The sequence below is a fragment of the Bos indicus genome, chromosome 8 (genome assembly GCF_029378745.1).
Source record: "Bos indicus isolate NIAB-ARS_2022 breed Sahiwal x Tharparkar chromosome 8, NIAB-ARS_B.indTharparkar_mat_pri_1.0, whole genome shotgun sequence".
NCBI lineage: Eukaryota > Metazoa > Chordata > Mammalia > Artiodactyla > Bovidae > Bos > Bos indicus.
Genome location: NC_091767.1, coordinates 51,755,625 through 52,909,057, shown reverse-complemented (window position 1 = coordinate 52,909,057; position 1,153,433 = coordinate 51,755,625). Strand labels below are relative to the sequence as shown.

Genomic DNA, 1,153,433 nt, shown 5'->3' with positions numbered 1-1,153,433 from the left:
GGTTTTCATTTCTATGAGTTTAAAGACTGGCTGCTTTGAAATGCCCCACAAAGTACCTAAATGATGGATGCATTAGAACAAATATAGTTTAAATTCAGTAATAAACTCAATCAGTCCTAAATTTTAAAACACAAAAACAGGTAAAATACAGCTGACACTAGAGTGTGAGCAGCACAGTTACTTACTCCAGAGCTGATCTGGGGGTTGGGATCTGGCAGCAACCCATGCTATTCCACCATCTTTCAAGAAGAGAAGCTTCTTTGAATTCTTTTGTGTCTCATTCAACCTGCTGCATGAAAGTACAATCAATGGTCTTTACTATTATTATCAACAAAGTGTTCTATAAATGTATTTCTCTTCAAGGACATCATTCCACTGTATGGAGATTTCATGTTTCTTAAATTCCTAGTGTAGAAGTTCTAGCAGCTGTCTGGCATTATTTTTTCTTGTGGATAAATAAGGCCATCTGAGTAAATATTGTAATTAGGACCATAATGGCTCGTTTTGATTGCTTTTAATAAATAACACCAACCAGAACTGTCTCTTAGATGTGACACTAATGATCATTAATGGACAAGCGGTTAGATTTACATTAGAATTTCTTGGCTGAAAATCTTTCTGAATGCAAACTACAATGCTGTTAAAGGAAAAAATATGCAAAACTTTCTGCAAATGTTTCATTATCTTATAATAATCTGCAGGAACTCAGAATAGAAAAATGCAAGAAACTAGGACCTGGTGTAACTCAGCAGGTGTTTTGTGCAGAAAATATAGGTAAAACTGAGATAAAGAGAGCAGGATTGGACCATTGTAAGCAGGTCTAGGATCTGTTCAGTCTTCATTCTAGAAAAGGTTGGTAAAATTTGGTTAAAAATAAAAAGTCATTTGGTTAAAAATAAAAAAAATTAAAAAATTTGGTTTAAAAATAAACTGTACGATGTTAAAATCTGAAACGTTCTAGCCCACTGGAAACCTTAAGATTATAGAATTTTACTTTCTGATTACCTAAATGGTCAGATAAAGATGGCTCACAGTGACATCACAAGCCTGTGATTCTTTTTGCAGTTACATCAAGTTGCAATTATATCTTTATGAAATTTAAAACAGATGACAACACCTTCATTTATTTGAAATTTGCCCTTTAACTCTCCTTCCTAAAAATTAGTCTTTCTATTTCTCTCACCTTCTTAACAGTCATTGATTATAAACAGATTCTTTAGAGACTTAAAGTTTATTTTAGCTTTCTTTAAAAAAGTAAAGAAAGAGGAATTAGGATTTTTTAAATTAAAAATGGCAAAAGTGAGCTCTGTAGGAGTTCCCAAGAAATCGCTGTCGTGACACTGGTAAGCATGTTCCAAGCAGAAGGTGAGTTTGAGCTCCAGACAGCTGCCAGCAGTAGCACACGCCCTGTAGCACCAGAATCTGGGATCTGTCCTTTCTAGTGAGCCAAACTGCTGCCATTCCTTTGGACAAAGTAGGCTTTGGAAATATTGAGAAGGAATCTACTTGTCGTCAGTACCCTCTCCTCGTCGCCCCATTTCTGTCACCATCACTTTGCAGATGGAGCACCTTATCCTATGTCATAACTCTCTGAAGCCCACTTTCCACCAGCCAGGACACCCCACCTGGGTCTGTGCATTCGTTCACCCGATTGTATGCAGGTTGACTGTGTACCAGTCATTGTCCTCACCCCACAATAAAAATGTGATATTGAACTGGGTCTTGAGAAACAGTAAAAAAAAAAAAAAAAAAAAAACCCTATGAGATAGACATGTAGACAGGGTTGTTCTAGTTGGAGAGAAGAGTGTGAAGAAAGTCATGGAGGTTTACAGCTGCCTGACTTATTGAGAGGAAGGCAGGTAGTCCAATGTAACTAGAAGCAGGTTATGTGGCACGTGGAAGCTGGTTTGGGGGTAGAAAGAGGAAGGGGTGTAGGTGTCAGCTAGACAACACCAGTTAGCCTGGTGAGAATTTTAGGGTAAGTCGGAGTGGGCATGGTGAGGTTTGCAGCGGGGTTTGGCAAACCAGAGCCTGTGGACCAAATTTAACCTACTGCCTGCTTTTGTACAGCCCAGGAATATTTAGGAATAGTGTTACATTTTAAAATCAAAAGTCAGGCATTGGAATTTCATAAAAACTCAAATTTAAGTATCCACAAAGTTTTATTGAAACACAGCCATGCTCATTTGTTACTCATTGACTACTTTTGTGCTACAAGGATGGGATTGAGTAGTTGGGACAGAAACCATATGACTCACCAAACCTGTAGCATTCGCTAGCTGGCTCTGTTTAGAAAGGGCTTCCTTGATAGCAGTCGGTAAAGAATCTGCCTGCAATGCAGGAGACCCCGGTTTGATTCCTGGGTTGGGAAGATCTGCTGGAGAAGGGATAGGTTACACTCTCCAGTATTCTTGGGGTTCCCTGGTGGCTCAGCTGGTAAAGAATCCATCTGCAATGGGGGAGACCTGGGTTCAATCCCTGGGTTGGGAAGATCCCCTGGAGAAGGGAACAGCTACCCACTCCACTATTCTGGCCTGAAGAATTCCATGGACTGTATAGTCCACGGGGTCCCAAAGAGTTGGATATGACTGAGCAACTTTCACTTTCTTCTGCTTAGAAGTTACATTGGGTCCTGTCCTAAGCCTTTCCAAAACAAAAGAGTAGAATATGAGTGAGGAAACCAGAGCAAGATGAGCCCTGCACAGATAGTGGAAGTTTTAGGGGACTTGGTTTAACTCATTTATTAATTCCAGTGATGTGATTTCCCCAGCACTTATTCTCTTGTAACCTAGTTGGAAGTTGTAGCACATCATGTTTTCTTTAGTATGAGATACATGGGTTAAATTTTGGAAGAGGGGGTTTAAATTAAAAAAAAAATTCAATATGGTTTCTGGGAAATCTGGAAGCCTATGTTGGCAGTTGTGGGTGACATGCATTTTCAGAAGCATTCACATGGTTGAAAAGTCATATGGAAAATTATCTTTAAGAATCAGGCATCTAAATGAATAAAGGAAATTGCTGAAAGCTTTTCTAACCTTTAAAAAATCCATCTCTCTTTGTGAGAGCAGTAATGCCAATCATATTCCTCCTTCAGTGTGGGTAATTTTTAAATTCTTTTCATAAGGCTAAGAGACATTACCTTATACAATGTCTTTAAATTTTTTTAAAGCAATCCTTACTTGCCAGACCCTCCAAAATTATAATGACATAGTGTTCCAGTTAGAGGAAAAATAATAATTGAGAAAGTCCAGTTAAAGAAAGAGTAAAGCAGCCATAGGAGAGATAAATTGGTAGGTTGTGAGACCAAGGTCAAGCTGCCTGTGGGCTGTCGTACCTGATCTCAGAACATCCAGTGCTCCCAGCTGAGAACTTCTGCCTCCTCTGGGGTGATAAGAATAGAGGTTGTATCAACCAGAGATCAATTATAGCAAAGGAGAAACATTTCTAGTTCTTTTAAGCAGGAGGAGTTATAATAGTGAGAGCTGCTTAGGAAATAAATGGGAGCCTGAGGAGCAGGGTTTATATGGACCTTTGGGAAGAATTCTCAAGCACAGAAGAGTTTAGCAGCCAGGGGAACAACTATTTCTTCCACAAAGGTGGGGAGTCAGTAGCCTGAAGTTGGATCAGAAATCTTCATTTGCTTCCTCTGCTACCGACTCTCATGCCTAGTGCTTTATTTGCTTGGGCTCCAAAATCGCTGCAGATGGTGACTGCAGCCATGAAATTAAAAGACACTCGTTCCTTGGAAGAAAAGCTATGACAAACCTAGACAGCTTATTAAAAAAACAGAGACATCACTTTGCCGACAAAGGTCGTTTAGTAAAAGCAATGGTTTTTCCAGTAGTCATGTATGGATGTGAGAGTTGGACCATAAAGAAAGCTGAGCACAGAAGAACTGATAATTTTGAACTGTGGTGTTGGAGAAGACTCTTGTGGTCTCTTGCATGGCAAGAGATTGAACCAGTCAATCCTAAAGGAAATCAACCCTGAGTATTCATTGGAAAGACTGATGCTGAAACTGAAGCGCCAATATTTTGGCCACCTGATGCAAATAGCTGACTCATTGGAAAAGACCCTGATGCTAGGAAAGATTGAGGGCAGGAGGAGAAGGGGATCATAAAGGATGGGGTGGTTGGATGGCATCACCAACTCAATGGACATGAGCTTGAGCAAACTCCGGGAAATAGTAAAGGACAGGGAAGTCTGGTGTGCTACAGTCCCTGTGGTCTCAAAGAGTCAGACACGACTGAGCAACTGAACAACAAGCCTGGTCCTGCTGTAGACATACATCTCCACAACTGTCTTCCAGTGACATTTAGCCAAAGCAGCCAAAAACCTCACTTTCATGTTCCAAAGTGTGCCCATTTTGGCTTAAATATTTTGGATTAAGTATGTGATCAGAAGTATGTGATATTAAGAAGAGATGGCAAGAATACACAGAAGAACTGTACAAAAAAGATCTTCATGACTCAGATAATCACAATGGTGTGATCACTGACCTAGAGTCAGACATCCTGGAATGTGCAGTCAAGTGGGCCTTAGAAAGCATCACTACCAACAAAACTAGTGGAGGTGATGGAATTCCAGTTGAGCTATTTCAAATCCTGAAAGATGATGCTGTGAAAGTGCTGCACTCAATATGCCAGCAAATTTGGAAAACTCAGCAGTGGCCACAGGACTGGAAAAGGTCAGTTTTCATTCCAATCCCAAAGAAAGGGAATGTGAAAGAATGCTCAAACTACTGCACAATTGCACTCATCTCACATGCTAGTAAAGTAATGCTCAAAATTCTCCAAGACAGGCTTCAGAAATACGTGAACCATGAACTTCCAGATGTTCAAGCTGGTTTTAGGAAAGGCAGAGGAACCAGAGATCAAATTGCCAACATCCACTGGTTCATCGAAAAAGCAAGAGAGTTCCAGAAAAACATCTATTTCTGCTTTATTGACTATGCCAAAGCCTTTGACTGTGTGGATCACAATAAACTGTGGAAAATTCAATAAACTGTGGAATACGAGACCACCTGATCTGCCTCTTGAGAAACCTATATGCAGGTCAGGAAGCAAACAGTTAGAACTGGACATGGAACAAGAGACTGGTTCCAAATAGGAAAAGGAGTACGTCAAGGCTGTATATTGTCACCCTGCTTATTTAACTTATATGCAGAGTACATCATGAGAAATGCTGGGCTGGATGAAGCACAAGCTGGAATCAAGATTGCCAGGAGAAATATCAATAACCTCACATATGCAGATGGCACCACCCTTATGGCAGAAAGTGAAGAGGAGCTAAAGAGCCTCTTGATGAAAGTGAAAGAGGAGAGTGAAAAAGTTGGCTTAAAGCTCAACATTCAGAAAACAAAGATCATGGCATCTGGTCCCATCACTTCATGGCAAATAGATGGGGAAACAGTGGAAACAGTGTCAGACTTTATTTTTTGGGGCTCCAAAATCACTGCAGATGGTGATTGCAGCCATGAAATTAAAAGATGCTTACTCCTTGGAAGAAAAGTTATGACCAACCTAGATAGCATATTCAAAAGCAGAGACATTACTTTGCCAACAAAGGTTCGTCTAGTCAAGGCTATGGTTTTTCCAATGGTCATGTATGGATGTGAGAGTTGGACTGTGAAGAATGCTGAGTGCTGAAGAATTGATGCTTTTGAACTCTGGTGCTAGAGAAGACTCTTGAGAGTCCACTGGACTGCAAGGAGATCCAACCAGTCCATCCTAAAGGAGACCAGTCCTGGGTGTTCACTGAAGGACTGATGTTGAGGCTGAAACTGCAATACTTTGGATGCTGGGAGGGATTGGGGGCAGGAGGAAAAGGGGACAACAGAGGATGAGATGGCTGGATGGCATCACAGACTCGATGGACATGAGTTTGAGTGAACTCCGGGAGTTTGTGATGGACAAGGAGGCCTGGCGTGCTGCAATTCACGGGGTCGCAAAGAGTCGGACACGACTAAGTGACTGAATTGAATTGAACTGAACTGATATGATCAGAACCCCAGCTGCAAGGAATTCTGGGAAATGTAGGTTTCAGGTTTCTATCCTCTATGTAGGGAGGCATACTGGAAGGAAGTGAGAGAGAACGTGGAGGCTCATCATTTGTGTTCATTTCCTATTGCTGCTGTAGCAAATTACAGCCAAACAACATAGATTTCAGTTCAGTTCAGTTCAGTCACTCAGTCGTGTCCGACTCTTTGCGACCCCATGAATCGCAGCACGCCAGGCCTCCCTGTCCATCACCAACTCCCGGAGTTCACTCAGACTCACGTCCATTGAGTCAGTGATGCCATCCAGCCATCTCATCCTCTGTTGTCCTCTTCTCCTCTTGCCCCCAATCCCTCCCAGCATCAGAGTCTTTTCCAATGAGTCAACTCTTCGCATGAGGTGGCCAAAGTACTGGAGTTTCAGCTTTAGCATCATTCCTTCCAAAGAAATCCCAGGGCTGATCTCCTTCAGAATGGACTGGTTGGATCTCCTTGCAGTCCAAGGGACTCTCAAGAGTCTTGTCCAACACCACAGTTCAAAAGCATCAATTCTTCCGCACTCAGCCTTCTTCACAGTCCAACTCTCACATCCATACATGACCACTGGAAAAACCATAGCCTTGACTAGACGGACGTTTGTTAGCAAAGTAATGTCTCTGCTTTTGAATATGCTATCTAGGTTGGTCATAACTTTCCTTCCAAGGAGTAAGCATCTTTTAATTTCATGGCTGCAATCACCATCTGCAGTGATTTTGGAGCCCCCCCAAATAGTCTGACACTATTTCCACTGTTTCCCCATCTATTTCCCATGAAGTGATGGGACCAGATGCCATGATCTTCGTTTTCTGAATGTTGAGTTTTAAGCCAACTTTTTCACTCTCCTCTTTCACTTTCATCAAGAGGCTTTTTAGTTCCTCTTCACTTCCTGCCATAAGAGTGGTGTCATCTGCATATGTGAGGTTATTGATATTTCTCCTGGCAATCTTGATTCCAGCTTGTGCTTCATCCAGCCCAGCATTTCTCATGATGTACTCTGCATATAAGTTAAATAAGCAGGGTGACAATATACAGCCTTGACGTACTCCTTTTCCTATTTGGAACCAGTCTGTTGTTCCATGTCCAGTTCTAACTGTTACTTCCTGACCTGCATATAGGTTTCTCAAGAGGCAGGTCAGGTGGTCTCGTATTCCACAGTTTATTGAATTTTCCACAGTTTATTGTGATCCACACAGTCAAAGGCTTTGGCATAGTCAATAAAGCAGAAATAGATGTTTTTCTGGAACTCTCTTGTTTTTTCGATGATCCAGCAGACGTTCGCAATTTGATCTCTGGATCCTTTGCCTTTTCTAAAACCAGCATACATTTATTATCATACAATTCTGGAGATCAGAAGTCCGATGTGGGTTTTCTAGGGCTAAGATCAAGGCATCAGTAGAGCTGTGTTCCTTCTGGAGGCTCCGGGATAATCCATCCATTCCTTGCCATTCTCAACTTCTAGAGGCTGCCCACTTGGTGGCTCAGTGTTAAAGAATCTTCCTTCCAATGCAGGAGATGTGGGTTTGATCCCTGGGATCCCTGGGTCGGGAAGATGCCCTGCAAAAGGAAATTGCAGCCCACTCCAGTATTCTTGCCTGGGAAATCCTGTGGACAGTGGAGTGGAGCCTGGTGTGTTGCAGTCCTTGGGGTCACAAAGACTTGGATGCGATTTCGCAACTAAACAACAGCAAGAGGCTGCCCTTACATCTTGGCTCATGGCCTTTTCATGCCATTATCTGCTTTCATCATCACCTTCTCAGTCTCTAACCTGAAAGTATCCTTCTTACAAGGACTCTTGTGAGTATATTGGGCCCACCAAGAGTCTTAATTTAATCACATCTGCAAAATCCCTTTTTCCATGTAAGGTAACACATTCACAGGAATTAGGATGTCACCATCTTCTGGAGGGGAGAGAATTATTCAGCCTAATTATTCAAATTAGTGAGGAAGGAAAATGATGTTTATTGAGTATCTGCCATGTTCCAAGAATGTTATATATTGTACATTATCTCATCAAACATTCACAACAACCCTTCAAGGTAGGCTCTATTATTCCCACTACAGATGAGAAAATGATATTAATAGAATTTCAGGAACTGGCCCATCATTTAGTTATAAAAAGAAGTGAGCTATGAAAAGACATTGAAGAATTCCAAGTGAATATTACTAATTGAGAGGAGCTAGTCTGAAAATCCTGCATGATTTCAAGTATATGACGTTCTGGAAAAGACAAATTATGGAGACAATAAAAAGATCAGTAGTTGCCTGGAGTTAGAGGAAAGAATGGATGAATAGGCAGAGCACAGATCATTTTTAGGGCAGTGAAACTATTCTGTATGATGCTATAATGGTAGATACATGTCATGATGCATGTGGAAAAGCCCATAGAACTGTACTATACCAAGAGTGAACTCTACATGATAAATTCATTAATAATAATTTATCAGTGTTGATTCATCAACTGTAACAAATATACCAGACTAATGCAAAAATGTTAATAATAGGGGACACTCTGGAACTGGGGAGGGAGTATATGAGAACTGTGTTTTCTCTTCAATTTTTATGTAAACCTAAATTGCTCTAAGAAATCAAACACATTAATTAAATTAACAACAACAAAAATTAGCCCAGCTGGCATGTGGCAGTGCTAGTAGTTAATCTCAGAAATGTTTGGTTCTGAGAATGCATGTGATTCAAGTGATCCTGCGAATTCTGGAGGTCCTGGTGCCCTCAGAATTTCCTAACTGGAGAATCTAGAGGCTGACAGCGATGCTGTCATCACAGGAGTCACAGTGTGCTTCTTCCTTTGTCACTGTCGATAGTTTTGACAGTATTGAGAGTGTCAGTGGGATTTAATGTGTTTCCTGCCTGGTCTTGGCTTACTGATAGGGGACTGTTAATTCCATTGTCTTTAAGTAGTCAGTTACAGGTTTCTCATGGCTATCATACACCATCTACCCATGAAATCTGCTTCTTCCAGAGGTGAATGAAGTGCTCTCCACATAGACTGGTCCTACTTGCCTGATGACATCTTAACAACAAAAAAGCATTGTTTTAAGTCTGAACTTTGGGGGAAACATTTGTTGGTAAGAATAAAAATTTGGCCAGTGGTGGCTCAGATGGTAAAGCGTCTGCCTACAATACGGGAGACCCGGGTTCAATCCCTGGGTTGGGAAGATCTCCTGGAGAAGGAAATGGCAATCCACTCCAGTACTCTTGCTTGGAAAATCCCATGGATGGAAGAGCCTGGTAGGCTACAGTCCATGGGATCACAAGGAGTCGGACACGACTGAGTGACTTTAATTCATTCATTCATTAAACTAAGAACTACCCTTTTCACTATTCACTCTTCACCTTCTCTTTGAGAGGAGGGAATGGTGTTGATGCACTGAAGCACTTGAAACTCTAGTTTTTCTGCCCTTTGTATAATGCATGCCCTTTGTATTTATATCTTTAGTGAGATCCTTTTATCAAAAGTCTTAACTATGATTTCTCTCCCTTCCTTTGCATGTGCCTGCGTGCTAAGTCGCCTCAGTCGTATCAGACTCTTTTGTGACCCCATGGACTTAAACCTGCCAGCCTCCTCTGTCCATGGGATTCTCCAGGCAAGAATACTGGAGTGGATTGCTATGACCTCCTTCAGGGGCTCTTCCTGACTCAGGGATTGAACCCGTGTCTCCTATGTCTCCTGCATTGGCAGGGGAGTTCTTTACCAGCTGAGCCACCTGGGAAGTCCTCTATCCCTTCATCTTGTACCGAGTGAAATATATGTATTTTGGTAGAGCATAGAGATTAGAAAATATAGGTGACTAAAAAGACAATAAAACCATGAAACTGTTATCTCTAGAGATAACTACTGTCAACTCAGGTGTATATAGTTTTATATCACAATTAGGTTTATCTCATAAACTAACTCTGAAGATAAACTGTCCGGGGACCCAGGATCCCCTGATTTTGTTGTTCCCTTATTCTGTATGCAGGTTTCCAACTAAGTCTATGAAGGATACCTGATCTCAAACCATAATATCTATTCCAGGCTGCAGCAATGGGGAAGGGGATGGGGTGAAGAAAACACACCACTCCTTTTAGCACTTAAGAATCTGCCTACAATGCAGGAGCAGCAGGAGATGTGGATTCAGTCCCTCAGTTAGGAAGATCCCCTGGAGGAGGGCATGGCAACCCACTCCAGTATTCTTGCCTGGAGAATCCCATGGATAAAGGAGCCTGGTGGTCTACAGTCCATAGGGTCACAAAAAGTCGGACATGACTGAAGCGACCTAGAACACACACACACACATACAACCTACTGGTCACAATTTAGTCATGTTAGCTACAAGGGAGGTGGGGAAATATTTTCTTTATGTGGCCCTTAGCCCAATTAGCCATCAGAGATAGTATTAACTAAGAAGGAGAGAAAATAGATACTGGTAGATGACAATTTTTGCCAAACACTCATTTATGAAAAAAACAAACAAAAAATAGAATCATAACATTTTAAAAATTAAATTATTTTTGGCTGTGCTGTATCTCTGTTGCTACTCTGGCTTTCCTCTAGTTGAGGAGCGTGGTGGCTACTCTCTAATTGCAGTATACGGGCTTCTCCTCTTGTGGAGCATGGGCTCTAGAGCACAGGTTCAACAGTTGTGCGCAAGCTTAGTTGTTCTGTGGCATGTGGGAATCTTCCCAGACCAAGGATCAAACCCATGTCTTCTGCACTGGCATGTGGAGGATCATGTTTTTACTATATTCCTAACATGATTTTTTCCTTATTACAGTGTAATGTTCATGTCTTCCAGAGTTCTATGTATGTATATATGCATGTACACACATGCTAAGTCGCTTCAGCTGTGTGCAACTCTGTGCAACCCTATGGAGAGTAGCCTGCTCCCAGTGGGATTCTCCAAGCAAGAATACTGGAGTGGGCTGCCATGCCCTTCTCCAGGGGATCTTCCAGACCCAGGGCTTGAACCTGTCTCTCATATATACCTGCAAATGTTTTTTTTAATGAAATTATTTTACTTTATGAGCAATGAGTTTCTTCAAATTTTTGATGTTATAAACAAGTTTGTGGCAAATATTCCTGCATATACCTCTCTTCAGATTTCTTTTACTCTTTCTGAGAATACATTCCTAAGAGTAGACTTTCTGAGTCAGATAGAAGGCACATTGTAAACATCTTTCATGTACATTTTTAGAAAAGTTTGGTGGCTGGAGCCAGCATGTAGCAACTCCTGAGTGTCAATTGTCTGTATTTCTTTCCAACTTCCTGTTCGTTGATGTCATGGTGGTATCTTGAAATTAGCCACAGTGGGAGCATTTACACCATGGAAAATAGCAAGTACTGCACATCAGAGCCATTTTTTTTTTCTTTTAGAGAATCAACTTTTAAACATTTACTAACACACTACTGGAAAGTAGGTATACAAATCTCCAGTCCTCTTAGTTTATAAGGATCCATTATTTTCACCTCAAAATCCATACTAGTGCTTAAACAGTAATTATTCTAACTGTAGTATGTATATTCTAATATTGATAATTCAGGATATCTGTTGTTATCTCTGGCTTTTCTTTTTATAAGTTGTTTAGAGAGCAAAAACAATTTGGGGTATACTTGGATAAATTTTGTATTCAACCAGATCGGTATGGTCCATTAAGGGCAACCAAGTTTTGCAGAGACTTGGCATAATTGTGTGATAACTCCAAAAAGTGTCTGTACTTTAGAAAGTTGTTATTTCTAAAACCCTTTTAAATAATTGCTTTGGCACACATTGTCGATTTGTAAGGAACATCAAGCTTGGTGACTCATAGAGAGAAAAAGAGGAGAAAGTGATTGGAATTCCAGGAGGGCATTATCTAACTTTCCATGGCCCTCCCCTACCCTCTACTTAAGCCCACAGGTGAGGTTCATCCAGACCTTGACCCCTGCCCCACCTGAGTAGATGGCAAGCCACTCTACTAATGAGGTTATATAACCTATGTTGCAGTGGAATAAAAGTTTGAGTCACTGGGTAATCTAGTCCTAAGAAGCTACTAGAATTCTATGAGAAATTATAAATGAAGGGGAGGCAGCCTAGCATAATGAAAATAGTACTAATTTGAGAGTTAAGGTCTCCAGGATTCTAGGCCCCACTCTGCCATTGGGCCATGCAGAGTCTAATGACTTTCTCTATCATGTTTCTGCTCCACAGATTTCATTTACTGATCTAGCCAACTAGATTGGTGCTTCATTTTTCCTCACCACTCGTACATGTTTCCTGTGCTGCTGTGCTTAGTCGCTCAGTGGTGTCTGACGCTTTGTGACCCTATGGACTGTAGCCTGCCAGGCTCTTCTGTCTACGGGAATTCTCCAGGCAAAAATACTGGAGTGGGTTGCCATGCCCTCCTCCAGGGGATCTTCCCAACCCAGGGGTCAAATTCAGGTCTCCTGCCTTACAGGTGGATTCTTTACCACCTGAGCTACCAGGGAAGCCCATGTGTGTCTGACAAGCACCTACAAGGAGCTACTCAAGAAATTCCCATGTGTAAGCAGAGTAGTTTTCCACCCAATATATGCATGGGGTAATGACTTAACCTCTAGCTGACCATATGGTCTTAGACAAGCCTCAGTTTTCTCATCAGAATGGGAGTGTGGGAGGATTGGATTCAATTTGAGATCTGAAGTTTAATGAGTCTATGAAACCAATTAATCTGCATAACAAATGTCGGGGAATCAAAGTAGCCTCACCAATAGAAACTAAACTCCCTTTTAAAGGCATTTGATCTAGCTTCCACAGAGTGCTCTATGATGCTAAGATTGTATTTTATATATGCTATAATTTGGTTCTCACTGGAAGAGTGCAGCAGTGATGCAAGAGGCTGTTTGTAAACTTATGCCATTGGGGAAAGCTTGTGCCTTGTGATTGTAAGGCCTATAACTCACTTACACACAGACATCAATATTGCTTCAAAGTCATTGGGGAAATTCCAATTATCTTAAAGCCATCTATAAGATATGTATCTTTTACTAAGTAATATGAATATGAAGTAAGATCAGGTTCTGGATCTGAGCTGCCCTCCATAGTGATCACCTATGGAGCATTTCAAATGATATTGTCTCTGCAGTTCTCTCTTTTCTCTTATCAGAGGCAGTAGCCCATCCAATCCAAGTTGGGTGGTGCAAATGAAATTATCATACACTGCCAAATATTTCTTCCACCAACACTTTTGAAATGTTTGTCATTTGAGATGGTATTTCTAGGTTTCTATCTCTACCATTCACTTGGTAAGAACGTTGTAATATACATTGATCACTGACACTTGCCTAAGATGGACAACGCAGTTGCCAAGGGTGTCAGTTTTCTAGGGTTAGTGTAAAAACCTGCCATAAACTTGGTGGCTTAAAACTACAGAAATGTATCCTGTCATGCTTCTGGAGGCCAGAAGTTCAAAACCAAGATGTAGGCAGGATTGCTTCTTCTGAAGGTTCTAAGGGAGAATCCGTCCATGCCTTTCTTCTAGCTTCTGGTGGGTGCCAGAAATTCTTGGTGTTTCTTGATGTGGAGATGCATCACTTCTGTCTCTGTCTTCACATTGCCTTCTTTCTGTCGCTGTGTCTCAAATCGCCCCCTGCCTTTCTCTTACAAGAACACCTGGTATTAGATTTAGGGCCCGCCCTTAAATCCAGGAGCTTCCCTGGTGGCTCAGACGGGAAAGCGTCTGCCTGCAATGTGGGAGACCCAGGTTCGATCCTTGGGTTGGGAAGATCCCATGGAGAAGGAAATGGCAACCCGCTCCAGTACTCTTGCTTGGAAAAATGATCTCATCTCAAAATCCTTAACGTAATTACATCTGCAGAAACCCTGTTCTCAAATAAAGTCTCCTTCATAGGTTCCAGGAATTCGGACATGAACATACCTTTTGGAGGGAGAGGGGGCACCATTTATCTCACTTTACCAGAGGAAACCATGACAAAAAAAGAACCTAGGATAATAAATTTTGACCGGAAAAGATGGTTAAAAGATTTAAATGGTGGTATTAAGATATTAAGTTGAAATTGGGGATAAGGTTGGGGATGGGAAAAGGAGAAGTAGTTTCCATTTTACCGGATGCACATTCTGAAAAGGGAGCTAATAAAGTATGAAGAAAACCTTGTCTTTGGTCTCTCCCTGCCAACTGAGTTCCTCGGCTGAAAAATCATTGGCTCTCACGCTGCTGGTACCAACTGAGAACCTGGAGGTGTGACTAGGACTGAACCATTATGTGTGTGTTGTTTTTTGGCTCTTTTATAAATTTGTTTATCATTCATCCATTTCACAAACCTTTAATGGGCACTTACTGTGTTCCAGGACATGGTGGCCTACCTCCTTCCCAAGTGCCCTGTTGGCATCTTCTGTCTCTATCTGTTGGCTGGGTTCAGGGTTCTGTGGAGTTGCAAATGTCAAATCAGTCACTAACATTACAGTCAAATACAGTTAAAATTACCCTAAAAAATTCCTTAAGACATCTAGGAAGTATACTCACATGGTTCTCTCTCGGTCTGAATAACTGGTTCAGACATAACAAGCAATCACAATAGGGAGACGAGCTTTCTTCCTCTAACATTATTTCAATTGTTTTATTTTTTCCTTTGCCAAGCTTACAGAATAAAATTTGTGAAAATTATACAGGTATTTCATGTGACTCTAGCTAAAACCACATGAGTAAGCTGGTGGAGATGTAATAATGGAAACTTCCAAAACTGTGTGAGCCAGAGAAAACCATAGGGATATTTTATTTGCTTATTTAGAAGTCATTATTGTGTGGTTGGAAGAGACATGGACTTGGGGGGTCAGACAGGTCTGTGTTTGAGAACTGTTTGATTACTGTTTGATTACTCTTTTCTGTGTGAAACAAAATTCCATAAGAGAGTTATGAAACCTACAAAAAACTTAATTGCCTCATGTTTATTTAATGGTGTCTCAGAAAGGGAACACCAGTCAGGTATCCCCCCCAAACACAGAAAACAGCTGAAATCTTTACTGAAGATGTTCCACAGTAGAAGTCTGTCTATGCATATAGTATACTTTCTTAAAATTTCTTCTCTCACACCATTTTTCCAGTATTTCACACATCACAGATGGCATTTAAAATTCCCATTTTTCATTCACTTAAATTTTGCAGATTCTCCCCAAATTGTCTACTCTGGCTTCTCTCTATTCCCTTCATCTGGCTTTCCTGATCTCAACTTCCTGTCCTTCTAAAGGAATATCTATGAGGTGGTTTTAGCTTTTTTTCAGTTCTCTTGACCACATTTTTCTCCCCAGTTAGATCCAAAAAACACAAAGCAAACCTACGCAGAAAATTTTGGATTAAGTGGGATTTGAACCCAGTAGTCTGATTTTGCTACTTTTTAGCTATGTGACCTTGGACAACTCAACCTGATTCTGATCCTCCTTTTTTTCTTCTTCTTAATTTTTAAAGTAAAGATTTACCAACTCGGTAAAGGTGATTTGAAGATGAAGTGAAATAAAATTATTTTTAGATTTCCTATCACAATACTATTTCAAATCCTAAAAGATGATGCTGTTAAAGTGCTGCACTCAACATGCCAGCAAAGTTAGAAAACTCAGCAATGGCCACAGGCCTGGAAAAGTTCAGTGTTCATTCTAATCCCAAAGAAAGGCAATGCCAAAGAATGTTCAAACTTCTGTACAATTGTGCTCATTTCACATGCTAGCAAAGTAATGCTCAAAGCCCTTCAAGCTAGGCTTTAACAGTACATGAACCAAGAACTTCAAGATGTATAAGCTGGATTTAGAACAGGCAGAGGAACCAGAGCTTAAATTGCCAACATCCATTGGATCATAGAAAAAGCAAGGGAATTCCACAAAAACATCTACTTCTGCTTCCTTGACTACGCTAAAGCCTTTGACTGTGTGGATCAAACTGGGAAACAACAAACTGGGAAAATTCTTAAAGAGATGGGAGTACCAGACCACCTTACCTGTCTCTTGAGAAATCTGTATGCAGGTCAAGAAGCAACAGTTAGAACTAGACATGGAACAATGGACTGGTTCAAAATTAGGAAAGGAGTGTGTCAAGGCTGTATATTTAATTAATTGAAAGGAGATCCAACCAGTCCATCCAAAAGGAGATCAGTCCTGGGTGTTCATTGGAAGGACTGACGTTGAAGCTGAAACTCCAATACTTTGGCCACCTGATTCGAAGAGCTGACTCATTTGAAAAGACCCTGATGCTGGGGAAGATTGAGGGCAGGAGGTGAAGGGGATGACAGAGGATAAGATGGTTGGATGGCATCACTGACTCAATGGACATGGGTTTGGGTGGACTCTGGGAGTTGGTGATGGACAGGGAGGCCTGGCGTGCTGTGGTTCATGGGATCGCAAAGAGTCAGACACAACTGAGTGACTGAACTGATATGCGAGCACATGATGTGAAATGCTGGTCTGGATGAATCACAAGTTGGAATCAAGATTGCTGGGAAAAATATCAACAACCTCAGATATGCAAACGATACCACTCTAATGGCCAAAAGTGAAGAGGAACTAAAGAGTGTCTTGATGAGGATGAAAGAAGAGAGTGAAAAAGCTGGCTTAAAACTCAACATTCAAAAAATGAAGATCATGGCATCCGGTCCCATCACTTTATGGCAAATAGATGGGGAAAAAAATGGAAACAGTGGCAGATTTTATTTTCTTGGCTTCCCAAATCACTGTGGACAGTTACTGAAGCCATGAAATTAAATGATGTTTCCTTCTTGGAAGAAAAGCTATGACAAACCTAGACAGCATCTTAAAAAGCAGAAACCACTTTGCTGATAAAGGTCAGCTTAGTCAAAGCTATGTCTTTTCCAGTAGTCATGTATGGATCTGAGAGTTGGACCATAAGGAAGGCTGAGCACTGAAGAATTGATGCTTTTGAATTGTGGTGCTGAAGAAGACTCTTGACAATGCCTTGGACAACAAGGAAATTAAGCCAGTCAATCCTAAAAGAAATCAACCCTGAATGTTTTTTGTAAGGACTGATGCTAAAGCCGAAGTTCCAATACTTTGGCCACCTGATGCGAAGAGTCGACTCATTGGAAAAGACCCTGATGCTGGGAAAGATTAAGGGCAGGAGGAGAAGGGGGTAACAGAGGACAAGATGGATGGATGGTATCATCAACTCAATGGACATGAGTTTGAGCAAACTCCATGAGATATTGAAGGACAGGGAAGCTGGGTGCTGTAGTCCATGGGGTCACAAAGAGTTGGATACGACTTAGTGACTAAACAATAAATCACAATGTTACCTGGTCTTCGGCAATCAAGAATATGCCATCTTTCTCTTTACTCTATAGACAGACCTTTGTGAAGAGACAAATCATAGTCAAAGGCTGCCTGGTCAGTGTGGAATCAGATCCAATGAATGAAAGCTCTGTGCATGTTATATTAATTAACTGATAAATCCATGCCACCACTAGGATTGTTTTGCAATGGCAACTACAGGCCAGGGGTCTGCTTCCGACCAATAATTTGTTTTTGGACAAGTTCCCAAAATAAAGGAAGAATGTTCAAATACTAGCCCATCAAGATATTTCCAATGTCTGCTACATTAAATCATTTTTATTTGGTCTTTTTCTTCTCTTTCTGTAGATTCTTTTTTGTGAAATTAGTTGTAATTACTCTCACTGTTGGTACATTTCACAAGATTGGAAAATGCTCTATTAGTACAATGTATTAGAGCAGTACTAATGTCATAGTAAAGCATTAGAAGTATTTAGTCAATTAATAGGTTTTGGATTTATTCTACTTTCATCTTGGCTTCACCTTCAAAATATATTATTACTGCTATTGTTATTGTTGTTTTGATCTCCTTTTCTCCTTCCCCACTGCTACATCTCTTGATATAAGCCATCACCATCTTCTGTGTAGATGACAGGCTCAATCACTAAGACGTCTGTAACTCTTCCTCCCTATATAGCAGGATTGCTATCCACATAACAGTTGGAGTGGCCATGAGGCCATGTCACTCCTCTGATGGTTATCCACCTGTTATTTTATCTGGAATCAAACTCTAACCTCCTACAATGACCTCCAGTGCCCTAATGAAATGGTTTTGCCTCTGTAAGTCATCTCTTGCTTCTCTATTGATGCTGATGTTGGAGCCATGCTGGCCTGACATCTGCTAACACATTTTCCCTCAGGTTCCCTCTGCCTAGAGTGCCTTCCCTCCATCTTTACATGGCAGCTTCTTATCATTCAGATCTCTGTAGAAACTCCTTGGCCACTTCATCTTGAGTTGACCTGGCCCTCCCCCAATCATATCATTCTACTTTTCCTTCCTGCTATCCACTACCCTCTGATATTTTGAATTGATTATATAATCACTTATTGTCTGTCTTCCTACAACTGAAGTCTCTAAGAGATAACATGCGTACATGTATCTCCAGTGCCTAAGATAGTGCCTGGAACATAATAGGAGCTTGATAAACACTGTCCCTCTATACAGAGATTTACCATGGACTTATGTGTGAAAACCAAACAAATCCTTGGTTCTTTTCCCTCCTTGTCAGAGTCTTGTCCTTATTTGGGAGTGTCCCTTTCCAGAGCTGCGGGGGCTCTGGGTCTTCACTAGGCTTCCTTATCACAAAGGGAAGAAATCCAGGTTTTCTGCATCCTCCTCCTCCTCCAGTCAGTTTTCTTTCTCCAGGCTGCTTCTGCTGTGTGTAGAGTTCAACTATCTGCCTCAATTTTAATTATTCAGTGTTGAATGGGCATATTTGCATATGCAAATATTTGAGGAATTGAAAGGGCAATTAACAGATGTATATTTGAGATTATTTAGAAGTATCTTTGTGTCTTCTGCTTTCTTTACTTCAGTGGCCCAGTAGTAATTCTGTTTTTAGTGATTCTGTGTTTCTCCATCCATCATATATTCAGATCTATGCTAATCTGAGTCAGAGTTCTGGAAGATATTGTCTTAGAGTACAATTGAAAACTACTGTTTCAATGCCTTTCCAGAACCTAATAAAATATTTCAAAAGTACTTCCATTTTTCCCTATTTCTACCTGGTTAATGATTCTCTCTTCAAACTGATCAATAATTATTATTATAATTATTTAAAGACCTATATAAATGGGCACTATGTTGGATGCAGTGGCAGATACAGAGAGTAATAAGACCAAAGCCTAGCCCTCTGGCACCTTATAGCCCCACAGGAGGCAGGTGACGTGGAGACTAATTACCTTCAAGTTGGTGTTTGGAGGATGACATAGCATCTAGCATAAAACATTTGCCATCCCCCAAAGCTACCAATTGGGACTGGTTTTGGTGATTTCCCTGACATTTCCCGGAAAACAACGACTTCCCTCTTGTGGTTTGTACACAAATGTTTTCAACTAACTACACTATTGAAGGAAAATGGACCTATATCATTTTATTGTTTAAATAAGCAAATGACCAAATTAAGTTCTTATTCTATTTCAGACTCATTAATAGAGCAGGCTTGCCCCAGCTGCTGACTCCACATTCTAAAAAAATTTTTAGAGCTTTTTTTCCCTTTCATTCACAGAAAATAAAGTCTTGGTGGGTGGGGGCATGGGAGAAGGAATCTAGAATCCAGAAAAGGTAGTGTCTGTTCCTGACTGCAATTTCTGAGCTAAGTGTAGTGGAATATTCCCCTGAATCCTTGAGAGGAGACAGAGCACTTAGATGGCAGCAATTCCCAAAGGTACTTAATTGCCCGTGGTATAACCTAGGGAATGGGTGAAGGAGACCTTGAGAGCGTCTGTTGGGAAGCAAGTCCTTTGCTGCAGTGCTCAGGCTGGAGAAAATATAGCCAAGAAGTTGATGCTGCAGCTGGGCACTAGGGCTCCATGTTAATGGGATTGAATTTTATTCTTCCTTTCCTTTTGGAACTCCAGTAGTCTTGTGATGCAGAAATTTAGAGTAGGGAATTGCAGAGTGAATAACTTTTTGCCTTCATTTAAACTGACAGTTTGTAGGACTTCTTAAAATACCAATTTTTTATTTTTCTACTTTCTATACATTATTGCTAGAAACACATTGAACACTGAATTTCTTTTTTCTGAGTGACATATCACCACTGTATGAGAACAATCAATAGTCTTTGTTAAACAACAATTTAGCAGCATCCTTTAACCTGAAATTTGAGTCTTTTTCAGGCTTTGTGTCATGAATAGATAATTCTGCTGATATCTGCCTTCGAAGTCTAAGAAACCAGATAACTTTAATCAATACTGATACTTAATTTTTCTTTTTCCAAACCTTTTGGTTTACATTTCTTCATTATTGAGCTATAAATTGATACTCTTTAAAGCACATTATTATTATTAATTTTTTTTTGCAGGTAAACCTTTTAATGCAATATTAACATAATTCATCTGAGTTTTATACAAATAAATGAAGCTATAAAAATATTCAAAGACTTTTTATTGAGAGTAACACTTAGGTTTTCCTCATGTTTTTTCATGTTCCTAATGGATCTATAGTGATTCTTTGATTTACTTTTATAACTAGAATTTTAAAGTTGGAGACATCCACTCAAATCTTTCAATTTTCCTAAGAAACAATGACCTGGAGATGCTAAAATCACTATCCAAAGGACTAAACCTCAAGCCTTTGACCATCAGTACATTGTGTTTTCCATTTAATTGAAGGGGGCTGGGTGAAAAAAAATGACTGTTTAGCTGAGTCATAATCTGTGGTAGGAATTTTTAATAATTTATGATTCCCAGGCTTTTGCAACATTTACCTCTTTCCTTCTGGTGAATTTGCTAGTGTATCTGCGAAGAGCAGGTGTGAGAGCTGTGTGGTCAAGTGTATTGGGTGGGTGACAGTGTGACTTCGAGAAGGCGATGGCACCCCACTCCAGTACTCTTGCCTGGAAAATCCCATGGACGGAGGAGCCTGGTGGGCTGCAGTCCATGGGATGGCTAAGAGTTGGACATGACTGAGTGATTTCACTTTCACTTTTCACTTTCATGCATTGGAGAAGGAAATGGCAACCCACTCCAGTGTTCTTGCCTGGAGAATCCCAGGGATGGGGGAGCCTGGTGGGCTGCCGTCTGTGGGGTCGCACAGAATCGGACATGACTGAAGCGACTTAGCATCTGCATAGAGTGTGACTAATCTCATTCTTAAGTGTAGTGGAAGAGCAATTGAAATAATAGCAGATGAGTACTTATTTCTTGTCCAGGCTCCATGTTAGTATTTTCAGGTGTACATTTCTGGACGTTGTCATTTGAATTGGAGTCCTGGTTTGGCCATGTCCGAATTGGATGACTTTAACCAAATTACATTTTTGTACCACAGTTGGCACATCTTTAGAATGAGTATAATAATAGTTCCTACTTTATACTTTATCCCTCCCCCTAGTCTCCCCACCTGCCCACGTCCCTCCCCTCATAACCATAAGTTCACTCTGTAAGCCTGTGCATTTGTTAATATTTTATAAGTAAGTTCATTTGTATCATTTTTTAAGATTGTACATATAAGCAATATCATATGATATTCATCTTTCTCTGACTTATTTCACTTAGTATGATAATCTCCATGTCCATCCACATGTCCATCCTCCATGTTGCTGCAAATGTCATTATTTCCTTCTTAATGGCTGAGTAATATTCCACGATATGTGTATACATCAGTGGAATATTACATCTATATCCATTCATCTGTTGATAGACATTTAGTTTGTCTTGGCTATTGTAAACAGTGCTGCAATGAACATTGGGATACATTTGTTTAATGAAAAGTAAAATGCTAGTAATATTAGTATAAGATTAAGTGATATTTCATGCTTGTAAACATTGGCCTTTTAATAAAAAGGGCTTGGAATTTTTAAAGTCTGTTTTTTTATTCTCTATGGTGTACAGTAAGGTTTGGAGATTTTAATTCAGTGTCGGGATTTTGTTGGACATGTTGATAAACAATGTGGGCCTCAGTTTTGCTATCTCTAAAATAGAGTCAGTTGTAGTCTCTGTTTATCTGGACCTTGTAGGATGTTGCAAGGATGAGAGATCATGTAGGTAGACGCTCAAGACCTGGAAATGATTATTACTCATCCCCCTTGCCAAATGCTTTCCCAGTGGAAAGGCATGATCCATCATGCATAAGTTAAAATTTATATTGTAACTTCTGAAACATAAAGGATTGTTTTGAAGGAAACTAAGATATCTATGTGCAGGAGGAGAGTGAGTAAAACTTGAACCACCTGCCCTGAATAGTGTAGGTTGGGAAGAAGTGGTGACAGGAGGACCATCACCCCACGTCTTGCAGCAGCCTACAGATCCAAAAGCTCGGCCACTGCCTCATTATCCTGATGACTCACAGAGCCAGAGTACTTTCCCTCTCCTCTGCTGTCCTTTTAAATTAAATTCATTGTTCTACAAGATGTCTGCGGTTCCCAGAAATGACGCAAGCTGTATGTGCCCTATTCGAAGTCCGGACATTTGACTCTCAGGACGTTCTCCCAAGAGACCTGGATCCTGCCACTCACCACTCCAGCTGCTGACATTTCCAGTAACTGCTCTTCTTCCTTCACAGAAGCTTAGAGAGGATTATGAATAGATGGATTTCTTTTTAAAAAGTCTTGCAAAGCCTACCTTTAAATTTTTGGATATCTTTGCTAAAATAGAAAGAAAAAGGTCAATTCCTTTGATATTAGTTGCCCAAATGGGTAATATTTGACAGCCTAGAGAGTGCAAAGCAGGCATTTTACAGTAGTTTAAAAGCTAAAGGAGAGGTAATAATTAACACATTAATTAACCAGTTAATGCACATTGGTTCTTGTTCAGCCTCTCGTCCTTGAAACACGCTCAAAAAGCTTTTAAGTCTTGTAAAAATGGGAGGCACACTTTCTTGAGCATCTTTTGTAACATGGAATAATTTAAAAACAGCAAGCATAACACATCCGCTCTGAGACCACACTTATCGGAAGTGTGGTTGGTCAGTAGGGAAGCTGTCCTGGAAATGTGCCCAAATAGTGAGTCAGCAGCTGCCATTCCAACCACATCCCATCTTTAAAGGATGGCGTTTGCTATGTAGTTTTTTTGTTTTGTTTTGTTTTTAATTTACTTATTTTTAATTGAATGATAATTGTTTTTCAATATTGTGTTGGTTTCTGCTATACATCCACATGAATCAGCCATAGGTATACATACCTATTGTCCCCTCCTTCTCACCTCCCACCCCTCTAGGCTGTCACAGAGAACTGGTTTGAGCTCCCTGAGTCATATAGCAAATTCCCACTGGCTATCTATTTTACGTATGGTAGTGTATATGTTTCCATGTTGGGCTTCCCTGGTGGCTCAGATGCCTGCAATGCAGGAGACCTGGGTTTGATTCCTGGGTTGGGAAGATCTCCTGGAGAAGGAAATGGCTACCCACTCCAGTATTCTTGCCTGGGAAAACCATGGACAGAGAAACCTGGTGGGCTATATAGTCCATGGATCACAGAAGAGTTGGACTCGACTGAGTGACTAACACTCTCACTTCACTTTCCACTCCATTGCTGCCCTGCTAATAGGTTCATCAGTACCATCTTTTTTTAACCAAACAAAAAGATTGCCTTGTTATTCTCCCTTCCATTGTTAGCATTTTCCAATATAACCAGGGATGTTAGCATTTGACATTGTACAACAGTCCTGTAAAGTACTAAGGGCAGGTATTATTTTCCCCATTTCACAGATGATCAGAGGGGTCAATGACTTTGACCAAAAGCACACATCCAGCACATAGAACTGGCTCTGACATGGAGGACTTCAGATGCCCTCACCGTGGCACTGAATGCAATCAGAGCCCCTTGAGGTGGATGCAAAACTGTGGTGAGAGGCTGTCAAGGGAAGACCCAGAGCTCTGGGGGGTGGGGAGTGGTAATTTGGGAATATTAAAACGTACACACTCTGCTGTAAGGACCTCCCATTGCATCAGTGAGCAGTGCAGGTGAATGCGTTACTGCAGAGAAGCATCCCTGTATCCGGAGCATCTGCAGTGTCTGTCTCTGAAACAGACAGCTCACTGCATGAAGACCAGGTTTCCAAAAGAGTGTAACCTTTAGAAGGTGGTGCTTGATGTAGAATATACACAAATTGTAATACAAATTATATTATAAGATATATAATAAATATACATAATAAATACATTATGCTTGTATAATAATTTCACATTTTTAGTGACTGCTGATCCATCCGCGGTTGACCCCTCTTTTGAGTTCTCTTCATAGAGGTCTTGTCTCTGCTTCAAGCTAGTGGATTAAGTTTTTCTTTTTTTTGTTAGGCCCTTTGTAAAAACCGGTGGCCGCCCCAGGCCAGGAATAGGGCACTTTGCCTGTATTATTGTGTTTAACTTTCACAATAACTCTACTTTTAAAATCTATTTTATGGATGAAGACACTGAAGCTTGAAAAGATAATTTGCCCAAAGTTACGTATGATGTTACAGGTCAGATGTTCTGGTTATCTATTGCTGTATGACACATTGCCCAGGAATTTGATGGCTTATCATAACAATTGTTCTATTGTGGGTCAAGAATTTGGGCAGGGCTTAACAGAGAGAGCTTAACTCTGTTGCACGTGGCATTGGCTGGGTGGTTTGACTGGGGCTAGAAAATCTTATTTCCAGGATGGCTGACCACATGACTGTGCTGTTAGTCAGGGTCCTTAGTCCTTCTCCATGTGGCTGCTATGTGGCTAGGTTCCAAGAGTGTGTACTCCAGAAGACAGAAAATGGAAGCTGTCAGTCTCTTAAAGCCACATCATAGAAACGGTCATGATGATTCTTCTGCTGTATTTTATTGCTGAGAAAGTCATGGAGCTGTCCAAGACTCAGAGAAAGGGAACATAGACCCAAATTCTTATTGGGAGGAATGTCAAAGAATTTGCATATTCAGTCTACCACAGCAAGGATGAGAATCCAGACTGTAGTCACTAGGCCGTATAGCATCTCAACTATTACAATACCCTATGCTTTTCTCAATCACTGCATCTCTTTGTATGACAGTGACTAGACTGTAAGCTCTTTGAGGGCAGGGATCTTGCCTTATACATTTCAGTTTGGGCATAATATCTACCTGAGCATAGTTAATGATCCATAAATGCTGAAGGAATGAACAATGGAGAACTGAGCTTCAATCCTGGCTCTGCTTCTATGTAGCTCTCTTAGCCCAAGAGGATATTGAACTACTCTAGGACTTGGCTACCTATTCAGTAAAATAAGGGTATGGCATTAGATGATCCTTAAAGCCTTCCTTTTCCCAGCACTACTGCTGTATTAGTCTGCTTGTGCTTCTATACAGAATACCATCAACTGGGCAATTTAAACATCACATGGTTATTTTTCATAGTACTGGAGGCTGGGGACTCCAGTATCAAGATGCTGTTCCATTTGGTTCCTGGTGGGAGCCCTCTTCTTGGCTTGCAGGTGGTCACTTCTTACTATATTCTCACATGGTGGAGAGAGAGAGAGAGAGGGAGAGAGTGAGCACTCTGGTCTCTTCCTCTTTTTATAAGGCTACTAATCCTGTCAAGAAGGCTCTACTGTCATGACCTCATCTAAACCTAGTTAACTCCCCAAGGCCCCACATCTTAATGCCTTCACTTTGGGGGTTAAAGCTTCAATATGTGGAAGGCATGCAGTCCATAACAACCATTCTACTAATCTACTCAAATAATTTCAAATGAAGAGTGCTCAGAAACCTGAGCAGGAATCAAGTAACCTGAGAGTGAAAAGAGTATAGGAAATGGGAGTGTTCTACAGACAAGTGCAGAGAGGCCTCTGGAGAGAAGGGCCTTTAGGCTCAGATCTGATACTTGAGTTACAATAATGGCACTTGGAATAGAAAGAAAGTTGGAGGAGGCTTTTTCAAAGGTTGAAGACACTGGACTTGGGAATTAATTGGCCGCGAGGGGTAGGAGAAAGTTGTAAATCAAACTGAGCACCTCATTTTGTACTTGGGTGACTGGGGGAATGCAAATTTATCTAACAGCAGTGGTCCCCACTGAAGTACTCTTGGGCTTCCATTGTGGCTCAGCTAGTAAAGAATCTGCCTACAGTGTGGGAGACCTGGATTTGATCCCTGGGTTGGGAAGATCCCCTGGAGAAGGGAAAGGCTACCTACTCCAGTATTCTGTACAGTCCATGGGATTGCAAAGAGTTGGACACAACTGAGCAACTTTCACTTTCACTGGTCCCCAACTTTGAATATACAGAGGATTACCTGATGTGCCTGGATTCCTCTCAAGACCACTCAGATTGGAATTTCTAGAGATGGGCTGGAACATCAATATTTTTTCAAAGTCCCTCAGATGGTACCATTGTGTAGCCAGGGTCAATGATTTCTAATATAGAGTTAAAGGCACTAGATTTCTAGATGCTATGGAATGATAAGAAACTGAGGATCAAAGACTAATAACTCCCAAATAATTTGGGGAATAGGTTGTATAGTATGTAGAATAATGGCTTCCCAAAGATGACCATGGAGCTTCCCTGGTGGCTCAGTGGCAAAGAATCTGCTTGCCAATGCAGGAGACACAGGTTCAATCCCTGGATCAGGAAGATCTCCTGGAGGAGGGCATGGGAATCCAGTCCAGTATTCTTGTCTGGAGAATCTTATGGATGGAGGGGTCTGGCAGGCTACAGTCCATGGGTTCACAAAAGAGTCAGACATGACTTAGTGACTCAACAACAAAAGATGACTACATACTAATCCTCAGAACCTGTTAATATGTTTTTACATGGCAAAGGGGGGTTTAAGGTAGCTAATCAACTGACCTTAACATGGGGAAATTATCCTGGATTATCTAGGTAGATCCAGTGTAATAAGGGTTCTTTAAAAAGTGGTAGAGAGAGATAGAAGGAGAGAGACAGAGGCATATGTGCCATGGAAAGATAACCAGGGAGAGGCAACATTATTGTCTTTGTACATAGAGGAAGGCAACCATGAATCAATGAATGTGAGCTGCTGCTAGAAACTGGAGAAGGAGAAAAAATCGAGGATATTCTAGAGACTCCAGAAAGGAATGAACTCTGTTGACACCTTGAATTCTTGAATTTGACCTGATGAGACCTGTGTCAAACTAATGGCCCACAGAACTGTAAGATAATAAATTCGTGTAGCTTTGTGCTTTGTGCTCAGTCATGACTGACTCTTTGTGACCCCATGGACTGTAGCCTGCCAGGCTCCTCTGTCCATGGGAATTCTCCAGGCAAGAATATTGGAGTGGGTTGCCATACCCTTCTCCAGGGGATCTTCCCAACCCAGAGATCAAACCCAAGTATCCTGCATTGCAGACAGATTCTTTACTATCTGAGTCACCACTGAATTTGTGGTAATTTGTTTCATCAGCCTCAGGAAGCTAATATAAGTGATTAGTTCAAGAAGGCTTCCTGGAGGAGGTAAATCTTGATAAACTTGTTTTGCAGAAACATTGTTGGTGGAGAAAAACTCAGGGAGATAGGTGTTATACATTTGAGTCCATAAGAAGAAAAAGTCAAGAAAACTCAAGGCTATATAATACCTACCCAAAGTGGTTAAAATAAAAATTCAGAGGAATGAGTGATTGTCACTAAATTCCCCAATGGAGTCAGAGGCAAAGCATTCTCAGGAATTTTTCTCAGGAATGTTACTTGAATTGTGATTAACTTCACAGCTTTAAAGGCTGACAAGACACTTGCTTTACCTGGATGGTTTTAAATTACTTAAGTCAGCAAAGAAAGCTGATAGAATCTGCAGCTTCCATACAGCTCATCGCCTGAATGTAAATCAGAGCTTAACATTCCCATCATTCTCTCTTAATCAGATCTGTAGACTCAACTGATTTCTTTTTATTGGGTCCTCCTGAATAAAACAAAAAACAAAAAACAAAAAACAAAAAACAAAACATTTGGATAATCACATACACACACAAGATGAAAGAGAGAAAGAGAGAAACCTTTCATATGTACATTTATTCATTAAGATATATTTATTGAAATTTATGTATGAAATGAACTGTGTTAGGGATACATCAATGAATGAGATAGGCAATGTCCTTGTTCCCATAGAACTCACAGCCTGGTGGAGAACAGACAAATAATCAGGCAATTTCTAGTATAGTAGGTTGCTGTGAGAGAACATGAAAGGGGCAACTGACTCAGTATGGGGGTGGAAAGGGAGAAGTAGATCAGAGGAGGCTTCCTGGAGGAAGATGACTTCTAAGCAGCATCAGTTAATAGTTAAGATAGTTAAGAATGGAAATTCTCAGGCTTTTTAAACAGATCTATTAAGCCTGAAATTCTCTGAGTGAGGCACAAAAATCTATGTTTTAGTATATCTCTGGGTGGTTCAGATATACACTAAAGTTTGTGTACCAGATGATCATACCTGGCCTGCATGTGGGAATCACTTGGAGCATTTTTATACCAGACTGATGCAGTCTCCCTGCTCTTAGAGCAACTGATTCTATTGGTCTGGAATATAGCCTGTGAAGCAGTATTTTTTTTAAAGCCCTGGGTGATATTAATGTGATTTTGAAGTGTAGTTAGTGTTGAGGTCACTCCTCTAAGCTGACAGCTGAAGCACGAGTTAGCCAGGCAGTGGGGCTGGTGGGAGGGCAGGAAGGACATTACAGGCAAGTGTGCCAAAGCCCAGATATATGTGGGCCCCTGATAAGGCAGGCTAGAGAGTCCACATGACAATATTCTGTGGCTTAAAATAAGGTTCATGGGTATGAGTTTAAGTGTTTATTGCAGTACTTCTTAAACTTTAATGTACAGAGAAATGATCTGAAGATCTTGTACAAACACAGACCCTTATGCAGGAAGGAGGTTCGGTCTCCCTCACTGTTGCTGAGCACACATGTCAGAGTGGATGGGGACTGCGACTGCAGAAGGATGTATGTATCCATAGCCCCAGGGCCAACATAAGGGTACCCAATTAGGGTGAACTGCAGAGGTCTGTTGCTGGGCAGGTATGTTTTGAGAGCAAGGAGGAAAGATGCAACCTACCACAATCTCCTAGCCTGCTCTTCCTATTATTTTCCATCAAGGTCGTACTGCTTTTAGCTGAGCAGTAACCCCCTCCACCGCACAATCTAGCTGAGTGTGTCCCCTGGCCAGGCCAGCAGAGCCGGCTCATTAAGTGACCATTGGAGCTCTCTGTAACTTGCCAGCCAGCCAGGAAGGCGCTGGCCGAGGAGGGGAGCTCTCTGGGGGCCTCTCTTCCCTCTTTCCACCTCCCCTGGCTGACAGCGGCGGTGCCTGCGGCAGAACCTCCCTCTGCAGCAGCCCCTTGCACTTGGCTCGCACTTCTGGGCGCTGTCCATGGTTGCAGCATCTTTCGGCGCGCCACGTCAGGAGGCCGCAGCGGGGCCCTGCGATTGGCGGAGGAGCCCCTCGCCATCCGCCAACACTCCCGCCCCCGCGCCCCAGCCCCGGAGCTCCGGCCCCACAGGCGCGTGCCAGCCAGCGTGCCAGGAGCGCCCTGGGGCTCCCGGGCGTCACACCCACTTTCCTTATTAGGGGAGAGTCGGACGCTCCGAGCGGGCGGCGGGGCTCGGGGTGGGGTGGGGAGCCCTGGGAGGCGACAGCCGAGAGCTCAGCCACAACCTCAGCCGCCTCCGAGCGGTAGGAGGGAGCAGCTGGTCGCTGCGTCCCAGGCGGCCACTTTCCGGGGACCCGGCTCCTCTCGCCCGGGAGCAGATAGTCCTCTGCGCCCTCCGGGTATCTCCGGTCCATACCTTTCTCAACGACATGGAAGAATTTTTGCAGCGCGCCAAGTCTAAATTGGTAAGTTGAGGGCGCAAAGCTGTGTGCGTTGGTTCGCGCGCGCGCGTGTTGATGGGTGGGCATTACAGCAGAGGAGGAAGAAACAACTTTGCCACTTAGTTGTCAGGGAGTGCGGGCTGTCCTCTGGAAAGAATCTCTGCGACTCTGGGGGCTTACACCAGGCAGTCTGTCTCCATAATCCGCCCCCAGAGGCAAAGCGCCGGGTGGGGTGGTGGTGACCTGGTCGAAGCTGGGCGCTGTGTGTCCAGCTCTGATCTCTTTGGCTTGTAGTTGGAGAGACGCAGATCCAGTCAAATCAACAGTTTGCCCCAGAAGGCTAGAGAATAAATGGATGTGGTGGTCCTTGCGATAAAAGAGCCCAGACTTCTGCAGATGCAGTACGCTTAAGTGTAAAGGGAAGCTGTACTTTAGCTGAAGGGGATGACAAAACCTAAATGAGGAAGTGGTAATGCCGACCTAGAGGAATGTGTGAGAATAGCAGTTTACCCGAGCATCCCTTACATGGGGCTTGCTCCTTCCTGGATCGAGTCTCTCTGGGCCCTATCTGTCTCTTGTGGCAGAAGCAGAAGGGGAAAACCTCAACTGTTGCTGTTGCTTTGGGGTTTTCCAGATTATCTGTCTCCTGGAAGCAGACCAGCATGTTGGCTGACTCTGTTTTACTGTACTGCTGTCCAAACAGTGAAGGGTAGTTTCTCACTGTGTATACTGACAGTTGCTATACATTCTGGAACAACAGATTCTAGCAGTTTCCTGATTCCAAATTGTTTTGGCTCTCCAGCATTGCAGTAATGAGCATAATGGAAATGTTTCTCTTTTGGCACTTAACAAAAAAGCTTTTGCCCATTTGGAAGCAATATCTTTAATGAACACTGAAAGCACCTTTTATAGGCTTGGCATAGGAGGAATTGCATAATTTATGTTGCCTTTAACCTTTAAACCTTCATAAAAGCCAAAATACAAAGTCTGCATTAAGATGACGTCTTAATCACAAGGCACAGTATTTGCAGGGTTTTTTTTTTTTTTTTTTTCTGTAACTCATTTACCCTTGCACAACAAAGGGAGTGAAGATGAATGTGTGATTCTTACAGAGATTTAACTGTAAGTACCCTTTAAAAGACTATTAAAGTTGATTCTTACAGAGATTTAACTGTAAGTATCCTTTAAGAGACCTTTAAAGTTGACTAATGCTAATATAAATACTTTGTTTTCTACCTTAAGCCTCCCAGAGACTGATAATCTGTGGGGATTTCAGAATAGAGGAGGTTTGTGATTGTTTCTGTGTTTACTGCTGACCCTCTTGTGGGTTTACTTGAGCACATGAAGGAAAAAACTGAAATACTTGCATTTCTTTTTTTCTTTTTTTGCATTTCTGATAGTATAACTATGCTCTTTGTTCTTTTTCTAACATTAAGTGAGAAATGATCAAAAAAGATCAATTTTGGCAACTTACTCATTTTTTCCATGGATAAAAAAATGTTGCTCAATCATCACGCAGTTGTAAACTGCACCTGTGTTCCACTCCTGTAACATTTATTTTAATAATAAACATTTAGATTGTGGGGTCTGATGTGAGCAAGCGGTTTGTCTCATTTCCGAAGAGCAATTGCTGAGGTGAAAAATTCCCTGTTTGAGATTAATTAGGTTAAAGTCATGCTTAAGTTTATTTACTGAGTCCTTTCATTAGAGGAACAGTTGCTCTTCATCATTAAAAAAAAGATGACAGGAAAAAGAAGTGATTGTTTGTAATACTATTCCCAGTTTCCTGCTTTAGCTGGAAGACTAATTACTGCTAATTTTATCTTTTTTCTTGTAATAGGTTTTTTGTTAGCGATCACAAGTAATCTTTCATCTTTCGCCACAGTAAAGGTGGTTTGGTCACTTTTAGTGTCACATTTCCCCCCACAAATTATATTTTCTAGATAAATCAAAGTTTTACTTAATATACAACATTCAACTATAGTAGTAGGTAAACCTTTTACTTTAGAGGAGATATATATGTATATATATATTCACTCTTTGTTTAGGAGAAAAAAAATTAAGTCAGTAATTATGGCATTCATTTGTGAGAGGTTTATTCACAACAGAATTGTAGGGTTTTAAAAAATTAGGTTAATCCTTTGGGAAACACTTTAGGAAGAAGAAAATTATCATGCTGGTTCTCACCTAGACTTTATTAGACCAGAACTAGATTGAATTTGGTGTTATCTTTAAGCCATTTTCCATCAGAAGTTGATATAGATTTCTCTCTATGAAACCTAAAAAAATGTCTAATGGGCAGGGATTATTTCCTACCTATTTGACTTCTTTCTTTGATATTCTGTACATATGATATATATCTTTTAATGATTTGAAATAACCAATTCCCTTTTAAAGTCTTAATGTTACCAAACCAAACTTGGGTTGGCTTCCCTGGAAATAGAACTGCATTTTCTTGTACCATAACCCAGTGTCAGTAGATTGGCTTTACTGAGTACAGGGAAGCCAACCCAAGTTTGGTTTGGTAACATTAAGACTTTGAAAGGGAATAAACATGTATAATATCATATTAGAAGTGAATCACCAGTCCAGGTTCGATGCAGGATACAGGAAGCTTGGGGCTGGTGCACTGGGATGACCCAGAGGGATGGTATGGGGAAGGAGGTGGGAGGGGGGTTCAGGATGGGGAACACGTGTACACCAGTGGCGGATCCATGTTGATGTATGGCAAAACCAATACAATATTGTAAAGTAAAAAATAATAATAATAATAATAATTAAAAAAAAAAACAAATGCAATGTTTATTTCAGGTTCCAAACAAGGAGTCCAGTATTTAGTACTCAAAAGGCCTGAACTCCCCAATAACTTTTAGGGAAAGGTTTTAAAAGTCATGGTGAGGGACAGGGGCATTGTAGGGTACACGATCAACTCATGAGCATTCTTCTGATTGGTTGGTGATGAGGTAATTGGGACCTCACCAGTTTCAGACCTTCTCTGGTTCCAACCACTCTGGGACCTATGTGCTTGTGGGCAGCATATAGTTAACTTCTACCTGATGGGGGTTTCAGTGTCTGAAAAAGAGCTCAAAGGATATAGCTCAGAATATTATCTATAACTCTTAAGAAGTCCTTGACTTTTTTTAATGGCTAAATTCTTATGATTTTGTCTTGTTTTTCTTTCTTTCTGCATTTTTTTCACTTCCCTGATCAAATTTATTCTTTGGAGCTCAAGGAAGGCCGAGGAGGTTAAAGTTTTTTCTGCAGAGGCAGATGGAGAACGGGGGAGGGGAGGAGTCTGCTCCAGGCAGGCCCTGTAGGGTCTTGTTGTGTTGCATTAACGTAACCTCTTCATCACTGGAGCTAGCTAGTTTCAAAGACCAAAGAAATTTTAAATTGTAAAATGGAATTACTGTTAGCCGTAGATAAAATCTCCAATAACCAAAACTTTGGAGAAATTGTTTGTATGCCCTTTCTTCTGACTAGGAGCATTTATTATTCATCTGTCATTGTGAGGAGAGAAGCTCTGCTGTTCTAGGCCAGGCCCTTGGGTGGAGCAGAAATCTTTGAAGTAGAAGGAAGGTTTTTCATTTTTAATCAGGTAGCTTGAAGCTTATTTCTATTGAAATTGGGAGAGTGGTCTCCTAATTCTTTTTTCACCTCAGTTCTGCTAGTCCTTAAACTGAGGCAGATTCAGTTACTTAATCCCATCCGACTTTCCCTTAAATTTACCCTTCTGATACTTCCCCTTCATTCGTGAGAATATGTGGTATTTATGAGAAATGACAAAAGTAAACCTCAAGTATGGCCTAAGAGAGATCACTCTCTTCTGAAGCTCAAATGCTTCTCAAGGGGGCCTGCCTCCTGCCTGGTAAGAACTGGCTTGGGTACCTGCAGTTTCTCTGTAAAACACCTTAGCTGAAGGCGGAGGACAGCAAGGGAAATAGTCACTCCTTCCAAGCGCAGTCTCTAGAAGTGGTGCCTTCTTGACAACTAGGGAACTGATTCAGTTATTTTTAAAACAATCAAGACTCTAGAATTAGCACCAGGAGAGCAAGACCCCCCAAGGCAGTAGGGATGGAAATCAAAGGATGATGCTTGTTACCTGGGTTCCCTTCCCCTTAGGAGAACCCAGCTATGTTTCTTTTTCTTTTTTAAAACCAGTATTTATTTTATTATACAGGAGGATGAATATATCTTCCTGTTTTTACTGACCATTTAGAATTTTTCCCCAGTCTATTGAGAATTGTTTTGCAAAGCAAAAGATGATTGTTTTGCAGAGAATTATTTTTCAAAGTGATCCTTCAGTCACTGTGGTTTATTCCTTTCTAAGTTTCGGCCATCGCAGATCAGCCTGAACAAGTCATTTCTGAGGGATAACCACACATCAGTTCAGTTCAGTCACTCAGTCGTGTCCGACTCTTTGCGACCCCATGAATCGCAGCACACCAGGCCTCCCTGTCCATCATGCTGCTGCTAAGTCGCTTCAGTCATGTCCAACTCTATGCGACCCCATAGACGGCAGCCCACCAGGCTCCTCCGTCCCTGGGATTCTCCAGGCAAGAACACTGGAGTGGGTTGCCATTTCCTTCTCTAATACATGAAAGTGAAAAGTCAAAGTGAAGTCGCTCAGTCGTGTCCGACTCTTCGCGACCCCATGGACTGCAGCCCACCAGGCTCCTCCGTCCATGGGATTTTCCAGGCAAGAGTACTGGAGTGGGGTGCCATCACCTTAGGTAACCCTTATTTTGAAAAAGTCATTATTTGATCCTCCAGCTATGTTTCTGATCTGGATACTCACTGCTCGAACTAGAAATAAGAGCAAAAACACATTTTCTTTTTCTCCTGCCAGTGCCCTCTTGACTTTTCCATCTGCCCATTCTGAGCTGAAATAGGGACAGAGATCAAATCCCATAGTTCCAGATCTATCTTTACATTTTAGCTGCACTTTCCATTTTCAGTTATACCATTTCTGTAGTGGTATCTTAGTCATTCTTAGACTCTTTCTGTGGTAAGAGAAATTGAAGATGGGGAGGGAATGAGGGCTTTGAGCCCTAGCCTGTGATTTGGCAAATGTCCTTCAATGTCATAGTGGTTAGCTCAAAAAAGTGTTCAGGCCAAGACAGCCTTATGATGTCAGTTAATGGTCCAAGTTCCCATGAACTTTGGAGAAAAAGAGGAGCTAAATGAGGAATGAGACCCCTGGAATTCTGACTGGCAGGAAGCCAGGGTCTCTACCCGGGGCAGCCTGGCCGCTGAGCCTCTCCCACTGCCAGACCACACCAGCTGATACAAGTCAAGGGGTGCTCAGGGCTGGGGGTAGCTGCAGCCCTCGTGCCCTAGAGCTGGGTCATGAGCCAGCATTGGGGGAAGTGTCAGCTGCAAGCAGAAGGATACAGGGCACATCAGTATCCCAGAAATGCTGTGGGGAGAGGGTCACTGTCACCGCCAGAGTCTGGGGAATGCATCTGCCCTCGAGCAGTGCCGGCTGCAGGCGAAAGGCTCATTTCTGCAGTGGAAACTGGTCCATATGTGGACTTCTGTAGTAGAAAAATCCTGGGTGACCCTAAATGTCAACTGACACTCTGCTGTGTGGCATAGGGACAAGGAAGCACATTCAGAACTCCAAAGGACCAACCACATCAGAGTTGATAGAGGAGATGAGATTTCAAAAAAAGAAAAACACTGCAGTGTGTCTGCAGAGGAATCATCTTGATTGGAAATTGAGAAATATATCCTTCCTGACTTCCTTTATAGAAACAAGGTCATATGTATCAATAAAAAGCATCTTTAAAATGAATGTTCCATGCCTTTTAAAGGGCCATGGTGGTAAGGACTAAGAAGGATGGAGATGCTGGCAGAGCAGTTTCTTTTGGAAAGCTGAGCTCATTCTGATCACAGACTGCAGGATCAGCTCCCTCCCCATCATAAGCCTGGGCTGGCGCACTTGAGACTGTGCCTCCTGTCAGAGCATTCCCAAGCCTGAAACTCAGGAATCCAAAACACTTTTGCAAATGTGGTGTCACCGCCTTAGGGGCTGATGAGAAAAGAGCCCTTGATTGCCTTAGTCCTAGAGTCAGCTCCATTTCTCACTGCCTGAACTTTCAAATTGGAGAGCTGTGGTTTGTTCTGGCCCCAGGGCCAGAGAATGAGACTTTTTCCGGGTAAATCTCTGAGTAGATTGGTCTTCTCAAAGATAAAGAATTGGTGACTGCTGTTCGGACAGCACCTCGGGTCTGAGAAGATGCAATTAGGTGAGCAAGGACACTTTTTAATCAGAAATTTGGGGAATATTTTATAACTAGCTAAAAAAGCGACAGCTTTTGTATAACTTGTTTGTTTCTCTGTAGCATTAATTTGGGCAGATATTAGCAATGTTTTAGATTTGGTATATCCCCCTGGGGAGCTCTTGTAAGCAATAGTGGTCTAATGATGGATGGGTCACTCTTCCATTACATCTACTTCTCCTTAGGGTCCTAGATGAGCAGAGAAAAGGGTGAGGGGTAAACACCTGGGTCTGAGTGAAGGCTGCAAAAGAGGAAAGAAGCTCTGGGACCAGAGAGGTCAAGTGCATGGTGTTGCCTTGGTCACTGATTCTTTTTGAACCCTAGAGTGATGGAGCTTGGAGTCTTTCTTTGAAAAGAAACTGGGGAGGGGCAGGGCTGATGTATTCAGGAGGCAGAATTCACAGGAACTTTGATATGACTGGTGTTCTCTGGGTTTGTGCAGTATGCAATCACACATTGCATTATGATTGTAATTGTATTATTACAATATTACATTTGTGCACATTGTAATTATGCACAATCACACATGGCCACCCTGCCACGGGTCCCAGAGTAACCTACTCAAAGTCTCTGGCAACGTTCCAAATCCATTTCTATCTGAGCTCTGCGGCTTTGGGCTTTGGTTTCTAAGGAAAAATCATCTTTCTTCTTAAGAGCTCTTGGGAGGCTAATTGGGCACTAGATCGCCCTGAAAAATTAGATCCACAAAGGTTAGGTCAGAAAAATTAAGCTGATATTACAGCCTTGGGTTTTTAATCTGAAAAATGAGATAATGATACCAGCTTTGCAGCCTTATCAGAAAGCCAAAATAATGTACCTACAGCCCTCGGCACAGAGCTTGAAACAATGGCTACTTTTGTTCCTTTGCCCCCAAGGTGTCCTTTCCTGCAGTTCCTTGTCTCAGTGAATGTCATTAGTATTCATCTGGTTTCTCCAACTGGGAACTTCCTTTTCCTCTATCCCTTCCCCACCCACCGAATCTCAGACATCCAGATGATTCCAATGGCCAGCTAGCCAATTGATCCCCTGCAGACCACTCTCCTTCCCATTGCTGCCAGCCAATGTGAAAGTGTCTTTTATTTCTGTCACATCACTCCCTTAAATCCTTCTTATCACTTTCCATTGCTCTTAGGAGAATAGACAACTCTCTTACCCTGACCCTAGGATCTGACTCATCTGCTGCCCAGCTTCTGCTGGCTCCTTCTCCTGGTTTAAATAACCCCACCTCTTCTTCAGATCAGGCGAAGATGAAGGGAAAACTTTGCTGAATGACCCCTTTCCACCCAACCTCCCAGTTCATGAGTCTAAGTCAAGGTTTTGGGTGATGTTTTTAGATCATTTATCGTAGCTTGTTATTATATCTCTATTGGGCATGTGTGTTTGATTAATGAGAGTAGGGACCAAGGTCTCTGTATGGATTTGTTCCAGAGACCTGTACTCCAGAACCTGGTGCAGTGCCTGAAGCTCAGTAAATGGCCTTTGTTTGTTTGTGAGAAGCTTTTTTTGGGCAATTAATCATTCCTCATTATCTTTAATTAAGCCCTACGTGAGGGCTAAGTTGCTTCAGTTGTGTCCAACTCTTTGCCACCCTGTGGACTGTAGCCCACCAGGCTCCTCTGTCCCTGGGATTCTCCAGGCAAGAATACTGGAGTGGGTTGACATGCCCTCCTCTAGGGGATCTTCCTGACCCAGGGACTGAATCCATGTCTCTTACATCTCCTGTATTGGCAGATGGATTCTTTACCAATACCACCACCTTGGAAGCCCAGTTAAGCCCAAAGACCTTTCCAGTCATGTTTCCTAGAGATCATTTGACGCACTGCTCTCTTTAGCTGCCAATCTCTTGTCTCTGTGTTCAGCAATGGTTAGACAGATACTTTTTTCTCAGAAAAGAAATCCATGGTTTGTTGCCTTTGCAATAACAAAAATGTTGGAGAATGGGGAGGCAACGATGCTGCTGTTGGCGTCTTTCACATGAACCACACCAAGAGGACTAGGTTGTCTCTTTCTGTTGGTGATCGCAGCAGAAGATTGTTCAGTTCTTCCCACGGTAGTGACTCTGGTCACCATATACAGGTTACCAGTATCAAACTTGTTGAAATCAGTCATCTTGCCAGATTTGAAATCAATCTCAGTGGAGTCATTCATTTTGGAAGGGAATCGGGACAGTGGATGATACAAGCATCATGGGTCACCAGATGAGGGATTTTTGGTGCTACAAAGATCTTTCTTACTTTGCACAAATTGTACTTGGCTCCTCAGGTATAATTCAGTGAACAACAAAGCCACCCTTGTGTTGCAAATCAGACAGAAGTTTTCCCCTTTCTTGCCAATGCTGGTGACATCCTTAAAGCCAGCAGGTGGGCTGTATCAATTTGGACCTTGCCATCAGTCTTAATGAGCCATTGCATGCAGATCTTCTTTACTTCATTTCCTGTCAGCAAATACTTAATCTGTTCCTTAGTAAAAGATGAGGGGAAGGTACCTTCTCAGCTTGTGGGGACCAGTTGATGGATGAGGAGCAAATGCCCTGGTCAGTTTACTCAGCATTGGATGCTTTGGAGCTGCTCCAGCCTTCAGGGGCTTCTTGGGGCCACGAGTCATGACTGCATGTGTCCCAGTCTTTGAGACCTCATGGACGGTAGCCCATGAGGCTCTTCTGTCCATGGAATTTTCCAGGCAAGAATATTGGAGTGGGTTGTCATTTCTTACTTCAGGGGATCTTCCCGACCCAAGGATCAAATCCTTGTCTCCTGTGTCTCTTGCATTGGCAGGCAGATTCTTTACCACTGAGCCACCAGGGAAGCCCTGAGCCATGACTGTGCTAAGCACAAAAAGGTGGAAGTGTTTTTAGAATGAATGGAACCATAAGATAAAAGCCTTGCAGAACTCATAAGACACTATAGTGGCCAAAAAATGAATAAATGGATAAGCAGATGCAGACTTTTAGAGACCTGAATCTGGAGAAGGGCTGGCCATAGTATATGGGAATTCGGGTTGGTTTACTAGAAGGAGATGAGAAATGTTAAGGTCGAGGAGTGCCATACAGTGATTTTATGTGGTACACACTTTGTACAAAATGTTACTGTAAAATAATGAGACTAGTTTTTATGCTAATTGCTTGGAATCTGTAAGAATTGGTGGATTAAAGCATGGATGGATTGGAGAGAGGCAAGGAAGGGTATGGGCACTCTGCAAAACCACACTGGGCATCAGTAGACAGAGTGGAACTACTGGAGCCTTAGATCTTCCACTATGTGGTCCAAAGGGGAAAAATTAGACCCCCAATCCCAGCCATTTCACCAAGCTGGCCCAGCTTGTTCTGCTGCTTCTGGGCCAGCACTAATGTCATGAGACTAGCAGGGAAGATTTTTCAGTCCTTGATAGGAAAGTTGAAGGCCTTCCAGACTGGCCTCATCAGTCAAATGACATTAAGGCTGTTGCAGGTGTGTATGTACTAAGACAAGAATATCTCTTTCACCCACGGTAATAAAAACACAAAAATGATCACAGTGAATAGGAGAGCCAGGAAGCCCTATTTACATTTTATAGAAACAGGGATGATTTTAATTTGACTGAAATTTGTTGACTATCTGTCTTATCCCTAAGAAATATATTTTTCCACTTAATACTCAAAACAGCCTTGTGAGGTAGCTATTATTTCCTTTTGCAGTTGAGGAAACTGAGGTTCAGGTGGGCAAGAAGTTTGCCCAAGTTTTCAAGTCAGTAGAGAACAGAGCCAGTGTTTGCTCCCAGGTCATCTGACTACCATTCCAGGACCCACTCCCACATCTGTGTCTTCCCACCAATATCCTGAAATGTTTCATTTTCTTTAAATAAAATGCAAGCAACTTGGCAGGTTTATGGGAGTGTTGGGTAGTGAGTTAACTTTGACCCAAGAGAGGTTCATTTCTCTGTTTTTGATTATTTTATATTAAAATATCCTTGGATAATTGACTAATCAATCAATATTATTGAGAACCTACTATGAGAAAGTTATGGTGTGGGACTATCTATGATTTGGTTGAATAAATTGGGAGACTGTTTCACTGTATGCCCAAGTGAAAGAAAAATAAAAGGCCAATAAACTACTTGGAAGATAGGGCCTGTGACTAGCTTTTAGAGTGACTAGAAATATTGTGGGTATTTAGTGAATTTTTGATAATGAGAATGGATTTTTTAAAAAGTTAGAATTTGCCCCTTAGTTGCTATCAAAGTTGTGAGTACAATTTTTGGTTTTCCAGATTCCTCATTTTTTTTGAACAAACAACTGAGTTTTTAATGTCCTACGGTAAGCTTCCTTCTGCTTTTTAGATTTCTTATGTTAAGAGCTGATACATGAAAATATGTGCAAACATTATTTCAATTTAGAAACTTATTTAGATTTAGTAGTATTATATATAATATTAAAGGACACTTGCTCCTTGGAAGAAAAGCTATGACAAACCTAGACAGAGTATTAAAAAGCAGAGACATCACTTTGCTGACAAAGGTCCATCTAGTCAAAGCTATGGCTTTTCCAGCAGTCATGTATGGATGTGAGAGTTGGGCCATAAAGAAGGCTGAGTGCCAAAGAATTGATGCTTTCAAACTGTGCTGCTAGAGAAGACTCTTGAGAGTCCCTTGGACAGCAAGGAGATCAAGTCAGTCAATCCTCAAAATCAAATCAGAAATCAACCCTGAATATTCATTGGAAGGACTGATGCTGATGCTGAAGCTCCAATACTTTGGCCACCCAATGGGAAGAGCTGACTAGTTGGAAAAGACCCTGATGCCGAGAAAGAGTGAGGACAGGAGAAGGGGGTGACAGAGCATGAGATGGTTGAATGGCATCACCGACTCAATGGCCATGAGTCTGAGCAAACTTCAGGAAATAGTGAAGGACAGGGAAGCCTGGCGTGCTGCAGTCCATGGGGCCACAAAGAGTCGGATACGACTGAGTGACGAGCAACAATAACAACAATATAGTGAAGTTCTCAAAAATGCATTTTGAGCCAAACCTTTTTCCTCTGTAATTTTATCATTACCATTTCATTTATGAATAATGTACAATTAAATGTGAGCTCCAGTTCAAATCCCAGGTTCTGAATATAGTCAAAAGAATTCTTTTAAACTCACTATTAACCATAATTTCCATATCATTATTAAACATATTCATACACATTATCTTTTTAATTGGAGTATAGTTGATTCACAGACATTCACAACTTAGTGTTGTGTTTGTTTCAGGTGTATAGCATAGTGATTCCATTTCATAGATATGTGTATATATATTCTTTTTCAGATTCTTTTCTGTTATTGGTTATCAATTATTGAGTATAGTTCTCTATGCTATACAGTAGGTCCTCGCTGGTTATCTATTTTATATATCAGATCAGATCAGATCAGTTGCTCAGTCGTGTCTGACTCTCTGCGACCCCATGAATCGCAGCAGGCCAGGCCTCCCTGTCCATCACCAATTCCCGGAGTTCACTCAGACTCACGTCCATCGAGTCAGTGATGCCATCCAGCCATCTCATCCTCTGTCGTCCCCTTCTCCTCCCACCCTCAATCCCTCCCAGCATCAGAGTCTTTTCCAATGAGTCAACTCTTCGCATGAGGTGGCCAAAGTACTGGAGTTTCAGCTTTAGCATCATTCCTTCCAAAGAAATCCCAGGGCCGATCTCTTTCAGAATGGACTGGTTGGGTCTCCTTGCAGTCCAAGGGACTCTAAAGAGTCTTCTCCAACACCACAGTTCAAAAGCATCAGTTCTTCGGCGCTCAGCCTTCTTCACAGTCCAACTCTCACATCCATACATGACCACAGGAAAAACCATAGCCTTGACTAGAGGAACCTTTGTTGGCAAAGTAATGTCTCTGCTTTTGAATATGCTATCTAGGTTGGTCATAACTTTCCTTCCAAGGAGTAAGCGTCTTTTAATTTCATGGCTGCAGTCACCATCTGTAGTGATTTTGGAGCCCAGAAAAATAAAGTCTGACACTGTTTCCACTGTTTCCCCATCTATTTCCCATGAAGTGGTGGGATCGGATGCCATGATCTTCGTTTTCTGAATGTTGAGCTTTAAGCCAATTTTTTCACTCTCCACTTTCACTTTCATCAAGAGGCTTTGAGTTCCTCTTCACTTTCTGCCATAAGGGTGGTGTCATCTGCATATCTGAGGTTATTGATATTTCTCCCGGCAATCTTGATTCCAGTTTGTGTTTCTTCCAGTCCAGCGTTTCTCATGATGTACTCTGCATATAAGTTATGTGGTGTGTATATGTTAATCCCAACTCCTTATTTGTTTTTCCCCTCCTTTCACTTTTGGTCACCATAAGTTTGTTTTCCATATCTATGGATTTATTTCTGATTTGTAAATAAGGTTATTTGTACCTTTTTTCCCTTCATTATTGTCACTCTCTTGCTGGAGACAGATAAGTTGGATTTGGCTGAGTGAGTAAGTATAGATAGAGTGAGCACAGCCTGGGCGTCACAGCTGACAAGAAGAGCTGAGGTTAGGAGTTAAGATTTCTGCTATTTGCTTCACTTCTGCTCTCCAGACTGCCAGCTTAGCAATGGTGCAGAAGACTACTGGATGTACTAGGGACCCACACATGGGAGTGAAGGAAAAGAGGGAGAAAGGAAAGAAGAAGGGTGGGGATGGAACTGGAAAGGAAGTAGGAGAAAAGCAAAGAAAAACAGCATTCAAGGGGAGGAAAGTTTGAAAAGTGGTGAGACATAGAAGAAAATCTTTCCAAAAGCTCAGGATGAGTTATCTGCAAGAGTAAGAGCTCATTCATGTGTCTGGAGTTCAAAGTTTCCAGAAAACTGAGAATTACACAAAGGCAGCCTTCCTTCAGACAACTGCCATTGAGTATTAAAAACCTACCTTGAGAATTAGTTCTTTTCTCACAGGAAAATCCCCTAAATTGTCTTTCTGAGCTGATTGGTATGATGATATCTGAAAGTCATGAGAATGATGGGAATGCAGCAGACTCACAAATGCTGGCACCGATTTTATGTCATCCTCATTATTTAAGCTGGGCTTTGACAGGATTTGTTTCTCTGAGTGGGGTGTGGGAGGAGTGGGAGCCAGAGGTTGCCATTGCTGGTAACGTACAATAGGGAACTGCACAAACAAAACAGGCAAACAGACTTCCAAGAAGTGGGCCCAGATGCTCAGCAGGTGGCATTCCATCTGATGTAGGGTAAGCAGTCCTGAACACCTGCACAGACTCGGGCGGCCATAACATTAATGGCAGAAAGTTCACAGTAATGACCCTGAATAATCAAGGAAGAAAAATTATTTAAACTTGGTGTCCTGTTTAAGAGAAGGTGGGGGTATGTAAGCAATTTCATAAAAAAAATCCAACTCAGATAATTAATGTTAAAAAAAAAAAAAATAGAACAGCAGTTGTTACATGGAGGGTAAGCTTCAGTTGTCTGGAAAAGTCCCTTGCATGGCTGAGCTTGTTCTTAAGTGAAGCCAGATATGTGAAATGTCATGGTTTATAGCAAGTGATCATGAGTCAGGATGGAGAGTGATGATGGTGCTATAAATGTGAGCCTGATGTGGGAAAGCATAAATAGGCCCGTGGCACATATGAGATGTGAGAAGCCCCACTCTACACTCCCATTCTGAATCAAGAACTTTACTCTGGTTCTGGGCTCCATAAAGAAATTGCAGCAATGACCTTGGGCCTGTAAAATAAGATCCCTAAGAACAACTGGAGAGGGAGGGGCTTCCTGCGGATGGATTTTCTATTATTTGGAAAGTTTTAATGAAAGATTTCCCCATTGTAGGACCCATTTCTTTCTTTCAGTTGGAAACAACAGGACTTTAAGAATTAAAGTGGCTTTTTTGGTTTACTGTATAGGACAGGGAACTATATGCAATATTTTATAATAATGGGAAAATAATTTGAAAACAAATTTATATGTGACTGAGTCACTTTGCTGTACACCTGAAAATAACACATTATAAATCAACTATACTTCGATAAAAATTAAAAAAATAAAGAAGAATAAGTGGCTTATTTTTAAAGAAGCCCAACAGTTCAATTAGGTCTTTTTTTGCTGTGAAAAAATGATCTGTTGGAGCTTCCCTGGTGGCTCAGTGGTAAAGAATCTGCCTGCCAATGTAGGAGACACAGGTTTGATTCTTGATCCAGGCAGATCCCACGTGCTGTGCAGCAACTAAGGTCATTCGTCATGACTATTGAGCCAGTGCTCTAGAGCCCAGGAGCTGCAACTACTGAACCCATGTGCCACAACTACTAAAGCCCCAGTGCCCTAGGGCCCGTGCTCTGCAACAAGGGAAACCACCACAATGAGAAGCCTTCGCACCCCAAAGAGAGAGTAGCCCCCGCTCAGTGCAACTAGAGAAGAGCCTGCATAGCAAGACCCAGCACAGCCGTAAATAAATACATTAAATTATCTATTAATTGAAGGGGCGAAAGAGAGATGTACATGTTTGCTTCTTGCTTTCCACAATGGAAAAGAAGGAAGGGCCCAGGGAAGAAGCTCAGCCTGATGGAGGAGTGTTTTGCTTGTCTCACACTCTTCATACACATTTTCTCTAGCAAGTGGCCCATGTTTCTGGCCAGACCAGCACCTTTCCCTGAGAGGACAGAAGTGTGTGACAGGTGGGGAGATTAGCTGCCCCTGCCACTGGTATGTCTGAGAGGACACGTGCTCAGTTGCTTCTCTGGGACAGCAGTGTCCCCAAGTCCCTCTCCAGGGAGGCTGAGGGCAGGTCGCTCTCTGGCCTCCATCCTCTGCTTTGTTAACACTTTCATCTCTTCTCTGCCCTTAGCAACCTGGTTTGGTTTGCATGCAGCATCTCCCAAATGAAATATCAGGTACAATTCTCTCATCCTTCGGCAGCTACCATATAAATGGACTCCAAAAGCCATTGACTTGGGGAGGCCTGGATTTTTTCAAAGAAAGGTGAACAGAATTTTGACCAATCCTTGTGCTTTAAGATCAAACCAGTCAATCCTAAAGGAAATCAGTCCTGAATATTCATTGGAAGGACTGATGCTGAAGCTGAAGCTCCAATACTTTGGCCACCTGATGTGAAGAACTGACTGATTGGAAAAGACCCTGATGCTGGAAAAGATTGAAGGGAGGAGGAGAAGGGAACAACAGAGGATGAGATGGTCGGATGGTATCACTGATTTGATGAACATGAGTTTGAGCAAGCTCTGGGAGTTGGTGGTAGACAGGGAGGCCTGGCGTGCTACAGTCCATGGGGTCACAGAGAGTCAGACATGACTGAGCGACTGAACTGAACTGACTGTGGTTTAATCTAATATTCATTTTCGATTTTTACTGTGATCATCGGGAGAACTTTTTTTTCTTTTTAGATTGTAGGCAAATTGAAAACATGGTCTTAGGAAATGTATACAGGTCATATATATAGTCTTGGTCACTCAGCTGGTATCCGACTCTTGGCAACCCCATAGACTGTAGCCCACCAGGCTCCTCTGTCCATGGAATTTCCCAGGTAAGAATACTGGAGTGGGTTGCCATTTCCTTCTCCAGGGGATCTTCCTAACCCAGGAATCAAACTCGAGTCTCCTGCTTGGCAGGTAGATTCTTTTCTGTCTGAGCCACCAGGGAACAGGTCATAGAAAAAGATAAACCAGAGGGAGAATTTTATCCTATAGCTGAATTTTTGTGAATCTGACATAAAGCCGTGCAGAAAGCAAAGCCACCTCATTGGTGTGCAACTCGTCATGAGCTTGTCACTTGGCTGCCTACCCTTGGACCTTGGCCTGAAGCTCCATCACTCTTTTTTCCAGTCTCCAAAAAATCCAGACATAAACTCACTGTGGTGGATGCAGACCAAAATGCCATTCCAGAACTGGCTTTTAAAACATTTTGAAAAGTTCATTAGCTCTCCATACTGTTATATCACTCTGAGCCTAATGATGGGGAAATGTATTTTTCACATCTGTGGGATTATTCCATGTCAAAATAGCCTGCTGACCAAGCATGACATCGCTGTAAAAATCAGTTCACACACACACAGGGTTTCATAGACTGGCATTTACATAGACTGCTCTGATGTATCTCATAAACATGGAGTCATGCTTCTGACTACTGGCCTCTTCATTGGACTTTTGCTCTCAGAAAGATTTATATGCATCCACCCTGATTGCTGTGTTACACTGGACACACCCTGGCCCGTCACTTCTGGGAGTGCTGTGGGAACAGGCATTGAGATTCTGTGTGTTTAAACAGCATTCTGTAGCTGTAAACTTTTATTAGTGATTTCTTGCTTTGACACTATGGGTTATTTTAATCACAGACCTTTACATTTGAGACTGTGATACAAGGCTAGATCCTTAACACTGCAATAGGTGACTTTAGACTGTCTATTTTAACCTCCTAATATTATGTTTTATGCTTTGTTTATTTATAAAATTATAAACATTAAAGCAAATTTGGGAAATAGAGGAAAGCTGAAAATGAACTGTAAACAATGGGAAAAGCTTAAAAATGACTCATTTTCATTGGAGCATGGCTATTGGCAATATTATGGCAAGGAGTTTTCTTATTCTTTCCTGTGTGGATTAAAATAGGATATTAATACATTTTGGGCTTCCCTAGTGGCTCAGCGGTAAAGAAGGTAAAGAACCGTACCCCCCCAACCCCCGCCCCCGGCCCCTGCCAATGCAGGAGACACAGGTTGGACCCCTGGGTTGGAAAGATCCCCTGGAGAAGGAAACGGCAACCCACTCCAGTATTCTTGCCTGGGAAATTCCATGGACAGAGGAGCCTGGTGGGCTACAGTCTATGGGGTCGCCAAGAGTCGGATACCAGCTGAGTGACCAAGACTATATATATGACCTGTATACATTTCCTAAGACCATGTTTTCAATTTGCCTACAATCTAAAAAGAAAAAAATGTTCTCCCGATGATCACAGTAAAAATTGAAAATGAATATTAGATTAAACCACAGTCAGTTCAGTTCAGTCGCTCAGTCATGTCTGACTCTCTGTGACCCCATGGACTGTAGCACGCCAGGCCTCCCTGTCTACCACCAACTCCCAGAGCTTGCTCAAACTCATGTGGACATTACGTTCTGTCCACGGGGTCATAAAAGAGTCAGTTATGACTTAGCAACTAAACAACATTCATACATTGGGTACCCTGATTTTTATTTTACTTAACATAGCTTATTAAATATTTCCCTATGTAATAACATAGCATTCTGAGTCAACATTTTAAATGATAGCATATATTTTTATAAAAAATATACTGTGGTTGAACATTTTGATTGTCTTCTTTCTGCTGTTAATTATACTATAACAAATATCTTTGTACCTAAACATGTTGTGCTGTTTAGGATTAAGTCCTTAAAACAGTTTTTCAAATATGTAATTATTGGAGCAAAAGATATAAACAGTCTCAAGTTTCTTGCTAAATCTTTCCAAATTGATTTCTGAGTGAAACCCACCAAATTTTAAGACTTAGACTCAGAAAGGTTAAATTGTTCCACAGAACATTGTGAAAGAGTCAAATAAAATTTTCAGGTCTCTTGACACCTAGGTCTGTGCTCTTGACAAATTTGAGAGACTGTGCAGTACTACACTAATTTAAAAAACATGAGTCTGATCAAATACTCTGAAGCTGCCATGCTGTTAAATTAAGACAATCATAATACAATCTATGCCGCATCAGTTACACATGTTGCCTGGGACTAAAGCAGAATCTGCCACTTTCTCTTTTTCTTTTGACTTCCTCTCTGAATTATTAGAAGGCAATGGCACCCCACTCCAGTACTCTTGCCTGGAAAATCCCATGGACGGAGGAGCCTGGTAGGCTGCAGTCCATGGGGTCGCGAAGAGTCGGACACGACTGAGCGACTTCCCTTTTACTTTTCACTTTCATGCATTGGAGAAGGAACTGGCAACCCACTCCAGTGTTCTTGCCTGGAGAATCCCAGGGACGGGGGAGCCTGGTGGGCTGCCATCTATGGGGTCGCACAGAGTCGGACACGACTGAAGCGACTTAGCAGCATCAGCTGAATTATTAAAAACAAGATAAAACAAGCCTGAGCCTTATGGAGCAGTCAAGCTAGTTGCTGTTATACTTGGTATGGTAATTCAAGCCATAGTATTACACTTCATAACTGCCTCCACCTATGTGATCTTATTTGATAAACCTTTGGTAGGACATGTTATTATATCTACATCACAGAGGAGAAGAAAAAGGCCAGAGGTGAAATCCAGCCTTGCCCAAGGACATGCAGCCAGTTAAGTGGCAGAGCTGAGTAGAGAGTGTCTTCTGAGTTCCATGCCTTTGCTTCCAATCTTATCAGTAGGTACAAAAACTGGTCTACACTTTCAAAAGGTAGTCTAAAGGTTTCAGTTGGAGTTTGCTTGCTTGGTTCCATCTCCATAAGAGAAAATGACTGAGTAAAAACGTAGAGCCCATGTCTAAGAGGGGAATATCCAATGATGAAACACATTCGGACTGAAGTCATGTTGCAGGAAGCACACAGCAAAGCAAACCAGCTGAGCTTTGCAGTATTGTGAGATGGCCTCTGATGAACAGTTTGCAGATATGAGATTCGTGGGTGTGTCATTGGTGGAAGTGTGCTGAGCCCCCCAGGCTCTGGAGACCAGGTTGTCACCTGTGACAGAAGAGAGGGACCTGAGAGGCAGGTCTCTGGAGGGCCTGTGGACAGCATCCTTCATACCGCGGTGGGGTGCCAGGTGCCTGGATATCGCTTATGTCAATTTTGGCTGAGAGATCTTTGTAATGAGGGGAAGGGAATTTAATTGACTGTAACAGGAGCTCTTTCCTTCTTATGAAGGAGGTGTCATTTTGTCAAATTCTCTCTCTCCATCCACCTTACACTATTTCTCCATTTTTAAGCGCACCCCATATTGATGCAATAGAGTAATTTTGCTGCTGCGGCTGCTCAGTCGCTTCAGTCGTGTCCAACTCTGTGTGACCCCAGAGACGGCAGCCCACCAGGCTCCCCTATCCTTGGGATTCTCCAGGCAAGAACACTGGAGTGGGTTGCCAGTTCCTTCTCCAATGCATGAAAGTGAAAAGTGAAAGGGAAGTTGCTGAGTCGTGTCCGACTCCTAGTGACCCCATGGACTGCAGCCTACCAGGCTCCTCTGTCCATGGGATTTTCCAGGCAAGAGTACTGGAGTGGGTTGCCATTGCCTTCTCCAATAGAGTAATTTTAGTTTAGTGCAATTTAATGTAGTTTAAGCTGAATTCTTCTCTTTCAAAAGACTTGCACTAAGAAACACATAGATCTCCAGACTAACATTTCTTATCTCCATTGCATTACAGAGGCCACATGGTTGCTAAATTTAATATGCACAAAGATTAAGATGCATAGGGCACATTAGCCCTTGAATAGAGGGCCTGGGTTGCCTGTATCTTTCTTAAGAGTTTGATTCATTGATAGTGGTGAAAAAAATGAAACACCCAAACTGAACTGAAAGGAAATTTAGGGAGATAGAGCTCAAAGTTAGTCTGGGCTTGAAATTCTGTAATTAATGAAATTTTCAGGTTTATAGGACACCAGTTTTACTAAAAACCTAATATGACTTTTTAAAAAGGAGGAATCTATTCTCTAACAGGATGAGTCATATATGGTACAGTACTTTATTTATAGATATTGTGTTGGGAAGCTTTAATATATGCTAGGGAAATATACTTGGGTTGATATTTTCCTGTAAGCGTTGGGATGCGAGTGGAAATCACTGACTCTGAGAGACTTGGCTGTGTAGTTGTTAAATTATGCACATCTGCTAAATAATTAGCATGCCTGTGGGGGAGGAGGTGCTTGAAGTAAATCCTTGTGTGCCATGACTTCTAGCATCCAGCTTCTTTCTGAATACACTACTGTTTTTCTGAAGATAGAGGGCAGAGAACAAGGAGGACCAGATAAGAGTATTCAAGTTAAGCTAGTATCTTCCCATTAACAGTCTCCCTTGCCTGGCCTTCTCTTTGCCCTCATTTCCTCAAAACATCTTTCGCCTGCTTCTTACCCTCACCACTCACCCCTCAGAAAAACCTCCTTATGGCCAGCAAGTAATAGAACTGACATCTATCAGTATTTACTCTGCAGCTTACATATGTTATTTCATTTGGCCTTCACATCAGTCCTTTAAGAAAGGTATCATGGTGCTCAGTCTATAGAGGGGGAAACTGAAGCTCAGGGAAAGTCAAGTGACTTGTTTAAGGGCGCATAACTAATGAACATTGGAGCTAAATTTCTGTATGCATACCTGAGAGTCTTAACCTATGTTTCCAGTTTAACATACATCAGGGGCATAATACACTTACTTTGGGAAGAGTGGTCATTATGGCAGCACTTACTAAGCTTTCCTGTGTTGGAAAGTCATCCTGGAATTGTAGTACAGTGCAGATTCTGAGTCACTGCAGTTTGGGGTGGGACCTGGGATTCTGCTCTTGTCACAAGCTCAGGTGATGCTGATGCTGCCAGCAGCCCACCCTCCTCCCCACCATAATTTCAGCAGTGAGGTCCCAGGGCGTTGATTCACTGGAGGCAGAAGGCACCATTCATGGCCCCTTTAAAGTGTGTGTCAATCCTGAATATTCATTGGAAGGATGGATGCTGAAACTGAAGCTCCAATACTTTGGCTACCTGATGTGAAGAGCCAGCTCATTGGAAAAGAACCAATTGCTGGGAAAGATTGAGGGCAGGAGGAGAAGTGGGTGATAGAGGATTAGATGGTTGGATGGCAATACCAATGGACTTGAGTTTGAGCAAACTCAGGGAGATGGTGAAGGACAGGGAAGCCTGGCATGCTGCAGTCCATGGGGTCACAGAAAGCTGGACACGACTGAGGGACTGAACAACAACAGAAGCTGGAGGTGCCCGCCCCCAGTTGAAATGGAAATGTTTCCCAGAGGACGGGCTGCCTTACTGCACTTTCCCTTAGAGCAGGGGACTTGATGGAGCAAACACAAAGTTGGGGTCCAACTTTTTTTTCTCTTAAAACTTCACGGTTCCTCTCACCACTGTTTGGTCCCTCTCTTTTCTAGTCCTTATCTGTCTTTCAGGCAGCCCTTTGGCATCTGGATGCTCTGCTACTTTCTGTTTCTCCCTCCTCCCTGGTGTTAGTGGTGCACGCTTGTATGTGCTGCTTTGCTATGGATGGAGTTCCTTTATTATTTATGCCCTTTTGTTGTTGGCTGTTGCTTTGTCTCTCTGCTTCTCCGATGTGTTCTTTGTTCACAGTTTCGTACAGCCTACTTTGCCCGTTCCAATTCCTTTTCCCTTAAGCACAATTCTGCTTCTCTTGACCCTGTGGGAAGCCCAGAAAGGCTTTCAGGATGTCAGGTTCTGTGGGATGATCAGCAGCCACCTTTGAATTTTTAGGAGTCATTTTAGATACTGCTTTGCATCTGTCAGCTTTCACCAGGTTGTGTTCTGGTGGCAAAAATCCTCAGTGTCAGTGACTTTCAGCAGATAAGGCATATTTCACACTTGGGTTACAAGTTGCTGAGAGTCAGCGGTGACTCCAAGCCTGTCTTCATTCTGGGATGTAGGCTAAAGGAGCAACGGTGGCTTGGGATTGGCTGCTCTTGGGGCAGAAGAAAAGTAAGATTGCTGGTAGGTTCAGCAATGGTTCTAAGAGCTTCCGCTCAGAACTGAGATAAAGTTCTGCTTCTGTTCCATTTATCATGTGAAGCTTTCTTTCTCTGTTGCCCCCTTTATCACACCAGGCTGGAAGATAGTATGCCATCTCATAAAACAAGCTCCAAGTTAAAAGAATGGTGGCACAAGTCAGCATTCTTCCCGCTACAGCATTCTATCCCCTTATGGAAATCCTTAATCCCAGTAACACGTGAATCATTTTTACATGTATTTTTAAAACTACTTTGAATGTCATCTGTCTTTAAATAGTTCTTAATTTTTTTCCCCTTTACGTGGTGTCAGAACCTTCTCTTGGAGTAAATAATCACTTAGCCAAAAGGTGTGGCACATACAGAGCAGCTGCTGTGAAGATTTTAAATACATGGTAAACCTCTTCTATGGTTGTTGCCTTAATTCTGTCTCCTGCTGGTGGCTTCGTTCCAAAGTGTCCCTGTAGCTAGGGCATGTTCTAGAGGCAGAATTTTGTATGGAAAATAAAATGGTTACAGGGAATGAGAAGACCTGAATTGTAGTGATTTTCCTTTTACATGGGAGCAGTGTGGCCTTGGCAAATCCTTGATTCTTTCTGAGTTTCTGCTTCTTCAATTGCAAATGAGGAGCTGGGACTAGTTCAACAGTTCCAAACCAGGAGCTTTAGTACTTTGAGATCTCCTAAGTCAAGGATTCATTTTAGCATTTCAAAACTAATACTATTACATGATAAATAAAAACTCTCGAAACATGGAGTCTACAAACGAAAGAGAAGGTTAAAGGGATTCTATTATTAAAAGATTGAGGAACAAGAATCAGTTCTTATTTAACTTTCTTATACCACTTTCCACAAAATTGGGCAAATTATTCATATCTTCAAACCTCAGTTTTCTCATCTGTAAAATGGGGACAATTTACAGTCTGTCCCAGGCGGTTCAGAGGGTTGCTGTGAAGATTAAATGAGACTGTGCATGTGAAGCACTTCGACAGTGACACTCAATAAATTGTTTCTGTTTTCCTGTTTCTTCAATGTAGGTTCAAAATTACCCAACGAGAATATTTTTGATTAAACTAGCCCAACTAGATTATGTTGTAAATGTCTTTACCTTCAGGGTGAACCTGGAGTTGTAGTGAACCCAAGGTTGGCTGGATTGATTACTTTCTTGGAAACTGTAACCCGTATGTATTTTGTGTAAGCTCTTTATCTGGTTATGCCATCTATCAACTGATAGCATCTGGACCCAGCCAGAAGATGAGTGGGGAGAGGAGAAAAGACACGAGGGAAACATATGAAAACCAAAATTCCTGGAACAGAGAGCAGCATGCCTGTTATATGCTGTTTATACTATATGTACTCTGAATGATCATTGTTACCACTTAACGATGACTTGTGTGCCTGGCCCTGTGCTATGTACATTGCACACGCTGTCTCTTTTAACTTTCTTACCCACCCTATGAGCTCTTTCATTTTCTGGCTAAAGCAAGTCACAAGGCCAATCCAGATTCAAGGGTGGGGGAGAGATAGACCCACCTCTCTTCTTGATGGAAGAAGCTGCAATTTTGTAGGTGTGTGGATAAAAAGAGGGACCATTTTTGCAATCAGTTTGCAACAGCCTTTGTAGTATAAATAGTACAGAAGATCATGCATTTCCCTGGAGTAAGATACGTGCCCAAGAAAAGGGGAGTCAGGTGCCAAGGGCCTCCTAGCGTCATTCTCTTCATTACAGATAGTATCCAAGAGGCAAATGAAACTGAAATGTGATCCGATTGTTTGGTGCATTCTGGAGCCTGGGAAATCAGAGATAATAAATATACCCTTAAAAGAATATGTGAAGATGAATAGTTAATTAAAAGTAAATATATAAGGAGTGAAGCACCCGCAATCCATATTACAGTGAGGATGAACCTTGAAAACATTATGTGAAGTAAAAGAAGCCTGTCACAAAAGGCCACATATTATTGATTCAATCTATATAAAGTGTCTAAGATAGGTAAATCCCTATATACAGACTGCAGATTGGTGGTTGCCAGGGGCTGGGGATACAAGTGGACAAAGAGAAGGATCTGTTTAACGTGTGCTGGGTTTCTTTTTGAGATGATGAAAATGTTTTGGAACTAGGTAGTGTGATGGTTGCCCAACATTCTGAATGTACTGAATGCCATTGAATTGCTCACCTAAAAATAGTTAATGTGTTATTTGAACTTCAATCAAAAAAGTCCCAAATGTAGGGCTTCCCTGGTGGCTCAGTGGTAAAGAATCCACCTGCTGATGCAGGAGACATGGGTTCGATCGCTGATCTGGGAAGATCCCATATGCCACAGGGCAAATGAGCCTGTGCAGTACAACTATTGAGCCTGTGCTGTAGAGCCAGGGAGCTGGAACTACAGAGCTACAGAGCCCGTGTGCCACAACTACTGAAGCCCGAAAGCTCTATAGAGCCTGTGCTCCAAAACAACCGAGACCATTGCAGCGAGAAGCTCACACGCCACAACTAGAGAGGAGCCTCCACTTGCCGCATCTAGAGAAAAGCCCGTGCGGCAACAAAGACCCAGAAGAGCCAAAAAAAAACCTCAAATATATAATACGTGTATGTATTTACTCATATATGTGCCCATGCATGGTAGTTTTGCTCTTTTATTAGTATAATGTTTCTCAGAGTTCCTAGTCTAAGGACCCTTTACACTCTTAAAAATGATTGAAGATGGCAAAAACTTCTGTTTATGTATGTTACATTTATCAATATTTACCATGTCAGCAATTGAACTGGAAAAAATTTAACATCAATTTATTCATTAAAAATAACATAAATCCACTACATGTTAACAAAATAACGTATTTTATTAAAAATAACTATATTTTCCCAAACAAAAATATATAGTGAGAAGTAGCTAATCAGCTACTTATATGCAGAGTACATCATGCAAAATGCCAGGCTGGATGAAGCACAAGCTGGAATCAAGATTGCCGGGAGAAATATCAATAACCTCAGATATGTAGATGATACCACCCTTATGGCAGAAAGCGAAGAAGAACTATAGAACCTCTTCATGAAAGTGAAAGAGGAGAGTGAAAAAGGTGGCTTAAAACTCAACATTCAGAAAACTAAGATCATGGCATCTGGTCCCATCACTTCATGGCAAATAGATGGGGAAACAATGGAAACAGTGTCAGACTTTATTTTCTTGGGCTCCAAAATCACTGCAGATGGTGACTATACCCATGAAATTAAGAGACACTTGCTCCTTAGAAGAAAAGCTATGACCCATCTAGACAACTTATTAAAAAGCAGAGACGTTACTTTGCCCACAAAGGTCCATCTAGTTAGAACTATGGTTTTTCCAGTAGTCTTGTGTGGATGTGAGTTGGACTATAAAGAAGCTGAGTGCTGAAGAACTGATGCTTTTGAACTGTGGTGTTGGTGAAGACTCTTGAGAGTCCCTTGGACTGAAAAGAGATCAATCCTGAATATTCATTGGAAGGACTGATGCTGAAGCTGAAACTGCAATACTTTGGTCACTTGATGTGAAGAACTGACTCCTTAGAAATGACCCTGATGCTGAGAAAGATTGAAGGCAGGAGGAGAAGGTGTGACAGAGGATGAGATGGTTGGATGGCATCACCGACTCCATGGACATGAGTTTGAGCAAGCTTCAAGTGTTGGTGAAGGATAGGGAAGCCTGGCATGCTGCAGTCCATGGGGTCACAAAGAGTCAGACATGACTGAGCGACTGAACTGAACTGAGTTAATCAGCTCATAATTTAATTGCACAACTCCTTTTCCTTCTTGACAACCATTGGTCTTCAGAATGCATCAGAAATATTTTATGCATATGCCTTATTTTTACCACAGAGTATTAAAAGATGTGTTTACTCCAGGTTTGAGATTTAACTAACTTAGTGTTTTCTTTAACAGTTTCGTCAAGGACATTTGTAAATTAAACCAGTAGTAATTGTCCTGCAGGGTTGTGGCAGGGAAGAATGCAGCGCCTACTGGTCTACCTTAGTGCCACTGCTTTGATTCTTGCTAAGGTCCTGGCAGTTTTACCCACCATTGCTTTTGTTCCACTGTGCCCATGTCTGCTCAGCTAAAAGGGCCAGTAATGTCTTCTCATTAATGAAAATAGATTTGACTTCACAGACTCTCCTGAAAGTGTCCCAAGAATCCCTAGGGAAAGCGTCTGAAAAACCACAAATGCAAGACTCTGGGTCCTTACAGTAAAGTATAAGACTCATGAATTATGTGTACTTAAAACATGCATGGCTTTTATTTTTTATTATTATTATTATTTTAAATTGGAGGATAATTGCTTTACAATGTTGTGTTGGTTTCTGCCAGACAACAATGAGAATCAGTCATAATTATGTATATATCTCCTCCCTCTTGAGACCCCCTCCCTCCAACCCACCTCCCATCCCACCCCTTTAGGTCATCACAGAGTGCCAGGCTGGGATCCCTGTCTTATAGTGTGGCTTCTCACTAGCTGTACACAGTAGTATATATATATATCAATGCTACTTTTTCAATTCATCCCACCCTCTTCTTCCCCTGCATGTGTGGCTTTTAAAAATGTTAGACCTGTTTCTTAAAAGACTGACTAATCTCTACAGTAGAAATAAAAAACAGGGCCATGTTTTAATCAAATTTGAATCTTTCTTTCTGATACAGTCCCGCCTATGGACTTTTCCTGTGCTCTTTGCCCAGACTGCTTCTTTTCCAGATATGTGATAATTCCTCTCTCACCTCCTTTGGGGCTTTACTTAGCTATCACCTCAGAAACCTTCTTTGGCCATCTCCTCCAAAACATTGTCCCTTCCCCAGCATGCAGACAGACAGACAGACACACACAGAGTTATTAATACATTTCCTGTTTTTTTTCTTCTTAATATTTATCCCTATTTTATTTATTATTAATTTTTAAATTTTATTTTCCCCATTAAAATATAGGCTACATAAAAGCAAGGATTTCCTTCTTTGTTAATAGCTCCTAGAGCAGTGTCTGGCACATTGAGGATCAGCAAACATTTGTCAGATGTTGTTGAATACAGCATAGCTAAAATGCAACTGTAGATATTTGTCATGTCTTAGCAAAACGATAATGCAGGGGCAGTCCCAACATGAATTGCATAAGATGTGCAATGGGAAAAGGGTTTTGTGATACAATAAGTTTGTAAAATATTCTCTCGCTCTCTCTCTCCCCTCCCCCACATGGAGATTTGTAATGAACTAACATGAAGAGTCTGAAGGGCGTTATGATACATATGTTTAAACATTGTTAAACTCAGAGTTTTCCAAACTTTTTGCTAGTGTTCTCTGTAGCTCTAGTTCCCTGGGGAATACTTTCCAATACACAGCCTCCCTAACTTTTCAGCATGACTGTGATGGTCAATGGGAATAAAAGCTAGGGATTTGCCTAATATGCCTTGGGGAGTGATTTCAATGTAAGATACTATCATTAGGTCATCCATGTGGAAAATAAAATGTTTCATTTCATAATTCTTGATTTTATGTGCTGGTAAAACATTTTGGTGGTACAGAAGACTGAAAGTGAATCTGTATGTATCCATGTATTTTAAAATATATATGTAAGATAAGAGTAATGTCTAGTAGTTCAGATTGCTTTTGGGTGGGTGAGAAGGTGGGGGTTAATTAGAACAAGTAGTTGGACTTTTTATAATTTTAGAAGAGAGTTTGAGAAATGCTCTAATCTAATGATGCCTATCATGGAATAAATTAAATTGCTCAGAGGAATGAATACTAAAGGAAGAAAAATCCCTGCAGACTATTTAATAATCTTTTTCCTCATAAGAAATCTTTACTGTGCACCTTATCACTTTTCTTTTTAAACTTTTCTAAAGTCTTTTTATTGAATTTGTTACAACATTGTTTCTGTCCTGTGTTTAGATTTTTTGGCCACAAGGCATGTGTGATCCTAGCTTCCCCACCAGGAATCAAACCTGCACCCTCTGCTTTGGAAGGTGAAGTCTTAACCATTGGATTGCCAGGGAAGCCCCATGCCTTCTAACTTCTCTTTTTTTTAAATATAAATTTATTTTAATTGGAGGCTAATTACTTTACAATATTGTATTGGTTTTGCCATACATCAACATGAATCCACCACAGTGTACACGTGTTCCCCATGCTGAACCCCTCCCACCTTCCTCCCCATACCATCCCTCTGGGTCATCCCAGTGCACCAGCCCCGAGCATCCTGTATCATGCCTCGAACCTGGACTGGCAATTCGTTTCACATATGATATCATACATGTTTCAATGTGATTCTCCCAGATCATCCCACCCTTGCCCTCTCCCACAGAGTCCAGTAGACTGTTCTATACATCTGTCTCTTTTGCTGTCTCACATACAGGGTTATCATTATCATCTTTCTAAATTCCATATATATGCGTTAGTATACTGTATTGGTGTTTTTCTTTCTGGCTTACTTCACTCTGTATAATAGGCTCCAGTTTCATCCACCTCATTAGAACTGATTCAAACGTATTCTTTTAAATGGCTGAGTTCCATTGTGTATATGTACCACAGCTTTCTTATCCATTCGTCTGCTGATGAATATCTAGGTTGCTTCCATGTCCTGGCTATTATTTTATTTTATGTCCTGGCTATTATAAACAGTGCTGCAATGAACACTGGGGTACGTGTGTCTCTTTCAATTCTAATTTCCTCGGTGTGTATGCCCAGCAGTGGGATTGCTGGGTCGTATGGTAGTTCTATTTCCAGTTTTTTAAGGAATCTCCACACTGTTCTCCGTAGTGGCTGAACTAGTTTGCATTCACACCAACAGTGTAAGAGGGTTCCTTTTTAATCCACACCCTCTCCAGCATTTATTGCTTGTAGACTTTTGGATCGCAGCCATTCTGACCGGCATGAAATGATACCTCATTGTGGTTTTGATTTGCATTTCTCTGATAATGAGTGATGTTGAGCATCTTTTCATGTGTTTGTTAGCCATCTGTATGTCTTCTTTGGAGAAATGTCTGTTTAGTTCTTTGGCCCATTTTTTGATTGGTTCGTTTATTTTTCTGGAATTGAGCTGCAGGAGTTGCTTGTATATTTTTGACATTAGTTGTTTGTCACTTGCTTCATTTGCTATTATTTTCTCCCATTCTGAAGGCTGTCTTTTCACCTTGCTTATAGTTTCCTTTGTTATGCAGAAGCTTTTAATTTTAATTAGGTCCCATTTGTTTATTTTTGCATTTATTTCCAATATTCTGGGAGGTGAAGTGGGTGATCTAGTCAACCAAGTGTTGTTCTAGGGGTTCAAGAACCCTAGATACTGGCTCATTTCTGGTCCTCTCTAAGTAACTTTTTATTATGCAGCCAGAAGCTCAACTTGACTGTGAATGAGAAAAACCAAGCTGAGGGGGCAGTGGCTTCTTCTTAAGAATGGTGTGGTTTACTTTCTTGCTCAGGACCATCTTGCTTGGTATTATTTTTCAGTCTCTAAGTTGTGTCTGACTCTTTGCTACCCCGTGGACTACATCATTACAGGCTTCTCTGTCCCTTCACTATCTCCCAGAGTTTGCTCAATCTCATGTCCATTGATTCGGTCATGCCATCCAACCATCTCACCCTCTGTCACCCCCTTCTCCTCCTCCCCTCAATCTTGCTCCTCTCCTCCGAAAGATTGCCACCTTCAAATCTCTTACACGTGCATGTGCTTTAAGAGTAGAGACTGCTCCACTGCTGTTACCTTTCCTTTCTTCTCTTCTTCAGTAGAATTTAAAGAGGAAATTCAGCGCTCTAATTGGCTGCACTGTCCTTGAGGTCAGTCTGCATTCTTGCACTCAGAGTCATTGATGCCTTGCATCTCCAGTGGCCTTGGGGACCATCTGATTGACCATAGTGCTGACCTTTCTTTTGTGGAAAGGTTTTTCTGAGAAATCAGCAGAACCCGGCTTGTCTTGCTAATGTGGCTATTGATTCCTACTCCTGCTTTGCTGAACAGCTTGATCAGCCTCAGAATCTGTCAATAACAGCACCACTCCAAAACCCTCACTTCCTGCTGGGTCTGGTTCATACTAAGGGTCATAGTATATCTTTATACTATACCTGAGTGGATTTTATTTTCTGTCTTGAGTAAGTGTATCCTCTAGACAGATATTCTTTCCAAGTCCCAGTGTTTGGAAGTGATATTATAAGAGGTAGCAGTTGCTTGTTCCTCTAAAAGCCTTTAATTGTGCATTATTTATAACCAAAATTTCCTTCCCTAAATACTAGATTATTTATTTGCCCATACTTGGTTTCTATACCCTACTGTACATTTAAGCATTAATCAAACAAACTCAAGAGAAAGTCAGCAGCCAAAGGAGATCTCTTTTGAGCAGTATGATTGGAGGGATCCCTAAAAGGTCACCTTTAAGTCTTGAGTGCAGCCATACTTGGAATTCCCCCATTGGAAAGTCATTCCTTTGATTTTTTAAAATGAAAAATGTGTAAGTTCTCTTTTAAATTGCAAGTGCCTCTTTTACATCTACCTTCTTTTGTAGACTTGTTATAGATCATTAAAACTGAAAGGAATCTTAGCAATCATGTGCTCCAACCTCCTTATGTTGTTGTTGTGGTTCAATCAGTAAGTTGTGTCCGACTCTTTGTGGCCCCATGAACTGCCACGTTCCTTATGTTAGAGATGAAGAATCAGAAGCAGAGAAGACAGGAGTTCTGGAACGAGCATTCCCAGCTAATTAGTAGTAAAGTTAGAATCAGTACCCTGTGTCTCTTGCCTTTTTGCCTGGAAGCGTGTTGTATCCTATGGTATCCTGAGAAGACAAGTTTCTTTTATGTGTCAACCTATATTAAATTCCATTCCTAAAATAATTTCATGTAAAGCAGTTTGATTAGCATTTCTCTGGAGGTCACCATAATTCTAGAGATGGCAGGCATTGGGATAACCGTGTATAAAACTTCCTCTTGGGTTTAAGTCACTTCTGAGATCCAGTGGTTATTTTTAAATAAAGTGGCATGTTTGGGTAGCAGTGATATTAGAAAGGTAAGTGCTAGAAAGATGGGCAGGCACTGAGGGTCTATTTGTCAATTTCACTAAAAATGGTGGGATGGCCACTGGCCCGACCCCCACCCTCCACCACCAAATGTAATTGGTGGTGTCTGTGTGTGAGGGGAGGAGCCCTGGTTAGCACAGAAAGGGGAGATAGAGCAAATGAAGGCGAGTGAAACTTTAAAAGACAGTTGTTCATGTAGGTGTCTCCATGGAATCAGCATCACCCATTGTCTACTGTGGAAAAATCCTGAAAAGTTCAAAGGAAACTGGCCCCAAAGAGGGGCAGTGATGTGTCCAGGAGGAACCTTACCCCTAATCCCTCTGGCAGTGTGGGTCAGGGACATGGAGGGTTCATATTCCTCAGCAGAATAAGCTATTCCTTGCATTTATGAACTATCTTTAACTGTTTTCTGTAATTCACCTTGGCCAAACCCAAATGAGATTTTGAGTTCTGAGTATTAATTGTATATTTCTATTTCTGCTTAACCATTTAAATTGTTTATTTCTAAAACCCAAGACTGCTGCTCTGTGTCCATTGAAACAGGTTTTGCAAGGAGACTTTTGGAAGTGATTTCTTCTACTTCAGGGAAAGAGGAATTTCTAGTAGTAACGTATCATAGAGCCATGGTTCTTAAATTTCAGTGGGCATCATCTTCACTTGGAGAGCTTGCTGAAAACACAGGCCTGGGCCCCATTTCAGATCTACCTGATGAGACTATAGCAGATGGGACCAAGACTGTGTGTTATTAAAAATCCTTCTTCATGCCTCTGCATGGCCCTGTGATTTTGATGTTCTCCCATTTAGGTATTTGTCAGAGGGATGTGGGGCTTCCTAGGTGGCTCATTGGTAAAGAATCTGCCTGCAATGCAGGAGTTGCAGGAGACACAGGTTTGATCCCTGGGTTGGGAAGATCCCCTGGAGGAGGGCATGGAAACCCACTCCTGTGTTCTTGCTTGGAGAATCATATGGACAGAGGAACCTGGAGGACTACAGTCCATGGGGTTGCAGAGTTGGACATGACTGAAGCGACTTAGCATGCACGCACACACAGAGGGACATAGATAGGAAAGAAGGATGGTTGGCGGTGATACAGTTTTAACTGCTGGGAGAATCCCTGTGCCCAAGTTCCTAATTCATTCATTTATAATATTTATTGATGTGCACACATTTGGGACTTACCCAGATCATAAAAATAAATTTCATGCACATGGAATTAATGTTTTTAAATTGGTTACTAACCTTTTAGTGTTAATTTATTATTAATTAATGCAGCCCCCAGACACTACAGTGCTCCCACAGTCCCTCTTTCTAATCTCATCTTGTGAGAAGATTTAATACACTCCTTCAGCTATAAGCTCTTTCTACTGTTTTCCTTTATCTCTTCTTTTATATTTCTCATATACACTGATTCTGAGGTATTGCTTGAGTCTGCAGTTCTAGCATTATTCCTGTGATGTTTGAGCCAGTTTATTAGAATTTATATGTCTGGTACCTTTAGACGTTAATTCTAAATTAAGCAATAATGCCAAGTGAGGCTCCAGTGACAGGATAGAAAATGTCGACTGTCTTTTACCAATTAGATTGACCTAGGAGAGTAAGTCACATTTAAAAAATCATTTTCATTTCTCTTTAATGTCATAAAAATTTATTAAAGCCCTCTTTAGATTTTTAAAGTAATGACCAGCAGAGTCAGTCTTGATAATTGCTTATTTTGTGTTATATTCATGTGTTCTCTCCATCAGTAACAATAAAAAAAAAATACTTGACTCTGGCTCAACACATTATACTTCCCAATGTTCTTTTTATTTATTTGCTTTGAAATTTCGGCTGCACTGGGTCTTTGTTGCAGCCTGTGGACTTTCTCTAGTTGTGGCATGCAAACTCAGTTGCCCTGTGGTTTGTGGGATCTTAGTTCCATGACCAGGGATCGAACCTTCATTCCTTGCATCAGAAGGCAGATTCTTAGCCACTGGACCACCAGGAAAGTACCCTCCAGTGTTGTTTTGCCCTCATCCCTGCACTTTGTAAATGGTTTTGCTTGGAATCCTGTGAGTTTCAAAGAACATTATTCTTTTCCTTGTGTAACAGGTGAGACAACCGAGGCCCAGCCTGACTAACAATTTGCTGTAGTGATTCAATTTTTGATGTTTAATGTAATTGTTACCACATGTGATTCTGGAGGCAGTAGGCTCTCCTTCCATTTAAAACTCCAAATGATGCCACAACCAAATCAGAAGCTTTATATGCTGGTGTTGCCTTTTGGTAGTCATAATTAAGATAGCATTTATTGGTGCTAATAATTCAGGATTACGTCTCCCTAATAGATGTACTGAGCAAGCACCAGGGTGACAAGATAAGTTGCCCTGTTTTGTTCCATATGTCTGTGTTCTAAGTATTCCATAGTTTTAATTGGTTCCCTGCAGAATAACATTTACAAGCATATGGTATGGAAAATGCTGACTGCTTTTGTTACCATGTATTTTAGTACTTGTGGTGGCCCTGGTTCACTGGGCCTTTAAATGTAATTATGAGGTTATTTAATTCACTTCCTGGTATATTTTTTCTTAACCTGTCCACCACGTGTTAAATGCTATCAATATAGTGTATCTGGTAGCCTGTGCACATTTGGGCAGAAAACTAATTCACAAAAGCTTTCTCTGTGGATCTGTGCTGCAAGACGCCTTCTCCCACCTCGCCTCATGTGCGGTTTATAAAGGCACTGCAAGGCTGCCTGCAATTATGCTTCAGCAGAGGATGCGCTGTTTGGAGCCCAGAAGAGCCAGGAGCTCTCTGGCGCCTTGTTTGGGAGATTTACCAGCAATTCGTTGAAAAGGGATTGCAGATGTGAAATTAGACTCAAGGATTGAAGAGGGGACCAGCTGTATTTTTGGATATCTGAGCTCCTTTGGTACTTGGGTGTTTTCCTTAGGGAGTGCTGTAGCAGAGTGCAGCTGAATTATTAATATTTCTGAGACTATGTACAAGCCATCTTTTTTTTCAACCTTTGTATTATGGAAAATTTCAAACATATACAAAAATGGAAAGCATTGCATAATGAACCCTCAGTGGACCTAGGATTTAGTGTGTTTGTTTCCCAGGCTGCCAGCACAGATTACCTACAACTGAGTAGTTTAAACAATAGAAATTTATTGCCTGACAGTTCTGGAGGTTGGAAGTTTGAGATCTAAGTGTCCCAGGGCCACGTTCCCTCTGAGGGCACAAAGGAAGGGTCTGTCTCAGGCCTCTCTTCTAACGTCTCGAGGACTCAGATCTGTTCTTTGACTCATAGATGGCCTTCTCCCTGTGTCTTCATCTTGTCTTCCTTCTATACGTATTTCTGTGCCCAGATTCCCCCTGTGTACAAGGACACAGTCATCTTGGATTAGGGCCCACCCAAATGACCTCATCCAGCTTAACTAATTACATCTGCAACAACTCCGTTTCCAAATAAGTTCAGAGACACTGGAGTTTTAGAACCCCAACATAGGGATTTTGAGTGGGTGAAACTCAACTCATAACACTTATCAGGAATTACCAGTGCTTTGCCAATCTGTTTCATCTCTTTCCACAGCATCTTCCCTTGCTTCTTTTTCAGTTGCTACAGTCATGTCTAACTCTTAGCGACCCTATGGACCGTAGCCCTCCAGGCTCCTCTGTCCATGGGATTTCCCAGGCAAGAATACTGGAGTGGGTTTCCATGCCCTCTTCCAGGGTAGCTTCCCGACCCAGGGATTGAACCCAAGACTCTTATGTCTCCTGCATTGGCAGGCAGGTTCTTTACCACTAGCATCACTGTACATTTTTGCTTCCTGGGGGATTTGAAAGCAAATCACAGACATCATGCCATTTCACCTGTAAACTCTCATTTTACTTGAATCTCCAGCTAGTAAGGAGTTTGTAGGGGTATATGTGTGTGTGTGAGGATTTCCCATAAATATTGTGCCCAGTCATTTTTGACTTATGAGAAGCATGGAAAGAAAGTAGAGGCTCCTGCTGCTTCTCAGTCTGGGAACCTCTCACCTCTCTTTTCTGGAAGAAAGATTTTCTCAAGAAGCTTCTTGACACTTTAGGGAAGCTAATGCTCCTGTTCTCTGTGCTCCCACACTGTTTTTTCAGTGACCTGTGACATATGAATAATCTTATTGTTTTTGTAGCAGGGTGCAGAAGAAATGAAAACAGACTGTTTACTTATACCTCATTGCTCTGTTCTCCTCCCCTATTCCCTAGAAAGAGAGATTTTCCTAAGAGCTCATGGGGATCAAAGAGCTGAGAAGAAACCCATGGAGGGTGGGCTGAGAGAAGGGTCTAAAATGTGCCACTGAAGCTGTGTTAGTGGTGGGGCTGGCTGATGCTGTGCTCTCAGTGGAGATGATTGCAAGTAAGCATCAGTTCTCCAAAGGACCAATCTTCCAGTTGACAAGGACTTAAATGGGTATGACATGGTGTCCATTGTTGCCAGGTGGGGCCAAACAATGGAAACTTTCTAAATACACCGTTGTCTGTGCTAATCTGTATAAAAGTTTATAGCTTTTACTTATTACAGTGGAATTACCTATATCATTATTGTTGCTGTTCAGTCACTAAGTCATGTCCTACTCTTTGTGACCCCATGAACTGCAGCACACCAGGTTTCCCTGTCCTTCGCTATCTCCTGGAGTTTGCTCAAACTCATGTCCATCGAGTCGGTGATGCTTTCCAACCATCTCATCCTCTGTTGTCCCCTTCTCCTCCCGCCTTCAGTCTTTCCCAGCATCAGGGTCTTTTCCAATGATTCAGCTCTTCACATCAGGTGGCCAAAGTATTGGAGCTTCAGGTTCAGTCAGCACCTGTCTTTCCAATGAATATTCAGGGTTGATTTCCTTTAGGATTGACTGGTTTGATCTCCTATATTGTAATTACCAAATACCATACTACCATAGTAATTCATGTTTGTTGGGTTTGCCTGAGATAATAAAAAGTTGACCATGATCATTTTAAAACTTAAATGAAACAACCTAGGAGGCAGAGGGAGATAGGGCTGTGCAGAGCCTTGGAGGCACCACATTACTAGAAACAGTCCCCACTGCAGTCAGCCCATGGGCAGGGAAGCTGTCAAATGCATGGCTTTGGAAATACCAGCCCTGGGGCAATTACCTCCTGTGATCTCTGCTCACCAGATTTAACTTGGGAATACTAAAGGATCTTCCATCCAGGATTCTGAGAATTTTGTGAAATGATGCCAGGATCAGAGAAACTGCAGCAGTGGCTCTGCAGTTGTCCTGGAGGCACCATTCACCTTGAATGCATGTGAATGGCGGCACCTGGGCACAGTTCTGTGAGATGTAAATGGTGCCCCCTGGAGTAGTGAGACAGTGAGGTGCTCTCTGCTGTCACTGTTGTTACTAACTGGTTGTTGCCTCTTGAGTTTTTGTCTCTGGTTAGCTGGGGTTTGCTTACTAAGCAAGTGGAAAGAGAGGACCATCTCCCCCATCCAATGGTCCCACATTCTCTCCATCTTTTCTTGCTCTCATCCCTCATAGTACTGGCACCTTCCTACCACCTCAGCCAGAAGCTTAAAAACATTTTCTCCCCTTTTTTCCACCCTGAGATTTTAAAGATTTTAAGACATGGCTGAATTAAGAAGTCATACACCACACACATGCGTGCACACACACACACACACACACACACATTACATGTTGAGGAGTCTTGCTCTCCTTTTTCTTTGATGAAAATTGTATGTTATATGATCTAAGGGCTCTTAGTTGCTATAGCCTTCTGAAATACAGTCAAACAAACCAACAACAAAAAAGCTTGGGAGGGGAGCATACAGCAGGACTGATTTGTGAAGATGAACAATACTCTATTAAACAGTTGAAGGTCACTGCTAAGGTGCAATGACTCCTTTGGGTCTCCAAACCACAGATTCACTTCTCCAGTTGTTGTTCGGTGAGTAATTGACAAGTATTCCTAATAAGACTATTTGTTTTTACATTAGTATCTATACATAGGGCAGTGGGGTTGCAGTTGTCATAAGGCAGAAGTGTTAGCTTATAGTTTCAAATATTTGGAATTTTCAGAGCAGATACCACAGTATTAAGAAACTAAGATGTAATATTCAGATTGTTATTGGAATTTTTAACTTCTGCTAAAGACATTACTCAGAAAAAAATACTCTCTTAAGAAAAATAAAATTGTAAGAAAATTCAAGTCTTTAATTAAAAGTTTTACATAATTCATCATTGAATATAGCCAGTAGCCCAAAATGAACAAAGTTATATTTTATAGGATTAGTGAAATATTTTAGAAGCTGATGTCGTCCACTTTACAACTACTTATTATGGTGAAAAGTTTGGTGGTTATTATGTATTGTTAAGGTTGCCAAATATTTTTAAACCTTCATTTGTCATTCTTTGGATATGTATTTTTTGTATTGAAAGTTCAGTGTGACACTTATTTAAAAATTAAATAACAAAATCTTCCTCTAATACAGAAGGTTTCTTTTTTATGACTAATTTATTTAAAACAAGGCAGAAAGCTTTGTTCAAATATTTTATATTAAAGGTAACTTTTTCATAATGAATTTAATTGATGATGCCCCTTAAAATGTCAAAAATAAAATTCAAATGAACATATTGAAATTTTTTCATATTGAGGGGCTATGTTTGGGCTCTCCAAACAATTCTCTCAATAGAAGAGAGTTGTTTACTACGGGCAAAATGTATGGGCAACTGAAACACAGGTCATTTAGTACTTAGAATCATAAAAGCATATTATCCTAGGTTTGGAAGGAGCTGATGCTTAGAAAACTGGAAACTTTTCATTGGAAAAGCTTGTTCTTCTCAGAGGGTGATACTTAATTTGTTTCTGCTTTTAAAACATATGAAACAGTACTTATGCACATATTTCTATATCTATCTCATCTGTATCTATCTCCTATGGCAGTATTCTGTGTCACCAGACAGGTATTTTAATAAATCTTTATTAAATACCCAACTACTGTGTGCTGGCTGCAGTTTAGTTTTAAAATGAGTTTTGTATTTTGCAAAATATTGAAAGAGTGAATGAGAGGTCACCGGGAAGGTGAGAGTTCTTCTTTCAATGAAAAACACACAGTGTAATAAATAATGGCATCATTAAAATTGTCATCTTTGCAAAGTACAGTCATTGCCCTGCATATCCCTTGTACACGGTCCCCCCAACCTGCATCACCACATCTCGCTGGAAGTGCAGCCTCTCTTTCTGCCTGCTCCCAGCCGCTGGTCGATTCATTACTGTCATCTCTGAGAGGCTTTCAGACATTCCAGGTGTGTGGTGTCACCTGCCCGACATCCCTTCCAAATACAGACGTTCACTCGTGTGAGTATTAAAGCAATAGATCTTTCTTATGACAACAAATAGCTGACTGCAGCAAAGCAAAGCTTCTGGGAAAAGCCTTCCGAGTACATCTTGGCTTGTTCATGGGGAGAGAAAACCTGACTAATTAGCTTCAGCCCTCCAATCTGAGGGAGGAGAACTAATGAACAGATCAGAGCAGCCTGTGCCACACAGTGAGAGGCTGACTCTGGAAGAGGCAGCAGGTTAAGAGGACTTGATCTGAGGAAAGACTCACGAAAGAAGGTTCTGAGAACTTAGTGTAGTGAACGAAGCCTTTTGTTCTTTTCCATGAGGACCAACTAAAGAAAAGTTAAAATACTTATGAATCACAATTTTTCCAGTAAAAAAGGAAATACTTTTTTTCCCCCACATGGCCCAGCATGTGGGATCCTAGTTCCCTGACCAGGGATTGAGCTCACGTCCCCTGCGCTGGAAATGTGGAGTCTTAACCATTGGACCACCAGGGAAGTCCCAAAGGAAATACTTTTTTTTTTTTAGGAAATACTTTTAATCGAGGAAAAAAAGTAAATTCATACAACTTATAAAAACTTTAAAGATGGGAAAAGTAGCAACAAAAATTAGGGCTGTTACTTATTAAATATTACTCTTCAGGGCAAATTTGAGAAGTAGTAGCATAAGAACAGCTTTCTAGTCTTTTATTTTCTGACTAATATTGTGTTTTGAAGCTCACTGGGTTGGGTGCTGCCTGCCCATCCCTGGGGAAAGGCTTTGTCCTAGAGATGCTTCTGCGAGTTGCTCCAGCTTGTATCAATGACCCCTATGGGCAGGCTTTCATTTTATAGAATTCCCTTGGTCCCTGTCCATCCTCTGGTGCAGCTACTGGGGAAGAGGGTGGTTAAACTAAAAGGGTTTTAGCTTCTCAGTTTCTACATAGGTGTTAACAGTAATGTCGCTTCCTCATTATTCCCATGTGCTCCTCATTCAAGGGGTTACTCACAGCAATGGAGTTGATCAAACTGAGCAGGCCTGGGAGTGTGTGTGTGTGTGGATATATGCTATAGAACCATCAACACCTGTCTGCACCCAGATATACATCCTATTTTCAGAAGGCTCTGTATTCTTAGCAGCGAGCCTTGAAACTGTGTTTAGATGGGTAGAAAATGACAGGTAAAGTGAAATAGTTCAAAAGTCATCATACCTTTTGTTATTTGGGATCTTCTCCCTCTGTTTTCGTATAAAGTATTTACTACAAAAATTTTGCAGAAACAGTACATGTCATATATTTACTGAGTCAATCTAAGTTTCCCATGATCTATTGATAAAAAACAGTTTATAAAGACCCCCACACTCTCGGCACCCACCTCTTGTTCAAAGTGCGTTTCTTCCTTCGGTAGATGAGGAGAGTAAAAGAGCAGGGAAGCAGATCTGAGTGCTTTAGTGAATCATGATTGAAATCAATTGGGCGCTATTTTTCCACCTCTTAAAAATTATTTTAACTTATTGCAGGCAGGACAAACATTCAGATACGTGCACATAGGAGTGTAGGAATAACATTAGACTGCCAAGATGAAGAGGGAAGAAAAGCAAACCCACAAAAGTAAAGCAAAGTGAAGGCTCTCAGTTCTTTATTTTCCTCCAGTAATTTTCCTGATGCAGATTTAACCTGACAGCCCTTGAAAGTCTCACTGGTTTAGCCCTCTAAATCCTAGTTCCACTGCAAACATTTTCTTTGTTCAATTACATCACAGAAGATTCCATTGGAATTATGTCAGGATCTATGGACTGGCTTTCTCAGGTCTAAGGCAGTTTGGTTTTCCAGTGCTGTGTGTGGATGGTATCATAAAAGCTGCTGTTCTTCTCTACCTCTACCTCTAAGACAGAGATGAAAAAGAGTGTCCAAAAGGGCATAGGGTGTGTGTGAGCGCTTGTGAGAGTGAGTGGGATGAGGAAGGTTAAGGGCTGAGGAGCAGGCAGACACATCACCTTCCTGGTCTGCTCTGTCGGTCTCAGTCTAAGCCCATGAGCTCAGAATTTGGGGTTCTTATTTATTGCTTCAGTCCATCCTTTCAACTGATATTTAGTTGAATGTTTTTACCAAGTACAATTCTAACTGCTGAGTCACCCCTAAGGATGGAAACCAAGACATACTCTGACTAGCTGCGCAGAGTGTGAACGGCCCAGGCTTTTCCCAAAACCTGATGAAAAGGGGTTTCTCTCCCTGCTCCCCTTCTTCCTTCTCTCTCTCTTTCCCTTCCTCCCTCCCTCTCTTTTTTCTTTCCTTTCTCTTCCTTCTTTCCTGAAAACCTCTTTGCTCTCTTGTCTCAGTTTCTCATTTACTTTTAACTATGTTTTTGAACACGCACCGTAGAGAGGCCAGAGAAAACACAGATTCATCATCCAACTTGTGAAATTATCAACATTTTGTGAAAAGGGCATTCTGAACTTGAACACTTAATCTTCTGCTTTGGGGAAAGCAGATGTATGTCTTATCCTATTTGTGAGTAGACAGTCGGAAGTAATTTGAACTTTATGACACATTTTCCACATTTTGTCAACCAAAATGAATAGGACATAACTGCAAAATAGAAGTGCACACATGAAGTTTTGAAATTCCTGGGAAAAATAGTGCTTTGGGGCAACAACCTCACTAGCTCTGATTGTTAATATGATAAATACCCCTTTTGTCTTGAAATCACGCAAACTGGAATTTTAAAATTACTCTGCACTGGACATCCATTAACCACTTAAGTGCTGGAGCTGCAGCTGAGTAACACCTGGTAACTAATTATAGTGAAACCTGTCTGTGGGGGTTAATGGATCAGGGCCCAGCATTGGGCCTGCTTCACACACACACACACACACACGCACACACACACACACACAGATAGCAAGTCATGTTTTCATAGAATTCCACAGTGTATTATTCTCCCCTGCTTGAGACATTTAAAAACAAAATTACTATAACAGTTATATCTTCAGAATAATGAATAAATTAGAATGTGTAATAGAGTCAGAAGTCAAGTGTTTAAAATCCTAAGAAGAAAAGGGAAATATGTGATAATATGTGATAAATAATAGTCATAAAATCTGTTACTATAAAAAATCACTTTAAAGCATTTTTTGAACGTAACCACATGAAGTAGACAGAATGAGTATGTCATAGTCTGGAGTGTGTATGTGTATGTGTGTGTGTGTGTGTATGTGTGTGTGTGTATGTATGTGTGTGTATGTTGTGGGGGAGAAATTCAGAGAGAGACCCCACTATGAAATGAGAGTCTTATACTTGAGAGAAGTATGATTACTTGCAGTCTGTAATATAATTTTTAACTTTGGGGCTATTAACAAAGTGTTAGTCCATACTACTGTTGTTCTACAAGAACATGATAGATATAAAAATTAAAAACCCTCTTCTGCCTAACTGTTATATCCAACCATTGTTTTCACTAACAAATGCTGCTTCGAGCATCTGCTGTGTGCAGAGCACTCACTGCTTTAGGAACTCTGGGGGATACCAAGTTCAAGATGTGGCCAGGGCTTGCAAGGAGCTATTGATCTAGTAAAACTGAATCTCTGATACTTGAATAGCTGACCCCCCAATGCATGGATTACTAGGAACTAAAGATTGCACACACCAACAAATGAAGAGATGTACTGCTTATTTTAATTTGTGTTTTTGACTTTTATTTCTCCATACTCCACAGCAAAAGTAGAATATTGCACCAAAGAGGAAGCCTGGTGGACTTTAGATGGAGGTTGAAGTTATTCCTTCCTCTCCTCTTTATTTCTCAGTTCTTAGTTTGTCCTCTATAAAAAATGGTCTATTTTTTTCTTATACAAAAACATTAGTAGAAGTCTTTTGAGTTCATTCTCTCAAGACGTATATTTATTTCTGAATTCTGTTCATGTATTACTAGACTAGGATATGACACATCATAAAATGTAGTTTTAATAAAACAGAAAACTTCAAAGGATGAGATAAATAGGAGTTTATGTGGTTTGTTTTTTCTCACTTTGGAAACTATTGATGGGTTTCAACTGGGTGAACCCATGTCCTTTTCTAACTATAGTCTTGAGTAAATCTAACTTTAGTAAATCTAACAACACCAGTAGTTCCCTTTGAAACTGTATTTAATCTAGGATAACTCGAGCAGTGCTTTTCAAAACCCAAATGCAGATTTGTTCTTCTGTTGACAAAAGCCAGATGGTCCTTGGGAGCTTAATCTTGGGTCCTCTTTAAGGCCATGGCTTCCAAACATGTCACATTATTCTTAGACTTTCCTGCAGACCTACTAATTCTGAGTATCAGGGACGGGCTCAGTAATCTGCATTACAAACAATGTCCTAGTAGGTGATCCCAGTGCAATCAGCAAGATGTTACTGTCACCATAGCAGCATTCTTTTCTTCTGAGAAGCAGGACCCAGAAAGAAAGAGGCAGCCATGTGAAGTAGTGGGGAAAATATTGGAATACATCTTTGCAGGTCTTTATAGTGATCTAACTCATTTGTCTGATAATAGGTGCTATGGATAGTCTATAATTTATCAAACGATTCCTTGGTTGTTATACATTGATGTTGTTTCTTATTTGTTTGTTTTTTCCTTTTGCTTCTGTTACAAATATCTGCTTCGACAAATATTTCTCAGGATTTTATTGAATATCCATATTTAACAATGGATTTTGAATTACAATGAGGAATTTAAAATACCCATATTTATTGGTGATTTTATTTTTATAGAATAGATACCTAGAAATGAAATAAATGTTGGATCAAGAAGGGTCAACATTCTGCATCTTAAAGGGTACTGTCAAATTAGTCCTACATTGGGGACTAATTGGTTGTAGTATTCCTTACTACTGCCTGCAATCTAACCAGCAGTGGGTGTGAGCATTCCCAATTTTTTTGCCAATTTGATGGGCAAAAAAATTAAATTATTGTTGATCTAATTTGCATTTCCATGACTACTAATGAGACTGAATTTCCTTTCATTTATTCATTTTTTTCTTCTATTAATTGCCTATTCTCACTTCTACTGATAATTTCGTTGGTTGTCTTTTTCTCAATCAACGTGTAGAAACTTTTTTTGTGATAGAAATATTGCCCTTTTAATAGCAAGATGGTACAAATATTATGCAAATATTATCTCCTACTCTTTATTTTTTATCATTTTCCCCACAGAATTAAGTAGCCAAATCACATGTTATATGTATGTATTTTTATTGGGATGTACTTTACATGTAATACTGTGTTATATTATACTGTATTCTCAGGAGTATAACATTGATTCAATATTTGTATTGAATATTTGGGAAAATTTGTATTGATCATGGGAAAATGATCATTACAATAAATCTAATTAACATCCATCACCACAATAATTATAATTTTTTCTTTGTGATGAGAACTTTCAAGATCTAGTCTCTCAGTTCTGTCATTCTTTTAGGCCTATCAAAATTTCACTGCTTTTAAAGATACCTAATAGTGAATGATACATTCAACACCTTAGATTTAAATTTAAATTGCATCATCATTTTTATATGGGTCTAACTATAAGAGAAGTAAATGGATTTCAGTCAAAGCAAGAAACTAAGGCAGAGTCTGACCTGTATTATTGCAACGATTTTCAGAAAACATAGTAGGTAGATTGAGAATAAGATGGTAAGATGGTACAAAAGGATGGTACAAAGTGTATCATTCATTGCTCTTTAGTGCTTGAAAAGATAATGTCATATTAAATAATGTATGCTTAATGCAACTTATTGAACAAGCTGTTCCATAGATGCCTGAGGCCAGAGAACAAAGTAATATCTTATTGATGTTTCCAGAGTTGAATTTGTTAATAATACAGTATTTTAATTCAGCAGTGAGGATAGAATAAACATCCTAAAATGATATGCAGTGAAAAATTCACAAAAAAATATGTCCATATGAAGACACCAGTGTCCATAGGAAAAAAATGACCTAAAGCACTTATAAGTATAATAAATATACTATTAAAGTACTATTTTGCCTAGCAATAAGATAATGCTTAAACAGAGCCGAAGATTTGAAAATCAGTTATTTCTGTAGGTGAAAATGTAAATTTCTAGTTTTCTAGTAGGCATTAAAATATTTACATTCTACATTACCTACGTTACCCAGAAATATAAAATTCAGAAGTATATCTTGAAGAAATAACTAGAGATGGGCATAAGAATACTATGTTCCTAATATTCCTTGCAGTCTTACTTATATTATCAAAAAATTAAGTATTAAGTTAATTTAAGGTTAACTTAGAGCCACCCATAGACTGGGTGACTTAAACACCATAAATTTATTTCTCACAGTTCTGAAGACGGGAAGTCCAAGATCAGGGTACTGGCATGGTTGGGTCCTGGTGAGAACCACCTTCTGGCATTACAGAAAGCCTCCTTCTTCTGATCTCACACAATGGAGAGAGATAGAAAGAGGGAAATAGACAGCACAAACACTCTGCTGTTTTATAAGAGCACTAATTTCATCTTGAGAGCCCTACCCTCATGAATAAATCTATACTCAATTATTTTTCAAAGATCTCGTCTCCAAATACCACCACATTGGGGATTCGGGCTTCGACATTTGAGTTTTGAGGTGTGCAATTCAGTTCACAGCAAGATCTAAGCATAGCAAAGAGGTTAAAGACAGCAGAAGGTCAGAAAGCTGTGTGGACCCAGATGTACATCTACATGAGGCTAGATGGAAAAGACTACAGTTCTAAAGTCTGAAAAGAGGAAGGTTGAGAGATTATTAAAATCTGTGAAACCATGGAGGACAGACTTCTGGGATGGGGCATCTATTTAAGCTGAAAGGAAGCAGTACTGAAAGGAAATTAAAGGGCTACCCCACCAAGTTGGTAATAAATGTATGGACACAGTTCCCCCAAAAGTGGAATGGCTGAAAATGATAAGATGTAGGACAATTCCTAAAGGAGCTCTTTAGAAAAGGTGAGGATTTTGGGGGGATCATCCTTGACCTTTTCTGGTTGAAGCTGTGGAGGAAAAATAATAATGTTTTCCCCCAAAATTGTCCTTTGGGACATTGTCAGTAAGAGGATCTTGAACAAAAATATAAAAAATTAAATGCCTTAAGTAAAATAACAATTACAGCCCAAATCATTATTATGATTGAGGAAGTATGAAAACCATATATGAAGTCATTTCTTTTGAGAACATTGTATTTGCAAGATGGGTAGCAAACAGGTTGAGGAAGACGGATTCAGCTGAGAACAACAATGAATGTTTGAGTCAGTGTCAAATGCCCCAGCTAAAGGGATCCTGACCCCAAGGGCACTGGGGACCCAGATGCCCACCCAAGAAGAAGGGCCTTGTGCAGTAATAGCTGAGTGTAGCTTTTGGCTCCCCCCGTGCCTTCTCACAATGGCCTCTACGTTGGACCATCTAGAAGGGGTACAGATGCGCAGTCTGAGCCACTTATAGCTGAATTTGCTCAGATCGACTCTTGTCCCTTATTTTCCCCAAATGAGAGATAGTAAAAGAGGGCCTTCAGCATGTCAAAGAGAGGCTGAAGGAAAATGTTACTGAGGTCAGGTGGGAGGGCGGTGAGCAGGGAGGTTATAGACTATGCTTCTCTGACTTGATTAAGTTTCAGTTTTGTCAGTACTGACTGAGACAATTCAATTATGTCAAAATCATTTGAGTTTCGTCATTGAAAGCTTTTTGCCTTTTCCTAATTTGCTGGTTTATATTCATCTAGTACGTCACCAATTAAATTTGGACATCTATGAGAAAATCAAATATAAACAGTCTATGTCCTGAATTTGTAGATTCTGGTAAATGTTTTTGTTTTTATGCATAACCTGAGGTACAGCTCTCGGAAGAAATCAGTTACAGCCTCCCAGTCACTTATTATTATTTATTAACTAACCGTTAGAATGAAACTGGACTAAATGAGGTAGCCAGTGGGCCAGAGTATCCTATTTGGCAATATCATAGAGATTTTAAAAAAGCACATATGATGATTCAAGGAATTCTATATATATAACCAACTCCCACACCCTTCCTTCATACCTAGAGATGTATCCTCACAATTGATACCATTAAGCCAGAAAGAATGAAGAATATCTGTAGTTTGGATCATGGAAAGAGGTCCATAGTATACTGTTAAATGAAAATAGGAAGTCTCTAAAGACTGGGAATAGAAGCACTCCATTTAAAAAAAGAAAATATTTTTAGTTGAAGGATAATTGCTTTATGATATTGTGTTGGTTTCTGCCATACATCAACATGAACCAGTTATAAGTATACATATATCCCCTCCCTCTTGAGCTTCCCTCCCATCTCCCACCCCATCCCACCCTTTAGGTTATTACAGAGCCCTGGTTTGAGGTTTTCTTTTTTTTGTCTTTCTGACTTACTTCACTCTGTATAATAGGCTATAGGTTCATCCACCTCATTAGAACTGACTCAAATGCATTCCTTTTTATGGCTGAGTGATATTCCATTGTATACATGTACCACAGTTTCTTATTTATCTGTTGATGGACATCTGAGTTGCTTTCATGTCCTAGCTATTGTAAGTAGAGAAGAACCCTGTTTTTGTAAAGTATATGTGTCAGTATACTTGTGTAAATTTAAAATGTGGAATATTCAACAATATGTTAACAGTGGTTATCTTTGTTTTAATTTTTGTTGTGTCTGACTTTATAATGACATGTATTTCTTTCCTTACCAGAAAAAGAAACAAAAATAAAGAATAAAATACAAAAGTTTCAGTTGGTGGAGGAAATTCCTATGTTTTGGGGACTTTGCACAGAGTGATAAGTTTTCTTCTTTGCTTTTTTAAACTTTTAATTAATGTCACGCTGTTCCCTCCAGCCTGTGCTCCCTCTGAGTCCCAACCTTTTCTCAGATAGTGGTAAGATTATGAGATGTTCAGGAGGTCAGAAGTTCTATACATCATCTTAAACCCAAGGCCAATAACAAAAGGCATCTTGCTCATTTACCAAACAAACAAAGAATGTGGCTTTATCCACATCTGACAGAGATGATCAGGGGCTTTCGTCCTTGCCTTTGGAGGACCAGGTTGCTCTGGACTCTTTTTGTCCCTGCTGCTCATTTGGCTGTGGTTCGTTATGCATCCCTCCCTCCTGGCTTTCCTGGTGACTGTGACTGGCCTGGAGATAGGGACTGAAAGGAACATTAGTAGCATGTAAGATTTCTTCTTGCCCATCTGTGAGTCTCCTGATTTAGAATCATGGCAGCCTTCAGTACACAGGGTTCTTCTGGGGAGAAACTGAGCCCTTTTCTGTGCCACCCGAGCCAGCCTCCAGGAAGGAAGACCCCTCATTCTGACCCCTCATTGACTTGGAGTTAGAAGTAGTCAACTGCCAACTGTTTCTGTTCCTGGATTTCCTTGGAGATACCATCCAGTAAATTCAAATGACTTCTTTTTCTCTGGCATCTTCGTTTGCTGGTTAAAGATGAGGGACTAAGAAATAGGCTCTGCATCGGTGTGCGATGAGGGGACTCTCCAACTTCTGTAGGCTTTGTCTATAATGATCATTTCAATTCATTATTTTTGAAAACATTTGCCTGGGATTTTTAAGAAAAGAGAGTAGAGTAGGATGGGTATGGAGAAACCATAGTAAAACTGTGTTGCAAGGGCTTGTTGACTAAGGTTAGTTGTGGGGCTGTGGATGTAAAGTACCAGGTGGAACAGCTCTGTTTCTCAGAGGGTGGAGTTATTAAAAAAAAAAAGCGAAAACAATGGAGGGGCCTGAGCTAATGACAGGGCTCTGGAAGCCCTCTCTCTGATCAATGCTGTTTTGATCAGAGTGTGTTTGAAAGTGCTTTTGCCTGACAAGTACAATTTGCTTTCATGGGTGGTTGAATCTTAATGCTTAGATATTTCGGTGCTTTTAAAAAGAGGTAAGAAACTTCATGAAGAAATCTCATTATAGTGATGTATAGGATTACACTTTGAAAGCATATGAAGATTGTGATCTGGAATACTGGCATATTCAATATATTTTCTTTTATATGTTGATTATGAAGAGATTCTGTCCATCTATTCAGAAGTTCAAGGTATAGTATAAGTTGAGTACAGTATCTATTTCAACCCATTATGAAGATTCCATTTTGTTTTGGGCTTGCTCAGCACTGGATGTAGATAGGAGATGATAAATCTCTGTCTCCTGAGATTCCTTAATGCTTGGTGTGCTTATATCAAGATCAGGGGATGGCTGTTTTCCTGCCAAATCTACTCTCTCCTAGCTGGGAGTTTATAAAGTCACATTTTGAAAATGTATATGCTAGGCAATAACTATTTGTTGGAACATTCTGGGCATTGTCTTACTTTGTACCTTGGCCTGAGATAACTGGAGGTCCCTTTTCTTCACTTTAGATCTTTATTAATATCACCTTCTCAATGAACCTCATCCCAGGGCACCCTAGCCTGCTGCTGCTAAGTCACTTCAGTCGTGTCCGACTCTGTGCGACCCCACAGACGGCAGCCCACCAGGCTCCCCCGTCTCTGGGATTCTCCAGGCAAGAACACTGGAGTGGGTTGCCATTTCCTTCTCCAATGCATGAAAGTGAAAAGTGAAAGTGAAGTCATTCAGTCATGTCCGACTCTTAGCGACCCCATAGACTGCAGCCCACCAGGCTCCTCCATCCATGGAATTTTCCAGGCAAGAGTATTGGAGTGGGGTGCCATTGCCTTCTCCAAGCCTTCTATTCATCCTTATCTAATTATTGGCTCTTTTTATCTCCTTGCACTAAAATGCAAGTGCCATGGGGGCTGGGATTTTTGTCTGCTTGGTTCAGTGCTGAATCCTTAGAGATTAGTATAGTGCCTGGGACACAAACAGGATTTTATTAGTTGAATGACAATAATTAATTGAATTGGTAAAATTGTACATATGTCACTTTTATTTGGGCATAATTTGTCTGCTTGCAAATACTCTAGACCCCAATTTGAATTGTGTCAAGGGTCATAGACTTTAAGATTGAGCATCTATGAGTCTGTGAATATATGGGGATGTGACACAGGAAGGGCCCACAGGCCTGCTGTGAGGAGTGCAGGGTGTCATTGTGGTCAGGAGACTCTTCTCAGTTCTGTGAACCAGTTTCATGGTTGCCCCTGTGTGGAGCCACTGATGCAAAGTGGACCAAGTACCTTAAGGATACCCTGTTACCAGCCCCAGACGCCTGAACTCAGTCCCAGACTTTTCTGACTTTCTTTGACCCCTGTTTTAACTCTGATCATATGGCCAAGGTCATTTGTGGTAGGAAGCTTGAAAGTGGGACCCGTATTCTCTGGCTGTTGACCTCTGTTTTGAAAAGCCAAATCCTGCACATTCCTTGGGTTCACCTACTGGTTGAATTTATGTAACTAATTTCATGTTTTATTCCTCCAAGCAAGCAGAAATCTGTCTAAGCTTGGTTTCTACAATACTTGACTTTTGCTACCCTTTAATTATATCTTAGTGGGTTTGGGTAGGAATCAGGCTCTTAAGAACATCTGGAATGTTTTTTGAGGTTGAGTCTACTATTTTAAGGGTCACCAAAGGAACCTTCTGATTTTGATGTCCCTTTTCTTTAGTCTAACAATTTTAGCCAGCCTGAAATTTCTAGTCATCCTTTTGGATTGTGGCATAATTCCTGGAAGGTCTCTTTAAAACGAAAGTATGTTACCTTGGTGAGTAACACATTAACCTGGGAGTACTCATTGGCGTGGATTCGCTATGGAATTGCTAGTGAAGGGGCAGATAGATCCCTGGTAGGATGGCCACCAGAATGATGGAGGTGGGAAGATAGTGTTGGAGCCTGGGAACTGGGGCGTTGACTGGAGATGGCAGACATAGTAAATGATGCTGGAAGAAGTCATGACTTTGAAGGAACTTGATACATGGGAAGAAGGGGATTCAGGAAACAAATAAGAAAACATGAAGACAGGGATGTGGGCACCAAAAAAAAAAAAAAAAAACAACTCTCGAAGGTTTGTGTTGGGATCTTCTACAGCCTGACCTGCAAGTTGATACATGCTTTTTTCTCTTTAAATGAAGAAGGATGAATAAATCCTAATCTTAGAAGATTCCCCAGTTGTGAGAATTGGCCCATTATGTTTGGGCTAACAATTTTATTTAGCTCCTTTCTCTTTCTAATTAATAATTGGTTTGGGCTTGGAAATGCATTGACTCCCAAGTCTTCTTATTTTCCCCCATGTCTTCTTTGGTGCAAGCTGAAAGTTGAATGCAGAGCTGTGCTGAGGAATTACCAAACCTAGACAAGGAGGCAGATAGATCAGCTTTGGAGTAATTTTAATGCTATACTTTTATGAAGCCTTGCTGTATTTAACAGGCGTATTTAACATTCTCTTTGCCCCCTCGATCCCCATCCCTGCTCATTTTGTAGATACTGAAGTCATTATGGCATTATTGTGTGATTAGTGCAGGGCAGAAGAGACAGAGCTCTTTGTACCGGGTCATGGGCTCTGGGAACAATCCTAGTCCTCTAACAGCCTCTACTGACCTATAAAAAGTGTTGTGAATCTTCTTACTGTCTGCCTTCCAAGAGATATGGGAGGAGAAATGACGTAATGTCTACTTAGACCTTCGAGCTTCTCGGAAGAACAGTCTACAGTAATATGATTTCTTAATGCATTTATTTGTGTGGTAATGGAGTATAATTGCATTTATCCCAATTTCTTTCTATACCTCTAAATCTGACAGTCTCGCACAGGGAAGCAGTCTGGCTTTGGGAGTAAGAACTGGGTCTAGACTAGAATCCTCCAAAAGTACAAGTGTAGTAGCTAGAAAGTTATGAGGTTGAGGGAAGGAGGGTGGGAGAGGAAGGAGTGGGAGCTACAGGTGGTGATGCGGGGGAGGCAGTGGTTATGATTATCTTCAGAGTGTTTATAACATTTTAAAATCCTATTATTTTACTAAAGATCAACATGTCAATATATTTTGAAATATACCTATTTGTTTTAATTTACAATATTGCATACTGGACAACTTATATGCAATATTGATCCTGCCATCATTCTCTGTGCTCATAGGCTCTTTGATTGAGCCTCCTCCAAGATTTACCTTATTATGTTCCTCGGGTCACAGTTTGGTTGTTGAATAACTAATTTCTGAGTCTGATATGGTAGTTCTCTACAAACACCAACACGTTTATAGATTCAGTTGTAAGAGGCCTAGTAAGTTACTAAATAATCCTTTTTCTTTGTTCTGTAGAAAAAGGAATAACAAGTGTTTTTTTTTAATTGAAATAATCAATTAAACAAAATCAAATAACCAATTGAACAGTGGATTTTTTGAGTAGCTTTTTGAGCAGTGTTACAATTGAGTTGGCTTTCTAGTAAGTCATAAAAGGAGAAATTAAAACAAAGGATGAAAAGCTGAGGAAGTATATATAAGCATCATCCCTGACATTCCATAAATATGTCAGTTTAGGTTACCCTTATCGTTATTGGACAGTTTTGTTGTGGAATTTTCTGGTTGTGATTGGTTCTTTAGCACTTCTAATCCAGTGTTTTATAAGGAGGTCAGCCTTATATAAAGAATTTTAAGCAACTGTTGAGTTAACCAGGAAAGAAAACAGTATGTATGTCTTCTCTTTCAGAGAGGTGACAATATACACTCTTTGATAGCAACTGATTTGTATTTTTGGAGCAATAATACTGATCATATTACTTTCTATGGAGGGAAGAAAAGAATTACAACCATTTTTATTTGTTAAATTATAGAATATAATGCAGAGAGAGCGTATCCTGTCACTCAAAATGTGGCATGAAAAAAATAAATTTCTACCAAATAGTGTTGCACACCAGGGACATATGAAAAAAGTCATTTTTTCTCTCAAAGTGAGAAGAACATCTTGTGTAAAGAAATGATATAAAATACTATGGAACTGTTCTTTAGACAAAAATAATCTTTTACTAAAAAGTGTTGACTTGGAGATATAGTTCATGTCAAGTTACTTTGTGGATGATCTTAATACAACCACATTTTTGTTGGAGGAGGTCATTGAGAGCATGTGACTACCAGTTGACCTGAGAGCTAGACTCTGGCAATTGGAGGTTCCTCTTCCCCTCCCCTGTCCTTGAAATGTACAATCTGCCCATCAGTCCCACAGCAGGAACGATTTTTACGGACACAGCCTTGAGTGAACAATGTGTTGTTGAGATCATGTGTCACGGAAGCCAGTTAAGGCCTCTACATAAACTTTAAAGATTCTGGTGGGCAGGTGTGGAGATACACCTGTCTTGTGGCTGCCTAAGGCAAGCCTTGTAAGTAGGTTCCCTTGCTTATTGAACCTGCCACCCACCCATCTGGAGTGGGCTGCATCTTCTTCAGTCTCCCCTTGTTCTCTGTATATGGGGGCCAGTTTCAGGTTTCACCCAGGAAAGTTCCCAAGGTTGTGAACCAATGATTTTCTGTTCTTGACAACTAACTAAAATTTGAATGAGCATTTCTGAATGTTAAACATGTTGTACCATTTTAGGCCCTTATATAAAACAGTTATGAGTTTTTGCAATTGTGTCCGAATATAGCTAAAGCATACATACTTTAAAAAGTTGAAAAATATCCACTTATGTTAATCTGTTGTTAAATTGTGATGTTTTATTTGAATTTTTTTCAGAATCGAAGCAAACGTTTGGAGAAGGTCCATGTGGTTATTGGACACAAATCCTGTGATTTGGATTCTCTCATTTCTGCCTTCACATATGCTTACTTTCTAGACAAGGTGAGTGGAAAGAAGGTCATGTATTTTTTAAGAAATTGCTTATGTATTTTTTATTTTCAGTTGTGCTGGTCTTTCTCTAGTTGCAGAGAGCAGGGGCTCCTCTAGTTGCAGTGCGTGGGCTTCTTACTGTGCTGGCTTCTCTTGTTGTGGAGCACAGGCTCTAGGGTACTTGGGCTTCAGTAGCTGTAGCTCCTGGACTCTAGAGAACAGGCTTAATAGTTGTGGTGCACGGGCTTAGTTGCTCCATGGTATCTTCCCAGATCAGGGATTGAACCTCTGTCCCCTGCACTGGTGGGTGGATTCTTTGCTACTGAGCCACCAGGGAACCCCAAGATTATGCTTTTTATATTTGAATTATGATGTAACTTTTATAAACAGATGTTTTCCAGAAAAACAAGGAAGCTACTAACTTAATTTTTCATGTTCTGGTTTATTGTTGCAAAGAATAATGTATTATAATTAATTAATCAACAAATATTTATTGGTCACTTACTACATGTTAGGCATTGTTCTAATTATTTCTTACTGAGTCTCTGCATAAATATTTATTTCAATAGGATTGATTTTTTTCAAATAAAAAATTTAAAAATGTTATAATTGTTGATTACTTTTGTGGAAATTCAGAGAACTGACAAAAGTAAGTGTCAGAATTTCTTGTTTGCCTTTGTCTTTCTTGTTGGATAATCTTGCCTTTGGGAGTAGAAAAATATGTGCAAAATAATCTGTGAAGATTACATGAAGTATAGAGCACACTGGCTGAAATTTTCAGTAATAGAGGTGTTACCTTCCACATCTGTATTCTGTTTTTGCCTCTTAGCCTGACTTTGTACAGCAAGGTCATTCTCAGTTAACAATAATCTCCCTTGAGTCAGAGTCTTCGTACTCTGTGAAGCCATACTATAACATGCCAGTGGAGGTGGAAAAGACCTTTCTTTAAGTAAATTGTTTAAAAATATCCATTCCATAAATTCATCAACCCATATTGAAGCATCACTTTAAAGCCTAAAAAAGTATATTATGAGAGTCTTAGTGCTATGTCTAATTTGACACAATTTTTAGTTTTCTGGAGTGCAATTGGTTTTACTCCAATTTTGTTTGGATCCTTGACTCTGATGGTGTGCATAGCTGATCTAAATGATTTACATTCCCATGAAACCTAGCCTTCCAGAATGAGCCGTAGGTGGCAAGAATGACTTTAGGGCAGCAGCTGACGAAGTGCCAGGTAAAATATTCCGATGTCGACATATGACTTTCTATCATATTTATCTTAAAATTTGCTAAACTTTACAAGGGAGATTAATTGGTATGAAGAGAGAAATGTGCCTGTGTCAAGACATGCATTTAAATACTAATCTTATTAATGGGATTTTTTTTCTTATTTATTTTGTATTGACGTATAGTTAATTTTCAGTATTGTGTTCAAGAGTAGAGCAAAGTGATTCAGTTACTTTGCTGTGCACTTGATTTTCAGATTCTTTTCCATTATGTCACAATATATTAAGTATAATTCCCTGTGCTATGCACTAGGTCCTTGTTGATTACCTATTATATATATATTAATATGTATCTGTTAATCCAAAACTCCTAATTTATCTCCCCCAAGTCCTGCCCACCCTTAAGTGGGTTTTTTGACTTCTAGGAAAAAAGCATTGCTTGTCTTGAGAACATTAGAGTTGCCTGAACCAGACTGGTTTTTAGACTGATCATGGCATGGATTCTTTTTTTTTTTTCCTTAATGGGATCAGAGAGGTTGCTTTAGGTTGTAGAGTTGTTGCTCAAAATCTCACAACTTTGTCCAGAGGAAAGTTTTTTTCTCATTTTCTATGCCACAGTGAACCACTGATACCCTTGTGCAGTCATTAGAATGCGTGTGTGCACACACATACACCTACCCACTAACTCCCCCCACACATAGAATCCTTCGCAGGGACAGATCTTAAGTCTTCAAGGAACTACAGTTTATACCTACTTAAAGGAGGAAAAGTTTTCCTAAATTCATCCTTCTGTCTATGAAATGAACATGTCAGATTACCATGTCATGGACTCTTTGGAAGTCATATAATAATAATGACAGCACTGCCACTAACTTTGATGTCTTGAATGAATATAATAACATCCAGCAAAAGGAGTGGGCAAAGTAGTTGTCATAGTACAATAAGGAGATGTGTGGCCTCTTTCCTCCTTCCAAGACTCACGACTAAGCATGGGGACAAATATGGAATTACTGAAGGGTCACATACTGGGAGCTTGTTAAGCTCTGTGTCTTCCTCTTAATTTGCTGCACCCTGCTCCCATCATGGGTCTGCATCTTCATTTTAATTTTTCCTAAGAACCTGGCTACTCCCTCTCAAAGTATGAACACATAGAAGGACAGGGTTTGCAGCTTTGCATGTCTGACTCTGTTTAATTACTTTTCACTCTGGTAGGTAAGCCCCATTCTATGGAGGGGAAAACTGAGGCTCAGAGAGGAAAATGGCTTTCTCAAAGTCAGACAGAAGAGTCGGGTTAGTTTTTCTGACCCCCACTCCAGAATAGGTCCTGCCAGAACAGGCTCAGACTGCATAGCTCTTGACTTAAGTTTCAGTATCAGGAGTGCAGTATAACTCTCGCAATTAATAAGGAAAAACATCTTGTTGTGCATAAACTGGTAATGGTTATTACATGGTTGTGATTCTGTATTAGCCTGATAGGTGGGATAAAACCCATCTTGTTGGAATGTCTTTGTATACCATAGTAGTAGGTGATTCATTTATTTCACTCAACAAATATGTATTGTGCCAATATGTATTTGTGCCAATACAGATTGGCACAAATCTGTTTTGTGCCAGACCATTTTATGCACTTAGAAACATGAACAAAACTGACAAAAATCCCTGCTAGGAAGGGGAGATGGATGATAAAGATGTTAAGACTGTGTAATAAACACTGTGCTTGTGAAAGAGCTAGTGATGATGTGAGAACAAAGGCCATTTAGTTTAGGCAAAAATCCAGTCTTTCCAAGCCCCACATTCTCTCAGTGATATTTAGGGTTTATTGCTATAGAGTTATAGTAATTTTTTAAAGCACCTTCATTTTCAAAATTCTCATGGAAAAATAAGTTTATTATTGTGAATCTGAAATTCTCTAACGTCTACCCATCTCCAGTTTCCCGCATCATTACAGTTTTTTTTTTAAAGAGGTTTGTTAACATAATATTTTTTTAAGATATAAAACATTAATAGAAATCACAATCTGGTAGTCTGTGAGCCAAATCTCGAGTTTTCACTAACCTATACAGTATTTTTAATTAAAAGGTTTATTGTGACATTGTAACAATTAAACATCACAGATAACACCCCCACATCTAGATTTCTAGCTTCTCTTGAGTAATTGAAGGATTTGCCTATCCTGGACTGGTATTTTTTGCATGGAATCAATTGACTGGAGCTGAGTGGGAGGCATCCCATATAGATGTGACATCTGGGTCTTTCTGTGTCAGTGAAGTTTTTACCTGGAGCTTCCCTGTTGGCTCAGCTGGTAAAGAAGCCACCTGCCAAAGAAGAAGACACAAGAGACACCAGTTTGATCTCTGGGTTAGGAAGCTCCCCTGGAGAAGGAAATGGCAACCCACTCCAGTATTCTTGCCTAGAAATTTCCATGGACAGGAGAGCCTGGCGGGCTATCGTCCACAGGGTCACAAAGAGTCGGACATGACAGAGCGCACACACGCACACACACACAGTCTTCCCCTGCCCTGTGGTCATCATTCTCATTTTTTGCTGATTCCATAAAATGGGCAGATTTGTTTCCTATGAAGAAGAAAATGTATATATTTTAAAATTGGGGAGAGGGTGAAATGAGACATAAAAAATTTCAAGAAAGGCAAGAGAAGTTTCATGTGGAGTAACAAGAGATTAACAAAAATTAGGGACCACTTAATCCATGGAAAATGCTCTGCTCATTGGGTTCATGAAAAACTGGTTATGAATGTAAAGTGGTTTAGCGAGACCAAAGGACCTTCATTCCCTTCCCAGTTACCCTCTGGCTTGAGAAAATGTAGTTGTGTTTTATCCTCCTGCTGCTGTCAGTGATTCAGCCAACTTTTTTCTTGGTAGGTCAGCCCACCAGGGGTTCTCTGTTTGCCCGTGCTGAACATACCAAGAACTGAATTCAATTACTTCACTGAAACAAGGTTTATTTTAGAAGAGCTAAATATCTCTGAATCATCCCACATATTCCGAGATGAAATTAATCTGCATCAGCTAAATAATGAAGGGAAGTTATCTCTAACACTTGTTGGCAGCAACGTACTGGCAAGGTAAGGCTCTGGAAGGAGGTTTGATATTTTATAAAAGATTTTTCTGTGCCAGGTATTACCTTGTTCAGGTTTTTTGTGATTTGGGAAGATGTATTAAAGGCAGATGACATTTCGAAGAAAGGGAATGTGTTTTTTCTCTTATAGCAAAATTGCACTTTGCCAAGCCTCTGTTTTCACTTTGCCGTTTCAGATATGACATCTTTGGGTGGAAAACACTTATAAAATAGACCAAAATTTTAATTTTAAATCATTTCAAACACTTTCTTATAGCAACGCAACAGTCCTTTATACTGATGCTGAAAATGTATAATGAAGATTGAAGTTAACACTAAATAAAACTGAAAATTCTTAAGAAAGAAATCTTGGTAGTGAAATGGAAAATTATGTACATGGGCTAGGAAAGCCATTCAATCATTGGCTCCTTTAGTCATAGCATTTACTATAAAAGCAGGATGGATTCTATAAAGTTCATGTAATTTGAACTCCTTATTTTATGAACAAGAAATGTGAAACCCATTCGCAAATGACTTGCCCAAAGTACCACATGCAGTTAATAGAAGAGTTTGGATGAGAACACAGATCTGTTTTCTTCAGTAAGTACTTAGGAGTTGCTAACTGGTGCATGGATCTACAGATATTATACATAAAGAGGAATAAGACAAATTTCCTGCCTTCACAGTTCTTACAACCCATCACAAAGAGTCCCATTTCAATGAGCTCTCTGTTGCTAGTGAGTGAAGAGTCCCCAGTTAAACATCTCAGCCCTCTGAGGTGATAGTTTTTTGCAACTTTGCCCATTTGCTAATCATTGATATGGCATTCACCCGTGGACATTGACCTTAGTATACATGAAATAAAATGTACAAGTATCTGATTTTTTATCTAACTTTCTTAAGGAAGCATATTTAGGTATGAATACATTGTATTGTCAGTTGTGAAGTTCATTCAGTTATAAAGAGTTTGGAAAATGATCTGCCTCTGTAGGGTTGTTTTTATCCCCATGATACTCAAAACACTCAAAATCCTTTTGAATAATACTTATTAATTAGTTGTTAACTTGCTGAGAGTTATTCATAGGTTATTTGACTGACTTCCGTTATCATTGTTCAGGTTGACCATGTGTTTGACTAAATTTATGTGTTAACTTTTTCAAACTAACTATAACACAAGGAGATACGGAAAGAAGCAATGCAAGATGCCGGAGAAGGGAACTGTGAAATTTGTGTCAGTTAAGATTTTAGGAAGAGTTTTGTTACTGATTAAAATGGAAACATTTATTCTGGTTTTGAGACTGAAGTTGTGAAGCCTTGCTTTGGGATTGTTTATGAAATAGAATGTTTTTCAAAAATAAACTGCAATTTTCATTTCCTTCATTGCCATTCTTTGAGTTTTGGCAGACAGAATCAGGTCAGTTTTATCAACCTCTGTCTTCCTGCCTTTGATAAAAGCCAACTATATCTCATATAAAAAGAATGATGTAGAAATAAATAAGCTAGAAGTATTTTTTTCCAGCAACATAGCTGAATGTGTAAGTTTTGGATCCAGATAGTTAAGAGTTTAAATGTAAGTAGTCTACTTACTAGGGCTTCCCAGGTGGCTCAGTGGTAAAAAATCTACACACCAAGCAGGAGATGTGGGTTTGATCCCTGGGTTGGGAAGATCCCCTGGAGAAGGAAATGGCAACCCATGCCAGTTCTTGCCTGGAAAATGCCATGGACAGAAGAGCCTGGCTGGCTATAGTCCATAGGGTTGCAAAGCATCAGATTAAATAGCAGTAGCAGCAGTAGCAGTCTTACTAGTGTGTGGTCTTGGTCACTGTTATTTAATTTTATTTTTACACAATATTTAAAGGTTACAATCCATTTACAGTTTTTACAAAGTATTGGCCATATTCCCTGTGTTTGTAATGGTCACAGTTCTTAACCTTTTCGTGCCTTTTTTTCCCACCTACAAAAATAAGAATCTTAATAGAACCCGTTGAGTAGAGTCAGTTTATAGTATAAAATGTAATAATATTGAGAAAGTATTTATTACAGTGTCCAGCCTGTAGTGGAAACTCAGTAAATGTTAGCTATAGCAATGATTACTATTGTTGTTATTATTATTTTCCAACAGCCAAACAAGAGATGGAAGTGCTAAGGTGTGAAGGTCTTCAAGGACTTTTGGGGATGTAATTAATTAAAATGAAATGTGAAAACACATAAAGAATAAGTCATGTGAACTCATTTTTGGTTATTAAGAGGAAGTCATTTGTGTGGAAACAGAGATTAAATCATTCCAGAAAGTAAGAAAATATGCCCTCTTTCTCCTCCTCTCCTCCATTTGCTTTCCAGTGAGGACAAAACTTTAGAATCAGCAGTTGTCAAGGTCATTAATCCAGTGGAGCAGGGCGACGCCAGCTTAGAGTTCCGAGAGTCTTCGTCGTCTCTGGTGGTGAAAGAGATTCTCCAGGAGGCTCCCGAGCTCATCACCGAGCAGCTGGCTCATCTGCTCAGAGGTGAGAGATGACTCTTTCCATTAAATACTGGAAGGCTTAATGGAGTGTCTCTAGACTCACTCATGCATAAAGAGTGTGATCCATTCTTGGGTTAACAGTCCCTTTCAAGACCACGGGAAGCTTCAGCAGAAAGGCAGGGAGTAAAGAGTTTGTTAAAGAGTAGCATTATATTGAATATTAAAAATGTACATTTAGAAATAGGCATGAAGGATCTTTGCTGTTTCACTAGACAGGAATATTAAATGTTCCCACTCCACAACAGCATGGATATGGGCTGGAATTCCACATTCCTTCATTGAAATGTCTCCTGGTACTGATCCATGCTCGTTTATATAATGCTACCTGGATGGCAAAGTCACCTACCCTCCTTTTGATGATACTGTGCAGGACTTTTATGGTTAAACTGCCACTTCTTTCTCTCCCCATCAGGTAGTGTTTTCCATCTTCACCCAGTTAGCTTTAAGCACTGTGTTCTCAGCACCCTGTCATCAATTACCCTCCTCATCTCTTTTTCATCTTCCTCAGTGGGGTCTATTACTTCTAAACAGTGGTTTATAAGCTGGAAATTGTCCATTGACTTTGGTGCCACAAAATTACCACAAAAATTCCATATTGTCTCATGTAGGACAGTTTGGGGTTTTATATAAAGCTGTTTTTCCTCCTTTCAACAATCCATCTTGAACATGATAGACTAAGTTTTTCTCAGGAGTATTTGACACAGGGAGTGAAAAACAGTGATTAACAGGCTGAAACAACTAAAAAAAGAAAGAGAAGTCCAAGAATATGGTGACAACTCCTTTAAGGCTTTTCCCCTACTTTTTCCTTTGCTTCCTCTGCCTCTACCAGAATTTGGAGGGAAAAGGATCCAGGACTTCTATAGTTCCTATAAATGTCTTAGAACCAATGGCCCCAGTCAACCTGTTTTAAATACTTTTCTGGCTATGGACATCTGTAAAACTGTTCTCTGGGAACCTGTGCCTTCAACTAAACTAAGTAACCACAATCATTTATCTCTGACAGAACAGAAGGGAAATAAAGGCAACTGGGGATCTTGGCCAAAAGGGAAGTTGTTTGACAGTGCAAATATGTGGTGCAGGCAAACACTAGAGAATATGTTTTTAAATTATTTTGAAACTAAGAAGTTTTGTTTATTGTTCAAAAAGATACATGTGTCATTTAGTAGGGAAAAATGTATTCAATGAACAGTTCAGCATGATTTTCCATAAGTAATAAGGTAATATCAAACTGTAGTACTTGGAACAAAGATATGACTTTGTTGCTGATGATGACAATGATAACGATGATAATAATAGTGACATTCAGATTTAGGGAATTAGAATCTTGTGGCTCAGATGGTAAAGAATCTGCCTGCAATGCAGGAGACACAGGTTCTATCCTTGGGTCAGGAAGATCCTCTGGAGAAGGGAACAGCTACCCACTCTAGTATTCTTGTCTGGAGAATTTCACAGACAGAGAAGTGTGGCGGGCTACAGTCTCTGGGGTTGCCAAGAATTGGACATGACATGTCCAACTGACATGAGGAACCAAGCCTTTGATGGATATTACACTTTAGATGCTTCTTGTTAGTTACCTTAGTTTTAGTTTGCAGAGTTGCCAAGAATTAGAACTATGGTAAAGGACCTTGTTTTTTTTTTTCATCATCAGAGATTTTTCATAACTTTGGGTTTGAAGGGGCCTTGGGAAGCTGGCAGAATAAGACTGTCACTTCCTTGTTGCTTGGAAATTGGAATTTGGACAGACACAGTCCCTTTCCCTGTGAAGACTGCCAGCACAGACACTGTCATGAGAAAGCCAAGGTTGCTGAAGCCTGGCGGTAGAAGACATGGGTGGTTTAACATAGTAGAAAGAGAGCTCTGGAGACCTTTGACTGAAGTGTGGCACGTGCTTATGCGTGTATACATTATGTGGAGGGGAGGTGGAGCATTTTGGAATAGTTTGGTCAAGATGAACTGAAGAATGATGATCCCATGAGTTTGACTTTAAAAGGGTAGCTTAAGTGTTTGGAGCAAGAAGGGCAGTGGCCACTTTTTAAAAGCTCCTGACTTTAATAAATATAGGAAAGGAATCAAGTTGAATTTTGCTATACTCACTAAACTGAAAATTAGATTTTATGGCTTTCTAATCATGTATTAACACCAAACCTAAAGGAGTGTTTTAAAGGGAAGTCTTTTTTATATGCCTATACATAATTTTAGGATTCATTATTTTCATAATGTAATTCTTTCTAAAGTGTTTTCTGTAGAAACAGCTATGATTTATTTTGCATTTTGGGGTGTTCAAGATGATCATTAATTTGACACACATTTCTAGACCATTTATTATGCATTCTTCTAGGTCTTGAAGGGGTGCAAATTTCTACACACACTTTTGCCATAAAGAATTTTAAAAAATGTCTGTTTCCAGATGTCATGATGTTAAATATTTAGTTAAGATTTGACTTGCTATACACTGAAGCAAATACATCGCTGGTTTAGAGACTTGCATGTCATCCATGCCTTCTTAGGGACAGCATGTTTGTATAATATTAGAGGTCCTTTTCTACTGTTTTCATGAGAAAAGTGCCTAGTAACCAAAATATTTTTGCAAACTCTTAAAGTAATCATGAGGCAAAAAAAAAAAAAATTTAGTCAAGACTTGAAATAGTCCTTGAAAGCATCGTAATTGGACCTCTATGGAAGATATGTTATTATAAACTTTGTGCCAAAAAACCTGAATATACTCCGAACTAAGTACTTTGTCAGTCTAACTGTTCTTTGCCTTTTGTTCTCATGGTCACACCCTAAAATCCATCATGCTGAGGCTGGTGTGCTGTAAATGGATTTCTTGAGCCAAGATATTGATCCTCTCAGTCCTTGGAGAGGACCTTTAGTATGCCTCTTAGCCTGGTATACTGAAAAAAAAAAAACACAAAAAACCCTGTGATTTTCAGTGTATTCCTTAATGTGCAAAAAGGTTGGGCCTATTCTTTTTTAGTATTTCTTGTTAGTTCCTTCTCTTCTGCTCAACTTCTAAGTATTGCAGTACCCTAGAACTTTGTCCTGGGGGCATTTTTTATCTGTACAGTACTTAGATTGCCTCATTTAGTTCCAAAATCTCACATGTGACACACAGGCTGTGACTCCTGTATCTCTAACCATGACCTCTCTTTAGAAGAGCAGGTTCATTTCCAGTGCCCATTTAACATCTTCACTTGCACGTCTAATTAGCACCACTACTTCAACAGGGCTATCATGGAACCCTTTGGTTCCCTGTACCTCCAAACCTACTTTTATCCCAGTTCCCTAATAGTAGTAAAAGGTACTGACAGCCACCCAATTACTCAAGCCATTCAAGCTAAAAGTGATGCTTGATTCTTTCTTTTACCTTTCCTCCCTCACTGATGCTTTGACAAGTCCTGCTGACTCTACATCTAAAACATAACCTGCATCCATCCACTTTTCTCATGATAACTACTAGTATTTCAATCCAAGTTACTCTCTTTGACTAATGCCATAGCTGCCTGACTGTTGCCCTATTTCCTTCATAAAATCTATTGCTTACAAAGTGATCATAAAAGTATAAACCAGTCAAGTCAATCCCCTGCATAAAATCCATCATACTCAAAATCCACACATTCCACCCTTACAATCCACAACACAATCTTGCCCCTGCCAATTCCAACTTCATCTCATGCTCTTTTCCCATTTTCCCATTGTGTGTTCTAGGAATAGAGGCCTTTCATCCTTTCAAATATGCCAAACTCTTCCACTCTTGAGGATTTACATAAACTGTACCTTCCTTCTGAAATGCTTGTTTCTATCCATCTACTTAGCTTTATCACTGTATCTCCTTATTCTTCTTGGTCCTTTATTCCAGAATATAAGCTTCATGAATAAGAGACCATACATGTTTTGTTCACTGCTCCATTGTAGAAGAAATGGAGTAGCCGTCATAGTCAATACTTGGAGCAGTCTCAAAAACAACAGAATGCTCTCTGTTTATTTCCAAGATAACCATTGAATATCACAGTAATCCGAGTCTATGCCCTGACCAGTAACGCTGAAGAAGCTGAAGTCGAATGGTTCTGTGAAGACCTACAAGACCTTATAGAACTAACACCCAAAAAAGATGTCCTTTTCATTATAGGGGACTGGAATACAAAAGTAGGAAGTCAAGAAATACCTGGAGTAACAGGCAAATTTGGCCTTGGAGTACGGAAGGAAGCAGGGCAAAAGCTAATAGAGTTTTGCCAAGAGAACGCACTGGTCATAGCAAACACCCTCTTCCAACAACACAAGAGAAGACTCTACACATGGACATCACTAGATGGACAACACTGAAATCAGATTGATTATATTCTTTGCAGCCAAAGATGGAGATGCTCTAAACAGTCAGCAAAAACAAGACCCAGAGCTGACTGTGGCTCAGATCATGAACTCCTTATTGCCAAATTCAGACTTAGATTGAAGAAAGTGGGGAAAGCCACTAGACCATTCAGGTATGACTTAAATCAAATCACTTGTGATTGTACAGTGGAAGTGAGAAATAGATTTAAGGGACTAGATCTGATAGACAGAGTGCCTGATGAACTATGGACGGAGGTTCATGACATTGTACAGGAGACAGGGATCAAGACCATCCCCAAGAAAAATAAATGCAAAAAAGCAAAATGGCTGTCTGAGGTGGCCTTACAAATAGCTGTGCAAAGAAGAGAAGCCAAAAGCAAAGGAGAAAAGGAAAGATATACCCATTTGAATGCAGAGTTCCAAAGAATAGCAAGGAGAAATAAGAAAGCCTTCCTCAGCAATCAACACAAAGAAATAGAGGAAAACAATAGAACAGGAAAAACTAGAGATCTCTTCAAGAAAATTAGAGATACCAAGGGAACATTTCATGCAAAGATAGGCTCGATAAAGGACAGAAATGGTATGGACCTAACAGAAGCAGAAGATACTAAGAAGAGGTGGCAAGAATACACAGAAGAACTGTACAAAAAAGATCTTCACAAACCAGATAATCATGATGGCGTGATCACTCACCTAGAGCCAGACATCCTGGAATGTGAAGTCAAGTGAACCTTGGGAAGTATCACTACGAACAAAGCTAGTGGAGGTGATGGAATTCCAGTTGAGCTATTTCAAATCCTAAAAGATGATGCTGTTAAAATGCTGCACTCAATATGCCAGCAAATTTGGAAAACTCAGCAGTGGCCACAGGATTGGAAAAGATCAGTTTTCATTCCAATCCCAAAGAAAGGCAATGCCAAAGAATGCTCAAACTACCACACAATTGCACTCATCTCACATGCTAGTAAAGTAATGCTCAAAATTCTCCAAGCCAGGCTTCTGCAATACATGCACCATGAACTTCCAGATGTTCAAGCTGGTTTTAAAAAAGGCAGAGGAACCAGAGATCAAATTGCCAACATCTGCTGGATCATCAAAAAAGCAAGATAGTTCCAGAAAAACATCTATTTCTGCTTTATTGACTATGCCAAAGCCTTTGACCATGTGGATCACAATAAACTGGAAAATTCTGAAAGAGATGGGAATACCAGACCACCTGACCTACCTCTTGAGAAATCTGTATGCAGGTCAGGAAGCAACAGTTAGAACTGGACATGGAACAACAGACTGGTTCCAAATAGGAAAAGGAATACATCAAGGCTGTATATTGTCACCCTGCTTATTTAACTTATATGCAGAGTGCATCATGAGAAACGCTGGGCTGGAAGAAGCACAAGCTGGAATCAAGATTGCCAGGAGAAATATCAATAACCTCAGATATGCAGATAACACCACCCATATGACAGAAAGTGAAGAGGAACTAAAAAGCCTCTTGATGAAAGTGAAAGAGGAGAGGGAAAAAGTTGGCTTAAAGCTCAACATTCAGAAAACTAAGATCATGGCATCCAGTCCCATCACTTCATGGCAAATAGATGGGACAGTGGAAACAGTGGCTGACTTTATTTTTCTAGGCTGAAAAATCACTGCTGATAGTGATTGCAGCCCAAAACTAAAAGACGCTTACTCCTTGGAAGGAAAGTTATGACCAACCTAGATAGCATATTAAAAAGCAGAGACATTACTTTGTCAACAAAGGTCCATCTAGTCAAGGCTATGGTTTTCCAATGATCATGTATGGATATGAGAGTTGGACTATAAGGAAAGCTGAGTGCCGAAGAATTGATGCTTTTGAACTGTGGTGTTGGAGAAGACTCTTGAGAGTCCCTTAGACTGCAAGGAGATCCAACCAGTCCATCCTAAAGGAGATTAGTCCTGGGTGTTCGTTGGAAGGACTGATGTTGAAGCTGAAACTCCAAATCTTTGGCCACCTGATGCAAAGAGCTGACTCATTTGAAAAGACTCTGATGCTGGGAGGGATTGGGGGCAGGAGGAGAAGGGGACGACAGAGGATGAGATAGTTAGATGGCATCACTGCCTCAATGGACATGAGTTTGGGTATACTCTGGGCGTTGGTGATGGACAGGGAGGCCTGGCGTGCTGGGGTTCATGGGGTAGCAAATAGTCGGACTTGACAGAGCCACTGAACTGAACTGAACCACTGTTCTTTTCTCTGGTGCTGCAACAGTGCCTATCATATAATAGACCCTCAGTGAATCCTGTCATGAAATGAATTTTTCAAGATTTTTTTATATCCTTCTGTTTTATGACTATGTTGATTTAGTTGGTACTATGATATTGTATTAATAATTTCCATTTCATTCCAGCCCATCCCTCCAATATTCTTAATGTCCAGAATTTGAACATTGTTCCTTCCAATAATATCCTCACCCCTTTTTGCTTTTAGAAATCTTTGTTTTGGTATTTTTCAAGTGTTTGTTTCTGTTTTCATCTTTATATATGTATCTTTTATATACATATATATATATATATATATAATATTAGCCTTTCATGGAATATAATACATGTCAGTTCAGTTCAGTCGCTCAGTCGTGTCCGACTCTTTGCGACCCCATGAATCGCAGCACACCAGGCCTCCCTGTCCATCACCAACAAGAATATAAAACATAAATATAAAAATATAAATATACAGCTCAGTGAAATATCAGAAAAGGGACATCTTTTTAACAATTAATCAGGTAAAACGTGGAACAAGATAACCTCCTTGTGCCTCTCCCCATCACAGCTCTCTCCTTCTCTAAGTAAAGATAACCAATATTTTGATCTTTACAGCACATACCTTCCTGCTTTTCTTTAAATTTTACCACCCCTATGTGTTCCCCATAACCCTAGAGATTGGTTTTTGTCTCTTTGGTGTATTATATAAATGGTATCATATAGTGTACACTCGTCATTTTTATCATATCCCTGCTTTTATATTAAATGTAGTATCTATTTGCACAGGTCAGTCATCTATCTATCCATTTATTATTTATATTATTTTTTGTGTCCTTTATTTTTCCATAGAATATTTGAGGTGGCTTACAAAAATGCATGTAAATATAATAAAGCAGAAAAAAGAGTCAGGGTCAGGAAACATACCAATAAATAAACCTAAAGGAGTAAAAGTGTGTTCTGTTTGAAAGTTTGAATATGAGCCTCCTGGAGTCAAGAAAAAAATAGAAATATAATTAACTGTGAAATTCATATTATTAGTGAAATAAACACATATACCAGTTCCTTATTCAAAGAATATCTAGGTCTGAAGGTTTTTCATTACATCATCCTTTTTGAAAGGACACCTAATATTCATAGACATTCTCCAACTCTTACATACATAATAGCGTTTTATACAGGTACTGGGCAGTGTATCGCACACTTTTCTGCTCCTCAATCAGCATGTGGGGATTTGTTCTAATCAGCTTGACCTTTAGTCTAGTAAAGACTAGACTGTTCCTGTTTCAAGCCTCTTTTTCTATACAGGCTGGTGTTTTTCCTAAATATAGGAAATTAATACTTTAAATTAGTCATATTGGAATCTTTTGTAGTCTTAGTCTTATACTCACTGCTCTAGCTATATGTCAGAATGTTTGTATGATGGGATAATATTATATTCAAATATGGGGTAGAACCTGATTAATATGGAGGCTGTTAAAGGATCATTTGTATACCAATTAAAAGTAGGTGTCAAGCTGCCAGTGAAGAAATAACCTGCTGTGTTTATCTAATCATCTCCCCTGTCACTCTATCCTCTGGACCTTGGCAGGACAGTTATGGATAAATGCCAACAGGTGACACAGCCATGGCAAATGTGTGTTCAGGCTCTTTAGGGCATTTGACAAAGTTGACACAATTTGCATTTTCTTGAATTAATACTTCTTACAATAGTTAAATCTTGCTGCTGTCTTTTAGTAGAACATATCTCAAACTTAGAAATTTCAGGATGCAGCTCATGAGCATCAGTTTCATCTGAAAAGGCATAGACTGACTTATGGAGATTGCTTTCTAATTACTTGTATAAGAAATTATCTGAAAAGAGAATGTGCTCATTCAGATGAGATCATAAATGACCTTGATTTTTGGAAATCTGTCCTTTCACTTCTTCATCCCCTCCCCATCAATGTTTTTGCTGTTGTGGTTCTTGTTCTTTGTTTTATTTCTTTTCTCCTGACTTTTCATCTCCTCTTCCTCTTCTTATTTTCTTCCTCCTACTATTTGCTTCTAAGGCTTATTATTATTTTCAAACAAGTTACCATCTGTTCTGTCTAAAAGTCACATACAGTCATGGTGGCCTAAAGTTGGTGTTTGGTTACGCCCTGAGTTTGTACCAAAAGCAAACAATTATAGACCTGTGAGACTCCTCAACCTGTATTCATTTTCTGCAGAAATGTTTACTAGAGGGCTATTGTCAAATTTAAGGTCCATTAAATTGCTGAATCATCGCACTGAGGATTTGTGTGCCCACACGTGTATTTGTGTGCCCACTTGTGTCTTTGTGTGTGTGTGTGTGTGTGTGTGCTTTCTAGAACTAGCTGGCAATGATGAGACTGCAATCACTGGTTACCAGGCAGGTTTCCATCAAAACCACAGCTCACTGGACCTTTCATGTTTCTTTTCTTTGTACAAGGCCTTGACAGAGCCACAACTTGAATAGTGAAACAAATAACAGCAATTGCTCTTAGCTGAAGAAGTGGAAAAACTATGCCCTAGGTTTTAAAGAAATAATTCTCTCCTTCTGTCGGTTGTTCTATTTGAATGTTAATAAAGAATTGTTGCTTGCTATTTTCGTAGCCTGGATTAACAGCTTCAAAAAGATCCTTTTAAGGAGATCTAATAGGAGAGGAACAGAGCCAGACCTTTTTTTTCCTCTCTTGCCCAAAGAGTGAATCATTCATCTCCCAAAATGGTTACAAAGTCCAGAAGGAATTACACGGCTGTTTTCCTTAGGAAGAGGGATGGCCTGAGTTGGGGGAAGGGGATAGAAATTATTTTTTCTGCTAGATATAAAATCAGAACAATTCCTCAACCTTAGAGTGTTATTTCTTTTGCCTTATAAAGATGAATTTTATTCTTAAATTTAGGCATTTTAAATTTATAAGATTACTAAGCATTTGAATAACTTGTTCCCTCTACTTTGCAGTCAAAAATACAAATTGTATTTTCCATTTTTTTCTCCTTCTTTCTCCCGCCCCCTCCCCCTCTCCATTATTTGTCCTTTAATTTTTTTTGTTTCAGTATGAAAAAAATGATCCCAAGTGAAACAGGAAAGAGGTTTAAATCCCTTCTTTTCTGCAAAGAATTTATCATGCAGAATATGCCTTGACTGTGGTGAATGTTTTCCCCAAACAACTTCTGACTTGATTAGTTCATATTTAATATTAACGCACTGCAATTGCTTTTGGGAAGAGGTCCTTCACTTCTCCATTCTTTTGAACAAAGAATATGTGGTTGATTTTTTTTCTCTAATGGAATGAAATATTTACTATTTTATTATAATTGCTTTCTTTGTTACTTGTTGGTAATTTATCATGGTCTTTGAAGAGCTGGGACACTTTTGTATACATGTATATGAATTTAAGGATTTTTTTAGTTCTGCAGATTTAACTGGAAGTTGTCAACTCCTATGTCAAAAATAGGTTTGATTTTGCTAAGAGGTGCTTTTGGCTACTCTACATCCTGCTACTGATATTTAACTTAAGTATGTTACTAAATGGGCCTCTAGAGTGAAGTAGAAAAATTTGCTATAGATGAATCCCTTGAATAAAGTTGGGCCATAGCCTTTCTTCTGCAGTAAAAACAACTCAGAGTATGGTGAGCATCTTTTTTACTTATTTTTTTTTCCTGCTTATATCAGAACATCATCTCTTTCTTAATTGTCAAGTCAAAATTATAATGTCAGAAGTTCCTTTTCACTGAATTATTCTGTAGGATACTGTTTAGTGCAATACCTGTTAGATTAATTTCTGAATACTGCCTTTTTCTGTATTTTAAAATTAAACTCGTTAAACTGAAGAAATTGGAATCTTGGTTTGACTGTAAGCCAGGCATATTTTTGTGAAATTTATTACTAAATATTTATATTTTGATGCCATTACAGTTTAATTTAGATTTGATTTTCTAATTGCTAAAGATTGTTTATAGAAATACAAGAGTTTGTATTACTGACATTATACCCAGCAGCCTTGCTAAATTTATGTACTGTCTTAAGTTAATTTGCATTATTAATTAGTTAATTCATTTGTTAATGAATAATTAATTTATTTGTATTTTCATTTTTAAGTTGATACACATATCATCTGTGAAGAAGTCAGTTTTTATTTCTTCTTTTTCTTTCTTTACACTTTCACCCGTTTTTGTTCTTGCACTTTTACTTCTTTTACCTGTCTTATTTCTCTGGTTAGGATTCACACTGCAGTGTTAAATAGAAATAGCATGCATCTTTGTCTAATTCCTCATTTGAGGTGGAGGTCTTTCATAATTCACAGTTAAGGATAATGTTTGCTTTTCTTATTTGTTTTTTTTTTCTCTTTCTTTTTAAATTGTTTTATTTTTTGATGTTTACAATATTGTGTTGGTTTCTGCCATACAACAATGTGAATTAGCCATAACCTTACTTGGTTTTTATAAATGCCCTTCATCAAATTAAGGAAGTTGTCTTTTATTTCTACTTAGCTGAGATTGAATAGGATTAAATCTTGGATTTTATCAAGTAGTTTCACAACTAGATCTTTACTGAGGTGGCCATTTGATATTTCTCTTCTACTAGGGCGCTGAATTATGTTAATGTTGGAATGTTAACTTGGGCCTTTAATTCCTAAAAAGCCCCTATTTGGTGACAATTCAATATCCTATTATATATTGCTATCTTGATTTGGGGCTAGCTTTAAAAATTTTTTTTGCAACTATACTTATGAGAAAGATCTGCCTCTGTTTCTTTTCTTGTACTGTCTCTACTGAGTATTGATATGAAGATTATGCTGGATTTAGAAAATAAATTGGGAAGTATTTTCTCTTTCTAATCTTTGGGAGAATTTGTATAAAATTACTGTATTGTTTTCTTAGATGTGTGGAACTATGGATATTAAACTGTGGATTCATTTTAAAATAAATGGGAAACCATCCCAATTTTAAAGTTCTTTTCCTATCAGTTTGGCAAGTTGAGTTTTTCCAGAAATGTCCATTTCCTCTAAAATTTAAAATCTATTAAGATTATATTTATCTTAAAAAAATATTTATTTATTTGGCTGAGCCAGGTCTTAGTTGGTACACGCAGGATCTTTAGTTGCGACATGTGGGACCTAGTTCCCTGACCAGGGATTGAACCCTGGCCCCGTGCATTGGGAGTGTGGAGTCTTAACTGCTGGATCACTAGGGAAGTCCCCTATACTTATCTTTTAAAGTCATTAGAATCTGTACTATGTCACTATTTCATTTTTAATATTGGAAAATTATACCTTCTATCATTTTGTTTTTTTTAATCATTTTCAAAAACCATATTAGTTTTTTCCAAGAATCAGTATTTTGTTTTATTTTCCTTATATGTGTTTCTTTTTTATGTATTTAAGTTTTGCTCTTATCTTTATTATATCCTTCCTTCTAAATCTTTTTAGTTGAGGTGTTTTTTTTTTTAACATCTCATGCTTTTGAGGTTATAAAATTTCCTCAGCACAGCTCTAGTTGCATCTTACAAGTTTAAATGTAGTATTTTCATATCATTCAATTAAAATATATTCTAATTTATGTTGTGATTTTTCCTTTTACCATGATTTGGAAGTATATTGTTTATTTTTCAATTTGGAAATTTCCTAGTTTTGTTTTATTATCGGTTTTTAGACTATTTTCGTGATGGCTATAGACGATAGCTCATTGTAATCCTCTGAAATTTGTTGAAGTTTGTCTTAACAAGTGGCCAATTTTGGTTAATGTCTCATTTGTGTTAGAAGATAAAGTATAGTCTGATGTTGTTGATAATGCTAAATTTATGTCAGATCAACTTTTTTACTCATGTTGCTCAAATAATCTATATATTTACTGATTTTTTTTCCTGCTGGTTCTTAGAGTTGCTGAGAGATGTGTACTAAAATTTCCCACTGAGATTGTGTATTTATCTCATTCTTCATCCAGTTCTGTCAATTTTTGCTTTACATATTGGAAAGCTATTAGGTAATGTTATTAGTAATGTTATTAGTTCATGTAAAGTTAGGATTGATGTATCTACCTGAAGGTTGATTCTTTAATAATAAGCACATATTTGTCTTAATCTCAAGTAATTCTTCTTGTCTTAGAGTATCTAATATTAGTATATTATACCAGTGTTACGTCTTTTTCTACTCTTTTACTTTCAGTCTTTCAATATCATTATTTATCTAAGGTGTGCTCATGTAAAAAGTATATTGCTATTGTAGTTTTAAAATTCAGTTTGATAATTTTTGTCTTTTAGTTGAAGTAGCCCAGCTGGTAAAGAATCTGCCTGCAATGCAGGAGACCCCAGTTCGATTCCTGGGTCGGAAAGATCCGCTGGAGAAGGGATAGGCTTCCCACTCTAGTATTCTTGGGCTTCTCTGGTAGCTGAGCTGGGAAAGAATCTTCCTGCAAAGTGGGAGAACTGGGTTTGATCCCTGGGTTGGAAAGATACCCTGGAGTAGGGAACAGCTACCCACTCTGCCATTTTGGCCTGGAGAATTCCATGGACTGTATAGTCCATGGGGTCACAAAGAGTCAAACACAACTTAGTAAATGAAAAACGAGCAACAACAAAAAAAACATAACATCAAATTTACCAACTTAAACATTTTTAAGTGTGCAGTTCAATAAAAAGTATACCCACATTGTTGTGCAGCAGAGCTCTAGAACTTGTTCGTCTTGCAACACTGAAACTCTGTACCCACTGAACATTCATTGTCTCTTTCAGTTCAGTTCAGTTCAGTCGCTCAGTCGTGTCCAACTCTTTGCGACCCCATGAATTGCAGCACGCCAGGCCTCCCTGTCCATCACCAACTCCCGGAGTTCACTCAGACTCATGTCCATCGAGTCAGTAATGCCGCCAGCCATCTCATCCTCTGTCGTCCCCTTCTCCTCCTGCCCCCAATCCCTCCCAGCATCACAGTCTTTTCCAATGAGTCAACTCTTCGCATGAGGTGGCCAAAGTACTGGAGTTTCAGCCTCAGCATCATTCCTTCCAAAGAAATCCCAGGGCTGATCTCCTTCAGAATGGACTGGTTGGATCTCCTTGCAGTCCAAGGGACTCTTAAGAGTCTTCTCCAACACCACAGTTCAAACGTATCAATTGTTCGGCGGTCAGCCTTCTTCACAGTCCAACTCTCACATCCATACATGACCACAGGAAAAACCACAGCCTTGACTAGACGGACCTTTGTTGGCAAAGTAATGTCTCTGCTTTTGAATATGCTATCTAGATTGGTCATAACTTTCCTTCTAAGGGGTAAGCGTCTTTTAATTTCATGGCTGCAGTCACCATCTGCAGTGATTTTGGAGCCCAGAAAAATAAAGTCTGACACTGTTCCACTGTTTCCCCATCTATTTCCCATGAAGTGATGGGACTGGATGTCATGATCTTCGTTTTCTGAATGTTGAGCTTTAAGCCAACTTTTTCACTCTCCTCTTTCACTTTCATCAAGAGGCTTTTTAGTTCCTCTTCACTTTCTGCCATAAGGGTGGTGTCATCTGCATATCTGAGGTGATTGATATTTCTCCCGGCAATCTTGATTCCAGCTTGTGTATCTTCCAGCCCAGCGTTTCTCATGATGTACTCTGCATATAAGTTAAATAAGCAGGGTGACAATATACAGCCTTGACACACTCCTTTTCCTATTTGGAACCAGTCTGTTGTTCCATGTCCCGTTCTAACTGTTGCTTCCTGACCTGCATACAGATTTCTCAAGAGGCAGATCAGGTGGTCTGGTGTTCCCATCTCTTTCAGAATTTTCCACAGTTTATTGTGATGTAATTGCTCTTACATTTGGGCTTAATATGTTGTTTTGCTATTTGTTTTCTACTTGTCTCAGATTTTCCCCTTTTCTCTATCTTTTTTACTGTTATTACACTAAATAAGGAGTTTTACTATTACATTTTCCTTCATTAGCTTATTAGTTATGAATTCCTTTTTAAAGGAATAAATATCTAAACTTCTGATTCTCTTGAAAACATGCCCAACAGGCCTGCTTTCCAGCATGGGCGAAGTGAAGGAAAGGCTGCTCCCAGAGGTAAGGCCTGTGCTGCCCAGATTCCAACATGCCCACCTAGTCCTAGTATCATATCTCCTGCCTCCTGGGGCCAGGAGTTTGTGACAACCAGGCTTCTAGCTCTCTTAAGATAAAGACTACTTTTGTCTTGATCAACTTTGACTTTGAAGCCTTTAACCCAGAACCTAGCACAGAGTTCTTCCTTGTACGTTTGTTGGATGATATAAAATATCTTGTGGATGCATATGACATTTCTTCCAATACTGAAACCATGCAATTGAAGTACTGTTCTGCCCTAAATCTTTGATGCAGCCTGGCATCATAAATGCCCCTGATGTCTGCCATTAGACCCACTACCTAAAGCCAGTTGTTTGTCCCTGGGTTGTCCCTGAAGTCTTCACTTTGCCATTTGACAACTTATCATCCTAGAAATGTCCTTGCCAACGAAGACAGCAATGCATATCTCATGAGGTGGCTAGGAAGATGACATGAAACCACACGTGTCAAACATGGCCCCAAGTATCCATTTTCATGATGATTTTGGCAGTTATTTCTCCAAGTAGGCAAGGTTCTCTGTCTTCTTAGATGTCCATGCAGATCAGTTTGATTTTCCAGCCAAGCTTCAAGGAAGAGATTACAGTTCAATTCTCTGTATTCTGAAAAGCTTCAAAGTCCATTCGCCAAGAACACTGATGAAGGTAAAGATTTTATCGAGACCTTTGTGTTTTTTTTCAGATCTTTTAGTGGCCTAAAGGGGAAAACTAGGGTAGGTCAGAGCATATATAACTAGGGGCTCCCGGTCACCACTACATGCTAAGAACCAAAACTTCCCTGAGTACTTGGAACCAGGAAAGAAGCATGAAGTGGCTTGTGCTCCTCGGGCTGGTGGCCTTCTCAGAGTGCATAGTCAAGTATGTATGGGGACTGTATGTCACATCATATTCCTTTCTCGGATTTTTCTTTTCATCTGATTACTCTACCACCCATCAGATTTGAAGGGAATGGAATATTTCCCTAAGAGTCTTAAAGTTCAACCCTTACTTTTTGATAAGTAACTTGCTATAGGAACTGTGGATCCCAAGGTCTTGGTGTAAATTTGGGTTGCACAAATCTTGGGGTTCAGACATGTCATGACCTGTTCAAAATGCAACTCCTTGCAACTGTTCAGTGCACAGTCTATGCAGATGTTGATGTGGTCCTCTGGAATAGCACTTTTCTACATTTTGTTCAACATGTCCTCTTTTCTCCTGTCTATTTCAATGTGTATATGCCTATGTCTACATCTCTGTATCACTGTCATTTATCTCTCCATCTCTTTGGAAGTCACTGGGAGTGTATTTCTCTTTGTGTTGTTTGCTTTTAATTGTTCATTTGACTCTTACTTCCTTCTCAAGCCTCTGAATTTCCCTTAATTGTTCCCTATATCTTGGATTCTTCTTTTAACTCTCTCCTCTCTTTCAACTTTGAGGAAGATACACCATTTTATATACACTGATTTATAAAAAAAAAAAAAAAAGAAAGAAAATTATTTTAGTAGTAATTAAGATGACAAAATACCATTAATTTATCTTATAAATCAATATTTTTACCACTTGCCTGATAATCCAAGAACCTTAGAGAAATTTGTTTCTACTTGAAGTTCTAAACTGAAGTTCAATCTTCAATTTGTTACTGTTGAAATGTATTTTAATTACACATATATTTTAAACTCCGCATTATAAATGTTTTATACAGTGAACATTGATTTATTCTTACTCATATATTTATATTCTCCAATACTTTTTCCTTCCTTTTTTTTTTGCTACCATCTATAATAATTTTCTTCTCCCTTTAATGTTTTTTGAGTATGAATTCTTCTTTTGAAAAATACTTCCAATTTATATTTCTAAAAATGTCTTTATTTTGCCTTTATTTTTTCTTATATTTCAATAGGTATGTATGTATGTGAAAGTCACTCAGTCATATCCAATTCTTTACGACTTCATGGACTATAGAGTCCATGGAATTCTCCAGGCCAGAATACTGGAGTGGGTAGCCTATCTTTTCTCCAGCGGATCTTCCTGACCCAGGAACCGAACCAGAGTCTCCTGCATTGCAGGCAGATTCTTTACCACCTGAGCTATCAGGGAAGAATTCAATATCGGCAATTTTTTTATATCAGCACTTTGAAACTGGAATTTCAGTGTCTTTTGACTTTCATCATTTTAGATAAGATTAGGGCTCAGTTTTATTGTAGTTCCTTTGACAGGAATATATTTCTTTTTCTCTGATATATACTTTTTCCTCTGTGAGTTTTAGCAGTTTTACTGTCACGTGCCTAGAGGTAGTTTCTTTGTATTTATTCTGTTTTGGATTCATAATTTACTTTGAATATTAGGATAATCTCCTTCATTAATTTTGAAAAATGATTGGCTGCTCTTTTCAAATATTGTTCCGTCTCCTTTTCTCTCTCCTTTCCAAGGGGAACCCTATTGCATATATCTTAGACCTTTTATCTATGTCATCTATGTTTCTTATGATCATCTCTGTTTTTTGATCATTTTATTATTGGTTAGTTCTAATCCATTACTTTCCATGCCTTGAACTGGCCAAATCTCCCCTCACCTCAGTGCCTGTACACGTGCTCTGTCTGGGTCACGGTCTCCCTTTACCTTGCCTTTGCCTTAAGTCACTTATTATTCAAGTCTCGGCTTAGCTTAACTCTCTCTAGGAAACCTTTTATGACCCCTAAATTCTTGCCTAGATTCAGAGTACTGTGTTTTTCCTCAGTGATATTTCTTATCCCGCTCATATTCAAAATGTATGTGGGACTTTCCTGGTGGCCCCATGGATAGGAGTCCACCTGCCAATGCAGTGGACGTGAACGAGTTCGCTTCTGGTCTGGGAAGATCCCACATGCCTGAGCGCAGCTAAGCTCGTGCACCATGACTACTGATCCAGCACTCTAGAGTCTGTGAACCACAACTGCCGAGCCTGCGAGTCGGAACTACTGAAGCTCAGGCACCTAGAGCCTGTGCTCTGCAACGGGAGAAGCCACCACAAGGAGAAGTCCTTGCACTGCAACTAGAGAGTAGCCCCTGCTTGCCCAACTAGAGAAAGGTTTGAGCACCAGCAAAGATCCAGCACAGCCACAAATAAATAAAATAAACTTTTAAAAAACAAAAGAAAATTTATGTGTTTAGTTATTTGTAGCCCCTGAACAACTATAAGCTTCAAGCGGCAAGGCTTGCATTATTCCAGCCATGAATCATTAGCATCCAGCACAGCACTTGGCTCATAATAGGTGCTCAGCAGTTCTTTGCTAAAGGAATGAATGAATGAATAAGATGCTTTAAATGTCTTTGGCAGTATTTATTTATCATGATGATGTTTACATTTATTGACATTTTAGTATATGACCTTATAAGCTGGTAAAATAGGATTATTTCTGTTTTTAAAATAAGCAAATAGAAACAGAGAGGCCAGATGACTTGCTTGGGGCTTTTCCAGGATTTTTAATGGTGAATGTGTATCTAATCTCTATGTACTGTAGATTTCCAGGTAGATGTCAAGGTTATGTACCAAAGTTTTCTCCCACTCACTACTTCATTTCTCCTTTTACATTTTTACCACTGTAATTATCATTTGGGCTACACTGAAAGCTAGAGAGATGTATCACCCTGATTAATCAGTAATTTTGAGGATTTTTAGAGAGTTTAATCATTCATCACTAAGCAAAGCCTCCTTTCCCCCCTGACTCTGTGTTAGTCTGGGCCCAGGATATAGGAAAAGGGCATGTGACAGGTGGTAGCTCTTCCCTTTTAAGGTGAGATTATGTATAGAAATTCTAGAAGATTGTGAGAGGTTAGTCATTCATATTATCAAAGTGCTTTGTAATCGAAACCTGTGAGTTAGATCCAGCTTATGAATCATTATAGTTAGATGTTAGTAAACAATTTCAAAACTGTGTGTTTTACCTGGAAGATTGGGGATGGATTCAAGATTCACTACTTTATCAGATTCTTCTGCTGCTGACACTTTGGCTAGGAAATCCTTTAATTGTTAAGAGGAGAGAGTTCTTATATAAAATCAGTAACGTGATGAATGAAATGATCTTCTCTGTGATCTCTTAAAGGTATTCTTAAATAGAAATATTAAGTCATATTTAATATTTTTAAATAGTTTATCATTAACTTCTGTCCTGAGAAAGTTTAAAACTAATGTGTATCATTTTTGTTTATTTGTGTGGGATGGGGGAAACATTTTATTTCTTTATCTGTAACTGTGCCGTAGAGTGTACCATACTCAATTCAGTTGTTGAGATTACTACTCGAAGAACAGTGAGGCAAGACAGACAATATCTGAAGGGTTTTCTAAAAACTGCCTCTTGAATGTTACACAACGGAGGCCTCTGGTTCAGGCAGGAATCTGGAAGTGGAAGCAGAGTTCGAGAGACCAGAAGACACTGACTTTCCTGAGCCCCATCCTAGCTTGACTAGAAAGTTTAAGGGTGATTTTATTCATGCCTTTCAGGTAGCATCCTTTTTAAGTGGATGGCCATGGAGCCCAAGAAGATCTCAGAAAAGCAGGAGGAAATTCTTTCTATCCTGGAAGAAAAATTTCCCAGCTTACCTCCAAGAGAGGACATTATCAACATCCTGCAGGAGACCCAGTCCAGTGCTCAGGGTGAGTGACTCTGCCCCCCAGCTGTGTCGTAGCTGCCAAGGGGGGTTTGGGGTGTGGATTGTTGCTGGGCCCCAGGAGGTGCACTTGTGTGTGCCTTCACTTTCTTCCCTAATGTTCATGCTTGGGCAAAGTTTTTAGGAACATTGTGTTGGCTCACCTGGAAGCAGACAGTTCGCGCTGCAGGCCTTCCTCTGAGGCCTTCGTACCTGGATGCGTGGTTAATTCATGCATCTAATAGGCACCCCGGATGCATAGTTACAGGAAATCCCTGTGCTGGGAGGGCTCTATTTTGAGAATATGACATGAACAATGTCAAGCGCAATGGGATTTAATAAATGAATTTGAGAAAAAAATAAGAGAAGACTCTTAAGCAGATAAAATTATTCTGTAAGTCTAGGCTTTGTCAAGAGAGTGGATTCCCTGCTTCAGTTGTTTAACAATAGTAATAATAACAGCAACAGTTCATTAAGTGTCTAGTATACATGAGGTTCTGATGGTACAGCTTTGTATGAATTTTCATACTGAGTCCTCATGACAACCCTGCCAGGTGGAATTATTATCCCCAATTTTCAGATGAAAACACTGAAGCACAGAAAGGCATCTTTGCTTTCGCATCATCACACACACAGCTGGCAAGTGGCCAGGCCAGGATTTAAACCCAGGATTTAAACTTTAAAGTGTACAGCTTTCTCCCTTAGTTTGGAATCCTGCAGGGGCAGAGCCTGAAGCAAAGCAATATATCTGGGAGGCGATCCCAGGAAACACTGATAGGGCTTGGAGCACTTTAACCAGCAAGTTATCTTTGTGGGATATCAGGCCTTTATCCCACTAAGGAACTCTGGAAAAGAGTGTAAAATTTCATGGCAGAGTTTTCCTACCCGAGGGGTACAGTGGCGTGTTGGAACTTGTTTATTGGAGCTCCAAGAGCTGACTGTTAAATTTTCAGGTATTTTGTGAGTGGGTTGATGTTGGGTTGGCAGGTTGAAGTCAGCCACAGTAGGAATATTGACAGCACAGAAATTAACGCCATGAATCAGGTTTTGTTAGGAGTATACCACTTGGAATGTTGAGGGTTATTAGTTGCAGGGACTGTTAATTTTCCTGGGGTGGGCTTTGATGGCCAGAGAAAGACCTCAGGAAAAGAGATGCAGGTGCCGGTGGTTGAGCGACTTGCTGGGACCTGAAAGTCAGAGGAAATGTGGGCGGGGCACCGACACGCCTGACACACCTTCTGTTACATATGCACATGTGCGGATATGTGTGCACGTGTAGCATGGTGATATGCATTTTGTCATTCATTTTCAAAACTAGATTGAACTTTTCATGTCACTATATAGTATATAAATCATTTTATGCTGTAGTATGACAGATGGCAGCTTTTCAATCTTTGAGTGGAAAAGAAATATTTAGTAGCTGTCTGTTTCCCCATACTGCTCTGATTGATAGTGTTATAAGTTGAGAGGGCAAATATTAATAATTGGCAAATAATAGTTGACTCTGCCGACTTAATGTACATCTGAGAAGGAGATACATGCTTTATTGGGCTGTAGTATAGGTCTTCTCAAGAGTTTAGACCTGCTCTGTTGTAAAAATGTAGGGTTAGAATTCAGTATTAAGCCAGATCCTTTCCTGTTTTCGATGATAGATTTTATTGAAGCACATTGGTCTGCTGACTAAAATTATGCAGTTCTAGATAATTTATCCCTTCTGGATTATTCTCCCATCATTTAAGAATCTCATAGCTCCTATTGCCAGAGCCTATTACAAGGGTGGCCAACTTAATTATGATAGATTTATGGGTCATATTTATAAAGTGCATTGTGAGTAAAATTACAACTGAAAACATGGAGGCTTTCCTAAATGCATCCTGAAAGCAAATTTTGGCCTTCCTATTATTTGGTTATTTACATGGTTATGTTGGTTTTTCTTGGAGAAGGCAATGGCACCCCACTCCAGTACTCTTGCCTGGAAAATTCCATGGATGGAGGAGTCTGGTAGGCTACAGTCCATGGGGTCGCAGAGAGTTGGACACGACTGAGTGACATCACTTTCTTTCTTTTGACAGTTCCTTTTGGAGAAGGACATGGCAACCCACTCCAGTGTTCTTGCCTGGAGAATCCCATGGATAGAGGGGCCTGGTGGGCTGCAGTCTATGGGGTTGCAGAGAGTCGGACACGACTGAGCAACTAACACACACACACACACACACACACACACACACACACACGTTGGTTTTCCTTACCTACTCCGCTTCTCTTCTCTGCTTCTGTCTGTTGTGGGTTTTTAGTCTGACCTCTGAGTATTTAATCTTCTGGGCTCCCCTGAAGATTACTGGTTTCAGTTGGATTTGCTCCACAGAAGAGTTAGAGATATATGGGGCATAGGAGTCAAAAGAAGGGGAAGAGACAGTTGTATTTCTTCCCTGCTCCCTTCCTGTTTTGGTGCTTAGTTTCTGGCAACCCCTCTTCTACTATTTCAGATATCTGTTTCCTTCACTTGAACTTCTGCTAGTATCTGGATGCCTCTCTTATTAATTTTCTCAGTCCCACCCACATCTCTGTAAGTGTCCTTCCATTAAAGAATCTTCTTTCGCATCCGGAGGGGTGAATTCTGTTTCCTGCTGGGATCCTCACTGATGCAAATATTATCACTATGTGATTTTTTGCCTTCATGTGTGTGTATTATGGTTAAAAGAGATAAGAGAGGGGAAATACTGAAATTAAGAGGGTGACGTCTTCAAATAAGGAGGGAGGAGGGTTCAGGATGGGGAACACATGTATACCTGTGGTGGATTCATTTTGATATATGGCAAAACCAATACAATATTGTAAAGTTAAAAAATAAAATAAAATAAATATTACCAAAAATCTCCCTCAAATATAATGTTTTTTTCTCACCCACAGGTTTAGGTATTGAACAGACAATGCTGAAGAATCTAAAGGAACTTTCAGATGGAGAAATAAAAGTGGCCATTAGCACTGTGAACATGACCCTGGAGGTAAGGGTGGGAAAGCTTTTTTGGCAATGACGGATTTTACACAACTGCATTTTGAGCAACTGGAACTGTTCTCTCTATTGCATAGTTAGTGTTAATCTTTTGCTGCAAATACTTCCTTATGATGTATTTGACTAGAAATGTGCCTTGTTATTTTGGATGAAAACACTGTGCTAAACCAATGAAAGATGCCAAACAAACCTGGACTCCCGAGATGAGTGCCATTTCATTCATCTCAGAATAAAACAAACATCTCAGAAAAACAAAACAGACCCACATGTGTATACATGTATGTGTATTTGTATGTATGTAACCTATTTAGCAACAGTGATTATCTGTGTGTTTGGAGAAGGAAGTTCAGATTCACTTCCTTTATCTGTGCCCCACCCTGCAGTATCCGTAGATCTTTTCTAAGAAACTAAGTTGTTCTGTGGATTCTGTAAGCTCTTTGGATCCATGTCATTTTGATAATCAATGATGAGAACTCTAGAATTAATAAGATCCTCCTTCCAATCTGTTAAATGAATGATCCAGAGTGAATATAGCTCTTGATTTTGTGTATTTCCTTGGTAAATTGTCTTTTGTCTACTTTGGGGCTTTTCAGTGACTTGCATGTTAATCCTAACTAGCCTAACTAATGGAATTAAATTTTACAGAGGCACATTTGTGTGGTGTAGAAGTCTGAGTTGTTTTTTTTTTTTTTTTTTTTACTGTTACATTGCCTTGATCAAGTGATTCATCTTTAATTGAGGCACTGAACTCTCAAGTCAAGTTTATGGGGATAAAAATGGCTGAATAGGACTTGGTGTTTTAGGTTTTAGAACTGTATATTGCTATTCCTTTTATTTGTTTCCTGGTAATGATTACCATATCACTGTGTATATTTCTAGGGCATGTGTAGGGCCATGCCTCAGAAAAACCAAGAACATACCAGGCTCTTTTTTTGTGAGTTCTTTGTAAAATTATTTCTATTGTTTTGATAATGTAGTTTGACTTGTGGATCCCATATGAGTACCAGGAGGTAGAGTGTTGTCACTAAAGACACTCACATGTAATGGTGATGTAGTGCCTCATAGTATATAGTACACATTCTCATTGCATGTAGAAACTCAACTGTTTCTATGGACTTTTGCACTGATAAATGCTCCTTATAATTAGACGAAGATGTGATTCAATGCAGGAAATACATGCAATTTGGGATGTAGTAACCAGATAATCACCTTCAATTAGAAATCTGCTTTGTGTCTAGAAATGCAAGGAAGACATGGATCTTGCAAGGGTCAGTAGCTCTGAGAATCATTTCTCCCAGTTCAAGCCTTAGGGTTTTCTTTCTCTTTCCCTCCTCCCCTGTCTCCCTTCATTTAATGGCAACTTATTAGGTTTTAAATGCCTTGTTTGGAATTCCTTTCTAAATTAACATAGAGCATCTTGTAATTGCTTAGGGAACTGTCTATAGTTGGCAAATTATTTTAAGGCTATTATTATTATTATACACTTACTGTAGCTTTAAGGTACCTTCATTTATAATATAGGTGTATACAAATAGCTTTGTCAGATATGTTAAACTGTAAATGTTTGTCAAGGTGAATAAGTGATAAAAAGATCATCTTAATCTTGAGAGTAATTTACATAGAGGTCCAGTAATTAATCAGGCCAATAAATACATCTCTGGAAGAGCTATATGATCTTCTGGGAGGAGGGAGAAAGATTTTATACATATAAGAAGGTACGCAGATTAAACTCTAATCAACTGAATGAGAGCTTTTCACTTTTGCATGGATATTAAGGATGACTGAGCAATGGAGAAGGAACTCCTTAGTATCATAGTGTATCTTCTTTGAAAGGGAAAATGTACACTGTTTATTTAAGCTTTTAGTTGGAAAAATCCCCAAGCTAAGGGCAGAGTTTGGTTTTCTCCATAAATCAAGCTGTGATACAGTGGCGTTTTCACAATCTGTCTGTGTTTGATTATATTTCAGCATTCCTTTCCTATCTGCATTTAAAAAATCATGATAGAATCCCACCATCTTATTTTGTGTATTTTGGAACAACTGTCTAATTGCCCTTTAAATCTAGATATAGTCTCAAAGAAATGTCCTTAGTTGCTATGGATTTCTAAATCTCATTTGTCCTCCAAAACATGGTTGAGACCTAGCTACTTCCTGATGACTCCTGGAAATTCTCCATTTCCTATTACCACTTGCAAAATTGACCAACTTAGGACTTAAAAATATACTGTATCTTCCATTAATTTTGAACTTGTTTTAAATATTTAGTCATAGTTAGACAATATTTTAAGTTAACTGGAGATAAAGATGGTATTGTTGAGTTCTATCTCGCTTTAATTTCCTGGCAAAATGCTGGAGACATAGTAGGTACTTGGTAAACACAAATCCATGTTGATGTCTGCCCTTTGTTCCTTTGATATCTGATTTTTATTTCCTTTTAAATTTAAGTAAGTCAGCTAGGAAAGCAAAGCCATCTATCTCTGCATCGAAAACAACTTACTTTGTTTCCTTCCAGTCAGTTTCAACGATAGCTGAAGGCTGAGATCAGATAGGTAAAATATAGGCCATATATTTGTCAGTAGAACTGTTTCTCCACTTCTTCAAAAATTGGTTACTTGTCCCTGGAAAGAATCACCTAGAAGTTCTGTGTGATACCAGGGCAATAAAAAAGAGGATTCCTTACATTTTCAATGGCCCTTTGCAATGCTGCAGCTCCACAGTTGTATGTGTCATGACCTTTATCTGCCTGGTGACCCAGTTAATTTTTTTGGGTGGAAATATTGAGAAAATGAGAAGAATTTTTCTCCTTGCGACACACATAGCATGTTCGTTGGAGGCAGTACTGGTTTGGGCTTTAGAAACCACTGCCTTTAACAGATGGGTTAATTCTACCACATAAAGAGAAAGCTGCTAAACCTTTTGCCTCTCATTTGTATTGTAGTACATCTCACAAATGATAGTTGTTCTAATTAAGGTTATATAGGTTACTGAAGGGGCTTCCCTGGTAGCTTAGCTGGTAAAGAATCTGCCTGCAATGCAGGAGACCCCAGTTTGGTTCCTGGGTCGGGAAGATCCACTAGAGAAGGGATAGGCTACCCACTTCAGTGTTCTTGGGCTTTCCTGGTGACTCAGACGGTAAAGAATCTGCCTGCAATGCGAGAGACCTGGGTTCAACCCCTGGGTTGGGAAGATCCCCTGAAGGAGGGCATGGCAACCCACTCCAGTATTCTTGCCTGGTGAATCCCCATGGACGGAGGAGCCTGGTGTGTCACAATCCATGGGATCACAAAGCGTCAGATGCGACTGAATGACTAAGCACAGCACAGCACAGGTTACAGAAAAATCTACCCTTCAAAGTAAATAATTACAATAATACTCTTTCAGTGCTTTGTTCAATATATGAGGTCAGAATGAGTATGACTTTGAAAAGCAGTAGATAAAATGGTCTCATCAGAAGCATGGCCAGAGTGCTGGTTCTTGCAAAGAGTGTTGGAAGCTAGGACAGTGGAAAAGATACTGTTGTCCCATTTCACATGGTTTCCAGTTCATTATGAGTCTGAATACAACACACATCTTGTGGGGTGTATACTCCACATATTGGAATCTATTTCATTCATTATGGTTGTGCCTGATCTTTTGTGACCTTTTCATTGTTTGTCAACTAGATTATCAGAAAAGAGACATGGATGGTTTTGATTTTGTTCCAATCCTTCATTTTAATGGAGGAACCAGTAGAGAGAAATGAAGGTTATCAAAAACAAAAATCTATGTTGAAAACTTTAAATAATAAACCTTAGGGGAAAAAAGAAGGGAATTTATGGATATTAAAGAGTGTGCTTAACTGGGAGAAACTTGGCCTTTATGCTGTTGTCAGCAGAATGGAGTGATTATAAATCTTGGACCTACTTTACTCCTAGTAAAGCAGTATATCTAGATGTTAAGGGAAGGGAACAAAATTTTCCAGTCCAGTCCAGTGCCACTGCAGCAAATGAGATTGCTCATGGCAATACCACATGAATAGTTCCCTTGCCAACACCAAGTATTATTACATCTCCATTAAGCATCTCCCAAAAGGCTGTGAGTCATTACCATGTTTCTCCAGGAAGAACAATAACCAGGCACTGACTTGATCACTTTTGCTATGACTGATCACATTATGAATTATCCCATAAATATACTGTATCAGTCTACTGCCATAACAGAGCACCACAAACTGTGTGACTTAAACAATATAACCTTATTATGTCACGGTCTGGAGGCTAGAAGTCCAAGATCCGCTATTGGCAGAATAAGTTCCTCCTGAAAGCTGAGAGAATCTGATCTAGCTTCTGGTGGTTTGCCGGCAGTCTTTGGTGTCCTTCAGCTTGTAGAGGCATCACCTTGGTCTCTGCCTTTGTTGTCACATTATCGTCCCTCTGTGTATGTCTCCAAATTTTACCTTTTTAAGGCATATTGGATTAGGGCCCAAGTATAATGACCTTATCTTAACTATTATATCAACAATAACTTTATTTCCAAATAAGGTCACGTTCTGAAATGCTGAAGGTCAGGACTTCAACATGTAATAAAACTGTGAATGAACCTACTGTCTGTTAAGCATGTTTCATCTGTCACTCACACGTGTTTTTATCTTAAATCAGTTTCCTTTAAATGAGAAACAGTGGGAATTTCCAATTCTTGAAGTTTTGTCTCCTTTATTTGGAACTGGAGTCCGAGGGAATAGCTCCAACTCGTTTTCTCTCTGGGGCCCCCTCATGACCAGACTCTGTGCTATTTGAAACCTGGAATAGAACACATGGGATGCATTCTGGTAAAGTGACTCAGACCTCTGACTCATTCTGCCCTGCACAGAGATTGCCAGAAGAGCTGCACCTTGAAACACTGCAGAGGGAAAGATAGCAGCCTTTTCCCTTAGCATTCAGAACACAAACCAGAAATTATTCCCAATTCCCAATAAATTCCTTCCTAGTAAAAGTTGAACATCTACTCAGACTGCAGTGAAGTATCTTTGCACCATTGTAACTGGTGATTTCAGACTGAAAGAACCAGTCTGAAACCTGGTTTACCAATTTTAAGCATCAAATATGATTTTTCATTGTTTGAGCTTGGAGTTTTTTTGGAGTTTGGGATGAAATCACCTTGAATATTTACCTACCTTATTCTGTCATAAAATGTGTAGTGATATTTGAGGAAGTAGATATTACTTTTGATTAGCATATTCTTTAAAATGCCAAACACTTATGCTGGAGGTGATTTTTCAAATCTGTTCAGCAAATCAATGGAACTATGTGTAACCACTGCCTTTGTTTCCTTTTGGGTCCAGGGCTTCCAACTCCTACTTGTTGAGAAGGAGTTGACATTTGATGATGCATGCTCACGATATATCAGGCAGTGAACTTGCAAGCATTGTCCTATTTAATCCTCATAGCAACCCCATGGTAGAGGGGATATAATTACCTCTGTATTGGTTAAGGTAACTCTAACAGCAGCAACAGATGAACCCCACATCTCAATACATAAGACTCAATACATAACTTATCCATTTTTGGTTATGCAGCAAAATCCAGTTTAGTGTTTCAGGTTGGGTGGCCAGGGGTGATTCACATACCATCTTTTAATACGTAGCTCCCAAGTTTGCCTGAGACATCTCCATCCTATTTCTTCAAGATGGAGAAGAACTTGGAGGGCCAAAATTGGAAGGTTTTATGGATCTTGTCAGAACATAGCATCTGTCACTTCTCACATTACATTGGCCCAGTCACATGGTTACATCTGACTGCAAGGAGGCTGAGAAATGCAGTCTAGTTACTTGCCAAGAAGGAGAACCAGTTTGATGAACAATCAGCCAGTCTCTGCCACGGTCTCCATCTTGGAAGTGAGGGTGTTGGAATCTGGGAAGGTTAAATCATTTGTCTAAAGCAGAGCTGAGACCAAAATCTGGGTCTGTTCTGTCCAAGCACTGTGTTTATTACGTGGGGTATGATGCCCACTCAGGGGCTCACTGGTAAGTCACCAGGTGTCAGTCATTGTCTGAACTCCAGGTGTCAGACAGCCTAGATAGACATCCTCGAGCAATCCTTGGTTGGAACTCTTATTCTCCATACTCTTGGTACCAAGCCTCTTCCTCTTTATGTTCATATCTTTGCTTCTTTAAAAAATCACTTTAATTTTTGACCTTGTGAAGTGAAGTGAATACCATGTGAAGTGAAGTGAAAGTTGCTTAGTCATTTCCGACTCTTTGTGACCCCATGGACCATACTGTCCATGCCATTCTCCAGGCCAGAATACTGGAGTGCGTAGCCTTTCCCTTCTCCAGGGGATCTTCCCAACCCAGGTCTCCTGCATTGCAGGTGGGTTTTTTTTAACAACTGAGCTATCAGGGAATCCACGTAAGTTCTAAGAATTCATAGTAAATATAATTATCAGCTCCTCAGATAGAGGAGATTTGGAAAAATAAGTCAAATAGATAATAATAATAATAATAATAAATAGTACTATGAGGTGAAGGATAGGACATGATGTAGGAAGGAAGGAATTCTGATGTTTTTTGGCTGCCTGCCTCTAGAATTCAGGGACATGGGTATTCTGGTTTACCTGCTTGAGATATAACTTTTTCAAATCTGTGTTCAGAATAGAGAGCAGCCCAATCAGTGGAAATTTTTAGTGGTAGAGATTAAAAAGAAAATGAAACAGTGTTACTTTTGAGCACTGTTGTAACTCCTAATAAGGAAATTCTGAGCAGTTGAGGTGTTAGGAGTTCTCAGTTCAAATCTGACTGAAGAGTCCAAAGGTGTTTAAAGCAAATGACAAGCACAGTTAGGTGGCTTTCATTGTGTGAATTTAACAATCAGTGTGTGCGTGTCATCTGAAGTGTAAATTACAATATGAAACTAATTCAGAGCTAATAATTCATAGCTTCTTGAGGACAATGGCATAATGAAAAAGTGACACCTGAAATTAGAGTGTGGACTTGTGTTCCTACTCTGAGCTATGAGCAGTTCTTGGTAACCAGACATAACTGAAATGAAGGACTTGAAATTCCCTATTTAAAAAATGGTTTATCGTATCAGTGGCAACAGCACTTTGTCTGAAAAAATGTCCTCAGCACTGGAAGCGTTTAAAATTTAGAATCCTTATAATTTGTAGGTAGGTAGCTCCTTTTACAGATGACCAAAAATATTTCAAGATACCAGATGACATCTACAAACTAGTCTCTCTAGAGTACATTATGAAATTCCTGTTTTATTTCTACAGTAAACTGAAATTAAAAGGCAACTTGATGTTTTCATTGTTTTTACCTATTGTCCACTTTCAGATGGATTCTCAAAACTTGACCTAGCTAACCATACTTCTCTATATTTATTTCCTTCAGTGGTACAAAATAACTCAATACTTATCATTTAGAGATCATGCATTTCCTCATTATGTGCTGTGCTGTCTTTGCTATGGGATGGCATCCTGGACCTTTCTCCTTCTCCTCTGAAATGCTATAGAAATGTATCCATATGGAGGGGGTAGAAAAGAAGGAACATAGAAAACATAGAGCCTGGGGACTTCTCTGGTGGTTCAGTGGTTAAGAATCTGCCTTCAAATGTGGGGGATTTGGGTTTGATCCCTGGTCAGGTAACTAAGATCCCACATGCCATGAGGCACCTAAGCCTGTTCCTATGTGCCACAACAAAGAGCCAGAGCAGCCAAAAATACTTTCAAAAAGAGAAAGAAAGAAAACAGAGCCTGCTCCAGGCATAAACTCTCCTCAGGATCCAGGAATTCCCACTGACTTCCTGGGCAACTGTGCAGTGGGAATGAGATAATAAGATCAGATGCTCTGAAGACACTGCCCCATCAAGAGGCTGTGTGGAATTTAAGGGATGCTAACTTGGAATACTGAATGAAGCAGGGCAAAGACTAGTAGAGTTTTGTCAAGAAAATGCACTGGTCATAACAAACACCCTCTTCCAACAACACAAGAGAAGACTTTATACATGGACATCACCAGATGGTCAACATCGAAATCAGATTGATTATATTCTTTGCAGCCAAAGATGGAGAAGCTCTATACAGTCAGCAAAAACAAAACCAGAAGCTGACTGTGGCTCAGATCATGAACTCCATATTGCCAAATTCAGACTTAAATTGAAGAAAGTAAGGAAAACCACTAGACCATTCAGGTATGACGTAAATCAAATCCCTTATGATTATACAGTGGAAGTGAGAAATATATTTAAGGGCCTAGATCTGATAGATAGAGTGCCTGATGAACTATGGACGGAGGTTCGTGACATTATACAGGAGACAGGGATCAAGATCATCCCCATGGAAAAGAAATGAAAAAAAGCAAAATGGCTGTCTGGGGAGGCCTTACAAATAGCTGTGAAAAGAAGAGAAGTGAAAAGCAAAGGAGAAAAGGAAAGATATAAGCATCTGAATGCAGAGTTCCAAAGAATAGCAAGAAGAGATAAGAAAGCCTTCTTCAGTGATCAATGCAAAGAAATAGAGGAAAACAACAAAATGGGAAAGACTAGGGATCTCTTCAAGAAAATTAGAGATACCAAGGGAACATTTCATGCAAAGATGGGCTCGATAAAGGACAGAAATGGTATGGACCTAACAGAAGCAGAAGAGATTAAGAAGAGATGGCAAGAATACACAGAAGAACTGTACAAAAAAGATATTCACCACCAAGATAATCACGATGGTGTGATCACTGACCTAGAGCCAGACATCCTGGAATGTGAAGTCAAGTGGGCCTTAGAAAGCATCACTATGAACAAAGCTAGTGGAGGTGATGGCATTCCAGTTGAGCTATTCCAAATCCTGAAAGATGATGCCGTGAAAGTGCTGCACTCAATATGCCAGCAAATTTGGAAAACGGAGAAGTGGCCACAGGACTGGAAAAGGTCAGTTTTCATTCCAATCCCAAAGAAAGGCAATGCCAAAGAATGCTCAAACTACCGCACAATTGCACTCATCTCACACGCTAGTAAAGTAATGCTCAATATTCTCCAAGCCAGGCTTCAGCAATATGTGAACCGTGAACTTCCTGATGTTCAAGCTGGTTTTAGAAAAGGCAGAGGAACCAGAGATCAAATTGCCAACATCTGCTGGATCATGGGAAAAGCAAGAGAGTTCCAGAAAAACATCTATTTCCGCTTTATTGACTATGCCAAAGCCTTTGACTGTGTGGATCACAATCAACTGTGGAAAATTCTGAAAGAGATGGGAATACCAGACCACCTGATCTGCCTCTTGAGAAATTTGTATGCAGGTCAGGAAGCACCAGTTAGAACTGGACATGGAACAACAGACTGGTTCCAAATAGGAAAAGGAGTATATCAAGGCTGTATATTGTCACCCTGTTTATTTAACTTCTATGCAGAATACATCATGAGAAACGCTGGGCTGGAAGAAGCACAAGCTGGAATCAAGATTGCTGGGAGAAATATCAATAACCTCAGATAGGCAGATGACACCACCCTTATGGCAGAAAGTGAAGAGGAACTAAAAAGCCTCTTGAAAGTGAAAGTGGAGAGTGAAAAAGTTGGCTTAAAGCTCAACATTCAGAAAACGAAGATCATGGCATCCGGTCCCATCACTTCATGGGAAATAGATGGGCAAACAGTGGAAACAGTGTCACACTTTATTTTTCTGGGCTCCAAAATCACTGCAGATGGTGACTGCAGCCATGAAATTAAAAGACGCTTACTCCTTGGAAGGAAAGTTATGACCAACCTAGACAGCATATTAAAAAGCAGAGACATTACTTTGCCAACAGAGGTTCATCTAGTCAAGGCTCTGGTTTTTCCTATGGTCATGTATGGATGTTAGAGCTGGACTGTGAAGAAGGCTGAGCGCTGAAGAATTGATGCTTTTGAACTGTGGTGTTGGAGAAGACTCTTGAGAGTCCCTTGGACTGCAAGGAGATCCAACCAGTCCATTCTGAAGGAGATCAGCCCTGGGATTTCTTTGGAAGGAATGATGCTAAAGCTGAAACTCCAGTACTGTGGCCACCTCATGCAAAGAGTTGACTCATTGGAAAAGACCCTGATCCTGGGAGGGATTGGGGGCAAGAGGAAAAGGGGACGACAGAAGATGAGATGGCTGGATCACATCACTGACTCGATGGATGTGAGTCTCAGTGAACTCCGGGAGTTGGTGATGGACAGGGAGGCCTGGCGTGCTGCGATTCATGGGGTCGCAAAGAGTCGGACACGACTAAGCGACTGAACTGAACTGAATTGAACCTCAAACATGACTATTGGACATGGGTGCAGAGGCAGAGAGAAAGAAGGCACTGGGAGGAACTACATGCCACTCCAGGAAGCCGAGGTAAGTTGATTCCTGGTGAATGAACAGGGTAGAGTCAGTGTCCCAATTGATGGTATTTTACTTGCTACATCTCTGGTGGACACTTTGATTCAAATTTGTATGAAAATATGTATTATTCATAGCCATTCTTTCTTTTTATTACATCCCCACTCCCAACATATCCATATGTCTACTTTGCACCAAGGACATGGAAGAAGAGTGTTGGATATTCCAGCTTATCCTGAGGTGTTGAGTCCACCTGGCTCCCCACTCACTGGCTTCTTCTTAAAATAAAATGGTGTTCCAATTATCTACTGCTCTTTAAGAAGCCATCTCCAGAGCCTAGAGACTTAAAATATTATCTCTCATAGTTCTTTGGGTTTGTGGGGTTCAGATGGGTAGTGTTTACTCAGGGTTTCTCATGCAGTTGTAGTCAGATGGTAATTACCTGTGAGGTTGTTTAGCACTCAGTGGGCACGGGCTTCTCGTAGACTGACACTAAGATTCCAAGAGAGAGTCATAGGAGTGAGCTTTCTAAGATGCAGATGGAAGCTCCAATTCTTGTTACGTAATTTGAAATATCTCAGAATATCACTTCTGTCATTTTTTATTGGTCATGCAGTTCCCTAAGGTCAGCCCAGATAGATGATAAAATAGAATTAGCAGTGGTGGCTGGCAAATGTTTAACAGTGGGCTCTCTGCGGGGCGGGGGAGGGGGCGGTAAATATATATATGTCTATGTATATCCACACATATTACTGGTATGCAGGATATATGGCACACAATTTACAAATGATATACTCTTTATTGTAAATTCTATAGTATTAGTTGATTCCTACAGTATGAGTTAATTAATTTTAATGCAACTCTTGTATTACCAATTGATAAACCAGTATAGTTCCAACAAGAATGTGGTTGATGTTTTTGGCTTTTTAACAAAAAAGTGAAACAATGAAGACTGTTTTTCTGAACTGTGCCTGTAACAACATGAATGACCTCTTGGCCAACTTAAAGAATAGTTTTCAAATACTGGAATAACGTGTCCTCAGAATTTTTTGTGTGTGTGTGCTATTCACAATGTGATGGCTAGAAACACAATCCATTTTTTTTTTTCACAATCCATTTTTAAGTGTGTAATTATTAACAACTTTTCCTCCATTACTTTCTTAAGACAGGCACAGAAAAGGCACAGCTCTTTTCTGAAAAGAGCTAGATAGTAAATATTTTAAATTTTGCCAAAAGGAAAAATTGAGGACTTTATGTGGGAACTTATATAACAACTGAAAAGCGTTTAGCTCATTGGCATACGGAAACAAGCAGTGGGCTGAGTTTGGCCTGTGGGCTATAATTTGCCAACATCTGCTATAGAAAATCAATAAAACAATTAAGCTAGCTTTGATTTGTAGTGTTTGCCGATTTTCATAACGTAAATACTCTTACCATGGGCAATTTCAAGGTACCAATGTGATATCGTCAAAACACGGTTAGAGGGGACTTCCTTGGTGGTCCAGTGGCTAAGACTCTGACCTCCCAGTGCTGGGGGCCTGGGTTCGATCCCTGGTCAGGGAACTAGATCCCACATGCCGAAACTAAAAGAGGCCATGTGCTGCAACTAAGACCCAGCACAGCCAAATAAATAGATGAATATTTTTTTTAAAAACACGGTTGGCTAAAACAGCAGATCTGAGGTAGTATCCCAAAAAAGAAAAGAAGAATAGATCATCATCATGTTATACACTTCCCAATCTGTTTTTTTTTTTTTTTACAAATAAAATGGTAATGCAGTTAAAGTGTATAACAGATGCAATAGATGTAAATAATCTCAAGCACATAGATAATGTAGTAGAATAATTAGGAAGCGATGAGTTTTGAGAATTTATGACTTGTTTTTAGTATGATTTATATAATGTGTAATATTTAATTTTTATAATGGCTGTGTTTAATTTATAAATGGTGGGTTTGCAAATTTCCTGAAAATTTTACAGTCATCTGTTACCAACCTGTACAAGTCAGTGAAAGCACACACACCGCTGGGAATTAGACCCCAATTCTTTTTTTGTATATTTTTTTCATTCATTTTATTGAAGTGTAATTGATTTAAAATATTGTGTTAATTTCTACTGTACAGCAAAGTGATTCAGTTTTATACACTTATAAATTCTTTTTCATATAATTTTCCATTATGGTTTATCATATGATTTATCATTATGGAACTTCCCTGATGCCTCAGATGGTAAAGAATCTGCCTGCAATGCAGGACACCCGGGTTTGATCCCTGGATTGGGAAGATCCCTTAGAGAAGGGAATGGCAATCCACTCCAGTGCTCTTGCCTGGAGAAGTCCATGGACAGAGGAACCCACCAGGCTACAGTCCATGGGGTCGCAAAGGGCTGAACATGACTGAACGACTAAAGCAACACATTGAATATAGCTCCCTGTGCTATACAGTAGGAACTTGTTGTTTATCCATTCTGTATATACCAGTTTGCATCTGCTAATCCCAAACTCCCAACCCATCCCTCCCCCTTACCCCTTCCTCCTTGGTAACCACAAGTCTGATCTCTATCTATGAGTCTGTTTTACTTTCATAGATAAGTTCATTTGTGTCATATTTTAGATTCCACGTATAAATGATATCATGTGGTATTTGTCTCTGTCTGACCTACCTCACGTAGTATGATAATCTCTAGGTGCATCCATGCTGCTGCAAATAACATCATGCCATTATTTTTTACGGTTTAATATTTCATTGTGTATATGTACCACATCTTCATTCTTTCATCTGTTGGTGGACATTTAGTTTGCTTCTACGGCCCAGCTGTTGTAAATAGTGCTGCAGTGAACGTTGGATACATGTAACTTTGGGAATTAGTTTTCTCTGAATATATGCTGAGGAATTGAATTCCAGGATTACATGACAACTCTGTTTTTAGGTTTCTGAGGAAGCTCTATACTGTTTTCCACAGTAAGTGTACCAACTTACATTCTAACTAACACTGTAAGAGGGTTCCCTTTTCTCCACACCCTTTCCAGCATTTATTTGTAGACAGAATGATGGCCATTCTGACTGGTGTAGCTACTACCTCATTGTCGTTTTGATTTATTTCTGTAATAATTAGTCCAACCAGTCCATCCTAAAGGAGATCAGTCTTGGGTGTTCTTTGGAAGGACTGATGCTGAGGCTGAAACTCCAGTATTTTGGCCACCTCATGCAAAGAGTTGACTCATTGGAAAAGACCCTGATGCTGGGAGGGATTGGGGGCAGGAGGAGAAGGGGACAACAGAGGATGAGATGGCTGGATGGCATCATGACTCGATGGACGTGAGTCTGAGTGAACTCCGGGAGTTGGTGATGGACAGGGAGGCCTGATGTGTTGCGATTCATGGGGTTGCAAAGAGTCGGACATGACTGAGCGACTGAACTGAACTGATTAGTGATGTTGAGCATATTTTCATATGTTTTTTGGCCATCTATATGTCTTCTTTGGAGACATGTCTATTTAAATCTTCTGCCCATTGGGGGCTTTCCAGGTGGCTCTAGTGGTAAAGAACCCATCTGTCAATGCAGGAGACATAAGAGACATGGGTTTAATCCCTGGTTTGGGAAGATCCCCTGGAGGAGGGCATGGCAACCCACTCCAGTGTTCTTGCCTGGAGAATCCCATGGACAGAAGAGCCTGGCGGGTTACAGTCCATAGGGTCACAAAGAGTCACACACGACTGAAATGACCTAGCATGCACGCCCATTTTTGATCAAGTTGTTTTTGTTTTTGTTTTTTTTTTGATATTGAGCTACATGAGCTGTTTATATATTTTGGAGATTAAGCCCTTGTAGGTTATTTCATTTACAAATATTTTTTCCCATTCTGAGTGTTGTCTTTTTGTTTTTTTCTTTGTTTCCTTTGCCTTTTTGGCTTTTATTTATATTGCTTTGGGAGACTGACCTAAGAAAACATTGGTACAGTTTATGTCAGAGAGTATTTTGCCTATGTTCTCTTCTAAGAATTTTAAAAAATTATTTGTTTGTTTATTTATTTTTTGGTTGCATGAGGTCTTCATTGCTGTATGTGGACTTTCTAGTTGCAGCAAGCAGGGGCTGCTCTTTGTTGCAGTGCATGGGCTTCTCATTGAGATGGCTTCTCTTGTAGGGAACATGGGTTCTAGGCACTCAGGCTTCAGTAGTTGGGCTCATGCACTCTAGAATGCAGGCTCAGTAGTCGTGGAACATGAGCTTAGTTGATCTTAGGAATGTAGAATCTTCCCAGACCAGGGATTGAACCTATGTTCTCTGCATTGGCTGGCAGATTCTTATCCACTGTACTAACAGGGAAGTCCTTCTTAGAGTTTTGAGGTGTCAAATCCTATATTTAAGTCTTTAAGCCAGGTAGAGTTTATTTTGTGTATAATGTGAGGGTTTGTTCTAATTTCATTGATATACATGCCACTATCCAACTTTCCCAGTACCACCTGCTAAAGAGACTATCTTTTCTCCATTGTATATTCTTGCTTCCTTTGTCAAAGATTAATTAACTTAGGTGTGTGAGTTTGTTTCTGGGTTCTCTGTTCTATTCTGTTGATCCATATGTCTGTTTTTGTGCCAATGCCATGCTGTTTTGATTACTGTAGCTCTGTAGTAGTATCTGACATCTGGGAGGCTTATGCCTCCTGCTTTGTTCTTTTTCCTCAGGTTTGTTTTAGCAATTTTGGGTCTTCTGTGTTTCCATCTAAAGTTTAGGATTATTTGTTCTTGTTCTGTGAAAAATGTCATGGGTAATTTGCTACGGATCACTTTGGGTAGTATAACCATTTTAACAATGTTAACTATCCCAATTCAAGAGCATTGGACCCCAGTTCTTGATGTGAGGTGAAGTGTACGCCCTTAGGGAGGGAAGGAATTGAACGTGGCCAACTTTGGAGACCATTTACCAAAGAAAGGGATTGCTCCTGGTACCCAAGACTGTGTAATCAGGTTCTAGGCTTTCTTCTGTGAATCAAGAAAAATTAGGATCTCTAGATGGGTAAGATGGGGAGGGAGGTGGGAGTGATGTTCAAGTGGAAAGGGACATGCATAAAACTATGGCCAGTTAATGGTGATGTTTGGTAGAAACCAACACTACTGTAAGGCAATTATCCTTCAATTAAAAATAAATGTAAAAAAAAGAAAAAGTAGGATCTTAATTTATGATTCCTTGTTTACTTATCTGATTTTATGCACTTCAGTCAGTTAATAATCTTGGCCTAGTTTAAGAGTGGGTAGGGCCATGCTGCAGCTAGAGATAATGGGTCATGTGCACAGTACTGAACAGCACTGGGTAATTAGTCTTTACAGTCCTCAGTTCAGTTCAGTTCAGTTGCTTAGTCATGTCTGACTCTTTGCAACCTCACGGACTGCAGAATGCCAGGCTTCCCTGTCCATCACCAACTCCCAGAGCTTGCTCAAACTCATGTCCATGGAGTTGGTGATGCCATCCAACCATCTCATCCTCTGTCATCCCCTTCTCCTCCTGCCTTCAACCTTTCCTAGCATCAGGGTCTCTTCCAGTGAGTCAGTTCTTCACATCAGATGGCCGAAGTATTGGAGTTTCAACTTCAGCATCAGTCCTTCCAATGAATATTCAGGATTGATTTCCTTTAGGATTGACTGGTTTTGATTTCCTTGTAGTTCAAGGGACTCTCCTCCAACACCACAGTTCAAAAGCATCAATTCTTCAGTGCTCAGCTTTCTTTACAGTCAAACTCTCACATCCATACATGACTACTGGAAAAATCATAGCTTTGACTAGACAGACCTTTGTTGGCAAAGTAATGTCTCTGCTTTTTAATAGGCTGTCTAATCTGGTCATAGCTTTTCTTCCAAGGTGTAAGCATCTTTTAATTTCAGATGGCTGCAGTCACCATCTGCAGTGATTTTGGAGCCCAAGAAAATAAAGTCTGTCACTGTTTCCATTGTTTCCCCATCTATTTGCCATGAAGTGATGGGACCGGATGCCATGATCTTCGTTTTTTGAATGTTGAGTTTTAAGCCACCCTTTTCACTCTCCTCTTTCACTTTTATCAAGAGGCTGTTTTGTTCCTCTTCACTTTCTGCCATAAGGGTGGTGCCATCTGCATATTTGATATTTCTCCCGGCAATCTTGATTCCAGCTTGTGCTTCATCCAGCCTGGCATTTTGTATGATGTACTCTTCATAGAAGTTAAATAAGCAGGGTGACAATGTACAGCCTTGACATACTCCTTTCTTGATTTGGAACTAGTCTGTTGTTCCATTTCTGGTTCTCCTGTTGCTTCTTGACCTGCACACAGATATCTCAGGAAACAGGTAAGGTGGTCTGGTATTCTCATCTCTTGAAGAAGTTTCCACAATTTGTTTAGAGTCCTACTTGGATACAAACATCACAGCTACCCCTGCCTCTACTCATTAGTCACCTCCCATGCTGGGGACCAAGGCTCTTGTCCCAAAAGCCTTGTCTTCCCCCTCTGGTCTCTTCTATTCAGCTAAAGACATTCAGTAATGTATCCTGGTTTGTCACCAGTTTCCTCCCAGGTTTTACCATCATGGGCTGAGCTAGTGAGATCTCATAACATTCTTTGAACTACATTTTTCACAAATCTTTTTTTCCCAGTCACTTCCTGTCTTTCCTATTATTTATAGGTTTCATAGTTTTTCCTTTTCCATACGACCCCTGCTCCTTTTCAGAAACCCTGATCCATTCTTCACTGCCACTTCTCCTACCTACATATTACCACACTTTCTTCCAGTAACTTCTTAATTATTTGTAATTAAAAAGCCAATAAAAAAATCTTTCTATATATCATCAAAATGTCTAAGGCTCTTCACTTAAATGTGATATTTCTGGTACTCCTGTCACCTTATTTGGGAATCTCTCTTGTAAGTTCATGATCACTTTGGGAAATGGGCATATTACAAGAAGGCATTTTGAATAAATTAATGTATCACTGCAACTTATGATAAATAAAAATTATACATTCTTAGACCTTCAAAAGTAATAAGCAGGCAATTCTGTTTTACTGAAATCCTTCAGTAGGAGCAGTAAGCTGAACCTTGCCTTGTGAAGGAAATGGAGCATCCATGCCCACCTTCCTGAGAAATGAGCTCCATGATATGCTAGAATTCGGCACCTCTCTTCTTAAGACCATTTAATAAATGTTGGTGTTTGGAGAGCTAATAGGTGTGCTTTGGTTCTAGTCCTTGTAACTTCCCATAAAATGACAAAGAATCCAGAACATAGCCTGTTAAATTAATTCATTCTCAACTTCAGCACTGCTGAGGGAATTAAGAAATAGCATTTCACAAAATATATTGGTGACAATTTGAACTTTGTATAGAATAATATCTAATTCTCTTTTGCATGTTTCTTTACAAGAAGGGAAACCCTCAGGACATAGCAATATGCTAGGATGACTGCTCCTTCACTCTGTAAATACATTTTTAAAGTGTACTGTAATGTCATTTTGATGGTTTAGTTTCTGGAAGGATTTGGCTAATTACATTTCTAGGAATGTACTCAGACCAGTTTTAGCTGCCCAGCATTACTTTTAATAGCAGCTGTTACTTACCTTTTCTCTCACTTATTTTCCTCCCTCACCTGCTTTTGAAGTTATTTTGCTGATTTGGAGCCCTGACCTTGGTTTAAATTAGTTTGTCTGTAACACTCCTGTGAATCATCTGCAATATTTTAATGGTTAATTACTGCCTTGTATCAACTTGTCAGAGAAAAGCAGGCAGGAAAATTGTTCCTTTTTTTGTGTGACAAAAGAAACTTGTTCAAAAGAGAAGCAGTGAAGTGGGCTGGTGGATGCCCCTTTCCCATCCGTGTAGGTAAATGCTGAATTGATTCTTTAAGTTATAAGACTTGGTACATACTGAGCTGAAATAATAAATTTACACCAAATAGCCAGTGGCAATTTAAATAAATAAGAAGACTCAAACAAAAGAATAATATAGGATTCTTTCCAGAATAGACACCTTGTTCCTTAATCAACAGTGATTGCAAAGATTGGTTGTGTGGAATTTGTGGGGAAAGAGTGGGTTATGGTAGGTTGGTGGTGTCACCTAGTGGCAGAAAAGGTAAAACAGAATAAGGTGCTAGAACTAGGATTTGGTAATTGTCTTTTAGTCTTTAATGGCACCCCACTCCAGTACTCTTGCCTGGAAAATCCCATGGATGGAGGAGCCTAGTAGGCTACAGTCCATGGGGTCACTAAGTGTTGGACACGACTGAGTGACTTCAATTTCACTTTTCACTTTCATGCATTGGAGAAGGAAATGGCAACCCACTCCAGTGTTCTTGCCTGGAGAATCCCAGGGACGGGGGAGCCTGGTGGGCTGCCGTCTATGGGGTCGCACAGAGTCAGACACGACTGAAGTGACTTAGCAGCAGCAGTCCTTCAAAAGAATAATTTAATGCTCCTTGTATTCATAGGGTAGCACTAGTCAATACCTCAAATATTTCAAAATTTAAAAATAGATATAGTAGTATCCAGCATTTGTTGAGTGTTTCAGATCAGTTCAGTCGCTCAGTGTTGTCCAAATCTTTGCAACCACATGGACTGCAGCACGCCAGGCTTCCCTGTCCATCATCAACTCCCAGGGCTTGCTCAAACTCATGTCCATGGAGTTGGTGATGCCATCCAACCATCTCATCGTCTGTCATCCCCTTCTCCTCCTGCCTTCAATCTTTCCTAGCATCAAGGTCTTTTCCAGTGAGGAGTCAGTTCTTCGCATCAGATGGCCAAAGTGTTAGAGCTTCACCTTCAGCATCAGTCCTTCCAATGAATATTCAGGATTGATTTCCTTTAGGATTGACTGGTTTGATCTCCTTGCTGTCTAAGGGACTCTCAAGAGTCTTCTCCAACACCACAGTTCAAAAGCATCAATTCTTTGGCGCTCAGGTTTCTTTATAGTACAACTCTCACATCCATACATGACTACTGGAAAAACCCATAGCTTCGACTAGACAGACCTTTTTTGGCAAAGTAATGTCTCTACTTTTTAATATGCTGTCTAATCTGGTCATAGCTTTTCTTCTAAGGAGCAAGTGTCTTAATTTCAGATGGCTGCAGTCACCATCTGCAGTGATTTTGGAGCCCAAGAAAATAAAGTCTGTCACTGTTTCTATTGTTTCCCCATCTATTTGCCATGAAGTGATGGGACCAGATGCCATGATCTTCGTTTTTTGAATGTTGAGTTTTAAGCCAACTTTTTCACTCTCCTCTTTCACTTTTATCAAGAGGCTGTTTAGTTCCTCTTTGCTTTCCTCAACTCCCATGGGAGCAGGTATAAGGGTGGTGTCACCTGCATATCTGAGGTTATTGATATTTCTCCCAGCAATCTTGATTCCAGGTTGTACTTCATCCAGTCCAGCATTTCTCGTGATGTACTCTGCATATAAGTTAAACAAGCAGGGTGACAATATACAGCCTTGACGTACTCCTTTTCCTATTTGGAATCAGTCTGTTGTTCCATGTCTTACTGTTGCTTCTTGACCTGCATACAGATTTCTCAGGAGGCAGGTAAGGTGGTCTGGGATACCCATGTCTTTAAGAATTTTCCACAGTTTGTTGTGATCCACACAGTCAAAGGATCTGGTTTCTAAATCCAGCTTGAACATCTGGAAGTTCATGGTTCACGTATTGCTGAAGCCTGGCTTGGAGAATTTTGAGCATTACTTTACTAGCGTGTGAGATGAGTGCAATTGTGCGGTAGTTTGAGCATTCTTTGGCATTGTCTTTCTTTGGGATTGGAATGAAAACTGACCTTTTCCAGTCCTGTGGCCACTGCTGAGTTTTCCAAACTTGCTGGCATATTGAGTGCAGCACTTTCACAGCATCATCTTTTAGGATCTGAAATAGCTCAACTGGAATTCCATCACCTCCACTAGCTTTGTTGGTAGTGATGCTTTCTAAGACCCACTTGATTTTGCATTCCAAGGTGTCTGGCTCTAGGTGAGTGATCACACCATCATGGTTATCTCGGTCATTAAGATCTTTTTTGTATAGTTCTTCTGTGTATTTTTGCCACTTCTCCTTAATATCTTCTGCTTCTGTTAGGTCTATACCATTTCTGTCCTTTATTGTGCCCATCTTTGCATGAAATGTTCCCTTGGTATCTCTAATTTTCTTGAAGAGATCTCTAGTCTTTCCCATTCTGTTGATGTCCTCTATTTCTTTGCACTGATCGCTGAGGAAGGCTTTCTTATCTCTCTTTGCTATTCTTTGGAACTCTGCATTTATATGGGTATATCTTTCCTTTTCTCCTTTGCCTTTAGCTATACCATACATTTTATTTTTATTTTCTCAAACCTCCATGACTGCCCTTTGAAATAGGCCCATTATTATCTTCAGTTTGTAAATGAACTATAAAAGACTACTCTAGAAATGGTAGTTCATGACATGAAGTATTTGTGGCTATCTTTGGCCTTCCAGCATTTTAGACTAGCATTCTTTTCATGATGCCATTATGAAATCTAATTTTCAGTGTCTTTATAATGCCTATTCCAAGAACATCTGCTGGTGATGCTCCATTGTTTTGGTTTCTAAGTGTGCTTTCATTTTAACCAAAACCAAATAGGTCATCTTGTACCTACCCGCCCATGGAGCCCTAACAGTGAGGCTCCCAACCTACACTACAGTAACTGACATACCAGCTCAGCTTATAACACATCAGGCTAGCTGATCTGGATTGAAGAGGAGGGTTTGAAAGCATGTATTCATCTCATCCATTCATTTAATCACCCACTAACATAATTGTTTGTCACCAAACAGTTTTATTGAGTAGCTAGTATATGATGAAATATGGACTAGATACTATAGTAAAAGCTTATGAGTGATTGGTAATTTTAATTGGCTTTAATGGGCCAATACAGACACCAAAGTTTCTGACTCAGTAGCTCTGGATTGAGTCTGATAACTTGTGTGTCCAATAAATGCCCTAAGATGCTAATGTTGGCTGTTCCAGAGACCACATTTTGAGTACCGTTGACTTAGAGCCACTTGATTCAGGTTCCAACTTTTGGACACATACTCTTGCCTGGAAAATCCCATGGACGGAGGAGCCTGATAGGCTGCAGTTCATGGGGTTGCTAAGAGTCGGACACGACTAGGCGACTTCACTTTCACTTTTCACTTTCATGCATTGGAGAAGGAAATGGCAACCCACTCCAGTGTTCTTGCCTGGAGAATCCCAGGGATGGGGGAGCCTGGTGGGCTACCGTCTATGGGGTCACACAGAGTCGGACACGACTGAAGTGACTTAGCATAGCATAGCATAGCATACACAGATACTGAGGAAGAAAAGTGGCATTCATCAGACTTCTAGCACTATGTTAGCTGCTTTATATTAGTTATCTTTTAAAATCCTGATGCCTTCCTTATGATGTACATCAGTCATTCTTATATTTATTTTACAGGTGATTAAACTGACTCAGAAGAGGGAAATAAACTACAGAGTGGGCATTCCAATCCAGGGACATCTGATTCCAAAGTTCTCAGTCTTTCCTAATTGTTCTTTGTTGGGTCACAAAGGAGGAAGCTAATTGTTAATATCAATGATTACCTCGTCTGTATCTTTCTGGAACTGTCTTACTGAGTTAGCTGGCTGTGGACATAATTCATGAGAGATAAGTTCTGGTATGAGAGATAAGAAAGTTCATGTTTCCCCAAAACTTAGTGGCTTGAAAGAGCAACAATTTATCATTTCACATAATTCTACTGGTCTTGTCTGAACTTACTCTTGTGGTTACAGTCAGCTCATAGCTCTGCTGAACTGGTTGATCTAGGGTTGCCTCATTCATGTAGGTGGAGTCTCAGCTGGGAAGGCTGGAATGAATAGCTAGATGGCTGAACCTCTCTCTAAATGTGGTTGTTCAGATCAGATTTCTTCACTTGAGAGCAGAAGCCTTCCAAGATGGTAGAAGCAAGAACTTTGGGCTCTTGAAGTTCAACAAGGTCCTGCCACATTCTCTTGATCAAAACAAGTCATGATATGGGGCCAGGCCACACAGAATGAGGAAAGAGACTCCACCATCAAATGGGAGGAGCTGGAAATAATCTGTTAATCATTTAAAATCCACCGGAACCTCCAGACAAGACTCTCTTATGTTTCTCAAGTAACATTTTTGTGGTTTTAATTGTCTTAGATTTTATTCAGAAGAAGGCCATCCTATCAGATGTTCTTAATAAGGCCATTGCAAGAGTCAAGTTACCAATGAACATTGGGAAAGGACAGTCAGGAAGTGAAGTTCTTGCTTTATAACTGATCTAGCTGATAAATCTGCTTCGTACAATGTGACTAGGCTTCAGGGCTTCCAGATTTCTTTTCAGGCTTAAAGGTTTCCAGTAGTAGAGAAGGTTTTATGAACTTCTTTTTTTTTAAGTTTATAAAGACCTGCTTTGAATTTTCAAGAATTCATAAAAACAGGAAATTTTAAAGAGTAAAAAGACAGGATGATCAGGTTCAGTTCAGTTCAGTTAAGTTCAGTTCAGTCGCTCAGTCATGTCCAACTCTTTGCGACCCCATGAATCTCAGCACGCCAGGCCTCCCTGTCCATCACCAACTCCCGGAGTTCACTCAGACTCACGTCCATCGAGTCAGTGATGCCATCCAGCCATCTCATCGTCTGTCGTCCCCTTCTCCTCTTGCCCCCAATCCCTCCCAGCATCAGAGTCTTTTCCGATGAGTCAACTCTTCGCATGAGGTGGCCAAAGTACTGGAGTTTCAGCTTTAGCATCATTCCTTCCAAAGAAATCCCAGGGCTGATCTCCTTCAGAATAGACTGGTTGGATCTCCTTGCAGTCCAAGGGACTCTCAAGAGTCTTCTCCAACACCACAGTTCAAAAGCATTAATTCTTCGGTGCTCAGCTTTCTTCATAGTCCAACTCTCACATCCATACATGATCACTGGAAAAACCATAGCCTTGACTAGACAGACTTTTGTTGGCGAAGTAATGTCTCTGTTTTTCAATATGCTATCTAGGTTGGTCATAAAACCCTTAAGCTTAACACAGGGAACCCAGCTTGGCACTCTGTGATGACCTAGAGGGATGGAACAGGGGGAGGGGAAGAAGGCTCAAGAAGGAGGTGATACAGCTTATTTGCATTGTTGTACAGCAGAAACCTGTACAACATTGTAAAGCAATTTTCTTCCGATTAAAAATAAATAAATACTTGGGGGGAAAATCCTAAGCAATATGAAACTGGGCAAGTTCATATTTGTCTATGGCATAATTTAGTTTGAAAAATATGTTTGTACATCTCAAGCTTCATACTTGTAACAAAATAGTATCAGGCTCAGCAGAAACAGGTGGCCCATTCAATTAATATAATTTGAGGTCTAATAAAGTGAGTTGTTTTATTAGGTGAAGGCAGAGTGAGGGATACTGCTAGGAAGAGGTTAGTGAGCCTGAAAGGAAAGGGAAGGGAGAAGTTTCTAGAACCTGGAAGGAGAAGGTTGACAAGATAGGGCTATCTCAGAAAGAGCCTTTGGTCAAGGAGTGTCCAAGTTCAAAGTGACTCCAAACGAAAGGAAATAGAAGACTATACTCGCTGCCATCACTCTCCTCCCTCCTTCCCAGCACCTGTTTGGGTTTTCCATTGGCTGAAGCCAACAGGAAACCAGAGTCTAGAGGAGACTCTTGATGCTGTCCAGAAGGTCATTGTGTGAGTACTGGCAGAGAGCAGAGTGGAGCAGGAGGGAGACCCACTCTGCAGGGACCAAAGGAAGATGACTTGCAGGGAAACATTCAATTAAATGTTCAACTGATGGATGGAGACAATAGATAATCCTCTCCAAAGTCATCTGTGAGACCTGTTATAAAATTTTCAAAAGTAGATGAAATCTGATTTTGAGGCTTTTGAGGTTCTTACCATCTTAGAAGGAATAAAAGGATTTGAATTTGGAAATATAAAAGAGGAGACTTTTGAGATAGGAGTGTCCCATGTGATTGGTGGGGGTCATCAGTCCCTTCCCTGGAGCCTGGGCAGTATGTTTTGAAAGGCCATCCAGAGAGACTCATAGATACCCCTTTCAGTTTGGGAGACATGGTGGGCATGTTTTCATTCTTGCCTGGAAAATCTAAAGGACAAAAATGTGCTGACACCTACGTTGACAGTGGTACATAGAATAGGTGGCCGCATGCAGTCACCTTCACCCCAAGAAAATTGTTGGGAGTAGTGAGTGCAGAGATATTTATGCTAGGCCAGATCTGGGCTATGTGTGCAAGAGAGCCAGCGTGCATTATTTTTAATAGATATTGCACAAGTGGGCTGACTTGAAGTGAAAACAGAGCAGATCTCACCTGAGATAAGCTGGAGTCAGAGGGAGCTTCTTCAGGACTGGGGGACATGAGAAGTGGATTCCACCCATCCAGGAGCACAGGGAGACAGGAGATGAGTGCAAGTACAGACCCACAGGGAGCCCATGAAGGTGACCCACCTGTGAAGTGCAGAGAACTCTAAAATATAGGTACACAGAAAAGTACTATTAGTCTCCCCAGTCACATCTGACTCTTTGCAACCCTATGGACTGTAAACTTCCAGGCTCCTCTGTCCATGGCACTCACTCCTCTGTCCAACTCCTCTGGACTCCTCTGTCCAACCCACTCCAGACAAGAATACTGGAGTGGGTTGCCATTCTCTTCTCCAGGGGAATCTTCCCGACCCAGGGATCGAACCCTGGTCTCTTGTATTGCAGGCAGATTCTTTACCATCTGAGCCACCAGGGAAGCCCACACTGGAAAGTAACAGCCAAGTAATAACTTTCCTGCTTGTCTGACTTCATCTTACTTTCTTCATGCTCCAATTCCAAAGTGGTCAGAAACTACAGTTGGCAAGATGAATGAGGAGTCGAAGGGAAGGTGGGGAAAGAATGAACTGATCACGCTCCCTCCCACCAGTACCTGGCCTTGCTAGGGGAGGTAGAAATTTAACTCTACTAAAGATTGCAATTTTGGCTTCTCAGCTTAGGCTTCATATTGCAAGTGAAATGCCTGAGAAGCTTTGTTACCTAAGACCATGCAGAAAAATCTTGAGGTTTGCCTTTTTTTTTTTTTTTAACATAGGATCAAGGCAAGAACTAACCCCACAGCATGAACTAACTGCATGTTTTTAGTTCTTCTTGCACTGCATATCTATACATATAGAGAAAGCCGAGCTACTGTTTCCTCTAAGATAAGGTGGTCTTGTCCCTCCCCCATTTCATACGTTCCTATATGCCAGGTATTAGTTCCTTTGTGAGTTCTTTCTTCTTAAAAAACCATCTCAATTTTAACTATATGAGAATCTGTTGGAAGTTAGATGGAGAAAGCAGCGAAGGAGGTGGCAAACTGTGTTTTTGCTTATCTTCTAAGGATATCCCTGGGCTTCCCTGGGGGCTCAGCTGGTGAAGAATCTGCCTGCAATGCAGGAGACTCCGGTTCTATTCTTGGGTTGGGAATATACCCCAGAGAAGGGAACGGCTACCCACTCCAGCATTCTGGCTTCGAGAATCCCAGGGATTGTATAGACTGACTGAGAGACTTTCTCTAAGGATATCCCTGGGCCTGCAACATTTTGTGTATATGAACCTGAAGCAAAGTGATTCAAAACTGAACCATACTTGATAGGAAAGTATATTGATGTCAAGATGAATATTAAAAGCTAATATGTGCAGCACCAAGTTGGGGGTCATATTTAACCAAGTGACATAAAGAGAAGAAAAAAAGCTTCTTTCTTTGAAAGAGTAAGAATCCACTGTTAGAACTTTCCGATTATGAGTGTATATATTTGCAGACAAGTTTCAAGTATATGATGCTTTCTCCTTTGCATTTAATTAAGATTTATTTACAAGTGTGAACTTTTGATAGACATTCTTTGTTTGATTTTAGGTTTTGTTGTTTGCCAACTCTTCCATTTTATATTCATGTGTGTGTCAGGCACCACAATGGTACATGAATTTGTTTTTGTTGCTAAAGAAGCAAGTAAACATGTTAACATTTAATCTTCCAGTAATGGAATCGGAAACAAAAATCTCAGCAACTTATAATGCTGTTCAGAGATATTTTTCCGCTGCCTGTTGTGAGAAGTTAGGGTATGTAAAATAAATGATGTATGGAACTGTAGGAATGCGACTTTTCCAGACTACCTTATGTCTAAGGAACATTAAACATAGGGTTCTCGTTTAGCAAATAAATAACCATTCATTTCAATGGCTGCATAGTCTGGACTTTCGTGCATATTTTTGCAAAGATAAGGAGAGGCCATTAGGGATTTAATATAAAATAAATCGCCAAGGGGTCTTCTTGTAGTCCTAGTCTCTCTGCCACATGGTGTGTTACTAATGTGCATAAATGGGCTTAAATGAATTTGTTATCTGTATTACATTTGCAGTATGTATATATTTATATATTATTTTTTAATTGTGTTTAAAAATAAAACATTAAATACATCATTTTGGAGAGTTGAAAACGTAGAATAACGTAAATCAATCAGCTTCAATTAGTATTAAAAATGTCAGTCTATTAGATTTGCCTATGGGTGTATTTACCCCACAGAGTTTAATATATCTTAGTTTTGTCATCCATGAGGTAGTCATATGGTTAATTTGTCACCTTATAAGAATAGACTGTTACAATCTAAGCTCGATTAATGACATAACGTTTATGCACCATTGAAAGGGTCCTTGTCTTGGTTGTTTTATTGATGCCTTAGGTCAGATTCTGAACATCTACCGGGTTCTGATGGCTTTGACTAACTGAGGAGCTTTACTGGTTTAATCTTATTTCCAGTACCACATTTACAGAAAGAAAGTGGCAGGATATGTTTTGTATCATACTAAATGATTTGATCATATTTATTATTGGATCCATCTGTAACTCACTCCAGTATTCTTGGCTGGAGAATCCCATGGATAAAGAAGCCTGGCAGGCCAGTCCATAAGGTTGCAAAGAGTCGGACGCAACTGAAGCAACTTAGCAGGCAGGCATCCATCTGGTAGTTACTGTAAGAGTTTACCTTTAGACTTTCTCTATTTTTTACATTGGTAAGAGGAAATTGTATTTTAAAGTGATAAATGAAAATTATTTCCATTATGGTTAATAACTTATAATCTGGTGAGATTTAAAAGATAGATATGGTCTTCTTTAGATTAGATTCTGGAACGCTTCCAATTCATTTAAATATTACATGTTTTAAAATGTAGTAACTCATCTCATAAGGAAAGCTTTGATGTCTGCTCAGTAGAAATAGCTCTGATTAAAGAAATCATCATTTTAAGAAATTAGTTACTTAGTGATGCCAATTAGTTTTTATTGCTTTTCATTAATAACCTGCTAAGTGATGGTGAGTTGTATCCATGCTAAAATTTCTATATCTTTTTCATATTGCAAATGTAGACTCTGGTATAAGTATATTCTAATGTTCTTCTGCTAATCAATTTAATTTGTGACTACTTTTTTCAAAGAAAGCAAAAATTGTTTTCTGAAAGGTATGCAGTTAGTGTTTCCTTTTTAAGCAGTCTTAGTGTAATATTATCATATGTAGAAATGTTCAATTAAAATATTTATTAGCTAACTACTAGAGCTTGGTTAATATCTTTTACTCATGTTTGTTTCTGAATACAAGTGAAATCACTGTTTTATGATCTACTACATGAAGAAAGGCAGTTGGGAGCATGTGCATGTAACCTTTGCATTTGATTCTTGAGGAAAATGCTGCTTATTTTGACTTCTCTAAATTTGACCAATTTATCATGTGAATATTGTTATCCTTTGCTTTTATCACTGCTTTACTGATGATGTTTATGGGGCATGGGCTTTAACAGCAGGAGGTGTTTTTTGAAAAATGTTAAGTGTAAAATATATCTTGTAATTTATTCATATGTTATCCAGTATTGGTTTCCACTCTATGACAATGTATGCACACAATCCAATATTACAAGTAATCTTAAATAGATTAAAATTGCTCTTGGTTCTCTATCAATCCAGGTGAACAAACAGAGGGCCTGAGGCTCAGTGCAGGGATGAGTCTGTGTGCAGAAGACTTGGGTTCAGTGTCCTCCTTTTTCTGAAGCACTAACGGATACAAAAGTTATTTAACCTCGAGGTTAGCAATCCATTGCCAAAAACATGCTACAGTGCTTTGGGCTAACAATTAAAGGTTAAAAAGATGAATTGGAATTTGGATATTTTAAATTTAAAATAATAACACCCATAAATGACAGTAAAAAAACAAGAACCTCATATGCATTTTGCTCTGCTATTTCCAAATAAATGATCAATCATGTCTCTGATAGTCCTAATCTAAATTGATCTCTTAGCTACTGCTGTTGCACATTTCAGGGGGCTATTTGCCACATAGGGGACATTTCAAGAAAATAAACTTTAGGGCAATGGTTCTCATCTCTTTTATGGCCATTGAATGCTTTTTAGGTTTTTTGGTAGGTGTCACATGTGAGAATCAATAAATTACAAAGTACTCTAAGTCAATATTGATTTCAACACAATTGTTACTGCACAAAACAGAGTTTATGGTATCAATGAAGGGGTCCAGAGTGATCACACAATTTCCTGTTTGCCCTTGCAATTGTGGACCAGAACTTTTGCCATCCTGACCACTCTGGCTGAATGTGCTCATGGGTCAGAGTTCTTTAATGTTCTGATAGTCTGATACACAGGTGTACTTTGTCTAGGGCCAGCGTGGTGCAACATGACTCCTCCTATTTTTAACTTAGAAAAAGTTACACCTCGCCCTACCCCTACTCTGAATCTCACAGGCTCCCTGTTCACTATTCCATTAAGACTCTGTTGTAGCAATCTGTATGCCCAATTGAGGCAAAAATAAATTTTACACACGAATCAAAATTTGGCAACATACCTCTGGCTTGCTCCTGGTACAGTCATTGAAAGTACTGATCTTAAGTTTTGATATCACTGTCCTGCATATGAAGTCTTCTAGCCTGGTGACGGGGACTGGATCCTGTGTGATGCTCTAAGGAGTTCTTTTGTTGAAGTTAGCTCCAGGCAGGACAATAGACTGGAGAAGTGCCTTTCCTCAGTGCCTCTCCTGACAGTGGCCTGAATCTTATGATTTTCAGTTTGCAAGAGTCAGAGAAAATCAAGTCCAAGGAAAGAGAGATTTTCACACCATCCATTTACTACAAAAACCTTTAGCTCCTAGATCTGTAGCCTAGTCGTGTGCTTGAGGACTCTTTCAGGATGGTAGAGATAAAGAGGAAGCCTTGAACTTTCTGTGACTGTTTGAGGTGCTCGGTGTAGGTCCCTGAGAACTTCAGATGCTTAATCTTTAGGCTTTTTCTTCCTGGTAAGAACTTCATACTTAAAAATATGCAATTATTCACCCATGTTCATACTAGCACTATTCACAGTAGCCAAGAGGTAGAAGCAATCCGTGTCCATCCACACAAGCAAAATTGATATCTGCATACAATGGAATATTTTTCAGCTTTAAAAAATAAGACATTCTGACATTCTTTTACAGAATCGTTTCTGTTTCCTGCCCGCTTATGATGCTTGTTTCTTTGCACATCCTTCACGAGAGTCCCTGTTCTCTGTGGCCACTTCTCCCTGCTGTACCCTGACACTTGGCATCCTTCTCTGCCCTTTATCTCTGACCCTCTTGACCTTCTACCAAGTTCTTTTCGAGCATCCATAAAGTCCTATCACCTCTGTTGCCCGAAGACTCACAAAGCCCTCACCTCCTCCTAGGCCCAATGCTTCTACCTTAGTTCACGCTCTTGCTCTTCATCCTTTGAACTGTATCGCAGACGCTTCTTTCTGCTCTGCACCCCCTGCCTTAGATGCACCCCTCTCTAATTCCTCTTCACTTTCTAGATTTCGAGTTGGGTCATACTGTTCATCTGCTCAAAACCCTTCTGTGCCTCTCCATCACCTGCTGAATCAAGTCTTGCTCCCGTTTTACTTCAGCTGCACCTTCTACCCTCCTTCCTGCTCTTCATTCCTGCCGCGGGAATGACGCACAGGTGATGTTGAGGGTTCTGTGTCCTCTAGTGGCCTGCGCTCACACCAGAACACATCTCTCACCACCACTGCTTTTCCTTCTCCTGCCTCCCTACGGGGGCTTTCCAGGTGACGCTAGTGGTAAAAAACATGCCTGCCAATGCAGGAGACATAAGAGACGCGGCTTCCATCCCTAGGTCTGGAAGATCCCCTAGAGAAAGCATGGCTATCCACTCCAGTATTCTTGGCTAGAGAATCCTATGGACAGAGGATCCTGGCAGGCTACGGCCTATAGAGTCACAAAGAGTCAGACATGACTGAAGGAATGTAAAGCATACATGCCTGCCTGCTGACTCCTAAGCCCTTGAGACTCAGAACCTGCTTCTCTCGAGATACTTGAGCAAGAATTGGGATACTTAAAAATATGCAATGGGATATGCCTCTTTGCTCTTCCAGTTCTGTTTATATTATTCTATCAGAGTGTTTATCCCTTTGTTGTAAAACTTCTGGTTTGCTTAACTGTCTCCCTCCTCTAGAATGAGACTCTGAGTATGGAAATTTTGTCTTCTTGCTCTTCCTGTGAATTCCCAGCCTATAGCACAGCGCCCGCACTGAGTTGTCCCCTGTGAATTCAGTCCTAGTGAATCCATCAATCTCTTAATCCTCTGCCAGCTCCAGTTCTGTCTTCTAAATTTCCTTATTTTCCTCATTCAGATCCTTTTCCCTGCATTTATTTCTATCATTTTCACCATTCCTTTCCTGCTTTTCCTGAGTGTAAGGGGAGCCATTATAGTGAAGTTTTACTTTATTAATAATAGTCCTTGTCATTCAATGATATTGTTCTTATTTTTGGTCTTTGAGTCAATCAGTCCATGACAGCTTCTGCAGACCCTCTTCTTAGTTGTTTAAAATATTCTTTGGGGGTTGGCAGAATTTGTAGCTTGGGTCACTGTTAGAAGAGTATCATGCTTTCTTTGTCAATGTATGTGGCACAATTTTATTAATGACCCCCATATCTTTTGAATAGGATTTTTACACAAATTATACACATAATATTAGAATCGGGATTAAACAAAATGAGGCATCTATGAAGTGTTGGAATAGTTCTAACCAATAGTTCCAAATAGTTCTAACTTATAAATCAAAGTTCCCTTTGATTTATAATATTCTGCAATTGTTTTACAATAGTTTCTTCATCTCAATATCAATTTATTTGAGAAATTCTCTCAATATGAAAAGTCAGAGTCCAGGCAGAAGTGAGTAATTCAATACCAAATTAGTTCTGGTCATTTAATTAAAAAGTTATATATGATTTTTATGTACTCCCAAGATTTTGAATTAATGGGATATAATCATCATGAGTTATAAAAAATGGGATATATGACTCACTAAAAGTCCCATATTTGGATGGTATTAATGAAAGTCTGGTTTTTAACATGAATGAAATATTTATACTTCTTTGTCTTTCCTTCATCTGCCCTTTTTTGTCCTTCCTCATGCCGTCTCTCTTTCTCAAACTTGTTTACAAGAAATCATAAGATAGAGATAATGGGGACACATCTCTTCTGGAGAACTTACCCTGGCTCTCTCAGGGGCCATCACAACTCAAAATTAGGTTGGATTACAAACCAAGACAAGTTGAGTCCTGAACTCCCTGTGGATAGAGGGTTGTCTTGTCTGTTTCAAGATCCAGTGGTATCTGATAAGATGTAATTTATAGAATGACCTTGGAGGGACCAGTAAGGCAGAATTTTTTCCAAAGGCAGGAGTTTGTGTCAAGTGCTTGATTCCTCTCAACATTTGTCTGGGTCTTACCAGTTTGGTGACTGTAAAGTTAGGGTGCTTTGATAGTATGCAAATGTCCTTGAAGACCCCCACCATTGATGGTGGCATTATCCAGGAGAACGTAGACTTGATTTTAGGTCACCTGTGTGCCTGTAGCTGAGTCCTACACTGAATACATAAATATTATTTACATAGTTTATATAAATTCGTCATGTAGGTTGGACAGTGCTCCTTCTCTGCATCCAGCAGCTAGAGCCCAGCCACCTGGGCCAGTGTTGTTCACTTACACCCCCATTCACAGGTAAGGACTGTCTGCTGTCCCTGACCATATGTTAGAGCAGCCAGGGTCCATAACCTCCTCCTGCCTTACTTCATGGCAGGCAGAAGAGCATTAGGGGGATTTTTTTCTTTCTGTTAGGTCTAGATCAACATACCAAATCATTTGGGGAATAGTAATAATCATTGGTATCATGTATCAAATGATGTGTGTGTTCCAGACACTGTGTTTCAAACTTAATGTAATTTGTCCCATTTAATTCTTATGGCCACTCAATGAAGTGGTTACTGTTAATAGTCCCGTTTTATGGAGCAGATGTCTCAGACTTACAGAGGGTATATGGATGTGTTAGTCGCTCCAGGCTTCTCTCTGTCCATGGGATTTCCCAGCCAAGAATACTGGAGTGGGTAGCCATTCTCTTCTCCAGGGCATCTTCTGGACCCAGGATTTGGACCTGGGTCTCCCGCTTTGCAGGCAGAGTCTTTATCATCTGGGCCACCAAGGAGCTAATGAGTACCTTGTTTACAGAGGGTATATGTTAATAATCTCCTCAAGGTTACTCAGCCTCAGGTGGTGGAGGAACTAAAATTTAAGCCCCAGCAATCCATGTCTAGAGGCTGAGCATGTGTTGCCTGTGGTGCCTCCCAAGTGATAAGGCATATGGCCTGAGTCTGAGTTCCTGCCTCTGCCTTTCGCTTTATGAGCACATTTATTTATTTTCTCAAAACCATGGTATCTCATCTGTGGGAAAGAAATTTTAAAATCTACTTCATATAATTGTTTTGATGATTTAGTATGTGTAAAATATTTGGTAGTTGTGTATATGTATGAAGTGCTCAATGATAGTGACTGTCTTATTTAAAACAAAAAAGAAAGAAACTTGCCTTGCTCTAGACAAAGCAATGCTTGTTAAGAAGCCAGAGGGTATCTGTGGTTGCCTAAGTCCTTACTGGGTAGCTTCATCATGTCTTTAAAGGCTCATTCCTTTTTGAAAGTCAGATTGGAAGGAATATCAGATTTGCTAAAATTCTATATATGGAACAAGGAACTACCAAGTAGAAAGAAAAAGACTGAAATTCTAGACCTAGATTTTCAATATCCTGACTAGGTAAGCTTAAGCTAACCATGTCACCACCTCTGAGCTTTGTTTGTTTTAAGAATGGTCAAGGGCTGTGTGTGGGAATAGGGGATAGTAAATTCGATGTGCTTTACAGACTTTGAGTAAAAAATTCTATATTCCAAATATAAGCTAATTCAAACTAGTGATATTATAGTGGTTGAATAAATAATACCTAGAGTTCCTGCTCTCTTCTTGTTCTCTTCTTGTCTGAATGGAGCTACATAGAGGTAAGGGATTCACCATCCCAAGCCACTTCCAGGAAGCTCAGAGGTAAGGGATTCACCATCCCAAGGCACTTCCAGGAAGCTCAGAAGTAAGGGATTCACCATCCCAAGGCACTTCCAAGACGCTCACAGACAATATGTATTGCCATCAGAGGTTCTAATGAGATGGTCCCTTGATTGGCAGGGATGACCTTACCTTAGCTGGAGTGATTTCATTGTTCTCATTAGTCGTTGAGGACCCTTTCTACCGAACATGTGTCAACCTTCTGCCCTCCTTATAGAACACATTTATAACTTTTGCCTGTATTCCCTCTCTTGGAGTAATAACTATCATGTTTATTGTTTACTGTATGCAGTATGACTTACATTATTTACTTTATTCTTTGTATACCTATCACATTGTGTTTCAACGAGTATCCTTTTAGTCCACTAATTTTCAGCCCCTTCCACTAGTTTTCAACCCCTTCACCCCCTCTCAATGGCCTGAAAGTTCCATCTGCATTCTCCCTTATCTGTATGTTATCCATGCAGATGTAGCAAACCCCACCTGGTGAAATACCTTGGATTTGAGCAATTCGTTTCACTAACACTTTATCTTTGGACAAGTTACTTAGCCATAGGCATCAGTGTTAATGTCTGTAAAATGAAGAAGATAACTTTTCAGGGACATCATGGGGATTAAACAGAATGTCACTGCAATGAAGTACAAGCCAGCACACAATGAATGCTAGCATTCCGTGGGTAGCTAACCTAATAATGCCCAAATCTAGAAAGGGGAAAAAACCCTTTACATTAAAAAAGCAAAGTAAAAACAGAGTTGAGGAAATATTTACTAATTATTCACAGATTGTAGTATTATTAATGAAGAGTGATTACAAAGTATTAAGAAAATAGCCAAGTTCCTAAATTAAAAGATGAACTAAGGACCCAAACTAGTAAAGATGCTTAACCTTGTGCTGTGCTAAGTTGCTTCAGTCATGTCCAACTCTGTGCGACCCTATGGACTGTAGCCCACCAGGCTCCTCTGTCCATGGGGCTTTTCAGGCAAGAATACTGGAATAGGTTGCCATTTCCTTCTCCAGGGGATCTTTCCAACCTAGAGTTCAAACCCAAGACTCTTCACTGGCAGTCAGGTTCTTTACCACTAGTGCTACCCTGTGTATTTAAACCCTAATATATACTTTTTCTGATAAGATTATTCTTTTTTTTTTTTTGGAATAATGATGGCAAGAGTGTTCGATTCCAAGCATCAGGCCTATTTCTGTCTGCCCAAACCATGCCCCTTTGGGGAATGTGGGGAAGACTCCTGCTGCCCCTCATCCTTCTCACCTGCTCTCTGTGAGGCTATGGTCCTTATCTCCTCTGCACCCCACATCTGTACAGCCTCTGCCCTTGAGCCATGCAGGGAGTTGGCATCCTGCTCTTGGCTACTTTCTCGCGCCCTCTTCGGGAAGTGGACGCAGGTCAGCGCTGCTCCTGGAGGCTCCAGCCTATCTCAAGTGTTCAACCCGGCTCCTTCCACCTTCCTCCTTCCCAGCCCCAGCTCAGCCCTTTTCCCGGGTCCTGTCCACATCTTCCTTGAGGTCTCCCTGCATTGAAGCTTTCTTCCTTCTCTTTCTGATTCTTTCTGCTTCCTTCAGTTAGATGCTTCAGAGCTCTTCTAGAGGCAGAGCGGTCTGGTTCTTTTTCTTTTTTCCAATCCATCATCTACTCCTTGAGTCCTTTCGCCATTACTCAACAGTATGGATGCCCTATGATCTAACTTCTATGAGATAGAAACCAGAAAGTTAAATGAAATCTTGGGAATGAAAAGCACACTGTTTACTATACTTAATATTTTGGGGACTTCCCTAACAGTCTAATTTTTAAGGCTTCACTTTCCAATGCAGGGGGTGCAGGTTCAATCCCTGGTCCAGGAGATAGGATTCCATATGCCTTGTGGCCAGAAAACCAAAACATAAAACAGAAGCAATATCGTAACAAATTCAATAAGGATCTTAAAAATAGTCCACGTCAAAAAAAAATCTTTTCAAAAATTTATTATCTCCTACTTCTCATGTGTGTACTGTGGGACAAAGACCATATGGAGCAGGGCTTGCCTACATTTGGCTCTAGCTAAAAGGTTTTAGACTAACTCATATTCACAGGTCATCAAGGAGAAATGGGTTTCCTCTTTTCAGGTCAGGCTCACTGGCCAACCTGGGGTAATGGATTTTAGAACCCACAAAATGAAGGCAAGAAACAGTGGCTGTCAAGGACATTTTGACTCCAAAGATGAGTTATGAATATCCATTAATTGGAGGAGAGAGTGAGGAGAAGGCAGAAGTGAAGAAAGAGAAGATTTAACTGAGCACCTGCCTCTGGCCAGCACTGTGACTGGGTTTTCACGTGGGATCCTGTTGAATCCTTGTGAGGATGCTGGACAGTAGATCCGTATTTTCACCCCCATTTTGTGGGTAAAGAAATAGAGGCTTGCAAAAGGTCAGGGATTTCTTATGCAGGGAGGAACATGTCCAAACCAGGATCCAAACCAGGTTCGTGGAAAGCAGAAAAATGGTACTGAAAGGAAACGTATCCAGCATCGCAGTTTGTTGGTCTTGGTTGTGAAGTCTTCGGAGTCTGAACTTTCCACAAAAACAAGGAGCAGTCTCCTGACAGAGGTAAAGGGGCGGGACACTTGTGGCTTCTCTCCTGAGTTGTTCATTTAGAAAAACAACTAAAGCAAAACAAACAAAACCCAAAACAAAAAACCCAAATACCAAGAAAGAAAAAAAACAAAACAAACTATTTTGTGTCAGAGAGAAAAGGCTCTAGATCTAAGACAAAAGAAACCTTGGTTCTCTAAATATTTGTTCTAATAGATTTTGACAGTCTCCTCCCGACCTCTGCTTTCTATTCTACTTCACAGTAATAACAATAGACAAGTGAAAGAATCAGTCTTAAACTTGAACTCCAAATAATTAAAAAACCGTACTGTTCTTGACCTCAGAAAGTTTGGTCGTGCGCTGTCTTTCACTGGACTTGGGAGCCTTATTGGGTTTCTAACCATGTTGTGTCTTGGATCTTGCTGAATATGATGACACTCAAAATAAACTGAGCAGAATTAATTCGAGGATATGAAAATAATTTCTACTTGTGTGTCTCAGTCTGATATTTGCCATATGGGAAGCTCAGCATCCTCCTCGCAGCAGGCCTAATTTATGGCAAACACAAATCCACAGTCAGTGAACACGGGAAAACATAGCCCTTCTCCTCTTTATTTTTATAAGATCGACTGTGGACTTCTTACTTTGCTTTGCCTGCACTGATTCTGATTTGATTAAATGCAGATTTCCTGGCAATAGGGGTGGGAAGTAGGTTGCTGCTGATGAGTACAAGAATATCAACAACATCATTGTCTTAATCAATTCAGGCTGCTGTAACAGAATGCCATAGACTGGGTGGCTTATAATCAACAGAAATTCGTTTTTCACAGCTTTAAAGGCTAGGAAGTCCAAATTCAAGGCGCTGGCAGATTTGGTGTTCTCTGAGGGCCTGATTCTTAGTCTTCTTGCTATGTCCTCACATGCCAGAAGGGGCAAGGGAAGCTCTCCAGGGTCTCTGTTATAACTGTGTTAATCCCATTCATGAGGGCTCAAAACCTTAATCACCTCCCAAAATACCATCACAGTGGGGATTAGGCTTCAACAGATGAATTTTGTGGTGGTTGGGGTTGGGGGGAGGGTGTTGTTGGACACAGACATTTGGTCTGTAACAACCAAAGTTAAGGTGAAGTTTTCTGATTTTTGTATTAGCTCAAGATGGCAATGTACTTATAAAGGGGCTTATCTTGAAGCTGTGCATTCAAAGCATTCCCTGCAGAAATGTAAAAAATTTATTGTCTACCTGAAAATATGAAGATAGAGCCTGAAGGAAATTCTGTGGAAGACTTAAGCTCCCACTTGGCCCTTTTTTGAGTCTTCCCAGGAGAGAATGACTCTCAGGAGTTTTTACTTGCTCTCCCCAGTAAGTCAGGACAGCTACTGTAACTCCATCCTGAGGCTCATGTACGCATCTTTTCCTGAGACTCAAAACAACAAAACAGGGACTTAGATTTGGAAACTGACTTGGTCTGATGAACCAGACCTGTCTGAGCCTGCATGCCAGGAGCTGATCAGCTCCTCTGTACTTGCAAATCTAAGTTTTGCTCTTTCCTTATAAGATGTGTGATCCCTGCAGTCTCTAATCCCCAGATGGAGGCCCACTCAGGTTATCATCATCTTCAGATGGGGCTTCCCAGGTGACGCTAGTGGTAAAGAACCAGCCTGCCAATGCAGGAGACGTAAGAGACATGAGTTCAATCCCTGGCTGGAAAAGATCCCCTGGAGAAGGAAATGGCAACCCATTCCAGTATTCTTGCCTGGAAAATCCCATGGACATAGGAGCCTGGTGGGCACAGAGTGGGAGATGACTGAAGTGACTAAGCATAGCAGTCAGAATGGGCAGGTCATAATAACTAATACATCAAAGTGCTTCAGATGTGTGAAACACTGTTCTGAGATCTTTCTCTGCATTTGTTTAATACAACAGGATATCATCATCATAGTCATCAACATCCCCATTTTACAGATGAGAAAGGTTGAGTTTTATCCCAAGGACGCATGACTAGTCTGGCTCTAAAAACATTTGACCACTTCATCTCTGGAAGGTTTACAAAGGGATAATGAGTGCTTTTTGAGTTGAGTTTAAGGTCCAGTATAATAACTACCAGTTAGATTCACAGAATGTTTTTAATATTTTTTAAAAATACATTTACTTGTGCTAAGTGTACGCATGGTAAGACATGTGTCGCTTTTGATTGGAATAGATCTGGTTAGCAAGTTAATATCGATGACTTCTTCCTGTTCTGATTCTTATACCTTCAGTAAAACTAAGGAAATGATTACTTAGGAAATGCTTTGTCCTTAGAAGACAAAAATTTTCAAAGAGTAGGGTACTGTGAGTTCTGAGGCTTTCATGGTCTGTTACACAAATATTTTAAAACCAGATGAGGGCACAGAGAACTTAGTTGATGATGCTTTCAGAAGCAAGTGACTCTTGAAAAGACTCAAAGGATGAAGAAAAGACAGGTAGAAGAAGGCATCCTAGACAGAGAATGTTGTGAGGGCACCTATGAAAAAGGAAGCATGGTGACTGGGAATGGTGAGAAGCTGGGTGTAGCTACAGGATAGTGTTGGCCTGAAACCAACAGACTGCCAGTTATTTCTCCAGCAAGGATGGGTTTATTGGGATCAGCAGGGAACTGCAGTTAGGGGTGGAGAAGGCAATGGCACCCCACTCCAGTACTCTTGCCTGGAAAATCCCATGGATGGAGGAGCCTGGTAGGCTGCAGTCCATGGGGTCGCTAAGAGTCGGACAGACTGAGCGACTCTGCTTTCACTTTTCACTTTCATACATTGGAGGAGGAAATGGCAACCCACTCCAGTGTTCTTGCCTGGAGAATCTCAGGGACGGGGGAGCCTGGTGGGCTGCCGTCTATGGGGTTGCATAGAGTCGGACACCACTGAAGCGACTTAGCAGCAGCAGCAGCAGCAGTTAGGGGTCTGTGGCTACATACAAATCCCTGCATGGAGGGAAGGAGATCACATTTATAGAAGGAAAAGAAGTCTGGGATGGCTAAAATAAGCAAAGTCCATGGCTTTTCATTGGCTGAGTTTTTGCCAGGAAAGAAGAGGAATCTTTCTACTTCCTGATTGGTCCTGCCATCATCACAGGATGTGAGAACTCCTCCTTGGTCTCCCAATTCTATTTAATTGAGGTTTCTATGAATTATATTTTTATAATAGGAAAAGTAGACATCTGTAGTCAGAGGTGAATAGATAAGGAGAAGCTGGCCTGTGAAGGACGTTAGGTACCATGTTACTAGATCTGGCTTTCTCTTCTGAGCAGTTGGAGATTAGAGTCCAGGAGAGTCTAGTGACCATGGGTGCATTGCAGAGGTTGTTGGCATAAACAGGCCAGGATGGAGCTCCTGAAGGTCTGAATCAAAGAAATGCTTTTGAGTATGGAGAAAAAGGGATGAAAGTATGAAATATGTGGAATTTTCTGCCTCAAAAAAGGAAGGAACAGAAATTAGTAAGAATGAAATATATACAAGTATATACAAAAAAGATAATAAACGTGGCACGTGATTAAATTCTTTAAAGTCAGCAATAAGGATAAATGTATACTAAATTGAATAAATTGATACTTGAGAATAAAATAGTAATATATATTATAATGATGTAATCTAATAATAGAATAAAAAATACTTTGTTGAGAAGAGAGTAAGAAAATTTTTAACAAAGAATCCAAGTGATCTAGTATACCAAAACATTGTAAGAAAGAGTCATTTGGAATTAGGATTTTTGAAAAAAAAATTTCAGCAAGTTTAACAAATTAATAGGACAGATAAATGTATGAGTTCCCAGTGGCAGTTCTCAGATGTAGCAAATTCTGTGACTCCTTGGTAGACCAGGGAGGTAGGGAGGGCTCAAGGGGGCAGGCAGCATCTGAGATCTTTCTCCTGATGGTTGTGAAGGTCCAAGAGAGATCTCCTATCTCCAAACAGTGCAATCAACCATACATCCTGCTTCTGTGACTGTCTCCCCTCAGACCTTGCATGCGAGTACTACAAGGAGCCACTGGGTTTTTAATTTGCATGACTCCATTGAGGATTGTGCTCTTAAGTGCAATCAGTAAAAAAATGAAAAGGAGACCATCTAGGAGGCAAAAGAAAGAGGGGAAGATAATGAGCTTGATTTGGAATGTTTTGAGTTTGAAGTAACCTGAAGTTCAACTAAGGTAATATACTCAGTAAGCATCTGGGCGTTCAGCTTAGTGGTTGGGAGGGAAATCAAGTTGTGTTGTTGTTTAGTTGCTAAGTCATGTCCAACTCTTTTGCGACCCCATGGACTGTAGACTGCCAGGCTCATTTGACCATGGGACTTTCCAGGCAAAGATATTGGAGTGGATGGCCATTTTCTTCTCCAGGGGATCTTCCTGACCCAGGGATCGAACCCACCTGCTTGGCAGGTGGATTCTTTACCACTGAGCCAGCTGGAAAGCCCATGGAAATCAAGACTTGAGAATTTTTGTTGTTCCTGGGGAGAAGGACCAAGTGACTGAAGAAAGGATTAGTCAGTAATGTGCTGGAAGTAAAGATAAAAACAGGGAAGCAAAAGCTAGAAGCTAACGAACATCAAAAAATAAAAGAAGCCAGAGATGGTCGGAAGCTAGTATCAGTATTAGGAGAATTAAACTCATGACATTGGGCTGATAGACAGAACCCCTGTGCTCGACCCTGCTGTTGACTGGGGCTTATAGAGACAAGGACAGTGATTTCTCAAAGTCCTTTGAACCCTTGTTTCTGTTGACCAGTGTAAGCTTAAATCTAATATTTTTCTGATCTCTGCTGTTGGTATCATTTAAAGTTCTTTTTTTTTTTTTATTCTTCATGAGCATCAGTTCAAAGATAGCCTTTATTCACTGGACCATCAATGAGCAAGGAGGGATGGAAGTTCAGAGCTATCTGTGGGAGCACCTGAGCTGCCTGAATCCTCTCCAAGCCTAGTAAATGAGTCCTAAAAGATGAGAGGATTCAAAATCTGGCTTCTGCTGAGAATTGAATATTCCTCCAAAGTGCCTGATGCACAGCCCCAGCTGGGACCTAATGCAAGTATTTTGCTTAAGAGAACTTGCAAATGCGAGGTGCTTCTAACAATATGTGTCAAGCAGTGTGGAGCCGATGGTAGGAGTTAGATTTATGCATATTGTGGTTGTCCATTTCCAGCTGCTTTTGTGAAGTCAAACTTTTTTTATGTTAACGGATCACATTATTATCACATTTAGTGGAGAATAATGAGATATGATGGTGATACATCATTGGCAGCTCATAGCGCCATTTGAAAACATGCTTGTTTTTAAGTCTGCAATAATGGGTCAGAGAGAGAGAGGCAGTCTGACGTGCACACATTCACAACACAGCTCTGAACAGCTAGTCCTGAGTAGCTCTTTGTAAGTGTTTTTTTTTTTGCCAGGAGGGAACCTCAATAGTGGCTCACAAGAGCGCCCTATTTCTCTCAATTAAGGGGATAAAGATATCTCAAAGTTGAGATAAGTGACCTATGGGATTTGCTAAAATTCTGGAGAGCACTCCATATAGAATGAAATGGATAGAGGCTACCTCTGGGGATTAGCATTGCATGGATTCTGTAAAAAGTTTGTTTGATTTTATAAAAAAACAAACATTCAGCTCACCCAGAGGCTACAGGAGTCAGAGGAGAACACGGCACTTACCATCCTGGACTGCCAGAGCCTTCTCTGCAACCAGTAGGCTGTTCTCCCCTCTGTGTCTCTCCTTCTTCTTTCTCTGTCTCTGTTTTATCCTTGGAGGAGGAGTATGGACGGAAAGAGAAATGGAGTATGATATATAGAATGATATAAAGTTCTCTGTCTTGGCCCCACTCCCAAAGCCTAGGGGCATGCCCCCACAAAATTCCCTATGTGGCTCTTGTATCCCATCCCATAAATTTAACTAAACCTTTTGGAATCAAGCATTTCCTCCCAGCATTTACTATTTCATTGATAATAAATCCCATAAGTGTCCTTATTTTTTGTGAGGTAAGATAGTCTCATTATTGGGTTGGCCAAAAAATTCATTTGGATTTTTCCATAGCATCTTATGGAAAAACCCAAATGAACTTTTTGGCCAGCCCTATATTAAAAGCTTTACATCTTTCAAGATTTAGAAGGTGAGGAAAAGCCTCTTAGAGAGAACAATGTATGACTGATTTGTCTGGAGAATTAAAAATTGGAGAGATTTTGTTTGAGCACGTGAGAGGAGGTGATGGTGATGACTAATGAGGCTGAGATGGAGAGAGGCAAAGACATGGAGAAGCTCAGTGCAAGGCTAAGCATTTGAACGTTATGCTGGAAAGAAACAGAGGGGAGGGATAAAGGACTCAATCATCTTTGGGTTGTAAAATACCAATAGTATACCTCAGGAGTTTTCTAGTTCCAGCAGTGATTATTTAAAACAACGTTTGCATAAGGATGTGGAAGAGAGAATATGTAATTAAATTCCCATAGCTTCATGTGGCATAGAATTCTACAGTTTAAAAAAAAAAAAAAAGGTTGATTTGATAGGCTTAATTGGAACAGCATTTTGAGCTTGGAAATGGACACAAAAGTGAAAAGTTAATTTCATTGTGGACAAAGGCACTTAGGACGTTTGTGCTCAGATAACTCACTCCATATTCATCATCATGTGTGTGCTATTGAATATAGCCTTGGGAAGGGCCTGAGACTCAATGGAAGACAGTTTATCAATGCACTGTGCCAGTACTCTACTTTAGGAAAAACTGTCAATAAAATATTAGTCAACAACATGAACATATTCAGTCTTTGAACCAAATAGAGAATTTTATCCTACCAGTGTAGAAAGGCCACATTGCAGACCTGGAAACTAAACCTTGAAAATTAACATGAGTAGATTGACAGAGAATGTTGGAACCAGAAGAGGCCTTAGAGATCAAGTGTTGTCATGCTTTTATTATGCAGGTTAGGAGATGGAGGCTGGGAAATAGGAGATGGCTTGGTCATGGACAGGCAGCAGGGCTAGAACCCTGCCCTTGTAACCTGTGATTATTTCCTTCCCTGCGTGTTCACCTCACTGTCAGCACAGTATTTGGATTGGTTTGTTACATGTCTTGTGACTCCATCTTGCCTATTTCTCTCATTGGTAATGCTCACTTAGTGACTACATTTCAAATCCTGAATCATTTTTCAAATAAACATCCATAACAGGATCTATTTCCTTGTTTCCGCATTAAGGAACACATCAATTTATGTTCTAATGTTCTTCCCCGACAAGCAAGGCATAGGGCAAAACTTGTTGATGTCCCAAGACGACGGCAGGGTGCCTCTTCCTGAGATGTGGGAGAGTGAAGAACAAACACCCAAGGATAAGAAAGGAGCCAAAGTAAGGATCTTAGACTCTGTGAGATAAATCCAAGAGCTCCAGACAGACCATAGGAGCCAGGCACAGAGAATGGACAGTACATCCTGGGAGGCCAGCGACTAGGCAGGATAGAAATGAGCAGAGGATGCCGAGGCCGTTAAGAATTTTTGAGGAAGAAATCCCATGCTCAGTGTTGCTTTATAAAGTTGCTATTTCTGTGCTTCCTTTTGTATTTGTGTGTGGAGTATCTAAAAGGGCAGAAAACGTGCAAAATCATGTCTCTTCAGATATTACACTTTCATCTTGCTGTTTTCAGTGACAACAGTTATCTCAGCTGCACCGGATGTGTGGCCTCTGTCGGTTGAGTCATCAGCCCCTCTTGTTTTCCTCCTGGAAACGTAGGCCACCGTGAAAGGTGACAAGTGACAGATATCAGTACTCCCTGACCTTTTGTTGGGAACTATACATGAGTTGTCAGCCTCTGGGCCTCACCAGCACTCTCTCTGTTGCTTCATGGAGTGCATAGAATGTTATTACCTGTCTCACTGGGTTGTTGGCGGGAACATGAAATAACCTTTGTAAAGCTTCTCTCGCAGTGCTTGGCACATATCTGGTGCCCCACACCTGCCATTCTCCTGAGCTCCCCTCCACAGATCCCACAGGTCATAGGACTTCTGGTTAGAAAATGCACAATCAAATACGGTTGATGTTTGTTAGTGATCTCCTTTGCTTTGGGCTCTGTGCCTCTGTTTAATTGCCATATCTTCTGTATGCACTGCTTTGGGTTTTTAAAAAGAAACTAAGGAAATGTAAGACACATAATGTGAGAGGTTAAGAAAGATGTTGAGGTTCTCTAATTCAAAGTTCTTGTTTCATAGACAGTAATCTAAGACCTAGAATATCTGCTGAGGTTACACAACTAGGTAATCGCAGGACTGTGGCTAAAAGCCATGACTTCTGGCTTCTGGTCTGGTCCTCATTCTGTCGTGTAACTCATGCTAGCCATCAAGACATCCAGTAGTCTTTGGTGCGCTAAGAAAAATAGTGCAATGATAATCCAGAAATGCATCACCACTGAGACCCAGAGTGGACTACCTCTTTGGTTATTGACCTTGGTATTTACTGGTATTTACTTGGTATTCACTAAGTATATGTTATCAGTCTTGTTGTGGTGAAGGGGTTTGTTTAATTTAGTGAAGCTATGAGCCATGCCATGCATGTGTTATATTTCATTAAGCTATAAAGCATATAGTACCCAAGGAAATATCTCCAAAGATATACTGCTTGTAACTCCAAAATTTTACTTTTATTTGATATATTTATATAGAACTTAACACATGTACTTAACACATGTACTTAACACAGGTACTCTCCTATAGGTTTTACAAAAATTAACTCAGTTAATCCTCATGATGATCCTGGGAAGAAGTTTTATTGTTATCCTCATTTTTCAAATAAAGAGAATAAAGCACAGAGATAATAAGAAATTTCCCAAGGTCATCTAAATATGAGGAAATAGAGTCTGGCTCCAGAGTTCATGGTCTTAACCACTCCACTGCATTGCCTCTCTAAAATGATGTATTGCCTCTCATAAAAATGCAGAATGTTTCTCCCAGCAAAGGCATTCACTCACTCTCTCCCTCTCTGGAAGTTCTGCTGTCTCACTTCTTCTCTAAGGGGTCTGAAGTACATTTGAGCTTTCCCAACACTGTCTAGGTTTCTGTGTCTCTGATTATCTTACCGACCGACATCCTACATCCAACATCCGACCATCCAACATCTCCATGGTAAAACCAAGTAAGCCATTTTAATTGACTCCTTCATCCATTCGGTATGCTGTGTGCTAGGTACTGGGGATAGAAGGAGATCAAAAATACACGGTTTTTATCCTCAGGGAGCTTTCAGTCTAGTGGGAGAGCTAGACATTAAACAAATAAGCACACAAATAAATGTGTATTTCAAACTAATTTAAGTGGTGTGAAGAAAAGCATCCTGGAGAAGGGAATGGCTACCAACTCCAATATTCTTGCCTGGAAAATTCCATGGACAGAGGAGCCTTGTGGGCTACAGTCCATGGGATCACATAGAGTCAGACATGACTGAGTGACTAACACTGTTATAAAGAAAAGCATAGGGTGCTGCTGTGAGAAAATGTAACAGCAATATAACCGCCTTTACATTACATGGGGAGGTTGTGTAAAACTTCCTTGAAAAGGTCATTTTTAGGCTTATAAATCAAGGTACACCAGAGTAGGAGATTAGGGTTAACAGCATTGCAGGCAAAGGGAACAGCAGTGCAAAGGCTCTGAAATAGGAGATCAGATCAGATCAGATCAGTCGTTCAGTCGTGTGAGATAGACCGACACATTCAGAAAATTGACAGAACATCCTTTAGGAACTGAATGGGTCATAGTGCATATGGGGAGGAGAATGGCATGACTTGGCTGGAGAAGTGGTCAAGTCAGATCCTCCAGTGCCTCACAGTAAACAGTGGATTTGTGAGATTTTCTTCTAAGTCCAATGGAAGCTAGTGTAAGACTCTAAGAAGGTAGGGACATGGTGAAGTACAGTGGGAAGGAGGTAAGGATGCACACAGATGAAATAGAGGTTTCCATTACGGACCAGGGGGGAGGTGACAATGTTTGGAAGCAGGATGAGGGGCAGTGGAGCTGTGGTAGACGAATTTAAGGTATACTTTTGAGTTATAACTAACAGTATATGTTGATGGACTGAGTACAGTGATTAAAGAGAAATATAATGCCTTAGATAATTCTCAGGTGTGTTGAGGGATACACTGCATTTGCTGAGGTGGGAAACCTTGGAGGTCAAGGTAGCAAGCACAGCCCCAGCTTTGCAGTGCAGTCTGTGTGGCCCTGGGCAAATCCACAGATATCACCTGATGCCCAAGCCTAAAAAACCATCTTGTTTTAGCCTCATCTTGCTTCTTGGTTTTAAATGAATCTTGAATACAGGTGGCCAAATTGGTCTCACAACTTTTCTTCCAGTTTAGGATTTTTGATATTTGATACTTTTTACTTTTTTCAGTGAAAATTTAAGTCTGAATTAGTGGTCATGGTAGGAGATTATTACTTCATTATTGCTTTGCTGGCTGATAACCAAATAAAGGTAGAAAATATTAATATAATTGGATCTTGTAGTTATTACTAGCTAGTTTAAAAAGACTTTGGAGGGATATTGTATAGGCCTGATGATTTAATTGCACCACTTTGGGAATCTCTTTTTATGCCTCTGTTGAATTAAAAACTAACAAAGATAATTCCTTAAGAAAATACCATTATTTTTCCTAACTATGTAACCAACAGTCCTTGTCCCCAAATGGATTTTACAAGTTATGAGAATCTACCTATCCTCTGGATTAGTTTTTGTCCTTTCCTGTAATAAACTTGTATTTTATCACATGATTTCTTTGTGAAAAATATTTCTCTGCATAGAAGAAAGTTTATCATTTGGAATGTTAAATGCAATTATATTGACATATGGTGATAATGGGATAAAGCATACGGGTTAAAGGTTGCGGGAACCATGGCTTGGCAATTAGCGATGTAAATGAAACATTCATTATCCATCATGCTGAGAAGTTGATGAACTGTACAGTAAATCTGAGCCCACAGTCAGGACTGAGATAAGTCATTTCAGACAATACAGTGAGTATTTATGAGCATCAGGGACACTGTTCCAGATTCCTGTTATAGAGATTTCTTTACATATTGATTTATATTGAATAAAGACCTTACAAAGTCCAAACCACAGTGCTTTCCTTCCACAAGAATATATATGAGAATCTAAAACCTTCTCTTAAGAGGAAGTATTTTGAGAGCTGAAAGTGACTAGATATTGACAATTAATATTTTCCATAAAAGTCCATTCCAGAAAAAAAAAGATGTTCAGTAGATTACTTGTCTTGAAGTACATCCATGACATATTTCACAATAGAACCTTGATTTTTGAGGAAAATTATACATTTAGAGATCTCAGTCTTTAGAACCTTAATCTTGCAGGTTTGATTATGCACAAGTAACTGCTATTTTTCCATTCTCTACCACATAATTAAAGGACATTAAGATACTTCAAAAAATAATGTTTAAACTTTTTACTTTACCTATTGCCCATTTAATTATCTTGTACACATTCCAAAGTATTTCCTGTGAACATGAGTATTACCCATCCAGAAAGTTTAAATCTGATTTTATATTTTACTGAAATCTATTCTTTCAAAATTTTTATCATATAAAATTGTGCCTTCAAAAGTGAGAAGAAATCACTGAGGAAATATTAAAATATCTTTTATTTAAGATAATTCGTGACTTATCTGAAAAACTCAAGAGGTCATCTAGGAAAAACATATTGTACAGCCATGGTACTTAGTCTTTGCCCAGAACCAGAAATGCCTTTGTTAATAGCTTTACTTTTTTTTTTTTTAATTGGAGTATAGTTGCTTTAGGGCTTCACAGGTGGTGCTAGTGGTAAAGAACCTCCTGTCAATGCATGAGATATAAGAGGAATAGGTTCAATCCCTGGGTTGGGAAGACCCCCTGGAGGAGGGCATGGCAACCCATTCCAGTATTCTTGCCTGGAGAATCGCATGGACAAAGGAGCCTGGTGGCCTACAGTCTATAGGGTCGCAAAGAGGCGGACACGACTGAAGCAATTTAGCACAGCACAGTGCGTAGTTGCTTTAGGGGCTTCCCTGTTGGTTCAGTGGTAGAGAACCCACCTGCCAACGCAGGAGACATGGGTTCAGTCCCGGGGTAGGGAAGATCCCCTGGAGAAAGAAATGGCAACCCACTCCAAAATATTCTTGCTTGGGAAATCCTGTGGACCAAGGAGCCTGGTGGCTATAGTCCATGGAGTTGCAAAAGAGCCAGACATGACTTAATGACTAAAAAACAACACAGTTGCCTTACAATGTTGTGTTAGTTTCTGTTGTACAGCAAAGTAAATCAGCTGCACATATACAAATACTCCTCTTCTTTGGATCTCCTTCACGTTTAGGTCCACAGAGCATTGAGTAGAGTTTCCTGTGCTACCAGTGTGTTCTCAATAGTTATCTATTTTATATATAGTACCAATAGTGTGTATATGCCAATCCCAATCTCCAATTCATCTCACCCCTCCTTTTCCCCCTTGGATCCATACCATTGTTCTCTATGTCTGTATTTCTCTTTCTAATAACCCAAAGAAGATCGTATTATCACCCCACTTTACAGATGAGGACCCTGAGGCTCAGAAGTGAGAATTGACCATCTAGTGATCCAAGTTCACACAACCAGTAAACATATGGGCTGAGCCTCAGACACCACCCTCTCAACCCCAAGTCTTCATCAAACCACTTTGCTACTGAGCTTACTCTGAACTAATGTCCCCCCACCTCTGACTGTTCCTTCATTCCAGGCTTGCTCCAGTTTGGGAGCCTTCTTCTCGTTACCATCAGGCATCCAGTGCTTTCCACTTTAATCATCTCTCCGTATCAAACCAGAAACAATTAGCTTTTAAGACTGTAGGAGGACTTCCCTGGTGGTTCAGTCGTGGAGTCCCCCTGCCAATGCAGGAGACATAGGTTCAATTCCTAATCTTGGAAGGCTCCATGTGCCATGGAGCAAATAAGTCCATGTTCCACGACAGTTGAGCCTGTGCTCTAGAGGCCAGGAGCCACAACTGTCGAGCCCATGTGCCACAGCTACTGAAGCCCACGTGGCCTAGAGCCCGTGCTCTGCAAGAAGAGAACCCACCACAGTGAGAAGCCCATACACCACAACTAGAGAGTAGCCTGTCCAGCAATGAAGACCCAGCACAGACCCCCCCCAAAAAGAGACTCAGAGAAAATTATCCATGCCAATGAGCTAATTCATTGTTCCATATCTTTCTGGGATGGAAGTCCACATTTCTGCCTCGAGAGAATGCTGGCTGTCTAGAGAAACAAGAGAATGAGAAATATGAGAGTTTTATATGAGAAAAAAAATCTATAAACCCTATGGAAATTATAGATGCTTGTGAAGAATAGAGGAAAAATAAAATTTTGACTTACTGGCTAAAATTAGTATCATTTTTTGAGTTACTTAACATTTCTTTTTAACTTCCAGGTGCTCGCTTTATAATTTTCTATTTTGGTAACTATGTTGTATTTGATTACAACAGGGAAATATATTCAGTCATCATAGAATGTGGCTTATTCAGGGGATCTTTGGTCTATCACATAAAAAAACTCACAACAATGACCAGGAAGATGAAGGTCCTAGTATTTTGGCCAGTAACCCAGTCTAAACTGAATGTCTGGAAGGGAACACTTATAAGGCCTTACTGATTATACATACCTTTATGCTCCTTGTAAAACAGCCCTAGATATTTGACTGAAATCAAAGTTCACTTGTGTTTACTGAATTATTAATTTTTTCTCATGAGTTGATTACTCTGGAAAACTGAAAATTGGTTTTTATAGTTAAAAGAATGAATATTTAGAAATAAAGTCAGTATTCTTTAACCTGTCATTTCCAAAATCTGATACCTGAAAACTGATTTGAATTCATTGAAAGCAAACCAGAAACTGTAGAGGGCTTCTCTGGTGGCTCAGTGGTAAAGAATCTGCCTTCCAGTGCAGGAGACATGGGTTTGATGCCTGGTGCGGGAAGCTCCCACATGCCACAAAGCAGGTAAGGCTTTGAGTCTCAACTATTGAGACTTCTCTAGAGCCCATGCTCCACAACAAGAGAAGCCAGTGCCATGAGAAACCCATGTACTGCAAAGAAGAGTAGCCCCTGCCTGCCGCAACTAGAGAAAAGCCACAGAGCAGCGAAGACCCGGCACAGCCAAAAGTAAATAAAATTATTAGGAAAAAAAAGGTAAACTATAGAACCAGGAATGTTCCTTAGGAATGGAGATGATAGGATTGGAGAGTAATGACAGCAGTTACAATAGAAAGGGTAGGACCTGGTGTTGTGTTGAGCCAAGAGCAAGAGAGTTGGGGTCAGAAATATAGTTGTGTCACTGGCCTGAGGACCAGGTGAGCAGTCCCTGTGCATTTTTCAGAGGGTGTAAGACATAGGAGGATTGGGCTGAAATGGGATGTTGTAAAATCAAGTTTACCCTCAAGAAAACTTGAAGAGTTCTAGGACAAACGTAAAGAGATAACAGTCTTTCCATACCTGAAATATGGGTAGAGAAAGAAAATGCTTCTTAAAATGAAAAAATAAAACAGCAGTATTGTTCTCCTTTGACATCAATTTCAAAGAGATGTATGTTAGCTGGCTGTTTTCATCTACAGTCCCAGTATCATAAGATTTTTCTGTTTAGTCATTAGATCTTTCACACAAGTGTTTAATGAACAAGGGTGTGTTTTTCCCATGCATACCTGATTTTCTGTCTAATCCTACTCAGCTCAGTTTGGCAAGTGACAGGGAGACTTTTCTTCCTCTTTGGGATTGAAGTATTGTTTTATAATTCACGGAGTGATCCCAGTATGCTAAGAACTTGACATAAATGATCTCTGATTTTTACAACCTCTCTGTGGAGTCAACATTCGGGTTCCCATTTTATAGATGAGGAAATTGAGGCTCGGGGACAAAAGGTTATTCACAGCTGCTAATAGAATTTGCACTTACATTTTGCTGTCCCTAAAATCTGCAACCTCTTCACTGTCCACAGGCTCTAGATCTCACTTGGCCCCTCCATTTTTAACTTAAAAAATTTTTAATTTCTCTCTGATTTAGAGAAGTGAGCGTATTCCTTTCCCTGTACTCTGCCCAAGGTTTTAAATAGATAATCTAGTTGTTATTTGAAACAATCCAATTAAGTTTAAAAATACCTGTCCTTTCCTAGCCCTGTAGACTTAAAATAGATCTGCTGTCTCCTACACAGTCATTTCATTTTGTTTTCATTTGCTCCTTCTCTTTATAGTTCCCATTTCTCTACTTGTTTTAGTTCATCAATTGCATTCCACCCTCTTTTTGTGGGGTTATATCTGCCAAAACTAATTAACACACAAGGTCTCCTAAGTAAGTTTTCTTATTGTTAAATTCTCTTTGCCAACCAGTTGTAACATAGGAGCAGGCAAGCTAAGATTCAACATGATTATTGTACACATTTGTTTAAGGCATATTGAATAGTTTGTATGTGATGTGATGGCAGGATGAGTGCATGACAATTAAAAAAGTCAGGTAACATGAACAAAGACTAGATTGTCCAACATAAATAAACTTTTCTTTCAGTTTGTTCATTCTGGTATCCTCCCAGTGTTTAAAAAGCCTTCTAATTCTTCAATAGAGAAGGTTAGGGAGTACTGTGGCTTGTCTATTTCAATCCTGCCCAATTGGTGCATATATGGATTCCAAGTTTTCCCTTGAGCTGCATGAATTCCAGTGGTAACAGCAAAGTCCACTTTGGTAAAGTAAAAATGTGTTAGGAAAAATAAGTGTGTATAAAGTAATAGGAAATAGAAGAAGTGGTGGAATCTCAGGTAAGAAATTCCAAAGTAAGAAATTGTATTGTTTACTTGCTTTGATTTGTTTTTTATTCTTGCTATAAATTATTCCTTTTCTCAGACAGAAAGATTTTGGAGCAAATATGAACTTTTCCAGTTAACAGAAAAGAGCAAAAAGTGACCTGGTTGTGCTTCTCATCTTTGTTAGACTGCTAGTTTTTGTTTTCTTCTTGAAGTATAATTGATTTACAGTGTTGTATCAGTTTCAAGTATAGGGCAAAGTGATTCAGTTAGACATATATGTATACATATGTGTGTGTATATATATAAGAATATATATTAACATATAAATATATATGTTAAGAAAAGCTATTACCAACCTCTACAGCATATTAAAAAGCAGAGACATTACTTTGCCGAAAAAGGTCCATCTAGTCAAAGCTATGGTTGTTCCAGTAGTCATGTGTGGATATGAGAGTTGGACTACAAAGAAAGCTGAATGCTGAAGAACTGATGCTTTTGAACTGTGATGTTGGAGAAGACTCTTGAGAGTACCTTGGACTACAAGGAGATCAAACCAGTCCATCCTAAAGGAGACCAGTCCTGAATATTCATTGGAAGGACTGATGCTGAAGCTGAAACTCCAGTACTTTGGCCACCTGATGTGAACTGACTCATTGGAAAAGACCCTGATGCTGGGAAAGATTGAAGGTGGGAGGAGAAGGGGACGACAGAGGATGAGACAGTTGGATGGCATCACCGACTCGATGGACATGAGTTTGAGTAAACTCCGGGAGTTGATGATGGATAGGAAGGCCTGGCGTGCTGCAGTCCATGGGGTCGCAAAGAGTCGGACACGACTGAGCAACTGAACTGAACTGAACTGAATGTCCTTCTTCAGCTTCTTTTTCATTATGGATTATGACAATAACCCATAGTAACCCAGTTACAAGATATAGAAAATATTCCCCTGTGCTATATTCAGATTCTTTTCAGCATCTTATCCATTACAGGTTATAACAAGATACTGAGTATAGTTCCCTGTGATGTACAGTAGGTCTTTGTTGTTTATTTATTTTATGTATCGTGGTGGTGGTTTAGTTGCTAAGTCATGTCCAACTCTTGCGGCCCTGTGGACTGTAGCCCGCCAGGCTCCTCTGTCCATGGGATTTTCCAGGCAAGAATACTGAAGTAGATTGCCATTTCCTTCTCCAGGGGATTTTCCTGACCCAGGAATCGAACCCGGGTCTCCCGCACTGCAGGCAGATTCTTTACCGATTGAGCTATGAGGGAAGCCCATTTTATATATAGTTGTGTGTATCTGTTAAACTCCTAGTTCATCCCTCTGTCCTTTTTCCTTTGATCACCATAAATTTGTTTTCTGTGTCTGTGAGTCTGTTTCTGTTCTGTAAATAAATTCATTTGTATCTTTTGTTTAGATTTCACATATAAGTGATATCATATGATATTTGTCTTTCTCTGACTTACTTCTCTAAGGATGATAATCTCTAGGTCCTCCTGTGTTGCTACAAATGAACTTTTGTTGTAGTTCAATTGCTCAGTCATGTCCGACTTTTTGCGACCCAAAGAATAGCAGCATGCCACGCTTCCCTGTCCTTCACCATGAGCTTGCTCAAACTCATGTCCATTGAGTCAGTGATGCCATCCAACCATCTCCTTCTCTGTCATTCCCTTCTCCTCCTGCCTTCAATCTTTCCCAGCATTGGGATCTTTTCTAATGAGTTGACTCTTTGCATCAGGTGGCCAAAGTATTAGAGCTTCAGCTCAGCTTCAACATCAGTTCTTCTAATGAATATTCAGAATTGATTTCCTTTAGGATTGACAGGTTTGATCTCCTTGCAGTCCAAAGGACTCTCAAGAGTCTTCTCCAAAACCAAAGCTCAAAAGCATCACTTCTTCAGTGTTCAGCTTTCTTTATAGTCTAACTGTCACATCCATACCTGACTACTGGAAAAACCATAGCTTTGACTAGATGGACCTTTGTTAACAAAGTAATGTCTCTGATTTTTAGTATGCTATCTAGGTTTGTCATACCTTTTCTTCCAAGGAGCAAGCACTTTTTAATTTCATGGTGGCTGAATAATATTCCATTGTATATACAGGTATATATCTCACATCTTTATCCATTTATCTGTCATAGGCCACCTAGTTTTTGAAATCCATGTGTATGACTGCCTATCAATAATTTGAGTGCATGTGTGCTAAGTTGCTTCAGTCATGTCTGACTCTTTGCAACCCCATGGACAATACCTGCCAGGCTCCTCCATTCATGGGATTCTCCAGGCAAGAATACTGGGGTGGGTTCCCATGCCCTTCTCCAAGGGATCTTCCCCACACAGTGATCAAACCCGATTCTCCTGCAGCTCCTGCACTGCAGATGGATTCTTTACCACTGAGCCAATGGGGAAGTCCATCAATAGTTTACATTGTCAAAACTTGCAGTTAGCCCTTCTCCAGGTAAGAAGACTTTTGCAAAGTCACAGAGGCTGTCCTTGGTTTTTCTTTAAGAGTTAGCTAGAGCTTGGAGACAAATAATTCCCAGAGTCTAAAGACATATGTAGGAACCATAACAAGTGATTGGGTAGTATCAGACTATGTCTTGCTGTGTTTGCTGTGGCCCAAAATGACTAGTGTAGGTTTTTTAAACAACTAAATAAGTATTTTTGACAAAATGATTGTGAACATTGAACTGAAAAATCCATCTCTCAGAGAGCCTTTATATATCAATAGCTGAAAAGCCATGGCAACTCTGTAACTTCTGTCTGTAGTGGGCAATGGTGTCTGCAAGGGAGAAGCACTGCATTTTGGCACTCAGTTCAGTTCAATTGCTCAGTTGTGTCCGACTCTCTGCGACGCCATGAATCGCAACACATCAGGCCTCCCTGTCCATCACCAACTCCCGGAGTTCACCCAAACTCATGTGCATCGAGTCGGTGATGCCATCCAGCCATCTCATCCTCTGTCGTCCCATTCTCCTCATGCCCCCAGTCGCTCCCAGCATCAGGGTCTTTTCCAATGAGTCAACTCTTCACATCAGGTGGCCAAAGTATTGGAGTTTCAGCCTCAGAATCAGTCCTTCCAATGAACACCCAGGACTGGTCTCCTTTAGGATGGACTGGGTGGATCTCCTTGCAGTCCAAGGGACTCTGAAGAGTCTTCTCCAACACCACAGTTCAAAAGCATCAATTTGTCGGTGCTCAGCTTTCTTCACAGTCCAACTCTCACATCCATACATGACCACTGGAAAAACCATAGCCTTGACTAGACGGACCTTTGTTGGCAAAGTAATATCTCTGCTTTTTAATATGCTGTCTAGGTTGGTCATAGCTTTCCTTCCAAGGAGTAAGCATCTTTTAATTTCATGGCTGCAATCACCATCTACAGTGATTTTGGAGCCCCCAAAAATAAAGTCTGACACTGTTTCCACTGTTTCCCCATCTATTTCCCATGAAGTGATGGGACCAGATGCCATGATCTTCGTTTTCTGAATGTTGAGCTTTAAGCCAACTTTTTCACTCTCTTCTTTCACTTTCATCAAAAGGCATTTTAGTTCCTCTTCACTTTCTGCCATAAGGGTGGTGTCATCTGCATATCTGAGTATGCAGATTTAGGTATGACGTAAATCAAATCCCTTATGATTATACAGTGGAAGTGAGAAATAGATTTAAGGGACTAGATCTGATAGACAGAGTGCCAGATGAACTATGGACGGAGGTTCGTGACATTGTACAGGAGACAGGGATCAAGACTATCCCCATGGAAAAGAAATGCAAAAAAGCAAAATGGCTGTCTGGGGAGGCTTTACAAATAGCTGTGAAAAGAAGAGAAGCAAAAAGCAAAGAAGGAAAGGAAAGATATTCCCATTTGAATCCAGAGTTCCGAAGAATAGCAAGGAGAGATAAGAAAGCTGTCCTCAGCGATCAATGCAAAGAAATAGAGGAAAACAACAGAATGGGAAAGACTAGAGATCTCTTCAAGAAAATTAGAGATACCAAGGGAACATTTAATGAAAAGATGGGCTCGATAAAGGACAGGAATGGTATGGACCTAACAGAAGCAGAAGATATTAAGAAGAGGTGGCAAAAATACACAGAAGAACTATACAAAAAAGATCTTCATGACCCAGATAATCATGATGGTGTGATCACTGACCTAGAGCCAGACATCCTGGAATGTGAAGTCAAGTGGGCCTTAGAAAGCATCACTACGAACAAAGCTAGTGGAGGTGATGGCATTCCAGTTGAGCTATTTCAAATCCTGAAAGATGATGCTGTGAAAGTCCTGCACTCAATATACCAGCACATTTGGAAAACTAAGCAGTGGCCACAGGACTGGAAAAGGTCAGTTTTCATTCCAATCCCAAAGAAAGGCAATGCCAAAGAATGCTCAAACTACCGCACAATTGCACTCATCTCATACGCTAGTAAAGTAATGCTCAAGCCAGGCTTCAGCAATACATGAACTGTGAACTTCCAGATGTTCAAGTTGGTTTTAGAAAAGGCAGAGGAACCAGAGATCAAATTGCCAACATCTGCTGGATCATCGAAAAAGCAAGAGAGTTCCAGAAAAACATCTATTTCTGCTTTATTGACTATGCCAAAGCCTTTGACTGTGTGGATCACAATAAACTGTGGAAAATTCTGAAAGAGATGGGAATACCAGACCACCTGACCTGCCTCTTGAGAAACCTATATGCAGGTCAGGAAGCAACAGTTAGAACTGGACATGGAACAACAGACTGGTTCCAAATAGGAAAAGGAGTATGTCAAGGCTGTATATTGTCACGCTGCTTATTTAACTTCTATGCAGAGTACAGCATGAGAAAGGCTGGGCTGGAAGAAGCACAAGCTGGAATAAGATTGCTGGGAGAAATATCAATAACCTCAGATATGCAGGTTTTGGCACTAGAATAGGTTAAAAACAAAAACCAAGCAACAAACACAGAAATCTTTTTTCCTTTAGCAGCCTAGGGAGCAGAGGTTTTCTTGTTTTCCTTTGTCTTTGGAGACCTTTTGCAGTTGACTCCATAGTCTAAAAGCCTGGCATGGAGTTCAGGGATTTGTGAATTGAAAGGCAGCTTTGTATGGAAACAAGTATGCTGTTCTCTGACTTGTGTGGCCAGTTTGCTGCAATGTTGCTTTGTATCTGGCATCAGTAATGTGGAAGCATCTTAATGAACCCACTGAGTGGCATGCTGTTCATGTTGGCCTTATCACAAAGGAGCATTTATGTTGTCATTTGATGGAGTAAGCTGGAGTGGTTTTTCCTGCCTCACTCAGCATACTGTCTGCAAAACACACTTGACTGGTCTGTGGTCTTCATGGGCAGTACAAAGATTATGGTGACTTCTTCCTTGGGAAATGCTTGAAAATAAAAGCAGAATGCATTAGCAGATTCTCTGATCTACTCTTCAGCCAGAATGACATTTAGGTTTGGTTTTCCCATTTTCTGGTTCTTGCTGAATTTTCTAAAAATCAATGTGCGGAATGAATATTTAGCAAATTTTTAAAAATGTCAATTACCAAAAACTGTTTTTCATGTATACATTTTACAGCCATTCAGAACTCTGTTCAGTGTTACTAGAACACCATCTTTAAACTCTCTATTTAAACTTACCATTCTCACTCTGCCACCCAGGGAGCCCTCACCCCAACTCCATCTTACTTTTCTTCATTGCACTTATCTTCCCGTGACCTTGTTCTGGTTTGGGTATGTCTCTGGCTAGTATGGAGGATCCTGTGAGCTGGGACTTGGTTCACTTCTACAGTCTCACACCTAAAGAGTGCCCAGCACATAATAGGACTTCAAACAATCTTTATTGACTATTTGAATAAGTAATACATATTTAGCAGCTTTGGAGGATTTGACTTGTTAAAACTTATTACTTCTATAATTAAAATTGTTGATAAAGTTAAATGTTTTTGGTAGTAGGAATTATTCAAAGTGAAGACCTATAAGTTCTTTTTTAAAAACATGTAGCATAAAATAGAGATGCTAGTTCTAATCTAGAGGGTGAGCAGCTTTCTAGGGAAGAAACCCATACCTGTGTGATCCTTCTCTTTAGGCAGCAGTGCTGGGCTGGCAAGGGCGGAGGTGGAGGAGCAGGAGGAGATGGGAACACCTCTGACCTGCTGTGATACATGTAGCTGGAGAGCAACTTCCAAATCATGGAAGGAAGAATGCAGAGGGTCATAAAAATGTGACTGTACAACTCATCACCACCTCTAGCCCCTCTTGCTCTTTTGGGAGCCTGAGCAAGGAGCCCAGAGGATTAGAAGGACAGTGAAGATGAGAATAGCAGACAAGGGACCTGAGAGGTAGATGGGAGAGGCGACTGAATGCATACAGGAGCCAGTGTCTTCTTCCACTAGCTGAGCTTTTAAACCACTGGCAGAATTGTACTGGGAAGGCTGGTTTCATTTAAAGACTCATGATGGAGCGTTTAACACATATAGGGGGAGCCGATGAGTCTTTCCTATGTTGCTGCTAAGTCACTTCAGTCGTGTCCAACTCTGTGCGACCCCAGAGATGGCAGCCCACCAGGCTGCCCCGTCTCTGGGATTCTCCAGGCAAGAACACTGGAGTGCGTTGCCATTTCCTTCTCCAATGCAAGAAAATGGAAAGTGAAAGTGAAGTCGCTCAGTCGTGTCCGACTCTTAGCGACCCCATGGCCTGCAGCCTTCCAGGCTCCTCCTTCCATGGGATTTTCCAGGCAAGAGTACTGGAGTGGGGTCCCATTGCCTTCTCCTTTCCTATGTTAGGAGAGGAGAAAGAAGAGAAGTCAGCAAAGGAAGCAGGGAAAGAATAACAAGAGTGTTGTCATGCTGTCATAGAAGCTGAGGTTCTGGAAAATTGCTTTAGAAAAATAAAGGAGATGATCACTGTATGGCACAGGCAACTAAACTCAGTGCTCTGTGGTGACCTAAATGGGAAGAAAATCTAGAAAAGAGGAGATCTATGCATAGCTGATTTATTATGCTATACAGCAGAAACTAAGACAACATTGTAAAGCAAATATACTCCAATAAAAACTCATTTTAAAAAAAAGAGACAATCAATAGGATCAAGAGCAATTAAGCAGTGGAAAATGAGAAGAAAAGCCATACTGTTTGAGTGGGTTGTTAATTACTATAGTCAACAGTTTTAGTAGAGGGGAGGGTTTATGCCTTTGTTCAACAAATATTTATCCATCACCAAGTATGTCTGAACACCAAAGAATATTCAAACTACCACATAATTGTACTCATCTCACACACTAGCAAAGTAATGCTCCAAATTCTCCAAGACAGGCTCCAACAGTACATGAACCATGAACTTCCAGATGTTCAAGAGGGATTTCAAAAAGGCAGAAGAAGCAGAGGTCAAATTACCAACATCCGTTGGATCATCAAAAAAGCAAGCGAGTTCCAGAAAAACCTCTGCTTCTGCATTATTGACTATGCCAAAGCCTTTTACTGTGTGGGTCACAACAAACTATGGAAAATTCTTAAAGAGATGGGAATACTAGACCACCTAACCTGCCTCCTGAGAAATCTGTATGCAGCTCAAGAAGCAACAGTCAGAACTGAACATGGAACAACAGACTCGTTCCAAATTGGGAAAAGCGTACATCAAAAAAGCGTACATTGGGATGAAGCACAAGCTGGAATCAAGATTGCTGGGAGAAATATCAATAACCTCAGATACGCAGATGGTACCACCCTTATGGCAGAAAGTGAAGAAGAACTAAAGAGCCTCTTGATGAAAGTGAAAGAGGAGAGTGAAAAAGCTGGCTTAAAACTCAACATTCAGAAAACTAAGATCATGGCATCTGGTCCCATCACTTCATGGCAAATAGATGGGGAAACAAAGGAAACAGTGACAGACTTTATTTTGGGGGGCTCTAAAATCACTGCAGATGGTGACTGCAGCCATGAAATTAAAAGACACTTGCTCATTGAAAGAAAAGCTATGACCAACGTAGACAGCATATTAAAAAAGCAGAGACATTACTTTGCCAAAAAAGGTCCATCTAGTCAAAGCTATGGTTTTTCCAGTAGTCATGTGTGGATATGAGAGTTGGACTACAAAGAAAGCTGAGTGTCAAAGAATTGATGTTTTTGAACTGTGGTGTTAGAGAAGACTCTTGAGCGTACCTTGGACTGCAAGGAGATCAAACCAGTCCATCCTAAAGGAAACCAGTCCTGAATATTCTTTGGAAGGACTAATGCTGAAGCTGAAACTCTGATACTTTGACCACCTGATGTGAAGAATTGACTCACTGGAAAAGACCCTGATGCTGGGAAAGATTGAAGGCAGGAGGAGAAGGGGATGACAGAGGATGAGATGGTTGGATGGCATCACCAACTCGATGGACATGAGTTTGAGTAAACTCCGGGAGTTGGTGATGGACAGGGAGGCCTGGTGTGCTGCAGTCCATGGGGTCACAAAGAGTCGGATACAACTGAGGAACTGAACTGAACTGAAATATGTCTGAGGGCTTCCCAGGTGTCGCTAGTGGTAAAGAACCTGCCTGCCAGTGTAGGAGACTTAAGAGACACGGGTTCAATCCCTGGGTCAGGAAGATCCCCTGGAGCAGGGCACAACAACGCACTCTAGTATTCTTGCCTGAAGAATCCCATGGGCAGAGGAGCCTAAGGGGCTACAGTCCATAGGGTCACAAAGAGTCAGATGTGACTAAAATGACTTAGCATGCATGCAAGTATGTCTGAGACACCATCCTAGATAGTGGGGAATGTGGCCAAGAATAAGACAGATGAGACTATGATTTCATGGAGCTTACTTCTACTTGGAGTAGGGGGTGAAGCAGCTGTGATATTGGTGATGGTGGAGAAGATGATAAATAATAAATAAGGGAAATAAGATAACTTTAAATACTGATAATTTGAGTGTGTGTATGTGTGGGGGGGCATGAACAGATAGTGACAGTGGTAAGATGGTGAAGGATAATACTTCGATTGATTTAGAGAAGAAGTCCTCACAGAAGAAGTGATATCTGAACTCCCTGTAGAACAAGAAGAAGCCCCAAAGAAAAAAGGCTAGGAATAGCACATTTTAGGTTGAAATGGGGCAAATGCAAAGATGCAAAAGCAGGAACAAGAGTGATGTATTCAAGAACAAGAAGGCCGGTGTGACTGGCCATCCGAGAGTGAGGGAAAGTGGTACAAAATGAAATGAGAGAGGTGTGTAGGACCCAAACCATGTGAATGAAAGCAAGATTCCCCAAAGAAATGGATGGGAAGATGCATTGTCTGTGAACACGATCCCATTGTCTAAGAAGTTTCATTTAGCAGAGAGAAATAAAATGTTAACTGGTTCAGATGCAGAACCTAGTAACACGTATTTTATTTTAAATAAAGGAGAATTGAGCATCCTTAAAGACAAAAAGGGAAGAATCCACAAGCAAAGAGAGAATTGACTCCTTTTCCTTCAGTGACCATTAGTAATATATTCTCCCCCCAAAGCACACAGCCACCCACTAAATGTTGGCATTAATCTCATACAGATAGGCTTTGCCTGGAGAGTGAACATATGGCATCCCCTGAAACTTTCAACTCTGCTTAGAGCTCATTTGTAAAATCTAAGAATGACACTGTACTTACATGGGACATTTAAAACTCCTAAAGAATAGACACTGGGAAAAAACAGAAAAGAATAGACACTGGGTCAAGGATTCTAAAGCTAGATGTTAGAAACCATCTAGTCTAACCTCTCTGTTTTGGGTGAAGGAGGAGACTGGGGCACAAAAGTATATTGGTTAGACCACGTTCAGAAAGCTAGACATTGATGGTGGAGATCTGATTCTGTCTCCTAATTCCTGATACAAATGTCTTCTCACTAGATAAGGCTGTGCCTTCAACATTAATGTCTGAAAGTCCAAGGATGGATAGATGGATGGATCCATGCATGGGTTATTCATTTATCTATACAAGAAAGATTGAGCAACCACCCAATCAAGCAGTGTGCTAATGGCTAGAATTGCAAGTATGAGAGCTGTTTATAGTGCCTTTCGCCACTTCATGCCCTTTCTTTCCTCAGTCTATTCTAGGCAGGTTTATAATCCTGCCAATCTATTAGGATTTCTCTGATCAAGGTTATTTAAAACCTCTGTTGTCAAATTTAGGAGTAATTTACCTGTTCATATCTTTCTTGGTATCTCAGCAGCATTCAAACCAATTGATTGCTTCCCGCTTCATGACAACAATTTTGTTTTGGTTTATAAGACATAATTTTGTTCCGCCTTCTTCCTCCCATCTTCTAGAAGTTCCTTTTCTATTTCTTTTGCTGACTTCTACTCTTCAGCTTAACTATTAAATGTTGGAGTTCCCAGCTTGATTCCAGCTCATCTTCTTTTCTGCAACTCCATGCCCACTGTAGGTGATTGTATGTCAGTGATCCCTAAATGAACATCTGCTGCTCACCTCAAAACTTGCATCTCTCACTGGCCTGTTTGGCACCTCCATTTAAATGTCTGATAGGTAACTCACATTTAACATGTCCTAAACAGAACTTTTGACTTTTTCTTTAACTCTGCTTTGCACCATTCTCGTCCCTTTTTCTCATTAAATTCATTTTTAGCAAGTGTTTTCTATGTACCAGATTCTATTCTAGATATTGGGTATAAAGTCATGAGCAAAACAGACAAAACCCCCTGTGGTCCAGTAGTTTATGTGCCAGTGGAGGGAGAATGATCTCAAGGAAGCCAAGCTGATGATGACTTGTTTAGTCCAATAAGTACCTTATGTTGCTTGTCTGGAGCAAACTAAGTTGCTGGCACCCAAGTGTATCCATTTAGACTCCTCACATGTCAACAGTCAAGTTCATGGAGAAGGGCCCTGCTCTGCAGCTCAGTCTGATTCTGTCTTCAGCTGCTATGTACCCACACACGAGAATGAGGAGTAAAGGATGTGTAATCGGTCATTCTGCATGGCATACATTTTGAAAACATAAAAGAAATGGGGTAAACTTGGAGACTTTGGAAAGGGATGGGCAGAGGATGGGATTAAAATTATAACAAATATCTTACAACCTCTCTCTGATTTTGCTAAGAGATAAAATGAACATTTATGAAACCTGTGGGCTGATACAGAACAACTGGGAAAACTGGAAAAAGTGAATTTTAAAGGTGGGTTTTCTCCAGAAAGCTCAAGCCAAGCAGACAACATCTTTGCACAGTCAGTCTCTCTCTCCCTATGTTTCTCCACCCAACACTCTTACCTCCTTTATTAACAGGTTATCCAGAGATGGCTTTGAATGACTTTTTCCTATATGAACCCGCACTATAATGTGTTTGGAAACACATTAAATCCTTGCAGAACTCAGATGCAACACTTTTTATGGGTGACCTGAACATAGCACAGTGAATTACAACACCAATATGGCAACCTCCAATTTGGCTAAAAGATCTTTGTTCCAACAGTCCTTTTTGCTTAAAGTTATCTGGTCCCATCACTTCATGGGAAATAGATGGGGAAACAGTGGAAACAGTGTCAGACTTTATTTTTCTGGGCTCCAACATCACTGCAGATGGTGACTGCAGCCATGAAATTAAAAGACGCTTACTCCTTGGAAGGAAAGTTATGACCAACCTAGATAGCATATTCAAAAGCAGAGACATTACTTTGCCAACAAAGGTTCATCTAGTCAAGGCTATGATTTTTCCTGTGGTCATATATGGATGTGAGAGTTGGACGGTGAAGAAGGCTGAGCGCTGAAGAATTGATGCTTTTGAACTGTGGTGTTGCAGAAGACTCTTGAGAGTCCCTTGGACTGCAAGGAGATCCAACCAGTCCATTCTGAAGGAGATCAGCCCTGGGTGTTCTTGGGAAGGAATGATGCTAAAGCTGAAACTCCAGTGCTTTGGCCACCTCATGTGAAGAGTTGACTCATTGGAAAAGACTCTGATGCTGGGAGGGATTGGGGGCAGGAGGAGAAGGGGACGACAGAGGATGAGATGGCTGGATGGCATCACTGACTCGATGGACGTGAGTCTGAGTGAACTCCGGGAGTTGGTGATGGACAGGGAGGCCTGGCGTGCTGCGATTCATGGGGTCGCAAAGAGTCGGACACGACTGAGAGACTGATCTGATCTGATCTGATCAACCTTAAAAATGATCAAGGAATTTGTCCCAGACCTTCCAGGTCTGTTGATGTATAGTTTGGAAATATTTTAAAGCAATGAAAGTTCTATGACAGTATTTTGAAGTATTTTGAAAAATATGATAGACCTGATTGACACAGGTGGTCCCCAACTCACCATGGTTCAACTTACAACTTTTCAACTTCATGAGTGTGAAAGCAATACACATTCAGTAGACATCATACTTCGAATTTTGATATTTTCTCAGGCTAATGGTATGTGGTATGATACTCTCTGGTGATAGTGAGCAGTGGCAGCAAGCCATAGCTCCCAGACAGCCATGAGATCTTGAGAGTAAAGACTGATACACTAATAACCATTCTGCTCCCCCCAAAAGTTCTGTTTTTCTTTTACTGTCCAGTATTCAATAAATTGCATGAGATAGCACCTTATTGTAAATAGGTTATGGGTGAGATGATTTTGCCCAACTATAGGCAAGTGTTCTAAGCACTTTTAAGGTAGGCCAGGCTAAGCTATGAGACTCACTAGATTAGGTATACTGAAAGCATTTTCACCTTATGATATTTTCAGTGCATGATGGGATTATCAGGATGTTGAGGAAGATCTGTAACATTATTTGAATCATAATTTATGAGTCATTTAAAAATTGCACATATAACCAATACAATAGCTCATGCTCAGTCACTAAGTCATGTCCAGCTCTTTGCCTTGTAGCCTACCAGGCTTCTCTGTCCATGGGATTTCCCAGGCAAGAATACTGGACTGGGTTGCCATTTCCTTCTCCAACAATAGCCATAAATTTCATGTAATGCTATAAATAATGTATTCTGAAAGCTAGATAGGGTAAATGAACTAACACATTGCCATTTGGAGCTTATGGTTTCTTTTTTTTTTTTTTTTTACTTTGATCAGTGTTCTTAAGTAAAAAAAAAAAAATTAAAGACATATTTTTAAATTATTTAGTGAAAATTGTGTATTTTCATCAGTCTTTTAATGACTTGTTTTCCAGTGGAAATTCAGAGCCATCTAGTGACCAAAAATAAAATGTTTAAAATAAACATAACCAAAAAATATATAAATAAATCCTCCCAAGAAGGAGAAAATCAGTTACTTAGCCCTGGTCTTTGAGGCCCAAAGATAAAATTATATCCAGCTCATGCCTACAAAATCAGAGTTCCCAAATTCAATAAAATAAATCTTTGGGTCCTTTGGGGCCCAAAGACTACAAACAAGACTTGGAACATGTCTTACTAATCTGTGCAGTGTTTGAATGCAAATATCACCTTATCAAATGAGATCTGTGTGACCTACACAAATAAAAGTTACTCTTCCTCACAGACTCTTTTGTTTTAAAGAGATTAAAAAGTATACATTTATTGTTTTATTTAATTCAAATAATTTATTTTTGGCTGCGCTGGGTTTTCATTGCTGCATGAGGGCCTCCTCTAGCTGTGGCAGACGGAGGCAGCGCTCTAGCTGTGGCGCACGGGTTTCCCATTGTGATGGCTTCTCTTGTCGTGGAGTGTGGGTCCTAGGGCTCATGGCCTCAGTAGCTGTGGCATGTGGAATCTTCCCAGACCAGGGATCGAGCCTGTGTCCCCTGCTTTGGCAAGCGGATTCCTAACCACTGGACCACAGGGAAGTCCTCCTCATATATTCTTATCCCTTTTCTTGATGATGTGTTCTACTCTTGAGCAGTTTATGTATTTTCTTTCTGGAGAAAAGAGAAGCTGTGGGTGTCTTTCAGGAGGTGAAGCTGATGGTGGAAGGAGTGAGAAAGTGTGGGGTGGTGCTCAGCTCAGTTCCCAACTGAGGATTCTATTTATAGTCATTTTGACCAGAAGGATTTGGGCAGTTCTGTTCATTCAGTGAAGCTCTGTTGAATCTTGTTAAGTACAGGTTTCTTGCTAGGCACAGATGCGGTAAATCTATGATGTGCTTGGGGAGCCAGCATGTTCAGCTTGGCTGGTGGAGAGCAAGTCTGAAAAGACACAGTAGGAGGTGAGGGTGGCGAGGTAAAACATAGCCATGATGTAGAACACTGGGACACTTACATTTTACTTTTGGGGGACTTTGACTAACTTCATGGTAATATTTAAGAAGATTAATGTGATTACCGCATGCTGGGTAAAGAAATGACGGGAAGAGCAGTTAGGTTGTTCTGATAGTTTGGGACAGAAATCATAAGCATACAACCTAGAATTATTACAGTCAGAAACAGTGGTCAGAGAAAAGATGAATCTTTGGTACTGATATGGGGGAAGAATGGGTGGTCCTGTAAAGGGTCAATGCAAAATTTCTGTCCTAGATGATAAGGAAAAGAAAGATAATACCAGTGATAGAAATAAAGACCCCCAGGGAAGTAGCTGATGTGTCATGGGGAGAGTATGAGTTTGGTTCACAGAAAAATGTTCCGTGTACCTGCTATGTGGACACTGTGGCTGCTGTGACAATAGGCTCCAATAGCCAGTGACCCAGGGAAGAGCAAGTTAGTTCCCCTTCTACACCTGGGGGTCAGATTAGATGCAACTGATCAGCTCTTTCCCAGGTGCATCATTTTATTATAACTAATTTATTTAAAATCCAAACAACTCTGAGAGGTAGCTATTAATATGTGAATTATATCAAGGAGACAACAGAAAGTCAAAAAGAGGTAACAATGAATTCACAGTCACACAAGAACGCTGTAACGGAGGTGACTTTGGATGCACCGTTTCCAGGACACCTCCCTAAATTGTCTCCAGCAAGACCCAGACAAAGAGGTGAGCAAGGCCCCTAGGGTTGAGAACGCTGCCTGCACCGCTGTCGGTGCCCTCTAGCCAAAGGGCTTGTTTCTTTTGATCTGGAGTCTGTGTCTCCAGCCTTACCTTGCACTGCAGCAAGTTCTCGTCCCATTTGCCACCTTCTGATCTTCTCCTTCCTGAGCCCTCTGAGCCCTCCCAGGCTTCACTGCCTGATCTGGATCCCTGGTCAGGGGTGGCCATGGCACAGAGAAGGGTCAGAGACTTGACTTTGAGTTCTTAGCCATTTGCTGTTTTTTGTTTGTCTGTTTTCTGGACTAGTCACAGAAACTCCTTGGAGCCTCAGTCTTCTCTTCTGTAAAGTGGGAGAAATGCTACCTGCCTATCAGGATGGCAGGGGTTAAATGAGATAACATAGATATAAGCACTTTTGTGGATTATGAAGTTTGCCAACAAAGGTCCGTCTAGTCAAAGCTATGGTTTTTCCAGTGGTCATGTATGGATGTAAGAGTTGGACTGTGAAGAAAGCTGAGCGCTGAAGAATTGATGCTTTTGAACTGTGGTGTTGCAGAAGACTCTTGAGAGTCCTTTGGACTGCAAGGAGATCCAACCAGTCCATCCTAAAGGAGATCAGTCCTGGGTGTTCATTGGAAGGATTGATGCTGAAGCTGAAACTCCAATACTTTGGCCACCTCATGTGAAGTGTTAACTCATTGGAAAAGACTCTGATGCTGGGAGGGATTGGGGGCAGGAGGAGAAGGGGACAGCAGAGGATGAGATGGCTGGATGGCATCACAGACTCGATGGACATGAGTTTGAGTGAACTCCGGGAGTTGGTGATGGACAGGAAGGCATGGCATGCTGCGATTCATGGGGTCGAAAGAGTCGGACATGACTGAGCGACTGAACTGAACTGAACTGATGACATGTAAGATGCCTGCATTCGTTTTGATACCCCAACTCAACAGGGCCATCATTTCCTCTCCTTGTTATGCTTACTTGATTCTTTGTCAACTCCACAGCACTAACCCAGAAGACCCATCAGAGCCTGCCAGACTGAGATTTATGCATGCAGATGCCTCTGAATCTGAATCACTAGTGGCTAGACAGGACTGAGGGTTCAATCCTACTTCTCAGTTTCAATAATCCAATGTTTAAGTAAGGTCTATGCGGTTTGCCCTGAAAGCCTTAGTACAGTTTTACACATTAATAGTGTCAGATGTATATAAACTATAAACTTAAAAAGAACTTCTTTTGGAAGTGTAATTATTTTTCCTTTTTTTACATTTATCTAGTTTTGTAAGTTTTGAGTAATTTTTTATTATTGGAGATTAATTGCTTTACAAATGCTGTGATAGTTTCTGCTGTGCAATAAAGTGAATCAGCTATATGTATATATATATCCCTTCTCTCTTGAACCTCAAGAGTTTTGAGTACTTTTGAAACTTCATATTTTCTTTTAAAATCTCCTGATTGAAGATAACAAATGTTCACTGGAAACAGAAAATTATAGCTGAAAATTATTTTTTTCCAAATTTACAAAACTGAATAAGTAGAAGAAGAATAAAAGTAAGCTTTCAAATCGTGTTTTATGTACTTTTTAAACCATGTATACTTCTGAAGTCATTAAAGCTTAAAACTTCACTAAGACTTTTGGGATAGTTTTATAAACTAATGCTATTTTTCTCAGATTTTCTCAGACTGTGGTCCGTGGATGACAGGCACCGGAATCTTGTGGAGTGCTTGTTAAAATGTGAATTCCTGGCTCCTGCCTCAAATCTCTGGGGTAGGGGCCAGGAATCCACATTTTAAACGCATTCCTTATGTGATTCCTCATGAACTCATGAACTAATATTTATTTTCAGTGCTATAATCTCTTAACCATTCCACAAGAAACAAAGCTTTGGGTTTCATTGATATATTCTTCCTCACCCTGATTATTATCACAATTATTAATACCAATCAGGCCATTTTTGGCCATGATTTATGGGCATTTTCTAATACTAGTCATCTCCAATAGAAAAACTCAGAATAGCTTATGGATCATTTTGTTTCAAAAATCTCAGCCTTGTAAAGTAAATCAGACACAGAGGAAGAAATATCCTATGCCATCCCTTATATGTGGAATCTAAAAAGAAATGATACAAATGAACTTACAAAACAGAAAGAGTCTCACAGACTTAGAAAACACACTTACAGTTGCTGGGGGAGGGATAGTTAGGGAGTTTGGGAAGGTCTTGTCAGTTCAGTTCAGTTCAGTTCAGTCGCTCAGTCGTGTCCCACTCTTTGCGACCCCATGAATCGCAGCACACCAGGCCTCCCTGTCCATCGCCAACTCCCGGAGTTCACTCAGACTCACGTCCATCGAGTCAGTGATGCCATCCAGCCATCTCATCCTCTGTCGTCCCCTTCTCCTCCTGCCCCCAATCCCTCCCAGCATCACAGTCTTTTCCAATAAGTCAACTCTTCGCATGAGGTGGCCAAAGTACTGGAGTTTCAGCTTTAGCATCATTCCTTCCCAAGAACACCCAGGGCTGATCTCCTTCAGAATGGACTGGTTGGATCTCCTTGCAGTCCAAGGGACTCTCAAGAGTCTTCTCCAACACCACAGTTCAAAAGCATCAATTCTTCGGCGCTCAGCTTTCTTCACAGTCCAACTCTCACAAGCATACATGACCACAGGAAAAACCATAGCCTTGACTAGATGGACCTTTGTTGGCAAAGTAATGTCTCTGCTTTTGAACATGCTATCTAGGTTGCTCATAACTTTTCTTCCAAGGAGTAAGCATCTTTTAATTTCATGGCTGCAGTCACCATCTGCAGTGATTTTGGAGCCCAGAAAAATAAAGTCTTACACTGTTTCCACTGTTTCCCCATCTATTTCCTATGAAGTGATGGGACCGGATGCCATGATCTTCGTTTTCTGAATGTTGAGCTTTAAGCCAACTTTTTCACTCTCCTCTTTCACCTTCATCAAGAGGCTTTTTAGTTCCTCTTCACTTTCTGCCATAAGGGTGGTGTCATCTGCATATCTGAGGTTATTGGTATTTCTCCTGGCAATCTTGATTCCAGCTTGTGTTTCTTCCAGCCCAGCCTTTCTCATGATGTACTCTGCATATAAGTTAAATAAGCAGGGTGACAATATATAGCCTTGATGTACTCCTTTTCCTATTTGGAACCAGTCTGTAGTTCCATGTCCAGTTCTAACAGTTGCTTCCTGACCTGCATACAAATTTATCAAGAGGCAGGTCAGGTGGTCTGGGAAGGTCTTGTACACACTGCTATATCCAAAATGGATAACCAACAAGGACCTACTGTGTAGGACATGGAACTCTACTCAGTGTTATGTGGCAGCCTAGATGGGAGGGGGTTTTGTGGGAGAATGGCTACGTATATATGTATGTATATGAGTCCCTTCACTCTTCACCTGAAACTACCACAACATTGTTAATCAGCTCTACCCCAATAAAAAATAAAAGGTTTAAAGTCTAAAAAAAAAAAAAAAAGACTCAGACTTAATCCTTCTCTAGAGCCATTACTACTCTACATAAACGACAGTTTTTGACAACTCACATCACTCAGAATGTATCCAAGCAATCAGTGGAAGCTTCTCTTTGATTTGGCCAGTTGACAGTGTTTATTCTGGCAGTAGTTAGTATATCTAAATATTAACTAATTAATCTAGCTTGTAATATTCACTGCTGGTTTCGTTGAATGAGGTGGGAGTAGGTCAAAGCTGCAGACCATTCTCTGTCTCCAAATGCAAACAAAGTAGCATTTGTTTGTAGGTGGAACCAAATGATTATAAATGAACAAGCTGGCCGTCTCCTGGGATTGGACAAAAAGGTCCTGTAAACGGAGAATTGTATCAACAAACAGCTGTTGGGAAAATACTATTATGCTGTAATAGCTGCTATTAAAATCCATTAGCAATCTTGATGGCCTGTTTGAATTTGATGCATCATTTGCTCTGAATAGCATTTTTTTCCTAAAGTTTTCTAGTAGAATTTATGCAGATTGATAGGCAAGTGCAGTGACATTATGGGAGATTAATACCGATTATACACTTTGCCTGCACTAGCTAATCCAGCTCTGAGAATACTGCAAGTACTACAGTTTAATTATCACTGGGGGAAAAATACACAGCATCCAAAAACATCCCCAGGGTCTACTCACACTTAGTGTGAAGCATCCGATTTGTTTCTATGACAAACGTTTTATCAATAGGCAGGTCCCCTGTTTCCCACTCTTAACAACCCGGCTTTTCCTCATTCTAGACTCTAGGGAGTTCTCCAGGGAGGACGCAGTGCTCTTGGCACACATGCCTGCCCGAAAACATTATATATCTAATGAGATTTTAAAAAACACATGTGTTGGCAAACAGAAGGCAGCTGTTGGAAGGTGGAGGGCGCGTCTAAAGGTTGGGATGAAACTCAAGGCGGCTGAGCTGCCGGGAAGAGTAGGGAAGTAGCGCCACCTGGCTGGTGAGCGAATCAAAAAGCTTCCAGGAGTTTGATTAACCCAGAGAGGAGAACGGTCAGGCCCTGGTCTGTGCCAAATTCCCGGTTCCGCTGCGTCCCATGGGATCAAGGATATACTTCGCGCAGATTAGAAGAGACACCAGGGTAAATGTACTATCCATATTGGGAGAATTAAATCACAACGTAATTTTGTATCTGAAAAAGTACTTCTTTCTGACAAATGCATCAATTTGCAAGATCTCTCATCAACTGGAGGATTTCCAGGTTTTCACCCTAAAGGTTCTGTAAAGACCTGCCTTTTAATAAGACTCTGGGTGTTTGAATGCATTTTCAAGTTGAAAAAGCAAGATTGGAGAGGACAGAGCAGTTATCTGGATTACCTTTTCTTCAGTGAAGGTACAAAATCTTAGGTAGGTCCCATATAACTTTTTCTTTAAGCAAACTCTCATATGACTGTCACTTACATTATATTTATCAATGTTTTGTGTGAGGATAGAAAACCATTGATTTAAAATACAGATTTACTTGAAATTCTGTATGATCAATGTTGTAAGTACTTTTAATTAGATCTTATGCACATCTTGAATCAGTTCCTTCCCCAAATTTTGGACTCTGGGACTTCAAGGTTTAGAATCTAATATTTAATAGGTTGAGAATTTTAGTTGGTTTAATGAATGAAAAATTTTAAATGGCCATTTTAGAAGTTCATCCTTTCTGTTCCTAAAAACTGAGTTCTCTTTTTAAAAAATCCCCTTTACCCTATGGTCCAATAATATCTGCTCAGGTTATAAGTGAAACAGCAAGCTGGCAGTTGTGGAATGGGGCTGGAGATAGTGGGAGTTCATTGTTTTTAAATTACATTTTATATTTAGACTACTATTCAGAGGTACTTGGTTGATTATTCTGGCCTAAGGAATATTGAGTGATAAGAAATGGTCCCAACAAGTTGAAGTACCAGCTAGTCCTAGAATTTCATATGTTAGGTTGAAAGGCCACAGGGAGGTAGGAGGGCAAGGAATCTCTCTAAATCATTAACTTTGTGTTGTCAGCTGTTTGATACTTCATATTATTGCACTTTAAATATTTTTGTGACAGGTGTTTTTTATTGAACACTTATAGTCAGCTCTGCTGTTATGCTGGTTCTGGAAATGTGGATTTATTCCAGTACAACTAATATATTAGGGAACAGCTTCAGCATAATACAAATTTCATTTTTAATTGTGCATGATTTTGTCCTTGAGAAATACCAGGCGAATGCAGAAAATACCACCTAACTGAATGGAGCCCAGTAGGAAGATACAAAATACATGTGCATCACACACAGACATCCCTCAAATGTGGACCAGCTCCTTCAGTTCACAGCATGTGTTATAACCCGCACCCATCCTTGTCTGGTGTTAGAACTTTCAGTCTGATTTCAGATGACCCTCCTTCAACCACTTCACAGTAACCCCCCAAGTTATAACTCTTCCCAGTGCCCATTTTGGAAAGCAAACTGTAAGTCTTCTCAAAGTGTTGTATTTATTATAGTATTTATTAGTCACTTACCATGTACAAAACTGCTACTATTTTTACTGGACTCCTTTCTTTTTATTAATGTGTCACTAACGAAGTCTTTGTGGATTGTTCCCCGTCCTTATGTTTCCAACAACCTCTGTAGTTTTTAATGTGCACTTTCGCATAGGAATTTTTTAGCCGGCTTGTGCCACATTCTAGCAGAACTAACTGTACTGTATGACTAGTGCTTCATATATATTAATGTATTTATTCCTAGCAGTGACTCAATGAAGTAATTACTTTTTTAAATCCTCATTTTACTGATGAGGAAACTGAGGATGAAGTTCAGTAAACTGTTCAAAGTCAGTTACTGGCATTTAAAGTTTCGTTTCAACCCACAGTGGGCTTCCCTGGTGGCTCTGGTAAAGAATTGGTCTGCAGTGCAGGAGACTCAGATTCGATACCTGGGTTGGGAAGATCCCCTGGAGAAGGGAATGGCAACCCACTCCAGTATTTCTGCCTGGAGAATTCCATGGACAGAGGAGCCTGGCAGGCTACAGTCTATGGGGTTGCAAACAGTTGGACACAACAGAGTAAGTTTCACTTTGAAACCACAGTGGGTATTTTCTATTGGCAAACGTTGTTGCTGTTTAGTTGCTAAGCTGTGTCTGACTCTTTTGTGATCCTGTGGACTATAGCCTGCCAGGCTCCTCTGTTCATGGGATTTCCAGGCAAGGATACTGGAGTGGGTTGCCAGCATATCCTGGTCATAAGACAGATGAAGTCACTGTTGAGCATCAATCTGTGGGTGAACTCTGGAATATTATTCTGAACTCTCCAATTCTGTCTGTTCCTCATTGCTCAGAGTCCTGCCCTTTGCTATCTCTTCTTCCCATTGTAAATGTCAGCCCTGCTTGGCCACTGGGTGAATTCCCTACCTCCTTTACATCCCAACTCAAACGCCAGCTTCAGCAGGGATCCTTCCCTGACTTCTCCAGGCAAGCTTGTGGATTCCTTCCCCTCAGTTCCCGACCAGGCTTCCCAGGTGGCGCTAGTGGTAAAGAACCTGCCAGCCAATGCAGGAGTCATAACAGACGCAAGTTTGATCCCTGGGTCTGGAGGAGCCCCTGGAGGAGGGCACGGCAACCCACTCCAGTATTCTTGTCTGGAGAATCCCATGGACAGGGGAGCCTTGTGGGGCTACGGTCCATAGAGCTGCAAAGAGTCAGACACGACTGAGATGACTTGGCACACACACGTGCATTTCCCAATTAATGCTCTTTGTTCATACCTCCATGGAACAACTTAGAATCTACTATTCTCAGTTGCAGTAGGATTGCAAACTCCTTTAAGGTAGGAAACTTAACACATTTTTTGTATCTCCAGAGTCAGGCACTTGATATTCCCTTCTCGAACCATCTATCCATCCATCCACTTCTTTATTCATTCATCCATCCAATCATTTATTCACTCACTCACTCACTTATTTATTCAGTAAATATTTATTGAACATATACCATGGGCCAGACAGTGCTTTCGCTATCAAGGACACAATATGAACATGATAAAATCTCTGCTGTCATGGACCTAACATTCTGTCAGAGGAAAGGGAGATGAACAATAAAGCAAGCAAGTAAATATAGAGTATGATTTCGGGTCTTGAAAAATGCCTTGAAGAATAAGAAATCAGTGTCAGGGAATATAGCAGACCTTTACTACATATCTGTTTAATAAGTAGTTGAATGAATAAAAAATATTTAACAAGGTAGAAAAGAGTGAAAAGGAAAGCTGTCTTTAACAAAATTTTAAGAACCAAAGTGATGGATTTATGAAATGTCCTATATACTTGATCAAGTGGAAAGCAAGTGCATAAATTGCCAGAATACCTCTGCAAGCATCTGAAGAAAGAAAATCGGAGGAGTTTGGCATGTAAAATCCAGCAAGAAGTTGAGTTAATGTTAAAACTACTTGAAAGTACTTTTATAAAAAATGATGTTCATGCTTACCCATATAAAAAAGTGAATTAGTAGGAGATTTGTTAGGCTATGGTAGAATGTTTTCTGTGGAACTGGTGAGTTTGGGATGTCCTGGAACATTTAAAAAATTTTTTACTTATTTATTTATTTTTGGCTGTGTTCGGTCTTCATTGCTGCATGCGGGCTTTCTCTAGTTGCGTTGAATGGACACTACTCTAGCTGTGGTGTGTGGGCTTCTCATTGCTCCCTGGCTTCTCTTGTGGAACACAGGCTCTAGGTGCACAGGCTTTAGCATTGTGCCACTGGGGCTCTGGAGTGGGGGCTCAGTCGTTGTGGTGCACGGGCTCAGTTGTCCCACAGCATGTGTAGTCTTCTCAGACTAGGGATTGAACCTGTGTCCCCTGTATTGGCAGGCAGATTCCTAACCACTGGACCATCAGGGAAGTCTGTCCTGGAACATTTTAATTCATGAGAAAGAGAGTAAATGCAGAGATGGGCAGTGCTAACATGTCATAGATTGGCTGGCAAAAATATTTGTTGGAAACGATTCCAGACTGTTGAGTCATGAGACCTGAGGTCTGGTCTTTTGCCTCCTGACAGCCATGTGACCTTTTACAAGTTTACAATCTGAAACATGACAGATTTTGACCAGATCCATGGTTATCAACTTTGAGGACAAATTGGCATCATTTAGGCAACTTTAAAATTATAGTATTAATACTTTGGAGTCAGAATGCCTGACTCCTAATCCTTTTAGAATGTGTGGTCTTGGGAAATTTATTTAATTCTTCTGTGCCTCAGTGTTCCATCTCTGTAAATTGGAAATGATATTAATATCTATATTTACCTATCCAAAAGGATTATCTTGAATAATAAATAAATGAATCTATGTAATATGCTCAGAGCAGTGCCTGCCATGTTGTAAACACTCAACTACTCATTGTTATTATCAATATCCAATTAGGGAGAGTCAAAATAGATAGGAAAAAAGCTTAAGGAGACAATTTTGCCTCCATATAAGGAAAAAAATGTTCTAATGAACCTATTCAGAAATGAAGTGAACCATCTCAGGTGGTCATGACTTTTCCTATCTGTAGAAATGTTCTATCCCAGATTTTATAACCACTTGGCAGAATGAGGTATAAGAAATTCAATATTTAATACTTGGGTGGGTGATTGAACTAAACAACCTTTACAGCCCATCTCAAACCAGCATTCAATCTTATTCTCACTTTAATTTTAAAATTATATGATTTTAGGAAGAACGTAACTAATCTGTCTCTCTTGAGAAGAAATTTCGAAGGATAACCCTTTGAAGGATGTCTTGGGTTTTCTTGAGATCTGGATGTGGTAGTTCTCCACATTTAAATCGAGTTGTAGAAAAGTTCACTGCTTTGAAAGTCATCACTAGTTTTGTATAGCATATGATCTGGATATTCCCTATTTCCTTTCTATCACAATAACTAGTCAAATCTATTTAGGTATTCACATTGGCTTGAAGTTGGTTGGATTAGTGAGACTTTCTAGTAATATTTTCTATAAGAATTTTTTTCCAAACTTGATCATTTCAACAAACCAAACGAACATTCTGCCACATTCCATTATGGATTTGTCTGCTCTGCTTCTCAAGAAGATACATATTTAGAGTTCTTGTCCTCCCACCGGCAAGGGCAGAAAGGGATCTGAGATATAGAGAACAGTCATTTAATGATCTGACTGTGATAAAGGATTTCTTATTCTTTAAAAGTGAAGTATAAAATGGAAAGTGGTTTTGTTCATAGCAACTATCCAAAGTGAAAACCTTAATGGAACCTGGAAGAAATGCTAACTTAAGTGTGTTTTTCATTCCAGGACTTTTTCTGACTCTAAGTGTCTCAATTTAAGGAACTTCATTGATGAGTATCAGTGTTATTGAACTTACTGAGGTTTCGTGTGTGTGTGTGTGTGTGTGTGTGTGTGTGTGTGTGTGTGTACCCTAGGGAATTGCTGCCATCTGTCAGTGAAGAATATCTAGCATTCTTGCAATGAACAGCTGTTTGTATCCATCCAGACTGCTTAGCAGAGTGTACGAGAAGAGGCAATTTATGAGGCAAAGGCGAGTTCAACTTCTTTTGCATTATGTGTATGTTAACGGTTCAGATTTAGGTGGGCTCATGTGTGGAGCCAAAGAGCTTGGCAAATTGATATAGCAGGGACCTTCTGTTGAACATTAATCATTTCTTTTCTTAAACTTTATACTTGTCTCCTAGTACAGCTCAGTAAATAACAATGCATTTCTATGCCGTTTGCATTTTGCAGCAGAGACCCAATATCAGTCCACATTCCCACCAACTATCCTTTGGTTATACGTTAGCAACTTCCAAATTCTGACTTTAGACATGGCCTTCAATTCATTTGTAGAGAGGGAAACATCTCTCAAGAGATATCATATAGCTCTCTTGGTTTTCATACAAGTACCTCAAACTCACAAGGCAAATGGAACTTGTTTCCTAGTTTCTAATCCCAATGCTACTACCTTCATTCAAGGCTTCATCGTGTTTCACCCAGAATATAGCGACCAAGACAGCAATGAGCCCATGGGCGCCTTTGTGCAAATTAGGGCAAGATCCTTTCTTCTATTGACAGTGCCCCAGTCCCCAAAAATGGCTTTGTGAGTGGATCATGGCCTGGATGGTGGAGGTTATTTCAGCCCCACTCTCCCCTCTTGTTGGATACTTGAGCTCAGAGCACAGCCTACAAGTGGCAGCCCTGCCAGTGAGACTCTTACAGGCCCCATCTCTTTTAATGGCTTTCCTATCTTGAATACAAATCATCTGCAGTCTGCCCTTCACAATGAAATGTAAATCTAACCATATCCTGCTCCCTTCTTACAATGTTCATGGCTCTCCAGACATTCTGACTCAAGTGGAACTGCCCTGCATGGGAGATAAAGACTTTGAGCTTCTGATCCTTGTACCAACCTGCACTCCTTCAAATAATATCAAGATTTCTTTTCATTATCTTTGGAGAAGGAGGCCTTCCTAGGGATGGGAAATGTCTGAACTTTGGCCAGAATTCCTAGTAGAACAAAAGTGGAGAGAACCAAAGGAGAGAGTGGAAATGAAGGAATAAAAGAGCTATTTTCAAAAAGAAGAAATTCCCCAAAGAGATCTGTCGCCATCCTGAAGCAGTATTGCTTCAAAAATTCCTTCAGGGACACATTTCTTAAGGGGACCAGGTGATTTTCATCCTTTGAGTTGTCTTTCCACATCCAGGAAGCAGTTGCTGAACAGAAGTCCAGGTAGTGAAGCGGAGGGCAGAACTTTGGGGCCCAGTAGAACTGGGTGTGAACTGAGGCTCCTCCTCTGACTACCTGTGTGACATTCGGCAAGTCGCTGCCCCTCTGAGCCTCAGTCTCCTTACCACCAAAACGGGTAAGGTAATAGGATTATTGTGGAAGATAAATGAAAATGAGATGATGTGTCTAGACTAGTACAATTGCCGGCACAGAGAAGAATCAGTAAATGTCTACTTTTACGTTAGTTGTGTGTGTATTCAGTCACTCAATCATGTCTGACTCTTTGCAACCTTATGGACTGCAGTCTACCAGGCTCCTCTGTCCATGGAATTTTCCAGGCAAGTATACTGGAGTGGGTTGCCATTTCCTCCTCCAGAGGATCTTCCCAACCCAGGGATCGAACCTGTGTCTCCTGTGTCTCCTGCATTGGCAGGCAGATTCATTACCATTGAGCAAAAGACAAAAACCCACTTGACACTAGTTAACCACCCCCTCGCCAAAGCAGGAAGAAAAAAAAAAAGGAAAGGTTTCACTGGCTCATATTACTAACCAAGGACTCTCCACCTCTTAGCTTTGCTTCCCTCTGCGTCTCTCTTGTTCTGTCCTTCATAGGACAGGGGCTGTCTGAAGTTTCACTGTCAGAGACGACAAGCTTCTCTAAGCTTGGAAGGACATTGACTGATGCTTGTAGGGACACACCCCCCTTCCCGTTACCTGTCCCCAAGGGTACTGAGAGTCAGGTACTATGATTAGTCCCACCTGGACCAGCTGCCCATCCCTCTGGCCAAAGAAAAGGATCTGTTAACAGGAGAGTAAAGTGCTGGTTGGACAAAAGCAATGGGCAGCTACTACTGGTTTTCTTTCTCCTTTGCTGGAAGGTAAAAATCAGGACCCACTGAAGCAATAGCTGCATGATCTTAGTCAGACAAGACCGTTGTTTTCTTGCCCTCTGTATACCCGCTGCTTGATCAGTCTCTGCTTCACCTACCCCCTCCTCACCTGAATGACCTTCTCACAGCGCCTAATCAGTAAAATGACTCCATACTTGCTCCAGGCCCCAGCTAATGGTTGTTCTAATCTTTAGATCAAAATGTCTCCACTGTGATAGCTTATCAAAGGGGCCTGTGAGGGGTGTGCGTCTCTGCTGGTTTCCTTGGTAACCGATGAGCCAACCTGATGTCAATTCCCCATATAACTGGTCACTTCCCTCCCCCTACCCAAGCAAAGGCTGCTGCTGTGGCATTCTGGCTGCTGTCTGTTGTCTGCAGTGGGGGTGCCACCCCAGGACCTGGCTTCAGATGTGTAAGTGCCCCCATCCATGACACATGGATGTCTCTGTAGCTGACTCTGGGCCCTTTCCTCAGTCTTGAGGCTGGGCAAGTACAGGGCTTGCAGGACTCTGGGGTGCAACCCCACAGGCAACTTGGTGCTGAGAGTGCGTTTGACCTGAGGCGTCCTGCTGGAGCAGCGGTCCCCCCCTTTTGGACACCAGGGACCAGTTTTGTGGAAAACTGTTCTTCCTTGGACTGGCGGGGGTGACAGGGGGGCAGCGGGGGGTAGGGGAAGTCTGTTCAGGCAGTAATGGGAGCACTGGAGAGCAGTAGATGAAGCTTTCCTTGCTTGCTCTTGGCTTACCTCTTGTTGTGCGGCTCGGTCCTAATGGGACAGACCGATAGTGATCTTTCGCTCAGAGGTCGGGGACCCCTGTGCTGAAGAACGGCTACTTCTGGGTAAAGCCTACCCAGCTGTGAGGAGCCAAGTAAAGATGCTCATCAAGGCATGAAATGGTCGACAGTGTCCTTTGATCTGGTCCCTGAAACTAGGTCCAAGATATGGAACCCTGGCAGATAAGTGAGGCACAGCCATGGTGAATGAAGGTGAGAGCTACAGTTTACATTGGCTAGGACTCAGGAGTCAGGGCTTCTGTTTCGAGGAGGATTAAACGAAGGCATTCATGGTGGGGTTAGAAGAGGAAGAGAGAGATTGTCTACCATGGGAGGAACATTGCACAAGCTTGGAAGGCAGTGCTGGGGTATGCCTTTGTAAAGCAGATGAGCAAGTTCGGCAAGTTCATGTTGTCCCACACCCGGATGTTTAGAGTGGGGTGGGTGTGGAGGCTGCCTGGGTTTAAGGCTGAGAATGCAAGAGGGGTGGAGAGGCATGGACATGAGGTGGGAGCAGACAGCTCCACCCTTGGGGTCAACAAAACCTTGGTCTGTGTGGTCCTCCAAGTCTCTGCACACCTTGTCACTGAGCCCCTCATCGGGGAGGTATCTCCCCACTAAAGGAAGTCTTCTGTGACCCACCCTTTATCCTAGAAGGAATTTCTCCTAATCACTCATCTAGTGCTTTAACTTCAACCCCCTTTATTGCTTTGACCTTGGAATGTTTGGTTAGCCTAATTTAAATCTTATAAGGATAGTTGTCAACTGAATAGAGGGTTAAAATAGCACAGACTCAACTTGGCATAGGAGATGCATCTGCAGAGTATTTTCTTGTTTGGGTGGATAATGACTTGCATTTTGTTCAGAAAGAACTGACTGTTTAACAAATGAGTTGCTGAAGGCGCCTCAGTTAACTCTCATAACCACAAGTGCTTATTAGTGCACTTGGACCAACTTGAGGATTTTACCCCAACGCTCTACAGTCTAAACCAAAGGCAAGCTCATGGTTCTTTTTGTTAGTCTCTCATTTTCTTTTTATTGTATTTTTAAAATTCCAGATATATACATGTTTGTTTTATTAAGAAAATGAGGTAAGATACATAATGAAACATGTAAATTATCCTGCACTCCCATATCTTCTATTACCTTTCCCCAAGGTAATTAATCTTAACAAATTCTGTTTACACAATTGCATACTGATGAATATACATATATATGGGATTATGGAATATGTAATTATGTTAACAATAAGATCATACTATATATATTATTCTGGAATTTTCTTTTTTCTCTTCGTAGTATGTCAAGTAAAGATCTATACCTAACTCAGTCTTTTAATATTAAGTGGTCTTTCTTTCTGTGGTTGAATGGGACATGACTGTCCTTTTAAGGAAGAGAGACTATACTCACAGAGGGACAAACTGTTTCCAACTTTTTGCTACCACAAAACAATGCTACATTAACTATCCTTGTACATATATCTTTATATCATATTTCTTTTATTAAATAGAATAGTTTTGCAAAACTATTGTTGATTCTTAAGTTATTTTTAATATTAATAATGTCAAGATATTTTCTAAAATTTTGTTGTAATCGAAGTTCTTTCCAGTTATATTAGAGAACTGCTTTCCTGTACCTTGAACACCTCTGGCCTTTTTCTCCCTTTAAAATGTGAGACATCTTGATAGAAAAAATGGTATCACATGTGTGTTTAATTTGCTTTTTCCTTTGTTACTTGTGAGATTGGACTTTTTTTTTCCACATGTTTGTTGACCATTTATTTTTCTTCAATTGTAAGTTTATTGCTTTTGTTTTAAATTGAGTGGTCTGCCTTTATTATTATTATTATTATTGGCATTTTGGAAGGTTCTGTGTGTCAGGGATTAATAGTTGTTTTGTCATAAGTACTACAGATAATTTTTCCAGTCCATTATTTGTCTTTTATTTTGTGATGTGTTAAAACACCACTTTTAATTTTTTTTAAATTTTATAAAGGAAAAGAGTCTTCTTTCTTTCATGGTCTTTGAGTTGTTGGGTGTTCTTCAAAAGCTCTCCCACGTATAGGGTTATGTAAGTAGTATCCTTGATTTTCTTCAAATAGTTTACTTTTTAACTTTTTATATTTACATCTTTAATCTAGAAAGAATTTAAGTTTAGCATTCTTTCTTCAGATGTGTACCATTTACATTGACATCATTGATAAATCAAAATACTTATTTCCCAATGAGTTTGAAACACCAGCTTTGTTATATAATAGGCTTCCTGGACTTTTTATTCTGGCTCATGAATCTATAGCTGATATTTCAGTCAGTCAGTTCAGCCGCTCAGTCGTGTCCGACTCTTTGCAACACCATGAATTGCAGCACGCCAGGCCTCCCTGTCCATCACCAACTCCCGGAGTTCACTCAGACTCATGTCCATCGAGTCCGTGATACCATCCAGCCATCTCATTCTCTGTCGTCTCCTTCTCTTCCCGCCCCCAATCCCTCCCAGCATCAGAGTCATTTCCAATGAGTCAACTCTTCGCATCAGGTGGCCAAAGTATTGGAGTTTCAGCTTTAGCACCAATCCTTCCAATGAACACACAGGACTGATCTCCTTTAGAATGGACTGATTGGATCTCCTTGCAGTCCAAGGGACTCTCAAGAGTCTTCTCCAACACCACAGTTCAAAAGCATCAATTCATCAGCACTTAGCTTTCTTCACAGTCCATCACTCACATCCATACATGACTACTGGAAAAACCCATAGCCTTGACTAGACGGACCTTTGTTGGCAAAGTAATGTCTCTGCTTTTGAATATGCTATCTAGGTTGGTCATAACTTTCCTTCCAAGGAGTAAGTGTTTTTTAATTTCATGGCTGCAATCACAATCTGCAGTGGTTTTGGAGCCCCCTAGAATGAAGTCTGACACTGTTTCCACTGTTTCCCTATCTATTTCCCATGAAGTGATGGGACCAGATGCCATGATCTTCGTTTTCTGAATTTTGAGCTTTAAGCCAACTTTTTCACTCTCCTCTTTCACTTTCATCAAGAGGCTTTTTAGTTCCTCTTCACTTTCTGCCATAAGGGAAGAAGACACACTGGTCATAAGGGAAGAGAACGCACTGGTCATAGCAAACACCCTCTTCCATCAACACAAGAGAAGACTCTACACATGGCCGTCACCAGATGGTCAACACCAAAATCAGATGGATTATATTCTTTGCAGCCAAAGATGGAGAAGCTCTATACAGTCAGCAAAAACAAGACCGGGAGCTGACTGTGGCTCAGATCATGAACTCCTTATTGCCAAATTCAGATTTAAACTGAAGAAAGTAGGGAAAACCACTAGACCATTCAGGTATGACCGAAATCAAGTTCCTTATGATTATACAGTGGAAGTGAGAAATAGATTTAAGGGCCTAGATCTGATAGATAAAGTACCTGATGAGCTATGGAATGAGGTTCATGACATTGTACAGGAGACAGGGATCAAGACCATCCCCATGGAAAAGAAATGCAAAAAAGCAAAATGGCTGTCTGGGGAAGCCTTACAAATAGCTGTGAAAAGAAGAGAAGCAAAAAGCAAAGGAGAAAAGGAAAGATATAAGCATCTGAACGCAGAGTTCTGAAGAACAGCAAGGAGAGATAAGAAAGCCTTCCTCAGCAATCAGTGCAAAGAAATAGAGGAAAACAACAGAATGGGAAAGACTAGAGATCTCTTCAAGAAAATTGGAGATTCCAAGTGAACATTCCATGCAAAGATGGGCTCAATTAAGGACAGAAATGTTATGGACCTAACAGAAGCAGAAGATATTAAGAAGAGGTGGCAAAAATACACAGAAGAACTGTACAAAAAAGATCTTCATGACCAAGATAATCACGATGGTGTGATCACTCACCTAGAGCCAGACATCCTGGAATGTGTAGTCAAGTGGGCTTTAGAAAGCATCACTATGAACAAAGCTAGTGGAGGTGATGGAATTCCAGTTGAGCTATTTCAAATCCTGAAAGATGATGCTGTGAAAGTGCTGCACTCAATATGCCAGCAAGTTTGGAAAACTCAGCAGTGACCACAGGACTGGAAAAGGTCAGTTTTCATTCCAATCCCAAAGAAAGGCAATGCCAAAGAATGCTCAAACTACCACACAATTGCACTCTCTCACACACTAATAAAGTAATGCTCAAAATTTTCCAAGCCAGTTTTCAGCAATACATGAACCGTGAACTTCCAGATGTTCAAGCTGGTTTTAGAAAAGGCAGAGGAACCAGAGATCAAATTGCCGACATCTGCTGGATCATGGAAAAAAGCAAGAGAGTTCTAGAAAAACATCTGCTTTATTGATTATGCCAAAGCCTTTGACTGTGTGGATCACAATAAACTGGAAAATTCTGAAAGAGATGGGAATACCAGACCACCTGACCTGCCTCTTGAGAAACCTACATGCAGGTCAGGAAGCAACAGTTAGAACTGGACATGGAACAACAGACTGGTTCCAAATAGGAAAAGGAGTACGTCAAGGCTGTATATTGTCACCCTGCTTATTTAACTTCTATGCAGAGTACATCATGGGAAACGCTGGGCTGGAAGAAGCACAAGCTGGAATCAAGATTGCCAGGAGAAATATCAATAACCTCAGCTGATGTTTAGTTGGCATCTATTCCTTGACAGTATTTTCGTGATTATACCAAACATATCTTTAGCATCATGAGAGATCACAACTTAATTTTGTAGTTTAGGGAGGAATTACATAAAAAAAGCTTCCCTGGTAGTTCAGACGGTAAAGTGTCTGCCTATAATGCGAGAGACCTGGGTTCCATCCCTGGGTCTGGAAGATCTGCTGGATAAGGAAATGGCAACCCACTCCAGTACTCTTGCCTGGAAAATCCCCTGGACCGAGAAGGCTGGTAGGCTACAGTCCATGGGGTCGCAGAGTCAGACACGACTGAGTGACTTCACTTCACATAAAGAAAAAGAGTCTTCTGATATTTGAGAACACTGTTAGTGTGTTTGATCTAATAACTCAACTGTTGGAGAAATAAATACTACCTATAGCTACGATGCATCTATAGACCATATTTTTTTTATTAATCAGCAAATGTATTATACTTAAGGGAATTTTTTGGTTCATATGCATAAATAAGTTACTTTAAAATTTTTTATGGGTATAACCTGAGCCATTAAGGCTTGGCTAGAAATTCTCTTTGAAATCTTTATTTGGCCCCAACTCTAGGAAAGAATTCATCTGGTATGGAGTTCAAACCTTATTCCTTTAGATAAATGCAAGAAAAGTCAAAATAAATGAGATGTGATTACTTTTTATTTTTGTATAACTCATTGTTTAGTTTTGGTTATGATGGGTCCTCGTTGCTGTGTGTGCGCTTTCTCTAGTTGCTGCAAGCAGGGTTACTCTTCCTTGTGATGAATGGGCTTCTCGTTGCGGTGGCTTCTCTTGTTGCAGAACACAGGTTCTAGGCACATGGGCTTAGTTGCTCTGCAACGTGTGGAATCCTCCTGGACCAGGGATCAAACTCATGTCCCCTGCATTGGCAGTTGGATTCTTAACCCACTGTACCACCAGGGAAGTCCCTAGAAATTATTTTTTAATTAAAAATGTTTTCTAACTTCTGGAAACATAAAAACTTGAGTCAGACAACAGATAACCTAACTAGAGGAAATTTGGCTATCTACCTTAATCACTGAGAAATTTCTACTTAAATATAAAAATTTTAATTTTAAATAAAATGTTGAGTTAAATAGAAAGGTTTTATAAGTTATTCTAAAGCAAGTAAAGCATTTCTCTTGCAGTGTGTGGGAGCCACTAAATGTCTTCATTGAGAAAGTAAATTTGGGACAGTCCATCATTTGAATTAGAGTTTATATTAATGAGATTTCACTTTAATACCTTCTGGCTCTCTCCATTGACTCATGTTGGTGGTCAGTCAGATGACCTCTCAATGGCTAATTCTAAATTTGTCAGCATATAATTGGATTGCTGCTCTTTTTCACTGAGCAATGGATAGTCAATTTTTAACATCAAATTGGTGACTCAAATTAGTAAAGAATCTGCCTTCAATGCGGGAGACCAGGGTTTGATCCCTGGCTTGGGAAGATCCTCTGAAGAAGGGGATGGCTAACCACTTCAGTATTCTTGCCTGGAGTATCCCATGGACAGAGGAGCCTGGCGGGCTACAGTTCACAGTTTTGCAAAGTTGGACACGACTGAGCAACTAACACTTTCACTTTCTTTCTACATCTGTAAGGGCTTCCGCAGTAGCTCAGTTGGTAAAGAATCTGCCTGTAATGCAGGAGTTCCAAGTTTGATCCCTGGTCTGGAAGGATCCCCTGGAGAGGGAAATAGCAACCCACTCCAGTATTCTTGCCTGAGAAATCCCATGGACAGAGGAGCCTGGCAGGCTACAGTCCATGGGGTCACAACAATTGGACACAACTTAGCGACTAAACCACCAACCACCACCATCACCACTACATCTATAATTCCTTATCTGCCATTCTGAAATCCAAAAACTCTTTGGCAGTAAACTCTGACCTGATATTTATAGTCTTTATCCCACTTTATATATTTCGTTGCATAAATATTTGTGTGTTTTTAGCAACAAATTGTGCCCTAGCATAATTTCCATTATGTGCTGCATATTACCTTTCTCAAAGAAGACATAAATCATGAATTACAAAATACTGGTATTTGGGGAAAGGCTCAGTTACCTATATTAATGAAGGCATTAAAGAATATTAGTAACATCATTTATTGAGTACTTACTGAGTATAAAGGCACTGGTTTAAACTGTGAGCTTGAGTCTTCACATGGAGACACTTAAAGACAGAGTTATGTTGGATACAACTGCTATCCCAATCAGGAATGCTGGCATTTATTCTCACTTCTTCTGTAAATTTGCCCATGAGATATTTCATTTCTGCAAGGTGGTGTTCTGTGTGGAAAATAGGGTTGTAAAAAAGTCACATCTTACCACAGCGACCCACAAGATTCTTGTTAAAGGCAAAGAGATGGATGGCTTTGCTCTTGGTCTCTCAAAGCACTTTGAAGCATTCATTTTCCCCCTGGGTGAGAGTAATGGAATGTGCTAAGGAATCCACTCATCATGTCCTTTGGTCAAGGTCCTTAAACCTTAGCTCCTCTTTGCCTCAGTTTCCTCACTTATCAAATGAGCTCAAAAGCCACCTTTGCCCATTTCACAGGGTGATTGTGAAGCTCTGATGAGGTAACATATGGAAAGGGCTGTGAAAGGTAAAGGAAAAAAAAAAAAAAAAGTGGTCTGTGACACAGTCCCTTTCACTTCATCCTTCTCATCTTCACCAAAATATCTTGAATTCTAAAATACAACAGTCAGAAGTCCTTATTGTTCAGAGTTCTAAATGTAGGTTACCTCGAGTTGGGTTCCCAATAGAAGGAAAGCAATGAAAACCAGGATGATGCTGAGTACTCACTGAAATACATGCCCCTCAACAGCCATAGTTTTGAGGCTAAAGTTATGTCTTAGAAACCTGCCATCTTCAGAGTGCCAGTGAGCTTGCAGACCCGCAGTGGTTAAATCAATAGTTAATGATGTTCGTCATGTAATTTGAGCCTCTAGTTTGTTTATGCTAGACCAACTTTATCCATACTCCAAACAAATTATCTCTTATAATTACCAGCCCGAAGATAAATCTCTAAATGTTTTTCTGATGATAGTGCTGTGGTTGGCAGGTGTTAAAAGTGCCTCCCAGGGACAAAGATTGAAGATGAGCTTGTTTCCGCAAATCCTTCAGGCGAGGATGTTGCGCTTTCTAGCCTGCCATGTGCAAAGGCGCCTTGTATGGTGCCCTGTTAATGAAATCTAATAGGCAAAGGTCGTATATCTTTACAAAGAAAAATGCAAAGCTGGGATGTGATAAATGGGCTCCGTGGGGCTCAGTGGATGAGGTTTGGTGAGAAAACCCATGTTTGAACAGTCGGCATGGTTTCTCTGTAATGTTTATGCCTTAAATATCACCCTGTAGTGATTCTTCTCACCTGGTAGAATGATTAAAATAAATACAAAAATAAGAAATCTCTGTGTCTTTAGTGCTTTGAACCATAGTGACTGGTCATCCAATGTTAACATTAAACATTATCCACCAGAACAGTTTGCCTTAGAGAAAAGCTGGAGATCTTTAAAGAAATCCTTTTGTAAACCTACCTATTAGTAATGTATCAATGTTTCTTAAATGCAGAAGTCTTATAATCTATATATGTTGATGAGCATTATCAAAATAGTAAGTAATGCATGCAGATGTGCAGGGCTATATCCAACAATTTACACTATTTGGAAGTAGATTGAAAATCAACATGCTTGATTTTCATCATGCTACAATGCAAGAATAAGTTAAATTTGGAATTATAAAGAGTTAAATAAATCAGATATCATTGAATTGAATCACTGCTGGTTTTAGGAGAAGTTACTAGTTCATTTGCTGTAGTTGTACTGCTGAGCTAAGAGACAGTTCAATAAATCAACTCAAGCTTGATGGATTCTTCAATTCATTGAAATGAGTGCGTGGAAGAGAAAAGAAATCTCTTAGTATTCCCTCTTTGACAAAAGGGTATGCAAAGAGCCTGAATGGATGAATGGTTGATTAATTTTGCCAGAAATTTTCTTGACAGCAGGAAATGTGTTTTTGCATTACTCTGTTTGCCTGGGATTTATTTGGTAGAATATGAATTATTGCATGTAAATTTGTACCTGAGGCTATGTTGCTGAAGTAGATGGCTCCCGGTGAGGTTTCTGACTATGAGACCTATAGTATTTTTTTATGGTTTTGCACTCTGCCCCCTTAGGGGTTGCCCTATAGCAGTTTGTATAAATGTCTGCTCTCACTGACATTAGTAGTAAAGTCAAGCACTGACAATGATTCAATATTGAGCTTGGTTTGGGTGATCATCTATGGCCCTCCTAAGGAAGGATGGGGCTGGAGGCAACCAACTGCTGATGTTTGATAATTTCTAGACTCATCAACTGGCAGTTTACTTAGGCACTTACCTTTATGGAAGAGAAGACACAGGTATCTCCTTGTGCTTCTGCTTACAGTAAGCCTACAAATAAATATGTTTCTTAGTTTTATCTCATCAAGAAGAGGTACAACCACATATGGAAAGACCTAGGCTGCTATTAATGACACTGAACTTAGTGAGACTAGAACTAGGAGTAGCCTCCTACTTACCGCTTTCATACCCTTCCCATAAAGGTCAGTGTTCGGCTGCACATCATTTTCTGGATCACTGTGGAGGGTAGGAAAGCTTGTGGTTCTTAGGACTCTCCTGGGGATGTAGGTGATGCTATAATTGCTTCCATTGAGAACTCCTCGGCTGCCATATTCAGATGTGGGAATATTGGAAAGCCCAAGGATGAGTCTACTTATGAATTATTCAGCAAATATCCTGTTCATTTTGTCATCCTTCTAGGGGTAATACAGAACTTCCTCTTTCTTTTATGTACTAGACCAGAACTTATCTACAGTACATGGCACATCATATAACGCTTTGCCTAATTTTGCAGTCTGTATATGTTTTGTTTGCATACTGACACCATTTCTCAAATGCCTGTCACCATGGTGCTAATACTATTTCTGAAAATAAATGTATAGAGAAATTCTTTTTTATGGAAGTATAGTTCATTTATAGTGTTGTCAGTTTCAGGTGTACAGCACAGTGATTCAGATATATATATATATATAATTATATATATATCCTTTTTAAGATTCTTTACCTTTATAGGTTATTACAAAATATGGAATATAGTTCCCTGTGCTATACAGTAGGTCCTTATTGGTTATCTATTTTATATATAGTAGTGCTTATGTTAATCCCCAACTCCTAATTTATCTGCCCCCTCTACTTTCCCTTTTGGTAACCACAAGTTTTCTGTCTGTGGGTCTATTTCTTTCGTAAATAAGTTCATTTGTATCATTTTTTTAGATTCCACATATAAGTGATATCTTATGATATTTGTCTTTCTCTGTCTGACCTACTTCACTTAGTATGAATATCTCTAGGTTCCATCCATGTTGCTGCAAATGGCATTAGAAAAATTCTCTTAAAATAGGTTTACACACAGACACACAGATACAAACCCTACTAGATCACGAGGCTGCAAAATAATTTCAACCTACTATCCAAATTTGACTTTTGATATTTTCTGCTTAGATTACAATAAAAGAATGAAAAGTGATTAAAAGACAACTAACTTAAGTTCCCTTTTGTGTCCATATCAGATATGGCACTCAGAGTGAAATAAAGACAGATAGCATATAAAAATGTACTAAAACAAAACTCAAACTTGGGTTTTAGTCACTGCTCTACCATCAATTAACTACATGTGATACTAGGACTATTCCTGAAGCTTCTTGAACCTCATTACTCTTATCTGTTAAGTAACTATGGCTATTTTTTTTCTTGCTACTAGCTAGAGAATTGATAAACATCAACTAAGATTACTTTGATCTTATGTAGAAAATCCAACATTGCTCTATAAACGTAAAATTTTACTTTCCCTTGAAGTGTCAGTACACCTTTAGGTTTTGATTCCTTTGTTCAGTAATAGGCTGCACCAGCCTAGGAAGCTAACAAGTGACCTAAAATCTCTTGTGGTCAGCCTTCTAGTTACTTTTGCTAATTCCCTGTCCTTGGTTACTAGGAGTCCAGCTGGTAGACTCCCCAAATTCTTTAGATCCCTTGATGACTTAATTTTCAGCCACTGAAGGGCTAGCCACTAGCTGTGATTAATGAGGAGGAAAACCTCTCTTCTTTCTCTCTTTCTGAAATGTAAAAAAGTAATGATTTAGAAGAAAGGATTTTCTCTTGAAGTGGCCTCTTCTCCTGCAAATGTTGACTTCTTTTATTATCATTTATCAGGTTTTCATAAGTTATAGACTTGTCTGTCTCTCTCTGTAGTTCTTTGGTTGTGACAGAAACTCAACTCAGATTTGCTTTAAGGAAAACAGGGAACTAACTGCTCTAGTAAATGCTAATCCCAGGTGGACCAAGCTTCTGGTGCTCTTGGACTTGGAGCCAAACTGTGTCATCAGGGCTTGTCTCTTTTTCTCTACCTCTCGCCTCTTTGTTGGCTTCTGTCTCAGGTAGCTCTCCATGATTCCCCGCGATGGCCGAGGGAGCTTCAAACAAATGTGACCCTTAGATCTCAGAGGAAAGAAGAAAGAGCTTCACATAACTCCTGTGAAGGCTCTGACTGACCAGCTCAGGTCATATATTTTCCTGGAACCAAGTGGGTGATATAGCCAAGTGGGTGAAGTACAGGTTGGCTGGGCCTGAGTCACCCGCCACACCGAGCTCAGTTTAGGAGTAAGGACAGCCCCACACAGCCGCACCACGTGACAAGAGGTCCTCCCCAAAGGAAGGAATGATGGACAGAAAAAATGCACGTATCTATGGCAAACTAAGAGCTTACCTTGTGGCTCAGCTGGTAAAGAATCCACCTGCAACACGGGAGACCTGGGTTTGATCCCTGGGTTGGGAAGATCCCCTGGAGCAGCGAAAGGTTACCCACTCTAGTATTCTGGCCTAGAGAATTCCATGGATTGTATACACCATGAGTTCACAAAGAGTCTGACTCAACTGAGCAACTTTCACTTTCATGGCAAACTGCTGCTGCTGCTGCTGCTAAGTCGCTGCAGTTGTGTCCGACTCTGGGCAACCCCATAGACGGCAGCTCATCAGGCTCCCCCATCCCTGGGATTCTCCAGGCAAGAATACTGGAGTGGGTTGCCATTTCCTTCTCCAATGCATGAAAGTGAAAAGTGAAAGTGAAGTTGCTCAGTCGTGTCCGACTCTGTGCAACCCCATGGACTGCAGCCTACCAGACTCCTCCGTCTATGGGATTTTCCAGGCAAGAGTACTGGAGTGGGTTGCCATTGACTTCTCCATCATGGCAAACTAAATTCCTCTAAAACCTAGTATTTATTATTTATAATATTCTAAGCACTGTGCTAGGATCTTATATTAACTATCTCATTTAGTCCTCTATAAATTATGAATTAGGTATTATTATCCCCATTTTGGATGCAGAAATTAAGGCTTTGAGGCTAAGTAAATGACCCTAAGTCATGTAACTATAAATAGCATAGCTCAGAATTAGAGTCTGTCTCATTCACAGCCAAGGGTCTTTATTGCTTCATGTATTACATTTTCTGTTGTAAGTTCAGTAATAGTAAAATTTACACATTTTTTTGGTCTTTGTCACCTTCCGCACTGTCCCTGATAACCCCTAGCTTCTGAATACCCTTTCATCTTAGGATTGTTAAATCACTGAATATCAAAACTCGAAGGGAACTTACAAACGCCTGCCCACATCCCCTCATTTCAGTGTAAGGAGAACATTTGGGGACAGAGAAAAACCAACTTGTTCTCTTGTTGCCCAGACTTGATATGCCATTCCACCCAATAGTACTTAACCTGAATCTTCTAAATAAAAGGATTCCAATAAATATTCTTTTTTTGATAATCAAACTATCTTTTAGCTACAGAATTCTTTAAATCATTAATATTATCTACACTTCAGAAAGAGAAAACCTAAAACTTTTTATAAGCAGATCACTTAAAAAAATCATTTCATGGATCACAAAATAACAAAAACTCTAAAAGAGCAAAATGATACTGTGTTTTATGGTGTGTCATCGAAAATCATGTCAAAATAAGGACAATTCAATGAAGTCTCTGACCTCTTGTGTTGTAAAGAGTTCATAGGATGTTCTGAAACCTTGTAGGTGAGGATTTTAATTATCTGTTTTATCCACTTTTTTTTAAACCCCCTTTTATCCACTTCAAATCTTAAATATCTAAAGAAATATCTGTGGTTCTAGGATGATTCCCAAGAAACTGCATAGTCAAAGAATGAAGACAGAGGCATCTGGTTTGGAACAAGTTCTGTTGGTCAGGAATGTCATTTATAAGTACAACTTAAGATGCTGCTGTCTGTCTTTCAGACGTTGCTATTGTGTGTATCTATTGGGATGGGACTGGGGGAGGTTAAACCCAATGACACAAGGGGTGAGTAACTTGCTTCTTTTCCCCTCTTAAGGACTCACACCTGTGGCAGACTCAGTCGGGTAGCAGAGTGGCCTTTTTCAGCAGCTAAAAAAAATAAATGACTCTACTATTATTTTCCCAGCTTCCCAGGTGGCTCAGTGGTTAAAAAAAAATCCACCTGCAATGCAGAAGACTATGGTTTGATCTCTGGGTCAGGAAGATCCCCTGGAGAAGGAAATGGCCACCCACTCCAGGATTCCATGGATAGAGAAACCTAGTGGGCTACAAGTCCATGGGGTCGCAAAGACTCAGATGTGACTGTGTGACTAAACAGCAAGGTGATTTCCCCAGCTATCCTGCTGCAAGTGGTTACTTGCAGAATTAAGGTCCTACTGTATAACACAGGGACCTATATTCAATATCTTGTAATAAACCATAATAGAAAAGAATATTAAAATGTATATGTATAACTGAAGCACTGTATAGCAGAAATTAATACAACGTTGTATTGGGTTGGTCAAAAGGTTTGTTCAGGCCCACCCCAGACCTACTAAATTAGAATCTGCATGTTAACAAGTCTCCAAGGTGATTTGTATTAAAGTTAGGCTCTGGGTTAACATCTTGTGACTCAGAAGTCCTTAGTTTTGTGGGGTGGGGAGGTAGAGTTGTATACCCTGCCTCTCCTAATAAAAGCTCTCTCGATCTTCCTATCCATCTCATGCACAACTAAACACGTTCTCCGTTTGGCTCCAATATCTAGTAATGATAACCTCGACTGAATGCTCCCCATTCACTGACAAGTCTTTACAATGCATGGGGGCATGTGTACCCTTTAACCGAATCCAATGTTTACCAAGAGTCAGCTGTGTTTGCTCTCAAACCTGTTGGTACCAGTTGTACTAGTTCATATAATTACACAATTTAAAGAAACTGATGAAATAGGAGTGGAAAAAGATAGTTATTTCTCAGATGAATGCTTTGGACAGACTCAGTGAAATGAAATGTGCTCTCTGAAAATATGCTCTCAAATTTGGGTGAAACAGCTATAAAAAATTGAGAGGGGATGATAAAAATGCACAAGGAATCCACATTCAGATTGTTTCACATATGTCTAAGTTTTTATTCCACATTAATGAAACTGAAACTAGAAATGGCAAATTATGTGTATGGTCTTTGCAACAAAGAGAATGGGAAGCTCCTATAGACCCATGCTCATAAAATATCTAAAAGGTCCTGGCTCTATATGAAAAAAATATAAACACATGCATAATTTTAAATTCAAAATCATATAAAATTGCTATTTTATTTTATAATAGGACATTATAAATGTTGGTGATGGACAGGGAGGCCTGGCGTGCTGCAATTCATGGGGTCGCAAAGAGTCGGACACGACTGAGCGACTGAACTGAATTGAATATTACACTGTGTATATACTGTATAACTTTATTTTTAAAGAGTTAAGTAGAAGCGAAGAGTGATATTGCCTTCATGGACTCTTCCTTTTTAAGATTAGGAATTTGAGGTCCAGAAAGGTGAAATATCTTGCTTTGGCTTCCCAGGTGGCACTAGTGGTAAAGAATCTGCCTTTACCACTAGTAAATTATGCCAAATCAGAGACATAAGAGACGTGAGTTTGATCCCTAGGTCAGGAAGATTCCCTGGAGTCGGAAATGACAACCCCTCTCAAGTATTCTTGCCTGGAGAATCCCATGGACAGAGGAGCCTGGTGGGCTATAGACCATAGGGTCGCAAAGAGTCAGACACGACTGAAGCAACTTAGCATGCGTGCATGCGTGTGGGTCTCAAAGTGTAGTCCCCAGAGCAGCTCTATCAACATCACTCAGGAGCTTACTAGCAATCATGATTCTGGGTGGACCCAAGACCTACCAGACCCTGAGAGTGGGACCCAGGTGTTTGTTTCCAGAAGCTCTCTAGGTGAATCTGATACAGCTTAAGTTTGAGACCCATCGGACTTGAGAAATAGAACCTGGAGAAGAACCTGTTTCTCCATCAGTCTGGCCATTACAGTATCTGACTGATTTGTCAGGTACTTTCTCTGAACCTGACAGTTCTTTCCCTCAGAAATTTTAGAGTTTATATAGTTTAAACAATGGGCTGCAACAGAAAACTCTCAGACGGAAGAAAGATTCTTTTCAACATACAAAGAGTAAAAAGAAATGCTAAACTGTACCTAAGGATCAGAAATTTCTAATGAACTAATTGACAGATAAACTTACTGTTAATACAGCTGTGGCTGCTTTTCTTGCTGCTGCTCTCATAGGGTTACAACGTTTTGAGGGCTGACTCTGAGAGATACGAGGCTAAGTGTTTTACAGACTGTTTCATTCTGTAAAGGAGATTATTATCTTCATTTTTCCGGATGAAAGAATTGAAGCTTAACATGATCAAGTATCTTGCCTGAAGGTGCAGGGGAAACAGGATGTGGAATTAGGATTTGAATCATGGACTGTCAGATTTCAAAACCCATGCATTTAAGCACTTGCACATTTGGGGAGGAGTTAGAATTGCATTTTTAAAAATGAAGTTGTGAGCATCTGTTTTTGGGATTTGTGTTTTCTCCCTGACTCTGAAAGTTCACTCAATAACTATAGAGTAGAAATAAGAACTATTGATATATAGTTCTTATGTCTATGTCTAAACAGCATGAATTACAAACTGTTTCTTTTATCTGTGTATAACACTGTTCTTCATCTTAGCTGCACATTAGAATAATAGCTGGAATCCTCTGAAAAATATTCTGATGCCCTGGCCCTACCCTTTGCTGTTGCTGTTGTTGCTGCGTCGCCTCAGTCCTGTCCGACTCTGTGCGACCCCATGGACTGCAGCCTACCAGGCTTCTCCGTCCATGCGATTCTCCAGGCAAGAACACTGGAGTGGGTTGCCATTTCCTTCTCCAGCCCTGCCCTTAGGCAATCAAATTTAAATTTCATAGTGTGGGGTCTGAGTGTTTTTTTTTTTTTTAACAGCTCCCTGGGTTATCAGCTCCCTAAGGTATAGCCATGGTTGAGAACCAGTATGATATACAGATTCAGATAATTCAGGCTGAGAAATAAATTTTGATGAGTCTTCCCTTGTAGCCTGTTATCAGTCAAGGATGCTAGCCATTCACCGAAAGCTCAAGATGCCCCAGTCAGATTGCATTGCCCTCCAGTATCTGCTGTTTTCTAGGGTTACTATGTTTGAGCAAATGGCAACCCACTCCAGTATTCTCACCTGGAAAGTTCCATGGAAAGAGGAGCCTTCATGGGGTCACAAAGAGCCGGACATGGCAGAGCGCAGCAACAACAACATGCATATTATTGTCAGGAATCTCAAATAGAAAATTTGATTTAAAAAAATCCCCTATTTACCCTTAACTGACCTGGATTAATACAGTTTTTCTAGACTTAAACTCTGGGAAATACCTAGGAAAACATGTTTTTCCTGGCACAGGAAGTAGATGCTTTAGTACAATCCTGGCTCTGACTTTTAAATCATCCTGCTTTTTCTTTTGTTTAAGAGAATGAATATGCTGTTTATTTTATAAGCTTGCCAGTATAAACTCAAAGACAATTGATGAGAATTTAAAAATTTTACCAGCCTAGAAAAGGGAAATATTTGGCCAGTTAGTACAGAGTATTTGTGTAAAAGTTTCCTATCTAATTTTTTTCAAGTCCTCTTGCCTCTTAAACCAGAGAGAATTACTGAGGTATCCTGCTTATGCAATAATATTTCTGAAAGAGTTGAAGGGGATTTGAATTATTTAAGTTTGCAAGATTCTTCTATTATTCTCTGTTTTTCTTAGGTAGGGTGTTTTGGTCCTGCAGGTGACATTTGACAATGTCTGGAAACGTATTTGATTGTCACACCCAGAAGACAGAGTTTAGCTACTGGCATCTAGTGAGTGGAGGCCAGTGATGTGGCTAGACATCCAACAATTCACAGAACAACCCCCACAGCAAAGAATGATCCGCAAAGTCAGTGAGGTCAAGCGAGAAACCCTGCTCTAAAGTTACTACTTTCTACCTGTTATGAATTTAGATCTCCCACCCCTGCCCTTGGGGTATTTGGCCTGCTTTGAGCCTTTCTATAAATAGCTCTTATATAATATAAAATGATAACATAGAAATACAACTCTTGTCCCACCAGATTTAGCCCAAATACTCTCTGCCTCTTGGGTAGGGCCTGAAGATAATTTCTGACTTGTATTTAAAGCATTTTGATGCCCTGCACATACAGTGCAAATAGCAATGGAAGTTTGACAGTTAAAGGGGAGACTGAGCAGGAGCCAAAAAGAGTATCCCTCACCATGACCTGAAAGAATAGAGATTGAGGAGGCTTGGCCTCTTTATCCTGGATTGCATACGTAGTATTATGTATTTTTGATTGATTAAGCATAATTTTCATTTTATAAGTAACAGTTACATGTAATATGTTACATTTTATATGTAACAGTTACATAGATTTTTTTGATCACTCTTTATAATACCTCTCTTAACTGAGATATAAACTTGCATGAAATGAAAGTTAACTAAGGTTATCTCTCCCAGCATCATGTGTCTTCCTATAACTTGTGCTTGGTTGGCTGGAAATAAAACAGGGATTTGGGGAATAATGTGTATCTGTAGGTTTGTACAGATGTGTGTGTATGACAGCGAGAGATTGGGTAGCTCTTTGTGCCTGATATCTAGGGTGCCCACCTAAAGGTTTATCTGCTCACCACCACAGCTCCCACACCCCACACCCCACCCCACCCCACAAGGAAAAGAATTTTATCTATCACTCTTGCTCTGACAGGTACCATACCTGTATTATGTGGTTTTTCTAATCCACCTCAATTGCTAGGTATCCAGCCCAAGTGGGAACAACCAGGATTCTTCCAGGGTTTTCAAACTCAAGATCAAGAGGGAGTGAGTCTTGAATAAATTTGAAAGGTCTACCCTGGAGCCGCTACCACCCACGTTTCCTGCCACAAGGAGGATGCTAATTGGTGGCAGGAGAGGAGAATGAAGCCAGGAGAAGAGGATGGAGAAGCTGAGTGGCCCCCACATCCCTAGCAACCCTTTCTCTCTTCCCAGCTTGTCCTCCACTTCTTCCTTTGCTTTTTTAGAACACTCACCATATCTTTGTGAAGTTTGAGTGAAAAACACCAGTTTGAGTGCAGTTTCTGTGATGTGGGGCCAAGAGAGTCACAGCAATACTGTGTTCTTACCTGAAAATGAATTCCTCAAGCTCCCCACACACAGACGTCTCCAAATGAAAATGAAACCACAAACCCTGGAGTGTTATCTGTTTGCAGGAGGGGGTTTCTGGTAATTAGATTAGAATTGCAACAAATGGCACACACAGACTGTTGGCTCTGCATGTGTGCTCTAAGATTGGTGTTTACCCTATTATATTCCAATTTAAGAATGTCATAAAGTTTATCACTGAGCAAATGGAAACTAGCAAGAGCAAATATGGATGGTGAGAGGTGTGTACCTTGATATATAGATATTGCAGACTCCGAAAGAAATCACTTCTGTTGGGTTGATAGCAAAGGGGACACAACCATATTCCCCACTTAAACTTGGTGGTGGTTGGGTATTTTTAGCAAATGAGTTGTCAGCAGAAAGGCTTCATTAGACCCATCAGGATATCTGCCCATGAAGAACGAATCCCAAACTGTACTGACAGTTTCCTTGAGCCAAAATGATGAAGCACCTCTGACAAGAGCCATATTGTGCTCCCCATGTGAGGAGCAAGAGGAACAAAAGAGACAGTTTGATCTTCATTTGGTCAGGTTAATATTGACACAGCTTAGAGAAATCAGACGTGTGTGCAGTGTACATGTGCAGTAACGGCTCTGGGGGCTTGACTGGTGGTGTCCATAAATCAGAAAGGGGTACCCAGAGAGGAAGGAAGGCTTCCTGCTTTCTTGAAATATTGTTCAAACGAGATGATTTATTTTTACCAAGAAAAATAAATAAAGCCGTGTTTAAGCTCATGGTTTAAAACAAGCTAATGGGTTTTTTAAAAAACATCTTTACATAATTATGGAAATAATTTATTATTATTTGGTAGCCAGTGTGTTTCCCAGGTTCTGACATTGTAAAAATAAAGGATGCCTCATGAGTGGATTTCTTTGGAGAAGGAAATGGCAAACACTCCAATATTCTTGCCTAGAAAATCCCATGGACAGAGGAGCCTGGTGGGCTACAGTCCATGGGGTCACAGAGTCAGACATAACTGAGCACACGTGCATGAGTGGATTTTCCATTATGCATAGGTCCTGAGCTGTTCAGTCCCATACAGAAATCCTTATAAACATACAAAATGTGGTCCACTGGAGAAGGCAATGGCGAACCACTTCAGTATTCTTGCCTCCAGAACCCCATGAACAGTAAGAAAAGGCAAAAAGATAGGACACTGAAAGATGAACTCCCCAGGTCGGTAGGTGCCCAATATGCTACTGGAGATCAGTGCAGAAATAACTCCAGAAAGAATGAAGAGATGGAGCCAAAGCAAAAACAACACCCAGTTGTGGATGTGACTGGTGATAGAAGCAAGGTCTGATGCTGTAAAGAGCAGTATTGCATAGGAACCTAGAATGTTAGATCCATGAAGCAAGGCAAATTGTAAGTGGTCAAACAGGAGATGGCAAGAGTGAACGTCGACATTTTAGGAATCAGCAAAATAAAATGGACTGGAATGGGTGAATTTAACTCAGATGACCATTATATCTACTACTGTGGGCAAGAACCCTTTAGAAGAAATGGAGTAACTATCATAGTCTATGAGAGTCCAAAATGCAGTACTTGGATGCAATCTCAAAAACAACAGAATGATCTCTGTTCATTTCCAAGGCAAGCCATTCAATATCATGGTAATCCAAGTCTATGCCCTGACCAGTAACTGAGGAAGCTCAAGTTGAATGGTTCCATGAAGACCTACAAGACCTTACAGAACTAACACCCAAAAAAAGATGTTCTTTTCATTATAGGGGACCGGAATGCAAGAGTAGGAAGTCAGAAAACACCTGGAGTAACAGGCAAATTTGGCCTTGAAGTACAGAATGAAGCAGGACAAAGGCTAATAGAATTTTGCCAAGAGAGCGCACTGGTCATAGCAAACACTCTCTTCTAAAAACATAAGAGAAGCCCCTACACATGGACATCACCAGATGGTCAATACCAAAATCAGATTGATTATATTCTTTGCAGCCAAAGATGGAGAAGCTCTATACAGTCAGCAAAAATAAGACTGAGTGCTGACTGTGGTTCAGATCATGAACTCCTTATTGCCAAATTCAGACTTAAATTGAAGAAAGCAGGGAAACCACTAGACCATTCATGTATGACCTAAATCAAATCCCTTACAATTATGCAGTGGAAGTGAGAAATAGATTTAAGAAACTAGATCTGATAGAATGCCTGATAAACTATGGACAGAGGTTCCTCACATTGTACAGGAGACAGGGATCAAGACCATCCCCATGAAAAAGAAATGCAAAAAAGCAAAATGGCTGTCTGGGGAGGCCTTACAAATAGCTGTGAAAAGAAGAGAAACAAAATGCAAAGGAGAAAAGGAAAGATATACCCATTTGAATGCAGAGTTCCAAAGAATAGCAAGGAGAGATAAGAAAGCCTTCCTCAGTGATCAGTGAAAAGAAATAGAGGCAAACAATAGAATGGGAAAGACTAGAGATCTCTTCAAGGAAATTAGAGATACCAAGGGAACATTTCATGCAAAGATGGGCTCAGTTAAGGACAGAAATGGTATGGACCTAACAGAAGCAGAAGATATTAAGAAGAGGTGGCAAGAATACACAGAAGAACTGTACAAAAAAGATCTTCACTACCCAGATAATCACAATGGTGTGATCACTCACCTAGAACCAGACATCCTGGAACGTGAAGTTAAGTGGGCCTTAGAAAGCATCACTATAAACAAAGCTAGTGGAGGTGATGGAATTCCAGTTGAGCTATTTCAAATCGTAAAAGATGATGCTGTAAAAGTGCTGCACTCAGTATGCCAGCAAATTTGGAAAACTCAGCAGTGACCACAGGACTGGAAAAGGTCAGTTTTCATTCCAATCCCAAAGAAAGGCAATGCCAAAGAATGCTCAAACTACCACACAATTGTACTCATCTCACACGCTAGTAAAGTAATGCTCAAAATTCTCCAAGCCAGGCTTCAGCAATACATGAACCGTGAACTTCCAGATGTTCAAGCTGGTTTTAGGAAAGGCAGAGGAACCAGAGATCAAATTGCCAACATCTGCTGGATCTTCAAAAAAGCAAGAGAGTTCCAGAAAAACATCTATTTCTGCTTTATTGATTATGCCAAAGCCTTTGACTGTGTGGATCACAATAAACTGTGGAAAATTCTGAGAGAGATGGGAATACCAGACCACCTGGCCTGCCTCTTGAGAAATTTGTATGCAGGTCAGGAAGCAACAGTTAGAACTGGACATGGAACAACAGACTGGTTCCAAATAGGAAAAGGAGTACATCAAGACTGTATATTGTTACCCTGCTTATTTAACTTCTATGCAGAGTACATCATGCGAAACTCTGGGCTGGATGAAGCACAAACTGGAATCAAGATTGCCGGGAGAAATATCAATAACCTCAGATATGCAGATGACACCACCCTTATGGCAGAAAGTGAAGAAGAACTAAAAATCCTCTTGATGAAGGTGAAAGAGGAGAGTAAAAAAGTTGGCTTAAAGCTCAACATTCAGAAAACGAAGATCATAGCGTCTGGTCCCATCACTTCATGGCAAATAAATGGGGAAACAGTGGCAGACTTTATTTTTTGTGTGTGCTCCAAAATCACTGCAGATGGTGACTGCAGCCATGAAAATTAAAAGATGCTTACTCCTTGGAAGGAAAGTTTTGACCTACCTAGACAGCATATTAAAAAGCAGACATTACTTTGCCAGCAAAGGTCCATTTAGTCAAAGCTATGGTTTTTCCAGTAGTCATGTGTGGATGTGAGAGTTGGACTATAAAGAAAGCTGAGCACTGAAGAATTAATGCTTTTGAACTGTGGTGTTGGAGAAGACTCTTGAGAGTTCCTTGGACTACAAGGAGACCCACCAGTCCATCCTAAAGGAAATCAGTCCTGAGTGTTCACTGGAAGAACTGACGCTGAAGTTGAAACTCCAATACTTTGGCCACCTGATGCAAAGAGCTGACTCATTTGAAAAGACCCTGATGCTGGCAAAGATTGAAGGTGGGAGCTGAAGGGGACGACAGAGGATGAGAAGGGGATGTCAGAGGATGAGTTGGTTGGATTGCATCACCGACTCAATGGACATGAGTTTGGGTAAACTCCAAGAGTTGGTGATGGACAGGGATGCCTGACGTGCTGCAGCCATGGGGTCACAAAGAATCGGACATGACTGAGTGAACTGAACTGACTAACTGAAGTGGAGCCACAGTCTAGCTCTTTTTTCACTGAGCCCTTGAATCCATCCTCTGACATCCCTTTTATGAAGTAGAGCATATAAGCATCTTTTTCCAGGGCAACTCTGTTGGACTAAGATTGGTTCTCTCCTGATGGGGATGGTGAGCATGAGACAGGATGCCAACGTGCTTAGTTTCAGGTTGATCCCGGCTTGTAAAATCCTGTTCTTATTCTTTGAAGCATACTGTATACTTCCCTGATGGGATGGATGGTTTTGTAAATGAAGGGATATGTAAACTTGCTACTATACTTCAACACCATCAGTAGTCACTGTGAACCCTTAAAAAGTGTGGCGATTTGTTTGTGCCTTAAAGGAGGAATCAGAACTACAACGTGCAACTTTGTGGGGACCGCATAGGTTCATTAACTGACCTACAGCTAAACTGTGCTGTGCTTGTGCGTCTGTTCATTGTTTCCAGCGTTTCAAGACGTCCGGACACTACTGCCAACACTTTGCTGTGCGTTAACCTCTACATATGAAACCTAACAGTTGCTGAACTTTGTAAATATGTGAAATTTTAAATTTAGGTAGATGCAGTTTTTGTCTGTTTACTGCTCTTCTCAGCTTTATTTGATAAACTTGCATTTTGAGGGTTGTCTTGGCAGTTTTAACTTTAAAAAAAAATCAAGGTTGTGGCTTGCTTATGTATACTGACAAGGGAGACTTGTTAATAATAATAAACAGAAGTAAATGGAGTAGCAAAACTTTTATGAAATTAAAAGTGGCATTAGTAGTATCTTTGAAGAATTTTCTCACTTGGGAAAAACAAGGGTTAGAACCTGGGCTCTGCAGTCAGATGCGCCTGGGAGCAAGTCCCGTTTTCACATGTGTGAGAGCTGCGAGACATCAGTTACTTGTTTTCTCAGTGCAAAACAGAAATGCTACCCACGTCATCTGGGCACTTTAAAGCTTAAATGAGATGATGCAAAGCACGTAACAGAGCTTAATGCAGAAATGGTCTGATTAAATTGTTTTAGGCAATATACCTTTGGGTTAAATGAAAATTATGTTTATATGTACATGTATATGTTCATTTATATATTGCAGTTAATTTTCACAAAATCTTTTTACAAAAGGGCTCTTTTTTTAATGATAATATGTGCTGTTTGGCTCTATTTTCAAAATATGATGCATAATATAGTTTAAATAGATCAGTGAAGTTTTTACTACTAAAATGAGTTGGCTAGCTTCTGGGAATAAGAACAATAGAGTTTTTTTTTTTTAATGACATGTGGTAAAAACGTGGTGAATATCTTTGCCTACCAATTAAAGTGTGTACGAAAAACAGAATAAATAAAATCTCTTTAATTTATGCATTTTGTGCTCTCATAAATCATTTTCCTGTCAAAATTATCAGACTTTATTATTGCTGAATATTTTAAACATCATAATGAAATATTGGTAGCATAAATCATGAAGCTTTCAGTAAGAACGTTTGTGTACATACCTCAGCATTTTTCATATATCTTGATTTTAAAAAAAAAATAGTCCTCAATCTACAAGTAAATCCACACAGTATAAATGTCAAACCATCCTCTTAAATTTCAGTAACTCAGCAATCCATGCTAACCATTGTGCTTACAAGGTAGTTATGGATTGTCATACTATGTTTCTAAGACTCATTCTTCTCAAAGATGAAACTGTGTGAGCTTGTATTTTAGTCTTGGTAATGATTTCTGTATAAGCTTCCTATCTACAGATTCTATCTACTCACTTTTCCTATTTCCTGCAAGAAGAAAAAAAATTCAGACATGATAAATCTATAACTTGTTCTTGACATTAGAAAATGATTTATTTTTATTTTATTTAGTAAAAGCATTACTCAATAAATTTCCTCTGTGATTTGCAAGAGAGACAACTGTTTTGGATTAAGTGTGTAGTCTAGAGTATTAGATCTAAATGGAAGGTACTAGCCTGAGGAGTAAACTCCATTGAAGGTGATACCAACCAGGGCTCTCGGCCTTCCTGAAGCAATAGAAATTGGTAAGAGGCAAGCTTTTATTGGGGCCCCTGCTGCAGCAGTGGGGGGCAAAAACAAGTAGCAGTTTCCCTTGCTTACTCCCCTGACTGGGGTGTGACGAGCTAGTTCCTTAAAGGAGTGAATGAGGGGTGTGTCCAGGGATCCGGGCAAAGCGGTGGCTTAGGTGGTTGGCCCATGCCTTTGGTGGTGAGTGCAGGGGACACTCACTCTTGCCTGGAAAATCCCATGGACGGAGGAGCCTGGTAGGCTGCAGTCCATGAGGTCACTAAGAGTCGGACACGACTGAGCGACTTCACTTTCACTTTTCACTTTCATGCATTGGAGAAGGAAATGGCAACCCACTCCTGGAGAATCCTAGGGACGGGGGAGCCTGGTGGGCTGCCGTTTATGTGGTCACACAGAGTCAGACACGACTGAAACGACTTAGCACCAGCAGCAGTAGGGGGCATGCATGATACCCGATTTTGCTCCCAACACCTTGTTTTTCTCCCTGCTCTTCAGAAGTGGCAGTTGAATTTTGTGGTCTTTTTGTGTTGTCTTGTCCATAATTTGCCCCAACTGCCCACAGGTGTATTTATTTTTTAGTCCCTTATCATTTCTTTGTATTTTGTTGCTTAAGGAGACATTTGTCCAGGTGCAAGCATGCAGCAATTGGTCCAGGTCCCAGCCTGGCACAAAGGTAGTATGGCACTTGGAACGATGCAAAAGACTCTATCCATGGAGCTTTGGCTGAAGAAAAAATCACTGTACGTGTTTTTGTTTTATTTGTGTAGTGGCAAACTGAAGCTCGTTCATTGACTTTAACCTAGAATTAAGGATAAAGCATCCATTAATGAGAAACACTGCCTGATCCAGAATTTTTATGTTATTTTACTTTTTAAAATGACTTTGCTTCAGGTGTAACTTCCTCTGTAATCTCTCATCTAGGAATTTTACATGTGATTCACTTCAGTGACTTGTGTGTGATTATGATTACGAAGTTCACAGTATTAGAATATAAGGCAAGAAATTGTAATATGAATAATCAGTTGCTGTACCAAGAATTTGTGAAATACTTTCTATGAATCTAATTATTCCCGTGAGTCCTAAGCATGACCTTTGCTGCTGCTGCTGCTGCCAAGTCACTTCAGTTGTGTCCGACTCTGTGCGACCCCATAGACGGCAGCCCACCAGGCTCCCCCATCCCTGGGATTCTCCAGGCAAGAACACTGGAGTGGGTTGCCATTTAGAGATTTAATGTTTATTGTCCATTATATGCCAGGCATTGGGCCTGCTTTTTGATACACATTAAGTTCTTAGTAATCTTAACAGTTTTATGAGTGAGGGCTTACAGATGAGGACTTTAGAGAAATTAAGTAAACTCACTTAACACACTCAGCTAGTGAATGGCAAAGCCAGTTAGCCTCCAAAGACTTTACCAGGAGCTTCGGAGAAAGTACCCCAAGTTAATAGAGAGACACAATGTCCACTTTAATATCAAGATTCTTAATACCCATTGTATTTTAATTTCAATATATATTATTTGCATACATATAGAAGTGACATTCTAATTTTATATGATTATAGAAATTGTTTTCTACTTTACACTATGTCCGATGTTTTCTTGTGTTATTAAGTATTCTTTGATAGTGTGGTTTTTAATACCAACATAACATTCTTTTATGTTACTGTTCCATAATTTATTGAACTATTTCTCTATTGTAGGACATTTAGATTGTTTCAAAGTTTTAGTTATTATAGTAATCTAGTGAATAGCTTTGTCCATAAAACTTTCATGTGCATATATAATTATTTCTTTGGAATATATTTCTAACAATGTATATGAATGCCCATTCAGCCGTATTTACCAATTATAGGAAAAGAGAACATAAAACATTATCAAAGGATTTCTTTGATTATTAATGATTTCAGGTATTTCAGTTGTGAATTATGTTCACCAACTGTTTTTTTTCTATTGCTATGTCTACTTTTTTGCATTGGTTTATAAGAACTCAGTTTCAAGGACATTAAACCTTTCTCTTCCCTGTTTTTTTTTAAAAAAAAAAGAAAAAAATAGTAAATATTTGCATTGAGAAACTCTTGAGTGAGTTTTAAGCTCACAAGTATCATGGTTTTGGCTACATTTTTCAAAGCTCTGTCTTGGTCTTGTGTGAAGAACTAGTCATAGGGAAAGGAGATGAGCCACTTCAGAGAGACCAGTTGGGAGACTGTCACCCAAGTTCAGGGGAGAGATGATGGTGACTGTGGCCATGACAGTAATAGAGATGGAAAGAAGTGAGAGAAGTGTTTGGACTTGAGATATGTTTCAGAGGGAAAGTTAATAAGAGTTGCAGATGGATTATGTGAGGAATGAAGGGGAAAAGAGGATAAAGAATAATTCCTAGATGTTTGATTTGAGGAACTGGGCGAATGGTGGTACCATTTCATGCTATGGAGGAAACTGGGGTGGAGGTAGGTTGTACTTTATTTGAGACACTTATGAGATATTGATGTGATGATATCACATAGGTAAATCAGGTTAGCATTCAGGTGGATGTGATTTGGTTGTCACTGGCAGATAGATGATTTGAAAGCCATGTGACTGGATGAAATCACTAAGGAGAAAGTGTGAACAAGAAAGAGGTTAGAAACATTTAAAAGTTGACTAGGGGAGAAGCAGCAGCAAAGATGACGGAGGAGTAGCCAATGAGTTGAGAGAAAGTGTAATGACGGGGAAGTGAAGGAATTAAGTGTTTCAAGAAAGAGGGAAAATCAACCTCATGAAATTATTGGGAGAAGTCAATTAAAGTAAGAAGAGGAAATAGATTTTTGGATTTGGTGACCTGGAAATGATTGATACTTTTGAGAAGAGCAGTTTCAGTGGAATGATTGGAGGGGCAGAAATCTGACAGGAGGGATTCAGAAGACAATAGAATATGTACATATGGGTGTTGTAAGGAGAGTGGTTTTTCTCTCAAAGAATGTGCACATTTAAGGACTCAGTTGTTTATAAGACATTATTTAGATCACTTATTTCATGTGATGTACTAAAGCTAATAGGCATATAGAATAAAAACTAAAATTTTCAGAGTAATGGGTTAAGAACTAAAATGGGATTTTGTGAGAGAATGGAATTTTCCATTGCATTTGTCCAAGTACTTTCAACCACAAAAGTAGTACATCTTTTGGACACTATCACTATCTTGGTTTTTATATTAGTTAGAATATAGTCCTGCCATTTCTGTTTGCCTGCCCTTTGTCCTTATGATCTATCACCAACCTCTTCTGAGGGCCCTTGACATCTACACCTTGGCTTTTGGCCAAGAAATAGCAAGACCTTTCTCTCCCTACATTTTCAGGCTTTCTACTAATTTCAAAACCGGGAATTGCTCAAGCAAAATAACTCATGACCTCTAAAAGTCTCTAACGATCTAATCTCTAGATCCATGAGTGACAAAAGACTGCGGCTGGGACCACTTGCCTTACTTCCTAACTGATATGTTGAAATAGTCTGGGCTTTCACCAGTCAATTTTCAGGTTTAACAATTAGTAATATAACTTCCTAAATTTCATGCAACAATCTCAGGCTGGGGTCATATTTCAAATATGGAGGGTTGGATGATGGGTGTAGAGGTGTTAAATGAAGGTTGTATTCCTCTATTTTCTAAACCTTTGGCAAATTGGGATATATATATGCATATAATTTTAACTTCAGGTGGGGAAAACATTTTGGAGATATTTGAGCAGATTAACAAATAGTATTTGTATACATGTAACTAAAACAGTAATTTATCAGGTAGAAGGCAGATGGGGGGAATAAAATGCCAACCTGTATCTACAGTGGGTTGTGTTCATGATGAAGTGGTATTTATTCAGGGCCAGCCTAGCTTGTCAGCAACATAAGAGGTGTCACAGCACATGACTCCCTGTGTAGCTAGAAGACAATAATAAATTATCTCCTATGCAAACAGCACCAGCATAAAAGCAGAACAAACAAACCCTGCCTCCCGGATTCCTGAAGAATCTTACTCTTTTGCTTGTTTGATTCTGTTTTAAACATGAAATTCCTGGCATTATCCTAAAGCCAGTGAGATTGAATCTGGCTTGGGCAATTTTATTAGGGTGGATAGGACATAGTAGTTGACGATCTCTGTTTTGGGGTTACTATAAAAGATAAGTATTTTGTTTCTTGGGTTCACATAAGTCTTTGTTTTATCAATACTCTGTGATCCTGTGGAATTCAGGGCCACCCAGAGGAAAACTGGGGAATTATACAAAGGAGCTTGATTCTAAGAATCACTTGAGGTACATAATGAAATTACAGATTCTTGGACCCAATCCTGGGCTGCTAAATGAGAACCTCTGACAAAGTAGCCTAAAAGTACACATCCCAAGGTGATGTTAATCATGAGGCTGGAATGAACAGCAGGGAGCTGAGGGCCTGAGTCAGTAAAAGGCCCATGACAGCACTGAGTGCAAAGGGTTGGTTCACAGGAAAATATATAAATTAAAAATGGCTCCCCAGAGCAGTGCTTTTCAGATTTCCATGTGCATTTGAATTGCCTAGGATTTGTGGGAAACACAGATTCTGCTTCAGTAGGTCTGGAGTGTGACCTGAGACCCTTCTTTTCTAACAAGATGCCTGATGGTGCCAGTGCTGCTGGATTAGAGTTTAGCAAGATCTTGGGGCCATCATTTTAATACAAAGTCCAGAGAGATTGGAGCTAAGCCATCTTTTTTGAATAGCACATATTCCACAAGTAGGGCTTTGAACAATGCTGATTCTCTTGAGTGCTAATCTTGCACTCAGGTACCAGTAAAACCTGCTTTCTCTTGTGTGAGGGACCCAGCTAGAAGTGTCATGGTAATTACTATTGTGTGTCAGAATCTTTTAGAAGTGGTGTGTCTTCTTTCAAGGGTTTATAAATATGTTGGGGGAAATGAGTTTATGCACATCATGAAAAAAATATTTTGAAAGGAAAATTCTAAGTCTTTTTATGCCAAAGCCTTTAGTCATTGGAGATAAGATGTACATGGTTGTTGTCCATTATTGTTTTCCTTTAGGACCTCATCTTTTTTTGCAATTCATAATAGCAAGAAGCTCAGCATTGAGATTCTTGATAGTTAACACCAATAATGATTTGAAATAATTTTATCTATTGAATGCACATTGTGTATAAGGTCCAATTAAAAAAACTCATTCTAAAAATCTACTTTTGTGAGTGAATTAATTTTTGAAGTACTTATTTAAAGATTATTATTATGACACTTGGACAATAAATTAAATGCATGAAAGCTGACTGTGTGCATACTTCCAAAAGCTATTGTATTTGAGCATCATACATTTCATTACCAGGTCCATACAGTAGACCCTTTGTATTCATCAGCAATGTATCCTGAGATCTTTGTGAATTCCCATGTGCACTTCCTTGTAACCAAAAGTGAAAGTAGCCTCATGAGATAGCTAATGAGAGTAGTGGCCACAGGAGTAGACAGCAAGGCTCCTAGAGGCAGGGAAGCCACTGATGGGTTGGATCCACCCAATGGCCAGGTTTCTCATTTTCTCTCTCGGTGACCTCATCAAGCTTGACATTCAGCTCAGCAGAATTACAGAGTACATGTATTATGGGATATTTCAAGTGGCTAAATAGTCTAAGCTACGAATATCGAATCCACAAGTGTTAAAGAGCTACCATATACAAACATTCATCTGGACATGAAAAAAGTCTGCACCCAAATGTGCTGCACTGTTTAGCTCTTCATAATGGTTATTTGAGGTGGAGGTGTGTGGTATTTCCACTTCCTATGGGCTGCTTTTCTGTACTGCTTTAATGTTTTACCAGTGCCATGCATAATTCTGATGACTTTGTAATCAGGAAAAAATTAACAGAATTCTTTATATCTCTTGAATGCACATTAAGATGATTTCCATTGAGTAGAGCTATGGATTATCAGGTGAAGATTATGTGATTGTCATTTACAGGTGTTATTAATATTATATATATATATATATATATATATATATATATATACACACACACACTATGATAAAGGATTATGTAGCACAGGTTGATTTTCTGTGTCTCTCCATTCATTCAACAAACTTTTCTTGAGCAACTAGTATATGCCAGGCATTATGCTAGGGGGTAACATATGGTATTCAGTGTATTGTTTTAGGGAGAAGGCAATGGCACCCCACTCCAGTACTCTTGCCTGGAAAATCCCATGGACGGAGGAGCCTGGTGGGCTGCAGTCCATGGGGTCGCTAGGAGTCGGACACTACTGAGCTACTTCCCTTTCACTTTTCACTTTCATGCATTGGAGAAGGAAATGGCAACCCACTCCAGTGTTCTTGCCTGGAGAATCCCAGGGATGGGGAAGCCTGGTGGGCTGTGTCTATGGTGTCGCACAGAGTCAGACATGACTGAAGTGACTTAGCAGTATTGTTTTAAGAAAGAGAGATAACCATGCAGACAAAAAGTGGGTCTCATTGTAGTTAATACAATTCAAAAAGGCCAGAACATTCCCACAGATGATGTGAGTCACAGGTCTGGGTATACTCTGATGATGGGTCCCTTTTCCAGTTATTCCTTCCTCTTTAGATATCACATAGAAAGAGCAAGCAGATCTGACATTACATCCCTGACACAAATCTCCTAGATTTCTACATTGGAATAAAAAGAATTTGGTAAACTCAGCTGAGTATATCCTCAGGAATTCTGCTTGGAGTTAATAATCATTAGAAAATAATTACAGAAAAAAACAATAACTTCCTCCTACTTTTCTAGTGGGTTGTAATAATAATCTACAGACATTCCTATGTCATGTGAACAATAAAAGGAAAAGTATGTTTTACAAAGTCAAACATTTTAGGGAAAAAATGGTAAGCTATTTGTTCCTCTCTAAACTGTTCTTAATGGTAACAGCAATGATGCCTTCCTTTCTTGGTTTAGGAAAACAAAACAAAACAAGGAATGTATATTTCAAGCCATAGTATGAAAAATTTGCAAACTTTCTCAAAGCAAAATATTTATTTCATTTGTATCTAATAATAAGTATCATTGGTAATACATCTTAAGACTGGACAAATTTGTGGCATGATTCACCAGAGCCGAGCAGCTTGATGTTAATATCAAATTGCCTGTTGTTTCAGAACTGTACATTTCACAGCAATATCACCAGTGATTTGAAAGCATTCACAGAAAAGTTTGGTTTTGATGTCCTCATCCTCCTGGCCAGTTACCTGTCAGAGGAGCAGCAGCCCAGACAACAGATCGCTGTGTATTCTGAGAACCTAGAGCTGTGCAGTCAGGTAAGAACTTCTTGACCCAACGATTTCATGAATCCCCATCTGCTGGCTCTCAGAACATGGGGTAGAAGATGGCAGTGGACCGGTGGCTTAGAGAAATTAGCCCAAGAGATAAGGTCCTAGAATTTGAGTTTTAAGAAATGTTGGAGGCTGGGTTTCCCTGGTGGCTCAGTGGTAAAGAATCTACCTGCCAATGCAGGAGACACTGGTTCAATCCCTGATCTGGGAAGATCCCACATGCAGGGGAGCAACGAAGCCTATGTGTTACAACTATTGAGCCTGTGCTCTGGAGCCTGGAAGCTCCAACTACTGAGCTCACGTGTGACAACTACTGCAGCCCATGTGCTCTAGAGCCTGTGCTCCACAACAGGAGAAACCACCACAGTGAGAAGCCCATGCACCGCAACTAGAGAGTAACCCCTGCTTGGTGCAACTAAAGGAAAGCCCAGCGAAGACCCAGCACAGCCCAAAACAAATAAATAAATAAATTGATGGTAGCTTAAATGTTACTTTAAAAGAAGAAATGTTGGGGGTACTTTGCACATTTGGCTAGTTATTTCTCAAATTTTTAGTTTTGATGGTATAAATTAACTAATTAATTAACTAGTGTTAAGTGCTTTAATTCAGTTTTTAAGTTTTTAGCTGTTATGCTCTGTTACTAACCAGAATTGGCAGTGAGGTAAATGTTGGCTTTTTTTTCATTTTTTAATTGAGGTATAATTGACAGATAGCCTTATATTAATTTCAAGTGTACAACATAATGATTCAATGCTTGTATATGTTGCAAAATGATCACCACATTAAGTCTAGTTAACATCCATCATATATATAATGATATTTTTATATAATTATATATTTTTTATAATATATAATTTTTTTTCTTGCAATGAGAACTACTCTCTACTCTCTTGTGTGCAAGCTAAATCCCTTTAGTTCTGTCCAACTCTGTGCGACCCTATGGATAGTAGCCCGCCAGGCTCCTCTGTCCATGGGACTCTCCAGGCAAGAATACTGGAGTGGGTTGCCATTCTCTTCTCCAGGGGATCTTCCCAACCCAGGGATCAAACCTGAGTCTTTTATGTCTCCTGCATTGGCAGTCAGGTTCTTTATCACTTGTGCCACCTGGGAAGCCCTTCTACTGTCTTGGCAACTTTCAAATATGCAATACAGCATTGTTAACTATAGTCACCAAGCTGTACATGACATCCCCGTGACTTATTTGTAACTGGAAGTTTGTACCTTTTGACTCCCTTCACCCATATAGGGACTTTAAAAGAGCCCCATAACCATTTCTTTTCTTGGCTGAATCCATAAAGAGAAAGATCATATCTTTTTCACCCAAATAAAAGTCATCGTCCTTTGGGTGCTGTTTGCTTTGAGGATTGCTACCTGGTAATAACTAACAAAATTTATTCCCTGACTAAATACCTATTTGGTTCCCAATGCTTAATAACTGATCTGAAGCTTTAATCAAAGTTAGTATTTTGACACAGCCACTAATCAAATACCTTGGATACCTTGGACATGTCGGAGAAAAACATACATTTTTCAAAAAAAGTTTTCCTACAGGTACTATAATAAAATTCTGTTTGGGTAATCAGTCAAACCATCTTGGTTGAGAGCTGAGTCTTTTAACCCAACGTTTTCATAATATAAGAAGTAGACAAAATTAGGACTTCCCTGATGGTGCAATGGATAAGAATCTGCCTGTCAATGCAGGGGGCATGGGTTTAATCCCTGGTTTGGGAAGATTCCATGTGCCATTGAGCAACTAAGACCCCCATGCACTACAGCTACTGAGCCTGTATTCTAGAGCCCATGAGCCACAACTGTTGAGGCTGCATGCTGCAATTACTGAAACCCAAACGCCTAGAGCCTGTGCTCTGCAGCAAGAGAAGCCACCACAGTGAGAAGCCCATGCACCGCCGTGAAGAGTAGTACCCCTGCTCACCACAACTAGAGAAAGCCCACACAGCAACAAGGACCCAGTGCATCCAAAATAAATAAGTAAATTTTTTTAAAAAAACAACATTCCTTTTTTAAAAAGTCAGTGAAAATAGGGCAGTGATATACCAAATCAGGCATATTTAATAACTAATATGGGACTATACATAATTCATTATAATATGGATGACACAGACATAGAACCATTTCATCACTTATCTTTCCTCACTAATGGCTTAGACACCTGGTCTACTCACAGATGGCTAGAGGTGAAGTCTCAACTCCCTTCTTTTCAACATCCTCACTTTCTGTCCCCCAAGAGATCCATTTCTTGACACTCTCCAGGTTCTCTGTGCCCTTAAGTCCAAGTGTGAACAAGCCCCCTTCTCTTGCTGCAGATGCATCTGATACCCTTCTGACCCATCTGTGAATTGCATCACCAGCCTGTGGCTTTTTCAGTACTTTGTTCCACACAGTTTCAAAGCTTTTGTTATGTCTTATAAATAAAATTTTATTATATCTTTGGTCACTGGTTTCCTAGGGACGGGACTAAAGTCTCCTAACCCTCTAAAACAGTGGTTTCAAATCACTTTTTGTAGCAAACTGATTTAAATGTTGGTTAATCTAAAACAGACAGAAGTAGAAGATAGATGAAGGGATTAGAAGCCCTTGAGTTGACTCCACCCTGTCTCTCCTCCCCAGCCCTCCCCATCTATCACTTAAGAGACATCTCCTTGAGATCTTAAGCAACACAAAGTCAGGACTGTTCTAGAGGAATCCTTCTTTGACCATGTGGTCACATTGGTTAAGGGTCAGCCTCTATAGCTCAGTTGCCTGAGTTCAAAAATGTGGCTCCATCCATTGATACCTGCGTGTTGTTGGTCAAATTATTTAAACTTTCTGTGTCTCTATTTCCTCACTGAAAAAATGGGGATAACAGGAGGGCTACTACGGGGCTTCCCTGGTGGCTCAGTGGTAAAGTATCCACCTGCCAGTGTAAGACACCCAGGTTCGATCCTTGATCCAGGAAGATTTCACATGCTGCAGAGCAAATGAGCCTATTGTGCCATAACTAATGGGCCTGAGTCTGGGAGCCACAACTGTTGAAGCCTGCATGCCCTAGAGCCCCTGCTTTGTAACAAGAGAAGCCACCTCAATGAGAAGCCCACACACCTCGACGAAGAGTACCCTCAGTTGCTGCAACTAGAGAAGAGCCCAAGCAACATTGGAACCCCAGTACAGTCAAAAATAAATAAAAAATAATTTTTGGAAAGTTTTCTACCTTGTAGAATTATTGTGAGGATTAAAGGAGATATTGCACATAAAATCCTTAGAACTGTGCCTGGCATATGAAAGCAGTCAATGAATGTTAATTATTATTATTATTATTGTCTATGTGAGCTCTGTATTTATAACTGTTTTTGTTATTACCTCCACTTATCCTCTGGGGCCATTTCAAAGGCCCAGTGTGCAAAATGTCCTCAGCATTTCCCAGGAAGTCATAGAGCTACAGCGCAGTTTTGGCCTCACATCCCCCTACTTTCCATGGAAGCTCTGTCTATTCTGGGCTCTGTCAGTGCTTCTGGGGGCAGGAAGAGAAGGCTGGAGCCTGAGTGCTGTTGAGAAAGCTGCCCCTGGAAACTGCTTCCTCTTCCTACTTTCTCCTTTACCTTAAAGCAGGTCTCAGCTGCCTATGACAAACAGGAGTCTTCCTTCTGCATCATTTTCCCTAGTCCAATATTTTCCCCCCAGTTTTGTCTACAACTAGCATTATCTCTGCCTTTTGCAAAGCTGAATTTTGCTCCTGTTGGATGATGGCATTAAGTTACACTGAGGAAAGGATTTAAGTAGTTTTATCTCTCTTTACCTATAACTTTTTAGAGCCAGCAAAACTGAGCAACTGGATTTGGGGTTCAACAAAAAGCCAGTTTGGTTGGATTAGAGAATGTGGTGGTAAATTAAGTGGAATTTGGTGTGTTTTTCATTCTACTATTCTCAGTTCTGTCTTTTTTTCTAGACAGATGAACACAGATTAATTTTATATTACAAAAAATTAAGAAAGACAAATTGCAAAGGGCAAAAAGAACCTGAGTGCTCACACAAATCCCTGTTCCTTCCCAACAGATCTGCTGTGAACTGGAAGAGTGCCAGAACCCTTGCCTGGAGCTGGAACCCTTTGAGTGTGGCTGTGATGAGATCCTGGTGTACCAGCAGGAGAACCCTTCAGTGACTTGTGATCAGGTGGTTCTCCTTGTCAAGGAAGTCATCAACAGGAGGTGTCCGGAGATGGCCTCCAACAGCCGGACATCCTCCACAGAAGCGGTGGCAGGCAGTGCCCCCCTCTCCCAGGGATCTTCAGGGATCATGGAGTTGTATGGTTCTGATGTAGAGCCACAGCCCAGCTCCGTGAATTTCTTGGAAAATCCTCCCGATCTCGGCGATTCTAACCAGGCCCAGGTGGATGTCAATGCGGACCTGGTGAGCCCAGACAGTGGGCTGGCCACCATCAGGAGCAGCCGCTCATCCAAGGAGAGCTCCGTGTTCCTCAGTGACGACAGCCCTGTGGGAGAAGGGGCGGGGCCTCACCACAGCCTCCTCCCAGGGTTTGACTCCTACAGTCCCATCCCCGAAGGAGCAGTAGCGGAGGAGCATGCCCGCTCTGGAGAACATGGTCAATCATTCGACCTTTTCAACTTTGACCCAGCACCCAGGGTTTCTGGGCAGTCCCAACCATCCTCCCGTTCTGCAGACTACTCCCCAACAGATGACTTCTTCCCCAACAGCGATTCCTCAGAAGGACAGCTCACCATGGGGTCTAAAGAACTTGACAGGAGGGGGATGGACATGCCTAATTATTCATCCAGTTCTCTCTTGTCAGGGGCTGGCAAAGAGAGCCTCGTGGAATTTGATGAGGAGTTTGTCCAGAGACAAGAAAGTCCTGGGGATAATTCTGAAAGAAATTTGAGCCTGACAGGTTTTATGCAAGATGAATCTCCTTCTCCAGAAAGTCTAAAAACTGTTGGAAAGAGGATCCCACCAACACCTATGAACAGCTTTGTGGAAAGTTCACCATCCACTGAAGAACCAGCTCTGCTCTGTTCAGAAGACGTGACCCCCAAGACAGTCAACACAGGCCACCCAGGGCCACCTCTAACCCGGGCGCGATGCAGCAGCTGGTGGGATGGTTTGGAAATTGACTCTAAAAATATCGTGGATGCATGGAGTTCCAGCAAGCAGGAATCTGTCTTCCAGAGCCCTGAGTCCTGGAAAGATCATAAGCCAAGCCCAGCTGATAGAAGAGCCTCAGACTCTATATTTCAACCCAAGAATCTTGACTTCCCAAAGTCAAGTCCCTGGGAGTCAGAATTTGGTCAATCTGGGCTGGGCAACAAGAATATTCAAGACTCAGATGAGAAAAACTTCCAGTTTCAGGACATGCCCCCTGAGAAATCACGTTTGCTGAATGTTTCTCCTCACGGAACAAACCACCTGATAGAAGACTTCGCTGCCCTGTGGCGTTCTGACCGCTCTCCCACAGCCATGCCTGAGCCGTGGGGAAACCCCACAGAGGATGAGGAACCAGCTGCTGCAGCGTCATTCCCAGCCTGGAGTGCATTTGGTGAAGAAGGTGATGCCAAAACTTTGAAAAATACTTGGAATCTGCACCCAACGAGCAGCGAGACACCTTCTGTGAGAGACCCAAACGAGTGGGCCATGGCCAAAAGTGGGATCGCTTTCCCTTCAGAAGACCTCGTGGACAGTTCACCCAGTGAGGCAAATAATGAAGCGGTTCAAAAAATCTGGGGCAAGAAGAACCATGACCCCAGGGATGATATTCTCATATCTGGAAATCCCACATCTGATCTGGATCATCCATGGAATAGTTCTAAGCCAGCAAAGGACCATCAGAACAGTGTGGTGGACCCAACAATTAGGGGCAAAATGTACAAAAATGTAGATTCTTGGAATCTTTTCGAGGAGAGTAACAAGGAAGGAGATTCAGATGTCCCAGCACCTTGGGAGGACTCCTTCTTATCCTATAAATGTTCTGACTACAGTGCATCCAATGTCAGGGAAGACTCAATGCCCTCCCCCTTAGATACCAACTACTCCACCTCTGACTCTTATACTTCACCAACATTGGCCAAAGAGGAGAAAGAAACCAAAGACAAGCCACTCACTAAAGAGGAGGGTTTTGAGTCACAAGATGCTAATTGTACTGCAGGGGGCGCTGACATGCCTCCTCAGTCCCCGCAGCAGCCACCAAGAAATAGAATGAGTTCAGGTCCTGGGAACCTGGAAATGTGGGCTTCATCTCAGGCAGATGGTGGCACAGAAATAAATGCCACCCATAGCCCAGATAAAGATCTACTCCAAGTAGAGCCCACGGATGATCAGAATGTCTCCTTTGAGGATGACATGGGGGAAAGCAGCCAGTCCAGTTATGACGACCCCAGCATGATGCAGCTGTACAATGAGACGAACCGACAGCTCACACTTCTGCACAGCAGTGCTGACGCCCGGCAGGCAGCCCCTGACAGCCTCGACACGTGGAACAGAGTGATTCTGGAGGACACTCAGTCTACTGCAACCATCTCGGATATGGACAATGACTTGGACTGGGATGACTGCAGTGCGGGCGTGGCCATCACTGGTGAAGGTCAGGCACAAGGGTACATGGCGGAAGGTAGCGAACCTGAAACCCGATTTTCAGTGAGACAGGTAGAACCCTGGGGCGTGGAGTATCAGGAGGCAAATCAGGCAGACTGGGAACTCCCTGCCTCTTCTGAGCACAGCCTGGACATGGCTCCTGATGAATACCACGTGCTGAATGAGAAAAGTGGGCAGCTGATCGCGAATAGTATTTGGGATTCTGTCATGAGAGATAATGCCATGTCATCATTAATATTACCTAGCCCATCGTATGCTACAGATACAGAACAGAGCAGATCACCTCCTGAAACAACCAGCTCATTAGAAAAAATTCAGGATAGTCACATTGCAGACGTGCTGGAAGCCTCTGAAGCCAGTGAGTCTGAAACAATCGATCCTGACAAGCAGGACACATGCAGAGGAACCCTGCCAAGTGATTCGGCATATTTGGTGACCAGACTTGAGAATCCAGAGCATTTTGCATGCTCAGATCCCTGGAAGGGTCCTAGCTATGGACAAAAGGAAAGTGAGAAGGAATTCCACGGAGCTGCTGATAGGGAGAATTCCAGTGATGAGCTAATGGATGGAACCTCAGAACCTTCTGGAAAAGGGCAAGGTAGCCAGGAATGCCCATCCCCAGCTGCATCTGATCATCAAGAAATCTCCAATGAACCAGGCAAAATCAGAAATTTTTCAGTGACTTCCAGTCCTCAGACCAAGGAACCCCAGGAAGTATTAGAGCAGGAGAAGGGGTCTTACACTCCAGACCCCTGTGATGTGCAAACAGAGGTGTCTGAAGATCACTTGCCAGCAAGAGAGACCTGTGAAGAGCACCTCATAAGCCCCAGAAGAAATTCAAGTGAAACTATTGAAATTCCAGGTAGGCTGAATTCCACAAAAAGTGTGTGTCTACCTCAAGTGGATGTGGAGAAAGCTGAAGAATGTGACATTCTGGAGCCAGAGAAAATTGACCAAGAGCCACCTGATGAATGTCCCCAAGGCCTTGACTCTTGGGATGGCCCTAAAGACAGTGATGTGCTGGTCAGTGGTGCAAGTTCTGAGATAACTATGAATCTCGAAGTTAGGAATACTGAAAACAGCCCTCCAAGAGCCAATTTATCAGGAAATGATGACAGAGATAGTATTTCTAGTGAGTATACACTTTCAAGTGCATCCAGTCCTGACATAAATGATTCTTCGTCTACATTGCCTTCCTGGGACCAAGGACTCAATACTGGGCATCAGAAGGAAAATCAAAATGATTGGAGTACACAGAATCGCCAAGAATCTGAACTAATGACTACTGATGGTCATGCAGAAGTAGTTGCTGAAATGCAGGGTTTGGAGAAAAACAGAATGGACAGGTTTGAAAGGAGCTTAGATCACAAGGTTCCTAAATTTTTAGAGTTTTGGGGTGACTCAATAGATGGTGATTCCTTTTCTTCTTTATCCAGCCCAGAAACAGGTAGATATTCTGAATATTCAGATGCGTATCAGGAAAGAAAGCTAGTGGTCAGCCATCAGGAGAAAAATGAACGTGATCTTCCTGAAACTGTACAGCCAGAGGACACCAGCTTCATTTCAACAAGCTCAGGTTCTGATGATGATGGTGAAGGCTATGAAGAGTCAGTGGAGAAAGAGATCCATTCGGATACTTGTCAAGTGGCTCCGAGTGAACTCAGAGCTTGGGATTCATTGAATAAATCTAATAAGTCCTTGGCCACAGCAGATCCTGAATCTGAGCAATGTTCTGTCTATAGAGGCAGTCCAGAGCAAGCAGAGAATGAGAATAAGTCAAACCCATCCTGTGATGATCAACAAAGCAGCCCTGATCACTGGAATTTCTCACCAGTAAGGAAGACTGAATTACAGGTAACATCAGTCGATAAGGAGACAAGGTCTTCTCCAGAAATAGGGAGGACAGGAGATGTCATATGGCAGATATCTCCCAAAGCTGAACCAAATAATGAAAATTACTCTAAATTGGAAATGGCTGACTTCTCAACTGAGAGCACGGAGTGGTGGAAGCCCTCCCTACAGGAAGGGCGACCAATCGAGAGTGCATTTGAAGGAGAATTATCTAACTCAAGTGCTGTGCTAGAAATGAATTCCTCAGTGTGTGAAAACATGGGTCCTTGGGGAGTGCCCATTCAGGGTGATACTGAATCCCTGGCACTACATGGTACCAATCCTTTCAATGAAAACCATCAGTCACCCTTTCTAGATCATAATGGGGAGAATGCCCACGAGCAGCTTTGGAACATTCAACCAAGGCAGCCAGACCCAGAAGCTGATCAGCTTAACCAACTTGTAATATTGGAACAAATTAAAGACACAGATTCCAGAGAACAAACCTTCATGTCTTCTGCCGGTGACGAACTCTCCTCTGAAGTGCCTACGCAAGAACAGTGTCAGAATTCAGTGCTGTCTGCCTGGGACCAGCCAGACTCGTCTTGTACTTACGCAGATGAAAATGGATGCATTGTATCTGGTGTAGCAACAACTGAGTGTCAAGAAACAAATTGGTGGGAAGAAGAAAAATCACACCCAAGTGAAATGACAAATTCAAACATGACGTCTGAAGATTTCCCTGCTGTCAGTTCTCCCACCCAGATGATGAACAAGTCAGGCTCTGAATGGAGTGACTCTACCCCTACTGAGGGCCCCCAGGGCACGTTTGTTCCAGATATTTTACACGGCAACTTCCAAGAGGGTGGGCACCTGGCCTCATCTTCGCCCGACTTGTGGATGGGTGTGAAACAGCCCTTCAGTGTGAAGACAGATGGTGAGAATCCTGATATACTGACTCACTGTGACCACGACAGCAATTCCCAGGCTTCCAACAGCCCTGATGTTTGTCATGATTATGAAGTAAAGCCAGAGACTAAGCAGCACATCGATGCTGGGCTGGGACCTGAAAGGGAAGCCAGTGAGTTATATCTCACCGAGCCAGAGATAGATGAAGAATCCAGACAGGAGCCTGGGCAGGAATTTGTCCCTTATACTTCAGAACTGTCCTCTGAAAATGTCATCCCACTGCCTCCAGTCAGCGAGCAGACAAACACAAATGACTCATCTCAGCCTTCCTCTCACGAGTGTTTTCCTGAACCTTCTGAAATTAATGGTGAAAACAATGCAGGCTTAAAAGCATCAGAACAAGGAGCCAATCCAGATATGACACCAGTTTTGGAAACTGTTGACAGAACAATCTCAATGATTGAAAATGTGGAAACTGGTATTTGTGCAACTTACCAAGAGACAACTGTGGACGACAGTAGATCTTCGATATCAGAAGACCTTCTTCCTCAGAGGCAGACCGATGCAGGGGACTTGTTGGACCGTGAGCAGCCCTCTGTTACTGAGAATCCTGCCACGGTTCCTGATGCTTTGCTAGCCTCGGACACTTGTCTGGATGTCAGTGAAGCTGCCTTCGACCACAGTCTCAGCGATGCCTCGGGTCTCAACACATCCACGGGAACAATAGATGACATGAGTAAGTTGACATTATCAGAAGGCATTCCTGAAACGCCATTTGATGGGGAGACAGGGAAGCATGATATCTGTTCCTCTGAAGCCTCGTGGGGTGACTTTGAGTATGATGTCATGGGCCAAAATATTGATGAAGACTTAATGAAAGAGCCTGAACACTTTGTCTATGGTGTTGACCCTCCCTTGGAAGAAGATGCCCTGAAGCATGAGTTGGTACCTTACACACCTCCCTTTGATTTATCCTATCTCACGGAACCTACTCCTGGCATCAAAACCACAGAGGAATCTGGGACTCCAGAGGATGAGTCTCTGGGGAGCGAAGCAGCAGAGATACTGCTTTCTGCCCTTCCTGATGAAAGAAACCAGGAAAACCATGCTGAGACCACAGACAGACAGCCCGAAGGCCAGCCAGTTGTACTGCACATTCACGAAGACCCTGAGTCTGTTCCTTTGCCTGTCGGAATTGATGCCAACCCTGATTTGTCTCCATCACACATTGACTGGGAAGTAGAAACAGATCGTTCAGATTCACCAGCAGGTGGAGACATAGGACCACCAAGTGGTAAGAAGCCTTTCATTCCTCCAGGCTTGAGAAATTGAGCTTTCATTCAATTTGTAAAATGCACTCTTCCTACCAATGTTGGTACAGAGGAACTAACTACATTTGCAGTGCATGCTTAACCAAGTCTTGACTTACTGCAGTAATATCTACTGCTTATATAATAACTATCCTTGAGAGTGCATGCAAATTAAACAGCTCTACAAAATAAAAGTTTTGTTTTTTTTTTTTTTACAAAATAAAAGTATTTTTTTAAATTCTCTCTCTTTAGATAGATCATTTGCAAAGATCACAAGTCACATAATGTGTTAATGAAGCCTTGTTCTCTCCTTCTCACCTTCATTTTTCACTTCTAGGTGCCAGTGAGGGAATATTAGAGTTGGAAGAAGAAAAAATAATTCCTACCAAAGAGCCTGAGCAGGTAAAATCAGAACATGGGGAGGAAAGGAACACTGAGAAGAAAGAAGATCGTCATGCATTGCACATGGATTACATACTTGTAAACCATGAAGAAAATTCACTGCCAGAGCCAGAGGCCTGTGAAGCTAGAGAAATCACATCGGAATTAGAAGAGCTTCACGTAGATTCCGAGGAAAAAGGGCTGCCAGAAACTCAGTTAGCCAGCTCCCCGGACACAGGTCAACCAGCTTCCTTAAATGAAAGAAATCATCTATCTACAGAAAGAATGTCTTCCAAAGATGATAAGAGATCATCTTCTGAAAGCCCTGGGCAAGACCAGAGTTGGATGGTCTTGGGCCGTAGTGAGGTTAGTGATCCATCATCAGAGACCATGGACTCAGGACCTGGATGGTCTGGTGAGGCTGTGGAGCCAGCCTCTGATCACAGCTTGGGCCAGAGCCCCCAAATACAGATTCTGGAAGAAATGAAGCCTCTAGAATCTTTAGCACTAGGGGAAGCCTCTGATCTGGGCAGCCAATCACGGAGGAGCAAGAGCCGAGGCAAAGCTGGCCCTGATGCAGTTATGTTGCAGCCTGTCACCCATGACAATGAATGGGAAATGCTTTCACCACAAAACATAATCCCTGAAATGGAAATGGAGGAGGAGACAGAGTTTCTTGAGCCCAGAGCAAGGAAACCAAGACGGAATGGGTAAGCAAAAAAAACATTTATTTTTTTCCTGGAAACTATTTTGTTAGGGACTGGGGAACCTGTGAGGGATTATGGAGTATGAAGAATATCTAGATGATAGGAGCTTTGCTTACATGTATTGCAAAGCATAACATCAGTGAAAGCAGCTGCTAGATAACCATAAGGATAATGAGATTTGTGTACATTTTCAGCCAAAAAAGGCACTTTAGTTTCCATCCACAGTCTTATACTTACCTTTCTGATTTCATCTAACTTACCTAACTTCCTTCATCTACTCAATACCTGTTTTACTTTTAAATAGTTAATTGGTACTGGAGGGGAATAGATACACATTTATTCATAGTGCAAGGCAGTTTGCACACATTATCTTACTTAATTCTTACAACAGCCCTCAGGTGGTAGGTTTTAATTTTTATACATACTGGTGGAGGGTGGGGAGTTGGGGCTCCGAAAGTTTCTATAACTTGCCGAGAATTAAGTAACCAGAGTGGGCGCTCTGAGATTCAGTTTTACACCCCCAAAACCTGTGTTTTCCAGCATATAGAAAAGGTGATTCTGTTTTTATGTGAGTGGGAATGAGGAGACTCCATAGCAGGCTTAAAATCTTAATGTGAAACGTGCATTCCTTAATTGACTGAAAATTTGCAAATAACCGTCAAACCAGTAATTCATTCATTCATTTGCTGTTTGGATTTTGAGAGTCTGCTCTGGCCAAGTTTCTGGGTAGCCAGTGAACATCGTTCTTGCTCTCAAGTTTCCAGGCCCTGCTAAAACTGTTTAGGGTGGTTCATTTCTCTTCACTTGTTCTGATAAAGCACCCCTGCTTCCAGGGACAAAAGGACATGTTGTGAAAAGTATCTTAAGTTACATGTTTCCTCCTTAAAGTAGTGGAGAAAAAAGTACCTTTTTCTTACTCATTTTTTTAAGTTTAGTTTTTAGCTTATATTGGAGTACAGTTGACTTACAGTGTTATGTTAGTTTCAGTTGTATGCAAAATGATCCACTTATATATACACATAAATCCATTCTTTTCCAGATTCTTTTCCCATATAGGTCATTACGGAGTATTGAGTAGAGTTTCCTGTGCTATACAGTAGTCCTTGTTGATTATCTATTTTTATATACTGTAGCATGTATATGCGGAGAAGGCAATGGCACCCCACTCCAGTGCTCTTGCCTGGAAAATCCCATGGACAGAGGAGCCTGGTGGGCTGCAGTCCATGGGGTCGCTAAGAGTAGGACATGACTGAGCTACTTCATTTTCACTTTTCATTTTCACTTTTCACTTTCATGCATTGGAGAAGGAAATGGCACCCCACTCCAGTGTTCTTGCCTGGAGAATCCCAGGGACGAGGGAGCCTGGTGGGCTGCTGTCTATGGGGTCACCCAGAGTCGGACATGACTGAAGCGACTTAGCAGCAGCAGCAGCATGTATATGTTAATCCCAAACTTCTAATTTCTTCCCCCACAACATTTCCCTTTTGGTAACCATAAATTTGTTGTTGAAGTCTGTGAGTTGGTTTCTGTTTTGTAAATAAGTTCACTTATATAATTTATTTTTAGATTTCATATGTAAGCAATACTATATGATATTTGTCTTTTCTGACTCACCTCACTTCATATGATAATCTCTAGGTGCATCCATGTTGCTGCAAATGGCATTGTTCTTTAATAGCTGAGTAATATTCCGTTGTCCGTGTGTACCACATCTTCTTTATCCATTCCTCTGCTGATGGACATTTAGGTATCTTTCTCCTAATTATTTTAGGAGCATAAAGGGCTTTATACACCCATATGCCCTCTGCATGTCAAGGCAGCTGGATTTCAGCCTGGTTCTACCACTGCCAATTACGTGTTTTAATTAACCCTAGATTTAAGTTTCCTCATCCATAAAATTGGTGGGTTGGGCTGGAGGATCTCAAGTCTTCCTTCAATACTGAATCCTGCAACTTTAATTTGTGTATCAATAGAAAATGTCCAGAGAACTTTGACATTCACATTTCTCCATGAAAGGAACAGAGAAATCAGAAAGAACAGTGGAGGAATGTTGAAGGTTAGCAAAGTGCTATCAAGAGTTAAAAGCTGTGCCCTGTTCAAGTGCAGCTTCATAAATCCAGACATTTTCAGTTGGCCTAATCTTTCTTTCTTCCTGTCAAGCTGTTTCCTTCCAGAGAGACCTAAGATCCGTTATCAGAAAGAGAGTAGCAGATGGATCCCAGCGGCCCTGCTGGCACTGTTATAGATTGAGCTCAGAACACAGGCAGCCTTGAGTTGGCTGAGCTATTGTTTGGCTTCTTGTCTGCATTTTGCACATGCCGCTGAAATCCAGCAGATGATAGTGTTCAGTGGTGCCACTTCCCCCTTTTAATGAGATTTCTTTGCTCATCTCTTTCTGCTCAGCCCCTGCAGGAATGAACATTTTCTCACAACTGGGGAAGGGGACAGATTTTCCCACTGGGATTTGTTTCTCCTTTTACCTAAATAATTTACTCTGAAGTATTTGAAAGCTTTTCTCTGTGCTAGATTTTGGAAGGATGTAGAATTATCTAAAACAGTGGTTTTCTGAATGGGGCCCTAAAACCAGCAGGCCCTAGCATCATCTAGTACTTGCTAGGAAGGTATATTACTTGCTCTACCCCATACCTCCTCAATCAGGAACTTCACTCCTCTGTTTCAGTACCTCCTCCAGGGCATTCTGATGCACAGTAGTTTGAGAACTGCTGGTCTGAAACTTAGTCCCATCCCTCTAGGAGTTATTTGATAAAAGAGTTCAATGTAAATGAAAAGGTAGATAATAGTGTGATATTTAAATCAAGATAGTTGATGGCCAGTGTCTGTTTAAATATAATTAGCTACCAGTTATGGATATTTGCCCTGGACCAGGTTCTAAGCATTGTATATGCAGAGTCACATGTTACCATGGCAACCGCATGAGGTAAGGCTTATACAAGGTAGGAAACTGATGTTTAGGAAGTTTGAATTGCTTTTCTGGTTTATAGTTAAAAAGAGAAGAAGCAAGGATTTGAAAGAGCCTCTTTATGTCTGGAGTATGTGTTAATGCTAGTAAATTAAGAGAGAGGCATTTGTGTAGATACTTTTTTTTTTAATGGGAGGATAATTTATTTACAGTGTTGTGATACAACGTGAATCAGCTATATGTGTACATATATCGCCTCCCTCGCAGCCCTCTCAACCCATCCCATCTGTCTAGGTCATCACAGAGCACAGAGCTGAGCCCCCTGTGCTATGCAGCTCTTCCCACTAGCTAGCTGTTTTACACATGGTAGTGTATTAATGTCAGTGCTCCTCTCTCCATGGGCGCCACCCTCTCCTTCCCCCACTGGGTCCACAAGTCTTTTCTTTATATCTGCATCTCCAGGTTCATCAGTACTATTTTTTAGACTTTATATATATGTGTGTGTGTTAATTGTGTAGAATACTTTTATGGAGGAGGAACAAGGATGGCTTATTATCCAGCTACATCAGGAGGCAGGGTGCCCAGGACCCATGACACTTTAAAAGGCCCATGAGAAGTTTTTAACTTTCTTTTCAAATCAAAAGAAAAAGTGATTGTATTCCTATGTGATTTATATTCTGGTGTGGATTATATTTCTTTATACCAATGCAGATGTGAAACAAAGTTTTAGGGTTTTGTTTTGTTTTAGTAAGAGAAGGAGCCCATGGAAGCAAAATGCAAAAGACCTACAGAAGTCATGTTGCGGTCCTGAGAGGTGCAATTTGAGACAGGCATTAAAGGAAGGTCATAGTCTGGAAAGGTGAAGAAATGGGTGAGAGGCTACTGAGTTAACTGGGGGAGAGCAGCATAAAGGAAATCTGGAGACTGGAAGGCGATCACAGAAGCAATGAGAAGATAGCCATATTTTTCACACCAAAAACCTGGAGATGTCTGACGCATCATCTAATCATAGGCCAAAACCAAGACTATCTAGAAAAAAATATATTAAAATCTGATCTTCAGAAATAAAAGTAGGCTGATAGTATATGTAAGATGATATACCAACTGCAAACTGACTTCTTGCCCTCACATCATCCAGCCACACCCTCTCTGAGCTCCCACACTGTTTGGAGAGCAGTAAACCATATTTTCAGAATCTGAGGGAGCATTGGAAAGATACGTTTTCTCATTATACCCCACCTACTGTCTCTTGTTAACAAAACTTATTGTGAGTGCTGGGAAATAAAAGTCTCCCTTGATATCTTCACCATTGTGTTCTAGTTCCTAGGATTCATCTTCCCAGATGCATTTGCCAACAGCTTGGTCATCTTCCAGTTGTAGACCCACCCGGGATTGCACTCCAGTTCCCCTGAGAGTGAAGCATATGCCTGGTCTTTCCTGTGTGGCCACAGAGAGCATCTGCAGAGTAATCTGTGGCACACAGGCTTTTCTTAAAGCAAAGAACCATGTATATGTTTATTTTAAGGAAGGTGTGGTTGCAAGAATGTCATGTGAAGAAAGGGTAAATGGTATTAGTGTTCTCCAGAGAAACAGAACCTATAGGAGCAATATATATGTATGAGAGAGGGAGAAGGGAGGGAGGGGAACTTGTTCTAAGGAATTGGAATTGGTTCATACTGTTTTAGAGGCTGACAGGTTTGAATTCTGTAGGTCAGGCTAACAGGCTAGAAACTCAGGCAAGAGTTGTTGCAGTCTTGAGTCAGAATTCTGCAGGGCAGCAGGTTGGAAACAGGTAGAGTCTCTTTGTGGTAGATCTGAAGAGTGTTCCTCTCTTTTCAGGAAACTTCAGACTTTGCTCTTAAGGCCTTCAACTGATTAGATGAGGCCCACCCCCATTCCAGAGGGTAATCTCCCTTACTCAAAGTCTACTGACTTCAGTGTTGATCATATCTAAAACATATCTTCACAGCAACATCTGGACTCGTGTTTGACCAAACAACTGGGCACCATAGCCTGTCCAACTTGCCTCCTAGCATTATCAGAGGTTATATTCAGGAATCTGAACTATATACTAACAGCATGGAACTAAGAGAGGATGGAACGTTTATAAATTCACCATCGGAATTATGTAAAAATGGGATGATTGCTATACAACTCTGTTGGCTTTCTATAGGTGTGGGGCAAGGATATAGCTGTGTGGGATGATAAAAGGAAATAATTTTCAAGAAGACTAGGAAAGCTGATAATACTTGCTGAGTCTTTTGTAGATTAATGCAGCAGAGGGCAGTGGGTGAGAAAGCGAGGAGAGGGATGGAAAAGAGGGGGAGCTGTTGTCACGTGTCCTTTTGAAACAGAATGTTTAGAAGTAACCTAAGAAGGCAATGGCACCCCACTCCAGTACTGTTGCCTGGAAAATCCCATGGATGGAGGAGCCTGGTGGGCCTCAGTCCATGGGGTCGCTAAGAGTCGGACACGACTGAGCGACTTTACTTTCACTTTTCACTTTCATGCATTGGAGAAGGAAATGGCAACCCACTCCAGTGTTCTTGCCTGGAGAATCCCATGGACGGAGAAGCCTGGTGGGCTGCAGTCCATGGGGTCGCAGAGAGTCGGACACGACTGAAGTGACTGAGCAGCAACAGCAGCAATCCTTATATTTATGGAGCTGTATCTTTCAGTTTGGGGTATGGTTGGTTTAGAGTTAATGTTAGTTTCAGGTGTATAGCAAAGTGAATCAATTATACATGTATCCATGCTTTAGATTCTTTTCCCATATATAATAGAGTATTGAGTAGAGATCCCTCTGTTATATAGTAGGTTCTTATTATCTATTTATATTAATATATAGTAGTATATTTGTCAATCCCATTGTCTCCTAGCCCTGTGAGGTGAGTTATTTGATACTCCCTAAAATAAGAAGGCAATGGCACCCCACTCCAGTACTTTGCCTGGAAAATCCCATGGACGGAGGAGCCTGGTGGGCTGCAGTCCATGGGGTGGCTAAGAGTCGGATACGACTGAGCGACTTCACTTTCACTTTTCACTTTCATGCATTGGAGAAGGAAATGGCAACCCACTCCAGTGTTCTTGCCTGGAGAATCCCAGGGACGGGGGAGCCTGGTGGGCTGCCGTCTATGGGGTCACACAGAATCGGACACGACTGAAGTGACTTAGCAGCAGCAAAATAAGAAAAGGACTTCCCTGATAGCTCAGTTGGTAAAGAATCCGCCTGCAATGCAGGAGACCCTGGTTCGATTCCTGGGTCAGGAAGATCCACTGGAGAAGGGATAGGCTGCCCACTTCAGTATTCTTTGGCTTCTCTTGTGGCTCAGCTGATAAAGAATCTGTCTGCAATGTGGGAGACCTGGTTTGATCCCTGGGTTGGGAAGATCCCCTGGTGAAGGGAAAGGCAACCCACTCCAGTATTCTGGCCTGGAGAATTCCATGGACTCTATAGTCCATGGGGTCGCAAAGAGTCAGACACGACTGAGTGACTTTCACTTTTTAAAATAAGAAAGACCTTTTAAATACAATATATTTCATATTCCCCATGACCTGCTTCTTACGGTGATCTCTGTGCTTTCTTTTTTCTTTTTAAACTAGTGCTTTGGGGCCCTTTTTTCCCTAACAAGACTATGGGAAAGAATTTGTCTTTCTCCTTTTAAGTGACACCATTAGATCTTTTTACATTTTTTTCATGAGACCTTCTGAAATCAACATTTTCTGTCTATGACTTCTGGTTGAGAAGTTAGTACATTGGGTCTTACACCCATGTAAATGTTGAAAATGAAAAACGGGCAAAGGAATAATCCGTCCACTCTCTCTCAAGGCTGGTTAATGATCTGTTTGGGCTTTCAGAAGAATCAGGCTCTTTGAGCTCATACTGCCTCCTCTCTAGGTCTTGCTGTTTGAATGGGCTCTATCCCAGTTCTAAACATTTGCCCTTTCTCCAAGGTAAATTGATACTCTGTAAACTACAGTGTTCCCTTGTTTATTTACTGTTTTCTGGTTTTGCCCTGAACCAAACCTGGAAGACCAAACTTGGCACTGACTCTGTTCATTTATTTTTGTAATTATATTTTATCACTTGGTGTGTTATATTTGGTGACCTGGTGGTGATAATTAAGTGTCATTTAATGTCCTTTAAATTGGCACTTCATTCAGGCCTTAGTCTCTCTCTTTTTTTTTTTTTAGTTATTTTGGTGTCTCCCCCACCTCCATTCCACTTCTGCCCCAGCCACCTCTGCACTTCTGGCCAGCCCGTCCCAGAGTAGACTTCCAATAAGTGCTGGCAGATAGACAAATATATTTTCTTTAGTCCATCCAGTTTCCATTTGCAATAGACATGGCAAGTTTTATTATCCCAATTTCATAGACAAAAAAATTGATTCAATAAGAGAGCTGTTTAATGTCATCCAGAAATGAGAAAATGGTAAAGTTAAGACTTGAACTTAAGTCTTCTTGTCAAATGAGACAGAGAGTAACCTTTTTCTATAGATTCAATTTCTATAGATTGATGTATTTATTCCTATTCTCCTGTTGTCCCATGGAAAGTTTCAAGTTCAAGAGCCAAAGTTTCCAAAGGGAGAGTTTGAGGATAACTGAGTCAGAACTCACCTCTGACTTTTCACACCGTCATGTGACCAGTTACTGGGCTTTTTTCACACTTGAGCACTTACTTCCTGCCTCAGCAAATCCATCATGGCTACTGCCATGTCAGTGAGCTGCTTCTCATCTGTGAGGTGTGGCACCAACTCCAGTGGCTGGAGGCCAGAGGGAGGTGAGAGAATCAGACCCTTTGGTATAAATATCTATATCTGTACATATATATATATATATATTTAATATTCTATTCATTTGGCTGCACTGGGTCTTAGTTGTGGAACACAGGATCTTTAGTTGTGGCATGCTAATAACTCTTAGTAGCTGGCATGTAGGATCTAATTCCCTGACCAGGGATCGAACTTGGGCCCCCTGCATTAGGGGCGAGGAGTCTTAGCCACTGGACCACCAGGTAAGTCCCAGATGTGGTATTTTGTGGTGAGGAATTTTATAGTGAGAGAAAACCACGGGCACTAAGATGAGGTGATACAACCCAGCTGTCTCGTGGGAGAAACACCCACAGAGGAGCCCTTTTGTGCTGTGTTGGCTTCTAACTTGAGGAGAAATCCAAGGATCCAAGGTACTTCTCTGGCTGAAATGGGCAAAAGGTCAAACCTGAGGTCAGAAAAAAAGACCTCCTCCATGATAATTGATGGCTTTGAGGAAGACAAGAAGTCATGTCTTTTGAAAGCAAAATGTACTAGTGTATCAGGGACTCAGCAGGAAAGAGATGACACATTCGAATAAAGATAATTGAAGAAATATTTAATAAAGGGAGTATTTACAAAGACAGTGGCAACTTCTGAGGAACTCACAAGGAATCGTGGGGTAACCCAGCTGTTGTTATTCCTAGGCCTCAGGAGTGAGGGGAAGCGGTGAGTCCCAGACCCAGAATGAGAACTTTGGGTAGAAAGGGCCATTCAACAAGGAGCAGGGCATGGTCAGCCTGAGGCATTCTGGAAGAAGGAGGCCTCCTTCCTTCCTCCTCTGATCTCCCTCCAGTGGCCCTCATGGATCAAAACCAAGTGGAATTTAGAGAGTGAAGGGAGGGAGCCTTCCAGGGAGAAAAGCAAGGTAGAACACGTTGGAAAGTGGACCTGAAGAAGCAAAGAGAAGCTAGGCAGCATAACTGGCTTAATTGGAGAGTGATGGAAGCTTAGGTTCTGAAAAGTGGGCTGAGTTATATATACATACAGGATCAGTTTGGTATGCCTCCAGTGCATTGGAGGATTTGTTTTCAAGATACTTATGAGAGTTCCTTTAAGACAAAGGCTGTCAAAAAGTCACTCTAGGATTAGGTCACCCTTTGTAGAAATCCAGGCTATACCAATGGAGGAAATTAAAATATTTTCCCTTCATTTTAACTGTTGGCTAAAGGATGTGGCTTTTTAAAACTGTTGACATAAGAGAGTTTGGTTCTAGGTAATGGCTGGGAGGTTTTTGTTTTTGTTTTTTTTAGTTTATTTTATTGAAATATAGTTGATTGATAGGGTTGATTTACAGTGTTAACTACTGTATAGTAGAGTGATTCAGTTATACATATATATATACATTCTTTTTTATATTTTCTATTATGGTTTATCATGGGATATAGAATACAGTTCCCTGTGTTACAGTAGGCCCTTCTTGTTTATCCATTCTATATATAAGAGTTTGCATCTGCTAATCCCAAACTCCCAATCCATCCCTCCTACACCCTCTCTCCCCCTTGGCAACGATCGGTCTGTTCTCTATATTCATGAGTCTGTTTCTGTTTCATAGATAGGCTCGTTTGTGTCAAATTTAAACTGTACATATACGTGGTAATATGTCATATTTGTCTTTCTCTTTCTGACTTCACTTAATACGATAGTCTCTAGGTCCATCCATGCTGCTGTAAGTGGCATTATTTCATTGTTTTTTCATGGCTGAGTAGTACTCCATTATATGTATGTATCACATCTTTATCCATCCGTCGATGGACATTTAGATTGTTTCCGTGTCTTGGCTACTGTGAATAGTACTGCTATTAACATAGAGGTGCATGTATCTTTGCAAGTTATAGTTTTGTCCAGATGTATGCCCAGGAGTAGGATTGCTGGATCATATGGCAACCCTATTTTTGTTTTTTTGAGGAAGCTTTGCACTGTTTTCCATGATGACTGTACCAGTTCACACTCCCACCAATAGTGTAGGAGGGTTCCCTTTCCCCTACATCCTCTCTAGAGTTTGGTATTCGAAGACTTTTTAATGATGGCCATTTTGACTGGTGTGAGGTGGCACTTCATTGCAGTGTTGATTTCCATCTCTCTAGTAATTAGCAGGAGAAGGCAATGGCACCCCACTCCAGTACTCTTGCCTGGAAAATCCCATGGACGGAGGAACCTGGTAGGTTGCAGTCCATGGGGTCGCTGAGAGTCAGGCACGACTGAGCGACTTCACTTTCACTTTTCATGCATTGGAGAAGGAAATGGCAACCCACTCCAGTATTCTTGCCTGGCGAATCCCAGGGACAGAGGAGCCTGGTGGGCTGCCGTCTGTGGGGTCGCACAGAGTCGGACATGACTGAAGCGACTTAGAAGCAGCAGCAGCAGTAATTAGCAATGATGAGCATCTTTTCATGTGCCTATTGACCATCTGTATGTCTTCTTTGCAGAAAGGTCTATTTAGGTCTTTTGCTCATTTTTAGATTGATTTGTTTATTTTATTTTCTTTTTTTGAGCTGTATGAACTGTTTGTACATTTTGGAAATTAAGCCCTTCTTGGGAACACCATTGGCAAATATTTTCTTTCAGTCCATAGGTTGTCTTTCATTTTGTTCATGGTTTCTATTGCTGTGAAAAAGCTTATAAGGTTACATTCCTTTTGTTTATTTTGCTTTCATTTCCATTGCCATGGGAGACAGATCTAAGAAAACATTGGTATGATTTATGTCAGAGAATGTTTTGCTTGTGTTCTCTTCTAGGAGTTTTATGGTGTCGTGTTTTATATTTAAGACTTTAGGCCACTTTGAGTTTATTTTTACATGATGTGAGGGTGTGTTTTAACTTCACCGATTTACATGTGGCTGTTCAGCTTCCAGGGAGTAAAATTTTTAATTCACTTAAACTATTTGAAATGTTGATCAACTGAGAATTAGAATTTATGTTAGACTGAGTGAAAAATACGTCATGCATATGTTCCTTTATGTGTTCCAAACCGTACCCTGGATTAAGCCCAGCCAGCTGAGAACTATGTACCTTATCGTATTTCAGAGGATCACACACAGTTTCTTTATCCTGTTTTTTTTTTTTTAATTGGAATATAATTGCTTTACAATGCTGTGATACTTCCTGCTGTACAACAAAGTGAATCAGCTATATGTATACATACATCCCCTCTCTCAGACCTCCCTCTCACCTACCCCCACCCCCACCATCCATCTAGGTCATCACAGAGCACTGAGCAGAGCTCCCTGTGCTTTATAGCAAGTTCCTACTGGCTATCTGTCTTACACATAGTAGTGTATTTATGTCAAACCTAACCTTCCAGTGGTCCCACCCTCCACTTCCCCCCTGTATCTATATGTTCATTCATTCGTTCTCTATGTATCTCTATTCCTGCTCTGGAACTAGGTTCATCTGTACCATTTTTTATAGACTCCACATGTGTTCATTAATAAGTCTCCCAGTTACTGCTTACATCTCTGATCACCAAGACCACTCCCTCCATCAGCCCTCAGTCCTTCACATCACACTCTTCCAGTTTGGTGACTTCGTGCCAGCCCTATTCTCAATCTAGAACTCTCCTAACATGGCTGGCTTATTCTCGTCATTTGTGGTTCTCCAGAGAAACCTCCTATAACTGCTCCATCTAGAGTAGTAATAACTGTATACAACCAAGTTATTCTAGTTCTCAGTCAGGGGCACTTTTGCCCCTCGCACCTAGGGGACATCTAGCAATATCTGGAGACATTTTTGATTGCTACAACTGGGGCCAGTACTACTGTCATCTAATGAGTAGAGGTCACACATGCTGCTAACTTCCTACAGTGGACAAGAGAGCCCCCCACAACAAGAGTTATCCAACCCCAAGGGCCAGCAGTGCCCGGGTTGAGAGCCATGCTCTATCCCACCGCCTTGCTCTGTTTTCTTCCTACCACTGTTCCTTCTCTGGAAAGGTCTTCTGTTTAGCTAATTGATTTTGTTGTGTCTGTCCCCACCTTGAGAATGGACCCTCTAGAAAAGCACACATTTGATTTGCTTGTTCATTACTATACCCCTGGTGCTTAGAACAGCACTTGCCACATATTTAGGGGCCCCATAAATACACCCAATGAAGGAATGGAAAAGAAAGTCAAGTCTGTCCAACATAATTTGCTTTTAATGAAGAAGATAATTACTAGTGTTTGCTGCTTCCCTTTCCAAAGGAGACATGCTCAATTTAGTTTGGCAGTGACGTACGTAGTTCAGGTTGCCGTAACAAATTACCATAGATTGACTGGGTGGCTTATAAACAACGCAAATTTCTTTCTCAAAGTCCTAGAGGCTGGAAATTCAAAGTCAGAATGCCAGCGTAGTTGTGTTCTGGTGAGAGCCCTCTTCCAGGTTTCGTACTTCCAACTTCTCATTGAATCCTCATGTAGTAGAAAGAGAGAGCGAGCTCCTACTCATGTCACTCTCATGACCTCACCTAATCCTAATTCCTTTCCGAAGGTCCCATCTCCTAAAAGCATCATACAGGGCAAGGTTTAGGATTTCAACTGAAGAATTCTAGGAGGACATATTCAGTTCATAATAGGAATATGCATCTTTTCTAATGTTGCAAAAATCCGTCTTTCTTTTGAGACCATAGTTACCTATTTTTGATATTCTCATACTTTTTATTATAGTTCTTCCAAGATTCTTACAGCTTTTCTGTTTGCTTAGAGTCCTGTTACCCATTTCACTCAGCCTCATGGAGAAAAACAGGTGTGCCTGTTGAGTTTTTGTTTTTGTTTCTGCTTTTGTTACCCATTGCCTATACCAGTTTAAATCTCCAGGGGGGAAATTAGCCTATTTACTTAGTCATCTGTTACATCAACTCAAGTAGTACTTGGCAATATATCATCTTCAAAGACCTTTCATATTATTGCTTTTTCCAACTTCAATTCATTACATAATAATTTGAAAGTGTTAGGCTCTCAAGGAATAACTAACAGTCCCCAGGATTGACATCTACTATGTCCTTTTCATCTATATAATAATCAGGAAGCTACTTATTACATTTAAGCAGCAATTCTTTTTTTAAAAAATAATTGTAACTGCTCCAGTGAAATGAACAAGACAGTATATATTCTCAGATGCCCAGCTGTCACTGAGCTAGGGCTGTTTTGCCTTGACACAGTCTGAGAGAAGATCCTGCAAGACAAGAGGAAACACTGTTGTTTGTAACAGATGTCCGGTACTTCCCCATTTAATGAAGTGCTACTTAATGTTTTAAAGGTATCTATGATGGACCTGATAACAATAACTTAATCATTTTCCATGTCAACTGTTGACTTTTTTAAAATTTATTTTTAATTGGAGAATAATTGCTTTACAATGTTGTGTTGTTTTCTGCGGTACAACAGCATGAATCAGCTATATGTATATATATAGCTCTTGAGACTCCCTCTTGAGACTCCCTCGTACTCCCCTATCCACCCCTTCAGGTTGTCACACAGCACCCAGCTAGCTCTGTGTGCTATACAGCAGCTCCCACTACTATCTAGCTACACATGGCAGCGTATATTGTTAGATATTGAGGACAGGTTCACTTACAGTGTCTGTTCTACAACATGTAGCTCCTCTTTCTGCAGCTCCGACCACTACATTTTTCCACCTGAGGAGGGACCCCCTAATGAGCCAGCACTTCACAAAGCAGAGACCCCATTTTTAGGCTTCACCCTGGATACCCAGGGTACAGCCGATTCTGGAGCCATCTCTTCTCTGGTGACTTCTGGCTCAGCTTGACTTTGGAAACTGCACTGGGTTTTTGCTGAACCCTGCAAAGTCATGACCCCCTAGGGGCCCCACCTCCAATTCTCCATAACTAAACAATAGAAAGCATATGAGAAATTATTTTCATAACTGCTCATCACTTGGGAGAATTTTTGTAGGCTTTTAGTTTAAGTAGAGGTATAAAAATTCACTTCTTCCTCTTCTGCCTTCCCTACTGCCCTCTTACCGCCCCCAGCAGCTGTGGGAAAGACATGAAATGTCCTTCATTTTTAAGACTAGGAGCTAACATTTCTTAAATATTTACTATGGCCAGGTCTTCCATTGAGTAATTCACTTTCCTCTTTTACTGGAGTTAGCTCAATTGGAGAGGACCCCAAACTGCCCTATTCTACCATAGCACCCTCCCCAACTCACCTACCCACTATCTCCCACAAGAAACAAAAAGATGATGTAACATGGGACTTCTGACAACCTAGTTCTGAAGGTGGTGCCTGTAGTTACTTTGCACATTGATATGTTGCCTGATTGTGATCAGGAGTCTTTGTTTGATTTGTCTGACAATATATGTTTCCTTTGAAGATGATACTAATGAATGTATGCTTTTCATTCATATTTGACATAACTCCATCAAATATTTCTGTTGGCATTTTTAGAATTAATAAATTATTAGTAGCTAATAAATTCTTTTAACCCAGGCTCTCTAAAATCTCTACCTGGATTATCTTGCTTTAAAGTAACAGTACTGTTATTATCCATTTGTGAGTCAGCAGTCTGTAGTTTAGTAACTACTGGTCCAAAGTTGCTAATAAGTAGTGGAAATTAGATTTCAAACTCAGGACCTCTGACTCCAGGGTCTAAGTGCTTACTGGTCACGTGCCTTTGTTTCTCAATAACCAAAGCTGTATTGATCTTGGGCAAACATCCTAACTTTCTCTAGAACCTCTAGTTGGATTTCTTTATGTATCTCACTATGCCTCCATAGTCCATTTTTATTATGGTTTTGACCACTGTCTGTGAAATGAAAATAACGACACTATTATCTTACTGTATGTGCTGTGTAGCCGAAGGATTTTTTTTTTCTTTCTTTTTTTAAGAGGTTTCGGGGGAACTGTATTGCTTCCAGTCTGTGCTCTGAGCCCATTCACATTCAGTCTTATTTAGGAACAGGAGTGACAACAGTATTTCTGAGCAGACACAAAAATCAAGAGAGGGGCATTTCTGACTCCATACCCTGACTGATGTAGTCTATATTCCCAAATGAAACTCATCACAGCCCCAGCTCCTTCCCCTCACAGAAGCAGGCAGCGGTGGTGAGGGCTCACTGGGAGATCTGGCAGACCGGTGATCCTCCGTATTTAGATGTGCCCATGGTCACGTGACCAGAAAATGGAGGCGACTCTGTATTCCCAGTTAACTGCTCCAGACAGGGGATGCTGAGGAGCCTTAACCGAGCATCCTTCTCACTCTGCAGCCTCCTCTGTCCTCAGAAGGTAGGTGTGGGTCCTGGTGCGGCTTTAGGAGGGTCGTTGAAGGAGGTCGGGTTGCAATGGAGAGTGATACGCTCACAGACTGGGCTATTGCAGCTTGGAAGTTGGAGGGGCAAGAAGGGAGGGAGTGACAGGATGCAGAGCTCTGCCCAGTCCCTTGCAAGTGACAGCTGGCAGCTGCGTTTCATTCCATATCAACTCATACTGGAAGGGCTTATGGTCCTGCATGCTATCTCCTACCCCTCCCTTGACAATCAGGTAATTAGGTAAATAGACTCTGCACAGCTATAAAGATTTTTTATTCGTGTCTGTGATGAAAATGGAGATAGAAAATCAAAAGAAATGACAGTTTGGAAACTGTTTAGGACTCTAACCTAATGGGTATTGAAATGTTATTTGGATTATTTGACAAGCAGAGTGGCCCTGATATGATGGCATTTTAATTTTTTATGTAATTACTAATAGTTATTGAAGCTAGTAACATGCACTTCTTTTTATTTCTGATAGATCTTGTAACCTTTAAATCTTACCCAAGTTCTAAGCTGCAGAAATAGGTCATCTTTAAAAATGGGCTTATGTTGTTCTCTATTGCTTTTTTTCAAAATCAAGACAGAAAATGATACTTAGAGAATATCAGTATTTCACTGAAAAGCTAAGTTATGTTAGAAACTAAAAAAAGTTATCCCCTGGTTAATTTCAAACAAGAAATGCATAGGTTATGAATTTCCTATGTGGAAACGAAAAACCAAACTCCCATCTAAAAGGAGTGGTTTAAAGTGTGATTCTGCCTGAGATCAGAATACTGGTCATAGTGACTTAAAGGGTGGAGGACATGATTTCTATAAACTGCCACCCCGCCATACCTCGCTTCTTTCATAGGAGCTGTTAATGTTGTGTGGATCTTATGTAAATTGCTATTTGGGCACAGCTTCTGGGCTCATTTCCCGCCAGATGGTCCCCCCCACCCCGACCCCCTCCTAGAGAGAAAAATAGAAGGCATCACTGAATGAGTCCATTTCAAAATGTTCATTTGAGAGTTTTCTTAAAATCATGATTGATCACATTCACACATTGTAAAAACTGGAATCATTAGATTAAACTTCCTTGTAATAAAAAAAACATGACCCATGATCTTTCTCTTAATTTAAAGAGACAGGTTATCTGGCAGGCAGAAAGTGCCTTTCTGGAAGTGTCTGTATCAGTAAATTACACTTATGCGGGCCAGTAGAAGCTCTGTAGTTAAAAGCAGCTTGGACTTCACTCTGCAACTCAAAGACAAATAAATAATCTGAGGCTGTTGGCTGTTGTTATTCACAATCAGCAACACTTGAAACATCCTCAGGAGATTTCTTTGTAATGCAAAGTTACCCTTTGCATCCTAAATAAGATCTGAAGCTTTGTAGGTGCTTAAGGGTAATGAGCCAGTTTCTCCTTCCTATTAACAAGAAGTCAAATTAACTTTTTCCCAATGGTTAGGGCTCTCTCTGGTACTTTCCAGTGAATTTCCATTTGGATTTTCATTCTTTAATATTTTTGTACTCAGGGAAGGATTTATCTCATATTAAGTAAAGGATCACAGTACTTTTTTTGACCTTTAGACTTCATATTTTCTAGCTAGCTAGAAGACAGTGGAGGGTTTGTACATAAGTTCAGGTACTCAATATAGGTTATGACAAGAAAGCTTGAGTTCACCTATAGCAAATAAAAGCTTGTTTTTTCTTATTACCTAGCCTGGAATTGCTTTGCCTTGCCAAGATTTTGCAGACAGAGGCTTTACTCGAATCAACTTCCTGCTAGAGCGGTATTTGAATTTGGGATGGGTTCTCAATTCCTCACCCAGTCTAGTCAGTAGGGTAGCTGGGGGAGAGGGGAAGGGATAAGAGGGGGCAGACGGAAAAGTAGTGAAGGATAGACTCTGTGCCTGGTATCCTGCCTGCATCAGAATTAACAAACAATATTTGGTTGCAGCTTTGTTTCTGGATTAACAATGGCAGGAATCATAGGGTATGGTAGATAGGTATACAAACATAGCAGGAGAAGAGGCAGGAGTGGAGTCCCCTGTCTGAACATGATGATCATGTGAGGGCTCAGTTAAGCCAATTTGCCTGTGGTTTTGATGCGTGATTCTCCATATTATTCTTCCCTCCTGAGTTTCGATTGCTAAGATAATATGAGCTGAAAAAAATCATAGAATTCATTTTTTACTCACTTCCTCACTTTATAAGCAAGCAAGTGAGCTCTAGTTGGAGTGAGGGACTGGCTCAAGATCACAGTCAGTGACTGTGCCAGGATCAGAACTCAGGTCGCCTAGCTCTTTTAAATATTCTATTTATTTGGCTGCGCTGGCTGTGGCACTCAGGATCTTTAGTTGCAGCATGCGAAGTCCCAGTTGTGACATGCTGGATCTAGTTCCCTGACCTGGGATGGATCCCGGGCCCCCTGGATTGGGGGCGTGGAGTCTTAGCTACTGGACCACCAGGGAAGTTCCCCAGGGGGGCCGGCTCTTGATCTAGTGCATTTCCTTTCATCCCAGGGCCTTTGAGAAGCCCTTAGTTAAATCTGAGTTTACCTGGTAGCTCAGATGGTGAAGAATCTGCCTGCAGTGTAGGAGACCGGTGTTCAATCCCTGGGTTAGGAATATCCCTTAGAGAAGGAAATGGCAACCCACTCCAGTATTCTTGCCTGGAGAATCCCATGGACAGAGAAGTCTGGCGGGCTACAGTCCATGGGGTGGCAAAGAGTCGGACACAACTAAGTGACTAACACTTTGCTAAAGCTCGTCCTTGTATTTACATTTCTCAGAATTAAAAAACAAAACAAAAACAAAAAAATTCTACTGCTCTTCTATTTTAAGGGTAAGGTGGCATTTCTTAATTCCTTTACAACCCTTAGAAATTTGGGAGAAAGGAGACTGAACTCTCTTCTCAGAGCTTGTGCATTTATTATGAACAAGATGCTATCTACCCCTAAAGACTCCATGTGATGCAAAAGCAAAACTAATGGCTCTCAAAGGGTAGTGAATGAATGAGAGCTAAGTCACTTCAGTCATGTCCAACTCTGTGTGACCCCATGGCCTGTAGCCCACCTTAAAGTCAATTCCCTAACAGGTGGAACTGAGGGGCCCTGGGCCCTCAAATGAGGGAGAGCCTCACTCCTTCTCTTTGGTTGTGGAGGAACAGATACAGGATTCATGGTGGCTTAGTTGGGGGAAGAAGCATTTCAGCAGAAGGGAATATAAACCATGACAGTTTATATAAATCAAGACAGTTCTTGAGAACTGTCTATAAGACTTGGGAGCCTAGAAGCTCATGTCATCCGAAAGGTAGAACATTTGGAGATGCTAATGGTGGGTTAATCTAAATGGTGGAAAGTCCTGAGGGTCAAAGAAATTTGCATCAAATTGGGAAGCCAGTGCTTTTTTTCTTTTTGAGTAGGGAGTTGTGATTGGCAATAGACTGGCAGTGGTGTGGAAGAGATGGGAGGCAAGATGGGAAGTTGGTAGTCCATGTGAAATAGAATGGACTGAAACTGTCTAGGATGGAAAGAAGAGAGGCAATTATAGAGCTGCAGACATGGAAGAAAGGCATAGTACTTGAAAATGGAGGAAGATATGAACCTTCTGGTGAGGTGCCTCATGAAGAACCAGCATACCCTGTGATAGGTTATCACGTCATTCCTCATGATTGAGAATCTGCAGCCTTGCTGCCCTCAGTACAAGTTAATAAAAGTGAGCTGAAGAAAGCGTGAGGCTCTCTCATCTGAACAGTATAGAGTCAACTCTGGCAGAAGCACTTTCAGAAAGCTAAATCTACATCTGATTAGTCAGCCTTAGGTCATGGTCCCAATATTGGGCCGTGGTTTCTATGACAACACTTCCATTGTTAGCAAGAGCAAGCTTCTATCTAGATCTACAGAGGTGGACCGGTTGGAGTGGGATGTAAGGAAGCTGGTGCCTTTTTCTTCCAGTTGTCCCCTTCCTTCATGGGCAGTGGCAGTTTGAAGACAGGGATCAGGCCAAATGGTGCCCCTCACAAGCTCCAAGTAGATTCTGACTCCTAGAGTAGAACAGAATAAGTCTTGATAGTGGGCATGGGGGTTGGGGACAAAGAAGGGAGGAAAGAAACAGGAGAGCTCAAATGTCACCTATCACCATTCCATCTCCAGCCTATCCACAAGATCCAGTCCCAATATCTCTTGTGTGGAGACTTCTAGGTTCATCTACTCGGCCCACATGTGGAGGAACTACTCCTGTCTCTGAAATTCCATGATTATTGCGCATGGATTTTACCCTACTGTTTTGTGTGAACTTGCATGTCTTTTCCTTCTTAGTCTCCTAGCTTTTAAATTCTTAGACACACAGAGAATGTGTGTCTGAATCATTCTCTTTGTAATATACCCTCCTCCAGACTAACACTTTCCACGTGGTTCTAGAACTGAAACATTTGTTAAATTCCTACCCCGAAAGAATAATAGCCTGAGAAACAAACAGTGAGGACCAGAGAAGCTATTGTACATCCATCAGGGCTTATGGGAAACTGGTTTGGAAGCCCTACGTGGATAATCAGATTTGGTTAGGGGTAGTCATGCCTTGAGACAGAGATCTTTCCAAGTCCCTCCAATCCAAAAATTCAGAACTGAACATAGGCTTCCTATATGGTGGCCTGTAAAACAGGTTTTAGTGTTGTCCAAATCTAATATGGAAACCCCATTCATAAAGCTACCATTGCCCATGAAGCAAGAGAAGAATACAAATTTTGCCACTTAAGCAGTTACATTTTTCTATGTTCAACTTCCAAAAATACCCAGGAAAGGTTGATGAAGTTGAAAGTTTGTAAATAGCTCTTTCTAAAATAGGAGTAACACCTGTGATCTCAGGAGAGCAGCTGTGCACAAGATCTGCTAGGAGGGCAGGTAAAATGGAGATGAGAGGAGAGATAGAGAGATTATTGAGTATGGAAATGTCAGTATCGATAACTGAAAGAAGGATAGCTTGGCATGGAGTAAAGCCCCACTCCTGGGCTGAGCGAGGGGAAGTTTTCTTTGTTGATTAGAGTAAGTTCAGGGGTGATCAAAGGCCTTGATATAAGGCCTGAGACTGAATTTCCCAGGAGAAGCCTCTAATCAAAATTTTCATGCACTTAACAGTTCATAGACTCGAGGCTTGCTTTTGACTTGCTTGGTCATAAGTGGCTGGTCTTAAGCTGTTAAATAAGTTAGTGCTGGGAAATAAAATTATCAGCAGGGACTTGGTTATTAGAAACTGTGAGTCATATACCAGACAGAGTCTTGGAATCCTGTATACTGCTATAAATCTGTGAACAACAATTATTTAAAAACATAAGCACATTTTTTCCTCTAAATGGGTATCTATATATATACAATGAAGACATACCCATGTTAAAAAAAAAAAAAATAGCTAAAAGAATCAGCTCTCCCCTTGACATTGGCATAGCTATATGATTACTAAATATATCCCTCAGGAGAGTAGGAAATTAATCAAGTCTCATAAATTAGCTTCACAGAATGTGATTATACTGTACAGTGGGACATGTGTAAGTAAAGGTGAAGGCTTTTTTCTCTCAGCCATGAGGGACCTCACGTGGGCTTCTCTTCTCACCTCTAGATCTGTCAGATAGCAGTAGAAGGGCTTTCTAGTTACAGGAAGGACAGAAGGACTGATACACCCCTCCTTGAAACCCATGCTAATAAAGATCAGATACTGTATTCATTTGCTTGAGCTGCCATAACAAATGACCGCAGACTTGTTCAGTCACTCAGTCATGTCCAACTGTTTGTGACCCCATGGACTGCAGCACGCCAGACTTCCCTGTCCTTCACCATTTCCCAGAGCTTGCTCAAACTCATGTCCATTGAATCAGTGATGCCATCCAGCCATCTTATTCTCTGTTGTCCCCTTCTCCTCCTGCCTTTAATCTTTCCCAGCATCAGGGTCTTTTCTAATGAGTCAGTTCTTCACATCAGATGGCCAAAATATTGGCGCTTCAGTTTCAGCATCAGTCTTTCCAATGAATATTCATGGTTGATTTCCTTTAGAATGGACTGGTTTGATCTCCTTGCTGTTCAAGTGACTCAAGAATCTGCTCCAATCTGTTCAAAAGCATTAATTCTTCTGTGCTCAGCCCTTCTTTATGGTCCAACTCTCACACACGTACATGGCTACTGGAAAAACCATAGCTTTGACTAGACGGTCCTTTGTTGGTAAAGTTATTTCTCTGCTTTTTAAAACCCTGTCTAGGTTTGTCATAGCTTTTCTTCCAAGGAGCAAGAGTCTTTTAATTTTATGGCTGCAGTCACCATCTGCAGTGACTTTGGAGGCCAAGAAAATAAAGTCTGTCACTGTTTCCATTGTTTCCCCATCTATTTACCATGAAGTGATGGGACTGGATGCCATGATCTTCATTTTTGAATGTCGAGTTTTAAGCCAACTTTTTTACTCTCCTCTTTCACCTTCATCAAAAGGCTCTTTAGTTCCTCTTTTCTTTCTGCCATAAGGGTGGTGGCATCTGCATATCTGAGGTTATTGATATTTATCCCAGAAATCTTGATTCCAGCTTGTGCTTCATCCAGCCTGGCATTTTGCATGATGTACTCTCATATAAGTTAAATAAGCAGGGTGACAATATACAGCCTTGATATACTCCTCTCCCAATTTGGAACCAGTCCATTGTTCCATATTCAGTTCTAACTGTTGCTTCTTCCCTGAATACAGGTTTTGCAGGAGGCAGGTATGGTGGTCTGGTATTCCCATCTCTTTAAGAATTTTCCACAGTTTTTTGTGATCCACACAGTCAAAGGCTTTGGCATAGTCAATGAAGCAGAAGTAGACATATTCCTGGAATTCTCTTGCTTTTTCTGTGATCCAGTGGATATTGGCAATTTGATCTCTGGTTCCTTGGACTTTTCTAAATCCAGCTTGAGCATCTGGAAGTTCTTGGTTCACATACTGTTGAAGCATAGCTTGGAGAATTTTGAACATTACTTTGCTAGTGAATGAGATGAGTACAATGGTGCGGTAGTTTGAACATTCCTTGGTATTGCCTTTCTTTGGGATTGGAATGAAAATTGACTTTTTCCAGTCCTGTGGCCACTGCTGAGTTTTCCAAATTTCCTGACATATTGAGTGCAGCCCTTTTACAGCATCATCTTTTAGGATTTGAAATAGCTCAGCTGGAATTCTATCACCCCCACTAGCTTTGTTTGTAGTAATACTTCCTAAGACCCACTTGACTTCATGCTCTAGGATGTCTGGTTCTAGGTAAGTGACCACACCATCCTGCTTGTCTGGGTCATTATGATCTTTTTTTATAGTTCTTCTGTGTATTCTTGCCTCTTCTTAATATCTTCTGCTTCTGTTAGGTCCATAGTATTTCTATCCTTTATTGTGCCCGTCTTTGCATGAAATGTTCCCTTGGTATCTCTAATTTTCTTGAAGATATCTCTAGTATTTTCCATTCTATTGTTTTCACAGACTGGATAGCTTAAATAGCAGAAATGTATTTTTTTCCCAAATTCGGAAGGCTAAAATTCCGCTATCAAGGTGTTGGCAGGATTGACTTCCTCTGAGACCTCTTTTCTTGGTTCATAGATGGCTGTCTTTACCTGTGTCTTTATGTGGTCTTTCAATGGGTGTCTCTCTCCTAATCTCCTCTTACAAAGACACTAGTCATATCAGATTAGGGCCCACCTCAATGACCTCACTTTAACTTAATCACCCTTTAAAGATCTTATCTCCAGTTATGCTCACATTCTGAGGTTAGGATTTCAACACATGAATTTGAGAGAGGGGTGGGCACTCAGCCCATAATGGTTACCTTAGGAACATGGCAGCAGATGGGCCGGGAGTTCCTGCTGGTTCTGTGATTTGTGACTGACCACACACTCGATTTGTCATTCTTCAGTGTTGAGTCAAGGGTCACTTCAGGGGTTCCATAACCACCTTGAAGATTCAGTGAATGTGGCAGGCTTAGTTGAGCCCCAAATCTTCTAATAATAATAAGCATAGTATTCAACAATATAATAGAACTTTTACCAAATTCCTTATTCATTATCTCTGAGATCTCACACTAATCCTCCTATCATACTCATTTGGCAGATGAAGAAACTAAGTCTTAGAGTGGTCAACTAACTTTACCACAGTGACACGGTTATTAAGAGGTGGGCATGGAGTGTGTTGATCGTAATAACTCTTCATGATAGATCGCCTCTCTGTGAGCACTGGTTTTTCTGAGTTATCTGTGGGCTGAGAGCCTAAAAAGGAACTCCTTGTAGGAGAATGACTCTGGGGACAGAGGTATGAAGGATCTTTTTACAGCTTTGAGTTGGGGATCTAAAGTAAGGGAGGCCATAGTCCTCAAAGAACACTGAAACCGTAAGTGTGATTCAGAACTTTCCCACTGCTAAGAGATCAGCTAAACCTAGATCTGTTACACCCAACCCCTGGGAAGATGGAGGAAATGAGAACCAGAGGCAGGGATGGGAATTAGGGACTTTGGACACGGGAGCTCAACCCTGGGGTTGAGCGTGTGTCAGCTTCTCCAATTCGATGTTGTCCTATTTATCCGGTTTCGCTTTTGCTGTCTGTGCTTTTGGTGTCACATTCAAGAAATCATGGCCAAATCCAATGTCGTGAAGCCTTCCCCCTATGTTTTTTTCTAGGAGTTTTATAGTTTTAGGTCTTACTTTTAGGTATTTAATCCATCTTGAGTTAATTTTTATACATGGGGTAAGGTAAACATCCACCCTTGTTCTTTTGCATGTGGATATCTTGTTTGCCCAGTGCCTGTTTGTTGAAGAAACTGTCCTTGCCCCACTGAATGGTCTTGGTATGTTTGTCAAAAGTCGTTTGACCATTTATGTGTGGGTTTATTTTTGGTCTCTCTATTCCATTGGTCTGTGCTTCTGCCTTTACGCTGGTACCACTCTGTATTGATCTCTATAGCTTTGTAATAAGTTTTGAAGCGAAGAAGTATGAGATTTTAAACTTTGTTCTTTCAAGAATTGTTTTGGTTATTTGAGATTCCTTAACATTCCATATGATTTTAGGATGGATTTTTCTATTTCTGCAAAAAATACTCTTGTGATCTGAAGCACCTGCCTTTGTAAACCACTTTTCTATTTTAATTTTTAACAAAATTACTGCAATAATAACCACAGCAACGTCTAACTTTTCTGCAGCATCACCAAAGTTGTGCCAGGCAGTGTTCTCTATCCTTACTTAAATCAACTCATTTAATCCTTACAACAGCCCTTGACATAACTATTGATAATTTCCCCATTTGCAGATGAGAAAACTGAAACACAAAGGGGAATTCTGCATCTTAACTGAGGTCATGCATTTAAAAAGTTCAGAGTAGGATTCAAGTGCAGGTGGTCTGACTCCAGAGTCTCAGGTGTTAGTTGCTGTTCTGTACTTTCCCTGGAAGAAGAAAAAATAGCATACAGGAGTTCAGGCTGCATTGGCTAGACTCTTGGCAGGTGTAGTCCAATTCGTGCAGATGTATTGAGAGGCCCACACATCTCACTGGGTTATGTCTCACAGCTGTGCTTTCCAAATTTTGTTCTGCATTAACACATTATGAAAAGGTGTGGGGGAGGAAGGGAGGAAGAGAGGGTAGAAGGAGGAAAGGAAGGGAGAGGGAAACAAGAGAAAAGAAAAAAGGTTCCTTGGTAAAAAATCAAGTAAGCAAAATCAAACATTTTATTTTCTATAGAACAGCTCAGACTCTATGACAGGGATCACATGCATTAAAAGTCCCCAAAGTGTTAGTCGCTCAGTCATGTCCCACTCTTTGCAACCCCTTGGACTGTGGCTCACTAGGTTCCTCTGTCCATGGGATTCTCCAGATAAGAATACTGGAGTCAGTTGCCATTTCCTTCTCCAGAGCATCTTCCTGAACCAGGGATCAAACCCGGGTCTCCTGCATTGCAGGCAGATTCGTTACCATCTGAGCTACCAGGGAAGCCCAGTGTCCCCAAAGGAGGCTATAATAGATGGTGTTTCCCAAACTCACTGGGCACAGAGCCCTACAGCAGGGATCTGTAGAACCTCTCCTCTGGGACAGGCTTTGGGAAACGCTGGCTTAAACAAATGTCTGAACGCACCCCTTCTGTGTGTCTTTTGCCAGCAGGACTGTTTGGAAAACTCAGACACAAGTCCTCCTCATGTGTCTGTTTCTGTGTTTATCCCTGTCAGTCACAAGCCTCAGTACATGGGGAGCTGATGGAGAGAGTAGATTTCAGAAATCTGCCCATATCTTGCAGCAGCCTGCTTCCTGGGGTCCCAGGGGTCTGATAGGTGACTCCATTTTCAACCATAGCCAGTGACTCTGTGAGAATAAAAAGATAAAGAAACTTTATGCTAGAGGAAAGCAAGGAACAATTGGGCCACTAGGAAGGAAATACCAAAAATAAAAATAGGGTGGTATTACCAAAGGTATAGAGTGCTCAAGCTTCCACCATGTGTATGTTCAACAAAAGCTCACTGGATACTGGCTGCCAGACATTGCTGCCAGGCCCCCAGGGTCTCTGTGGGGCACAGGATGCCAGCGGACCCTTTAGGACCCAACCATTGGCCCATCCAGATGGAAGTGTTTTTATTTTCGGCCCCAATTTCTTCATCTGGCAAACGAAACAGACAATGATACCCTAAAAGGATGTTATCAAAAAAGTTTTAATTTTAATTATATAAAATATAAAGACAGAGAGATACTACATAAAACCAAGTTGTTTTTTTCTTTAAAGAAAAAAAGAATAGTAAAATTTTCAAAATCCAGAAAAAAAAATTTAAGAACAAAATTCAAAACTGAAAAACAAAAAGCAGCAAATCTAAAAAAATAAGGAGGTAGTAAGAGGAACCAAAATGAAAAGAACAGATAATTGGAAAAGAGAAACGGTTATGAGATAGAGTACAGCTATAGACTGCAAAACAGAATTAGATAAATTTTAAAACAACCCACTGCAAAAGAGAATCAGCAGTCACCATGTGGAGCAGATAGTGGCTGTGGCTTATTTATTTTAATATCCCCACTGGCTTGCAGAGATCAGACCTTCAGACAGTACTGGTGAGGATGAATGGATATGATAGACAAGTGGCCAGGGGGGCAGCAGGCCCTCTGCCAAAATCAGCTTATCAAAGGCTTGACTTCTCTGCCTTTTTTCAGTCATGTTAATATTCAGTTTTCTATGTGCTTTCTGGGCCTGCTGCATCCTACTTTAATTTGGAAAACATCAAAACCCTGATAATACGACAGTGGGCTGTGACAGTCTACTATTGATACTGAGACACAACTGAAATTACTACTATCTAAGCACTTATTTCTAATATCAATGAATTTGTTCAAATGAGAATTTCTAGAAACTCTTAGGGAATCTTATTATATTTAAATTCATCTTTAAAGTGTTGCCCATGTTGGTGTTTTAAAAATTGAAACAACATAGAAAAGTAAATAAATAAAAAGTAAGAAGTCCCTTTCTCCCTGTATTACTCCATGTGCATGCTGCTGCTGCTGCTAAGTTGCTTCAGTTGTGTCCGACTCTGTGCGACCCCATAGACAGCAGCCCACCAGGCTCCCCCGTCCCTGGGATTCTCCAGGCAAGAACACTGGAGTGGGTTGCCATTTCTTTCTCCAATGCATGAAAGTGAAAAGTGAAAGGGAAATCACTCAGTCATGTCCGACTCTTAGTGACCCCATGGACTGCAGCCCACCAGGCTCCTCCATCCATGGGATTTTCCAGGCAAGAGTACTGGAGTGGGGTGCCATTGCCTTCTCTGACTCCATGTGCATAGCCACTACTAATAGTATATTTCTATTTCTTCTAGATATTGTCTATGCCTAAAAATATGTATAAATGTGCATGACTTTATATAAATTATATCATTCTAAACAAATACCACCTAGTGATTTATTTATTAAATATATCTTAGTTACCATTCCTGTCAGTACATTTAGAAAGTTTTTGCATTGATTTGCAGTGATGACTTTCATGCTATATTTAATCACTCACCTGTTAAATGTTTAGATTATCCTTTATATGTTTTCAAAAAGAACTGAGTAGAAAAATTCCTTTAGTGAAGTACTAATTAGACTATGGGCTTCCCAGGCGGCGCAGTGGTAAAGCATCTGCCTGTCAATGCAGGAGATGCAAGAGATGTGGGATTGATCCCTGGGTCAGGAAGATCCCCTCGAGAAGGAAATGACAACCCACTCCAGTATTCTTGCCTGGAAAATCCCATAGACAGAGGAAGCTTGACAGCCTACAATCCATGAGGTCACAAAGGGTTGGACATGACTATATTTAGACTTTATTTACTTCAGTTTATTTGGTGGAAAAGACAACTCAGGTTCAAAGCTGAGGGCAAAATGGTACAAAGTACTCAATCTCCCTGAGACAGAAATGGCAAGAAACTCTCCATGATTGGATTAGATACTTCTCCCAAGGTGCCTGTGTGTTTTTCTTTTAGTTGAGGTATAGTTGATTTGTGTATAGCAGAGTGACTCATATATGTGTGTTAGTTGCGCTCAGTTGTGTCCGACTCTTTGCAATCTCATGGCTTGTCCATGGAATCCTCTAGGCAAGAATACTGGAGTTGGTTGCCATTCCTTTCTCTGGGGGGACCTTCCCAACCAAGGGATAGAACTGGGTCTCCTGCATTGCAGGCAGATTCTTTACCATCTGAGCTACCAGGGAGGCCCAAGAGAAGGAAAATGAGTATTCCTTATTAGATTCTTTCCTATTATAGATTATTATAAGATATTGAATATAGTTTGCTGTGCTTGCTATACAGGTCCTTGTTACTTATCTATTTCATATATAGTAATAAGTATCTGTTAACCCAAATTCCTAATTTACCCCAACCCCCTTCCTTTCCTATTTGGTAACCATAAGTCTGTTTTCTATGTCTATTAGGCTGTCTCTGTTTTGAAAGTAAGTTCATCTGTATCATGTTTTAAGATTCCACGTATAAATGATATCGTATGATATTTTTCCTTCTCTGTCTGTCTTCACTTAGTATGATAATCTCTAGCTGCATCCATATTGCTGCAAATGACATTATTTCACTCATTTTTAGTGCTAAGATTCCATTGTTTATATTTATCACATCTTCTTTATCCATTCATCTTTTGATGGGCATTTGAATTGTTTCCATGTCTTAGCATTGTAAACGGTGCTGCTATGAACAGTGGGGTTCATGTATCTTTTTAAATAAGAGTTTCTGTCTTTTCTGGATATATCCCAGGAGTGGGATTGCTGGACCATATGCTAACTCTGTTTTAGTTGTTTTTTGGAAATTGAGGTACAGTTTATTTACAGTGTTGTGTTTGTTAATTACTGCTGCTGCTGCTAAGTCACTTCAGTTGTGTCCAACTCTGTGCAACCCCACAGACAGCAGCCCACCAGGCTCCTCTGTCCCTGGGATTCTCCAGGCAAGAGTAGTGGAGTGGGTTGCCATTTCCTTCTCCTTGTTAGTTACTACTGTATAGCAAATGATTCAATTTTACACTTACATTCAATTTATACATTCTCTTTTATATTCTTTTCATTATGGTTTATCATAGAATGTTGAATATAGTTTTGTACTATACAATAGGACCTTGTTGTTTATCCAGTTTACATGTAAAAGCTTACATCTGCTAACCCCAATCTCCAATTCCACCCCTTCCTCAAGCTCCTCCCCCTTGAAGACTACCAATCTGTTCTCTGTCTGTGATTCTATTTCTCTTTTACAGATATGTTCATTTGTGTCATTATTTTAGATTCCACATATAAATGATATCACATATTATTTGTCTTTTTCTTTCTGACTTGCTTCATTCAGTATGATAATCTCTAGTTGCATCCATGTTACTGCAAATGTTATTATTTTGTCCTTTTTATGGCTGAGTAGTATTCCATTATATATGTGTACCACATCTTCTTTATCCCTTCATCTGTTGATGGGCATTTAGATTGTTTCCATGTCTCGGCTATTGTGAATAGTGCGTCTATGAACATAGAAGTGCATGTATCTTTTTGAGTTATAGTTTTGTGTGGATACATGCCCAGGAGTGAGATTGTTGGATCAAGTGGTAATTCTATTTTAGTTTTCTGAAGAATCTCCATACTTGTTTCCACAGTGGCTGCACCAACTTACCTTCTCACCAACAGTGTAAAGGGTTCCCTTTTCCCCACACCCTCTTTAGCATTTGTTATCTGTAGACTTTTTAATCATGGCCATTCTGACTGGTGTGAGGTGGTACTTCATGGTAGTTTTGATTTGCATTTCTCTAGTAATTAGTGCGGAGAAGGCAATGGCACCCCACTCCAGTACTCTTGCCTGGAAAATCCCATGGATGGAGGAGCCTGGTGGGCTATAGTCCATGGGGTCGCTAAGAATCAGACAAGACTGAGCGACTTCACTTTCACTTTTCACTGTCATGCATTGGAGAAGGAAATGACAACCCACTCCAGTGTTCTTGCCTGGAAAATCCCAGGGACGGGGGAGTCTGGTGGGCTGCCGTCTATGGGGTCGCACAGAGTTGGACATGATTGAAGCGACTTAACAGCAGCAGCAGCAGTAGTAATTAGTGATGATGAACATCTTTTCATATGCCTTTTGGCCATCTGTAGAAATGTTATTCTTAGTTTTTTAAGAAACCTTCATGCTATTCTCCCTAGTGGCTGCATCAGTTTACATTCCCACCAACAGTGTAGGAGTGCTCCCTTTTGAGAAATGAAATTTTATTCAAGTTGTTTTCATATAGAATGAGGGTCAGCAAACTATGGCCTCCAGGCCAAATCTAGTTGGGCACCTATTTTTCTACCTAGTTTTATTGGAACACAGCCACGCCCCTTCATTTGCATGTTTTATGGCTATTTTTGTGCTACAGCACAGTTGAGTAGTTGTGACACAGACTGTATGACCTGCAAAACCTAACAAATTTAGTATCTGGACCTTGACAGGAATTTTGCTGACCCTAGCTCTGGAGAAGTCAAAGACTTAATTCCCCTGCCACACCCTAGGGATCAACAAATATAACTGCTTGAGCAGCAGTCGAAAGAGTATCTCTTTGGGCTCCTGTTGTTCATATTTCTGGGGCCAGACTGTCCACACTCTTGAGTGACTAAGGGGAAGTAAAACCAAGGCAGTGAGGCCATTGCATTGCACTGCTGGGGAGAGGAATCCTTGTGAACAGGTTTCCTCAAGCGGGAGGGTAGCGTGGGGGAGGCATTTACAGACTCATTTGCACAAACCAGAAATCCCAGGTGGTGCCGAGCTGCTGGTGAGGAGGACGGGCAGGGTTTCTGGAGTCAGTGCTCAGACTCTGGACACTTACTTGGTCAACCTCCAGAAGCTGCTGACTGCATTTCTGAAGACAAACAGAAATTTCCATTTCTCTTCCTCTTCATTTCACAAAAACCTCATCCTTATTTAGCATGCCCGCCCCCCGCCCCAACCTTCCCCCTACCCCAGGGTGCTCCTAATAGCGTCAGAGAGGTATTTTTATCACTGTGGGAGAAAGTACCGTAAACTGTACACTGGCTGAGCTTCACCTGATTATGTTTAGAGCAATTGCTCTTCTGCAATCATCACTTTTGTAAGAATCACCCAGATTTCTGAGTTGTGTTTTTGTGTTTAAATTTTTAAAAAATTGCTTTATAATATTGTGTACATCCATTGTACTAGCTATCTAGAGGGGTGAGATGGGGTGGGAGGAAGGCTTAAGAGGAAGGGGATATATGTATACATTTGTCTGAATTATGTTTTGAAGAAAGTTTAACTTGTTATGGAAAGTGATTTGTTGGTAGAGAATTTTGGTGGTCAAGTTCCATTATGTGATAAGACTTTATGAGGAACTCTTTGCTAGAAGAGCAGGGCATCCTCACATCTCTAAATAAGGGTGTTTATTCAGCCGCTAGTTATTCACCTCCACCACATGCTAGGCCCTTTGCCAATTACACATGCTAAGCACTGGGAGAACCTGCCCTCATGGACCTCTGTGTGTAAGTGTGGAGGTGGGGAACAAGAGTGGTCATGAGTGTGGGAGGTAGGGCAGACAAGCTAGGAACAGATTGTTGTAAATCATGAAAAATATCCATTTGATGTGAGCTCAGGGTACTGTGGAACTTGACCTAACTGTGCAGGTTGGGGATGAGCCCTGTGGCCGAGATGTCTAAGCTGAGTTGTAGATTGTACTTGGCCCTAAGCGAGGGCCAAGTAGGGAATGGGCACTGGCCAACGTAGGGAGTGTCTGAGGGGAGAGTAAGCTTGGGTGTATCCTGGGAAGCCAGACCGTGAAGTCTGGTGAGCCACACTCTGGAGCCAGGCCCCTTCCTTTGGGGCAATGGGGATGTGAAAGGACTGAAACAAGGTTAGATTGAGAAGGTTGGATACTGAGCAATGTGGAGGGGTGGGGAGTGAAAACAGAAACAGGTTTCTGCTAGGAAGAAAATGAACTAAGATCGTAGCAGTGAAAGTAAAGAGGAGAAGATGAGGCCAGTGTATAAGACTGGATTGTCAGGATGGTCAACTGGATTGGGAAGAAATGGTAGAAAAAGAAGGAAAAGAAGAATGAATGCTCATTTTGGGGATTGGGAGCTCAGCGACATTCACCGGGATGGGAAGATGTTAGCTGACTATTACCATGTAATAAATTGTCTCAAAATTTACCTTAAAACAACAAACATTTATACTCTCATGGTTTCTGTATCAGGAACTAAAGAGCAGATTAGATAGTGGTTCTGACTCGGGGTCTCTTACGAAGTTGCTGTTGAGACATCAGTCATCTGAAGACTTGACTGGGGCTGGAAGACCTGCTTCCAAGGTGAGCCCCTCACATGGCTGTTGGCAGGAGGCCTCAGTTTCTGCCTGGATTTTTATAGGAAGCCTCAGTTCCTTACTACATGCTTGAGCATCCTCTGGATGTGGTGGCAGCAGGCTTCTCCCAGGGTGAGTAATCCGAGAGAGACCAAAGAGGAAGCAAGGCACATGCTTCTTGGGATCTAGTCTTAGAAGTCACACACTGTCACTTCTACCTCATTCCATTCTTTAAAAGCAAGTAACTAAGTTCGGTCTATGCTTAAGGAAAGGAGGATTAGGCTCCAACTTCTGAGGGGAATGTCAGAGAATTCATGGACATTTTTTAAAACCATCGCAGGGAATGTAGGCTGTAGCAGACCTGTGTAAAAGAAAGCGCTGAATTCAGTCTTATACATGTTGAATTCAAAGTGCTTATGAGTCATCCAAGTTGTGAACTGTATATTGGCTTTAGAAACAAGTATATGCCCCTCTGCAATGTGATATTACATCATTTAATTTAATCTTCTTAACAACAAATACATTATTGATGTCTTAAGGTCTTAGAAAAAAATGTGGGACTAATATATACTCTGCAGGCAAGAGGTAGAATTCTCCATGCAGCCCTGGTTCACAGCCAAGGATCTAATTATTATCTGAAAAGCAAAGGGTTTAAATGATATTTAGGCTTTCCTTCTATCCCTCCTCAGTGTTCCTTAAATGGTAGTGCTCATAAGGCTACTACAAAGGATTTTATACAGAGCGACATATGCTGTCATTCAAGGGTCGTTTGGATGACAAGCGATTTTTGCTACTTGGCTATTCTGAGAATTCAACTCTGAGTAAGGAGACTATATTATGTCTCTCTCCTCTGAGAATCGGAGAACAGATGGCTGTGGTTTGTGGGGTTTTGCAAAATCCCTAGAGAAGGTAGTAACTGGGTGAGTGCCAAGTGCTTATCTTCTATTTGTTTTCTGTCTTCTCCTTTCCATGTTCTCCCTTCCTTATCTGCCCTCAGCTGACTGGCTTATAGGAGTCACCACACTTATGTGTTCTGGGGTGAGTGAGGTCCCATGGGGTAGCCAGTTGTTGGCAAGAACCTCATTTCATGAGCTCAGACTCAGCTTCCTAAGCTCCCATCCTCTCCTGATATCAGCTTGATTAAGCTGTGTGTGATCCCCAGTACAGCCTGTCTTACCCCCAGTTGAGTAATGTGATAAGAGCTCTGGAGCTTACAGAGTAGCATGTACCCTTACCTTAAATTGTGCTGCCCACTTTATCAGATTTCCCTGATAATTCAGTTGGTAAAGAAACCGCCTGCAATGGAGGAGACTCTGGTTTGATTCCTGGGTCGGGAAGATTCCCCTGGAGAATGAATAGGCTACCCACTCCAGTATTCCTGGGCTTCCCTTGGCTCTCAGTTGGTAAAGAATCCACCTACAATGCGGGAGACCTGGGTTCAATCCCTGGGTTGGGAAGATCCCCTGGAGAAGGGAAAGGCTACCCACTCCAGTATTCTGGTATGGAGAATTCCATGAACCATATAGTCCATGGAGGCACAAAGAGTTGGACACGACTGAACAACTTTCACTTCACTTCACTTTATCAGACAGGGATCCTAAAATGGAAACTCTCCAACCCTTGGTCTTTAAAGGGCTAATTTATGTATTTAACAAAGGCAGGCAAGCACCTGGTGAAAGATTTTCTTCTTTTTTCATTTTATCTCCATGCCTAGAGGAAGCAACCTTACCAGTCCAGTGTGTCTTATTTGACTAGAAGAAAATCAGGAGAATTTTAGGAACTCTGTCATGAAAGAACTTTCTCTTTATGTAATCATTTCCCAAAATAAATAAGCATAACTATCCAGTATTTTTTTAAGAACAATTAACATGCTTAGCCTGCTACCCTATTTCTATGGAGCTGTATTTCTTAATGGTCAGTCTTATAAAAATGATTATTCCCTGGAAATGGTGTTGTCAGCTGCTGAGTGTGCACACCTGTCAGGAAACATGAGCATCTAGAAGTGCTGTGTGTGTGTGTGTGTGTGTGTGTGTGTGTGTGTGTGTCTTGGTTCACTGCTCATTTGCTGTTAAGAAGACCCTGATCCTGGACAGGGCTAATCCTACAACAATTAAATCCCTCCAGCTTCAGAAATGCTGGAAGGATATACAATGTAGAACGGGCTTACCTTTGTACCTGGTCTAAAGGCAAAAGGGTGGATTTAACCAGGTACCAAAGTTTTGCTGTCGTGATTAGTCTTTTACTCTGTGGTGTCAGGACTGCCATGCTACAGCATGCTGGTTTCTTTATGAAGACACGTAAGTACCAGAAACACAAAATCTGGTAATAGAAATTCTTCTAATAGAAATGAGATCCATTCTCAAATGGAAGAATTCCATTTATATCACTGGCCCCCACTTGGTGCTGTTTGTGATGAGATAGGTGCCCACATTTAGTATAAATAGCATGAAGTTACCTAAGGGCATGGTTCTTTTTCTAACTTCCTGGATTGAGTTGAGCCCTAAGCTAATTCATTCATTTTATTTTCTAATATTTGAGTTCAAGGCTATTTATTTTACTCTAGGAATTTCTTTAGCTACTTTCACAAGTTTTGGTATGTCATACTTTATTGTTCAACAACTTACAAATATGTTTTCCAGTTTCCAGTCTTTTTATGATTGATTTCTTATATGTCATCCTGAAGTCAGAAAATAAAGTACATGCAGTATAGTGGCTTAGATGGTAAAGAATCTGCCTACAATGCGGGAGACCTGGGTTTGATCCCTAGGTCAGGAAGATCTGCTGGAGAAGGGAATGGCTACCCACTCCAGTATACTTGCCTGGAGAATTTCATGGGAAGAGGAGCCTAGTAGGCTATAGCCAATGGGCTCACAAAGAGTCAGACATGACTGAGTGACTAACACTAACTAAGATTGACTTTTGGTATTTTACATGACATTTTATACAATTTTCAAGAGTTTAAAAAAAAATGTGTAATTTTCTTGAATGTAGATCTCTCCATTAGATTAAGTTGTGTTAGTACTTTGTTCAGATCTTCTGTATCTTTATGCATTTTTTTTCAGATTTATAAATTCTTGAGACATATTCAAGTTCCCACCCATGAAATCAATTTCTCCTTATAATTGACTTTTTTCCGACTATGTTGTTAAAAGCATATTGACTCTGGATCAATATACCTTCTGAGAAATTCCTCCTTTTATCATAAAGTATTAACTTTCTTAACCCTTAATAATGCTTTTCTGCCCAAAGTCTATTTTGTTTGATACTAATTTTGTGACACTTGCTTCTTGTGGCTAATGTTTTTCTGATATTTCTTTTTATAACACTTTATCATAAACACTTCTGCATTATTATTTTTAGATGTTCCTTTTTTAAGCAGCATGGCTTCTCAGGGTAAATGACATTACCTGCTATGACCGACAACCCAAATCTCAGTGCTTCAACACCATGAAGATTTTAATTCAGTTCTGTTCAGTCGCTCAGTCATGTCCGACTCTTTGTGACCCCATGAATCGCAGCACGCCAGGCCTCCCTGTCCATCACCAACTCCCGGAGTTCACCCAGACTCACGTCCATCGAGTCAGTGATGCCATCCAGCTATCTCATCCTCTGTCGTCCACTTCTCCTCCTGCCTCCAATCCCTCCCAGCATCAGGGTCTTTTCCAAGGAGTCAGCTCTTCACATGAGGTGGCCAAAGTACTGGAGTTTCAGCTTTAGCATCAGTCCTTCCAAAGAACATCCAGGACTGACCACCTTTAGAATGGACTAGTTGGATCTCCTTGCAGTCCAAGGGACTCTCAAGAGTCTTCTCCAACACCACAGTTCAAAGCATCAGTTCTTTGGCGCTCAGCCTTCTTCACAGTCCAACTCTCACATGCATACATGACCACTGGAAAAACCATAGCCTTGCCTAGATGGACCTTTGTTGGCAAAGTAATGTCTCTGCTTTTCAATATGCTATCTAGGTTGGTCATAACTTTCCTTCCAAGGAGTAAGCATCTTTTAATTTCATGGCTGCAGTCACCATCTGCAGTGATTTTGGAGCCCAGAAAAATGAAGTCTGACACTGTTTCCACTGTTTCCCCATCTATTTCCCATGAAGTGATAGGACCGGATGCCACGATCTTCGTTTTCTGAATGTTGAGCTTTAAGCCAACTTTTTCACTCTCCACTTTCACTTTCATCAAGAGGCTTTTTAGTTCCTCTTCACTTTCTGCCATAAGGGTGGTGTCATCTGCATATCTGAGGTTACTGATATTTCTCCCGGCAATCTTGATTCCAGCTTATGCTTCTTCCAGTCCAGCATTTCTCATGATGTATGGTGCATATAAGTTAAATAAGCAGGGTGACAATATACAGCCTTGATGTACTCCTTTTCCTATTTGGAACCAGTCTGTTGTTCCATGTCCAGTTCTAACTGTTGCTTCCTGACCTGCATATAGGTTTCTCAAGAGGCAGATCAGGTGGTCTGGTATTCCCATCTCTTTCAGAATTTTCCACAGTTTATTGTGATCCAGACAGTCAAAGGCTTTGGCATAGTCAATAAAGCAGTAGATGTTTTTTTGGAACTCTCTTTTTCAATGATCCAGCAGATGTTGGCAATTTGATCTCTGGTTCCTCTGCCTTTTCTAAAACCAGCTTGAACATCTGGAAGTTCATGGTTCATGTATTGCTGAAGCTTGGCTTGGAGAATTTTGAGCATTACTCTACTAGCATGGGAGATGAGTGCAATTGTGTGGTAGTTTGAGCATTCTTTGGCATTGCCTTTCTTGGTGATTAGAATGAAAACTGACTTTTTCCAGTCCTGTGGCCACTGCTGAGTTTTCCAAATTTGCTGGCATATTGAGTGCTTTCACAGCATCATCTTTCAGGATTTGAAATAGCTTGACTGGAATTCCATCACCTCCACTAGCTTTGTTCGTAGTGATGCTTTCTAAGGCCCACTTGACTTCACATTCCAGGATGTCTGGCTCTAGGTAATTATTATAATCTCATATTATTTGTTCATTAAATGGCTTTTATTGCCAGTTCTTCTGTTTACAGCATCTGCTGGCAATCTTTCATAATGTTTTTCCCTAGTGTAATTTGTAGCTTAGGGGGTGTGGGTTGGGGGTGTTGGTGTGAGGTCATCTTTTAGAGGGTTTTTAACTTTCTCCTAAGTGGGTTTCCAGTGAATCCTAGTTAGTGCAAGTAGCACTGCCAAGTGGTTTCATATTTGATTCTTCTGGAACCTTGGGAATCTTGGCTTTTAATGGTCCTAGGTGAATTTTAATTTTAATTTCTTGACTTGTGTTTGCTACATCATTCAGGTAATATAAATCAGACACACTTGGCATACAAATAGTGTGTCTAATTCTCACTGGTTGCTTTTTATGTTCTACCCAAGATTCCAGGCAGACTATGCTTTCTGAGGCCAGAGGATAGAGTTTGTTCTCACTCTCTTTTCATTAAGAGGGCGGTTCTTTAGGGACCATGGCCTTATGTGGATGTTCAAATCTAGGTCTTTCTTCTAGCACCTGGAGGTCTCTTCTCCTGTGGGGCCCTAAGGCCTATGTCCAGTCAAGAATGCTCCAGACTACCTTTCTTCAGCTTTCTAGAATAACTGTTCATTTCTGGCACCTGGAATTTCCCTTGGTCTCTCTCAAGTTTGGAAATGTATTGATTAGTTTTAGGGTGTTCTGTCTTACATAGCATTTCTTTGCATTTATAACGATAAATGATATTACACCTTGTCAGACACTTTCTAATCTCTTCTTTTTAGCAAATAAAGTCTCAAAGTGACAGCTCAAGGGTTTCTACCTTGAATGTAATAGCATTGTTTTATTTTGATTAAACTTATGCAACTATTTCTTTTAGGCAAGTGATTCTAAGTTTCCATGTATAGTGATACAAATCTTTCTTTGAGAGCAAACTTGAAAAAAATAAGTCAATTGAAATAAAAGTATTAAGTAAACTGACAAGGGCTAGGTGACTGTGACAAACCCATAAAGGTAGTATATTAATATTCAAGTTTATAAATACTTGAAAGCCTTTGATGCTCTTCTGAGCTTTGTCCTCATCTTTTAAAGTGTTCTTTTATGTTTTAACAACCTAGACAGGAAGATGTGTACATCAGCCTGAGCCTGGGCTGAGAGTGTAGGAAATCAGCGCATAGTGTGAGTCAGATACTCCCTTCAAAACAAGCAATAAAGATCGGAATATACAGTAGTACTACTCAGAATGGGTTGGATTAGCATGTTTGAACAAAGAAACCCAATATCTCTGGGTAAGACAAAACAAAAAATTCTTTCTTGCTCATATATCCAGTGAGCTTTGTTTAGAAGGCAATGGCACCCCAGTCCAGTACTCTTGCCTGGAAAATCCCATGGATGGAGGAGCCTGGAAGGCTGCAGTCCATGGGGTCGCTGAGGGTCGGACACGACTGAGCGACTTCACTTTCACTTTTCACTTTCATGCATTAGAGAAGGAAATGGCAACCCACTCCAGTGTTCCTGCCTGGAGAATCCCAGGGACGGGGGAGCCTGGTGGGCTGCCGTCTATGGGGTCGCACAGAGTCGGACACGACTGAAGCGACTTAGCAGCTGCTCCCCGTAGCCGTCGGGCTGAGCTCCTCCACAGGCACCCAGGTGGGGAACAACACGTGGCACCCATGCTTTCTCCTAATTCTTCTTCCCAGAAGTGAAACCTGCCACTTCAGCCACCATTTCATTTGTCAAAGCAAGTCGCATGCCCACCTTAATTTCAGAGGAGGACAGGGAGGTACACTTGTACCACGTGTGCAAAAAGTGGAGAGCCAGAACCGTTTGGTGAAGATCAGTGATGTTTATAAAACTGCCCAGCAAACTAACAATTCCAGATCCATCCTCTAGATGGAGATGTGGAGCTAAGCATCTTTTGGAGAGGATGGCCACAGTAGAGTCAGTCTTGTGTTTACAACTCCCCCCAACCTGTTTGGTACCTCTGTGCTGTATACAGAAAACCCCAAATTAAGTAGTGACTACCGATGGATATGGTAAAATACTTACCTTCACGATGGATTGATTAGTTACCCAACCGGTCCTGAGAGGCGTCCATTACTGATGTAAAACTCCATGCTATTTCCTTGCCAATTATTCTGTTTGGCTGCTTTATTTCTACAAATATTTATCGGCCTAATGTATGAATGTGGTAGTATTGACGATGGCTGCAACTTGGGTTTCTCCCAGGTTTGCCTCTGGTCTATTCTGGTTCAGTGTTCCTTCTCTCTTTCCTGGAGTTTCCTAAAAAAGTCCGCATGGCCTTCTGTAATATCTGTGGGTTTGTGGGTCCCTCGCTTCTGATCACTGCCCGATCACAGCTTCAGTTTTTCTCTTCCCTCAGGTATGTCACTTTTGCTTTTCTAGCACCTCCTTAACAGGGTCTCTGCTCTGTGTTGCAAAAAGACATTGAGAGACAAAGGCTCTATTTACTAACTTCAGTGCATCCGGGGCACTTACAGTCTCTACGGAGATCTGTTTAGCGCTGAAACTTACCCTTACCTGGGCTAATACTCAAATTTTAGGAAACTTAATTATGTTTTGTCTAACCACGACACACACTTCAGTTAAATTACTGATCCTGCATTATGTTTAAAGTGAGGGGACATAATACCTTAAACTTACTTAGTCAGTGCTTTATAATTTTCAGAGCACTTCCTTATTCTGTTTATTCTCCACAGTCCCTGTAATGTTGGGTATTTATTATCTTCCTTTAAAATCACAAAGATAATTAATTTTCTCAAGGTTAATCAGCTTGTCAGTACTAACAGTAGAACTATAACCCATAACTAGACCCTCATATCTAGGACTCTTTGAATTACTCCATGATGTTGCCCATAGCTTAGAAACATCAACAAAACCTGCAAAAATTTAAGATGGATACTATCTGTTTTTAAACTTCGTATTGGGCCTATGGCCAGCACCCTTATGTGCTCTCTGAAGCAAGTAGATATGATGCCTTTTTTTTTTTTTTAAGGTTGACTTATAGGCAACTAGGGAAAATCATGTATGTGTGCATTTAGGGAAGTTCAAGTTTAGTAATTCAATCCAACACATATTTATCGAGTGTTTATACCAGGTGTCGGAGATGTAATAGTGCATTTAGGGAAGTTCAAGTTCAGTAATTCAATCCAACACATATTTATCGAGTGTTTATACCAGGTGCTGGAGATGTAATAGTGAAGAAGACAGACATGGTTTCTGTCCTCATGAAGCTTCAAGGCTAATGGAGAAAGCAGTTACAATAGACAGCAAAAGGAACTTCAATAAAGGAGACAGCATTTTTTTCTTTCGATATTATTTTTAGGCATTGCACAGTCTTTTTTTATTGGTGAGGGAATGGAGACACAGAAAGATTAGATAATTTGCCATATGACACAGTAAGGGATGGAGCTAGGATTTGAATGTAACTCCTCTCAGCAGCATTTTGCTGTGTCACAGGTACTACAGGGTTGATGTCAAGGAGAACACAGCCAGATGACAAGGCATCATTGCAGGGAGATCTGAAAAACTACAGCAGCATAGGAAACCCAGACAACTATCCCTCTGGGTCCCAGGTCTTTCAAAACTGGGGCCCCTGGAAGGCCTTCTCTTTGCCCACCACTCCCACCTCCACTGCTGGACAGTTCAGTTTGCTGCCTCCCAATGCAGTGTGTCTCTGGCAGGAGTTATCTTATTCCTGCCATTACATTATTGTCTTTGGCTCACATGCTGACCCCTCACTCTTTTCGACTAAGCTGCAGGACTCATTTCAGAGAACATACACAGCAGAAGCCATAGCAAGTGTATGGAGAAAGAAACTCCGTATGTTTTTGAAGAGGTGTGTAGGGTTGACAGGTAAGGATGAAGGCATTTACTTCTCTCAGGAGCAGCTCTGAGTTTTTGGTAACAGTCATTATTATTTTAACTCCATCATCCCATTTTCACGACAAGAATGAGACTGGTCTATTTCAGTCTTCTGTATCCTTAGCACAGAGTAGACACACAGTACATATTTATGGAATAAGTGAAGCAAGTTGTTATCACTAGGGACATAGGATTTTGTTTACATCATAGGCTTTATTGACAGTAAGGGGTTTAACTTGGATCCTGAAAATATTGATCATCCAGGTACGCAAACTTCAAATGTTTGGTAGACCTGGATTGAGGTGGAGAGGAGTCGCAATAAGAGAGGGAGGGGGAGAGGGAGGGATTAAATTTAGGACTTTAACACAAAGGTTTATAATGTTTAAATTTAGAAGGGTGCCTACATCAGAGGTATTTACCCTAGATGAGAGAAATTACATGAAAGCGCCCAAGAATAAAAATATATAATTGTGACAAATGGGGATGTACTGAATGAAGGTCAGGAGATAAAAATAAGTCAAGGGGAATTTATTGTGAACAGTGGTTCAATTCAGTTCAGTTGCTCAGTCATGTCTGACTCTTTGCAACCCCATGGACTGCAGCATGCCAGGCCTCTATCACCAACTCCCAGAATTTACTCAAACTCATGTCCATCGAGTTGGTGATGCCATCCAACCATCTCATCCTCTGTTGTCTCCTTTTCCTCCTGCCTTCCATCTTTCCAAGCATCAGGGTCTTTTCAAATGAGTCAGTTCTTCGCATCAGGTGGCCAAAGTATTGGAGTTTCAACTTCAGCATCAGTCCTTCCAATGAATATTCAGGACTGATTTCCCTTAGGATGAACTGGTTGGCACTCCTAGCTGTCCAAGGGACTCTCAAGAGTCTTCTCCAACACCACAGAACAGTGGTTAGCTTCCTACAAAAGCACGTGAATTTGCCACAGTTTCCTCAGTATTTGTCTGTTCCCTTCCACTAGTCTTACCAAGTGGGCTAACATAAACAGTCCCAGGTTCAAAACTGATTAGAAAAGATAGTAACTCATGACCAAAACCATCTTCACCAATGTGTAATTCACAATGAATTTTTAAATATTCAAAGGAAAGAAAATATTAATAGTTGGTACCTCCTCAGGGATGTCAAGCACTTTACATTCATTGCTTAATCTTTCAACAGCTCAGTGAGGTAGGTGGTATATCCCTATTTTACAGAGAGAGACCAGCAGAGTATGCTTTCCTGTACCCATAGTTTAGGTAGTATGCTCAAATTTACACAGAGGAAGAGATACATACAAAGTCAGCTCTGTCCTTACTCCAGAGCATGTATTACATCTCTTGTTGGAAAGAAACAAAGTTACATGTCTCCTTAAATATATTTTATTAATTATTTACTTTTCCTGTTTTTGAATTTCTCGAGGTGTGTTTACCTGTGTGAGCTGACAGAAGTGACTGTCTATGTGCACAGAGTAAAAGCTGTGTCTGTGGTTCTCATTCACAGTAACTGCAGAAAGTCTGTTTTCTAAGTTGGGGCCACTTCCAGTGAATTCAGTACGTGTACTAGGTTTATTGAAAATACTATCCTGGAATCTTGGGGTTTCCTTTTCAAAGAAAATGAAATCCCACGCAGTGTTTTACACCATTTGCTTTTTTTCTTTTTTCCAGACTGCTGTCAGAGGATGTGGGAATGGACATCCACTCTGAGGAGGGGATGCTGAGTCCCACTGCTGCAGACATGAGGCCAGGTGAGAGAGTGTTCATTTATTTCTTTCAGCGGTGTTCTATATCCAAACGTGTTCATTATTCAGTGAGAGAACCATTTCCTGTGCATCCAACTTGTGATTTCAGTGATAGAGGTGAAGAGAGTGAGAAAAAAAAATGTGTGAGGAAGGTGTTAGGCTTGATGTAGTTAATTACAGAGTCGACTTGAATAACCAACGAACGCAGGCTATCCTTTGTCTCCCAAGCCGTGCCTAGATCTGCCAAAATGTTTTCAGTTCCTGTGATAATGGTTGCTTTTTATCATAATACCAAATTCTAACCAACGTCTAAGTTCACCAAATTTATACTTAAGTGTGAAAATATTTAAAATTAGTGATTTACAGAGAAATGCAAATCAAAATCATGAGGTACCATCTCACGCTGGTCAGAATGGCTGCTATCCAAAAGTCTACAAACAATAAATGCTGGAGAGGGTGTGGAGAAAAGGGAACCTTCTTACACTGTTGGTGGGAATGCAAACTAGTACAGCCACTGTGGAGAACAGTGTGGAGATTCCTTAAAAAACTGGAAACAGAACTGCCATACGACCCAGCAATCCCACTGCTGGGCATACACACCGAGGAAACCAGAATTGAAAGAGACACGTGTACCCCAGTGTTCATCACAGCATTGTTTACAATAGCCAGGACATGGAAGCAACCTAGATGTCCATCGGCAGATGAATGGATAAGAAAGCTGTGGTACATATACACAATGGACTATTACTCGGCCGTTAAAAAGAATACATTTGAATCAGTTCTAATGAGGTGGATGAAACTGGAGCCTATTATACAGAGTGAAGTAAGCCAGAAAGAAAAACACCAATACATACTAACGCATGTATACTGTATACTGTATTGGTGTTTTTCTTTCTGGCTTACTTCAGTCTGTATAATAGGCTCCAGTTTCATCCACCTCATTAGAACTGATTGGGAGAAGGCAATAGCACCCCACTCCAGTACTGTTGCCCAGAAAATCCCATGGATGGAAGAGCCTGGTAGGCTGCAGTCCATGGGGTCGCTAAGAGTCAGACATGACTGAGCAACTGCACTTTCACTTTCCACTTTCATGCATTGGAGAAGGAAATGGCAACCCACTCCAGTGTTCTTGCCTGGAGAATCCCATGGACGGAGAAGCCTGGTAGGCTGCAGTCCATGGGGTTGCACAGAGTCAGACACGACTGAAGCGACTTAGCAGCAGCAACGCATGTATAATGGAATTTAGAAACATGGTAACGATGACCCTGTATGCAAGACAGCAAAAGAGACACAGATGTATAGAACAGTCTTTTGGACTCTGTGGGAGAAGGCGAGGGTGGGATGACTTGAGAGAATAGCATTGAAACATGTATATTATCATATGTGAAATAGCTCTCCAGTCCAGGTTTGATGCATGAGAGAGGGTGCTCAGGGCTGGTGCAGTGGGATGACCCTGAGGGATGGGATGGGGAGGGAAGTGGGAGGGGGGTTTAGGATGGGGAACACATGTACACCCATGGCTGATTCGTGTCAATGTATGGCAAAAACCACTACAATATTGTAAAGTAATTAGCCTCCAATTAAATAAATTAATTAAATAATAAAATTAGTGATTTAATATTAAGAATGCTTAGTATCCTGATTATTAAAAAAAAGAAAAACCCTAAACTACACTCTAAGTTATGACCCAAGGCATACACAAAATGGAATTTAAAGTTTTTAGTTGCAACCTGTATGACTCCCACTTTGTACTAGGCTCTCTCCTTTGCACTATACCAGCTATAGGATCTTACCTAGATCCTCAACTCTTGAGATCATTAGTGGAGCCTAGATTTGAAAAAGAAGGGAGTCAACTTTTTTTTTCCGTCCAGGTATTTAAAGTATATTCTTCAAAGTACTAATCATGTGACATAACTATTCTTAAGTGTTCTATGGCAGAGTAAGCATGGTAGCCACTGCTCCACTCTACTCCACTCTTCAGATTCACAGTTCTCTCTCTTTTCTCTTTTTTTAAATTTTGGCCATGCTGTGTGGCTTGTGGGATCTTAGTTCCCTTACCAGGGATCAAATCCTGGTCTCCTTCGGTGGAGGTGCAGAGCCCTAACCACTGGACCATCAAGGAATTCCCACAATTTGCCTTTTAAATTTAATTTTTATTTTATATTAGAGTGTAGTTGATTTACAATGTTGTGTTAGTTTCAGGTATATAGCAAAGTGATTGTTATGCATAAACATAATCCATTCTTTTTCGGATTCTTTTCCCACGTAAGTTATTCAGAATATTGAATAGAATTCCCTGTGCTATATAGTAGGTCTTTGTTAATTACCTGTTTTATATATAGTAGTGTGTACATGTTAATCTCAATCCCACAATTCACTTTTGAGTAATACAGGTGCTAAAGCTTTCATTATCCTGTAGGGTAGCTGTTAGCCACATGTGGCTATTAAAGTTAATTAAAATTTAAAATCAACTTGAAACGTACAGTTTGTCAATTGCACTGACTTCATTTCAAGTGCCTAGAAGCCACATATATAACATTTCTATCATCATAAAAAATTTTTTTTGGACAGCACACCTCTGAGAATCCCTGTGGAATCCCAATGTTTTACAAACTTACTAGTCAACAAGTGTGTTAATCAGTCAGTCATGTCCGACTTTTTCTGATTCCATGGACTGTAGCTTGTCAGGCTCCTCTGTCCATAGGATTCTTTAGGCAAGAATACTGGAGTGGGTTGCCATTTCCTTCCCCAGGGGATCTTCCCGACCTCGGGATCAAATGCCGTCTCCTGCATTGCAGGCATATTCTTTACCATCTGAGCCACCAGGGAAGCCCCTCAATGTTTTACAAACTTACTGGTCAATAGAAACTTTTTTCCCAAGTAATACGTAAAGATAGTACATGGAACACAGTTTGGGTGTTGTTCTATACAGAAAAAAATCTTAATGACAAAGAAACAGTGTTAGCTTCCTTGGGACAAGACCAGAGTTAGAACTGCAGAATTGATCGGTATACTACATGGCCTTCAAACCTTTTGTTACAGGGAATCCTGAAATGTTTACTGTTACTGTGTCTCTGTACCATTGTTTAGCTGGGATCAACTTGGTTAAAGATTACTTCTCCAGCTCTGCTTCTGATAAGTGAAAGGCACTTGAGCAACAAGATGCATATTACAGGGAGCTAATTCCATGAGCCTTACATGAGGAGACTATCACTATGGTACAAGAACCAGTGTCAGGCAGTATTGGCATAAGAAGTAATGACTGCTTGACCAAGGAATGTAATCTGGGAGGATACCTCAGTTTTTTTAAAAAAAAAACAAAGAATGCCAGCCAAGGAAAGTTCATAACAGAGTTGTCAAGAACTAAAGAGATGTATGTGGGGAGTATCTGTAAACATAACAGATAAAGTTCATATCCTCTCACAGGAATAAAGTCTACTTGAATCATTATGATAAGTTATGTGTAAAGCTTAATTGTATCTCTTAATATGCATCATAAAAAATGTAATCCAATATTGTCAGTGTCAGGTTTTCAAACCCGAACAGGGCAGTTCTAAAGACTAGATCTCTGCCCATTTAGCACTGACTCCCACTTCCTATTTCTGCATGACCAGAACTGATGTGGCTGGAGCAAGCCAGTACTGAGGCCTACTGGTCACGAAGGGGTCCAGACCCTAAGTAAGGACTTTTAGCAGGTGGAGCCTTCGCTGAAAGGGCCTTCAAATTGTTTTCCACTGGGGCCACATCCACTGTTGGCAGTCCTGTGTATGATGGTCTAACACTTACTGCTGCTCTTGATCTTCTTTAGAACCGCCTAATTCTCTGGATCTTGATAGCACTCATCCTCGGAAAATCAAACTCACAGCCCCAAATATCAATCTGTCTCTGGATCAAAGTGAAGGGTCTGTTCTCTCTGATGATAACTTGGACAGTCCAGATGAGATTGATATCAATGTGGATGAACTTGAGACTCCCGATGAAGCAGATTCTTTTGAGTACACTGGCCATGGTAAGTTGCCAAGTTGGCAGGCGGAAGTTAAGTGAAAGATTATCTAATCATATCTAATGGCATCTAAGTGGCATTAGGAACAAACCTCCCATTGTGTTGCTGCTGGCTGCTTTCTTGTGCTGTCTAGAAGCTTCTGTTTGTATCTCAGGTCATAAGTGGTCATGATTGATGGTTTAGATCTGGACAGAACAGGTATGGTTCACAGAGGTCATACACAACCATCATGCCTTTGTCAAACCCCTACGCTATGCCAGGCCTTGTGTTTGGCTGAGATTGGAAGTAAACTGTTACATGCTGTGTCATAAGAAAATTGGGACTGGGTTTGCAGAGAAAGAGAATTTAATCTGGAAGATAAAGCTTGAAGTGGAAAAATTAGAGCTTACCAATTTCTCTGTACAACCTCTCATGGTCTGGAATGTTCTTTCCCACACATTCTACATGGGTGGTTCCTTGTTTTTATTCGGATCTTTATCAGATGTGACCTCCTCAGAGAGGCCTTCCTTGACCTCTGTAATCAAAGGTATCCACGCCACCCCCACCATCTAGTCACACTCTCCTTCAGTATTAATTTTATTTTCCATGTGTCACACTAATTGAAATCATATAATTTAACTGTTTGCATCTCACTTATCTTTCTCTTCCCATTAGAATGTCTGCTCCATAAGGCCAGAGACTTTCTTATGCTTGGTGCTATATCAGCAATAAAGTAGGAAGGAAGGAGGGATGGGGTAGGGTGTGGTGGAGGGAGAATAAAAAGTCAGAAGATTAAAAACTTGCTTATCAAACCTGGACATTCCTGATATGATTACCAGTCTTATTATATGATTTAATATATTATATCATATGATTACCAGTTCTTTCTCTTGCTCAATGAAATTGCTTTTGTTAAGAAATATATACACAGTATTTGCTTTAAAAAATGGCATCATGTAGTTTCAGCTTTACAGGGTGGCATTCTTTGACTTTATAAGTTTGAATTTGAAAGTAAGAGTATCTACTATATCTATATCTATATCTACTGCTTTGATATATTGTGAAAATTAGTAAAAAGAGAAATACCACAATTGAACAGATGCCCTGACTTTTAGAGCCATACTGATTCCAGCAGTTTCCTTCATAGAAAAATGTAACTAGGAAATTAGGAGAGTAACATCAAATTACTTAATTAACTCAACCAATGGTCATTGAGCAGCCAGGGCTACAGCCACAACCAGCCCTAGACTCAGACCCTGCTTTCACAGTGTGGAAAGCTTTATTTCCTCAAGCTAAGAGAACAGGATGTAGCTAAACTACTTGTATTATAGTTTATTATGTTTAAGTAGAGATTTGATATTGCATTTTATCATGTTCTTAGATTCATATAGTTATCAGGATATCTGTCCCTGTGAGTTGAAATACACGAATAGGAGGTGAAAGGTCTTGACTTCATATTCTTTTCTGCCATCTCAGACACTCTTCCTCAGCCACGCCATCCTTTCCAGCTGCTCCCAGCTGTCCCAGTCCCTTTCGTGCTAATAAACCTTCAAGTGTAAAAATCATGCATTGACTTAAAATCTCAGAGAAGACAGCTGTGGCATGACCCTGCAGGTCCCTCCCTCTCCTCCCCCTGTACTTCTCTGTTGCCCTGGAGAACCGTGTCACCCCACATCTGAACCTTTTATTTTTATAAATAGTAAAACTGTCAAGCCAAGTGGTGGTGGCTGAGCGAACTGGTAATTAGAGCTGCCACTTGCTGACATAGTTCTTTTTATTTAGTTGACATAGTTATGTTGAAAGAACCAGTTTAACAGCCACAACCCTGCTTTTAGGTCTTAAGAGAATTTTAGTGTAAGTTGAATTTTAAAGTCCACCTTGATTTTCACATGAAAGGAGTATGTTCAGTCACCATTTTAAGTAAACAACAGCATTAAATGTTGAAAACACTAAGTATATCTGAATAGCTATATTTTATAATGCAGACATAGATAACTTTCTATAAAAGAGTAATGTATATTAGAGTCTCAAAGTATGAAAGTAATGCTTGAAAGCTGCACAGTTTTGTTGTTTTTGTTTCTTATGTGAGTGTTCTAACTAGGCATATACATTCTAAACAAAACTGGAGTTTTTAAGTCACAGGGTTTAAAAAGTGTTTGGTCAGTAATTAATTTTATTTAATGAACACTTCGTAGTGCTTGCTGTGTATCAAGGATCTGTGCTAGCTGCTTTATAAATATTAACTGTATTAATCCTCATGTCAACTCTGTGAACAGGTATTATGTTACCCCCAGAGGTTTAGTGATTCACCTAAAGTCACATAGCTAGTAAATGTCAGAGCCAGCACAAAACCTGAGTTGTTGTCTACAACTCCTGGGCCATGCTCCTTTTCTACAAATACACTGACAGTGAACAGGAGGGTCTCTTTCTGCGTTAGGATAGCATACCTGAAGTCAAGCCTAATGACCCACCTTCACATTTACATGCTCTTTTAATCCCTCCATTTTGGGGTGACTTGAGGGCCCTTAGTTTCCCAAGTGCTTGAAGGATGTTCACACCATTTGCCTGTTTTAGTCAGTAGCTCATGACCAAGCATTGATGCCAGATTATTTGTCCACGGTGTGATTTTGCTTATGGAAAAAATTCCGAAGCTCATTATCAAAAGATGTTAAGTTGGTCATCCCTTCCAAGCAACGTTCTTTAATAATTGTGTCCGAACTGTTGGAAAATACCATTCAAAGGATGATATGATGGAGGCTTGATGTCCTTTGATATGTATAAATGCCAAAGATATCAGAAATATGTAGATAGTGAAGGATTTAACAGATTAGTCTTTTTTTTTTTACTAAGGGAGCTCAGATTTTTTAAAGATACTTTATTTAACTAATTCTATAAACTTAAAAATATCCAAAGGTCATCAAAAATTATGATGACCTATTTCTGTCTTCAAACTGACCCCAGAATTATTTTTACCATAATTCAGATCTTAGCAAAGGCATTTTGTAAGGGAAATGGAAAAAATGATAAAGAATTTTAGCCAGAATATTTCTGGTAAGAATGCTGTAAGAAACATTCATGTGCTCATGTATGTTTTCTTCCTAGGCTCCTAGCAGTGTTTAGTGACCTCGTTTATCTTTTCTAAAACTAACCCCTAATGACGGACAGTTTCCTATGTGAATAAGGTAGCCTCACATTTTTTCCAGATAATCAGGTAGTCACTTCATATAACTTCCATTTCTGTGGTCATTATTTTCACAGCCTGTAGGCAACCAGCTTATGAAATCAACTCCCTGTTTTAACTCTGCTTATAAACCAGTCAAGTGTGGAGCTTATTCTGTTTTACCCACAAGCAGCCTTACATGATAATGGTGATGTGGTCTGAAAAGACGATTTTTCCTTATATTTTTGTGTGCTGAGTTTTCACATTCCAATTAACTACATACCTGTTCTAAAGAACTTTAAAGACTTTCTTAATTGTGTATAGGATGTCTTTCTTCTAACCAAAAGTTCAAATGGAGTGGGGGGCAGGGGGTGGAGTATGAAAAGATGAAAGTGGGAAGACCATCAGAAAGTTACTCTTGTCACCTGGGAAAAAGATGTGCTTAGGACTCTAGCCGGAGAAGGCAATGGCACCCCACTCTAGTACTCTTGCCTGGAAAATCCCATGGACGGAGGAGCCTGGTAGGCTGTGGTCCATGGGGTCGCTAAGAGTTGGACACGACTGAGCAACTTCACTTTCACAACTCCAGCAATAGCAAGGAGACTGGAGAAAGCCCATTTGAATCCTAGCTCTGCCCTTTCCAACTGGACTGAAACATACTTCGACAGGAAAAAAGTATTTTCTCAGTTTGTGATACTGACAGAAGATGAAGCTTCATTCTGTCAGGAAAAGTCTGTAGAGATATGTTCATATGCTTTTGAACAATTTGGAAAAAAAAAAGATTATTTTCCTTAAAAAGCTCCCTCCCCCTAAAATTATATAAGCTTCTAACTCAACAAAACCTGAATACACATTGGATACTAAGTAGCAATAAAAGGGAGAGATGAAAGGTATATTAAGAATGAAAATTAAAAACTAGTTAATAAATCTACTTGAGTATTTAGCATAATATTAAACATGTCTGGAATGATGAAGTGTCATTTAGGAAGCACTCCTACAAATTAAATGAGTAACATTCAACCTATTCTCTAGGTCAACAGTCTAGATTAATACATAGTATGTTCAAGATTTATATATTAATAACTATGGCTATGTTAGTGATCAAATATGTCATGAATAATAATATCTAAACTCATTTTCTTCCTGGGAGTGATTTCTAAAGAGAATACATTTGGGGAGGGGGGGCTCTTTGGCTTAAAAAAATTAGAAGTTCAAACATAATGAATGTCTTTGAAGGCATTTTCAGATTATTCCCATTGTCAGTGCAAGGGCACAGCATAGAGACCAAGTCCCCTTTACAGATCTATGTCCCTACTGGAGGCCACAGCTGACCTCATCTTCCAATGGTTCATATGATCATCGACGGTAGAGTCCTCACTGTGATCTTTCAGCACAGGATATTCAGAGCCTGTGTACACTAAATCATCTCATCAAAGACAAAAGGAAATGTTCAAGTTGACTTCTCCCTTGTGTACCAGTGCTAATTGACTTCAACAGCAAGCAGCAAGGGAGAAAAGCTTGTTATTCAGAAAAGAAGACAAAGAAAATCAAGCATTTCTTAGTGATGAGAGCATGAGACTGAACATTAAATTTGGAGGGCCTAGGGACAGAGATTTAAATGAGACCTGAAACTTTTGCAAATAGTGAGAAAATGATGGCAGGGGGAAAGATGGTAATTTATAGTTGTAGAAAAAGAATTATTAAGATCAGGAAGATACTGTTAATTCAAGGGAGTAGAACAACTTACCTTTACTTCCTACTAGCTTATATTGTTGACTTTTAGAATTCAACACCTTAGGAGAGTGTACTGTACTCCTAGCTATTTCTTTATTTAATTTACATCAATCAAAAGAGGTAGGGAAAGGAGGTCCCAAACAGGGTAAAAGGGTGTTGGCGATGATGCCTACAATGTAGATAAGAGCAGGTGTATACTGGAACCTCAGAAGACAAACCCACATCTGAGCCCAGAGGTCTGAGAGAACAGAGACAAGTGGGAAAACAGGGTCCTGGGAAGGGGAGCTGTGAGGGGCATCCAAGGGCTCTAACTCAAGTGGGAGGGGGAGAGCTGGAAGGGATCTCAGATAGGGAGTCCAGAGCAGATGGATGGATTTGGACAAGTGACACAGTGCTTAATCTGAAGCCAAGGTTGCTAGTTTCCTGTCCTGAGTAAGCAGTGAGCGCTGGTGGGAATACAGAGAAAGCCAGAGTGAGGCCAGGCTCTGTAGGCGGTGGTAGCTACTGGTGTTGGCAGAAGCGGCTAGGACTGCTTCCCAACTGGGCTTCACTTTGCTATTCTAAGTCACAGGTAATTAGACATGTTTGAATCTGTCTTGTGACATCTTCTGGAACATAATTGTCCTGTTGTGGCTCCCTTACAGATTACCTACATTTCCAGGAACTTGTCCAAGCTTTATTTACTCACTCACCTTCCCAAATTCTACTGAAAACTCTGTGCAGGTTTCCAAGCTAAGTGTGAAGTGGGTTGGTGGAGGCAGATATTAAAGATGAAATTGGCATGATTCCTTAGCCCAAGGAACTCACTGCATTATAGTAAAATAAATGAGACCGAGACAATTACACATTCAGGGTGCAGTATGATAGCTTAGAAGAGTAGAAAAGGTAAGGGTTTGATTATATTTCCTTCCTGATTCTGTGATCTGAGGTAATTACTTCAGAGTTTTTGCATTGGTATCACATCTTCCACTACATCTTCTCTGCCTGCTAATTTGGTAGATGCTTAATAAATATTGCTGTTACTGTTATCAAAGTGCCATTAAAAGAATGCAAGTGTGGTGTAAATCAAAGGCAATTTCTTATGAAATGGAAAGTTAAGAATGATAACACCTCACAGAATTATTGTGAAAACTATAAATAAGCCTTTATTACCAAATTACATAAACATACAAAGAATAACCATTGTGAAATTCTACTAGTACTTGAAGTAAAAAGGGAAACAATTATTGCTTATTATTTAAAAAAAATAAATATAGTTGCTTTTTTTTTTTTGATGCACAAGAGTGAGTAGTAAATTTTTCCCCAAGAATGCTCAGTGGGCTTTTTCATTACCTTGGGCACCCACAAGTAAGAGTCCTGTGAATTTGGGGGCTTGGAGCACTTCTGGTTTATAAGGTTGTTTCTTACTTACTGTAAAATCTTTGTGTAGCATGTTTTGAAAAACTTATAAGAAGTTATATCAAATTAATCTCCAGATGTGCTCCCAATAGAGGAGGTTCAAGCCCATTGTTAGAGTCTTAGAATGCAGGTCTAGGCTGGCAGTATCATCAAGCTACCGAGCTGAGGGGCCCCAGAACACTCTGGGCACTCAGGTTACACCAATATATGTGGCACAAGGAAAATAAGGCCTGATGAATAATAGCTTTTCACACCATCAGAAAGACCACAGACCACAACCTGTATGATCAAGGGAGGAGTTAGCACGCAGTCTATCCCCATCTTGGACCACTACAGACACAAGACAGCTCCAGCCCTTTTCCTGTCCCCACCCTCAGCTTAGCCTTACCAATGGATTGGTCATTCAGTCTGTCAATTAGGAAGACCTCACTGAGTGTCCTCGATGAAGTCAGGATGGTGTCAAGCTCACTCCAAGCTGTATAGAACAAGGAGTTCATCAGGTTGAGCCTGCCGGGAGGTAGCTAGTTGTTGAACTGCCTCACCTGTGGAGGTCCTACCCATTCATCCTTGCTCTGTGCTTCATTTACAGAGGATTCCACAGGCAACAAAGATTCTGGCCAAGAGTCAGAGTCTATTCCAGAATATACGGCAGAAGAGGAGCGGGAGGACAACCGGCTGTGGAGGACCGTGGTGATCGGAGAACAGGAGCAGCGGATTGACATGAAGGTCATCGAGCCCTATAGGAGAGTCATTTCTCACGGAGGTAGTGGAACTCTGCAAATCTGGGAAGCCGGGGGCCCATATTCTGTTTTTTTTTTTTTTTTTTTTTTAATTAGAAAACCAAACTAGGGTTCTCTGCAGCATGACATCCCTATCAATGCTGATGCTACTAGACAGTCAACATTCAGGGCACTGTAGAGCTGCGTGTATTATTCATATGCAATTCAGTGAACACCGGAAAGCCTACTATACAAAAGTAACTTTCCAAGGTGAAAGATGCCTTTCACACCACATATGATAGCTGTCATCTGTGCAAAGTTCTTGAAAGCCACAGTTGTCAATTCAATAGCATCTGTATGGAATTCCTATGGATTTCTTGTAGGGTTTTAACTGAATTGTTTTCAAGTCTGTTTTCGACATGGCCTGCAGTAAGAGGTGCTTTTAATTCCAGAACAATCTTTTGAATCCTCTTCAGAAGCTTTAGGAAATCTTTTGAGACTCAGGCTGGTCCCTTCCCCACCCCACCCCACTTAAAGTTTGCTTTTCTATAAACTCCATTACCTTTGTGCCTGACAGTAGCTCGCTCTAGCCACAGCCTCCACCTGCTTCATGAGGGACAAGGGAGAGAAAAAGCTCTGTTTTATATTTTCACTGCTGTCTTGGAACTACAGGAGCCTGAATTTTGGATTCACAAAAAAATAAATAACATAAGCACAAATGACACATTGAACATTGTCAACTTCAGAAAATATAAGTGGCTTTGGGGGCTTTTTTTTTTTTTTTTTTTTTGCTGCTGCATGCACAACTCTCCTGCAGCCCTAAGGCACCACCCTAACTGTTCTAGGAAAAGTAAGCTGACAAGGCAATTGTTCTGTCTTCCTTAACAAGGACAGGGGAATAAATGTCTTGGCACTGCATTAAACCTCAAGCTTTGGTTTCCTATCAAGCAGAAGGATGTTTTGCTTTTTCCTTCCAAGTCCCCTTCACCACAGATTTCCCACTTTCTGCCCCATGCGTTGCTCCCTCCTTGTAAGTATCAAGACCACCCAGGGCTCCCACCCATGACAGAGAAGGGAAACGCCTATGGGTGTTCCTGGCCCCAACCTTCCTTTTTCCCTATTTGAGCTGAAATGGTAACATGGCTCAGTGAGAGCTCCTCTAAGAAAGATCTTTCCCACAGGCCTTTGGAATGAGAACAGGCTTAATCTTGCTGAAAATGACAGGCAGCTGGCCATAGAGTCAATCCTGTTGTTGTTCTAATGAAAACAACAATCGGAATTTACCTAGATTTTCCCAGAAGATCCTTTACACCACCCGTCAGGTATTTTTGATTTGTTTGCTTTTTAGAAAAAAAAAAGAAAACAAAGGCTAATATAAACTAGCCTGTGTACATTGTAAAAAGTATAAGAAAGGTAGAAAAGTCTTGTCAAAGTAAACCGAAGTCGCCCAGTGACATGCCCTGTACATTTTTACCATTCAGGTCATAAGTTAGTAGTCCCTTTGTTGTAAAGAAGGCAGGCTCATGGCTCCTGTGCTTTTATAAGGCCAAGTTCTCATTAGCTCAGCAGACTGGCCTGCTTACTCCCTCAACCACAGTGAGGTTGGGTGGATAGAGCCCATGGTTCTGTTCCCTGAATCAGGATAGAGTGATTATCGTCAGCACACTGGAGTCCAAAAAAGCGACTGCTTCTGCCCATCATGTTCTTTGCAAAGACACCTGCTAGCTCAGGGATAACCTGGTTTGCTGTGCCCTTCCTCCCTGCCACCCCTCCCACTGGCACTGCCCCTCTCCGTTCCGTTCCGTGTTGTGAGCTCCTTATCTGTCTGTGTGACCGTCTGGTTTGTTGGAGAGAGAAGGCCACCTTCCCTCTCTGCCTGGCTCTGCCTCGGCCTCCTCTAGGCGCCGGCCTGCATGATGTGCCTCTGGCTGCACCCAGCAGATCATGAGCGAGATGCCACCTCTTCCTCCACCCTGACCAGCCTTTTGCTCTGTAGGTAAAGACAGTTCACACGTTACTTCTGAATTTGCCAAAGCTTTGCTGTCTTGGAAACTCATATCACTTTCTTAGACCTTAATGATGACACTCCCTAGTTCTCAGTCTATTGGGTTTGTCACCCTGGCTTCTGATGAGCATTTAAAAAGCAGCACCCAGAGCGAACAGAGATGTCATTTTGGTGTCTGGCACTTTGCTATGAGAACATTTTTCTCACTCAGGCCAGAAAGAAAGTGCCAGCTGTCCGGTGCTCTGGACAGCTAGCTGGGAGTGATTAAAAGCTCTGCTGAGGTCTGCTGCAAAGCCAGGCCCTGCAAGTGTCTGCACCAGTTGGGAACATCTGTGTGTGAGAGCAGTATTTGAACAAATAACTCAGCCTCCAGCTTTGGTGACTTCATATGAGCTGTGGCCGGAGTCCCTGTACACAGTGTAGAAGAACAGAGTTCAAGATCTATCTTGACCACCACTCACACTGTGACCGTGGTCATCACTTGACTCCCTTGGGCCTTGGTTGCTTCCTCAGTAAGAAAAGGGTGAGCTCGAAGCCGGTGTCACCTCCTGCGAGCCCACGAGTAACATTCCCGCTATCTGCTTATACAGAAAAGCAAGGAGAGGTCTGGGTGGTTTGGATTAGCCCACAGTGTGGGGTCACTTTGAGGCTAGAACTGGCATGTTGGAACCTGAAGCAGGGAACACAATGAAATAGCCAAGGGCACTCATGCCAACGCGTTGTAACGAGGAGTGTCCTGTCTTGTGTTTTTACTTCTCATTTCATTATAGGAGACTCAGGTAACCCTCTGCAGTGTTGCTGGACAAATGACCCTGGAAAGGCTGAGGAGAAGAGTTGCAGGCTGGTGTGTGTGTGTGTATGTTTTGGTTGCGCCTGTGGCATCTTTCCTTCTCTCTCCATTCCATTTGCTGGCCAGCAAACTTGTGTTCCGTCCCTTTCATGCCTCTCTGTCCTGCCTCAGGTAAGGTTTGCATTGTTGCTTCCGAGGGTCCCAGGAGACACCACGGTGGGATAGCTCACACACCTCAGCACATACACTCTGAACTCAGTTACTGAAAAGAGAGTCTGATAAAATACATGGTCTAAAGAGCCAAACTTCACTTGAAATCTGCACTCGCTGACGGGGAACTTCACTTGAGTAAGCTGCATATTTAGCACAGAAACTGGGTTAGCTGACCTCCTTGGAGGCATTGGCAAAGAACAAAATTCAAATGGTCCTATTCATTCACGTTATTACACTTTGCCAGCAGTTGCTGTCTGGAATAGCTCCAAAGCCTGACAGTGACGGCATGGCTCTTGATTTAGAAGGAAAACTTTCATGACAAAATCTATCTTTTTCTCTTTCCTTCCTTACACACTACATCTCCTCATTGCCTTCTCTTTCTTTTGCCTCTTCTCTTCCTACAAATCCTCTGCCCACAAATGCAAAATCCATCATTTGTCAATTTCAGTGATTTCTATAGAAAGAGCCATTCCCAACTTGGTCACTGATCAGGACATGGTAAGTTGACCATTCAATATTCCTTTGGCTAAATAAACTCAAGCAAATGCATTACTACAACATTCCAAGGACAGACAGCAGTGACACAAAGAGATGAATTGACATTTAAGATGACTTCTGAAGTAGTTTATAAACCTGTCTTTCCTTAAAAAAAAAAAAAAAAAAGACAGACAGACATTCTTAGAAATTCTCTAGAAATAGAAAAAGAAATCAAACAAACTGAGCAGTCATGATCTCGAAATTATCCTGACACTCTGGAGCCTGACATCTACATTTAAAGTTTTTAAATTTAATTTTTATTTTTATTAGAGTATAGTTGATTTACAACGTTGTGTTAATTTCAGGTGTATAGCAAAGTGATTCAGTTATACATATTCTTTTTCAGATTCTTTTCCCATATGGGTACATGGGAATATCTACAGAATATTGAGTAGAGTTCCCTGTGCCAGACAGTAGGTCTTCGTTGGTTGTCTGTTTTAAATATAGCAGTGTGTACATGTCAATTTCTCCTTTTATGGCTGTTGGCATTTGCCTTATATATTGAGTTGCTCATGCATTTGGTGTATATATAGTTACAACTGTTACCTCTTCTTCTTGGATTGATCCCTTGATCATTATGTATTGTCCTTCTTTCTCTCATAACAGTCTATTTTGTCTATCAGTATTGCCGCTCTAGCGTTCTTTTGATTTTCATTTGCATAGAATACCTTTTCCCATCCCCTCATTTTCAGTCTGTATGTGTCCTCAAGAGCTGAAGTAGGTCTGTTGTAGACAGCATTTATACATGTTTTGCTTTTGAATACATTCAGCCAGTCTATGTCTTTGGGTTGGAGCATTTAATCCATTTACATTTAAAATTATTATTGATATGTATGTTCTTATTGCCATCTTGTTAATTGCTTTGGATTTGTTTTTGTAGGTTTTCTTTCCTTTTTTGTTCTCTTGTGATTAGATTACTATCTTTAGTATTGTATTTGGATTACTTTTTCTTTTTTTGTGTGTTAATCTATTGTAGATTTTTGGTTTGCAGTTACTATGAGGTTTTGATATAGCAGGCTCTCTCTCTATATATACATACATATACAAGATTGGTTTAAGTTGCTAGTCTCTTAATTTCAAATGCATTTCCAATATCCTGCATTTGTACTCTCCTTACAATTGCTGGTTTTGTTATATTATTTGTGTGTGGATTATTTCATACCTTTACTGCATGTTTGCCTTTACCAGTGAGCTTTTCCATTTGTAATTTTCTTGTTTCTTGTATTGGCTTTTTCTTTTCTGCCTGGAGAAGTTCCTTTAGCATTTGTTGTAACATGGGTTTGGTGGTGGTGAATTTTCTCAACTTTTGCTTGTCTATAAAACTTCTGATTTCTCTACTCAATCTGAACAAGCCTTGCTGGGTATATTCTTTGTTGTAGATTTTGCCTTATACCACTGCAAATAATCCTGCCAGTTCCTTCTAGATTGCAGTTTCTGCTGAAAGATCAGCTGATAACCTTATGGGGATTCCCTTGTATTTTATTTATTGCTTTTCCCTTGTTGCTTTTAATATTTTCTCTGTCTTTAATTTTTGTCAATTGGATTAATATGTGTCTTTGAGTGTTCCTTCTTGGGTTTATCATGTATGAGACTCTCTGCACGTCCTGGACTCTAAGTGTTTCCTTTTTCATGTTAGGGAAATTTGGGGTTATTTTCTCTTCAAATATTTTCTCAGGCCCTCTCTCTCTCTCTCTTCTCCTTCTGGGACCCCTGTCATGTGAAAAGTGTTTGTCACTCAATTGTGTCCAACTCTTTGCAACCCCATGGACTGTAGCCTGCTAGGCTTCTCTGTCCATGGAATTCTCTAGGTGAGAATACTGGATTGGGTAGCCATTCCCCCCTTCTCTAGGGAATTTTTCTGAACCAGGGATCAAACCTGGGTCTCCTGCATTGTAGGCAGATTCTTTATCTGAGCCACCAGGGACGCCTAATAATGTGAATGTTGGTGTGTTTAATGAATGGCAACCCACTCCAGTATTCTTGCTTGGAGAATTCCATGGACAAAGGAACCAGGTGGGCTACTGTCCTCATTTCTTTTAATTCTTCTTTCTTTATTATGTTCCACAGCAGTGATGTCTACCATTCTGTCTTCCAGCTTGCTTATGCGTTCTTCCTCATTTACTCTGCTGTTGATTCCTTCTAGTGAACTTTTCATTTCACTTATTGTTCATCTGTGTTTGTTCTTTAAAGCTTTTAGCTCTTTATTAAACATTTCTTGTATCCTCTCTGTACCTCCATTCTTTTTCCGAGATCTTGGATCATCTTTATTATTACTACTACAAATTCTTTTTCAGGTAGACTGCCTATCTCCACTTCATTTAGTTGTTCTGGTGTTTTATCTTGTTCCTTTGTTTGGAAGACATTTGTCTGTTTTTGTGGTCATCTCCATTCCTCCATCTGAGCCACCAGGGAAGCCCCTATTCCAGATGCAAGACTGCAATTCTTGGTTCTGGTGTCTGTCCCCTGGTGGGTGAGGTTGGTCCAGGGACTTGTGCAGGCTTCCTGGTGGGAGGGATTGGTGCCTGCCCACTGGTGGGTGGAGTTAGGTTTTGTCCCTCTGGTGGGCAGGGCCATGTTAAGGGGTACATTTTTAGCTCACTACTTGCTGGTGGGAGGGGCTATGTTTCCACTCTGTTGGTTGTTTGGCCTGAGCATGCAGGTTGCTTAGTGGGCCCAGGTCTCAGTTCCAAAATGGTGACCTCTAGGAGTGCTCATACCAATGGGTATTCCCTGGGATGTCCACCACCAGTGTCCTTGCCCACAGTGAGCTACTTCCAACCATGCCTCCCCAGGAGACCCTCCAAGACCTGTAGGTAGGTGCTTTGCCCTGAGCCCCAATGCACATTAAACCGTGTGTGTCCTCCCAGAGTGGAGTCTCTGTGTCCCCTAGTACTATGGAACTGCTGTACTGAAGCGCCCCTGGCCTTCCAAGCAAAATGCTCTAAAGGCTCCTCCTCCCAATACCAGACCCCAAGCTGGGGAGTCTGATGTGAGGCTCCCACAGGCTACTCTTACTCCTGTGGGAGAACCTCTGCAATATAATTATTTTCTAGTATGTGGTTCACACACCCAGGAGGTCTGGCATTTGATTATATTGTGAAAGAGTCCCTTCTACTGTTTCTTGAGGCTTCTTCTTTGTCTTTGGGTATAAAATGTCTTTTTTTGTGTGGGGGGGGAGGGTGTAGATAGGCCCTGCTCCAGTACTCTTGGCTGGAAAATCCCATGGACAGAGGAGCCTGGTAGGCTGCAGTCCATGGGGTCGCGAAGAGTCAGACACGACTGAGCGACTTCACTTTCACTTTTCACTTTCATGGGCTGGAGAAGGAAATGGCAACCCACTCCAGTGTTCTTGCCTGGAGAATCCCAGGGCCGGGGGAGCCTGATGGGCTGCCGTCTATGGGGTCGCACAGAGTCGGACACGACTGAAGCGACTTAGCAGCAGCAGCAGCAGCAGATAGGATTGAGTCTTTTTTGTTGATGGTTGTTCAGCAGTTGGTTGTGATTCTGGTGTTTTCATTGAGAGGAGGTGAGCTCAAGTCCTTCTACTCTGCTATCTTGTCTTTGCCTCTCCTGATGTCTTCAAAAGGATGCTTTTGTACTTGTATTTAAGACGGATTCATTATGTCATTTTTTCTTTTAATGAACTCTCTTTTTCATTGCACTGAGCCTTAATTGCGTATTTTAGTGGAGTTAGGATTAATGTCATTAAGCCACCCTATCCTTTGTGGATTTCTATTCAGTTATGAATCTTCCTAAATGAAATTATTTGTGGAACAAACACTTCTTGTATGAAAATATATCTCCTTATGCCATTTTCCTTCATACCACCTTCTTTAAAAAGTTGGCAAAATACCTACATATTGGAAAAGATGGGACTAAAGCAAAAAATCCAGAGGGAAGCTACTGCGGTCCTGTTTTGCAAACACGTTGCATCAGGTATACACTTACATAGGTAGCATCTTCTAAGATATGTAGCATTATCTGCAGCAGCCTCAAATTAGTAATATACACAAACCCATAATTTGATGTATTTTTAGTTGGTATCACTTTCTTCCCCCACCTCTTTTGTGGCAGAGTCATACTCTCTATCCTTGTAGAAAACATCTCATTAAACTGCTTTTCGAGAGTTAAGCCCATCCAAATCTATATCTAGCCAGTATTTTACTGCCTTGTAATCACCAGAGGGGTATTTAGAGTTCTGAAAAAGTGAAACACGCCAAATTCTGATCAGGCTTGAGGGTGTATTCTGTCCTCCTACTCAAAGCTTTGAGGAAATCTCTAATGTTTCTAAAGCCTAGAACTATGTTATATGATACAATCACAAATATTTTTAAATGGATGTTAAAAAATGAAAGTACAGTGCATTGCTTCCATTTTTTAAGTCTGGAAGACACATGAGATTCTATAGACAAATTTGTAGAGACTTGACCAACATCTGCCACGTGTTTCAAAGATGAGTTTTCAAGGAACACAGAGTTTACTACAACTAGGAAATACTAAACAGAATCAAATAGAACCTCTCTCTTAGCAATTAAAGGAAAGAGTGTTATACAGATTAGCTTTTTTATTATATAAATTAGAAGCCCTTAAGTCAAAATGTGTTGCCTCACCATCCTTTGTTTTTAAGTTGAATATTTATAACCCACTTACACGACTATGTACAATACATATAATCATCCATAATACTTGGGTGCCCTATATATGCAAATATATTCACACTATGTATTGTATCTTAACCACTGCAAGATAATTATATGTGTATATACTTACAGAAGTATCGTCTTTATAATAGTCACTTAAAGATATATCTAATACATCCACATACATACACTTGCCAAGGCTTCCAGATTTATCCTTTAGGTTAAATAGTATCTTGTTAAGAGTTTCGGTTGGTTACAAATGTCTTTTGTTTGTCCCCCAGGATACTATGGGGACGGCCTAAATGCCATCATTGTGTTTGCCGCCTGTTTTCTGCCAGACAGCAGTCGGGCGGACTACCACTATGTCATGGAAAATCTTTTCCTGTGAGTGATGCTTACAATAAAACGTTTTGAGTTAATGTCTGTGGGGATGCAATGGCAGATAGAACATCTTTAATAAAAGGAAACAGATGATGTAGAATTTGATGTAGAATTTTCTAAGCCTTTGATTAAAAGTCAATGAAATCTGTATCAAGGAAAATTGCTCAAGAGACTGAAAGCTTCAGAGGAGCTGTTTTGTCAGGAGAATGCACTGAAAACAAAATGAACACAGTTTGGCCCATATTTTTAAATTCTGTAACATTTTTTTTGGGTGAAGTGTTATTTTGGTTTCCTGATAACATGTTCTTAGTCAACTGATAATAACCTGACTTCATTTATATCTGCCTTTATTTAATCTGACTTGTCCTTTAGTGTACAATAGCATTGCTGATATTTTTGAAAGTTGGGTTTCTGACCCACAGACTTTTCAAGTGTACCTGCATTAAAAAAAAAAAAAAAAGATAACTGTGCAAATAAATGAGTAATACTCTCAGAGAAGTGATCTTAGGTAACTGCATTCTTCTCAAGAAGAAGAGGTAATATGTGCAACCATTCTTAAATGTTATGCACCCTGTAATTTAAATATTATATAATTATGGTGAAATAAGATGAACTCTATCATGTGGGAACTTAAAACACTTCTCTTCCTTCCTGTGATCAGATATGTAATAAGTACTTTAGAGTTGATGGTAGCTGAAGACTATATGATTGTGTACTTGAATGGTGCAACCCCAAGACGGAAGATGCCAGGGTTAGGCTGGATGAAGAAATGTTACCAGATGATTGACAGACGGTATGTGGGGCTCTATTAGCTAATCACTATTTTGACTTCCTCAATAACTCCCATCTCCAGTGACATTTTAGTTTACCAAAAATGCAGTCACAATTTAGGAACATTGAATTAATGCTGATTTGAGATAATAAATTTTAAAATATTAATCAAAGTATCACTCAAATTTTAAATAAAGCAAATCTTCCCCAGATTTTGTTAAATGTTACTAATCTCAAACTTGGTGACAAGCATTTTAAAGTATGCTCATGCGTTTGCCATATGGAGGTGCAATTTGAGCTGATAAATCAAAGTCCACGATTCTTCACTGGTATCATGCGGCCTTGCTGCCCTTTTTGTGCACTAGCATTATTGTGACTCAGGCAACCCACGTGCCCTTATTTCAACATTCACTGTTAATTCCAGCCCGTTTGGTGACTGTGTGTGCCCATTCCTCAAGATACATCACGTCTATTCATACTGGTTTTATTAGAACCAAACACATTGTTGCCATCTACAGGAAAACTCATAATAAGCATACAAATTTATGATGTTTTCTATAGCATGGCTTCCTCTCGGATGTGGCTCCCTGCAAAGCAACATGCGAGTGCCCCGATATAGTAACTAAAATCCGCTCATCATCCAAACATACATACAGTAGCACTGCTAACGCTGAAAAATATGCCAGGATATCCAAAACGTTAATCTGAAGGCCAAATAACCACATGCTTTCATTATACACAGGAAGAAACCCAGGCTCAGTAGAACAGGGTATTCATTTTAAAATATTAAAAATAATGCTGACAAAAATGAATAGCATCGTCAAACAAAAATATGCCATGACGGTTATAGATTTTTGCACTCCAAGAGTATGACCATTCTATTTTACATTTATTTCTGTGGGAAAATGAGGTTTGAATTATGCAAGTTTCAAATTATATCTCATTGCATTCTATACCTGCCTACCAGATGACAGTAACTTACACAAGAATTCCCTAATATTTATATAAATATATATATACACACACACACAAATACTTTAATTCCCATTCAAAATAGGTTATGAGTAATTTTTTTTTCTTTTTCAAAATAGGTTGAGGAAGAATTTAAAATCATTCATCATTGTTCATCCATCTTGGTTCATCCGAACAATCCTTGCAGTTACACGACCTTTTATAAGGTATAGTCATTATTACAGTAAAAGTACTAGTTTTTTAAAGTATGTAATTCATTGTTCCTCTACACAAAAATTCATAAACCAAGAGAGTATTTAGGATAATATGTTTTGCCTCTGCCTTTCCTGAAAATATACTTTGGACTGCCCAGCAAGAGACTCTAAGAGTGAGTATATTTTCATAGTGATTATTTTTCCCCTATAATTATAAAACATGATCTCTATATTGCTTGCTGTAAACACAGAAAATGAAATAGTGAGGTTTCTGTATAGATAGTACTATTAAAGCAATAAGGGCTTCCTTGATAGCTCAGTTGGTAAAGAATCCACCTGCAATGCAGGAGACATGGGTTCAATCCCTGGGTTAGGAAGATCCCCTGGAGAAGGGAAAAGCTACCCCACTCTACTATTCTGGCCTGGAGAATTCCAGGACTGTATAGTCCACGTATAGTCCATGGGGTCTCAATGAGTCAGACACGACTGAGCGACTTTCACAGACATTAAAGAAATATGGTATTTTGTAAAGAATCAAAGAGGTAGAGTATACCATGACAATGGAAATCAAAGACACATCAAGGACAGAAACATAAGCCAGACCTTAATTATTTTGTTTCTTCTGAACAAATACCATGGAGGTCACCTAAAGTGGGTTAAGAGTCTGTGCAGCCATTTTGAGAGCTTTGTTTTGATCATCCATGAGCCTTCTAGGTTTAAATTCACTTCAAATCAGTAAATATTTGTTCATCATCTATTTTATGTTAGATGCTATATAACTTTACATTTTCGGGATGAAAAGAAAAGTAAGATATGCCTCTTACATAGTAAAACTGAGACAGTTAAATGAAAGGGACACTATAGATTTTCTAGAAAGCTTTAAAAAATAGAATAGGGAGGGGCAAGATAGGGGTATCAGATTAAGAGGTACAAACTACTAGGTATAAAATAAATAAGCTACAAAGATATAGTGTACAGCACAGGGAAAATATGCACCATTTTATAATAACTTCAATGGAGGATAGTCTATAAAAATAATGAATCACTAAGTTGTACGCCTGAAACTAATATAATATTGTGACTCAACTATATATCAGCTAACTAGAACTTGCCTAACATCAGAATACAAATTATATAAACTGAAATTTTTCTGTCTCAGTGTTATTAATGAATCTGTAAGAAAAATTCTGATCACTTCACTTCTGGAGAAAAAATTAAAGGTTAAAATCTTTTATATTTTTTAATTACTATATATATATTTTATTGAAGTATAGTTCGTTAACCATGTTTCAGGTGCACAGCAAGGTGATTCAATTATACATATACACATAATTACTTTACAAATTATTTTCCATTATAGGTTATTGCAAAATATTGACTATAATTCCCTGTGCTATACAGTAAACCTTTGTTGCTTGTTTCATATCTATTTTTTTAAGTTAGAAATTGAGCGTTCTGTGCCTTCCAGAATCTCCTTTTTTTTGTCTGTGTTCACTTATATTTATTTAGCATTCCCATCCACTACTTCCAACAACTGGGTAGCAGGATTCAACTAGTTTTCCTCTGGCAGGAGAGCTCTTTAAATTACTTTAAAGCATAATACAAGCCTTTAAGATATATTTTAAAAAAGCTACTAATTTTAAGATTAGCAGAAAATGCTTTGACAGGCACTAGGAATAAATGTACAATGAAGAGCTTATACAAACTTTTAATGAGTAAAAAAGCAAACATTAGAACTGATATTGATTCACTGATGTTTGTTTAATAATTCAGTTTCTATTTTAAAATAAATATATTTCTCCTTGGTAAATATTTATTATGGCAAGAGTATGAGAAAGAATTCTAATTCAACATTTATTGAAGGGAGTTTCAAGATAATAATAATTCCCTTCTCTAGGGGATCTTCCCAACCCAGGGATCAAACCCAGGTCTCCCACATTGCAGGTGAATTCTTTACCAGCTGAGCCACAAAGGAAGCCCCAATAATTAAAACAAAAATAATTAAATTATGGCAAGTAGTGTTGTGGTAAATTACATGTAATAATGGTTTACATTTATTGAGTACTTACATGCATTATTTTATTTAATCCTAATGATGGTCTGAAGGAGGCACTGTTTACCATTTCTGTATTGTAGCAAAAAAACCCTAAGGTTAAATGAGGTCAAATAAATTGTTCAAACCAGGAGCCAGCAAACCATTCTGTAGAGAGTCAGATATTAAATATTTTAAATGTTATGGGCCATACAGTTTCAGTCACCACTACTTAGCTCTGCCATGGTAGGACAAAAGCCATAGATAATGTGTAAATAAATAAGTGTCCCTGTGTTCCAATAAAACTTGATTTATGAACACTGAAGTTGAATTTTCTGAAATGTTTTACATGTCACGAAATAGTTTTATTTTAATCATTTTTCAACCATTAAAAAAAAATGCAAAACCAGTCTTAGCGCAAAGATATAAAAAACCAGTAATAAGTTGGCTTTGGCTCACAGGCCATAGTTTACCAACCCCAGGTCTGTGGTAACATAGCCAAGAAATGATAAACTCAGGCTCTGAACCCAGTGTCTACCTAATTCTAAAGAACACATATTTCAAGTACTTAAACATTATGTTCTACAGTTTCAGCTTATAAAACCCTTTTGAAAGATCCCTGTGAATCAATCTATGTTAGTGTAACAGATTTTTTGACCTGAAAAAAGAGGTCACTAAAATGTATTATAGGTCTTTTCACTGCTAAAGGGTAACACCTATGACAGAGGTATATAGCAAATTCTTTTTTTTAATTCATGTATTTTTAAACTGAAGTATAATTAATTTACAATGTTGTGTTAATTTCTGGTGTACAGCAAAGTGATTCAGTTTCTTGTATTCAGATACATATTTGTAACTAAATACGAAAAAGAGTATTTTTTTCAGTTATGTATTCTTTTTCATATTCTTTTCCATTATGGTTTATTGCAGGATACTGACTATAGTTCCTGTGCTGTAGAGTAGGACCTTGTTGTTTACCTGTTTATTTTAATATAGTAGTTGGTATCTGCTAATCCCATCCTTCTAATTTATCCCTCCCTCCTCAAGTTCATTTTTTTTAAATGAACTGTCTGTCTGTGTCAAGCACTGGGTTAGGTGCTGCAGGTTGAGAAATTAAATAGCTCAATTGATTTCCTCAAAGAGGTCACAGCCTGACAGCTGACACAGGTAGACAAGAAAGCAGCTGCAATAGAGGGAACAAAGGAAGCTGGAGGGTGATAACTCAGAGTTGAGGGTGAGTTTTAAGGTAACAGGTGAAGCGTGAAGACAGAGAGTCTGCATCGAGAGAGGCTTTCCAGAAGAATGCATCCTCAAGGTGAGTTTTAAGAATAGGATTGGCTAGTTAAAGCCAGGTAGAGGACATAGCAGGTACCAATACACCAAGAAGAAAAAATATTCTTTTTCATATTCAGTTACAAATACATATCTGAATATGAGAAACTGAATCACTTTGCTGTTTAGAAAACTGTACATTCCAGTGTGGAGGTGTCCTCCTGGCATGACTTCTTCTGCCTTCTTATTCTACCCCCTCCATTTTTTAAATCAAAATCTGAATTTAGCTCAGAAATTCCAGAGGAAGGAAGTGGCCTAATGTGGCTTATCGTTAGTAGTGTGTGTTCACCCAAGGCTTATCAGGACTTGAAGTGACTGTTCGCAAGCCACAGCCAGTAGCCCATAGTCAAAACTGCAAGTAAAATGTGAAAGCTGGATGTATGCAGAAGTGACCTTGAGAGCATCTTCTCAGTAGACTGGGGAGGCCTTTTCATTAGAGACCATTCAAGGGAGTTTGATGCCTGATCAAGTTCCCTTTCAAATGGAATGATATATTTTTAGAATTAGTTTGCTATTACACTAGTAATACAAAAATGTCACCTTCTTATAAAACAGCCAATCATTATAGGTAAGTGGCACCTTCTGCCACTGACTGAAGGTGAAATCTGGGCAAATACATAACTCTTTATGTCTAAATTTCCTTATCTTTAAAAAGAGAATGATAATAGTACCTACCTCATTAGGCTATCACAGAAAATGAGTTAATATGTGTCTGTGTTAGTTGCTCAGTTGTGTATGACTCTTTGTGACTCCATGGACTGTAGCCTGCCAGGCTCCTCTGTCCATGTAATTCTCCAGGCAAGAATACTGGAGTGGGTAGCCATTCCCTTCTCCAGGGGATCTTCCCAATTCAGTGAATGAACCTGGGTTTCCTGTATTGCAGGCAGATTCTTTACCATCTGAACCACCAGGAAAATCCCCAGAGTTAATATATATTAACCAATTAGAACAGAGTCTGGCACATAGTAACTACTCAAATAATAAAGCTATTCTTCTAAGTCAGAGTGCTGGGGGCAAGGTGATAAGGATTTTCAAGAAGAGGCAGAAGTCTGAGGGATGGAGGAGTGACTGAAATCTTTCTTCTTTTCTTTTTTTCAAGTTCCAAATTCAGCAGTAAAATTAAATACGTCAGTAGTTTAGCAGAACTCAGTGGACTGATCCCAATGGATTGCATCCATATTCCAGAGAGCATCATCAAGTAAGTCCTGATGGTTTTGAAGATTTGGTAAGAAATACTGCATGTCTGGAGAAGGAGATGAGAAAATAACTCACTCCTGGAATATGGGGAAATGCTTATCTTTTGTTTTACATTTAAAACAAATAATAAATATTCTCCAATAAATATATTTCTTTTCTTATAACCTAGAGATAACTGTTCTGTTCTTGTAGATCTACTTTCACATGATCTTCTATGGTGTTATTGAGATTTGCTCACTTTCACCTTGAATTTACTACCATTTTGGGGAAAGCATAAATTTAACACTAATCAGTGTATTTGTTACTTCTGTCTTGCATGCCACACAAAAGGTAGATTTTGTACACAGCCTGGATTTCTTCATTGCCTTATATAAAGTAATTTATCTGCTTGACCCAAGGAAAAGAGAGAAAAGTTACCCCTTTCTCTGATTTCTTCATGGTTGCCTCCAGGTGAAAGATAAAGCAGAGTGGTGGGTGGTGCAGTCAGGAATGACTTCCTTACTCGGGACCTGGTAAATAAAGCCTGTAGGTAGAAAGCATGGATACTTAAAATTGTAGGATTATACTGCAAAAATAGTAAAAAGTCAACTGCTTGGAGCTGGGGCTTAAAAATGTGATGCTGGAAAATGAACCCTCCTAACTGGTTAATTGTTGCAAAGAACTATCGTTTATTGTCGATCATGTTTTTCTTTCACTATGTCTAATTTACTGGCTTTCTGTGTGATTAAAAGTGGGAGGAAGGTAACCATCAACTCAAAGAAAACAGTCAAGGATACCCTATCTTCCTCCATAAGATGGAGAGCAGAATGGACCTCCCAATTCAGGCTTCCAAAAAAAGAGTTCCCTCACTTAAAAAAGGCACAGAAACTGGAAGGAAAAGACTCCCATTTAATGCATGTCTCCTGTTCTGGGTACAAGAAATGCTTTATTTATATCCTTTATTTAATCCTCAGAGTAAACGCCCTGTTTACATATAAGAAATGTCACTTAGGAAGGGGATGGTTACTTACGCAAAGTAGAAGCAGGAACAAGGAAGAGATGGAACTAGAATTTAAATCCAGGTGAGCCTGGAATCAAAATTCCCAGATTTCTTTACCTCCTGTAAAATATCCATCTAAATAATGGGTATATTTAGATAAATATAAGGGGTATATTTAGATAAAATATCCATCTAAATAAATACCCATACCCTTCTGGGTCACAGCTCAGAAGTAGCTGCAAGTTTGGTTTTCCTGCATCCCAATATCAGGTGTGAACAGAAGATACAGATTGGGTTGATAACTGCCAGTTGGCTTAGCTGAATCAAGCTGAGCGTGCATAAGCTCCTGGTGGTGGATGTAATCCTCACTGGCTTTATAGAGTCCCCAGACCAGCACAACTCACAGCTCTGGCCTGCTGCCTCAAAAAGAAGACACCCCATCTCCAAAAAAAGTACTAGCACACCCACCTCCTATTATGCAAAAGATGACAAGGATATTCCATCTTCAAGTGGACATGACCACTGGCCACTTTCTAAGTGAGTATGCTCCCTGCCAGTGTGGCACTGGGAACAAGAGAAGAGAATGTGCTTTGGAGGATCAGCATTAGATTTGAACCTTCTTCCCACTTTGCCTCTCTGAGACTTCAGGAATCCTATTTAGAACTCTCTGAGTCTCAGCCTCAGCATCTGTGAAATGAGAAAACAAGGAGCAATTAATTCATGGCAAGGTCCTGAGAACAGAATGAGAACCATGAACATAAAGCACTGAGGAGCCACCTGGCACAAAGTTGACAAGCCAGAATGTTATTTATTGTAATTGTGTTGCTTTTCAGTTCAGTTCAGTTCAGTCACTCAGTTGAGTCCGACTCTTTGCCATCCCATGAATCGCAGCACGCCAGGCCTCCCTGTTCATCACCAACTCCCGGAGTTTACCCAAACTCATGTCCATCGAGTCGGTGATACCATCCAGCCATCTCATCCTCTGTCATCCCCTTCTCCTCCCGCCCCCAATCCCTCCCAGCAGCAGGGTGTTTTCCAATGAGTCAACTCTTCGCATGAGGTGGCCAAAGTATTGCAGCTTCAGCATCAGTCCTTCCAAACTTACTGTTCACACAGGGAAGTTCAGTTGAGAAGTTAAACTTGCCTGAGGTGCTTTTCATTCATCTACAAGTCAGGTTTTCTATTTGGGAAAAGTTTCCTCCAAAGGAAGGTTCTATTTGGAAAGATTTTCTTCTGGAGGAAGAAACTTACAACCGTGCATATCCTCCCCATGTGTCCTGTCTTTCGTAATCCATCTCCTCTGGCTGTCCTTTCTCTCATTTCTGTAACTGACCCTTGTTGCATCATTTTCATATTATGCCATTTTCAAACTGGTAACAAACCATAACTCTTTCCCATTACACAAGAGCAGGATCTCATCCAATCCCAAGGCCAATATTCAGCTGGGATAGAATGCATCAAAGGGCTTAAAGGAAAGAAAATTGAGCCCAATCTGAAATCAGGTTTATAATCACTGATTACAGTCAGTTCTTGTTATTTGTGGCAGTGATGTTCTTACAGATCTAAATAACATACTGAACCATTGTTTTCAGGGGGAACACGGGGCTAAGTTTCTGTGAGTGCTTGGTCACAGCATTCTCCTTTGCCAATTAACATACAACCTTGTTTTATGTCCATTTCTGTTTAAAGATACCTTACTTGATCTGTATTGTTGATTCACTAACTTTGAACTCAGGGCCAACAACACTATAACCTGTGCCTGAACAAAGCTTATCTAACACACACATACCTCCCTAAGGCCCATCACAGCCATCCTGTACTCAGGAATACTAGATGATACTTAAGCATAATGTTTGGGGAACATTCTTAAAGAGATCACCAGCAAAAAAAAGCACAAAAATAATAAAAATAAACATGCCATGACACAGACTGTAAAAGGCCATTTGTTTGCAGCATGAGAGCTGAGACGAGAAGGCAGAGCCCCACTGGGCTCCACCTCAGCTGGGAACCCACACAGCAGGTGACTGAAATTTCTGGGCACTCTGTTAAAGTCCACAAGTGACCATGAAAGTGCCAAAGTATTGCTTAGGAGGTTGCAACTATGGTTTAGCAAGTAGGTGAGTTTGTGAACACTCCATCTGCAAATCATGAGGATCGGCTGTATATAACTATAAATTCAAAATAATTGATTGTATTGAATATAAATAGGTTTCCTCCCCAAAGGCAATTTGACTATCATTTAGGTTCGTCTCTCACGTTTTGACTGTCCTGTCATTTTTTCCATCTGTCCACTCATTTTCCTCATTGCATTCGTTTTTTTATCCTGTAAGGTACGATGAAGAAAGATCTTATAAGAGAAGTGTGAGGTAAACGTCTCCTGTTCTTCAGTTCACGCTGGATCCTTTGTGTGTGTGTACACCAGTGTCTTACTTGTGGGTGACCTCAACAGGCTACCAGAGGAAGAGGTCCTGGTATCAGTCCCTTGTAGTATATCATTTCCAGTCTTTGTCGTGTGTCTAAAGCTGTTGAGGTCAACCTAATTTGCAACTGAAACCTACTAAACCAGATACATCCCAGACTTGGCCCAGGCTGCAAGCTAATTTTAACTAGCCCTGACAACTGCTGTGGCTGTTTTCAGCTTTATTTCAGCCAGCATGCTTCCAGTCTCCTTGCAAGTTTTGTATCTCCCTTTATGAAGGACTTTGCAAAGGAAACGTACATAAACACAGACTTGGGAGTTCCTAAAACACCATATGTAATTGAAGGCATGTGTCTTAGGCTCCAAAGGTTGGTTTTTAAAAGCACATACGCTCCACTTTCATTTGGCTCTGCTTTGACTTCTTTTTTGTGACTCTCTCACGCTCTGCTTGCTTCTTGTTTCTTTTCTACACTGATAATTTTTGCTCATGCAGACTGGATGAAGATCTGAGGGAAGCATCTGAAGCAGCTAAGTAAGACTTGGTTTCCATTCAGCAGCTGGCAGTGATGTTGGCTTGCATTTCAGGAATGAATTGGGAGAACCTGCATGCCTGGTGTTTTATTCTTGCATCCTGATAATAGTGCTGCCCTTTAAAAGTTTGCTTTGTTCCATGATAGATATAATTTCTCTTATTTGTACTACAATCTGTTTGTCCCCCTATTGATCGTGGTTATCTTGTTAAACATTTTTTTAAAATATATATGCAATTTTAGGCACCACAGCAAAAGAAATACATCACAGGCAGTGCCATGAATAGTGTAACAGCTAGATGATCACTTGCATCATCTGACTGAGGCAATAAAACCTCACTAACTCATACTAATGCAGAAAAATGGTAGCAACGTGAAATACTTCTATAGAACCAAATTCCTGAATTTCCAATATTTTTAAAAAAACTACTATTCAGTGACTGGGAAATATAGCTTAACTAACAGCTTCTGACTTATTTGCCTGAGTACAAAAAATATTGCTCACTATTATTATAGTTTTCAAAATAGCAAAATCATAACTTTAATGCAAATATAAAATGAATACATGCCAATAATTTTATTCAACTAATTACTTAATCAAGGAACCAGTAAGCTGTTAAAAACCAGTTCAAAGAGTATTTGAAAAGCTAGATATCTATAAGCAATTTATAAAGGAATATTAGGATAAAAATGTTGGTTTAGATACAAAATTGATTAATGTTCAACAGGGCAATAAACTGTACCTCAGGGTGATCTTTTCCACTGGACAGAAACTATTGCATCTCTGCTCAGTAAAAATCTGCAAGTTAATATCTGCCTCTACAGAGCTGTAAGATCAATAGGAAGTCAACTCAACAGTTCTTCTAAAGAACATCCAGTAATTTTATTTCCAGTTCACAAATAATTTTTCTGACACTGTTAAATATAAACAAGAATATTTGCTGCATCAAGCTTCTCCATTGCAAAAGTTGCTTACACTGTTAATTTTTATAACTTGTTCCTATTTTAATAGATATTGCAAAAGCAGAAAGCCTGGACAATGTCTAAACAACTACAAATTCTGAATAAGTAAGATCTAAGTTAGTGAAGCTTTTCCTATATAGATATAAATGCCAGTTCATCATGAAAACAATCCATTAAAATATTTTTCCCTACATTTTTGTAGCAGGTAATCTGTAGAATTATTTACCTAAAGCATGGATCTTTTGGGTTAAAAATTCAAGGAAAGGTTTTTGCGTAGAAAGCTTAGCATTAGTGTAGATTACTGTTAAATGTGCCTATATAGTGGTACAGTGTACCCTGTTAGCATTTATCTGTGCTCAAATTGCACTGTCATGAGATTCCCCAAAGAGATAGCGAGCAATTAGTTTCCCTTTCAAATTCTTTTTTTTTTTTTTTTTTAGGATAACAGATTTATTAAATTAAGAAGCTGTTTTCAAGACAAAAATATAGGGAGGGAACATCAGTAATTTTCCAGCCAAACCCACTATGGAGTCATAGTCATGTGCTCTCATTATTACCCTAAAATCTTGCCTCCTTCAATAGATACCTTCCCTCTATATTTCTACTCTTCCTGCTTAGCTACCATAAGAGAACGTTCATCACTTTTGGCTTAGTTGTGTAGCTTTCTTTTTTCTCTCAAATTCTTCATGGTTTACTTATCTACCTCCACAGACCCTCTCCCCAAAGATCTAAATGGTCTTGGCTGGTCCTGAGATGTCTTGATCGCCTTCCTAAAGGAAGCAGCAAGCTCATGCCTAGTACATAGTAGATGCTCAATAAATTTCTGCTTCATCAATTGGTGAATGTGCATAAGACTAAGATCACTGCTGAGGTGCAGTGCTTCTCAAACTTAACAGCACATCAGAATCACCTACAGTGTCCTGGGCCTCACCCCCAAAGTTTCTGATCAGCAGGCCTGAAAATCTGTATTGCTAACAAGTTCCCAGTAATGCCAATACTGCCAGTCTCAGGACCTTGCTTGGAGAGTCTGGCTGAATAAAACTAATCAGATTTGTCCTCAGAAGTCGATGCTCTTGCTTTGAATTCAATGGGTAAGCCATCTGTCCGAATTCCCCATTAATTTTACTTCTTCTGATGGTGACATTATAGCTATGAGGAACTGAAAATGTGGAAGGAGAAAGAATTTTACTGTTGACCCCACAGATGATCGAAATCCCATAGAATCCTACCATTTCCGCACGCTAACTATATCTTCTTAACTACCTTTGAGCCTCTGAAGTGGTCCCCCAATCCTTGGACAGACTGTAGATGATGACTTGCAGTTCAGAAAACATAATCACTGCAGATCTATGGTTACAGGTTCCTCTTATGAACAGATGCCCCCTGACTTTCCACGTGACCTTAACTAGAAAGCTTCAGGCTGTTTCTAACAAAAGCAAACATATACCCTGTCAGGGAACAAAGCCTATCTGTTCAGTGTTTGGCTTTAGTCCTATTAGTGTTTTTAAACATTCACCCTTTCCCCATTAGGGATACCACCTTCACCTCTAACTGACTTTCAGAAGGAGATTCCCTCAGCCAGTCTTATTTTTTCCTTAAACCTTAAATTCTGAACAGGAAAGAAAATATTTTAAAAAGGATAAATTGTACATAGAGAGTCATTCTTATTTTGCAGAAGGTGAGGAATCTATCTGTTGCCTTTGGAGTGACAGTTGTACATGAACTGTAAATTGCTCTTTGCTTTGGAAGGATTGCTGCTGCCGCTAAGTCGCTTCAGTCGTGTCCGACTCTCTGCGACCCCAGAGACGGCAGCCCACCAGGCTGCCCCGTCCCTGGGATTCTCCAGGCAAGAACACTGGAGTGGGTTGCCATTGCCTTCTCCAATGCATGAAAGTGAAAAGTGAAAGTGAAGGCGCTCAGTTCTGTCCAACTCTTAGCGACCCCATGGACTGCAGCCTACCAGGCTCCTCTGTCTATGGGATTTTCCAGGCAAGAGTACTGGAGTGGGTTAGGGTTAGGGTTATGCAAAGTTAAAAAGCAGAAACGCTAGGTTTAGAAGACTGCCTGCCTTTTCTTGATTCCATTTCAGCTTTACTAGGTTTTTCTAGCACACTGTCAATGCTTGCCTGACTGTTCCCGTTCACTAGAGTTGCCAACTATCTTCTATAAAAATACCACCACCAGAGAGAAGGGTAGGGAGTGAGGGGGAAAAGCCTTCTGACTTTCTCAAGGAACTAGCCTTTTGCCATTTGCAAAATACCTAAAGTTAATAACCACATCTCTTATGTGTAGACAGAAACCTTTGCTTGTGAAATTATCACATTACAGAAGGAGCTCTCACGTATAAAAAGGAGCGCTATGCTGTGCTGTGCTTAGTCGTTCAGTCCTGTCCAACTCTTTGTGACCCCATGGACTGTAGCCCGCTAGGCTCCTCTGTCCACGGGGATTCTCCAGGCAAGAATACTGGAGTGGGTTGCCATGCCTTCCTCCAGGGGATCCTCCCAAATCAGGGATCAAACCCAGGTCTCCCGCATTACAGGCGAATTCTTTACCGTCTGAGCCACCAGGGAAGTGCAGAATCTCTTAATATAGTGTTTCTTTGCTGAAAATAAAATATTTACCAGAGGGGGGAAAAGTAAATAGTTGAAGTGTTAAGTATAATTGGAAATTAAAGCAACTTTGAAATTTGCTAACAGAGGAATCTCACAGAATATCAAAAGCAGCTTAATATTACACAAACAAGCATAAACATGTTCATACACAGTAATAAAACTCTCCTTATTTTATGGTTACATGTTTCTTTCTGGACATGATCAGTTTCGGTTAATGTCAGGACTGGCTTGTTTGACCAGAACACAGCTGAGCTGTGTCACATTTTTTGTGACAATACCAAGGAAAGCTGACACTGGCATTTTCCCTTTTAGTGTCTTGGAAAATCTTCATTGTTGTGAAAACTGCAAGTTAACTGGGTTCATATATGAATAAAATTAGAGGGATTGTCCTTTGTGCATAAAATATTATATTATGTGGGTTACAAATAAAAATTTGTAATACTCTGTTCACCAAACACTATAGATTTAAAAGTCAGGAAGAAAATAACAAGGATAGAAGAGACATGGAGGTCTTGGGAGTTTTCAATCTTCCTTTTATGTTTCTGAATCAGGAGCAATTACTGTTTGCAAAACTGACGGTAAAAGAATCAGAGCTTAGTCTCATCGTCTGTTCAGGCGTAGATTAGACGTGTTCAGTAGTAGCAGTGGGACCACACTAATCAGTTTCAGTTCAGTTCCATCACTCAGTTGTGTCTGATTCTTTGCAACCCCATGGACTACAGCACGCCAGGCTTCCCTATCCATCACCAACTCCTGGACCTTGCTCAAACTCAAGTCCATCGAGTTGGTGATGCCATCCAACCATCTTACCCTCTGTTGTCTAACCGGTTTAAAAAGTTCAAATCTGTCCTGTTTATAAAGTGGTAACAGTAGAGAGAATGTTTACTGCTTCCTTTTTTTTCCCCTTGCACTCAGAACTAGCTGCCTTTACAATGATCCAGAAATGTCTTCTATGGAGAAGGAGTAAGAATTCACCATCAATAACAATTATGTGGTTACTCATTGTATTGTATGGCTGGGCTCTGAAAGACAAAAATACATTGAGGATTGGGTAAACACCGTTTAGATGTTCAGCTTTCACGTTCTCTATGCCTGAAATTATAAACTTAAAAAAAAATGTGTCAGCTTAACACCATCTCATTCATGATCACCATTAGATGTCTTAAGGAAAACCCAAGTCTTTACTTGGTGTTCTATTTTTCCAGCCCCAAAATGAGGAGAAAATGAATATTAGAGCCAGATGTAAAAGCATTTGGGCAAGAAGAATCCAACTGTTTTCTGAATTACATCATCCATATTTTAATTAGTGAAAGTAGGGACTTCCATTTGAAATTATTATTTTGGTGGGTGGGAGAGAAAACATCCTTATTTAGAAAATTCAAGAGGCAGCTCAGCCTGGATGGAACTTTAGAAATGATCTTGTCCATCTAGTCTCATCCTGTGAGAAATAAAAATTGAGCATGTGTTTACCATGTGCCAAGTTCTAAGTAAAAAGCTGCACCCACCCTATCTCATTTTTATCCTCAAAACAAGCCAAGGAAGTACACTGTACAGATAAGGAAAGAGCAGCATAGAGAGATAAGCTGTTCAACTTGAAGAATGGCCGGGAGCTGGGACTGGAGCCTTTGCAGTGCAGTTCCAGACCCAGTGGTTGTGGTTTTAAAGTCAGAGACAGGTGGCCTTGATGCTGGAATGGGTGTTCAACCTCTGATCTAACCAGGGAGGACAAAATTTAAGCCTAAAACAAAAGGGTTCACTGCTGTCCCGTCAGTTTCAGGGAATAAGCTGTGATCACTATCATGTTCTCAGAGAGAACTTGGCCCTCCAATCACGGGCTCTTAATTGGGTGTGGGTTGTGGAGAATTTAACATTGTCCTCCTCCACAGGAATCCAGAAGGAGGGGCAAAGATCCGCATTTAAATATATCCGCTATTGTCACCTTGTGTTCTCTTGTGACCTCCTTTTCCCTGGAGGAGGTCTGAGGGGAAACTGGAAAATCCCGGTGCACTGGCTCGGGAGTTGCCACGGTGACCTTATAAGGAAGTTTATGCACAAAAACTCAAGGGAAGGTCTTGACTGACAAAGAACAAAAGCCTTAAAGAAGACCTTTGAAATCGCACAGCTACTTTTCTGAAGGTTTTACTGGTCCCACCTTTTTGAGATGAAGACAGCAATTGCTTCGAGCAAACTGCCACGCGAAAATTCTACAAAACAAAAATACCATAGTCCATCTAAAAAAAAATTTTTTTTTGGCAAATCATCCCTCTCTCAGCAAAGCAGCGCCCCCTAGAGCAGAGTCCTGCACCTACAGCTAACGAGCTGCGTGGGCAGAAGGTCCCTCACTAACCTACAGCTGCTACATCTGCGGGCTTACCCACTCCTCTGCTTGCCTTGTCTGTTTTGCTCCCCATCTGTATATGAGGCTGTCTGGGTTGGGAAGAGGGCAAAACACCGCTTCTGGTTGGGCTTCATTCCAGGGCATGGGGATGGGGGTGGGGGGGATGCAAATTGTTAATGTTACTTGCCATTTCTTAGAAAATACTAGTCTCCCTGCTTCCCCTTTCATCAGCCCTCTCTTTCCTAAGCTCTTTCTTACCAGGCACATGATCACAGTGTGGAGGATGAGATCTGGGATGAGGGGCCAGAGTGGCCAAGATTTTTTTTTGCTGACTTCCTGCTCTGGATTTCTGGCTTTATTTAGCATCAGACTAAGAGGCTTCATTTACCTTCTAGTTTCTGAGTGGAAGCATTTTACACCTTCTATAGCTAGTATTAAATGGATAAGCTGAAAAATGGGCAAAGACTCTTCCAAGGAGCTCAATTAGGCCAAGAATAAGACGTACAGTGTGCTGATGCTGTCATGGCCTCTCATTTCCTCAGAGAGAGAAGGGAAGGTTAAGTCCATCTCCCACTTTTCCTATAGAAAACAGGTTTATCATTAAACAATGTTGTCTGATACTTTGTAAAAAACAAAGAACAAAAAAACCTCATTTAACACATATTAGGAGCCAAAAATAGCCTATAGAAAATTATCAAAAAGTTACTATGTCTCACTGGAAAATTAGGTTATAGAAAGTGAAGCCCATCTGCCCAGTGAGGAATGCTCCTTTCATGTTTGAATTCTGATTAAAAGTTAAGTTTTTTTTTCCAAAGCATACTATTTTGAAAAGTAATCCAGATGTTTGTCTCCTTCACACTCAGGTTAGGATTTTATTTTTTTCATTCATCTCCTAAAACCTGCAACATGACTTTTTATATTTTTACATAAAAAGTGTACATGGTCCAGAAGTGGGTCTGTGCAGGGAGGCTTAAATTAATAGTGTTGTCCATAGCTTCATTAGCTCCACAAGACCACTGCTGCCTTGTCATCTTCAGGTGGTTTCCTGGATTTACTTAAAAAGCATCCACTTTTGACTATCTTCTTGCTCTTTCCATAAACTCGATGATTAAATTTCAGTCTCTCAGCATCTGTGTACCAAAAACTGAAGGGATAAATTAAACCCTAAAAGGTTTACAAAAAAGTCAGTATGAAAAATGAAGTGCTTCAAAATGGTCTGTTGTTTTCAGATTTTTATCAGGTGCCTTGATGGTGAAACAAAGTGACCATGTATACTTTAAACTTTTAAAGATGCTTTCAAGTATTTTGACCCAGATTCTACTTTTCAGACAGTGTGCTCCAAATTTTGATTTAATAAATATTCTCTTGGTCTATGAAAGACACTGAGCCACCACCATGTAAATACCAATAAAATTCCAATCATCAGTCAAACTTAATATATTCTTTTGGGAATAACTGCAGCTGGGAAACACATTTTTAAAGCAAAAACAAAAGGACCTGTTTTTTGGAAAAGCATATTAGAAAAAGATTGATGGCTCAGAGTGGATAAAAAGAAGACAGACACCTTTATGGTAAAAACCCTGTTGATAAGGAAACAAGTCAGATCCTTGAGGGCATAAAAAAGAGATTAATATCCATGACAACCTGGCCTCTCCTAATAGTCAGTATGGCTGGGTTTGAAAACTCCCAAAGGACAGAAGATTATTGCAAGTAGAGTAATTAAGCAGTGAGATATGGTTTTCTCATTTCAGAGACACTGAACTGCTACTATTACTTACTCTACTGCTGCTGTTACTGCTAAGTTGCTTCAGTCGTGTCCAACTCTGTGCGACCCCATAGATGGCAGCCCACCAGGCTCCCCCGTCCCTGGGATTCTCCAGGCAAGAACACTGGAGTCGGTTGCCATTTCCTTCTCCAATGCATGAAAGTGAAAAGTGAAAGTGAAGTCGTTCAGTCGTGTCCGACTCTTATCGACCCCATGGACTACAGCCTACCAGGCTCCTCTGTCCATGGGATTTTCCAGGCAAGAGTACTGGAGTGGGGTGCCATTGCCTTCTCCACTTACTACTGAACTAATATTACTGCTACTAATAATAGACATGTACTGTATGTTCATTATGTATAATTGAAAACACTTTAGACTAATCCTTAGCAAGCTATTCTATTTTGCAGATATAGAAATGCAGACTTAGAAAAGACAGGCAGCCTGGCCAAGGCCCCAGGGCTAAGAAATGGTAGAATTGCTGAGGGTATCTCAAAGGAGTATGTCTTACTGCTGTACCCTGGATGGGTTAGCTTTATTTGCAGAACTATGAGAATGAACAGGGCTCATTTGCTGCAGATTCCACAAGTAAAGCACAGTAACCTTTGCAACATATAAACGTAAGGCCTCGCTCCCTCCAGAGAGAGGAAGGGCAGATCTAAGCGAAATCCGCACATACTTCCCAAATTGCCCGATTCAAACAGAACATTTTTCTTTCGTTTCCTCCTCTGCGTGTTCACTGGCTGTAGTCAGTTTCTCTGGTAGGTGTCAGAAAACTGTGATATGTTCACAAGAGGTAGAAGAAAGACTCAAGTGGCCCAAAGACATTTTCGGCTTATTCCCTAGATATTTGGAAACTCAACAGACGTTCTCTTTCCTTTTTTTCATATTTTTTTTTAAATTGAAGTATAGTTGATTTACAATGTTGTGTCAGTGTAAGGTGTATAGTAGTGATTCAGTGTGTGTGTGTGTGTGTGTGTGTGTGTGTGTATACATATTCAGATTATTTTCACTTGACCTAGAGATTATCATACTAAATCAGATGAATACCATATGATACCACTTATATATGGAGTCTAAAAAAAAATGATACAAATGAACTTATATACAAAATAGAAATAGACTCTCAGAGAAAACATTTATTACATTTTGGTCACCAAACTCAGGAGACATTCTTTAAAAACAAGTTTTTCTTAGGTTATAAGAATCCATCTCATTAAGGTAGCTGTGCCCTTTTCAGGCAAATCCTTTGGCTTTAGAAAGTGTTGGAGGGTGAGAGTGAAAACAGTGGAGTCACAGCCAACAAGTCCCCAACATGTACCCTGGAGGTGAAAGCCGGTCCCTCACACCCAGGGACATGTCACACACACTCTTCAGAAGCACGCAGAACCCAGCATGTGTGGTCATGGAAATCACAGATGATTCGGGAGCAAGGTAGCCTCTGCCTGTGGGGAGGGATGGGTGGCCCAGGGTAATGCTTGCACTTGGCTTATTAGGTTTTTTTTTTTTTTCCCCTAAAATATGATAAAATACAGCTAACACAAAATATACTATCTTAACCATTTTCAAGTATACAATTCAGTAATATTAAGTACATTCATGTTGGGCAATCAATCTCCATAACTTTTCGGTCTTGCAAAACTAAAACTCTGTTCCCATTACATCACAACTCCCACCCCACTACACACCACCCCTTCTACTGTCTGTCTCTATAAATTTGCTCTAGTGGAATTGCACGATATTTGTCTTTTTACAACTGGCTTCTTTCACTTGCCATAATGTCCTCAAGGTTCATCTATGTTCTAGTTTCCTTCCTTTTAAAGGCTGAATAATATTCATTATCCTGGAGGAGGAAATGGCAACCTATCATTATAGGTATACACCAAATTTTGCTATCCATTCATCTATCAGTGGACACTTAGGTGGCTTCCTCTTTCTAGCTTTTGTGAACATTGCTGTTATGAACGTGGGTGTAAAAATATCTGTCCCCATTTTCCGTTATTTTAAATATATATCTAGAGAAGTGGAATTCTGGGTTATATGGGAGTTCTATTTTTAATTTTTTGAGGAACTTCTATATTATTTCCCTTAATAGCTGCACTAATTTACATTCCTAACAACAGTACACAAGGGTTTCCTTTTCTCAGCATCTTCGTTAGCACTTTTTTCCTATTTTTTTAGATCATAGCCATGTTCATGGCTGTGAGGTAGTACCTCAATGTGATTTTGAGTTGTGCTTTTTAAAAACAGCTTTATTGAGATAAAATTTACTCATTTAAACTACACAGTTCAGTGGCTCAACAGTGTCACTGAGTTGTGCAAGCAACACCACAATCAATTTTAGAACATTTTCCTCACTTGTAAATTACTCTGTCACTCCCATTTCCCTTCACCCCAAGTCCCTGACAACCAGCAGCCTGCTTCCTGACTATATCTGCCTGTTCTGGGCCTTTCCTATGAATGCAGTCACATGAGCTTTAGGGCTGGCTTCTTTCGTTTAGCCTCATGTTTCCAGGGTCATACATGTAGTAGCAAGGTTATAACTTTTCACGTTAGAAATGTACTTTTGATGAATTTAACATACAATTTTTAAAACTCCAAGACACTTTATCTGGGAGGAAGCATCAAAGGTGCTACGCATGAAAAATATGTCAACAGTGGTTTTATTTGGATGATGGCCCAACAAGTAACTTTAAAATTTTATTTTTCTTCATCGTTTTCTGTAATTTTCAGAAATAGAAAAATAAACATGTGCTTCTTTTATAATGAGGAAAAAATGTATTATATGTCTTTCAATGTATCCAGTCTTTTGTCTTTGATTTTATCATTTATTGACTTGACTGTGCCAGGTCCTAGCTGCAGCGTGGAATCTAGTTCCCTGACCAGAGATTGAACCCTGGCCGCCTGCACTGGAAGTGCAGAGTCTTAACCACTGGACCACCAGGAAAGTCCTGGAAAAAAAAATTTTTTTTTTTTAAGAAAATACTGGAGGGTTTTTTGCCATTGTTTTATTGTTTACCACTGTCATAATTTAGCACTTGTCATATATTCCTTATATCAGGCAGAATATTTATTTGCCTCTCAAGAAACAGTCATTTACAAAAAAGGAAAGGTGGATTTCCAAAATGCAATAATATTCCTTAACCCATTTAAAAATGAGCTGGCACAAGTCTTTTGCCCTCTAGATCATTTTGAAAGGTGTAAAATGCTTCTAGAAACAGTTTGGCAAAAATAAACAGACTCCATCTTTTAGAGAAAGCCTTGGCAACTCGGGAAAACTGTGTTTTTACCAGATTGGTCTAGTATAAGAAATGTGCATGAATTATTTTCAATAAGTCCTCAGGAAAAAAAGCAACCAGCACAGGCTCCCTGAATCGTTACTGTTTCTTATTCAGTTTTTCATGTTGCTCATTTTTTTTTCTTCCTTTCTTTTCAAAGTATTAATCTGAAGCTGAAAGAAAAGCCCTAGTTGGCCACATCTGGATGAAGGGGCTGCTTTTCTGCTTCTGGTTCTGTTGAAACACACCTACCTGGAAGAGAGAGCACTGATGGTACTCTGTTTCCACTTTGCACTACCTGCTGCCATTCTAAATTTCTAAGGGGAAAAACAGTAAGAGAATCTGTTTACTCTTAACATGTTTTATGGAATTGTGTGTATTTTCCTATTTTGCCAATTATGTGCCTCAAAGATTTTAGTTGAACCTTAGCAAGAAAGTAGGACCTTCCATTTCAATATTTCATTAACCCTTGGTACAGTGGGATTTCGTCTCTTTGTTGACTGTTGTTGACCACTGAGGTAACTGCAGTCCGCTATTCACTGTGAGTGGGTTTCTCCTTGGTGATCACTTCAAGTTTAAAATACACAGGACTTAACAGTCCCTAGGAAAGTTGGCCCCACATAAACTCCACCTTTCAAACCCTAAGCTTGCTTAAGACAGCCATACATAGACACAGGTGTGAGACCACGTCAGTTAAGCATCCATTTGTTTCTTGTCCACATTTATTCTAACATCTCCAAAGGAAGCCAGGTTTCCTAATTCACACCAATTTTGTTTTAGTTATCAAAATGGGCATTGTGTTTTCTGTGAATTTGGTTTTTTTAAAAAGTCATTTCTTCAGTGAATGTTGAGGACCTCCAAACTGAGAAACTTAAGGATCAATGTTCACATTTCTGGTAGCTGTCTTTGATTCAAGCCATGAACTTAGTTCAAGATGTCACACTTTAAGTGCTAAGGATACTGTGGAAGGCAGCCCCTCAGAAATTCATTCTTTGGTAACACTGAGTTATCTGAATCTCTCTCATATGCATTATAAAACATAATCTGCTTTAACACACTCACAGGCTTAAAATTAAATATGAGTATGTACTATCCTTTGCAAAATAGTTCTTTATAGTCTTCATATGTTTTTTAAAATACCAGCATGGTTTAGAACTCATGGGCCTCTAGAGGAGGGAGGGGTTGGTAAATCTAGCACCCCGACCTGTTTCCACATGGCCTTCAAGAATGGTTTTCATGCTTTGGGTTGAAAAAAATTTTTTAATATGTCATGACATAAGAAAACTATCAAATTTCAGTCCCCATAAATAACGTCTGATTGAAACATGGCCACACAAATTTGTTGACAGACTCTCTGCAGCAACTTTCGTCTTACAGCAGCAGAATGCAGTAACTGCCACAGACCATGTGGCCCATGGGGCCTAAAACATTGACTCTCTATAGACAGCATTTGCTGAGCCCTGTGCCAGCCCATGCAACCTTCCTCGGCCTCCCATTTATACTCAGATGCTGGTTTCTCTAACAGTATGCACAAATTAGGCTGCAAACTAATTTCCTCTTAAAAAAGTAAACTTTTGGCATCCACAAATCAGTAAGACTCACACCTGCTGACAAAGGCAAGGAGTCCTAGCCATGAACACATGGCTCAGGTTGTGTTTACACAACCCAAAGTGAAACCTGCTTAGAAGGCTTCTGGCTGTTCAGAGGTGTTGCTGAGGTCCTGTCCTTACCCTGGAAACTATTCACAGACTCCACTATCACATATTGTTAACAAGCTCTTCAAAATTAAACTGTAGTGGAGACCAGGGTTCCACCATAGTCTGAGGGTGATAACTGTCTCTGGGAGAGCTTTCAGGGACATGTCGAGCCCTGGGTATCATAAGCTTTGAAGTAGACATCTTTGCACAGGTTTCTGAATTTCACTGCCTTCATCTGCTTCATGTCTGTCCTGCACCCACCTGCCAGACATGCCTTCATACACACAGGTCAGCTCTCTCTCCTCCATAAGCCATAGTTACTATGTCCCCTTCTCAATCCCTTTCCACTTGGTATCCTACTAGATCATTCTTCTGGGTCTCCACCCTCATAACATCTGGCTTGTCTGATAGAAAAACCCTGGAGCACGTCTTCTTCCACAGCCCACCTCCACCTTTGGCAGCCCAAATTGTGCCTTTCCCAGAACTTAGCATGGACATAAGCGCAATGACCTGGTTTCCCAATTTGTTCACCCAGTTTGCTCACTGTTGCCCTGGCATCATTATTAATAATGCTCTCTCACTCAGTAAAGTCCCATTTTGGAAGATGAATTATGTGGTCCCCTTAGCCACAGGAAGTAATGAAGAATTCAGTGTTCAGCTTAGAGGTATGAACTGGAGGACATACAGCTGTCCATAAAAGGTTCTTGTGACAGTCAACCAGACACAACAACAGCCTTAGCATTTACATTGTCTTTGAACTTGTCCAGCCTGTTCATGGAAGGCTACTCAGGTGGTATTCTGTTTGGAGTTTTATCTTCCTATGTGGAAATTATGAGCATCTTTCCTGATCAATGATTTTGTTTGGACTGTTCAATGGGCTGCATAACCATTCTGATAGTTAGGCATCTGCTATTTTATTATCTTAAAAAGAAAATTTAATTGCACGTGCTAGATAAAAGCTACCATGTAAATTCAAATCAAGTGAATAGAAGCCTAGAAGAATTCTGAAAAAAATAACCCCTCAGCAAATAAGTAGACAGATGTAAACATTCACACCATTAGCTATCTAGCTTTTGCATTCTGAGCATTCTTGCTTTGGTTCTGACTTCTGGGAACTGTTTGCACTTTTCCTGTAGATTTGTTGTTAAGGGAACCAAGGGGTCATTGGGGCCAAAGTATTGTTTTCCCAAAGTGTCAACTGCTATTCACTTAGCTCCTTGATTAAGAGAAAGAACAAAAATCTGCACAGAAGATATTGTCAAGGAGTAAGAAAGTCTGTCTGAGGGCAATAGCTAAGGGTGGAAGAAAACCCGGAAGTTCCTGTTGAAGCCATACAATGTTTTACGGGATTATCTTCTAAGACATAATACCGACATATGTGAGGAAGTCACTACTCCAGGCCTTTGTGTTATTAAGGTCTCGTTTTAAGTATTCAGTTATGGTACTGATTTTGCAACTCTCATCTAATTAATCATAATGCCTCTGTAGTTTGCTCCCTTAGAAATATTTAGATGTGCACAAATGAATCTTTTATATGTTTAAAGGTTTTTTTCTACCATGTATTGGATTGCTCAGAATAAAGTATCTATTAGGTCTTTGTTTTAGTAAATAAATTCTATCTAAATAGTGTGAATTGATAATATAAAAATATGTAACAACACTATATATATATTCATATATATATATATATAACCTCTCTGTATAATTCAGAAATAAAAAAAAATGATTCCACAAGTGATGGCATTCTTTCTCTGAGTCAGTAAGAATCTATTTCCAGCTTCACTTTGCAGGAGGTCTTATCTGGATGTCAGTCTAGCTGGGCCCTCAGCTAGAGGCATTCTAGTCACCCAAACTTTATTCCCTTTTCATTTTTGTTTTCCATGCCTCAAACAGCTACACTTTCAAAATGTGTTGTTTGCTTCCTGAGAAAGCAATTTCTCACTTTGGAAGCATCTCTCAGTTTCATGGTTACTTGATTTTGTCAACTTTTCCTTTCTCTGTCCCTTATCTTTCCAGAGCAGAGGTTTATTTTTTAATTAAAATGGATTAAATGCCATTTTAAATTTAGGTTCTTTAATTTTTACTTTCACAACCATCAAACAGCACTGGGAATTACCACTGAGATTTTTTTTTTTAACCTTATAAACAAATGTGTGCCTCTGCCTCTCAGAAAGTTTGTTGGAATAACCAAATGAGAAGTTGCTTTACAAAAAGTGAGACACTTCATGTCTTCGTGATCTAAGATTTAGTGCTGGTGGATACTGTCCTCTACCTAACTAAGAGAAGAAGGACAAGAGAAGACTGAGAGGTACTGACAGGCAAATGAAGGGCACGATATTACAAGGTGGTGGTTACGTTCATTCTGCTCCCATCACCTAACTATGGTTGTGGGGATGGGAGGCAGGTTAGGCATCCAGCACTAGGGGAAAGGATGGGTGAAATGTGGAGGATACACACATGGTATTGACACAGCTACCAGAAGCAAATTATACACTGAGAGAGCAACATTCCAATCATGGGGCAGAGTGGAAAAATAAGAACTCAGTATTTATAGTCAAGTGTCATTTATGTAAACTCTAACCCCCCCACACACAATATTCTACAAAGCCCACGCACAGTTAATGACTTGGCATGCTCATTAGAGTGAGTACGGGGGTAAGGGTAGGAGTGGGGACCCAGAATGAAGCTAGAAGTCTAATTAAAAATCAAAATAAATAATAAGCTTTTTAATTGGCTGAAGTTAAAGTAACTAAAATGAAAATACCTTAAACTTTCAGCCATAGATCATAGAAAAGCCGTGTTAAGGTGCTTTGGGACATCAAGGGGCTGTTCCCTTCTACTGCTTCTCCTGTGGTTTTAACATTTCTCTGCATTGGCTGCATCAGTGCTCTGCAGCTGCCAGAAGCCTGTCCTGGGCTACCCAACCCTGAACAGTCATGGAGATTTTAATAAAACTGGTGCCTTCTTACACATCAATCCTCACACAGTTGTAGGCTTTATAAAGCAAGGAGATTGCTCTGTGAAGCTAATTTTCCTAGAGTTTCATTCACATCCATTCAAAACAATTCTCTTTAGTCAAGCAAAATTATTTATTTTCAATATATAGCCATTTTAGTGATACTCAGATGACAGACACCAATAATTGCCATCCACTAACTCTTTGTCTTACCCTCAGTGAGACACCTACACCCTCGATGCTTAATCATGCCCTCCTTGTGAAACTCTTCTCCCATAGATTGGTGAATTGAATTGTCCTTTCTCTCCCCATATTTGTTATCTATTGGTACTTAACAAATTACAGTGAATTCTCATTATTTGAGGAAGTTACATCCTATTAAGGCAAAGAGAATATTGAATCAGTGCATACTGAACCACCGCTACTACAGGAAAACAGGGTTAGGTTCCTGTGAGCCTCTGGTCACATTTCCATCAAGTGATCAATAACTAATCTTATTTTATATGTGCTTCTTTTTACAGACGCTTTCTTTAATGGTATCTTGTTGAGTCACATTAACATTGAACTCACAGCCACATTGAATTCACAGCCAAATCCTGAATATAACTCACGCCTGAATGAAGATCATCTGTTACATGAATTTTCTCTGTAAGGCACATTTCCTTGCACTTAGGAACATTAGACAGTACTTCAGCTCTATGCTTGGAGACTAAATAGTAAAATTAGCAAGAAAAATCACAAAATTCCAAAAACATTACACTAAATAGACTATGAAAAAGTTGTGTATTTACAGTGTGAGAACTGGAACCAGAAAGGTGAGTTTTGCTTTGTTCAACCTCATCTGGGAACATGTGCATCAGATAAGTCAACTTTCACCTTTCTGTATATGTCTGTAAATGATCATGAAAACAAGATGAACATGGATTTGGGGTTAAAATAAATTTTAGTGAATAGGGGAATTTGCAGTTATGGGAATTCTTAAATAATGAAAATCAACTGTGTATGCCAAGACTTAGCAGCCTGAACATCACACATTTATTATCTCATTTTCTATAAATTGGAAATCCTGATACATCTTAGCTAGGTCCTCTACTTTAAGGCATCTCACAGGCTGGCAACCACAGTGTTGGCTCAAGGTCTCTCACAAGACTGATGTCATCAAGATGCTGACAAAGTTTATGGCTCCCTCTTGCAAGAGGTTCAACTGGGAAAGAATCTGCCAAGTTCATTCACATGGCTGTTGGCAAGATTCAGTTTTTGGAAGGTTGTTGAACTGAGGGCCTCATTCCTTGTTGGCAGTTAGATGGAGGCTACCCTCAGTTCTTTGCCTCACGGACCTCTGCAACATGGCACCTTGTTTCCCTGACAACAAGAAGAGAGAATTTGCTAACAAGAGGGAGGGGGCCATTTTTATAACCTTATCACAGAAGTGACATCCTGCCAATTTTGCTGCATTCCATTGATTAGAAGCAAGTCACCAGATCCAGCCCCACCCAAGGGGAGAGGATTGCACACGATGTGAACCCTGGGGAGCTGGGACCATCGGGCGCCTTCTTTGACGTCATCCTATCACGCCCCCTTAGCCTTCTGCAAGCTCCTCTTTGTGCTCTTCTCCCTGTAAATGATGGTGTTTCTCAATGTTTCTCTTCTTTACGGTTCTACCCTTTCCCCAATGACTTCAACTAGCACGTCTTTTCAAATTATTCAAGATCCAGTTTCAATCCCAACCTCCAAACCCCCACCATCATTTTCTCACTCAGTCTCTGGGCTCTCTCCATTCTCTGGGGAAAAAATTAAATTATTCCTCTTCTATGACCTGTTAGGACCATTTCTCTACTATCCCATTCTCACTGAAATTACACATACTGGGATTTAAATCCTGCTTCTGTTACCAGTTATATTATTTTGGACTACTCAACTTCTTTGAACCTTAGTTTATTCATTTAAAAAATGTGGATAAAACTCTTATCTTACAAACTTATGTAAGAGCTAAATGGGATTTAAATGTCCAGCCTAATACTTAATAATAGAAGGCATTCAATAAATATTAGTTTTCCCCCACCCTGTTCTTCATCTTTGCACTCACTCAATCTTTTGTCTGTTAACTTGCCAACTCCTCCCAAACCAGTGCCAACCCCACCTAACCATGTTAGCCTCTTGTTTTCTCTCCCACTTCCTTTTTTAAATAGACTAATTCTCTTTAATCCTCTTCCTCTTCTCTCAGATATAGCCATTTTATGCCACTTCTGTCTTATTCTACCTCTGCTGCTGCTGCTAAGTCGCTTCAGTCGTGTCCAACTCTGTGCGACCCCATAGACGGCAGCCCACCAGGCTCCCCCGTCCCTGGGATTCTCCAGGCAAGAACACTGGAGTGGGTTGCCATTTCCTTCTCCAATGCATGAAAGTGAAAAGTGAAAGTGAAGTCGCTCAGTCGTGTCCAACTCTTTTCGACTCCATGGACTGCAGCCTACCAGGCTCCTCCGTCCATGGGATTTTCCAGGCAAGAATCCTGGAGTGGGGTGCCATTGCATGCTACCTCTAGCTCCTTCCAACTTTTCCATCTCTTATTTTTGCTCAGTTTACTTCTGGTTTTTACTTTTTATTTGGAAACCATCTCAAACTTGCAAGAACAGAAGAAAAAAATTACTTTTCCTGAAATATTTGAGAATAAGTTGTCTACATAATGCCTCCTCACCTCTAGATGTTTAGTATACTTCCTACAATCAAGGACATTCTTCTCATAACCTAATACAACTATCAAAGCCAGGAAATTAACACTGAAACATTACTATGATCTAATGCCATTCAGATGCCATTCAAGTTTCACCTGTTCAAATTTATCCTTTAAAGTAAAAGGATCCAGTTTGTAGGAGACAGGAAGAATAAAAGAAAAGCAGGCCCCAGCAAGGGCCGCAAAAGAAATTTATAATTATTGATAAACTGGATGCTATAAGGTATGAGACTCTTGGAACAAGTCCAGAGGGAACAGTTCATAATCTTGAAAACAAGATATGATCCTGGGGTCGGAAAACTGACCCCAGACTGTTTCTCAACTGGCGTCTCAGAGCCACATGTTTTACGTATCTGATGGAAAATCTATAGATAAGAATATTAGTCTTAGTTACTGATTTGTTATTGATTACTGTTTCCTAATTACTCAATGGTTAATGATCATTTTGTTCTTTGGCCCTGAAGTCCACATGAGTTATAATTTAACTCCCTGCACATTCTTTCATTCACGGCTGGAAGTCTAATAAAGCTGCTTGGATTCAGTTTCGGGACCTTCACCTTGGAGCGGTGTTGGTTCCCTGATCCTCGCTTTTCTCTGAATTCTAGTGTCTCGTTTCTCATTCTCTCGCCGTATCACACTTGCGGAAACCCCGCTTGTCGAGCTGGTCTCGACACCAGTTCAGAACCACATGTGATATTTAGTTGTCACATGTCTCTAGTTTCCTTCAATCTAGAACAATTCTTTAGTCTTTCTTTGACTGGAAAGACTAGTTTTGAAAAACACTGACACTTAAGATCTCTCACAGTATTCTGTAGAATGTGTCTTGATTTGGGATTCTTTGTTGGATTCAGGTTATTCATCTTCTTCGGCATTTATAACTCACAACTGATTTGTATTTTTCTCATTGTATCCTGGTGATATTCATTTGAACACCTGAAGAAGATTCTGTCTATACGGCTTTTGATGGGGATGTGTCAAAAAATACAGAGCTTGAAGGGGCTCCCACTGGTCAGATTTGGGACAGTTTGAGGATCAAAATAAATAATCATGCTAATAGATTATAATCTGTTGAATAAAATACGATTCCATGAATTTATATCATACTGAAAAACAAGATAGTTATATACACTCACAGCAACTCCCCAATACTTATTAATTGTGAAAGGAAAAAAAAGTACTTTTTTTGAGCAAAGGACTCATAAAAAGGCTTTCCTATTTGAAAACTCAATAGAGGAGGAATTTCCAATATAAAAAACATCTGTGGGGACTTCCCCGGTGGTCCATTGGCTAAGACTCCTCGCTCCCAATGCAGAGGGTCCTGATTTGGGTTTCCCTGTTGGATTCATGTTATTCCTCTGGCATCCATCCATCCCTGGTCAGGGAAGGAACTACATCCCACATGCCGCAACTTAAGAGTGCGCATGCTTCAACTAAAACGTCCTTTATGCTACAGTGAAGACCTGGTGCAGCTAAATACATACATAAAAACATCTTTACATTCTGTTTAAAATTATTTCCTCACCAGAATAATAATTTCCAAACGTCCATACTGGTTTGCACCTTTTTCTTATAAAGAGAATGAACGAATTTTGTATAGTTTCATATTGGTTATTTGCCATCATTAAAAGTGATTCATGATCATTTTCTAAAAACTGGAAAATACAGAATAGGAAAGGAAAACGGTCTCTCCTGGTATCACCACCGGAATGCAAGCACAAGTAACATCCTGGTAGGAACTCGATGTTTATGTGACATACTCAAGATCACACAGCTGGTGAGTCAGCACTGGAACAAAAACACAGACCAGTGGTCCTTGCATATTGGAATTGTCCTGATGCTGGTCACTGATACCTCTTGTTCTAATTGATTTTCTCAACATATAAAATAAAATAGCTTCATTTTCTGTTTCAGGAAAAATACATGCTTATTGAAAAATAAATAATATAGAAAGTACAGAGTAGAGAGTAAAATCACCCAGTCTTACTTACCATTCAATCACATCACTGTTTATTAATACATGATAATGCATTTATCTGGAAAATCTTTCCATATATATCATCATAAATTTTTTATGTATGTAGGGAGAAGGCAATGGCACCCCACTCCAGTACTCTTGCCTAGAAAATCCCATGGACAGAGGAGCCTGGTGGGCTGCAGTCCATGGGATCACTAAGAGTTGGACACGACTGAGCGATTTCACTTTCACTTTTCACTTTAATGCACTGGAGAAGGAAATGGCAACCCACTCCAGTGTCCTTGCCTGGAGAATCCCAGGGACGGGGGAGCCTGGTGGGCTGCCGTCTGTGGGGTTGCACAGAGTCGGATATAACTGAAGCGACTTAGTAGCAGCAGCAGAGAGAAAGAGAGGCAGAGTTTGTGTTCTGATTATCTCTCCATGTCCAAAATTCTTTTTGATAATTTCCTAGAAGTAGTATACCTCAGCTGAAAAAAATTTAAATTGTTGACAAACACTGCTAAACCACCTAAGGTATAATTACATTAATTTAGACTGTCACTGTATGAGACATTGCATTTCTCCACATGCTGTCAGAGATTAACAGAACTAGATATTAGTTAAAATGGCTAAGGACAGATTTTAACAAGTAATATGTTATTGCAATGGGGAAGGAGGTTCGGTGTAAACTGAAGTCAGCTTTGATCGGTACAGAGGTAACTGGGTATTTTAAAGAGAAAATGGAGGAGAAGAGAGGAAGGTGAACTGGGGCTCAGCAGAGTAAGGGAAGTGAAAAATCAGAGTGTGTCAGTGTCAGTGCTGATTATGACAGCTGTGTTTGCCAGCTGGCAGTTACTGAAACCAGGAGTCACCCCCCTCACAGAGACTGGGAAACAGGCCCCAGCCTTCCTGATGAATGCATTTTAGTGGAATGGGTTTCAGGTCCTTTAGAAAGACACTCCTGAATTGTAGGGGATAGGCTATATCTCAAAGGGACAGAGGTAGGATTCACAGTTGTAAGGCCTTTTTACTAAATGCTCCAAGAAAGGGGGTTCAGGGGTCAAGAGTCAGGTGTTGGCTAGAACCAACAGAAAACTCTTTTGACAGCCTTGACTTTACTCAGGCAGGCAATTTAAGCGGAACTTGGGTCATCCTAGGGATGTGACCTGGAGCAGTTAGAAATTGTCAGTGCTGAAGTCTTTTAATGTGGGGGCAGAGGGGTTGACAAAACCATTTTTGTTGATAATTTGTAGTTTTCATACGCCAAGGTTGGGAGCTAGTCAAGAAGAGGAATCAGAGGAGCCTGGCTAGAATCTAGTCAAGGAAACAAAACCTTTGTCAATACTTGTCGATACTAGGCTTTGATATGTTTTTAATTTTGACCATTCTGAAAGCAAGAAAAAGTTACCATTTTTTTTCTTTTTTTGATACCATTGTTTTTATATTTTTTTTATTTTATTTTTAAACTTTACAATATTGTATTGGTTTTGCCAAATATTGAAATGAATCTGCCACAGAAAGATATGGTACATATACACAATGGAGTATTACTCAGCCATTAAAAAGAATACATTTGAATCAGTTCTAATGAGGTGGATGAAACTGGAGCCTATTATATAGAATGAAGTAAGCCAGAAAGAAAAACACCAATACAGTATACTAACGCATATATATGGAATTTAGAAAGATGATACCATTGTTTTTAATTGCATTTTCTTGAAATTAGTAAAACTGAACTCCTTTATATATATATTTATCTTCTGTTATCCATATTTCTTCTTCTGTGGATTGACTGTTTATATCCTTTACCATTTTTTTAAGTTGAGATACTTATTTTTCTACCTACTGATTTGCAAGAGAGTGTTTTAGTTTGAAAATCTGAGAATTTTTCTTAATCCACTTGGCATTTAATAACCTGTCCTAGGCCACACTGCCCTGAAGACACTCAAACACTATTCCTGTGGCTGTAAGGATCAAATCAAGAGATGTTTCACCAATAAACTCAGTCAGTTGCCCTACTATCTACCCCCACGTTTTGTCCCTGAGGTTCTCTGAAAGAAGAAGGCCACGATGGGGCTCCCAGCTCCTGAAGGCATGTATATGTCTCTGGATTGTAGATCAGACTCATAAGTTCAACAAGGTATGCTTCTCTGACCTCTGATAAAGCCTAAAAATCCTGACTACAAGCCTCTTTCTCTCCCTGCACCTTTCCCTCCTCCCAGGCTATACAGGGCACAGAACAATCCATAATATATAGAATGCTGTGATAGAATGCAAGTCCATCTCAAAAGCTGTCAACTTCCTGTTTTTCTGGTTGACTCGTTAATAATGTTATGGACAGAATGACCTAGAGTCTGGTTTGCAGATATATTAATTCAATGGATTGACAGCCATGAAGAATAAAAAAAGGATATATTTAAGGACTGATCTGGCCCACTTCTGTCTCATACTAAAGAGATGAGAAGTCTTCAAGCTCATGAGAAGGATGGAGACACCAAAGGCCAGCCTTCTGAAAATGCAGCCCCCTCTAAGGTCACAAGGAATGTTGACATTCTCAAGTCACTCCTGAGGAATACTGGAATGACCAATGGGCTCAGAAGAAAAAGAAGCCTCACTCCCAGATCAGATCAGTCGCTCAGTCATGTCCGATTCTTTGTAACCCCATGAATCGCAGCACACCAGGCTTCCCTGTCCATCACCAACTCCCGAAGTTCACTCAGACTCACATCCATCAAGTCAGTGATGCCATCCAGCCATCTCATCCTCTGTCATCCCCTTCTCCTCTTGCCCCCAATCCCTCCCAGCATCAGAGTCTTTTCCAATGAGGCAACTCTTTGCATGAGGTGGCCAAAGTACTGGAGTTTCAGCTTTAGCATCATTCCTTCCAAAGAAATCCCAGGGCTGATCTCCTTCAGAATGGACTAGTTGGATCTCTTTGCAGTCCAAGGGACTCTCAAGAGTCTTCTCCAACACCACAGTTCAAAAGCATTAATTCTTTGGTGCTCAGCCTTCTTCACAGTCCAACTCTCAAAAACCACAGCCTTGACTAGATGAACCTTTGTTGGCAAAGTAATGTCTCTGCTTTTCAATATGCTATCTAGGTTGGTCATAACTTTCCTTCCAAGGAGTAAGTGTCTTTTAATTTCATGGCTGCAGTCACCATCTGTAGTGATTTTGGAGCCCAGAAAAATAAAGTCTGACACTGTTTCCACTGTTTCCCCATCTATTTCCCATGAAGTGATGGGACTGGATGCCATGATCTTCATTTTCTGAATGTTGAGCTTTAAGCCACCTTTTTCACTCTCCTCTTTCACTTTCATCAAGAGGCTTTTTAGTTCCTCTTCACTTTCTGCCATAAGGGTGGTGTCATATGCATATCTGAGGTTATTGATATTTCTCTGGCAATCTTGATTCCAGCTTGTGCTTCCTCCAGTCCAGCGTTTCTCATGATGTACTCTGCATATAAGTTAAATAAGCAGGGTGACAATGTACAGCCTTGATGTACTCCTTTTCCTATTTGGAACCAGTCTGTTGTTCCATGTCCAGTTCTAACTGTTGCTTCCTGACCTGCATACAGATTTCTCAAGAGGCAAGTCAGGTGGTCTGGTATTCCCATTTCTTGAAGATTTTTCCACAGTTTATTGTGATCCACACAGTCAAAGGCTTTGGCATAGTCAATAAAGCAGAAATGGGTGTTTTACTGGAACTCTCTTGCTTTTTCCATGATCCAGCGGATGTTGGCAATTTGATCTCTGGTTCCTCTGCCTTTTCTAAAACCAGCTCAAACATCAGGAAGTTCACGGTTCACATATTGCTGAAGCCTGGCTTGGAGAATTTTGAGCATTACTTTACTAGCGTGTGAGATGAGTGCAATTGTGAGGTAGTTTGAGCATTCTTTGGCATTGCCTTTCTTTGGGATTGGAATGAAAACTGACCTTTTCCAGTCCTGTGGCCACTGCTGAGTTTTCCAAATGTGCTGGCATATTGAGTGCAGCACTTTCACAGCATCATCTTTCAGGATTTGGAATAGCTCAACTGGAATTCCATCACCTCCACTAGCTTTGTTCGTAGTGATGCTTTTAAGGCCCACTTGACTTCACATTCCAGATGTCTGGCTCTAGGTCAGTGATCACACCATTGTGATTATCTGGGTTGTGAAGATCTTTTTTGTACAGTTCTTCTGTGTATTCTTGCCATCTCTTCTTAATATCTCTGCTTCTGTTAGGTCCATACCATTTCTGTCCTTTATCAAGCCCATCTTTGCATGAAATGTTCCTTTGGTATCTCTGATTTTCTTGAAGAGATCTCTAGTCTTTCCCATTCTGTTGTTTTCCTCTATTTCTTTGCATTGATCATTGAAGAAGGCTTTCTTATCTCTTCTTGCTATTCTTTGGAACCCTGCATTCAGATGTTTATATCTTTTCTTTTCTCCTTTGCTTTATGCTTCTCTTGTTTTCACAGCTATTTGTAAGGCCTCACCAGACAGTCTCCACCTTAAATAAGTAGAGATGCCTCATAAATGAAAAATATTATGCAGGAAAAGACGTTCTCCAAACTAAGAACGGGAGTCAAGGGTCTACCCTTTGGGCCACTGGCCCAAAGTTTAGAGAATGTGGTGTGAGTAGAGAAGCATTGATCAAGCAGGAAAGAAAGTGATCCACAGGTTCAGCACTTGATGTGCTGTGCTTAGTTACTCAGTCATGTCCAAGACCCCATTGACTGTAGCCTGCCAGGCTTCTCTGTCCATGGGGATTCTCCAGGCAAGAATACTGGAGTGGGTTGCCATGCCCTCCTCCAGGGGATCTTCTCAACCCAGGGACCGAACTCAGGTCTCCCACAAGGTAGGAGGATTTTTTACCATCTGAGCCACCAGAGAAGCCCACGGCACTTGCCAGTATTAATATTTACTTTCTTTATAATCTGTATGTGGCTTCCATCTTTCCTTTTCTTTTCTCTCCAGTATGAGAAGATCTAAGAGGTCAAGAGTTACTGTCATAACAGTCTTTGATGAAGAAATGCCTTTTGACCCCTAGATGACGTGGAAATTAGATCTCACATAAGGATATATGTAATGGAAGCACAAACAGAAACTCCTGCTATATTTTTAATTTTAATCTTCCCCCCAAAATTAAAAAAAAAAAAGGTAACAGCTGTTGTAAAAATTTCAGCAAAGATATATTTAAAGGAATGTCCCCTGTATCATTTATTTTATATTACAAATGACTTCTCTTGTGTTGTTGGAAGACGGTGTTTGCTATGACCAGTGCATTTTCTTGGCAAAATTCTATTAGTCTTTGCCCTGCCCTTGGACTGCAAGGAGATCCAACCAGTCCATTCTAAAGGAGATCAGCCCTGGGATTTCTTTGGAAGGAATGATGCTAAAGCTGAAACTCCAGTACTTTGGCCACCTCATGCAAAGAGTTGACTCACTGGAAAAGACTCTGATGCTGGGAGGGATTGGGGGCAAGAGGAGAAGGGGATGACAGAGGATGAGATGGCTGGATGGCATCACTGACTTGATGGACGTGAGTCTCGGTGAACTCTGGGAGTTGACGGACAGGGAGGCCTGGCGTGCTGCGATTCATGGGATCACAAAGAGTCAGACATGACTGAGCGACTGAACTGAACTGAACAAATGACTTCAAAACAATAATTTACTCACTTTGCTCATTAATCTACAATTTGGGTAGGACTTTGTAGGGATAGCTTATCCCTGTTCCACATAGGATCTGCCAGGGCAGCTTGGCCGGAGGCTGGGGTATCCACTCACAAGTCTGACTCAACTGGATGTCAAGTTGTTTAAAAAGTCAGACAGATTTAAAGCTACAATTCTCATGAGGATATATTACTCAGATGGTTTTTAAAGAAAAATGAGAATCATAAATAAAAAGAACAAAGTAGTCTCCTCCTACTTGTTAAATATAATATTTTGAATTTAATATATATTTAAAATATAATATTTTAAAGTTAAAAATTTGACTTTCACAGAACTATAAAGTGAAGAGGTGCCAAAGATTTATTCAACTCATTAATTAATTACATTAATTATTAAATAAGATGTTAAGACTGACTAAATGGATTAAAAACCAGTAATGTATATAGCAAGAAAAAGCAAGAGAGTTCCAGAAAAACATCTATTTCTGCTTTATTGACTATGCCAAAGCCTTTGAGTGTGTGGATCACAATAAACTGCAGAAAATTCGGAAAGAGATGGGAATACCAGACCACCTGACTTGCCTCTTGCATATGACCATCCATATGCAAGTCAGGAAGCAACAGTTAGAACTGGACATGGAACAACAGACTGGTTCCAAATGGGAAAAGGAGTACGTCAAGGCTGTATATTGTCACCCTGCTTATTTAACTTATATGCAGAGTACATCATGAGAAATGCTGGGCTGGAAGAAGCACAAGCTGGAATCAAGATTGCCAGAGAAATATCAATAACCTCAGATATGCAGATGACACCATCTTTATGGCAGAAAGTGAAGAAGAACTAAAGAGGCTCTTGATAAAGGTGAAAGAGGAAAGTGAAAAAGTTGACTTAAAGCTCAACAATCAGAAAATTAAGATCATGGCATCCGGTCCTATCACTTCATGGCAAATATATGGGGAAACAGTGGGAACAGTGGCTGACTTTATGTTTTCAGCTCCAAAATCATTGCAGATGGTGACTGCAGCCATGAAATTAAAAGACACTTACTCCTTGGAAGGAATGTTATGACCAACCTAGATAGCATATTCAAAAGCGGAGACATTACTTTGCCAACAAAGGTTCGTCTAGTCAAGGCTATGGTTTTTCCAGTAATCATGTATGGATGTGAGAATTGGACTGTGAAGAAAGCTGAGCGCCGAAGAATTGATGCTTTTGAACTGTGGTGTTGGAGAAGACTCTTGAGAGTCCCTTGGACTGCAAGGAGATCCAATCAGTCCATTCTAAAGGAGATCAGTCCTGGGTGTTCATTGGAAGGACTGATGTGGTAGCTGAAACGCCAATACTTTGGCCACCTGATGCCAAGAGCTGACTCATTTGCAAAGACCCTGATGCTGGAAAAGATTGAGGGCAGGAGGAGAAGGGGATGACAAAGGATGAAATGGTTGGATGGCATCATCAACTCGATGGACATGGGTTTGGGTAGACCCCAGGAATTGGTGATGGACAGGGAGGCCTGGCGTGCTGAGGTTCATGGGGTCGCAAAGAGTCGGACACGACTGAGTGACTGAACTGAACTGAACTGAACTGAATGTATATAGCATATCAGGAATGATCAAATTTATTTTCTAATAGAGTCTTAATCAGTTACTATCCAAAGATGCAACAAAATGCCATGTTTGGAGTTATCATTTCTACTGGAAGAGTCAATTGTATCTCTACTGAATAATGCTCATTTCTGGGGAAATGACTTCCATTGCTCAGTCTCGGTTGATGTACAGAACAAACCGTCCCTCCAAAATCCCATTGTCCAAGACAGGCATGTGCCCCAGGCCAAGTCAAAAGGAGCATTGCATTCTCTGTGAGAGATGCAGACACAAATGTGTCCCCCAACCAGGGGCTGAAAGACATAGTCAGACTTGGCTGGGACTTTTGTAGGAGCCACTGCATTTTCAGGGGCACTTGATCCTGGAAGGTTTATGGTCTGAACCTGCTGCCAGGTGTCCTGGTATTACATAAAGCCTGAAAGGCAGAAGTACATGAGGATGGAGACAGACAAGAGAGGACAATGGCATCTTGATGACTTGAATTGCACCCTGGATACCTGCTGCCTGACTACAGCCCTAATCCAAGACTTCTCAGTTATAGTCAATATACTTCCATTCTTTGGTTAGTTTAAGCCAAGTAAATGGATTCCTCACAATAGACTTCTCCAGTCCTGGCTTCTCCTTCTATGCTAGCCCCCTAAACATATATTCATATTCACTTCTCTGTGCTTCAATTTCCCTTCTATCAAAAGAATAAACAATACAAAGAATTGTCAAGATTAAATACATAATAAACCCAAATATACTTTTACAAATGTTAAAGCAAAAGAAATATCACATAACTTTTCCTAAATTAAATTCTATCTAGTATTGTTCATTACTACAACATGAACCCTCCCAATATCAGTCATTATTGGGTGTTCTTTAACTCTTGAGTGTTACAGTCTGTCAAAAAATTACCTAGGAAAGACTGTTTGGTCTTTGATATATACCATGGTTGCTACCGGGATGTTTGTTATCCAAGACCATGCATGCTACACACAGGCAGGTGGCTCCACAACCTCTTTGTCATCTAGGGGATTAAGCAAATTTCACACAGCTCCTGAGACTAAAGTGCCAATCACAGAGCTGTACCAAGTATGTCAGCTCATCCATCAGGAGTCCTACTGGCTGCTAGGACACTTGCATACAAGACATGTATCCTTGTAGATTCCTCTGCCCACTTTTCCTCATGCCCCTGGAGCCACTGCTAATTTTGAGCAATTCCCTCTCTTTCAACCCAGTGACTCCATCTCCAGGTCATCTCTGCCCGCTGAGGAACACCTGGCTAAATTCACCTCCCACATAAGAGCCTGGATCACATTCTATAACAGATGCCCTGTAACTTCTGATCTGGGCAGGGAAACACACAAAGAAATTAACAACCGGTGGTAGGCAGCCTCCAAGAGGACTCCCCGTGGTCCCCACCTCCTGGTCCTCACACACCTGTGTAATCCTCTCCCCTTAAGGGTGGGCTAGACCTAGTGACTCACTCCTAACAAACAGAATACAGCAGAAGTGATAGAATGATGCCTCCAAAATTAGCTTAAAACAGCAATAACGTCTAGTCTTGTTTGATCTTACTCTCCCTCACTGCTCTGAGGGAAGCCAGAGGCCAAACTATGAACTTCCCCAAAGAGGATCCCACGTGGCAAGGAACTAATATCTAGGACCACGGCCAGAGAGAACCCAAGGCTTGCCAAAAGCCACGTGAATGAACTTGGAAGCAGATGGATTCTCCCCAAGATTCGCCTTGAGATGACTATAACCCTGGCCAAAGCCTGGAGTGCAGCCTCAAGAGGGACCCTGAGCCAGCTACACAGCTGACTCCTGACTGACAGAGACTGTGAGATCAGAAATGGTGCTCGTTTTAAGACTTACTAAGATTTCAGATAATTTGGTACACAGTATCGTATTACTAATACACCACTTTCAGGATCAGAAGTCTAGAATTGCCTAGAAAAGCAAGTGAATTTACATTTTCCTTTCTTTGAAAGTCTATTCAGACAGGGACTAGGGCACAGCAATTAATAGCTTGGTAACTTATCCCATGACGACCACAAGCAAATTACTTGAAATGATACAAGAGGGCTAACAAGAAGCTCTACCAAGGGAAATTACCACCTTCTGGCAATGACAGTCCAAACTTCATCCCACAGTGAAGATAATCAGCACGCTTCTAAGCCCCTCCAATGGAAGGAAGAAACAAGAGCCTGAGGCTCAGGGGAAGGGCAGGGAGGCAGGGGCTACAAGCCCCTTCAGCTGCTCACTGGGATCCCTCAACAAACCCAGACCTTTTCCTGTGTCTGTGAGAAAATAACAAGTTTCAGTCTAGGTGCTCAAGGTTAATGGAATTTCTAGATAAAAGTCCTCAAAGGCTAGAACTCCTATCCCTAAAAGAGAACCCTGTCCTAAATGGGAAGATTCTGGAGCAGTCCTGAGAATAAAAGTCTGCCATGAAGACTGCTTCCAGGAACAGGAGCCCCTTAGACAACTCTGGACACAGAGGGAGTATCTGTGGGTCCAAGAGGTGGGATTATGGGACTCAGCCATGGTGTCCACCACCCTGAATCAGAACATTCATGCACAGGGTGTGGGGCAGGCTTGGCTCCCCCACTGCCTTGGTGCTCAATGTCAGGGGTTCCTGCAGAAACCCAACCGTATACAAGACTAATCATGGAGCCTAGACTGGCACCACACTTTGAGCCCTGAATGTGGACAGAATGCATCTGAAAATGTTTTCTGGTCAAATATGTTCTTAGCGCTCCACCATTATTCAGTCAACAGCTTTCCTGCTTGTGTGAGCCCTCCTGTTTATCCACGTGGGCAACAATCAGGATAGGGAAGGGAAACCCAGTGCTGGAAGCAGAACGAGACTGAGGTATCTCTCCTGGATGCTTCTGCCTTGCCACCTGTGACAGGTCTTGTACTGTCCCCTGGAGGATGGAAATCCTGATTGCAGTGAGAAGCAAAGATTGGGATCCAGTAATGACTTCCTCAGGGCCAGCGTATGAGGTGTTTTAAGCCACTGCCTCACCTTCGGTGAGCATCTGGTATATGAGAAAGATCACCGACATGAGTCACATCCCCTGAGTTCTCCAGTCATGGCTTTTCTACCTAATGGATGGGTGACCGAACATCTCTGAACTTCAACTGAAAAAATCAAATTAAATGAGAACACTTCTGGTTTCTAGTCCAGAATGTAAGGAACTTCAGAGTTGTCTCTCCTGTCTACACACACACACACACAAAGATGAACAAACTACAGACTAGTAACCCTTATCTCCCCAAAGAACTGAGGTCACAGGCCAAACATCTGCCTCCCCAAACTGAAGAGACCAACAAACAGATACAGAAAATCATAATTTTTTGGAACAGAAATCCAAGAGCAGAAACCTTGGAGAGAATCAGAACCCAGGTAGGGAAACCTAAATATAACTAACAAATTTCTGGAGACTCAGTGTGAACAAGTCTGAGAGTTAGAGATCCTCACCTTTTGTAAGTTTTATGTCCAGGAGCCCCACTAACTTTTCACAGTGAAGATCAGAGAAAAATTCCCTAGTGCTTCCAGCAGGAAGGGAAAATGGCTGTTTTTATTTATGCCCAGAACATGTTGTTCTGCAAAGCACTGCCTTTAAGAGTTTTACTAGACCCTAACCTACTGGGATTTTACCAGAGCCTGGAGATGGAAAATATTCAAATCCAGTCCCCTCTAAGCCTTCCTGTCTTAGCTAACAGAGAAAAACAAAATGAAACTGCGAAGCGTTGGCAAAGGTCAGCACAGGCTCACTAAAGACTGAGACCTAATCATAGGAGCACAGAGCACTTCCTCCCTCCCCTCATCCACCCTACCCCGACCCCCCTCGCATCACAGGGCTCCTGTACGATAGGGGAACACGATGGAAAGAACTGTGTGTCTCAGGAAAGAGTTAAGAAGTCTCTAGGGAAACTCAGGGACAATGAAGGAGACAAAAATAAGGATGTCAGTGGACAAGGAGCCTCTCACAGCTCCAGCAAACAGTAAACACAGCTTAATGCCTGGCCAGATCAACATAAATTCTAATTCAGCTCGTTTTACTCAGTACATCATGCCCAGTTTTCAACCCAAACTTGTAAAACATCCTAAAAGACAAGCGAAATGATGGATGTGCAGTATTATAGACTAGATTATCTAAAGCAGAAATGAATTTTTCTTTTTTTTTTTTTTTTTTTAGAAACGGATTTTTCTATACCTTAAGCTAGTTTGCTCTCTAAGCCTGCCCCACCTGACAGGAACTAAAGGTTGCTTTTCTAGCGGCATTTTCCAGAAGCCAGAGTAGGTGAATAGCCTGGGGGAGCCAGGATGAGCTGTACTGCCCTAACTTCTCCACTCCTCTGGAGCATAAATGGCAGTGTTAGTATACCAGATAGCGCCAGTGGCTTGTTTGTGATACATTCAGGCTATGGACCTGAAGGTTGGCCTTTGGCTTGACCTGGAGCTTGAGACCTAAGTCCACCTGCCCACAACCTGGAATCAGCACCCCAGACTCTAGCCAGCCTGGCTCCAAGAGGCCTCAGTGGTCCTGGTGAGATAGGCCTGGGATCGGGGTTCATGAGTTGGTACTTAGGCCAGGGTGATTTGTTTTGCCCAAGGGTCAGCAGCTGGGTTCATGTTCTTCTACAGCCAAGGCTGCAGCCCTCCAGGTTGGGGAAACAAATGGAAACCCACGGCAGTATTGGGAGGCTGTCCATGCTGGGCCCTTCCCCTTGCCCTCCTGCTGCTTGCTGAATAATAAATAGAACTGTGTTCTTTAAAAAAGTTTTTTTAGGTGGGAGATTGACAACCTGATAAGATGAAGTAAGATGAGAAGACGCAGTCAGGAACCAAGTTTAACTGGGTAACTCTATGCAGTGTCTGAATGATTTGTGTATAGATAAGAAAGGACATGTCATCAGAGTAGGAAACAGACCACTAAAAAATTGAAACACAGTGGCAGACAGACGCCCCCTTTGGTGAGGGTGAATAAAAGGACACTGATGGGGTGGGTACAACATAAAAGGGTAGTGACCGGAGATGAGAATGTCAAGGTTAGAGAGGAAGCTGGATGTCCCAGGGGGACCCATCAGGAATGGTGTCTTCCACCAGTTTCCACAACACAGGAAGTTTAGCTCCCCTGGGTGTTGGGCGGCACCCCTGGCTGCAGTGAGCTTGATGGAAAGTCTGCATAAAGCTGTCTTCAACAGGGAGTTACCAAGGTGGCCAATGGAAACAGAAAGGACCACCTGCAGCCAGAAGCGCTGCAGGGAGCAAGACAGCAGCCAAATCCACGTGCTCCCACGTCCCCATGCCATTACAGGCCTTCACACTCACCCCAAGGCATTCTTTCACCCCGTCCTCCCTGGGAGTCTCTCTCCTCCGTTCATCCAGGTTCTACTGGATTGTACAAAAGGCCCTGGGTAGCACAAGCTGTGCTGGGAAGAAGGATACAGGAAGGAAGGGAAGAGATTAATCACCATTTCCACAGAGACAGTGAGTCCTGGTTCAGGTCAGCCACTTTCAGGCATGTTTCCAAGATGGGAAATAAGAGCCCAGGTGACATGGGGTGAAGACCAAAACAAAGGGATCCCACAGGAGGCTAAATAGCCCTTTAGGGAAAGATTCTCCAACCCCATGAAGTGCTGACTCACCCAGCTGTCATCTGCACCCCTACCCTCTCCGCTTCACTTCTGACAGCCTCACTTTAACTCAGACTCAATGGGACTTGATTTCAATCCTCCCCAGACAGTCCCAGGTGGCTTCCTCTGTCCCTACAGTCACAGGTGTGATGTTCAGCCTTCCCTGGAGGCGTAGATGTGGTCCACCCCCTTATCCGCTGCCTCTTCCTCCAACAGGAGCTTGTTTCTCTCCATTCACCAGAGCCTCTCTTGAGGAGGCCCTACAAGCAGCATGAGGAAGCTTCTAGACTCTCTCCTCCACCTTGATGAACAGGAGCACCTGGAGAGAAGAGTCATCAATGGAGACAGTTTCCAAATTTAGGAGAATGAGACAAGGTCGGGCTGAGGTCAGGCCACCCATTAAGGTCTGGGAACATCTTGGAGACACTTGTTGACAACAGGACACCACAGTCATGTCATCCAGCCCTTTGGGACCAGTGAAGGTAAATGAGTATCCCACCCATAGGCTGCAAGAGCAGCAGGCAAGGAGCCAGTTCTTCCAGGGTGTCCTTGTCTGCTCAGTGAGTCTGGGTGACAACTATCCTGTTCTTTGGTGGTTTTTTCCCATTGGAGTCCCTTCTGTCTTACTCAGGGGGACATCTCATGGCCCCTCAGTCCTAGCACAGGCTAGGGGATTCCCACTCCTTCCCTGCCCAGAGCCTGTCCAACCCCAAGGTCCCAGAAGTCACTGTAGGAAGAGTAGGGAAGAGATGAGAAGAGACACACAAGAGCAGTTCTCCTGAGCCAGGCCACAGATGAACGACAGATCTGTTATAGACAAAGCTATATGGACGGAAAAAGCTAGACAGGGAGACAGAGAAAGACAGAGTATATACCATCAAATATGTAACCTTGTTACTTACATGTTAGAAGTATTGACAGGTTAATAGAAATGGTATAAACAATAGGGATTTTGTTGAGAAGCTGGAAAGTAGGAGGGAAGATTTAGCAAACCCTTTATAGAGAAAGCAACCATAGTGTGAATAAAAACAAACAAAAGATATTTCTGCATACAACTGCAATTACTCCCTTAAGAGGACTGATTATGATAAAAGAAGGTCTCATGTGTCATATTAGGATAGCACAGATGTACAGGTTGACACTGATTTGGGAGAAATGAATTGTGCTGTAAAAAATGAAAGAGGAATGGGAGTGGTGGTGAGATAGAATTCACAGCACTTAGCCCAAGAGAGAATCTGCAATAAAACAATCACGGACAGAGTTTAAATTTGATTGTGGGGAGGGCTCACACCTCTTTGTTACTGTCTTTGTTACCCTGACAGTTTCTTTAAGAAAGAGCACTTTGCGTAGAAGTGGATTCTTTGGGGTAAACTTACAAAGAGTCCTGTGGCTAGCTTGATGTAAGGTCAAAAAAGGTCACATGGGGAAGTTGTCCTTGAGGACAGCAGAGGATATAAATGTAATTTCCTGGGAATTTTCAAAAAATCCTGGGAAAACGTCAAACTTGAAGACTGTGGAATTCGTAAAGATCACCAATTGGTAAAGCTGGACCCTGATATAATCAGGGTTATATGTGGAATAAGTAGAATACTGCACTAAAGTAAAATGAATATAATGGTGAAAAGTTGAAAGCCTTTCCACTAAGATCTGGAACAAGACAAGGATGCCCACTCTTACCTCTTCTATTCAACACAGTATTTATTGGAAGTCCCAGCCATAGCAATCAGAAAAGAAAAAAATAAATAAATAAAAGGTATCCAAATTGGAAGGGAAAAGGTAAAATTGTTCATGATACTATAGATAGAAAACCTAAAGGTTCTACACAAAACTACTAGAACTGATAAACAAATTTAGCAAAATAGCAGGATACAAGATTAAAATACAGAAATCAGTTGTACTTCTTTAAACTAACAATGAAATACCAGAAAAGGAATGCAAACAGTCTGTTTTAAAACTGAATTCCAAAAAATAAAATACTTAGGAATGAACCTGACCAAGGAGGTGAAAAACATACACACTGAGAACTATAAAACATTAATAAAGGAAATTGAAGATGATTCAAAGAAATGGAAATATATTCCATGCTCTTTGATTAGAAGAATTAATATTGTTAAAATTGTCAAACAACCGAAAGCAATCTACAGATTTAAGGTGATCCCTCTCAAATTACCCAGGACATTTTTCATAGAACTAGAAAAAATAATCCTAAAATTCACATGAAACTAGAAAAGTCCAGAATTGCCAAAGTAATCCTGAGGAGGGAGGAAAAAACAGCAGGAGGCATAACTGTCTCAGACTTCAGACAATATTACAAAGCTACAAAAATCAAAACAGTGTGGTAGTGAAACAAAACCAAAAATAAGCATGAATGGAATGGAATAGACAACCCAGAAATAATCCCCTGCACTTATGGTCAATTAATCTTCTACAAAGGAGGCAAGAATATACAATGGGAAAAAGTCTCTACCACAAGTGGTGTTGGGAAAGCTGGACAGCCACATGTAAATCAATGAGTTAGAACACAGCCTCACACCATACATAAAAATAAACTCAAAATGGCTTAAAGACTTAAACATAAGACATGACATCGTAAAACTCCTAGAAGAGACCATAGGCAAAACATTCTTTGTAATAAATTGTACCAATGTTTTCTCAGATTAGTCTCTCAAGGTAATAGAAATAAAAACAAAAATAAACCATGGGATTTAATCAAACTTACAAGCTTTTGCACAGAAAAGGATACCACAAAGAAAATGAAAAGACAGAATGTGAAAAAATATTTGTAAATGATGTGATAGACAAGGACTTAATTTCCAAAGTATACAAGCAGCTCATACAATTCAAGAACAGCAAAAACACAAACAACCCAATCCAAAAATGGGCTGCTGCTGCTGCTGCTAAGTCACTTCAGTCGTGTCCGACTCCTAGAGACCCCATGGACTGCAGCCCACCAGGCTCCTCCGTCCATGGGATTTTCCAGGCAAGAGTACTGGAGTGGGGTGCCATTGCCTTCTCCGCAAAAATGGGCAGAAGACCTAAATAGACATTTCTCCAAAGAAGACCAATAGGCTTATGAAAAGATGCTCAATATTGCTAATTATTAGAGGAATGCAAATCAAAACTCAATGAGGTATCATCTCATACCAGTCAGAATGCTCATCATTTAAAAAGTCTACAAATAACAAATGCTGGAGAGGGTGTGGAGAAAAGAGAATCCTCCTACACTGTTGGTAGAAATGTAAGTTGGTAGAGTCACTATGGAAAACAGTACGTAGGTTGCTCGGAAAACTAAAAATAAAATTACCATTTGATCTGCCGATCCCACTCCTGGTCATATATCCAGACAAAACTATAATTCACAAAGATACAAGCACCCCACTATGTTCATAGCAGCACTATTCACAATAGCCCAGACATGGGAGCAACCTAAATGTCCATTGACAGATTAATGGATAAAGAAGATGTGGAACATTGGTTCCCTGGCAGTTCAGGTCAACCTCTAACTACAGCAGAGGAGGGATGGACCACTGGTTCAGCTCCAGCATCTGCAGAGAGCAAGAAGATTTAGAGGAGGGGGTTGCCTTTTGAATTTCTGGCTGGGAAGAACTACCATCCACATTCTATAAGATAAGGAAACTAAAGTATATGAGCAAAAATACCACATATCAAATTAGACAATTATTAAGACATAAAGATAATGTTTCCCTTTCTCTTATGTATTCCTTTAAGGAACCCCTAAGATCACAGAAAGGACTAGCAGGTGGTAGTGTCTGCAATTGAACCCAGATCTGCCAGGCTTCAAAACCTGGCTCCAGACTCTCATTTTCTCAAAATGTGGCCTGGAACATGAGCATCACCTAAGGGCAGGGCCAGCTCTATAATACGTACGGCTCAGTACAAAACCAAAATGTGAGCCCTTTGTTCAAAAAGCAGGAAAAACATACCATGACAGGTACTGAAGATACAGTTTTTTCTTTCCTCCACAGCCCCTCAAATTGTTGCAGTGTTTTATATTTGCTATTTAATGTCATTCTAAGTACAGACACTTTAAGATTTTACATTTCTAGCATGGATTTCCCATTTATCCTTTTATCATGTAATGCCGGTTTTAAATGGAGAAGTAAAGATAATTCATATGTGGAATCATACAATTTGTATTTTGTAATTGTACACACAGATGAATTTTGTTCTTCACAGAACAGTGGAAACACTGAATATATCAACTGTTATTCTACCTCTTAATAAGCACGTATTCTATGAACAATCTGTACCTTCTCTTTCCTGATGAGTAAGGAAGGAGTGAAAGGAAATGAAACTTTCCCTTTCTTTCTGCAGCATCATTTTTAGCATAAGTGGCTGGCTTAATAAAGAGAAGCAACATAAAAGGGTATGAAATGGTTCCTTGGCTATTCATGTATCTTAGCACATCATTTCCTTCTAATTGGTTCACAGCATACTCTGGTTCCAAGCCTGTCAGTGCTCCTAACCTTCCTGTCTTGACATAACACATTCCCCTCTACTTGCTTTGAGACCTGCGGAACTCCCACCAGAATTCATACTCATGGGTCATTTCCCATTGCAGTACCCAATGATGGTGTCATAGCAAGAAGCTGGACAAGCATATTCATACTGCACTGCACGCATCTGCTCCATTCTCACACAGGCCACACTGGACCATCCAGCTTTACCTTCAAAACACAAGTTCAAATTGAAGATTATTAACAATTTCAAGAGGGTGACAGCAGACCATGAAACCAAGCTCAGCTCCCTTCTGAGCACAGGGCCTTGTGAAACTACACAGGTTTCAGCCCTTGATGCTGGCTTTGGCTGGGAGCTTGCTAGAAATGCAGGTTCTCAGGCTTCCCCCAAACTTACTGACTCCACCTGCACTTCAGTAAGATCCTCAGGTGGTCTGTGGGTGTGTGCAAATCTAGTCTAGAAGACTCTGTCTCTCTGGCTGCATGCTGACCTCATGGTAAGTGGAAATGTTTTCTCTGGTCTGCCCCATCCTTCTGTCTTCTCCCCTTTGGGCCAACCTGCAGCTCCCCCAGGATGTTATCAACCTGATGGTCTGCTAGCTCTTCTGAAAACTTATGTATGAGGCTCTGCTGAAATCCCAGGTTTCATCTGCCTTCATCTAAGACCTGTGTACATTCATGAATCCCTGAGGCAAGAAAGAAACCACAAAATCATATTTCAGGGGCTGAGCCGAAGTGGCACTCTCCCAAAAGATGAAAGTCTTATTAATTTATATCTCAGTGTGTAATTGAGATGTCTTTATTATTGAGAATTCAAAAGTGAAAATCCTGTTTTCTCCCATGTTTGCTATTTCATTCCATTTATTTCCCTACTTTTGCTATTTTTAAATTTTCCTAGAGTGTATGAGGATTTACTATACTTCTCTTTTTACTTTTGCTTGAGATTTCCTCATGATCAAAAGTCAGAGAAATAGTAATAACCTTCCAGAAAATCTTTAAAAGAAGAAAAAAGGGAGAGAAGAGAATGGAAAATGTAATTCTCTTTAACACTGAACGTGTTTCTAAAAATAATAATTTTTAAAAAAGAACTTAAATCAGAATTAGGAAGCTTTATCTTCTTGTTTCACTTTCAACCCCAGAAGTAAAATAGAATCACTCTTCAGCTAAAATAGAATCACCCCTCGGCTTAGGAGCAGAGCTTCACTGCACTTCTGCGTTGTAAACCAATATGGGATTTTCTTACACAACCGTGGCTCCTCTCCATCTGTGTGGGAGAGCAGTTTTTTTTGTTTTTTGTTTTTGTTTTTTTAAAAAAGGAAACACAAAAGGAGAAAGAGAAAAGAAAAGAGGGAAAAGGAGAAGTTTTGAAGACATCCATTATTCCTTTGATAGGAATGGCCTCTGATCCCCCCAGAACTTCATAGTTAAGCCCACCAGAAAATATCCTCCAATGGCCAAGCTTGTCAGAAGTCAATACTGGCTCAGTAGCTGCTCATAATCTTTCAGTACCTTTCTGACATCTAGACACCTGAATTTAAAAACCAAGCTTGAGTGTTGCCTGACCAGAACTGGAAAAGGCATACAGAGAGGTGGCACCCCTACCCTAGGGTTAGGAGTGAGCAAGCAGCACAGAGGCAGTGAGGGAGCAAGATCTGGATCCACAGAGAGAGTGGGGAGCATTCCTTGGACTCCTGAAGGCCTTGGGCTTCTCAACAGTGCCACTCCTCCCCTCCCCCCACCCCCAACCAAGGCTGGAGCAACTAAGAAACAGCTCCTTGGAGTTGGATTTTTGCTGTATATGTATGCTATGAAGTATTTCCTTATACACTTTCCTGCTTGCACAATGGTTGCATTCTCTTTTGGATCACTACCTCAGGACATTTAGTAGCATGAGTGACAGGGACATTTTAAATTCATGGGAAATACAAAACCCCCTTTGTGGGCATTGGTTTCAGCTGCCGCCTCAGGTAACAAAGGTTGAGCTAAGTTTTCCTTCGTTTTCTTTCCTTATACACTGATTCCCTAGCCAAGATGCTATCAAGTAGCCTGCTGATCCACAGACCAGGGGAGAGGAGGAGATGGAAAGCAAGTTAATTCACCAGATGGAGAGCTGGATATCTGGATCAGGAGACAACTGCACTTCCAAAGCCAGATCAAAGTCAAGTTTAAATAGTTAAGTCCTGCTTCAAAAGCTGTAGGCAGAGAAATATGAGTGGATCTGAGCTGGACTCAGAAGTGAGGAACTCTCATTTTCCGTCCTCCATTTTTCCAGGATCTGGAGCTAGCAGGTTCTAGGATGGAAGTCCCCACCATCTGCAGTGCAGGCCCTCCAGTGAGTCAGACCTTGGTTCAAATCTTGTGATTGCTCTTGGGCAAGTTAACTTCTCTGAACTTCATCCATAAGATAGGGACAATACTATCATATATCTCCTTGACTTTCTGGGAGGAACCAATGAAAAAATAGATGCAGCTGCTGAACAGACTACATAGAGCTTAGTAACAAACAAACAAACAACTAGAGGTAGTTGTTGTTTTTAAAGGGAAGCTACTGCCCAGAATCACAGCCTCCAGTGTTTACAAAGAACACAGTGAAAGGCTCATCAGGAGCTGGTGAGGCCCTGAGTTACTCATTTTCCACGTAACTAACCCAAGGTCTGGCAGCAAGCTACAGGCCCGGGTCATAAGCAGGTGGATCCACACCACTGCCTTCATGAGCAACAGCTTCTCTTCCTTTTTGCATGATTTCCTGCTCCCTCTTCTACCCATGTCTATCTCTTTTTTCTTCCCCAAAGGCTCCATCAGTCCCCTCTTTCCTGACAGAGTAGTTGATGGTGCTGAGCCCACCTGCTTTCTCAGAAACAATGGAGACAACGGACCAGATGCTCTTAATCTCTTTGGAAACCCACATTCCACAATTATCCATTCCTCTTCCCTCTTCCCTCTTCATTGCCCTTCAGCCTTCAAACTCCTGTGAGAAAAATTCTAACTGGTTGAGGTTGAGTTAGAAGTTGCTAGAAGGTATAGCAATGTGAGAGAAAGAATTCCCCAGGGATCTCGGGCTTCCTTACTAGGAAAGCAGGACTGGCTTTCCAAGTCCCACCACCACTGCATGATTTGTGGAAGAGGAAGAGGTAATGTCTTGAAAGAAATCAGAAAGGAAAAATAGACATTGGAGCTGGGATGACACAAGAAGAAAGAACTACTATAGACACTGTGGAGAAAGAATAAAATCGGCTGCATGTTTCTTTTCCATTCAAAAGTTTATTTATTAACTTATTCATGTATTCACTTTTGAGAGTCTAGACCACTGGCGAGACAAGCTTAATCTGAATCTCAGGCTGTTTAGAAAGGGTCATATTGAAAAGTTCATGAAAATATTTTGTGGTAAATGAATAATATAGGATCCCCTCAAAAAGTAGAGTGGATCCCAAGTGCTAATTGAATTTATCCTCAAAGTTGACCACATCCTTAAGGGATGGCTATATAAGACCTATGAAGGCATAACATTCAGAGGGCCCCTGGGATATGAACCAGTCCTCTAGTTCTCAACCTGGGGTGATTTTTGCCCCACCCCCGACCCCAGAGATATGGAAGGGGAGGAAGTGCTTCTACTGGCACCTACTCAGTAGAGACCAGGACACTGCTACACATTCTGCAAGACAGCTCTCCACAACAAAGAATGATTCTGCTCCAAACGTCAATAGTGCTAAAGTTGAAAAATCCACAGCAGTTAAACAAGGGGCGGGCCTTTCAGCCCAACAATCTTGATGCCTTCTTTTGAGTCTGAGAACCTTCTCTTCATAAGAGCTTTTTGTAGTCATAATCTAGTTTACTCAACTGGTTGGTGACTCTTCAATTGAGGAAGTCAATGGGCCGCTGAAGGATCTTGGCCCCATATCCTTCCTCTTTCCTCTCTTGTATCGTGAAAGAGCAGACAGAACCAAGGTCATCCAATTCAAACTTTCTACAGAACTTTGAATGTTAAGCTAAATATTTCAATATAAAAGAAACAAAGTTTTCTAGCAATTAGGCACGTCTGATTTAAATTCCTGCTGATGTGAAATTCCTGCTTCTAAGTCTCCCTCCAGGGGCTTCCCTGGTGGCTCAGATGGTAAAGAATCATCCAGCAATGCAGGAAACCCGGGCTTGATCCCTGCGTCTAGAAGATCCCCTGGAGGAGGAAATGGCAACCTACTCCAGTATTCTTGCCTGGAGAATTCCATGGACAGCGGAGCCTGGTGGGCTAAAGTCCATGGGGTTACAAAGAGTCAGACATGACTGAGTGACTAACACTTTCACTTTTTCACACTTCAAGGCTCGTTTTAGCTGACTCATCAGTTTTAAATCTACTTTCCCAGTTTCTCTTGGATTTTCTGAGCTACACCATATTGTTTCAGTAAATTACCTTTTTGTTTCAACTAGCTAGTCAGTTTATTTTGCCTGCAACTAACTGAGAAAAGAAATTTTCAAATCCCTTTAATGACTTCCAAACTTTACACAAACATCCCAAGGATATCTCATCCAAGAAATACAGGACCCCAAAATATCCTGACACACAACCTGCCTCTCTGGGATCTGCCATTTGATCACTCAACCAACCAAGGATCAATGGGTATTGAATGACACCCATATGTTTTAAACAATGCCAGCCTAAGGAAAAGTCAAATAGAGAAGAGGAACTAATAGTTGTTGGGTGCCTATGTAGCCAGGTACAGTGCTAAGGTCTTTATATGTAGAATCTTAGCCTTGTCACTATACTAGCTGTGGGTTTTACTATCCCATTTTACATTCAAGAGAAATGAGAAGTGGAGAGGTTAACTAACCTCCAGAAGACCATGTATCTAGAGTTTCCCCGGTGGCTCAGTAGTAAGGAATCTGCCTGCCAATGCAGGATCAATGGGTTTGATCCCTGATCTGGGAAATCCCACATGCTATGGAGCAAATAAGCCGGTGCACCACAGCTATTGAGCCTGTGCTCTACAGCTGGGGAATGACAACTACTGAGCCCATATGCCACAACTACTGAAGCCCACAGGCCCTAGAGCCCATGCATGGTCCACAACAAGAGAAGATATCTCAATGAGAAGCCCTCACATCATAAGTACATAGTAGTCCCCGCTCAGCACAACTAAAGAAAAGTCCTTGCAGCAACGAAGACCCAGAGCAGCCAAAAGTAAAAATAACAGATAAATAATTTTTTAAGACCATATATCTAGGAGCCATTAGAGCTAGGACTAGAGTTCATGTGTCTCCCCATAGACTTGATTTTTTTTAACCTCTCTACCACCAGAGTTGACAAACAGTGGCCATAGGCCATATTTTGCCCACCATCACCTATTTTTGTAGGTTAAGTTTTATTCTAACAGCCACAACCATTCTTTGGCTCTATAATGGCAAAAAGCCCTACTGTGTCGCCTGCAGCTGGTCTTCAGGGCTGCCTGGCAGCTCCCTTCCTTCTGTTTATGTCTCTCCAGATCCCCCGTGTCTGGGTGAAGACCTAGGGGTGCCATGAGGACTTCCACCAGCACATCTCTCCCCTGTCACCCTGTGAGGAGTCAGATGTTCTTCCCTTTGATTCACTCTTAGTGCTTTCTAGAAACATTTCTTGTATAACTGGTTTAAGATGTTGTATAACTTGGGAATAATTCTATGTTAGCCAGGACCAGAGCTTTTGATCCACTGACTCCTCACTAAAAGGGGAACCCAGACAGAATGGTCTCAGGACGAGGAAGGCCTGTCATTCAGCTCCTTGGTGAGAGGCTCTGGGCCAAATGGAGATGCTGGGTGAGAGGAACAAAAATATAGCTATCACTCATGGGTTGAGGGCTGCTTCAGCACAAAGAGCAGACTCCACACAACTGCCAAGCACCCACCCCATCTTCCTCCTGCACCTGGCGCCACAGGCCCATGCACTTTCACTTTCAAAACATACAGATCTCCAAAGACATACAGATGGCCAGCAGGCACATGAAAAGATGCTCGGCACCGCTAATTATTAGAGAAATGAAAATCAAAACTAAATTGAGGTTATCACCTCATACCAGTCAGAATGCCACCACTTAATAAGTCTACAAATACCAAATGATAGAGAAGTGCGGAAAGAAGGGAAACCTCTCATACCATTCAGTTCAGTTCAGTCGCTCAGTCGTGTCCGACTCTTTGCGACCCCATGAAACGCAGCACGCCAGGCCTCCCTGTCCATCACCAACTCCCGGAGTTCACTCAGACTCACGTCCATCGAGTCGGTGATGCCATCCAGCCATCTCATCCTCTATCGTCCCCTTCTCCTCCTGCCCTCAATCCCTCCCAGCATCAGAGTCTTTTCCAATGAGTCAACTCTTTGCATGAGGTGGCCAAAGTACTGGAGTTTCAGCTTTATTAGTGGGAATATAAATTGGTGTAGCCACTATGGAGAACAGTATGGGGGCCTTGCTTAAAAAAAAAAAAAAAAACTAAAAATAGAACTACCATCTGATTCAGCAGTCTCACTCCTGGGCATATACCAGAGAAAACCATAATTCAAAATGACACATGTACCCCAAGGTTCATAGCAGCACTGTTCACAATAGTCAAGACGTGGGAACAGCCTAAATGTCCATCAGCAGATCAATGGATAAAGAATATGTGAGATTTATATATATATATATATATATATATAAATATATATATATAATGGAGTATTTCTCAGCCATGCTGCTGCTGCTGCTGCTAAGTCACTTCAGTCGTGTCTGACTCTGTGTGACCCCATAGACGGCAGCCCACCAGGCTCCCCCATCCCTGGGATTCTCCAGGCAAGAACACTGGAGTCAGTTGCCATTTCCTTCTCCAATGCAGGAAAGTGAAAAGTGAAAGTGAAGTCGCTCAGTTGTGCCCGACTCTTAGCGACCCCATGGACTGCAGCCTACCAGGCTCCTCCATCCATGGGATTTTCCAGGCAAGAGTACTGGAGTGGGGTGCCACTGCCTTCTCCATTCTCAGCCATAAAAAGAATGAAATAACGCCATTTGCGGCAACATGGATGGACCCAGATATCTTAAAAGAATGAAGTCAGACAGAGAAAGATAAATATCATATCACTTATACATAGAATCTAAAAAAAAAAATGATACAAATGAACTTATTTACAAAACAGAAATAGACTCACACACATAGAACAATATTATGATTACCAAAGGGGATAGTGGGGGGCAGGGGGTGGTGATAAATGAAGAATTTGGGATTAACATATACACACCACTATATATGAGCTTCCCAGGTGGCACTAGTGGTAAAGAACCTGCCTGCCAATGCAGGAGACATAAAAGATATGGGTTCAATCCCTGGGTCAGGAAGACCCCTTACAGGAGGGCATGGCTACTCACTCCAGTATTCTTGCCTAGGGAATCCCATGGAGAGAGGCGCCTGGAAGGCCTGGAGGGCTACAGTCTACAGGATCGAAAGAGTCGGACATGACCAAAGTGACTTAGCACATACAAGAATTCTGAAGGCCTTGAGCACTTAAGTTGCTATTTTTCAAACAGATGGAAAAACCACACTTCATATCAGAATGAGATTAACATATACACACACTACAGTGTGTAAAAGATGTAAACAGCAAAGACCTACTATAAAGCACAGGGAACTGTACTCAATATTGTGTAATAACCTACAATGGAAAAGAAGCTGGAAAAGTGTGTGTGTGTATACATACAATCACTTTGCTGTTTACTTGAAGCTAACAACACTATAAATTAACTATACTTCAGTTTTTTTAAAAAAGACACAGAGATAGGCAATGGTTGTTTGCCTTTTCTCTACATGGACTATGGAGACCTCTGAAGATATCCTTCTTTAGGTGAAACTGCCCTGAGTCTTTCAATGATGCCTGGGCTCCTGTAGAAAATCATCCGACCTCACTGGCAAGATAAGCCTGGCCTGGGCACCCTTCCAGCCCCATTCCTGGACCTCTTCCTGCTCACACCCTTTAGTGCAGCCATCTCAGGATATTTTGGTTTCCCCTTTGTGGTCCCGTCCGCTGTTCTTGCTGTAAACGTCCTTCCTTCTGCAGCATCCAGCTGGCCCTCTGCACACGTTTCCTCATGCCCTCTGCCAGCCTGTTTGTTTTAGGGCCACTTGGATGCCCTTACCCTACTGGGCAGAGTCTATCCTGCTCTTTCCCGCTGCACAATAAGCATTTCCTTTCCTGGCTGACTTTTCCGTTGGACTGTATCTCCTTACAACAGCAGGGACTGGCACTAATCCTGTATCCAGTACCCACTGAGTGGCATCTAGTGTAGGTAGGAGCCAGACAGCCCAGTATTTCAGCTTTCTGTTTAGTGAAACAGGCACATACACACACACACACACAAACAGACACCCGTTTTGTGCGTTCGGTCTTATTCTTATGGCACAATATTACTTCCATGAATAAGCAGGGCAGAAAAATTACCATAATATAGACTGTAATTTAAAAAAAATGTTGTTTGGCTCTCTGAATCATTAGAGGATTCCCTCTGATGTCTGGTGGCTCAGGCTTCCTGCTCATTTAAAAGTATGCTCTGGAAAGAGCTGAGAGCGTGACTGAGGCCTATCCACAGCAGCTCCCCTGCAGTGAGACACAGCTGGGCTATTTTTCTAAAGAACATCCACTCTCAGAATGGGTCTCAGTTGCAGTTCAGTTCAGTTCAGTCGCTCAGTCGTGTCTCTTTGTGACTCCATGAATCGCAGCATGCCAGGCCTCCCTGTCCATCACCAACTCCCGGAGTTCACTCAAACTCATGTCCATTGAGTCGGTGATGCCATCCAGCCATCTCATCCTCTGTCATCCCCTTCTCCTCCTGCCCCCAATCCCTCTCAGCATGAGTCTTTTCCAATGAGTCAACTCTTCACATGAGGTGGCCAAAGTACTGGAGTTTCAGCTTTAGCATCAGTCCTTCCAATGAACACCCAGGACTGATCTCCTGTAGAATGGACTGGTTGGATCTCCTTGCAGCTAAGGGACTCGCAAGAGTCTTCTCCAACACCACAGTTCAAAAGCATCAATTCTTTGGTGCTCAGCTTTCTTTACAGTCCAACTTTCATATCCATACATGACTACTGGAAAAACCATAGCCTTGACTAAACGGACCTTTGTTGGCAAAGTAATGTCTGTTCTTTTGAATATGCTATCTAGGTTGGTCCTAACTTTCCTTCCAAGGAGCAAGCATCTTTTAATTTCATGGCTGCAATCACCATCTGCAGTGATTTTGGAGCCCCCAAAAATAAAGTCTGACACTGTTTCCACTGTTTCTCCATCTATTTCCCATGAAGTGATGGGACCGGACCCCATGATCTTCATTTTCTGAATGTTAAGCTTTAAGCCAACTTTTTCACTCTCCTCTTTCACTTTCATCAAGAGGCTTTTTAGTTCCTCTTCACTTTCTGCCATAAGGGTGGTGTCATCTGCATATCTGAGGTTATTGATATTTCTCCCAGCAATCTTGATTCCAGCTTGTGCTTCTTCCAGTGCAGCGTTTCTCATGATGTACTCTGCATATAAGTTAAATAAGCAGGGTGACAATATACAGCCTTGACGTACTCCTTTTCCTATTTGGAACCAGTCTGTTGTTCCATGTCCAGTTCTAACTGTTGCTTCCTGGGTCTTAGTTTAGGTTCCCCCAAAGGAGACCCAGGGACAAGGAGCTGAGTACAGTAAATTAATTTCAAGGTAATCAGAGGAACATTCAAAAAGTTAAGATCATGGCATCCAGTTTCATCACTCCATGGCAAATAGATGGGGGGAAAATAGAAGCAGTGACAGATCTTATTTTCTTGGGCTCCAAAAGCACTGCAGATGGTGACTATAGTCACAAAATTAAAAGACACTTGCTTCTTGGAAGAAACACTATAACAAATTTAGACAATGTATTAAAAAGCAGAGACATCACTTAGCAAAGGTCCATTTAGTCAAAGCTATGGTTTTTCCAGTAGTCATGTATGGATGTGAAAGTTGGACCATAAAGAAGGCTGAGCACTGAAGAATTGATGCTTTGAACTGTGGAGCTGGAGAAGACTCTTGAGAGTCCTTTAGACAGCAAGGAGATCAAACCAGTTAACTGAAAGGAAATCAACCCTGAATATTCATTGGAAGGACTGATGCTGAAGCTGAAGCTCTAATACTTTGGCCACCTGATGCAAAGAGCTGACTCATTGGAAAAGACCCTGATGCTAGGAAAGACTGAGGGCAGGAGGAGAAGGGGGGTAACAGAGGATGAGATGGTTGGATTGCATCACTGACTCAGTGGACACGAGTTTGAGCAAACTCCAGCAGACAGTGAGGGGCAAGGAAGCTGGTGTGCTGCAGTTCATGGGGTCACAGTTGGACAATACTGAGCGACTGAGCAACAAAGCAGAGAAGTGAGACAGGAGAAGAAGGTCATCCACGGTGAGCAAACTCAGTGCTCTGAGAAACTTGAGTCCCCATGGGTCCTGCAGCTCAGGGTTGTCTACCCAGTGAAAGAGCCAGGCAACTGGGCTCTTTATCCACCAACTGCAAGGACATCGGTTCCGGCATTTCTGGCTGGGATGTGCAGGCTGAGAAGCACATTCTCCCCGAGAGAGTTGCAGGCATTTGCAGGAACCCATCTTCATGCGCAAAAGTGAACGTTGGGAGATAGCAGGGTCTGCCAGGGTTTGCCTGGGGCTCTGTAGGTCTTCTCCTAGGCTATCCTGGGCTGAGTGTTCCCCTCTCCAACCTGAGGTTAGCAGACCAGCTGCCATTCTGGGATCTGAGTGAGGGAAGGGACTGGGGTCTGACTATTTCCTGTTAGCTTTCACTTGGCCATCCTGTTTTCAGTATGGGAACTCCTTGACTGCGCCCTTGCTCCAGAGTCCCCCTTGGTTCACATTCTCTAGAGCAATGCTGTGCAACAGAAACATACTGGGAACCATGGAAATCACCTTAAATTTTCTCTCAGCATATAAAAAAAAAGTGTTTTAAAAAGAGGAAAATGAATTTAATCATATGTTTTCTTATGTAACCCAACATATCAAAACCACTATTGTTTCAGTTGAGCTATTCCAAATCCTGAAAGATGATGCTGTGAAAGTGCTGCACTCAATATGCCAGCACATTTGGAAAACTCAGCAGTGGCCACAGGACTGGAAAAGGTCAGTTTTCATTCCAATTCCAAAGAAAGGCAATGCCAAAGAATGCTCAAACTACAGCACAATTGCACTCATCTCACACGCTAGTAAAGTAATGCTTAAAATTCTCCAAGCCAGGCTTCAGCAATATGTGAACCATGAACTTCCTGATGTTCAAGCTGGTTTTAGAAAAGGCAGAGGAACCAGAGATCAAATTGCCAACATCTGCTGGATCATAGAAAAAGCAAGAGAGTTCCAGAAAAGCATCTATTTCTGCTTTATTGACTACACCAAAGCCTTTGACTGTGTGGATCACAATAAACTGTGGAAAATTCTGAAAGAGATGGGAATACCAGACCACCTGATCTGCCTCTTGAGAAATTTGTATGCAGGTCAGGAAGCAACAGTTAGAACTGGACATGGAACAACAGACTGGTTCCAAATAGGAAAAGGAGTACGTCAAGGCTGTATATTGTCACCCTGCTTATTTAACTTATATGCAGAGTACATCATGAGAAACGCTGCGCTGGAAGAAACACAAGCTGGAATCAAGATTGCCTGGAGAAATATCAATAACCTCAGATATGCAGATGACACCACCCTTATGGCAGAAAGTGAAGAGGAACTAAAAAGCCTCTTGATGAAAGTGAAAGTGGAGAGTGAAAAAGTTGGTTAAAAGCTCAACATGCAGAAAACGAAGATCATGGCATCCAGTCCCACCACTTCATGGGAAATAGATGGGGAAACAGTGGAAACAGTGTCAGACTTTATTTTTCTGGGCTCCAAAATCACTGCAGATGGTGATAGCAGCCATGAAATTAAAAGACACTTACTCCTTGGAAGGAAAGTTAGGACCAACCTAGATAGCATATTCAAAAGCAGAGACATTACTTTGCCAACAAAGGTTCGTCTAGTCAAGGTTATGCTTTTTCCTGTGGTCATATATGGATGTGAGAGTTGGACTGTGAAGAAGGCTGAGTGCCGAAGAATTGATGCTTTTGAACTGTGGTGTTGGAGTAGACTCTTGAGAGTCCCTTGGACTGCAAGGAGATCCAACCAGTCCATTCTGAAGGAGATCAGCCCTGGGATTTCTTTGAAAGGAATGATGCTAAAGCTGAAACTCCAGTACTGTGGCCACCTCATGCGAAGAGTTGACTCATTGGAAAAGATTCTGATGCTGGGAGGGATTGGGGGCAGGAGGAGAAGGGGACGACAGAGGATGAGATGGCTGGATGGCATCACTGACTCGATGGACGTGAGTCTGGGTGAACTCCGGGAGTTGGTGATGGACAGGGAAGCCTGGTGTGCTGAGATTCATGGGGTTGCAAAGAGTCGGACACGACTGAGCGACTGATCTGATCTGATCTGATTGTTTCAATGTGGAATCAACATATTTTTTTAAATATCAAGAGATTATTTCATATTCTTTTTTATTGTGCTAAGTCTTCAAATCCGGTGTATATTTCACACGTACAGCACACCTTGATTCAGAAGAGCCACATTTCAAGCGCTCCGAAAACCACAATGTGCTGAGTGGCCACTGTGTCTGGCCGCACAGCTCTTTAGACGAACCTTCAATCCTGTGCAAAGGTAGGGAAGCAACCCTCGCCTGTAGGACATTGAGAAGGGAGCTGGGGGTCTAATAGCTTCTCAAAAACATTTTCAACCTGTTTTCTTCCCCATTTTAGAGAGACCTGGTGTCACAGATTTCTGAGCATTTCTGGGACCTGTGGTGCAAAACGGAGGACTCCCTTCCCACCACAGTCCCCTTAGGATTTCACTTCTTTGAGTTGGCTACATCAGTTCCCACTCATCTACTGGCTTTCCATCTTGCCTTCTTTCCTGTGGTTTCTTCTACTCTCTGTTCTGACGCACCTGTGCTTTGAAGTAAAGGTCACTGTTATTTGTAATGGAGTCTTTCAAGAAAACCAAGATAAATATATGTGTCCAGGCCACCACCTCTAACTAATACGTTTTCGATATTATTGGAAGTTTAGGTGTTGCTTTCTTTAAAAATTAAAAAAAAAAAAACAACAACTTAGTCTATACATTTTTATTGTGTGTCTGGTATTTTTGGTTTAAACCACTTGACGACCCTATGTATGTAATAACTACTCCCTAAAGGAATGAATGGATGAATGAAGAAATATACATGAAATTAGCTTAATGTTCAGAGGTCATCCAATCCAGCTGACACCAGTGCCATATAGTGAGACCCTCTGGATCACCCTGTAGAGAGTCTGTTCCTCCTCCCATTCACTCTCCAGCTCAGTTACCTACATGGCTCTCATCTGCTGAGCTAAGAAATACCTTGCAGTTACAACATACCTACAGAAATAACTAAAAATGTGTAATGACACTTGGCAGCCCACCAAATGAAAGAGAAGCCCATGAGTCAGTGGTTTTCATCTCCTTTCAACCTTGCTGCCCACTCTCTGCTAGAGCTGACCACTTCCTTGCAATGTTTATGCTGTTTTTAGCTTTCTCAAATGAGGGGATTTCTCAACTCTGCCTTTCCTAAAATTTGCCCACATTTCTCCTTTTGAACATACTTAATTTTTCTTGAGGTTTTTCTAGAATCTTAAAAAAATAAAACCCAAGCCCCTCTAACAGAAAGTAACATTAGAAGCCAGTCTTTACTTGTAATCTATACGGGTTGGTGGCCTCAGGGCCCTTTTCTGGTTTAGTTGTATGTATTAATTCATCATCCTAGCATTCAAAACTAAGTGAAAAGTAATTTAAATGTGTATTAGAATCACTTATAAAAATGCCAGAGAGGGGTTCTGTTCATAATATTCTTAAATTCTTTCTTTTTGCATAAATGGAAGCTTTGGGGATCAAGGAATTTTCGGATTCAGAGACCTCCCATTGAGTTGGCTTCTTTTGTTGAAACAGAAGATAGTTCACTTACACGCCACACACATGGTAAACAGTAATGAAAAAAGGAAGTTGTAGAGGCAACTACAAGAGTATCAGTACACAGGAAATTTCCACAGAAAAGACAGGGAAGTAAACTCGGGGGCTGAAGTATCATTGAAGAAAATAATCTTGCTCTTAGAAAGATTATAATAAAACAACTGATAAATATGCAACTGAATTAAATTGGAAGTTCTTCAAAGCTCTTCCAAAATTTACAAGTTTCTGGTTTCAGCAAGATCTAGCACATGCTGCCCCTACCCCTACCCAGAGTCCCATATTTTATTTCCCCAGCACACATTTCCAGCTCTGCATATTTGGGTATATCAAAGAAAATGGGATATTTCCCTGCTAAAACTTTTGTATTAAATTAGTGTTTCCTGATGAAATATTTTTCTTATAAAAAATATCATATATGCATAGGTTTCTATAGTTTTCAAAACATTTCAGAATGTTTTACCTCAATTCATATTCACACCACTATCTCTACTTCTTATGTGCAGAAAAAGGATTCCTACTGGGCATTTTACCTATCGATCATTTTGCTTCTTTATCACCCCATTTATACCAAGGGCTAGAGGTGGAACAGGATTCCCACCCCTGATAAAGTGCAGACTCAGGACTAGAGGCCAGGCCTCCTAACATCTAGCCTGGTGCCCTGTCTGCTGAAGCTCTTAATCACCAAGATTTTCAACTCTGTGCCCAGAGATGGTCTCCAAAATAAACTCGATCAGAAGCATAGAATCTGACAAGTCGACCTGGGGTTTGTCATAGTGATGATTGAGGGCTGTGAGGTTTCTGCACTTAATTCCAATGTGTGGGGGGATTGTGCCCATAACACCAAGCAATTTACAGACACCAGCTGGGTGTTCTACAATTCAACTCAATTCTGACACCATCTACCTAGAGACAGAATGAGATACCACAGGATAAGGGCTCAGTCCCACAAGACTATCCTCCTCTCAGATGCCAATCACAAGTCCAAGTTGCTACCTGTGCTTCTGAGCCACTAGTTCTCAATTGGAGGTCCCACCATCCCCTCCTTGGGTCTGATTCATTTGCTAGAAAGGCTGACAGGACTTAGGAAATCAATCTTATTTACTTATTAGATGCAAGTTTATAATAGAAGATATCAAAGGACACAAATCAACAACCAGAGAAGATGATACAGGGTGAGGTCGCAAACAGAGGAGACTCTGTCCTTGCAGAGTCTGGGGTCTGGCACAGTGGCATATACAGGCACCTGGTTCAGCAACCGAGAAGCTCTCTGAACCTACTCCTTTCAGGTTTCTATGGAGGCTTCACTACACAGGCATCATAGATCGAATCATTGCTCATAGGTGACTGATTCAATCTCCAGCCCCTCTGCCCTCCTCAGAAATCAGGGGGTTGGACTGAAAGATCTAACCCTCGAGTCATAGTTGATTCCTCTTCTGCCAGTGCCCAGCCTTAGGTGCTTTCCAAAGATTAACATAAGCCCAGTTGTGGTGGAAAGGGATTTGTTTTAACAGATTTCAGGAATTGAGAACAAGAGACCAATATAAAAGTAACGGTCCCTTTACTCTTGTTGCTTGGGAAATTACAAGGATTCGGGCAGCTGTGAGCCAGGAACCATGGATGAAGACCAAATATATATGAGAAAAATATTTTGGTCATCAGAATCACCAAATACACACACACACACACACACACGCACACGCACACATCACAATATTGCAGGCTAAGAAAGACAGTTTCTCATCTTCTTCTTCCTCTTCTTTCCCCCTTTCCCACTAGAACAATGCAGCCCTAAAACCAATTAGTGAGGCGGAGAAGGTTGAGGACCAGTTCTAGAAGAGGTGGTGGTGGCCCAGAGCAGGGTGGCTAGCCAGAACTCAGTGAGTCATGATCCTTTGGGAGAGTGAGGCACAGGTTCTATCAGGGCCTAGGTAGCCAAGGGGGCCCTCGTGTAAGAGACGCCCATGCTGGGTATGGGATTCCCAGCACAGTGAAGACAGCACTGCCATGCAAAGATGGCTTAGCATAGATGTAGAGTCCAAACAGGGTGAGAAGGGTCAGTGGGGAGAGGGGAGGCGGATTTTTCCTCTACTCTTTTAGGTCCTTGTCTGAGAAACCTCTACTAAAGGACAGATTAACAAGAGAAAAATGGGGCTTCCCTGGTGGCTCAGTGGTAAACGATCTGTATGTAGGAGACATGAGTTTGATTCCTGGTCTAGGAAGATCCATGTACTCCAGAACAACTAAGTCCCTGTGCCACAACTATTGAGCCTGCACTCCACAGCCTGGGAGTCATAACTACTAGGCCCACATGCCACGAGTACTGAAGCCCGTGCACCCTAGAGCCTGTGCTCTGTCACAAGAGAAGCCACGACAAGGAAAAGCCCAAGCAGTGCAACTAGAGGGCAGCCCCTGCTCACTGCAACTAGAGAAAAGCCCATGCAGCAACGAAGACCCAGTACAGCCAAAATAAATAAAATTTAAAAAATGAAATAAAATTTAGTCCAAAAGACTGTGTACTATAATGGTATAGTTGGCCAATATAAACCACAAGTCCTTAGATTTACATGGCATCTTTTTGAGCATTGCTGCTGCAACAAGAAGCCCATGCAGCAATGAAGATCCAGCACAGCCAAAGTAAATAAATAAAATTATTTTAAAAAATTCATAGGAGACATTAACAGGAGAAATCACATAAAAGTTTAATAACATGTACACATGGGAGAGAGCCAGAAGAACTGAATAACTCACCAAAATGGCTGAAACCCTCACCTTAAATACCATTTTCAGCTAAGGACAAAAGAGGATGTTGAGGGTTTGGAATTTCAGCGGGAAGGAAGGTAATGCACAGGAAGATGGAAAAGCAAGTGTCTGGTAAACAAATGTTTTATGGGTCTTGCAGAGACCATGAGACACAGTGAGGAATTTTAACAGACTTCACTTGGACCCTCCCTGCATGACACACACAGTTCATACCATAGTTAGCTATGGCGCTAGTTCCTTTCCTGGAATAGGTTCTCTACGTACTTTCTTTTAGGCAACTAAGGGAAAGGGCAAAGTTTCTTTCTGAGTCTTTTGGGCCTTGATTTGTTTTCAGTTCCAAATAATCTACATAGCAGAGAGACACTCTGAGATGGCAATTTTTGTTCCCCTATAATTAATAAATATACAAATATAGGTGAAAATGTATATAAATATGTATATATAATATTTTATTTATTTATTTTTATATTTATGTGTGTGTATGTAAGTCATTCAGTCATGTCCAATTCCTTGCAACTCCATGAACTATAGCCCACCAGGCTCCTCTGCCCATGGAATTCTCCAGGCAAGAATACTGGAGTGGGTTGCCATTCCCTTCTCCAGGGGATCTTCTCAACCCAGGGATTGACCCAGGTCTCCCATATTGCAGGCAGATTCTTGACTGTCCGAACCATCAAGGAAGCCCATTTTCAGAGAAAGTTATGAAATACATGTCCATAAAAATTTATATAGGTATATACATATACCCTGCTAAGATAGCCTTTAAAAGCAATCAACACAGTCTAGATCTTACACTCTTGAAATCATCCTCTACTTCCTGAGAAAATGGCTGATTGCAAGACTGAGGAAAGGAATTTAGAGGATGAACTTTGAACCAGAAAGCAAGGAAATAATAGGGACATATCAAAAGAACACAGATGCTAGCTTCAACATGGAGATATATCATCATTATAATGGATGATAACTTCTTGAATAAAATAGAAAACCATGAGACCTAAGCAATATAAATAGACAGATACACTGAAAGTTTAATGAAGAATGGGATATTTACACAGAAATTTCCTGACAAAATACATATTAATGACAGCAGGAAAAGAGTAACTTCCTAGTGGAAATGGAGGCAGACACTACCTTAATCAAGTGATCAAAATTAATATCATTGGTAACAGAGAAAACTGAAGTTGTATACTTCTGATTGGATGCAATGAGAATAAAGCAGCACTTGAGAAATTCCTGTCAAAGATGCATAAACTAAATTTTGTATCAGAAGGACCCAGATTGAGTGATGTCTATAAAACAATGGGCCTAGATACATGCACCTAAATGTCCATCAACAGACAAATGGATAAAGAACTTGTGGTACATATACACAATGGAATATTACTCAACCATAAAAAAGAATGAAATAAGGCCATTTGCAGCAACATGGATGGACCTTCTTAGATTATCTTACTAAGGGAAGAAAGCTAGAGACAGAAAGACAAATATATGATATCACTTTAGGCAGAATCTAAAAAAATGATACAAATGAATTTATTTTCAAAACACAAATAGACTCATAGACATAGAAAACAAACTTATAATTACCAAAGGGGAAAGGAAGGAGAGAGGGTTAAATTAGGAGTCTGGGATTAACAGATACACTCTACTATATATAAAATGGATAAACAACAAAATAATGAGGACCTACTAGATAGCACAGGGAGCTATATTCAATATCTTGTAAAAATCTATTGGAAAAGAATCTGGAAAAGAATATATATAATATATACTATACAAGAACATATATATTATACAAGAATATAATAATATAATTATAAAAGAATATATATATATATATAAAAGACTGAATCACTTTGCTATATACCTGAAACTAACACAACATTTTAAATCAACTCTACTTCAATTTTTTTTAAATGGGTCTTGAGAAGGTGAAAGAGACTGATAACTAAATGCAACAAAGGGTTCTGAAGTGGATTCTTTTGCTATAATGTACTCAAGAAGATAAACACTTCAGTGGGGTCTGGAGTTGTAATGTAACAATGTTGATCTGCAGCTCTTAATGAACGTATTTGCACTTTTGTAAAAGGATGTCTTTGTTTTTAAGAAATACCTGCTGACACAATGGGGAAGGAGAAGGATACTGTACCACATAGTCAACTTAGCATCTTATGGTTCAAGGGAAAAAAAATTCTTTGTATAGTTCTTGCAGTTTCTGTGAGTTTGAGATTGTTTAAAATAAAATGCATTTGAAACCAAAATTAGTTGTCAGTGTTAGTAAGAACAACAGCAACAGAAGAAAGAAAAGACTATATAACATCCAGAGATGCAAGACTATGATGACAGGAAAATGTTAAACTGTAAGATTCCCACGTGGATGCCTTTCCCGGCAAACAGAATGCCCTTTCCAATAAGTTACCCACTCAGGTGGAACAAGGTAAAGTTACGCCCATTCCAAACAAAACAATCCAGAAGCTTTTCTTTTTCCATAACCACAGACAAGCCCCAGAGAGACTATACAAAAGCAAGTTCCAGGAAAAACAAAAGGTCACATTCCCCCTCCCAATATTACCAACAAGGTGATGTGACTTAATTGTTTTTATAAATTCCACATTTTAATTGGTAAAATTAATCTTCTCCTTTAATTCAAAGAAAAATGGCATCCTAATGAAAAGGTCATTTGAAGCAGGACAAAGTTTCTTCCAGCATAGTTTTAGAAAATAGAGAAAAATACAAACTACACCACAGACACAATGACTAGTATGCACTTCATATGCTCCTTTGAATCTTTTTATGTGCCATCTTCCAACAGCTGTAACCCTAGCATACAATTGTTTTCTGAATGTAGAACAGAGATTACACACAGCCTTTGAAGCTGACTGACCGAGTTCTAGACCTGGCCCCTGGCACTCAGTCTGACTCTGTGTTATTTTCTAAACTGCTATAAGCCCCAGTTTCCTTCTGTATCAAATAGGGTTAATATTCTCCCTTATCTTAGGATTTACGAGAGGAGTAAAGATAACAAATGTAAAGCAGTTTGGTATATCGCACATTTCATGTATTTGGTAAATATACAATTATAAGTACTTTTTGATTTTTAAAATCATCATCATTACAATTATTATTGGCTGATATTAAAGAGATACTCACCTTACCTGCTGCTGCTAAGTCGCTTCAGTGGTGTCCGACTCTGTGTGACCCCGTAGATGGCAGCCCACCAGGCTCCCTGTCCCTGGGATTCTCCAGGCAAGAACACTGGAGTGGGTTGCCATTTCCTTCTCCAATGCATGAAAGTGAAAAGTGAAAGTGAAGTCGCTCAGTCGTGTCCAACTCTTAGCGACCCCTACCTCCCGAGAAATCTGTATGCAGGTCAAGAAGCAGACATGAAACACCTGACTGGTTCAAAATTGGGGAAGGAGTATGACAAGGCTGTATACTGTCACCCTGCTTATTTAACTTATACACAGAGCACATCATGCAAAATGCTGGGCTGGATGAAGCACAAGCTGGAATCAAGACTGCTGGGGAAAATAGCAATAACCTCAGACATGCAGATGATACCACTCTAATGGTCAAAGTGAAGAAGAACTAAAGAGCCTCTTGATGAGGGTGAAAGAGGAGAGTGAAAAAGCTGGCTTAAAACTCAACATTAAAGAAACTAAGATCATGGCATAGTCCCATAACTTCATGGCAAATAGAAGGGGAAAAAGTGGAAGCAGTGACAGATTTTCTTTTCTTGGGCTCCAAAATCACAGCATACGGTGACTGAAGCCATCAGGTTAAAAGACTTGCTCCCTGGAAGGAAAGCTATGACAAACCTAGACAGCATATTGAAAAGCAGAGACATCACTTTGCTGACATAGGTCTGTATAGTCAAAGCTATAGTTTTTCCAGTAGTTACGTATGGATGTGAGAATTGGACTATAAAGAAGGCTAAGTGCTAAAGAACTTATGCTTTTGAATTGTGGTATTAATATCTTTTAAATAAAATATTAAATACTTTTAATAAAAATATTAATATCTTTTTCAGGGGTTGGTGTGGCAGAGTCCATTAGCTGTCCTGCAAAATAAGTTTTCTTTGCTTCCTGAGCACACAGCTGGATATTTCCCCACACCCCTGCAGTTAGACATGTTCTGTAACTGAGTTCTAGCAAGTAGAATGTGAGTGGAAGCTGTGTGTGCCACTGGCGCTCCCTGAGACTGCAGTACACCATCTCGACAGTGTAGTTTGAGACATACTATTTTGAAAATGACAAAGCCAACATTTGATGAAGTCCTACAAGTCTGCAGAGACCTTCCTCTGACGACCAGAAACCCCATTCTGGACTGTAAATGAACGAGAAGTGAAATTTTGCTGTGTTTAAGTTATTACCCATTCTTGTTGATCTTTGTTACAGGAGCCAGTGTTACCCTAATATGAATTGCTTGGGCACAGTTCCAAAAGAAAACACTGAAGGACTCTGAAACATTTTGAACCTCTCCTCTAAATTCTGGGAAAAGAAACAACAGAAAAGACAGTTCCTCTATGGCAGTCCAGAAACCATATGCTCTCTCTGGAGCAGGTTTCTGAAGTGGTTTACTTACAATGCTAAGCTGTGCTTAAGTGATTTTGAAACTTCTTTGAGCAATTTTCAAAAGGTTGGTGGAGAAGCGGTGAAGTGGTGGTATCACAGAACAAGGTCAGATCCTAACTCTGCCATTACTTGGGGTTTCAGCGTCCTAGCGCTATCTGCCTCACAGGACTGAGGTCAAGAAACAGGGAGGTCACGTACACACAGTGCATAATAAAGAGCCTGGTCTGGAGAATGGCATTGACTACACATGAGCTTGTCTCGTTTCACCCCTAAACGTCACAGTTTCTGAAGCATGTTTCAGCAGCAATCATCCCATGATGTATTCTCTTAACTATACCTTAAAAAAAGGGTTCATGGTCAAAAAATACTGCAACTGGTCAGAACTGTGACCAGCTGTTGCAGTGCTCCCATTAGTACTGGAAATTAGAGAAGACGTCCTGCAGTTAACTTCTTTCATTTTTCTTTGAACCAACTAACTATAAAGTCAGCTTTCCCATAACACAACTATTAGTACCCTGTTAACGCCCAGCTAATGTTCTGCAGGACAAACTGCAAGAAATGGGCACAGTGCTTGGCACATGGGGAATAATCACCAAATGTCTACCCAATGTGAAGTGACTGACAGAAGGAATAAGGGAGCTCCCTGCCTTCTTACCCTCCTCAGCGAAACGGCTGCAGGAGTCTATAGCATACGAGGTGCAAGCAACTTTTAGGGGCTGGGAGAAGAAATATACGGAGATGTCTCACCACCATCAGAGGACAGCTGCCTAGACCACAGCGCAAGCACCAGGTGAGGATCAGAAAGGGCATCCTGACCAGAGCCTGGCGGGGGATTGAAACTTGCCACATGAATGTGTCCATTCATCCTGAGGCACAAGATGCTGAAAAATCAGGCCATGCACCGGTTGGGTTTTCTCTGCTCCCAAGTCTGAGCAAATGTAAGAAGATGAAAGGGGTTAAAGAAGTTTCCTCTGGGTTCCTCAGCAGGAACTGGCACCTGCCTGCCTTGAAACAACCACGGAACAGAGATCAGGTTTTCTGTACCCAACTGCGGATACTCAGACTACTAGAGCTCATCCCCAACAGGCAGCAAAAAAAAAAATACAACCCATCTGAAGAGACCAGCAGTAAGAGACATGAAGATGGACATGAACAAACAGAAGACATACATAGAGAAACAGCACTGCTATAGGAGGAAGATCATATCTTAAATACTAAAATAGTTTAAAGTGCTTAGATTCAAGGGTAGCACACAAAGCACTCTGGTCTCTAAGTGAAATAATTTCAGAACAAACAAAATCAGTAAACAAGCGGAAGGACATCGCTGAGGCCAAACCGGACAAAGCACAAGAACACATCCCCACCCAGGCCTTCACAATGTCCCCACCTTGCTACACGAATGCACTTCCTTTCTTCTGGTTTTTCTGGCTGAAACGTGGGTTCCTTAACTGAGGTCAGCCCTGCCACTTGTGGCTAGATTTCTCAGCTACACAGTGGTATTGCTCTGGAACTTGGCTCCATCTTGCTGCTGCAGCATCAATTTTTTTCTCTTCCCTGCCTATGCTGTAATATTCCCCCGATTCATAAAAGAAAGATTCTCCATTCACTTCCTCATGTCACTGCCCCATTTCTCTGCTGTTCTTCCCACTAAAACTGTCCACTTTTCTACACAAATATTCCAAAGGGAATCTCAGAGGATCACAGTATGTCTTGTAGTTGGTTCTGTGAAGTGTGTTTGTGGGTGTCTTCAATAGCTGCTTTATTTGTTTGTTTTATTCATAGTTGTTAAATTTAAATTAGCAGAAGTTACCTACCAGGGTATGATTAGGTTTCAGTATTAAGAAATATAACAACCTTTTTATTTGAAGTGCCAATAATAGGAAAAATGCTTAATCCCTTATTCACTTCTCTCTTGAATCAACACCAGCCAAGCTTTCATCACCACCCCCGCAGCCAAACAGTTTTCATCAGCTTCACCAGTGACTTCCATCTCAGCAAATCCAACGGTCCCTTCTCCAATTCAACTTACTCCATCTCAGCTGCCCCTGACCAAACTCAGCATTCCCTCCTTCTGGAGGCGCTGCCTTCACTGGGCTTTAGGTCACCCATCTCTCTCAGTTCTCCTCACATCTCACAGACTGCCTTCTCTCAGCTTCCTTTGCTTTTTCGTTCTCATTTTCCAGCCTTAAATCTCTTCTTATCTATACAGCACTCATTCCTTAGGTAACCTCATTCAGTATCATGAGTTTTTTTTTTTTTTCAGTTTTATTGAGGTATAATCCACAACATTGTAAGATATTTAAAGTGTACATTGTGGTGATTTGACTGAATGTACACCCGTACATCGTGAAAAGATTCCCTCCCTTGAGTTAATTAACACACCTATCACTTCATGTATTTATTTTTCTGTGTGAGAACATTTAACTTCTGCTCTTAGCAAATCTCAGTTATACAATATGGCATTATCAGCTATGGCCACCATAGCACATAGTTCCTCAGACCTTATTCATCTTATAGCTAAAAGTTTCTACCCTTTTACCAACCTCTTCCTATTTCCTCTACCCCCAAGTCCCTGGAAACTACTTTGTACTTTCCGTTTCTTTAAGTCCAACTTTTTTTTTAGATTCCACATATAAGTGATACCATATAGCATTTGTCTTCACTGTCTGGCTTGCTTCACTTAGCACATGCCCTCTATGTTCATCTCTGTTGTTACAAACGACAAAACTTCCATCTTTTTAAATGCTGAATAATATTCCACTGTGTATGTGCTGTGTGTACGTATATATATATACATACATACAGTATCATGATTTTAAGTACTATCTATCTGCTAATAATTCCCAAATTTCTTATTACCAGCCAACACTTTTCCTTTGAATTTCAGCAGAGAGATCCAACTGCTTACTCAATATTCCAATTAGGATAGTTAAAAGAAATTTCACATTTACCATGTTAAAAGTAGAACCCTTAATTTTACTCTCAAACTATGTCTCCTGCAGTCATCTTAATATCAGTAAATGATTCAATTCATCCAATTTCTGAGGATAATGACCTTAGAGTTTTCCTATATTCCTTTTTCTCTTTACCACAGTCAATCTAATGGCAAATTCTCTTCATTCTATTTGTTGACTTACAATTCACCATTATCCCCATGACCCCAAAATGTTCACCATTCACCTAGGTTATTGTACTGATCATAGATTCTTAACTGGACAACTTACTTCAAAGTTTCATTTTCTTATAGTCTATGGATTTGTTAAAAATGTAATTCAGAGTTTTGAGGATTTTTTCATTCTTTCATTCAGTCCCAAATATCTCATTGCCATTGTATATTAAGGTCATAAAGTACATTTTCCAATTCCTGATGAAACGTAAAGAACATATTCCTTTGGTGAACATCATTAACCATGATCAATGTGGACCTCATTGTTTGTTGATGTGATGTGATCATTACTGTTGCTAATGTGAGCACTGATGAAAAAAGAAATCCAGAAAACACTAGAAAGTCATGGGTTCAAATATCTAACACAAGCATATAGCACACAATAGCCACAATAAAAAGGCAAATAACCCAATTAAAAATATACCACTTGAATAAACATTTCTCCAAAGACATACAAATAGTCAACATATGTATGAAGACATGTTCAACATCATTAGTCATTAAGGAAAGGCAGTATTGTGAGAAAAGACACATTTTAGCCAAATTTCAATGAAAGTCTTGAATTCTAAGGATAAGGAGAAGATTTTGCAAGCTTTCAGGTAGAATGAACACATTACCTACACTCAGAAAATAATCAGAACAGGTATCACATTAGACCACAAAGCTGGAAGCCAGAAAACAGTAAAGTATCATTATATAGAACTGAGAGAAATTCCATACCCAGGCATTATCTCATCAGTCTGTGAGAGTGAAAGGAAATATATACGAGGAAGGACAGGCAAGCTTTCAGAGAGCACATCAGTATACCTCTGAGGTGCTCTGAGGAAAATACTCAGAAAAAGACTAAACAAACATCAAATAAACCAGAATATAAATCTCAATATGGGAAAAGATATTAATAAAAAAAGAAGAGTAACTGGTAAGCAATGCGTTTTTATACATGTATGTATACACATATATCAAATAGATAGAAAGACTCAAAGACTCTACTCTTTGAGTAGAGATAGGTAAGTTCAAACGAGGGCTCTTGAAAGATTTAAAAGATTCATAAGAATAATTCAAATGACAACATAAAATTAAAACACTAAATTATATCAGAAAAATCTAGGTACTTAAAGTTGGGTGGGAAAGAGAAGGGAAATACAAATGTTTAAAAACTTACCAGGCAAGAATTTCTAACTGAATTTTATCTAATCCTTAAAGTAAATATTAATTTTATTTAAACTACTCTGAGCCATAGAAAAGGATACAAAGACTCCAATTCATTTTATAAAGTCAAAATAAACTTAAAGCTGATAAAGATAAAACTAAAAATTAAAGAAAACTTCAAGTATAGATTTGCAAAATCTAAATAAAACATTAACAGGTAGAATAAGTCATATACCAAAAAACAAACAAAAACCAGATCATGACTTCTTCCACGAAGTCAAGGGTGGTTCAGTAACAGGAAGTTTAAACACAATCTACTATATCAGTCTTTTGAAGGCGGAAAACCATATGATAATATTTTTAGATGTTTAAAATGTATTTAGTAAAGTGGCAGCCATTCCCATGAGTAAAATAAGAATTAAAGAAATTAGTTAATATGCAAAGGTTATTTATCAAACTGATGACAGATAATATCCTAATGTGTAAAATGCTAAAACCATTTCAATTAAACAGAAACTACATAGGGATGCTCACCATCATCATTATGACTAAAAACTGCCTTGGAAGAGACCCCAAACTTATTAACACAACAAAATTAAATACAAAATTATATAAATTACATAAAGAAGGAAGGCTTAAATGCAAACTTAAAACAAAAAAAAAAATACTACAAGAAAACGTAAGGCATATACAATGTAGAGATGAGCAATATCTTAACTGGGACTGGAATCCCAAAACATATTTTTAAAGACTCAGACATACTTAAACATAAATAAATGAAAAACTCAAATCTCAAAAATGTGCCAGGTAAAAACCAACTGACAAAAAATACAGTTCAAAGAAATGAGTAATGCCAACGCCAGGTATTAGGATTTCTACCATACAAAGAGCTCTTGCAAATGGGCAGGAATGAGACAAATAACCCATTAAAACCAGAGTGCACTGCTTGGCCGTCAGTGGCTCCATTTTTCCATCTTCGTATCTCTAACAGAGGTTGGTTCATCCTTGGGCAGAATTTTCAGAGCTCTAAAATACTATTATTTTTATAATTTCATAGCTGTCAGAACCAAGTGAATGATGACTTTGCTGGTGACTAATATGAAAATGGTTATCTGTTCTTGCCAGTAAGAGAATCAAATATTTTTTTCACTTCTGTCTGACGCTGTTTAAACTGAAAGAAGAATGTCCTTATTCATTTGGTTTCTTTCTCTTTCTCTCTGCTAGAGATCACCTAAAAGTTTCCATGATGAGCTAAGTTTGGGGGTTGTTTTTAATGAACCTAATGTTATTTTGCTTTGCAGAGTGATTCTCCCCTCTGAATTTTAGATTTTAAGGTTGGGTATTTTGTTTGCTGCAATATGTCAACTTTTCCCCTCTTCTTTTATTCAGTAAGCTTATGCTAAACTTGAAAAGAAAGAAAATAATGACCCAAAGTTGGCAAAATGTGAGGAAAATAGAACCTCAGCTTGTGCCTAAGACTGTAGACTCACTTACTTGTTACACCCAAAAAAGAACTTTCTATTTTGAGTCAAACTCTCTCTCCTTCCAAAACATAAATCCAGACTGAAGACATCATGTGTTCATCATGTATTGCAGGCAAATCTCTATTGAAATCACGTCTAGAATCTATAGACATTCTAGATGACATTTGTGGTGACAAGGGTCAGAAAAAGACGCAAATATTCTTCAGGGAAACAATATGATGGGAGGAAATATGGAGTTCTATGTAGTGCAGAACATCAGCCCTAAAAAAAAAAAAAAGAACATCAGCCCTAGAGTCATACATGCCTCAGTCCGAGTTCTTACTGTTTCATACTAAGCCTCCATTTCCTTATCTGTAAAACTGGAAGGAAAAGAGTATCTGGTGCTCAAGGTTGTTTTAGAAATTAAATTGCACAATTAAGGTAAAAGCCTGGCATACAGTAAGACATCAAATGTTCATCATTATTATTTTGTGTTTAGGTACAGCCCCTGAGCCCTACATTAGGAGGATGGCTGTATGTCCATCTCTCTTCTGGGAGGCACTGGCCTCTGCTAGACAAGGTGGAGGCCAAGGAGCAGAGGTTTTCCAATTCTGCTCCTCACAGCCTTGAAACTCCGGAGGGCCTTTGAGGGTTGTGGAGGCATGCGCAAGAGGCTGTGATAATGTGTGAAACTCCCCACCCTAGCTTTGTTTTGTTTTTCTGTTTTATGTAAAAGGAACCTACCTAACATTTCACCTCAAAAACCACTGGTGCTCATAATCTGCAAGGCAATTACAATTTTGTTAGTCAACGGGTTATTCCTCCTTTTAAACGACTTTTCCCGACTTTTTAGTAATCCCTGTCTTCGTTATCCATCTGTAGCTATCTGATCCCTCCTGAGAGAAAGAAAACATTCGAGAAGCCCCATGTGTTTCAGTCTGGGTTGCTTTGATGTATTATGCCTTCTGAAAGGTGCCTGCATTTTCAAAAAGTCTAAACAAGAAGGGAACAAAAAAAAGATTGCTTTTCTGTTCACAGAAATTCTGGCACTGCAAGGAAGACACTTATGGGGGGAGGCAGATTTTGTAGACTTACTAAAATGCCAGCTCTAACCACTGCCTTAATGAAATAATAATGATGGGCATTTGTGAGGAGAGTCGGGTTTACACAACAATCTCAGCTCAACTCTCTCAGCTGATGAACAACAGCTTCCTGTGATGTGCTACTTTTTTTTCCCATTTGCCTTTCCAAGATGAGGACATAGAGGCTCTGGGTGGCTCAGTGACTGGTCTCAGTTGGCAGAGTCAGACCCTGACTCTGAGTCTTGGGCTGCTCCCCGGGCTTCTCTGACACCTCCGCCCATCAGGGCAGCCAGGCCCACCAATTACCCACAAGGCCCAGACTCTCCAACAATGCCTGTGCAGAATTGGCACAAGCCTGTCAGCTGGTTTTTCTGATGCTTTCTCCATGGGAGTAAAGGAATGGCTGAAGTAGGTCTGTCAGCTCTCAATGAGCTCTTTGTGAAATAAATTCCAGAGTTTTTATGAACGATGATGGCAATGGAGGCCACTTTTCCCCCAAGTAGTCAGAAAGTTGATGCTTCAGCCGTGCTTGGCATCCCTCCAGAAAACTTTTGGCCATATGCACTGCAAGTTGCAGACTCCTGGATGAGTGAACTCAAGAGACTGGATAAAAAGAGACATAAAAAGCTGAGGGCAAACCAAGAAGTCCTCATTTTTAATGGGCAAAATTTTCTTTCTCTGTCAAAATCCCTGGTGACACAACTTTCTAAATTTCAAAAATGTAAGCATGAAAGGCATCAAATCAGTAGAGGAAAAGACTATCTTTTTTCTATCATATTTACACAGAGCACAGTTGTCTGATTTGTATTTATACATTCATATCAGGAATGGCTGATATGAAGGCAGATGTGTAATAAGATCTTGATACATATTTATTGAATGGCTGAATGAATGAATATGTCCTTTAATTTGGGGCTAAGAAATTATGATAGCAGAAATAATATAACCTCCTCTGATTATCTTTCATTATGACTACTCCTTGGAAATGCCAGCAAATAGCTCTGAAGTCATTTTTTACTGTATTCAGGAAGACTGTCACCTTGATAGAGTCTTAGCAGCATCTCTGGGTTGGGAGAATCAAGATAAAGTACTGAATATTTATGAGGTGTTGAGGTCCGACTGAAGGCAGGTCTTTCAATGCAGGATTGTGATATAATAGTTTAGGACTGGGAGACACAGCAATGTGAGGGTTTTGCAATACATTTTGAAGAGTCTTAGAAAACCAGCATATGATGCTATTCAATGAAAAGTTCAGCAGTTGAATGTTCACTCAATTGAGTCTTTCCAAAGCTATTTGCAACTTTTATTATCTTGAGCTATTATCTTGAGCAAGAATTTCCTGGAATAGAAAAGTCATGGTGATGAAGACAGTGGAATTGCAAGGTCACGTTAATGAAGATAGCAGAATTTTATAGTCACGGTCATCTCGATCAAACCTGGTCTGTGACCTGTTTTTGAAAATAACATTTTAGTGGAATACAGCCATGTTCATTTCTTTAAGTACTGCCTCTGGCTGTTTTCACACTACAAACACAGTTCAAATACTGTGATGCAGATTGTATGGCCATCAAGTCTGGAATAGTTACTGTTTGGCTATTTATGGGAAAAGTCTGCAACCCCTGATACAGACAGTAAGCTGTGTGGAAATAGATGGCTTCATTTCTCATTGCATCTATTCATTCATCTAGTATTCATTAAGCACCTACTGTGTGCATGCTGCCTTCATAGTGCTGGAAATACAGCACACAAAAGATAAATCTAGCTTTTATGGAAACAAATCTGTAAGTGATGTAAATAAGAGTGATAGTGCCCTAAAGGAAAACAAATATGGAAAGAAGACAGAGAGGTTACAGGGTTGGTAGACGGGATTGAAAGGGACTCTCTGTGATGTGGTAGTCAAGGAAGTCTTCACTTATGAGGTAACATGTGAGTAAGACTCTAAATGAAGTGGACTGACTATGTAAAGATATGGGATAGGGCTTCAGGGAGAGATTTCCACACAGAGGGTACAGAAATGAGAATATCTGGAGCTGGAACAAACTTGGTGTGTTCACAAGAGCAAGCAGACCAGTGCAGCTAGAGAGCCCAAGCAAAAGGCAGAATCAAGAGAGCTGAGATTGGAGAGGCAGTAAGGGCCAGAGGAAGCAGGAAAGCCTCATGGGAGGTGGCAGGGTTTGAATTTTATTCCCAATATGATAAGCTAATGGGGGGGGGGGGTGGTTAAGCAAGGGAATGACCGAATATGATTTCTATCATAAAGACTTACTCTGGCTGCATGTAGAGAACCGACTGCAGAGGAATAGAGTGGAGGCAAGGATGCCACCATAGAGAGAAATCAAGCTTATGTAACAGAGCAGGGATTGGAGATGAACGCACAACAGTGTGATCTGGAAAGAATTTTAAAAACATAGCTAATTAGCCCTGCCAATGAGTTGCATGTGAGGTATAAGAGAGAGACAGAGTTAGGAATGATTCTGAGGGTTTAGAACTGAGTGACCAGGTGAATGATGATGCCATGTACTGAGATGGTAGACGATGTGAAGGGAAGTGGGGATGAAATCAAATGTACTGTTTTATTCTTGTTAAACTTCACATGCCTATTAGACATCCAAATGAAGATGTTAAGTTGGCAGTTGGATATGAATATGTGCAAATGGATAAACTGAGCATAAGATCTAATTTAGGATTCATCAGCATGGAGGTGGCATTTAAAGACATGGAATGTGAGGAGATCACCTAGGAGATGACTACCAAAAAAAAAAAAGTTTGATTAAATTCTAGAGCTATGGGTGAGCTGCTGGTGAGAGCTGATTAACTGCATCTCTTCCCAGATCCTCATTCCATAACATGATGCAAACAGCCTGAAATCAGCCATCATGGAGACATTTGCATCATGAAAATTGGCAAAAACCACACATCAGGGCTTTTTTTCCCCCATAGAGTCAGATATTAAACATTTACCAGCATATCACTCGGAGAAGGCAATGGCACCCCACTCCAGTACCCTTGCCTGGAAAATCCCATGGATGGAGGAGCCTGGTGGGCTGCAGTCCATGGGGTCGCTGAGGGTCGGACACGACTGAGCGACTTCACTTTCACTTTTCACTTTCATGCATTGGAGAAGGAAATAGCAACCCACTCCAGTGTTCTTGCCTGGAGAATCCCAGGGACAGGGGAGCCTGGTGGGCTGCCATCTATGGGGTTGCACACAGTTGGACACAACTGAAGCGACTTAGCAGCAGCAACATATCAATATCTGGAAACCCTCACATTTAGAGGTCAAGAAAATCAAGAAGAAACAATACAAGAGATTGAGAAGGAATGGAGCATGAATTAGGTAGGAGGAAAACCAAGAGAGCATTTTTGCCCTTGTCCAAGATTATCACGTAATACTATGTCTTGTCAAAAACTCAAGTAACTACTATCTGGTCTTTTTCTCCTCTCCCTTTACAAAAGCTTTCAGTACTTAAGAGTTGCTAGAACATATCAATACAGAATACAAATCTTTTTGCTTAACTCTCCAATCTATTCTTCACCTCATAAATTTAACTCATCCTGTAAACCCTGATGCTCTCAAAGCTATTATATGAAAAAAAAATTTCCATGAATTTTAATGAGAAGAATTATGATGTATTCTAGCTCAAATAACCCAAGCAAGATACATAAGTGATTTCCAAATACAGAAAATAAACAATTGGAGATAACTTTAAATAACAGAGGATAAGTTGAAAGTAAATAAAGACTAACCATAAAACGTAAACTAGTGAAAACGTAAACTAGTCATCAAAAGAGGAAAACAGTCTTGAGAATGGATGGTGGGTGGTAGAAGAAGGTAAATGGGAAACATCCTTTGGGATGTATGTTTTGTGTTTTTTTACACTGTTTTCAACTTCTGTGGCTTATAGATATCTCACACTCAAATGCACTTAAGATTGTAACATGGAAAAACAATTTAGAGACTGCTTTGAAACATATGCTAATAATATATATGCATAACAGGCATGAAGAGTCTAAGAAGATGCTCCCCATTCATCCTTCTTGCCCATCTCACATATGCAAAGCAAAATATATGAGTTTGTTCACACATGGCACACAATAATGTTCTCTTAGTAGAAACTATTGTGTCAAGTGAATTGGTGAGCATGGCTTTGCCCAAAACCATAACATCAAATTAGTAGTTCTTATAGGCTCTATAGCTACTGTGTTTAGGGGTGCCCCCTTGGGCTCTGACACTCTCTTCTCTGCCACACTTTCTCTTCCACTTCACCTTTATGTTTTGCCTTAAGAAAGAAAAGCTCAGCCAATTTCAAGAAATCTGCACATTCTGCTCCATGGAATTCTAAACACAGGACTTGAGACTTCACTGGTGGTCCTGTTAAGACTCCAAGCTTCCATTGCAGGGGAACCAAGGTGCGATCCCTGGTCAGGGAACTAAGATCGCACATGCCACAAAGGACTAAAAAGTCGCCTGACTGGGTTCAGAAGTCTCAAACAGGAAGTAGACACCATGGTTCTTTGCCTTTCCCAATCCTATCAACAACACAAATAATATTATCTCTTCCAACAACAAGGATTACTGTTAGTAGTATTATATCTGCTTTAAAAAAAAAAAATAAAAAATATATATATATATATTTAATTTTATCTTTATTTATTTGGCCACACCAGGACTTAGCTGCAGCATGTGGGATCTAGTTCCCTGACCAGGAATTGAACCTGGGCTACAATGGCACCCCACTCCAGTACTCTTGCCTGGAAAATCTCATGGATGGAGGAGCCTGGTAGGCCGCAGTCCATGGGGTCGCTAAGAGTTGGACACGACTGAGCGACTTCCCTTTCACTTTTCACTTTCACGCATTGCAGAAGGAAATGGCAACCCACTCCAGTGTTCTTGCCTGGGACGGGGGAGCCTGGTGGGCTGCCGTCTATGGGGTCGCACAGAGTCGGACACGACTGAAGCGACTTAGCAGCAGCAGCAGCAGCACCTGCATTGGGACTGTGGAGCCCTAGCTCCTGGACCACCAGGGAAGTTCCCATCTTCTGCTTTGACAAAAGGGTAATTCAGACCATCTGAGAGTCAACGTCTTCATTTGCTCTGTATGATTTGCCCTTGTCCTCCCAGCCACTAGTTCTCAGCAAGTGGGGAGAAGTGCTGACAAACAGCAGTTGCACAAGAAAAAGGAAATCTATATGTTCATGTCATTTCAAAAGTTTGTGTGATCTGTGGGTTCCCCTCAGTTTGGGGCTGAGTCTTTATATTTTCTTCTATCCATTCTCACCACCCAGCTTGTTTCCCTGTGCCACAATGCCCAATTTACTGTCTTCTCTACACTAGAAGACTCAGAGGTGGCAACACAAGGCTTTCCAGGACAGAATACCCAGAGGATACCCTAGACAAAATCAAAGTCAGAGTCGGCAGGCGCAAGCTACTGTCCACTGGCCTCAACAGCCTCACCCACTGGGAGAGGAGCCCATAGGAGGGAGCCTTCAGCACAAAACCCATCATGCTGGAAGGACATCCATTCCTACCCTGTGAGGATGCTACGGAATGTGGTAAAGACAGAGTAAGACAATAGACAGTAAGGTCTGAAACATCCACGTTTTAATCCTACCCTTTTCACTTTGATTATTACATTCTTTTGTTTATTCATTCACTCAGTAAATATTTGAGCACCTACTACATGCCAAGCATTGTTTTACATTTCAAAGATATAATGAACAACAAAATTTCCCTGTTCTTGAGAAGGCTAAGATAAAGAATATACCTGATGTGTGATGTTGGTCAATTCACTTAAACTCTTTGAAGGATAAAAAATACTTACCTCGCAGGTAAAGATTAAAGTGAAATAATAGGTGCTGGGGACATGGTAGCAGAAGATAAATTGTAGCTACTGTTACTAGGTATGTATTTCCTGGCCCCAATCCATTTCCCTGGTGCCCAAGTTCCTCCTTCAATGAAGCCAAACACTTCTTAAAATGCCTTTAACTCTAACAAGCAATAGTATTTCAGATTTAGTGTCTGTGGTCCTGTGATTTTAAAGGCATAGGTACTTACTGGAACTAGGCTGGAAGAATTCTCTAACATCTGAACCCCAAGTACACTGAGGCCATGCTTCAAATCTCCCATCAGGGTAGAAAATCAACAGTGGAGTAGAGGAAATTGGAAAGGAGTTTAAATTGTCTGGGGTGAAGATTTTGTTACCAAGTAGGGGCCTGTGTGCCTGTCATGCAAAAAGTCAACTCTGACAGCAGGTGTTTGCAGCAAAGTAAGGCTTTATTTGGAGAGTGCAAAACAAGGTTTAAAATTCAACATTCAAAAAAACTAAGATCATGGCATTCGGTCCCATCACTTCATGGCAAATAAATGAGGAAACAATGGAAAAAGTGACAGACTTTATTTTCTTGGGCTCCAAAATCACTGCAGATGGTGACTACAGCCATGAAAGTAAGACACTTGCTCCTTGGAAGAAAAGCTATGACCAACCTAGACAGCATATTAAAAAGCAGAGACATTACTTTGCCAACAAAGGCCCATCTAGTCAAAGGTATGGTTTTTCCAATAGACATGTAAGGATGTGAGAGTTGGACCATAAAGAAAGCTGAGTGCCGAAGAATTGATGCTTTAGAACTGTGGTGTTGGAGAAGACTCTTGAGAGTCCCTTGGACTGCAAGGAGATCAAACCAATCAATCCTAAAGGAAATCAACCCTGAATATTCACTGGAGAGACTGATGCTGAGGCTGAAGCTTCAATACTTTGGCCACCTGATGCAAAGATCCAATTCATTACAAAAGACTCTGATGCTGGGAAAGATCAAAGGCCCAAGGAAAAGGGGATGACAGAGGATGAGATGGTTGGATGGCATCACTGACTCAATGGACATGAGTTTGAGCAAGCTCTGGAAGATGGTGAAGGACAGGGAAGCCTGAGGTGGTGCAGTCCACGGGGTTGCAAAAAGTCAGACATGAGTGAGTGACTGAACAACAACAACAAAGCAAGGAGAATGGGCAGCTCATGCTCAAAAGACCTGAACTCCCCAGTGGCTTTCCGGGAAGGGATTATTAAGACAAGGATTTATTGTATAGCACAGGGAACTCTACTCAATATCTTGTGATAACCTAAATGGGAAAAGAATTTGAAAAAAAGAACAGATATATGTGTATAGATATAAATGAATCACTTGGCTGTACACATGAAACTAACACAACATTGTAAATCAACACTCCAATATACAATAAAAAAATTTTTTTTTTAAGTGTTAGGGGAGAGGTTCATAGGGTGGGTGATCAGTTTGTAGACTTTCTGATTGATGAGTGGCAAGATAACAGTGATCTTTTGGGGATCTCAATCATCAACCTTCTGGTTCCAACCAGTTTGGGATCTATGTGCTTGTGGCCTGAAGATAGTCAGCATTTTCTACCATGGGTTGGGGTCTGGGCTCCTGCAGAACAACTCAAGATATGCATCAGATTGCTATATCCCTTCAGGAAGAACCAAAAATATGCGTCTCTATTGTTCTAATCATCAACTGCTTGAACCTGCTCTTTGGAACTTGGGACGATCAAGGAGACTAAAGCCTTTTTTTTTTTTTTAAAAACAAACAAGAAACTGGGGACACTAAGCAGCTTTTATACCTTCTAAACCCTGCTTGATTTTAGTGCCCTGTTTTCCTTGATACTCCTCAATCCTGAGGGCAACAGGGGCAGGAAAAGAAAGAGAATAAAGTTTTGGATAGAGAGGTTCATCAGAAGCCCAGTAGGGGAACTTGGTTTCTAGGGGAATTGGTTTCAACATCATGAAATTTAACCACAGTTATACAAAGTTATTCAAATGTCTCAAACGTATAGGGTAATCTAGAAGAGAGACACTATATATTTTTATAATATTCTTATGCTCTGTTTTAAGTCATTTGAAATGAGATGCCTCTCAGACTTACTATAAAATTCAGCAAATGCTTAGCAGCTGTGTCCATCAAAGCTGAAATTTCCCAGTTTCTACTAACTTGTGGCATGACCTTAAGTTTAAGTAAATGTTTATGTGTAAGCTTCCAGAAGTCAGCTGGCATAGAAATAACTCTCAACGTAGAAAAGGGGAATTTTTATTCTAAGCTAAAAAACAGATTGTGGAGTTGGTCTTTTTGTTGTGGGTTGTACCCCTGTCCCCCTCACTACTTCTTCAAATATTCTTGCTGTAGTTGTGAAACAAACATGCCTTTATATCTACCAGTTGAATAATCTGATCCTCAGCCAAAAAAAATGTAACTGGCTCCTAATAAGCAGGTATGATGTAAAGAATGTACCTAAAGGGTTACTCTACACATAGGTTACTCTACACATCAATGGGGTGGTTGTGTGAGTCCCATGAATTTTTCAATAAAGAAAACAACCAAAGGAAAAAGAAGTTTTTGCAGCAGAAACCTCTGACCAAGTTAGAAACAGATCAGTTTGATACTGCATTCATCTGGGGAATTGTCTAGTCAAATCCAGTATATTCTTATTTCATGAGGACCTGCAGAGTATATCACTCGGGACATTCCTACATAAAAAGCAACACAGGGCAGAAGGCAAGACCCTCTTCATGTGCCAAGACACTACACAACCCCACAGACCAGCTGATGACATTAACCTCTGTTTACTTGAGGTAAACTTTTAAAATGCAATTTCTCTTTCTAAGGTGTGTGAAATGTCTTCATTTTCTGATAGTTAGAAGTGTGACTCCTGAACCAAAATTATAAATTGTGAGTTGACAGAAACTGAGTTTGTAAATTGCTTTGGAGGTTTAAGAATCTGGTGAAACAGGGCAAGTGCCAAGAAACAGTATCTGGCAACAAAATTCCTTTCTTATCTTCAAAGATTTTAACTCTGAGAATCCACCAAACTACATTTAGAGACCTTTCGTTTATGGCTGACATAATGAATTAGCTGGGACCATAATGAATTAGCTGAGTACAGTATGTAAAATTTTAAATAGTGTCAGTGTGGTGATACTACATTGGTGATTATAAGCATTCTCTTTGTTTTGTCAGATTAATTATCTATTAATGTCCATCTGAAATACAGAACTGATTTCTTTTTCCTAAGTCAAGTAGTTATTATCAGCGGTTTCTGTTCCTGTTTCCACTGCCTATCTCCAAAAGGAAACCAACAGATTTTCTTTTAGTGCCTCCTAATTGGAGAGCAACAGAAGATTTATGTTTACATGAATATCTGTGTTCCTTCATTCATTTATGTTTACATGAATATCTGTGTTACTTGGGCAAAATGGCATGTTTTCATTAACTAGAACCCCAAAGTATGGAAAGACAAAGAATTCATCATCAAAGAAAAAAATGTCAGGAGATGTAACAAGCTCTGCTGCTTGCTATTTAATAATATTTAGTCTTCCTCCATTCCTAACTAAGAGATCCATATCTTGCTTAGATCTCTATCCATTAGAGAGGGTGGCTCTATTCCTAGCTCAAGATTAAATCTGACACTGCAAACTTTTTAGACTGTAACTCAGAGTAAGAAACAAATATCACACAGCAACCCAGGACACATATGCATTCTATGTGATTTTACAGAAAATTGAAAAGAAAGCTTAATAGAATATCTATTTTTATAATGTGCATTATGCTTTGATATGCTTCTTCAATTATATTTCTTTTTCAAATGATAACTCTGACCCACTAAATGTGACTTCTGAACCCGCTAATAAGTCAAGAGGCAAATTTCAAAACACTGGTCTAAGCTGTCATGTCAATCCTACTCCTCTTGACAATGACTGGCTTTGGGCTTAGTGACCCACTCAAGTTCATGAGACAAGAGGAAGTCTTCCAGGAACTTTTCTTGAAAAATTTCCTCACTCTTAGTGTGAATTAGAGTGCATTAATTTGGAAAGTATGCATTATACTGAGTCCATGGATTAGAACTAAATATTGTTAAAATGTCAATTCTCTCCAAATTGATCTATAGCTTCAACATAGTCTTAAGTCTCAGAAAGAAAGATTTTTCTTCTTTTGTAAAGACTGAGAAGCTGACTCTAAAAAATAACAGACTCATACTACTTGACTTTGAGATTTACCATTATAAAGCTACAGTAATCAAGAAAATTTGGTATTGGTGAAAGAACAGACACTCAGGCAAACAGAATAGAGAGTTCAGAAACTAACCCAAACAAACAAAGTCAACAAATTTTGACCAAGGGACACAGGCAATTCAAAAATGAAAAGACAGTGTTTTCAACAAATGGTGTTAAAAAATTGGACATCACTATGTTAAAAAAAAAAAAAAGAACCTCAATCTGTGCCTCTCACTTGGTACAAAAAATAACTTAAAGTGGATCACAAATATAAATGGGAAACTATAGAATTTTTTTTCACTCTCCTCTTTCACTTTCATCAAGAGGCACATTAGTTCTTCTTCACGTTCTGCCATAAGGGTGGTGTCATCTGCATATCTGAGGTTATTGATATTTCTCCTGGCAATATTGCTTCCAGCTAGTGCTTTATCCAGCCCAGCGTTTCTCATGATGTCCTCTGCATATAAGTTAAATAATCAGGGTGACAATATACAGTCTTGACGTACTCCTTTCCTAAGATCATGGCATCCGGTCCTGTCACTTCATGGGAAATAGATGAGGAAACAGTGAAAATAGTGTCAGACTTTATTTTGGGGGGCTCCAAAATCACTGCAGATGGTGACTGCAGCCATGAAATTAAAAGACACTTACTCCTTGGAAGGAAAGTTATGACCAACCTAGATAGCATATTCAAAAGCAGAGACAGCAACCCAGGACACATATGCATTCTATGTGATTTTACAGAAAATTGAAAAGAAAGCTTAATAGAATATCTATTTTTATAATGTGCATTATGCTTTGATATGCTTCTTCAATTATATTTCTTTTTCAAATGATAACTCTGACCCACTAAATGTGACTTCTGAACCCACTAATAAGTCAAGAGGCAAATTTCAAAACACTGGTCTAAGCTGTCATGTCAATCCTACTCCTCTTGACATATTGAAAAGCAGAGACATTAGTTTGCCAACAAAGGTCCATCTAGTCAAGGCTATGGTTTTTCCAGTAGTCATATATGGGTATGAGAGTTGGACTAGAAAGAAAGCTGAGCGCCAAAGAATTGATGCTTTTGAACTGTGGTGCTGGAGAAGACTCTTGAGTCCCTTGGACTGCAAGGAGGTTCAACCAGTCCATCCTGAGGGAAATCAGTCCTGAGTGTTCAGTCCTCAGTGTTGGAAAGACTGATGTTGAAGCTGAAATTCCAATAACTTTGGCCACCTGATGCAAAGGGCTGACTCACTGGAAAAGACTCTGATGTGGGAAAGATTGAGGGAAGGAGGAGAAGGGGATGATGGAAGATGAGATGGTTGGATGGCATCACTGACTCAATGGACATGAGTTTGGGTGGACTCTGGGAGTTGGTGATGGACAGGGAGGCCTGGTGTGCTGCAGTCCATGGGGTCGCAAAGAGTCAGACACAACTGAGTGACTGAACTGACTGATAGAACTTTTAGAACATAGAAAAATATCTTTGTAAGCCTGGGTTATACAAAGACTTGTTACATATGACACTAAAACTATAATCATTGAAAGAGAAAATTGGTAATTGGACTCCCTCACAATTAAAATCTTTTGCTTCACAAAATAGAGCAGTAGAAGAATTGAAAGACAATCCACAGGCTTTGGAGGATATACCGGCAAAACGTACACAAGAAAGAACTTCTACCTAGAATATATAAAGAACTCTCAAAACTCAATAGTAAGAATAAAAACACAAAAACGTGGACAAAGATTTGAACAGAATCTTCACTATAGAGGATATACAGATGGCAAATAAGCACATGAAAAATTCTAAAATCATTATGCTTTATGGGAATGCAAATAAAAGCCATAATGATACATCACCACACGTATTAGAAAGGCCAGGACAAAGAAGATATCAATCGTTGCCAGATTTAGGGATGGGTACGGCACACACACATACAAAAGTGGGGGTTAATGAAAGTGTTCTGTATCTTGACTGTGGGCGTGATGACGTGAGTATGTGTTTGTCAAAACTCAAAGAACTGCAATGATAAATAGTGAATTTTATGTAAATTTAACTATTTTGAAAGAAACACAAAGGAAGACATGGTTTCTTTTTGCTCAGTGGAGGGCTGCATGTGACTTGTAGAAGGAGGACAGCCATTTTGTTACCATGGCTGAGCCAGAATGAAGATAAAATTGACACATGCAGGTGGAAGATGGAAAAAATGAAAGAAGTCGGGTATTCAAAGATGTTATCAAGCTAACTGTTTATTCAAACCTGAAACCAATCCACCTTGAATCTTATTATATAAAATAATGATAATTTTCTTTGCTTAAGCCATTTTGAATTGGGTTCTCTGTTATTTGAAGCCAAACGTATCCTGCACAGAAAGTCTCGTTAACTTTGTTTCAAACCCTGCATCATCTCCATCATTAAAAAAATAGAATTTAGCAATCTTTTGAATGTTTTGAGTAATCTGAGACTACGTTCCAGATGGAGGCAGGAGATAGATGGGCCCCAGGCTGAGCACCTGGAATTTGTTCCTACGGAACAAACTACGGAATACCAGGAGAGAGGAATCTGGGCCCTGCCCAGATAAGAGATAGAGAGACCACAAATTCCTCATTCCAGAAGTCAAGGAGACATTCCTGACTCCACATGTGCAGAAAGGCTCCTTGAAGGTCAAAAGGGAGGGGGTGCCACCCCATAGTAAGTGGTATCAATACCCATTCTAGCAATGGGTATTTCTAGAATCCATCTTGGCTAAGAGATGCGCGCACACACATGGGACGACCTTGAGACATACCAAATACAGACTCAGTCAGTCAGTTCAGTCGCTCAGTCATGTCCGACTCTTTGTGACCCCATGAATCGCAGCACGCCAGGCCTCCCTGTCCATCATCAACTCCCAGAGTTCACCCAAACCCATGTGCATCAAGTCAGAGATGCCATCCAGCCATCTCATCCTCTGTCATCCCCTTCTCCTCTTGCCCCCAATCCTTCCCAGCATCAGGGTCTTTTCCAATGAGTCAACTCTTTGCATGAGGTGGCCAAAGTACTGAAGTTTCAGCTTTAGCATCATTCCTTCCAAAGAACACCCAGGACTGATCTTTAGGATGGACTGGTAGGATCTCCTTGCAGTCCAAGGGACTCTCAAGAGTCTTCTCCAACACCACAGTTCAAAAGCATCAATTCTTCACAGTCAAACTCTCACATCCACATGACTACTGGAAAAACCATAGCCTTGACTAGATGGACCTTTGTTGGCAAAGGTCTGCTTTTTAATATGCTATCTAGGTTGGTCATAACTTTCCTTCCAAGGAGTAAGCGTCTTTTAATTTCATGGCTGCAATCACCACTTTGCTCTTGTGACGAGCAACCCTATATCCAAGGAGTGGTGGCTGCATGGGCAGGAGGGCTGAGAGGAGCTACCCCATGTTCAAGGTCAGGAGGGATGACCTCATCCAAGGTAAGGAGCAGTGGCTGCACTTTGCTGGAGCAGCTGTGAAGAGATACCCCACATCCAAGGTAAGAGAAATCCAAGTAACACGGTAGGTATTGCAAGAGGTCATCAGAGGGCCAACACACTGAAACCATAATCACAGAAAACTAGCCAATCTGATCACACAGACCACAGCCTTGTCTAACTCTGAAACTAAGCCATGCTGTGTGGGGCCACCCAAGACGGACAGGTCATGGTGGAGAGGTCTGAAAGCATGTGGTCCACTGGAGAAGGGAATGGTAAACCACCTCAGTATTCCTGCCTTGAGAACCCCATGAACAGTATGAAAAGGCAAAATGATAAGATACTGAAAGAGGAACTCCCCAGGTCGGTAGGTGCCCAATATGCTACAGGAGATCAGTGGAAAAATAACTCCAGAAAGAATGAAGGAATGGAGCCAAAGCAAAAACAATACTCAGTTGTGGATGTGACCAGTGATAGAAGCAAGGCCTGATGCTGTAAAGAGCAATATTGCATAGGAACCTGGAATGTTAGGTCCATGAATCAAGGCAAATTGGAAGTGGTCAAACAAGAAATAAGAGTGAACATCGACATTCTAGGAATCAGCAAACTAAAATGGACTGGAATGGGTGAATTTAACTCAGATGACCATTATATCTACTACTGTGGGCAGGAATCCCTTAGAAGAAATGGAGTAGCCATCATGGTCAACAAAAGAGTCTGAAATGCAGTACTTGGATGCAATCTCAAAAATGACAGAATGATCTCTGTTTGTTTCCAAGGTAAACCATTCAATGTCACGGTGATCCAAGCCTATGCCCAAACCAGTAACGCTGAAGAAAGCTCAAGTTGAATGGTTCTATGAAGACCTACAAGACCTTTTAGAACTAACACCCAAAAAAGATGTCCTTTTCATTATAGGGGACTGGAATGCAAAAGTAGGAAGTCAAGAAACACATGGAGTAACAGGCAAATTTGGCCTTGGAATATGGAATGAAGCAGGGCAAGGCTAATAGAGTTTTGCCAAGAGAACACACGTAAACACCCTCTTCCAACAACACAGGAGAAGACTGCACATGGACATCACCAGATGGTCAACACCAAAATCAGACTGATTATATTCTTTGCAGCCAAAGATGGAGAAGCTCTACAAAGTCAGCAAAAACAAGACCAGGAGCTGACTGTGGCTCAGATCATGAACTCCTTGTTGCCAAATTCAGACTTAAATTGAAGAAAGTAGGGAAAACCACTAGACCATTCAGGTATGACCTAAAATACAGACTCAGAACTGGGCAAAGCAAGATGACTGGCCAAAGGAAATCTAGAAGAAATACTCCCTAAGAGTGATTCAACCTATGAGTGTGCAACTCTCTCTGAGCCTGTCTGTGTGTCTATCCATACATATTCTTTTTCCTCCTAATAAACACTTTACTTATTTCTCTACTTTCTGTCTCTATGTGAAAATTTATTTCTACACAGATGATGCGCAGAGTCTTGTCACTGGCCACTGGTCCCTGGCTGTCTATTGACTAGGATTCCATGCTCTCACTGCCAAGGCCTGATCTCTATTCCTGACCGGGAACTGGAACTCTTGCTTCAAGCTTCTGCAGGCCAAGCCACCCTTGTATATTAACATTTCTACAAGGAAAAAAACACATGAGCTTTCACAGTTATATCTCCCCAACTTATATAAAGAATTCTTAAATCATGTTCTTTATTTAGCATTGTATAAAAGACTATCCTGTGACTTCTGAAAAGAAAAGTGAGTGAAATATGTGTTGGGATTGGCTGGTGCCACAGACTAGGAGGAGGCAGTCAACCCTGACCCATGGTCATCTATTTCTCTTCACAAGTACCTCAAGCACCTTAACTCTTTTTCACCATAGTTAAAGTGCATTCATCATGATAAAAAAAAAAAAAAAAAAGAATGTTACATATGAATTTAAGAATGAATAATTTTGGAACCAAAGAGAAAATAAAGTTCAGTATATTTCCTTGGCATATACTTAATGTCAGACACTATGAGTTGTAGTCATCAACACTGGCAGTGAGCCAGACAGGACAAATAGAAATTAAATGGGTAATTCCAAATGTGACAAGTGTTATAAACAAAAGTAAGGACAGGACGTTGTGGGAACATATAACGAAAGTATGGAAATCACCTTGAACATCCCAAGAATGCCCCAGGAAGGCACACTCAGGCTGAGATCTGAGGAAGGAGTCATCAAGACCAAGGGTGGGAGTTTATGTACTCATGAACTTAATTTTAAAATGTAAATAGAGTGGGAAGGGGAAAAATAGAGGGAAGGCTACTTTGATCCAAGTGACCCATAATAACCATGACTAGGATGAAGCAAAGACATTTTGATATGGCTCTTTTCATTTAGGGAATATTTTTAAACTGGAGCTTTGGAAAAAGATATCTTGATTTTAAAATCATTCTTCTTATTACCAGGTATGTGTCCAATAGAATATCCTTACCTAACTCTTTGGTTCTCAGTGAGGAGTTTTGTCCCCCAGGGGACAGGTGGCAAAATCTGGGGGCATTCTGGTTGTCACAACTGGAGGTGGGGAGTTCTACCAGCATCTGGTGGTAGAGGCCAGGGTTGCTGCTCACTGTCCCACAATGCAGTGGGCAGCCCCCACCACAAAAAATTATCCAGTCTCAGGTCATTTGTGCTCAAGTTGAGAAATCCGTCTCTAAGTGCCTTCCCCTGCATAATTTTTCTCTTAGGAACTGAAATGATTATTTCCCACCTTCTTATGTTCTGTGTTGTTTGAATTATTTATGAATGAACATATAGTACTTTCAAAGAATAGTTTGAAATTTTTTTTAATCTAATAGATTCTAAAATTAGCTTCTTCTAAAAGTAGGTTGTTTGTAATCCAGCAATCCTGCTCCTTGGCATATATCTGTGGAAAACCGCAATTCAAATAGATACATGTACCTCAATGCTCACTGGAGCACTATTTACAATTGCCTGGACATGGAAGCAACCTAAATGTCCATCAACAAAGGAATGGACAAAAAATATATGCTACATATATACAATCGAATATTAGCCATAAAAAAGAACCAAATAATGCCATTTGCAGCAATGTGGACGGACCTAGAGATTGTCTTACTGAGGGAAGTCAGACACAGAAAACAGGTATCATACAATATCACTCATATGTGGAATCTAAAAAAAAAAAAAGGTAAACGAACTTATTTACAAAACATAAGTAAAGTTACAGATGTAGAAAACAACTTATGCTTACCAGGGGATAAAGGCATGATGGGGCAAATTGGGAGATTGGGATTGACATATGCATACTATTTAAAATAGATAACTAATAAGAACCTGCTGTATTACATGGGGAACTCTGCTTAATACTCTATAATGGTCTATATGGGAAAGAGTCTTAAAAAAAAAAAAAAAAAGAGTGGATATATGTATACCTCATTCAATTTGCTATATACCTGAAACTAATATAATATTGTAAATCAACTATACTCCAATAAAGTTTTTTAAAGTAAGTTATTTTTCCCTCAAAACAATTATTTATAAAAGCCTATAAACAATTTTGATGAATAGACATTACTTAGCTAAAAGAAAATCATAAGAAATTTAGTTGAACATTCTTTTTTTTTCTTATCAGAATGTTATCATTTTTAGCCAAAATTTCCTTCTCTCCTTTTTACCCCTGAAACATTTCTCTGCAGAGCTGAGTATACATCTGACATGCATTATAAGTAAGGCTGCAATAAAAAGTACATGTATGTGTACATGCATACTAACAGAAAGTGAATTGCCATTGTTAAGGACACATATGATTATTTAATGGATGTGCAGTGCATGAAGCTGAAGTGAATTCTCAAAGTCATCACTGGGCTTGACAGTCTTTTCTGAGCCAGTGTGGTGACCCTGCTCTCCTCTACTTGTGATCTTTCCATGGGTGTTTACTGCCCTCCCATCATTCACCCCAGTTCAGTCACATCATGTGAGGTGGGGTGAGTGATGGAAAAAGTCCCTGTGAGAGAGGAAGACTGACTCATCTCCTACATGATAATTAATGGCAGTTTTATTTATTTATCAGGCTGCATCAATTCATAACAAAATCATAATAACTTCATCAACATCACTTTGGACCACTGAGTAAATACTCAAAATAGGATACAAGAATGAGCATGAAAAGACTCTCATTATTCAAATCTAGGATAATTTGAGCATAAAAATAAAAACCTGTGTGTAATAGAACCTACGAGTTCATTAAGATACTTTATTAAAAACTTAAATGGAGTACCAGAGGGGAAAGTGAAAGCTCTTCTTTAGAGAAAAAAAATGCCAGCTAGAAGTGGCAAGAATACACAGAAGAACTATACAAAAAAGGTCTTAATGACCCAGATAACCACGATTGTATTGTCGCTCACTTAGAGCCAGACACTCTGGAGTATGAAGTCAAGTGGGCCTGAGGAATCATTTCTATGAACAAAGCTAGTGGAGGTGATAGAATTCCAGCTGAGCTATCTCAAATCCTAAAAGATGATGCTGTGAAAGTGCTGCACTCAATATGCCAGCAAATTTGGAAAACAACGATCATAGGACTGGAAAAGGTCAGTTTTCATTCCAATCCCAAAGAAAGGCAATGCCAAAGAATGTGCAAACTACCATACAGTTGCCCTCATTTCACATGCTAGCAGGTAATGCTCAAAATCCTTCAAGTTAGGCTTCAATAGTACGTGAATCAACTTCCATATGTACAAGCTAGATTTTGAAAAGGCAGAGGAACCAGAGATCAAACTGCCAACAAACGCTGGATCACAGAAAAAGCTAGGGAGTTTCAGGAAAACATCTACTTTGGCTTCATTGACTACATACACTAAAGCCTTTGACTGTTTGAATCACAACAAACTGTGGAAAATTCTCAGATAGACAGGCATACCAGACCACCTTACCTGCCTCCTGAGAAACCTGTATGCAGATCAAGAAGCAACAGTTAGAACCAGGGATGGAACAATGGACTGGTTCTAAACTGAGAAAGGAGTTCAGTGGGGCTGTATATTCTGCTTATTTAACTTCTATGCAGAGTATATCATGTGAAATGCCAGGCTGGATGAATCATAAGCTGGAATCAAGACTGCCAGGAGAAATATCAACAACCTCAGATATGGAGATGATACCACTCTAATGGCCAAAAGCAAAGAGGAACTAAAGAGTCTCTTGATGTGGGTGAAGACGTGAGTGAAAAAGCTGGCTTAAAACTCAACATTCAAAAACTAACATCATGGCATCTGGTCAAATCACTTCAAGGTAAATAGAAAGGGAAAAAGTGTCATCAGTGACAGATTTTATTTTCTTGGGCTCCAAACTCACTGTGGCTGGTAATTGCAGCTACAAAATTAAAAGATCCTTGCTCCTTGGCAGAAAAGCTATGACAAACCTAGACAGCATATTAAAAAGCACAGACATCACTTTGCTGACAAAGGCTTGCATAGTGAAACTATGGTTTTTCCAGGAGTCATGTACGGATATGAGACTTGGGCCATAAAAAATGCTGAGGGCTGAAGAATTGATGCTTTCAAATTGTGGTGCTGGAGAAGACTCTTGAGAGTCCCTTGCACAGCAAGGAGATCCAACCAGTCAGTCCTAAAGGAAATTAGTCCTGAATATTCACTGAAAGGACTGATGCTGAAGCTGAAGCTCCAATACTTTGGCCACCTGATGCAAAGAGCTGACTCACTGGAAAAGACCCTGATGCTGGGAAAGCTTGAGGGCAGGAGGAGAAGGGGGTGACAGAGGATGAGATGGTTGGATGGCATCATTGACTCAGTGGACCTGAGTCTGAGCAAACTCTGGGAGATGGTGAAGAACAGGGAAGCCTGATGTGCTGCAGTCCATGGGGTCACAAAGAGTCAGACAAGACTTAGCAACTGAACAACAATAAATGTAGATGACATTATGGAATTAGAAAATAACCATCTGGGAACTTTCCTGGTGGTCCAGTGGCTAGGACTCTCCACTTGCGAGGCAGGGGGCCAGGGCTCAATCCCTGGTCAAGGAACTGGATCCCAAATGCACTAAGACTCAGTGCAGCCAAATATATTAATTAATTAATTTGAAAGAATTGTCAGAAAATAACCATTTTTCAATAGCTGATATAGCCAATAGTCATTAAATGTTAAAACTTCTTCATGAAAAGATTTTGGGAAATTAAATATTCAGAATTTCACACAAAATATTACCTAATTACAAAAGCTAAAATATCTTTATAATGGAGAAATGTGGCATATATTACCAAGCAAAGTGATATTATGTGTCTCATGATATACTGAGAAGGACACAAAATAACCTATATAGCTGTTATATAATAAAGAATTTGTCTGGTCTTTATCCCTGGTTCCTGGTACAGAATTTCTAAAACTCTTGAAATTTCCTGAGTGAAAGAAGAACCTTTGTTTCCCATCAGCCCCTTGGATCACACCTGAGTTTATGTTAAGAAAGTGACTCATGTGGGTGCTCAGCCTGAGGATGAGGGCTGGTTACCAACCACAAGACCAATCACAAGATTAGAGGGTCGGGTCTTTGCGCCAGCCCAGTTTCTGGGGAAAGGGTAGGGGCTGGAGATGAGTTCAACCATATGGCCAATGACTCAACCAATCACGTTAATACCATAAAGCTCTAGACACTGTAGCTCAGTGGACTTTCTTGGTTGGTGAACACATTAATGTCCCAGGAAGGTGATATGTTCTCATTCCATAGGAACAGGACACAGAAACTCTGCTCTGCCAGACCTCACCCTCTATGTCTTCTCATTGACTGTTCCTAGGTTGTATTCTTTATAATAAAATAATCAGTATAGCGAAGGGAAGCAGAACCCTGTGGCTGTTAGTCACTCTTTGCAACCCCATGGACTGTAGCCCACCAGGCTCCTCTGTCCATGGAATTTTCCAGGCAAGAATACTGGAGTGGGTTACCATTCCCTTCTCCAGGGGATCTTCCCGACCAGCTGAGCCACCAGGGAAGTGCCACCCCAAAATATATTTGTTTGGCATTAGAATTATGTTGAGATGGTCTTAAAAACAAAACAAAACAAAACAAAACAGTAGACATGAGAGAAACTCTGAAAACCAAATAGATGTTACCTTTTGTAAGAGACACTTACAATTATGAGGGAAACTTGCACGTGTTAAGGGTGTCTCCCTCTCTGTACCAGGAAGAGGATGACTAAAACTCTAGAAATTTTTATCAGTGGAGAAGGCATGGACTTAAATCTGCAATAACAACATACCCTTGTTTACTATGCTTTGCCTGGTAAGCTTCCATAGCTGGTGTCCCCATGCCCTCAAATGTCTAGTTTGTCTTTAGCTGGAGATGGTAAAGGTGGTATCTTGGGCCATTTGGGGGAGTTAGTTTTCATGGATCTCTCTCATGTATACAGAAGGTATACACATTATTAAACTTTTATTTTTCTCTTGCTAACCTGTCTTTTAGCCAAGAACCTAGAAGAGTAGAGGGAAATGTATTTTTCCTCCTCTGCAACAGCATTTTTATGAATTCTGTGAGTCATTCTAATAAATTACTGAACTCAAGGCGGGGTGTAATTAGAACCTCTGAATTTTCAGCTTGTCAGTGGATGGGTAGCCTGGGAATCCCCTGAACTTAGAGCTGACATCAGAAGATTGTGGGGTCTGTGCTGACTCCAGAGGTATCCTAGGTATCTGAGCTGCAGTACCCTAGGTGGTGTTGAAATAACAACCTTCCTACCCGCAAGACTCAACTTGAATCCAAACACAAGGAAATAAACAGCCAAACCAAATCAACAAATACTCTGTAAAACAACTGACCTGGGCTCTTCAGAGAGCCCCAAGAAAGACACACACACATGCACACACACGAAAAACAGGTGTGTGTTCTAGATTCAAGGATACCTAAGAAACATGATGATAACATACAAAGTGATCTTTGGATCCTGAATTAAAAAAAAAATAATACACAACAGTTTGTGTGCCTTGAAAAGAAACGACCTTTGTTTATGGGGTACATGGAGAAAATTTTAACAGTGACTTGTCATCATGATGTCTGTAACTGAATCTCAGATGATTCAGCAAAAAATCAAACTAGTGTACACTGAGAGAGAGAGAGGAAAATCAAAGAAAATGTTAAATGAAGAATCTATTTTTGTCACATCATGTTACTTTTCAGTTTCCTTAAATTCTCTCTAGAACAATATTATATATAAATAAAATATTTGAGATTTAAAAAAAAACAAACAAATGGCAAATCTAGGTGAATGGCTATTCACTGTCCTATTCTTTTGAAGTGTTTAAAACAAAGCTGGGGAAAAACAACGGCCTCAAGTGGACTGTCTTCAAATGTTCCCTGCACCAAAAGGCTGTGTCAAGCAGAACACTGTGAATGTACTCAATGCCACTGAATTGTACATTTCGAAATGATTAGAATGGTACATTTTATGTTATGTATACTCTACAATTTTTATAAAAATATTATGTCAAAATGTCTGCCTCAGGTCTTGGCCTCCCGCCATGGGGGAGGGGCAAGGCTGGGAGGTGTCCTGTCTGCCTGACACAGGCGGGCCAGGAAGGGAGGCCTGAAGGGAGGCAAGAGTCCAGTCAGGCGGGGCCCCCTCAGGGTGACATGAAGCCCTCAGAGGTTTCAGCCAGCTGACTCTTGGGATGGGGACCCAGCTTCCCAAGACACCTCCGTCTAGCCTAGCTGCAGCACACCCAGCGTTCCTTCCCTCCATGGCCTAGAACGTGGACCCTGCCCCCTGCCCCCTCCCCTCCACTGGTGGGCATCTGGCCAGGAGAAGTTTGCTGGGCTAGTTCTAACCCAAGGAACACAGGGGTCTGGGATGTTTTTATTTTGTCTCTATTTTTAATGGGAAAGTGAGTGAAATAACAATGTGGGCACAGCTCCATGTGCCATGGGCTGGGCAGCTCCTGGAAGCAGCCTGGAAGGTCAAATCCAGAGCTGTTCTGTGTGAAGGTGGGTCCGACGGCCCCAGCCGGGGCTGCCCTTAGCCTGAGCATACAGCCAACCTGGAAGAGGGAACGTGATCAAAAATGTGCCCGAATGTTGCTCTTTTCGCCGCTTAGGGGGATAATTTTAGAGCTGCCCAAGTAGCATGCTTTTTCTTTTTAGCACATGTCACATCAAAGACTGAACAATTTCAGTAAAAGTAGAACAATTTTAAACATTCATTTTTAGTCCTATATTTATCAATGGAAGATATCCTTCCCTCTCCTTTCTACCCCTCCTTTCCTCTTTCTCTTTCCCTTTCTTTCATGTTAAAATCTGCATAACATAATATTTACCTTTTTAACCATTTTTAAGTATATAGTTTAGTGGCATTAATAAGGACCTTTCCCCTTTTCTTTTAAACTAGTTTTTACAATTATTACAAAAAGTAATTCACGCATATGATTTTTAAAATGTGAAGGCAACAAAATTGAAAATAAATAAATAAATAAAGTCTCCCTCCCTATCCTTCCACAAAGTACAATTAACAGTTCTTATGAAACCTGTCCCGAATCATTTTAACGGAGCATTGCTTTTTAGTAACACAGGTGTATTTATTTGCTCCTTGGGAATAAGGGACTCAGGTCTTGGAAGCATGATGGCTACTCTTTCTTCCTGGAAATGCAGGTAAGTTTTCCTTATATAGCCTTATGAATATATGCCCACAAGCAGATATGCATATATTTTTATACACATGTACATATATTTTCATAACTGCTACACATATATATGAATTTTATACATATACATTTATATAAAAACAGTAACATTCCTACTGCTTCATGCCTTGATTTTTTTCACTTAATATCTGTCCCACAATGATCCAATCTCAGAGATGCATTTTATTCATTCTCTCCTCTAAAGCTTTAAAAAACACTTTTCACTGCCTTAAAAATACTTCATCATCTCTTTTCCTCCAGGTAATTCTAAAAACCCATCAAGATCTATCTCACATTCTGTATTCTCCAAGTATTTGTTTATATTTTAGTAGGTAATTATAATGATCATAATTCACTGAAAGAATCCTGAGTCAGTCATTCATAGGTCTTCACCTCAGATCCATCACTAACTAATGTAGAAGGAGTCTATGTAAGTCCCCTTGGACATTTTCCCAAATGCTTCTGGATCTATTTTCTCATATGGAAGCTTTAACTTTTTATAAAAAGAAGTAATTATATTATTATTTTTAGAGATATTATGCATGTGTATCAGGTGCAGGGATTAGTCAGGATTCTCTAGAGAAACAGACCAGTAGGATGTATGTATAGATAGACAGAGCCGGGGAGAAAGAGAGAAACTTATTTTAAGCAATTGGCACACATAACTAGGGAGACTGGCAAATCCAAAATTTATGCCAGCAGGCTGGAGACCCAAGGAAGAATTGGCATTCATGTCCAAAGTCAGTCTGCTGGCATAATTCCCTCGTTTGGGAGGGAGGTCAGTCTTTTTTATTGAGGCTTTGAACTGATTGGATGAGGCCCACCCACAATATGGAGGTCAATCTGCTTTACTCAAAATCTACTGATGCTAAAGCTGAAACTCCAGTACTTTGGCCACCTCATGCAAGGAGTTGACTCATTGGAAAAGACTCTGATGCTGGGAGGGATTGGGGGCAGGAGGAGAAGGAGACAACAGAGGATGAGATGGCTGGATGGCATCACTGACTCAATGGATGTAAGTCTGAGTGAACTCCGGGAGTTGGTGATGGACAGGGAGGCCTGGCGTGCTGCGATTCATGGGGTCGCAAAGAGTCGGACACGACTAAGCGACTGACCTGAACTGAGCTGATCATCTAAAAAAATACTTTCACAGAGGTATCTAGAATAATGGTTGACCAAATATCTGACTACTGTAGCCCAGCCAAGCTGACACACAAAATTAACCATCACAGCGCTTTTTAAATTTAAAAAAGCACAAAGAAGAATTTTTATTTCTCTTCATCCCAAATCCAAATGCCTCGCAACAAGAAATCTCAATACATATCTGCTGCTGCTGCTGCTAAGTCACTTCAGTCGTGTCCGACTCTTAGCGACCCCATGGACTGCAGCCTACCAGGCTCCTCTGTCCATGGGATTTCCCAGGCAAAAGTACTGGAGTGGGGTGCCAGTGCCTTCTTCAGTGACCTTCAAAACTTCTGTATAGCCAGCTAGGCTACTAGAGAGAGAAATACAGACAAAAGATTAAAAGCATATAGAGACGTCACTCTGATATTGCAGGTCTGTTTCCAGACCACTACAACAAAGCAAACATCACAATAAAGTCAGTCATGTGAGTTTTTTGGTTCTTAGTGCATATGAAAGTCACATTTACTCTATATTGTAGTCCACTAAGCGCGTAATATATTACATCTAAAAAGACTATGTGCATAGTATTTTTAATTTAAAAATACTGTATTGCTAAAAAATGCTAACCATAATCTAAGCTTTTAGTGAGTCATAATCTTTTGGCTGGTGGAGGGTCAATGTCAATGGCTGCTGACTGATTAGGGTGGCGACTGATAAAGGGTGGGGTGACTGTGGCAATTTCTTGAAAGAAGACAATGAAGTTTGCCACACCATTGACTCTTCCGCTCAGGAATAATTTCTCTGTAGCAGGCAAAGCTGTTTGATAGCATTTTATCCATGACAGAACTTCTTTCAAAATTGGCATCAACCCTTTCAAATCTTGAGGTTGCTTTATCAACTAAGTTTATGTAATATTCTAAATGCTTGTCATTTCAACAGTCTTCACAGCATCTTCACCAATAAACTACCTTCTTTGCTTATCCATTAGAAGCAACTCCTCATCCACTCAAGTTTTATCATGAGATTGAAGCAATTCAGTCCCATCTCTAGACTCCACTTCTACTTCTGTGTGTGTGTGTGTATTAATTGCTCAGCCAAGTCCAACTCTGTGACCCCATGGACTATAGCCCGCCAGGCTCCTTTGTCCATGGAATTCTCCAGTCAAGAATACTGCAGTGGGTTGCCATGCCCTTCTCCAGGGGATCTTCCCAACCTAGGGACTGAACCTGGGTCTCCTGCATTGGCAGGCAGATTCTTTACTGTCTGAGCCACTTCCATTTCTAGCTCTTTTGTTATTTCCACTACATCCACAATTACTTTCTCCACTGAAGTCCTGAACCCCTCAAAATCACCCATGAGGGTTGGAACGAACTTCTTCCAAACTTCTGTCAATGCTGGTATTTTGACCTCTTCCCACAGGGATGGGGGACCCTGGTGGGCTGCCGTCTATGGGGTCGCACAGAGTCGGACACGACTGAAGCGACTTAGCAGCAGCAGCAGCAGAATGATGAATCCTTTCCAGTGGTTTTCAACTGACTTTGCCCAGGTACATCAGAGGAATCATTATCTATTGTAGCCATAGCCTCATGAAGTATATTTCTTCAATAGTAAGACCTGAAAATCAAAATGACTCCTTGCTCCATGGGCTACAGAATGGATTTTGACTTAGCAGGCATGAGAACAACATTAATCTCATTTTATGTCTCCATCAGAGCTCTTGGGTGACCAGATACCTTGTCAATGAGCAGTAATGCTTTGAAAGAAATCTTTTTCTGAGCTGTAAGTGTCCACAGTGGGTTAAAACATTCAGTCAACCATGCTGTAAACAATATGCTGCTACCCAGGCTTTGTTGTTCCTTTTATAGAGCACAGGCACAGCAGATTTAACATAATTCATAAGGGTCCTCATAATTCATAAGTAGCCCAGGACTGGAAAAGTTCTGCTTTCATTCCAATCCCAAAGAAAGGCAAATGCCAAAGAATGCTCAAACTACCACACAATTGCATTCATCACACACGCTAGCAAAGTAATGCTCAAAATCCTCCAAACCAGGCTTCAACAGCACGTGAACCATGAACTTCCAGGTGTTCAAGCTGGATTTAGAAAAGGCAGAGGAACCAGAGATCAAATTGCCAACATCCACTGGATCATCAAAAAAGCAAGAGAGTTCAATAAAAACATCTACTTCTGCTTTATTGACTACACCAAAGCCTTTGACTGTGTGGATCACAATAAACTGTGGAAAATTCTGAAAGAGATGGGAATACCAGACCACCTGGCCTGTCTCTTGAGAAATCTGTATGTATGTCAGGAAGCAAAGGTTAGAACTGGACATGGAACAACAGACTGGTTCCAAATAGGAAAAGGAGTACATCAAGGCTGCATATTGTTACCCTGATTATTTAACTTATATGCAGAGTACATCATGAGAAATGCTGGGCTGGATGAAGCACAAGCTGGAACCAAGATTGCCAGGAGAAATATCAACCTCAGATATGCAGATGACACTACCCTTATGGCAGAAAGTGAAGAGGAACTAAAGAGCCTCTTGATGAAAGTGAAAGAGGAGAGTGAAAAAGTTGGCTTAAAACTCAACATTCAGAAAACTAAGATCATAGCATCTGTTCCCATCACTTCATGGCAAATAGATGGGAAAACAATGGAAACAGTGACAACTTTATTTTGAGGGCTCCAAAATCACTGCAGATGGTGACTGTAGCCATGAAAGTAAAAAATGCTTGCTCCTTGGAAGAAAAGCTATGACCAACCTAGACAGCATATTGAAAAGCAGAGACATTACTTTGCCATCAAAGGTCCGTCTAGCCAAAGTTATGGCTTTTCCTGTAGTCATGTATGGATGTAAGAGTTGGACTCTGCTGAGCGCCAAAGAATTGATGCTTTTGAACTGTGGTGTTGGAGAAGACTCTTGAGAGTCCCTTGGACAGCAAGGAGATCCAACCTGTCCATGCTAAAGGAGATCAGTCCTGAATATTCATTGGAAGGAGTGATGCTGAAGCTGAAGCTCCAACGCTTCGGCCATCTGATGCAAAGAACTGACTCCTCACTGGAAAAGACCTTGATGCTGGGAAAGATTGAAGGCAGGAGGAGAAGGGTACGACAGAGGATGAGATGGTTGGATGGCATCACCGACTCTATGGACATGAATTTGAATAAGCTCCGAGAGTTGGTGATGGACAGGGAAGCCCTGGCGTGCTGTAGTCCATGGGGTCACAAAGAGTTGAACATGACTGAGCAACTGAACTGAATTAGGAAGGGTCCTCAGATTTCCAGAATGGTAAATGAGCACTGACTTCAACCTCAACTCACCAATTCCCTTCGCTCCTAACAAGAGAGTCAGTCTATCCTTTGAAGCCAGGCACTGACTTTTCTTCTCTATGAAAATCCTAGATGGCATCTTCTTCCAATAGAAGTCTACAATGAAAATCTGTTCTTCAGTCACCTTCATTATCTTAGCTAGATCTTCTCATTAACTTGCTATAGCTTCCACATCAGCACCTGCTGCTTCACCTCACACTTTTATGTTATGGATATGGCTTTATTTTTTTTAACCTCATAAACCAACCTTTGCTAACTTCAAGCTTTTCTTCTGCAGCTTCCTCACCTCTCTGAACTCTTAGAGAATTGAAGAGAGTTAGGGCCTTGCTCTGGATTAGGCTTTGGCTGAAAGGAATGTTGTGGCTGGTTTGATCTTCTATCCACACCATCAAAACTTTCTCCATACTAGCAATAAGGCTATTTCACTTTCTTAAATCTGGAGTAACACTTTTAATTTCCTGAAAGAATGTTTCCTTTGCATTCACTGCTTGGCTGTTTGGTGCAGGAAGCCTGCCTATCTCGGCTTTTCATGCCTTCCTCACTAAGCTTAATCATCTCTAGCTTTGTGCTTTAAAGTGAAAGACATGTGACTGTTCCTTTTACTTGAATACTTAGAGGCCACTGAGAAGTTATTGGCCTAATTACAGTGTTGCGTGTCAGGTAATACAAAGGCCAGAGGAGAGGGAGAGAGATGGGGAAAGGGCAGTCGATAAAGCAGTCAGATAACATTTATTAAGTTCACCGTCTTATACGGGTATGTTCACTCACCCCAAAACAGTTACAACAGTATCAAAAATTACTGATCACAGATCACTATGACAAATATAATAATAATGAAAAGTTTGAAATATGAGAATTACCGAACTGTGACACAGAGACACAATGTGAGCAAATGCTCTTTAAAAAAAAAGGTGCCAACAGACATGCTTGATGCCAGGTTGCAAGAAACATTCAGTCTATTTCAAAAAATGCAATATCTATGAAGCACAATAAAATGAGGTATGCCTGTACTATAAATGCTAGTTTTAAGACAAAATTTTAAAATTTAATACTTCTGTAAAAGGAGAAAAAGGAATTAAAGTGTAACTTCAAATAAATGTTTCCTTACAATAAGGTATGTTCATTCCCCAAAGATCATTTTGAGGCTCAGTAAAGCTTTAATGATGTAAAGCCATTAAGAAGGTAGAGGTCACCATGGGCTTTTTCCTTTGTCATTTTTTTCCCCTACTTGTTTCAATTTCAAACAGAATCAAGTTCCTATCATGAATGAAATTAGCTCAATACAGGACCTCCTGACTCCCTCTCTCTCTCTCTACTTTTCAACATTTGTTATTTGCATGATTATAGTACCTTGCTAAAATTTATAAAACTTACAAGACATGCTGGCTTATAACCTCCACAGTGGTTTCATTTTAAACACAAATATAGTTGGTGCTTATTACCATTTCTTTTTACAAAGCCTATCATATTTCTGACCACTTAATTTTGATTGTTTGTTGGCTTGATTTTGCCAACAAATCTTTTTTTTTTAATCATCAAATTATTTTTTTTCATGAAAAGTTCATGACTGCTGTGTTGTTGTTATTGCTTACTCGCTAAGTCATGTCTGACTCTTTGCAACCCCTTGAACTGCAGCATGCCAGACTAACCTGTCCTTCACTATCTCCCAGAGCTTGCTCAAACTCATGTCCATTGAGTCAGTGATGCCATCCAACTATCTCATCCTCTGTCGTCCCCTTCTCCTCCTGCCTTCAATCTTTCCCAGCATCAGGGTCTTTTCCAATAAGTCGGCTCTTCAGATCAGGTAGCCAAAGCATTAACTGCTATGTACATAGTAACAAACTATCCTCATTTGTCTGGGACTATCAGGTTTTAACACTGACAGTCCTGTATCCCAGGTATGCCCTCTGTGCAGGTAAACTGCACAGAGAGACAGGACTTCTGAACAGATAAACTACCATCTTCTTTGGTGGGTCCCGAAATAGAAGAGTGAACCAACTCCCATGGGATCACAGAGGCTGGCGAGTCATGCAAGCTGTCTGGAAGGAAGAGGAGAAGGTGGTAGGATGAAGGAGTAAACATCAAGGGACAGGGCACCCTATAGGGACTCATGCTGCTGAGTTGAAAGCGAGCATATTCTAATGCTCAAGGAATAATGGAAACTTTGAGGCGGCTGGAGCATAACACGCAGGGAACAACGTGTGAGACATGCAACTGCAGAGGCAAGTTAGGGCCAAACGATCACTAGAAAAGGGATGATGATGCATTTAAAAGTTCTTGGAAGGCTCATATATACTCAGTTCAAACTTTCTACATATTACCCTACGTCTTATGTCAGTAGTTGGGTTTTTTTTCTGGTTCATCCTTGATATTCCAGTGGATTATAAGAATATAATTCTACTTTTGGTTTTTACATTCAATCCGCCCAAGATCTGCAGATGGGTCATCATTTCCCCTCTCCTAAAGAAGTCAATCTTATCCATTTAACCTCTTTCCAGGGGTTCCCTGGTGGCTCAGTGGTAAAGAATCTGCCTGCCAATGCAGGAGACACAGGTTCGATTCCTGGGTCAAGAAGATCCCTTGGAGGAGGAAATGGTAACTCTCCAGGATTTTTGCCTGGGAAAACCCCATGGACCAGGAGCCTGGCAGGCTACAGTTCTTGGGTTCGCAAAGAGTCAGACATGACTAAGCGACTGAGCACACACAGACATAGTGTGATGTAAGCAACATGGAGAGCAGAAGACAAATATAGAAACCTAAGGAAATACAATAGTTCTCTTCGGGGAACAAGGTGGGGTTTTATTTTGTTTCATTTTTCATCTGACAGCCAACTTTTTGGCAGCACCTTCCCATCAAGGAGAAACTAGTACAAGGGGTTGCCTAAGGGTGGGCTGGCAGGAAAGTTAAGTACACTGACTCAGTTGAATTCAGTGTTTTCTGGATATCAGAGCCCACAGAACTGCAATCCCTGGTTCCTGAACCCACACAAAAAAACTGGATTTGGGATTTGGGGAAAAAACTAAGTTTTTAGGGTTGAGGCACATGTAGCCATAGAAAACTACAGCTCTCTGCTTTTAAGAAAATTCTTGTTGAGTGTATAGTTGGTAAAAATTTTTCCAAAATGGCAAATCCATTTTAGAAAACAACAAATTAATAACTTAACGAGTGCTTTTTTTTAAATTGAAATAGCTGGCAAATGATTAAACATAGCCCACTTACAGGGCAACTTTCCAGTGTCAGTAAAAAGTCTGATTTGGGTAGAGTTCAACGAAGTAGTCAGAAGGGGCTATAAGTGAGAGGAGAGGAGAAAACTGCTGGAAAAAAACAGAGGGAAGTGGTTACCAGGAACACCGTATCCATTAGTCACAGTCGGCAAAGTGCCCAGGGCACACGATACTTTTAGAGACCCACAAAAGTGATTTAACTTTTATTTCAAAATCAAAAGAAAAATATCCATATATTATAATGAACCCAGCTTGGGCCATATTCATCTTTATACTAATGCAGCTGTAAAGTGTAATTGTTTAAAAAAATTTTTCATGGAGGAAGGAACCCACAAAGGCAGATGTGCTGAGGGGCCATGGCAGTCTTAATAACAGTGCTGGCGGTTACTAACACGTTGGCTCAAAGGCCTAAGAAAACATAACCCTAATGTCTTCCATTGCATTAATACTGATCATGCTCACATTTTGCCAGCTGGGTGGGCCCCATCCACAGAGCCACACATACTCAAGTTTCCCTATTTCGAGAGACCCCTTCCACTTGCTCAGGGAAAAGGCTAGATCCCTTTGTGCTGCCCTCCCCCACTCCCCACCTTTTAAAAAAATTTTTCTTGGATTATAGTTGTTTTACAATGTCATATTAGTTTCAGATGTACAACTGAATGAATCAGTTATATGTATACATATAGCCACTCATTTTTAGATTCTTTTCCCATATAGGCCACTACAGAGTATGGAGTAGAGCTCCCTGAGCTATACAGTAAGGCCTTATTTGTTGCCTATTTTATAGTGTGTATATGTCAATCCAGTCTCCCAATCTAACCCTCTCCTCCTAGCCCCCTACCTGGTAACCCAAAGTTTGTTCTCTACATCTGTGACTCTATTTCTGTTTCATAAATAAGTCCATATTTACCATTATTTTCAAAACCACATATAAGGATATCATATATTTGCCTTTGACTTACTTCACTCAGTATGACACTCTCTAGGTCCATCCATATTGCTGCAAATGACAATATTTCATTCCTTTTTATGGCTGAGTAATATTCCATTGTATATATGTACCACATCTTCTTTATCCACTCCTCTCCTGATGGACATTTAGGTTGCTTCCATGTCCTACTATTGTGAATAGTGTTTGTGCAGCCCCTTTATTAACTTTCACTGCCGTAAGCCACCCAGGAGATACCCCACCAATGTTCCTTTATTGGGCACCTCCTTCAGCTTTTCTTTCTAGGTCCTGTTTCCAAAACCTCAACCCGTTCTGTGCCCAATAGTACTATAATGCCATCTATCCTGATACTGTGTTAAAGCTATGCTGTGTCTACCCAGAACAGGGAGACTCCTGAATCCATAAATGTTTTAGGTTGTTTTATTAGAAAATAACTAGAAGTTTGAGGAAGTGAGATTTATCTACATCCTCATCATCAGGTTACAGAGAAAGCAACCACAACTCAAATTCTGCCACCCATATAGCTGTCTGTTACATGCATAGTCATCAGCAGTCATCAAAGAGTTGACACTCTCCTGTTAACTCAATAATATTCTAGCTCTGTACCCTTTCAGTGATCCAACCACACTGCAGGAAATGTTCACAGGTGGCAGATGCTTCAGAATCAGGAGTCTATGTCTCCTAATTGGCATCATTCAGAAATCCTCCTACACCAATACCTGGGCAAAGGACCAAGCAGGGATCAAGCCAGATTTTACGTTTCCCTAAATGTTACACTCTATTCATACAAGACTGTGGAGCCTCTCTAAGGTATTTTTAGCCAGTTTTCATATTTTGAATACCTTTAATGTCACCACTGAGACTTCATTTCTAAGAATCATCATGCTAAGTAATTAAGTTTATTAATAAATTAAGCTACTAGTTTCTCCAATAAAATCCCCTTTCTGACATTCACTATGCTGATTAGCAAAGTATTGTTTTGACAGAGCCACCATTTCTGGACTGCAGCCTCTTTTTATTTAATCCTAGCCAATCATTCTTTGACTCTCTTTGACTGTGCATGCTGTACTACTTCTTGGGTTTGGGCTTAACCTAAAAACAGATACAAAAATATCAGAATGTTTATACTGAGTATTTTTAAACAAATTATAACCTCTGTAAGGCTGTGGCATCCCCATGGGCCCCAATGCTGTGATCCACACGTACAGATCTGCCATGACTTAGACACCCTGGGTATCACACAAATGCCAAGTAAACAGTGGGGGCCAAAGGAAAGCAGAGGACCAAGAGAGAGAGAGACTCAGAAGCAAGATGACTCCTTCCTCACTCTCAATTACTGGCAGGGGCTTAAGAATCCAGGAATTTAGAACTAATTGAGAGGGAAGGCAATGAGGAAGAAAAACCCTGGGAAAAGGGCATTCCCCCTAATGGGATAGTTGTTTAACTCTGAAGAATCCAATAAGCTAAGAACCTGAGTTGTTAATAGAATGAAGAAATTTATTCACAAGTTTAACAAAATTAAATGTTTCTTCCAGATAGAAAATGGAGCCATGATCTTCTACATACAGCTGACTTACTTCAAATTAAAGTTATATTCTTGTGCCTCTGAATTTTGTGGACTGATGTGACTGTGAAGTTATACCTGTTACAGAGCAATTACATATTCATGTGTGTAGAGTCCACACTCTACACACAAATAATAACTCAGAGTCTTGCATGAGGCACAGGCTTATCCACCATGCCTGACATGAGTACCACCAGCCACTTGGAAGGAAATGTAGCCTTCAGATGTGAAGCTGGGTCTGTAGCTTCAGAAGAACTCTGGATGAGGAAGTGTTTATGGGGTAACCTGCCCTCATACCCAGAATACAGAAACATCTCATGCCAAATATGAAACAGGAAAAGGAGCAGGTAACTGTGCTAGGATCTGAAGTTTGTGTTTCTCATATTTTCTGGCTTATTCATCTTCGGTTATCTTTGAGTATGTTTGGCAAGATGTTTTTTAAAATTCCAGCCATACTAAGGAAGTCAAAGCAATTTTGTTGCTGTCTGCTTGAGAGATTTAGAAGGAAACGCTGCTCTCCAGTTACCAGTCTGCTGATGGCAGCAAGAATAAACCTATTTCCCAAGTGGAGAGTGAAACTCGGGGGTACAGATGGGTCCCTCTTGTCTGCCAAATCTATCTGAATGGAGAATATTTATTTTATTCTATCTTAAAATTATGTAAGTAATTTGTATTCACTGAAGAAATGTTTGAAAGCACAAATAAAATGTTTTTAAAAGATCAAGTCACTTGGAACCTCCCTACTCAGTGAGAACCATTGTCAACACTTTACAATCTGGACATCTTTACAGATCCAGTGTTTCTCATACTGGAGCATACTCTTGAAGAGATCCATACAATACAAGGTGTTTGGTCTTCACCCACCCAATCACCTCGTCTCCACTTTAGTAGCTGGAGAGAGGGGACAAGAATTTGCATTTCTAACAATTGATGCTGATGGTACTGTTCTGGGAAGTACAATTTGAAGACTGTGGTCTACATCATCACATTAATGACTGTTTAACATTTCATTATATGGATGAATGAATTTATTTAGCTGTTGCCCTTTATTTGAATATTTAGATTATTTCAAACCCAAATGATGCTGACAGCAACATCCTTATACTGAAACCTGTGCTTGTTTTCACGAAAAATCAGTTTCCTTAACACTGAGACCCAACAAAGGTAAAACACTGGGAAGAATTCTCACTACCATGAAGTGAGAGAGGAAGAAAGATTAAAGGGCTCCTGGTTTACAATTATTTAGAGCCCACTATAGAAGGTCAAATTTACAGTGGTTATAGGATTAATGAAACTGCAGATAGAGAAACCTGCCCAGAGAACTCTTTGGCTAACTTCAGTCCATCCCTGACAGCCCTGTTACAAGTAGAACACGGTTATATGAGATGGCATGAGTTAATGAATAAAAAATTTTAAAAGCCAGAAAAGAGAAGAAAAGATGAAAAGTGATTTTGACAGCGATTACAACAAAATGAGTGTGTGTCAAAAAAATTAATGACCTTCATGTGACTGAGAGGTTTCAATTACATTAAAACTTAAAAAAAAAAAAAAAAGGAAAAGTGGCTCAAAATGCATTGCTTTGAGACTTTTCAGATTTTGAACAATTTTCAATTCTATCAGTTCAGTTCAGTCACTCAGTCCTGTTTGATTCTTTGCGACCCCATGAACCGCAGCACGCCAGGCCTCCCTGTCCATCACCAACTCCCAGAGTTCACCCAAACCCATGTCCATTAAGTCGGTGATGCCATCCAACCATCTCATCCTCTGTCAAGCCCCTTCTCCTCCTGCCCTCAATCTTTTCCAGTATCAGAGTCTTTTCAAATGAGTCAGTGCTTCAATAAATAGGAATTTTAGTACATCTCAAAGCTAGATCTCATAAATAAAATAAAATGTGTATGAAGCAATCTGATTTTAAAAAGATCAGAAGCGGGACTTCCCTAGTGGTTCAGTGGTAAAGAATCCACCTGACAATCAAACTTATAACCTAAACTCGTAACAACTAAACTGATGTGCCACAACTACCGAACCTGAGCTCCAGAGCCCAAGAGCCCCAACTACTGAGCCCACACACTGCAACTCCTGAAGCCCGTGGGCCCTGGAGCCCATGCTCCACGTCAAGAGAAGCCACCGCAATGAGAAGCCCACGCACCACAGCTAGAGAGGAGCCCCTGCTCGCCGCAACTAGAGAAAAGCCCGCTTAGCAACAAAGACCCAGCACAGCCAAAAAAAATTTTTAAAAGGATGAGACGTTATGAGTGGAGTTTATAGAAGTAATATAAAGTAAAAGAAACCGAAGTCATACTTCATAAAGAAATACAACTCAACATGATGTTAGCTTCTGGTGTACAACACAGTGATTTGGCATTTCCATATATTACAAAAAGATTACCAGATAAATTTAGGTACCATCTGTCACCACACAAAGATATTATACTCTTACTATTGATAATTACAAAATGATCACCATGATGAGTGTAGTTACCACCTGTCACCATACAAAGATATTATACTTTTATTGACTATATTCCCCACGTTGTATATTTCATCCCATGACTCATGTATTTTAGAACTGAAAGTGTGTATCTCTCAATCTGTCTCATTTATTTGGCTCATTCTCCCAACCCCTCCCCTCTGGCAACCACTTAATGTTCTCTGTATCTATGATTCTATTTCTGTTTTGTTATGTTCATTAGATTTCACATATAAATGAAATAATATGGTATTTGTTTTTCTCTGACTTACTTCACTTAGCATAAATACCCTCTAGGTTCATCCATGTTGTTATAAGGGGCAAGATTTTCTTTTTATGGCTGAGTAATATTTCATTATTTGTGTATGTTTGTATATGAATATGTGTATATCACATTTTTCTTTTATTTTGTATCTATATATGATGAGCATTCCTTATTGTAGTAATCACCCCATGAAGTATGTAAGTCAAAATCACAAGCTATACGCCTTACATTTACACAGTGTGTGCGTGCATGTTCAGTTGCTCAGTCAGTGTCCAACTCTGCAATCCCATGGTTTGTAGCCCTCCACGCTCCTCTGTCTATGGAATTTCCCAGGCAAGAACACTGGAGTGGATTGCCATTTCCTCCTCCAGGGGACCCTCCCAACCCAGGGATTGAACCCATGTCTCCTGTGTCTCCTGCACTGCAGGCAGATTTTTTACCACTATACCACCTGGGAAGCCCCACTTACACAGGGCTCTGGGTCAATTATATCTCAATAAAACTGAAAGAAAAAAATTTTTAACTATTATCCTCCAAAAATGCAAATTAAATCATCATTATTTTCTCCTCTAGCAGATAGCAAATATTTAAAGTATGATGATGCTCAAGGTTGGCTAGAATATCAGAAACAGGTATTTTCAAATATTTCTGTTAAGAGGTCAAAACAGTACAAATCTTTGGAAAATAATGTGGCATTTTTAACATTTAAAGTAGGTATTATTAAGCCTATAATATTATTGCCAGGAATCCTATGGAGATGCTTTAAACTGTTTCTGACAACATATAAAGATACTCACTGAAACATCATCTATTACAGAAAAAGACTGAAAACAATCTAAATGTTCTTTAACTGGAGGGTCTCTTTAAATAAATTATCTTCATCTGTGCTATATAATCTTTAAAAACAACAAGGCTGGGCCTTCCCTAGTGGTACGGTGGATAGGAATCTGCCTGCCGATACAGAGGACATGGGTTCGATCCCTGCTCCAGGAAGATTCCACATGCCTTGGAACAGCTAAGCCTGTGTGCCACAACTGCTGAGGCTGCACGCTACAGCTACTGAAGGCTGTGTGCCTAGCACCTGTGCCCCATGAGAAGAGAAGCCACCGCAACAGAAGCCCGTGCACAGCCACAAAGAGCCCCCATGTGCACAACTAGAGAAAGCTCGCATGCAGCAAGAGATCCAATACAGCCAAAAATAAATAAAGGAAGAAACTTCTAAAAAGCAAAAACAACGATGCTTTATACTGATATCCAACTATAAACAAAGTTGTCGATAAGTCAAAGTACGTAGAACACTTTGTAGAGTATAATTCCTTTTGCATAAACAAACATAAGCATATATGTTTACAGAGAAGTATATATGCAACCATTTTTTCTCAAAGGGAACCTCCAAAATTGTTCATTGCCATTTCCTTTTCCAGATGAGATGATGGGGGAATACCAAATATGGACATGGGTGGGCAGAGGTCAAAATCACTGATACTCACTGGGATGGAAGAAAACTTCTTGGTTCGGGGGACATATTTGATCCAAATCTTAATAGATGAGCCAAATTTCAAAGTCTTCCATAGTGCCTGAGGACATGGTTTCTTTTTTTAACCATTAAAAACTTCTCACGTTTACAAATATGCTTATAGCAGATTTATTCATTATGGTGCCCAAATGGAAACAAGCCAAATGTCCATTAAAGGGAGAGCAGCAGTGTAAAAAGTTGGGTATTCATTCAAAGGATACACAAATACTATGGCATTCACAGCAATTTTTTTTTGAAAAAGAATAAACTACTGCTGCATCAACATGCATATATTCCAAAGACACTGTACTGAGCAAAAGAAGCAAAATACAAAAGAATTCATACGTTTGTGTGTTGAAGAACAGGTAAAAACAAATCTGTAGTGGTTGCCATCAGAACAGAGCCTACTAAGGTTGGGGGGACGTTACTGACTGGCAAGGGTGTGAGGGAGACTTCAGAGATTCTAGACTTGTTTGATATACTGATCTGGGTATGGTTTTACAAATACACACAAATAGGCAAAGATACTGAAGGTATGTATATTTTATTATACATTGTTATCAATACTTCAAAAAATGTTTTTACCTCTTTAATATGTTTTGAGGCAACAAAATTTTTAAAAGAAAAATTTTTGGAGCTCAACAAGGAGCATCTGATATGTTACATGTTTCCAGTAATTTTTCACCAATCTAAAATAAATAGCCCCTTGATTCATCATTTCTCCCTTGATTTATACTGTTAATTTAGTAAAAAGGGTGTACTAGGATGAATCATGAATAACAGCTCTCAAAGATGTCCTCATTCTCATCTCCAGATCCCGCAAATGTGCTATCTTCACGGCAAATGACACTGCAGATGTGAGTAAATTAAAGGCCTTGGTGTGGGGGATTGTCTCAGATTACCCTGGGTGGGCTTGATGTGCTCATAAGGCCCTTCCAAGAAGGACGCAGAGAAAATAATCAGAGAAACAGATCTGAGGATGCTACTCTGCTGGTTGTGAAGATGGCTGGGAGCCAAAGAATGCAGGGAACACAGCCCAGGCAGAAACATGATGGAAACCAAACTCCCCTCTTGAGGCTCCGCAGAAAACAGCCCCGTTGACACCTTGACTTAAGCTCAGTGAAACTGGTTGCAGACTTTTGGCTTCCAGAACCATAAGGGAATACACTTTTGTTATTTTAAGCCACTAAGTTTGTGATTATTTGTTACAACAGCAATACAATACAAAGGGAAGCTAATACAGAGGAGAAAAAAGGTAGGGTGCAAATACTCTTACTCTTTTGAATACTTTGGTTTGTTTTTCATTGAGAGATGCAGAAAATCCTTTTGCTGAGTCATTTTTTATGTCAAAGATGATTTCCATATCAATAAAGGTATTATTCTCTCCTGCTTAAATGATTCAGGCATTTCAGTGAAGAAATCAACACTAACATATTTTAAATTAATACTAAGCATTTTTTCAGCTATAAAACTTCCACGTGATCCTTGCATAAACTAGATAAAGAAACCAAAACTCTCCTTTAACAGCTCAGAATCAAAACTCTTCTGGGCTGCCCTGAGCATTCTCACATCATTATCTGGGCTGACAGACCCACATGGAAACTGGACTAAGCACTTTCAGTTTCCAACATGTCACTATTCACAGTATTAATAGTTAGTGAACAAGAAAAGGAAGGTAGGATGGTTTCTTCCCTTCCCTGGCTCACCTGCATTTGGCATGAGAACAGGTCAGCTGGAAGAGCAATGCCCCCTGGGAAATCATCCTGTTCCGCCTACGTCCCCGGGGGATCCAAGTTGCTCAGTGATCACCGTGCTCCCTTCTCCATGCTGGAGATTGAATAGGCTTGAGTGGGCTACGAGGGGAGTAATCTTCCCAGGTAGCACTAGTGGTAAAGAACCAGCCTACCAGTGCAGGAGATGTAAGAGACAAGGGTCGATACCTGGGTTGGGAAGACCCCTGGAGAAGGAAATGGCAACCCACTCTAGTATTCTTGCCTGGAGAATCCCATGGACAGAGGAGCCTCACAGGCTACAGTCCATAGGGTCGCAAAGAGTTGGACACGACTGAAGCGACTGAGCATGCATGAGCTGAGAGGGAAGGTTGGGGGCTAAATGCTTCAAAAGTGAGAATCCTCAATCCCAAAGCAGGCAGGTAAAGGCATGTTACTGGAGCCGAGGCTGTGTGCTTTTGAGAAGGCTGATGTGTGTGAGTTGAATTCTCTCTCTGCTACATTCCTTCAAGGGGTGGGGGGCGGGGGTGGTGGGAAGGAGGGGCACGGAGAAAGGTTCATGCTATCTGGCAATCATTAAAGTCAACATCAAGACTTGGGAGTAAATGGGTCTCAACTCTAAAATATGGGCGCAGAAACTCTGCCCATAGTGTCTGCATGGAGTTCTGAAACTGGAAAAAAGCTTGTAAGGGGACACTGTGTGTGTCTGTGTGTTCATTTGGGACCAGTAAGAGACAAGTTTGTGTTCACAAGTTCCCTAGGTATTTATACTGACCACTATTTACACAACATGAACCTAGCAGCCTGGAAAGAAGCCCAGGGAGGATGAGGTAGCTCTTTTCCTTTCTGTCCTAAATACTTTCCTTTAAGATATCCAGCCCCTCTGAACCCAGGTGTGGACACAGAGCTCAGGGTGGGCCAATCATGGTACCCAGCCACAGTGACTGGTCCAGGAAGGCGCATGTGACACAAGACCTTCTCCAGGGTGCTTCTTTAGAAGCCAAAGAACAGTCTCACCTTTCTCGTGGGTGTGCCTCTGATGTGGAAATGGCCGATGACCAGGTTCCAAGCCAAGGAAGGGAACCTGGAGGCATCAAGTTCCAAGCAAAGCCTTCTGGGCTTTGAGCCTGGATCTGTGTATGAGTTACAGACCACTCTGGGGTTCACTCATGCATGAGGCCCACTCCACCCTTCTTGAGGTTTGGTTATGAGAGCTAGAATTTCATCCTTTACTGTTTCAGTTAATTCACTTTGCATATCTACCCATCAGAATGAAAAAGAAACTGACAAGTGGACTCTTATGGAAACACAAAGCACAGATGCTGCCCTCGGAGAACTTAGGATTCATATGAAAAAATAGGGACAATTACAGAAGAAAATAAAAGTTAAAATATACTGAAGGGCTTCCCCGGTGGCCCAGTGGTAAAGATTCCACCTGCCAATGCAGGAGATATGCCTTCAATCCCTGGCCTGGGAAGATCCCACATGCCACGGAGCAACTAAACCCATGCGCCACAACTACTGAGCCTGTGCTCTAGAGCCTGGGAGCCACGATACTGAACCCACATGCTGCAACTACTCAAGCCCACGTGCCCTGGAGTCCACGCTCCGCAACAAGAGAATCCACTGAAATAAGAAGCCCACGCAGCACAGCTGAGAGTAGCCCCTGCTTACCATAACTAGAGAAAAGCCAAAGCAGCAACAAACACCCAGCAGAGCCAACAAATTAAAATATATATACATATACTTAAGCATCACGTAGTACTTACTTCACATATACCTGTACAGTGAATAATTCTACTGTCAAATGTATGAAGAATGAGCTAGAGTGGACAAGCTGAGTGGTTTACAACAATGCCCATTATTCAGCTCCCCTTGGGACTCAGAAGTTTCTGGCCTTTGTTTTAAACAACTTCACTTTCTGAAAGACAGTGGAGTGGAAAGCACACATCTGAGTGAGATACAGGAAAAAATCTGGACCTGACACTCCCAGCTACCTATTCATGTCAATCTGGATGTCTTCATCTGAAAATACCACCTTGACTCAAAGTGCATGAAACAATACAGAAATGGATTTTTCCAAACTGACAAGTTCAGGGGTGGAGTGACCTTGAGGTTAGTTAAAGGCTTATTCACATCATCATAGACCCTGGTTCTTCAGCTTCTCCACTTTGCTATTTCAGGTCACAAGATGACTGTATTTATTCCAGGCATCATACCTGGGAAACATCAAATCCAGAGATTCTACATTTTTTAATGTCCCCTTAGGAATTCTACATCTTTTTCAGGACATCCAAACCCCAGCATTAGTTTGAACTGAGTCACATGTCAAACCCCAAATTAATCACTTAAAAAAGGAACAACTTCACCCTGATTGTCTTAAATTAGTCAGGACGTACACTTGGAATGTGGGCTAGGAATGCCTTTCTCTAAAGCATGTGAGGGTTAGGGGTAAGGTGGTGTGCAATATACTCAACATAATTCAGGCTCTACCGGCAAGGAAGAAGGGGAGATGCAAGCTAAGCTAGCAACTAAAAATGTCTGATGGAGTGACACAGGTTTCTTACAAAGCCTCTCTGAGCCTTGATTTTCTCATCTATAGAATGGATGCAAAATATCTATGATAAAGGTCTGTGAGGAACAAATGGAATAGTAATTTGCTTAACATATAGTAAGTTCTCAGTAAGTATTCACTTTCGCCTTTCCCTTCTCATTCAAAATACACGCGTTCAACCACACTTTTTTGAACATTTACTATGCACTAGGTATCAGGGACATGGTTGTAAATAAGACAAACACAGTCCCTAGTATATTTACATTCCGCAGGAGAGACAAAACACAGCAAATGGTAAGAAAAGTAACTGTGATCATGGTAACGCTGAAAGAAGTAGAGGGAGATGTCATGTTCCAGGAATCTTTTGATTCCTTTCAATTTGGGGCGGGGGTGGGGTGGGGGGGGGTGGAGAATAGTATCTCATTTCTCCTGAGCATCAAATATAAAGAGAAACGTTCACCATATACTGATCTTTGCTCCTTTAGGCTCAGCTGATTTTAAAAACTGAAAGATTATTCCAGTTGTACTTTCCTATCTTAATTCTGCAGTGGTAACTTAAATTTTTGTATACTTCCATCACATAGATTTTTTTTTTTTTTCATATTTGAAAATTTTATTTTCTCAAATGAGCACCAACACAGATTGGAAATATGACAGAAACAATGCACTTTTCTCTAATACTGAATCACTATGTACAAATACAGGAAATGGTGAAGACAAATTACTTGAAAATAATTTTCTTTGTTATTGAAGCAAAGTGACCTGAAAATGCCACTAAAAAAAAATAATAATAATAAAGATAAAAGAAAAACAAAACCCAATACAGTTTGTAAACACAAGCATAAATAGGCAGAGTCTGTATTGAAAGATAGTCTCTGCAGGTTGGAAAAGGGAACTGACTCACTTTCACCCAAATGTTATACAAAAACATATGGGCAGGTAGAATTTGATACTATGAGAACGGCTTGTTTATTCTTGGCTTTATCTTTCACTGCTGGCTGATTTCATGACGTTATCTTAATTTTAAATATTAAATATTAATATATCTCTTTCCTCGACCTAGACCACTAGCATGTTTTCTCATTTGAGGCAGACTCATTTTTTAAAAAAATATCTAAGTTGATTGTGTTCAATATTTGATTTCCCAGCCTCTTCCTGAACCTGAGGCAATGTGACCTTAAAAAAAAAAAAAACCTGTTTACCTACAAAATATGTGTATTATTTTATTGACATTCTTTTCAACCCAAACCGGTTTAATGTTTAACATGATGTGGCTTCCACAACAACTGGAGCCCTGGGTCCATGATGAGTACCCTCACCTCTCAGTGAGGGACACAGCTGTGACTGCTGGGTCTTCACAAACAACAGATTTCCTTTAAAGTCTGTAAAAGCTGAGCACACAAAGACGAAGGGGCAAACTCGCAACAGCTCCGTGCTCGGGGAAACAAACTCCTCGAGGGTTGTGCTGTTGGTCCACTCGGAAACAAAACCAGCAGAGAGAAAGAGAAGAAAAATCTTATGTGCCCAAGGTGTAAACTGTAGGTATAGCATCACATAGATTTTTTAAAAATCTCTCTGCTTATCTATGGTTAAAAGAATAAAAATGATTTCCTCAAGGAAAGTTCAACCAATGGTAACAGCCACAGTTGCACCACAAGGCATAGGCATAGCTTTTAACATTTTTTTAAAATTAGGGCAGGACATTAAATCTAAATGTATTTTGAAATTTTTATAAGTTTTGTACTGTCACAAATAAAAGCACTACCTCACATTCACAAATTATATAATTCAGAGGTTCCTCAATTTGGCTGTGTATCACAGTACCACAGTACCACAGAGAACTTGTTAAAAATATAGATAGCGTCAATCCTCATTATTTGTGGATTCTGTATTTGCAAATTTATACTAACTAAAATGTATTAATGATCCCAAAAGCATCACTCACGGCACTTTTACGATCACTCACCAACAAATACAAAGAGGTAAAAAATCTCAGTCATCCCATATGCACCTTCCTGGCTGAGGCAGAAAAAGGCAAGGCTCTGTTTTCTCGTTTAGGCTTTCATACTTTTTCCACACACTTTCTGGAAAAATTAGTCCTTTTTGCAGTCTAATTAGTGGCCTGATTTTTGCATTTTTGTGCTTTTTGTTCAGCACCCCCCCTCAACCCGTGCAGTCCCCCCAGCAGAGCTGAAATATTGTCTAGCATCCCTTAGCACCAGAAGGCCATGTGCCTTACAGAGGAACATGGGTGCCAGGAGCTTGGTTCAGGTACAAGTGCTGTTGGCCATGAGTTCAATATTAAAGAATCAACATCCAAAATAGGAAGAGAAAATGTGCTGATCTCTGTGTAAGGCCTCTCGGGAAAGTGCCAGAGTAACACCTGTAGTGCATAATGAAGCTATGGGAAAGATGGAGAAGTAGCTAAATTTGTGGGTTCATGAGACAACGATAGTTGTTTTGTTTAAGCAGAGTGGGTAGCATTACTGTGAGGGTGAAAGACAAAGAAATTTGTGGTCATGTTACCCAGAGTCAAGAAATTCTAAACCCTACAAAAATAAATAAGATACAAGGATATATTGTACAACACAGGAAATGGAGCCAATTTTATAATAACTATAAGTGGAGTACCTATTGAGACACCCTCCACCCACCTATCCACCTTCTCATCCACCAAATGTAAGCATCAAACGGGCAGCATCCATGAATATTTGTCCACTAGAGTGACTCTAATAACCACTCAGTGATTTTTCACATTATAGTCACTCTTTCCAAGCTGTGAGGGGAACTGAATTCTTCCTATAAATCAGTGGTTCTCAAAACAATGGCGATTTTGCCTCCCAAATGTCCAGGGGATATTTGGCAAATCTAGAGCCATTTCAGTTGCTACTGGCATCTAGAGCATAGGGGACAGGGATGCTGCTAAACATCATACAATCCACAGAACAGACTCCACCCCCAAAATAAAGAATGACCTGGCCCCTAATGTCAATCATGCCCAGGATGAGGCAAATCTGCTTACAAGCATGGATGTAGTAATCACAGTAGGCAATTTCTCACCCTTGGACACTGCACTCCTGCCATATTTTGCTGTTGAAATGACACAGCAGTTTTGAGTCACATTACCTCCCAACAGCATGCCTACCATGCAGTATGTGTTAGTCACTCAGTCGGGTCTGACTCTCTGTGAGGCCATGGGCTATAGCCCACTAGGCTCCTCTGACCATGGAATTCTCCAGGCAAGAATACTGGAGTGGGGTGCTATTTCCTTCTCCAGGGGATCTTCCCAACCCAGGGATCAAACCTGGGTCTCCTGCACTGCAGGCAGATTCTTTACCGTCTGAGTCCCCACTATGGAGTAGTTGTGTGGAAAGGTGCCTGGGGAAGGCGTTTCTCTCTCCTGTCTTACTGGTTTATTGTTACTCATCGTAAGCCAAGAAGCCATAATCTTCAGACATCTATCTTTCCCATCTGCATTACCCATCCCTATTTCCTTCTTTGCATATCATACAAAGTGCAGTCCAGCATCATAGGAAACAGGTGTACCCTGACCCTGTTTGTGAGTTTCCATAAAGGGTCTGGGGTGAGGGGAAGTACATCCAGGGGCCCATGACCATGCCCTGTGCCTCCACCTCCCTCTTCTTCCTCCGGAGAATGAAGGGAACCTTGACCTGCCAGAGATGCAAACTCTGTGATAGCCCATGAGATCAGACCTGCTCTCCAGCTACCTCGGTCACATGCTCAGGCAGCGAGCAAAGAACAACAGATTAAAGATCGTATTCCCTGAACAGAAATATCTGTGGGCAGGGCAGAATACTTGAACTCAGGTGCAGCATTTCATTTTCAGTAAGGTCTTATTTCACAATGAATATGGGATCTTCCTGGACCAGGCATCGAAACGCTATCTCCTGCACTGGCAGGCAAATTCTTTACCACTGAGCCACCAGAAAAGCCCCCCAATAGACTATTTTTTAGAGTAAGTTGTAAGTTCATAGCAAAATTGAGTGGAAGGGGCAGTTTTCCTCTGTATCCTGTCCCCTCATTACATCCCTATCCTTCCCTACTATCAACACCCCAAACCAGAGTGGTTGATTTGTTATAATAGATGAACCTACCTTGACATATCGTCTTCACCCAAATCCATAGTTTGTATTAGGGTCCCTTGTAGTATTGTCCGTGCTGTGGGTTTTGACAGGTGTCCACCGTTTCAGACCATGCAGAAAATAGTTTCACTGCTCTAACAATCCTCTGTGCTCTGCCTGTTTATTCCTCCCCTCCCCATCCCTAACAACCACTGAATTTTTTTTTTATGGTCTCCATTCAGGATATATAACCTTTTCAGATTGGTTTCTTTCACTTGGAAATGGGGGGTGGGGCACAAAAAACCCCAGATGAGACCTATTGGAAGAGACATAAAATAGTATCCTGTGTTCAGAAAACCAGGGCTTCCCAGGCGGTGCAGTGGTAAAGAATCTGCCTGCAAGTGAAGGAGAGGCAAGAGATACGGGTTTGATCCCTGGGTCAGGAAGGTCCCCTGAAGTAGGAAATGGCAACTCATTCCAGTATTCCTGCCTGGAAAATTCCATAGAGAGGAGTCTGGCAGGCTACAGTCCATGGGGTCACAAAGTCAGACATAACTGACTGACTGAGCACACAGGCGTGTTCAGAAACCACAGGTGATCCAAACAGAGCATCATGTACAAACAGGAGGACTGGAGAGGTACACAGAGGTCAGATCAGGAAGGGCCTTTGCATTATTTGAAGAAATCAGGCCTTATCTTTTAGGCAACAGGCAGTCATTGAAAGGTTTAAGAAAGAATGTGAAATTACCAAATTTTCACTTCTGACAAATCACTCTGATGGTGAAGGTGATGTGTGACTTGGTCAAGTAACTTGACCTCTCTGAGTGACTTTATTCCTACATTTGTAGAATGTGGACAATTGTGTGCATACCATAAGACTGTTGTGAGGATTAAATGTGCTAATATATTTTGTTATTATTGTTGTTGTTATTGCTGCTGTTATCAGAAGAGTGAGAGGTCAGAGGGAAGGTGGTGAGAAGCAAATTCATCTGCTCCCACATGGTCTTCATCAACACAACATTATTATTCCAGAAAACGCTTGTCCTGAAAGGTAGAAGTGGCAAATAGCTTCATTTTTAACTGCAGGAACATCCTCTAAGACCAATGAATTTTGCAATAAATAAAAAGCATCAAATGACGGTTTAAACCCCAGGACTGTTTGAACCCTTTCCCTCAAAATCGTCACCTTCGCTGCTTCCTCCAGTCTACACTACTCTTCAGTGTCATTATCCAAGACCCTACATCATCAGACCCACCAAGCAGAATTCAAAACCTCTGAAATAGCTGGGCTAAGCCCTCCTCCCTCCAGATGCTACCAGGAGCCTGGAGATGGGGCCTTCCTTCACTGGCCATCAGCAAGAGACTCCGCTCTGTCTTATGACCAGATTGCTGGTGACATTTTCAGGAAGGCAGCATTCAAGAACAGGCGGCCTGGCAAGTAGCAATGCTGAAGGTGAGAGAGGAAGAGAGACTGATGATGATGAGAGAGGAGCGACTGAGTGAAGCATTATTGAGAAACCTTAGGGATAGGCTTACACTTCAGGATGAAAATTGAGTAACTGGGTAGGTCATAGAAGGATTTTCTCAAGTAGAACCTGCAGTTTGGTGGGTATGATCTGGTATGTGCACTGACACCTATCAGAATCAGTTTTGTTGGGCTTATTCTGATTTCTACCCATTCAACAAGATGTAACCCCAAAGACCCCATCAGAGGTGGGAAAGCCTGGATGCAAACAGTTCAGCTGAGGCTTCTCAGGTTCCATAAATGAACATCATCTCCATGCTCCGCTTGGATAGAATTCTCTCAATGAGAAACTCCACCTGTACATGGCTGGGTCTGCTTGTGGGCCCTCTGTCCCTTCTTGTGCCTGCCTACAGGCTCTCTCATGTGTGGACGTGAGAGCTGGACCATAAAGAAGGCAGAGCGCCGAGGAATTGATGCTTTTGAGTTTTGGTGTTGGAGAAAACTCTTGAGACAGCAAGATGATCAAACTTATCAACTAATCAAACAGCAAAGTCAATCTTAAAGGAAATCAACCCTGAATATTCATTGGAAGGACTGATGCTGAAGCTGAAGCTCTAATACTTTGGCCACCTGATGTGAAAAGACCCTGAGACTGGGAAAGATTGAAGTCAGAAGGAGAAGAAGGTGACAGAGGATGAGATGGTTGGATGGCATCACCAATTCAATGGACATGAACTTGGGCAAACTCCAGGTATTGGAGATGGACAGGTAAGCCTGGCGTGCTGCAGTCCATGGGATCACAAAGAGTTGGACTCGACTAAACGCCTGGACAACAAAGGCCAATTTCTAAATTCCTAATGCTCAGAAAGCATAAAATCCATTCTCACTGATGCAGATTTTCCTGAAGATTTGGGTGGAAAGACAAAGGGTGAACAACTCCTCCTGGTGTTAGCAATGGAGGTCTGAGGTCCCAAGAACCTCCTCCTCCCCTACCACCCCTGGGCAGAGCAGGATGATGGATCACCTGACCATCAAGGAAAAGGTGAAGGCTCCCTTCGCAATCTCCCTCTGCCCTCAAGTTCCTCTCCGTAGGCTAACCCACTACCCTGCCTCCCCAGTAGTCCTTTCTGGTCTTTCCAACTGATAACTCCTCCGCTCACATTCCTTAGCAAAATCCACGCATTTACATAATTCCCTCAGCAACACAAAAGCAAGCAAATAGGGCTCAGCCAAACAAAAATTATCTCACCATCCCCAGGCCACCCTTCTTTCTTTGTCTGAAGGTATACTTATTAGTTAGAGAAACAACGCTGACTACAGGAAAAGTATACTTAAATGAAGACTAGTCTCTGGAAACTGGAGGTTGGCACTTGCAATATATTTTATGCCCAAATATTTCCCTGTCCAACCTCCCAAACCTTCTAGTGTGAAGACTGATGGCACTTGTTAAAACTATTCCCCTTTGCGGCTTTAAGACTCCTCTCCCCAACCCTTTCTTCTACCTTTAAGACTATAAGGGCTCAGGATTTCTGGCCCATCTCTCCCTTTCAGTCGCCCTCATCAAAATGAAGTTCACCACACTCCTCTGCTCCTGATCTCAGGTAGCCTTGGTCTGCAACCGTTTGGAGCAAGGCTTGGGTTCCCAGCCAGAGGCTAGGCTGGGTCGCAGCGGTGAAAGCGCCAGATCCTAGCCACTAGACTAGTGGTCAGTCAAGGGCCCTGGTCCTTCAGCTTTGCAGAAAGGAATTCCCACAAAGATGAAAAGTAGTGAAGGTAGTAAAGCAGTTATTAAGACGAAAGAGGACAGTATGTGTAGACAGGCCCATGAGCCGACGCAGAGGGAGAGTCCTTGAGTCACACCCTTGTGGCAGCTTGAATTACTTTTATGGAGTATTTCTTCTGGGTTTCATTTGGCCAATCATTTTGATTTGCCTGGTTCACAGTCCATATTTGATATATCTCAGGAGCCTTCCATGTGTGCGCACACATCTCTTAGCCAAGATGGAACCTACTGCAAAGGCATCTGGGTTGACATTGCTCCCCCTCTGGCCTGCAAGGAACCTGTTCTGTGCATGTGTGCTCGGGGCAGTCTCCTGAACAAGAAATATGTGGTTTTGGCAGGGCCCAAACTCCTCCCTCAATTGTCCTGCTATTCTTGACTCAGTTTCAGTCCATAGGGAATGACTCTCCAATTACTTTACCCTGGGTGGCAGTCGGCGGGGGGCGGGGGGGCGGGGGGAGGGCGGGTGGAAAGGGCATCTACCTCCTGCCTCACTCCCACACACTCTTTTGGGAATAATTTCAGCATGAGTCAAGGGTTCTTTCTGTTTCCATCCTTTGCATGTCTTCTTTTTTAAAGTGCTACACTCAGAGCAGCACAGAGTCTGGGGAATGGATGGGACAGTTGAGATAGAAAGGAGATGAACAGATCAGAAGAAAATCTTTTTTTTTTTTTTTTAAGGATGTGCCATTTGTTACAGATTCACATACTTCTTTACCCTCTTTCTAAATTAGGCCAAGAGTAGCTCCCAAGGTTGTTATGAAGTGAGTATTAAAAAGTGCTTAGAACATGCAGAAAGGAAATGCTCAACAAATATTAGCTGTTGTCATTATTCTCTCAAAGGGTTTCAGGGAACATATTTGAAGGGGCATTTTCCTTTAGAAAGAGAGGTAGGGAAAATTTCCCCAAGGGAAAACATGTCTCCTTTGAATAAAGTTAAATGAAGGAACTCTGACTGGGCCAGTGAGAGTTTACTAATAAGTTTGACAAAGTAAACTGTAAATAGCCAGTAAGTAATGTTTAAGCTCTTGATTAGCTCTGCAGAAATCTTAAAAAAAAAAATTGTGTGTGTTTTTTAAAGAAAGCATTGGGTTTTGTTTCTTAGCTAATCTTAAAGGTAGTGAAGCCTTCACATGGAATGCAAGAAAACTATGGAGTTAAACAAGATCCTCCTTCTGTACCAAGATTGCTCATCCAAGTGACTCCCACGCTACCCATCTGAATTTTTTCCTGTCCTCCTGCTGAAGAACATTTGTTTTGCCACTGGTATGCAGCTAAAGGAACCAAACTATCCTCACCTAGTAAGCAATTAACATCTGGGATCAGAAAATGAAATTCCATCTATAGAGCACCTGGGATCCTGAAGTCAGGTTGACAGTCCTTTGAGACTGGTTCAATGATTCTTCTGGAAAAAGTTCTCTCCACCCAGGATATACAAATGGAGTATCTTACAGGGTTGCCTAGAGTATAAGGACTCAGGACACACTGAAAATCACCAAAGCTTAAATCTAAAAACATTTCTGTAGGTAAAAGAGGATTGCTCCAGGAAATGAGAGCTCCTTTCCCCCAATCCAGCAAGTAAAGGCCAGGGGTAAGGAGTCTCACTAAGACTCCCTAAGGCAAAGCATACGTGGAAAATGCTCCAAATAAATATTTGGCAAGCATCAATTTTATAGAGCTGGAAGGAATAGTTCTCAAAATATCAAGATGTGATATTTCAGGGAAATTCTGAATGCTCCTTTCCGTTCAGCATCATTTTTTTTTAACATAATTGAGATCACATTATAGGTCCTGTTCAGTTTGTTTACTTCATTTAAACTACAGTAATTTTCCATGGCATAGGTATACTATAAGAATATTTCATATTCCCAACATATGTTTTGTAAAATAATTATTCCTCTATCACTGGAGATTTATGTATTTTTACATTTCACCATAAATAAAGAGCTGATAAAAACTGGGTTTAAATGTGGCTCCACATCTCTGGTTATTAGCCTAGGATATTTTCCAAGAAGTGAATTATTGATCAAAGAATTTGAGTGTTTTTAAAGACACTGAATGGTAGGTTTTAACACTGCTCCTGCAGTAAGTGCATGCGTTCCTCAATACAGTCTCATAAATAAAACCAAAACTGATGCCCAGGAATTGGTTTTAGCTTATTGAATTTGAGTTTTCATATTAGCAATTTGTATTCTTATTTCACCCTCTGTGAATACTTCCTGTAGCTCAGATGGTAAAGAATCTGTGTGCAATGTAGGAGACCTGGGTTCAATCCCTGGGTCAGGAAGTTCCACTAGAGAAGGAAATAACAACCCACTCCAGTATCCTTGCCTGGCAAATCCATGGACAGAGGAGACTGGCAGGCTACAGTCCATGGGGTTGCCAAGAGTCGAACATGACTGAAATGACTTAGCACTAACACTCGTTCATTTTACTCTGGGCATCTTAATAATTTTTAAAAATATATTAATATAAGGGTTGGGAGGTAATGGTGAGTAACAACTAAAGGGTACAGAGTTTCTTTTTGGAGTGATGGAAATGTTCTAAAATTGACTGATGTTATACTAAAACCCACTAAACTGGAAACTTTAAATGGGTAAATTGTATGGTATATGAATTATATCTCAAAAAGCTGTTTTTAAAATAATATTAGCAAATGGAGGAGGGAGGAAGGTTCAAGATGGGGAACATGTGTATACCTATGGCGGATTCATGTTGATATATGGCAAAACCAACACAATATTGTACAGTTAAAAAAAAAATAAAAATAAAACCATTTATTTGCAAAGAGAAAAAAAAATAAAAAATAAAAATAAAATAAAATAATATTAGCAAAAATAACTTCCATATTTCCCTCTTTCAAAATTTGTTGGCAAATTTTCCGAGTCTGTTTTTTGCCTTCTCATATTTGGGAAATACACACTTTGAATTAAATCTATTATCTGTTCCTTAATGAATCTCATTGTTTTTATCTGGAAAATTCCCTTACATGTAAAGACAGTCACCAACAAGTTCTTCCAATTTATTTTCATCCTTAATCCATCTGGATTTTGGTGCACATTACAAAGTTATAATTTAATGTTCTCCAAATAGGTATTTATTGAATAAGTTTATCCCTGTCCCCTCTTCCTCACCATGTTCCGATGCTTGCTATTCAATGTTTTATATATACCAGTATCTATTTCTGGGCTATTACTGTTTTCAGTCTGAGAGTTTAATTATAACTTATAATACTCTCTTAACATTTATCTTTAAAATATGGCTTTATATATAGTATTAGTTGACTTCATTAATCCCTTTCAAAGCATTCTTAGCTATTCTTGTACTTTTTTCCTTCTGGATGAAATTTAGAACAATTTTACCAACCCTTTGAGAATATGACACTGCACTTATATTTGAAGGATGGATTAATCTGGGCAGAAGGGTCATATTTAAAATATTTACCAGCTAGGAGCAAAAATTTTTTTAATCTACTGAAGTATTTTATTCATCAGGTCCCACACATATCTTAAGTTTGTCTATACATTTTACAGAGCTTCTTGCCATGATCAAAGATAACCTATTCCCCTAACATCTTAAAACAACTTTTTTTTTTTTTTTGCTTGAATATGGAAAAACTGGTTTTTGCATGTGTGGCGATATTTGCTAATGTCTTATTAATTTCAAGTCCAGATTCCCAAGCATTCAACTTGGACTATCATCTGCACTAATGAAAACAGCCTTTTCTTTCCCAATACTTATAACTCATTTCTAGTTTGGCTTTTATTACACTGAAAAATAGTAAATCAATATTCTGATGACAAGCTCTGAGAACCTTAAGCATATATTAAAATTAAATCCTTGACAAGCAGACTTAAAAAGGATACATAACGCTCTCAAGCTTTCAAGAAAGAGCTGAGGTTAATCAACTGTGCTACATTGTAGAGTCTGTTTCATCTAAAACAAGGCTAAAAATTATGTATACATATAGCTGATTCACTTCATTGTACAGCAGAAACTAACACAACCACTGTAAAGAAATTACACTCCAATTAAATAAATAAAATAAAATGGGGCTAAAGAGCACCCAGAGTCTGCCTGGTGGCTCAGACGGTAAAGAATCTGCCTACAATGCAGGAAGACCCAGAGTTCGATTCCGGCGTCAGGAAGATCCCCTGGAGAAGGGAATGACAACCCACTCCAGTATTCTTGCCTGGAGAATTCCATGGGCAGAGAAGCCTGAGGGGCTACAGTTCCTGGGGTCACCAAGAGTCAGACATGACTGAGGGACATTCATGAACTGCACACAGAAGGGTTTACCAGATCAGGTGAGGAGACATCTGGAGCTGGCACTCAATACTTGGGGAGGGGGGTTACTTCCCTTTTCCCTCTGGTGTGCTCTCCACATCCAGACCGCATGTAACAACCTGTTAGTATCTACGGTCACTGTTCCTCAGCAGACCTAAGCTTTCTCAGCAGATATAAGCTGAAGCTAGTGACGCCCAGAAAGTAACACTGGCTATTAAACTGCATTCTTCTAAAGTTCCCTGTCTAGCTCTTTTGGCATAAACTGTGTTACACTTTTTACCATGACAATACCCTCTCTCTCAGACATTTCTGCCTAAAGAATAAATTTTTATGTTTTGAATAACTACTCACACAAAACCCTTGTTGGTTACAAACTATCAGATCCAACTACTAAATTTAATATTGGAGTGCTTGTAGCTAACAAAAAAGTAGTAACTTATGTAGCTAACAAAATAAGACTAACTTGTGGAGACAAGGCACTAGTTTCTGAATATCTGATTTTAATGGTGATATGACTACTTCCAAATGCATTCAGTCATACTCATATTCAAAAGAGTAAAACCCACAGTAACCACACATGTCATGAAAGTCTTGCATTTACTGATTTATTTTTACCATAATGAGAAATGATTTTTACTTTTCTAAGCCAACTAAAAAAGTTCAGGTCAGTTTACTCTACTGGTGAAATGAAGTAAAACATGCCTTCCTCCTCCACCAAATGACTACAAAGGAAAATCCATGTATGTTCTTTCATTTAAGTAAATTGTACTTGAATGACACAAATATCAACACATGTTTAGAGACAATAGTAGTAGATTTTCAAGGCTGAGTGGTGGGTTACCATGCTCTGAGAAAAGCCTAGGTAATCGCCTGTCAAGGAAGAACCATTTTTGTTAACTCTTATTCTTAACATGAATCTTGATCAGCACTTCATTAACTAGAATACTTCCATTTAAAAAACTGCAGTTTCTGTACACTTAAGGATTTATTTGGGAACACAATTTCTAGTAATTCCCTATAAAAGACCTTAAATGACAGTAAAAGAAATTAGTGTTTAATAACTGACATATAGAAGTTTAAGTAATTTATATTTGCCAAAGAACTTACATTTCTGCTCCTCCTGAATGTAGTATGGGTTTCCTTTTGAAACCATCTTCTTGACTCTTCCAGTTCTTTGTCCCACTAGTATGAATTTCATTTAAGTTATGTTGAAAAGCATAAAATGAAGAGTCCTAATGGCTATATAATCCCTGTAAAGCTATTAGCAATAGGGTAATATTCAGACACATTTAAGTAAACTTTCTAGAAAGAAAAGGTACCACAGTTTCATAAAAGACGGTGGGTCCAAAGTTTTAGTGTGGGGCTTGGGGAAATGGATTCTAAAATCATTGTTTTTATGTCTATGGGGAGGAAAAAACCCCTCAAAGCTGCCAATTTAAACATTAACAAGATTTAGTCACACTACAATAAGAGCATTGCTCTGAATAAAAACTTCAGATATTTATAAACTTTAACTTTCAATTTTCAATTTTGTTAAATTAAAAAATCCATACAATTGAAAGCACATAGGCACGAGGCTAACAACCAGTGACTCCAGGTGAAGGTTATATAATGTTCACTGTACCATTACTTTTAGCTTTCCTGTAACTTTGCAAATATTCCAAATAAAAAGTGAAAAGGTCTATAGTAGTCAAGACACCACGAGTGAAGTTAAGAAAACACAAGACAGAGACATGAAGTATGTCACTGAAAATCACGAGTTGTAGAGTTTTTTTTTTAAAGGCCTAACTTACAGGTAAAACTTTTCTTCTAAAAGAGAGCATGAGAGAGACACGCAACATGCATTAAAAGAACAAGATGGTTTAGAAGTCAACAGAGACAGAATGCTATGCATATAACGCCCTCATTGACATCACGTCTTGAATTTTCAATGTGGGTATATTTTTCTTGGTCCAACACTGGCTGCCATGTTAAATCATGCAAACCATAGCAATCCACTGACTTGCATGTTTACAAATGATAGTCTCCCAAAGTGCGAAACTTTCATTCAGGAGGGTTGGTATAACAAATCTCTCCGTAAGATAAAACTGTTTCCTAACTCTATGGAACAAAATGTTTTCTCAGCTGAATGCCTGAACACTGTGTGATATTATGAACTTCCCATATACTATTTAAGTTGGCTAAGTTTTAACAATAAAGTTCATGAATTTAATTCTTTTTTGACATCTCAGGTAATGATAAAAACTTCCTATGTCCTATTAGATCTTTGGCTGAATGCTATCACCTTAGAAAAAGTCCAAGTTGGTGCTTTTAAAAAAATCTTCATTTACTTTTAGAAATGAGATAGCAATAGCAACCACAAATCTATCTTTTGGTGAAAAGTAGAGTAAAAACTATATGCTAAAAATATCAACACTGAGACAATCTGTCTCAAACCTAATGCTCCCCTTTAGGATTCCCAGGCCTTCAAGCACACTAGGTGGTACAACAGACATCTTTCCCCTCCTCATAGGTTCTGAGAGAGAAGGGAACTTACAATGCAAAAGCTAAGGACTACCCAGTGGGCCGGTAACTTGAAGAAACAAGCAGTGGGGAAGCCAGTTCCTTTCAAAGGGTGACAGAGTGGCAGCTGGATGCAAGAGTCTGGAGCATGAACACAAGCTGATCCAAAGAGCAATATCCTTAATTTCTGGGGATAGTACAGACTGGTGCTTTTTAACACTCATTAGAAATTGTCTACATATGACTCTTCACCCTTTCTTAGTTCTACAGGCCAATTACTGCCAAACACAAGAGAACTGAGGCTGTAATATGGGTCACTATGAAAACTAGTTTATATACCGCTGGATAGCAGGGTGTGGGGAGACTGGAGGAGAAGAGAGACATTTGAAAAAATTGAGTGTTACTCTGTAGACACTATAACAACCCAAGATACCTTAACTTCTTAAGTAACCTGATTCACAGAATCAACTAGAAACTGCTTTTTCTTTTAAAAACACATATACATTGTTAAAAGCAAAAATGAGAAATATTCACATTCAGTCAAGCCCGTTTTTTCAAGTTCCCTGAGATGGCATATATAGATACACAACATAGCTCAAAGTAACAGCAGAAAGTCAATCATTTAAAAAGATCATTTAGAATACAGTCAAATTTCTTTTTCAACAAACATAATCTACAAGATAAATTATATCCCGATTGAGTTATTGCTATAAATCTATTCAAATCAGGAAAATCCCTCATATTTAAAGCTCTCCAAGTAATTTTGGCACAAGTCAAATCTTAGAATTCTGAGTTTAAAGTCCCTGAGCTCTTTAAAAGGCTAGCTTGCCTTCAGCCTCTTCTCCAGCTACCTTCCCCTACAATGCCTTGCAACCTGCCCGAGCCTCTCATTAACTCTAAGTCCAGGCTTAAGGATACAGCCTTTCTAACTGACTCTGCTCTGCAGAAACCATGCAGCTTCTCTGGCTTGAAGAATCCAGTTGGATTCTGGAGGCGGAAGAATCAAATGGGGGTAGATCTCCTGCCTCCTTATTAATATTTCTAAAACTGCCTACAACATTCAGGGTTTTAACGTCTCCAGGGCTTTATGCCTTAGATGCTCGTCCAAACACTGGATGGCAAAGAGGTCAATGTCCGTGTCGAATTTGTTGGCAAACAAGTGGTGCACGTGCAACAGCCAGTTCAAGTCACCAGCTCCGAAAACGCACACAGAGCGAACGTGGACGCCGCTGCACGGCGGGTAGGGGGCGCCCTTGGAAACGTCTCCTTCAAAGTACTGCCATTTAACAAACCTGGCAATCGCTTGCATGTCAGACGTGTCATACTTATAGCTTAAGGACAATGACCCTGGGACTTCGGGGATCCTCTGAATAGTGGCCCAGAGATACTCGTCTGGGCTGTATGTGTCTTTTGCCCACTCCATAAACTTTTGTATATTTTGGTTCTGGAGCACGTACTCCACATATTCCCTACTGACCACAAAATAGGCACTGCCTGAAAACAGAGGTGTTTCAAGAGGTGGATGTATTTTGTCAGTCCCCATGTTTGTCAGCTTTCCATTCACGACTTCATAATGCTTTTTCCACCTTTCTTTCTTATGGGATGGCATTTTCTCTGTTTCTAGGTTGTTCTCGCCCATCAATAGCTTGAGCTTCCTGACAATTTCCAGGTTGGTTTTAATAGGAAAATCCATACCGCAGAGATTTATCAGGTACTTCCAGCCTGCATTCATCTGGTAGAGGTCCTGCATGCAGTTAAGGTCAGCCTGAACCCGGCTCCAGGACGCATACACCACGCTCTCCAGCTGACTGGCGACAAAGACATTACTGAAGCAGGATGCGATGCCAACAGCTGCAGCCAAAAAGGATTTCTCTGATTTTGCATCCACGTGAATACAATAGAAATTCTGAGGCATATAGATGGCCCTCAGGAGCCTGTCAAGCATTTCAATTTTGTGATGAACCACTATAGAATATGCTATTGGAAATCCCGCCTCTTCTTTACTAAGTGGTTCTGTAATATATTTGCGCTTCTTAATGAAAGAAGCACAATCACCAGTCATGTTTATGTAGTCATAGTTTGTCCATCGAGCGCGCTTTTTAAATTTCACTGTTAGACTCTCAAGCTTTACCTTTTGGATTTCATCTACATCACCCTGTAGAATTTTGGTGCAATTAATATTACTACTAGGATTCTCTTCAAACAGCTCCAAATGTCCAAAATTTACAAATTCAGTCTTTTGATGAATTCTTAAAACAGTGAATGTGACCACCGAAAAAGCAAGAAGAAATAAGAAGTAGTATTTAGTGGGAAAAGAAAAAAGTTTCCTCCTCCACAACTTCCTCAGCATTTCAACAATTGGGGACTTGGCTTTATTAAGGGTAGTCTTTCAGGCTTCAAGCAGTACTGATTTCCTCTCTGTCGTGGTCTGGAGATTTGTCAGTTTGCATTTATCAAAAGTGCAAAGGCATCTTGAAATGGACGATAGCACTAAGAGAAAAATAGAAAGGGTACACACACATATATAAATAGAATCTTTTACGACATCTTCTCATCAGGTTCGAAAAGTGTCCTCTTTGCTATGAGGTCAGAAGACAAAAACAAAGTGGGTCAATCCGAGAAAAGTGTTAAAGGAAACCCATAATCTCTAGTATTAATGCCAGATTATCTTTTTTAAAAAGTTGAGTACAAGGATATGCTAGAATATCCTGTAATCAACACTTTACCTCTGAGGTATATTGAGGTGCAAAATACAGTTGAAGACCTAGGCTGTAATTATTGAATTCTCCATAGGGTGAGTTTTGGTGTTTATTTTGCAGGGGAGGGAGGGGTTATTGTTGCTTTTTGTTTTCTTTGGTTGTACTGCACAGCATGCGGGATCTTAGATTGAACTGCACCCCCTGAGTGGAAGCACGAAGTCTTAACCATTGAACCACCAGGGAAGTCTCAGTTGGTGAGTTTTTGATCCTGGGCCAGTGGTAATTAGCATCCCTTGCCTTGAAATTGTTACTAATCTGGGTTTCTCCAGACACATCCATTAGTGTCCATCAGTTGGCATCAGCAGCCCCAAATATTTGAAGAGATCAGATCCATTCTACTCTTCATCAACTTAGGAGTGGGGTCCACTGAAGGAGACATTCAGAAATGACTGTGGATGCTACGAATCTCTGAAGGAAAAGCAGGTCAACTGGATTTTCAAAGTGGAACAGAAAAGTTCAGGTGAAACCAGATCAGATTTGGAACTGTTTTGGGTTGACATCACTTTGTTCAGTTCCATACCAGCCACCACAGGAAGAGAAAATATACACGACCCAAAATAGAGAAGCAGCTTTGTATTTCCTGCACTGGTTATACCAGGTTATAATAATTAAGCCTTACTGAAAAACAACACTCGTATGCAAATTGTAACTTATGAAAGACTCTTTGTCTGGATTCAAATTCCAGGAGCCTAACCCACTTTTATTATGGAAAATGTTTACAAACATACAGATGCTGTTTCATTTTCAAAAGTCAATTTTATTACTTGGCAACTGGTTCTAACAAAGAAAGTCAAATACTATCAACTCTCTCAAAACCAGATTTATAGAGATTTGCAAACTTTTTAACACCAGAATTAGCACTAGAATTTTTAAATGCTTATTTAGGAAATAATTTGTGAATATTGATAATACAAATAAAAATAACTGACCATCATTAGTACAGAATAATATTACAAAAAGTACTTAGACTTTACCATTTAAAATCAAGAAAAGTCAGGATCATTTAGTTCTGATTCCAGGTAACATCCTGTGCCCATGTAGAGCGCTTCTTATGCAGTCAGGTTCCTTAAATGTACCAGGCATCCAGCAGTGGTGTTATGTCCCGTGAGTCTTTTTAAAAAAAAAACACATGTGAAACAAAAAGAAAAATTTTTGAAGAGATTCATACGCCCACGTAAGTATACATACACACTCATAAAGCATACTGGTCTACTAATTCGACATATTCACTTTTTTCTTCAAAATGATGGCTGGTCATATTCACTTTTTTCTTCAAAATGATGACTACTTGATGTCTCTCTCTTAAAATTTTCTTCTCTCCAGTTTTTTTTTTTTTAAAGTCTGTATTTGTGGATAAATATTTTAAAGGTTTGAAGACATCCTGCAATTTAGGTTGAACTTTAAAAGAAAACTCTGGTAGCATTTCCCAAAATGTGTGCCAAGGAACAGCTTAATAGTCCTATATGATTGGAAAAGTCAACATACTCTATGCCTGCTGTGAGAATTTCCAGTGCTCACTGGCCCAGTGAAGACAATCCTACAGCTGAATTAGCTGCTTATCTCATCTTCTTTCAACTGTCTTGTCTATTACCCCACTCCAAATCCTTAATGGAAAGCAAACATTGAGAGATACGGTTAAAATACTTAAGCATCTTAACCATTAAGACATCCCCAACTATTATGCCCCAATCACTAATGCTGAAGAAGCTAAACAGTTCTATGATGACCTACAAAACCTTCTAGAACTAACACCAAAAAATGATGTCCTTTTCATCATAGGGGACTGGAATGCAAAAGAAGTCAAGAGATACCTGGAGTAACAGGGAAGTTTGGACTTGGAGTACAAAATGAAGCAGGACAAAGGCTAAGAGAATTTTACCAAGAGATTGCAGTGGTCATAGCAAACACCCTCTTACAACAACACAAGACTCTATACATGGACATCACCTGATGGTCAATACTGAAATCAGACTGATCATATTCTTTGTAGTTGAAGATGGAGAAGCTCTAAACGGTCAGCAAAAACAAGACCAGGAGTGAACTATGGCTCAGATCATGAACTCATTGTAAAATTCAGACTTTAAATTGAAGAAAGTAGAGAAAACCACTAGGTCATTCAGATATGACTTAAATCAAATCCCTTATGATTATACAGTGGAAGTGACAAAGAGATAAAGGGATTAGATCTCAAAGCCTGAAGAATTATGGACAGAGGTTCATGACACTGTACAGGAGGTAGTGATCAAAACTATCCACAAGAAAAAGAAATGCAAAAAAGGCAAAATAGTTGTCTGAGGAGACCTTACAAATAGCTGAGAAAAGAAGAGAAGTGAAAGGCAAAGGAGAAATGGAAAGATACACCCATCTGAAGGCAGAGTTCCAAAGAATCGCAAAGTAAGGAAACTTAAGAAAACCTTCCTAAGTGAACAATGCAAAGAAATAAAGGAAAACAATAGAATGGGAAAGACTAGAGATCTCTTCAAGAAAATTAGAGATACCAAGGAAACATTTCACGCAAAGATGAGCACAATAAAGGACAGAAATGGTATGGACCTAAAAGAAGCAGAAGATGTTAAGAAGATGTGGCAAGAATACACAGAAGAACTATACAAAAAGAGAGCTTAATGATCTGGATAACCATGATGGTGTGATCACTTGCCTAGAGCCAGACATCCTGGAGTGCGAAGTCCAGTGGGCCTTAGAAAGCATCACTACAAACAAAGCTAGCAGGGGTGATGGAATTCTAGTTGAGGTATTTCAAATCCTAAAAGATGATTCTATTAAAGTGCTGCACCAAATCTGGAGAACTCAACATGGCCACAGAACTGGAAAAGGTCAATTTTCATTCCAGTTCCAAAAAAGGGCAATGCCAAAGAATGTTCAAACTACTGCACAATTGCACTCATTTCACATGCTATCAAGGTCATGCTCAAAATCTCCAAGTTAGGCTTCAATAATATATGAACCAAGAACTTCCAGATGTTCAAGCTGGATTTAGAAAAGGCAGAGGAACTAGAGATCAAATTGCCAACATCTTCTGGATCACAGAAAAAGCAAGAGAATTCCAGGAAAATATCTACTTCTGCTTCATTAACTACGCTTTGACTGTGAGGATCACAACAAATCATGGAAAATTCTTAAAGAGATGGGAATGCCAGACCACCTTATCTGCCTCCTAAGAAATCTGTATGCAGGTCAAGAAGCAACAGTTAGAACCGGACATGGAACAACAACTGGTTTGACTTCCCTGTACCTCAGATGGTAAAGAATCTGACTGCAATGCAGGAGACCTGGGTTTGATTCCTGGGTTAGGAAGATCCTCTGGAGAAGGGAATGACAATCTACCCCAGTATTCTTGCCTGGAGATTCCCATGGAGAGAGGAGCCTGGTGGGCTACAGTCCAAGGGGTTGCAAAGAGTCAGTCAGTAATGAGCAACTGACATTACTACTACTACGTCAAGACTGTATATGGTCAGCCTGCTTAGTTAACTTCTATGCAGAGTACATCATGAGAAATGCCGGGCTGGATGAAGCACAAGCTGGAATCAAGATTGCCGAGAGAAATACCAAATAACCTCAGATGTGCAGATGACACCACCCTTATGGCAGAACGTGAAGAGGAAGTAAAGAACCTCTTGATGAAGGTGAAAGAGGACAGTGAAAAAGCTGGCTTAAAACAACATTCAAAAAACTAAGATCATGGCATCCAGTCCTATCACTTCATGGCAAATAGATGGGAAAACAATGAAAACAGTGAGAGACTATTTTCTTGGGCTCTAAAATCACTGCAGATAGTGACTGCAGCCATGAAATTAAAAGACACTTGCTCGTTAAAGAAAAGCTATGACCAACCTAGACAGCATATTAAAAAGCAGAGACATTACTTTGCCAACAAAGGTCCGTCTAGTCAAGGCTATGGTTTTTCCAGCAGCCATGTACAGTACGGTCCAACATGTAAGAGTTGGACCATAAAGAAGGTTGAGCCAAGGAACTGACGCTTTCAAACTATGGTGTTGGAGAAGTACTTAAGTACTCTTAAGAGTACTGCAAGGAGATCAAACCAGTCAATCCTAAAGGAAATCAACCCTGAATATTCATTGGTAGGACTGATGCTGAAGCTGAAGCTCCATTACTCTGGCCACCTGATGCGAAGAACTGACTCACCGGAAAAGACCCTGATATTGGGAAAGATAGAGGATGAAGAAGGGGACAACAGAGGATGAGATAGTTGGATGGCATCACTGACTCGATGGGCATGAGTCTGAGTAAGCTCCAGGAGTTGGTGATGGAAAGGGAAGCCTGGCGTGCTGCAATCCATGGGGTCTCAAAGAGTCAGACACGACTGAGCGACTGAACTGAACTCATAGTTCAGGGCTTCCCTGACAGCTCATTGGTAAAGAATCCACCTGCAATGCAGGAGACCCCAGTTCGATTCCAGGGTCGGGAAGATCCACTGGAGAAGGGATAGGCTATCCACTCCAGTATTCTGACCTAGAGAATTCTGAATAGTCCATGGGGTCACAAAGAGTCAGACATGACTAAGCGACTTTCACTTTCAAGATGTACTTATTAAACACTAAATGTCAGAACACTGGGGAAAAAGAGTATCATGTAGGTTTCTGGGGTGGGGGAATGGAGATAAACCACATGAAAAAGATTCAGAAGCAGAATGTCTTCATATTTCATAAAAGCCAAACAAAAAAGCCAGATGATAATGGAGCAATGCCTCCAAAGTGCCAAAAGAAATTAAATTCTAGATGAGAATTCTTAGAACTAGATGAACTATCATGTAAATTAAGGGTAAAATAAAAACATTTTACATATTAAGAGAGGAAAAGCTTCAAAATACTTACCCTTCTGCATCCTTTTCCAGAAAGCTGCAATGAACTTTAATGAGCTCCATCAAAACTACATTGTAAGCCAAGAAGGAAGACAACATAAGAATCAGAAACTGTATCACAACACCAGAAGGAAGGAAAGGAAATACCACCGGGATGATAGTAAAGGAACCTTAGGCTGTGTGTGTAACAGGCCAACAGACAAACCCCGCATACGGCTGTGGGAGAGATGTTGAATGGAAAGAAAAGGAAATGGAATAACTGATGGCAATAAGCATACTGAAAGCCCATTTGAACAACTGGCAGAGTTTGGGGGTGAATCTGTAATAACTATTTTGAAAACAAAGCAAACAAAGGGGGTTAGGGAGATAATTATTATTGACCCCAAAGAAATTAGAATCACACAATGATGAAAAAAAATATCACAATGCAGTCCATGGGTTGGCTCGGAAAAGCACCAGTCTTAATAATGTAAATGCTGTTTTTCACTTGAGATTCAATAAAACAATATTAGGAGCACAGAGCAATGGGAGAGATGGGTGCTGAAACACAGGGGTTGTGTACTTTGCCCAGCATTACATAACTGGCCACAGCTGTGTGTTTAGAATTACACTGCTGTTCCAAGCAAAGGCCTCCTCCTTCTAACTTTATTCTTCTCCCAAGTGCTCTTTGTCTTCAACATGTCAAAATGGTAAGGAGCTAATCAAAAACATAAAGTAGAGAGAAAGGGTACCACCCAGTGCAAGCTTGTTTACACAGTGATAAACAGATAAGGAGATGCACGTAAGAGAAGTCCACAACTCACTGAGCATCAAATCTAGACTGGAATAATTGGAATAAGTAAGAAACATTAGAAGATTTCACAATGTAAAAGAAAAAGAAGTGCTAGAGTGGCACTTAAAAATTAAAATCTACTAGATATCACTAGCACATGCCTCTGTATTTTAAAATGAACCCAATTCTAAATGATGATATTCATCTCAATCACACATTAGTTTAATTTAGAGAACTATCACCATATAAATAAGACAACAAGGACTTCTCTTGTGGTGCAATGAATAAGAACCCGCCTGCCAATGTAGGGGACACGGGTGTTCAATCCCCAGTCTGGGAAATTCCACATGCCTCGGAGCAACTGAGCCTGCACGCCGCAACTACCGAAGCCTGTGCTCCACAACAGAGAAGCCACTGCAATGAGAAGCCCGCACCCCACAACAGTAGCCTCTGCTTGCCACAACTAGAGAAAGCCCGCTCACAGCAATGGAGGCCTAGAACAGCCAAAAAGAAAACAAACACACGGTTCAGATGTATAAACTAAAAAAGAGAGAAGATAATGAAAAAAATGTGTAACAAAGTGAGCTAAATGTGGCTCAGGATATAGTCTTAATTTCTTTTTAATAATAAAAAGAAAGGCAAAGCAGGAAGAGGGAGGGAAAAGGGAATAAGAAATGTTTCACTATACATTAATATGATAACACATTCAGAACTTGGAAGCAAAAGGATTTATCATATTTACATGACAATTCACATACATACATACACGCCTTTAAGAATGATCAGAATCTTCTTGTTCAGCCTCTAATTACACCTGTGACTCCTAGTCAGAGATGGTGTCCATCAACAGATAATAAAGATGTGGGGGTGCATTTGTGTGTGTATTTCTCAGCCATAAAAAAAGAATGAAACCCTGCCATCAGCAACAACATGGATGGGCTTGGATGCCATCATGCCAAGTGAAATAAGTTGAAGACAGACAAATACTGACATCACTTATATGTGGAATCTAAAAAATGCAACAAACTAGTGAATATAACAAAAAAGAAACTCACAAATACAGACAACAAATAAGTGGTTACCAGTGGGAAGAGGTAGAGAAAGGCAATGGCACCCCACTCCAGTACTCTTGCCTGGAAAATCCCATGAGCCTGGTAGGCTGCAGTCCATGGGGTCTTGAAGAGTCGGCCACGACTGAGTGACTTCACTTTCACTTCACTTTCATGCATTGGAGAAGGAAATGGCAACCCACTCCAGTGTTCTTGCCAGGAGACTTCCAGGGACGGGGGGGCCTGGTGGGCTGCTGTCTATGGGGCCGCACGGAGTCGGACATGACTGAAGCGACTTAGCAGCAGCAGCAGTGGGAAGAGGGGAGAGCCATTATAGGAGTAAGGATTAAGAGATGCATGCAAGCTCATTCAGTCATGTCTGACTCTCTGTGATCCCACGGACTGTAGCCCACGATGTTCCTCTGTCCATGGGATTCTCCCCTCAATACTGGAGTGGGTTGCCATTTCCTCCTCCATGGTATCTTCCCAACCTAAGGATTGAACCCACATTCCTGCAGCTCCTGCTTGACAGATTTTTTATCACTGAGCCATTTGGGAAGCCCCAAGGGATTAAGAAGTACAAACAATTAGGTAAAAAGTAAGCTACAAGGATACACTGTACAACACAGGGCATATAGCCAATATCTTATAATAACTCTAAATAGAGCATAACCTTTAAAAATTGTGGATCACTATATTGCACAACTATAACTTATATAATATCACGCATCAACTATATTTCAATTAAAAAAATTAAATTAGGGACTTCCCCGGTAGTCCAGTGGCTATGACTCCATGCTCTCAACACTGGGGGTGGGGTGCCCCGGGGTTCAATTGCTCATCAGGAACTAGATCCTGCATGCCGCCACAAAGATTCCTGCGTGCCACAACTAAGACCCAGTGCAGCCAAATACTTTTTTTTTAATATTAAGTTCAAAAAAGTGAGAAAAAATAAAAAGATAAAAAGAGCTCTCCATTGGTTAGCTTTGTTAACCTTTATGAAGGTTAAAGCTGACAGACATAACTGTCAACTATAATGAAAGAAAGGAACAGAATTTTAAAAGGTAAACTCTTTTTTCAACAATTTCCACCACAGTTAATTCTGGTTTAAGTCCAAATAAAACTATTATAGATAAGAATAATTCTGCCTGTTGCCTATTGTACCATTTTTTTCAGTAGTGGAAATATTTCACAAAAGAAGTACACACACATGCGTGTGTCCACACATGTGTGTGTCTGCATAAACGCATAGCTGGATGGATACATCAGGGTCCATGACCTGATCCTTCTGCATGAAGGTCCATGATCCTTCTGCAGCAGGAAGCTTTCAGTCTAGGTTGTCACCCTCGAGCTCCACTGAATACTCCTCTGGAGCTCAATTTCGCAGATGCTCCAAGGACCATTGTTCTTGTGGTCTCTGGAGGCTGTGACAGGAGCAAAATACCCACTACTGTGATTGATGCCAAGGTCATGTAAGATCTCAGAGGATTGGGACTCAAGCCAGGGTGCCTAAATGCAACCCTGAAGCATGGCCAAAGGAAGGAGAGGGAAGCAGGTAAGATCCCAAGGCAGAGGGTTTGCCAACTGCAGTTCTTTCTGCCCCCTGCACCCCCATGCTCTCGAATCACCTGGGAGTACCTGATCTCTATCTCTTGCCAGCTGTGCCCTTCCTGGAGGGTGGTCTCCGCTATCTGGCTGTTGTCTGTGACTCACTGCGGTGAGCTCCCTAGCTTCTCTTGAGAGTTCATGTTAAAACGAATTCCTGAGACCCCACAGTGCCTGCCCCTCCAAATTGACCAGGAGAAGCTCTCTGGGTCCCTGGACCTCATCTCCAAGCTCTACAGTTCAGGCTGTTGTCTCGTAGAATCCATCCTAGAGTTTTCTCAGGATCCAGCTAAGGAAACAAGGGCACTAGGGGACCTTCTATAAGACTGGACCACATTTCCTATGCATCTTGGAAAGGGTGCTTTCTACACGAATTAAAACCAGATGATGTGAGGAAGCGGAAAGAGGGCCCATGTCTCCCTTCTTCAGAGCCTCATGTCCTAGAATCAGGCACAGAAGGTGGCACAGAGAATCACAAAGTTATGTTTGTTGAATGAATAAATTCTCTCTCAAGTGAACTAGTTCCTCTGCTAGAAATTAAACACCTATCCTTTCTCCCTTTGGAATATCAGAGAAGAGTTCTGTCTCCAGTTCTCTACACTTGCTGCAAGGACTATCCTGTCTTAGAGAGTACAACCTAAAGAACATACTGTTTAAAGATGAAATGATGATAAATGATTGTGTATGTGTGTTAGTTGCTCAGTAGTGCCCAACTCTTTGCGACCCCATGGTCTGTAGCCCACCAGGCTCCTCTGTCCATGGAATTCTCCAGGCAAGAATACTGGAGTGGGTTGCCATTTCCTATTCTAGGGGATCTTCCCAACCCAGGCATTGAACCCAGGTCTCCAAAATTAAGGCAGATTCTTTATCATCTGAGCTACCAGGGAAGCCCCAGTAAATGACTAAACCCCTCAAAAAATTGAAGAAATGGCACCAAAATTTTGCAAGAGGGACTGAGTGACAGCTGACTTGGGAGATATCAGAAAGCTGACCCCTTGAAGCAGGCAGCAGAGAAAGCTGAGCAGCAACTCAGTCTACAGCACAGTTCCCCCAGCCCTCCCCTCCCACTACCAGCCACTGATTCCTCCCCTCCAAACACTCCAGAGTTGGCAACACAAACTCCTCTGGAAGCAGGACGAAGTGGAATAAAACTCCACTGAGTGGAAATCTACTTAAAAGACTCTTAAGACTCCCAGACCCCTCCCTCTATTCTTCATAATCCAGTAAACACCCTTCCTGACCCCACCAGAAAACTTCGGAAAACATGAAATAAAATATTTGACCTGGAGGGCACAAGGCACAACTGAGGGCAGGAGTACCAACTGGAAAACAAGTGAATTAAGTCAAAAGTCCTCATTTCCAGAATACCGGCAGGCCGGTATACATAGCTCATTCAGCCTCAGAGAACAGAAAACTACTTGATATCCAAGAAAAGCTCATGACACAAAAGAGATCAGAAACAAACAGAGGAGGTTATCAGGTTAACTATTTCCATATAATCAACCACAATCCTTAGTGACAGAAAATAAAAACTACTTATTATTTCTCACTACTTTTGGAATTGGTCGGGCAATCCTTCTGGTGTTACCTGGGCTCACCTAGGCAGTTGCATGCAGATAGAGGACTGTCCAGATTGGAGGGTTCCATACAGCTCGTTCACATCTGCATGCGGTACTCAATGTCAGCTGGGGTGCCTCTCATCATGTATAGGCTGGATGAGATTCCTTATCTGGCAGCCACAGGGCAGCATACCAAAAGAGCCCAGCAGCTCCAAAGCCTCATAAGGGCTAAGCAGCAGAATATACACAACATCACATCTGTTATATTCCATTAGAGAAAGTCACCAGGCCTGCCATGATTCCAGAGGAAATAAGGTTTACTTCTGGATGGGAAGGGATGCAAAATCACACTGCAAGGGGGCACGGATACTGCAATGGGAGGAATTTTTACCCATTAACTATTCTGTCACATGGAGAAATTAAGATCAAGAGATGACAACTGCAATGATGAAAAAATCCTAGAGTTTTTATCAGCAAAGACATAAGACAAACTATTACAATCATGAAACCAGAACAAGAGACTATGAAAACGGAACAGAGAATAAAAATGAGCTCTCAGAATCAAAAGTATGATAGCTAAAATTAAAAATTAAATTGAAGAATCAGAAATTAAAGTTAAGGAAAGCCCCAAGACAACAGAGCAGAAAGATAAATAAATGGAAAATAGGAAAATGAGAAAATTGATACAGAAGATCCAACATTCAAATAACAGGCATTCCACTGAGAAAGAAGATAATGAAGGCAAGAGGGGTGAAAAGGAATGGGATGTGGGAGGGAAGTTCAAGAGGGAGGTGACATGTATACCTATGGCTGATTCATGTTAATATAAGGCAGAAACCAATACAATTTCAACCTAAAATTCTATATAACCTGCTGGGGAATAAAGGCATTTTCATACAGTTGCATGTAACTTTTCTCAGCAGGCTACTGCAAGAAGCACACCACCAAAAGACAAAGCCCATCAGTAATTATAAAAACAGTACCACTATTTTGGAATGCTTAATATGTGCAAGGAGCTCATCTAAAGGATTTACCTAAACAACTCTTAAGATCTTCAGGATATACGTATAATATCATATATGAAATGAGTCGCCAGTCCAGGTTCGATGCACAATACTGGATGCTTGGGGCTGGTGCACTGGGACGACCCAGAGGGATGGTATGGGGAAGGAGGAGGGAGGAGGCTTCAGGATGGGGAACACATGTATACCTGTGGCGGATTCATTTCGATATTTGGCAAAACCAATACAATAATGTAAAGTTTAAAAATAAAATAAAATTTAAAAAAAAAAGATCTTCAGGATAACTCTAAACAGAAGACAATAACTACCAAGGTCACTAAAGGAGTTCTTATCCAAATTCCACTGGAGGAGAATATACCAACAAGTAATTCTCTAGACACCAACCAGGTGTCTTACAAGTCAGCTGAATTCTGACAATATCTAACCAGAGACAGTGTCAATTTCATGGTTTAAGAGTTCAGTCTCGCCAAGTCTGACCTTCAGACTATAAAATCAGAAATTTCCACAATCCCTTCCTCAGGTTCAATTAATTTGCTAGAGCATCTCACAGAACTCAAAGAAACATTTTACTAAGTAGATTACTGGTTTATTATAAAAAGATATGATAAAGGATACAGGTGAACATCCGGATGGAAGAGATGCACAGGGCATGGAATGGGAAAAAGATGCAGAGCTTCCATGCTCTGAGAGCCCCATTCTGCAAATCTCCACACTCGCACCAAGCTGTCCTGGGTTTCTATGGAAGTCTCATTACATGAACGTGATTGATTAAATCACTGGCCATTACCCAACCTCCAGACCCTCTCCCCTCCCCAGAGATGAGTGGTAGGGATGTAGGGGGTGGGACTGAAAGTTCCCACCCTCTAATCACTTGGTTGGTCCTCCTGCAACCAGCCCCCATCTTCAGGTGGGATCCAAGGGTCACCTCAACAACATAATAGACAATTTTTGTTGCTCTCATCACTTAGGACATTGCAAGGGTTTTACAGGAGCTCTGTGCCAGAAATGGACCAGAAAAACAAATATACATTGATTATAAATCACAGTATCAGTCACAAAGCTAGTAAGTGGAATAGCTAACATTCAAACCTACACAATCTAGCCCCCCAAGTTTATATTATGCAGCTGGCACTCCACATTTATGGACTCTGTATCTGTCAGTTCTGCATCCTTGAATTCAACTAAACTCAAATCAAAACTATTTGGGGAAATTCCCTGGCAATCCAGTGTTTAGGATTCTGCACTTTCACTGCAGGGAGCATGGGTTCAATCCCTGGTTGGGAAACTAAGATCCTGCAAGCCATGAGGGCAAGAAAAAAAAAAGTGATGTATTAAAAAGAGAGAAAGAAAGAAAAAATTACACGTGGCTCACATCCTATTTTTATTGGACACTGGGATTCTAGGGAGTAGGAAGTTTTGGGGGCACTGAGAAAGGATTATTTTTCATAACTACAACTTTTTGTTAAGAGACAACTGTCCACGGGTCCCTCATATTTCTGCACATCTTGCAGGTGAGGTACTAACTGCCTTTTCATTCTGGACTGTTTTTTTTAAGGCTATTTGTACAGTGAATAGCCTTGAAAAATAGACAGTGCTTCCCTCACTAGCAAAGGGCCAGTGTGCTTGCTGCTGATGCTAAGTCACTTCAGTCATGTCTGACTCTGTGAGACCTCATAGACGGCAGCCCACCAGGCTCCCCTGTCCCTGGGATTCTCCAGGCAAGAACACTGGAGTGGGTTGCCATTTCCTTCTCCAATGCATGAAAGTGAAAAGTGAAAGGGAAGTCGCTCAGTCGTGTCCGACTCTTCGTGACCCCATGGACTGCAGCCCACCAGGCTTCTCCATCCATGGGATTCTCCAGGCAAGAGTACTGGAGTGGGGTGCCATTGCTTACTGTTGGGATAATAAATGCAATACCTCTGGGAGCAAAGGGGAAGCACGTTCAATGGCCCACCATAAAAGATGCAGGTTCCCTAAGCTCAGGGTTCCTTCCCTGTAATGCAACCCACTCTCTGTGCAGATTATCATCTAGCTATGTTCATACTGCCCTGTGGGAACTAGGACTTAAGAACCTACATGAAAAATGCCAATACTCTGCTCTGTTATTGCTATATGTACTAAACTATGCCTTGTGTTTGGCCCAGGAATCTTAGGTCTTCTGCAAGCATCCATGAAAACTGACAGATCTGCTAGCTTTCAAGTAGGGTAAAATCTAAGCCCTTTGATAGGTCTAAGAGCTTTGATGTTACACTCTTGTGGATATATCTGCTTTTTCAAACAATGTGCATTTATAAACTTTGATTAACATAAAGGCTACATTTTTCTAGTCTTAAAGGTGGTGATAAAATAAGAGCTATAATGATAGTCAATGAGTTTTTAAACATAACTAGTATAAATTAATATTCTCAAGTCTTGGTAAATAAAATAATTTTAAAACATTTTTGCCTTTTTACATCTTCATTAACTGTTTAATCTCACATCAAAACATATTTAATAATTATATAAAATTGTGAAGTACATAGTAAATATAATTAATGGAAGTCTCAATGACCTGTCCCTAATTTAAATGAGATGAAGGTTTCATCCATGTGGTCATTTACAGAAGAAAAATAAATAAAAGGTTCTCCATGCCTGAATTAGAAGTATGAAATGGCAACCCACTCCAGTATTCTTGCCTGGAAATACATGGACAGAGGAGCCTGGTAGGCTACAGCCCATAGGGTCACAAAAGTGTTGGACACGACTGAGCGACAGAGCACGCGTGCCCATATCAATAACATGAAAAGTTTTACAGAAAATTTTTTCCATTTACTCATTATACTACTATAGGACAAAATGTCATTTAAATAACTAACTCTTGCATTTCATTCATGCCTGGAAATAGTATTCATTGTTCTCAACTGTCATCATTTTCTCCCCTGAGGCTAGGCAGCTGATGGCCTAAAATAAGAACTAAAACCTACCATTTCTGCACACAGGCTTGGCAGGACCCATGAAATACACCCCAGTCTGCACTATTTCAGAGAGGAAAGCTTTAAGTCCTCCTAGAGGAAAAGAAAGGATCCACAGAGGCTTCCTCAATTACAACCCACCTGAGTCCTGAAAATGGGTAGGATTTAGGTACTAGGAAAAAGGAGAGAAAATTTTGCTGATGGAGTGAAAGCCTGAAGCAAAGGAAGCCGGAAAGGAAGACGAGATAGTGATGTGTAACAGAAGCAGCTTTAACAAGAGGAGGAAGGTAAGAAATACTGGCTGTTTACCACTCAGGTTCCTTAACCCTAGGGATGTCCTTTTAAATTCTAGTATGACACGAGGTCTGTTTCTCAGTTATAGTAAACCACAACAATGAATAGATGTTTATATACATACACACACAGAGAGTGGAATATTCTTCACCCTTCAGAAGGAATCAAAATCTGACACATGCTACATTCATCTTTGTTTAGTGAATAAGCCAGTCACAAAAACACAATACTATATACTTCCACTTAGGAGGAGTACCTAGAGTAATTAAATTCATAGATGTGGAAAGTAAAATAGAGGTTACTACAGCAGTGGGAGGGGGAAAGGAGAAGTTATTGTTTAGTGAGTACAGAGTTTCTGTTTAGGATGATGAGAAGTTCTAGAAACGGACAATGCAGATGGGTGTACAACACTCTGAATACACTTAACGCCACCAAATTTTCCCCGACTCCATTAGTGACAGTTTTATACTTGACGGTTATTTTTTTTAAGCTCTGTTATGATTTTTAAAAAGATGCCACTGGCTTGTACCTTGACACCTTTGCAGTAGGTGTGTACATTTAGGCAAAAATGTTACTTAGAGGAGGCTTTTTAAATTAAGAGAAATTTGTTAGGAGTATAGGCAGGAGTGTCCCCAGGTGGTTTGAACACACAAAGACAGACCTTTTCAAGTCTCATGCCATGAAAATTTGGAGATAAAGAACAAAGATCATCTGTCTGGCTGTCTCTTAAAGACCAGTGTGTTTCCTATTGCATTCGAGGCTAGAGTATTAGCCCAATTTCCTTCAAGTACAAGTAACAGCTAAATGTGAAATGCAAAAAACCTATCCTCTAAGGCACTAAGTTCGTTCACAGAGGTGGACCTCATCAGAGTTAAATAGAGATACATCTATTTATGCACAGACATACACACACACACAGTTTGTTTTCTGAAGGAATCTTCAACCTCCTTACCACTACATGCCAAAATAAGTATAAAAGGTCTCATTGTTCACTTCAAAATTCCAGACTGAAGAGTAATAAACTTTTTTTTCTTTCCTTTTTTAAAAAATGAATAGTAGGTGGTTTATAATACTGAAGAGAGCACTGAATAGAGCATAGTTTCATAGAAACAAAATTTTAGATTTCAAAGGTATCTTAAGGTTCATTTTCCCCACTCTTACTAAATAATTTTAAAGATGAAAAAATCAGCACACAGAGTGTACACACCTGGCAAGGTCGCCCAGCAAGAACAATTCTTAAGCAGAAACATCTTACCAGTGGCTCTGGTTTCTGTCCCACCCAATCATCATGAAGCCCCACAGGTCCCGAATTTTTTGAAATCTCAATTTTAAATACTCTCAGGTTTAAACACTTGCTGGGTTCCAAAAATTCTAATTCTAAAATACTAGATTCTGTCTTGCTTTTAGAAGAATTCCCAAATTTCCAGATCATACCACCTGTCTGGATTTTCAGCTTGCTAAGCAAAATCGTCAGAGCAAATATTCTCAGTCCATACAGAAAAATAAACAACCATCAGCAGGAATAAGAAGTGCTCTCTCTTCCCAGTTTCCTTCAACATGTTAAAATCCAGCTCCACCTCTTGCACACGGTCCCTTCTCTGAACCACAGTGATTGCCCCCTTCTTCGAAATCCAATATCATTCACTATAGGAAGCCACAGATGGAAACAGCGGGGTGAAGTCAAACACAATTGAGAATAAATGCTAACTATGCCAAGTCCTAATGAGTGGCTTCAGTAAGCTACCTAACTTCTCTGAGCCTTAGTTTCCTCATCTGAAAAATGAAGCTTATAATCCCCTATTTGGTTGGTGGTGATTCAAAAAACAAAAACAACCTATAAAGCAACTAACATGGCAATTAGTATGCATCAGTTTGTCAATAAACAAGGGTTATCACCATCCCTGGTCACTTAATTCCACAGATCCCCATCTCTGAACTGATCCAGGCACCTGCTTGGTCAGCTCCTAGTAATCAGTAATCTAGCCTCACCCTTCATTCCCACCCCTCCACCACCACACCACCATCCCCCCCAACACCTACTCACACTGCCCCATGGGCCTTGCATAGGCTAATGCAACCAGTAAGGACTCAAAGAATGAACAAAACAAGTCTACATATTGCAAAATCCACTCCCTTCCACTCCAAAAAAGGTAGGGTGGTATCTTGGATGCTTCTTGTTAACTGGGCCTTCTACCTCAGTCTTTTCCAGATAAAGAATCTTAAGTACAGTACTTAAATGCTCCAAATTATAGCCTGTGAGTGTAATATGAATTCAAAGCACTCTGTGTTGGATCTCACAAAATGAACATCTACAACAAACCCCAAAGGACTGGCCTCATGCTGGGTGGCTCCCATCCTATCTTCAGGATTGACCTACCTTTCTTAACCTTTCTGCACTTCAGTCTCCTCGCCTGTGCACAAGAGCAGATGAGTTCAGTGAGGGGAACCTACACCTGAGTGATACAGCATTCTGCTGTTCTTCAGCAGATGGATGATGGACAGGACCAGGTGCGAGAAGGCTGAGTTTTGACTGAGTTGAGGGTCAAGAGAGCACAGAATGGTAGGGAAGTCCCACTGCAAGACAAAATCTTAATTAGAATGTATTTCCACAAGTCTGAGATCTTATTTTTCTTCCCACATTGACAGCTTTGAAAATGACAGGCATTTGATGCATTTATACACTATGTGTTCATTACTATGGTGGTTTCTTTTTTGTAATTTCCTTTGTTGTTGCTCAGTCACCGAGTCATGTCTGACTCTTTGCAACCCCATGGACTGCAGTAATTTCCTTAAGGACTGATATTAAGTGGATGATGCTCATACAAATGAAGTTATTGCAGAATTAAGGACATTTTAAAAAATTGAAGGAAATGTTAGGCAAGTTCTTTTTACATACATGTTCTCTTTAACAGTTAAGGAAACTGAGGCATTCACTGCTCTGATGACCATCTGCTGGTGATCTGCTCCAGCTAACCAGCAGGAAAGAGGTGAGGTGGGGCTCAACCCACAACTGACTCTGGGGAGAGAGGAGAGGGAGCAGAACAGTCTGACTTTCTAGCCAAGAACCACACTGGATCCAGTTACTAACAGCTTTGAATTATACCTTGCCCTACCTCCTCACCTTACAAGGAGCCCCAGAACCTTCCAAGTCTTCCCTCAGGAGTAACTATGACACAATCTCCTCCTAAAGACTTCAGACCAAAGGTACAACAGAACAACTTCTTCAACCCTCAGATACATGTATGTGAGCTGAGCCAACGTTCCCTTTAAGAAGCTTCATAAACTTGATGGGCAACCTTTATCTATCATTTTATCCAAATGACATTTAGGTCCAGTTGTTGAATTTGAAATTATTGCCCAAGAGTGAAGGAATTCTGTATGTAATGACAGAAAAAATAGTGTTTGAGATGATTCAAAGATGAACTATGGACATGTACGAATATACTTATATCTTTGTTTTCTCTTAGCTTTTCCTTGGAATTCCAGGAGGACTCTTAGATCAAAATTTATCAATTTCTATGGCTCTTAATGCTCTTTCAAATAGACTATAGTATTTACTTAAACTGAGTACCCTAATATCTGAGTATCATTTTCTCTATATTGACTCTATAATTATCTAAATTATGTAGTACATATTCATATACTGTGTAATTATTTTTGACCTATTCCAACTTTTAAAATGATACAGCAGAGAGGCTTCATTTTGTATTTCTTTTGTTGCTAGTGGCTCCATATGAGTATGTCTACATGTGAGAGAAAGAGTCTGGTAGCAATGATTTCTACTCTAGAGCCAGACTATCCAGTTCAAAAACTGGACACAGTCATCTACCAACTCAGACTTTCTTAAGCCCTTAACTGCTCCAAGTTTCAGCTCCTTCACTGGTTAAAATAATAATAATTTTAAGCAATTTAATTGGGTTAAGGATCCTACATACATTAGTTTTTAAAGACAGTAAGTGAGCCAACTGGTAATATGCTTAAACTATACTTGATACAAGTCATGCTCAAAATTCCCCAAGCCAGGCTTCAACAATATGTGAACCGTGAACTTCCAGGTGTTCAAACTGGTTTTAGAAAAGGTAGAGGAACCAGAGATCAAATTGCCAACATCCGCTGGATCATCAAAAAAGCAAGAGAGTTCAAGAAAAACATCTATTTCTGCTTTATTGACTATGCCAAAGCCTTTGACTGTGTGGATCACCACAAACTGTGGAAAATTCTTCAAGAGCTGGGAATACCAGACCACCTGACCTGCCTCTTGAGAAATCTGTATGCAGGTCAGGAAGCAACAGTTAGAACTGGACATGGAACAACAGACTGGTTCCAAATAGGAAAAGAAGTATCTCAAGGCTGTATATGGTCACCCTGATTATTAAACTTATATGCAGAGTACATCATGAGAAATGCTGGGCTGGATGAAGCACAAGCTGGAATCAAGATTGCCAGAAATATCAATAACCTCAGATATGCAGATGACACCACCCTTATGACAGAAAGTGAAGAGAACTAAAAAGGCTCTTGATGAAAGTCAAAGAGGAGAAGGAAAAAGTTAGCTTAAAGCTCAACATTCAGAAAACAAAATCATGGCATCTGGTCCCATCACTTCATGGGAAATAGATGGGGAAAAAGTGGAAACAATGACAGACTTTATTTTGGGGAGCTCCAAAATCACTGCAGATGGTGACTGCAGCCATGAAATTAAAAGACACTTAATCCTTGGAAGAAAAGTTATGACAAACCTAGACAGCATATTAAAAAGCAGAGACATTATTTTGCCTACAAAGGTCTGTCTAGTCAATCTATGGTTTTTCCAGTAGTCATGTATGGATGTGAGAGTTGGACTATACAGAAAGCTGAGCACCAAAGAATTGATGCTTTTGAACTGTGGTGTTGGAGAAGACTCTTGAGAGTCCCTTGGATTGCAAGGAGATCAAACCAGTCCATCTTAAAGGAAATCAGTCCTGATTGGAATGACTGATGTTGAAGCTGAAATTCCAATACTTTGGCCACCTGATGTGAGGAACTGACTCATTTGAAAAGACTCTGATGCTAGGAAAGATTGAAGGCGGGAGGAGAAGGGGACAACAGAATTGGTTGGATGGCATCATCGACTCAATGGACATAAATTTGAGTAAACTCCGGGAGTTGGTGATGGATAGGGAGGCCTGGCGTGCTGCAGTCCATGGGGTTGCAAAGAGTAGAACACAACTGAGCGACTGGACTGAACTGACTGAACTGATACTTGATATATAATGAACCTTCAATGAACATTAGCAGTTTATTATTATTGCTTATATTTCCTCACCTGGACACTGTTCAAATCTTTAACTTATATCTATTCCAGGGATCGAATCTGCGTTGCCTGTGTCTCCTACATTGCAAGTGGATTCTTTATCCGCTGGGCCATCAGGGAAACTTGTAACTTTTTTCAGAGGCCCCCAAATAAGAAACTGTATTTGAAGTTTATTAACAAATACCTAAATATACTTAATTTAACTCCATAGGAGCTATTATACAAAACACTATATTACACAAAAAGCTATTATACAAAGCCTATTATATAGGTTCTGAGGAAAATGCATCTCCCTAATCTCAAAGAATTCACACAAAGGTTATTTGCTGAGCCTTCTGGGGGAAATTATAGGCTTGGCAAAAAAAATACAGTAAAAAACTATTTTGGAAACAATGCATCCATTGTAAAGCTGAAACTTGAGATTGTATCTATTCTGCTAGAAACACCAGCTCTGGGGGCAGTTACTATGTTGTGAAGGTGGGGTAGATTCTGTGATCCAAAAAATTGTGAGAAATGTGGTCAGAAACAAAGTTAGACAAAATGCTGCATTCCTGGGCTTCTTCCTCCTCATAGCTCTTAAGATGGCAATGCTTACCATGAATATTTAAAGACAGGTACAAGGGGCAAGAGTATTCAGCATTTCCCAAACTTATTTGACCAAGAACAGACTTTAGAGCCACATTACCAGCCCGTAAGGAAAAAACTCAGCTAGTCCCAAGTCCCACCCTCCTCCTTAACTAAACAAGCTGGGCCACAGGGAAACAAGTGACTTTTCTAAGGGTCAACAATGAGAGGAAGGCTGAGCGTTCGCTCTGAACTTCACTGTGTCAGAATGTGCCTTTTCACACTCTACTGCTTTCCCTCAACCCTGTTTGGTGGGAGAGGGGAGTTGGGGGATAGGAGGGGCCATCCACAGAGGTCCAGAAGGGAAATCTGATTCCTATGTGGTCAATGCCATTAAACATCTTTTTTTCCCCATCTGCTTTCAATACAGGTCAAATTTCACAACCAAAAACAGGAGGAAAAAAAAACTCTTTGTGTGAGTCCACCAAGAGATGTGGTGTATGTTTCTTACATCACACTCCATTTTTAACCTCCCCATCCCACCTCACCCTCAACAGTATTAACAAGGAGCACGGTCAAGCTTCCGTGTAAGGCTGACTTCCACCATGTTCCAAAATCACATCTACCATCAAACACTGGGCCCTTTGCTAATGGCTCCAATTTAGCCCAGAGGACAATCCTCAAAGTGACCAGAAGCATCTAAGGATGTTACAGAACCAAACTCGGGTCCACGCATCTGTGCCAATCTACTGACACTGGGCTATGGTGAAGGAAAATGCATCCTTTATTGTTAAGTCTGGGGCTGCCAATGCTCAAAAAACCCTGAACTCCTCAATGGTTTGGAGGGAACAGTTTTTATAGGCAAAATTTGGGGACAGGTCTGCAGGGTATGTGGAGAAGGAAATGGCAACCCACTCCAGTACTCTTGCCTGGAGAATTCCGTGGACAGAGGAGCCTGGTGGGCTGCTGTCCATGGGGTCGCACAGAGTCGAACACAACTGAAGCGACTTAGCAGCAGCTGCAGGGTATGTAACCTTCCTCTGATTGGCTGGGGGTGAGGAAGAAACAGGGTGCTGTTCCAACAATCTCAATCATCAACCTCCTGGCTCTAACCAGTCAGGGGCCCACAGACCTGTTCTCAGCCTGAAGTTATCACCCTTCACCCACGTGGGAGGCCGTATTACCGAAGAAGAGCCTCAGGAGGAATGGGGATGGCCGCATCATTGTCTCTTGACTGCTTCTCCTTTGTTTCTGCTTACCTTCACTCCTCTAATGAGTAACTATTTGAATCTGCCCTTTGGAACACAGGGAAGGTCAAGGAGGCTAAAATCTTTTTCCTACAAGCAAGAAGTGGGGGTGAAGAGGAAAAGTTAGAATTTTATATAACCTCCTATTCCTTCTGCCTCTGTAACTCAGCTTGCTCCTTGCAAAGTCTGGATCATGTAGTTCTCAGAAAGTGGGGGCTCACAATACTAGGAACTGGAGCTTATCTCACTCACCCCTGTCCTGCTCTTTGCAGTTGCCTAGCCCATGCAAACCCACAAACCCACTTAATCACACCTGTCCATGTACAAAAACTCTTTTGGGGCTCAGAGCTTGGAGGGTCCGCCAGAATAATAAACCTGAGTTCTCCAACTCTCCAAGCGTGGTGCTTGGTTTCTGGAATACTGGTTTGTGCAACATTTCCGGAGGCCCCAGAGAGATTCCAATCACGCCCGCCCCTTGAGCCTTTGGACTGGTGGCTTGGCTAGGCTGGAGCGAAGGAACCCTGGGGTAAACGAGCAGGACACCACCGGACAGGATTCTGAGTTCTCTTTCGGACTGGTGTCCCGACTCTCTGGACAATCGAGCCCTGACTGGGCTCGTTGGAGGGACGGACCAACTCACCAGGAATGGCCACAGGATCAGCTAAGGCCCCGAGGCCAGTCCCCAGTCAGGCCTACCCCAGTGGGTAGGAGACTGATCACCTCCTTGGAGCTCCCAGGAAGGGAGCAACAGTTAAGGAAACCTGAGGACTTGGGAGAATGGAGGCGTGATAGACTCCAAATGATTGTGACTGCATAACTGCTGATTGAATGGAGTGAAACTTTTTTTCTTTTTGGAAACTGCAAAACTAATTCTTCTTGTATATGCAATTAAAAACTGGCTCGTTGAAAGGCCTGCCTAGGGAAAACCTTGAAGTTAACCCTTTCCATGTCCTTGAAACACACATCCAACTTTGCCTGAGACATCAGTCTTGGGCAAATGAGAACCTCAAGCAAAGAAAAAAAAAGGGGGGGGGGGGGGTCAAAGAGGTATTTTAAATCTCAAACAGAAAACTATAAGATCTCTGTCTGTCTGTATTTATGTATGTCTCAGTGTATGTCTTTTTTTTTTTTAATAATATTGTTGAAGTTGTAAATGAATTCTAATTTAATTGGCCTAAAAAAAGTAAGCACTTAGAAATCAAACAATTCTAAATACAAGAAAAATTAACCTAAATAAATTTCAGGTTCATGTAAACTGGGAAACATTCAATATTAAATATCTAGTATTAATGTTTGTTTGCTAATCTAATAAGGAAGTAGGATGTATGTTTTTAATAAAGAAGATATAAAAAACAAAATTACATTTTATAAAGGGAAAAGAAAGTAGGTTTGACTTATAGGTGGCTGTTATGGAAAGTGATTAAAAACTCTGTGGAAAATTGTGCATGGTTAGAACTAAGAAACCTATATGCAGGTCAGGAAGCAACAGTTAGAACTGGACATGGAACAACAGACTGGTTCCAAACAGGAAAAGGAGTACGTCAAGGCTGTATACTGTCACCCTGCTTATTTAACTTATATGCAGAGTACATCATGAGAAACGCTGGGCTGGATGAAGCACAAGCTGGAATCAAAATTGCCAGGAGAAATATCAATAACCTCAGATATGCAGATAATACCACCCTTATGGCAGAAAGTGAAGAGGAACTAAAAAACCTCTTGATGAAAGTGAAAGACAGTGAAAAAGTTGGCTTAAAGCTCAACATTCAGAAAATGAAGATCATGGCATCTGGTCCAATCCCTTCATGGGAAATAGATGGGGAAACAATGGAAACAGTGTCAGACTTTATTTTTCGGAGCTCCAAAATCACTGCAGATGGTGATTGCAACCATGAAATTAAAAGACTCTTACCCCTTGGAAGGAAAGTTAGGACCAACCTAGACAGCATATTCAAAAGCAGAGACATTACTTTGCCAACAAAGGTCCGTCTAGTCAAGGCTATGGTTTTTCCAGTAGTCATGTATGGATGTGAGAGTTGGACTGTGAAGAAAGCTGAGCGCCAAAGAATTGATGCCTTTGAACTGTGGTTTTGGAGAAGACTCTTGAGAGTCCCTTGGACTGCAAGGAGATCCAACCAGTCCATACTGAAGGAGATCAGCCCTGGGGTTTCTTTGGAAGGAATGATGCTAAAGCTGAAACTCCAGTACTTTGGCCACCTCACGCGAAGAGTTGACTCATTGGAAAAGACTCTGATGCTGGGAGAGATTGGGGGCAGGAGGAGAAGGGGACGACGGAGGATGAGATGGCTGGATGGCATCACCGACTCGATGGACGTGAGTTTGAGGGAACTCCAGGAGTTGGTTATGGACAAGGAGGCCTGGTGTGCTGCAACTCATGGGGTCGCAAAGAGTCAGACATGACTGAGCAACTGAACTGAACTGAACTGAGAACTAAGTTTAAAATAAATTTAATTAAGTTTACCTAAATGAGTTTAAAGTAAGCTGGTGTAAAAACTTAAATTTGGCCTTTCTCTCTGTTAAGAGGACATACTTTCTTCAGATGATGAACTGCTTTTAATTATAGATTTAACTTTCTTTACCTCTTAATTGATCTGTTCTATATTTACCTTTGAAATCTTCTGTTAAATTTGGCTAAGTAAATAACTTTTATTTCACAGTGACTTATATGATCCTGTTTGACTGAGTGTTATAAACCCTTCTGATATTTATTGACAAAACTTCCTAAATAACTTGACTTCCAGCTAAGTTTGAGATGCTTCAGAGGGCCCCTGAGACATCCCAAAGAGCTATTAAGCTGCCTGGGTTCATTGGACATGTTAAATTACATGGGAAGTACTGTTAAAGGAGTGAAAAATCTTTTTAGGTTATACTGCACGGTTGATGTTACTAATATAGATATCCTAAAATTGTATGAAATTCATATAGATCTGACATACCCTGATAAAATATGGTCAATTATAATTCTAGTTATCATATTAAAGTGTTACATATCACAACAATGACCAGGTTTCTTTGCCAATTATAATAGAATCAGATTTTAAACATGCCTTCTATGGTTTTACTCTCATGCCTTTAAAAGAATACTGCTAGTTCTTCAAGATATATGGAAAAGACTTTCTAAGATTAAACAGATAAACAAATTTTGTTATTAACAGTAAGCTGGTACCAGATTGGAATTTGGTCCTCTGTTTAGAGAACAAAGTTTACTTAGAATGCAGATTTTGATAATAGATTATGAATTTCTTTGCCTTTAAGTGATTTATATTTGTTTTAAAATCTTTTTGTTACTTTGGTAAGGTAAATAAAATTATTTAAGATTATGGCACATGTAGACAAAGTTCATTCTGCTTCTACAAAAAAATAACCCCTCACAGTAAGACTTTTGCTATCCTGATGTCCTTAAAACATGGCAATAGTCTGCTCCTAAATCAAGAAATTAAAAATGGATAAACAACAGCTAAAAATCAAAGAGCCAAGGCTATGGGAAATCCAAGACAGCCTCTTGACTTTCCCCAGCTCCCTGACAGACCTCATTTTTATTTGATGTGTTAAAGCCTTCCCTGGCTACAGTGTTAAGGTCCTCACAATGAGTTCTCCAAAAAAAATTATATTTCACTGAATATTAAGTTCTAGTTTTGTTAATTAAGGTCTATGCTTACTAAGACTCACTTCTGAGATAGTTCCTTGTTATGTTATACTGCTAAAAGGTTTAATTAAGTTATTAAAAAGGACAATCTAAGATAGTTTTTAAAGCTTATCTCAGTAACCAATCTTTGGATAAAGGTCAGATGCTCCATGATGCACAACCAGGAGATTAACACTTGCCTAGGAATGATGCTAAAGCTGAAACTCCAGTACTTTGGCCACCTCATGCGAAGAGTTGACTCATTGGAAAAGACTCTGATGCTGGGAGGTATTGGGGGCAGGAGGAGAAGGGGACGACAGAGGATGAGATGGCTGGATGGCATCACCGACTCGATGGACGTGAGTCTGAGTGAACTCTGGGAGTTGGTGATGGACAGGGAGGCCTGGCGTGCTGCGATTCATGGGTTCGCAAAGAATCGGACACGACTGAGCGACTGAACTGAACTGATAATCATTTAACTGAGTCAGATGACCTGGGGTATACCAGGCTACACCCAATGAAAGTTCTGGACTTAAATTCTTGCTTGTGACCTTACTAATAACTGCTAGCTATATTATTTTCTATGTAGCTTCTTTCAGAAGATTATTTCTTATGGTACCAAATGTGTGACTGAGCCTGTGATAAAATGCTGATGTACAGTTCTATATGAAGGCAGTAACTGTAATAATGTAACTCTAGATATGGGAAGAAGCAACAAGAGGAAATATTTTCCTGGACCAAAAGGCTAGTAAGACAGGTATGGTTCAGAGACTTTGGCTACTTACAAGGCCTGGTCTAGTGACAACTCATTGAGTGGCCTGTCAGTGGAATCTTTGTTAGACCCAGGAATGAGCCTTCCCAGCACTGTGGGACACAATGACCATTAAATGTCCCCAAAACATGGTCAAATATGTGGCTATGAAGGGGTCCTGCTGACTGGAAGTTGGCCCTTGCCAGCTGCCTCTACAAAGATTAAATCATGACCACTACAAGATGCTGACCTTCAACACCCCCTTGAAAGGAGTTCAGGGTGGAGACAAAAAACAAGGCACTCTGTGCTCTGGGAAAAACCCAGAAAAACAGGCCTTCAGATAGTCAAATGTTTTCAGGGAGACATTTTTTATGAGTCCAAATTCTTGCATCTTCTCATACCTAGAGACACAGTAATGTCATGAACCAATGTCTGGACCTGGTTCTCCTGGATAGCCCCACCACAGCTTTCCCTACTTCTGTTAATCTTTGGGCCATGTATCTTTAACTTTCTTAAGCTTGTTTTTCCAAGTAGCAGTACAACAAAAATATCCCCCAGCCAACACCCAGACAATGCGGGAACAAGCTGCCTTATCATTCTGTGGATTCATCTCCCTCCGTAAATGCACCCGAGGTCCTCCGGCTACTCTCCCTTTGAGATCTTATATGGGAGACCACCCCCAGTGATAAAAAAAAGCTCAAGGGAGACCACCAACAACTAGCCACCTGGAGATGTCCTGACACTTGGAAAAGTCTTCTGCCATATCATCCTTAGAAAGGACACCCATTCCTTTGGGCAATTGGGTTCATCCCTATCAGCCAGGAGAAGAAGTATGGGTTAGATTAAAAACAAATCAAACACTTCAGCCAGTTTGGACAGGCCCTCACAGGGTCATCCTGACAACCTCTACTGCTGTTAAAGTTATAGGTGTCATCCTTTGGATCCACCACACCAGAGTCAAGAAGGCAGTGACTTCCTGTGATGATACCTGGAAAGCAGTTCAGGACCCCAAAAACCTCAAGGTCCAGTCCCAAAGACAACAACCCTCACCCACGAAGGACGCTGAGCCCTGCTCTAGTCATTCCGGAAGCTGACTAGTCAATGCACAGCAGACGCCTGAGGATTCTTCAGCCTTGCTCCAGCCACACTCCGGCAGCTGACTGGTCAACGCATGGCGGAAGCTTGAGGATCCAGCTATTGAATTATTAATGGATTTTCATTGTCAACCCTGGCCTCTATCCCTGAACAGTATTATTGCTGCTCTTCATTACAGGACCAACTAGACTCCCTGGCTGAGGTGGTTTTACAGAATAGGAGAGGGCTAGACCTACTGACAGCTGAAAAGAGAGGACTCTGCCTCTTCTTGAATGAAAAATGCTGCTCTTATGTAAACCAATCAGAAATAGTCAGGGACATGGCCCAACAGCTAAGGGAACAAATCATAAAAAGGAGAGAAAAACTAGCTAATTCCTGGGGTAACTGGAACAATATCTGGAGCTGGGCATCGTGGCTTCTCCCTTTAACAGGTCCTCTCTTCATGCTCTTTGCAGTGCTCTTGTTTGGCCCTTGTAGTCTCAGTATGATTACCCAGTTCATATTAAATCCATAAAGTTACAAATGCTAATAGCTCAATATAGCCCCCCAAATGATGGGGAGCTCTGAATGTCTTACCAAAACATGAGATGATGCTTTCTACAATGAGTGATAGGAGCATCAAGGGGAATGAAGAGGAAAAGTTAAAATTTTACATAACCTCCTGCTCCTTTTGCCTCTGTAACTCAGCTTGCTCCTTGCAAAGTCTGGATCATGTAGGTCTTAGAAAGTGGGGACTCAAAATACTAGGCACTGGAGCTTACCTCACTCACCCTTGTCCTGCTCTTTGCAATTGTCCTGCCCCTGCAAACCCACAAACCTGCTTAATCATGCCTGTCCATGTATAAGAACTCTGTTCGGGGATCAGAGCTTGGAGCATTAACTCCTCTGGGCCCGCTGGCATAATAAACCTGAGTTCTCCAACGCTCCAAGTGGGGTGCTTGGTTTCTCGAGTACTGGTTTCTGCAAGGGGCACTAAAAGGCTCTGTCCTTGGGAGGGCCCCACAGGACCCTGCTTCATTTCATGAATACTCAAAGGAACTCATTTTGATTTGTGCATGTGTTTGAAAATCTTGGCTTTTTGTTTTTTTGTTTGGCCAGGCTGTGCAATGTGCCCCATCTTAGTTCCCCCACTGGGGCTAGAACCTGTGCCCTCTGCGATCAGAACTTGGAATCTTAACAATCTTAACCAGATGAGATCAGGGTGCTCCGTCTATGTGGATGGATTGGGATAGTCTAGAGGCATGTCCTATGCTTATACCAAAAGGACACATAAGCCTGACAAGTCAAGTAGCCTGGGACGGTGCCTAGGGCGCATTCCTGAGTCCAGCTGCTGATTCCACAAAATTCGTGATTCCTTGACTCCAACACGTTTGTCAGCTGAATCTAACAGTCAGCTGACTCCTGCTGGAATGTTTGATTCCCTGTGCCTCAAGTCAAAGATTCCTGGGAGGGGCAATCAGAGCCCAACACAGGACAGAACTGACCTGAAACTGGCTTTTTAACCTTTACCTGCCTGAAGAACTGCAGCCCTCCACCAATCTCCGCTTGCCAAAACTACCCAAACTGGCTGTGTGGGTTCATGGACAACAGCACTGACATGGTTAGTGAATAAAAGGATGGACAGCCACATGACTGAAAGCATTTACCTGCCCCAGAGCAAAGAACTGATGACAAGATTTCTGGAAATTCCATGGCTTTTTGTGTTTGTATCTTAAAGTGTTCAAACTGGCTTGTTGAAAGGAAGTTTATGTACACATTTCAAGAGAAGACAGTATTCAATACTTTCCAGAGTGTGAACATTTATTTTTACTCTTATAACAATTTCATTTTCCACTGAATGAACTACAGGAGCATGGGGAAGAGGCAGTTTTAGATTAAAGTTTAAAAAGAAGCAAGTTTCCAGACTACTGTGGGGCAGGGGGTAGGGGAGACAGCAGTTTGGCTCAAAGCGTTTAATGATAAGCTTGCAAAATTTTTACTATGAACAGCTAAGAGTAAAAGTTTTCAGTAAGTACATTCAACATATGCATATTTCTTTCAAAATTACAAGTACTACTGTACATATGTATCTTTAAATGATGTGCATTACAAAATAAAAAGATGAAACAGTTAATTCAGTTCAGTTCAGCTTAATTAAGGCAAAAAACTTCTTGCTCACTACAAATTTGTAACTAATACTTGTAATGGAAGCAATAAATTAAATATGGTTCATTATCTTTGAAAACCCCAGTTAATTACTTTGCCATCAAGTGCTTGAATGACTGCTTCCAAGCTCAATGGCCTGTAACATTTTGCTTTAATGGCCGTCTAGGGTGACAAGGATACACTGGAAAAACAGAAGAACACTCTTAGCTCTCCTTCCTAAATCTTGATACTTACTTCTCTATACACCAGTTACACAAAGCTCCTTGATGAGATTCAGCTGGTAAGTTTCAATCAATTGTTCTTGCAAATTAGTCAGGCATCACATTTTTATAAATTCAACAAATAGATTCAAAACTTACTGACACTCTTCACCTAAAACACTTTAACAGGTAGACAATTTTGCTTCCAAGCTTTTTCTTTGTGGAGGGGGAGAGTTTTGGTTTTCTAAAAACTTTTTATTTTATATTATAGCCAATTAACAACACTGTGATAGTTTCAGGTGGACAGCAAAGGGACTCAGTCATACATGTGCCGTTTTCCTCCAAATTCCAAAGTTTCAATGACTCATCTACCATATTTCTTGGCAACATGTTCACATTCAATGCAAACATTTCCAAATGGTTATTTCCAAATGCCTCTGTAGCCTAAATTACTTTTGAAATGTGGTCACTCTCCCTCTCCTTGTGTGAACTTCACATTTATCTTGGATTGTTCCTGCTCTACAAAGTAACAACAACTACTGATGCATGAGGGGGGTGTGTGTGTGCGCGCGCGCACGTGCTCAGTCACATCCCATTCTTTTGTGACTCTACGGACTGTAGCCCACTAGGCTCCTCTGTCCATGGGATTCTCCAGGCAGGAATACTGGAGTGGGTTGCCATTTCCTTGTCCTGGGGATCTTTCCGACCCAGGGAGAGAGTCTCCTGCGGCTCCTGCACTGGAAGGCAGATTCTTTACCACCTGGGTGGTCACCTGGGTCACCTGGGAAGACAATTGCAACTACCGACAGGCACAGCCAAACTGGGAAAGGGCATTTGCAAACCTTGTCTTTTGCTAAAGAAAAATGCAGACACCGGTAAACTCAATTACTCTTAGATGTGTGCCTGCAAGAGAACCAGGGAAGATAAGCAGTGGAAAGATGCCCTGCCCACAGCATTACAATGGATGATAAAGCATCTGCCATCTGAAGCTGCGATGCTTTTAGCACACATATCCAAGAAGGTGACTGCTCAACTTCAGCCCCCTGGCTGAAGGGAGATGGATGAGAGAGAATGAATCTCAGGAAACCTGGAACCCACTCACAGGTAAGTCTCCATTCACCGTTTGAGAGGTGCCATGATTTAAAGCCTTTGTGTTCATAAAACCTCATAACTCCATGATACTGTCACTGGCAAACTGCAACACTTCCCAATACACTTAGGGGTCAGGTGAGGATTCCTCACCTCTTCCTCCTGAGAAAATCACACTCCCCATACAAGACACCAAATCTAGAAGGCACCACACAACAGAGACTGGAGATGACATAGCTTGACTTCTTTCTTAAATGTTTACAAAATTATAAATAGAAGGTTTCATATGTTCCTTCAACATCCCATAGAATTGTCATTCACCTCCTTCTTTGGGCGCTAACCTATTTCATTCATAAGGGTCCGGACCTAACTGTTCATACACAACAGGCAAATTCCAGGCAATGGGCTGGAGCTCAATGGGGCAAATGGCTTTAACTGGTCTGGTATCCCAGTGAGCGGCTCTCAGCCTTGGCTGTACACACATTAGAACCACTGGGAGCTTTCAACAAATACCAATTCCCTAACCCAAGAGATTCGATGGAATTAGTCAGGAGTTTGACTTGAGTGCCAGGAATTTTTAAAGCTGCCAGGTGTTCCTACTGTACAGTCAACACTGAGAACCTGGACACGAACCTGCAAACTGACAAAGGAGCTAGGGAATACCCTTCCCCTCCAGAAGCCTTCCCGGCACCCACCCAGGGGCCTTGATGTTCAGCAAAAGCAAGCTCTCAGGTGATGCCTTCAGTCATCAAGTATAAGGTCAAAGGTGGTTTCAAGAAAAGATAGTGAGAGGCTATTTCAGGTGTATAGGGTTGAGCTATTTTTACAACACTTCTGACACCAAACGTGGGTTTTTTTTTCCCTCCAGATACAAGCCAATTCTGACACCAACTGGGTACCCAAATATTCAGTTCAATTCTGTCATAAACTAGCTGGAGTTAGCCCAGATCCCACATATTAAGGGCTTAGTCCCACAAGAATGCCTTCTGCAGGCATCAGCTGCAAACGGGGTGCCCAGGCAAATTATAAATTTGGGGGTTCTGTGAATTCAGGGCCTCTCATGAATCCCAAGGTGTGAAAATTTGCTTGCACAGCTCAGATTCCAGACAACATTCTACTTACTACTACAGTTTATTAGAAAGTATATGACTTACAAACAGTCAAATGGAAGAGATACAGAGGGTAAGGTATGGAAGGGGTGCCAAGCTTCCTGGCTTCTTCTCTGCACAGGCTGCCTCTATTAGCACCTTGATGTGCCCATCAACCCAGAAGGTCTCCCAACAGCTTCTTCAAGTGTCTGTGTAACTCAGTCCCTAGCACCTCTTTCCCTTCCAAGAGGTCAGCCTGTGGGGCTGAAAAGTCCCAGCCTTCTAATTACTTGGTCTTTCTGGTGACCGTTGATTATACAGTGGAAGTGACAACTAGATCAAGGGACTAGATCTGATAGACAGAGTGCCTGAAAACTATAGTCGGAGGTTCACAACATTGTACAGGAGGCAGTGATCAAGACCATCCCCAAGAGAAAGAAATGCAAAAAGGCAAAATGGTTGTTTGAGGAGGCCTTACAAATAACTGAGAAAAGAAGTGAAAGGCAAAAGAGAAAAGGAAAGATCTACCCATTTGAATGGAGAGTTTCAAAGAATAGCAAGGAGAGATAAGAAAGCCTTCCTCAGTGATCAAAGGAAGAAACAGAGGAAAACAACAGAATGGGAAAGACTAGAGATCTCGTCAAGAAAATTAGAGATACCAAGGGAACATTTCATGCAAAGATGGGCTCAATAAAGGACAGAAACGGTAGGGACCTAACAGAAGCAGAAGATATTAAGAAGTGGCAAGAATACACAAAAGAACTATACAAAAAAGATCTTCATGACCCAGAATACCACGATGGTGTGATCACTCATCTAGAGCCAGACATCCTGAAATGCGAAGTCCAGTGGGCCTTAGAAAGCATCACTATGAACAAAGCTAGTGGAGGTGATGGAATTCCAGTTGAGCTATTTCAAATCCTAAAAGATGATGTTGTGAAAGTTCTGCACTCAAAATGCCAGCAAATTAGGAAAACTCAGCAGTGGCCACAGGACTGGAAAAGGTCAGTTTTCATTCCAGTCCCAAAGAAGGGCAGTGCCAAAGAATGCTCAAACTACTGCACAATTGCACTCATGTCACATGCTAGCAAAGTAATGTTCAAAATTCTCCAAGTCAGGTTTCAACAATACATGAACTGTGAACTCCCAGATGTTCCAGCTGGTTTTAGAAAAGGCAGAAGAAACAGAGATCAAATTGCCAACATCTACTGGATCACAGAAAAAGCAAGAGAATTCCAGAAAAACATCTACTTCTGCTTTATTGATTATGCTAAAGCCTTTGACTGTGTGGAACACAACTGTGGAAAATTCTTAAAGAGATGGGAATACCAGACCACCTTACCTGTCTCCTGCAAAACCTGTATGCAGATAAAGAAGCAACAGTTAGAACCAGACATGGAACAATGGACTGGTTCCTAATAGGAAAAGGAGTACGTCAAGGCTGTATATTGTCACCCTGCTTATTTAACTTATATGCAGAGTACATCATAAGAAATGCCAGGCTGGATGAAGCACAAGCTGGAATTAAGATTGCCAGGAGAAATTTATCAATAACCTCAGATATGCAGATAATACCACACTTATGGCAGAAAGTGAAAAGGAACTAAAGAGCATTTTGATGAAGATGAAAGAGGAAAGTAAAAAAGCTGGCTTAAAACTCAACATTCAAAAAACTAAGATCATGGCATCCAGTCCCATCATCTCATGGCAAACAGATGAGGAAACAATGGAAACAATGACTGACTTTATTTTTGGGGGCTCCAAAATCACTGCAGATGGTGACCGCAGCCATGAAATTAAAAGACACTTGCTCCTTGGAAGAAAAACAATGACCAATCTAGACAGCGTATTAAAGAGACATTACTTTGGCAACAAAGGTCCACCTAGTCAAAGTTACGGTTTTTCCAGTAGTCATGTATGGATGTGAGAGTTGGACTATAAAGAAAGCTGAGCACCAAAGAATTGATGCTTTTGAACTGTGGTGCTGGAGAAGACTCTTGAGAGTCCCTTGGACTGCAAGGAGATCCAACCAGTCTATCCTAAAGGAAATCAGTCCTGGGTATTCATTGGAAGGACTGATGCTGAAGCTGAATCTCCAATACTTTGGCCACCTGATGTGAAGAATGGACTCAGTGGAAAAGACCCTGATGCTGGGTAAGACAGAGGATGAGATGGTTGGGTGGCATCAGCCACTCAATGGACATGAGCAAGCTCCGGAAACTGGCAATGGACAGGGAAGCCTGGCATGCTGCAGCCCATGGGGTCACAAAGAGTTGGACACAACTGAGCGACTGAACTAACTCTGGTGATCAGTCCCATCCTGAGGCTACCTAGGATCCCTCCCCACCCTCACCTAAGTCACACGTTAGCATAAAATCAGGAGTGGAATAGTGCCCCACTGTGAATAACAAAAGATGTTTTTACCACCCCTATCTCTCTGGACATGCCAAGGGTTCTAGAAGCTGTGGCAGGAACCAGAGACAAACATCGAATATATTGCTTATTATATCACAAGGGCCAACACTAATGCCAATCAACATCATTCCTGATACTTTCCAGGAAGCCTACCACAATGTCTGGCACTAGAAAATGCTCAGTAAATACTGCGCTGATGAAATATCTGACTTTATACACAAACACACCCACCTTGGCAAATGGTTCTGCCACCTCCTTCAGAGAAAAAGTCCTCACAATTCTGATCCCCAAATCTGAGACTACTTCATCCATCTTCTCCCTCCCACTTTCTATCAAAGCCCAATTTCCCCACCTGGGTTCTCAAAACCATCTTCTTTCACCTTCTCTGAAGCCTGGCCCTAGCATTTCTTTCTCATTCACATATCTTTAGCCTCTCCCTCTGTACCAGAAACTTTCCATCAGCATTAGAATGTGTTCAAGTCTCTTCAATCTCAATTTGAAAAAACAAACAAGAGCAGGCCACAGACCCCCCAATTCCTGCCTACCTTGTAGATAGGCCTGGCTTCTCAGTCTTAACCAGCTTCTCCTCTTCCTCTGAGCACAATGATCAAACTCTCCAAGGCCAGCCCCCTCTCCTTCTCATTCTACACCCCTCTTTGGGTGATCTTTTTAAAGCACCTCTTCCTCTTAGGAACTGAGCTAGCGGTGTTCTGGAGATCTTTTTCATATAGTGTGTGCTGTGCTTAGTCACTCAGTCGTGGCTGACTCTTTGTGACCCCATGGACTGTAGCCCAGCAGGTTCTTCTGTCCACGGGATTCTCCAGGCAAGAATACTGGAGTGGGTTGCCATGCCCTCCACCAGGGGATCTTCTCAACGGAGGGATCGAACCCTGGTCTCCCGTACTGCAGGCAAATTCTTTACTGCCTGAGCCACCAGGGATATTCAAGGACTATTTATTTGCAACGGCCTCAAAATATGTATTTCTATCCCAGATCTCTTTCAGGAGTTCCCTCTGCCTACTCCCCGACTCCATCTGGAATGCCTCAAAAGCAAACAGATTCAAGTGGAATTACTTTCCCTCCCCCACCTGTGCCAAACCCACTCCTCCCCTAGTCCCCTTCAACCGAAAATGGTTTCACCATCCTATCCCACTCAGGTATTTATGCCCAACTTTTTTTTTTTTTAATTTAAATTTATTTATTTTAATTGGAGGCTAATTACAATATTGTATTGGTTTTGCCATACATCAACATGAATACGCCACGGGTGTACACATGCTCCCCATCCTGAACCCCCCTCCCTCCTCCCTCCCCATACCATCCCTCTGGGTCATCCCTTCATTTCTTATATGATATTATACACGTTTCAATGCCATTCTCCCAAATCATCCACCCTCTCCCTCTCCCACAGAGTCCAAAAGACTGTTCTATACATCTATGTCTCTCTTGCTGTCTTGCATACAGGGTTATTGTTACCATCTTTCTAAATTCAAAATATATGCATTAGTATACTGTACTGGGGAGAAGGCAATGGCACCCCACTCCAGTACTCTTGCCTGGAAAATCCCATGGATGGAGGAGCCTGGTAGGCTGCAGTCCATGGGGTCGCTAAGAGTCAGACACGACTGAGCGACTTCACTTTCACTTTTTCACTTTCATGCACTGGAGAAGAAAATGGCAACCCACTCCAGTGTTCTTGCCTGGAGAATCCCAGGGGCAGGAAAGCCTGGTGGGCTGACGTCTATGGGGTCACACCGAGTCGGACCGACTGAAGTGACTTAGCAGTAGCAGTATACTGTATTGGTGTTTTTCTTTCTGGCTTACTTCACTCTGTATAATAGGCTCCAGTTTCATCCACCTCATTAGAACTCATTCAAATGTATTCTTTTTAATGGCTGAGTAATAATACTCCATTGTGTATATGTACCACAGCTTTCTTATCCATTTGTCTGCTGATGGACATCTAGGTTGCTTCCATGTCCTGGCTATTATAAACAGTGCTGCGATGAACATTGGGGTACACGTGTCTCTTTCAATTCTGGTTTCCTCGGTGTGTATGCCCAGCAGTGGGATTGCCGAGTTGTATGGCAGTTCTATTTCCAGTTTTTTAAGGAATCTCCACACTGTTCTCCATAGTGGCTGTACTAGTTTGCATTCCCACCAACAGTGTAAGAGGTTCCCTTTTCTCCACACCCTTTCCAGCATTTATTGCTTGTAGACTTTTGGATCGCAGCCATTCTGACTGTATGCCCAACTTTTAAATCATTTTTGATAGCTTCTCTCCAACAACTATACCCAAACAGTAACTACCTTCTTACTGATTTCTAACTACAAACTCATTATCTCTCTCATGCTCTCCATCCGTCCTCCATCTACTCCCCTCTCTACCCCTGGGTGGCTGCAAAAAGCCTTTGCACTATCAGGCCACACCCCATTCTCCCCCTCCCCAGCGTGTGTGGACAGGCTGTGCTCACACAAAGTGACTGGCTCAGGGGACTGCCTCTGACCTGACCTGGTGGGACAAGCAGTACATCTTTTCTAATTGGTCCACCCAGAAGGGAGTCTTTTCCTGGTTTGCACAGATACCATATATGCCAATAGGGCCTACCCCTCCAAACACAGCAGTGAGGATGATCATTTTTAAAACCCAAATCTAATCATCTTATCTCTTATTTAAAAGTTTTCAGTGAGTTCCCTCTACCTTTTCATTAAAGTGCAAAGTCCAAAAGATGGCCCAAGAGGCCTCATCCCAAGCTACATTCCTTCTTTGGTCTCAACCATTTCAGCCTGAACACTAAACCCTAATTCACCTCACTTCTACTCATTTTTAAGGCCTCATTTTAAGTACTTCTTTTCAGAAACACCTATCCTGAGAAATCCCTTCCCCTAATCTGGGTTAGGTCTCCAGGTTAAATGGTCTCCAGACACTTGTGCTTCTCTGAAGTACCACTTATGACTGTAATTGCCTATATGACTATGTGCTTGTCTGTCCCCGTCCTTGAGACACTAGACTAAATGGTTCGTAAAGGTAGAGCACTTCTATCCCATTCACAGCTGTAGGCCAGAGCTGACAATGCCTAGAATCGAATAGGTGCTCAGTAAATAGTGGTTCAATGAGTAAACAGGTCATTCAAGTTCACAGGACCCTCCCAAACAATCTGGCTCCCTCTTTAGCAAAAGAAAAATTCATCATGGGAGGACGTTCTTAGTAAATTTACTGCACTGATTATCAAATAACACATAGACTCCTGATTGGAAATATTAGTACAATCAATGAATCAGAAATTCTGGGTGCTTAATGGTAGCAGGAGCAGTTCTCTGGATTTGTATTCGTGATTATAATCCTCTTTTAAGCTACCAGAACCAGTTTCCTGTGTGCAATCACACAGGACCCTATGCTCTGCTTAATGCTCAGTTATCTGTTGCCATCTTAAAATTCATAATGTTTAAAGAAGGGGCCCCACAAACTCTGTAGCCAGCCTAGAGCCTTATAAATTAGTCTGATTTCTGCAAGGGGCCAATGAATAGCCAGTCCCCTAGCTAAGGATGCATCTTTTATAACCAAGGCAATGTTTTCAACCTCCATAAGGTCTATATTATACTTGCAGGATTATACACGAGGATTATACTTGCAGGACATTTTTTTCTTCTGGTAAGCAAAATCATATATTACTTATAATTCTCTTCCATAAAATTAGTATTTCTCAGACTATAGAAACACACAGTTTTCCTAGTTATTGATGTTAGGCAAAAAAATTTTAATTTCTTTTAAAACTAAATTCTACTTTAAGCATAATTTACACCAGGTCTCATTGTTAAATTTTTGCTTAGAATTTTGTTTGACGTTCTTATATGAGAGACTGTTGATTTTTTCAAATCAACAACCATCATTCATTGATACCCCATCACCTTAAAAGACAACTGAAAGACATCAAGCAATTAAAATGAGAAAAATGAAAACTGTTGTAGGATTCCTTTTTAGCTTCCACATTTTAAACTTTAGAAATTTGACACACAAAAAAAAAAAAGAAAGAAATTTGACAGCCACATCAAACACTTAAAATTTCTTTGGAAGCAAAGTCTTACAAGATATACATGGCCATTCAGAAAGAACCCTGATTCAGTCATCTTTATTATAAAAATACTTAAAGTGTTAGATAGCTTCTCTAGTCATTAGAAGTTTAAAGTTAATTATGTTCAGTATACACTTTAGTTCATAAATGTCTAAAGCATTTTAAATATTCGCTCATTTTTTTTGTCAACTAGGTAACTATGCTCCCCAGGGGATATCTAACAACGTCTGGAGACATTTTTGGTTGTTATAACTAGACGGAGGCAGTTAGAACTGGGACCAGTGGCATCCAGTGGGTTGAGCCAGGAACACTGCTGCTACACAGCTCACAATGCACAGGACAATCCCAACAGGAAATCATCTGGCCCAAAATGTCAGAAGTGCCAATAGTGAAGGAACTCTGGTCTAAGCATACATGTATTTGCCACATATAGGCAACAAGGACATGTGACAACCTCAAGCCATGTCTCCTGTGTCAAAGCCAGTGTGTTTAAAAATACAGACAGACCCAGGAGAAACACCAGACTTATAAGAACAGTCATTTGGGAACTCCCTTTTTAAGACAGGGAGTAAGGTAGCTGACAGCCTGAACTAGAACTATAAACAAACAGTAACACAATTCCTTGGTTGGCCCATAAAAAGACTACTTTTGTCAGTGCAGGTGACCTAATCTACATGTCACAGAAAACAGAAATTGAGACTGAGATCACTTTCAATAGGATTAATTTGTTTCCTGCCACCTCATTTCAGAAAAATGTACAACATATATATTATAGGTCAGAATTTTTCATTCACTTGAGAATGTGATCACCAGGTGTAGCAGTTTATAAGAGATTTGAAAACACGATGAATAAACCAAATTTGATTTGATTTCTTGTGTTTTAAGAAAGGAAAAAAGCCAACATTTAAAATCACTTTTTACATTTTTTTTTTAAAATAAAGTTTGTTCAATTATTGGGTAGGGAAGCTCTGGTCACACTGGGCTAGAATTCCTGTACGATTAGAGGGAGAGAATGGCCGATACCTGCCCAGGTGTTGGCAGGTCACGTGGAACCAATTTCAGTCCATTTAGTTCTCCCCATGAATTACCTATTTAGTTCCTGTAGATCTGTAGTGTGTTTTTTTGTTTTTTTTTTTCTGGCCAAACCAAACAACATGTGGAGATCTTTGTTTCCATATCAGGGATTGAACCAGTGGCCCCTGCAATGGAAGCTCACAGAGTCCTAACCACTGGGCCACCAGGGAAGTCCCTAAATTTCATTTTGTACATAGTTGATCCTGCTTGTGCTCAGTCACTAACTCACCTCTGATTCGACAATTTGGACAGTAGCCCACCAGGAGATAGTTCATAATTCTCAAGAGAAACAGTTCTTTAGTGTTAAGCAACAAAATTGCAAATGGAAAAGAGCTAGAGAACTTTTCTGGTGGTCCAGTGGTTAGGAATCCACCTGCCAACGCAGGGGACACGGGTCGGCCTCCTGGTCCAGGAAGATCCCACATGCCTCAGAGCAACTGAGCCTGTGCGCCACAACTACTGAGCCCACGTGCCGCAACCACTGAAGCCACGCTCTCAGCAAGAGAAGCCACCAAAATGAGAAGCCCCTGCTGGTGCCAACTAGAGGAAGTCCCTGCAGCAACAAAGATCCACATGACCAAACAGTAATAAAGAAGAAGTAACTAGTGACTGGAAGCTGTCCTATAATTGAAATCCAGTACATGTTTAGGGTCAAGGCTGAGAAGTTCCTTTCCAACATCAGGCTGAAGGAAAGGCAGAGGCGCTGACTGGAACCTTCCAACCCTCACCATGAGATAGAAGGGGGAAAAAATCAACTTCTTTTATCTACCAATAAAACTCTGTAAAAGTAAATTCACTGTGTGTTGCTGCTGCTGCTAAGTTGCTTCAGTCGTGTCCAACTCTATGTGATCCCATAGATGGCAGCCCACCAGGCTCCCCTGTCCCTGGGATTCTCCAGGCAAGAACACTGGAGTGGGTTGCCATTTCCTTCTTTCTAAACATGGAACGGTGTTTGAGAACTCCCAAGTTTCCCTGAAGGACCATCTTGAAGGTCTGCTAAAAATCCGTGAAGGCTTAATGATTAAGCCACAGCAGAAAGCCATTTTCCTTAATCCGGGGCAGTGGGGTTGGAACTGCCTGGGTTCCTAGCAGGTAATTTACGCTGATCTTTAAAAACCATTCAGCCCTCTTCCTCCCTTCTGTAAAACAAATCCGCCCTTCAGAACAGCTCTAAAAGGGGGGCAGGATGCCCAGAGAAGCTTACAAGTAAGTGTCCGGCCAGATGCTCACCTAGACCTCACCAAATGCAGACCACAAAAACCTGTGGCCTTGTTCTCATCTCCAGGCACCAAGCTTTCTCTGAACACTGTATATCCCCTCAATTTGCCTCCTGTCCTACTACTTGTAAAATGAAGACTCTCTTCCCCCTAGAACGAAATAACAAAGCCAACGAGTGTGCAGGATGCCAGGTGACTATAAGACTCACCTCCAACCGGGCAGCCCGCAAGGCCCAGCCTCGATGCACGGGCGACCTATCATCCACCGAGAAAGATGAGAAGTGGGTAGCAGGCTGGGGTGCCTGTGTTTTGCTCGGTATCCAGAAACAGAGCTGCAAGGCAGGGAGGGAAAGAGCTGTGAGGGAGAGCTTCTTCCACCTCAAAAAGCTAATCAACAAAAATTGGAAACATTTGAATCAGAAATTGGGCGCTAGCAACACAAAACCAAAAAGAAACCTAGGAAGGGAATATAATGCGTTCAAGAACAATCACCTGTTTCACCACAGAGCCAGCAGCAGCAGCACGCGTTTTCTAGACGTGGCGTGAAGCATGCAGAGCAAACAGGAAGGTGAGGAAACGCGTGAGGGCTTTGGAGCCCCTAGAGTAGCGTCTCTTTTCCAGTGGTTAGCCCCTAGGATGAGTCATTTAACATCCCGGCGCAGCCTTCTATCTTTATCAGTAAAATGGGGGTAATAAATACCTCTCCGCAGGGCCACGATTAGGCTTATTCGAAGTTAAAGCCTCTGGACCCCAAAGCACAACAGTGAGTAACTGTTCGCGCCCGGCCTCTCCACGCCCGCAGCCGCCAACTCCCGATTCCTAAACTACTACTCGCTACGTGAACCAGGGGGAAAGACAGCAGAAACAAGTGGCTTCCAGGTGATACTGGGCACCAAAGTCCTAGCCCCAGGCTCCCCGAACCGGACGGAAGAGTTGGGTCGAGGCAGGGCGCTCTGCACCACCCCCGGTCCCGGACGCACAAGCTGGAAGCGGATTCCCACCGCGCATCCTCTTTCTCCTGCCCCGGCTCCGCGTCCTCTTTCCCGGAGGAGCTGAGCCCACTCGCTGCAGCCGGGCCCTGGTTAAGTGGCGGCTTCCTCTTTCCCGCCTATCCTTCCCATTTCCTCCCCTCCAGCCAGGCAGCCAAGCAGGAGACCTGGTGGGGCGTTGGTTACCTGCAGCGAGCGCCTGGCCCGGAAGACGCTGGAGGGTGCTGGGCAGCACGGGGACGCTCTCGCCCGGCGCTGCTCCGCGCTAGGCTGACTGAGCTCTTGGCGCCGGAGGACCGCGCAGCCGGGCCTCGGGCCGCCCACCCTCGCGCCCGTGCGCCACGCCCCTGGGCCCGCCCCGCTAGGCCCCGCCCAGCGCATCCCTGCTTCGCAGACCTCTGCTGCCGTGGGCCTTCTGGCCCAAGACAGCGCGCCCTCTGGGCATTTCGTTGTCTGGTGGAAGTGCTTGACTCTGCGTGCTTCCTTTTTCTCCTTCCTTAGGTTGACTTGGGTTCTTAGATGGGAGAACCGCTTAGGGACTGAGCACTTGAGTGGGGTCTTCAGAATTTTATACCCCCTTCCTGGGAGGCAGGAACCGCGGGAAGCGCTGTCTTTTCTGATTTTAAAAATAGAGTTTACAACCAAAGGAAAAAAAAAATTCCGGAGGTCTTTATATTGTGTTAAAATTAGGTGTGACCATTGGGTTTGTTTGTTTTCCGTGATGAGAGACGTCTACAGGGTTCTGTGGGTCTCCTGAACACAAGGCCTTTCTGTGTCCCCCAGTTCTTTGATTATAGGAAACAGCCTCCATTCAGCTTCCATGACCTTCCCTGAGTTCCACTGAGCAGATTCAAGCAGTTATTAAGACCAAGGATAAACAATCAAGAGCAGCCCTGGGGCAAGGTCCCTTTTCCTCATCAACAAATACACACACGATATCTTTGAACTGTTCCACAAATACTGAAACACAGTATGTTGCCCAGGAGCATTTAGACCCCAGTGCCGTTAGACCTGAAGGTTGATGATGCTGACTTATCTCACCACCAACCCATCAGAAAAATGCTTGCGAGCTAATCACACCATCTTTGAATAGTTAATGCAAAACTTCTCACTATCCTCCCCAAGTTGGGACATACAGTTTTGAGGGCAGTTAATACACTGTGTCCCTTTTTGCCTGGAAAAGTAATAAAGCGATCCTTTTCTACTTCACCCAAAACTCTGTCTCCAAGATTCAATTAGGCAACAGTGTACAGAGAAGCTGAACTTTTGGCATCATGAGGTTTACTTACTAACAAATTTAGTATTTTAAAAACTCATTACATTCGTGTGTGAGTGTGTGTGCACGCGTGCCAAGTCATGTCTGACTCTTTGGGATTTTAACTCCTGGAGTGCAGGTTATTTATCTTCCTATCACTAATTCACCCAACACATATGCATTGAAATAAATGAAGGAACTAACTGAATACAGTCATTTCCCTACCCACCGGTTCCTGTTGGGGCTGTGGGGTAAAGCTGAGGTGCTGTGAGTGGGTGGGTTTCCCTGTAACAGGAAGTTTGCCTAGTGTTCATCATTCTAATCAAAGGGGGTCACTGCTCAGGGGAGACGCATGAACACAAAGAGAAGGGCTGGTACCCACTGACTCTCTGAGGCTCACCTTCCTGGGCTTTGGACTTGATGGGGTTAGATGCCCTCAGGACAGGGGTGTTTGTATAGATATATCCACACAGAGCAGAAGGTGACAGTTCCAGGTAAGTGGAACATATATTAGCCACTCGGCAGCGCACACAGGTTTCAAGCCAACTCACCTGTCTCTTTTATGGAGACCTGACCTTTTCTCTTCTAGACAATGGAACATTCTGAGAGGACTGCTATGGACTCTCCTCCTCCCCACCCCTGTGCCAGAGCATTGCTAGGCGAAGCAGCAACAAGCAGGCCAGCCATCCTGACAATGGGGGAGTCACTAGTGAGATATTCCTGGGGGGATATAGATCTTGCCTGAGGATATTCCTCCTCCTCCAATAATCTTGGAACATCTTGCTTTAATTTTATTTAGGAATCTTCTTAAAATGCATTATGTGCAAGACCTAGAACAAGGAAAGGGAGCTCCTTGTTCATGAACCTCTAAGCCATGGTTTATATTTTTATCATGGAAACAAAAATCAGAACCCAAAATATCTTCTGCAGATATACACAGCATGTACATATTGGTCAGAGTTAGAGAAAAAGTAATTGCAACTTTTTTTCAATCTATTGCCAATCCAGATGACGTTTTTCACTAAAAGACAAAGTGGTGTTTTAAAATTCCTTAAGTCAAGCCATTGTGAAAGCAATTATACTAAAACTCTAATACTGCATTATGAAATTAAATTCATAAATTTTATTAATTCAGTGTTTGAAACTAAGCCTGTCACTTCCACTAGATTAAACATGTTTCCTCCACCCTCACTTGACCAGTTTTTTTCTTACTGTGCTTTCAGCAAGACTATTTTCAGTTTTTTGGGTTTTTTTTTAATTATCAATACTTAGTATTCCTATTTAGGGGAGCAGAATATGCCATCCCAAAACACGTCCCTTTGTCATAAGAGTCATTTTAAACTGGTTATTTTTAAGAAACTTCAAACACAAGAAAAGCTCTAAAACCAAGTTAAAGTTACTCTTGTGTGAAGATATTTTTATATATAAGAGAAATCATATGTGACACCTTTGTAAAGGTGTCTCTCTCCCTGTACTAGGAAGAGGTAGTGTGGAAGTGTTAGTCGCTCAGTCGTGCCCAACTCTTTGCAACCCCATGGACTGTAGCCCCGCAGGTTCCTCTGTCAATGGGCTTCTCCAGGCCAGAATACTGGAGTGGATTGCCATTCCCGTCTCCAGGAGAACTTCCCAACCCAGGGACCGAACCCAGGTTTCCCGTGTTGCAGGAGGATTCTTTACCCTCTGAGCCACCAAGGAAGCCCTACTAGGAAGAGAGAGAATGACAAACCTCTAAAAATTCTTATCAAAGCATCACAACACTCCTTTTGTTCACTGTGCTTTTTTTTTTTTTGATGACTATCTAAAGTGACTATGCCCTACCCCGCCCACATCTTCTTTCATCTTTAGCTGAAGATGGTATTTAAGGTGAGGGCTTAAACCATTTGGGAAAATTACTCAATTTTACCAGGCCTTTCCCAGTAAAGTGTAAGATACACAGCCAATTTTGAAGTCTTAATATGAAAAAAAAAATTTAGTATCTCATTTAAATGTATTAAAAAATATTAATTATAGGTTGAAATGACAGTATTTTGGATATATTGTTTATAAAAGTATTTAAACATTTTTAATTAAAAGAGCAGAAGAGTGAATACAATTTGTTGCTAGTGTTACTGAACCAAACTTGAGTCTACTCACCTATTTTGCAGCAAAATCAATTTACTGACACCAGTTTTGGTGAAGGAATGCACAGCATTTATTCTCAGGGTGCCAAGCAAGGAAAACTGGCAGCCCATGATCAAAACTCTCAGACTCCCTGACAGCCTTCAGGGCGGGGCTTTTAAAGAAACCATTTTGGGTGAGGGTTGCAGCTCATGGACTTTTTTCTGACTGGTCAGTGGTGCTGTTTCCAGAATCTTTATCATCAACATTCTGGTTCCCACTAGTCTGGGGTCTACTGTTTCTGGTCAGCTTGTAGACAGCATCCTGGGTGGGTGGGGGTCTTAGAGGTTCTTGACGACAACTCAAAGATATGTATCAGATGGTTCTTTGTATCCCTTGAGGAGGAACTGGGACTTTGTTTTATTGTTGCATGCTGTAGTGTTGCACTATTGCTTTTTGCCTGCTTTCCCTCTGTTTCTGCATTCCCTCACTTTCCTAATTGATAACTGCTTGAGTCTGCTCTTTGGCATACAGGACTAAAGCCTTTTTCTACAAACGAGAAACAAGCAACATGGAAGGGTTTTTGTACCTGGGAAGGTCCCACAGGGTGGTGATCAGTTTCAATCCCCCCTTTGCTTGATACTCTTCGATCTTGAGGGGAACAGGGGCATGACAAGAAAGAGAATAAAGTTTTGAATAGAGAGGTTAGTCATAAATTTGACAAGGGAACTCATTTTTAGGGGGCTTGGTTTCACTAGCATTACAGTTGCAACTTTGAATATATATTGCCAAGCAACGCTAGTTCTGTTGCCTAACACAATTTGCATAGTTTGTTCAGTTATATTGTGAACACTGATGAATTGATCATCTGACTTAATGTGTAGTATTCTTGTGTTAGGAAAATTCATTTCAAGATCCAGATAGTGAATTTATAAATTAATTTTTAGAATATATCTTTGTCAGTTGGATGTGGCATATATCCTATGGATATAATCCACTTATTCTTAATTATCACAATAATTTATAATCCATCATAAATCTATACAAGTTCAGAAAGTATTTCTGGATCTCTTAGGGGTTATAGCAGTTATTTTTATAGAGAATTTAAGAATTTAAGGAATTAAACATATAATGGAGGATTGAAAAAGCAGAAAGGGAAACATGGGCAGTGACAAAGAGATGCCCATAACTGAGGGGAGCAGCCGCCACTGGTGGAGCTGGAGCGAGAAGTGTGGCGTTATCAGAAACTAAGAGCTGGAACAACGTTATGTGGCAGCCTGGATGGGAGGGGAGTCTGGGGAGGAATGGATACATGTGCGTGTATGGCTGAGTGCCTTTGCTGTTCACCTGAAACTGTCACAACGCTGTTAATCGGCTAGACTCCAGTACAAAACAAAACGTGAAACAAGAAGAAACTAAGAGCTGGGAGAATGCGCCTGAGGAGCAGCACTCAGACCTCTGAGGTTGGGGAGGGGAGGACCCAGCTGGGCACGCTACTTCTGAAGGCAAGTGTTGAGGCTGGAAGAGAGGGTAGATTAAAAATTGGAAAATTGGAACCAACTGCCGCAGCCGGGTAAAAGAGCCGCTGCTTGGTGACACTGGTGGGAATGATTACCTGAATTGTTTTTCCTCACTGACCAAATATCAAGGAGCAAATCCCTTCTCCCTCCACCAGCTCTCTGCTCTGCTCGAGCGCCCCCTATTGGCAAAACCTTGCAGGAAAAGTCGTTGGCTTTGTCACACCCACAGCATCCCAGAAGAGTACAGAAGAGTGGGCTTGAGTCACAAGATAACACCTTAATAACCAGCATGAGGAGTAAACTCATAATTACAATTTTCAACTATCCTAATGTTATAGATTCAGGGTAGGTAGGTAGGTTTAGTCACTCAGTCATGTCCAACTCTTGCAACCCCATGGACTGTAGCCCACCAGGCTCCTCTGTCCCTTGGATTTCCCAGGCAAGAACACTGGAGTGAATTGCCATTTCCTTCTCCAGGGGATCTTCCTGAGCCAGGGATCAAACCCAAGTCTCCTGACTGAGCCACATCTTAATAACCAGCACGAGGAGTAAACTCATAATTACAAGCTATAACTATTCTAATATTATAGATGCAGGGAAGTGCTTATAAACAGAGCTGTTACAGTGATGACACTTCTGATACATTTTTTTAAATATAATAAAACTGATTAAAAGCACAACTCAAATAAGGAGACAGTATTAAACTTAACTCAAACCCTGTGCTCTCGAAAGACAGTGGAGGTTTAAAAGAAAAAACAAACCGTCATCCCCACACCATTTTGTGTTCCAGGAAACAGCTTACTGCAAAGAACCACCACCTTTCCTCAAGTAACTTAGATAAAACTCACCCAGAACTCCCTATGATAAGACCAGACACAGAATCCTCCAAATTCCCTTCTTTGTTTCGTAAAATCAGTAGCTGAACTGTTTTTCCTACTTACCTATCTGGACAAAATGCCTGCCCACTTGACTTTAGTTAGGCATTCTTCTTTTCCCAGTTTTTCTTTCATTTACCCTCTACTAAGCTAACATTGAGAGGCAGGAAAAAACCCTAATTGCCCCTACCAAGAAGCCCCTTCCTGGGAATTCCCTACAGGTCCAGGAGTTAGGGCTCCATGCTTCCACTGGAAGGGCATGGGTTAAATCCCTGGCTGGGGAGCGAAGAGTCTGCATGCCACCTGATGGACGTTGGGGGATGGAAGGGGAGCCCCTTCCTTTCCTGACCTCAAGGAAAACTTTTCCTGGTCAGTTGCCTGGTCAAGACAGCTGTTCCTCTCACTCTTTCATTCTAGCCCTGTTGACTCTCCCATGAAAGAAAGGCTCTTTGCTGCCTGACCTTTCAAAAGCTTGTAGAGCTTATAAATGGAGTACTCTCCATTATAATCTCCCCTCCCCCTAGTGCAATAAACCCCTTTTCTGAATTGCAATAATCCTTTTGAGTAAAGTCTCCCCTTACCAAACCTGGAATTGGTTTCTGTTTGACAGTATTCTGGTGCTATGACTTGGCTCAAAAACTATGGGCCTCTACCTACAAAGGTAGAGATTCGAGGCAACTTTGGTGAGTTCAGGAAACCTTGGTAAATTCAGGTCTTGAGCCAGCGCTCTGGATTTCTTTGTTGTGCATGCTAAGTCGCTTCAGTTGCGTCCAATTCTTTGCAACCCCATATACTGTAGCCCACCCGGCTCCTCTGTCCATAGGATTCTCCATGCAAGGATGCTGGAGTGGGCTGCCATTTCCTTCTCCAAGGGGAGCTTCCTGACCCAGGGATTGAATCCATGCCTCTTTTGTCTCCTGCACTGGCAGGTGGGTTCTTTACCACTAGTGCCACCTGGGAAGCCTCTCTTGTTTGTTTGTTTGTTTGTTTTTAATTAATTAATTTTAATTGAAGGCTAATTACTTTACAATATTGTAGTGGTTTTTGCCATACATTTACATGAATCAACCGTGGGTTGAACCACAGTAAAGTTACTTTTATTCTTTCCAACAAAAAGAGAGTCTTTGCTTGTTACAATTCAGTTTAATATCTTCAAAAATGGCAACCTTTACCAAAAGCAATTTAGAACTTCAGAGGCTTCTTTGGCAAACATGGGATCTTGCCAAATTCTCCCTTCCCATCATTCCCCCATTCCCTTTTATCATTGGAACCTTCTCTTCAGCTTCCTTGAATCCTTTGATCTGTCCCCCTTCAATGCCCATATCTCCTCCAACCCCATCCACCGTATGGGACCCCTCCCTACCCATCGCAGGCCCTCAAATCCTTACCTCTTAAGAGTTGGGCCCCTTCTGTTCTGCTCACCTCCTCTTCACTCCATTGGTGAAGGAAGGACCTCCTGTCCTAAAGAGAACCAGACGGTCAAAGACATGACACCTGGTATTAGACAGGTGAGACTGATAGAAATTTATTAGTAGGCTCAGCTGGGGAAGGAGAATACAGCATGTCATTCAGGACCTCCTGGGAGTTACACTCACCATCAGAGTGAATCAGCAGGGCCTGTGAGAGGCAGGCTCTGTGGCAGAGACACAAGTGATGGTGACCCTTGGTTTCCGTGGGAATATGTGATATCTTATTTAAGTAATTGTGTGGGCTGGCAGGGAGGTAAGACTCCTCCCTGAGGAGTCAGCAGAGCATCTGGTCTGGCTGATAGGGGAACTAGCTGAGTGGAGACGAAAGCAGGGGAACTCAGGGTGAGGCCCTTGAGTATCAAGGCAGCACAGGGAACGTCAGGCCTTCAAGTACACCCTCCTCCCATCAGGGGCTCTTGAGGGCCTCAGGGAGCCCAACGGTAACACTTGCCTGAAAAAAAGTCATTGGAAACAGACTGGATATTTTAGCTACTCACATAGGCTTTGGAGGCACACGGATGACCACTTGATCTTTCCTTGGTCCCTTTCCCCAAATTTAGTCCACAGACTCCATAAGATTACACATCAGGGCAGAGGAAATCTTAAAGGTCTGCTTTACCAACATGCATGGTGATGCTTAAGCCTCATATTGAGCAAGTAATTCTTGGCTAGAAACACAACTGTGGTCAAAATATAGAGGTGGGAAAAAGATGAGAGCTGCACACCCACTTACATGAACCAGTGAGTTGAAACGTTGACATTGAAGCTGTAAACTTTCTATTTGTGCCTGTCTCTATTTGCATGTATATGTGTACATACATAAAAGAATATATGTATTATCTGTGTTAGCTATGTGCTCAGTTGCTTTAGTCATGTCCAGTTCTTTGCAATGCTATGGACTGTAGCCCATTATAGACTACAAGGCCATATCTTGTCTATGGCTTTCTCTAGAAAAGAATCTTGGAGTGGGTTACCCTGCCATCCTCCAGGGGATCTTCCTGACCCAGAAATCAAACCCGCATCTCTTGTGTCTCCTGCTTTGTAGGTGGATTCTTTACCAATAGTGCCACCTGGAAAGTCCATATATGTTTATGCATATACTACTTTCCTAAATACAGATGGTATTACCAAATTAGATGATAAAATCCCTTAAATGTCCTCAGTTCTGACTGACGTAGAAATAAGTTAGTGCTTATGTAAATTAAATATTCCTAAAATTCCCAGAAATTAAAGAAATTGAACTTCTAATATATTTATCCCTAATACTTCTAAAATGAAATTTTCATACTCAGGTGACTGCAGCCATGAAATTAAAAGATGCTTACTCCTTGGAAGGAAAGTTATGACCAACCTAGATAGCATATTCAAAAGCAGAGACATTACTTTGCCAACAAAGGTTCGTCTAGTCAAGGCTATGGTTTTTCCTGTGGTCATGTATGGATGTGAGAGTTGGACTGTGAAGAAGGCTGAGCGCTGCAGAATTGATGCTTTTAAACTGTGGTTTTGGAGAAGACTCTTGAGAGTCCCTTGGACTGCAAGGAGATCCAACCAGTCCATTCTGAAGGAGATCAGCCCTGGGATTTCTTTGGAAGGAATGATGCTAAAGCTGAAACTCCAGTACTTTGGCCACCTCATGTGAAGAGTTGACTCATTGGAAAAGACTCTGATGCTGGGAGGGATTGGGGGCAGGAGGAGAAGGGGATGACAGAGGATGAGATGGCTGGATGGCATCACTGACTCGATGGACGTGAGTCTGAGTGAACTCCGGGAGTTGGTGAGGGACAGGGAGGCCTGGCGTGCTGCGATTCATGGGGTCGCAAAGAGTCGGACACGACTGAGCAACTGATCTGATCTGATCTGATCTGAAGAGTACTTTCAAGGTACTTCTGCAGAAACTATCCCAAATATTTAAAGAATTCAGGTTCACATAATTTAGGTAAATATTTGGAAAATAACACTAGCCTGATATTGTCAGTTTAATAAAAGTTTTTAATAAAAACTTGTCTTCTGAGTTATCATCATCAAGCATAAAAAAAGCACACATTTTTTATTCTATTTGGACACATTCTTCCTAAAATTATCTAGATTTTCTGATTAAAAAGCTAACATTATTGGAAAAGTCTCTGATGCTGAGAAAGGTTGAGAGCAGAAGAATAAGAGGGCGTCAGAGGATGAGATGGCTGAATGGCATCACTATGGATGTGAACTTGGGCAAACTTCAGAAGATGGGAAGAGACAGGGAGGCCTGGCTTGCTGTAGTCCATGGGGTTGCAAAGAGTTAGACGTGACTGGGGGACTGAAAAACAAAAATATCTACTATATGTTTGTGGTAGTGGTGTAGTCACTAAGTCCTTTTCGATTCTTTACAATCCTATGGACTGTAGCCAGCCAGACTCCTCCTCTCCAGGCAAGAATACTGGAGTGGGTTGCCATGCCCTCCTCCAGAGGATATTCCTGACCCAGGGATCAAAGGAAACATATGGCTATAGAAAAAAGTTTTGAAATGTATATTCTTTAGCTTGGCTAGTCAGCTACAATATGGCAATATATAAAAGTTTGCAGTTATTTACATCATAGTTCTGTCTGTAAGTGTATTATTAAATAGTTTTCTAAGGCTACACTAACCAAGTATCAGAGACTGGCTGGCTTAACCAACAGCACTTTATTTTCTTACAGTTCTGGAGGCTGGAGGCCCCTAGGCTTGACACAAGTCAAAGTGTTAGCAAAGTTGATATCTTCTGAAACCTCTGTCCTTAGCTTGTAGATTATTGTCTTCTCCCTCTGTCTTCCTATAGGGACCCTGTCTGTATCGGATTAGGACCTACTCTAATGACCTCATTTAACTTACTATTTGAAGACCCTATTTCCAAATACAGTCATATATGGGGACACTTAGGTGTTAGGTCTAAAATATATGAATTTTAAAAGAACATAATTCAGCCCATAATTCATGGCATCCGGTCCCATCACTTCATGGCAAATAGATGGGGAAACAGTGGAAACAGTGGCTGACTATATTTTTGGGGGCTCCAAAATCACTGCAGATGGTGACGGCAGCCATGAAATAAAAAGACGCTTACTCCTTGGAAGGAAAGTTATGACCAACCTAGATAGCATATTCAAAAGCAGAGACATTACTTTGTCAATAAAGGTCCATCTAGTCAAGGCTATGGTTTTTCCAGTAGTCATGTATGGATGTGAGAGTTGGACTATAAAGAAAGCTGAGCACTGAAGAATTGACGCTTTTGAACTGTGGTGTTGGAGAAGACTCTTGAGAGTCCCTTGGACTGCAAGGAGATCCAACCAGTCCATCCTAAAGGAAATCAGTCCTGGGTGTTCATTGGAAGGACTGATGTTTAAGCTGAATCTCCAATATTTTGGCCACCTGATGTGAAGAGCTGACTCATTTGAAAAGACCCTGATGTTGGGAAAGATTGAAGGCAGGAGGAGAAGGGGACAACAGAGGATGAGATGGTTAGATGGCATCACCAACTCAATGGACATGAGTTTGGGTAAACTCCGGGAGTTGGTGATGGACAGGGAGGCCTGGCATGCTGCAATTCATGGGGTCGCAAAGAATCGGACATGACTGAGCAACTGAACTGAACTGAATTCAGCCCATAACAGTGGGTGAGACTCTACTTGGAGGAATACTACCAGAAAGAGACAACTTTGTATGTAAGGTCTACAGGATATATTTTTTTTTAAGAAAGGGAAAGTAATTTTGCCTAGAAGATAAACATTTTAGATCTTATCATAGTAACTTCCTGTGCCTTGGGTTGACTTTATCATGTTCTTGATTATGTAAAAGAAAAACAAAGTTGATTCACTTTTGAAAGAGCCATGGTTCTTTAGAGCCATGTTACCTCCTATATTTACTTTTAAAATCTTCTATTGCTACTGCAGGCAGATAGCATATAGGTCCCCTGGAAGAAGAGAACCAGACATAGCTCTCTTGACATATCGAAGACAATGTATCAGTTGTAAAGACTCCCAGTTCTTTTTTGAAGGTAAAGATTAGTCTGAAAGACATTTTTGAGGAGTTCTGTGGAACCCAACACCCTGGAACACTAAGGGCTAACTGGAACCTAAGAAATGTTATCGTTGACTTCACTGACTCTCCTAGATCTCAATCAACTGGAGCCTGGACTCTGTCAACCTTTACCCCACTCTATGCCGAATTCTCCTGTGTTCAAGACCCTTCATGAATATGCATGTACCCTTAACTTAAAACTTTCCCAATTTTTTAAAAATTTATTTTTGGTTGTGCTGGGTCTTGGTTGATGGGCAGGCATTTCTCTAGTTGTAATGATTGGGGCCTACCCTCTAGCTGCTGTGTGAGGGTTTCTCATTGTGGTGGCTCCTCTTGTTGGGGAGCACAGGCTCTAGGGCACGTGGAGTTCAGTAGTTGAAGCACATGGGCTCAGTAGCTGAGGCTTCCGGGCTCCACAGCACAGGCTCAATAGTTGTGGTGCATGGGCTTAGTTACTGCACGGCATGTGGGATCTTCCCAGATCAGAGGTCGAACCCATGTCTGTGGCATTGGCAGGTGGATTCTTTACCACTGAGCCACCAGGGAAGCCCTCCTGCTTTTACCGTTCAGGGAGACACTTCTTTGGGAAACATCCTCGGGTTTTCTCCTTACTTGTTGCAAGTAATAAATCCTTCCTTCTGCTCTTGGGCTTGATTGTGTCTTTTGGCTCCACATCCACCAAGAGGCAAACCCTATTTTCAGGTAAAACCCCTTTGATTTTTGGATTGACTTCATTCTTACATTGCCACATAAACAAATTTTCTTGCTTCTTGCATTATTTTTGTCATGAATTCTCATCAGATCTTCCACTTTTGAAAATTACCAGGTATAAGTTAACCCTGGTCATTCTAAGTGTTTCATCATCTACAGATAGTTCTTTTTGTTTTACTTTGATGCTTCTTTAAACGTGCCTACAAATCAGTTACAGGTCAGAGTGTTTTGTCTTCTGCAGAGAAGGACTATCCCAGAGACCCAGGGAAAAGAACTCTGCCAACTGAGCAATCCTGTGCACAGACTTCCAATGGTATCATTTAAGTGCCTTTGAGGATATACTAGTGGAATGAGTCGAGATTTCCAGAACTCTAGAGAAGCAGATGCATTCATGAGATTGCAAACCAAGATCAATCAGAACATTAATTACTTAAGACTGAATGAAGATCTGATAAAAGATGATTCTGAGTTTTATTTAAAATATTACTGATTCCCCAATATTCTATTTTTTCTGGATATACAGAACCTCTTTCTCTTTTCCCTTAAGCTATCTCTAACTCATAACAATTTAGTAGACTACATTTTTATAAACAGAAATGAAATTTAGGGACTTTTCTGGTGCTCTAATGGTTAAGTCTACACACTGCCAAGGCAGGAAACAGGGATTTGATCCCTGGTCAGGAAACTAAAATCCCACATGCCATGCAGCATGGCCAAAATATTAAGTAAATATATAAAAATAAAATTTAGAAAAAGAAAGAAGTTTATCTTTCTTTTCCCTGCTTTCTCCCTCAGAATTAAGAATCTCTTATTGAACATTCTTATTTTCATGACAATATAATTATTTGTATAGGCTCAGTAAGACTCTCTCCTCTTTGTTAATAGGATATGATAAAACCAAGGCTTTGGCTGGAATGTCAAATTTGAGAATTATGCTCACTTACTTTTATTCACTTTCAAGAAGCTAATGTTGACTTTATTCTAGAGCCAAGGCTTACTAAGCCCCTTTAGAAAAACTGGCCTGGTACCTGCCTTACAGGTTTCCAGCCTTACAGGTGGGCAAGAAAAGTCACTTTGAGAGGTCCAGGAATCTTAGAAAAATTTGAGGACATAGAGAAAGTGAAATCACTCAGTCGCTCAGTCATGTCCAACTCTTTGTGACCCCATAGAATGTAGCCTACCAGGCTCCTTCGTCCATGGGATTTTCCAGGCAAGAGTACTGGAGTGGGTTGCCATTTCCTTCTCCGGAGGATCTTCCTGACCCAGGGATCAAACCCAGGTCTCCTGCATTGTAGGCAGACGCTTTACTGTCTGAGCAACGAGGGAAGTCTAGGGACATAGAGAGAAGAGGGATTTATGCAAATCCATAGATACTGCAGGTGAAATGTGATGGCAAGTTCATGAGTTGGGTTCCTAACCTTCAGATGTCTGTACAAGTCCAACCTGAAATTCCCTATGAAAAAATTCCAGTAAAGCAAACTTTAAAAGGTTTATATGTCAAATTAGCATTCTTGCTGCACCCATGTAAATTATCAGGTTAATTTTAATGAGGCCAGTCTTATTTTGTGATAAAGAATAATCTTTCTTTAAGGCTATTTTTCATCAAAAGAGGAATGAACATAGAAATTTCATGTTTCATAGAAAATAAAATCACATCCTCTGGAGTGATCAAATTCTGGTTCTATTCATTGCTTTTGAGCTATTTTGCATGTCTTTGTAAATTGCAGGTCACTGATGGATGTGCAAACTCATTTGTCAGGTAGGAATTTCATTTGTTTCTTTATTGCTATGGAAAAGCCAATTACATTCCTTACCTGTGACTTGGACTAGATCCTGTCACCTAGTAAAAATTGTCAGCCCTTGCAAATTTTCAATTCTTCCAGTTTCATGCAACATCTGGTTACAGCTTCCAGACTAATGTTTCCTTTTTTCTCCCCTCCCTCTTGACCAAGAACTAAAACCTGACTGCCCAGACTGTTATCAGGACTCTGCCTTGTTGTTGTTTTTCAGCCACTCAGTCATGTGCAACTCTTTGCAACCCCATCGATTGCAGCATGGCAGGCTTTCCTGTCCTTCACCATCTCCTAGAGCTTGCTCAAACTCATGTCCATTGAGTTGCTGATGCCATCCAACCATCTCATCGTTTGTTGTCCCCTTCTCCTCCTGCCTTCAATCTTTCCCAGCAGCAGGGTCTTTTCTAATGAGTTGGCTCTTCACATCAGGTGGCCAAAGTATTGGAGTTTCAGCTTCACCATCAGTCCTTCTGTTGAATATTCAGGGCTGATTTCCTTTAGGATGGACTGGTTGGATCTCCTTGCAGTCCAAGGGACTCTCAAGAGTCTTCTCCAACACCACAGTTCAAAAGCATCAATTCTTTGGTGCTCACCTTTCTTTACAGTCCAACTCTTACATCCATACATGACTACTGGAAAAACCATAGGTTTGACTAGACAGACCTTTGTAGGCAAAATAGTATCTCTGCTTTTTAGATTTGTCATAACTTTTCTTCCAAGGAGCAAGCGTCTTTCAATTTCATGGCTGCAGTCACCATCTGCAGTGATTTTGGTGCCCAAGAAAATAGTCTGTCACTGTTTCCATTGTTTCCCCATCTATTTGCCATGAAGTGATGGGACTGCCATGATCTCAGATTTTTGAATGTTGATCTTTGCTCTCCTCTTTCATCTTCATCAACATCAAGAGACTAGTTCCTTGTTGCTTTCTGCCATGAGAGTGGTGTCATCTGCATATCTGAGGTTATTGATATTTCTCCCGGCAATCTTGATTCCAGGTTGTGCTTCATCCAGCTCAGCATTTTGCATGATGTACTCAGCATGTAAGTTAAATAAGCAGAGTAATGACAATATACAACCTTGCTGTACTCCTTTCCTAGTTTTGAACCAGTCTATTGTTCCATATCTGGTTCTAACTGTTGCCTTTTGACCTGCATATAGGTTTTGCAGGAGGCAGGTAAGGTGGTCTGGTATTCCCAGCTCTTGAAGAATTTTCCAGTTTGTTGTGATCCACACAATCAAAGGCTTTAGCCTAGTCAATGAAGCAGAAGTAGATGTTTTTCTGGAATTCTCTTGCTTTTTCTATGATCCAACAGATGTTGGCAATTTGATCTCTGGTTCATCTGCCTTTTCTAAATCCAGCTTGAACATCTGGAAGTTCTTGGTTTACATACTCTTGAAGCCTGGCTTGGAGAATTTTGAGCATTACTTTGCTAACATGTGAGATGAGTGCAATTGTGCATTAGTTTGAACTTTCTTCAGCATTGCCCTTCTTTGGAACGGAATGAAAACTGACATTTTCCAGTCCTGTGACCATGGCTGAGTTTTCCAAATTTGCTGGCATATTGAATGCAGCACTTTAACAGCATGGGGACTTAAATCTGCATAACAACCTTTTGGGTTGTCTAAGGGTTGCCTCATAGCTGGACTTTTTCTCCAGGATCTGAGGAAATGGTGGGAACTGAAGATAAGAAAGCCTTCCTCAGCGATCAATGCAAAGAAAGAGAGGAAAACAACAGAATGGGAAAGACTAGAGATCTCTTCAAGAAAATTAGAGATACCAAGGGAACATTTCATGCAAAGATGGGCTCGATAAAGGACGGAAATGGTATGGACCTAACAGAAGCAGAAGATATTAGGAAGAGGTGGCAAGAATACACAGAATAACTGTACAAAAAAGATCTTCATGACCCAGATAATCACAATGGTATGATCACTGACCTAGAGCCAGACATCCTGGAATGTGAAGTCAAGTGGGCCTTAGAAAGCATCACTACAAACAAAGCTAGTGGTGGTGATGGAATTCCAGTTGACCTATTTCAAATCCTGAAAGATGATGCTGTGAAAGTGCAGCACTCAATATGCCAGCAAATCTGGAAAACTCAGCAGTGGCCACAGGACTGGAAAAGGTCAGTTTTCATTCCAATCCCAAAGAAAGGCAATGCCAAAGAATGCTCAAACTACCGCACAATTGCACTGGCTTGGAGTGCATCTCACATGCTAGTAAAGTAGTGCTTAAAATTCTCCAAGCCAGGCTTCAGCAATATGTGAACCGTGAACTTCCAGATGTTTAAGCTGGATTTAGAAAAGGCAGAGGAACCAGAGTTCAAATTGCCAACATCCGCTGGATCATGGAAAAAGCAAGAGAGTTCCAGAAAAACATCTATTTCTGCTTAATGACTATGCCAAAACCTTTGACTGTGTGGATCACAATAAACTGTGGAAAATTCTGAAGGAGATGGGAATATCAGATCACCTGACCTGCCTCTTGAGAAACCTATATGCAGGTCAGGAAGCAACAGTTAGAACTGGACATGGAACAACAGACTGGTTCCAAACAGGAAAAGGAGTACATCAAGGCTGTATACTGTCACCCTGCTTATTTAACTTATATGCAGAGTACATCATGAGAAACGCTGGACTGGAAGAAGCACAAGCTAGAATCAAGATTGCCTGGAGAAATATCAATAACCTCAGATATGCAGATAATACCACCCTTATGGCAGAAAGTGAAGAGGAACTAAAGAGTCTCTTGATGAAAGTGAAAGAGGAGAGTGAAAAAGTTGGCTTAAAGCTCAACATTCAGAAAACGAAGATCATGGCACCTGGTCCCATCCCTTCATGGGAAATAGATGGGGAAACAATGGAAACAGTGTCAGACTTTATTTTTTTTGGCTCCAAAATCACTGCAGATGGTGGTTGCAACCATGAAATTAAAAGACTCTTACCCCTTGGAAGGAAAGTTAGGACCAACCTAGATAGCATATTCAAAAGCAGAGACATTACTTTGCCAACAAAGGTCCGTCTAGCCAAGGTTATGGTTTTTCCAGTGGTCATATATGGATGTGAGAGTTGGACTATAAAGAAAGCTGAGCACCAAAGAATTGATGCTTTTGAACTCTGGCATTGGAGAAGACTCTTGAGAGTCCCTTGGACTGCAAGGAGATCCAACCAGTCCATTCTAAAGATCAGCCCTGGATGTTCTTTGGCAGGACTGATGCTGAAGCTGAAACTCCAATACTTTGGCCACCTCATGCGAAGAGTTGACTCATTGGAAAAGACTCTGATCCTGGGAGGGACTGGGGGCAGGAGGAAAAGGGGACGATGGAGGATGAGATGGTTGGATGGCATCACTGACTAGATGGATGTAAGTTTGAGTGAACTCCGGGAGTTGGTGATGGACAGGGAGGCCTGGCGTGCTGCGATTCATGGGGTCGCAAAGAGTCGGACACGACTGAGGGACTGAACTGAACTGAACTGAAACCCAATAACTTTATACATCCCTGAAAGACTCGTCGTCACCACAGACCATGCATACACTGGCTGGAGTCTTCCCACACAAGCCCCTGGTTGGGCCACCAGAAGTCCGACAAAATAATGCTCATGTCATACATGCCCTTCTGTGAGAGGCAATCAAGATCATAGATAACACTGCTAAGGCCACTGACATTTTTGTTTTCAGAAACAATGACCAGTTCTTTCATAATCTAAAGATCTCTTAGACCGTTAACATGTCTTTTTTTCATTGTAAGTATATCTCTTTTTAGAGCCTGACTTATGCTACTATCTCTCTACACATGGTTCAACTGATTTGGCAGGAACAAAACCAATAAGAGACCTCAAGAAATTATTTCTTAGTCCCTGTCTTGCCTTGCTGAAGAGGTTCATGATTGCCTCTGGGTTGCTCAGCCATGATTAATATTCACTCTTCTTAAATCTGAAGGGATACAAAATATACCACCCCAAGGTATGCCTTGTTGGCATATTGATTATTTTAATCTGGTTATTTTTTCTATAAAAGCAGACACAGGTGAAGCTCTGAAAACTGAGTGGCAGTTGCCCTTCTATAAGAAATATTTACATTTATAAGGGAAATCTTCATTTGTAAAGGGTGTCTTCCTCTCTGTACCAGGAAGAGAAGGATATCCAAATTTCTAGAAAACTCTTGTCAATGAGAAGATGAGGACTTAAATCTACATAACAATCTTATACTTGTTTTCTGTGCTTTTCCTGGTAACCTCCCATGACTGACTCCACACCACTATCATCTTTTGTCTTAGCTGCCTATGGTATTTCAGATGGCAGTTTTAGCCATTTCAGAGAGTTACTCAGTTTTCCTGGGTTTCTGGCATGTATATAAGGAGGTATGTGCTCAGTCACTGAGTCAGTATACACATTATTAAACTTTTGCTTGATTTTCTATTAACCTGTCTTGTATTAATTTAATTGTTAGACCAGCCAAAGAATGTAGAAGGGAGGAAGGAACAACTTTTCTACCTCTACAGGTGGCAATGCAGATGGGACTCTGCCCACTGCAGGGTTGCTGCAACTGAGGGATCCCAGGACCTCTGAGACAAGTATGCAGAGAATGAGAATTCTCAGCATGCCAGGCAACACTGTTTTTACTGATTTAACCGGACAGAAATATGGATCGCACCCCATCTGCAGCTAGATCTTTCTTAGGGAGTGGATCTTCTGCATCTTTTGTACTTTCTTATGGACTACCTCTTGCAGCCTTGGTTAAACCATAAAAAGGATCATTTGTTTGAGTTGCTATTGAGGCTAATATTAGATGCAACTTGTCAGTGGCTACGTGATGGACCCCTTGAATTGGCTATGTTTAAGAGAGAAAATGGTAGAGGGCACAGCAGCCCGTTCCAGTATTCTTGCCTGGAGACTCCCACGGGCAGAGCAGCCTGGCAGTCTATGGTCCAGGCTAGGCTTGCAAAGAGTCAGACACAATGGAAGCACGCAACAGAGAAAAGTGGATACCTATGGAAATACCAAATTGAAAAGAAGACAGGGAAATATAATGCTAGCCACAAGGACTCCCCTAAGAAGAAGGGACAGAAATTATGTCCCTTAACAAGAAGAAAGGACAGAATTAATATCTACATCCAATGTAAATTCCCCTTCTAAAAATCCAGACCCATCTACCTGCTTTAGCTTCTTCTTCCCTATAAGATTTATGGACAGCATGGCAGGTAATCTCTAGACCCAGAGTATACAGGTTACTCATAAAAATGCCAAAAGTTAGGAATTGAATTTAGCAGAAGCACCTGGTACAGGCAGGAGGGCTCCCTTGCTGTCTCTTAAAATTCCCCCTACTCTGCAGGGCTCTATGAGGCTCTGCCAACTTCAGACCTTCCTATGAAATGTCCTTTGCTGATGTATCCTGGACCTCCATGGCAATGCATTCACGTATCCTGACCAGCAGCAGATCTTCTGATTTATGAAGCCCTTTTATCTCCACCTTCAGAAGATCCTATTAAATTTAGAGAGGAATTGAAAGATTAGTGCATTTCCAACTAAGATGGAAACCAAAAGATCTCTACATTTTTAGAACTTCAGGTTTTAGTATGGTAAGAATACTGGAGTGGGTTGCCATTTCCTTCTCCCAGAGATCTTTCCAACCCAGGGATTGAACTCACATCTCCTGCATTGGCAGGCAGATTCTTTACTACTGAGCCAGCAGAGAAGCCCAACTTAGGTGATTTTAGAGGGAAAAATTATGTTTCAGTAGCACATGTTTGTGGATTCGTGTGTGCTTAGTTGCTCAGTCATGGTCGGACTCTTGGTGACCCCACAAACTATAGCCTGCTATGCTCCTCTGTTCATGGGATTTCCCAGACAAGAATACTGGAGTGGGTTCCCATGTCCTTCTCCAGGGCTTCTTCCTGACCCAGGGATCGAACCTACATCTCCTACGTTGGCATGAGGATTCTTTTACTGCTGAGCCACCAGGGAAGCCTTCCATAGAAATGCTTCTTATTAAACCCTGATTCATGTAATACAGACCTGAAAGGAGCATCATTCACCTCCTGTAATGAGACACATCTCTTTAACTGAGTAGACTTACTATCAAGACAGACTGGTTCAATAAGATGTGGAGCAATCTATTAATTTAGCTTTTGAACTGTGAAACTTCTTTAAAGTTTTGAAAGTAGTACTGATGAGAAACAAAATATACTACCCCAAATTATGTATATTGATTATTGTAAACTGGTTATTTTTAAAGAACAGTAGTTTCTAGAATTTCTAGAGCTTTAGTCATCCTCCTATTCCTGGTACAGTGAGGAAGACACCCCTTCAAATGGAGATTCCCCTTATAAATATCCCATACAATAGGGTGGCTTCTATTCTGTTCTCAGAACTTCACCTGTGTCTCTTGTTTCTTAAAAATAACCAATCCAAGATAATCCTTATGCCAGAGAGGTATATCTAGGGGTGGCATATTCCGCTGCTGCTGCTGCTGCTGCTAAGTCCCTTCAGTCCTGTCCAACTCTGTGCGATCCCAGAGATGGCAGCCTACCAGGCTCCTCTGTCCCTGGGATTCTCCAGGCAAGAACACTGGAGTGGGTTGCTATTTCCTTCTCCAATGCATGAGAGTGAAAAGTGAAAGCTCCTCTTCATATATTAACTATACTTCAATAATACTGATTTTTTTTTTAATCTGTTTAAGAAAACTAGAAGGTATAAGGAGAAAAGAGAGAGATTTGTTGAGCAGGACACACTGCGTTTGCAATGATGATGAATCTCAAAGAACAGAAGCTCTCTAGGCTCCTAGAAATATACCTGGACTTCATCTGTTTCCCATCTAAAAGTCACCTAGGAAGGGACAAGAGTACTTAAGAGAAGCTGCGAGGAAGTTTCACATTTAGGAAGCGTTAGTACAGCAAACAGAGAAGGCAATGGCAACCCACTCCAGTACTCTTGCCTGGAAACTCCCTTGGACGGAGGAGCCTGGTAGGCTGCAGTCCATGGGGTCGCTAAGAGTCAGATACGACAGCGACTTCACTTTCACTTTTCCTTCCATGCATTGGAGAAGGAAATGGCAACCCACTCCAGTATTCTTGCCTGGAGAATCCCAGGGACGGGGCAGCCTGGTGGGCTGCCGTCTGTGGGGTCACACGGAGTCGACCACGACTGAAGTGACTTAGCAGCAGCAGCAGCAAAGGAAGGGGAAGGGTTGGAGGCAGTGGAGGAAAAACAAATTAACATTATGCTTCCCTGGTGGCTCGGGTTTCCCTGGTGGCTCAGTTGGTAAGGAATCCAAATCCACCTGCAATGCGGGAGAACTGGGTTCTGTCTCTGGGTTGGTAAGATCCCCTGGAGAAGGGAAAGGCTACCCACTCCAGTATTCTGGCCTGGAGAATTCCATGGACTGTATAGTCCATGGGTTTGCAAAGAGTCAGACACAACTGAGCGACTAAGCACAGTCTGGACACCAGGAAGAGTGGGCTGACATGCTAAGGGAAACAGAAGAGCCAGGTAGGCTCACAGAGGATTTTAAGCTGAGGACTAGAGTTCTCTTTCTATATTAGCGGGAACATCCCAAAGATAAATTTGTTTAATTCTGACTTGTAAGTGGTTGAAATATGACTAAAGTGCCCTCTGCTGGTAGTATGCAAAGCCAGATGTGTAAACATAAAATAGTTGAGAAATATGAGGAAAAGCAACTCCAGTTTTTATGTGTATTGAATATAATAAACTTGGAAAATTCACTACAGCTAGCTAATTTTATCTAAAATAAAGGGCTTGATATAATTCAACTAGAAATGGAAGGAGGGAGCTAATTTACATGCTGTTAAAAACAAGACAATAGGCTCAAAATGGAATCACTTATATTAAGCTCCATGTCACCAAACCAAGGCTTAACTATAATTTTTGCTCTCCCAGAAACAGAAATTTCAACTAATCAAACAGGAATCACCTGTTCAATGTTAGTTAGCCAATCTGCCTCATTGGTCTCTGCCATCCCCTAGAGGGAAAGTAACATTGCAATAACCAATTTGAATTTTTTTTTTGCCTAGTATAACTTCCTTGTTCCTGTCTCCTATGAAAGTCTCTCATTTTGTACAGCTCCTTGGAGCTCCTTTCTTATCTGCTAGATTGGAATCCTATTTCTAGAATATTGAATAAAGCCAACAAAAGTTTTAAAACTTACTCAGTTGGGTTTTGTGTTCTAACACTTCCCATCTGAAGCAAATAAGAAATCGTACAAAATATATCAAAATTATTTTTGAAATAATGGTTTTAAGAAATTGGGCATTGGGCAGCACAGGACAGTGATTCTCTCGAAACAGGAAACAAATCAGGTGAGCCATGTGATTGCCCTGGAGAATGCTTCCTCACGTGTGTGAGACTGCACATCTTTTCATAGAATAACAATGAAAGACATATAAGTCTCTAGTGCTACCAAGCCCAACTCTTCTGCTTGAGCACCTGATCCCTATCCTTCCATGATACTTGAGAACGCCACCCAGCAATTTTTTTTTCTGCAACATCAATTTTTATTCTTTCTCCTGAATCTTTTCAGCATACACAAATGTTATTTCATTCTTCTTTTATTTATTCTGCAGCCATGAAATTAAAAGACACTTACTCCTTGGAAGGAAAGTTATGACCAACATAGATAGCATATTCAAAAGCAGAGACATTACTTTGCCAACAAAGATCCGTCTAGTCAAGGCTATGGTTTTTCCTGTGGTCATGTATGGATGTGAGAGTTGGACTGTGAAGAAGGCTGAGCACTGCAGAATTGATGCTTTTCAACTGTAGTGTTGGAGAAGACTCTTGAGAGTCCCTTGGACTGCAAGGAGATCCAACCAGTCCATTCTGAAGGAGATCAGCCCTGGGATTTCTTTGGAAGGAATGATGCTAAAGCTGAAACTCCAGTACTTTGGCCACCTCATGCGAAGAGTTGACTCATTGGAAAAGACTCTGATGCTGGGAGGGATTGGGGGCAGGAGGAGAAGGGGACGACAGAGGATGAGATGGCTGGATGGCATCACTGACTCGATGGACGTGGGTCTGGGTGAACTCCGGCACAGGGAGGCCTGGCGTGCTGAGATTCATGGGGTCACAAAGAGTCGGACACGACTGAATGACTGAACTGAACTGAACTTTTATTTATTTATTTTGGCTCTGCTGGGTCTTCGTTGCTGCACTTGGGCTATCTCTAGTTGTGGCCAGCGGGGGCTACTCTTGGGTTGCGGTGTTCAGGCTTCTCACTGCAGAGGCTTCTCTTGTTGCAGAGTTTGGGCTCTAGGGCTTGCAGACACAGTAGTTGTAGTTCTTGGGCCTAGTTGCCCCTTGGCATGTGGGATCTTCCCGAACCAGGGACTGAACCCATGTCCCCTGAGTTGGCAGGCAGATTCTTAACCATTAGACCACCAGGGAAGTCAAGTGGTCCTTAGGAAGCATCACTATGAACAAAGCTAGTGGAGGGGATGGAATTCCAGTTGAGCTATTTCAAATCTTAAAAGATGACGCTGTGAAAGTGCTGCACTTATGCCAGCAAATTTGGAAAACTCAGCAGTGGCCACAGGACTGGAAAAGGTCAGTTTTTATTCCAATCCCAAAGAAAGGCAATGCCAAAGAATGTTCAAACTAACACACAATTGCACTCATGTCACATGCTAGCAAAGTAATGCTCAAAATCCTCCAAGCCAGGCTTCAGCAGTACGTGAACCATAAACTGCCAGATGTTCAAGCTGGTTTTAGAAAAGGCAGAGGAACCAGAGATCAAATTGCCAACATCTGTTGGATCATAGAAAAAGCAAGAGAATTCCAGAAAAACAGCTACTTCTGCTTTACTTACTATCCCAAAGCCTTTGACAGTGTGGATCACAACAAACTGTGGAAAATTCTTCAAGAGCTGGGAATACCAGACCACCTTACCTGCCTCTTGAGAAATCTGTATGCAGGTCAAGAAGCAACAATTAGAACAGGACATGGAATAACAGACTGGTTCCAAATCAGAAAAGGAGTACATCAAGGATGTATATTGTCACCCTGATTATTTAACTTATATGCTGAGTACATCATGTGAAATGCCAGGCTGGATGAAGCACAAGCTGGAATCAAGATTGCTGGGGAAAATATCAATAATCTCAGATACGCAGATGACACCACCCTTATGGCAGAAAGTGAAAAGGAACTAAAGAGCACTCTTGATGAAAGTGAAAGAGGAGAGTAAAAAAGCTGGCTTAAAGCTCAGCATTCAAAACACTAATATCATGGCTTCTGGTCCCATCACTTCATGGCAAATGGAAGCAGTGACAGACTTTATTTTTCTGGGCTCCAAAAATCACTGCAGCTGGTGACTGTAGCCATAAAATTAAGATGCTTGCTACTTGAAAGAAAAGCTATGACCAACCTAGATTGCATATTAAAAAGCAGAGACCAAAAAAAAAAAAAAAAAAAAAAAGCAGAGACATTACTTTGCAGACAAAGGTCCATCTAGTCAAAGTTATGGTTTTTCTAGTAGTTATGTATGGATATGAGAGTTGGACTATAAAGAAAGCTGAGCACCAAAGAATTGATGCTTTTGAAATGTGGTGCTGGAGAAGACTCTTGAGAGTCCCTTGGACTGCAAGGAGATCAAACCAGCCAGTCCTAAAGCAAATCAGCCCTAAATATTCATTGAAAGGACTGATGCTGAAGCTGAAATTCCAATCCTTTGGCCACCTGATGAGAAGAGCTGACTGCATGGAAAAGACCCTGCTGCTGGGAAGGATAGAAGGTGGGAGGAGAACAGGACAACAGAGGATGAGATGATTGGATGGCATCACTGACTCAATGGACATGATTTTAAGTAAGTTCTGGGAGTTGGTGGTGGACAGTAAAGTTGGAGTTCTGCAGTCCATGGGTTTGCAAAGAGTCAGACACGACTGAGCAACTGAATTGAGACCATGAGGGAAGTCCTATTTCATTCTTTTTTAAAGCAAAACAAAACAAAAACCTTTTCTTAAACCCTTTCATCGTTTACTCACTGCCTTAATTCATTCTCTCTCTCTCCCTATTTCCAACAAAGCATGGCAAACTTTTCTGGAAAAGGACAGAGAGCTAGTAAATATTTAAAGCACCATGGGCTCTCTTGTCTCTACCCAAGACAACACATAAATGATTGGGTGTGGCACCCTTTGCATTAGTTTACCCACCCTGCCTTACAGAAAGCAGACCATCATTTCATCCTCCCAGTGACCAGTCAGGAAGCTGTCGTTATTCTATACCTTCCCTTGTGCAGGATTCTAGATGGGAGTTCTAGAACAGAACAGAGGGGCTGGGGACATAAACCTCCCTTTGAGCATGGCAAAGGGAGTTTCTGGAAGAACCTGATTGTTCATGTCTGTTAAATCCTCTCTAATCCAGGGTTTCCTCCTGTGTCCCCAGGGACATCACTCTTGTCAAATTCAACTCCACGTTATCCACCAGGCATTTATCTGAACTCATCTTATTCGTCATCTTGGCAGCATTTCAGGCAAATCATCACTTTGTCCTTGAAAAGCTTTCTTCAGCTGGGCACTGAATGCTCTCTTCCTCCTGTCACTCCTTCTAAGCCTGCTGGTTCTTTTTCATCTCCCTTCATCTTCCAGGCCTTTTAACACTGCGAAGCCTCAAGGCAGGCTTCAGATCTCTTCTCTTTTGTCCCTACAGTCCTTTATTATGACCTCACTGTCTTGTTTGGGGGAGGGGGTGCAGGCAGGGAGAGGCAGCAGGTTATATGAGATTGCCTTTCTTAATGTTTTATTTAACACAGGTCCAATGTGGAAATTACGATAATTTCACAAGTCAATAGCATAATGTCTCAATTAGTTGCATTACTGTTCCAAGCAAGGGAAGATGAAAGGAATTGTTGTTTGGTCGCTAAGTCATGTCTGGCTCTTTTACGACCCCATGGGCTATATAGCCCGCCAGGCTCCTCTGTCCATGGAATTTCCCAGGCAAGAATACTGAAGTGGGTCACCATTTCCTTCTCCGGGGGATCTTCCCAACCCAGGGACTGAACCCACATCTCCTGCATTGGCAGGTGGATTCTTTACCACTGAGCCACTGGGGAAGCCCTTCTCAGTACCATATCCACATTTAAGTCAAGAAGGAGAAACAGAGCAAAGATGGAACCACTAGTCACTTTTGCAAAAAAAAAAAAAAAAGTCTTTTCAAACCATATCCTGCACATATGTACAGACTTCCCTTAATGTCTCAATGACCAGGGCACTATACCCCCAGCTGCAAGAAAGTCTGGGAAAATGAGGAAATGATTACTTTAGACCAATCATGACCTAATGTCTGCTGATGGGCATACTGCTGCCAGAAAGAGAATTTCCATTTGGTTAGCAGAAGGGTTCCAGGTTTAATAAATAAATATACAGTATGCCTTGTTAAATTTTATTTTCTGTGAAAAAAATGTGGGTTTTTTTTTAGCATAGGGATATAATATTGGGGACATATTTATACCAAACATTATTCATTATTTATTTGAAATTCAGATTTAACTGGGCATCCTCTGCTTTATCTGTCAAGAAAAAGGGGAAGATAATGGTCACTGTGGAACTCTCAAGATCTTCCATGAGAGGGATGGCATTTTATTCTAAAGTTTGAATTTATGGTAGAAGAATTTCAGGTCTCATCTGCAGGCTGGTGGGGGAACTCTTCTGTAACAAGTCCTCTAGGAGAATGTTGACCTTCCATTCACATATTCATAGTTGCAGGATATTCTATATAATCTCCAGGTGAGACAAATCTTCAGGGAGGTTGATGGAGTTTTCCACTCTGATAATCCAAAATCAAAGGGCTTCTCCTTTCCAGTGATGTTTTCTGCTCTGCTCATCCCAGTGCAGAAATCGTTCATTTCTGGAAAGCAAAATAGAAAAGTGACAGAAGCAGCTGAAACGCAGTTCTGCTGAGAGTAATCCTGGCCCTTCTTTTGACTGAGTCAGCTACTGGTTATGATGAGGTCGAGCTGGGAGGATCCCCTGGAGAAGGGAATGGCTACCCATTGCAGTATTCTTGCCTGGAGAATCCCATGGACAGAGGAGCCTGACAGGCCACAGTCCATGAGGTTGCAGAGAGTCGGACACAGACTGAACGACTTTCACACTAGACGCTAATGATGAGATTAGTAATTTATAACCAGCACTCAATCAGAGAAAAGGATTATTAAAAATATGAAACTAGGGACTTCCCCTGACAGTCCACTAGTTAAGACTCCACATTTCCACTGCTGCAGGGCATGGGTTCAATTCCTGGTTGAGGAATTAAGATCTGCCTGCTGAGGACAAAAAAAAAAAAAGAAATGAAATTTAAAACTCTAATTTTCAGAATAAAAGCTCTGTCCCTATCAACTCCTTTCCTCTCATTTTTTTCCCCCACTGTAATTTAAATATTCTGTAACCATCCAGGACATGGATTCCATGGCCTGACAAGTCCTTTGGTCTGATATTTTTGACATTTGTTTTGAGCCAGAGCTGATGAAGAGAAATATCTCCAGAAACACATGGTATGAATTGCTATGGAACACAGTTAAAGTATTTTGATGTTGATTCTGACCACATGTGAGCATTTCCCACAGTTCTTAGTCAGATTTAATATTAAAACCAAAACCATACTGTTAATTTTAAAAATTCATGATCACTTTACTTCTTCAGGGTTCTGGTTTCTCACACAGAAAAGCTTAATTCAGAAATTAATGCATGATGATTCCATTCAAATTGCCTGCCTCCTTCATTTATTGATAGATTCTCCAAACTCTTTTTGGTCTCTGGAAACCTCAAAGACTAATACAGCATTTACCAAGTCTCAGTCCTTGATGAGAGCAGTGACATTTCTATAACCCCTGTAACAGTTCATTTGTGGCCCTCCTTTTGAGTCACATTTTCCTTTTATGTATCAAATTTCCCATCTGTGAAACAGCAAGTGACGACAGTATAACTAATTTAGCTATGTGAAGTGCTTTGAACAAGATGGTTATAATGTCTTAGGGTAGTATATGATTGTGTACACAGTCTGGTCCAGTGGCTCTCAAACTGGCTGCATTTTGGAATTACTCAGGGAGTTTTCTGGTGCCTAGGTCTGTACCAAAGATTCTGATTTAACTGATGTAGAGTATGGCCAGGGTGTCAATAGTGATAATACTCCCCAGGTGATTCTAATGTGCAATTAAGTCTGAAAGCAGATAACACTGCACCCCAGAAGCTATAAACTGACCTCTTTCAGATGTGCACTTGTTAGACAGAGTCCCTCAGTGACACCCTGTGGATACAACCTTCATTCTGCTCACTGGGCTTGGCTCCCTGTAACCAGGAGGGAGGCCGAACAGTGGGGGCAGGACCCGATCCACACTAAGGGGGCCTCACCCATGTTGGAACAGCCATGTAAAAGGAGGCTCTGGAGTCTGACTGGAACAAACCATATCATGGAAACATGATATGGTTTTAATTCAGGTTTTCTCTGCCAATGTAGGGAAACATCAAGTGATGTCACCCTTGCTCAGGACAGCTTTGGTGAAGCCTGGGAGCTGAGGGAGCTCTTTGTTCACAAGGCAAACAAAGCTTTTGGTCTTAATATAGTTCCTCCAGTTTCCTTGAAGATAGTATTAGCTTGCAGGTGGGTGTGGGATAGAGACTTTTGAAACTTTTATGGGCATTGAACTGAACTTAGAAGAAAATGTCAAAGAGAATGCATGGGGCCAGGAACTAGAAGAGAAAGACCGCCCAAAAGCTGCCAAGCCAAGAAGAGAGGTATGGGAGAAGAGCTATCTCAAGTAGGGGACGGGAGGAGATGGAGGCGTGTTGGGGAACGTGGGCAGAATTAGCTTTTTAAAAATGTTTTTTATTTATTTGGCTGTGTCGGGTCTTAGTTGTGGTGCACGGGCTTAGTCGCCTTGTAGCATGTGGGATCTTTGCTTCCCGCTCAGGGATCAAACCCAGGTCCCCAGCACTGCAAGGTGGATTGTTAACCACTGGCACCAGGGAAGTCCCCAGAATTAATTTTTTCAAAAGCAAAACCCTGAGACCACGCTACTCAGCCCCTCTTCTGGGGCTCTCCTCTAACATCTTGAGTATGTTTCATTTTCCTCACTAATGCACTAGTCCTAGTGCAGAGAGAATGCTGTTTTCAAAGATCTCACAAAAGACAAGAGAAGATCAGAGTATGAGTCACAATATAAAGAAACAGGCTGTCACCTTTTACAAAAGAGTGGTTTGCTCCCATCTCTACTAAGAACATGCAGACAAATATTTAAAGCCTGTCTCCTGGAAGGACTCAAAGGTACTAGTCTGCTAAGGCACCCACCTGTCTCCGTTCTGCACTGGGCAGAAAAATAAAAAGAAGGGTTATAAGGAGGCTTACAGCAGTGGTTTTCAAACCCTAGCAATGCATCAGAGTCCCAAGGAGGGTGGATTAAAACACAGATTGCTACTCCACCCCCAGAGTTTCTGATTTAGTAGATAAGGACATTTCTAACAAGTTCTCAGGTGATGCTGACACTGCTGATCTGGGGACCACCCTTTGAGAACCTCTGGTTCCTCATGCTCTCATAGAAATTTATTTCCTAGTGAAGTATTTATTATGATCTGTTTCTTGACATTTTAACGGGTTTTATGAGAGGAGAGTGAAAAAGTTGAGTTGGGGAAACACTGGATTGAAGGAAGTTTTTTAAATTATTTTTTATTTGGAGTATAATTGCTTTACAATGTTGTGTTCATTTCTGATGTACAACAACACGAATCAGCTATAAGTATACATACATCCCCTCCCTCCTGAGCCTTCCTCCCACCCTACAATCCCACCCCTCTAGGTCATCACAGAGCACCAAGTTGACTTCCCTGGGCTATACGGCAGCTTCCCACTAGCTAGTTATTTCACGCATGGTAATGTATGCATGTCAGTGCTCCTCTCCCAATTCATCTCACCCTCTCCTTCCCGCTCTGAGTCCACAAGTCTGTTCTCCACTCTGTGTCTCTATTCCTGCCCTACAAATAGATTCATCAGTATCGTTTTAAAAGATGTTAAAAGAGGTTTCTTTTGAGACACTGAAATAACTTCCTGTCTACACATACACAACTTTATTTGACGTTCCTATTCCAGGAAACTCTTAGAAAGATGAAACGCAAAAGAAGATTATTATTTGTTCTAAGAACTTCCTGAAAATCCATTAATTGGAACTCTAGACTACTCAGTTTATGTTCATAAAGTAAATATGCTTTCCCAGGAAAGTATATACACAGAGGAAAGATCATGTGAGAACACAGTAAGAAAATAGCTGTCTACAATCCAGAAACAGAGATCTCACCAGAAACCAACCCTTCCATGACCTTGATCTTGGACACCTAGCCTCCAGAACTGTGAGGATATAAATTTCTGTTAAGTCACCTAGTCGGTAGTATCTTGCCATGGCATCCCAAGCTGGCTAATATACTTTTCTTAAGGCTGAACTCTAAACCAATGCGTCATGACCATGACCCTGACCTATGGCTCAGAAAACTCCTTGCCCAGCTTATCCCCTGACATTATAGCTGTTTTATTTGTTAATTTATTTCTGGCATATGGAACTTCCTCAATCATGGATTGAACTCATGTCCCCCACATTGGAAGAGTAGAGTCTTAACCTCTGAATCACACGATTATAATCATTGTTTTGATGTTACTCTACAGATTCTTTCAGAGACATGAGCTCAGAGGCCCTTCACAACAATTGAGAGATGTAAGGAGTTTTTTAAAAATATATTTATTTATTCGACTTTATCAGGTCTTAGTCCTGGCATGCTGGATATTTTGTTGTGGTACACAGGCTTAGTTGCCCTGTGGCATGTAGAATCTTAGTTCCCCACATCCCCTACATTACAAGGTAGATTCTTAACCACTGAACCACCAGAGAAGTTCCAGATGAAAGGAATTTTACTGAAAGCCTGGAAACTGAAGACTTACTTAATAGTCACAGCCACTAGAATATAGAAGGGCCAGAACCCTGTGTTGTTCCAAATTTATCTCAAATCATCCTGTCTGGTAATACTAAACTAACTAGATAGTAAACATTTCTAAATTCAATTGCTGGTGTTTTCAATGTGTGTGTGTGTGTGTGTGTGTGTGTGTGTATGTGTGTAGTCACTCAATTGTGTCCAGCTGTTCATGATCCCATGGAGTGTAGCTCATCAGGCTCCTCTGTCCATGGGATTTCCCAGGCAAGAATACTGGAGTGGGTTGCCATTTCCTTCTCCAGGGGATTTTCCCAACCCAGGGATTGAACCCGAGTCTCGTGCACCACCTGCATTGGCAGGTGGATTCTTCACCATTGTGCCAGTTGGGGAGCCCAGTATTTTCAATAGACCATTTTAATTGTCATTGCTCACATATCTTTTGGACTGATGTACTATATTTTATGTTTCATAATAAAGAATTTATTGGGTCTTCATCTCAGGTTTCTGGCACAGAGCTTCTAAAAACCTTGGAATTTTCTCAGGGAAAAGGTATCTTTGTTATGCTAAAGAGATGATTTGTATTGATACTGGCCCAACCTCCTGAAGCTTATAGATGGCTGCAGATTGAGTTCACTTATGTAGGCAATGACTAAACCAGTCATACCTCCGTATTGAAATCCGAATAAAAATTCTAGACATGGAAGGTGATTGGAGCTTCGTATTTGGTGAATAGATGCACATTGATGTGCAGAGAGGGTGACATGCCTGTTTCTCCAAGAAGAGGGCAAGGATCTTGGTGTTCCCTCCCAGACCTCACTCTGTGTGTACCCTTTATAATAAAACTATAAAAATAAGTATAGCACTTTCCTGAGTTTTATGAGTCAGTCTAGTGAATTATTGAACCTAAGTGAGTCATGGGAACTCCTAAGTCTACAGACAATAGATCAGAAGTATAGGTGGCTTAGGGACCTTACTTAGGGCTGGCATCTGAAATGATGGCTGTCTTGTGAACCACAAAGTCTTTAATTTGTGGAGTCTGATGTTACTCTGTGTGGTTAGTGTCAGAACTAAATTGTTGTACACCCAGTTGGTGTTAGTTCTGTTTGGGATTTTACCAAAATATTTTAAATGAGAAGTTATTTCCCTCCTTCTGACTTACTTCACTCTGTATGACAGGCTCTAGGTTCATCCATATCACTAAAACACAGACTCAATTTCATTCTTCTCTGTGGCTGGGTAATATTCCATTGTATGTATGTGCCACATCTTTATCCATTCATCTGTCAATGGACATCTATGTGGCTTCCATGTCCTGGCCATTGGAAATAGCACTGCAATGAAATTTGGGTTACATGTGTCTTTTTGAGTTATGGTTTTCTTAGGGTATATACCCAATAGTGAGATTGCTGGGTCATATGGTAGTTCAATGTTTAGTTTTTTAAGGAATCTCTGTTATGTTCTCCACAGTGGCTATACCAATTTACATTCCCACCAGCAATGTAAAGGGATTCCCTTTTCTCCACACCCTCTGGTATCTAGAAAAATGGTACAGACAAAACTATTTGCAGGGCAGGAATAGAGATGCAGACAGAGAGCATGGACTAGTGAATGCAACGGGGGAAGGAGAGGTAGGACGAACTGACAGAGCAGCATGGGCATTCACACACTATCCTGCGTATGGACAGCTAGCGGAAGCTGCTGCGCAGCACAGGGAGCTCAGCTTGGCGCTCTGTCATGACCTAGACGGGTGGGGGGAGGACTCAAGAGGGGGCGGTGTATGTATATATGTGACTGATTCACCATGTTGTGTAGCGGAAACTAACACAACTGTGTAATGCAATTATATTCCAATAAAAAAAAATATGATAGGGCTGCCACAACAAAGTACCACAGACTAGGTGGTTTATACAACAGAAATGTATTTTCTCACAATTCTGGAGGCTGGAAGTCTGAGATAGAAGTGTTAGCGTGGTTGGTTTCTTCTGAGGCCTCCCTCCTCTTATAGATGGCTGTCTTCTCCCTGTGTCTTCACGTCATCTTCCTTACATGTGTGTCTCTGTTCAAATTTTGTCATATAAGGATATCAGTCTCATTGGATGAAGGCTTACTCTAACAACATCGTTTAAAAAATTTTTTTTTTGTTTGGCTGTATTGAGTTGGGGCATACAAGGTCAGTAGCTGTGGTGCATGGGCTGAGTTGCTCCACGGCATGTGGGATCTAAGTTCCCCAACCAGGGACCAAACCCATGTCCCCTGCATTGCAAGGTGGATTCTTAACCGCTGGACCAGCAGAGAAGTACCTGACAACATCATTTTAACGTAATTATCTTTCTAAAGACTTTTTCTCCAAATAGTCATATTCTGGGGTATTGAGGCTTAGGTCATCCATGCATGACTTTGGGGATAACACAATTCAGTCCATAACAGATAGTGAATGTTTTTTCATAGATTTAGTAACCAACTGAATTGTTCTATTGAAAATTTTTATACTTGTGTCCTTTGTCCTTTTATTGCATCTTCTTACAGGAACACCACCCTTATGGCAGAAAGGGAAGAGGAACTAAAAAGCCTCTTGATGAAAGTGAAAGTGGAGAGTGAAAAAGTTGGCTTAAAACTCAACATTCAGAAAACGAAGATCATGGCATCTGGTCCCATCACTTCATAGGAAATAGATGGGGAAACAGTGGAAATAGTGTCAGACTTTATTTTTTTGGGCTCCAAAATCACTGCAGATGGTGACTGCAGCCATGAAATTAAAAGACGCTTACTCCTTGGAAGAAAAGTTATGACCAACCTAGATAGCATATTGAAAAGCAGAGACGTTACTTTGCCAACAAAGATCCGTCTAGTCAAGGCTATGGTTTTTCCAGTGGTCATGTATGGATGTGAGAGTTGGACTGTGAAGAAAGCTGAGTGCCAAAGAATTGATGGTTTTGAACTGTGGTGTTGGAGAAGACTCTTGAGAGTCCCTTGGACTGTAAGGAGATCCAACCAGTCCATTCTAAAGGAGATCAGTCCTGGGTGTTCTTTGGAAGGATGATGCTAAAGCTGAAACTCCAGTACTTTGGCCACCTCATGCAAAGAGCTGACTCATTGGAAAAGTCTCTGATGCTGGGAGGGATTTGGGGCAGGAGGAAAAGGGGACGACAGAGGATGAGATGGCTGGATGGCATCACCGACTTGATGGACGTGAATCTGAGTGAACTCCGGGAGTTGGTGATGGACAAGGAGGCCTGGCGTGCTGCAATTCATAGGGTCGCAAAGAGTCGGACATGACTGAGCGACTGAACTGAACTGAACAGGAACTTTTGCTTATTCATTTATAAGAATTTATTATATATTAAACTACTTGTCACAAAAGTTGCATGTTGTTTAAAAAAATGATTAGAGAAGACAATTTAGGTGATACAAACAAACTTTATTTAATATTTCCTGAAGTGGATGGTCTCCATTTAAAGAACTGCAAGACGGTGCAGAAGACAGGAGCCTTTTTAGTATAAAGAATTAAGAAGAAAGAGGAAAAATGGAAAATAACTGATTGGCAGGAGTCACACAGTCAATCTAGTTTGGACTGAGAAGGAATAAGGAACTAAATAAATAACAACCAGAGTGGTTGACTAGTCATTTCAGGCAGAACATTTACAAGGACAGAAAAATTATTTAAGTTTCAGCTTGCAGACATGGTACCTCATGCCTAGAAAGTTTTTTCAACTATATTTTTTCCCAGTTTTTCATCGGTTATTTGACAGGATTTTGTTTCCAGGTAGAAGAATTTTGTTCCCATTCAGAAGTTTTATGTAGTCAAATGAAACAGTCTTTTCTTTTATAGTTTTCTGCATTAAGAGTACCAAAAGCTTCATCTTTATACAGTTTTTCCTTGGCGTTCACTTAGAATACCATTTCTCAAGAATGGTGGTGGTGGTGGGAATCTCAAAATCTAAGGAAGTTCACCTTTTTTATGTAAAATATCATAATATTTGCATATAACCTTTGCACATCCTCCCATATCTTTAAAATCATCTCTAAATTACTTATAATAACTAACAAAATGTAAATTACATATGCATGAGTGCTAAGTCACTTTAGTCATGTCCTACTCTTTGCGACCCAATGGACCTTAGCCCACCATCCTCTGCTGTCCATAGGATTCTCCAGGCAAGAATACTGGAGTGGGCTGCTATGCCCTTCTCTAGGGAATCTTCCCAACTTAGGGATAGAACCTGAATGTCTTATGTCTCGCATTGGCAGGTGGGTTCTTTACCACTAGCACCACCTGGGAAGCCCAAATTACATGTAAATAGTTGTAAATATAATGTAAATGCATAGCATACAGTTGCTAGCAAAGGGCAAGTTCAAGTTCTGCTTTTTAGAAATTTTAAGATTTTTTTTTCTGAATATTTTCAATCTGCAGTTAACTCCATGGATACAGAAACTGCAGCTATGGAGAGAAGACTATATATTTAACACACATTAAAAAACTTTTACTTGTAATTCATAGATAAATTTTACCTATAATTTACATTACTTTTATGGTTTGTTTTTTACATATAAACACTTAAGCATTTTTTACATGTAAGTATTTAATCCAGATGCAATTCATTTAGGGTGCATTATGAAATGTAGAACTAAAATTTTTCCTAGAATAGCCATTTGCCTAAACTTGGTAGTCTTTATTTTTGGTAAATATTAAGTATTTTAAAAGCAAAAAAAAAAAACAAAAAACTACTGTCTCTTCTTTTCGCTTCTCTTCTTTTCACAGCTATTTGTAAGGCCTCCCCAGACAGCCATTTTGCTTTTTCGCATTTCTTTTCCATGGGGATGGTCTTGATCCCTGTCTCTTGTACAATGTCACGAACCTCAGTCCATAATTCATCAGTCACTCTATCTATCAGATCTAGTCCCTTAAATCTATTTCTCACTTCCACTGTATAATCATAAGGGATAGCTGTGAAAAGAAGAGAAGTGAAAAGCAAAGGAGGAAAGGAAAGATATAAGCATCTGAATGCAGAGTTCCAAAGAATAGCAAGAAGAGCTAAGAAAGCCTTTCTCAGCGATCAATGCAAAGAAATAGAGGAAAACAACAGAATGGGAAAGACTAGAGATCTCTTCAAGAAAATTAGAGATACCAAGGGAACATTTCATGCAAAGATGGGCTCAATAAAGGACAGAAATGGTAGGGACCTAACAGAAGCAGAAGATATTAAGAAGAGGTGGCAAGAATACACAGAAGAACTGTACAAAAAAGATCTTCACAACCCAGATAATCATGATGGTGTGATCACTGACCTAGAGCCAGACATCGTGGAATGTGAAGTCAAGTGGGCCTTAGAAAGCATCGCTAAGAACAAAGCTAGTGGAGGTAATGGAATTCCAGTTGAGCTCTTTCAAATCCTAGAAGATGATGCTGTGAAAGTGCTGCACTCAATATGCCAGCAAGTTTGGAAAACTCAGCAGTGGCCACAGGACTGGAAAAGGTCAGTTTTCATTCCAATCCCAAAGAAAGGCAATGCCAAAGAATGCTCAAACTACCGTACAATTGCACTCATCTCACACGCTAGTAAAGTAATGCTCAAAATTCTCCAAGCCAGGCTTCAGCAATACGTGAACCGTGAACTTCCAGATGTTCAAGCTGGTTTTAGAAAAGACAGAGGAACCAGAGACCAAATTGCCAACATCTGCTGGATCATGGAAAAAGCAAGAGAGTTCCAGAAAAACATCTATTTCTCCTGTATTGACTATGTCAAAGCCTTTGACTGTGTGGATCACAATCAACTGTGGAAAGTTCTGAAAGAGATGGGAATACCAGACCACCTGATCTGCCTCTTGAGAAATTTGTATGCAGGTCAGGAAGCAACAGTTAGAACTGGACATGAAACAACAGGCTGGTTCCAAATAGGAAAAGGAGTACATCAAGGCTGTATATTGTCACCCTGCTTATTTAACTTATATGCAGAGTACATCATGAGAAATGCTGGGCTGGAAGAAGCACAAGCTGGAATCAAGATTGCCAGGAGAAATATCAATAACCTCAGATATGCAGATGATACCACCCTTATGGCAGAAAGTGAAGAGGAACTAAAAAGCCTCTTGATGAAGGTGAAAGAGGAGAGTGAAAAAGTTGGCTTAAAACTCAACATTCAGAAAACAAAGATCATGGCATCTGGTCCCATCACTTCATGGGTAATAGATGGGGAAACAGTGGAAACAGTGTCAGACTTTATTTTTTTGGGCTCCAAAATCACTGCAGATGGTGACTGCAGCCATGAAATTAAAAGACGCTTACTCCTTGGAAGAAAAGTTATGACCAACCTAGATAGCATATTAAAAAGTGGAGACATTACTTTGCCAGCAAAGGTCTGTCTAGTCAAGGCTATGGTTTTTCCAGTGGTCATGTATGGATGTGAGAGTTGGACTGTGAAGAAAGCTGAGTGCCAAAGAATTGATGGTTTTGAACTGTGGTGTTGGAGAAGACTCTTGAGAGTCCCTTGGACTGCAAGGAGATCCAACCCGTCCATTCTGAAGGAGATCAGCCCTGGGATTTCTTTGGTGGGAATGATGCTGAAGCTGAAACTCCAGTACTTTGGCTACCTCATGCAAAGAGCTGACTCATTGGAAAAGACTCTGATGCTGGGAGGGATTGGGGGCAGGAGGAGAAGGGGATGACAGAGGATGAGATGGCTGGATGGCATCACTGACTCAATGGACGTGAGTCTGGGTGAACTCCGGGAGTTGGTGATGGACAGGGAGGCCTGGCGTTCTGCGATTCATGGGGTCGCAGAGAGTCGGACACGACTGAGCGAATGAACTGAGCTGAACTTAACTGTCTTTTCTTAGCCTTTTGGTAATGTTTTACATATAAACTTATGTGGTGGTTCAATATGCTTTTTCCAGTGGAAGTTCTGGAAAAGTGTATCTGTTTGTTGATTTTAGTTGTAGGTTGACTGATTTCATTTTTACTGTTTCCTGAGGTGGAGTAAAGGAATCATGTTTGCCCTGATGTCAATACATAACTTCTTTCCTTTTCATTTTGAACAGGGTACACAAAGAGATTAGCTACTGTTCATCTCCTAGTTCTATGTTACTGAGATCAGTGTACAAATGCTTCCACTTATAGGTTCGGTTTAGTTTTCAAAAAAAAGAAGGAACTCTAAGTATTGAATTACTGAAGATTTCTCATAACAGTCAACAAGAGAATAAAGACTGATTTTTTTTTTTCTATCAGTGAGGATGAATATCCATTTCACTAGGGGAAAACACACTCTTCAATTCTTCCCCCAGCCTTGGTGTCTCCTTAGAAAGTATCACAGTTCAGAAAATGTTTAAACAGTCAACGCTATCACCTTTTATTCAAAGGTAAACCACTCTTTGAAATCTCTACCACGTAGTAGTGAATGCAAGGTAGATAGAAAAATGTAAAAACATAGTTCTAATAAGGTAAATTTAACTATGAACCAATTCTGTCCGATTTGAGCAAAAGCCAATGTTTGAATTATTTCAGAAATCAAAACAGTATTCTGTCTCAATAAACTCCTTGCCCATTCCACACTGGAAAGGTTAACAATAGCATCACATTGACTCACTTCTATGGATTTCACTCAACTGTATTATAGTGTATGCCATTCTTAGAAGAGTTGTAGAATTCTCACCCATGGAGGCATGAAAAGCATCTGTGATATTCTCCATTTCTTTCTTGTTGCAGAACTGCAAGGGACATGTCATTTTGGGGAACAAATCTAGCCATTCTTTTATTCATAAAGGTTTTGAAATGGGTTACTGTGGTGACCTGGAAAGAGGAAAACTTTGTGGTTAGAGGCAAGACCGGGAGAGGTGGCAGTAGTGGGAATTTACTTCTCATTCTATATCATATATTTGTACCTTTTCAATTCTATATGTTGTGCGTGTATAATATATTTAAATGAGTTCTCTTTGAAGTTATTTTTAAACAGTAATTTTTATGTTAGGGCCCAATTACATTTGGAATAAATGCAAGCCAGAGTGTAACAATAGGATGTACCACTGCTCCAGATAGAAAAAATTGATTTACATTTTAAACAATTTCTTTTTTTTTTCATTCATTCAACAAATATGTAGATAACAACTCTGCCAATAATCATGTAAATAAGCTGATGAAGATCGCGGTGGGGCCGTAAGGGATTCTGCACAGAGAATGGAGAGAGGGGGTTTACTGAGATTATACCATCTGCACACGAACTAATAAAGCCATCATACAGGTGAAGAGAGAGTGAGATTTGCTATAATCTTGCTGAGATTCAATTAGTTGCCAGAAAAGTACACTCTGAAAAACACTGAAATGGGTAAAAAAAATGATGACGCATTTTGTCAAATATCTGTCATGCTTCTTTCTCTGCTGCCGAGGTGACATTTTTCATCCGTATGCTTCTTGTGCTGTCTTCCTAAATTATGATCCTTGTCTTAGAGTCTGAAGAGGGGGAGTCAAGGGAGGATTCCTTGTATTTTACTAGTACTTATCGAGGCAAATAATTTGAGGAACTTCTAAATAACTTTATAATTGATTCCAAAGAAAATTGTTTCTTATATCATTGTTTAGATATAAAGCAGATAAAAGACAAATTTGTGACCAAATGTGGTTCATAGCTTCTAAACTGCTAAGTATCATAAAAAAAAGCATTCATTGTCTTCAACACTTAAAAAAAAGTTATACCTTTGAGTGCAAACAAACAGAAAACAAGCCCTGCAAGGCTTGCTTCAGCTAAATGCGAGGGCGTGGCTGTTTGCTCCAGTTCTTACTATTAATTACCAAGATGCAAAGGGTAAGCTTGGCAACAGAGTTCAAAACACTGAATAAACTTGATTTGAGGGCAGAACATAGGAAATCACATAAAAAGATAAATGCAAAATCTTTTAAGTTTTTTTCTGTTTGTCCTTTGTCTTGAGGAGGATGAAGAGAAATACTTTTCTAAAGCACAACTATTAAATTATCTTTCATATCTATTTTCCCCACTCAAATACTGTTAGAGTTACCTTCTACTATTTCTTTTCAAAACCAATATTTCCATTTCATTAAAAACTGCTTGACCTTCTAAGAAAAGCCCAAAGGCTATAAGAGAAATTTAACCACATTCTTCTCATGTTTGTAGTAAACTTCATAAATTCAGAGAAGTAAACTTTTTATAATATAAATAAATTTTACATCAAAATGACCTTTTGATATCATTATTTAGCATGTTTTTTAAGATATCAGATTTAATAGGGAGTTCTTATTCATTCCAGTAACACAGGGAAGCTAATGCAATTTTCCTATGGATTAGAGTTTTTATTTTGGAACCAGTGACTCACATTATATGCCTAGAGAGGAATGAGAACAGCTTGATGGAACCAAATGAGATAAGAAGGATCAAGTTCTCAACTAAACATCTAGTAATAATGTAATGAGTATTTTCAAATCAGAGCTTTCCTAACTATAAAGTAGAAAAACATTGGAATTGGTGCACTGATCTGTGCAATATTGTTTTGCTAAATATAGCACTCTTTCAATTTCATTCAAAAAGCTTAGCTCACTTCTGTCAAATGACAAAAACAGCACAATTTAGTAATGAGGTTGATGATTTTATTCAAGGGAAAATAATCCATGGATTGTGGGGAATACAGTGCCTCATAAACAGTAGAATGCTTCTGGATGGATTTTGAGCCAGAGCAAATTTTATAGAACGTTCATAGAGACAATGCGGAAGTGGACATGAGTGGCTAGGAGATCTAGGATTTCCTTGCAAGGCTGGCAGGTCTTATTTTCTAGGATAAGCTGAGCTGGACGATTGTGACTGGGGGATGTTAGATCTCCTTGATTGGAGTTTCCCATAAAGTGCAGACTGACTTAGGTTTTGATCTGTAACATGGGCCAGGCCACTGGGGTGGCCTGCATTTTGTGGGTCCTGATCCATATATGAGGGATTGGGGTGAATTGGGAGATTGGGATTGACATATATATACACTATTGATAGAAGAAGAAGAAGAAGTAAAAGTCGCTCAGCCATGTCCAACTCTTTGCGACCTCATGGACTATACAGTCCATGGAATTATTAAATAGATAATTAACGAGAAGTTCCTGTATAGGTCAGGCAACTCTACTCAGTGCTCTGTAGTAACCTAAATGGGAAGGAAATCCAAAAATAAGGGAATATATGTGTGTGTATATATATATATATATATAAATATATATACACAGCTGGTTTACTTTGCTGTACAGCCGAAACTAACACAACATAGAGAACAACTATCCAATAAAAATTAATTAAAAAAACAAATGAAAAACTTCTAAAATGTTTCAGTGAATAAGTTTTAGCAGTTCAACTTTATAACAATTATAAATAAACCTGTTACATTTTTTCTGGACAATGCAGTATTGATATTTTTTAAAACAAGTAAATTTTTTATTGACTGCAAAGTAGAAACTAAAAGAATTAGCTATCACTTCATTGTTTACCTGATAACAACCTACCCTGCGATATTAGCTGTAACATAAAGAGCAAACAGTTTGAGGAACTCACACAAAACTCTGTAACAGTGGGCAAAATTTTATATTACAGAATGTTTACTTTCATGTATTATATATTTAAATACATTCTTAACATAGCTTATTTTTAATGATAACATTTTTAAAGTAGTTTTTAAAATTAGCTTTGATAAGAAACACATGTTGAGTGAACATTCTCTTTCCCACCTCTATTAACTCCTCCCCACCCCGACCTCAGGTTCTCAGGACAATCAGCTTCTTGAGTAAGGAATTCTATACATACCTAAGCATTATGTATGTATGTGACACCTTGGTTACACAGGGGTGTGATTAAACTTTATATTTTCTTCCTCTTGTCCATTTGACATTAATTCAACAGGCTTTATTTTCCTGTTCCTGGATGAACACTCAGCAGCTAACACAGGACACATTCTTAGTTCAGTGATTTGTTCAGTCATGCATTAACAAACTCCAGAACTAACTTAAGGCTTCTTACTGCCACCACCCCATTCCCTTTGGTATTTTTATTATTATAAATTAATTTCTACTGTGGTATAGTTGCTTTACACTCTTGTGTTAGCTTCTACTGCATAGGAAAATGAATCAGCTGTACAAGTAAATATATCCCCTTCCTTTTGTTTTCTTCCGTTTAGGGCACCGCAGTGCATTAAGGAGAGTTTCCTGCACTGTGCAGTATGCTCCCATCAGTCATCTATTTACATAATATCAGTAGTGTATCGCTTCTCTTTGAAAGTGGTGGCTTCCTAGAGGACTGCAATAGCCATCTTCAAATAAACCTACTCATAAATCCTCCCTCCTCCCTATACTCTATTTTTAAACCATGATTTTAAACACATGTGTTGTCATTCCCAGACCCACGTAGAATTTTTCTTACCTGATCGTCTTTGGTCCCATCTACTACAACAGATTACTCTGTGTTTTGGAATGAAAGATGGGGCAAGAAGAACTAGACAAGGCTTTGATAAAACTTTTTTTCACATCAGCATCACAATTATACTGGCTAGAGGTGAAGGAAAAGTAGATGATGAAATCTTTAAGAGATACTTTCTATAATGTATATTTAGTACTCTCTTTCCTGCACTGCCTTGCACAGTGATGTTAGTATTCAACACAGTCTTATTATCTGATTAACACTACTTTAGCCACCAACTGATGAGAACAGAGGAAAGGGAGGAAGTAGGTGATTAAACAGTTAATCCCCCTAGGGGATCAGAGAGAAAAAATATGGGAGCCCTAGTATGTTAATGATCACCCAAGAAATTACCCTTACTTAACAACAAAACCAAACAGGCTTGCCTAGCAACAAAACCAAGCAGATTTGCTTAACAACAAAACCATGCAACGGTAGCATGAGACATGCCCCAAACCATAGAACAGTGGTGAAATGATACATACCTATATCCTGCCCATTGGAGTCAGCAAGTTAGTGATCCTTTCGGTTCAGTTCAGTTCAGTCATTCAGTCATATTTGACTGTTTGCGACCCCATGGGCTGCGTCACGCCAGGCTTCCCTGTTCTTCACCAACTCCTGGAGATTGCTCAGATTCATGTCCTTTGAGTTGGTGATGCCATCCAACCACCTCATCCTCTGTCGATCCCTTCTCCTCCTGCCTTCAATCTTTCACAGCATCAGGGTTTTCCACTGAGTCAGTTCTTCACATCAGGTGATTCTTTAGCAGCTTTTTCCACATGTATGAAACAGAAATATAGGGAAAAGGTGACACTGAAACCTGACATGACTTACTACATTCTAGTGTATGTTACTGCCTCATCGAAAAAGCAAGAGAGTTCCAGAAAAACATCTATTTCTGCTTTATTGGCTATGCCAAAGCCTTTGACTATGTGTATCACAATAAACTGTGAAAAATTCTGAAAGAGATGGGAATACCAGACCACCTGACCTGCCTCTTGAGAAACCTGTATGCAGGTCAGGAAGCAACAGTTAGAACTGGACATAGAACAACAGACTGGTTCCAGATAGGGAACGGAGTACACCAAGGCTGTGTATTGTCACCCTGCTTATTTAACTTTTATGCAGAGTACATCATGAGAAATGCTGGGCTGGAAGAAGCACAAGCTGGAATCAAGATTGCCGGGAGAAATATCAGTAACCTCAGATATGCAGATGACACCACCCTTATGGCAAAGTGAAGAGGAACTCAAAAGCCTCTTGATGAAAGTGAAAGAGGAGAGTGAAAAAGTTGGCTTAAAGCTCAACATTCAGAAAACGAAGATCATGGCATCTGGTCCCATCACTTCAAGGGAAATTGATGGGGAAACAGTGGAAACAGTGTCAGACTTTATTTTTTGGGACTCCAAAATCACTGCAGATGGTGATTGCAGCCATGAAATTAAAAGACGCTTACTCCTTGGAAGGAAAGTTATGACCAACCTAGATAGCATATTCAAAAGCAGAGACATTACTTTGCCAACAAAGGTTTGTCTAGTCAAGGCTATGGTTTTTCCAGTGGTCATGTATGGATGTGACGGTTGGACTGTGAAGAAAGCTGAGCACCAAAGAATTGATGCTTTTGAACTGTGGTGTTGGAGAAGACTCTTGAGAGTCCCTTGGACTGCAAGGAGATCCAACCAGTCCATTCTAAAGATCAGCCCTGGGTGTTCTTTGGAAGGAATGATGCTAAAGCTGAAACTCTAGTACTTTGACCACCTTGTGCGAAGAGTTGCCTCATTGGAAAAGACTCTGATGCTGGGAGGGATTGGGGGCAGGAGGAGAAGGGGATGACAGAGGATGAGATGGCTGGATGGCATCACTGACTCGATGAACGTGAGTCTGAGTGAACTCCAGGAGTTGGTGATGGACAGGGAGGCCTGGTGTGCTGCGATTCATGGGGTCGCAAAGAGTCGGACACGACTGAGCTACTGAACTGAACTGAACTGCCTTTTTGCTTATTTCCGTAGCATCATGACAGTTCTGGTTGGGCCACATAGGGTCAAAAACTCCCCTGCCCAACATGGAGGAAGAACTGATGACAGAAGCTTAGCGTCTACTCAAGAGAGAGGAAGAAGGTGGCTTTCTTCCCTCCCCACTCTTCCTTTGATTACAAAAATGTAGCCCACTAAGCTCTCAGTGCAGCATTCCCTTACCCTCTTGCTTGTATCTCTCACAACTATCCAAAACTAATACAGTTTCTTTCATTTAGTAATATGCATTGAAGTTTCCTCCATGTATTCTTATGACTTGATAGCTTTTTTTTTTTTTTTTTTTTAATGCTGTACTGTATTCCATTGTCTGGATGTACCATAGTTAATTTATCCATTTTCCTACTGAAGGACACCTTGGTTGCTTCCAAATTTTGGCTATTATGAATAAAGATGCTATAACATCCATGTGCTATTTTCTGTATGGAAACAAATTTTGAACTCTTTTGGAGTAAATACCAAGGAGTGTGATTGCTGAATCACATGGTAGAAGTGTATTTAGTTTTGTAAGAAACTGACAAACTGTTTTCAAAGTGGCTGTACCATTTTCATTCCCACAAGCGATGAAAAACAAAGTCCTATTGCTCTCCATCCCCAGCAGCATTTGATGTTATCAGTGTTTTGGAGTTTGGCCATACTAACCGTTGTGTGATAATATCTCATTATTTACCTTAATCCGCATTTCCCTGCTGACATATGAAGTGAGCATCTTTTTATGTGCTTCTTTGCCACCTGTATATATCTTTGATGATGTATCCATTTTGATCTTTTGCCCATTTTTAAAGACACTGTTAATTTACTTATTGTTGACTTTGAACTCTTTGTTTGTTTTAGGTAATAGTCCTCTATCAGTTACATCTTTAGCAAATATTTTCTCCTAGTCTGTGGCTTGCCTCCTTATTCTCTTGACAATGTCTTTGAAAGAACAGAAGTTTTAAATTTTAATGGTCTAGCTTATCAATTGGAGAAGGCAATGGCAACCCACTCCAGTACTCTTGCCTGGAAAATCCTATTGACGGAGGAGCCTGGTAGGCTGCAGTCCATGAGGTCGCTAAGAGTCGGGCACGACTGAGCGACTTTACTTTCACTTTTCACTTTCATGCATTGGAGAAGGAAATGGCAACCCACTCCAGTGTTCTTGCCTGGAGAACCCCAGGGACAGAGGAGCCTAGTGGGCTGCCGTCTATAGGGTCGCACAGAGTCGGACACGACTGAAGTGACTTAGCAGCAGTAGCAGCAGCAGCTTATCAATTGTATGTTTTATGAATCACATCTTTGGTGCTGTGTTAAAGTCATCACCATATGCAAGGTCATTTAGATTTTCTCCTGCGTCATCTTACAGGAATTTTATGGTTTTGCTTTCTTACATTTAGGTCTATAGCTCATTTTGAGTTAACATATTTTGTTGGATCTATATCTAAGTCTTTTATTTTTGGTGATACTAATATAAAGGGTAATGTGTTTTTTGTTTCAAATTCTACTGTTTTTGTATATGTACCATGTATCCTGCAACCTCAGTTTAATCACTCAATTAATTGATTAGTGGACTTTTTTCTCTCAGCACTTTAAATATTTCATTTCACTCCCTTCCAGGTTGTATGCCTCTGAGAAGTGGGATGTAATTTTTATTTTTTCTCCTCTATGGGTAAGATGTTTTTCCCTCTGGCTTCTTTGAAATTTCTTCTTTGTCTTTGATTTTCTGCAACTTGAACATGACCTAGTTCTTTTGACGTTTACTTTGCCTGATGGTCTCAGCTTCCTGGGTCTGTGGTTTGGTGTCTAACATTAATGGGGGGAAATTCTCAATCATGATTGCTTCATGTGTTCTTCTGTTCCTTTCTTTCTTCTCCTCCTGTTAGCCTCATTAGGCACATATTACACCTTTTTAGTTGTCTCACTTGTCTTGGATGTTCTGTTCCAATTTTTTTCAGGCTTTTTTCTCTTTACTTCTCAGTTTTTGAAGCTTCCACATATCTTCAAGCACAGAAATTCTTCCCTCAGCCCATCAAAGGCATTCTTTATTTCTGTTACAGTCTTTTTTTTGTTGTTTTTTTTTTGAGCTCTAGCATTTCTTTTTATTTTCAGAATTTCCATCTGTCTGCTTACACTGCCTGCCTATTCTTGCATGCTGTCTACTTTTTATATTAGAGCCCCTAGCATATGAATGGTAGTTGTTTTATTGATAGATTCACAGTGAGATAATTCTAACATCTCTGCTTTATCTGGGTCCGGTTCTGATGCTTGGTCTAGTTCTTCAAACTGTGTTTTTTGCCTTTTAGTATACCTTGCAAGTTTTTTGTTGAAAGTTAAGTTTGGTACACTGAATTTTAAAAACTGCTATAAATGAGCCTTTGGGCTTCCCAGGTAGCTCAGTGGTAAAGAACCCACCTGCCAATGCAGGAGATGTGGGTCCGATCCCTGGGTCAGGCAGAATCCCTGAAGAAGTAAATGGCAACCCACTCCAGTCTTCTTGCCTGGGAAATACCATGGTCAGAGGAGCCTGGCAGCTATAGTCCATGGGGTTGCAAAAGAGTCAGACATGATTTAGTGGCTAAACAGCAACTTAAATGAGCCTTTACTGATGTGACGGCAAACTGCGGGGAAGGGGAAGTCCTATGCTTAGGTCTCTGGTCTTTTGATGAGCCAGTACCAATGGTATGTGACCTACACAGGTGCCTCTTGTTTTTTCCCAACCTTAGGTGGGACAGGATGTCTGGAGGGGGATGGAGCTGAGTATTTTCTTTCACTCAGGTCAGTTAGACTCTGATAAAACTCAGTAAGTTAGGCCTTTGATAAAGTAGTTTCTCTGAAGGGCAGACTTTCTTCAGAAGAATGAAATGCTATGTTGTATTTGAAATGGTTACTTTCCCCTCACCCTGCTGAAAGCCCAAGGATATTTTCTCTGATATTTACTGTGAGCACCTTCCTGGTAGAGCTCCAGGCAGACTGGTAAGTATTGAAGTGAAGAAGAAGAAGTAAAGTCGCTCAGTTGTGTCCGATTCTTTGCGACCCCACGGACTGTAGCCTACCAAGCTCCTCTGTCCATGGGATTTTCCAGGCAATAGTACTGGAGTAGATTGCCATTTCCTTCTCCAGGGGATCTTCCCAACCCAGGGATCGAACCCGGGTCTCCCACATTGTAGACAGACGCTTTACTGTCTGAGCCACCAGAGAAGTCCTTTAAGCATTGAACATCCAGCAATTCACCAATTACAGCTCAGATTTTCCTACCCTGGCAATAATTCCATGGAGGTTTCTGCTCCACTGAGTTGTATCTCCCTAATTCCTCTTTCCATTTTGGGGAGCAGTCATTTGTCCTCTGAACTCAGTTTTCTGACAGATCTAAGAAGACTTGTTTATTTTTCAGTTTGTTCACATTTTTACTTGTTGGTCAAATGGAGTGGTGACTTCTAAACTATTTGCATGCCAGACCAGAACCTAAATTACCTTTCATGGTCCAGTATTCCTATAAACAAAAGGAAAATGTGATTTTGGAACCACAGAACACATCTCAGGACTCAGTAGAGCATGGGTTCTTCTGTCTTGACACAGAAAGCATTCAATGAGAGGCAGAGTGACAGGTGAGGAAAGAGTTTACAGTAATCTAAAGAGACTGCATCGGAGAAGAAAATGGCACCCCACTCCAGTACTCTTGCCTGGAAAATCCCATGGATGGAGGAGCCTGGTGGGCTGCAGTCCATGGGGTCGCTAAGAGTCAGACACGACTGAGCGACTTCACTTTCACTTCTCACTTTCATGCATTGGAGAAGTAAATGGCAACCCATTCCAGTGTTCTTGCCTGGAGAATCCCAGGGACGGGGGAGCCTGGTGGGCTACTGTCTATGGGGTCGCACAGAGTCGGATACGACTGAAGCGACTTAGCAGCAGCAGCAAAGAGACTGCATACTATATAATTTCAACTATACGACATCTGGAAAAGGCAAGCCATGGAGATTATAAAAAAAAAAAATCAATTGCAGACTTCCCTGGTGGTCCATTGGTTAAGAATCTATCTGCCAATGCAGGGGACTTGGATTCGATTCCTGTTCTGGGAAGATTCCACATACCACGGGGCCACTAAGCCTATGTGCCCCAACTACTGAGCCCATACTCTAGAGCCCCTTTGCTCTGTGACAAGAGAAGCCACCACAGTGAGAAGCCGGTGCACAGGAACTAGAGAACACCCCGCTGCTTGCTGCAGCTAGAGAAAGTCTGCACACAGAAACAAAAAGCCAGCACAGCCAAAAATAAATAAATTAAAAAAATGTTGTTTAAAAAGATCAGTTGCTAGGAAGCACAATATAGGGAAGAATGAATAGATAGAGCACAGAGGATTTTGGGCAGTGAAACTATTCTGTATGACAGTAAAATGGTAGACAACACATCATTACACATTTGTGAAAAAGCACAGAATGCAAAATACCAAGAGTGAACCTGAAAGCAACATGAACTTTGTGTGAAAATTATGTCAGTGCACGTTCATCCATTTTAAGAACTGGACCACTCTGGTGAGGGAGGTTGATTGGGGGGAAGCTGTGCACACAGGGAATCAGGGATATATGAAAACTGCTCAAATTTGCTATGAAACTGAAACCAAAAAAAAAAAAAAAAAAAGTCTTAAAATTAAAGTCTAACTAAAAGAAAAAAAAATGCTGGCAAAACAGAGTTCACTAGCTGGTTAGGCTATCTATTCCTGCAGAACAAATTACCCAAAACTTAATGACAAAACACTTTTAAAAAAATTATTTGTTTATGGCCACACCAACACATATGGGATCTTAGGTCCCTGACCAGAATCAAGTCTACACCGCATGCATTGGAAGCGCAGAGTCAACCACTAAGCATCAACAAGTCCCAATTTTTTTACTTTCCATGATTCCTTGGGTTGACTGGGGCTCAACTGTATATTTCTTCTTCTGGGATCTCAGTTGTGGCTGAAATGTCCATGACATATTAAGGTCTCTCTTCATACAGCTCTCTCACTGGCAAGGTGGCTGTACTTTTGATATGGTTAGCTTCTAAGAGAACATTCAAAGCATGTGAAGTGAATGCTGTAGATCTCTTTGGGTCTGTTCTGTGAAGTTACAGAGCATCACTTCTACCTAATTCTACTTGTCAAAATTACAGATTCAGGCCAGTTTAAAAGGGAGGGGAAATGGGTTCTGCCTCTCCGTGGAAGGAGCGGGAAAGAATTTGTGAACATTTAAAAACTACCATGCTATCTTTTATTCAACTGGTGACCACTTTTCAATCTGAATCACCCTGCGTATGTATACTTTTTTTGTCTTCAAAGTATAGCTGTCCATGATGAAAACAACATGGTGAATTAGAGAACTTTTCTGTGTAGAAATGTTTCATACTGGGAAGAAAAAAATGGCAGATTTAGAAATTTCATAGGCAGATTTAGGAATTTCATATCTTAATTGTGTAAAAGGAAACACTAGTAATTTTAGAGACAAACTGAAATAATTAAATATGTAATTAGGTTTCATAACATTGATATTTTTAACTTGATTGTCACATGGTGAAGGTATCATGAAGTTGAGAGAAATCAAGATAGGGGGCTCTCATTGAAGAGAGAATGTCCATTTTTATGATGAGTAAATCCTGCCTTAAAAAAGGAAGTTTTCTAGGAATTCCCTGGAGGTCCAGTGGAATTAGGATTTCATGCTTCCACTGCCAGGGCTACAGAGAACTAAGATCCCACAATCTGTGCTGCAGAAATAAAAAGGAAGTTTTCTGAAAAGAAGTTAAAATTTATCTCCACAATCTGAGAAGTATTTACTAATTATTCTGAAAATATTCCAGTGTCCTGGAAATTTTTTCTTACCTTTCTTTTCAGAAATTTTAGCATCTCTTTTACCCCAGGGCTTCTCTGATGGCTCAGATGGTAAAGAATCTGCCTGCAGTGCAGGAGACATGGGTTCGATCCCTGGGTCCAGAAGATCCCCTGGAGGAAGGCTTGGCAACCCACTCCAGTATTCTTGCCTGAAGAATTCCATGGACTGAGGAGCCTGGTGAGCTACAGTCCGTGGGTTGCAAAGACTCAGACATGATTGAGCAACTAACAATTTCATTTTCTCCTATATCATAGTCACACCAAATATATAATTTAAAACATTTTTTTAAATGGGAAAGAAGTCTGTATTCTTCTGTTGAATAATTCTGGCTTCTCTTCCATGTTATTCTTCTTAATGAATTCAAATGGAGCTTCAAAACTTATAAACTTTTCAAATTAGAACAATTGATTCTCAAATACTCTCATGATTGAGGAGAGTTCAAGGATCCTTCCTTAACAAAGAACCAAATCCAAGTGCAGGGGACAGTGAGTAAGTCAAAGTCTTCTGCTGAGGGTAGAATTCTCCTGTGACTAGTAGTGTCTGAAATGAACACGATTACTTCACTTTTGATTTTCTGCTGGCATTTCTAATTGTAAGTATCAGAGAAATAATAAAAAACAAAGTGGTAATGTGCCACCTTGTGGATGCACATGGAATGGAACGATTGTAGGATTTTTTTTTTCCCCATGATGAGAATTTAACATTGTATTTTTATGCTTTTTCCAATTATATAAGCAATAATTGTTCGTGGGAAAACTCAGAAAGGGTGATCTTAGGTCCACAACCATCAGAGGTGGATGGCTCCCCAGAATTCTAGAGATTCTTCATGTTCTTCTGGATTTAGCAAGTTTCAGGCTCTCAGTCTGTCTCCTTTTCTGCAAAATAATACTGTTAGACAAGATTAGTAAATTTCAAGCTGTGTGTTTTAGTTTCATTATAAATATATATTTTATGAACTTAGTTCATACAATATTTTTCTTATAATATATTGATACTTTCTGGAAGTAGTATGTTATAAAAATGTATACAGTAATATGAACCAAATTTGGAGATATTAGAGATTGTTAATGCATTAATGTTTCCTCATTGAAAAAACTTACAATATAAAAGTGGTCAAATAGGAGATGGCAAGAGTGAACGTTGATATTTTAGGAATCAGTGAACTAAAATGGACTGGAAAGGGTGAATTTAACTCAGATGACCATTATATCTACTACTGTGGGCAAGAATCCCTTAGAAGAAACAGAGTAGCCATCACAGTCAACAAAAGAGTGTGAAATGCAGTACTTGGGTGCAATCTCAAAAATGACAGAATGTTCTCTGTTCATTTCCAAGGCAAACCATTCAATATCACAGCAATCCAAGTCTATGCCCTGACCAGTAACACTGAAGAAGCTGAAGTTGAATGCTTCTATGAAAACCCACAAGACCTTTTAGAACTAACACCTAAAACAGATGTTCTTTTCATTATAGGGGACTGGAATGCAAAAGTAGGAAGTCAAGAAACACCTGGATTAACAGGCAAATTTGGTCTTGGAGTATAGAATGAAGCAGGGCAAAGGCTAATAGAGTTTTGTCAAGAGAACTCACTGGACATAGCAAACACCCTCTTCCAACAACACAAGAGAGGACTCTACACATGGACATCACCAGATGGTCAACACCAAAATCAGATTGATTATACTCTTTGCAGCCAAAGATGGAGAAGCTCTATACAGTCAGCAAAAACAAGACCCAGCATTGACTGTGGCACAGATCATAAACTCTTTATTGCCAAATTGACTTAAATTGAAGAAAGTAGGGAAAACCACTAGACCATTCAGGTATGACCTAAATCAAATCCCTTACAATTGTACAGTGGAAGTGATAAATAGATTTAAGGGACTAGATCTGATAGACAGAGTGCCTGATGAACTATGAACAGAGGTTTGTGACATTTTACAGGAGACAGGGATTAAGACCATCCCCAAGAAAAAGAAATGCAAAAAAGCAAAATGGCTGTCTGAGGAGGCCTTACAAATAGCTGTGAAAAAAAGAGAAGCAAAAAGCAAAGGAGAAAAGGAAAGATATACCCATTGAATGCAGAGTTCCAAAGAATAGCAAGGAGAGAAAAGAAAGCCTTCCTCAGCGATCATTGCAAAGAAATAGAGGAAAACAACAGAATGGGAAAGACCAGAGATCTCTTCAAAAAAATTTTAGAGATACCAAGGGAACATTTCATGCAAAGATGGGCTCAATAAAGGACAGAAATGGTATGGACCTAACAGAAGCAGAGATATTAAGAAGCGGTGGCAAGAATACACAGAAGAACTGTACAAAAAAGATCTTCACGACCCAGATATCACGATGGTGTGATCACTGACCTAGAGCCAGACATCCTGGAATGTGAAGTCAAGTAGGCCTTAGAAAGCATCACTACGAACAAAGCTAGCAGAGGTGATGGAATTCCAGTTGAGTTATTTCAAACCCTGAAAGACGATGCTGTGAAAGTGCTGCACTCCATAAGCCAGCAAATTTGGAAAACTCAGCAGTGGCCACGGGACTGGAAAATAATCAGTTTTCATTCCAACCCCAAAGAAAGACAATGCTCAAACTACTGCACAGTTGTATTCATGTTACACGCTAGCAAAGTAATCCTCAAAATTCTCCAAGCCAGGCTTCAATAATACGTGAACTGTGAAATTCCAGATGTTCAAGCTGGTTTTAGAAAAGGCAGAGGAAACAGAGATCAAATTTCCAACATCCATTGGATCATCAAAAAGCAAGAGAGTTCCAGAAAAATATCTATTTCTGCTTTATTGACTATGCCAAAGCCTTTGACTGTGTGAATCATAATAAACTGTGGGAAATTCTGAAAGAAATGGGAATACCAGACCACCTGACTTGCCTCTTGAGAAATCTCTATGCAGGTCAGGAAATAATAGTTAGAACTGGACATGGAACAACAGACTGGTTCCAAATAGGAAAAGGAGTACGTCAAGGCTGTATATTGTCACCCTGCTTATTTAACTTATATGCAGAGTACATCATGGGAAACCCTGGGCTGGATGAAGCATAAGCTGGAATCAAGATTGCCGGGAGAAATATCAATAACCTCAGATATGCAGATGACACCACCCTTATGGCAGAAAGTGAGGAACTAAAGAGCCACTTGATGAAAGTGAAAGAGGAGAGTGAAAAAGTTGGCTTAAAGCTCAACATTCAGAAAACTAAGATCATGGCATCCGGTCCCATCACTTCATGGCAAATAGATGGGGAAACAGTGGGAACAGTGACAAACTTTATTTTGGGGGGCTCCAAAATCATTGCAGATGGTGATTGCAGCCATGAAATTAAAAGATACTTACTCCTTGGTAGGCAAGTTATGACCAAGCTAGATAGCATATTCAAAAGCAGAGACATTACTTTGCCAACAAAAGTCCATCTAGTCAAGGCTATGGTTTTTCCAGTAGTCACGTATGGATGTGAGAGTTGGACTATAAAGAAAGCTGAGCACTGAAGAATTGATGCTTTTGAACTGTGGTGTTGCAGAAGACTCTTGAGAGTCCCTTGGACTGCAAGGAGATCAAACCCATCCATCCTAAAGGAAATCAGTCCTGAATATTCATTAGAAGGACTGATGTTGAAGCTGAAACTCTAAATACTTTGGCCACTGATGCGAAGAGCTGATTCATTTGAAAAGACCCGGCTGCTGCGAAAGATTGAGGGTGGGGGGAGAAGCAGACGACAGAGAATGAGATGGTTGGATGGCATCATCAACTCAATGGACATGAGTTTGAGTAAACTCCAGAAGTTAGTGGTGGACAGGGAAGCTTGGCATGCTGCAGTCCATGGGGTCGCAGAGTCGGACAGGCCTGAGAGACTGAACTGAACTGATACTATAGAAAGTGAATTTTCTACATTTAAACTACAAAATACAAGGTGGTAATGCATTTTTTTTTTTTTGCCTCATTTCTCTTTTATATTGGGGTTTCATGTGAGATCTTACACGTCTGTTTTCAAAAATGGCATTCTGAAGACATTTACACCTCAGCCAGCCCCTTTATGTATGACCAGGGCACTCAAGATGGCTGGTCTCTTGGTCTCTGTACATTCCTGCTCAACCAGTGCCTGCTTCACATATACCCTACTCACGTGACGGGCCTTTTTACACCCAGGCTCAGGCCAGTGATTGTTTTATTAATAGCTTTAGGTTGAATATCTCCACTAGGAGATCAAAGGGGCAGTGAGGGGCATGCCCACTGCTGGTTTCCCTGGTAAACAATGAGCCAACTGTTATCAGTTCCCCTATAACTGGTAACCTCCCTCTCCCTAAAAGGAGTGAAGGCTGGGGTGCTGGCCACTCCAGGACCTTGCTTCAGTCATGCAAGTTTTCCCCATCCATTAAACCATTGAGTCTCTGAGGCTGATTCCAGGCTCTTTCTTTGGTCTTGAAGCTGGGCAAATACAGGGCTTGCAGGCCTGTTGGAGGCAGCCCAACACCTGATTATAATAAATTCACTATAGCACATCAACAGGTATAGAGGAGAATAATAATTTTTTGTTTACATTCAGGTTCTTGGCAGAGACCCCTCTGTAATAAAAGGCAGATTAAAATGAGAAAAACAAACAGAAGTTTACTAACATGGATAACTCCTGTATACATGGGAGTTCTGGGGGTAAAGGGGTAGGAGAGTTTCAGAGAAAAGGAGAAATTTGACAAGAGAATCAGTATGGGGGATTTGAGGGTAGAGTGGAGAGGTAGCTGGCATAGAAGTGAAGGCAGAAGTGGTCCTAAAATCTTATTTTGCAGAGAGTAATTTTAGTTTACTGATGATGTTGGGATGCTTTTAAATAAACGTTCCACTGAACTCTGGAGATTTTTGAGTTATTGTACTCCAGTTCAATTTTAAGAAAATTAAGTTTGGAGATTTCAAAAATTCCCTATAGTGGTCACTGATACTCTAAATTGCCTTTGGTCATATTGGCCCATTTAGTTAGAAATATGCATGAAGAAGGGCCATGGATTTTAAACATAAAATTGGCCTGAGTCCCTGTGTGTGGCTGCCCTCAAAATACTTACATAACTGGAAACCCCCATCCTAGAGATTTTCCCTTTAGAACAAAGGACAATTCTCAAATGGCTTAAGCAACTTACAGCACAAATGGCTCAATTTAAACAGCTTGTAAGCTAACCCCAGCCAGTTTTAAGAAGACAGGTTGGTTTGGTGGGAGCCAGGCCAGAGACTTTTTTTCAGCCGTCTCCAAAAGACAGCCATTCCAAAGGAATAGGTCAAATCTGAAAAATCCTGGCCATTCTTCAGAAACAGTTTCAGAGAAACAACCCCTGATTTCGATGAATGGCCAGGACTAGCCAGTTTCAGTGAATCAGTCTGATCGCAAAATCAGAGCAAAGTGCCAAATGAATACTCTAATATAGAACAAGGCCCTAACCAGAACAGAGAAACCTTTGAATATATTCTGAGTAAAACCTGGAGAGGTAAAACCTGAGTAAAGCAAAGAGGGCGCAAACTCAGATCCAGGAGAAAAACCTTCAACTCTAGGGCCTGTGAGAAAGCGGTGAGTGGCAGTGGCTCAATTGTGGTCATCAGAACTGCGTGCTCACCAGCCCCAGAGCTATCAGGAGTCTTTTTTTCTTTGGCTGCATTGGGTCTTCCTTGCTGTGCGCAGGCTTTCTCTAGTTGTGGCCTGGGCTACTCTTCGTTTTGGTGTGAAGGTGTCTCTTTTTGCACAGCACAGGCTCTAGGACACACAGGCTTCAGCTCTGCTGCACACAAGCTCAGTAGCTGAGTTCAAGGGCTCTATAGCACAGACTCAGGAGTTGTGATGCCTGGGGTTAGTTGCCCTGTGGCATGTGGGATCTTCCCAGACCAGGGATTGAACCTGTGTCGCCTGCATTTGGCAGGCAGATTCTTAACCACTGGATGACCAGAGAAGACCCCATCAAAAGTCTTTTGTGGTCTCCTACTAGTCACAAAAATGTTGACTTGAAATGAATAGACTACTAGATATTTCTCCAGCAAAGATGGGTCTATTTGGGATTAGCAGAGAATTGTATTTGGTGTTAGCAACCATTGTAAATCATGTACAAGTCCCCTACATAGAAAGGGAAGAAGAATGCTTTTATAGAGAGGAAAAGGAATTTTGGAAAAATGAAAGTGTTAGTCACTCAGTCATGTCCAACTCTTTGCAACCACATGGACTGTAGCTTACCAGACTCCTCTGTCCATGAAATTCTCCAGGCAAGAATACTGGAGTGGGTTGCCATTCCCTTCTCCAGGGGATCTTCCCTACTCAGGGATCCAACTGGGTCTCCTGCATTGCAGACAGATTCTTTACCGTGCAAGCCACCAAGGAAGCCTATATAGCAAATAAAGAGTCTATGGCTTTTTTTTGGCTGAGTTCTTGCCAGGGAAGGAGTCTTCTTCCAGTTGAGCTCTGCTATCTGCCCAGAGATAAGGAGTTCCCCCTTATGGTCTTCCAACTCTATTTGAGGTTTTTGTTTAATTTTTTATACTTCTAAGTTTTGCAATTCTGAATGAAGCTACTATAAACATATAAACATAAATGTGCAGGGTTTGTGTGGATATAAGTTTTCAGCTCATTGGATAAATACCAAAACCGTTGGATCATACAGGAAGATTATGTTCACCTTTGTAGGAAACTGCCGAACTGTCTTCCAAACTGGCTGTACCATTTTGCATTCCTGGCAGCAATGAATGAAAGTTCCTGAAGTTCCACAACCTTGTCAGCATTTAGTATTGTCTGTGTTAGGGTTTTAGCCATTCTAATAGGTAGTGGTATCTCATTGTTGTTTTAATTTGTAATTCATTAATGACATATGATGTTGCATGTCTTCAAATATGTACTTGACATCTTTATAGATTCTTTGGTGAGGTTCTGTCCAGACTATTTGTCCATTTTTAAAAACTGGGTTGTTTTCTTATTGTTGAGTTTTAAGAGTTCTTTAAATTCACTTTTTAATTGTTCATTGTTTAATTATGGTGGGCCCTCTCTTTTTCCTTCACAAGTCTCTCTAGTTCTGCTCCCGCTTGATTCCCCACTGTGCTCTCTCTTCCTGTTGAAAGTAAACTCAACAGCAGAGAAGTATGCTCTTTGCCTACTGCAGAGGCAATGATGCTGCCAGTGGAGCTCATAGGGCAAATCGAAAAGCATATTTCTAACATTTCTTTGGCTAAAAGTTTGGAGCTTCATAAAGACACACAGACATACACACTCTAGATTTACATCTGAAAATGCTATAGCATATTTTTATAGTCAAAGGAGTGGGAAAAGCAATAAATCCATTAGGTCAGGGGTCCCCAGCATCCGTGATCTATTGCCTGATGATCTGAGGTGGAGCTTATGTAATGATAATAGAAATAAAGTGCACAGTAAGTGTTATGTGCTTGAATCATCCTGAAACCATCCCCCATCCCTGGTCTGTGGAAAACGTTTCTTCCACAAAACCAGTCCCTGGTGCCAAAAAGGTTGGGGATCACTGCTTTAGGCTACAGAATAATCACCAGAATTGTTTCAAGCATATTCTTTGGCCACTGAAGTGGGGTGTGTGTGTGTGTAGTGGGGTGTCTCTGACTAGACTAGCCTATAAAGTACTTGAGGGGAGTCCTTAGAGATAAAATCCAGATGGTAAATTGAAGGGGACCCTTGAAAGGCTATTTTATTCTGTTGTACCAAGGAGCCATTGAGGGCTATTGAGTAGCAGTAGAAAAGAGTTAGGCTTTTGCTTTTCATATCCTGTGCTGATAACACAGTATTTAGGCATAGTAATTGACATGTCAACACACAGTTTAAAAAACTGGAGCCCAAATGCCGCATCTTAGAAATTCTCCAAGTCTCCCTTTCCCTCTTTTTAAATTGGGGTTAATGCTTTACTCCAAAGCTGATATGAGGGTTACGTGAAATACTGTCAGAAGTACTTATTACCCATTTCATTAAGACCACTCCTCCTCATTTATCCCGACTCATTTAATTATTCTACTTCATTTAATTGTCACACTTCTTGTAATGTTGAAGGAGTAGGACCCATCATATATCCTTTCCCAGGCTCTGATCTCTAGGCTTTTCTTTTTTTTTTAATTAATTTATTTTTAACTGAAGGATAATTGCCTTACTACATTGTGCTGGTTTCTACCATGCATCAATAAGAACCAGCCATAGGCATACATATGTCCCCTCCCTTCTGAACTTCTCGCCCACGTTCCATCCCATCCTATCACTCTAGTAGTCACAGAGCCCCAGTTTGAGTTTTTGGAGTCATACAGCAAATCCCCACTGGCTATCTATTTTACATATGGTAATGTATCTCATTGTAAAAGCCCCTGATGCTGGGAGGGATTGGGGGCAGGAGGAAAAGGGGACGACAGAGGATGAGATAGCTGGATTGCATCACCGACTCAATGGATGTGAGTTGAGTGAACTCCAGGAGTCGGTGATGGACAGGGAGGTCTGGCGTGCTGCGATTCACGGGGTCGCAAAGAGTTGGACACGACTGAGCGACTGAACTGAACTGAATGTATCTGTTTCCATACTACTCTCTCCATTTGTCCCACCCTGTCCTTCTCTGACTGTGTCCACAAATCTGTTCTCTATGTCTGTATCTCCATTGCCGCCCTGCAGATTTGTTCATCAGTACCATCTTTCTAGATTCCATATATATGTGCTAATATACCATATTTGTTTTCCTCTTTCTGACTTACTGTATTCTGTATACTAGGCTCTAGGTTAATCTACCTTATTAGAACTGACTCAAATGTATTCTTTTATGGTTGAGGAAAAATATCAATAACCTCAGATATGCAGATGACACCACCCTTATGGCAGAAAGTGAAGAAGAACTAAAGAGCTCTTGATGAAGGTGAAAGAGGAAAGTGAAAAAGTTGACTTAAAGCTCAACATTCAGAAAACTAAGATCATGGCATCTGGTCCCATCACTTCATGGCAAATAGATGGGGAAACAGTGTCAGACTTTATTTTTCTGGGCTCCAAAATTACTGCAGATGGTGATTGCAGCCAGGAAATTAAGAGACACTTACTCCTTGAAAGGAAAGTTATGACCAACCTACATAGCACATTGAAAAGCAGAGACATTACTTTGCCAACAAAGATCTGTCTAGTCAAGGCTATGGTTTTTCCAGTGGCCATGTATGGATGTGAGAGTTGGACTATAAAGAAAGCTGAGTGCAAAAGAATTGATGCTTTTGAACTGTGGTGTTGGAGAAGACTCTTGAGAGTCCCTTGGACTGCAAGGAGATCCAACCAGTCCATCCTAAAGGAAATGAGTCCTGAATATTCATTGGAAGGACTGATGCTGAAGCTGAAACTCCAATATTTTGGCTACCTGATGCGAAGAGCTGACTCATTAGAAAAGACCTTGATTCTGGGAAAGATTGAGGGCAGGAGGAGAAGGGGACGACAGAGAATGAGACGGTTGGATGGCATCACCAACTCAATGGACATGGGTTTGGGTGAACTCCATGAGTTGGCAATGGACAGGGAGGCCTGGTGTGCTGCAGTTCATGGGGTCACAAAGAGTCGGACATGACTGAGTGACTGAACTGAATTGAATATTGCATTGTATATATGTACCATTCATATTTATCCATTCATCTGTTGATGGACACCTAGGTTGCCTCCAGGTCCTAGCTATTGTAACTAGTGCTGCAATGAACATTGGGCTACATGTATCTTTTTCAATTATGGTTTTCTCAGGTTGCATGTCCAGTAGTGGAATTGTTGGGGTATATGGTAGTTTTATTTCTAGTTTTTAAAGGAATCTCCACACTGTCTTCCATAGTGGCTATATCAATTTACATTCCCACCAACAGTGCAGGAGGAGTCCCTTTTCTCCACACCCTCTCCTGCATTTATTGTTTGCAGGTGTTTTGGTGATGGCCACTTTGACAGACATGAGGTGATATTTCATTGTAGCTTTGACTTGCATTTCTCTGATAATGAGTGATGTTGAGTATCTTTTCATGTGTTTATTAGCCATTTGTATGTCTTCTTTGGAGAAATGTCTGCTTAGGTCTTCTGCCCACTTTTTGATTGGGTTGTTTGTTTTTCTGGTATTGAGTTGCACGAGCTGCTGTGCAACTATCTAGGCTTTTCTTATTTAGTGTATCACTGATAAAGATGCTCCTGCCATTGTTGCTGTTAGGCCAGGCAGTTGTTGTTAACATAGTTTGTTAAGTGCAGTGCACACATTATCTCACTTAAAAGCCACAAAATTATTAATATTCCCATTTAGTTGATAAGAACACTGAGACTCAGACAGAGGGTTTTGCCCAAAGTCACCCAGCAATTAAATGAGGCAGAGCCTGCATTCAAACCCTGGCTTATCTAGCTCTAGCTCCTACACACTTCACCATTAACTGCACAAAATGCCTTTTATGTGCAGGCTTCTCCCACTAGCTACTTTCCAAGCACTTTATCAGGACTTCATTGGCCTATTTACAGCATAGAATGCTATGTTATCAGGCTTCCCAATAGGTCTCCCCCACTAAACTGAGTCTTCTGAGGGCTGTCTTTGTCTCAGACACTTTTGTTCCCCAAGCACCCTGTATTGTGCTTGGTGAACACTGGGCTCATTAATTCATTCCTTCTGCAGATACTTACAAAATGTTTGCTATAAAGCAGGTGCTATGCAGGAAGAGGAGAAAGGGACAACAGAGGACGAGATGTTTGAATGGCATTATTGACTCAATGGACATGAGTTTAAGCAAACTCCGGGACATGGTGAAGGACAGGGAAGCCTAGCATGCTGCAGTCCACAGAGTCACAAAGAGTCAAACACAGCTGAGTGACTGAACAACAACACAGGTGTATTGCTAGTGTTAGGTAAATAAAACAGTGATACCAACAAAGACCCCTTTGGTACTGTCAACTTAAAGAATATTCAACCTAAAACTTGAGTTATGTTATGTTTGGTGGGAGTTTTTAGGACTTCAAGCCCAAAAGGCAGCATCTCAAGTAACCTTGAGAGAACTGCTCTGTGGAAGTGAGGGGTGGGGGAGTCAAGGTTATACAGAAGTTTTGCAACAAAGGGCAGTTACTCCAAAGGTCAAAAGATTATTGTTAATTAAGGAAAACCAGGTATCTCAAGTTCATAAATTCAGTGCTTTTCTATGTATGAGACTATGCAAGAGTCTGGGCTCACTGAAATCATTCCTTTGATAAGCACCTCAGCTATCTGGGGCCAATATTCTATAGTTTCACATCCTGCATTCGGTCAGCGCTCACCAGTAGGTAGTGGCTACAGTCTGATGGTTACTAGATAGCAGGCATTCTTTCCTTCCAGAGTTCCCTCAGGGCTCACCAGCTCACTTTGGAGGGCTATAATCTCTAATGATGTGACATACTTTGTTTACTGATTTGGCGGGCAATAACCCATTTCTCAGTACCAATATAGGGAGAAGATAATTGGAACACAGGGTAAGCATATTGTCACCTTGCTTATTTAACTTATATGCAGAGTACATGATGAGAAACGCTGGACTGGAAGAAGTTGGAATCAAGATTGCCAGGAGAAATATCAATAACCTCAGATATGCAGATGACACCACCCTATCGCAGAAAGTGAAGAGGAACTAAAAAGCCTCTTGATCAAAGTGAAAGTGGAGAGTGAAAAGGTTGGCTTAAAGCTCAACATTCAGAAAATGAAGATCATGGCATCCGGTCCCATCACTTCATGGGAAACAGATGGGGAAACAGTGGAAACAGTGTCAGACTTTATTTTTTGGGACTCCAAAATCACTGCAGATGGTGACTGCAGCCATGAAATTAAAAGACCCTTACTCCTTGGAAGGAAAGTTAGGACCAACCTAGATAGAGTATTCAAAAGCAGAGACATTACTTTGCCAACAAAGGTGTCTAGTCAAGGCTATGGTTTTTCCAGTGGTCATGTATGGATGTGAGAGTTGGACTGTGAAGAAGGCTGAGCGCAGAACAATTGATGAGTTTAAACTGTGGTGTTGGAGAAGACTCTTGAGAGTCCCTTGGACTGCAAGGAGATCCAACCAGTCCATTCTGAAGGAGATCAGCCCTGGGATTTCTTTGGAAGGAATGATGCTAAAGCTGAAACTCCAGTACTTTGGCCACCTCATGTGAAGAGTTGACTCATTGGAAAAGACTCTGATGCTGGGAGGGATTGGGGGCAGGAGGAGAAGGGGATGACAGAGGATGAGATGGCTGGATGGCATCACTGACTCGATGGACGTGGGTCTGGGTGAACTCTGGGAGTTGGTGATGGACAGGGAGGCCTGGCGTGCTGTGATTCATGGGGTCGCAAAGAGTAGGACACGACTGAGCGACTGAACTGAACTGAAAGTAAAATGATGACTATATAAAGTTTGGACAGAATTTCATACACGTTTGTAGAGAAAAGTAAGAGAACAATTAAAACTTCTATCTCAAGAATAAGAGGATGTGTCTTGTGAGCAACCCAGAAACTATTTCCAGAGGTAATGTTTATAGTTCCAAGAGTCTGAAGGCCCAGAAAATTGCAGTTCGGTAGAGATCAAGTCTTTATCAAGCTTTTAAAGTTCCTCAGAGAGACCAGGAGATCAAGAGGGAGAGTGGGTAGACAGCCCTGTCCTTACCAAAAAAATTGCATCGCTGTAACCTTCCGCTAGTCTCTGGGATTGCAGGTTTACAGATCAGGGCACACTCCCTGGAGCTTGAAGAAGTGAAGTGAAGTGAAGTCGCTCAGTCGTGTCCGACTCTTTGGGACCCCATGGACTGTAGCCTACCAGGCTCCTCTGTCCATGAGATTCCAGGCAATAGTACTGAAGTGGATTGCCTTTTCCTTCTCGAGCTTATCTTCCCGACCCAGGGATGGAACCCAGGTCTCCATGCTGATGGAACCGCATTGTAGACAGACGCTTTACCGTCTGAGCCACCAGGGTAACTTCAGATCGTGGACAAGTGGTCTAGAGAAGAGGATCACTTCCGGTAGGTAGTCGTGAAAACCCCAATGAAGAGGTGATTTCCGAGTTGAAATCTTTGAGGTTTATAAAGTGTTTAAAGAGCGACTGATTGATGAAGAGCAATCTAGCAGTTGTCAAGGCGCTAAAGAAAGTTTCTCTTTGGCGTCAAATCATAATGAAAAGGAAAAGGGGGGAAGAAACACTTAGGAGTGTCCGAGAATAGTGCTTTTCACAGCCCTGAGGCTGAAAAAAACGTGTCTCTGCCTCAGATCCCAACGCCAGGGATACACCCGAGGAAGGGCAAAGCAGCCATTCCCCATCTACGGCTGGGGGCGGGGCTACGGAAGCCGAACGGGCGCAGGGGCGCTCTGCTGGAACAGTGTGCGCAGGCCCGGGGCACTCGGTGGGCTGGGGTGCCTCCGGCGCCGGCCCGCCTCTGCCGCGCTCCCCGCCCACACCCGTACTTAGTTCCGCAGTCGCCGGCTTCCCGGAGCCCAGACGCAGCCTCTGAGTCGTCCGGTACCTTCTGTTGGGTCAGCGGGCGTGAGACTCTCGCGGCGGCGTGTAGTCCGCACCGCTCGGCCGTTGGGCACCCTTCCGCTCGCCCGCCCGGCGGGCCGGCCGAGCTCCCTCACGTGTCTCCCGGCTGGTCCGGGGGTCAGGGCACCGCCTCCACGGCGGCCCCGCCGGACTCGAGGTCGGGGCCGCAGCCCGAACCTGAAGCGGACGGCGTCATGAGGCAGCTGCCATACTTCTGCCGCGGCCAAGTGGTGCGGGGCTTCGGCCGCGGCTCCAAGCAGTTGGGCATCCCTACAGGTGAGCGCAGGAGAGCGCGGAGTCCCCGAACCGCCCTTGGCTGGGTCACCTGGGAGCGGAGCTGGGACATCAGCCGGGGGAGCTCCAAGCTGGGTCGTGGGACTACGGGCAGGGATGACACTTTCCTCCACCCAGGTACCCCTTTGTTGAGGCAGAAGACCTTTGGTCGGGCTGATGGAGCGCGTCCTTGCTCGTGGCTCAGAGCTCACCCGGCTTGTGGTGTGGTGACCTCAGAAAGCTGAAGCTGAGTTTCAGGATCCCCCTTTCCCGCCTCCCAGTCCAGCTGTGATCAAGCCGCCAGGCGTGGCGCCTCTTTTCCCCTTTAGAAAATGTAATGTGGGCCAGATAGGCTAAATTCTTAAGCCAGCAATATGGTTTTCTTTCTTTAAATACGTTAGTAAATTGTGTCCAAATGACGACACAGGCACTTGAATGAGAACCAGGTATCATTTTGATCTTTCTACCTTAGTTTTCGTAGTTAGGACCTTGAAGGTATGCTTAATCATCCTTAAAAGTACATTCCCGGGCTGCCTTTAGGCCTGTTAAAGTAGTCTTTGAGCTTGGGGCCTAGGCATGTGTATTTCAAAAAATAAGAATCTTCTCAAGAGATTCTGAGCCTCTTTAAGAAAGACCAGGGCTAAAAATCCAGCTGTTCCTGTATTTGTTTTCTTCTCCTACTGTGAGACTTTACATTTTTTGATACACTTATATAACCTGGTACCTTACACACTTATAATATGGTACTTTTTTCCTAACCAGTTGGTATGAAGAAGAGAAAGAAATCCTAGCCAGAGTATGAAATGATGGTATTAATAGTCTTAGAGTCCTAGGAATCTTGTTTGATGATTTAGAGTAGGCTTTCATGTGACTTATAAATATTGAATATGAAACTCTAAACAGCATATTTTCTTCTATTGTTTAGCTAACTTTCCTGAACAAGTAGTAGATAATCTTCCAGCTGATATATCTACTGGCATTTATTATGGTTGGGCCAGTGTTGGAAATGGAGATGTCCATAAGATGGTGGTGAGCATAGGATGGAACCCATACTACAAGAATACAAAAAAATCCATGGTAAGAATTGTATTTCACTCCATAAATGAGGATGAGATGATGATTTGGAATAATACACAGGTAGAACTCATCAGTGGTGATCACAACAGTAATCCAGATTCTAGAATTTTGGCAGTGTATCTGAAGGGTTTAAAAGTGAAGTATTTAGTTACTATTTGAATGGAATAACTTTTCCATCCTTTCACTTTCAAGCTGTTTGTGTCTTTGGATCCAAAGTGAGTCTCTTATAAGGTATAGTTGGATTTTGTATATTTTTAACTAGGCTGCTAATCTCTGACTTTTGGTTGGAGAGTTTAATCCATTTACATTTCAAATAATTACTAGTAAGGAGGGACTTTTGCTATTTTACTTGTTTTTTTTAATATGCCTTCCAGCTTTTTTGTCCATTGGTTCTTCGATTACGGCCTTGTTTTAGCTGATTTTTTTTGTAGTAACACGTGTTGATCCCTTCTTATTTCCTTCTGTGTATTTTCTATAGATATTTTCTTTGTGTATACCATGGGGACTGCATTTAACATCCTAAAGTTATAAAAATCCATTTTGAATTTATACCAAATTGGTAGTATACCAAAACTCACAGATTATGTCATTGTGTACCCAATAACATAGATTAATTTTATAAATTACAGAGAAAATAGAAAGTGGAATCACAAACCAAACTATAATAATTAAATTTTATAACTGCCTGTCTATTTACCTTTATTAGAAATAAAAGTGAAATAAAGTTGAGTTTGCCACAGTTAATGTAGGTCATTTACCCTTTAATTATTGCTCACTCTGTTAGGGCTTCCCAGGAGGCACAGTGGTAAAGAATCTGCCTGCAATGCAGGAGACCCAGGTTCAATCCCTGAGTTGGGAAGATTCCCTGGAGAAGGAAATGGCAACCCACTCCAGTATTCTTGCCTGGATAATCCCTTGGACAGAGGAGAATGGCAGGCTATAGTCCATGGGGTCGCAAAGAGTCGGACATGACTTCAGCGACTGAGCATGCACGCACCCTGTTAAGGTGGAACTGCTCACTCTATGAATGGTGCTTTCTGATAAAATTGCAGAATGATGCTTTTTCTCATCTTTCAGCCCCCTTTGAGGTTATACATATTCTCCTGTTCTTATCATCAAATTTACACAGCTTTAGTGCATAATCTTCTAGATATGGCTGAATCTTTTGGTCATCTAAATTTCTCTTTGAAGGGTTTATAGAAATCTGTCACAGTTGGAAAGCTAGCTGAAAAAGTACTGGCGTAAGCAGTAGAAGTGGTCCAGGACTACTTAACGTTATGCTCAATGGTCCTCTTATTTTTCAGGATTAAGGGTGTGTTGGCATAGATAAAGAAAAGAATTGATGAAAGAATACAAAATATTTTTCTGTGGAGTGAGGGAGGAAATGAAAGGAAGGGGAAGCTATCCCATGACTAATTTTTCTTATTTAGCTACTCAGATAACAGAACTGTTATTACAGAGCCAGTTAAGGAGTGCCTTCTGTAGTTAGGAGAAACTTAGTTTTCCATTGGTAGGAGGTTCATTTTAGATTTTTTCTTTTTCCTTTTCTTTGCTGATAACAGATGTACATGATGTACCTGTTGAAGTCTTTACTCCTTTTTTAAAAAATGGGATTGTCTGTCTTACTGACTGAAAGTTCTTAATATATTCTGGATCCAGTTCTTTTGTTGGAACTGTGTATGACAAATGTCTACTGTGTTGCTTTTTTTTTTTTAATTTCATTAATGGAATGGTGTCTTTTGAGAAAGAGTTTCTTTGTTCATTACCTCTTTGATGTATTTGCTCAGTTTTTTTGCCTTAAGAGTCTTATTTTGTTGCGTGTTAACTTTTTCTAAAAACAGCAAATCACACCGGATTTGTGAGATAGCATCTACCTTACTCAGTTATAATGTTTACCTGTAAGGTCAGGGTCAAGAACAGGAGCAATGGAAGAGTTTAGAAAAAACTGCATGTATATTTTAATCTGTCTTTAAAAATTTAAGGAAGGTTGATTGTTTCATTTCAGTGACCCCACCGTAAAAATAAAGATACATTCAATTTTAACATCTTTTAACTGTAGGAAACTCATATCATGCATACTTTCAAAGAGGACTTCTATGGGGAAATCCTCAAAGTGGCCATTGTTGGCTACCTCAGACCAGAAAAGAACTTTGATTCTTTAGGTAAGTTCTTTTTTAGATCTTCTTAGATATTGCTGCAGCCCCTTTTATTGCTTCTCCTAATAATAATCACGGCAGGACAGATTGTATTTGAGCATGTAATATGCCAGGCCTTGTTTTAAGAGCCTTACATGAATCAACTCACTTTATCCCCACAATGACCGCATGAAGTATTATTTAGTCTATTTTGCAGGTGAGGAAATTGTTAGAAAGGTTAAGTAGTTTGCCTGGGGTAACAGTAAGTGATGCAGCCTAGATTCAAACTGACTCTCTCTCTCCAACAGTATGAAGTTAGTGAAATATATTTCCTTTTGTATTTTAAGAACAAGTAAGAATTAATATTGTGAATAATGGGTGCTTAGCAGTACTTGAAGTGTAAGAAACAGTAAATCAGAACATTTAAACTAATTGGTGCTGAGTATCTTATTGTAGTGTGATAGTTTTAATTCTAATGTAGAGTTTCTTTTACAAGTGTAAATATTGAAGAGAACTGATAGTGTTTGTTTCATTTAGTATGTGACTTGTACCTTTTTGCTAATGCCTTTCTCTAAGTAATTGCAAGACGATTAGGGACATCCTTTATGTACCATTGACTTTTACTTAAGTCTAGAAGAAAGGATGAAACAAACATTACTGGGCACCTACCCTGTGCCAGGGACACTGCCAGCTTCTGAGATTTAAGGAGAAGCTGAACAAAGAAGTAGTAAAAAGCACAGCAGCAGTTTTTCATTGTCTTTACCTGGTATATTCTCTCCGCAGAGGCACTTATTTCAGCAATTCAAGGTGATATCGAAGAAGCTAAGAAACGACTAGATTTACCAGAACATTTGAAACTCAAAGAAGACAAATTCTTCCAGGTTCCTAAAAGCAAGATAATGAATGGCCACTGATGGAAAAATCATCTTATTTATTCATTCACTGTTTTCTAATATTTTACTGCTCATAACTCTGCAGTCTCATCTTGGTTATATTTTAAAAAACATTTTCGTACAGCTGTGAATTAATTTAAATAGTGCAATGTAGTTACCATATTATGTTCCAACTGTTCAATTAAACCCATCATGTCACAGTACTAAAAAAGTTTATTTTAAAAAAATCAAGATTTTTATGTAATATGTTGATTAAAATATACCACTAGAAAGGTCTTAAGTATCTTATAATGGAAATGAAATATGTATAAATATGGTTAACAGGCAGGTCATTAGTTTGAGATGAGAACAGTAATTCTCATGGTAAAATTCTAGCATGCGTGTACTTGTATAGCATGCTCTGCTCATCAGAAAGCTTATAAAAGTAACTGTATTAAGCAGAGGTTTGACAGTTCATTATAAACCTAAGGGGAAAATCCAGACTTCATATTTTTTATATTTTGGGCATTTATGTATTATTAAAGACATGAAGACTGGTGAAATTTCATTTTAATTAGTCATTTCCTTTAAGGCCTCAAATCATTGTACTGTGTTCCATTTTTCGTTGCAGCTGCCTCAGTTCTAATTGGTCTAGACTCCCTGCCTTTTATTTGTTTGTTTTTCTTTTAAAACAGTAAAATGGGTCTTTTTCATATCTCTAGGTCTCATTTTTGTGTTGTATAGCACTTCTCTCTTTTTAGGAGTAGGTATTCTTCAACATTTTTCTTTAACCTTTGTTTCCTGTAAACAATGGTCAACATCAGTTTTTCCATTTACAAAATGTAGAGTTTCATCTGCATCTGTATCTGCCATTCCACCCCTTCACTATATGAACAGTGGTGAAGCTGCATCTCTTGTATTTAAGAAAAAAACACCCCAAAACTTCATCTTTAGGTTTTCTCAAAGTTTAAATGAACACACAGCTGTTCATTTATATATACCAGTTTCCTAATGTAAGATACTTATTCCCGCCGCCGCCCCCCCCCCCCCCCCCCCCCCGCCAGAGAAAAAAACTTAAGAGCCAACTGAACTGTGAAGTAGAAAGTTACTTATTTTTAATGTGATTTTATGTTCCTGAGCAAATACAAACTGTTGTAGTTGTGTGCACACATTGTAATTTAAGGCTAAAGAGTGCTTGTGGTTGGGCGGAAGGCATAAATAATAAAGTTTCAGTTAAATAATGTTCATGCTATGCATTTCTTCCTCTTGCTGACTACTAGGAAATGATTCTTAGCCATTTAAGACTTCTGTTTATATCGGCAGAACAAAAACAGATATTTGGGATATTTAGGAAATTGAGACTACAGATTGTTTTGGTTTTTGTAGCACATTGTAATATTGTCCACTTTAACACCAAATTTGGGGAGGGGATTGGGGGCAGAGTATCTAAATGGTAATTTTAAAGATAACTCATCATAAAATCATTTTCTCCTAATCTGTATAAATGAGAGAACTGATTGGAACAAAGCTGTTTATATAATATTTACAGAAACATCTAAAGCTAATGTTGGAGAAGGGGGAAGCATGCGTAAAAGCAGTTGGGTTGTTTTTCATTTTGATGTATGAATTTATGGCAAACAATGTAGTCTGTGTCTTTTTCATTTCTTTATAGAAATACTTAGGAGATGTAATTTAATGTTAGGAATCCTATACTTGAAAGAAGCCTCAATTATCAGTGGCTCTTTGAAACACAGTTAAAAACAACATGGAAAGTGTAAAAACATTTGTGTTTGAATAGCTTGCTGCTGGTTATGTCTTCATTAAGTGTAAAAATTGTTTGATATTGTCACCTTATGTCTTGTTAAATAACTAGCTTCTGAAAATCATATAGTGTGTGGTTTAGAAGTTAGTTAATAGTGTCTACATTTTTTTTAAGTTTTATATTAAGTATTTATACATTATAAGAAATTGCAGTAGGGCCTTTTTCGATTAGTCAATGTTTTCAGGCCTTGAAATAAATCTTGACCAAGTGATGTTTCTTCTTTTTCTCTGTGTCAGTTTGGTTTGTCTGTGTGAATTCCTGATTTGTTGGTTGATGGTTATTGGTTACTGTAAGGTGGTTAGAGGCCCTGAATAGTGAGTTACAGGCAACAGTTACAGGGAGAACCTGGTGAGCAGCAGCGGTTCTACAACCAGAGGCCTTGCCTTTAAGGGGCCCTGTAAGTAGGTCTGGATGCTTCCCTGATGGCTCAGCGGTAAAGGATCTACCTGCAGTGCAGGAGACATGAGTTCGATCCTGGGTTGGAAAAATCCCCTGGAAGAGGAAATGGCAACCCACTCCAGTATTCTTGCCTAGAAAATCCCATGGACAGAGGAGCCTGGTGGGCTACAGTCTGTGGGGTTGGAAAGTCTGACACGACTGAACACACACGCACTCAAGTAGGTCTGAGTATCTTTCCATGTCTTCTGCTTCAAAACAGTTCTGTAACCCTCATGACTTGCCATCAACCCCACCGCAGTGAATTGGGACTCTTGCCTATCTCTACTATATGCAGAAATTCACAGATGCTCTTTGAACACTTCATCACCAGTGCTGTCAATTATGGAGGCTTAAAGGCTTGCAGTTAGAGCTCTTTACATGGTTCTGATCAGGGAGATGTAAGCAGTAGTCTACTTGGAATTTATGAGGACAGCTCCGCTTTCCCTGGTGAAAGTGCTAGCCTTTTCCTGTTCTCTTCCTTGGAAAACGGACAGGGGCTGGTAGAGGAGAAGCAATCTGACCTTCAGGGACTGAACTAGGAAAGAAATCTACCTTGTAGAAAGAGATGCCATCATAAGCAAGAGTTTGCAAAAACAAAGTTACAAAATAAGCTCTACAAAGATGATGGATATAGGGATTATCAGATACTGAACTTGAAATCATTGTTAAAGAAGAGTGTCAAAAATGGGGAAATAACAAAGTTCTATTAAAAACCAGGCAGATTTAAGAGTTGTCAAAACAATTTATATTGATGAAAAAATAATTGAAATTTAAAGCTCAGCAGACAGCTTAAGTACAGCATAGATACTGAGCTATGAGATCTGAGTCTGACTGCTCTCATATATTGTATGTACACTCCAAATTCACCTCTCGCGCTCTTTGTGATGTGGCTGGGACTTAACATTTCTTTGAAGTTGGCTTCCTTTTGGGTCAAGTCATACATGGAGGTTGAGCCCAAGCTTGTGTCACAAGTAACTCAGCCCTTGGACCTACAGTCTGCTTACCTCCCCTGTTCCTGAGTATGTATTTGGGATAGACATACATACCTGACCACTGAAAGAATCCCCATTTTCATGCCCTGACCATAACAAGGGCCAAGTAGAAGTTGGAATAGTAAACCACATCTGCTATATCTTGGGAAATTGCCAAGTGCCATCATTAAAAATACAGAAAGATTCAAGATAAAGTCTCCTATCTTCTGAGGACTTCTTGGTGGTCCAGTGAATAAGACCTGTGATCCCCATGCAGGGGGCCCAGGTCCGATCCTTGGTCAGTGAACCAAGATCCCACGTACTGCAACTAAGCTCAAGTGCCACAACTACCGGGTGTGCATACTGCCCCTGGAGAAGCCTGCGTGCCGCAGTGAAAAACCCAGCGCAGGCGAGAGGTTCGCATCTGTTCAGGCTGTGCAGAAACTTGATGGGTCTTGGGAAGTGACTGTATTATCAAAATTGTCAGGTGATGACCTCAGCTGCAGCTGTTGTACAAGATATATAAAACATCTCAACATTTCTAAGGATTGGTGAATGAACACAACACAACATAATGGAGAAAAATCAGTATTTTAAAAATAACAGTGGAGAGCTATGTTGAATGATGGTATGCAACGTACAAAAGTTTATAGGATGTAACTAATGCTATCAAAATATTACAGCTTTAAATACAAAGAAAAGAAAGATCAATGACCTAAGCTTTGATGTGTTAATGTAGTTCATCCTCAGTTTAAAAAAAAAAGTACCACTCTGTTGATAATGGCTACGCATGTGAGGGAGGGGAGTATATGGGGAATTTCTGTTCCTTCCTGTCAATTTTGTTGTAAACCTATGCTAAGTGCTAAGTCATTTCAGTCATTCCGACTCTGTGCGACCCCACAGACGGCAGCCCATCAGGCTCCCCCATCCCTGGGATTCTCCAGGCAAGAACACTGGAGTGGGTTGCCATTTCCTTCTCCAATGCATGAAAGTAAAAAGTGAAAGTGAAATCGCTCAGTCGTATCCAACTACTGCTTAAAAAACAGGGAGGGGCCTCAAAAAATTAATATGCAGGGTAGATGTTTTTGGCAAAACTTTTGTTTCAGTTTTATATATGTCTATATATTATATATGTGTGTATGTTTGGTGGATTGTGATGCAAAATGTTATTTTTTAGATCAAAAATTTTGCATATCACTGTAGTTAAATTATACGGGCAAATAAGAACACAGATTAACGTAAATCCGTGGTCTGGGAAGATTTCACATTGCCTCAGGTATTGAGCTTGTGCTCTTGAGCTGATCCATGCTCTGCAACAAGAGAAGCCACTGCAAAGAGAAGCCTCCACACTGCAACTGCAGAGTAGCCCCTATTCGTCACAGAGAAAGCCCACATGCAATAAGGAAGACCCATTGCAACCGCCCCCCCCAAATAAAAGGAAAAAAGACCCCAGTGAGCTCTCTCACTGTCTTTCCACTATGTGAGGATATAATGAGAAGTGGACAGTCTGCAAACTGGAAGAGGGTCTCACAGGAGGACTGGACCATACTGGCTCTATGATCTCAGACTTCCAGACTTCAGAACTGTGAGAAATAAATTTCTGTTGTCCCTGAGTCATCCCGTCTATGATATTTTGCAGAGTAGCCTGAGCAAACTAAGCCAGAAACCCTGATGTGAAACAAAGTAGATGACCTCTTCCCTCCCCTCTCCCCTTCTTCCTCTACCTCTTGTTCAGGCTCTCCTCCTCTCCCGCCTCTGTCTTCCCCCTTCTCTTCTTCTCTTTTCTCTATCTCTAATGGAAACAGGTATGAGCAGTTGAATTGAGAGCAAAGAAGATACAAAGGCATCATCTGTAACATTTCTGTTTGGAACTAGATATGAAATGCCCCAGGGCTTCCCTGGTGGCTCAGACTGTAAAGAATCCACCTGCAATGCAGGAGGCCAGTGTTTGATCCCAGGGTCAGGAAGATCCCCTGGAGAAGGGAATGGCTACCCTCTCCAGTATTGATGCCTGGAGAATCGCAGGGACAGAGGAACCTGGTGGGCTACAGTCTATGGGGTTGCAAGGAGTCAGAGATGACTGAGCGACTAAGCAAGCACACACGCACACATGAAATGACCCCTAGGGTATTAGTCTTAATAGAAGTTATTAAGGTTAATGCTCCAAACCAGTACTAGTTACTCTGGACAATGGGGAGGGCATAGCTGCCGAGGGGTGTGCAGGAAAGGGGTTGTTGCTAGTCCCTGTACATTTAAGAGTCTTGTGTGCTTACCATTGCTGTGCAGAGTGGAGCCTCATCTTAGGAAGAAGTTAGGTTGTAAAGTCAGCAAGCATGGCCAAAAGGCGGATACAGAGGTCAAAAGGACCCAAAAAATTTTTTGGCCACGTGGCTTGCAGGATCTTGGTTCCCTGACCAGCGACATTTGCAGTGGAAGTGTGGGATCTTAACCACTGGACCATCGGGAAGTCCCAGAAAACTTATCTTTAAATTTCTAAAACCTAAGTTGTTTGGTAATGCAAACCTAATTTAATTCTTTTGTGTCTCTCTGCATTTTGGCCACAGACTCTCTACTCTGGGATAGCAGAGGTTGAGTTTGAACAGGCCCTGGTGGCTTAGAGGGTAAAGAATTTTCCTGTATTGCTAAAGACCTGGGTTGGGAAGATCCCTTGCATGGCAATCCCCTGCAGGCAAGAATACTCCAGCATTCTTACCTGGAGAATCCCCAAGGACAGAAGAGCCTGGCAGGCCACAGTCCATAGGGTCACAAAGAGTTGGACACAAGTGAGCAACTAAGCACAGCACTGTTCCATCTTTTATATTTCCCATAGCAGACAGCCTCACAGTTACCATCTCAGCTGGGAATCTGTTTGTAAGTAGCAAATGGATTCTGGCTGATTTAGGCTGGAAAGGAATTTATTGGAAGGATGATGGGTAGTTCAGGGAACAGATGGGAAAGCTGGAAACTGGGTGGGAAAAGGGGACCTCTGAGCAAAGGGAACCTCAAAGCAGGGCCAGAATGACCACAAAGAGCTCGTTCACTGAGGGCAGTGCCACTGCTGCTGAGTAGGGAGGTCACAACTTCCCATCAAACGCCAGCAGACCCTTGCCCTCCACACAGCTACCTGGCTCTGTTGCCCTAGAAACCAATGTTTATATGTTAGGATCAGACAGGCCGAGCTTCAGCCGCGTGCCCATGTGTTAGCTGCAAAACGGGCTGGAAAACAGTACTGGCTATTTCAGCTTCTCTGAGGAACTTTGCTAGTGAGCCTCACAGTGGGAAATAAATTCCCTAATATATTTATCATATATATATATATATATATATATTTATCAGAAGGGGTTCTGATGCTGTGCCTGTGTGTGCTCAGTCATGTCCAACTCTTTGCAACCCCGTGGACTGTAGCTTGTCAGGCTCCTCTGTCCATGGAATTCTCCAGGCAAGAATACTGGAGTGGGTTGCCTTGCCCTTCTCCAGGAATCTTCCCAACCCAGGGATTGAACCTGCATCTCCTGCTTTGGCAGGCAGGTTCTTTACCAGCAGCGCCACCTGGGAAGCTTCTGATACTGGGCATTAAAAAAAAAAAAAAAAGACAAATATCCACTACTGTTATCTAATTCTGAAGGAAATGATCTTAGTATATGCCATCCATCCTCTCCTTCAGCCACTCTGAACAGCATTCTTTATATTAAATTAGAATGTTTCAGAGATACTGATGAAAACTTTTGTTTTATTGAAAGAAGAAAAAGTGATCCACAGTATCTCCCTTTTTATCTTGATTTGCAGGCTGCTAGCCCAGGGCTAGTGTTCAATCACAGTACCTATAATTGTCTAGAACCCTAATTTTCAAAATGTTCTCCAAAGAGCTGCAGAGCCTAGTGGAAGTACCCTGGGCAATGGGCAAGCCAGGGGACCTCTGCCCCTTTCTGCTCTCCTTATTTTAAGGCAGCACTCTCAACTGTCTGGTGGAAACTGCGGTTGATTAAAGGCCTCCATTGCTAAGAAATAGTTAACTTCTGCTTGGATGGATTAACCTACTCACACCCTCCTCCCTCAGGGTTCACGTCCTCGATTTCCATGTCAACAATTTCATTTGTGTAAAAGACAGCACTGCAAGCACTTTTCTGGAAGCAGATGGATATAAATCCTAGGTGAGTCACTCCTTCTGGGGCTTCGAGAGGATTCCCTGGTGTAGGTTCTGCCTTGGTTCCATGTAAACAAAATACCTGCTTCTAACTAGGAGTCACACATGGGAATTCCAGGTTAATCTCAGGTCTCTTTTAGGCCTCTTTGAGCTTCAAAATATTTTCTACCATTGTCCAGGGAGTTGTTTTGCTTACAGATTTGCTTATATTTCAAATGAATTAAAGGCTTCCCATCCATGACAGTATGTCTGTCAAATGAAGTGTTTTTTTTTTTTTTTCTCACATCTATCTCCTGAATCTGACAAAATGTAATACTAATACTCTGAGATTTCCACCATATTCCAAAAACAGGATTTCCCCCTAGCTCTTCGTCTAACTAGCTAGGCCTATTCTCTGTTGTTTCCTATTGCTTTGGTTTGAATACTTTTTTGAAGTTTTAGAAGATAGAAGGAAGTGTTATCTTGGATTCTCTGCCCCTTTTGAAAGTTTATTTTCTTCATTTTTTTTCAAACAGTCTTGCAAAGGTATGGCTAATGTGAAATATCACTGCAACAATTTAACTACACGAAGGAGATCATGTTCTTTGTAAGAATATACTTTTAAAAGTCAAGCATAGATAACTAAGCACACACTGAACATTCAAAAGAAGAGTAAGGTCCCCACGTTCCTCTGTAGAGATTCAGATGGGAGTGGTTACGTTCTCTCCATCTCATCTATTGCCCAGTGGTAAACTACAGTGATTGTACCCCCAGGAGCTTCGATGTATCTTAACTCACATCACTTCATTGTTCCTCACAAGAAGTCTGAGGCATCCTGCTAGGTGTTACTGTAACTACACTTCAGATGAAGAAATTGGAAGTCAAAAGTAAACTCACACCCACTTGAACTGTGTTGGCAGAAGATTTCAGAGCTGAGTGTGGAACCCAGGTCATCACCCATTACAGGTGGGAATAAGTCTTAGTAGACTCAGGCTTAGCCTCCCAGTCCTGGAGGAGTTGAGTATATGGGAGTCTGGGAGCGATGGATGGTGGAGTGGTAGGTGAGCACAATCCCCAGGCCCATCCGTTAGCAGCTTTATTTTTAAAAAGTTATTTTTTAAATTGGAGTACAATTGCCTTACAATGTTATGTCAGTTTCTGCGGTACCACATCATGAATCAACTACCATGCTCATACTTAGTCATTCAGTTCTATCTGACTCTCTGCGACTGTTTGGAGCCCACCAGGCTCCTTTGTCCATGGGGTTTTTCAGGCAATAATCCTGGAGTAGGTTGCCATTTCCTCCTCCATGGCATCTTCCCAACTCAGGCATCCAACCTGCATCTCCTGGGTCTACTGCATTGCTGGCAGATTCTTTACTGCTGAGCTATTGGGGAAGCCCCTGAATCAGCTATATGTATATATCTATCCCCTCCCTCTTGAGCCTCCCTCCCACCTCCACTCCCATCCCACTCCTGTAAGTCGTCACAGAGCACTGAGCTGAGCTCCCTGTGAGTTTGAGTTTTCGCACGACATGGCAGCTTAGTCTTTGCTTGTCTCTTTCCTCTACTAGCTGGAGTGTTTTAGACACAGGATAGAACTAGCAATGCTGAGATCAACCTTTTAGTTGAGGTAGTAAAAAGGCAGAAAGTTCACAAACACATAAGTCTTCATTCCATCACATATGGACCCTCCATGGCAAGCTCATGTTCCCTAGTAATCCCCAGACTCTGCTTATCCCGGACGCCAAGCCTCTGATAATTCTCTTCCTTTCCCTCCACTTACCCATAGCCCATCCATCTGTAAAATGATGTGAATATGAAGCCTTTCTTTTCATCTTGCTTTTAGAAGAGCTTGCCAAGCAGAAAGTCTCTGTAATAGATGATGCTAAATCTCCCATATTTCAATACTAAATCCTAGGAAATCTAGGCCATGCTAAAAGAATGTGAAACTGTTCTGCCCACCACCCGTCTTCTACTTATGGGGGAGTGAAGTTGAAGAGGGGAAGAGGGAATGTTCCTTTGGAGATAAATAGCAGTGTACTCTGTCTGTAGCCCCTTCAAGTGTATCCAATGGAGAGCCTGTGGGCCCTCAGTTAGGAAGTGGGACATAAAAATTGTATGTATGAGAAGCTGTAGCTGGATTGGCCTTAGCCAACAGGGCAGAGAGAAGGGGGCACTTTCTTCCTCAGTGGAGGGGAGAGGGTAAGGGGCAAAGGTGCCTGCTTCCCATGGACCAGAAATGCAGATGTGGCTGGTTGTTGTGTTCAGTTGCTCCGTCATGTCCGACTCTGTGATCCCAGGGACTGCAGCACGCCAGGCTTCCCTGTCCTTCACTATCTCCCAAGCTTACTCAAGCTCATATCCATTGAGTCGGTGGTGCCATCCAACCACCTCATCCTCTGTTGCCCTTTTCTCCTCCTTCCCTCAGTCTTTCCCAGCCCACTCTTTTCCAGTGAGTTGGCTCTTGACCTCAGGCAGCCAAAGTATTGGAGCTTCAGCTTCAGCATTAGTCCTTCCAGTGAATATTCAGGGTTGATTCCCTTGAGGATTGACTGGTTTGACCTCCTTGCTGTCCAACAGACTCTCAAGAATCTTCTCCAGCACCACAATTCAAAAGCATCGGTTCTTCATAACTCAGCCTTCTTTATGGTCCAGCTCTCACATCTGTCCATGACTACTGGAAAAACCATAGCTCTGACTATATGGACCTTTGTCGGCTGGAACCAAATCTAAATGAGACTCTACCCAAGATGGCAGCCTGGAGCACTGATGTAACACAGAAGATGAGCAGAGGAAGGATTTCCTTCCTTCCTCAGGCTCAGGCTCCACGGGGCCTAAAAGGGGCTTGGATGCATGACAAACATTGCAGTATATTTGGATATATTTCCCAATAGAGAAATTTCAGAGAATCCATTTTAAGTACAGCAAGCTCAGTTAGCCAGGTAATCTTGAATTCTTTTCCCTCACCCAGGGTTTTTAAAGCTATGCATTGTGAAATCAAATTAATTGATGGTAGTAAGCTTCAAAAAAAAAATTAGAATATGATGGGAAAAATGTAATTTGTGTAAGTATCTTTTCTTGAAACTTTTGCTTCAGTTTTATACAGGTATTGGTATAAAAAATTTTTTTTAATTGTGGATCATAGTCAAAAGACATTCCAAAGCCCCTGTTTTAATTTGCTCTTCTTGTGCTTGGTTCTGGAAGGATTAGGCAGCTGCAGTTTTGGAGATTAGAAACAAGGCCTGTGGAGCCAGTTTCTATTCAAACTTGGACAAGTTATTTTACCTTTTTTTTGGTTTAGAGTCTTACCCGTAAAATAAGGATAACAAAAGCGCTTACCTCATCAGGTTATTATGACAAAGGATTAAACAAGTTGATCCCTGAGTAGTGGTTCCCACAGTACCTTAAAAAGTGTTTACTTGATAAATGCTAATTATTGTTGTAAAGTGGTTATTTTCTCCTCTGGCCAAAGATAACATGGTAACTTTAAGGACACTGAAAACTCTTTTATAGATTATATGCAGAGTGTCTAGTATTGTTCACTAAAGACAACAACTTCTGTGAGCACAGAGGACCTCCACAAATATTTATAGAGCAATTACTGCGTTTTAGAACTCTGTTGTGCATTAAGGATACAAAGTGGAATAAGACAGTTTTTGAGGAACATACAGTTTCCCAAAGAAATTGCACGTTATTTGACTTGATCTCCATCAGCCCCATGTGGTGCCTGGTATATTTTTGGTCCACAGTAGATATATGTGTGTGTGTGCGCTAAGCTGCCTCAGTCATGTCCGACTATTTGTCACCCTATGGACCGCAGCCCCACCAGGTTCCTCTGTCCATGGGATTCTCCAAACAAGAATACTGGAGTGGGTTGCCATGCCCTCCTCCAGAGGATCTTCCCCACCCAGGGATTGAACCTGTGTCTTTTACGTTCCTGCATTGGCAGGTGGGTTCTTTACCACTAGTGCCTCCTGCGAAGCCCGTATGTTAAACGTATTCTGTGACAGGAATCACGAACTTTCTACCTCACCCAGATGCAGTAAATAAGGGAGCATCACATCCCTTTATTTTTTCCAGTACCTTCAAGATGTGGAGCAAAGAACAGCAGCACTGGAGACTTTTCTGTGGATGCCAAAAATCTACCCTTGAGGAGACATGAGTTTGCTCTCCTAGACATCCTCTGTTGTCTACTTCACTGTGTTTATTGGAAAAGGTTTTCAGAAAAGAAATGAGAGAGGGAACAGATGAAACCACATGACAGAGAAGTTTACAAATTTCATCTCTCTTTGCCGCTCAAAACAGCTGACAAGTCAGCAGGAAATAAGAGCTGCTGTAGCCTCCTGAATCATCCATGTAGTCTCCTCCCTCCATTCCAACATTCCCAGCACTTCAACTAGGTAAACAGAGCTCTAATGTCACAACCCAAGGAAGGTCAGGCTGGGTAACTATGTCCAGCCCTTCTTCCCGCCCTGACTGCCCTTTGAGCAGCGCAAAGACGTCCACGCAGGTTACACATAAAATTAACAAACTGATAGGGTGGTTTGCTTTTCTTTTTAGCTCAGAGGCAGTGGAAACTAGAAAAAAAGAGGGAGAGAGATGGAGGGAGAGGCTGATTTGGGAGACTATAAAGTCCTTCCTGGGGCTTCCTAGGTGACGCTAGTGGTAAAGAACCCACCTGTCAATGCAAGAGACATTAGAGACACAGGTTCAATCCCTGGGTTGGGAAGATGCCCTGGAGGAGGGCATGGCAACCCACTCCAATATTCTTGCCTGAAGAATCCCCATGGACAGTGGAGCCTGGAGGGCTAGTTCATGGGGTCGCAAAGAGTCAGACACGACTAAAGTGACTTAGCACACACGCAAAATCCTCTCTATCTGTTGCCTTGGAAGGAGTATACAGCTGCATCTAGGTGGCAACCAACTCAGAATGTGTGTCTGTCTTTTCTAAAAGGACCAAGAGCTACCCTTAAAAATGGCAATGGTAAAAGTTTACACTTTGTTTCGCAGTTTACAAGCTTACAATATACAAAGCACAGCCTGTGACATCATCTCCAAAGACTCACTCAGCATCTCATAGAGCTACGGTGGAAATGAAGTTATCCTGACTGGAAGATCAGTTGTCTTTCAATTTAGCTTTTCATCCTGAAAAGAAATCCTTCCTCTTCCAATATCTTGAACTCTTCCTTAATGTTGTCTTTACAGCTACATGTTTTGTAGATCTTAACAACCTTCTCATCCACTTCCCCAGAGTCACCACCTTTGGTGTCTAAATACTTGGACCCATTTGCATTAGTGGATGCATTTTGCACACCTCACATTGCTTTGACTATATTGAAGTCATGTTTAGCTTCATGGCTGTGCTACCTGGGAAGATGAACAGGGCCTGATGCTTGCAAGGGCCCCAGGCTTAGTTTCAATGTTCTGCTGCCGCCATCTTGAAATTCTCCATTTTTATTCTGGGTCCCACAACTTACATAGCTGCCTCTGACTGACCCACTTAGTTTTTCTGAGGAAGCACACTCAAATGGTTGGCCTGAGAAACTTGTTTTTCTGTTTTGTTTTTTTGGGTTTCTTTCTTTCAAGCGCACTTGTGGGATCTTAGTTCCCCAATCAGGGATCTAACCCATGGCACCCTGAAATGGAAATAGCGATCTTTACCACTGGACCACCAGGGAATTCCCCAAGAATATTGTTTGATTTCTCAGTTTCCACAGTCTTAGTGGCATGCCTGCCTAGGATGGACTACAGGTGAACAGGGGAAATAACACTGGTATAGCACCGGAGGGTTTACCATAGATATTCACAAGTCTTATCTCCTTTAATGCTCATGTGCAAGTGTTCACAGGCAGGTCTATTTAAGGCCAACAGAAATCCACCTACAACGGATGAAATTGGGAAACAGCAAACAGCTGTTTAAAATTGAAAATCAACAGAAAAACAGGACAGAGAAATTATCCACATGTTATACAGCTATACAGCTGTGCTGCAAAGCATGTTGCAAAGGCAGTAAAGGACTCATGGAGTTTGGCCAAAGGGATCATGGGGAATAAAAATTTCAATCCCAGTTCAAAACAGAGGGAAGGGGAGAGAGAGACATTGTTCTTAGATAATCCTGGAGCATCCGTCACAAAGATCCCTTCTGATCCCTTACAGCCTAGCGATAAGTATCACAAAGTCTGGCCTTTGTCAATTCTATCGTTGCCCAGTCACTTCTTGATTTGCAATTTGATTAGGTTTCTGTGTTCTTTTGTTTCAGGAACAGATCCATAAAGAAAATACTTCCGAAGCCATCTTTATAAGGCTGCCGGCCTGAGACCGGGGACTCTGGAACCCAGGCCAACCACCACCTTTTGACAATCTTGCAGCACCCAGACGAGAGTTCTACTTCCACTGAGTTGTCTGACTTGGTGATCTCCTGCCTGCCTGTCCTGTTTGCACAGCTCCCCCTCCAACCTGATGTCTGAAGTCCAGCCGCTGGGAACTGGCTGAGTGGAGCAGTGTCATACCTACATGTTCATCCTCAGCTCAGCCCTTTGGGGCAAAGGAGGCTTTCCTGAGTTTTCTCCTCCACAGTTCAGATGAGCCTGCTTTCCTGACTTTCTTCTCAAGCCATGTTCCAATCCTGTATCTAAGGGTTTTTCTACATGGATTCAAAGTGAAAGTGACCTAGAGAGGGTCTAAATTCCTGCTGTCTTTCCTTTTCCAATGTTCTCAGCACATGACTAAGATCACCTGTGGCTTTGTAGCTAAAACCTTAACATTTGAGGTTTTTAAGACTTGGGGAGAAAGGAGGGTTTTATTGTAGAAACACGGCTTCTCTTGGACAGTCACAGTATAAATAGGGCTTCTATTAAGAAACTCTTCTGCTAGTTGCTTTGTAGATAATGATAAGTTGTGTGAGGAGAAACAGGTTTCATTAAGGTCAAGCATTTGGCCAGTTATGAAATATGTATATGGCCCTTTAACCAGAACATATCACTTTAGCGAAGAATGAGTGTTTCCTCGGTATTTCTCCCCAGAAAGGTTTTAGGTGCATTGATTTGCTTTATCTAACAGTCTCTGTGTTCCAATGGTTTTGTTGTGGTTTTTTTCCCCCTGGAATTATTGTACTGCTTTCATTCTCCCTCATTTTGTGGTTATTTGTACATGAATTTGTTTTTCCACCTCAGTATTAAGCTCTTTGGGGACAGATAATGTTGTTTATCTTTGCTTTTTACAATTCAGCTTGCATAATCCACATAGCTTTTTAATTTCAGAAATACACATGAATGGTAGTATACATGAATTTCTATATCTTGCTTATTATATGTAACTATTATAGGGTATTTTGTATAGTCTTTGTAAACTTCAGTTCAGTTACTCGTCATGTCTGACTCTTTGTGACCCCATGAACCTCAGTGCGCCAGGCCTCCCTGTCCATCACCAACTCCCAGAGTTCACCCAAATTCATGTCCATTTAGTCGGTGATGCCATCTAACCATCTCATCCTCTGTCATCCCCTTCTCCTCCTGCCCTCAATCTTTCCCAGCATCAGGGTCTTTTCCAATGAGTCAGCTCTTCGCATCAGGTGGCCAAAATATTGGAGTTTCAGCTTCAGCATCAGTCCTTCCAATGAACACCCAGGACTGATCTCTTTTAGGATGGATTGGTTGGATCTCCTTGCAGTCCAAGGGACTCTCAAGAGTCTTATCCAATACCACAGTTCAAAAGCATCAATTCTTCGGCGCTCAGCTTTCTTCACAGTCCAACTCTCACATCCATACGTGACCACTGGAAAAAACATAGCCTTGACTAGACGGACCTTTGTTGGCAAAGTAATGTCTCTGCTTTTCAATATGCTATCTAGGTTGGTCATAACTTTCCTTCCAAGGAGTAAGCGTCTTTTAATTTCATGGCTGCAGTCACCATCTGCAGTGATTCTGGAGCCCAGAAAAATAGTCAGCCACTCTTTCCCCATCTATTTCCCATGAAGTGATGGGATTAGATGCTCATGATCTTCGTTTTCTGAATGTTGAGCTTTAAGCCAACTTTTTCACTCTCCTCTTTCACTTTCATCAAGAGGCTTTTTAGTTTTTCTTCATTTTCTGCCATAAGGGTGGTGTCATCTGCATATCTGAAGTTATTGATATTTCTCCCAGCAATCTTGATTCCAGCTTGTGCTTCATCCAGCCCAGTGTTTCCCATGATGTACTCTGCATAAAAGTTAAATAAGCAGGGTGACAATATACAGCCTTGACGTATTCCTTTCCTTTTCCTATTTGGAACCAGTCTGTTGTTCCATGTCCAGTTTTAACTGTTACTTCCTGACCTGCATACAGGTTTCTCAAGAGGCAGGTCAGGTGGTCTGGGATTCCCATCTCTTTCAGAATTTTCCACAGTTTCTTGTGATCCACACAGTCAAAGGCTTTGGCATAGTCAATAAAGCAGAAATAGATATTTTTCTGGAACTCTCTTGCTTTTTCTATGATCCAGCGAATGTTGGCAATTCTGTAAAGTAGTTTTAAATTATAAACAACGATGATTTTTTAATGCTTTGGTTCTGTTTATAATATTTCCTAGCAGGGAATTGGTGAATTCAAATAGAACACACATCGAAATGACTAACATATTTTGTTAGATTGATTTGTAAAAGAATTTTATTTGTTATAGTAAGAGGAGTCCTAAAATAACACCTCAAGGCTCAAGATTTCTCGCTCTAATCCCCAGTGAATACAATGAGCTATCATGCCTGTGATTATGTTACACTAAAGCCAAAGGGAGGTTCTCCAGGTGGGCCCAATTGAGGAATCATGCTGCTGCTGCTGCTGCTAAGTCGGTTCAGTCGTGTCCGACTCTGTGCGACCCCATAGATGGCAGCCCATCAGGTTCCCCCATCCCTGGGACTCTCCAGGCAAGAACACTGGAGTGGGTTGCCATTTCCTTCTCTAATGCATGAAAGTGAAAAGTGAAAGTGAAGTCACTCAGTCGTATCCGACTCCCAGCGACCCCATGGACTGCAGCCAGCCAGGCTCCTCCATCCATGGGATTTTCCAGGCAAGAGTACTGGAGTGGGGTGCCATCGCCTTCTCCATGAGGAATCATAGGAGCCTTTTAAATGCAAGGTTTTCTCCAGCTGGTAATCAGAGGGATCATCAGATTCAGAGCATGAGAAACATTCAATGCATGGATGTTGGCTTTGAAGAGGGCCACACTGTGAGGGCATGCATGAGCCCCGAGAGTTACCTCTGGAGCCGAGTGACCTCTGGCCTACAGCCAGAAAAGAAAGCAGGAACCTCAATTCTAGAGCCACAAGAAACTGGATTCTGTCAGCAATCTGAGTACCTGGGAAAACAGTTTTTTTCCAGAGCCTCCAGGTAAGAGCCAGCCTGGCTGACACCTTGGTTTTGACCTTGTTAGACTCAGGCAGAGAACCCAGTCAAGCCCACCTGGACTTCTGACTTATAACATTATGAGATAATAAATGGATGCTAATTTAAAAAATTATTTATTTATTTTTGGCTGTGCTGGGTCTTCGCTGCTGCACGCAGGTTTTTGTTTTTTTTTTTCCAGCTGCAGCCAGTGGGGGCTATTCTCTAGTTGCAGTGCATGGGCTTCTCATTGTAAAGGTTTCTCTTGTTACAGAGCACAGGCTCTAGGGTGAGTGGGCTTAGTTGCTCCATAGCAGATGGGATCCTCCCAGACCAGGAATTGAACCCATGCATCCTGTGCTTTTAATCACTGCAAGTGGATTCTTAATCTCCAGACCACCAGGGAAGTCCTGAATGTTATCTTAAGATGCTAAATTTGTGGCAGTTTGTGATTCAGGAATAAAAAAATGATATATTGGCATACCCTACACCAAGTAATACATGAAATTGTCCATGTCACTATCTCTGGCAGTGGGCAGAACTTCAGAATTATATGCTATAATTAAAACAGTTTTTGCTGTGACATTATTGATTACATTTGCTCTTCTTTGATTGCTGGTGGAAATGAGCATAATAGTAACAGTTATACTATCACTATTATTACTATTTTTTGTCTTCTGAGAATATTAGAGTGGGGGAACTTGTGGGAAAAAAAAGAAAATTCTTGATGAGATATTTATTATTGAGAGAAAGAAAAAAAAATCATAGAAAAGATTCTACCTAAAAAAGAGCAGAAGAGTGGAATGCTGAAGCTGTCTTGTCCCAGATTAGAAACCCAGTTGTTAATTTGTCAGGAATCTCGTGAATACTCAGACTCAGCTATGACTAAAAACATTAAGTCATAAGACTTTCTACTAAAGCTGTATTAAAAACTCAGCTAACAAATAAGCAAACCTGATAACTTCCTAATTATTTTACATTCTACTATTAGCTGTGTTCTTGAGGTTATTGAATCTGATGCATCTGTGCAATAGAAATGCTGTATAATGTTTCCCCTCTTTACACTTCTTCCAGTTCAGTTCAGTTCAGTCACTCAGTCGTGTCCGACTCTTTGCAACCCCATGAACTGCAGCACGCCAGGCCTCCCTGTCCATCACCAACTCCCAGAGTCCACCCAAACCCATGTCCATTGAGTCGATGATGCCATCCAACCATCTCATCCTCTGTCATCCCCTTCTCCTCCTGCCCTCAATCTTTCCCAGCATCAGGGTCTTTTCCAATGAGTCAGCTCTTCACATCAGGTGGCCAAAGTATTGGAGTTTCAGCCTCAGCATCAGTCCTTTCAATGAACACCCAGGACTGATTTCCTTTAGGAAGGACTGGTTGGATCTCCTTGCAGTCCAAGGGACTCTCAAGAGTCTTCAACACCACAGTCCAAAATCATCAATTCTTTGGTGCTGAGCTTTCTTTATAGTCCAACTCTCACATCCATACATGACCACTGAAAAAACCATAGCCTTGACTAGATGGACCTTTGTTGGCAAAGTAATGTCTCTGCTTTTCAATATGCTGTCTAGGTTGGTCATAACTTTCCTTCTAAGGAGTAAGCGTCTTTTAATTTCATGGCTGCAATCACCATCTGCAGTGATTTTGGAGCCCAAAAAAATGAAGTCTGACACTGTTTCCACTGTTTCCCCATCTATTTCCCATGAAGTGATGGGACTGGATGCCATGATCTTAGTTTTCTGAATGTTGATCTTTAAGAATTTCTTCCAAATGCACATTAATTGACATTACATTTGAAGCTTGAAATTGGCCACAGGTGGAGTATTTATACCTGGAAACTAGCAAATGCCTTTTCTGAGCCAATGAGATAGCACAGAAGTTTTCCTGAGATGTGATCGGAGGTAGGATCTTTTTCCTACTGGAAGTGGACCAGGTCTGATATTTCAGGCCCTCATTCTGTCAATGTGAGGGAGACTTCCAAGGAGGAGGGAGCCAATATAGCAAAAGACAGGCAAGAGATGGAAAGAAACCTGTACCTGATGCCATTGTCTAAGCCCCATTTCCAGCAGTACTGATTTCACCCTTAGCCCTAGACCTTTTTGATTAAATGAGCCCATAAATTCCTTTTTAGGCCAGTTTGGGTTGACTTTTCTATCATTTAAAACTAAAAGCCTAAAGGATACGGCAGAATTGATAGTTGACCCTTAAAGAACATTAGGGTTTAATCTGGGTGTAATTTACAGTTGGTCCTCCAGGTCTGTGGTTCCTGCGCATCTGAGGATTCAACCAAACACGGCAGTACTATAGTATTTACTGTTGAAAAACATCTGCTTGTAAGTGAGCCCAGGCAATGCCAACCCAGATTGTTCAAGGATCAGCTTATCAAGTCCAGAATCACCCTCCTGGACAACAAAGAGCCTTCCTGGATAACAATAACTTAGTCAGAGGGATGCTAATGCTCCTGACCTCAATCTGGTTCTGCTCCAGTATTAGTTATAATTCTCTGTTGTACAAACATATTTCTTTTTCACTTAATATTTTAGCAAGGCTTATATCATTTTCCTTGCTGGCTAGGATCAGTTCTTATCAATGAACACTTTTGTTAGAGAGGCCTTCTTATCAGGCTACCTAACAGCTACTCTCTCCTACCCTCCTCTTTCTGGATGATGGAAAACTTTCATTCTGGTGGCAAAGCCCTAGAAGATTAGTCATGATTGTACTAAACTCGTCATGGTAATCTCATATCCTTATACCAAAAACTTGTTTTCAAGCCTTCTTTACAGTTAAGCATGGCTGCAGACCCTGTTCTAGCTTCTACCCTTAGCTCCAAAGGCACTCACATGCAATGATTTTCATTCCTGTAAATAAATGAATGGCCTTTCTACCTAGTGTTGGTAACCAAGACTGCATAAGTGAGTAAAACAGACTTCAATCCTCAACTCTTTCTTTACCTTATAACTTTTTAAAACAGGCTTCCTTTTCCATCACCAACTCCCACAGCTCATTCAAACTCATGTCCATCGAGTCTGTGATGCCATCCAATCATCTCATCCTTTGTCCCCTTCTCTTCCTGCCCTTAGTCTTTCCCAGCATCAGGGTCTTGTCCAATGAGTCAGTTCTTCACATCAGGTGGCCAAAATATTGGAGCTTCAGCTTCAGCATCAGTCCTTCCAATGAATATTCAGGTTTATTTACTTTAGGATTGACTGGTTTGATCTTGCTGTCCAAGGGACTCTTGAGAGTCTTCTCCAACACCACAGTTCAAAAGCATCAATTCTTTGGCACTCAGCTTTCTTTATCTCACATCCATTCATGACTACTGGAAAAACCATAGCTTTGACTAGATGGACCTTTGTTGGCAAAGTAGTCTCTGGTTTTTAATATGTTGTCTAGGTTTTTCATAGCTTTTCTTCCAAGGAATGTCTTATAATTTCATGGCTGCAATCACCATCTGCAGTGATTTTGGAGCCCCCAAAAATAAAGCCTGTCACTGTTTCTGTTATTTCCCTACCTATTTACCATGAAGTGATGGGACCAAATGCCATGATCTTAGTTTTCTGAATGTTGAGTTTTAAGCCAGCTTTTTCACTCTCCCAAGGTAGACATAGGAGGCTTTAAAAGTGAAATTCCAAATACAGCCTCAAATTTTTATCTCACTTCTTCAGTATCAGATGTTGTTTCTGTGTGGTGATTAATTAGACCCAGAGTGTATGCCAAGCATTCACTGATAAAATTAATATATTTCCTTTGGAAACACAATCTATTTACAGTTCTTACATTTCAGTGTAAATTGCAGGCTACTCTTTATTTCAGTTGATGGCATCTGAACTTCAGTCTTCAGCTGGGTAGTACCCTAAACAGCTTCTTTTTCATGAGCTCTGAAGTATACCTCCTTAACTCTGAACAGATCTTAAAAGGTCTATTCCAATGTCAAGTGTTTGTGTTCAGCACCTAAAATTTTTATCTCCAGTTTCTCTAAATAGCAGTCTTCTTTCCCCACTTGATGCCCTTCTGATTTCCATGTTTGGAAATTCTTAATGTTTGAATTTTTTTTTCTTTTATATGGTAGAATCTCTCATGAATACCTTTTATCTTTTGAAATTGTATTTTATTTTCTCATGAATACTTTTTAATAATTTGACTTATACACAGTTTATGTGCATAATTACCTAAAATTCTTTTCCTCATTACCCCTCAACACTATGCCTCTAGGTGAAATTAGGCACCTGAACCATAGGATCCCATGGGTGCTTCCCTGGCATCACTTTCTGATAATTCAAATTCCATATAGCTAAAAAAAAAAAAAATCCCCAAATGAAATCCAGGGATTACTGACAAAGCCCATATTCTTTCTTCCCTTAGAAGTAGGGTGGTACAGCAGAAGGAAGATGGACTAAAGTTTTAGGTTCACATGCCAGGTGGACCACTCACACCCTGTCTGATGGCACTCATCTGTAAAGAGGGAGCACACTCCTACTCCACAGCATTTGTGCTGTAAGGATTCAATGAGGTCATATGAGAAAAGGGCCCAAGACTGTGGCTGGCACATAGAAGGCATCAAAAATGGTAGTTGTGTTATTATTTATTTCTCCCCCACTAGACTGAAAATTCCTCAAGTCCAAGATTTGATTGATTTCACTCACTGTTATTTCCAAAACAGTGCCTAGAATGTGGTAAATTCTTAATACACAGTGAATAAACATTATAATTATTGTAAAAGCCAGGTCAGCAACTTACTAACTCCACTGCCTTCCTTGAGGAATACACTCTGCATCCTCTTTTCTTTTTCAAATCAAATCCAAGCATGAGTCCTTTTCCCATGAAGCCATCCCTAACAAGGTCTAATTTGTGTTTATCTCATACTTCTCGTATTTAACTGACAGAAGCACCTGCACCACCTGCCTTATCATTTACACTCAAGACTAGGAATGGACTGCATAATATATGCCTATATCATCGCCTGATTACTTCATATTTATGAGTCCTGTCTTCTTAATATTCAATTCCATCAATATTTCTTGGTTGTTTATCAAATGCTGGACACTGTGCTAGGTTCTGGAAAGGAAATAGTAGTTGCCTCAAGAAGTACCCAGTCTCTTAGTAGATAGATGTACCCTGCCTCTTAGTAGATATAGATGTGAATGAAACAGTTATAACAGAGTATGATATGAAAGCACACTACTGTTTGCACATAGCTGTTGCTGCTGCTGCTAAGTCGCTTCAGTCATGTCTGACTCTGTGCGACCCCATAGACGGCAGCCCACCAGGCTCCCTGTCCCTGGGATTCTCAAGGCAAGAACAGTGGAGAGGGTTGCCATTTCCTTCTCCAATGCATGAAAGTGAAAAGTGAAAGTGAAGTTGCTCAGATGTGTCCGACTCTTAGCGACCCCATGGACTGTAGCCCACCAGGCTCCTCCATCCATGTGATTTTCCTTGCAAGAGTACTGGAGTGGGGTGCTATTGCCTTCTCCGATCTAGGTAGCAGAGAAGTGATAAACTGATTAACCTTCTTCAAGAAGGTCAGGGAAGGGCTCCCAAGAGAGGTTATAAGGGAATATGATTTTTAAAGAATGGTTAGAAATTTCCCAGGTCAAAGTAGGGGTAGGGGTAGAATATTCCAAGGAGAGTGAACAATGTATGCCCAAGGACATGAGATAACAAGATATACCCTAGAGACCTTAGAAGCAATTCAGTACTATTGAGTGTAAGTAGAGAAGCTAGGAGGAGAAGGCAATGGCACCCCACTCCAGTACTCTTGCCTGGAAAATCCCATGGACAGAGGAGCCCAGTAGGCTGCAGTCCATGGGGTCGCTAAGAGTCAGATACGACTGAGCGACTTCCCTTTCACTTTTCACTTTCATGCATTGGAGAAGGAAAGGGCAACCCACTCCAGTGTTCTTGCCTGGAGAATCCCAGGGATGGGGGAGTCTGGTGGGCTGCCATCTATCGTGTTACACAGAGTTGGACATGACTGAAGCAACTTAGCAGCAGAGAAGCTAGGAAATGAGGAGGGGCCAAGAACTGCTGGATGTTTAGATTTGAGATACAGGCAGTTGTCACATCTTGCAAAATTTTGAATGTTATAATCAAGGTAGGTGATGGTGAGCCCAATGTGATGATCTGATAGAACTTAGAAATGATCACTGATAGCAGGGTAGATAAATTGGGTGAAAGAGACTGAAGTTCAGCAATAAGTCAGGAGAAGTTTTATAGTAAAGGTCCAGATGAGAGAGACTAAGAGCCTAATTGAGCCAGTGATGATGGGACTGACAGATTGGATTTGATTTTTAAGAAGGTTTATCATTGATATGACTAAGTCAGTCATTAGAAGTAGAAAGATAAAAGGGAGGGGAAAAGAGTACCAAGTACTCTTACTTGGTAAAGCATAATACTAATCACATAAAAAGTCAGTTCAGTTCAGTTGCTCAGTCGTGTCTGACTCTTTGCGACCCCATGAACCGCAGCACGCCAGGCCTCCCTGTCCATCTCCAACTCCCTGAGTCCACCCAAACCCACGTCCATTGAGTTGGTGATGCTATCCAGCCATCTCATCCTCTGTCGTCCCCTTCTCCTCCTGCCGTCAATCTTTCCCAGCATCAGGGTCTTTTCAAATGAGTCAGCTCTTCGCATCAGGTGGCCAAAGTATTGGAGTTTCAGCTTCAACATCAGTCCTTCCAATGTACATCCAGGACTGATCTCCTCAGAGGTAATTCATTAATCAGCTAGCTGCTATAGCATTATCTGGTTTTGATTTCATTTTAAATTTTAAAATTACTTTCCATGAACTAGAACTTTCCAAGCTCTTGCCCAGTTTCTTGGTGTATTTCCAGTCTATGAGGATTCTCAGTATTTCCAAGTTATTAGCAAACAGAAAACCAAAAGGTGACTTTGTTTTACAACTACATATTTATGTCTTTAGATAGTTGTTAGTGGAATATTCAGAAGAAATCTGAGAATAATATGGCCTAACTGTGAACAAAGAAGGAAAGATGTCAAAGTACCCATGTACAGTTTGAGCCTTATTTTTCGGATCACATGGAGTAATGACACAATTTTTCTTAGTTTTCAAGGTCATCTTGACCTCATTTAATGCTTAATTGTGTATCCTAAAGACAGAATTTTCTTGGGAAACGATTTCCAGGCTACACAAAGAAATGTCAGACTCAGTTTATCAGAGTTTTGAATTATCAGGGAAGATGCACAACACAATATAAACAAAATCACATTTCCATAGGCTACACTCCAATTACACAACAAGAGATGAAGAATTCTTCCATTGATAAAATGGCTGGTGTGTGCATGCTCAGTCACTCAGTCGTGTCTGACTCTTTGCAACCCCACTGACTATAGTCCACCAGGTTCCTCTGTCCATGAGATTTCCTGGACAAGAATACTGGAGTGGATTGCCATTTCATTCTCCATGATGAGATGGCTATCTTATATGTATTTCTATTTGTTTCTAAGATTTGCAAAAGGATCTATAAAGGGTTCAAATAGGTTTTCAGGGGGTGATTTTAAATGATCAAAATTTTTTGGAGCGTATCATATGTGTCTGTGATATACATGGTCTCTTAGGAATTTCTGTCAACAAATTACAGTCTCTTGACCAAATCTGGCCCATTACCTGTTTCTGTATTGCCTTGAGGCAAGAATGGTTTTTCACATTTTTAAGTGATTGAGGAAAAAAATCAAAAGAAGAATACTATTTTATGATATGTGAAAATTATCTTAAACCCAAATTTCAGTGCCCATAAATACAGTTTTCTTGGTGCACAGCCCACCCATTTGTTGTGGGTTGGCTGCACGCATGCCACAATGGCAGAGCTGATAGTTGCACAAAGATCCTAGAGTATTTAGGATCTGGCTCTTTTCGGAGAAAGTTTGCCAATCTTTGTTTTAAGAGCTTTCCCTTAAAGAAACACAGAGGCCTTCAGTAAACCGAAGACTTCTTTACAAAGATTTCCTGTGTCAGTGATATGTTTTTTTAAAAAAAGAAAATGTACACATTCAGCAAAGATAATAGCATTGCCATATCATAAAGTAAGATAGGCCTTTATTAGATTTAGGAGGCTTCTTTTTCTACTTCGTGTCAGTGTAGCATAATTTTTAGGAACACACTTTAGAGTCATCCTTTTTTTATTAAATCTTGATAAGCTTTCTGTGACCTTGGGCTATTTAACTTTTCATAAGCTTTGGCTTTCCTATTTAAAAAAAGAGTAATAATGGTACCAACCTCAAGAAGTTACAGTGATATTAAACGGGGTGAGTTTTTAAAAGGAATTATCTAGCTCAGTACCTAGCGCATAGTGTGAAATACATTTTGTGTGTGTGTGTGATTGTCCTCATTATCTGAAAATATCTCTTTCTGGTGGTTCACTCCCAAGACTGCCTATCACTTCTGTTTTGACAAGGAAATCCATAAAACCCTGCTTACTTAATTTCACTTAGTAGGAGCTCTTCCCTCTATTGCCTGCAGAAAAACTGTCCTGTGTGCACAAATCCAAGAGTGTACTGGACAGGAGGATGGAAAAAGGGATGCCTAGGATGTCTAGAAACAGAAATCATAGACATGAAGAGTGTTGGAAGGCTGAGCCGCAGCTGGATTAAGCTGGTGAGCAGGATGTTGGAAATTTCCATGTTAGACTCCATCCTAACTTTTTCTGCGAAGAGCCCACAGTTCTGTGATGGGCTGTTCATAAAAGCTCTTTAATTTAGTAACTAAAGCCTTTTTTTAAAAAGAGTATTTCAAGTTTTTGTCATTTTATCCCATTTTATGTTAGGTTAACATTACCAATTTTCTTTCATTACTTGATGTTTTAGCTGATGTTTCTAACCAGAAACACCCTTAGAAAAATCATGAGAGTGTAAGACTGACATTCTCAGAAACAGTGATGTCTTTCCTCCTGGGCTTGCTGCCACCAATCTCCTGCCTGAGCTTGCTCTAGAATCATCATGACTATGGACTACTGCAGAGGAACCAGGGCGTGGAGGACACATGCTTCTTGGCAATGAAGCAACTCTCATGTCTTTCCTCCTGTCTATAAATAGATCCTGATCAGCCTCAGCAGAGGTGGCCTCTATTACTCAGGGGTGAGCTGGAATAATTGGTATAAATGGCATGAGGAGGAGAACTTTCTTTAGTGGTCCCTTAAGGAACAAATCTCTGCCCAAGAGAACTAAAAGGGGAGGAAAATCCCCGAAGACAAACAGTTCTTTTGTCTCCTCATCCCCCCAAATCAATTACAGAAATATCAGAAATCGAAAAGGTAGCAAATATCTCTACAATGCAGCTGAGAAACAGAATTTCTATAGGTCTATTTCTTTTTTTTTAATCACATGAAACAGTTTGCACAAAAATTTCACTTTTTTTTTTTTAAACTTCCTATGTTTTGTGTCTTGAGATATTGTTTTGAGAACAATTACTCTGAATTTTATCCTTGTCCCTCAGTCATGGTTGAATAATTATGGTTAATTGAGTTTAACTATCCAAAAGAAGAACAAAATATTTCAGCATCCTCATATACTCTAGCTGGACTCTTGGTTAAGAAGACAAGCACCCTCACGTCAGCCTGGTATGTTGGGATAAAATCCAACTTTGTAATGCTCACATGCATGCCCATGAGTGCAATGTGGTGGGGTGGGCATGGCCTCTGTTTACTGGTAGGAGTAGCTCTCATCATCGTATTCCAGGTCATCTTCATTGTCATCATCCAACAGCCCATATTTAAATTTCCGGTAGACAGTGCCATCTTGGCCCATGTAGACAATGTCATCATCATCATCCTCATCATAGTCCCGGTCTCTGTACTCAATCACTTGATCCTCTTCAAAGCTCTCACGATGGCTGCTCTTATAGGAGGAGTAAGACACGCTAGGTTCAGCCAGCTTTGCATAGCCAGCTTTTCCTGTTGACTTGGCTCTGCTCCGAGATTTCCTCCAGACAATCACAGCTGCCCCAAGCAGAAGCACCAGCATAATGGAGGAAGTGATCAACAGGGCTGTCTTGGAACGCTCACCTGCAGGCTCCACCTTACTTGCTCGAAGGATACACTCATCTGTTGGAAGATGATCCCAAAGGAAGAGGACAGAGGGGAAGGGTGGAAGAGAAGAAATGGAATGGAGAAAATTAGTTTCTGAAGTAAAGGGTTTCACCTTTATCTTTTGAATCTAAAATAGTAGAACCACTGTCTTTGATTTCCTTAGAGAGCATATCCCTCTACAGAATTGCTGTGTGTACTCCAGGAGAGTTTCAGCCTATCCCAGATGATACCAACAAACTCTTCTAGGGTGAAAGTCAGTCTGAGGACCAAAGGGAGTCCCCCGTCATACCCATACCTCATGGATCACTTATCAAGTGTCCAACGTTACCAAATTGATTCTTCTGTTTCCTTCTTGAGAGAAATATTCCATTTTGGACCAGGTTTCAGTTATTGTTAAATGCTCTATTTCTGTTTCAACTTTAGCTTTTTCTAAGACTGAGTCTTTTCCCCAGCTTTAAATCAGGTTTACATTTAAACCTGATTCAACAGGATTGTCCCATCATTCAAAGACAGGAACAGATTCTTTATAAAACCATTGACTTATTGCTGTGTGGAGCCATAGAAATCACAGGTCATTCTGTTACTTGATAATTGAGGAAACTGAGACCCACAGAGACAAAGTGAATTATCACATCATTAGAGCTTAGAAGTTGTTTGTGGAGTGATCAGAATTCAAACCCAGGAATCCTTACTTCAGGCTACTGTCTGGAGACAGTAGGGCAAAACACCGGCAATGTGTTTTGTTGTTGTTGTTTTACTTTCTGACATCCTGTGGACCTTATCTGGCAGGAAGAAAACTACCATCTTTAAATTCTTTTTTTCCCTCATCTTTAAATTCTGACTGCCAAATTGAGAGATAGATTTCTTCTATCATAACTAAGATTTCCGAAGCTGAGAGCTCTGCCTCTCTCTCATTCATCATCCTTGGTTTTGATGACTTAATTGAGAACATGGAGCAACCAAAACAGTTTCATAACTCAGTGATGAACTTATTTTCACTCATTTATTCAAGTGGTATGATGTACCTAATATTTTTTTCTATTCTTTAACCCACCAAATGGGAGTGTGAGAGTATGAAAGAACTAGAGAGAAAAACTAGCAGGCTTTACTGGATGTACAAGTTGAAATACAACAGTTCATTTTCCATAAATATTTTTTGAACCAAATAGTTCTGCCCTCAGGATGTTTTATGAGATTCTAGGTACATTATGTACACTAGCTTAATGAATACAATACTGTGGCAGTTATTTTAGGGTCAATTACTTTTGCTTAATATATATTAGCCAATTAGGTGTGACTCATCACCACTCTGTGCTTCTTTCCTTCTCTTTTTGTTAGTGATAAGCAAGTTTTTAAATTTTATTTTATCCTAACTTTCATCCTTGTGGGATTTTGCCCATCAAACAGAATTTCATCTCCTACAGTAATGATACTATCATGACCACTTTTGTCATTAATATACTAGAACAGAATTTTTCCCCTGGAGGAAATATTAAAGCATTAGAGGGAAGGATAAGCAATAAGCAATAAGGACTGCAATCTGTGTGTGGTGTGTGCATGCTAAGTCGTGTTTCGCTTTGTGACCTTATGGATCATAGCCTGCCAGGCTCCTGTGTCCATGGCATTCTCCAGGCAAGAATCCTGGAGTGGGTTACCATGCCCTCCTCCAGGGGATCTTCTGGCCTAGGGATTAAGCCCATGTCTCTTGTGTCTCCTGCATTGGCAAGCAGATTCTTTACCACTGGAGCCACCTGGGAAGCCCTCTGTATGTGGTACTTTGTGATAAATGCTGTCTGAGACAGGAGACTCAATAAAAGACCTTGTGAGGTTCTTTCAATTAATAGGGCATCATATGCAATCCTGTCTTACTATCCTCCAGTCTTAGGTCTGGAGAGTTGGGTCAGCCTCTGTGATATGGGTTCTTCTTTGAAGGAGCAGAGTGTCTCAGTAAAGAATGAGCAGGTAATCAAGAGTATTTAGTCTTTTGAGTATTTAATCTTTAAGAGCTACAGAAAGCCCAGGAAAGCTGAATAAGTAGTTCTTAGTTGTAAAAGGCTTGCTGAAACTCTACATCCAACATGCACACACTTCTGGTTTCATTTAAAGCCATCAATGTAATGAGAGTTATTATTCTTAGCTGACACAGCATGAATATTAGGCAATCAGACCCTGAAGGTGGATGCGTGTGAATAGCTGGGGAAACCAGCTGCTCTGGGAGGCAGGATTGCTGAAAGGAGGAAATAATTAGTTTTTGGAAAGAGGATATTTAGAAGTAAGTGAAAAGGTTGATAAAAAATAAAATAGAAAAGGCTAGTAGTGTTTTGGGGTCTGGGATTTACTTTTTAAATAAATGGACAGACTCCCATAAATATGATGTCTCTTTTTTTTGGTCAAGCCATGATGTAGCTGAACCCCAAAGAAATGATATGCTTTTGCACTATAGAATGTTTTTAGAATTTATATTTTTCTTTTTAGAAGAATGGAACTGGAGGAATCAGCCTGCCTGACTTCAGGCTATATTGTAAAGCTACAGTCATCAAGACAGTATGGTACTGGCACAAAGACAGAAATATAGATCAATGGAACAAAATAGAAAACCCAGAGATAAATCCATGTACCTATGGACACCTTATCTTTGACAAAGGAGGCTAGAATATACAATGGAGAAAAGACAATCTCTTTAATAAGTGGTGCTGGGAAAACTGGTCAACCACTTGTAAAATAATGAAACTAGAACACTTTCTAACACCATACACAAAAATAAACTTAAAATGGATTAAAGATCTAAACGTAACACCAGAAACTATAAAACTCCTAGAGGAGAACATAGGCAAAACACTCTCCGACATACATCACAGCAGGATCCTCTATGACCTACCTCCCAGAGTAATGGAAATAAAAGCAAAAATAAACAAATGGGACCTAATTAAACTTAAAACCTTTTGCACAACGAAGGAAAGTATAAGCAAAGTGAAAAGACAGCCTTCAGAATGGGAGAAAATAATAGCAAACGAAGTAACTGACAAAGAATTAATCTCAAAAATATACAAGCAACTCCTGCAGCTTAATTCCAGAAAAATAAATGACCCAATCAAACAATGGGCCAAAGAACTAAACAGACATTTTGTCAAAGATGACATACAGATGGATAACAAACATATGAAAAGATGCTCAACATCACTCATTATCAGAGAAATGCAAATCAAAACTACAATGAGGTATCATCTCACGCTGGTCAGAATGGCTGCTATCCAAAAGTCTACAAACAATAAATGCTGGAGAGGGTGTGGAGGAAAGGGGACCATCTTACACTGTTGGAAATGCAAACTAGTACAGCCACTATGGAGAACAGTGTAGAGATTCCTTAAAAAACTGGAAATAGAACTGCCATACGACCCAGCAATCCCACTGCTGGGCATATACACCAAGGAAACCAGAACTGAAAGAGACACATGTACCCTAATGTTCATCGCAGCACTGTTTACAATAGCCAGGCCATGGAAGCAACCTAGATATCCATCGGCAGACGAATGGATAAGAAAGCTGTGGTACATATACACAATGGAGTATTACTCAGCCATTAAAAAGAATAAATTTGAATCAGTTCTAATGAGGTGGATGAAACTGGAGCCTATTATACAAAGTGAAGTAAGCCAGAAGGAAAAACACCAACAGAGTACACTAACGCATATATATGGAATTTAGAAAGATGGTAATGATAACCCTATATGCAAGACAGCAAAAGAGACACAGATGTATAGAACAGTCTTTTGGACTCTGTAGGAGAAGGCGAGGGTGGGATGATCTGAGAGAATAGCATTGCAACATGTATATTATCATATGTGAAACAGATCGCCAGTCCAGGTTTGATGCATGAGACAGGGTGCTCAGGGTTGGTACACTGGGATGACCCAGAGGGATGGGATGGGGAGGGAGGTTGGGGGGTGGTTCAGGATGGGGAACACATGTAAACCCATGGCTGATTCATGTCAATGTATGGCAAAAACCACTGCAATATTGTAAAGTAATTAGCCTCCAATTAAAATAAATAAATAAGAATTTATATTTTTCTTTTTAGATGATATCACTCCATTTTGGGCCTTTCTAAGCTTGTAGCCAATGATAACCAAGTATGTGTACAAGTAGGGTTGGGTGGGGAGACAGTTGGGGGGTTGGAATTGGTAAATTGGGTTTTGTAAGAAAGCTTTCAATAAAAATTCATTTATAAAATGTCTTAAGTCTCTAATGGGAGCCCTGGATTTGAACTGACTTCCACAGAATGATTTTTCAACAGAATCAAGATAATATTGGCATCAGTTTCTGTGACAGATGATTCTTTTCCTTTTTTCCTAAGAAAGGAAAAACCAAAAAAAAGGAATAAAGTTTATAAATTTATAAAGATGAAACTTTAGACCAGCTTGAGTTTGAATCTGGGAGGCAGCACAGGAATGGAGATAATGCTGGCTTTGAGTCCAAATGATCCATATTCTAATTTCACATGAGCCTCTTAACATTGGTATGGAGTCCTCTGCCCACGGAATTCTCCAGGCAAGAATACTTGAGTGGGCTGCCATTCCCTCCTTCAGGGGGATCTTCTCAACCCAGGGATCAAACCGAGATCTCCTTCATTGCAGACATATTCTTTACCGTCGGAGCCACCAGGGAAACACTTGGGCACACTAATCAAACCCTTTGAACCCAAGTCTTCTCATCAGTAAAATGGGATTGATAATATCTACTTAAATAGTGGACAGAAAGTTCCAAATATACTAGACATATAGTAAGCGTTCAATAAAAAGGTAGCTTTATCTTATAATAAACCATACCAGAAAAATATGAAAGACTATATATTATATATATGTATCTTCCCCCATGGCTCAGTGGTAAAGAATCTGCCTGCAATGCAGGAGACATAGGTTCAATCCCTGGGTCAGAATGATCTCCTGGAGGAGGGCATGGTAACCTGTTCTAGTATTCTTGCCTGGAAAATCCCATGGACAGAGGAGTCTGGTGGGCTACAGTCCACGCAAAGAGTTGGACACGACTGAAGCAACTGAGGATGCAGACACGCATATATATAACTGAATCACTTTGCTGTACACCAGAAACTAACATTATAAATCAACTATACTTCAATTAAAAAATACACTTAAAAAGTCATTAGGAAAAAAGGTAGCTCTATTGATCCTCTGAAACGTCCCATCCCTCTCTCCCTCATGCTCCTGTGAGCATCCTGAAGACATGTCCTTCCTCTGGTTCTGCAAAACTCTTCCCCTCCCCTCACCTTCGGTGTCATGGCAGTCACAGCACTCCTGGGCATCGGTGGGATCAGAGGCACTGCAGCAACGCAGGCAGCGGCTGTCGTCCATGTGCAGCACCAGGTTGGCAGGACACACGGTACAGTTCCTGGTGCCAGGTCCCTTGCATTCTATGCAGCTCTCGTGGCACTTTTCACAGTTAAATTTCTCCCCCTGTTAAGAACAATCAGATTCATTTTAAATGTGGAGAAATTAACAAGGCACAGAGAGTTCCCAGATGGGGGTTCCCTCTTCTCTGGATAAAGGAAGGAAGCAGGTTGGGGATAGCAGAAAGGTGATTTGTTCTGGGTCCATTTTAACTCCTCTGGGTGAAAACAGAACCAGCTGTCTGCACTCGGTGGAGCCAGTGTTGAGCTTCTCCTCTGAGATCTGCTGGTAATAATAGTGAGAGAACAAGCTTCTAGAATAGCTCAGGTCCCTGACCGCCATGTGCTGTACCTGGTCAGGGACAAGTTTTGTTTGGTCCATACTCAACTGGATTTCATGGTTTAAAAAAATTTGAACTCATTGCCTACATTTCAAAATTGGGATATTTCACACATAAGTCAGTTCTGAGTTTCTCTTTCAAAACTATCAGACTTATCAACACTGGATTCATCACTCCCATATCATGGAGTTGAGTGGCAGTGGCCCCTTTTTATGCTCTCCTATTGGATACAATCCTCACAATGTGCTCTGATGTCACCAACACATAGATGAAATGTCATATTCTGCTTATGGTCAAGTTTGCAGGTTTTTTTTTTTTTTGACCCAGTATTCTTCACTCATTTACATGATCTGCCCTGCATCTGTGGCTATTAAGATTCTTGTGTGCCTCTGCCCTCAGTTCAGTTCAGCCACTCAGTCGTGTCCGACTCTTTGTGACCCCATGAACCGCAGCATGCCAGGCCTCCCTGTCCATCACCAACTCCTGGAGTCCACCCAAACCCATGTCCATTGAGTCGGTGATGCCATCCCACCATCTCATCCTCTGTCGTCCCCTTCTCCTCCTGCCTTCAGTCTTTCCCAGCATCAGAGTGTTTTCCAATGAGTCACATCGGGTGGCCAAAGTATGGGAGTTTCAGCTTCAACATCAGTCCTTCCAATGAACACCCAGGACTCATCTCCTTTAGGATGGACTGGTTGGATCTTCTTGCAGTCCAAGGGACTTGCAAGAGTCTTCTCCAACACCACAGTTCAAAAGCATCAATTCTTCTGCATCCAGCTTTCTTTATAGTCCAACTCTCACATCCATACATGACCACTGGAAAAAACATAGCCTTGACTAGACAGACCTTTGTTGGCAAAGTAATGTCTCTGCTTTTTAATATGCTGTCTAGGCTGGTCATAACTTTCCTTCCAAGGAGTAAGCGTCTTTTCATTTCATGGTTGCAATCACTATCTGCAGTGATTTTGGAGCCCAGAAAAATAAAGTCTGACACTGTTTCCACTGTTTCCCCATCTATTTCCCATGAAATGATGGGACCAGATGCCATGATCTTCGTTTTCTGAATGTTGAGCTTTAAGCCAACTTTTTCACTCTCCTCTTTCACTTTCATCAAGAGGCTTTTGAGTTCCTCTTCACTTTGCCATAAGGGTGGTGTCATCTGCATATCTGAGGTTATTGATATTTCTCCTGGCAATCTTGATTCCAGCTTGTGCTTGATCCAGCCCAGCGTTTCTCATGATGTACTCTGCATATAAGTTAAATAAGCAGGGTGACAATATACAGCCTTGATGTACTCCTTTTCTTATTTGGAACCACTCTGTTGTTCCATGTCCAGTTCTAACTGTTGCTTCCTGACCTGCATATAGGTTTCTCAAGAGGCAGATCAGATGGTCTGGTATTCCCATCTCTTTCAGAATTTTCCACAGTTTATTGTGATCCAGACAGTCAAAGGCTTTGGCATAGTCAATAAAGCAGAAATAGTTGTTTTTCTGGAACTCTCTTGCTTTTTCGATGATCCAGCAGATGTTGGCAATTTGATCTCTGGTTCCTCTGACTTTTCTAAAACCAGCTTGAACATCTGGAAGTTCACGGCTCATGTATTGCTGAAGCCTGGCTTGGAGAATTTTAAGCATTACTTAGCTAGTGTGTGAGATGAGTGCAATTGTGCAGTAGTTTGAGCATTTTTTGGCATTGCCTTTCTTTGGGATTGGAATGAAAACTGACCTTTTCCAGTCCTGTGGCCACTGCTGAGTTTTCCAAATTTGCTGGCATATTGAGTGCAGCACTTTCACAGCATCATCTTTTAGGATTTGAAATAGCTCAACTGAAATTCCATCACCTCCGCTAGCTTTGTTTGTAGTGATGTTTCCTAAGGCCCACTTGATTTCACACTTCAGGATGTCAGGCTCTAGGTGAGTGATCACACCATCGTGATTATCTGGGTCATGAAGATCTTTTTTGTACAGTTCTTCTCTGTATTCTTGCCATCTCTTCTTAATATCTTCTGCTTCTGTTAGGTCCCTACCATTTCTGTCCTTTATTGAGCCCATCTTTGCATAAAATGTTCCCTTGGTATCTCTAATTTTCTTGAAGAGATCCCTAGTCTTTCCCATTCTATTGTTTTCTCTGCATTGATTGCTGAGGAAGGCTTATCTCTCCTTGCTATTCTTTGGAACTCTGCATTCAAATGGGTATATCTTTCCTTTTCTCCTTTGCTTTTCGCTTCCCTTTTTTTCCACAGCCTCTACCCTAGGATAATATAAATTGTGACTGTTTAGCTAACACAGTGAAATATCAGTGGAAAGATTCTTGAGAGATTAGATAAAGTGATTTCCCTCCCAATAGGCTGCTTCGTTTCACTGGTGCTGAAAATGTGGACGAGGGAACATAACTTCTTATTTCACTTCTGCACTTTGGAAGGCAGAAAAAGAAGGAATGGAAATTGCCACTGTTTGGCAAGTTCCAGGTGTTGATAATATGCTTTCTCAGCTGAGATTTCATCAAATCCTGGATTAGGAGTCAGAACCCCTGGGTTTAATCCCAACTTTGTTTTTTACTAGTTGTATAATCTTTATCAGTGTACTGTATTTAACCTCTGAGATTCTCAGTTTCTCCCAAGTGTACTCAGGGCTCTTATCCGAATTTAAAGAGAGTGGCATATGTGAATATGCTGGGTCATGTGAGTTTTACCATTTACTTAATTTCTAAAGTTTGGAAACACAATTATGAAGTTAGTGAACTCAGGTATACCTATGGCTGATTCATGTTGAGGTTGACAGAAGACAGCAAAATTCTGTAAAGCAATTATTCTTCAGTAAAAAAAAAAAAAAAAAAAGCCTCGGAATCCATGGTTCCTAGGCTAGCAAGTGAAACATCTCTCTCTCGATAGTCTGTGAAGGGAGGAGGTGAAGGACGAACATGGGTTGTGTAGTTCTAACATTCTTCAGATGTTTCAGGTTAGTCAGCAGAGGGGGAAAAGAGAAGACAATTCTTATTTCTGGCATAATATTCCTGTGTAGACCTGAAACTTCTAGGGTTGTGAGCAATATATTGTTGTCCTCATTAAATAACTTCCCATTATTTCTCTCAGGTCTTTTCAGCTCCTTTGATTGGAATTAAGGCTACAGATGGGTAGTACCATTATTCCACAATGCAATGGTAGAAGATTTACAAATATTAAACCTGAGCTATAGTGTGTGTAGCAATTTTATGATTTGTTTGGACTTTGCCCAGAATGACAAGCAGAAACTAGCTCACGTCCCTCTGCAGCAACGGTTGAAGGCACACCACACCCAGCTCTGTACCTCTCCCACTCTGTACTCCCCCACAAGACAGTCCGAGGTACAGAGTCCTCCCGCCAGGTGGTAACTCCACACACAGGATAAGCAGTTCAATGCTCCTTTTCCTGAAAAAAAAAAAAAAAGATTCCAAGTTATGAGACTGACCTTAGATTTTACCCTCTGTCTTGGATCTGAAACAGGAGCAAGGAACATGTCAAATAACTTGAAGTAGAAAGGTGAATTGATTGAGGATATGGAAAAACAAATTCTATGAGATATCAAGTAAAGACCTAAAAATTATCCAGTTAGTCTAATCAACATAAACTCTCAGTTTGGAAAATTATGGGTTAGTAGATGACAGATATTTTATTACAGCAAAAGGAAAGATTTTCAGAGAATGACAAATCATGTAGAAAGTTTGTAATAATTTTTTATCATTCTGCTTATTGTTTAACTAGTAGAGAGGATGAGAATGATTTGGAGGGCTCCAAAACTTTATGAGTAAATCACGAATGGGCAGTTCCTAATTAAGATACAACACCAGACTTGCAATTTAAAATGCTAGGGCTAAAAGAATTTAGCAGATCATTTTGTCCAGTAGTTCTTAATTTTGAACATTGTCATGATAGGTTCCTTTGAAATTCTCTAGAAAGCAGTCAACTCTCTTCTCATAAATTTGACATCCTATTGATTTAATTTTTAAATAAATGTAAACTAATGCCCAGACACGTGAATTCATCACTCAAGGTTACATGGAGAATGGTTGAGCCAAGGGTTAGACCAGGTTTGTTGACGGACAGTGCAGTGCTCTTTGATCATACTACTTGCCTTCACACGTGAACCAAGTAGAGGAAGTCTGCTGCCTGTGGAGGTAATACACTTCTCTCCTAATTCAGAGACCGAAAGAATGACTAACCCAAGCATTTCTTTCTATGTAATTAGCAAGGGATAACTTCTGGAGAGAGTTTGGGAACAGGAGAGCTGAGCTTTAGTTCACTGTGTTAGAAAGAGAAGCAGGAGCAGGGAGATAGATGAGGCATGGAATGTGCCTGATACCATGAGCTGGAACATGATCTATAGATCTTTCCATTAGAAAAATATTGTAAAGGGTGGTTAGTTGAACTTGAAGTAGAACCTTGAGTCCTCATCTTAAATTCACTATGGATTTCAATCTACTTTTCATATCCGATCTATGAACTATCATTTATAATGTTTCTATGAAAAAATGAATTCTGACTTCTGAACAACAGCTCAGATAATAAATCTTTATTACCAAACTTCTTAGATTGGGGGCTGCCTATAATGATAGAAATTCAAAGCCATTCTATTTCTATATTCCCTCCAGCTTCACACAGAATTTCCTACATGTTCCGAACACAACTGTGGTCTCTGATGAAAGAATCAATCTTCTCCTACCTCTTTCCTTCCCCCTCGCCAGTTTTCTAAAATACATCTTCAGTGTTTTACTCCAATTTTAAAATACAAAACTGTGGGGTTTTTTCCTTTATGAAGAGAAATTAAAGGTAGGAGAAATTAACAGAGGGGGGGAAAGGGTGTAAAAGGTTAGATTACAAAATTTGGGTTGTAAGTTTGCTTACATTTACCCAGGAGGCCAGGAGAAATTTGGTTTGGATTCTGGGAAATTCCCAAAGGTACTACCTGTCACTTCTGGGTGACAAGCCAGGACTCCATTTACATCGCCTACACTGATTTGTTACAAAATCTGCATACTTAGGGTACTCTGTGTCTTTTGCAAAAGGTAGTTTGTTAATTTCCAGAATGTTTTCTATTTTTTTTTTTTTTTTTCAAGTTTAACACCTTTCATTTATCATTGCTTTGAAGGATCTGTAGGAAACTTGGGACCTATAAAGACAGCTTTGGTATTTCCCTAAAATTCAGAACAGCTCACCATCTGCTCTCCCTTGGACTGACCCCCATGGGATGAATTCAATAATGCAGAGCCACCCCAGGGTCTGTCTGTGGTGTCATTCCACACTGGAAGAGAGAGGCAGCTTGAGAGAGTTTGGAAGCTTTGGTTAACCAGCCTAGATTTTTATTTAAAACAATTTTGTGTGGAGGATAAATACAAAGTGAAATGCATGAAGGCAAGGAAAGAGCTAATTATAAAGAAACCTGGTGCATAAAAGATACATACTGGTCCTTAGTAGGTTGTCCTTCCCCAATGCCTTTAGTTCTTTTAAGTATTTTGTAACAGCCTAATATTATTGGGCAGTCAAATGTGAATGAAACACAATCTACTTGGTAAGTTACTTATTTAGGGTGGGAAATTTTCCCTGGACCCTTTATGCACCCTCATTTCTTAGTATGACAGCTAATACTTTAAGAAGGAAAGAATTCATCCTTTGTTTTTTCACCCAGTTTACAACCCAGGAGAAAACTTGTCCCCAAATTTTTTAATCTCTATATTGCAAAATCAGAAGGCAGCACAAAGATTCATTAACCAGCAAAGGATGTGTGTGGTAGGTGAAGAAAGGATGGCAGAAGAAATGAACATCAAAGATAGAAGGCATTGACCAGGAATACTCGGGGTTCATGTCAAATACAGGAGGGGAGGCACAAACACTCAGGGTGGCTTTACGATTCACCCAGCTATGCCCTGTCATCCCTGGAATACAATCTTAGGGAGGTTGTGTTGATGAACTTTATCTTTAAGACTTTACTATTATTATTCATTTAGAGCAGTTTTAGGTTTACAACAAAATCTTTGACAGAGAGGTACAAGGATTTCCTGTATACCTCCTGCCTTCACACATGCATAGCCTTCCCCATTAACATAACTCACCAGAATTGAATTTTTTTTTTAAACAAAGATAAACCTTCTTTGACATATTATAATCACCCTAAGTCTGTAGTTTATGTTGGGGTTCCCTCTTTGTGTTGAATATTCTATGGGTTTGAACAAGGGTATAATTACATGTATCCATCATTTTAGTATCATACAGAATATTTTCACTACCCTAAAAATCCTCGCAAGGAGATCCAACCAGTCCATTCTAAAGGAGATCAGCCCTGGGTGTTCTTTGGAAGGAATGATGCTAAAGCTGAAACTCCAGTACTGTGGCCACCTCATGCAAAGAGTTGACTCATTGGAAAAGACTCTGATGCTGGGAGGGATTAGGGGCAGGAGGAGAAGGGGACGACAGAGGATGAGATGGCTGGATGGCATCACCGACTCGATGGACGTGAGTCTCAGTGAACTCCGGGAGTTGGTGATGGACAGGGAGGCCTGGCGTGTTGCGATTCATGGGGTCGCCAAGAGTCGGACATGGCTGAGCTTTGACTAAAGTGAACTGAACTGAACTGAAAAATCCTCTGTGCTCTGCCTATTCATCTCTCCCTATCCCACACCCCCTGCCCCCCCAACCCCCTCGAAACCACACCATTTCCACAATGTCACATAGTTGAAGTCATACAGTAGGAAGCTTTTTCAGAGCTGCCTCTTTCATTAATAGGTATTTAAGTTTCCTCTGTATCTTTTTATGGCTTGATAGCTCATCTCTCTTTAATACTGGCTAGTATTCCATTATCTGAAGGTATTGGTGAATTTTTGAGCCTGGGAATGCTCCCAACCATCATCATTAATTCACTCAGGAAATCCCAAATCCAAGTAAAAAAATTTATAGTTTTTTCAAACTGTGCTGACATCACTAAAAATTTTTCCAATCCCTACAAAATTCTTAAAAAGCTGGTGCTGCCCTGTTTTGATTGACTGATGTTAAGAGACATTAACTTACCTAATGATGGTTGCCTGATCCTGATTAGAAACTATTAACAAATGTTTCTCCTCCCCCAAGTAGCACTGCACTGAACTAGGGAGTTAGGACTTGTGTTTTTATATGTAGGAAATTAAAATACAGTATTTTATCTGGCAATCCTAGATGGAATGAAAGCCCCTCGAATCTAGTAACAGTGGCATCAGAGGTACTACCTTCAACTTTCCAAAAAACCTCATAGAAGGTCAATATTTACTATCACAGGGCCAATGACAATGCAAAGTTCCCACTACTCTCCCACTTCACCCCTAATTCACTGTAATCTCTTGTTTGTTATCTGATCCTGATTAAAAGTTCTGAGCAGCAATTATACATGCCTCTGAAATGGAAAAAAAAAAGAACACAAATTAATGATTATTCAAATGCAGTTTGTTTGGAAGGTAATTCTTTGAAAGATTAAAATCAATTGTAGATGAGTGAATGGGTACCACTGTATGCTATGGATTTATGGAGCTGCCTCAAGAACTGCCTGGAAGTGCTTGGGAGGGGACAAATGGGGCATCAGATGGGGCTCTGATATCCTGTTCTGCTTCAATCTGAGCAGCAGCAGCAGCCCTGATTATTTACATAATAGGATTCAGCCAAAGGTTTCATCTGAAGAAGATGGCCTGCTGCTAAAATACAATCTGCAACCGCTGTTCTAAATTAGAAATGAGCTGTCCAATATGGTAGCTCCTAGCCATACAGTTGGAGAAGGAAATGGCAACCCACTCCAGTATTCTTGCCTGGAGATTCCCAGGGACAGAGGAGCCTGGTGGGCTGCCATCCATGGGGTCTCACAGAGTCGGACACAACTGAAGTGACTTAGCAGCAGCAGCAGTCATACAGTGACTATTGAACACTTGTAATGTAGCTACTCCAATTTGAGTTGTGCGTAAATGTAAAATAAACATCAGATTTTGAGACTCAGTACAAAAAAAGAAAGTATAATCTAAATAATTTTCATATTGACAATATGTTAAATATTTTTATATGTTGGTTAATATATTATTAATTTTATTTGTTCATTTTTAAGAATGTGACTATGAAAAAAACTAAGATATATCTGCCTTAGATTATCTTTCTATTGATCAGAGGTGACACACTATGCTGTGAGATACATAAAAGAAATTCTAGGACTACTATGAAAAGCACATGACCACTCCTAGGATAGTTGAGGTTGTCCACTAGCCTATAAGCACTTTCTAGCTATGAATAACAGAGAAGGCGATGGCACCCCACTCCAGTACTCTTGCCTGGAAAATCCCATGGACGGCGGAGCCTGGTCGGCTGCAGTCCATGGGGTCGCTAAGGGTCGGACTCGACTGAGCGACTTCCCTTTCACTTTTCACTTTCACGCACTGGAGAAGGAAATGGCAACCCACTCCAGTATTCTTGCCTGGAGAATCCTAGGGACAGGGGAGGCTGGTGGGCTTCCGTCTATGGGGTCGCACAGAGTCGGACACGACTGAAGCGACTTAGCAGCAGCAGCTATGAGTAATGTAATGTTTATGTTACTTAGAGTTAATTTAAAACAATACAAAAACTGTATTGAGCCCTCTCACCAAGTTTTCCCCCACTTCGTGTTAAGACAATTGAGGGGTGGGGGGTGGAGTGTTACGTTGGCAACCAACGAAGGAGGAGAAAGGTCGTGGCTGGGAGTTTCAAAAAAACCCCACAGGTTACATCTTAGCTTAGCTGGAAGAGGTGGTCCCACGCTGGAGATGGAGATCGTGCGCCACGCGGGGCAGTACCTTGGCCTGGCTCAGCCGCCCCGCAATTAGCATTATGGGCTGCAGATTCCTCCTGACCTGCTGTGGTTTCCTTTCTCTGTGTGTGTTTTTTTTGTTTTTTTCCTCGCAGCATTTTGCTCCTTTACTTGCAGCTTCTAGAAAGATTCTGATGGAATTCCCAGCCCTTCTGCTTTAGTTCCCTCATGTGGAAGCTTCTCTGCTTTCTCTCCAATTCCTCTCGTTCTCTAGTTTTTCCTGTTTTCCTTTGCTCTGCTCCTCCTGTGCCTCTGCCTCTCTGGTGCTCTTCTGCTGTCTGCTGTTTCAGCTGCAGAAACTTCTGCCGCTTGAGGAACCAGTTCTTAATTGAGGCATCACTCAGGTGTTTGGTCTAATCAAAAGAAACCTGGAGGCCGCAAACCAGGGCTTTGTAAGCCTCGCCTGTGTACGTGAGCGTCACCCCGCGCAAGGCGCCGGCGGCTTGGAAGAAGATCCGTCGTGCTGGACCTCAAAGGTCCAGTGTCCCCCAGATTGAATGTGCGGAAGTTCGGGTCGGGCATCTCCTCCTAGCCTGGGTCACCTGTCGTGTTTCCTCAGACTTAGACTCCTCGAGCAGAACCTCCTCGCCCAGCTTCTCCGAGCCGTACTCCTTCAGGAGGAGCCGTTTTCTGGGCTGCCCTCGCTGCCACGTGAATCGTGTTCAGCCTCTCGCGGCAGCGTTTCATTCACTCCTTCCATCACAGGTGAAGGAGTCCCAGTCATGGCGGGTGGTGAAATCCATTTTGAACTCAGCAGTGCTCACCTTAAGGACGTCGGCGAAGCTGCTGAGCTGAATGGTCTTGCCCTGGAGGCAGGTGAGGAAAGAACTGACTATTCTTGTCTCCACCTCACCCTTGAAGTGGAGGAGGCACGTGGTGCTCTTGGAAAGCCGGTGCATGCGCCATGCCCTCTAGCTTTTCCATCACTTCCCCGTTGGAGATGGACTTCTTGCCTGCCTTAGCTGCGGGGGGCGGGCACGCTGATGGTCATGATGGATTGAGGTAGAGATTGTACAGAGCGCAGAGCTCCACTGCGTTAGGTGTGTTGAGGACTGCGGTCAGTTTAGTTCAGTCGCTCAGTCGTGTCCGACTCTTTGCGACCCCATGAATTGCAGCACTCCAGGCCTCCCTGTCCATCACCAACTCCCGGAGTTCACTCAAAACTCATGTCCATCGAATCGGTGATGCCATCCAGCCATCTCATCCTCTGTCGTCCCCTTTTCCTCCTCCCAGCATCAGTCTTTTCCAATGAGTCAACTCTTCCCATCAGGTGGCCAAAGTATTGGAGTTTCAGCTTTAGCATCATTCCTTCCAAAGAACACCCAGGACTGATCTCCTTTAGAATGGACTGGTTGGATTTCCTTGCAGTCCAAGGGACTCTCAAGAGTCTTCTCCGACACCACAGTTCAAAAGCATCAATTCCTTGGTGCTCAGCTTTCTTCACAGTCCAACTTTCACATCCATACATGACCACTGGAAAAACCATAGCCTTGACTAAACTGACATTTGTAGCTGCTACCATAACCTGGGCCTTGAGCAGGTGTGGGGCTCTGCCTGTTAACCAGACCTCTGCTGCCCTGGCTTGAGGTCCCCACCATCGCCTGCAGGAGCCCTTGAAGTAACCCACTGCCACTGCCACCCGTTCCCGTGACCATGCCAAGTGCTAGAGAAGCTAAGGTAAGCAAGACACATTACTGTGTGCATTTGAGGATCTCAGTCTAGAGGAAGAGAGACAAAAAAGTAAGCAAGCAATTATAAAATATGCCCTTTTGACCGCAGGGAACCTGTTTTTCCTGTTCACAGTTGTATTGGCATTATCTGGGTCATAGTGCTCGATAAGTGTTGCATAAATAAAAAGGTGAATGATTGTAGTGTACTTATCAAACACAGATAAGTGGAGACAGGTTACAGGAGGCTTTCTAGAGACAATGCTGACTCTAACAGGTGGAAAAGAGGTAGCCAGACAAAACAGGCTGGAGAAGTACCCCAGAAGGAGAAACAGCATGGTTGGCTCAGGTTTACAGTAAATAATCGTGCTTGGATAAGAGGATGGTTGGAGAAGGCAATGGCACCCCACTCCAGTACTCTTGCCTGGAAAATCCCATGGATGGAGGAGCCTGGTGGGCTGCAGTCCATGGGGTCACTAAGAGTCAGACACGACTGAGCAACTTCACTTTCACTTTTCACTTTCATGCATTGGATAAGGAAATGGCAACCCACTCCTGTGTTTTTGCCTGGAGAATCCCAGGGACGGGGGACCCTGGTAGGCTGCAGTCCATGGGGTTGCACAGAGTCGGACACGACTGAAGTGACTTAGCAGCAGCAGCAAGAGGATGGTGGTGGAGGAGGAGGAGGGATAAGAGGTGACTATGAGCAGAGTCTCATTATGAAGAACTTCCTATGCAAAGCTACTAAGATTCTACCCTGAAATCAATGGAGAGTCTTATTAGCAGAGAGACGTCCTTACACTATCAGTCAGGTAGAATAAGTCTGAGAGCCTAACAGAGGACTGGTTGGTTACAGAGTGCCTGACATTTTTTGATTTGCAAAAAGACATTAGAATTTATTTGTTTTCTATTCATTCATCCATTTGGAAAACACTTAATGAAAACTTACTATGTATGATACTCTAGACTAGAAATAGGGGCTACAAAATGAATGTGGTCCAGTCCTTGCTTTGAGGGTCTTACAATTAGTAAGAGAGACGGACATGTTTAATTGAAATGTAATGTAAAAACAGCTGTGACTGTAAAATTAGGAAGAAGAAAGATTTCTGGGAAGATTAAGTAAAGCTTCAAGAGAAGATGACATTCAACCTGGGTCTTTAACTTGAGAGTTAATAGTGTTGTTCTCCAGGAGGAAGAAATGCACAGGTAAAAGTCATGGAGGCATGAAAGTGATGATCTATTTGGTGGCTGCTGAGTGGTTCTGGGTGGTTCCAGGTTCAAGGTATATGGAAGGAGAGTTGAGACTATAAACTAAGAGGACTGACTGAGGAAAGAATTCAGTTACTTTTTAAAGATAGATAACATTTATTTAAAGTATCAGGAAAAAGAGTGAGTGTGTAGATTGGAGAGATAGCTATCAGTCAGTCAGTTCAGTTGCTCCTGCTACTGCTAAGTTGCTTCAGTCGTGTCCGACTCTGTGCGACCCCATAGACAGCAGCCCACCAGGCTCCCCCGTCCCTGGGATTCTCCAGGCAAGAACACTGGAGTGGGTTGCCATTTCCTTCTCCAATGCATGAAAGTGGAAAGTGAAAGTGAAGCTGCTCAGTCGTGTCCGACTCTTTGCGACCCCATGAATTGCAGCATGCCAGGCCTCCCTGTCCATCACCATCTCCCAGAGTTCGCTTATCCTCACGTCCATCGAGTCAGTGATGCCATCCAGCCATCTCATCCTCTGTCGTCCCCTTCTCCTCCTGCCCCCAATTCCTCCCAGCATCAGAGTCTTTTCCAATGAGTCAACTCTTCGCATGAGGTGGCCAAAGTATTGGAGTTTCAGCTTTAGCATCATTCCTTCCAAAGAGATCCCAGGGCTGATCTCCTTCAGAATGGACTGGTTGCTATACCATGTTTATAAACATGATGACTCCAGATTGTAAAGATGGATTTCAGTGCAATGCATTAATATCCAAGGGATTCTTTAAATGATATGTGACTGATTATAAAATTTATATAGAAAAAGAGCAAGTTATAGCCAAGATGATTGGAATGTATCCTATCAGCTATCAATATTAATCTAATATATTTTAAGAATAAAAACATCGTAGGAGGTATTTCTTTCTTAAATGTTGAGAGGAATTCACCATAATATTGTGTGTCAGACTATGGAGAAAAATGAGCGAAGTTGAATTTTAGAAAGATTACTCTGGGATTACTTATTGTGCAGGATGACCTGGGTATGGAGTAGCAAGACCAGAGTTGGGGTGGTGTGCCAACTATTTCAGAAAATTATCTAAGATGCTAAGAATAAAGAATCAGGATAGTAGGAATTGAGAAAGAAATCTGAGCAGAGAAATGTTTAGTGGGGAGAATAAATAGGCCTTGAAGTTTACCACTGTTGGAGGGTGTGTGAGTGTACAGGAGGCAAATGAAAGATAACTTCAAGATATCAGACCTGGGCAATTTGTTGGACAGTGGATCCATTAACAGAAGGAGTGAATATCAGCGGAAACCCAGATTGTATTTACTCTGGGACATGTTGATTTTAAGAATCTCTGAGACAGACAAGTAGGTCTCTGGAGAATAAGATGGAGCTTGGAACAATTTTAGGCCAACATAATTGTTGAAATAACGAAATTAATTCTGCCTGGCAGATTCCAAGTTAGTCAGGCAGAGAAGGAAGGCAGTAGGTGGAAAACACTTGCTGTAGGGGATGATGTCTGTATCTGGGCCTTGAAGGATGGGAGGATCTGATGAGGCAGCAGTGTGGTGCAGGAGCAGTTAGGGGTAGAGGGCTAATGCACAGAAGCTGAAAGAGAGCATCGGGTGCTGATCTTAGAGAGGGTCGGCTATGAGGTTGGCAAGCAAGAGGAACCTCCAAAGGTGATGGAAGGAGAGAAGGAAAAAGCAGAAAGAAAAACTTTGCATTTTTCCATTCACATGTGCAACATGATTAGATGGGTCCTCACCTTTGCATTTATCACAGGTCGGGTGGCATCTCTCACAGGTCTGGGTGCTTGGCTCCATGTAGTAATGCTCTGGACAGGTGCGATGGCACTGTCCTTTGGAGCGGAGCAGAAAGAAGAATGGATCGCAGGACAGGCAGTCTGTGGGCTGCGGGCCCTGGCAGGCCTTGCAGCTCCTGTGGCACCTCTTGCACTGTCCTGTGGAGTTTTCTGCATAATATCTGAACCAAGGAGAGAAGCAAAGGATCAGTACTAAGCTTGCTCAGAGGTTGGGTGTGGTGGGAAAAATCATGGTTACAAACTGAGTGCTTTTAGAATCTACTTATTAGATTCATTACCAATTATACTAATATATCTCTTGAGTCTCATTTTCTTATCCATAAATTGAACATTACAATCCCTCCCTGATATCTGTGGGGATTACGTTAGATGACACACGTGGAAGGACCTAGCACAGATCACACCAAGTTGTCGTTCAGTTGCTCAGTCAAGTCCGACTCTTTGAGACTTCATGGACTGTAATCAGCCAGGCTCCTCTATCCATGGAATTCTCCAGGCAAGAATACTGGAGTGGATTGCCATTCCCTTCTCCAGGGAATCTTCCTAATCCAGGGACTGAACCTGGGTCTCTTGCATTGCAGGCAGATTCTTTACTGTCTGAGTCATCAGGGATGCCCTTTTTTTGGCATGAGGTGACTACGAAATCACTTGAACCTCATAGCCTGGAAGAGGATCTCATGCATAAGTACAAACAGTAACTGGGCCTTAAAAATGTTCTGAGGTTAAATACCAAAATAATGATGTGCATGGGGTCAGGGTACAGAAGAGTATACACCTGCCTTCCCAAGGGGATTTAACACACAAAGTTTATGCATGTGGATGAGTGATTTTACGAAAGGAACTATATCAATAAAATGGCCACTTATATCTAATTAATACCCTATTTATTCCCCATTTAAGGGATTTATGGCAACCTGTGCCTCACTTCCAAAAGGGAACTTCACTTACTATGGAGTAATTGTTTTCTTAATTGCATGTTCTGCAATCTTTTTAGATTATTTTTTTGTGTGTGTGTGTCTGCATAAGAGTATCTAATGATTTGATTTGAGGAAGATGGAGATTCTTTATATGGGATCCAGATTTTTCAAGCACTTACTAAGATAAAGATGAAGGGCTGAGCCAGGCCACCCCATTCCCTCTCTAGTCTGGCAGGAACCTTTCTTTATTGATTTATGTGACTGGTGTTTTTTGAGAGCTGCTAATGTGTGTGGCTCTGTGCTGAGTGTTGTAGAAACTTGTGTGAAAAATAAGATGTGTTTTTCTTCCAGGAGCTTATAATTTTCTGGGAAAGAGATATATAAGAAGAATAGGCTCTTACAAAGTCTTTGTACTACTCACCTTAACTCTATATTAAGCATGTGTTGAATGAATGAGGTGAATCAAAACACAAGACAAAGAACTGAAGATAAGGATGTGCACATTTGGTCAAGAGCATTTGGGGAAAGTCCAAGATTATAGCCCTCTAATTTGGGTCTGGAAACTCTCAATGCTTTAGGTTACTGACTGGGAAGGAAGAGTTAACAGACCTGTAATCAGTCTTTATCTTTTCTGGGGATGCCTGGTGGCAGAAGAGATGACCCAGTCAAATCCTCTTCCAAATGTGCTGGTTACTAGACCTTCTGATAAACACACTCAGTGTTTCCTAGCAGAATAAGCATAGGATGGAGAGCTCTTATCTGTGAGATGCTTTTAAAAGGACACATCTGTGTATCTAGGTTGCTTATGGTAGCTAAACCTGCAATTTGTGGATTAATGGGGGCATGGCAGTTGGAGAATTAGTGGGGTAAAAGTGGAGATATTTAATGGAAATTGTGCCCTTTATAAAAATCAATGCTCCACATCCATTGCTTAGACCTCATGTATTAAATATGATCAGAACAGATCCAGAAGAGAAAGAACCTACTTTCATGGTCATGGGCTTCTCTAAGAGAAGAATCACCTCTGCCTTGTAATAATTGTGTCCTTCCAATTGGTGATGTTTGGCATGTGGGTCTGACTTGACAGTCTGACTCTGTGTGTTATCTCATTGGGTCCCTCTGCCTTTCCTGTTTACTCTTCCATGACTGTGAACTGGCTGAAATCCTCTAGAGAGCAATTACATTTGGGTTGGACTCTCATCTTTGTTTCTTACTGGCAGTAAGACTTCAGTCTGGCTATCTAAGTGTTCCAGGATTTAGCTTCCTCATTCGCAGAATGGGTTTGCTAACAGTGAAATCTGGAGTGATTATGGGCTAGTGCGTTGAGCATCTTACCCTTCTCTGCACTGGGTCAGGCACTCCTGTCCCAGCTGGAACCAGCCTGGCTGGCAGGAGAGGCATTGCATGCTGTGTCGTCCTTCACATGTCCTACAAGAGCTGTGGCAGGGGGCACACCGGTGGCTGTCCTCATCAGCGTAGTAGCCTTCGGGGCAGTCCTGCACGCAGGTTGTGTCTGCCAAGGGAGGAAAGAGTCTGACCTGATGTCAAGTATGACATGGGTCTTCCAAAGCTCTATATGCTCCCCACTGTTTACCGGGGTTGGGGGTGATGAGAGGGGATGCAGGAGGAATGAGACAGTGACCCTGTAGGCTGATGAGTATCCAAGGAGCTAAGATGAATGTCCAAGTATCAACCATAAGGTCATTAGGAGTTGAGGAAAAACAGAGGTCAGAGTGGATGGACTGTGGTGGGCAGGACAGAAACCACTGTCTGTCAGAGTGTGCAGGAGGAAGTTAAGGGCCTCCAAGGATAGGGAGAACATTTGGGGCAGGGGTGCTGGGATGGCAGGAATCAGGGCTCCATTTAAGAAAACAAAGTGCAGGGCCAGTGCGATGACAAGTTCTTACAATTTCAACTATTTTTAGCCTAAACTATGAGATTTTACCCTCAGCTTTGCTGTGCTGTCCAGACAGTGTGACTCTTGAAATGCAAGTGAACTAAAATGAAATTTTAAACTTTGTTTCCTCAGTGGTAGGAGGACAGACATACAACATTACCATTGAGACACAAAGTTCTCTGGGCAGTGAGACTCTTTCTGCCCATGTATTTAAAGAATTAGATTCTAACCATGAATCCTCTGCTCAGCAAGATGAGTTGGAGCTTTGTTGTTCAGCCCCACATAACCCCAGTCTTTCCTCCACCCATCCTGGTGGAGTCTTGATTCTTGCCTTTTCACCTTCCTTGACAATATTTAGGGGGTGGAAGGCAAGGGTGGATTCCTGATAAAGTTAAAACATGAAATTTTCTGGCTTCACAGTTTAACATGCAGTCTTAGAGGCACCTTCTTCCCTGGCTTCTGCTTAACCTCATAGAACAGAAGCCAGGCTCTCCTGCCTTGTTAATATGAGCCACTGGTCACAAACCTCTAGACCAGAAGCCGGTGTGTCTCTGTAACTTCAATCAGCATTTGCACAGGCACTGGTGGGAACAACAACAAAAAACCCCTAAATGATATTAGAGTTGCTGTTAGTGCTGTCGATCCACCCAAACTCTGTCCTGGGAGACTCTGAGCTGCTTAGGGACAGCGGTCATGTCATTCATCTCTGCTTTTCCAGCACCCAGCACAATGCCAGTTTTGGTTCAGTGGCTATTCTGTTAAAGATGGATGTTGACAGTGGTTTATTGTCTAGCTAATGTTATCTAATTAACTCGGGGGGAGGCCTGAATACCCCTAAGTTGAAGCACCTGTGTATTAGGTTCCTCTTACCACAAATGTGTAGGCTTAGAATAGTGCAAATTTATTATTCTGGAAGTCAGAAGTCTAACGTGGGTCTAGGGGATTGTGTTCCTTTTAGAGACTCTGAGGGAAGATCTGTTTCTTTGCTTTTTCTAGCTTCTAAAGGTCATCTGCATGCCTTGGCTTGTAGCCTTCTCCTCCAGTTTCTTCTCAATATTCCAATGGTCTGATGTCACATAGACTTCAACTACTGACTCTGTTTTGTCCTGCCTCCCTCTTAAAAGGACCCTTGTGATAATACACAATAGTCCTATTAAATTAATTAATCACATCTGCAAATATTTTTTGCCATGTAAAGTAACATATTCACGGGGTCTGAGGATTAGGTCGTGTACATTTTTAGGGAGAGCCTTATTCAGACTACCACAGCCTCCAGAGGAGTTATCTAGTTTATAAGTAGCCTGACCTTGATGGGGTGGCGGTAAGGGGCAGGGTGGGAGAATACGAGAAGACCAGGTCTTTGACATCCTGCATCCAGCTTTGGCGGGGACCACAAGTACTGAAATCTCGGTCCTAGTCTAATTTATATTTCTAGGTAGAGATACAGTGATAAGATAGCTTCTGTCTGTATGAAGGCACCTGAGGTGGTCTCTGGTAACACTCTATATTGGGGATAATTAGAAAAGAAGTTTTGGGCATTGGGATGAGACAAGAGATCTGGAATGGTCTCAAGAAGCAGCAACTGCTGGGAAGAAGGTTTACTGAGATATATGAAAGAGGAGCTAAGACAGATGGATAAGGAAGACTGAAGTCCTCAAATGTTTTCTATAGGGAGGTGAGTGAGTGAGAGGAAGCATATGTAAGGCCAGTGGGGGTCAGTTGGTACAGGGCACGTGTGCAGAGCTCTTTGTACTATTCTCCCTCTTGCATCTTTTCTGTAGGCTTCAAAATTTCCAAATACAGAGTGAAAAATTGAAAAAGAAAAGAAAAAAAAAAAAAAAAAAAAGACACCAATTCCTGCAGGGCACCAGGCATTGTACAAGGTAGTCTCCCAGATGGAGGGGAAGACAAGCTCTCCTCTGAGGAGAAGTTACTCACTGAGCAGGAGGCTGTCGCGCAGGCAGGTCTGACACTGGAACTCTGAGGGCCCCATGCAGTGGAGGCACTTGGCATGACAGGCCTCACATGCCTGTGCCTCCTTGTCCCAGTACTCCGTGGCAGTGCATTCAGTGTGAGGCACACAGCCCCCGTGGTTGTTCACCCTCAGGCCTTCCTGACACGTCGTGCAGGCCCCCGAGGACGAGCAGGTGCGGCAGGACTTTTGACAGTCTGCAGGTGGGATGGGGACAGCACACGAGAGAGAGAGTCAGGTCACCCCTCGAGGGAATCAGTTCCTTGAAAAGTGTGCTCGCTGTCCTTGCTCAGAGATTTCTAGGGCTCTGTGTCAAGGGTGTGGGGCCAGGAGTTGGGCTCTAGGGTGGAGCATTCTTGTTGCAAGACGAGAAAAAAAAATGTCTGGTTCACTCTCTCTGCAATCCCCAGACAGTCCCTTCTTGCAGCAGCCACCTCAGAGATGTTAGTAAGAGCTACCATAATTACACAAACTGCAGCATGATAATAACCAGCAGTTCTGTGCTAGCAAAGTCACACACTAGTATGTGGGCTTCTCACCACTGTAACTCCTCCTCTGTGGTCCTCTGCTGACCTCCCAGTAGTTTGAGCTTATTACTAACATAAAAATTGCCAATGTGTATTGTAAATACCTCTTGATTAAAAAAAGACATAAACCTCTTTTATAGTCATTTTGAAAACCAGAGTGCCCATTAGAGAGCCTGGAATATAACAGGTTAATTCCCAATAGCTGAGCTGGCCTGAGTTCAGTCATCTGTATTTTTTAAAGCTCCTCTGGTGGTTCTAATGGGCAACCAGGGATGAGAACCAGAGGGCTTTTTCAATAAGAAAATTAAATCAGGAAGATTAAGAACATGTACTCAAAACTTGTAAAGTTATCTATATGGCAGATTACTTTTATTATTGAACACCAGGGAAAGGCCCAGTCGATCCTCAGTTCCTACCCTAGTGCAGGCAGGATGGCCTGCAGGCAGGTGGCCTCTGGCCGAGTCCTTAACCTTCTTGTGGAAACTGACCCATAGGTTTGCAGCCTCCTCATGTGCTCGCTCCCAGCCCCTTTCCTTCAGGTTCATAGAGATAAAAAGAACATACAGCATTGTGTACGTTTAAGGTGTACAATGTGATGATTTGATATATGCATATATTGCAAAGTAGTGACCACGATAAGGTTAGCTACACAGGTACAGCTGCTCATCTTCATGTGCTTTCACAAATGGGGGGAACATTGTCACTAAATAGGGCTTTACGTAAAACACACAGAAAGGTATATCCAGATCATAAGGTTAGATCAGAAAGACTGTAGGAATGTACTGTATCTTCACGTTTGACCAGACACATTTCCTGAATACGTTCTAGGATGTGGGTGGCCACGAGGTTCTCCTGCCACGTGAGTTCATCCTCTAGCTCTCACTGTGGTTAGGGGGCCTGCGTCTGGATTTGCTTAGTGGCAACATAAGGAGCTAAGCTGATTCCCTGGTGGCTCAGATGATAGAGAATCTGCCTGCAATACAGAGGACCCAGATTTGATCCTTGGGTTGAGAAGCTCTCCTGGAGAAGGAAATGGCAACTCACTCCAGTATTCTTGCCTGAAGAATTCCATGGACAGAGGAGTGTGCTGGGGTCAGTGGGGTCACAAAGAGTTGGACTGGGCTGAGCGACTAACACTTTCACTTCTTTCGAGGAACTAAATTACCACTAACTGCCTCATTGCAGTGAATCCTGTGATTGTAGTTAACAATAGTATATTGTATACTTGAAAGTTGCTAAGAGTAGAGCTTAAGTGTTCTTACCGGAAACAAACAAACAAACAAAAACAAAACTATGGCTGTATTAGCTGGTCGACCTTATTGTGGTCACCATTTATCAATATATACATATATCAAATCATCACATCATACACCTTAAACTTATACAAGGATATATATGTCAATTATATCTCAATAATAAAACTGGGGGGAAAAGGAAAGTCCTTTCAATCAGAATGCTTCTCTTACTTGCTTTAGAATTCCTCTAGTGGTGGACAGTATATTTAATTAATTTTTCTATTTCCTGACAACTAATAGGAAGCAAAGAATTCATGCCTAGTTAAAATATAAGGAGGCATAATTAATAACAGATCCTTTCTTGAATCTACAGGGGTTGAAATGCCAAATGGGATGTGGAATAGAGGACCCCAGGCAGTAGAGGCTGCCTGCAGGTGATGATGAGGGGGAGGGGGCTTTAGGGAGACAAAAAGCATGGAGAAAACCCTCTGTGGCACAGCTTTCCTTACACTGCTATGATCCTCTAATGAATTAACATTTTAAGAAAAATTTTCTATAATTTGGATGACTTTCAAAGGCTCAGCATCTCTGTTGTAAATCTTCACCCGAGAATCCCTTTTGATCAGGTCAACATTATTCAGTGCTAATAAGTTACATCATGAAGCTAAGGAATGATTCATTTAAAAATAAATAATAAACTAGAGCAGGTATAGTGTTGAGATTGCAGCTCTGGGGCTGGAACTGTACAAACCTCAGACCTGCTTTCTTTCAGTAGAAACCCATCATCCTCGTGGGTTCCCTGGGACGTGGTACTTGGCTACACACCCCGAAATCTTTACCTTTGCAGACCTTAGTCTCTTTTTCCAAGTAAGTTCCTTCTGGACACTCATCTAAACACTGCCCATCGTAGAGAACCAAGGACGCCTCGGCACAGAGGTCGCAGTCATCCGCCCAGGGACCACTGCACTCCAGACAGTCTTCATGGCAGGAGACACAGTGGCGCCCGTCTGCGTAGAAGTGGCTGGGACAGGACTGGTGGCATGCATCCTTGTGCAGGAAGAACTCAGGCATGCACTCTGGGGGAGGGGGAAGCAGCAGAAGGAATTTATTTGTTCTGCAGTGGGCTAGCCCATCCCCTACCACTTTGACCCATTTGACTCCGGGGTACATTTGCCTCACCCCCATCCTCCCAGGGGCTTCCCAGGTGATGCAAGTGGCCAAGAATTTGCCTGCCAATGCAGGAGACACAGGAGATACATGAGTTCAATATCTGGGTCAGAAAGATTTCCTGGAGAAGGAAATGGTAAACTGCTCCAGTATCTTTGCCTGGAGAATCCCATGGACAGAGGAGCCTGGTGGGCTACAGTCCATGGGGTTTCAAAAATCAGATATGGCTGAACACACACACACACACACACACACACACACACCCTCCCACCCACCCCCCTCTCCCAGGGCATGTCATTCTTATCTCACAAGCCCTGCCTTGGGAAAGGAGACCACTTATGGTGGCCCAGTTAGATGGTCCTGGGTTCAAATCCTGAAGCGATCTGCTGTTTGGATTGCAAAAAACCACAGGGAAGTTGAGTCAGGGCTGAGATGCTGGATGTATTGTTCTGAAAGCCCAGAAAGCATTAACAGATTTTTAAACTTCTATTGAACACTTCTGGTTCTATTTAATACAGAAAGCAGTTTCAGAATTAGTGGAATAGTTAATTTTCCATTCACTGATAGGGTAAACTAATGAAATATACATGGTTAATCCATATGAAGAATGCATTGTTAGTTTTTTTGTGCCTATTCTCTTATTCGTGGGGGAATTCCAGAAATCACTTAGGTAACACCAAATCCTTTGGGTTGGACAGATGGAACATTTAAATGAATCTGTCTTATTCTGTAGAGGAAATTAGACAGCCTTTCTCAGGAGATAATCTCAGGGAAAGTTCCTAGCCAGAGGGCTACTCTCCGAGTCTTACAGTTGCCTGATCCTTAACTTTTGTATCTTTTATAACAGTTGAAATTCTCCAGCCACCTCTGTGTTTTGTTAATATTAGTCTCTCCTATGAAATTTTGTGATCAGAGCAGCAGAAACTTTGGGTTCTTATCTGTATCTCTAGCACTTGGGACAGTGCTTGTCACACCCTAACTGCCCAGGACATGTGTGTGGGAGAAATCTTATAAAAAATGGGCTCTTGTCTGTCTTAATTTGCAGAATCCATCATGGAAAGGCTTTATGTCACCCTCAGTTTTCTCGGTGACCCCCATAGAGGTCAGTTTCAGTAAAGGCATGGAGATGGTTTCCCCAGATCTTGTTGGACATCCCACTCTCAGGTAGTGGGCCCCCACGCTCTCCCCTGTGAGGCTCCCAGGTACCTTTGCATGTTTTCTCATGGATGCAGTCCTGACACATCTCTGGGCAGCGCTTGCACACCCCTTCCATGGCCACATGCCTCTCAGGGCAGGTTTCCCGGCACACCCCCTGGTCTAGGACAAGGCCTCTTTCACAGGACTGACAGTTGGTGGCATTTCCTTCACAAGTTCTGCAGGAAGAGCTGCAGTGCTCACAGGTATCGTTATCTGCGTAGAAGCCCCTATGGGGAGAAGAGGGAGCCACTAGACAAGCTTTCCAACTAGGGAGTTGATTCACACCTGGCAGTCAAGAATTAGGGCTGAAAATGGAAGGACTATGGCTGTTGTCAACTAAAATGAATTCATCAGATTTCCTGGGGAAGGCGCTTAAAAAAAAAAAAAATCAGGTTTAAAAAAAATTAAATGAAAGAGGTAGGTATTATCCTTGTGAATTTAGGGTGTTTGAAAACAACTTTTTAATTTGTATATAGTTTAGTCATCTTCTGATTTTCTATTTTATCTCCTAATTTTTGTTCTCTTTTTTTTGTTAGAGTAGAAAATGCTTTTTATCCCATTTAATACGGTTTTAATTTAAAAACAGTTTAAAATGTAACAGTTAAAATATTTTTAAAAGGCTCTAAAGGTTTAATGACATATACAGTTTTTGCATATGAAAAGGTGGGGAATGCCCTTGGAGTTAACACCTAGAACACGGGGACCACCTCTGACCCCGTAGGGTACTTGTAGCCAGTAACTGGACCCTGTGGAATGGGGATACCCCTCTTGCCTTAGAGTCATTATAGCCACTACCCTTTCAGTTGAGGCCACTGAGGAAATTGCTGTGGAATCCCCTTTAGCCATTTTTGTTCCTCGTGTAGTAGAGATACTCCTGAATTCTCATCACATTCATTTCTCAGCCAGACAGTTTCTATGAAGTCTTTTTGTTAACTGCTCCTCACCTAATTCCTTTATGTTAGAATAACCGTAACCCGACTACTCTTCTCCCTTCTGTCGCCCATGAAGTAGCTCACCTCTGCTTAGTGCTGATGACCACCTTCTGATTCCTCGTACTGATCTACAGGAGACTCCACTGGGCAGCACTGACTTCTCATGGTTTACTGATGGTCTCATTTAACAAGGTGACAATAGTAAATAGTGTACCGGGTATGTTAGTACCACTCCTTTTGATATTGTTGAGGCAGCGTCTTTAGCTATGGCTACTTTAACTGAACAGGCTGAATCACATGCTCTTTTACAGGTTTGCACTTTAGCCAAGGACAAAACTGCCACTATTTAAATTGCTTTTAGAGTAACTCGTGGTTTTGAAATATTGTGGAAGCAATGGAAATAAAACTTAAAATGCCCCTTATGTGTAAGAATTAGTGAATATACTTTTTGCCCATCACTTTAGCTATTATGGTTTTGGGGCTTCTCACTTGACTCTCTGGAAGCTAAGGGAAACCATCTTGTTGATATTTTTGCAAGGAATCCTGCTCTTAAAGGGACCAGTTGCAGCCAAATGATATTTTATAATATCTTTTTCCAAATGATTTAGAAAAACTGGCTAGAAAGGTACAACAGCTGGCCTCAGAAAAAGAAAAACAGGTTTGGAAATTCAACAGTTGTTAGTTGGATAAAAAGAGAAAACTCTCATTTGGACTGTATAACAAGCCAGTCCTACTGGAGATTCTGAAACTCCCACTCCCCACCGCTGGTTACATGCATTAAACCTTCAGTCTGTGACGAAATGATAAACTTCATGAATCAGTATTAATGGGGAAACATTAACAAGGCCACAAAAAATATTTACCTTACTTGTCCTGCTTATCCAAACTACAACCCAGGGAAGCCTCTTCCTACTGTTCCCCGACATTTTAAACTGCCCAGACCACTTGAGGTCTGGCAAATGGATTACATAAAATTTCCTCTGTCTAATGGATGTAAATAAGCTTTAGCCATGGTCTGTATGTTTTCACACTGGATTGAAGCCTTCCCTTGCAGGCAGGCTACTGCCTTTTCTGTGACTAAAATTAATCCCTTTAGAAAAGATTATCTTTACCTGGAACTTATTGTGATTGAGGAACCTATTTTATTGGCCATGTACTTAGGTCTGCACTGTATGGCCAGTTTTACAACTTTTCACTTGCTTAACTACCCTCAATCCTCTGGTTTAATCTAATGCACTAATGACATTATTAAGACTCAGTTGGCAAAATTTGTAGAGGCCCTCCCAATACCTTAGGGCTTCCCTGGTGGCTCAGATGGTAAAGAATCTGCTTGCAATGCGGGAGACCCAGATTCGATCCCTGAGCCAGGAGGATTCCATGGAGAAGGGAATGGCTACCCACTTCAGTATTCTTGCCTGGAAAATCCCACTGACAGAGGAGACTGGCGGGCTACAGTCTTTGGGGTTTTAAAGAGTTAGACGTAACTGAGCAACTGACACTTTCCAAATACCTTGGTCAAAAGCATTGCCATTGGTACTTCTGAATCTCATATCCACCCCTTTTGAAATTCATAAACTCTCACCACTTGAGATAGTCATAGGATGCTCATTGTACTTGACTTCTACTTCTTCTGACCCTCAATTGATAAAAGGAGAGAAACTTCAGTGTTGGAAGGGCCTAATTGCTTTTATTAAAAAGAACCATGTTTTAGTACAGCAATCTTTTCATGGTGTGGCCATGGATTACATCCAAACAGGCAATTTTTCACAAAGAGAAACAAAGCTGCCAAGCCAAGCTGGGTATTATATGTCCCTCAGACTTTATCTCCCCTGTTTTTTTGATAAACATAAAAATGGGGGAATCCCATGGTAATCAGACCACCCTACTCAAGACAGGAAAACACATACTTGTGATTTCATAGTCTGCAGATTTTCAGGTCAGTTTAATAGCATCCCTGTTGCTCAAAAAAAGGAAAAAGGCTGCCATGTATCCATGTGTGTGCATTTGGAGGATAAAAATCTCTTCTCCCTGCTGGGTTTTATTACCCTGACCCTTTCACTATTAAGCCTCTTTTAAAATACCCAACTGGGGAGGCAACTTGAAAATATTATGCTGAATAAAATAAGTCACAAAGTTACAAAAAGTTACAATAAGTTACAAAAAGTCACAATCTGTATTATTTATATAAAATGTTCAATAGGCAAATCTCTAGAGACAAGGTAAATTAGTGGTTGCTTAGGGTTGTGGGAAATTAGGAATAACTGCTGAAAGGGTACAGAGTTTTCTTTTGGGGGTGATGGAAAGATTTTAAAATCAATTGTGATAGTTGCACAAGTCTCTCACTATACTAAAAATCATTGAATTGTATACTTTATGTGGGTAAATGGTGTGCCATGTGAGTTATATCTCAACAAAGCTGTTACAAGGAAAAAAGAAACCCTGGTTGAACAAGAAGGTGACATTGTGTAGTGGTTAAGCACATGGATTTCAGTGCTAGAGAGATTTGGTTTGAAATCCTGACCGTGCCATGTATTAGCAGTGTGACTTAGGGCATGCCACCCTTTTTTTCATCTGTGAAGTGAGGGAGATAATGGTATAGTGTCCCTCCATATCTGTAGGAGATTGGTCCAGGACCTGACGTGAGTGCCAAAATCCATGGATGCTCAAGTCCCATAGTTAGCCCTTTATATCTGTGGTTCTGCATCTGTGGGTTTGGCCAACTGTGGATTGTGTAGTACTGTATTTATTGAAAAAAAAATAAAGGGGATGGTGCATTTGAAACTCTTAGCACAGTGCCTAGATATTGCAAGATCTCAGTAAGTATCTGTTTTTAAATGGTTTCTTTTCCCTTGGAATCTCTTAGCTGTTTGTGTATTAAGGACCTGAGAAGTATGACATTGATTGATGTAAACCTTCCCTACTGGATTATAAGCCTGTTGCAAACTCAGACTCCCTTCACTTGACTTTATCTTAGCTTCTAGTATCAATTCTTAACACCCAATAGGTATCTGTAGAATTGAATTGTATATGTTTGCCTTCTATGATAGATTGGATGCTTCTTGAGGGTCAGTTCCTTGACTTATATTTGTATGCTATAGGATCAGTCTCAGTAATGGATATAAACAGGTCATTAGAAAACAGGAGTTGTTTTTATTTGCAGCAGGTAAATAAAATTTCTAGTTCCTTTAGATGTTGGCTGCTTCCTCAAACCCATTTCTTGCCTCCCTCTCTCCACTCTTCCTGGCTGTTAGTGTTGTGATTTTTGTGGGTTTTCAGGGGCGAATCTCGTTCAGCCTACGTCAGTCCTTATATTTCCATTCTCCTTGCCAGGGATCAGTTTAGGAAGGTGTTAGTGATGCATTCTGGCTGATGAGATGTGAAGGGAAGTCTGAGGAAGTTTTGTTTCCTCTTAAAAAGAGATAAACAAGAAGAAAGGCACCCTTTTCTGTCTCTGGTTATTGCAGCTTGGGATGATGATGTTGGGGATGGGCAGGCAACATGAACTCTGGGGAGGACAAGCTATGGAAGATACGAGAGCACAATGGAAAGATTGTGGGTTTCTAATGAAGCATTGGCCACCAAAATAATAAATGCTACACTTCCAAACTTTGTATCATATGCATAAATAAACACCATATTTTGTGCCAGGCCCTTTGACATCTTTGTTTCTTGTTACTGAAATTTTCCTGATGAACTTTTCCACTTGCTATTCCCATTTCCCATTTAGGTAAATCTTGGAGCCAGGACCATTGATAGGAAGAGTAAAGGAATTGTAAACCAGGGGACAGAGGAAGCCATGAGGAATCAATAAATAACTAAGCAGGCATTGCTCTCTATTTATTATCTGTGATTCATACCTCTCTTTCAACATGTAGAAGAGGTTCGTGCCTTCCACAGCTTATCACAACCTCACTTTTGTCATGGGAAAAAAAAAAACAAAAACCCTGACAACTATTTGATCATAAATACAAGGTAAAATAAAGAACATATTTTCATAAGAGTAAAAATATATACATCTTGTGGTCAGAAGGGAGAAGCATGCATCTGGTCTTAAGTAAGCTTTGGCTGCTGTGGCTGAGAGTGATGTCAGCCAGTTAGGCAGGGAGGAGGACATAGGTGCTCTAACTAGGCAAGAGAAGAGGTCTTTGGTGAATAGGGAGGAATTGCCCCCAGTGTTGCAGGAGAAGGAACACAGAGTAGCAAGCGAAAGGAAGAGGAAAACTTACTCAGGGCACCTGGTGGAGCACCTGCCTTGGTGGAGGAAGAGGGGGCGGTCTGGCCGCGTTTGGCACTTTTGGCAAAGATTGACTTCAGAGCAAGAGGCGCAGTCCTCTGTGCAGTTCTCGCAGCTGCCGCTCCTCACCGAGGGCCACGTGCCTTGGGGACAGGATGGAACGCAGGTCTGAGCCAGCAGATAGGTGCCTGGAGTCCCAGGGAAGAAGACAGGTCAGATGATCGTCAGGTGTCTCCTCTAACAGTACACGCACCCAAGCAGAGAATTGACACTCCCAACAGCTTTTTTAACTGCTCAGGAGATCCAGGTTTGATCTCTGGGATGGGAAGATCCTCTAGAGAAGGAAATGACAACCCACTTCAGTATCTTGCCTGGAAAATCTCATGAACAGATGAACCTGGCGGGCTATAGTCCATGGGGTCAGATACAATTTAGCAACTAAACATCAACAACAAAGACCCAAGTATCCGGAACACTTATTTCAGGATTACCAAAACATCTTTAGTGATGCAGATGGTGATTGCAGCCATGAAATTAAAAGACGCTTACTCCTTGGAAGGAAAGTTATGACCAACCTAAATAGCATGTTGAAAAGCAGAGATATTAGTTTGCCAACAAAGGTCCATCTAGTCAAGGCTATGGTTTTTCCTGTGGTCGTGTATGGATGTGAGAGTTGGACTGTGAAGAAGGCTGAGTGCCGAAGAATTGATACTTTTGAACTGTGGTGTTGGAGAAGACTCTTGAGAGTCCCTTGGACTGCAAGGAGATCCAACCAGTACATTGTGAAGGAGATCAGCCCTGGGATTTCTTTGAAAGGAATGATACTAATGCTGAAACTCCAATACTTTGGCCACCTAATGCAAAGAGTTGACTCATTGGAAAAGACTCTGATGCTGGGAGGGATTGGGGGCAGGAGGAGAAGGGGACGACAGAGGATGAGATGGATGGATGGCATCACCAACTCGGTGGACATGAGTTTGAGTGAATTCCGGGAGTTGGTGATGGACAGGGAGGCCTGATGTGCTGTGATTCATGGGGTTGCAAAGAGTCGGACACGACTGAGCAACTGAACTGAACTGAAGTCTTCTAGGATGAGTTAAAACTCTAGAAAGGAAATTGACAACAGAAGACTTTTGGCTTGTTTCTTTGACTTTCCTATTGGTATTGCTGCAGGTTACCATGGGGCTTCCCTTTGCCCAAGAGATCTGTCTATTAAGACCTCTGTCTTCCTTGTGTGAGGCAGTTGTGTATACACAGTTCAATGGAGTCTGCTCTGCATCTCAAAGCATATCTGTTGGGTCACTGACACAGTAGCAACCCTTCCACCCAACTGCACCTTTAATGGACAGTCCATCTATTTAGTTTTAATTGAAAAAAATAAGATGCACCATCATTAAAACAACCCAGAAATCACTCTGAACTCCAAAATTCCAAGAAAATTGTCAGGTTTTTTTTTTGTTGTTGACTTTTATATATTGTAGAAGTAGAATTGTGGCAGATTGCACATTCTAACATAATGATCACTTTAATGGGAGTATAATATTCTTAGTTTCTAATGTGCCATATTGATAAACTGTCACCTTAATTCAGGGGAGTTGTTTCTGACTTGATTTTATAGATGATGAAGCCGTTAATTTGTTGAGCTGCTGTTGTGCTTTTTTCCCCTCCCCTAAATTCAGTACCAAAAATAAAGAAAAATACCAGATAGACACTTCATCCCCTTGTAGATTCTCTACCTTAGTTCTTTTCTTTCAGCTATGCTATGCTATGCTAAGTCCCTTCAGTCGTGTCCGACTCTGTGTGACCCCAGAGATGGCAGCATACCAGGCTCCCCCATCCCTGGGATTCTCCAGGCAAGAACACTGGAGTGGGTTGCCATTTCCTTCTCCAATGCATGAAAGTGAAAAGAGAAAGTGAAGTCGCTCAGTCGTGTCCGACTCCTAGCGACACCATGGACTGCAGCCCACCAATGCACTTTATTTATTTATTTTTTTAAATTTTATTTTATTTTAAAACTTTACATAATTGTACTAGTTTTGCCAAATATCAAAATGAATCCATCACCGGTATACATGTGTTCCCCATCCTGAACCCTCCTCCCTCCTCCCTCCCCATACCATCCCTCTGGGTTGTCCCAGTGCACCAGCCCCAAGCATCTAGTATTGTGCATCGAACCTGGACTGGCATCTCGTTTCATACATGATATTTTACATGTTTCAATGCCATTCTCCCAAATCTTCCCACCCTCTCCATCTCCCACAGAGTCCATAAGACTGTTCTATACATCAGTGTCTCTTTTGCTGTCTCGTACACAGGGTTATTGTTATCATCTTTCTAAATTCCATATATATGTGTTAGTATACTGTATTGGTGTTTTTCCTTCTGGCTTACTTCACTCTGTATAATAGGCTCCAGTTTCATCCACCTCATTAGAACTGATTCAAATGAATTCTTTTTAATGGCTGAGTAATACTCCATTGTGTATATGTACCACAGCTTTCTTATCCATTCATCTGCTGATGGACATTTGGTTGCTTCCATGTCCTGGCTATTATAAACAGTGCTGCGATGAACATCCACCAATGCACTTTAAAAGAACAATGGAACCTCTAGAAATGTCGGGCAGCCAGAGACCCTAGCAAACTCTGTGGCCAAATTAATCACTAACTTAATCGTGCTTTGGATAAGAACCATTTCTTTTCTTTTTTGTTCTGGTCCCTTGAAAACTAGTTTTTATTATAGGGCAGTGTTTGGGTCCCTGTGTTTCTCCAGAGTTCCTACTGTGACAGCAACATGCGATGGGACTATACCATGAGATGCTGACAAATAACTGAATTGGCTTGGCCACTGCTTCCTCCTGTAACATGCCACACTGACCTTTTGGACATGAAGTGCACAGGGTTGCCGATCCATGGCAGGTTTTACAAGAAGAATGGCATGACTGGTGTCTTCTCAAAAGGTCTGTATAAGGAGAGAAACAAGAAGTCTGCCTCTTTTGAACAGGTGCATAGCATTGTTGGGAAAATCTCATGAGTAATCTTGTTTCCCTTTTCACCCTAAATAGACCCTTCAATTTGATAGTAGTTAAATGTTGGCACCACCCATTGCCTGCCAAGTGGACTTCATTAATTTTATTTTCCTTACTCCTTCATTGACAATTGATGTCAAGACTTTCTTTGCAAATTTCCAGTGACAGGATAGCCTTAAATATAGGGAGATATTTGAACTAACAGATGTTACTTATTTTATATTTTGTAAACGTGTGGTTGTATGTATGTGTGCTGGAGTTTCTGTGTCAAAGGTAATCACTTATTTCTCCAAGATTCTTTGATGATCACTTTTCTTTACTCCAGGATGATAACTGAGAATTCATTGTGCCCCCTCTTTTTGTGTGTGTGTGTGTGTTCTTTAGGACCAGATTTCATAAACTGGTCAGTGTTTGGGTCTCTCTGTTCTTCATAGTAGCCACTGTGGGATGCAGCCTAAATTGATCTTTTAAATTTGTCCAAAATCATCATTAAACATCAGTAGCCATCAGAGAGCTTGCTGGCTGGTCAGTGACAGGAAGGTCATCCCAGGTTAATAAGCCATTAATCTGAGAAACATGCGAGCTGCTTCTCCTTTCTTCCCCCGCAACCATTCGCTGGGCAGGTTTTGTCAGGAAGACAGCAGCAACTCAATGGGATAGTTGTGTAACAAAGAAAACAGCCTCAGTGACGTCACTCACTCAGTACACACAGAGATCTTGACTAAATTCCAGTAATTGCTCAGGAATTAGCATGACTCATACAGGGGAAATTTAGAAAAAGAAGTTCTAGCTCAGAATATGTCAAACAAATGGCCCTGAAGTTCAGTCAGTGATTATTGTTGGCATCTTACCATTCCCCTCCCTTCCTTCCTCCCCGTTTTTCCTCTTTCCTCCCTGTCTTCCTCTCTCCCTTCCTTCCTCTCTCGCCTGTCTCTTCCTTCCTTCTCTTCCTGAGAGTCTGGCAGAGTCTAGTCACACCTGTCTTCAGATCCCAGGTGTGCTTTTTCTGGGTAGGGTAACCATGGATACAGTAATTAAACTCTTCCAGTCTTACAATACTTTCCACATCTCTAAAATGAGAGCAAGTGATTCTTTACAGGACTCTTGTGAAACCTGAGTAAGATAACGTGTAAAGTGTGCACACAGTGGCTCAGTAAATGGTGGTTCCTTCTGCTTCATTTCTTCGTTTGTTATCATCCCACCCCATTTCTCAGGCTTCTGTTTTATTTCCCATTCGCTTTCTTCTGTTCCATACTTGGAGTGGCACCAGGAGCCAGTACTTGATTCCTCTGATAGCACTCCCAGTCAATACACTGCTGAGCCTTGCTGCAGAGAAAGCTCGATAGGTAAGTAGGCAATAGATAGCCAGAGATAGAGGTCTGTGGACATAAATGATTGTCCATGCTGCCATGCTGAGTGGCAATTTCTTTCCAACTGTGAAAGAAAATTTTGTACTGGTTTTCTAGTAGACCAATTAAAATGTACTCTGCTGGGGAATTCTGTTAAGAGTTCAGCTAGCCAGTGCAGAGCAATGCTAGTCCCTGGATTTTCACAAAAGTGATGATGATGGGTGTGTTAACTAACGTTATTGTAATCATTTTGCAGTATACACGTGTCAAGTCGTCATTTTATACATGATAAACCTATATAATGTTGTATGTCAGTTACATCTCAATTAAGCTGGGAGAAAAAGATGCTTACTTGATGAGAGCAGTTATTCAAGGAATAATAACTAAATATTCATCTGATATTGAGCACCTTGAAGATCTTTATACATCCAGGCCATGGGTTGATTTTGTTTTGATTTTATCACTTTTGTGCTAAAATGTTATATTTTAAAAGCTAGCCATTTTAATTAATTTTCTTACATTTAAAAAATATAATGTAAATATTTACACATAGTATACATACGTTTATAATTACACATACATATCTCACGTTCTGGTAGCTCGATATATCACTCCAATACACTTGGTATAAAATTCTGTAATGTCCTCACATCTCAACTAGAGGGTGCTCTGCACACACCGTTAGCAGTCAGGCTTGGGCAATGGATAAAGATCCCCAGCAAGACCTCTTTTATCAGAAAAGATTCGATCTCAACAAGTAAAATTTTTGACTTTGATCAGTTTCTCTTTTTCCTACTCCAGAAATTTTAGACTGAACAGGACCTCACCCCCTCCCCTGCAAAAACAAAAAAGTCACCTTGCCCAAGAAAATATAATGTATATCCTTCAAATATGACTAATAAAGTATGGGTTCTTCTTAAATGTTTTAGGTTAAATAAGCAATACTCACAGGTTCACAATATAGACAAGGTATATACTGTGAAGTCTCTCTTACCACCCCCCTCCACCCTTTTTATACAGACTATTCGCAGTGTTTATCATGTTGCTTTTTTTTTTTTTTTTTGTAGTTCTGTATTTTGGAGACCATTGTTTATCAGTATATAAAGACTCTCATTCTTTTTGGTGGCTCCATAGTATCCCACTGTGTGGCCATGTCATCTTTCATTTTTATATTCTTGTTGGTAGCTGTTTAGTTTTTTCCAACCTTTGTTATTTCAAACAAGGCTGCAGTGACTAGGAAGGCAAAAGTTGCTTTTCTTAAAGACCTGCAAGGACACAGGCTTTTCTTGATAACTTTTCTCAAGAATAACCACTTTGTGCCTCAGGGATGTCCTTACATGTTCTTGAAGTCTCCACTGCTGAAATTCCTGCCAGTCTTTCCCTTTGGATACCCACTTATGTTTTAATCGGAGGTCCCATCCTCTCTCCATTTTTCTCACAACTTCTGCATCCCTGCTTGTTCCTCACTGCCTGATTTCTTGGGTTAGTTTTTACATCACAGAGACTCTGCTGGTATGCTTGATCATCTTCTCCTCCCTATTTCCCTATTACCTCTTTTGATTTGAACCTTCCGCCTTCGTCGATCCTGGAGCAGGCTCTTCACCAAAGATGGGCTTGCAGTGGACACAGCTACTTTTTTTATTAAAAAAAAAGAAATGTTTTATTTTTTTAATGCAAAAAGGATGAAGAAGATAGTTTGCCCCTTAATCTTACCACTCAGAAATGTCTGCTGTGTATACTTTGGCATTTAGATTTCCCATCTTTCTATTGAATGCCATGAGTATAATTACATATGTGTATATATATGTAATCATTGACATCTTTTACATATATATTACTGATCTTAAATTTTTCATTAGTGTAATGAAGCTTATAGGAATTTTCTTTTGCCATGAAAATTCTTTGTAAAAATATTTATGAATCTTAATTCACTTAATGTTTTTCTTCATTACATTTTTAGATTGCTCTCTTCTTTTTTTTAGGTTATAAATAAAACTGCTGTCAACATCTTTGTACACATTCTTGGTTAAGTCAGGACTCAACTTGGCTATTAGGCATCCCAGCTGACTATCATTTGCCCTTCTTTCTGGGACTCTCTCTTTTTTTTTAAACAGACATGCATTACTCCTTAGGCTTCCAAATTGCTTTATTTCATAAGCTCAAGAAGGCAGTTTTTAAAGTAAACTAGGGTTTCGTGGGTTGAAACTGGATTAGGTTAAAGGGTTAGAGAATAGATTAACGTTTTTTGCGCCATACTATGTGTTGGGGGTTTCATATGTATTCTTCCGTGTAATTCTCAAAATGACATTGTATGAGACATTTCATGTTCTCATTTTATCGCTGAGAAAACTTGAGGCTCGGAGAGGAGGAATATCTTGCTCAAGGTCACAGAGCTGATAAAGAATAGAGCCGGGAATTGAATTCGGGTGTGCTGAATTCTAAACTCTTATCTTCCTTAGATGTTTTAGTAATTCATTTAGTTTCAAAATAGTTTGGTAGAGGTCAAAGCAGTGATGTACTGGTAAAATGGTTCTTTGGAAAACAAAACAGCAACAAAGACTTGATTTGTCATGTTTACCAATTTCAGTGGTGTAAATATTCCTGCCATAGCTGATTTCAAGCTGCCAATTGTTTAATAATCCACTCATAAAATTCCTGGATGTTTAATAATCAGTGTAAGCCGATACACATGGCTCCTTCATATCACTAGGCCAGAAGTTCACTTGGCTGCCCAGCCATGATTTTCTGCACTCTGAATTATGATTGATTAGTTAAGTAAATATTGTGTCCTCAGTTGTAAGTGAGGCAACTATACACAAAGTTCTTCTAAAAAAAAAAATCAGATTTTTATGTTTTTTTTTTTTAATTATCTGAAGTTCACTTACTATGAAGTAACATATCTCCCCACTGTTGAGAATTTTTTTTTTCACACATGTGTGGCTTCCAGGATTTGTAACTGACTCCGGGATTTCAGTCTTTCTTAGAGCATAGGAATTAAAATCAAAAGACAGACCAGTGATAAATTGTTAGGATGTGGTCAAAGATAAAAATTTAATTTACCATGTCTGCGCTTTGTAGATTAGACTACCATCAGAATAAGTAATTGGAACCTGCTACAAACATGGTTTTAATCAATGATGGAAATAGGTGGGTAGGGGAAATGTGCAGGAATTATTCTGAGGACTTTCCAGCACCACCAGGGGGGAAACCATTTAAGAAAACCCAGATGATTTAACAGTAATAAACTGTTTCCACTCCCAACAATGGTTTTAGGAAACCAGCAGAAGCTACCGTTTTCTTTCAAAGCCCATGGCCTGCCACACCTGAGCATTTCCACTAACAGTGGGTCTGTGTGGTGCCTGAGGCCCTGCTGATGCCATTGGCAGCAGTCTGTTTGACATTGGTCATTGCCACACAGGGACATTGGACTAGACAGTCCTCACAAATATATTAGTGACTGAGACAGGCAATCTGGGGATGATCTGTGCTTTTGTGCAGGGACTTTTTGGTGGTAGGAAGAACCTTTGAAGATGACTTAGTCTTGGCTTAGGATTTTCCAGCTGTGGTCTGATGTGTAGGTAAATCTCCATCTTGAACCAGGGTAGGAGGCATTCCTGCTCAGTTGGTAATTTTTTTTTAAAGACTTATTTATTTAACTTTTTTTGGGGTGGGGGCTGTGATGGGTCTTTGTTGCTGCACATGGGCATTCTCTATTGGGCTGAGCAGGGGCTACTCTTCGTTGTAGTGACCAGACTTCTCATTGTGGTGGCTTCTCTCGTGTTGAGCACAGGCTCTAGGCACATGAGCTTCAGTAGTCACAGCATGTGGCTCACAGCATTTAGTTGTTGTGCAGCATGTGGGATTGTGGGATCTTCCTGGACCAGGGATCGAACAGGTATCCCTTGCTTTGCAAGGTGCATTCTTAAGCACTGGACCACCAGGGAAGCCCTCAAAGGGCTTTGACAAAGGATGATGACCTGTCATCATCAGCACTCTCATTATGAGGAGCCACCTTATTAAAAGAGAAGTCCAGTGGACTCTAGTTGGATTTTTATTTCAAGGCGTTGTTTCTCCAACACATGCTGACATAGACAATGGGGTGGTTTTAGCTTTTGGATATAAGCATGATCTTATTGTTTCCACTGGCAGTAGTGTGGGTGAAGAAATGGGATTGAATTTGTCCCATCTGCTCTGTCCTACGTGTATCTGAGTCTGTGTTTGAAACAACAAAAACAACACAACACCTCGCTGGTACCAGCTGGATGGCTCCATTCTCTCATGAGCACTCTGGTTTGGGCTCCCTCTGAGTTGACCAAGGATGACTGCAGTCTTCTTTCTATCATCTTAAAGGTGCAGCTAATAGTGCTTGTTCTCTGGAATCCTCTACTTTCCTATTACAACCTCAGCCTTGTTTCTTAAGGAAAAAAAATTCAGGAGGAAAAATGTAGGCATTGGTTTAAATACACTCAGGGCCTTGTGGAGTATGTTGCCATTTACTGTCCATTTCAGTGGTGCCTAAACCATTCCAGGGGAGCTGAGCTGTGGCCTCACCTTGCTCAGTGAAGACAGAGTTTTTTTCTCATTGTTCATGGTCTGCATGCATGTATTATTCCCTGAATTGTAGGTGTGGAAAAGTTCTGCTATGTCATTGACTTCATTGCTCTTGTTTGGCCACGAGAAACAGTCTCATCTGCTTTGTGAATCCCTCATTAGAGCTATCTCCTTAAATGGACTAATTCCTTTCTCTCTTCACAGATATTGCGTTTTGATAGTAGAAAAGGAAGAGGGGTAGATATGGTGCCTCGCAAAGTGGGGAGCAGTGAAGCCTTGATTTCTGCTTGCAGAGTGCGTAGTCCAGTTGAAAGGGATGTGTAATCATTTGGGGAATCGAGTCTGCTCTGGCTCTTGGCTCCCTGAACCTTTTCATCATCTGGACGCCAGATAAAATACAGATGTTCTGAGCTAGAAACACAGCACAGACTATTTTCCTCTTGGCTTGCACTGCCTCTTAAATGCCTACATGCCAGACAAACTCGTTTTCAGCATTTTGGTTCAGCTATAATTCACGGAAGATATCCCAATCTGGAATGAATGATTTTCTTTCCAGCTCTGTCTCTGAAATCAGCCCGCATTCTTGGTGGCCTTTGGCTGCTGGGTTTGTGATGGTGTCTGAGTTGCTTCTTGCGTTAAGTCACGTAGGCGACACTGTCATTGTAGACAGCAGCTGTGGACATCCTTCCTCTGAGACTTAGCAAGAGGCTTTTCTCCTGCCCCAGATCATCCCTCCCTCCAGCTCTTACAAGACTCATCCCAAGCAGACCTGCTTTCAGCTGCTGCTGCTTCTGCACTGAAATGACCTTTTTAAACAAATCCTTGCCTTGAAATCAAGACAGAGAGCATCTCTTGTTTTCATCGGCGTCTCTGCATGGAGTGTGAGTCAGATTTTTCCAGCAGGAGGAGGATTTTGTTTTTTAACCACCTCAGACATGGAGAGGCCACTGCAAGGTTGTAATTACCTTACCAGGAAGCCCGTGACCAAGGCTTCAGGGTCTGGCGGCCACTTCTGAAGACTCAGGTGGGAATGAATACATGTAGGTCTTTACTGTTAGACTCCAAGCTCCCACACTTTTTCTCCCTCCTGCCCCCTTCAAGCCCACCTGCTTCCCACATCTGCAACTAGAGAGGGTAAATTTTAAAAGGTAAACTTGAATGATGGCAAGTTCTAATAATCCAGCCAGAAAGACAAGCCATTTTAGCTGAAGTTCCCATGCTTTACAGTGATTCTTTTTTGTCTTGAGGCTTCTCAGGTGGCACAGTGATAAGGAATCCACCTGGCAGTGCAGTAGATACAAGAGACCTGGGTTTGACCCCTGGGTCAGGAAAATTCCCTCAAGTAGGAAATAGCAACCCACTCCAGTATTCTTGCCTGGAAAATTCCGTGGACAAAGGAGCCTGGTGGGATACAGCCCATGGAGTCTCAAAGAGTCAGACATGACTTACTGACTAAGCACTGCCTTGTCTAACCAGACAGGCTGTCCCACTAGTGATTTTCTTTCCTCTTTTTTATAAAGAGATATATGAATGTCATCGAAGCTATTCTGAAATCTTTGAGAAAATGGTAGTCATTTCTCTTTCTCTGTGTGCTCTGCAGCCCACTCCACCCAGCTAGAAACACAAGTGGCCAGATCAGTTGTCAGTTGCCCTTTGGTGTTTCCCTTCTGACCAAGGGCTTCCCAGGTGACTCAGTGGTAAAGAATCCGCCTGCAATTCAGGAGACGTGGGTTTGATCCCTGGATGGGGAAGATCCCCTGGGGGAAGAAATGGCAACCCACTCCAGTATTCTTGCCTGGGAAATCCCACAGAGGAGCCTGTGGGCTACAATCCTTGGGGCCGCAAAGAATCAGACACGACTGAGCGACTAAACAGCAGCAGCTCCTGACCAAATGCCAGCCACACCCTCCTGCCCTTTCCTGTGGTTAGTATCACAGAGGCTCCGGGATACCACACTTTAGTTTCACTGCCTAGCCTGCATCTCTTGGGTATCCTGAAAGCAAGGGTTTGGAGTGAGGGGAGGGGGAGGAGACAGCTGGACACCTGCGATCCCTCTTGGGGGGCACATACCATTCCAGAAGCTGCCTTCCTCCTGGGTCTGGTCGTGACGCACACATGTCCCCCGCAGCAGCTGCAGGCCTTCTCGGCAGCTGCTGCACTGATTGTGGCCAAGGCCGGTGCAGGTTTCGCAGGCTTGGTGGCAGGGCTCACAGTCTCCCATCTCTGGGTCACCGTAGAAGCCAGGGCCACAGTTCCTCACACAGCTGCCCTCTACGTGAGAATATAAGACAGGAAGCCTGAAGTGGAAGCCTGGCTGGCTGAGCCGGGTGCTCTGAGCAGGGCCAAGTTCTAAACAGGCCAAAGGGAGGCTGAGGAACATTTTTTAATCTTTAAAGAAACCGTGATGACATTCGCATATTCCAACCCAAGAATCGTGTCTTAATAAATCCAACACTTTAAGTCCTCTTTCAACTGAAAATTTAAGTTGGCTATCAAGGGTTGGGAGCATAAAAACTTTTATGTTCTCAAGACCTTGAAAAATTGCAGATAAAATGATCTCCACACATACAGAACCCCTGAAGGTCACTGTGTCTGCCCCACTGTCTCTCCCAATGGAAGACTCACAGTGTATTTCCTTCCCAACCATTCATTTCCATCATAGTCAATGAACTGACTTAAATCTAAGACTAAAAGATCTTATTTAACTTTTACAGTGCAGGGAATATAGAACATGAATAAAGTCTCAAGGAAAGAGTCATGTTCTGAATGTTCCAGGTGACTTCAGTTCCAAAGCATTTATTTCTCTTCAGTGTCTGTCCCTCCCCTCCACTCACTCTGCTTTCTGTCAGCTTGGAGATGCTTGAGAGTAATTAGTGAAGTAGGAAATATGCTTCACTAATAAAAGCAGAAGGAAGCAGTCCTGACTAACGATTATTTTCAAACCAAAGTAAAATTCCTCCTTGGACAAGAGGCATAAGAAGACTGTAAAACCTATCCGACGAGCTCTCGTGTTTCTGAATAGTTCTGGAGCCTTGTTCTCACTTTGTACCATGCCTGTTTTCAAGCTTGGGGCTTCCCTGGTGGCTCAGAGGGTAAAGAATCTGCCTGCAATGCAGGAGACCGGGGTTCGATTCCTGGGTTGGGAAGATCCCCTGGAGAAGGGAATGGCAACCCACTCCAGTATTTTTGCCTGGAGAATTCCATGGACATAGGAGCATGGCAGGCTACCATCCATAGGGTCGCAAAGAGTTGGACGCGACTGAGCAACTATTTTCAGGCTTACCCAAGAGGAAGAAGCCCTCTTCACACCAGTAACACTCATTCTGGTCACAGTTGCCACAGTTGGTATCACACGCCTTGCATTCAAATTCTTCCCTGTAGGTCTTCTCAGGACAGGTTTTATAACAGTGGTCTTTGAACCTGGGGAGATAAGATGTAGTTTCTTCTGTGAGCTATGTTAACATATTAATATTTCTCTTTATCACCATAATTTAATCTCCTTATGTGTCTACACATCATTTCTTTTGAAGTTATAATCTTTTCTCCCTTAATAACTTAAAATATAAGTGACATACACATTACATTAATTCCAGGTATACAACATAATAATTCAGTATTTGTATATATTGCAAAATGACCACCACAGCAAGTCTAGTTAACATCTGTTATCATAGTTACAGAATTATTTTTCTAATGATAGGAACATTCAGGATCTATTTTCTTAGCAATTTTCAAATATTGTACATCATTAAATTTTTTATTGAGGAATAGTTGATGTACAATATTATGTATTTCAAGTGTATCATGTAGTGATTCATAATTTTTAAAGATTATATTACATTTATAGTTATAAAATATTAGCTATATTTCCCATGTGTACAGTGCATTCTTGTAAATTATTTATTTTCTACATATATTGTGCATCATTTTTAAATTGAGGTCTATTAATTTACTATATTGTGTTTCAGTGTAGAGCAAAGTGATATATATATATATATATATACTGAATATACATATACACACATATATGCACATATATGTACACACATATACATATATATGTACACACATATATACTGAATATGCACATACATATACACATATATGTATACACATATATACACATGTATGTACATATGTACATATATGTGTATATACATATATATTGAATGTACGTATACATAATATACATATATATATGTGTATATATATATATATATATACACACATGTGTATCTTCTCCTTTAGATTCAGTTTTATATTTATATTCTTTTTAAGCTTCCTTTTCATTATAGGTTATTACAAGATGTTGAGTAGAGTTCCCTTTGCTATAGAGTAGGTCCTTGTTTTCTCTTTTATATATAGTAGTGTGTGTGTGTGTCCAGTCCCTCAGTCATGTCTGACTCTTTGCAGCCCCACAGGACTGTAGCCCACCAGGCTCCTCTGTCCATGGGTTCTCCAGGCAAGAATACTGGAGTGGGTTGCCACTTCCTTCTATAGGAGATCTTCCGACCCAGGGATCAGAATTGTGTCTCTTGCATCTCCTGCATTGGCAGGCAGATTCTTTACCACTAGTACCAGCTGGGAAGCCCCTATATACAGTAATTTGTGTATGTTAATGCCAAACTTCTAATTTATCTCTCTATCTGCATTACACATTGTTTTTAACAGGTGTCCATATTTGGGTTCAAGGGAGAAAACTTGGTCTGGTGTTTGTGTGTGTCATTAATCACCTCCCTCTAAACTTCAAGTGCCCTTTATTGGGACTTCAGGGAGGGGCCTAGGAAGAAGGAGAAGGGTATATTTATTCATGGAGTACTGATTATGTGTCAGGTATTAGCTCACTTAAACCTTTGCACAATCCCCATATGGTAGCTGTTACATATCTTTAATTTCCAGATAAGGGAACTGTAATTCCCTTAAAATTACATAGGTAAATCACATAGGTAAGAGGGGGACTGGGATTCTACCCAAGGTCTGTTTGAACAGACAACTTGTGTGCTTTTGCCGCCTGGCACTCCCCAGGTCTGAAACAAGTCAGTGTTGAGTTCAAGTAGTCTCATGAGTCCATGATGTCTATTACCAGATTATTGGTATTACCCAAGCTTTTCTGTATTTATCGTTTTATATAGATCATTTCTTATTCTTGTTCTATGGTAAAACATTGTAATTCAGACTCCATTGAGGTTCATTTGAAGGGGGAGTGGAATGAAGTTGACCTTTGCCCTCACACTGTCAAAAAGATATCACAGGGAAGCTTTGTATTTCTTCCTTAACAACATCTATTGTGCAATGTTTAATTAGCTGTATGACTGCATATCATAAAGGGCTATAATATGTATTTCTGGAAACAAATGTCTGATGTTTTATGCTTAGTGATGCTGGCCATGTTCTTTCAGTGTATTTGTTTCTCAGGGGGTTTTATGAAATGTGTTCATTAGTGCGCAATGCTGAAGTGGAGAGGTGGGCTCCAAAGTCCAACAGAGGAAACGGCTCTCAGGTGACAGAGGATGTAGGTGCAGATGAAGGGGTGTGTTCTGGTATCAAAGTGAAGAAGGCAGACAGGGTAGAGCTAGGCTGGAGGGGTGTTGGTTGTTGTTTAGTTACTAAGTTGTGTCCAACTGTTTTGTGACGCCATGGACTGAAGCCCTCTAGACTCCTCTGTCCATGAAATTCTTCCCAGGAAAGAATACTGGAATGGGTTGCTATTTGCTTCAGGGGATCTTCCCTACCCAGGGGTCACACCCGTGTCTCCTGCATCGCAGGTGGATTCTTTACCATCTGAGCCACCAGGCAAGACCCAAGGTGGAGGGATGCAGAGCTGTAATAGGGACAAAGAGAATTACCCACCTGCTTCTGCATGGTTGCTATTTTTTTAATTTGAGTCTGAGTTCTCCTTTCTTGGGTCCTAGAGGAACATTTTGTAGCTTCAACCATGTGACCTTGTCAAGAAATGCTTGCATTTCTGCTCTTCATGTCTGCTGCGGGTTCGTGTGGTGGACCACATGCCAGCTATGAATGTGCTGACAAAAGACTGGCTGCTCATTGAGTGTCATCTGGTCTACCTTACAATAATCAAGTCTAGACTCCTATTTAAATGGGACAGTAATTTAAATCATTCAGTCAGGAGGATGTAGAGACATAGTCAATGTAGAGAATACTAGGCAATTCTGGAAAAGTTGAATTAAAACCATAAGTTTAAGTAATGCTGAGGTTAATAGATTATTTTTAGTATGTCTCAGCTTGTTGGGTTTCCCTTCTCTCCCATTGTCCTCACCCCTTTTAACCTCTTTCTACCCGCCACCACATTTTGAGTTCTTGGAATCTGATGGAGGAGAAAGGCCAGGTGGTGACAGAAGGAGTCAGCCCACCAAAGTGGAGGCGACCCAAACATAGACCACCCCAAAGAGCCTTGTCTCCCTTCTTTTCTTAGTTTTCCTTCCAAGATAGGCACCAATGTATCCTGGAAGGCTGACAAGAATAGGAGGGGGAGGTGATACTGAGACATAACATCCTTGATTTGTGGATTTGTATCAGAGAACTTTGGGGGTGATGGTTATCTGCATTTCATTTAACCTAGTGGTCTTCATCTCTCATTGCCTGTAGGGGGATTAAGAGCTTAACAAACACCTGGCTTCATCCTGGACTGTCTGTCCTTTAGAACGAGGTCTCCACGCAGACATTTGGAAACAACTTGCTTGGGGTCGAGTGTATTATTAAAGTCTGTCCATAAACAGCAAGGTCTGAATCTTGGTAACCCATGGCAAGATTCCTAGACACCAGTGTCACGCTGGGTGACTTCCAGGACCAAGAGAGAGAGGGCCTCCTTTCGAGGCAAGAAAACAGCTGGGCTCTTATTGCTAAATCCAAGAATTGTTCATTAATAGCTTGACAAGAGAGAGTTGCTTCAGGCTGCAGGGCCTCTTTGCTTTAATCACTGGATTTAAGATTAAGTCAGTAATGCTTAAACTGTAGAAAAAGTTAGTGCCATGGGAAAAAAAAAAAAAAACAAAAAACAGACTTACATGTAGTACCCTGTAGCGCATGATGTGCAGGTTCCTGGATCATCTGGAAAAAAATTATAATAATCAAAATAATAATCATCGAGTTCATCATTTGAAAAACTGAGTTTTAGAAAAGTTGTGGCTTGAAACACATACTTATGGGATGGTTTCACAAAATGTACTGTCTAGAAATGTTTCAGTAGATTGCACCATTTTTAAATTAGTAACAAGATGTACACTATGATTTATCTTTATTAAAGCTAGTAAAATAAGAGTTCTCATAAAAACTTGGCCCTGACTTTCAAGGAGGAATAGGTCCAAGCTACTGGGTCTTCAAATTGTTGCTCATGAATGATCTACATAAAGAAGCTCCTGACCACAACCTAGGTAAAGGCTTCTGGTGTGTCCACACACACATTTGGAAGGGACTGCAAGCTTCCGACCTGAATGGGGGATTTTAATTGAGTTACCCCTTAATGGCAATTTGAGGGAATCTCATCTGGGAGGCTTCTTTGAAATCTGGGTAAGTATTTATTTATTTTTCTAATACAGTATATCCTTTTGTTCTGCTCTTCATTGCTCTCTTAAAGAAACTGCCCTGTTCGCATTAAGTACAGTGATTCATTGTGTCCCTGTTGGCTCAGAGGACTCTTTCCTACAACTTTCAGGTGACTTAATGAGAAAGAAAGGACTTTGCGAATCACTGACTTAGACTGTTTCTCTCACCTGTCCCTCCCTGGAAGATCCCAACTCCAAGGTCCAGTTATTAAGACAATTTGGTGACTTCCTCTGGCCTGAAGTTCTTGTGAGTGACAGAGTTACTTCCAGTAAGTTCTTTCTGTGATCTAACTTATACTCTAAGTTTGCTCTTTTCATTCTAAAAGGAGATAGAAAACAGTTGCTCCTTTCTGAAATGTGCATCTTGGTATATGAGGATTTATGTCCATCTAGTCAAGGCTGTGGTTTTTCCAGTAGTCATGTATGAATGTGAGAGTTGGACTGTGAAGAAAGCTCGCACCGAAGAATTGATGCTTTTGAACTGTGGTGTTGGAGAAGACTCCTTGGACTACAAGGAGATCCAACCAGTCCATCCTAAAGGAGATCAGTCCTGGGTGTTCTTTGGAAGGACTGATGCTGAAGCTGAAACTCCAATACTTTGGCCACCTCATGTGAAGAGTTGACTCATTGGAAAAATCCCTGATGCTGGGAGAGATTGGGGTCAGGAGGAGAAGGGGATGACAGAGGATGAGATGGCCGGATGGCATCACCGACTTGGTGGACATGAGTTTGAGTAAACTCCAGGAATTGGTGATGGACAGGGAGGCCTGGTGTGCTGCGATTCATGGGGTCGTGAAGAGTTGGACACAACTGAGTGACTGAACTGAACTGAACTAACTTTATTTAAACTAAATATTGGATTGGCCCAAAAGTTCATTTGAGATGTTATAGAAAAACCCAAACAAACTTTTGGGCCAACCCAATAAAATTATGTCCTTTGAACTTTCTGCTTGGTTTTCCTTTCTAATCTAATTTAGGCTTTATTCTGGTTCTTGAGAAGTCTGCTCCTTGATGGCAGAGTCAACTTCATCTGAGTCAGACTTTCATCTTGGCTCCTCCTAAACACTGCTGTGTATCACGCATACTGTGACTAATACATGTGCCGAAAATTAGTGGAAAAATTTCTAGAAGAGGTTCTACCATGTAAGCAGGGATCCCTAGAACCTTCTGGAAACAGTCTAGTGATGATACCATGGAGAGGGCACTGGCCTAGGAACTGGGCTACCTGTGTTTAATTTGAAGTTTTCACCCTGGCTCAACTGTTTTATGAACTTGCATAAGTATCACTCTACTTTCTGGGTGCTGATTTCTGCAGGTATAAAATGATTCCGTTGGATAAGACTGTTGCTAAGCCTCCCCCAAAGTCAAATATTCTGAAGCTAAGTCTAGCAGGAGTAGGCAATCTATGGCCTACTCGGGCGGGCCCCTTTTGTTGCATATTGTGTGTGAATTCTTCCATGCCATAGCCTCAGAGTGGTTGAAACAGAGTTAGAAAGTATTTACTGTCTGTCACTACATGTGCTGGCCCTTGGCTGTAGCACTGTTGGCTTATGACTTGGTCATGCTCACCTCTGTTAGATAACATGGATGCAAACATTATTATCTTAACAGCTTGTCCCAGAGTTCCTCTAAAGAGCTGTCTATATTTAGGAAAATATCTTGTTAAGCCACTTGGGATACAAGTTTAATCAGAATGATTAAACAAGAGCCAAGACAATCAAGGAGATAGCCAGGCCCTTCTGCAGGAGGCCATGATTTGCTAATGGGAGGGAAATAGTTTTTTGTGTCTGGGTCAGCATGGTTTGCTGTAGGGTGACCAGAGCAGGACAGTAAAGTGAACCATAAACCAGGCGAATTGTGTCATCATGGAAAGGAAAAGCTCACTGGAATTTGTGGAATTCTCAGGAGTGGGCTTTATGCTTCTACAATCCATTGGGGATCTGAGTCCTTTTTAAGAGGGTGCAAAAGTCCCAGTGAGCACTAATGGTTATATTGGGTAAGTTTATTTCCCACTATGAGTCTGTGTTTACATCTGCATTCTTTTTAGTCCTCAAAGAAATTGCTACTACTCGGCTTGCATTTGGGCAGCTTTCCTCTTCCCTGCCTGTCCTCAATGAACATATTTGACTCTGACAGTTTTGCTAATTTGGCAAGGGCTGAGGAAATTCTAATCCTGTTCTCTAATGTTCTGGCCATCCCTCCCATCTAGGAACTTAATGAGTTTGCTCTCTGCTCCCTTAAGCAGGTCACTGTTGAAAATGTGAAACAGAATCAAGCCTCAGAAATGTGCATACCAATGTAATCTCCAGTCTAGGGACTTTTCCAGCCCAGTTGCATAGTGAATTTGGTACCCTTACAACAGTTTGCATAAATGAATAATGCATAGAACAAGAACTCTGTCTTATAACAGCTTATGAATGCCCATTAGTCTTGCTCATTATTACCAGTTCTAAAGCATAAGAATTGTTGAGAAAAAATTTTCTACCCCAGAAGATTCACAAGTCAGACATAACCTAAATGGATTTAGCTTGACCACTGGGAGGCAGCTGCTATGGGATTAAGGTAAGGTAACAATCCCAAACCTGGAAGTTGACTCTAAATCAAGTTGGCATTTGGATGGTAAGGAGGGCTTAAGGAAGAAAGAGACATTTTCCTGACTTTGTGTGTGTGTGTGTGTGTGTGTGTGTGTGTGTGTGTTGGGGTGGTGGTTGAAGAGTCTAAACAAGCTAGAATTGTTAACTGTCTTGGAAGGTGTCGTCCAGAGTAGGGTATTTAAATAGATCTGGTTATTTGATCTCGTCAAACTTGAGCTGAGAGAGCATATTTTGAGAAGGGATGGTGCAAATTCAGACAGATCACAGTGAGAGCCTTCTACTTTTGAAAAAAATCTTCAGAAACAGCCACTGACTTTCAGCTGCTTACATCCCAGCTAAGGAGAATGTGTGAGCAGATGCCTTGTCAAGACGTCCCTTCTTGCAAAAATTTGTTTTATTGTCTCATTTTTACAGGATGGGCTGGGACGGATAGGACTACAGTGTCCACTCTGTCTGGAGAGAGCTTCGTGATTCTCTGCGTCCCTTTTCCATAGTTTCCTTGGAGACCAGCAGGGCTGGAGCCCAGCATGAGTGCACTGTCCTTGTGGAGACATTGACTTCTGCTGTCAGCGCCACCTTCAGTGGTCAGCTTACATTCTCTGCCATTTTATTACATTCTCAGTAATACCTATAGCCTTTACCATTGAGTTGGGTGGATCAGGCCACATCAGGAGTTAGTAGTTCTTAATTACCAACTATATTGGAAAAGGGGTATTTTAAACTTGAGATGGAGCTGAACATTTAAAAATGTCCAGAGAAAAATAATTTATTTTTATGGTTTACATAAACTTTGAGCCACATAATTAAAAATACATACAAGTTAAAATGATTCTAGTTTGCTTTTTCTAAACTTGTTTCTTATTGTGTGTTTATTTTTCATCTGAGGGAGGCAGAGGAAACTTGGTATCCTAAGAATAGCCTTTTATTAATATCATGTAATATCTAGATATGCCAGAATTAGCCAGGAGTTATAGAGATTGTTTAGGCAGAATTGACTCTCTGCAGAACTGTAGGGAAAAGTTAATGTCAAGGTGCTCCCAACTTAGTTATGGTTGTTTTTCTCAAAATTCATTTTCAGGCTCCTAGGACTTTTATCCACACCCTATGCTAGCCAGGCCTCTATCTTCTACTGGCTATTGAAACCTATCTGGCCCCTGTCCCATCACTGCAAAGACCTACTAGGTTACTGCATAGGATTCTAGACTAATGGGTGTGTTAAACTTGCAGTCTTGGGAGGCTCCTAAACCTCAGTCTCTTCTCGGGTGTCCTAGATTCATTAGGGTCCTTCTACTGTGGCCTCTTAGACCATGTCCGTAAAGATGCCATAAAACAGTGCCCACCTCATTGTAATTCAACATACCCCAGATGCTTGCTTGCTTTTCTCAGATGGTTCCAACTTTTGGACTCAGTCACCTTCTTGGGTCCAGTCACCTATATCCTAGGCTTGAGAAAATCTGGGGCTTTACCTGCCTTCCCAGTGCCTCCTACATTCAGGCAGAGCATTAGACCAAACTGATGCTCCCCCCATATTTTATAGGTTTCTAGTCCCAATAACTTTCCAAAGCTCCATAACAACACAAATCAAAAGCAGTAATCTCCATATTTTTTGAAATGTTTAAAAAAATTAGCATGTGCCTGCAATGCATATATGTCTGTCTAAATTATTTATATGTACTGGTGCATGAATATTTTACATATGTTAGAAAGGCATGCCAAAGTAGAAGATTTAAGAGGATAACATAATTTTGAATACAAATTCTGTATTTTTATATAGCCCTAATGGATTGTCTTGCATACTTTAGAGACTGCTCACTCAGGCCCACCTAACCAAAAGCTGTATCTGAGCTAATGAATTCATATATTAAACTCCCCAAAATGTGTCTTACATTTGGTTCCTTAAAGTTATAATTGAAAGGAATGGCTTTCCAATGGGTTCACTCGTATGCATATGTCTAAGGACTGCCTGCTCTTGACTTCCAGCCCCTATTTATAGACAGACTATATAATTCTAATCAACTTGTTCATCTAGCACTTTTGGGTTGAAAGAAAAGTTGAAAATACAGATATGAATGAGCATGCTTTAATGATGGGGCTGGGTGCCACTTTCTCTACCTTTCCACCACCCTCTATAGATTTAGTACACAAATTTATTTCTCTAGATGAAAATAACCAGGTCTCATATCCCTGCAAAAGACAGCCTAAAAGTTCTTCTGTTGGGAACAAGTTAAAAAAATATGGCACATTTGTATAAGATGGGCTAGTACAATACCATTCAAATTCTGTTTTTCGTGAGTGTTTAGAGATATGAAAACATTTTCATGATAGGCTAGGTGAAATAGGATGATAATCCATATCTAGTACATGCATAATCTATCCATCTATATGTATGTATAGATACAACTTTATAAAAAATCAGAAGAAAAAGCTAAAATGTTAATAGTAGTCATCAGTGATTTCATTTGTGTGTCTGTCTATGTTTCTATTTTCCTAATAAATGTGTGTCATGGAATTTGTTAGAATCAGAAATGCTATTACGGGAAGAAAGAAAGTGCTTAGGTTATGAGTCTCTGGCGTCCTTTGGGCCATGTGTCTGGAAACACTCTCTGCCCACAGATCTCCCCTGAGGAAGCTGGCCCTTTGGTTCTGCTCTTCATTTTTTGTCCCTTTCCTGCCCACTTCTGTTCTTTCATCTTTCCATTTTGCTTCTCAGCATTCTCTAATTCTACATCACTGGGACAGGACTGACGTTCTTCCATGGGGTGCAGTTAAAACAGTGGCAGATGTTTGTACAAACTCCTTTGTAAAAATTCACTTTTAATATGAATTGTTTTTCTGATAGGACTCTGTAAAGAAGGTAGTTGACTAGGAAATGGGGTTGTTCTTGGCTCTGTCTCAGACTCCCTGAGTGGACTAGGGCTGTCCCTTGGGCCAGCCATTTTAAAACCACCTCTTTATGAGCAGCTGCAGCCTTCTCGGAGCATCAGTAGGATGTCACCTCCTACTGAGGTGCACTGCTGCTTCCTTTGAGGAAACAGATAGCATTATAAGCAGCCAGTACTTAAATTGTTTATGGAAATAATTAAGCACATTGTCAATAATGCATATTCTCTGAGAGTAAATATGTACTTCATTACCGCACAGTGCTGTACAAATCTGTAGGCAAGTCAGTGACGTTCCTCACCCCACCCCAGGAAAATGAACTGGGTTAAGGGATTTATATGCCAAAAGAGTGCAACTAATTATAAGCCCCAAATAGCACTAGAAAGTACATAATTCAAATATACTTTGCACTTATAATTGCTTCAAATAGTGAACACTCAAATATGAAATGGACCCTCTGACAGCTTTGTCAAAGCAGAAGATTTTTCTGGAAGGTTCAGTGGTGCTGGGATACAAAGTATTTGGTTAGGGGGACTGTTGATGATTTTCAATCGTTTTGTCCTCAATGGTGTCCAAGGACAATGAATAAATATTTGAATTGGCAGTAATGCAAGTAGTGCAGCTGACAGTGGGGCACAACCCACTGGAGGGACACAGTAGTAGAAGAGACATGAATAAATCATCCAAATCATTGTCTACAAATGTTGGCTAAAGAGGGCTCTATTCTATGTTGGATTTTAGTCTTTACCAGGTCTCCTGATTCCAACAATGGAATAGCATAATAGTCAAGCTGTTTATGGATTTTCATCCTTCTCTAAACCAACTAGCAGGTAAAAGTGATGGCTGCATATACACAGCTGAGTTCATGTGAGGATTGCTCTCTACAGCTGTAGGTTCTTTCACTTATTCATTCATTCTAGGACTTACATTTTAGGGGGAAGACAGATGATAAAAGAAAAATTAGATAATTTTTAGAATCTAAATAAAAAATACATATTTTCAATAAATGTGTTAAGTAGCCACTAAAATTCAGGCTCCATGTTTTGTTTGGTTTTTATTTTTCTGTACCTTAATACCAACAGCATTGCCTGACACATAGCAGATACTCCAGAAATAGGCATTGAATGAAGAAGAAAAACATAAATAATATATTCAGATAAAGGGTTAGAAGTGATGAGACTATAATGGAGAAGGGAGGCTTTAACTTAGGCTAGTTGGGAAACAGCCTTTCAAGAACTGACATTTGAATAGAGATTAGAATGATAACACAGAGTTAGCCCTGTGTAGTTCTGAGGGTAGAATGTTCTAGACAGAGACCAAGAAAGTGTGATCTGTTTATGGAATGTCAGGAAGGCCAGTGGGGCTGAAGAGAATAAAGAGAAAGGGAGAGAGTCGGGATATGAGGCCAGGGTCCAGGGCAGGACCAGATAAAATATAGTCTTATAGACCAAGGTAACAGGTTTGCATTCTAATCTAAGAGTCATGGGAAGACATGAGGTGCTGTATTTAAAAATAACTTATTTTTACTATAGATATGATTACCTTTATTAAATTATAGATAGCAAAACTACTGTTGCATGTAACACATTGAGAAACACCCTTTTAAGAAATATAGTAGAGGAAAAATGATTAGGGATACACTAAAACTCCAGTACTTTGGCCACCTCATGCGAAGAGTTGACTCATTGGAAAAGACTCTGATGCTTGGAGGGATTGGGGGCAGGAGGAGAAGGGGACGACAGAGATGAGATGGCTGGATGGCATCACCGACTCGATGGACGTGAGTTTGAGTGAACTCCGGGAGTTGGTGATGGACAGGGAGGCCTGGCGTGCTACGATTCATGGAGTCGCAAAGAGTCGGACACAACTGAGCAACTGAACTGAACTGAATACTATAGGTGCAGTCATGAAGAAAAGTCAGATTTAAGAGAAATTGAGAAGATAAAATTGAGAATAGATGTAAGATGTGAGAGATAAGAAAGTCAGATGACTCCCTGACTCTTGCTGGAGCACCTGGATGGATGGAAAAGGAGGAGAATTCAGCAATGAAATAACTTAGGAGCAATAAACACTTAACTGAAAGCAACCCATGCACTGCTTTTCATGTTGTACAGAGTATATGCAGATAAGAAAAGCAACCCCTGCTCTCAGGGAGCTTGCAATCTGGTGAGAGGACAACAAGTAACAAAGCTGGCTAGAGAAGACATCATGATGTAGTAAAATGTAAAACAGATGTAAAAACCTTTAAACTAGAGCACCACAGAAATATTTATTTAGGGCCTGAAAGAAACTAAGTTGTGATTCTCCTCTCTTCTCCTTTAAATAGGCTTTTCTTTCTCATTTTGAATGGAAAAATTCAGAGTATTATTGTTAGGGTTGCCAGATAAAATATAAGACTAAAATGAGAACCTAAGGCCTACAGTTTCAGTGTAAGGCTGAATTAAAAAATAAAGTTGCCTGGAGAAGAGGGCAACAACCACCTAACAAGAACCAAACCATCCTGGTCCTGTATTTGGCACTGGGTAGATTAAAACAACGATGACAACAAACCTCTTCTGGGAATTTGATCTTACGTGGGTTTTTAATTATGTTGCATCTTACATTGGCTCTTACATAGGTTTTTAATCAGAATTCATGTTATCTGTGTGTTCTAAAGTATCTCATAAGGAAAACTTAAACTAGACCCAGGTAGGTAGTATCCCAAAGCAATTGGTAGAGGCAAATGCGAATCCTCTCTAGAGAAATGTAATCTTAACCCAGATCTCAAAGTATTCTCACATTCATTCTTGATGTTAATCTCTCATTTTGATATTAATTTCTCATTTAAATTCTTTCTTTTCTGCAATTACCCTTTGTGTTTTTTCAGTTTTTTAACTTTATTGAGGCTTTTAGTGCTAAGTCAAAGAACTCTCTTGGTAAATGTCCCATTGCACTTGAAAATATGTGGGTTGTTTTCAAGATACCTTTTTTTTTTTTTTTACATTTTAGTATAACATTTTTATTACCACCAGCACCTGTAGTATGTTTTCTTTTTTAATTTTAATTTTTTAATATCAAAAACATTTTGTATTGGCGTATAGCTCAAACATCTTTTGACATTGATTTCTAATGTAATTCCATAGTGGTAAGAGAATAGACTCTGTATGATTTCAGTACCTTTAGACCATGACATTTTTGCACTTTGTTTTGTGTCCCTGAATATGTTTCCGTGTCTCCTGGTTTATAGTGTATGGGAACTTGAATAGAATTTGTACTCTACTGTTGTGTGAAATGGTATAAATCTCAATTATGTTGAGTTGGTTAAAAAAAATAGAAATATTCTGACATTAAAGGAGAGTGGTCACAGTTTAAAAACATGAGCCATAAGGAAATCAGATGCTCTGAATGCAAGTCAGCAGAAATAATAGACAGCAGAATCAGACCCACAGAGACTACAGATCTTGAAATTATCTGACATAAAAATAAAAATTTAATATTTCAGAGAAATGAAAGAGCATTTTGAGAGTAGAAAAGTAACCAAACAGTTGAAAATAACCATATGTAAACTCTGTAAGTGAAAGACATAAAAATTCAAATTTAAAACTCAATGGATAGATTAAGTAGATTAGGCACAAGAGGAAGAAAACTAGTAAACTCAAACACAAATACAACGAAAGAAAATTCAGTCCAGATAGACAAAAAAGCAAACAGGAAAGAGCAATGAGAGATAGTGGAGGTTAAAATGAGAAGGTCTAATATATGTTAAAGTTCCAAAAAGAGATGATAGAATGTGAAAGAGGCAATGTTCAAAGAGAACAGAATACCTAAGAATTTTCCAGAGTTGTTAAAAGATAACTAGGCTGGGCTGGAAGAAACACAAGCTGGAATCAAGATTGCCGGGAGAAATATCAATAACCTCAGATATGCAGATGACACCACCCTTATGGCAGAAAGTGAAGAGGATCTAAAAAGCCTCTTGATGAAAGTGAAAGAGGAGAGTGAAAAAGTTGGCTTAAAGCTCAACATTCAGAAAACGAAGACCATGGCATCTGGTCCCACCACTTCATGGGAAATAGATGGGGAAACAGTGGAAACAGTGTCAGACTTTATTTTTGGGGGACTCCAAAATCACTGCAGATGGTGATTACAGCCATGAAATTAAAAGACACTCCTTGGAAGAAAAGTTATGACCAACCTAGACAGCATATTAAAAAGTGGAGACATTACTTTGCCCACAAAGGTCTGTCTAGTCAAGGCTATGGTTTTTCCAGTAGTCATGTGTGGATGTGAGAGTCGGACTATAAAGTAAAGCTGAGCGCTGAAGAATTGATGCTTTTGAACTGTGGTGTTGGAGAACACTCTTGAGAGTCCCTTGGACTGCAAGGAGATCCAACCAGTCCATTCTAAAGGAGATCAGTCCTCGGTGTTCTTTGGAAGGATGATGCTAAAGCTGAAACTCCAGTACTTTGGCCACCTCATGTGAAGAGATGACTCATTGGAAAAGATTCTGGTGCTGGGAGGGATTGGGGGCATGAGGAGAAGGGGATGACAGAGGATGAGATGGCTGGATGGCATCACCCACTCGATGGATGTGAGTTTGAGTGAACTCTGGGAGTAGGTGATGGACAGGGAGGCCTGATGTGCTGCAATTCATTTGGCGGCAAAGAATCGGACATGACTGAGCAACTGAACTGAACTAGGCATTAGTCCCAAGAAACAGCATAAACATATAATTATATCTTTGATCTGAAAGAAGACCTATTATACTAAAATAGAATAATCAAGAAAATGAACAGCTTTTAGACTGTGGAGAAGAATCAAGAGACTTAATAAAGAGAAGGAAAATACCTTGAGAAGCAGTTGTGAAATTTTGGTGTATGAAAGAATATCAGTCATTTCAGAAAGACACTAAAAGAGTTGCAGGAAGTTCTCTGAAATTGTGATGAAAGACTTGGAATAATAAAATATAAGAGCCAGAGGAGAACTTAGGCTCAAAGCCCAGCTTAAATGTTAGAAGAATATGAGGGATTTTTGTTTGTTTCTTTTGAATACTCTGCTTCTTCCAAAAGAATGAGTCTTTTTCTGAGTTTCCAGTGAATTTTGTGTTTATGCTGTCACTCTTATCCAGTGGGGGTGTTGTGAATTATTAATGATCTGCCATATTCAGGGAATATATCTTACTCATCTCTGCAACCCTAGTCCCTAGTGTTATGCCCAGCATTAATTTATCCCTTTTGCAAGTATATTTTGGGTTCTACTATATGCTGTGGCTACAATGTTGACTAATTCCTGATACAATATGGAGCTTATGGTCTATGGATCAATGCAGCAAGTAAAAAGATATTGTAGAATGCTATGTGATCAGTGTTACTAACAGAATTGTGAACAATTTATGAAGAAAAAAGAGTGTGTGTGTGTGTGTGTGTGTGTGTGTGTGGTGGGGGGTTCCTAGAGGAAGTGGAAGCTTAGATGAGATCTGAAAAGTGAGTTTGAGGGGGGGAGAGGGTGGAAACTTTTTAATGTGGAAAAGCCTGGAGGTAGATAAGAGCTGAATTTATGGAGATAATTCCTTTAGTAAATGGGTTCATGAGATTCTCCTTGAAGAAACCATAGAGAGAGTGGCAAAAACCTTGTTAGAATACAGCATAGATGCCCTCACCTTAAAAACATACAGGTTTTTAAATTAAAGAATGGGAAAAGTACAAAAGTGGTTTCCAAAGAATTTGAGGTAGCACCTGTAGAGTAGATGTTAGGACTCAAGTAAGCATGAAGAGATAGGAGAGAGAAGATGGAAGAAACCAGTGGCTAAATTATGAAGTTTTTATGTCATGCTCAGGAATACAGGTTTTACACAGAGCTGTAGGAAATCATTTTAGATTTGTAGGCAGTTGTCACAACAGGTTTAAGTTTTAGAAAGCACGCCATTTTGCAGGATAGAGCATGAAATTCAGAAGTGAAAGAATAGAAAAAGATTAGAATTAGGGAGACCAGTTAAAAAGACTATTGCAGTATCCAGATGAACTACGTTTATGACCTGAACTATAGTACTGGATGTGGGTTGACGTGGACAGAGTGAACAACGTTTAGAAAGTAGAAATGACTTGGTGACTCTTTGGGTTGAATTATGTCCCCCAAACAATGTGTTCACATGCTAACCCCTGGTGCCTGTGAATGTGACCTTACTTGGAAATAAATTCTTTGCAGATATAACAAAATTAAGATGAGGTTCTACTTGTAGGTCGCTCAATCCTATCCGACTCTTTGCAACCCCATGGAATGTAGCCCACCAGGCTCCTCTGTCCATGGAATTCTCCAGTCTAGAATACTGGAGTGGGTTGGCTTCCCTTCTCTGGGGGATCTTCCCAACGCAGGGATCGAACCTGAGTCTCCTGCTTTGTAGGCAGGTTCTTTACCATCTGAGCCACCAAGGAAGCCTCACAGTAAATTAGGGTGGCCCCAGTCATTGGATTTAGGGGTCACACACTAGATTAGAGTAGCCCCTAAATCCAGTGATTTATATTTATATAACAAGGCATGTGAAGACAGACATACAGTTTCAGAAGGAAGATGTTAATGAGATCACGAAGGAAGAGATTAGAGTAATGTAGTTGTAAGCCAAGGAAGGCAAGGATGACTAGAAACCACCAGAAGCCAGGAAGAGGTGAGGAAAGAACCTCCCTTGGAGCCTCCAAAAGGAGTCACTTGTGCTGACTCCATGATTTTGGATTTCCAGCTTCCAAAACTGTGAGAAACATAGATTTCTGTTGTTTTAAGCCAGTTCAATTTGTAATTCTTTGTTATAGCAGCCCTTGGAAACGAATGCAGTGATAATAGTGTTTAGTGGCCGTCATTTTTCCTCTGTGTTTCTGCCTTCCTTTTTCAAATATTGGAAAGATCGCTACTAGTTCTTCTTGGTAATTCACCTGTTTCTTTATAAGAGGAAGAGGAATGCTCTGTCTTACGTGATTGAGGAGTTTGGGAGAAGGGACTCAGCATGCTTGAGATGGGAAGTTTAATGGGGGTGGCGGAGTGTTAGGAGGCTCACTTTTTATGGATCTAACATGTATTCTCCACTTTGATCTGTTTCTGTATTCCACCCCCCACCAAATCTTAATGCTCACCTGGTTCTGAATTGTGGAGAGAAGTATTTGTAATAAAGCCCAGAAAGAGGAGGAGAAATAATAGTTTCTGGGAATTTGGGCTTGAGCAGCTGAGTGGTACTCTATTTGGAACCATATACTCAGGAGTAGGGGTCGTTGACACAGGTGGGAGCTGATGACATATAGAAGGTGCTTGATATATTGGCTAAACTGAAGGTGGTCCAAGCCCCTATTTTTTTTCCAATTTTTTTATTTTTTAGAAATTTATTTCTTTTAATTGAAGGATAATTGCTTTACAGAATTTTGTTGTTTTCTATCAAACATCAACATGAATCAGCCATAGTTATACATATCAAGCCCTTCATTTTAAGGATGAGTAAACTGAGCCCCAAGGAATCTCAGCCACTTGTTCAAGATCATACAGAACAAATGAAGACTTGGAAACTTCTGTTCCTATGAATTCCAAGTGACTTTTCTATCTCTTCCACACTGCCTCTATTTAAGATTACATATCCTTGTTTAAAAATATTCCCACAGTCACTCTAAAAGATCTTAATATGCAGGCTTACTGTGCTATTCAAGACTGCTGATTCGTCTATCCATTATTAAAAGCCCACATCACATTGTCAGCTAATGAATGTCTGTCCAGGCACAGCCTTGGGACATTCAGCTGGACTTTGCACTAAGTCTACCCGCATCGTGTAACTAAGAGCCTTCCTCCCTCTGCAGAAGGGGTCCCCAGGATATTTCATCATTGCAGTTTTCATGTCCAGACTTTGCTTGGAATCTCCAATCTATTCAGGATACTGTGCCAAAGTTAAACTGCCTGGAGCAAAACAGAACAATCCTTTGGATCCTGAAATAAGTGTCCAGGGCTGCGGGAGCCAAGCTGGAGAAGGCAGAGGGACTGGGTGTGCAGTCTCCCCTAAATCATATGTTTTATTACCTCTCTATTCAGGTAAGAGAAGGTTACAGAAAGCATAACCTTTCATTTCCTGACTCTGTTTAGGTGCACTTCACAACCTCAGCGTCCACGGAAATTCTCCAGCTAAATATATCGTTAGAAAAAAAGAAAAAACAAGACAACATACGTTGTTCTCCCTTGCTGCCTAAACAGAAACAAAACTGCTGAAAAACAAAATTTACTCTCCAACAGACATATTTTCTGGTCATTACTTTTTGCCCAAATTGCTCGTTTGTGTAAGCAAACTAGAGCTTGTGTAAACAAGTTCTGTTATCTAGAGGGAAAAAAAAAATCTAAGCACCATCCTCTGTGATAGGCTCTTAAAAAAAAAAAGACCAAAAAGGAGCCTCTTTCATTTCTAAGAAGATATTTTGAAAGACTCTGCCTATTCATCATCAGGAATATTTTAAAGAAGTGATGTTTTCTTTTGTGTATCTTCAAGTTGCTATAGCAACTGGATCACTTTCTGCTCGTTAATCAGGTGGCACCAGCCAGAGAATCTATCCTTCCCCCTAGGTTTGGAGCCTTTGCTTCTTACTTTACCTTTTGAAAACTTCACAGAATTTGGAAATAGTTTTCTTCAAAAATGTTTCCCTTGATCTGCAAGTTTTTCTGTGTTCAAGGTCTTCTTCGTCACTACACATTTTCTCTCTCGTGGTATTTGATGGCTTCTGTGGAGTACTGGGTATGTTTCGATTGCTCCTTTTTTCTGTACTTCTGTGCTTTGATTTCTTACAGCCCTGGGAGGTTTTGCTGAGTCTCTAGAGTTGTGTGGTAGATTATATAGAGACCTACTTCCTCTTCATTGTGTAGACTATCAGCCACAAGTACATGTACAGTTAAAAGTGGAGTTTTGTTTCCTTTAATGTTCCTTTTAAGCCCCTCCTCCTTGTCAAAAGTCATCAATCCCATATTGATTTTCATCACAAACACTTGGACCTGCTGAAACAGTGTTGAGTGAGCGATGACCATAGCTCATCATTGTTCAGTGATCTGAGGGATTCAGTGACTGGGTTCCCCAATGTCCATACATTCTTCTGAATACTCAGTTTGCATGCCAGTTCCTGGATGACTCTAAATATTATACAAAATGGGGCCAGAGGACCTTGGAGGGCAGGTAGTTCAGAAGCTGCTTAACTGGAGTCTGGTTTGCAGAAATGTTTGGTGGACCAGCACAGGGTTGACCTCTATTATGTCTAAAGAAATCAAAAGATTTCTCATGACAGTCTGGATTACACTCAGGTTCTACCTGCAACAACAGATAGCTGAGCAGCAAATGACTCATCTGAACTGTTGGACCCCTGGCCCTAGGCCTGAGCTCCCCAGCTGGCCAACCCAACCGTGGTTCCTGCCTGGCACCTGCAGGGATTTGAAGTTAGGCCCTTGATCTTGTTCGGTTTCCACCCCCACCCCCCCTTTTGTACAGATTAAAAAAACTGAAACCTACACTTTTCAGGACTTGACCTAAGCAAGAAGCTAATTAGTGTCAGTTTGAGCTTTCAATGTAGATTTACTGACCACTAGCCCAGGGCTTCAAGTTCTTTGATGATCAAAAGTACATTTTATAGTGTTTCTTGGGTAGAACGGAGTTCACAGGAGATACACACTTGAAACTATGGCTCTTTAAGAACTGCACACATCCACACACATGGTCAACTGCAACTGGCGATGCTATAACAAATCTTGTCAGCGTGAGCTTTTTGAATAACACTCTGCATGTTATTTAGAGTAAGAATGGCATTTTTTTGCGGTTGTAGAGGAACAAAGTACTGGAGCTGTGCGTGTGCATGTGTATATGTATGGGATGGGTGGGGTGAGAAGGGAGAGACCCTCTGAGCACATTCTCCAAAAGTGGTAGTTTTTCAGGGCTTCTTAAGTGTACTGGATTGAGGTGAGGACTAGGATTAGAAAAAAGTGGAAATAAAGTTAGAAGCAGCACTATGATTTATCTAGAGAAGGTAGTGAAAGAGCAGAAACATTTTTATGTATTTGCTTCCCCACCTGTTCGTGAAGGGCACATGTCCTGTTTCCAGCACAGAGTTAGTCTCTGCACCCCCCAATCACATGTTAGAACACTGATGTGTCTGTGGTGTATGGGGGGGTGTTCCCCAAGCACACATGTGTGTGCATATGAATGTACCCACAGCATGTATATAGGTTTTGTGAGGGTGGGCAATGAATTACTGAATGAAAAGGTAATACTCTTCAGGTTTTTGAGAGCCCTTTCTCCTTGCAGCCATTCCCAAAGAGAACAAAGATTAATAAACAAATCCTAGTTGTTTTGGTGCTGCAGTAAATAAAATGAAAAGTTGACCATAAAAGAGAACTCAGGCTATGGCTATACTTAGTCCAAACAGTCCATGGGGAAATGAATCCATTATCATAATAAAAATAAAAACATAGCACCTGCTAATGAGGCAAGCCACCCTGAGATATGACGGCTTGTGGGGCCTTGCAAGGATGGAGATGCGGGACTGCGGAGCCACAGTAGCCCTAACACAGGGGCTTTGTGATGACAGAGAAAACATTCTGTGAAATAGCCGAATGCCCAATCTCTACAAAGCCAAACTCTTCTTAATGAATCTCATGTGACTGCTCTAACAGAATTCTGGTGGCGCTTAGGTCTGAAAACAAGAGGGATTTCACAGTGTCATTAATTCTACACAATAACACATGAAGTAGAGAGCAGGCTAACAATTGTCTGTCGAATTTGCAGAGAGCTTGGCCCCACCATGAAATATCTTTGATTGGCTGTCTATCTTGTAGGATTCTTTGAGGTAATTGCTGGCAGTGTCTTCCCTTCATTTCGTATTTTATGGGCCTGATTATTCTGTGAATGCTCTTCTATTTTCTTCTCCATGGCATGGGAACACCCCAGGACAAGTTTTCAAAAAGAGCTCTGTTTTATAAGGCAGGCCCCTTTGCAGTCAGCTGAGATTCCTCTCTCAGGAACCATAAGGATTCTGTCTCTAAGGCCATTATTCTTTCTGCTGTTCCTCAGCCCTCCAGGAGCCTTCATTCATATTGGCAGGTGATAAGCTATTTTCAAGTCACGGGCAATCATAGTAATTCGGCATTTTTCCTTATTAGCACCTCTGAATGGAGAAAGTGTGTGGAAACTGCTCATCTGTGCTGTCTCTTTTCTCTAGGCTTGGGGTTTTTATGCTCCAGATGGGCTGTGTTGTTAGTCCAAAGGGATTAAATGGAAGAGCATCCTTCAGTCTTTCTAATGGTCACAAATGACATGGATGAGATGCTCAGCGTTTCTTTCTTCACTTTGAGAGAAGCCAACGACCTGGTAGGAGAGCCATTGCTATTTTCATTCCTGGGTCTTGAGACAGTTTTGAATAAGATGTTGTCAAATGATGGATGCACACGTGGGTGCCTGAGCGCATTTGTGTTTCTTGTCAGTTATGAGAGCAATTTTCCAAAGCTTTGATACATTTTAGGAATCTCCAGTGTTTTCTAAAGAAACTTGGCACTGAGGGAAGTGGGGCTGGCTTGACTGCAGAAGGCTCAAAACCTCATATATTTTGGTGTGTGAATAGAAGGGAAGAGGATTCAGTCTCCATAGCACACCACCCCAAACACCGACATTCTTTACCAACACTGTCAAAGATGAAAGGGCTTATAGTGCAATGAGAATTAAATGGGCAAACATTTAGAATTATTTGGAGGCACCTGTGATTTATCCAGCCCACCATGATCCCTTCTGTAGGTGCATTGTTGTCAATAATTCTGTCTATGTGCAGTAAATACATGTAATTATTTTTTATGATGAACTGATTATTTCATTCATTTAACATTTTGGCTGACAGCTGTGCCACCTTTTTGAGGCAGGGCATTTAGTCTTCTGTATGGATATTTCTAAGCAGGTGGCAAGCACTTCAGGGACTAAGAACTATGGTGTCTAAAACTAGTGGATTATTTGAAAATTGTGTTTTCTCTAAGACTTATGTTTAATACATATAATGGAAAGTTTGAGAAAATTTTGTGTCTCGATGCTGGTTTGGGAAGCTGTACATTCTAAATGCCTGGAACATGGACAGGCATGATGAGATAGGGTATCTGATGGAAAGACAAATCAGTAGAAAACATGTGGTTTGCCTTTAATGGATGCCAAGAGCTACTCATTCCTTCCCTTTACAGTTTTGCAAACTGGGATTGCTTTTCTTTTAACATTTTACAGGCTTACCTCATTTCATTGCACTTCACAGATATTGCGTATTTTACAAATGGAAGGTTGTGGCAACCCTGTATTGAGCAAGACTGTTGGCATCATTGTCCCAACAGCATTTGCTCGCTTCATGTCTCTGTGTCATATTTTGGTAATTCTCACACTATTTCCAGCTTTTTCTTTATTATTGTATGTTTCTCCCTGTTTCCTGAGACACAGTATTGAAATTAGGCCAATTGGGGTTGCAAAGAGTCGGACGTGACTGAGCAACTGACCAACAACACAACAAATAATCCTACAGTGGCCTCTAAGTGTTCAAGTGAAAGCAAGAGTTGCATGTCTTTCACTTTAAATCAGAAGTTAGAAGTGATTATGCTTAGTGAAGAATGCAGGTCAAAAGCTGAGGTAGGCTGAAAGCTAGGCTTCTTGTGCCAACTAGTCAGCCAAGATGTGAATGCAAAGGAAAAGTCCTTGCAGGAAATAAAGAGTGCTACACCAGTGAGCACACAAGTGATAAAGTGAAACAGCCTTATTGCTAATGTGGAGAAAGATTGAGTGGCCTGGATAGAAGAGAAAACCAGTCAAAAATTTCCCTTAAGCCAAAGCCTAATCCAGAACAAGGCCCTACGTCTCTTCAGTTCTACAAAGGCTGAGAGAGGTGAGGAAGCTACAGAGAGAAAATGTTGAAAGTAGCATAGGTTGATTCATGAAGTTTCAGAAGCCATCTTTATAACATAAAAGTGCAAAGTGAAACAGCAAGTGTTGACATAGGAGTGGCAGCAAGTTATCCAGGTTTAATTAAGACCATTTATGAAGGTGGCTTCATTAAACAACAGATTTTCAATGTAGACAAACCAGACTTCTGTTGGATGGTACCATTTAGGACTTTCATAGCTAGAAGAGATGTCACTGCCTGGCTTCAGAGCATCTAATGTAATTGGTGACTCGAAGTTGAAGCCAATACTCATTTACCATTTTGAGAATTTTAGGGGCCTTAAGAATTATGCTAACTCTATTCTGCTTGTTCTCTATAAAATGGAACAACAAAGCTTGGATGACAGCACGTGTATTTACAACATGGCTTGCTGTGCTTAGTTGCTCAGTCATGTCCGACTCTGTGACCCCATGGACTGTAGCCCACCAGGCTTCTCTTTCCATGGGGATTCTCCAGGCAAGAATACTGGAGTAGGTTGCCGTGCCCTCCTCCAGGGGTTCTTCCTAACCCAGAAATTGAACCCAGGTCTCCAGCAATGCAGGCGAATTCTTTACTGTCTGAGTATCTTAAGGCCACTGTTGAAATGTGATCACAAAAAAGAGTATTAGTATTCACAGACAATGTATCTCGTCACTAAAGAGCTCTGATGGAGATGTTCAATAAGATTAATGTTGTTTTCTTTCTTGATAACACAACATCCTTACAGCACCCCATTGATCAGGGAGTCATTTTGAGTTTCAAGTCTTACTATTTAAGAAATCTCATAAGGCTGTTGCTGCCATAGATAGTGATTCCTCTGAGGATCAGGGTAAAATTAATTGGAAAAGTCAATTGAAAACTTTCTGTACAGGATTCACCATTTTAGATGCCATTAAGAACACTTGTGATTCATGGGAAGAGGTCAAAATATCAGCACTTACAGGAGTTTGGAAGAAATTGATTTCAACCTTTATGAATGACTTTGAGGGGTTCAAGACTTCAGTGGAGGATAGGGCTTCCCAGATGGCTCAGTGGTTAAGAATCTTCCTTCAATGCAGGAGATGTGGGTTTGATCCCTGGGTCAGGAAGATAGCCTGGGGGAGGGCGTGGCAACCCACTCCAGTATTCTTGCCTGGAGACTCCTGTGGACAGAGGAGCCTGGCAGGCTACAGTCCATAGGGTTGCAAAGAGTCAGATATGACCGAAGTGACTTGGTATAAATAGCAAGAGAACTAGAACTCAAGGTAGAGTCTGAAGATGTGGCTGATTTGCTGCAATCTCATAATGAAATTTGAACACATGAAGAGTTGCTTTTTATGGATGAGCAAAGAAAGTAGTTTCTTGAAATGGAATCTACTCCTGATAGAGATGCTATGAAGACTGTTGAAATGACAGCAAAACATTTAGAATATTACATAAACTTAGTTGATAAAGCAGTGGCAGGGTTTTAGAGGATTGACTCCAATTTTGCAAAAAGTGTTACTGTGTTGAAATGCCATCAACACATTGATGGCATTGCCTGCTTCAGAAAAATCATTTGTGAAAGGAAGAGTCAATCGATGTGGCAGACTTTACTGTTGTCTAATTTTAAGAAACTGCCAAAGCCATCCCAACTTGCAGCAATCACCACCCTAATCAGTCAGCTTCCATTAACATTGAAATAAGACCCTCTACCAACAAAAGATTATGACTTGCTGAAAGCTCGGATGAAGGTTAGCATTTTGTAGTTATAATGTGTTTTGAAATTAAGGTACTTATATTGTTTTTTAGATATACCATTGTATACTCAATAGACTTCAGTGTAGTGTAAACGTAGCATTTGTACTGGGTGAAGAGAAACAGATTTTGTTGAGTTGCTTTTTTGTGCTATGTGCTTTACTGTGGTGATCTAGAACTAAACCCACAACATATCCAGGATATGCCTGTAATTTCAAACTTACAAAAAAGTTGCAAGACTAAAACCATTTATCCTTTACTCAGATTTATCTGTTGTTTACACTCTGCTGTATAATTTACTCACTTGGTTTTATGTATATGTATATATATATACCTTACAAATATACATATACATTAGAAACGTATGTGTGTGTTTGCATGTATGTATACACAGGTTTCCTTGGTGGCTCAGACAGTTACGAATCTGCGCACAATGTGAGAGACCCAAGTTCAGTCCCTGGGTTGGGAAGATCCCCTGGAGAAGGGAATGGTTACATATATTTTCCCCTGAACTACTGAAAATAAAATGCATACATTGTGGCCCTTATCTCTAAATATTTCAGTGTATATTTCTTTAAGAATAAATACATTCTTTTATATAACCACAGTATAGTCATTAACTTCAAGAACTTTATCAGTGATAAATACACTGATCTACCCTCTATATTCCACTTTTTTTCAGTTGACTGTCATGTCCAATGGGAATCTGTTCTGGAATTACATATTGCATTTAGTTATCTTGTCTCTTTCATAATCTGGAGCAACTCCTCGGTCTTCTTTGTCCTTTGTGACACATTTTTGAAAGGCAGCAGTTCCTTTTTAATAGCATGTTTCTCATTTTGCTTTTGCCTAATATTTCTTATTGGTTAGACTCAGGTTAAACATTCTCAGCCAAACTGTTGCATAAGTCATGTGGTGTCCCTCTCAAGCCATCCTATCCAGAAATATACAGCATCCATCCATCCGTCTGCCCCTCTTTAGTGATGTTAATTTGCACTGTTGTTTTTTTGCATCTCAAGAAATTTCCTTGAGCTGTAATCCAGCACACCACTCAGCCCCTGAAACTGGTAAACAGTTCCTCTGCAACAGCTACAAAGATGATGTTCCAAGAGAGGCAGGACAAGGGGTTTCAGAATTCAGAGGTCAACATCCAGGCAGGAAGAGATAAAACAATATTAGTAATTATGCCATTAATAATATCTATAAGAAATGCCAGCATTTATTGAGCCCTTACCATATGCGAAGTACTTAATTATGTATTTTAAATGGTGTATTAGGTTTCTATTGCTGTTGTAACACATTACCGTAGCCAGCTGAAAACATTACAGACTGATTATTTTACTGCTCTGTGGGTTAAAAGCTGATATGGGTCTCAGCTAAAATCAGAGTTGTGGCAGGGCTGGCTCCTTTCTGGGGGCTCTACATAGAGAATCCAATTCCTTACTCATCTGGGTCGTTGGCAGAATTCAGTTCTTCACAGTTGTAGGACTGAGATCCATCTCCTTACTGGCTATCTTTGAGGGTTGTATCCAGCTTTGAGAGACCACCTACATCCCTCAGCTTGAGCGGTGGTGGGGGGCTTTAACTAGCTTCAGAGCCAGCAGTGACGGCTGTCCCCTTCTCTCTCATTTCTCTCCGACTCTTGATAGAAAGGTTCTCCACTTTTAAGGACTCATGTGCTTAGGTTTTGTCCATATGGATAATCTAGGATAATATCCCCATCTTAAAATCTTCAACATTAATCACATCTTCAAAGTCCCTTTTGCTGCAGAAGGCAACATATTTGTGGGATTCAGGGATTAGGGTGTGGATATCTTTCGGGGAGCTGTTACTCCCCGAAAGAGGGATTGACTCCCAGCAATGCCGCCAGGCAGGTACTGAAATTGCCCCCAGTATGTACAATGATACTGAAGTTTAGAGAAGTTAAATGCTTTTCCCAGAATCAGACAACTGCTAAAGAGGCTGAGCCTGGATTAATTTCAAGCCGAAGGGTTTATCTAATCTGGAGGATTAACATTTTTATTTTAGCAGCAGAATCCTTCATCAAATGGGAACTTATGAAAAATCAAATCCATAAAAAAAGAGGAAAGCAAAGCTGCTCTGGCTAAATTGGGAGAAGTGGACAGTGGGGGAGAGAAAGGCTTCACAGAATAGGAGGCTGACCACTCACAGTCCAGTCTCTGCTTCCACACAAGCACGTGAAGCCCATAGACAAGTGTGTAGTAACTTGGCCGGCACAGTGTGCCCTGGGGCTGGAGTTCGGCTCTTCCACTCCCCACAAGGGCCCTTTCAAACCTGTACCATAGGTTTGCTTGTTAGGAATCTGCTTGTCTGTCTGTTCTAAAACTGTGGATTGAGCATCTACTCAGGGTGGGCAGGATTCAGAAACTGATGAAAGGACAGCAAAGAAAATAACGTCCCTGCTTGCCTGACTGGCAGTTACGTGTTAATGAAGAAATACAGCAAACAAGTTTTAAAACTGCATACAAAATTGAAATAAGAGATCATTGCATGTGATCTGCCAGCATTGAAAAAAGGTAATTGATGTGCGTATGTGTGTTTGTTGAGGATGAGAATGGAGGTGAGGAGTGGGGGCAGGAAGGAGAAAGAGACAGAGCGAGAGAGAGACAGAAAGGAAGGCTGGCTTTAGGTTGAGTGCTGAAGGGAAGCTTCTTAGAGGTGATGTTTAAACTGAGATGTGATGACAGGAAGGAACCAGCCAGGTTAATATCTAAAGTATTCCAGTGGAAGAAACCACAGCTCGGGCAGGGCCTGGGATCAAGAATAGGCCAGAAACAATCATGAGCAGGAGCCCCCAGTGTAGCTGGAGAGTGAGGATGAGGGGAGCGAGGTAGTGTTGAGGTCAGAGTCCTGGAGGAGGCTAAAATTAGTAAGGCTCTTTGGATTTAAAAACACATCTGTCAGTTGCCCAGCGTTTTCTACTAATTCTAACTTGAATCAGGCTTAGAATCCCCAGTGCAGGATCCCTGGCTTCTTGGCTGAGCAGAAGTGTTACACCCTATCAGATGAGGTTTCTGTTCACTGGACAGGGTTCCAATGCTTTTTCCTGATTTCTTGCTAAGTTCCCAGGTGGCCCATCCCAGTAATGCACACTGGGCACATAATGTGCCAGTCAGACAATGGCTCTGGGTAATTGTCATTAGCCATGTGTGCCGTGGTCAGGGTAAGCAGTTACTGATTTCATGGTTCTGATTTCCATTTTAACATTCAAGGGGGGGTAATTATGATACCCAGTCCCCAGAAATAATTGACAGATTTTATGTTTTGAAATCTCAGTAGGTCAAACTTCCCATTTGTAAAACTTTGCAGTTGCTCTTTTGCTGAACACATAAAACAATTTTACTTCTGAACTGAGACCTTTTATGCCAAATTTTTATAGCCTTAAATATAGTATTTTATCACTACTATAAATGGTTCTTGACTCACCTCCCACAGACCCTTCAGTGCTAAAGGCAATAGCCTCCCTAATTCACTTGTTTCAATTCATAGAAGATTTTTAAGTTGAAGCCAGGTCATTTGGATAATATTTCAGATGTACAGACTGCATTTCTGCTAAACATAATAAATCTGCACTTTTACAATTGGTGTGGGCATGCTTGTACTAGGCTTTCCAATAAACACACCTTCTGAACGACCTCTTTTCTCTTTTTACACTCACCTCCAGACCTCACCCAATGGCTCGATGTCATCCTGAAATGTTGGGGACTACATACGGAGACTACATTTTTAGGTTGATTTATTTTTCTAGTGGAGCATCCAGGTTTCTAGCAATTATTTTAGGGCATTAAGTTCCATCATGATGATAAATCAAGCTGTCAGTTCTTTCTGGTCCAAATTAGAGGTTGGAGAGATTGAGAAACTTTTCCGGTCGAATATTCCACCTTTTGCGTCTCCAGATCAGTTTACATGTTTTGGCATTAGTCTGGAGGTAATGCCATGTGTATCCTAGGATTTGCTCTGATCCCGATGAGCTGATTGGATGGGGACTTCACAGGCAGAAATGCTCCTCTCCCAGTGCTCTCATGGGCCTCCCAGTTCCGGGTGGACATGGAACAAGGAAGGGGCTGGGAGGGAAATATCCCTGGGTTGCTTGCTTAGTTCATAACAAAACATTATCTAGTTGTCTCACCTAGGGGTAGATAGTTTATAGACAAAACACACTGTCTTAATGGAAAATATTTGAAAAACAAGTTGGCAGCTACAGATGGCTATAGGCACTGGTGGGAGGAAAAAAGGTTTGATTGACCTGGTAACAGCACCAGTGAGGACACGACTAATGTTTGGAGATGTTGGCATGGTTATCCCCTGCCTTCTAGTACTTCAACTTTGGGTACTTGGCCAAGGGGTGGGAAATGAGGGTCTGTGCTGCCTGGGCCCTGTCCATGCGCCCCCGGCTGTCTCTGGCTTCCTTGGCCATTTTGTCCCCATTCTGCTGTTTGTGCCCTGGGCTGGCCCACTGTGCTGGATGCTGAGCTAAGGCTGCGTGTCAGGCTGCAGCCAAGGTTCCTCTGGTGGGAGTTGCAGGGAGACTTCATGGAAAGGATGAATCTGGACTCCTACCAAATTACCCTCCTGTTGACTGTTGGAAGGCTGGAATTTCAGACCCAGAAGGTGCAGAGGCAATTTACTGACACTCATTGTTGGCCTGAGTCTTAGCTGGAGATCTGCCTGTGGAGCAGCTGGGTATCAACATGCAGATGCTCCTGCGTCACCCACATTCAACTTCTCTCGATTCTGGTGTCTGCTCTGTGACTTCAATTAATTTTTTTCCTCCCCTGCCAGTGGAGCTTAAAGCTCTTCTTACCATCTGGCAAAGGACTGTGAAATGGCACTGTAGCAGTGGTCCTGGGAGATGGAGCCCTGGGGGTTAGAAGAGGACAGCTCCTGGTAGGCACAAAAATCACAGGTATTTACTGAGTACCTTCCTGGTGATAAACACTATGCTAAGTGCTTATGACATGATGCCACGCAAGTTAGACATACGGCCTCAGGTATAGCAACAGACCTCTTGATGATAGCAGAGATGATAGGAAAGAAAAAGTATGGAAATGGAGAGAAAGCAAATAGCATTTTATTTTGGTGTTAATAATAGAGCCTCTTGGTTTCACTCCCTTAGGGAGTCCAAGATATGATCATTTTTCTAGTTTTCATTATAATCTCTAGGGCTGTATTAAAAGGTAGAAGGAAGGCAACTTATGTATGTTTTCCTTTACGAAACAGGATGGAGTTAGGAAATGAAAAGTGTACCACAAAGATTTTCATTTGTGGTAGGGGAAGGATGGAGACAGATGCTATGATTATAGACTCCATTTTCCACAATCCCACAAAATCAAGTAAGATCTAACCATCCAAGATTCCAGTCACTACTGGTGGTCTCACTTTTACTTTTGTTTTAAAATTAGCAGATAGACGTAAGCTGACCTCTTGGTTACTGAGGGATTTCTGATATCAATAGTCAGAAATACCTTTCACTACAAAAATTAATGTGGCAACATTTTTCCAGTTTGTGTTTCCAATACAGAAGAGGTCCTCTCATTGCTTTCTAGAGAGCTCTGTTAAAGTGAAATCCATCCCCATCCAGCCCAAGTGTTCTTTGCCCCTAACTCCTGGCAGTTTAATGTTGCAGACGCCATGGTGCTTTCAGAAATGGCAGCCAGCCTTCTGAACCCCTCCGGCCTGTGTGTTGTGCTCAGCCACACTCTGTGCTTTTGTTTAACTAGGTTTGTTTTGGAAGTAATTGGCTCAGCTCTTCTCTGCAAGCATACGTGATTCAGACAGCCTTGGCTTGCAGCTTGACTTCACAGGTCACTTACACAACAAGTAGGAGGAACTTTGATTATACCCGGCTCTGGGGGAAAATAGTGTAAAGAGCCAATGATGAGCTAGTTGCTCTAGCATTGAACTTAGGATACCTTCCCACTATTTTCTTCTCCCTCATTGCCATAAGAATGTGAACATGAATGTAGGAGGGGAAGGGGGAAACTTCAGGAAACACAACTAATTTAGCATGAGAATATAGCCCAGAGAGAAACAAATATGGCAGATTGACTTAACAACCTTTATTTACATTCTTTAGGAGAATGATGTATGAGTGCAATCTGCTCTGGAAAAAGAGCATATATTTGATTATTCTGTTGGTTTGGAGCCAGAAAGTCCTAAGTTTAAATTTGGTTCTGAAACTTGCTACTTATGTGAATTTGGGCAAGTTGCATACTCTCTGGGCCTTGGTTTTCTCATCTGTAAAGTGGGGATAAGGATTTTGAACAGAGAGGATTGTATTGGGGAGTAGAGATCATGTTTGTAAAGTGCCTACCTAGCTGAGCACCCCATATGGGATGGACTATAAGTTGTAGTTGATAGAATGTATCCGACTCTGCTTTAGCTTCTGTCCTCAACAAAGTGTTTTAAATATGATAGTGAAGTTATCTTTTTATATTCTAATCTTAAATTAATTCTGATTTCACATTAGTATCAGTCCAAGAGTATTAAAAAAATATGGGTGGGTGTCTGAGCCTCACTCAAGACCAATGAAATCAGAGACCTTGGAAATGGGTCTCAGCACCACATTTTTCCATTCCCACCACCTCCCCCCACCACCCCGGGTGATTCTCAGAAGCACCCAGGCCCGAGAATCACCAAGCCTTCCATTTCCACATGAGCCCTTTGAGAGCAGAGAGCATATTTTTCACTTGTGCATGGTGGGCTGCCGTCCATGGGGTCACAAAGAGTTGGACATGACTGAGTGACTAACGGTAATACTATATCCCCAGGCTTAGCCAAATATAGGTGCTCAGTAAATGTTTCTTGAACTAAATTCCAACAAATGGAGAGAAGTTGTCCAGATTTCCAAGGCTGGTCTCATATGGCACATTTCTTGGGCAGCAGATGAAGGCAAGAGATACCAGCATCTTATTATTCTCATAACAGGGATTTAAAAGTGCAAGGTAGAGAAAGATCAAGGTCCTTTCAGCTGACAGTTTACCTATCATGTCATTTATCATGGGTCCTCTTTTTGACTCTTCTGTTGCCAAGGGATCAGAGAGAAGTGAGATAGTAGAATACTTTGGAAAACTCCATCAGTTAAAAAAAAATAGCACCTATTTCAGAAGAGTTTTTCCTTGAAAGAAGGAAAAAGTCAGACACTGCCAAGGTAGATAGTGGGCAGTTATCTTGGGTAAGATTCAGAGCTGCAGAAGAGAGAAATCAGTGACATAGATGGGGTGCAGGTTTGGGGCTGTTTCATGCACAAATATATGAGGTGAGACCTCAGCATATACAGTAACAATCTTAGTCATTATCTTGTGAGAATGTCCTTAGGGTATTCACAGTATTAGTTTCTCTTTTGTGGGCACCTGGCAAGATTGCAACTCCCCCAGTCTGCAGGCTCAGGCAGAACCATATGACTTGCTTTGACCAAAAAATATGTGAGCAGGAATTACAAGTGTTAATCCTGGGAAAACCTTTAAGAGCCATTGTATCAGGTTGGCCACAAAGTTCATTTAGGCTTTTCCATATTATCTTAAAACTTTTTGGCCAACCCAGTACGTTGCTTCTGCCACAACAAGATAATTAATGACTGCTCCATCACCCTGGGGCTTGGACTAAGGACCACGAAGAGCAGAGTTCTCAGCTGACCCATGATGGAGATGTAGCATGAGTGAGAAATAAACTCTTCGTTGTTTATTAACTTAAGTTCTTGAGATTTGGGGATCATCTGTTGTCACAGCACAACCTTGCCTATCATAGTGTATACTTAGGACAAACAGTTTTAAAGCCAACTGCTTCCTCTGTGAAAAAGAGTAAGCAAAGTTATGTACAAGATTGCTTGAAACTGACAGCTTAACTCCTCTTTCACTTCCCATATGCATAAAATCGATCAAGTTTTGGCAATTCTTTAATCCTCAGTTTCTCTATCTGTAAAAACCACTGGATTATAGATGTGAAAACACATCATCTACATTAAGTGTTCAGAGGAGGGCCTGGTGAATGAATGATGACGCTAGATAAATATTAGGTTAAACAGTCCAATTATTTGTGGAATAAATAATGGGAAAGCACAAAAGTATGCAATAAATATTTGCTAAGTGAATTCATCAAGAAAGCTAAGATGAATAAGGAACCATGAAACTGCAAAACTTATGCAAATTCTTTCAACAGTGGGTTCTCTTTTCTTAAGGTTTCTTTCCCTCTAACCTACCGCCTTTGAAATAAGGTAGCACTTAGAAAGTGAGGGGAGAAGGAGGCTCTAATAAATGGTAAATATATACACACACACTTTAAGGCAGTACTGTCTGCACTGTCTAATGGAGCTTGCTCGTTTCTCTTTTCTTCAGCGAACTGATGACAGTGCTTTTAGATTCCAGTCCTTTCTCTGAAGATGGCTTGTGTTGGCCTTTTAAAGAAAAGAGGCGTTTTGAACTGCCCCTCCCCACATATCCATGGAAAATGATAGTAGCACACCACCCGGGTCACGCACTAAGGCTGGTCAGACAGAGAGTAATGCAATAGGTCACTAGAAGGCCCTTTGTTTCACTTTTACCGTCAGCAACTTCTTTCCAATTTTAAAGTTGGGGGGGAAAAAAAGCACTTCATGCTCTGTCAGCCTAGAAGCAACATCTCAGTAGCAACAAGCACACCTAGTGCCCAGATCTTGATTCCTAACACCGTTCTTCAATAAAAGTTACCAGGGCTCCTTGGAGAATTGGCTGATTCTAGGACTGGGAGAGGAAATACACAAGAGGAAATACACAAGGAGACACCAACCTAGTATACATTTTATTCTGCAAAGCCTTTTCTTTGAAAGGCACCAAAACTGTTTGACACTGTTCTTGTTCCCCTGAGACTTTGTGGAAAAGGTCCAAAGGGAGATCTGGATAAAATTCAAAGAGTGATCTGTGACCATGATGTTTAATTTGAAAAACCCTGTATGTCTGCTCCATTGGAAAACTAAAATGTGAGTGTCATGTCTCAAATGTTTTGATACTATTTCCTCTATGAACAAGATCTCACTCCTTAATAGAATATAGAGTAGCAGAAGGAAGTGAGGTTGGTTCTCCTAATTCCTAGATCTGAAGCTTGAATTAAACATGGGTTGGGAGAGAGAGCACATCTCATCTTCACATGGAGAAGAGAGGGTTGTCTCTTGTGATGGGCCTACTTTCCAGAAACCAAGAGAATTACTGTGAAACTGAATGAACTGAAGGGATGTCAAGTCACAGAGAGGAATCCAGGGCTAAACAAAAATGTGCCACTTACTCTGAAGGATTGTACTGTCTTCTCTACCCCACCTCAGAACATTCCAGATGCAGGTCCTGAAGGCTAACAGCCTCAGGTGAACTGGGATCCAAGATTAATGTACATGACTATTATGAATAGTTTCATGATTCAGTAAATTTGGTTATGGCATCTGCATAAAGTTGTAGCCAAACAAAGAATCACTACTGTGTATAGAACTGAGGAAAGGGGCAGATATAAGGATTTTTTAAAAATCTTTTTATAATTCCATAAAGCGTAAGACTCTTTGCTATAGAATCAGAAGGAAAGCACGTTAGATGGTACGGAGAGAGTGGTTGTAAAGCGCATGGCTTTTGATCTTGAGCTATCCAGTATCAAGTCCTGGTCCTATGGTCACCAGCCCTGTTACCTTGCATAAGTTGCTTAACTGTTCTGAGCTTAATCTCCTCATCTGAAGAGTGAGAATGATAATTACACTTGCTTCTTAGAATACAAATAAGTGTTCAATAAATGCTAGTAATTAGTTGACTGTCATGGTTTTACTATGTGGAAATGGGAAAGAGGGGCCTTAGTAGGCCCATTGTAATGTTATCCTTTTCTTTCTAAGTCGCATGTATTGAAATACAATTTTTATTGTGTAACATTTGCCCCTTTCAAGTGTGCAGTTCTATGAATTTTGACAAACATACAGTCATGTAATCACCCCTGACAGTCAAGACAGAGAATATTTCCAACACCCTGGATAGTACCTTATGCCCTTTATGATGAAGACGATGAGATTATTAACTGAAATCCATAATAGATTCATATTTCCCGAGTTTTTACCTATTGTCTTTTTCTGTCCCAGGATCCCATCTAGGATACCATATTATATTTAGCTCTCATGTTTCCTTAGGCTCCCCTTGACTATGACAGTTTCCCAGACTTTGTTTTACCACCTTAACAATGTTGAGGAGTACTAATCAGGTATTTCATGAAATATCCCATTATTGAGATTTGTTTGATGTTTTCCTCATGATTAGACTGCCCTTACGAGTTTTGAAGGGGCATCCCTGGTGACTCAGCTGGTGAAGAATCCTCCTGCAATGCAGGAGACCCCGGTTCAATTCCTGGTCAGAAAGATCCTCTGGAGAAGGGATAGGCTACTCATTCCAGTATACATGGGCTTCCCTGGTGGCTCAGATGGTAAAGAATCTGCCTACAATGCGGGAGACCTGGGTTCGATCCTTGGGTTGGGACCCTGGAGGAGGGCATGGCAACCCACTCCAGTATTCTTGCCTGGAGAATCCCCATGGACAGAGGAGCCTGGTGGGCTACAGTCCATGGAGTCACAAAGAGTTGGACACGACTGAATGACTAAGCACATACACACACAAGGGTTTTCGCATGGAAAACTGCAGAGGCAAAGTGTCATTCTGATATTATTACATCAAGGGTACCTGCCTATTAATCTGATATGCCACTGCTGATGTTGACCTTGATCATATGGGTAAGGTAGAACTTGTCAGTTTCCTGCACTGTGAGGCTCTTCTCTCTTCCTCCCTTTCATGCTTCCCTCCTGGAGAGAAATCACTACATGTGACCTACACTTTAGAAGTAGGGAGTTAGGGTTAGGGTTAGGGTTAGAGGGAGGAGTCCTAGGTAGTTATTTGGAATTCTTTTGCACTTAAGGTGTGTCTCCTTTCTTTCATTTACTTATTTATTCTACCATTTATTTATTTGTATCTTACGATCTCAAGGATTCCTATTTCTTTAATTTAATTTTTTTGGCTTCTCACACGCTAGTAAAGTAATGCTCAAAATTCTCTAAGCCAGGCTTCAGCAATATGTGAACCATGAACTTCCTGATGTTCAAGCGGGTTTTAGAAAGGCAGAGGAACCAGAGATCAAATTGCCAACATCCGCTGGATCATGGAAAAAGCAAGAGAGTTCCAGAAAAACATCTATTTCTGCTTTAATGACTATGCCAAAGCCTTTGACTGTGTGGATCACAATAAACTGTGGAAAATTCTGAAAGAGATGGGAATACCAGACCACCTGATCTGTCTCTTGAGAAATTTGTATGCAGGTCAGGAAGCAACAGTTAGAACTGGACATGGGACAACAGACTGGTTCCAAATAGGAAAAGGAGTTCGTCAAGGCTGTATATTGTCACCCTGTTTATTTAACGCCTATACAGAGTACATCATGAGAAACGCTGGACTGGAAGAAACACAAGCTGGACTCAAGATTGCCGGGAGAAATATCAATAACCTCAGATATGCAGATGATACCACCCTTATGGCAGAAAGTGAAGAGGAACTAAAAAGCCTCTTGATGAAAGTGAAAGTGGGGAGTGAAAAGGTTGGCTTAAAGCTCAACATTCAGAAAACGAAGATGATGGCATCCAGTCCCACCACTTCATGGGAAATAGATGGGGAAACAGTGGAAACAGTGTCAGACTTTATTTTTCTGGGCTCCAAAATCACTGCAGATGGTGACTGCAGCCATGAAATTAAAAGACACTTACTCCTTGGAAGCAAAGTTATGACCAATCTAGATAGCATATTCAAAAGCAGAGTCATTACTTTGCCAACAAAGATTCGTCTAGTCAAGGCTATGGTTTTTCCTGTGGTCATGTATGGATGTGAGAGTTGGACTGTGAAGAAGGCTGAGCGCCGAAGAATTGATGCTTTTGAATTGTGGTGTTGGAGAAGACTCTTGAGAGTCCCTTGGACTGCAAGGAGATCCAACCAGTCCATTCTGAAGGAGATCAGCCCTGGGATTTCTTTGGAAGGAATGATGCTAAAGCTGAAACTCCAGTACTTTGGCCACCTTGTGCGACGAGTTGACTCATTGGAAAAGACTCTGATGCTGGGAGGGATTGGGGGCAGGAGGAGAAGGGGATGACAGAGGATGAGATGGCTGGATGGCATCACTGACTCGATGGACGTGAGTCTCAGTGAACTCCGGGAGTTGGTGATGGACAGGGAGGCCTGGCGTGCTGCGATTCATGGGGTTGCAAAGAGTCAGACATGACTGAGCGACTGATCTGATCTGATCTGATGCCTCGAGGCATGTGGGATCTCAGTCCCCAGCCAGGAATCAAGCCCACACACCCTACACTGGAAGCACAGTGTCTTAACCACTGGACCGCCAGGGAAGTCCCTTGGATTCTTATTTTATGCTATAAGCTAATATGACTTTATTTATATTCCTGCTTCAGCTACTGGGAGCTCTTTCAGGTGTCTCCTCATCCCACCCCATCATGGTGGGGTTTTTCTTTGAGTGCGTTCTTACCTTCTGTCACTACAAGAGGCTGCCCCTCATCTTGTGTATTTCCTGTCCCAGTCCTAGAATCAGCCAATTCTCCAAGGAGCCCTGGTAACTTTTATTGAAGAACGGTGTTAGGAATCAAGATCTGGGCATGAGGTGTGCTTGCTGCTACTGAGATGTTGCTTCTAGGCTGACAGAGCATGAAGTGCTTTTCTCCCCCCAACTTTAAAATATTTTTTCATGTCTGCAGAAAGCCTGAAATAGTACAAAAAACAATTTTGTATGCTTCACCTCGATCCTTTTTTTCCCCTTAACCATTTGAAAATAAGTTGTAAACATGATGGCATTTCATTCCTAGCTCCTTAGTCATGAAAACTGAAAGTGTCTCAAAACATTGACAAACGTCCCCTGGGGTCACAGTCACCTCTAGCTGAGAATCGTTGGTCTAGACACTTTTATCGGGTCTACTAGGTTATATTGTGTACTTATTAATGTATCATATCAGGAGACACATGGTGTTAGGTTACATGGAACCAACGATGGTGATGTTTAGTGCAATAGCTGGGTTAAGTTGGTAACCAGCAAATCTCTCTATTATGATTAACTAGTAGTTATGGAAGTACTTTGAATCTGTGTGATTATTCTGTTTGAGAACAATTTTCCACCTAATAACTTTAGCATCCACTGATGGTTCTCCCTTGAGTCAGTACAGTAGGGGGTGTAAAATGATAATTTTCTAATTACTTTCTCGCATATATACCAGGTAAAAATTTACTGTAAAGAAGAGCTTTCTGCTTTATTCAATTTTTGTCCTCCCTTCTCTTCATTGCTGTTTTTAAAATACCATTCTTGATGGATGGATTTTTATTTATTTATTTTTGGCTGTACTGGGTCTTCGTTGCTGCTTGAGCTTTTCTCTAGTTGTGGTGTGGGCTTCTTATTGCAGGGCTTCTCTTGTTGTGGAGCACGGGCTCCAGGGCATGTGGACGTCAGCGCAGGCTCAGTAGTTGCGGTGTACAGGCTTATTTGCTCTGCAGCACATGGGATCTTCCTGGACCAGGGATTGAACCCTGTGTCTCCTGCATTGGCAGGCAGATTCTTTACCACTGAGCCACCAGGGAAGCCCCTGGATTTTTATTAATTGAATTGAAATTCTTTATCATCATTTTTTTTTATGTTCAAATTGTCCCAAATTGGCCAGTGGGAACCCATTCACACTAATTACTATGTCATTTGTATGAATACGTAACACGGTTCAAATCAAGAGCATGTAAAAAGGTATACTTAGAGAAGTCTCACTCCCATTCCCTTTACCCTTTTCTCTATGGGTAAGCATTTTCATGGCTTCTCAGGTGATGGAATAGTAAAGAATCTGCCTGCTAATGCAGGAGGTACAAGAGACATGGTTGGATCCCTGGGTCAGGAAGATCCCCTGGCGTGGGAAATGGCAACCCAATCCAGTATTCTTGCCTGGAAAATTCCATGGACAGAGGAGCCTGGGGGGCTACCATCATGGGATCACAAAGAAATGGACATGACTGAGCATACACACGCACAAGCATTTTCATTGGTTTCTGATTTATCTTTTCTGTGTTTCTTATTTTAAACTAAGTAAAAATGTATACTACTACTACTAAGTCGCCTCAGTCATGTCCAACTCTGTGTGAGCCCATGGGCTGCAGCCCACCACGTTCTCCATCCATGGGGTTCTCCAGGCATGAACACTGGAGTGGGTTTCCATTTCCTTCTCCAAAAAAATGTATATATATACACAAATATCTTATTTAACCGCCTTATCTTACCAAAAAGATGGCATGCTATGTACGTTCTTTTGTACTTTGCCTTCCACTTAACAGTATATCATAAAATCACTATCAGTTCTTATAGTGTTTGCTCTTTTATGGGTGCATAAAAGAGTATATGTCATTTAGTTGATTCAGTGTCCATTAGTTCATTCAGTTTCCATTAGTATGTATCCTTTAGTTGATTCAATGAATTTCTTCCACAAAAAGGCATTTATGCCATTTAAAATAGTTTATAAAATGTTTATACCACAAATGTAGGCTTCCCTGGTGGCTCAAATGGTAAAGAATTTGCCTGCAATGCAGGAGACTCAGGTTTGATCCTTGAGTCAGGAAGATCCCCTGGAGAAAAGAATGGCAACCCACTCTGTTATTCTTGCCTGGAGAATTCTATCAACGGAGGAACTTGGTGGGCTACAATTCATGGAGTCTCAAAGTCAGGTACTTCTGAGTGACTAACACTATACCACAAATAATACCACAGTGAATAACATTGCGAATATGCTGTTTTGAGTTTGTGGATGCATATCCTCAGGACAGATTCCTAGAAGCAGTGTCGTGGGGTCAAGGGATAAATTCATATGTGATTGTGTTATGTACTTCCAGCTGTTCTTCAACAGTAGTTGTACCATCAGTCACAAGTAAGACTGCTTTCTTATAGCCTTGCATGTACAGTGTTATAAGCTTTTGAAATCTTGCCAATCTGATAGGGGAGAAATAGTATGTTACAGTAGTTTTAATTTGCATTTCCCACATAATGACCGAAGCATCTTTTCTTATGCTTACGGGCCATTTGTTTCATGTGATTTTTAAAACCTGTCTCTCTCTTCATAATTTTCTGGTTCCTGTTACTTCATACCCAGAATTCTGAAATAGTCATCTAGCTGGTTTCTCGGCCTACAGCCTCACTCCCTGTCAGCTACCCTGAACATATTAATAATTATCGTAGTTACAAAATTAATCTTCTTAAAACACCTCTTTAAAAAGCATTTTTTCCCCTGTAAGAACCTTCAAGTATTCCCTTTTAGCCACAGAATACTTTTAAACTTATGAGTCCAGAATTCAAGTTATGGTTTTCATCCACTTCTCTAAACTTCTCTTTGCTTATTCCCTTGTATTTATAGTCTTACGTTCCTTCTGCAAAATTAGTACACTCAGTGTCTAATCCATGGCAGAAATTCTTCCCTCCAAACCTTTTTTCTTGCAGTTGTCTAGTTCTAAAGCCCCTCCATGGTGCAACCCTGTTCTTTTATCTGTCTTAATTCCATGGAAACTCTTAAGACTTATGTCAAGTCCCATTTTCTTGGAAGCCTTCCTTAATCACTTGGGTGCCTGGGGGTTTCCTGCTTTGCTAAATTCACTTGGTACATATATTTATCCCCTTAATTGGTACTTAGTTTAAATAGTCTTTTTTTTTTTCTTTTTGCAGTTACTTAAAAATTTTCAAATTCATGTATATTTCCCCCCAAGAGTATGAACTACCACTATTTTAGTAAGCAGATATTAATCAGTTTTCATCATCCATTTCTGAGCCAAGATAAAGGCACATTAACCTCTATTTTACTGATAAGGAAGTAAAGAGATCTTATACAATTTGACTAAAATCAATAATTAAGTCAATGGTAATGTGAGTTTGGGCCCCAAATCTTAGGTTATAGTTAAGTGTCAAGTGTAAAAATGATTCTATTTGCTCATCCTCTCAATTAATGAAGAGATATAATGTAGGACACTTATGTAGATTTATCTTATTTAAAATTTTCATTTAAGGTATTGGTTAGAAAAACAAAGAATTTGGCATTAAATCCTCTTAGAATAAAATGGTATTATGTAAAATACTGTTTTCAGCCTGAAGAAAGGCCCACGAACACAATTTGACTAGAGAAGATATATCTAAATCCCTTTGTGTTCTGAGCCATGCATCTCTGTTTTGAATTTGGGAAACTCTCAAGGGTTTGCACATTTATTGTGCTTTTATTATACCTTAGACAAGCTGCTGGTTCTAGTGGGAGCAGAGTATATAAGTCACAGAGTTTGTTTGCAAGTATTGATAGTTTACTCTCTGAGCAGAAAGATATGTACACACCAGATATTACACAAATCATCAGTAAAAGGTATGATCATTGGCCTGCAAACAAGGAAAGATGAGAAAAAAGAATTCAATTGGAAAGATTAATGAAAGCTTCAGAAATAAGATGATTGATTTCAGCTCAGGCAGTCCAAAAATAAACAAGGTCCAACATTCAGAGATTTTAGAAATTAAGAGAAATTTTCAAATTAGAAATTAGCAGATTGTTCTGCGTCACTCTATGCCTCCCTGTCCTGTAGTACTGCACTGTGTAGCTCTCTCTACTCTGGCAGGTTGACTTGGAAAAGACATGGTTCCAGGTTCGCCACTTACAGCAGCCAGAGGGGTCCTTACAGCAGAATCTCAGTCATGCTGCCTTTGAATTCCCTCTGCCATGGCCAACACTCTGCACACAGTAGACAATTAAAGTTTCTTAAAGGGGTGAATGTAGTCTTTTAACAGCACTTTGTAAAGTGAATCAAACTATCTAAGGTATCTCTTTTTTTTTTTTTTCCAGATTGATTCTTTTGGATTTTGAGTCTCTAGATGGCTAGGGTCTTCTGTGGAATTTGTTTCCCAGGGAAGATGGCTCAGTTTCATCTTTAACTGAATCAACTAGGGGAGGGGTGGGTACAATGCATGGTTGTCACTGTTCCCACCCCCATGCCAAGATTCTCACTGATCCTAAATAAGTCCACACACATTCATCCATCCCTTTAAACATTAAGAGTCAAAATCATAGGTTTGAGATTTTACACACACGCACATGCATGTACACACACACACAAACATACTCACACACAGGCACACACCCCTCTGCCCATGATGCATAAAGATGTCAGCATGGACACACAACACATGGTAGCAAAGGTGTAGAAAGAGACCACAAAATTTAGCTGGGAAAATGAGCAAATGAGCTGGGAATGGGCAAATATGGTCTGAAATGGGCAAAAAAGTGAAATCACGACTGTCAAAACATTTATCCTTGCTCCCTGCAAGAAAGACCACCTCTTGTCTCTTCATAAGAAACACTGGGAATTGCTCATCTTTTAGATTTTAATACTTTCATTACTTAGTTTAGATCTGTTTTTGCTTTCTAAAAAATTATTATTTTGTCTTTAAATCTCTTGACTCTAAATGCTACTTCCTTCTTGTGTGATTGTCCTTTCCTAAAGTTGAGTTTCATGAAGACAAGGGACCTATCCATTGCCTCAAAAGGGAGTATCTCTCCCGGTAACCACGTTTGTGTCAGAGTTAACCTACATAATGGATATTGATGATGACAACAATGACAAGAGTCCCTGTTGAAGGGGTGACAGGAGAGGATGTGTGAAGGACACAGTTGTTTCAACTCTAAGCAAAAGAGAAGATGACATACCTAGGCTGCACCCCAGACACCCTTCTTCACAAGACACACATTCTTCATAGTCTGGGTCTTGGATTTCACCTACACAGTATAAAGAGAAATAAAAAAGCACAATTTCACTTCACTTTCACTGAGTGGAAACACAAATAATTGCTATAAAAATATGTTGGTGTGTAGCTTATTTTCAAGCAAATTGTAGAGCAGTTAGGAAACCCCAAATCATGCTTTGGAGATAAGTATGTCACCCACATTTTTTATCTCCTTCTATTAATTTAATATTTAGTAGATTGGATTAGCTTGATCGGGTATAAATAGAACAGAGTTAGACTGTATGCCATGCAACTAGTTTTGAAGTCAAGTTGGTGTGCTGTATCTATTAAAGAAGTAAGTTCTGTTTTGAAAATGTGGTTGGGTATATAAAATGATGAAGCTCTGTCTCCTTATGTCTGTTGTCGTAAATACTTTTTAAAAAGTTTTAAATTCTATACTACCTTAGTAGGACTTCCCAGATGACACTAGTGGTAGAGAACCCGCCTTGCAATGCAGTAGACTTAAGATGCAGGTTTGATCCCTGGGTTGGGAAGATCATCTGGAGGAGAGCATGGCAGCCCACTCCAGTATTCTTGCTTGGAAAATCCCATGAACAGAGGAGCCTAGTGGGGTACAGTCCATAGGGTTGCAAAGAGTTGGACATGACTGAAGTGACTTAGCACACACACACAACCTTAGTAAGCATTAAGAAGGAAAAAGAAAGAGGTCTTCATTATTCTAGAAATGTGCTAAAACTCCTTCAGCACCAGACCAGGCATAATTCTTATACAGCAGAGAAAGTCTGCAGCATTTTACATGAACAAGAGCAAAAAATGTACTGTTTTTTAATTCCCTTCTTGCAGTGTAAATAGGAATTGAACAATAACAGTAACACATATATCCCCAGATCATTTTTATATTTCCAGGTCATTTTAAGTAGGCTGACTCTCACTGGCTCCTGCCAGCAAGCAAGCACAGAGCATGCTATGCTCTCCCTCTTACAAATGAAGAAACCAAGGCATGGAGAAATTAGATTGATTTTGCCCAGGGTCTCATAACTAGTGATTGGGAAGGAGAAAATTGTTGGCGGGCATTTGAATTCTAATCGGATTTTCTCTCCATTATACCTTTCCCATATACCCTCCACTAGAGTTCACCTTCTATGTATGTGATTAGCTGCATTCCTTAGTCCTTGGATTGTGCCTAAGCAAACGCTTGGGGAAAGAGAGCAGGGTAGGTATCACTGTCCCCACTTGGGGTGTAGAGTCGTGAGAAATCATCCAGGTGCGACCATTGCACCAGGTAGATATTCAAGTCTCTGGGGCATCCAGGGTACAGCCCCTTTTGCCTGCATTGGCTCCAAGGCAGCTTTACCTTGTCCACATTCTAACTTCTGGCAGGTGTGATTGGAGGGCACCATGAAGTAGCCGCGCACACATCGTGTGCAGACGTGTGTGCTGTGACAGAGCTCACAGTTGTCTGGGCAGGGCTGGCAGGTGTGGCCCTCCTCAGGGTAGTAGCCTGGGGGGCAGCTCTCTCGACACTCCCCCCAGTACAGGAACCGCTCTTGGCCATGCTTATCTAAAGAGAAAGGAGCAAAATGAAAAGAGGGAAAATGTACAAAATTAGCTATGAAGATAACAATAGCTGAAGACATTTTGTTTAAATGATGTGACCAAGTGCTTTTACTCCCAGAAGATCAAGGAGATAAGAATGGATTGAATGAAAAATGCAGTATCTTTGAACTTTTAGTTAAAAAGATTTCCTTGAACTCCTTTTGGTATCAGTGGAAGCTCTCAGAGTTGGTGACTATAAAGATCCCATGAGAATAAACAAGTGCTTGATGCATTTCTATGATAGTGCAATCTTTTAGAATGATTTTGAATTCTGTTATCAAAATCACATGCTTGTCTTAATTGTCTAAGGACTGAATTTTTGCACAACTACCAACTCCTGTATTGACAGCCTATTGAAGCTCTCAAACAAACACCCCTCTTTGACTCCTTTGCATGAATTTCTGGAAGTCCTGTCAACATTGGACTCTACAAGGAAAGAATCAACAGTACCCCCAGTATGAGACTGGGAATTTTCTCCTGTGGAGAATCCAATGTTCAGTTCAGTTCAGTTCAGTTCAGTCGCTCAGTCGTGTCCAACTCTTTGCGACCCCATTAATTGCAGCACGCCAGGCCTCCCTGTCCATCACCAACTCCTGGAGTTCACTCAACTCATGCCCATTGAGTTGGTGATGCCATCCAGCCATCTCATCCTCTGTCGTCCCCTTCTCCTCCTGCCCCCAATCCCTCCCAGCATCAGGGTCTTTTCCAGTGAGTCAACTCTTTGCATGAGGTGGCCAAAGTACTGGAGTTTCAGCTTTAGCACCATTCCTTCCAAAGAACACCCAGGGCTGATCTCCTTTAGAATGGACTGGTTGGATCTCCTTGCAGTCCAAGGGACTCTCAAGAGTCTTCTCCAACACCACAGTTCAAAAGCATCAATTCTTCTGTGCTCAGCTTTCTTCATAGTTCCACTCTCACGTCCATCCATGACTACTGGAAAAACCATAGCCTTGACTAGACGGACCTTTGTTGGCAAAGTAATGTCTCTGCTTTTGAATATGCTGTCTAGGTTGGTCATAACTTTCTTTCCAAGGAGTAAGTGTCTTTTAATTTCATGGCTGCAGTAACCATCTGCAGTGATTTTGGAGCCCAGAAAAATAAAGTCTGACACTGTTTCCACTGTTTCCCCATCTATTTCCCATGAAGTGGTGGGACCGGATGCCATGATCTTCATTTTCTGAATGTTGAGTTTAAGCCAGCTTTTTCACTCTTTCACTTTCATCAAGAGGCTTTTTAGTTCCTCTTCATTTTCTGGCATAAGGGTGGTGTCATCTGCATATCTGAGGTTATTGATATTTCTCCTGGCAATCTTGATTCCAGCTTGTGCTTCTTCCAGCCCAGCGTTTCTCATGATGTACTCTGCATAGAAGTTAAATAAGCAGGGTGACAATATACAGCCTTGACATACTCCTTTCCCTATTTGGAACCAGTCTGTTGTCCCATGTCCAGTTCTAACTGTTGCTTCCTGACCTGTAGACAGGTTTCTCAAGAGGCAGGTCAGGTGGTCTGGTATTCCCATCTCTTTCAGAATTTTCCACAGTTGATTGTGATCCACACAGTCAAAGGCTTTGGCATAGTCATTAAAGCAGAAATAGATGTTTTTCTGGAACTCTCTTGCTTTTTGATGATCCAACGGATGTTGGCAATTTGATCTCTTGTTCCTCTGCCTTTTCTAAAACCAGCTAGAACATCTGGAAGTTCACAGTTCACGTATTGCTGAAGCCTGGCTTGGAGAATTTTGAGCATTACTTTACTAGCGTGTGAGATGAGTGCAATTGTGCGGTAGTTTGAACATTCTTTGGCATTGCCTTTCTTTGGGATTGGAATGAAAACTGACCTTTTCCAGTCCTGTGGCCACTGCTGAGTTTTCCAAATTTGCTGGCATATGGAGTGCAGCACTTTCACAGCATCATCTTTTAGGATTTGAAATAGCTCAACTGGAGTTCCATCACCTCCACTAGCTTTGATCATAGTGATGCTTTCTAAGGCCCACTTGACTTCACATTCCAGGATGTCTGGCTCTAGGTGAGTGATCACACCATCATGATTATCTGGGTTGTGAAGCTCTTTTTTGTACAGTTCTTCAGTGTATTCTTGCCACCTCTTCCTAATATCTTCTGCTTCTGTTAGGTCCATACCATTTCTGTCCTTTATCAAGCCCATCTTTGCATGAAATGTTCCCTTGGTATCTCTAATTTTCTTGAAGAGATCTCTAGTCTTTCCCATTCTATTGTTTTTCCTCTATTTCTTTGCATTGATAGCTGAGGAAGGCTTTCTTATCTCTTCCTGCTATTCTTTGGAACTCTGCATTCAGATGCTTATATCTTTCCTTTTCTCCTTTGCTTTTCATTTCTCTTTTTTTCACAGCTATTTGTAAGGCCTCCCCAGACAGCCATTTTGCTTTTTTGCATTTCTTTTTCTTGGGGATGGTCTTCATACTTGTCACCTGTACAGTGTCACGAACCTCAGTCCATAGTTCATCAGGTACTCTATCTATCAGATCTAGTCCCTTAAATCTATTTCTCACTTCCACTGTATAATCATAAGGGATTTGATTTAGGTCATACCTGAATGGTCTAGTGGTTTTCTCTACTTTCTTCAATTTCAGTCTGAATTTGGCAATAAGGAGTTCATGATCTGAGCCACAGTCAGCTCCTGGTCTTGTTTTTGTTGAATGTATGGAGCTTCTCCATCTTTGGCTGCAAAGAATATAATCAATCTGATTTCGTTGTTGACCATCTGATGATGTCCATGTGTAAAGTCTTCTCTTGTGTTGTTGGAAAAGGGTGTTTGCTATGACCAATGTGTTCTCTTGGCGAAACTCTATTAGCCTTTGCCCTGCTTCATTCTGTATTCCAAGGCCAAATTTGCCTGTTACTCCAGGTGTTTCTTGACTTCCTACTTTTACATTCCAGTCCCCTATAATGAAAAGGACATCTTTTTTGGGTGTTAGTTCTAAAAGATCTTGTAGGTCTTCATAGAACCTTTCAACTTCAGCTTCTTCAGCATTACTGGTTGGGGCCTTGACTTGGATTACTGTGATATTGAATGGTTTGCCTTGGAAACAAACAGAGATCATTCTGTCGTTTTTGAGATTGCATCCAAGTACTGCATTTCAGACTCTTTTGTTGACCATGATGGCTACTCCATTTCTTCTAAGGGATTCCTGCCCGCAGTAGTAGATATAATGGTCATCTGAGTTAAAATCACCCATTCCAGTCCATTTTAGTTTGCTGATTCCTAGAATGTCAACGTTCACTCTTGCCATCTCCTGTTTGATCACTTCCAATTTGCCTTGATTCATGGACCTGACGTTCCAGGTTCCTATGCAATATTGCTCTTTACAGCATTAGACCTTGCTTCTATCACCAGTCACATCCACAACTGGGAATTGTTTTTGCTTTGGCTCCATCCCTTCATTCTTTCTGGAGTTATTTCTCCACTGATCTCCAGTAGCATATTAGGCACCTACTGGCCTGGGGAGTTCCTCTTTCAGTATCATATCATTTTGCCTTTTCATACTGTTGCCAATCCAATGTTGCCACTGGAGAAATGGATGCAAACTATCATGATCAATGCAAAAGGATTCTAATCAGTTCTAATCACACACTTAAATGCACACGATTAATGTAGATGCACCTGAAATCCTCTGCCTCCCACCCCCGGCCTCCTGGAGTTTTCACTTGTGCTGCATGTGCCCAGGGCATCTGTCTTCTGTGAATCAGGTCTCCCATGTGCTTCTAGTTTTGAAATACCTGTGTTCCCTAAAACAACTGGGTCTAGAGCTTGCTCATCATGTGATATACCACATGAAGATCCTGAACCACTGACCTTCAAGAAGCAAGGCTGCCAGATTTCTAAAGATAGTGCTGACCTCATGTTACAAGTGCAAAACCCAAAAGTCAGAATAATATTAAATTGAACCGCATAAATTTGCCAACAATCAGGTGTTTCTTTAACCTGTAAGCTAGACACTTTAAAAAGATTTAACGTAATTTTCTTATTTAATTAAAGTCCTATTTGAAATACAATTTAAAAACCACACCGTTGAATTATGAACTCTGAAGCGCCCTTTTTATCTGATGGCATTTTCATGCCAGAAGTCTGCTGGTCCTTATAGGTCAAGGAATATAAAGAGAGCCTCCAAAGAGGTAGTTAAAAAAGAAAAGTGTTTGCAGTTTCCAAGTTCGACCTGGAAGAACATTATCCTCTAAAGGAAGGGAGTGTTTGGGAGGATGCAGCATGCCTTTGGTGATTCTACAGCTACAGATCAAGGTTTGGAGCACAGAATCCTAATCTGGTGGGACCTGGAATCTCAAGAGACCACACAAAGGTCAACTTTCCAAGCTGTGTTCTTTTCAGTCCACCATGACTCATTGAGAAAAGATCCTGCTTTACAGAGTGCCAGCCTTCCCACACATAGGTAGTAAGATGTGAAGGCCAACAGTGGCAAGCCCACCCTATCCTCCACCCTCCTGTCCACCCCCTACACCTTCCCTTGATGTCAACTCAGGATCCAGAGGCTTGGGAACAGCTTGGCATATGGTTATGAGTTTTAAATATATATTTATTGAATGATTGAATGAATGAGTGAGTGAATTCATATTTATCAACATTCCTGTTTTTCAAACATATCCAACTGGATCAAAAATCTTAAAAATGAATGATGATGATTTCAGATATTAGAAGAAATGTTATTCAATTCCATTTTGGTTGTTCAGATATGGCTTTGTTATTTGAACCCCTTTGGGTATTATACTTTGGGCTTAAAGGACAGAGATTTAAAGGGTCTTGTTTAAAATACATGGACTGTGCAAAAGGAAGTCACTTAGGCACCTTAAAAATGGCAGGCTTTCCCCACCTGCTTGGGTCAGGATTATGCCAAGATTTGATCATATTTCTAATAGCTTGACAGCATGGCAGCTCACTTAGCCTTGGGTGATAATTTGGATACCTCAGTGATTTGCATATCATACATAAAATTTTGGCTACTTGCCCAGAATCTCAGAATTTAAGTTCCTGTAATGATATGTAGGAGAAGTTGGTTCTGATAGTAGAAGGGCTGATATTTTTGTTAGGTGCCAAATCCTTTCATGTGGCAATGTGAGACAAAAGTTAAAAAGCAAAGAACTCCCAGAGAGGTTCAGGTTGGCTTTCATTTATACTGAAGAGTAATTAATTGTTTTCAGAGTATTTCTTGGCAGCTGATTCTGTTAGAAGGGAGGGTGGACCAATGTGAAGTCATTGGATGTTTGCCAGAGGTAAAGAAGGTTGAAGGTTGCAGGCAGGATGGGAACAGGATTGCTGGGAAGGAAGAAGGAAAGGCTGAGGACTCTGAAAGTAAACTTTATAAAGTTTACTTCAACATTTTGCTTACTGCAGCTACTGTATAATTGGTAGAATTTAGCTTAGGGTTCAGTTTAGTAGAGGATAAACTGGGGTGAGAGTCTAGAGTGAATTTTCACCAATAGAGCTAGCCTTCTGCCTTTCCAAAAGGATTCAGACCTAACTTTAACAAAGTTACAATTCAGCAAGAGGTGAAGTTTCTGCAAAGAGTTGGGAGAGGCTTATGTGTGTGGATGGGGCTCCCTAGACAGAGGAATTTCAGCCTTTGAATAAAGCCTCTTGATACAGAACTGCATCCATTCCATCATCTATCTTCTGTAGCACTGCATCATGGATTAGCTGCCCTAATACATGGACTTGGGATATAGCACTCTTAACAGGCAGAAAACCTTGCTAATCAGAATCTGCCCAACCATCCCCTCTTCAGGAAGCCTCTTTTGCTCACTACAGCTGAAATTAGTGACATGTGGTAGGGTTACTGCCATTCATTCAGTCTTTATCTAATATCTTCTCATTTTATAATACACGAGGACAAACCTGTTTGTTAGATTGTTAACTTGAATGTGAGTATCATGCTATCATTTACTGTATCTTCCAAGGCACCGATGTAGAGTAACTTATACACAAGAGTGGCACAATACATTTAAAAAGGTTTTATTGAAGTCTAGTTGATTTAAATGTTGGGTTCATTGTATGCACTTTTGAGCCTGACAGTTCTTCAGTCCTCAAAAACTTTTCTGAGGAGATCAGTGGTGATATTAACAAATGTTAAAAAAAACAAAAAAGTTGTGTTTAATTTCTGCTGTACAGAAACCTAACTCAGCTAGAGACTGAAATACCCATAGAAGTAAGTGGGTACAAACAATAACAGTAGTAGTAATAATAATCATTATTAATATTTTTTGTGTGCTTCCTGTGCAGTTCACCTTGTTCTAAGTGCTTTATTATTTTATCTCATTTCATTTTCATAATAATCCTAAAGGAGGCAGCCACGATCACCATCTTATAGGTGAGGAAGGAAACAGAATAAGCAGGGTAGAGGTAAAATTGAACAGATATACTTTGTTTACAAACACAAAGAAATCATTTTAATTTACACAAAGATATGTGTTTTCCCTCATTTTTCTGCAAATGCATGATACTATTGATTTATTCTTCATTTTTCTTTGTTTTATGACAAGCAAGAATAAAGCTAAATAATTCTTTCCCACCAGTAAAACCATGTAAATGTCGTGATGATGGTAACTGACAGCCTCAGGATCAGTGAGATAGCTGGGAGGGGTGGGGACTATGGCAAATGGAGAGCAGCCTGGAGGTCTCTAGTCAACCATTTGAGGACCAGAAGACACAGTGTTGCCAAATCTTCCAGGTTTTCAAGAGAAAAAATTTTTTTAATTTCCCAATTTCATTCAAATTTTTAAAGTGTAGGGCAAATAAAATATAAATCAGTCCCTGAACCTATTTGAAGGACAGCAGTGGACACTCAGACATAGAGAACAGACTTATGGATATGGGGAGTGGGAGGAAGGAGAAAGTGGAATGAATGGAGAGAGTAACATGGAAACATATTCATTAACATATGTAAAATAGATAGCCAGTGGGAATTTGTTGTATGACTCGGGGAACTCGAACCAGAGCTCTGTAACAACCTAGAGTGGGGAAGAAGTTGGGAGGGAGGTTCAAGGAGGGAGGGGACATAGATATACCTATGGCTGATTTATACTGATGTTTGGCAGAAACCAACACAGTATTGTAAAGCAATTATCCTTCAATTAAAGATAAGTAAATTTAATTATATAAAATAGAAATCAGTCCCTCATGAAGTCAAATTTGGGGACAGAGTATGTAGGGAGGCTAGAGAGTAGTCAAGGGTCAAACTGCAGAGGACCAGAGTGATCATAGAATATAATTTATTGACAGCAGAAACTTTAGAATTGTGAAGGTCTGGGACAGTAAAGGTCATATTTGTGTTTGGAAAAGATTACCCTGCCATCCCACAGGGCTCTGATAGCTTCTAAATGGCGTCACTCAGGGCTGCAGGGACCCTGACACAGCCTCTCTTAGGCTGTTTCTCCTGAAGACTGAATGTGTCTGTCTTAATTTCCTAGCTTTTCACTTTCACTTCAGTGAAGCTTAGCTTTGCTGTCTAGCTCGTGCCTGTCATCATGTTTGCATGCCCTTACTTTCTCCTTCTCTGGAAAAACATCTCTTAGCTTCCCTCTCACCTCCTCAGGGGAAGCAGGTCTGTGTCTCTAGCATTGTGAACTTATGTTCTGACAATATGCAGACACTTCAAGGTTGTACACATTCTTTAATGAACAGCTGTCTAATCTCACCTGCCTCTTCCCCAGAGATGAGGCTTCTGAGTCAAACAAAGTAATGTCCAGTGGGAGAGCAAGTTGAAGAAAGGGGAAGAAATGAGCAACCAGACCCCCTTACCTACTCCACAGGAGGTACAGTTGGAAGGCTCATCTCCTTGGCATTCTTGGCAGGTGAAGTGACATGGATGACATTGGTTCCTGAATTCAAATTTGCCCAAGGAGCAGTTCAAAACACAGCGGCCATCATCCAAAACCCTAGAGGCAAGCAGACGTTTAGTTTGTAAGGGTGGCTTTGTGGGATGGCATTAAGTATTAGAACATGTGGTGTTTGTGTTTTTCTGCACAGACTTGGTTTCATTGTTCCAGAAACAAGGGTGATGCCTGGGACTGATCATCTTAGAACATGGGGAGCATTAGTCACGTACCCATCCTTGGCCAAAGATTTGGACCCAACAGCAGGCATGCCAGGAACCGGCTGTGGATATAATCTTGATTCTGGTTTCAAATAAATTAACCAGTGCCCTGGGGATTAAACCTGCATGGTAGGCTCTAGCCAAACCCAGTCAACACTGAGATGGGGGTCTTTGAACTTTCAAGGCACTTTAGTGGTCTTTGAATCCAGAGGCTTTGGAGAAAGTATCTTTCTTTAGTTATCAGTGTGCCCACACTTTGCAAGGAAACGTCAAGTCCAAGGGCTCTTGAAGAAGCACCATCCTGTAGTTTAGGTGCTACTTATAAACTTGACCTACACATATGGCGAGTAATCAATGAACTCTGATTTGGGGTGTCATTTTTGCAAGTGTTTCCTGGTGTATAGGGTACCACAGTCTCTATTTTCTGACCATGTTTGCCATCACCTACAAGGGCACCACAGATAAGTTAGTATGTGGGCTTCTAAAACCTTTGGTTTTATACAATGCAGTATATATATATATCATAATGTCATGGTTAATATTTTCAAAGTTTTCTTTCTTCTTTCCCTTGCAAAGTAATCCCATGTGATGAAGTAAATTGTATCCAAGAATTTTGCTCAGAAAAAAAAAAATACACAGTGTCTAAGATTTTGCTCAGAAAAAAATACACAATGTCTAAGTGCAAGTCGGATGAATAATGTAAATGGATGAAGTGAGCCGGGGAGCTCCAACCCCAGAGTTTCAGATTCAGTCGTGCCTTGGGGGAGAGAGCCAAGAATCTGCATTTTTGACAAGTTCTTGGATTGTACTCATGGTGCTGGTCTAGGGAATTTACTTTGAAAACTTCTCAAAAAACTGGTGGTCTAGGTTACTGTGGAACTTGCTAAATGACTCCTACCTAAGTCGTACAGGTGGTGCAAACCAGTGTCTCAGAGATCTTCCTTAGAGCAGTGGTTACTGTGTCAGTCCTGAGGGTGACCGAGTAGTAGCACACACGTGCTCCCCGGGGGGCGTGATGCTGGTATCCATGTCTGGGAGAGCTGAAGGCCTGCAAACACTGCTAGGGGTTCTTCCTCTCTCCACCCAGAATGATGTCACAGCTCATTCCTGGGGTGGCATTGGTTTGTCAGACTTCTTCTGTTTCCATAGCTGGAATCAGCCCTACATGGAGGACTGGCATTTCAATCCTGGGTTTGGTGGAAACTGGGGTGGGGACAAGGCATCCTGAGTATGTGTTGCTTGCAATCTTCCACCTCATCCCTGAAAGTCTGTGTCATTTGCATCTGCTTGGAAACAGAATGGAATTCAGGCCAACCACACAAGAAGGTCGCCTTGTTCTTGGATCCTCAGCCCCTCAGGTTCTGGTCACCCTACCCAGCACAATGGCGTGAATAATACTTTTGGCCACTGCAGTGTGTGGAGTCCCAGCCCTAAAAAAGACACGCACACACATCTGGCTGTCCACGTCAGAACAGATCTCCCGCACCACAACCTGGAATGGGAAGCCTGTGCTCTTACGCCAGACGTTCAGCTGATGGCACTAATGCTAGCTGGGAAATCCTGACCCCACCCTGGCTGTGGTCTCTGAGCTAGAGGATTTGTCAAGGAATAATTTGGATGTGGCTAGTTAAAAAAAAAGAAACATGAGAAAAACCTCCCTTTATGAAAAAACTATATAAGAGCTTTCTGAGGTTTTTAAACAAGTGAACTACTCTGTTCTTCACTAAGAAGGAGAATGGGGCATGTTTATTTGTGAAGGTTCATTTTCTTGCTAAATTAAGAAAAAGATGGAAAGCACATCATCATTTTATTTGTTGTGGGAAGAGATGACAGATTGGTTTTGGGGGCAATTATTTCTCTTGAGAGAGTGATCTAATACTGTCAACGGTTGGAACCTTTTCAGAAACTTGAGTGGGTGTGGCAGTGAAGCAAAGTGTGTAGTGCTGCCATGTTGATGTAGGGGAAGGGCTGTCTGCATTTACTTGAGAGCCTGAGTTTAAGACAGCCCTAAGCAAATAATTGTGCTTTAAGCCACCTCCCTCTATCCCTACCTTGAAGAAAGCACACATGACATACGCAGTTTTTGTAAGAACATAATTCTTTATAAAGATTGAATGATAAGGAAACTAGTTGTGTTTGAGTGAAGGACGGAATTACATCATCTCCTGCAAACTCCCCCACCCCAACTTCCTTAAGAAAAATTGTTAAGGAACTTGAAGAAAAGTCCCATCTCAAGTGACACAGATTCCCACAGATACCAACAGATCTCCCCTAGTGGAGGAAAAGAGATTATCTTAGTCTGGGCTTCATGGGGCTGATGAAAATTTTCTTTAAAGCCAACTCCAGCCATCTCTGGGACACCAGTCATCCAGTTTGTGTATTTCTGAGATACTCAAGCAAGCTTATCTGTACTTGGGGAAGCCCTACTGTCCCCAGGTCACATATGCTCTTGGCCCTTTCATTAGCAGTGAACCATTCTGAGTCCCACAGGCCTCATGGAAAGGAAGAAGGTGTAAAACCAAATGCTGGAAGAGCTGCTGGAGGTGAAGTTCTCAACATTGGCACTAAATTTTCCAGAGACCCCAGTGTGTGTGTGTGTAGAGAGAGAGAGAGAGAGAAGTGAACTGAAACAGAAAAGATGCAAGTTAGGGTTAGCTGGACCTCCCTGTTGACTGTTGGTTTGCCTAACTAAAACCGTCACAAGAGTATTTACTGTAATTTCTTGGTAATGTTGTATTGTAATGTTGTAACAGAATTAAATCTGACAAAAGGGTTTTTTCCCCCGAGTTCTCGAAACAGATCAAATAAAACATTTGAGGGTGGGTCAGAAAACTTTTACGTGTTTTTAATTAGTTCATGGGCTCTGCAATTCCTCAGGACTGGGTTGGGAAATTATCTTGGGCAGTGAGGACCATGACATTATAGAGCGATTGAATTGGGCAGAAAGTTCATTCGGATTTTTCCATACAATATTATGGAAAAACCCAGACAAACATTTTGGCCAACCTGATACATGTTATATAGCCGTGACAAAGACTGTACCCCAAGTTTTAAATCATCTCGAAGGAGCAAAATAAACCCAAAGGTTTGTAGAAAATGTAATGGCAACCCAGTCCAGTATTCTTGCCTGGGAAATCCCATGGACAGAGGATCCTGGTGGGCTGTATATGGTCCCTGGGGTCACAAAAGTCAGACTCAACAAGTGACTAAACTGCCACCACCACCAAAGGGAAAACTAGAAGATAAAGAAAGGGCTTTTCAATTTCCTGTGAAACAACTTCAGAGTTAAATGATTTAAAAAATTTTTATTATGGAAAAACTTAAAACATGTAAAATAAACAATACATAACAGAAACCACCACCCCCACCACCACTCAGGTACTCATCTTTCAGCTTCACCAATTATCAGCACATGCGCAATCTTATTTCACCTACATTCCCACTGATTTTCTTCTCTCTCATATTAGGAAAACCTCTAAGTTAACATTTCTTTCCCAGATAAAAACTCCTTTAGGGATGACCTTTATTCTGTCAGTACTAGAGATCCTCCCAAAGCGTAAGATTAGAAAGAAACCCAGAGGGCCCTTTAGTCCTGTTTGTCCCGTTTGCCCCACCTTACTGCTACCCCATGTCCATTTTCTGCCAGTCTCTGGCCTGCTGTGCCTACTAGTGCCCACTAGAGACTGCATTCCTAAGCTCACTTTCCTCACTTGTAGGTGGTGTTTTCCTTTGGGATTCAGATGTTTCAGACAAAGAAAGGAAACACCAGCAGGAGATCTGAGGATGGGAGGAGAGAGGTTATGGTAATTATTCCTTCTGGAGCCACAGCTTAGGTTCCTCCTTGCATGTTTCTGGAGTGGTTATGTCCCCTCCAGCTCCAGTTTCTATCAAGCCTCTTTTCTTCTAAGGCTACAGGTTTTGCTTCAGGCCTAGGGTGTAAAAGCTGTCCCAGTGTTCTGGTCCCTGAGTGCATCAGCCCTTGACTTTGACCCACCACCCCCAAGTCACCTATTAAAAAAAAAATGGAGTTTGCACCTAACTCAAAACTGGACATAAAGCAGGTGCTGAAGATTGCCTTGAATAGACCTGATTCCAGTAAAGGAAATACTTTGGAGAACACCTAAAGAAAATACCTTGCTGCCCTTTTGAGAACAAACAAGTCAATGACTATATTTTTCAAAATAGTTTCTGAGATCTACACACTTGCTTTTCTGTCTTCAAAAGCTAAACCATGGGCTGCTGAAGCCAGACTATCCACATGGCCGAGGAGACCTCTGATCTTGTACCAATGAGCTTAGACTTTTAAAAATGGCCATTGATGGTAGTTGAACTTTTTTTCACTCCTGGTGAGCCTGGGACAGTCATGACTTCTGCAGTGTACACTGGATGATGGTAGCTGCCTTATTAAACAAATACTAACAAGTTCCCTTAGTTCAAAGATGTTCAAACATGGTGTAGGGTTTGATTGTTGATATGGTGAGGACTTAAAGGAGAAACAGGAGAAACAGAATGTATTTTCAAAATGGTGTCTGTGTCTAATAATATGCCTCAAAGCTGACTTAACACAAATTCAAGAGTCATAGGTATCTTAAAGAGACATTTAGAAAATGTTATCACAGCATTAAGAATTCCTAGTAAGACACTTCTTTTGTTTCCTTCTTTACCTCCTTCCCTCCTTTCTTTCTTTCTTTCTCCCCCTTTTCTTTCTTTTCCTCCCTCCCTCTCTCCTTCTTTCCCTCCCTCCCTCCCTCCCTCCCTCCCTCTTTCTTTTCTTCTTTCTGAGGGAGTTAATTGGAGAGCCAAGCTCATGATGTTAGTTATATACTTTATCAGGTTTGGTAAAACATATATTTATTGATTTATTACTGTGTGCTGATCACTAGAGAATAAAGAGACAAATACACAACAGTTTATGCTCAGGGTATTAGAGTCCAGATAAAGAATTAGATGAAATAACTTTTTTTTAATTTTAATTTTTATTTTATTTTATTTTTTAACTTTACAATATTGTATTGGTTTTGCCATATGTCAAAATGAATCCACCACAGGTATACATGTGTTCCCCATCCTGAACCCTCCTCCCTCCCCATACCATCCCTCTGAATCATCCCAGTGCACCAGCCCCAAGCATCCAGTATCATGCATTGAACCTGGACTGGCAACTCGTTTCACATATGATATTATACATGTTTCAATGCCATTCTCCAAATCATCCCACCCTCTCCCTCTCCCACAGAGTCCAAAAGACTGTTCTATACATCAGTGTCTCTTTTGCTGTCTCGTACACAGGGTTATTGTTACCATCTTTTTAAATTCCATATATATGCGTTAGTATAGTGTAATGGTGTTTTTCTTTCTGGCTTACTTCACTCTGTATAATAGGCTCCAGTTTCATCCACCTCATTAGAACTGATTCAAATGTATTCTTTTTAATGGCTGAGTAATACTCCATTGTGTATATGTACCACAGCTTTCTTATCCATTCATCTGCTGATGGACATCTAGGTTGCTTCCATGTCCTGGCTATTATAAACAGTGTTGCAGTGAACATTGGGGTACACGTGTCTCTTTCCATTCTGGTTTCCTTAGTGTGTATGCCCAGCAGTGGGATTGCTGGATCATAAGGCAGTTCTATTTCCAGGTTTTAAAGGAATCTCCACACTGTTCTCCACAGTGGCTGTACTAGTTTGCATTCCCACCAACAGTGTAAGAGGGTTCCCTTTTCTCCACACCCTCTCCAGCATTCATTGCTTGTAGACTTTTGGATCGCAGCCATTCTGACTGGTGTGAAATGGTACCTCATAGTGGTTTTGATTTGCATTTCTCTGATAATGAGTGATGTTGAGCATCTTTTCATGTGTTTGTTAGCCATCTGTATGTCTTCTTTGGAGAAATGTCTATTTAGTTCTTTGGCCCATTTTTTGATTGGGTCATTTATTTTTCTGGAATTGAGCTGTAGGAGTTGCTTGTATATTTTTGAGATTAGTTGTTTGTCAGTTGCTTCATTTGCTATTATTTTCTCCCATTCTGAAGGCTATCTTTTCACTTTGCTTATACTTTCCTTTGTTGTGCAGAAGCTTTTAAGTTTAATTAGGTCCCATTTGGTTTATTTTTGCTTTTATTTCCAATATTCTGGGAGGTGGGTCATAGAGGATCCTGCTGTGATGTATGTCAGAGAGTGTTTTGCCTATGTTCACCTCTAGGAGTTTTATAGTTTCTGGTCTTACGTTTAGATCTTTAATCCATTTTGAGTTTATTTTTGTGCATGGTGTTAGAAAGTGTTCTAGTTTCATTCTTTTACAAGTGGTTGACCAGTTTTCCCAGCACCACTTGTTGAAGAGACTGTCTTTAATCCATTGTATATTCTTGCCTCCTTTGTCAAAGATAAGGTGTCCATATGTGCGTGGATTTATCTCTGGGCTTTCTATTTTGTTTCATTGATCTATATTTCTGTCTTTGTGCCAGTACCATACTGTCTTGATGACTGTGGCTTTGTAGTAGAGCCTGAAGTCAGGCAGGTTGATTCCTCCAGTTCCATTCTTCTTTCTCAAGATTGCTTTGCCTATTCAAGGTTTTTTGTATTTCCATACAAATTGTGAAATTATTTGTTCTAGCTCTGTGAAGAATACCGTTGGTAGCTTAATAGGCATTGCATTGAATCTATAAATTGCTTTGGGTATTATACTCATTTTCACTATATTGATTCTTCCAATCCATGAACATGGTATATTTCTCCATCTATTAGTGTCCTCTTTGATTTCTTTGACCAGTGTTTTATAGTTTTCTATATATAGGTCTTTAGTTTCTTTAGGTAGATATATTCCTAAGTATTTTATTCTTTTCATTGCAATGGTGAATGGAATTGTTTCCTTAATTTCTCTGTTTTCTCATTATTAGTGTATAGGAATGCAAGGGATTTCTGTGTGTTGATTTTATATCCTGCAACTTTACTATATTCATTGATTAGTTCTAGGAATTTGCTGGTGGATTCTTTAGGGTTTTCTATGTAGAGGATCATGTAAACTTCCAAACTCATTCTATGAGGCCAACATCACCCTAATACCAAAACCTGACAAAGATCCCACAAAAAAAGAAAACTACAGGCCAATATCACTGATGAACATAGATGCAAAAATCCTTAACAAAATTCTAGCAATCAGAATCCAGTAACAAATTAAAAAGATCATACACCATGACCAAGTGGGCTTTATCCCAGGGATGCAAGGATTCTTCAATATCCACAAATCAATCAATGTAATACACCACATTAACAAATTGAAAAATAAAAGTCATATGATTATCTCAATAGATGCAGAGAAAGCCTTTGACAAAATTTAACATCCATTTATGATAAAAGCTCTCCAGAAAGCAGGAATAGAAGGAACATACCTCAACATAATAAAAGCTATATATGACAAACCCACAGCAAACATTATCCTCAATGGTGAAAAATTGAAAGCATTTCCTCTAAAGTCAGGAACAAGACAAGGGTGCCCACTTTCACCATTACTATTCAACATAGTTTTGGAAATTTTGGCCACAGCAATCAGAGCAGAAAAAGAAATAAAAGGAATCCAAATTGGAAAAGAAGAAGAAATAACTCTTGTGCATGGCAGAGGGGATGTCCATGCTAGAGATTTACTTGCCACTGGAGCAGCCTCATTATATTGATCTTGGGAGAGACCCTGCTTCCTTTGCATTTATCAGAGCAGTGATGAGACCAACAAATATTACATACTAGAATTTATTAATAGAGGAATATTGATTAAAAAATACAGTGTGCTCCCAACTCTCTTCACTAGAGATTCTCAGTGATTAGCAAAGATGCTTGTCCCATTCAGAGATTTGCTATTTCCTCATTCGTTCAGTTACCAAACATTGACTGAGTGCCTATTTTCTTAGCACTGTGATAGATAATGGAGGTACAAAGATGAGTATTTTAAGGGGCTTACAGTCTAACAAATAGATTTGTGAATCAGTGTCTTAAAATGTCACAAGTGCAATTATGGAAGTTTGTACAGAGTATAGGGGACATAAAGGTGAGGTTTAATATTGGAAAGAGGTAACAAATGCTTTCATAGAACAGTTCGCCCTTGAATTGACTCTAGAAATGTGAGTAGATATTTTATCAGCAGACGGAGATGATGGTTGCAGGATGGGTGTGCAGAAAGGGATGAGATTCTAGGCATCAAAGCCATCACCACCTTCATTGATAAGAAGGCTTATCTAGTGTCCAGGGAACCTATTCTTATGGTGGTTATGGGGTACCATGGCAAGAGGATGCAACAGAAGTGAGCTGTGGCCAGACCACAGTGGTTTTCTATGTCAGGGGAAGGAATCTGATTCTTTTTTTCGTATGCTCAAGGGGTGCCTCCAGGTGGTAAGTACCTCTTCTCTCCATCCTGCCTCTCATGAGCTTGCAACCCCAGGAGCTACTGAGAAAGGTCACTCACCTCGTGACAGGGCAGCCTGTGCAGTCTTCCTGGGTTGGTCCTCGGCACTGGATACACGAGGCTTCGCAGATCTGGCAGTGGCCATGCTCATCGACGTATTCTCCTGGGGAACAAAATCTAGTTGTTTATCTTATTTCTACATGAGAGCAGCCAGATCCCTCTGTGGCTATGAAAAAACAGTGGAGACAATTCAGAGAGAAGAGACATTGAATGACTCAGCAACCAGTCCTAAATCCTGACCTTACATTGCTGTTGTTCAGTTGCTAAGTCACGTCCGACTCTTTGCAACGCTGTGAACTGCAGCATGCCAGGCTTCCCTGTCCTTCACTATCTCCCTGAGTTTGCTCATACTCATGTCCATTGAGTCAGTGATGCCATCCAACCGTCTCATCCTCTGTTGTCCCCTTCTCCTCCTGCCTTCTATCCTTTCCAGTATCAGAGTCTTTCCCAATGAGTCAGCTCTTCGCATCAGGTGGCCAAAGTATTGGAGCTTCAACTTCAGCACCAGTCCTTCCAATGAATATTAAGAGTTGATTTCCTTTATAGTTACAACTATTACTTTCCCACGGGTCCCAGAAGTTAGAACGTCGGAAAGTTACGAGGCAGTGACATTATTCTGAATCTAGTCAACATGTTATAGATGTGTTATATAAGTGTTATATGTGTTATATAAGTAGAAAGAGGCTGGGGTGGGGTGTCCTACAGGACCCCCTTACTGAGTTCCTACTAACTTTCCTGTTAAAACCTGAGGGCTCCTGGCCCACAGAGACCCCAGGTATAATCCTGGTTGAGGTCAAGCCACAGGCATGACCTGCCCAGATCTTGTTCCACTGCTCCAGGGTGAGGGGTTGATTGTGATTACTAGTCAGAAATGCCAATTAAATCTTGGCTGACATTAGACAGATGTGAGCTGCATCTCACCCTGAGAGAGTAACAATAAGGAGATAGCCAGAGAAGTTCATCTTTCCCAAGGAAAAACCCATATGAGGCCTTCCCACATGAACGTTTCATAAAAGTTTAACAAACTTGGGGACATTTAAAAATTTTTTCACATGGCAAAGGCAGTGAAGAGAAGCCAGCTTTATTGCTGGTGATAATCCAATAATGGGTCTCCATTCATTGAATTCAACCCTTTATCCACACTACATTGTCATTGTCTTAAAAAGAAAAAAAAAAGTGGAAAAATATCTCAGTCAGATCCGAAGACCCAGTTTGTATGATGTGGAAACTGATTACACTCAGGAAATATAGTTTCAGATTTCAGTCGAGTCACAACTTCTCTTGCCCCTCTACCTCACTTCCAACTTTCACAGCCCTGTAAGCCTGTTGTGTTGTTGGTTTGAGATCCAGCCAGCCAGAAGAGGGATGGGGCAAGACTTGCCCCTGGTTAAGTCAAATGGTCTAACTCAAACTCCAAGGTTCACAGCCTGATTTATTGCAGTTATCTTGCAAAAAGCCCTGGAAACTTGAACTTTACTGATGAGGAGTGGAGTGAAGTCTACCCCTCTGCCTTTCCCCATAGCTTTACTGAACTAGCAGAATTGGGTAAGGCAGACCTTACTTACATAAATCTTCCACTTGCTAGCACTAAAGCACAGAAGTGAAAATGAAGAGGCAACTAGAATTTGCCTTTACATAGCAGAAAAAGCCTTTCACAGAGACTAAGTCTATTGGTTTTGTTAATTAATGGGGAAGAATATATACTCAGAGCAGAGCAAGAATCTAACAGTGGCCCACCCTGCATATCTTGGATTCTTTTCTTCATTGCCAGGATGCAATGTGGACCAGAAAAGTATAATTTTTAGAGTGGGACTGTGGTTCTTAGCCCAGGAGTGACTCCCAGAAGTCCTAGCCCCTAAAGAGTGAGGAACCAGAGGGGGGAAAGAACGCAGAGGTTGTTCACTGCGCTAAAAGCCCAAATCTAGTTGAGGCGGAAAACCACTGCTCCCCCCAGGTTCATCTCACCAAGCCAGGCACGCTGGTGTGGGCAGCCTCTGCCTCTGTAGGGAGCAGCATCCTTTACTAATTCACGCAAAAGTGTTAGAATGGACTAGTTATACTTTTCAGCATCTTGAGGCAGAAAAAGCTGGGATTTCTGTCTAGTAGGAGTGGTGGTTTCAAGATGGGGCTGTCTCACTCAATTACAATACAGGCATTGTATTTCTTCAGGCTTCTTTTTATTTACTCAGACTCCCCCATTTCACCTCTTTGTTATTACCCTTGCTGAAATCTCTTCCATTTTTGCTGAGGGAAGCACAGTCAGTTGAGCAGTGTGATTTTCAGCCCAGGCATCAGCAGGATAAAGAGCAGAGGAGGACCCAGGGTGGACCAGGTGGGAAGAAGCAGATCATGCCTGCACGGCCAATGAAAATGATCTGTGTTTAGAGTTAGATGACAGCTATGTGTCTTTCAAAAGATGTGTGCTGAGGGCAACAGGAATGGGAGATAGTCACAGAGACTCCTAAACCCAAAGAAAGTGTATTCTAGAGAAATGTAGGATCATGGAGAACACAGCTCACTCATTCATTCATTCCATGGATATTTTTTGAACTTCTGTGTGCCAGGTACTCGGTGAGATTTAGATACACAAATCTTAAGAGGCCCTTTTCTTGGGTTTGCAAAGATTTTGCGGTAAAATGATCTGTAAAGAAATAGTTATAATACAAATGCTGGCCACATGCCTTTGACTTTTTGGACAGTCTAGGTTAAAGTCTTAAACCAAAAAGCAAGGGCATATGCTAGACTCTGCTAGACCTAGAGGCAAAGACCATCCCTTTGCCTTGGCACCCATGCCTGTAGGAACTGACACAGTGATGTGGGTCTCCCAGCTCCTAGTATCCATCTACCTTAACCTCCATGATATATCAGAGGCAGTGCTAGGGTAGGATTTTAAACTAAGTACACCTTGCTCTGCTAAATCGAATGCTACTTAGCTGGTTCTGAGAGTTATCCTGTATCTATACCCAGAATCTCCTTTGTAATTACAGGTGATGCATGGCTAGGTCAAGCAAGAGTTATCCAGTTATTACTGTGAAAATTTTAAATTCTACTCTGTATCTGATTTGCCTCCTCTTTGGCTTCCGTAAGCCAGTAGGTGGCACTGACAGCTTGGACTTCTACTTCTTGATCTGCTCACCTATTATGGCCTCTGTCGGTGTTCACAGAATGCCAACTTAGATATAATCATCACTTGGAATTGCCCCATCTCGAGTGAGATTTCAAGTACACACTCCAAACACAACCTTCTTATGGCCCACTATGAATCTAGCTTACCCTAGGTGGAGCCCTAGGCTGCTTGGTCATCTTTTTCATTCATCTGTCTAGTTCCCTCTTGCATTCCTTATTTGGACTAGGCCAACCTTTCCAAGACCCAAGTCCCACCCATTTTATCCCCACTGTTTCTCAGAATGTGACGTCACTACCTAATTTGCTGTTAAGATACTGAGTATCCCCGGCATCTTTTTTTATTTTCTTTTTCAATGTCAAAATTCCTGTGTTATTGACTGTTCACTTGTCCCCTGTCTTTGAGGAAGTTAATTTTTTTTTTCCTGGCCATTGTCAACTCTCCATCTAATGCTTTTAGTCTTTCCTCAGGGTATTTCCCCACCAGTCTTTCTTTAATGTTTTCTTCACCTCTTCATCCTCTGATCTGTAAAAGTTCTCCCCAACTTAAAACCTTCCCAAGCATTTTTCTTCCCTAATAAGTGACTCTTTAAGCCTTTTCCCTCCTACCATTTGGAAACTAAATGGAGAAAACCTCATATTATGTAAGAGTCAGCGTAGGACAGCTAAACTGTTCATCTCTCTCCTGTCTGCACGCCTCTTAACTTGAGAGCAAGTTCTGGCTTTGGAACAGATGAGAAGAGAGGAACCTGCCCCATTTCTCATATTTATGTAGATGTCTGATTAGTTACATAAACTACTACCCCAAGCCCTTGGAGGCACAAAAGTTCCAGTGCACATTTGAAACCAAAAAAAAAAAAAAACCCCAGATTCCAACAACGTACTTTTTTTTTTTTTGATTGTTGGAACAATAAATTCTTGTCATCTGTCTTCATTGCACAATGAAGCTGAATGTTTATGACAGGCGTGATATACAAAATTCTTAGGAAAAATCACTTTTAGCACAGACTTCAGGGGTCAGTATTTTTGTTCTCCACCTCATCCTATAGGCTCTTCCTTCTGGTGTCTTCATTCATTATTATCATGTCCAAATTATCTTTCTTCTGTCATCAGAAAAATTTTCATTCTCCTTTTAGTTTCTTTCTAAACTTCTAATAATTCAAAGGACACTGAGACAGTAGGGTCTCCTGGTTGGGAATGATGTCTCTGCAGACACAGCTTAAAAATTAATACTTGTAAAAGAGGCTTAGTCTGCTCGTTCTACCTGTTGATGACATTGCGGAATGTGTTTGTTTCAACAAGTCTACGTTATAAATAAACTTTATGAAATCATCCAGAATAGGTGAACATTGATTACATCCTCCACAGATACTAAATTTGGTCAAGACTCACATGATAATATCTTTTAGGCTTACATGGGCCAGAAGAGCTTCATGTCTCCTGTGGAAATGCTATGCTTTCTTTTGTACCTTGTAATATTTCTTTAATGATTAGAGCCACATTTATTGTAATATTTAAGCAAATATATAAACTCAGTAAATTAAACATATAAGTAGATTATAATGTGAGTTTAAAACAACTTTTTATCAAGGGTGATTAATTAGAGAAAATCAGGAGGGACACTGGGATAAGAAAACAGTCATTTGGTTTTTGATCCAGTTATTTCAGTGAGCAAACTTCAGTTCAGTTCAGTTCAGTTCAGTTGCTCAGTCGTGTCTGACTCCTTGCGACCTCATGAACCGCAGTACGCCAGGCCTCCCTGTCCATCACCAACTCCTGGAGTCCACCCAAACCCATGTCCATTGTGTCGGTGATGCCATCCTCTGTCGTCCCCTTCTTCTTCTGCCCTCGATCTTACCCAGCATTAGGGTCTTTTCAAATGAGTCAGTTCTCTGCATCAGGTGGCCAAAGTATTGGAGTTTCAGCTTCAACATCTGTCCCTCCAATGAACACCCAGGACTGATCTCCTTTAGGATGGACTGGTTGGATCTCCTTGCAGTCCAACGGACTCTCAAGAGTCTTCTCCAACACCACAGTTCAAAAGCATCAGTTCTTTTGCACTCAGCTTTCTCTCTTGGGGTACCTGAATTATCTGTAGACCTCTGTTTAAGTGCCTTAGCACTCAGATACCAGAAACCATAGAATGTGACCTTCCTGAATGTCTCTACAACCAGAAGTGCTAATCAAATACTATTTCTCTGCAGGGATGTCAGTAACTAGTTTCCAACTTAAGAAACCACTGTGTGAAGATAGTTTTCATGAAAAAAAATCTATATATTTATTGTGTTTCACTACCTTAAATAAATATGCCCAGTAATACTTTCAACTAGTTGTAAGTTATATACTAATGAAATAGTTCAGGTTTTAAGGCCTCGTTAAGTGTGGAGTTTTATAGCAAGACTCAAAATATGAGGCCATCAACTGAGACTGTAATATCTTCACTTAAAAGTCTACACAATTATTCATCCTTAAAAAGGAAGGAAATTTCTTATACATGCTACAACATGGATGAACCTTGAAGACATATGCTAAGTGAAATATATCAGTCACAAAAGGACAAATATCATATGATTCCATTTATGCGAGGTACCTAGAGTCATCAACTTCAGAGAAACAGAAAGTAAAAGGGAGGTTGCCAGGAGCTGGGGAAATAGAATGGGGGAGTTAACTCCCTAAAGGGTACAGAATTTCAGCTGGGGAATATGAAAAAGTTCTTGTGATGTATCCTTGGTGGTAAGGGTTGCATACAGTGTGCATAGTAATTAATGCTGTAGGTCTATACATTAATAGTGGTTAAAAAGGTAAATTTTATTTGTAAACTTTTCATTTTGTATTGGGGCATAGCCAATTAACAATGTTGTGATAGTTTCAGGTGGACAGTGAAGGGACTCAGCCATACAGATACATGTATCCATTCTCCCTGAAACTTCCCTCCCTGTCCAGGCTGCCACATAACCTGGAGCAGAGTTCCCTGTGCTATACAGTGGGTCTTTGTTGGTTATTAAAATGGTAAATTTTATATTATATACATTTTGCCATACACACGAAGTCTACACAATGAGTTTATTTCTTAGCAGGGCAATACTTAATTTTAACCAAAATCTCAGAATTATCAGCCTGTGGAGATGCATTTGAAAAGCACCAGCCATCTTGGAGAGCTAGTTTGTTTCAGAGTCTTGGGAGACCTCTTATACTCATGGAGATAAGTGAGGAAGTGGATAAAGCTTGTGACAGTGGAGAAAGCTGGCAGCTGGCACACTGTTTCCTTTCCATTCGGATTTACAAAGATAGAGTGAACATCAAGCGACTCAAAGGAGAGGTGTTTCCACAGCCTGGAGGTGTCTGGGGCTAGTGCTGCTCTCTCGTGTCCTGCCAATGATTCCCGCTTTTACTCCCCCACAGGCTTTTCTAATTGATGAAACTTATCTTTGCTGATCTCATCGCATTTTCATTTTCAGGCGCTAGTGTTCTTCTGTGTGGTTTGTGCAGATGCTCTGAAAGGCTAGTCTGGCACCCACCCCCCACATATCCTGGCACTCCTGCAAAAAGGATAGATCATAAAGTGTGGATCTAACACATTGCAAATGTTGTTTCCCTCTACCTGCATGCTGAATGAAGAGTAAGGAATCAAGAGTTGATCCTTTGAGTTTTTCCACTGTTGTTGTTTGGACCCTGACCACAGGCTTCTTTAAAAAAAAATGTATCCAGTGTATGCACCCCAGTGTTCATTGCAGCAGTACTTACAATAGGTAAATAGTCCAGGACATTTAGGTTGCTTCCAGGTCATTGAAGCAACCTAAATGTCCATCAACAGAGGAATGGATAAAGAAGATGTGGTACATATATACAATGGAATATTACTCAGCTATGAAAAGGAATGACAACTGTTTCATTTGCAGAGACATGGACAGACCTAAAGACTGTCATACAGAGTGAAATCAGAAAGGGAAAAACAAGTATCATATAATATCACTTATGTGTAGAATCTAGAAAAATGATACAGATGAACTTGTTTGCAAAGCAGAAATAGAGACACAGATGTAGAGAACAAATATCCAGATACCAAGTGGGGAAGGGGATGGATGGGATGAATTAGGAAATTGGGATTGACATATATACACTGCTTTGTATTATATAAAATAGATAACTAGTGAGAACCTAAAAAAAATTTATCCAGTGTGAAGTCTTGGCCAACATACCTGAATAGAGTGGTGATGTAGCAATCACACAAACTCCCATTCACTGACACCTACCATGTTAGAAATAGTGTTCTAAGCCAATAATGTTTAAGGCAAATAATAGTTTGTTTTATAAATGAGAAACTGAGGCTCAGAGAGTTGAAAAATTTGCATAAATTCATTCAACTAGGTCAGTCACAGTGTTGGGTTGTGACTCAGATGTGTCTGTGCCCATGCTCTTTCTGCAAGATTTCCCTGGTACAAATTCATTTCCACTTTTGGAGTTCCAAGTAGCTTTGCTATTTATGAAGAGAAAGAACGGAGCACATGCCTGCTCTAAACCACTTGATGAGGTAAGGGTATCAAAAAGGAATTCACTGTGTAAACAAATGAACTTTGAGCAGGCATGGTGCACTAAGCAGATTTACTCAGTGACTGAATATGCCCTCCACATTTATTTTCTCTGATACAATAGCCACCATTTATTAAAAGACAATTCTGGTTATTGAATAGAGATCTTACAGATAGCTTATTCTGTCCACTAGGATAGAAGCTTTTAAGGGAAACCCCCACTTTTTTTTTAATGAATAAAATAATTGATTGGAGCTCTGCAAAGGGATTTTTCTATACCTAACTGCTGTCCAAAACCAAAATAAACTACCTCCTAAGAAATAGCTTACAATCAGAATTATAGTAACCTCTCTCTGGTCCCTCAATTTATATGAAAATTTAGTATAGATGGACTGGTTCCTGTATATCTTTTTCTCAATTAAGAGAATTTTGCATAGCCTTTATGTTAGTGAAAAATCACTGTTAAGTCTTAGTTAGGGAAGCTGAAATTAAAAAGACACTGAACAGTTGATTCTAGAATCAGGAACAAGAGAACACAAGAGGCATGAGTGTGATTATTATTTGTAATTAAACAAAATAAATGTACAGAGCCTATTGTTAAATCTGTGGATGAGGGAAACTGTGAGCACTTTCCCACAAGCAGGGTTCAGTGGGTAGGAGCCATTTTTTCACCCATTGGAGGGGTACAAACTGCTGTAATGCTATCTGCTCTCCCTGTAAGCGAACCTAGGCTCACTGCAGGTTCTTCTGGGCACTCCATCCCTCTCTTCCTCGGAGGTAAGATTTTATCCCCCAGTGTTCAGTGTTCCCATCGTTTGTACCAGAGAGACCGCTCATGGGAGAAACCGTACAGATTTGGATATGTTCATGGTAAGGGGTTATGTGAGGTTCAGTACCCAGCGCTGGAAGTAAGTGACCATAATTTGGGAGAATGACTTGTTTACCTTTTGGAAAACATGGCTGATTTCCTGGGGCAGGTCACGCTTGGGTGACGCTTGTTGAGACAACCAGTGACCTGAGAGGAGAGGTTGCTGACTAGAGCTTCCTACAAGCCCGAGAGTGATCATGGGCGCTGTGAGGCCTTGAGGACTGTATCATTTCCCTGCACCTCAGACCCGATGAAGATGGCAGGTGAAACTATCAGGGCTGTGGCCCACAGAGCCTTCCTGACACTTTTGAACTAAACTAGCCCATGAATTGGTTGAACCCAAAGTCTTTCCCAAGGATCTAATACAATCTAAATGTGTTCTGTGATGGTGGGAGTCCTGAACACAAGCACAAGATGAGACTTGTTATCATCCACTTTCTTTGCTATAGTGACCCAGAGAGCCTCCCTAAATAACCGCTTTTATTGGTTGTTGGTTATTTTATTGGTTAAAAAACTTGCTCTTTTTTTTTTTTTTTTAACATAAGTTGGTGCAGCCATTGTGGAAAACAGTATGGAGGTTTCTCAAAAAGCTGAAAAATAGGATTACCATATGACCCTGCAATTTCACTCCCGAGTACCTATCCAAAAAAACCCCTAAATGCCAGTGTGAATAGATAATGCAGCCCAGTGTTCACAGCAGCATTGTTTACAATTGCCAAGATATGGAAGTAACCTAAGTGTCCATCAACAGATGATTGGATACATGGGATATATATGTGTGTGTGTATAAAACACTACTACTATTCCATAAAAAAGAATAAAATTTTACCATTTTCAACAACATGGATGGACCAGGAGGTTATTATACTAAGTGAAATAAGTCAGAAAGACAAGTACTGTATGGTATCTCTTGTATGTGGAATCTAAACTAGTGACTATAACAAAAAAGAAACAGACTCATGGATACAGAGAGCAAACTAGTGGTTACCAGTGGAAGCGGGAGGGGCAGTACAGTGGTGGGAGAGTGGGTGTTACAAACTACTGGATGCAAGATAGGCTCAAGGATGTATTTTACAACATGGGGACTATAGCCAATATTTTGTAATAACTGTAAATGCAAAGTCACCTTTAAAAATTATATAACAATTTTTTAAAAATTAAAAAATAAGATGAACATAAAAGCCCAAACCCATGCTCTTAAGCCCATCAAGGCACCACTACTGTCCCTTCCCCAATGCCAGTGCCCCCGGGAAGGAACATCCTCAAATTATCCTTCTAATCTTGCTCTGCAGTAACACATCCAGCGTACTGTCTTTGTCTTTCCTCTTCCTCTCTTAATCTTTCCTCTCCCTTCCTTAATCTTTCCTTTTCCTTCCTTAATATTTCCTCTCCCTTCCTTAGCCTTTCTGCAAGCCCTGCCTGCTAACTCTAAGTTGCAGACTAATTGCTAATTAAGAGAAAGAGAAGCTCCTGGAAAGAGAAAGAAGTTGCCTTCCAAGGCTTAGGGCTCTATCTGCACCTGAGCTGGTAATTGACAACTTAGTCTTTCATTGGGTCATCATTAACTCTCCCCATCCTCAGGCAGGGGATGCTGCCTTCTAAGAGATGGTTTGGTTTGCCTAGTGACAGGTCTGAGTGGAGCATGGCACCCAGCACACCTCAGTCCCTTAGTGACCAGGGAAGCATTTGATGAGTCAGGCTGCCATATGTTTTGTTGAGAGTAACCAGATTGTGCTTTTGAAAAGACTCAAGTATGGAAATAAGACAGGGAACCAAAGTCTGCCTTGTGCCTACAATGGAGTGCCAGCCTAGGAGGAATAATTGTCTTGGGTAAATGCACAAATTTCAGAGTTATCCCCACCACCTGGGTTTGATTTTGGCTTCCTTCTCCAGCTGCCTGACATTAATCAAGTCACATATTTCCCTGACATTCCTCTTCTGTGTACTGTGTATTGTGGATAATATTTTCTTTCTCACAGAATGTGGTGGGGATCAAATGAGAAAACGGACCTGAAAGTGCCTTGCATAGTGGATAAAAGAATGGCAGCTGCAGTTATCATGTACATTGGCATGTTATCTCATTAAACGTCAAATTAATAAGGTAGGGTGAAGTGAAAGTGTTAGTCGCTCAGTTGTGTCCGACTCTTTGCGACCCCATGGACTGTAGCCTGCCTGGCTCCTCTGTCCATGGCCTTCTCCAGGGAAGAATACTGGAGTAGGTAGCCACTCTTTTCTCCAGGGGATCTTCTTGACCCAGAGATTGAACTCGAGTCTGCATTGCAGGCACATTCTTTACTGTGTGAGCCAGGGTAGGAGCTATCAACTTAATTGGGAATTTAAGCATCAAAATTGTTAATTCTCTGACCATCACTCATATATCCTGGTCTCACTAGATCCCAAGTTGTGCCTTCTTCACTACCCTTGAGGGGACTTGAACGTATTGCCTGCATAGGCCCGTGGCAATGAGGCAACTGAAATTAGCAACCTGTATAACTAGAACATTCCCTTCTCAAAGCAATTCAGCTGCAAGATACAACTTGCACACCTCACGTACCTCATGAAGGCAAGGTCATCTTCATACATAATTAGCAGCCCCTTGGAGCCAGCCTCCCTCTATCAGAGCAGCAGCTTTCCCTGAATTTAGCTGTGGAAACTTCTGAGGCCGTGACTATGCCCTTCTCAGCCTGCTGAGGTAGAAGTTTGGGAAGGCACACGAGGCTTTTTCCAAGTGGAGTCTCACTAAGTCAGGCACAGAGCGTGGGATTCTGCGCCGCATGCTGGGGTGGGCACTGCTCTTGGACAGCCCGCTTCTCCTTTAGGTGAGAGGCCCAGGACAGGCCCTAGCTTCTTTCCTTGGCTGTCATTGGGACAGATTACAGTGTTCCCTCTCTGTCTCAGTGACGCTGGCACACATAAGCAGACAACAGTGGAAGTGGGGGCGGTGTTGTAGGTTATGAGTGTTGTGTGCTCCGTGTGTGGCCAGGGGGATGGGTGGGGGAGTTCGTGTTGTGAGGCAAGGGGCCTCAGACTCCCTGGGTGTCAGAGGGAAGAGTCTCAGGTGTGTCCCTGCCCACCAGCCTCCTTCTGCATGGTTTGTATCTGATTAGAGCTTTAGGCTCTGCCCAGAGCATGGGATCCAGGACTAGAAGCTCACTTGGCACCACCATAGAATGCCCTAGCCTCCCTCTCCACTCTTCAGGATTCCTCTCTTTCCCATTGAGCCCCTGGATGACCATGCACTGGCCTTTCTTCACTGAGAGAGGAGCGAGGCTGGAACAGGTGAAGTGCTTGTATATGTTGGAACCAGCTGTCCTAGCTGTGAATCCCAGGGCTCTCTCCTGTGTAAACTTGCACACGTGCTGGAACTTCTCCCCTGGGCCTGACCACCATTCTTCACAGCCAAGCCCATCTCAAAGCAGACCCTTAGCATCTCCCCAGGGGCCACTGCATCTTCCTGCTTTACTTACATCATTGTCCCGGCTAGGGGAGGGGCTCTTCAGCATCACTGTTGGGGAACAGACCCCATGGTAGGGGGTCCTGTGCCCTCTGGGACCAGCCCCTGGCCCCAGGTCTGCAGCCAGCAGGCGGAGAGGTGGGGCTCGTCATCCAGGACTCCAGAAGCCTGGCACTCCCTATAAATTCCCTGAGATCCCCACAGGCAGAGCTGATGAGTCAGGCTCTCCTCCCCTTTTCAAACTTCCTCTGGCGGCTGTCTGACCTGCTTTGACTCCTTTTTCCTTTCAAGGCTGCTCTTGATATTTATCTTAACCAGATTTTACACGGTGCAATGTGCCTGAGGCCCCTAGTCCTCCCAGAGCAGGAGAGGGCCAGTTTCTCTCTCTGCCACTCACTGTTCACCAAAATGGGCAGGGATGGGCTGTGGAAGAGCTGCCTGTGGGCTCGGGAACTTTTGGTTATGCAATCGTCGAGTGTAATTTAGGTTGTAATTTCCTAAATATGAATTTGTAAGATGCCAGCATTTTCTATGGGATAAATACAAGTGCTCACTACGGTAGCATGAATGATGGGCAGGCAGAACTGCTAAGAGGAACAGGGACAGGAGAAGGATGACACGTGTGTTTTGGGGATTAGAAGTCCAGGTCATGGATCAGGTATAAGGGGACCTTTTCTGGGATAGCTGCTGGGTGCTTTCTCGATGGTTCCACATTTAATTCTCAGAGCCAACTTGTAGATGTAAGCACTGCTCTCATTTTGAAGATGAGGAAACTGAGGCTCAGGAAATTTAATCTGTCAAAGATCACTTAATTAGTGATAATCCAAATAGCTCACACTTACTCACTAATGGCCGAATGCTTGGAATTGTCCTGAGCACTTGGCATGTATTAAATCAGTCCTTATAATAATCCCATGGGGAAAGGAGGACTCTGTGTACAGCTGGTATTTTGTTTTTTAAAAATGATCCTAATTTTTCTGTTGAGAAAGTTGAGTCAATGAGATATGAAGTGACCTATTACAGTCACCCAGCTGGTGGCAGAGCTGGGACTTAAACCTAAGAGGTTAGATTCCAAACTCTGCTTCTTTAATCCTGGTTTTGCAGCACTCCTTTCCCCAGAAGACAGTGGAGATGGTATTTATCCCAGGCCCTGCTCACTTCTCATGCGCCTCTTCCACAATACCGGAAATTCGAATAACTGGTGGGGTGTTTGTGTGTGTGTGTGTATGGGGATAAGTTCCGCAATCCTAGGCACCTCAGTTGTGCAACCTGCACTATTCTTTTTTTTTTTTTTCATTTATTTTTAAGTTGGAGTATAATAGCTTTTCAATATTGTGCTCGTTTCTGCTGTACAGCAGCATGAATGAGCTATGCTGCTGCTGCTGTTCAGTTGCTAAGTTGTATAGACTCAAGTGTTCAAAACTTAATGGTTGCCCAGGGCATCCAGTTCTCATCGTACCCCTCCCTGAAGACAGGGCCATTTCTTGTTTAGTTTTGGGTCCTCGTGGCTTTACCGCATCAGTAGAAGATAGTTCCTAGACTTGTTTTGTGTTTTGGGGGGAGAAATTCAATAAATATTTGTTTGTTGTACTGAAATCAGTGACTTGGGCCTGAAAAATATAGGGGAAATGGAGCATATTTCGGGAGGGGAACACTTAGAAAGCAAAGGATTGGGAGACTGGATGAGGCATGTCTCTGTGACTCAGGAAAATGTTTGGATGGACTGAAGCAAAATCTGAGTTTGGAGAGAGGATACAGATCATGGAACATCAGACAGAGGTGTATCAGATGCGTGGGGTTGGCCAAAGTGAGCTGTGGGAGATCTAGGCATAGTGTCACTGATGAGAATAACTTTGGTGGATGATCACCCTGTTCAGGGGAGACTGACTGAACTGGGGGGCACAGTCTGAAAAGTCAGCTCTGAAGTTGCCTCAGAAATCCTGGAATGAGGGAGTTGGAGCTGTTGCAACCCAAATCATGACGATAAGGTGGTTTGAGGAAACAGAGTCACAGGCTCTCAGGGAGAGGGGGATTTTGGAGCTTATCTACTCTCACTACTCCCCGTCCCTTATGGATCAGGCTTAATCGTCTCAGTGGTTTCCAGTCCAGTGACTGCCCACTGTTTGAATGAAAACGAAAAGGGAGAACTCATTCTCCTCCATTTTTGGAAAATCCTGTCAGAAATGTCTTTGTAGTTAGTAGGCCAAAATGGCTTCTGAGTAAATTTCACATATCAGTCATTTCCAAAGAAGAAATAACTACTATGAAAAGAAAAAACATATTTATGAGAATAGTGAAAAGAATCAGATTTGAGTCCAAGACTCAGGCACATGTGGCTTCGAGTAAATAGGTAATTGCTGAGCTTTAGTTACTTCTGTGACAGTGGGGATAAAACATATCCTGCCTGGTTCTCTAGTTTATTTGGAGGATCAAGTGCTATGCTTTGTGACAGTGTTTTGGAAACTTCAAAATGCCTTATAAAGAAGGGGAAGATATGATGATTAATGCTCCACAGGAGGGAATACAGTACAGTTTAGTGACGGACAAAGTTGGATCCATATTCTGACTTTACCGCTTTCTGTGTGTGATCTGGGGCTCTACTTCTAACTTCATTTCCATAGCTGCAAAATGGAATACAAATAGCCCTACTGTATAGAGTTGTTGTGACAACTATTTGATAAACGACTCAAAAGCACTTAGCATGGAGTCTGCCTGACATATAATAAGCTTTGAATAAATACAATTACTGATTGTTGGTAAATGATGGCTCCAGCACACAGGAGATGACCTGAGAACAAGAAATCAAATCCATGGACTTGAGCTTTAGGGATTAAAGAAGTGGTGGTAGCATTGATAGGGCCTGAGAATGTGAGGGAAGCTGGTTGGGATGAACTGGCACATGTTTTGAAAATGCACAGCTCCCGGGATGGTGCTGTGTGTTTATACAGATGCCCAGGCAGGATTTTGACAGTGGTTGTTTTCTGGGTCTGCTCAACAGTGAGCAGCTGTGTTCCCTATCCGACGCACGTATAACAAGAGTTGATGGAGTAAACTATAGTGCAGGCGTTCACAGCCCATTCCGCCAAGAGCCATGCCATAAGCAATCAGGCGCTCAGTGCATTATTACCAGATAGAGTGTCATGTTTAGATGCCAAGACGTGAAAGAAATGTCATCACCTACATTCCGGTGGAGGGGCCATCCTGTGCTTGGCTGGATGGCTGTTTGGCAGAAAAGTCAAACATCTGTAGACATTCAAATATAAAACCCATGTGGAAGGAAGGTCAGCTGTTACAAAGGGCTCTTATCATAGTGATTTCAGATGCTTACTTGTGCTTCGTGCCCATCCTATAACATGCTTTTCAATCAGTGATGAGTCTCAGATAAGTGAACTAGCATTAGTAGGTTAAAGGCGCATCACACTGGCAGAGGCTATGCTTGTGGAAGGTGCAGTGAGCAGTGTCCTTATAATCAATGCTAATCAATCTGGCTAAGTGCCTGGTAAGGTGAGAGCATGAGTTTGATATGATTTGTGTTCAGGAGAGCTAGCACTTTGAAAAGTCTATATTTCTCAAGAAAGTTTCATCAGTTAACTATCAGGCAAGCTGATATTCATCTAGGAGATCCCGTTTTTACAGATGAAAAAGCTGAAAATGAGAGTTTACACAGTTTGCCCCAAATCACTCAATTTGCCTGTTGCGTGTGCATATTCAGCTCTGCTGAGGGGAAAAGAAATAATCATTTGGGAAAACTGTAGAGAGAAATAAAGGCAAAACAATACCCAGAGATGATAGAAGCCGTGCTTTTTCTTGGTTGGCAAAGGACTTGATACCAGAAGGCTGTTGATAGTGACATTCAACTTAGCTCACATATTAAAATTCTAGAGCTCCATGGGGTCACAAAGAGTTGAACACGACTCAGTGACTAAACAATGAAAGTTGTCAAAACATTTTGGTAAATAATCTATTTGGAGTCAGGAATGCCCCAAAGTCACCTGGTAGTAGATAGCTCCCTGGAAATGTATGCATTCATTCATTTAACATAATTTTTGATCACCTACTGCATGCCAGGCACGCTTCCAGGGATTTGGGACACAGTGGTGGGCTAGACACAAGTCTCTGCCCTAGTTCAAACACAGGAGGTAGAGAGTAAACCACAAGTACAATGAGCTAGTAAACTTTGTCTAATTAGAAGCTAATCAATGCTACAGGGAAAACAAGGCAAATAGGGCAAGCAAATTGGGGAGTGCTGGCAAGGGATGCAGGTTGCAAATGGAATATAATGAGATCCAGAAACAACAGCTATAGAACCCAAGATATGAGTGTAGGCATTAAGCTGGAATTGTTCCGAAAGTTAGTTGACAAGGTTAATTACCAACATGCAGTACAGTAATGTTGCTTCCAGTAGGCTAGACAGTTGCACTTCAGAATACACTAGCCCTATTCTATCTAGACTTGTGATATCCGTAGTTAAAAATGACTGCTTTCCTAGACATGTGGTCCCCAGGCAGATTGCCCGCTGTGAGTCCAATTTTTAATGCAAAATGTCTTTCCAGCACAGAAATGTACTGCCAATTTATTGAAGTTCACAGAGAGAATGATACTGGTTGACAAAAGCATGCTAAGTAGGAGTGTTATGTTTCAGGAGGTAAAGTGGAGGGATGAAGCAGACAGGGACCCCACATCCAGGCAATCAGGTATTCCCAACTAAATTCACATCACAGTTTTCATCAACCCACTTTTCAGAGAAACCACCAGGGCTGGAAAAAAAGAATAACTGCCTGAGCATTCAGAATTACTGTGAGCTACCTAAGGCACTAATAGTTAATATAGTAGATCTATCTTTTGGACAACCTCATAAAAAGAACCATAAAGAGTAGGGGGTTAAATGTGATCCAGGGGGTTTAACAGTATTTTTAAGAGAAAGTACTTTAAAAATGAAATTGACAGGGAGTCTAAGGGAGATGATGGCTCACTATATGAGGAGGCTCTAAAAGTAAAATTCTTAAAGTATAAATCACAAAGGGTCTCAGTGAGGAAGAAAAGGCAGGAGGTGCTTAAAGAAACCAGTACCACTTCACAGCGAAGTCTGCCAAGTTTGATGCTTAGATGTGGAAAAGGCGGCCAAAGCATCCATGATTTCCTGCTTGGAGCCCTGGTTGCTGTTGGGGGATGGGATATTGAGGAAGGGCTGCTTAAACTTTTCAGTGGCTCTCCAGAGCACATGATGCTGTCTAGATCCTTTACAGGGCACTTGGGGCCATTCACAGCTGGGCCCTGGTCTGCACCGTTAGCTCGTCTCTCTATCTGCTCCCCAGCTTATTGAACCCAAGACTCTAGGCCAGAGAAACTCCTGGCACTTCCGAGCCCCTTTCTCCAACTCTGTCCTTCCACTCCTAACCTCCTGCCCAGAGGACTGACAACTCACTCTACTATATGCATGGATAGTATTTCCTCTCTGTTATTATTATTTTTTTTTCTTCATAGTCTATGTTGCTAGGTTAGGTTACTTTCTCTCTAGCATTTATCTGTTTCTGGTGGTGGTTTAGTCACTAAATCATGTCTGACTGTTGCGACCCATGGACTGTAGCCCACCAGGCTCCTCTGTCCATGGGATTTTTTGCAGGCAAGAATACTGGAGTGGGTTGCCATTTCCTTCTCCAAGGGGATCTTCCTGACTCCAGGATTGAACCCTGGTCTCCAGTACTGCAGGCAGATTCTTTACTGACTGAGCTACCATTGCAGTGTAAAAGCTGTAAAGGCAGGGTTCCTCATTCATTATATTCCCTGTGTCTAGACAGTACTTGGCACATAGTATTAATATTTAGTGAAAAGGTGAGCAAATGAATAGTTTAATTAATTAATGTTAGGTAAATGCTAATAAGAATGAATGTGTATGTTTTAAGCTACCAAGTTGTGGTCATTTGTTATAGCAGCCATAGGAAAGGGATAAACCAAAATTCCAAGGGCACGTCGGTGGTAGAAGAGTCTGATGATGTGTTGTCCAAACTCTGGAGTTCCCCATTAGTGCTGTGTGGTTGGGGATGAATTAATAACCTGTCAGTCTCAGGGAAGCAAGCCATGTGGGATACTGATCTTGCAGAAGTGTCAGAAGTTGCCTGGTTATCCCTCCTTGTAGACAGGATGCTTCTGGACAGAGGCAGGTGGAGGCTGAATTCACTGTGCCCTGCCCACCACCCAAATGTCCCACAGCAGCCCTGCCAGGGACAGTCACAGAGAGCATCCTGTATCCTTGAGGGAGGGCAGAGCATGGCATAGGTAAAGGGGTTCCTTCTCTGTAGAGGAAGGGGGTGGTTTGTATGCACCCTTGTCTATCACCATACATTATCTTGTGTTATTATTATCTGGTACTATTATTCCTCTTTTTTTTTTTTTTTTTAATAGATGAAGAAAGTGAGGATTAGAGGGATTCAGTAATGCATCCATGGTTACACGATAAATGGTCAAGCTGGGACTTGAATCTAGATCTCTCTGGTCTAATGACTGGGTCTGTGACTATCATCAGTGCCAGTGGTTCTCAGGGTGGGACTAGCAGCATCAGCATCACCTGGTTATTACATTATTAGAAACATTATTATTACATTATTAGAGATGTTAATTCTCAGCTTCCACCTTAAAGCTACTGAATCAGAGACCCTGGGGTGGGGCAGCAGTAATCTGTGTTTGAACAAGCTCTTCAGGTGATTCTGATATCTGTTCAAGTTTGAGAACAGGTGCTCCCTGCTGTTCTTCTTCGAGTCTTTTGGAAGGACAATCACCATCTTGCTTGCTACTCTGAGTTAGTATTTAGCACAAGCGGAAGAAAGTGGCCAGTGTGCACGGTACAAGGATATTCCAGACTGTTGTAGAGATTGATGTAAAGTCTTTCAGTAGTGGATATAAGAGAGAAGAGGGGGGATCCAGCACAGAGTCAGAAATTCTGTTTACTGCCTGGAGAGTAACCGTTGTGAAAGTGAAAGTGTAGTTGCTCAGTCATGTCCAATTCTCTGTGACTGCATGGACTATAGCCCACCAGCCTCCTCTGTCCATGGGATTCTCCAGGCAAGAATACTGGAGTTGGTTGACATTCCTTTCTCCAGGGGATTATCCTGACCCAGGGATCGAACCCCAGTCTCCCACTTTGCAGGCAGATTCTTTACCATCTGAGCCACTGGGGAAGCCCTCTGTAACTTTTAGATACAGATATAATTACCCTAAGACAATACCAAGAGAGTGATGTTGCTTCTGTTGACATCATTATCAGCATTTTTAAAGCACCTACTTGCATCTGGAATTCTCAGCACTAGATGTGACTCCTGTGTTCTTAGAGCTTATGAAACCGAAAGTCCAAACTATAATGATCAGAAGCCCAGAGAACACATGTCACAGAATGGGGCAGGGCCTGAGTTAGATTCTGGAGGAAGCCTGACCTTCATATTCTCCCAGTTTCATGAAGAATTTAGTGAGCCTGCCTATTTCATTTAGTTTATGTTTCCAATTTCTCTCTCTCTCTCTTTATTCTTTCTCAGGCCTTTATCAAGTGTAGTAGAAAAGTTTTTGTATATATATATAAATTGGGGGCTTCCCCAATGGCTCAGCAGTAAAGAATCTGCCTGTCATGCAGGAGACATAGGTTTGATCCCTGGGTTGGGAAGATCCCCTAGAGGAGGAAATGGCAACCCACTTCAGTATTCTTGCCTGAAAAATCCCATGGACAGAGGAGCCTGGCAAACTACAGTACAAAGAGTTGCAAAGAGTTGGATATAACTGAGCACCATATGTGAATGGTATATGTATGTGTATAATGTAATACGTATTTTAAAAACTTATGAATTTTTGCCTAGCTAAAAATTTTGACATTTTGGTTCCACTTGTTTGTCTGAGTATGAATAGAATACTAGAATTCTAATTTATATTCACTCAAAACTTTGATATAGTTCTATTTATTCTGGCATCTAGTATTACTGCTAAAAGTCTAGAAAGCTTATTAGCTTAGTGATTAAAAAAATTTTTTTTGAATGAGGCTTGAAACTTGTAATCCAATTCTGAGAATATAAAGAAATACCATGTGTTGTAAAAAAAAAAAACAAAAAAAAACAAAACAGGAATTGAAGATGTGATACAGTATTATTAACTAAAGTACAGATTTTTTTCAAATTTCACAAAATCTTATGCTGGTGTCCATTATTTGTTTTCATACCTTATTCAAGATTCGGCATTGCATGTAATTGCATCTAGCAGCTTCAGCTGCATGCAACAAATTCTGATAAATTCTCTTCATTTTACTCTGTTGCCAATGTTTTCTAATTTTTCTTGTTATGGCTTCTTAGATACACCTATCATTTAAAAATAGACATTTAATTTCCAAATACCTGATGTTTTTAAAGTGTCTTTGATATTAATCTCTCATTTTGATATTAATTGCTCATTTTGAAATGCTTCTCTTCAATCACACTCTGTCTTTTTCAGTCTTTTAACTTTATTGAGGCTTTCAATGGCTAAGTCGAAGTTCTCTCTTGGTAAATGTCACATTGCACTTGAAAATATGTAGGTTATTTTCAAATATCTTTTGATATTGACGTCTAACATAATCCCACAGTAAGACAACAGGCTCTGTATTTTAAATACCTTTAGACCGTGAAATTTTTGCCCCTTGTTTTATGTCTCTGGATATGTTCCAGTGTCTCCTGGTTTATATTCTATGGGAAGTTGAATAGAATTTGTACCCTGATATTATGTAAAAATTGTATAAGTCTTAATTATGTTGAATTGGTACATAGTGCTTTTCAGGTCTACTGTATCCTACTTTTCTATCTATTCTATTATTTTTTGAGAGTTTGATATTAAAACTCCAGCTAAAAGTCTTAATTTATCTACTTAAAAATAATTGCAATGTATAGTAAGACTATATGTAATTTTGTTTTGTATTTGCAAAGTCTCCTGTAAATGTGTTATCATACTTCATAATTTAAAAAATAAAAAGAAGGTAAAATGATGTTTGCAAGAAAAAGGAAAGAAGAGTTTAGTGAGCTTGAACTTTCCCAAATGATATATCTATTAGTCGTCTTCCTTTCTGACATAGATATCAAATGGAAAATTGCTGACCCTAAGAAGCCCTCTGTGGTCTGCAAATGTCTGGCCACTTCCTCACACTGTATTCTGTGGGAACAGCATGGGTGGGTCTTTGCTTTACAGGTCTGGATCATGGCGTTTTACTCCCACAGAGCTGGGAAGGAAATAAGGTCCCACATAGTAGTGAGATAGTAGCAAACTAACATGTATTTTTTTGGGTTTTTTTGGTGGGGTTAAGATCTTTCTAGAGAGTCGTCCCTAAAGAAATAATAGGTTTCAAGTAGTGAGAATGTGGAAAGTCTATTTTCCAGCTTCTGTTTTTTATGTAACCCTTAAGACCTGTGTATTTTGAGATGGTGGGATTCCCTGGTAGCTCAGCTGGTAAAGAATCTGCCTGCAATGCAGGAAACCCCAGTTTGATTTCTGGGTCAGGAAGATCCCATGGAGGAGGGCATGGCAACCCACTCCTGTATTCTTGCCTGGAGAATTCCCACGGACAGAGGAGCCTGGCGGGCCCTAGTCCATGGGGTCACAGAGAGTCGGACACGACTGAGTGACTAAGCACAGCATATTTTGAGATGATACCTTTGCTAAACCAACTTCTGGCTGCATGTCTTGTGCTGGCTCAGCTGCGTCAAACATAGTTTGTGACATGCAGGCAAAGGTTGCATTTACTCAAGTTATCCAGCCAATGACTAGTTATCCAGCCAATGACTTGAAGTTTGTTTGTTTGTTTGATGATTTTATTTGCTATGGCTGTGCAGGCCCTTCCTTGCTGTGTGGGCTTTTCTCTAGTTGTGGCAAGCAGGGACTACTTTCTAGTTGTATGTAGTCTTCTCACTGTGGTCGTTTCTCTTGTTCCAGAGCATGGACTCTAGTGCCCACGGACTTCAGTAGTTGCGGCTCCCAGGCTCTAGAGCACTGGCTCAGTGGTTGTGATGAGCAGGCTTAGCTGCTCTGTGCCATGTGGGATCTTCCCAGACCACGGATGGAAGTCGCATCCCCTGCATTGGCAGGTGGGGATTCTTTACCACTGAGCCACTAGGAAAGCCCTCAGGCATATTTTAGATTCTAGTTTCCCATACTCATATCTGGTGAGAGAAGTGAGGATCAAGATGCCTGGGAGCTAGGAGTTCTCAACCACAGTTCTGGCTCTGTCATCAAAAGCTCTGGGGCCTCGTGAGCGCCTGCTACTTCCTTAGTTTTGTCTGACTCTTTGAGACCCCATGGACTGGAGCCCACGAGGCTCCTCTGTCCATGGGATTTCCCAGGCAAGACAACTGGAGTGGGTTGCCATTTCCTTCTCCGACTTGAAGTTTTGAAGCTAACAAAATTTAATCCTCACCCTCCTTCCCTCCAAGCAGGAGTGAATCCATGAGACTCATCAGCCCTTACTGGTCCTGCCTGTACAGTTGTGCCAGTGTTTTCGTTCACTAATTAAAACAAAGTTTATTGAGCAAAATATTATCTGCCAGTAACAGTGCTAAGTACAGAGACGCAATGGTGAGGAAAGGTAAATGCACTTCCTGCTTTCAGAGAGCAGCTGGGTTCTGGAATGGTAGACAGCTGTCAGTCAAATAATCACAAAAGCAAGTGGGAAACTGTGGCTGCAGCAGTGCTGACGGAGGAGGTAGTTGGACATGGAGGAGGGGAGTGGGAGACACGTCTGAAAAGATTCCACATCAGCGGAAGACTGGCCAGCATGAGGAGCTGAAAGGACGCCAGAGTGAAAGGGGGGGAGACAGGGAGACATTGAGACAGGGAGAGAGAGAGAGAAGAAATTGGGGTGGGGGGCAGAAAGTTTCAGCAAGATTTGAATATTTTAAATGTCACTTAGGTTTCTTTATAAAGCAACAACTGGAGAGGATGTGGGAGAATAGTTTGCAGATTGCTTTTGGCAAATGATCTTGGTAGCTAACCTCGTGTGGTAGTGGTAGAAATGGAGGGAAGAGGACAGACTCAGGAGGTAGTCAGGAGGTGAGTTAACTAGGGTTAGAGATGGGTCAGATGTAGGCAAGAGGTATCGAGGATGTATCCCAAGTTTCTGGCTCAGGCAAAAATAACAACCAACACATATTTTGTCTAATATATATAAGCACAAGTGCTTTAACCATTTTAAGTGTTTCAATCCTCACAATAACTAATAACATCTCTAGGGGGAGAGAGATGATGATTATCCTCTTTTTATAAATGGGGAGGCAGAGACACAAGAGATTAAGTGGGTTTTTACTAAGATCTCATACCTAGTAAGTAACAGAGCCAAGGTGTGAATCCCGGCATCTTTCCTTCATATTCTGTGATTGTAATTATGATATTAAACTATCCGTATCCTGAAAAGGATGTATTGGAACTTATTTAGAGATGGATTGTTGTTCAGTTGCTTAGTCATGTCTGGTTCTTTGTGACCTCATGGACTGCAGCACACCAGGCTTCTCTATCCTCCACTATCTCCCGGAGTTTGCTCAGATTCATGCCATAGAGTCGGTGATGCTGTCTAACCATCTCATCCTCTGTTACCTCCTTCTCCTGCTCTCAGTCTTTCCCAGCATCAGGGTCTTTTCCAGTGAGTCGAGTCTTCATATCAGGTGGCCAAATTATTGGAGCTTCAGCATCAGTTCTTCCAGTGACTTATTCAAGGTTTATTTCCTTTAGGATTGAGTGGTTTGATCTCTTGGCAGTCCAAGGGACTCTCAAGAGTCTTCTCTGGCACCACAGTTCAAAGGCATCAATTCTTCGGCGCTCAGCCTGCTTTATGGTCTGACTCTCACATCTGTACATGACTACTGGAAAAACCATAGCTTTGACTTATGAACATTTGTCAGCAAAGTGATGTCTCTGCTTTTTAATATGCTGTCTAGGTTTGACATAGTTTTCCTTCCAAGGAGCAAGTGTCTTTTTAATTTCATGGCTGCTGTCACTGTGATATTTTTGGTGCCCAAGAAAATAAAGTCTGTCATTGCTTCCACTTTTTCCCCTTCTGTTTGCCATGAAGTGCTGGGACCAGATGCCATGATCTTATTTTTTTAATGTTGAGTTTCAGGATTTTTCACTCTCTTCTTTCACCCTTATCAAGAGGCTCTTTGGTTCCTTTTCACTTTCTGCCATTAACGTGGTATCATCTGCACATATAAAGTTGTTGATATTTCTTCTGGCAGTCTTGATTCCAGCTTGCGATTCATCCAGCTTGGCATTTCTCATGATGTACTCTGCATGTAAGTTAAATAAGCAGGGTGACAATATGCAGCCTTGATACACTCCTTTCCCAATTTTGAACCAGTCCATTGTTCCATGTCCAGTTCTAACTGTTGCCTCTTGACCTGCATACAGGTTTCTCAGAAGACAGGTAAGGTGGTCTGGTATTCCCATCTCTTTAAGAATTTTCCACAGCTTGTTGTGATCCACACAGTCAAAGGCTTTAGCGTAGTCAATGAAGCAGAAGTAGATGTTTTTCTGGAATTCCCTTTCTTTTTCTGTGATCCCACAGATGTTGGCAATTTGATGTCTGGCTCCTCTACCTCTTCGGAACCCAGCTTGCAAATCTGGAAGTTCTCTGTTTCTGTACTGCTAAAATCTAGCTTGAAAGGTTTTGAGCGTTACCTTGCTAGCATGTGAAATGAGCACAATTGTATGGTAGTTTGAGCATTCTTTGGCATTTCCCTTCCTTGGGATTGGAATGAAAACTGACCTTTTCCAGTTCCATGGCCATTGCTGAGTTCTCAAATTTGCTGGCGTATTGAGTGCAGGATGTTAACAGCATCATCTTTAGGATTTGAAATAGTTCAGCTGGAATTCCATCACCTCCACTAGCTTTGTTTGTAGTGATGCTTCCTATGGCCCACTTGACTTCACAGTCTAGGATGTCTGGCTATAGGTGAATGACCACATCATGTATCCGAATCATTAAGATCTTTTTCATATAGTTCTTCTGTGTATTCTTGCCATCTCTTCTTAATCTCTTCTGCTTCTATTAGGCCCTTACTGTTTGTCCTTTATTGTGCCCATCCTTGTATGAAATGTTGCCTTCATCTCTCTAATTTTCTTGAAGAGATCTCTAGTCTTTTCCGTTCTTTTGTTTTCCTCTATTTCTGTGCAGTGTTCATTGAGGAAGGCCTTCTTATCTCTCCTTGCTGTTCTCTGCAGCTCTGCATTCACTTAGGTATATCTTTTCCTTTGTCCCTTGCCTTTCACTTCTCTTTTCTCAGCTGTTTGTAAAGCCTCCTCAGACAACCACTTTGCCTTCTTGCATTTCTTTTGCTTTGGGATGGTCTTGATCACTGCCTCCTGTACAATGTTCTGAACCTCTGTCCTAATTCTTCAAGCACTCTGTCTTCCCAATTTAATCCCTTGAGTCTCTTCATCACCTCCACTGTTTAATCATAAGAGATTTGATTTACATCATACCCAAAAGGCCTAGTGGTTTCCCTTCCTTTCTTCAGTTTAAGCCTGAATTTTGCAGTAAGGAGCTGATGATCTGAGCCGCAGTCAGCTCCAGGTCCTGTTTTTGCTGACTGTGTAGAGCTGCTCCATCTTTGTCTGCAAAAAACATAACCAGTCTGATTCCGGTATTGAGCATCTGGTGATGTCCACATGTAGAGTCATCTCTTGTGTTGTTGTAAAAGGGTGTTTGCCTTGGTTAGCGTGTTCTCTTGACAAAACTCTGTTAGTCTTTGCTCTGCTTCATTTGTACTCCAAGGGCAAACTTGCCTGTTACTCAGGGTATCTCTTGACTCCTACTTTTGTATCCCAATCCCCTATGATGAAAAGGACTTTTTTTTTTGGTGTTAGTTCTTTTTTTGTTTTTGGTGTTAGTTCTAGAAGGTGGTGTGGGTCAATTTCAGCTTCTTCAGCATCAGTGGTTGGGGTATAAACTTGGATTATTGTGATGTTGAATGATTTGCCTTGGAAACGAGCCGAGATCATTCTGTCATATTTGAGATTGTGCCCCAAGTACTGCACTTTGGAGTCTTTTGTTGACTATGAGGGCTACTCCATTTCTTCTAAGGGATTCTTGCCCACAGTAGTAGATATAATGGTCATCTGAATTAAATTTGCCTATTCCTGTCCATTTTCATTCACTTATTCCTAAGATGTCAGTGTTCAGTCTTGCCATCTCCTGCTTGACCACATCCAATTTACCTTGATTCATGGACCTAACATTCCAGATTCCTATGTAATATTGTTCTTTACAGCATCAGACTTTACTTTCACCACCAGACGCAGCCACAACTGAGCGTTGTTTCTACTTTGGCCCAGCCACTTCATTCTTTCTGGAGTTATTAGTTATTGCCCTCTGCTCTTCCCCAGTAGCATATTGGACACCTTCTGACCTGTGAGGGCTCATCTTCCAATGTCATATCTTTTTGCCTTTTCATACTGTTCATGGGGCTCTCCAGACAAGACTACTGGAGTGAGTTGCCATTTTCCTCCTCCAATGGACCATGTTGTGTCAGAACTCTTCACTATGACCCATCTGTCTTGGGTGCCCTTGTATGGCATGGCTCATAGCTTAGTAATGCTTGGGGATTTAATAGTATCCTATATAAGGTTCAACCTAGTAACTACTGAAATATGCATAAGTGGGTGGAGGTGGTAGAAGATATGCCATCTGAATAGGAGGACTTTGGAAGGCTGGGATGTGGAAAGAAGAGGAACAGATAGGGGTAGCTGTTGGAAAAAGCACTGGACTAGGAACAGAAGACCTGGCTAATTACATGTCTTTGAGAGAGCAGTCAGCCACTCGAATCTTCTGATTCCTCACCTTGAAATGGGGACAACTGCACTGAGTTGCCAAGTAATGAACACAGAAGGCCCCAGTGCTGTGCCTGACCTAAAGTAGGTTATCAGTAAGCCGGTGATAATTTTGAACCTGTAGTAAGGGAATTAGAGAAGGATAAGTCTTTCACTTGCCTGTTTGCCAAAAATGTAACTGATCATGGAACTCATTTAAGAGGACAGATGTGGAAAATGGTCACAAGGGCAGAGTCCTTTATCTCCGTGAGTACAAATGCTATCAAGGCAGAGCTTACTGGTGAACTGGCTGGATTGTTAAAGTAGCTATGGACAGACTTTGTTGCTGCATCAACTGCTGAGACCCAGTGTTGGGAGCCTGTAAACAAATTTCCAATTCACAGCTCAAATAGCTGAGTCTTTCAGGCTCCCTGATCAGACTGGGGATCAGGCTCCCTGATCAGACTGGGGTTCTAGCTGCCATCTAGTTGTCTGTTTAACCTAAACTGCTGTTAACTCGCCTCATTTCTGATGATTAATGGTGAGTCAAGGACCAGCTGCCTAATTCCTCAGTGTGCATCCTTTAACACTATGAAGTTTGTAGAAGTGACTCTCAATAAATCAAGGGTATACTTCTCACACTCTGGAAAGAAGTGTCCATCTGTGGCAGTGCATTTTAAGCTTTGTGTTTATAGATTATCTGAGAATTTTGCAAAAATATATATTCTTGTTGCATGGTTTTATTCTAATTGTATTAGTTTTTCTTTTTTTTTAATGTAAAGTATTCTATTTTTGAGGTATAATTGACATTGAACATTAGTTTCAAGTATATGACATAATGATTTCATATTTCTATATACTGAAAAGTAATCTAAGATCTGTTTTCTTAGCAAGTTTCAAATATGCAATACAGTATTATTAACTATAGTCGCCACACTGTACATGACATTGCCGTAACATATATCTTATAACTGGAAATTTGTACCTTTTGACTCTGTTAACCTGTTTCACAACTCCACCCCCCACCCCCGTCCCTGGCCAACTTCTGGCAATCACTGATCTGTTCTCTGTATATAATCTGTGTGTGTGTGTGTATATATATATATATATATGTATATATATATATAAAGATTCTACATATAAATGAGGTCATACAGTTTTGTCTGTCTTTGTCTGACTTATTTCACTTAGTGCCCTCAAGGTCCATTCATGTTATTGGCAAATGGCAAGATTTTCTTCTTTTTTATGGGTGAATAATACCTCATAGTTTTTATCCTTTCATCCCTCAGTGGGTACTTAAGTTGTTTCCATATGTTGACTACTGTAAATAATGCTGCAATTAACACAGGGCTCCACATATGTCTTTGAGGTAGTGATTTCATTTCCTTCAGTTATATGCCCAGAAGTGGAATTGCTGGATCATATGATGGAAAGTGAAACTGTTAGTCATTCAGTCGTGTCTGACTCTTTGTGACCCCATGGACAGAATCCTATGATAATTCTATTTTTAATTTCTTAAGACAGCTCTATACTGTTATTCAGTGTCAGACTTTATTTTTCTGGGCTCCAAAATCTCTGCAGATGGTGACTGCAGCCATGAAATTAAGACACTTACTCCTTGGAAGGAAAGTTATGACCAACCTAGATAGCATATTCAAAAGCAGAGACATTACTTTGCCAACAAAGGTTCGTCTAGTCAAGGCTATGGTTTTTCCTGTGGTCATGTATGTGAGAGTTGGACTGTGAAGAAAGCTGAGTGCCAAAGAATTGATGCTTTTGAACTGTGATGTTGGAGAAGACTCTTGAGAGTCCCTTGGACTGCAAGGAGATCCAACCAGTCCATTGTGAAGGAGATCAGCCCTGGGATTTCTTTGGAAGGAATGATGCTAAAGCTGAAACTCCAGTACTGTGGCCACCTCATGCGAAGAGTTGACTCATTGGAAAAGACTCTGATGCTGGGAGGGATTGGGGGCAAGAGGAGAAGGCGACGACAGAGGATGAGATGGCTGGATGGCATCACTGACTCGATGGACATGAGTCTCAGTGAACTCCAGGAGTTGGTGATGGACGGGGGGGCTGGCGTGCTGCGATTCATGGGGTCGCAAAGAGTCGGACACGACTGAGTGACTGATCTGATCTGATCTGATACTGTTATTCATAATGGCTGCATTCATTTACATTGTCTCCAACAGTGTACTAGGGTTCCCCATTGTCTGTATTCTCCCCAACATTCATAATTTCTTGTCTTTTTGATAAAAATTGCCATTCTAACAGGGTGAGGGTGATATCTCATGTGGTTTTGACTTTCATATCCCTGATAATTAGTGATGTTGAGCACCTTTTGATGTGCTTGTTGACTGTCTGTATGTCTTCTTTGGGAAAATGTTTTTTCAGATCTTCTGCTCATTTTTAATCAGATTGTGGTTTGTTTTTTTTTTTTTTTTGCTGTACAGTTGTGTGAGTTCTCTATATATTTTGGATATTAACTTATCAGATATATGATTTTGCAGAAGGTTCCTTTTTAATTTTGTTGATGGTTTTCTTAGCCATGCAGATCTATTTAGTTTGATGTAGTTCTACTTGTTTTTGCTACCTGACTGAAAAATTATCACCAAGACAGATGACAAGGAGCTCACCACCTATGCTCTCTTCTGGTAGTTTTATGGTTTCATATCTTATGTTCAAATCTTCTATACATTTTAAGTGAGGTTTGTGTATGGTATTAGATAATGGTCCAGTTTCATTCTTTTGTGCAGCCCAGTTTACCCAAACCATCACTTGAAAAGACTGTTGTATATCCTTGGCTTCTTTGTTATAGTTGACCATATATGAATGGGTCTAGTTCTAAGCTCTCTGTTCTGTTCCACTGATCTATGTGTCTGGTTTTATGGTGATACCACCATAGTGTTTTGATTATTATAGTTTTGTGATATAATTTGAAATGAGAGAATGATAGGCATCTAGCTTTGTTGCTATTTCTCAAGATTCCTTTGACTAGTTGGGGTCTTTGGTGGCTCCTACAAATTTTAGGATTGTTTGTTCTGTTTCTGTGAAAATTGCTATTGTAACTTTGGGGATTGAATTGAATCTGTAGATTGCTTTGGTTAGTATGGACATTTAAAAAATAATTAGTTTTTTCATGATACTGAATATCTTTCCATTTACTAGTCTTCTTCAATTTCTTTTCCATGAGTTTTCAGTGTACAGGTCTCCCATATCCTTGGTTAAATTTATTACTAAGTATTTTATTCTTTTTGATGCAGTTGTAAATGGGATTATTTTCTCAGTTTCTCTTTCTGATTGTTCCTTATTAAAGACATGGAACAAATTTTTGTATATTGATTTTGTATCTTGCAACTTTACTAAATTTGCTTGTTAGTTTTAACCGTTTTTTGATACAGTCTGTAGAGTTTTCTATATACACCATCTGCAAATAGTGACAGTTTTACTTCTTCCTTTCCAATTTGAATGCTTTTTACTCTTTTTTCTTGCCTGATTCTCTGGCTAGAATTTCCAGTGCTATGTGGCAAGAGTGGGCATCCCAATCTTAGAGGAAATTCTTTCAGCTTTCATCATTGTGTATATTAAAGGCTACCCACTCCAATATTCTGGCCTAGAGTATTCCTTGGACTGTATAGTCCATGGGGTCACAAAGAGTTGGACACGACGGAGCAACTTTCACTTTGTTGATGTAGTGACTTAAATTGATAGCTTTCTGGATGTTGACACATCTTTGCATTCCTGGAATAAATCTTTCTTGATCATGGTGCATTATGCTTTCAATGTATTATTGAATTCAGTTTGCTAATATTTTATTGAGGACCTTTGCATTTATTTTATTAGGAATATTAGCCTGTAATTTTCTTTTCTTGTGATATCCTTGTCTGGTTTTGGTATCAGGGTGATGCTGGTCTCATAAAATTAATTTGGAAGTGTTCCCTCTTTTTCTATTTTTTTGGAAGTGTTTGAGAAGTATTGTATTAATTTTTCTTTTAATGTTTGTTAGAATTCACCAGTGAAGTCATAGGGGCCTGGAGTTTTCTTTGTAGGAAGGTTTTTGATTACTGACTCAATCTCTTTAATAGTAATTGATCTCGTATTTTCTGTTTCTTCATGATTTGGTAATGCTAGGTTGTGTTTCCAGAAACTTATCCATTTCTTCTAGGTTGTCCAACTTGTTGGCATGTAATTGTTTACAATTGTCTCTTATTGTTCTCTGTATGTCTGTGATATCAGTTTAAGACCTTCTTTAATTTCTGATGTTGAGTCCTCCCTTTTCCTTGGCGAGTCTAAAAGTCAATTTTTTTCTTTTAAAAAAAGCTCTTATTGATCCTTTTCACTGTACTTTTAATTTCTATTTCATTTATTTCTGCTTGGATCTTTGTTTTCTTTCTTCTGTTAACTTTGGGCTTTGTTTGTTCTTCTTAGTGCTTTGAGGTATAAAGTTAGGTCATCTGAGATTTTTCTGTTTCTTGATGAAGGCATTTATCATTATGAACAACTTTCCAAGAACTGCTTTTATGGCATCCCATACGTTTTGATATGTTGTGTTTCCATTTTCATTTGTCTCAAGGTATGTTTAAAAATTTCTCTCTTGCTTTCTTTTTTGACCCATTGATTTTCAGCAGCATGTTGTTCAATCTCTATATATTTGTAAATTTTCCAGTTTTCTTCTTATAATTGGTTTCTCGTTTTATACCATTATGATTGAAAATGATACTTGATATGATTTCAGTCTTAACTATTTAAGACAAATTTTGTGGCCTACCACATGATTTGTCCTGGGGAATGTTCCATGTATGCTTGAGAAGAATGTGTATTCTGGGTTTTGTTTTGTTTTTGATGAAATGTTCTGTGTATCCGTTAAGTCCATCTGGCCTAATGTGGTGTTTAATACCAGTGTTTCCTTATTGTTTTCCTGTCTTGATGACCTATACATTGATATAAGTGAGGTATTAAAGTCCCATACTATTATTGTGTTATGGTCTATTTTCTCTCTTTAGATCTTTAATATTTGCTCTGTATATTTAGGTATTCCTGTGTTGGGTGCATAAATATTTAAAATGATATATCCTCTTGTTGGATTAATCCCTTTATTATTATGCAATGCTCATCTTTGTCTCTTATTATATTCTTTGTTTTACAGTCTATTTAATCTTGTGAATTCCCTCATAGTCCAGTGGTGAGGGCTTGGGTTTCATTACTGGACCTGGGTTCAATTCTGGTCAGGGAACTAAGATCCTGAATACCATGTTGCATGGCCAAAAAAAAAAAAAAAGTCTGTTTATTCTCAAGTATAGCTACCCTGGCTTTCTTTGGTTTCCATTTGCATAGAATATCTTTTTCAATTCCTTCACTTTCAGTCTTTGTGCACTTTTACAACTGAGGGGAATCTCATATAGGCAGCATATAGATGGGTCTCAGTTTTTAAATCCATTCAGTCATTCTGTCTTTTGACAGAATTTAGTCCACATACATTTAAAGTAATTATTAATAGGTATGTACTTTTGCAATTCTGTTAGTTGCTTTTTGGCTCTTTTGTAGTTTCTCTGTTTCTTCGTTTGCTCTCTTTGTAATTTGATGATTTTCAATAGTGGTATGGTTGCCTTCCTTTTTTCTTATTTTAAATCTTTTGTGTCCTGCTATAGATTTTTGCTTTCATGATGGCTTCCATGAAACTTACCTATAATAAGTTATACTTATGAAAGTGAAAAAGTGAAAGTCATGCAGTCGTGTCCGACTCTTTGCAATCGCATGGACTATAACCTGCCCAGCTCCTCTGTTTATGGAATTCCCCAGGCAAGGGAGTACTGGAGTGGGTTGCCATTCCTTTTCCAGGGGATCTTCCTGACCCAGGGATCCAACTTGGGTCTCCTGCATTGCAGGCAGATTCTTTACCAACTGAGCCACCAGAGAAGCCTGAAGTTATAACTGTCTATTTTAAATTGATAATAACTTACATTTTAATGTATTCTAAAGTTTTACATTTTTACTCCCTCCCAACGATTTGTTTTGATGTCACAATTTACATCTTTTTATCTTGTGTATCCCTTTACTATTTTAGTTATAGTTTTTTTTTGTTTTTTACTTTTGTCTTTTAGCCTTCTTACTAACTTTATAAGTGATTAATTCACCATCTTTACAACAGTTGATTATTCTAAATTTTACTGTATATTTATCTTTACCAGTGAGGTTAGGTTTTCCTGTTACTAACTAGTACTCTTTCTTTTCAGCCTAAAGAAGTCCTTTTAACACTTCTTATAAGGCCAGTTTAGAGGTGATCAACTCCTTTATGTTGTCTGGAAAACTCTCCTTCAATTCTGAATGACAGCTTTTCTGGATAGAGTATTTTTGATTGGAAGTTTTTTCCTTTCAGGACTTTGGCTAGTACATGCCAGTCCCTTCTAGTCCACAAAGTTTCTGCTAAGAAGCTGCTGATGATCTTATAGGGATTCCCTTTATATAACAAGCTGCTTTTATCTCCTTGTCTTTAATTTTTGATTATTTAATTTTCATGTATCTTGGTGTAGGTGTCTATTTGGATTCATCTGGATTGGAACTCTCTGGACTTCCTGAATCTGAATGTCTCTTTCCCAAGGTTACAGGAGTTTTCAGTCATTATTTCTGCAAATACATCTTCTGCTCTTTTTTCTCTTTGTCTTCTCCTGGGGCCCTTATAATGTGAATAGCGATCAGCTTGATGGTGTCTCATGGGTCTTTTAAGCTATCTCCACTTTTTTTTGCACTCTTTCTTTTTTTGATTCTTTGTTTGGATGAGTCCCACTGCCCTGTCTTTGAGCTCACTGGCCTTTTCTCCTGCTCCGTCTTGTCTGCTGTGGTACCCCCTCTTTTGTATTTTTCAGTTAAGTTGTATTCTTCAGCTCCATGACTTGTGTTTGGTAGTCTTATGCTTTCTTTCTTTGTTGAAGTTCTCACTGTGTGCATCCATTTTCCTCCAAGTTTAGTGAGCATATTTATGACCATTATTTTGAACTCTTTATCAGGTCAATCATTTACCTTCATCTCATTAAGGACTTTTTCTGAGGTTTATTCCTTGTTCTTTCATTTGGAACATTTTCCTCTGTTTTTTCATTTTCCTTGACTCTTTGTGTTAGTTTCTATGCATAAGATTAAACAGCCACTTTTCTCATTCTTGAAGGAGTAACTTTGTGTAGGGGATGAACCTTGTCATTCAACCCTGTCTTAGATCTTGGTTGTTTCTCAAATCTTCATGATTTTATTTTAGTGGGTCCCAGTAGTTGAACTGTGCTAAAAACTTTCAATGTCCCAAAGGGGAAGATCTCAGTCAGCACCTAGATTCAGGTTGACTGGAAGCCGGACCCACAGGCAGCAGCTTTTAAGGTGTACAAACACATAGAGTTCTGTGAGACCACAAGTATAAATCCTGCTGGCTGCCAGAGCCAGGTGATCTAGAAGTGTCCCCTGCAAGGTAGTCACAAAAATCAGTGTGCTAGACAAGTGTACAAGATCCTTTCTGGGAGATACCAACCACCTGAAGTGAGATGGAAGGGGAATACAAAGATGTCATCCACTGGCTTCTGTCCCAGGAGTGCATTTTAGTAGAACTGTAGAGGGTGCCAAACCAGAAGCCTGCTATCAGGCCCAAAGCTCCAAGTAAGCAGATAGACTTCTTTCACAAAGAGACTAGGGGTACATTTCAGTCTTCTCTGCACAGGTTCCCTTGAGATGGTGGTCAGTCACAAACTGTTGGTTGCAATTCCATAGGACCCAGGAATGCAAGCTTTGCTGGCCACCAGAGCTAGGTAATCAAGAAGTATCCCTTGGGTTGCAGCCACAAAAACTGGGGAACCAGACATAAAAGCTCCTCTTGGGGAGATACTGGTTTGTAGCATGCAGAGGGAAAGTGAAAAGATAGCATCCACTTTTCATCTCTTCAGAAGATTAGAGTAGGCCCTTATATATGTATTTAATTAGAAGCCTGCTCTTCAGGTCACAGTTATGAAAATAAGCTAATATGCATTAGTTTTCCACTGCTGTTGTAACAAGTAACCATTACCTTTGTGGCTCAACAAAACATTTATCTTCTCATCATTCTGTAGGTTAGTAGTCTGGTTTCAGTATGGCTCAGCTGCTTCTCTGCTCCTATTTTTACAAGGTTGGAATTAATGTGTCATAGGCTACATTCTTTCTGGAGGCTCTGGGAATGAATCTGCTCCAAGTTTATTCAGGTTGATGACAGAAGTTCAGATCTGAGGTCTCTATTTACTTAACAACCTGTAAGTTGGGGACAGTTCTCAGTTTCTAGAGACTGCATGCATTTCTTGGCACATGGCCCCCTTCTTGCTTCTTCAAAGCCAGTTACTGTGGGACAAATCCTTCTCTTGTCTTGAATCTCTCTCTGTGATCCCCTCTTCTGCCTCATGGCTTCTCTGCCTCCTTCTACTGCATCCCTCTGATGTATACCTTGGGCCCATATGGATAATTCAGGAATCATCTCCATATTTTAAAGTCAGTTGATAGTATTCCATCTGTAAAATGTCTTCACAGTAATGAATGGATGGTAATTTTGGGGGGACACTTTATAACTCTGCCACCACACTAACTACCAGCTATACACTTTTAGTGGGAAGATCCCAAAACATTAGCTTTAGTGAGTTTGTGATAAAGGTTTTGTGTATGGTGAGTTTTAGGGCTAGTGATAGAATCTCTATCACTGGGATTTTCCCTTACATTGAATACATGGGCTTAAAAGGTTATGATGGTATGATGCTGTAGATGGGTGGACACATCTCAGTGGAAACTGGGGTGGACGCATAAGGGGCTATACTCAAATTATATGGAATCAAGATTAGAATTTAGTTGTACTGATGTCTGGGCCAGGGCTATTTCTTCCCTGTCATTTATTCAGTTATTTACTTAATTATTCATTTATTAACTTATCTACTGATCAAAGAGTTATCAAGTGTCTATGAGACACATTTTGCTAGAGTCGTGAGATGTAAGCTTCCCTCATGGCTCAGGTGGTAAAGAATCTGCCTACAGTTTGGGAAACCCAGGTTTGATCCCTTGGTAGGAAATATCCTCTGGAGAAGGAAATGGCACCCCATGCCAGTATTCTTGCCTGGAGAATTCCATGGACAGAGAAGCCTGGCAGGCTACAGTCCATGGAGTCACAAAGAGTTGGACGTGACTGAGCAACTAACACTAACACGTGAGATGTAAGACATTTACAGACTTTGTCCCCATGGAACAGACTTTGTACTGAGAATACATACATCAAATATTCCTACAACTAAATACATATTAATAGTATAATTGATATGAAAGTAGAGGCTTCCACGAAACCATAGTAAAGAGATCTAATCTTGTCTGTAAGGATCAGGAAATGAAGTGTCATTTAAACTGAGATCCAGATAATAAGATTTAGCTGGGTGTAGATAATTAGGGGTGGAATAGTATTAGAGTAGGGGGAATGTCATATGGGAAAGTTACAGGGTCAAGGCAGAGTAGAGGAGTCAGGGAAAGTTAGTGTTGCTGCAAAATATGAAGGGAGGGAGAGAATGGCATGAGATGAGGTTAGAGACATGGAGTGGTCAGATTGACCATAGCCTGATTACCATGGAAAGGAATTTCAGCTTTATCTTAGGTGAAATGGGAAGCCACAGAGGATTTAAACAGTTGAATCTCATGTGAGCTTTGAATTTAGAGAAATAGCACTCTGGCCTAATCTACTCTGTGTAGAGATTAGGGGAAGAAGATGAGGACATGTGGAGCATGGACATAAGGGGTGCGTTCAGTAGGGAGATGGGAAGCAGCGTGACCCAAGGTGATGTTGACAAGGATGGTGCCAGGTGAAGGACAGAAAATGGATCCAAAATATGTTTTGGAGGTAGAACTGTCTTGACGTGCTGACGGATCAGATATGGGACTGCTCAAGGGAAGATGATCAAGATGATTCAGTTCATTTCAGTTCTGTTCAGTCACTCAGTCATGTCTGACACTTTGCAACGCCATGGACTGCAGCATGCCAGGCCTCCCTGTCCATCACCAGCTCCTGGAGTTTACTCAAATTCATGTCCATTGAGTCTGATGCCATCCAACCATCTTATCCTCTACTGTCCCCTTCTCCCACTTTCAATCTTTCCCAGCATCAGGGTCTTTTCCAGTGAGTCAGTTCTTCGCATCAGGTGGCCAAAGTATTGGAGTTTCAGCTTCAGCATCAGTCCTTCCAATGAATATTCAGGACTAATTTCCTTTAGGATGGACTAATTGGATCTCCTTGCAGTCCAAGAGACTGTCAAGAGTCTTTTCCAACACCACAGTTCAAAAACATCAATTCTTCAGTGCTCAGCTTTCTTTATAGTCCAATTCTCATGTCCATACACGACTACTGGAAAAACCATAGCTTTGACTAGATGGACCTATGTTGGCAAAGTAATGTTTCAGCTATTTAATGTGCTATCTAGGTTGGTCATAACTTTTCTTCCAAGGAGCAAGCGTCTTTTAATTTCATGGCTGCAATCACCATCTGCAGTGATTTTGGAGCCCCCCAAAATAAAGTCTGTCACTGTTTCCACCGTTTTCTGCATCTATTTGCCATGAAGTGATGGGACCAGATGCCATGATCTTAGTTTTCTGAATGTTGAGTTTTAAGCCAACATTTTCACTCTCCTCTTTCACTTTCATCAAGAGGCTCTTTAGTTCTTCAACTTCTGTCATAAGTGTGGTGTCATCTGCATATCTGAGGTTATTGATATTTCTCCTGGCAGTCTTGATTCCAGTTAGTGCTTTATCCAGTCCAGCGTTTCTCATGGTGTACTCTGCATGTAAGTTAAATAAGCAGGGTGGCTATACAGCCTTGATGTACTCATTTTCCAATTTGGAACAAGTCTGTTTTTCCATGTCCAGTTCTAACTGTTGCTTCCTGACCTGCATGTAGATTTCTCAGAAGGCAGGTCAGGTGGTCTTGTATTCCCATCTCTTGAAGAATTTCCCACAGTTTGTTGTGATCCACACAGTCAAAAACTTTGGCATAGTCAGTAAAGCAGAAGATGCTTTTCTTGAACTCTCTTGCTTTTTCGATGATCCAGTGGATGTTGGCAATTTGGTCTCTGGTTCCTCTGCCTTTTCTAAATCCAACTTGAACATCTGGAGTTTCATGGTTCACGTACTGTTGAAGCCTGGCTTGGAGAATTTTGAGCATTACTTTGCTAGCGTATGAGATGAGTGCAATTGTGCGGTAGTTTGAACATTCTTTGGCATTGCCTTTCTTTGGGATTGGAATGAAAACTGACCTTTTCCAGTCCTATGGCCACTGCTGAGTTTTCCAAATTTGCTGGCATATTGAGTGCAGCACTTTCACAGCATCATCTTCTAGGATTTGAAATAGCTCAACTGGAATTCCATCACCTCCACTAGCTTTGTTCTTAGTGATGCTTCCTAAGGCCCACTTGACTTCACATTCCAGGATGTCTGGCTCTAGGTCAGTGATCACACCGTCGTGATTATCTGGGTTGTGAAGATCTTTTTTGTATAGTTCTTTTGTGTATTCTTTCCACCTCTTCTTAATATCTTCTGCTTCTGTTAGGTCCATACCATTTCTGTCCTCTACTCTGCCCATTTTTGCATGAAAAGTTCCCTTTGGATCTCTAATCTTCTTGAAGAGATCTCTAGTCTTTCCCATTCTATTGTTTTCGCTATTTCTTTGCATTGATCACTGAGGAAGGCTTTCTTATCTCTCCTTGTTTCTAATGATACAAGTCAGTTAAAGATTACAATTCTGTACATAATAAAACTTACATTTTCTTGATAGTTTAGATTTTATTATGTTGCAACAGTTATGGATTTGTGTCAAGAAAATCCTGTTGAATCTCACCTGGAAAGAATTTTTTTAAATGGATTTGTCAAAGGAGCTCATGGAATTTGTATTTTGTGATGGTTTTCAGCACTGTAATGTTTCTGTGTTCCCTGTATCTCTGTTCTGTTTCTTCTTCATTTCATTGAGGCTGCTGCTGCTGCTAAGTTGCTTCAGTCGTGTCCAACTCTGTGCGACCCTATAGACGGCATCTCACCAGGCTCCCCCGTCCCTGGATTCTCCAGGCAAGAACACTGGAGTGGGTTGCCATTTCCTTCTCCAACACATGAAAGTGAAAAATGAAAGTGAAGTCGCTCAGTCGTGTCCGACTCTTAGCAACCCCATGGACTGCAGCCTATCAGGCTCCTCCATCCATGGGATTCTCCAGGCAAGAGTACTGGAGTGGGGTGCCATTGCCTTCTCCGTCATTGAGGCTAGAGAATGCAAATGATGACTTCCAAGACAAGGATAAATTAGCATGAAAGGGACATCATGTGCTCATTTCTTATTAGTCACTGCCTCATTTCCTTTAGGTCCTATCTGATTTCCTTTGCCCACATGGCCCATTGGTCACTACTAATTCTCATAGTGATATTGAAATACACTCCTAGCTTGATCCCACAAAACACTATGTGGCCATGCTCAGTAGTCCTGGGCAGAGATTGCTCTAGTCACAAGAGACAGCATGGACCTTGGACCAGACATTGTCAGGTGACCTATATAATCCTGATGTAAGCTTCATGATCACAGCCTGAAGCTTGTTTCAACAGACAACTTCCTTGGCTCTTATATTTTTCTTGGAGACTTTGATATCAGATCGTCTGGATTTAAATTAATTCCCAGATCTTCTATTTAACCACTGGGGTGCTTAAAGCATTTACCTCATCTGCATTCTCATTTGTAGAGAGAATAAAATCAGGCTATTGGCAATATTGAATGAGATAGCTCATATGAAGAATTGAGCACAGTGCTTAGTACATAGGAAGCATTCCATATATGGGAGTTACTCTTTCTGTTGTTCTGTTGTTATGAAGGGTAGTTCCTCACATGTTGTTAATTCTTTCCTTTTAGTCTTCTCTGGTAATGACAGTTTAGAGGACAAAGGGTTTTCTTTTAGAAGGAAAAGAGGATTCTGAGCCAGTCCTTGTCCCCTAGTCTTGCAAACAGGCTTTGCCAGATTTCTTGCTCTAGTCATGGACATCCCAGTGAAGAGAAGCTACAGGCTGCCTCCTCTCATGTGAGCTAATCTAATAGTTGAGCTCTGCTTAGTACCCTGTCCTTTGATTTAGTTGGCTCAATGCAGCCATCAATCCCGTGGGTACTGAAGCAAATACAGCCTTCTCAGCATTCTGCCTGAATGAATGCTTCCTGCATTTGTTGGCAGGAGGCCACAAGTTGACTTCATGGGGTCCTTAAGTAAGTCAGTTAGCCTCTCTGAAAAGAAAGGCTGATGATTCAAAAAATAAAGAGGTTGAAGAGGTCAGTAGCCCATCCTAGGCCCTTTGTGAGTTGAACTCTGGGGTCTTCCCATTCCCTTCCTTCACTTGCTCACCTTGCCCACTCTCTGCCTCTCAGTCCACAAGCCCTTTGATGGTTTTGTCCCTTTGTACCAGTTCTCTCTCTCAAGAATCCTTCTCGGACATCCTCACCTTCTTTGACTTACAAATTTCTGCTTATCTTTCAAGACTCATATCTAATGTAACTTCTCACTGAAGTCTTCTTATTCATTCATTCCACAAATATTTACTAAGCAAGACACTGTGTTAGACACTTCCAAGGCACTGTTTTAGACATCTTGTCCACTGTGGACAAGACAGAAAAACTTCAGCTCCTGTGGTGCTGAGGGAGAGACTGACAATAAACAAGCCAATGAACTGTAGAATGTCATGCTTATGGTGCTAGACCAAAAAGGTGGGCAGGTGTGGGGTGAATGAAGGAGCTGCTTCTGAGAAAGCTGTTTTTGAACTAAGATCTATAGGATGAGAAGATATCAGCCATGTGAAGAGCAGGGTTCCGGATGCACAAATACGCTAGTTTTGTTTGGAGAACAAAATGAAGGTTGGTATGATTAGAATATGAACAAGGGAGCATGAGAAGATATCAGAAAGGTCTCAGGTAAGGAGTTCAGATTTTATTCTGAGTGAATAGGGAGAGGTGAAATCAGATTTTGTGTTTATAATGGCACTCTGCCATCTGCGTGGAGCATGGATGGGGGGAGAAGCAGAGAGCCTGATTAGGAGGCTCTGCAGTAGTTTAGGGTAGAGAGGATGGTGTTTTGATCCAGAATTACAGCTACGGAGTGGGGAGAAGTCACTTAGAGATATATCATGGAGGTCAGTGGGATCTTGCCAACAGATTGGGTTTGAGGGTAGCAAAAAGAGAAATCCTAGGGTTTAGGTTTGAGCAACTGGTGGATGGATAGATTTTTAGATGTATTTTAATACCATATGCTGAGATGGGAGACAATCTATGATAATGTTTAGGGGATTAGCAAGTCTAAAGTCTATTTTGGACATGTTAATTTTGAGATGCCTGTTAGCCATCTGAAGGGAAATGGCAGGTAGCTTTTTGGATCTACAGGTGGGAATCTTGAGGGAAGACATCAGAATTATGTATAAATATATCCTCCCCCTACATGAGGAGTGAATTTGTTCCTCCTCTGCAGGGTTAAATTAGAAACCCAACAGATCCTAGGTTCTCCTGTCTCTGCGAGTACCACATCATATCAAACATTAAAATTCACCTTTATCCCACATTAATTATGTGATTCCTTAAGTGTTGAGCTGTAGTTGACTGACTAGTTTGATATGTTGCATTTTGTAGATATTTAATTAAAATATCATTTGATTTTGCACATTTTAAAGGCAAATCTGTTTTGAATGCTTCATGTTATTTTTGGATGCCCTTGGAAAGCTTATCGTGTGAGCCGTGGTACATTTAACCCTTAATTGGTAGAGTGAGTGTGCTTGCTCTTTTCGACTCCCAGCAATATTGTGATGCTTTTTAAAAGGCCTTTCAGTAGCTTCATATTATAACCATGTATTCTGGTTTGTTTACCACTAGACCATAAGCTTGAAGAGGGCACGAAGGACCTCAGTGCTTGGTATATAGACAGAAACTCAAAGATTGTTTACGGAAGCAATTCACTTGGATTAATAAGGAGAAAAAGCCAAGTCCAGGAATATAGTGTGCTTTCTATCCACACTTGGGAAAAGGCTCTTACCCCTGTCTTGCAATGTATGTAATATGGACTTGTTTTCTCCTTGGCACTCATAAAAGGGAGGCAGTGTTGTACAGAAAGTTGATGTTCTGGGCTTGATTTTAATCCATACCCTTGATAGTTGTGAATCTTGCAACAGAAAGTTAGTTTCTGTAGGTCGCTCTGATTTTTGTGGGGGCAAAATTAAATAAAGCCATTGTAGTAACACTCTGCCGGCTTAAAAACACTGTATTCTTGTAGTATATTCTTTTCTAAAAAGTGTCTTACAATTCCGACCTCAGGGAATGTTTCTGTAAATTTCTAGAAGTGGAGATGCAAAATATCTTTTGTTGCCTGACATCTGACCTGGAAAAAGCCAAGAGCTGCAACAATTATTGTGGTGAGGGACTCAACAATGGCCCTTTAGAGAAGAAATCTTGCAAGAAAATCCTTCAGCAATAAGACAGTTAAACATCTTTCTAAGTCTCTTATAGGAAGAAGGTAGGAAGGAATGGCTGGAGTTCCCAGGTCCCAAACTTGCCCTAGGAGACTCAATGATGCTGTACAGCTGTATCCTTCTTGCCCAAGAATTGACTTTGGGCCAGATCTTTGCCTCTCATGATGAAGAGGAGACATGATTTTATGGTGTATAGCGCCAATGCTATTGCCAAATTGCTCCAATGAGCCATAGTGAAATTAAGTCCATCTTGGCTATGCCTTGCTAAATTTGTCAGTGGCTCCAAAATATTCCGCCAAGAATTTCAGATTTTATGGGTTTTAACAAAAATAATTTTGGAAATGGCCATCAACCAGGGAAGAGAAATGGTTTATACTTTGTCATTGACACATACTGAGTTTGGAGCCCAGGCCCAGCTGGGGACAGGTGAGGTCGAACTGCAGCTGGACTTTGTGTTCCCCTCCCATTTTGTATTAGAAAATTCCTCCAGTTTTCTCTAATTGTCAAATTGCTGTCTGTCACTGCCCCTTGTGTGAAGCTGAATGATCATATGAAAGCAGTTAAGAAGGCATGACCACTTACATTTCAGCTGCATGATGTTTTTTCTACATGAGGGGGATGTTAAATACTTACATACTCAGATGTGCCTATAGTGTTGATCACTTGATGGAGAAATTTTAACTTAGCATTTACTACAACAGTTACTTTTCCTTCTCTGTGAAGCACTCAGTTTGCAACTTCCTCAAAATGAAGAGTAGACTGCTGTGTGGAAATGAGGAGTCTGATAGAAGAGATGAGTAGCATGATGATGGAGCTCTAATACTGGCTGAAAGGTGAGAGAGTGCTGATCAGTCCAGGGATGGATATTACTGAATAGCAAGGTCTTCCAAGGGTACGGAAATGAAAGGAATGGGCACACTATCCATCTTATGGAAAATGTAAAAATGTTGATTCTTCTTGACTGATCCATCACATCTTGAATTACTGTTTTTTGTAGCAATGGGGTAATTAGTTAAAATCATTAGAACAATCGACTTGCTTCCCTGAACAACTCTTGGGCAGCAGATTTGCTGGTAATGCTCCTCCTGCTTTAGTTCCATCTGCTTAGTTAAGCCTCAGCCATCCTCCAAGATCCAGTACAAGTCTAAACTGCTCTAAGAAACACCTGACTAATCCAATTCAAAAGGATTTCTACCTGTCTGAACTTAACTTACTCATCTGAGATTTAGAAGTCACTCCTTAGGATTAATGGTCTTATTGTTGAATTTTATTTTTATTATTCTGAGTCTGGTTATGCAATCCCAATCAATTTATTTCAAGTCCATATGCCTCAGCTTTCTCATTTATAAACAGAGGATACTACATGTACTTCTGTTCTAGAATTTTTGTGAGACTTAGAAGAGTATATTTATTGGGTTGGCCAAAAAGCTCTTTCAGGTTTTTCTGTACCATCTTAGGGGAAACCTGAATGAACTTTTTGGCCAACCCAATATATCTACACACACACACACTGTATTCCCATATTGTACAGCACATAGTAAATGGTCAATAAAATTAGTTTCTCCCCATCTTCGTAATGGGACTTTATGGCAACAGAAGCTCTTATACCTTTTTGTATCCCCAAATCTTTAAACCTAATCAGAGCTCAATATGTGTGTCACTTCTGTTGATTTCTCATTTCTTTTTTTTTGCAAAAGGCAGGGCATTGAACCTTCAGGGCTAGTGACTATCACAAGCAGGGTTCACAAAGGTCTATGATCCATGGTTGTTTATTTGCTAACTATACAGTTCTACCCTGTAGCATGTACTAGAGACTAGTTTTAGAGTCATCTTCTAGGCATCCAGGGATACAGCCCCAGGGATATGATACAGCCAGGGATAATGATGCACAGGGTATCAGCCAACCGAATAAGGCCATCGTCTATAACGTCTTTCACACTCCCCACCTCTTTGTGCCCAGCACCATGGTCCCCACCGTTTCATACACCCACAGGCAGGTGTGCAGTAGTCCATGCCCTGGGGGAAGCCAGGGAAAGAGCATGTCCAGATGGCTTTCACTGGACATTGCGTCTGTACAATGCAGTAGCAACTGCACCAAGCTTCTGTAGATTTTTTCACAAGCTGCATACTAAAAATGGAATTCAACAGTCATTCATGACCAAACCTAAACGGTTCCTTTCTTCTACCGCTGTTACAGTCTCCTTTTTTCAGTTCCCACCTCTGTTCACCCTTTCTTCCCAATCTTATGTATATGCTCCATTCACCTCCACCCTTTCTTCCATATTCAGCTTCTGTATGGAAACACAAGTTTCTCATGACCTCACCCTTTCAGAGATGTTTGCACATGGTTACGAACAGATCAAATAAACAGGAACTTAGGTTAATTTAATAGAAAAAATAAAATATGGAATAACATTGATTTTGGCCAGTATCAATTACAACCATTCTACTATATTTTACAAAAAAACAACTGAACATTTTACACATGTACAGTATTTTTCAGTAAAAGTGAATTTGGATTTAACAATGGATCACTAATGAAAAGACAAAAGAAAACAGAAAATAGGACTTCTGGCTCTAGGTTAGAGTATTTGTTAAGTCTCCAAACTTTGTACTATCCATTACATATATCTCATTATGAATATATATATTTATACATAATATATAACATTAACTTAAACTTTGAAAGCATTATGTTCTAGTTAATAATATTCTGTAGATAAACGAGGCAGTAACCACTAGTAGTTAAACCAGTATTTCCACAATGTGCGCCTGCATGGTCAGTGAGAAATGGAACACATGTTGGTGGACCCCAATGGTTTTGACTGTCAGATTGATGGTTATTTGTCTAAGAACACAGACATCATTTTTATTTTTCCCTTCATAGTAACTCTGTGCCTCAAATATTATGGGCGGGTTCAGTTAAATGGATTCTTCTGCAGGCAGATCTGGTTTCACCATCTACTTGACCTTGCTTTAGGCTCTCACTTTTGTCCACTTAAGAGACTGCGACTTTAAACGTTAAGACTCTACATGCCAGACCCAGGACTAACTTGCTTTCTTCAGGTCAGAAGGGCCTGCAGTGTTACGAAGAGGAAAAATTACTCAACAAAATCAGTTGATCCCCTAGTTGTATATGAATCATTATATGACTTAGTATCACTGCAGTGCTATTAAAAGGGTCATTAGACTTTGTACTCATTATTTACCTTGGGTTAAACGTTAACTTTGATGTCTTGGAATACAAAATTTCAAGTTAGGCCTTTTTACTAGCTTGCTTCTTGGATGGGGACCTTAGTTAGCATCTCATTTCCCAGGATAACCTATATCATTCCTCCTCTTATCTTGGAAGTGAGGCTGTCCGAAGCCTAAAGCCTGCAAGATGGCTGGTCACTCTGAAAGCAAATGAGGTCACCAATGGAGCTTTGATATGAAACATGAAGAAACTTGATATTAGTCTCTGCTCTCCTAAATAGAGAAACTCAAGAGTTATAATAAGATCTATCAAGCTTCCTCATTTCTGACCACTGATCCAAAGAGTATTCACATAAGTCAATCTGCTAGATTCCAGGATGTGTTTGGGGACTCATAGGAAACCAGTGAATATATTTCCAGGAAAACAGATGGTCTCATTGACATTCAGTGGACAGGTATATCAGCATGGTTATAGAGAGACAGAGGAGTGGGGAAAGAACAGAACCAGGAGGGTACAATCATGCTGCCCATATTCCATTTCCAGTTTTATTTTCTTAAAATGATAAGATGAAAAACACTTCTAATAAGCACCATTGAAAAATGTTACCCCGCCAACTTGGGCACAGGCTTAAATATTATTTAAATAAATTCCATTTCTTAAAAAATACAGGACCTTTTAGAAACTTTTGACTTTAGGAAGAAATTTCCTTCATCATATCGAAAACACTTTCCACTACAACACATGGAATTTCTGATGGCCTTAAAAAAATGCTATGGGGTAATGGCTGAATAGCACCAAGAGCATGTGCAGGGTTTACGAGTGAACACTCTGGATTTGGGGGGAGCTGGATCAGTCTCAGCTATTCTGTGAATCTTTGCATTCTGTCCATCACCAATTTGACTATGCAGAGCAATCCCATTTGACCAGCTGTATGTAAAATAACCGAATCTACCATGGAAAAGCCAGTAGCAGCAAGTCTATCTGATGAAACCAGTGGAGCAGACTTATCAAGTGGGCATAATGCTAAAACCAGCACATAATGCATGAAGTAAATTATGTGTGGAAAGTATCAATGGCCAGCTGTGAAAAACCAAGACAAATGACACTGAACACAACTCTGTGGGATGTTCTTAATGCCCTTAGGTCCAGTTTTCTGCCATTTCCCCCAACAGTGGACTCAGGCATGAAAAATGATGGATGCAAGAGCTTTCTGTTTCATTTTGATCTATGTCTGCTCTTGTGATGTTTTTGAAAGGGATTTTTAGGCATCTCAAAGAGGGAAGCAAGCAAGTAAATGCAAAAGGAAAAAGAAAAAAAAAAACAAAATGGACCTTCAAAAACAGGGCAGGAAATCAAATCATTACTTTAACGTCAAATTTTGGCATCAGATGCTTTGGTCATACAATACTGTCTCTGTGGTTCTGGCTGTTTAGCACTAAACACCCAGTTATAAAAGGTAGGCTTGTTGTAGGTTTATTTCTTTTTCCATTTAAGTTCTGACAAAACAGTTCACCATCTCCCTGCACAAATTGGAGCGAGAGAGAAAAAGAGAGCAAGAAAGAGAGAGGTGGCTTGCTTTTTTTTTTTTTTTGCTTGTTTTTTTCTTTTTAATAATAATATGGAGTAATCTATAAGTCTACAGGAACAAAGAAATCTAGGATGGCAGCTCAGCCTTGGAATGTACATGTTTTGCAGCACAGTTGTTGAAGAACCTTCCGTTGGCACAGATTGTTCTTTTTCACTAGCATACAGAAGCCTCCTTCCGCCCAGGACTCTTCCGTTGCTTTTCCAGGAATTCAGCAAGAGACAGGGGAAGTTGAGGACGAGAGCAGCATGATGGACACACATGGAAGAAGGTTGTGATTGGCCAGAGAGGCAGATTGGGGGGATTGGAAGAGATCATTCGGGAGCAGTCAACAGGAGGAAAATTTGGTCCACCCAAAGTGATTTCAGTCAACAGGATTGTTTTTCAAGAAGCATTGTTTTGCAGTCCAGCGGTAAATGTGATTGGTATCCATTTATGAAAAGGAAAAAAGATTAGAAAAAGAATAAATTAGAAATCAATAATAATACAAGCAAGGGTTTTTCTTTCTGGAATTACCTACAGCAGAGCATACACAGTCATTTACACTATATTTCATTGAGTCTAAGACACTGGATTTCACATACACCACTTTTTTAAGTACCGCCAAGAAAAATTCTTATTAAATGGTGACACAATAACCTTTTGTCAATTAGCATATTAGTTTTATGCTTATTAAAATATTTGCATAACATGCTGTTTTTTTTCCTGGGCTTATGTAATAACTCTTCCTTTGAATATTGAGACATAGTTTAACTTTTTGAAGCTATTAGGAAGTGCAATTAAATGCCACATAAGTAGGAGTGATCATGTGCCTCAGTTGACTAGATATATCTGTGACTAAGTCACAGGCAATGACAACTATATCACATCAACCTGTGGATCAAAGCAGTTGTAAGCTGCCACAAATTATAAGTTGCATCTGATTCCAGAGCTATTAAAATATACTAAAAAAGTATGTCTTAGAATCACTGAAATATGACAGTTGGAAGAAAATAATAACACATCCCTAACAGCACATGGTGATTGCCGTGTGATTTGAAAAGCCTAGTGAGCTGTCAATGATCTCATTCTTTAACCTACCTGAAAATGGACTCATCACAAATCATGATTCTTCATTTTCTACTTTTGCCCACAATCCTGACACTCCACTTTTACCAAAGTTCCACTGGCATAAATGATCCCATGCTTACCATGGTTTAGGGAAAGCAGTTAAAGATCATAAACCTTGAAATGCCTGTTACCAAGTACTATGGGTGAACCTCTCAAGTCATAGTGCATCTTTTGGGTCAATGGCTTAAAAATCTTCCTTGGTTTTTCAGTTACTAACTTACAAAAATTCTGATCATATTCAGATAGAGGGGGATCAGCTTTTAACATGAGGGTAAGGATCACTGGCTGATAACTAGAGAGTAATACTTACATGGTATCTGGGGTGCTGTCACTCCCAGTCTTCTTACCTGAGTGTTGTGTGGTAAGAATTAGCCCTGGCCATGGAAAGTCTGAATGCAGAGCCTGAGCAGGTCTGCCTGTCCCTGCCAGGTCAATCCATACATTAGAAGAGCTATGAAGACACAAAGTCACTTAGATGCTCTGTGGATATGAGAGCATAAATGATTTCCCTATTGGTGCCATCACATGCTCAGATATCTTTGTTGTTTGAGATTCCTAATGGAAAGTTATCAGATAACCATATGACGGCAACAGCATTATCCTTTTTATTTTCATAGATGAGGGCAGTGAGGCCCAAAAAACTCCTAACCTGTCCAAGGTCTGGAGTCTAGATAAGAATGATGCATCTGACTTCTGAATCTGCATTCTCCCGGCCATAGCACTCTTCTGCCTCTTGTGAAATTTCCAGAAGAAGAACCATTCAAAGGAACACAAAGATTAAACCCAGGGAAATGACTTTTATCAGGGAAAACTGTTCCAAATGCGTCATTTTTTATTTTCCTATTTCCCTAACAATCCAAGATGTTTAGAACAATGATGGCTCAAACATTTTATTTCTACATTGTTGAGGTGCACATGTGCATAAAGTCTAGGCACAAATTTAAGAGTCCTCTCTGCATGAATTATATCTAGAGTCAAAGCTCACGAGAGACTGGGGTTGGAATAATTTAAATTCATTCATTTTATGGATAGGGAAATGGCGGAAGCTAGAAAATGAGAGAACTTGGCATTTGCCAAATTATCAGAGGGAATGGCTGCACATTAAAAACACTTCAGAAGCTTCTAAAGCTATCGGTGCCTTACCCCAAGAGCAATTTAAATGAATATTGGGGGAAGGTGTGGGGTCCTGGCCTTTTGGTTGAGAACTACTGGTGCAATGAAAAGAAAAATGGACCAATATTAGCATTAGAACCAATCTGTAATTGTTTTACCATTAGATAGATGCCTATCTATCACGGCTTAATAAAAGATTCAGATGCCATTTGATTATTATTTACATATCACAATTACAAACAATCCAAATGAGAGGAGAGTGGCAGTAAACTGTGGCATATCCACAAGATAGACTGCTAAGCTGTTATTAGAAGTGAAGTTTCTGAAGATTTTGTAAAAACACAGAGTAGCATTTATCTATTGCTTAGAGCAGAAAGCAAGGTACAAAACTCTATGTGGTATTTTAAAAATCTAGCAAAAAGTACATATGAGGGAAGCTTGGAAAACAATACAATATGTAGCCTGTTCTAGTTAGTGTTTGTATAATTCCAACTATATGTCACTCTGGAAAAATCAAATCTGTGATGACAGTGAAAAAAAAATTAGTGGTTTCCAGAGGGAGGGAAGAAGGAAGGGATAGGCAGAGCACAGAGGATTTTCAGGGTAGTGAAGGGTGATCTGAATGATATTACAGTGGTGGATACTTGTCTTTGTACATTTGTCCAAACTCATAGAACACCAAAAGTGGACTCTAATGTAAACTGTAGATTTTGGTGACAATGATTTGTCAGTGTTGGCTCATCAACTGTAACAAACATATCACTCTGGTGAGGGATACTGATGGTGAGTATGTGTGTATGTGTGTGTGTATGTATGGTCAGCGTGGTCGGAGGATAAATGGGAATTTTCTTTACTTTCTGCTGAATTTTGCTCTGAACCCAAAGCTCTAAGAAGTTTTCAAGAACAAGGTTTACTAATTAATAAAAATTAACTAGTGCCATCTTCATAAATGGATGCTTTAGTTCTTTTTGCAGTTAAAACAACCAGAAAACTAAACCCATTGAGGGTATAAGTTCAAGGAACACCAACAAGACATCAGCATGTCCTATCTGAGACATGCTTGATAGTTAATATTTTCAAGTGGAAATATATATTAGACCTTAACATGGAAGGATCACATGGTTCTCAGAAGATCAAAATAAGTAGTTGTACTCACCGTCCTTGCAGATGGCCCCCATCTGACACATTCCTAAGTCTAAGAGATACCCACTGGGACAGCTTGTACAGTTCTTGATCCCTGGACCATTGCATGTCAAACAGCTGGCGTCACATCTATGGGGAGAATGTACAATGTATCATCCTTTCACACATCAGGCGAAGGAAAAGATGTGTTTACTGTCAATCTCTTAACATCTTAAATTTAATTCTCCCTTTGAAGATGCCACAAAAATATTTTCTTAAATGAACTGCTTTAATTGACAACATTAAAGAAAACCTAGCAGGTAGACCGATTTTAAAGAGGAGAGAGCATGCACTTGAAACAGAAATACAACTTTAGAGGTTTTAAAGTGCTCCTGAGGCACACACACAAAAATCAGTTGGGTTTAAAGCTGCAGAGTGTTGGTGTCCATAGGTAAATGTTTGCACCTTATTTTTCATTAATAATTGTATGTTTCATATTGTTAATGAAGGCAGTCAAATAAGGAACCCAGTTGCCAAACACTGGAGCTTAAATGGGGGGAGGGGAATCCACTTACTTTTTGCAGGATTTGTATCCATTTTCTGAAGAGTGGTCAAAGTAGTAGCTGATACTACAGCTCTGCACGCATCTCCGCTCCTCCATGAAGTAGCCTCCTGTGCAGTTAATACACCCATCAGCGCCCGCTCCTTAAAAGCAAGACAAATGCAGGAAACAGAAACAAAGCCTCAGAAAAGGTTGCACAGCGGGCTGCTTTTTGCATAATTGGTGAAAATGGCATTAATAGGTGGCAATTTTGAGAACTGTAACATTTGTACTTTTCCTTATGTTCTCTGGGGGAAAAGGCTTCAGTTTTAGATTGAACCCATTTGCCAAAAAACATCAAACCTCTTTTGAAAGCAAAGGAGGTATCACTGGGACGTTTTAAGTTTTCAGTGAGGTTAGGCTGCTGATTACTGACTTTTGAGACCGCATGATGATTGTCAGGAGAGCGCCATACTTCTCCAGCATTTACACTAAAATTATCAAGAGGTTGCCTGCACACATCTTGCGTCTGCCCTTGGCCTCCTTGGAACGTATCTTCAACACAGAAGTTTGAGTACTACTGTTACATTGAAAATCGAACCCAGATAAGAAAAGACAAATACCTCATGATCTCACATAAATGTGGAATCTAAAAAAGAAGTCAAACTTATGAAAGCAGAAGTAGAAGAGGAGCTGTCAAGGACCTGGGGTGGGGAAGTGAGACCTGGATCCATGGGTGCAGTTTCAGTTATGCAGGATGAATAAGTTCTGGAAATCTAACGTACGCCATGGTAACTATACAATACTATACAATAGTATTGTATAGTATATAGTATTGTATACAGTATATACAATAGTATATTCAATAGTATATACTATATACTATTGTACAGTACTATACAATACTATACTGTATTGTATACTCAAAACTCAACTAAGAGAGTTGATCTTAAGTGTTCTCATCACACACAAACTATGTGAGGTGATGAATATGTTAATTACCTTGTATTATATATATCAAAACATCACACGTACATCTTAAAGTATATAATTTTTGTCAGTTATGCCTCAGTAAAGCTAGAAAAGTAAGTCTAATTAAAAAAAATTACCAAGGGGGTGTGCATGACTGATGGATAAAGACAAATGAAAGCCAAACCAGAGCTAGAGGAATAAATAAGAGGAGTGGGGGAGGAGGTACCTGCACAGGTGGCGCAGGAGCGGTGGCAGGGCTGGCAGTCTTGGCCGTTGAAGTACCATCCGTCCTCACAGGTGATGGCACACCGGGACCCCTGCAGGCTGGAAACACAGACGGCTGTGGTCAGGCAAAGAGGTCATGACTCCCCAACGCCATATGTAACGCATACAGTTTCCCCCAGAGGTCAGTGGTTTTGGGAGAACTTCAGAGCAGGAGAAATAGCCCCTGTACCCTCTGTTTTTCTCCTCCCGATGCCTAGAATGCTTCTCTGTGCCTGTAATAAGTCTGTAGCCTATACATGTGCTACAAGTTTGGAGGACATTCCTCTTAAATTATTAGGCTGGCTGACACATTTTTTCTTTACTTAACATTTTATAACCTGGAGGTTTTTAAAAGTATTTTATGGACCAAAACAATCACCTTCCCTAACAATATGCCTACCAATCCCAGATCTCCTAGACCTACTCTACAATAAATGTTGTGGAGTAACTGTTGTTACTGTAAATGTTAAATGTTGTTCTGTAACTGTATATGTTGTAGGAATACGTGGTAAAATGATTACACCTGAAGAGAAGGGTACAACTATCTTGCCCAACCTTCAGCTCAAAATCCCAGGAATAGCCTTTTTAAAATTTTAAGTGTTTCTGATTTTAGTTCTTCTCTTAGACCAAAGCAAGAGAATCCTAACATACATTTGCTTCTATTGCTTTATTTATTAATTTTAAACTCTAATGAAATATTTGGCAAAATTATTTACTTACATTGCTGCTTCACCAAACATCTCAACTTTTCTTAGTTACACTATCATTTAGTATTTTTAGGTGTTATCTGTGCTATGTTTTATCTAAATAGCACTCTTAGGCATTACCTAATATGTTGCTAGAATGTCGAATGAGGAATGTGTATTTTTTTCTTCTAATTTTTTAACACCTGTAAGGTTTTTCATAGCCTACAGATTGATGCTTAAAAACAAATGTCTAAAATTTACAGCATTTAATATACAAACACTACTCATGGAATAACTCAGTAGTGAGACTGTTACCATAATCCCATGTCACCCAGTAGACAGTTCTAGAAAATGGGTGTCTAAGCAACAGGGTCAAATGCTTTCTGTGTTCTTATAGAAAATGCATTTCTATACATTGCTGCAATTCACGTTACTTGACTGTGCTTTGTATATGGATCATACTATTAAAAACTAACATTTAGTTTTCCCTTTATTTTTTATAATATATGTATATAAGTATTTTTATATATTTGTTTTTCCCTTTAAAGTAATTTGGAAAGAACAAAACCAAAGTAGATGAAAAAGAATCCCAGACAGTCCTGTTCACATTTTAATTCATATCCTTCTAGTATTTTATGCATAGATATTTTTCTGTTTGCTTAGCCACTATTTAAAAATTTACAGGTCTTTTGAGGCAAAATGGTCAACCATAGAAGCCCCTAAGAAAAACACAGGGAGCCTCAAGAAGACAGAAAGTGTATTTCATTCATAGATCTTCTCTTCTGGCCAGAGAGGTGTCATTTAAAAAGCCAATAAAAGAAATTCCCTTTCCTTTTGGTAGAGCTGGAAAAAGGGACAGTGCATCACATGAATCTGTTTGTGGGAGGAAATGGGACCTCTGATAAACTTATCAAAGTTGTTGTTTTTTTAAAGCTGCCTTGTTTTTCTAACAAAGGAAAACTGCTTCTGAGGCTGGCACTTGCGCAGCTGGAGACAGAGGGTGCCGTGTGTGAGGAGGGAATGCACTAAGTGGGGCGTGCAGCAGAGCGCCGCCGGGAGCCCTGGTGCACTCTGCCGCGTCCAGACTCCAGGGGTGGCGCGGTAAGCGGACCCAGTCCTGGGTTCATGCTGGGGTGAGCCAGCTGAGTTAGACGTGTGCCGTCCCATATGCTCTAGCACCTGCGGGCTCGAGAGCACTTGAAATGTGGCTAGCGTGGCCAAGGCACAGAATTTAACATTTTATTTTCGTTCATTTCCCTCTCAATCTTACAAAGTGGCACTTGATTCAGTTATCAGAAAACTTTTAAATAAGTGCAGAACAACTTGGCTATCTAAAATCTACTTCAACTAAATTTTTATAAAACCTATATACAGATCAAGTATTTCCCCCCAAATTACTGTCTTAATTGAGATATGCTTTAAGGGTGAAATACACACCAGATTTCGAAGACTGGGCACTACAAACAAAATATAGAATATCTCACTGATTATCTTTCATATTGTCTTATATTGATTACATGTTGAAATAATATTTTGGATATATTTGGTTAAAGATTTCATTAAAATAAATTTCACCTGTATCTTTTTACTCCTTTTAATGTGGCTACTCAGGTATTTAAAATTAATATATATGGCTCTTATTTCTATTAGAGAACATTTTTTACTCTATAAAATGTTCCCTAAGAAATATAGAAAATAATCTTGATCGTTTATTTTTCATGGGCCAATTCAGTGTCAGATATTGGAATAAGTGCTTTATAGATGTTATCACAATTAATCTTTATCATAATCCACCAATTTTGAGGTTAGTACCACCCTTTTATAGATGAGAAAACTGAAGCTCAGAGGAGTGAACGGACTTGACCAAGATCACACAGCTGATAAATGGCAGAGAAAGATTTAAGCCCACATTTATCTTCCTTTTTTAAAAATTATAACAGTCTGCTCCTTCTCCAAAAAGTAGTAGGATGCTGACTGGGCTGATATTTATCAAAACTGAAGTCTTGAGATGAAAGGTACAAAACAAATGGACACTGAATGCATTTATGGGGCAAGAGAGAAAGCCGCAAATAATCAGTCAAAATAAAAATGATGTTCCCCTATTAATTAATGTAAAGGATTGCCTGCCTAGACTGCCTGAACCCTGATTATTGTGCCTTTGATCAAAAGTGGAAATAGAGGTACTAAGTGAAGTTGCTCAGTTGTGTCCGACTCTTTGCGACCCGGTGGACTGTAGCCTACCAGGCTTCTCTATCCATGGGATTCTCAAGCAAGAATACTGGAGTGGGTTGCCATTTCCTTCTCCAGGGGATCTTCCCAGCCCAGGGATCGAACCCAGGTCTCCTGCATTGCAGGCAGATGCTTTACCCTCTGAGCCATCAGGGAACTCTTAAAAGGGATGGAATGGAGCAGAATTCTAGTTTTATGTAATAAAGCCAGAGTCCAGCCCCTCACTCAGCATGGGATGATCTGACCTTCTTTAAGCATATCAAGAATATCTACTTCACTTTGATTCTCTCAAAGAATCTATCAACTGTCTGGCTTTAGCAATGAGCAAGTCTCATCCATTCAAGGATGACATCCCCTGGTATTAAATCTATGTGCATACCACAGCATAATGGAACCAGCCTGAGGTGCTTAAGATAAGACAATGATTGGCTATATGGAGAGAAATAATAAAGATAAGGGAATAGTTTCGACCATCAGAGGAATGAATCAGGGGGATTAAATATAATTCATTGATGTTACCTACGCAGTAGTCCTTGACTGATACACTGTCGGTCAAAAAGCCCAAAGAAAGCCTCTCAAATGGCCATTTATTTACTTATAGTTGAGCCATCTTTTCTAAAGAGAATTTTATTTGGCTTATAAACCTTCTGAAGCCAAGGTAGCATCCAATTTTTCACATAAAATGATAGAGATAATGCAAATAGCAATCAAGTGAATGGGAGTCAAACCAAGGGTGACTTATAAGAGAGCTACCTATTTACTTTTTTTCAAATTTATTGAGAAGTCCTTGGGCTATGTTACTTGGTGAAATCTTTCACTCTCTTACCTTAACCCCTCCCTGCATTCTGTACAGTTGTCAGATTCAGTACATGTCTTGCAGTTTTCATTGCATTTCCGGCAAAGACTTTTCTCTGTTAAAAAAAAAAAAAAGGAACAAGGTTATAAAGCAGCTGGTCAGCTGGATTTCATAAAAGCATATGTTCTAATGTTTGCTAATGTATGCTATAGTATACATGGCCTTGAGTAGGAAATTGTAGGAAAAGCCCCAGACTCAACATTTGCTCTCACTTCTCATCAAATCAAATACAGGTAGGAATATAGAGCATTGCGAAATACCTTAGTAATATCTACCAATTTGTAGACAAGAAAGCAACAGCCCACTTAATTCTTAAATAGTTTATTGGTTTTGTCTTCTTCCTATTCTCTTTCCCAAGCAGAGTTTCCTAACTTCCAATTGTGCAAATCTCACTTATAAAGCTGGGGCACATCAGTAGTAAGTACAAAGAGGCAACACTAGCAGCGGAAGAACGGAATGGTAGACCTCATGCTCACAGCTTTAATGACTACTCCGATGAACTACACTGAAAAGGGCAACCTGCTTTTAAGATTGCAAGGTAAGGGCTGATTATTTCTTGTGTTGTTTTATTAAAGTTTATAGAACTGTGGAATCAATATAAATGTTACTATATTTCAGACAACACTTACATTTCTGGAGAACAAAAACATTTGAATGAACAAATACACTGTGAATACTGGCTTTCTTGTTTAATACTGAGCATTGAGGCAGAGGGGTGGGGGGATGGCAAGTACGTTACTGTCCTGTAGTGGAGAATGGTGATGTTATATTAAGTAAGGCCTTTTACCTCAGGTGACATTTTCCTGGAGACTTTGATCCCTTCTCTGAGATGCCGGTAGATCCTAACTTCAGGTATATATAGAACTGAATGAGGCTTTGTCCATAGGCTTCTCTGTCTGCTCTTTAAACGCTGGTGTTCTTCAGGGATCCAGAGAAGCACTGCTTCACCGGATCCCTCTAAGGACCTCCTAGAGGTCTAACTCCTTTCAGAATTCTGAGCTCCTCAGCATGAAATACAAAGTTCTTCACCGTCTATGAGCTCCCCATCTTAGGGTCATCGAGAATGCTGGACATGACATAGGACCTGAAGCCAGAGGACCTAGCGTGGCATTCTGCTCTTAGCATTGCTAGTGGACAAGTTCACAATCTCTGTTCATTTGTTAACTAAATATTACAATGATGACTACCGCTGAGCTGCTCTTGAGGAGTTAATGACCTTATTCAAGGGAACTGTAGATATGTTGGCAGTAATTATTGCTAGTCACATACATATCACTATGCTATATGTAAATGGACTCATTAAAGGAGGAAATTAAAACAAAAGGCAATTGCCTAGAAGGAGAGAGATGCACAGACCACTTGTATCAGTGAGTGAACTGAAAATTGCTCAATCATCTGTGACTCTCTGCAACCCCATGGACTATGCAGTCCATGGAATTCTCTAGGCCAGATACTGGAATGGGTAGCCTTTCCCTTCTTCAGGTTTATCAGTGAAGTAATTGTTTAAATAGCCTTCTTTAATTATCAACCTTCCAGGCTCTGGCAAAAGAACTGATTGTCTCAATTATCATTTTCCTATCCAGTACCACCTAGATTTCTTTTCCAAGGCTCAGTCTTCTTAATATAATTTTGATTTTTTTCCTCAAGGAATACTACTTTAAAACTTTTTTTAAGTATAGTTGATTTACAATGTTTATTACTGCTGCACACATAGTGATTCAATTATACATTTTATACACATTCTTTTTAAAGTTTCTTTTTCCACTGTGGTTTATCTTAAGATATTCAATATAGTTCTGTGTGCTATTCAGTACGACCTTGTTGTTTATCCATTCTGTGCATAAAAGCTTACATCTACTAACCTCAAACTCTCAGTCTATCTCTTCTCCAGCCCCTTCCTCCTTGGCAACCACCAGTCTGTTCTCTTTGTCCATGATTCTGTTTGTTTCGTAAATAAGTTCATTTGCGTCTTATTTTAGATTCCACATGTAAGTGTTATAATATGGTATTTATCTTTCTCTTTCTGACTTACTTCACTTAGTATGATAATCTTTAGTTGCATTCATGTTGCTACAAATGGCATTATTTCATTTGTTTCTATGGCTGAGAACTGTTCCATTGTGTGTGTGCGCATGCGTGTGTGTGTGTGTGTGTATACACACCATATCTTCTTTATCCATTCATCTGTCAATGGACATTTAGGTTGTTTCCATGTCTTTGCTGTTGTGAATAGTGCTATTAACATAGGGGTATATGTATCTTTTTGAATTACACTTTTGTCCGGATATATGCCCAGGAGTGGGATTGCTGGATCATATGATAGTTGTATTTTTAGTTTTATAAGGAACCTCTATAATGTTTTCCACAGTGGCTCATCAACTCACATTCCTACCAACAGTGTAGGAGGGTTCTCTTTTCTCCACATCCTCTCCAGCATTTCTTTTGCAAAGTTTTTAATGATGGTTATTCTGACCATTGTGAGGTGTACCCCACTGTAGTTTTGACTTGCATTTCTCTTATAACTAGCCGTGTTGAACATCTTTTCATATGTCTGTTGGCTATCTGTATTTCTTCTTTGGAGAAATGTGTATTTAGGTCTTTTGCCTATTTTTCAGTTGGATTTTTTGTTGTTGTTGTTGAGTTGTACAAACTGTTTGTATATTTTGGAAATTAATCCCTTGTTGGTCAGATCATTTGTAGGTATTTTCTCCCATTCTGTATGTTGTTTTTTCATTTTGTTTATGGTTTCCTTTGCTGTGCAAAAGCTTGTAAATTTGATTAGGTCTTGTTTATTTTTGTTTTTATTTCTATTGTCTTGGGAGCCTAAGGAAACAGTGGTATGATTTATGTCAGAGAATGTTTTGCCTGGGCTCTCTTCTAGGAGCTTTATGGTATTACACCTTATGTTTGAGTCTTCAAGCCGTTTTGAGTTTATTTTTGTGTATGATGTAATGGAGTATTCTAATTTCATTGGTTTACATGTGACTGTTCAACTTTCCCAACACCACTTGCTGAAGAGATTGTTTCATTCCACTGAATATATGTGTTTCCTCTGAAGATTAACTGATGATAGGTGTGTGGGTTTATTTCTGGGATCTCTATTCTGTTCTGTTGATCCATATGTCTGTTTTGGTGGCAATATCATAATGTTTTGATTACTGTAGCTTTGTAGTATTGTCTGAAGTCTGGAGGGTTATACTTCTTGATTTGTTTTTCTTCAGGATTGTTTTGGCAATTCTGGGTCTTTTATGGTTCCATATGAATTTTAGGATTATCTGTTCTAGTTCTGGGCTTCCCTGGTAGCTCAGTTGGTAAAGAATCTATCTGCAGTGCAGGAGACCTAATGTTATGGTAACTTGATTTGTTGTTCAGTAGCTCAGTCATGTCTGACTCTGTGTGACCCCATGGACTGCAGCACACCAGGCTTTCCTGTTCTTCACTATCTCCCAGAGTTTACTCAAATTCATGTCCATTGAGTCGATGATGCCATCCAACCATCTCATCCTTTGTCGCCCCCTTCTCCTTTTGCCCTCAGGGTCTTTTCCAATGAGTCAGCTGTTCACATTAGGTGGTCAAAGTATTGGACCTTTGGTAATTTAGGGATCACATTAAACCTATATAGATTGCTTTGGTAAGTATGGCCATTTTAACAATATTAATTATTCCAACCCAAGAGCATGAGGTATCTTTCATTTCTTTGAATCATCTTTGGTTTCCTTTATTAACGTTTTATAGTTCTCAGCAAATAAGTCTTTCACCTCCTTGGTCAGGTTTAATCCTAAGTCTTTTATTTTGGGGGTGCAATTTTAAAAAGTTCTTTTTTTTACATTCCCTTTCTTATTTCATTGTTGGTATAAAGAAGTGGAACTGATTTCTGTATGTTAATCTTATATCCTGCTACCTTGCTGAATTCATTCATCACTTCAAGTAGTTTTTGTGTGAAGTCTTTGGGGTTTTATATACATATAGTATCATCATCTGCATATAAGGACAATTTTACTTCTTCCTTTCCAACTTGAATGCCTTTTATTTCTTGTGTGATTGGTGTGACTAGGACTTCCTAGTATGTTGACTAGAAAAGGTAAGAGTAGGCATCCTTGTCTTGTTTCTGAATTGAGCAGGAAGGCTTGCAGCTTTTTAGTATTATATTGGCTGTGGGTTTGTCATTAAGTAGCTTTTATTGTGTTGAGATATGTTCTCTCTGTACCTACTTTGGTAAGGGTTTTTATCATGAATGGATGTTGAATTTTGTGAGATGCTTTTTCTGCATCTATTCAGATGATCATGTGTTTTTTGTCTTTTGCTTATTTGGTGTATCACACTGATTGATTTGCATATGTGGAACCATCCTTGTGAACTTCAGAAGAATCCCACTGGTCGTGGTGTATGATTTTTTTTATGTGTTGTTAGATTCAGTTGCTAATATTTTGTTGAGAATTTTTGCATCTATATTCATCAAAGATACTGGTTTGTAAATTTCTTTTCTGGTGGTATCTTTGTCTGGTTTTGGTATCAAGGTGATAGCTTCAAAGAATGGCTTTGAGAGTGTTCCCTCCTCTTCAGTTTTCTGGAAGAGCTTGAGAAGGATCAGTATAAGTTCCTCTTTGTATGTTTGGTAGAATTCACCTGTAAAGTCATCTGGTTCTAGACTTTTGTTTGTAGAGAGGTATTTTTTTTTTCACTCCAGTGGTTACTCAATTTTTTTAAATTAATTTTTATTAGAGTATAGTTGCTTTACAATGTAGTGTTAGTTTCTGCTATACAGTAAAGTGAATCAGCTATATGTATGCATATATCCCCTCTTTTTGAATTTCCTTCCCATTTAGGTCACCACAGAGCATTGAGTAGAGTTCCCCGTGGTATGCAGTAAGTACTCATTAGTTATCTATTTTATACATAGCAGCATATATATGTTAATCCCAATCTCCTAATTCATCCCACTCCCCTCATCCTTCCATTGGTAGCCATACATTGATGAGAGTTTTTAAATTAGATTCTATTTCAGTTCTAGTGATTGGTCTTTTCAAATTATCTTTCTTTTTAATTCAATTTTAGTAGGATGTTTGTTTCCAGAAATTTGTCCACTTCTTCTGGATTGTCAAATTTGTTGGCATATAAGTGTTTATAGCATTCCCTTATGGTTTTTTGAATTTCTCTATCAGTTGTTATGTTTCCTTTTTCATTTATTTTATTTGGATTATCTCTCTTTTCTTTTTGATGAGCCTGGTCTGAGGTTTGTCAATCCTGTTTATACTTTCAAATAACTAGCTCTTGGTTTTATTGACTTTTTTCTATTTTTTAAAAAAAATCTTTTATTTCTTCTCTGATCTTTATTTCTTCCTTTGCTGACTTTAGATTTTGTTTGTTCTTTTTCTTTCTTTTTTAAAAAATATTATTTTTGTCTGTGCTGGGTCTTTGTTGCTTTGTGTGGGCTTTCTCTAGTTGCAGTAAGTGGATGCTACTCTTTAGTGTGGTGTGCAGGTTTCTCATTGTGGAGCTTCTCTTGTTGCAGAACATAGACTTAGGCACATGGGATTCAGCAGTAGTTGCAGCACACAGGCTCAGGAGTTGTGGTGCATGGGCCTAGTTGCTCCACGGCCTGTGGAATCCATCCAGCCCAGGAATCGAACCTGTGTCCTCTGCATTGGCAGGGGGACTCCCATTCACAGTGCCACCAGGGAAGTTCCTATTCTTCTTTTTCTAATTTTATTAAGTGGTAGGTAAAAGTGTGTTTATTTGAGATTTTTTTTTAAACAGTAAGGAAGCTTTTTAAAAAAATTATCTTATATTGGAACACAATATTGAAGTTGGTTCATAATGTGTTAGTTTCAGGTATACAACAAAGTGATTCAGTTATACATATACATGTATCTATTCTTTTTCAAGTTCTTTTCCCACTTAGGTTATTACAGAATATTGAGCAGAATTCCCTGTGCTTGTTGGTTATCTATTTTAAATACGGTAGTATGTACATGTCAATCCCAAACTCCCAATCTATCTCTGCCCTTTACCCTTCCCTCTGGTAACCATACATTCATTCTCTTAAGTCTGTGAGTCTGTTTATGTTGTGTAAATAAGTTCATTTGTATCATTTCTTCTAGATTCTGCATATAAATGATATCATATGATATTTGTCTTTGTCTTGCTTCACTTAGTATGATAATCCCCAGGTCTATCCATGTTGGTGCAAATCGTATTCTCATTCCTTTAAATGACTGAGGGATATTCCATTGTTTATATGTAGCACATCTTCTTTATCCATTCATCTTTTGATTGACATTTAGGTTTCTTCCATATCTTGATTATTGTAAACAGTATTGTAGTGAACATTGGGGTGGCATGTACTCTCTCAAACCATGTTTTTCTATGAATATATGCACAAGAGTAGGATTGCTGGATCATATGGTAGCTGTATTTTTAGTTTTTTAAGGAACCGCCATTCTGTTCTCCATAGAGGCTCTACCAATTTACATTCCCACCAACAATGTAGGAGAGTTCCCTTTTCTCCACACCCTCTGCAGCATTTATTGTCTATAGATTTTTTGATCATGGCCATTCTGACTGGTGTGAGGTGATATGTCTTTGTAGTCTTGATTTGTATTTCTCCAGTAGTGATGTTAAACACCTTTTTATGTGCTCCTTGGCCATTTGTATATCTTCTTTGGAGAAGTGTCTATTTAGGTCTCCTGCCCATTTGTAAATTTTGGAGACTAATCCCTTTCTGGTTGCATTTTTTTTTTTTTTTTTTTTTTACCATTCTGTGAGCTGTCTTTTCATTTTGTTTAGGTTTCCTTCACTGTGCAAGCGCTTTTGAGTTTAATTAGGTAACATTTGTTGGTTTTTACTTTCATCTGGGAGATGGATCAGAAAAGATATTGCTGTGATTTATGCCAGGAATGTTCTATGTTTTCCTCTAGGAGTTTTATATTAATAGTACTCAGTCTTACATTAAGGTCTTTAATCCATTTTGAGTTTATTTTTGTGCATCGTGTTAAAGAATGTTCTGATTTCATTTTTTTGGTTTGTTTTTATTTTTTACATATAGCTGTCCAGTATTCCCAGCACCATTTATTGAAAAGTCTTTTGTCCATTGTATAGTCTTGCCTCCTTTTTTGTAGATTAATTGGCCATAGATATGTGGGTTTATTTCTGGGCTTTTTATCCTCTTCCATTGATCTATATTTCTGTTTTTGTGTCAGTATTACACTGTTTTGATGACTATAGATTTGTTATATAGTCTTAAGTCAAGAAGCCTGATTCCTCCAGCTCCGTTTTCCTTTCTCAAGATTGCTTTGGCTATTCAGGGTCTTCTGTATCTCTAAACAAATCTTACGATTTTTTTTGTTCTAGTTCTGTGCAAAATGCCATTGGTAATTTGACTGAATCTGTAGCTTGCCTTGGGTAGTACAGTCATTTTGACAATATTGATTCTTCCAATCCAAGAACATGGTATATTTCAGTCTGTTTGTCATCTTTGATTTCTTTCATCAGTGTCTTATAGTTTATAGTGTACTTTCCTTAGGTTTCAGTTCAGTTCAGTTGCTCAGTCGTGTCGGACTCTTTGCGACCCCACAAATTGCAGCAGGCCAGGCCTCCCTGTCCATCACCAACTCCCGGAGTTCACTCAGACTCACGTCCATCGAGTCAGTGATGCCATCCAGCCGTCTATCTAATCCTCTGTTGTCCCCTTCTCCTCCTGCCCCCAGTCCCTCCCAGCATCAGAGTCTTTTCCAATGAGTCAACTCTTCGCATGAGGTGGCCAAAGTACTGGAGTTTCAGCTTTAGCATCATTCCCTCCGAAGAAATCCCAGGCCTGATCTCCTTCAGAATGGACTGGTTGGATCTCCTTGCAGTCCAAGAACTCCTAGGTATTTTATTGTTTTTGATATGATGGTAAATAGGATTGTTTTCTTAATTTTACTTTCTGATTTTCGTTGTTAATATATAGAAATGCAACAAATCTCTGTGTACTAATTCTGTATCCTGCAACTCCCTGAATTTATTGATGAGTTCCAGTGGTTTTCTGGTAGCATCTTTAGGATTTTCTATGTGTAGTATCATGTCATTTGCAAACAGTGACAGTTTTATTTCTTTTCCACTTCTTTTACTTCCTTTTCTTTTTCGATTGCCATGGTTAGGACTTCCAAAACTACGTTGAATAAAAGCGGACCTACTTGTCTTGTTCCTGATCTAAGGGAAAATGCTTTCAGCTTTTCACTGTTGAGTTAGCTGTAGGTCTGTCACATATGGCCTTTATTATGTTGACGTATATTCTCTCAATGCTTACTTTCTGGAGAATTTTTATCGTAAATGGATGTTGAATTTTGTCAGAAGCTGTTTCTGCATCTATTGAGATGATCATATGGTTTTTATTCTTTAATTTGTTGATGTGTATATAGTATCCTTCTTTATTTTTCTTTGTGGCCTTTGTTTTAAAGTTTATTTCGTCTAATGAGAGTATTATGACCCCTGCTTTCTTTTCATTTGCATCTGCATGAAATATCTTTTTCCATCCCCTCACTTTCAATCTTTGTGTGTGCTTTGCCCTAAAAATGGGTCTCTCATAAGCAGCATATTGTAGGCTCTTGTATTTTTTTAATCAAGTTGTCACTCTGTGTATTTTGATTAGAGCATTTAGACCATTGACATTTAAGGTAATTATTGATAGATATGTATTTATCACCATTTTAAACCTTGCTTTCTCATTGATTTTAAATTTCTTCTTTGTCACTTTATCTTTTTTTGTTGTTGTTGTGGTTTGATTTTCTTTTGTATTATACTTAATGTTCTCTTCTCTTTGGTTTCTGTGAATCTATTGTATGTTTTTGATTTGTGGTTATCCTGTTTTTCAATTATGTTAACCCATTCCTATATCTACTTGCCTTAGACTGGTAGTCATATAGGCTTAAACACATTCTAGGAGAAGTGAAAAATCTATACGTTCTTACTCTTCTCCACATTTTATAACTTTGATGTCCTCTTTTATATCTTCATTGTTAGGGAAATTAAAATAGAGGTAGTCTTGTTCAGGCTTCAGAAGCAGGAGAGCAGGCCTCTGACTTCTGACCCTGCCAGGACTATGTGCCTGCCTATAAGTACACCACTTGTTGCTGGAAAGTTAAGGGGCACTTTACATAAGAAAGTTTAGTGGGTCTTGAACTTTTCTTAAGCCGTTGAGGGCCTGGCCAGCCCCCTCTGCTCTCCAGGGTCTAAGAAGTCTTGTGACTCACAAGGAGAAACAAGTAGTATTGTAAAAGTTAAAGGAAAAAACCAGGGCTGCTGTTTTGCATACAAAGTGATGAATATATCAGTTTTTGGCCTGGGATTATAAGCAGGAGCTCTCAAAACTGCAATTTCAAGTCTTAACCTGTGGAGTGTATACACTTCCTGGGACCGTTTCCCAACTGGGACTCCAGATTGCTGTCATTCAGGACTTTAAAGCACTATTCAAGTCTAGATGTAGGTTGTTGGCCCAATTTGGTGATAATGTATGTTGTTACTTCTCTGTTGCTTCTATTTCTTTTAATGACTATATAATTGAAACTAAGTCAAATAATCCCCTATTAAAATATTAAAATTGTTCATTGTGTGTGCAATGAGTGGTTGCTTTTGTTAACTAATCCTTCTAACTGAAAATGAGGTAAAACTTTCAGCAAAACGATCATGTTCATCCTTTTGCTATTCATTGTAATTATCGTTACTTTCATAGAAATTTTTTGATTTAATTTTAAATTTATGTACTGGCTTATCAGTTTGTGTGCAAAATGGCTGCCCTGGTTTTTTTCCTGATAGCTCAGTTGATAAAGAATCCACCTGCAATGCAGGATACCCTGGTTTGATTCCTGGGTTGGAAAGATCTGCTGGAGAAGGGAAAGGCTACCCACTCCAGTATTCATGGGCTTCCCTGTTGGCTCAGCTGGTAAAGAATCCACCTGCAATGCAGGAGACCTGGGTTTCTGGTTTCCTGGAGAAGGGAAAGGCTACCCACTCCAGTATTCTGGCCTAGAGAATTCCATAGACTGTATAGTCCATGGGATCACAGAGTCAGACACGACTGAGAAACTATCACTTTACTTTCCAACTGTGATTTTCTCTTACCTATAGATTATTTCTTTTCTATTTGGAGAAGACCTTAATATTTCCTTTAGGATAGGTTTGAAAGTGAAAGTGAAGTCGCTCAGTCGTGTCCGACTCTTTGCGACCCCGTGGACTGTAGCCTACCAGGCTCCTCCATCCATGGGATTTTCCAGGTAAGGATACTGGAGTGGGTTGCCATTTCCTTCTCCAGAAGATATTCCCCACCCAGGGATTGAAACTGGGTCTCCCACATTGTAGGCAGACACTTTATTGTCTGAGCCACCAGGGAAGTCCTAGGATAGGTTTAGTATTGTTGTATTCTTTTGATTTTTATCTGAGAAATTCTTTATCTCTCTATTCTAAATGGTAATCTTGCTGGGTAGAGTATCCTAGGTTGCAGGTTTTTCCCTTTCAGGACTTTGACTATATCTTGCCACTCCCTCCTAGCCTGCAACATTTCTGTAGAGAAATGAGCTGATAGCCTTATGGGGGTTTTCTTGTCATTACTCTGATTTTCTCTTGTTGCTTTTAGAATCCTCTCTTTAAATTTTGCCATTTTTATTATAATATGTTTTGGTGTAGATCTGTTTGGTTTTTTTGTATTTTGAATTCTCTGTGCTTCCTGTACCTTGATACCTGTTTCCTTTACGTTTGGGAAGTTTTCTGCCATAATTTCTTAAAATGCATTTTCTTTCCCCTTTTCTTTTTCTTCCCCTTCTGGAATCCCTATCATGTTTACATTGGCATGTTTTATACTATCCCATATATCTCTTATATTGTTTCTAGTTTTTTTTTTTTTTTTTCCATTTGGCTTTCTGTCTGCTGTCCTGATAGGATAATGGAAATAATCCAGTCTTCCAGATCACTTATTCATTCTTCTGTTCATTTCCATTAGCTCAGCTTTCATCTCTGTAAATGAATTTTTGTAATTTTTCTGTATAGTTTCTAGTTCCTTTTTACAGCATTCTGCATTTCTGTCAACAGCCTTTCTTAGCTCCTTCAGTTTTTTCATTATCTCCTTTCAAAACCTGGTGTCTGTTAGGCTGAAGAGGTCCGTTTCATTTTCTTCTGGGGGAGTTCTCTTGGTCTTTTAACTGGGAGTGGTTCCTCTCTTCTTCTTTGTCCTTCTCTTACCTTGTGAGTTTAGGAGAAAGAATGACCTATGTGGTCTTGGAGTGTGCTCGTCGTCATTCTCTTGATATAGGGTCTGCCCAGTCCTGGGGTTCTTGGCAGTGGTGGCAGCTCAGACGTGCCCCCCCAGGGCACATGATGGGAGAAGAGCTGGCTCACAACCACTCCGTGGGGCTGGGCGTCTTTTCCAAGATTCAGCCTTCTTGACAGAATGTTGAATTTTTCCTTCAAGGAATACTACCTACTTCTGAGCCCTTAGGTCTGCTCCACATTCTTTTTCTCCTTTTTCCATCAAGTTGCAGATCATGTTCCAAACTTGAGGGAAAATAAAAACTACAGCCGTAACCCCTCCCCATTGCTCTAAGGCTAAGTCAAAAGCCCCATCTCCCTCATAGAGAAGTGCTGCCTGTGTTTGAATAAAAAACTGCTTAAGGAGCAAGGGTATCCACTTTAAAATTTTTGCTGCTTTTGAAAAAAAAACAACAACTCTTGTTCCTTTAAAGTTGGGTTTTCTTTTTTCTTAGGTTGGGTAGAAACAAGAAATTTCACTGTCATACTGTGGTGTGACACTCTCATTCTGATAAATTATCCAGGGCTCAGAAATAAAGCAAAAGATTCCTGCAGTCCTTACCAGAGCTATAATAGAGCACTCTCTAAAAAGAGGTGTGCCTGAGGATTACTGGATTCTCTAGGTAGTGTGCCTTATCTGTTCACTAATGACATTTGATTAGAGCCCACATTCTGTGAAGTTACATGTTAATTTATAAATTTTTGTTTGATAAAAGTTGCAAGTGAGTTCTGCCCATTTGAAAAAAATAACCCTCCAAAATTCTAATTGTATTCCCATGTATGAAATTTATTCAGTTTTTTCTCTAACTCAGCAAATGGAGTTCATTTGCCTTTCCTGGTGGACTGTGATACCTGATAGTCTTTGAACCCACTTATCACCTTTAGGTTCCTTTATTGATGGGTTAAATAACTCTGATAAATTCCAGTGTCTATTTACACCTTACTGATATCATAAAAGTCTGTTTCCTTTGCTTAATGTGCAGAAAAAAACAGGCCTGGCTGCTATCCTTGTAAGGTTGGCCCATGGCTGACATTTGGAAAGTTGGATTTCATGAAGTTTCCCACTACCTTGACTAGAGTGGCTCATGGTGCCTAAACTGTTCGTAGAAACAATATGGTTTGTATTGAATACGTGCTTTCCTTTGCAGAGTCTGGAATTTTGGTATGGTACAGGCACAGGGTGCCTTCATGTTTTTGTTCAGTCATTAAGTCAGGTCTGACTCTTTTGAGACCCCATGGACTATAGCCCGCCAGGCAACTCTGTCCATGGGATTTCCCAGGTAAGAATACTAGAGTGGATTGCCAGGGGATCTTCACAACCCAGGGATTGGACCCATGTCTCCTGCATTGGCAAGTGGATTCTTTACCACTGAGCCATCAGAGGAGCTTTCATGACCAGATCCCAGTTACACCTCTGGGTGCTGAAACTCTAGGGAGGTTCCCTGGTAGCTGACATTCACACATAATCACAGATTTTTGATGGGGATGGGATGTATCCTGTGTCACTCCATTGGAAGAAAACTCTTGGAAACTTGCACCTGGTTTCCTCCAGACTGTCCCGCATGCCTTTCCCCTTTGCTGATTCTACTTTGTATCTCTTTACTATAGTAAGTTATAACCATGAGTTCTTGAGTATAATTATATACTGAGTCTTATGGGTCCTCCTAGCAAGTCAGTGAACCTGAGGGTGAGGCAGAGCACCCCTTGAAGGAGTTAGTTACAGGCATTTTTACACAAAATATTTTTTGCAAAATTTTCTAAAATTCATTTTTACAAAATATTCTAGTGTTCTCCTAAAAACTGACTAGCTCTTTTTTGATATTAAGAAAGGCCTAGATTTCATGAGGACTATCCCTCCCAAGGTCGTTCAAGTGAAAACCTTATATTTCCTCTCTAAAAACCAAATTTGGGAATCAACTCACTGGTGTCCTGATATGATCCATCAGGGCAGTGAGTGACACAGCTGTTGGTTTCTTCATTCAGGAAGTATCCATATTTACAGGACAGGCACTGGTCCCCGTGGCTTCCAAAGCAGGAGTCGCAGTTGGGGGCACACTTTCTGCATCGCTTCTTATCAGCGTGGTAGTGGCCAGGAGGGCAGCTGGAGACACAGATTCTGCGTTGTGGGATGATAAAGAAGAGCAGTGTCACCAGAGATTCAGTCCTGAGTGAGTAAGGTGCTGAGCACACAGCTGTCCTCATTCTCAAAATCCTTTTTAAACTGTGATGGTAATACCACATCCAAAGGGCCAAATTCTGTTGGTTAAAGCCTTCTCGTATGTAGGGTGCTGACATAGCACTGCAGTTACATAATACCAAGTCCACCAAGCAAGGAATGTCTTGGTCCAAACCATCTTCCAGTTCGGGTCTAGCTCTTTAAAGGGGATGATGGTTAGAAACTGAGTCTCAACAGGAAGGTTGTCTGTTGGGTTGAAGAGAAGACATGTGAACCATGATTTTATGCAAAAATCCCTATATAAAGGATTAGTTTCTATTGTTGTGTATTGTTATATGAGTTCTGGGATGTGTATGCTATTGTCTAAATTAATATATTTAGGGAGTTCCCTACTGGCTTAGTGGTTAGGATTCTGGGCTTTCACTGATGCGGCTTGGGTTCAGTCCCTGGTTGGGGTACTGAGATCCTGCAAGCTGTGTGGCATAGCCAAGAAAAAAAAATGTATTTGAAAATTTAATGCTGTTTATGATAAAAAAAAAAAAAACACTTCTTTGTTTGCCCATAACTGAAGATCTGGGCTTTATTTATTCATTTAACAAGTACTTGATGCTGCTGCTAAGTCGCTTCAGTCGTGTCTGACTCTGTGCGACCCCATAGATGGCAGCCCACCAGGCTCCCCCATCTCTGGGATTCTCCAGGCAAGAACACTGGAGTGGGTTGCCATTGCCTTCTCCAATGCATGAAAGTGAAAAGTGAAAGTGAAGTCGCTCAGTCGTGTCCGACTCTTAGCGACCCCATGGACTGCAGCCTACCAGGCTCCTCCGTCCGTGGGATTTTCCAGGCAAGAGTACTGGAGTGGGGTGCCATTGCCTTCTCCAACAAGTACTTACTGAGTACTAATTAAATGTCAGGCATTTGCCAGTCTAGGAGATAATGAGAGGGGCTGGGGTAGCCAAGGACTTTTCCTTTTAAGAAATTTATTTTTAATTAAAAATTCTTTTTAAATTTAATTTTTGCTTTATATTCCCTTTAAGGAACTGAAATTCCAGCATGGATGTGACAGGAATAGGACCCTCCTGGGTGACTGGAGTGTGGATACCAGGTCGGCTTCCTAGAGTGAGTTTCCTTCTGAAACAGGAGGGAGAGGTGTTAGGGATGTGGGAAACAGCCTGGAAGAACATGGCTTCTGATGAGCAGTGTGTTCCACAGCCTTCCCTGTGGATACATATCCGCTCGAGGCAGAATCCAGGGGCTCAGAAGCATGGGTTCAAGCAGGCCCACCTTACTGTCCAGAGCAGAGTAGTGAGGATGCACAGGGACCAGTAGCTTTGCCACATGGAAAGCTTACACTTTGAGGAATTCAGAAAATCATCCATTTCCTGGAGGGAAAGTGCAGCTGTGGGGCATCAAACATCAGTGGGATGGAAAGGTCTAGAAGGGCAGATCAGGCATGTGCATAACTAGTCCCTCCCCATCATCCTTTGAAATGTGAGAAAAGACCTCTGCAGTTTCCTAGCCTAGATCAAAATCGGGTTGTTTTGTAATTCAGTATCATCAGTTTGTAGATCAAAAAATTGTAGATCAAAATCGGGTGTTTTGTAATTCAGTATCAGTTTCACTATTCAAATGATGCAGCGAGGTGTAGGGGCCTGTGCAGCAGCATCTGGACTTTGGTTCTGGTGGGAGACCATGGAACACCCTGCCGCTGGTGAACTGTGGGAGCTCCCAGGAACTGCCACCAGGGAGCGCGCTTCAGGTATCCTGATGGGGCATCTCTCTTACCTGGTGTTATTTTTCAGCTTGTAGTAGTAGTGCAAACAGTCATTGCAGTGGTCGGGTCCTGGCCCATCACAGCCCACCTCACTGCACTCGGGGTCACAGGGGCCTCCAAAAGAAATCAGAATAACACTTGGAAAAAGTGATTTTAAGCACGTAAGTGTTAACTTGAATTTGGGATAAAAATAGGCTTTTTCTCCCCCTTATGCAGTGAGAGTTTTCCTTAAGAGTTTCTAATGCAGTAAGATGGAATAATGTTTAATGTGGCTATAAGCCGAGATAAATTCTTGCTTTTATGGGGGGGGCGGAACCTCAATTAGCTAAGTATCAAGCATGTAACTCCTAGTCGGGACCTTGTCTTCAAAGTACATGTATAGTTGCTTTGTGGGAAATGACAACCCAGAATTCAAAGAAAAAAAACCACTGCAGCAACTAAAAAAAAAAAATGATTGCAATTAAATATGCATAATAATTAAAATGCTGGATTTATAGAAAAATGAGAATTTTATGCTGTTAGCAGAAAAGAAAAGAGGGCTGTTATTCAATGTCCTGACCAGACTGCCTCTCTCATCCAAGGTCATTAAAGCCACTGAGTACCTCTGAGATTAGAGCCAGAAAGAAACATCATTATGGGGTCTGGCACAATTTTATCAGCATCTCGTCTTGGATTACAAAGCAGGTACTTCAGGCACAGATAATAGATTTAAAATTGCATCCTACCCATAGGCCAATGGGCAACTCAACAAAAGAAAACTATACATAAGTTTTAAAAGATGCAAGCAAGCTTAAAGAATTCCAGACCAAGGATGAATGTTCCTCATCTCTCTTGCTGTATATTCTTTGGTGAAGAACTAGAAAGAATGCACAGGCAGGAAAAAAAATGCTAAAAAGAGCTATTTTGTGATTGATGAAAAGAGATTTTCTAATGACATGGGCTAGTTATAGATAACTTACTTCTTTGACTCCTTCTTTTTGTTTTCTGTAGTTTGAGACATTTGGTCTCATAATCTTCAAGCTATTTCCCAATGAAAACTCATGATTTTAACTAGCGATTTACATGGTACATGAAATGCACAAAAAGTCAATCAAGGGTACCAGAATTGTCTTGAGGCACACTTATTTTAATCAAAAGGTCTTACTTTTGTTGAAATTTGTTTTCCTTTAGTCACTGTAGGACTATGTTCTACAGTTACTAAATTGAAACATAAAATGGTAGAAGTAGGGGAGGAATGACCTGGAGAAAAATCTAGTAGCCATACACCCTCATTTTACAGATAAAAATGATTTTCCAAGAGTTACAGTGGCTCGTCTAGTTGATCTCCCTAGGAGAGTTGGGGTCAACAGAGGTCCTGCTTCTTAGTTCAGGTCTCCGACTTAGGGGTAAGTCATGACCTTTGGCTCTGAATAGAAATGAGTCATTTTAAAATGCTACAGACTTGATGTATATTTCTGCTTAATCATAAGAGTCATTTGACACTGTTTATCTCTATTTTCCCAAAAGCCTTAAAATTGATCTTGAAATTAAGTTCCACAGCTATTGCAACTTGCAACATTTTAGCTGACTACTGCAGTCCATGAGGAGAGAGTGCTTCTGCTGCCTAAGAGTTGAAGTTCAGCCAGCTGTGGGTCCCACAGTGCCTGGAATTTGATGAAACAGTACAGGGACCTGGTTATGAGAATGCCATCTGACCCTCTCAAAGGCTGACTTCTTAATGAAAGTGAAAATCATTGTGGTTTAGTAAAGTTGATACCTGGTTATAAATATTATGCCTTTATTTTTGGTTAGAAGAAGAATTATTTTTAGCCTAGATCTAACCATTTTCATACTCTTAACTGACTGAAACAGATTCAAAGAAGTATTGAGTGCTATGCATTGAAACCTGTTTTTAAATGTTAACTGGCACTATGTATATTAATGTAAAACAGTTGTTAATTTACTCAAGTTTTCAGCTTGTACTGCCTGGTATGTCTGTGTAAGAAGCCAATTTTTGTGTATTGTTACAGTTTCAGGTTATTTATATTTGATGTTTTGTAAAACTCAAATACAACTATACTGTACTTATGGACCAAATAAATGACATCTGCATACTTGTTAAAAAAAAAAAAAAGAAAATCACAGCTCCAAAGAAAAGGAGTTATTGGGTGGCCCTAAATTTTCACCAGATGATTACTACAATTAAAACAAACAAACAAACCCCAAACCATTTATTCTTGATATGTGCCAAAGGACTCTGTATGGCAGGGTCACATGCTGTGCTGTTTCTTTCATAATCCTAAACTATCCCAGATGCAGTTTAGCATTTTAGGTTGCTGGGTAATAATGAAATAATTGTCTTTGTTTTCTCACAAGTGCCAATGTGGACATTTTGGAGATGCAGTGAGAAAAACCACAAAATGTATATAACTGTTTAGAATTTTACGATTACCAAAAATTGAATGGGAAACATACCATAAGACACATAGTAATATATTATTATTATGCTCCATTCATGTTTTTAAATATACTTTCTCCTATCAGAGAAGACAAAATAAATGGTTTGCTGGTTGTAACATGAACAGTAACATTATAAACGCAAAGCAAAAGTTGAACACAATCTAGCTCTGGTTAGTTCAATTGGTCTGAATTCTCTATTGACACTGGGATACTACCTGTTCAGAATAAAAGGAACCAAATGCATATTTCAAATACTCTGTTAAAGTGATTAATGAAAAAGAATCTCAGAGAGCTTAGCTGCAGGAAGACAAGATGGTTCCAGTTTAAAGGTACAATCAACTGCTACTTAAAAACAGTTCTTCATTAGGGAAAGCCTTTTTTGTTAAGTGTTATATCCCAGAAGAACTGCATGCTGCTGGAAGTGGTAAACAATACAATAAGACAGGACTCAGAAACGCACTGGGAAAGAGACAAGATAATTTGCAGAGGATATGGCTATAGTACCTAACTGCTCCAGAAAATCAACTCTAAAATACACAAATAAAGGTAAGTGAAATGGTCAGATGTAAGATAAACATACACTAGCCAATAGATAGCTCTGATACCAGAATACAGTAGTTAGAAAATATGGAATATTTTCCATTACAGTAGTAACTAGACCCAAAATATGTAGAAATAACACTACCAAGAAAAACACTTCATAAAATGAAAGGATTTCAGTAAAAAAGTCTGTTTTGGATGGAAAGACTGTAAACTGTAAAAAGAATTCTTCGCATGAGATTGCATGTAAATTCAAACTAAATTTCAATGAGATTTTTAAAGAGGGACTGAAGAATTGCTATGAGAATAAGTAGATATTCAGCATATTAAAATATAGCGTGGGTGCTACTGGATTAAGTATTATTAGATTGATAAATCAGAAAAAGTGGTACCAGAAGAGACCCTGGTATAAGAAATTACTGTGCTGTTATAAAGGAAACAGTAAAAGTAGGGATGACAACTCAGTCATTAGTCTGTTTGGAGGATAAAGACAGAACTTCACTTTACACTGTATATTATAAATGAAAGTAAGTTCTAGATGAGTTAATGGCCAAATGTAAAACCAGATTATAAAAATATGGATATTTATTTTTAAAGAATAAACATTCTGTATAAAAGAAATTATAAATGTTATATGAAACTATAAACTGCCCTCCAAACAAAAACTGCATTTTGGAAGCAGGTGATAACAGAGAAATGGTTTCCAGCAAATATGAGACAATGTGAGAGTCAATAGCATACAAAGAGTTTTTATAAATAAGAAAAATGCTGCCACTTTGAATTGAAAAGTGAGTAAAAGACACAATTCAGAGAACTACAAAGGAAAAAATGGTTTGCTTTACTAAATATTTAGATTTACTAGGAGTCAGAGCTATAAAAATTTAAATCTGTTCTTTTGCTTTTTTCTTTCCACTCAAGGCTGGCAGGAATGAGGGCAGTAACAATCGTGCACTGGTCATGGTGTAGACTGGTACACGTTGTCTGGAAAGCAACATATCCAAGCCCTAAAACTGACGATTCCCTTTGATGCAGTAATTCTTAGAACTCTATTCTAAAGAAACAGTCAAAGATGATATAGTCAAAAACTGATAATGATATTCATTGAGCTCTTATTTAAAATAGTGTAAAATGTAAAGCAAACTACATATCTCAGATTATGGATTAAATATAATACAATCACAGGATGGACGATTATGCTATCTTTTAAATATGTGTTCTAAGGATATTTGACAACAGGGAAATATGCTCTTAATAATACCTTTAATGGGAAAAAAGGATATGAATGTTCTATATACAGTGTGATTTTAGTTTTGAAGAAAAAAACATTGATATTTGAATATATGAATGTACACATACAAATATGTTTAAGGGATAGAAAGGAAGATGGATTAAAATAGATCACAATATGAGTAGAAGTGTGTCTCCTTGGGGGAATGACGCGTGAGTTTTTTTTCCTCAGCCTGCCTTCTCACTGGAAGCCAGCTCACCTGCATAATCCTCCGTCCCGTAGTCGTCGGTCGGGTCTTCGACTCGGCTATACCGGACACGTTCCACTTTAGGGAACTCATTGGTGGGAGAGTATGGCTGCACAGAGGTGCCGTAGAGGACCAGAGACCATTCTTTCAATTTACCTTGGGAAACAATAATAAAAGTATGTCATGAGCAAACATTCTCTCTTGAGCTTTACAATTTCTTTCATTCCTTCTAACTGAAGAAAAAGCGGTAGAAAAATAGAACTGCGGGAAACAGATTCATATGAATCACTGCATCACATACAGGGCTAGAAATGCATTTTCCACTGCTTGCAGAATTAACTACTGAATAAGTCACATACCATGTATTTCCTGAGTAACAATTGCAGCATACATCCTAATTTAATCAGCTCTTTTTTTGGTAAGAAACAACCATCTCAGATTGCTGGATCAAGGGCTGAATGTCAAATTATGAGTATTTAAGAGAATTCTAGAATCTTACAGAAGGCTTTCTTTTTCTAGGTATAAAGGTCTTATTTACATTAAAAGCAGGATCGACATTCTCTGACTTGTTTATCAAAAATAAAAAGATTATAACAACTACTTTGTTTCACCCAATTCAAGGGCTCTGTCAGTCTTAAGAATATATCACTATATTAACTGATAGACCTGTGCTGTCCAGTGACAGTCACTCGACGCATTTGGCTGTTTCTGTGTAACTACAATTTAAACCTCAGTTCTTCAGTCAGACCACATTTCAAGTGCTCAGTAACCATATATGACTAGTGGCACTACGGTGGACAGCACAGCTATAGGAAACATTTCCACTGCTGGCAGCATGTTCTACTGGGTGGTACTGTCGGAGCATTTCCCTGCCACGGGCACCTTGGGGCACGAGGGAAGTGCTTTTCCTCCTTTGGATGGCAGGCTCTCAAGGAACATTTGCCTAATCCTTATTTAGTCATTCATTTCTCAGCTTTATAAAACTAAAATCTTTAATGCAAAAAGCAAACAGAAAACATGTTTCCCTGACTTACTGTAGTTCTTTTTAATATGAATCTTAAGTAAAAGTGATTAAGACAGACTCATTAAAAACATGGAAATATGCTGGCAGGAAGGCAGGATACTTCCCCCCCATGCCCACACACCTTAGATCTCCTTCTTATCTTGGCATAATACAGAGAATCTAGGTAAGGTTGGGGTTGGGCTCTGTCACAGTCCAGAGAGTGATGAACTTCAGATATCTGGTAATTTATCTGTTAGCATCTATTATCCCCATCAAATTGATGCTTATTTTTTATAAGTACTTACTTTATGCTAAGTACATTTTATTCTATTCAGTGGTCACAAGTGAGAAATAGATATTTTCACTATAAAGATGAGAAGACAGAGGCACAGAGGCTGATAAAGTTCCCCAAAGCAGTAAGAGGACAGACTGATATTAAAACCCATTTGGGGGTTCTGATTTAAGAGTAATATAGGAAGGTCCTGAACTCACTGCTTCTCATACACTCAGTGACTCTACAGCCACACATGGGACAGTTTCCTCCAGAAAAAAAGGCAGCTGAGTGGCCCCAGCTTCTCCCCCAAGGAGTGAAAAGTTTGATCCCTACATTGGGTATCACAACTTTTAAGACCTGCACTCGAGCCCCCAAAGCATGTAGCTCTGAAAGCCAGTGGGGCTTGGGTACACTAAAGAGTTCACCAGCGTGGGCTCTCATCCTTGGGTATTGAACAAAGGCGGTTGACTGCATAGCACCCAGACTTTCTGGGAAATAGGCTTATTTGCTTATCTTAAAGCACTGGCTGAGGGGCAGACATGTAATTTAACATACAGATGAGGACCTACTGAATACTCTCCAAAGATGGAGGCTCATGGGAGCCATCTGTATGTTCTCCCTTGGCCTCTCCATCTTGTTGGTACCAAAAGAAAGGGCTTGTACCCTCAGCTGGCACCCAGGGGACACCTCTAGTTTGCTGGCTCTGCTGGTTAGTGGGGCTTAGGTTCACACATTCCCTTAGACTATGAATAAAATTGATAAACCAATTTATCAATTGGCAGATTCACCAAGAAGAAGAGAGAAAGCCTCAAACCAGAAATTAAAAAGGAGACATCTTAATTAATACAAAATAAGGGCTCATAAGACTACTATCAGCAATTATATACTAACAAACTGGAAGACCTACAAGAAATGAATGAATTCCTAGAAATATATATTCTACTAAGACTGAATCATGAAGAAACTGAAATCTGAATAGACCACTTATTGTAAGGAGATTGAATCAGTAATCAAGAACTTCCTAACAAAGGTATGTCCAGGATTAGACACTTCACTAGTGGATTCTACCAAACAGTTAAATAAAAATTATTACCAATCCTTCTTGTGCGTGCGTGCAAAGTTGCTTTAATCATGTCTAACTCTGTGTGACCCTATGGACTGTAGCCTGCCAATCTCCTCTATCCATGGGATTCACCAGGCAAGAATACTGTTGTGGGTTGCCATGCTCTCCTCCCATGGATCTTCCCAACTCAGGGATCGAACCTGTGTCTCTTAGGTCTCCTGCATTGGCAGGCAAGTTCTTACCACTAGCACCACCTGGGGAGCCCGATCCTTCTCAAATTCTTCCAAAAAATAGGAGAGGAAGGAATACTTCAAAACTCATTTTATGAAGTCAGTATTATTACTCTGATGGGTTTCCAGGGGGCACAGTGGTAAAGAATCTGCCTGCCAAGGGTTTGATCATTGGGTTGGGAAGATTCCCTGGAGTAGAAAATGGCAATCCACTCCAATATTCTTGCCTGAAAAATTCTATGGCCAGAGGAGCCTGAAGGGCTATAGTCCATGTGGTCACAAAGAATAGGATGTTGACTGAATTGAGCATACATGTCACTCTGATATCAAAACCAGATGTAAACATAGATGCAAAAATCCTTAACAAAATATTAGCAAACTGAATACATCAATACATTAGAAGGATAATACATCATAATCAAATGGTATTTCAGGGATGAAAGCTTGTTTCAACATCTGAGAATCAATCACTCTCATTTTCCACAGTAACAAAATGAAGGCTTAAAACTCATAATTAGCTCAATGGACGCAAAAAAGCATTGACAGAATTCAACATCCATTTATGAAAAAGACTTTCAACAAAGTGGTTATAGAGGGAACATTTGTCAATGTAGTAAAGATCAGGAACAAGGATGTAGGCAAGAAAAAGAAAGAAAAGGCATATAAGTTATAAAGGAAGAAGTAAAACATTTGTAGATAACATATTACATATAGAAACCCCTAAAGACGCTACCAAAAAACTTAGAACTAAGTAACAAAGTCAAAGAAGTTTCAAGATACAAAATTAATGTACAAAAATCTGTTGCATTTCTTTATACAAATGATAGATTATCAGAGAAAGCAATCCTATTTACAACTGCATCAAAAGAACACAATACCTAGGAATAAATATAACCAAGAAGGTGAGATATATGTACATTAGAAACTGTAAGAAATTGATGAAATAAATTGACATGAATAAATGGAAAGATATTCCATGTTCATGAATTATAGGAATATTATAAAAATGTCCCTACTACCTAAAGCAATCTACAGATTCAATATAATCCTTAGGAAAATTCCAAAGGCATTTTTCACAGAAATAGAACAAAGAATCCTAAAATTTTTATGGACCCCAAAGACCCAAAATAGCCAAAGCAATCTTGAGAAAGAACACAGCTGGAGTTATCATGCTCCCTGATTTCAAACCATATTACAAATAATCAAATAGTAATGGTATTGACATAAAAACAGATAAATGAATGAAACAGAGATGCGCATGTATATAGTCAATTTATGACAGACTAGCCAAGAATATATTGATGCAATAGAGAAAAGGCAGTCTTCAACAAACGGTGTTAGAAAAACCGGACCGCTAACTAACACCATGCACAAAAACTAATTTGTAATGACTTAAAGATCTGAATGTAAGACCTGAAACCATAACACTTCTAGAAGAAAACCAGTGGCACACTCCTTGACACTGATCTTGGGAATGGTTTTTGTATTTGACAACAAAAGCAAAGGGAACAAATACAAAAATAAACACATGGAACGATATCAAACTATAGAGCTTCTGCACAGCAAAGGAAATCATCAATTAAATGAGAATGTAACTTATGGAAAATATTTGCAAATCATATATCTGATAAGCGGCAAATATCCAAAACATATAAAGATGTCATACAACTCAGCAGCAGAAAAGCAATCTGATTAAAACATGGGAAGAGGATCTAAATAAACATTTTTCAAGAGTACATACAGATGGCCAGCATGAAGAGGTGCTCAACATCACTAATCATCCAAGAAATGCAAATTAAAACCACAATGAGCTATTATTTTACACCTGTTAGAATGGCTATTATCAAAAAGACAAGAAATAGCAAATATTGGTGAGGAAGTGGAGAAAAGGGAATCTTTATGCACTGTTGGTGGGAATGTGAATTTTCAGCCATTCTGGAAAAATTATGGGATTTCCTCAAAAAATTAAAAATAGATCTACCATGTGGTCCAGAAATTCCACTTCTGGAAAAAAAAAACACTCTTAAAAGTTATATGTACCCACATGTTCACTGCAGCATTATTTAGATAGCCTAAAAAAGAAGGCAGCCCACATGTCCAATGATGGATGAATGGATACACACACACATATAGACACATACACATATAAATGTATATAGATAATATTTGGCCATAAAAGGGAATCTTTCCACTTGGGAAAACATGGATGGACCTTGCTAAGTGAAGTCAGATAGAAAATGACAGATACTATATGATCTCTGATATGTGGAGTCTTAAAAAATTTTAAAAAGTAGAAGATTGAACACATAGATACACAGAACAGATTGGTGGTTGCTAGAGGCAGGAGGTGTGTATGAGTGGATGTAATAGATGAAGGGGATCAAATGGTACAAACATCCAGTAAAACATTATTAAGTCCTGGGGGTATAACGTACAGATTGGTGAGTATGTTTAATAATAGTGTATTGTATACAACACAGTAGTTAAACAGTGTATCTTAAAAGGTCTCATCACAAGAAAAAAATTATGTGAGGTGATGGATGTTCACTAGACTTATTGTGGTTATTGTTTTGTAGTATATACAAATATAAAATTGTACAATTGTACAACTAAAACTAATATGTCAATTACCCCTCAATTAAAAAAAATTCTGTATCCAAATCTTACATTCTTAAACTGTTATATAATTCTGTCTTCCTGGTCGTTTCTAGGAGTATAAGCATATGAAGTTTAAAAATGTATTCTGGGCCACATTCATTATTTTCTGACATGTGCACTGGGCCAGCAGGCTGGTTTATATTTGGTTTGCCCTCTGCCAGCTTTTCTTTGGACTCACTTGTTAATAACTATGCTAATCATAATTAGGGTGTTATTCAGTCTCAGGATTTCAAGTCGTAGACATTAAGTGCCGTCAAGAAATGAATGACTACCTGAAATTAATGACCTATCTGACTGCCTTTAGGTGGCAATGCAAAAAGAGAACCTCTTTTCCTTATGGCATCTCTCAAGTGCATAACTGGAGAACATGATATAAAGACAGTATGGGAAACCCAATCCATCAGTCACTCTAAAACCTGGTCCATTTAACTTAAGATCATCTTGGATCTAAAAATTTACCCTTGTAAGTGTTTAGAGAGTGCTGACTCATAACTGATTATTTCCCCTGGTGCCATTTCTGAAGTACATCATAAGCCCTCTGGGGACACCCTTGCCGGGCAATTTATCTTTTTATTTTTCACTTATTATGTAATTTTATTTCCTTAGGATCTCTGCCACAATTCACATCAAATGCTGCCATATTCGGGCTGTCAATTTTTTCCTCCCCTACTACTTTTTCCATTTGCTAATTTCTTTTTTTTTTTTTTCCGCCTTCCCAACTTTATTAAAGAAAAAGCAATGATGGTAAATCTCTAGAGGTTTTGCAGTGGAAATGGCAATATCTTGTGAAGAAATAGCAGTATACATGCAGAATAAGAGAAAATCCATTCTGTTTGCTAACACTCAAATGCAATCTGCCCAAGGTAAAAATCAAAGATAGATTTAATATGCAATGGAACAAGAATAAGAAAAAAATCCTCCAAAAACCTTATTATGTTTTAATAATTAACAAGTGGGAAGAAATAATAAATAAACTCAAGTTTGGAGCCATATATATATATATAAATATAAATATATATACATATACATATATATACATATATATATGTACATATATTTTGGAAATGATTCAACTATTTAATTGGGCTAGAAGATTCTACATCTGCAATTGAATTACTAAAGAAATCCCACATTAATTGGAGGACTGTATGCCATAGTAACAATGACAGAAACAGAAAAAAGTGAAACTCCCTTTTCAAAACTGTGTCTAATCCTGACCTGAAAGGGTAGTTGAAGAAGGATACCTGAAGACCATGTGTTTCTATTAAAGCCTTCTGACCCCAGGTTATACAGCATTAGGGTATCTCTTCTGGCACAAAGGAACATCTCTTAAGATGACTGGAGGTGACTGTGGTTGAACATTTAAACAGTATAAGGAGAAGTCAATGATACGAAATAGACAACTCTAGATGATCAGAGCTACTGCAGAGACCTTTTAACACAGATAATCACAGTAGGGGGCTTCCCTGGTGGCTCAGAGGTTAAAGCGTCTGCCTGGAATGCAGGAGACCTGGGTTCAATCCCTGGGTTGGGAAGATTCCCTGGAGAAGGAAATGGCAACCCACTCCAGTACTCTTGCCTGGAGAATCCCATGGAGGGAGGAGCCTGGTAGGCTACAGTCCCTGAGGTCGCAAAGAGTCGGACACGACTGAGCGACTTCACAACACGACAATCACAGTAAACTCTGGATAGACTCTGAACTCCTTGAGGGCAGAGAGAGAGATTAATAGCCTCACACCCATGAATGCAAACCCCAGGTCTGTCATCAGTGTGCCCCTAGGGGCAGTCTGCTTGTGGGGAGGAGCATTTTATCACTGAGATGCATTAGAATGGGGATATTAAAGAGTTACTTTTATATATAACTGTCTCAAATCCTCAGTAGATAGTGCACCCCTTATGTCTGTAGGCTGCACCTTTCTTGGCACACAACTGCCACATCTAGACAGTGTTTATTTCGCTTAGGTCTCCTGAGACGTAAGAGTGACACATGCTGATGGATCTAGTGGGAGCTGCCCTTTGGTCAGGGCAGCCCAGTCCAGCTACCATGCCTGCTATTGCCCCTGAGTGCCTTGGCACAGTGCATCTCCATGGCATGAGCAAGAAGCATGGTTTGAAGAGAAGAGGGAAGGAGAGGGGAAGGTCCTGGGAACTGAGATTAGGAACAAGTGAAAGCTTTCCAGTAACTAGGATCTAGTTTATTCAGATGTTTTCTGTCAACCCTGCCTTGTTGACAAAAATCTGGTTTCTGAGTAAGACCTTGGCAATTATTACATATATGGTGGCTGCTGGAGGTGTGCGGGGCTGATATGCTTTCACAAAACTTTTACCCTGATTCATTGTGACCTTGCTACCATGATGGTTTTGATTCCCCTGAGTCTGGGACCACTGTGACAACACAGATGAACCACATCATGGAATAAAGGGAAAGAGATGGCTACACCGTGTGCCCTAAAAATGGACCTCTCAGAATGAGTGACTTCCCCTGACTGGTGGGCAAAAGTGTGGCAAATGTATGCAGCAGGGGGACTTCCTTGGGGGTCCAGTGGCTGACTCTGTGCTCTCAATGCAGGGGGCCTGGATTTGATTCCATGTGCTGCAACTAAAGATCCTGCATACTCCACTAAGATCCAACACAGTAAAATAAATAAGAAATTAAAAACAATTTAAAAAAATGTATGCTTCACTTTTCACTTTACTGTTTGTTTCTTTTGCCCAATACAACCCACAGTATCCAAATGATACATACCATTACAGTTAACTACAGAATGTTTGGGTTAATCTATTCCGATCAAAAGAGGACTTAGAATTGTACACCAGTCCTATAACGGCCCTCAAGCCTTGTTCTTCTGCAAATGGTCTAGACAAAGGATTAAGAGGCAACAACTTATTAGATGATGGAAGATGTGGCCACAGCTGGGTGGGAACTGGGGTAGTTATCAAACAAAGAGAGCATTTGTTACTAGGCAAGTACTACTCAGGGCTCCGCCACAGGCAAAAAGTTCAGGCAGTCAGTCATGTCTGACTCTATGATCCCATGGACTGCACACGCCAGGCTTCCCTGTCTATCACCAATTCCCAGAGGTTACACAAACTCATGTCCATTGAGTTGGTGATGCCATCCAACCATCTCATCCTCTGTCATCCCCTTCTCCTCCCGCCTTCAATCTTTCCCAGCATCAGGGTCTATTCAAATAAGTCAGTTCTTAGTATCAGGTAGCCAAAGTATTAGAGTTTCAGCTTCAGCATCAGTCCTTCCAATGAATATTCAGGACTGATTTCCTTTAGGATAAACTGGTTGGATCTCTTTGCAGTCCAGGGGACTCTCTAGAGTCTTCTCCAATACCACAATTCAAAAGCATCAATTCTTTGGTGTTCAGCTTTCTTTATAGTCTAACTCTCACATCCACACATGACTACTGGAAAAACCATAGCTTTGATTACACGGACCTTTGTTGGTAAAGTAATGTCTCTGCTTTTTAGTATGTTGTCTTGGTTGGTCATAGCTTTTCTTCCAAGGAGCAAGAAGCGTCTTTTAATTTCATGGCTGCAGTCATCATCTGCAGTGATTTTGGAGCCCAAGAAAATAAAGTCTCTCACTGTTTCTATTGTTCCCCATCTATTTGCCATGAAGTGATGGGACCAGATGCCATGATCTTAGCTTTCTGAAGGTTGAGTTTTAAGCCATCTTTTTCACTCTCTTCTTTCACTTTTATCAAGAAGCTCTTTAGTTCTTTGCTTTCTGCCATAAGGGTGGTATCATCTGCATATCTGAGGTTATTGATATTTCTTCCGGCAATCTTGAGTCCAGTTTGTGCTTCATCCAGCCTGGCATTTCTCATGATGTACTCTGCATGTAAGTTGAATAAGCAGGGTGACAATATACAGCCTTGACGTACTCCTTCCTGATTTGGAACCAGTCTGTTGTTCCATGTCCAGTTCTAACTGTTGCCTCTTGACCTGCTTACAGGTTTTGCAGGAGGCAGGTCAGGTGGTCTGGTATTCCCATCTCTTTCAGAATTTTCCACAGTTTGTTGTGTCCACACAGTCAAAGGCTTTGGTGCAGTCAATAAAACAGAATTTGATGTTTTTCTGGAACTTGCTTGCTTTTTCCATGATCCAGCAGATGTTGGCAATTTGGTCTCTGGTTCCTCTGCCTTTTCTAAAACCAGCTTGAACATCTGGAAGTTCACAGTTCACGTATTGCTGAAGCCTGGCTTGGAGAATTTTGAGCATTACTTTACTAGCATGTGAGATGAGTGCAATTGTGCGGTAATTTGAGCATTCTTTGGCATTGCCTTTCTTTGGGATTGGAATGAAAACTGACCTTTTCCAGTCCTGTGGCCACTGCTGAGTTTTCCAAATTTGCTGGCATATGGAGTGCAGCACTTTCACAGCATCATCTTTTAGGATTTGAAATAGCTCAACTGGGATTCCATCACCTCCACTAGCTTTGTTTGTAGTGATGCTTCCTAAGGCCCACTTGACTTCGCATTACAGGATGTCTGGCTTAAGGTGAGTGATCACACTATTGTGATTATCTGGGTCATGAAGATCTTTTTTGTATAGTTCTTCTGTGTATTCTTACCACCTCTTAATATCTTCTGCTTCTGTTAGGTCCATACCATTTCTGTCCTTTATTGTGCCCATCTTTGCATGAAATGTTCCCTTGGTATCTCTAATTTTCTTTAAGAGATCTCTAGTCTTTTCCAGTCTATTGGTTTCCTCTATTTCTTTGTGTTGATCACTGAGTAAGGCTTTCTTATCTCTCCTTGCTATTCTTTGGAACTCTGCATTCAAATGGGTGTATCTTTCCTTTTCTCCTTTGCCTTTTGCTTCTTTTCTTTTCTCAGCTATTTGTAAGGCCTCCTCAGACAACCATTTTGCCTTTTTGCATTTCTTTTTCTTGGGGATGGTCTTGAACACTGCCTCCTGTGCAATGTCACAAACCTTAATCCATAGTTCTTCAGGTACTCTGTCTATCAGATCTAATCCCTTGAATCTATTTGTCACTTCCATCATATAATCATAAGGGATTTGATTTAGGTCATACCTGAATGGCCTAGTGGTTTTCCCCACTTTCTTCAATTTAAGTTTGAATTTTACAATAAGGAGTTCCTGGTCTGAGCCACAGTCAGCTCCTGGTGGTGTTTTTGCTGACTGTATAGAGCTTCTCTATCTTTGGCTGCAAAGAATATAATCAATCTGATTTGGTATTGACCATCTGGTGAGGTCCATGTGTAGAGTCTTCTCTTGTGTTGTTGGAAAAGGGTGTTTGCTATGACCAGTGTGTTCTCTTAGCACAACTCTGTTAGCCTTTGCCCTGCTTCGTTTTGTACTGCAAGGCCAAATTTGCCTGTTACTCCAGGTATCTCTTGACTTCCTACTTTTGCATTCCAGTCCCTGTAATGAAAAGGACATCTTTTTTGGGTGTTAGTTCTAGAAGGTATTGTAGGTCTTCATAGAAATATTCAACTTCAGCTTCTTCAGCATTACTGGTTGGGGCATAGACTTGGATTACTGATACTGAACACAGGGTGATGCAAAAAACTGTTCAGTCTCCCATCTCACGCTGTATTTGTACTTTTCCTTATTTTATGTTACAAATAAGGTTCATACATTAGCAGGAAGAGGGAAACAGGCCATGTGTGGCAATACAGCCTGAGATGACCTGAAAAGAATTCTGTTGACATCATTACCATGTTTTACATATCAGGAAAGCTTTCTCTTTACTTAGCTCTTGGTCTCATGCAGGGCAGAGTGCTATCACTCATTTTTTTAGGTGACAACCAGTTTAGCTGGCATAGGCCAAGCTCAAGGTCTTGTCTGCGCTGAAAATTAAATTTAAAGCAAACTCAGAAAAAAGATATCGAAGGAAACCTGTCTGCTCTTATAACTATGTGATTTAACCTGTTGCACATGGACAAGGCTGGCTTGTTTTTTGATAAAGTAATGGAAGGTGGTTAGAGACATGGCTCATAATTCTGAAATATCAATCAATAGCTGTCATGTTTTATCTTGTCTTTATATTTAAAGGTCTTTTCTTGAATTCTTATCCTAAATTATTACTTTTCTAATGGTAATCTCAAGAATTGGAGTACAGGAGGACAACTCGAGGCGTAGAATTACATAATAAAGGATAAGGTTGATATATGAATGGGAAACACATTTATTGGCCAGAATATACACCGTTTTTCTGTACAATAAATCAAATTATAGAAAGAGAGTTCTTACCTGGAGTCTTGAAGTTCCTCAGCTGAGAGGGAGTGTCATAAACTTCCAGGATCCAGTCACCAGCAGCTCGTTCTCCCCAGCAATGAATGGTCATGAATTCCCAATTTTTAAATCCTTCCATGGAATGATCAAAAAGCCTGAGAGAGAGCCATAAAACATTGCTTTTGTGTGTTGTTTAAAATTTAGCGAAGATCCAGTCAAGACCGTGATCAATGACCTCTCTGTATCCATCACATGTTCAGTTCAGCACTGGAGATTGTCTTCATCCTAGGCATCACTGATTAGTAGATCCAAATACACACACACAAATACATACACACACATAATTATTGGGAAACAGGCATGGGACTTGCCAAGCAGTAACAAATCTGGGAGGGATAATGACGTGGGTATCAGGGAACCAAGGCTAAAACTCTACCCACAAGCCTGGTAGTACCAAGAGTTGGAGATGTGGAGCAACTGAAGCTTGCTTACACTGCTGATAGATATGTAAAATGGTGCAGCTGCTTTTAACAACAGTTAGATAGTTCTGACCATATGACTAAGCTATCCCCCCAAGAGGAGTAAAGACATGTGTCCACATAAAGAACTCAACATGAATGTTCACAGCAGCATCATTCATAATGGTCAAAAACTATCAGCAACTCAGGTCTCCATCATCTGGTGAATGGATAAATAAATTATGCTATATTCATACAAGGAAACACTACCTAGTAATACAAATTTGAACGATTAATAACTGCAACAACATGAATGAATTTCAAAGGCAATAAGCTAAGTGGAAAAAGTCAGACACAAAAGATTATGTACTATCTGATTCAATTTCATATGACATTATAGAAAACACTACTTAAACAGAAACAGATCAGTGGTTGCCACGGGCCAGGAGGGAGGAGGCAGGGGCATGATGGAAGTTTTGGGAGTGGAAGAACAGTTTTATATCTTGAAACTAATGTATAGTTATGCAAGTATATATTTATCAAAACTTCCTCAATTATTTACATTGAAAGTGAATTATATGGAAATTACCCCTAAATGAAAAGACCATGCCCATTAATATTATCCAGTTCAGGAAGTCATGCCTGGAACTGCAGCCTAGATTCTGTCCTTCCAGTCTGTCCAATAATTTTCTAAGTTCCTAATTCCCTGTATGAAATCTTTTTCTGCTCAAACCATATCCAGTTACTAGGATATTATCTATCCTTCAGAGCAGATAAATACACAGGTCATGACAACTGGATGTTGATAGCTATTTATGACATTCAGTCAACTCTCCTTGCTTTAATTTCATGTTCACCAAGGAAACTGGTGGCTCTAATGTGAACTTCTGTGTGGCTATTCCCATTGGGGGAAAAATATGCTGTTCTAAAAACAAAACCACTTTAATCTCATTGTAACTAATACATAACGACTCTGATTTTTTTTTGTATGTGTGTTATATAAATGTGTTTGAGGCTCCCTCTAAAATACCAGCTGGCTTCTCAAACAGAAGGGTTGGATGGTGTAAATAGGGACTGTGTAAGGTAAGTGGCTGACACTTGGAGAAGAACAATAAACAGGAAAATCACCTGTTACAGGTTCCTGAGCTCTTGAAAGAAGAAAAAAGTATTTTAGCAGCATTCTCAGTGTCCCATGTCCAGAAAATTGAGAAGGCTGAGTTAAAGTTGAACAGATCTCTTTAATAGAGAACATTACAGATCTTTGGAGTATTCATACATGTTTTGTGACTTTTTCATATAAGTTTTGAAAATCACTGCCTCCATTCATAATGAAGGAGGCCTTTTCTTTTTTTTGTAGAATATCTGTACACTATCTGTAAAAGGCTACTTCTGAACAGAGGGGTGTGGCATTTCAATGAGGACCATGTTGGATTGGGCAGCTTTCCCTCATGCTAACAGAGATGGAAATGGTGGCTCCTTACATGAGTGTCTTTCCATTGTAAATGATCTTCAATAGATCATGGGTGGTACACACATCCAGGAGATCCTACAGTGCATGCACTATCATTGCAGGGCTTGTTTCACAAGTTAACGCTTGAAACTGGACTTGGCCAGGAAGAAATTGCTGGGCCATTAAACAACTGACTTACATATTGAGTCCTTCATGCAAAACCCAGAAAGTGTGTGTTGGCTGCAATGGAGACACAGAGGTAGAGAAGAAGGAATGTTTTCCAATAACCCCTCCTGCCAGAGAGACATTACTGAAGCGAACATGTTGACACAGAAATGGATGGAGGCAGAAAATTGGTCTAGAACCACTTCTCAGCCCTTTTCAGTTCTAATTTAGGTTCCAGTTCATTGAGGCTGTTGTGCCATTTGAGGGCACTGAAACAACAACTTGTCACGGAATACCTTTCCAAGAGTGCTGAACTTAAAAGCAATTCCCAAACAGTTTAGACAGAACACTTGGCTCACTGCCTCAGGTCCAGAAACTACAAAGGAGACTTGAGGCTGCCATCACATGAGGGGCAGTCTTGTTTCCACAACCTCAGCCAACTCTTAATTACTCACGGGTCAGTTATTTGACTGCTGGATTAGCAGACCCTATGTTTTTTCCCTTACACCCTTTCCTCTCCAACTTTGAAAATCATTCCACTGCGATCAATCATTTTAAAATCACATTTGGAATGAAAATTAAATGTAAACTAGTACCCAGAAGAACTATCCATAATTCACTACTCACAAAAGTGTCTTAAAGCCCAAATATAAACGGGCTTTGTCTCTCTGGCTAAATGGTTCCCACCCTGGTCTCTTCATTTTATGCAGGGCTGGAATGCTCATTAATTTCATGTGGACATACAAGTTGAGGAGAGGAATTAAAATGCAGCCAAACACGATCACTGCATTTTGCTAAAAGAGTTGATGAGGAGAGAAATAGACACTGATTGTTGTTGTTTCAACTAGCTGGGCATTGACTTTTCTAATCCCACACTTTTATTTTTATTCCAATTCAATACTTAATCTATTCCCTATCTTTAGTACTGTACTGTTTAAAAACCTTGTGTTGTCTGCACATAACAAAAGGTAACGTAGTTAGCAGATGAGATTCATGTTGCAAAGAATATACTTGCTCAAACCAAGTGTCAAACCATTGGACACCACTATAGAGATTCTAATTGTGCGGTTGTTTATCAGCTAAGAGGTCCAGTGCTCTGTCTGAATGTCTGTGCTCTGCCAACAGTGAAGAAAACAGACACATGTCAGCATTATTAGTGTGGATCAGATGTTAATAAAGCAAGGCCAGTGTGCTGAAAGCTGGAGTAGATTAACTCCATGCCCGTGTCCATATCTCCTATTGCAGTGAAACCTTGTTCTGTCAATTGACTTCATAATCGTGTGCTCACTGAAATGATATATGCATGCGGTGGCACAAATTATGTAGCCAGTTATTAAAAGGGTGCCCCACAGCCCTATCCCTGTGAGCGGTTTTCAAATAAATTGCTTGGATAAAACCCGGTAGAAAGGACTGCCATTAAATGTAGTACATCCTTTTGAGGGTTACTTAACTCAGGAAATAACTCATATAATTACTGTAAGCTTTTTTCCTCCCCTTTCACTTAAAGAGTCAGTCAAAGTGTCAGGGCTACCACGTGCTTCTATGATGTTATGGCAACTAAATAATAAGACATTTTATAGCTATTGACAGCTATGTGTTATCATATTATTATTTCCCAAATGTAAATGGATATTAATTTCAGAATTATCCACAACTTCCTAGACGGTATTTGTGTTCACTACAGAATCAGACATTAATCGAATATTTTGGGAGGTTCCCTTTTTTCTTTTTGTTTTCTTTATTTAGTGCTTCATCACAATTTAACATAAAGCTGATAGAATGCGTAAAGCACTCATTTGGCTCAGTTGAAACTGAACTTTTGATTTTCTTTAGATGTTTGTCTTTTGTAAGTTTTAAATTATTTGCTTATGAAATAGGGTATTTAAAACACACTATTAAGTTTTTTGCTCTCTCCTAAATCGTTTCTTTAAGAAATGTTGAGAGAAAGGTACTGGTTCTAGAAGTTTGGAATACCTGAAAACACGAGTTTCAAAATGAACTTTCAACATGTTCACTATCACTAACTTACCAACCCCCAAAGGCATTGATCCTTGTGGGTACATGATAAGTACCTGTAAATAAGTACTCACTTAATCGTCTTGAAGATTTATTCTTTAATAGTAGGCTTTATCTAAATATCTGGTTTACATTATAAATGCCTTTGTAAGTGACTTTCACAGCACCCAGCAGCATATTGCTCACAAGTCTTTTAGTGACATGAAAATAAGAAGAATGTGTTTGAAAAAGTTGGGTGATCTTTTAAATCGGTGCTATTTAAAAATGTGCTCTGCGGCAGGCCAGGAAGCTTCAGCGTCACCTGTGAGCTTATGAGAAATGCAGATCTGTGGGCCTCTCCCAGACCTTTAGAATCAGCCTCTGTGGGAGAAGGAGCCAGTCTTCTCTGTGTGATAGTCATTTGCAAGGTGTTTTGAAAAGCACCGTGTGAGTAAGGGTTAGCACTTCCAAGTGCTTACTATACTAGGAGCTTACTGTATTACCTTATTTACTACTTGTAACACACTTGCGAGGCAGATACAACTACGTCTGTTTTCTAGATGAAAAAAATCACTTTTCCGAAGTTGAACATAAAAACGGGTGACATCAAGACCACCCCAGCTATAACTCCAAAGGCTATACTGTCTTTTGAATAAAGAAAGAAGCTTTTTCCCATGGTGAGGCCTTGTATAACGTGAAACTTCCACAGCAAAAGTGTAATTTTGGCAAGTCATACCTGCATTTATATAGCATGACTTTGCAAAATGTCAGTAGTCTGTCATTGAACACTTGGGCAGTGACAAAAATATTCAGGTAGAAACACGACAGTTAAACACAGTTAATTACAGAAACTATAGGTTGTACAGATGAGAAAGTATACCTTCTTTCCACTTAAGACCATAATTAGAACCAGAGATACACATCTGTAGTCAAATTTAGAAAGAGAGGCAAAGTTTCAGCTTTCAGTCAGAGGCCAAAATCTAGAACAGAGAGCCAATAAAGCTAAACTAAGTCTAAAACTCAATGAGTTGAAGACAGTATGCGGGTATTTAGGGAAGAAAAAAAGCAAGGTTTTTATAATTCTGACAAATGCAGTTGAAGGAAGAATGTGATGGGACAGGCTTTCTGTTGGAAAATTTGTAGGCAGAAGTTGAACATGTGGTCATATAAGGGGTAACATCCAAAGTTGCTTTAGGAATGGACTGTGGACACAGTGGGGGAAGGGGAGGGTGGGAAGTGGGATGAATTGAGAGAGGAGCACTGACATACATACGCTACCATGTGTGAAAGAGATGGCTAGTGGGAAGCAGCTGTGCAGCACAGGGAGCCCAGCTCAGTGCTCTGTGATGACCTAGAGCGGTGGGATGGGGGTGCTGGGAAGGAGGCTCAGGAAGGAGGGCATATATGTATGCACATGGCTGACTCACACTGTTGTACAGCACAGATCAACACAACATTGTAAAGCAATTATCCTCCAATTAAAAATAAATTTAAAAAATAAAAAGACGCTCACTGCAACAATGATGAAATATAGTTGCTCTTGTATCTATCATAAAGGGATCTAAGCCCACCTAGGTCCCCTACCTATGCCAGATCCCCACGGTCTCCCCAGAAGTAAAGCATTTGTGCTGATTATTTGGTTTGATTCTTTGTTAGGCTGGGTAGACAGGCCAGGAGGAGGAGTGGAAGGGTGGGAGGGCAGGAGAAAACAAAGGGGAGAGAAAGCACTAACTGTCCACTCAAGGATGGCTCTGTTTACTCACTAAATCCTCCACCTGACCTGCTAAGGGTGGTGCCGGGGCTTGCCTGCTGGGCTGATGGGGCACGCAGCTCGAGTTGGACTAGCTGTGAAGGCTGCCGAGTGCCTTCCAGGGCTCAGCACCTGCAGATGCTCGGGTAAACCCTGCTTCCTGGAACAGATGTTCTCCACAGGAGCTCTAGCAAGTGCCCAGCAGCCAGCATGGGGAGGCACTGAGGGGCTCCAGACGGCCCACATGGGCAACATGTTCAGCGACTGCAAAAAAATCTGTTCCTGAGGAATTCCCATGGTGAAGGGCTGAGCAACACTGAAGACACTCCTTCCTGAAATGTCGAGGAAAATAAGGACTTTCAGAATGCTAACTGTGGCCCCTTTGTTTTTGGAATTGACCGTTAAGGATAGCATTTTCTGGTCCTAAGACTAGAACACAGGTTTTGTCAATACCAAAATGAAGGTAATATGGGGGGGAGGGTTGCTGTCCCCTCAGCTTCCTTCCTAGCTCATTCTCCTGTTCTGCATGTCTAGTTAAGGGGAGATGCGTGTCATCATTAAGGGGAGATGACACGGAGTGAGCCATGGATTCTGAGTCTGAGCTGGACCTCAGTATCCTTCCTTCTCACAGAGGCCAATGCCCAGTCCACTGTCAAGGGTCATGCCTCATGGAGAAACAGGAGAGGTCAAATAGGGATGACTCTGCCACCAGAGCTCTAACTCTTCATCTCAGATGACCCACGAGGAAAGCTTTGTGTTTTAAGCCTTGCAGAATTCCTGTCTTTTAACTGCACAGTGTTCTTTGTTTTACATGGTCCTCCTCAGAAATACTGACTTTCCTGAAAGAAAGATGAGTGTCTAATAGGGGCACTATTTATTGTCCTCAATAATAATCTCTGACACACAAATAAAATACTAGGAATAAACTTGACCAAGAAGGTAAAAGACTTAAATACTGAAAATTATAAAACATTAATAAAGGAAATTGAAGATGAGTCAAAGAAATAGAAAGATATCCCACCTTTTGGATTAGAAGAATTAATATTGTTAAAATGACCATATTCCCCAAAGCAATCTACAGGTTTTATATGGTCCCAATCAAATGGTGGCTCAGACAGTAAAGAATCTGCCTGCAATGCAGGAGACCTGGGTTTGAACCCTGAGTCGGGAAGATTCCCCTAGAGAATGGAATGGCTACCCTCTCCAGTATTCTTGCCTGGAGAATTCCATGGACAGAGGAGCCTGGCGGGCTACAGTCCATGGGTCTGCAAAGACTCAGACACAACTGAATGACTAACACTTTCTATCAAACTACCCATGACATTTTTTTCACAGAACCAGAACAAATAATCCTAAAATTTATATGGAACCATAAAAGGCCCTGAAATGCCAAAGCAGTCCTAAGGAAAAAGAACAAGGCAGAAGGCATAACCCTTCCAGACTTCAGACAATACTACAAAGCTACAGTAATCAAAACAGTGTAGTATGGGCACAAAAACAGACATATGTATCAACAGACTAGAGAGCCCAAAAATAAGCCCACACATCTACAGTCAATTAATCTTTGACAAAAGAGGCAAAAATATACAATGGAAAAAATCTCTTCAGCAAGTGGGGCTGGGAAAGCTGGACAACTGCATATAAAAATCAATGAAGTTATAACACACCGTCTCATCATATACAAAAATAAACTCAAAATGGCCTAAAGACTTACACATAAGATGTGACGTCATAAAATTCCTAGAAGAGAACATAGGCAAAACATTCTCTGACATAAACCATACCAATGTTTTCTTAGGTCAGTCTCCCATGGCAGCAGTGGGAGCCATGGGACCTAATCAAATTTTCAAGCTTTTGCACAGCAAAGGAAACCATAAACAAAATGAAAAGACAACCTACAGAATGGGAGAAAATATTTGTGAATCATGTGACCAAAAGGGCTTAATTTCCAAAATATGTTAACAGCTCATAAATTCAACGACGACAACAACAACAAAAAACAACCCAACTAAAAAATGGGTAGAAGACCTAAATAGACATTCCTCCAAAGAAGACATACAGATGGCCAATGGCATCTACAAAGGCAGATGAAAAGATGCTTAACATCACTAACAGAGAAATGCAAAGCAAAACAACAATGAGGTATCACCTCACATCACTCAGAATGGCCATCATTAAAAAGTCTAGAATAACAAATGCTACAGTGTGTGGAGGAAAGGGAACCCTTCTACACTATTGCTGGGAATGCAAGTTGGTGCAGCCACTGTGGAAAACAGTATGGAGGTTCCTGAAACTAAAAATACAATTACCATATGATCTAGCAATTCCATGCCTGGAAAAAACTATAATTATATCCAGAAAAAAACTATAATTCAGAAAGATCATGCACATCCCTATATTTGTAGCACCACTACCCACAGTTGCCAAGTCATGGAAAAAACCTGTATGTCCACTGACAGATGAATGAATCAAGAAGATGTGGTACATATACACAGTGGAACCCTAGTCAGCCATGAAGAAGAACAAAATGATGTCATTTGCAGCAACGTGGATGGACCTAGAGATGATCATACTAAGTGAAGTCAAGTCACAAAAATGACTTCCCTGGTGGCTCAGATGGTAAAGCGTCTGTCTACAATGCGGGAGACCCGGGTTCAATCCCTGGCTTGGGAAGATCCCCTGGAGAAGGAAATGGCAGTCCACTCCAGAACAAAATACTATCATTTGCAACAACATGGATGGACCTAGAGATTATCATACTAAGTGAAGTCAAGTCACAACAAGAAAGGCAAATACCATATGATATCACTTATATGTAGAGTCTAAAATATGTCATAAATGAACCTATCTACGAAACAGAAACAGACATAGACTGCCCAGTGGAGAGGGGGACTGGGGAGTTGGGATTAGCAGACGCAAACTATTACATATGGAATGGATAAACAACGAAGTCCTACTGTGTAGCATAAGGAACTATATGCAATATCCTATGCTAAAACATAATGGAAAAGGATATAAAGAAGAATGTGTACATATGTGTGTGTGTATATATATAACTGAATCACTGTTCTGTACAGCAGAAATTAACACAACATTGTGAATCAACTATACTTCAATTTACAAAAATTAAAAAAATCTCTGACATACAAATTCCTTCTAAACCCTGACCTGGTCACCTTTTCCTTGAGGACAGGTATAGTGCCCAGGCCAGCAGGCCAACTTGAAGGCCACCAGGAGCAAAGCAGACCTTCCCCTCACCACCTGCCCATCCCGTGTTGATGCTTCTTGCCCTCAGATCCCAATCCTGGGAGTGTGCTTTGAAACAGGGCCAAGGAGAGAGGACACAGATTCCTCTTTGCCAGGAGGTCAGAGACTGGGAAGTTCTGAAGAGAGATTTCCTCATAAAAATAAAGTTTTGGAATATGCCAGAAGGAAAACAATACCTAAAGAAACCATCTTGCCTTAGCTACCTCAGTAGGAGGGATTCTACTAGCGTCAAGTACAACAAGGACGGGGGAGCCAGGCCCTGGAAGGTGGCCAGACTGGTTTGGGGACCAAGTGCGGCTGTTTTACATTTAAAAGGTCAGACGTTCATAGCAGTGTTTTGGGGAACTGTGGGCCAATGAATTCATAACATCCTTTTACATCCCTTATCTCCAGTCCCCTCTCTCCACTCCATTTTGTCTGCCATTTTTTTGGGGGGTGGCTACTTATTTTCAGCGCTGAGATGGAAGATCGACAAAAGAGCAGCACTTTAAGAAATGCTCCGGACCAAGAAGATGTACTCTGCATGCAGACCTTATTCCCAGGGGGTCCCTATGGGACAGACTAAAGTGAACCATAAGATGGGTCACCGCGCATTGGAAATGCCTGTTACTTTTCTTTGACATAAGTCAGGCAGCACTTTGGGGTTCAGCACTTTGCAAAGAGCAAAGCGGATGCCTGCTGTTGAAGAATTCACGAGGAACTGGAGCCAGTGACACTGTAATTCACCAAATGCCTGTCTTGGAATCTTTTGCTCCTCTGCTCACAAGTTTCCTCACTGACGTCATTTCCAGGGAAGCCAACAAGAAATATTGAAATATGCAGAAGATCCCAGAAAGGCTGAAGGGACTGAGTTTTCCAAGCAAACAACTGTGGGTGGACCATTTTTCTACATGGAGGGGGCTCCAGGGAGAAGAGTTACACATGTGTGAAGCCAACCTTTGTACTTCACTGGGGTCACCTGGGTACTCCAAATGCAATGCACATGAACAGCAGTCAAGAAAAGAAAAGAAATCAAGAACAAGGTCTTCCCTGGCTTCGGTAACAACAGCTGGCATGATGTCCTTTAATCATAGAATTGTGCATCTGAAGGCCTTGCTTGCTGAAGAGAAGCTTCAGGCAGGTAGTAGCAAGACCTGGCAGCAGCTGAGATCCCTGACTGCACAGGGAGGAGGGCGTGTGCAGCGACTGGATGCCAAAGCATCCTTCAGTTTCTCACAGCTGCATATACTGATCCTGGCAAAGTTTCACTTAATAGAATATGAAGCCCAGGTTACCTCATGCTCTAATGAAAGATGTTAGGTTTTAGGGACGAACACAAGAAGACTTCCAAGAACAGAAATAAAATGCAATGAGAGACTCTAGAAATGCTCTTGTTTTCTCTCTTTCTAACTGTCCTACAACAGATGAATTTGAAGATTTTGAAAAGCCACTGAGAGCTCCTCAGTCTCACTTTCGGCCCTGCAGGCCTGCATTGGACTTGGCCCCTCAGCTTGTCTGGGCTGTTGTCAGTGTCCTACCAGAGATCACCACGGCCGCGGACACCTGGCGTGTGGACAGGCGGCCCTGTCGACATAAAAGTTTGACTTTCATTTGGACTGTATAGGCCTTTGACAGTAAGGTTTTTGCTCCTATTAAATGTTCCTCTTGGAGAAAAACATCAAATTAAAGAAACTTTTAGGCTTCTCACTGTGGCTTGGAGTTTGGAACCATAATGGGAATGGGGTGTATAAGAAAACCTGGCCTTTCCCCATCTGGTCCCACTTGCTGACAAGTATCCCCCACCCATGATCCCAACCACTCAAAAAGCCAATGGAGCAAAAGAAGACTTGTGCTAGAACATTCTGGCCTTTCAGCAGGGTCCTGGAAATATAATTATCTGCTGGAGAAATGTTTGAAGGGAGTAGAGAGAATGGCAGAGAAGGCAATGGCACCCCACTCCAGTACTCTTGCCTGGAAAATTCCATGGATGGAGGAGTCTGGTAGGCTTCGGTCCATGGGGTCACTAAGAGTTGGACACAACTGAGCGACTTCACTTTCACTTTTCACTTTCATGCAATGGAGAAGGAAATGGCAACCCACTCCAATGTTCTTGCCCGGAGAATCCCAGGGACGGAGGAGCCTGGTGGGCTGACATCTATGGGGTCGCACAGAGTCGGACACGACTGAAGTGACTTAGCAGCAGAGAGAATGGAAGAGGCTACAAAGAGAAAGTGAGTGTTCCCTTGGCCAATAAAGACTAAAGGGCCAACCTTTAAATAGTGGTTAGGAAACTATTGCCAGCCCTCAAACTAAATCCGGTCCTTGGCCTGTTTGTATAAATAAAGTTTTATTGGAACACAGCCATGCACATTCATCTATGTTGTTTACAATGACTTTTGCACTCTAATGGCAGAGTTGAGGAGTGGTAACAGACACATGACCTGCAAAGCTTGAAACATTTACTAACTGAATCTTTGTAGAAAAACATATGCCAAAATCTTTTTTAAAACAAATAGAATTTCCTTTAACTTTGGAAAGTGCTCAGGCAAAAGCATTCAGTTTACCTGCAACAAATGCCAGCAGACATTTAGGGGCCAGGAAGACCATCTCAGAGGCCTGAAGAGTCAGTGTTCTCCATTTCTTTTATAGGATAAAGAACAACAGGTGGCCTTTAACTTTTCTGTGGCATCCTTTTAATATTACACACATCTTAAGTGTTACACTGTTTCATGCCAATAGATTCTAGGCAGCTCATTACTCTGTTTATGTGTGGGCAGTGAGAGCTATGACCATCTCATCATGACATCTAAGTGGCACCCCTCACTGAAGTTCTTAGGGTAGTAAGAAATTAAAGAACAGCTGTATTTTTAATTTTCTTTTTTTTTTAAATCTACACCCAGGAGTGGAATTGCTAGGTCATATGGTAGTTCTATTTTTAGTTTTTTGAAGACCTTCCCTATTGTTTTCCAGTTGGGGCACCAATTGAGATTCCCACCAACAGTGTACAAGAATTTCTTTTACCCCACATCCTTCCCAACATTTTGTTTGTATTCTTTTTGATGATAGCAATTCTGACAGGTGTGAGGTGATAACTCATTGTGGTTTCGATTTGCATTTCTCCTGATGATTAGTGATGTTGAGCATCTTTTCACGTACCTGTTGGCCATCTACATTTCCTCTTTGGAAAAATGTCTATTCAGTTCTTCTGCCTATTTTTTAATCATGTTGTTATTCAAGAAGATAAGTAGACCCCAATGTGCATAGCAAATTATTTACAACAGCTGAGATATGGAAGCAACCTAAGTGTCCGTTGCAAGATGAATGAATAAAGAAACTGTGGTATAAGTGTGTGTGTGTGTGTGTGTGTGTGTGTGTGTGTGTGTGTGTATATATTGGAGAAGGAAATGGCAACCCCCTCCAATATTCTTGCCTGGAGAATTGTATGGACAGAGGAGTTTGGTGGGCTACAGTTCATGGGGTTGCAAAGAGTAAGCTACAATTGAGCACATATGTGTATATATACATACATCTCTATATAGATACACACATACATACATATATACATGGAATACTACTCAGGCATAAAAACAATTTTTGTCATTTGCAGCAACATGGATGAACTTGGAGAGCATTATACTAAGTGAAATAAGTCAGAGAAAGACAAACACTGTATATCTTACATGTGGAATTTAAAACTACAATAAACTAGTGAATATAACAAAAAAGTAGCAGACAGATATAGAGAAAAAATTAGTGGATGGGGTTGGGAGTGGTAATATATAGGTTGGGGAGTGGGAGGTACAAATTATTGGGTATAAGACAGGCTCATGGATGTATTGTACCACACAGGGAATATAGTCCATATTTTGTAAAAACTGTTAATGGAAAATAATATTTAAAAATTGTATAAAAATCATGATTTTATAATATTTGTACATGCACAATCTTCAACTTCATAAAAAGTGAAAAAAAAAGAACTGCTGATTCTTCATTCTTTTTCCAGCTTAATGAGTAGCTGAGTGCACACTGCTGGTCAGGGGCCATGACCGTACCTGTTGGCCAAAAGCTGGGACCTGGTTCCTGAGGGCGAGGTCAGGTAGATGGCCAGGTCTCCCCTCCTGGGGTGGGTGATGGTGATACGCACAACTACATGCTCCAGGTAGTTGACGTGATGGTTGGGGTTGTCGGAGCAGCCCGAAGCTTTGTAGATGGAGCGCACTGCACTGTTGGGGCGAATCGTCCTGCAACAGAGAGAAGAAGTTTGAGCAAAGTGCACAGCAGAGCTCAATTGAGTGAACCTGCAGGCCTGGCAGGACTACATGATGTAAGATAAGCAGTGGGTGCTGCTTACTAAAGGACCAGCCCCTCACGCAAATGGTTAGGTTGCTTAAAGGAGTAATCCTGCTTGGACTGTGAGAAAGATGTTAAATGAGAGGAATGGGGAATTTAAGGTGTCTCTGATCTTCATGAAGGTAGTGGATATCGATCTTGTTAAAACAGATTCCTAGGCTCTGGAACTGGAGTTCCTGGGGTGGGTCACGAATGAGCATTTCCAGCAAGTTCTCCAGTGACAGTGATGTTGCTGATCTATGGAATCCACTTTGTGTACCACCAGTATAGGGGACTTGGGGACTACTATGACCTTGGTTCAAATCACTGGTCTACCATTTTCTTGCTCTATAAACTAAGAAGAGCCCACTCTTCTTCTTGCCTACAAGGTCCTGTCTTCTTCCCAAACTCCCTCCTGTACCTCTCTGCCCTCTGAATACTGGGTTCCAGCCACACCAGCACTGGTTTGAGTTCTGGAATAATTCAAGTTTCCCAGCTCAGGGACATTACATATGCTACTCTGCCTCTAGTGCCTTTTTATTGCTGTTCCTATGGCTGACTCTTCTTTCATGATCAAAGCTTAAATTTCACTCTCTAAGCACATCATTGAACCATAGGAAAATCATGTTCCCTACCTTTCATTTTCTACCCTTTTTATTTCACTTATTATAACTTGTAATTATCTATTTATTGTATTGTTTTGGTTTGACTTCCCCAATAGACTGTAAGCTCCATAAATGTGGAAGAATTTCTTATTCCTGTTTCTATCCCTAATATCTAGCCCCATTCTTTTTTTTAAATTTATATTGTATTGAAGGATAATTGCTTTAAAGAATTTTGCTGTTTTCTGTCAAACCTCAACATGAATCAACCATCAGATCAGATCAGTTGCTCAGTCGTGTCCGACTCTTTGCAACCCCATGAATCGCAGCATGCCAGGCCTCCCTGTCCATCACCAACTCCCGGAGTTCACTGAGACTCACGTCCATCGAGTCAGTGATGCCATCCAGCCATCTCATCCTCTGTCGTCCCCTTCTCTTCCTGCCCCCAATCCCTCCCAGCATCAGAGTCTTTTCCAATGAGTCAACTCTTCGCATGAGGTGGCCAAAGTACTGGAGTTTCAGTTTTAGCATCATTCCTTCTAAAGAAATCACAGGGCTAATCTCCTTCAGAATGTACTGGTTGGATCTCCTTGCAGTCCAAGGGACTCTCAAGAGTCTTCTCCAACACCACAGTTCAAAAGCATCAATTCTTCGATGCTCAGCCTTCTTCACAGTCCAACTCTCACATCCATACATGACCCCTCCCTTTTGAAACTCCCTTCCATCTCCCTCACCATTCCACCCCTCTAGGTTGATACAGAGTCCGTGTTTGATTTCCTGAGCCATACAGCAAATTCCCATTGGCTATCAATTTTACACATGGTAATATAAGTTTCCATGTTACTCTTTCCATACATCTCACCCTCTCCTCCCCTCTCCCCATGTCCATATGACTATTCTCTATGTCTTTTTCTCCAATGTTTCCCTGTAAATAAATTCTTCAGTACCATTTTTCTAGATTCTGTATATATGCATTAGAATACAGTATCTATCTTTCTCTTTCTGACTCACTTCACTCTGTATAATAGGTTCTAGGTTCATCCACTTCATTAGAACTGACTCAAATACATCCCTTTTTATGGCTGAGTAATATTCCATCGTGTATATGTACCAGAACTTCTTTATCCATTCATCTGTCAATGGACATCTAGGTTGCTTCCATGTTCTAGCTATTGTAAATAGTGCTGCAATGAACAATGGGATACATGTGTCTCTTTCAATTTTGGTTTCCCCAGGGTATATGCCTAGGAGTGGGATTTCTGGGTCATATGGTGGTTTTATGCCTAGTTTTTAAAGGAATCTCCATACAGTCTTCCATAGTGGCTGTATCAATTTACATTCCCACCAACAGTGCAAGAGAGTTCCATTTTCTCCATACCCTCTTCAGGATTTATTGCTGTAGCCTTTTTGATGATGGCCATTCTGACTGGTGTAAAGTGATATCTCATTGTAGTTTTGATTTGCTTTTCTCTAATAATGAGTGATGTTGAGCATCTTTTCATGTGTTTGTTAACCATCTGTATATCTTCTTTGGAGAAATGTCTGTTAGGTCTTTTTTCCACTTTTTGATTGGGTTGTTTGTATTTCTGGTATTGAGTTGTATGAGCTGCTTGTATATTTTGGAAATTAATCCTTTGTCAGTTGTTTCATTTGCTATTATTTCTTCCCTTTCTCAGGATTGTCTTTTCACCTTGCTTATAGTTTCCTTTGCTGTGCAAAAGCTTTTAAGTTTAATCAGGTCCCACTTGTTTACTGTTGTTTTTATTTCCATTACTCTACTCTTGCCTAGAAAGTCCCATGGACGGAGGAGCCTGGTAGGCTGCAGTCCATGGGGTCGCTAAGAGTCGGACACGACTGAGTGACTTCACTTTCACTTTTCACTTTCATGCATTGGAGAAGGAAATGGCAACCCACTCCAGTGTTCTTGCCTGGAGAATCCCAGGGATGGGGGAGCCTGGTGGGCTGCCGTCATTGGGGTCTCACAGAGTTGGACACGACTGAAGCGACTTAGCAGCAGCAGCAGCAGCAGGAGGTGGGTCATAGAGGATCTTGCTTTGATTTAGGTCATCGAGTATTCTGCCTATGTTTTCCTCTAAGAGTTTTATAGTTTCTGGTTTTACATTTAGGTCTTTAATCCATTTTGAGTTTATCTTTGTGTATGGTATTGGGAAGTGTTCTAATTTCATTTTTTTACATGTAATTGTCTAGTTTTCCCAGCACCATTTATTGAAGAGGCTGTCTTTGCCACCTTGTATATTCATGCCTCCTTTGTCAAAAATAAGGTACCCATAGGTGCATGGGTTTATTTCTGGGCTTTCTATCTTGTTACATTGGTCTACATTTCTGTTTTTGTACCAGTACCAAACTGTCTTGATGACTCTAGCTTTGTAGTATAATATGAAGTCAGGAAGGTTGATTCCTCCAGGTCCATTCTTCTTTCTCAAGACTGCTTTGGCTATTTGGGATCTTTTGCGTTTCCATATGAATTGTGAAATTTTTTGTTCTAGTTCTGTGAAAAATGCCCTCAGTAATTTGATATGGGTCACATTACATCTGGAGATTGCATTTGGTAGTATAGTCAGTTTCACAATATTGATTCTTCCTACCCAGGAACATGGAATACCTACCCATCTGTTTATGTGGTTTTAGATTTCTTTCATTAGTGTCTTATAATTTTCTGTGTACAGTTCTTTTGTCTCCTTAGGTAAGTTTATTCCTAGATATTTAATTCTTTTTGTTGCAATGGTGAATGGGATTGATTTCTTAATTTCTCTGACTTTTCATTGTTAGTATAGAGAAATGCAAGTGATTTCTGTGTATTGATTTTGTATCCTGCAACTTTGCTAAATTCACTGATTAGCTCTAGTAATTTTCTGATACTATCTTTAAGGTTTTCTATGAACAGTATCATGTCATCTGCAAACAGTGAGAGTGTTACTTCTTCATTTCCAATCTGGATTCTACTTATTTATTTTTCTTCTCTGATTGCTGTAGCTAGGACTTCCAGAACTATGTTGAATAACAGTCATGAAAGTGGACATCTTTGTCTTGTTCCTGATCTTAGGGGGAATGCTTTCAGTTTTTCACCATTGAGAATAATGTTTGCTGTAGGCTTATCATATATGACCTTTACTATGTTGAGGTAGGTTCCTTCTATGCCCATTTTTTGAAGAGTTTTCATCATAAATGGGTGCTGAATTTTGTCAAAGGCTTTTTTGGCATCTATTGAGATGATCATATGGTTTTTATCTTTCAATTTGTTAATATGGGGTAACACATTGAATGATTTGCATATATTGAAGAATCCTTGCATCCTGGAAATAAACCCAACTTGATCACAGTGTATGAGCTTTTTGATATGTTGCTGAATTCTGTTTGCTAAAATTTTGTTGAGGATTTTTGTATCTATGCTCATCAGATACAATATGCTACAGGTCAATATACTATGATATTGGCCTGTAGTTTTCTTTTTTTGTGTTGTCTTTGTCTGGTTTTGGTATCAGGGTGATGGTGGCTTCACAGAATGAGTTTGGAAGCGTTCCTTCCTCTGCAATTTTTGAAAGAGTTTTAGAAGGATAGGCATTATTTCTTCTCTAAATGTTTGACAGAATTCTCCTGTGAAGCCATCTGGTCCTGGGCTTTTGTTTTTTGGGAGTTTTTTAAATCACAGCTTTAATTTCAGTGCTTGTAATTGGGTTGTTCATAATTTCTATTTCTTCCTGGTTCAGTCTTGGAAGACTGAACTTTTCTAAGAATCTGTCCATTTCTTCCAGGTTATCTGTTTTATTGCCATATAGTTGTTCATAATAGTCTCTTATAATCCTTTGTATTTTTGCACTGTCTGTTGTAACCTCTCCTTTTTCATTTCTAATTTTGTGGATTTAATTCTTCTCTCTTTTTCTTGATGAGTCTGGCTAAAGGTTTGTCAATTTTGTTTATTTTCTCAAAGAACCAGCTTTTAGTTTTATTAATCTTTACTACTGTTTCTTTTTCATTTATTTCTGCTTGGATCTTTATGATTTCTTTCCTTCTACTAATTTTGTTTGTTTGTTTGTTTGTTTGTTTTTTAGTTCTTCTTTTTCCAGTTGTTTTAGTTGTAAAGTTAGGTTGTCAACTTGATGTTTTTTTTTGTTTCTTGAGTTTCTAGAACTGTATTGCTATAAACGTCTCTCATAGAACTGCTTTTGCTGCACCCCATAGGTTTTGAGTTGTCGTCTTTTCATTGTCATTTGTTTCTAGAAATGTTTTGATTTCCTTTTGATTTCTTCAGTAACCTGTTGGTTATTTAGAAATGTGTTGTTTAATCTCCATGTGTTTCTGTTTCATACACTTTTATTCTTGTAATTGATATCTAGTCGTATAGCATTGTGGTCAGAGAAGATGGTTGGTACAATTTCAGTTTTCTTAAATTTACTGAGGTTTGATTTGTGACCCAAGATATGGTCTATCCTGGAGAATGTTCCATGTGCACTTGAAAAGAAAGTGTATTCTTCTGCATTTGGATGGAATGTCCTGAAGATATCAATGATATCCATCTCATCTGATATATCATTTAAGACTTGTGTTTCCTTATTAATTTTCTGTTTTGATGATCTGTCCATTGGTGTGAGTGGGGTGTTAAAGTCTCCTACTATTATTGTGTTACTGTCAATTTCTCCTTTTATGTCTGTTAGTGTTTCTCTTATGTATTGAGGTGCTCCTATGTTGGGTGCACAGATATTTACAATTGTTATGTCTTCCTCTTAGATTGATCCCTTGATCATTATGTAGTATCCTTTCTTATCTCTTGTAATCTTCTTTATTTTAAGGTCTATTTGGTCTGATATGAGGATTGCTACTCCAGGTTTCTTTTGCTTCCCATTTGCATAGAATATATTTTTCCATCCTCTCACTTTCCGTCTATATGTGTCTTGAGGTCTGAAGTGGCTTTCTTGTAGACAGCATATATATGGGTCTTGTTTTTGTATCCATTCAGCTCGTCTGTATCTTTTGGTTGGAGCATTTAATCCATTTATATTTAAAGTAATTATTGATATATATGTTCCTATTGCCATTTTCTTAATTGTTTGGGGATTTTGTAGATCTTTTTTTCTGTTGTATTTCTTGACCATATAAGTTCATTTAACATTTGTTGTAAAGCTGGTTTGGTGGTACTGAATTCTCTTAACTTTTGCTTGTCTGAAAAGCTTTTTATTTCTCCATCATTTTTGAATGAGATCCTTGCTGGGTCCAGTAATCTTGGTTGTAGATTTTCCCCTTTCAGTACTTTAAATATATCCTACCATTCCCTTCTGGCCTGCAGAGTTTTTGCTGAAAGATCAGCTGTTAAGCATATGCAGTTTCCCTTGTATGTTACTTGTTGTTTCTTCCTTGCTGCTTTTAATAATCTTTCTGTGTGTTTAGTCTTTGTCAGTTTGATTAGTATGTGTCTTGGCGTGTTTCTCCTTGGATTTATCTGTATGGGACTCTTTGTGCCTCTTGGACTTGATTGACTATTTCCTTTTCTATGTTGGGGAAATTTTCAACTATAATCACTTCTAAAATTTCCTCATACCCTTTCTTTTTATCTTCTTCTTCTGGGACCCCTATAATTCGAATGTTGGTGTGTTTGATATGGTCCCAGAGGTCTCTGAGACTGTTTTCAGATCTTTTCATTCTTTTTATTCTGTTCTTCAGAAGTTATTTCCACCAATTTATCTTCCAGTTCATTGATTTGTTCTTCTGCTTCAGATATTCTGCTATTGATTCCTTCTAGAGTATTTTTAATTTCAGTAATTGTGTTGTCTCTATATGTTTATTTTTTAATTCTTCTAGGTTTTTGTTAAATGATTCTTGCATTTTCTCCATTTTGTTTTCAAGGTTTTTGATCCTCTTTACTATCATTATTCTGAATTCTTTTTCAGGTAGTTTCCCTATTTCCTCTTCATTTATTTAGACTTCTGTGTTTCTAGTTTGTTCCTTCATTTGTGCACTATTTCTCTGCCTTTCCATTATTTTTTTTTTTAAGTTATTGTGTTTGAGGTCTCCTTTCCCAGGCTTCAAGGAAATTTGAATTCTTTCCTTGATGAAGGTTGAATTCTTTCTTTCTTTTGGTTTCTGTTCTCCTAAAATTGGTCCAGTGGTTGGTTTGAGCTTTGTATAGGGTAAGATTTATGCAGAGTTTTTTTTTGTTTGTTTGTTTTTCCTCTGATGGGCAAGGCTGAGTGAGGTGGTAATCCTGTCTGCTGATGATTGGGTTTGTATTTTTGTTTTGTTTGTTGTTTAGATGAGGCGTCCTGGACAGGGTGCTACTGGTGGTTGGGTGATGCCGGGTCTTGTATTCCAGTGGTTTCCTTTGTATGAGTTCTCACTATTTGATACTCCCTAGTCTTAGAGTCAGTGCTCCTATTCCAAAGGCTCAGGGCTTGATCTCTGGGGCATATGTTCCATGCTGAACAGCCTCAGAAGCTTCAGGCTTAGCATCTTGAAGTTTGGCTGGGAAGACTGGTGGGTGACAGCTGGTCACTGTCACCAGGCCTTGCTCAAAGTTCTGACGTGGCTCTGGGTGCCTCTGGTCAGCTGTGTCTGAGCTACTTCACTGGGCTCTGAGGGTCCCGGGCATCTGGCAGAAAGGGCGCAGAGATGCAGCACATGCAGGAGGAGATCTGGACTCCTCCCAGCTGCATGTGCCACCAGTCCCATTCTTGCTATCCAATAAATGAAAGAAAAATAGATGCTGAATTGGTAAATGAAATATGTGTAGAAATAAACAATTATTCCATTTGATCTCATTTCTTCATTTGTCAAAAGGGAATAAAACCCATGTTGTTATCAAGTTTTAAGAAGAAAACACACTTTAAGTTGCTAAGAACTCAATAAATACTGGTTAACTTTTTACTCCTTTATTTATTTTTTTCATATTCTTTGCCACAAATGGGTAGAATGAGAAAAAATTTAGTCCATTTGTTTCCGCTTCCTAACAGTTTCCTCAAGAATTATAATGGCTCTGTTCTTATTACAAACCAAAGTTCATAAGTATTTTTCTGAGCTAACTCTGTATAAAAAGAAAGCCAAAAGCAAAACTAATAAAATCATTATGCTGCTGCTGCTGCTAAGTCGCTTCAGTTGTGTCCGACTCTGTGCGACCCCACAGACGGCAGCCCACCAGGCTCCCTCGTCCCTGGGATTCTCCAGGCAAGAACACTGGAGTGGGTTGCCATTTCTTTCTCCAATGCGTGAAAGTGAAAAGTGAAAGCAAAGTTGCTCAGTTGTGTCCGACTCTTCGCGACCCCATGGACCGCAGCCCACCAGGCTCCTCCATCCATGGGATTTTACTGGAGTGGGGTGCATAAATCCTAATTCTTCAAATTCAGTGCCTAGGAGAGACTTCACCATCACTTGGTAAATCCTGTTGCACAGCCTCCAGGTTTGTGTGACTGAAACAGGACACTGGGCCCTGGAATCTGAGTAAAGTGCAATCTCATTTACTGTGCATCCTGCATCACTCTCAGAGAACTACATGGTAAGCAACTAAATTTCCAGAACATAAGGTCGAGTTTTGGGGGTATACCAACTTATGGGAGATACTTCTACCATCAGACAGAAATACTTACAGAGTAGAAACTTGAAGAACATCCACCTGTAAGGATTCTCCCATCCCCTTATAAAATATGCTTTTCTTTTAAGGATTCTTGGCTTATACTAGCGGGCTTTCCTGGTGGCTCAGATGGTGAAAAATCTACCTGCAATGTGGGAGACCTGGGTTCTATCCTTAGGTTGAAAAGATCCTCTGGAGTAGAGCATGGCAGGTTATACTAGGACGGATTTAACAGTTTAGGGTCTTAGACATTCTATTAAAATTTTATAATCACGTTAGAAAACAACTACACAAACTACTAGTTTTCATGTGCAACACAGGGCTGTCTCGAGACATCTGCATAGGCCAGCTCTCTTTTAGGGAATGGTCATGCTGTCTGCTTGCAGCAAACATTACTTGATTTGTCGGTCTGTGCTCTCCACACACACGTGCTGCTGGGGAACAGTGGTCCACTTCTCCGCCTCCATCACCATGGCTTCTGCATCCATCAGTCCAAATCCATAGAGATGGCTCACTACAGAAGGCAAGAAGTTGGTCAGCTTTACCATGGTTGGTAGCAACCTATGCTATATATGTTGACTTATACTTTCACTCTGTAGAAAAGCCAGACACAACCCAATGGGAGCCAAGCTTTCCTTCTAGTAACAATTAAAAAACAAATAAAACAAGTAAATAATCAAAAGAAGAAAATAAGATGAATGCATATTGTTCACTGAATATGTATTGTAACTAGTAACAGAACTACCATTTATGAATTGTTATTACGTTGCAAGTATTAGTCCATATTTTTACATTTAATCCTCCTAACAATCTTAAGATGTTAGTGCTATTACTATTATCACTCATGGATGAGGAGAAAGAAATTTGGCTGAGACTGACTAGCAGTTCAGTGGTTGAGCCAAATTCTAACCCACAAAGATTTACTACCAGGCTCCACTGTTAACCACTTGTATTCAAGTGATAACACCATTCCATTTGTAAGATAAAATAATTAGTAGGTTTAAAGAGAAGTGTACACAACTTCTCTTAGTGCAGTCAAAACTAACATGCAAGAAATACCAATTTTCTGACATATCTAGTTTTTTGGTTGAAAATCCTAGAAGACATAAATCATTACCTTTCCTCTAGCATATGAAAAATTTATTAAAGTTTATGCATGAAATATTTGGAGGCTTCTAAACTTTCCTGACACCTTCTTATCCTCGGATGTTGTAAACTTTTAGTTCTCAGTGAGAATATCTATTTATCTAAAGCTAAATTTGACCTAACTTTCTCAGAAACTTTACCTATATATAGGAAAACTTAATGATGATACAGTGATAGCTACATTTGCAACTCTTTCTAAAAATACTTTAAAATCCCAGTTGAATACATAAAATCTCCACCTTGCATTAAACTCTTTTATATCTTTAAACACAAAGCCCTACTTTACTCTGCTATGGCAAAGATATATGTAGAATTTTTATACAGGTACTTTTGCAACTTGTATTATAAATATTTTTCTTAATTAAAAAATAATGTATGTTCATTGTAAAAACTTGTAAATACATCCAGAAAAGAATAATTAAAACTCATCAATAACCTCATCACAAATTGGTAACTGTTATTAACAAGTCTATTTAGATTTAGTTACATAATATTACATGAGGCAAGCTTGCCTCCTTAATTTGAAGAGATACAGAGTAACACACATATAATAGAGGAGAAATGTCAAATTTGGGATTAAGGAAACCAAATTGTGGAGCTCTTTTGTTAAAGTTCACTGAAATCCTATGTTGTCACTTATCACTTAACCACAGTCTATATCATTTCACCATGGATATTCAAAGGTATTTTCTTGCCCTGGAGGAATTGAAATTATTGATGAAGACACAATGCGAGGCTCTCTAACTCTTCATGGTACCCAAATATCTCCAAGCCAGTGTCAAGTGATTTTAAACCAGTATAATTTATAATTTAATCTCAGTTCAGGGAAATAAGATGAGAGATTTGATTGATATGAAGGGGGCGGGGAAGAGGGTGAGGGGGTGGGTTTGGGGAGGGTAAGGATTTTGAATAGTCTGCAAAATGGGTGTTTTGGCCCCAGCTCCGCTTTGCACACTGCCCTTCCCCACCTCCCTACCCCCAATAATTGTCAACTTAACAACCTTTAGAATAAATTAACACGCAGAGCTGTCAAATACAACAAACACTTCATGGCTGTTAAACAACCACTTGAGTTAAGTAGAAAAGCACCTTGAGTCTTTATGAAGGCTGTAAATTGTTTCCTTTTCCGACTCAATTCCTACCCTCCAGAGACAAGGTCTGTTCATGTAATACTCAAAGGAGGTGTTCAGAACAAAGGCTGAGTAGCTCCCGTTAAACTACAGAATGGCGAGTCAACAGAAAAAAAATTTTTATTACTAGAATATTAATAAACAAGGAAATTAGACTAGATCAGTGAAGGCCACCAAATCTCTAATGGAGACTTGCAGCATTTTAAAATATTTTAATATACTGAAATTGAGAATCTGTCCACAATCATGATACACAGCTGAAGGAAAAAAAAATGAAATAAATTTATTTTTTCTTTTTTTGGGAGGAGGGGGGCAATGCCAGCAATGTATCAACTCTCTTCTGAATGGCAGTTATTTGTTTGGTTTTTGGTAAATACTAAAGAGAAAATAATTACACAATAAATGTGTTGGGCAGATAAACTCCTTCAAAACATGGTGTTAACAGGGAAAATAGCCATTAAATGGTTTGAAAGCTCTAGTAGTTTTATGAGATATAAGTGACATGTAATAATTTTTTTATATGACATGAAGTTTCACATTCTAAAATTAACTTATAAATTCAGAACATGTGTTTTATTTTGTTTGCTTGTTTCTGTTTTGGTGACCATTTGAGTCACATCTCGCTCATCACACTGTTACCATTGTTACCATGCCACACGGGGTATGGTTTCTCTTCAGTGACTGCAGGGCCTCTGGCTTAGAGAAGAAGTTCCAAATGTATTTGTGAAGTAAATGAATGTAACTGATCTGAGAAACTGTATTTAATTCACCAAGTGGCATAAAATGTTTCCAGGAGAATTGTAATGGGGAATTAGGAGGCCTGTTCATTTTGTTACAGACTCCTATAAACTCATCATTAATGACTAAAAATGTATCCTAGTGTAGAGCCAATATTCCCACTTTCAAAAATTTTACAATTACCTGTATATAATATGCCATGCAAACAATTGGTTGTGATATGACCATTCTGTAACTAAAATAGTTTTATCTATGCACATTTCTCATGCCATGACCTGAGCCTGAAAATAATTTTATGATGATCAAGTGGAATCTCTCCATGCAGGCACTGTGCCAAATGCAAAATTCTATGGATTCAGTATTTAGAAAGACAATGAGGGAATAAAGCATGTATAAAGACTAAATATCTTGAAGCATAGCTATGATAGGTATTTCAGAAACTAAATCTAACTCTTTGAAGAATGTGGTTGAACAAACTTAATAAAAGGAATTTGAAAAACTCGCTTACTAGTATATTTGTTCCATTAGGTGGCATGACTGTTTATGCAGAGAAGTTCCAAAAAGTGGAGCTGCCTTGTGCCAGAAGTATAACTAGCTTTTATTCCAAGTAATCCAAAGGCTTCCCTGCTTGGACAGTTGGGTGGACAAGCAAAGAGAGGAAGATAGATGATGTTCCTGGGAGGTATATTTTCATTTTCTGATGAGACTAGAAGTGCCAAGAGGAGCTAGTCATTAAATACACAAGTAAATAATTGCATAGTTCAAAAGCAGATACAGTTGATTTAGACAGCAGTACTAGCTATGAGACCTAAAAAAGTCAATTCTAAAGAAAAGTTAGAAAACTTAGTAGGCAAAGAAAAATTGGAATTTGGGGGCACAGGAAGTTATAACCAGGGAATTTGATATATCCTTATTGATGCCAGCTATTTTAAACCCTTTAAAAAGAAATATCACACTGATTGGCTATTTCATGATAACTCTAAATGGCTATTAGTAAAGCCCTGTCTAATATAGTAAAGGAATTGATTGGAACAAGTTTGTTTGTTCTTTAACTTTTTTGAGCTCCCTGAAGTAATAAGGCTTTTTGCTACCAGCTGTCAGATATACAGAGAATGCTATGTAGCAACCAGAAGGGCAAACAACAACAAAAATGGCTATGAGAGATTTAAAATTTTGCCTGTGACTGCAAAAAATACCACTAAGTGACTGCTATCCATTCCTAAGCATTTAGTATAAAAGTACAGTCAATTTCTTCCATTGGGGAAATCATTTCTTATGACTAGTTTGACTAAATGTCTAGGTTTACCCAGCGTTGTCCTGGTTTGAGCACAGAATTCCTATGTCCTGGAGAAACTCCTTACTCATGGGCAAACCAGGTGAGTGGCCACCGCACGTGGAACTGAGGGAGCATGGAGTGGCGCTGAACTTTCACGTCTTTTCCTATCAATAGCCTAGTAACTGGGAGGCAGCTGTACAGGAATTCTGAACTTTGTATTTGTTGAGACGTATTCAATCATCAAAATATAAAGTGTGGTTGATAAATTAGGTTCGATTACTCAATTGTTAGAAAGGGACAGTTTCAATACACTTCACTGATATAAGCTAAGAATTTATCCCATTAATTATGATATCACTTGTGCAGTTTGGAGCACCTACTACAGTCAACACAATGAGGCTCTGAAAGAAACAGAAAATGCTGTGAGTTCTCAGACTGCCAGGGGATGAGATAAGAATAGCTCTATGATTTCACTAAGAAACAAAAGTGGTAACTGTGTAATCACTGTAAGTGTGTACAAAAGACTTCAAAAGTCAAGAAAAGAAATCAGTTAAAAAAAAAAGATAATGGATAAAAAGCTTCCAAGAGAGCCTGCTCTATAGAAAGTACTCAATGAATGTTAGCTGAAATTTGGAGTCCGGAAGATGACATAGAGGGGAAGGTGATATCTGGACTGGGCTTTGGAGCTCTCGTCGGATTCAGCGATGTGGAGCCAGAAGCTGGGGCCAGAATGGAGCCTCCTGATTAAAGAATCATCAGGTCTGTGTACCATTCTTTGGCGCAGTGAGTAACATGGCAGCCCTGGCGTGTGGGGAGAGTGGTCGGCAGGGCATGGGCATTAGCAGTCTACGTGGCCGGAAGTAAGGGGGAGAGAGTGGACTGTGGGGGAACTGGATGCCAACCATGACTGTGGGGTGTCTTCTGCCATCAGTCAGGCTGCTGTTCTTCTACCTAAGGGGAAAGCCACCAGGCTGAGAGATAGTTAGGCAAATGCAAATTACTGGCTTGAGGGGGGCTGCCGATCTGCAGGGTGGGGTTGAAACTTCCACTGAGATCAAAGAGCTCCTGCGGCTGCTGGAGTTCTCGCACCTTTGGGTTCTTTGATCCTCAATGTGCTGAACTACCTGTTCTGAAATAACTGCTCCCACCAGGGACCCTGCACCTCCCGCACCTACTAATCAAACCAGGCAGAGGGCGTGAAACACACCCCATTGCACATGAATAATGTAAATGCTTAAGTACTGCTTCTTTTAAAGTAGAAGTAAACAGCTAAATAGGAAAACATAAAATGTAAGATTCATAAGCATGAAGAAGCAGAAGTAATACTCTTCCGTCTATGTCAGCATTTCTACACCCAAACATCTTGACAAATGAAAACAGGATGCTTGCAGAATTAGCCTTTTCTTCCCTTTTCTTACTCTCTTTCTCAGATATCTATCTCTTTATTATGTATCCTTTAAATTTCAGCATGAAAAGCACATAAGCTTCTTAGAGAAATCAGAACTAGAACTGCAGTGCTTTCTTCTGCCTCCTCCTGCAAAATGCAGACTCCCCGGGGGCAGGAAAAACCCCACATCCAGCACCTGCCTTATTGCCTTACTTTGCATGGTTTGTTTTTAGTTTTCCTTTGCTTTTCCTAAAATTGTAGGCTCTACTAACAACTGCAGCCAGATCCAAAGATGCCAGCCATCACCAGCACTATCAAGGAATTGCATGTGGAAGGTTTCCAGACACTGATACTTGGCTGTCTGCGGGGTCTGCACTTCAAAGCGCCCCTTGGGATATGTTTGGTCAGCAGCTGTAGGTAGTCAGGCAGGCTCATCATTACAGAGATGAAGTAAAAAGAGTTTAGGAAACCACTGCTGAGTTTTTCTCCTCCATGTACAATGTACTTCATTATACTTGGTGCATATGCACACAATTTATTATATATGCATACGCTAGTAAAGTAATGCTCAAAATTCTCCAAGCCAGGCTTCAGCAATATGTGAACCGTGAAATTCCAGATGTTCAAGCTGGTTTTAGAAAAGGCAGAGGAACCAGAGATCAAATTGCCAACATCCGCTGGATCATGGAAAAAGCAAGAGAGTTCCAGAAAAACATCTATTTCTGCTTTATTGACTATGCCAAAGCCTTTGACTGTGTGGATCACAATAAACTGTGGAAAATTCTGAAAGAAATGGGAATACCAGACCACCTGACCTGCCTATTGAGAAACCTATATGCAGGTCAGGAAGCAACACTCAGAACTGGACATGGAACAACAGACTGGTTCCAAATAGGAAAAGGAGTACATCAAGGCTATATACTGTCACCCTACTTATTTAACTTATATGCAGAGTACATCATGAGAAACGCCGGAATGGAAGAAGCACAAGCTGGAATCAAGATTGTCGGGAGAAATATCAATAACCTCAGATATGCAGATGACACCACCCTTATGGCAGAAAGTGAAGAGGAACTAAAAAGCCTCTTGATGAAAGTGAAAGAGGAGAGTGAAAAAGTTGGCTTAAGGCTCAACATTCAGAAAACGAAGATCATGGCATCTGGTCCCATCACTTCATGGGTAATAGATGGGGAAACAGTGGAAACAGTGTCAGACTTTACTTTTTTGGGCTCCAAAATCACTGCAGATGATGACTGCAGCCATGAAATTAAAAGACACTTACTCCTTGGAAGAAAAGTTATGACCAACCTAGATAGCATATTCAAAAGCAGAGACATTACTTTGCCAACTAAGTTCCGTCTAGTCAAGGCTATGGTTTTTCCAGTGGTCATGTATGGATGAGAGAGTTGGACTGTGAAGAAAGCTGAGTGCCAAAGAATTGATGCTTTTGAACTGTGGTGTTGGAGAAGACTCTTGAGAGTCCCTTGGACTGCAAGGAGATCCAACCAGTCCATTCTAAAGGAGATCAGCCCTGGATTTTCTTTGGAAGGAATGATGCTAAAGCTGAAACTCCAGTACTTTGGCCACCTCATGTGAAGAGTTGACTCATTGGAAAAGACTCTGATGCTGGGAGGGATTGGGGGCAAGAGGAGAAGGGGATGACAGAGGATGAGATGGCTATATGGCATCACCGACTCAATGGACGTGAGTTTGAGTGAACCCCGGGAGTTTTAGGTGATGGACAGGGGGGCCTGGCGTGCTGCGATTCATGGGGTCGCAAAGAGTCGGACATGATTGAGCGACTGATCTGAACTGAACTGAAGATACATATTTACTGTTATCTTTTAAAATTTACAGAGTTAAGAAGATATGCCTGCCTTCTCTTAAGGGGATTTAAGAAAAGATAAACATGTCAAATTATTTTTTCTTCTTCTCTGGCCATTCTTCCTTTGTTTGCTTCCAAAGTGACTATAATAGGAAAGTAATTTGTTTAAGGTGCTTGACTAGTATTTCTTGACTGGAGGTAGGAAAACTATTTTACTACCTTGGGGAAACTTAGCCATGTATTCCTAGGCATATATAGATCACAACTGGGCTTGTTTTTAGGAAACTATGATTGTTTAGACAGAGATGAGAACAAAATAAAAAATGTTCCACAAGGGTTTTTGGGTGAAAGCTAATTGAAGATTAGATTGACCATATGTCAGCTCCCCAGCCTAGATCTTCTTGTCATATAACCTGGACAAACAATTACCAGACTGGGATCTTAATGAGCCAGCAGTCAAAAATTCATATTTTTGAATTATTCACATGTTATTTATAGATAATGCTTCATTTACCTTTCATTTATGTTTGCCTTTTCCTTAAATTTGCATAAAGGCATAGAAAATCTGACTGATGTTTATATTTTCGTGTGGGACAGCCACGACCTCCAAGGCCTGGTTAGTATATTTTCATACTCAGTAGTTAATAGAGGTTGCAAAGATATGATTATTTTATCCAACTACACCAAACATCCATGGCTCACCTGATATGATGCCATCACCTACTGTTGATATGATGGGTGGCAAACCCCAAAGAGTGATACACAGAAGAGCTTATTCCTTGCAGCTAGGAATGCCGCCTTCTGATTGGGAAGAAAGCCAACACTTATCTTTGTAAGTTTCAAGTGCTATGTAAGGCTTCTCGTGAAAATTCCTTTTCATTTAGATAAAACTCAAATAAGGAACAATAATAAGGACATTTCTGTAAAACTCACAAAAATAGGCCATTATAGAAGACTGCATATTCTCTTAAAAGAAATAATACTTGAGATGGTTCTTATGTCCTGGATTAAGATTTGGATTCATAGAGGTGTAATTCATGGAGTAAATTATGAGACAGGGATATTTGGAATGGTACCTTCCTCAAGAAAGCTATGTGGGCCTGGAATCCCATGAATGGATTTAATCTGCAGGTAATGAAGTAGCCAGCAATCAAAAAATGACATCATTTATTTAATTAATATTTTAGAAAGACTGATCTGGCATTGATGTGTGGGGTATGAAATAGCAGAAGGACTGAGGCAGGGAACTAGTTATTTCAATGGTGCAGGCATGGGAGACCATAAAGAGGGTTATGCAAGAGGTGAATGAAATAAGAAATCACATAAGAAAGGGGCAAAGAAATTTCACATCTCACACTGTAGGATGCTCAGTCAGAGTGAACAGGATCAGAGTGAATGGGGTGATCTAGAGAAGGATATTCCCTGAAGATAGAGGTAACCTTGGGGGAGAAATTGCTTTATAAAAGATGACTGATAGTTCTATTTTGGAAGTTCTGAGTTTTAAATGACACAGGAGAGCCTTGTGCAGAGATTCTAGGTCGGTAATGGATTAAGTCAATGTGGAAGATGGTAGAACTGGGAATCATTAGTCAGGAGGTGATCCTTGTCATTGAATGGAAGGCAGGGATGTGAATGTGGAATTAAGAGAATGTGAAAGGGAGGAAAGGAAGAAGGCAGAGAGGAGTGGAGAAGGAAAGACAGCCAAGGTGTTCTCCCTCTAGAGCTCTCAAAGCAACAGTCCTTAGGGAATGGCCCAGGGAAAGGGAGAGAAAGGACTCAGGAGAATATCAGAGAAGAACGGGGCTGTATCTCTGCAGCACGAAAGGTAAGGAAAAGTAGTTCTGGACTGTGTAGATCAAAAGTATGAAACCCTGGAGAAAAACAAGGATCCTTCTGATCTGGCAAGCACGAAACGGTTGAACATCTTAAAGAGTAACTGCACTTCAAAGGCGGAAGTGGAAACAAGACTGCAGGAGAATTAAAAGACTGCAGAGTAAGGAAACAGAAGCAGCTAAATCAGACTGATGTGTTAGTCACTCAGTTGTGTCCGATCTTTGCGATCCCATGGACTGTATGTCCATGGGATTCTCCAGGCAAGAGTATTGGAGTGGGTTGCCAGTCCCTTCTCGAAGGGATCTTCCCAACACAGAGATCGAATCCTGGTCTCCTGCATGGCAGGTGGACTCCTGACTATCTGAGCCACTAGGGAAGCCCCTAAATCAGACTACTTGTTGGGAATTTTTAATTGTGTAAGGAAGCACAGAACTAACACAGGACGATAATGTAAAAGTTCCCCCTCCCCCCTGAAGTTTGAAAAGAGAATGTGATCATCCAATTGACCAAAAGGAGAATGCGTGCAGCTGGGAGTACACGCATGCAGTAAGAGACTGACAAGAGATGAGATTTTTTATAGAGCATCTTTCATACATGGGATTCTTTATCCAAGCTACAGAAAAAAATTATTGGAGAGAAATTTTTTTCATTTCTTCTGAGGATACTATTTCAATTAGCAACACTCAAATTTGACTAGGAGAGAAATTAATTCATTACATACAGTGGATAACTTGGGCCGGTGTTTCCAAAATCTACATGTGCGTCACCCAGAGGACTAGTTAGGGCACTCATTGTGCAACCTCACCAATTAGTAGTTTCAAGGCAAGGCTCAGATTTGCATTTCTACCAAGTTCCTGGGTGATGCTGATATTGTTGGTTCAGGGACCCCACTTTCAGAGTCACTTCTTGAAGCTACTACACTTAGTATCTTTCCTAGAAACCTAGTTTACCAGTGATAAAGCCTGGTTAATTAGGCTTATATCTCCAGCATAGGGCTTGAGTCTCTGCAGGCATGGTTTACAAATATCCTGCCCTCACGCCAGAAGTGCCAGAAGTAAGCTGCTTACACAGAAGATCATGCCAATATCTTTTCATGTGGGCTACCTACCAGAAATGTTTTTGCTTCTCTTACAAAACTACTTTTAGATGATAAAGTTCTCCTAATTAATCTATAGATGCAGATCCCTCGTTGTTCAAGCACAGGTTTGTGTAGATATTTTCTTCTTTGGATGCACATCACTTGAAGAGTTAAGTTCTCTGCATTGTTAGAATAGAATCACTGTTTGATTGAGATATAAAATCATGGTCAATCACAATGTTGAAAATAGTAAATGCAGTGAGGTAGCTATCTCTTAACCCTACTGCCTCTATAACTGAAGTGCACTTATCAAGCATGTTTCAAGTATGCTTCCCAAAAGAAGAGGTCCAGAAGTTTTGTATGGGTGGTAAACATATCTCATACATGCACCTTTTTAATACATTAGCTAATGAAATCTTTAAAATAGTCCTATTAGCCAGATAGTATTATTCACAATTTATAGTTGAAAATACTAAGTCTCATGAACTTAGTATTAAAAAAAAAAAAAAAAAAACTGTCTTAAACTCACTGGGACTTGATCCCAAGTATTCAAAATCTTCATCTACTATACACATACTCAGTGATCACCACTATACAAAAGACACATAGTATTTCTTTCAATGAAAGTACTCAAATCGAATTCTCAGAATAAGACAGCAAAGGTAGGAGGGACATTTTGGGATTTATCTATGCATCACAAATGAACACTGGAACATTTTATCCTCTCTGCTTTCTGCAAATCAACCGCATTAAAAACTGCTCTCTTCTTCAAAACTCATTAAAATAGTATGTGCAGAAAAAGATATATGTGAAGTTTGGAAGAAAAGTTAACTGGCCCAGAGCCCTTATTCTTGCTGAGAAATGACCTTCTTCAGTCATTTCTATCAGGAGTTTTTCCTGACTGAGAAAATATTATTAATATGGCAAAGCTACTTTATTTTATATTCATGCTGAGGCCATTTTTTTTATTACAGCTAACTAGGCATGCACAGATGGACAGATGGCACTGGGTGGCAAAGAGCAGCTTCCCATTTGTTAACATCCAGCAGTGATCACAATACCCTCTTTTTTTGGCTCTTTCAAAGATGACTCTGGAAACTTCAGGGTGTACCATGGCTTCTGGTAGAACATCATAAAATGAAGCCTGTTGAAACTATTACTGGGATGTGTGATGGAAGTTTAATTGCTTTCAAATGCCTAAGGCTAGCAAGATGTGAACATGTGTAAAGAGTTGAATTGAGATTCTAAGACAAAAAAAAGTCTGGATCTATTTATGTCACAGAAGATGTATTCAGATGGATTCCACAAAGTGATCGCCTGGTGTGTGTAACTGTACCTTCCTAGATGCAGTGGCCCTAGGAAGTTATGCATAAAACTAGGGAGGGATTAATTTTCAGGATTTCTTTTTGAATCCTTGGGTCTGGTTTATATTGTAGACACTAGCATGAATATAAAGATCTCCATGGGTAGAAAAAAAGGATAGGCAAAACCATCTTTACTAAAGTTTAAAAAGAGAGGAACAATGTTTCCTTTCGTTCATTTGGCTTATCTTATTGATCTTGAGGGCTTCCTATGCAGCAAAAGTGGTAAAGAATCCGCCTGCCAATGCAGGAGACTTAAGAGATATGGGTTCAATCCTTGGGTCAGGAAGATCCTCTGGAGGAGGGCATGGCAATCCACTCCAGTATTTTTGCCTGGAGAACCCCACGGACAGAGTCTGGGGGGAAGTCCACAGGGTCTCACAGAGTCAGACACAACTGAAGCAACTTAGCATGGCACAGCATGTACATTGATCTTGAACCGATTTTCACAGCTGGAGCACTGCCCATTTGGCATGGTCTCAGTGTGGTCATAGCAAGTTAGAGCCTCCTGTCCCTCCCGGGGGACAGGGAATTGGTGCCGTAGTCTGTTCTGGGAAAGCTGATGCCAGAGTCCAAAACTGATAGGCAAGGACTAATTTCAATGACAGAGTTCCTCCTGTGCACCTCAATCACATCTCTCTCTCTCTCTCACATTTAAAGCTCTATTCCTTTGTAGAAAAGAAGGTCTGTTGGGAGTACCTTCACAAGACAGCTTGTTAATAATCATGAAAGCATCTCATATAGCTTTTTCACCACTGCCTTATGCCTGTGCTCATGTATCCTGCATATGTCAATTTTTAATCACCCCACATAAGAATCTCCTACTGACTCCATGTGAAATAAGCATACATTTGAATGCATGAAGCTTCAATCATTTTTGGTCAAAAAATCAGGCAGAATAGAGAAAGAATAAGAAGAGAAAACTAGATTTGTGCTTAAACTCATTCACTCAAAATTCTAAGATTTTACATCAAACTATGTCTAGAAGCTGGGGATGATGAAAAAGATACTGGAAAACTCTATCTGACTGCAATAACTTTGCAAATGAAGGTCCTGTGAATGTCAAGCTTGAACCAATAGATGAAGGTTAAAATGATCAAAACCATCTCTGGAAAGATCCATTTTAAAAGATACCTAGGCCTTTTTGACAATTGTGGGAGAAATTACAACCAAATTCCATGCGACATGGTTGCCTATATGGGACCCATGTGAATTAGATGCCTCTTGCTTTAAGGGAACGTCATCCCACTCTGGGGGCTTTCCTCTTGGCTCAGTGGTAAAGGATCCACCTGTCGATGCAGGAGACACAGGCTTGATCCCTGGGTCAGAAAGGTCTCCTGGAGAAGGAAGTGAAAACCCACTCCAGTATTCTTGCCTGGAGAATCCCATGGAGAGAGGAGCCTGGTGGGATACAACTCCTGGGATCACAAAAGAGTCAGACACACCTTAGCAAGTAAACAACAACATCCCACTCTGGGGCACATGACTTGTTGAGTCAATCATAGGCTAGATTTGTCTCCACTCAATTTCCTTATTTGATTCCCTAGTTCAGTTAAATAATCTGTGCAAAAAACTATGGTACACCCTAACATGTAACCATAGACATTTCATGCATTTTTAGGTATATCCTCTGATTGTTTAATCATATATAATTGGAATTTAGTGCAAATTTTAGGCTTGTAAGATGCACAATACTGAACTCTGGAACAAAGCTGGACACATATCTTTTACCTTGGTTCTAAAGACAATTCTGAGGGCAAAACATATAAAGAGAAGCAAAGGATTTCCAGACAAAACCATCCCATACAGTATATTAAGAGAGCATAGATGCTGTCGCTTCTGGCAGGTTCAAAAAATTTATGCAGCTTCCTAGGACTACAGATGATTCTAAGTTTGCTTCACGCTAAGAAAAAGAATACTGATGTAAAACTTAAGAAAGGGAAAAAGTTACTTATAAACTGTAAATGAATCTTTCACTCTACCTGCAAGAGACTCACAGTGACTCCAGAAGCTAACCGGAATTGTGTCACTCGCTTTCTTTAAATGTCTGCAAACTGACATGGCAAATTCAAAGACCAAAGCTGTATGTGCAAATAATTCAAATATTGGAAGTTAAGTGGCTTTCTGAAGTTCATGGTGAACAATAATAAGCAACAAAAAGACTGGTTTGAAGGAAATTTGTGAAGTCTTCTTAAAGTACAGGTTCTGGCCTGACACTTTTCAAGAAGCAATCTCTTCACCACACCCTTTGCCCTGGGTTTATTAAAGAGCCATTTCCAAAAGCATTTCTTTGTCTTCACTTAAAAAAAAAGAATTTAGCAAAGATGATTATATATACCACCTCTGTAACTCTCCTCTTAGAAGGAGACCAAGAGATGATGAAAAATTCCACTGAATGTCACAACCTTTGAGGTGAGGAATATACAATTGCATGCTAAGATGAGAGAAAACATCATTGCAAGAGCATTTTCACCCATTTTAGCAAGTCAGTTTCTTCTATCCGTGTCATTTTGTAGCACATATCATAGGACCCATGGATTTACACAATCAGCTTAAAAAAGAAAACTTTGACATCAAAGCAACTGGAATTGACTTTCTTGAAAGTCATTACTGTTATCCAGCTCACTTTCTCAAATCACTGCAGTGGCTCCAAAATGTTTTTCAAATCAAATAAGAACTTTTTACTCTAAGATTCAGGTAGCTTTGTTCTCAGTTTCTTTTAAATTACTTCACTCATCACATGATACCTACCCTTTTTGCATACTGGGCTCTCTTTCTCCTCCCTTATCCTGACCAATGCTTTTAGCACAGCTGTTTCCTCCAGTTTTAATCCCCAAATCCTCCAAGAGATACGAAGAAAAAATAATGCATCTATTTAAAATAACTGCTTTATAAACTATTTCATACAAGTTTTGGTTCCCAGGAGTAGCTCTCAGACTGAGAGTTCAACAGTCTCTTTATGCTCATGTATGCCTCTCATCTAGGTTATATACATACCATTAACTCAAATCACTCATGGTCAGCAGATTATGCTTTTTTTCAAAACTTCTGACTCTACCTATTGTTTCTTGAAATCCAAGTAGTCTTCCAGAAAAGCAGAGAACACAAATAAGGAAATTAATCCTTCATCCAGAACCATCAACTAAAATCTTGGCAAATGGAAACAAGAACCCAAATCAGATAAAATAGGCTACAGAGAGGGGGACAGAATTACAAGAAATATGTGACTATAGTAGTGAGAGACATATTTGCAAGGGAGAGTGGAGCTAGTTTCATTCCTAAGCTACATTCTGTGTGTGTGTGTGTGTGTGTGTATGCATATATATAATGCATGCTCCATTTTTATCATACAAAATCTAACAATATTAACCGTTTATTAATTCAATATTAAATGCCATATGAGAAAGATGCATAACATGCAGATGATCAAGTTCCCTGAGTGTCTACCAAGAAGGAAGAGCTGTGCTCAACTCTGTATATCATACTGTTTTCCTTCTTCTTCCCTTTGCCACACACTGCAGCTAGGATGAATGGTCTTCCAGCTTTTCCTTGATTGAGTCTTAGTATGTGCTATATACCTGGCCTGAAATGTTCTTTACATCTGGTTAGTCTTTTGGACCATCCCCTTACTCCTCAAAGTCTCTCCTTAAATTAGGTCTTTTGCCTAGTGTGTAAAGTTTAAAAAGTTGTAATTTGTCCACACAGAGGCTTGTCCATGAATATTCATACCAGCTTTACTCACAACACCCCCAAATTAGAAACAGTAAAATTATCCATGGAAAGGGGAATCTTCGTGCACTGTTAGTGGAAATGTAAATTGGCATAGCCACTATAGAGTAGAGTATGGAGGTTTCTCAAAAAAACTGAAACTAGAACCATATGATCCAGTAATTCCACCCTTGAGTACCTATCCAAAGAAACCAAAGCACTAATTTGGAAAGGTACATGCACCCCACTGCTCACAGTGACATTATTTATAATTGGTAAGATATGGAAGTAACCTAAGGGTCCATCAACAGATGAATAGATTAAGTAGACATGGTATATATACACAACAGAACACTACTCAGCCATAAAAAAGTATAACAGTTTGCATTTGCAACAACATGGATGGACCAGGAGGCTATCATGCAAGTAAAATAAGTTAGAGAGAAAGACAAATACGGTATGATACCACATATATGTAGAACTTAAAAACTAAAACAAACTAGTGGATATAACAAAAAAGAAACAGATGCACAGATACAGAGAACAAACTCACAGCTATCAGTGGGGAGAGGGAAACAGGAAGAGGTAAGATACTATATACAAAATAAAAAAGCTATATTGTACAACACAGGGAATATAGCCAATATTTTATAACTATAAATGGAGTACAGCTTTTAAAAGTTGTGAATCACTGTCATATACCTGGTATTTGCATAATATTATAGATCAAATATACCTCAATAAAAAATTTAAAATAATCTATGAAATAGTGAATGATAATACAAATTGTGGTACATTCTTACAATAGAATACAGGTCAGTAATAAATAGAATAAACCCCTCATATACTTAATGATATGGATGAACCTCAAAAAATACATGGAGAGAAAGAAGCCAGTTTCAAATAATCCTATCTGTATGAAAGTCTACCAAAGACAATCTAATCTATAGTAATAGTAAACATATCTGGTTGCACAGGGCAGGATTGAGGGGGTGGCGGGGGATAAGAAAGAATGCAAAAGAACTTTTTGGGGTGATGGGAATGTTTTACACCTTGGCTGTGGTGATGGTTATATAGATGTATACATCTGTACATTTAAAATAGTACTTCTTATAATATGTAAACTCACTCCAATAAAGTTAAGAATGTATGTGGATTTCCAGATGTACTGTTTATTTGTTTATAAAGCTGGGATTCAATCCCAGGTTATTTGACTTTGGAGCCCATGCTCCAAACTACTATGCTAAGTGAGTTTTTTTCTGTTTTAAATAACATAAGAAAATCACTGTTGAATTTTAAAAATCTCTGTAAGAGAATGTACATGTACATGTAGGTAAGTGTTTTCCGATAAGACAGCCTTGGCTTAAGTCTTTCAGGCATCTTATTTTACAACTGGATTCAGAATCCAATTATTAGTGATTCACATGAATCCATTTCCCTACTACATGGTTAACAGCACACTTTTGGTCTGAAGTAGCACTGGCCCTGGTTGATCACTCCCTGTAATTACCAAGTTTACAGCTTGATGATTTTTATCTTTTTCTAAAATATCAGTTGTAACCACAAAATATTAAGCTTTGTTAACATGAAGGATAGCCAAACTCATTTGCTGAAAGAAGAGTTTTAAAAATACCTAAGGAAGTCCAGTCTCATTAGAATTAGCAAAATTGAGTTTCATCAGGTGATAACACAAAGAGAGACATCAACTCTCTCTTAAGTATACAAATTTTGCATATTGTTAAAAAATCAAATTTTATGCTTGTAGCTTTTATACTGTACATTAATGGCTAAAGAGTTGACAGGACATTTATAACTACAATTTGTTCAGATTTGTCATTAGTTCCTATGCTAAAACAAATTTTCAAGGTTTAGTAGGTTGAAGTCAAGGTGATATTTAAACATTAAAATTAATTTGCAAGACAGTAGAGCTGTGTTTATATATGATTATAGTATAGTCATTGATAAGCAATTATGGAAAAAAAGGAAGACCTATTGTGCTAATTTCATTACAAAAGCCTTAATGCATTTTGTCTTGCTCACTCATATAATTTAATTAACTTCACCCCCAAAACAGTATTCTAATTCACAACGTAGTTCTGTATCTTTATCCTCATTTTTCAGTAGAAAGCTGTGACATATGAAAATACACTTTAAGAGTCTTATCTTTGTCAAGACTCTTTTTATGTTTGATATTTTCCAATTTCAAAGCACTTTTCCTTCAACTCAGCCTTCTCATTACGTTTGGTATTTTGTTACCCACATTCTAAAAACCCAAGATACAAAAACTTTAATTGGTTTCTTCAAAGGCCAAAGAAAATATCAATAACAGACTCTCTACTAAATAAGGTTCTTAAGACTGTGGCAAAACCACAAAACTACTCTAAACATAATTCCCTTCATTAACTAATTATATCTGGTAAAGAGGTAACAGTCATATAGTACAACCATCATTTTAATTCTATTTTGAAGATGGATTTTAAGTGTGAAACCACATACATTTAAAACTTCTGTGTGCAGGGGTATAAAACAAAATTACCCCCAAAGTCTAACAAACCTAACGCTACCATTCAAAGACCAGCAATGAGAAAACAACATTTTGTTTGCATTTTCATTAGCAGAAAATATTTTTAAATCTCACATATTTAGTATGTATGAATAGAACACTCTGATGGGGCAAGTGAGCACTGTGAATGCAAGACTCCAGATTGAGCAGTGACCAGGCAGATGGCTGTCAGGGGTCCTATATTGCTGTTTCCAGGTAGATATTTAGGTATATCATCCGAGAGATAAAAGAATAAAAGTAAAATCCCTAAATTATGTGTGATTCATATCTTTTTTTTTTATAAATGAGCAAGAAGGTAAGCTCATATATTCAATGATCAATAAGTGCAAAATGAAAGGTTTTAAATTAATATATTAAATAAATAGAGTTCATAGAGTACAATGGAATAAAACTCAGAATCTTGAAAGAAACTCAGGTAGCATTTCTAGGGAGCAAATTTTATTAGGTAGGATCAAATGTATTTATATAGCTCTCTGCATTTTAAAAGAACTAAATGTTTTATTTCTGCAAACAGGATTGGGACCAAAGTCAAGCATCTGATTCAAATATCCCCTCCGACACTGACCAGATGAATAACATTTCACTTTGACCTTTTTTTGAAAACTTGACGTGCACATTTCCAATTACGGTACATTATGGACTTTAATCATAGCTACCAACATCACATCAGCATGCTAGGTGGCAAAGATAAAATATTATTTGTACAGTGAAATAATATGATAACAATATAGCTTTACTCTTTCAAATGGTAACACATCAGATATCACTTTATATACGCAAAAATAGCCTCACACATTTCAAAACCTTTAGTTTCAATTCAACACATGGCATGCTTAATGGTTTCAGCACTTCTAAATTCTTTTTAAATAAGCGTTACAAACTGAAAGCAAGACAAGTAGGTATTAAAAATATATTGGAACATCTTAAAATTACCAGCCCTACCAGTGGAAATAAAATGATGGCAATTAAAAGTAATAAAGGTTATTAAAAGTTAAGGGCCTCTGAGGCTAAGAAGTCATGTTAGACTGTCAATTGTTTTCCCCACAGTGGGAAATCAGTTAGAAATAAAATTTTAAAAATCTAGTAGTTTAGTTGTGGTCAAAGAAAGAGTCAGTGGGGGATGGGGAGGTTTCAGCAACATGCTGGTAGAAAAAAAGAGACTTACATAGTCTGGGAGGGCAGTGAAATGGAAGGCGTGGTAACCTCGCTCACTTAGTTGTCATTTTGATTTTCAATGACATTTTTTTCTTTCTTTCGCCTAGTAAAGATGACAGAAGTTCCTAATTTATTATCTGACGTCTATTCCTGTTCCTAGATTTAAGAGAGTTTAACTGTATAATATCAAGTTATCATATCCAAATACAGACACTTTGAAAAAAAACTATAGCATTGATGTTGCATGCATTCAGTTAGACTTCTCATAGCTGCATCAGCAAACCAAGGCTATGGATGCAGGGGAAAGATTCAGTGAGCACAGCCCAGGAGACTGGGGGAAGAGATGGGTAGGAAATAGGTAGGTCCTCAAATTAAAGCAGAAAGAGGGAGGGGTTCTTCCTGAAAGGCTCTGAGCCATGGATTCTAGAAGAATGCAGAACTCAAGCAGGCCCTCTCTAGGGCCCTAGGATCCATATACCTTCTATGCAAAAACAGAGCTCATCAAAATGTATGTGGCATGCCACAGGAGAGATTCTTTCATTAGCTGCCTTCTGCTGCTCAGGCTGGGCTGCTTTTTAGATGGTGAGAGAAGGGTCACTGACACTTTTATAAACATGAATCTGAAAGACTGATTGGATTTGACTGGAGGGAGAAAAAAGTACAGCGTAAACTTCTGTTTCTGTAGGTAAATCACAGTGCAGCAAGATCACAGGAGGCAAAGTCATAGGACCTGGACATTTCCTTCTGCTTCTGCTCTTTGGGTGTGCTTCATCATGTGTTGGGCTGGCCTGCTGACAGTGTGCAGGAAATATTTGTGAATAAGTAAATCAGGAGACTACGTAAATTAAATTCCTTGAAGAAAGTCACCCAGATGGCAAAACCCTCACTTCTATGGTTGATTTGCACATTTTAAGGAGCACGAGGGGGTTATTAAAAAGAAAGGAAAAAAATAGAAAAGACATTTCATAAGAGCAAAGGGAAAAAAGGAGAAAGAAATACTAAAGAAACTCCCAAACAAACAATTGAATGCCAAAGTTGTCTCCAGGCATTGCAAATGTTGGTCAGTAGCAAAAATACTGGAATTTGGATTTTAGTTCTCTAGTGGCAGATAACACATCTGGTGATGTGGTTGCATGCACATACTTTTCTATTTTCATGCATAATCTCAGATTATTTGATAGATGCATCATATTTATTCCATTTATTATTAAACTATCTTAGAAGAGGTTTAAAATCAAAAGGTATTATCTGAAACTTAGCTTGGATTATTCACAGGATGAACATATCAAAATAACATCCAGTTAGTTTTCATAGGTATGTATTCATTGAATTATGTTTATTTTAAAAAACAGATCTTCTACAAAAGGTATTTTATCTATATTAGATTATTATTATTATAAAGAAGGAGCAAGATAGAATCATTTTAGTTCAGTTAACATTGTTAAAAGTTAAGCTACCATAACGTGAAAATGTTGATGAGTGGCTTCCAGGTTTGGGGCTGCCTTTACTGTGAACGAATCTCATGACAGGACTGTTTATAAATTGATCTCACTGTAAGGAGAGTGCAGAGAAAGGGGAAGAAAGTTCTCTGCATCCAGCTTATCTGTAACTCTGCTCTCAGAGAAATGCACAGAGGAGTCAGTCCTCCCTAGGCAACTTCCTTGCCTGAATGCAATCTGTCCGTGCCAGTTAATGGAAGCCAGCAGTTGCTTCTGGAAGGAATGTCCTTCCAGGGGCCAGGAATCCAGGCCCATAACACATGTAGGTAAGAGTGGATCAACTGCCTTGAACGGAGACCCACATCAGTCTAGATCTGAGAGCATCTAGGTCTGTTCTCTAACTTAGATGGACCACACGTGGGTAGGTTCAAAGATATGTAAGGACGCTGTATGAAAGGCACTTGGCAGGGTTTGGGGAAAGACTGATCTGTAGGGTGCTGGCTTCTCCCAAGTTATCAGTGAGAACTAAGACTATCAAGACTATTGATGGAGAGACCCCCAAACCTAACTGGTTGTTACACTGAGCTGTCTGCTTTACCAGATGAGAAAGAGGAAATCTGGACATTAATACTGACAGCCCCATTGCAGAAGAATACCTGCCAACCAGTTTATGAAATTCTAGTGATTTGAAAAAAAAAAAACAAAAACCCAACACCCCACTCTTCATACAAGTTAAATCACTCAACATGAGGCCATAGGAGCAAGCCCAGGGAAGCACAGGTGTTTTCAGATTCGTTTCGTACCTACATCTCACTCAGCATTAGGACCAAGCCCAGTGGTAAGGGCGCACACCCAGGGTTGCAGGCTTCTGTTTGCAGGCAACTTCTGTTGCCTAAGGAGAAACACTTGGCCATGTGTTCCCACTAAGTAAGGCCTGCAAAAGCTGGCTGACCTAATTTAAAATATGAGCTCTCATTGCATGAACATTTTCCAAGCCTTCCCTATTTTTTGTTCATTCAGTTCTTATTCCATAAAGTCAGCCCATCTTTCTCCAGTCCTAGTGACCTGCATTCCCCAACCCCTGCCTGCCAGAGCACGACTCCTCTCCTGCTAGCCTCTGCCTTCATCGCTTTTATTTGTGGGATGCTAGGGAGGGGATGGGCATGCTTAGAGAAGGGACGAAAACGTCAAAAATTCTTCTTATTATGATCATGTTTAGATGAAATATGGGGCTTGCCATCAACAAAATTACAAAACAATTCCGCTGGGAGTCCAGACCATTCAGGGTAATTCATCTATGAAAAAGCGAACTTTAATTGTTACTCTTGGCAGTAATCTAAGAGAAGAGTGAAATATTATACTAAATATTGCCACGTGCAATAGTAAAACGCTCTTTGCCCCCTGCCAGAAGCAGTGGATAGCCCCCTTCAGACTCAGGTTTGGATCTGGTGAGATTCAGTCTAAAGCCTCTGCTTCCCCCTCTCCAAAATCAACAGAGGTTTTCAAAAGAGTTGCGTTTTTTATTAGAACCATTTGCTCTTTTTAAGTTGCCAAAAAGGAATAAGTAAAACTAAGACTTTTATTTGGGTTAAAGTTGATTCCTCAACTTCATGGAGGTCAATGTACTTAGTGTATGAACCTTCTACTAAGAAGTTCATTGCAGTGTTGAACCAACCAAGGTTATGTTTGCATCCCTTCCCCCACCCCATCTTGCTCCCCAAACTCAACCCCTTGACTGCCTGAATTTATAGTAGGGGTTGGAAGCATGTGGAAGCTAATCAAAAGGAAGCATACACATGGCAAATTACATCCTGGATTTTCTCGAACAACTGAACTTTCAAATGTTTTTTATGCTGCACATAGCATTTACTATTTTGGGACTGTGTCTTGATTTGGGCTTCAGAAAATATGACCCCAACTGGTATTTACAATGCTTTCGATTAAAAGCTCATTGAACACTGCTGCATTATATAGTTTACAAGCATGGAAAGGTGTTTGATAATACTCAAAAGAAGAGGGCTAGTCTTTATCTTTTCTAAAAGTGAAGTCTTCAGGCAAGATGTTAGTCAAAGAACTCTTTTATATGGCACTGGTTAACTGGCATATTGAAAGGTTTGGGCAAAGCATGAGACTCTAGTAAGCTACTTGCAAATAATTTTTAAAATTACACGTTACATTTTCACCATGAATATTCATATACATTGAGTATAATATACTATGGATATATGGAAACCATACATAAGATATTCTCTGTAGTTAATATTCAGCTTCTAAACTAAGTTGGGGAAGTTAGGGCCTGGAAAAATTAAATGACTTGCCCAGGATTATTCAGCTTATTACCAGTGATCTGAGGACCAGAACTGCAATTTGTAAGTAGTTATTCCTTCTGTTATGGAATGCTGTTTTTCATCTATAGGGATATATAATGATACAAATATTATTTGGGAATAAATGTAACTCTGCAGATATGACAAAAAGTAATCTTTGTTATAACTTAAATTAATGGTTTAAAATCTAGGTTATCTGAAACCTGAGTAAAGACACTAAACTGTAGGACATCCACTTTATATAATTATTTTCTTTTGATTATAGCATATGTTATGGATGACAACAAACAAAATAAGTAAGATAGTTTGAGGAAGATAGTTTGAGGAAACTATAAACCTTATCAGCCATGGGAAAAATAGTTAGCACTTATTATAGCCTGTGTACACTTGCATAAGACTGCATTATGAAGCTTCATAAGAATTATTAGTTTATGTAAAGTAATGTCATAGAATTAGGCCTGTTTTCCTATTTGCGGAAGTTTGGGGAAAACAAAAACAAAATATATAGAAAGCATAGCCTACCAACTAACAGTGCTACCCTCAAAAGAACAAAAGATACCAGCTGTTATTAATCGGAAGTAATCACTCCAGAAGGTAAGGAATTTTTAAATTCATTGTTACAAATATCACTCAGATAATCAAGGACAGCAAATAGTAAGCTAACAAGGAGCCTCATAGGTCGACAATACTTGGGAGATGGTTACCTTTAAAAAATCTGACCTATGATATGGGAAGCCAAGGAAATCTGCCATAAATATGTTGTTTTAATTTTTTTTAAAGAGGAATCTGCCTTTAAAATTTTTTAATTTTTTTACTAAGAGATCAACCTCTTCCTGTGTCAGTACAAAATTTAAAGTTTCTGTGGACGGGTTCTGTTTCCTGCTCTCCATTTAAAATGGGGGAAAATAAAAATATTTTGCCTGTGACAGAAGATGAAAGAAGTTCTCACCCTTAAAACCAGCAGCATTGGTTTTCCAGTCATTAGCGTTCAAATGTCCTGCACGGGAAGTCCTGACAATAACATGCTGCACGTCTCTCCAGGTCAGAAACGGACTGGGGAAAGACAAGGTAAGAATCATTGTACCAAAAAAAAAGATGGGGGAAGCAGAGAGTCACAAGCAAGTTAAAAAAGCAAAAGCAAAAGGGCAAAGTACTAAAAACAAAGGGTCAGCGATTTGGGTTTGGGATAAACGAATGCCAAATGCCGCTCTTGTTTTCCACTTGGAGAGGTGACATTAGTCTTAGGGAGGCAGAAAATGTAACCTTTAATTTGAGAAATAATGTGATACTAGTGGATGTAAGGTTTTAAAAGGGTGAGGATTTTCAGTTTCCTCAAAAAGGCTCCCGATTCTGGCCCTGTCATCCTGTGTGTAGAATCTTGCATCATCAGTAGAAAATTACAACAAGCTAAAGTCAAAACCGAAGGGCTCTTGAACATTGCTTGTTCACTTGTTTAGCCAGGCAGTAGACTTGTAATTTAACAAAGAACTTAGCAATGTTAACCATTCTGGATGGATGTGTGGGATATGAAAACAGTCTAAGCTGAAACTGAGTCTCCATTTTCAGTGTTCTGAAGGCAAGAGGATGTGGTACAGAGCCCAGCACTGGGCACCAAGGCACAGACACCTATGGGAGTGATCTTAATTTGCAATAAACAGTTATTAAATTATTGAATATCTATTTCTAACAGCTGCTGGCACTGAAGATCACAGACACTACTGAATGGAAGATACTTTCATCAGAGAGCTGCAAAACTAATAAACACACAGAAAACAAATCCGAGTATAAATTCACAGTCTTTCATTCTCTTTCAAAGAACATGCTATTTTCTAGACAGCATTTGACTCACTGCCTGCAAGAAATTCTAACCAGGATACTTATTCAATTCAATCTTGAATGTGAGCTATGACTTTTTTCTTATATTTAACTTGGAAATATGGCAACTTATCATGAAGCTTGTGTGGTTATTTTCTTTTCTTCTCGTCTACCACTTTCATTTTAGAAGGATATTTGCAAAGGATGGGTCAGAACATTTGGGGGAGGAGAGAGAATGATTGCTACCTCCCTTGAGGTATGACAGGGGCAGGTGGTGATCTCTGCACCCCCTCACACGGGCACGTATGTACTCTGGTGTGTCTCCATGCAGACAGAGAACCCGCTATCTTTATAGCTAACTTTCAATGATGAAACTGCACACTGCTTCCCTTGATACTACATTTTCTTATCATACTCACCACATCCATGTTTTTGAGGGTGGCCTCCTAATGAGAGGGGGCCCAGCGACCATTTTCTGGCTCCTTCATTTTCTATCTATGTGAAACTGACTTTTCAAAGAGTCAGTTTCCCCACTTAGAATGTGGATACTAATATCTACTCTACTTTGTTGTACCAACTGAATCAAAGTATGGTTACCCTTTGAACAATGTGGAGGTTAGGGGTACCAGTCCCTGAACAGTCAAAAGTCTGAATATAACTTATAGCTGGGTCTCCATACCCAGGGTTCTGCACCCATATATCCAACCAACAGCAGGCTGTGTGGTACACAATTAGTGAAAAAAAATCTGCATATAAACGGAACTGTGCAGTTCAAATCTATGTTGTTCGAGAGTCAGCTGTCATGCCGAGTATTTAACCTAGTTCCTGGTGCATAATAAGGCATTAGAAGTGGTAGACAGTACATCATTTTGCTAAAATTAATAGCCATAGTTCCTATTTATGATCTGAAAATGAAGGAGATGGGGATAGAAAAGTACTACAGAGTTCTTATACCTTTTTGCTATGTTCTCAGATGAAAAATAAGAGAGAGAGATTACTGTCATTTCCAAGGTTTCCATAGGGAACAAGATAGGATCCTGACTATTTTGTAAAACTGCATTAACAAAAGAATGTACACTAAGGAATTAAAACCCAGGCATATGAATTTTAAAGATATGAGAACAATGAAAGCAGACTTATTTTTGCTTTGTTTTGATACAATATTTGTTAGGAGCCAACTTCAGAACCAGACAAGGTACAACAACTCTCAAGAAAGGGAGGGAGGTTGTGTGACGGATCCCAGGAAGCAGAAGAGTTCCGGTTCCAAAACAATTAGCATATTTGTCTTAGCTAACTAATACTGAATCCACAAAAACACAACAACAACAACAACAAAAACCCTTGGTAGATTCAATGCGTTACAGTCAGGAAAATTAGAAGAATGAGTCCGTGGATAATTCTGAACACTACTCTCAAGATGTTTTAGTTCTGCCTGAAATGCAATGTTACTCTCCTTTCCCTTTTCCAGTCTAGTTACTTGGATGAGGGGCGAAAAGAACAACAATAAGTTCAGTGTGGAAAGACATTCTAGTCACTTATTTATGGGAAAGCAAAATCCACTTAAGTGAACATGTATGCTTTTATTTTTTTCATGAGCAAACAGATACCTAGAAGTACACTTGGATTTGATAAATATGTCTAAATCAACCTTGTAATTTTAAAATAACATTTAACACACAGTTGAAACTTTCACGTAAATGTTACCCTTCCGGGAAAAAAAAAAAAAAAAGAAATCACTGAAGTTTTCTTGATACCTATCACCAGGGTAACATTCCTTTAGAAATACCAAACATGCAGTTCTGACCATTGGGAAATCATTTCCCCAGTGACCCTTAGCATTAAAAATAGAATAATAATAATAGAACAGGAAACACTTATCTTGTACCTTAGGCACTTGTATTCAGGCACATTCAGGAAGTCTCCTGCATTCAACTCAGCCTGAAGAAATAAGAGTTACTTGCTCTCATGCTGAGTTGCAAAAACTAATTCTTCTTGGAGTGCTCATAATTAGAAGGGAGAAATTAGCTTCAGGAAATTGAAACTACATGTGGAAATAAGGAGGCATTCATATAATTTTACTGTGACATTTGATAATGCACAACTTCAGAAATGATTTAATTTCAAAATTTCCTGAATTTCACCAAAATGAAGTGAGAAAGATAATATGGGAAACCAATGTGTTTTTGAAGCAGTGGTGTTCCTACCTGGGAGGGTAATTGATCAGCTCGGGAAATAGCCATAGGTTAAGTGACTAGTATCCTGAGAGAACTCTTATTTATGAGAAAGTCTGAGTCACAGTTTATGACCTACTTGTTTCATGCTCACAGGGATGATGTAGGAGTGAAGAAGTCATCAAACATGGAATAAGCCACATACAGAGTGAAAGCAGGCTGCCCTGTACAGTGAACCCACAGTACCTGACAGTAACAGAGGACCCCCTGAAACTTACCCTATTCTGCCAATTACCCTGGACTCACACTCCACTGGCCTCTGACAACCAGCATGCCTCTCACAGCCAAAGCCTCAAAAGCTTTAGGGCAAATAACAATCAAAAAAGCCCAAAGTCTAACCAACCTGGAGAAAAAGAGTGGTACGTCTCAACTCTGAGCCCAGTGACCACCAATCTCATAGTAAGCCACCAGGATAAAAAAAAAAAAAAAAAAGAAACAACACCAGGAGTTATGCCACATACCCCTTGGGTTTCTTCTTAGAATCATTAACAATTACCCTTGGCCAACAATATACACATAAAGGTCACATGCATAAATGTCTGCAAAATGTGGCTAACTAGTGATGACCTTTCAAGACTACATGATTTTCTGAGGAGTCCTGTACATGTCGTCTTTCCCCATAAGGGATTTTGCATCACTTGATGACTTCAAAATAGTAACCAACATTTACTGAACACTTGGCCAGGGGCAGGTACTGAATGCTGTATGTGTACGTGTACTGTGTAATCTTAAAAAAGCATATGATAGAGGTAAAGTTTTGATTCCCATTTCACAGATGACAAAAGTGAGACTGAGTTCCACATAGTAACTCAAGGACATACATACAGGTAGGTTGTGGTAGAGCTACAATTCCAACCAGCTGCACTCGGCTGCAGAGTGTGCAGTCAATTGCTATTTAACACCATCTACAGAAAGATCCGTGAAGCTGAAACCAAAGTACACACAGTGGTTTGTCAGGTGGTTCTCTAACAGCTGGGTAAGGAAGCCAAAGATGGCACACCCTGTCCTCATGGCCACACAACTTTGTGCCCACTCTGTCAATCTCAACCCAGTTGGCTAAGTTTTATTTGCCACAGAATTCAGGAGATTCTTGAGCCTTCATTGAGTTTTCAGGTTCCAAAGGCTGAACTTTGGCACACTCTATCAAAGGTGAACAGAAAGATACTGAGCTAGGAAAAGCCATATTCCGTTTCTAAAATAATATTTTATCCTAGATGTCATAACATCCTATCATTCCTCAGCATTTGTTATGAACTGGTCGCCTTGCCTGACACACACTCACTTTGATGTGGTTTAAAGCCTGATTAGGTAACGCCTCCCCAGTTAGGGAGCCTCGGCTGAACCTCGTCCCAAACACTTCCAGTGGCCAGCTGCAAAAACAGGATCGGGAACAACACTATCACTACCTTGTGCTTGTGCTGCATTTTTGTTCTGAGCTGTTCAAAGCATTTCGTGCACCCAACAACAGGTTTAGAAGAAGTAGGACAAATCCTGGGAGAGACATTCTGTCTAGTGCTTCTAGTTGGACGTCTAAGTGCAATTGTTGCTTTGGCTAAGTCACTTCAGTTGTGTCCCACTCTGTGCGATCCCATACATGGCAGCCCACCAGGCTCCCCCGTCCCTGGGATTCTCCAGGCAAGAACACTGGAGTGGTCTAAATGCAACTGCTAGCATTAAAACAAAAAAAATCTCTCCTGAAGAGTTTCCCAGATAATTCTGCAAACATGTGAATAAATCTGTACTTGGTGGTCCTTAAAAATAAGAATTTTAAATCCTGAATGACCGATTCACTTGCATTTATTAAAAAGAAAAAATAACTCACCTTTCCCTCAAACCCCCAGATGGATCTAGCATTAGAGGCCGTTTAAGGACAACTGATAAAAGGAACAACAAATGCACATCTTATTACAGAAAGAGACTAGATCAACAAGAGGAACAACAGCAAATGCAAATAATGAAAACCGTTTCCTAAACAGGACGTGTATGTGTGTGCTAAGTTGCTTCAGTCGTATCTGACTCTTTGCGACCCCATGGACTGTAGCCCGCCAGGCTCCTCTGTCCATGGGATTCTCCAGGAAAAAATGCTGGCACCGGTTGCCATGCCCTCTTCCAGGAGATCTTTCCAATGCAGGGATCGAACCTGCATCTCTTATGTCTCCTGCATTAGCATGCAGGTTCTTTACTACTAGTACCACCTGGGAAGCCCCTAAACAGGACAATCTTCTTTAAACTCAAGAGTGAGTCCATCTATTGCAATGATGAGAGAGCACGTGGACCAGACCTATAGGGAAACAGCGTGAGCAATCACCATCATCAATTATCTGACTTACTAAATAGTCAACCCCAAATCTGAGACCAAAGCAGTCTCTTTTTATGTTTCCTAAGAGTGTGTAAAAGAAAAATGGGAATAAGTAGCCAAAAATGAATGTCATTGTACAGATGCTAAATAAGCCAGCAATTATGCAAAAGGATTTATTGTGAGTTGGAATAACTAAGATGTGGCAGAAGTGTTTAAAGCATGCAGAGATTGGGAAAAACATTACTCTGACTGCAGCCTATGTGTGCCAACAATGATTCAACAGAACTTTCAACAAAGGGCACCAATCTTCTTTTGTCAGGTAATGAAGGCTCCAAGGGGATCAACAGGTGGTGAGTCCCACTGTGAGCAGGAGTATATCACTAAAGGGCATGTATTTGTTTTGTGTTCTAAATTTATTCAAAAGTTCTAGGCCTAATGTTGGGTTGTAGTAACAGAAAACACAGTTAATAATACCTCCAGATTTAGAAATATGACTTGTATTGGTATCACTTGGACCCCTGCTTCTGATCCATCCACACGTGAACCAAAGCAGAAAAGATAAAACAACAACAACAACAACAAAACCCGTGTGAGATCAACTAAGTAAAATTTTTATTTTACTCTTTTGTGAAACTACTCACTGATTCCCTGAATTTAGTCTAAACCAAAGGTATGGAAACTTGGTGTCTAAACATATTTAAGACAGCCCCTAATTTACAAAGAAAATTTCTGTCATTTAAACTGAAGTGCTTTCTTTCCATTTTAAGTCCTGGCTTATCTGTAGGATTTGTCGTTACACCTTAAAGAAATTGATTAAGTTCCCTGTAGCCTTACAAATGATGTTTTGTTTGTAAGCTCAATAATCATTTCCTTGAAGTGCTTTGCTATGTAAATGCTTATGGAATAAAATCTGATGAGAGGTCAGGCACAGGTACTCTAAGCTGAGATCACATGCACCGAAATCAATTCATAGTCATGGAACTTTCTTTCCCACCTTCTCTGTGGTACCCTCAATTTTCTCCGAAAATATTACCCTGAGATCACAAATTCTGGCCATTCTAAAGGCCTCTCTCCTAAAAAGGAACCATCTTACCCTATTGGTGGGAATGTAAATTGGTACAGCCACTATGGAAAATAATAAGGAAACTCCTTAAAAAACTAAAAATAGAGTTCCCATATGATCTAGTAAGTGCACTCATGGACATATAGCTGGAGAAAACTCAAATTCAAAAAGCTACATGTACCCCTACGTTCATAGCAGCACTAGTCACAATAGCCAAAACATGGAAGCAACCTAAGTGTCCACTGACCAAAGAAAAGGTATGTCGGGAGCCGGCGTGAGGAGCTCCACCTGTGGCAAAGGTCATAAGGAAGGAGGCTCGGCATGCGCAAAGGTGGGATCGAGCCTCAGGAGTCCCCCCGGAAATTTTTGAGCATCTACCCCCAAAACAAGAGTCTGTCTACTTTCTGTTTTGTGCTCCCACCTACACCTCTGACTTTATGTGGGGCTGTCCCCCACTACCTCTCTCTGAAAAAGAGAGTTAACTTACAGTTCCAGTTAATAAAGTTTCTGGGTGTGATAGTGTTTTAACTTACAAACTCCTTTGGAAGTCCTCTAGCCTGCCTGAATAGGGTTTTTGGCCATATGAGATTGCTCAGAGCCTCCCAACTGTGAGAGGCATGAGATGTTCTAAACTGCCTAAATACAGATTCCTTTGAGCAGTTGAACGATTGATTAGAAATTGTATGGGTGAAGGGTTTTTCACTTGTTGGGCCAATGTTTGCTGCTAAGTCTCCATATCCCTCACCTGCTGTGTCCCTGGCAGTGTATTGATTAATATAATTGGTATAAGTAGTAGCTTTAATGTTTGTAACCTTGGACCCTTGAGTTAATTCTTTTTCTTGTTATAGCCCACCACACCTTTGCCCTGTAGGAATGCAACTTTATCTAATGTTTTGAGAGGGTGGCGCCTGACTAATCACCTTTAGAAAAAAATAAGTTTTCTGAAGAAAGGGTCTTAAAATGTTAACAGGCCTCTGGGCCAGAAGATGATGTAAATCACCTAAACTTTTACATATGATAAGTTTGCAAGAGGAAAGCCTGGCTTACTGCATGATTCTACCCCTTCCCCCATTATCCTCTATGCATAACTTAGGGTATAAAAACTACTTTGGAAAATAAAGTGTGGGCCTTGTTCACCAAAACTTGGTCTCCTCGTTCTTTTTCTCACCTTCTGGCTGAATTATTCAGCCTCTTTTCTCTCCTAAATTTCCTCACTGAGCTATTTGTATTTCAGCCTCTTTTCTCCACTGAATTTCCTCACTGAGCTATCCTTATTTAACCACTCTTTATATCCTTAATTAACGTTTAATTAAGCAATTGTTTCCTGATCTTCGCGGACGCCGTCCCCGCTTCAAATTTCCTGGATCCACCGGGGCTGGACCCGGGCAAGTGGCGCCTGGAACAGGCTACTAAAAATCCAAATTCAAAAAATTAAAGGAAGGAGAATTTAAATATAGTTCTCCCCATCAAATCTTGCAACATGCTCTTTCCGTAATAAATATTTTAAATACTGATTCAGCCGGAACTACTGCAATGCTTCGCCATTGATGCCCGGAGCAACTGAATGCAAAACCATTAGTCAAATGGAAGGACCTCCTCTCAAGACAATGGAAGGGTCCTGACCCATTATTAACTAGCGGTCGAGGATGTGCCTGTATTTTTCCACAGGATGCAGATTCTCCAATTTAGATCCGGGAAAGGCTGATTTGCCATGTTGCAGTCCCCCAGACACCCGGTTCCCCCACTGCTTCGATCACAAAAGAGGAGGGGCACTCCTCTGCACAGAACAGCCACGCATTGGGAGCCGCGGGCTGGACCAGCCTGGCTGCCAGGACCCAGCGCACAGCGCTCGCAGCTGGTAGCCCCGCCAGCGTTGGTCTGCGCTCGCTTGGCTGCAGCTGAGCCCAAGGCTGGTTCAGCGAGAGAGCGGGGGCGGCGTCCGCCCACAGGGAAGGCAAGATAAACAGCGAGATCCTGGCGAGACTGACAAGGCTGCTGCAGCACAAATTCCAACCAAAAAATAATTCTACTTATTCTGTTTTGGCTTGTCTACCCTCTCCTTAAGTTTTTCTCTTTACCAATGATTCTAGAAAACTTAATGTACATATGACTTTCACTGGTGGACCCAATGTAGGGACTTGTGAACAATACATGCTCTCATTTAAACCCTCAATATAATGTTTGCTCCTTTGTAGTGTTACAACGTCCACCTTATCTTATGATGTAACCACTTATTGATATGATAATTTTGGTCTTGCTGTATTACAACAACTACAGGATTTAATGCGATTGCAATGGTTTGTGGGCTTGCTTATCCTGGAAATAGCAGCTTTAATAACCACCATTACTTCTGTTACTGTGGCAGCAATATCATTGACTCAACAAGTGCATACTGCCCAATTTGTTGATACCATGTCTAAAAATGTCTCTTTAACTTTAGCAACACAAGAAACTATAAATAGGAAATTCAGATCAGATCAGATCAGATCAGTCACTCAGTCGTGTCTGACTCTTTGCGATCCCATGAATCGCAGCATGCCAGGCCTCCCTGTCCATCACCAACTCCCAGAGTTCACTCAGACTCACGTCCATAGAGTCAGTGATGCCATCTAACCATCTCATTCTCTGTCGTCCCCTTCTTCTCCTGCCCCCGATCCCTCCCAGCATCAGAGTCTTTTCCAATAAGTCAACTCTTCGCATGAGGTGGCCAAAGTACTGGAGTTTCAGCTTTAGCATCATTCCTTTCAAAGAAATCCCAGGGCTGATCTCCTTCAGAATGGACTGGTTGGATCTCCTTGCAGTCCAAGGGAGGATGAGAATAAATGCCTTGGAAGAGGCAATAATGCATATTGAGACTGAGTTACAGGCTTTAAAAGTGAAAATGGCTCTGTCATGCCACGCTGATTACCGGTGGATATGCATGACATCTTTAAAGATAAACGAGACAGATTATAAATAAAAAAAATCAAAAATCATATCTCAGGTGTTTGGAACAGCTCTGACATTGGCCTGGACTTAGGGAAACTTCATAATCAAATACAGACCCTGGAACACTCTCGACTGTATTTTACTGCCGCTGGAGCAGCTAATGACTTTTTTTCACACTTTCTCTAACTTCATTTCAGGGAAAAACATTCTGTCTAATATCCTTTGTTATGTCGCTGCTGGTGCTTTAAGTTTGCTTCTCATAATCATTCTTCCTTGTATTGTCAGGATTCTTCGGCAGAACATTCAGAGGCTCGCGACTGAGCTGCATCTGGCTGTTTTAAGAAATAAAAAAGAGGGAGATGCCAGGAGACGGCGTGAAGAGCTCCACCTGTGGCAAAGGTCATTAGGAAGGAGGCTTGGCATACGCAAAGGTGGGATTGAGCCTCAGGAGTCCCCCTGGAAATTCTCGAGCATCTACCCCCAAAACCAGAGTCTGCCTACTTTCTGCTTTGTGCTCTCACCTACACCTCTAACTTTACGGGGGGGGGCTGTCCCCCACTACCTCTCTCTGAAAAAAAGAGTTAACTTACAGCTCCAGTTAATAAAGTTTCTGGGTGTGATAGTGTTTCAACCTACAAACTCCTTTGGAAGTCCTCTAGCCTGCCTGAATAGGTTTTTTCGGCCACATATGATTGCTCAGAGCCTCCCAACTGTGAGAGGCATGAGATGTTCTAAACTGTCTGAATACAGATTCCTTTGAGCAGTTAAACCATTGATTAGAAATTGTATGGGTGAAGGGTTTTTCACTTGTTGGGCCAATGTTTGCTGCTAAGTTTCCATATCCCTTACCTGCTGTGTCCCTGGCAGTGTATTGATTAATATAATTGGTATAAGTAGTAGCTTTAATGTTTGTAACCTTGGACCCTTGAGTTAATTCTTTTTCTTGTTATAGCCCACCACACCTTTGCCCTGTAGGAATGCAACTTTATCTAATGTTTTGAGAGGGTGGCGCCTGGCTAATCAATCACCTTTAGAAAAAAATAAGTTTTCTGAAGAAAGGGTCTTAAAATGTTAACAAGCCTCTGGGCCAGAAGATGATGTAAATCACCTAAACTTTTACATATGATAAGTTTGCAAGAAGAAAGCCTGGCTTACTGCATGATTCTACCCCTTCCCCCATTATCCTCTATGCATAACTTAAGGTATAAAAACTACTTTGGAAAATAAAGTGCGGGCCTTGTTCACCAAAACTTGGTCTCCCCTTGTTATTCTTTCTCTCACCTTCTGGCTGAATTATTTAGCCTCTTTTCTCCACTAAATTTCCTCACTGAGCTATCTATATTTCAGCCTCTTTTCTACACTGAATTTACTCACTGAGCTATCCTTATTTAACCACTCTTTATATCCTTAATTAATGTTTAATTAAGCAATTGTTTCCTGATCCTTGCCGACACTGTCCCTGCTTCGAATTCCCTGGATTCACCGGGGCTGGACCCCGGCAAGGTATATATGTGTACACACACACACACACACACACACACACACACAATGAAATATTACATGTCTATAAAAAAGAAATGAAATAAATAATGCCATTTTGCAGTGATACTGATGAACCTAGAGATTATCATGCTAAGTGAAGTCAGACAAAGAAAGACAAATATCATATAATATCACTCATATACAAGAATCTAAAAAAAAATGATGCAAATGAACTTGCAAAACAGAAAAAGACCCACAGACATAGAAAACAAACTTACGGTTACCAAAGGGCAAAGGCGTGGATGGGGAGGGGGCATAAATTAGGAGTTTGGGATTAACATACACACACTATTATAACCGAATCACTTTGCTGTACACCTGAAACTAATACAACATTGTTAATCAACTACGCTTCAATTAAAAAAAAAGGGGGGGGGGGAGTCCTCTCTATGCAACCACAATCGGGAATTTAAATATGATTCTCATTTTTGTCACCAAACTTTGAAATTGGTTGAAGTAGACAGAATATATTAGTATGAAAGCTTCCTTCCTAAGTTTTTCCTGGTCAAGCTAGGAGAAACTCTAGTCTGGGACAGAAGCTGGAGGACACAGCTCACTCTTACCTACCTGCTAATGTTGTAGGCTACCTAGCGCTGGGCATAAATAAATACATTAATTCTAAGCTAATTGATCCTGTCCCATTGGAAGACACTATGACTCCCATTATGTATTTCTCATTTAAATTTGTTCTCAAAATAATATGAACATAGCTTTCAATCACATGTGATTTATATCAATCTGAATATTGGTATGTTTATACCAACCACATGAGATTTATACCAATCTCAATGTTGACACATGTGTTTTGGAGTCAGAAAGACTTGTAGTTAATGATGACCTACTGCTTAATAGGTATGTCACCCTAGATCATTTACTAAAACCTTCTGGACTCAGTTTCCCACCCGAAATGCAGAAACAAATTCACCACCTCAATTCTTGGTTGCAAGAATTTGAAGTAATGAATATGAAGAGCCTGGCATATAACGGGCTCTCAACAACTGTAGTCATTATGATTATTTGAGAGGAACAACTTATTATGTTAGAGAAAAATTTAGAAGGACCACTTTTTGAATTTATACTAACATTTGATGAACTTCCATTCAATTAAGCTGTTTTCCTCTATCCATGGGTTTGCAAAGAGTTGGGCATGACTGAGCAACTAACACTTTCCTCTGTGCTCCTAAATTTTAATATTATGTTTTTAGTTGCTATAATAGTTGAGCAAAATACCATTTCCAACACCTTGACATATTTCTTTTTAGCAAAATAATGATGCTGCTGCTGCTAAGTCACTTCAGTCGTGTCCGACTCTATGCGACCCTCTAGACGGCAGCCCACCAGGCTCCCCCATCCCTGGGATTCTCCAGGCAAGAATACTGGAGTGGGTTGCCATTTTCTTCTCCAATGCATGAAAGTGAAAAGTGAAAATGAAGTTACTCAGTCGTGTCCGACTCTTAGTGACCCCATGGACTGCACCCTTCCAGGCTCCTCCATCCATGGGACTTTCCAGGCAAGAGTACTGGAGTGGGTTGCCATTGCCTTCTCTGAATAATAATGCTAAGATGTGACAAAAGTTCTGGTTTTAAAAAATGATGTTGGAGGCAGCAAGCTGACTGGTTGGGAAAGAACTGCTTGTACCCCTTGTGATTGTAATGAATCCTATTTGTGGAAAGATCTCTTCTGATGGCTGGACACTGATGTGACATTGTAGAAAATGTTAAAAAAAGTTCTTTGATTTGATATCCTAGTGCTTTTTAAGTACTGATGTTAGAATGAAGACTGAACATACTTATTCGCTTAACTGAACTGCCAGACTGAAGTGTTTTTAAAGCTTTTCTATGCAGTTTAAGGATTTGCAGAGTTCTCACCTCAAAAGCCAGCAGGTGCACCCATGGACAGGCAGCAAAAATATTTACTGCATCTCTGTTATTACTATTATTTTAAATTATAGAATTTTTCTCTCATTATTTTTTCCTGTTAAACACAAAATTAAAATGATCATTTTTTATATGCTTTTTGACAAAGTATGTTTTTAAATGGAGGCTTTCAACATTCAGCTTTAATTTTAAACTTAAAATTACTAAGCATTTTGGATTCTAGAATTTTAAGTAAATGTTATTCTATTTTAGACACTCTTGGTTTATTATGTCAACTCCTAACAACTTTTCTAATTATTAGACTTCAATAGGAACAGAAAATATTTTTCAAAAATTTCATGCTACACATACACACCAAGGAAAAGATCAACTAAGATGAACAGAAATCTATTAAACTAATTTTGAGGTATTTCAAATAACACTATGGCAGACATGATTGGATTGAAAAAAATAATGTTTTAACTTTCCCATATTTCACATTAAGAAAACAAAGCTGACTTGTCACCTAAAGGAAAGTAGATGAACAAAAAGTAACAAATTCCCCAAACCTCAGCCCTGTCTTCCTATCTGTCTCCCAAATTAAAGAACCAAGATATTAATAGACTGAAAAATCAGGTAGGTAATTCCCTACTATACAAGTACTCCTTTTTAAATTTTAAGGCAGTCCATGTACTAACTCTGATATCTCTCCTGTCTTTATTATCAGTGTTTCAAATTTCCAGAAACCATGACAGAAAATAAAAGATAAATTTCAACTTTCTTTTTTATTGCTTCCTCTATTCTATATGGTGGGATGCCAAAATCTTTCCAGTGAGGAAAGACAGAGCTCTGACTAATAAAACATAGGTGGGAGTCAACTGAGCATTTCTGAGATAGTCTCTGCTTTCCTGCTGCAGGCAATGCCTGATCCTCCTCCTTTCTTTCCTCCCTCTTTTTACCTGAATGCAGACGTGGTGGCTGGCACTGCAGCAGTCATTAAGGGAAGGTCAAGAGATAACACAGATTTGGCCTTGGTAGCCTTGAGCTTCTGAACTAACATCTTGACTTGAGGATATCCTGTTGTACTAGCCACACTTAGCTACTAAATAAAATTCCTAAAATATGTATCTCCAAAACTATGGAATATTAGACAGCATTTATTGAGTACTCACTATGCACCAGGAACATTGTGAAAAGTACTCAATATTTATTATTCATTTCTTTCTCACAGGTACTATTTTTATTACTGAAATAAAGGCATCCAAATAGAAAAAGTTTAACAGTCCTGTTCAGGGTCACATGGTTAGCAAGAGCTGAAATTGGCTACAGGCAGTCTAACTCCAGAGCTCTAGATCTGACCTACTTCATGTCTTGTACTGGATGAGGGGCCACAAGGGGTAGAGTCAGTGTAACAATGCTTGTAGAGACTGGCTAGCAAGCCTCCAGTTTGATAGCAGGGGTAGGAAATGATCCTGTGCTCTGTCAGCATCCTTACTTTGGATGGATCTCTGCCAGCATCTCAGAGCTGACTGAGGATTTTGTCCCTCATCCCACAATTTAATGGCAGATTGGATTAGATCCATGCCTGGATGCTAGCCAGAGCAGTTCAGCATAATACCCTTTTTGAAGCCAGAGTTTCTTATAGAGAAAAAAAAAAAAAATTTTAAGCAAAGAATGGAAACAAAGAAAGTAAGGAAGGAAAAAATTTAAAGGTAAAAGAAACATAAGAGGAGACTGCAAAGGACAGGAAAGAAAAGGAAGAGAGAGAAGAAAGTCGTAGAAGAAAAACAATAATATGGAGCCCATGGAAAAGATAGTGCAGAAAAAAGCAATCAGTCAAGAAAGCAAGCTGAGATGTCAAAACAGAAGCTGAGAGAAAGACTACAAAAGAGTATAAAGTGGTATTAGCAAAAGCAGTGTTTGCATTGGAGGGAACAACTTGATACAGGTATGGATATTGGGGAGCTGATGTGGAGAACTGAAATAATGATGTGGTATACGAATGTAAGAATTTTCCACAATGCTTTTTTTTTTTTTTTTAAGGAAAATAGTGAAGAGATGACAAGGACAGAAAAAAATGACAGATTCAAAAGACAGAAAACAGAAACCTACATCAGGATACTAGCTTTGTCTTCCTCTGAGGACTGACATCTACTAGTCTTTACTATTTATTCATCAGATATTCTATTGTGTATTTTATGTCTATATGTCTATTGCGTATATAAAGGCAGGATCCCGTGACACCAAATCATAGTGAAAGGGTTAGTCCCTGAGTCGTGTCCAACTCTTTGCGACCCCATGGACCGTAGTCTGCCAGCCTCCTCTGTCCATGGGGTTTTCCAAGTGAGAATACTGGAGTGGGCAGAAAAAAAAATTAAAAAAAGGAAAAAAAAAAAGAAAAAAAAAAAAGATATTCTATTGTGTATTTTGTATACATTACTTCACTTAATGCATACATAACAACTCCACGAGGTAGACAGTATCATTTCTCTCTCCATTTTTACAGATGGTACTGAAAAACCCAAATGTTGTGGCTAACCTATAGGAATTGAGGTTTCAAATAGTTGAGTATCTTTCTCAAAATCGTAACAGTGACAACCAGAATGGGACTTTGAAGCCAGGTCTCTTAGACTGCAATCTTTGAAGGCCTATGGCAGACTCTATCAGGAATTAAAATCACACTTGATTAAAGATGTCCAAGAGAAGCCAAAAGGACACAATGTTTCAGGAAATGTTAAGAGCTGTATCTCCGAGACTCCCACCAAATAAAATGTAACTCTCAACTTCTAGGTTGTGACCACTATTTTATATCAACACACGTCAGAATTCGTGGATCACCTAAGGAGTTTTGGAAGAAAAACTGAAGATACACTAGGCCATCTCAACAACTGCCCTGATGAAAAAGCAATACTTCTTAAAACACTGCCATTGCTTATCTGACTTTATTATCTGACCACAAAGCAGTGAAAAAAAAAACAAAACAGTCAATAGTAAATCTCAACAGAAACAGTTTGTTAAACGATTAACACTACTATTCTCAACTGTCATTCTATCAAACAGGAAGACATTCTTAGAAAATAATGACATGCAGCTAAAAGTATGTTCAGAGGTAAATGTCCATTTCTAAAAATTGTATTAATGTAAAAGGAAAAATAAATGAACCATGATTCATCCAGTAAGATTCATAAAATAACAAAGAGTGATCTTAAGGAAAACAAGAAACAACAACAAAATAAAAATGGAACAAAGGAAAAACAGCATTACTGAAAACTAAATCTAAGAACTGACCTTTTAAAAAATAAGAACACAAACATCTAATAAAGAAAATGATATATATATGCATATTAATATAATGATACTATATAATAAATATCTTCTATTGTGAGAACACCAAAATCACAACTAGCTGCTGAACACCATTGACAGGAGGATGCTGGAAAACAACAAAAAAGATAACCCACATGCAACGACAAAGGGGAAGATGCAAGGAGATGGCTTTCTGTATGCAGGACAAGAAGCAACGGTTCAAATTCGACATGGAACAATGGGCTGGTTCAAAATTGGAAAGGGAGTACCTCAAGGCTGTATACTGTCACTCTGCTTATTTAACTTCTATGCAGAGTTCAGTTCAGTCACTCAGTCATGTCTGACTCTTTGAGATCCTATGGACTACAGCATGACAGGCCTCCCTGTCCATCACCAACTCCCAGAGTTTACTCAAACTCATGTCCATTGAGTCAGTGATGCCATCCAACCATCTCATCCTCTGTCATCCCCTTCTCCTCTTGCCTTCAAACTTTCCCAGCATCAGGGTCTTTTCAAATGAGTCAGTTCTTCGCATCAGGTGGCAAAAGTATTGAAGTTTGAGCTTCAGCATCAGTCCTTCCAATGAAGATTCAGGACTGATTTCCTTTAGGATGGGCTGGTTGGATCTCCTTGCAGCCTAAGGGACTCTCAAGAGTCTTCTCCAACACCACAGATCAAAAGCATCAATTCTTCGGCACTCAGCTTTCTTTATAGTCCAACTCTCATATCCATACATGACTACTGGAAAAACCATAGCTTTGACTAGACAGACCTCTGTTGGCAAAGTAATGTCTCTACTTTTTAATATGCTGTCTAGGTTGGTCATAACTTTTAACTATAGCATATACATAAGTATAACATAATATGAAGAGTACATCATGTGAAATGCTGAGTTTGATGGCTCACAAGCTGGACTCAAGATTGGCAGAAGAAATATCAACAACTTCAGATATGCAGATGATACCACTCTAATGGCAGAAAGTGACGAGGAACTAAAGAGTCTCTTGGTGAGGGTGAAAGAAGAGTTAAAAAGCTGGCTTGAAACTCAACATTCAAAAAACTAAGATCATGGCATCCAGTCCCATCAGTTCATGGCAAATAAATGGGGAAAAAGTGGAAACAGTGACAGACTTTATTTTCTTGGGCTCCAAAATCACTGTGGACAGTAACTGCAGCCATGAAATTAAAAGACACTTGCTCCTTGGAAGAAAAGCTATGACAAACCTAGACAGTGTATTAAAAAGCAGAGACATCATTTTGATGACAAAGGTCCATCTAGTCAAAGTTATGGTTTTTCCAGTAGTCACGCACAGATGTGAGAGTTGGACTATAAAGAAAGCTGAGCACTGAAGCATTGATGCTTTTGCATTGTGGTGCTAGAGAAGACATTGGACAGCAAAAATATCAAAACAGTCAATCCTAAAGGAAATCAGTACTGAATATTCATTGGAAGGACTGAAGCTGAAGCTCCAATACTTTGGCCACCTGATGTAAAGAGCAACTCAGTGGGAAAAACCCTGATGCTGGGAAAGATTGAGAGCAAGAGAAAAGGGTGACAGAGGATGAGATGGTTGGATGGCATCACTGACTTAATTGACATGAGTTTGAGCAAACTTTGGGAAATAGTGAAAGACAGGGAAGCCTGGAATGCTGTAGTTGATGTGGTCACAAAGAGTCAAACATGACTTAGTGACTGAACAACAAATATAATAATGTTGTGAACAAAAAATATTGCCTGCCATATCAGTCAGTAATCACAGGCTTCTCTCGTGGCTCAGTGGTAAAGAATACACTTGTCAATGCAGGAGATGCAGGTTCAATCCCTGGGTTGGGAAGATTCCCTGGAGAAGGAAATGGCAATCCACTCTAGTATTCTTGCCTGGGAAATCCATGGACAGAGGAGCCTGGGAGGCTATGGTCCATACTGCAGCAAAAGAGTCATACAGGACTAAATGACTAAATAACAACAAATCAGTAATCAAAGGATATTGCAGCCATCAAGCCATCACATTACTGCCACCCCCATGGTGAGCCCTGAGGAATTCAGGACAGAAACATAATGTCCATCATCAACAGACACTGCAGCCGATCCCCTCCCCTTTCTGCCCCCAGGTAGCTAAGGAATGATTTCAAAGGAATATCAAAGGAATGATTTCAGTGAGCCCAGACTCTTGCATCTTCTCATATATAGTAAAGCACTAAATTCCTTAACTTGAAATATCTGATTTTCTTTAATTAGTCATAATTGTTTGATATTCCAACTACTTGGTCTTTGTTGCAAAAACTCCTATATCCTGGCTCCCCACCTTGCCTCTTTGGAGCAGTCTTTCAGAGCTATCTGAGATGCTATGTCCTGCGCTTATGTCCTCAGTTTTGTCCACTGAATAAAACATTAACTCTCAACTTTTAGACTGTGCTTTTTCAGTCGACAATATACAATCTGTCTGTCTGTCTATCTATCTATATATACATACATATAATGGTATCACATACAATTGAATTACAGTTTTATATATATATATATATACACACACACGCATATATATATATATGCATGTGTGTGTTTGTGTGCATGTGTGCATCAGAGAAGGCAATGGTACCCCACTCCAGTACTCTTGCCTGGAAAATCCCATGGATGGAGGAGCCTGGTAGGCTACAGTCCATGGGGTCGCTAAGAGTTGGACACGACTGAGCGACTTCACTTTCACTTTTCACTTTCATGCATTGGAGAAGGAAATGGCAACCCACTCCAGTGTTCTTGCCTGGAGAATCCCAGGGCCGGGGGAACCTGGTGGGCTGCTGTCTATGGGGTCGCACAGAGTCGGACACGACTGAAGCGACTTAGCAGCAGCAGCAGCATGTGTGCATGCACGCTCAGTCCCTTCAGTTGTGTCCAGCTCTTTGCAGTCCTTTGTAGTGTAGCCCACCAGGTTCCTCCATTTATAGGATTCTCCAGGCAAGAATGCCGGAGTGGGATGTCATGCCCTGCTCCAGGGGATCGTCTCGATATACATAATTCTATATCTATATATATATATCATTGGCTAAAATTTTTAAAAACTCATATAAAATGGACATCACTCTGGAGAATATAAATGAAGAAATTAAAATTGAGAAAATTTACCAGAGACATGCCTTTCAAAGAGACTTTAGAACCAGATGATTTCCTTTAAACTTATAAGGACAGCAATCCTAAGTGTCTCCAGAGGAAAAAATAAATTGCAAAATTGCACAATTTATCTTGTGAATTTTACATTGCTTGGTATCAAAAACTGGCAGAGACAGAGGCCAGCTTCAAGGTCAAATAAATCTGGGTTAGGAAGCCTGGCTCTTCATTTATTACCTGTGTTACCTTTAACAACAGGAATGAAAAAAAAAAAAAAAAAAGAATACTTTAAAAGATTCTGTTTATCTGCTGCAAGTACACAATTATTATTACCAAGCTGCTAACAAGAACACACACACACATTATTCATTACAAGAAAATTATAAATTTCTACAAAGAAAAATACACACAAAAGCATAAAATATTGTAAAGCCAAACCAAGAGCATATTAAAGAACTAAGTTTAATTCATGAATATAAGAATAAAATATATTAAGAAATCTATTATCCTAGTAAGTCACATGAACAATTCTAGATGAGACACTATATATTAATCGCAACAGATACTGAGAAAAAAATCCAAATTCTATTCTTAACAAAATCTTTATAACATTGTGCTGCTATACAATTTGCTTTCTTTTTCTGACTTATCACAAACAAACATCAATAAAAAGTGAAAAAAAAGGTAACTAAAATTACCCCCCAAAATCTAGTGAAAATCAGGACCAAGACATGAAAGCCTACTGTCATTCTTGATATTTAACATTTTAGATGGTTAGTTAATAAAAATATTGTCATGGTATCAGCTTCCATATACCTAAATTCATTTAATTCTAGTCACAATCTCGGAGAAAGCAATGGCACCCCACTCCAGTACTCTTGCCTGGAAAATCCCATGGACGGAGGAGCCTGGTGGGCTGCAATCCATGGGGTCCCTAAGAGTAAGACACGATTTCACTTTCACTTTTCACTTTCATGCATTGGAGAAGGAAATGGCAACCCACTCCAGTGTTCTTGCCTGGAGAATCCCAGGGATGGGGGAGCCTGGTGGGCTTCCGTCTTTGGGGTCGCACAGAGTTGGACACGACTGAAGCAACTTAGCAGCAGCAGCAGTCACAATCTGGTGATTCTAGGTTATTAACTCAAGTTTCAGATGAAGAAACTAAAACTGTAGATTCAGAAACTTAGTTTTCACTCGTTCAAGGCTACACAGGTAAAACTGATGTAGAGACTGGTTTGAAACTGAAATCAACCTGATTCCAAAACTGAACTTACAGCGACCAATTTATACAATAAGAACAAACATTAAAAATACTTAAAAGAACAGAGCTAAGTATTACTATCAGATGCTATGTATTGGGAAAAAAAAAAACAACCTCAAGGTAATCAGTTACAGTGTAATGTAATTAGAGAGGCAAGAGATAAGAAACATAGAAAAATAATAGCTCTGTAAGCAACAATCAATTAAAGGCATAACGAAAGTGAAAGTGAAGTCGTTCAGTTGTGTCCGACTCTTTGGGACCCCATGGACTGTAGCCTACCAGGCTCCTCCATCCATATGATTTTCCAGGCAAGAATAATGGAGTAGGTTGTCATTTCCTTCTCTAGCCTATGTTAATAGCAAAAACAAATACTTACTATTCCAAAAATATCTAATTCTCAAAGTATGGAACTAAAGACAAGTCTAAAACTTTGGAAAATCAATTTCTATAAAGAGATCAGGCTTCATATAACTTTCATAAATTATCACTGGTATTATTTTTGGAACATAGCAAAATGATGCTAAATTTTATCTGGAAAGATGAACAGAGTAAGAGTGGTCAAAAAGTAGGGTGACAAACAGACTATGGAGACCAGTACAGAGATTCCTTAAAAAACGAGGAATAAAACTCCCATATGGCCTAATGATTCCACTACTGGGCATATACCTAAGGAAATCATAACTGAAAAAGACACATGTACACAATGTTCATTACAGCACTATTTACAGTAGTTAGGACATGGAAAAGGAAAGATATACCCATTTGAATGCAGAGTTCCAAAGAATAGCAAGGAGAGATAAGAAAGCCTTTCTCAGTGATCAGTGCAAAGAAATAGAGGAAAACAATAGAATGGTAAAGACTAGAGATCTCTTCAAGAAAATTAGAGATACCAAAGGAACATTTCATGCAAAGATGGGCTCAATAAAGGACAGAAATGGTATGGACCTAAGAGAAGCAGAAGATATTAAGAAGAGGTGGCAAGAATACACAGAAGAACTGCACAAAAATGATCTTCACGACCCAGATAATCACGATGGTGTGATCACTCACCTTGAGTCAGACATCCTGTAATGCGAAGTCAAGTGGGCCTTAGGAAGCATCACTACAAACAAAGCTAGTGGAGGTGATGGAATTCCAGTTGAGCTATTTCAAATCCTAAAAGGTGATGCTATGAAAGTGCTGCACTCCATATGCCAGCAGATTTGGAAAACTCAGCAGTGGCCACAGGACTGGAAAACGTCAGTTTTCATTCCAATCCCAAAGAAAGGCAATGCCAAAGAATGCTCAAACTACCACACAATTGCACTCATCTCACATGCTAGTAAAGTAATGCTCAAAATTCTCCAAGCCAGGCTTCAGCAATACGTGAACCGTGAACTTCCAGATGTTCAAGCTGGTTTTAGAAAAGGCAGAGGAACCAGAGATCAAGTTGACAACATCTGCTGCATCATGGAAAAAGCAAGAGAGTTCCAGAAAAACATCTATTTCTGCTTTATTGACTATGCCAAAGCCTTTGACTGTGTGGATCACAATAAACTGTGGAAAATTCTGAAAGAGACGGGAATACCAGACCACCTGACCTGCCTCTTGAGAAACCTGTATGCAGGTCAGGAAGCAACAGTTAGAACTGGACATGGAACAACAGATGGGTTCCAAATAGGAAAAGGAGTACGTCAAGGCTGTATATTGTCACCCTACTTATTTAACTTATATGCAGAGTACATCTGGAGAAGGTGATGGCACCCCACTCCAGTACTCCTGCATGGAAAATCCCATTGATGGAGGAGCCTGGTAGGCTATAGTCCATGGGGTTGCTAAGAGTCAGATACAACTGAGCGACTTCCCTTTCACTTTTCACTTTCATGCATTGGAGAAGGAAATGGCAACCCACTCCAGTGTTCTTGCCTGGAGAATCCCAGGGATGGGGGAGCTTGGTGGGCTTCCATCTATGGGGTCACACAGAGTCGCACATGACTGAAGTGACTTAGCAGCAGCAGCAGCAGCAGCAGCAGAGTAGATCATGAGAAACACTGGGCTGGATGAAGCACAAGCTGGAAATAAGATTGCCAGGACAAATATCAATAACCTCAGATATGCAGATGACACCACTCTTATGGCAGAAAGTAAAGAAGAACTAGAGAGCCACTTGATGAAAGTGAAAGAGGAGAGCGAAAAAGTTGGATTAAAGCTCAACATTCAGAAAACTAAGATCATGGCATCTGGTCCCATTGCTTCATGGCTAATAGATGGGGAAACAGTGGAAACAGTGTCAGACTTTATTTTTTTGGGCTCCAAAATCACTGCAGATGGTGACTGCAGCCATGAAATTAAAAGACACTTACTCCTTGGAAGGAAAATCATGACCAACCTAGACAGCATATTCAAAAGCAGAGACATTACTTTGCCAACAAAGGTCCATCTAGTCAAGGCTATGTTTTTTCCAGTGGTCATGTATGGATGTGAGAGTCGGAGTGTAAAGAAAGCTGAGTACCGAAGAATTGATGCTTTTGAACTATGGTGTTAGAGAAGACTCTTTGAGAGTCCGTTGGACTGCAAGGAGATCCAAACAGTCCATCCTAAAGGAGATCAGTCCTGGGTGTTCATTGGTAGGACTGATGTTGAAGCTGAAACTCCAATACTTTGGCCACCTCATGCGAAGAGCTGACTCATTTGAAAAGACCCTGATGCTGGGAAAGATTGAGGGCAGGAGGAGAAGGGGACGACAGAGGATGAGATGGTTGGATGGCATGAGCAACTCAATGGACATGGGTTTGGGTGGACTCCGGGAGTTGCTGATGGACAGGGAGGCCTGCCGTGCTGCGGTTCATGGGGCACATGAGTTCATGGGGCACAAAGAGTCGGATACAACTGAGCAACTGAACTGAACTGAGGACGTGGAATCAACCTAGATGTTTACTGACAGATGAATGGATAAAAAAGTTGTGGTATATATACACAATGGAATGTTACTCAACCAGAAAAAGAAACACATTTGAGTCAGTTCTAAAGAGGTGGATGAACCTAGAACCTATTATACAGAGTGAAATAAGTCAGAAAGAGAAAGACAGGTATTGTCTGTCTTAACGCATATGTACGGAATCTAGAAAGATGGTACTTGTGAACTGTCTGCAAGGCAGTGATGGAGATGTAGATATAGAGAATGGACTGATGGACACAGGAAAGGAAGGAGAGGGTGCGAAGAACTGTGAGAGTAGCACTGAAACCTGTGCATTCTCATGTGTAAAATTAGACAGCTGGTGGGAATTTGCTGCATGATGCACAGAGCTGAAATCTGACGCTCTATGAACCTACAGGGCTGGAGGGATGGCGTGGGAGGTGGGAGGGAGGTTCAAGAGGGAGGGTACCTGTGTATACCTATAGCTGATTCATGTTGATATGTGGCAGAAATCAACCAATATTATAGAGATATTATCCTCTAATTAAAAATAAATAATTTTTAAAAATAGGGTAAAAATAAAAGGTTATTGGAAAATTTTCGTAGGTTGATGTAATTCAGCTATGAACTTGTGAAACTTAAAAATATGTAAGGTGATACTATAATGTCAAAAAAGTTGTCAGAATAATAGAACAGGAAGCTCTAAAACAGGCCTTCATAAATGCAGCAATTTGAATGGAAAACAAATTGTTTTGGGAGGAGGTAGATTACTTAACAAATGACACTGGGTCAATGGAGAACTCTATAAAAATTCAATCTAGGTGCTCACACTGAACAGCAAGATAAGCTCTAGTTGACTAGATACTAACATTGAAAAAAGAAAAAATTGATTAGATTTTAACATTGAATTGCATCAAGAAAACACTATATGCAAATGGAAATTGGTAATTAATAGATTTTGAGATGGGAAAGGACTAACCTAAGAGTTATTAACCTGGGGTACATGGATGAACCTGTGCAACAGCAAATCCCCTGCTATGTACGTTTGGGCTTATTCTAGGGGGAAAGCATACATAGCTTTCCTCAGCATGCAGAAACTTCTCCAGGAGGTACCAAAAGATGAGGTGTGATGAACTGAAGAACTTGTAGAGAACACAAATATTTGACTAAATAATAGCTAAAAAATAAAGATATAAACTCTCTACATCAAAACAGTATGAAGAAACCTTGAAAGCAAACCACAAATCAATAAAATATTTGTAATAACTATGGTCAGGGGGTAATATATTGAGTAGATAACTGTAAGAAAAGTATTAATAACATGAAAGATTAGGTGATATATAGAGAATTCACAGCATTCTTACCCATCTGAGTGATAATGAAAAACATTTCTGAAATTCAATTTGAATATTAATTCTTACAATTTAGGAATTTCTAATACCCAGTTTCCAACAGGAGAAGACATAACCCACAAAAACTTGAAATCTTCTTTAATCTTCCTTGATTGCACAATAGAGAAAGCACTACTTGGTTAAAAAGTATGGTAAAAAAGCTAATGAAGAGATGACAAAATACACAACAAAATCTGAAAAGAAAGCAACATGCAGATTTATATTCTTTTTTTAATGAAGAGTATGTATTCTTTTAGTGATAATCTAGTTATAAAAATGGTCCTGCTGCTGATAATATTAGTGGCTATGGTGTTGCTCTTCCTAGGATCTTTCAATATTAAATATTTATTTGCTTCAAAGAAGTTAGTGGCAGAGGAATCAGTGGATGATTGGTAACTTCTAATTTTGCCCAATAGAGGTAGCCTTATTTCACATAATTAAGAAAATTTTATATAAAAGTAGTATATAGTTTCCTAATAAATCATTTAAACATTTTTTAAATAAAAAACCCCACAACTTTATTTTTAAAATAAGCTACCTTACATTATTAGTCTTCTCCTTTGCCTAGTGATCTTCAAACACTCTCACTAAATAGCATCTCTACAGACCAGATGGTCTCTGGGCAACCTTCCAATGTTATGATGTCTCACACAAACTGATAACAATTATTTTATGTTCCAGGTATGGTATCACATGTAATTGAGAGTTTTAGCACAATGAAAATTATAAAATTGAATACATCTGTTATGGAAAACAAGGCTATGAGATGTCAACTCCAATGGCACCAAAATTCAGAGCAATGAATAAAAATTCAGTGTGACTAATATGATCACTTCCATAACATGCTCTCTCCAGGAAGCTCTCTACAACATTCTTTCAAGTCAGCTGTAAAGGTTTCCAACAGCTAAATAACAAGCAGCCTCTTCTGAAAGCCTATCTTAAATTTCACTCAAATTCTCCTTTCTCTTCCCCAAATTCCTTAATTGTGGACCAAGTTTTTCAGATGTACTGGTGGTACACATCAAAGACAAATGTTAAGGTTTTGCTGTATTCTTTCTGACTGGATGAACAATTGTAATCTTTGAAGTGATACTCACCAGCTTCATATACAGGCATATTTTTAAGTTTGGTTGTAGGAATTTTAAAAAGTTATAGATCATACAGGCTTTTCTCCCTTTTATTTGGCCTTCTGTTGCCTTCTTGGTCATGACTGCAGCACCATTGCAAGAAAAATGTGAAACCCGGTTAATTTTGCAATTAAACAGTAACTCATTAAAACTCATAAAACCCAGGTATAAGTTGGATCACTTTAAGTACCCTTGTCATTGATGGCCTTGCCTTATCTTTATTTGCTATTATTGATCTTTTTCTACTCTTAGTCTATTTTCTGTCACAGTGTTATGTTTTATTTTTTCTTTCATAGCACTTAATGTTAGTGTAATTGTCTTTAATCTATGGAATGCATGCTTTACTGGAGCCAGGTCCAAAGGATCCCATACACTTGTACTCAATCTGGTCCACCATGCCTGGTATCTCTGGCATGGAACACACATGTTTTGCTTATAGGTATCTTCTAGTTCCAAGCATATTACCAGGCACATATTGTGACTATGGTGCTAAAGATTATAACTATGACTGTAAGATGAAATACAATTTCAGAATGTGAAAAAAATGCTTATTTCAAAATAAAGAAATGATGGTAACAAGTATGACTCAATAAACATTTCTTCTTTTTTTTTTTCCTGTCAAAGTGAGGAAAAACAAGATAATAATTAGGGGAAAGGTAGAGATTGAGAAAGACCTTAAAAATGGAAGAGGCTTGGACACATTTAAAATACTGATGAAAAAACTCAGGATAGAGACAGGGACTTTAAATACAGAGATGAGATCAACAATAGAGCAAAATTCCTGAGAGCAGGGAGGAGTTGGGAGCAAGATAAGAAGCTAAGGAATTTGTCAATAAATGGATCTATGACAACCTACAAGACCTTTCAGAATTAACACCAAAAAAAGATGTCCTTTTCATCATAGGGAAGTGGAATGTAATAGTAGGAAGTCAAGAGATACCTGGAGTAACAGGGAAATTTGGCCTTGGAGTACAAAATGAAGCAGGGCAAAGGCTAACAGAATTTTGCCAAGAGAATGCAATGGTCATAGCAAACACCCTCTTCCAACAACACAAGAGATGACTCTATACATGGACATCACCAGATGGTCAGTACTAAATCAGATTGATTATATTCTTTGCAGCCAAAGATGGAGAAGCTCTATACAGTCAGCAAAAACAACATCAGGAGCTGACTGTGGCTCAGATCATGAACTCTTTATTACCAAATTCAGACTTAAACTGAAGAAAGTAAAATCACTAGGCCAATCAGGTTTGACCTAAATCAAATTCCTTACGATTATACAGTGGAAGCGACAAATAGATTCAAGGGATTAGATCTGATAGAGTGCCTGAAGAACTACGGACAGAGGTTCTTGACATTGTACAGGAGGTGGTAATCAAGACCATCCCCAAGAAAAAGAAATGCAAAAATGCAAAATGGTTGTCTGAGGAGGCCTTACAAATAGCTGAGAAATGAAGAGAAGCTAAAGGCAAAGGAGAAAAGGAAAGATATACTGAATTCAATGCAGAATTCCAAAGAATAGCAAGGAGAGATAAGAAAGCCTTCTTAAGTGAACAATGCAAGGAAATAGAGGAAAATAATAGAATGGGAAGGACTAGAGATTTCTTCAAGTAATTTAGAGATGCCAGTGAACATTTCATTCAAAGATGGGCAAAATAAAGGACAGAAATGGTATGGATCTCAGAGAAGCAGAAGATATTAAAAAGAGGTGGCAAGAATACACAGAAGAACTATACAAAAAAGTTCTTAATGACCAGGTAACCATGATGATTAATCATTCACTTAGAGCCAGATATCCTGGAGTGTGAAGTCAAGTGGACCTTAGGAAGCATTGCCACGAACAAAGCTAGTGGAAGTGATAGACTTCCAGGTGAGCTATTTCAAATCCTAAGAGATGATGCTGTTAACGTGTTCCACTCAATATGCCAAGTTTGGAAAACTCAGCAGTGGCCACAGGACAGGAAAAGGTCACTTTTCATTCCAATCCCAAAGAATGACAAAGCCAAAGAATGTTCATACTACTACACAACTGCACTCATTTCCCACGCTAGCAAGGTAATGCTCAAAATCCTTCAGGCTAGACTTCAACAGTACATGAACCGAGAACTTCAAGATGTTCAAGCTGGATTTAGAAAAGGCAGAGGAACCAGACATCAAATTGCAACATCCATTGGGTCATAGAAAAAGCAAGGGAATTCCACAAAAACATCTGCTTCATTGACTACACTAAAGCCTTTAACTGTGTGGATCAGAACAAACTGTGGAAAATTCTTAAAGAGATGGGAATACTAAACCACCTTACCTGACTCCTGAGAAGCAACAGTTAGAACCAATCATGGAACCATGAACTGGTTCAAAATTGGGAAAGGATTACATCAAAGCTATATATTGTCACCCTGCTTATTTAACTTATATGCAGAGTACATCATGTGAACTGCCGGGCTGGATGTAGTTGGAATCAAGATTGCTGGGAGAAATATCAATAACCTCAGATATGCAGATGATACCACCATTGTGGCAGAAAGTGAAGAGGAACTAAAGAGTCTCTTGATGAGGGTAACAGAAGAGTGAAAAAGCTGGCTTAAAACTCAACATTCCAAAAACTATCACCATGGCATCCAGTCCCACTACTTCATGGCCAATAGATGGGGAAAAAATGGAAACAGTAACAGATTTTATTTTCTTGGGGTCCACAATCACTGCAGATGGTGACTGCAGCCATGAAATTAAAAGACACTTGCTCTTTGGAAGAAAAGTTATGACAAATCTAGATATTGAAAAGCAGAGACATTACTTTAATGACAAAGGTATGTATAGTCTAAGCTATGGTTTTTTTAGTAGTCATGTATGTATGTGAGAGTTGGACCATAAAGAAAGCTGAGCACCAAAGAATTGATGCTTTCAAACTGTGGTACTGGAGAAGACTCTTGAGAGTCCCTTGGACAGCAAGGAGATCAAACCAGTTAATCCTAAAGGAAATCAATCCAGAATTTTCATTGGAAGGATTGACGCTGAAGCTAAAGCTCCAATACTTTTCCACCTGATGCAAAGAGCTGACTCACTGGAAAAGACCCTAATACTGGGAAAGATTGAGAAGGGGGAGACAGAGGATGAGATGGTTGGATGGCATCATTGACTCATTGGACATGAGTCTGAGCAAACTCTGGGAGACAATGAAGGACAGGAAAGCCTGGTGTGTTGCACTGCATGGGGTTGCAGAATCAGACATGACTGAGGGACTGAACGACAATAATTTTCTTAAATGAATTAATCAATACTTAGAGTTAAGAATGGGGCTTCCAAGGTAGCTCAGTGATAAAGAGTCCACCTGCCAATGCAGGACATGTGGGTTCCATCCCTGGGTCAAGAAGATCCCTTGGAGAAGGAAATGGCAACCCATTCAGTATTATTGCCTGGGAAATCCCATGGACAGACGAACTCAGTGGACTACACTCCATGGGGTCAGAAAGAGTTGGACATGACTAAACAACAACAAAAAGAGAGTTAAGGCTAAACTTGTTGTCATTACACCCTACTGACTCCAGCTACTTGAATAGGTATCTTTCTATACTTTTGAAAAACCAAAGGGAGAGGTTCCTCCTAGCCTGCTTCCTTCATTCCCTTCCTTCATTTCTTTATTATACAAGTATTTGATTGCCTACCATGTGTCAGACACTGATTTTCTTGCTGGGTCTACAGCAGAATACCCGGTTTCAAGAGAGCTTACAGTCAGGTGGGGGTGTTCTTATGATCCATGGGTCACTTGCAGTTGAATCACCCAAAGTATTTTGAGGACTTCAAAATCTGCATTTTTAAACAAGATTCCATATGACTCACATGCACATTAAAGCTGAGAAAGCTTTCTTCAGATAAACAGGTTCCTACTGTATAGCACTGGGAACTATACTTAATATCCTGTGACAAACCATAATAGAAAAGAATATGAAAAATGCATATATAACTTAATTACTCAGCTGTATAGCAGAATTAACACAACACTGTGAATCCACTACAAAAAAAAAAAATGTTTTTCAAAGTATAGATCAAGTCCCTCTTCTTTTGTAAAGCCTTCCTAAATCATCTTTGTTCAAAATTTCATCACCCTTCTCCATAGTCTCAGCCCTTATACTCCAAAGCAGCCATTTATAAATCATGTCTTATTATGGCTCTTAAAATAGATAGATGATGTAATGTAATGGTGGCCTCTGGTGTCACACTACTTTGAGTTCAACTTCTTACCTGTGCAAGTTTCTGGGCCTCAGTTTCCACATCTGAAATACTGTGATACTGTCTACCTTACAAGCACTGCTTTGAGGATTAAATGGGATGACCAATGACAATACTGAGCACAATGTTTGGCAAAGAGTAAGAATTCAATAAAAGCTGACAGCTATTTTTATTTTATTTTCTTGTATTTGTATGCACTACTTTCACACTCAGTTGGGGCCAGTGGCAAGAAGAATCTTTTGCCTATACACAGTATGTCACAGGCAGATGTGCTATGACCTTTACTGGTTATGATGGCAGTACCAACTTTTGCAGGCATACTGGGGTTTTTCCCTATAATATGCAAAGAACATAAAACTTTACTTCATCTCACACATATGGTTACTCAATAAGATTCAGAATCAGAATGAAGAGAGAAATGAAAATTTAATCCAAGATGATAAGGAACTAATCTTCCAAAAACAAAATGTCTTTCTGTTTTCTTGCATGCTTTATTTCAGGTATCATAGTTTATTTCACTACAAACTTGTTGCTTTGAACTTTTGACATATCAAATGCACAAATGACTTGTGGATGTCAGGATGAATAAATCTTATATGTTAGTGAAATGACATGCCTTTTAATTAGTCATGTGTATTTCTCTTATTTATTTGTCTCTCATATTGATGATGGCAAAATGTATTAAAACTAAAATTCTTTACAAAGAGAGAAAGTCTGCTGAAACCAGTTCAGTTCAGTCGCTCAACTGTGTCTGACTCTTTGCGACCCCATGGACTGCAGCACGCCAGGCCTCCCTGTCCATCACCAACTCCCGGAGTCCACCCAAACCCATGTCAATCGAGTCGGTGATGCCATCCAACCATCTCATCCTCTGTCGTCCCCTTCTCCTCCTGCCCTCAGTCTTTCCCAGCATCAGAGTCTTTTCAATGAGTCAGCTCTCTGCATCAGGTAGCCAAAGTGCTGGAGTTTCAGCTTCAACATCAGTCCTTCCAGTGAACACCCAGGGCTGATCTCCTTTAGGATGGACTGGTTGGATCTCCTTCCAGTCCAAGGGACTCTCAAGAGTCTTCTCCAACACCACAGTTCAAAAGCATCAATTCTTCGGTGCTCAGATTTCTTTATGGTCCGACTCTCACATCCATACATGACCACTGGAAAAACCATAGCCTTGACTAGACGGACCTTTGTTGACAAAGTAATGTCTCTGCTTTTTAATATGCTGTCTAGGTTGGTCATAACTTTCCTTCCAAGGAGTAAGCGTCTTTTAATTTCATGGCTGCGGTCACCATCTGCAGTTATCACTTAAATACAAAAACTAGATGCTAGTGTCACTAGGAACAAGTATGCTCTTCTGAAAAAAATGACACAAAATGTCTGAGAAGTAAAAACTGTAGGTCAAGACAATGTGGGCATAGGCAAGACTGATTCAAAATGCAGCCCAAGAACAATTGGTATAAAAATAGATTTGAATTTTAACTGGGTTTCAATATAGAGCTAAGAAACTTCAAATACAAAGTGGTATTTGAGGAAGCCATAATGACAATAAGTCATTTTGCAGAATGTACTGAAATATGCTGTGATTAAAGTGATTAAGTACCAGATTATGATGTGAAACTATAATGAACCCTGGAAAAAAGTCAGCTTCTTTTATTCCTAGCAAGTTAAATTATATTTGCTAGTATTTGGAGTGTTACCATAGACACTATCAAGAACAAAAATTTCCTGGCAATGAATATAATCCACAAACCCTCATGAGACTAAATATAAATACTGAATTTTACATACTTCTTATAAACCCAATAATACATCAGTAGATTTGCTAAGCAATTTTATGGTGTAAATGCATAAAAATTAATTTGTTACTAAGACTCTACTTATATTAAAGAATATGGCAGCAGATGAGCAATTTGTAATATAAATTAATCTATTCTCTTTATTTTCTTTCTCTTTTTTAAAATGCAAATTTTCTTAGACATTTATAGCCATCATGGTCTCAGTGAAGTATTTCCTGAGGATTAATTAATAAACTTTGAGGGAGCTGATACACCAAAGCACAGTCAGTAATTGCAGGAGAAATTTGCTACAGGTCTTGTCACAAGACCTGTAAACCTAGGTATTTTATTCCATTGGGCATTTCTGCTTCTTCTAATTCTCAGGATCCTATTTGAGGAATAAAGGGTATTTATTTCAATAAACGGTATGTAATCCACCCAAGAGCTCAGCTGAGAAACTAGAACTCAGACTTGAATTTTTCCTTTCCCCAAACACATGATCTAATTCCCTGTTTGCTGTACCTGCAAAATGTACAGCAGATCTATCCACTTCTCTCTGTCTGCATTACCATCACCTAGACCAGGCTATCCTAACCTCTCCTGAACTATGGCTCTAACTTCCAAAATGGTTTACCTGTCTTGTTCCCACACTAGGACTTCTCTGAGGAGAATCTGGAATGATCTTTAAAAAATTTAATCGAAGTAAGTCTGCCTCCTTAGAAGACTCCATAGATCTCTATCATGGTTACCTACTATGATGCCATATGTAAACTGGACTTTTCCAACCCTCTCCTCAAACTAGCCATATAGATCTTACTACTCAAAACTAGAAACCTTGTTCTAAACACATGGTCTTCCTAGCTGGCTCCTCCCTCTCCCTGAAATGCACAGGCCAGTTCTTTACAAGACAGGGTTCTTCTCCTGTTTTAGGAATCAGCTGCAATGTTGCTTCCTCCCAGAGATCTGTCCTTAACCACTGTATGCAAAAATACCTGCTACTCTCTGTTATCCTACTCTGTTTTTCTTAGTGCTTATGATTTGCTTTTTTTTTTTTTAATAGACTGCCTCACCAAATAGGATGAAAGTTCCACCTCTGTCAATCTACCAATCAATTCACAACACCTAGCATAGGAACGGATAACTAGCAGACCATTAATACATGTTTGCTGAATGAATGAATGGATGAATGATTCCATCTAAGGTCTATGTTCAGTTCAGTTCAGCCACTTAGTCATGTCCAACTCTTTGCAACCCCACGGACAGCAGCATGCCAGGAGTTATCCAGCACCAACTCCCGGAGTTTACTCGGACTCATGTCCATTAAGTCGGTGATGCCATCCAACCATCTCATCCTCTGTCGTCCCATTCTCCTCCCGCCTTCAATCCTTCCCAGTACCAAGGTCTTTTCAAATGAGTCAGCTCTTCAAATCAGGTGGCCAAAGTGTTGGAGTTTCAGCTTCAACATCAGTCCTTCCAATGAACACCCAGGACTGATCTCCTTGCAGTCCAAGGGACTCTCTAGAGTCTCCAACACCACAGTTCAAAAGCATTAATTCCTCAGCGCTCAGCTTTCTCTATAGTCCTACTCTCACATCCATACATGACTACTGGAAAAACCATAGCCTTGACTAGACGGACCTTTGTTAACAAAGTAATGTCTCTGCTTTTGAATATGCTATATAGGTTGGTCATAACTTTCCTTCCAAGGAGTAAGCGTCTTTTAATTTCATGGCTGCAGTCACCATCTGCAGTGATTTTGGAGCCCCACAAAATAAAGTCTGACACTGTTTCTACTGTTTCCCCATCTATTTCCCACGAAGTGATGGGACTGGATGACATGTTCTTAGTTTTCTGAATGTTGAGCTTTAAGCCAACTTTTTCACTCTCCTTTTTCACTTTCATCAAGAGGCTTTTTAGTTCTTCACTTTCTGCCATAAGCGTGGTGTCATCTGCATATCTGAAGTTATTGATATTTCTCCTGGCAATCTTGAAGCTTGTGCTTCATCCAGCCCAGTGTTTCTCATGATATAGTCTGCATATAAGTTAAATAAGCAGGGTGATAATATACAGCCTTGATGTACTCCTTTTCTTATTTGGAAACAGTCTGTTGTTCCATATCCAGTTCTAACTGTTGCTTCCTGACCTGCATACAGATATCTCAGGAGGCAGGTCAGGTGGTTTGGTATTCCCATCTCTTTCAGAATTTTCCACAGTTGATTGTGATCCACACAGACAAAGGCTTTGGCATAGTCAATAAAGCAGAAATAGATGTTTTTCTGGAACTCTCTTGCTTTTTCCATGATCCAGCAGATGTTGGCAACTTGATCTCTGGTTCCTCTGCCTTTTCTAAAACCAGCTTGAACATGAGGAAGTTCACAGTTCATGTATTGCTGAAGCCTGGCTTGGAGAATTTTGAGCATTACTTTACTAGCATTTGAGATGAGTGCAATTGTGCGGTAGTTTGAGCATTCTTTGGCATTGCCTTTCTTTGGGATTGGAATGAAAACTGACCTTTTCCAGTCCTGTGGCCACTGCTGAGTTTTCCAGATTTGCTGGCATATAGAGTGCAGCACTTTCACAGCATCATCTTTCAGGATTTGAAATAGCTCACTGGAATTCCATCACCTCCACTAGCTTTGTTCATAGTGATGCTTTCTAAGGCCCACTTGACTTCACATTCCAGGATGTCTGGCTCTAGGTGAGTGATCACACCATCATGATTATCTGGATCATGAAGATCATTTTTGAACAGTTCTGTGTATTCTTGCCACCTCTTCTTAATATCTTCTGCTTCTCTTAGGTCCATATCATTTCTATCCTTTATTGTGCCCATCTTTGCATGAAAAGTTCCTCTGGTATCTCTAATTTTCTTAAAGAGATCTCTAGTCTTTCCCATTCTATTGTTTTCCTTTATTTTTTTGCATTGATAGCTGAGGAAGGCTTTCTTATCTCTCCTTGCTATTCTTTGGAACTCTGCATTCAAATGGTATATCTTTCCTTTCTCCTTTACTGTTCACTTCTCTTCTTTTCACAGCTATTTATAAGGCCTTCTCAGACAGCCATTTTGCTTTTTGGCATTTCTTTTTCTTGGGGATGATCTTGATCCCTGTCTCCTGTACACTGTCATGAACCTCCATCCATAGTTCATCAGGCACTCTATCAGATCTAGTCCCTTATATCTATTTCTCACTTCAACTGTATAATCATGAGGGATTTGATTTAGGTCATACCTGAATGGTCTAGTGGTTTTCCCTACTTTCTTCAATTTAAGTCTGAATTTGGCAATAAGGAGTTCATGGTCTGAGCCACAGTCAGCTCCTGGTCTTGTTTTTGCTGACTGTACAGAGCTTCTCTGTCTTTGGCTGCAAAGAACATATCAATCTGCTTTTGGTGTTAGCCATCTGGTGATGTCCTTGTGTAGAGTTACCAATACCCATCGTCCCTTTATACAACTTTCAGAGATAAGAAAAATGAGAAATTTCCTTCCAAACTCCTTTCTTCTATACCTCCTCTTTTTTGTGTGGACTTAAACTGGGAGAAACTTCTTAACGTGTATTTTTTCAGAGTGGTGTCATTACTTATAGAATTCTCAGATATAGTGTCCTTTCAGACAGTTTTCTGTCAAGGTGGTGGAGAGGATCGCATATCACAGATAATGGTATCAGTGCTATCAAATCAGTCAAATCCCAGAGGACACTGTAAAGACCTTTCCCACCCCCGATCTTTCAGCATTACTGCTTATGTTAAATCAGAATTTGAATATTCAGAACTTGAGACATTTTTATATATGACACTTGCAAATGACATTTGATCAGCTATATGTGAAAAACTCTGGGGATTGCAACAAGACTGAGAACTATTATTAAGAAATAACGTTTATTATAAGAAATAATCTTTATTATTACAGTATTAAGAGCAACATACTTTCAGTGAATAATAATAACCTGAGAGCTTCTCTGTTCTCAGTTGAGTCTCTGAGCAACTCAATCATCCATCAAGTTTTTTAGTTTCCTTATCTTAGGAAGGAGATGGAAAACACTGGCTAAATCTCAAGAGAATACAAGGTGACTAAGCCTAATGACCAGGACCTTTCTAGCAGTAAAGGATAACTTTGAAAGGTCCATTGTTTTAAACCACTGACCATCAGTTAAGCTACAAAGTTGAGTTCAATGAAAATTGGCTCTACAATATTTGAACTTGAAAAGTGCTAGAGGACAGTGTATTGTCTGTGTGTGTGTAGACATAACAAAGCTATTTTCAAGCACAGTCCTGGCAGAAGGCCCGTGGTAACTGCTCTGTGGGTCTGGTTACAATTATTTCACTATAGGGAACAACCCAGGGCAGTACATCCCTTTTCTGTCTGCTCAGCCTCATATGGAAATATGTGCTGTTTTTACCTCACAAACCCCTTTTTTTCAGCCCTCCTCCTTGACTACGTTTTCATTTTCTGTCCCCTTGTTGCAGAATATAGCCCAGCCATTCATGCCAGAAATCTCAGCTCAGTTCTATGCCAGAACTACAACACTACATGAGAAACATTAAGAGTATGTGAAAGGAAGGGCATGTGTAATACCTCCTTCTTTACCCTGTAATTACACAGATCCTGGGCATACAGGCCTGTATACTCACTATCTGTGCATGTGCTAAGTTCTCGTTGAAATAAATAAAACCCTCCTAAAAGGAAAGAACTGGTATATCCACTGTTATTTTACCTCAATAACCAAATGCATTCATGCTCTCCACCCACTGCAGCATTTCATATAGCTGAATGTGGCCCTTGGGAGAATTGTTAATGGAACATTTTATCCTGAAATGTGGTTCTAATTAAAACAAAACAAAGAAGATAAGAACAGTTTACAAGGTATCAGGCCTAAGATGCTCACTCCAATATTTAGAATGTTTATGCCCATCACATACTTCCTATGTGGTCTCCCTTCAAGACGGTTGGTTTGAGAACTTTGAACCCCTCAATGAGTTACTTTAACTTGTTTGTTAAAAACTCCAGACTCCCTTTCAATTGTCTTATGTATTAACTTTTCAAAATAATTGCATTTCAAATTTTTTTGGCAGTGGCCCATATTTTTCCTGCATTGGAAGTATACATGAGTAAGGGAGAGATTACAGTGAAAGGTAAAACAGACAAGAAGTGGCTGATAAATGGGAACTGCATACAGTTTATACAGATGGACATTTGGGGCTCATAAGACATGCAGATGGTAGGTTTAATTACCTAAGAAAAGAATGTTGGGGATAGTATTTTGAAACCAACAGCATATGGTGTGAATCATCCTGTGGCCCAACACGTCTTTAATTCTTTGCGTGTAGATCTTTCTATGTCTCACATTATCCCTTTCACTGAAGATCTAAGCTAAAGGAACTTCTTTTAGAAGCTAAAAGAGGGCATAACATCATGTCTTTATTTTACCCAGATTAAGCCCAGTTCTAAAGAATCATAAATAAACTGGGTAGGATGAACTGGAACAGTGCATGGGAGAAGTTGCTAGGCAGTATCAAGGAGAGAAACTGAAAAGTAAAAATATATGAAATTGAGCAATTCCGTTAACTTCATTTCCTTTGTACAAAAAACAAGAAGGTTGAAATACATGGATATTTAATGTTTATTTAGAATTGACCTTGTTTAAAACATTGTACTTAAGGTGTCACGACACAAAGGTTCCAATTTGGATCAAGTCTGGTATAGATTTTCATCCAAATCCTGCACCCTCCACCACCCTTCCACCAAAACTACTTCAATGACTTTCTTAAACTGTTCAGACATGAATGTTAGTGTCCATTTGCACCCCTAATGAGATTAAAAGATCCTCTGAAAACAAATGACATATTTTACAAATATTTATATTATGCCCTGCCTAATTCACTTAGCTCCTATCATGATGCTTTAAAAAATTATTTTTAAAATACAATAGATATTGATTACATATATATTAATAAAGACTGTAAGGCACAATCTTTACTCTCAAAGAATTTAAGCCTTGTTGGAAGCTAATATATACAAAAACATCTTCTGTACAAGAATAGAAATTGTCTAAGTTATCGAGAAGTATATTCTTCCTATATACATTCTACAATCTTGTTCTAGATATATCTATATGGTATATTCTGTAAACCAATGGTCATAGGACAATTTAAATAAGAGAGAACAGACAGATAAGACAAAGAAAGTAGCTGAGCCTACCTAGGAATGTGTGCGTATGTATGCATGCATATATGTGGCATACCAAGGGCAGCAAGCTTCCCAGGCGATTCTAGTAGTGAAGAACCCGCCTGCCAATGCAGGAGACATAAGAGACCCTGGATTGCGAAGATCCTCTGGAGGAAGGCATAGCAACCCACTCCAGTATTCTTGCCTGGAGAATCCCATGGACAGAGGAGCCTGGCAAGCTATGATCCATAGGGTCACAAAAAGTCAGACAGGAAAGAAGTGAATTAGCAGATACCAAGGAGAGCTAACATTCAATGTACCGGGTCTATTTTTAGTATACACAGAATACATACATGCAGATATTGGATATATGTATAGAATGGAAAACATATTATAGAATACAGAGTAGAACAGAATAGTAGGTACCACCCCAATTTATTTATTTAGATCTAGATATATTATATGTTCTCAAAGGGCACTCTCCCTCTGGTCCCTGAGATATGAAATCTGAGGAAAAGGCTTTAGGTCACTTAAAACAAGAATTCATGGCAGATTCCTTGTATCAGTCCTAAATAATTTCAGATGTTTCTACCCAACTCTGTCCCTTTTATTTACCATTCACTGTGCAACATTTCTAGTTTGCCAAGTTCATATTATTCAAATTTCCAATGAGAGACCACTTGCAATTCAAGGCAAAAAGGTTTCTTTGGTGAACTTATATTTTGAATTTCTTGAGCTAATGCTGATAATTTAACATATAAAACATTCTATGAAAATGGCTTTCCTCTGCTAATAGTTGCAGACTCAAGGCAGGAAAACTTTCAGTAAAACAGAGTTTATGATCGTGAACACTATGTTTTTATGAATATCAGTTATTTCAACTCTATTTTATAAACCATTTTATATAAAACATCATTTGCTAGCAACATAGTTTTTCTTTCTACTTGTCTGGAATACTGGTAATATATACTAGCACTGAGATACAAAGCACCTTACAAATGTGACTTGATGTTTTTCTAGGTTGTTCACTCGAAACTATTAGTCATGTTTCACTACTTTCTTCATTTAAGAAACCTGCTCCCAGGTTCCTCAGAAAACTAAAAACAGAATGCCCATATGATCCAGCAATCTCAGTCCTGGGCATATATCCAAACAAAACTCTAAACCAAAAAGATACACATACCTTTATGTTCAGAGCAGCATTATGCACAACAGTTAAGACATGTAAACAACTTAAATATTCATTAACAGATGAGTGGATCAGGAAGAGGTGGTATACACACATATACAATGAAATACTACTCAGCCACAAAGAAGAACGAAATAAAGTCATTTGCAGTGACATTGATACAACTAGATTATTATTCTTAAGTGAAGCAAGTCAGAAAGAGAAAGACAAGTACCATATGATATCACTTACACGCGGAATCTAAAACATGGCACAAAGGAACTTATCCATGAAACAGAGACAGACTCAACAGTCAGAGAAAAGACTAGTGGTCGCCAAGGTGGAGGGGTGTGGAGGAGGCATGAGTGGGAGGTTGGGGTTAGCCAACCTAAATCATTGTACATGGAGTGGATAAACAAGGTCCTACTGTACAGCACAGAGAACAACTATGTTCAGCATCCTATGATTAACCATAATGGAAAATAATATTTCAAAAATAATGTGTGCATATACATATGTATATATATATAAAACTGAGCCACTTTGTTGTACAGCAGCAATTAACAGAAAATTGTAAATCAACTACACTTCAATAAAAAATAAAGAAACCTGCTTCCAGGACACATTTTACTTAAATGTTTTCAGTTATACTATTTAAAAAGACATCGTTTTAAGTAGCGATGACCCAAATGATAATTTATTTGTAGTCACTGATTACATATTCCCTATTCACTCGGAAAAAAAAAAAAAAAAAACAGAAAACTACTCCCAAATGCACAAAATCCAAATTAGAGAAATATTGTAAGTCTCTGAATCAATACATATGTGATGAGGGTACCCCAACACAGAAACAGTTTTCTCTCCTTTAAGATACCAGTGATTTCTCTTCTTCTGAAATTGCTCATAATTTTTAGAAGGGAAAATATTTAAAGCTTCTTTCACCCAGGGAGCATCCTTGGGAACAGGGGGAAGTTGCCTAGTAATTAGAGAGGTAAAGTTATGATCAGACTGTCAGAGGTGGCTGTAGAGCTTAAAGAGGATCAGACTCAGAGCAAAAAAGGAAGGGAGGCAGCTTTTTGGAGGATCTGAGAATCCTTCCAGTCTGGGGAATGGTGCACTTTTACCACAGTGTCCAGCAGTGTGTTACAGTGGAGACTGTTGCAACACATGTTCTTACAAACCCTATAGGATAAGGATGGCCTACAAATCCTATTACAGCAGAGTTAATGATCAAACTTTTTTTTTGCATTCAGATAAGAGATCAGAACACTTTTAACTTATTTGTCTCTATGTCTTATATTTATTTTCTCTTCCCTTAATTTTCCAAGAATATTTTTCAGAAAAGCTCCAACCTTAGGGCAACAAGAAGACTCAGAAGGCAAAGGGGTCAATGGTTGGAGTAGCATCCAGAGTAAGAGCCATAATCCTACTGATCCAGGCAAATCTGCTGATGCAGGCAAGCACTTGCGGATGTAAAGGAAGCAGGCTGTAAGGAAGCTGGGAGGTGAGAGTTTTCCCCAAGTGAATACTACTCGAAACTAGTGACACTGTGAGAGATGACGCATTTCTCCTCGTCGGACAGGAAGAGCTAAGACATGCAGCTGAATGGGGACTGGCAGTCAATGACTGCAGTTTTTCACCAGAACACTCAGCCTCATTCAGGGACTCATCAGACCTGAGCAGGCGGTGTGTATCCGAAGTGTTGGCCAGAGTTCTGGGCCAGAATTCTGCCCAGCTCTGGGTCTCTCTCTTCCCTCCTTTTATAAGGGAGTATAGTGGTCCACCTCCCCACCCCAATCATTGTTTTCTCTTTCTGTGGTTTCAATTACCCATCAAGCCTGGTCCAAAAATATTAAGTGGAAAATTTCAGAAACAATTCATAAGTTTAAATTGCACACCATTCTGAGTAGTGTGATGAAATTTCATACAGTCCAGCTCCGTCTCTCCTGGGATCCCCAACCATGGCGTGATGATCCAGATCACCCAAGGATGACCCTCCTTCTTATGCACCGTCAGAAGGGCAACAGTAACCTAACACTACATCACAATGTCTATGCCATTCACTTCACTTCCTCTCATCATGGAGGCATTTCATCATCTCACAGCATCACAAGAAAAGTAAGTACAGTTCTATGGTTCCAAAAGATACTTTGAAAGAGACCACACTCATATAACTGTTAGTACAGTGTTTTATTATAATTGTTCTATTTTCACTTATTGTTGTTCACTTCTTACTGTGCCTAATCTATAAATTAAACTTTGTTACAGGTATGTACTTATGGGAAAAACATAGTACTATAGGACTTGGTACTATCTGTAATTAAAGGCATCTACTGTGGGTCTTGGAACATGGATAAGGGGGAACTACTATCAGGCTCTTCAACGTGTGATAGTAAAGGCTGAATCTCAAAATATTACCAGTGTTGAAGTGTTGCTAAGAAGTACTGGTGGTAGAGGCTGAGTGATTGGGTGACGTACACTTGCCAGGGTTAAACTTAGCTTTAGAACTGCAACCATGGTACACTGTTACCTGAGTTCCTCACTACAATTTCTTAGCTTCAGATCCTTTTTCTCCTGTGGGAGGCCTCTTGCTTACTGAAGCTAGTTTAACCATGTTTGACCCATTCTTTAGGTACTCAGACCTCTTTCCCCTAATGTTCAGCTTCACTTACAAGCAGAGATTGGCCTGTAGAACAAACTGATGGAGATGTATGGAAAGATTTATTCTTTCTCATATGATCAGGTTGTTTACTATATACCGTGGCCAAATCATTGGACTAGACCATTAAAAACCTTAAAATATAGTGGATTTTCTACCTAAGCTGTATTTTACGAACTTAACTTCCACCTATCACAGTTTTGGCAAAAATCAATCTTAAAAAAATACTCAAAATTTGCTCAAAATGCAAGGGAAAAGAAAACAGGCAGCTTTCCAGTGTGTTCCCTGGACCCAAAGCAACTTTATCCAACTGAGTGTGTTGTTTTGAGGCATAAAATTAAGGATTTTTCATTTGAACTTGAATAGCGGTTAAAGGAATTATTGCTGAAAATATTAGTGTTATAATAATATTTTAAGTAACTAAGTAGCATGTGGTTGTATAGCCATAGTTATAGTACTTGGTTGCCACGTTTGAGATTATTTCTCTCTTTTTGGTGGGGGTATAGGGGGAACAGGGAGATGCAGGAAGAATTCCTGATTTTCTTTCAGTATTTTGTGGACAGAAAAATATTCCAGAGAAACAACCCAGATTTCAGAATGAAGATGATATATTCTTCAAAAGCCAATTTAGTCACCAAATTAGAAACACATACACTTAATGTGCTGTCACAACAGTCCAGAGAAAGGTTATAAAGTGAGAACAGGATAAGTGCCAGTTCCTTGCTAAACTTTAAACACTTTAAAAGATATAATACGTTGAGATGATTTAACACTTAGCTAACACTGTCCAAAAAACCCAAACATTCAATGTCAATGCTAAGGGGCAGGAGGCCACCTAAAGATATGGTACCTGCTGTGGTCTGAATATCTGTGTCCCCTCAAAAGCCATATGTTGACACCTAACACCTAACGTGATAGGATTAGGAGGGGATCAGGTGACAAGGTTGGAGCCCTCTAGAATGGGACCAGTGCACTTATAAGAGATGTCAGAGATCTCCCTTGCCCTCTCCTTCTACCACGTAAGGCCAAATAGGAAGTGGGTCCATGCCAGACACTGCATCTGCTGGCACCTTGAGCTTGGCTGTTCCAGCTTCTCGAGCTGTGAGAAATAAGTGTTGTTCATACGCTACTCAGCTTATGGTATTTTGTCACAGCAGCTCAAATGTGCTAATAGAGCACCATCCCCCGAGTCTACATTCTTCTGCCTGTCTCAGTCCAAGGAATTACACATGACTTAGCAATCGACTGAATCCACATTACATTGAGGCCCAACTGCCTTACAGAGGCTGTTTGCCTTACAAAGAATCAGCTGTAAATGTTGGGAAGTCATCTGCATACTGAGAATGAAACTGTACTGTTCTTATTAATGCCCAAGTCTCATCATGATTCTTATATTCTTTTCCTGTCACTTGCTATTGTTCTACATCAGATTTAGATGAAAGAATCTTTCCAGTCCTCCCTAGGGCAGTGGTGCAAAGCTATTTTTGGAAAAACACTTAATGTCATTACTTCAGTTCTTTTTTGTCATGACCCTCTTGTACGATGGCCTCAGTGTGCAGGTTCACAATCCCTTCTACAAAATTCTTGGACCAGAGGTGTTTGAAATTCAAGATTTTTTCAGGTACGGTGTCCTTAGCATGTAGTACCCAAAACTTCCAGTGAGGTCCAAGCCAGCACCTCGTAATCAAATACATTAACGTTTCTGCAGGGAAATGTATGAATTTTCACAATAAAGAAAAACTCTAAATAGCCTCAAATTAGTTTAGGGCAAGCTTTGCCATCAAATGAGTTTTGGTGTCAGATCTGCAAAAACAACTGTCAGTTTGGGGGGCATTTTGGCTTTTGAAATTGAGGATAAGAAAGTGTCGATCTCTACTGGGTTTTCAAAGAGTTAAGACAAACTAAACTATTGGTGCTTAGAGAAAGAAGAGACGAAAACTACCACCATACAAATTTAATCCAAGAACCTAAAATAACCTGAGGGGGGCCTTTCAAAGGGGTCTTTGAAACACCAGATTTGACTACATTAAACAGGGCTTTATGGTAAACGGGTTGCCTTTCTTCCTGGGCTCCCATCATATGACCCTTGACATACGTTATTCTCCAGAGTGAGTCTGTGATGATTCTATTGTCATGGAATCTGAGCTGCATTGCTGACCTGCAGGGAAAGGGCCTAGAAGTAGGCAGACCTAAGTGTTCTGAGACTCACAGAACATTCCCAGACTAGAATAAAAACCTCAACAAGGCAAGAAGAGTGTTGCAGCCAACTGGCAAGCTTACACTATGACTCCACAATAAAGTAATTACACTGTTTGATTTTTTAAGAAGATAACCCCAAAAGTTGCCTTTTCCCTTAATATAGGGGAACCGTTTGTTAAGCCCTATTCTTTGAAGTTTTAAAGGTGGAATTGTGAAGATTATATCCTGGCTTGTGCTAGGGATTATATACTAACGAAGGGATAAAGTGTCCTTGAGCTGAGGGGCTGTCACCAGTGGAGACTAATGGAGGTAAAGGCTTACTTGGCTTCCAGGGCCAGTGCGATGATGCCTGCAGCCATGGGGGCTGAGGCTGATGTCCCTGTGTGGTTGTCCGTGCAACGCTGCCTCAGGTCCGTAGTGATCTAGAAGACAAAAGTGGAAAATTTAGGGCTCTGGAGTCAATGTGAGTCACATGCAAGTAGAAAGAAATGTACTCATAAAACTGGAATGGAGGGGTGTTAAAATGGTTGTTTTAAATTCCTGGTTCCTGTGCTCCTGTGACCGTATCACTTCCAGAGAATTGCCTGTGTAAATCAACTTTGCAAAGGGAAGGGTCTGGAAATTGGATTCCACTTGTGTTACAACTGGGGTCAAGACTAAGGTGAGCCTTTGGCCAGAAACACACAGGTTGTGCGAGTTTATCCTTAAAATCTACACCTAGCCACCTCACGTGCCTCACTCTGGTCCCAGCTCTAGCTAATATCAATGTACTTTTATTACTCCAACATTTTAAATAATCAAACATGTTGAGCCAATCACCAGACACTGAGTTAAGCATGATCAGCGTAAGGAATAAAAGTACAGGGTCTTGTTCCTGCCCTCCTAGAACTATCACCTTGGAAAAGCTGCAGGTGCAAGCAAAAGATTTGTTCTGTTTTAGAAGGAACATTTGCTTACAGACTGATTTTTAGGATACACAGAAATGTGACTTGGATGAACCAAGATTTAAATCCTGACACATTTAACACAAACACTGAAAACAAGGTTGAAGCCAGTATAATTGATGTGAAATTAACAGCCCTAAGTACATGCTTGAACACTAGAGGAGATTAGCCATTTTCCATTTTTTTGAAAACCAAAATGTAAGAATCAGATCATTGTCTCCTCTTGGTTTGAAGCCAGTTCACTTTAGCTGTGGTTGAATAACATGCCCATCAGCAAGGGCAGGATTTCTCAACCTGTGTTTCATGATCATTTCCTGAAGGAAGAAAAATAAAATGCAGATTCTTCATAACCAGCAAAAGGAAGCATCAGGGTAAAAGATTTTGCAAACCATATAACAGCTAAGATTTAAAAATCCTTCCTCCCTGATAAGAATCCATTTTTGCGCTCCCTCCTTGGGACTAACAACCCTCCTGTTGGGAAGGTATAAGGCTTATGAGATGAACTTAGTAGGACTCACATCGCAGCTATTGAAAGACACTGGTAAAGCTTTCTCAGGCATCAAGATAAGCACATTGCCCATATTTTACAGATAAGAAAACTGAAGTGAGGACATATCTGGTGGCTCAGTGGTAAAGAATGTGCCTGCCAATGCAGGAGACATGGGTTCCATCCCTGATCTGGGAAGATTCCACATGCTGCAGAGAAACTAAGACTGTGCTCTAGAGCCCAGGAGCCGCAACTACTGAGTCCTTCTGTCACAACTACCGAAGCCTATGCACCTGAGAGCCTTTGCTCCCCAATAAGAGAAGCCACCATAATGAGAAGCCTGGGCGCTAAAACTAGAGATAGCCCTGCTCGCTGCAACTAGAGAAAAGCCCATGCAGAATAAAGACCCAGCACAGCCATAAATAAACAAATAAAATTATAAGAAAAATTAAGAAGAAAGGAAAACAGGTGAAAGATCAGCAGAAAGGTGCAGGGAGACAGAGGCGGCGAAAACAAAGCCCTGCTTTTCTAAGGTGCATCCTTCAAGAAAAGTATGCAGATAAGCTGATTCGGAAAGAAATTTGATCATCACCAAAAGAAACGAATGCATAACTGCTTAGAAATGAATCCTCCCCTAAAAGTTTCCTTGGTGTCGGGTGAGGATGTCTGAAGGGACTCTCTAATTATCAGTTATAAAACGAGATGGACATCTTGGTGATTTCATTTCACACGATACCATCAGTGCTCACTGTCTGTTCCTAATGCCTTTTGACACCTCTAATATTACCAGCTGGGGCTTCCAACGTGGCGATAATGGTAAAGAACCCGCCTGGCAACACAGGAGACTTAAGAGACACAGGTTCAATCCCTGGGTCAGGAAGATACCCTGGAGGAGGAAATGGCAACCCACTCCAGTATTCTTGCCTGGAGAATTCCATGGACAGAGAAGCCTGGTGGGCTACAGTCCATAGAGTCGCACAGAGTTGGACACGACTGAAGTGAGTTAGAACGCACACACACAATGTTACCAGCTTAGCCATCCTAGAGAGGTGCTGATACAAAAGAAGTAGGAGAAAGAACAAAAATATAGATAACTACATAGATATGGTGGCAGTAGAGAAGAGAAGAGTCTTGTACTCTTCTCTGGACTAACTGATTGCTGGGCAAGAGGCTGACAGTGTGTTTGGCAAGCAGTGAGAGTTGTTTCTAGATTCACAGATTTGATTAGCCGGCCATCCATGGAGCCTCCACATTGTGGATGTTCAAGAGATATCTGGGTAAAAAGAGCCCTACCTGTTTCTCCATTAAGAAACCCTCTTGCACTGTTGGTGGGAAGGTAAATTGATGCTGCTACTATGAGAATATGAAGGTTCCTTAAAAATCTAAAACTAGAACTACCATATAAGTCAGCAATCCCACTACTTGGCATATACTCTGAGAAAGTCACAATTCAAAGAGACACATGTACACCAATGTTCACTGCAGAGCTATTTACACTAGCCAGGACACAGAAGAACCTAAATGTTCATCGACAGGTGAATGGGTAAAGAAGATGTGGTATATGTATGCAATAGAATACTACTTAGTCACAAAAATGAATGAAATTGGGTCATTTGTAGTGATGTGGATGGACCTAATAAAGTCTGTCATACACAGTGAAGTAAGTCAAAAAGAGAAAAAAATACTATATACTAATGCATACATATTAAAAATACTGTATACATTATGCATAATGCTTAATATATGGATGTGAGAGTTGGACTATAAAGTAAGCTAAGTGCTGAAGAATTGATGCTTTTGAACTATGGTGTTGGAGAAGACTCTTGAGAGTCTCTTGGACTACAAGGAGATCAAATCAGTCAGTCCTAAAGGAAATCAATCCTGAATATGCATTGGAAGGACAGATGCTGAAGCTGAAGCTCCAATACTTTGGCCACCTGATGCAATGAACTGACTTATTTAAAAAGACCCTGATGCTGGGAAAGATCGAAGGCAGGAGGAGAAGGGGACGACAGAGGATGAGATGGTTGGATGGAATCACCGACTCAATGGACATGAGTTTGAGCAAGCTCCAGGAGTTGGTGATGGATAGGGAAGCCTGGCGTGCTGCAGTCCATGGGGTCACAAAGAGTCAGACACGACTGAGTGACTGAACTGAAAGTATAGACATGAAATCTAGCAACATGGTACAGATGAACCTGTTTGCAGGGCAAGAAAAGAAATGTGATGTAGAGAAGGGATATGGGGACATGATGTGGGGAGAGGAGGGTGGGATGAACTGGGAGAGAAGCATTAAAATATATACACTAACGTGTAAAATAGATAGCTAGTGGAAAGCTTCTGCATAGCACAGGAAGCTCAGTCCAGTGCTGTGATGACCTAGGAGGGTGGTTTGGGGGTAGGGTGGGAGGGAGGCTGAAGAGGGAGGGGTTATATGTTACTTACAGCTGATTCACTTTGCTGTACAGCAAAAACCAACACAACATTATAAAGCACCTGTGTTGTTATTTGTTTAGTTCCAAGTTACATCTGACTTATTTGAGACCCCACGGACTGTAGCCCTTCAGGCTCCTCTGTCTATGAGATTTTCCAGGAAAGAGTACTAGAGTGGGTTGCCATTTTCTTTTCCAGGGGATCTTACTAACCCAGGGATCGAACCCGCGTCTCCTGCATTGTCAGGAGGATTCTTTACCACTGAACCACCTGGGAAGCCCTTAAAGCTATGATACGCCAATAATAAAATGTTTAAAAATTAAAAAAGAAACTTCCGAGATATTCAATTGTTGACTTTAAAAAGGTATTTCTTTTTGTGGGGGGTGTGGGTAAAAAAAACCCACAGATTTACTATTTTAATAATTTTTAAGAACATACACTACAGTATTGCTAATTACATGCACACTGTTGTGCAATTCTAGAGCCCTGTGACATTTTCATCTTGCAGGACTGAACTTCTACCCATTAATCAACTCCCCACCCCCCTCCCTGGCAACCACCATTCTACTGTCTGCTTCTATGAGTGTCACTGCTCTAGGTACCTCATGTCAGTGGAATTACCCAGCATTTTTTGTGTGAGTGCGTGTGTGTGACTAGCTTATTTCACTTAGAGTAATGTCCTCAAGGCTCATCCGTGTTGTAGACTATGGCAGGATTTCCTTCTTTTTAGGCTGTATAATATTCCACTGTAATATTCCATAACTCCATTGTGTTATATAGTATATTTTCTTTACTGAGTTATCTGTCAATGGGCAAATGACAGATGAATGGATGTGTTGCTTCCACCTCTTGCTTACTGTGAATAATGCTGCAATAAACATGGGTGTGTAAATGTCTCTTCCAGATCCTGTTTTCAATTCTTTTGGATATATACCCAGAAGTGTGACGGATGGACTATCCAAAAGTGATTTCTATCTCATTCGAATATATGGGTGAATCTGCAGCCTTATTTTCCAAAGGCCTGGTCCTTAAGTCAGTGCATAAACACCACAGGCACAGCCTTTTTCCAGGTCTCTAGATACACTGCTGTTGAGAGATGGCCTTGCCTGCATTCTTCTCATTTTACCTCACCCTCATGGCCACATTCCTTTGCCAAGTTCTATTTTTTTTCAATGACTTGTGCCTGAATTCAAGATTTTTCATGATGTTTTCCCACTTGGCTCACTTTGCTTATTCTTCAGCTGCACCAGAATGCACCGCTTTCAATGCACAGAAATGAATCCAGAATAAACACTCCAAGTGTGTGTATGTAGTGTTTTTGAATCTAATAAATAACCACCTCCAGCCAATCTCAAACGTGAACAATAAAAGTTTTATAATGTTGGATTTGCCAAATACCCCATCCAAAATAGAGTCAGCAGGCACAGACACACACGATATGTATGTAAATAAAAAGCTACTCAGTACCTTTATATATAAACACCAATTTACTGTTAAATGCTATTAATATAGGTTTGTAGAATTCGACAACATCATTGTCGTGCTTTTATATTTTTCTCCCAATCAATTTCACTAAATGAAACTTGAGCAGTGAGTAGCGGTGTTAAGGGATTAGAACAGGAAGGTGATGGAAAGAAGGGAGGTTAAAAGGAATGAAGAAAAAAGAAACAAAAACATCCTCACTCCCTTCTCATCTTGCTTTAAGTGAAAATTCCAGCTGGGTCATTTCAAGAGGAAGTTACTGTCAGTGGTGGAGATATTTAGGTGTAAATTACCAGAAAGATCTAAGGCAGGGTTTTCATCATTAAAAGAAGCCACAGTATCAGGATATTTTTATGTCCATCTTTAGAAGGAAAAGGCAAAGACCACCAAGAAGCAATCTTGAAGAAAAACGATGTTGCCCAAACTGGAACCACATGGGGTAACCCCATTAATCACAATGCATACATACAAGTTCTGACAGTGTAATTTAAAGGAGAAGCTGCATTCAAGGGTCAGCCCACATCATGGGGCTGGGAGTTCAGAGATTTGATACGTGAAAACGGAACAACAAAGCACTTTAAGTTTCGATTCCATTTCAGAGAGTGTCTCAGAATTTGGGTTTGGTCCCGCTGGCGCATCTTGCATGCTCCAAATTCCCTAAATTCACTACCCAAATCAGAAACAGAATTTTTCTCCACAGAACTTCTCATGTTGCTCAAGAAAATATCATTTCTGTCCATCAGAGTGAAGGAAACAGGAGATGACACCGGGCCCCATGCCAGATCAAAGCTGTCTTGATCAGCAAATTAGATTTTCAGCCTGTCCCAGGATGGGTAGCAGATGGCTTTTGGAGTCTGCAAAGTTAGGGATGTTGTCCTGATCTGGTGAGAAGGGGTGGGTATTGTTCAGGTTGAGTCAGGCTCCCTCTGAGAAGAACCATCCCTTTTTCTCATCCTAAGCTCTTATTTCCTAATATTTCACATTTCATTACTTGGGCTGATTGGATCTTTTATTCTAGCCTGTTGATGTAATTCTCCAGGGAATCTCAGTTCAGACTGAGTCTGGCTATAAATGACAAGTCTTTATAGCAACCCTACAGTTAAGAGTTTCTATCTCCCTGAGACCCTGTGATCTGTTTTATTTTGAAGGTGCCATATTGTCTCATATCTGTTAAAAGAACAGCTGAAGAGATATTTTTAAAACATGAAATGATTCTGTCTGTTAGGTTGAATTTATTTCTGGTGTCGATTTGGATTTAGATTAGAAATGTGCTCCAAGGACAGAAACAAAGTCTTAAATGTGCTAATGAATAAAATAGGAGATGCTGATTTATTAAGCCAGCAAAATAAAAAGGAACTGAAGACCAACTAAAAGCTTTCTGTGTTCACTGAAGTCACAAAGACTGGTGTAGAATTCATTCATGACTGACAAGGCCACACAAAATTCCACTCCCATGCTGCAATGAGAATCTGTAACGGTAGAGTGCAAATGTAAGGTTTTGCTTATATATGTGAGATTGCTATCACTAAAGAAGGATGCCATCTTATATCTTTTTTTTTTTTTTTGCATCTCTATAATGTTCAGTTCAGTGCTGAGTACAGAGCAAAGGTGCAGTATTGGCTACGTTGAATTACTAGCGTCAAGCTACTTTACACTCATTTTGTTCTATATTTTAAACTCTCCCACTTGTTAGGAAAGACTTCAAGGTTATTTTTTTTTATCGATTTCTAAATAAGACTCATATAAACTTATAAGCAGCCTACAAAAATTATGTGTGTATGTGTATATATACAATTCCGGGGCTAAAGCAGACCCTTCCTCTTACTAGATGCACTGCTAACACTAGATCCACCGCTTTGAAAATGACTCACACAGCAAGTGCAGAGACTGAGGGCAATGAACAACAGGTGTGTAGGTGTATGCACACGTCGGTGTATATAAAATTACCTTTGATTCCCTCAAGAACTCTACAAGGGAGATATACTATTTATTAACTAAGGAAATGGAGGCTCAGAAAGACTCATGAGCCCAAGGACATGCAGTCACTAAAGAGCTAGTAAGGGGTGAAGTATTAAATTCTGAAATGGCAGCAAAATAAAAAGTTGAGCTATGGAGTGTAGTCACCAATCCGAGCAAAGGCGGCAGTTTCAGACTATCACCGGCAATCTCAGGGGAACCACCCTAGGGCTCCTTCCCTGTCAGCAGGTGGATATCTCCATTCTCCCTCAGGCCACAATCAAAATTAGAACTTTTCAGGAATAAATTCCCCCCCTTCTATTTAACATTCTTGAGAGAATATGGATCAAATGTCCATACAAACTAAACACATCTGGATTTGCTAGCTTTGACTCATGAAAAATCATGACATTTCCCAAATCAAAAGGAGAAACAGAAAGATGATAGTCATGACTGCTTCTGAATAAAGAATTGGGTAGTGAGAGAGGGTACTTTCTGCAAAAAGGAAATGTGTAGCTGCTTAGGAATATTAAAAGCAATAAGATAATTCCTCCACGTGGAATTGGTCTTTCAGGCCAACTCTGAGATACCCCAGGCAGCAAGTCTGACATGAACACAAATGAATAAAATGACATCAGAAGAGGGCTGAGCAGAGCATACATTCTCTAAACCTTGGCTCACAAGACCCCTCTGAGAAGGAATACAATGGCCTCCATATTCCAAACACTGAGACAAATTACTAGAGAAAAAAAAAGGTAAAAGGCTGAACTAGTTCCAAAAGAAGCAGATAATTTAATGATGGAATGACTGGAGGAAGAGGAAAGCTTTATCTCTAACACAGAACTTGGGAGAAATTCAGGAGGTAGTGAAGGGTTACATAAAGACAGGACCTTTAATGCTCCTTGACACTAAGAACGGTTGGATGTACAGTTTTATGTAGCAGGATTCCTGCAGGCAATTTCCTATGTGAAATATATTGTCAAATACCCTTTGCCTTTCACCAACCTTTCTACCTGTAGAAGGAGATTCTCTGAAAGAGAGAGAATACCCACCTGTCTCCTGTCGCAATATGAACCCCCTGCGATGCTTCTACCTTTTCCAATGTCTGAGAGTCAGTTATGCCTCAACATTTATGGAGCTCAGGTTCTGGGAAGGTACAAAATAAACTCTTCAACCTCAAGTGGTTTCCAGTCTAGTATGGAAAATGGATAGTCAATAAGCAAATGTGTAAGATCACATTAAGTAGCTCTAAGGACACTAGAAAGAAAATTGAACAGGATAAAAGAGGAGAGTGTAGGGGAGGGTCACACCATTCTTTCAAGGGATGGTGAGGAGGAACAGTCCTCCTGAAGAAAAATTTGAAAAGAGGCATAAAAAAAGTGGTTTCTGGAGAAACAGTATTCCTGCCAGATGTCATGTCTCACAGGAGAGGGTCCTGGTTTGAAATCACACAAAAGGCGTGGTAACTTTGGAGAGCTCAATGCCAGGCCATAGGAATTAGCAACTCAGACTGGCAAAGGGCTTAGGTGTTTTGCAAGAGGACTGATTGTCTGAGGCAATTAAGAAGAGGTCAAAGGCATGAAATTCAAAATTAGTGAGCCATAAAAATAAAAATATGCTGCTTGATGTAATTACCACTAGTCCCATGTGGATATTTAATTTTAAATCAGTTAAAACTTAACAAATTAAAATTAAAGTTCCTCCATTGGACTGGCCACATTTCACAATAACATATGTCTGGTGACTACCAGTTTGGCAGCACAAGTGGAGAACCTTTCCATTACAGCAGAAAGTTCTACTGGACAACGCTGATATAAAGGACAAAGGAACAAATTGTTCATTGTATTCGGAGTGTATAAAACTTGAATATACTGTTTCCAAGAATATAAATGAAAGTAAATGTACTATACTTAAAAATTAAGATTACCTTCCATATTAAAAAAAATACTGGGCCAAGGAGTACAAAACAATGGATGCCTATATATTCCACAAACGTTTTCATTTTTTGGATCACTGTGAATGAACCTCAAACAGGCAAGAAAAATGCCATTCCTTCATACAGCCCCATGCTGGACATCCTTGGACTGGACATGACAGCACGTTGGTCACAAGGTGGGCTGGGGGTTCAACCCAAATTTGGTTGGAATTCAGACTCTACTACTTACTAGCTGTGTTTCTTTTAATCCTTACTTTCCTCATCAGTAAAATGGGTACAATACCTGATTTCCTCCATAGGGTTCTGAGGATACAAAGAGATGGTACATTGACTGTGTACAGCATGCTGCCAAGTATACATTACAAGGGCAAAAAATGTTACATTTACAACATGTCAATATAATTACAAAAGGACTACATGCCCAGCATGGAATAAAATGGATATGGTGTTATTAAGAAAAACATTATTTCATAATAGCCAGTCATTTCCACTGATTTCTATTTAGCTTATAGGGGAGCTTCTTATCATAGTAATCTTGACACTCTGGATGCTTCGCTTGCTGTAGTAAGGTTCAAGGCCAACACTGATCTCAATCTATTAAAGCATGAGTGGAATACTAAGGTCCACAACTGTATCGATAGTGACGGCAGGAAAACGAGGGATGGAGACTGGGCTACATTCTGAAACTCAGGGCAAGGTTCTCCTGCTTGAACACCATTAAAAAGACAAGTAAAATTTATTTAACAAAAGTGCTTTCCCAGAAGCAGTGAGACCTTTCCTCTCTCCTGGATCCTCAGCGGCTGCCTCAGTTCAACTCACAAAGGTGCTCTATGAATGAAGAATGACAACTGTGCTCTTCTCGAGAAGGTACAAATTACAAAAGGAAATGGATGGCCTGGGGAGGGGAGCCCCAGAACAAAGGGAGACACTGTTCCTGTAACACTCAATCACAGATGCCACTAACAGGATGCGGGCATCTCTGAGGGACCAGAGGCAGCTTTTTCAAAGCCCGGTGGAGAACAGGCCCCAAGTGCAGAGCTGGATTATCTGTCATTCTGACATCTAGAAGGGAAAGGGGCAGCTGGACCCCCAAAGGCTGATGCTGCCGCCAACTCATGTTCAAACTGTTAGTCAACATTGTTCACCTTCAAAGCGCCTTTCTTTACGGGGTGGATGGAGCAGATCATGGTTCTACAGATTGGAAAAATGAAGCACCTCCATTAACAACATCTGGAATAATGACCAGCCTCAGTTCCCATGATGCAGAAAGCTACCCTGACTTACGGAACAAGGATACCAGCCACTTACTAGGTGGCTTGCTGCCATAGGAGCTATGCAAATATCTTATGCTCAGTATCTTGTTATCTTCATGAAAATCCATGAGGTTGGTACTGGCTTTACCTCCGTTTTACAGATAAGGAAACCAAGATTCCAGGAAAGTTACTTAGCCACTGAGTGGTCTGTCTGCAGCTAGAGATTTTAATTTGAAACAGCTACAGCACTCCTGTCCAATGAAGGGTAATTTGAAGATTCAGGCAAAATAAGAGATTCTGAGAATTGGTTACAGAAGAATTACTAACAAATGGCTGCCATGAGAATGGGAGAGGTTAAACAGAAGGTAGAGCCAAGTAAAAGTTACATAGATAACTTTATACATTGAGTGACTCAGTAAAGGTCTTGATATCAGTAGCAACTAGGGAAAAGTGAAATATGACCGAATCAAGGATATTGACATTATTTCATGGTGTCCATTTTTTCTCTCAAGCCCTATTTTTCATCACAGAATGATTGATTTGTCCATCCGTGGGAGAATCCTAAATGACCACCCAGTCAATCGGGGACATAGCAGCTGCCACACAATCACAGGAGACACGGATGAAAGGCCCTAGGAGGTCGAGTGTAAGCAGTAGATCTCTGGGCAGTGATTCCGAGGTCCCTCTATCTGCACTGTGCTCTTCCACCTGGATCCAGGCAACCCTTCCTTCTTCCTGGATATTTTGCCCACTGGACTATAAGCTTCTCTAAAGGAAGGTATTTATGGAACTTAAAAACACCTTTCTCACAACCATCTCACAGGAAATAATAGCACTAGATAGGCATGTTTACTTTGAGGCAATGGTGAGATACCTTAAGATGCATTCAGACTCTGGAAGTTTGAGAAGAAAATTCTTATTCCAGAGAGTTTCATCAGGATTTCCATGATGCAGAACTGATAGATGCCACTCAGTATTAGTGGGCCTTGACCACGAGTTCTGCTGCTGCTGCTGCTGCTAAGTCGCTTCAGTCGTGTCCAACTCCGTGCGACCCCAGAGACGGCAGCCCACCAGGCTCCCCCGTCCCTGGGATTCTCCAGGCAAGAACACTGGAGTGGGTTGCCATTTCCTTCTCCAATGCATGAAAGTGAAAAGTGAAAGGGAAGTTGCTCAGTCATGTCCGACTCTTAGCAACCCCATGGACTGCAGCCCACCAGGCTCCTCCGTCTATGGGATTTTCCAGGCAAGAGTACTGGAGTGGGGTGCCATTGCCTTCTCCAATGAGTTCTGAAAGATAAGCAAATTTGGAAGCCAAAGAAATATTCCTAGATGAAAGCATTTCCATTATGAAGGTAAAATACCATAGAGCATCATTTCCCATGAAAAAAGCCATGATATTTCAAAACTTGTCATCTCTGTATTTTCTCCTTTCATATTTTACTTTGTATTGTGGAATATGTTTATTGATGAATGATGGAAGTACTTTCAGGGGAATTTATATGAATATGTTTAATCCAGTTGTTATGAAGGTATTAGAGAAAGAATGTATTATATCCATATTGGTAGGCAGCTTTTATTTAAATCAATCTGAAAATGTAACTAAAGCAGATAGTAAAAGGGGACTGCCTAGTTGTCCCATGGTTAAGAACCCACCTTGTAATGTAGGGGACGTGGGCTTGATCCGTGATTGGGGAACTGAGATCCCATACGCCATGGGGAAACTAAGCCTGTGTGCCACAACTGGTGAGCCTGTGTGCCACAACTGGTGAGCCCGTGTGCCACAACTAAAGAGTCCATGTGCCACAAGGAAAGATCCTGTATGATGCAATGAAGACCCTTCATGCCACAAACAAGACCCAACTCAACCAAACAAATAAATAAAATAAGAGGATAGGCAAAGGTAGCTGAGAAATCAAATATGAAGCCTATAATAATCAGGAATCAAGAGGAACCAAATGGATATGGATGAAGAATTACATGTAGACATAGTAGCCTATCACCTCTATTTCTAGCACTGTATAAAGCAAGAGGGAGCATCACAGAGTGACTCAAACCTATATGAATCCTGGGATCTAAAAGCAGGGTATTGGCTAAATGCTAAAAAGATTCAGACATAGCAGCTCAGCTTCACTTTAGAAGACAAATCCTGAGACATTTTGCAAAATCATGATCGGGAAAAGAAGACAGTGCAAAGGTGTCTGAAATTCAGAGTCGGCTATACTGAGTGGGGACATCCCCAAAGTCAGATCTTTCTTGAGCACCAATGGATCAGTGTACAAAGCACTTTTTATCTACTTCCTCATAATCACTGAAATAAACCTTGTGAACTACATATTATCAAATGTCCCCATTTGACAGTTAAGGATGTTGAGACAGAAAAATTAAGTAATTTGTCCAAAGGTACCAGCTAGCAAACGGTTCAACAGTCAATGAAACCTAAGCAGGCTGGTTCTGCAAACATGAACTCTTAACTATTTTACCATCTGCATAATAAGGAGGGCATCTTGGTAAGCAGATCACACAGGATTACTGTGCTTTTTGTTCAGGCAAACTTTGTGCTGGTGTTAGAGAAACACTTTTGATATAGGTTTAGGTCACACTGAATTCGTTGTATCTACTTTGAAACCAAAGATCTGAAACTGAAATTCAAAGACAGTATGGGGACAGAGTAATAGGGAACTGGGCTGAGAATTCCACCCAGTCTCTTCTCTACCACTAACTCACAGGGTGAATGTGGTCCACTCATTTGTCTTTGAGAAAACTGAGGCTTAATCATGTCTAAGGCCACATTCAATGCTGGATTGTAAATGACCCAGAAAGGCTTTTCAATGACTTGGTAACAGAATGGTTGCATTTACAAATACTTGTGTTGAAAGAAAGTGAAAGTGAAGTCGCTCAGTCGAATCTGACTCTTTGAGACCCCATGTACTATAGCCCGCCAGGCTCCTCCATCCATGGGATTTTCTAGGCAAGAATACTGGAGTGGGCTGCCATTTCCTTCTCCAGGGGGTCTTCCTTACCCAGGGATTGAACCTGGGTGTCCTACATTGCAGGCAGACTCTTTACTGTCTGAGCCACCAGGGAAGTAATTAGCTAATTTAACATTCTATTTCCATATATTACTTGTGCATATAAATGTATGCATTCTCCCTTTGTGTTTCAAGATAAATAAACCAATCATGCCAGAGAAGCAAATGGTACATACTATTTTCTTATCATAGGACTCTCCACTGCTGTAGGTTGTGGCCAGTGTAGATGAACACTCTTCCAGGTACCAAGGCTTCTTTCCACTTTCAGCTGTGCTGCTGATGGAGATAGTATAGATGCTGTTGGTGTAGCCATCACAGGAGCAGTGGTCTTTGCTCCTTCCACCATTTCCTGACGCCCAGACAAAAACCGAGCCGAGGCCTCTCCGCCCCTGCGCACAAACAGAAATAGGTCACAGATTCCGCATGAAGACAAGATCAATATCAACACAGCAGAATCAAGCATTTGCAGGAGGGGTATGATACTTCCCAGGTGGCTCAGTGGATAAAGAACCTGCCTGCAATACAGGCGACGTCAGAGATATGGGTTCAATTCCTGGGTCAGGAAGATCCCCTGGGTGGGCACTCCAGTATTTTTTCCTGGAGAATCCCATGGACAGAAGAGCCTGGCTGGCTACAGTCCATAGGCTGCAAACTGTTGGACATAACTGAAATGACTGAGCACAGCACATGATGCTCTATTAATAATATGCTGGATCTGAGCTGCTTTCTGAGGTTAGAGGGCTTGCTTTTAATGAAAATAATCCAAATGCAATGTACAGCCTGATGACTATAGTTAATACTATTATATTGCACATTTGAAAGTTGCTAAGAAAGTATATCTTAAAATTTCTTATCACAAAGAAAAATACTGCAACTATGTATGGTGATGGATGTCAACCAGACTCACTGTGCTGATCACTTCACAACTGTATGCAAATATTGAATCAATAATGTTGAATACTTAAAACTAATGTCAACTATATCCCAACTAAACAAAAAGAAACAAAAATAATCCCCTTTACCTGATACAGTCCTAGAAGTAACAAGAGCACCAACAATGACAATAATAAGGGCTAACATTTGCTAGATACCTACCGTGGGCCAGGCACCATTCTAAATATTTTACATGAATTGGACTGAATTCCTCCAGTGACTGTGAGAATGGTACAAAGTTTGTCCCCCTCATTGAGATAAAGAATTGAGATACAGAAATAATGTTAAGGTCACAAGCCAGTAAATGGTAGGACAAAATTTGAACCCAGACAGCCAGACCTCAGAGGTGGCATATTATTAGTCACATTTTATAGTCATATGATATTCCTATAAATCTACATCCACATGAAGTGGGTGCTATTATATACCCTCATTTGATATATTAGCAATGCGAGGTGTACAGAAGTAATGTAACGTATTTACTCTGAGATCACACTGTCAATAAAGGGCAGAATTTGGGACAATGTCTTTCATTCTAGAGCTGTGTCTCCTCTATGTATGGCAGGGACATTAATTATGAAGGATGCTAATAGATGCTACCAGAAATATAAGAATTTCAAGATCAAATATCTTTGGGAAACTGAATTAAGCAAATTAAACAGGTTTCCTTTTTGCAGAACTTCATAGTCTTTAGGTGAGTGACCATTCATTGCAAAGCCCTAAAAGGGTGGCATGACTTGTAATTTCCAAACATATTTGCTTGTGGATATCTTCTTCAACCAGATCCAAGAAGTTTTTGGTTTTTCTTACAAAACTTGGCATAAACTCAAAGACTTTCCTAGGGTCATAACGTAAGTAAGGAGAACAAGCAAAGAACATAGATGTATTGATTATTTTTCTATATAAGATGAGATCTTCCAGAGAAAAGAGATAAATAAGCCAAATTGAAGATCTCTCAGAACAGTTATAGCTCAATCCTTCAGAAATTTTACCATATCAAATCTACAAGGCATGCTGGAGGAACCGAGGCCAAACCTATCATTTTGTAGTTAGGAATACAACAGTGTGTTCTAAGTTGTGCCTGACTCTTTGTGACTCCATGAACTGTAGCCTGCCTGCTTCCTCTGTCCATGGGGTTTCCTAGGCAAGAATATTGGAGTGGGTGGCCATTTCCTCCTCCAGGGCATCTTCCCAAGCCAGGGATCAAACCTGTATCTCTTATGTTTCCTGCACTGGCAGGCAGATTCTTTACCACTAGTGCCACGTGGGAAGCTCGTTTGTAATTAGGAAGTGAGAACCAAAGTCACAAAGCTAGTGATGGTTAAATTTCTTTCCAGGCCCCAAGTCTTCTGGTCTCAGAGTATTTAGTGTGTTATCCTGGAATTTCTAGAAATAGAGCCAAAGAAAGAGAGACAACAAAGAATCTGGAGTATCTTTGATAAACTCTCCCTGACCTTGAATTTTCAAGGAATAGAATATTTATGACAGGATTTGACTTGACCTGAGCATAGATTTCTTTCTGTCCTTCAATGTGGAAAAATGCAATATGACTACAGAGGAATGGGAAAAATTCATGAAGAGAGGGGGGAGAGACTTCTGGATGTTACTGCCACTAGACAGCTGGGCCCAGTTTACCATCCTTCAATTTCCCATCCAAATATTCATGAAACATAGAGAAAGAAGCAAAAATCACCCAGATATCATAAATGAAGGATTTTGTTCAATGCTTCTAATTCTCTAGAGGGAATTACTCCTCACTGTGATATGGACGGCAATATTGAGAAACTCTGGTGACTGACCCGTATCTGTATCTCAGATACATTACATTGCAGCCAGAGAAGAAGAAGAAAGTCCCATTTCATCACCAACATCTGTCCTTTCCATCACACACTGAGGAGCTCTGTCATCAGGAAAAAGCATGGTCATGTGGGAGATTTACCTGACCAGTCAACAGAATGCTTGAGATGATGCCAAAACTTACCTGGTTTAAAGAGCCCCATAACAGATGATGGCTTAACACCCACAAAATGATGGAAAAGCACATATGGCACAATCACATTTATATATCTATATAAAATTATGACTGCGTGCTTATGTATAAACGTCAACGAAAACATCTTGAAAAACATATTCGATTTACTCCAATTTAAAAGAACTAATAAAATAAAAAGCATTGTTATTATGTGACTCAAAAAATAAAAAAAAAACTATTTTGTAAGACAACATTTGGAAGATACTTTTGTGTTGTAATATCATGACAAATGTAGGATACAAAATGATTTTGTACAATCTCAGTTTAGAAGTGTATGTGCTTGTCTATGCCATGAAGTTAATGTGCAATACAGTGATATGTTTAAAGCTACCATCAGGTGACAATGCAATAGAATTTCTCCTGCTCAATAAGATTGGAAAGGAATTTTATTAATACCATCCTACTGTGACCACGTAGGATTTTTATAAACAGAAATAAACCCATTTATTTCTCCATTAAGACTGACAATCCAGGGCTAATTCTTAAGAGACAATTTCTGTTTTATGATCAACAGGAATTTTATACATAGAAGGTTCATTGTGCCCTAAAAACCACAGAGGCTAACACTTACAGAGGCTTTCTATACGTCAAGCACTGTACAAACATTTTTCTGTTTGTACACAATCAGTTCAGTTCAGTCACTCAGCCGTATTCGACACTTTGCGACTCCATGGACTGCAGCACTCCAGGGCTCCCTGTTCATCACCAACTCCCAGAGTTTAGTCAAACTCATGTCCATCGAGTTGGTGATGCCATCCAACCATCTCATTCTCTGTTGTCCCCTTCTCCTCCTGCTTTCAATCTTTCCCAGCATCAGGGTCTTTTCAAATGATCAGTTCTTGGCATCAGGTGGCCAAAGTTTCAGCTTCAGCATCAGTCCTTCCAATGAACACCCAGGACTGATCTCCTTTAGGATGGACTAGTTGGATCTCTTTGCTGTCCAAGGGACTCTCAAGAGTCTTCTCCAACACCACAGTTCAAAAGCATCAGTTCTTTGACACCAGCTTTCTTTATAGTCCAACTGTCACACCCATACATGACTACTGGAAAAACCATAGCTTTGACTAGACAGACCTTTGTTGACAGAGTAATGTCTCTGCTTTTTATTATTATTGTACACAATAATTCTGCACAATTCAAGTCTGTATCATTTTTTTTTTTTAACAGATGAGCAAATTGGGACTCAGAAATGCTCACTAATGCCAGACCCAAAGCTTAAATCAAGCTGAGCATGGTAAAGACAAACTCCAGGGGAGGAGGGTATGGAGTCTGTAGTCACCTCACAACCACATCCCTGGGCCTGAAGGGAGCGAGATAGAGAGGGAGTCACAAAAACCGGAGACTGTGGGGTTAAACGGAGCTGAAAACTGGTCAAGGGATGTGCCAGCCCATGTTGGTCCTGCAGGGAAGGAGCCCAGGGGACTATGCACTGAGCAAGACCCCGTCTTTTCCTCCCTCTCCCCCATTTTCCACTAATGTACCCATTGGCTGGACGCCACCAGAAGCCAGAGGACCTGGAGCCCATAGAGATCAGTATCCCAGAGCAGGAAGCTTGTGGAAAGAAGGGGAGAGGAGAGCTGGAGGGTCTATTGGAAGACGTAGCTTCCTCTTTAAGCTGTGCTAGGGTCTGGACTGTGTCCTCTCAAATTCATATGTTGATGTTCTAACCCCTGAGGAGACTGTATTTGAAACAAGAGCCTTTAAAGAGGTAATTAAAGTTAAATGAGGTCAGAAGAGTCGGCAGGATGACAGGATGGTGTCCTTTTAAGAAGATGAGACAACCAAAGTGTGTGAACAGAGAAAAGACCTCCTAACAACACAGCAAGAAGGCAGCTGTTTGCAAGCTGAGGAGAGAGGCATTCCCAGAACCGAACTCTGCCAGCACCCTGATCATGGACTTCCAGATTTCTAGCCTCCAGACTGTGAGAACATCCATTTGTGCTGTTTCAGGCCCCCAGGCTGTGGCATTCTCTGCTGGCAGTCTGGCAGTGAATGACACAGGTGAGAGGAGGAGATAAAGGGTGCGTAGATCCCCCTCCCCACCCCCAGGCTACAGCACGTTCAGACGCTGCCCTCACTTTGTCTACCAGGCAACCAGACCTCTCTGCCTGTGTGTATGGCTGATGATTAAAGTCCCAGAAATAAACAGACTGAATTTGTGGGCTGAAAATGCCATAAAGACAGCTGCTAAAGATCTAGGGGGCTAATCTGAAACAATTAGTAATTCAAAGGTTTATTTACTACAGATGCACAAGGAATTTTCATTAGTGTGCAATATTTGGAAAACCAAAACATATGGGGTAAAAAAGAAATCTGGACATTTCTCCGAAATTCAGAGTAATTTAAGAATTAAATCTTAATGTGGATATAAGGAGAAAGGAAGGTGGGCAGAAGATTTTAAAGAGAAAAATATACTGAGACATATTTTCCCAAAGTATAGAAAATAACATTATTTTACACTGTGGTAAAGTATTATGATTACAACTGGTAACTCTGAATGAGAGAGAAAAAAAGAAAAGCCCTCCAATATGAGTGCCAAGTCAAAAGATAGTAAATTTACAGTAAAATATACTGTGAAATCCATGCAGGACCCATTTGATCAAATGCTAAATATTCTCTTTCATTGTGTATCTAATTGCGTATGTGTTTCTGGATCAAATCTGGGTCTCTTTACCATATAGTATTTACTATTAAAAAAACATCCATGTCAAAGTGGACCTGTGTTGTTCAAGGGTCAGCTGCATTCTTCAGGAGCATGACTAAATGACCAGAGCCTTCCGGCAATACAGAAGACGTGCCAGGACACTGTGCTGGATGCTTTCACATCTATCAGTTAATTTCAAGCCAATTAGATATGCATTTTTACAGATAAAAACGTGAGTAACATTAAGTAATGGGCACACTATAATGTAAGGAGAGTGGGACGGAGACAGGAAAGGGAGACTAACAAGTCTGATCAGAACCTCCATATCTGTATGTGTTGACAAGAAGAGACATAGACACAATAAAACAACTGGAGGAGGAGGAACTCTCATTGAAGGGCCATGTCTTTCAAGTACAGCCTGATACCCAATTTTACCAAAGCCCCTCAGTGCTCTGCTGCCTGCCCTTTTCTGATCTTTGCACATCAGTGAGAGCAGACTGCAGAAGACTTCCCTTTACAGAAGCTCTTCCATCCATGATTCACCAGGAAGGGGTTTCAGGTTGGAAGAGGCTGGAGAAAGACAAGGACGCCTATGACTATTCAGTACCTAAGATATGAAGAGAGAACTTCATCTTTTTGAAAGCTCAAAAGTACTCTGACAAACATTTCCAAAATAAATCCTGTTCCTTAACAGAGCTAGGTTCACTGAAAAATTAGTTTTGGTTTAGAATCATGATGTAAAGGCAACACAGTAGCAACAACAAAGAAGATGCTTGTTTCAGAATTTAAAATACATACATATTGCATTTTAAAGTCATACTTAATAAATCTTTGAGTCACGATCATCACTAGGACAAATGAGTCACATCAAAATGAAGTTTTCTTAAATGTTATCTGAAAAGAAATCTAACCCACAATTCAAAACAAATCAGGAGAACACAACTTCTGGTGCCTCAGAGACTACATTGATGTAACTTGGTGGGAGGAAGCCTTCTCTGGGAAGACACCAGGAGAACATAGTCATGGGACAGATGCGCGAGTAGATGTCTTTGGGAAAGACTAAAGCCCAAGACTTGTTTCTTCAATCAGTGAATCTGGGCAAGGTGAGGATGGGTAAATTAATTATATGAGATGGAATAAGACCCAGGGAATAAGGTGGGTCAAGCCCCACAAATGCCCAAGGGAAGTAAATGAGGCAGATATATATGAGATGTTTTTAAATGAGTAAAAGAAGGAGACGTGGCCTCTGACGGTGAGGAATCTAGGGATTAAGTGCTGCTTTTGTTGGGAACAATCCTATGCTGAGGTACTACCTGTGCCAGCCACAGCATCCTCCCCTGGGAAATAAGCACACTGGACTGATTTTATGAACTACTTCATAATGGTATAGCGCCCAATGTACAAAGTATACAGGTTTCTCTTGATTCTGCTCTGTGTTCAGAATGTTTAGTTATCGTGTTCTCAGGATTATTAAGGCAAACAGAGGAATGACTCTAAGCATTTTAAAATAAAACTGTCAGACTTCCCTGGTGATCCAATGACTAAGACAGTATTGTTCCACTCCAGGGGTGCAGGTTTGATCCCTGGTCAAGGAACTAAAATCCCACATGCCATGAGTTGCAGACAAAAAAACAAAATAACACTGTCATTAATTGTGATTTATCTCAGCAAGACTCAGGCTGTTACCCACTGGTTTCCAAGCAAAAACTCTAGGATTAAAAAAGCTTAAAAATGGACAGCAACAGCTTCTCAAAGACAATTTCACCAGGCAGCCAACAAACAACAGAGTGTTCTCCACCAGCACCTGCAGGGGTTCAGCCCTCCATGGCTCCAAAGCCTTCTCCTGCTGCTGTTCTCAATCTTTCCATCCCCACTTTCATGTGTCCACTTTCAGAACAGCTCCTGTAGCAGGAAATTGGATTTGGTGGAAGGACCATCTAAATATTCACAGACTGACTTACAAAAAACACTCTGTGGGAGTGTCTTTACCAATCTCATTTTATGCTACTTAGCCTATCAAAGAATGGTTGATGAGAGAAAAAGTCTGAAAATACAAATGCAGTTAAAGAAGGCTTTTGTGAATGATAACCTATTTCTCTGCAATTCTGTCTTTTCTCCCTTTTCTCAATCGATAGTACTTCATTGTCTTCTCTTCCTCTCCATCTCAACCTCACCCATCTTTTCTGCCCCACATCAGTTTTCCATATTCTGATTTGCTGTATACATAATAGGTCACTAAGCCATATATATTAAGCACTTTTAAATGTCCTATTGGCTCTTTAATAACACACTGAAAATATCAGATACAGTTCTTGTTGCTGTTGTTTAGTCACTTAGTCGCTAAGGCATGCCCGACTCTTTTGTGACCCTTGGGCTGTTCATAGGATTTTCCAGGCAAGAATACTGGAGTGAGTTGCCATTTCCTGTTGCAGGGGATCTTCCCCACCCAGGAATTGAACCTGAGCTCAGTGGTAAAGAACCCGCCTGCAGTGCAGGAGACCAAGCGGGAACCATGGGTTCAATTCCTGGGTGGGGAAGATCCCCTAGGGAAGGAAATGGCAACCCACTCCAGTATTCTTGCCTGGAAAATCCCATGGACAGCCCAGCAGTCTCAAAAGAGTCGGCATGACTTAGCGACTAAACAACAGATGTAATTATTAGTGATCATATACATTTTACCATGCACAAAAGAAAATCCATTTTATATGATTCCTGAGCATACCACACGCAGCTGACTTTCCTTTCAAAGAAACAGAAAGCCTGATGATGATGACTGTAGTATCAGATGCTGGTGACGAGAACTGCAAGCATTTCTGGTAAAATGCCACCACTTTAAATTCTACTTAAGTATCTACATTTAGGGTCTTTCCACCATATTCTTTGTGTTCGAGTACATGAAGGAGCAGCATGATGCATTGAGTTCAGGGAACCTCAAGGGGACTTTAGCTCAGTTTTCTAAAAGGACGCTTATAGTTATATAGTCAAAGACTAGCGTAAAGAATAATCAATCAATGCTGCAAATACAGAATTCTTCCAGTCTCAGGTTCCTGATAAAAAGCTACTATTATATTTACCAAGTGCATATAAAAGAAAAAACCAAAACAAAACAAACTGAATTGCTTATTCACCATATCTGCCAGAATATAAATTCTGTAAAGCATCAGCTCACCAAAGACGTATAGAATCAATCCTGTTACCAGAGCTGCCCTTTCTTCGAAGTGCTGACCAAGGACTTGAACACACAATACAGCTTCTGCACTTTATCACCAAGTGCACAATGGGGTGACCCTTGGGTCCCGAGAATAGTATGACATCAGAGTAGATTTATTTAACCTTGTTTATTTTTAACTGGAAGAAGAAAATCAGTCTTTCAGGGAGAAAGGATAGTAGAAGATCTAGGAGTAAATAAAAACCAGGTGTGTTCACTAATGGAAATAAGTATGCTTTCAAGCAAGGAATTCTATTCCTGTTAACCTGTGGATTTTCTGTACATTTAAAAACTCCAGATAATTAAAACGTGGAGCCCAAGAATGTGCTACGAATATTACTTAAAACTGGACACAGAAGGTTCATACAGCAAATTTTTACATTTCTACATAAGGAAATTAAGGGAATAAAGTGAGCAGAGCCAATCAGTGGCAGGGCGAGGACCAGGTAATCCAGTCCCACCTCAACCAATGCTGTCCTGCACTGACTCTTACTGACACTAGGTATAGCTAAAAATGCTTAACAACATGGTTTAGAGAAACACTGCTTAACAATGGTGCATTCGAGGAGAGGGAAAAAAAACAAAAAAAAAAACAGAAACAAACCCCCAAATCCTTCTTTTCCTTCTTTATCTCATTTACCAAGTCAATAATCTCCAAGTAATTGTCTGCCTTTCATGTTTTAACTATGGTCAATTCAGACTGATCAATACCCCCCCCTTTTTTTCTCAGCTCCTGTCTTCCTCATTTGACTCACGGAAGCCTAAGTAATACTCAGGTTTATTACCAATATCAACTTCTGGTCACTTCCACAATCCGGCAAGCTCTAAGCCCTGTTCCAGTGGTTCTCTCAGGGACTGGGGAAGGCTAACACTGATCGTAGGGGAGGAGGAGACAATTTGGGTTTGTCAGTTTCTCATTCCAAGCAACTGAAAAAGTACATGCGAATCTCTGCCCTCAGAAATAATCACAAGAATGATTACATTCACCATCCCAGCACTCCCCTTTTGAGGGAAAAAGAGAAACACCTCCCAAAGGTTTCAGGTTTCTCCATCCTGGGTCATCACAGAGCAAATGCAGTGTCATGCTCAGACTTTGCGGAGAGCCAGACTTAAATGGAAAAGGATATTTTCAATATTAACATTAATTCTCTATTTTGAAACTGCCCAGAAAGATACCATCACCTTTCAATTATACTGAAGGAGTAGAACTTGAAAATGTCCTTTCACAGAGAATGAGAACATTTATTATCAACAGGAATTGTGGTGCTGGAAAAGCCTCTTAAGAGTCCCTTGGAATACAAGATCAAACCAGTCAATCTTAAAAGGAAATCAACGTTGAATATTCATTGGAAGGACTGATGCTGAAGCTGAAGCTCTAATACTTAGGCCACCTGATGTGAAGAGCAGACTTATTGGTAAAGACCCTGATGCTGGGGAAGATGGAGGGCAGAAGGAGAAGGGGACGACAGAGGATGAGATGGTTGGATGGCATCATCGACTCAATGAACTCAAGTTTGAGCAAACTTCAGGAGATAGTGGAAGACGAGGGAGCCTGGCGTGCTGCAGTCCATGGAGTTGCAAAGATTCGGACATGACTTCGCGACTCAGCAACAACAATGAAAGGAATTTATTGTAAATGTTTGAAAAGGCATTTGGAAAGAAGGATAGAGGATGATCCGGTAATAATGAAAAACTGATCGCCTTCTCTCAGGTAGCTCTGGAGAAGTGAATATCTCCTGCCGGCTAGTTCCAACTCCCAGTTCAGCTTTGAAGGGGTGAACAAAGCTGCCCTTCTCTGAAGCCCACCATGAGCGATGACTTTGACCTTCTGTGGGGCAGCTCATAACATTTCTGAAAGGGTGTACATCGGTCTTTTACATTTTCTTCCCATAATAAAATACTGATTCAAATGAAAGCAAATCACACTTCTGAAAAAAATTACGACTGATATTACACCTATATTATTCACAAGATTGTGAAAGATACTCTAGGGTCCTTAAAGATGCACCAAATGTTGGCCTTCCTCTTGAGAGAAGACCAGCAATTGGTTTGACAGGTGTGTATGTGGGACCTCAGTCACTTTTCATGATGGCGCCATAAAGTGAGTGTCATCATAGCTCTGCCTCAGGGAAATGTAAACTCTGATAACTTAGTAACTTTTCAGAACTCTAGAGAGAAACCAAACTGAGGTTTCAACTCTGGTCTTTGTGACGTTAAAGCCAATACTTTCTACATCATCCTGGGCTGCATCCCGGGATGAAGGGAAGAGACAATATACTGAAGTGTAGGATATGGCAAATCAGTTGCCTAAATGATAAATTCGCCAGGAGTTCAGAGGAGAGAGAGATCCCTGTTGCAGTGTTCACTTTCACACCCAGAATTAAAGCTACTGTTCACCGAGAGCTGGGTATGCAGAGACAGGCCCAGGAGACGCGTTTCATAAAAGCAGACATCACACAGAGCATGGGGACCGAGAGAACCGGATTTGTGGCTTGAGTCTGACTCACAGTCGTGCTTCTTAATGGCCAGGTTACCTATTTTGCCAAGACTTAGTTTCCAAATCTATAAACTGGGGGAGGTTCCATGAGGATTATCTCTATGCCTAACTCAAGAGGCCATCAGAGGTAATAATCATAATAATGTTTACAATCCTGAATATTAAATTTGGTTGTTTTCATCTTAAAGATGAGGAACACAGGCCCAGGGAAAGTGAAAAAAAAGTCTTCAGTGGAAGTCATATATACTTCTAAATCATTTGATATTATCAACTCAGTTCAATTTATCCTTGTTTGTTGCATGGTGGCCTGTCTTTTCTGATTGCTGACATGTTTTGTTGAAGGAAACTGATGTATCTGTCCTCCCCATCAGCTTTCTCAAATCTATGTTTAGAATCACAGAAGCTCAGAATTGGTATGAACCTGAACTTGACCCAAGCTAATCCTTGTATGATGTTGTATCTTCCCTATGACACAGACATCCAGACTATACTAGAATGACTTCTGTGATAAGGACTTCATTCATTCCCCAGGCGGCCCACTAGTCACTAAAAATAGAACAAAACAAACTAAAAGAAAAGAGGACTGTTCTTGATATCTGGTTAATCCACGAGAAGAATGAAGGGAATTAGAATGGAATTTGCAAAAGTTAATAAAAACTACTCACAGTGTTAATAACAAATCTCTAAACTAAAAACAAGGTGACAAAAGATTCTAGACATGTGCATTATACAAGGCAGGATAAACATGTGCTCCTTTCAATATAAATGCAGCACAATTCACAATGATACAGCAATCCAAATCTGATACTCAGATACCAGATAATTTTCAACTACAGAATGCGAAACCACCTATGTATTTATGAAAACATATTTCTTTGTTTCTAAAATGGATAATGATCTTCTGGGTTCATTTGGCAAGTAACTTCTTAGCTCTGTTAATGTTCTAAAAACACAGAATTCCATCAGGACATAGTTCAATTCTAGGGGAGGATTTTTTAAAACAAACTCCAGTTAAAGTCAATTTTCCTGAAGTGGAACCGATATAAAAAAAGCTCCCCTGTCTATCTTTGCCTACCCATATTTTATTTCAAAGTTTTTCATCATTTGCCAACTAATTTCACAGCAATCTGTCATTTATTAAAATGCAAACTGGTAGCAAGTTTGCTACAGCTGGGTGTGTATTGGATAAAAACATATCCTTTCCAAGAGGAATTGATTAATTTTATCATGATTATTGGGCTTCCGTGGTGGCTCAGCTGCTAAAGAATCCACTTGCAATGCAGGAGACCTGGGTTCAATCCCTGCATTTGGAAGATCCCCTGTAGAAGGGAACGGCTACCCACTCCAGTATTCTGGCCTGGAGAATTCCATGGACTGTATACTCCATGGGGTCACAAAGAGTCAGACACAACTGAGCGATTATTACTGCTTTATTGTATAAGCTCATTATATCTCTTCTCTCCTGTTCTGGTGAACATATTCCTTTAAGGGTGAAGAAATGTGTGTGTGTGCACATGTGCACGTGTGTGTAAATGAGACTATGTGTGATAATAAAGCAAGCTTGTGCTTTCAGCAAGTATTCCAAATATTCAATCAGTTGTAAAATCTGGTGAATTGAAGACAAAATTGATGATAGAAAGGAGATATACTAATCAGAGACGTCACAAGAGACTCAACAACCTGACATACGCCAATAGATGTTCATCAAATGTCCTGGTTTCCCTCTGGACTCCTGAGAGCAGAGTGAGGACGGGATGAAGGCCACCGGTCCAACAGGGAGGCTACAGACCACTGATGCTGATTTCACCTACTTGTGTTCCTCATCCTCGACACTGGTTCTGTATGAAATCATTACAATGTTTTAATTGATAATCCCAAAGCCTAAAAAGCTCAAATAAAAAGAACCTGGTATTGAAAGTATACTTGTGTAGATAAAATGGCAAAGCAAACACTGTAAGTCATACTTCTACAATATCTACAGTGAAGTACATGGTTTGTCCAGATGAAAGATTAAGCTAAATATCAAATCAGTGCTTGATATATAGTGAACAATGAAGAAACAGTTCTTCAGTAAAATAATCAGGGAAGTATTGGTAACCCCAGTATAGGGTTTTATGATTATGGGAAAAGAAAAAGATTTAATTCCAGGCTTTCTTGCTTGTTTTCTAGAGGATATTATTACAAACATTTGTCAGGAAATTGCAAAACTCTCAATGCATTAGATGCCTGCTGATGAATATCAAATGTATTGTTATAGTTTAATAACCCAAATAGAGCAAAAAAGATGACTGCAAGGCAGTAAGTTTTATTAGGTGTTTTTATCCTGTCCTTATTGTTTAATAGATCTGAGAGTCTGTCGGCACTCAATTTAGAACTTTTATTCATCATTATATGCTGAGCTCCCCAAAGACAAGTCCTGACTGTTATTCACCTTTCACTAGCACCTAGCAAAGTGCTTGGAGCCAAAACACCAGTGAGTGTTTCCTGAATACAGTAAGAAATAAATGAATAGTCAACTGAAGACAACTTTAGGCAATTAGCTCCTTATTCTGACACAAATCTTGGGTCACCTATCCCTGAAACACTGTCAATCAACTCATTCATTTTATAAAATCATTTCTTATTTAGAACTGTCTGGGCAGATGAAGCCAAGAGTTTTCCCTGAGAGAAGTCTTTGCCAGTCATACCAAGGAGCCAAAAGGATCCCATGGTAAGTGAAATAGTATCCATTTGAATGAGAGCAAATTTTTTTAAAAATTTCTTTTCTCAAGATTTTGATTCTGGGACTCCTGCAAAAATTGAAAGAGACCCTATGTGCCCTCCTAAGAAGCTTAGAGGGAGAAGGCAATGGCACCCCACTCCAGTACTCTTGCCCGGAAAATCCCATGGATGGAGGAGCCTGGTAGGCTGCAGTCCATGGGGTCGCTAAGAGTCAGACACGACTGAGCGACTTCCCTTTCACTTTCCACTTTCATGCACTGGAGAAGGAAATGGCAACCCACTCCAGTGTTCTTGCCTGGAGAATCCCAGGGACGGCGGAGCCTGGTGGGCTGCAGTCCGTGGGGTCGCACAGAGTCGGACACGACTGAAGTGACTTAGCAGCAGCAGCAGCAGCAGCAAGAAGCTTAGAATGCTCCTTGTTGGTCACAGGGAGAAGTGATGAGTTTTATAAACAAAGGACAAATGTAAAGATGTACATGTAAAAGTACTTCAGCTTCGGTGTTCATGCTGAATTGAAAGTTGACGCTCAAGCTGGGAGGATGGAAGTTTTAAAATCATGCTATTGCCAAAGCCTGTAGGAGAAATGTTGGTTCTAAGGACAAGAGGCCCGATTCCACGGACTTTTCAGAAGTAGGACAGGAAAGAAAGACTTATTACATGACTAGAATGAAGGAAAGAGGAAATGACAAGTTTCAGGAAGGGAGATTGGGTGAATGGCAGTAACATAAAGTAAACACATACATAAATGTTGGTAAAAGCAACTCAATCACTAAAATTATTTCCATTCTAACATTCTGACTCTAAATATCTAATAAGATTAGTTGAATTTTCACAAAGCAGTTCTAAAGAATTTAAAATGAAATTTAATAGCAAGTCAAAAGAGGTCATGAAAAGAAAAGCTTCCTTGTGGTTAGAGTTTAGAACGCTGATTAAATAAACAAACATAACCTTTCTATTGGAAGACTTCTCAAAGCTTTTAATATGCTTTTAAATTTATAAAGGAAGCATATAGTAAGTGGTATTACTTAAGTGTATTTGATAGCAAAATCCCTCTATTGGTCCCCCTTTTTAGCATTTTATTAGTGTTTTTTGGAAAAGCTTTAGAAAATATCCTCCCATTTTCTTCCATTTATTTTGGTCATTTCTTAATAACAATCTCAGGATTATATATTTACCTTCCCTAAGGATCATTCAGCAATATGAAACTGATTAAACCCAGAAATTTGGAACAATAAAAACTTTTTATAATATTTCACATGATTAACTGGTATTTTACTTTTATTACTCTTGCCATTTTACTAATGATAACGATTAAGATTCATAACATAATTTAGAGACTCTTATGTTCCAGAACTCTGCTGAGTAGTTTACAGGCATTAATCCTATAATCCTCGTAATAGTTCTACAAAGTAATTACTAGCATTTAGCTCCATTGTATAGAGGAACAAACTGATACTCAGAGTGGCTAATTGACTTGAAAAGGGCAAGGTATCAGAACTCACTAGAGAGTCTGAATGCAGAGTCTGGGTCCAGTAATCACTAGACTATAGCATGTATAATAACTCACTTCCAAAATATTAGCCAAAAACAATTCAAGTGTTATCCTTAAGCAACTTAACTCAATATATGCAGCAAGTGGGCATGGAAGTCATTCATACATTCATTCACTAAACACCTACTGAGTGCAAGACACTGTTTTGGGTACTTGAGATATACTACAGAACAAAACAGTCAAACTCTGGATCTTTATGGAAGAGACAATCAACACAGTAAGTAAATCTATTACACGGAAGAATAAAAATTGCCATGAAGGGGTTCTGATGGGTTGGAGTGCATGTGTGTTATACTGTGGATAGAAAGAACCAGGCAGGCCTCCTTGTCAGGACATTAGATAAGAACTCAGGGAAGAGTACTGGGTTTAACTGTGACCTTGACAAGGAGAGTGAAAAAGCTGCCTCAACATTAAAAAAACAAAGATCATGGCGTATTGTCCCATCACTCCATGGCAAATAGATGGAGAAACAATGGAAACAGTGACAGACTTTAATTTCTTGGGCTCCAAAATCACTGCAGATGGTGACTGCAGCCATGAAATTAAAAGACGCTTGAAATTAAAATCCTCTATGACCCACCTCCCAGAATATTGGAAATAAAAGCAAAAATAAACAAATGGGACCTAATTAAACTTAAAAGCTTCTGCACAACAAAGGAAACTATTAGCAAGGTGAAAAGGCAGCCTTCAGAATGGGAGAAAATAATAGCAAATGAAGCAACGGACAAACAACTAATCTCAAAAATATACAAGCAACTCCTACAGCTCAACTCCAGAAAAATAAATGACCCAATCAAAAAATGGGCCAAAGAACTAAATAGACATTTCTCCAAAGAAGACATACAGATGGCTAACAAACACATGAAAAGATGCTCAACATCACTCATTATCAGAGAAATGCAAATCAAAACCACTATGAGGTACCATTTCACACCAGTCAGAATGGCTGCGATCCAAAAGTCTACAAGCAATAAATGCTGGAGAGGGTGTGGAGAAAAGGGAACTCTCTTACACTGTTGGTGGGAATGCAAACTAGTACAGCCACTATGGAGAACAGTGTGGAGATTCCTTAAAAAACTGGAAATAGAACTGCCTTATGATCCAGCAATCCCACTGCTGGGCATACACACTGAGGAAACCAGAAGGGAAAGAAACATGTGTACCCCAATGTTCATCGCAGCACTGTTTATAATAGCCAGGACATGGAAGCAACCTAGATGCCCATCAGCAGATGAATGGATAAGAAAGCTGTGGTACATATAAATAATGGAGTATTACTCAGCCATTAAAAAGAATACATTTGAATCACTTCTAATGAGGTGGATGAAACTGGAGCCTATTATACAGAGTGAAGCAAGCCAGAAAGAAAAACACCAATACAGTATACTAACGCATATATATGGAATTTAGAAAGATGGTAACAATAACCCTGAGTACGAGACATCAAAAGAGACACCGATGTATAGATCAGTCTTATGGACTCTGTGGGAGAGGGAGAGGGTGGGGAGATTTGGGAGAATAGCATTGAAACATGTATAATAATCATGTATGAAACGAGTCGCCAGTCCAGGTTCGAAGCACGGTACTGGATGCTTGGTGCTGGTGCACTGGGACGACCCAGAGGGAGGGTAGGGGAGGGAGGAGGGAGGAGGGTTCAGGTTGGGGAACGCGGGTATACCTGTGGCGGATTCATTTTGATATTTGGCAAAACTAATACAATTATGTAAAGTTTAAAAATAAAATAAAATTAAAAAAGTAAAAGACGCTTGCTCCTTGGAAGAAAAGCTATAACAAACCTAGAAAGCATATTAAAAAGCAGAGACACTACTTTGTCGACACATTACTTTGTCGACAAAGGTCCATCTAGTCAAAGCTATGGTTTTTCCACTATTCATATATGGATGTGACAGTTGGACCATAAAGCAAGTTGAGCACCAAAGAATTGATGCTTTTGAACTATGGTGTTGGAGAAGACTCTTGAGAGTCCCTAGGACAGCAAGGAGATCCAACCAGTCCATCCTAAAGGAAATTTGTCCTGAATATTCATTGGAAGGACTGATGTTGGAGCTGAAACTCCAATACTTTGGTCACCTGATGTGAAGAAGTGACTCATTTAAAAAGACCCTGATGCTGGGAAAGATTGGAGGCAAGTGGAGAAGGGGACAACAAAGGATAAGATGGTTGGATGGCATCACCGACTCGATGGACATGAGTGTGAGCAAACTCCAGGAGTTGGTAATGGACAGCGAGGCCTGGCATGCTGCAGTCCATGGGGTCGCAAAGAGTCGGACACAACTGAGTGACTGAACTGACTTGACAAGAATATCTTTAGTGGAAGGATAGGGCAGAGTCCAGATCCCATGGCTTCCCAGATAACAGGAAAAATGAGGTTGTAGAGGGCAAGTATGGACTACGGGTTTCAAGGAATTTTGCTTTAAAGTGAAAAAAAAGGGAGTAATTGGAAGGGTTTCCCTGGTGGCTTAGACGGTAAAGAATCCACCTCCAGTGCAGGAGACATGGGTTGGATCTCTGGGTTGGGAAGATCCCCTGAAGAAAGGAATTGCCACCCACTCCAGTATTATTGTCTGTAGAATTCCATGGACAGAGGAGTCTGATGGGCTAAAGTACATGGGTTGCAGAGTTGGACACAACTGAGTGACTGTACACACACGTGTGCACAAGGAGACCAGAGATGGCTTTTCCTCTCTTTCCTTTTAGCAGTATGAATGAATGTGGATGGTGATAATACAGTTGAGAGAGAAGTTCTGAAGATGAAAGAAAAGATAATTGAGCCATGTCACTGATGAGGTGAGAAGGAATGGGGTTTAGTGAAGAAATAGAGGAAGCAGACTAAGGTAGAAGAGCAGTTAATTTGCCGTGGTAACAGGAGAAAAGCTTGAATATGTGGTCACAGGTGAAGGGAGAAGATTAGATGCACCAAACAGTATAAAAATGACACAAAAAGATATTAGTTTGTTGAGGCCCACATTCTAACTTCTTTATTGTTGTTCAGTCACTAAGTTGCATCTAACTCTTTGTGACCCCATGAACTGCAGCATGCCAGGCTTCCTTGTCCTTTACTGTCTCCCAGAATTGGCTCAAATTCATGTCTGAGTCAACGATGCTATCTAACCATCTCATCCTCTGCCGCTCCCTTCTCCTTTTGCCTTCAATCTTTCCCAGCATTGGGGTCTTTTCCAATGATTCAGCTCTTTGCATCAGGTGGCCAAAAGTATTGGAGCTTTAGCATCTATCCTTCCAATGAACATTAAGGGTTGATTTCCTTTAGGATTGACTGGTTTAATCTCCTTGGAGTCCATGGAACAAAGCCATGTCTCTGCTTTTTAATACTTTGTCTAGGTTTGTCATAGCTTTCTTTCCAAGGAACAAGTGTCTTTTAATTTCAGGGCTGCAGTCACCATCCACAGTGATTTTGGAGCCCAAGAAAATAAAATGTGTCATTGTTTCCACTTTTCCCCCTTCTGTTTGCCATGAACTGTTGGGACTGGATGCCATGATCTTAGTTTTTTGAACGTTCAGTTTCAAGCCAGCTTTTTCACTCTCCTCTTTCACCCCCAGCAAGAGGCTCTTTAGCTCCTCTTAGCTTTCTGCCAGTACAGTGATATCATCTGCATATCTGAGGTTGTTGATATTTCTCCTAGCAATCTTGGGTCCAGCTTGTGACTTATCCAGCCTGGTATTTTGCGTGATATACTCTGCATATAAGTTAAAAAGCAGGGTGACAATACATAGCCTTGACATTCTCCTTTTTCATTCTTGAACCAGTCCACTGTTGCATGTTCAGTTCTAACTGTTGCTTCTTGACCTGCATACAAGTGCCTCAGGAGACAGGTAAGGTGGTCTGGTATTCCCATCTCTTAAGGAATTTCCCACAGTTTGTTGTGATCCACAGAGTCAAAGGCTTTAGTGCAGTCAATGAAAGAGCAGTAGATGTTTTCTGGAATTCCCTGGCTTTCTCTATGATCCAAAGACAGTTGGTAATTTCATCTCTGGTTCCTCTGCCTTTTCTAAGCCCAGCTTGTTTATCTGCAAGTTCTCAGTTCACAGACTGCTGAAGCCTATCTTGATGGATTTTGAACATAACTTTGCTACCATGTGAAATGAGTGCAACTGTATGGTAGTTTGTACATTCTTTGGCATTTGCCCCTCTTTGGGATTGGAATGAGAACTGACCTTTCTCTGTCCTGTGGCCATTGCTAAGTTTTCCAAATTTGCTGACATACTGAGTGCAGCACTTTACAGCAAAAATATTAGTTCATCAAAGCCTGCATTCTGACTTCTTTAGCTACGCTATGTTCTACAAAATTGAGAAGAATATATATCTTATGAGATTATTGTGAAGATTAAAAGCTATCTATTTTAGGGCTTAGGAGAGTGTGTAAAGTATAATAGACTGGCAAATGTTAAATATATTACTATTATTATTATTTTCATGCAGCCCAAATTATATAATTCTAATTCTTACATTTAATTTTATGGCCCCTTAGCATCAAATAAAGTGCTATTAACATCTTTAAGAGAAAGAGTAAGTTGTCACCTGTGACATGGTTTCTCTTAAGCAGTTCTGGCACATTAATTCTAAAGGGGTGATAAATTAAATCAATTCTGATTTTGTTAAAGTCTTTGAAAACAGTGTTCCATTTTACCAGGTCAAATACTTAGAGTAAACAAACAGAGAGCACTTTGAAATTCAATACTTGCTATATTTTTTGATTAGCAAGCAGAAGTAAAGAATGCAATCAATACCTGGACTCCCTGAGCAAAATTTATTTCCTTTGTGAAAAATCTTTCTTGATCCTTAGTCTTCTCTCTCTTGCCACCAGGCTCTCCAGATGTCTTGGTATTGCTGTCATTCTAGTCTACCTCATTAACAACTCCTTCTTGGACCATTTCAACCTTCCTCTCTTGCCTTCCCATCCCTTACCCCACCTGCAGTCCATTCTCTACACAGCAGTGATGTTTTCAAATTGTGTATTCCATCAGGCTGCTACTCTGCTGAAAACCTCCACTGGCTTTCTCTATGGGTTTAAAAGCAAATGCCCTCCATGGTTTAGGAGGGCCTGCTGAGCTGCCTCCTGCCTACATCTGTGGCCGCCTCCTACTGCGTACTATCTGTTCCTGTTGCTCCCACCACCCAAATAAACATTCTGTTATGGAAATACACCCTAATCATTCTCCACTCGGGGTGCTTTTTTTGCTTTTGCTGTCCCTTCTGCAGAGAACATTCCTTTTATATTTATCGACCTGACTGGCTTCTTATCATGTAGGTCTCCATTCATATATTGCCTCCTCCTCAAAGATGACTTGCTGTCCTCCCTAACTAAAACATTCTTCCCCAGCCCCCCACCCATAGTCATCAGTTTAACTTCATTCATAACTCTTAGCCTTAGCTCAACAGTCTTGATAGTGTGGGGAAACTTTTAGGCATTACATAAAAAACTTAGATGTCATCTTCTCTCTTTTATCTACAGTGTGGAAGTTCACTAAGCTTAATAAAAAGAAGAAATTCCAATTTCTGTACTTTGTAGATGATGTAGGTAAAACTGTAATAAGTTACAGCGACTTTAAATTGCCACATGGGCTTTCAACTGGTTCCTTGAAGGAATTATTTTATTACTCATTTATTCCCTTATTCCTTAAATCACTCAGCCAATATATCACTTATTTCTTTTGTTATTGTGCTCTCTAATAATTTTACATGAAGTAATTATCCAATTATTTTCCATATATTTGACAATGTTATATAAAGAGCACAAATTAAAATAATCTCAAAGAATATAAATTTTACTATTTCATTTGATGCCTGATAATGGAAGAAAGAATGAGTTCTTTTACTTGGAAAAGACTGTCTAATATATGACTTTCAAAGTAATAAATTATATAGTCACAGATATTTACAGAAACAGCCCTTGGAAAATAATTCAAGCCACAGTCATAGATAACTGAAATGAATCTGTATACTGATAGGCTATCTTAATGAAATTAAAGATGAGCTATAATAAGACAAGTAAAATTGAAGATGAGTATAGACACAGGAAGAACAAAATAAATGACATTACAGACCTCAAAAAGTCTATACTGACTTTTATCATATTATTTTAATCTACCACTATAAGTAACTAAACAGAATCATCTAGAACTCCACAGTGTGGAAATGGTATGGGAGAGAAGAAGGAGGGATTGAGAATATATACAAAGTTTTATGGAAGGACAAGATCTACTTCCTGAAAAAAAAAGAAAAACATATATATGGTATTTCTTGAGCACCTGTTATGTCCCAGGCATTGTGTCAATTGCTCTATATGCATTATCATCTCACTTAGTACTCATAACATCTTTGTAAGTAAATGCCATTATTGCCCTACTGTAGATGAGGAAATGGAAGCAGAGAGGTACTTTGATGTAAATAAGGTCAGAGAGCAGTAAATGACAAATCCTAGACTCAACTCTAGCCTAAGTCCCAAACCCCATGTGTATTAAACACATGAAAACCCTTTCATGCTGATCCTATCACATTTTTAAATTTTTTAAAAACTTTATTTATTTTAATTGGAGGCTAATTACTTTACAATATTGTGTTGGTTTTGCCATACATCAACATGTATACTGCCACGGATGTACACGTGTTCCCCATCCTGAACCCTCCTCCCACCTCCCTCCCCATACCATCCCTCTGGGTCGTCCCAGTGCACCAGCCCCAAGCTTCCTGTACCCTGCATCGAACCTGGACTGGTGATTCGTTTCTTATATGATATTGTACATGTTTTAATGTCATTCTCCCAAATCAGCTCCCCCACTCCCTCTCCCACAGAGTCCAAAAGGCTGTTCAATACATCTGTGTTTCTTTTGCTGTCTCGCATACAGGGTTGTCGTTACCATCTTTCTAAATTCCATATATATGCGTTAGTATACTGTATTGGTGTTTTTCTTTCTGGCTTACTTCACTCTGTATAATAGGCTCCAGTTTCATTCACCTCATTAGAACTGATTCAAATGTATTCTTTTTAATGGCTGAGTAATACTCCATTATTTATATGTACCACAGCTTTCTTATCCATTCATCTGCTGATGGACATCTAGGTTGCTTCCATGTCCTGGATATTATAAACAGTGCTGCGATGAACATTGGGGTACACATGTCTCTTTCCCTTCTGGTTTCCTCAGTGTGTGTGCCCAGCAGTGGGATTGCTGGATCATAAGGCAGTTCTATTTCCAGTTTTTTAAGGAATCTCCACACTGTTCTCCATAGTGGCTGTACTAGTTTGCATTCCCACCAACAGTGTAAGAGGGTTCCCTTTTCTCCATACCCTTTCCAGCATCAAAAAATGGGCCAGAGAACTAAATAGACATTTCTCCAAAGAAGACATACAGATGGCTAACAAACACATGAAAAGATGCTCAACATCACTCATTATCAGAGAAATGCAAATCAAAACCACAATGAGGTACCATTTCACGCCAGTCAGAATGGCTGTGATCCAAAAATGATCTTATCACATTTAAATGAGTCACCACTGCCTTTCCATAATTAGATATGCAATGCTGAGAGTTAGAATAATTTTTTCTTTATAAGAATTCTTTTGTTACTATCTTAACTCTAAAAGTATAATAAATGGTTTGTTTTAAAACTAAACTCCTTGTTTTTCCAGATTAAAACCTTGAAAGATCCTCTATGTAAAGTAGAATAAACTATGGGATTTCCATACTCCAAAAATTTTAAAAAATGAAAATAAATGAGTCCTACCCTATGGAATGCCCCAGATGGATACCCATGCTGCACTGTTAGGGGAAAACAGCAACATGTATAGACATATGACCCCCATTTGGCACATGAATGTGGATAGAATATGGAAAGATACAGCCCATACTCTTAGCAATAATGTTCTAGTTGGATAGGAAATCGATTTCAATTTGATTGTTACAGTAATGATTATTGTAACAGGCATGGGTTACTTTTATAAGTAATGAGTATAGAATATTTTTTTCAAATTATTCATTTCTGAATATAATCTTCCTATATGTTTGCTAGTTTTCTCAGATCATCTTGTTTATAATCTTAGCTCTTTTCTTCTTCAATCAACATACCACATTTGTGTTTGTTTTTTATATTAGACTTCCAGTTAAGACTTTCAATGAATGAAAGATTCACTAGCAAAAATAAAATTGAAAACTATGGGTCCACACCATGTGATTCAGTGATAGCTACTGAATACAGGACATTCTCTCCATATATAGACATATTCATGAGGCTTTGTGCATTACTGACATAAGTAGATCCATTTTCAGGAGAAATTTCAGATTGTTCTTTATTGTGTTAAATGCTAGATACAAACAGTTCAAAATGAAATATGAACTAAACATGACTTATTTAACTTGAATAACCATTCCATTAATGACACACACAGAATGATAATGTGCAGTCCAGAGCTTTGGTAATAATATCACCAGATTACTTAGAGTACATTTATTTAGTGTTTAGGCAACGCTGAAAGGAAAAGTCTATGTAACAACTTAGAACATTATCCCATTGTTTCAAAGGGTTCTAATGTAGCTGGAAATTGACAGACCTAGGAAAGTCTGAACCAAACCTGAATTACATGTAGAAAGTGCGTACAGAACAAGTACAGAAGCTTTTCCTCCAGGCTGTTTCAGAATAACCAGGAAATGGCTTAGTCCAGTCTTCTGATTAAAACCCTAACATCAATCCCACAAAGGTGAAAGAATGATAATTATTTGTATTCCAGCGGCAACATTAACTGCATGCACTTCACTGCTTCAAATTAGGGCTGGATTTATAACAACCCTATGGTTAACAAAATTCTCAGTGATTAAATTAGATTCAACAAACATTGGCTGAGTATTCACTAGAATTCAATGTACTTTATGGGAAATGGCAACCCACTCCAGTATTCTTGCCTGGAAAATCCCATGGACGGAGAACCTGGTAGGCTACAGTTCATGGGGTCGCACAGAGTTGGACACAACTGAGCCACTTCACTTTCTTTCTTATGGGTTTGGAAAGCCCATAAGGTACATAGAGTACAAGCTCTGCTCTTCAAGAACTTATTCTTTAGTGAGAAAGATACATGCAACACTAACTGATACAGAGCGAAATATGACAAAAACTATACAAACCACCAGGAAGAATACAAAGTACAGGGAAAACAGAGTAGAGATCACATGTTCTTAATTCTAGTTTGGGCAGTGAAAAGGCTTCTGGGAAGAGGTAACAGGTTAGCTGCAGTTCGATAGTCAGATAGGATTTGTCTGTATAGCTGTAGGTCATCAGAAAGAGGGAAGGACCACATACTGCAGAGAAAGCACTATATGCTACTGGGCAGTGAGAGTGGAGTAAGCTTCACGGACACAGAAAACAAACCTATGGTAACCAAAGGGGAAAGGGAGGGGCAGGGATAAATCAGGAGTACAAGATAAATAGACTTGTTGGTGTTGTTTAGTTGCTAAATCATATCTGACTCTTCTGTGACCCCATGGACTGTAGCCCGCCAGCCGCTCTGTCCATGGGATTTCCCAGGCAACAATACTGGAATGGGTTGCCATTTCCTTCTCCAGGGGACCTTCCTGACCCAGGGACTGAACTCACATCTTCTGCATTAGCAGGTGGATTTTTTACCACTCTACCACCAGGGAAGTAGACTACTATACATAAAATAGGTAAGCAATAAGGATTTACTATATAGCACCACCTGACCTGCCTCTTGAGAAACCTATATGCAGGTCAGGAAGCAACAGTTAGAACTGGACATGGAACAACAGACTGGTTCCAAATAGGAAAAGGAGTACATCAAGGCTGTATATTGTCACGCTGCTTATTTAACTTATATGCAGAGTACATCATGAGAAATGCTGGGCTGGAAGAAGCACAAGCTGGAATCAAGATTGCCAGGAGAAATATCAATAACCAGATATGCAGATGACACCACCCTTATGGCAGAAAGTGAAGAGGAACTAAAAAGCCTCTTGATGAAAATCAAAGAGGAGAGTGAAAAAGTTGGCTTAAAGCTCAACATTCAGAAAATGAAGATCATGGCATCTGGTCCCATCACTTCATGGGAAATAGATGGGGAAACAGTGGAAACAGTGTCAGACTTTATTTTTGGGGGCTCTAAAATCACTGCAGATGGTGATTGCAGCCATAAAATTAAAAGACGCTTACTCAGTGGAAGGAAAGTTATGACCAACCTAGGTAGTATATTTGGAGAAGGCAATGGCAACCCACTCCAGTACTCTTGCCTGGAAAATCCCATGGACGGAGGGGCCTGGTGGGCTGCAGTCCATGGGGTCGCTAGGAGTCGGACACGACTGAGCGACTTCACTTTCACTTTTCACTATCATGCATTGGAGAAAGAAATGGCAACCCACTCCAGTGTTCTTGCCTGGAGAATCCCAGGGACGGGGGAGCCTGGTGGGCTTCTGTCTATGGGGTTACACAGAGTTGGAAACGACTGAAGCGACTTAGCAGCAGCAGCAGCAGCAGCAGCAGGTAGTATATTGAAAAGCAGAGATATTGCTTTGCCAACAAAGGTCCGTCTAGTCAAGGCTATGGTATTCCCAGTGATCATATATGGATGTGAGAGTTGGACTGTGAAGAAAGCTGAGCGCCGAAGAATTGATGTTTTTGAACTCTGGTGTTGGAGGAGACTCTTGAGAGTCCCTTGAACTGCGAGGAGATCCAACCAGTCCATCCTAAAGGAGATCAGTCCTAGGTGTTCATTGGAAGGACTGATGCTGAAGCTGAAACTCCAATACTCTGGTCACTTCATGCGAAGAGTTGACTCACTGGAAAAGACTCTGATTCTGGGAGGGATTGGGGGCAGGAGGAGAATGGGACGACAGAGGATGAGATGGCTGGATGGCATCACCGACTCAATGGACATGAGTTTGAGTGAACTCTGGGAGTTGGTGATGGACAGGGAGGCCTGGCGTGCTGCGATTGATTCATGGGGTCGCAAAGAGTTGGACACGACTGAGTGACTGAACTGAACTGATGGGAAACTATGTTCAATATCTTGTAATAATCTATAATAGAAGATTAAACTAAAAAATATATATGTAGTTGAATCAGTTTGGTGTACACCCGAATAACACAATATGGTAAATCAAATATATTTCAATAATAGTAATAAAAGAGTGGTGAATGATGAAATTCCAAAAAAAGTAAACAGAGATGAGGAAGCAAAAAGAGGTCAGGCCCAGGTCAACAATGGCCTACATGAACATGATTAAAATGTGTGCTTTAAACTCACACATATAGAGAACAAACTAGTGGTTACCAGTCAGGAGAGGGAAGAGGGGAGGGACAATATAGGGGAAAGGAATTAAGAGGTACAAACTATTAAGTATAAAATAAGCCACAAGGATATATTGCACAACATGGGGAAGACAGCCAATGTTTTGCAATAGCCATTAATGAGTATAACCTTTAAAAACTGTGAACCACTATACTATATACTTGCAACTTATATAATATTATTTATCAACTATACTTCAATAATTTTTTAAAAATACAATTAAAAAATGTATGCTTTAAGTTACCCAATGGTCCATTCACAAGTGAGAAAGAGAAAGGAGTTGCTTTTGATGGAATATTACAAGTATCTATCCCTTAATCTTTATTTAATTTAAATAAGATGGTATTTCTTAAGATCTATAATTTGAAACAGATATTATATTAAATTTTATGGTTCTAGTTACATTAGAATTAGGGGAGGAGTGGTCAGTGAATTCTTTAGTGAAATCAAGAAAATGATGATGAGTTAAGCTGCCCAGTTAGGGAATGTCGGAAGAGCATAAAAATAATTTTGTTCTAGGAAAGAGGTAAAGCTCTGTCCTGGGATAGAGGGAGAGGACTACACAAAGGAAACACAAAGAAGGGTGTTGTGGGACAATCCATCAAACCACCTGGAGGGTTTCAACATCTCTAGTTCTCAATCTCATGGTTTCAAGAATTTATCCAAATTAAAAATTAACATATTGATGAGTACTACTACACAGACAGCAAAACAAGACCTGATACTGATTGTGGCTCAAAGGCTCCTTAGCGCAAAATTCAGGCTTAAATTGAAGAAAGTAGGGAAAACAACTAGGCTATTCAGGTACGACCTAAGTCAAATCCAATATGATTATACTGTGAAGGTGATGAATTGATTCCAAGTGATTAGATCTGATAGACAGAGTACCTGAAGAACTACGGACAGAGGTTCATAACATTGTACAGGAGGTGGTGACCAAAACCATCCACAAGAAAAAGAAATGCAAGAAGGCAAAGTGGTTGTCTGAGGAGGCCTAACAAATAGCTGAGAAAAGAAGAGAAACGAAAGGCAAAGGAGACAGGGAAAGATACACCCAACTGAATGCAGAGTTCCAAAGAATAGTAAGATGAGATAAAAAAGCTCTCTAAGTGAACGATGTAAACAAAGAGAGGAAAACAACTGAATGGGAAAGACTAACGATCTCTTCAAGAAAAGTGGAGATACCAGGGAACACCTAAGACTAAAGAAGCACAATAAAGAAGAGAAATGGTAAGGACCTAACAGAAGCAGAAGATATTAAGAAGAGATGGCAAGAATACACAGAAGAACTATACAAAAAAGGTCTTCATGATCCAGATAACCACGATGGTGTGGTCACTCACCTAGAGCCAGTCATCCTGGAGTGTGAAGTCAACTGGGCCTTAGGAAGCATTGCTACTTAACAAGGCTAGCAGAGGTGACGGAATTCCAGCTGAGCTATTTCAAATCTTAAAAGATGATGCTTTGAAAGTGCTGCACTCAATATGCCAACAAATATGGAAAACTCAGCAGTGGCCACAGGACTGGAAAAAAGTTTTCATTCTAATCCCAAAGGAAGGTAATGCCAAAGAATGTTCAAACTACCACACAATTGCACTCATTTCACATGCTAGCAATATTATGCTAAAAGTCCTTCAAGCTAGGCTTCAGCAGTATGTGAACCAAGAACTACCAGATGTACAAGATGGATTTAGAAAAGGCAGAGGAACCAGAGATCAAGATGCTGACATCTACTGGATCATAGAGAAAGAAAGAGAATTCCAAAAACACATCTACTTCTGCTTCATTGACTACGCTAAAGCCTTTGACTGTGTGGATCTCAATAATCTGTGAAAAATTCTTATAGAGATGGGAATACCACCCAAATTATCTGCCTCCTGAGAAACGTGTATGCAGGTCAAAAAGCAACAAGTTAGAACCATACATGGAACAATGGACTGTTTCAAAATACGCAAAGGAGTACATCAAGACTGTATATTGTCACATTGTTTATTTAACTTTTACGCAGAGTACACCATGCAGAATGCCAAGCTGGATGACTCACAAGCTGGAATCAAGATTGCCAGGAGAAATACCATCAACCTCAAATATTCAGATGATGCCACTCTAATGGCAGAAAGTGAAGAGAAATTAGAGTCTCTTGATGAAAGTCAAAGAGGAGAGTAAAAAAACTGCCTTAAAATTCAACATTCAAAAATGAAGATTATAGCATCTTGTCCCATCACTTCATTGCAAGCAGATGGGGCAACAGTGGAAACACTGACAGATTTTATTTTCTTGGGCTCCAGAATCACTGCATATGGTGACTGCAGCCACAGTATTACAAGACCCTTGCTCCTTGGAAGAAAAGCTATGACAAATCTAGACAGTGTATGAAAAAGCAGAAACATCATTTTACCAACAACGGTCTGTATAGTCAAAACTATGGTGTTTGCAGTATCATGTACCGATAGGAGGGTTGGACCATAAAGAAGGCTGAGTGCTGAAGAATTGAGGCTTTCAAACTGTGGTGCTGGAGAAGACTCTTGAGAGTCTCTTGGACAGCAAAGAAATCAAACCAGTAAATCCTAAAGGAAATCAACCCTGAATATTCATTGGAAGGACTGATCCTGAAGCTGAAGCTCCAATACTTTGGCCACCTGATATGAAGAGCTGACTCAAGTCTGATGCTGGGAAGGATTGAGGGGAAAAGTAGAAGGGGGCAACAGAGGATGAGATAGTTGGATGGCATCACTGATTCAATGGACATTAACCCAAGCAAATTGCAGGAGATAAAAAAGGACAAGGGAGCCTGGTGTGCTGCAATCCATGGGGTCACCGAGTCATACACAACTTAAGCAACTGAACAACAACAATGATGATGCTAATATTCATATTAATAAATGTTTCCCTTGAACAAATCTAAGCATCCAAATATACCTCTGTTCTTATCAGAGGCAACTCTTTAACCCTTAGCTTATTTGCAGGACAGATATGACACACAATCCTGTCTACTGACTCAGCGTAGAACTCCATCCATTCCTCTAGTTGGGAGAACTGGAAACCCATTTCAGAGGTGGCTTCATGATCACCAAGCAACACAGTTTGAACTGAGGTCTTTTAAAAATACACAAAGAGCTCATGCAGCTCTATGTCAAAAAAACCCAAACAACCCAATCCAAAAATGAGCAGAAGATCTAAAAAAGACACTTCTCCAAAGAAGACATACAGATGGCCAAAAAGCATATCAAAAGATGCTCAACATCACTAACTGTCAGAGAACGAGGTACCACCTCATACCAGTCACAATGCGACCATTAAGAAGTCTACAAACAGGAAAACAAGATGGCAGAGGAGTAGGTAGACGCAGAGCACATCTCTCTCCACAGATACATTAGGAATATGCTTTCAGACACAGAAGTGCATGCAGAACACCAGTTAAGAACAGACAGGAGTACTTGACCAGTGGAAAAGAATATATAGACCCACGCAAAACTCAGTAGGACAAAGGAACTAGGGGGAAAAACAGGAGTGTTAGTAGGACTGGACCTGCCCTTGGCGGGTGGGGGAACTGAAGCAGGGGTCTGATCCCTACACTGGGGCAGCAGTCTGAGTCAGAGGAGAAACATTTAAGGCTGAGAGTGAAACAGCTGATCTGTGGCAGCCTAAATGGAATGAGAATCAGACAGGTGTTGCTGCAGCCATACATATCCTGGACAGGGATGTGGGTCCTCTGGAAGGCACAGCGGCTAGAAGCTGGAATTTAGGGATTGTGGAGCAATCCCAGGGCAAGGACCGCTGTTAACTGTGGCGAGACAGATTGAGGAGATGTGAGGGAGGAGACTGTGGTGCAAAATGCCTGTGGAGGAAAGCCAGGCAGCCATGGAAGCAAGGCGATACTGCTGAGTCACATATAGGGGGTGGAGTCATCACCATAGCCTCTCTCCTGACTCACCAGCATCCGCAGCTGAACAATTGAGAGGCTGGCCCATCAAATGCATGATGCACTGAACTAGAGTAGGGCCCCACCTAGGGTACACCTTTAAATGCCTGATGCACCGATCTACAGAGTAGGATCCCAGCCACGGGAGCCCCTCTCTGTGCCTGAGGCTCTGAACAACAGAGAAAGACCCCAGGAAAGGGAGAGCTCTAAGTGCCTGAATGGGCACAGCTACGGAGAAGACTGGACAAAGAGGCCTTCTGATCCCCAGGTACAAGAGGCTCGAAAAAGACTCAGATAGGGCCATAATTCCTGGGACGGAGGCAGTCCATGTCCCTGAACACTTTGCGTTGCCAGGGTTCCCGCAAGCCAAGCAGCTGCGCCACCTTCATGCACAACTCTCACTGGGGCAGAGCTGCCACAGGCAAAAAAATCTTGCATCTATACGTGCAGGGTAGCTTCAGTTGTGTCCAACATTTTGCATCCCCATAGACTGTGGTCTGCCAGTCTTCTCTGTCGGGGGGTCTCCAGGCAAGAATACTGGAGCGTACTGGCCAATTCTGGTTGCCATCCCCTTCTCAGTTCAGTCGCTCAGTCATGTCCAACTCTTTGCAACCCCATGAACCACAGCACGCCAGGCCTCCCTGCCCATCACCAATTCCCAGAGTCCACCCAAACCCATGTCCATCGAGTCGGTGATGCCATCCAACCATCTCATCCTCTGTCGTCCCCTACTCCTCCTGCCCCCAATCTCTCCCAGCATCAGGGTCTTTTCAAATGAGTCAGTTCTTCGCATCAGATGGCCAAAGTATTGGAGTTTCAGCTTCAACATCAGTCCTTCCAATGAATACCCAGGACTGATTTCCTTTAGGATGGACTGGTTGGATCTCCTTGCAGTCCAAGGGACTCTCAAGAGTCTTCAATACCACAGTTCAAAAGCATCAATTCTTCGGCACTCAGCTTTCTTCACAGTCCAACTCTCACATCCATACATGACCACTGGAAAAACCATAGCCTTGACTAGACAGACCTTTGTCGGCAAAGTAATGTCTCTGCTTTTTAATATGCATACCCTTCTAGAGCACTATATTTCCTGCTTCCCTAGCCGCCAATTTCCCTGAGTACCTGGTGCTGCCAGAACCCCTGTGACCCAAGCAGCTGCACCACCTCCACACCTGGCCTTCATAGGGGCAAACCCAAGTCCTCCAAGGCAGCCTCAGGAGCAAACCCCAGTGGACAACCCACATGCAAAGGTAGAATAAAACCACAACTGAAATCTAGGGGCAGTGTGGCTAAGGAAGAAGACCCCAAACCTTCCCACCAGCTATACAAGCTGCAGATTAAATCCATATGATCAACTGGGCAGGCTCTGTGTCTATGGAATATATAAAAGGACATTGAGAGCTCCCACAAAAGAAAACACCCTAGTTCTGACAGCTGTAGACATTGGAGGCAAGAACACACAGGAGTAGGATCAGATTGGAGTCTGAGCTGCCCCCACAACAGGTCCAGAGATCAGCACAGTGTTGGAGGGCATCCTAGGGAGGTGAGATGGACTGTGACTCCCAGCGAGGGAGAGGACTCTGACAGCAGTGACTCAAGAAAAACATTTATTATTCCTATGTCTTCACTTGTTCTGTAGATTCTTTTGGATATTTTTCTTTCTTTTCTTTTTTTTCCCCCTGTGTTGTAGTTGTCAATTTTAATGGCATTATACAATCTAATTAAGCTTTTGAGCTTTTTTTTTTATCAGTCACATTTTTAATTATTGTCATAAACCTCTGCCTCTACATTGGGTTTTTGAAGTTCTGTGGGGTTTTCCCTTTTTTTTCTTTACTCTTTTTTTAATTTTAATTTTAATATTTTTAAATCTATTATTTTTCCTACACTTATTCCTTCATTTGTTTTTCCTACTGTTCTTTTCCTCTTGCAGGTAATCTTTAATGTATATAAGTACTTTATCTACCTCTATTTAACTTTGCATATCTATTCTTCCTTTCTTTCCTCTAAACATATTTGTTAGTTTTATTTTCATTGCCTTATTCCCCAATTGGCACCTTGCTTTAGTTGTGTTTTCCAGTTTGTGCTTTTGTGCTTTTTAGTTAGTTTTGTTCGTAACTGGTAGATATAATTTTTGGTTTCCTTTGTTCACTGGGTCAATCTATTGTACTTTATTTTTATTGGACTGTTTTGATTTGGTTATGCGTGTATATGCATATGTGTATATTCAGTCACACTTTTTATTTTTGTGATAAACCTCTGCCTCTATGTTGGGCTTTTGCAGTTCTATGGTGTTTTCCCTTTTTTTTTTCTTTTCTTTCTTCTTCCTGTTTTTCTTTTCTCTTCTTTATAATTTTAACTTTTTTAAACCTGTTATATTTTGTCTACATTTATTCCTTGTTTGCCTTTCCTACTGTTCTTTTCTCCTTGCAGTTAATCTTTAATGTATATAAATCTTTATCTATCTCTGTTTAACTTTGCATATCTATTTTCTTTCCTTTTCTGGGAATAAAACCACCATATGACCATATGAAATTCACCATATGAATAAAACTAGGAATAAACCACCATATGACCCAGCAATCCCACTCCTAGGCATATACCCTAAGGAAACCAAAATTGAAAAAGATACATGCATCCCATTGTTCATTGCAGGACTATTTACAGTAGCTAGAACATGGAAGCAACCTAGATGTCCACTGACAGATGAATGGATAAAGAAGTTGTGGTACATATACACAATGGAATATTACTCAGCCATAAAAAGGAATGGATTTGAGTCAGTTCTAAAGAGGTGGATGAACCAAGGACCTATTACACAGAGTGAAGTCAGAAAGAGAAAGATAAATATCATAAAATCTAGAAAAATGGTACTGAAGAATTTATTTCCAGGGCAGCAATGGAGAAACAGACATAGAGAATAGACTTATGGACATTGGGAGAAGGGAGGAGAGGGTGAGATGTATTGAAAGAGTGGAAACTTACATTACCATATGTAAAATAGATAGCCAATGGGAATTTGCTGAATGGCTCAGGAAACCAAATAGGGGCTCTGTATCAACCTAGAGGGGCGGGATGGGGAGGAAGATGGGAGGGAGTTTCAAAAGGGAGGGGATATATGTATACCTATGGCTGATTCATGTTGAGGTTTGAGAGAAAACAAAAAAATTCTGCAAAGCAATTATCCTTCAATAAAAATAAATTAATTTTTAAAAAGATCTACAAACAATAAATTATGGAGAAGGTGTGGAAAAGAGAGAACCCCACACACTGTGGGTGGGAATATAAATTGACACAACCACTGTGGATGAGATCATGGAGGTTCCCAAAACAACTAAATACTGAACTGCCGTATGATCCAGCAATCCCACTTCTGGGAAAAACTATCTGGAGAAAAATATAATCTGAAAGGATATGTGCATCCCAGTATTCATTGCAGAACTGTTTACTAGAGCCAAGACAGAGAAACAAGTTAAATGTCCACCAAGAAAGGAAAGGATAAAGAAAATGTGGTACATATATATAATAGAATATTACTGAACCATCAGAAAAAATGAAATAATGCCATTTGCAACAACAGGGATAGACCTGGAGATTATCATACTAAATGAAACAAGTCAGAGAAAGACAAATATCATATAATCTCACTCATATGTGGAATCTAATTTTTTAAAAAATGAAACAAATGAGCTTATTGACAAAACAGAAACAGACTTATAGATACTGAAAACAACCTATGGTTACCAGGGAACTCTACTCAGTATTCTGGGATAACTTACATGAGAAAATAATCTAAAAAATAATGAATATATGTACATGTATAGCTGAATCACTTTGCTGTACACCTGGAACTAACACAGCATTGTAAATAAACAATACTCCAATAAAATTAAAATGAAAAAAACCTACCATTCTAACACCATTTTCGAAGGCTTGCCGGGTGAGTGGCGCTGGTCCATCCACCGTCTTGCCATCATCATCTGGACCCCAGCTTGCACTATAAATGTGCACATGCTGGGGATTGAAGCTAACAGATTTTGCTTCAACCATATCTGTGACATCTCCATCCAGCATTCGAACTCCTTCAAGACAGAAAGGAGAAGCAACTCGATTAGAAGCTTTATCCAAACAGACCAAGATATATTTCAATTGCAGCATTTTTAAATGGAAACTACATTGTATGTAAAAGATCAAAACTTCTTTACCAATTGTTCTCTTTTTCTAAGTTTCCACATTCTCTCCCTTCTCTTTATCCCTGTCTTAAATGAGAACTTGACAAAGAGAGCCTCAAGCAATCCATCTTCCCTAAACTTTTCTTCATGAGGTTCCTAGTACTCATAATTGGTATAAAACATTCTAACCTAAGCAGTCTTCGAAAATTTGGAGAGCTGCCAAGTTAGAGTGCTCCAATTTCCTCCATATTTAATATTATCTCCTAATCTGAAATACTGATGTGAACTTAATATATTACTTCTTTGCCAAGTTATTTATTAAGTCAAATAATAAATGAGAATGCCCTCTGTGCATGTAACACATCAAATAATTCTCAAAGGGTTTTGGCAATGTTTAGTCATTAATCTTCATGTAAGTATTCCCACCAGACAGATAGGAATTTATTATTAACCTTAATTTGCTAAAATAGACTAAAATCTTAAAAATAAATTTTATGTCAGAGCTTTCTTTCTTCTTTCACTTTTATAGACTCACAATAGCAATGAAACATCTAATTGTTAAGTAAACATATCTTTCCTTCAGCTGAAGCTATATACCATCACTGAGACATCATAGTATTTTAAAATTGTATCTTTATAGCCCAAATTTACTCCTTAGGAAAATGTTGTTATCTAGTAAGATTTCAAGTTTTATTGGTTACCAATAAATGAGGATTAAATAACAAAACTCTAAATCAGGCAGCTTTAGAGACAATGTGGCTTGAGGAACTCTGGTGGAATATAAAAATATTCTTGAAGGACATATATATTTTTTGTGCTTTTAAAAATGTTTAACTTAAAATTACAAACATAGAAAAATACAAAGAATGACAATGAACCCAGATATAACCAGGGCTCAACAACTGTTAACATTTTGCCACATTTTCTTCATCTAAAAATATAAATATTAAGCTAAACCATTTAAAATTACATGACAGACTTGACACTATCCTTTAATATTGTTTCCAAAAAAGGGAAGAAATAAACATCCACTCAACCTTAAATCTCCCCAAAGCATCCCTAAAGATTTTGGCTACTATATCTCATGACTATCTTTTCCTCTAGACTTGCATATTTTTAAAGGAGATGTATTATATATAAACAGGTAGGTTTCCCAGGGCTCTGTGGTAATGAAATCACCTGCCAATACAGGAGATACGGGAGACAGGGGTTCGATCCCTGGGTCAGGAAGATCCCTTGGGAGAGGAAATGGCAACCCATTCCAGTATTGTTGCCTGGAAAATCCCATGGACAGAGGAGTCTGGTGGGCCACAGACCATCCAATCACAAAGAGTTGGACCCAACTGAGCACATGTGCATGAAAAATAGATGATGTGAAAAACAAAGGTTTTGAACATACCCCTTTAAAAATTACCGGTCTTCAGCAGTTTATTCTGTGGGAGAAAATTACCCAGCAGGATGCTCTGCACACACTGGGTCCTCAGCAACTATCAGTTTGTTTTGATTTGACATGAATATTCAAAACTCGTCTGCATGGCTTTCACCAAGGAAGACGAACTACTTCATATTCTTACTTTCTATTTAAAAGCATAAAACTGAACTATTTCACCACTACAGGGAGGTCTGAAATAATCTAACCAGTATGTCTAAACATGGGAGTGTCTACACATCTGAATTTGGTTTCTACATCATGAAATTCATGTGAAGTCCATGAAAACATGCTTGATAAAATTGTATCTACAGGGTAATATTAATTTTCTGACCAGAAATTGATAAGAATTTTATTTTTGCAAGTTTAAAGATGAATGATAACTTATTTTTCATTTAAGTGCGAGACTTCATGCCTTGGATCTGGAGGGGTTACATTTATAATTTAGAAGCTTCTTGTTTTCAGGATGACTGAACATTTGTCAGGCATTGCGATACATTCATTTTTTTAGAGGTCTTATCAGCTAGGTGAGCAGCTTATCTGTGAGGTTCAGAAGTTCATGCCTTCATTCCCTCAAGGTCAGAAGTGCTGGGTTAGCTCTGAAGAGTAATGACAGGGACCTGAGAGTATCTCCCTGGAGGAGGAAATGGCAACCCACTCCAGTATTTTTGCCAAGAGAATCCCATGGACAGAGGAGCCAGGCAGGCTACGGTCCATGGGGTTGCAAAAACTTGGACACGACTGAGCAACTAATACTGAGAATGTTTCTACATGTATGAGTGTGTGTGTGCTGGACTGCAAGGAGGGTTGACTGGACAGCCATTGTAGTTATCTGATTATCTTGAAGAGAGAGCAGGGGCCTCTAGCACCCTCACGATTCTTCAGAGGACGTCTGTCTCCGTTCCATAACTCCTCTAGGAACATTTCACTTGACACACAGCAGATGCTCTCAGAGTACAGCTAATTACTGGTTAATAAGCTGCCATACTCTAAGAAACCCAGGTGAAATAAAGAGAAGAAAGAAGTTGGATTTACTGACAACTGACATACAAGACAGTCTCAGAAAACCTTTTCTTAGCATCATTATCATATACCTCAATTATTCCATGTTTTAAGATGTCTACATTTACTTTAGAAAGGTCTATCATTTTTATTTTTTAGATCTGGTGGCTCAGGTGGTAAAGAATCTGCCTGTAGTGCAGGTTCAATCCTTGGGTTGGGAAGATCCCCTGAAGAAGGGAACAGCAACCAACTCCAGTATATTTGCCTCGAGAATTCCATGAACAGAGGAGCCTGGTGGGCTACAGTCCATAGGGTTGGACATGGTTTGGACATGACTGAGCAACTAACACTTTCATGTTCACCAGTGGAGACAAATATTATGTTGGAAATGAGGATGTCAGCCTAATTCCAGGAACTTCATCTTAAGAAATTCTTCAGGTGATACCCAGGGGAACACTTCCAAAGCCAACAGGATCTACACATCTCTTACAATGTTTTCCTCCCATTTGTGTGTGGCTGTGGCACCAGGCTATACTTACAAAGATGATTGTACATGGGAAAGTGAGAGCTTGCTTCTATTAATATCTGAATGTATACTGCTTGGGTTAGGTCCCTGTGGTAAGTATAGGTATATTTGAATTTGTGTGTGTATATATACTATCTATAATTTGCAATTACTAATGGTAATAGTATTACTATACTCTTTGAAAAGGAGATCTTACTATTTAAACTGAAATGAAAAGAAGCTTTTTGTAAATCCTAAGGGAAAAGAAAAAAAATATTTTCTGTTTGACAGAATTTCAAAACGCTTTTTTCTGTAGAGATATTCTGGCCTGGTGTTTATCTTTTTAGTTCTTTCTGACCTAGGTATCAATTTTACAGTTACATATAGATGCTAATGACCCCATTTTTGCTATTGGACAAGCTTCTTTCATTTTTATCTAAAGAAAGATTTCTGTGTTTGCAACACTTCAGGGGGCTGCTTCAAAGTCTTTGTTTTAATAACACAGGTTAACAGTCATTTTGCTGTTGGCAGTAGTTGAACACTGTTATGCAAACATATGCTTGTCTTTAGTTCAAAAAGGGTTCTGAAAACGAGTTAGCAGAACTCTTGGCTCATTTCTACATCCACAGGAGTCTGGGTCCCATACCTCCGATCTTGGCGTTGAAAGCAATGCCGACTGTACAGTGAGAGTTGTTTGCTGCGGCGGCCACTTCTCCAGCACAGCGGGTCCCGTGCCTGTAGGGAGAACACACACACACACCTCATTCTCCCAACCTCAGCAAGTCCTTGCCACCACTCAGACCTCAAAGTGGTGAAGAATGTAGCAAGCTGTGGGTATTTCTGGAACTTCCTACCCATGTAGCACTTAATCTGTCCATAGCAAATTTTAGCACTTAATTATATTCTATTTTGGGTTATATTTTTATATGCTTATTTTTTGATATCTTGCTTTCTCAACTAGAAAATCTCCTTGAAGGCTAAAATCAAATTGTATGTTTCTTTGTATTTTTTGAACTTTCAACATCCAACATGGTAACCACTAGCCGCATAGGCTAATGGATACCTGAAATATGGCAAGTGTGACTGCTTATTAATTTTAGTTAAATTTAAAAACTAGTACTCAATTATTAGAAAACTCAAGAATTGTGAATATAAGAAGTACTTTGTAGACTGGAAATTTAGATACACATCAAGGATCTCCAATGAAAATTTATCTTCTAAAATGGGACTGCTGTAAATACACACAGAATTTCAAAGACCTTGAGTGAAAAGACACCATAAAATAATGCATTAGCACTTATTTCATATCAATTACATGTCAAAATATCATACTCAATACAATATATTATCAAAACCTATTTCACCTGTTTGTTTTCACCTTTTTCCTGCTTTTTCAAGATGTGACTGACAGTAAAGTAAAAAAAATTTCTGAAAGATATTCTGTTAATTCTTACCACGATAACAGTTCTTTGATCAGAAAAGTCATTTAGCTGAAAGGACTTCTAAGATCTTACTCAAGGATTGCAAAGAAGTGTCAAGTGCAAAGGACAAGCTCTTTAAAAATGGTGGCCTAATACAGTGTGTGCTGAGAATAATTCTAAGGCATGGTTGAGCCTAGAGAAAGAAGGTGAAGACTGATGACTAATGCCTGCCCTGGGTGCAGGAAGGGGGTGACAACCATTGTGGTGTAGTTCTATGATGATGAAATCCAAAGCTCACCTTCTTTTCTACATTTTGAGAAATGAGTTAAGGAGGCCCTGCGATATAAAGAGGTCTGTCAAAAATAGCTCAACAGTGACTAAAACTCAGGACCCCAAATTCTGTTTTAGTACTATTTATTTTACAGTATATTCTATACTGTCATCATGGGATATAACTACTGTCTGTGCAACTATAAACAAGTTGCTGCTTACAACTGATAGGTACACATCAGTTTATACAAGAGATATACTGCTTTTACCACTTAGTAAATAGATGGGGAAACAGTGGAAGCAGTGTTAGACTTTATTTTTGAGGGGCTCCAAAATCACTGCAGATGGTGATTGCAGCTATGAAATTAAAAGACGCTTACTCCTTGGAAGGAAAATTATGACCAACCTAGATAGCATATTCAAAAGCAGAGATATTACTTTGCCAACAAAGGTCCGTCTAGTCAAGGCTATGGTTTTTCCAGTGGTCAGGTATGGATGTGAGAGTTGGACTGTGAAGAAAGCTGAGCGCCAAAGAATTGATGCTTTTGAACTGTGGTGTTGGAGAAGACTCTTGAGAGTCCCTTGGACTGCAAGGAGATCCAACCAGTCCATCCTAAAGGAGACCAGTCCTGGGTGTTCATTGGAAGGACTGATGCTGAGGCTGAAACTCCAATACTTTGGCCATCTCATGCGAAGAGTTGACTCATTGGAAAAGACCCTGATGCTGGGAGGGATTGGGGGCAGGAAGAGAAGGGGACGACAGAGGATGAGATGGGCTGCATGGCATCACCAACTTGATGCACATGAGTTTGAGTGAACTCTGGGAGTTGGTGATGAGTTGAGTGAACTCAGGGAGGCCTGGCATGCTGCGGTCCATGGGGTCGCAAAGAGTTGGACACGACTGAGCAACTGAACTGAACTGAATGTCATCTATTCTTCCTACGTAAATATTAATCTATATATCATTTAAATGGTTATAATTATTCTTTACAATCTTTCAAATTTATATAAAATGGCATAAACCTATATACATATACCTATATATATGTGTGTGTACATATACACACACATGCATCATAATTTTATTCCTAGAAATTTACCTATTTTTCACTAGTGTTAATGAAATATAAAAATAATAGCTTGTATATACATTTTAAATATCTTGGGATAAATTTCTAGAAGTGGAATTACTGGATCAAAGAGTACAGAATATACTGTCATAATGTCAATAAAAGATGAAAGCGGTTTAATCAAACCTCATAAAAATGGCAAGACTGATAAATATTACTACAAAATACCAAGTTGTTATGCATGACAAAACAAAAAGATAGGCCATAAGCCAAGTTGGATGATAATAGGGAGAATGGAGAAAATATCTAGACAAACCTCTGTGTACATAAAGCCCTATATATAAGTTTTTCAATCTTTTTCATCCTTGCCAAACTGAGTTGAAAAATATTATCTCATCGTCATTTCCCTCTTTATCCCTTATGATTACATTTGTTGCTATGCATCTTTTCAAATATTTATTAGCTATTTCTATGTCTTGCCTTGTGAATAACCTCTTCATGCTTTTTGCCCAAATCACTCATTGCCTTTCCATCATATCTGTTATAAATATGTTTCCAAATGTTTTATTTGGAACATGAAAATCTTGTTTATGGAATTTTTAGGTTGTCACACACAATATTTAATCTTAATATACTCATAATTATCTTGCCCCCTGATACTGGGTTATACCACTTTAATCATTACAAAAAATGATCTCTTTTTCAAAAAATACTTCTGGAAGCCCCAAGCTAAACTACTAATTTTCCCCTGAGCATAGCAATTATTTACTATGATTTTTTATTAGCCTCTTGTTGCATATTACTTCCTGGTGTAGGTTATTTTTATTCAAATGTCAAATTCCCTTTATGGGTTTACTGTTTTTATACTACATTGCGTCTATTATTAATTAATGCAGTTCTACAGGAGCATAAGGACATCTGTTTTTAATTCTGCCCTGGTTTATTCTTAGGCCCATGGGTTATTAAGAAGTAGGATTTAAATTTTTTGAATGTTTGCAGCTGTTATATTTTTTATAATCAATAACTTCATTAACTTACGATAAAATAATTTTTATGAAGCAATCATTTGAATTTGGTGAGTGCACAAAATGGTGAAGTATGTGGTCTATTTTTATAAATGTTCTATGTGGTTGAAAAGATATATATTTTCCAATTATTCTAGGTAAGTCCATCATGTCAAGCTTGTTCATTATTTTGTGGATTTGTTAATATTCTTTGTGGTTCTATCCATTTTTATTGCCTTTAGAATGGAACTATCAAATCTTTCTAGTGAAACAAATTGTTTATGTATATGTAATAACACTTTCTGTTTCTTAAATAAAATTAAAGATATCTTGTTAGTACTTAAATTATAAACCACTTGATCCTTTTACTTTCAAATATTCTGTTTATATTATTTATACCTCATAAATAGAATATAATTTTTTTTAAACCCTGGAAATCTTTATTTTTGACTCAAGAGTTAGTCTATTTATATTATCTAAGTATTCATATACACATAATCATTTCTGTATTTTTCCCCTGTACTAGTTTGGATATTATACATTCTATTATTTAGTGCTTATCCTAGATATTTGATCATGGGTACCTAAGATCACAAAGTTACTGATATTTTTTTCAACTTTTCCCAAACAGTACAGATGTCAGAATGTTGTAAGTCTGATTATCCAGCTCTTGACTTGATCCTCCCATAATTATAGGTACACACTGGATATTTTTTTAACACTAGAAATCACCCATCACTGTTCTACTTTGAACAATCAATGTTTGTTTAGACTTACATTTCTTGCTTTGTTTACTTTTGTAGCACTTATTTCCTTCTGGGATCACTGGTTTCTTTCTGAAGAACATTCTATAAATTTACCCATCAGAGAGGCTTTTGATAGCCTCAGAAAATGACTTTATTTTACTGCTCTTCTTAAAAACTAATTTCAATGGATATAGTTAAAATAGTAAGAACAGATACTATACTCAATCTTAGCCAAAAGGTAGAGAAGCATTTTTTCAATGGGTATAGAATTCTAGACTAATAGCACTTCAAAGATGCCATTCCACCATTTTTTAGCTTCCCTTCTTTCTGGTGAGAAGTCAGCCATCTGGATGACTTTTCAGATCTTTGCCTTTTCTATTCTGCAGGTTCATTAAGATATTGTATGTGTGGATTTTAAAAACCTCTTTCTTGGAATTCCTAAACCTATAGTTTAACATTTAAATTTTCAGAAGTCTCAGCTAGTACCTTGATGTATCCCTTTATATCATTCTATGGTTCTTCTTATCAGAATCCCAATTAAGCATACATTAGACCTTTTCACACTTTTCAAATCTTTATCTCATCTTCAGGCTTCCCACATACATTGCTCTCTTGGCTGTCTTCTCTGTAACTTGCTCAGTTCTATATTTCACTTATCTTGACTTTAGCCATGACTAACCTGATATTTAATCCATTCACTGAATTATTCTTTTCAGGTACTATACACTTTATTTTTGAAGTTCTTTTTTCAAATTTGGTTAATTTGGATAGTCAATTTTTCTTAAAAATGCTTTTCAATATTTATTTATTGATACAAATAAATTATATGTAAATAATAATTCTAAGTAGGTGAATCTATTTCTACTATTTGTGTTTTTTACTGGCTTGTCTTTATGGCAATGTTTACTCCATGTAGTTGGTGAACTGTCCATTTAGAAGATTGTGCTATTTAGGCTTTTTTCTTTGTGAATTCTTTGAGGATGGTATGGAAAACTCATTAAGAACTGTGAGTTATTCTCAAAAGTAGTTATTTGTTTATCCCTTTGTCCCATCTATTAACCAGGGAGAGAAAGTCAAATACATCCTTTCACTTCCCATGTAGGATTTCTTTTTCTGTGTTTATTGCACTGAAGACAGTAACTTAGGGGTTCCATTTTATGCAGGTCTCAGCCCTTTGGACCAAAGCCTTGTCTCCTGCTATCTCTGGACTTTTAAAATTCAGTTCCAGGCTGGTTGGGATTGGTTAGTCATCCTGGGAAATGCCTGGTGTTGCCCACCTAGTTTATAGATTTGAGGTTTCTCAGAGAAATACCCTAGCACCCCATAAGCTCAACCATGCACTAAGAAGTTCTTTAATATTTTCCCATGATTTTTAGATATACTGTGGGAGGAAAGATTTAACTGAATATCTGTTCTACCATATTACTAAAACAATAGAAGTGACTTGGTTCTGTATTTCTAAAAGCCCTGTACATATTATGTGCATCATTCATGTACAGTGAATGTTTGTAAGTGAAGAACACAGTGAATATTCTCCTTATAAAAACATTTCTTCTGTACAGGGCTCTACATCATGATATGTGGACTATTTTGAGGAGACAGGCAAGTTATACTCTACTGCTGACACATATATTTTAAATATCAGTTAAATCATGTATTTCAGCATACTGTAATTGAGGGTCCAAATTGCAGCTCAACTACATTTAAACAGCCCACTCTTCAGATGACAATGATCATTATTCCAAGTAAAGTACTAGTCATCTTTTTTATTTTTATATCTTAGTTAGACTCTGTTTTGACATGAATTTTAAATAGATCATAGAACAATGGATATATCATCATGACCTATTCAAGTATGTGATCATGACTCAATTTCTTCCTTCTCCCAAACAACAAAGGGTGGTCAACAAGAAGTATATTCATGATGTCAGTAAATATGAAAGTCACAAAACAAACAAAACTGTTTTTCAGATGTAGTTTTCTTCAGAGATGATTGAGTGTGAGCATTTAAAGTATTTTTAGCATAAGAAGAAAGACTTAGTATATTTTAGTCTAGAAAACAACATACTCATTAGATTAAGCTCGGACACACACGGTACCTAAATAAAAATTTTAATATCCAAGTCCCATACAATGTTCTTTGGAAAGAAAATGAGTCACCTGTTTAACTTTCTTACATATGTTCACAATATTACTAAGAAACATATTTTCTGAGACCTTTAAAAGATAACCCAATTATGTAAATTATAAGGATATATAAATCAAGGACTTAAATTGAATAGCATCTAAAATAAAGTACATCCAGAGAAACTAGGAATTAAAAATGCATCAGTTCTCTGAATCCCTTAAGGATATGGTTATGTCTGCCCTGCTGCTGCTGCTGCTAAGTCACTTTAGTCATGTCTGACTCTGTGTGACCCCATAGACATTTCTCCAAAGAAGACATACGGATGGCCAACAAACACATGAAAAGATGCTCAACATCACTCACTATCAGAGAAATGCAAATCAAAACCACAATGAGGTACCATTTCACGCCAGTTAGAATGGCTGCTATCCAAAAGTCTACAAGCAATAAATGCTGGAGAGGGTGTGGAGAAAAGGGAACCCTCTTACACTGTTGGTGGGAATGCAAACTAGTACAGCCACTATGGAGAACAGTGTGGAGATTCCTTAAAAAACTGGAAACAGAACTGCTTTATGACCCAGCAATCCCACTGCTGGGCATACACACTGAGGAAACCAGAAGGGAAAGAGACACGTGTACCCCAATGTTCATTGCAGCACTGTTTATAATAGCCAGGACATGGAAGCAACCTAGATGCCCACCAGCAGATGAATGGATAAGAAAGCTGTGGTACATATACACAATGGAGTATTACTCAGCCATTAAAAAGAATACATTTGAATCAGTTCTAATGAGGTGGATGAAACTGGAGCCTATTATACAGAGTGAAGTAAGCCAGAAGGAAAAACACCAATACAGTATACTAACACATATATATGGAATTTAGAAAGATGGTAACAATAACCCTGTGTACGAGACAGCAAAAGAGACACTGATGTATAGAACAGTCTTATGGACTCTGTGGGAGAGGGAGAGGGTGGGAAGATTTGGGAGAATGGCATTGAAACATGTAAAATATCATGTATGAAACGACATGCCAGTCCAGGTTTGATGTACGATACTGGATGCTTGGGGCTGGTGCACTGGGACGACCCAGAGGGATGGTGTGGGGAGGGAGGAGGGAGGAGGGTTCAGGATGGGGAGCATGTGTATACCTGTGGCGGATTCATTTTGATATTTGGCAAAACTAATACAATTATGTAAAGTTTAAAAATAAAATAAAATTAAAAAAAATAAACTACAAAAAAAAATACATTTGAATCAGTTCTAATGAGGTGGATGAAACTGGAGCCGATTATACAGAGTGAAGTAAGCCAGAAAGAAAAACACCAGTACAGTATACTAACACATATATATAGAATTTAGAAAGATAGTAACTATAACCCTGTATGCGAGACAGCAAAAGAAACACAGATGTATAAAATAGTCTTTTGGACTCTGTGGGAGAGGAAGAGGGTGGGATGATTTGGGAGAATGGCATTGAAACATGTATAATATCATATATGAAATGAAAAGATGGAAAATCAGATCAGAGAGTGCCTGTTAACTCCTTTCTATAATACTGTGAACTCATGCAAGTGAAGTGAGGGTAGAATATAAATTTTGGGGTCCATTACATCTTGCTACATAGTAAAGTACTGCCTTCACTCCTTTGTTTGCTTTCTCCTACTCTAGTCACACTGCTTTATAAACTGTTTTTTAATTTCATATGAGTTAGTAGGGATGGAAATATTAACTCACTTGAGATTTACCATGAATCTGAAGGTAAGATGTGAACAAGCTCGGCAATGAATCAGAAACATCAGGACACACGCAAGAGGTCTCCGGTTAGTGATCACTACATTGCTTGAAATTATACTTGTATGGAATCAAGCAATGGCAAGTTGGAGAAAGACTGCTTTCTACGTCTGTTCTTTCTTAGGACAAACATCTTCAGCTGTTCATGGATTCTGTCTCCAGGCTCCAGCCCCCACTGTTTCTAGTCCCTTTGACATCTGATGTGTCCATTCTCCTTGGCATGTTTTGATTTTGTTTAAATCTGAGTGAAAACCTTCCATCTGAGCTTACTTCAAAAGCCCCCTTAGAAAGGGACAGGAGAGCAAGAATAGTGATATGTTTGAGTATTCTCCAATATATCACGCAGAGCTTTTCTTTCTGATTGGTTTTGTAGCTCTTGATAATATTACCACTTGGTTTATATCACCCTCTCCACTTCTCAAAGTACTTTACCCTCATCTGGTTCTCACTTCAACTCTGCAAAATAAGCAAAACAGACACTACTACTCTTATTGCGAGAAATGTAGTCAGTCATACAGTGATTAGTAGGTATAAACTGTGATGGGGCAATGACTAGATCTGGGTCTCCTGGCATAGATAAATTAATGCTTTTTACTCTTGCAGCAAGACTCACAGGGGCCCATATTCCTAAGTATTTGAATGATGGCCAAGATTTCTTGACTTCCTTGCCACAACCCTACTTATTCTGTGAGGTAGAGGCAACTACTTCCTCATTAGTATTGATGACAACATATTTGACAATATATTTTATAGAATCTCCAAACTAAATTATTCAACTTGAGGTATAAGTAGCAAATGCTGAGAATCTTAAAAATGAAAACTTCAGAAGAATGGGAAATAGCTGAAAATAGATTTTCACTCTATCTCCAGCGAAAAGCTTAAGGAACATGTTGGCAGCAGGGAGGTGGGGGGCAGGGGTGGAAGGGTAAATGAAAATTTTTAGGGAGGAAAAAAGCCACACAGTCAACTTTCTGATGATTCGTTTTTGTGAGAATATTAAGATAATAGTTTCTGATGTGATGACAGTTAAACATAGTCGCTGGGGCTTCCATAATACTAAATTTTTTTAATATACTAGGAAGAAATTCAAGAAAATTCATTCACAATAACTGCTATGGATTGAATGTTTCTGTCCATCCTATCCCAAGCCACATATGGAAACCCTAATCCCAGTGTGATGATACTTGGAGCAGAGGCCTTGTGGACACGACTAGGTGATGAATGGTAGTCTCACGATGGAAAGAGTGCCTGTATAGGAAAAGACACGAGAGAGCTGACTTCTCTCCTCTGCCATGGAAGAAGGCAGCCATCTACAAGCCAAAAGCCAAATCTGCCGGCACCTTAATATCAGAATTCCCAGCCTCTAGAACTGTGAAAAATAAATGTTTGTTGTCTAAGCCACCCAGCCTACTCTGTTAGAGTAGCCTGAATTAAGACAGTGAAGGGCACATAAGATATGATCATATTCACAGGCCTTTTGATAGCCTAATATTCAAAGAAATTTAAACATGAACTTAAATTATGACAGTTTTTATACCTAGCAACACACATTATGAATCCTCCTTTTGGCTCTCAGGAGTAATATATACAATATTTGAAGAGATTAATAAAAGTATTCATCAATTGCTCCAAAGCCTAACAGATACATTGCAGGCAAGGAAAGAAAATGAAAAAATACTGTATTAGAGCATTACGTAGTAACAGAATACTACTAAGAATTAGCATCAGAAATATAATATGCAAATGACTAATAAGTCTTTTTAAAAAGGTACAGAATATTTCTCTTGGATGGTTAAAATTATTGTCAATCTCACACACACACACACACACACAGGAATACACCTAAAAACTTGAAAAATATGAATAATGTGTGTAAATTGCATTAATGTAATTTTCCTGGCTTTGATATTTTGCTATAATTACACATGTTGCTACCACTGGGGGAATTCAGGTGAAGGATATGGGGGACCTCTACTATTTCTTAAACTTGCTGTGAGTTTATAATTACTTTAAAGTTTAAAAATCATTGTAGGTTTGAAGAAGTTTAAAAATCATTGTAGGTTTGAAGAATTTGTACAGTTATTTATAATATTGACTGTAATCCAAGAAGATTTCAGTCAGAACCTAAAATACTGAAAATAAATAAATCTCAAGTGGTCAAACTGTTTTAGAATTTTTTTCTCACCTCTGCCATTTTCCTTCCTCCTTAACTTCCCCAGCCTAGGAAAATTACTTATTCATTGTTAAATAAATTAACTGTTAAACATACTAGCTCACATTTAAAGGAAAGAGTAAATAGCTTGGTTTATTAGAAAACCTAGTTCTTTACCTCACTTCTGTTGCTTTCCCAACTATAACGTTGTATGGAATGATGAAGTACAATAAAATCCACAGCAGCTTAACTCACACACACTTCTATATATATAACAGATAACCCTATTGTATAGCAAAGGGAATGATATTCAGTATTTTGTAATCATCTATAAGGGGAAAGAATTTGCAACACAGACACACTGCATGGAGTAAAAACTTGTTTGTGTATATATATGTGGGCTTTTCTGGTGGCTCAGACTGTAAAGAATCTGCTTGCAATGCAGGAGACACAGGTTTGATCCCTGGGTCAGGAGGATCTCCTTGAGAAGAGAATGGCTGCTCCAGCATTCTTGCCTGGAGAATTACAAAGAGCTGGATACAACTCAGGGGCCAACACTACATATGTATGTATGTATGTGTGTGTGTTTATGTATGAGTCACTTTGCTGTATATCTGAAACTAACAGAACATGGTAAATCAACCATTGTTTGTTTGTTGTTTAGTTAGTAAGCCATGTCTGACTTTTTTGTGATCCCACAGACTGTAGCCCGCCAGGCTCCCGATCCATGGGATTTCCCATGCAAGAATATTGGAGTGGGTTGCCATTTCCTTCTCTAGGGAATCTTCCCAGCCCAGGGATCAAACCCACATCTCCCACTTGGCAGGCAGAATCTTTACCACTGAGCCACCTGGGAAGTCCAAAAACAACAATACTTCAATTTTTTAAAAAAACCTACAGTAGGCATTTTTATACATGTTTTTGTATATAGTGGCTGACCAAGAGGTAGGCTTTTCATCAGCCTCCCTCTCTTCCTACCCTTATCTTATACATCAACGACAATGTCAAAGCACTGGATACGAGAGATCCCTTTGATGAAACTCATTAATCATGATGATTAAATTAGGCCCTTTTACTTGGCTCCCTGGTTGATATTCTAAATTTACCCAACCATGCTTTTCAACTTTTTTTTGCTTTACTGATTAATATTTTGATTTACTAATATCCACATGTTACTTGAGCTTATTTCTATGAATTCACATTGCCATGCCTGTCTATGCTGCTGCTAAGCCACTTCAGTCGTGTCTGACTCTGTGTGACCTGATAGATGGCAGCCTACCAGGCTCCCCCATCCCTGGGATTTTCCAGGCAAGAGTACTGGAGTGGGGTGCCATTGCCTTCTCCGATGCCTGTCTATATCCCCTAGTAATTCTGTGATGCTATTTCTTCCCCACTGGATCTATTAAGAGCCCATCGCACTGCTCTTCCAGCTCCTTAAGCTCTTATCAGAGGGTTCTGTTCGGTCTCTGAAAATTACACAAACTAGATTTTACTCCATGTAGTCAAAGCTTTGGGAACACTCTGATATTTTTCACCACAAATTGGGGCCTGAGACATTATCTCCCTTACCCCTTGACTACAAATATTCAGAAATTAGTCATTTCTGTTGATTCTTTTTAGATGTGTTTTTAGTGAGCTGAGAGTCAAGTGTCCTCTCTTGAAAGTTCATAAATGTGGATCTGGAGGCTCCAACTCGTCCCTGGAGCTGGAGGAACAACATGATGCCCATCTTTTCTACTGGACATCTGTCTGCTTTACTAGGATAATTACTACCTACAGTTCCAGCACAGAGAAATGTAAAGTTACTTTTTAGGTAAGCAATGAACTCTGTCAGGAATGCTATTTTATTTTTATTTTTTTGAAAATTATTCAAGTACTTACCAAGAATTCTTTTAGTTAACAATATTACTCCCTCCAAGCTCTTCCTTCCTCCTTCCTTCCATTTGTCCCTTCTCCCTTGCTCAAGTCCAGATAATCTACATCCTGTGTTCCAGACATCTTCTTAACAAGGGGCATATAGAGTTGAAGTATCCAAAGCTATGGCACTCACAGTCTTGGTGGGGAAAAGTCTGAGTAAAGGATTAACAAAAGATTTTCTCTTTATCTATGGAAAAATCACTTTAAGATTCTAGCTCTATTTCCCTTGGTATCTGAAAAAGGTGGAATGTCAGCTACCAAACAACACCATTTATGGTTAAAAAAAAAAACAAAAAAACAAAACACTGAACTTTAATTAGTGAGTGACCATGAGCTGGGAGGTCTGTGGCCAGAGCAATAAACACATGGTGAGGAGTCGTGGCTTTGGGCTTCTGAGAGAGGACACTGGAAACTGAGTGTGACCTTCCCTGTGTGGCCGCGGAAGCTCTGTTCATAGGTAACTGCAAGAAATACTGTTCCTAAGAGCATGAGGCTTCTAGGGCAAAGGGACTCTCACGCTTTTCTTTCTAGCACACCAGCAGTGTCACTTGGGTGTCACTTGGGTCATGGTGGGGGGACAGGGGAAGAGTAAAAAATAGTCCTGGAGCTGGTGAGCACTCCTCCTGAAGAAATGTAGCCGATACTGTCTTACTAAAACGTATTTCTATCCATCTAATTACCACTTGTGGCCTAAAGAGTCCTGTGATTTCAACTAACCAATGAACTAAGATCACTGACAGGGGTGTTGTAAGATGTATGCAAATAATTACCAATTATTGAGGTACACACTAATCAAGGTTTATGTATAAGGTGTTACAGAAATTTCGGCTCCAAGAGTTCTGACTTCAGGTTGGTATTTATGAAAATGCTTGGTATGCAGCCTAAACAACTCTTCCTTACACCTGAACTGATTTTTCCTGTAATTCTGCATCCTCATAATTATAAGAAAATTTCATAATTAGAACTCATGAAAGCATGAAATATGAAGAATATATTGAGTATGTATACCAGGAGACTGGAAAAAGATCTATAAAGATAATGAAAGAAATAATGACCTGTATCAAATTATAATTTTGATTTTTCTGGTCTATTTCTTTCCATACATACTTCTCTTCTACAAATGTATACTGAAAACCACTTCATATAAATATTTCTAAAGTAGCAAAAATAAGAGACCAGGATGCTAGAATGTACCTTACACAGAGAATACTTCAATTTTACCCATGGTTCTGTATATAGGTAAATTCTCATTTTATAAATATTATAATGACCTAGTTAAATGTGTGTATTGAGACAATTCCCATGTCCTGGTTCATAATTAATTAACTTTTCTGTGTCATTCATTCAGCAAATATTTATTGAGTACCTAATACATCCTACGGAATGTATTAGTCACTAAGGATTCAAATAGTGGGAAAAGTAGCCATGATATAATGTATTTTCAATGAATTCTGTTGGCTTAGAAATCCTGAATAATAGGTAATAATTCACAAGTCTCTGTTCATTTAGCAGTAAACTATTTAACATTCTGCTTCTATTTGCTTTAGCTAAAATATTCAGGTAAAGATATCTTTCAGTGATACATTCAGTGGTACATACATTGTGAAATAGGCTAAAAATATTTGTTTTGCTCAAAAATCTGTTAATGATTGACTGATGAAGAAATGTGATCTTATAAACACTTGACTTCAATTTGCTTGAAACTGCTTCAATATCATGAATGAACTGTCAAAACACTTTTAAAGATGTGAGTTGTACTTTTCAGGGAATAATCATCTAAAATAGGTGACTATTACAGAACCCCGATTGTTTGCAATACAGTAGGTAAACTGTGGCCCCGAGGTGTAAGGAGCTGGGTGGCGCTTAGTCCCAGGGTCCCTCTGAACTCGAGAAAGAGGTCCTAAAGTATAGATGAGTAACTCAAACACCTCTATTCACTGGGTGATCCTCACTTCAGCTCAGCTCCGCCAAGCACCTGCCAGCCCTTCTGTTTATTGACAGCTATTCTTGGTTGTCTCTGTAGAGTCCATCAGAATCATTTCCTTACATATTGGAATGTTCTCAACATTATGGAGGTATGAAACCAACAATTAAGGAAGGCCTCCCTCCAAAACATATAATTTATCATAATTCCTAATTATCAGTTCAGCATTTTAGCACAGAAATAATACTTCATTTAGAAACAACATAAGGAATGGGTCTCTGTTATGATGGTATTTGCATGAGTTTATGAGCAGGGGTTGGCAAACATTTTCTGTAATGGGCCAAATAGTAAATATCTCAGGCTTTATAGGGCCACATGAAGTCTCTGTCACATATCCTTTTTTTTTTTTTTTTTTAACCCTTTGAAAATGTAAAAAATATTTTTAGCTAGAAAATTAACAGATTTACCTGCATTGTACAGTTTGATAAATTTCTGGTTTCTAGGTATGCAGGGTAAATACAGCCATAGCCATTTATGTCTTTTTGGTAACCAAAAACACATGCTTCTATGTTTTCTATCTCCCCTTCCTATGATTTGATACTAATACTGAATATTTTTAAATATAAATTCATCAACTCAATAGCTATTATGCATCATTCATATCCAATGGTTAATTTCCATTTGAAAGAATGCTTAATGTAATTTGCAGTTTAGACATCAAATCAACAAACGGTAAGGTTCATTTATTTATTATTAGATAATCTCACCTAAATTCTCATAAATTTAATTTAATTTGATCTCTCTGATAATCTTGCACTGCATGTACTTTTATCTCTCTTATAGCGAAGGAAATGGAGAGTGCTATGGGCTAAGTGACTTCACCAAGGTAATCCAGCCAGTTTACTGCAAAAGAACTTGAAACCAGATCTCCTGACATCAAGTCCTAGTGTTTCCACAACAGCAAATGCATAATCAATTTGTGAAAAAACATGTATCTATCTTCAGGCGCACACACACTCAGCAGAGCCAATAAAGTCATGATGACTTGAGACTTTTTCTGAGAGGAACGCTCACAAGTACACCTTTGAAGCTATTTGGATCACTGCCCACAGGTTCTTTTTAAATTGGGTATCATAATGATTAGGATTCCTAACTAAGCAAGTAAAACTGATATTCACAAATGATCCTACCTCTAACAAAATCACTGTGGACTCAAGCAGCCCCACCCTTTTCAGTGCTAGAAATTTTTATCTCTGCGTAAATATAAAAGGCAAACAATACAAGGCAAATCAAGCAAACAACTGCCTAATGAACTTGCAAAAGACACAGGATTTCATACAATCAATGAAAATAATATTCGAGAATAGCTTTAATCACTCTGAAAGCTTTTGTTGAAAGAGGATCCAGAAGAGCGAGATTTAGTGAAACTGGAACAAGGCTGGCGATGTGACAGTGGCTTTAAATGAGAATGATTTGTCAATAAAATGATTCCAAATGGCCCTTGGAAAAACCGATAAAGATTTTTATAAACTGAGTCTGTTTATTACTCTACTAAAATTCAAATTTCGTAATATTACATAAAAACTACAACTTTAAACATGATTCATTTTTGTTTGATGTAAGAATGGCTACAGCTGCCTGTTCTGCTAGATAATAAACTACATGTATTTTCATCATTTTAGTTTTATTGTTTAAAATAAAACACCATTTGTATCGTTCATTACAAGACTCTGGCCCCAATTTAAGGGGATTCATTTTTAATGTTTTCTCCTCCCAACACCCATTTATTTCAGTAATAAGTCCCTCATGCACAGCTTCTCTAAACCAGGAAGGCTGTTGATTAAGTAAGAGAGTAAGGAACTTGCTCTCCTCTCTTGAGAGTGCAGAAGCAGTCACAGAGTTTGAGTCACTGCCATGCCAGAATTGGCTTGTTATCTTGACCTTCACTCTATATTCTATGCAAGTCCCTTTCCATAGCCTAAGTGCTTTTTTCTTGTCACTGGAATACACAAGCTGTTTACACCAAAATAATCATGAGAAGGCTACTCCCCCATGAACACAATGTGATAATAGAAAATGTCAGGCCCTAAATCGCATGATCAGCAACAGTAAGATTTCCCTTGAAGCAGTCATGCAGTTTCTTAAGTTTGGGGTGAGGTTCTTATTTCCTCAGTTCACACATTACTTGCTTTGGCTTAGGTGTGAGACCACACTGACAGACACAGGGAAGGTCTGTGGCTGGATGTTATTATGTCTGGTTTTCTTTATTAAAATTAGACACTGTGACACTCTTTATGTCCCACAAGAAGTGAGTTCATAGAACTCCAATGGGTGATATTTAAGAACTTCTTGGTCTAGTATCTAAACATCTTAGAATATAAAAGAAAACAGCATGTGTTAATGCTACTACTAGGTTCTTTTCCAGCATTCAGATCTATTCAACTCTTTAGACTCAAAAAAAAAAAAAAAAAAACAAAAACGAAGATAAAAGAAAACAACTATATTGAGAAAGATATTCGGGGTTAAAGCATTTATTTATAGTATTCTTCATTATCTTCCCTACATAATAGTTTTAGAAAATGTAGCAACTGGAGGTGACAATCTCAGAAATAGGAAATCTTTGTGGCAAAATTAACAAACATTCTCTCAAGAGTGATCATTTTCTAACTTGCCCCCATGTACTCCCTTCTTCAACAGATTTTTTTTTCCCCTTCAAGACTCAGTGAAATCACTAAGTTTAGTGAAATCACTCAGTTTAGTGAAATCACTAAACTGTCTCTTTCCAACATTTCTGACAACATTTTTCTGTTCAGTGACCATCACTGGGACAGCAGGTGGACAACCAGGAAGGCAATCACAGGCCAGTTAAATCTCAATGAGGTAAGAAACTTTGTGAAGGGTGGAAAAGAGATTTAAACAGATTAGTCAGAAGAGGCACTCTTGGGCATAGTATGTGTTCGATAACCATCAGTCAATAGCTCAGACAATCATAAAACTGTGTCCTTTTCAAAGGGAGAAAAGCAAAATGACTTGGCAAACATTTTCTATTCCTCTCTCTCTGCCACTTTAAAATGGAAGAATTCTGGATCCTTGCTGTTAACCAAATGGCATTTACAGCTCTCAGTTGGCATGGGGCAGCTGAGAATCTAAAACGAGGAATGCTTATTCCATTTCCATTTCCATGGAAACCAGTCACCAACTGGTGAAAACAAGGTAGATCAAATTTTTGAACAAGAATGTTGAAATAATCACTGTTTTAAAACTTTTCTCTTGCCTTGGGATGGAGAGCATATTGTAATCTTAGGAACACACTGAGATGCGTGTTCACCACTGTTTTGTCATAATTCTTTTCATAATCACAGTAATGACTGTATCCATAGGAGTTTTTTGGGTCATTCTTTGAAGGAAAGATTGCTGTAAATCCAATAAATAAATCATTTAATAAAATGCAAAATTAAATGATCTTTTAAGGGTTTTTTTTAAAAATCAAAATAAACTTATGGCAATTAAGTAAACCTAAGGCAACCCACTCCAGTACTATTGCCTGGAAAATCCCATGGACAGAGGAGCCTGGTAGGCTACAGTCTATGGGGTCGCAAAGAGTCAGACACGACTGAGCAACTTCACTTTCACATTTCACTTTCACTTTCAAGAATGCCTTTCAAAATTTATGATCATGTTCCTCTTCTTCCATGTCCTCTGAGCAAATGCATAAGGCAAGAAAAGTGGTAATTTCCATAGAATGGCTTGACTCTGATCAGTTTTCTTGAACAGATTCAGAAGTGATATTCAATATTTTATTGACACTTGACTATGAAAATCTGACTTTGAAAAGACTCTTGAAACAACCAATTGTTACAGAGTGTAGATGAACTCCTTAAGCTCTGGGATCCATTTAGTTTTTCCAAGAGAATTTGACTTGCACCCTCCCCCGGTCCCACTAAAATCCATATACCACTCCCACTGTTTCCACTTTTAGAATATAAACATTCCAAACTGGGTAGAAGTGATTTCCCCTGGAGAAATAGGAGGAAAAGTGTGTCAGTGATTCATTTCATTCACAGCTACATTGCTAAGTGTTCCTGATGATAAAACCTCTAAAGCAGTGCTAATACCCTGCATTATCACATGGGCTAGTAAGGCCTATAGTATTCTGAACATTAAGAATGCATTATCTGTAATTCTCACAGCAAACTTCAAGGAGCTATTTTTGTCTCCATTTTATATATAAGAGAAAATTAAGTCCCCCAGTGGCAAAAAGATTTGTCCCAAGTTATTCCTATAACCATTTAGCATGTCTCCCCATGTCAGACTTTTACAATCACAGTCACACTGCTCAGACACCATTCCCTAATTCCAGCTTGTATTCCTAGTTCAAAAACATCACCATGTCTTAATTCCTAATCTCTAGATTAATTCTAATCTCCTCATATCAGTAAAATATAAACATAATTGGAAATGTCTGACCTCAATCATTATTATTTTTTGAGTATGAAGAACTCATGTATGATTATTATTTTTAATTTTTCAGCTAAATTCTAAATCTGAAGCTGTTCCTTAAGTTGGTCCAATTATTTCTGATTTGCTTCTTTCCAAGGTATGCTAAATATTTAAGCAGTTTGACCTTAATTTTTAATATCAACATTGTAGTTAATATATGAGAACACAATAAAAAGAAGGATATTTAAGTGTAATGAGATGGAAAGATAGATTTTCACTAGATTTCAAATCTCTAAAGGAATTACCTCAAAAGTTCCATCAATCAGTAATAAATGTACACAGTCTATTTTTACCATTTCATACTAAAATTACTCTGTGAAAACAATTTTTTAGGCTTATACTACTTGATTTAACTCCCTGTTTAAAGAAAAGCCAGGACATAATATCTGAAAGAAAAAAAAAAAACTTAAATAAAACTTTAATTAATTTATAATTTTTCTGATGGCTAAGAATTAATGATCAAGTGATATTAATGAACATGGTTCCACACAACTTGCAATATTTTCTTTCCATGTAAATTTTACTCTGCTATTCAGAATTGAAATGAAGCTCCTTAATTTTATCTAAGGAAAATACTAACAAGTATGCATATAAAGGGAAGATTTCCTCCTGTTACTGAAACTGTTAGTTATTTATAGTCACTTAAGGCAGGAGAAGATTGAGGGCAGGAGGAGAAGGGGATGACATAGGACGAGATGGTTGGATGGCATCACTGACTCAATGGACATGAGTCTGAGCAAACTCAAGGAGACAGTGAAAGATAGGGAAACCTGGCATGCTTGGGGTCAATGGGGTCACAAAAAGTAGGACAGGACTTAGCAACTGAACGATAAAGACCAATAGAAACAAAAATGGCTGTTAGGGCAATTTACTCAATAACTTAGAATATTAGAATAAGGACGGATTAAAATAAATTTAAATCTTTTATTTCTGACACTGGTTTTAAATTCTTCACCACATTTCATGGTCTTTTTTCCTCCTCTGGTTTTCTCAAGGAAAAAAAAGGGCAATGATCTTGCCACAGAGCAGAGATATAGGGAAACTCAGCTTTCATTTGTGTTAAATTAGTAATAATTATAATGCATATCAAGACTACACCGTATAGTTAACAACTACAAAGCATGGCAGAATGATAATCACTTATTGCATGTCTATTATTCACCAGTGTCCAACACAAATGAAGCATGCTGTTTTCAGAGAGCTGTAAAAAAATTTAGTCAAAACTAGAGTATAATGCAATATAAGTTAAAAATAGAGGACACATTATGAGTTCTTTGCATATATCTAAAGAGTTTGGACTTGGTCACAAAGGGCTTGAATAAAGAGCAAAAACATGTTCAGATTTGTAATTTAGATAAGAGGCTATAGGAAAAATAAGAAATTTATGACTTCTCTTAACAAAAAAGAAAAAAACAAAATGGGTAAACAGGAAGATGCTTTTTATTTCAAAGCTTGCAAGGAGCTCACTGATACCAAGGCACTTCCAGCCACCACACATTCTCTTTGTAATGATTATTCCCTCTCATCAGTCATTTTTCAAGACTCAGGTCAAATGCCACAGCTCCAGAAGACTTCACTATAATGTCTACCTACCTCCAGTGACAGCTCTTCTAAACCTTATTTCTCTGGTCTGTAGCACTGATTTACAATGGCTTATTTGGTTCTGTATAAACAGAAGTCTTTATTTCAAATCTGATTTTAGGAGGAATGTTGTTGTTCCCACTCTTTTGCCAATCCATGGACTGCAGCTCATCAGGTTCCTCTGTCCATGGGATTTCCCAGGCAAGAATACTGGAGTGGCTTGCCATTTCCTTCTCCAGGGTAGATCGAACCTGTGTCTCCTGCATTGGCAGGTGGATTCTTTACCTCTGAGCCACCAGGGAAGCCCTTTAGGAGTAACTGCTACTGCTAAGTCACTTCAGTCATGTCCAACTCTGTGCGACCCCAGAGATGGCAGCCCACCAGGCTCCCCTGTCCCTGGGATTCTCCAAGCAAGAACACTGGAGTGGGTTGCCATTTCCTTCTCCAACACATGAGAGTGAAAAAGTGAAAGTGAAATCGCTCAGTTGTGTCCAACTCTTAGCGACCCCATGGACTGCAGCCTACCAGGTTCATCCACCCATGGGATTTTCCAGGCAAGAGTACTGGAGTGGGTTTCCATTGCCTTCTCCTTTTAGGAGTAAAACTACCAGTAAAATAGATTTTAATGAGGTTTTTAAAAAGGAGAGTGGTTTAGTTGAGGAAGAAGGAACTACACCCATTCCACACAGCCTCCTGACTGACAGAAAGCCTATTAAGATTGATCAACAGACTCCAGGCTTACATGAAACACAAAAAACAAAATGTCTCCAAACTGCATCTTGCCTAATGGCTTGTTTTTACTGTATCAGTTTAGTAACCGATCACTGTATTAGTTAAACGGTGGATTAAATCTTAAATTTCTACATACTCTAAGTATATCACTAGTTCGATTTTTAAGTGCTATTCTCCTAGTAAGTATTCAGAAGGTCTTTTCTGAATGAAACTATATGTCATAATATAAGCACTAGATTCTCAAAAATAACTACAATTACTGCCACGAACTAAAAGTGCTCATTATTTATCAACACTGTATTCAAAAATAGCACCTAGTATCATGTTCCAAATTAAAGTGCATGAAGTGATACAAAGAGCACAAATTTGTAAGATTCACTTTCATAAGCTATGTGAACCTGCCTTGAATTGTATTTTCCCCCCCTGGAAAAACAGGGACACCAGTGTTACTTCATTTCAGTTTATTTGCTGCAACCGAGTTGAGCAGAAAAGCAGTTTGTTCAAAAGCCACTGTGAAGCTGAGAATCAGAATGGTTGGGAGCACAGAATTAACAAGATGGAGGCGAAGGATCAAGAAAAACACCTGGCTGTTCTATGAGGAAGGACCTGCTGGGAGAAAGAGGGGCTGCACAGAAAGAACACAAGCGAGGGAGAGCTTACTTGGCCTTTCCTTTCGCCAGCTTGCACATGTGCTACTGATCTTTAGCATCTAGACTACATGGCCCCTGACCAAGACTAGAGCAGGGGAGGATGAGCAAGTCACTATTGAATCTGGCAATTCTAGCCACTATACTGGAGAGAAGTCTTGGCTCTCCATCAAGATTCAAAAGACAAAACATTCCTTACACATAAAAAACAACACAGACACTGGGGGCCCAAAACACCACCTACTACCTATCTGATATGAATTTTTACAAGTCAGAGAATTATGTAAAAATGCTTTGTGAACTGTAAAGTTCTAAATAAATTATTATCCTTGGTAGATGGTGCCTCTGTATTTGAGAAGATGAAATCTGAAATGTCTTAGAAGGACTAATGCCAGGTGACGGAATCAGAAAATCTGTTCTTTTTTCTTATCCCTCTTGGAAAACATATACTGACCCTGATGAACTCTATTTAGACTTGGCTGAGTTTATAGCCCAAGGGAAAAACAGCCAAGGTTTCTTTACAGGACAAAGTTGTTCCCTGCTCCCCCACGTAAATCATGTACCAAGCTCATCAAAGCTATAGAACTGTTCACAGGAAAACCAAATAAGCAGGTTGTATATACTGGGCTTCAAAAATTATAATTACTTAGCCGTGAATTTTCAAGTATGAACAACATGTAGTGTTTGTCCATGTATCAGCACAGCTTTTGGAGGGTATGGCTCAAAACATCCTCTCAGTGTACAAAAGGATCATTCAATTTTATTTAGCAACTTATCTAACAGTTACTTGGGCCTCCCTCCTCCATTCACATTGTCCTGGCTTACTACAAATACATGTGTGGGGAATCTATGTGTATTATATTCATAAAGATTTCAGAAGCTTCTGCATTTAAAAACATGTGAATTTAAGATGAGCACCGTTGTTCTAACAAAGTCTATTTTCTGAGCATCAGAAAAAACATTTCCCTAATAAGAAACAAGGGAAGAACATTAACAGATATGAAGTTGCTGTGGGTATTTTGTTTCAACCAAGATGAATTAAACAAGGGTTAGTAGACCTTCCAGTTGAAATAAGTTTTACAATGGAGATTCTAACAGAAGCTCATAGAAACATTATTAGAAAATTGGATGATAATAAATGGCATCAACTGATATAAGAACAGTACATACGATCATAAAATCTGAAAGAAAGAATATCTATATAACTTGTAATGGCATACCTGAATAATTGCTCAGATTTGCATTTGAGTTACAAACATTTCAACAAATATGAATAAACACTCCTAAACATGAATGAACACCAGCAAAATGGGTCTCATCTCCATACTTCCATGTTGTAGAATGTGGTTCTACCATTATAATGTCACCAGCATTACTCTCTGTAGAGCAATTTGATACAAATTCAGTGCACTGAAAAATTAAGCCACAGTTGCTATGGCACCTCTGTATTAGGGACAACTACTGCCACAATAACTGGGGCCTCTCAGATCAGATCAGATCAGTCGCTCAGTCGTGTCCGACTCTTTGCGATCCCATGAATCGCAGCACACCATGCCTCCCTGTCCATCACCAACTCCCGGAGTTCACTCAGACTCACGTCCATCGAGTCAGTGATGCCATCCAGCCATCTCATCCTCTGTTGTCCCCTTCTCCTCCTGCCCCCAATCCCTTCCAGCATCAGTCTTTTCCAATGGGTCAACTCTTCGCATGAGGTGGCCAAAGTACTGGAGTTTCAGCTTTAGCATCATTCCTTCCAAAGAAATCCCAGGGCTGATCTCCTTGCAGTCCAAGGGACTCTCAAGAGTCTTCTCCAACACCACAGTTCAAAAGCATCAATACTGGGGCCTCTATTGTCCCGTAAATGGTAATACTTCAAAGTGCAGATGAGATGAGGCAAATGCATGGTTGTTCATGGAGCTACTTCTGAGACTGTCCTTCACTTAGGGACTCCTTTTGCTCCCTATGAATTAAATTTCAATCAAATCAAGACCTCTAATTCTTTTCCATTCAAATTCCAGTTCTTTCTCAGATGCTCCATTATCCAGTCTCCCACAACACTACTTACATGATGTGTGAGATGGGTGGATAAGAGAAAGAAAAAAATAATCAAGGGTTTTTGTTTCAAATATTCCTTTTTCCTTTGAGAAGCATGAAAGGGATCTGTCGTTCCTTTAGGAAGGAATTAAATTGTATGAATGTTGTATGAATGTAAATTGTATCAATTGTATGAAAATTGTGAATTTCAGCCAATGAAATTAACAACACAAGTCACAGTTAAAACTGCTTGAATCACTCAAGTTCTAGCCAGATTCACCCAGTACAAACTATATAAACTGGTGCCAAGACCAGGAGATTGTGAGTGACAAATGCATTCTTCTGCATAATGGCAATATAATGCCAGAGCCTATGGGAAGGTTAAGCAACCAGAATGGGGTGGGGACGGGGTGGGGGAGGTTGGAGGAAGAGAGAGATCTGTGATATGAGGAGGGGAGATGCTAGAGGGTTGGGGAGAAAATAAAAGTCTATATTTGGTCATCAGGACAGGTGTATGAGGGAGGTAAGTGAGTGAGACTCAACCTCAGAAAGAGGGAAAATCAACCAAGAGCATAAAGGTCATACAAAATCTTTAGTAGTCAGCTACTCTCAGCCCAGGATCTAGCCATAGGTACTTTATCTGCAATTCATGCAAATTTAAATGCATTTACTAGCATATGTAAATGATATGCAGATGGTGTAAGGATATCTAAAAATGGAAGAGGTAAACTCTTCTAGCAAAGGTCAGTCTTTTCTGAAATTCATGAGATGGCAGCTTGTGATGAGAACATGAGGCAGAGAAAGTGGGAATTCAGGGAAATCTGCTGGAAAATCACGAGTAGTCAACTGTTTTTCTCAATTTATTCAAGTTATTTTAGGTGTTCTATAGGCAAGATAATTCACAATTTTCCAAAGCAGGACACATCTTTAAGACCCTACACCTTCTGTACCCTAAACCTTCTCCACGCAGGAGAAGGTTTCTGATTCCCACTGGCTCTTATTGGTCTCATTTTCTTCCTCCTAAAGAGATTCTTTCACAACCCACGTTTTCAGAGCACTCTCAAGGGCTGTCAATTACGTGTAAAAACATTGGGAAAGTGTCTCTTAGGTTTTGTGATTCCAACTTCAAACAGTCCCTATATCCATACAGAGAAAATTAACTACCTGCCACCTGAGAATCAGACTAAAACTTTATCTTATTACTCTTTTATCACCCTTAATAATATTAACAGAATCCATATCTGTGGCAATTATATATAGTTTACCAAAACATTTATTTACATTAACAATATGACCAACCTGGTAATCATTCAAAAAATTTAAAAGCTATTAATATATACTAGTAGAATTATTTAAGAGCAGAGACCCAAGCTCTAACTTCCACATGGCACCCTCTGATCAGACCATAGCTGAAGCCATCCTTTAAAAAGAAAAAACAAAATCTATAAAGCTTTTCGGAGTATCATTTGGGTTGCCTTCATTGATTTCCACAGAATAAATGCCACTGTGAGGTCAGACCTGTACAGTCATTCTCTGTAATAAAGGATTTTTTGTTATTTGGTCAAAGTCATGGGTACGTAAGGTGTGGGCAATCTTTGTGGACCAACCTCCTCTCTCTGGAGAAGCAAGGCTCTAAGCACCAGCACTTGGTAAAGCCAGGCTCTTGGTTCTTTCCTGAATACAGCAGTAAGGCATTCTGGTAATTGCAGTTCTTTCAAGGTAGTAAACTTACCGAAGCATGTGATCAGCATAGGAATTAATTTCTCATCTACTTGACCACAGGTTAATTAACTATGCAGGTGAATAGATGACATGGGAACAAATGAGCTCAAATTGCGATTCTGCCACATGGTGACAATAGCCACTTTAATTCACCTCTCCAGTCTCTGTCTCCGACAGTGGGTTGTTGTGAGCAGTAGATGAGAGGACCCACTGACGTGCTCACTGTATTAGCAGCTGTTTACACTGCATTCAAATGCAGCTGAGTAGCAACCCCACAGACATATAGATTATTTGTTTTTGTTTAAGTCAAACAGGGTCACAAAGATATTGATGTGGCGGGGGGAGGCTTTGCCAAGAATGCTTCTCCCCAAAGTCACAAAATGAACAGCAAGGTGGAGACTGTTAACCAGGTCTCACCCAAAATCAGGACCGTTTTCTTTCTATCACCTTGCATTCTTTGGTGACCTATTTTATGAGAAGAGAAATCAGCATGTATGTCCTGATCTAAGACATATTTTCTACCTCTCTATCTTTTATTAAGGATTATAATGGAAAAGGACAGCTACATGGATATTACACACACACACACACATTTATTTATCTTCAGTACACTGGAACAACAGGCTTCTACTGTAATTAACTGAATTGCTAAAACAAAAACATCATAACATCTCTTCTAGCTTGTAGAAACAAAATTCTAACTTCAGTCCCTTATCTTACAAGGCATTTTATTTGAATAAGAAAGCAACCAATATCTAAATATTAATAATATCTTAATACTAAAATAAGCCCTTAGTTTGCAGTTTGATTATATTTTCAGCATATTCTTCTTCAGGGATCTATATATGGAGTGAAATAAACAAAACAACAGTGCTTTTCTCTTTAGTTTGTTTCCTGCTTAGCCTGTGGACACTGGCTGATCACACATGAATGGTGCTGGACGCCATGTCCACCTCTCTGTAATAATAATACAAATAACACAGTGCTAGCACTGACCTCTCAAGGTCTCTGTGCTCTCAATTGTACATATTTCTGGATATAAGGAAACAAGAGAAATAGAAGGAGCCAAGGTGGAGGTTAGAGGAGAAGATGAAAAGAGAAAGATAAATAAATATACCTGTCTGGAAACCCTGCTCAAATGCTTAATCCATTATTTAAAAAGGATACTTATGTCTTTCTCTTACTGCAATTTCCATCTGCTTTAGAGGCTTTAGGAATTTGTGAGTTTGTTTTTTAAATAAGAAATTTAAATGGAAGCCACTATCAATTATTCATGTCAATAGTGCACTGTTTAGCATAAATTAAACCCAAACTTCATTGTAACCTATAGCATCAATCAGACCCTTTATCAGAACTGGTACTGTGAGCCCCAAGAAACTATGTCCCCAAGTCCTTGAAGAGAACACACTGAAACCGACAGAGGGAACAAAGGGCCTGAAAACTGTGCCGTTTAATCATGCTTATGAGCCCTGGAGAAGGCAATGGCACCCCACTCCAGTACTCTTGCCTGGAAAATCCCATGGACAGAGGAGCCTGGTGGGCTGCAGTCCATGGGGTCGCTAAGAGTCGGACACGACTGAGTGACTTCACTTTCACTTTTCACTTTCATGCATTGGAGAAGGAAATGGCAACCCACTCCAGTGTTCTTTCCTGGAGAATCCCAGCAATGGGGGAGCCTGGTGCGTGGCCATCTATGGGGTCGTTCAGAGTCGGACACGACTGAAGCGACTTAGCAGCAGCAGCAGCATGAGCCCTGGAATCATTCATACTGTAGTTTATTAAAGAAATACACTTCAGGTGTTAGGCTTACAGGAATTTGAGGTTAGACAACCACTTTCTGTATTTACTCAGCTCTCATTAAAGAATAAATAAACAGCCACCAAGACAACTCTTACAGGCGTAGTTATTTTCTTTCTTAGAGGTATCTGAGCTCTTTAATATTGGGTATAAAAATTTATTCCAGGGACTTATATCTTACTGTTAAAAAGTATATTCAAGGGACTTATATAGAGAAGCAGACAGGATTTGGGAAAATCAATGAGGAAGAATACAACATTCTAGACTAGCAACGCTGGGAAGTCAGCCTTAGGGCCACCTAAGGGGAAATATGATCATCTGGGACACAGCTAACCCCCAAGGGCTCGGCAAGGAGGGAGCAGAAAGTAAATACCCTTTCTTTAGTCTTCTGCATCCCACTGATGTCTTGCTTGAATGTTCCACTGGCCAAACCCAGTGGAAAGCCAGAGGGCCAGGGAGTCCCTTAATGCAGTCCTCAGAGGTCAGCTTTCTGGGTGGAGGGTAAAAACTATCCAACACAAGGTTCATTATATATAACACCCTTTAATAGTTACTACTTTGGGATACATTTTGCTAATTCATCTAGATGAGCCAGTCAAGGTTGATACTTTTGCAACTTTTGTAGGACCAAACAGACATTTCATATCCCAAACACTGGAACTCATCTCAGAATCTGTTTTTGCCTCTCTATTCCCTATCTTGGTATGTGTGACCCCATTTACAATAGCAAAGGTTTTATTCACTAAAAGAAGTAAGTTCACAGATGCTGTGAAAATTCACTGGAGGGCATCCAACTCGGATGCAGGAGGTGAGAGAAGGCTTCCCAGGAGAAGTGATGCGAATGGAAGGGAAAGGAGGAATTACACGGATGTAGATGGTGGAAGGCTGAAAGAGTGTGGCGCTTCAGGGAACTGTGCAAGTCCTGCAGGGTTGATAAAGTGGGGGGAGGGGTGGGCACACAAAGCAGAACAGACTTAATAATGAGGGAAGAGGCGGGTCAGGAAGGATCTTGCATTTCAATAAAATTTCAAGGTATTAAATCTCCCTGACGGCTCAGATGGTAAAGAACCTGCCTGCAAAGTAGGACACCTGGTTAGATTCCCTGAGTCAAGAAGATCCCCTGGAGAAAGGAACGGCTAACCACTCCAGTATTCTTGCTTGGAGAATTCCACGGACAGAGGAACCTAGTGGGCCACAGTCCATGGGGTCGCAAAGAGTCGGACGTGACTGAGTGACTAATACTATCTTTGATTGAATATCTAAAAGATTTTTTAGTATTCTTATTTTGGTTCTAAAATACCACTTGAGCAGCAGGATGAGGTGAGACTGGAGACAGGGAGACCATCTAGGAGATTTTCCAAGGATGCAGGTGAGAAGAAGGGATTAGACTAACAGAAGGCTAGTGTGGATAACGGACAGGGGAGACGAGCATCGGTCTTTGGAGAGCTATAAAGAGGGGGACTTAAATGGTGAGGATGGTCAGGACTTGTGACTAATGGCTGGTGAGGGAAGGGACGGGAAGGCTGGCTTCTGGCCTGAGAGCAGACTTTTCCTACTGTTAATCAGTTTTCTGTGAGGCCCCAGACATGGACCACTTCCCAGAATCTAGAAGATGGTCCCAAATGTTACTTATTTCAACATACTGCATCATGAACCTATGTGATAGAAACAAATTTTATACAATGTTTGTTTTAGGTTCTCTCATGGACAAAAAATCTATAGACGTATATGGAAAGTATCAAGGTTATTTTTCACAACCATCTCTTTTGAACACATTTGGACTCTGGTATGTACATTTGTAGTCAACTTTACATAAATTCCTGGAGAAGGAAATGGCAACCCACTTCAGTATTCTTGCTTGGAAAATCCCATCGATGGAGGAGCCTGGTAGGCTATAGTCCATGGGGCTGCAAACAGTCGGACACAACTGAGCAACTTCACTTACTTAAATTCATGTGCTAATCATTGATCAAGTATATAGTAGGATTGTTGTGATTTTTGTTGTTTAGTTTCTAAGTCATGTCTGACTCTTTTGTGACCCCATAGACTGTAGCCTACCAGTCTCCTCTGTCCATGGGCTTTCCCAGGCAAGAATATTGGAACGGGTTGCCATTTCCTTCTCCATATAGAAGTATGAAAGTGAAAGTTTCTTAGTCATGTCTGACTCTTTGCAACCCCATGGACTGTACAGTCCATGGAATTCTCCAGGTCAGAATGCTGGAGTGGGTAGCTGTTCCCTTCTCTAGGGATCTTCCCAGCCCAGAGATCGAACCCAGGTCTCCCGCATTGCAGGCAGATTCTTTACCAGCTGAGCCACCAGGAAAGCCCAAGAATACTGAGTGGGTAGCTTATCCCTTCTCCAGCGGATCATCCTGATCCAGGAATCAAACTGGGGCCTCCTGCATTGCAGGTGGATTCTTTACCAGCTGAGCTACCAGGGAATCCTACATAGGAGTATATCACAGTGTTATTCTGTGAAAGGATAAGAGGAAATTTTTCAAAAATATTTGGAAAAAAACCAATCAGCCTCTGTTAATGGCCCCACTTCTTTTGGTCTTTTTGTCTGACCTACTTAGCTACAGGATAATTTTATCTGAACATGTGTGGCTAAATCCTGGGTATCAAGAAATGATGCTTCTACAGGCTAAGATTGTAGATTTCAAGTGTGGTCTTCTCTCCAGTGCCGAGATAAAATACTTGCTGTAACGGTAGACAGCACGGCCTACCTTCACCAGGTCTGCTTTTGAATACCATCTCCTGACAACAGTCCTCATCTGCAGGGATGAGAACACAAAGGCCACACAACACGGTGACATTCTTAAAACCAGAAATGATGTGTGAAAAGGACACTAGAGAACCAGAAGAAATGTACTTCCATCCACCCAGGCTAAACCTTCCTGGGAATAGAGATAAGGGACAAAGATGAAAACTCCATTCCTTTTGGAAAATGAGTCTTTAACCTATGCATTGGTTTGTTTTGAAAGGAAATTAGATTCTGGGCTCACAAAGCACATATTCAAGATTCAACGTGTGGTCTCATCTCCCACTAAATATGTTGCTATGACTCTTCAGCAGAGGGAACATTTAAAAAGAAGCAACCTAGGGAAGGAAAAATCTAACTCAGACATCCATAATTCATTTATCAGAAATGGGAGTAGTGGCATGAAATGCCAGGAGGCTGTTTCATTTACAGGGAGGCATTTTCTATTTTAAACCTAGAACAATGCAGTCAGCTTTATTCTGCAAGTTAATATGAATGGAGGGAAAGTGAAATGGGAGAACAGGTTTAATGGTCTCTCTCAACCATGCTATTTCTTTAGTATCTGTTATTTAGGTTTGACACACCACTGTTTGGGGACTTGAAAAAAGTGATAAGAAAAGGACTTTGATAACTTTTTTTACTTCAGAGGTGATTTTCTTTACCCCAAAGCTTCAGTGCTAGAAATGTAATCAGGTAAATCTGAGACAGATGATTTGCATATAGTTTTGAGGGTACATTGTCTGTTAGTACAGTCGTCCCTTGGTATCCTCTGGACATTGGTTTCAGGGACTCCCTGCAGATACCAAACTCCAAGGATGCTCAAGTCCTTTACATAAAATGACACAGTACAGTCAGTCCTCCACACCCTCAGGCTCCACAGCACAGTTAGGAAGAGCCCACGACAGGACTAAAACTCTTCAGGTAACAGATTCTAAGTCATTTCCTAATTAGTTAGTAGCTTAGATTACTGCCTCATTGTATCCCCTAAGCACGTAACAGAGCCACTCAACAGGTAGTGTTTCAATCATTATCCACTGAATGAATGAACACACACAGCTAGGTGTCAAATAATTCCAAATATTCTCCGCAGCCTACCAGTCAGATTGTAAAATGAGAAGGTACTTGCACAACATATGCTTCAACTGCATTCAGGTGATGTTTAAAAATTCCTCCCCCTCACTCAGTTCAATTCAGTTGCTCAGTTGTGTCAGATTCTTTGCGACTCCCATGGATTGCAGCACACAAGGCCTCCCTGTCCATCATCAACTCCCACAGTTTATTCAAACTCATGTCCATTGAGTCAGTGATGCCATCCAACTATCTCATCCTCTGTCGTCCCCTTCTCCCACCTTCAATCTTTTCCAGAATCAGGGTCTTTTTAAATGAGTCAGTTCTTCGCATCAGGTGGCCAAAGTATTGGAGTTTCAGCTTCAGCATTAGTCCTTCCAATGAATATTCAGGACTGAGTGGATCCTTTAGGATGGACTGGTTTGATCTCCTTGCTGTCCAAGGGACTCTCAAGAGTCTTCTCCAACACCACAGTTCAAAAGCATCAATTCTTCAGCACTCAGCTTTCTTTATAGTCCAACTTTCACATCCATACATAACTACTGGAAAAACCATAGCTTCACTTTAAATTTAAGGCACCATGATTGAGTAAAGGGAAATGGAATATTGGATGGAATTAAAGAGAAGCAGATTTGGCGACTTCCGTGGTCCCAAGTGACTCAGTGGTAAAGAATCTGCTTGTCAACACAGGAGATGCAGGAGATATGGGTTCAATCCCTGGGTTGGGATGATCCCCTGGAAAGGAAATGGCAACCCACTCCAGTATTCTTGCCTGGGAAATTCCATGGACAGGGGAGCCTGGCTGGTTACAATCCATGGGGTCATAAAGGAGTCACACATGACTTAGTGACTGAGCATGCACACACAAACTCTCTACCTAATGCTCACCATCAGCAAATAGTTCATGGTCCTGCACCCATCCACAGACCACACTGAGTAGCACTGCCCTAGATTAACATTCCTCCTAACTGGTGGTCAAGTGGCTAAGATTCTGTGCTCCCAATATAGGGAGCCCAGGTTCATTCACTGGTCAGAGAGCTAGATCCCACATGCCTCAACTAAAGATTCCACACGCTGCAATGAAGAAAAGACTCGGCACAGCCAAATAAATAAATATTATTTTTTCAAAAAAGCAGATTTACTGTCTACCAAATGAGTCATGGTTCCCAGCCCCAATAGAATCATAAAGCACATCTAAACCTCTAACCATGGAAATAAACAAAGGCTTCCAAGTCTTAATTGAAATTTATAATGTTCATATGTACATGTATTTTGAGACAATTATAATTTTAACTGATTATTTATTGAGAACTGGATGTAGGAACTGAATAATTACAATAAGTTATAATTATCTAGTACCTATTATATAGTCAGCCCTACGCCTGCTGTTTTACATATTTTCTTGCTAATCTTTGGAAGTATTATTATGCCCATTTCAGAGATTTCTAAAAATACTAACGCTCAGAATAGTTAAGCCTAAAGTCTTAGAAAAGACTCTTGAGAGTCCCTTGGACTGCAAGGAGATTCAACCAGTCCATCCTAAAGGAAATCAGTCCTGGGTGTTCATTGGAAGGACTGATGTTGAAGCTGAAATTCCAATACTTTGGCCACCTGATCCAAAGAGCTGACTCATTTGAAAAGACCCTGATGCTGGGAAAGATTGAGGGCAGGAGGAGAAGGGGATGGCAGAGGATGAGATGGTTGGATGGCATCACCAACTCGATGGACATGGGTTTGGGTGGACTCCGGGAGTTGGTGATGGACAGGGAGGCCTGGCGTGCTGCGGTTCATGAGGTCACAAAGAGTTGAACTTTGCTGAGAGACTGAACTGAAAGACCATAAAGCTATTAGGGTGAACCAAAGCTAAAAGTCAAGTCTCGAACTACAAACCACTCTTTATTTTCTGATGTCAAGTGACTTCTACTAATACAGAATTATCTAAGGACCCACTCTTAAAAGACAGATCCATCAATTATATTTATAATTATGGTCTAGTGAACAGAGATGATATTTTAACCCAAAATGCCTAAATTTGGCCAAAAAGTTCATTTGGGTTTAGCCAACCCAATACATGCTTGTGGTTAGCCAAGAAAAATTGGGCAGCACTAGTGAGCTTCCCCGGAGAAAGCAACGGCAACCTACTCCAGTGTTCTTGCCACGAGAATCCCAGGGACGGGGGAGCCTGGTGGGCTGCTGTCTATGGGCTCGCACAGAGTCGGACATGACTAAAGTGACTTAGCAGCAACAGCAGCGAGCTTCCCGAGTGGGCAGTGATAGAGAATATGCCTGCCAATGTAGGAGACACAAGAGACGTGGGTTCGATCCCTGGATCAGGAAGATCCCCTGGAATAAGAAATGACAACCCATTCCAGTATTGCTGCCTAGAAAATTCCATGGGCAAAGGAGCCTCACGGGCTACAGTCCATGGGGTTGCAAAAGAGTCAGACACGACCAAGCATGCACACATGTGTCTTGGATGTGCATGGATTGATAGGGCCATCTGATGCCCCAGGTGACTGATGGTTTTCATAAAACAGAGGCAGGAGTTCGGGTGCTGCACTCTGGAAAATGTCATATTTCACTGTCAAGGCTACAAACCTAAGCACACATCCAGAACATGCCTGTGTCCTCTAACACTCATACCCACATTACACGAAAGAGCACTACTTAGAACGGGTCAAAACAGCACACACTAGGATATACCAGTGTGACCAGGAAGATAGCTACTCTTCTTGAGCAAAGGTCTTGGCAAGCAACCAAGTTTGAAAGGTGTCCTCACAAAGGATACAGTTTTTAAAAGACAGCCAGTAAAAAAGCCATCAAAGCCAACACTCAAAGAATTGTCTTCACATACACACTTTGTGGCCAGCACCGTTAGTCACAGGACTGATACACCTTAGGAGAATAGTTTTGATACAAAACTCACCACATCTAGATTCAGACAGAACTGGCTACAGGGCACTACACACTTGCAGTTCCCCCCTACAGCACCCCTGTCCCGTCACACTCTGTACAAGGATTCGTTGGGTGTTAACTGCATCTTGACTTTCCTCGAGCTTTCCTGTTTCTCTTTTCTCTATACACACAAATGTTGATGAGATAACTTTAGCCAATGGATATGGCATAATCAGTTCTACTATAATGCTTGCCTTGAAAACAAAACAAAAATTTGCAATAACATTGACATATTACAGAATGATCTGAATATAATGTGAAATTTGCATTTGTTTATGAACAGTTTTGTATCAGAAACTCTAGGTGAATGTAGAGAACATACCAAGTTGCAATGAGCACCGTAGGAATACAGGAAACACACAGAACTACACACCTCAGGAACACAATGTGTCTACATCTGATGCTGTTGTTTCCTCTCTGACCTCGAATAACCTTCCTTCCACTTCATAATAACTTGCAAGCTTCCATGCTTCCAAAGACCATCCTGGAGGGTATCCTCCACTCTAGTGAATTGTACTCCTTCCTCCCAGCCTATTTCATTATTTTCCTATTTTCTCTTCCTCAAATTTTTCATCTTTATCTCATTTTTTCTTCCTCTTTTTCTCTTGCACACAGAGTGGCAAGCATGTGAGTAGAAGCAGATGCAATGGGCACACACTTCTATAAGCCAATTTCAGGTCTTAATCAAGATAAAGTGACAGGAGGGGCAGAATAGGGGTGGGGGAGTGGGAGGTTCAAACTACTGGGTGTAAAATAAGCTACAAAGATGTTTTTTATAACACAGGAAATACTTCATAATAAATATTTTGTAATAACTGTAAATGGAGTATAACTTCTATAAATTGTATGAAAATAAAACAGCACAGCTAAAGAAGTCAGTGTCACAACAGAATTATAAACAAACTAGTTAGAATTTAATTTCATAATGATAAGACCACAGATTAAGTATAAAACTGATGGAAAGGGACTCTGAACCCAACCTAGCTCTCTGAATTATATTCTTTCCATTTTGAAGTACCAGACTGGCACACACTTTTTTTTTAGCCTTCTTTATGACAAGATGTCAAAGGTCAGCTCAGCACTCTGTATTATCAAACTGTTTTGGTCAATAATTCAATCTTTCATTCTCTCAAACTTACTGTTATTGAAACCAATTATCTCTAGTCACAACTCATTGAAATGAAAGGTACTTGGATCATTTTCCTTTTCATTACCTTAAGAACTTAGCCTTGTGTATAATATACAGAGCAAGAGCTTATAAACAAACCACTTGAGTTGGATTCTTTGCTTCCTAACATCTCCATCTCTTACTACCTGTTTAATCCTTGTCCACTTGACCTATCTGGGCCTTTTTCTTTTTGCTTCACATCTAAGGATTGCTGGGAGAGTTTTTATATAAGATAAAGTGCCACATTGATTAGTTTTATATATTTCTTAATCACTTAAAATGAATAAAACTGGGCTATTATTTTTAATAGGTGCCTACCATTTTTCTGTGCATGTCATTGATGAAGTTTCTGAGTGTGAGCTCCAACCACATTTTCCTATTACTCTGTGGTTTTAGACTTTGCATAGCGCGAGTATTTTTAGGAGCGTATATGTTGCACTAGGGGAGAAGGCAATGGCACCCCACTCCAGTGCTCTTGCCTGGAAAATCCCATGGATGGAGGAGCCTGGTAGGCTGCAGTCCATGGGGTCGCAGAGAGTCGGACACGACTGAGCGACTTCACTTTCACTTTTCACTTTCATGCACTGGAGAAGGAAATGGCAACCCACTCCAGTGTTCTTGCCTGGAGAATCCCAGGGACGGGGGAGCCTCGTGGGCTGCTGTCTATGGGGTCGCACAGAGTCAGACATGACTGAAGCAACTTAGCAGCAGCAGCAGAAGCAGCATGTTGCACTAGAGTAGACTGCACTAGAGAGTGAAATTTATCACAGGTGACCTTTTAAATATGGAAGCTTCAAGTTTCTTTTTCAGTGTTTCATGTTAGTTTGCTAATTAGGTTAAGTAAATTAGCTCACGTTGTCTCAAATTATTGATCATAACTTTAAACAGTGTAATCTAGACAGTAATGACCAGGCTTGATGGAAAACTATCCAGTTTACTTCAGGGCCCTTTCTTTTGTTTCAAAAGTTCTGGAAAATTCTATCTACATCAATTTGTATATTAATGCTTTCACCACCGAATCTGATTTATAACATTGATTCAATTGCTAATATTATCAAATAGCATATTTTTCACGGTAACTTTTTCAAGGCTTCTTTGTAAATGGTTAAGAAGGGGGAAGGGAACACCCCATGCATAGTCACAATTATCCAGGCTGCATGATTTTATCTAAATTTATCGACTTAATCAAATAATACCAGGTGAGAAAATTTTCCCTTAGGAAAAATGCAGGGTAGAAACTGTACATAATAAATGAACAAAACACCTCTCTTTATAACTTTTGTGATCCCAAACAAAAATAGGTAAGTAAAAATTCAGATGATAGTATCTAAATCACAATATTATCCTGAAAAAACTTTGAAGTAAAAGCCCAAATTTTAATGTGATCTAGAGATTAGAAACATTCTACTAATCTTTGAAAAATACCTGGGTCATCATAAGCAAGAAATGATTGTGCATTTCATTTGCTTTCCAAAAACTACCGTACTAACTGGAAAGTGTAAATGTGGCTACATGGGCTCTTACCTTGGAGAATAAGAGTGATAATGTGCTCCATACATGAAAAGCCATATAGGTATCGCAGGCATGTTAGTAAAGAATATAATTACTGCAGAGTAGAAGACAGAAAAAAGAAGCAAACCAGAAAGCCCTGGCAGAGACCTCAGGTACAACATTCAATTCAATATGTTGAACTGGACAGAGTAAAGTCCAGGGGACACTTTGTTTTGCCTCTCCCTTGAGCATCCCTATTCTTAAACAAGTGGGTCACAGGCCAGTGACCACATGAGGAGCAATATTCCCCAGGCACATCCTCAAGTTATTCCCCTGGATTCTTTCTGCAACCATTCTTACCATGGGGACCACCCGGTTTTATATCCAGAAACTTTAGCAGAAAGACACTTGTTTATCTTACAGCAAAGTAGGGATAATTTGTTACCAAAGATTTCCAAGGAAAGATTTCCCTTGGCAAGAGCAGAAAACAAAGCTCTGTACGGGCCACACACCAGCCACCCCACCGGCGTCTTACTTGTTCTCATTGCTTGCGTCGTAACGGGGCATAGGGTCTAGGTCATTCCCATTCACGTCACAGCTTGCCAGAGCATCCTGGGCCACAGAGGAGAGAGAGAAAGGATACAGATGTTCATTAATTAGCCATGGACCTGAAGGCTCATGACTCCTTAAACACATTTCTGCAAGAGAGTAATTAGATTAAATAAAACACTCATGGTCCAGTGGCGTCAGAATGCCTTGTTCGATAACGATCAGTGTCATATTTTGTCCCATAAAGGTGAAGAAATACTCTCTACAGACCAAAGATGTGCTCAGTCCATCCTTCTAGCACTGTTCCCCATACCTCGCATTGACCCTTCACCCCAATACCCACCTACTCCGCAAAGTACTACTAGACAACCTAGAAGCAAAGTGATTTATTCTTCATAGACTCTCCCTCTATTGCTTACTTCATTTCTTGAGTGTGCAAATACATTATCACAATTCAGAGATTTCTGGAGACAAAGATCATTCACAAATAACGGGCAAGTCAATTAAAGATGAGTATTAGAAATCTACTGTATCAGGTTATCTTATGACCTCTATGAGGGAATATTTGTCTGGTTTCAGATGTTTTATCTACTATGAAAGGGTCCACAATTCAAGACTTCTTATTTATACCCAATGGGCTTTTGCCCCAACTAAAACAATAGTTTTACTTTATGTCAAGGTTTCAAATGAAACAGAGGTTTCTCTGAAACCAAAGCTGCATTTATTTGCTTTTTTAAATAATTTTGAAAAATATTCAAATTTCTAAGAAAAAAAAATTAGTGGATTATTCCATCATTCAAATTTATATCACAGTAGACAGAACTAATTTAAGATGTTTTGAATTTTCTTATGCTTTATGATTTCTGTTATCAGTTTTAATAAAAGTAAATGCTCTTTGCTTTCTGCTTTCTTATCAAAGACTCTTGTTTCTGAAAATAACTTATAGGTACAGGGAGTTTGAAATGTTTGGGGGAAGTAAGTAAAATACACATGACATATAAAGATAGTAAGTCCTGCTTCCCATACAGAGAAACACAAAGCAGCCCAGCTTAGTGTTCATTCAAGCATGAAGGGTGATATCATCTAATTTTACTCATAAGAAAACAGAGGCCTGGGACAGGTTACGTAACTTGGCCACAGGCGTGAAATGAATTGCCTATGGAATGAAGACTGGAACCCAGGCATCCCATCCAATCCAATGTGCTCTTCTCTACTTTCACCAGCTCTAACCTTAGGAGAACCAAAAGGGTACCTGTAACTGCACAGGTAAATTCTAGAGAATTTTCTTTCAAGGGAGGAAAAAAAATGAAAAAAGGTAAAGAATGCAATCACATTTAGGTTAAGGCTCTTTGTATTTAATCAGATGCATTTCAATGCAGTGGAGAATAGGAATGCTCTATAAAAACTGCACTGCATATGGTGAGAAGTCTTTCTTATCATGGACAGCCATAGTTCTGTTCTTTATATGACCTGGGCTAACTCATTTTAGTGTTCAGGCCACAGTGTCTACCCTGTAAATGAGGAGTCTGAACTGAAGTTCCTTTGTAAGTTCTAAAGTCTGTTCTGTGAAGACCACGCTTACCTGTGTGTGCTTGGAGGCAGGGTGAGGGCAGCCACTCAAATGTTTGGTTCAAATGAGAACTAAATGAATTTGCAGTTCCTCCTCTCTCTCTCTTTTTCAACCTTAGGGAAAATCATCTAATTTAGGAGAAACTGTTTCAAAATTTCATTGTAGAAATTGACTTGTGAGGTTTCTTGGCTGAATTTTTGAAATGAAAAGGGCAACAGGATTGAATACTGAGACGAAAAGCTAAAGTTGATAAAGTATCAGGTGATATTGGGTGACCCTGAGGGAAGGAAGGTCTTCATAGGTTAGGAATTGGGGTGGCTGTGTGAGCCAGCGGTAGTTTCTGATGTGTCTAGGAAGTGACTTGGAAGTGTCTTATCTGCAAAGATAAAAAGAATCTTTTCAGGTTTATCTGACAAAAGGAAAACTAATCTGAGATTAAGGGTCATGCAATAAGTAATATTAAGCAAATGAGAAAGAAACACTGGAGAAAATATATGGACATTTCTACCTAAATGGTTTCATGTGAAGTTGAAGCAGTATTTGAGAGAGAGGGCAGAGGAGAGATGGCAACAGAGACAAACTGATTCTACTGTGAGGAGAAACCAAGCCTTCCCAGGCTGAAGATAAACGGTGAGAGAGAGAGAGAGAGAGAGAGAGAGAGAGAGAGAGAGAGAGAGAGATAGCAGATTTCAAGAGGACATTATGTTCTTTTCTTGGAATCTCAGCCTTAAAGAAAAGGCCACGTCCATTCTGAGTGCATCCACTACAAGGCTCCTCAGGGCCGCTGCTGTGTCCACCAGTTACTGAGGAGCAATGAGGAGAGAAAGCAGCAGGCCTGTGAGAATGGCGAATCCTCTGTACTGATGTGTTTAGGGAACCTACGGGCCAAGCCTCTCTCAGGACTCCCACCAGCTCAGGGCACAGTGAGATAGGCTGGCCTTGCTGACGTTGCTCCTTTAACGACCATGAATATATTCAATTCAGTTCAGTTCAGTTGCTCAGTCGTGTCCGACTCTTTGTGACCCCATGAATCGCAGCACGCCAGGCCTCCCTGTCCATCACCAACTCCCGGAGTTCACTCAGACTCACGTCCATCGAGTCAGTGATGCCTGCCAGCCATCTCATCCTCTGTCGTCCCCTTTTCCTCCTGCCCTCAATCCCTCCCAGCATCAGAATCTTTTCCAATGAGTCAACTCTTCGCAGGAGGTGGCCAAAGTACCAGAGTTTCAGCTTTAGCATCATTCCTTCCAAAGAAATCCCAGGGCTGATCTCCTTCAGAATGGACTGGTTGGATATATTGGGTTGACCCAAAAGTTCATCCAGGTTTTTCAATACAATATTACATGAAAACTTGAGGAAACTTTTGGCCAACCCAATAGGAGAGAAGAAAAAAATCTGGAGGTGTAGTCCTCTGAGTTATAGCTTAGAATTTTCTGTGGGGCTCTTCTGTAAACACAGGGCAAATCCTGGCCCCTGACTTTCCTCCTTAAGGGTCAATATGAGTCCTGATTTCATCATGATTTAGAGCTGCTTGTCTTTTCAAGGCTGTGAAAGGAAATTCATAAGCTGATAGAAAATCACCAACTTCATTTTTTTTTTCAATAACAACATGAAAACATTATAGGGAAACTCACACAACCAAAGTTTTGGAATTAAAAGAAGTCATGAAGTATAGAGAGGGACATGGGTAAAAGTGACTGAAGTCTTGATGGGTTTGCAGCAATACCAGTGTTCTAGTGGAAATAGTCGTCAACAGGAAAGAGATCAGAAGGCAATGTGGAAGGCACTGGTATGAGTGGGCTCCACCAGGAGTTTCTGCAGGGTCCTGACAGCAATCAGAGAGTTACATCTGCAGATACTAGGGAGTCACTGGAGGCTCTTCAGCAACAAAATGAATATTTTAGGGAGAACACTGAGGTATCAGGAAACACACATTTGGAGCAGAGAATGGCATATTAGGAGATACTTACGGACTTCTAACCAAACTTCCAGACCACCTGACTGCCTCTTGAGAAACCTATATGCAGGTCAGGAGGCAACAGTTAGAACTGGACATGGAACAAGAGATTGGTTCCAAATAGGAAAAGGAGTACGTCAAGGATGTATACTGTCACCCTGCTTATTTAACTTCTATGCAGAGTACATCATGAGAAACGCTGGGCTGGAAGAAGCACAAGCTGGAATCAAGATTGCCAGGAGAAATATCAATAACCTCAGATATGCAGATGACACCACCCTTATGGTAGAAAGTGAAGAGGAACTAAAAAGCCTCTTGATGAAAGTGAAAGAGGAGAGTGAAAAAGTTGGCTTAAAGCTCAACATTCAGAAAATGAAGATCATGGCATCTGGTCCCATCACTTCATGGGAAATAGATGGGGAAACAGTGGAAACAGTGTCAGAGTTTATTTTGGGGGGGCTCCAAAATCACTGCAGATGGTGATTGCAGCCATGAAATTAAAAGACACTTACTCCTTGGAAGGAAAGTTATGACCAACCTAGATAGCATATTCAAAAGCAGAGACATTACTTTGCCAACAAAGGTCCATCTAGTCAAGGCTATGGTTTTTCCATTGGTCATGTACGGATGTGAGAGTTGGACTGTGAAGAAAGCTGAGCGCCGAAGAATTGATGCTTTTGAACTGTGGTGTTGGAGAAGACTCTTGAGAGTCCCTTGGACTGCAAGGAGATCCAACCAGTCCATTCTGAAGGAAATCAGCCCTGGGTGTTCTTTGGAAGGAATGATGCTAAAGCTGAAACTCCAGTACTTTGGCCACCTCATGCGAAGAGTTGACTCATTGGAAAAGACTCTGATGCTGGGAGGGATTAGGGGCAAGAGGAGAAGGGGACGACAGAGGATGAGATGGCTGGATGGCATCACTGACTCGATGGACGTGAGTTTGAGTGAACTCCGGGAGATGGTGATGGACAGGGAGGCCTGGCGTGCTGCAATTCACAGGGTCGCAAAGAGTCAGACATGACTAAGAGACTGAACTGAACTGAACCGAACTGAACCAAACTTAGGGAGAAGCTGGTGGAAAGGATATGTTTGGAGAGTAGGGGACAGAAGGGTCACTGACCTATTTACAGGCAGGAAATATCACAGAGGTAAAGCGGACTGAGAAACCCCAGGGACAGAAACCGACCTGTGTCCACTGAGCACTGGGCATCAGGACTGTGGTTTTCAGTGAAAGTACTGAGTCTCAGCCCTTTCACTTGCTCTGTGATCTCAGGCTTACCATATGTTCTGAGTCCTGGAATCATGGTTCTTTCTTAAACAAGGGAATTGGCTGATTCCTGAGGACTATGGGGAGAATATTCATTATTGTCCTTTAATAGGGGTAGAGGCAGAGAGAGAAAGAGACTCACAGAACAACTTGAGAAGAGTTATAAGTACACTTTCTCCATAAAGGAAAGTAGGAGTGTTATCTGGCTGCATGGATGAATTGTTGAGAGGAGCAGCTGTTGGCAGCAGCAGCTGGGGTTTCTGCTACCTTATCACCTGCTTTTTGTCATCACAATATCAAAGGCACAGGAAAGTGGATAGCATTATCTCCTGATTCCTGTCCTCTGAGAGAATCTTCTGTAAGATGGGAGCAATACATAACAGCTATTTTTCAGTGACTTTCCTCCTTTTGTTGTTGTTTAGTCACTAAGTTGTGTCTGACTCTTTTGTGACCCCGTGGACTGTAGATGGACTGTGGACTGTCAGGCTCCTCTGTCCATGGGACTTCCCAGGCAAGAATACTGGAGTTGGTTACCATTTCCTTCTCTAGGGGATCTTCCTAACCCAGGGATGGCACCTGCATCTCCTGCATTGGCAGGTGGAATATTTACCCCTGAGCCACCTGGGAAAGCTCCATGCCTTCCCCCATTTTGATCATCCTCACGTGAGTTCCATTGTTTCCCAGGAGGGAAGGCATTGTGACCACAGTAAACACTCACATAGTTTTGCATCAGATCTGGATGGGTCCTCTCGATGCCGTCGTCCAGGATAGTGACCACGATGTTCTTTCCCGTGTAGCCTCTCTTCCAGGCTCCTTCGATGTTCATGTCTGACTGGCAGGGATGCGTGTTGTCACTGCAGTGCTAGAGGAGGAAGAGGGAGAATTGGACATTGCAGATTACAAAAACGGAGAGGAGATGCGAGAATTACCTACTTAAGACAATACATTAATTTGGCGGATTGCCTGTTCAAGTAGAAGCACAGATCTCCAACATGACAACAGGGGAAGGGGGGAAGGAGAGATGTGGGTAAGGCAAGAGAAACAGAAATCTCTTCTGCCAGGTCTGCCTTAGATCCTTTGGGAAAACACGATAAGGTATCTCAACAGCAGAGCAATGAGTGCACCATTTTATTGTTAGCATTTATTAATGACACATAAAAAAGGCCTTGTAGCATTTCATTTATAAACCCAAACTAGATAACAGAAGAACATTATAATTTCTTAACCAGGCACCTAGTAAAGCCTGGCTACAAATGAGAAAAACCTCAGCAGCTTCTGTACAGTGTCAGCCAGAGGTGTGCCACTGCTGTGAGAAACCCGAAAAGAGAAAAAAATAACAATCTCCTCAAACTTCTTTCAGTAAATTAACAATGAGCATTGCACCATAATTTGCAGGGGGTGAACAGAGTCATTCAGCACTACTTTGAGAAGGGAGGGAAGAGGAGTGCACAGTCCAGACGGGGGACAGACACAGGAAAATGTGTGTGAGGGCTTTGAAGGGCAGGCTGAAGAGCCAGTGAACCTTAGCTCATTATGCGTAGTGATTTCATTCCACAATGGCTACAACATACAAACACATCAAGAGATGAATTAAACCGCAGTTCTTCCCAATATAATTGACTAGCATTCATCCAACCCACACAATTATTCCTTCAAAGTCCATCTCTGTGAAATATCCCTCTGAGTGGTATTGTTTTCCAGGTTCTTAAGGCTCAGTTAGAGGAACAAAGGAAAAGGGATGTGCCACTCTAGCCTACTGCCATGGCAACGCAAGCCACCCCAGGTCCACACCATTCACTATCTTCCTCCGGCTTTGTAACTGTTCAGCACTTCAGGAGGGGAGGAGAACGCGTGCTCTGTAGGCTCGAGGAATAATGACGACCCCACTGACACGGATTCATCTAACACATACTTTGCTGAGCGCTTATTGCACGCGGGGGAATAGCAGTGAACAAGGACAATGAGGTCCCCTGTCCTCGTGACCTCTCTAAATGGGAAACCCAGGTGCTAAAGAAAACAAAGAAGACTATTTGTAGCACTCCTTATGTTTTAAAGGAATTGAAGAGGGTAATATGGCAGTCAATACTGAGGGGACTGAGTACACACCTCTCTCGGAAGGATGGTCAAAAAAAGACCCCAGTTTTTGAGAAAGTGAAATGTGAGTTGAGATATGTCTGAAGAGAAAGAGCTGGCTTGCCCAAGAGCTCAGAGCTCATCTTGGTAGTGCTTGTGCTTAGTAGCTCAGCCGTGTCCAACTCTTTGCAACCCCATGGACTGCAGCTCGCCAAGCTCCTCCGTCCATGGGATTTTCCAGGCAAGATTAGTGGATGTGAGGGGAAATGGCACAGAAAGTAGCAGGTTAGAAGGGATAACAGAAGTCAGGTCATCCTGAGCTTTGTAGCCATGACTTGACTTCTATTTTAAATACAACCTAAATGAAAGTCCTTGAGAGTCCCTTAGACAGCAAGATCAAACCAGTCAATTCTAAAGGAAATCAACCCTGAATATTCACTGGAAGGTCTAACGCTGAAGCTCCAATACTTTGGCCACCTGAGGCGAAGAGCCAACTCATTGGAAAAGACTCTGATGCTGGTAAAGACTGAAGGCAGGAGGAGAAGGGGGCGACAGAGGATGAAATGGCATCATCAACTCAATGGACATGAGTTTGAGCAAACTCTGGGAGACAGTGAAGGACAGGAAAGCCTGCAGTCCATGGGGTGACAAACAGCCGGACATGACTCAGAGACTGAACAACAACAAAATGGAAGCTTACCTCTTTCCAAATTTCATCCCTCAATGTCACATAGTAACAAGTGGCAGACACCTCTAGTATCTCCTGACACGAATTTGTTAATTTATTCTCCAAAGGAGATTGCCTTTTGTTGAACATTATAAGTACACTTGAGTAGTTTTATGGATTCATTCTAACAAATGGTATACCCATCTTTCAACACAGATAATATCAATTTTGTTGAAAATAGAGGCTTATATATTTTATGAACATTTGCAACTTTCTGTTACTTTCTTGATTCCTTCTGGCACTTGAGGCCCTGCACACACTGACCCAAATTCCATTCTCCCCTTGCTCCCCAGTTTTTGGAGTACAGCTTGGGAACAACTTCTTCCCAAAAAGCTTTCCTTCATTCTTCAGCCTAGTTGGCTATCTCTTCTCTTAGGAATGAAGACAGACAGACACATACATATATTTTGTTCTACACAATCTAACCCCTACACACTGAATTCTGCTTCACTATGGTTGACTGTTGAAACGTGTATGTAAATTTTGTCTCCTTTGACTGTAAGCCCCTAGAAGACTATGCATTAAACCAATTCTAATCTAGGACTTCAGTCAATATTAGCTGATCAATTACACCCCAAAAGTGAGGGCATATTCTCACTTTATATCCAAGTTCACAACTGCCAAATACTTGCTCCTCTGACCTCGTCAGAGATAGCCCAGCCAGCTAATGCTTGGTTAATAGATCACGAAAGAAATAGTGCAGGTTTCCAAAATGCCAATGTTTTTCGGAAGTCTCATTCTGGCCAATAGTTTGGGCCGCACCTAATCAAATATTTTAATTTAACAGAAAGCAACTCTGACAGGTTTCTATTTCATTTTTTCCTTTTTCAAAACCTGTTCTGGCCACCTGTGGTATCATTTGTGACATGAAGTAATGTTAATGTAGCCAAGAAGTGGGCCGGAGGAAGGAAGTGTACAGGAAATGGGTCACCCACACATGGGATGACCGTCCTGGAGTGGAAGGATGCTGCCTGAAATTGCAATTATGAAAATTGAAGAAAACCAGCCGTGTATGGAAAACATGTGTGTTCAAAGTGGAGCAATTAGGCTTCTTTCTTCCACCTCTGCTTTTGTTGAATCTGACTTCACCATTAAATATTTTTGTACCACTTTTTCTTTTCATCTGCCAACATGATACAGGAGAAAGAGGCAGGAGGGGAAATACCCAATTGATACTTTCATATGGATAATTTACTATTGCAGGTGGCTGAAATGTCAAAGAAAAAAAGATAATGAGAGCCAGGGGTGTTTCTGCAAGTCATAAGATTAGTGGACCCTTAAATCAGGACCCTTTAACCTGAATGTGACCTTTAGATTTTTAATACCTATTTCAAGTGGTCCAGGCTTCTGAACGTGTTTCTAATGTTGTTTCATATGCCCAAGATACCCAAAGAGCAAAGACTGAAGAGAATATCGATTCCAGTCAACATGGCCCAAGTGAAAAGGAATTAATCATTTCCTTAACTGCCTGATCAAAATGGTCTTTAAATTGGACTCTATTTATTTGACAGCAATCTATGTTAGAGCATCACCCAAAGGCCAAAGGAGCACATATTAACTATGACTTCCTCATACTCAGTCCGCCATGTTGAGAACTGGAGGAACTAATAAAACTAGTTTCTGGAATTCTGTTACCACATATGCAGTCCCCAGACTGGTATTCAAAAAAGGGATGGGTCAGAAACTTCCAGCTTATTTGAAGCAGATGAAAAACACATATTTGCGCTGTATAGGTACAATAAATATTCACAGTAAATTTAGGTACCTTCAGCTTTGAAAAATGTCTTGTGTTTCAATGATGGTCTACATGTAGATGACAAAGTATTTAGAAAGGACACAAAGCAGCAAATATGTGCAGAAACAATGGTTACTACATGGTCTCTCAGTGTTCTTATCTGTAAAACCTTTTATTCTTTTCAGGAATGAAATTTTAGGGAGATTGTTCTGTGAGTTCTAGAAACAGCCTCTTCCATACCAGGGCTATGAGCTATTTTGCTTATAAACCACTCTGGGTGTGTCCACTTCTCTTGTGTCTTTATAAACATATCACAGTGCTTGCTCAATGAAAGAACAGTTTGTACCCAAAATAAACACCTTTGTTATGCTCTCACCATCATTTTCTTCAGACTGGGGGGTGGGGAGGAACCCTCAGTGTCATTGTTTTTAAACTTTTCCAGGTTCTTAAGGTCTCTAATGAACTGCCAATTTATATGCTGCCAATAGCCTGTTAACATTGAAAACATCTGTTGTTCATTGTCATTGATACAGTGGTTCATAAGACTGCATCTCTGACTATACAATGATAATAAAAGAGTAGAATTAAATATAAATATCTGCTTTAAGAAACAGACTCAAAGACCCAGGAAATAAATTTGTGGTTACCAAATGGGGGAAGCAAGGGAGGGATAAATTAGGATCTTGGGATTAATAGATACACACTAATTATATAAAATCGATAAAAAACAAAGTCCTACTGGATAGCATAGGACACAATGTTCAATGTCTTATAATTATCTATAATGGAAAATAATCGGAAAAAAAGAAAATATATATTCTGAATACCAGAAACTAACACAACATTGTAAATCAACTATACTTCAATAAAAATAATTAAAATGTAAAAATCTATTTTATAGACAAACTCAGAAACATATCTAGTTAACTTATTAAGGTGTAAATATGCCTGGAATTCTTTGTAAAATCTGGAGTCTAAGGTTCTAAGAAATGGAAAAAAATAGAATCGTTACTCCTTTAAGTGGACATAGAACTGACATCTAGATTCTTACCATAGCCAAGCATTGTACTAATCCCTTTATATGAACTAGCTTTATGTAAGACTCAGAATAGCTGGAGGGAGGTACTTTTATTATCTCCTTTTAACAGCTAAAGAACACAGGACTTAATCAGCCTTTAACCTTCTAGAGGTCAAACAGCTGGTCAATAGCAGAATTAGGATTCAAAACCAAGCAGTCCTATGTTCTAAGGAGAAATAGATTACTATGAAATGATGATTCTCTTCATTATTTTGAGATTTAGGTTAGGCAAACTTGAAAGGACAATTGATCTTTGTAAGGATAGCTAAGATGATCAGAATAGTTTTTATTTGTGGCTGGGGCCTCAGCTGGTGGTTGGAGATTACAAACAGGGTGTAGGAAGAGAGAATGGTGTCCAACTATTTTCTAGTACATTGGTCAAATGACCCCCTATGAATCATCATGTTTTACTTCACATATTTATACTAGTATGCCAACTCTGCTGGAACCATGAATTACATCTACCATCACATGGGTTGAGGCTTCCCTGGTGGCTCAGACAGTAAAGAATCTGCCTGCAATGTGGGAGACCTGGATTCAATCCCTGGGTTGGGAAGATCCCCTGGAGAAGAGAACAGCTACCCACTCCAGTATTCTGACCTAGAGAATTCCAAGGACACAGGAGCCTGGCAGGCTACAGTCCATGGGGTTGCAAAGAGCTGGACATGACTTAGTGACTAAGCACACATAATATGGGTTGACCAAATGAACTTTTTGGCCAACACAATTTAACTGGTGGAAAATTATATCTCACTCACAAAATTTTAAGAGCGTCCCACTTAATACCAAAAAAAAATTTTTTTAATAAAAAAAATTAGAAGAAATGTTGTATAAAAATGCCAAATAGAGGATAATGAAAATAAACCTAGCTCCTAAAACTCCACTCATAAATGAGAATCAAAAAAACTGAGGCAGCATAGTCAGTAGATCTTTGACAAAGGAGTGAAGGCAATATAATGGACCTAAGATAGTCCCTTCAACAAATGGTGATGGAACAACTAGATGTCCACATGCAAAAAAACAAAAGTGGGGGGACTTCCCTGGCAGTCCATGGGTTAAGAATCCACTTGCCAATGCAGGGGACATGGGTTCAAGCTCTGGTCTGGGAAGATCCCACATGCCACGAAGCAACTAAGCCCACACGCCAAGTGCTACTAAGCCCGTGTTCTAGATTCCATGTGTCACTACTGAAGCCTGGGCACCCTATAAGGCGGTGATCTGCAACAAGAGAAAGTGAGAGTGAAGTTGCTCAGTCGTGTCCGATTCTTTGCGACCCCATGGACTGTAGCCTACCAGGCTCCTCCATCCATGGGATTTTCCAGGCAAGAATACTGGAGTGGTTTGCCATTGCCTTCTCCAAGAGAAGGCACCACAATGAGTAGCCCACTGTTGCAGAAGACACAGAAAGCCTGTGAGCAGTAACGAAGACCCACCACATCCAAATAAACGAATAAATAAAATTTAAAAAAAGAATCACATCTTTTGTGACAATTAACTCAAAATAGCTCATAGACTTTAATATGAAATGCAAAACTAAAACGAAATCCTAGAAGATAACATAGGAGAAAAATCTAGATGATCTTGTGTATGTTGATGACTTTTTAGATACAACACTAAGGACATAATGCATGAAAGAAATTACTGAAGAGATGGAAACTTCTGCTCCATGAAAGACAATGTCAAGAGAAGGAGAGGACAAGCCATAGGACAGGAAAAAATAGTTGCAAAAGGACTGTTGTTCGAAATGTACAAAGTACTCTCAAACTCAACGGGAAGAAAAAAAAAGTCAATTAAAAAATGAGCCAGGGACCTTTATAGACACCTCACTGAAAAAGATGATACACATAAAGTAAATAAGCATATGAAAAGATGTTCCAAATCATATGTCACCAGACAAATGCAGATTAAAACACCTATTAGAATGGCTAAAATCCAGAACACTGACACCACCAAATGTTGGTGAAGACGTAGAGCAACAGGAACTCTCTCATTCATTGCTGGTAGAAATTAAAATCATATAGTCACTTCAGAAGATTGCTTGGAAGTTTCTTAGAAAACTAAATATACTCTTAACCATATGGATCCAGCAACTGTGTTCCTTGGCATTTACCTAAAGTAGCCGAAAATTTAGTTCCACATAAAAACCTGCAAAGGGATACTACAGCAGCTTTATTCATAATTGCCCAAACTTGGCAGCAACCAAGATGTCTGAGGATGAATAGATAGATAAACTGTGGTGCCATGGAAAATGAAATATTATTTGGTGCTTAAAAAGAGATGAGCTAGCAAGCCATGAAAAGACTGGGAGGAAACTTAAATGCATATGACTGAGTAAAAGAAGTCAATCTGAAAAGGCTAAAAAATGTATGTTTCCAACTATATGGCATTCTGGAAAAGGCAAAACTATGGAGGAAGTAAAAAGATCAGTGGTTGATAGGGACTGAGGATCAGGGGACAAACAGGAGAGCACTAAAGATTTTTAGGGCAGTGGAAGTGCTCTGTATGAAACTATAATGATGAATACACATCACTGTACATTTGTCTAAACCCACAGAATGAACACCACGAAGAGTGAATCTTAATGTAAACTACAGATCTAGGGTATAAGATGTGTCAATGCAGGTTCATCAACTGCAACAAATGTATCGCTCTAGAGGGAGATGTTGATATTGAGGGAGGCTGTGTATGTGTCAGGGTAGGCGGCATATGGGAAATCTCTGTACTTTCCTCTCCATTTGTTGTGAAGTTAAAACTTCTCTTTAAAAATTAGTCTTTTAGAAGAAAAGAAGATGAATTTCACAGAGCAGCCAAAGGGTAACTGGATGATCTATGAATTTAGTTTAGTGGACAAGCTTTCTCTCATTTGTAAATTTTGTGATCCTCTTTGAATCTTTCCAAGCCTGATACATCTTGAATTAGAAACTTTCAGTACTAAAAACATTTAAGAAAGTAAAAACAATAAGCCAACAACAACAGCAATAAAAAAATCTTGTTTTCTTTAAGGAATTTCAACATGTCTTGTCTTATTGTTTGGAGACCCGGTTTCAGCTACATTACCTGACCATGATGATAAAGGGTAACCAGTCTCTGAAACTTACTGGATATTTTTGCAACACTAAGACTGAGCTTACCTTTACATATATGGTCCTCTGCATGTGCTATGGTTCTCACTATTCTCAAATAGCTCAGATTAAAAAACCAGATCCAGATTTCAGATCTGGAAATCTGGATCTTAAACCACACCTCCTTCTCTCCTGTTTCCTTTGATTTTCACAGCACCTTGCAGTTCAGGTCATTGGTTCTGATCCACTACTTTTAATCTTTAACTCAGTTTAGATTTTCAATCTAACCTCCTGGCATTAAAACAATTTTATCAATCCCCTACTACATTCTGGCCACTATATGGTCAAAGCAACGTTATTACACTCAAGTCCTTGAAGTCCAGTTTGTATGACAAACAAGGAGCTTACTTTTCTTTCTTTTTTTTTTTTCCCCAAAACAACACAAGTATTGTAACAGGAGTTCTCAGGGTATTGTGGGAACATGGAACCCAGTCAGGGGAATGTGTGGGAAGGCTGAGACCACTTCTGAGAGAAAATGACATTTAAGCCCCCAAATATGGGTTGACTAGCCAGAGGGCAAGCAAGTGACAAGGAGAATGTGTTCACAGAGCTCAACCTGATGCTCTGTGACAATCTAGAGGAGGAGGGAGGGAGGGAGGTTCAAGAGGGAGGGAACATGTATATACTTATGGCTACTTCACATTGTATGGCAGAAACCAGCACGACTTTGTAAAGCAATTATCCTCCAATTAAAAATAAATTTTTAAAAAGTGGATGTGTTTATTTTTTATGAGGGTATAGAATAATCCAAGAGAGACTGGAATGCTCAAAAAATGGAAAAAAATTCAGTACCGCTGAAGGATACAGATGTGAGAGGTGGGGGGAAGATGAGAAAAATGGAGAGAGATGAAACTGGAGAGGCCAGACTGCAAACGTTCCTACAAGCCATGTTTTTTTCCCCCCCTAATTTTTGAACTTTATCATAATTTGATGAAAAGACCATTCAAGAGTTGTAAGATAGGGACGGACATGGTTTGGATGCCTAAAGTGCGTCTTAAACTTAATTCTCAAGAAAAACACTTGATCTCCACCCTCTCTGACCTCTCCAAAGCTGCTCAGGCCCAGGCTTCTCGCCTCCCCTACAACAGTGCATGGCATCTACAGCTGCTCTCCTCTATAGACACCCATCAGCAAATCCTTCCCAACAGCTATAGAACCTGACCTCTTCCCACTATTTTCATGGCTACAAACCAACTTTAGCTACTATCATCTCTTATTCCTCTAAGGTCTATTTTGCATACAGTAGTAATAGTGATCTTTATAAACTGTGTCAGAGTTATTCTCAATAAATATTCCAATAATTCCCAGTGACTTTACCTCACACTTCCAATATACTCCCTGTCTATTCTACAGCCTATAAAGTGCTCGTGACCTGATCTGGAGCTGTCTCCCTGACCTTCTGACCCATCCCTCTCATTCCCATTCACTCCATTCCACCACACTGTCCTCTCCCTCTCCAACCCTACTCCCACCTCAGAGCCTTGACACTTACTATTCTCCCACATGTGGATGTTCTTCCTCAGAGTCTGCGAGGCTCTCTCTCTTGTGCCCCAATATCACCTCCTAAGAGAGGCTCTTCCTAGTAAACCTATCTGAGATAGCATTCTGTGTCACTCTCTGCCCTTGACTCTGATTTCCCTTTCTTCATAGCACTCCTGCCTACCACATTATCTATCGATTTGAATCTTTACTGTTTGTCTCCCACACTGGATTGTAAACTCCATGAAGGCAGTCACTCTGCCTTGTTTTTTCTGTATTTGCATTGTCTAACACACAGAAGTTCAATAATTATATACCAACCGAAAGAACAGATTGAGTTTTAAGAAGTCATTATGGGTCTTCCCGAACATATAGGAAAGCATGGAGACCAAACCTGAAGAGAGAACTAGTGATTGAGAGATGACAGAGGTCTAGATTAGTGGAACCGTAGAAACCATAGTATTTGATATACAACAGGCATTCTACATAAAATCATGAGTTTTCATGGCAACATGTGTATCCATTGCAAGTTTTGCCTAAAGAAACAATAGTGGGGAGTAACCTGAAACATCAGGTGATCCAAATTCTTAATCGTTTGACAACATTCCCAGCCGGTGGTAATCCTCCTTCTACCTTGATTTGTCCAACCCCAGAGAGCTCACTGCCTTAAAGAGCTGGGTAGCACTAAGACTGGAGAAGGCGATGGCACTCCACTCCAGTACTCTTGCCTGGAAAACCCCATGGATGGAGGAGCCTGATAGGCTGCAGTCCATGGGGTCGCTAAGAGTCGGATACAACTGAGTGACTTCACTTTCACTTTCAGGCATTCTACAGATTTGTTGATAACAACAGTGAATGAATATGGTGAGAGAAGAGAGAGGAATCAAGAAAGATCAAATATCTGGCTTGGACTACAGAGCAAACGATCACTTATTGAGAAAAGGAACACAGGAAGAGGGAAAAATTTGGCTGGAGAATGAAAATAGTGAGTTCAGTTTTAGAGACACAGAAATTTAAATAACATCCAACAGGAGTAGCCTATATAGTGATTGGATATGTGGATCTAAAGTTTCTTTCTGCCCAGATCCACAAGTGAATTCTTCCTAAAATATTGGCATCATGCTGTCATTTCCCACCTCAAATCTATTTCACATCCATAAAGCACGAACATCTTGGCCTCTGAGCTGCTTCACAAGCTGGCAATGAGCACACACTGTCTAGTGCCATTTGTTGCCTCAGAGTGCAAATTCCCTAAGGGCCATATATATATAGTGTATACATTTGACGGTCTTAGCAAATTCAAGGTCATCACCACCTGTGGCTGACAGCAAACACGGACCCAATTTCCACCATTCCCTGTGCCTATAGCACATGAACTCCTCATGAAGCAAGAGGGTTTTTCTTCACCTTTTGATTCTGGGTGGGCCTGGTGACTTGCTTTGGCCAAAAGAGTGTAGCAGAAGTAACAGTGCTCCATTTCCATACTTCCTACATTCTTCCTGGCTGCCATGTGTACAAGCCAAGGTAGCCTGCTAGCAGCCGGGAGACTATATGGAACAGATAAAACTGTCCCAGCTGAACTCACACCAAACAAGTTAGCCCCCAGCTGACCTAGAATGGCTCACAGATGCATCTGTGAGTCAAATTCAGCTCCAATTTCAGACATGCAGAATCATAAATCTAACAAACAGCTGTTGCCTTAAACTACAAAATTTCGGGAGTGGTCTTTATACAGCAAAAACCAACTAACACATAAAGTTATAAGTCTGAGGAAACTAAGCCAAGCCAGAAAGAAAGGGTGAGAAATCAGCAAATCAAGGTGAACTATTGATAGCTTATCTAGAAGCAAAAAAGAATTGATTTTGTAGTTGAGGAGGAGGCACAGTAAGAATGCTTAATGTATCAAATATACAATTTGAAAGCAAATTCAAAGTTCCCTGGGATTAATTCCCTTCACAGGAAGCTCAGTGCTTTCCTGCTCATCCCACGCAGCCCTCATATCAGCAATTTCTAATTTTATATAGGTTTTATCTTCTCAATGAAATTTCAAGCTTCTTGTAGTAATGAAGTCGTCATTACAAATTTTAATAACCTCTGGAGTTCCTAGTAAAAGTGCTCAACAATTTATAAATTGATATTCAATGGAGAAGGCAGAAGTAAATTCTGAGATAAAATGCAGAAGAAAATTTACATAGGTAACACGTAAATGGAGGTAATAGAAAAGGTTCAAATAAGATCTAGAAATCTTTTCTTTTGCTCATGGCCCATAATAGGGCATCTAGTTATTCAACTTTACCAACAAAAGATTTAAAAAATACCAAAAGATTCAAGAAATAATAGGAAATGTGCAAGGACTAAAGCCTTCACCAGGAATTATACAAGAAAAAAGGACCATCAATGAAATATTTCCTCATTCATAAAAAGCAACAAAATTGAGTCACCCATGATGTGGCTGAACCTAGAACCTGTCATACAGAGTGAAATAAGTCAGAAAGAGAAAAACAAATATTGTATATGGAACTGAAAGTCGCTCAGTCATGTCCGACTCTTTGTGACCCCATGGACTATACAGTCCATGGAATTCTCCAGGCCAGAATGCTGGAATCCCTTCTCCAGGGGATCTTCCCAACCCAGGGATCAAACCCAGGTCTCCTGCATTGAAGGTGGATTCTTTACCATCTGAGCCACCAGGGAAGCCCTTGGGATAAATTAATATATATTAACACATATATATGTAATCTAGAAAAATGGTACTGATGAACCTATTTGCAGAGCAGGAATAGAAATGCAGATGGAGGGAACAGATTTATGGACTCAGGGATGGGGGAAAGGAGGGAGTGGGACGAACTGAGATGGTAGCATTGACATACGTACACTACCATGCGTAAAATAGCTAGCTAGTGGGAGCCGCAGTATAGCATAGGGAGCTCAGCACAGTGCTCTATGATGACCTAGAAGGGTGGGATAGGGGTGGGGGGAGGGAGATTCAAGAGGAGGGGACATGTGTATACATATGACTGATTCACATTGTTGTACAGCAGAAGCTAACAACTACATTCCAATAAAAAAGGACATTCATTTGGGGGTACTGAGTATACTAATGCCCCGCTAATGATGTTCAACACTCTTGGCAGATGTCAGAAGAGATGCAACACTGTGACACATGAGCCATTATCCCCTTACAGGCTGTTTGGAAGATTCTCCTGGCCAGAGAAGAATTTGGGGATGCAAGTCTGTTTCCTCTGGAACAGTACAGGGTATGATGCTTCAAAGTAAACACTTCTTGACCCTTCTCTGGTATCCAGTCAATGGCTTAATGTTAATACTATTTTTCTTCTACGTCATGCAGTAAATTCTTCCATGAGTTGAGGAGACATTTGGTGTTACCAAATGACTTTTCCTGATTATGAATCAAGCACCAAATATTCATAATACACTATTCTTTGTCCAAACTGTGCAATTAGTAAATTAGTAATTTGTCTTTGCTTAGGGATAATATCAATTGAAATGTTTTCCTCAAGAGTCTATAAAGCCAAGAAATAATTCCTACACTGGAGTTCAAGAAAATGAATTTGAGAAGCGACTCAGCATTATTTAATAATTATGCAAACATTAGCAAATAACAAACCTCATTCATTTCTAAAATGTAACTTCTTTACATAGTTTACAAAATTCTGCTTGCATAGAACTCTCTTACTCTCTTGTCTCCTTTATGTAGAAATCTAACTCAGAAACTCCTGTCTCTTCTTTTTTCAAGATCTCAGGAAGAAAAGCCAATAGATTGGAGGACTTTGCCTTTTCTTTACAGTGAGTAGGATGCAGCATACTTCAGATAGTTGGTTAGCAACTGACTTTAGAATTCAGTTGCTCCGCTATTTCTATTTTTCAATAGAAGTTTTCACAGAAGTTCCGAAAAGAAATGACAGATAACATTAAAAAAAATAATATTAGAGACCTTTAAGGTCAAGGAGGAAAAATCTGAATATCATTTGAAAATATGGGATATCTTCAAATACCCTAATATGTCATATTTCTTCATTTATATTGTTTCATAAATGGCAATATTCTTCTGAAACATAATAGTAGAGGCAGCTATTTTTCAGGCAAGGAAAAAAATCCATTTTACAGTTAGAAAAATAATGAAGAACTACTATAAACCTATTCCAGAATTTCCCAACCTTCAAGCATTCTGCCATCAGGTTTTGACCACATAATCATTTTCTCTTAGATGGTGGATGGACAGATGAATGGACAGAGGGACAAGAGTGGATAGACAGTGAAGGAAACAGACAACATATGCAGGTTTACCTTCCAAGGCTTATTATATTTTAATGTTCTTTTTTTCCAAATTTCTATTGAAGGAGGTGTACCTTTCCAGGATCCTGCAGAGCTTATGAACACTTCCACGCCCCTAAGTCAATTCTTCGAAAGGATATTTTCAATCAAGACCAAGTCAAAAAATGAAACATATGTATAAGGGAGAGGACACAGAAGGATGGAAGAGGAAGAGAGGGTCAAATCTGCATGACAGTGGAGCTACGCACAGTCAAGTGATGTCCAGAGCTGTTAGACAGCTCATACCTTTCCAGAAGAACCACTGGAACTTTCCTAATAGAACATAAACTTCAGTTTCTCTATGTATTTAAAGTTAACATAGAGAGCAGCATAAATCTGGTCTTAAATAGTGGTTTCCTTAATTTTCACCTCAAGAAAGATGAAAGTAGATACTTGAAAAGGACAAAAAAGGCATGTTAGTCTGTTGGACTTATATATATAAATTAATGGATATGGAATTTCAAAGTCTTAAGATTTTAGGTTTGCTTCTCTCTGGATATATGAGATTACTGACTCAACTTCCTGAAGGTTTGGAAGAATTTTCACTATGCTGTTTAACACGTCATTATCTCAAATATATTAGTTCTATAAGGAATCTATAATAATTGTGGTATAGAAACACTGAGAAGAGGGAGTAATATTATCAGTGTGTCAAAATTCTTATTCTTAAAATTAAGTGATTAAGTGATTATGTCACGAGAGGCAGGGTGGTCAAAGCTCACATGATCACGATTAGTTACAGACAAAATTTGAGTTCACCTTTGCTTTCCTGTCAATACAATAGCCCACTTGGGCATCCATGAATCTTTCCTTTTTCCTGATGACATTAATTCTTCAGATATAATCTAGTCTTTATGTTTTTATAGAATCAAAGAAGAGATCTGATATTTATAATGAATAAAAAAATAATTGTACTGCTTGGAGAGAAATTCCTTAGTATCCACAAATGTGGTTTATATTGTTAACTTTTTCTTTTTCCTGTATAGTACAAACCAATAATCCCAAAATTGAATGGCTGAAAAAATTATTATGGCACATAGTTCAATGGGTTGGCAGGGCTCAGCTGGGTGGCTCTCCCTTGGGGTCTCTATGTTGCTGCAGTCAGATGTTCACTGAGGCTACATGCATCTGAAGGCTTGACTGACATGGAAGTTTAAGATGGCTCATTCATTCACATGAACAGCTGGAGAATTTTCAACCTTCTGTGTAAGATTCAGTAATTAATTCAAACTTGTCCCAGTTGAGTTATCTGCAAGTCCTTCTGAAGGACATATTATCTATTATATAATGATTTTGTCCCATAATAGCTAGATGAATGGCAGATCCATTAACATTTCTCTACATTGGTTAACTGTCAAAACATTTCATTCATTCACTTATGTTTTATTAGTTTGTTTTTAATTTTCCAATGCTAATTAAATGATTTCTAGATGCTGAGCTTACATCAGGGAATGAGAAAACACATGGTGTGGACTTCAAAAAGTCTACATTCAAGTTAGAGTAGACAGATAATAGACAAATGAGATAAACAATATAATTAGAGATTATGGTAATAGATGTGAGAAGTCGACTCATTAGAAAAGACCCTGATGTTGGGAAAGATTGAAGGTGGGAGGAGAAGGGGACGACAGAGGATGCAACAGTTGGATGGCATCACCAACTCAGTAGACATGAGTTTGAGCAAGCTCCGGGAGATGGTGAAGGATTAGGGAAGCCTGGTGTTCTGCAGTCCATGGGGTTGCAAAGAGTTGGACACAACTGAGCAACTGAACAACATAAAGAAAATAAAAAAGAGCACTTGGATAGCAACAAGTGAAATGTGTTATTCAATTTATACCTTAAGTTCTTTACAATTTTACAGTTAATAGGTATCAGACAATAAACCCTAGCCTTAGAAAAGCAAGTTAGAGCAAAATTGAAATTTCAGGCCTATTATCATTTAAAGTTTAAAAAGTAAAACAAAAAATATTATCACATTTCAAAGACAAAGTAAAATCAAAACATTTTCTAAGACAAACCTACAACAATAAAGAGTGTGACACATGCTACTACTGTGAGGCGTCTACAGAAAAATAAATCTATGCGGCAAAGCAAAAAAAAAAAAAAAATCTCACCTCTGACAATCAGCCAAATCAATTCAGATTGCTACTAAAAAGCCTGCTTTAATATTGGTCCTTCTAGACTAAGTAAAAATCATCATCGGAATCTCCCCGACATCTTTGCTTTCATTGCCCACTTGAAGACATAAACAAGTATAAAATCTACAAAGTGGCTTGAAAGGACAATGAAACATTTTGCTTGGACAGACCAATATGTCTAGTGCTTCTTCTCCTGTAACAAGTATAGATACTTCAGGAAAGATTAGGATTCCATAATGCATTTGATTAGCTACTCAATAAAGGAACCTACAGAGAAGATTGCCTCTTCGACTGGTGAGACTCGCCAGAGCCTAAAGTATAATGAGTAAGAAAACCAAGTCATTTGAAGTCATTTGTATCCTACACTAGTAAGTGCAATTGCGAACGTTTCCTTATTAATAAAAAATGTTGACTCCTTTAAAGAATTTAACCAAGCAACTAGCTTTAAAAGTATCCTACAGAATTCCTTCTGTTAAAGAAAAACAACAATTTCAGAAAAGGAGCTATACAAACACAGCTGAACTTTATAGTAGCCCTTATAAGGGCATATTCAGGGTAAACTGGAATAGGACTCTTGGAACACAAGTCACATCGTTTTCCATTCGCTAATGAAAGCACTAATGTTAACACAATTAAATCCAACACTAACGTTTCAGCATTCCACAGACACATTCACAGGACTACATACACATTTTAGGACATAGTTTTCCAAGCATCTGTAGTCCTTCCTATCGAATTAGCAAGCTCTTTACGAGTAACTAATATAAATACTTCACAGACAATCATGGCCCAAAACATTCCCACATCTGACAGTGGTATGTTTACACCTTTGGATAGGAATTTCCAAAGTGGAAAAAGTAGAGAAAAAAGTAGAGAAAGATGTTGAAAGATGGAGACTTCATGTTGGACAGATCCAAAGAGCTGCTCATCCACCATGGCAGGAACACCTACGCACTTGCCATTCATTCAGCAGCACCTTACTTTCAGTAAAAGGGAAGAAAGCACGGGATGAACTACAAAGTGACAGATCACTGTATCCAAAAGACTAAGGAGAGCAAACAGGCAAAAAACGAACTGCATTTAAAAAGATGTGATTCATCTATAAATCCTAAAGTTACTTTTCAGTGAGAAAGGGATAGTCTGGGATGTTTTTAGCTACAAAAAAGAAAGCCCAGTGAACCACAGTCACAAAGCTAATTATCACTTAAGAAATCAGGAAGCAGGGATTTCCAGTTTGGTGCAGTAGCTTAATGACATCAAGGAACCAGATTCTTTGTATTTGCTCAGCCACCATGCTTAGCTGACCTCTGTCCTCTGAAAGTGCCTCTTGGTTGCAAGATAATTGCCACCACTGCCCTTAGTATATTCCTCACCAGTATCCCAACTGGGAACGAAGGAAGGAAGGAAGAAGTCACAAAAAGGCTTTTCCTCACAGAGGAAGAAGCCTCTCGATATTAGTATTAGATGTTTACTTGACAAACAGTAAAAAGTTATTTATTGTTTATCTGAAATTCAAATTTAACTGGACACTTTGTATTTTTATTTACTAACTCTGGCAATCCTTAGTACCACTAATCTAACAAAAGGTAATTTTATCAAGTGAAGAGGAACTAAAGAGCTTCTTGATGAAGGTGAAGGAGGAGAGTGCAAGAGCCAGCTTAAGACTAAATATTAAAAAATCTAATATCATGGCATCCGGCCCCATTACTGCATGGCAAATAGAAGGGGGAAAAGTAGAAGTAGTGACAGATTTCCTCTTCTTAGACTCTAAAATCACTGTGGACAATGACTGCAGCCATGAAGTTAGAAGACTATTGTTTCTTGGGAGGAAAGCATTGACAAACCTAGACAGTGTGTTGAAAAGCAGAGACATTACTCTGCCAACAAAGGTTCGTGTAGTCAAGGCTATGGTTCTTCCCAGTGGTCACTCAGAGGTGGACTGTAAAGAAGGCAGAACGCCAAAGAATTGATACCTTCAAACTGTGGTGTGGGAGAAGACTCCTGAAATTCCCTTGGACAGCAAGGAGATCAAGCCAGTTAATCTTAAGGGAGATCAACCCTGAATATTCACTGGAAGGATTGATGCTGAAGCGTAAGTTACAGTATTTTGGTCATCTGATGCGAACAGGTGACTCCTTGGAAAAATCCCTTATGCTAAGAAAGACTGAGGGCAGAAGGAGAAAATGGCATCAGAGGAGGAGATGGCTGGATGGCATCACCGATGCAATGAACATGAACTTGAGCAAACTCCAGGGGATGGTGAGGGACAGGGAGGCCTGGCAGTGTTGCAAAGAGCTGGATACAACTGGGCAACAGAATAACAACTTCTTTATAAAATGATAATAATTTGTCTTGTAGTTTAGCCAACTGCATCTATGTTTCTCAAGGAAGAATTAAGATTGCTATAGTAGAGATTTAAAGAGAAGGAAATATGCAGTGTTCACTGTTCTTCATATCCAGCATAGACTCTGAAGAATCTAATCCTGGCTCCAGTAGGATAATGAAAACCACCTAAATCGCAATTTCTGCAAAAAAAAAAAAAAAAAAAATACACATACACAAATATAGATCAAATAGGAAAAAATATTAAAATACTGATAATATATCTACATCATCAGGTCAGGTCAGATCAGTCGCTCAGTCGTGTCCGACTCTTTGCGACCCCATGAATCGCAGCACGCCAGGCCTCCCCGTCCAACACCAACTCCCGGAGTTCACTCAGACTCACATCCATCGAGTCAGTGATGCCATCCAGCCATCTCACCCTCTGTCGTCCCCTTCTCCTCTTGTCCCCAATCCCTCCCAGCATCAGAGTCTTTTCCAATGAGTCAACTCTTCGCATGAGGTGGCCAAAGTACTGGAGTTTCAGCTTTAGCATCATTCCTTCCAAAGAAATCCCAGGGCTGATCTCTTTCAGAATGGACTGGTTGGATCTCCTTGCAGTCCAAGGGACTCTCAAGAGTCTCCTCCAACACCACAGTTCAAAAGCATCAATTCTTCGGCGCTCAGCCTTCTTCACAGTCCAACTCTCACATCCATACATGACCACAGGAAAACCCACAGCCTTGAGTAGACGAACCTTTGTTGGCAAAGTAATGTCTCTGCTTTTGAATATGCTATCTAGGTTGGTCATAAGCTTCCTTCCAAGGAGTAACTGTCTTCTAATTTCATAGCTGCAGTCACCATCTGCAGTGATTTTGGAGCCCCCCAAAATAAAGTCTGACACTGTTTCCACTGTTTCTGCATCTATTTCCCATGAAGTGGTGGGACCGGATGCCATGATCTTCGTTTTCTGAATGTTGAGCTTTAAGCCAACTTTTTCACTCTCCACTTTCACTTTCATCAAGAGGCCTTTGAGTTCCTCTTCACTTTCTGCCATAAGGGTGGTGTCATCTGCATATCTGAGGTTATTGATATTTCTCCTGGCAATCTTGATTCCAGTTTGTGTTTCTTCCAGTCCAGCGTTTCTCATGAGGTACTCTGCATATAATTTAAATAAACAGGGTGACAATATACAGCCTTGACGTACTCCTTTTCCTATTTGGAACCAGTCTGTTGTTCTATGTCCAGTTCTAACTGTTGCTTCCTGACCTGCATACAAATTTCTCAAGAGGCAGATCAGGTTAGCTGGGAGAAAAAAATTATAACAAACCTCAAGTTACACATTAGCAGGAGAAAAACACACAAATCCTACAGAAGCAGCTCTGGAGATGACATGGGGCAAAAAAAAGTCAGGTGAAGACTGAGCAGAGATAAAGAGAGCAGAATCCCAGTGGTGATAGAACAGATAAAATAATCATGTAGTGCAAAGGAGCAGAGATTCTGGGGAGAGGGGGCAACTTGAAAGGAACACTCCTTGAAGAGGTGATAGAGAAGGATATAAGAAAGAGATGAAAAGTAGAAGTAAAGAAACGAAATAAAAAGAAAATCACAAAATCAAGACAAACCATCTTCCTTCAACTCCTTCCAAAAACATTGATCAAAACAAATAAACTTTACCAAAATACTAGCACTACTGAACTCTGGAACTTATTAACAAGTCATCCAAATTCCCACAGCTTTCTATATACAACTGCTACTAATGGGCTAAGAAAATAAAACATTTCAAAGTGAATGGAAACCAGTATAAAAATATTCATTCACTATTTCTACAAGAATATGATATACAGTGAATCTAAGTACTCCAGTTTGTAGAAATTCTGCTCAAAAATGCAAGAGGAAAAAAACTGCAACATAACACCTGAAGCAAAGTGAAATACACTAAAATAAAAATCTGTAGATATGAAACTATAGCTCATATAAAACATTTAAAAATATACATGGACAGAAAACATAGATGTGAAACTAGAGTTGACTAATCTTGCAAATAAAGTAGAAATTAAAAATTGAGAGAGTTGATTCAACTGAAAGTATAATCAAGAACACTGAGAAAAGGCATAAATACATGAAAAGGACAAAAAAAAGTAGAAGTCAAAATGACCCAAGAGCAAGTAACTAATAAAGAAAATGGCATAAAGATCTAATTTTTAACAATACTCTTTAAAGAAAATTGATTGAAAAAAAAGAAGAGTCACTTTCAAGGAAAGAAAAATCAACCAAGATATTCTTCAAGTATCAAGGCTTTACAATTACATTAATACAATTAAGAGTTCAGTTCAGTTGTTCAGTTGTGTCTGACTCTTTGTCACCTCATGGACTGCAGCACTCCAGGCTTCCCTGTCCATCACCAACTCCTGGAACTTACTCATGTCCATTGAGTCAGTGATGCCATCAAACTATCTTATACTCTGTCATCCCCTCCTCCTCCTGCCTTCAATCATTCTGAGCATCAGGGTCTTTTCAAATGAGTCAGTTCTTCACATCGGAAGATCTCAGGGAAAACCACTATTGCAAGCCCCTCCTAGGTAGTCTGGTAGAGAATGGGCTTTATTCAATCAAGATGTGGCTTAGTCACTAGGTCGTGTCTGACTCTTGTGACCCCATAAGCTGTAGCCCTCCAGGCTCTTCTGTCCATGGGATTTCCCTGACAAGAATACTGGAGTGAGTTGCCATTTCCTTCTCCAGGGGATCTTTCTGACCCAGAGATTGAACCCAGGTCTCCTGAACTGCAGGTAGATTCTTTACTGACTTAGCCACCAGGGAAGCCTATCCAATCAAGATATGACCTGCAAAATAACTGAGAGTGCACATGAAATATATATTTAATTGTAAGTTTAAGAATAAAAGCAAAGGTGGGAACAAGGATGGAAGAAGGGTAAGTATAAGGTATGTGTTCTGACAAAGAAAAATGAACATAAAATGGACGGGGAAAAGAAATAGAAATGATAAAACCGAATAAGCTAATGAATAGTGAGGTAAGAGTTAAAGGATATGTTTTAAAGTTGATATATCAAATATAGAAGCCTAAGTGAGAATACAGAAACTGAGAGGATTTAAGTTATTTTTAATGGTCACTCAAATAATGATATAAATCCTCCCAAAAGCCAGAAGAAATTATTTTAATAGAGCCAAAACAACCACATAATGAAACACAGTAAATGTAACACAATACAAATCATATATGTAGCATAATGTGACAATAACATGACAAAATTGAGACTTTTTTATATCTATAAACGTAAATGATCTTAAGTCTCTCCAAAAAATGCATTAAAACTGGCTCACAAGGCAGAATCTAACTCCTGAAATACAGTAATTCAAATGCCCAGGAATAAAGGGTTATTTGAATGCCAATAATACAAAAGCAGGCATTGTGATTCTGACATCAGCTAAAACACACAGAAATATAATTTCTCACATATCAAACTAGCCAAAAATAAAGCAACTGACAAGCAAGGTGAAGGGGGCAGGTCCTCTTGAGCGTGGCTGATGGGAATATATCTGGCCTAGCCCCTACAGAGGGGGGTCTAACATTAAAAATATATATGCATCTACCTTGTGACTGAGCAATCCCACACATAGGAATTCACTGTAAAAATACACCTCCAACAACATAAAATCATAGCACAAGGTTATTCAATGAGAAGTTATTTGTAAAAACAAAACATTGAAAACAAGCTAACTGTACATTCACTGATGTCTAATCAAATAAATTATGGTAAGTCTACCAGAACACAGCTGTAAACAAAGAATAAGGATCTCTATGAACTAACAAGGAGTAATTTCCAGGGTATATTAAGTGATAAAGGCAAAAAATAAAAAAATGCATTTATAGTATTTTATGTATCTCACTTTGATATGTATGTTTTACATATTTCAAAATAAAATTAAATAACAGAGTTAAATATATAATGATGGGAGAGGGAGCTCTAAAACTGAACAGGACAGAAACAAACTAATCTGTGTATTGATAATGACATAATCATAGAAGAAAAATGCATTTATTAGGGCAACTTTCAATTCAAGTAGTCTGACTGTATTGCCTCAGAGGGATACATTTTAAAAATAAAAAGAAATATTGAATTTCACCGGAGTACGTTTGTGGATGGTGGTGGTATTGGTATTGTAATTCCAATACATTTTTGTAAGTGCAGTACTACATTAGTGATATTGATGAGAAGTATGGTTCTCACTGCTGGTGGGGGGAGGGGGTAGAGAAATATGAAATGGGCTAAGAGGAGGCATCAGTGAACTAACATGGATGGGAATGGGCAAATTTAATTCAGATGACTATTATATCTACTACTGTGGACAAGAATCCCTTAGAAGAAATAGAGTAGCCCTCATAGCCAACAAAAGAATCCGAAATGCAGTACTTGGGAGCAATCTCAAAAATGACACAATGATCTCGGTTCATTTCCAAGGCAACCCATTCAACATCACAATAATCCAGTCTATGCCTCAACTATTGATGCCGAAGAAACTAAAGTTAAACAGTTCTATGAAGACCTACAAGATCTTTTAGAAATAACACCCCCCCCCCAAAAAAAAAAAAAAGATGCACTTTTCATCATAGGAGATTGGAATGCAAAAGTAGGCAGTCAAGCAATATCTGGAGTAACAGATAAGTTTGGTCTTGGTATACAAAATGAAGCAGGACAAAGGCTAACAGAGTTTTGCCAAGAGAACACTCGAGTCATAGCAAACACCTCTTTCAGTAACACAAAAGATTAACTCTACACACGGACATCACCAGATGGTCAATAACAAAATCAGACTGATTATATTCTTTGCAGCCCAAGGTGGAGAAGCTCTATACAGTTAGCAAAAACAAGACCGGGAGCTGACTGTGGCTCAGATCATGAACTCCTTATTGCAAAATTTCAGGCTTAAATTGAAGAAAGCAGGGAAAACCACTAGGCCATTCAGGTATGCCCTAAGTAAATTCTCTTATGATTATACAGTGGAGGCTATGAATAGAGTCAAGGAATGAGCTCTGGTAGACAGTGTCTGAAGAACTATGGATGGAGGTGCGTAACACTGTACATGAGGCAATGACCAAAACCATCCTAAAGCAAAGGAAATGCAGGAGGGCAAAGTGCTTGTCTGAGGTAGCTTTACAAAGAGCTGAGGAAAGAAGAGAAGCAAAAGGCAAGGGAGAAAGGGAAAGATACACCCAAATGAACGCAGAGTTTCAGAGACTAGCAAGAAGAGGTAAGAAAGTCTTCTTAAATGAACAGTGCAAAGAAGTAGAGGAAAACAATAGAATGGGAAAGATTAGAGATCTCTTCAAGAAAATTAGAGATAACAAAGGAACATTTCATGAAAGGATGGGCATGATATAGGACAGAAATGGTAAGGACCTAACATTCCTTAGGTCCTTAGAAGCAGAAGAGATTAAAAAGAGATGACAAGAATACACAGAACTGTATAAAAAAGGTCTTAATGACCCAGATAATCACGATAATGTGGTCACTCTCCTAAAGCCTGACATCCTGGAGTGTGAAGTCAAGTGAACCTTAGGAAGAATTACTATAAACAAGGCTAGTGGAGATGACGCAATTCCAGCTGAGCTATTTCAAATTCTTAAAGATGATACTGTTAAAGTGTTGCACTCAGTATGTTCAGCAAATCTGGAAAACTCAGCAGTGGCCACAGGACTGGAAAAGGACAGTTTTCATTCAAATCCTAAAAACGGGCAGTGCCAAAGAAGGTACAAACTACCATACAATTGCACTCATTTCACATGCTAGTAAGGTTATGCTCAAAATCCTTCAAGCTAGGCTTCAGCAGTACATGAACTGAAAAATTCCAGCAGAATACATCATGTGAAATATCAGGCTGGAAGACTCACAACCTGGAATCAAGATGGTCCAGAGAAATAGCAACAACTTCAGATAAACAGATGATACTACTCTATTGGCAGTAAGCAAAGAGAGAACTAAACAGCCTTTTGATGAGGGTGAAAGAAGAGAGTGAAAAAGCTGACTTAAAACTCAACATTCAAAAAACTAAGATCATGGCATCTGGTCCCATCACTTCATGGCAAATGGATGGTGAAAAAGTAGAAACAGTGACTGATTTTATTTTCTTGGGCTCCAAAATCAATGTGGATGGTGACTGCAGCCATCAAATTAAAAGATGCCTGCTCCTTGAAAGGAAAGCTATGACAAACCTTAAACAGTTTATTAAAAAGCAGAGACATCACTTTGCTGACCAAGGTCCATATAATCAAAGCTACAGTTTTTCCAGTAGTCATGTGTGGATGTGAGAGTTGGACCATAAAGAAGGTTGAGTGCCAAAAAATTGATGTCTTCAAACTGTGGTGCTGGAGTACAGTGTTGATATGCCCTTGGACTGCAAGGAGCTCAAACTAGTCAATCCTAAAGGAAATCAGTCCTGAATATTCATTGGAAGGACTGATATTGAAGCTGAAGCTCTGATACTTTGGCCACTTGGTGCAAAGAGCCAACTTACTGGAAAAGGCCCTGATGCTGGGAAAGATGGAAGGCCAAAGGAGAAGAGGGTGGCAGGAGATGAGATGGTTAGATAGCATCACCGAGTCAATGGACATGCATCTGAGCAAACTCCAGGAGATGGTGAAGGATAGGGAAGCCTGGCAGGCTGCAGTCCATGGGGTTGCAAAGAGACATGACTTAGCGACTCAAGAACAGCAGCATATTATGGGATTAGAATTGGAGGTAACACTAATAGATATACAACCCTTGTCACTGTCCACTGAAATAGCACCTACAACCAAGGATGCCCTTGCTACCAGAATCCTGACTTTTAAGTATCACTCCTCAATAAAAGAAACCATCTACTTGGAGAAATTGATTATTTCTAGGTCTGAGGTAGAGAAAATACAAGGTGAACACTTTGTTGTGCCATTGAGGAGGCCCTAAGCACTAAAAAAGTGATTGCGGTCTTCTCAAAAGGACTCAGGGGCAATGTGAAAAGTTGCTCACTCACCAAACTTGGGGCAATGTAAGAATCAAAAAACAAATAATGTCAGTAATGAATCATAACATTTTAGAAGAATTCATGAGCTCATAATGGTATTAAAAGATAAGAGGAGTGAAGAAGGGATTGCAGAATTAGACAATCATTGTCTTGTAATCACTAATCTAATGATTAATTTAGGTAAGCATCATCAATAGATGCCAAAACCTTGGGGGAGAGTTGACAGGAAACAAGATAATTCATGAGACTCAAACTATTACATCCCAAATTTCTTATTAATTAGAAAGCTAATTATTTCTCCTTTACAATGGAGAAATCTAGTAGATACCTCAACCAACCAAGGAGAAAAAATTAACATCACTAAAAACGAGACTTCTAACAATCTACCTCTTAATATGAATCACTGAAAATGTATAATCTCATCTGGGTAGTTCTTGCACCAGAAATGTTTAATCCCTCTAAAGTCCTGAAAAACCATCAAACAAACCAAAATAGTGAGTTATTTTACAAACTACCAGCCTGGACTCATCAAAATCATCAACATGAAAAACCACTCCTCACAACTCTCCCCCTGCCCCCCACCCCACCACCCAGTAGGGAGACTCTTCTAAATTAAAGGAGATAAAAAGATTGAACAAATGTCAATGTAGGATTCTAGGTTCTGAATCAAAAGACACAAATCTATTATAAATATTTTTGTGACCACTGGGGAAGTTTGAGTATGGACAGTAAACTGGATAAGACCATTGTTAACTTTCTTAGAAGTATGAATGGTACTTTGGTTGTATAGAAAAATACCATTCTTAGGAGAGGCATCCTGCAATATTTAGAGGTGTATTTTTATACTGTCCGTGATTTTCTTTCAATATTCAGGGGGTAAACTGTGTGTGTGCAAAGAGGCAAAATATTAATTTTGGCTAAATCCAGGTGAACGGAATGTATGTGTTCCTGCTATTCTTTTCATGTGTCTATAGATTTCAAATTTATCAAAACAAAACACTGGGGGTGAAAAAATTTCTGGCACAATTAAAAAAGAAAAAATCAAAATGTTAGTTTCCCAAGGGCATACAGCACAGAGCTCATGCCATAATGACAGACTTCAAGAGGATCCAGCAAGAGGCAGTTGCCATCTAGTCACACTAGGAGCCAAGTGGAAGCCAAGCCAGTGTCTACAGACCACCCACTACCCTGGTCTTGGACACCGCACGTTACCCTTGCTGAGGCAGTGAGCCAACTACCTCTTCTTCAGGCTATCTGGTGAGGGCTTCTCAACAGCTGTCTTCACTCACTCTGACAAGGAACCTGCGTGACAAGGATACTCAGCCATACCCCTGGATTTCTGTTGGGGTGGGGTGACCTCCATTCCCAAGCCTCATGCTGTTCTATGGATTCCAACTACCTCTTAGTACGCACTCTCCCTAGAAATCACTTCATTCCAAAGGTATTCGACACGTAGATGAGGTTCAGTGTTCAGAAAACAAGAATAGACTAGGGAAGGAAGAGAGCAGAGATGGAAAAGGTGTAGTCTCCCAAGGATTTTTCTCAGCATACTAAAGGAAAGGCTATTTTTTTTTTAACCCATTAGATTTCAACTAGAAACTACTGCCGGCTGTTATCTTGCAACCATGAATGGAAAGCTTGTTTGAGAATGAAACCACTATTTGGAGAGATAGAGCTACCCTGAGTGGTGGAAAGAATTGGGTTCGTGGAGACCTGCTGCACCTCCTGGATCAAGTCTGGCATGCCCATCTGGAGTTACATGAGCCAATAAATTCCCTCTACAGACTGAATTTTCTGATCACTTACAACTCAATGTCAATTGAAACGATATTTCACTTAAAGACATATTCTCTTGGACAAATAGATCAACTATGAGTTTCCATTTATAGCCCCCCTATCAACTCACAAAGATAATAAAGGCTCTGAAAAGTCCAGCAATTAAAAAAAAAAAAAACTTTTAAAATTCTGTTCATATCAGCATGTCCCAAATCACTTAACTTTGGAGACGCCTATGAACAATCCTTAGAAGTAATGTTCCATGGGAAATAATTTTTGTAATAACTGTGTGGAAATCATTCATTTGCCTGCCAAGAAATCCTGTCATGTATCACCATTTAATTTCAATATCACTTCAATTTCCATGTTAGGAATTTAAAGTCCAGGTACTCAAACCAAAGATTATAACTCAATGTCAAAATTCTTAAACACACTGTTAGATATTACAGAAAGCTAGCTATTTCCTAGCTTGCCTATGACACAATCTTTTTATATTTGTATCTCCAGCAGTTTGAATTATGCCTGATACGTAGGAGGAGCTCAATACATGTTGCTGAATAAATAAAATCATTACCAATTTACTTTTTTTTCTGTGGGAATTACATTCCTTGTTGCTTTCTGACATTTTCCCTCCTGTTACATGTTGAATTAATGCTTTTATTGAGCAGTCTGTGGTAACTCCTAGTTCTTAAGTCCTGGGAGGATAGAACTAATTCAATGTTTATTAGTGTGTACAACTAGTTTAAATGATTTGCTCACTGCACATTTCTTTTACGTGTCCAGAGTGCATCCAGTTTGATCATTACAGATGTCTTTAATATTTCATTTTCTTGGACAAACTTTCACAATTAGAAATGTTTCTAGTCCTGTTTTATCTCATCTTTTTTTATCAATAAAGAACAGCAAGTTTGACACATTCTTTTCTAAACTGGCACAGTAGGAGAAATGATCATATGCTATTGTGCACAGACCTAGTAGCATTAATGTCATCCCTCCAAAACAGAATATGAATTTCCAGGTTCCTAGCACAGATGATTTGGCTCCTCTGCATCTCTATCTTCCTACACAAGCCAGAAGACTGCTTATCTCTGTAATGTCTTTTATCTGTCATCAACAGCACAGAATGTGAAATAAACTACAACATGCTGATAAAACAGCAACTATGATGGTAGAATAGACTTGAAACCACATAACATGTAATATAAGGATTTTATTTTTAAGGAACTGAGGATGGTTAACCTTGAGAAGATTCTGGATCACCACAAGAGTCACTTAAACTTTTCATAGAAAGAGAAACCATTCCTTGGGGAAATGGTTGATTCCATATCTGGAACAGAAAATAGACAAGAGTATGGAATAGCTTGTCAAGCCAGAAAAATAGAATGCTGAAGTCATATCAAAAGACTTACGAGATAAATTGAATGATTTCTCACTGACCAAAGATGGGTCAATTTAAGAATAAGATTTATAATTTCAATGAAATAAAATACATCAAATATATTTAAATCCATGAACTTGTAATGAAGCAAGTGGAAAAAAAACTCATTGGTAGCATTCAGTGAATGCTAGAGAAGTAACCCCTAGTAAACATTGTTCCTGCAGGGACTGTACCTCACTGTACCAAGTAATGTACAGCAAAGTTTCTTCAAGTATTTCTGCCAGTAAGTGAAGAAGAAATCACAGATAGAGAAGATTACTACTTTGCAAATCCCAATGAATAATTAAAGGATCTATACAATGGTGGGCTTCCCTTGTAGTTCAGCTGGTAAAGAATCCACCTGCAACACAGGAGACCCTGGTTCGATTCCTGGGTTGGGAAGATCTCCTGGAAAAGGGATAGACTACCCACTCCAGAATTCTTGGGCTTTCCTCATGGCTCAGATGGTAAACAATCCGCCTGCAATGCAGAAGACCTAGGTTCAATTCCTGGATTGGAAACATTCCCTGGAGAAGGGCATGGCAACCCACTCCAGTTTGGGCTTCCCTCATAGCTCAGTTGGTAAAGAATCTGCCTGCAGTGCAGGATACCCTGGTATGATTCCTGGGTCGGGATCCACTGGAGAAGGGACAGGCTACCCGCTCCAGTATTCTTGGGCTTCCCTTGTGGCTCAGCTGGTAAAGAATCTGCCTGCAATATGGGAGACCTGGGTTGGGAAGATCCCTTGGAGGAGGGAAAAGCTACCCACTGCAGTGTTCTGGCCTAGAGAATTCCATAGACTGTACAGTCCATGGGATCACAAAGAGTTGGACATGACTGAGCGATTTTCACTTTCACACAATGGGAGATCCTTTGTAATATCACAGAGTGACAAGCAGATTTGTTGTACCTCCTGATACAACATATCTGCATACACATAACAACTAGATAGTAAGTGGTCACACACTCAGCAAAATGAAAATTGAACTTGAATCTGATCATGCCTCTAGTTTTCACTACCTACTAATTTATTGATGACATTGGGACTAGAATGCAGTTAGTAAAATCTAGACCACATGAAGCTCTAAATAACCTAGATTCTTAAACTGAACATTTTCAAAGGAAAAAATAAAGATTTATAGGATAAAAGAGATTGAAGAGGTATACAACCAATCAACATATGAGACTTACTTGGATCTTGACTCAAATTACAAAGAAAAGATTATGAGCCAATAGGGAAAATTTGAAAATGTACTGGATATTTGATAATATAAAGAAGCTATCATTAATTTTTTTTATATGTGATAATTATATTATGGCTTTCTTGTTAGTTTTTTTCCTTACAGAGCTACATATTGGGTTGACTAGAATGTTCATTTGGGTTTTTCTGTAATATGTTATGGAAAAACCGAAACAAACTTTTTTGACCAACCCAATACTATAATACTCAAGGCTGAAATGAAATAAAATGTGTGATTTGTCTTGAGATAATCAGAGTCGGGGGGGGGGCAATAAATGAATGAATACTGGCCTTGAATTGGTAACTATTTGAAGTTGGTAATGGGAAAGGAGTGTTCATTCTATTTTATCTCTACTTTGTTTCAAAATTTCAAAAAGTTTCTGTAATATCTGTAGTTATGACCAAACTAGATAGCACATTCAAAAGCAGAGACATTACTTTGCCAACAAAGGTCCGTCTAGTCAAGACTATGGTTTTTCCAGTGGTCATGTATGGATGTGAGAGTGGGCCTGTGAAGAAGGCTGAGTGCTGAAGAATTGATGCTTTTGAACTGTGGTGTTGGAGAAGACTCTTGAGAGTCCCTTGGGCTGCAAGGGGGATTTCTTTGGAGGGAATGATGCTGAAGCTGAAACTCCAGTACTTTGGCCACCTCATGCGAAGAGTTGACTCATTGGAAAAGATTCTGATGCTGCAAGGGATTGGGGGCAGGAGAAGAAGGGGATGACAGAGGATGAGATGGCTGGATGGCATCACTGACTCGATGGACGTGAGTCTGAGTGAACTCCGGGAGTTGGTGATGGACAGGGAGGCCTGGCATGCTGCAATTCATGGGGTCACAAAGAGTTGGACACGACTGAGCGACTGAACTGAACTGAGTATCTGTAGTGAGAGCTGGTGAAAGTAAGATCAGATGTAATCCTTAATCTGGAATCTAAACCATTGGGTGTGTGTGGAGTGACAAGGACCCATGTTTCTGATAAACTGCAAGGAGGTGTTTTTGAACTGAACTGTTCATTATGGAAAGAAAGGGCTGCCCAAGTAGCGTATTTTTCTGGTAACTGAAAATACACAAGGTGGGGACTGAGCACGAACTGAGGGCTTGAATTAAGTTATTATTTAGGCCCATCCCAATCTCGTGGTCTACAAGAGAGGGTTTCTTTTTTTTTTTTTTTTAATTTCTTTTTCTTAAAGACCACCTGATTCAAGGTGCTAATTGCAGAAACACACACAGCACTGTTTCTAGGTGCTTCCGTATAGTTCATGGATGTGAAGCAGAAGGGTCTGGGCTACAGAGCAGGCATGAAAGCAAAATGAGAATGGTCAAATAAAACATTTTAGCAGAAGAGGAATGATTTAAAAAAATACGTATACCTGCTATGTTTAACCTACTACTGCTGCACTTGAGTTCACTAAAACATAAGGATGGTTTCTCTATCACTAGGTAACAAACCCAGACATCAAGTTTTAAGACACTAATTTAACTAATCTTCAGGAAACCATGCAAAGAGATCATTAGGAGAGCACAGTCTTGTTACCTGGGCATAATTTTCTTTTCTTTGCTTCAGACATGTTAATTTGGTATGTCTGGATCAGAATGTCTATCCTGGGAGGCTTTTACAAGAGACAAAATTCACCTCACCAGAAAATTGAGAGAGAAAAGAAAGCCCTCCAAAGCTACATTTCTTCCAAGCAGTCTTTGAGATTATTCTGTAAATGTTGTACTAAATATCTGAATAGCTATCATCCAAATGGAATAGTTTTTAATTTTTTTTTCTTAACGTAAGGGAAGAAATTAGGTTTCTTATCAGGTTCTTCTCCTTTTAATCAAGGAAAGAATAATCAGTGAATGTATTTTGTACTTTGTCCACATTGTCTACCACCAAGAATAGCATTCTTGCATTGTGAACCCAATCTGATTCTGACCTACTCAATTAAGTAATCAAATCCTGTTTCTGGAACTTAAAGTTTTATCCTACTTGCCTCAGTATAATTTCATCTCATCTGGTATGGTGCAGTTCTTGGTGCCCACGTGATTTGCATACCAGATTATCTATCACTGGCCTACAATCCCATACCCAAGGCTGAGATAGTCTACAAAGGAATTTTTTTTACATTTGAGAAACTGGGGAAAAAAAACACACCGAAGTGCATTCAATAAAAGATGACTATTTCTTTCTCCTTCCCAGACGAATTAGATGTTTTCTCCTTTCTTATTCTTCTCATCATTGGATTGCTAAGAATTATTTCTTTTACTCCATTAATTTCCCAGTCAACTCACTGCCAACCAAAATTAAGGAAAAAACAGCATTCCAGCTGTCGCTGTCTCAGACAACTTTAGAATTTGAATTCTCAACACAGGATATTTGAATATGTACCATCATCTTTCAGGAAGAGCCAGCTCAGTTCTGTGAATCTGGAAAATGAAGATGTCTAAATGACCAACTCTCTCCTCATTTTATATCTATAAATATTTATGAAGTACTTACTAAGAGAACCCTACTTATTGGCAGAGAAATGTATAAAAAATAAGCCAAAAAATGTGTCTTGATCACTAGAACTAATCCCAACACAGGGTGAGAAGTAAATAAGAAATGAGGAATTCAGAGAAACTTTGATAAAGGAACTTGAATCAACATGTTAAGAAGTCAAGGACAGATTAAGTGAGCTCAAGGGTCAATCCCATCAGCTCTCCAACAGAAAATGAGTTACTAATTAAAGAAAAATCTTACTAAAATCTTGATAAAAACAACTCTGTTAACAGACCTTCATCATATTAGAGTCAGGGCCAAAGGAGCAGACTATGGACATACTTTTACTCTTTTCAGTAAAGCTGAGAAGATGAACTACCAGTATGGAATAAGTTATATTTTGCTCAAGGAAATTAATAAAGGTTGTAATAATTTGTCCCAGGCAAGAATGAATATTATCCGAAGTGATTTTTCACTAGCCTCTTCTAAAAGTACTTTGACTAGTTAATTATAGGTTAACTTAATACCTCTAATGTATTTCCTGGTGACTCAGATAGTAAAGACTCTTCCTGCAATGCAGGAGACCCAGGTTTGATCCCTGGATAGGGAAGATCCCCTGGAGAAGGGAATGGCTACCCACTCTAGAATTCTTGCCTGGGGAATTCCATGGACAAAGGAGCTTGGTGGGCTACAGTCCATGGGGTCACAAAGAGTCAGACATGACTGAGTGACTAATACGTCTAATATACTGACTTCCACCACAACCGTCTCATGGTCAGTTTGTCTAGTCAGTTGAGGTTAGTCCATTGAGGGTACCAATAGCAGAACTCTAATTGGATCTTGCTAATTAACTCATGATAATAATGATGACTTCATGTCATTCCATTATCCTTCATGAAGGGATTTTTCAGGCTGTAAAACAAATATGGACTTAGGATTCAAGTTTGCTTTTTCTTGGAGTTATCACTTATGAGCATTTTTCTTTGGGGTTAATTTATTCATTCAGTGAACACAAGTTCTAATAAAGGAGGAGCATAATTTCAACTCAGCCATTCATGTGTTTGGCTGCCCAAATACTCTCGGCGGGCATCTGGGAATTTGGGTTTGGGGAGAGTTTTCACCATTCCTTCATAAAACTGTCTCACTGTGTCTAAGCTGGTTACACAAACAATATGGTTGTGCTGAATGCCTCCAAGAGAATGGAATTTGGGTACATAGAAGGCCCTGAGTACCGACACGACCAACTCCCAGTAAAAACCCTGAGCACCAAGTCCCTCACGAGCTCCCTGGCAGCCAGCATGTCACACACGGCACAATTCATGCTGGAGGAGTTAAGTGCTTTCTGTGTTACTCCACTGAGAGAAGTCTCTTGGAAGCTTCAGCCTGGTTTCCCCTGGACTTTGCCCCATGTGGCTTTTAATTTTGCTGATTTCACATTATATCCTTTCACCGAAATAAATCATAGCTGTATGACTCTTTGCTGAATTATGTGACTCCTCCCAGTGAATCACCTAATCTGGGGGTGGTCTCAGGGACCCCAACACGGGGACACGCTGAGATTGAAGCAGTAATGAAACAAAAGCATGGGGTACAGCAGTCAGGAACAGGGTAGGTCTGAGCTGGAAATCAGGATGTGGTGGTATATGTCTCCCTAAGATTCCATCTCTAGTTCAACTTGCCATGTGGACCTAGAGGAGGTTCAAGCGGGAATGACCTCTAGAAAGCATCTAGTCTAGATTCCACATTTGTTCAGATGAGCTAAGGGTGAGAGAGCTAAAATACCTTTCCACAGGACACAGAGTTAGTCTGAAGTAAAACATCAGTGCACCAAAACCACATCTCAACCCCCAGTAGTTCTTACCAGGAAATCATTTGCTGCCTGGCTGGAGTCCGTCCTTTCTCAGAAGGCCTCCTGCTTGCGTCAAGATGGACCACATGGCTGCAGATTTACACCATGTTGCATTTTCAATTAAAACAGTTAAATGGGGTGCCATAAAAGGATGATCTCCAAGCTGCCAGGACAATAATGCCACAAACCCCACCAGATTTTATTAGAGTCAAATGACAGTATAAGTCATTAGGAAAATGTGTGCCAACCACAGAAACAGCAATGCCTCACACTCTTGGAGAACTGAATACCATCCAGTTGGCTAAGAACGAACCATGTGGCTTACAATCATTTTTCACAATTACTATCCTAGCTAGTTCATAGTTTCTGGCAGATATGCCTCACACGCACAGCCGAACTCAGTTAATTTTCACTCCGCTGATCGACAAATATGATTTTTTTCCCTTAAAAAAAAAAAAAAAAAACACCCAGAGAGTTTTCATGAAATTTGAGGTAGTGCATCAAAAAGTGAGCCCATTTGTTAAATCCTGGCTTTAAAAATGCATGTTAAGTAGGCCACCCAATATTCATCACAAAAAATTCTGTGTTAAGGATGCCAGTCATACTCAACTACTCCAGTCTGAGAGTCAAATAGCAAGATTTCACAGGGCCTTCTTTACTTTTCCCTTTGGAATTGAGCTTGCCTTCTAAAAGGCAGGAAAAAAACCTTTTTTTTTTTTAATACTTCACTATGGGCTTCTTCAAAATCAGTATTAGTTCTTAACAGTTAGACAAGAAATACTGTACAATGCTATAACATGTTTCTAAGGAAATAAAATATTTACATGACTAAAGGAATAAAAGAGCTATTTGGCTAAACTTATAGCTTCCTCCAAGTTTCACTTCCAAGTTGCCTTCTTGGGACTCGTTGTCAATAGCCTGAGTACAAATTTCATGTATAAATGCTTTAGGATGATTTCAGAAAATATAAAATCTACTATAAATTGAATAATCTCTCCCATAAAGAGAACCATCCTGCCAACAAAGGAGAATTCCCATCTCCTCCTGTATTTCAAATGTGGCATCTGCCATAACTGTGTAAGGGATCAACAGATACTATAAAGACATGGCCCACAAGGGACTTCAACGGTATAGATAACATTCTATTCTTCAGATTGGGGGTGGGTGGACAGGCATTTATGGTTCTCTTTCAAATTTCTGTATGTCTTAAGTATTTTGTAACAAAAAATATTTAACTCCCTGAATTTGCTCAATTGGCATTCTCAGATCCTTGAAGGGGCATCTTACTTAGCCATGCTCTTTCTAGAGCCAAAGTGAATTTTCTTCAGGGGATCAAAATGGCCCATTATACCAGCTTTGTATGTTAAAAACATGTCTATTACACCAAGTTCACGCAGACTTGGTCAGATTTTCACAATCTTTCCCATCAGATATCCTTTGTCTGTGGAACATCTTGAAAGACTGTTTTAGGCAAGGGCACTTCTCAATCAGTGCCAGTAAAGTGAAAATATCTTTTTAATTAAAGCTGTCGGCTTCCCAGATAGAAAATTTTGTCAGTAAGAAAAATGTATAAGATCAAGAGAAACAAGCTAAATTGACCAAGGGCACTTTAAAGTGTCTCTAAGTTTTTTGAAAGCTCTTCTTCCTCCAACTGATAATGGGGAGGTGGAGGCCAGCTGTGTTCACATAAACCCCGTGGTGAAAATATGTTAGAGCAAGGATATCTCTAAGTGGTCCTGTGAGTCAAATAAAATCAGCATCAATTGCGAACTTGTTCAGTTCAGTCGCTCAGCCGTGTCCAACTCTTTGCGACCCCATGGACTGCAGCACGCCAGGCTTCCCTGTCCATCACCAACTTCTGAAGCCTACTCAAACTCGTGTCCATTGAGTTGGTAAAGCCATCCAACCATCTTGTACTCTATTGTCCCCTTCTCTTCCTGCCTTCAATCTTTCCCAGCATCAGGGTCCTTTCTAATGAGTCAGTTCTTCACATCAGGTGGCCAAAGTATTAGAGTTTCAGCTTCAGCATCAGTCCTTCCAATGAACATTCATGGCTGATTTCCTTTAGGATGGACTGGTTGGATCTCCTTGCAGTCCAAAAGACTCTCAAGAGTCTTCTCCAACACCACAGTTCAAAAGCATCAATTCTTTGGCACTCAGCTTTCTTTATAGTCCGACTCTCACATCCATACATGACTACTGGAAAAACCATAGCCTTGACTAGACAGACCATTGTTGGTAAAGTAATGTCTCTGCTTTTGAATATGCTGTCTAGATTGGTCATAGCATTTCTTTCAAGGAGCAAGAATCTTTTAATTTCATGGCTGTAGTCACCATCTGCAGTGATTTTGGAGCCCAAGAAAACAAAGTCTCTCATTGTTTCCACTGTTTCCCCATCTATTTGCCATAAAGTGATGAGACTGGATGTCATGATCTTAGTTTTCTGGATATTGAGTTTTAAGCCAACTTTTTCACTTTCTTTTACTTTCATCAAGAGGCTCTTTAGTTTTTCTTTGCTTTCTGTCATAAGGGTGGTATCATCTGCACATCTGAGGTTATTGATATTTCTCCCAGCAGTCTTAATTCCAGCTTGTGCTTCCTCCAGCCCGGTGTTTCTCATGATGTACTCTGCATATAAATTAAATAAACAGGGTGACAATATACAGCCTTGATGTACTCCTTTCCCGATTTGGAACAAGTCTGTTGTTCCATGTCCAGTTCTAACTGTTGCTTCTTGACCTGCATACAGATTTCTCAGGAGGCAGGTCAGGTGGTCTGCTTTCCCATCTCTTTCAGAATATTCCACAGTTTATTGTGATCCACACAGTCAAAGGCTTTGGCATAGTCAATAAAGCAGAGTTCAATGTTTTTCTGGAACTCTCTTGCTTTTTCTATGATCCAGCAGATGTTGGCAATTTGATCTCTGGTTCCTCTGCCTTTTCTAAATCCAGCTTGAACATCTGGAAGTTCACAGTTCATGTACTGTTGAAGTCTGGCTTGGAGAGTTTTGAGTGTTACTTGGCTAGTGTGTGAGATGAGTACAATTGTGCGGTAGTTTAAACATTCCTTGGCATTGCCTTTCTTTAGGAGTGGAATGAAAACTGACCTTTTCCAGTCCTGTGGCCACTGATGAGTTTTCCAGATTTACTGGCATATTGAGTGCAGCCCTTTCACAGCATCATCTTTTAGGATTTCAGTTAAGTTCAGTTGCTCAGTCGTGTTCGTGTCCAACTCTTTGGAACCCCATGACCGCAGCACACCAGGCCTCCTTATCCATCACCAACTGCCGGAGTTTACCCATGACCCATGGGTCGGTGATGCCATCCAACCATCTTGTACTCTGTTGTCCCCTTCTCCTCGTGCCCTCAATCTTTCCCAGCATCAGGGTCTTTTCAAATGAGTCAGCTCTTCGCACTAGGTGGCCAAAGTATTGGAGTTTCAGCTTTAACATCAGTCCTTCCAATGAACACCCAAGACTGATTTCCTTTAGGATGTACTGGTTGGATCTTCTTGCAGTCCAAGGGACTCTCGAGAGTCTTCCCCAACACCACAGTTCAAAAGCATCAATTTTTCGGTGCTCAGCTTTCTTTATAGTCCAACTCTCACATCCATGCATTACTACTGGAAAAACGATAGCCTTGACTAGACAGACCTTTGTTGAAAATGTAATGTCTCTGCTTTATAGCTCAACTAAAATTCCATCACCTGCACTAGCTTGTCAGAAATGCAAATTCCCAAATTTCCACTGGGGGGCATGAGAGAGGTGGGCAGTAATCCTTTCAGGTGATTTGTGATGCCATTCATATGAAGTCCCGTGACACAACAGTTGGAAGTCTAGCCTCTGGAGTCAGAGTGACTGGGTTCGAATAACAGGATCTGCCCACTGGTAAACAGTGCGACTCTGGACAAGTTACTTGTCTCTTCTGTAATTTCTTCAGTGTAAAATGAAGACAATGCATGTGTGTGTGCTAACTCACTTCAGTTATGTCTGACTCTATGCAACCCTGTGGACTGTAGCCCTCCAGGCTCCTCTGTCCACGGGATTCTCCCAGCCAAGAATACTGGAGTGGGTTTTCATGCCCTCCTCCAGGGGATCTTCTTAACCCAGGGATCAAACCCACATCTCTTGCATTACCTGCACTGGCAGGCAGGTTCTCCACCTCTTGCGCCACCTGGGAAGCCCTAAAATGAGATAGTAATAGGTCCCAACTCACTGGAATACTGGCAATAATATAATACACATGAAAGTTTGGCAAAATGTTTGACACAGCCAATTATTTTCTCAACTATGAAGATGATCACTGATATTCAGTTTACTCGTCTATTTATTTCATTAGCATTCATTGAGCATTTATCCCAGATGTGGGCAGTGAATAAATAACTCAGGATTCCTGGCTGCCTATTAGACTTACCAGGGGATTCTTATGAAATCTTGCTGCCTGAGCCCTCCTCTATACCAAAAATAAAAATCTCTTATAGGGGGACCCAAGCTTGGGCATCCATTACTACTCAGGACATTTTAACAGAAGAAGCAAATCTATGAGCAAAAATTAGAACCCAAAGCCCATGGAGCTGGGTGTATGCACATGATCCCAGAGACACTTTCAGGGCAGAACTGTTGGTCCAGCAAACTCATTGGCACTTATATATTCCTCTTCTGCCTTACTGATCTTCGAAGGAAGTACAGATCATGTTTTCCTAAATCCTCGGGACTTGCCACCATGCTCACAAACAGGAGATGCTGGAGTCTGTCAATACAATGAGAAGCGAGTTCTGTTTCTAGGACTGGACCCTGCAAGCTCCTGGAAGCCCAAGCACAGCGTTCCAGGTCAGAGGAGTAATTAGCCAGCCATCGTCTCCATAACAAACTCTTGTAAATGCACCTTTCCTTGAATATACTGCCCAGGCCTCAAGGCTGGACATAATGGTTTCACATACCAGTTTCCAAGGGGAGGAGCGACAGGGGTAAAGCTTTTAAATTAATTAAAAGAGACACTCAGGCACACTTCATGCCATTCTTTAATCTCTGTTCTCCTGTGATAAATATAGACTGACAGGATCAGGCCTAGGCTAACGAGCTGAAGGCAGGACCCTATGGAGGTTCGCCAAGTAACCCTCAAAAAACACTGCAGCAGGGCCCAGGGCTCAGAAAAAGGAAGGAGGAAATCAGCACTGTGTCTCAACAGTGTCAATGACATGTCACTGAGCCCTCTGAAGGATGTCCACTGCACATATAATCATACTCTTCTTCAACTGTAGCAATGAAAACAGATAAAAGGAAGATAGCATGTATTGTAATTCAAAAGAAGAACAATTATAATTTACTTTAAAGAGTCTTCTACTGCCAGGCACTGTGCTAAAGCTTTCCCACGTAGTATTTCATTTAATTATGGTAACCAGCTTCTTAACCATTCTCGCCTCCTAGTACACACACCCTTGTATAGTCCCCTCATACACTGAATTAGAGTTCAAACATGTGGTCAACAGAAAATTACAGAAGTAACTTCTGAGATTAGATCATAAAAAGACATCACCACCTCTGACACAATCTCTTAAATCATTTGCCCTGGGGGAGGACAGAGCCATGTCAAGGGGCCACTCAAGCAGCTCTCTAGTGAGGCCCAGGTGGAGAAGAACCAGCCATGTGACCTCGTCAGTGGATCCTCCAACTCCAGTCACAATTCTGAGTCTTCCAACTGAAGCCCTAGACATCACTGAACAGAGAAGTCATCAGCACTGGGCCCTCTCTGCATGCCTGACCCACAGAACTCAGGAGATCTCTGTCTTAAAAACTAAGTTCTGTGATTTGTTACATAGCAGTCACTAACTCAACTTAAGAGGTAGGTACTCTTATTTTCTGCCTCTTGAGAAATTCGTATGCAGGTCAGGAAGCAACAGTTAGAACTGGACATGGAACAACAGACTGGTTCCAAATAGGAAAAGGAGTACGTCAAGGCTGTATATTGTCACCCTGCTTATTTAACTTATATGCAGAGTACATCATGAGAAACGCTGGACTGGAAGAAACACAAACTGGAATCAAGATTGCCGGGAGAAATATCAATAACCTCAGATATGCAGATGACACCACCCTTATGGCAGAAAGTGAAGAGGAACTAAAAAGCCTCTTGATGAAAGTGAAAGTGGAGAGTGAAAAAGTGGGCTTTTAAGCTCAACATTCAGAAAATGAAGATCATGGCATCCGATCCCATCACTTCATGGGAAATAGATGGGGTAACAGTGGAAACAGTGTCAGACTTTATTTTTCTGGGCTCCAAAATCACTGCAGATGGTGACTGCAGCCATGAAATTAAAAGACGCTTACTCCTTGGAAGGAAAGTTATGACCAACCTAGATAGCATATTCAAAAGCAGAGACATTACTTTGCCAACAAAGGTCCGTCTAGTCAAGGCTATGATTTTTCTAGTGGTCATGTATGGATGGGAGAGTTGGACTGTGGAATAGGCTGAGCGCCAAAGAATTGATGCTTTTGAACTGTGGTGTTGGAGAAGACTCTTGAGAGTCCCTTGGACTACAAGGAGATCCAACCAGTCCATTCTAAAGGAGATCAGCCCTGGGATTTCCTTGGAAGGAATGATGCTAAAGCTGAAACTCCAGTACTTTGGCCACCTCATGCGAAGAGTTGACTCACTGGAAAAGACTCTGATGCTGGGAGGGACTGGGGGCAAGAGGAGAAGGGGACGACAGAGGATGAGATGGCTGGATGGCATAACTGACTCGATGGACGTGAGTCTCAGTGAACTCTGGGAGTTGGTGATGGACAGGGAGGCCTGGTGTGCTGCGATTCATGGGCTCACAGAGTCGGACACGACTGAGCGACTGATCTGATCTGATTCTTATTTTCTAGTTGACAAGAGTTTAAGTGATTCAATCACGGCCATATAAGCAAAGTAATGGGGAACTGAATCCATGTTTGCAGACTTGAAGTTCTGACTCCAATTCTGTCACTACTACTGACATAAACATAGGTATGTAACGAATTTCCCATTGCTTTCATTAAGGAAAAAGTATGCCTTTAATAGGAAGCTTTGAAGTGCTTTGGCTGCTCCCAAGACACTTTGCTCATCCTACATGGCACCCATGTTTCTTCCTTGAACTTCAGTCATTTGTCCATGGACAGATTAGAAGTTTCTGGAGGGCTGTAGTGTCTCGCTTACAGTTGTTTGTGGATAGTAGAAGGGTGGGGATATGATGCCATGTTCATCCTGTGGACTCCCGTCAACCTACCTGGCTTGGCATCTCTGTTTCATCACTTTCAGGTTGGGTGATCTTAGGCAAATGATGTAAATTTTATAAGCCTTGGATTCCTAACTCTTATAACACAGGGCCAATATTAAACACACATCTCTATTTAAACTACATTAGAAAAATATTAGAATAAAGTATAAGCACCTTATACTTTAGCACGTGCTAAGTGCTCAATGAACGTGATCTATTTGAATTATTACCATCAAGTATGTGTTGAAAAACATCCAATATTTTAAAGAGGCAAACAAAAGCTCTTCCCTCTTAACCTTTCCTCACATCAAAAAGAGAATTTCCGAAGAAATGGCAGAGGTTCTCAGGTGTAAGGAGATCTTCCCCTATACACACTGAAATCTTTGGAGTCACCTTGCCATGGCTCCTGCAACAGCCCAACCTGCCCTGCTCGAGTGATGAGAGGGTCAGGGAGAGCTGCTGTCCACCTGCACTGTTGAGTGGGACATGTGCAGATAGCAATGTGTTTCTTTCTTGCAAAAAAGAAATGCAAGTCAAAGAGGGTCTCACTGCCCCTGGGCCTTAAGAAGAGAGGTGTTACGGGCATGTTGCTTCCATTCTACTTCTTAATCCTATTACATCCTTATCATCTTGTCAGCATAGACAAATGCTCCTGAGCTCCTGCTAACACTCCCTCTAATGCCTTCCCTTGTGGTTCATTCTTTCTTGGTCTTGGGGCTAATAAGCTGGCAAGCGTCTCACTGTCCCCTCATTGTTGTTTAGTCACTAAGTCATGTCTGACTATTTGTGACCCCGCGGATTGTAGCATGCCAGGCCCCCCTGTCCTCCACTATCTCCCAGAGTTTGCTCAAACTCGTCTATTAAGTCGGTAATGGTATCCAACCATCTCATCTTCTGCCGCCCCCTTCTCCTTTTGCCTTCAATCTTTCCCAGCATCAGGGTCCCCTCAGGTGATTTCTACTCAAATGATGCTTTGAGTCTCATCTCCCTTTGAACTTAGCTTCATGGCTCCTTTATTTCCCCTTATGCATGAAAGAGTTTTCTGTGTAAAACTCTGGTTGGGGTCCAGAATCTTTCCACAACCTTCCACTTCTGGGTAAGACTAAGAGGAGGGAAACTGGGAGAAATGCCAGCCACATTCACCCATCTCCAAATGAACACAGATTCTTAGTGTTGCTAGGTGCTAGGCTACATTCTCAGATGGGAGGATGTAAGTGACCCCCACACACAAAGTAACAGAGGATATTTAAAACTACAATAAAAACTATAAAACAAAGCGCCAAGGGGAGGATGTCACGAATGGCCGAGACAGCGGGCCCAGGAGAGCAGAGGAAGGACCGTGACAGACGAGGACATGGGAGACATGAAACAGTCAGCCTCAGGTGTGGGCTCTGAGCGATGCAGAATTCTGACCTGAGGAGGCGGGACAGGACAGAAGGCCACTCTGGGAAGGAATGAAGTGCAAGGAGGCAGAAAAGCATGAGCCACGTATTTGGAATGCAATGGATGTATAGAGAAGCAGGGTCAGGGACTGCAAAAAAACAAGGTAGACTGGGGGAAATAATTCTGGCAATAATTTACCATAAAGATTTTCAAAAAAATTTAAAAAAAGTTAAGGTCTTTTTGCAGATTATAGAGCAAATTGATAACATATAAATTTCATGATAAAGTATCATATTCTAGTCAATTTTTTAGGGATCACAAACATAAAACCCTAAGGTTAGAGAAGTACGTTTTCAAAGGAGGCAACATCAAGTGAATTTCTAGATCATTCTTCCCAACACATTAAGTTTCCCTTGCTGAAAGTTTTTGCTTGAACCACTGTGTGGGTGCTCAGTCACATACGATTCTTTGTGATACTTTGGACTGTAGTCCACTAGGTAAGTTCCTCTGTCCATGGGATTTTTCAGGCAAGAATACTGCAGTGGGCTTGAACCACTGAACTAGCTACAAGTCAAACACTTTTCAACTATTTTTTTCCTAGTCTAGTTTTTAAAAAATTGTTACCCAAAGTGAGAAGGTACATTTAGATAACTCAAGTTAGGAATCTGTTACCTACCAGCAGAGTCATTTCAATGATTTCCAAGAGCCAGTATTCATTAACCAGACTGGTTTCAGAGTAGAGTTGATGTGTACCAGAGGTGAACACAACTATTGCTAAGTCTCAGGGTGTCTGCCCTTTATGTTATTTTCCCATCTTCTGACCCAAACTTACAAAACTACTACACAGAGTAAGATCTCAAGTAGAAACACCTTCAGGATCAGAATTTCTCTCTTTCTCCTTAGAACCAGAGAGTTAACTTCAAAAAAGATCCAGAAAATAGCTCGGGCCATTAACCCACCAGTGGCGGGTCCTGAAACAGGAAAAAGTCCTTGCTCACTGTTTCTCTGTCTTCCTCATCCCAACATTGCTGAACAACACACAACAGGATGCCACAGGCCCTGGCCAGCAGAACTCACCATATACCACATGCTTGGCCACTTGGGATCATTGAAGTAAGTGGACTGGGCGCGGCTGAAGTCATAATCCCTCTTGGTCCGTTTTTTTACCACTTGCTGTTGGATCCACTCCACCTGCCAAGAAAGACATTTGGTGAATGTTCAAGTTCTATCCAATGACAGTCTGAGACAGTTCCCATCCTGTGTCAGTCACAGGTTTCATTCTGGAGACTAGAATCCTAAGTCTAGGAGCTTCAAGAGTCCCTAGAAACCCTGGTTCTATTTTTTAAGGTAGATAGGTTTTGCATTCTTTTATGAAAGATCATTCATATTTCTCAACAATGTGCCAACCCCTTAAAGCTTTTTCAGAAAGAACATTTAACTCCCAATTTATTTTAAATCGATAGTGTTAGTTTTAAAAACTGATTTATTCATCCTAAGGGCTGGCAAACTTCTTCTCTGAAGGTCCAGATAATAAATATCTTCAGCTCTGCAGGTCATACAATCTCTGCTATAACTACTCATTCTGCCATTGTAGCACCATAGACAGTAAATAAATAAATGGGTGTAACTATGTTAAAAGATGCTTACTCCTTGGAAGGCAAGTTATGACCAACCTAGACAGCATATTAAAAAGTAGAGACATTACTTTGTCAACAAAGGTCTGTCTAGTCAAGGCTATGGTATTTCCAGTGGTCATGTATGGATATGAGAGTTGGACTATAAAGAAAGCTGAGCACTGAAGAATTGATGCTTTTGAACTGTGGTGTTGGAGAAGACTCTTGAGAGTCCCTTGGACTGCAAGGAGACCCAACCAGCCCATCCTAAAGGAGATCAGTCCTGGGTGTTCATTGGTAGGACTGATTTTGAAGCTAAAACTCCAATACTTTGGCCACCTGATGCGAAGAGCTGACTCATTTGAAAAGACCCTGATGCTGGGAAAGATTGAGGGCAGGAGGAGAAGGGGACGACAGAGGATGAGATGGTTGATGGCCTCACTGACTCAATGGACATGGGTTTGGGTGGACTCTGGGAGTTGGTGATAGACAGGGAGGCCTCACGTGCTACGGTTCATGGGGTCACAAAGAGTTGGACATGACTGAGCAACTGAACTGATGTTCTAATAAAACAGTGAATAAAAACACATGGGAGGCTGGATTTGACCCATAGGCCAAATTTTGTATAAAAATTTTCAATGTTCTAGGACTACACATCAAACTATCCAGGGATCAAATGCTCTAGGATCACAAATTTTTTTTAAAATGTCTATCCACACAGAGTGGTGGGAAAAGCACTATTTGGGTAATCAGAAAATCAAAGCTCTACTAGGCCTGTTTCTGGAATAAAGTGGGAATCGTCACTCAATTTCCTGAGTCACAGGTTCTCTGCCAGCTCCAAAATTCAAAACCTCTACGTTTGAGAAACGTCTTAACATTTAGCCTCAACTTATGCTTAAACATAAGGGAACTTCTGAGTTTGATACAGATTTGTAACCTAAATGATATGGGTATGAATGGGGGTATTTTTAAAAATAGGAAATCATTATGGCAACATAAAAATAAGCATATTTCATTTTGAACAAAGCATCTCAAATGTAATATCAGCCCAGGTGGCATTCTACAATTTGTTCCTAAATTCTCTTTTGTTGATTTCTTCTTTCCATAGCTAATTTAATCATACTATTCTAAAATGCTTCCTTCCACCATTTATCTGTATTCTCCATAAAGGAATTAAAAACAGAGTGACAGAGATGTTATTGTCCACTACTGTGATTCTATACCCATACCATTCAATAATGACTTCCTTCCTATTTCAAAGATTACTGGAGGAGAAGAAATATTAAAGGAGAAATGAATACGCTCAAAATGCACGGCTATAAACAAGGTTTGTTGTTGTTTAGTCATTAAGTTGTGTCTGACTCTTTTGTGACCCCATGGACTGTAGCCCACCAGCCTCTGTCCATAGGATTTTCCAGGCAAGAACACTGGATTTGGTTGCCATTTCCTCCTCCAGGGGATCTTCCCAACCCAGGGATACTAGGGCCAAAAGCCCAACTAATAAATTTCTATGATTCTCATATTGGAAAATATTATTCAACAAAATATCGGAGGGCTTCCCTGGTGGCTCAGTGGTAAAGACTCCACCTGTTAATGCAGGAGATGCAGGAGATGTAGGTTCGATCTCTGGGTTGGGAGGATCCCCTGGAGAAGGAAATAGTAACCCACTCCATTATTCTTGCCTGAAAAACTCCATGAACAGAGAAGCCTGGCAGGCTACATTCCACTGGGTTGCAAAGGGTCAGACATGACTTAGTGACTGAATAACAATTTGGTGTGCAAGATGAATTTAAATAGTGAATTCTTAGTTATATCACTAACAAGGCAAACAGAATCACATAGCCTCCCAAATAAATATAAGATCTATTTATGATTAGGATCAACAGCTCAACATCATATAAGTACCTTCTCTGATAGGTTATTTAAGCAAAATTATGAGTACAAAGTCAATAAATGAAAATAATATTCTGGAAAATGAAAGTTTTCTGTTACTGTTTTAATTAATCTATACCAAGTGACTCTCTGGCACTGAATCATTCTACATCACTTACACACATGCACATACACACAGACACACGTGTATACACTAAATAAAAAAAGATGTGTTGTGTTAGTTGCTCAGTCGTGTATGATTCTTTGCAACCCCTTGAGCTGTAGCCCCGTAGGCTCCTCTGTCCCTAGAAGTTTTCCAGGCAAGAATACTGGAGTGGATTGCTGTTCTCTTCTCCAGGGGATCTTCCTGACCCAGGGACTGAACCCAGGTCTCCTGTATTGCAGACAGATTCTTTACAATCTGAGCCACTAGGGAAGCCCAAATAAAAGGTATTACAAATTATTTCTTTAAAGTATTGAACAACAGTTCCAAGGCAAGCTAACAGGGATTTTGTTTTTGCCTTATTTCAAGAGACTGCTATTCAGAAATCACATTGAAACTAATGTGTCATTAAAAATGTGTATAACTTTTTTAATGAAGAGACTAATTTCCAAAGTGACCATGTTTCCAAAACCACAGAACAAAATCAACTTCCTTCTTAAAGTAGAGCAGCAAGCATGGGCATTTTGTCTATTTCAAGGAAACATTTTAATCTATTTCAGACAATCTAAGAAATGAGTTTCTTTCACTCATTTATTCATTCAATATGCAGTAAGTGCCTATTCAATACCAGACACTGGGCTGGGAATACAAAGATGACTAAGAATAATCTTTGCCTCTGAAGGACTTAATTTTACCAAAGGATATTTAGCAAGTATTCTACAGTTCTTCACTTCATAAACATGTTATCTTCATAAATGACATCTGATGCAGGATCTATCACTATACTAAACAGATCATTCATGAACATTTTGACTATGCAAATAATATTTATAATTCTTATAAATGTCTGTAAGACATTTATTATAACATTTATTATAAATGTTTATAATATATAACATTTATTATTATGTATTATACTAATATAATTATTATTTATTAATTTAACAGTTATAAATTCTTATAACTGTCTATAAGATTTACCCCAACAAGATTGAACTAGTTCATATTTGAACACTTGGTAAGATCCATTTGGACAGAATGGTTTTCAAACTAACCCTATATTGGTGGTAGTCTTTCCTAAGAGAGCCTCTATAAATTCTGAACTGCCAATGTCTATTTACAAATCAGACATTAAATCTCGTGTGGACCCAATAATGAAATGACTCAAGCTCAGGACAAGTCTACAGTGGAGTAGGGGTGAATAGCTGTCTCTACAATGACACTGTATATATTTCTCCTTATGTATACACACACAGAGAAATGGATAAATAGGATAAGTATGTGAGAAAAGTAAGTGACAGTCATTTTCCTAAATGAACTATAGGTATGAAAATAGAACAAAATATCTCACCAAGCACTGTCTCTTCTGTAATTTTACCAAACAAAAACGCTTAGTTACAGGATTCAGTGGCTAGAAGGTAACACAGCAAGTTGGCCTCTACATTTGACTATAAGTCACACTGCCTGATCACAGGGCTGCAAAACTCAAGAAAAGCACAGTTGGGTTTTTTTTTTAGTGTCAAATACCATGTATTTTGCTTTGGTGCTTTATGAGTCCTGAGCCCTACATTTTTGGGAAAGCGGGAAAAGCACCTCTTGGGGCAGAAGATTTCTATGACTGGAAAGACCATATTTATATTTTTAAACCATTATCCATATGTCTGTCCTTGAGACCTTAAAAAAAAAAAAGAAACTCAGATGTAATGCGTTATACAGGTTTCACCTCTTGACAAGAAGCCCAACGCAAAGAAAAGCCACTTAGAAATTTATTTTCATAAAACTACAGCCAGCCCAGGAAAAAAGGAAAACAGTGTGCTTTCCCTCACTGGTTTAACTTCTAAATGTTCTATTTCCTATATATTATGAATCTACATTAAAGTCAGAATTAAAAAAAAAAAAACTTCAGTCCTGATCAGTGTAGCCTCCAGTAATTTCGCCACATGTGTGGTACATGGTGTTAAAGGCACTCCCTCCCTCTATGCAGAGCTTACTGCTGACGTGGTCCACATGAACAGTGGACATTTGCCACTCCAGGATCTTTGGTGAAACATGTTTGCTTTTGTTAGTTTGATATGCCACGCGAAGCACACTAATGGATGATTATGGGAAGCCTACCTACACAGTCTCAGCTGAACTCATATCTCATGATTTTGGAATTTACCAACTTTCTGATACTATATACATGAGGAAGGAAATCTGTCACCTATCAGAGAAAAGGATGTTATCTTACGAATCTGTATTATCTAAGTATGGACAGTATGTGTGTGCTCAGTCAAGTCCGACTCTGCGACCCCATGGACTGTAGCCCTCCTGGCTCCTCTGTCCATGGAATTTTCCAGGCAAGAATACTGGAGTGGGGTACCATTTCCTACTCCAGGTTCTATTCCTGACCCATGGATCACACCCATGTCTCTTGCATCTCCTGCATTGGCAGGTGGATTCTTTACCACTAGTGCCACCTGGGAAGCCCATTATATAGCTAATCACAAAATAGAAACAGAAGATCAACGGTGGTATTACAAGAAAGACAAATATGGCATGTATTATTTACATGTGGAGTCTAAATAAAAGTCAAACTGATAAAAATATAGAAAAAGTGGCTGCCAGGGGCTGGGGGTAATGGGGGAAATAGGGAGAAGCTGGTAAAAGATATAAACTTTCAGTTGTAAGATGAATAAGGTCTGAGGATCTAAGGAATAATATGGTGACCATTGCTGATAACACTATATTGTACAATAGAAATTTGTTAATAGCGAGTAGAACTTAAATGTTCTCACAAAAAAAAGATAAATATGGGCAGTGATGGATGTGTTAGTTATAAATAACTAGAAGGGAGAAATCCTTTCAATAGATCAAATATATCAAATCACAATGATGTACAATTTTATAGTTTTAAAAGTCAATTATGCCTCAACTGAAAAAATATGTAGTGTCACTTTAAAAATGCATCCCATAGTGAGAAAAATCTTCTCTTTAGATATTAAAGCTAATGACTGAAATAAATACCGACATAAATATCTGTATCAATTGAATGGGATGGAAAGTCAACAAACTGACTGAAAATATGCAAGACTAGACTATGTCATAAGGTTGCTATCACAAATCAATGGGGAAAAACAGAGTACTTTATAAATGATGTTGAAACACCAAACAACTGGGGGAAAAATAAGATTTAAACCATTCCCACATCTTAATCATTAGGATCAATTCCAAATGAATCATATTAAAAGTAAACAAATAAACCTATAAAAGTACCATAAGAAACCCAGATTTTTTTAGGAGATTTTAAGAAATAACCTGAGAGTGAATGATGTTTATGTATAATACAAATCAAAAAAGTGATTTGGAAAAATTGATAAATTCAACTAAATCATAAATATGGCATGGCAAAAATTACTTCATAAACAAGGTAAAGACAAATTAGAAAAACATATAGCAAAGAGGAACTAAAGAGCCTCTTGGTGAAGGTGAAAGAGGAGTGAAAAGCTGACCTAAAACTCAACATTTGGGCTTCCCTGGTGGCTCGGTGGTAAAGACTGCATCTACCAATGCAGGAGACGAGGGTTTGATTCCTGTTCGGGAAGATCCCAATTGCCAAGAGCAACTAAGCTCATCACCACAACTACTGAGCCCATGTGCTGCAACTACCGAAGCCCCCATGCCCTAGAGCCCGTGCTCCACAACAGCAGAAGCCACCACAAGTAAAAGCCCATGCATCACAACTAGAGAGTACCCCTGTTCACTGCACCTAGAGCAATGAGACCCAGCACAGCCAAAAATAAATATTAAAACACACACACACACACACACAGAAAAACTCCACATTCAAAAAACCAAGATCATGGCATCTGGTCCCATCACTTCATGGCAAATAGATGGGGAAACAGTGGAAACAGCAACAGACTTTACTTTCTTGGGCTCCAAAATCACTGCAGATGGTGACTGCAGCCATGAAATTAAAAGATGTTTGATCCTTGGAAGAAAAGCTATGACAAACCTAGACAGCATACTAAACAGCAGAGATGTTAATTTGCTGACAAAGGTCCGTCTAATCAAAGCTATGGTTTTTCAGTAGTCATGGATGGATGTGAGAGTTAGACCATAAAGAAGGCTGATCATCAAAGAATTGATGCCTTTAAACTGTGGTGCTGGAGAAGACTCGTGATATTGCAAGAGATCAAACCAGCCAATCCTAAAGGAAATCAACTCTGAATATTCATTGGAAAGACTGATGCTGAAGCTGAAGCTCCAATACTTTGGCCACTTGTTTGGAAGAGCTGACTCTTTAGAAAAGATCCTGATGCTGGGAAAGATTGAAGGCAGGCAAAGAAGGGGATGACAGAAGATGAGATGGTTGAATGGCATCACTGACTCAATGGACATGAGTTTGAGCAAGTTCCAGGAGATGGTAAAGGACAGGGAAGCCTGACGTGCTGTAGTCCATGGGGTCGCAAAGAGCCGGACACAACTGACTGAACAACAGCACCAACAACCATAGAGAAAATGCTCTTTCCCTTAGATGTAAAGAGTTCCTACATTCAATAAGAGAAAAAGCAGTAGGAAACAGGTAAAGGGAATGATACAATAATAGCTGAAAATATAAATCAAGTTTCTTTAACATATAAAAAGATGCCTAACCTCATGAATATAAATACAAAAAAGCAAATCAAACCCACACCAAGGTAAAGCTTTTCACATCTCACCTTTTGGATATAAACACTCTAAATACTGAAGACATTTTACCAGTGAGGAATGTTAAACAGTCATCCTCACATAATGGGACAGGAATGTAAATCTATCCAACTCTGTGGAGAGTAACTGGACATGACCTACAGAAATCCTAAGATGTCATTCAGTTTTTAGAAATTTACCTTACATTTTAAAAAATATTTTATTTAAGTATAGTTCATTTACAATGTTACATTAATTTCTGCTCTCCTCCATTTTTATTAACACATGTCAAAATGCAAGGCTATTTACTGAAGCACTTCTAGTAATAACTGAAGTAGTAAACAACCTGAATATATACTGATAGAGATTAATTAACTAAATAACAACACACCAACATAGTGAAGTACAATGCAACCATAAAAGATGATGAAATGGGCTTTATATCTTGACAGAGAATAGTCTCCATGATGTAGCCTAAGATGAAAAAAAAAAAAAAAAAGGAAAAGTACCACAGACTATAAAAGATACAAGTTTTGCACCTCTCTGAGGTCATTGCTATACACAGAGAACTCTGATAACACTGGCTGCTTTCTTGGCTGCTTGGGGGCTGGGGGGTGGGGGTTGAACTAGGTGGCTGGGTTGAGGTTCAGGAACAGGAGGGAAACCTTTTACTGCTGACCCTTCAATATCTTGTTACTTTTGACCTATGCAAGTATGTTATATATACAGATGATTTTAAATTTCCTTTAACATGTTCCATTGGTTACTATTATATAACCCTATAATATCAAATGTGACAAATGCCTAAATTAGAACATATTTTAAAAGCAATAATGATAAACATAGTATATAAAAAGTACCTTAGGTGGTTTTAATGTATGTTATAACACAGACAATATAGAGAAAGATGGGTAAATAAGAGAAGATGGGTTGGAATTTGGGGAACTTGGTTTATAATCTCAGATTCTCTACCAGCCACCTGTGTGACCTTGTAAAATCTTTATGGGCCTCTTTTATCTATAATAATAGAAGACAGACTAAATACGTTCTCCACTCTCTCTCTTCTGGCTTTGAAATATTTATCTGTGTGTGTGGTCTATCTCTGATTTGTCTGAAAATAAAAAGTTCGTGTTAAATGCAATACAGAGGTGAGGCAGGTGCTCCTGTGGACAGATGACCTTAAGTCATTCTGTGCAGATGCAAGATGAATATTTAGAAAGGAATACAGTAAATTATATTACTACTTCTATGACTCGATGAAGCAGATGCCAGAAATAAATATGTGTGCTTCCATATTTCACAATATTTATTAGCTTTGACAAAACAGGGAAACGGAGCACAAAGGGATTTCTCTCCTCAGTTTTCTTCTGACTTTGAAAACAAACAAACAAAAAGTCCTACTTAAGGGAATATTGGCTATGCACTTTTTTCCTTTGGACATAAGGGACTGATGGAGACGATTTAGCACTGACAAGCTACTTCTAAACCTTAAAATCTGAAGCCAACATATCCCCAAAGTTTTCTCAAATATTGATTAAGAAATCAGAGTTAATTAGTGAAAAGAATCAGAGAATTCAGTGAAAGTCTGCATTCAGGTAAGGATGCTACAGTCTTTAAATCTTCCTCTATCTCAGTTCAGTTCAGTCACTCAGTCGTGTCCAACTCTTTGCGACCCCATGAATCGCAGCACACCATGCCTCCCTGTCCCCATCACCATCTCCCGGAGTTCACTCAAACTCACGTCCATCGAGTCGGTGATGCCATCCAGCCATCTCATCCTCTGTCATCCCCTTCTCCTCCTGCCCCCCAATCCCTCCCAGCATCAGAGTCTTTTCCAATGAGTCAAATCTTCACATGAGGTGGCCAAAGTACTGGAATTTCAGCTTCAGCATCAGTCCTTCCAAAGAACACCCAGGGCTATCTAGTCACTAACAAATAATCAAGGTGTTACTAAATACTGACACTGTTATTTGATGTGAGTCACTCTTTTTGTTGAAAAAACCATAATCAAATTCTGCCATTTAAAAGAACTATATTTGTAACAAAATAAGCATTACTGTTTATCTGCAGGAGAATTTTCACTTGATTTCTTTGAGATAGGCACATTGAATTCTATTTAATGACTGTATGCATCAGAAGCTTATATTAGAGAATCGTCAGGTCAGGACTATGAGGAATCATACAGTTTTGAAAGGTAACTGAGAAGAAAGTTGTGAAATAAACATTGCACATATGTTTACTGCTACTGCTAAGTCACTTTAGTCATGTCCGACTCTGTGTGACCCCATAGACGGCAGCCCACCAGGCTCCCCCGTCCCTGGGATTCTCCAGGCAAGAACACTGGAGTGGATTGCCATTTCCTTCTCCAATGCATGAAAGTGAGAAGTGAAAGTGAAGTCCCTCAGTCGTGTCCGACTCTTCTCGACCCCATGGACTGCAGCGTACCAGGCTCCTCTGCCCATGAGATTTTCCAGGCAAGAGTACTGGAGTGGGGTGCCATTGCCTTCTCGGCACATGTGTTTAGAACAGGGTAAAAGAAGACAACACAGGCCACAGTAAAAAACCTCAACCGTCCTAAAACTCTATAATTAGCTGGCTTTCTCCAAGAGAATCCCAAATTTTTAAATGTGTCATTAATTTAATCATGCTTTATTTAGTTTTGTGAAAAACTCATGGCATTATGTTTGTAATTGTATCACTCACTTTGAGAGAATTAGAGTCATATTTATTCCCTCAAATTATTCCACTCTTATTTGCACACTTAATTTCCTAGACTGTTGTCTGTTTTTTCCCCTCCCCATTCCTGGTAAAATGACGTGTGAGAGGGAAAAAGGAAAATGGTTACATCCAATTAAAGCAGCAAAATTTATTCCCCACCTTCAAGGCCTTTTCTTTCATTCATCTAATCACTCCAAAAATATTATATTGAGTGCCTACTATGTGGCAGACATTGTTTTGAATGCTACAGAATGGCAGTGAGCAAAATAACCAATTTCCTGCCTTCAGGCGCTTTCCATTCTCCTTGAAGTTAGGCCATAATAATGGAAATAAATAAAAGATTATGTAATAGATTTTCATAATGTTAAATGGTGTAAAAAGTAAATAACATAAGGTAGTCCAGAGTGATTATGGAGGAAGAAGCTATTTTAGGTAAGACAGTCAAGAAAGGTCTTTGAAAGATGTGATATTTTAACAGAATCCTGAATAAGAAGTTAGTCATATAAATGTCTCAAGGAAAATGTGAATAACTAATGCAAAGGTCCTAAAACACTATGCATCTCTATTTTGGCTTATTCATGGGCCACAGATGCCCATGGCAATCCCTCGAGGCCTAGAGGTGGGTATACCAGGAGTGCATTTCACCCTCCAGTGGATGGATAAGGAAAGAAATTGACACAGATCATGCAAACTGGTTCCCAGTCATCTGGTCAACTAACTCTGGGCTCCAGCTTACCAGGGAAAATGGTCTAGAAGAAGACACAGGTTCAGGGTGGGTATGTTTCCTAGACCCCAACAACTCCTCAGCTGATAGGGACAAAAACTCAGCTGAAAAAAATGTTCAACGAGGCCTCTAAAGCATAAGGCCCTCTAAAGCATGAGGCCTTGGGCAGAACACCATTTTGACAATGTTCCTGTGATTCTAGCCACTACAAACTGGTCCAGTAAGGAGCTTTGAGGAAGACTCTGTTCTTTCAACTATACTGATATAAAAACCACAGGTTCAATGTCATCTAAATAGAGGAGAAATTATAAAATGACTCCTAGGATAGAAAGGAAACCAAGTATGAAGCATTCAAGCATAAGACAAGGGTAATGACATAAAAGACACTTGCTCCTTGGAAGAAAAGCTATGACAAAGCTAGACAGCATATTAAAGAGCAGAGACATCACTTAGCCAAGAAAGGTCCATATAGTCAAAGCTACGGTTTTTCCATGGTCATGTACGGGTGTGTTGGACCACAAAGAAGGCTGAGCACTGAAGAACTGATGCTTTTGAACTGTGGTGCTGAAGAAGACTCTTGAGAGTCCCTTGGACTGCAAAGAGATCAAACCAGTCAATCCTAAACGAAATTAACTCTGAATATTCATTGGAAGGTCCAATGCTGAAACTCCAATACTTTGGCCACCTGATGTGCAAAGCTGACTCATTGAAAAGACTCTGATGCTGGGAAAGATTGACGGCAGGAGAAGAGGTGACAGAGAATGAGATGGTTGGATGGCATCACCAAATCAATGGACATGAGTCTGAGCAAACTCTGCGAGATAGTGAAGGACAGGGAAGTCTGACATGCTGCAGCCATGGGGTTGCAGAGAGTCAGATACAACTTAGTGACTGAACAACAACAAAGGGCATAAAACGCTATTCAGTGTAACAGCAGGTGTGGAACACTGTGTTAGAAAACAGCAGATATAGTTAATCCAGCTATCTAGGACATATCAATTACCACCTCTGCAACTCCATGAAAAAAACGATAGCATATTGGAACAAATTTTGAAAAACAATTTCACATTAAATTAGTTTATATTAAAAAAGCAAGGAGCGTATTTCTGGAGCTATATGTAAAAGTATCTAGCATGTATTCTTCATACAAGCAAACAGACAAGAGTTAGGCTAGACTATGTCACAGACAGGCAGTGCAGAATAATGAACTGGGAACATATGCTGCCTGAGTTCTTGATAGAATGTCACCAATCACTAGCCTGGCTGCCTTGAGCAAACCATGTACATCTTAACTTTCTATATTCTCATCTGTAGACAACATTGCTGTGAAGCTCCAAATATATTGTGCTATATAAATGCATGCAGGCTCATACAGGATTTAACACCTTGAATTTGAATTGCATGTTTTTTCCCCACTTTCTTGAAAGAAAGAAACTAAGTTTTAGTGTTCCTAGTATCAAGGGCAATGCTTGACAATAGGCCCTCAATAAATAGGTGTAGAGGGGTAGATAATATTTTTACATTGAATTAATATATTTTCTATTAGGTATGTTTTATTGGAGAAGGCAATGGCAACCCACTCCAGTACTCTTGCCTGGAAAATCCCATGGACGGAGGAGCCTGGTAGGCTGCAGTCCATGGGGTCACTAAGAGTCAGACACGACTGAGCGACTTCACTTTCACTTGGGTCTAGCTATTAAAAAAAATTGCAGGAAATTTTAAACAGGAGAGAGTGCTAAGAAGGGAATATGCTTAACTCCATCAAACGTAATATGGTATTTCAGAGTTCAACAAAAGGAAGATGACAGCACAAGAGTTTTTACTTTACTAGCAATGAATAGGATGGTTCTTTCTACATACTTTAAGGTATCATGGAACCCTTCTTGGTTTAATCCCCGACTTGAAATCTATTGCTATACAGACTTTTATCTTCTGAGATGGGGCCATTTCTTCCACAATACCAATCTAACTCTTGGAAGGAACAAAAGACAGTGTCTAAATTGAAATGGATAAACATACATGAATGAAGTAGTGGTTGACACAGGACAAGAACCTGGAATATTATCGCAGAAACTAGCAGTCTTTCATAAACTACAAGGGCCCAGGGTTAAATAAAGTCAATGATTCCCACAATGCTAAAGGAAGCATTCTCTCAGATTAATAAAGAGCATCTCCGATATTTAAATGGTCAACAACTTGTCCACAAGCAAAGCACACAGTAGAAGCATGGTTTTAAAAGCAGTTACAGAGGGGGAATATAAGAACAAGAAAATGATTTAAACCAACTCAAAGCAAAATGAGAAAAGGCGCCAAACTGATAAGAAAAAAACAAGCTGGGGCATACTCCTTTAAGGAACACTTATCTTCTAAACTCCAGACCACCCATCCTAGGCACTAGTAATAATACCCACAAGCAATAGTATTTTCCCCTATGTTCAATAAAAACATATTGTTGTTGGCCAAAAAGTTAAAGAAAAACTCGAATGAACTTTTTGGCCAACCCAATATATATTTTGCTTTACCTTTCCAGGAAAGATAATTTCAGAAGATGTCACTTCCTAAACTTTCTTAAAATCCCTTGAGGGCATAACACATTATATTTGATTCAAATATAAGATATCTGTCTTTTGAGACCAGTGTAATTTGTCCTTTTGGGAAAAAAATAACTCCCTATTCCTGGGCATGCCAAATTGCTTTCCAGTGCATAAAAACAGAATTCAATTTTTATTTAAAAAAAAAAAAAAAAAAGAAGAAGAAGAAAAGTGTGTGTTTGTGTATGCAAGCACATAGATGCACCTAGCACATGGACTAGAGGTGGTAGAAAGAAAAGCCAGTGATATACATTCACTAGATACTTAAATGGCAAAGAATCTTACATTTTTTATGCTGGGTTTCAGGTTCTTCTATTTTAAACTTTAGGACAAGTAGTGCAAGCAATGAGAGGAAATTCGAAAACAATTTTGATTGCTTAAAAGTATTAAAAGGAAATGGAATTCTAAAGTACCTAAAACTAATTCTACTGTCTGCATGCCACCTGGAGTTAAATTTACACTTTTGATTAAATGCAATCTTAAGGCAGGGATTAAATTGGGACAGCACAAAATTCCCTCCAGCTTCACTCTGGGATCAAGATTATCACAGCATTAAAAACATCATGGCATGACTTCATTCTACATGTATTTGTCTTTTGAATAATTGTCCTCTAAGCAATTTGAAAGCCAAGGCAAGATAATTAATAAAATCCATTGAGCATTTAAAATTACACCTCATTCTGCCCTTAATAGAGCTGAAGTTTTAGATAACTACCAAAATGACAATTTTACCTTAAAACAAAGTGTTAATCACTTAATAGATTCTGATTCTCTTTGACCAATCCTGCAACTCTGTGTATAAATCATTCAAGATATTCCCAGATCTGTATTTGCAAAAATTGGATGCCCTCAAGTTGTATATCAAGTGAATACAAAGACGAGCATTATTTTTTACAGAGTGGAGAAATTGTTCAATTCAGCTGAGATTAATATAAAAAGAGGCAAAGGCTGGCAAAGGAAAGGGCAGTCATTCTCATTATTTCTCCAAGCAGAGGACATGGGGCGATATGCTAAATATCAAAAGTATGTCAGCATCTTACTTCTTTATATAATGTACCACTTAATTCCACAGCTCATGAGCAATGATTGTGAAAGTTGTAGTCATACAAGAAGAAACACTTCTCCAGTGACTATTCAGCTCCACTGCACACATTGTCTTATTCTCTAAGCTATTTAAATATAAATGGCAATAGCTTTTGTTTCTAATTTCCATGGACCCTAATGTTATGAGTTGATCACAGTGGAAAAAACCTGAGGGGGAGGGGTGAGTACATAAAAATTCAGAATTGGGTATGCAAAGTTTTAATTTCATCCATTTTATTCTTTTTTCAATTTGAGGTCTTCTCAATACTTTGGTAGCTTCTGTTTTTAATCTTTCCAGCATCTGTAAACCTCTTTATTGTCAAGGTCTCAAATCCTGGAAATCAAGAAACTGCTGCTTGTTAGGTTGGTAAGCTTGAGCACTATGAATCAAATGGTGTTGGGCTAAAAATCAGTGTCTTCTCTTCCTCCTGTTACCAAAAGATAAATGTACAACTTCAGGAGTGAATGCATGAAGTCTGCACAAGTGTTCTATGCTCTATTGAGGCTACCTGACGTTTTTAAACCTAAAATGAGCTCAAAATGGGTTAAGTCAGCGAGCAGTAGGACATCTCTGATGAGGAGAGGTCTGGATGAAGACCCCCCACTGCTGGGTCCCCAGAAGGTCGAGAGAAATGAGAAAGGTAGGCCTTTGGGAAAATTGTCTAACTTGGGTTTCCACTCTTTTCCCTTTCTCTCCCTGAACTCTAACCTTACATTTGGCAGGGAGGGCAGGGATGTTTTGCAACAAAAACACTGGAATTGCGGCAGCTCTTAAACACCATCATCACCCTCTGAAATATTCAGCAAACAGCTACTCTGGTCAGGATAGGGGAAAAGCATGCCTTTCAGCCTCCGGGAAAAATATGGTCCAAAATCCCTGGGCCAACGGGAATGGGACTGGCATTTTCTCACCTAAATCCAGTTGCCTGAGGCAAACCAAATGTTTTCTCAATTTCACTGCTGTTCTTTCACCTCAGAAACCACTGACAAGGCTTCCAGCAAGGTGGTACTTGACCAAACTTGCAGGTCAGAGCACATAAAAGTCTGGAGCAGGGCCTGATGAGTGAGTGCACCCAACGGAGCTTCCGCCTGCCCTCCGTGAAGGCCAGGCAGTGCCTGGCTCCCAGCTTCCTGGCGGCTTCTGTGTCACCGCGGAGGAGTGCCAAGTCACTCCACTGGGCCTCCCTCTCCCTGAACTCGTAACTCATACCCACCACAGTCAATTATGGGAGCCCTGGGGCTGAGGCTCAGGGGAGGAGAGAGAAAGCACGTTCTCATCACTGTCATCAAATCTGACACTTGTTCAGTGGGAAGACCCAGGAGCCGCAGCTCTCCCCCATCCAGCTTCCTTTTTCCCTGCTGTGTCTTTTGGATAGCTTACCCAGTCTGATGTGTCAGTGTTCATGGGGTTGCGAGGCCCTTATTGCACCCGAGCACTGTCAGCAATTCTATGCCCCACTCTCCTCCTCCAACGTGTCCCACTCTGGCACATTCGGGCTCTCAGCAATGGAGTGAGAGCCTGGCCTGGACCATAGTTCCCACTGAGTCTTGGCTACTTGAGAAAGGGCCATCAAAACTGTAGCACCTGCTGAGTCTACTTCCTAGAGACTTGGTTCATTATAACACTTGGTAGCACAGAATCTAGGGAGGGAAGGCAGAGGAAGAAAAGCAAAGCAACAGGCTTAAAGATGACAGCTAGAATTCATGAAGGTTTGGGGCCGAAAGCAGCATCTCAGGCTTTCTCAGCCCCCATAGCAGCCATTCCATGCCTTGTCTGGAGCAGGCACCCCGAAAGGATTTACAGAATGAATGACTGTTTTAATTACTCTTTCAGTAAAGGAATAAAAGGTAGGTCAGTCACTTTTCAGCCCCCAGTGTGTTAGAGAAAGCCAAAAAACAAATTCTCGTAGGATAGGAGTTCTCAGTCTCTGGCAAGAGGAGGGGAAATGATCTTCTGTCATTTTCAGATCAGAGCCTCTGGATTTAGGCTCAAAATATACCAATGAGGTCACTGCTGCTGGGCAAAGGAAGAAATCACATAGGCGGTGGTAGTAGTGGTGGTTTTCTCTAGCACTTGGATTTCCAAAGGGTAAAGAACTCACTGGTTACTGCTTTTGAAAGTAAAACTGAATTTTTTCATGTTTTGTGCAAAATCAAATCTACTTATTGTTTCTTTAACACCATCAAACTGTCCCATGATCATCCTTTCCCCAGTGGGGAGCACCTGGCACAAGGAGATTAAGTGACTTGATCAAGTCACAGAATTGTAAGGCACCTGAAACAAGAATCCTGATCAAGTAAATCTATGCCCAAGTTTCTTTCTATAGAACACGGTGGCTCCCTTCTGCAATCTCTTCTCAGCTGATGGAGTGGGTTGAGGGAACATACTTTTCTCTTCCCCTTTGTGTCATTATAACATTTCTATGCCTGGAGATTAGTCAAATCTGATCACTTTATTAGAAGTTTTAGTGGGTGAAAGGTGAGAGAAAGAAGAAAATAAGACAGGAAATGGCATAATGCTGGAGTTTTTATCATCAATGTAAGGAATGTTGCAGAGGTCCTCCATTACTCAGCTGGAAGCATTTTAAGACAGTTAAGACACTCAGTCTGCAAATGGCAGGAGAGAATTGTCTGATGAATGAAAAATAGAAATATCAATCAGTAGAAGAATTCTCAGCACAGCCCTGGCAGTGATGAAAGAAATCCTTTTTCCCCTCAAGGGCACCTTCTGACTTGTAACTTAGAGTCCATGAAGTTCAATGTCTAAATATTTCCCAAATTAAAAAACAACAACAAAAATTAAAACCCACTAACTCACTGTAACCAAATCCCTGGTTACCCAGCTCCTCTGAACTACACTGAACGGACAAGATGAGACAAAAGAAAACATGATGGTCACTAATTAAAAGTGAGGTTTCTGAAGTCCAGGCAACCTGTGTTTGAGAATGCTTGCCTGTCCACTGCAAAGCACGCTGACCTCAGACAAGTTACTTAACCTCTGAATATGAAATGGGGCAGACAAATGAAACTGAAGACTAAAGGAAGTGATTCATGTCAGATACTTAGCAGAGTTCCTGCCACCAGACTACCCACCACGCAGCCATGGCAATGTGCTGGTGTGCCCAACTATGCCCACCAAGGAGTTCACTGCTCTCATTAGCCCAAAGGCTGCAAGCTTGAGTTCAGTCCCCATAGACCAGAATGTGACACTGAAGGCCAAAGTTTTATACAGGCACACTGGACTGGAAATCAGGAGATCTGTAGTCCAGCCTTCTTACCTCTTTGGTTTCAATTTCTCTCTCTACAAGCTCAAGGGGTTAGGCCAGGAGAGTGAGCCGGCCTTAGGGATTCAGAGAGTAACCTCAAAGGCCAAGGAGGTGGGGTTAAACAGTAGGGCCAATGGATATCCCTTCCTCCCCACCCTCCCCAGTAGGCCATTTCTTGAATAAAGTATTTATTTCACACCAGAAAAGAGACCCTCACCGGTTCCGAGATACCACCTGGTGAGTAAAATTCCACTGAACCTCTAAAATTTTTAGACCTACTTTTTGTCTAGTGTGAGGACAATCTGCATTAACCTCTGAGAATTAAGATTTTTTTTTCTTTTTTTTGTCTGTGTGTGCACACAAACTTTCCAACTGTTTTTTCCTTATGGACTAATCAGCAGTAGCCTGGGATTGAAGACTAGAACCAAGGAAAGCTATGTTGATGCCAGAATTCCACTGAGGGCAGTCATGATGTTTCCCCACTCAAGACGGTTTCCAGACCTTCCAAGGAACAATTCTAATGAACGCATATGTCTTAGAGTTTACCAAAGTAAAGTTTAGAAAAGAAGTAAGGTATATGATGACTTCTAAGATAATATAAATGATTAAATAAGCTCACGATAAAGAAGGTCACAAAAAGATTCCACAAACTGTATCAAATGTTCCTCATCATTGATGGATCAGACCTGACCACTTTTCAGCATTTCCACAGCCATCACCCTAGCTCAGATCCTCATTCTCTCATATCTTTCTCACTGAGCTCCCTAATAATTTCCTGGTTGGATTTCTATAACGTTTGGTCCTCATTTCTTTCCTCTTCCAAACTCTTGGCAGAGGACTCCAGTGGATAAATTCTTTTATCCTAACATCTTGGTGAAGGTGTCTTTCCTCCTCTGGTGTATTCTGAGAAACCTATGTTTATCTCTACTACAACCATTATTACAAACCTTTGAACTATTGATTTGCTGGGTTTCCCAATGAAAGCTTACATTCCTAGAAGGAAGAGACTGTACTTCTCATGTCAGTGTCCTTGGCATTTTGCAGATTACCTGGCTGACAAAGGACTTACCGAAAGTGATTGCTAAATGAATCAATTTGCCTGTAAACACAGAAAGAATAAAACAGAACTTTTAACAGACTTGCCTTGACTCAGCTGGCCTAGTTCCTGAGACTGACCTCATGTTTGTTTGACACAGGTGATCCTTGCTAATAAGTTGTCATATCAACCCAGTTGGAGGCCTCTTTTCTGAGCACCTACCAGAGGCCAGGCATTGGTGTTTCATCAGTGAATCCACCCACAGGCCTTTGACTTCCCAGAGTAGGCAAGACAATTTAGTTAATTGCTGGCAATTAAGGATCAGGCTGGTCTGCCCTCTAGGAGATTACAGCCCAGGAGGTGCAGTTATTACAACACCAAGGCGTGTAGGTCTTAGCAAAAGAGGATTCTCCTTGGTCCCTTGTTCTAAAATGTTCTATGTTGGCACCTTTAGAAAGCTGCAGTACACTTTTCCTGCTACACTATGTCTTGTGAAGTGGACCAACGACAAAGAAAATAGGAACCCTCACCCAAAGGAGTGGTGAAAACTGAACATCTGAAGCACATCACGGCTCCTTCCAGGCCCTGGCTAAAAACTATCACCTTGTATTGGCAGCGAGGCTCCAGAGGAATGGATCACCTCCTTCCCCCTAGACGCTCTGTTTACTGAGGCTGGCTGTGCCCTGCGTGGAGAGAACCAGAAGCCATGAAGAGGCAGAAGTAGTTTTCCAAAACTAAATGGCTCTAGATTTAATTCTAGAGAGCAACACTTCCTATACATTCTTGCTCAAGTGAGCTGACCTATCTAATTTAGGTTACCTTGGCTTGCAGAGAGCCAAGGCACATAGCAGTATGTATTTGTAGAAAATAGTACCTTTCCAATCCCCTCACCATCTTGAGACCAAACTGTCAAATATGTTTATTAACATACTAGCCGGACACTCTGGGGGTTCAAACATGGAGTTACTGAATTTAATTGAAGTTCATAGGACTATATAACAAGAGGAGAGATTTTTTTCAAGAGCACATTCCCACAGGCTGGGGTGGTAAGTTGGTCTCTTTTGGGGTGGAATATTCAATAAATACTCTATTTGTAAGTGGCTACTAAAAAAAGAATTGGCAAGGGAAGCACTGCAGGTAACAAGCATGAAGTCATTTTTCACTCTCAAGCTACCTTACATCAAGAATAGGATGAAACTGTCAGAGTTTTCATTTCCCAATCACCAGTCTAAGCAATCTCTGAGAGGCATTTTGGCCAGTTCCTAGCCAATAAACAGCCCACTGAAACTGACTCTTGCCAGGACTTCTGCAGAGATTTCTCCTTTCTCTGACCTACCTCCAGGGCCCCTTCCAGCCCTGCCTCAGTACAAGCTGATATATATGCATCTGAGGCATTAACCCTGGAGTTAACTTCTAGACGCACTTACTGATACAGGGGCTGAGAGGCAAAAGCAGTCAAGATGGCATTACAGGGCAAACCCCCTGTGGGCAGGGACGGGCTCCTTGTTTGTGCATCTGCACACTGTACTGGGCATGTCATCCACGCTCTGCTGCCTTTCGCTAATGTACTCACCACAGCTCACAGGCTGGAGTCTCCTTCCTGACTGGGAACCTGTGGCCCTTGGGTGGCAGGTGCAGAGCGCAGGATGTTGTTCTCCCCAAGAATCCCTTCCTATTCTGGAATCAGTGACTAAACAAGCAAAAAGCTAGCTAGCTTTCTGCATCGATTAGTCTTTGCTTCATACACCTAAGAAAGGGGGACACACCCTCACCACAAAAAGTCACCAATGAACATGGGATCCAGGCCCATGGCATGATCAGTTAGCAGACTCATGTTCGGCCATGGATCCTTGGCCTTTTGGCTAGGGATCTTAGAAATCATCTAGCTCAAACCTTTCATTTTACAAATGAGGAACCTGAATCCAAATGAGGTTAGAGTTTATTTGTGATAAGGAAGGTCTTTCTTCCTCCTCTGAGGCCTGCCCTTTGACCACCATTACACAGTCCAGTACTTGATACTTGGCTTTTACGTGCAACAGAATCAATACAGATAATGACCCCTCTACACGGGCAGGAAGAGACAAAGGTGCAATTTAGGACAAACTTGGCTTTCTAAATTTTGAAAATAAACTGACTTAAAATATGAGCCTAGGGAAAAATAAAATAAAATAAAACAGCAAATAAAATGTGAGCCTAAGCCTGGATAGGAGGGGAGTTTGAGAATGGATACATGTTCGGATGCAGCTGAGTCCCTTCACAGTTCCCCTGAAACCATCACAACATTGTTTGTTAATCAGCTACAACCCAATACAAAACACAAAGTTTGAAGAAAAAATGTGAGCCTACAAGGAAATAGCCTTGTAAACATATAGAGCAGATATGAAGGGAGGAGTTAACATGTGAATTGGAAATGAACCATGAATAATTAATAATGACACTCATCAAACTGAAATTATGCTGTTATTACTCATGCATTGGCATTTGTGGACTTTATTCCCTCAGTCATATGTAAAACACGCACGACACACACCTAGTAACCATCAAATACGACGGACAAACAACCCCGGCATGAAGGAAGCCTTGCTTGGTGGACGCAGCCTCTCTCTGGTGAGGCTGAGCTGACCACCCCATAGCTCATCCCACTGTTGGCATTTTTTACAACTGTGTTGTAAACACAAGTTTTGTTTCATTGATTCTAAGCCAAGGTGTGTGTAAAAGTATTCAAGTACATTGTGATGTCAGGAAGAGAGTTCTGAGAGTACTCTCAAAGTTCCAAACATATTAGTCAAGCAATGTAAATATTCACTGTCTTGAGGTAAAAATTAAAAAAAGAAGAAGAAAGAAAAAATGGTGATATAAGAAACTCTTGGAACACTCACTTGTTTGTATTCTGGCCAAAGAACTTTTACCGTTACGATATGACCTACCTAAGCGTGGAATTTACATTTTCCCAGTGTCCTGGCCTGAGCCATCTCAACCCTCCACACGTAAACGTGCTCTCTTGAGACAGAACAATTCAGCCACCAGTGCCAACAGCTCCGCTCACCAAGAACCACACTATCAGTTCCGGGTACTCTACCTAGACCGTCTCTAATCTCCAACAAAAGGTTGGATGTTCTCTCCATTTCCCAGATAAAGAAACCGAGATTCAAAGAGCTAAGCAAAGGTCAAGGTTACCCATGAGACCACGCAGAGCTGGGATGCAAACCCACAGCTCTGTCCGTGCTTCTCCACTACATTGTAAGCCATCATTCAATGATTCTTTAGCCAAAGTTAAAATGAACTTGAATAAACACTCTGATACTACCTGTACTTCCTTGCCTGGCACGGAGTCCACGACTCTCTGAATTGGCTGAGAACCTCACGAACACTAAATGTCAGAATGCAGCGGGGCAATCATTGCCAACAAAATGATTCAGGTGAAGATGCCTCCCTGTAATTCTACTTCCAAGTTGCTTATTTTAGACACAAAAGCTCCTTAGATTTTCACTGTAAATTGTGAGAACTGGAAATGTGAGAATAATGTCAGAGGAAAGCTGTGATTTCCATAGGTTTGCCAGAGCCTGCAGCCCATGAGAGCCAAGACTATGTTATTTTCCCCAGAGTGGTGATAGTAGTGATCTCTTGATTTCAGATAAAGTATCCCCAAAAGACTAACCAGTGAGCCATGGGCCTGAGCTGATCCTTTAACTCTGCTGTTATATGGTATTTAAAATGAATAAAAGAAAGAAAAAAGGGAATAATGAAAATGATACCAATAATAATAACAGCTATAATTTATCAAGCACTTTCTATAAGCGAGACTCTATGTATATATCTTATTGCTTAATCCCCATAACAGTCCTAGGAGGTCAGTTAGCATTATGTAAAGGGTGTGATCAACAAAGAAGAAGCTGGGACTCTGATAGGTTTAGCTTTCTGCCCATGTTCTCACAGCTAGGAACTGGCAAGGCAGGATTAAGACAAGACCTGCCTCAAGAACCCATGCGATTGATTATTACACACACCGTTTCTTAAGAAGCAAGACAGGACCAGTGCTGAGTCCCTGGAGAAGCCCTGAGGACTCTGCCACCACTCATCATTTTTGTTGGTTCCATTTCAGTCTGATCTACCCAGTTGGGGGTGATGTCTTACCAGTTCCACGGCACCTGCTGACAGAGCCATTCTATACAGATGGGCCTATGATGTGTGTCCATCACAAATGCTGGTTCTCAGTCCACTTCCCAATCTCTGCTGCGACTTCAGAGAGCAGAGCACAATAACTATCAATCCCAGTGCGTTCCACCCCTTTCCAAGGTTAGGCAGAACAACCAAGCCAGGCACAAACCACAGTTTAAAAATCTACTGCATATAATATCATATATGAAACAAGTCGCCAGTCCAGGTTCGATGCACGATACTGGATGCTTGGGGCTGGTGCACTGGAACAACCCAGAAGGATGGTATGGGGAGGGAGGAGGGAGGTGGGTTCAGGATGGGGAACACATGTATACCTGTGGCAGATTCATTTTGATATATGGCAAAACCAATACAATATTGTAAAGTTAAATAAAATAAAATTTAAAAAAATAATTAAAAAAAAATCTACTGCATATTCTGCTGTGAATACGCGGCTGTCAAAACTGAAAGCGTCTGGAGTTTTATGGAAGGGCCACCCTGTCACATTCCTAGCTTGAACATCCCGCTGGCTGCAGGAGGGTGAATCTGCCAACAGACTCTCTCATGTGCTGGCTGATGGCCTGGCCCCTGGCCCAGCTGGAGCTGAGCCTTCCGAGTTGCCAAGCCTGGTCTCAAGCCAGGCGCTTTCTCTACATCCTCCTTTTGACCCAGTAGCCCAAGAAGTCTTTCTGAATGAACTAAAGAAGCACAGTTTACCCACCCTTCAGGGCTCAGCTCAAAGATCTTCTCTTCCAAGAAACCTTCTATGATCCCCCCAGCAATTCCTCATCCTCCAAGGTCTCAGGCCAATTCATCCCTTTATCCCAGGAGGCTTTCCCCGACCACACTCTCTAAACGTGGCCTCCCTCCACCAATCAGTCCAGCATCATCCTGCGTAACTGCTTTGCAGCACCACAATCTGAATCATGCTGCTTATTTGTGTGTATCTGTTTATTTTCCACCCTCCGTACAGGGACCCTAGGCTCTACCAGGGCAGGAACCTCACTGCTTCCAAGCCTGTTTGTGGGAAGCTCTGAGCTGGAGACACTGCAGGTAATCAACACCTGAATCAGAGCTACCCATTAAAAGGAGAAAGCAACCATGTGCATCGTTTTAAATTTGCTAGAGGCCCCACCCATTAAAAAGCAAAAATAAACAGGTGAAATGAATTTTAATAATTTTTAACACTACTCCAAAATATTCTCATTTCATCATGTAAGCAATATAAGACATTATTAACAAGCTATTTTAAATACTAATGAGATATATTCTGTTTTCTGGTCCTAAGTCTCTAAAATCAGGTATGTACTTTACCCTTACAACAAATCTCAATTAGGACATCAAATTTTCATTGGTAATACTTGGTCTGTACTTAGATGCCATAAAATTGGCAGTAGAAATAGTAGATTCACATATCCAATTGTATCAAAGATCCCTAAATCCAGTTTCCAATAATTGGATCAAGGATAAGTTTTAAAATTTAAAGTTAATTGAGTATATTTAAAAATTGAGGTCCACAGCTGTAGTAGCTATGGGCTTCCCAGGTCGTGCTAGTGGTAAAGAACCTGCTTGCAAATGCAAGAGACTTGAGATGTAGGTTAGATCCCTGAGTTGGGAAGATTTTCTGGAGAGGGGCTTGGCAACCTACTCCAGTATTCTTGCCTAGGGAATCCCTTGAACAGAGGAGCCTGGCAGGCTATAGTCCATGGAGTTGCAGAGTTGGACAGGACTGAGCACACACTCCACTGTACTAGCTACATGCCAAGTACACAATGGCCACCTGTGGCTGCCATTTTGGAGACTCATTTAAATGATTTAATGAGAGAATGAATTCTAAAATATCAACCAATTGCTCAATTAAACTGTTAAGAAAATGCCACTAGTTGACTAAAAAGCTCTAAATCTCTTGGATGTTCTCTGGAGCTAAGTCACTTTGTATCAAGTCAGTGCACCCCTGAATCATTTCCCTGCAGCTGTACATCAGCCCCACCATCTGTGCCTTGCCAGGGACATAAGGCTACATAGTAAGAGAAACCTGAACTTCCAGCTCAGTCCAATTACATAAGACTCAGTTCAGCTGGGGTGACAGTAACTGGTGGAATCAGAGACTAAGACAGAGCTCTTCTCTTAGATTAGCAAGAAACTGTCCTTGCTGGTACTTGCTGCCTGACCCAGTCCTTCAGCAAGCCACCATTCCACTTTTCATTGTGACTGGATGCAGATTGCAGTTTGATCTATAAGGCAGTCAATAACTTAAGCCTGTGGAGCGCCTTAATCATCATGGACAGAGTGATCAGATGTCCCCGTTGGACCAGGACATCTGCAGTTCAAGCCTGTTGTCCTGGCGTCATCTGCACCCCTTTTCACTCTCAAAATTCTGAAAGATTAGAATTCATCATGGAACCTCACAGAGATCTGAGGTGCTAGCATGCACTTGGCAAACAGCTGTTAGATATAAGCAAACAGCATGGCGGGAGTCCTGAGGATGCCTGATGCTCACTCTGTCCTTCCTCTCTTCCACGCACATGATTTGGGGCAGTAACAAACAAAGGCAAACTTGTGAAAAATAAAACGAATAAACTCGACTTTAGACCTACAAGATGGAATTTGCATCTTCAGTATTTCAAATATCCTTTTGCTCTCTCCTTAATCATGCTTTTTCCCCATGATCACTGCCTTGCCTTCCCTGAATATTACAAATTAGTTTTTTCTGTGACAGTTTCTCTCTATGGCTTTGCTTCCCCCACCCCCACTTCCTTTCAATGATTAGCTGCCCACAGAGCTTTCTCAGACTTCTCACTCCTTCCAAAGTCTAGCCTGTTGAGTTTCCCTTATCTTTGGTTCTTTCAAACTAATATTCCTCCCCATTCTTTCATTTCTCCTTCAATTCATAAGCCTGTTAGAATCTGACATCTGCCCTGATTGATTCTTCTGACTTATGATTCAAGAAATGTAAGCAAAAGAAAGGTTTTTTTTATGTTTTATTTAATATCCTGTAATAAACATTTTATTTTCATTTCCCAGTTGAAAATGGAACCTAATTCTAGTCTACATTATTTCCTACAATTTCCTTTACTCTCAAGTCTCCATCTTCCATTCATTTAGTCATGTATACATCTGTCTCCATCACATGCCACAAGCAGGCACTGGAGCATGGATTCTCGGTCCTGAGCACCTGAGTCTGAGAGCCCAGCTCCTCTACAGACTAGGTGTGTATGCAACACTGCTCATTCTGAGCTATGAGGAAAAGGGATTATTACACCACCATCTCAGAGGAGTGTTTAAAGGAGTTAACCCAAGTAGAGTACATACAACCATGCCAAAGCCACACCGAGGCCTTGATGAGAGGCAGCTACTGTCATTACTTGTCTTTATTTCTCCTTTGCACCTAGCACAGTGCTGAGCCGTGTACACAGTAGTGCCCAGTAAATGCTCTTTAAACTTGGATGTTTATTGTTGCAGATGAGACCAATGTGAGTTGACCCTCAGAAGGTTTCTTAAGCTTAACCTGGCAAATATCTCTACTTTTGCCAGAGCCTCAGAGTTGGCCCCAAGCCCAGCCACCCTGGGATGTGATGGACTGCTTAGGTAAGAAGCTCATTGGGTTAGTGAAAATCCTTCTCTCATCTTGGAAGGAGTGATGAGGAGTATCAGACTGCATGTGCAGCTCACGGTAGCTCTGCAACATCCTCTTTTAATAAGTACATGCTATTTTGTAGTCTCACATGTAGAACATGACACTCCAACATAAGCAAGCTGAAGCCTACATGCTTGGGTATGACATAAGCAGTACATCAAGACCCGGTTCCTAGGGTTCCTCCTTATCAGACTCTTCCTCTGTACCTCCCATCTTACCTGCCTCCTGGCCCACATACACCCCTAAGCTCCAGCCAAAATCAATGTACCATCATTTCCTGTCACAGGCCAGAAAGCCTCGCCAGTCTTCTCCTTTAGAAACCCTTGTCCCATGTCAGTTTTCTTGCCTGCAGTCCAACTTCTATTCCATAAAGTTTGGTTTATGGGTCACCACTCCTCTGGGAAGATATTTCAGATTCCTCAAATAATTACACTTTTTTCCTCAGTGTGCCCTCCATGTCATGGGCACACTTCCATCACGGGCACACTTCCATTGTGCTGTAATTGTCAGTTTCTCTGTGTCCGCCTCTAGATTGCTAACGCTTTATGGGCAAAAATTCAAAGTAGATGTGTAGTGTTGACTGAATGAATAAATGAATGAATACACTGTTTTCAATTTTATAACATGTCTTCTGCATAAATCAACCTCTGTAACCTTTACATGAGTTCTTATCATAATTTCCATTTCATAGAGAAGGAAACCTTTGCTCATAGAGCTAAAAATCATTTGCCCAAATATTCACTGTCAGTGAAGAATAAAAACAGAAATGTTTTTTCTGACTTCAAATCAAGGGCCCAGCCTTCCATGGAAAGAAAATTCCATGTGCATTATCTCAATTAATCTCTAAAACAACCCTGCCACATAAATAAACTGAGTCCCAAAGTGTTTTAAGTTCATGACTCTCGCAAAGGTAGTGGCTTTGTTCCTGCACACAGTTTTTTGGCTTTTTTTAAGCCTCTACAGTTTAAGCCTTTCCCCTGAACTCCAAGCTGCACAATCCATGGATACACATGGGGACTCAGCAGAATGTCTTCCAGCTGCTGTTTACAGTCAGGTTGGACAAATCACTGTGGAATACACAGAATGTCCTAATAAACTTGCTTCATTCTCCACTCCTGAACTCCACTCTATTCCAACTGGGACAGGAGCTCAAAAAGTCAAGTCCTGACCATGGTTGAGCCTGAACTGGGTCAAAGGCTGAGTTTTTTCTTGGCCCAATAAACTCAGGGGCCGTTCTCACCCAGGCATCATAAATAGTTAGCTAGTTTTACCCCAATTTCAATCTTATACTTGCTATGGCTAATGTGTCACTTTTACAGATCTTTTCAAGTTTACAAAGCATCTTCAAATGTCATTGGAGCTTAAAGACGACTAGTTAGATAGACAAGACAGATATCATTTCCCCCAGTAAATGATGGCACACTGCATGGGATACATCTTAAGATCTGGGATTCAGGGCAGAAAGCTGCTGTCCTTTTCTCTGTTTCTTAAACTATCACTCGCAGGTGAGAAAGGAGGATCTGTGTGCCCACTTATGGATCCTTGGAGGGGTGGAGGAGGGATGTGAAATGGACACAGAATCTCTCAGAACAGAATCACCTAAAACAGTAATGCCATTCAACCACTAGCAAGCACCACTTTCTATACGTGCGCGATTGTCTCCATAAGGAAGCTAGACTATCACAACCGAGACATTCTCAGCTCTTTGCGCCTAACAGGAAATGTCAATCTTAATACAGCAACATATTTCAACAGGATATTTTAAATTAAAAAAAAAAATGAGATTTGTAAAAATTAGAAAACCAAAAAGCTAGAGACACAGGTTAGAACACTTGAGGCAGATCGCAACAAGCCAGCTCATTAAGAGAATGCTAGACTCCACTGCTGGAGAAGGCAATGGCAACCCACTCCAGTACTCTTGCCTGGGAAATCCCATGGACGGAGGAGCCTGGTAGGCTGCAGTCCATGGGGTCACTAAGAGTCAGATACGACTCAGCGTCTTCACTTTCACTTTTCACTTTCATGCATTGGAGAAGGACATGGCAACCCACTCCAGTGTTCTTGCCTGGAGAATCCCAGGGGCGGGGGAGCCTGGTGGGCTGCTGTCTATGGGGTCGCACAGAGTCAGACACGACTGAAGCGACTTAGCAGCAGCAGCAGACTCCACTGCAGCCCCCCTTCCAGCCTTCCACTGGGAGAGGCAGAATTGAGTCTCTCAACAGATGGTAGCCAAAATCCTCAAATTCTGTTTTTGTCAGAAAATAGGAGGAAGGAAATTTTTTTTTTTCTTAGTGACAATTTCTGATTCTTTGGTCCACCCACAAGTCCTCAAGAGTAGGAAATTTAAGCTACAGTCACTAATTTGCTATTTATTGTAACAACATTGCCTTGTGTTTACACAGCACATTCCGTTCTGGGATCTCCTACAATGTTAAGATCCTTTCCACTAAAACAGATGGAGAAACTAAGGCAAGCAAGACCACCCACACGGCCACCGGGAGGAGCCAAGAGCCGAATCCATCTCACTCATCACTGGGCCCATAGCCTTCTCCCAGGACCAAGTCAAGACATGGTTTCATAACAAGACACAATAGCCAGGAGAAGGTAGGCTTCACTTAGCACGGAGTTCACATCTTGGAAAAGGTGGATACATAGGAAATCGCATGAAACCAACACTCAATTCTATTTGGAACCTGAGAAACAGGTCTATGGGTGAGTCTGCAATCTACAGCCATCTGGGGAGGCTTCCAGGAGCGCATCAGTAAAGCCCTCCTGTGAATTTCCTCACCCTGAGTTGAAATTGTCACCCTTAACGTCTAAGCTTCAATTTCTGCCAAATTGCAAATCCTCTGGGAAGGAATAATACTTGAAGCAATTATTGGTCTTTTATAACTTGTTGTGAATTAAAGGCTTTGAGAGTCAGTCTCAGAACTGCTGAGGAAGAGAATATTGAGGATGCTGAGAACAAAAAATGTAAAGATACAGGGGAGAGAGAAGACTTCAGTGAGAGGCAAGTCACCAAGGAAAAACTGCATCTGTTTTATAATCCTGCCCAGGTTCCAAAATATTTTATCTTCGTCTCTAATTGATCTTCAGGCAGCAGTGCCTTCCAGCTATCATTTCAATATTTCTGTCTAGTTTGCACCTTAAGTTACATACAAATCATTCTATTAATCTCTTAGGTTTCACAGAAGGTGGTACATCTGACTCACTGTTTTGTCCATGAATCTAGAATTATTTCAAAGAAACACTTAAATGATATTAATAGATTTTCAAAAGTGTGATGAGATGTTGAACACCCACCCAGAATTTATGCTGCCATGGGAGATTATCTGGGAAGTGACTCAGGACATGCACGCACTTTGGAATATATGGATTGCTTGCTGAGTTCAGTAGTAGGTTATCTAAAGGATTAAAGTTGATAAAATAATAAAGTGTTGAGACAGGGGACAGAGTAAAGGGCTCAGGCTGAGACTTACAAAGTATGCCAAGGCCAGAACTCAAATGTATGTTAACTAGGAGGTAACAAACAGGACAGACTCAGACAGACTCAACCATGTTGCTAACAAAGATTACTGTTTGAGACAGTGTAAAATGTATTTATAGAAAGGCATCCACTGGTATGAATGACTAAAGAGTCAGAAGCAATGCAGCACAAAACGGTTAAGACAGTACAGCCTGGAAACTTTAGCTACTTAAACAATTTACTTAACCTCTCAAGGTCTTTGTTTTCTCATCTGTAAAGTGGGTAGACTAATCACAGGACCTCACTCTTAGGGCTGACCTCACTTTTGGGTTAGCATCAAATGATTGGAGTTAGTATACGTATTCTCACCAAGAGGACTATCTTTGGAGGGTGAAAAGATCTTAGACGTTAGAATGGTTTGTGGTGCTCTCAGCTCAATTCTGCCTGACAAAAACTTATTCCTTACTTATTTAATGTTTAAAAAAAACTTAATGTTTCTCATTATAGTAAAATTGAAGTTAATTCAAATTCAAATTAATAAGGTTAATTGAATTTCACCCCTGAGGAGGACAATAACAAGAAAAAAAAGTTGCAAAGCACCAAGTTAGTATATATTAATACAGAGCTACTACTACAGAGCCTGACACATAATAAGCAGGCTATCAGTATTTACGATGATGATTTTTTTTCTTACTTTTAGACATAACAGTAGTTTCCTGACTTCAGTTAAGTATAACTGGATTAATTGGAAGTTACTGTTTAAAACTGAAGTTCAAATGTTTTAAGCTATTTAAAATTACTTAAATCATTAGAAATGACTAGAGTGTTGGTGAGAAGGGATTTAAAGAGTTGGGAGAAGGGAAGCTGATTTGTCAGCCTAAGTAATGTTAAACTTTCTTAACTGCTATTTTTTACCCTCCTGCTTTTTATCTTTGTCAAAGGCAGGAGTAAGCATGGTGGAGTGAAAACAGCACATGCTTTAACAAAACCACCTAACCTCTCTAAGTCTTTCTCCTGGAAAGAAATGCCCCTTCTTCCAAAGTTTGTCTAAAACATTAAATGACAACATTCATGAATTGCATAGCACAGGGATTCAGCATATAGTAGGGGCTTGATGAATGCTAATTTTTCTTTCAAAGTATCTACTTTGAATGACTGTGATCCACACAAATGGAGTTTTTATTAGGATGCAGTCAATATTTAGTGTCAATTAGAAAACATTTCCAAAACAGTTTTTGAGAAAGATGTGTATTCAAGAAAAGAAAGATGTTTCATAGTTTAGATAGAATGTCAACAGACAGCATTACAGAGGCCTGTATGCCACCACTAGTAAGGAAGGTCTTAGCATGCGTTTTTATCATTTTCCTTTCTCACTGGCAAGTGCTGCACAGACTTGGTCTCCTGTTGAGAAAGCCCTACAGCGAAACAGTAAGGCAGTTTTTCAGGCCACGCTCCTGTCTGTCGGCGGACTTGAGTGGTTGGAGGCTTCCATGGGATATGTATGTATTTATTTCCCTTTGGTTTTCCTCAGGTCTAAATCCACTTGATCCAGGCAGCCAAACTCCCTCTTCACTCGCCTTAATAGTGATGTTTGGAGAGCCAAGCATTTTAAGTGTAACAAATTGCCATTGTAACAGCTGCAATTATGAATAAATTTGATCTTGAAAGATGCCATGGCACTGTAACTCAATAACTTTGTAACACAGCTATCATTATAATAAGGATAAAGTACCACAGAGTCTTCCTGGTGAGACATGAGCTTTCTTGAGCAGAAGAAGGAGAGGGAGCTAGACAAGGATGCCTTCCCCTCCCTCCCGGGAGGATCATTAGCCAACTTGTACACTTGTAAATTCAGAAGCTGCATCCAGGTCTACAGACACAAAGACAGATTATTGATGTTCCTTGAGTGTTACAATGACTGATGAACTTAATCTTAACAATAATATACCTACAAAGAAAAAGTGCTTCCCTGATGACAGTCTCAGAAATCATGGACAAACTACACAGGCGGCAGGTGGCAGAGGGGCGGGGGGGTGAACATGCCTGTTTCTAGAAACAAAATTCCAAGTATGTTCAAAATCACTTGGTTTTCTCTGTTTCCATGTACTGTTTAGTCACACAATTACCAATTATTAATCTTATTAATTATTAATTCAGATGGCCTCCTGTCCTTTTATTCCTATTTGAAGTGTATCCGTTTAGCACCTTTTGGTGCAATGCTAAGTCCAAAGTTTTCTATATCACTGTTTCCTTCTTGATTCTTAGCTCAGAGAAAAGAGAGAAGCTTATCATCCCCACAGGATTTTACTGAGGCAAATAAGCCTAATTTCACTTCTGCTTTAATTCTTACAATAATGACAAAACTACATAGAAATCTTGTTTCTTTTACTAAGGTCTGGTTATTCTGACTTAAAATTTCAAAAGTGTGGGGATTTGATAGCTGCTTAATACGTTTCTAGTGAATATTGAGCAAATGAACAAAGCAAGCTCTTTGTTTTGCTATTTCCAACTCGATTATGAATGCACACACACACGCATGTAAGTAAAACGACCAAATTGTTTCTGCTTTCACAGAAAATGCAAGAAGCAAGAAGAGACAAGCAGGTTTCATCCCAGTAGGCACCTGGCAGCTTCTCACATTTGGCACTGGATGTCTGACCAAAACAAAAGCACAATCTTCTGGTGAAATTCATCCCTTCATCAGTCGCTCAGCTCACTAAAAACCGGCATCAAGCAGACTTACTGTTAGGCAACTTGACCTGGTGTAACCGCTGCCACATAGCAACCCAGTGAAATATTTATTGGTGATTCTTACTGCTCTGTGGAGCCCTCTCCTCTCCCATATCCTTTCTTCCCAATCTCACTTTTCTTGCTCCTTTATGATCAAATCTTTGCCCTTGGTACTCAGTACATCAGGGTGAATTATACATACTTGCTTCTGAAACGAGACTAGAAAATCAAAATATTTGTCCTGCCAAGGAGAGAAAAATGCTCCAAACCCACATGAAAAAAATCACCCGTAAGACAGACACTTTAAACTATGAAATTCAAACAGTTGATGATATTTTTTTTCAGGCTTCCAAAGTCAAAATGAAAAATGTCATGTAACACATACTGACATCTTGGATTTACAAGCTGCAAATTTCATATGAGTGAAATAACTAAACACTTTTTTTCCAGATCATATAATTCACACTTCTAGCAACTCCTGACTATGCATTTGTCCCATGTCTGATAGAGGACTGGGGATTTACAAATAAACACCAAAACCTGAGTAGGGCAAATCCACCTCATAGCAGACTTAAAAATCTATTACACTTGGTGTATAGCAGCTTTATACATATTTGCCAAAATCTGATATGATCCAAATGTCCTTCAACCAGTGAATGGATAAACTGTGATCTAGCCACACAACAGAACACTACTCAACAATAAAAGAGCTTCCCTGGTGGCTCAGATGGTAAAGAATTTGCTTGCAATGTAGGAGACCTGGGTTTGAGCCCTGCGTTGAGAATATCCCCTTGGGAAGGAAATGGCAACACATTCCAGTATTCTTGCCTTGAGAACTACATGGACAGAGGAGCCTGGTGGGCTACAGTCCATGGGATCCCAAAGAGTTGGACATGACTGAGTGACTAACACTTTTCTTTCAGCAATAAAAAGGAACAAACCACTGATACACACACAACCTTGTGCATGAAATCTCAAATGCATTCTACTAGGTGAAAGAATCCAGACTCAAAAGGCTACAAACTATAGGGATGGAAAACAGATCAGTGGTTGCCAGAAGCTGGGTGTGGAGGAAGGGGGATGACTACGATGCAGAAGAATTTCCAATGGTGATGGGACTGATCTATATATTGTGGTGGTGGTTACACAGCTGTCTACATTTATCAAAATTAACATAACTATACACTAAAAAGGACAAATTTTACTCTGTAAATTAGACCTTAATTTAAAAAAATCAATTTACGGTAGGAAAAAATTAAACAGTGATTTTCTTTGGGGGGAGACTAGTGACTGGGGAAGAGGCTTGGGTGGTGATGGGAACAATCTATATCCTGAAAGGGTTTTAGGCTGCACATATGTATGCATTTGTCAGATCTCCAAGACTATACATTTAACATTTGTGAGTTTCACTGTATATGAAGTTTACATTAAAAAAAAAAAAAAAAAAAAAAACCAGAAAGCAAATATATTAATGGCATGCATGCTGAAGTACTTGAAAGGGAATAGACTGATGCTTGCAATTTATTTTTAAATACATCAAAAACCAGACGGATAAATGGATAAATGATCACAGACAGGTGCATAGATATGCAAATTAAATGGACTAATAGATGAGTCAAGATGGATAGGTACATAGATAGGAGATAAAAAAGCATGTAAATGCTAATGGTGGACTCTAGACAGCAAGTATAATGGTGATCACTTTAAATTCTTTAATTTTGCTGTATGTCTGAAAATCATAATGAAATGGGGAAAACCAACTATAAAGAATTAAAATATATACATAACACAGTGAAGATTTTAAAGGATTTAATAAAAACATATCCAAGCTTAAAAAGCTGTTAGGTACCATTTTCCCCATGACTATTCTTTCTAGTCATGTAACATATCAGATTCAAAACTTGTAAATTATGCCACAAATGCGGAGAGCTGTGCTTGTCACTTCACAGTTTGCACAACTACAAATTTGAATTAGACACATAAGGCTAAACATGGGCTCTACTTACACTTCTGATAAGAGAAAACTGACTCTTAAAGAATGGCTTCCTAATTTCCCTACCACTGTTATTAACTCATATGCAGGATGTTAGAACTGATGCAAAAGGGAGAAACACTCTAAATTTTATTCCCAGTGAGATAATCGCAATGCCCCCCAAAGGTGGAGCTGGTGAGTCAAGGAATTGGAAAAGTCCAGCTCTCTGTACTAATGATTCATCTTGTTATCTTCCTTTAGAGCCACACGGGGAGCCTTTGCCCTCTCAGGGGTAATTTAGCAGTCTCAGGTTCTGTTCCAGGCTGGACTTCCAACCTGTTCCTGCTGCTACTGCTGCTGCTGCTGCTAAGTCGCTTCAGTCGTGTCCGACTCTGTGTGACCCCATAGATGGCAGCCCACCAGGCTCTGCCATCCCTGGGATTCTCCAGGCAAGAACACTGGAGTGGGTTGCCATTTCCTTCTCCAATGCATGAAAGTAAAAAGTGAAAGTGAAGTCGCTCAGTTGTGTCCGACTCTTAGCGACCCCATGGACTGCAGCCCACAAGGCTCCTCCATCCATGGGATTTTCCAGGCAAGAGCACTGGAGTGGGGTACCACTGCCTTCTCCAAACCTGTTCCTATCAGTTAATAACAACTACTGGTTAGAACTCATGTCTAAGGAGTTGGAACTTTCTCTTGTGAAGGGACACCGTTACAATGACACTGCTTTAAAATCTACAAAACCTACAAATCTGCACAGCTGATCAGAAGGCTAATAAATAGATGCTTTCATTTCAAATGCCCTTGTTGTGGCTGCTTTCAGGTTAGCTGTAGTGACCCCCCGCCACACACACACAGAGTCAGGTATACAGAGCTCAGCCACAGAGAAAATTGGCTTTGTCTCTTGGAATCAAGAAGAACAGTCTGTAAAATGTTTTACTAGGGGCTGAAAGAGATTTTCTACCAAACAACAAAGAAGCAATTATCATGGGTGGGGACAGGTGAACTTTAATGGCATTACTATAAGCTAGGGAATCAATCTAAACGTCCCAACATACATATATGGTAAATAAATAATGGTTACTCTAAGCAGGTTCTTATATAATGATAACGAACACTTCATGACATAGGAAACATGGGAAATCTCCTGACTTACTGTGGTCATGGTAGAAGGTGATTTTGATCCATTTTTACCCTTAGCTGTGCCTTACGGTAGTTACATGTACTAATGTCTCAGTATCAGTATGCTTTTTCATAACTGTAGTCTCAAAACAATTTGCCTATAAATTAGCATTGTCAGACATACAAAACAATAACAGAGAACACTCAGTTAACTTTCCATTTCAGGTGAAAACATATTATTTTAATAGAAGTATGGCCCATACAATATTTGGGACATGCTGCTATTAAGAATATATTCTGTTACTTGGAAGCCTAAATATAAATAAAAACTTGAAAGTGTTCATGAAAAGCTTTTAAAACTTTATTAAGGGGAACTTCCCTGGTGGTCCAGTGGTGAAGGCATTGTGCTTCCAATGTAGGGGGGCACAGGTGTGAGCCCTGGTCAGGTAACAAGGGTCCCGCATGGAACTAGGACCTGACATGCCACATAGTGTGGCCAAAAAAACCAAAACCAAAACCCAAGAAGTATGAATTGATGTTTTCAAAAGTCTCAGTTTTCCAGTGTTGTTGGAATTGTATTTGAGGATAGGAACTAATGCTAAGAACTGGGTTTTCTGGCTTCCAGCCTGGACTTTAGGTTTACTAGGTGGTAAGCTCCAGGGGTAAGCTCCACAGGGAAAAAGCTCTGGTGTCTAGCCCAGTATTTTGCACAAGATAAGCTCTCAAAATTATACCTGGAGAAAGTAAATGAAAGAATGGCTGAACCCCAGACAGTCCTCGCATGCTATCTCATTTCTGGGAGAATTCAGTTTTCCCTGTATTGGGTAATGACCCCATTTTTCCCCCCAAGTCTCCATGGAGTCTCCATCTTTCTTATATTGTCTTGTGAATAGATGGATCTGAAAAGGGGCTTCCTGCTGGTCCAAAGAGTAAGTCTGCAAAGCTTGTCCATATCTTCAGGGACATTACTGGAACATTCTTTCTAGAGCAAAGGCTGACAGCTTGATCTGGGGCCAAGTAAATTTGCACTAAGACACAGTCCTGCCCTTCATCTGCTCACTCTGCTCGCCCTTTGCCCTTTTTATTTCTGGGGTGTGGCATCACTGCCTAGGCTTGAAAATTCGAACCTGAAAACACTTGTTTAGCTTTGTCAACAGATTAAAGAAGAATCTATATCCCACCAACAGTTTCCATGAATTGTGCCCACCCTTATTCAATCTGATTTTATTTTGGGCCTCTTCTATTTCTACTTCCTACCTACCATTCTCACTACCCTCCCAATATATTTCTAATTTCCAAGGCAAGCTTTTAAAAATTTGTTCCCTTGTTGTTGTCTGTTCAGAAGGTATTATTTCTCCAAAAACCACATAAAATATTAAATTCCTTAGAAGAACTTGTGTTAACTATGTCTTGCTATACAAAACTGACTTTTGGAATTCATGATCATCAGTAATAATAACTACCATTCTTTTTATCATACTTTTGTATCAGTGAGAGACAGGTACTGTGAAAACAAAGAAGCAATGTTACCTGTTCCTCATTTATCATACACATTGCTGAATAGGTAAGGTCTGCATCTGTCTCAAGACCAACCAGATTATTCTCAAGTCTAATTGCAAAATTCACTCTTTCGGGTAGAACAGGGTCCAGGGGGAGAGCTGAATGTGCTAAGAAATATTCTAAGTACTGGGAGAAAGAGAAGGAGGAAGTGTGGAAAGACATTAGAACAGGAAGATGAAAAGGGAACATGTGATGGGCAATGTGGACCAACAGCAAAATCACAAGTGACATTGGTTCAAGATGGTAATTAATGGCTCGGAATTAAAGTCAGAAAATAGATCACCTGCTCCATGATTTTACAAATGAAATAAGCCCAGTGAGGAGTGACCTGCTAATAGCAAGTTGAGCTAGGAGAATTGCTAAGACCAGAATCCAAATATCTCAACTCTATTCAACACTTCTTTCATTTTATGAAACAGTCTCTCCAACTGGCTGCCCCCAAATGAGATAGGACTGTGTATGTCACCATAAAATGATGATTTCTAAGCAAATTGAGAGACAGTTATAGCCCCTATGTTTATTATTTCCTCCATCATTTATTTTCCTATAAAAGTTAATTTGTAAATATCATTTATTCATTCATTTATTCTCCTATTGATGGTCCTTATGTGCCAGATGCAAAGAAATAGAGGAAAATGACAGAATGGGAAAGACTAGGGATCTCCTCAAGAAAATCAGAGATACCAAAGGAACATTTCATGCAAAGATGGGCTTGATAAAGGACAGAAATGGTATGGACCTAACAGAAGCAGAAGATATTAACAAGAGATGGCAAGAATACACAGAAGAACTGTACAAAAAAGATCTTCACGACCCAGATAATCACAATGGTGTGATCACTCACCTAGAGCCAGACTTCCTGGAATGTGAAGTCAAGTGGGCCTTGGAAAGCATCACTATGAACAAAGCTAGTGGAGGTGATGGAATTCCAGTTGAGCTATTCCAAATCCTGAAAGATGATGCTGTGAAAGTGCTGCACTCAATATGCCAGCAAATTTGGAAAACTCAGCAGTGGCCACAGGACTGGAAAAGGTCAGTTTTCATTCCAATCCCAAAGAAAGGCAATGCCAAAGAATGCTCAAACTACCGCACAACTGCACTCATCTCACACGCTAGTAAAGTAATGCTCAAAATTCTCCAAGCCAGGCTTCAGCAATATGTGAACCATGAACTTCCTCATGTTCAAGCTGGTTTTAGAAAAGGCAGAGGAACCAGAGATCAAATTGCCAACATCCGCTGGATCACAGAAAAAGCAAGAGAGTTCCAGAAAAACATCTATTTCTGCTTTATTGACTATGCCAAAGCCTTTGACTGTGTGGATCACAATAAACTGTGGAAAATTCTGAAAGAGATGGGAATACAAGACCACCTGATCTGCCTCTTGAGAAATTTGTATGCAGCTTAGGAAGCAACAGTTAGAACTGGACATGGAACAACAGACTGGTTCCAAATAGGAAAAGGAGTACGTCAAGGCTGTATATTGTCACCCTGCTTATTTAACTTATATGCAGAGTACATCATGAGAAACGCTGGACTGGAAGAAACACAAACTGGAATCAAGATTGCCGGGAGAAATATCAGTAACCTCAGATATGCAGATGACACCACCCTTATGGCAGAAAGTGAAGAGGAACTAAAAAGCCTCTTGATGAAAGTGAAAGTGGAGAGTGAAAAAGTTGGCTTAAAGCTCAACATTCAGAAAACAAAGATCATGGCATCTGGTCCCACCACTTCATGGGAAACAGATGGAGAAACAGTGGAAACAGTGTCAGACTTTATTTTTGGGGGCTCGAAAATCACTGCAGATGGTGACTGCAGCCATAAAATTAAAAGACGCTTACTCCTTGGAAGGAAAGTTATGACCAACCTAGACAGCATATTCAGAGGCAGAGACATTACTTTGCCAACAAAGGTCCGTCTGGTCAAAGCTATGGTTTTTGCAGTGGTCATGTATGGATGTGAGAGTTGGACTGTGAAGAAGGCTGAGCACCGAAGAATTGATGCTTTTGAACTGTGGTGTTGGAGAAGACTCTTGAGAGTCCCTTGGACTGCAAGGAGATCCAACCAGTCCATTCTGAAGGCGATCAGCCCTGGGTGTTCTTTGGATGGAATGATGCTAAAGCTGAAGCTCCAGTACTTTGGCCATCTCATGCGAAGAGTTGACTCATTGGAAAAGACTCTGATGCTGGGAGGGATTGGGAGCAGGAGGAGAAGGGGACAACAGAGGATGAGATGGCTGGATGGCATCATTGATGCCATCGATGGATGTGAGTTTGAGTGAACTCCAGGAGTTGGTATGGACAGGGAGGCCTGGCGTGCTGCGATTCATGGGGTCGCAAAGAGTCAGACACGACTGAGTGACTGATCTGATCTGATCTGATGTGCCAGATATTACTCCAGGTCAAGGGTATACTACAGTTAATTAGATGGTGCTCCTACTCTTACTGAGTCTTATCCTGGAAGGGAAAACCCATAATAATCAAATAAAGAAACAATGTGATTTCAAATTCAGATAGGTATCAAAGAGGAAATTAATATGTAAAGCTAGACAGGAGCTGGGCAGATGAGCTTAAGGATGTATATTAGCAAGGATGACTCCTGAAGGACCTTCAAAGTAGGTGACATTTGCTTTGATATGTGAATGGTGAGAAGAAACCTTTGTGCAAAGACCAAAGGAAATTTGTTCCAGCCAAAGGGAAAGAGTTTGGTGTTTATAGAAAGAGGTCAATGTGACTGCAAGTGATAAATAAGAAAGAGGCATTTCAAAGCCTAGCTCATGGAGGTAGGAAGAGGCCAGATCATGATGGCCCTGAAAGATCATTAAGAAAAAGGATTTTACTCCAAAGTCCATGGTAAGTCTTTACAAGACTTGATCTCTGTACAGTTTAAGAAGTTTACTCTCTGTGGAGAATGACTGCAGAAGAACAAGAGTGGAAGTGGAAGCAATTGCTGCGGTCCAAGTCAAAGACAAGGGTGGGTTAACCAGGCTGGTGGCAGTGCAGGGGAGGAAAGCCCAGATTCACAGCTTCAAGATAAATTTTAGTGGTGGAGCCAGCAGGATCTCTTACTGGTTCCAAGAGGGGAAACAAGGAAAAGGGAGAGAATCAAGAATAGATTGCTCTATTTTTGGCTAGGATATCTAGATAAATTACGGTGCCATTTACTTGAAAGGAAAAGTGCCATGGTGATGGATGGAAATTTAAAGTATTGTATATGTCATATAATTGTTTTGATGATTACTAGATATCTAATTGGAGATGTCAGGGAGGTGAGAGAAGGAGATACAAATTAGAAGCAAGGACACCAGCATAAAGCTGAGCCCTGAGCTCTCTAAAATTTATAGGTGAGGTGGTGGAGAACCACCCAGAAAGAGTTGTTTTTCAAGAAGGAGCAAATGATCAATCCCCATATCAAGTGAAAGAAACAGGCAGATGAGAAAATAAATTAACTCACCAGATATGAAATATCAAAACATTGTTGATATCAACAAAGACAGGGTCAGTAGAAACAGTTTTTTAAAAGTCATACAGTGTGGAAAGGTAATTATTAAGAGTTATTTTTATGTGTTTGTATTTCCTTCCAAACCTATACTGCATATAACTGCACACACATATACACAGGTCTTTTTGTTTGTTTGTTTTTAAACATAAAACATAAACAGGATAGGCCCTTCTATACCGTTTTATTTTTTTTTTACTTTACATATTATTTTCAAGATTTTTCCTTACCAGTATGTATAGATTTATAACACCATTTTAATGGAGAACTTACTATTTTATTATAAGAATTTAACCTATGCTTTTGATCTTTTCTTATATATACAAATCGTTATACTGTACTATACATCAATATTTCCCTGAGTACATGCATGAACAATGATGAGTCTTCAAATGAAGGGAGAATCAATGGTCAGAGGAAACTAAGTGCTCACTCCCCAGAGATCAGAGCAAGAATAAGGATCCAAAGGTTCTTTATGCTGTACCATATTGTCTCTTTTTTATGTCATAGAATTGATTGACATTTGGTAGAATTGAGCACAGAAACAAAATTCACAAGGGCTTTTTAACAAATCATGCCTTTTCAATGGTGATGTTTTAGTTGGATCTCTTATTTACTCTCACATTCATTAAAATAAAGACATAAATCAGTATGTTTCTCTTCAAAGTCAGACAAATAAAACAGCTTTGAGTTTTGTTGTTGTTGCTGGCTTTTGTTGTTTTTTTGCTGTTTTTGCTTATTGCTTACTTATTATATCCTAACTTGCCCAAGAGTTCAACAGAATCTGTGGCTCTAAAGTTCCCTTCTTAAGACATGTTACAGACCAAATGTTTGTGTTTCTGCAAAATTCATATGTTGAAACCTAATACTCAACATGATGGCATCTAGAGGTCTGGCCTTTGGAAGGTAATTAGGTCATGAGGGTGGAGCTCCTATAAATGGGATTAGTGCTGTTATAAAAGAGATCCCAGAGTGCTCCCCTGCCTCTTCTGCCAGGTGATATTACAGTAAGAGGATGACTGTCTATGAACCAGGAAGTGGGCTCTCGCCAGACACGAAATCTGCCAGCACCTTGATCTTGAACTTGATCAAGTTCATCACCTTGAAATTCCCAGCCTCTAAGACAAGAAGAAATAAATTTCTGTTGTTTACAAGCTACCTTGTCTATGATATCTTGTCCTAAGCAACCTGAACTAAGACCAGACCTATCTAGAAATTCAGAATGTTGTTTTCATTCCATTTTCATTTCATCACCCCCTGTTGTAAAAGCTGATACCTTAGAAATACTACATAAACTAAGAAAGTAATAAAGATTTTACATCTGACATTTCCTTCAAGTGACTGAAGCGGCAAAAATCCATAATCTACCCTGCTGCTGCTAAATCACTTCAGTCGTGTCCGACTCTGTGCGACCCCATAGATGGCAGCCCACCAGGCTCCCCCGACCCTGGGATTCTCCAGGCAAGAACACTGGAGTGCGTTGCCATTTCCTTCTCCAATGCGTGAAAGTGAAGTCGCTCAGTTGTGTCCAACTCTTAGCGACCCCATGGACTGCAGCCTACCAGGCTCCTTCGTCCATGGGATTTTCCAGGCAAGAGTACTGGAGTGGGGTGCCATTGGTTTCTCCATAATCTACCCTATGCCTGTCCTATCTAATTCCTCTTCCTCTTTTTACATGGTCATTACTTTATTTCTTGTTTGTTCTTTTCTTCAACTTATCCTGTTTCCTCCAGGCTTCATTTCCTGTTGAGACTGTTGTCAGTGGAAAACTGGTCAAAAACATAAGAAGAGCTGGAATGAACATTCCCCACACCACCACCACTGTGTCCTCACCTGCAGCAGCCCCTTCCTCAAAACTCAAGAGCCCTGAGCTTATTATTTATCCTTAAAAATCTTGATATTTTGGTTTAGAGACTAAGACATAGAGAAAAATCATGCTTGATCCACCCAGAGGAGCGTGACTGACACAATGAAACCAGCGTTCAGGTCAGGATAAGACCGAGGCCAAATTATGAAGGTGCCTGCCTTCCCACCTTGCCCATCTCAGGGATGACAACCTGGGGTGCCCTTCGGATGCTTTTTTGTTGGCCCCATGCATATGTTTAAACTTTTAAATCATTGGCCAACATTTCAAATTGAGAAATGTCCTATGAAAGTCCAGACTTGCCGGTTCTGAAGTGGCAAGCCCAGGCCAGCTCGCCAACACGATGCTGCTGGGCAGTGGCTACTCCCGCACACATGGCAGGGGCTCTCCCCTCTGTCCTACGCCCACTGATTTTCCATCTGGCCCATCATACTTTTTTCTTATCTCCAATCCACTGTGGGCATATGAGTTTATAACTTTCGAAATGAAATGCTGCCAAGTGCTCTCTAATAAAGATTTGGCAACTTTTCCAAAGTAGCTTAAAAAACTACTTTTTGAATTCACTCCTGTCTATAAGGGATTTGGGTCATGACCCAAACTTTCCCATCAGAGAACCTGGCAGTGTACAATCTGACTCTCTGGTTTCCGATCATTCTGACATCTAGGAGATGTGAAAACAAGACAGAAAAGAAGGGAAGGTGGAGGACTTAGTGGCATCTGTACCCACACACTCCTCTGTCTCTGCTATACTCCCAGCCATCCTGCCATTATACCTGCATCACAGGTTGCAAACTTACAGCTGAAATGCTTCTCCCAGGAGTCTACACAGTCTAATAGGATTTGCAAAGGCACAGAAATGCTATCAAAAGTTGAAGCCAGGACTTTGCTATAGCAGTCACATTTCATAACTGGTGAAAGGTGGTTAAAGGAGGTCATCCAGAACAAGAAAGCCCCCCAACACGCCTGTTGAGCACTACATTCACATCCTCTCTGCTTATCATCAGACCCAAGTCTACCCTTCTTCCAGAAGAACACAAGGCATTCTCAAGATATCTGGTAACTACTTTCATTCACTGGTGAGATCCTGTGAGGCAAGCGTGCAGTCATCAGGGTTATGACACATGCTGAGAACACACAGCCTCAGGTTCCTGCCCCAGAGGAGACAGCCCCTCTCGTCCAAATGAACATACCCAGAATCTGCCCACACAGTCACTGAGCACAAGCCCAGGAATGTTGTTATAAAACTGCACTTCACAGAACAAAGTGAAATCATGAAGTTAGCATCAATTTCAGACCAGAGAGCAGAAAACTAACCTACCAGAGAAAGCAGTCCAGGGGAGCCCCAATTGCAATGAGGGCACGTGAGGTGAGAGGAAGTGGGGCAGCAGCCAGAACAGGAAGCACTTGTACTCAGGGTAGAAGGAATGTGGAAGAGGCAAAGCTGCGGTTCATGCCTGGGAATAGGGCAAGATGCAGTGCAGACACTCCTGAGCATCTATTTCTAACTGAATAAGGTTTCTTTACTTTCAAAGGTCCCCTGGGCAGATCAGGTGTGTGCCAACAACTTATAAATGGTTTGCTTCAGAGTTAAGAAAAAGAGTAAACTAATGCACTGGTTGTCTCCATAGATCAGTGATATATCAATCTACAGTGAAGATAAACTGATTCTGAAATTATAAAGTGAATCCATGGGAAATGGGGTTTGCCTGATAAATAGGTGTATACAACTTTTCAGGAACATGACCACTATGTACAACAAAGTACTCCTGTACTCTCACTTTACTCCATCACATGGCCTTTTTAAAAATTAGTTTTTATTGGAATATAGCACATACACATGCACAATTGCTTTACAATGTTGTATTCATTTCTGCTGTACAGCAAAGTGCATCAGCTACATGTATACATGTGCAAAAGTGCTAAGTCACTCAACTGCATCCAACTCTGCAACCCCATGGACTGTAGACCACCAGGCTCCACAATCCATGGATTCTCCAGGCAAGGATGCTGGAGGGGGTTGCCATGCCCTCGTCTAGGGGATCTTCCCAATCCAGGGATCAAACCTGCATCTCTTATGTCTTCTGCATTGGCAAATGGGTTCTTTACCTCTAGTGCCACAAGGCCATGTGTACATACATCCCCTCTTTTCTGGATTTCCTTCCCATTTAGGTCACCAGAGAGCACTGCGTACAGCTCCCTGAGCTATACAGTAGGTTCTCATTAGCTATCTAGTTTATACATGGTATCAATAGTGTGTGTGTGTATACACACACACATATATATACACAAACACACACACAATGGAATATTACTCAGCCATAAGAAGGAATAAAATTGGATCATTTGCAAAGATGTGGATGGACCTAGAAACTGTCATACAGAGTGAAATAAGTCAGAAAGAGCAAAACAAATATCATATATTAATACATATATGTGGAATCTAGAAAAATGGTATAGATGATCTTGTCTGCAAAACAGAAATAGAGACACAGACCCAGAGAACAAGCATATAGACACTAAGAGGGGAAGAGGGTAGTGAGATGAACTGGGACATCACATGGTCTTCACCCTTGAGGCAAAAAGAAAAATTCCTATCATCTGAAAATCAAATCCTGGATATAACGGGTGCCAACCGGGATTAGCAAGGAATTTGAACTTACCTTTCTTCCTTCACAGGTTTGATTTCATCTGATCTTGCCAAGTATCTCTAATTACTTCATTCTCCCTTCTGGTCTTTTTCCTACACTCCTTTAGCTCATTGTACAAAGTTTGAATGCCCTGCTCTAAAATTCCCTTCAGAGGAAATGGCTTATGTGTAAATGTAACAAATGAGCAATTTCTCTGTAAACTAAAGCTTTGAACTTAATTCTGGGCCACACCGACAGAGGACCAATTGCAGTTCTATATGACTAAGTGATGCACTCCAAATATATAAAGAGCTGTTATGTATAAATCTAGGTAAAAGTAGATCCTACAGGTAGAAGTTACAGGCAAGCAGATTTTAGCTCAACACATTAAATCTCTTCAATTTTAGAAATGTTTGCCTTGTCCATTACTCAGCTTTCTGTCATTGGGCATGTTTAACAGATCTGAAAATGATCCTCATAGGAATATGATGGAGGGTATGCCAGCTATTGAATAAGAAAGAGAGAAGTCTTACTCTAAGGAGCCTATGCTGCTGCTGCTGCTACTAAGTCGCTTCAGTCGTATCCAACTCTGTGCGACCCCATAGACGGCAGCCCACCAGGCTGCCCCGTCCCTGGGTCTCCAGGCAAGAACACTGGAGTGGGTTGCCATTTCCTTCTCCAATGCATGAAAGTGAAAAGTGAAAGTGAAGTCGCTCAGTCATGTCTGACTCTTTGTGACCCCATGGACTACAGCCTACCAGGCTCCTCCATCCACGGGATTTTCCAGACAAGAGTACTGGAGTGGGCTGCCATTGCCTTCTCCAAGGAGCCTATGACTGCACAGTAAATAAAACAATGTGAATAGTTTTTCCGTATTTGAGATACACAGCTATACAACACCCATACAACACCATGGGTTGATAAGATGAACTTTAGGAAAAACTAAGACAGGATAAATTGCTCATCCCTGAGACCAGAGCAGAAGGTAATACTATCCTATTATTTATTTGGATTAAAAATTGATCTTTATATCTGAAGACAGAAAAGGGATTAGAAAAGATAAGAGATTGAAAGGCCAATATCTTCAAGATAAAATCTAATGGGCAAAGGCAGAAGTTGTGTTTGTATATTAACTATACATGGAGAGGTCATGGGGGCTCACTAACAGTTTATATTTTTTGTTTTTAAAAGCCTGCTCTAATGGGAAATGTAGGATTCTGACTTTCTGTTCTGGGGAAGGAGGAGAAGAATGAAAGAAAAGTATCTCCTCTGCCCCCGCCTGTATCTGCATGGGCAGCTAAAGAGCTGTAAAGAAATTTTATTCCCAAGAGCTCCTGTAGATAACACCCTCTTTGACCAAAATGCCAAAGGGCTGGCAAAGATTTCTAAGCAGATTAATGAGAGGCTTCTGGGAATGTTAACTCAAGACTGCTGTTTCTCAAATTTAACCTAGGTCTCTTGGAGAAAAGTTGATGAGTCAAGAACATTATGAGACTCACCCTTCCAACTGCTGTAACACTGTACCAACACTTTTCGGGGAACTGTGTTATTATTGTAGAGTGATGCTATCTTAGAAGTCTGTGGATCCCTGTCATTTGAAAGCTAATCATAACATACTGTTAACATATGGGAATCCAGTCTATTCTTGTTCTCTGCACTCATGTGTCCCAACTGACCACAGCATTTTCTTAGCACCAAGCGGGTTATTCTTACAACATTGCTACTTTTGCATATCCTTCTTTAGAACCCTCTAAGTAAAAACGAGAGCAGGGAGAAGAAGGAGCCATGCAATTTACTCCAGCAAGTAAAAGCTAGGATCTGTTGAGTGTATGTATTCCTTGCAATTCACCCATGTGTGTTTTCCTATTCTGGAGACGATGATGAACAAAAATAACTTCATGCATCACCAATGTTTTCCACCAAGCCATTTCACATGGTCCATCCCCTAATCATAAAAGTGCTTCCAACTCTGGCACACAAAGCACCCACCACACACACACCCAAGATTAAAGAAAAGGAGATCTGCCTAGAAAGCAAGTCACACTGACACTTTATACTCCCCATGAGGTCTGCTGGGAGTGAAAAAATATAAAGTCAGCCAATAGAAATTTACATAGTCTCCAAGTCTTTCCCCACAAAACAGTTATTAATTAGGTGGGAGGAAAACTTTATTTTTAAAATAAAAAAAAAAACTGGCAGACACCACCTTCATCAAGTAACCGAAGTTAAAATCAAGGAAAATGAAACACATCAATGTCATGTACCTCTGATCTGATACACTGGGAAGAACACAGCACTTCTCAGGTTCTTACCAAGCCTGAATCTAATCTCAAACAACCAGACAAGCCCAACTTGAGAGATTTGCCAAAATAATTGGTCAGTACTCTGCAAAAGTTCTAGATCGTGAAAGAAAAGAGAGGGGAAGACAAGGGAAAGGAAGGAAAAAGAAGACAAAAAGAAGATGAAGATGAAGATGACAGTGTTTACACCGAGGGGGCTTGGGGAACATGACAACGGATGTGCTCCTGGCTCAGAAAAGGGAGAACTGGCAAGATATGAATAAAATCTGTAAATTAGATAGTAATACTGAATCGATGTTAATATCCAGATTTTACCAAAATGTGAGCCAATGTATATCTGGTTATGTGTCAAAAATGTCCATGGTTTTAGTAAATACACAGTGAAGTATTTAAAGGGGCATTGTGTCTGCAATTTGCACCCATATTTTCAAAAAGAAACTTATATACATACCTGGGACTGCGTGTGTATAGAGAGGAGAGAGAGAAAACGATCAAGTAAGCATGATAAAATGTAAAGAATGTTAACATTTGGGGAATCTGGAAAGCAAACATAGGAATTCTTCATAATGCTTTTGCAACTTCTCTGTAATAAAGTTTTGTTTTTTTTTTTTTAATTAAAAAGGAAACAGCCTCAGCAGGCCTGAGCTTTTTGAGGAGGAAACTGAGAAGGAGGAAGAATATAGTAGACCCCATCTCCTTTGCTCCTCCATCCCCAACACTGAGAAGCACTGTAACATCTTGTAATTAAAAAAAGCTATATCTGAAAGCTACTGTGGGAGGCTGCCGCAAGCTCGCTAAGGGGACCACCCTAGCCACAAATCCTCAAAGCCTAACACAGGGGCTGGCATATCCCAGAGGCTCAAGAAATGACCAGTTGAAGGAATGATCGGACTTTAAGAAATATCTGAAAAAAAACTGTGGGCAATTGCCCATTTGGGGCCCTCCATTTGCAAAGTTGGTAGAGCAGTGGCATGTCTTGTATAAACAGCTGGGTGGGAAAGAGGGGCAGGCGCGTCAGAATGAGGAGGAAGGTACAGTCCTACCCTGGGCTGTTCCTTGCGCTGAGGAGGAGGAGGAGGAGGAACTGAGTGTGTACCCGGAGGCTGGCATGAACCAGCCCTGCTTCTCTGAGCTGGGTGGGGAAGGATGAACACATCGAGCACTGTGTGTTCAGCATCCGAGGTCTCGGTTGGGTCCTGGCACGCGCAATCTGATACATTGAGATAGGAAGGGGAGACAGCATCCCCAAGAAAACATTAAGGATTGAAACAGCTCTATGTTTTCTTCTGTTCTAACCTCCCAAACCAATTAGTACTCGGATTTTCAAATTCACATTGGCTATGCACATGAGGTCTGAAATTAAAATCATTTAAATTACTGAAGTTCAAGAAAGCTTTGGAAAAGTTAACAGATGAAAAACGTGACTCCACTTCAAAAACTTTGCTAATTCAAGAACGTCCTAACAGATTGCTTTTCCAGTAACATTTAATTCTGAATAGAGATGAAGGGGAAATATATATATTTATATAATCCACAGGCTGCCAGAGTATTAAGTATCAGGGGATGTTCCTCTAACCCATGGAAAATTGGGCCCTATGACAAAAGTGTTTTTTCTAACCACCAAGATATAATTTTACAATCATGAACACTGTGTGATAATATTCCAGAAAAAAATTAAACAAGGCAAACTGTGGCACATAACCGAGGGCAGGACTCCAAACTGCAAACCTGATTTGCATATTAATTCAAATAGGGACCTTGTTGCTTTAATAAGGAATATAATTTTCGAGGAATCTCGAGGTGAAATTGTTATGCTCACTGGTAGGGACTTGCTGACCAATTTATTTGAAAATGAGCTCATACGGTAAACCCTAATCATAACGAGGAAAAATCAACGCTTCCTAACGAGTAAACAGCAAACATGAGCCCACAGGTGACCAGGTTGGTACCCCTGTCCTCTCTTCCTCCTTACTTACCATATCTGAGAGGCCAAGTGGTTCTCTGGCAGAGACAATCCCTTCCTCCAACTTAATAAGGACAGACAGTTAACTCATCCCCAGAGCTTTAGTTGCCAGTTAACTAGCCTCTTTGTCCCTAATACAACCCCACCACTTACTATCTCTCATGTCAAAGCTGAACTGCCACCAACATGGACTGGGAGAATCTAGACATAGACACAGATGTCCTCCTAGCTTCTCCTAGGATTATGCTTTCTGTACAGCCCAAAAGGATTGGGGTCAAGAGAACGTGTAAGAAAGGTCTCTGATGAGCCCCCAAGAGAAGTAGCCAGCTTCTATCCATTCTGTGCTCAGAATTCCTCCTGTCTCAGACATGGTCTAGGCCATGGTCTGGTCTTTGGGCTCCCAATGGACTGGCTGTATTAATGCCAACTGAAACTACAAGGATCACGGTGACCTGAAGCTTCTGGAAAAGACCCCTCTATGGAGCTCAGATAGAACTTCAGATTTATATGCAAATACACAGAAGGTATGGTCTCCTTAACACTTCACTATTTCTGAATACATCCTTATCTGCCCTCACATATATACCCTTTTCATTTCTCTATGACAACTCCTACTTCTGATAGCCCTGGGCTGTTCTACAAGTAGGATGATACAGGCACTTCAATAAGAAATCAAACCATCGCCTATTTTTGGTCTGAAAAGGAAACAATGATACTGGATAGTACGATCGCTCTTGAAATTTAAGCCTTCGTACCAGCTCCTAGTGTGAGATTACCAATGAAAAATGCAGAAGATCTATCTCTTGGTCCCCACCCAGCTGGTTCTTCTTACCTTTGGTTCCATTGAAATGAAACTGTGGGTTCCTCTGCTTGAGAGAACTGACCTTTTAATCGTCCTGCTGTGATAGAAGTGGTAGTAATCCTTCAGGGCCCCGATCTGCAAAGGTAGGAGGGAAGGAACAAAAGAGACTTAATGTATGAAAAATCTTCGTTTTCCTTGTTTTTCATTAAAATAAGAACACTAAACCCCAAAAAACACACAAAAAACCCATAAATTATGCAGTTGCTGGCCACGCTTAAATGTTACTTGAACCTTGGTGATCACTTTTCAAAAGAAAGACATGTGATATGAAATGAGTGTCCTTGAGGCAGTGACTGCAGAACTAAAGATTATAATGGGGCAGCCTAGGCTCTCCCTATCTCCTTTTTAATGTTTAATTTATATGCAGCATTTTAAGTAATTCTATATCAATCTATATCCAAATGTGGGAAAGAAAAAAAAATCGAATAGCTATCTGGTTATAAAAACACATTGCATTTTGTTTGCTCTGATAAATGTACAATGAAAGACCTTGTTAGATTACTTATATCATTAATTTGAAACAAGTCCTAAGCAGTTTATCATTTGCAAAGAAAACACTACTTAGTTTGTTTCCTGACTTCAGTAGACAGTATAAATACATAGCCTTTATTCATGTGTTGCAAAACTAAAAGCAGAATTTCTAAAACAAAAGATTGTATGTCTTATCAGCTAAGCTTCCTGTGTGAAAATAGCTTAATTGCCCTTATCTTAACCATTTCTTTAACAGATTAGTCTTCTCATTTATGCACCCCTTTCTTTAGTTAAAAACAATTAGGTTTAGGATAGCTGTAAAAATAAATCCCTGTACATTCTAAAAAAAAAAACACAATCCCAAACAAGCATATTCTTTCAGTAGATCATGAAATATGGATCACATAATGGACATTCAATCATGCAACGAGCTAATGCAGGAGAGCTTGGTTCTAGATTTGGCTTACAGTCACCAAAAATGTCTTCTTGAATAAATTGCATATACTTACTATGCCTCGGTTTCATTGTCTATAAAATTGGACTTCAGGCTAGTTCATGTCTAAGATCACTACAGCTCTCAGATTCCATTCTTTAACACTTATATTTCCTTGCTTTTGGGCAAATATATTAAGGGTCTATTTCTCCACTGCTAGAACAGCACTGCTCTACTGTAAAAGAATGACTATGATCAGGATATTTTCCAATTAGGACAATTCCAAAGTTAGGCCTTCTTAATTTAAAAAAACAGAAGTCATTGGCTCAGCTTACTTTTTTCAGATAAAGGGTTTATTTTTATTCCCATCTTTTCATCACATTCTCAAACATCGTCCCACCCTTCCAATAGGGATGATTTACCAAATTTCTGTGCCATTTAAGAGTCATCTCCTCACTGAGACTTCATGCTTTAATGAATATTTTTTATCTTCATTAAATATGAATGTCTGCAGTCTCCCACTTCTGATTCAAGTGGAAACTGCCCAGATATACACAGAAGAGATCCTGGACTCTGCAAACAAGTGGGAAATGAGGAAATCTAGCTAAAACTTATCATCTCAGTGATCCTGAACTCTGAAGTAATAGAAAACAATAAGGAAGAGGGCACAGCTGCCAGTCCCAGTCTGTAAGGGTGTTTTAAGAAGGATTTACAGGCCAATTTTAAAATTCCAAAGGACTAAGGGTAGAATTCAGGAGGGGCTGCTTAATCCTTTATCAGAAAATCTTAAAATCCCAAGAAGCTTAGAGCTTTCATCTCATGGAGCTTCTGTCAAGAATGCTCCTTGGGTAAATACAGTAGTTTTTGTGAAAAGGAACAGAGAATCTCTGAGGAAGAATTTATTACTAACATGAAAAATATTAGTGTGTTTAAGATCATGTCCACTCAACTATTACAGAAATTCTCCTACTATAGGAAACGACTGAATTCAACTCAACTATTAAACCATGGATGAAATACACCCTGAAAATATATTCAGATCCTTTGCGGCTTCAGTGGTACAGGCCAGAATCCTGACCTAATGCAGTGTGTACATGGAGCTGGAAAGTGGAACCCTTATCTTGACTTAACTTCACTGAAATCTGGGATACATCACTTAACCTCTTTGGGCCTTAGTTTCCTCAACTGTGAAATAAGGACACAGGAAGTGTAGTGCACAGAAATTGGGCATCAGAGTGAAAAGGGGGATGACAGTGTTTATGAGTTCACATGGCTATAAAGATCGAATATAACAGCAGGTGCATTGCCTTGTCGGGTCACTGCCTGTCACACAGTAAGTGGCAGAAGGTTATGAGTTTCCTTTCTAAATTTATATTTAAATCCTACCTTCTCTCACCTCTTCGAATTAATCCCTCACCTCTGTCTCTTGGTCAGGATTCCTCTTGATCTACTCTGGTATCACCTCCCTTACTTCACTGGCAAAAATCAAAAGGGTTGATGATACACTGTTGACAAGATGTAGGCACAAATGCAGTTTCTACAGGGTCGGTAAAGCTCTGGTACAAGTGTTTGGAGAGTAATTTGGTCATATCAGTAAAATTATACACAGTACTTAACCTTTGACTTAGCCTTTCTACGTCTTAAAATTAATTCTACAGATATAATACTCACTTATGAACAAGAATGGGTGTTCGACAGAGCAAATTTTGTAAAAGCAAAAGAAGCCAAACAACTGGCTGCCATCAATGGGTGATTAGTTCTACATGAACTGAAATGGATTGATCTTCAAGGGAGGGGATAAATAAATAAATATAAGTGCAGAGAGGCATATATTATGACCCAATTTTTTCAGGAGAAAAAGGAAGAATGTAGAGGGCATGTGTGTTCATATGCATGGGGTATTTCAAGAAGGAAACTTGACAAACTGAAGAAGAAGGATTTTCTTTTCATTATTTATGTGGATGCATTATTTTTTTAAACTTAACACAAACACATATCTGAAACAGTACACAACCAAATCCCATCTACTTTTCCAGGGGAAAATATGCTCATCCAATCCCATAGGACTGATACAGGGGGCCACATCTATTGGGGCCATTAAGTCTTTTTAGCAGTAATCTTTATTTAATATCCATCTTTAAGGGATTCCATTTCCTCCATAGCAGGGGTCCCCAACCTTTGGGATCTAATGCCTGATGATCTGAGGGGGAGCTGATGTAATAATAGAAACAAAGTGCAGGGTAAATACAATGCTCTTGAATCATCCTGAAACCATCACCACCCCCTAGTCCATGGAAAAATTGTCTTCCACCAAACAGGCCCTGTTGCCATCAAGGTTGGGGACCACTGCTCTATAGGTTGCAGAATGGTGTTCACTGATTGGCTGATGCTTCAATTACTGAACACCTGTCATGTCATGTTATTTAACTTCATCTCCCCAAGAGCTTTTGAAGACAAATATCATTATTTCCAATTTGATAAAGGAGAGTGTTGAGGCTCTAGTAGTGTCCAAATGCACACAGCTGGTATTGTGAGGTGATAAAATGTATACCTTTATTGACTGTCTCACGTCGGGGTGAATTTAGTTAAGTTTCATGGATGGGTTCACAAGAAGCATTCCAACATCCTTCTAGTGAGTCTTCCTATACTGCAGAGCTAAATTCTATGCAACCAGAGTTCTGAATGTGATTAAGGTTCTACCAAAAAAAAAGGCAGACTATAGCATTGTGAGGCATGCTCTTGGAGACATTTATGTTTCTTAACGATAGTGGTGGTAGAGGTCTTAGTACCTGCTTGCTAGCTTTCTGGACATTGATTTGCACATTCTGTTTTGTCAGTCAGTGGGAAAGAGATTTGAGAAGAACTACAGGGGTATCATGAGCTTCCCTGGTGGCTCAGATGGTAAAGCGTCTGCCTGCAATGTGGGAGACCCGGGTTCAATCCCTGGGTCAGGAAGATCCCCTGGAGAAGGTAATGGCAACCCACTCCAGTACTCGTGCCTGGAAAATCCCATGGACAGAGAAGCCTGGTAGGCTACAGTCCATGGGGTCACAAAGAGTTGGACACGACTGAGCGACTTCACTTCACTTCCCAGGGGTATCATAGGGTAGCTTCCTCCCTCCTCAGCTGCCTCACTGAAGCAGAAGCAGCTGTTCTGTGGGGGCCCATTCTGTAGTGGCTTTGGGGCCCTTTTCTGAAACTTGGCCTTCCTGATGAATTCTCCAAGCTATTTAATAGTCAATAGTGAATGTCTTCCAAAACAGACCAAGCACTGGATTCAGCAGTTGGCTCCACTGAACATTCCAAATTGGATAGACGACAACTTCTGAAAAAGTAATTTTACACATATACAATCTCACGTGACTTAGAGACCCTCCAAGTTATGTACCTCTGAAGTTATGGGCTACAGGCAAAACCAAGCTCCAGGCTACAGATGAGCCACAGTGTCTGCTCTGATATCCTGTCTGTTAAAGATCTACCCTGGTTTCTAGGCTTCTCACAGCTGCTCGCACCAAACTCCTCTCTCCAGTCTTTCTATACAGTGGCTAGAGTTAGGTATAAAATGTACATTTGGATGTCATACGTCATACCCCTGCTCCAAATCACTGAATGGCTTCCCTTTGCTCTTAAAATAAATAGTAAGATTTGATATTATTTAATAATACAGTTTTTAAAGTAAATAATATCATATCAACATTTATGTTGTACCAGGAAGCAGTCTACGTGGTTTACCTAAACTCATGGAGTAAAGAGCACGATCCACCTTCGACCTGCAGGGCCTATGGGATCGGGTGCTGCCTCCCTCTTGCCTCACGTCAAGTCACATTTGCGGGCAATTCCTTCAGTTCCTGGACCATATGGTGCCGATATACACCCTCTCCCTGTTGCACCCTTCCCTACCAGCAGCCCCCACCTTGCTTTCTCTTCCTTACCCTTCAGGTCTCACCACAAGAAGGAAGCCTGCAAACTCCCAGACCTGGTCAGCTTTCTTAATTACATCATCTTACAGAGTCCTAAGATTATATACCTTTAGTCATAGCTGGATTAGTGCAATTATTCTTTGAATAGCTGTGTCCCCACCTGCATGCCTGTAAGTTCCTATGAGGTAGAGGTGCCTCTGTTTGTTCCCAGTTCCTGGTACATGGCTCACCACACAGTGTGTTCTCAGGAGGGAAAAGACTCTTGAATGAACAATGTGAAAATCAGAATACTTATATTGCTAAAGCTACAGATGTTAGAGCTATATCTGATTCAAAATCTTCAGGATGAGAATCACAGAGCTATTAAATTAAGGCCCCCAAAAAAGAAAAAAAAAGGGGGGGGGGGGGTTATTTCTACCCTAACTAAAGTCCCAAGTCTGCTGGGATTATGGTTCTGAAGGTGGTAGGTGAGACATCTCTACATTTTTTGGCAAGCCAAGAGCTAAGGAACAGTGTGCATTAGTTCAATTATTCTACCTCATCCAAACAAAGTAATCTGTATTAAATTTTTTCATATCTTTCTTATATGTTTAAGATAAATATAAAAATAATATCTATATATAAAAACATCTAAAAGCATCATTATGCCTCTCATCTAATAATATGTCTCTTATTGGCAAGAGTTGTGTCTTTTATATTCTTTCAACAGCCCTGTGCATGTGGAGGGCATTTAATAAACACTAAGAAGAAAAATGTCATAACATGTTGGAAGTGATTCAAAAGAAAGACAGTGTATGAAAACACAGCAGTAATATTATCTATAAGGAGGAATTTCATTTAGATCCTCTGGGGTAATGTTAAAGAAAACATGACTGTGTTTATATGTTATGCAATAGCAACAAGGGCTAAAACAAGGAACAATACATAACTAACACTGGGACATCTTATAAATAAATCAAGAACTAAAGGAGTAGATGAAGTATATGATCAATAGCAGATCAAAGCGCACACTTTTCCTTAATACCACGTAAAGGAACGAGAATAATTCCTTCCCATTTGATCTTCTGAAACTCCTCTTTTATATAGCTACTCTCTTCCTTGCCTAGCAACACAACTTGTATACACAACACTAAGTCCATGAAATTCATCTCTCATTCTCAATTCTGTCAAGCATTTGTGCTTTTTCTTCCTTAGTCGCAGCCCTTCATCCTTGCACTCAGAATTTTCCTATCACTACTTTTACTCAAACTAGATTATGTTCTTAGGAAAGGCTTTTTATAAATTCTTTTTACTAAGGTGTAAATGACTAGTAAGACACTGTCCTGGTTCTTCCATGGACAAGTGAATTTGATCAGAAAATTAAAACATAAGCCAAATAACTGAGTTCATAGTGCTTGCAATTTAAAAAAAATCACTTTTTTATCATTAAAAAAAATGATAAAAAAGAATCATCAGAGGGTTTTTTCCCCCTCTTGTTCTGTCAGTAGGAGATAACTTTTCCAGTGTTCCTAAACTCCTATGTCACAGGTGAGCTGTTAACTTCTGAGCAGAGAGCTGGAAGCCAGAAGACCTATATTATGCACTGGCTTTACCCCTGATGAGGAGCTTGTGGCCTGTCAGAATTCATTCACTACTAACAGACTTACCTGTGCTGGCAGCTAAAACCCTCACCAGCCTAATGACTTATACTCATTACACACATAGAGTTTGCAAATTTCTTCTAGACAGTTCTATAGGGTGCCCAGTCATGCCGTTTGCTCAGTACAGAAATGTTTCTAGGGACACAGGACTCTTCAGTGCTTAAATTGGATCAGTCCCCGGCAAACTGGGAGAGTCGGTCACCTTGGTTATGAAGTGCCGAGATCACGGGCCCCTCAATGAACTGGCAGCTCTTTAAGGCTGCTTGTCTGCCTTATTTTCCTTCCCATCCTCTCCAACTTACATATATCCCCAAATTCTGTACTCTTTTTTGATAAGTTTTTTTTTTTTTTTTTACCACTAGTCAACAACTAGATTTTTTTTTTAATGAGCAAAAGTTTGAACAGACATTTCACAAAAGATATACAAATGGCCACTAAGCATGTGAAAAGATGCTCAAATGAAAATTAAAATAATAGCAGCACTATACACATACCAAAATGGCTGAAATTTAAAAGGCAGACAATATCAATTTTTTTTTTAGACAATATCAATTTTTAATGAGATTGCAAAGCATCAGAATTCTTATACATTGCTAGTGGGAGGAGAAAATGATTCAACATCTTTGGAAAATCATGTGGTAATTTCTTAGGAAACATATATCATCCTATTGATCCAGCTATTTCATTTACAGTATTTACGCAAAAGAAATGAAGACCTATTTTCAGACAAAAAAATGTTTTTTTTTTTGTTTGTTTATAGTACACACAGATGTTTATAGCAGCTTTCTTAATAACAGCCCCAAACTGGAAACAATGCAAATATCCATCAACAGGTGAATGGATAAATAAACTATGGTATATCTATAGAATGGAATGCCCAGCAATAAGAAGGAACAAACCTCTGATGATGTATGCAGCAACATGGATGAAGGTCAAAACAGCATGCTGACACCAAGAGTACATACTGTATGATTCTACTGATAAGAAATTCTAGGACAGTTACTCTATCACAACAACAAACAGATCAGTGATAACCTTGGGGAAAGCCTAGAGAAACTTCGGAGTCTGGGGAATTTCTGTATCACGACTGTGGTGGTAATTCCATCAGTGATAAGTGCTCCTGCATGCTGGAACTAGCTCAATGAAGGTTTGCAAAATCCAAATGCATCTTTTTCCAACACATTCTTCAGGGACATCACATCAGGATAACCTGACATCAACAATGGCAGAAGTTTTTAGCACATCAGGAAAAATTGGTAAAGGTTACAATTAAGGTTTCTTTTTTTCTCTGAAAGTCACTTGTTTAGTGTTTATCAGCACACCTCGGGGTATGTATGTTTGTCAAAGCTCATCTAATCTTAGTTAAAAATGGCTGCCTTGGGGAATATTTAAATTATACCTCAATAATGGTGAATTCAAAAGTTGTAGCTCTTCTAATGACTTCTGGTTCTCTTTCCCATCTGTAGAATGATTCAGAGACTGGGAAATGCGAGAACCCAGTGACATGGGGCTCTTCGGTCCAGATTTTCTCCCATCCTCTCAGGTGAGGTGGGGAGAAACCAAGTCAGTAAGATTATTCTTCTTGCAGGTCAACATCTTTCTAATACCCACAATTAACGTTTGAAACTCCTGCTTGCTAAATTCCATTCAGACAGAAAGCTCCAGAAGCAGTGCCAGGGTACACTGATTTCCCTTCATTAAAATGTTGACTGTGGTGACTCCTTTGTACTTCCCTGAAAGTATTCAAACCATTGTTATTATTTGCCTTCTGTGCTCCAGACTTTGTAACATTCAAAGGAGACTCAAAGAGAGGGTGGCCATGATCGCTTTCTCCAAAGTCACCAAGAACTCTCCAAATTTAGAGCCTTTACACCTGCTTTTCCTCTGCCAAAAAATGCTCTTCTAGAAATCTCTATGACTCACATCTCTTCTTTCAAATGTTTGCTAAAATGCCCCCTTCACAGGGAGGATTTCTGAGACCACTCCACTTGAAATTATCATCTCCCTCTTCAGCATACTCCATTGCCCCTTCCCTGATTTAATTTTCCCCTTCACACTTATCACCTCTTAACATTATATATTCTCTGTATTTGTCCCATTTGTTGTTGGTCTTCCTCTACCAGAATGTTAGCTTCAGAGAATGTGAATTTTTGTTTTATTCACTGCTGGATCAGCCCTAGCTCTTATTAGCAGTGTCAGGTATCCCAATAAATAATTGAATGAATGAATGGCCCATGCTTTTGAGGTAATCAAAGCAACAGTGAGCATGTCTCTAAACTTTACGGAAGGCTTCCTGGAAATCTCTTTATAATCCTTTCTGTGATATAACATTAACACATAACATAACACAGACTTTACTCTTATTAAATGTTGAATGAATGAATGACATTATCATATGCAAACATGTTCAAAAGTTAATAATTTATTATGAACAACCACATGATCACCAAAATCTGCCTTTATATTTCCCTCTCTTATTTTATCATAATCAATGACCTCTTAGAATTACTGAACCAAAATGGTATGTATAACAAGGCTGTTGAATTCATTAAATGTTAAATTAGAAGGCAAGTAACTTCAGAAATCTGATGAACTGCTAATATTTATGAAGTACAAATGAACTGCCCAGCATCACTGCCCTGTATCCTCACAACAGCATGAGGTAGATATCACGGTTTCCATTTCATATGCACAAAAGTAGAAGCTCACAAAATTTAAGAACTTGCCTAGAGCCACACAGTTAGGAAAGGGCCGAGCTCAGGTTGACTCCAGATAGCCTAACTCCATGGCAAATGTTAACTACTCTAAAAGATGTTTAAAATAAAAGGTTTCTAAGGGTGAATTTAAAACAATTACCCATAAGACGGTGCTCCTAAGAGTTGTATGCAGAGGGGATGTTTTTAGGGACATTTCTGTCTACTTTGAGCAGATACAGAAAAGAAAGTGTTGAAAAGCATCCCTGAGAGTAATGAGAGCCCATCCCTGTCCTCTATGCAGATAGGAAGCCTGGTCTCTATTTCCTATTCTACCACTGACCCCAAGACACTTACAACAGTGTCTTCATGTAGATGAGAAAGTATCTTTAAGGCACACCTTCACCTTGAAGTTCAAGGGGCATTCTAAGTTAAATTAGTATAATCCCTGGTACCAAGCACCTTGGATGCTATTTCACTGGGCCATGAAGTGCCACAAAATGATATGAAAAATGTCTTATTTAGACTTGAAGTTTCAAGTCAATCACTCAGATCTTCAGAGAACCAACTGTATTAGAATACATGAAATCAGAGCAAAAGCATTACAATCATTTTTTAAAAATCAGGATACTCAAGTGAAAATCTATTACCTCTATGATTTTAGAGAAACTTTCTAAAACATGCATACATGTGACAGGCTCAATTATGGTGCCCTAAAAATGTTCATATCCTAATCCTCAGAACCGGTGGCTATGTCACCCTCTATGGGAATAAGGACAATGCAGCTGTGATTAAGAGTTTTGAGATGGGGAGATTATCCTGGATTATCTGGGTAGGCCCAATGAGATCACAAGGGTTCTTATAAGAAGGACGTAGCAAAATCAGAGAGGTTATGGCAGAAGCACAGGTCAGAGAGAGAGAGATGGAAACAGAGATCAGAGATGGGGAGACAGGGAGAAAGAAAAAGAGGTCAAAGAGAGAGACCTAGAGATTTGAAGATGCTATGTTGCTGGCTCTGATGATGAAGGAAGGGGTGACAGATGAGTCAAGGAATTCAAGTGGCCTCTAGAAGGAAAAGACAAGGAGATGAGTCTAGAATCTCATCTTGTCTAGAATCTCCAGAAGGAAGACAACTCTGATGACATCCTCATTTTAGGTTAGGACCTCTGACCTTAAGAACTGAAAGGTAATAATTTTATGTTGTTTTAAGCCATTAAGTTTGTGATCATTTGTTACATAGAGCAGCAATAAGAAACTAATACAATATATAACTAGTATCTCAGTAGACATGCATGAGAAGCAAAGAAAATGAAACTAGACTATGTATTTGGAGTTTGTTTATTTTTCATAATTTTCAGGACTCTGGGTATTCAGTTATCAATTTCTATGTAGCTATGAAAGTGAAGTCACTTAGCCATGTCCGACTCTTTGCAACCCCATGGACTATAGCCTACCAGGCTCATCTGTCCATGGAATTTTCCAGGGAAGAGTACTGGAGTGGGTTGCCATTTCCTTCTCAAGGAGATCTTCCCGACCCAGGGATCGAATGCCGGTCTCCTGCATTGCAGGCAGATGCTTTACCATCTGAGCCACCAGGGAAGCCAGAGAGTGATGAGTATCAGCCCTGTACTCTGCTCAGCACCTCTGTTAGCACTCTCTTGCTTAATCTTCAAGCAAACTGAAAAGTAAGATAAAGCAACTTGCCCAGCAAAAGAGGAGTAAGTCACTTGTTTGTTCAAAGCCATTATGTAATTAATACTACTAACAACAATAGCCACCACTTGCTGATGCTTTCCTACATAATACCCAATCTTTCCAACAGCCCTGCAAAAGAAGGAGAATTATTCTAATTTTATGGAGAAGAAAACAGCCCAAGTGAGAAAATGTCTGAGTCTGATCTCAAAAAATCTAAGCTTTTTCTAGTCACAGCACTTTGCTTTTTATTTAAAATTTATTCAAAGGGTTTTTTCTATCACCACATTGGATTCAATGTGCACACTCAAATATCCACTCCTCATCCTACCCTTTTGCCCTCACCAAGATGAGGCCTCATTATTTTATTCTAAAGCTATCTGATCAGCTCAGCATAGCAGAATCTATATCCCTATAGTTCATCATAAAAGTGGGTGATCAAAAACATCTTGACTACAAATACCAAGCAAGCAAGAAACAGGTATGACAATTTCACCAGGGAAATGTAAGACAGAGAATATACAGTAAGCACTAGATTTTCCCAGGTTCAAGTGAGAAAACTACAATCTACCCCACTATTCACACAGGACAGGAGATCTGCCTCAAAACAAATCAGAGAGTAACAGAGTTGGAAAAGACTTATACAGAATTTTGATCTGCCTTTCCTCCACTGAGTGCAGGAATCTATTCTTCAACCTTTATACACAGAGCACTGCATTTTCTGGGGCAGCACATTTGTTACAAAGTTATTCCAGATAATCAGTCTAAATCCACTCCTCACTCCTGGTTCTAGCTTGTGATGGCAACCCATAGGGTCATCCTTCTTGCGTGTGCCAGACAACCAACACGTCCCGACTGGGTCTTCCTTGTTCTTGGCTGAACATCTGAGTTTTTCCATTTCTTCCCTCATGAGACAAGCCGTCGCAAAGTTGCTTCCCCTAGACATGCCAACATCTGCTATGCCTCCCCAGAAAACTTGGAGCCCAGAACATAACACGTCTCAATTCTAGGTATGGTGGAGCCAGAATGGAATCATGATCCTGTGACCTCCCTGGGTGATGTCCTGCTACTAGAAGTAGCTTAGAGTTGAAATATTTTTAGCAGAATGCACTTGGCCAACTAAAAAATCCTCAGATGCCCTTTTTATTTTGTTCTCCTCCAGTCTATATTTTAACTTCTTAAATGTAAATGATAGAAATTTACATTTCTGTTGAATATAGAATGTCATTTTCTATATTTTGCTCTATATATTCACAGCATGCCTAAACATCTGGTTCTTTACTGAGAACACACTCTAGGTCAAGCACTGATCCAAAGATACTGAAGACAGAGTGAACAAAACAAAGACCCTGTTAAGATGCAGGTAACATTCTGACCTGACTCAGACAACCGCATTGCGTCAATTGCAAGTTGGAAATTTACATCTTCTCTATTGAATCAGAATATTTCTCCCAAGAGCACTGAAATAATTTTTTATATTAGTCTATTATACAAAAGAATGGGATTTCACATTCAATGTATAATATGTTTGTAACAGTTATGTAAGAATGAACTGTAAATAGTGTTAGGCTTTTACTTTCTTCTATCCATTTTTTTCCAAAATGAATAATTATGTCCTTAATGTAATATATTACATTATTACTGAGGAACCATACTATATTCCTCAGATAAAAACATTTATGACTGCTGTTTATAGTTAGCTATTCTTTTAAAAAGTTTTTAAAAACCCATATGTAAGTAATTTCTGGAGAAACTACAAGAAATTATTGTTTAATATTTAATCTATTCCACCTGCTTGTAATACACATATCACACAAATAAACACACACACACACACAAAATAGAGAGTCCAAGAGAGGCTGAGAGAGAAAGAGCACACACAGCCTACATTTTTCTTTTCATTACTGATTACCTTTGCAACTTGAAAGCATTTCCACATACTACATGGAAACAAACACATTCTGATAGGTGGCCACATTTCTAGAATTACATCAGGAACACTAAATTTTCTCTTTATATTCAATGACTTTCAACCCTTGCTATACATTAGAATTATATGGAGGCTAAAAAAAAATACTAAATATTAGTTTCCCTCTACATTCAGCCCAGAGATTCTGATGTAAGGATATGAGTTAAAGCCAGGGCATGAGTATTTTCTTTGAAAAAGCATTCTAAATGATTCTACAGGTGAACAACCACTGTTCTAATCTATTCATCTAATTCTGCAGAAATAGGACAATTTACTCTGAATTCTATCATCCTTGCTCAATTATTCCTATCTAATTCATTAAAGTAAGTTTAAATGAGAAAGTATCTAATCAATTTGATTTCAGCACTAATGTAACTGGTATGTTTTGTTCTTTTATTCATCCTTTTAATTATTTCAAAAGCCATCTTCCCCCAAAAAAATATTTTTAGAAAAATGTATTTAGTATAACCAGATTCAGAATTTCCTATATTTTATCATACTGGTAAACAGAAGCTATGTTGAGCTCTACAGAATTTTAAATGACACAGTTTATTCGTAAAAGGGAAGACTCTGAGGGAAAAGCTGTGAGCATTAAGAACACATGACAGAAACAATGTGTGCTTAAGACAGTTGATGGTCTCATCACCCTCAGTTAAAAAACCTTAGGAGGAGAAGCTCTGTCTCTTTCTAATGGCTGTTCAGAGATGCCCTGTTCTTTTGTCCCTATCTTGGTCCTTCCTGGAGACTGGCCGTGTTAACACTTGCAGGAAAGTGACCTTAAACACAGAACCCAGAGCAGGGAATAAGCAATAGCATCTGTGTGTATGAGAGGTGGGAGAGGTGTCCAGTCAGGTGTTCAGTTCTCCATCTAAGCAGATGTGAGGTTGGGTCCCATTTTTATAGCTCCTGAAGCTCTGCCACTGGACACAGCTATTGGCCATTTGTATTAAAGATGTCACAGATGCGTACCTATTGGTGGTGGTGGTTTAATCACTAAGTCGTGTCCGACTCTTTTGACCCCATGGATTATAGCCCACCAGGCTTCTCTGTCCATAAGATTCTCCAGGCAAGAATACTGGAGTGTGTTGCCGTTTCCTTCTCCAGGAGATCTTCCTGACTCAGGAATCAAACCTGGATCTCCTGAATTGCAGGCAGATTCTTTCCCAACTGAGCTATAAGGGACGCCCTATTAGAATGGATTAAATAAAAGAAAAACAGCAAAACCAAATGATGGTGAGGATGCAGGTAAATGGAAGGTCACATAGCGTTGGGAATATTTGGAAAATTGTTTGGCAGTTTCCTATAAAAATAAATATTCATGTATGATATGACCCAAAAATCCCCCTCCTAAATATGTTCTCCAAGAAAAATAAGAACTTACGTTCATACAAAAACCTGTACATGAGTATTTACAGCAGCTTTACTCATAATCACCAACAACTGGAAACAACCCTTTGTCCTACAACTGGTGAATGAATACACAAACTGGTGTACCCACAATGGAATACCACTCAATGATTAAAAGGAATGCGTTTACTCATTAATTAATTAGGAATGAATCTCACATGCGTTATAACAAGGCAAAGAAACCAGGTTCAAAATGTTGTATAAAAATGCATATTCCACTAATATGACATTGTGGAAGAGGTAATATCGACCAGAAAACACATTAGTGGTTGCCAAGAATTGGGGTGCAGCAAGAGACTGATTGGCTTCCCTGGTAGCTCAGCTGGTAAAGAATCTGTCTGCAATGCAGGAAACTTTGGTTCGATTCCTGGATCAGGAGAAGGATCCCCTGGAGAAGGGACAGGATACCCACTCCAGTATTCTTGGGCTTCCCTGGTGGCTCAGATGGTAAAGAATCCGCCTGCAATGCATGAGACCTGGGTTTGATCCCTGGGTTGGGGAGATCCCCTGGAGGGCATGGCAACCCACTCCAGTATTCTTGACTGGAGAATCCCCATGGACAGAGGAGCCTGGTGGACTGCAGTCCATGTGGTTGCAAAGAGTCTGATAGAACTGAGCAACTAAGCACAGCAGCAGCAAGAGGCTGATTACAAAGGAGCACTAGAGAGTTCTTTTCAGGTGACAGAATTGTTCTGTACCTTTATTTTGAAGGTGGTCACATGACTATATGCATTTGTCAAAACCTACAGAACTATACAGAGATTTTTAATATATGCAAATAATACCTCAAATAAACCTGATCCCCAAAAATGTGTATAGGGAAAGGTCCGGGAATAAAAGTGAATTAGTTGGAAAGGTGATGTAAATGGAAAAGCAAAAAGTTAAGGAGTTGTTTGGATTAAAATATATTACCAAATTGGCTTTATTCAATTAAAGAGCTTCCCTAAAGCCATAGCAACCACTTCAAGATTTGGAATTACACAGTACAAACAGAAACCCTGAGAACCATTCACAATATGTAAAGCTTTCTTTTCATCAAAAGAATGAGGTCTTGCAACATCTCTTAGTAAAGGACTATTTTCCACGAACACGACCACCTGAGTCACAACAAAATACATGATTATGCTAAAAAATGGGGTCACATGAAGCTACTGTAAACTATGAAAATATGGCTGGTGACTTTGAAACAAAAATGAAAAAGCATAAATGTCTCGGTCTCCTAAATATTGTTAACGACATCTAACATAACTGCCTTGAAAATAAGCAAAAATCTATAAATTGGTGGTTCTCAAAGTATGGCCCCAGGATTAGAGGCATCAGACCAGCAGTATTGACAGCTCCCAGGAGCTTAGCAGAAGTGCACACTCCTGTGCCCAACCCCAACCTGAATCGGAATCTCGTCATTTCCCTCTTGGCCAACTCTAAGTTCAAGAAGTGAGGACACGGCCATCATGAATGACTGAGAAAAAAACATCCAGAAAAGGACGTGAGTATGTTGCTATCTTCACCTGTGCAGCCAAGGTGAAGTACAAACCTACCCCCACCATATTCCCATACAATCTATATAGTTTTAGGGTTTTAATTATAGGCTTTGCCCTTTTAAAATGCTACGAGCCCAATCTATATTTAAAATAAAATTGGATTTCAAGTAGAATTTTATGCAAACTCAATTCTAGGAGATAATTAAAAACATTAATAATGTTCATAGTACTAAGAGAGGTATAGTTATCTGTGATGGATCAGTTCATTCCATAACCAAGTGAATAAAGTTTCAGAACTAAAACTTCACAAGTGATATATGTACTAATAATTGAAACTATTAAAAATTAAAAGTTGTCTCACAATAACCATTAGGTCTTGCCATATTCTACTTAATGTGGACTATATCGTCTTAGTTTCTGCTCTCTGTGTAGAGGATCAATAATGATTTCTAAATTTTCAATAACTATCTCAAGCCGTAAAGATCAGAACATGTTTTTCTTCCTCTTTTCAAGTAAACTGTTTTGATATTTCAACAGATGTCTTAGTAGAAAAATGTTATTTTCATCCATCTGAGAGTTTATCAAGCACTGAGAAGATGTATAAAGTAGCCCCAAATATCATCATAATTATACCATCAGATATACAAGGCTTTATTTGCATTATCAATATCTCCTCTGGAGTCCTTCTTTATTGATACTATCAGTCTATGATATCCAAGGGCTAGGACTTCATGATTGAACACAAATGGAATACCTACTCTTTCAATCATGGGGGGCACGTGTTTAATCCAATGCCAGTTCCCAGGTGACACCTAGTTCTGTGGATAAATTCCCTTCTCCAGGGGATCTTCCCAACCCAGGGATCAAATCCAGGACTCCTGTATTACAGGAAGATTCTTTACCATCTGAGCCACCAGGGAAGCTCCTGTGGATAAATACTCAGAGGCAACAACATCTAAACATCAGTCTAAGCAAAATACCAACAAGGTAGATCTGTTGCCCCTTATATCCATGCATAAACTTGGCCCAAAATACTTGCAAGAAATACCAGTGTTCACAGACTTAGAGAACAAACTTATGGTTGCCACGAGGGAAGAATGGGAGAAAGAGGTAGTTAGGGAGTTTGGGATCGATATGTACACACTGCTATATTTAAAATGGATAACCAACAAGGACCTATTGTATACCACAGGGAACTCTGCTCAATGTTATGTGGTAGCTTGGATGGGAGGGGAGTCTGGGGAAGAATGGATACGCATGTATGTATGGCTAAATCCCTTCGCTCTTCACCTGAAACTATCACGACATTATTAATCAGCTACATTCCAATATAATTTTTTTTAAATGCCAGGGTTTTGGATGATCTGCATGTTTTAGCACCATTGCCCAATTTAAGAATTCTGCACTTTTGTAAACAGGATTAATAGTTTATCAGGTTTTTGTCTTGTTTTATCCCAGAAAATGGCAATATTAATTTCCATCTTTACATTGTTCTACATGAGTAATTAAGATAATACCATGCTCTTTTGTAAAACTAGCCAACTACTTCCTGTTACTTTTATAATAAAATTAAAAATTGGTAATCTGGCCCACAAGGAGATCTGGCTTACCAGATCTGGCTCCTACATATCTTTCTATCGTCATCTTGTAACACTTTTCCCTTTCATTCACTATGCGCCAACCCCACTGGCCACCTTTCTCAGGACCTTTGCAGTTGTGGTCCCATTTGAATTAGCATTCCCTTTTTCCAATTTCCGATTGCCTAATTCCTTCTCATCTTGTACATCTTAACTCAAATATCACTTCCTCGGAAAGTGTTCTCTAATCTTCTTCAGTTACTCTCTATCTGATCAAACTGTTTTCTTACTGTTTTTAAATATTGCTCCATTGGCTGCACCTGGCACAGAGTGGTTGCCCATTAAGCATTTATAAAATGAATAAATGAATGAGTACTGTGAAATAAGTGAAGAATTATTACCCCAGTTTTCCAAAGAATAAAACTGAAGCCCAGCTAAATCCAGCAATTTACCCAACTGTATACTATGAGTGGTAACAGAAACAAGATTTTTCTGACACTAAGCTCAGGGGTAGTTTCACTATTCAATATAAATCCTAAATAGACTTTAAAAAAAAATCATAATCTGTGCTTGGAGCCCTATTTTCAATTATTTTTAAAGCTTCAACTCCTACCTGATTAACTGTAGGATTAATATCTTTATCTCAGCAATTCCTGAGCCAGCTGAAGTTTTAATTTTTTTTTCTTAACATAAAAAGTCCATTGACCTTTATCTCAGCAGCTTGTTTGATCTTAAATACATGTCAAATAAACCCAAAATGAGGGTTTAAAAAACCATTATGCCTACCAAGTAAATGTTTGTATCTATAAAATAGAAAGTCAAAAGTGATGTTTAAGAAAATGTTCTTGGGAGGTAAGTATTTCCCTTCTGTCAGTCCTAAGTACTTACTGTTGACATAAAAGATAAACCCAATACAGTGTTTTACCAAAAGAATCATTGCCATGTTTACAGTTTTTTGCAGTAACTGAAGACACAGACTTACCTGGACAAATACCTCATATCTGGATTAAAAAAAAAAAAAAGGAAGGGAATTTAATATATATTAATTTTGTGAGGTGTTCACAAGACTAAAAATTAACCAATGAATTATTTTAATACTCCAAACACTGGATATTGCCTGATTGCGATGTTTGCATCACTTAGATAGAGGCAGGCAATTTAGCAGAAAAACAGGGCTTCACAAGTTTTCCTCCCTCTTAGTTCAAACATGCCAACCTTTTGTAGCTAAATTGTGAAATAGGTTTAAAGCTGCAATAAACTAAAGTGATAAAGACCAGGGCGGAGAATGGTTTGGACAGTCACAAGCATTTACTCCCATATCTCAAATGTATCATATTAATTTGAATTCTTACAGTGATATGCTGAAATGTCTCTATTTTGTTATTTTAGTTACTGCCTAACTTCCATAGACCCTTAAAGGGAATGTGTATGTGCTCAATGTAATGGCTACAACAATTTACCCCTCATCATACAGATTAACAAATCCAAGGAAAACAGAGTTCAGGTTACAGTCATGGGAACAAGCACCCCCATGATAACATGGTCATATTCCTATTTGTAAAAGTGACCACTACTCCTTCCTTTCCCAAAATGGGCCTTGTGACCTTCCCCAGAAAACAGCTCTCTGGTTCAAGAGATCAAGCAAGGTGTTCATGCTTCAGCCATTAGATCAATCATTTACCTCATTACTAAACAGCCACCGCCATAAAAATGACCTTTCGATGTACCAAAATCAGGAAGAAAAAAAAACACTAACATTTCTTTTCAAGGTAGTTCAACAACAAAAGGTATAGATGTGAGATTTTTCACAGAAATAGGGAAAAGAATATTGCCTCCAAAATAGAGATACTTTTTCATACACTACAAACCTATCCATGCAAATGCCTTTGATAAATTTTCCCCACTCACAGATCTCCTAAAGTAACATAGGTCTTGATAAATACAAAAATTATTAGCAATACTTATTAAAGAAATATATGTCCTTCCTATAAAGGATTAAGATGGCCAGAAAAACTTCTCTCTATTATTAATAAGACAGTTCTCAGGAGACACTTTTAAAATCAGAGCTTAAAGATACTATAACTCAGGTCTGCTAAATGCCCATTCATTGCTCTAACTATACCTCTTCTCTTGAGGCCTCAGATTTCTTCATCTTTATAACGAAGATCTAGGTGACACAACTGCTAGCAACTCTGAAACCCGATGAGTCTTGCTACCTAATAGGGCATTTACATTTTAGGAGACATTATTAGGAATCTTCCAAAGCCACAGATTGTTGAAAGTGGCATTTGTCTTTCAAGACAAATTACCATTAATTAAAACACCCCCCCTCCACAACCTTTCTTTCCAATAAGGAATAGCCAAATCTGATGTGATAATGCACAAGGTGGTGCCTTAATGGAATGCTGGATCCAGCAAAACTCAAAGCAATAAATGTTATGGAACTTGATCATACTCTCACATCACAAAGCCCTTTATGATAACACTTGAGTAAACCCATCTGGTTGAGTTAATAATTAGTGTAAATCTGTTACAAGTTAATAACGCACAGACAAGTCATTTCGGGTAGATGATGATACAGCAAATTTGTGACACACGTTTCAGATAATATTTTGCACTGGCCTTTCATTTTTCTTTACTTCCTACTCTGATTAGAAAACAAAAAGGCATTAAAGAATAAGACCTTCAAATAAGACCTATATACTTACAGACTAGATGAAAAGGAAAAAGATAAAAGCACTTTCCTAAGGAATTTTTTCAGAAGGACTTCTCAAAGGTTGAGACAGACTCCAGGCCCCTTCTATATTTTGCACTGCCTGGTGGATTGTAAAATAAAGAAATGTTTAAGTAAGCAGCATATTTATTTAAGTGCTTATGTGTAATACAAAAATATATCTGCTGTCCACCAGTGTTCCAGAATGCACAATGTATATTCATTTCTAGTGTTCTTATTATAAATTGTGAAATGTAGTAATGCGACATGAGATGAAAGTAAGCAGACATTGTATTCAGGGTATGAAACTACATCTATAAGCAACTTGGGCGATATTTCATAAACATGAAACCAGGAGCCAAATGATTTTCAGCCCATGCTCCTGGTATTCCATCCACTGGGTAAAGATCCTGGAGTTCACTTAACAATTTATTATGTGGCCAGGGCCTTTAAACAGAAATTGCACACAAAAAGCAGAAATCTGTGAACCTCAACATCAACAAACATTTATATACGTGTAGCTATCCAAAGATGACCCCCACCCCACTCCAAAAGCAAACAGATTGTAATTTAGCAAAACTTGACTACTGAGGCTGAAATTGTCAAAGTGCAACAGAGTTGAAAACAAGCTAATAATTCCAGTGTTTTGATGGTAATGAAAAGAGAGAAGGCTGAGACCAGAGTAGAGGACAGGTGGCCTCCTCGGGGAGAGAGAAGCTCTGAGCGCTGGGGACACAGCCAGGCCATCAGGTGCTGAGGAAGAACTGAGCACAGTGGTGGCTGTCAACCCCGGCTGCACATTTAAGACGACTGATGCCCACACCCCACTCAAGGTCCATTCATCAGAAGCACTGAAGTTATCGTTAAAGGCTCCCAGGTGGCTGGAATGTGAGCCAGGGGCTGACAGCCACTTAGTCAGGGTCCCTGAAGCTGGGGGAAAGAAAAAGGCTGAGTCCAGCCCAGCTCTATTAACCAAGACTTGGGTGACTGCAAGGAGATGGAGCCAGTTTACTCTAGAGCAAATCCCATATGGGAGTCGGGTTGGGGAGAGGATGTTCAGAGACAGGTCTCTTTCATGTTCACCAACAAAGAAGAAAACAGCCCTGTAGAGGAAAGGCCACTCAGATGACTGAAGTCTCAGCAGGCTAAATCCAGACCAAGTTCCACTCCACATCAGATGGCACGATGTTTCCACCTCCTGTACTTTGTGGATGTCAATATTCTAAACAATTAATAAATCAGCACGTAACAGAGACCAGGTCACACCTCTGCTCAAAACTATCAAATGGCCTTCCTCTTCCCTCAGAGAAAGTCCAGTCCTTACTGGGCATGGCCTACAGAGACCTAAGGCTTGTGCCAAAGTGTGGTCCCAGCACCAGTAGCAGTGGTGTCGCTGGAGAGCTTGTTAGAACCACAGAAACTTTGGCCCCATTGACCTAATCAGAATCTCCATTTTGACAAAGTTCCCCAAGTGACTCTGTGCATATTAAAATGTGAGAAGTCATAAAATAAACAAGGTCCTACTGTTACATAGCACAGATAACTGTATATTCAATACCTTGTAAAAACCTACAGTGAAAAGAATCTGAAAAAGAATATACATATGCATAACTGAATCACTTTGATGTACACCTGAAACACCATAAATCAAATGTACTTCAAATATTCTTTTAAATGTGAGAAACACTGATCTACAGAATCTCCCTCACCTCTCTTTCCCATCCCCACTGCCTCTCCAGCCCCTCTGTTACCTGACTTGTTCCCTTAACATCTTACCATTGCTCCATTCTATCAAGCTCTCTCCTGTTCAGGGCCTCAACACTGGCTGCTTCCGCTACTAGAATGTGTCTCCTCAACATTTCTGGAAGGTCCATTTCTTTAGCTCACCTTCTTCAGATCTTTACCCATGTCACCTCCTCCATGAAACCTTCTCCAGTCGTCCTGTTTACAACTGAAAAACTGTTCCAGACATTTCCCCTTCCCTGCTTTCTATCCACTGCATCTACCACCAGTCGACACACTTCTGGTTCATCATTCAATTATTTATTAACAGTCTCCCTGTGATAGACTGCAAAATAGACCACAAACTCTTTGCCTCTCTTCTTATGGAGCTGTGAAGTTTACGTCACTGCCTCTTGAAGCTGGGCTTGGTCATGTGACTTGCTTTGACTTAGGAGATGTTCATATACTTTATTGTTGCTCAGTCACTCAGTCTTGTCTGACTCTTTGATACCCCATGGACTGCAGCACACCAGGCTTCCCTGTCCTTCACTATCTAGCAGAGCTTGTTCAAACTCATGTCCATTGAGTCAGTGATGCCATCCAACCATCTCCTCTCATCCCCTTCACGTCCTGCTTTCAATTTTCCCCAGTACCAGTTCAGTTCAGTTGCTCAGTTGTGTCTGACTCTTTGTGACCCCATGGACTGAAGCATGCCAGGCCTCCCTGTCCATCACCAACTCCTGGAGTTCACCCAAACTCATGTCCATTGAGTCAGTGATGTCATACAACCATCTCATCCTCTGTCGAGCCCTTCTCCTCCCACCTTCAGTCTTTCCCAGCATCAGGGTCTTTTCTAATGAGTCAGTTCTTCACATCAGGTGGCCAAAGTATTGGAGTCTCAGCTTCAACAGCAGTCCTCCCAATGAACACTCAGGACTGATCTCCTTTAGGATGGACTGGTTGGATCTCCTTGCAGTTCAAGGGACTCTCAAGAGTCTTCTCCAACACCACAGTCCAAAAGCATCAATTCATTGATGCTCAGCCTTCTTTATATTCCAACTCTCACATCCATATATGACTACTGGAAAAACCATAGCCTTGACTAGACAGACCTTGGCTGGCAAAGTAATGTCTCTGCTTTTTAATATGCTGTCTAGGTTGGTCATAACTTTCCTTCCAAGGAGTAAGTGTCTTTTAATTTCATGGCTGCAATCACCATCTGCAGTGATTCTTGACTGCAAAAAAATAAAAGTCTGACACTGTTTCCACTGTTTCCTCATCTATTTGTCACAAAATGATGGGACTGGATGCCATGATCTTAGTTTTCTGAATGTTGAGTTTTAAGCCAACTTTTTCACTCTCCTCTTTCACTTTCATCAAGAGGCTCTTTAGTTCTTCTTTGCTTTCTGCCATAAGGGTGGTGTCATCTGCATATCTGATTGATATTTCTCCTGGCAATCTTGTTTCCAGCTTGGGCTTCATCCAGCCCAGTGTTTCTCATGATGTACTCTGCATACAAGTTAAATAAGCAGGGTGACAATATACAGCGTTGATGTACTCCTTTCCCAATTTGGAACCAGTCTGTTGTTCCATGTCCACTTCTAACTGTTGCTTCCTGACCTGCATACAGATTTCTCAAGAGGCAGGTCAGGTGGCCTGGTATTCCCATCTCTTTCAGAATTTTCCACAATCTATTGTGATCCACACAGTCAAAGACTTCCGGCGTAGTCAATAAAGCAGAAACAGACGTTTTTCTGGAACTCTCCTGCTTTTTCCATGATCCAGTGGATGTTGGCAATTTGATCTCTGGTTCCTCTGCCTTTTCTAAAATCAGCTTGAACATTTGGAAGTTCACCATTCATGTATTGTTGAAGCCTGGCTTGGAGAATTTTGAGCATTACTTTACTAGCGTGTGAGATGAGTGCAATTGTACGGTAGTCTGAGCATTCTTTGGCATTGCCTTTGTTTGGGATTGGAATGAAAACTGACCTTTTCCAGTCCTGTGGCCACTGCTGAGTTTTCCAAATTTGCTGGCATATTGAGTGCAGCACTTTCACAGCATCATCTTTCTGGATTTGAAATAGCTCAACTGGAATTCCATCACCTCCAGTAGCTTTGTTTGTAGTGGTACTTTCAAAGGCCCACTTTACTTTATATTCCATGATGTCTGGCTCTAGGTGAGTGATCACACCATTGTGATTATCTGGGTCGTGAAGATCTTTTTTGTACAGTTCTTCTGTGTGTTCTTGCCACCTCTTCTTAATATCTTCTGCTTCTGTTAGGTCCATACCATTTCTGTCCTTTATTGAACCCATCTTTGCATGAAATGTTCCCTTCATATCTCTAATTTTCTTGAAGAGATCTCTAGTCTTTCCCATTCTATTGTTTTCCTCTATTTCTTTGCACTGATCACTGAGGAAGGCTTTCTTATCTCTTCTTGCTGTTCTTTGGAACTCTGCATTCAGATGCTTATATCTTTCCTTTTCTCCTTTGCTTTTTATTTCTCTTCTTTTCACAGCTATTTGTAAGGCCTCCCTAGACAGCCATTTTGCTTTTTTGCATTTCTTTTTCTTGGGGATGGTCTTGATTCCTATCTCCTGTACAATGTCACAAACCTCTGTCCGTGGTTCATCAGGCACTCTCTCTATCAGATCTAGTCCCTTAAATCTATTTCTCTCTTCCACTGTATAACTGTAAGGGATTTGATTTAGGTCATACCTGAATGGTCTAGTGGTTTTCCCTACTTTCTTCAATTTCAGTTTGAACTTGGCAATAAGGAGTTAATGATCTGAGCCATAGTCAGGTCCCAGTCTTGTTTTTGCTGACTGTATAGAGCTTCTCCATCTTTGGCTGCAAAGAATATAATTGCAAAGAATATATTTTGGTGTTGACCATCTGGTGATGTCCGTGTGTAGAATCTTCTCTTGTGTTGTTGGAAGTGGGTGTTTGCTATGACCAGTGCAAAGATCCAGTATCAGGGTCTTTGCTAATGAGTCATCTCTTCCCACTGGCAACCCACTCCAGTATTCTTGCCTAGAGATCCCGTGGTCAGAGGAGCCTGGTGGGCTGCTGTACATAGGGTCGCACAGAGTTGGACACAACTGAAGTGACTCAGCATGCATGCACACATTGGAGAAGGAAATGTCAACCCACTCCAGTATTCTTACTTGGAGAATCCCAGAGCCTGGTGGGCTGCCATCTATAGGGTCGCACAGTCAGACACGACTGAAGCGACTTAGCAGCAGCATCTCTTCCCAACAGGTGGCCAAAGTATTGGAGCTTCTGCATCAGTCCTTCCAATGAATATTCAGGATTGATTTCCTTTAAGATTGACTGGTTTGATCTCCTTGAAGTCCAAGGGACTCTCAAGTCTTCTCCAACACCACAGCTCAAAAGCATCAATTCTTTAGCATTCAGCCTTCTTTATGGTCCAACTCTCATATCCATACATGAGTACTGAAAAAACCACAGCTCTAACTATATGATCCTTCCTTGGCAAAGTAATGTCTCTGGCTTTTAATACACTGTCTAGGTTTATATATGGGACACAAGCAAAAATTTGAGAAGAGCTTGCACATTGAGGATTTCTCTCTGGCCACTAAGATACCTTCTTGTCACTATGGGAAGAAGCCTAACCAGCTTGCTGGAAGATGAGAGATCCATGGCCAGTTACCCCCATAATCTAAGCCAGCAGCCAGGACCAACCACTGGAACATGAGTGAAGCCATCCCAGACCAGCCAGGCCCTACTTGACCCAACAGATGGCTGAAGAATCTAACAGTCGACTCACAGCCTCATAGTAGTTAACGACTATCATGTTAAGCCATAGGGGTTTTGGGTGATTTATTTTGAAGCAAGCTTGTAAACCGTTGTAAGTTCAAAGAAGGTAGAGATTTTTGTGCTCTGCTGCATTTCCAGAGTTGAGTAGTGTACTTAGTATTGGGTAAATATTTTAAGATATTTGCAGTGTATGTTGAAGGACAGAGTGATAGCAAAGGAAAAAAAAAAAAAAAAGCCACAGTGGGGAAAAAAAAAAAAAGTCCAGAAATGGCTCCATTGCTGCAGGACTAAAAGGCAGAATCAGAGCCTCCTTGGGTTCATTAGAACCTTTGTCTCTTCAGATTTTCAGATTTAGGGTGAACTAAATAAGATTTTGACTTCTTTGGTAACAATATTTTAGCAGTGAAAAAAATATCCACATGTTCATTCACATGCAGTTTCAAATTTATTCAAAATAGTTCTAGTTTCATGGTGCTTAACTTGTCTAAGGCTGCACAGCCATGTGACCTTTAGAATATTTTTCACATTATGCAGCGCTTACTCTCCTCATTCTAAGTTATTCCGATTTTTAACAGCTCACAAATTGGCGAACCAAATCACTGCATGTTGCTTCAATTCTGTCTTGCCAAAGAAGAAAAATCTGCTGCTTTGGATTCATGTCAACAGTTGGAAATTCAGGTCATAACATTTTAAATCTCAGATGTTCTCCACTATGTCCACCTCACAGAAATCAGTAAGAACATGCATAGCCACACGTTTGGGAGGCCAGTTCACTGACAATGAAGACACGATGGCCCATGGAATGCAGCGGCAAATTTAAGTGGATTCTGTAGCAGTGGTGTTATAATCTGAGAGTATGGTGTGGTCCTTAGCCAAGGCACAAACAAACAAGTACAGTCGGCAAGCAGAAAGCAGGTTCGCTATTAAACAATTAATTGAGGTACAAAGCTAACATTTATCTTCATTTGATGGGAAAAAAATAAGACAAACTGTAATACATGGTTTCTGTCCCCTTGGAAAAGGAAATAACCCTCAATTTTCCCTGGTCTTTTGAATGTATATCTGAACTCACGAAACAAATCTCCAGTCGGCTGGCAAGCCTGGAGAGAGGCAATGAGGTGCAATTAAGCTCTGGGATCTTCAGGGTTTCTTTCAAGAAATGCAAATCTCTAAGGAATAGAATCCTATACACACATTTGGAAATACCTAATATCTGGTTTCTGATTTTTTTAACACATATAATTATCACTTGCATAATGAGCAAAATGCATACCTGAGATCCCTGAGGTCTTCCTATTAAGTCACAGGGTTCTTATCCAGAATATCACATAACCTTTCTCCCTCTTCAATAACAGATCTCCATGTATACTCTGTGCAAGGCTAAGGAGAAAACTATTGTACTTTTGTATTAGTGGGAACTGGCCAGGTTCCCCAGCAGAAACAAATGAACCCATGAATCTCAGTGACTGAAAACAACAAAAGCGTGTTTCTAGCTCATGTTACATGTCCATTGTGCGTTGGCTGGGAGCGCTGCTCAGCATGGCCCGCAAGGACCCAGGCCAATGGAGCACCCAGCACCTGGAGCTTGCAGATCACAGTGGGGCAGATGGAGAGCACTGACAATTAAAGAGGGGGTGTGTGTCACTTCTGCTCACATTTCATTGCCCCACAGAAGTTAGAGGAGCACACTCATACCCCAAATGCGGAAATACAATCCTATCACATGGCGAGGAGGAGAACCAAAAATATTCAGGGGCCAGTACTAATGATGCTATGGTTTCTGTTTCCTTTTCACCTTCACTTACTCACAACCATTTCTCCATTTCAGAATATTTTTCCAAGGCCCTCTGAGTGACAGAGCACACTCTTCTAGGTACCATTTGTGATACAAAGATGAACCAGACAGAAAATCCTGTCTTTAGGGGGATTAATATCTATTAAAGGAAAGAAGATAGACAAATAAATGGAATACAAACTGAAAACGTCAAATGCCAGGAAAAAGAAGCTTACAAGTTCAATAAGAGTTTAAACAAAAAAAGTTTTATCCACAGGCAGTCTCATCTGAGGAAATGACATCTGAGAAGGGCTTTGCTGAACAAGTAAGAACTGGACATGAGGCTGTCCACGCAGTGGGAGCCACATGATCAGGGGAAGGAAGGCAGAGCCTGGCAGTACATGCACAAAGAACGGCAAAAGATTTAGGCTGAATGATATCTAGAATAGATGGTGGGGGCGGGGCAGGGGAGTGGGAAGGGGAAGGGGAGGTGGGAAGAGGGATCAAGAGCAGAGGAGAAAGAGGAAGTCTCTTTGACCAGAGTGGTTGCTGAAAAAACTAAACTGCCTTACGTGACATGTTTTGCATAGGAAGACATAAGGACAGGGCAGGACTGGTACTATAGTCCACACAAGAAGTAACAGGGGGCTAATATACAGCAGGGGCTTCTCAGGTGGCACTATTGGTAGGGACCCCACCTCCCAATGCAAGAGACATAAGAGACATGGGTTTGGTCCCTGGGTCAGGAAGATCCCCTGGAGGAGGGCATGGGAACCCACTCTAGTATTCTTGCCTGAAGAATCCCATGGACAGAGGAGCCTGGCAGGCTACAGTCCAAAAGGTCACAAAGAGTCAGACAGGACTGAAGCGACTTAGCACACAAGCACAGCAGATCCATCGCAATGGAGAGAAAGGAACAGCTCGCTTCAGAACCGTATACAGCACAAGAACACTCAGCTTTCCCATCTCCCTTTCATCTGACCCAGAAAATATAACTCACCTTCCTCTATCTGGTTATTTGAGGCTTAGATCTGATCAAAGTGAAAAGGTCAGATGGGGAGACCCATCTTGATTGAGAGACTGGCTTCTGGCCATGTCACCCAACTAAGAGAGCATTCCATTCATAATTAAGTGGAGCTAACTCCCAATGGATAGTTTCTCTATTTGTCCTGAGTTTATTTCCTATCTCCAAGGATATTTCTGAAGCTACTCCTTAAGGACTGGCTGCAGGGCTTAATTTATGTCTGTTTGTCCTGGAGCCTTAATTCCTCCTCTCATGCAGATTTAACTTGAGAACTTCAGCCTTTCAAAATGGCCCATCCAGGTAAGCTCAGCCACGGCTGATCCAGGTAGGCCAGCCATGGGCCTCTGACTATCACAAGACTGTCTGGCTTATATTATACAGAGTTTTAAGATCTGTCACATGCACCAAATCTGCTTATTTTTGCTACTCCCACGATTCCACACAGACTAAAATTTGCCTGCCATCTGAAACCTCCTCTTACTACTGACCAATTCCATCACTGGGGGTCCCTCTGTGCTGTTATTCCTCCCAGTCCGAAAGACACAAAGCTTGCACTGTTACCCCCAGAGAGATGAGCACAGACAGTAGAGCCCTCAGGGTTCCCTGGGATCCTTGGAAAAGCCATCCCAGTGCTAGGATGATCTGGGACTTGGCTCTCGGGGTGGAAGATGTCTCACTGTGTACTCTGACTCTCCCACTAAGAATTCTCATGAAGTTAAAGCCAGGAAGAACAACCCTGTTGACGATGCCAAGATCTGAAATAGCCAAAGATAAGGATTAGGCTATTTCCCAGGAATCCATGGACTTTAGAATACACACACACATATGACTCATCAATCCTGGATGTCTTCTTTATATCCTTTAAATACTCCCCTATAGAATTTACTATACACTGTTAGCCTTCCCTTTTGACTGGGTAGTAGAATTTTTTGTCATTTTTCTCCAGCGTTCAGACTTAATCTTATATACATTACTGGCTCATAATATACTTTAGGATTTGATCAATATTTAATGATTATTTATACACAGCCAACACCATGTTATGTGCTACAGAATAATTAAGCCTTTTACAAGGAGAAAAAAGAAGGAAAAACTTAACTACACTCAGCCTCTTAGGATTTGGGGCAAAATACAATTGGAGTCAACAAACTGAAATATCAGAGTGACTATGCCTATACCTGTATTTCCAGAGTGAGGTACTGTGCAAGTGACATCTGAGATGTACCTTGAAGAAGAGAATTTCCAGAAGAGCAAGGAGTCAGGTGAATATTCCAGGTGGAAAGACTGGCACAGAAACAGGAAAGGATTGCGTATAGGATCTGGGGAATAATGGGAAGTCCAGTTTGGCTTTGTTAAGGGACAGAGCAAAGAAAAAAAAAGGGACGGGAAAAGTATTTTGAGAAAAGTAGATAGGAGCCTTTAAAAGCCCAGACGAAGAATCTGTTTAAATGCAGAAGGTCAATGGGGGCTACTGTTGACTCCTGAACAGGTAAATGGCATCATCAAAATTAAGCTTTAAGACCATCCTCTTCAATCGCAAGCTCAACCCCTTCATCCTTGGTAACTAGACTTCATTTACACCAGCTGGTTTCTGTTCCTCTAGGGACTTTTGCACTGTTGTCGCCTCTGTGTGGACCTCAACCCCACCCTAGACCTCCAGATAGCCAGCTCCTTATTCAGATCTCTGCTCAAGTGCTCCCTACTTAATGAGGCTCCCTAACTAGCCTATCTAAAGGAGTCCTCCCATCCTCAGGCACTTGAGACTCTACCAATGTATTCTGCTTTCCAATAGCAACTTATCATTTGAAATTATTTTATGTCATAACTGCCTCATAGGTTGGCTCCTTCCACTAAATATAAGCTCCATGTGAGCAGCTGCTGCTGCTAAGTCACGTCAGTCATGTCCGACTCTGTGCGACCCCATAGACGGCAGCCCACCAGGCTTCCCCATCCCTGGGATTCTCCAGGCAAGAACACTGGAGTGGGTTGCCATTTCCTTCTCCAATGCATGAAAGTGAAAAGTCAAAGTGAAGTCGCTCAGCCATGTCCGACTCTTTGCGACCCCATGGACTGTAGCCCACCAGGCTCCTCCATCCATGGGATTTCCCAGGCAAGAGTACTGGAGTGGGGTGCCACTGCCATCTCCCATGTGAGCAGACATCTTACTAAAGACAGATATAGTGGGACTGGATCTATTAAAATGGCTGTTAAACAACAGGTACTCAATAACTATTTTTTAGCAGCTTTATTGGGATAAAATTCAAATACCATACATTCATCAAAGTATACTATTCAATGATTTTTAGTACAGTTATATAGCTGTATAAAAATCACCACATTCAATTTTAGAACATTTTCATCACCCCAAAAGAAACCCCAAACCCATTAGTAGTACCCCACCACCACCAATTCCTCGCTGCTCCAGTCCTAGATGACCACTAATCTACTTTCTTTCTCTGTAGATTTGTCTACTCTGGAAATTTCGTATAAACAGAATCCTACATGCATGGCCTTTTGTGACTGGCTCTTTTCACTTAGCCAGGGAAAATGTTTTCAAGGTTCATCCACGTTGTAGCTGTATTCGTTCTTAGTCACTCAGTCATATCAGACTCCTTGCTAATCCATGGACTGGAGCCCACCAGGATTCTCTGTCCATGGGGTTTCCCATGCAAGAATACTGGAGTGGGTTGCCATTTCCAACTACAGGGGATCTTCCAGGTCCAGGGATCGAACCTGTGTCTCCTGTGTTTCCTATATTGCAGATGGATTCTTTACCCAATGAGCCAACAAGGAAGCTGTATTAGTACTTCATTCATTTTTATTGCAGAATATTCCATGTAAGGAAACACTATATTTTGTTTGTCCATTCATCAGTTGATAGACATTTGGGTTGTTTCCATTTTTCTGGCTCCAGTGAATAATGCTGCCATAGACTTTTGTCTATAAGTTTTTGTGTGAACAAATGTTTCATTTCCCCTGAATGTATACTTAAGGGTGGAATTGTTGGATCATATGGTACGTCTACTAATACATGTAACCTTTTAAGAAACTGCTAGATTGTCTTCCCACAGTGGTTGCAACACTTTGCATTTCTACCAATAGCATATGAGAGTTCCAATTTTTCCATATCCTTGCCAACACTTGTGATTATCTGTCTTTCTGATTATAGCAGTCCAATTGAGTATGATGTGAATTAGTATCTCATTGTGGTTTTGATTTGCATTTCCCTAATGACTAATGATGCTGAGCATCTTCTCATGTGCTTATTGGAGACGTGTCTATTCACATCTTTTGTGCCCATTTTTAACTGGGGTATTTGTTTTTTAGTATTGAGTGTAGGTGTTCCTTATATATTCTGGATACAAGTCTCATCAGATGTGATTTGCAAATATTTTCTCCCATCCTGTGGGTTGTCTTTTGATTTTCTCGATGGTATCCTTCAATAAATATTTTTAAAATAAAACAATGAATAAAACTAATCCTTTAAGACAGGAAAAAATCAACAACAACCTGTAACCAGTTCATAAGAATGTAGAAAATTTGTGGCAGGGCAGGACCTAGAGGAGAATTCAAGTCACCTGTTTTCATCCCTGAGTTTTGTTTACTGATTCTCAGCATCATCCAACCAGCCCAGAAGCAATGACATCATCCTATCGTGAGTCAAACAATGCAGCATTTGGTAAACTGGCTCATGAGCACCAAACAAGTAGAAAGACACCCCAAGGTTAAAAAAAAATAAAGAGAAAAGGTTTTGCTGGAAACTAGGCTATAATAAATCTTAAATGGCCTACAATTTAGTTTTCTCTTGAAAAACTGAAATTGATGAATGGGTCCCACACACATACAGGGGAAAAAAAAAAAAAAAAAAAACATTAAATGCACCTAGAATAGGCCCAGGATGAGTAAGTGGCAAACTTCTAAACTTGTAGTTACGGATATACACTTACAAGATTAAAGGTCCTGAAACTGTCTTCCCCGCCTGCACTGCATTCAAACTCGTGAGCACTGCCCAGTTTTATTATGGTTGAGAAACTTCAACTAGTGAAAACAAGGTACAAGCCTGGGAACATTGATATGAAGAGAACTGGTATATTTTTACAGCTGTAAGAGCTTCTCAGAGTAGAAAAATACCAGGCCTTAAGTACTTATTACAAAAATATCAGCCCTTAAGTACTCAGGGAAAATATATATGAGATATATATTTGTGTGTGTACACATACATGCACACTGGGAAAGGCAGCAGGGAAGGACTTGTTTTTAATAAATCTTAACCAGTTTCAATGGTGGCAGGGTACCCACAAAGCAATTTGCCCAGGACAGAATTAACCCCTTAGATGATGCACAGACAGGGCTTCCCAAGTGGCTCAGTAGTAAAGAATCCGCCTGCCAATGCAAAAGCCACAGGAGACATGGGTTCAATCCCTGGGTTAGGAATATCTCCTGGAGCAAGAAATGGCAACCCACTCAGGTATTCTTGCTGGGATAATCCCATGGACAGAGGAGCCTCGTGGGGAACAGTCCTTGGGGTCACAGAGTCAGACACAACTGAGCATGCACGCATAATGCACAGAACATTCAACTAGAAATTCATGCTTCTTGTATGATGCTAACCCTAACCTAACAATCTGATTCACATTAAATGCAAACAAGATTAATCTAAGATTGTAGAGAGCAATCTAAAAATATTATACATTATACGAGAGCAAATTATAAATAAGTTTAAAAACACATTTCAAAATACATCCATATTCTTATAAGGCAGTAAAGTTAAACTAAGAATACATAAAAGATACATAGTTTCATTATACTATATAATTATGTAAAGGGCAGACCACATGATGTGAATAAATTATAGGTATAATTATTTATTATAATGGAAAGTAGTGTACATGACAACTAAAAGGTAAAGGCAAGCATAAAATGTGGCATCGTATAAAACATTTTAAAATCACCCTTAAATATTATTCCTGGCTTCACATTCTTTGTCTACAACCTTCCCTCCATATTCAGTGCTCAACACAATCTTCAGTTTTTAAATCAAATATGGAAAGGTTCATTTGAGAGTTGAAAGCAATCACTCATGTGTCTGTCTTTATCCCTTAAGTTGACACAGGACCTGCAGTGCAAATAGTAATGCACAGATGTGTAAAGTAGAGATAATACCTAAATTTACCAAAGGAGAACTGAAGTATGGGGCAGACTTCATGTTTATCTGCCTAGTGGGTACACCAGCACGAAATACTTGGAAACCTTATCTTAACCAAGCTGATAACCCTGCTAATATCAGTCTCACAGTTTCCTGATTCCATCCAAGTCACTGACCTTCACCTGTCCTCTACCTGGTCATCCCACCTTGGACCTTATCTTTATGCAGAACAGTTCTAGTCTATATAAACAAAATTACCCTCTGGGATGACTTCCATCTTTCCACCTCTATTCCTCTTACCAAACTGGCTTTCCATTTTCATTTTGAACTACAGCCTTTATAACTGCCCTATGCCTTTGGTTCACCAGTCCTATTTTGGCCCTGCCTGGACACTGTGGTCTATCATTTCAAAGATGGAATCCTTTGCATTCAAGAACCATTCATCCTCATCACCCCCAGCTTCCCACAGTCTCTTGTTCCTTTCTCTCTCACCCTAACTCACATTCTAACTCCCTGTTTTGTCCTTATCTAACCTCGGGTTCCGGAGAAGGCACTGGCACCCCACTCCAGTACTCTTGCCTGGAAAATCTCATGGACGGAGGAGCCTGGTAGGCTGCAGTCCATGGGGTCGCAAAGAGTCGAACACGACTGAGCAACTTCACTTTCACTTTTCACTTTCATGCATTGGAGAAGGACATGGCAACCCACTCCAGTGTTCTTGCCTGGAGAATCCCAGGGACGGGGGAGCCGGTGGGCTGCCGTCTATGGGGTCACACAGAGTCGGACACGACTGAAGTGACTTAGCAGCAGCAGCAACCTCAGGTTCCTGAGTATTAGTGACAAAAGCACAAAACAATGGAGGCTGGTTCATTTTCTCCCCCTTTCTGTTAACCACTACTTACTGAGCAATAACTACATAAAAGCAGCTATTGCCATCGCTATTTGGCAACTCTTCTCACTGGCATTGGTCATTATCTCTTATCAGAATTTCCTAACAATGTTCCCAAACACTGAAGCACTGGGCCACTAATTTCACCCAGTTCCCCCTCTCTCTGCCGGTGGCCTTCACCTCTGAACTGATAATGAGATCCAGGCCATTGTCCACACACGCTCGCTTCCTTTCCTCCCCAACATGAACTCCCTGTATTTCCATTCAGCCTCATTCCTCTTTAGTCTCAAGGCACCCATGTTCCTCTTGCTTTCCAGATCCATGCCTCTCCAGGTATACCCATTACGCTTGCTGCCCCAAGGGCCCACTGTGCTTCTATGCCACCCACTGTGCTTGGTGCTGGGGACACAAATAGGAATGAGGCACAGCCCAGCTTTCCCAGCTAATGGAAGAACAGATATGCAATTACACACCCACACACAAACACACACATTCAATCAGGCTGACCATATCATTTCTCTGCCAAACTCAGATATGTTTGAAAGTGAAGGGGATATTAAAAAAAAAAAATACTGAATGGAGATAAACTGATTTACTACAGGCATAAACCAGTGCTCTCCCTTGCAAACTGTGGTATCAGTTCAGTTCAGTCCAGTCATTCAGTCATATCCAACTCTTTGCGACCCCATGGACTGCAGAATGCCAGGCTTCCCTATCCATCACCAACTCCCGGAGCTTACTCAAACTCATGTCCCTCGAGGTGGTGATGCAATCCAACCATCTCATCCTCTGTCATCCCCTTCTGCTCCTGCCTCAATCTTTCCCAACATCAGGGTCTTTTCAAATGAGTCAGTTCTTTGAATCAGGTGGTCAAAGTATTGGAGTTTCAGCTTCAGCATCAGTCCTTGCAATGAATATTCAGGACCAATTTTCTTTAGGACTGACTGGTGTATGGTCACACTAACTGCAACTTAGTATGGTACCTTCAATCATGCAGCCATTAAAGTGTGTGTAAAAGTATTCAGTAACATTGGAAAAGCCTCACGATATAATGGTAAGTATATAGAAACTGAGCATAACTTGGCTTATAAAAACAAGATAAAACAATTGAGATTCACTGGGTATGTAATATGTGCCAGGCACCATTCTAACTACTTTTAACTAATCCTCACAGCAATTTTAGGAGGGAAATACTATTAGATCTTTTTCACCATGAAGAAAGTAAGACAAATGGGTGCCTCTTTAAGCATCTTTAAGATGCTTGCCTAGGGTGCCTCAGCTAGGAAGTGGCAGTATTAGGATGCAAACTCTTTTAGTTCTATACTTATGATCCTAAATACTCCAGGACACTGATGAGAAAGAGATGAAGGGAGATGACGTAGGAGGGAGGGCAGATGCGCAGTGAAACGTCCCCTCACTATTCGGTCAGGCACTGGTGTTAAGAGCACGGGCACCATGTTTCAATTCTCATCACCTAGATTCTCTCTAGTGTAGCCCTCCGTGGCTTCATGACTGTGTCTTCAGGGCCTCCCCACCCTCTTCATCTACTCCCTATATCCCTTGCCCTCTACATGGAGACATTCCTTCGGGTTGTATTCTCAGCCCTCCTATCTTGTTTGCCTCACATCTTAGCATCCTGCATGCTTTCACAGCTTTACTTACACTGAGATGGCCGAGCGGCAGTCCTCACTTCTCTCCTGCCCTAAATTCTCTCCTGGCTACTGTACATTTCCATCTGTATGACTCTCTACCTGCTGACAACACTACATCTGGACCTCCCAAGTCGTTCCCCGAAAGGCTCCTGCAGGCTGTCCTCATGCCACAGATGACCCCCATGTTCCTGGTCCCAAGCTATAAACTCTTTCCTCTTCATCTTCTCACTCTTTCTCATCATTCCCTTCCACTGGATTACTGAGCCACATTGAATCTACCTATACTAGAGCTTCCGAATCTATTCCTTCAGTTTTCCCAAGTTCTGTGTTTATAACAATAACTTTGCCCAACACAATACCTTCTCTACCTCCTCCAGTTCATTATGCACACAGCTACCAGCGAATTCCCCACCAGGCAAGGCTGAACCATACTGCACTGCCTGAGACTCCATCAGTACTTGCCTTCCTTAGTACTGGTTATGGATAAAAACATCCTAGGTCCCTGACAGCAGAAAGTATAGTATGGATTACATGGTAGATTCTCATGTGTTTTGAATCAGTAGGGTGTTGCCTCCTTCTCAGGGATCTTCAATGTAATTCTTTATCTTCCTTGATCATGTTGAAACTCCCTAACCTAGGCATTTCAGGCTTTATATAATCTGATTTGTGGTGGGTATTTTTCTTGTCCTACATGTCCTTTCCTTTATTCTAGTGGTGGCATCCTCTCTTCTTTTAGGAAACTGTCCTTCCTCAGTTGGTAGGGTGCCCACCCAATGTCAACATCTCCCTCACTTCAAGGGTGGACAAGTGACCCAAGCTAACTCACCAAAACACCACCACCCCCACAAACAAAGTGACTGGCCTGAAAATAGGGATATGACCCAACTGCTGAAGAACTGAAATCTTTTTCAGGGGTTAATTTCAAGACTGCATGAGAGAGGTACTATGAATCAAAAGAGCTCTACTGCTCATGGAAAGGGCCCAACTGAAAATGAAGCAAATACAGGGAAACAGATAAGAATCCAATGTTAGTACTGCTTCTGACTTTTCAGCTGGATAGACCCACAATCACTTTTCTGAAACTTGAATCTATATGTGTTTCAGAAATTCATAATTCTTCAGATGAGAAAAGTACAGTGGAATGTAATATACACTCTATGTGGATCAAGGACAACATCCTCAAAATCAAACTCAGTCATAGATTTCTGCAATCAAACACATTAATGTCCTAATTGATGTCAGTTTAGGTCAGGGTAGGTTTTTGCCTTTAAGAAAGTACAGATAAGATGAGGCTTGGCTGCAAAAAGTTTCAGCTTCTGCCTTTAGAACTTCACATAAAGGCATGTGGATCTGTTTAAACCAACAGATTCCCTGCTCCCTTATCTGCCTGTTTATCAGTTTTATTTGAGCACTATGAGTTGGGTTTTTCACACATGTACTCAAAAGAGTCCCGTCTGTATTCTTTATGGGCCTCTCTGTATTTCAGTTTTATTTCCACTACTCTCCTACACATAACTCATATTTGAGTCAATCTTAAAAGACTATGTTTGATTGTCTATATAAAAATAAAAAATCATGCAACCTCCACATGGCATATGCCTTATAAACCAAAGTTGTTCAACCAAGAGATGGGGAGCCCTGGCTGCTTGATGCTCTGGTCAGCTGTCCCAGCCCTACACCACCCTCCAAGGCTCTCAGGGGAAATGTGAGACTTGCCATGCAAAATGCTGGGCTGGATGAAGCACAAGCTGGAAACAAGATTGCCGAGAGAAATATCAATAACCTCAGATATGCAGATAACACCACCGTTATGGCAGAAAGCAAAGAATAATTAAGAGCCTCTTGTTGAAGGTGAAAGAGGAGAGTGAAAAAGGTGGCTTAAAACTCAACATTCAAAAAATGAAGATCATGGCATATGGTCCCATCACTTCATGGCAAATAGATGGGGAAACAATGGAAACAGTGACTTTATTTTCTTGGGCTCCAAAATCACTGTAGATGGTGACTGCTGTCATGAAATTAAAAGACACTTGTTCCTCGGAAGAAAAGCTATGATAAACCTAGACAGCGTATTAAAAAGCAGAGACACTGCCAACAAAGCCCCGTCTAGTCAAAGCTGTGGTTTTTCCAGTAGTCATCTGTGGATGTGAGAATTGGACCATAAAGAAGGCTGAGCACTGAAGAATTGATGCTTTTGAACTGTGGTGTTAGAGAAGACTCTTGAGAGTCCCTGGACTGCAAGGAGATCAAACCAGTCAATCCTAAAGGAAATCAATCCTGAATATTCATTGGAAGGACTGGTTCTGAAGCTCCAATACTTTGGCCAACTGTTGCGAAGAGCCAACTCATTAGAAAAGACCCTGATGCTGGGAAAGATTGAGGGCAGGAGGAGAAGGGGATGACAGAGGATGAGATGGTTGGATGGCATCACTGACTCATTGGACATGAGTTTGAGCAAGTTCCGGGAGATGGTGGAGGACAGGGAAGCCTAGCGTGCTGCAGTCAACTCTCAAAGAGTTGGACACGACTGAGAGACTGAACAACAACAATGGGAGAGTCAGATGCCACACTGACTCCTCCCCATTTCTGTTTCCAGTAGATCCCCAGGGGCAATTATGAGAACCTGGAAATTCACCAGTGCTCCACTAGAGAAACTCCTAGTAACTCCTGCATTCTCTTACTTTTCCTCTGGAGCAGCCTCCGTCTCCTTGGAGCCCTTATAGATCATATAATACTTCCTATGTCTGTCTTTATTTATATGTTCATATTTGTTCTTAGGGCACTCGATAACACAGCAATCCTGAGAGGTAGATGGGGCAGGTGCTCAGGTCCCCAACTTGAGGGTCAGGTTGATAAATAAAAGGGAAAACCCTAGAGTTTCACTCAAACCTTCTGACTTAGTTTAGTTTTCTTTCTAGTCTCTTTTTCCTCCTAGGGTTAACTCAAATAGAAGAGTTTATTGGTCTGGATAGTTCCTTCTTGGTACACTTAGGTGGAGAGATGTAATCTGTTGAACTAGTGAGAATGTTGCACGCGCAACTGCACTCTAGTCAGTTCAGTTGCTCAGTCATGTCTGACCCTTTGCAACCCTGAACTACGTGCAAATTTAATCCTGATAAAAATAAAAATTCATATATATAGCATATTCATAACATGAGCATCTATACGTGTTCATTTTTACTACCCAGGAAGTCAAAATCAGCTTCTTTGTCATTTAATCCAACCTGAATTAGACAAGTGATCAAATCCCGAGGCACAGAGATGTCTGCAGATACTTCAGCCTTGGGGAAAACCCAGACACTGCTTCGCATAACTTGAACCGACAACACAAATACCCCTCCCTGCCCAGGGGATGTTTCTGGGTCAGGACTCCCTCCCTTAACCAAAGAGTCAGACATGGCTGGACACTTTCCCAGCGCACTACCCTGCTTCTCTGGCTGACCTTTAAGGTTAGGACCTCTGGATATAAACTTATTAAAGATAGTCATAAGGCAAATTCAACTGCCTTGGGGCTCACAAAAATGCAGTGTTTCATTTCAAATAGACCCCAAAAATCCCAATGGCCACATACAGCCATTCCTAGCCTATGAGGTTAAAGCAACAGACCCACCATCAGCAGGCCAAGAGCTCTGAACTGCTTTTTCTTCTGAAAGGTTCTCCCACTCATGAGAACGACACATGTGAGGGTGGATAGCAGAGGTCAGAGCTAAGGTTCTTGGGTGTGGAAATCAGAGCCGAGGTCCTTGCCGGGTGCAAAGCCAGATGCATCACACAGGGATCACTCTGGGACTCCCACATCCATTTACAAAGGCCTAAGGATATAACTCGGAGAAGGCAATGGCACCCCACTCCAGTACTCTTGCCTGGAAAATCCCATGGACGGAGGAGCCTGGTAGGCTGTAGTCCATGGGGTCACTAAGAGTCGGACAAGACTGAGCGACTTCCCTTTCACTTTTCATTTCATGCATTGGAGAAGGACATGGCAACCCACTCCAGTGTTCTTGCCTGGAGAATCCCAGGGACAGGAGAGCCTGGTGGGCTTCCATCAATGGGGTCGCACAGAGTCAGACACGACTGAAGCGACTTAGCAGCAGCAGCAGCAAGGATATAACTAGGGGAGCACAGTGCACTCCCATACAACCCACCAGACTATCCCTGTCCCCTATTTCTGATGCCATCCATAAGCACTGGGCACTCACCCTCCACTGTTTAGCCTCCCACATTATTCACAGGTCAAAACTAACCAAGAAAGTGAGAGACCTTCAGGACATTGCTGAAGAAGGTTCTTCCTGCTAAAGCATCCTGTCCTGCTGATTTGGAAAATGGTTCTTATCACCTTTCTCATGCAAACCACATTCAGAATTAAGTGAAATAGGAATTCATATATGATCTCTCATAATGTACCAAGGCAAGGTGCTTTATAAAATAATCAGTCTTCAGATTATTTTTTGTCCCTTTCTTCCATGCCCAGTGAGCTTATCCTACATTATTTAATGGATTATAGCAAAGATCAACCAGGGAGGGGAGCACTGCCATGGGAAATCAGCCAGAATTGTTTAGAACCCAGCAGAAAACTATTTTAAACTATTTCAAATTGTTAGTTGAAATGGAAAACCCATTTCCGTGTCTATAGAGCTCTGATTTAGCTTTTTTGACTCAGTCATCAAACATATTTTCCTGATCTTCAGTGTGTTGCATTTTCCATTATAAAAATGTCTTCCTTTTATCATACCTAAATAAAGTCTGAATCTCACTTATTTCAGATCCAGATTCAACAAACCTTCCAAAGCTACTTAACTATGTGCTGAGCAGTACAGAGCCGACTCCCTCTATTATCTCATTTATTCTTTTACAGATGAAGGAACAGGGGCTCCATTAAGTTCACTGACTTTCCTGCTTTCCTAGACCTTGCAAATGGCATCTGTAGAGTTTCCAAGTCTCTGCTCTCAATGGGACTGCCAGGTAAAACATTCTCCCCAGTATTACTCTCAGCTGGCTTTATCTTTCTGGAATCTCGCTCAACATAAGTCACACTTTTTTTTTTTTTTTGGCAGGGGGGGTGGTAATCTGGTAATCTCAGTTTGGAATCAAGGATTAAAAGCACCTCACAGATGGATAAATGCAGCTGGTGCACAGAGCAAACAATCTTTACGGAGGACCTTCTCTCTGGGTTTGAATACCCAGAAGTTAATTCCTCCAGGTTTGTAGACTGCAGCCAAACAAAGGTTCACAATTAACATTATGTTGGGTCTTATTCCTTCATGTCTTTTTCATCCTCTCACCACTACACTGCTAGCTAAAAACTAGGCCTCTTTTTTCCACCCCCGTGTGGGCCAACAGACAGATGTACCTACCCTCAGCCACCTTAGCAGTGCTCATTATGATAAATATTGAGACTGCTTGGCGTTGGGTCTTGTAGGGGAAGAAATGCAGGACTTTCTAGAGCTGATGGTAATGCCAAGCAAAATATGATATATAATGACATGAAAACTACCACTAGTTACAGCATCATTTTAGAGTTTCGAGACATAACCATTCACAAAATACAAACATTATGTGAAAACCTACCCAAACAACTGCTATCTCTAGAACCAAAGCCAAGAAAAGCTTCATTATTGTTCCCTTCCAGGATGTCAAGCATGTTCTTTTTGCCTGTTTGCTTACTTCTCCTGTGTTACTCTCCACGTACTATCTTTCTTGAAGATGACAGGCCAGGTTTTCTGTAGAAATCTCCAGGCCAGAAATTTACCTATGGTGGCTTTTAAATGCTAAGATGTTACACAAAACATGACACTGAACAGATATTCAAAATCAGATTGTTACTGTGGTACAAAGTCACTACCTTATTCACCTAAAATATTACACAGAAAGACCTCAAAAATACTACCAGGATATTAAATGACTATAGAAACAATAAAAGACCTCAGTTCCAATCTGTGACACATGAGGTGGGACCCCAAGCCCAAATGCTTAAAAACAGGGGCACATTCTAGAGACATTTGCAAATTAGTTACTGCCCTCAACTGAACAACAGCTGGCTTACTGATATAAAGAAAGGACAACAAAAGGATGGCCCTTACAGTGCAATGATATTGCTTGTGTGAACTCAATTTACCACCTTCAAGACTTAGCCCTTTGATCTACAGAGGAAATGCTTTACACTGTAAGAATTGTTTTTACACTGGTTAGGGTATCAGTTCAAGGAGTCCTCTGTCACCCCTGTAAGCTCTCAATTTCCTCATTGGCATTGTAAAAACCACAATAAACCACATTTGGTGTTACTTGAATGTAAATTTTCTTAGTATTACCTTTTAAATGAAAATCCACAGATCTTCACTATAAAGCCCTTTGTAAAAAGTCAGGCAAGGTTGCAGGATACTGCAATGTTTGGTTATTCAAAAATGAGTTCTGTGACAATTTCTTCTCCCCCATTCTGCCAGGTTCCAAATGTGTAAGTTCTACTGAATGAGTTTATTTTGATACAGATCTTTCCACTTCATAATTTCTGAAGCTGCTTAGGTTCAAGAAGTCCAGGTCGGTTGAAATTAAGTATCTGTGTATTAAGCCTGGACATTTGCTTTCCGTCTACTGAGTCACTAAATCAGAATTCAGGGAAATGGGGATTTTACTTTCTTCCGCTTCCTTTCATCCTCACAGGCAAGTGTAGGCCTGGACCAGACAGTCCTAGATCTGATTCACACCCTTGTACTGTCTAGATAGGTGACCTGTATGGGTAACTTCTCCAGAATATTGGTTTCCCTGTTGCTGTAAGTGACGTAATATCCAACAAAAATGGTTGTTCTGTGGATTATGAAGTAAGTGTATGGTCAAGAACTATTCTTCCAAATATGCCTTTTTTATGGGAGATGCCCAGTGTTAGCTGAACCTGAAAGATGCATCTGGAAAGATTATTAACATGACTACTTTTATTATTAGCCTTTCCTTTTAAATTCCCCAGGTCACATGCAGCACCCCCCAACTTCAAGCTTATGTAAAAAAGATTTGAATAGACTTAATGTTTTCTTCCAGAAGAAGAAGATAGAAGAAGCAGGTAGAATCCCAACAAGCCATTAGGATGAAACTCTCCTGAAAATGACAAGCACTCAGACAAAAAAATCTGGCTGGCTGTGGCTTCCTTTCCCGTATGTGTTAGACCGGGGGACGAGAAATACAGACCATGCCCCTTGCCTTGGTCTCAGCCCTCCACCAGACTGGTTTCTCCAGAATATGTCCACTCTCTGGCACCTCAAACAGCAGCAAGATCCCCCCACCTGGCCCCCTCCTGCTTCTCCGAAGCCCCAATGCTCCTGTTAGATGCAGTAACAGCAGCTCTGCCTGCTCTGGATGTTGCGTCCCCCAGGCAGCCCAGAGTACCCATGCTGGAGGACATGTTCCTGGCCATGGAGTTCCATAGCACCAGAAACCAACAGTCTGTGCTCTTCTGCTCCAGTGGCCCCAGCCGGCATCTTCCTCTCCCCTCATCCAGGCAGAGCACGCGGGGCGCGTGCAGCCAGAGCAGTCCCAGCAGCGCGTCTGCTGTAAGGGCGCCTCTATCACCCTCGCCTCCCTCCCCCATTAGAGTCTCATCAGAGTCAGACCAGCGCCACTCCTCGGGCCAGGCCAGGGGAAGCGAGTGGGAGGGGTGTAAGGATGCGGGAGCACTTTCTGGGACCTGCTTCCACTGCCCCTTCCACCCATTTCTTGCAGGAAAGAGAGCGAGGAAGCCAAGCCCGGAGGTACCTCCAAATCTGTAGTGCTTCCAATCATTCCCATAACATCCCTCAATTCTGAGTCCCCAGCGGGGCAACTCCTTCCAAAGCACCTCACGAAAACCCCGCGCCACCGCCGCCTCCGGGTCCCGCACGTAACTCCCAGAGGGAAGACCCACTGTTTTCCAAAGCAGAACCAGGTCAGTGGTCTCGGAAGTTTGACACCTCCCACTCCGACTCTCCATCTAGAAGCCCCCACGCTTATCCAGTTTGAGAGGGGAAGCCAGGAGGTCTCCCCACAAGTCGCTCACGCCGGGTCCGGCCGCCTCCTCTCTCTCCTTTCTCGAGTCTAGCTCCAGCCCTCCACGCCTCTGGCGCCTTCACTGAGTGACCAGAGGTTCTCTCGCTCCTAAAAGAGGAAACTTCTTTTCAGGGCTAAATTCAGGTCCGAGCAGGAAAGGCTTTCCCTTCTTTGCCTCCCCTCTTATCCCGGCTCTCAGAAACCACGGGGAGCCGGCACCAGGGGCGTGCTTACCCTCTAACCCCTAAAAGAGTCCACTGCTTCCCCGACTTTCCACTGCAAAAGTCCAGTCGGGTCTGAAACTACTTATGTACACTCGTGATCCTTCCAGAGACCCTACCTGTCCCTCCTGATTTGCAAGAAACAAGTAAACAAAACACAAATCGTAGCAACTTTGGAGAGCGAGTGTGTGTGTGTGTGTGTGTGTGTATGTGTGTGTGTGTGAGTGAGTGAGAAAGAGGAGAGAGAGCATCGCAGAAGAGTTAGGGCAACAGCTGCAAGAACACATCTGGAAGAGGGGGAGGGGACAGACGAGGAAGGGACAAGCGCGAGGTCGTGGGGGACTCCCCCCATTCCCCCGCCCTCGCAGCTTCAGGGCCGAGAACCCGGCCAGCTAGTGGTTACCTGTCCTATGTTGATGAATCCGTACTTGCTGGCTATGCGGTTGGCCTCCGGGAAGCCGCCGGAGATTTTGACTGCCCAGTGGTTGGTGTAGACGCGCGTCCGGCACACGGGGAGCAGGCAGCCCCCGAGCAGCGCCAGTACGCAGAGCAGGTCCAGCCGTCCCGGGCAGCAGCAGCGGCTCCCCCAGCCCATGGCCCCGGCGCTTGGCTGCTGCTTCGATCGCTCGCTTGCTCCGCTCTCTAAGCTGAGCGCACAACTAACTTCTTCGGCCTGGGCCGCCCGAGCGCGCAGCCCCCGGCCGCCGCGGCTCGCAGCCCTGGGAGATCGACAGGAGGCGGCGAGCCCCGGCAGGGAGCTGAGCAGCGAGCCTCGCACCCACTCCTAGACCATCCCTGGGGCTCCGGGGACCTGTGCTTCCAGCTCTACGGCCCGCGGGGCGGTCGGCCGGCGCTCCCCGGCTCCGGCGCAGGAGGCGGCTGAGTGGGGCGGGCGCCCTCCCGCAGTTGGGTCTCGCCGGGCTCGGCTCCCGGACTCTCCGACTCGCCCTCGCTCCTCCCGGGGCCCCCGAGCGCGGCGGAGGCGGCGGTGCAGGCAGCGGCTGGGCGCCCCCTCTGCTGGCCCGGGCTCCGAGCGCTCGCTAGCTCGCTCCCCGCGCTCCCTCCGGCTCCGAGCAGCGCGCTGGGAGTGTAAGTGGCAATGGCAGCAGCGCCTGCTCTGCATAAATGACTCCCCCCGCCCCCCTCTATACCCCTCCTTTTCCACATCTCCCTCCTCCTCTCCCTCCTCCGCCCGCCCGAAAGCGGCCACGGTGAGGCGCCAACCAGGTCCTAGCGCCGCTGGGTTCTTCGGGCTGTAACCTACAGGGTCCAGAGCCGCAAAAGCGAGTCTTTCCAAAGGGCTGAGAGCAGAGCTCCGGTGTGGGGGTTTTACCCTCTTCTCTCCTCTCCCTTCTGGATTTGTATTAATTTACCGCCACTTCCCGAAAGACTAAAGAGATTTACAAGCTGGTTCTGGTCAAGCGGCCCCAAGATTCATTCATCCTAGCTCTGAACCTCCTTAAACAAGTAAGTATTTAAGGAGGTCACTTGCGTGTCAATTGCCGAACAAATAGCCCGAGATTTTCACTTCATTAATTCTTCATCCTTTTCAACAACTGTTTATTTCACAAAATCTGCTCCCGGGAGAAGCTACCACACAGGACGGTAAGGCGCATCGACCCTTGCAAAAGCCAATCACTGGCAATTCCAAAGCCGAGTGTGTTGCCTGCTGACTTTCGAAATCCGTGCTTCCTATACTAGGCAACACCACGGGAGAGTAAAATTCCAGTCGCGGAATTGGGGAAAGATGTTTCTGTGACTATTTGGTATGAAAGTGGATGGGCCAAGGGAATAACTTCATTCATTCGTTCCACTGAGTCTAATGAGAACTTCTTTTTCTCCACCAAGGGAAAAGTTTTGCAACTTTTCCAAGAACGGCCCTGTAACAGTGTTGAGTTCGATATAAACAGGACCACGGAGGAATTTCGAATGAAATAAATGTGTGGCTGCGCCTCCTTCATTACTGTATCTTGCACTGTGACTGCAGCAGGCAGGAAGAAGCTCGGATTTACCCGCTTCTGCTGAAGAACCTCCCCGCCTTTTCTGGCACAGAACGACTTCTTGTGAAAAGAAAATATACTCCTTATGAAATAATTCAACTGACCTTTGAAGTATTCACTATACCTCTAACCCGCTCCCCGCCCCCCCCCCACCCCTGCCTTCGCCCTTGCTCTCTCCTCTTCCCATCCCCCATTGTCTTTCTTAACTGTATTTGAAGGTAATTAACACATCACACTTTGGGTAATGATTCTTTTATCTGCCTAGGGCTTCACTTTTCTTCCTCCTCCCCTCAGCGGAACCAAAGCTGCAGAATCAAAACATGCAAATTTTATAAAACTCATAGTTAAAATCATAAAAATATCATTTTATGATTTTACATATCGTATAAAGTATGCCATATTAAATATTTAATCTTGAAAATAAACCCACCAAATGGCTTTATTCCCACTCTACTGAAGAAGTGGAAGATCAGAAGAACTAAATCATTTGCAGAAAGGCATGTATTTTAGTTATTTACTGGTTAGACACATATCTTTTCAACACCTAGAATGTGCCAGGCATTGTGCTGGATACCGGAGAAAGAGGAGGAAGGGGAAGATGGGGGGGCAACAAGGACTAGTGCATTTCAGACTCTGACTAACTCTAGCCTAGATGTGGTTTGTTGCTGTTGTTTATAGGTGGTAAAGCATAAGTACTATGCTTGGGCTTTAGAGTTCTGATACAGCCTCCTTACTGGCTAGCCCCTTTGCATGTTCCCTCTTCAACCTGGAGCCTAGAAAGTTTACAAACTGTTAGTTCAGTTCAGTCGCTCAGTCCTGTCCGACTCTTTGCGACCCCATGAATCGCAGCACGCCAGGCCTCCCTGTCCATCACCAACTCCCGGAGTTCACTCAGACTCACGTCCATCGAATCAGTGATGCCATCCAGCCATCTCATCCTCTGTCGTCCCCTTCTCCTCCTGCCCCCAATCCCTCCTAGTATCAGAGTGTTTTCCAATGAGTCAACTCTTTGCATGAGGTGGCCAAAGTACTGGAGTTTCAGCTTTAGCATCATTCCTTCCAAAGAAATCCCAGGGCTGATCTCCTTCAGAATGGACTGGTTGGATCTCCTTGCAGTCCAAGGGACTCTCAAGAGTCTTCTCCAACACCACAGTTCAAAAGCATCAATTCTTCGGTGCTCAGCCTTCTTCACAGTCCAACTCTCACATCCATACATGACCACAGGAAAAACCATAGCCTTGACTAGATGAACCTTTGTTGGCAAAGAAATGTCTCTGCTTTTGAATATGCTATCTAGGTTGGTCATAACTTTCCTTCCAAGGAGTAAGCGTCTTTTAATTTCATGGCTGCAATCACCATCTGCAGTGATTTTCAAGCCCCCCAAAATAAAGTCTGACACTGTTTCCACTGTTTCCGCATCTATTTCCCATGAAGTGATGGGACCAGATGCCATGATCTTTGTTTTCTGAATGTTGAGCTTTAAGCCAACTTTTTCACTCTCCACTTTCACTTTCATCAAGAGGCTTTTGAGTTCCTCTTCACTTTCTGCCATAAGGGTGGTGTCATCTGCATATCTGAGGTTATTGATATTTCTCCCAGCAATTTTGATTCCAGCTTGTGTTTCTTCCAGCCCAGCGTTTCTCATGATGTACTCTGCATATAAGTTAAATAAGCAGGGTGACAATATACAGCCTTGACGTACTCCTTTTCTTATTTGGAACCAGTCTGTTGTTCCATGTCTAGTTCTAACTGTTGCTTCCTGACCTGCATACAGATTTCTCAAGAGGCGGATCAGGTGGTCTGGTATTCCCATCTCTCAGAATTTTCCAGTTTATTGTGATCCACACAGTCAAAGGCTTTGGCATAGTCAATAAAACAGAAATAGATGTTTTTCTGGAACTCTCTTGCTTTTTCCATGATCCAGTGGATGCTGGCAATTTGATCTCTGGTTCCTCTGCCTTTTCTAAAACCAGCTTGAACATCTGGAAGTTCACGGTTCACATATTGCTGAAGCCTGGCTTGGAGAATTTTGAGCATTACTTTACTAGCGTGTGAGATGAGTGCAATTGTGCGATAGTTTGAGCATTCTTTGGCATTGCCTTTCTTTGGGATTGGAATGAAAACTGACCTTTTCCAGTCCTGTGGCCACTGCTGAGTTTTCCAAATTTGCTGGCATATTGAGTGCAGCACTTTCACAGCATCATCTTTCAGTATTTGAAATAGCTCAACTGGAATTCCATCACCTCCACTAGCTTTGTTCGTAGTGATGTTTTCTAAGGCCCACTTGACTTCACATTCCAGGATGTCTGGCTCTAGGTCAGTGATCACACCATTGTGATTATCTGGGTCGTGAAGATCTTTTTTGTACAGTTCTTCTGTGTATTCTTGCCATCTCTTCTTAATATCTTCTGCTTCTGTTAGGTCCATACCATTTGCCACCCAGACCACCTGTATCTATTCATAAGGACATTGGATTATTCCTCTAGAAAACTGATGGGTTTCACATGGGATGGGAAGACCTCAGTCAAAATCCAATATATGCCAGTCAGCCTTTCTTTCTTTAAGAAAGGAAGGCATTTGCTGTTGGATGGACTGAGAGCCTGTCTGGTGATGACCCAGAGGAGGGTGGCCACTGTGGGGACAATATAAACTACTTCAGGACTTGAGTTTGTAGCATGGGCTGTAGGTTTCTCTGGGACTCTGGCGCCATTATTGTTTAGAACAGCAAAGGCCGCCCCCAAATGCTGCTCTTTGTAAGTTGTGTTGCCTCTGGGCTTCACCTTCTGAAGATAATGGGGAGCCACTTCTGCACCAAGTCTCCTGAGGCCTGGAGGGTGTTTCCTAAGAGGGGCAAATTACTCATTGACATTTTTTTCTCCATGTTGTGTTTCTCTTTTTCTTTCCACTAACACCCTTGCCTTCTGTGAGTGTGCCCTGCCTGGCACACACACACACAGCATTCACTGCACCAAGCATGAGAGAGAATTGGAAAGGCAGGTAGGAAATGGGTAAACCACTTTTCTGCTTTGTAAACCAATCCCTGGGCCAGCATTTAGCTTACTCATAGGGTATACTCTTCCATTTGGATGCATATATACTTAGAAGGGAAAACTCTAGCTCTGTTTTAAAAAAAATAAAGACTTGGAGCCCCCATTCATCTGTCAAATCAAGCGTATGAATGTAGATTCATTCATCTTGCTGTCCATGGCTTTCATGGTTATGTTCCACTTCAGTTATGTGTGTTTTCTCAGAGAGTAGGATTCTCAAACCTAAATAATATCGAAGAAGCCCCTTTCCTACTGGTGTACAAGCACACACCGCTTCCTGCTTTGGGGTCTACCTTAATGAACTCATTAGCTTCCTTGATTAGAGCCAGTTGGCCAGAATGAAGCTTCCAAATAAGGATCAATAGCTGCAGCAAAAAAAGAAAATCACCTTCTCTGATGACCTTCAGCTCTGCTCGTTATCCAACTCAGCCCTATTTTCAATGCCTCAGTAGCCAAAAGAACAAGGTACCAATGAAATAGTAGTGGTTAGAGTACAACCGGAGAAGGCAATGGCAACCCACTCCAGTGTTCTTGCTTGGAGAATCCCAGGGACGGGGGAGCCTGGTGGGCTGCCGTCTATGGGGTCGCGCAGAGTCGGACACGACTGAAGTGACTTAGCAGCAGCAGAGTATAACCAGCACTAACACTGGAAAAAAAGCTGAAATCCAAGTCTTCCCCAAATGCTTCCTTTTTGTATGCTAAGAGTAGCACTCACTATCTGACCCTCCTCTCTCCCTCTGTAACATGCCATATGGCAGGAAACCTGGCAGTTTTAAGTTCTACTCTGCCTGATACTTAGCAACATATTACTTGATAATGAGGCCCCACTAGTGTTTGGCCTCTCTGCCAAGGTCCTTCACAGCTCTTAACAGAAAAATTCAGTGAAATGAGATGAAGAGAAACCCAGGCATTTTAGCACAAGGAGAAGTGAAAAAGTACTCCATGGGACTCATCTTGAAACTCTACAAATGGGAATTATTCTGAGAGGAGTCTGCCTTTTGAGACATCTCATTTCTTCCTCTGCTACCTCTTTTGTTGGAAAATGACCTTTAAGATCTCTTCCAACCTGAGATTCTGTGAATCAATGATAAATTGGTAATGGGCAGTTTGGAGCTGCCAAGAGGGAAAACTGTTCCTAGAAATTTCACTGTCCAGTAGAGGAGTCAGTAAATTTATGGGGATTCTAATCACTTTTCTAGTCGATCAAATTCAGAATCGGCAGTCAAAATTTGTCAAATTTCATAATGATAATAATAATAAATGGTAGTTATTACTACCATTTATTAAGAACTAGTTATATGCCAGGCACTGAGCCAAATACATTTCAGGCCTTAATCTAATTCACAGAATATCAAAACTGAAAGAGACCTTAGGTATTGTAGACTCTAACTTTTTTATATAATAGAGAAGAAAACTGAGGCCAATACTCTACCCTATGTGGGGGAAGAATCTGAAAAAGAATAGATGATATGAATATGTATAACGAAATCACTCTGCTGTACACCTGAACTAACACAGCACTGTAAATCGACTGTGTCTTTGTGTGTTGCTCAGTTGCTCAGTCATGTCTGACACTTTGCAGTCCCATGGACTGTAGCCTGCCAGGCTGCTCTGTTCATGGAATTTTCCAGGCAAGAATACTGGAGTGTGTTGCCATTTCCTACTCCAGGGGATCTTCTTGATCTAGGAATCAAACCCACGTCTCCTGCATTGGCAGGCAGATTCTTTATCACTGCACCACCTGGGAAGCCAGGATAATCAACTCTACTCCAATATAAAATAAAAAAAGTTAATTACATTGGCTTTCATGTTAAAAAACTAATTTGGAAGACATTAATCCTATCATGGAAAAATAAGTTAAGAAATAGGTGAATAATATAAATAAAGGAAGGGCTACATGGTGCACTATGAACCAAGGATTAACACTAATCTAATTTGCAAATTTGTGTTAAATTCAATCAGAAGAATGGAAACTTGAATTAACATTTCAGATTCTTTGGATGTTTAACCACCACCATTTAAAAATATGACCTTTGACACATATAAGCCCAGGAAAAAAGTTAATTCAAGGCTTGATATTCCTTTTATTGTTATAATATTTAAATAGTGGGATACAGACAAGTGACTTATATCTTGTAGATTTCGGGAAGCTTTAGCTCCTTCTTTGAGCTGCTTAAAGTTGATTTAGATTGACATAGTGCCTTCCTCTGTGGACATTCAAATCCTACACCGACAGGCTAGTTCTCAGAAAGCTTTCCAGTCAGAAGCGAAGTATAAAGGTTGTGGGTGACCTCCTTCCGTGAAGTGAAGAAGTGACACCAACCGTCTGTTCTATCCCTCATCTCAGAGCAGTATACCCATCAGGATAGATATGGTGAATGGATGCGATGTTCTCCTCTCCCTAGCTGAGACTCTAATTCAGGGAAAAGCAGGTAGAGAAGAAGTGGGAGAAATCAAAGCAATAAACTTGGGTCTTGGAGCCTCACCCACCAAAAGGAACGAATCCTATGACAATGGCAGCAGCCCTTCCCCAGGAGTCAAGTCTTGCTCTTTTTGTAATGGCATTGGACCCTTTCTTCAGGACATTTTGTAATGCCACTGCACCCTTTCTCCAAGACTCTTAAGCCTCTCAGAGAGTCGGGGGTTTAATAACTACTGACTCAACTTGATCTTGCTTAGAAAGACCAAGTTGAACTGACACTTGAAATTAAAATATTTTTTGAGTTTAGGCTGTGTAGATCTCATTCAGTAATGCCAAATGATGCACTGTAATTCAAAATATATCTGGGAAGACTAACTTGTTTATCTGAAGCAAGATAAATTATGACAAACAGGCTTCCCTGGTGGTAGAGTGGTTAAGAATCCGCCTTGCAATTGCAGGGGACACCAATGTGATACCTGGTCTGGGAAGATCCACATGCTGTGGGACAAGCAAGCCCATGGGCCACAACTACTGAGCCCAGGCACCACAACTTCTGAAGCCCAGCCCGTATAACCTAGAGCCTGTGTTCCACAAAAGAAGCCACTGCAACAAGAAGCCTTAGCACTGTAACTAGAGAGTAAGCCACTGCTTGGCACAGCTAGAAAAAGGCCACACATAGCAATGAAGACCCAGCATAGCCAAAAATAAATAAATAAATGAAAAAATTTTAAATTAAGACAAAATTATTTCACAGATACCTGGTGTGAGTACATCCTTTATGCTTGTTACATTTCACCATTTCCAGAAATGGTGTCTCTAGATCACTCAGCACCCACATGCATGATGTCATTTCATTCTTCTGATAGTGTATTCTGGGTGTAGTTATTACATAACAATTGTAAAGCTTCTGCTCCCTACCATCCTTCCCTACACCCGCTTCAGATTTTAGGAATGCATGAAAAAAAGGTTCATCTTTTGTTGTACTTTAAACACATGGTAACAGTATTTCTCAGTAAAGTACTCCAGAGCTGAACCTCACTGCAATAGTTTGCCTGGAAGAAAAAGTGTTTAAACATGACAATAAGCAGCTACTATTCTTTACTGTTCTGTATAGAGAATGGCAGCAATGTTCTGTTTTCAAAAAGGTATCCCATGCTTACAAATAATTCATTGATAAAATTTTATCTAAAGGCAGTGAAAATACAATTCACCAGGAAGCTTTTTTGGGGCTTTCCAATTTTTAAAAAGTATAATATTTCCCTGGCTTTTTATTTACAGGTTTCCTGTGATGGCGTAAAACCAGATACTGACTGAAAAAAGGAAAACTGACTATAATTTGAACTCTGGCAGTGCCACCCTTTTAAGTCCTATGACTTAGTTGGCTCTCCCAGAATATCAAGGACTGAGAGTTCCATAAACCATTGGAGACCCTGAGGAAGGCTTCTCTCTTCAATTTTCTCCAAATATGAACAGGGGAACCAGATTCATAGATGTGCTAAATAAGGCTATAGTATAAATAGGCTTATAAATGCTAAACACTGCCTTCTGTGAGTGAAGATGAGACTAAGTTTTATGAAAATACGGTGCATTGTAATCAGAGTATGGATACGGACATCCTTCTCTAGTACTGCTCTTCATTTATTTAAAAAATAATTAGAGCATTGTTTTGAGATCTGGTGGCATAGTGAGCCATGAGAGGTGAACATAGATTAAATCTGGTGCAGAAAGAATAGGCAATATAGTTGGTATCATAAATCATTTCTTATTCTAGTCTTTGTTGTACATTTTTCGCGTGTGTCCATACAGATACAAGTTGGCAAACTCATAGGATATTTGCATGTTGACATTTTGGCAGTGAAATGAAAAATGAAAAGAATTTTGCAGAAAATGTCAGCAATGCAAAACTTAGTGACAGTCTATAAAACTTGGCTAAGCATTATTAGGGAAAAATCCCAAGGTATCGTGGAAGTGAAGATTTCTAGGCTCAAAGGGGTTGGATGCTAGATGTTAGACGAAAAACTTAACAACTATAAAGCTGATCACCCAAAGGTCAGCAAAATATTCAAGGCCACACCATTGACTAGACGACAGAATTGGATGCACGTGGAATTGATTTTGCATTTAATACCCTGGACATTTTGGAAAACACTTTTTCTGCCCAATTGTGTTGTGTGGAGGTGAGCTCTAGGTTGAGCAGATGGAGTCTCACGATTTGAAAGATGTGAGGCTCCAGAAGTGGTTCATTTATGTGTGGAAACTAATGACTCTGAAACAAATGATCTAATCAATATTCTATTATCCAATAGCCTTTTGACTTACATTGGGCCTGGAATGCTGCAATTTCTCCTGTGTTAGTCATGCCTTCTGTATGTTTAATGATAAACTCTCTGCCAAATGGAATCTCGGTGGGAACAGGACTTTTCCATTCTACAAATTCAAAGTAAAATTCCCTGAAAACATCTGGATCAAAGTAAAGAGAGGAAACTGAAATCTCTATAGCCAAGGTGAAAGTCAACCCTGCCTCCTTGATTGGATAAATAATGACCCCACGTGCTCTTGAGGACTATTTCTGATAGAGCACTGAGAGAGCATTTCTTTAGACTTTTCAACATAATTTCAGGTTATTATTATATTTACTCCTTGGAGTGATAGCCAAATAAGTGGAGACTTCGTCATTACTTTAACACTGTCACAACCATCAGGGTTACTTTACAGATATGAAAAGAGAGTGCTGAAATGATGTTTTCAGCTGCACACAGCTAGTGAGTGAGAGGACTTGGCCTGGAACTCAGGTTTTCTGAATTCTGTGTTTGTGCTAATTCCACCATACCAGAGTTGCAACAAAGTCTCTACAAAGATAAGCCCCCTAAAATATATACTTCCATCCTATTCCTGTGCATTTACCAAGTCACTCACTATAAAGTTTTTGTGTTGTTGGTTGAGGAGAGAGACTGGAGCACTCACAGCTAAGGGCCTTCCTTCAGGGATTTCCAAGTCGGTCATCAAGTAGCAGCTACCCCTCCCCTCATCTTTCTTCACCTCGAAGTCCAATCATTTCTCAGCTCTGTCCCCAGATGAATATCCAAATCAACACGCTTTCAAAAGTTTCTAGGAAGAAAGCAGATGTGGGATTCATTGTGCCTCAAGTGCTTTTTCTCCTTTCTGATTGAATTCAGAGCTTTCCTTTTCATTTGCTAAGTTTCCAGGTCCTGCAAACTTCGGAATGTGATTAATTGCAGTGTGCCCATATGATGAAACTCCACTAGTTTTAGGAGAAGCGATTGTGAAATCTCGTTGAAACTCATTACAATGGACACTCTCCATAAAGAATGGTTTTAAGGTTCTGAGTTACAGGCGTCTTTTATAGGTGCTCCAATTATCACAGCTGTTCTTACTTGATGGCCCAGGTACGTTTCTAAAGTTGGACTTTCTCCTTATATCAATTATACCTCAATAGAGCCATTTTAAAAACTGTGTTCTCCCATAACACACACACACACACACTCCACATAATTATCAGTAGAACTTTGAGAACAACAGAAAGTTTCACACAAAAGTATACAGGTAAGTAGCAGATGTCACAGTAAGCTTTATCAGGAGCGAGGCAGCATTAACTAAATCTCCTTCCCTTTATAGTAAATTTAACTCCTTTACCTTATATCCCCATTTTCTTCCTTGTTCCAAGTTTTCTGTCAATTTGTCTATTTATCACATGTTGTCCTTCATCACCCTGATCTTCATAAATAATAATAAATAAGAGAATATGTTTAGAATATTTTATAAAAAAAAGAAAATATCTAATAATATGTCCACTACTGAAACACAGCTATTTTCATATTTATGTACTCTCTCCTAGTACTGGTATGAAATCAACTATATATTTATTAAGTTATAAACACAACACACATATACTTTTATATTCTGCAGTTTTTACATAATATATACTATAAAAATGTCTGTGTGGTCTTTGTAATTATCATTTTAATGACCATATTCTATTGGGTTGATGTATCATAATTTACTAAGCTCTACTGTAAGACATTTAAATTGTTTCCAATTTTTTCATCATTGTAAATAATACCACAGAGAATATCTTCATGGATAAAAGTTGTATGTATTTTAGATTTTTTTCCTTAGATGCATTAATGCGTTTTCTTTAGATCCTTTTGGATCTCTCAGACTCCAAGAATTAGAGAGACTTTACAGGGATTAGGTATGTGTAATTTAAATAAGAGAAGTGGGACAATAAATATGGTAAATGAATCAGCTCTTATCTCAACTCTGATAGCGTTCCCCAAATCTACTTCTCTGACTACCAGTATTACTACATCCATCCATCCGTCAATCAAAAGTAGTATTAAAGACAACAGGCCCAAAATGGAGTCCCTTATGCCAAGCCCCACATCAACAGACTGAGACTTTACTTTCACAGTTTTGACTTTCCCAGAAATGGACTCTTAAAGCAGTCAGTCAGGAATCACTTAATCACAGCAGTTAGGCAATCTACCTGATAAGCCCCTCCCATTCCCTATTGTAAAGTAACTGCAATAATCAATCTGCTTTTTTTTTTTTTTGGTCTAATATAACTTTCTTTTACTTGCTCATTTTTGTCTATAAATATCTTTCATTTTGTACAGCTCTTCAAAGCTCCTTTTAATCTGCTAGATTGGATGCTTCCTAATTCATTAATTGTTGAATAGTCAACAAGCTCTTTAAAATTATTATTTATTAACCCTGGACTAAGGGCCATGATCAATGACTAAAAAGCCATCTGGTGAAACTCTTGAATTGTTATATTTTTATTTAGTGTGTCTAATTGTAATGCTAAGTGATGACACTAAGAAAGAAGGTGAGGGGATGAAGATCTGCTGATGTGGTCTAGGCAACAATTTTCATGGAGAAAATAGAGCTTGGGATAAATGTTTAAAGATGAGTTAGGGGTTGAATTTAAATAGAATGAAAATATCATATGATTTTAATATTTGGTACACTTCTCAGTGCAAATCTTAGGGACCTTAAAATTTTAAGAATTTGTTTTTTAATGCTTTTAATCAAAGTTCTCTAACTCTTCAGGATGAAAAATATGAAGGAATTCCTCTTCAACCAGTGAAAATCTTTATGACTCTCTGTTTTCTCTTAAGATTTAAAGTCAATTTCTGAGCAAAGTAGGAGGATTTGAGCTCTTGATTAGATTAGGGGAAAGTGCTCTGTTCTCTGAGATATTTAAAATCCATTCAAAATAATCTCCTAGCCTTCAACATATGGAGAAAACCAGGCAGGGGCAGGAAAGTGGAATATCATTAACCTTCCCCATAAAGGTTGCCAGTCTGCTAACATGATCCACAAAATGCAGCTTTTGACTTCTCCAGTAACCAGGGCACAGAGGCTTGTTTCCAATAAGTTCAACCATTGTGAAGGATGCTTGATGGGTCTATAAAGTAATTTAAAATTTACCTGAAACTCTGCAATCTAATCAATAACACCAGAGGCCTTACTCAAATGAGACCATCAACAAAAATCACCAATTTCCTGTTCTAACAAAGAATGAATGGCCATTTCCCCTCTCCCTCCAGGTCTCAATCATGTGGATTTTCTCATTAAATATCAAATATAGTAAGGGTTCAAGCATTTTCTCTAAAAATGTTCATGTTTTTCGTTTCATTCTTCCCCTCTTTTTGGCTTAAAGTTTTAATACTTATTTTTAATTATTTAATTTCTTTACTTCATTATTTAAAGAAAAGACAACTCTGAGCATGCAGTATTCATGAAAGATGTATGACTCCATGTAGAATCGAAGAAAATTATGCAACACCACACTGCAGTAGGTTATTTAGTACAGAATATTTTGCAAACTCTAATTATCTTTTTCCTTAATGTATCCTCTTGCAAATATGGACTAAATGACCATTTTGCTTACTGTGTCAGATAAATACCAGTGAAGAAAAAGATTTTCAGGGGCTTGAAGAAAGGTGATATAAGTAAAGGTATATCCCTCTTTTCTGTTAAAAGCATTTAGAAATGGGTCGAGATAAAGATCTGGTAAAGAATCCGCCTGCAGTGTGGGAGACTTGGGTTCGATCTCCGGGTTGGGAAGATCCCCTGAAGAAGGGAATGGCTACCCACTCCAGTATTCTGGCCTGGAGAATTCCATGGACTGTATAGTCCATGGGGTCACAAAGGGTTGGATATGACTGAGCGACTTTCACTTTCACTTTCAAAGATAAGACTAGAAATATTCATCACAGTATTTAACTATAGTTTTCATTGAATCTTTCTCCCAACATAAAATGGGATAGCAGTAGCATTGGAAACAAGTACAATTGTAAAACTGCATGGTTAGCTTATGCATTCTTTAACTAAAAGTTTAATTTCCTCAAAGCTCAAGATAGCTGTACTTGAAAAACAAACAAAAAGTTCTTTTTTGATTGGATGAGTATACATGACTGCAGAAAACAATAAAATAGATAAAAATATTTCATAATTTCCCCTAATACTTTTAACCTCTAATCATTATCTGGGCTTTTGTTTTTAATCCCCTCTATTCTCTCCTCTTCCATTCTCTCTCTTTTATTATACATTAAGCAAATTAAGGCAATGGCACCCCACTCCAGTACTCTTGCCTGGAAAATCCCCTGGACGGAGGAGCCTGGTGGGCTGCAGTCCATGGGGTCGCTGAGGGTCGGACATGACTGAGCGACTTCACTTTCACTTTTCACTTTCATGCATTGGAGAAGGAAATGGCAACCCACCCCAGTGTTCTTGCCTGGAGAATACCAGGGACGGGGGAGCCTGGTGGGCTGCCATCTATGGGGTCACACAGAGTTGGACACGACTGAAGTGACTTAGCAGCAAGCAAATTAAAATGTGTATATGAGTAATATATGTACATATACATATATACTTTTTATCCTAATTTAATGTTTCATTTTCATTTATATATTCCAAATAGACTCCATTTCCCTATTTATTTTTTAAATATGTCTTTTCATGGCTGCAAAAGAGTGTATCAGATGAATATACTGCACACACACACATTGTATAGACGCACATATGAAAGTGAAAAAGTGTTAGGTGCTCAGTTGTGTCCAACTCTTTGTGATCCCATGTACTGTAGCACACCAGGCTCCTCTATCCCTGGAATTTTCCAGGCAAGAAAACTGAAGTGGGTAGCCATTCCCTTCTCCAGGGTGATCTTCCCAACTCAGGGATTGAACCAGGGTCTCCTACATTGCAGGCAGATTCTTTACCATCTGAGCCACCAAGGAAGCCCATACACATATAACCATTATTCTACTGTGGACAATACAAGCAATTTCCGACTTGGGGGGAGTATGTTATAGATTATAGATAATACGGTACTGACATCTGCATAGAGGCATATTTTCTTGGTTCAATGATTTTCACAAAGCAAGGTTCATCGTCTCAAAATAACATACGATATAGCCTGACTATACATGGAAGTCACAAAATATCAAAAACTCTATAAATGAAGCTATACTACATGGTGTAAATACTACAGATGACCTGGGTTTAATCACCAGACTTAGCACTTGTAGGATATTGGGAAAGTTCCTTAAACCGTTTTTGTGTGTGTGTGTGTGTGCGTGTATCTTTATCTGTAAAGGGTATAATTCTAGGGCCTACTTCATAAATCTGTAGTGAAGATTCAATAAAATAATTTCTGAAAAGAGATTTAATATGTTACTTCATATAGTAGTTTCTTACTAAGAACTAGCAGTGAATATTATGAACGGTCTATGAACTATGTATTACAAAACACTTCTGAATGCTCTAAAGTGGTATTTCAATTTCTCCTTGCAAACATTTTAACAGTTTTTCAATGGAACACATGTGAGAAAAGAACAACTCAACCTTCAGAGTTGATTTCATTGATTTTGTTAGCATCCTGGCTATATCATTTATCTACTTTTTCATTTTATGCTGCAAACACTCAAATCCAACAGCCTTGTGGGTAGCACAGAGAAAGGATGGCACAAAGTCACTCTCTGTAGATGGTGCCTTCTGATTCCCCCAGATCCATATACATCTCCTTCCATGCTGGACTGAATTTCTCCAGGTGGGTCAGGGGATGCAGGGACTTCCCTGGTGGCTCAGTGGTAAAGAATCCACCTGCCAATGCAGGAGATACAGGTCTGATACCTAGGTCAGGAAGATCCCCTGGAGAAGGGAATGGCAGCTCACTACAGTATTCTTGCCTGGAGAATCCCATGGACAGAGTAGCCTAGTGGGCTATAGTCCATGGGGTCTCAAAGAGTCAGACATGATTTAGCGACTAAACAACAGGAGATCCAAGGCAAAAATGCTGGTACAAGCTGTCAAAGCAGTCATAGATGAATAGACTTGTTCTCTTTTAGTGACTAGATTCATTTTGGAGGTTCTGTCTGGAAAAAGAATCTGAAGGTGAGCAAGTGTCTAAGTGCTGCTAAATGACTCCTCTGGGAAAACTGGAAAGAGCAATTTCAATGCTGGGCAGATAGGCACTTAACAGACAGCAGAGGTGGGGAGTTTCAGATGGTTTTTTCCACTGCCCAGAACATCTTTTAACCTTCATGTCATCATTTGGTGATGAATCTTCAAAGATTCACTCAAGATATTGGCAAAGAACTCTTCCCAAAGCTTGTGCCTCTCTGTCTACAACAATCACAAATTGCACTGTTGCCAACTTTATGCATTTCTTTCCTTTCTCCCCCTCCAAATACCTGCCTACCCGCACCCCCCACACACTCCTCTACATATGCACCACACACTCCTCTACATACGCACCACACACTCCTCTACATACGCACCACACACAAAGAACTTAAAGCTCCTGAAGGCAAATACCGTTTCCAGTACTATTTTCTGTTCCAAGTAACAAGCATGTAATAGGGTGGTGCTTAATCTGTCTGTTGAATGAATAATTCCGGAGTCTTCTATCTTTGATCTAGACTGATGGCTCACATCAATACCAGGAGATGTGCTGATAAATTAGTAATATTGATAGGGACTAAAGAGTATGTCTCTTCTGAATTATCTGCGAATGGAATGATATATCTGGGGTTTGCCTAAAACAAATCAGGTTTTATTAGAGTGGGAGTGGAGAAGCGGGTGGCAGAAATTATAGGTATTAGTGGAAAAATTGGCCACAATACTAGTAACTATTGAAGCTAGGTAATAAATAAAGAGGAATCGAATATGTCATACTTCCTACATTTCTATTTGAAAATTTCCATTGTTATATTTGAAAATTCCCATAATACAAATAAATGTATATATACACACAACACAAACACAAAACATAACATATAAAAGCACAGCATCAGAAGAGTGACTTTATAATGACAGCATCTTAGAGAAGGGCCTCTTTGATGGAACTTCTGATTTTACATCACATGTCTATTATGTTTTAGGGGACATGATTTGAACGAGGCTCATGGATAGTTTGGTCTTCTCTGAAAGGCAACTACTACTGAACTTCAGCCCAAACTGGTGGGACTGTAAGAGCTATAAAGTCTCTTTTATACAAAGACCCAAAGACAGACATTGAACCAAAAATAAGAAGAAAGAGAAACAAACTACAAGCTAGAAAAAGAAAAAGAAACAAACTATAAGCTCTAAACACTGAAAATCTAGCCAATAAAACTCATCTGCAAAGTCCCGGGAGGCAGCAGCATGACTGAGGTGGTGGTATATATGTTTATGTTGGCTGTTTCATTCCCCTAAATGCATTTGACATCTCTAATTAATCCCTTTGGAGCAGTGGCTGCTGGACTTCTCAGCTCAGAACCTTGGCTCATGCCCACCAAATGGAATCCTGAGATGCTGCACATACACAGTAAGAGATACTATCGTCTTTCAGATTCAAGAATAACTATCTGATCTATTAGATAGAGAGATATCAAGCCTGGCTGCACACTGAAATCAATTCAATCAGAGAGCAGATATTGGGTGTTCATACTTTTTAAAGTTGCCCCAGATGATTCTACTTTGTTAGACAAATACTCCCAAACCGAAAGCCAGCAGCCCCAAGATGTCAATGGTATAGAGGAGCAAGAAGAGAAAATTGTGCAATTGGTCACTGAAGTGGCTGCTATGGTTTGGTACCCAGATAGTTCCCCTCTATGAGAGGGGAGACACAAAGGCTCTCATTCCCTGAGTGTTCTTTCTAAAACTGTTGACAGCTGTAGGTGCCCTTCATACCTGATTCCTGCCTGGGACTTGCCTCAACCCAAAGAAGCACCTCATCCAAGCTTGCACTCCTCCCAGGAGCTGTCCCTATCCAATGACTGCACAGGTAAAGATGCATGGCCCCCAGCTTCAACCTGAGGCCTATCTGAATGGTGTCCCTCCTTCAGAGTTCCCCATGGGATCTACTGAGCACTGTAAATCAATTCTCCCTCTAGCCAATCCTTTCTGGAAAAACCAGCTTCCTCACAGGTATGGTTCTGCATCATGCTTCCCAGTAAACCAGCTTCCTGGAAAGCTCCAATTCAGAGGCTGTTTCTCAGGGCTTCTGACCAAACTAACATTGGAGGCTCACTAGAATGCTGCTTGAGCTCAGTACTTACCCATCTGTATCAAGCAGGGACATGAAATCTTCATATTTGCTTTGCTAAGAGTGATTATTTATAAAATCAATTCCAAACTGGACTAGAGCTGCTTTTCCAAAAGTCTCATCATTTCTACTAGCCGTAACAGATGAGAAACTTGAGGCTATGATGCATAATTAATGTACCCAAAATATTACAACTATGAGAAACATTTATCTATATGCTACAAATCAGTCAAAGCAATCACGAACAACCATCAGTGTTATTTTTCTCAGATGTCACCAGAATCACTGGGCGATTGGGGTATTTTTTTAGACTGTTCAGCTTCTTCGTTCCCCAGTTCAGTTCAGTTCGATTCAGTTGCTCAGTTGTGTCCGACTGTTTGCAACCCCAGGGACTGCAGCGCTGTCAGGCCTCCCTGTCCATCACCAACTCCTGGAGTCTACCCAAACTCATGTCCATTGAGTCAATGATGCCATCCAACCATCTCATCCTCTGTTGTGCCCTTCTCCTCCTGCCCTCAATCTTTCCCAGCATCAGGGTCTTTTCCAAGGAGTCAGTTCTTTGCATCAGGTGGCCAAAGTATTGGAGATTCAGCTTCAGCATCAGTCCTTCCAATGAACATTCAGGTGGATTTCTTTTAGGGTTGACTGGTTTGATCGCCTTGCAGTCCAAGGGATGCTCAAGAGTCTTCTCCAACACCACAGTTCACAAGCATCAATTCTTTGGCTGTCAGCTTTCTTTATGGTCCAACTCTCACATCCATACATGACTACTGGAAAAACCATAGCTTTGACTAGACAGACCTTTGTCGGCAAGATAACGTCTCTGTTTTTTAATACTCCCCCTCTCCCTCTCCGCCCCACCAACCAGGCATCCCTTAAGGCTCTCTGATGCTGCTTTGTTCTTTTTCCAAATGCCCTCACTTCCTGGCTTTTCCTTGCCTCATGGTCAAAGTAGCCAAAGACAGATGTATGTTTCTATGGGAAAGTTTTTTAGGAATAGATCTTTTGGTTCATAGAAATCCACTGAGTTATTCACAGATAGCAGAGGCTCAGTATGTGGATCTGCTGGACTTGAGTGATATTCTAAACAGAAACTCTCTATTTGAAGTTCTATGATAGACTTAGAGGTAAGAAGCCTGAACAGTCTAAGTGTTCTGGCAATCCAAGAATGAATGTCTTTCTTTCTACTCTCTGGTGATTAAACTCGATGTGGAGTGAAGCACAATTTGTTAGGCTGTGTCAGTGGTCGCTCCCTTCACAAGCTTATGAGATTAAGAGCTTGCAATTATCTTCACTTTGATAAGTAACTTTCAAGTTATAAACAGTTACAGAACAAATAGAACTGTGCAATTTGGTAACTTAAATTTACTCTTGCCTGTTAATGTGTGGTTTATGAACCAGCAGTATTGACATCACCTGAGAGCTTGTGAGAAATGCAGAATTTCAACCCCTAGATCTACTAAATCAGATTATGCTTTTTAACAACACAATTCTGTATTTCTGGAAGGTGAAATTGTTGCTGCTACTGGATCACAGAACACATTTTGAGGGGCAAGGCTTTAGAGAGTTCCATCACATTCCTAGTACTTAAAATTCTTACTCTTTATAGGAAGCCAGTTGTCAGTGTGTCCTTCTATATCTCAGTACTGTGGGTACCATTTGGGTTCGATCCCTGGTTGGGAAGATCCCCTGGAGGAGGGCATGGCAACCCACTCCAGTTTTCTTGCCTGGAGAATTCCCATGGACAGAGGAGCCTGGAGGGCTACTGTCCATGGGGTTGCAAAGAGTCAGACACAACTGAGAGACTAAGCACAGCATAGCATTGCCCCAATAAGCCAAAACCTATGAAAGAGAATTAGACAGGAAGCAGCATCTAAGTGATGCTAGATGGCAGCTATCCCCAAAGAGATGAACAGAATCCTTGTCTTCTGGGCCAAACTGCTCTCAGGTGTAAGGCATGTAGCTTACAGCCCAGTGTTGAGAAATGGTTAATTGTGTCATAGGGAAAGCTCACCGAGAATCAGCTTTCATGTGGGAAAGAACATTGCCTATTCAGCATGAGGACATCTCTATCAGCTCTGCTTTCAGTGGCAGCATAAAGCAGGACCTTGGGGGGGAAAAATCACATCAGTGAGATTTCTGAAATACAGAGAAATAGCACCTGACTAGTAGACAGCAACCCTGGGTACTGAATCTGGCTCAGTCACCAACCAGATATAAACACTGAAAACTTACTTCTTGTCCTCTTCGGGTTTCAGTTACCTCCTCTGTAAAACAAGGGGATTTCTAAGATCTTACCCAGTTCTTTAGCATCAGAAACTCAGATTCTCTAGAATTAGCTGCAAAAACTGCTCTTGCCACAAGAGGGAGTTCTCTTTCTGAAATCATAGAAATTCTGTGCATTGTCTTAATGAAAAGACTTGGGTAAACCATAACATTTGAACATCCCGAACTAAATGGTCTTTCGTTAATAGTTAAAACAAGTTCAAGGGCTCATTAACATTTTAAAACTTAGATTAAATTGTGACTAATTCCTTGCTTGAACAAAGCAGAAAAGTAGATTAGTTAGACTGATGGGGGACAGTAAACAAAAACAAAGATTGAGAATTTATAAATTTAATGAAGGTGAATGGTTCTAACTTTCCTCCTCAGCTTTGTTAAGAATTTCAGGCCCTTTTAGTGCTTTTCTCCTTCTTCACAAATCAGCAAGTCTTGGGAGTGTCCTGACCTTATATTAGAATTTTGTGTGTCTGTGTATTAAATACGGGACTCAAGGTGTGTAAATGACAACAAATAATTCTGGCAGGGAATAGACTGGCACAGAGGGTGATAAGAGGAGCTGTTTATAGGATTCCAAATATTTGCATGAAAAGAGACATATTCCATCAAGATTCAACATACTGTCTCCCTAAGAGATGTTTTCAAATACCCTGATGTCAGGTGATCTGGGGATTCCCAGATGGCACTAGTTGTAAAGAATCTGCCTGCCAGTGGAGACCTAAGAGACAAGGGTTTGATCCCTGGGTTGGGAAGATCCCCTGGAGGAGGGCACAGCAGCCTCCTCCAGTACTCTTGCCTGGAGAAACCCATGGACAGAGGAGCCTGGAGGGCTATGGTCCATAGGGTCACAAAGAGTGGGACATGACTGAAGTGACTTAGCACAGCACAGCAGGTGACATGTGGGTACACACTTGGTTGAGGAGCTAAGAGTTTCCTCCATTCCTCCTGGATCACCCGGATGCCTAGTTCTGTAACTGCTGCTGCTGCTAAGTCGCTTCAGTTGTGTCCGACTCTGTGCGACCCCATAGACGGCAGCCACCAGGTTCCGCTGTCCCTGGGATTTTCCAGGCAAGAACATTGGAGTGGGTTGCCATTTCCTTCTCCAATTCATGAAAGTGAAAAGTGAAAGTGAAGTCTCTCAGTCGTGTCTGACTCTTCGCGACCCCATGGACTGCAGCCCACCAAGCTCCTCCATCCATGGGATTTTCCAGGCAAGAGTACTGGAGTGGGGTGCCATCGCCTTATCCGAGTTCTGTAACTGATCTACCTTTTTTTCTTTCCTCTATTTTGCTGTGTTGTTAAAGAGAGATTTCCAGGCTGAAGTCATTTGAATTGCCTCCAACAGGTGGAAGGCAGAAAATGGGACGTGATATTTTGGCTAGGGCTGGGAGAAGGGGAAGCACTAGCTGACTCTTGGTGGGCTTCAAATGGCATCTCTCCTCATGCCCCAACCAAGCGTGTGTCTCAGAGTGTGGTGCCATTCAGCATCAGCCATCTAGTCCAGTGTTTCCCAAAGTGTAGAGAGTCTTCCGTCCCTAGAACAGTATGTGACTTTCACTTATGCATGGGCATGATAATAATACTAGATCACACACTGAGAAATGTTATTCCCTTTTCAGTTCTCGGCCATCCCTCCTCACAGTCTCAAGGAGATACCTCGTTCTCATACTGGAATGTCTCAAAAACCCCTCTAACAGTTGTCAATTTCTCTTTTTAACAAAAAGAGAGAAGACCTCAAAAACCAGAGCCTTTAGCAGACAGCATTATCTAGCTCTAATACAATAGTATTACTTGATTTATTGTATTGATTTTCAGGGCTGTGTTCTATTTACGGCAATTATACTGGTTCTTCTATCCAGATGACATCAAATTTGTTTTTGAAGTAAAAGAATGAATTAACATAAAGAAGAACAGTGTGTAAGTAATGGTACAGGGGGCACATAGGTAAGTCAAAGACTGCAGAGGGTGGCAGGAAGTAGAGCGACTTGACAATAGACACCAGTTCTATCTTCTGATTCTGTGATAAATTCTCACACATGTTGTGCCTCTGGTTCTATGATGGAATTGACCACTAATGAGTGACTTGAGTCAGGCTGACAGAAAAACAAACGTGCCCCAATTTTCCTGCAACTAGTCAAGTTTTTACTTTATTACATACATTAAATACCTCATATTGTTCCTTGGAGACAAACAGGAGAAAGAGGAAAATTCCTTTTGTGCCACATAATACAGTTCTATGTGAAATCCCACCATGGCCCATAGGCAAAATCCCAGAGCTGCCAATGCCATTTCAAAGGAAGTTCTCTATTTCCATATCCCTGTAGCTCAGAGTTAATAGTACTTGCTTTACCTAATTACAACAAATTCTTTCCAATAATAATCCTTACAAATAGCGCTTTTTCTGGCCCTGAGCCAGTGACTCAACAAAGCAAAACCCTGTTATTTCCTTTAGGCAGGAAATCCTTTTGCTATTACCTCGGATATATTTTATAAATTATAATTTTATTTGTATGTTTACCGCCAATCGCTATAATCACACTTGACCTGTGTGAGCTCCTTGAAGGCAGGGCTCTCTGTGTTGTTCCCTGCTGTATTCTCAGTGCTTGGAACAGTGCCTGCTCTTCAATAAACATTTGTTGATTAACTGGTAGATTCATTAACTGCACTGGTGGGAACAAGTCTTGATTTGGGGGAATGACTCATTTATGTAAAGCCAACTGGAACATCTGTTCAGTGGAGATGCATGTCACATAAGCAGCTTTCGTCTTCAAGAGGGAGATAAAGAAATATACTAGCAATGCAGGGTATACTCAGCTTGGGAAATTACCTCTTCCAAAAAGTGCCAGAGATTAATCATCATATTGAAGAGTGGAATCATCCTAGATGGGGAAACGACAAGTGATTATCCAAGGCAATCAGGGACGTTGACCACTCATTGTACACTGCCAACAGCAAAGGGTACTTCTTGAGAAAGAATACAGATTTACATAGTATTCTGAGGTTATTTTGATTTGGGCTTTGTTTTTGTTTTAGCTAAACATTCTGTTGGTTTCACGTATACTTTGGATTTCATACTGCCAACAAAAATAGTTTCCTTTAATTCAGTGGGAAATATAAAGTCAACGGGAAATTTCAGGATCACAGAATTATTGGTTTAGAAGAGACTGATCCCTTGAATCCTACCTGTTGTCACAACATTTTGTTTTCTCAACAGGTGTTTATTTCCAAATTGGAGAGCATCAGTGATACAGTGTATAGGCCCTTCTCGCAAGAAATGTAATCACTGCTGTGTGGAGAAGACAGACAGGCAAGCCAGTAACCACAATTCATATGTGCTATAGATCCTATAAGAGGAGAAAGTACCTGGTCCTGTTGGAGCATGTGGGAGAGGCATGTACCCCGTCTCTATGTGCAGAGTGGGGGCCAGTAGGAGCCTTTGGGGTGATACTAACAACCTAAGTACCAGTGCTTAGCCAGTTCAGTTCAGTTCAATTGCTCAGTCGTGTCTGACTCTTTGTGACCCCAGGGACTGCAGCACACCAGGCCTCTCTGTCCATCACCAACTCCTTGAGCTTACCCAAACTCATCTCTATTGAGTTGGTGATGCCATCCAACCATCTCATCCTCTGTCGTGCCCTTCTCCTCCCACCTTCAATCTTTCCCAGCATCAGAGTCTTTTCCAAGGAGTTAGTTCTTTGCATCAGGTGGCCAAAGTATTGGAGTTTCAGCTTCAGCATCATTCCTTCCAATGTATATTCAGGACTGATAGCAAGAAGGCAGCCATCTGCAAACTAAGAAGCAGGCCTTTACGAGACATTGAAGCTGCAGGCACCTTGATCTTGGATTTCCCAGCCTCCAGAACTATGAGAAAGGAATGTTTGTGATTTCAACTACCCATTCTATGGTATTTGTTGTAGCAGCCCAAGCTAAGACAATGATGATGAACTTCAGCCCATTACTACGTAAATATAATCTGACCTGCTGCTTCCAGCCTGAAAGAGTCAGAGTGCCTTCTCTGTTATCCCAGGAAAACCTTTTCAAACCCAAAGTAAAGTCTGGCCAGGGACTCTGATGCAGTGCTTAGGCCAGACACCGAGTGATACAAAGAAAAATTGCAAATACTCCCGTCCTCTAGATAGCATCAGAATTCATGCTGCTGTCAACTGTTTGCACAGCACTTTGCAATGATCAGTGTTTAGAGTTCACATACTTTTTAAACCTGGTTCTTATTCTCAGATGAAAAGAGAGAGAAATCTTTTTGTATCACAGGCTGTCTTTGAACAAAACACTGGTAGTGGGGAGGGGAGGAGAAGGAGACATAACCAAAATATGCCTTCTGCGTTTTCCTAAGAAATTCTTGGAAGACTCCATCCATTCTTCTTTAGGAGAAAATAGAACAACTGATTTTAATTTTTTAGAAGCATGTTGATTTTTGAGTAATTTATAGGAAATTAATTGCTACATGGAGTGTTCTTTTCCTTAGATTAAAAAAATACTTTATATTTCAAATAGTTTAAGACTCACAGGATGCTGCAAAAATAGTACAAAGGATTCCCAAATACCCTTCACCCAGCTTCCCCAATTACATTATGTACACAACTATACAAAACTGCCAAAACAGTTTTCCTTAGATTTTAATAGGTAACTTTATAAACGAGGAAAGTTTCTTTATTGTACATTTGTTCATTTCTAAATGCATTAATTTCCCAGGCTTAGTGATTTGAAATTTGACTGAAACGTGGTTCATTCCCTCAAGGAATTCATTATCTGGTGGGGAAAACAGACAAGGGTGCCATGTAAGTTCTAGGACACAGTTCTACCAGAAACTGGAGGACATTTCCAAAGATTCTGTGACCACACAGACTCCTTGAATACAAGCCTGAGTTGACCTGAGTTACACAAAAAGACCAGAGAATATTTCAGGCCCAGGAACTGCATATGCTCAGTCCCACCAATATAAGATAGCAGGACTCCTCCAGAGAACCAAACTAAATCAGTTTGGAAGGATCAAAGAGCAAAGAGCATGTGTGTGCTTTGGGGAAGAGGAGGAGGGGAAGGGGAAACAAGGACAGCAGATAAGGCGAGGCAGGCTCAAGCAGGAGGTGATATAATTATGCCTGATTTGCAGTGTCGTATGGTAGAAACCAACACATTGTATACCTATTTCCCCCAATTAAATTAAAAAAAAAAAACAACCCACAATTTTTTTTTTTTTTTTTTAAGTTACAACAGGCTGTCAGGGGCCATACAATGAAAGGTCCTGCTTGCTACTACCATTGAAAGTTAACCTAAAATTCAAGGTGAGCCACTTGGGGCTTTGAGCAGAGAAGTAAGTAATATGTAGTAATATCTGCATTTTAGAATGATTGCTCTGACAACGTTGTGGAAGACGGAGTGAGAAAGAGATCCAAAGGCCGAGAGATGAGAGGTGGAGATTTGGGAGGAAATTTAGTCTTAAATACATTAAAATAAGGTGGAATTATCCAGTTGACTATATAAAGATACACACACACATACACACACACACCCACACACATGACAGCAAGGAGATCAAACCAGTTAATCCTAAAAGAAATCAGCCCTGGATATTCATTGGAAGAACTGATGCTGAAGCTGAATCTCCTATACTTTGGCCACCTGACATGAAGAGCCAACTCATTGGAAAAGACCCTGATGTTGGGAAAGATTGAAGGCAGGAAGAGAAGGGGGCAACAGAGGATGAGATGGTTGGATGGCATCATCAACTCAAGGAACATTAGTTTGATCAAACTCTGGGAAATCGAAGAGGACAAGGAAGCTTGGCATGCTGCAGTCCATTGGGTTGGAAAGAGTTGAACACAACTGAGCAACTGAACAACAAAAAAATGTATATATATACATGTAGCTGGGCTTCCCAGGTGGCTCAGTGGTAAAGAATCTGCCTGTCAATGCAAGAAGCACAAGATAAACGGGTTCAATCCCTGTTGGGAATGGCAGCTTGCTCCAGTATTTTTGCCTGAAAAATTCCATGGGCAGAGGAGCCTTGCAGGCTACAGTCCATGAGGTAGCAAAGAGTCAGACATGACTGAGGGACTGAGCATACACACATACATATAGCTAATTATAGTGATAAAATTATTATTATATAATAGTTTTTTATATAATATATATAATAGTTTAAACCTTCCATACCCGGTTAGAGCTGCAACTTTGTTTGATATGAGAAAACCAAGCTAAAGTAAGTTGTCATCTTTTAATTCAGTTTGTTCCTTTGACAACATGAAGTCTCCACCAAAACATCAACTTGGGCGATCACCTTTGCTCCCCCAGAGTCATGCAGATATTAGGGGCTCAGTATATCCTAAATGAATGCATGACCACTCTGTTAGTTTCCTAGGTTATTTAAGTTTTTCCCATTTTGATCTCTTTCTTCTCACTAGCTGATGTCCCATCTATATGACCCCAACCCCCATTTATTTCCTTTTCCTCTTTATTCTTGGTCATGTGACAAAACCTACTTAAGTAGCTTGACAGAGACAGCCCTCCTCATCCAGCAGAAGTTAGAATGGCAGAGGACACCCAGCACCCAACTTGTCTGCTGAGAGAAGAGGGAGGTAGTGTTTCCTGGAGGCAAAGCACACAGTCGTCAGCCCATGGCTGCTGCCATTGCACCTCAGAAGTAAGAAACTTCTCACCTCTCACCTCTGACTTCTCTCCCATAGATGGGAACACAGTATTTGTCTTTGCTCACCATTTCTAGTTTTATGTAGTTTCTATTACATAATATCTCTACTCCAATAAAAACAGAATATGACAAACAGTAATTTTTGAAAAGTGCACTCAAAGAAATTGAGTTACACACTGCCTGGGGAATCCCACGAACAGAAGAGCCTGGCGGGCTATAATCCATAAGGTTGCAGAGTTGGACATGATTGAAGTGACGTAGCACGCACGTGTGCGTGCGCGCCTGCGCGCGCGTGCACACACACACACACACACACACACACACACACAAGGTGTTTCAACTGAATTTTCAACTGAATTCATTAGGATTTTGGCTAATGAAATTCCTTTATGCTATTGTTATCTAATAATAAGCAAACACACACAAAATACTTGGCAGCATACACGAACCATTAATTCATTCTTCTGTTTGTTAAACAAATACTCCTTGGGTACCTGGGGATACTACAGCAAAATAAAGAGCTTGCTTTTCTGGAACTTACATTCTGATGGAGTGAGGAGTTGGGGAAACAAACACAGCTTGTAAGAGGGTGCCGAGCTCCAAGGGGGTAAAGCGTCTGGAGCCACACGCTAGTAGTAATCACTATCGCTGTCCTCATCCCCGTGTGTGCAGCACACTTGACAGCCCCTAAAGTGTTCTCTCACTCGTTATTTCATTCTTTACATTAGAGGGAGGGCAGATGTTTTGGTAGAAAGGAAAACGAAGTTCAGAGCATGCAACATCATGTGGCCAGGGTATTTAGTGATTAAACTCTAGAGTTTGGCTTTAGAAACACTCTTAACCCAAGAAAAATCTTAACCCAAGACAACCCAAGGAGATGTCTTGATCACTTGTGGGCTGACAAACTGATTGCATTTAAAGTAACACCCATGCAACCATCAAACAACTATTTGTATTTTTTCCAAACTGATAAGAAGGACTTTGCTCATAATGAAAGGAGCTATAGGAATGAAAAGCAGGTAAAGACAGGGTGGCCACAAACTTGGCCTCTGAGCCTAGAGGGACACTCCCACGTACATTCTCAGGGGTGGGGTGGCCCAGAGAGATGCATAGGTGGGCTTCTCACTCTACATCCCCAAGCTCCTTCCCTACCTTGGGAAGCTCCTTCCTTACCTTGGGAAGCCCCCTTAAAAGGGCTTCCATTTGATTCTGAAATTTCTAGATTTGGAAGAGCCTGTATTACCCTTCAGAAAGGGTTAATCGGTAGATGAATATTCATTAACCAGCTAAATAAAGGGATGATTTTAATAACCTAAAAATCATTTTGCTTTAGGATGCAACCCTATGCTGTGTTATTTTTGCACTCATTTGTCAGGTTTCTGTCAATAAAAAGGTGTTTCACTAGAGCACATCCTTTTTGTTAACAGAAAGTTAGCCCTTTATTTTTGGAAAACAAAGAGCTTGGTGACTGCAGGGAAGCTCCTTGCTACTGACTAATTTATGTGTGTGCCCAACTGTTCACTGAGGTAGATAATGCAACTCCTTGAAAATGCTGACACGGGAACTCTGCTGGCCCCTTGCATTTCTTTGGTTTAACAAGAGAGCAGAGTTATTGAGTTTAAAGGTGACACCTTCTGACCCCCAAAGTCTGTCTGAAGTCCAGAACCAGATGTGCTATAATACCAATAAACTCTATTCCTGCAAATGTAACAAATACATTTCAGCTTGATTCAGGTAATAGTATCTCTACACGTCAGGCATGTTGGAAAAGTTGGCTTTGTTTGGAAACGTAATCCTGGAAGTTTTTGTGAGCACGATTCTCAGGATGAGAAAATAGATGAGGATCTCGACACTCAGGCCATCTTTGCTTTTCTTTGGTCACGTGATATGAGAAGGCGCATGGCTCCCTGGGTAGCTGTTCTACTACTTTTCACTTGTAAAATGTTGAGTTTTCTGCTTCTTATGTTTTGTACTGTTTGAGTCAGTAAAAAATAAATACAGGAAGAAAATTATATTTGGCAAAGGGATCCCAGCAAGAGGATGCAAAGGCAATATCTGCTGTTGTCTCTTTAATACAGAGCTGTGTCAAGGATGAAGAAAACCTATCTCCTCTGACACGTATCTATGCTTATTTTTATTGTGGCAAATATGATTAAAATTATGACATGTTTCTATCTTTTCAGACATCTCTCAAGGAGATGACAATGTATTTTGAGTAGTTTTAGAGCAGCTGAGCCATGGTTTAGGAAAATGATTTTCTCAGGGGACTGAGGGCATGATTGAATGGATGGCAGTGGGGCTACTGATTTTTAGAAGTTGGCCCTACCCTTCCAGCTGGCATGTTTCAGACTGGTTATTATCAGGAGAAACCCATTCATTCGATGAAAGAGTGAGGTCATTGAGATGTCCCCACCCTTCCTACACTTACAATGCTGAGACCTTTTCTACCAGTGTCAGATGCCAAAAGCTGGCAATGGGTGGAGTCTCCCAACCAAACTGAACCGGGAGACTTGTCTTCTGGAGAAAGCTGATTTCATGCTCCACATGCAAAGAACTAAAGACACTATGTAGGAGACAGGCTTGGATAAGGGAAACTGCAAATACATAGAATTTTCAAATAATCGAGAAAATCAGAGATCACCTAAATCAACAAATTGTGTACCAGTGGAAAAAAACCCTTGAAATTACATCACCTTTTTTTCCCCACCCATACTCTACAATGGTGAAAAATAGATTGTTTTAAGGAAGCATTACATGCAATAATCTTGAGCATTATCTGATAGAGCAATTTCCTATTCTGGCTCAAATTCTGTAAGTAAGTGCTTTTCTCAAATTCTAATTCCCAAATCCTGCTTTTTATATCTCTAAAAAGAGAAAAAAATAAATTTAAGGTTAGTATTTTTCCCCTGTTCCTATTTAGTGTCAACAGTTCGTGATATATCACTCATGATAGAAGAGTACTTGGTGATCAAAGCAGATGATCAATATATGTTTTTGCATGAATGAATGAATTACAGTTGATGTCTTCTTTGTGCCAGGTGTTTGAGGACCATTGAAATTAACCCACCAGAGTATTTATTTCCAATGAAGCTACAGGTAAAAAGAAGGAACAATATACGAAAATAAATTAGAAGCATACAAAGTAGAAAGTAACTTATGCTTATATACATCAGCTCATTTAAGCTGCACAACAACCAAATAGGTAAATATGATTATTATTATTATTATTATTATTCCTATTTTACAGATACAAGCAAAAACCAACCAGGACATCTTTATGAAGAAGAGATATTTGAAGTATACTTAAAGATAAACAAGATCTTGGTTTCTTAGGCATAAAAAAGTGCAAGGAACTGTTAGGGTTTGAGATTTTCCCTACACACAAGCTAACAAGTTAACCTGCTCTAGTATAGATTCTGGTAGAAGACATGAGACTCTGGGGACGAGGAACAAAGAACAGTTTATTATTCACACTGATAGCTTGCTTTCGTGCCAGGATCCCCGTTATTAGCTGTCACCTATTTCCGGGGTGCCATCTGCAGGTGTCAGTGGTGAAGATGTACAACTTTATTTGCCTTGCACAGATCTTGTTATCTTTCACAGTTGTCTCCAAATGGGAAAGCCAGAAAAATGGACCTAGTTATATGTCACTGTGGCACTTGGAAGAAAGTATGCTAGCAGAAGTATGTTTCTAGTGGTGAGGAAAATACTTTGGGCTAATTCTAAGCTAGTCCAGAAGTGAGCTAAATTCCTAATCATTTTAATGTTCTCTTTATTTGAGTAGGGGAGAAAAGTAAAGGAGAAAGAGAATGTTTTTAAAGCCCTAGTGGGGTTTGGCACACATTTCATTATGATATTGTATTAGTCTGATATGTTGGGCCACCATAACAGAATACCAAAGACTGGCTAGCTTAAGCAACAGAAGTTTATTTTCTCATCGTTCTGGAGACTGGAAATAAAAAAATCAATGCATGAGCAGGGTTGATGTCTGGTGAAGTTTTCCCCTTGGGTTGCATATGGCTGCCTCCTGTCTGCTCATAGGGGTTTTTCCTTGGTGCAAATGCACAGAGCAAAGGGAGGGAAAGAGAGAGCAAGAGAGAGACAGCATGCTTTCTATTATCTTTTCTTATAATGACACTAATCCTATTGGGTCAGGGCCCCAACTTTCTGACCTCACTTAACTTTACCTACTACAAATTTAACTTTACTCCGGGGAGTTCCCTGGTGGTCCAGTGCCTCAGACTCCATGCCCCCAATGCAGGAGGCCTGAGTTCCATCCATGATCAGGGAACAAGCTTCCATATCCCACAACTAAAGATCCCACATATCATAAAGAAGATCAAAGATTCTGCCTGCTGCAACTCAAACCCAGGGCAGCCAAATAAATAAATGAATAAATAAATATTGTTTTAAAAAGACTCTACCTCCAAGCATAGTCACCTCAGGGGTAAGGGCTTAAACACAGGAACTAGAGGTAGGGAGTGGGTGGAGGCAGACAAAATTTGGTCCAGAGCAATATCATGTAATCTTTAATCAGTTCCAGAAGGTCTTGGTTTCCATTCTACAGATGGGGAAACTGGCTCAAAAAGGTTCAGTGAATTGTGCCAGGTCATGAAACTGATAAGTGGAACAGATAAGAATGAAACATTGTTCTGGTTTAAAGCTCATTTCGTTTTCAGCGTCACAGGCTACCTTGCAGCGGTCATTTGCTAATATCTCCAGTATACTAAACACTCACAAGTGTCAGCAACTTTGCCATAGACTTTACAAGGTAAAAATTTTGATCGCTCAACAACAAACACAGAGAAGTTAAATGACTTGTCAAAAAACAGAGTTAGAAAATAGAATAGTCAAAAACTTAAATCCAGGTTAATTATACTCTAAAGCTGACATTTTTGTTCTGTTCCTCTACTGTGCACTTCTGGGGTTGGTCAGTTACTTAATAATCAATATTTTAATTAGAATGTATTATAAACCAGCATAATTCAAACTTTCTATAACCATGTTAATTTCATAACATGAAAAAAAATTCACAGAACAATGATCAGGCTGTGAAGTTTCAATATATATAAAAGGCAAAAGACATCAGAATCAAATTTATATTGGTTTGTGCCTGAAATTCTATGTTAAAGGGAAATCAGTATGAATTGCAATCATATGGAAGAAACATTAATTGGTACTGGGGCTGCAGGCCATGAGTCTCAGTATAATATCTTTCATTTCAAAGTTTTGTCTGGTCCAGTTAAAGTTATGTTTTCCACCCAAAGGTGGCAGCACATGTACTATAGCTTTTTGGTGTGCTTTTGACTGCATTTAACACAGCAGAGTCTTTGTGAGCTTCAAGGACCTTAAAGATCATCTAGAACAGTCCCATCATTTTGAAGTAGAGGAACCTGAGGCTGAGAAAGATTCTATGACCTGCTGAACACCCCACACCTTTCAGAACCATACCCCAAACTAGAATGCAAGTTACCCAACCTTAGACCTGTCTTCACTATACTAAGCTCTTCTTAGCTCTGTAACACATTCACAGCTGACAGGTAAAGATGAGAGAGTACACTTGAGTTTGAAAGAGGAAAGGTAGAAAGAAAGGAAAGAGGAAGAAAAGCAAGAAAAATAGATATCAGACTCAGGAAAAAATATTTGATGCAAACTTAAAGTCTTTAAGCAAGCTGTAACTTCACAGCAACTTCAGAAGCTTACTTCCATTTGTAAAACAGGTCTCCTGTTCTAGAGAACAGTTTGGAATCCCTTATTGTACACAATATCAAATGTACACGGGCCAGATATACTGAACTGGCAAGCCCTGGGAGCTTGTTGGATACATAGGGCTTCAGCCCTCTTTCCTCCAGAATTGCTGAATCAGAATCTGTATTTTACAAGATCCCCAAGAGATTCACAGTCACATCACAGTTGGAGAAATACTGGCTCAGAGTTCAGCATGGTTCTCAAGTGTGATCACTGGACCAGCGGCATCAGCATCACCAACTAAATCAGAGACTGGGCGGAGCCCAGCAATCTGTTTATTACAGGCCCTCCCGGTGATTCAGATGCATGATGAAATTTGAGAAGCCCTGCTCTGAACTTTCTGACTCCTTTGCCCTCAAAAGTCCTCCATCTCTGTAACTACAACTGTTGAACTTGGTCTACATTGTTTTTTATCCAGATACCATCTCTCGTTTTCCTCCCTTTGGCCTGAGTGCTTTATAAAAGTCCTACTCAAATAGATGGCTTAGCTTCTGTTTGTTGGCTTAATTATGCGCGCGCACACACACACACGTGCACACACACATCTACAGATCTATATAATTGCTGCTAAGTAACTAATTTCCTGGTTAAGGTACCAGTAGGAGCCATTAACTAGTTAGGCAGAATGACAGTGCTTGAAATGGGAACATTCAAACTTTCAGGATTTACTGAAGAGGAGATTGAGATGAAACTTGTCATTACTTTGCTCTGGCCCCAGTCCACAGGGATGAACGCATGGGGACTTTTGGATTCCCTTCAGGAACCTATGAAGTGACCAAAAGTCAGAAACCTTCTGTAACAAAATATTGAATTGGGGTGCATTTATAGAAGTGCATGAAAGAACACAGCACTACTTATTCTCCCGATAGAAGAATATTGAGATGCAGATGTTACTCCGGGAAACAAAGGTCTTCACAACCCTGTTTTTATGCTACAAGTATTTTCTGCAGCAAAGGCAGTGCTCTTTCAGAATATGGGGCTCAGAAAAATTTAAATGCAGTAAAACCTTATCTCTGTAATAGAACCATGGTGCCTCCAGCATGGGGAGTTTTATGAAGCAACGTTCTTCAAAGCTCAACGCTGGACATTTTCAGGCACCGGCTTAGTGGTAAAAGAGGAATAAGGTTATAAGGTGAAATTATTATTATTTTGTTTTTGTTCAATGACTGGGTATTAGGGAAAGACCCAACTGGAAATCAAATTTTTAAAAACAATTTATCCCCCACAGCAAGTAGTTTATTTCCTCATTTGTAAAACAAGGATATAATTTCCCTGTCTACCTCTTCTAAATGTTAATAGAATCAAATGAGACTACATATACAAAAGAATTTATAAATGTGTTTTATATATGTAGGTATGTTATGTATAGCCATTATCATAAAACTATCATTAAATACTATTATTTTCTTTACTGGGAAATTTTAAAGGCTTCTTTTCCTGTTCATAACTAATACACAAGAAGAGATACTATGGTTTTGTAATTTAAATGAGCAAGGCAAGCAAGGAAAAGGCAAGCTTTTCCTCTGAATTGCCAGATAGGAAAGGTTTTTGACCTTTCCTTTATAGGCCATATGATTGCAACTGCATCATAGTCGCTGGAGAATAGTAGCTACAGGTACACACTCATGGGCATGGCTTTGTTTCTGTAAAACTTTATTTAAAAAGACCAGTGGCAGGTGGAATTTGACACTATAGTCTGCCTACTCCTCACCTAGAGTGTTGGCTTGAGTCTTAACATTCTGATAAATTTCTGTCACGCTTGGAAGTCCAGAAACAAATGAAAGAAAAAGTAAAGTTCCTTTACTTTTGATTGAAACTTCCTTTCAATGTGGTGTTTTGGAAGGAGAAAGGCAAGCTTTAAGTAAAGGTAATGGTGGGAATTCTATTCAAATTAACAATTATTTATTGCATGTCTGCTGTAGCAACCACTGTCCTGGGCTATGGGATTGTAATGTTGAATAAGCCTGCCCCTAACCCCCTCACTTGTGTGCTAAATCACTTCAGTCATGTCTGACTCTTTGTGACCCTGGGGACTGTAGCCCTCCAGGCTCCTCTGTCCATGGGATTCTCCAGGCAAGAACTGAATACTGGAGTGAGTTGCCATGCCCTCTTCCAGGGGATCTTCTTGACTTGAGCCTTTTGTGTCTCCTGACTCCCTCAAAGTGTTTGTCATCTAGACCATAGCAGAGATTCCACAGGTGGAGACATGTGGGTTGGGCTGAGAAAAGGCATAGTTTTGAACAGTAAGCTGAGATGTCAGAATAGATCAGCTTGAGCATTTACTATAGGTTCAGGGCTGTGCTGGTCACCATGGGGAGAGACATGATCGTGTTACCCATGGTGATCAACACAGCCCACAATCTACAGCTTACTAGTTGTTGGAATTAAAAAGCAATGCAGACCAAATATTAAAGACAATACGTAAGGACTAGACTGAGTATGAGACAGAGAAGGCTGCGTCAAGGAGGAGGGACTAACTTCGAGGGTCTGGGAAAGGCTCAGGTTGACCTTCCTCTGAAGGTTGGCAGTTTGGAAGCAGAATGGATCATGCAGCACATCCAATTCCACCTAGTATCAGAGTTCTTGGCCAATAAGCAGAGAGAAACCAGGTACCTCCTTTTTGATCTGCCAATTTTCCCAAAGAAAGATAGACTGAAAACTACCTTCCCTTGCCGCCCCCACAAAGAATAATCTGGGAATTGTTGAAAACTTTCTGGTTTGGCAATTTTTGGGGGACAAAAGAAAAATCCATTTGAACCATTTTGAGACTCAAAACAAAGCCAACTTCACATGGCCTTAAGTCTATTACAGCAACAGTAAAACCAGATTTCTTATAGTTGGAAAGCTAAAGTCATTGACAGATAGTGCTGGGCCACCTTACTTTGTGGGAGAAACAATAGCCTTTCTTCAGATGCCTGTGATACCACTGAAAAAACTAAGGTTAGAAATAGAACCTTGATATACTAAAGAACTGATCACTCATCTGTGCTCTGTAGTACAAAATACATTCTTATGTGGTCCAATTAAACTATCAAGGTGGCAAATGTGACAAGTAACAGACACATTTCCTGAAACCTTGCTCAACAAATACACACTTAAATATTTTATTTTCAAGTTAGAAACAAAAATGTTACCTCATATTCCTAACACATTGGTCAAGCTGTGAGAGTATTAATAAAGTCATAAGAAAAGAGAAATTGCAAGAAATACTTTGGAAAATAATATTAATCATCAGTTCAGTTCAGTCACTCAGTCGTGTCCAACTCTTTGCAACCCCATGAATTGCAGCATGCCAAACCTCCCTGTCCATCACCAACTCCTGGAGTCCATCGAGTTGGTAATACCATCTGGCCATCTCATCCTCTGTTGTCCCCTTCTCCTCCTGCCCCTAATTGTTCCCAGCATCAGAGTCTTTTCCAATGAGTCAACTCTTCCCATGAGGTGGCCAAAGTACTGGAGTTTCAGCTTTAGCATCATTCCTTCCAAAGAACACCCAGACTGATTCTAAAGGACTGTCTCCTTTAGAATGGACAGGTTGGACCTCCTTGCAGTCCAAGGGACTCTCAAGAGTCTTCTCCAACACCACAGTTCAAAAGCATCAATTCTTTGGTGCTCAGCCTTCTTCACAGTCCAACTCTCACATCCATACATGACCACAGGAAAAACCATAGTCTTGACTAGATGGACCTTTGTTGGCAAAGTAATGTCTCTGCTTTCGAATATGCTATCTAGGTTGGTCATAACTTTCCTTCCAAGGAGTAAGCGTCTTTTAATTTCATGGCTGCAGTCACCTTCTGCAGTGATTTTCGAGCCCCCAAAAATAAAGTCTGACACCGTTTCCACTGTTTCCCCATCTATTTCCCATGAAATGATGGGACCAGATGCCATGATCTTCGTTTTCTGAATGTTGAGCTTTAAGCCAACTTTTTCATTCTCCACTTTCACTTTCATCAAGAGGCTTTTGAGTTCCTCTTCACTTTCTGCCATAAGAGTGGTGTCATCTGCATATCTGAGGTTATTGATATTTCTCCCGGCAATCTTGATTCCAGCTTGTGCTTCTTCCAGCCCAACGTTTCTCATGATGTACTCTGCATATAAGTTAAATAAGCAGGGTGACAATATACAGCCTTGACGTACTCCTTTTCCTATTTGGAACCAGTCTGTTGTTCCATGTCCACTTCTAACTGTTGCTTCCTGACCTGCATATAGGTTTCTCAAGAGGTAGGTCAGGTGGTCTGGTATTCCCATCTCTTTCAGAATTTTCCACAGTTTATTGTGATCCATACAGTCAAAGGCTTTGGCATAGTCAATAAAGCAGAAATAGGTGTTTTTCTGGAACTCTCTTGCTTTTTCCATGATCCAGCAGATGTTGGCAACTTGATCTCTGGTTCCTCTGCCTTTTCTAAAACCAGCTTGAACATGAGGAAGTTCACGGTTCACATATTGCTGACGCCTGGCTTGGAGAATTTTGAGCATTACTTTACTAGCGTGTGAGATGAGCAATTGTGCGGTAGTTTGAGCATTCTTTGGCATTGCCTTTCTTTGGGGTTGGAATGAAAACTGACCTTTTCCAGTCCTGTAGCCACTGCTGAGTTTTCCTAATTTGCTGGCATATTGAGTGCAGCACTTTCACAGCATCATGTTTCAGGATTTGAAATAGCTCAACTGGAATTCCATCACCTCCACTAGCTTTGTTCATAGAGATGCTTTCTAAGGCCCACTTGACTTCACATTCCAGGATGTCTGGCTCTAGGTGAGTGATCACACCATCGTGATTATCTGGGTCGTGAAGATCCTTTTTGTACAGTTCTTCTGTGTATTCTTGCCACCTCTTCTTAATGTCTTCTGCTTCTGTTAGGTCCATATCATTTCTGTCTTTTATCGAGCCCATCTTTGCATGAAATGTTCCCTTCATATCTCTAATTTTCTTAAAGAGATCTCTAGTCTTTCCCATTCTGTTGTTTTCCTCTATTTCTTTGCATTGATTGCTGAAGAAGGCTTTCTTATCTCTTCTTGCTATTCTTTGGAACTCTGCATTCAGATGCTTATATCTTTCCTTTTCTCCTTTGCTTTTTGCTTCTCTTCTTTTCACAGCTATTTGTAAGGCCTCCCCAGACAGCCATTTTGCTTTTAGCATTTATTTTCCATGGGGATGGTCTTGATCCCTGTCTCCTGTACAATGTCACGAACCTCCGTCCATAGTTCATCAGGCACTCTATCTATCAGATCTAGTCCCTTAAATCTATTTCTCACTTCCACTGTATAATCATAAGGGATTTGATTTAGGTCATATCTGAATAGTCTAGTGGTTTTCCCTACTTTCTTCAATTTAAGTCTGAATTTGGCAATCAGGTGTTCATGATCTGAGCCACAGTCAGCTCCCAGTCATTTTTGCTGACTGTATAGAGCTTCTCCATCTTTGGCTATAAAGAATATAATCAATCTGATTTTGTTATTGACCATATGGTGACGTCCATGTGTAGAGTCTTCTCTTGTGTTGTTGGAAGAGGGTGTTTGCTATGACCAGTGCATTCTCTTGGCAAAACTCTATTAGCCTTTGCCCTGTTTCATTCTGTATTCCAAGGCCAGATTTAACTAACTCAATATTAATTATCAGATCAGGTCAGTCACTCAGTCATGTCCGACTAACAATAGCTAATATTTATTTACTATTTGCCATGCATCAGGTAGGGCTTGGGCTTCTCTGGTGGCTCAGACAGTAAAGAGTCTGCCTTCAACGTGGGAGACCTGGGTTGAATCCATGGGTTGGGAAGATCCCCTGGAGGAGAGCATGGCAACCCACTCCGGTATTCTAGCCTGGAGAAGCCTCATAGACAGAGGAGCTTGGTGGGCTACAGTCCATGGGGTTGCAAATCATGACCGGACATGACTAAGTGACTAAGCACAACACAGGTAGGGCTTTATATTAACTAACTTATTAAACCTTATACTTCCTCTGTGAACCCTATGATCCTATATTAGAGGTGATATTATTCTTGCTATATTAGAGGTGATAAAACAGACTAAGAAGGACTACATAATTTTCCAAGGTCTCCCAGATGGTAATTCCTTTCCAAGCCAAAGTTTAAATCATAGAATAAGACTTCCTTGGGTGTAATCAAGGCAAGATATGAGAAGGACCCTCCAAAGAGAGAATTTTTAAAGGGAATGATGAAAACAGGATCTACCTATCTTTGAATCTACAAGTTGGAGAGTCCTTATTGTCATGGCTGGTTAAGAAAATTGTGACCCAGTGAAACATAACATGTCAATGTCCACCGCCTGGGTCTCCTGACTCCATTTCCTGGTTTCACATTTCCTTAATTGACTACTCTAAAGCCTTTGACTGTGTGGATCACAATAAACTGTGGAAAATTCTTAAAATGATGGGAATTCTAGACCACCTTACCTGCCTCCTGTGAAACCTGTATGCAGGTCAAGAAGCAACTGTTATAACAGGACATGGAACAAGAGACCGGTTCAAAATTGGGAAAGGAGTATGAAAAGGCTGTATCTTGTCACCCTGTTTATTTACCTTATATGAAGAGTACATCATGTGAAATTCCAGGCTGGATGAAGCACAAGCTGGAATTAAAGATTGCTGGGAGAAATATCAATAACCTTAGATATGCAGATGACACCACCCTTATGGCAGAAAGCCAAGAGGAACTAAAGAGCCTCTTGATGAAAGTGAAAGAAGAGACTGAAAATGCTGACTTAAAGCTCAACATTCAAAAAACTAAGATCATGGCATCTGGTCGTATCACCTCATGGCAAATAGATGGGGAAAAGATGGAAACAGTGACAGACTTTATTTTCTTGGGCTCCAAAATCATTGCAGATGGTGACTGCAGCCATGAAATTAAAAGATGCTTCCTCCTTGGAAGAAAAGCTATGACTAACCTAGACAGCTCATTAAAAAGCAGAGACGTTACTTTGCCAACAAAGGTCTGTCTAGTCAAGGCTATGGTTTTTCCAGTAGTCATGTATGGATGTGAGAGTTGGACTATAAAGAAAGCTGCACAGAAGAATTGATGCTTTTGAACTGTGGTGTTGGAGAAGACTCTTGAGAGTCCCTTGGACTGCAAGGAGATCAAACCAGTCCACCCTAAAGGAGATCAGTCCTGGGTGTTTATTGGAAGGACTAATATTGAAGCTGAAACTCCAGTACTTTGGCCACCTGATGAGAAGAGCTGATTCATTTGAAAAGACCCTGATGCTGGGAAAGACTGAGGGTAGGAGGAAAAGGGGAAAATAGAGGATGAGGTGGTTGGATGGCATCACCGACTCAATGGACATGAGTGAGTAAACTCCAGGAGTTGGTGATGGATAGGGAGGCCTGTCATGCTGCGGTCCATGGGGTTGCAAAGAGTCAGATAGGACTGAGTGACTGAACTGAACTGAACTGAATTCGAAAAGGTGACTCATTAGAAAAGACCCTGATGTTGGGAAAGATTGAAGGCAGGAGGAGACAACAGAGGGGACAACAGAGGACAAGATGGTTGGATGGCATCACCAACTCAATAGACATGAGTTTCAGCAAGCTCCAGGAGATCGTAAAGGACAGGGAAGCCTGGCATGCTGCAGTCCATGAGGTCGCAGAGTCAGACACAAATGAGCGACTGAACAATAACAACAATGTTTCCTTGAATCATCTGAAAGATCTGAGAAGAAATATACATACTAGCTGGCAATGCCTGCTAGGTTCATTCATTCTACATTTAACAAATACTGTTTGATATGATTTGGTGTGGGAAGACGGAAAGCTCCTAATTCTTTTTTTTTTTTTTTTAATGTATTTCTACTTCTTTAAAAATCTTTCTTAGTCCCCATATTGGAGATGTATAGCTTTTTCTTCTAAAAGAATGGACCTGGTATTTGTTTACTGCATATTTTAAAGGAGAGTCACAGTTGCACATAATTAAATTAAGGGAGATAGAGTGCTTTGTCCAAAAGGGAAAAGCCTTCTTGAAAGCTGTTAATGCTGTTCTCCATAACATCTCTCATCCTTCATCATTCTAGCTTGCATTCAGCACACTGAATGCTGCTCTGAAGCCACTGTTGCAACGCATGTTTGCTTTCCTATGATTGTTTTAAGAAGCTCCCTAAGTCATTTGTGCTTTTTTGAGGGTGAGATCAAATTCTTAAGCAGGGAAGGAAAGAAACATTTTCTAGGTTCTGACTGCATTTTATACTTTCTTGCCTCATGAATCTTTAAAATGCCACTCTAATATGGGTGCTGTGATTCAAGGTGAGTTGTCTAGAGCTACCTAACCAGACAAAACAAGGATTTGAACCCAAAGCCTTTCAGCTCCCAAATTGCACTCTCTTCCTACTGCACTGGATAGCAGCCTATGTGGTTGGCCCTTCACCTTAAGGGATAAAAAATAATGTCTTCAAACATTTTTAAACTTTATCTTATTCCAAAAAAATCATATGAATACCAGGCTTAGGTTACAAAGTTCCATAGAGAATAACAACATTTAAAACAATTACAACTGCAGTGAGTGGAAAATGAGGTTAACATTCATTTTTAACACATTACAGAATACTTCAGTATGTGCAGTGTGACTCAGCTACTTGATCCTATTCATTTCCCTTTAACAGATGTGTAAGGAAAGAAGGAGAGGTAGACTGGTTTGGTCTAAATTCACAAAGCTTAGTGGAGCCAAGCAATCTCTCACTCCACCTCCATCTCATCCCTCCCAGGTTTTCTGACCTCACCCCCATACTTTCCTTATTAGAATGATTACGATCTGTAAATTGACTATAAACTGACTGGATTCCAACATGAATTGACTGCATTGACGTTAGAAGGTAAGTTGTAGTTCTTGCATTGCTTTTGATTTTGTAGGGGTCAATGCTGACCTTTTATTTCCTTTTTTGGTAGACACAACATATCAGTCTCTTGAATGGAATAAACCTACCTCAGTTCAGTTGAGTTGCTCAGTTGTGTCTGACTCTCTATGACCCCATGGACTGCAGCATGACAGGCCTCCCTGTCTATCACCAACTCTAGGAGTTTACTAAAATTCATGTTTTTTGTGTCGGTGATGCCATCCAACCATCTCATTCTCTGTTGTCCCCTTATCCTCCTGCCTTCAATCTTTCCCAACATTACAGTTTGTTCTAATAAGTCAACTCTTCGCATCAGGTGGCCAAAGTATTGGAGTTTCAGCTTCAACATCAGTCCTTCCAATGAATATTCAGGACTGATTTCCTTTAGAATGGACTGATTGGATCTCCTTGCAGTCCAAGGGACTCTCAAGAGTCTTCTCCAACACCACAGTTCAAAAGCATTAATTCTTTGGTGCTCAGCCTTCTTTATAGCCCAACTCTCACATCCATACATGACTACCGGAAAAACCATAGCCTTGACTAGCTGGAATCAAGACTGCCAAGAGTAATATCAACAACCTCAGATATGCAGTTGACACCAGCTTGTGCTTCATCCAGCCCAGCGTTTCTTAAGGTGTACTCTGCATATAAGTTAAATAATCAGGGTGACAATATACAGCCTTGATGTGCTCTGTTTCCTATTTGGAACCAATCTGTTGTTCCATGTCCACTTTCAACTGTTGCTTCCTGACCTGCATACAGATTTCTCAAGAGGCAGGTCAGGTGGTCTGATATTCCCTTCTCTTTAAGAATTTTCCACAGTTTGTGGTGATCCACACAGTGAAAGGTTTTGGCATAGTCAATAAAGCAGAAATAGATGTTTTTTTTTGGAACTCTCTTGCTTTTTCAATAATCCAACAGATGTTGGCAATTTGATCTCTGGTTCCTCTGCCTTTTCTAAAACCAGCTTGAACATCTGAAAGTTTACAGTTCATGTACTGTTGAAGCCTGGCTTGGAGAATTTTGAGCATTAAAACCTACCTATGGATCTCTAATCTGAAAACTATAAGATACTGATGAAAGAAATTCATGACATAAATAGACGGAAGGATATACCATGTTCTTGGATTAGAAGAATCAATATTGTTGAAATGAGTGTACTGCCCAAAGCAATCTACAGATTCAATGCAATCCCTCTCAAATTACCAATGGCACTTTTCACAGAACTAGAAAAAAACAAATCCCAGATCTTACATGGAAACAAAAAATGTCCCAAATAGCCAAGTGAAGTCGCTCAGTTGGGTCCAACTCTTTGCAACCCCATGAACTGCAGCCCACCAGGCTCCTCTGTCCATGGGATTCTCAAAGCAATCCTGAAAAAGAAAACTGGAGCTGGTGTAATCAGGTTCCCTGACTTCAGACTATACTACAAAATTACAGTCATCAAAACAGTAACAGTTCAGTTCAGTTGGGTCACTCAGTTGTGTCGTGACTCTTTGTGACCTCATGGACAGCAGCACACCAGGCTTCCCTGTCCATCACCAACTCCTGGAGCTTGCTCAAACTCATGTCCATTGAGTCAGTAATGCCATTCAACCATCTCATCTTCTGTCATACCCTTCTCCTTCCACCTTTGATCTTTCCCAGTATCAGGGTCTTTTCCAATGAGTCAGCTCTTTGCATCAGGTGGCCAAAGCATTGGAGTTTCAGCTTCAGCATCAGTCCTTCCAATGAATATTCGGGGCTGATTTCCTTTAGGATTGACTGCTTTGATCTTTCTGCAGTCCAAGGGACTCTCAAGAGTCTTCTCCAACACCACAGCTCAAAAGCATCAGTTCTTCTGCACTCAACCTCTTTATGGTCCAACTGTCACACTCATACATGACTACTGGAAGAATTATAGATTTGATTATACAGACCTTTGTTGGCAAAGTAAAGTCTCTACTTTTTAATGCTCTGTCAGTGTGGTACCAAAACAGCTGGAATAAAAATAGAAATATAGGTCAATGGAACAGGACAGAAAGCCCAGAAGTAAACTCATGCACTTCTGGTCAATTAATCTAAAATAAAGGAGGCAAGAATGTACAACATGGAAAATACAGTTTCTTCAATAAGTGGTGCTAGGAAAACTGAACAGCAACATGTAAAAGAATGAAATTAGAATACTCTTTAACACCACACACAAAAATTAACTCAAAATGGATCAAAAACATAACTGTAAGACTGGACATTATAAAACTTTCAGAGGAAGACATTGGCAGAACACTCTTTGACATAAATCACAGCAATATGTTTTTGATCCACCTCCTAATGAAAATAAAAACAAAACTGAAAAAAATGGGCCCTTATTAAATTTAAAAGCTTCTGCACAGCAAAGGAAACTATAAACAAATGAAAAGATAACCCACAGAATTGGAGGAAATATTTGCAAATGACTAAAAAGGGATTCATCTCCAAAATATACAAACAGTTCATGCAGGTCCATATTAAAAAAAAAAAAAACACAAAAAACACAACAAATAAATCAAAAAATGGGCAGAAGGGTTAGGAGGTTGGAGGTAGGTTCGAGAAGGGAGGGGACAGAAGTATATCTATGATTGATTCCTGTTGATGTATGAAAGAAGCCAACATAATATTGTAAAGCAATTATCCTCCAATTAAAAATAAATAAAAAATTTTTAATGGGTAGAATATCTAAATAGACATTTATTCAGAGAAGACATACAGATGGCCAAGAAGCACATGAAAAGATTCTCAACATCATTAATTATCAGAGAAGTGCAAGTCAAAACTACAATGAGATATCACTTCATACCACCCAGAATGACCATTATCAAAATGTCTACAAACAATAAATGCTGAAGAGGGTGTGGAGAAAAAGGAACCGTTCTTCCCTGTTGGTGGGAATATAAATTGGTACAACCACTATGGGGAAGAGTACAGAGGTTCCTTAAAAAACTAAAAATAGAACTACCATATGATCTAGCAAACCCACTCCCATGGGCATATATCTGGAGAAAACCATAATCAGAAAGGATACATGTACCCAAGTGTTCACTGAGGCACTATTTACAATAGCCAAGACATGGAAGCAACTGAAATGTCCATTACCAGAGAAATGGATAAAGAAGATGTGGTACATATATACAATATTACTAAGCCATTAAAAAATGAAATAATGCCATTTTCAGCAACATAGATGCACCTGGAGACTATCACACCAAGTGACATAAGTCAGACAGAGAAGGACAAATATCATATGATATCACTCATATATGGAGTCTAATCAAAAAAAAAAAAAAAAGGAAAAGAAAGAAACAAATGAATTTACTTACAAAACAGAAACATACTTACAGATGTCAAAAACAAACTTACAGTTACCAAAGGGGGAATGTGGGGGTGGGGGGGAGAGTAGGATAAATCAGGAGCTGGGTATGAATGCACACACACTACTATATATAAGATAGATAACCAACAAGGACCTCTGTCAGTACAGGGAACTCTACTCAATATTCTGTGATAACCTATATGAGAAAAGAATCTAGAAAAGAATGAATATACTGAATCACTTTGTTGTACACCTGAAGCTAATACATTGTAAATCAACTATACTCCAATAAAATTTTAAAAGAAATAAAAATAATACTTAGAATGAACAACAATAAAATGAAGTAAAATAAAATAAATGTCTCTCTTCCAGAATACACTGCCTGAAGTCAACAAAAACTTCACTATAACGTTATATTATATTACATGTAATGTAATATATCCTATGTAATATATGCTATAGTTACCTTGTGAAGTTAAGAATCTTACAATTATATCTTATATATTTTAATTACATATGTATAGATAAGATATATCCCATAGTTATCCCATGAAAATAAGAATATTATAACCCTTTTAAAAATATTAAGCTGTTACTTTGATGTCAGCCTATAGGATATCCTATAATTTTTGTGATTCTGCTTTCAGAGCTCTTCATTTATTAGTAAACCAGGAGCTTCAAGAAATGCAGATTGCCTCTGCAAAGCACTGGTTTGGGAAGCAGTCTGTGGCTCTGCTTTTGTTAGTGACGCTATAGACCAGCAAATGAGACCTGGGCCCATCACAGAGAGAAGTGTCTCTGATCTTGTTTTTAGAAGGAGGTGGCTGATTGGCAAAGTTCACACTTGATCGAAAGTACCGACCAGGACCTGTGACAGACTTGACCAGGCTGCCTCTCTCCTTGGCCAGGCTGCTCTTCCCTCCACTCCCCATGGTCTGTCTGCTGCCTGCCCTCCTTTCCTCTACAGGAGTCAGGGTACATGTGAAGGAGGAGAGTGCAGGTGATAACACGGTAGAAGTGTGTGAGAGAGCTTACACTGGAGGCACCTAAGGGGGATGGTTGTTACAGGCAAAATCTCCAAACAGCAAAATAACCTGGTCATTCTTATAGTTGCACATATAACCATATATCACATTTCCAGAAGTTTAAAAATACCCCAGGGGCCTTTATAGGTCTGTGATCTTAGACTACTTTCTGCACTTTGGTTTTTTTCATCTATAAAATGAGAGGACTAGATTCATTAGAAAACTTCTGAGTCACACACTTCTCCCATTTTATATGAAGCAAATATTTATTGCTTGCCTGTTACGTTCAAAGCCATGGGTATACTTTATATTCAGGCAGTCTCAGCCTTCTTTCCTAGTCATCTGCTAAAGTTTGCCTGAGTCAATGTTATTCTCATATGAATATCTAAAACATCTCAAATGGCATGACATTTCTCAACCTGCAAAATTATCCAATTTATTAAGATAATTTGCACCTTTTTACTAACAAAAAGTCATTTCACCCACAAATGAGGAAAATTGGTTGCATTTTGCAAGAGAAAGAATGACAGCTTTTGCCACCTTGCCTGGTTGTTGAAAAATTAAACCCCAGTACATGAGAAAATTAGATTACTCCTGGAAAAAATATCATTTGCTCTGGAAACTGTCCATGCCACTAGTTTCAAATTTTGTCAAATTGCCACCTTCTCTATATAGCACAGAGAGAAATGGATCAACAACTGTATCATTAAATGGGAAGTTAGAAGCTATGTAATAATATCCATTAAATTGGTGACATTTTTGGGGTGGTATTTATTTGTGGCAAGCTGAAAAATGGCTCCCAGAGAGTTGTTGTTTAGTTTCTAACATGACTGATGTACGCTTTTGTGACCCCATAGACTGTAGCTCACCAGGCTCCTCTATCCATGGGCTTTCCCAGACAAGATGATAGGGTGGGTTGCCATTTCCTTCTCCAGGGGATATTCCTGACCCAGGGACTGAACCTTATTTTTCATGCATTGGAGGGTATGTCTTTTACCACTGAGCCCCCAGGAAAGCCTAGAGTATCCAGATCCTAGTCCCCAGAATCTGTGAATGTTACCTTATATGGCAAACGGTATTTTGCAGATGTGATTAATCTTGTGATGGCGAGATTGTCCTGAATGATCCAGGTAGTCACAAGTGTCCTTATAAAAGGTGGGCGGAGGAGGTTTGACTACAGAAGTAGGAGGTGTAATGATGGCAGTGAAAGGTTAGAGTTACGTGGCTGCAAGCCCAGGAAAGATAAGTAATACCAAGGAATGCAGGCAACCTCCAGAAGCTGAAATAGGTAAGGAACAGACTCCAGAAGGAACCAACTGTGCCAGCACCTTGATTTTAATCCTATAAAACTAATTTTGGACATCTGACATGTAAGAATAAATTTGTGTTGTTTTAAGTAGTTAGTTTGTAGTAGTTTGTTACAGCAGAAAAAACAACAAATAGATTCTTTTTCAGGCTTTCTTATTTACTTAACAGTTTGATTTCAGGAGAAAGAGTGACAAGAATCTTTAGGAGCAAAAGTAGCCATTTGCCTGAATATTCTTGGAATTCCTTTGGTTGGCAAGGTTTGTCATGGAAATCTCTTTCTGATACAGTGCAGAAGGAAACACAGATGATGATTCAGTTCAGTTCACTTCAGTCGCTCAGTTGTGTCCGACTCTTTGTGACCCCATGAATCACGGCATGCCAGGTCTCCCTGTCCATCACCAACTCCCGGAGTTCACCCAAACTCATGTCCATTGAGTCGGTGATGCCATCCAGCCATCTCATCCTCTGTCGTCCCCTTCTCCCCGTGCCCCCAATCCCTCCCAGCATCAGGGTCTTTTCCAATGAGTCAACTCTTCGCATGAGGTGGCCAAAGTATTGGAGTTTCAGCTTCAGCATAAGTCCTTTCAATAAACACCCAGGGCTGATCTCCTTCAGAATGGACTGGTTGGATCTCCTTGCAGTCCAAGGGAGTCTCAAGAGTCTTCTCCAACACCACAGTTCAAAAGCATCAACTCTTTGGCACTCAGCTTTCTTCACAGTCCAACTCTCGATTACCCACTTATAGAAACAAGAAGAAGAGGATGGAGAGACCAACAAGATTCCATTGGCTGAATGGCTTAAACAATAGAAACTTATTTTCTCCAGTTTTTAAGGCTAGGAAGTCCAATATCAGGGATCTGACCAATTCAATTCCTGGGGAGGACTCTTCCTGGCTTGTAGTTGGCTGCCATCTTTCTGTATGTTTCCATGACCTGGTCTTTATGAATATAGGGAATGACACTCTCTCTGGGTCTTTTCTTAAATGGACACTCATGCCATGTGAAGAATCCCACCCTTATGATGTTATCTAACCCTAATTACTTTCCAAAGATCCCATCTACAAATACCACTGCATTGCTGTTAGGGCTTCAACATATGAATTTAGGAGTAGGTGCTCACAATTCAATTTGTAGCAACAGATAAGTGTAATAACTATGAAAGTCCTCTCTTTTTGGAAATGTTTATAATGTGGACTGGAAAATATTATGTAGTTTATACTGGCATCTGAGTTTGAGAAGTCTTCCCTCCAAAGATGAAAAATGGAAAATATTTCTTTGTATTTAGACAGTGTATTTAGAGATACAGCACTACTTGACCCACAGCCCTTGTCCACTTAACATCAACATGTTAGGAGTGTGAATGCTTAACCTCTCTTTGTAAATGAAATTGGTTTGGTTACTGCCTTCTGTAAATGCATATGTTCTTCTTTGGACATAACACATAAATGTGAAAATGTTCATAGAGTGCTATGTTCCAAAATGATTAACTTGGTCACTGAAGTAGTTCTTTAGACCTCAAGAATCCCATGGTTAAAGAAAACATTATGTTAGTAGCCCCTGGTAAAAGAATCATCTATCCCATAAGCGCATGAGTAAAGGTGGTAAGAAGGCTTGGATCATTGCTTCCTGCACAATGGTCATTGTCAGTAGTATCTCCAGTCAGTTTATAGACATATATGAATATACAATGTTGTCAAATGAGAGTAACACATGAAGCTGTCTTCAAAAACCAGGAGTCCCAGAGATCCTTTCTTTTATCTAATAATCTCCAGTCACAAGACCTTTCATTGGAGTTGAAACCTCCTGAGAGAAGACAAAATTGTATGTAGATTCTTACAGGAACAAGCAAGCAAGAAAGAAGTGTCAAGTATTCCCTAAGGCTTGCTTTTTCCCAAATAGTCTATAAATTAAGGCTATGCAATCTGTGTGAGTTGCATGTGTGAATACATATATTTCAAGTATAAAGATAATATGTATGTGTGTGTATATATATATATATATGTTTCAATGGATCAAAGAAACTGTCTAGCCTTAGGGAAAGGGATATTAGGAAAGATTCCATTTCAGAGATTATAGGGAATCCAGTCAAGCTGGAAAGACTTGACTGAGAGGGTTCTTTTGCAGCAAGAATATACTTCTTCATGAAATGTGGGTCTTTTGATGGCATTTATTAAATCTCTTTCTCAGAGAGGCTCCACTTGACAACTCCTGCTGCAGACATTTTTCAGGGCTCATCCTTCTCACAGGTATATTGGTACCCAACGCTATGTGCAAATATTCACAGTAAGAGTTCAGGCAAGCCTTAGACCACTTTCAGCTGGGTTGACTCAAAATCAACACTACTCAATAGAAATATAATGTAAGCTATATATGCCATACAACCATCTTGTCCTCTGTTGTCCCCTTCTCCTCCTGCCTTCAATCTTTCCCAGCATCAGGGTCTTTTCTAATGAATTGGGTCTTTGCATCAGGTGGCCAAAGTATTGCAACTTTAGCTTCAGCATCAATCCTTCCAATGAATATTCAGGATTGATTTCCTTTAGGATTGACTGGTTTGATCTCTCTGCAGTCTGAGGGACTCTCAAGCATCTTCTCCAACATCACAGTTCAAAAGTGTCAATTCTTTGGTGCTCAGCCTTCTTTATCGTCCAACTCTTGCATCCAAACATGACTACTGGAAAAACCATAGCCTTGACTATACAGACCTTGTTGGCAAAGTGACGTCTCTGCTTTTTAATATGCTGTCTAGGTTTGTCATAGCTTTTCTTCCAAGGAGCAAGCATCTTTCAATTTCATGGCCGCAGTCACCATCTGCAGTGACTTTGGAGCCCAAGAAAAGTAAAGTCTGTCACTGTTTCCATTGCTTCCCCATTTATTTGCCATGAAGTGATGGGACTGGATGCCATGATCTTAGTTTTTTGAACGTCGAGCTTTAAGCCAGCTTTTTTACTCTCCTCTTTCACCTTCGTCAAGAGGCTGTTTAGTGTCTCTTCACTTTTTGCCATAAGGGTGGTGTCATCTGCGTATCTGAGGTTTTTGACATTTCTCCCAGCAATCTTGATTCCAGCTTATGCTTCATCTAGCCGGGCATTTCTCATGATGTACTCTGTACCTAAGCCAGGATACTGAGCTAACCTAAATATCCATCAACAGATGAATGACTAAAGATGCAGTATATACGTACAATGGAATATTTGTATGCCACTTCAATTGTGTCCGATTCTTTGCAACCCAATGGACTGTAGCCTGCCAGGCTCCTCCATCTGTGGAATTCTCCAGGCAAGAATACTGGAGTGGGTTGCCAAGCCCTCCTCCAGGGGATCTTCCCAACCCAGAGATCAAACATGTGTCTCTTAAGTCTCCTGCATTGGCAGGCAGGTTCTTTACCAATAGCACCACCTGGGAAGTCCCATGGAATATTCCCGGTGGAATATTACTCAGCCATAAAAAATAATGAAATAAGGCCATTTGTACAACATGGTTGGACCTAGAGATTATTATATTAAGCAAAGTAAGCCAGAGAAAGAAAGACAAATACCATATGGTATCACTTATATGTAGAATCTAAAATATGAGACAAATGAACACATCTACAGAACAGAAACTGACTCATAGATCCAGAGTACAGATTTGTGGTTGCCACACTGGGGGCAGTGAGAAAGGAAGGACTGGGAGTTTGGAATTAGCAGATACAAACTATCACATATAGAATATATAAACTGCAAGGTCCTATGATAAATCAGAGACAACTATATTTAATATTCTGTGATAAACCATAATGGAAAAGAATATGAAAAATGTCTGTATAACTGAATCATTTTGCTTTATGGAAGAAATCAACACAATATCGCAAATCAACTATACTTCAAAATTTTTTTTAATAAATAGTTAATTAATATGAAATAAAATGAAAAGTTCAGTTCTTCAGTTGTAATAGTCACATGTAGATAGTGGCTACTCTATCATACAGCATAGATGTACAGCATTTCTATCACTGTAAAATATTCTACTGGATAGTGCTGGTTTAAAGAGTTAAGGAGAGTTTCCTAGCCCTAACCTATTTCAAAGGATCAGACTTCTCTTGTGGCATCCCAGTCCCTGTACTCCCAGCTTTACAACTGAGCTAGCTGACAGTAGGCTTGCCCTGGGCTCCACAGTTGTACTGTGATTTTCATGCCAATCAGATGACACGTTATAGTCAAGGCATCACTCACTAGCAAGGAAAAGTAGCCTGGAGAAGTACCAGTCCGTTCTGGATGATGCTGGAGTTGAAACTGTTTCACTGAAACTCCATCCAGGCACTAACTTCAAGTTTATGTTACAATGTAGACAAATAGGTTGCTTTCTAAGAAGCTGTCTGATTCAGTTTTGGAATTGCTCTTCCAAGACAGTAGCCATCAGTTCAGTTCAGTAGCTCAGTCGCGTCCGACTCTCCACGATCCCACGAATTGCAGAAAGCCAGGCCTCCCTGTCCATCACCAACTCCCGGAGTTCACTCAAACTCACGTCCATCGAGTCGGTGATGCCATCCAGCCATCTCGTCTTCTGTCGTCCCCTTCTCCTCCTGCCCCCAATCCCTCCCAGAATCAGAGTCTTTTCCAATGAGTCAACTCTTCGCATGAGGTGGCCAAAGTACTGGAGTTTCAGCTTTAGCATCATTCCTTCCAAAGAATACCCAGGACTAATCTCCTTTAGAATGGACTGGTTGGATCTCCTTGCAGTCCATGGAACTCTCAAGAGTCTTCTCCAACACTGTAATTCAAAAGCATCAATTCTTTGGTGCTCAGCTTTCTTCATAGTCCAACTCTCACATCCATACATGACTACTGGAAAAACTATAGCCTTGACTAGATGGACCTTGAGGAATTTTCAAACTCTGATTCTTCTGCATCCTTTAGGGTGGTTTTTCAGAGGAATTTGTATTAAGAATAACACATTTTTACTTCATATTACAATGATTTCTTTAGCTGAATGGGATCCAAGGAACATAAGGCCATCGATTGGCAAAAAAAACCCTATGAAGTAAGCAACCTCATTTCTTCAATAAATATTTATTAAGCCAACTATGAGCCAGACGCTATGCTAATTGCTAGGAGGATACAAAGAACATAAGACTTGGTCCCTGTCCTTACGGTGCTTAAAGGTAATTAGGGAGATTAAAATAATCAGTCATAATAATAGTCCCTCTTTATGGAGCACTTATTCCATTTCATAAACTATGCAAACTCCTCTACTTCACTTAAGGCTCCTCACAATCCTGGAGGCAAATAACCAGACAGCTGTTAAGGCAGAGATTAAATAGGATTTAAGAAGACACAGAATGCCAGCCTCTCCCGTGTTGAAGGGTGGAAACAGCAGGTCACAGGGGCAGACCTCACTATTCAGAACAGAACCAAAGTACCCACTCAGTTTTACAAACTACAGTGTTAAAACTGTTTTTACATGATCAATACTCCCACTCTTCTTGGTCCTTGGGATGCAAAGCTGGTCCTAGGAAGAGATGGCCCAATTCACATGAGAAGTTCAAAGTTCTTCTGAGGAGGAAGGTACAAATAGCAGGCTCCCTTCCCATACCTTCTCTCTGATACTTGGAAGATACTTGGAATTATGGTGGCTTATCAATGTGGACTGAGTGGGTCCCAGCCAAGACCCTGTGGTTGGTGGCCTGGACCAGAGATAGTCATCTATGTATATAGGCAGAGTAAGAGGCTAAAAGTTACATACAGTTGTTAAAGGAAATGCCAGGGAAATACCCTCACTTTGGGGCCCAAAATGCCAGTTTCTAAAACAGGGGAAAGCAGATAAGTGAAGAGATTTTTAATAGATATTAACTGAATAGAGTCTCTGGGGCATTCACAAGTAAGAGATTTTTGTCTATAGATTTTTTTGAACTCAATATTTCCCAAAATTATTTAGTTATTTAGATGGAGAGATGTAGATAGACCTAAGATATTTTTTAAAGGCAAAATCTATAGGACTGAAGTACATCCTTGGGTATGGGAAGTGACAGAAAGAGAAATGACAACAGTGATACCCAAGGTTCTCATCTGTGGAACAGGTTACATGGGCATGAAATGTGCTGAGGTAAGCACATTGGAAGAGGGCCAAGTTTGGGGGGGGCAGGAAAGAAAACAGAATATGAGGTCAGTTTTAGAAAGATTTTATTGAAACCTCCAACAGAAGTGTCAAGTAGACAACTGGCTAGTTGGTAGAACTGGAGAGAGATGTGACTTGAAATAGAATCTTAGAGGACAGTTACATATTGTTGGAGATAGAAACTCTGGAAGTAGGTGGGAGGGCTCAGGGAAAGAATATAACATAAGAAAAGAGGGGCTAGAGATGAGCCTGGAGGAACTCTAATATTAAAGAGCCTGAACTTGGAGGATGTGCAGGCAATGAAGCCTGAGGAAGAATGGTCAGAACAGTAGGAAGAACATCAAGACAGGGTGTCTTAGAGGCAAAGAGTGGGGGAATATTTTCAAATAGTTAAGATAGCAAACTCTATGATATCAAAGATGGTTTCTAGCTCTGAAATTTTATGCTTCTGTATTTTACAAAATAGTATGAAATTTTCTTTGCTACAGTTGTTTTGAATATCACTCAGCACAGTGAATGTAACAGAAAGAAACAACTTGACACGTGACGTCAGTAGTTTGACATTTGCATAGCACTTCCACATATACTATTGTCTTGGCCCTCACACATGTGAGGAAGCATGAGGACTCTATCTTTCAGTCATTTTCCAGTAAGAAACTTAAGTTCAAAAAATTAAGTGTTTTGTCTAAGATTACGCAACTAGGAGAGATTTTCTGATTTATTGGCCAATTAATTTTCTTTCTCTTCTACTACTTTTTCTCATATATATCGTGTAATATTAAATTTTAGTCAGTTTTGCTTTTTTTTTTTTCTAATTTTATTTTATTTTTAAACTTTACATAATTGTATTAGTTTTGCCAAATATCAAAATGAATCCGCCACAGGTATACATGTGTTCCCCATCCCGAACCCTCCTCCCTCCTCCCTCCCCATACCATCCCTCTGGGCCGTCAATTTTGCTTTAAATTTAAGAAATTCTGTTTGACATGTATATATTTGTATATATTTCCAAAGCTCACAGCTTACCAGTCTTGAAGCTATATTGGAGTGTGGTTAAAAATTAAAAAAAAAAATCATTATTATCTAAAATCAAGAAATTCACCTAGATTAAAATAACTTTTTCTTTTATAGAATAGTCTCTTTCTACATACATTACTAATCAGTTCAGTACTTTCAGTCTGTTAATTTATTGCCATGGAAATATGTGCAAGGTTACAACCTTTTACGACCAAATCTGCAGACGGTGACTGCAGCCATGAAATTAAAAGATGCTTACTCCTTGGAAGGAAAGTTATGACTAACCTAGATAGCATATTAAAAAGCAGAGATATTACTTTGCCAACAAAGGTCCATCTAGTCAAGGCTATGGTTTTTCCAGTGGTCATGTATGGATGTGAGAGTTGGACTGTGAAGAAAGCCGAGTGCTGAAGAATTGATGGTTTTGAACTGTGGTGTTGGAGAAGACTCTTGAGACTCCCTTGGACTGCAAGGAGATCCAACCAGTCCATCCTAAAGGAGATCAGTCCTGGGTGTTCATTGGAAGGACTGATGCTAAAGCTGAAACTCCAATACTTTGGCCACCTCATGTGAAGAGTTGACTCATTGGAAAAGACCCTGATGCTGGGAGGGATTAAGGGCAGGAGGAGAAGGGGACGACAGAAGACGAGATGGCTGGATGGCATCACCGACTCGATGGACGTGAGTTTGAGTGAACTCCAAGAGTTGATGATGGACAGGGAGGCCTGGCGTGCTGTAATTCATGGGGTCACAAAGAGTCGGACACGACTGAGCGACTGAACTGACTGACTGACTGACTGAATGACAGTTGTTACCTGGAGAGTTCCCCATTGAAGACAATTGTAATCAATGTAACTAACTGAGATTTTGATTTATGACAGTAATTTAGTAACTAATTTTGATCTCAAAGACACTCTCATAGGTTAATAAAAGAGAAGAACAGGTTTTTCTTATAGAAAAAAATGCTTGCTAAGATTGGCAACAAAAGTGAATGCAGCATACACAAAAATTAATAGTGGTTTAAGAAATAAGTCTCTTGGCTTTAATCATAATCTGTTATGGGCATTGTAAGAAACTATACTCAGAGAGGTATTGAGGAGGATAATATAGTCAAGAGAATAATAAGTCACCACTTACATTAAATGTTGTACATATTGTCTTGGAAGCCAGTTCAGTTCATTAAAATGAACAAGCTGCCATCTTTATTTCAGAAATTAATGAAAAAAAGTTATCAAGTTTTACTCATGTTCAATATTGTATAACAATTGCCTGATACTTCAAAATATTTTAAAATCTCATATCTTGAAATTTATTTTTCTTTAGTTTTCCTTGGGTGACTTTATAGTGATATTCCTTCCCCTCTGGCCTTACAGCATAGAATCTCTGCCCACTCAACCCTTCTCCTTCCATTCAAACACACACAGTTGCCTTGTTGCCAATACACTGCTTCTAGGATTTAGCATTATCTTATTATGCTGTTTGCTTCCTTCCAACTAACTGGAAGTAATCTCCTCTTTTTTGAATCTAACTGGACTGGCAATATTTTATGTTCTTACTTGTTTATTTTCTCAGGAGCTTTTCCGCCCCTCTGATTACTAAATAACATCCTTTACACAAATCCAAATAAATACAGAAATGTGAAAATCAGAGAGTGATAATGCCCTATACCCTCACCATCATAACCACTGTTCTATAAGTATACAAAAATATGTATTTTATTTTGTGAGTGTATTTATATTTTATTTGACTTTAGGCTACATTTTCTCTTTCAAAACTTACTTTTTTTCAATCAAATCATAGATTTATTTTTTCATTCTCTATTTAATATAGAAGTTACACAAAATTTTGTTAACATCTGTAGAGAACTCTGCTGCATGATGAACTCAATATATTAATAACTCCCAAGTTATGCTTATGATACCTGAGAGGGAATATTAACACAATGACAGAAAGAAAGCCACAGAGTCCAAAGTCAATGTAAAACAAGGATCAGGAAACTTTTGTAAAGTCCAGTAAATATTTTAGGCTTTGTGGACCATATTGTCTCAGTTACAATTAATGGTCCCTTGGTATCCTAGGTGGATTAGTTCCAGGACACCGTGTAGATAATAAAATTCTTGGATGTTCAAGTCCCTTATATAAGATAGTTTGGTATTTGCATGTAATCTAAGCACATCCTCCATATCCTTTAGCATCTCTGGATTACTTATAATATCTAATAAAACAATAGAATTGGAAAGACTAGAGATCTCTTCAAGAAAATTAGAGATACCAAGGGAACATTTCATGCAAAGATGGGCTCGATAAAGGACAGAAATGGTATGGACCTGACAGAAGCAGACGATATTAAGAAGAGGTGACAAGAATACACAGAAGAACTGTACACAAAAGATCTTCATGACCCAGAGCCAGATATCCTGGAACGTGAAGTCAAGTGGGCCTTAGGAAGCATCACTATGAACAAAGCTAGTGGAGGTGATGGAATTCCAGTTGAGCTATTTCAAATCCTAAAAGATGATGCTGTGAAAGTGCTGCACTCCATATGTCAGCAAATTTGTAAAACTCAGCAGTGGCCATAGGACTGGAAAAGGTCAGTTCTCATTCCAATCCCAAAGAAAGGCAATGCTAAAGAATGCTCAAACTATTGCACAATTGTACTCATCTCACACACTAGTAAAGTAATGCTCAAAATTCTCCAAGCCAGGCTTCAGCAATACATGAACCGCAAATATCCAGATATTCAAGCCAGTTTTAGAAAAGGCAGAGGAACCAGAGATCAAGTTGCCAACATCTGCTGGATCATGGAAAAGGCAAGAGAATTCCAGAAAAACATCTATTTCTGCTTTATCGACTATGCCAAAGCCTTTGACTGTGTGGATCACAACAAACTGTGGAAAATTCTGAAAGAGATGGGAATACCAGACCACCAGACCTGCCTCTTGAGAAACCTATATGCAGGTCAGGAAGCAACAGTTAGAACTGGACATGGAACAACAGACTTATTCCAAATAGGAAAAGGAGTACATCAAGGCTGTATATTGTCACCCTGCTTACTTAACTTATATGTAGAGTACATCTTGAGAAACGCTGGGCTGGAAGAAGCACAGGCTGGAATCAAGATTACCCGGAGAAATATCAATAACCTCAGATATGCAGATGACACTATCCTTATAGCAGAAAGTGAAGAAGAACTAAAGAGCCTCTTGATGAAAGTGAAAGAGGAGAGTGCAAAAGTTGGCTTAAAGCTCAACATTCAGAAAACTAAGATCATGGCATCTGGTCCCATCACTTTGTGGCAAATAGATGGGGAAACAGTGGCAACAGTGGCTGATTTTATTTTTTTGGGCTCCAAAATCACTGCAGATGGTGACTACAGCCATGAAATTAGACGACGCTTACTCCTTGGAAGGAAAGTAGTGACCAACCTAAACAGCATATTAAAAAGCAGAGATATTACTTTGCCAACAAAGGTCCATCTAGTCAAGGCTACAGTTTTTCCAGTAGTCATGTATGGATGTGACAGTTGGACTATAAAGAAAGCTGCACAGAAGAATTCATGCTTTTGAACTGTGGTGTTGAAGACTCTTGAGTCCCTTGGACTGCAAGGAGATCCAACCAGTCCATCCTAAAGGAGATCAGTCCTGGGTGTTCATTGGAAGGTCTGATGTTGAAGGTGAAACTCTAATACTTTAGCCACCTGATGTGAAGAACAGACTCATTTGAAAAGACCCTGATGCTGGGAAAGATTGAAGGCAGGAGGAAAAGGGGATGACAGAGGATGACATGGTTGGATGGCATCACCGACTCAATGCACATGAGTTTGGGTAGGCTCAGGGAATTGGTGTTGGACAGAGAGGCCTGGCGTGCTGTAGCTCATGGGGTTGCAAAGAGTTGGACATGACCAAGCAACTGAACTGAACTGAATAAATGTAGGTGCAATGCAGATAGTTGTTGGTACACAGCAGATTCAAGTTTTGCTTCTCAGAGCTTTCTGGATTTTTTAAAAAAGATATTTTCAATTCAAGGTTGTTTGAATCCAAGGATATGGATTCAAACCTATAGATACCTAAGATACCTGAGAGCCAACTGTACTTAACTCTGCTGTGGTGGTGCTAATACAGGCATAGACAATACATAAATGAACAGATGGAGCTGTGTTCCAAAAAAAACTTTAGTTACAAAAGCAAGCAGTGGGTCATATTTGCCCCTGAGTCATATTTTGCTAACTCTAATGTAAAATCATTGCTTTCCTTACTGTGTCAGTCTTTTCAGAGTCCACTTCTGCTGAGCATGTGAAAATCACCCTCTTTCTGTTCTCCCTTCTTTTCTTTCTCCTCCGTAAACTTGTATATCCCTTTGCTCTGTTGCTAGGGCTTCCAGTTTCATCCTAAAATAGTAGATTCAGATCTGGAGGTTCTGTCATAGCTGTAAAAGTAGTCCTTTAAGTTTTTCAAAGTGAACCATCTACAAGACAAACACTTTTTCTTGTTAATATTGATTGTTTCTCCAAGCATAACTTCCTTAAAAGATTGACTCTCTGGCCCTTTAAGACAAAATTTGTCAACGTCTTTTTTTCATCTACCTTTGGACTCAGAACTGTTCCATTACCACAGAGGAACTCTCTTGTGTTACCCCTTTTTAGTGGCATGTACCTTCTTGCCCTTGTCTGTGTCCCCTGGCAACCACTAATCTATTCTCCACCTCTGTAGTCTACAATCCTGTCTTTTTTCATCTTTGCATCCACTTTACCTACTATAATTGCCTGGCACACAAGTTTTGAATAGATATTTGCTGAATGAATGAATGGAAACATGTTAAATATTCCTGTTTTAATATTGAAGACATAAAATATAGGATATTTCATTAATGAAATTCTGATTGTTTGAAAATTATGATCAAGATTACAAAATAATTAAAACTTACACTAACACTATTAAACATAATGTTTTTTGATTATATAAATGAAATCCACAGATTGGTGAACTAGATGTGGTTAAAGCATTGCAATGATCTCCCCTGAGGGTTTGCTAATTGTGTTACACAGGAAGTGTTATCCTGGCACTTCACAATGGTCAATTTTTCAGCTCATGCACTAATCAGGAAGTGGCTGTGACCAAAGGAGCTTAAAAGGCCCACCCTTTCCTGCACCACTGTAGAGACTGGAGCAGGTCTTTGAAGATAGATTAGATCAAGTCTGAAAACCTAGCTATTCACTGTCATTTCTGGATTCAAACCTTCCCAGGTTCCTCTGGGATAGAGATCTCATAGAAGAATCCTTGGGCAAGTTAATAAGTATATCACACCCATACAAACCGCAAAAGTCACACAGATGATCATTAGCTGAATCTAAACACTGCAAGGACAAAATGGATTAGGCCAGCATGCATGCATTGGAGAAGGAAATGGCAACCCGCTCCAGTATTCTTGCCTGGAAAATCCTACGGATGGAGGAGCCTGGTGGGCTGCCATCTATGGGGTTGCACAGAGTCAGACACGACTGAAGCGACTTAGCAGCAACAGCAGCATTCCTCAAATTGGGCCAAACAAAGATTTTCCAAGGGTTTTTCAGGCACAGAATTAGATTTTCAACATTCATATACGCACCTTCCTGAAAGTTTAGTAGTTGAAACTGAGTCTAAGGTCACAATAGTTTTTCTCTCAGTTGACAAAACAAAGGTGTTTCTTTTCATTCATTGAAAAATCTTTCCTGGTAGGTAGAAATCTCAACAGTGCCATCTAAAGGAGAAGGCTTGTTAATGATGGATCGAGCCCCCATTACCTGGTAGGACAGCCTTTCTTATACATACTGAACTGCTGTTTGGGGTGAAGCTTATTCTTGGAAAGTGGGTACGTTTGTTCTTGCTGGCATATTCAGAATTCAGATATGTGATACAGTATGTCAGTAATGACAGATTTATTTAAGTCCCTGACTATGGAGGCTTCATAACACTGAGAGAAGTTCCCACAAGAGCAAAGCAAAGTAGAAAATACTGAAAACAGAAACAGTTTCAAAAATTATCAAAATACAAATTCATTTCAGCTACTCAGCAAACTTATTCTCACATATAACTAGCTGAGAACAAAAAGCATCTTTCAACAACTGAAGCAGTATAAATAGGTGGTGTTGTTTAGTTGCTAAGTTGTGCCCCTCTATTTGTGACCCCATTGACTGCAGCACACCAGCTTCCCTGTCCTTCACCATTTCCTGGAGCTTGCTCAGACTCACGTCCATTGAGTTGGTGGTGCCATTTCACTATCTCATCCTCTGTTGTCCCCTTCTCATCCTGCCCTCGATCTTTCCCAGCATCAGGGTCTTTTCCAATGAGTCCGCTCTTCACTTCAGGTGGCCAAAGTATTGGAGCTCCAGCTTCAGCATCAGTCTTTCCAATGAGTATTCAGGACTGATTCCCTTTAGGATAGACTGGTTTGATCTCCTTGCAGTCCAAGGGACTTTCAAGAGTCTTCTCTAGCACCACAGTTTGGAAAGCATTAATTCTTTAGCGCTCAGCCTTCTTTATGGTCTAACTCTCATATCCATACAAAACTACTAGAAAAGCCATAGTTTTGACTATATGGATCTTTGTTGGCAAAGTAATGTCTCTGCGTTTTATATTTTTAATACACTGTCTAGGTTTGTCATAGCTTTTCTTCCAAGGAGCAAGCGTCTTTTAATTTCATGGCTGCAGTCACCATCTGCAGTGATTTTGGAGCCCAAGAAATTAAACTCTGTCACTGTTTCCATGGTTTCGCCATCTATTTGCCATGAAGTGATGGGACAGATGCCATGATCTTAGTTTTTTGAATGCTGAGTTTTAAGCCAGCTTTTTCACTCTCCTCTTTCACTTTCATCAAGAGGCTCTTTAGTTCTTTGCTTTCTGCCATAAGGGTGATGTCATGTGCATATCTGAAGTTATTGATATTTCTCCCTACAATCTAGATTCCAGCTTGTGCTTCATCCAGCCCGATATTTCACATGATATACTCTGCATATGAGTTAAATAAGCAAGGTGACAATATACAGCCTTGATGTACTTCTTTCCCTATTTGGAACAAGTCTGTTGTTCCATGTCCTGTACTTTCCCTATTTGGAACAAGTCTGTTGTTCCATGTCCTGTACTAACTGTTGCTTCTTGACCAGCATGCAGGTTTCTCAGGAGGCAGGTAAGGTGATCTGGTATTCCCATCTCTAAGAATTTTCCACAGCTTGTTGTGATCCACACAAAGGTTTTAGCATCATCAATGAATCAGAAGTATATGTTTTTCTGGAAATCTCTTGCTTTTTCTATGATCCAGCAGATGTGGCAACTTCATCTCTGGCTCCTCTGCCTTTTCTAAATCCCACTTGTATATATGGAATTCCTGAGTTCACCTACTGTTGAAGCTTAGATTGAAGGATTTTGAGCATTGCCTTGCTAGCATGTGAAATGAGAGCAATTGTACTGTAGTTTGAACATTCTTTGGCATTGCTCTTCTTTGGGATTGGAATGAAAACTGACCTTTTCCAGTCCTGAGGTCACTGTTGAGTTTTCAAATTTGCTGGCATATTGGGTATAGACTGGTGTGGTAGATCCTTTTAAGTATAACATAAGGCCTTGCCTGGCAGTCTAGTGGTTAAGACTCATGTTTCCAATGCAGGGAGCATGGGTTGGATCCCTGGTTGGGGAACTAAGATTCTGCATGTCATGTGGTATGATCAAAAAAATTTTTAATAAATAAATAAAACTAGGATATTTATCAGTATTATCCGAATGTTTCAGACACAGTGGGTAAAACCCATGGATGAAACTTGTGTGTGATCACTTTAAAATTCTGATGTATCATTTAAGAGTAATTACTATTTTATCAAAAATATGTTTCAAAATAATTATTTCAAGAAAAATAAATATTTCATTTTATAAAATATTTAGTATTTTCATTTTGGATTAACAAAAAATGCTAGCCAAATATTCAATTTTTAGCAGAATATGCTTTTTCATTAAGTACCTAAGTAAAGTTTGACTGTAATGTTTCATGAATATGTAAAGTTATTTCTGATATTTAAAATGTAATTATTACTCCTAAAAGCCAAGCATCAAAATATATTTACTAAATTTCATTTCTTTTTAATCATACTTCTTGCTTCATAAATACACAATCTTAGAAACATTTTACATTTTCATTAGGTAGAAAATGAGTAACAGGGTATTGATTTATTATCTTAAAAACATATTGTAGAATGGATGTATTGATTATATTAATTTATAATAATTTAATCCTGAATATTTTTAATAATGTATTTTGCAAGATGTGGTCTATTATTTTACATGTACTAGAAAAATATTCTCTGAAGTATATAATAATATGCTATTTCAAGTAAAAAATCAAATCAGACTTTTTTTGATGGAAAATAGATTTATATGGCTGATGGGTAGAAAATAAGATCAGCTTTCCTAACTAAGTTATATGGTAGAGAATTCTGATAACCTGAATAAGCAAAATCTGTAGGTCTAGGGTTTTGATGAATGTATATTTAATTATGATTAAATAATAGTATTTTATAAGAAAATAATACAACTGCAAAGTATACTATGGTTCACAATATTATGCTCTTCCTCAATTCTTTCTTATGCTAAGCATGATGCCTTTAAATTGAACAGTAGCAAGTATAATTAATAACAACTTTCTAAGCTTTCTATATTTCCTAAAATATAAAAAGTTAATGACTCAAATGTCTAACTCATAAAAAATTTTTGTGATTCAAGTTGTCTTCCAATTCTTCACATTCCACAAAATCAAAGAAGAATCCAATTAAATTGTCAACTGATACATCATACATATTATCTTAAAAAAAATTAGATGATACAGCACTATGTGGATTTCAGTTTATAACCAGGAAGGAATTTTAAAACATCAAGTGACATTTATTTTTAAAAGAAAAAATAATATTCATACCATACTGTGTGCACATGGTTTCTCAGGGCTTACAGTTATAGAATTAATGGATAATCAGTGATGACCCATAAGCCATTTTCATCCATAGATGCATGTACTAATTGAAAAAAAAAACTATCTTATTGAAAGGCACTTGCACTAAAATTCTACTTCCTATATTTTAATTACTTTATTATATAAGTATAATATAATAAGTATATACTTATTACTTTATTATATACTTATTACTTTAATTACTTTATTTTAAATTTTATAAAATAGTTAAGATCAAATATTTACCAATAATAATTGCAATGACAACTTACTCCAGAAATAATTTGATCACATTAAGACTTAAGGTCATAGGAAATTAAACTAATTTGAAAATTTTATGTATAGATTTTGATTTACATTTGTTTGGTACAATGATTAGTAAAGGACTGTCAACATTACATTTATATGAAAGCATGTCAAGGAAGTAGAATAAAAATTTGAAAAACCCAAAGGGGAAAGAAAGCAATGATTAAATTTTTCAGTTTGTAAATTAAAGCTTTTTCATGTATTCTTTTAAAAAGGATGATTGGCGAAATCATTTGTTACTGATTTAGAATCTCAATATGAGAGCTAGGGCCATGGAAAGAGGTGTTAGTCTGGCTTGGGAGAGATAAACCATGGAGAAGAGGCAGCCATTGTCAGAGATCTTTCTAGCTGCACAGGAAAATTGGAGGAGGGAAGCCCTAGCTTCTTTCTTGATTCTGCTGCCTTTCATTGACTGAGTCTAGCCCTGAGCTAACTGGCAAGGGAGTTTGAGAAATTTAGTTTGCAAGGGAATGGCACTGAATAGATCAAGAGTAACAAGCAAAATCTGGCATGTTAGTTTTCAGCATTATGTGAACCAAGGACTTCCAGATGTCCAAGCTGGGTTTTAGAAAAGGAAGAGGAACCAGAGATCAAATTGCCAACATTCATTGGATCACAGAGAAGGCTGTGAAGCTGGAAAAGATTCTTGAAAGTCCTTTGGACAGCAAAGAGATCAAACCAGTCAATCTTAAGGGAAATCAACCCTGAATACTCATTAGAAGGACTGATGCTGATGATGAAACTCTAGTATTTTGGTCATCTGATATGAACAGTTGACTCTTTGGGAAAATCCCTGATGCAGGGAAAGACTGAGGGCAGAAGGAGAAGAGGGCGTCAAAGGATGAGATGTCTGGAAGACATCACTGATGCAATGAACATAAACTTGGGCTAACTTCGGGAGATGGTGAGGGACAGGGTTCTCAAAGAGTTGGACGTGACTGGGCAACTGAACAACAAGCAAATGACATTAAACAAGTTAAAGTTTAAAGACAACTGATTGAACCCTATCCCCACCGCCACCCTGAAGATTAAGAATTAGCTCCTTTTTATGAGTCACTCTTTCTGCTTTTCATTTTCTTCCCTTCCCAATAAGGTTATATAATTTTGATCATATCAATAGTCAACACCAACATTACTATGTTTAATAAATGTTTTACACCTGAGCCATGTAGTTTACTGAACACAGTATTAGTTCACTTCAGTTCATTTCAGTCACTCAGTCATGTCCAACTCTTTGAGACCCCATGGCCTGCAACATGCCAGGCGTCCCTGTCCATAACCAACTCCCGGAGCTTGCTCAAACTCATGTCCATAGAGTCAGTAATGCCATCCAACTATCTCATTCTCTGTTGTCCCCTTCTCCTCCTGCCTTCAATCTTTCCCAGCATCAGGGTCTTTTCCAATGAGTCAGTTCTTGACATCAGGTGGCCAAAGTATTGGAGTTTCTGCTTTAGCATCAGTCTTTCCAATGAATATTCAGGACTGATTTCCCTTAGGATAGACTGGATGGATCTCCTTGCAGTCCAAGGAACTCTCAACAGTCTTCTCCAACACCATAGTTCAAAAGCATCACTTTTTCAACACTCAGCTTTTTTTTATAGATCAACTCTCACATCCATACATGACTATTGGGAAAACCATAGCTTTGACTATATGGACTTTTGTTGGCAAAGTAATGTCTCTGCTTTTTAATATGCAGTCTTGGTTGGTCATAGCTTTTCTTCCAAGGAGCAAGCATCTTTTAATTCCATGGTAGCAGTAACCATCTGCAGTGATTTTGGAGCCCAAGAAAATACTCTTTCACTGTTTCCATTGTTTCCCCATCTATTTGCCATGAAGTGATGGGAATGGATGTCATGATCTTAGGTTTCTGAATGTAGAGTTTTAAGTCAACTTTTTCACTCTCCTCTTTCACTTTCATCAAGAAGCTCTTTAGTTCCTCTTTGCCTTCTGCCATAAGGGTGGTGTCATCTATGTATCTGAAGTTATTGATATTTCTCCCAGAAATCTTGATTCCAGCTTGTGATTCATCCAGCCCAGCATTTCACATGATATACTCTGCAAATAAGTTAAATAAGCAGGGTGACAATATACAACCTTTCCCTATTTGGAACAAGTCTGTTGTTCCATGTCCAGTTCTAACTGTTGCTTCTTGACCTGTATACAGATTTCTCAGGAGGCGGGTAATGTGGTCTGGTATTTGCTATGATCCACACAGTCAAAGGCTTTGGTATAGTGAATAAAGCAGAAGTAGATGTTATTCTGGAACTCTCTTGCTTCTTCAATGATCCAACAGATGTTGGCAATTTGATCTCTGGTTCCTCTGCCTTTTCTAAATCCAACTTGAACATCTGGAAGTTCATGGTTCATGTACTGTTGAAACCTGGCTTGAAGAATTTTGAGCATTACTTTGCTAGTGTGTGAGATGAGTGCAATTGTACGGTAGTTTGAGCGTTCTTTGGCATTGCCTTTCTTTGGGATTGGGATGAAAACTGACTTTTTCCAGTCCTGTGGCCACTGCTGAGTTTTCCAAATTTGCTGGCATATTGAGTGCAGCACTTTCTCAGCATCATCTTTTAGGATTTGAAATAGCTCAACTGGAATTCCATCACCTCCACTAGCTTTGTTCATAGTGACGCTTCCTAAGGCCCACTTGACTTCCCATTCCAGAATGTCTGGTTCTAGGTGAATGATCACAACATCATGGTTATCTGGGTCATGAAGACCTTTTTTGTTTAGTTCTTTGTATTCTTGCCACTTCTTCTTAATATCTTAAGCTTTGGTTAGGTCCATCCTTTATTCTGCCCATTTTTGCCTGAAACGTTAACTTGGTATCTCTAGTTTTCTTGAAGAGATCTCTAGTCTTTCCCATTCTATTGTTTTCCTCTATTTTTTTGCATTGACCACTGAGGAAGCCTTTCTTATCTCTCCGTGCTATTCTTTGGAACTCTGCATTCAAATGGGTATCTTTCCTTTTCTCCTTGCCTTTCACTTCTCTTCTTTTCTCAGCTATTTGTAAGGCCTCCTCAGTCAACCATTTTGCCTTTTTGCATTGCTTTTTCTTGGGAATGGTCTTGATCACTGCCTCCTGTACTATGTCAAGAACCTCCATCCATAGTTCTTCAGGCACTCTGTCAGATCTAATCCTTTGACTCTATTTGTCACTTCTACTGTATAGGGGATTTGATTTAGGTTGTACCTGGATGGTCTAGTGGTTTTCCTGCTTTCTTCAATTTAAGTCTGAATTTGGCAATAAGGAGTTCATGATCAGAGTCACAGTCAGCTCCTGGTCTTGTTTTTGCTGACTGCATAGAGCTTCTGCAAGAAGAAGCAAAGAATATAATCAATCTGATTTTACTACTGACCATCTGGTGATGTCCATGTGTAGAGTCTTCTCTTATGTTGTTGGAAAAGGGTGTTTGTTATGACCAGTGAGTTCTCTTGGCAAAACTCTGTTAGCCTTTCCCCAACTTTATTTTGTACTCCAAGGCCAAATTTGCCTGCTCTAATATCAAAAACAAAAAAACTCAGACATACATGGTACACTTCTAGGTACCCAGTGCCCAACTACAACAATCACAATCTCATGGCCATTTTTATTTTATCTATGTTCCACTTCATATATTTTTTTTTGGTGGTGAGGAGGCAAGTTTTGGACTGGTAATTGTGTTGTTAATTTTTTTATTGTTTATCATTAATTCATCCCAAACTCTCCACTAGTTCTTCAAATTCCTTCTCAAGATATTCAGATATACTGCTTATTCTACCAGTTTCGTGTTAAAGATGACTTTCATGGGACCTTTTTCACATGCTCTAATCTGGATAGATTTCTCTCTCTGTCTGGTATACATTTGCTATTCTGGGGTCTTTCTTAAACTTCTCCTTACCATGCTCTCTGAATTTTAAGTCTTCCTTTTTACTGTATATATGAGTATGCATAAATTTGATTTTCCAATTAATTTTGATAGCACTCATCTTTCAGATGCCTGATAGAAAAAGAGGCAGGTATGTTAAGTTTTTTGAGGCACTGTGTACTTGCAATGTCATTTAACCCCGAATCTCACCTAAAAAAATCAAAGGTTAAATGACAACTAATAAATTGAGGGTTAAATCTCAACCAATAAATGGCTTTCCAGGTGGTGCAGTGGTAAAGAATCTGCCTGCCAATGAAGAAGAACTCAAGAGATGTGGGTTCGATCCCTGGGTCGGGAACATACCCTGGAGGAGGAAATGGCAACCCACTCCAGTATTCTTGTCTGGAAATTTCCATGGACAGAGGAGCCTGGTGGGCTACAGTCAATGGGGTTGCAAAGAGTTGGACACAACCGAGCACAACACACACACACAAGTAATAAATAGAATGATTAAATATACATATATAGAATTCGGGGTTGGAAATCATTCCCCAAATCCTTTTTTGGGCTCCCAAATCACTGCAGATAGTGACTGCAGCCATGAAATTAAAAGACGCTTACTCCTTGGAAGGAAAGTTATGACCAACCTAGATAGCATATTAAAAAGCAGAGACATTACTTCGTCAACAAATGTCTGTCTAGTCAAGGCTATGGTTTTTCCACTAGTCAGGTGTGGATGTGACAGTTGGACTATAAAGAAAGCCAGGTGCAGAAGAATTGATGCTTTTGAAGTGTGGTGTTGGAGAAGACTCTTGAGAGTCCCTTGGACTGCAAGGAGTCCAACCAGTTCATCCTAAAGGAAATTGGTCCTTGGCGTTCATTGGAAGGACTGATGTTGAAGCTGAAACTCCAGTATTTTGGCCATCTGATGCGAAAAGCTGACTCATTTGAAAAGACCCTGATATTGGGTAAGATTGAAGGCCAGAGGAGAAGGGGACGACAGAGGATGATATGGTTAGATGGCATCACTGACTCATGAGTTTGGGTAAACTCTGGGAGTTGGTGATAGACAGGGAGGCCTAGCATGCTGTGGTTCAAGGGGTCACAAAGAGTCAGACATGACTGAGTGACTGAACTGAACTCAATTCATTGTCTTCTAGCTTCCAACATTGCTGTTGAGAAGTCCCCAAACCATCTGAAGTCCTGGTCTTTTATTTGTGACCTTTATTTTATCTTTTTGATAGCTTGTAGTATCTCCTTTTCATTTCAAAGTGTTGTTAGTTATTCAGTCATGTCTGACTCTGTAGCAGCCAGACTCCTCTGTCCATGGAATTTTTCAGGCAAGAATACTGGAGTGGATAATCATTCCCTTTGCCAGGGGATCTTTCTGACCTAGGAATTGAACCCAGGTCTGCTGCATTTCAGGCAGATTCTTTACTGTCTGAGCCACTAGGGAAAAAGAGCTCTAACATTTTGAATTTCAAGTGTTCCAAAATTTCGCAGCTGATGTGTCTCATTGTGAGTCTCCTTTCATCTATTGTTCTGGGTAATCACTGGATCTTTTCAATTAGGAAGCTAGTTCTTTAGTTCTGGAAATATTTCTCAACTATTCCTTTGATTATTTTCTCACTTCTCTGTGACTAGTTTTCTCATTTTCTAGTTCTCTGTCCTTTCACTCTACTCCAAGGGAAATTTCCTTAATTTTATCTTTGAACACCTCTATTTAATTCTTAGTTTCCGCTATCATACTTTTAATTTCTAATAGTCTTTATTTTGTCCTCTGTTCTTTTCTTTTTTTTAAAGTATTCTGCTCTTGTTAATGAGTCCAAATCTTTTCTTATTCCCTGAGCACATTAATAATAGCTTATTTCTTTCTCTTTTTTGGCTATGTTGTGCAGGTTATCTTGCAGAATCTTAGTTCCCCCTTAGGGATTGAACCCAGGCCCCCTTGCAGTGAGAGATCAAGTCCTAACCTCTGGATGACCAAGGAATTCTCAGATAGCTTATTTCTAAAATTTTTTTCTCCCTGTAGTTCGTTTTCTCTAAAAAAACACTTGGTTTTTGTTTTCCTTTGTGTTTATTTTGGTCCAGATTATTCATTTTCAATATGGATTATTGGGTAACTGAAATTGGGTTAGTTCAAACTAAGATGTACTGTAAGTATAACAAACACTCTGGATTTTGAGAAATTGGAATGAAAGAAAGGATATATTTAGTATATATTATTAATATTTTTATATTTGTTACATGTTGAAATGATATTAGGGGTAAATAAAATATATTATGAAAATTAATCTTTAAATTTTTACTAATTTTAATGTGGCTACTAGAAAATTTAAAAGTATATATGTAGCTTGCATTATATTTCCAATGGACAGTTCTGTATTACATCCTTCCTCAGATGTCTGGTGATTTTGGTTTTGTGCACGTATGTGATATGCAGATGTGTTTATTATAGCAGTTTTTTTTGAGACATAATTCATGTTCTACAAATGTACCCTTATAAAGGGTATGATCTAGTAGTTTTGAGTCTATTCACAGAGTTGTACAATCATCACCACTATCAAATAATAGAACATTTATATCATCCCAGGAAGAAACCCTGTACCCATTATCAGTCACTTCTTATTCCCATGTCCCTCAGTCCCTAAAAACTTCTAATTTACTTTGTTTCTATGGATTTATCTATTCAGGACATTTCACATAAATGGAATTATACATTATGTGGCCTTCTGTGACTGGCTTCTCTCACTTCGCACAATGTTTTCAAGGTTCACCCACATTGGCATGTATCAGTACTTCATTCCTGTTTATTGCTGAATACGGCTCCATTGTATGCATATACCACATTTTATTTATCCATTCATTCACTGATGGGTATTTGTGTTTCCCCTTTTTCTTTTGCTGTAAATAATGTTGCTATGAATACCCACAAGTATATTTGTGAGGACGTGTGTTTTCCTTTCTTTGGGCAGAGACCTTGGAGTGCTCATTTTTTCAGAATGAAGCACTATAGCCTGGCTGCACTCTGAGCATGGATATGAGGTTAGTACAGT

The 1,153,433-nt window shown here is 40.4% G+C and overlaps 4 protein-coding genes, 1 non-coding gene and 2 pseudogenes across 35 annotated transcripts; 3 read left to right on the top strand and 4 right to left on the bottom strand.

Annotated features, from left to right (window-relative positions):
* The first annotated feature begins 29,554 nt into the window (after positions 1-29,554).
* PRUNE2 (prune homolog 2 with BCH domain) lies at positions 29,555-321,857 on the top strand. Of its 9 annotated transcripts, XM_070794674.1 has the most exons (20): positions 29,557-29,775; positions 82,608-82,712; positions 86,807-87,009; positions 89,343-89,506; positions 108,624-108,776; positions 111,680-111,774; positions 223,224-223,382; positions 227,448-234,027; positions 234,381-235,134; positions 277,415-277,494; positions 281,297-281,497; positions 288,352-288,525; positions 296,948-297,050; positions 297,709-297,840; positions 298,910-298,996; positions 303,448-303,546; positions 306,855-306,890; positions 307,437-307,475; positions 311,964-312,011; positions 318,587-321,857. In XM_070794674.1, exons 1-20 carry the CDS (start codon positions 29,740-29,742, stop codon positions 318,615-318,617), a joined length of 9,279 nt encoding a protein of 3,092 aa, XP_070650775.1. In that variant the 5' UTR covers positions 29,557-29,739; the 3' UTR covers positions 318,618-321,857. The 9 variants fall into 9 exon arrangements, with proteins under 9 accessions (XP_070650779.1, XP_070650775.1, XP_070650776.1 ...); XM_070794675.1 differs by lacking the exon at positions 306,855-306,890; XM_019966091.2 differs by lacking the exon at positions 307,437-307,475.
* On the bottom strand, positions 37,836-38,639 carry LOC109562424 (small ribosomal subunit protein eS4-like; annotated as a pseudogene).
* On the bottom strand, positions 259,211-480,581 carry GCNT1 (glucosaminyl (N-acetyl) transferase 1). Of its 19 annotated transcripts, none has more exons than XR_011568075.1 (8): positions 480,450-480,581; positions 480,243-480,315; positions 477,049-477,110; positions 472,328-472,450; positions 448,675-448,795; positions 304,993-305,211; positions 303,963-304,068; positions 259,211-260,425 (listed from the first exon to the last, which is right to left on the bottom strand). XR_011568075.1 is itself a non-coding variant. In XM_019966087.2 (7 exons), the coding sequence occupies exon 7, from the start codon at positions 431,718-431,720 to the stop codon at positions 430,431-430,433; it is 1,290 nt and encodes a 429-aa protein (XP_019821646.2). In that variant the 5' UTR covers positions 431,721-431,860; positions 433,104-433,239; positions 448,599-448,795; positions 472,328-472,450; positions 477,049-477,110; positions 480,243-480,315; positions 480,450-480,568; the 3' UTR covers positions 427,452-430,430. The 19 variants fall into 19 exon arrangements, 14 of the variants coding, with proteins under 14 accessions (XP_070650788.1, XP_019821646.2, XP_070650783.1 ...); XR_011568076.1 differs by lacking the exon at positions 259,211-260,425 and adding an exon at positions 298,993-301,184; XR_011568074.1 differs by lacking the exon at positions 259,211-260,425 and adding an exon at positions 303,476-303,591.
* A 55,941-nt stretch (positions 480,582-536,522) lies between these two features.
* On the top strand, positions 536,523-542,949 carry RFK (riboflavin kinase). The gene is made up of 4 exons (XM_019965553.2): positions 536,523-536,835; positions 537,758-537,909; positions 539,969-540,071; positions 540,828-542,949. The coding sequence occupies exons 1-4, from the start codon at positions 536,754-536,756 to the stop codon at positions 540,956-540,958; spliced, it is 468 nt and encodes a 155-aa protein (XP_019821112.2). The 5' UTR covers positions 536,523-536,753; the 3' UTR covers positions 540,959-542,949.
* A 21,243-nt stretch (positions 542,950-564,192) lies between these two features.
* Positions 564,193-1,084,037, bottom strand: PCSK5 (proprotein convertase subtilisin/kexin type 5). Of its 5 annotated transcripts, none has more exons than XM_070794669.1 (38): positions 1,083,330-1,084,037; positions 1,038,683-1,038,787; positions 988,294-988,407; positions 944,534-944,677; positions 939,008-939,084; positions 902,234-902,322; positions 898,389-898,561; positions 863,817-864,029; positions 850,442-850,542; positions 806,058-806,161; positions 782,539-782,656; positions 773,688-773,876; positions 760,590-760,726; positions 749,143-749,286; positions 744,688-744,790; positions 742,652-742,845; positions 729,423-729,507; positions 725,644-725,741; positions 724,480-724,609; positions 723,939-724,054; positions 673,517-673,619; positions 664,769-664,905; positions 656,742-656,948; positions 655,350-655,418; positions 616,954-616,996; positions 613,212-613,348; positions 611,999-612,199; positions 606,929-607,009; positions 603,878-603,961; positions 600,993-601,188; positions 595,844-596,061; positions 594,310-594,546; positions 591,675-591,905; positions 589,175-589,352; positions 586,866-587,083; positions 576,719-576,819; positions 572,953-573,139; positions 564,193-567,683 (listed from the first exon to the last, which is right to left on the bottom strand). In XM_070794669.1, exons 1-38 carry the CDS (start codon positions 1,083,519-1,083,521, stop codon positions 567,283-567,285), a joined length of 5,655 nt encoding a protein of 1,884 aa, XP_070650770.1. In that variant the 5' UTR covers positions 1,083,522-1,084,037; the 3' UTR covers positions 564,193-567,282. The 5 variants fall into 5 exon arrangements, with proteins under 5 accessions (XP_070650770.1, XP_070650771.1, XP_019821642.2 ...); XM_070794670.1 differs by having other exon boundaries at positions 606,929-607,006; XM_019966083.2 differs by lacking the exon at positions 606,929-607,009.
* On the top strand, positions 755,822-755,893 carry TRNAS-GGA (transfer RNA serine (anticodon GGA)). Its single transcript has one exon. It is a non-coding gene; the product is annotated as a tRNA-Ser (tRNA).
* On the bottom strand, positions 906,220-906,349 carry LOC139184730 (U2 spliceosomal RNA; annotated as a pseudogene).
* Positions 1,084,038-1,153,433: the final 69,396 nt, after the last annotated feature.

Coding starts and splice junctions, on each gene's coding strand:
- PRUNE2 (XM_070794674.1), top strand. CDS start 29,740: ATGGAAGAATTTTTGCAGCGCGCCAAGTCTAAATTG. Junction 223,383..227,447: donor ACCTAGAGCTGTGCAGTCAG/GTAAGAACTTCT, acceptor CCTTCCCAACAG/ATCTGCTGTGAACTGGAAGA. Junction 234,028..234,380: donor AGACATAGGACCACCAAGTG/GTAAGAAGCCTT, acceptor TTTCACTTCTAG/GTGCCAGTGAGGGAATATTA.
- GCNT1 (XM_019966087.2), bottom strand. CDS start 431,720: ATGCTGAGGAAGTTGTGGAGGAGGAAACTTTTTTCTTTTCCCACTAAA.
- RFK (XM_019965553.2), top strand. CDS start 536,754: ATGAGGCAGCTGCCATACTTCTGCCGCGGCCAAGTGGTGCGGGGCTTC. Junction 536,836..537,757: donor GCAGTTGGGCATCCCTACAG/GTGAGCGCAGGA, acceptor TCTATTGTTTAG/CTAACTTTCCTGAACAAGTA. Junction 537,910..539,968: donor AGAATACAAAAAAATCCATG/GTAAGAATTGTA, acceptor TTTTAACTGTAG/GAAACTCATATCATGCATAC.
- PCSK5 (XM_070794669.1), bottom strand. CDS start 1,083,521: ATGGGCTGGGGGAGCCGCTGCTGCTGCCCGGGACGGCTGGACCTGCTC. Junction 773,877..782,538: donor AGCACAGACCGACAAATCAA/GTAATGTTTGCT, acceptor TCTCTGTTGCAG/GACGATTCGCCCCAACAGTG. Junction 596,062..600,992: donor TGCTCCACCAGGTGCCCTGA/GTAAGTTTTCCT, acceptor TTCTCCCCATAG/GGGCTTCTACGCAGATAACG.